Below are 1,153,433 nucleotides of genomic sequence, written 5' to 3'. Positions count from 1 at the left end.
TAGAAGTAACCTCACTTGTTTATTTAGTCAACAATACATCTACTCTGTGCCAGGCGCTTATAATGCAACATGGAACAAGGCACACGTGGTCCTTGCCCCCACCAACTTAGTCCAAGGGGCCTTCCTTGACTTTTCAAGACTATGGTGTATTCCATGGAACCCTGTTTTCATGCCACATGGAACTATCTCCAGTGCATTTGAATGGCTTTCAGACCAGGTTCTAAATCAGAGTCAGAAACCTTTTTCCATAAGAGGAGAGATGACAGAGGATAAATTATTTTGGCTTTATTGGACATACAATGTCTATCAAAACTGCTCAACTCTGCATTTGTAGATAAAAAGCAGCTGCAGACAATATATAAATGAATTGGTTTTCAATAAAACTTTATTTGCAAAAGCATATGGTGAATGAGATTTGGCCTTTTGGCCATGGGTTGCTGACTCTTGGTGTAAACAGCTAAGCTAGGGGCCGGTGCTATGGCACAGCGGGTTAATGCCCTGGCCTGAAGTGCTGGCATCCCATATGGGTGCCGATTCTAGTCTCAGCTGTTCCTCTTCTGATCCAGCTCTCTGCTATGGCCTGGGATAGCAGTGGAGGATGGCCCAAGTCCTTGGGCCCCTGCACCCGTGTGGGAGACCTGGAAGAAGTTCCTGGCTCCTGGCTTCAGATTGGCGCAGCTCCGGCCGTTGCGGCCATCTGGGGAGTGAACCGTGGATGGAAGACCTCTCTCCGTGTCTCTACCTCTCTCTGTAACTCTGTCTTTCAAATAAATAAAATAAATCTTTAAAAAAAATAACCAGCTAAACTGGGAAGATCTTATTTATCTTGAACAGTATGCACAAGCATAGTATTTGAAATAGAAGCTTTTCGATGTAAGTTAATTGGATGACCGAGTGAATGGTAAATGAAAAGGTTAGGATGGATGTTAATTTTTTTTTCTTCTGTGGCTGTGTCTCCATACTCCACACTCATTCTGCATAGTCATTGACATCCTGCCTCCCCACCCCCCCCCCCCACCATACACACACTCCTGGCCCCTATGGAAGTGTTTAATTCATAAAGTGATTTGTGTATATATAGTTGTATTCATTCCTTTGGTCTATAAGTATTTATTTCAATTAAGCTTACAATCTTCCTGGAGCAGGCAGGATACTGCTGGAAAAAATTGTTAGTGCAATCGAGGCTGCAAGTCCTTATCGTGCACAGGGGACTGGAAGTTTCAGTGTGCAGAGGGGACAAAGATAATTCAGGTAAGGTATTGTCACTATAGAGCTTAGATTTTAGATAAGAAAGTGAATGAATGGTTACGGTACAATGGAGAAGGTCTAAGTCCTTTGATTGAGGAAGCAGCAAAATGTCCTAGGACTTTTACAGGCAGTAAAATTTATCTTTGGTCTAAGAGATAAAAAAAGACTCGGAAGAAGAAGGATTTGACCTGGAAGTTAGAAGGCAGATTTGGAATACTGATAGGACACTAAAGGTCCTTCCAGACAGGGAAAAGCAAAGGCACACCCACCAGTTACTAGAAAGCAAGTTGTAATGAAGCTGCATCCAGGGACTGGCTGATAAAAGTGAAGCCAAATCCCTTTAAGAAGGTGCCAAGTCCATTCCGGTCTGGAATGCATTGATAATTAGGACATTATGCTCAGAGACTGCACACTGACATTCTGTCGTCATCCCCCTTGGAATAGAAACTCTGAGCCTTTAAAGTAATTAGCACCAATTTGGAGTGTGTGTGCAAAAATAAATTGCCAGTGTCCAAAAACAGATACGTGAAGTTCAATGGTTATGAGGCACACGTTCTTATTAGCTCCACCTACCTAAACAAGATCAAAAGTAACCAGCATTTAAAAATAGAAGAGACAAAGAGAGTTCATGGTTCCCAGTGGAAAATTATTATTTATCTAAAAGTCCACAATGATAATTTTGCACTCACCCTTCCTGATCTCAGCTGTGTTGCTTCGATAGTTAAGATTGGTTTTCTTTCCTGAGGGTTAGGAGGGAGAACTGTGATTCTGTGCACAACGAGTGCCTTTGAAACTGAAAGGTGAGTGTCCTGTGCTGAACAAACAAGTATTTTCCTTCCATTTCCTCCCCACTGCTTCTTCATTGGGTCTCACCCATCCTCTTCCAGTGAGAGGACAATTTGCTGTGTCTCATGAGTATCAGCCAAAACTGCTCCCAGAAGTCCGTTTGCGTGCAGCAGGGTTGGCCTTTGCCGTGCAGACACCTGCCTCAGCAACCCACTTGAAGAAGGGTGGCCTTTGGCCACTCTGACGAACTCCCCAGTGCACACTTCGAAGTGGTCCAGGCTATCTTCTCTAGAACCTAGTATATCGCAGCCAAGGATGGAGCCTTCCTGTTGGCAGGAGGTAGCAGAATGGAGACAAAGGTGGGGGCATGGAAGCTGTTGACGTGGTAGAGAACACTGGCCAGTGGCTCAACAGGACCATGCATCCCAGTTGTGCCAATGCCTTGCTATGTAAACTTGGCCAGGCCTCTTGCTCCTTCTGGGCCTCAGTTTCCTCGTCCTTTAAATGAGGGACTGAACCGGGTCATTTTCTTACTCTGATTCCATGTAGGTTTTTTACCCTTTTATCTGTCACATGCCACCCGCTGGCTTGGAAGGATGTGACAGATGGCGTGTTGGGGCTCAGACTTTTTTTTTCTAGTCCCTATTGATAAAATGAGTGCAAGTGTACCCCATCCTTCCTTCCTGAAAGATCATGGCATTAGGAACCCCGAATAGACTTCGAGGACACAGAAAGTCCGGTTGGCAGGGTCATGGCAGAGCTCACCACTTGGCCATCAGTCTAAAAAACTGAGTTTAACTGGGGACAAAGGAGAAGGTTTTGCTGAAAGTTGCATCTCAGAGACAAATTCTGTTTCTACCATATTTTTCTTGTTCTGGCTGTAGGATGTCTAAACTTGACCTAGGGCCTGGAGATCGATGAACATGTATCTGCTTTGAGTAAAAATTGTAGTGGAGTTGTGTGGAGGTGTGCAGTGGGTTAATCGTTAACTATTAGCTTCTGTTAGGGCTTTACTTATTTTTCATACCCTTTCCCCCAAGGTATTATTTTTGTCTTGTATTGATACCAGTCACTTTGACTGCTTTGTACATACACCAGGGGTTGGGTTTTAGGGGTTTTTTTCCCCCTTCTTTCTGCAAAAACTTAAGATTCAGCTGAAGTAGCTCCTTCTCTGGGTAACTTCCCATCTGCCACAGGCAATCTATATTCTGTATTTTGTCCATCTTTTCCTTAACAATTACTTTAAGCTACTTTAGTTCCCCGGGGTGTGGGTCCATCTTTTCTGTGACACTCTAAGCTTTTGGAGAACTGAGAACGTCTCTGTATACATAGTTCCAAGGCCAGGAATGCTCCTTGTGCATGATAATTGGATAAAGGAATGGAAGGAAGAGGACCTTCATCTAAAGCCCAATCGTGGCCTACAAGCCTTTGAGAGTGATACAAGCTTAGCCATGCTCTTTGCTTCACTAGGGATCAAGAACCAGGAAAGGTCAAAGAATGGGTAGACCTGTCTTGGCTGCATTGGAACTCTTGTCTTACATCTTTATGGCTGTGAGTTCATAACTCTCATCCCTGACTGCTCGTGGGTGGCCTGAGTACACAGAGGCTCTGCCTAGGACCAGGAGATGGGGAGAAAGGGCAAGATGGCAATTTGTAAACTTTGAGTTGCCAGTCTCAGCATGAGGGCCTCCTAGAGTCAAGCCTGGCTTTGGCCGGGGGCCTGGATCTATTCTCTGGGCATCAGCATGGGTCAACTTGGCCATTCGGAGGAGAACTTGGTAAGGAGCAGACAGATGCTTTGGGGTGGTCCCTGCAATGATGTTGGAAGGAGTGGGAGACAGGGTAGCCTCTTGACTTGGACACACAAAGGATAAGAGAAGAAGACAATACAAAGAGTCATCTGGTGTCTGTCCACCACTGCAGGCAGGGAGGCACAAAAGAGGGTTCGAAAATGTTGGCCACAGACATGTTGGCAAGGGGTTGAGTGATGACACAAAGTCCTTACAGACAGGAGAAAGAGGAAGAGTCTGGAGCAGGGCACAGGGACAAGAGAGACAGAGATGGGACAAATAACAGTGGGAAGATGGGGTAGCAGGGAAGGAGGGACAGGTGCAAGGGCAGCAGATAGGCCAGCCAGCAGGCAGGAGGAAGGAAGAAATGAATGTTGGTTAAAAAGAGAAAACACAAGCATCAGAGAGAAAGTTAGCTCGGGGGTGGGGGTAGAGCAAGAAGAGAAATGGAGGGGCAGTGAGAGCGAGCTTCAGGGTAACTTGATGCACGCCCGACCTCCTCAGCAGGTTGTCTTCGGTAAGTTGGGCCTGGGGAAGAACTATGCACACAGGAAAAATGTGCTGACTCCTGCCCAGGGCCTGCCTGAGGACAGAAGCAGATCAATTCACCTGGGTGGGGCTCTCCTGCAAGTGCTCCGTGGCTTGCTAGATCAGGCCAGGCCAGGCAGAGAGGCCCAGTGACCAGTAAGCTGTTGGAAGGCTGTCCATCAGCTGCAGGGCAGGATCAGCCTTTTGACCTGAGAAAACCCCCTCTTCTGCCCAAATCAGCTCTGCAGAGCTGGCTGCCAGGTCCCTGCCTGACCCAGCTTCGGGTCCAGTGAGACGGCACCCCTTGGCCTGGGGAAATAGAATCGGAACAGGCTTCCAGGACCCTCTGGGGGCCATTGCAGCCTGGCACAATCAATTGCTGAGAAGATCCTGGGGCACATTTGCAGGTGCAGCAGCAAGCACTTGGAGCAGACTGTCCCCTCTGATCTTAACCACTGGGTGCAAGTTTTAGGGGGAAATGTTTCAGCAGCAGCAGCAAGGCCTTTGAAATCAAAGCCAGGCAAAAGCTGGATTTGTAAAGTCAGCCATTTGTTGTTTTCCTGGCGCTTTTTGAGCATCTACAACACAGGGGGCATGTGCTGGAGGCTGAGGTTACAGATAAGGAAAGGCATTGAGTGGTGGGGTGGGAGAAGTGACTGCTTCCACTGCCCCACCTACCAGAAGCAGCACAGGTTTACAGGAAGGGCCAGGAAGCTCAGACAAGCCAGGCTTCCTGGACGGTGCCATGTGAGCACAACTTTAATGGTTGAGTGGAGACCACCAAGCAGAGAAAGGGATCCTGCACCAAGAAAGAGGCACAGGAAAAAAGTGGAGGATGCGTAAGTTCAGAGTTAGGCTCACCTGGAGGGAGCACAGTGTTGGACCACAGCAGGCCGGGCAGAGACACAGGTGGGATGGGAGTGGGGGCCACCTAAGGAAAGCACAGGCCCAGAGACAGCTGAGACTTTGGTCAGAAGAGAACTTGCCAACCATCTGTCACCTTTATCATGATTTTGTCTGTTTATTACTGAAGTTTTGTATGTGCATGTATGTGTGTGAAGTAAACAGAGCAAGGGGACATTCTACTGCCAGCTAAATAAGTTATTCCACTTTTCCATGAGAATCCCACTTGGATGCTTTCATGGACTGCTGTCCCTGGGCTGTGGCCTCGAGACTCATACCTTCTCTGGGTTTCCTCTACTCCCCACCCCTCTCAAGTCGTCATCCATCCTTGCCGGACTGCCCTGAGGTGTCTGCTCAGCCCAGGCCCTCAGATCTACCTAGGTAAAGGTAGGGTATTGGAAACCAGTGGTCTCTTTACCCAGATCCATCCTTGGTAGAAGGCAAGTGCTAGCTTATTTGTACTGGAAGATTTCTAAAAGCATGCAAACTAAAAATAAGCCTTTCCCAGTTCTTTATCAAAATTACATCAAGCAAGAAGCAAAAATTTCTGCAGTCTATTAGCATTTGTCAATCAAGATCTTTCCCAAAGGTCAATCAACTTTATCTATGCATATGTAACACGTGCACTCACATATGTCTAGAAAATAATATGACAAGCATGTTGATCTGTTTTTTCATTTTACAGTACAACTCCACACCTCACTTGCAGCCTAGTAGTCCATACACTAGATGCGTTGTGAGCCATTTTTCTGTTGGTAGACACTTAGGATGATTCAACTTGTTTGCATTTACAAATGACCCTGCCATAGACATCTCTGTACATGAATCCTTGCATACTCTTGCTCTTATCTCTGGAGGGTGCATTCCTAGAGGTTAGACTGTGAAGTCAACCAACACGCAGATTCTTAACCTCCTAGGAATTGCATCATTCCTGTCTCCAGCTTGTGCTAGTTTGTACTCCAACTGCATGTGGAATAAGGGTGCCTTTCTCATGCTTGCCTTCCAGCCCTGGCACCGCCTCATCACTAGACAGATGAAGGAGCAGCAAAGGGACAGCTTAGTTGACCAATAATACACACCGAGGTATTGGCAAAGTGGGGCCCAAGGTTCCAACTTTGTTGTTGCTGTACAATAAGATAAGGCATGCAAAATAGTAAGGACCTTATTTGGTGTGCAAGACGAACCGAAGTGGAGAGAGAACAGAGAGAGGAGGCTCCAGGTGGGTCTTCCCAGGCTGTGTGTAATAAACGCCCCTCCTCTCACTTCTCCTTGCACTCTGCGGCCGTATCCTCACATCAAGTCGAATGTGTTGAGTCGTTGTCCACCATGACACTGGCCCTGGAGGGCAAGGAAGTGAGAAGCTCTGTCCTCTGACATCAGAGACTGCGGACCTGTAGGCAAAGGCGCTGTGGTCATGCTCAGATACCCAAAAGGAATTTGAAGTGATAAGCTTCCAAGGGTAAGAGTCACTTACTCAATCAGCCGCTTACTGTCTGAAAGTTACTAAGGAAGAAGAGACACACAGTTATTGCATGATTTTTTTTTTTTTGCAAGATTCCTCCTGTCAAATAAAGTGAGAACTCCTTAAAGGAGGGAGCCTTTGAAACAAAAGATAGGTATTTATTTACCACCTATATGTAATGTACCATGTGCAAAGTGAACTGGAAATATACGAAATGTGAAGGCAAGGCCCAAATCGCTTTGAAACCCCGGAGGAAGGTAAAACAAAAAATGATACCTAAACATTTTTACTACCCCCTCCACCGTGATCAGTGTGTGGAGGAACCCACAGCAGGCACCCAACACACACTCAAAGTGGGAAAAAGTCACAGGATTGATTTTTGGTGTGATTTAAAGAAATCAGGCCTTTCACTTGAGAGTCATGTGTCACAGCCAAGGAATGACTACCGCATCATGTGATTTATTTCTCTACAGTCTACTACCCCTCTGTGAAGTGAGAACCACTCTCAGAGCTACCCCGGGGCTAGACTGCTGCTGGCCTCGCTACTGCACGATTCCCTGAGCATGCCCCTCGGTCCTCAGCTGCAAGTTCAGATCTGGGTGTACCAGAGAGGGATGTCTGGGGGAATGGGATCATGGGAGGTAACAGCCACTGGAAGAATTTGGCCCCAAAGCCAAGGACTCCTCAATCAATATGCATGACTTTCAGAATTCCTATTTTAATCAGCGAAACGGAAATGAAATTCCCAATGTAGCTTTTAGTTAAGAAAAATAAATTACAAGTGGTATATGATATTCATGCATACCATTTCCTCTGAAATTCTTTTTAAGAATTGAAGAAAATAACCATATAACATACTGGAAAGAACACTAGCTTAGGAGTCCAGAGTTTTAGTTTCATGCCCTAAAATTATCACCTGGTGACTATGTGATCCAAAGTCTTAAGTTCCCCATCTAACCTCTTCACTCATGTATAGAAGGAATTTTTTTAAGATTTTATTTATTTATTTGAGAGGTAGAGTTACAGACAGTGAGAGGGAGAGACAGAGAGAAAGGTCTTCCGTCTGTTGGTTCACTTTCCAACTGGCCATTATGGCCGGAGCTGCACCAATCCGATGCCAGGAGCCAGGAGCTTTTTCTGGTCTCCCACATGGGTGCAGGGGCCTAAGGTCTTTGGCCATCTTCTACTGCTTTCCCAGGCCATGGCAGAGAGCTGGATTGGAAGAGGAGCAGCCGGGACTAGAACTGGCGCCCATAAGGGATGCCTGCGCTGCAGGCAGAGGATTAACCTACTGAGCCACAGTGCCAGCCCCTAGAAGGAATGTTGATGACTTGTAAGCCACTAGTTCAACTCCAGTGATAAATGAGTTCATACTTCCCCAATTAATGTTGAATACCCACAATCCATCCATCTCTCCACAAATATATACTGAATTCTTACTTGGGTAATATCTGTGTGATTTGAGTCCTCTGCTATGAATTGATTAGTTGGTGGCATCATGGTTCCAAACACCCAGACTCAAAATAGGTGCTGATTCCTAACTCCTCTCTCCTCCCCTCCTCATATTCAACCAGCTCCTGATGACTGCTCTTTCTCTACATCTATTTCTGGTCCATCCTATACCCTCCTTGCCCACTCCACTGCTTTTTCCCCAGCTTAATCAGTTTTCACTTGAGCTGTTGCAAAAAATTCTAAGGTTTTCCAGCCTCAAGACACTTCCTTCTCAATCCACTATACTTGCTATTTCTAGTGTTATCTACAATTTTTCATTTTTAAAAAAGATTTATTAGCCAGCGCCGTGGCTTAACAGGCTAATCCTCTGCCTTGTGGCGCCGGCACACCGGGTTCTAGTCCCGGTCAGAGCGCCGGATTCTATTCCGGTTGCCCCTCTTCCAGGCCAGCTCTCTGCTATGGCCCGGGAAGGCAGTGGAGGATGGCCCAAGTCCTTGGGCCCTGCACCCGCATGGGAGACCAGGAGAAGCACCTGGCTCCTGGCTTCGGATCAGCGAGATGCGCCGGCCGCAGCGGCCATTGGAGGGTGAACCAACGGCAAAAAGGAAGACCTTTCTCTCTGTCTCTCTCTCTCTCACTATCCACTCTGCCTGTCCAAAAAAAAAAGATTTATTTATTTATTTATTTGAAAGGCAGAGTTCAGAGAGGCAGAAGCAGAGAGAGAGAGAGAAAGAGAAAGAGAGAGAGAGAGAGAGAGAGAGAGAGAATCTTCCATCCAGTGGTTCACTCCCCAGATGGCCACAACAGCCAGAGCTGGGCCGATCCAAAGCCAGGAGCCTCTTCCTGGTCTCCCACATGGGTGCAGGGGCCCAAGGACTTGGGCCATCTTCCACTGCTATCCTAGACCATAGCAGAGAGCTGGATCAGAAGTGAAGCAACCAGGACTCCAACCGGCACCCATATGGGATGCCAGCACTGCAGGCGGTGGCTTTATCTGCTATGCCACAGCACCAGCCCCCACTTTTTCATTTTAATCAATGTTTTCTGAAGGTTTGTTCAATGCCAGACACTGTGCCTGGACCAGTACGGAGCTGAGAGTCCAGAAAGAAAGAGAGACCCACTGACAGATGAGAGCAGTAGTGCGTGGGATGACAACAGTGGAGAGAGAGGGTGATCTGTTTCTTCCTTTCTCATAAAGCTGTCCTCCCATATTGTTTCCTGTTTTATGTTTCTAGTATCGCATTCTTCACATTCTTCTGCAGATCACTTTCCTGTTACTCTGTTCACATCTTGATGGTAGGGACCTGACAAATTCAAGCCATCTTTCCCAGAAACCTTCAGTAGCTCCCTTTTGCCCTCGGGGAAGTAACTTTTTCACTGGGCATTGAGACTTTAGTTCTATCTTTCCAGTTAGCTCTACTAATCAACCCATATTCAATACCACCCAACCCCAAACCCTCTACCTTTTATGTCCACGTTACCTCTGAAAGCTCACCCTTCAGCTATACAACAGTGACTACATCCAAACTCACCCAGGCACTGCCTTTGGGGTAAGCCATTCCCTCTTCTGGGAAGGTCCAGTTCACTCTCATTTCCCTCTTCCTTTGCCTGCAGGGTCTAGTTTAAATTCTATCCCTTCTAAGAATGTTTGTGGAGAGCCAGATCCCCCCATTCGGAATTCATTTTCACCTGCTCACTGCTGCTTCTCACAGTAAAGACTTCATTATTCATTGTAGTCTACTTTTTGCAAAGGTTTTATAATCCTTGAGAGCCTTGGGAGAGGTTGTTCCATGTCTTTTGATGTGGGATCTTCCACAATAAGGAAACTGAGGCTCTGACACTCCAGTTAACTCTACGAAGAGCAGTTGCACGTGTCAGGTACTGCACAAGATGTGTGACGACTCATCCTCATAACAGACCTTGCAGCTGAGCACAAGGCCCCAGCAGGTGAGACGATGTAAGTCTGAACAATGTGCTGTTAACAACCAGGCTACCCTGTCGAACGGTTTTGCTGCCATTTGGAGAAGAGGCTGAAGATGCCTTCAAGCAGCACTTCCTGACTGCCTAGGGAGATTTCCAAAGGTTTTATGAAAAACTTGGTGTCTTATCTTATCCCTAAAGACGGAACAGGAATTTAACAAAGGAACACAAAAAGATATTCTAGTAAGAGAACAAATTTTGAAGTAAGTCTCCCATGGAGAGGGGGTGTTTTTGAGAAGATGAGAGCTGTCTACTGAGTCACTTCCCCACAAGACAAGCATCAAGGGAAGGAAGCAGCTTGCTCAGTGCTGTATCCCTTTTGCCCACAGCAGAGTCTAATGCGGTGCACACGCTGGAGAAACACTGGGTAGAAATTAACCTCAATATATACCACCTAAGCAGCTAGCTGTGAACACGCCGTTTTAAACTCACTCTTGGCCTTGAATGCCAATGAACGCCCTAGTTGTCTTTATAAAGGCTTTAAAAGCCCAAACTCAAACCTGTAGACCCTGAAAGTGAAACCTCCAGTCCCTAGAAAGTTTCACTGGCCAACCCAGTTTCACTGACTGAGTAAAAAACAAACATTAAAGCAACTGAACAAGCTATAAAAAATGAAATTTTTAAAACTCAGTTCCAAGAAACTCAGTTATTTTCAGTAATGTGCCTCCTGCTGGAAACCGAAGGGCTTCGATGATGTCAGTTTCATTTCCAACAGAGAACTTTCCCTCCTCTCCCCTTAGAGAGAGAGTGAAAGCCCCTCTGCCAGCAGCCGTGCCATGGGCATGGCAGAAAGGGAAGACGTAAAGGGAACTGGGGCAGATCAAGGAGCTTCCTCTCACGGCATAGGGGCTGTTTCAAGCCTTCTCGCTTCCTATCAGAAAAGCCATAAGCAACTCTGTGTCTGGGCACACTCACAGCACCATAGTTGTTGAATCTGTGAGTTGGAAATCAGCTCAAAGCAGAGCTCTTGCGAAGGGAGTAGAGCATGAAGGAGAAAATGTGCTCAGCTTGGGGCGGGAGGAAAGGTCTTTTCCTTCTCCACCACGGAAGAGCTGGGTGACCATGAGCAGTCATCTCTTTTCTCTGGGTCTAAGTTTCCCCTTCCAGCTCTCATACATTTGGCAGTTCTTCATTTAGTAGAAGGGGAAAAAAATGCTTGCAACACAAAAATCTATAGTTGGTTTTAAGAAGGAGACATTTGGGTGGGCATTTGGTTGACCTAGCAGTTAAGATGTCTGGTCCCACATAGGAGTACCTGGGTTCAACCTGCCTCCAGCTTCTTGCAGTATAGACCCTGGGTAGCAGTAGGGGATAGCTCAAATAATTGGATTCATGCCTTTTATGTGGGAGACCCGAGTTCCTGGCTCCCTCCTTTGGTCCAGCCCATTGAAGGCATCTGGGGAGTGAACCAGCAGATGAGCACCACCTTCCCTCAAATAAATAGGCTTTTAGAGAGTTTTCTTTGTGCATGAGAATCTGGGAAGTGGAGGGTTTTTCTTTCCTCCAAACCAGGGTTTTGGAACCCTGGCACTGTAGACATTCTGGGTGAATAATTCTTTGTTTGAGGGGGATGTCCTGTGCGATGTGAGCTGTCTTGCAGTACCTCTGACTCCTATCCCCAGATACCAGGATACCCACACCCCAGATGTGACAACCCAAAATGTCTCCAGACATTGCCATACGCTTCCTAGGAGCAAAATCACCCCATGCTAAGAACTACAGTGACTCAGCTGCATTCCCAATCAAACTGAGTGAATTCCTTAAAGTTATACAGCCGAGGGTAGACTTGGGAAAGGATGGGAGTTGGGCACGGCAGCTCCCTCCATTCTCACCCTCCTAAGGATGGGGTGGCCCAGAGAGCTCAGGACAGGTAGAGAGGCCTGAGGTCTGGAGGCAGCAAAGCTCACCTGAGTCCATGCATTATTGTTGACTGGCTCTGACACCACGCCATACTGCTTGCCTTCATGGCGCTTCCGGGTCCCCTTGAATCTGAAGGGCGTAACACCCCTGTTGCATGAATCATCCTCCTCCCACCCTTTCCCAGGGAGGATTAAAGGTAATGTGAATAAAAAACTGTACGCTGGAAAGCACAGGAAAATTAAGTGATGGGCCTAAAAAGAATTGTTTTTTCTTCTTGTATTCCCTGAGAGAGCAAAGAAAAGAACTTCATCCCTGGATAGCTTTTCTGCCAAGCGTGGCAAAGATGACATCACAACAGGTACCACCACAGCAGTAGTGCAAACAAACGTTGTTGAGCACTGTCGGAGAGACTGCTGGGTACCAGCTGCAGGGCTAGATCCCACTGGCCTGTGAGTCAGTTTGCATTTCTTCAGCAGACATGAAAGTCCCCGGATGGGAGGCATCATGGTAATGAGCAAGGGCAGTTCACACACCCAGCAGTAAGTTGGCCCTGTGCGGCCTCTTTCTCCAACATGGCTGTCACTCTGGAAGATGTCTATGTGGCTCGTGTCTTTAGCAACTGAGAACTTGGGAACCAAGAAAAGCTCCTGAATGCTGGCCATTTCCTCCACGTTGGCATTATGGAGCTCTGCTCACAGCCAGGCCTAGGAGGATGGCCCTTTCACAGCCCGAGGCAGATCCCCTGGTTTGAATGGCACACTGGGGTTCTGGGAATATTCCCATGAAGAGTGACAGTCTGGCAGAAAGTCGAGATGCCGGGTCAACAGCCTGGTGGTTGTCAGGGAAGCTCAATGGGCTCAGACACAAACTACAATTTGAGACCAGAAGCCTCTGGGACCCCAGGGTCAAGTACAAGTTGGAGGGAAAAATATAACTCACACTTGCAAGTGCTTTGGTTTATTGACTGTGTTTTCATCCTTACGGTAGTACAGAAAAGTGGTTAAGGCACTTCTTTTTTCACTTACTACCTTTTTTAGATTTATTTATTATGAAATTCAGAGCTACACACACACACACACACAGAGAGAGAGAGAGAGTGAGAGAGTTCTCCTATCTGCTGGTTTACTCTCCAGATGGCCTCAATGAGCAGTGCTGGATCAGGCTAAAGCCAGGAGCTTCATCCGGGTCTCCCACGTGGATGGCAGGGGCCCAGACACTTGGGCCATCTTCTGCTGCTTTCCCCAGGCCATTAGCAGGGAGCTGGATCAGAGCAGAGCAGCCAGAGCTCAAACCGCGCCCAAATGGGTTGCGGGTGTTGCAGGTGGCAGCTTTACCCGCTATACCACAACTTACTTCTGCGCCCTGGGTGTGTACCCTGGCTCTGCTCCTTGTTCTTCTGTGACTCCAGGCAACCAGGTGCTATGAAAACATCAGTGATGCTACCTGATGTGCCACTGATCCGCACAGCCACCTCTGGGTCCGGGGTGTGATCACCTTCATGTTGCAAGCAAATGTAGCTGAGACAAGTACATCCTCACACAGCACGCCCACACCCCTTTGCTCTACCATTCCTTTTAGGTCACTCTGCCTTCTCTCTCTGCTATCTAAATGCCATCTGTCCCTCGAAGTCTGCTCCAATGCTACCTCCTCAATGTCTTCTGCCTCCACAGTCGAATTAATCTCAGCTTCTTCCAAGCCCCATCCATGGTATTTTGCTGTTATCTCTATTACACTGTGGCACCCACATGGGCCTAATAGTCTCAAAAAGACCCAAGATAAGAACAAAACACACTGCAGAGTATGATAAAGGCCACCGAGAGAGGCAAGGGGGAAGCATTGAGGAAGTTCAAAGGCAGGCAGGTCTCCTCCTCTGCCTCTCTCATCTGGAGTCATTACCCCCCCGCAGTACCTGTTACAGGTGCTCCCAGTTTCTCCCATCTGGCAGTCAGGATACATCACAGTGCATTTGAAAGCCCTCACCCCACTGCGGCCCCCGCCAAAGCTAGCTCTGTGTTTGCTGTCTTCCTTGTGGGACTGAGCCGCGTGGGTGGAGGGGCAGCTTGGATTCACTTCTGCATGGCCACAGCACACAGAGAGGGAGGGGCCAAGGTTGTCGGTGCTCCCGGAACGCCTATGGCTCTGAACTGAGACGAGCTTGCTGACGGTGGGCGACGGTGATGATGGCAAAGATGGCGATGGATGACGACGGAGATGAGGTTGATAACAAGGAGCTTATCTGAACCGAAACCCAGCCGTCACGCAGGGTGGTGTGCTCACGACATTTCGCTATGACTGAGTGAGCAACAAGAGATCCACGAATCAGACCCAGTAACTTAGCCCACTTGTTCGCTGGCAGACTGCAAAGAAAGTGGAAACTGGAAACTGGAAAGGCGTAGAGGTGGGGGCTGCCTTATCAGCAGGAGCCCCTCCTATAGAGTAACACAGAGGGAGTGGCGTATGGAAACTGTCTTCCCAGAGTTGTTTAAAATCTGTAACTTTTCAGGTCATTGGAGAGGCTCTATTTATTATTATTCTCATTGAAGAAGAGGTAAAAAAAAATCTGAAAGTATAGATAAGAGTAGGAATGTCATTACAGGGAGTTGAATCCTATTAAATTTATTACAATCTCCTTCTCCCACCTGTCTGAGTTTATGTAGCTGAGCTCATACTGATCCTGCATGCTACAAAATATATTTGATTAAAATATATTTGATTAAAATTCCCGTGGTACAAAAGGACAAGCAGTGAAGACCACGTTGTCTCCTCCTGTTCTACCATGCAGCTAGCCACCAGTTTGCTCCCAGCCCCTCGTAGAAGAGGGCTGTGCTATGGCTGACACTATGCGTTGTGGAGGGAGTTAATGGCCCTTATCCTTCAAGGTTCTCAAGAACCACAAATTGCCTGTGAGAAGGAAACAAGTCCCTCATGCAACGCATCTGTGTGGCTGAACGATCGTCCTATTACCTCCATGCCAGTTACATGACACAGTGATACAAGTGCAATGCTTCCTCTAAAGACTCAACTCTGGACAAGAGCAGTTGGAGGTACCCAGCCAGGCCATTCTCCCCTACCAGGTCTCCTTCCCAAAGACTTCCCCAAATGCTCTTGGTACACACCTGGGGCTCCCAAAGCTCAAGAGTGCAGAGACGGGGGACGGCCGTCCCTGCCTTGCCATGGCCCAGGCCCAGCCCCAGGGGCAGAGCTCTCCTTCTCCCCAGATCAGAGCTGGCAGGCACTTCCTCATCCTGTTCTGCCCTAGCATGCTGGGGGCAGGGTAGCAGCCCTGGGATGGGTGGGTGGGGGAATTCCAGTTCAAATGAAGCAGTTCAAAGAAAGTCATTTCCATAAAACCTTGCTTAAAATGGAGAGAGCCATTTCTATACTTACCCAGCTCTGGCCTCCTCATAGCAGCCCTCTTAAGCCCTCCAAACACACATGTAGAGAGGCAGGGGAGTGGGACCAGGGCCTCGCTGGGATCCTGCTCCGGGCGTGCGCGTGCCACCCTGCTGCTGCCGCGTTGTCGCCAGTCTTCCTGCCCAAGCACTCACCGCCCACCGCCACCTTGGGCATCTTGTCTTGAGTAGGCAGAGTCAGGTTTTCAGGAATCCGCCACAGTTTGGAAGTTTATTTACCAGCGAAGTGATTTCCCTCCCGGCTCTGCCTCTCCTCCCAGTACCCATCTGAGAAAGTCACAGAAGGCATCTGGGATTCACAACACCCCCCCTGCCAGCCCCCTCTGAATAACACGGCGTCTGGCAACAGGAGGCGTCTGATTACATTCGGGTGGAACGCAGGCATCAACTCCAGTTGTCCCTGGATCGCAACGGATGGGCCTCACGTGCTGCAGCCAACAGTTTGCCTGCACCCACTCCCCTCTCCGCAATGAACCTTTCTCCGGGAAAACAGGAAACCTACGTGCCATCCTGGGTGAGAACAAACAGGAGCCGCGCCGGGGTGTTGCATCCCCGGGAAGAGCAGGCAGTGAGAAGCCTGCAACCATGAGTCAGGGCTGAGCCTCTCCGGAGGGAACCTCTGAAGCAAAGGGCCCAGTGCCCTGGGAAGTGCTGTGGGCTCCATGGCCGTTTCGTGTAGCAAGGATTGAGTTCTCAGTGCATGTCGGGTAAAGCACCACGTTGCTGTCTCCCGCAGAAAACCTTCATACCCTCCCTCGCCACTCTAGGACTTGGCCGCTGTTCTGCAGGCACAACCCTGGCTCCCCAAAGAGGTCCAGGTCCTAATCCCCACAACCCACCAACACATGCTTTTACATGACAAGAGGATGTTCAGTTTGCTTCCAGTGACCTTAAAATAGGGACACTGCCTAGGATCATCCCAAAGGGAAGGGGAAGAGAGGAGAGTTAAGAACCGGTGGCGTGGGGACGTCAGGAGTGAGACTCCCCTGCCGCTGTTGCCTTTGGAGATGGAGAAGGGGGTTAGGTGCCAAGGATTGCGGGCAGCCTCTACAACCCGGAAACAGCAGGAAAACCTGCTGTCCTCAATGCTAGCACACGGAGACTGATTCCAGTCTTCTGAGCCCCAGAACTGTGTGGCTGCAGTAATGTAAGGAAACCAGTGCAGGCAGTTTGCCAGGCCTACTGTGTGCTCCTCCCACAGCATGTGGTGTGCGCCTTCCAACCGTCAGCAGGGCCCACCCAGGGAAACTGAGGCCACCAGGAACATCTAAGCAGAGGGAACTTAACACAAGTAATTGGCTGTACAGGAGATGGAAGAAGGTGAGAAGTCCACGTTGGCATTGGCCCTAGCCGTGTGCTAGAGGGACAAAGAGAGGAGAACATGTGACTGGAGACCATAGCAGAAGCTGAGCCGTGGTGGGCCTGGGGCATGGAGCAGAGCCCAGCTAGAGAGACTGGCTGAGGCACGGAGGGAGAGAGAGAGGGACCCTGGCTTCTCCCTCTGCCGTGTTCTCAGTCTCCTGTTATGCCTCCCAGTGGCTGTGTCCAGCAAGAAGCCAGCAAGAGCCTAGGATCCTCAAAGATCTGGCCTGGGAGGCACAAGGCAGAGCTGGTGCTGGGCAAGGAGGGATGAATGGGTCTTTCTGTTCCGCACAGGTCACGTGTATCTTGAAATGTAACTGATACTGGGGCCAGCGCTGTGGCACAGTAGGTTAATCCTCTGCCTGCAGCGCTGGCATCCCATATAGGCACCAGTTCTAGTCTCAGCTGCTCCTCTTCCAGTCCAGCTCTCTGCTGTGGCCTGGGAAGGCAGTGGAGGATGGCCCAAGTCCTTGGGCCCCTGTACCCACATGGGAGACCGGAAGAAGCTCCTGGCTCCTGGTTTCAGATCAGCGCACTCCAGCCATTGCAGCCATTTGGGAAGTGAACCAGTGGATGGAAGACCTCTCTCTCTGTCTCTCCCTCTCACTGTCTGTAACTCTACCTCTCAAATAAATAAAGTAAATCTTTAAAAAAAAAAAAGAAATGTAATTGATACTGCAAAATGCAAATTCTTTACCATGGCTTCCAAGAGGCCCCACTGCCTTAGCCCCTCCCTGGCTTCTCTCCCTGCATCCCAGGTGTTTTCCTCTTTCACAGCACCATCCTGAAGGCCCAACACACCAGGAAAGTCCTGTCTGTTATGGGATCTTCACTTGCTCTAGTTGGGCCCTGCCGAACTGCCCTCCTCTCGTCTCTCCCTTAACTGATAATCGTTCATCGTTGGTTCTCGGCTCGACTGTTCATTTAACACAGCCCCTGTCACCTAGTCTCCATCATCACCCCCTGTTTGATTTCCTGCATGCTTTGGTTCTGTGTTTACTTGTTTAGCACAACCTCCCCCAGACTGTTGGCTCCTTGAGGGCAAGGGTTGTTTCTCTCATTATTTGCTGTGTCCATTGCTCCTTGGAGACAGAGCAGGGCTCATTTTGAATCCCTTTAAAGTTGGGGCCACTGGGTCCCAGCTAATGGAACATGGGTGGAAATCTGTGGTGCTCCTTCCAGGCTTGGCTGTGGGAACCTCCCAGTGCCTACCCCTGCATGTTTTCCCCTCCCTGTCCAATAATGACAAGGCCCCAGGGAATGGTGGGGACGCAAGATGAAAGGAACCTGGGCTCTTGTGTGACTAAGTGCAGGAGAGTTGCCCCGGCAACCTGTGTACCCATCCTGGACTGTTAGATGAACAAGAAGGAACTTCTGTGTTGACTCACTCCATCAGCCTACCCTAACTGAAACAATTCCCAATGCCAAAAACAACACCTAGTGAAGAACGGTGGACTATTAGACGCTTGGCAACCATGGGTTCAGTATTGGATGTGTCTTCTTCCTGTCTTTCGCTTCATTCTCCTTGGGGACGTTCTCCAAATACTCCATGCCTCCCCTGTACCTGAACCTCAGCAGTGGTTCAGTGGGTCTGTTTCTGTGCTCCAGGAGGGAGACAGACAATTGCTGACAGAGCACGGCCTGGAAGTGCGAGTCTGAGGAGGTTTGCGCGGCTCTCTTGGGCTTTCAAAGGGTTCTGCACTTGATCCTTGTTTATAACCACTCTGCCACGTAATTACTGTTATGATTCCCATTTTACAGATAACAAATCTGAGCGCGCAGAGGTTAAGTGTCTTGCTCAAGATCACACCTCTTTCAAGTGATGAGGCTGGAATTAATTCCTGATTCAGAAATACTCATGGAGTGTCTACAATGGGCTAGCCCCTGGTCGTAGCCGCTCTCTACAATCTGGTAGGGGCTCAGGAAACACGAGAGCATGAAGTTCTGAAGAAATCGGAATCACTTTCCAGAAGAGAACTGGGAGCCCCCCACCCCCAGGCTGCAGCTGCAGCCCCTGCTGTGTGCCGGGGATGCGGGGTCCTGGGTGGCCTGCCAGGCGTGCCTGCAGTCAGCCAGCGCGCAACGAGCCCCCAGCAGCTCTCCCACGGGTCCCTGCTGACGGCCCTGACGTGCGAAGTCTGCCCTTTTCCATACATTCTTTCCTCTTTCCCGTGCCAAGATTTCAGCAGACAACTCCGAGCAGGTTCCAGGCCATTTAGCCCAGTCAGAGATGTGGGGGAAAGTTCCCTCCCACTCATCCCCGAGCCCCAGATAACCCATCAGGGTGTGAGCAGCCTGCACCGGGGAGGGCGGAGGAGAGCTCCTGGAGGATTGCACACACTGGGGCGCAGCCAGCGACTCTGCAGCTGCCGCATTTACCCATGAGTGTGTTCCCAACAGGCTGCAAGGAAAGAGGGACAGAGAGCTGAGGAGAACGTTCATTGTGTACACACAGCCTGGGCTGTTTACACACAGCCTGGGCTATCTCTGGCACGCCGGATTCTCTACCAGTGCAAAGAGGGCAAGCTCTGGTGTCCGAAGGGGCCAGTGGCTAAGGGAGAGCAGGCGATGAGGTGGCGAGGGGCTTGCAGAGGCTCAGCCTTGCCCAGCCTGGAGACGCTCCCCGCCGAGCCTGGGTGCCTTTCTCTGTAAATAAATCCGGGCTGCTGTCACTGTGCAGGACGTCTCACATACCGTCCCTCTGAGGTGGGGTGAAACACAAATATGCCTTTTCATAATAGCTTTACACCTGGAGCAGCAGAGGACCGGTTTATTACCTTGGTAAACAAAAGTCAGAATTCAAGCAAAGTACAAACTTTGCCCAAGGCACTTCTGACAGTGCACCTTGTGTTTGCGAAGTGATACCACGTGAAGCAACCAGAGGCTGCGCGCTCTCTTTCTCTTTTTTCCCCTCTTGTCTTGTTTCCTAGGTTTAAAAGTTCATGTGTGTGTGTGTGTGTGCACGCGTGTGTGTGCATGTGTGTGTGTGTGTGAGAGAGAGAGAGAGAGGGAGAGAGAGAGGGAGAGGGAGACGGCGAGGGAGAGGGAGAGAGGGAGAGAGGGAGAGGGGAGGTCACAAGAATTTGCTTTGGCTTTGGCTTTTTCCAGCATTTTGAAATCATGCTGTTTAGTGTGAAAAAAGTACGTGAGCCAATTTATGTTGTTTTCCAGAGATAACGTACTTCTTGCTGCTGTCAGATTGACAGGGGTTGAGAGTGGGAGACAGGGTAGACCAGTTTGGGGAACACACAAAGGAACCGGGATTGGCGTTCAATCTTACTTAATCAAACACTAAAAAATAATAAATATTTATCCAGTGCTGATTTTGTGCCAAGCACAGAACCATGATCTTTCGTCAGCACCATTCCACCGAGGCTTCGTGACCACATGAAGTAGGGATCCCGGATCAAGTGGCCCATTTCCCAGGTGGGGAGACAGGGGTCTGGTTGGTGCAATGATTCAAGCGCCAGTTTTCTGATCCAGATTCAGGCTTCTCTGTCTGTTCTGTGAGGTGCACCCAGGGCCGTAGCCTATGTGGCAGCTTCTCGGTTGGCTTTTCGCCTTGTGCTGCCTCATTCTCTGCTTGCCCTTGGGAGCGACAACTCGTCTTCCCTGTTCTCAGAGGCATCTTTGCCCAGAGGATTTGGAGACTAGCTGGCAGCCACCTGGCCATCTGGGCCACCTCTCACCACCCAGCACGTTCAGGCATTCCGGCACAAAGGATGGGAGAGGTGTGGAACAGGTCTCCTCTCAAAACTCACGTAGGCTTAGAAGCAAAGGCCGCGACAAGGCAACAGGAACAGCTCCCAGGTTTGGGTGGCTCTACAGATGCCTCTGCCTTCTCTCGTCTCCAGCTTGAATAAATCAGATAAGCTCCAGCAAAAGCATCTGAACTTTTTGGATTCTTTTCCAAAACAAGCCTTTGAACCTGAGGAACTTTGCTCATCTCTGCGTGTTTGTTCCTCAAAGGTTCAGCTGGGGCTTGCCCGTTGTACAGCTCAAGCTGGTGAGATTTTAACTCTTTCGTCCGCCGATTAATTCCCAAGCCTCCCAAAATCAGAGGGAACTCACTGGGCTTTTTTTTTTTTTTTTTTTTTTTTTTGAGAGAAGTCCCTATGAGTGTGTCAGCTTGTGCCTGTCTCTACAAATGAAGGATTCCTTGAGGGAACATATTAAACCGAGCCTAGGGAGAGGTGATGTCATCAAGACATTGTGAACTCAGCAGTTTCAAGGCACCAGCACTGTGGCTGCTTGTGCTTAACAGGATTTGGGGAGGAAGCGCTGTCTCCCTCCTCCAACGCCCCTTCCACCCCCATCCCCTCCCACTGATGCATCTTTAATTGCAGTGCCTTGGGGAATGCCTTTGGCTTTATTTATTGCAAGCTTTCAAAAAACTATTGGAATAGGGATCCTTAGTGCAATGCAACAGATTTCGGTTGCAAATGGATTAAACACAACTCCTGTGCTGGAGCCCCTGATTGCAGCCTAGGGGTCTCAGGGCTGTGTGACGAAAGATGCTCGCTTCAGAGACTCTGCTCTGAAAACCCAGGAGAGCCAAAGCGGGGGAATGTTAGCCCTTGCAGGAACTTTCCAGAGCAGAAGGAGACCAAGGTTCAGAGGGGACAAAGCAAGGCCGAGGCTCACCCAGCCAGCAGCAGCAGGCCTCTGCGGGCTCCCGGGGGGTGGGGGACCCTCATACCTGCAGAAAGTGAAATTGAATCAGAATGGCCCCCCGCCCTTGCCTGGATCCCCTTCCGTGGCTTCTCCCCACTGCTTGTCAATACACGTCCAAAGAGAGATGTTTACTCAGAGACGGAAGAGCGATGAGAGGTCTGCAGCACTTCCGAAACACGGGTGGGAAGCGTTCTTCAGGGTCAAGAGACCCGAGTGCATCTTCACGTGGTTCCGACGCCAGGCAGAACAGCACTTCTTAAAACCAAATTTGCCCCGTTCCCTCCTTCCGATCTGATTCTCGTGAGCTCTTTGGATTTTCTTGTCGGTGACTAAGTTGCCACAGCGTCCCGTCCCTGGGAAGTGAAGGTTGCCCATACACTGAAGTGACCGAGAGGACACTAGACTACGGGGGCCAGAAGCTGGAAGGTGATACTCGGCGCTGCGCCCCTCAGTTTACAGATGAGTAGCAACATGGGGCTGAGAGAGGTTGAGTGACTTACCAGGTTTACTCAGCACATTAGCCGACCGCAAACCATCGATTTGCCCAACCGTGTGGAAGAGGGCTCCTCTGTCTGACAGTTCTGAAGCATCGCTCTATATAACAAGCAGGTGTCTTTTATGAATAATGAACGGATCATGCCCCACTCCAAGGAGCTGAACACTGATTGCAGCCTAGCCCAAACGAGCCCACGGGCATCTGTACATGGTACTCCTCGCCACCTTTTGTTTCATAGAAAGAGCGGGACACAGAAGTCAGAGGAAATTTCCAAGATTGCACGATGAATCAGCAGAGGCTCTGAAGCAATACGCTGTTACTGGATGAGGGATCAAAAGACACCAATTCCAGCCTGCACGCTGCCTCTGGCCGTGTGGCAGAGCTGGGACGACACTTCCCTCTGTCTCAGTTTCCCCACCCTGGAAGGGCTTTGCTGGATGACCTCTAAGAGCTTTCAGCTCTGATGGCCTCGCGGGTGTAGGGCACAAGGCTTGGAGCTGTTTTGTGTCTAAAACATAATTGTGTGAAGCCGGAAGTTGACTGCCTTGATGACATACCCTTGGGGTTCTCACAGTGTAGAGGATAAATGGGTTATTACTCCAAAACTGAAAGTGTCTCTTAGCAACTCATCTAAAAAAATATAAAAGCTTGCTTTTATTTTTTCCATAACATTTTTTTTCTTAAGCTCTTGGTGTCTGCACTCACTTGTCTGCTTGCAAAGGTAATCCCATACTACAACAAATACACTAATAACTGAAAATAGAAACTCAGAAATATGATTTCTCTATCATGTTGACCTATTTGAGGTAGAGTAAGAAAAATAGATAACATTTCTTGAATATATAACACAGACCATACAGTTTATACTCACAATCTCATTTAAGATCTGTAGATTGTGTTATCATACTCCTTTCACAGAAGGTGAAACTGAGGCTCAGAGACAAAATAATTCACTTAGTTTGTGTACAACTGTTAATCAGTAAAGGCCAGATTTGAAATCTACTTTCCTGACTCCAGAGCTCACATTTCCCCCCATTCTAAATGGAGTGCATAAAACATAGCCATATTGTTAGCAAAATTGTTTTTTTTTTCATAACAGGGAAACTAAATGAGTCAACATTTTATTGGGTGCCACAAAGAACAACACCACAACTTCCTTGGGCTGTAACATCTGGACATCTTTGAAAATAGGCCCAAGACATATGAAAACAGGATGTAAGATATTAGTTTGATTTTTCCCAGTGACTTAGGATAGAAAGGATACCTGTATTGAGAATTTTTTCAACCATGAAACAAAAGATCAGGTGGCTGTTCCTACGTTTGGGATCCACGTCACTTCACACAGGCATCAGACTTCTGCTTTGACCCACTCATGCTCCTGAGGATACAGAGTGGACTTGAGAAAGCTGTTCCTCATTCAGAGTCTCCCCAAAGAGGGCAGTTTGCATAGAGTTCCCCCAAAGTGTCCCATCCACCAATTCCTGAGCCTATGGGCCAGCCCAGGCTGGATCCCACAAGTTCATTCATCCAACAATTATTTTTCAAAATTGTTATATATTTTAGCAGCAGAGAGCCAGAGAGGGAGAGAGATAGATAGAGAGCTCTCATCTATTGGTTCACTTCCCAAATGCCCACAACAGGTAGGACTTGGTTAGGTCAAACCAGAGGACAAGGAACTCCTTCCAGGTCTCCCACTTCCAGGTGGCAGGATATCCATCACATGAGCCATCAACTCTACCTCCCAGGGTCTGTATTTATAGGAAGGTGAAGTCAGGAGCCAGAGCTGAGAAGTGAGGCCAAGTACTACAATGGATGTGGGCATCCTACTGGCATCTTAACCACTAGGCTAAATGCCCACTCCCATCCAACATTTCTTGATAAACTTAGCTGCTTCCAGAATGATGTGCCAGTGCTGCCAAGACAAATCCAATTTAACCTTGAACTAACCTTGGACACTTAACCTAGGCCAGGCCTACACCCCAGGAAAAAGCATGGGAGGCTGCATTATTCTGTCCCTGCTTCCAGGGTCTAAGAATAATCAAGTGACAAGGCAGAAAGCCACACATTTTCTGCTTTGGCTGTCACCAGAATGAAAATGACTATGGCCATTTTGTCATCCCACAATTGCCAGGAAACCAGAGAATATTAAAGTTTGAAATGACTCTAGAGATTTAGCCATCACTTCAGTTCAATTTCTCCTTTTTACAGATGAGGTTACTGGGGTTCAGGCTGTAGAGGGTCATCCAGGGTCATTGACAGAGCAGGGGCAAGACTGGAATGTAAACTCAGGGATCCAACGTAATGTCCCTTTAACTACTGTTGTCTAATTGCCTTAGTAGTAGAAAAGACATTAGCTTAGAAGGAAACAAACACAGTCTTTTTGTTGTTGTTGTTGACAGGCAGAGTGGACAGTGAGAGAGAGACAGAGAGAAAGGTCTTCCTTTGCTGTTGGTTCACCCTCCAATGGCCGGTGCGGCCGGCGCGCTGCAGCTGGCACACTGCGCTGATCCGAAGCCAGGAGCCAGGTGCTTCTCCTGGTCTCCCATGGGGTGCAGGGCCCAAGCACTTGGGCCATCCTCCACTGCACTCCCAGGCCACAGCAGAGAGCCAGCCTAGAAGAGGGGCAACCGGAACAGAATCCGGTGCCCCGACTGGGACTAGAACGTGGTGTGCCGGCGCCACAGGCAGAGGATTAGCCTAGTGAGCCGCGGCGCCGGCCCAAACACAGTCTTTAACACGAGTTTCTGAGCCAATGCATAGATAGATCTATTTTTCCTGAAACTGCAGTGGCTTATGGTTACCTTGGGCTGATTCTGCAACTTACTAACAAAACACCTCTGCCGCAACCACTACGAATGTCCTTACTACAGCTCATCTTTCTCCTGCTTTGTGCATTTCCTTCAAGAATATCCCTCCCATGTCTCCTCAAGGCCAATTGTTATTCCTTCAGACCGAATTCCATCACTTCCTCTCTGGAGGTACGGTGGACTTACAGAGGGTGAACTTAGGCAAGGTGGAATTACATTTCTCAAACTCCCCTTCCCTGCTTATTTCCGTATTAGTGTTGGGCACAAAGAACATTTTGTACAGCATCTGGAATGCAGAAGTGAAGCTCCCTGTTTTAGTACTTATCCTTTAGTACAGGGCACCAGATGCTGTGATGGGTCACCCATGTTGTCCATGATCTGCTGGCTCACCTGGCCGCAGGGTGGGGGTGGAGGTGGGGGGACAGTAGCTGAGCCCTCGGCTCCTCCAGTCCCACCAGCTCTCCTCTGAATCCCGGAGAAGCGTGGCTAGCACCATGGAGAAGGGTACCAGACTGTTCTGCAGCTCGCCATATGTATCATCAGCTGGAGGTAGTGAGAGAGAGGGAGCTCCCCTACGTCCGCACGGGATTCAGGTCATTATTGCTCTCCACCAGGCCACTCCCATTCCACTTCCGGATGGTCTGTCCTGCTGACTTCAAGTCCGGCATCAAAGTCAGAAGCAAAAGCTTTAGCTAGATTGATGAGTCGAGTCCTACAGCTGCACAGGTTAAGCCCAACAGTAGATCTCTGATTCTCTATCACAGGTTGTGGTTCTGTTTCCCTGATCAAATCCTAATGGTCAAGTAAGGAGTCCTCGGTGGATTCCCTGGAATTGATTGTTCCTCCATTAAAGTATGCTACACCCTATGCCATCCTTTTGTGAGTGACAGGTCGCTCTCCCATTGATTGGATCACTAACATGTATGGCCTGCTGACCATGGGCCAAGCACCATCCTTCTAACAACATGAGGTGAGAGTTGTTGTTATTATTCTTATTTTGTAGATGAGGCAATTCAGGACTAGAAGAGTTAGGTGACTTGTTCATGCTTACACAATGTGGAAGGGAGAGGAGAATCTAGATTCTGAAACCAAGCAGTCTGGTCCCAGAGCCAGCACTCATGTGGCAAGCTCTTCAAGGAATAAGTCTCATCTGTGAGTGAACTAGTGATTTATCTACTGAACCTGGCAATAAAATGATTTTCTGTGAAGATGAAGGAAGGTTGATGAAAGTGGAAGCGCTGGGGCTTCAATGGCTTCAATGCCACTGTCAAGGTCTTGTCAGCAGACAGGAGAGCTGCTTACACACAGAGTCTGCCTGCTGTCTGGGAGCAGTAAGCAGCAACAATGCAACACACCCTGGGTGAGCCTGCTTTTCCCCCTAGCCTGGGCAGATGCCACACCCTGGGTGGAGCTCTCTACCCTGTGGGTCTCCCGTGTGGAGGGCTGAGGCCAGCAGGAGGGTATATATGCTTTTGGTGCCATGTGTTTGTGTGACTGTGTGTGTGTGTGTGTGTGTTTGTAAGAGAGAGATCTCTCTGTCTCTCTCTCTCACTATCCACTCTGCCTGGCCAAAAAAAAAAAAAAAAAAGAGAGAGAGAGAGAGAGAGTTTATTCGTCTGGTGCCATGTCTATGTGCATGCGTGTGTGAGACTGTGAGGGTGCATCGAATTTGGTGCCATGTTTGTGAGTGTGTGGGTGTGTTTTCACCTGTTGCCACATGTATGAACACGTGTGTTGGAGTGTGTGTGTGTTTCAGCTTGTGCTGTGTGTGCACATGTATGTGTGTGTGAGTGCATATGCTTTTGGGCCATGAAGTGGGACTGCACTGAGGAGCTTTCCTACGTGTCACGGGGGTGTGACGAGTGGAGGAGAGAAGACATGTTTGGCTGGTTGAATCAAGGTTTTGGATGTGGAGGATGAGATTCCTATATTCCACTGGATGGAGAACTAAAAACCTACTTTACACCTTTTCATTGGTACCTATTTTTAACAGTCATTAGCTGAAAAGTAATATATGTTTAATATATAAAGCTTGAAAATTTAAAAAACAACAAGAATTAAAGAATTAAAACAACTCATGATTCTATCACCTAGAAATTAAGTTTTGTCAGTGGTTGGTTTACCCTGTTCAGTGTCCTTCTTTTTTTTTTAAGATTTATTTATTTGAAGGGCAGAGTCACAGAGAGGAAGAGGCAGAGGCAGAGAGAGAGACTCTGAGTGAGAGAGATAAAGAGAGTGAGAGAGAGAGGTCTTCCATCCACTGGTTCACTTCTCAAATTGCTGCAGCCAAGCTGAAGCCAGGAGTTTCTTCTGGATCCCCCACCTGTGTGTGGGGGTCCAAGGACTTGAGCCATCCTCTGCTGCTTTCCTAGATGCACTAACATGGAGCTCAATAGGAAGTGGAGCAGCAAGGACTCGAACTGGCACCCATGCAGGATGTCAACATCATAGGCTGTAGCTTTAACTCACTGTGACACAATACCGACCTCAATGTATTTTTAAGTGTAAATTTACGCACTGTTTTGTTTGCAATCTAATATTTGTACATTCTGATGACAGATTTTTAATAAGGTCAAGTATTATTTGACCATTATTTTAAAAAATTGTGTATTTTAAAAGAAAAGACAGAGAAACTCCTATCTATTGGTTCATTTCCAAATGCAGTGTTGGGTTGGACCACAGCCAAGAGTCAAAAATTAAGCCTAGGGCTCTCCTGTTGGTGGCAGGAACCCAACTACTTGTCCCATTATTGCTGCTTTCAGAGATTTGCATTAGCAAGAACTGGGAATCAGGGTGGGTATCCTAACCACTAGGCTAAACATTCACCACCTCCAAGCTCCGCCCCTACCCCATGGGATATTTTAAATAACTGTCTAATTATTCCACATGAGTATACTCGTTCAATTCATTTTGTATAAGAAACACTTTAGTAGCTTTTCATATTTCTCAAATAATAGTAGATAAATGGGTCTGTGGTTATTCCTGAATAATATTCTTAAAATTGAATTGATGAAACTAAAAGGTTGACATTTGACATATGTATTTCAAAATCATATTTCAGAAAACTGGGATCTGTTTACAACACCAGCAATATTGCAGTATATGCTCATTTGCTTCTCTATCATGTTTTATTACAGCTACCTGGAATTTCAGGTGGATCTTTAAGAAATTATTTTAATTATTGGTGAGTAGGCCGTCACTATTTTCCATTTGATTTTTATAAAATTATAAAACTAAGCAATTATACAAAAGAAGAGATTTACCTAGTTCTTTTTTCACTTTGCTTGAATTTTGATCTTTCCTTAAAAATAAATTTGAGTTCTAACAGAATTACAAATAGATACACACAGGCCAGTTAGCATTATTCTATATGAGCATCTGTATAAGATGACATAGTGTGTGTAGTTGACATTTTCAAACTATAAAATGGAGTGGATGTTTGGGACAGCAGCTAAGCCACTGCTGGAGATGCTTGCACCCCGTATGTGAGTACCGGGGTTGGAGTCCTGGCCGTGCTCCCCTTTCCAGCTTCTTTCTGATGCACACCCTGGGAGTCAGCTGAGTCCCTGTCACCCTTGTGGAAGACCTGGATTGAGTTCCTACTTCAGTCTAACCCAGCCTTGGCTGTTGTGGGCATTTAGGGAATGAACTAGCAGATGGGAAATTTCTCTTTGTGTCTCTTTCAATCTCTCTCTTTCTCTCCATGCCTTTTAAATTAACAAAACAAATCAATAAAAATAACTGTAAGATATCTTCAAAGCAATATAATGATCCAGGGTCTGCTGTCTTGTGATTTGGTGAGCCAGGTCTCTCTTTTTGAGCATTTGAGTGGCTTTCAATTTGATGGGAATTACCAGGTTGGAGAGTGTGAAGCCTTTCCCAGTTCCTGCTATGTGTTAAGTGTCTCTTATTAAGCTGTGTTTTGTGTGTCATTGGGAACAGAAACACCTTCCATTATTGCTTCCAGGTGACAATTTTGTAAACATGTTAACTTTTGCAGGAATTAACATTTTATTCCTTCTCAAACTCCAAAAATCTATATTTTTGTAGTTTACTGAGATAGTCCAAGAGGAAATGAAAACCTGAAGGAAGGATTGAAAATATAGTTATACATTTACATAGAAATTTTAAACTTTTTATTATACAACTAGTGTGCATTCTATATAGAAAGTTACAGAATAAAAATAAAAAAGAATTAAAATAACTTATAATCACATCATGCGAAGAGCATGCTGTCCGATTATAACAGTGTTAGCGTCTTTTCTGTCTTTTATGTATGGAAATATGCACATTGTCCATACTGTTTTTGTAACCCACAACGATTGCTCGTGAACAGATCATCATGCCAACATGCCATTGAGTGCCTACTCTTCAATAGTTCCCTGTCTGTGCCAGGCCCTATAAGATGCAGTTATGGGCGGGGCCAGCACTGTGGCATAGCAGGTTAGGCCAACGCCTGCGACCCTGGCATCCCATATGGGTGCCAGTTCAAGATCGGGCTACTCCACTTCTGATCCAGCTCCCTGCTAATGGAAAAGCAGTGGAAGATAGCCCAAGTGCTTGGGCCCCACACCCAGAGGGAGACCTGAATGAAGCTCCTGGCTCCTGGCTTCAGCCTGGCCCAGCCCTGACCATGGCAACCATTTGGGGAGTGAACCAGCGGATGGAAGATCTCTCTGTTTCCTCCTCCTCCTCTCTAAACTTGCCTTCCAAATCAATTTTTAAGAATCTTTAAAGAAAAGACATAGTTATGGACAAAATGTGGCCTGGTTTCAGGGAGTTTGCTGGCTAAATTGGGTGGGAGGAGCAGGGGAGAATACATACTAGTGCTGTCTGCTGGCATAGTCTCACCACTAGCCTCCCCAGCACTGTTTAATAGCCCCAGCAACCTTAAGTAGCAGTTTTCTGAAACTTGCGTGTAGGCCACAGTGTCCTACTCACCCGCTTTTTATCCATAAACAAGGGGAGGCTCAGTCACGGTGCTGTAGCATTCAGTGAGCCCTGTTTGGCGTGGTAGGGCATAGTTCTTGGCCACTCTGGAAGCGAATCTCTCCACAACAGGTGCAACCAGCAGTGCTGGAAATAGCAATGGATGCTGGCTTAGAGGCATGGAGGTCTTCCTTGCCATGGTGCCCCTGCAACAACAGGGGTGACTTTCCCAGGTTCACAGGGAGATTTCTGTTCCTTAACACCTGCCATGGCCCACACTGACTCCTGTGAGGTGCTGTGGCTGGCACAGAAAAGGCAGCTGCGTCACGCAGAAATGAAGCCCTGTGGCACAGGCCCTGCCCAGCACCTTCCAGGTAGAAAGATGCTCTTCCCTGCTTCCCTGCAGGTCTGACTGGCTTGACTAAAGAACATGGATGGGTCGGAGATAGACCAATAGAGTCTCAAACACACACACACACATACACACACAAAACACATGCATGAGTGCCCTCACTCAAAATAGGCAGGCCAGGGGCAGACATTTAGGCAATGGTAGGGACAGCAGTTAAGTCATCCATGTCTTACATCAGAGTGCCCAGGTTTAATCTCTGGCTCTGGCTTCTGACTCCAGCTTTCTGCTAATGTAGACCATGGAGGCAGCAGCTGATGGCTCCAGTATTGGGTTCCTGCCACCCACATGCAAAACCTGGCTCTGACCGTTGCAGGCTGGCTCTGGCCATTGTAGACATTTGGGGAGTGAACCAGTGGATGGAAGATCTCTCTCTCTCTCTCTCTCTCTCTCTCTCTCTCTCTATCAAATGAATATATTTTAAGTATACATACATATACACACACATATAAAATCACAACGAAAATGCTCAAGACATTCTGTAAGTGCTCGCCTCCTTGGAAGCATCTGCCTTGTCTTGTGGTCCTTGCACCGTTGCTGGAACCTGATTCATGCTTAAGGACTGTTTAGTGTCCAGACAACCTAACAGCAAGAGACCCTCTCCAGAAAAGCCAGGATCCCTGCCAGTGGGGCTTTCCAGCCCTGTATCACACATACCCCAGGGACTTGCCTTCTTTGAGCAAGCAGAGCCAATAGGTCCAAATGGATGAACCCCAGTGAGCAACTCTAATGAACAAGAACAGCTGGGCTATGATGAGAACTCTGAGGTGACACAACACCTATCGCCTAGAAAGCACCCCATAAACACTAGGATAATATTCCAACTCTATATTTGTATCATGCTTCGTGATTCTCACTCAACCCTGACAAGAGTCCTGCATGAAGGTTGTATTTTTTTTAAATTTATTTGACAGATAGAGTTATAGACAGTGAAAGAGAGAGACAGAGAGAAAGGCCTTCCTTCCTTTGGTCACTCCCCAAATGGCTGCTACGGCTGGCGCTGAGCCTATCCAAAGCCAGGAGCCAGGTACCTCTTCCTGGCTCCCATGAGGGTGCAGGGTCCCAAGCACTTGGGCCATCCTCCACTGCCTTCCCAGGCATCAGCAGAGAGCTGGACTTGGAAGAAGAGCAACTGAGACTAGAACCCAGTGCCTATATGGGATGCCGGCACTGCAGGCGGAGGATTAACCAAGTGAGCCACGGCGCCTGCCTGAAGATTGTATTCTTAATCACATTTAACAGATGAAGATGTCAAGATTCAGAGAGGCTCCTGAACTGGGCCAAGATCAGACAGCAGATAGCACAGTTTGGACCTAAACTCCGATTCTTCTGAGTTCAAGGGCAACGTCCCCATCCTGTCAAACATTGACCTCAAATATGTTAACGTGATTCTCGATTCTCAGTGTGACCCATAAGATGAGTTTGGCAAGGCTCACTATCCTCATGTAACAGGTGAGGAAGCGAGCTTCAAGGGGTGAAGAGAGTTAGCCAAGGTCACCATGAACCTCCTGGCCCCAGTGCCTGGTGCTCCTTCGTCCTCACTAGATCCCGGCTATGAAATAGCAACTGAGAGTGGAGAATTGTGCACAGAACAAGAATAACATGGATTAAAGCAGATTGTAAGTTCCCAAGAGGGCTGCAGGCAGATGCTTTGGGTACCTCTGCCAAGAAACACCCTTGGGGAGCCGCCAGCATCTGCCCAGGACATGGGTGTGATATGTGTTTTGAGGTTATGTCTGTTTCCTCTTACAAATTGCTGCTGTGACCTTCCTTCTGGTCTAGGCCAGGGTGCCCCTTGCTAGTGACCAGGCATAATGTCCTACTTTAGAATGTCCAACTTTGGCTCAGCAATGTGGTTGCTTTGAAGAAAAATATGAGGAGAGCCAGGTGGGGAGGAAGTTGTTCGGGGCCAAGAGAAAACAAACCAATGTACCGGCCTTGTCTGCCACCTGTTCTTGGAAAGGGTTACAGAGCATTTTACCTGGGTCCTGGCCTTGCTCCTCGCCTGCAGACAGGGCAGAGGGCAGCGTTGTTCATGACACGCCCCATTTTAGAGACACTGGTGGGAAATGAAGAGCAGGCAGACCAGTTGGGCGACAATTGCAGAAACCCAGATGAGACCCAATGGGGACTTAAAACTGGCATTCGGGTCAGGAAGTAGGCATGCCAAAGACCCAGTTCAGAGAAAGACTCAGCCAGTCCTCTAGGGATCAGCTTTTGGCAAGGAGGAAAGTGAAGGAGGGGAGATTGGGTGGACTGCTGAGTGACTACCAGAGGCATCTGGGAGGGTGAGCATTCCATGCTCAGAGCCAAGGACCAGAGAAGGAGGGGAAATCTAAGGGACATCCAGGGAGCTTCATTGCTGAGGTGAGGGAGGTGCATAGCTGGGAACATTCTCACGAAGGGGAGGAGAGAGAGAGTACACTCAAAGTACAGCCTCCAACTCCTCCTGGGAATTCGCAGATATCACCATCATCGTGGCTGGCCACTGAAGGCCGAGTGGGGAGTGACTAGACTGTGCTTACAAAACTCAGTGGGATTAAAGGACTCTGAGCAGGAGCAGGTAGACTTCTGTGATGCCCTTACGGCCTGTTATTTTCATGGATTGTTTGTTAGAAGACCCCAGCATTACACTGGAGGTGTCATAATGGGGTGACCTGGGGTCTTGAGTTAAAAGGCCTGAATTCAGTGCTGCAAATTATTAGCTACATGATCTGCAAATAAGAAAGAAAACATACACTTAGCTCCCTGATCATCTTTCCTTCTCTATAAAATGGTCATTTGGGGGAAAGGCTGTGTAGATTATAACAGGCTGCTCATGAGTAAATTATCAGTTTAATATGACATACCAGTAAACAACTAATTTTGTAACTGAAATGAAATGCTTACCAATTCAAAAAGCTAAAGCTTTATGGAGAAAGGGCTAATAGATTGGAAAAAACCCAATGAGTTTTTTCGGAGGAAACTACAGGAAACCCTCAGAACTCCAGCATCCTGCAGTGATGCGTTCAGGGAGACAAGAAGCAAGAATGACATTGGGGTGTCTCACCAGTGATGATATTTGCTGTGGTAAGGGACTCTACTGGCTTGTGGGCCACTTTTTTGCTGTGGTGGCATAGCTGTGTTAACCTTTGTCTTTGCATCTCATATAAAGTTTAGTTTATGATCTTCCTGGCTTTCAGTAGCTTAGTACTCCTCAAAGAGTAACCTCTCCAGCGTCAGCTCAAGGTTACACAAGGTCATGGATTTCAATTCAATCAAAAACAAATGCTTATTGTGGTGTGGACTTTCCAGGCACTCTACTAAACGATGCAGATATCATGCTGAACGAAACAGGCAAGGTTTCTTCCCTCCTAGAGCTCTTACTCTATCAATTTCAGAGCTGGACAGGATCTTGGAGACTGTCTCTGGAAGTATAATGGGAAAAGAAATACAGAACGACAAACAGGGCCCAGAATTTGATATGAAGATTCAGAGTGCATTCCTTACAGCCTACCTAACCTCGGACAAATCTATACCATTGCAAAATGGTATTGATGATAAAAATAATTAACCATGTTCTTTAGGGCACACTGGGAAGAGAAAGATGAGAATATGCTTAATGATTGTCAAAACACTGGACAAATCTGTTATTATCAGTGAGACATTTTATCTTACAAAAGGAAAAAGAAGGAAGGAAGAAGGGAAAGAAAGGAGGCCCCTCTTGTCTCTATTCACACTGGCATCTAGTGATCGGACAATAGATCACTCCAGAAGGTAATATCAATTTGTATAAGCTATGTAGGCCAACATTGTTTTGAATAAAGAAGGTCAATATTTTCTGCTGATGCATACATATATCACCAAAAACTCCCACAAAAAGCAAAAGCACACATGCACTGGAGGTTATGGCTCTCATTCTTATTTTTATTAACAGAGTAGCTGAGTGGGTTCCCTATGGTGTGTGCACTTTATAAAGCTTCAGCAATACAGTCTCCAGTTGAGTGAAGAATTTTCTAAAGTGAAAATCCTGAATGATCAAAGAGTGAAAGGTGTGTGGAGATCATTGGAAGTTGCAAACAGAGAGTAACATTTGTGTTCACTCACTTTTTTAAAAAAAACTTTTATTTATTTGAAAGACAGAGTTCAGATAGAGGTAGAGCCAGAGAGAGAGAAGTCTTCCATCCACTGGTTCACTCCGCAAATGAGCACAACAGCCAGAGCTGTGCCAATCCAAAGCCAGGAGCCAGAAGCTTCTTCCAGGTCTCCCACGTGGATGCAGGGGCCCAAGCACTTGGGCCATCCTCCACTGCTTTCCCAGGCCATAGCAGAGAGCTGGATCAGAAGTCGAGCAGCCAGGACTCAAAATGGCACCCATATGGGATGCCGGCACTGCAGGTAGCAGCTTTATCCACTACACCACAGCACCAGCCCTGTGTTCACTCACTTCTAAAGTCACATGGTAGTAAACTTGTGAGGTCAAGGTCACGTGACGATTTCATGCAAAAAAATAAAACATACACATGAATATAGTAGTTTTTTTTCCATGTATGAGGATATTCCAAAAAGTTCTCAGAAAATAGAAGTTAAAGATAAATTCGTTTTGTTGCAAAAACATTTTGAAATCCACCCAGTTTTTTCATAATGTGCATTTTCCATGATCTTTTTTGACAGCTCCTGATATGAACAACGAAATGTGTGCCTTTCCAATGAATAAGCATGTCTGGCTCAGAGCACACATTTCAGTAATTTTACAGCCATATTACTAAAGTATTTTTTCAAGTTTATGATGACATCTCTGGTCATAAAAGTAAGAAAATAAAATCTATAGTTACCTTGCTAAAAGAAAAGAGAAGCGGCCTTTACTGAGCTCCTTCTGTATGTCGGGTATTACATGATACACACGTCACTCACTCATCGGTCCCCACCACCGAGCTATCTCCCATCCAGGATTCCCTAGGCCCAGAACACTTCTCTGTATTTCTTCTGCTTCCTTGACAACACCTGCTCCTTCCCACTCCGCTCTTCATCTGCAAGACTATCCACCATCTCCCTCCCCTCTGCTCCGCAAGATTCATCTTGGGCCGGAATCTGCCCAGTTTTCGTGACCCCTGCTTCCCTAGCAGCCCGCATTTCCCATCAGGTAAGAGAAAAATGCAATGGAAAGACAACGTGAATTTCCTATGAACTTTCTGAAGCTGCTTCAATTATCACAGGAATGACAATACATTGTGGTCTGTTTTCCCAGTGAATGAATGAAGGTCATGACAAAGGCACTGTGTCAGCTTGTTCACTGTAATGAACCCAGGGCACATTGAAGACCGCCCACAACGCTGATGGAGTGAACAAATGAATGAGTTATTGAGTAAGCTAAGTGTTATTGGGCCCCCAATTTTCAGATAAGAAAATGAGGTTCATATATGGTTTATAAGAATCACACTGCTAGTGGCTGTTGGAGCCAGTAGGCATCAGAACTGAAACACATTATCTGACTTGCTCTGTCAGTTATTATCAAGGAGAGCAGGGAATCCTGGAGTTCTGAGACCAGTCCTCTCTACCTTCATTTTGGTATTCTGTAGAAAGAAACATTCCTGAAATACAAAAGCCTCCGAGCAATCTATGGCGCAGGGGCCAACTATTAACCTGGAGTCCACGAGCACCCAGAACCTTGGCTAAGGACGAGTCATTGAGCTGGATGACATTCTATGTTGGTCTTCCAAGAAGCTTCTGTAGCATGCATGCTGCAAGCTCTGGGAAATATGCAGATGTGTACAGTCACATCCCGGTCCTCTGGCTGCTTGCAGACTCTTCAAGGGTAGTAAAAAGGTACACAAATGGGCAATACACACCCTCTTCCCAAACCAGAGGAGACAGGTAAGAGCAGTAGAGAAGCCTCTGGCCTGGAAATCCGAAGGACTGCCCCCACGTGTCCTTACCTGTGACCGGTGGAGAGCCACTTACTTCCCTCTTGAAGTTTACCTGCAAAATTTGTCGAATGGATTAGAATCAGGGCACTCAGCGGGCCAGAACTGAGCCTCAGATTCGCTTTTTTATTACTTTTAGGTGTGGACTGCATTTTTCCCTTTAAAATGCATGTGTTGAACTTCTAATCCCTAGTAGCTTGTTTGGCAACGTGTCTACCCAGAAGAAATCGAGTTAAAAAGAAGTTGCTACGGTGGATCCTAACCGAATATGGTAGTGTCCTTACGGAGAGGAGACATTTGGACACAGAAACAGCCATGTGTGCAGGAGAATGCCACTGAGTTTGCAGAGACTGTCTAAAGGCAAGGCGAGGGGAGTGGAGCAGATCCTGCCCTTCACCGCTCCAGAACCAACCCTGCAGTTCACTCATCTTGGACGTCTACTATCCAGACCCATGAGACAATGTGTTCTGCTGTTTAAGCCACCCAGCCTAGCATATTCTATTATGGCAGCCTTTGCAAGCTAATATAACATAATTTTTCATCATATTGTCACTATTCTTTTTTTTTTCCCCTTCTACCCAGCTGATTGACCGTTTCCCAATCAATTGATTTTCAGGCATTAAAATCTATCATCCCTGAACAAGATCTTCCCAAAGATCGCTAGAGTGACTCCTCCCCACTCTTCTCTAAAACTCTTTAAAGATGAAGAAGCAATGCTTCACCTTCTACAAGATCTATTTCAAGACCTTTTGGACTGAATCAAATGCCTTTAAATCAGACAGATGTTGAACTATCGGCTCCTGATGGGCTGAGGAGGGGAAGCTTTGTTTATAGCATTTGTCTAAGCTGCCGACTGAGTTCTCTGAACGATGAGATGGGGAGGCACGGGGGGTGTATGCCACTGGTTCTGGTGAACTGGTAGTACTGCGGGGATTGGGACCCCAGGTAGGCTCTGTAGACCCCTGGATAGATTTCGTCTTCCCACAAGTGTGAATACAGCCAGGGGATGCAGAAGTGAGCAGGAAAGCCTATTTATTGAAAGGCAAAGGCTTAGTTCACACCTGGACGTGAGTGTGGGCAACTTCATGATGTTGGGGTCATCCCTTTAAAAGGATAAGGGGTGGTACTCGGGGCAGGGCCCTATTGAATGTTCAAAGGAGGAAAGGTTTGGGATGGGGCTGTGGCACAAGTGGTTAGCACCAGAAAGGTGTCATGGCATCTGATGCATAATGGAAAGCGAGGTTTAAATGCATGTGAGGACCTGGTGTCCCAAGCCTTCAGCCATGCTGAATCCACATGGAAGGTAATGGGCTTCGCATGGGGCTTGGTGTCGGCAGTCTTTAGGTCCCTGTCACTCATTAGCTACCTGTCCACATCAGTAGGAGTGACTGTGACACGGCTGCTAGCAGCATTCCCAGTGCTCTGGAGTGGAGGCCCTGAGGTCTTCATACCGGATAGCTTTACGCCCCAGCTCTTTAAACTACTGGAGCTAGACATCAGGAAACCAAGGCCTTGACTGAGCCCCTTTATTCATTCACCAAGCAAGCTGGATCATCATTTACAAAATGAACATGGTTTTTGAGGGGTGGTGAGCAGTTTGGCCTGCACCGAAGCTGGTGGGACACAACTAAGATTCCTAACCTCCCTTCAAGCAAAAGCACTTTGCCTCCATGTACTTTATATAATGGGGACCTCAATCAGACTTGATTGATAATGGGGGCAGGAAAGGAAGGAGTTTATAAAAAAAGAGTGACTTCTGAGTCCCCTTCGACTGAATGTTTTGCGCTCCTCCATTTCTACACTAGCATTCTCAACCCCACCCACAGACTTGCAAAAGGAAACACAGAAGGGGAGGCTGGGTGCAGGAAGGCCAGCCAAGACCAGGGCAACGGAGGAGGACAAACCCTAACCACTGTGCCCACGGGTGCCACTGGGCCCCAGGACACTGCCCAGTTCCTGAGCATATTTCTTCCAGAAGACTCCTCTAGCAACTGGCGTGAAGGGAGAGGAATATTTTCACCTGCTGAGGGTGGCATCCAGGTCTGGGGTGGAAGATGGCAGCTGTGTAACAGCCACGGTAACACTGCACAGCAACCAGGGCAGGAAGCGAAGTAGGTTGCATTGCACTGCCATTGCCAAGGTGGAACTGAGGTCAAGAGATTTCCACTCCTCCAGATTGAATCCGGCTTCCTGCTCCAACTGGGTGCTCTCTCCCACAGGCTAGGGGATCAGGAGAGTAGGTGGCGGCTGTCTAAGGAATTGAGTCCTCCATAGCTGTGGCCCAGCACAGGGGCTGGGGGCTGGGACAGGACTGTAGAGAATGTCACACAGGGAACACATCCCCACTGCTCTTGGGAACCGAGTGTCTGGTGGCAAGCGTGAGGGTCGGTTTTGGGGGTGGGGGTGGGGTTTGCCAGGGGGAAGAGGACAGGGAGCAGGGAAGAATGGTGGTCCGGTGACAGATCATGCACCTGCCACTCAGGAACCCCGGCAGGATGAGGTTTGTTCTCAGGGACCGCACTTTGTTAGAGTACCACCGTTTGCTGGGACTTTTCTTCTGCTGACATTTCTGGTGTCTGGATGGCTCCTGCGGGTTGGGTTGGCCTCTGGCCTTGCCAGGTCCTCCGATTGAGGGAAAGACAGCCTGTTCTTGCACACTGCATGTATACCCGGACACAGAGCAGGACTGAGTAAGCACCATCCCTGGGACCTCAGGCCAGGAAGGAGGGGGGGGGGGGTCGCAGCTTCCAGGTGGGCTTAAAATCCCTGGAGAGACACAAGAACACTGAGACGATTTGGATCTGTGAGTGTAAAGGTGGGTGGGGATGAGGGCAGGTTGAAGACATGGTGATGGGTTTCCGGTGCAAATAGTTTTAGGGAGAGAAGAGGCCTTGGAGATGGAACTTAGGTCAAGGACATTGTATTGAAGTTATCTTGAAAATACTGACTCGGACCACTTTTGTCCCACAGCTGTCCCTCTGACCCAGACTACCGGCATCTCTCCCAGGAATATCACTGCACCAGGTCTCTCTGCTTCTACCCTTGTCCCCCTTAGTATATTCCCAGGAGCCCAGTGATCTGCCTAGAACACACATGGGATCATGTCAGCCTACTCAGAGCTCTGTTTCCATGCCCCATTTCTCTTGGAGTGAAACCCCAAATCCTCAAAGTAGCCTGCATGACCCCGGAAGCCTGGTTCAACATTGCTGCTCTGAGCTTACCTCGCACTCCCCTCCCCACCGCAACTCCCCGATCATGCTGGGCTCCATGTTGTCCCTGGAATGAGCTCTAGTTTTAGGTCTTTGCTCTCCCTTGCCTGTGCTTCCTGGAGGAATCCGCTTGCATAACTCCCTCCTCTCTCGCATGTCTGCTTCGCACGTCTGCTCAGATCTCATTCTCTCTGCAAGGTCTGCCTTGACCCTCGATTTGGTGTCAGCCTGTGAGTCCCTCCCCACCCCCAGATGGGGGCCAGGGCCTCAGCCTCCCTTACACTGCTCTTTTTTTTTCCACCAAGGGAATTAACACCTCCTAACCCAACAGGCGCTTTTCCAGTTTAGTGTGCCCATCATCGTTTGTCTGCAGGCTGGGGTGTAAGCTCCATGAGGCAGAGATCACCCACTCCTGTCGCCTGAAGTACGCCTGCATCAGAGCAAACCTGACTGAATGGAAGAGACTGTCATTAACCAGAGGACGCTTTAAAAGGAAAATGATTTTGAAGTAGTTTTAATCTTACAGAGACGACACCAGGGGTCTCTGTACAGCCCTCATGGAGATTTGTTTACATGTTGCCCTGTGGTCTCCTCTGAGAATGCTTACTGATGTTAATATTGGCACGCCTGGGGGCTGGCACTGTGCTGTGGTAGGCTAAGTTTCCACGCACGGTGCTGGTATCCTATATGGGCGCTGGCATCCGTATGGGTACCAGTTCGAGTCCTGGCTGCTCCCCTTCTGATCCAGCTCTCTGCAATGGCCTGGGAAAACAGTAGAAGATGGCCCAAGTGTTTGGGCCCTTGAGCCCACGTGGGAGACCTGGAAGAAGCTCCTGGCTCCTGGCTTTAGATTGGCCCAGCTCTGGCTGTTATAGCCATTTGGGGAGTGAACCAGCAGATGGAAGACCTCTCTCCCTGTCTCTCCCTCTCTGTCTGTGGCTGTGCCTTTCAAATACATAAATAAATAAAATCTTTAAGAATAATATTGACATTCCCGATGATAACAGCCTGTAATGGGTTCTGTGCCCCTATGCTAACCTGTGGATCACTGACTATCTCTCCAGGGAAGAGAGAGCAAAGACTCCGGTATCCATGAGCAGACGAGAAGAGAGGCTGTGCAAGCGTGGGTGACACCCTGCCCAAGGCCACAAAGCTGCAAACAGTAAAGAGTGGAGCTGAGGTTTCCTAACTTGTCATTGGGCGCTGTCCCTTCTGCCCAGCGCCACCTGTCCTACAGCCCAGCTCCGTTCCTCTGCCTGGGACGTGGGTTTGCCGCCTGGGTCAAGAGGGACTGCGGGACACAGTGAAGATGGCAGCTGCGTCGTGCGGGCTGGGATGCCCCCGAACAGCTGCGAGGAGCACTGCGAGTGGCGTGAGTCACCGCATTCCTGCCCTCTTCACTCAGTCCCTCTGTGCCCTGCGCCCACAGTGCCAGCCGGGGCTGACCGCAGGGTCCTCAGGCGCCCTCCAGCCTGGTGACGGAGGTGCCATGTGGCACCCACCCCAGCCTCAGGGCTGCCTGCAGCCTGGCCTTGGGGAGCAGAACAAGAATGTGGAATCCTAGGAGCAGGCTCTCTGCCTGTAGTCTGGGCACTGTCCCTTCTTCAGTGGAGCAAGTGACTGATCCTTCACAGGCCTCAGCTTCCTCAGCTGTGACATGGGGAGAATAAACGCTCCTGCTATGGATCATGGTTTCTTGGTCATGAGTTTCTCCATGCAGATTCCTAGATGTTCAAGGAAGAAGTCTCTAACCCCCTCATCCCCAAACAGAGAGAGAGCAGGCATGGAGGCATTGGTAGAGACACTGGTAGGAAATGTCCAAGGGGAAGAGCTCTGATGTGGAAGGTGCAGCGAGGACTAAACGCTTTAATGTAGGCCGAGGTTAAAAACGTTTGCAGCAACAATGGTGAGAGGAGCATCTGCCATGAGCCTCTCTCCATGCCTGCCACCGCCACCCCGCCCTTAGCCAGGCCCTTGCTTGCTTTTTCCTCCATAAATTTTTTTTATTTTTTATTTTTTTGACAGGCAGAGTGGACAGTGAGAGAGAGAGACAGAGAGAAAGGTCTTCCTTTGCCGTTGGTTCACCCTCCAATGGCCGGTGCGGCTGGCGCACTGCAGCTGGCACACTGTGCTGATCCAAAGCCAGGAGCCAGGTGCTTCTCTTGGTCTCCCATGAGGGTGCAGGGCCCAAGCACTTGGGCCATCTTCCACTGCACTCCTGGGTCACAGCAGAGAGCTGGCCTGGAAGAGGGGCAACCGGGACAGAATCTGGCGCCCCGACCGGGACTAGAACCCGGTGTGCCGGCGCCACAAGGTGGAGGATTAGCCTGTTGAGCCACGACGCCAGCCCTCCATAAAGTTTTGCAGTTCTCTCCAATGTGGCTTCCTGGCTACCAATGCCCCCTCCTTAACCCAACCTGCCCATGCCGTCAGAGGACTCTTCCTAAAACCTACCTGTGCTGGGCATCCTCCCCCTGCCCAAGATCCTGCAGGGACCCCCACAGCCCCCTGAGTGAGGTTCAAGTGACTCCCGCTGGCAGTCACAGCCTCTCCACAGATGGAGCCCCAGTCTATCTCTCCTACTGCACCCCACTTCCTTCCCATGCACCTGCACGCTCCCTTTGCTACCGAACCCCCTACACAGGAGCCAGCCAGCCATCGCTTCCTATGAGCAGGAAGATGGTGCCTTAGCGGGGAGATCAGAAAGCATGCGTTTGAGGAGCTGTGTGGCCTTGAGAAAGCGGCGTGACTTCCCTGTGTTTCAGTTCCCTGGTCTGTAAGCAGGGATTTAACTGTGGCTCCTCCTGTGGGATGGCTGTAAGGCGAGGAGAGGTGTGTGAAGCAATTGGCCTCTGGTGAGTACTCCGCAGATGCTTCTCTCTGTTCTCTGTTCAGCATTCACTCCTTAAGCGGATTCCACGGTCTGTGTTCCACGCCCCTCCCCGGTAATGCTCGCTGACAGACTGCTGTCACTCTCTCCGAGCCTCGCCCTTCACACGCCTTCTGAGCCCCTCCTCTATGCTCCTTCATGGGTAAGAGCTCGATTAGATTTAGCTTTTCCTTTCGGCTGTGAAGTCCCCAAACCAGGAAGGAACGTGTGTCTCTCGAAGGTCTCTCTGTGTCTCAGGACTGGGACTGTGCCCTGCACCTAGAAGACCTTAATAAGGAAGTGTTGTGAGACAGAATAAAAGATGAGATTGCACAAGGCACAGGAAGGTGAAGGCGCTGGTTGGTGAGGTTTGGAGAAGCAGCCTGAAAACCCAGGGTAGAAGGCTACTTGCCAGGGGCCAGCATTGTGGTACAGCAGGTTCAGCCTCCACCTGTGACTGCAGCATCCCATATGGGCATGGGTTCATGTCCTGGCTGCTCCACTTCTGATTCAGCTCCCTTTAACGTGCCTAGGAAAAGCAGCAGAGCTTGGGCACCTGCCACCCACATGGGAGATCCAGATGAAAGCTCCTGGCTTTGGCTTGGCCCAGTCCTCGGTGTTTCAGACATTTGGGGAGTGAACCAGCAGATGGAAGATCTCTCTGTAATTCTAACTTTCAAATAAACAAATAAATCTTTAGAAAGAAAAAAGAAGAAGTAAGGAAGAAATGAATGAATGAATTTAATTCCCAAAAGTAGGAGCCACAGGCTGGCTGACCATGGGCTCCGGCTTAGTCACATTTCCTCCCATCACGAATGGGGCCACCAGAGAGCCCAGCTTGGAAGGGCTTTCTCTGACCAGGGCCCGCTGTGCTGGAGTGGGCGCAGAGTGGGCTGGATAATTCAGGGCAAACTGGGGAGTGGGGTGGGAATTAGGAGCAGGGGCTCCCAAAAGTGGGGCCATCTTCCAGGTCACCTCTGACACGCTGAGGCACCCTGGAGGAGTTACCTGTCCTGGCCTTGGAGAGGGAGAATGTGGTCTAGGTCGGGGGTTCCTAAAGCTGGTCCCCAGATCAGCAGTGCCAGCATCGCTCCTTAAAATCTCAGCACGTGGGCCTCAGCCCAAATGCACAAGGAAGACCTGTGCAGAGGGCCCAGCCATTTGTGCTTTATCGGCCCTCCAGGAGAGGCTGGGCAGCCTAAGTCTGAGAGCCACCGGGCCAGACCCTCCGAGCTTGCAAGGCTCTTTCCTTTTTTGTTTGTCATCGAACTGGGCTCTGATTTTTTCCCCCCAGTGAACCCTTGGGCAGACACCCAAAGGAAAACTAGATTAAAGCAGAGCTCCTCTGGCTGATGGAGGCGAGGCCCCACCCAGGCTGTCTCCTCTGCATCAGGCACACTGTGCTGAGCAGGAACCCTGGGTCCGGAGGGTCTCAAAGTGGCCAAAAAGTACAGACTTCCGGGCCTTGTCCAACCCGGTGCCGCTGAAGGGCTGAGGCTCCCGAGAGGGCCCCGCCGGACTGGGGTCCTGCACAGTGCCCCGGCAGCGCAGCGGTGTCTCAGGGGGCCGGAGGCAGGTGGGGCCCCCAGGCCTCTGGGAGGGCGGCGCCGGCCCCGGGGTGGCCTGGGCGAGGAGCCGGTGGTGTAGGCCTCCTTTGCGCAGCCGCAGCAGCCGCTGAGCCACTTCAACGGACGTGAGGCGGGAGCTGCCCTGCGTCTGGGGGCGGCGGCAGTCACACTTCATTTTCACTTTGGCTGCTTTGGGAGACAATATGGCACCAGTCGGATTTTTATACTCTCCCTCTCCCGAAGCTCCGTGCGGCGTGTGAGGCAGGCAAGAGGCCCGCGGAAAGGTTCATCTGGGCCCACACACTCACTCCTTCTGCCTCGCCGCCTCCTGCCTGTGTGGACCAACGCGTCACTTGCCTTTCTTTTTCATTTAATCTCCTGAAGTAAACGTGATGGTGAGGGCTGGTCTGGGGGTGGGGGCAGCGCTGGGGAACCCATGGCCAGGGAACCGCACAGAAGAACCCACGGTGTTGGAGAAGCAGAAGAGCCTAGACCATCCAGATCTCCTATATGGTGCCAGGGTCCCAAGCACCTTTTGCTGCTTTCCCAGGCACTTTAGCAGGGAGCTGGATCGGAAGTGGAGCAGCAGAGACTCCAGCCGGTGCCCACAGGGGATGCCAGTGCCACAGGCAGTGGCTTAACCCGTTGAGCCCTGACACCAGACTGTCTGGGAGATTCTTTAAGGGTCTGAAACCAGAGAGACGTCAGATATGCGTTCCCTGATCTGAGGTAGCATCTCAGTGGGCATCTGTGACCTGAGAGCAGTGGGCACACCAGCAGCTGGAGGTGGGGAGGCTGGGGTGGGGAGACATGGGGGCCAGCTGCTGGAGTGGGTGTGGGAGTGGCTTTCTTCCTAGCCCCATCCGAGCACACAAGTGCCTCGGGCAGCTGGGCACACAGAGATCTCTAGTCTGCACACTGCCCCAGTGGTTACACAATGGCGCCCTTCTCCGAGGGAAAGGAAGTAGCACTCCACAGGCAGCCACTGATGCCTTCCCAGTAGAGGGAGACCTTTTCTCTGGGTCCAGTGCTGTGGAACAGGACCCTTGTCCTTTTATGTCTGTGCTGTAGTTTCTAGATCTGGAAATAGGGAATAGTGATGCTGGCTTTCTTCTCTTGCCTGGGGCCCTTGGAAAAGCACGTGAGCCAGGGCTGATCATGTTAGCCTCTCTCATTTGTCTACTGTCACGTGGCACGTGGTTCACACTCATTATCCTACCCAATCTACCTGGCCATAAGGTGTAATCTTGAGGAAACCAAGACTAAGAGAAGTTACATATTCCCCCATCACACAGGAAGTCAGTGATGGCCCAGGCGTCTGGATTCCCAGTCCATTGCTGTTTCCTGGATCCTACGGCTTCTTGAAGACCGGCTCTGTATTTCTTTGGGACAAGCTCACAGGAGACTTGGCTATGACTTTTGCCCTATTTATCGCTGAGCCCAGACAGAATTCCTTGGCATTCCATGGGGCTCATTCCATTTGCTAGCGCTCGGTTGGAGTCAGCGGGAAACATTGCTTTCCTATGGATTCCAGAGACCTTGTCTCCATGACCTCTAAGACTGTGCAAACACTGAAATGGTGTGATTTTATAACCTAGAAGAAAAATATTTTAAGGCATTTCTAGTGGGCATGGGCTTCCCAGGGAATGGGATTGTTCCACGTGGATGAGAATCACTGAATGAAGATCCAGGAGAGAAGTGTGTGGGCTCCAACACTGGGCAGGTCTGGAGTTGAGGCCTAGTCCCACCGGCTCCCATGGTGGTAGGCCCCTCACCTGTCTCTGAGTTCCCTCTTCACAGCACTTCTGAAATAGCGATGGTAACAGCTGTCTATAAAATGCTTTGTGAGCAGGAAGCAGGCATTGTACTGTGGCCAAGTATTATGGGAACAGATGAGATGTGTCTAAACCCATATCCCAAGGCATTTAAGTGTGAAATATTTGGAGAAACTCGAAATACCATTGCTGAAAGGGGTGTTTTAGTAGTTATGATGCCAAACAAGCTACTCTCTTAATATATGTCCTATACAACTCTCAAGGAAGGCTGGTCTAACGTGAATACTTCCAATGACAGCAAGCTCCCTATCCCTGGAGGCAGCCTATTTCTTTCTTGTAGATCTCTGTCCAAAAGCTCTGGCCTATAATAAAGGGAAAACTGGTTGCTTTTAATTTTAAGACCCTCTCTCCTTGGGCTCTGTCTTCTAGGATCTTCCCAAAGTAAATCTACACCCCACCTCCACTTCCACCAATAGATTGAAGATGGTTTAAATGGGAACCTGTGGTTATCATCTGACAAAGAGTGGATGTCATGTGGAGGTGAGAAAAAAGTGGCATCAAGGTGTTGAACTCTTTCTTTTGGTCTTCCAGCCCCAAGAACCCCGCCCCCTGCAACCCTGCCCCATGTATCTGCCTGTCCACAACTCCAGTGGGTACTGTCACCAGCCTGTCCTACCACTGGTTGTGATCTGAGCACTCTTTTTTGTATCACCATATCAGAACAAAGTCAAATATTAATAAACAAAAAAGGAAGGAAGGATGAACTGTCAGAGCAGAGGATGGAAAGCTTCTACAACGGCTTCAGCACTGAGGTGGAAAAAAAAGATGCTTGCTCTTCGGGCACACCTGTGGCCCTTGGAAGGGATATTTGTCACAGATGGACTGGGCTTCTGTTTCATCACCTCGGGATTGCAAGTCTGCTCGTCCCTCTCCTGCTATGAAGAAGGCTCATGGCTGCAGACGTTACAGAACAGCACTGCTAAAACACGGCAAAGGGGGCTATTCCTCAGATGGTGCAGATGTCTCATGGTCTAACATTCATTTTGTGGTCAAGGAGCAGAGTGGGGAAGGATCAAGGCATTTAGCCTAGGTCTGGTATGGGCTCTGTCAGTTCCTGTCTATGTGATTATTGGCCAAGCCACTTCACCACTCTAAGTCTCAGTTTCTGAGTCTGTGAAATGGAAGAATTGTGGGAGATGTGTGTGCTATTTTATTTTTTTTTATTTGACAGATAAGTTAGACAGTGAGAGAGAGAGAGACAGAGAGAAGGGTCTTCCTTCCATTGGTTCACTCCCCAAATGGCTACTACGGCTGGAGCTGCGCTGATCCAAAGCCGGGAGCCAGGTGCTTCCTCCTGGTCTCCCATGCAGGTGCAAGGGCCCAAGCACTTGGGCTGTCCTCCACTGCCTTCCTGGGCCACAACAGAGAGCTGAACTGGAAGAGGAGCAACCGGGACTAGAACCCGCCGCCCATATAGGATGCCGGTGCCGCAAGCGGAGGATTAACCAAGTGAGCCACGGTGCTGGCCCCATGTGTGCTATTCTCAATATCAAATGAGCTGTCTTTTTTAAACTGCATTAATTCTTGTCAATGTTTGAATGACCTGTCCCCAAATCCTACCCTAGTTATCCAAAGGTATCAAATGCTAGCTTTGAAGAGAATGCAGTGATAGCTTTATGGTGTATTTAGTTTTGGTGGAATGTAAGATTATATAATCCAAGTTTGAGTCTTCATTCACCAGTCATCGTATATCAAGGAGTAAAATAACTCTAAGTGCCTTTATTAGTACTGCAAAATGAAACTCTTGGATTCCATTTCAGCTTAAACTCTATAATCTCGTACAGACCCACACCCATAGGTCACCAGAAAAATATGAAGCTACAAAGGAATCCTATCTAACCTTGGGATTTTATTTTTTCCCCACCAATCTATTCATTCTTCCATCTATTCATTCATTCATTCATTCAGTCAAGGACTACAGCAACTAAGTTTCTGCTGTTTGCTGTGAAGGATCCAGTGTCATCCCTCGTCTAAAGGATCCACAGGATAGTTGGAAATATCAGGAAACAACAACCTAAGATAGAGGGAGGTAATACTAAATGATGCTTTCAAGCGATGTGGAAACTCAAGAGAAGAGCAACCAAGTCCAAGTCCCCACTAGCAAGAAGAGGGGAAGGCCTCAGTGAAGGTTTTCCTATTTAAAGAGGGAAAAGGAAATGAAAACACACAAATGTGTGATGGAGTGAGGGAACCTGCAGTCCTCTGGGGTTTGCTTTCTGATTTCCCCATTTCCTAGGTGTGTGGCTTTGAACAATTCTCTCCCCTTCAGCTTTCTTATCATAGTATCTGTATCCTAGGCTTGTTCTGAATGTTAAATGAAAGCATCCAGCATCCAGCATCCAGCATATGGTGAGAAGTCAATAAGCATTAGTTGGTATTGTTACTATTCCACACAGCAAAGTGGTGGCAGAGGTGAACTTCCATGGATGAGAGCAGTGGAAAGCAGGGTGTTTCAAGCAGTAGGAAATGCCTGAGCAGTCAGAGAAAGATGACTTGCCCTATATTGTTTGTACAGTAGGGTGCAAATGTGATCGTGGGAATGGGGCAGAGTTGGTGATGGTTGGAGATGTGGCTGAAGAAGTAGGTCACTGATCTTGGAAGGCCAAAGAATCTGGTCGTGGTGGACCAGGTGTTCCCCAGGAAGGCATGCAAACCATGCAGAGTTTTCATTCACTTTTACACTTATTTTTTAAAAAGTTAAATGTTATCATTTTTTCATCTTTTGGTCAACTGATGGACCCTCATCAGATCCTTCTGTCAAACGATTTCTTGTCACATCTCCAAGTAAGACTCTTCCAAATCATGGGTGGTGATTCTATGCTTTGGGGGTTCGAGAGGAGCCCCAGTGCTCCCATTTAGTTGGTTTCAACTAAGTAAGGCTTTATGGCGTCTTTATCTCGATTTAGTTATATAAACCCTCACCAAATGGACCAGCTGTTTTAAAACATTTCTGCAAAGAACTTGTGGATTGAGAGTAGTACAACAACCTTAAGCAAACAACAAGAAAATAGCGCAGCTCTCTTTTCTCCTATCCTGGCTTTCCTTTGGCTACACTTGAGTGGTTAAAGCAATGAAGACCTCATCAGCTAGAGCAAACAACAGACCAAAAATAAAATGAAAGTTCTCAGGAAGAATGATTGAACTACAGGTTTCTATGAACTATTATTAGTGATAAATTGTGAGGCATGGGTTGCTTATGCCTTGAGATGGTAGGAAAGATAGTATGATGCCACTAAGATTATCACACATTACATAATATTCTTTATTTCATATATATCACTTTTTTTATAATTTCTAGCTTCATTTACTGTTTATAATAGACATGATATGTTGGCATGGGTTTACATTTGTGCCTGTGCACATGCTGTAAGTCTATGGAGGTACATAGGCAAGTGTGTTTGGCTGGTGGGATCACCTACTCAGAGAACCTTGAAGGCTGCTGATCGCGACCATGGGAAACTTACTGGAGGCTACCGAGCAGTAGGAAAGGATCAGAGCTGTGTGTAGGGGTAATAAGCTTAAACTTCATTTTTTCTCAAGAGTAAGAGGAACACAGGGAGGTGAGTCTGAGATAGAGTGGTTTCTTTCTGTTCCAAAGTGTGTCCTGTTTTTCACGCAAAACCATGGAGCACCTCACACCGCCAGGAAGAACTATGTGAGCCAGGCATTCTCTGGCTGCCCGGGCAGCAGGAAGCCTGCCTAGAAATGTCCCTCAGCTCCTTTCCTCTTCTCCAGACTTCTTGCTGGGTGAGAAGCCAGTGTTCAGGTAGTCCTCACCTTTGGCTCACGATCTGAGATGATTAGGTCTGTCTTATGACCTGAGAATTCCACTTGTTTGAAGGAGGCAGAATTCCACAATGGAATCAGACAGCCTGTGTCTCAGTCCCAGCTCTATCAAGTGTTACTGAGCTCTCTCTTGCCTACTTCCTTTCTTTAGGCCTCAGTTTCCTCATCTGGAAAGTGGGGAGAAGCATCGCACTTGTGCAGGAGCGATCAGGAGCAAATCAGATAATAAGTGTAAAAGACAGATTGTGATTCCCGGCATAGAATAAATGCCCCAGGAATGTGAATTCATCTCATTACAAAGGAATGAAGTGGGGCATAGTCTACAGGGCCTGGGGCAGGAACAGGGAAGCAGGCTTTCAGGAATGCAGATCTTTTAATCCCTTTAAAGCAATATCCAAACAGAGGCGCAATCTCCCCAGCAGCCAGCAAGCTCAGGGATGCCAGTAGAGAGGGCAAAGTGCTTGCCTCGGAGTGGCCCTCTCTCCTGGACTCATCTGTCACTTCTCTCCCGTCTCCTGATCCTCACCGTTTCTGGTGAGAAATTAGGAAACAAATGGCCTGTGCAGTAATGCCTGGGTGAATAGGTGAACGCTGGGCGTGTGGCCAACTCTCCATGCACTTTCAATATCCTTCGGTTTAGTGGACTCCACATGTTTTAATTTCCTTAGAGAAGAAAAAAAAAGTGGTAGTAATCTCGTTCGGGAGGATCAAGGAGCTCAGAGGCCTTGCAGGGTAGGATCTGCCTAAAGGAAGAAGGATGTGGTGGGTGGCATGGTTTGTAGATCTGCTCACTCAGTCACAGTCTTGTTTTGTTGAGATTTATTTCTTCATTTGAAAGGCCAAGTGACAGAGAGAGAGAAGGAGAGGTGGGCAGGTGGAGGAGGGGGAGAGATCTGCTGTCCATTGCTTTACTACCCAAATGGTCACAATGACTGGGCCGGATCCAGGCTGAAGGCAGGAGCCTGGGATTCCATCCAAGTCTCCTACGTGGGTGCAGTGGCCCAAATGCTTGGGCCACCTTCTGCTGCCTTCCCAGGCACATTAGCAGGGAGCTGGCCTGGAAGCTGAGCAGCTAGAACTCAAACTAATGTTCCATTGGGAAGCCAGTGCCCCAGTGCCAGCCCCCACAGTGCAAACAGGAGCCTGGAAGATGACAGCAGGTGCCCATCAATAACTCTCATTTACCTGGGCCAGAGAATTTTCAAAATGCGTTCATATGCAGCAACAGTTATTTATAAGGTAAATCTTTTACGTAGCCATGTATCACCTCCATTCTGTGCTGGTCTCCCAGTAGTTTGTGTGTTCCCATGACCCACAGAGGCCCGGAGACCTTGGAAAATTTGATCACAGTCACATAGCTCAGAGTGGTAGCATCAGATGAAAATCCACATCCTGGGACTGAAAGTGGAGCCTCCTTTCCACTCCTTGCTGCCCTGTCTCCACTTTGCTCCCATGACCTTCATAAAACGCTCAGCCCCTTCAAGGTCCAGGAGGAAGGTTCCTTCTCTATGGGACCTTTAGTTTTTCCCAGGAAGCCTGGGCATTGCATTAACATTGCCTCAGAGGTAGCACCCACTCCACCATGTCATGAGGACCTCTCGGAGTATCCCTCAAGTGGGATTCTAACTCATGTGTGCATAGCCAGCACCCAGCCCTGGGCATAGCCAGCACCCAGCCCAGTCTGCTGTGTGGCAGGTGCTTAAGGATTGCATGCTGAATCCATCCACGCCCACAAATGAAATGTCTTTTGTTCTCTTTTCTGCCTCTTCTACTCCCATTGGCCCTTCTCGTCTCAGCCTAGGGCCTGGGATGACAACCTTCTCCAAATCTTTAGAGAATCGTAAACTCTCAGCCATATCCTTAGAGCATCTGTCTCTTCAACCTGTAGGGTTCTTGAGGGGAGAGATTGGATGTGCGTCTCTCATATGGCTCAGTTCAGGTCCGGACAGAGTGGGTGTATAGACGGTGCCTGTGTCTGGGCTCCCATGGCTGCCCGCACTTTGGCAAGAGCCAGTGGGGCAAGTTCGAGGCGGCACCCAAGGTGCCTTGGCAGACACCTGATTGGTAAGAGAGAGAAGGAGCTGGTGGCTGGGAGCCCAGCCTTAGTTGGCCTATGAGCATGCCTCTTTCACAGTCACTGAAACCATGTCTCAACCGTGCTTCTGCAGATGGGGAATTCCTTGAAGCCAGACAATAGATCTCTGTGGGGATCAAGTTGCAAGCGAAAAGTTATCAGTGCGACTTGACTTGTTTGTGTGAAGAAGTGGGTCCTACCTGAGGTTCATGCCAGAAAGGGAAAGAGGCGAGGGGGCTTCGTGAACCCGCTCCACCTGAACACGTCTACACCGAGAGACGGGAACACTCTGCCAGTTCGGTAGTGAATTAGTGAGGAAGTTCTCTGAAATGAGGGAGGAAATCTGAGATTGAAAATCAATCACTTAGAGGAGGCAACAACCAACGATTTCGTCAGGTTTTCACCTCTTTGATCGCAACAGTTCCACTGTCGGTGATTTATTCTACGAAAACAGTCAAAGACTAGGAAAGGGGAAGGCAGAACTGTGGCCAAGGAGGTGTGATGGACAATAGAAGTGAGTTGGAGGCCCCTTCCGTGTCCCACCGTGACTTTTGAATGCTGATGTAAATGATAATGTATTCACTAAAGCAATATCTTGAAGTCATTCAAATAGGTCATTCTAGAGACTACATCAGAATTATTCATTGTGTAATGCTTATGAAAAAGATCAGAATGCAAAATTATATTTGTGCTGCACGTCCAACACTGTGAAAATATATACTTTTTTGGAAAAGACAGGAAAGAATGAAAATAGATGATTTGTAAAGATAGTAAGCTTGTGGGTGGCTTTTTATTTCCATAATCATGGTATTATGTTTTTGTATAATATAAAAAAACTTTATGTTAATCACAAACTTTAAAAAAAAAAAACACCTTAACAAAAGGTATACTGCGCTCAGCAGTGATTTCAGAGAAACTTAACATTAGGCGTGCTCCTTTCCAGACCCTCCCTGTCCAACCCATGTCCAGTTTAGCGATTTCTCACCTGTGACAAGGTTGAAATTGTGCACTTGAAAAACACAAACGCTTTGGACAGATTATGGATATGGATATGGATAAGGATACGGGCACAGATTTAGATATCGTTCCCAGTGAAAAATAGACCTCACCAGTCTTCCTGTGTATCAGCTGCCTCATGCGAGATCATGGTCACAGGTGAAGAGTGGGGAAGATTATGAAGGCGTGGATTTAAATGCCCTTCTAAATGCATGGGGGTTTACAAATCAGTGGGGACGGTGTTTGAGAGACTCATGAGGAAAAGGGCCCTGATCTGGTTTTCAAATGTCTCCCAGTCAGCCAGCTGCTTCTGGTCTTTCCCAGGCCTCTGTTAGGCTTGTTCTGTGAGTTAGTCCTGTTGACCATTTTAGCAATTGGAAAACCCAGACATCTCGGAGCTCACAGAAGGGAATCACCACCACAACAAATGCAAAGCCCTGTCCCTCCACCTTTTTTTTTTTTAAGATTTATTTATTTATTTGAAAGGCAGAGTTACAGAGAGGCAGAGGCAGAGAGAGAGGTCTTCCATCCACTGGTTCACTCCTAGGATGGCTGCAACGGCCAGAGCTGTGCCAATCTGAAACCAGGAGCCAGGAGCTTCTTCCAGGTCTCCCACGCAGGGAGACCAAGGACTTGGGCCATCTTCTACTGCTTTCCCAGGCCAAAGCAGAGAGCTCGATCAGAAGTAGAGCAGCCGAGACTCAAACCAGCACCCATACGGGGAGCTTGTGCTGCGGGCACAACGCCACAGCGCTGGCCCCTCTCCATCTTTTAAGACCCCATGTCTCCCATTCTCAGAAGGAAATTCCAGGTCCTCCCTACAGGGCTCAATACCAGACAATCCCACTTTCTTGAGAGAATAGCAACAGGGGTTGTTAATAAAATTATCACCACACTCCTTAGATTGTAAAAGGAAGCATAAATTTCACATATCACTTTCATTGTTGTGAGTCCTGTGTGATGAAGTGTCACTATCACAGAAAATGCATCCCTGTTTCTTACATCACCACTGTATTCTTAGGCTTTCAAAGTTCAGTACTCACAGTATTTCTTAATTCTTTCCACTTCAAAAAACAAAACTAAAATAGTTTAACAAAGATGAAAATAGCAGTACGTTGCTCAATTTGTTGAAATTTCTCTTTAATAGAGACCGTACTGTGATCTCGAATACCTGGAAAATAATTTCTATGGTTAGCTCAGGGATTATTTTGACATGAATCTTTTCTCTCATAGTCAGACAAATATTTCATTTTCTTCTAGTTTTCTTATATTTTATTGGACTGTAATATATTGCAATAATTCTGTAGTTTTTGAATTTTAGGAAAACAACTTGTTTGAATGAAAAAGAAAACCTTTAAAGATTTAGTTATTTAGTTAGTTTTGAAAGTCAGAGTTACAGAGGGAGAGAGAGAAGGAAAGAGAGAGAGATCTTCCATCCTCTGGTTCACTCCCCAAGTGACCATAATGGTCAGGTCTGAGCCACACTGAAGCCAGGAGCCAGGAGCTTCTTCTGGGCCTCCCAAGTGGGTGCAGGGGCCCAAGCACTTGGGCCATCTTGCGTTGCTTTTCCCCAATCCATTAGTAGGGAGCTGATTAGAAGCAGAGCAGTCCAGACATAAACCAACATCCCCATGGTTGTCAGGATCACAGGCAGCAACTTTACCCACTATGCCATGATGTGGGCCCCTAAAAAGAAACCCTTTAAAAGTGAAAAAGCCAGACTTTGTTGTTTGGTTTTAAGTTTGCTGATAGTATTTACAGCAAGCTACAATTCATACCAAATAAGAGACTAGTATAAATTCAAAGTTATTTTTATTTTCTGCTAAAGATGATAACACAATATTGCTCAGAGGATATCCTACTGTTTTGCTTATTTCTACTGCATATTATGTCTTGTCTCTATTAAATCAAATTGCTTTAATAGCATTCTTCTTAGTGCGTTCAAGAACACTTGTCTGGTCAAGTCTGATGTGTGTTTTTTCAAGATAGAACACTTTGGACAGAGCCCCAAACTGCTGAATATGATCTCTGAATTGTTCCAAAGAATGTAACTTCAGTTAGGACAACTGAAGCTCCTCTTCGCAGTAACAAATTTATATTGTAAAACACCTATAGAACAAAGAATGCCTCTGGATTTTTTACTGGAACTCCAGTTTCTGTACCTTTTACCTTATCATCCACATTCATGTCATTATAGGCTGCCTTTTGGCAATCTTTGCGATAAGTGACTAAAACTGCAACTCAGTTTTTTAGTTTTTCACTTAAACTCAAAACTTTAAAACTTGAAGCATAAAAAATGAAATTAATTGTGGCATTATTTTCCTCTTTGGTACAGTTCAAAGATATGCATAATTATTGTTAGCTGTTCAATGTGACTTCTGCCCCTGGAGCAAGCTAGTTGAATTGGGTAATAAAAATCCATTTTGTTACTTCTTCTCTGCCTTACATGTTAGGACATTTCAATACCACATTCCACATAACTTCTACTGGATCCAGAAATGTTCCTTTATTTTTTTCCTGAAAAGATAGATCCTTTGGGACACAAAAACATTATTATGCCTAGCTAATTCATATAATTTTTATAACTGCACACTAGCATTCAAACCTTTGTTTTGCCTTTGTTGTATATAAACAACCTCCGACTTATGATGGCTCCATTTTTCTTTCAACTCTATGATAGTGTGAAAGAATGATGCATTCAGTAGAAGTCACACGAAATTTTGAGTTTTGATCTTTTCTGGGCTGTGATGTGCACAGTGAGCCACAGCTTCCAGAGAGCCCTCCAAGCACAGAGGGAACCATAGATACTCTACTGAGCACTGTGTGGCCACGCTACGGTATCCGGTAGGTCAGGTGCGTTAAATGCATTTTCAAATTATAGTTTCAAACTCAGATGCATTTATCGACCATAGCCCCACTGTAAGTCAAGGAGTATCTATATTATCAGTTGCTACCTTTTAAAAATCAATTTATGTAATTACAGACAGGGTTTTCTGTGGGCAAATCAATTTGTTCACTTTCATTATTTTGAAGAATTAGACAGATCACCTCTTTATTTCTATTTCTCCTCAAACTTCCTCACTTTCCAAGTGTCTCCTGCACTTTTCCACTTCTTTTGTCATCTATCTAGACTTGTCCTAGTTTCAATGATCTAAAAATATGGTGTCCAATACAATAGCCACATATGGATATTTAAATTTCAGTTTAACTAAATTAAATGAACATTGAATAAGTAAGAATGCCTCAGTTACACTAGTCATATTTCACATACTCAACAACCATTTGTGTCTAGATTACCATTTTGGGAACACAAGTACAGAATATTTCCATAAAAGCAGAGAGTTCTATGGGATTATACTGATCTAAAGGAAAAGTTGACAAATTGCAATTGTATTTATAATGTATAACATGTAAGTATATTTTCATTAAAATGATATAAAAGAAAATAGAAAAAATTAACATGATTCTACATATATTTTCAAAATTACTTCTTCAAAATTATTTTAAGTCTTAAAATTATTAAGAAAACTACAAATAAATCACAATTAATAGATATAAACATTTTACCAAAGTTGTTTGAGGAAAGCCATTTTTAAAAATTTAATTTTCTGAAAATTTAATTAAATGTTGCTTAATTATTTCTTTAAAAATTAAACTACTTACAATGGCTACTTTTAATGGTCATTTGGTCGAAAAGTTTATGAAACTATATCACACTTGTTATACATATCCTACATTAATACAAATTCAAGAGCAATAGAAAATGCTTATTTTTGCAAATTACCCTTCAGCCGCTACATGTAACTGTGCCTGTGCCACTGGCTGACCTGCTCCAGTGCCATGAATTAGAACAGAAGAGAAGCGAGTGTGGGCACTCGGCACTGCTTTGTTACCAAAAGCCTATTACATTTCTGTTCTTTGAGAGCAAAGATTTGACAGGCTGATTAATTGTTGTATTTCTCATAGCTGCTTCAACCATTCGAATCTTTCCTGCTTTCCAAAGCGGTCTCCACCTCCTAAGTCAGTTGTAGCACGACTCCCAACCATGCACAGCGTCCAGTTGCAGGTGGTTTTTGTTTTCAGGGCAGGACGAAGAGCTGAAGAGCTGGGGGCCTGAATGGTATCTGCCGCCAGGATGGACTTTTGGGGTTATGTTCTGGCTGTGCCGGCCCAGAGTCCTGCATCTTGAATAACAGGAATGCCTGTATCTTCTTTTTCAGGTTGATATGCAGTGGTTTGTATCTTCAGGGGAGAAGCAAGTGGCCCAAGGCACACTGGGCCCACACTATCAAGAGTCATGTGAGCGTGTTAAGTAACAGGGCTAAGAGACAGGACTGCAGGTGCACCACTGATGGAGTATGTCCAGGGGCTGTGTTATACTTGATTTATCTCCCCAGGAAAACCCAAGGAGGAAGGCATGATTCAATCCTTTTTTTTTTTTTTTAATAAAGGTCAAACTAAAGCTTTAGAAGGTTAAGGAACTTGTTCAAGAAAACACAGCTAATTAGAGTCAGAAGCAAGAGTCAAACCCAGGCCTCTAAGAAGCTGAAGCCAAAGCCCTTTGTGTGACCCAGGTGCTGCTCAGCCCCACTTGGATGGCTCCAGTCTGCCAGGAGAGCCTCTAGCTACCAGGAGCTGGCTATCTGAAAGGCAGTATTTCTGGAGGAGAGATTGGTGCTGAAAAGCTACTTCTTTTTGGCTAAAGACAGTGGGGTTGAAGGCTGTGGTCCCCCTACCCCCACCCCAGGAGGCTGGCAACAGTGGAAGAGACGCTTATCTATCGTGGTTCGGCCAGTTCCCCTCTACCCCGCAGACTCCACTGGCACTCAGGCTGCACTCTTTGCCATCTCGTTAAGTACACCCCAATTTTGCTCCGACCACCTACTCTGCCATGTCAACCCATTCTCGCCAACCCCCAGAATAGCTCCAATTGTAGTCTCCGGGACCTCTACGTTCCCAGAGAACAACACACTCTTTCTTCTCTCTGCCTTTGAATACGCACTTCCTCGGCCTCGGATTCCCTCTTTTCCCCTAAGTCATATGCCACTCCCTGCCACTGGTTTCCAGACCCCACAGGGCATTGGTCACACCCTCCTCCTCTGAGGCTTCTAGAACCTTCAGACCATCAGCCCCACAGACTGCGCTCTGCCTGTGTGTCTGCCCTCTCACTAGACACTGAGCTCGTAGGTGATGGGGCCTGTTTCACACACAGCTTGCATGGTTTTGGTCCCCATTCCTGTGCTCCCCAAGCACAGTCCTTAAATGCAGCCATCTTCTTCTCAGCGCTGAGTGTGGGAAGAAGGCCCAGAGACCTGGAGGGCTTGGCTTTCCTGAAAGGAGACTTTGCCCTTACTCACTGGGCCCCTGGGAGCGCTATTCCCGCTGGCACCATCTGGGGCTGTTGTACCAGTAGGAGCTGAGGGTGGGGCTGCTGTGAAAACAAACAGGGAAGACAAAAACAAGGGGTGTGTTGAAACCTTGAGAATGTTCTAGTTCAAGGCATTCAAACCCACCACACCTTTTAAATCAGGTGGGTTCTGAGTCCAGTGCTCTGAGAGGATCCATGGATCCAGCGCAGGTCCTGGGCCTTTGGACCAGGACCAAGGAGGAGGACGGACAAACAAAGGAGACCTGAAATTGGTTTCCTTATTTAGCTTTTCTCCTGGAGCCTGTGTTTGTCTTTCCAGATAGAAGCAACCTTGACCTTCCTCTGCTTTAATTACCTAATTATTTTGACACCTTGGGCTGTTGCATCACCACAACACATTGTTTTTTCGAGGACACTGCATTGGGGTGTATCTAGGCTTATGGCAAAGCCACTGACAGGAAACAAGTCCCAACAGCCAGGGAAGCGTTGGACAGAGCAAGAGATCCAGGCCAGGGAGTGCTGGGGCGGGGAGAGGGAGAAAGAGGAAATATTTGGTTATGGTGGCGGGAAGGGAATATCTTGGGAGAGGTAGCAGGAAGGTTGGCAAAACTGGGCGTCTCTGTCTGGAAGGTGGCCCAGACTGAGCTTTAGGGAAAATTGTGCCCAAGCAAGAAAAACGGTATGTCACAGGTCCCGGAAAGCAAAAAGGCACAGGCGCCCAGTTGCTTCTCTAGGGACTGCACCTGCTTCAGACAAGTCCCTCACTCTGCCCCTCAGCATCCTCTCCTTAGGGACAAGGCCAGCTTGGAACTTTTCTCCCCACCTGAACGTGCTCTTATTTTAAGACTTTTGAGACGAAGATGGAAAAAATAATCAAAGCAGTGATACCTGCCTCCATGGCTCATACTCCTCAAATGGTTAATGTAGAGGATTCCGAAAACAAACACGAGCAAACACAATATTTGCCCAAATTGTGAAACACAGCTCAGCAGAGCACAGAAAGCTCTCCGAGTCTAACCTCAACTATTGTCTGTAGAGTAACAACGACAACAACAAAAACACAGGTGTTAGAGAGAAGCTGAGAGCTAGAAGGTCGTGGAACTTGAGGGCAAAGCCATGTGGGTCAGTGGTAGGGGGCTGGGGTGGACTCAGAAGAACCAGGTTTTAGATCAACTTAGCATTTTCTACTTTACACCTGTGAGCCTAGGTTTCTCATTGCAGAATAAAAAGGTGAATCCCTGTGGGGTTCTCTGGTGGGGGTGAAGGCTATGCAATAAGATACAGGAGGCCACAGTTTAGTAAGATAAATCTTTCTGGAACATCAATTTTACCTTGTGAGTAACACTTAAAACATTTTTTATTCAAAAATCAAGTTGCTTGGACTGGGCGCTGTGGTTCAGCTGGTTAAGCTGCAGCTTGGAACCCTGGCATCCCATATCGGGGACCAGTTCGAGTCCCACAGGCCCCATTTCTGATCCTGCTGATAAGTCTAGAAAAGCAGCAGAGAATTCCCCAAGAGCCTGGACCCTAGTCACACAAGAGGGAAACCCACATGGCATTCCTGGCTCCTGAATCTGGCCTGGTCCAGCTCCAGTTACTGTGGGCATTTGGGGAGTGAACCAACAGATAAAGGTTCTCTTTCTCTTTCTGTTGCTCACTCTTTCTGTGCCACATGGCCTTTCAAATAAATAAATAAACCTAAAAAAATCAATTACTTTGTTCTGCACATGTGTATTGAACATTTGATATGTGCCAGGTACTATTAATATGAAAATAAACATAGATATGAAATGGAAAAATAGGCATAATTTACATGATCTAGGGAAAAAAGTGTCCCCCAAATTGGAAACCAATTTGGTTTCCAATGCAGGGAGACTTCCGGCTGTGCCTCTCCATCCAAATATGTATTTGTCCTTCTTTGGCCCTGGGCAAAGAGCCATGCTGACACGGTAATGTGAAATTAAGCAAATCTTTATTGTTGACAAGAGGCTGGATTTTTTTTTTTTTTTTTTGACAGGCAGAGTGGACAGTGAGAGAGAGAGACAGAAAGAAAGGTCTTCCTTTTGCCATTGGTTCACCCTCCAATGGCTGCCACAGCCAGCACGCTGCGGCCGGCGCATTGCGCTGATCCAATGCCAGGAGCCAGGTGCTTCTCCTGGTCTCCCATGCGGGTGCAGGGCCCAAGGACTTGGGCCATCCTCCACTGCACTCCCGGGCCACAGCAGAGAGCTGGCCTGGAAGAGGGGCAACCGGGACAGAATCTGGCGCCCCGACCGGGACTAGAACCTGGGGTGCCGGCGCCACAGGCAAAGGATTAGCCTATTGAGCTGCAGCGCTGGCCAAGAGCTGGATATTTATGTCTACGAGACAGAAGTAAGGAAAGGGAGCTAGGGCTGGGCTGGGCTGAAGCTGAGAGTCAGAAACTCAATCTAGGTCTCCCCCACATGGATGGCAGGAACCAAATCATTAGAGCCATCAGTGCTGCCTCTCAGAGTCTACACTGCATGCTGTCATGAGACAGAGCTGGGAATTGCATCCAGGCACTCTAATGCAGAACGTGGGTGTCCTAACTTATAGCTAAATGCCTGCTCATGTATCAGAATTTTAAAGCTATTTTATGTGATTTTTCTCAATCATCATTCTACAAAGTCAGTTTCAATGCTCCATTTGAAAACTCAGGCGAGTAAGCAGAGATTCAAAGATTAGTGAGTTATCAAAGTCTCCCTGCTGATAAATGAGAGAGGCAAGATTTCCTGCTGTCTTGATCTAGTTCCAAAGCCACTCCCTGTCTCACTCTGACATCACACTTGGAAGGTGCTGGTGAAAGTGTCTCACAGCATGGAAATTCAAACTTAGGTGCTAAACAGACACAGCATTCGAGAGAAAAGGCACTAACCCAACCCATAGAACCATGGCATATCAGAATTGGACAAGATCATAGGGTTTGTTCAATATCCTTATTTGCAGAGGGAACCTGGGACCTAGGCTATCAAGTGAACAATGTGGAAAGAGGCTCCGATGTTGACAAGACCTTTCATCGGGCCCACCTTTGCCATGGACTTCTGGCACCTTGAAGTCCCTTAAACTCACCAAGGCTCACTTTCCTTTCTGGAAAAATGGGAAGAAGTGGCGAAATAAGACCACATGCAAAGCGTTGCTGTAAAGTCTACATAAAATCACGTAGGTGAAGGTACTTTACAGGCCAGAGCTGCACACTGATGCCTAGGGCTCACCTAATGTCTCTGAGCACAGACTCAGTACACAGACGCAGGCATCCTGACTTCTGCTGTAATGTTCAGCCACTGCTCACAAAGCCGGGGAAGCTGCAGCCCCCTTACTACCATGGAGAACAGACTCTCAACACATCGGAAGATGGAGCAAGCAGCCCATGGTCTGCTCTTGCCCAAAGATGCACCTCAGAGGACGGCACTAAACACACGCAGTGAGCAGCACACTACAGAGAAGAGCAGATTCAAGGTCCTTGCCCTCCAGGAGCAAGTCCAGGCAAAGGAGATGAATCACTTAGGGAGGATCCCTTTGATATGACAGGAGCCAGGGCTAAGTTGGCTTTGATGACTGCGCCATCAAGCCTACACACTGTGGGGTCATCTATTTCTCCTCTCCCCATCCCACCTCATTCTACTCCCCAATTTTCTCCCCAGACCTTGCCCTCAGATTCCACAAGGGGGACACAAGGGCAGAGCACTTTGCAGGGCCATGCCAGATGTAGCACAATGCCTCTGACTTCTCTCCCACTGCCTCTCCAAAATTCCCCAAATATAATGGTACCCTGACCTTGCCAGCCCCAAGAGAATGTAGAAAACATTTCACTATGCACTCCTTCGTGGTATAATTGCAGAAACTGAAGCCCCAAAACAAGACCAGACTGATTCACTGGCTGCTGTGAGTATCCTCAAAGCCCAGAACACTCCTAATGCCTGGCCCCCATGCCCGGCCCCGATGCCCTTCCAACCTGCTGTTCCGTGGGTTGCTTGGAAGGAGAGGCTGGATTTTCATAGGGTCTCTTAGCCACAGGTACCTCCTAGCTCTGGCCATGGCGTCTATTCCACACTGGGCACAATGTTTATCAGTGGCTTAGAGTCCAGCTTATTTCTCTCTGAGCTTCCAATTTGCTCACCTGTAAACTGCCCAGGGTAAACTAAGTGACCTCCGAAACAACTTATAAGTGGTATTTTTAGGCAAGCTGAGTACCTGAACTTGTTTGGTGTCACAAAGATGGACTGAGTCCCTACCCATGGGGGTGTGTAGAGAAAAATGAGCAAGAGGTGTGAGACGTGAGCCTGCATCCCGGAGACAAATAGCATCTCCATAACTTAACATAACTCAGTGGGGAATTCCATCACTACATCCATACAGCTGATCAGGTTTTAGTCTCAGCTTGATCCGAGTCTTAGTTCAGGAACCCTGGGTTGTGTTGTAATCTTGGTTACACTGGCTCCGCCTCAGTTTCTTAGTCTGCAGAAGTTAATAATACCTACCTTAGGAGTTGCTGAATTATGGTAAACACTGCAAATGAGAAACCCTAGAAGAAGTAGTGCTAAGTGGTTGAAGAGACTAATTTTCTGTAAAGCTCATCTTCATGTCGAATTCAAGTCCACTTGCTTGCAGCACTGACCATCTTGTTTGTCCTGCTCTGTCCTCGGGAGCAGGCAGAATAGGCCTATATCCCTCTTCCCTCTGGCAACCCTTCCTGTATTCCCATCTGACCACATCCCTTTACATGGCAAAGGGCCTCACTGAGAAACTGAGGTGGGAATCACCATGTCCAGAACCTCCCCACAATCTGGAAGGAGAACCAAGAAACGCTGTCTCCTCCTGCCCTGGGGTCACCGCTCCAGCATCGGCCTCCAAGAACAGAGGGCGGAGCCAGAGCTCCTGAAATCTCCACGCTGGCAACACACGACCCTGAAGTGTTGAATTGTGCCACTTTGATGTGGAGCTAGCTCATGCTATGCCTTTCTTTCCTGATTTTCTAAGAAAAGCACAGTTGCTATAATTTTTAATTCAATAAGAAGTATGGTGGCACACCAAAGGTTTTTGGGCATTTTTCTACAAAAGCACTTCATCCAATAGAGCAATTTTTTATGTCCATGCAAATTTATTTTTCCATTATGCAAAGACTTTCTTTTAAATTGTTTTCTAGTCTTTCAACTTCTATACTAATGAGTCCCTAGATGACCAATGGACTCTACGTGGTTGAAGCAATTTCTGAAATAAATCCACGTCAAAATAAATAAATACGTAGACTGAATCACTCTCTTTTTGGAAAGAAGATGCTGAGAAATCTATTTTGCTACCTTTCTACTTGAGACGTGAAAGTTTTTTGAGTCCTTGTTTTGAACTCACTGAAATGGGACCGTCAGATAAATGCAAAATATCACCCTTACCAGCAGCTGCCATAACATGTTCCATTGACAATTTCCTGTCTTTGCATGATTTTCAAGCTTGAGTTCTTAGTGGGTTCCAGTGACTTGTCAGGGCAACCATAGAAGAAAGTCTTTTGTGAGGGAGAAGAGAGACTGAAAACCCTGTAAAGATACCTTCAGACCATGAGAGTCTAGTATTCTTCTTCTTCTTCTTCTTCTTTTTTTTTTTTTTGACAGGCAGAGTGGATAGTGAGAGAGAGAGACAGAGAGAAAGGTTTTCCTTTTTGCCGTTGGTTCACCCTCCAATGGCCGCTGCGGCCAGCGCATCGCACTGATCCGAAGCCAGGAGCCAGGTGCTTCTCCTGGTCTCCCATGGGGTGCAGGGCCCAAGGACTTGGGCCATCCTCCACTGCACTCCCGGGCCACAGCAGAGAGCTGGCCTGGAAGAGGGGCAACCGGGACAGGATTGGTGCCCCAACCGGGACTAGAACCCGGTGTGCCAGGGCCACAGGCGGAGGATTAGCCTATTGAGCTGCGGCACCGGCTGAGAGTCTAGTATTCTAATCTAGGTCTGATAGATTGTTCAGACAGCCTCCAGTGGGGGGAAAAGTGTCAGTGAAGGTTTGTTTTTCAGAAGGACAGCTCTCAAAGAAACTTATCTAATTATACAGACGGTCAACACGGCAGGATTTTATTCCATTTTTTAATGTAATAGTAGAGGTTTCTCTTTCCCAGGGTAAGCAACCTGGTAAAGGTAGGTTCAATTGAGGAGAAAAAATCATTTTTCTTTCCTTTCCCTTTGCCTACCTCAACACCCAATGTATTGATTATTTATTATGCTGACTAGATCTGGAAAGTGTTTTGATTACTCATTTTTGCCTGCAGAACTTCCCAGGTTGGGTTTGCCAGTGGGTTCTAAGAACGCCAGAAATGTATCCTTTCAGGCAGACCTGGAGCAGCCAGGTTTCAGGGCCATTGGCCTGGAGCAGCAAGTTCCCTTGTCTGGTTACACCAGAATAACCAAGAAATACTCTGGGTTTCTTTGCCACATCATGGAAGGCACTTTGAAGGACTGAGCCTTAAGGGTTCCAAGATGCAAAGTATTATTTTAATGTTTTGGAGACAATTGCAATGTCCACTCTTTGTTTCCTTCAAGTGCATAAAGTCACACTTATGTACCTTCCAAGTGGACAGGTGACTGTGGGCTTGTCATTGCTGGAGAAGAGTGGCTCTCTCTTAGAAGATTTAGTTAAAATCTCAAGAACTCCCTCATGTAAAAGGCAAAATGTTCTCACCAGCACACTTCTCCTGCTTCCCTAAAATAGGCCCTACCTCAGACCCTATTCATCCAGCTCAGATTCCATGTCCTCCAATAAGATTTCTCTCTGACGCCTCACATTCCGTCTCTCAGGCGAGAAATAATCCCCCTTTCTCTGAATCCCCGCAGCTCTTGTTCTGTCCTTTCCTTACAACATTGAGCGATTTTGAATCCTGCTCAGTCATATGATGATGGCTCCACTGGAATGTTAACTTTTGGGGGTATTATCCATGTCTTATTTCCAATACCCTTGAAATGCTCCGGCAGGATTTGAGTTACACATGAAATTCACTTAACAAGCTAAATGAAAGAAATTAATTCAACACTTCTTGCTTTGGCTACAAAGCATTTATATTTGATTAATCTGGGAATTTGAGTTCCACAGGACATATTTTTGGGGGTATTTCCTTGGGGCTTTTAAAAAATTCTGCAAATTTATGGCAAGTTATTTTTTAATTTTAATATGATCTAGAAAAAAACAAAACACATGGAAAGCATTAGGCCTTGCCGTTAAGTAGAGAAGCACAAATGAAAGCAAATTTGAAACACGTATATATTAAAGTAGAAAAATGCTTTAAGCAAACAGTGAATGCTTGGAAGGCTTGTGGGTAAATTGGCTATGACATTTTAAATTAGCACCTTTGTGTGTGTGTGTGAAAACAGTACACAATAGTCATAAAAATGCCTGGGTCATCTTGTTCACTGGAATTTCTAGGATTCATACAAAGGCAATAATTCAACAACAGCAAAAAGCAAAATGCACAAAGATGTTCTTGACACTATGATAGCAAACAAGCAAGCAAACAAAAAAAAATTGAAGACAACTCAAGGGTACCAAAGTAGGAGAATGGTTTTCTTAATTATAAAACAGTATCAAAAATTGTAATAGCTCATCAAAATGCAAACTTTAAAAAGAAACATGTGTATTATATAATGTTAAGTGAAAAAAATCAGGCCGTAAAATGAAATATGCATTATGCATGCATGATGAAAAGACAAGAAATAGATAAGAATGTGCAAAAATACAAATAGTTGGATATGGTGTGGGATTCTGGCTTGTTTTCTGTTTTAAAGCCATTACATCATCTTTTCAATGACAAACTACATTTTAAGTAATTGAAAACAAAGTCTCATTAGCCTTGTCCTTGTATAAATTCCCAGAGAACACATAATTCTTCTTCATTTCCATCTTTGCTACTTGTTTTTAATTTGGACCCACTCCATCCTCTGCTCCCTCTTCTCATTCCCCTGTGTAGGTTGGAAAAAGACCCCCCCCCCCCACTGAAAAAGGAAGCACAAGGCACCAAGTTTAGCAGAAGCCATGTATCCAAATCAGCGAACACTGCAGGACTTGATCTGATACCTCAGCCCCAACACTGCAAAGGCAGACCCAGATTCTTCAATGACCACAAGTGGCCTTGGCTTCGCAAGCCTTGCCAACAAGGCACAATGTTCCCGTCCTCAGAAATAGACCCCGGCAGAGCTTCCAGGGGCCCATAAAAGTCTGCACTCTTGGAAGAATGTGACAACTCTGGCAACAAATACAGATTCGTCATTCTCTATATTAAGAGAATGTTCAGTTGCATCAGGCATTTTTAGCAGGGCCAACATTTAGTAAAATGTGGAGGTTGGCAAGGGAATTTTCACCTAGCCCAAGACTTCTTCCCCTGCCTCCAGATGATCGATAACATCACCCGGGTGACAGTGTGCAAAGCCGGCTCACCTCCATGTTTTCACCTCAATCTCGCATCGGCCCAGGGGAGGCGGCGTTATCATTAACTTGACTTTTCAGAAGAGGATGGTGAAGCTCAGGGAAGGGAAGTGACTTGTCTAAAACCACCCGGCAAGTCAGCGACAGACTGGGAACACAAGCCCAGCCCTGACTTCTGGTCAGTGCCCTTCGCACTCACCCTATACTCTGCCCCCTTGTCCAGTGCTGGGGAAGAGCTGACCCAGTGCACCCACTCACCTATGCTGCCCATCCATGTTGTAAAAGAAGGCTGATGGAAAAAGCCAGTGTGCCACCAGTGGGGAGGAAAGTCAGACTTTCTAAGATTGCTAAGAAGATGCGAGCTTGCCGGACAAAGTGGCTCTGAAGAACTATAAACACTAAGCTGCTGACTTAAGCCATGAGGACTCCACTGAGGAGACAGAGGCTGCTTTTGACACTCGAGTACGGGTGTGGAATGAGCCCAAGCTGAAGCTGAAGGCCCCCGTGCTGCAGGGGTGACACAGAGCAAGAAAGGAGCTGTCGCTCTCAGGGTCTTCATTCCCCCCCGATCCCGTCTCTCCCCACAGCCTTCACACAGATAAGGTAGGGGCTTGGACCTCTGGAGCCAATGTTCCTCCGATAGAACCCAGAGCAGTGTGGAAGCCCTGCACCTGAGTGGGATTGAGGAAAACAAGGCGATGGACTGGCCCCAGGCAGTCACAGCCCTACCCACTAAGCCTCCAGGGTTGGTGGAGTACAATCCCCTCCCCTAAAGAGAGGAACATAGCTAAGGAACTGTTTGGTGGGGTGAGCAGGGATCAGCTCTGATACCTGGAGCTCTCCACTCTAGGTTCATTGTCCACTCCATTCTCCGCCTTAAACTCATTTGTACCAAAGCGTATGGAGGCATGGCCTTCAGCCCTTCTGCCCCCATCAGCGCTGGACAGACCAGCTCTTAACCCTGATGAAAGGAAGCTCACAGGCCAAAGAGATGCGCAAGTGTTTCCTTCGAAAACTAACCTAACCACAGTTTCCATCCGAGCCAGAGGTGGGAGAAGGGATAGATTAAGAATATCCCTAAACAATTTTTAAGAAGGAATCACATTAACAATATAAAATGAAAACAAGAAGCCATAAAAAGAATCGAGTAGACATGTTAAGTGTGAAACATTTAACAGTTCAGAGAACGATGGTAGCTAGCAGCATATATTCTACTGAGGAAGGAATTAATGAACTGGAAGATTAATTGGAGGAATTCACCTTTGCAGAACATTATTTTACGATACAAAATATGGAAGCCAAGATATAAAAGCCAAAATGAGTCCCCAAAGGAAAAAAATATATAAATAATTACAAGTGGAAATGAAGATATTTGTGAAGGAAAAAGGGAGACAATCCCCGCAGAAGTAACGGAAGACGTAATACCTCAGATTGAAAGAACCTGTGGAGAGCGCAAGAGGGGAAATCAGGAAAAGACAAGCTCTTAGACACAAAGCATGCTGGAATGTACACTACAGCAGAAAGCAGAAAGCAGTACAAGTTTCCAGAGACAAGGCAGAGCAGAAGAGAGCGGAATCACCACAAGCAAAGGAGCAAGATGATGTCAGAGTTTTCGGCAACAGACGAGGGCGCAGGAAGACAATAGCGAGGTGTTATCAAAATTTTGAAAGTAAAGAATTTCATATCCAGCTAAACCCTCATTCAAGAAGGAAGACAAGTTAAATCTACTCTAAAAACATACCATCTCAGAATGTTTGGCATGCAAAAACACTTTCCATGACATATTATAAAAGATAAGGACAAACTGAAGAAACAATGCAAGATACAGGTGAAATAACAGTGGTGAAATATCTTTATACAACACAAATTTTATACCAAAACTCATGAAGAGGTGCAAGAAAGCCAAATTTGAGGGTCGATGCTGTGGCATAGTAGGCTAATGTCTTTAAAAATAGCTGAGACCAAGCAAAAGGGAAGCTGAAAAGCATATCCACAAAAATATAAAATTAAAAATCAAGAGTAATTCAACAAGATGGGGTCTAGGAAAAGCAAAGAACATTGAAGAATATTGAAGTCCTTGTCTTAGAGTAAAAGTTGAGTACTTTTTAGAAGTAAGCAAAGAAAAACATAGAAAAAGATATGACAACTTGAAATATAAGTGAATAGGGTAGACATCCCAATATATGAATAGTTACTAAGGCTAACTAACTCACAAATAGCAAAAAATAAAGTCCAGGGTTAGGCAATTGGCGTAGCAGTTGAAACACTGATTGGGGTCTCTCATCCTATATCAGAATGCTTAGATTCGAGTCCTGGCACTGATCCTAATTCCAGCTTCCTGCTAACGTACACCCTGGAAAGCTGTAGGTGATGCCTCAAGCAGTTGGGTCCATGCCACCCGTGTGGGAAAAACGGACTGAACATTTTTGGTCTGGCCCAGGCCCTGCTCTCACAAGTATTTGGGGAGTGAACCAGTAGATGGGAGGTGTATCTCTCTCTCTCTCTCTCTCTCTCTCTCTCTCTCTCTCTCTCCCTCTTTCTCTCTCTCTTTCAAATAAAATAAATAAATATATATACTTTTAAAAATCCAGACATTTGCTATTCACTACATACTTTCGAAAGCAACATACATACAAAGGACAAAAGTAAAAGGATAGAGCTTGACTAATCAAACAGAACAAAAATAAAGCTGCTGTTGACATATTATCAGATAATATCAAGATCAATTTTATGCTAAAACTCACAAAGAGGTGCAAGAAGACAAAATTTTGGGATTGGCTCTGTGGCATGGTAGGCTAAGCCTCCATCTGCAGCGCCAGCATCTCATATGGGTGCCAGTTCATGTCCTGGCTGCTCCTCTTCTGATCCAGCTCCCTGCTTATGGCCTAGGAAAGCAATGGAAGCTGGCCCATGTGCTTGGGTCCCTGCACCCACGTAGGAGATCCAGAAGAAGCTCCTGTTCCCTGGCTTCAGATTGGCCCAGCTCCGGCCATTGTGGCCATTTGGGAAGTAAATCAGCAGATGGAAGACCTCTCTCTCTGTCTCTCCCTCTCTTTGTCTGGAACTCTACTTCTCAAATAAATAAATAAATAAAATTTGCACAGCTGTGCCATTTATTACTATATTAAATCCTGAAGAATATTTTAGTAAATTGAATCCATTAGTTCTTTATAAAGATCATCTGTCAGGACAGACTATTTGCAGATGATCTAAGTTTTTTTCTTAGAAAACCTGAAATAATGTCTGAACAAAGCATTGAGAGTAGTAGTCATAAAGTAAGGTTACTAGATAGAAGATTAATTTGTAAGGATTAATTGCACCTCCATATATCAACCATAAACAGGTAGAAAACATTATTTTATTTTTTTAAAAATCTTTATTCATTTATTTGAAAGGCAGAGCACCAGAGAAAAAAGGAGAAGCAGAGAGGAGGCCTTCGGTCCACCGGTTCACTCCAGCAGCCACGGCCAGGCCTGGGCCAGGTGGAAGTCATGAGCCCAAAACACTACCTGGGTCTCCCACATGGATGGCCTGGACCGAAGCACTTGGGCCGTAATCTGCTGCCTTCCAAGACACATTAGCAGGAAGCTGGATTAGAAGTAGAGCAGCTGGGACCCAAACTCATACTCCAATATGGAATGTCACGTTGGTGTTGCTGTGCCCATAATGCCCTTCCTGAAAACATTATTTTAGATGAAGACATCTTTTACAGGAATATCAGAAGATATCAAGCACCCAAAGAACAAATCTATAAAAATATTTCAAATTAGAAACGCGGTAAACATTATTGGGACCTCTAGGAGGATTTGTATGGCGCTCTTCATCCCTCCCTGTCATTTTGTGCTTCCGTTGGGGTCATTTGTTTACAGCTTGAAGAACCTCCTCTAAACATTTCTTGGAATGCTAATCTGCCTGCTATACATTCCATCAGAGTATATCTGTATGTCAACTTCATTCTTGAAGAAAGTTTTGGATTCTAAGATGTCATTTTTCAAAATGTCAGTGATTCAAAGAATGTCATTGCAATGTTTTCTAGCTTCCTGTGCTTTCTGGTGTGTGTGTGTGTGTGTGTATGTGTATTGTGGGGGTGAAAATATGTGCTCATTTTGTTTTTGTCCTGCCTGGGATTTGGTAGGCTTCCTGAATCTGTGGACTAATATCTTTTATTATTTTCAGAGAATATTTGGTCAGTGTGTCTTCAAATATTGCTTAATTATCTTTTACTGGTATCCTAATTTCATGCATTTAAGACCTTTGGACCATATATTTTGTTCATCTTTTCCTTCCTATTATTCTGTTCTTCATGATCTCTGTGTTTCTGTTGGGTATTTCTGTGACCCACCCTCAAGTTTGCTAATCCTGTCTTCTCCAGTTTGGTGTATATCCATCCAGTGCATTCTAGAATGTTTGTATGATTTTTAAAATAGATTCAAATTCTCTATAAAGTTCTCTAATTTTTCATTTTTTTCCATCTCCTCTTCTGTTTTGTTAAATGTAACAATCACATACTTTCAACTTCCTATCAGTTAACCCAAGCATTTATCAATAAGTGATATTGTCTGATTTTTTTCTCTTAATTTTCAGTCATTTGATCATAATTTTTAGTATGTCTTGTCAATTTTGATGAAATGATGAGCATCATGGATGGAAGTTGTAGAAAATCTGGATAATCTTGTCTTCACCCAAGGACAATAAGGTTTTCTTTGGCCAGGCAGGCAGAGTACTAGTGAATATCCCTGGTTTTAGATTTCCGAAAGACATTGTCCATTTCAGGGCCCCCTGATTCCTTGAGTATGCCCAGCCCTAGGCTGGGGCCCTTCTCAGGTTTATATGGAATGTCTGGGCTACTTAGCAGGGTGCCCCCACCCCCAGTTTGCTGGGACTTGCACACAGTGCTGGGGCTTGAGCAGTTAACACTGTTGACAGCCCAGCTCGGCTCTGCAATCTGTCAGCTCCGTCTCGCAGGTGTTTAAGTGTGCTCCTCTTCTCTTCAGAATTTTTGCCCACCAAGTGCCAGCTTCCTTGGCACCCGCAGACTCTGAGTTCTGCTCTCCTCCCAGGGAAACTGACTGTTTCTCCTTAGGCTCTTTCTGCCCAACTTGCTGTATCTCCATGTTCTCGAACTGTTGTTTCGTGCACTTTGACCAATATTAATGGTAGTTTTTGGTGAGAGGGTTAGTCATGGCTGCAACTGGATATTTGCAAAACCACTAGGAAAAACAACTCCATATTATCTCATGAAATTAAGCATTTATGGACCCTCAGACCTAGGAATTCTACTCCTATGACTACACTTAAAAAATTTTTGCATATGTATACGAGAAAATGCAGATAAGAACGTTCATAGTATTACTGTACATATGAACAAACTTTGAAAAGTCCCATCAGTAGGAAAGTTGATGAATAAGCTATGGGCTATTCACACAGTGGTAAAATTAAATTAATCATAGCAACAAGCAGCAACATGGATGAGTCGTCACAATGCATTGTTGAGTCAAAAGTAAAAATATCAAAGTCAATTGCTCCTGGTGACCTTGTAATAATGTTAGGAAAACATTAATAAAATACTCTTTTCAAGGGGTGCATAAGGATGGATAAAATGATCTGGAAAGGAAAACAGGGGAGTGCTGAATGTGAAACTCATGACAGTGGTTACTTCTGGTGAGTGACAAGGGTGGAGTAGAGGATGACCACGTGGAAAGATGTGGTCCACACTTTCACATTGAAGGGTGGCTCATGAGTGTTTATTGCACCGAATCAATTAAGCAAACAAATAAAACAGGCCCATACATAAGCCAAGGATTATAATTAAGCCAGTTTTAAGTCCTTGATACCTAAAATGAAAATATTTCGAACTGGAGACCTCAGACACCGAGGCCCTGAGGGCAAAATCTCTCCAAGCAGGAAAGCTGAGTCACACCATTTAGCGGCCATTTGCACCATGAGCTCTTGAGGCTTGCTTAGTTCCTTATGTATTGGAACCTATTTTAAAGATCATGGGCCAAGTCCCTAAATTTCCAAGCTCAGATGCCCCGACATTAACCAGAGACAGGCATTTCCTTCTCCTTCAGCAGTAGTATCACAACCAGTCTCCTTACCTCAAGCCCCACTCTTCCTCAGTCTCCTCCCTCCCCACACCGTCTCCAGAGTGTTAACTGTCAAATGCATGGCCGATCAGATCACTTTTCAGACATAATCACCTGTAGCCCTGCAAGACTCTGTGAGCAAGCCCCAGAAACTCCTCCTAGCTCTGCCCTGCTCGCCAACCACAAAGCACATCCTGCACTCGCATTCTACCAAAACTTTGCTCATGCTCTTCAGTCTCTCTGTGACGACTTTATTCTCGACTACTGATATTTGACTCATTTTCACGTCTCAGTTTGCTTGCTGCCTATTTCTGTGAAGACCTGGGGAGAGAGGACAATAGGGAGGAATCCTATACAGAAGCCCGTGAGTAACTGCGGCTTCAACATAGACCAGGTTGACACTGGTGTATGTAAGCCAGTGACAGAGCCTGAAAAGCATGTCCAGGTCCCAAACATGGGCCTGCTTTGGCAACTGCCCATGTATGCCAACCACACTTGGTACTCTTATGTCCTTGCTAGCCTCCCAGAGGTGATTCCGAGGCAGTAAGCTGGGTGTCCAAAGAGTTGGGCTTTGGAATTAAACAAAATCAGGTCAAAATCTGGATCCACTTCTGGAAATACCTCAAATCTATGGAAATGTAAATATAGTGGTTAAGATGCATACAGTCTACATTGAAGTGCTTGCATTTCATGCCCAGCTCTGACTGCTGACTCCAGCTTCCTGCTACTGTGGATCCTAGGAGGCAATAGTGACAGCTCAAGTGATTGAGCTCCTGCCACCCATGTGGGGCACCCAAATTGAGTTCCCAGTTCCTAACTTTGGCCACCAGCTCTGGGCTGTTGTGGGTATTTGGGGAATGAACCAGTGGATCTGAGCTCTCTGTCTACCTGTCTTTATCTGCCTCTCAAATAAGAAATAAATATTGGGGCTGACATTGTGGCATAGTGCGTAGAGTCACCACCTGCAACACCAACATCCATGGGGGCACCAGTTTGAGTCCTGGCTGCTCCTTCTACCAATCCAGCTCCCTGCTAATGGGCCTAGGAAAGCAGCAAAGGGTGACCCAAGTCCTTGGGCCCTGCATCCATGTGGGAGAAGCTTCTGGCTTTGGACTGGCTCAGCTCTGACTATTGAAGCCATCTAGGGAGTGAACCAGTAGATGGAAGATAGTTCTCACTCTCTCTCTTTCTGTAACTCTGCCTTTCAAATAAACAAATAAAAAGAAATAGACATGAACACTCTGAAAAACTGGAGAGCAATTTAAAGGGCAGCTATGACTCTGCTCATTATTTCATGAAGTTAGCAGCTATACCCTAGTGAGTGTGCGATGACACACTAGAACCTGTTGTTTATGCAAAGCCACATATATTGTACTGACAAATTAAAGGATTTCCAAGGTAATTTTGCCTCTGAACGGTGTTGGCCTTACTCACTGACTCTGAAGCCCTTACCCTTGGGTGAGATGCCACTCACCTCATTAGCTACATGGCCCTGAGGAGGTCTCTTAAGCCCCCTGGGCTTTGATTCCACATTCCTTGTATTTTCCAAAGATGGTCACAACAACCTCTTCCATTATGTTAGTGTGTTTTCTGTCATTATAACAGAATATCACAGGCTGGATAATTTATAAAGAAAATATATTTATTTAGCTCATGGTCCCAGAGGCTGGAAATCTTAAGGGTATGGTGCCTGGTATGGCAATGGCCCTCATGCCGCATCATAGCACAGCAGAAGGCCAAAGGGCAAAGAAATAAGAACAAAAGAGACTACAAGTATGAGAAGAGCTCACTTTCATAACCCCCTCTTCCATGCAACCCATTCACGAGGACTCTGCCCTCATGACCCAACCACCTCTTAAGACTGCTAACTGTGGCGCAGCGGGTTAACACCCTGGCCTGAAGCGCCGGCATCCCATATGGGCGCCGGTTCTAGTCCTGGCTGCTCCTCTTCCTCTCTGCTGTGGCCTGGGAAAGCAGTAGAGGAAGGCCCAAGTCTTTGGGCCCCTGCACTCGCATGGGAGACCTGAAAGAGGCTCCTGGCTTCAGATCGGCACAGCTCTGGCTGTTGCGGCCATCTGGGGAGTGAACCATCAGATGGAAGACCTCTCTCTCTGCCTCTCTTCTCTCTGTGTAACTCTGACTTTCAAATAAACAAATAAATCTTTAACAAGAAAAAAAAGACTGCTATCTTAATTTTCCATCACATGAACTTCTGGGACACACAGGCAAACCTTAGCATTCCTCCAAGGAGCAGGATCTCTATCCTATCCCTTGCTTATCACCAAAAGAGTCCAGAAAAAGGAATCTGATGTGACCTCAGAGGTAGGTCGTGATAAGTGACCCCACTTTCACCCTTTTATTGGGGGATACTTGCCTTTGGAAGACTGAGCCTCGCTGCAAAGATTATGATTACTTTGATGCCACCATCAAACCATGCTGTAAGGAAGCCCAGGTGACAGGCAGAGGCCACACATAGATCCTCTGGTCTGAGCAGACAGCAGTAACTTCCACAGTGTGGCTGAAAATGCTTCTAGATGATTCCAGGCCACAGCTATTGGGTCTCCAAACTTTGCATCTTCCAGCTGAGGCTCCAGATTTTATGACATGGAGAGAAGCTGTCTCTTCTGTGATCTTTTTGAATTTCTAACACACAGAACTCATGCTTATGATAAAAGTCTTTTATGCCACTAGGTTTTGGGATAGTTTTAAAAGCAGCAATAGATATACATCAAGGATTTCCCAAGGATTGAATAAAATGATGTGCTTTCTTAACCAGGTGCAAAGTTTGTGCTTAGAAAATGGCTAGTACTAGTATCGTGTCTGATACTTGGTTTTGCAGAATTGGATCGGCCATTTTATTTTTCTGTGCTTAAGGTTTCTCTTTAGGAATACCTGCATGCATAATTCAGTGTTCTGTTGTGAGAATCAAATCGGATTCTCACAATTTGGATATGACAGTGTTTTTGAAACTATAATGTTCTGTGCAAATCAGAAGAGTTTTTGCATTTCTATCTGTCTACTAAGGGCTCAGATAGGAGAGCATTCTAATAATCCTTTAGTGTCAGCTAGTACCTCAAATCCTGAGACCAAACAACCTTGGCACGAGGCCCCAAGTTTGTTCCCTATTAGAGATAATTAATTTCAAACATTCATCCAATAAGCTGCATTAGCTTTTTGTTAGTACAATGAAAAACCTGAGGAAACTCACTTTATAAACTGAAATGGGTTATTTAGCTCAATTATGGAGGTTAAACTTCCATGTAGAGCAGCCCCATTACTTTGGCCTCTGATGATGGTGACAGTGGAGGAGTGTGGCATGTAGGCTGAGGCAGGCTCACACAGAAAGCCCGGAAACAGAGCAGGTAGGCCCATCATAGATTTTATAATCAACTCTCTTGGAGAGCTACCTTCCAAGGGCACGTCCCCGATGACCTTAGAGCTTCACTAGGCTCACCTCCCAAACACCATAATTCAATTACGTCTCCACCTTTCGGGTACCATTAACTCAGGGCTTTGAGTTTTAAAGTCTGGATGAGTTTGGGAGCCAAACCATGTCCAAATCATAGCACGAGCCTGCATCAAGAACCTATCACAAGCAGAAAACTGCTTGAATGATATGTGTTGTCTGCAAAAATTAGGGTGCTCAGTTCAACTCTCCAAGAAAATCCTGTTATGTTGGGAGGACAAGAAATGTATGTAGCCCTGGGAGAATGGAGACTTTCTACTTGAGTATGTTTCAGAAGCTTCCCAAAGGGACAGAAGGAAGAGAAAGAGAATTAGTGAGGTTGGAGAACCTGTAACCCGCCAGCTATCGTGCCAAGCTCTGTACATAGATTGCCTCACTCAATCCTCACAATGGGGCTACACGATGGGTTATGTGCCAGCCACTTTTGCAAATAAGGAAGCAAACACTTGGGGAGATTTAGAATCTTGTTCCAGGTCACAGCAGTAGGAAATTAACATTGAAATCCAGGTCTGGAGACATTCCACCATGCTACTACCACTAAATAGACTTTTCTGCTTGAAGAATTATTTCTTCAACCAAAAATAAAGAGGTCTCTTTTCAAATATTTGCCTGTTGGATTATAATATTCCTGTTCAATTAATTTTTTCTAGAATTCCATGTTGAAAAATTAAAATATCCCGTTTTCCTACGACTTCAGTGTTTACGAAGCAGGTTCATAACTTTTTCCTGCTTGGTCTTCCAGCAGCCCTGGGGGAGGCATTGTGTTACAGCCGAAGTCACAGACAACAAGAGGGCAAAGGGTTGCCCTTTAGTTCACTGCCATACTGGAAAAGGAAATGTTTCCTTAGTGGTGTACAACTATGACATGTCTTTAAACACTGATGTCTTTCATGCCATCATTGACTCCTAGACTTACATTGTGAACAACTATTGGTGTAAAGTCATTTCTAAGACATCATCTGGGTAATTTCAATTTTTTTTTTGTTTGCTTGACTTCCTGTCAGTTCAGCTTAGGTTTTTACTGTTTTTCCTAACGTGGTCAACAGAGAATTTTTACCAGGAATTGGAGAGGGGCAGCTCTGTCATTTCCTCGCTGACGGGTTGTGCTTGCCACATTAGTACTGTCTCAATCCACTGCTTGTAGAAATCTTTTAAGGCAGAACTCATTTGAACTCACCGAAGGCCTTTTGAAAGGCTAGTTTAGTAGAAACTTGATAATATATCCCATGGATTCACTTGATAGAGCTCATGTAAACTGAAGAACGGCACAACACTTGGGAAGTCTTAAAAAAGCATGTGGCTTACCACACTGTTCAACTCTTGTTCTCCCTTCAAGATGTCTCTGACATGTCAGAAGGCAAGCAATTGTCTTACAAATGTATGGACACCAACATGGGCAGCAATGCCCATATGCTTATGACACATTTTATTTAAAGCAGAAATAGAATTTCTTGGTGATTATTTGTGATTACCTGAGTCTGCTCAAAGTGTGTGGAACCACACACAAACACACATACAAGTACATATAAAAACTGGGAAAATCTGAACACATTCTAGGGCTCATAGTCATGTTGATTTCTTTGGTTTGATATTGGACTGTATTTGTGCAATCTGTGTCCCCTGGGAAAAACCAGGTGAAAGGTAAATGGGACTTCCCTCTGTTTTGCTTTTGCAACTTCTTATGACTCTACAGCTATTTCAAAAATCACATAAGTAGGATATTTAATGCTCCAATATCCTGACATCCCACTGAAGCTTTCAGTGCCCTTACAGGAGACCACACCCTTATAGACACTGTGGCCCTGGCACTGTAAGACCTGGGAGAAATGGCTCCTCTCTTCAGGCGCATTTCCCTCCGTTGTAAAAATGGACAATTTGGCACAAAGCTCCACTGGGCTCTAAAATCCCAGGATGCATTGCACAATTACAGGTGAGGAGGTATAAATCTTTCTCAGGTTATGGGCTCATGGACTCGCTCTAAGTCGTAGGTGGAACATGGCCCGCTGTATGCTGTGACGTCTTCTTTCCTGCCAAATGACCTGGAGCCATTCATCTCTTTCCTGAGGATCCTTCAAAGGACCATCTCACTAAGCAAAACCTGACAAGTTTAACAATGTTTTGGCCAAGCACCATGAATAAAGTATCACAGAAACTGAATAAGAGGAGAAGGTCACATCACCCACTGGCTGCGATGGCCTCTGTATTGGACCTTGCCAGTCCACGTGGAGCACATGTCCCTGCTGCTGTGTCCTCTTCAGGTTACCCACCATGCTAGCTGCAGAGGACCACAGTCTTTGGGGAGTCAAGCTGCAGGAGATGCAGAGGGATTTGCAGAGCCCGTAGGAATCTGTGAATGTCACTCATTGAAGCGGGATGTCGATTATTCTCCAATGCATAGCAACTAAAAGCTCATTCCCGGAGAAACGTGGAGGGTGAGGCTATGTTTTTCACATCTCTAGACAATCCTGCAGCCCTGGTCCGTGCTCCACTGTAAATACATGTTTGCCTTGGGTATGGGGATCAGGAAGAACAGGTCTCATGACAGCCCTCATGCTGGCCCATACCTTACAGTGATTTTGGCTGTGTGTCTTCCTCGGAACCCCTCAATTTCTTTGGATTTGTCCACAGAAATAATTGCATGTTAATGAAAAGATAAATATCTAAGTTTGTTCATTGCAGCAGTTCATTTTGAGAATCTGGAAACGATTTAAATGCCCATCAATAACGAGTTAGGTAAAGTATGCCAGTGTTTTTCACACTTGGATAATGAATCAATAAAATTAGGGGAAATGATATCAAGATGAAATCTTTTGTGTAGGAAGCGTTATAAAATACTAAAAACCAAGAAGACTGCTGTCTCATCAAAGAAAGGCTATTTTAACATCAAAATTTAAAGGGATATCATATGAATAGCAGCAGTCCTGCCAGAGAAAGGACCACTGGAAACTTAGGCCAACACATTGGGGGAAAACAGGATCTTTAGTGGGACGAATGCTAAAATCTGAATCAGGCCAACAGATTAGCTTGGATGCTGTATCTTTGGTAATTTTTACATTTGCTTATTACTGTGGCTATATTGAGAAATATCCTTGAATTTAGGAAATACACACTAAAGTATTTAGGAGTAGAGAAATATTTTGTCTACAGTGTACTCATGAACAGTTCAGAAAAAAACACCATAAATTTCTAGAGAGAATCATAAAGCAAGTACAGAAAAATGTTAACCTATAGGGTATTTGGGAGAAGAGCATATGTAATTCATTGTACTATTTTTGCAAGCTCTTCCATAAATTTGAAACCATTTCATGATACAAATGTATTTATTCACTTTTATTTTAAATGAAATAACTTTTATTGATTTCTTGTGAGATGTTATATTAGTGTTTCTCTTAGTACGAATTTCTTTGGCTGCACCATGTAGTACACACTAGCCAACTAGTTCTGGCTCTTTTTCTGTTGTTTTTTAAATTGTTTAGTTAAGTATGAGAGAGAGAGAGAGAGATAAGGAGGGAGAGAGAGAATTCCCATCTGCTGTTTCACTATGGCTGCAGATGTGGCTCTGGACCCAAACCCCAAAGCTAAGAACACAGTCCAGGTCTCCCACATGGGTGGCAGGGACCCAATGACTGGAGCCATCACTGCTGCCTCCCAGGGTCTCCAGTGGCAACAAATGAGTCAGGAGCTGGAACCAGGACCTGAACTTGTGTCATCTGATATCAGATGTTAGCATCTCTACTTAACTACTGGGCCTAACTGTCCACCCAGAGTTCTGACTCTTTCCTAAAGTTTATAAAATTGCTGTCAAAGCAGCATGCTGGAGAAATGAAAGCAACACTTAAGATTATGTCACATGTTGTGCAGATCCTTGGCATGCTGAGGTGAAGCAGGAAGGGCTGCCCTCATGTCCAGTACCTCTTAGGCCTTCCTGCCCAAAGCCTAAAATAAGGATGTGTGTATCAGAGGAGCGGAAAACTCACTGCTCTGAGTCTACTCACACATGGAACAAGAATTTACCTGAGACAGGCACACCTGCTATTTAATAGCCAATGAAACAAAGTATGTGCATACAACCACACCTTAAAAGGCCTTAAGCAAGTCTAGGAGTGATACATATATTTAACTTTTAAAATTTTTAATTGACACATAATGATTGTATATATTTGTCAGGTGCAGTGTGATATTTTGATAGTTGAGTATTAGACCACTTCAAAAAGTTCTTGGAAAAATGGAATTTAAAGTAGGACATTTTTGGTGTACATGCTTTCACAATACACAGGACATACATATTATGAAAAAACCATGGACAAATTTCAAATTTTTTTGCACCAAAATTAATTAGTACCTTTAATTAACATTTCCAATGAGCTTTTTGAAATACCCTTATATAAAGTGTAATGATCAAGCTGGGGTAGTTAGCATTTAAGTCTTCTTAAAGATTTATCATTTCTTTGTGTTGGGAACTTTTGAACTCATCTCTTCCACTTATTTGCAAAATTCATAAAAGATTGCTGCAGACTATGGTCACCCACCATGCTACAGTACACGAAAACTTATTCTCTTCTAGCTGTATTTTGGATCTCGTTAGGACAACTTCCCTCTAGTTGGCTCTCCCTCCTTCCCCTTTCCAGTCTCCGGTGAGCACGGCCCTACTCTCTACTTCTAATCAACCTGTTTAGCTTCTGCATGTAAGTGAGAGCATGGCAGTATTTGTCTTTCTGAATGGATGCATTTACTTCTAGCATGTGGACTTGCAAATTACTTATGACAATACCTCTCCGGTCTCTTCCTGTGCTGCACAACACATCCAGATTAATCTCTTTAAAACATTTTCTGGCTCTTACCTACAAGATTTTAAAACACAAAGCAAAATAAAGTAGACTTCTGAACCAAACAAATAAGGTCTTACGTAATATAGGCCCACATATCTTCCCAGATTATTTATCTCTTGCTCTTCGCTGATTGTAACTTCATTTCAAACAGGCTAGTCTACTTGGGTCTCTGGTACATAGAATATGGAAGTATATTTCTACCTCTATGTCACTGCTTATACTGTATCCTGTGCCTGGGATGCTCTCCCTGTTATGTTTCTCAACTCACAAATTCCTATCAATTGGCATCCTCAGGGCAGTATATCCAGGACAGTGGTTAGAACCCAAATAAGACTAGATTAAAACCCTATGGTTTGTGGGTTGCATTTTTTTTAAAGATTTATTTATTTACTTGAAGTTCAGAGTTACACAGAGAGAGAAGTCGATGCAGGGAGAGAGAGGTCTTCCATCGGCTGGTTCACTCCCTAATTGGCCACAACAACTGGAGTGCTGATCCAAAGCCAGAAGCCAGGAGCCTCCTCCAGGTCTCCCACATGGGTGCAGGGGCCCAAGGAATTGGGCCATTTTCCACTGCTTTCCTAGGCCATAGGAGAGAGCTGGATCAGAAGTGGAGCAGGAGCCTATATGGGATGCTGGCACTGTAGGCGGCAGTCTTACCTGCTATGCCACAGCACCAGACCCTGCAGGTTATATTTTAATAGAGGATTTACAGACTCCCAAAATGAAGAGTAAATAGAACTTAAAGCTATGTGATTGAAATATACTCTTGATATTTGGCAATGGAAACAATCACTCCATGGCCTTGGAGTCCTTCATGCTTGGTAAATTGCACTCACAGCAAGGCCACTCTGCCCACATCTAATCCAAATCACCCAATCCAGACTCCTCAATCCTTTCCCATGGACCCCTTCTTGGCTCACCTATGGAGAGATTACATGCTAAGAAACACACATTCTAAACACCAATAAGAGAAAAGACATTATTTAGTGGGTAGTGAAGCACCTCCTAGCTAGCAAAGGGAAATAACTGCTCAAAGTCCCATGGTGATAGTATTTGGTCTGTAAGCTCCTGAAGGATTATGTTTATCTTGCTCAATAAATATTGAATGAATAAATAGAGGCTGAGCTGGTTCTAGAATAAGTTTCTCTTCCCCTCACCCTCGGGCCTGGACTCTTTCAAAAGATCACAATGTCTTTAGTCTGTGTTAGTGTGCATGTGTCTGTGTGCTCTATTTTACTGTAACTTCTGGGAGCAGGAATCACATTTTATTCATTTTGTCTTTCTCCCAATATTCAGTGAATACCTGGTTTTTAGAATATTTTCAGTAAATGTGCATGTAATAATTAAGCAAACATCCACAACATGAAATTAAAAGAGACAGCTTATTTCTTGGCCTTATTGTTCTATCACAAAAACATGTCACAACTGCATAATTTTTAAAATACAATGTCTACACCATGATGCTAAAGTAGACTGTAATGCTATTTCCTAGAGTATTTTCATGAGTATCCAAAATGTCATTAAAAGCTTCCTTTCTCCCACCTCTTATAGCCTCTTGTCATGTTGTGTATTTCTCTGCAACATACTGTACCTGTAACTATGAATTTATATAACTATATTGGCCAATGGGAGAAACCCAAGCTTCGGAGCATAGAAATTGCATAGCAGTCTACATTGCATTTCTCACTTTTAATGTTTTTTGAATGAATGAATGACCAGTTTCAAAGTAAAATACATTTGCTTAAGAATATCTTGGGAGTCTATATAGAAGAGTTTTGCTAGGGAACAGGACCCATGGAATGAAATAGTAATTTGATTTTTAAGTTTAGGGTTGAAGCAAATTACCATTTGCTAAATTGTCTCCACTGCCTGCTCATGTTGTTCACGTGAAGCCAAAGTTTATTTTCCCATATCCTTGCTTGCTTCCCGGACTTTATTTCCCTCATTTTCATTTGCTATTCTTTAGGCCAATAATTAAGTCAAGATTTTTGTGATCTTTAACAAAGAGGATCCACACAACTAAATATCTTATCCAACAGCCTTTTCCAAATGTCAGATTGTGCCTCCAGGGAGAAAAAGTTAAGATATTATCAAGAGAAATCAATCAGGAAGATCAATTGCAATGACTCATAACCAATCACTCCTAATTCCAACTTAATATTCCAGCTATCATAAATCCCACGCCATTTTTAGCTGTGCTTTCCTGTAGTCTTAATAGAATACATCACATTTCAGAAAATGTAACAGAAGAAATAATTTGGCAGGGAAGTGCATAGTGCATAAAAGGTCTAACGTGGATGTGGGTTCTTGAGCAGCTGTATGAGGGTCCCAAGGACTAAAATAAAGAACAGTGAGTAGAACTTATCAAGACATGATATGGCTGATTCACCATAATGAAGAATTTCCTATCAGACAAAACAGGTCACAAATAGAACAGGCTGCCTCAGAAACAAGTCGTCAGTGACAGGTAGGAGACCACTGCCATCTGAATCAATTAAAAATATCTATTGGGCTCCTGCTATGAGCCAGACACTGTGTAAAGCACTGAAGATGCAAGGACTAAGTAGAGCAAAATTTCTGTCTTAATGGAGGAAGACAGATAAACAAGCGACAGTATATTGTGACAAATTGGAGGTAATATACAGTGGGAATAGAGAGGAAGGAGTAATTAGTAGTATAGTAGTAGTAGTATTTATAATCTAATAAGAAAAAAGCTTCAGAGGGAAAGAAATATTTGTGCTCAATCTCAATGAGCAATGATTAGAACATTGGGAATCATTGAAAGTGCTCAAGATTTTGTGGGATGGATAAAGAGGAACCTTGGAAGGGATTGTGTTAGGGAAATGGACTACTGAAATATTCAGTTTCCTCCATTGCAAAGATTCTATCTGTCAATCGGCTGGAGAATTCTTATTACGAAAATGCCACGTTCCCCCTCAGGAACCTGGAACCATTAGAATTAAACTACCTGCTAGGGATACCCCTTAGAGACTCCACTCAATGCTGGGATTGTGGCATTTGTAATCAGCAGAGGGCTGGCTGCTCCTGAACCTGCTGAGAGTCCTCAGCTGGACTGATTCTGACATGGAGTCCCAACACTCCTCCAAAAACTCACTCACCATCTTCATCTCCCCGGCACATCCACACGTGGGAGATGGGATCAGGGCAGATTTGAGCCTATTAGAATAGTCCTATATTGATAATCTTTAGGATTCAAATCTTTACTATTTCAATGCAGTATCTCTTGTTTTCCAATCCACAGCAAAACCCTGGGACAAGAGAAACGCAAGATTCCTCCACACAGGACTTGTTACAGGATTACTTATTACAGACTCCCAGGCCCAAATAACACGTGGGCCTTTCTGAAGATGCAGATTTTTATCCTTTTTTTTTTTTTCTGCATTAACCTAAATCTTCTTATCTGACTGTAAGAGGAAAGAGACTGGAGATTTTCCTTGAATTGATAAATTGATAGTTGTTTTTGTTTTTGTTTTTGTTTTTTTCCTATTAACTTCTAGTAGTTTCTTGCCTCTTGCTGGGAACTCTTGGATAACTAAGAAGGTAACTTTAACTGAGATGTTCACTTCGTGTCTGCCATTAGTAAAATTAGGTTTAGATAATTGATTCTAGGAATCCTGATGCTTTAGTCATTAAATCACCAACATGCAGATCACAAAAAGGCCAGGCACACTGTTGGAGCTGAGACTACTCACCTGTGTTCTTACACCATTTTCACCACCTTTCCTTTAAAACAAACCACTTCTCAACCAATGTTCACAAAACTTCCTGAAGGTGAATATGTGTAACAATTGTGCTCAGAATTACCATACCATGGATTCATATTTTCAACAATAATAATAATCTGCCAATGCATACAAGAAAACAGATGAATTTCAGGTGCATTATGCTGTTCAGGAAGCCATATTCAAAAAGTTATGTTCAATGATTCCATTTATATTATGTTTTGGATAAGGAAAAAATATAAGGTTTTAATATAGATCACCGGTTGTGGGGCTGGCCCAATGGCTCAGCAGGTTAAAGCACTGGCCTGAAGCATTGGCATCCCATATGGGAGCCGGTTCTAGTCCCAGCTGCTCCACTTGTGATCCAGCTCTCTGCTATGGCCTGGGAAAGAAGTAGAAGATGGCCCAAATACTTGGGCCCCTGCACCCATGTGGTAGACCTGGAAGAAGCTCCTGGCTCCTGGCTTGGATAGGCACAGTTCCGGCCTTTGCGGTCATCTGGAGAGTGAATCAGTGGATGGAAGACCCCTTTCTCTGTTTCTACCTCTCTCTGTAACTCTGTCTTTCAAATAAATAAAATAAATCTTAAAAAAATATATACCTCACATGTTGTTAGGGGCTAGGGGCAGGGAGAGGGATGGACCACAGAGGAGCAGGAAACAATTTTAAGGGGGATCATGGAATGTTCTAGATTTTGCTTATGATGTTGACTATATGACTATCTATGTTTGTCAAAACTCAGAGAATTCAGTGCTTTAAACTGGTGAAATTTACTGCATGTAAACAAGACAACAACCTCTTCCCTTTAACCAGGATTTCAGACCTTCCCCTAGTCCCCACCACATGTTCTTTTGACCGGTCCAACTTCCCAGATTTGTGTTCCACTTTCCATGCCTTGGGATTCCATCTCCTTGTTCACTGCTTGCTAGCTTTGTCTAGCTTCTTTGCACTTTGCTTAATTTCCTTCTCATTCCTCAGCAATCTCGTAAGTTCTAAATCAACATATCTTTTTTTAATTATTTGTTTATTTATTTAATTTGAAAGACAGAGGGCACAGACATCTCTCAACTGCTGGTTCCTTCCTCCAAATGCCCTCAACAGCCAGAGTTGGGCCAGGCCAAATCCAGGAGCTAGGAATTCACTCTTGGTCTCCCATATGGGTGGAAGGAACCTAAATAATTGAGCCATCTCCTACTACCTTTCACAATGTGGGAAGTAATTTTAGCAGGGGGCTAGAATCAAGAGCAGGTGCTAGAATCAAGAGCAAAGCCAGGACTCAAGCCCAGGCATTCTGATACGGGATGCAAGCATTCCAAGTGGTGTCTTACTGGCTCTCTGAACTGCCACCTTCTTGAAGTAGAGCCTTTCCTGCTTACTCGGGGGAGGCTGGCTGTCCTCTGAACTCCCATAACCCTCACTTCCGGTTCACCAAATGACAGTCCCCATTTGTACTCTTGTAACTGCTTGTGTTCTTATCTTTTGCACAGACTAGCTAACATGTCAGATTCCTTTTTTATTAAAAAAGTATCCATTATTTCCTTTGAAATAACAATAATAAACTGCTTACATACTAAAATAAATAACCCATTTTTTTTTAAAAGTAATGATTTTCCAAACCAAAACAGATGTAGCGAGGAGACATTTTTGAAAACTCTCCTCAATGTGTGGCTTAATTGAGGACAGCTGAATTTTTCTAGCTGCATTAAGTCTGTTGCAATACATGTGTCATGTAGCCTCTGGAAAACTCCACTGTACAGTCATGACAAAAGGAGTGCGAAAGAGGTGAATAATGTGCTAATGTTATTATGAAATTAGTATTATGAAATTAGTTAACCCCTGTTAGGTTTCCAGACACCCGCAGGGCTTCCTGGACAATGCTCTGAGAACTGCTATGCAAGTCCATTCCACTTTTTATGCCATCAATTCTTTTTTTTTTTTTTTAAATTAACAAGCTATTTTTCAAAGCAGTTTTAAGTTCACAGAAAAAACTGAGCAGAAAGTATAGAGTTCTCCAAACACGCACAGTCTCCCTCGCCATTGACACTCTGCACCACGCGGCTACGTTTATTATAATTGATGAACTTCTATTGACACATTATTATCCAAAGTGCATGGTTGGCCCAAGGGTTCATTCTTGGTGTTGTGTGTTTTCATGCATTTTGACAAAGATACAATAATACATGTCTACCATCAGGGGATCATACAGAATAGTTTCACTGACTTCGAACTCTCTCCTCTGCCTACTCATCCCTCCTTCCTCCTGACTCCTGGAAAACACTGAGTCTTTTTCTGTTCCCCTAGTTTTACGTTTTCCAGAATGTCATATAGTTGAAATCAGACAGTATAGTCTTCCCAGTTTGACTTCTTTCACTTAGTAATATGCATTTAAGTTTTTTCCATGTCTCTTTAGAGCTAGATAGCACTTTTTTTTTTTTTTTTTTGTGGCACTGAATAATAATCCACTATCTGGGTGTACCCACTGAAGGATACCTTGATTACTTCCAAGTTTTGGTAATTATGAGTAAAGCTACTATAAACATATGCATAACGATTATTGTCCAGACAAATTTTCAGTCCATTTGAATAAATGCCAAGGAACACAACAGTTAGATTGTATAGTAAAAGTATGCTTAGTCTTAGATGTAATTGCTGAGCTGTCTCCCGGAGTAGCTGTACCATTCTGAATTCCCACCAGCAACAGATGAAAGTTCCTGTCGCTCAGCATCCTGTTAGCATTTGCCGTTTTCAGTGTTTTGGACTTTGGCCATTCTAAGAGTTACATATTAGCATCTCATAGTTGCTTTAATTAACAATTCCACAGTTGCTTTAACAATGACACATGATGTTAAACATCTCTTCATAGGCTTTCTTCCCATCTACATGTCTTCTTTGATTAGGTGTTTGTTTAGAACTTTCACCCATTTTTAAGAGATATTTGCTTATTTATTTATTTAAAAGAGAGAGTGAGAAAGAGAAAGAGACAGAAAGAAAGACATCTCCCATTCTCTGATTCATTCCCCCAAATGCTTGCAATAGCAGTAACTGGGTTAGGGCAAAGTCAGGAGCTGTGTCTTTCATGTGGGTACAGGGACCCCCAACTACTTGAGCCATCTCCTGGTTATTCACATAGTGTGCATTAGCAGGAAATTGAATGTAAAGGCAGAGCTGAGACCTGAATTCAAGCACTGTGATATGGGGTTCAGGCATCCCAAGTGGAGTACTAACCACTATACCAAATGCCTTCCCCATGATCATCTTTTAAGTATTATATTCTTTGCATGTTTTGGATAGCAGTCCTTCATCAGAGGTGGCTTTTGTAAATAATTCATTCCACTCTGTAACTTGTCTTCTTATTCTCAACATTATCTTTTGCAGAGAAGAAATTTTTAATTTTAATAAAATCCAGCTTATCAATTATTTCTTTCATGGATTATGCCATTCTTGTGTGAAAAAAGTCATCATCTTATGCAAGGTCATCTATGAATTCTTTTATGCTATCTTCAAGGAGTTTTGTAGCTTTGAGTTTTACATTCAAGTCTATGATCTATTTTTATTTAATTTTTGTGAAGGGTAAAAGGTATTTGTTCAAATTTTGCAATTGGATGCCCAGTTTTTCCGAAACCATTTGTTTAGAAAAACTGTCTGTTTTCCATTGCATTGCCTTTACTCCTCCATCAAAGATCAATGTACTATGCTTATGTGAGTCCTTTTCTGCGCTTTTAATTTTGCTCCATTGATCTATGTATCTATTCTTTTGTCAATATTACACTGTCTTGATTACTGTAACTTGAAATAAGGGTTGAATTCTGATAGTGACAGTCCTCTAATTTTCTTATTCTTCTTCAATATTAAGTTGGTTATTCTGAGTCTTTGGCCTCTCCATACAAACCTTAAGACCAGTTTGCTGATGTCCAGAAAATAACTTGTTAAGATTTTGATTGGGATTGTGTTGAGTCTAGTAGATCAATTTGGGGAAAATCAACACCTTGATAACTTTGAGCATTCCTATCCATGGACATAGAATATCTCTCCAGCTATTTGGTTTTTCTTTGTTATCTTTCATTGAAGTTTTGCAGTTTTCTTCATACAGACTTCATGACATGACCTAAGTGTGTCATTTTGAGCATGCTAATGTAAATGATTGTGGTCTGTACAAATCCCAGTTATTCATTGCTGATGTATAGGGAAGAGATTGCCTATTTCGTATCAGCTTTGTATCCAGCTATAATCTTACTATAGGAATTTTTGTTGATTCCTTTGCCTTTTCTACATAGATAGTCATACCATCTGTGAACAAAGATGTTGCACTTTTTCCCAAATCCCTTTCATCTCCCTTCTCCTGTCGTATTCCATCTGCTAGACCCTCTTGTATGATGTTCAAAAGCAATCTTGAGAGAGCCTTGTTCTTACAAGAAAAGTTTTGAATTCTCATTGTAGATGTTTTTGTGAATTTTTTTAATCAAGTTGAGGACGTTCCTCCTTATTCCAAATTGCTGAGAGTTTTTATCATGAATGGGTATTGAATTTTGTCAAATGTTATTTTTTTCTTTATCTTATTGATGAGATGAATTATATTCATTGATGTTTGAATGTTGAACATGTTTTGCAAACTGGGAGAAATCCTACTTGGTCAAAGTATACAATTCTTTTTATATGGTGTCAATTCAATTTGGTAATATTTTGTTAAGAATTATTGCATCTGTGTTCATGATAGATTAATCTCTGGATTACTTCTGTACTTGTCATGTCTTGGGTTTTGGTATTAGGGTAATGCTGACCTCACAGAATTAATTGGGAGATATTCATTCAGCTTTTATTCTCTGGAAGAGCTTGTAGAGAATTGGTATAATCTCTTCCTTTAAAAATTCACCAAAGAACCTATCTGGGCCCTTTATTTAAAGGAAAATTTTACTGAGATACTTATAGATTCAGTTACGGGTTAAGGAGCTAATACCGAGAGATCTCATACAGCCTTTACTCAGTTTTACAATAACCCTTGCAATACTATTGTGTAATATCAGAACTAATATATTGACAGCAATGCAATCTATCTATCCTATTCAGACTTCCTTAGTGTTACTTGTACCCATTTATGCATGCGTATTTAGTAATATACAATTTTATCACACGTGTAGATTTTTTTAAATCTAACACCATGGCTTAGATACAGAAAGCCTGGATTTCTTTTATGTCTATGAAATTGAGGATCCAATCCTGTCTCGTCAATATAATCAATTGCCATAATATTCTAATACAGCATGGCTACTTTCCACAGCAAGCATTAGTTTTATTTCTCCATCTACCTCTCTATATAGGAACTTACGTTGTAGTTATATGGTGAACATTTGATAGGGACCCTAGAAAACACGAGCATAAAAACTAAAGGACAATGTAGGAGTCTTGAGTTTCTTTCCCAATATTTGTTTTATGATCCTAAGGTCAGTAAGTATTCTCAGATTTCCTGTGGTGAACATCATCCTCCTAGTTTCTAAGCAAAATTCCCTAAGGAATAGAAATATTGGGCAATATTCTGCTATGGAATGTCAGAGAAGGAAGGTATTTTAGGGACATCAAGTTCAGAACACTCATTTTAAATACGAGGAAACTGAGGCTCCAAAGGGGGCTCAGGCTTGTGAAAGGTTACAAAGCTGTCTGAGGGCTGAGCAGTACCTAGAACACAGGTCTTTTGGTGGTTACTACCACAGTCTTGTCTACACATGGGCCAAGTTGGCAAGCTGGCCCTCCCCTTGCCTGACACCTTGTCTGAAGGTTCTGTCTGCAGCGAGCCTGAATGGCTACAAGGATAACAGGCCTTCCAGAACCTTCGCTTGTCTTATATGAAACTGACAGACTCTGTCATGTGGGAAGTGGCTGGACACAGTGTGTTACCAAGAGTCTCAATGGAAGCCAGCGTGGGTAGGGGACTGTGCGTTTAGAGTAATAGACTCCTGGGGCTGGAGAGCACCTTGGAGATGACCTGGAGGAGAAAGCAGCTCTTCAAAGTGAGAGAGGGTCTTGCCTCCTGCACAGGGCTCTGCTGTCCACTGCCGTGTCGCACTGGGCAAGTTGCTGCCCCTTCCAAGCACTCGGTTTCCAAGTGTGTAAAATAAACAGACTGAGTTAGATGATCGCAACGATACTTTCAAGTCTGACCTTTTCTGTTCCGCAAAGCACCCCATTTCCTATTTTGACAGGTGCGGAAATGGAGGTTTACAGAGGTTCAGGAGCTTGCCTGAGGTCACGCAGTGGTGTGGAGACCAGAGCCCAGGCCAGCATTTTCTCCACAGCCCCACGTGGCTGGAATCCTCCCTTCCACATTGCCCTGTGGCCTTGTGGTGGATTGTGCAATTGTGCAATTGTTGTCCCAAGGCTGTTGTGACTGACCTCTTCTCTGGCCCTGGGGACTGCTGGCGTATTCAGAGGGCTGCGTTAAGGGGTCTGAGCCATCTCTGCCCTGGAAGTGGAGCGTGGGTCAAATAGCTCTTCCCTTTGCTGATTACAAGGAAACGAAACCCAAACTCCTAAATCGGAGAGAGGAGGCAGGAAGGGGAGAGCAGAGGAGCCCCTGGCCCTCTGCTTGCTTGTGCACAGCCCCAGCGGCACTCACCCTTCTGCAGGGTGCCAAGTGTGTGTCCTGCCTTGAATTCCCACAGCACAAAGCTGGATGACAGTGGGAATTTGAGCACGGATATAGGACCAGGAGGAGCAGCCCTGGGTTAAGGAGCAGAAAGACTTCACCCAGCAGAACCCAGAGGCAGGCCTCCTGGGCGCCTTCGAGTCACTTCACATCCCCTCTAGAAGTGGGAAAGAGGTGAGCAGTGGAAACAAGAATGACACCTGAAACCCAGTACGACTTTTCAGATTCAGTATCTTGGGAGCAGATACAGAGAGCATTTCCCTCACCTACTTCCTCCGTAATGCAATAAAAAGCTGTTTCAGAGAGCAATTAACAAAGACCGGCCAGGCATAGGCTTCTGTTGCTATGAAATCTGACGGCTCCCTTACCTTCAAGTCACTGTGACCCAGGTCTTCTAGTTCTCCCTCCAGAGGAAGTCACAAGGCTTCGTAGGCTCTCAAGCCAAGATAACCTCCATTGATAATCTCCATTTTTTGACAAGACTTGCCCAGGGTCACACAGAAAGACAGCAGCAGAGACAAAAATCACATACGGATCTCCTGTCTCCCAGTTGCTGTTTCCCGTTGTGGGAGGCATGCAATAAGGGTAAGAAAAGGAGGGGTCTCCGGAGAGATAGAATGGCTATTTCTAAACCGTGTTTTAAATAAGCTTCAGATAATAAGAAGTTCGAGGTCAGAGGATAACTTAAGGCCATCAGAAATTGGCCAGATTGGAGTCAGGTCCTCTGGAGAATTCTGTCCTTTTGGCAGTAAGAGAGAGAGAGGAAGGCCAAGCTGGGCCTGTGCTTTGGGCGTAGCTCCAGGCTCAGCCCCTCTGAAGCCAGGCTCCAAGCTGCACAAGGAGCCCTGCAGCAAACAGGGTCCTTGTCTGAACATACGCTTCTCATCAGAGACACTGGGCCCTGGATGGGACCTCAGACATAATTCAGTTCAGGCCTCTCACTCTGCAGATGGAGAAATAAGGCCAGATTGAAGGACAAGCGATGGAATGCTTGCACAAGGTCACTTGGCAGTTTTGGGAACTGCACAGTAGTGTGAAAAGGAGTAGCTTTGGTGTGGTGATGGGGTTCCAAATTGCAGCTCTGATGCTCACTGAAAGACCCCAGGTAAGCCACTGACCTCCCTGAATATTAAGGTTGTAATCTGTAAAATGGAGGACCATAAGTACACTTCCTAAACCATGGGAAGGTTTAAATGAGATGGTAAATTTGACAGTGATTTGTAAACACTAAGTAATTGTGCATACCCTACTTAGTGTTACTGTTAAATATAATAGCATCTGCTGTGGTTTGGGTGTGGTTTGAGTTGTGTCCTGAAGGTTTCACGTGTTGGATTGAATCCCTGATGTGAAGTGTTAGGAGGGTGGACATGTAGTCAATGATGTATGGAGGTGGGAATTTTGAGAGGTGGTTATAACTCGATAAGGTCATCAGTGGGGAGCCCCAGGACTGAATCCTGGTGCCTTTATAAGGAGAGGGAGAGACCAGAAGAGACACAAACACACACACTTTCTCTGCTTTTTGCCATATGTACTCTGCCAACAAGAAGACCATCGCCATATACAGCCCTCAACCTTGGACCACAACCACCAGCCAAAATAAACCTCTTTAATTTGTAAGCTACCCAGCCTCAGGCATTGCACTGGAGCAATGAGCAAAGGACCAACACAAAACCTGGCCTAATAAGAAGTCTAGCCCACCTTGCTGAGTGCCTGGCACATACTACATATGTAGCATTCTTTTTCATTAATTCAGTAACCTCATGCTTGGAGCAGGGCTCGAGTCTAATCATATCCACAGCAAGATATAGACACTGCCACATGGTATCTTCAGCCCTGCGACCCAGAAACCTAGGTCTGGAATTCCACCTTAGGCCGCTCACCTGGCTCCTTTCCTTCCCTCCGTCAGCACCTTTCTATCGAGTGGAAGGCTTTTGCCTGGTGAGGACAGGACACTCTCTTCATATGCTTGCCTGCCCCAGGAGACAGCATGGTGCTTGGAACGAGGTAAAGGCTCAGTTAACCAAAATAGCAATAAAAATAAAAATACATAAAATAAAACAAAAATCAACCCCATAGGTGAATGTCTATTTACTTCTCATTTCCTAACAGGAATAGAGGTATTGAAGGATGGCTGAGTGGAAAGAGTCTTTGACCCATATCCAGAATCTATTCATTTTCAGCTAAGCCACGGGTCTGGAGACATAATAGGGATATTTCAGAATAACTAAGCTACATAGAAAGCTTAACTGATTCAATGGTTTAAAAGATATTTATTTATTTAAAAGGCAGAGAGAGAGAGAGAGAGAGAGAGAGACAGACAGACAGACAGACAGACAGAATTCCCCTCCTTCTGTTTTCTTCCTCCAAATGGACACACATCTGGGGCTGCACCAGACCAAAGCCAGGAGGCAGGAAATCCGTCTATGTCTCTCAAATGGGTGGTAGGGACTCAAGTAGTTGAGACCTTGTCTGCTGCTTCCTAGGCCCACTACAGGGAGCTATATTGGAAGCAAAGAAGCCAGGGCAGGAACTGCACTCTGAAAGGGTTTGTGGGCATCCTAAAAGGCAGCTTAACCCACGGGGCCACCATGCCTGCCCCTCAAATGGTTCTGAAGCAGCACAGTCTATAATATTTAATCTGGCAATTTGAGCAGTGCTGTTTCTGCTATCTTCCAGAAACACCTGCTCTGTTTGCTTTTCACCAAACTGATGGACTCAGATAAAATTTCAGAAACTCTCCTAATACGCCGCCATCCGTGAGCAGACTGACACAGTCCTTTGTTAAATGAGAGGCTGCTGCTGGTATTACTCCAGGCTCTCTTCATTAGAGACTTGTCTATCAGTAAGAGACTGCTTTACAGCTGATTCCTGTGCTGTAGACATAGGGGCCCCTCTTCCCAGCGCTCGAGATCCCACATCTTCCTCTGGCTGTCACCCTTTCCTCCCTGACAGACTGTGTCTGAATGTGGCTATCACAGTCCCTCCCGTAACGCGCACTCTAATAGAAGCCTGCCACCCCTCCCATCTCAAGGTGGGGTCTACTTCTTTCTCTGAACCTGGGTGAGGTTGTGACTCACAGGCAATCACTTTACCGCAGTCTAAGTGATGCTGTGTGATTTCTGAAGCTATGGCGTAAAGGCAGTGATGACACTGTTCCTTGTTCTCCAGAACACTTGTGCATGGAGCCCTGAGCTGCCGGGTAAGCAGTCCTACAGCCTCCAGGCTGCCATGCTGTAAGAAAGCTCCAGCAGCCCAGGGCCATTGTTGTGGCTCAGCAAGGTAAACCACAACCCGCGACGCCAGCATCCCATCTGGGCGCCTGTCCAAGTCCCGGCTACTCCACGTCCAACCCAGCTCCCTGCTAATGTGCCTAGAAAAGCAGCAGAAGATGGCCCCAGTGCTTGGGAGCCTGCATCCACATGGGAGACCCAGAAGAATCTCCTGGTTTCTGGCCTGGCCCAGTTTTGGCCATTGTGGCCATTTGGGGAGTAAGCCAGTGGGTGGAAGATATCTCTCTCTCCCTCTCTCTTTCCCCACCTCTCTCTGTGTGATTCTGCCTTTCAAATAAATAAGTAAATCCTTGACAATAAAAATGTGGCCCATACTGGGGAACCAAGAGATGCCTGGCCAGCCCCCAGCTGAAGCCACTGTCTGCAACCACATAAGAGTCTCTGAGCCGGAAATGCCCAGCCTCATCTCTCCAGAGCTCCTACCCCACTGTTTACTCAGTTTGGGGTACCTTGATATGCAACTGGAACAGCCTCTTTCTCCCTCCTGTTGGCGAATCTGACCAGAGCAGCACGGACACACACCAAGGTGTCTCTGGTGTTGTGAGAAAAAAACTCGGCTTCACTCCTTTCCTCTGCTGTTTGTTAACACGAACACACCCTAGCTCGGTCACCTACTGAATGAATGCTTTGATAAGGACGCAGCGTCTCAGACCTACTTGATCTCATCTGTAAAACAGGACTAAGGATTGCTTCCCGATCTGACAGCCTGTGAGGGCCCCACAGAAGATGCTCATTAGGACATTGTCCAACGCTTTACATTTCCCCAGAGTGTTCCCACCCACTGTCTTGCTGTAATCTTTACAAAGACTTTGTGAGACAGCTGGGAGGTACCATTATTCCTTAGTACAGCTCAGAGACATGGCATGCAGAGAGCACAGGTGCATCCAAGGAGCACCCGACCTGGCCAGAACAAGGTCTGCATCTTCTGCTTTCCAGAGCCTGGTGCTACTCAGCAGACTCCCATGAGGCATCGGAATCCTAGCCTGCTCTGGCCTCCTCTCCACTCCTATCTCATTTTTCCTACCTAAGAGTCAGCTTCAACTTTGCCCTGTTCCCACCCAGCCCTCTCTTTCTATGGTCTATCTGTAGTGTCTATCTATAATGTCCCATTGGATCTCCTTTCTCAAAGAAATGGAGTGTAGCCTCTTGGGAAGGGGTTCTGCATCATTCTGAACTCTTCGTGAATGAACAAGAGATTAGATTCTAGACAGCCAAAGCTAAAACCCATTTAGAGTTTCTCTTTACCAAACTTATGACATACATTGACAATTTCCACAAACCCCATCCTGAAAATGAGAAATGCTGTCTCAGGTTGTCACCCAGTCCCACCCCTGGCTGGCCCACCATCACAGAATGGTCGCACCAGGTGCTCATCTCCAGTATTGTGACTTAAAAGGCAATCCTCGTGTTACTCCTTGCATTGGGTACAAGCAAGCATTTTTTTAAAAAATCAGCTCGCACTTCCAGTGGGTGCCAGTCATTATGCAGTAAAACTTGGCAAAGAATTAAGGAAGACTTCCGGCTCGCTCATGAAAGCCATGGGCTTCAGTGCACTTGAACATCTGAGAAGGACAGATCTGGGAAGGAAGGAAGATGAATCAAGGTTTGCAAGGACTTTGAGAGCTTTGTGGGTAGAGCCAAGGGGGAGAGGCAGGATCGATTATTTAGTGACCCCAACTCAAAGGGGTACCAAATAAGTGTATGACTGCTTGGCTGGCAACTCCTCGCATTTTCCTTCTTTTGTAAATATTGAACTAGAAGTCGTTTGGAAAGCCAGTCTTCCCACATTGTGCAGTGATCTTCTGGCAAGTTACCTAATCTCTCTGATACCAGTTTCCACATCTGTCAAATGCCAAGAGCCACACAGTGGGGCCATAGTGAGAATTCAATCAGATGGCATGGAGGGAAAAGTCCAGTCTTGCCTCTTGAACTAAGTGGTTGATACAAGGCATTCCCTTCCACCATCTCCTTCCCCTTGTATTCTAATTGTCTCTGCTCCTCTGGCCAAATCTACCAGACGATTATTTGATTTTTTTTTTTCTGATCCTAATCAAGTCAGAGAAGATTAGCGAGACCATGGTGCATAAACCATTCTGAGGATCGAGGGTGAGTTGGAGATAAATTGGGGTTCGAATGTTTGAACAAGAGCCTGTAGATGTGTTTCAATGGCAGGACGCAGCAAGCTGGGATCTGTAATAACACAGCTCCTCCTCGCTCAGCAGCCTTGTGGTCGGCAGATATTGTAAAGGCTCGTGGATGACCTTGTTTTTGGGGAACAATGTTCTTATTTTAGTTCCACAAACAGAAAGACAAGTGACATTGGCCCCACCTCATCATATCCAAATGGGTAATGTTACTGAACAATTATTTAATGTTTTCACATTATTGGGTTTTTTTGTATTTTGGGATCCATATTGGAAGTTCAGCCTCATGGATAACCCAGATATCCAAAATACAATGCTCAGCTTTGATATCTTTGAAAAATATTTCCCTTGTCAAGACTCAGAACGTTTATCACCTGCCACACATGTATGTCAGTTTGAAGGAGATTAAGCTGAAGAAATCTGTTTTTAAAATAATAATAACAGGAACTGATACACAGAGGCATTTTATAAGTGGCAAACAGCTTTCGTTGCTATCATGTTCTTAAGAATTTACCTTGTCAACTACACCTTTATTCCCAAATGACCCAGAGAAAATGGTTGGGGGGAGGTAAGTGGCTTGCGAAAAGTCACAAAGGATGTAATTCCAGAACCTGGGTGCTCCAGGAAGAGGTCCAGCCAACTCAAGGTGTGAAGCCATGAGTTAGGGCATCAGTTACAAATCCAGGTAATGTAGGAACTGGGCAGAACAAGAAAGATCAGCTCAATGCTGGCCCATCAAGGAAGGAGGTGGAGGAAAACTTGGGTAGGGCCCACAGGTCTCCTGAGAGGCTGGACACAGCTTGGAGGAAGAAATCAGTAGCTGCAGGGATTGTGGACTGGAGATGGCGACGACAGGGTGGCCCATGAGTTTCTTACTGCAGCTAGAATGAAGGACTACGAGCTTGGTGTCTTGGAATGATACACATTCATTATTTACAGTTCCAGAAACCAGAGGTTCAGAGTCAGTACCTCTGGGCTTTCAAGTCTAGCTGTCAGCAGGAAGGCTTCCTGCTCGGGATTCTCGAAGAGAATTTGTTTGCTTGCCTATTTCAATTTCCAGCTTTGATTTATGTCCACCATCATCGAAGTGTATCACTGACATCTCTGCTTCCATTGTCATATAACTTTGACTGCTCCTACTTCCCCCTTCTAAGGACCCTTGGGATTGCATTGGGTTCATCTGGGGAACTTAAGATTACCTCCTGCAGCCGGTGGTGGGGTGTACCAGGTAAAGCCTCTGCCTGCAGTGCCGACACCCCATATGGGCACCGGTTTGAGTCTCAGCTGCTCCAGTTCTGATCCAGCTCTCTGCTGTGGCCTGAGAAACCAGCAGATGATGGCCCAAGTCCTTGGGCCCCTGCACCCATATAGGAGACCTGGAAGGAACTCTAGGTTCCTAGCTTCAGATAGGCTCAGTTTTTGCCATTGCTGCCATTTGGGGAGTGAACTAGCAGATAGAAGACTCTCTCTCTCTGCTTCTCCCTCTCTGTAACTCTGTCTTTTAAATAAATAAATAAATAGTTAAAAAAAGAAAAGAATACCTCCCTACCTCAAGACCTTTAACTTAGCCATGTCTATGAAGTCCCTTTATCATTCAGGATAATGTGGCCACAGGTTCTAGAGACAAGGAAATGGACACCTTTGGGGCCGGCATTCAACCTCCCATAGGTGGCAAGGTGACAGGTGGACAGTGGTAGCCGTTTTTTTACTGGTAAACGCATCACTTGCATGACTGTGTTTGCCTATGTGAAAGCCACACTCCTCACTTCCACCTGACAGGCAGGGGCCAAAATAGTGCCTGTACCTTCTGATTCCAAGAAAAGTGCTCTTTCAGGCACATCACACCCACCATCTCAAAACTATATTTACAATCATTTTTGCAAATATCCTGTTCTTGTATAGATGGTAATTAAGATTTGCATAATGCTTCACAGTTTATAATGCCCTTTTTATTTACATGAAGGCACTTGAACCCCAGCAATAACCCTCAGAGACAGTTATTATTAACACATTTTTACATATGAAGAAGCTGAAGCGCACAGGGGTGCAGTGGTTTGTCCAAGGTCACCCAGCTGGTAAGGGCAAAACCACAATGCAAATCCCCAAAGTTCCACTGTGTTCAGCTCTCAACAATGAATCTGCGACTGGAGTCCACTCTACGGAAGGTGCTAGTTTATCTTCTGGGGATACTCTGAAGGTGACTGGGATCTCCACTCAGCCTCTGAGAGCAGATGAGTCGATCGATGTGAAAGTGCTTTGTAATAGTATGACTCACTACTACGGAAGGCTAGCCATGGCATCAGCGCCATCCGCACCACCGCCATCATCATCGCCGGCGTCTCCCCTGGAGGCCAAGAGAATTCACACAGGTCAACATCTTTCACGGCTTTTTAGAACACTGACCCCACCGTCTCGCAGTCCTCAGGGACAGTGCCAGACTAACACACCTCGGTGCCCTGTGGCTGCTTGGCCACTGAGCAGGTGTGGCTGGCGGGATCAGCCTCTGAATGGATAAGCCAAGCTCTTTTCCCCTTGCGTATAAACAGACAAGTCCACTGGGTGTGGAAGGGCATTGATCCCTCCCGAAGCACGGTGATATTCTGTGATTTGTACTGTTCTGTCCTCCCCAGCCACCTCCCCACATCTGTTTTTTTTCCCCTGTAAGGCCATTTGCTCTACATTTCAAATGTGTCTAATTGGTGGGGAGGAGAGGATTGGAAGCTAATAGGCTGCCAGAGAGCAAGATGCAGGGCCCTGTGGCCAAGACCTGGTGGCTCTCTGACACCTCATTGCCTCACACCGTTTTTAGAGCCCCATCTGCTTCTGAAATTTGCACTTGAACACCAGACGCGAGGATGGCTGAGAAGGAATAGCCAAGGTGTCCCCCAAGTGTGGCTGAGCAGTCAGCCGGCCCCCACTTCATTTGAGTGAGACCGCCAACAGCCTTCACGTGGGGCCTAGGCCACAGGAACACATTTAGGAAGTGTTTCCTGCCCTTCGCAACGGCCACCCTCGTCAGGCGGAGGGGACAGAAGAGAGGCAGGTGCATTCAAATCATCCTGGTCTGACCAAGGGAAATGAAGCACTAAAACGCAACTCAGTCCTGCAATGAGTCAGAGTGGGGGAAGGGAGAGTGCCCAAAGCTCTCGGGCCCTTCTTGTTGGGAACCACTCGTACTCTGGCCACCAGCTCCGGGAATCAGAGTTTTGGGTACGGGTCTGAGTTCTGCCATTGCACTGCTATGGAGCACAAGGCAGCAAGTGCCTGGGGTCTCTCTTAAAATCAGTTTCACCTGTAAACACAGTCACTTATCCGAAACTTTCTCTCCATCTGAAATGTGACCCCATTCCCAACAACTCCCTTCTCTGCCTGTACAGATCCTACCCATGCCTCATGTTCACTGTCAACTTCTTCTAAGAAGCCTTGCCCCATGCCTCTGTCTAAATTGAGGAATCTCTGTGTTCTCAGGACTCCTTTATCCCTTTGCTCAGATGATTAGGCATATCATTTTAAAATAAAAATAATTTCTCACTCATTAAGTTGGGCCCCCTGCTAAACACTTGAAGTCTTGCCATTCAGTTTTCTACTTAGCTCCCTAATATTAGACAGAATCTCCTTGAAGACAGAGACTGTGTCTGACTCATCGCTCCGTCCCCTGCCAAGTACTATACTCTCAATAAAGTTACGAGATTAATAATTTTAGAAAACTATTTGAAAAGATCGTAAAGTAGAGGAGAATTTTAAGTTAGCATAGAATGACACATTTGTCCAAGACCCATTCAAGAAATTCAGGGTGGCATTGATGAGAACCTACCCTTGGGGTGGATCCCTGCCTACACAATGGACTTGGTCTGCTAAGGGTCTTAGGGTGAGCACAGGAGAATGAGCCTGAGGAATCCTCATTGCAGAAGGAGCAGCACAGGGAATGCTAGGCATCCTGTGGAAGCAAGTGAGGATGGTGTGCAAGAATGAGCTGAGCTAAGCTGTTCAGAGCGCATGCAGAAGAGATTTGTGGATCCTGGCATTCTTATTTATGTGGTTCTTTGTTCAGGTTATAGGGTCAGGTGCCTTCAAGGAAATGCATAGGGTATAAAATATATTTGAGCCCTATAGCAGGTGTGGATTTTAATTTCCAGGGACTTCTGCCTTGTTGCAAAGAAATGCTTTTGTTCTAAATCAATGCTCATCCTCCCTTTTCTCAGGATCTACCACAGACCTTGAGGATCAGAGAAGCAGCTGGGGCACTCAAATGACACAGCAAAGGGAATCAGGAGGCCTGGTTCTCAGTCAAGACTCTACCATTAACTTGCATCACAAACTGGAACAGGCTGTGTTACTTCTTTCAGTCTCCATTTCCTCATCCACACAATGATGATAGGTAACTAGAATGTTGCTGTCTTAGTCCAGGATATTCCACCGCAGTACCATGGACAGGGTGGCTTCTAAACAAGAGGAATCTATTTCTCACAGTTCTGGAGCCCAGAAATCCAAAAGCAGGGTTCCAAGATGACTGGGTTCTTTAGCGAGTCGTCTCTGGGTTGCAGTCGGCTAACTTCTGTACTCATTGTATGCTCACATGGTGGAAGAGTTCTGGAGAAATCCCTGGAGTCTCTTTTATGAGGGCACTAATCCCATTCATGAGTGCACAACCCTCCTGAACTAAATAGCATTCAAAGGCCTCATGTCCAAAAACCATCACATTAGGAACTGGGCTTCAACATATGAATTGTGGGAGGACACAAAACATTCAGTCTCTAGCAGTCACTTTCAGCTTCTCCTGCTCATCTCAACACCATTAACAAAGCCTCTCCTTTCCCCTTCCCTCCTGGATTGGAGATTGAGGCAACTCCTCTCACCATGATTGGTCCAGGCCCCTGTGGGCTAGATCCTTCCTCCTAAGACTTCTTCAAGAACTTGCTTCACCGGTACGTCTCATTACCTCTTGGGACAGTCAATCTCTTCTGTTTCCCAAGCTTCTTCCTTTCAACCTGTCGGTATCTTTGCATTCTCTAAATTCTTAAGCATAGTTGTTTTCATCCAATAATAGATGATCTCTCTCCTCTTTCTGGATAGGTTTATGCAGTTTGCCCTACCATTTCCATGGTCTCACTTCTCCCTTAACCTCTACTGGACTGCAGCCTGGTTTATGAGTCTCCCTTCACCCCGCTACAAACACACACTCCTTCACACCAATGGAAATCCTCTTTCAAAAGTCCTTGGTGCTCTCCTCTTCATCAGATCAAATGATTTTTTTTGCACTCTTCATCCTCCTTGCCTCCACAGTGACATTTTCCCTAAATACCAACTGCTTCCTTGGTTTTAGATGCTTTCCTGGCTCTCCAGTGTCCCTCCCCTGCTGTCCACACACTAATGTTGGATGTTCCAAGATTCCACCTTCAGTCTTTATCTATTCTCACCTACTAGATCTCCCTGGGGAGACTCATTTGGTTCTAGAACTTTAACTGCCACCTCTATCCTGATGTTTCCTGAATCTCAGTCTCCACCCCCTATTTCTTTCTTGAATACCAAACTTATCTTCCAAATACCTGCTCCCATCTCCAGTAGGGTGTTTTTTGTAGAAGCTTAAAATACTGTGTGCAAAAGAGAGTTCATTTGCCCGTATTTCTCACCCCAACTTCACCAAATCTATTCTTGTCTATTATGTTCAGCCATTGTATTGTCACCTACTCCATCACTAAAACTAGAAATCACAGAATCTTCCTCAGACACTCCCTTTGTTTGTTTGTTTTTAAATTAAGATTTATGCATTTGAAAGGGAAAGAGGGAGAATCTTTTATCCCCTGGTAGAATGGCTGCAATGGTTGAACCTAGGAGCCAAGATCTCCATCTAGGTTATGCATGTGTGTGGCAGGGGCCCATGCACTTGGATCATCTTTTGATGATTTCCCAGCTCATTAGCAGGCATCTGGATCCAGCAGTAGAGCAGCCAGAACTCCAACAAGTGCTCTGATCTGTGACAGGTGGTAGCTTAATTTGCAGTGCCACAACATCAGACCCTGACACTTCCTTTCTTTGACCTTCCACATGTCATCATCAAACCCAAGGAGTTGAATTTCAAAAATTAATATTTTTCACCCATCCTACATCTCCATCCACAATGCTTTGGCTCCAGCCCCCTTGACCTTCCAACAGGACCACTGCAACACCTTCCCTCTGTCCTCCAAGTGTCTCTGAGGTATGTTTTTAGAAGAAAATCTAACAAAGATAATCTTGTTTAGGATTTCCTGATGATGATCCATCACCTGCAGAACTGAGACAGGAGTCCTAGGATAGGGAACATAAAACTCTCTACAATCTAATGGCAGCAATGCCATCCCACACAGCCACCCTGATACGCTTATTCAACATACAATTTCTTCTTCAAGTTGAGCCCTTGCACATGCTGTTCCATTTTTTTTTTCCTGGTCCTGCCACCCTTCTCTGATTGGCAAACTCATATTTCAAGACCCAACTCGTATTTCACCATCTCTGTGAGGCTGGCCTGCATTCTCTCCAGGAGAACTATTTGCTGAGATCTCCCACGGCATTTGTTTACATCTCCATAATAACACTTACCACGCTGTACTGTAATTTTCCCTTTCATGAGTCAGTCACTCCATTATACTTTGAGATCCAGAAGGTTAAGAACCTGCGCTTATTAATTTTTCATATCCCCAGGGTCTAGCCCAAGACTTGTTTGTAGTCGGCCCTCAGAAAAACATGTACCAAAGAAATCAGTGTCTACGCTCAAAGGTTCTCCATGCTAAAGGAAGCATTACACTGAAGTGACCTTGACTTAGGATGCTAGTGGCGGGTCTGTTGTTAATGGCTTCAAGGCGGATAGACTAGGATTCAAATCCCACCTCTGCAACTAAGTAGCTATTGGATTACAGGCAAGCAGCTCTCTCCTCCCCACCAGAATTTCCTCTTCTCTAAATGGGACAATACCTACCAGGTAGCATTGTCATGGATTACATAAGACGTTAAATATGTTAAAGTGGGCAGCACAGAGTCTGACACTTCACAAACAGCTATGATTAATTCACTGCTTTGCCCTGGGCCAGTCCCTTGCTCTCCCTAGGCCTTCCTGGAAACTCTTCTATAAAAAGGGGGTTTTCTCTAGTATCCCTGAGGTGACTCCATGTTCTATCACTGGAGCACTTTACCACTTCCAAATCTGCAGTGTCATCCACAAAGCCCTGAGATTTTACCACCTGCCGTGATCAACTCTAGTAGTTTCTTGGGCAGAAGCTTAGTTCACTGTAACCAACATGAAATTCATCAACCACAGTGGAACTCCCTAAGGGGAGGAGCTGTTCCCTTATTCTCAGGTCATATTCGACCCAGGGCAGGGCACAGTGTGCTCCAACCTACTGCTCTGTAGAAGCAGCAATGGGAAGAATGAGGCCTCTCTCCAAGGGGTCGGTTTGGATAATGGGGCAGGGCAGTGCTGACTCCCAACCGCATTCTGTGCTTCTAATTTCAATGACTTCATGAACTTATTTTGCAATTCCGTGTTTATCCCCAGCTCATTCTTATTAATGTCCTGTTAACAGTCTAATTTGAATTGTGGCCACTGCATTTCACACAAAGAGCACATATGAGTCTATTTAAGTTTCTTTGGATTCTCCCGGAGAGGAGGTGTCTTTCTCCCACATTTACACATTTAAAATTTATTTTTGACATCTTAATATGATTATTTTTGTTCTTGTAAGTCATGAAGTAAAAAAGAAAAAATTACTGGTTGGGTTTCTTGCCCTAGCACACACACACACACACACAAAAAAAACAAAACAGGGAAAATAGCCAATTCTTTGGAAACCAGTTGTTTGGAGTAATATTTGAGGTCTTGCTGAGTAAAATAATTAGTCACTTCTGAAGAAGAAAGCAGCAGAGGATTGTGGGAAGCAGTGCGTGGGGGGCCACTCAGGACACTAGGGCAACTTCCCCGCCCCAGGGCCATAAATATCTACAGAAACATCCGTGTTAGGGTCCCTCTGATCTGGACTTAACCTCATCCTTTCCAGATGAGGCTCTGGCAATTACTTCCCTGGAGGGTAAGGATACTAGTAACACATACCTGGGGCCAGTGTTCTGGCAAAGCAAGTTAAGCCCCAGCTGGTACATCGGCATCCCAAATGGGCACCCGTTCATGGCCCAGTTGCTCCGCTTCCTGCTATGGCCTGGGAAAACAGCAGAAGACGGCTCAAGTGCTTGGGCCCTGCACCCTTGTGGGAGACCTGGATGAAGCTCCTGACTCCCAGCTTCAGCCTGGCCTAGCCTGGAACATTTGGGGCATTTGGAGAGTGAACCAGGGGATGGAAGATCTTTCATTCTGTCTCTCTCTTGCTCTCCTTCTCTCTAACTCTGCCTTTCAAATAAATAAATAAATGAAATCTTTAAAAATTTAAAAGAAAATAATAATAGTGCATATATTATTGTGGTGATGTTGAGAGAAATACTATACATAAGCACACAGTAGACTTGAACAATATAAGTTCTATTCTATGGTGAGAGCATGGGAAAAGTGGAATACAGCTTACTTGTTTCTTTCTCACCATCCCTTGTTCCACAAAGGATTTAAGACAATTTGTGCTGGTGCTTCCAATAAGCCACAATGAGATTAATGCAAAATAAATAAATAAATAAAGGTGATAGCAAGAGGAACGCAAAAGGAAGGTTGGTGATAAAATGCAGGATCCTGTGGCCATGTCAGAGGTGTGTGGCAAGGTTCAGTAATTGTCAGATAACCTGTCGCCCAAGAAAAGCCAAGCCATTCCTGAATGAAAAACCAAATTCTGTTTTTCATATGGAAAGTGAGTACAGTACGAGAGACAAAAGACCTGATTTCCCTTCCTTCTCTAATATTTATTTCACTGAGTGACCTCATACAATTCATGTCACCACGTTGGGTCCTCAAGCACTCGGTTTTTATACAGAAAATTGGACAAGAAGCTCTCCAAAGCTCTTCCTATAGCCCGATGTTCTAAAACTTGATTCTATTCTGCATAATGTCTACAGCTTCCTCCTCCAAGCATTTGCAATTCATGTGACATTCTCAGAGAAATTCTTCATTATACTTTAACTAAACTAGTTCTTCCTTTGGAAATGTAGATTTATTTCCATCCGTCTTGTCATGGGCCCCCAGAGAGAACTTCAAGAACCAATACTCACCGTAATAACCACTTGTTACTTAAACAAATCTTACAGTGGAGCCATTAAAAGCAATTAATGCTAATTTGTGCTTATTCAGATAAAGGTGTTTTAGACTCAGGCTCCTCTTCTTCATCCTCAGTTCCTGATGTTGTTGACCTTTCCTTGTGGAATTGATACGCAATTGTTTTCACAGTCTCCTTTGTTCTCATTCAGATTGCCTAAGGCCTGAGTAAGGATGAGCATAGGAAGCAGCTGATGAGGGGGCCGCTGCTCGCTGCGTGTGAGAAGCAGTGGGTAAGGACACGACTCTGGCCTGGCTCTTTAGTCATGCTTTTTCCATTGGCCTTATGTCAGAGCAGGAATGCAACTGAACTGACTTATTGGAGTGAGAGGGTTGGGTGGGGAGGAATTCTATCCTCTGCGAGCTACCTCTTCCTTGCGGTCTCTTGGAGATGTGCCCTCTTGCAAACCCCCAGTTTCTCTCAGCAAGGAAAGCTCGGTGGCCCTTCCTCTCCTCTCACCTCCCACTGCCCTACTCTCCTGCAGACACTCTGTGCCTTTGCTCATGGCCACTCCTCAGACAGGGGCAGTAACTCTCAAGAACACAACAGCTGCCGAGACACAGAGCTAGGGTTCGAATTCCAGTCCGTATAAGCTCAAAGCCGGGAACTTAATTCCTCACCAATAAACCAAACCGCTAGTAGAATTTTATGCTAAATTCTTCTATGAAAATGTGTTGAAGTTCTCTATTAAAATATCATTTTTCTTTTTTTGGGGGGTCACCCAGTCCTTCTGTTACACCAGGGGTTCCCCAAAGTGGTCTTTACGTTAGAATCACCTGAGGATCTTATAAAATTTTCAAAGCCCTAGACATATCCCCAAACCAATTAAATCAGAGTCTCTGGAGAAGGGGTTTGGTCATCCACGTTTTTTAAGCTCCCCGGGTGACTTAATGTGCTGACAAGTTCTAGAACCTCTGGGTTATATTGCTTTTATAACTGTTTAACAAAACTCAACCCTATATTTTAATTACTAATTCTGTTTGCAAATTGTAAACTACTTGAGCAGAAATTTTACCCTATTTTAATACATGTCCTCCAAAGCCTCAAGGAAAGAAGATTAAAATGTTTAATGATCACATTTTTCCAATTGAGGTTCTATCAATTAAATGAACACGAGTAAATTAGTAAGAGTCCAAATGGCTGAAAGGGAGATGCCGGATGTTTGGCTATAGAGACCCTGAAATAGAAAAGGTCAAGGGATTGTGATTGCTTAGGGTAAAAATAGAGCACTGTAATAAGATCTCTAATGATTTTCTCCAATCACAAAAAAGAGTAAACTGAAAAGAGTGAGTCCTTGTTTTTAATTCTGCTGAGGAAATGGGTCTAGGCTGCTACAGAAGTTGGGTTACACTTAAGAGCCAACTCCTCACAACTGGAATAGAAAATTCTAGAATGGTGACCAAAGACAGCCATAGAATCATTTTCTCAAGAGTGGTTTCAGAAAAGATGGGATTACAAGTTGCTTTCAGCTCTTCACTGAAGATGCTGGATAAAACTTCCACTAGGAACTACAAAGAGGATTTTATTTGTTCATGCTGGCAGTGTGGTGAGTTCCTGATTCTTTCTGGGGATTACAAAACAGTCCATTGTATTGGGTCCAGGCTATAAATTCTGGCTTTCAGATTGCTCAGAAGACAGTTCGAGAAAGCGCAACGCAGATTGTCCAATCTGGCTGCGACATGTGCCAGGAGTTATTAATTATGTCTGTTCTAATAACAAGAGCTGGGAAGCAGCAAACTCAAAACATGCGGGGAACACAAAACAAAATAAAATGGTGGTTTGCCTTAATGAGAGGAAGTACGAGGCAGCAGCTACAGCACCAGGCTCAGCAAGCTGAGAACAAACGCTGCCAGCCACAGATTGTAGCTGCCACTGGGTATGATCACCACAGTAGCTGCAGAGGTCATGGAATCCCAGCGGACTCTCCAACATCTGCCCGGTGACTAATAGGTCACCTTCTTTTCTGTGATTTTCTGGGGTGGCTGAGGGAGGATGTGAGAGGTCAAGAGGAATCATCAGGATTGGCTCTTTTGTGGATCACCCATTATGACACTTGGATGATACACTGAAGACCAAGAAAACTGTCCAGCTCAACCCATTTCTACACACAAATAAAGTGGGCTGTAGAGCCGCTAGGTGACAACACTCGGGTCATTCACCAACGGCAGAGCAAGTCCAGAGTTCCCTCCACTCTCCTTCTCCATAGTTAATAGTAGCCTCCCTTTCTCCCTACCCAAGAAACCTGCCTTTCTTAGACTCCTACCAACTCCCTGAGTATCCAGGAGCCTCACCTAGGCAGGCACCTTGATGTTTTTGTCTCCATATTAGGAAGGAGCCTAGGTTGGCTTGCTTGGTGGGTGGTCATCTCTCACCTTTCGCTTGGTCTGAGTCTCGGAAGATCAGGCTCTGGGATGCCATAGTTCTGCAAAAATGGTATATGGGATCTTCTCCTAGTGAGACAGTCATTGCACCAGGGAAGCACAGCAAGGGTTGGTTAAACAAAGGAGACCGTTGGATTTGCTCTACCCTACCCCCTCACCAGCCCACTGCCCAAGAGGTCAAGTCCAGGAGGCTGTGCTCTTTTCTGGCCAATCGGACTCTGAGCGATGGACAGCAGGGAGGGGGGTCTCATTCATTTTTGGATCCTGATTGTCACTTGGATGATGTTCAGTAAATTTTGGGTGGGCTCTAAAGGGAGAAATTTACAAATTGGAGCTCACTCAGAGAGGAGCATCCAGAACTGTGATCAGATAAAAACTTGAATAGGGTAAGGAATGGCTTAAGAAAAGAGATACTCACCTTGGAGAAGAAAACACCTACTGGGCAAGTGATCCTCACCTTCAGACAACTAGGGGCTGTCTTGGGGAAGAGATGGAGTAGGAATTGTAACTCTGGGCGGGGTGGTTTCAGATGAACGCAAGAAGCAGCCTTGGGAAAGGGAATGCCCATATCTGGTGAGGACCCTGGCTTGATAGAGAATACAGAAGAGGTGAGAGAATCAACAGGGAGGGAGCTTGGCCCAGGGCTTCTAAGGCAAAGGAACCTTGGTCACCTTGTGAGAGTGAAGAACTGCTGGCCCTTTTATTGGAGGCAACGTTGAAGGCAAGAAAGTAAACGTTTGCATTAAGTTGATTTGGAGACAGTGGGCAGAAAAGCATTGCATTGGAGCATAGGATAAGCATGTTTGCCCCACCTATGATCCCTCTTCACGTATTAATAATATTGACTGTTGAAAGCTTCTACTTGCCAAGTGCTATGTTATAACCTTGGCCCGACTGATAATAATCCCAATACAGCAACAACCAGGAAGCCCTGTTTCATACTAGTTCAACTTGAGAAAACTAAAGGAAATTGATTTTTCAAAACATATTGGCAAAGTTTCTGCGAAACTGGCACAGTCATACGTGGAACAAAAATTGAATACAAATTGAAACAATCCTTTTGGGGAGGCATTTGGCAATATTTTTCAAGAGCCATAAAACTCATCTAATAATCCCACTCCTAGGGATTTACCCTAAGGAAAATAACTTTAAAAAGAAAAAAAAAGAAAAAGAAAAAGACCTGTATGTTCACTATGTTCAAAGTTCTTTAAAATAGCAAAATTGGGCAAAAATCCAAATTCCCAACAATTTGGGAATGGTTAAATAATTTATGATATATTAACTCTATGGAAGATTAGGTAGCCATTAAAATGATGAATGGGAAGGCTTTTCAGCGACATAAAAGGCATATAAGAAATAATGTTCAAGGATAAGAATAGAATGCAAAATCATACATGTGCTCTGATTACAACTCTGTAAAAATATTTATGGCCATAAACTGAAGTGAACAACTAAAAATATTTTTAAAATTGAAATGAACAACAGAAAATATTTTAAAATTATTTAATGAGATTTTGTTTATGATCATTTTAAACACAAAAGAGAGAGAGAGAGAGAGGTCAACAGAGGGAGAGACAGAGAGAAAGCTCCCCATTCTCTGGTTTACTACCTAAATGCCTACAATGACCAGAGCTAGGCCAGAGAAGAAGCCAGGAGCTGGGAACTCAATCTAGGTGTCCCTCGCAGGTGGCAGGAATTAAACGACTTGCGCTATCACCCGCTGCCTCTCAAGGTCTGCATTAGCAGAAAGCTAGAGTCAGGAGCTGGAACAGGGACTCAAACCCATGTAGTCCAGTGTGGGACATGGGCATCTTGATAGCTGCTCCAAATATCCACCCCTAGCAAGGGAACTTGGAGACTCATAGCATGTAAGTTGGAAAGCAGTAACCTAATAGGTCCTCTTTACAGTTAAGGAAACTGAATCTCCAAGAAAAGAGATTGCCCAGGCCCACAACTAATTGACAATAGACTTGAGACTAGAACATCAAAGCACAAAATAGAGGTTCCCTGGCAGATTGCATTGCGGAGACCAGTGATGCATAGAAACACATGGAGTAAAGAGGGGGAGAGGAAAAACAAGGTCGCTTGTCATGAAAAGGCAAGGCTCAGCTGTGGGTATGACAGGCAGGGAGTTGAGAACGCAATCTCATCCTCTCCTGCAGGCAGACCAGCCACCCACTGAGTACACAGTGGATCTGAAAAGGGAGACTCTGGGATCTGGTTTTCTGCCTTAGAGATCACGTCCTCTCCATCTTTATGGCCACTTACTGAAGTCAAGATAGCATCAATTGTCAGGCAAACACTTGGTGGGCAACAGTTGTATCGCAGGCATTATGCTAAGCCTGGATACCCAATGGGTGTTGAAGACACACATGACCTTTGCTCCAGTGGTGCTCTCATTGTAGGACTGGAGACAGTCAATCGGCATGCAAACAGATACAAATGAAGCAGGTATTTGTGGTGAAGACTAGCTGGGTGGTAGGGAGGAGGGAGTACAGTATATAGAGGGTTATAAACAAGGGGGTGACATGATCTGATCTATATGTTTAAACACTTACTCTGGCTATGTTTGTTTCCAGGATCATTGAAGCAGCCCCCTTTGCCTTCAGTAACAGTCTCTGTTCTCACTGTAGAGGTCTTAATAAAATGTAAATATAATGTGACATGTCTGCCTTGAAAGACTTTCAAAAGTGCCTTGTCACCCCCAAGGTAAAGGTCAAGCACACAGCACAGCTATGAGAGCTCCACAACAGGCTTCCATGTCCCTGCCAACCCAGCCGCAGCACAAATCCTGCATCTCACACCATAGCCCTCCTCGCAGTCCTACCCTCTGCTCAGTGCTCTCTTGGACTGCTGCACCCCAGTGTTTTTGAACAGGCCCTTCTCACTCAATGATCACGGCCTTCTCTGCACTCATGGCATGCTTTGTTCGTCCTTGTATCATGGCACAACATTGTGAGTCAAAAGTATTATGTGTATGTGTGTGTGTGTGTGTATACACATGTGTAATAAACTCTTAGAGCGCAAGGACCATGTTGTACTCATGTTTTTATATCTAGAATTGAGCACAGGCTGGGCAGCTGGGGTTAGTGGCTATTCAGCAAACAAGTTGGTAGAGAGATCATTGATTGAGTGGAAGGATGGGTAGGTGGATAAATCAATGACCAAATGAATGAATAAAGGCTATCTCTCTGGTTGCAACACCAAAGCAACTTTGATCTGATTCTGTGAAAAAGATCAGTTGAGGTGATTTTAAAGGTTACTTCCTGAATTTCCATTCCAGGGTCTAGAGTCTAAAACTCTAAACTGCTGTCACTGGAGTCAGAGGGTCTTCTGAGCTTGGCCACTTGAGATAACTCAAAGCAGTTCCAGGTTCATGGTTAAAGAGCAAAAAGTGTGGAGCCCTGACCTTGCAGGCTGGCCACAATGAGAGAAAAAAATCTTGGGCACCGCCTGGGTGTCCTCTTGTCCCAGTTGGCAACATTCACAATATCCCAACATACCTGCTAAGGGAAGAAGCCTCCAGCAAAACAGGTTTTGAGCCGGCTTAGCAACAGCACAGATATACATTCCTGTAAATTTCCAGCACCATGTGAGCCCCTGGCCAGGCGTGCACGTGCCGCTATGTTACACAGCTTGCCCCCCCCACCCCCACCCCGCGCCGCTGTCTTCATTTATCCATCACATGGTGGGTGTGATTTCCAGGACAGACCTGTGTGGACTGAGGTCAGAGGTCACAGCAGAAATGATCCCTAACTCAGTTTTCAGTGGAAGAGAAAAACATCCATCTCTATCAGCCTCCAGGAGAAGGCTTGCTTGAGATTCCACTCAAGCCAGAGGTTGTCTTGATGCCAGCTACGAGCCACAAACTGTCCTCAAGGAGCTTGCATTCTACAGAGATGTGTGTCACATGCCAACAGTGACACAGGTAAGTCACTTGGGGCCCAGACAAGAAAGTCCAGGCGGCTGAAGTTTGAAAGAGGCAAGAGGGGACTGTTCATAAAGGCGGAAGGACACTCAGCAGAGGGACATGAGAACTGAGCATGTCAGTGACAGAGAATGCTTGAACAAGCGTATGGCAGAGTAAGAGGACAGAGAAATGGCAGAAGGTGAGCGGAATGTTTGGCCATAGCAGAGGAGGAGGTAAGAGAAGGAAGGCAGATTTGTATCCACATTGGAAGATTGGAGACAGAAGGGGTCAGCAAGGTGTTGGAGACGGCACTCATTATTTGTTGAACGAGAAGCTATGCAGTACTAGTTGCCGTCCAGCCCTGAGTGCCAGTCTTCTGGGTTGAGAATGCATCCTGAGAGCTCCAGGGGTCCCAGGTGTTCTGGAGAAGGGGTGAGGTAGAAAGTGAGGAGAGATCTGCTTCCTGGCTGCTCCCCTTCCTTTCCTGGATGACTGCTAGTGGAAATAGTTCGGCAGAGCCTCGTGGAGGGTGAGACTCCTGCCCTCTATGATCCCCGCCTGTGAGGATCCTGTGAGTATTGATTTATCATCAATATATGGCGCTTGCTGAAAGCAGAAAAGCGTGGGCATATACACGCAGAGAAACACACAGACATGTCTCTGCAAAGAAGCCTCCTGCAACTGAAAAGATAGGACGTAGCAGGTTAGCGATCACGGGGATGCTCTGGCCAGCCCAGTGGACATAGGTGCTTCACACCTGGGACTCAGCTGAGCATTCCTTCTTCACCCCAGGAGGTGGTGGAGATCCAGCCCCCTGGTTTCTCGTGTGCAGACAGTGGCTCTCGGGACCCCTGGATCAAGGCATGAGTAAGAATGCAGAGAATGGTTGAGAGGAAAATGGTCCAGCCAGGATCTGAAACTACGGAGGAGGGAATACTTCCTAACCAGCAGAAAAGGTAATTTTATAGAGATGGAGTCCTGCCTTTCAAAAATGCAATCAGCATGAAAATCATTCATTTCCTCCTTCCCCTTCCTTCCCTGGGCAGAGATTACAGCGCATTCATTTGGAAGTGAAGTGAGTACAAACTTACCTTTTCAAATACCAGAGGTAGAGACACGAATGGATCAAGCTGCAAAACACAAGCAAAGCAAAGAAAGAAACCTGGAATTTAAACCTGTCTGGGTGACTCTTTAAAAAGTTACTCTCACAGAAGTGGGGAGTTGTGTGGCTCTTTGCTATTTTTGAGACATTTTCATTTTGACTGAATCCTGGGGACTTCATTAGTCCTTTACCCTGGGAACGGTTTCAAAGCCAAGGCCATGGTTTCTAAACTGAAGAGGACTTTGATAACCTTCAAATAGTATTGAGAGGTTCCTAGAGTCCCACAGCCAAGGAGCCATCTCTTCTCCATCTCTGTGTCCTGCTGCTCAGAAAAGCTGCACCTGTGGCAGGAGCCACTCTACTAAAAATGCCGGGCCTTAGCTGTTCCCGGAAGATGTGGGATCTACTATCAGCTGTACCCCTTGACTGCCATGAGACTGCAGGGCAAGCACCGTCCCTCTCTGGGCCTTCGTTTTCTTTCATAAGAAACAACAAAAGTAAGCATATTCTGTCTGAACTGATGCCCTATGAACTGAATTTGTTCAGACACCAGAATTGTTAAATGAATCAGATGCTTTTTCCCCCTGATGTTCTTGAGAAAAAATAATAGTAAAATAATACCTTACTGCAGACCAGATTCCATGGTAATATGCCCTGCCAACAAAATAACATCAAGGATGAAATGGTTTAGCTCAATAGCAATGCCAGTAACCTGGTTGGAGGCCACTACACATGCAGTCCTACTCCCCAACTTCACACATTTCCAACAGGATCTTTGAAAATGCAAAGTTGCCACCTTAATGATGGTATTACGCGCTATTAGATCCTGAAGTACCATATGAATCATCAAAGAAAGCTTCAATCATGCTCAGTATCTTTGTAGTGTTTACCAAAGTGTGTTGTAATTTACTTATTTGGAAACCAAGAAGCAGCAAATGATATGGATGATAACCAGATGAACCAGAATTTTCCATTGCTCAGAATACCCCAGTCCCTACTCCTTTTAGGTAAACAGGAATTTACTACGACATTAGCATAATCATAGCCTACAAGGACTGGATGCTGCTAGTGCCAGGCTTGCCAAGTGTCCAGCACTCCACTCCAGCCGGGCATTACCGGGAACCAATCAGACTCCATTTCAGAAATCATGGGCGGTGTTTCCATGGAGCTCTGCCCGAAAAGAGGTGATCTAAATCTTGCATGAGAGATGTACATCAACAGGGAGCTTTGCCTAGAACACTGTGACCTAAAAAATCATATTAAGGAACTCTGAATGCAGAGTCAGTTTCAGAGACACCAAGCAACCTTGTGCAAGGCGTCTCCCATATTGCCTTGCCTACTTGACGCCCCTAGTGACTGGTGACTGCCTCTAAATGCCCAAGCCCGTGGCACACCTCAGCCAGGAACAAGCATTCTGATTTCCACTGCCCTGTTTTTTGAAGGCAGCCTGCTCCTTCTATTAATCATCTTGCTGTTTGTTTAGTCCTAGGAAGGCAGGCACTGATTCACAAAGGCAAATAGCACCTAGTGGTTAGACTGGAAGAGTATCTTTGCTGCCTCTCCTTTGGAAGATCCTGCCTGTTTTATTTTTTTGTCATCCCGAAGTAAAGATGCACAGGACACATTTCGTGTGGAGCTTAGGGCCAGGACATATCGGTAGCTACACTTCTTTCCCGCATGAGGAATGCTGCTCTAGACAATGAATTTTCTTGTTAGCAAAGCTATAGGGAAGCTCAGAATCACTTGAAGACATCATTACAATTTTTCTTAATCTGGATTTTCTTTCTCTGTCTCCTTTTTTTCCCCAAAAAACAATGCCATAATCTTTTGTCTGTGGTTTAATGATCTTGTTATACATATCTGTGACTAACATTATAAGTTCCTTCACATTCTTTTTGGAACTAAGTAGCATACAAATAAATCAATAATGTAGACTAATCTGTTTTATACAAGCTCTCAAGATAAGAAAATTGGAAGATTAATGCTTGCTCTGTGATGAAGTCTGAAACTTCCTTTCTAACATGAATTAATCATTAATATTTTGAAACTTATATGGAGTGATAACTATGAAACTTTGAATTGCCCTTACCATTTATAAATACTTCCACATATGTGATCTCATTTTGTAATTAGTGTTCACACTTTGCAAATGAGGAAAGTGAGGCTTAGGGAGATTAAGTGGCTGCCAGAGGTCATGGAGTTAGTAAGCTCAGATTCTCTGCCCTAAGCCAAGACTCCAGTTGTTACCTTTTTTTTTTTTTTCCTTCTTCTTCTTCTCCCTACATCACCTTGTCGCTCATTGATTTCTCATTTAAACCAACATTCTCATTATCCTCACACAAGGTGCTCCTTTTTTTAATGTGTCAGTTGGAATTAAACAGGTTCCTTCTCTTGTTGATATGGTCTGCAGAAAGCCTGGCAACCACTGGTCTGAGCTCTAAAGGATCACGCTTGAAATGGTCACTTTTAGAAGCTCTGAGCTCTGTAATATCCTGAGGTTTCATGCCTCAGTTTAATGGGGAAAAATTGGTCTCTAACTCGTTTTCCCTTTTCAATCAATGTACGGCAGCCCTGTGTGCTTCCTAACACCTGAGAAGCACATAGAATACCAATAGCTTGTTGGGTCAGGCAAGGAGAAGAAGAGTTCACTGCTTCGTAGTTCTAAGTGGTGAGAAAACACAATGTCCTGTACATTTGAAGCCAGGTTGTCCAGGAAGGCTAGCGAGCTACCTGGCTTAAACAGGACTCTGAATATGGTATTGGGAAGCACTGTATTGTACTTTTGTTGTCCACCATTTCAGGCCACCCATCTCCTGCCAACCGTAAGTCAGTAAACTTCGGAGACAGTTTCTACAGAAGGGCCGTTGCCTGTTGAACCTTCTGGTAGGTCAACCACCCTAACAGAGATGTGCATCTGCTGATGTGTGTCTGATTCTCCTTCTCCAGGTTTGGCCAGACCCAATTCTGGTTTCCCATTAGGCCCCAGCTCCTGCCCACAGCCTGAGGGCTGGAGAAGCTCATCGCAAAGAGCTAGAAATGAGTCAGTTTCCACGCTCAGCATCAGGCGTGTGGCTTCCTGAAGCCCAGACGAGGAAGCACTGAATTTCAAAGAGCAGCTTTTTTTTTTTTTTTCTTTGCATACCATATCCGGAACTGAAACCACCAATTCATTTCACTTAAGATCTCACACTACACTCAGGTCATCAACAGCATTCCCGAGATAAGATACAGAGGCCACACCAACTCCGATCTTCTGTCTTCCAGCTCCATCTTTTTTTTTGGGGGGGTGCTACTGTTGTTGGATTCTTCTTCTTCTTCTTTTTTTTTTTTTTTTCAGTCCTGACAATATAGAGTTTGAAAGCATTTGTCTATTGCTGAATTAGGAGAGCTTGGGCCTGCTCCTCTGCTCCTGCCTTTCCTTGCTGCTCAGGTTAGCTGTGTGTGCCTGGGTAAGGTCATGGATTTAGCTTGTAATTCCAGGGGCAATGGCGAGTTCCATACTCGGGTACCAGATCACCTCACTCACCCACGGATGTGGTTGAAAGATGGAACCTGCGGACAGATTCATGCCAACCAGTCTCACAAACAGAAGAGAGACACATCCCCCCAGTGGAGGCTGTGGCATCCTACTGAGGGGAGAAGGCTCCTTACATTTATAAACTGCTTTCACATCCTTTCTCTTGATTCTTACCAGAACTTGTGAGATCAGTCACACAAGCATTTGCCTCCCCATATTAAAAAAGAGAAGACCCAACTGCAATCAAAGTGGAAGCCGAACCGAAGCAGTACTAGTGAAAAGGCCATCCAGAAACCTCCAGTGAGCCCCCAGCTCCATTGATTTTCAAGTCCGGTGTTCTTGTAACTGCCACCCAACCTTCCATAGCACATGCTACATCCTAATCTGTGGTTCGACATTTCATAGTTTTTTGTTGCTATTTAAAATTTCAGGTTCTTTCAAGTCAGAGTCAAGGGCTGCGGGTCATGACTTTGGAACAGCCTTCTCATGCCCCTGCTTTCTTTCTTGCCTGGGCTGGTCTAACGTGGAGCTGGGCTGCCCCTGGAAAGAGTGAGCCCTGCACCACGGAAGGTGTCCTACAGGGGCTGGGGAAGGGATGCTAGAGCAGAAGAGCCAAGCCCACGGAAGACTACTGCTCTCAGCTCTAACCTTCTGCGGGTCTGTGTGCTGAATCTGTCAGTGCTGCTCAGGACACTCATCGTGCACCAGGAGTTCCCAGGGAGGTAGCAGTGTTAGGTAACAATGGTTCCCGTGAACAAGTAAGTTAGAGGAAAGCAGGACTATTCGAAGTGAAGCATTTCGCTGTGCCTGAGTCCTGCTGAGGGCCATTACATGCACATCTAATCTACAGGAGAGCAAGGCTATCACTACGTGGCACTTCTCTGAGTTGGCCCTACTGCCTGAATTGCAGAGAATCATAACTCCACGGAGCCCACAAAGATAAACAGGCCTTCCCCAAGGACCCCATCAGTGTCTCAGGGCAGCAGCACAAACTCCAGGAGCAATGTTCCAGCCACTCCAGCAGCAGAGATCCCCACCTTTCAGCCAGGTCCCAGTGCTGCGTGTGCTAGGTCACGCAGCGTGGTCTTCCAAGCCTGATACCACCTAGCTTTGAATGATTCCAGCCACACAATCTGGATCACATCACTTCTGCCACAGAAGCTTTTGCTTTTGCAAAATCTCCATCATCTATCTAAAAGTAAGGCCTTCCACATGTTGCCTGAACACAGGACTAGAGACAACACCTTTGACTGACTTGGAAATTCATTGCCTGTTCATTTCCCAGAGTGCAGAATTGCATCCCTCTCCTACCATGGGAGAAGAGAAGTGAGGTTTTCATTCTGCCTATTGTCATTTTGTCTCCCGTGATTCTTCCAGCATTCTTCCTCTTAGGAGAGGAATTTCAGATGCTCAGAGAGACTCTGTGGTGTGGCAAACCAAAGGAGGCATTTTCTCCATCTGCAAACCTTCTCGCTTGACGCTTCTGCGTTCGCACCACTTCCCCAGCCCCTGTAGCATGCCTTCTGCAATGAGCTGCTCACTCTCTCAAGGACCAGCCTGGCCCCATGTTTTACCAGCCAAGATCATTCAAAAGTTCTTAACTAGACTCTGTCCCTTGCCAGCTTCCTCCCCTGCATGGCTTCAAACAAGCCTGGTCCCGTTTCCACATGCATGAATTGTTTCTTCCCCAAGCTGACAGGTGACTCTGCTCGTCTTAAATCCTTATCTGACAAGTCCCATGAGCAGCAGGTGGACTTCTTACGCCAAGTATTGCTTCCTCCTGACCTCACCTCCAGCCTGCTCTTCCAATCTCCCTTGCTCTAAGGGCAAGTCTTTGTGTTGCCAGAGAGACCACTTGCTTCTTTAATTGGGGATCCTCCACTCAGAGTTAAGACTTCCTGCCCTGGGTTTAGATCAACAAACGTTACAGAAAAAAATTTAGTGTTTCTACTGCTGACCTCAGCCACCTCTTGTTCTTGGTTGATAGCTGTATGACAGACTGAGACAAATTATCGTTAGCTCCAGAATGACATGAATCGTCCTACTACCGAATTATGCAATGGAAATTTCAGGCTAGAAGAAGGCAAATAAGCAGACACTGAGAATGGCCTTAGGAATTCTACTTTGTTTGCAAGAAGAAAATCCTTCTCACTTTTCCCTTGACTGGAGGAGATGCATGTCCTGCAGGCTTCATCAGCCATCTAGTCCCTGCTTGCACATTTTACCTAAATCCATTGTCTTATTTGTCCCCCTAACAGTCCTTTCGGGTCAGGTATTATTGCATCATGTCATTATACTTTGATTATTTTGTGAGTACCCTGGTGTTTCTGAGACCATGATTATGGGTTAGAGTTTTAATCTTTTGTTCTATTGTTGGAATCCTGGACTGTGATTCAGAAGTTCTGGGTTCTAACCCGTGTGTGACCTTTCTGTCTCTGGGCCTCTGTTTTTCTGCCTATAAAGTGAAATAGATTTGGGGTAAACTTGATCACTTCTGGGAACCCTGGTCCTGGCGAAACTTTGGTGACTGGTTGTCCTTGTTTCCAAACCGAACAGACAGACAAAAACACAAGTGGGTCCAAGAGATCAAACCTTCCCCCACTGTTTTCCATTTGTGCGAGAAATATTTTCTCATTATCTTTACATTCAAAAGGACAACAGGCCCATAACTACTCATTACACCCAGCGCAGTGATAATTATTTTTAAATGTAGCAACCCTGTTTGGTTCAAGTAAAGAAATTGTTGAGAGAAAGTTTGGGTCCTGAAACTGCTAACGCCTTCCTGTGATGGTATGTGGGAAGCCATGGGGGTGGGGAACAATAAGCCAGACAGTTCATCTTAGGGGTAACCTCTTTGGTTTATGTAAAATATATGACTCAAAGCAAATTCATTCTTGTAGGCTTCCATGCCTGAAGGAGGACGGAGCTGTGCTCAAAAGACACAGGGCCCTCACACTTAATCAGCTGCATCTCTGTGTTCTGTGTTGTGCTGTCTAATTTCCAGAGGAAAGATCATTCTCAAACCACATAAATGATGATGCTTTTGGAAAAAAAAAAAAACAACAAAAAGGAAAACCTATCTCTTCTAAATGTAAAGATTTCGATATGAACTTGCCTATTGTTTGTACTTTACACCCACATTCTTCATGCCTGACATCTCTGAAATCATTTTCGTTTCCAAAAATCATTTGAAACACTCCTACACCTGGGGCTTTTGATAAACAATCCAGCGTCTACAGGAGAAACCTGGTGCGTGTCTGTGTGTGTGTGTGTGCATGGGTGTGACGGTGGGGGAGAAGGCGAGAGAGCAAGGACACTGTTCGTGAACGACCCAGCATGAGTGCCTGTGAAGAGACAAGCAGCTTTGCTGTACCATATAGAAGAACTCTGCGAGAACAGGGCTTCCTCCATGGGTCTTTCTTTTGTGATTGCAGGAAACTTTTGGCTCAATTACTCAGATGTTAGCATAAAAGTAAAGTTAGTATAAAAGTAACAGCTAATGTTTTCAAGCACTTATAATGTCCTAGGAACTTTCTCAAAGCTTTAGTCATCTGAACTCACATGTTACTCACAAAAAGTCGATAAGCCTGATACTCTCATTATTCCATTTTACAGCTGAAAACACGGAATCATAGAGAAGTATATCCCCCAGTCGATTCACCATTAACACTGAGTAAAAGTCCTGTCTGATTGGCCACGCTCAAAACTCAAGACGCAGCTTCCTTCAGAAGCGTCTTCAGCAAGACAGAGTCTCACTTTCCTCTGAACAGCCCAGAACTTTCTCCCGGCACTGAGGCCTCTGCCTTAAGTGACAGTAAGACGTTCATCTGTCAAGTCACCACTGCAAGACTCCAAGCTCCTTGTCACCAAGGTGGTGTGGAGTCCACCCGTGTCTCCCCCAGTGTAGCAGTGCTGGCATGGGGTAACACTTAGGAAATATCAATAGAATAAATGAATGAACAGACCCATATTTCATACCCAAGTTCTCTGCTAGGTCAATTTCAACACAATTACCTGTGACTTTTAAAATGTCCCACTTGCTGTCAGTGCTGTGGTCTTTTCCCCTAGATTTATCTTCACCTCTTGATAGTTACGGTGTATGGCCTGTCCATCTGGCCTGGAAAAACGGCTTTAAAAGGGATGTCGTAATGAGAAAGAGAGAAAGCTAAAAGTCGTGTCAAATTCTGAAGTTTAATGTACTCTCCATTGCCAATCCTAAAATTAACTTCATGCCAGTTAAATTGGTATTATTTATCTCAGCCTTCAAGGAGTTCTCTATCCCTTTAGAAATACAGAAGAACCCTGAGGATGCATGCCAAATCCCATCTCTAAAGAATAGCATGACCATACAGAAAAACTGAGATGTATCAAGATGTCTCTGATAAAGGCATTGTCTTGTAAGGAGTTGATCAAAATAGATAATTCCCAAAGGTCACCTACTTTAGCCTTCTCATTTCACAGACTGGCTAATGTGGCACACAGAGAGAAAATGAGTCACTAAGGGTAACAGATCAATTTAATAAAAGAAGTGGGAATGGACCCAACAGGTAACTCCCAAATGAGACTTCTTTCCCTATTATATTTTGCAAGCCTTCATGACTGGGCTATAAATCAGTGATTCCTAAAATAAATCTTATCTGGTTATATTTGGGATGAAAGTTTGCCTTGGGTTTGTGTGAATCCTTGGACTTGGACAAGACCAATCCTAAGGTACTGGATGACAGGGGGTCTCTATTTTTGATCACATACTAAACGTTTGTGCCTACAAAGACATGGCAGGATAAATTAGTTAGTTGGCGTCAGAAGAGCATGAGTCACTGTTCTCACCAGCAATAAATCCAATTGCTGGCATGGAGTAGATTAAATGCAAAACGACAGCTGAGAGTCAAGCTTGCTGGCCTTCCTCCATCCAGGGTTCTTCAGTCCATGCCCATGCCAGTGGAAAATGTTACATTGTCCCTACAGTGATGGTCAAGGGTCTTATTTATGTACTTATTTATTTGAGAGGCAGAGAGAGAATGTACTCCCGTGCACTGATTCACTCCCCAAATGCCCACAATGACAGAAAGCTGGCCATGCCAAAGCCAGGATCTGGGAACCCAATCCAAGTCTCCCACATGGGTGACAGGAAGCCAACTACTTGAACCCTCATTGCCACCTTCCAGCATCTGCATTATCAGGAAGCTGGAATTGGGAGCAGAGCTGGAACTCAGACCCAAGTACTCCCATATGGGAAGAAGGGATCTTGACTGATGCTCACATCAGTAAAGGATATCTAAGTAGTTGTGATATCCTAGTGTTGCTGCTGGGGGAAAGTGGATAAAAGTAAATAGTGCCTGAGCAGACGGCAATGAGTAACAGGTGAAGGCAGTATCAAAAGCAGTTTTGGCTCTGGCATGATTTTGGACATATCATACTATTTCTCCTTTCTGAAAATTGAAAAGGGCTGGGCCAGAGAATGCGTAGGATCTCTTCCACTTCTAGGATTCATTGAGGATAGGTTTGTTGATGCCTTCTTTCTCTAGAGTGCTTCTGTAAGCTCTCATGTGAGTAGCAGCTCTGAAACTTCCCATCTCAGCTAGCAGTCTTGACCTCATCTGGCAAAAGTCTTTGAGGCAGGAAAACTGCAGCAATGTGAGAGTCGAAATAGTGAGCTCAATTCTAATTTTGGCTCTAAACCTTGGTGATCTTGAAGGAGTTACTTCAATTCCGTTTTTGAACCTCCAATTCTTCCTCTGAAAAATGCAAGTAATGATCATACCTGTTTTCCAGAGTAATTTTCTGGGTATGGATGCCATCGTGCTTCTCAACCTGGAAGTCACAAATGGTTGAGTGGATGCTGATGAGGCTGAGGATGTACATGAGGAGTTAAGAACAATTTCTGATTTTTCCCTAAATATACAAGTGAGCTCTAAGTTCAGGGTCAAGCAGTAAGTCAAGGGTAAGGAGAGAGATGTCATATCTGAGCTTCTATGCTCTGTCTACTATGAGAATGGCTCCAAAGGCTCCTGCAATAACCTTTACCTTAGTTACTACCATCATCCACTGTCTTCCCAGTCCAGTTGGAAATATCATCTGTCGTATGTCTTCCTGTCCACACCCCTTTCACTGTAGACCCAACTGGGATATAAAATTAGAATCCTGCACGCATGGTTCACCATTCCTTCTTTAGTCCTCCTGGTTGTATACCAAAAAAAAAAAGTACAGATGCTCCCCTGACCAAGCTGTTCCCTCTCCTTTGAGGTCTACAGAAAGCTGGCCTTGCAGTGGTGGGAGCTCCTAACTTGAAAGATGCTCCAAGTCCTCTGTAAGCATCAGTATTCACAGTGCTTAGCAGGTTACCTGGCAATTTTCTGGAGTTGGAGTATGGTGCTATGTAATAGGAATGACACATTGTGTTGAAAACATGGGTTTTCTCATAGATCTGCAAGCTGGGAGAGCAGTAAAGGGTTTCAGAAACAGTCTGGCCCATTAGACAGATGAGAAAACTGAGGCCCTAGCAATGTGAACTCTCCTGCTTTGAATTTAAGAACTAGTACTGATACTATCACCTCATTCAAAAATGAGGTCTCATTTCCTAAGACCACACAGAAGATACAGGGTGGAAGTTGTGCATGTGAAACACAGGTTCTGAGGACATGCAGATAAAACAGTGGGCTACTATATCAATGTAAATTTGGAGAAATGCATTTATATTCACATTTGGAATTTTCCTCTAGCAGACCTACATCATATATTTCTGTGTATAGGACATGATGAAGAGTATAATTAGACTTGTGGTAGAAGTTCATCATATATGGGTACAGCATAGGCATAAAATAACTACTAGGAATTAATTTCATTCTGACCCTGAAGCCCAAAAGAACCTTTTAAAGGTCAATTTTCTATTAGTAGGAAGAAGTTTATCTGTGCTGGTACAAAATTGGGTCCTTCTGGGTGAAGTTTAAATCTGAAATGGAAGAAATGTGTGTGTGTCTTGGGCCCAAATCCTAAAATTCACTGAAGTATGGTCTGGCTTTGGGGCCAGACCAGTGGTGCGCTCATAAATAAATGTTAACAACAACCAGCTCTCATAACTTGGCTCATAATTTAATGTAAATACTCCTACCATGGTCAGTTTGAAGCTACCAACACATCATTGCTAAATGTGGAATTTGGAAAAGATAGCACCACACCATTAAATACTCTCTCTGATACACAACTATAAGAGACATAAATAACCTCAAGAGCATTTTTAGTAATAAAATGTTATAAAGTTAACAGGAAGTATTGAGTATTATTTATTTATTATGTTGGTTTCTCACATAATTTGTTTTATTGAATGTTATATGATTTCACTTTTATTCCAACCAGTTATGAAAATCCCAGATAATGTAACCATCAGTGTTTATAAATTGGAACACCCTCTGTCCAGATAGATCTGGGATTGAATCCTGGCCTACTGTTCTCTTCATTATGTGACATTGAGTGAGGTTTTGAATTTCTTTGAGCTTTAGTTCTTTGAGCTGTTGAAGGTGGCAATGATAATCTTGTGGATGTATTCATGGTGATTGAATGAGGTACTTTGTAGCATAGTAGCTATACATAATAAATTCCCAACAAATCACTGTAGTGCCTTCCAAAGCTAAATTCATGAACTTAATAAACAGTTTTGGAGACTTGCACTTCAAACGTATCTCCAGTGGTACACGGTCTCCATTATCATGCCACATGAGAGTACAAAGTGGCTCAAACATGACTTTTTTCCTGTCCTCAAACAGTTCATGGTCTAGCCGACTGGGAGCTGGGACATGGACACCAGTTAGACAACCCAGAGCAAACTATGGTCTGCTCATAAGAAACAACGTGGTTGGAAAGGTGGAGAAGGGAAGGTTTATGGAGGGCATTATGTTTGACTCTTCATTTCAGAACAGACTTGGAAGTTCAGAAATACCCAGAATTAGGGCACCTCGAGAAGAGAGAGTGAGGGAAGCAAAGACAAAGGAGCACAGAGGCACAGACACTGTGAGATCTGGCGGAACAAGGGTGCTGAAGACGGTGGCAGAAAGCAGGCAGCTTTCAGATCTCGTTAGCCTTCAACACTGCAGAATTTGGTTTCTGTTCACTTAGGGAATGAGGAGCCTGGGGGATTGTATACCTCTACGTGGCAAAAAACATATATTTGATTACTTACCTCATTTTTGAAAGTTGTTCACTGAGGAAATTTTGATAGTACCAGTTCTTTGCTTTAACAGGAATAGTTAAGAGTTAACTGGAGGGGTGATGTGCAGCATAGCAATGAGAATGCTGATTGGGACATTGCCTATGAGAGCACTTAGTTTGAGTTCTGACTACTCTGCTTCTGATCCAACTTCCTGCTAATGCACACTGTGAGAGGCAACAATTACAGGCCCAAGTTCTTTGCTTGGGGCCTTGTCACCAACATGGGAGACCCGGTTTGACTTCTGGGCTCCTTACTTCCATCTGGTCCAGGCTTGGCTGTTGCATATATTTGGGGAATGAACCAGCAGATAGAAGATCTCTCTCTGTCCATCTGTTTCTCTGCCTCTCTTCTGTCTCTCTCTGCCTTTTAAATAAAATGAAAATAAATAAGTAAGTACAAAAATTTTAAAGAATAAACTAAATAGTGAAATGCACATTTAAAGTAAGTAAATTTTCCCTGTGGGGAAACAAATCCCATGTTCAGAGAGAAGGAATCATTGTGATTGCCAGTTGATAACAAAGCCAGTATTTAAGGGTTCAGTAAATACTAGGAAGGCCCAGACCAGGGGCTGTATTTCATGAGTTTTGAGTTGTCTGCTGCACCCCTTTTGCGCTATGCCTCACACACACAAAAGTCATATGACCGACATCTTTATCTGCTCCAGTCTGCAGCTTCTATATATAGGCTTTGGTTATGAATGTTTTTTCCTATGAAAAGGTCAGACCTTGCACATGTACCATCAATGCACAGCCCTGCTTATTAAAAAGCAGGAAGGCAGATTTGTAAAAGTCATTGAATTTTTACTGAAGTGGGGAAAAGCGTGGCAGTTTGCTGAGAAAGAAAACGCTTCCGAACTTTCTCAAAGCAAAGATGGGGAAACCTCTATCTTGTGATTACAGCGCATTTTCCTTCTGGCTAAAGCGACCAGTAGCTGTCAGCCCACATGTACAGAGGCAGGCGGGGACACTCCCACCCCCAGCTCTCTCGTGCATGTGGGTGCATAAACTCAGCCCTGCCAAGAGACACTAAGCCTGGTTAACTCCTCCTCCTCACCTCAAACCCCCACGGAACATCTGGAGGTGGCGTCGGGGAAGGCACCTTGGCCAGATAGATGCAAACCCCATTCGGGGCTTCCGGTTGTATGCAGGGTGCAGCAGCCGGCCTGGGCCAACGCTGCAGCACCAGCAAGAACTCAGGGAGAACTGAACTCTTACTTTTAAACCAAAAGTTCACAGGTTCAGATACCTCTCTGATGTCAGCCGCTCCCCAGGACTAACTCTTGAGTCTGCACGCTCTGAAAAGACTGAGCTGCCTGGATTTGGAGTTTTTCTCAACCTCAATATGTATTTCCTACCCCTTTACCTCTCCTCTCAGTGTGTGAGCTCCTCAGAGACAAAGGAGCTCATGTCTCTTCCACTTGGGTTATCAGTTGTAGGAGTGATTTGGGAGGTTTCCCAATTATCCATTTAAAAGAAGTAAAGGATGTTTAATAGGAATGAGAGTTGATTTTGGTTACTCCTTCCTTCTTTCTTTCTTTTGTTTCCTTTTCTTTTTGACTAACAAGGTTATTACCAAAGCCCTATTCTTGGGCTCGGCTGGTCAGAGCACAGTTACAGTAGCAGCTTCACATCCCCTACTGCTGAATAGCAAGTGCCACCCACCTGGCTAGACTTCCTTCTAACCCAGCTAAGTCTCTCCTTCCTGTGGGTGCTTGTCTGGACTCCAAACCTTCAGTCTCTCCAATCCAAAACCTTCTGATCCCTACAAAGTTCCCTCGTTGACCATTGGGAACAATGGTTTGGAGCCTGTGAAGGTTACCAGTGTGGCGATACGGAGATACACACATTCTTAGATTTGCACAAAACAAGAATTGAACACTTGTATTTAAATCAGGGACAACAAAAAGAAAACATACAAAAGTTAGTGGAGCATTAGGAGTTATCCAGGGATCATGGGCTTCTTCATTGGGTAAAGAGTTCCCCATGACAGAAGCAGCTCCCCAGGAGCTAGGCCACCAACCACCTCAACAGGCAGGCATGTGGTGGGGTCACACCCGAGGTTCCCTCCAACCCCATGTGCTGGGGCTACCTCTCCTTTCATCATTATTTTGAGTATTAATGGCATACCACATCTCAGAAATGTCATGTCCCTCGTTCCAGTCGAGGCTCCAACTTGAAAACTTAGTGAACTGATGCGTCTTCACCTTCAGCAGTGTGGCCTTTCTTCTCTGCTCTTACTGGAAGTCTCTGAAAACCCCACTTTGATGTGCTCCCCAACTGCCCGAACCCTTTCCCAGGTTCTACCTCTGGGCTGCAGCCCATCACTTCAGCCACGGTTTCGGCTCCACAGGAACCACGCTGGGTTTCCTCGTCTGTGCTATGCAGCAGAGGCTCCCAGACAGCCTCCCTGCCGTCTCCACCTTTCTTACACTGTCCCAGAACCAGCCTCTCTCTCGGCAGCATCTCTGCCTTCTTTCTTGGAGTTTTTCCTTCGTTTCTTAACCTCCTTGAGCTCAGGGCCACGATCCTCATCATCACGCCCCACGTGCCCGTTCCAGCACTTAGGCCATGCTTACTGGCGGGAATTAAACGGAATTCAGGAACATTTGTTCCCATGCAGGGAGGCCAAAGAGTGGATCAATTAAGGGCACGGACTCTAGGGTCAGATGATGTGGTGGGACTCCCAGCTTTGCCATTGACTACGGAGCGACCTCGATGGAGTTCCTTCAAAGTCCTGAATCCCGTTTCCTTCTGTGGAAAGGGAATCACAGTAGCCCCTACCATTTGTCACGAGGCTTATGCGAGTTCCTTTTTATGACACATTTTCTTCTGTGCTGGGCACACGGCTATCGGCTTGGGTGACGCCTCTTTGTTCGTGAAGGTGCCCCTTTCTGTCTCCCTCCTTCACGAATATTCAGTCCAATTTCCACTTAGAAAGCACTTTACAGTTTATGAAGACCTTTCATATGCGTTCTCACATTCAGTCATCATGATGAAGTGCAGGGAAGGTGTCCGTATCCCCGGAGAGTTCTCGTGGCACAGGTGAAGCAGGGGGAGGGGACAGTGACAAGAACCCAGAGATCTTGGTGCCCACTCAGGGTGTGAGTAGCTACAACACACTGCCTTCACTCCGGGCCAGTGGGACAGCTGTGGCATGTCCAGCACATCCCTAGATGAACCTCATCCCTGCCTGAAGGGCCCTCTAGGAGCCCCCCAACACCCAGCGCCAGTGCTATTGTTCCTGCTGGGCCTGGGCAGGCTATTTGCATTTCTGGACCAGGCTTCCTCTCACAGCCAGCTCTGGTGAGGGGATTTACTGGTTCATGTACTCCCTGGAGGCTTTGCGGCTTCATTTCACCTCTGCTGCAGATTGTTCTGTGACCTTTGCTCTCTCCCTATATGCAAACCTTTCTCGCTGCAGGACGCCAGGTAACACTAGAACAGAACACCTGGGTAGGAAGGGATCTGGAAGATCATTTAGTCCAATCCTCCAAGGCCATTTTACAGAGGAAAACACTGAGTCCTGGGGAGAGATATTACCTGCTCAAAGACCCCACTAACTGTGCCCCTGTGGGCAGAGTCCTGGTCGGACACTGGAGAAATCAGAACTTACTTTTGAGAAGCATGCAACCCGGTAAACTATTTCTTGCTTGTCTGATTTTTTTTTTAAACATCTAACGCAGTGGAGTGCAGCAGTTGCTCCATAAATGCTTCTTGAACAAATGAACATCACTTGGCCAATGCCTAGCAGAGCTGGCACTAGACCTGCCCTCTAGATTCCCCAAGCTCCCACTGCTCGCTCTCTGCCTCGCCCCTTCAGACTCATAGCACAGTTTGAGAAACAGTTAAAAACCATGACCCAAAGGCATGGCAAATATTTAATGCCTTCATATTTATTCACGACTCACTAGTGGATCCTTAGTCGTGTAGAAGAGATTCCCTCCCTGCCTCTCTCCTGACACAGCAGAGCCAAGACAGGAAGCAGAGGGTTCACCCAGAGGCCAGCACTGACAGATCAGGGAACTGCTGCCCTGGGAGGCCAATGCTGTCCAAAGTGTCCTTGCTGCACAGACAGAAACCAATACATGAGACATATTGGATCACAACAGATATCTTTTTTTAAAAAAAAATTATTTATTTGAAAGGCAGAGGAACAGAGAGAAAGAGATTTTCCATCCATTGGTTCACTTTCCAAATGACTGCAAGAGCCAGGTCTAGGCCAGGCAAAAACCAAGAGACAGATTTCCTAAATGGGTGGCAGAGGCCCGAGTGCTTGGGCCAGCTTCTGCTGCCTTTCCAGGTGCACTGGCAGGAAACTGGATTGGAAGAGGAGCGGCTGAGACTGGAACTGGCACTCTGATAGGGGATGGCAGTGTCACAGCTGCACCTGAACCAGTGCCACAACACTGGCCCCTCATCATGAATATTTTAACATATTTCAAATTTGTCCTGATTCTAGTCTATTTCCATAAAATGTCCAAGCCTTGGAAATCACCAATCGTAATAATTCCTTTATGAGACAGAAAACTGACAGCCAGTGGGGGGAAGAGAGTGATTCAAGTCACTCGGCATGTCAGCGGCCTAGACTGAACTCCTGTTAAGGGATTCTCTGTGGCCCACAGTGCTGGACTGAGCAGGAAGCCAGTCAAGTGTATGTTTCCCAAGAATGCAGGCTGTCTATGACTTACATATCTTTCTCACACTGCCAGCTCAGTGTCTTGCACTTCGCAGAAATCGCCTCTGTGCCCAAAGAGCTTCCACACCCACCCTGAGCCTAGTTTTAGGGGTCAGAGAGCCCTATGCTACTCAGCAGCTAAAAGCCCTAAAAGTGGTAGCAGAACTTGAACGTGGATCTTCTGATAACCAATGTATGCTCTTTCTCTACACTGCATAACCAACCCAAGTGAATGAAAGATGGTGGCATAGGTGAATGAATAAAAGATTAATCCTAGATCACTCTTAGGAAACTTAAGTTTTAAAAATATGTAACTCTGGGCTGGCGCCGCGGCTCACTAGGCTAATCCTCCGCCTTGCAGCGCCAGCACACCAGGTTCTAGTCCCGGTTGGGGCACCGATCCTGTCCCGGTTGCCCCTCTTCCAGGCCAGCTCTCTGCTGTGGCCCAGGAGTGCAGTGGAGGATGGCCCAAGTGCTTGGGCCCTGCACCCCATGGGAGACCAGGAGAAGCATCTGGGTCCTGCCATCGGATCAGCACGGTGCGCCGGCCACAGCGCACCTACCGCGGCGGCCATTGGAGGGTGAACCAACGGCAAAAGGAAGACCTTTCTCTCTGTCTCTCTCTCACTGTCCACTCTGCCTGTCAAAAAAAAAAAATATGTAACTCTGTAAAAAGCCCATGCCGGACCCCCAAGGACCTGCTTTAGCTTTCCTGCTATATGTGTGGAGAGAAAAGGCACTTCACCTGCAGGTTCACAGAGGCCATGAGTTCTCTGATGCTAATCGTATCCAATTTGGATGAATCTAAAAAGTACAAAGAAAGAAATGCTACCATGCAGAGATTAACATTAACATTTTAGTGAACATCCATCCTTTTGTAGTCTTTCTTATCCAAAGTGTGTGTGTGTGTGTGTGTATGCTTGTGGATTTACATGCAGCAAACCGCTCTGTAATCTGTTTTTGTCATTTGGTCCTAAATCACATATCTATTCAGGTTGTAAGTAGATCAAGTGGGAGAATGAGCACAATATTGAGCCAACATTTGATCTGTTGAGTCATACCTAGCTGTTGAGAGTCCAGACCTGGCTTTCCACTAGCCGTTTTAAGGGCCTGCTAAAGCCAATTTCCCAGTGTCTGCCTGAGCTTTTCTGTTCTAAGGTGACTATGATACGAGGTAGGTAATTATGATGGCTTGGAATAGCAACGGACCGTTTGCTAAGCTCGTAAGCGTATACGCATGTGCACGTGCACACACACACACACACACACCAACATGCACACCTTGTGATGTGTGGAGCACCACGCTCGGTGAGCACCTCATGTCTTCCTTGCAACACTTTGAGAGGAGAAGCAGGCTTCAGGTCATTAATTTAAAGATGAAGATATTAAGGATCAGAGATCATGGGACACGCCTGGTTTTTTGTTTGCTTATTCTGCAATAGCATCTTCAGAGATAAGTCAACACAGATGAACCAATGTTCCAAGGGGAGTTCCTTATGGTTGAAGATGGGTAGAGGGTTTTACCCACTCACAGTAGAGTGGAGACTTGGACACCACATCAGTCCCACTCTTATACGCCCACCACATCGCTTCATGACTAAAAGCACGTCTGAGGGTTCAGGGGAGCTCAGCGCACGCCACGGCCTACAACATACACACACACACACGCACGCACACGTGTGAACATGCCCTCTCCCCGGCAGCGCGAGCGCTGACGCTGCACTCCGCGGCCTCCGCACACAGACCGACCGCCTGTCACGTCTGCGAAGCAGGCGTCATTTGATGAACGTGGGCCACCGGTCAGGACGGCCTCCCCTGCTCAGCGAGGCGAGGGCTGCTGGGCATGGCTGGCTGGAGGGCCAGAGAGAGGTTGTGATTCATTTCTGCCCCAGGCACCCACCTGGTGGGCCTGGTGCAAGTGCTGTGGGCCAGGGGAAAGTGAGAGGCTGCAGGCGGCCGCCGGGGAGCTGGGCGCGGGAGTAATAGCGAGAAGAGGGGTGAGAGCAGCAGCTGCTGAGGTCGGTATTTATATAATGCCTCTCTGGCTTTGAGGCAGGAAGTGAAACTGAGGTTGTGCTGAGACACTTTCCTTCCCCCCGCCTCGCTGCCCTGGCGGCTCCAGGGGGAACCGGGCAGAGCCTGGGCACGCTCTGCCTAGGCGGAAGTGGACACAAGCCGGCTCCAGCCCCTCGGCCAGGGGTCCCCCGCAGGACGCCCTGGCTCTCAGAGCTCTTGCCCTGAAGCCCCGTCTGTTTCTCCCCCTCATGGCTGGGAGAGCTTCGCTGCCCCCCGGGAGGGCACCTGGGACAACATCGATAAAACGCAGGCGCAATCGCGCATCTCTGCCGAGCTAGCGCTAAGTCTGCCTATGTGACCACTTCCAGCACCGTCGCTTGGGGCTTCCATGGATGGCTGTTCCCTGACTTTCCTCCCCGCCTCACGCATGCTTTCTGCCTCACTTCCCTTCTCTCTGTCAAGCATTAACACCTCTTTGATCCATCTCAGACTTCACAGCCAACGGCCCCTCATCCCCACCTTCCCTCTGGCTTCAACCCAGGTTTAGGAAGTCCTTTTTGACCTCTCTAAGGCAAGAGGGGGTTTTCATAGGGCCCGTGGGCCACGCACTCGGCGTCTCACCTTAGAGTGCGCACTCCCTGCGGCCCGCAGTGCTCACAGCACCCAAGCTCCGGCTTCTCCGTGAGGGAAGAACCAGCAGAAGCAGCGGCCCAATAGAACTGCAGCCTTTGAGGACCTGCGCCGGCCTTCCCGAGTCAGAATCTGCCATGTGACGAGATCTCCAGCTGATTCACGTACTCATTACACTTGAAGAAACCTAGCCCGCCCCAATGCTCATGAACCAGTAAAGGAAATAAAGGCCCCAATTGGGCAAGAGTCATGACCAAGGTCACCAGCAAGTGCGTGCCATCGGATAGGACTTAGCAGTCTGTCTAGTTCAAGTTCCTGCATGAAGAGACAGCGCCAAGGTCAGCATGGTGAACCCAGCAAGGCCATCTCTTCTCCCTTTTTATTTTTACTCCAAATTTCATTTACGGGTATTTTTGCAATTTATTTGGCTAATAGGAAATCAATAGGAATCATTTCCCATCATCTCCTCTGAGCTCTTGTCTAAGTGGCTGCACTCGGTGCTGAGTTCCACGGAGCGTGTTTAATCAGGGACGCTCTCCCTGTGGTCCACCTGAGTGGGAGCCTCTGAGTGCTGGCAAGGGACAGCAGATGTGCTATCAGATGCTTCAGTCACCTTCAGCCTTGCCCACCAAGGACCTTGCCAGGAAAAGCTATCAGTGACAGCTGATAGTACCAAAAACTGGAAAAAAAAAAATAGGCGGGACAATGGAGATCACTTCACCCCATTCCTTTGAGTCTCAGTGGAAACACAGAGCCTGTGTCTGCACAGAAATGACCAACTCAGGTTCATCTAGAAAGCAAGCAGCAGATTTAGGGCCAGAGTTCAAATCGCTTGCCTTTCAAGTCGGCTCCATGCTGTGGACTGCCCTCCCTCCACCCGCAACTAAATGGAATGGGCAAATTAAATAAATAAGCCACCTGGACCAGATGGCATTTACCCCAGATTTCTGGAGTAAGTCATGGGTAAAATTGTGGAGTCGTTGTCCAGAACATACAACCTGTCACTGAAAATGGTCACTGAAACAGAGGTAATGTCACACAGCCAATGAAATTGCCATCTATACGGAGGGTACCTGGGAATCATAGGGAACTAAATCTCACTGCCGCATCTAGAATCCATAAGAAAAAGTATGATCATGGAAAAGTAACAATGTAAACCATCATGGGAGAAACAATGGAAGGATTTTACCAAACCAATATTCTTTAAGAGAGTAGAAGCAGGGTCTAAGTAAGGGACTATTGAAATACAAAGATTTCAATTTTCAGAGATTTAAGAGATCTGTGATTGAAGTTTTACTTCAAAGGGCAGCTTGGATGTAGAATCTGTCAATATGGTACTGTATCATTTTTGACAAAGATCATGGAAACAGTATGGTAGTATTTGTTGCAACCTTTTGAATAGAGGATATTAATATAAAGATCTGCAGAAGTCAGAAATCCATAGTCTTGCACTCAGTAAGACGCTAACTTGGCTCTTCACATTTTACTCAAAGCCATGGAAAAAGTGCAGTTATGAAACCCCAATTTTTACAAATGCCATTGCACATGTCTCACCATCATGGCATCTCATTCAGGTCATATTAATGGTTTCACCATCAGCATGTCCTCTGATGCTCAAGGCATGCCTGTGAGGTAAGCTGGAAGAGAGGGGGCAGTCATCCCCAGTGGAGACAAGGGACACAAGCCTGGGCATGGGGGGAGGGCAGAGTGTCTTTCCAAAGTCTGCAGCACTTGGTCCCAGTTGCACTCCAAATCCCCTCTATTTCAGCTATATAGGGTTGTTGCCAGATCATGACAAACAGTAACTCCTAATATCTACCCACTTCTCTTAAAGATACAAAGCACCAGAACGGCTCCATGACATGGGGAAGAGGGTAAGCAGTTGTTGTAGAGGTCACACTATGTGTGACCTGGGGCTATACCAGATGCTGTGCATAGTTATCTCATTGAATTACAATAAGGACTCTGGGAGAAGGATGTTATTTTTGCTTCCTGCTTATTAGGAACCTGAGAAAGGTTAAGCAATTTGTTCATGAACACAAAGCTAGAAATTGATGGAGACGGGATTTGAATCTTGAGTCAATTTGGGTTCAAAGCTTGTTTCCAGTTCAAATATTTTTATTATCTTGATGCTACAGTTGAGGAAATGGACTCTGAGGTGTTCATGAGCCAAGGCTGTGGAGCTAACAAGTCATAGAGAAAGCATTCACATAGGAATTCCCTAACTTCAAATCTGAGGGACCTCAAGATTTCAGAAGAGGATAACAACTAAGCCTCAGTTTGGGCAAATACAAAGCAGTTCTCTTGGGTAAAATAGAACCCAATCTCTGTTTTTGAAAGTGATGGACTCCAGCATGTCACAAATCAGAAAAGGCAGGAAAGTTTATTTCATTTCAGTTCCATAAACACGTGGGGAGTCCAACCTTTATACTAAGTACCATGCAACATGCTTGTGTGGACTTATTCTGTGTAGCAATTGTTTTAAGTATGGCTTTCCTCATCATACAAGGGAGACTTATACAGGATCCCACTGCTTCCAGTCGCCAGGCAGATACTGAGATATGCTCAGATAAATCTGAGTTAGTCGCTGCTTGAGCTCAGATGCCCATATGAATGTTGGGTTTTATCAGGAAGAGTATAGAAGCCCCCAAAGAGAAGACATTATCCCATGTTCATATGGAAGCAATGTGTAGGCTCCAGGAAAACCTGGCAGTTCTATTCATGGACTTTCAAGAAACATGGAGTTGATCTGGGAAGGTGGGAGAAGGACAGAGATGAACTACGCAAGTCACCGATCTCATGAAGCATTGGCATAAAGATGGATTTAACACGGTTAGGTTTCCTCAATCAAGAAAGAGCAGGTTGAAAGGGGATATGACAGTGCTTGATAGCACGGAATTATGTCCTTAATCAGCAAAACTCAGAAAAACAGAACTATCCCAACCTCCCATTTAACCTAACGTTTGCAAGAGTTAATTTTAGATCAAATAAAAGGAAGTACTACTTTGCATAGTAGATAGTAAACTTAATGGGCACGAGAGGTGGCAACTGACTTGTAGCCCAGATGCATGGGGTTAAAGAAGGGATTATTTGAATACCAGGACCTCATAAATTCCACTCAGGTTTATTAAAGAGGCATGCAATCTTAAAAGCCACCCAGCCCAACCTACCACCTCATGGGCATCTGGCATCTACTTGGTCACCTCTAATAGGGAAGAGCTCACTCTCCATTGCTACAGCATTCCGACTTTGACAGATCTATATGAGAAAAAGGTCTTTCTTAGTTTTAAACAAAATCCATCTCCACTTATATCTACTTAGGTTCTATTTCCTTATTTGAGATCCTATTCAACAAATCTAAAGACTCTTCATTTTTATGTCCCTTCAGGTATTTAAATCTAGCTCTTGCTCTTAGTTTGTTGAAGTCACCATTACGAACAGAAATCAAACTTACCCATCAGTTGCTTAGAGGACCTGTCAGATTCCCAAAAGAAGACTATAAGGTAGCATTTTCAGCTTTGAGAGGGCTAATGGAATAAGCACTGGACAGAAATCAGGAGACCTAGGTTCTAGTCACATTCTGTGACTATTGATTTAAAATCCATGCACCATATTTGCTATTAATTAGCTGATGGATCTCACAGGGCAATGACCTCACATGTCTAGACCATAGTTCTTTTAAAACTTCAAAAGGCAGAACGCAGTAGTTTATTTTCCCTTCTGGCCATGAGTCTCTGACTTGGACTGACTTAACTAGTGGTGGTTCCAAGATCCAAACCCACTTATTCTGAACCCTCCTTCAACTTATCCTTATTGGAAAGAAATTATACCAATCCCCGAAGATGGATTGACACCACAGGATGGAAATTTCATTTGCCATGATGACTGGTCACTTCCTCCATTTCCTACAAAGGCAGATTCATCTAGGGATAGAGCAGATTTCATCAGATTTTCATTTTCCAGCTAAGCTGCTTACTAATAGCCAGAAAAAAAAGTTAATAAGTAGAAAACAAACAATAAGCAGAACAGTTAGAAATTTAGTTTTAAATCTTGAAAGCTGATGCATAGGTCAAGGACCACTCAACAATTCTGTTTAGGATCAGTGGCCCTTGTCTTGTCTCTATATTAATGATATTTATAGAAGCAAAGCCGTTTTCTTCTATAAAAACTCTATAATAATAGTGAGACAAAGGAGGGACCCTAAGCTTTTGTGTGGAAAGAGCTTTTACTATCCAAAGGGCAATATTCCAGAGAGTGCCGAGATCTCCCGGTTGGGTAATGTCACAACTAAGACTGGGCTAGTTTCCTCAGGACCCAGTGTTGTGAGAGTTCTACCTTTATGATTTACGAAACAGCTACTACTTTGCCAGGCATATACGTGCTACTCTCTCGATCTCTATTATAAGCTCTGAGGGAGAGGAATTTCACCGTCTCATTAATTATTTCATCTCAGTCTCAAGTACAGTACCTGGCACAAAATCGGAGCTCAACAAATACTAGCTAAACGAATTTAAATAAATCAATTAACAGAGTCAGATATGTCTCCATTTTAAAGACGAGGCTCAGAGAGATCAGTCAATTTGAGCAAAACAAACAAACAAAAAAAGGCTTGGAAATGACAGAGCTGGCATCTGAGCCCTGTTTTCCCAAGAGAGCACAGCTACCTCGCAGCTTCACCCCCATAGAAACCTAAAAGAAAATCAGGTTTAATCCTTTCAAAACCGTAAAGTAAAATTTGCAGAACAAGCATAAATTTCTCAATGTTCATCTTTTTTACCATTCAAATCCTTCAGGAATTATCAATGACAGTAAATTATCTGCCCACGTTAGCACCACTGAAGGGATTTAAAAGGATTTCACTAGACGTTAAATAAATGACAACAAGCAACAGCTTTCCCAGGTCATGTGAATTGTGTCTTACTTAGGGAGGCGCTATGGCTCCCACACTTCTACAACTCTGGGAATGACAGTTTGAAGCTAGAGTGAAGTAAAAGGCAGGAGCTGAGCTGCAGAGAACTATGGGCAGGGAAGGCCAGCTTATCTCCAGTGGGGCACCCAGGGATCACCCCTGGCATCTGCTATTAGCTTCCCACTCCGATTTTCAAGAAGACAGGACTCTCCCACCCTCAAGTCAGGAGCCATGGTGTTAGGCCAGTCCCAACACTGACTGTAACTATGCACAAGGCCCTCTCTTGTTCCCGTTTCCCCATGTGTAAATGAGAGGGGCTAGCCTAAATGGCACCCGGGTACCTTTCCTCTCTGCTACAGTCTCATTGATCATCCCTCTTGTCTTGCACCCAGCCCCAAATAGTGCGAGTGCTGGTGGCCCGGAGCGGCTTCGGGGACTCCCCACCGCTGCTGCTGCCGCTGCTGTTGGGGGGCCCCTCGGTGCAGCTGCACGCCACAGCTGCCTCACCCTGCACTGCTGAATGCTCCCATTTACCTATGCAGATGAGGCAATGCATAAACAGGGTCTGCCAGAAATGGAAAGGCCTTCATCCCGCACGTTCTTTACAGACTTCACGTTCCCTAAGCCAAGGAAGGACTAGTGACCCAAGTACGGCTCCCTCTCCCTCCTCCCTCCTCCCTCCTCCCTGGAGGACTCAGCCCCTGCAGCCCACCTACACAGGTCGGCCTAAGCGTGGAGACTGGCTTTCCATTTTTCGGAAGGGCTCTGTTTCGTAGTGTTGTTGACTTTCCACACACTTGTATATGCAGACACTCACAGACAGACACACATACACAGCCTCACACATGAGGTCAGCCAGCACCCAGTGGACTCGGGAAAGGGGAGCTAACATTGCCACCTAACTGGGTGTTCCAGGACCCAGTGCCCCGGCCCGGGCAGGTTTGCTTTCCCCAGAGACCTCCTCACTTTAGCTCGGCCCAGGGCTCCTGTTCACTGCTTTTGGAGACGGCAGCAAGTCGGGCCCATTCTCAAAGCTGCTGCTTCCCAAGTGTTATCCTCAGGGCCTCCCTCACCCTGGCCCACCTTTGCCCATGCCGTGGCTCTCCTGTGGCACATTTGATGTCACCCTGTGGGCTTGGAACTCGATCATCTAGTGCCTTCAAGGTCAACTCCAACCACAAATAAATTCAGTGCCCACGAATGTGCCAGGCCTCTTTCTTCCCAATGGCTTGTAGCTGGGGGCAGACTTTGTGGCTAGGTAAGGGTTAAATGGAAGTTTCATGATTCATTTAGTCCCACCCTGAGACACTTCTTCCAGCTTCTGTTGACTCTGTTACCAGGCATAAAGCAAACACCGCAGGCTCCCTCGTACCTATTTTCTTGGTCCCCTGGGTTGTACTCCCTTGCCAGGCTCTTTTCTTTCTGATCCACTTTTCTTTGAATGTATTTATTTGCATTCCCCTCTACATGGGCCTCAAAACAACATCATCAGTTTAACTTGGGTTTTATAAGTTGGCCTTATCTGAAGCCTAGGTGCTGTAGCTCTTGTGTCTCTTGTCCTAACAAGGAGTCCTGCATTTAGGTCTTTATTAACTCATTAAATAATTAAATAGTAGTTGAGACACAGGGGGACACGAAATTGACAGTGAACCCTCTCCTGACTGCAAGGAGGAGAGACACACACAGCAATGGCTGATTTGCCAGGTAAATGGCAATAAAATCTCTAGAAGAGGACATGCAATTATGCATTATGAGGGGTCACCCCGGGGCCCTGAGGGAAGGAGAGAGAGGAACAGAAAAGACATCACAAGGGGAGGGGGCATTTGGAGTGGGTCTGAATGGGTGGGATTGGGTTTGCACTCGTAGAGCTGGGAGATCTGGGGTGGGGAAGGGAGAGAGAGAGAGAACATATCAGCCAAGGCTGGCGGTGGAAAAGTACAGGTGCAGGAAGAGCGAGTAGTTCAGCCGGGCTGCAGCGCGCAGGAAAACAGCTGAACAGGTGGGTTGGGATCCGTGTGGGGGTGGAAGGGAGCAGGGAGACCAGTTGGGAGGCTTTTGCACTCTCCTGGGTAAGGAGCCACAGGACCGTGGCAGTGAAAATGGAGGGAGGGGAAGGGAAGGGTGTGAGAAATGTTTCAACAGAGACGCCGACCTTCTTCCAAATCTCCTCCACTAACTCTCCTCCGTAATGCACCCATTTATTTTCACTGTGGGCATCACACTGCCTTTCCCTGCCCCCCTCTTTGGAAGCTTATCTTTTCATCTTCCAGGTGCATGGCTTTCTGCTCAATTACTTGTCTTCAACCCATCAGAGCAGGTCAACCGTGTAGCTCACAAGTCTCACTGTCACACTTGGCCTAGGTTGCTCCCTGTGCCGTCTCTGTCCTCAGCGCTCTGTGAACCTGGGGAACAATGGCTCTAAGTCTCCCAGGCCCTCGCCTGCAGGTTGAGTCTGAATGAGGCCACTAGCACAGGATGGCAGAGGAAGTGGCAGGGGGCTGAAGCAGGACCCCCATCGGTCTTCATGGGTGGACTCGCCCTGGCCTCAACTCTCCCACATTCCCTCTTCCAGGGAGGCTGAGCAAGAAGGATTAAGAGGACTGTAGCCTGGGGACGCGGAAGGAGATCACGTGACAGTAGATGGGGCCTCCTGCTCACCCAGGGAACCAACCCAGCAGTGCCCACTGCCAGTCCTGGGAGCTGCTGCGGTGAGAAGCAACGCTGCAAAGGCGCTGCCCTGCCTCTACTGAGCACTGTGACCTTGGGCCTGCCCCACTGCTGAGCCTCAGTGCCCTGTGGCTTGTCTGCACCATTGAGCCGCTTGAAATGCTAGAACAAAACGAGTGAGTGTGGAAGCACTTAGACTATGTCAAGCCCTCTGTTGTTGTTCTCATTCTATACCACCTCCACTCACCGGGAGAGGTGGAGGGGGGAGAGAAGAAAGAGAAGTGTAGAGACAGAGGCTGTGCACAACACAGCAAGGCTGACGGCGTCCTGGCGCCACTTCTCCCAGCTGAGAGCTGAGGACCTCAGGCTTCTGAGGATGAGCCAGGCTCCTGAGGATCCCAGCCCCATTCTCTTTCCACCCCACATCCCTGGCTTTGCAAGCGGAAGGGACTCAGAATGGAGACCGCGATCAAGAGGCAGGAGCTTGTTCTCTCCGGAATGACTGGGGAATAGTTACATAATCGGAGCTGGGATTGAGCTTAGCAAAGGGTTGGATCAGATGCCATTGCTTTGAGTCATCGTGTTTGGAATCTGGGATAACCATTTCCTTGGATCCAGCGTATTTGGTCCTGAAAGGAAAGATTCCATCCCCAATTCAGGATTCTCTGTGGCTCTCGCCTCAGGCATTGCTGGGCTGCAGAACAGCGGAGAGCTGTGGAATCCTCTTCCCTCCGATAGCAAAGACTTTGTGGGCGTCACACCTCCAACCATCATTGTCTGTGCTCCTCGCCTTATTGCATCTTAATATCTCCAAGTGGTAAAGCATCTTAGGACGCTCACTTGTACAAGTAAAACACACACACACACACACACACAAAACATCCCGAGACAGAAAGTTCATTTTTTGATCACAAGCCAGTGCCAGATTGTGCCTCGCAGGACTTCTCTAAGCCCCTGGGTCTTCAAAGGGAACCGCAGTGTCTGCAGGAGGGGCTCCTCCATGGGATCAGAACTACTGAATGACACAACCTGTCCCCCAGGCGGTTCCAGACACGAACAACCCTGCGGCCTCCCCCGGCTCCTGGGTTTCTGTCTTCTGGCCGATGCATCGGCAGGCGTGTATTTTCAGAGTCCGCTATGCTGGGACCGCAGGGGCTGACCCTCACTCTTGCCTTCAAGTTTTTGGGGAGCGCCTTGTCGGGTCACTCCAGTCCGCGTCTGTGGGAGGACAGTCATGTCCGAAGAGAGAGGCAAAGGTGTGGATGTCTGGAAGTCATAGGAGGTAGAGCAGGGAACGTGTCCGCACAACTAGAGGGCCCGGTATGCTCGCGGAAGGCACCCGCGGTAGGTGGGCGGGCGGGGCAGAGGCGGGGTGGGGGTGCGGGTGGAGGCGAGGCTCAGGGCAGTGTCTGGAGGGCTCTGAGCCTGTGCTAAGGGGCTTGATTCTTCCCAGAGTTCGCTGTCCTAGATCAGCTCCGTTGCAGGCAGCGCCCGTCATGGCTTCTTGAGCCTCAGTTTCCCCTTCTGTGACATGAAAGCCACGACTGCCTCTAAGGGAAACTGTGTGAGGGTAGGCCACGGGGAAGCTGCAGCAGACTGCTTTGCGCTCCTCTAGGATAGAGCATGCAAATCACAGTTATTTATATCGGCAGCAAACTGAGACTCTGAAAAGACGCCGCGGAGGGCCGCCAAGCGCTCCCTCTGGAAATCCTGAAGCCCTGCTGCTGTGGGGCTGCGCCCAGATCCCAGCTGGAAGCAGGCTTATCTCTTCTCAGCTCCTGGCGCGCTCCTTCCGCTCCTGCCAGGATGTTCCTCATACAACAAACACTAAGCTCCCTGCATAATTCCACCTACGGAGGAGGAAGCTCAGCGCGCTTCTGCCCGCCCCGTGCAGAAACAGCTAAGCGAGTCCTAAACTCCCAGGTCGTGACTACTCCTAGTCAGGGCCCCACCAGGCAGCCAGGTCAAGGCCAGCCCCGCGGGGCTGAGGAAACAATCCAGAGCCAGCCTTTTCCCGCATCGGATGCGTGCTGGGCTCAAAGGACTCGGGCATCCCAAGAGCTGATGGGCAAGGCAGGGCCTGGTCTCAGCAGGGAAGACAGGGCCCACCAGAGTTTCCTCTTTGCCCAAGGAAGGGAGAGACCACAGCTGTTTCAACGTGGTAACCTTTTTCTACATGCAAATGGAAGCGCTCTTGGACGTCTCTGCAGCCCCGTGGATACGCTGGAGCCCTTCCACTGGACCGCTCAGGGACTCCAGAACAGTGCTTCCCAGGCTTTCCCGTGCACTTCCATCCGCGGTGGACCTGGTTAACAAGCACCATCAGGCTTCGAGGTCCGATATGGGACATGGAATTCCGCACTTCTAACCAGTCCCCCAGTGACGTGGATGTTGCTGGCCCACGGGCCAAACTAGAAGCAGGAAGGGTCTAGAGTTCAAAGAATGACGGCCTGGAAAACCACTGAGGTGAGGATGGAGAGACACTCCCCACCCCCGGAGGTATTTGGCCCAAGCCCTTAGATCAGATTCTGCTTCCCTGGGCTCAGGTCAGCCTGTACAACTGACTCCACGCCGAGATCCCGGGATTACCTTCTTCTTACCCTCCTCTGGCCGTCGCTGTCTATCTCAGCAGCACTCTGGGAAAATTCCTCAGAGGCTTGGCCGTGAGGAAGAGATTTAAGGCGCAGCTTCCACTGCCACAGAAAAGCACAAAAGGTTCAGGCCAGGTCTCTCTGCCCCTACTTGCCACCACAACACAGAGAGAGACAGACAGAGATCAGGTTCCCACTGACACTTGCAAAGGAAGGCCTTGTGACAGCCACCTCCTCGCTGTCCTCTCCTAACCCCAGATGATGGAGGTCGTTCCCCTCACACAGCCTGTGCTCCCCCACCCCCCAGCTCCACCCTCTCTGGGGACTGAGATGCTCCCACCGAGGTCAAAAGTATTTTTAGCGATGCCATGTGGACCCAGGCTTGGCCAGCCTGTCCTGCACATTAATCTTGAATTCCACAAATGCCAGGTCTCCTGATCCAGGAGGCACAGAGGCGACAGGGAAACCTGAGTGCATTGGAAAATGCAGCGCACGGCCTTTTGAGGCTTTCGCCCGGGTGCCGTGTAGGACACAAACAACAACAGTAACACCTAATGCTCAGAAAATGCCGCAGCATTTACAGAGCACTTTTCCCAGCATTGCTGTCTTTTCTAGTCCCAAGCGGCTCATGGGCAAAACAAGGCAAGCATCATTCTGATTTATATTTCATGGAAGGGCCAGGTGACTTAGTGAGATGACACAGCTGGCAAAGGGCCCACTGGACTCCTCATCCTCTAGATCCAAAGTCAGGGTCTGTTACCAGCTCCGGACTTCTGCTCCTCCCTCTGCATCGCTTTTGTGTTTTGGGTCAGCATCCCAAGGAGCAGTATCTGTAGGCCTTTGTGTTAAAAGCCTGGGGTCATAAATGCTTTCAAGAAGTGGAAGACTAGAAACAAGGAGGCATAGGGTGGTTTGGATCAGTCCTGGGCCTGGCAGGAAGCAGAGGATGCAACAGTGAGTGAAGAGAGTTTAGGTAACTCACAAAGGTGTAGGCAGGGTTAAGGGAAATAAGAGTGAGTGACGCACCCCCAGGCTCACAACAGCCCACAGCTGTTACCAGCCTTTGGCCTGTAAGGGCACAGGCAGAGGAGCTACCGGAGCCTGGAAAGTGCCAGTAAGCTGCAGGAGGGGCTGCCTAGTGCCAGCTGCGGCCTTTGGCAGAAGAACACAGCTATGGCCGACCTGCAGCCAGCAGACGGTGCGAGGGAAAGAAACGCCCCATTTCTCCTCTCTGCCACCCTCCAACCAGATGGTCGGTGCTGGGCCAACGCTCACCAGAAGCCAGAGAACACGGGAACCTCCTGCTATCCTCTAAGGACGACCTCCTAGAGAGACTGGGAGAGAAGGAGGAGAGCATTTGGAGGGTCTAACAGAACACCAGCACGCACTGCTGCCCATAACGGTAGTCAAGGGATTGGGGCAGGGGGCCACGGCACAGAGGCTGAGTGCCTGGGGTTGGCTGCAGGGAGGGGCAGCCCCGTCCTCCCATAGTGGAGTCACCCCCGAGCCCCGCTGCGGATCTCTGGGAACTACTCTTGCCTTGGGCCCTGGGGGAGCCTACAAAAAAACTAGACCAAGAATGCCCGAGAGACCCTACAAAATCCACGAGCAGTGTTGGCCGTCCTGGAGCCTGGGTTTACAGCTCAACCGCAGGGCGCAGCCCTGTGTGATTCAGTTTATCTCTCTGAGTCTCCTTGTGTTTCTCTGTGGAAGGAGGGTAAGAATACTAACCCCTGTGGTGCCCATCTCAGGCCAGGTTGGCACTTGACACAGTGGGAATGCCACTCACAGACTTCACACAGGGAAGCCAGAAAAGAATGTCATGGATTCCAAGACCGCTGAACCACCCAAGCCGCCTTTGCTCACAGTAGAACACGGCTCGCTAGGCTTGAGGACGGTCAAGGCCAGGGAAGCCCTGGATGTATCTGACTAACTTTCTTTCATGTAAAAAGAAAGTGACAGCGGTCCCCCAGGCAGAGGCAGAGCTGGGATCCCAGGGATCTTCTCTCTGCGCAACCTCCCTCTCACGGTTCCACAGGGACCCTGCCACCTGCCCTTGCAGATGACAGAACCCACCTACGGGAGTCAGAAGAGCTAAAAGACAAGGAAGTAGTGTGCCTGTTCTGATGGTGGTTCTTATAATTGTAATTGATAATAGTGATCTTTCCCCTACATATCCGCCCCAGGGCCCTGGAGTACCTTCATTAACCAGGTCTTCAAGGTAAGCTGTGAATATTTTGCCAGGGCAAAGCACATGAATGCTGGGAGCACAGCCACAGGTGTGGTCATCAGAGCAGCTAACGACGACAAGTGTCACCGGCGGAGAACAGAGTCCCAGGGCCAGTGGACACAGGACAGGTAAGTTTTGATGGGCAACAGGTGGCCGTGAAGGAAGGAAGGTTTGAGTAGGGCATAAGGACATAAGGGGGCTTAATCCAAATCCTGAACTGTGAGAGGAGGAAATCTCAATCCAGAGCAAGAGAAAAGGGGCTTGTGGGAGCCCCCCTGAGTGTTGGCGGCACTGAGCCCTGTGCACAAAGCTCTTCTTCAGCATCAGGTTCCACAGGGAAGTTTTCAGCAGACGTTTCTGTGCATAGCCTCCTTGACGGGGAGACTAGAGCATGTCTCATTTGTTGCAAGGAGATCCTATGCCATAGTGCAGCTTTTAAACCAGAAACCCAAATGTCAACTCTTACTGAAGATCTCCAGCTTCCCGACTGTCTCTCCCAGGGCACTGGCCATGCTCCACTGAGCATCGTATCTTAGGGCGTAAGAGGTCAGCTCCACTGTTTACTGTGTGACTTTGGGCGTGTTATTTAACCTCTCTGAGTCCTAGTTTCCTTTTCTGGGTTATAGTGATAATTAAATTGCCTATGGAGCGGCTATATGGATTAGACATAAATTAAGCATAGAATTAGATAAGGCAATACTTGCCAGGCTTAGGGCTGGCATTGTGGCACAGTGGATTAAACTGCTACCTGCAACACTGGCATCTCATATGGGTGTCAGTTCATGTCCCAGCTACTCCATTTCCTATCCAGCTCCCTGATAATGAACCTGGGAAAGCAGTGGAAGATGGCCCAAGTACTTAGAACCCTGTACCCATGTGGGAGAACCAGATGAAGCTCCTGGCTTCTAGCTTCAACCTGGCCCAGCCCTGGCCATTGCAGCCATTTGGGGAGCGAACCAACGAATGGAAGCTTGCTCTCTCTCTTCTCCTCTCTCTCTCTCTCTCTCTCTCTCTCTCTCTCTGTCACTCTTTCAAATAGATCAAATAAACCTTTAAAACAATACTTGTCAATCTTGACAGCAAGACCTGGCACAACAAACACTCAATAAAAGTCTCCAAATTATGGCTACATTGAGACCAAGGAGAGATACCACTAATGCCACTCACCTGGTTAGGAGAAGATTCAAGGCTAGAACTCAGGGATTCCTATACCAGGCCAGTGCTCTTCCATGGGGGTTTCTCTCCAGGGAAATTCACAAAGGGAACTTAGCCTTATCCTATAGAATGCTGACACAAGCCAGAACTTCTGAGATTCTATAAGGGTGATTCAAAAAGTTGACAGAAAAGTAGAATTAAAATATAAGTTTATCTAGGAGCAAAAAAAAGTTGGTTTTTTTTGTTTGTTTGTTTTAAGTCCAGGCATAGCTTTTTCATCATATGCCTTTTCCAGGAACTTCTTGAAGGCCTGTTTTAGTACAGAGCCTTTCTCAACTGGACCACTGGAGAGATTGTATTTCTTCTACTCAAGTTGCCTCATTGCTACCAACTAATCATCTGCCTCCCCTTCCTTGCTAAGGAAGACAAGGCCTCTGACCTACCCCCATGGCCAGCGCCTGCGGCCAAGTCTTCCCTCCCACTCTTATCTCGCTGAATCATTGTATTCGGGCAGCCCAAATCTTTATGGTGACTTCCCCATCTCTCTTTGCTTGCTTAGATTGAGCACTGTTTTCACAACCAGATGGGAGCTGAGTCACTGAGTCTCCTATGTGAGGTTCTGGGGCCCTGCAGTGGGTCAGCAGACCCACTGGGTTCACCGTGGGGGTGGTGGCAAGTCAATGCTAGAAGTCAGTGGGCTTAACACATGCAGGGTATTGTGTCACACCAAAGCGTATTCAACAGCCTACTGGTAACTCACAACCTAAGCCCTAACCACTTAGCAGTTCCACTGAATCACAACACGTTAGAGATTCTAAAGTGGGTGCAACTTTAGAAATGAATTGATCTCATCTCCCTTTCTTGTAGGGGCACCAGCACCTTAGTGTGGAAATTAGAATAAAGAGTACCAGAGTGTAGGAGTTCAGAGTTTAGACACTGTAGTCAAACTGCTCAAATCTTGGTTCTACCAATGACTGTGTGGCCTTGGCCAAGTTAATTATGCCTCTGTGCCTCAGTTTCCTCATCTATAAAAGGGAGTAGGCTATTTGCCTTACAGGGCTGCTATGAGAACTGCATAAGGTAAGAACTTGTGGAGGGCACCTGGCACATGGCAGGCACTGTGTGTTTCCAAAATGAACAAGCCAAGGAGACAGGAGGCTGAGTCTCACCGAAACGGCCAGTGTGAGCAGTCGCAGGTTGGATTCCATAGTTCCAGAGCCCCTTTGTGCACTGTCTTGCTGATGGCATTCCTTGTTGTGTCTGGAAACAGCACCCTGCACTGCTCTTTGGGACATCTAAGCAGCCCTGTTGGAGGTCCCAGGGGAGAACATGGTCACCAGTAAGTAGCTAAAACCTCTCGGCTGACTCAAAAACCTCTGCGGCTTTCAGCTTGGCCTTGACCGAAGCCGCTGTCACTGCGGGGGTCTCCTCAGGAAGCAGAGAGTCAGCCACAGGACCTCTGCGACGCTGTCAGATGTCCTAGCGCTGAGGGCTGCTGTGCCCTTGTCACCTCCCCATCCCTCTTGGCATCTCCCAGTCACCTCCTATCTGGTCTCCTAAAGGTGGCTGGTGACTCGGCACCTCTTTTCCACCCAGCTGTTCTCCCTCAGAACCTGATTGCCCCAGGCATGAAACTCCACAGCTCCTTGGAGTTAGCTTCTTTGGGACTCGGGAGTGGAGAGACAGAGTGACAAAGAAAAGGCACACGTCAGACAGGTACCAAAGTTTTAATTCAGAGGGTGCACTGCTCAGTGAAGATAGGGGGAGGGTGTCAGCCCCCTCCCAGGGGCCTGGCCTGAGCCCTGAGTGACATGAAGACTCTGGAGAGGCCTATGCAAGTTGACCATGATCCAGTTTATTCTCTCCTTGCCACCCTTTGGGTCTGCAAGCAGGTGAATGGATGCGCAGGGACTCAGACTCACCTTCTTCTTGACTCCTTCCCCTGGAGCATCGTCACTGTCACCTAGAGCAGACTCCAGGCTGAGCGCTCCCCCCCTGCAGTCTTCCCTGCTGTCCACTCTGCAGAGCCATGGCTCCAGGAGCCAGCTTCTGATTCCATCAGCGTCCTTCTCAGTTACTCCCGGGCGCTCTCTGCAGTCCCAGGACCAGCTGAACCCTGCCTTGATCCTCACGTCCATGGCCCTTCACCCCACAGCCTCCCTACCCGATCAAAATCCTGCTGTGCTTAGCTCTAGTGTTCCACCATGACTCACCTCTATTCCTCCACAAAAATCAAGGGCTGTAATCGCTTATTCTCTGAATGACCTTGAAATAGTGACTTAACCTCTCTCAACCTCACTTTCTTCATCTGCAAAATGATGTGATTTAAGAGGGGAGGATTTTCACAAAGAGGAACCAAGGCAATGTGAGTGTATCAAGGCCACAGCACGGTTCCACCTTGAACATGGTAAGAGTGCAATAAAAGTTAGCTTTCCCATAATCATCAAAATGATAATGATGTCAATGATTGCTCTATCTCCTGGTCTCTTCCCAGAAGCCTCCTCAGATCCCCCAACTGAGCACTATGCCTGCTTGTTCCAAAGTTCCCTGTGCACGTGACTGTTGCATTTCTGCAAGGAATTACGGTGACTTTCCCATTTCGCTTGTCTTCTGCTTTATAGCAGAGACTGTGGCTGATCTATCTCTGGATCCTTTGTATCTTCTAAAAATTGGTCCTGGCACTTAGTAGGTGCCCAGGAAAGCTTTGTTTCATTTGACTGTTCCTCTAGACCCTGCAAAGAAGGCCAGAAAATGTCAATGGTGATCACGAACTGGTCTGGTGGAACAGAGTCTCTCTTCAGAAGTGAGGCAGTGTGGCTCCGTGTGACACTTCTTTGCCTGCATGCACATACAGCCCAGCCTGGGCCGCAGAGGGAATAGCTGGTAGGCTTCTTGACATTTGCCCTCATGCCCCAGTACCCTACTTCCCAAAGCCTAGGCTAGTGATGCACTTGCTTACCGGGAAGAGCAAGGGCAATTGAGTGCAAGAGAGAAAGTGGTGCATTTATCACTGAGACTGTACTTGAAAAATGGAAACGGGGAAGGGAAGAGAGATCCTGTTTCCAAGAAAATGGGGGTGGGAGAGAAACGACTCATGGCTTTTTGTCTCACATGCTAAAGGGGAAGATGACGCCCTTGTATACGATATTGGTTAGGGAAATTCTTCTGATTACCTGGAATTCTACAGCTTGGTGAGCGTGAACTCAGACGGGTCCCAGCATTCTGATTCATCGGATCCGCAAGCGTGAGGCTGAAGGCACACAGTTGCCTCTGCCCCAAGTTGACCTCACTTGAAATTCCCTGTGTTGTCATCATGGCCAGAGCTAAAGCATGGTCACAGAACTTAGTTGCTCTGGGGCATATGTTAGTTCAGTCACAGTAGCTGCCTTCTCTGAATTCCAACCTGACAAGACAGCCTGCACCTGCCCCACATCTCCAGGGAGTCTAGATCTGAGAGAAGCCCCAGGGATCAGCCAGTCCCGTCCAACCCTGGCCCAGAGAGGAAGGGTCACACCAACAGGCAGTGTTGGAGTCAGGCCCAGGACGCAGCACTCTGGCTCCCAGTGCAGGGCGCTTTCCACTACCCGAGATGCCCCCACAGGTTATCCAATCCGAGGACATAACCCATGAAGAAAGGGGGTTGTGAAATGCTTCCACCACAAATCCAAGCTGGCTGCAAGCCCAGATGGCTCTCTGTCTCTACCCTCCTAACCTAGTCTTAGTTCAGCATTGTCACCCCACCTGTCTGTGTGAGCCCTTCTTCTCCATAAGGTCAAGGTTGCCTTCCACTGAGCAGCCCTTGAGAACAACTGTGCTGGCTTCTGCATACACCTTCCCAGACACCTCTGCTGGCAAGCCCTTTCCATTGAGCAATCGTCTTGTGCAAACTGAGTCCTTCTTGCCCTTCACAATTACTCGGCAACTCTACAAAACCGTAAGCGAACTGTTGATTTTGAGTTCAAGTTTGAGGTTGAAGAGCTGGTTTTTTATCTTTCTTTCTTTCCCTTGAAGAAGTTACTAGATTTCTGGTCTTTGATTCTTTTTTTTTTAAGATTTATTTATTTATTTGCCAGTCAGAGTTACACACACATACACACACAGAGAGAGACAGAGAGAGAGAGAGACAGAGAGAGAGAAAGAGAGGTCTTCCATCTGATGGTTCACTCCCCAGATGGCCGCAATGACCAGAGCTGTGCCCATCCAAAGCCAGAAGCAGTAGCTTCTTCTAGGTCTCCCACGTGGGTGTAGGGACCCAAGGACTTGGGCCATCTTCCACCGCTTTCCCAGGCCATAGCAGAGAGCTGGATTGGAAGTGGAGCAGCCAGGATTCGAACTGGTGTCCATATGGGATGCTGGTGCTTCAGGCCAGGGTGTTAACCTGCTACGCCACAGTGCCGGCCCTGGTCTGATTCTTGACTGCTGTCTCGACACACCTCTGTCTCCTGCTAGCCCCCAGTCTGTGCCAGGTGACACAGGAAGGCATCTAGAAAGAAGCAGGCTATACCTCCAGAGGGAAGATGCTCCCCAAATGGAGACTTGGCAATGACTCCATCTTCCCTCCAAACCTCATCCCCAGACTCATCAACCAGTTCATGCTTCTACTACAGCTTCAGCCTGTATTATTACTTCCTATGTTTGTTCTCAAGTTTTGTGGTTTATGAAGCATTTTAACCTCCAGCAATGCATGTGATACCTAGGGCTTCCCTGACGGGCAGGCAGGGCAGTCAGAGAGAACATAGTCACTATATTATGCTTGTACTTGGGGCTGATCCTGTCGAATTACACAGTTAGAAATCTATGCGGTCAGTGTCTTGACTCCAGGTCCAGTACTCCTGGTGATCTTTTTCTTTTCCCCTGCCAGCTATTCCCTCTATCATCCATTTGCATATCCAGCTAAGAGAGCTTTCTAGAACATTCTTCTCAGACTACTCTCCCAATCATAAGTCTTCAACAACTCCTGAATGTCCACATGATAAAATTCTAATGCTTTCCTTGCCTTCTAAGGGCCTCCACCGTGCGACACCTAAGTTGAAATAATGCTTCCCTGTCATTATTTCAGCTACTTCAGCGGTGGGTAGGAATTGGGGGGGGGGGCATATTTGAATTTCCCAAATTGTCCTATGTAATTTTCAACCTCTGTGCCTTTATCGTGGTGATTGCCTAGACCTCCATGCCCCATGCCTGGAACAGGTCTATCCTACAAGGTGCTAGACTACCCAGCTCTCGGTAAAGTCTCCTTTCTGAAATTTCATAGGTTGTGTCATCCACGTTACTCTGGGACTAGGGGACCCCCAGCTGTCTCCCACTTGAGCTCAAGAATGAGCTTTGTATGTGAAAAAAGGGCTGTTGAAAGGCCTCTCCTAAACATGAGGTTCAAGAAGAGTGTAGAGTAGGACTTGCCTTCACTATGACTAGACAAGTAACAAATCCCTGGGAAAAAAATGTTGGGTGTGAAGTACAACACTTCTGTTCCATCACTAGTAGGGAGGAGGAGCAAGAGGTGACTAGGCTGGCTCAAGCTGAAGTGAAGAGGGCTCGGGGCCCCTGTAATGAGCACACTCTGTGACCTTGGACAACTTCACCTTAGAGTCTCAGTTTTCACAACTGGAAAATGTGGGTGACTGTAACCCCACCAGCCCATCTCACTAGATCATCACAGGAGAGCATCGTGGTGTGAGTAGGAGGGACGTTTAATGTCCAAGTCTACCACCTCTGCCGGCACCATGCTAAGCCTCCTCCCACCGCCCAGTGTACTTCCTCCGTTTAAACACCTGAGACCATTGCAATCCGGAGAGGAGTACATGCTGCCTTTGGTACCAGTGCCATTGATTGATGGCCTTCTGATGCTAGAAATGTTCTATGATCCTTGGACTATTATTAGGGATGGTGAAATTGGCAGAGGGACGCTAAAAACAGCTAGCGTAGCCATCACTCACCTTTTGGATTCGAAATAAAACTTTTTTCCCTTCAAAGAGATAGCATTTCTGCATTGTTTGCAACACCTTGAAAAGAAAGGGGTTTTTACTTTGCAAGATTGGGGAGTTTGACTCTCCTGAGTTCACTCTGCCCTGGCCCTCAACCCTGGAACGCTTGTTCCAAACTGGAACATAAGCCTTGAAGTTCAGCCAAGTTGGGTGAACTTCCTGGTGCCTGCCCCGCTGGCCTGATAGAGCCTACATGCCCTGCCCTGGGGTAAATGTCTGACTCTAAAAGAGGCAGAAGCTCAGGGAACTGCAAGAGGATCGGGGAGGGAGGAGTTTGGGTTTGAGAGACACTGGGGTTCTTGCCTAGGAGTCCATATCTGCCTCTGAGCTACCCATGGGAACTCACGCTTTTCACATGTTCACTTAATTATTTTTTTAAATGGATGAAAGTTCTATATATTTATGGCCTACAAGATGATATTTTGATATATGCAGACGTTGTAGAATGGTTAATGCAAACTAATGTATACATAACCTTATCATAGTCTTGTGTTGAGACACAAGACATTTTCAAGAACTCAGTGTGTTGTTAGCAATTCTAGCCACCATGATGTACAGCAGGTCTCTTAGGATATTCCTGCCGTCTACCTGAAATTTTGTAGCCTTCGACCAACACCTGTCTCCCCAGCCCCTGACCTTGTGATCTCGGTAACGATCGTGTCATTGCCTGCTTTGATGAGTTCGAAGTTGTGGAGTTCCATGTGTAAGTGCCACGTTTCCTCTGAAATACCCAGGGCCTGGCAGATTGCAGTGAGCCATCCACCTAACTGCCCCTCGCTTCACTTACCACCCCCACCTCTTCTAAAGCAACCGAGATATTTTAAAACCCCTGCTTTGATCTTCTTTGCATATCAGTTACACTATTTCTGAGTGTGTTTATTTTTATTTTTTTTTCCGGTGGTGAGCCTGTGCTTTGAGCCCTCTGCTTTCACGTTTCCACTTCCTCTCACGTTCCTGCACGCTGCTGTGGCCTCCTGGCGTGTGGCTCAGAGCAGGCTGGGCGGTTCTCATGGGTCTGTGGGTCTGTGGCATTGCAGGGAGCTGGGGAGGCAGGATTTGCAACTGTGGCTGTTCCACTGCCCTTGATCATCTGCAGAGATGAGCTGACATTTCATAGCGCGTTTCCTGTATCCCTTCTTCCCTCAGTCCCAGTCTAATGGGTGGGGAAAGCCCTCATCTGGGCATGAAGGAAATCAGGGATACAGTTTTGACTCTGACACTGACCTTGAGAAAATCCGCTACCCTATTCAGGTTGGATTTAAAATTTCTAAAGGTCCTATGACTCTAACTTTCCAGGATTCTGATCCATATAAGAGTACTGCTCTATTGTGCTCACTTCAGCAGCACATACTAAAACTGGAATGCTACAGAGAAGATTAGCCTGGTCCCTGTGAAAGAATGGCATACAAATTAGTGCAGCTGTGCATATTAAAAATAACAATCATACTGCCCTAGGGAGATGAGGGTGGGGGACAGTGGGTGAAGCTTCACAACCCATATAGGAGTGCCTGGGATTGAGTCCTGCCTCTGGTTCTGGTCTAGCTTCCTGCTATTGTGCCTGGAAGAAAGTGGATGATAGCCTAAGCGCTTGAGTTCACAACCACCCATGTGGGAGATCTGGATGGAGTTCCTGGCTCCTGGCTTTGGCCAGGACATTTAGGTAGTGAATGAGTGAGTGAATCTCTTTCTCTTCTGTGGCTGTCTTTCATATAATCTTTTCTTTAAAAAAAAAAAAAAAGCCTGCTGTATCAGTTACTAAAATAATATACATACTGAGGATCAGCTTAGGGCCAGCCAGGTTCTGGCGTCAACGTGTTGGAGATACAGGGCAGCTGAGTCATGACATTCACCTAAGCCCACATGCTTTCCAACAGTTTTCATGTCACAGCGTACTTAGAAAGTGATGTTATTTGCACTGCAGAGTGGGCAAATGAACAAGGCTGCTCTTTCCCGGTGGCAAACAATTCATTAATTCTGGGTATCTTGAGCCCTTAATGGCCACTCCAAAGACAAAGAATACAACATTTAGATTTATTAGGGGCCAAGATTTGGAAAGCTTTTGTTTAAAGAACTAAAACAACTCTTGGAATGACTAGATAAACATCGGTGTTCTGGTCCCTGGGAAAACACAAAATTCTAGAGAGGGACGAGCAAGTAATCAGGTGGTTCCTGAACCCAGACTGCAGAATTCAGCTGGAGACTCCACCACTTACCAATTGTGTGTATCTCTGGGAAATGCTAACACTAGGTTTCTTCTGTCCTAGGAAAGGAAATAATAGGGGCTGGCACTGGAGTGCAGCATGGGTTAAAGTCATGCCTGCTACACTGGCATCTCATATGGATACCAGTTGGAGTCCCCGTGGCTCCATACACAAATGTGCCTGGGAAAGCAGCAGAGGATGACCCCTGCTACCCATGTGGCAGACCTGGAAGAAGCTCCTCCTGGCCCCTAGCTTTGGCCTGACCCAACCCCAGTTATTGTGACCATTTAGGAGTGAATCAGCAGGTGGAAGAGCTCACTCTGTCTTTCCTCTCTTTATTTGTAACTCTGCCTTTCAAATAAATAAATAAATGATTTTTCCCCCCAAAAAAAGAAAAGTAAATAATAATGTTCTCAACCTGCATAGGACTAAATAAAGTAATACGCCTCAGCATGCTTTAAGTACTCAATAAATGTTAGCTTTTATTATGGTTAGTGCTAGACAGGAAATTAAAGGTCATCTGGTCCAATTATTTTGATTGAGAGAAGAGGAAACTTTCAACTTGATGAAAGTTACCCATTTGGTTAGCAGCCGAGCTGGGAGTAGCCTCGATGTCTTCGGATTTCTGTCCTGTGCTTTGTTGTCACTTGGTACTTACAGACACTCCGATCATTAGATGTGTAGGATGGGTCCTCCCTCGTCATTACTTTACAGAGACCCTGCCTTGGGCAGCAGCTTGAAGGTGAGAATCTCACAAAGGTTTGCCTGTTTCACGTAGGGAGGCAAGGGCTGGCTTCCGTGGCTTAGAAGGCCTGGGAATGGGTACAGAGTCACAAACCCAGAAGTCCCATTTTACATACAAACATGTTAACCCTCTGGTTGGCTCAGAGATACATGTGCTCCTAGCAACACAAAGACTAGAAGTAGAATCTCAGATTTGGTGGTGGTTTGCTTTCCACTGAAGCTGTTGCGAACACTGGCCACTCACCCACCCCCTAAACACACTACCCCACTTGAGAAGCCAGTTAGTCACTTAAATCTTATTTTCTTCTCTTCTTTCCTTTTCTTTTATTCTATCTCCAGTGACAAAGGATGGAGGCAACTTATAAGACATTGGACAATGAATATTGAAGAAATTCATAAAAAGAAAACTCCAAAATCTTAGAAGAGACTATGAGATATCCAGCCTGTGCTGTCCATGACAACCATTAGTCGTGTGTGTCCATTTGAGCTCACATTGATCAAAATTAAATTTAATTTAAATTTGGCTCCTGAGGCTCACTGACTACATTGCAGGTGCTCAGTAGCAACAGGTGATTAGTGGACACTTTTTGGACCCTACAGTTACTGAATCCATTATTGACATGATTGCAGAAAGTTCTATCAGACAGTGCTATTTAGACAGACAACAGAGTCAATGTAGTCCCATACATTTGCAATAGATCAGACAAAATTTGTCTCTGAACTTCAAATTGAGAAAGTAATAAATAAACCAATAAATGCAAAAAAAGTGTCACTACTAATTCCTCAAGGAAAACAAACCTTTGACACTTAGATTCAAAAGAATTCCTCACTTATAGGGGAGGTCACAGAGTTACACAGCAAACAATGTCTTCCAAAGCAAGAAGAGCCAATGTAGTAACAAACTTCAAGTTTTATATGGACTCATGGCGGCCATCATTATTGAGATTCCTTTCGATAAAAACACGTCTCCAGTGCAGGAGTGGGGTACTTGCTTGGCCGGCGGGAGGGAGGAGCACCATGGTGACACTTGTCAGATGAATTTGCTCAAAGGAAATGACTTTTGTCCTGAGGCCTGCATGACAATAGCAACCATTGTAGCTCTGAAAGAACAGCTCAGACTGGAAAGTCACGGCCAGGATTGAAGGAGACAAAGGCCGCGGAACCTGTGGAAGAGGGTGAGCGTGGAGGGCGACAATGTTTCACAGATCATGAGCGCCCGATCACATGGGGTTTTACAAAGGAACTTCAGAAAGTCATGGGAAGTGGATTGAAAATACAAGTTTTGTTCTGAATCAAGAGATTTTGAAACTCATAAGTAGTTTTTCCCCCACAATATGCATTTTCCTTGAACTATTTGAAGACCCCTTGTTTACCCATGAGTGGTGAGAGTGTTTTACAAAGAGGTAAATTATAATGTGTGGCCCTAGAAAGGTCAGGCTGGCCACTGCATAAAGACTAATTACAGGGGATGAAAATGTAGCCAGGAAGAGCACAATGGTAGAGTGACACCAGAGGAGACAAGAGAAGTAGCTGCAACTGGCACATCTTTCAGAGGCGAAGGCAACAGGACTCGCTGAGAGTTGAGATGACAGGAGTTTCAGGGAAATGAAGAAAAGCAGAATTACTCCTTGTTATTTGCCCTGAACAAATTGCTAGGAGGCCGGGTACCACTTACGATGACAGGGAAGACAGAGAGGAGAAATTTGGGGTGGGGCAGGAAATGAATCAATAGTTTGGTTTGGGTTGGGTTTGTGTGAAATATCCATTACCTATACAAGTAGAATTATCAAGTCTGGAGCTCAAGGGAGAAGGCAGTTAGAGATGGAGAGCCGGAGTCATCTGCATATAGATGGCATTTTAAAGCCCTGGGACTCACTGAACTCATCTAGGAAAGATATACACAGAATAGAGACACAGACCCCAGAGCCCTCCAAAATCTGATGCAAAGAGGAAGAGCCCGACAAGGATACAAAAAGGCAAGGGCAAACCAGTTGAGTGGAGAATCACAAAAGCCGGGAGAAGGAATTCTTTCAGGACATGTGAAGCATCAACCATGTCAAATGCTGCTGAATAGTCCAGTTAGACGAGGGCACCTGACTCTGGGCACAAGTAGGTCGGTGGTGACCTTGGAAAAGGCTGTATAAATGGTATGATGGCACCAGAAGAAAATAGGAGCAAAGTGAAGAGAGAATGGAAGTGGAAGAAGTGGAGGTAGGAAGTGTGGTTCATGTTTTCACAGTTTTTTGCGAGGGCATCAAAGAAACAGGGTGGTAGCTACAAGGATGTGCTCTTGTTTCCCAAGAGATGTACAAAGGCACATTTGTTGGCTTGCTAGTGGGAGAGGGAGAGGGAGAGGGAGAGGAAGAGAGAGAGAGAGAGAGAGAGAGAGAGAGAGAGAGAGAGAGAGAGAGAAGCAGGTGTTCCAGGAGAGAAGGACAGGAAAGGAGACAGTGTCCAGGGCACGAGTGGAAGGGATGGTCTCTAAGCTCTGAGTTCCTCCACAGTGCTGGGAGGAAGGCAATGGACGTGGGTACTGATACAGGAGGGTTCAGATTATGTGCTGGAAAGATGAAGTAATTCTCTTCCCACAGCCAGGAAGGAAGATCATTATAATGGGAAATGAAAAAGTTTGAGTATGCTGGTGATTTTTTTAAAAGGATTTATTCATTTATTTGAAAGGCAGAGTCCTAGAGAGTCCCAGAGAGAGACGGAGAGACAGAGAGGAGAAGTCTTTTATCCTCTGGCTCACTCCCCAAGGGGCCACAATGGCTGGATCTGGGCCTGGAGCCTGGAACTCCATCCGGGTGCAGGCACTTGAGCCGTCTTCTGCTGCCTTCTCAAAAGCTGGACGCTGGACTGGAAGCAGAGCAGTCAGGACTCAAGCCAGTGCTCACATGAGACGCCAGTGCCAGAGACAGCAGCCTGACCCACTGTAACACAATGCTGATCCCATGGGAGAGATTTAAGGAGGGAGCTAAATATGTGAAAAATTCATCCAGAGACTGAAAAACGCATTTTCAGGAAGTGTTATGGGGCTAGCTGTCAGGGTCTATTTGAGGTTTGTGATCACAAATTTCAAGCAAGCTGGTCATCATGATTGGTAGTGTTCTGAAGTATATTCCGCTGCGTAGGTGTGGCACAGGAGGTGTGAGAAGGTACTCACAATGCAGCAGGGTTGGGGTCTCGCCAAGTACAATAAGGGGGAAGGCGTTAAGGGATTGTGAGGAAGTTGAGGTTGAAATAGGGGTAAAATCGTGCCAGTAACAAAACATCACTGGGCTGTTTGCACAGGGGTACTTCTAAAAGTTTGTGGGAAATGGAATTAGAAGATAAATTAATTTTGGTGTTGAGAATTTTTAAGCTTCATGCATATAAGGGGGTCTCCCGAAAGGTTTGTGAAAAATGTGCATCTTGAGAAAATTAGCTGTGGATTTTAACTTTTTGCACCAAAATTAACTTAACTTTGAATTCTGTTTTCCCACTAACTTTTGAAGTCCCTTCATATCTCCAAGCTGCCAGCCCAGACCCAGCAGTACAGCAAGAGTCTCCCTACCTCCCACAGAGCAGGTCATTACTGCTCCACCTGGGTCCTGCCACTTTTAGAACCTCACTCCAGGGAGAACTGGGCACTGATCACCAACTACGTGGCGGAGTTGCTCCTGGGCACGTACACTGGACGGGTAAATCTCGACTCATTCCTCAGCCCACGGCGGTGGTGTGGCTGGCAGAACGGAGCTAGAGACGACCTGGGCTTCCAACAGTGACTGTGTTACAGAACGATAATGTCCTCGCCTGCCTTCAGCCTCCCGTGCCTGCTCATCACAACGCTCGTGCAGCCTAAATGACAGCCTGTGCGTGACGCAGAGCTGATGCGATGGTGAATATAAAACCATTTTCAAGAATAAAGAATTATGAAGACGTGAAAATGATGCTCTTTGGATGACTCCGTATGGCAGCACCAAATGCAAAGCTAAGGCAGTCGCTGGTGTGAGCTTTGGATTCCAGATGTCAGCAGGCGGAGGTCACCACAGTTTAGGAGCTATTCATCTTAAAATTAGAAACTGATGAAATGCTTCCAACGAAAGGCAATGCGTTTCAAAACACAGGCAATGGGAAGCAACTCTCTCTGCTCTTTGTGCAACATCCTATGAATCCGCGGTTCTCACAGCCCCAGGATGTTGCTGCAGTCCCAGCCTGGTGTGTTGCGAACAGCGCAGAACCAATCCCTGGGTCGCTCTGTGATCCTCTGGGAGTGGCTTTGCCTTTGGATGTCTCAACCGTCTTCTCTGGGAAGTGGGATGACCTGAATCACTTCCTACCCAACTTCTAGGGGCATCAGGAAGATTTGATTTTCGAAAATAAAAGAGAAAGAAAGGGAGAACTGGACAGGACTTTGGGTTCCTGTGCAGAAGTTCGTGGCAATGTGAAGTGTCACTATTATTAAGTCTGAGGCAGTCCCTGCACCCCCACCACGTCAAGGGCTACAGTGTGCGCTGTGTGACAGGCTATTTTTAAATTCCCATCTCTGGAAGCATATGGTGCTGTCCGGTGCCAAAAAGAGAAAAATGAGCCGCTTCTGTTTGTTTGCTTGCCTTGATCGGATGGAACATTTCCTATGTGCCTGTTAAAGATTACCTTGTCTACTCTACACTTTTCAGACAAATGCTGAGGATTTTCTGTGCTGCAGTCTGAAACAGAACACGGTGCTGTCGCTGGCCTAGGCCACTGTGGAAGGCCACGCTGGGCACAGGCGCACTTCTACAGACCTTCCCCCTGCCGCAGAAGACACTCCAGACACACAAGAATCATCCCATGTTTTAGTGATCCTTTTTCTAGTTTTTGGTCATTTACTTTGGTCAGTGACAATGTTTTGAGGTATGATAGTTTGTTTGTTTTATTTTCACATATAATAAAACAAAGGTCCCTTTGTTTTAGTGTTAGTTCAGGGGTTTCCTGGTGGCTTATTCACATTATTTCTTTAGCTTCATGCTTTGTGAGAATCAGCTACTTTTGACTGAGGCTGTTTCTTGCCCCAAATATACATACCATCCCTTACAAACCTCAGTTCTGCTCCCCCTTTAACCAACCTAAAGGCATCGCCTTTGTTTTGCTATTTGGCAAGGATGATTCTGAATCTTGTCAAACTTCCCACTCACTGGATTTGATTTCTGACACCAAATCCCTGGAAAGATACACAGCTGATCTGTTGAAAAAGGAAAGACATAAAAACACCCATTTCAAAGATTTCATGGTATCTGACTTTTGGGCAAGAGCAAAAATATTCCCAAGTTATGTAAATAAGGCTCCACAAATCTTTTCTTTTTCTTCTGTCCTGCATGGTCTAGGATCCAATTCTCTTGTCTTTGGGTCAAGTGATCAATAAAAATAGAATTGATGAGGATGGTGATGAAAACTCATGAAGACAGGGCCTGCATCTTCCACTAAATTATGGAACCTAGAACATAGAAGAGGAGCTTGCAGTGTTCTGTATGACTGCCCAAAAAGGGAATCCATCAGAAAAATTTTCAAAAGCTCAAAATAAACAGTTTGTGAAGTTGCAGACTCTTCCAACATTGAGAAGATCTTCAGCGGCAGTGAACTCCTTTCGTCAGGAAGTGAATGGATAAGCATTTCTGCTGTGCATACTGGGACAGAAGCATTTAAGTTGACAACACACATGACCAGTGATCTTTACCATCCTGTCCAGCTCTGAAAATTTCTGATTCTACAGCCCAGCCAGTAACTTCGCATCCTTTTGGACAGAGAGTCAAATAGATACTCTGAGACCAATTTGGGTTTTCAGGAATTCTTCCAATGTACATACAAAGAGGCTTCCTACTTTTTTAAACCTTCTTGCCTGATTTAGATCAAATCCTGATTTTGGTCATGAAGAGAAGAGTAAATATTGATAGTACGACTTGTCTTCTGCCTACAAACAGAACCATCTTTACTTCCATGGAGTTCTCCCTCCGTTTCCATTGTTCTGATCCAGAACCACATCATCAACCCAGCCCAGACTCGGCAGGCACCCTCCTTCCTCTCATATCCCTTTGTAAGTGCAGGCTCTCCCCACCAGTCTTTCCACACCATCCTTTCATCAGCATCTATCCCTGGTCTGCAAATGACTCCCCTGCCTACAGCTCTCCTTAAGTTTCTGAAATCTGTAGCTCCAGACTGACTGGGCGTTCTCGTTCCTGATGAACAGGACTCTGAAGCCTACTGAGAAAACCCTCCACCAACTGACTCACTCTGCATCGGTAAAGACCTTCATCTTTTTTTTTTTTTGTCTACATCAACACCTGCCTTGAACCTCGCGTGCTCTAGGGTGCGTTCCCAACATCTGCTCTGTTAACAATCCCTTCTTCTCTGCACCCTTAGAGGCCTCAGGGTCATTGGTTATCATTCAAGTAGTATCTATTTCACTGCTGTGGGAAGCTGTATGTCTTTCTGTTGGGTGTGTCTTAGTTTCCCAATACTAAGTTGTAAGTTCCTGGAGGGTAGGGACGATCTTGCATTTCTTTTGAAACTCTCAAGCATTTAGCACAGTTTGGGCTACAGAAGACAGTAACCACCCCTCACACTCATGGTGGGTTTCAGAGCCTACAAAGCACGTGTCATGCATTCAATGCACCCAACAACCTGGCAAGGACTGCAAGGTGGATATTGAATGGCATCGTGTGGGTGCGGAAATGGAGGTTCAGAGGTTGTTACACCTGCAAGTATGATAGGTTTGTTACACCTGCAAGTATGATAGGTTTTCTAGTCCAGGGCTGTCCAAACTATTAAGTGAGTAAAAGAAAGGAACAGATCTTGATGGGCTGCTGTTATGGCATAGCAGATAAAGCTACTGCCTGTGATACCAGCACCCCATGTAAGTGCTGGTTTGTGTCCTGGCTGCTCCTCTTCTTATTCAGCTCCCTGCTAATGGCCTGGGGAAGTATCACAGGGTGGCCCAAGTGTTTGGACTCCTGCCACCCACATGGAAGCCCTGGAAGAAGCTCCTGGCTCCTGGCTTCAGATCAGCGCAGCCCTGGCCATTGCAGCCGTCTGGGTAATAAACCAGCTGATGGAAGATCTTTCTTCTCTACCTCTCTCTCTGTAACTCTGACTTTAAAATAAATAAATCTTTAAAAACAAAAAGAATAGATCTTGCAGTTCAAAAATTTGTGGGTAGCCAAAGGGAAGTGAGCACATATTTGGCAACTGCACCAATGTGCTGAAGTAGGATTGACTTCCAATATAGACCAAAGAATCCTCTCTGTATGGATGGGCTTGGTTTGACTGACATATGGTCCTTGTCTTGGATTCTGGCCATGTTCTCCTAATGAGGAAAGATTCCAGCGAGAACCACGAGTGCTTTGTGATGTGTTTGTATGGGAGCCTAGAAGGAGATCAGTAACCTCAGACACACTCGTGGGCCTGCCCATCTAGATGCTTCTTGGAATCTGGGACCATGGGGGACAGAAAAGATGGGAACGTGGACATGGCCTTGGGCATCAAATGGTCTCCCTGTTCTTCACTTCTTTACTAAATTCATCCAATCACATTGAAATAAATGTTCAGAGACTTTGAAAATGTGTTTCTGTTCCTCTAGAAATTACCTCTGAATTTTCTAGTAAAAGCGTCTGCCAGCTCTGTTCAGCCAAGTTCCTTTCCCCCCTCTTTTCTTTGACAATGAAAGCAGTTTTTGTGCCAACGCTCAGATCTGGCAGGTGTTGGATGACACATGTTCCGTGATAAATGTTTATTACATAAGTTCATTCAAGCTAGCTACCATAGCTTTTGAGGCATCATTGCTACTTATCATCAAATATAAAACTGTCCTTGAAAATCCAAAGCTCAAGATATTCCACCAAGATCTATTTTTTCCCCCTTTCTTCTTTTAGGTTCTCTGTGTTCTCCTGACGTCTGCTGCCAAGGGAGAAGTCAGTAGGCTGATGCCTGCATCCTAACTCTGCCACAAGCAGGCTGTGTGGCCCAGGGACAGTCACTCCTCTGCTCGGAGCTGGAGCTTGCTTCTTTGTAAAAGGAAGAGGTGGGAGCTGCGATTGCCAAGGTCTCTAAATACTGACATGTCCTGATGAGAGGACAGACTGGTGTGTGTGTGTATGTGTGTGTGTGTGGTGGGGGAGCAGTTGCAGCCAAGCAGAAACACATGCTAGTCTTTCCTCACCCAGAATGTGTTTTACATAACTGAACGGGCTTCCTTTTTCGCTGGCGCATCTCGCAGTCGGGAGTGCAGGTGGCAGCACGGCCCATACCAGCTTGACGAGGGTGAACACACAGGTATGGAGGCGGGCATATGGGGACGGCCACGCTGGTGGGTAATGAGGGTCAGGGACCAATAATCACTTTGACTTCATCACACTTGATCTTTCTCTGATTAGCATCGTAAGATGAAAGGGCCTCCAAGGTACTTAAAGTAAAAAGCTCAAGAACTGCTAAGAAACTTCCAGTCCCAGCACTGTTCTCATTAAGGCACTCAGAAATTTTGATTCAACAAATTAGTCTACTTTTAAGGGGGAAAAAGGTAGAAGAATTTGCATATCAAGACTTTAAAATCATCAGCTTGAGGCCGGTGTTGTGGCGTAACACGTCAAGCCACTGCTTACAAAGCTGGCATCTTATAAGGGCACCAGTTCCAGTCCCGGATGCTCCACTTCCAATCCAGCTCCCTGATAACGCACCTGGGAAAGCAATGGAGATAGCCCAAGTGCTTGGACCCCTGCTCCCATGTAGGAGACCTGGAAGAAGCTCCTGACTCCTGGCTTTGCCTTGGCCCAACCCTACCTGTTGAGGCCATTTGGGAAGTAAACCAGTGGATGTAAGATTTCTCTTTCTATCGCTCTTTCTCTCTCCATATATCTCTGCTTTTCAAATAAATAAAATGAATTGCTTTTAAAAATCATCAACTTGATGCTATTTTTTCCCAACTTTTGACCAGCACAGGTAGAACCATACTGCTGGTCTCTCTGTGCTCTAAAGTTTAGAGCAAATAAAAACCATGTGCATTTTATCATTTCATCTTCAAAACAATTTTCTGGAAGAAGGTGTTGTCATTGTGCCCACTATACGGGTGAAGAAACTGGGGGTACCAACAGGCCCAGCAACTTGTCAGAATGGTCCAGCCATAGGTGGCACAGTTGAGTGATAGCCCAGATCCCTTGTCTGACCTGGAGCCCTCTCTGCACCAAAGTGCTTCCATAGGAAGCTCTTATCCTCAGGCAGAGAAGTGAGTAGTTATTTACAAAGCTCCATTGGGGGTTGCCTCTTGGCTATCTAAGGGACTAGTGCAGAGTCACAGACCTCAGAGTGGCCCTGGTGTCAATCACCAACCTCAGTACCTCTCTGGTACTCTGGGATAGCCTGGGATGAGTTGGTGGCAAAATCAGCACAGAAATCCCTATTTCCCATCTTTACCTCTTTGAGAGACTTAGTGTTACAACTGAAAGTGGGGCAGGAGATCAATCACTGACCAGAAGATCAGAAGTTATTTTTTCAAGCCACTGAATAATCCTGCTGGCCAGGGTTGGACAGACTGATCTTCTGCCTTTCTTTAGGGACTTCCATTAGCCAACCTCGCCAATGCAATATAGACGGGCTGGGACAGAGAGATAAGTGACGGGCCATGAGTCACTCATTTTTGACCTTTGGCGTGTTTTGAAAATGTGTTGTGAAATGCTTAGCAATCAATAATCCCGTCACTGGGCAGCAGAGAGCTTGGGGGTTGTGCAGGGTGGCAAGCTGGGCAATAATGCTGGGTCATTCAGGCTCCAAATTCCTGCCGAGCGCAGGACCTACAGTGGGCCCCGAAGAAGCAAGGCCCCCATGAAGTTTTGCAAAGGAAGCAAAGTGAGGACCAAGGACAAATGGGAAGTGAAAGCAGACACCTCTGCTTGCACTGGCTGAGTCAAGTAGAGCTGGTGGCTAGGTGGAGGTGCTCCCAAGCTAGCCTGTCTGTCATTTTCTGGCAAGGGCTGAGACCTATGCTACACTTCAGATGGCAGCTAGGCATCCCTTCTTTGCACTCCAGAAAGCAGCTTAGTCTCCAGACATTGCAAATGTGCTAGGTGCTGGAGCAGCTGCTACAGGGGGAGGGAACGCATAACAAGGAGGCTGAAAGCCCAGTTCTACTTGCTAGACCTACATCCCTGGGAGCAGCCACATCACCTGTCAGATCTCAAGCGCTTCTTTTTTATTTTATTTTATTTATTTATTTTTTTTTGACAGGCAGAGTGGATAGTGAGAGAGAGAGAGAGACAGAGAGAAAGGTTTTCCTTTTTGCCGTTGGTTCACCCTCCAATGGCCACTGCAGCCAGCGCATCTCACTGATCCGTGGCCAGGAGCCAGGCGCTTCTCCTGGTCTCCCATGCGGGTGCAGGGCCCAAGCACTTGGGCCATCCTCCACTGCCTTCCCGGGCCATAGCAGAGAGCTGGCCTGGAAGAGGGGCAACCGGGATAGAATCCGGCGCCCCAACCGGGACTAGAACCCGGTGTGCCGGCACTGCAAGGCGGAGGATTAGCCTGTTAAGCCACAGCGCCGGCAGGCGCTTCTTTTTTAGCAAGAGGAGGCAGCATCTACATCAGAGATCACATGAGGCTCAGACTTGATGAGGGAACTGAAAGCATTTTTCAAACCATACACATGCAAAGAACTATTAGTAGAAACCCATCGTCTGATTTTGCAAGTTCAAGTGGAAAGAGACTCCCACTCAAGGAATAACACTGGAGTATGGCTAGTGGTTAGGGCAACATCAGCACCAGCAATGGTCCCATGCAGATGACAAGGAACTTTCAAGTTCATTGGTGCCAATCATTCTTAACTGTAAGCAGTGTTGTTCTGGTAAATGTTTTAACAACTGCTTCTGTGGAGATGAACAAGCTCTAAGTTATAGGATTTGTTATTTCTGTGATGTAAATACTTGCACCATAGCCTGTTGATTTCAAGCTATGAATGTGACATTAACAACCATGGAGTGAGAAGAAGTTGCCACAATGGTCTCACACATGTAGGTATAAGCCAGCTCCAGTCTTAGTGTACCACTGGGAATTTTCCAGAAGGCTTAGATTGGCATAACAAACCTAAGAAGCCTGCCTGATACCTGGGACTCTAGTTTTTACAGTTTACCTCTGTAATAATCCAGAAGTGGGAACTCTTCATTTTTATTTAAATCTGTCCTTATTGTAAATTTCTTTATGGAGATTGTAGAGCGCTAAAATATACTTCTAGCTTCCTAAGTAATTTTTCTTGACTTTGAATCTGATCACTTAAGAGATCAGGAAGCCATGTGGAGTGGAATGAAACATGTAAATAGAGTCAGAGACTCTGAGATGAAGTGTGAACATCCCATCTGTGTGACTTTATTTAAGTCACTTACCTTCTCTGAGTCTCAACTTCTATGTCTGTGAAATAGAATCAGCCTTGGCCTTGGCTGCCTCATATGGCTACTGTGAGTTCAAAGAAAGGAATCCAGTACGAGGGTTCTGAGAACAGCCAAATCCTATTGACTTTGAAGTATTATTATTATTTACTTCACACATCGATTACCAGACATTATGACCCATAATAATTATCACGCTACGCTGCACTGGCCAAACCCTGCACAGGAACTCGCATCATCCGTCGGGAGTGCTGTCTCCTCCGGTGCCCCTGCTAAGCACAGCCATGCTTAGGTGGGGCTGTGGGACATGACGGGAACAGCCCTCGGGGTCTGTGGTGCAGAGTTATTTTACTGGGCCTAGGGCCATCTGAATCTGCTTTTGCCCGCGAACCTTCACACCCAGTGACCCATGGAGGTTAACAAGATCCAGTGCAAGCTCTGTCAGTCCTGGGCTCTGACACTCCCACTGAAGAGCAAGACAATGGAATCTGCTGGAAAAACATCACCAGCCAACTCTGAGGCCATTTTTGAGGCCAGGATCTGTTGGGGAGACCTAAGGAAGCAGGGTGTCAAACAAGTGCCCCAGATAAGTCAGTTACAAGCAGACCTTGACCAAAACCACTCTGTATGATGTGAAACTTGATGGAGTGGAATAAGGAAAGGATTCTCTATGGACGCTATGCCAGATACACCATAGGAAGCGATACTTTTTGAGGGAAATCATGGCTGTGCAGCGAGATATATGTATAATCCACTTCCAGGTTGGGCTTCCTCCTTCCCTTAAGAGAATTTTACTGCCTCCATGCACCCACTGTGCGCAGGTGGTCAAGACATACAGCTGCACCTGGGTTAGGTTCACGGGCTGCCAGCCACAGAGGTGTCTGCAAACAGTGTGACGACTCGCAGTTTGCCCCCAAGCCTCTACCAAAGGCCAACGCAGAGAGACACTTCAAGACAGGTGTACATGGACAGCCACCCACTCCTCTGAGTATCCTAAAGGAAAAGCTTTCTTGGTCCACAACACGCTCTTGTCCCTGTGCCCGACCTTGACTTTATTGCAGCATGCAAAATCAACGCATTTAGTCAACAGATAATTCCCAGGCTCCAACTCTGCCAGACCCATGTGTGGAGATGGAAATATAGGATGAGGGGGATCCCACATTTGCCTTTAAGGAGTTAATAGTCTCGGGGCACCGAGACACTAGGCAGGCAGTTAGAGCACCACGTGGTGAGTATCACTGAGATCAACCAGGTATTGGAGAATACAGAGCGGGGAGGACCCGGATGTGCTGGCTATTGGAAGGGGCTCTGCAAAGCTTCCCAGAGTAGGAGGCTTGTTTAGGAAGAGCGTTTCCAGGCAAAAGGAATGGCCTATGCAAAGCAGGGAGGTATGAGCCGTGGTAATAGGCAAGTGGCCTGGCTACTGGAACAGAGTGGGTAAGGCCTGTGGCAGGAGAGGAGCTGCAAACTAAGCAAGTACAAGTTCTCCTCTGCCAGACCTTGAGTTCAGATTTCACCTTGGAGAAGATGGCAGTCTCTGGAAGGTTTGCAGAAGGATTAGGGTTGCCGTTTTGGTAGCTCAGTTTCTGGAGAGGCAGGGTGGGTAAGCAGGTTGAAACAATGAGAAGGCAAGTTGTGAAGCTACAGCAATAAGCTAAGGGGGAGAAGGTCAGGCTCTGAACTTAAGCAGCAGTGTTGGGGGTGGAGAGGAGAGGAAGGATTTCAAAAATATCAAAGAGACAGACTCTCGAGGAGGGGTAGGGTGTGGCCTGAGGGCTGGGGGTGGAGTCATCTACACCATTGGTGACTTTCTGGCAAGGGCATCTTGTATCTGTGATGCATTAACAGGGATGATGAGCCCAGGGAGCTGAACCCATTCCAGAGAGACGTTAGCAAGTAAAGTTTGGAATGTGCTCAATTTGAGACGACCCTATTGGAATATGCAGGTGAAGACATTTGGTCAGTAGTTAACACGGGTCTGGAGTTCACAACGGGGAATGAGATGGAACTACAAGAACTTTCCTTCATTAAATGTGAAACTCTTAGTAAAGACATGTTCATTATGCTCGTAGGTTGCTCGGCAGTGAATTCTATTTCCAAATTAATATCAGAAATAAATCTCTCGAACAATCAGGTCACTACCTTCAATCGATCGAAAAAACAAAAGAAGTCTGTAAGTCATCATGTTTGCTTTTTTGACCTGCCTGCTAGGAAGCTCAGTTATGTCTCATGCTCAAATAAAATAACCACACGAAGTCTTATAACTTAGCACATTTGCTTTCTTGCCATTTTTATGACCTCTTCTTTTGATTTACAACTTGACACCCTCAGCGTATGTCCCTTATTGTAAACTGCCTCTACTTTCTGGAAATAAAAGCATGCATGTTTCTACTTGACATTGTTAAGTTAAAGTTGGATCCTATCCACTTTAAACATTTTTTAGGTTACTAAGAAGTTTTTTCCTTACAATCTATGAAAGCAACTATTTCTCCCATGGACAAGAGAGAAATTAAACAAACAAAGTAAAAATCCTGCTTCAGAAATGGAATTGCTCCTGAGGGATTACTAAGAGTCAAAGGAACCCAAAGCTTATAGATTTTTCTAGAAAGAGTGAGCCACTGCTTCCCAAAAAGCATCCCAAATGTCTGAGGATAAAAACCCCAACAGATGAACTGCAACCCAGCCCTTTTCCTACTTCTCAGCCAAGCGGGACACTTCCTCCCCGAGACGAGACAGGGCAGGGCAAAAACAGAAACTCTTAACCTTGATGGAAAAAAGAATCCGTCATGACCAAAAGCAGTGTCTAGCATTTTGCAATGTCCTCACATTCGTGACCTCCTTACTTCTCACCAGTGATCTGAGGGCAGGGCAATCGGGGACTATGGGTGGATGCACTTCTGGGGGCTGTTTTCAGAGAAAGAATTCTGGGCTAGGCTCCCTTCCATCCACAGAGACCATTCACTGTTACGAGAGTAGGATACTAAGAGTAAAACGGTGCACCCTGATTTTCACCCAGCACTGGCAGATTCTAGAGCCTCCGTATTGTGTGACGCTCACTACCTCCTCTGAGATAAGCCGGGAAGGACTCATTATCAGAGAGACGCCTTAATCCACTGTGTTCCCATTTAGCTGCCTTTGTGGAGAGGAAGATGGACCCTAGACCCTGAGCTCCTGAGGGTACCCTCACAGTACTCTATAGCATGGAGCCCCCAAGCTTTCAGAAGGAGGCCCTACTTCAGGCTTCAACAACTCACTTACTGGCATAGTGAGATGCTAATGATAGAAGCCACCAGATGGACAGTTTTAACTAATCTGACTTCCCCTTCATTAATGAATGCAGCCACTTTGTCCTACAAAAGCACTAAGGGCTTAAGATGCCTTCTTTCTTTCTGCTAGAATTCACCTGCCTCTGATTTCATCAAACCAGGGTGCACCAAGAGCACCAGATAATAGAGCAGCAAGGTCGATCGTTTTGGAAGGGAGTCAATACCGTTGAGAACATTGGGAATCATGGAGTCGCATTCGACTGGGCTCAGATCTGCCTCGGCATGTGAGCTCACACAAGTCACTTTGCCTCGAGTCTGACTTCCACCTGCAAAATGGTTCAGTCCTACCTCTCGTTCTGCCTCGCCTTGTAGGTTGATCACGAAGCTGAGATCATTATTAGCATCTTGTAAATGTGTTCTCAGAAGCCAGGGGTACTCAATCCTCCCTGCATAGGAAATCCCAGCCCCTTAACTTAACTCAAAGGGCAGACGTAAGCTTCTGAAAAGCCTGAGTGCCCTGAGCCAGGTGTCGCTGGCTGTGGCTCACGCAGCCAGCCCTGCATACCGGCAAGAAGAGGGATGCTGGAGGGATAGGCTCGGCCACACAGCAGCCCCTTCCACATGCAGTCAGGCTGACAACATCAACAGAAAATAGAGGCAGAAACTCCCTTCAGAGAATCAATTCGTTCAATCATTTGATTCCCCAGGGAATATAACATCTACACACTTCCTGTAATCAATCTGTCCCACAAACCTCTTGAAACTTTAGTCAGAGATTTTGCAAACTGCTAAGTAATACACGCTTCTTTAAAGGTGGCAGGAGAGAGGTGGGAAGGAAACACTTGGCTTCTTAATACCTGTAAGTGGAAATAGCATTTGGGGCTGTATGTCTCTTTTCCACCGAGAGACTACACTTGTAAAGTTATAAGCAAAAGAGCCAGAAAACCCTTGAAAAGCCATTTTTTTCTTATTCATCCTCTCCCTGCCACCCCATTTTACAGAAAAGGAAACTGAAGGTCATAGAAATGTGACCTGCTTCCAGTTATTCCACAAGGTAGAATCACGTAAAATTCTGAGCTGTGTCCCTCGCTCCATTGGATTCTGAGCACCTACCAAATGCTGGCTAGGGACACAAGGAGGAATGAACCACAGACCACAGCTGTAAGGTGTCAGGAGTCTGCTAAGGGAGCAAATGATCCTGGCATGGGGTGGTGTGCACTGGGGCGATGATGCAAAGGAGGGGGGCGCAGAGAATCCAGAGTGGTTAACGTTCTGCGGATTACCAGAAATGGCTGCATCCAGGAGTGGACATTTGAGTGTACTGAGCAGACAGAAGGGAACAGAGTGAGTTAGAGCCAGGGGTTGGGGAAAGAACATGATGTGTGTGGCATGCCCCACACCCATAGTTTGAAACAACCGCAGGGTTTGTAGAAAATCCTCTAGAACAACCTTGGGGGATGCCAACAGGTCTCAGCTGCCACCCTCCACATCACTTGGCACACTCCCTGGGGCTGTGGTCCATGTGCATCCAATGGGCCAGCAGAACACCTGGCCAAGTGCCACTGGCATGCTGAGGCTCAATGAATTCCCTTTGAAGACAAGAGGGCTGTGAGGGAGAAAAGAATTTGCCACTCAAGTGAGTCAGCTGGAACAGAGGCTCAGAACTCTGACTGGTTGACCAGACAGCTGGGATCACCTGCCTTGGGGCCACAGGGTTCCACTTGGGAGCATCAAGTCTTTTTTTTCATCAAGTTGTTCCTAAGCCACAACACCTCTGACTCACTCCTTGCCTTTGTACTTTTACAAACATAATTGATCCCAGAGCTTGGTTTCGGCCATCCCGGTTGGTTTCCTAGGGAGTGATGGTTTATTCAAGCCCTCTTGGAGCACCTGCACAGCCTGGGGCCCCCTGAGAATAGCATGGAACAATGTGTAAGAGAAGACAGAAATAGTCCTGCGCTGCTGTAGTCATCCTTTGGTGTGCTCTGAGCTTCCTGTCCTGAGCTAAGATTTTCCTCCGGGGCCAGCCGAGGCACCGAGAGGTAAACAAAGCTTGAAAGCAGCTCTCCCCACTGGAGAGCTAAAAGCACAGCTTTGTTCTACCTTGTGATGAGCAGCTCCTAGGCTTCCCATCATTGCACCCTTGTGAAGACTCTCCGAGGTGTGTGTGGGGAGAGGAGAGGCGGCATGATACGGAACATCTCTCAGATGTCCTCCCACATGTGCTAGGTCCACCAAATGTCACAACAGCCAGCATACCGTGCCAGGATCCATGGTGGCAGGGGAAGCCAGCCACCCCGGTGTTCGCCATTGAGCCACCCAAACAACCTTGGTGACTCAGGTTTTTTCCACTTACACCTGGTTGTTTTGCTTTCACTACACCATTGTGTTAGCAAATGAGAGCCCTGAGTAAGCAAAACAGGTCCTCTGCAGATTCTCTTGTAAGAACGCAGTCCTTCGCCTGCTACAGGTATTTAGAATCAGGGAGCATGTCTTCTCTTAGGCTTCTCAAAGTACACCTCCAAGTCGTTTTCACCATGCAGTCGCTGGGATCTGAAAACCCAAGCTTGTGCAGAAGCAGGCAGTTGGTAGCTTTCAAGAGACCGGAAAATGGACAATGAACGAAATTAAAAGCAAGTCACAAACACTGAGAATGCAGTGACAGTTTATGTAATTGACAAAGGCTTAGTGTTGCGGACAGGAGAGGAAACAATTCTACACATTCACAAGAGGAAAAGAAGCAGAAATAAATCGGTAGATCATAGCAACCTGCAAAACTCAGAAAAGGAAGTGAAGCTTAGACAAGTGGAAAGATGCTCTATTTCACTAACGACCAGAGGAGTGCACTCTGAAAATTAAGGGATGCCACATAACACCCATGCCAGCAAGTAAGTCTGCAACTCACAATCTGCCTATATGAATTAGCTCACAATATAATAAAACAAGAGCAAAATACATAGAACTGATGCAGGGTGATAAATGGGTAGAACCATTTGGGGGAGAAATTCAACAATAGATACTAAACTTAAGGCTAAATATACCTTATATCCTTACAATTCCACTATGAGGTATACAACCAAGAGAGAGTCTGGCATGAATCCAGAGAGAGAGAGAGAGAGAGAGAGAGCCCTGTACAAGGATGTTTACTGCATCATTGCTACAAAGAGGGAAAAGCAATGCAATAGGAACCTGCTTAACAAACTGTGAGACATTCATACAAAAGAACATGTTATAGAAGTTAAAAATGACTGAACTGAAACTAATGTTCTATTATTGGTACATTTTAAACAACAATGTTGCATGGAAAAAAGTAAAATGCAGAGTAAATCAGTATTAGTCATGAAAATGATAGAAACGTGAAAAACTATCGCACATTGCCTTGGACGCATACTTGATGGGTAAATGTACCAAACCTAGCCAGGGTGGTGAGCTGCTGTTTTGGAGAGAAAGGGATGGAGGTAAGAAGGGAGTGAGTTACAAAGGGATTTGGTTGTTTCTGGAATTTTTGTTTGTTTGTTTCTTGAGAAAGCTGGAGCAGGTTTAAAGAAAGGTTAACATTCTTAACAGTCACAGGAGTATGCATCTAAGGGTCAGGACAGGCTAGGGTTTGCTGCAGAAACAAAAAAACCCTTGACCCTCAGTGACTTAAAACAACAATGATTCCTTTTCCACTTGCACGCTGTGGGTTGACAGAGACACACTGCTTGTGTTTGTCACTCAAGGGTCAAGGCTGACAGAGTGGCCACCACCTCCTTGCTGGTGGCTGCTCTAGGGGGGAGGAGAGCAGTTACGAGCTCCAGCCTGGAAGTGACACAAGTCACCTCCTTTCACAGCTAAGTGGCCAGAACAAATTACGCGGCTTTATCCTGTTCAAGTCCATGGCACACCCAGAAGCGGACAGAACTGGAAAGATATGATGATCCGCATGTACAGCATGTGTATGGTAGTACTGTCATCCTGTTTTATGCGTTTGAATTATGTTTTTATATTTTACAAAATTAAAAAAAAATCATAACTCCTTCTGGAGTCAGGAGGCTGGAGCAGCAGTCTGAGAAATGGAAAGTGAAAGGCCCGGGCTGGTGGACAGAGGTTGTCATCCCCATAGGCCCGCTCCCCAGCCCGTCACCATGATCGTCACACCCGCAGTGACGCTGCGATCATCCTGTCTTCAGAAATGGACCTCCATGTAAATGACCCCGAGAGGGTCGGCCTTCTCACTTTCACTTTTATCTGGGCCGACAGAGCGGGCAGTGGGAGGCCTGACACAAGATGCGGTGCCTGTTGCAAGGGCCACGCAGGCCAAAGACTTAACTAAGTGCCAGGTCTGCCATGCAAGGTTCGTGCTGCTCTGACCCCTCCAAGCCCTCTGTGTTCCTCATCTGTAAAATGGGCATAACAATAACGCGCACATCTCCGAATAGTTGTGATAAACAAATGAAATATGTAAAGTGCTTGGTAACTGTAACGTGCTGTACAGATGGTCACTATTATTAATGACCTAAATTTCACTGCAAAGGCGGCCTCAGGCCAGATTTACATTTCTGGCCGACAATGACTCATACAACTTCCCTTACCAGAGCCACCTGGGTGACAAAATAGGCAGAGGCATCGTCCTGTGGTCCAACCGCTGAAGAATCTATTGAGTTCCCCTGGTGAAAGTGAGTCTGGAGCAGGGATCAGCCTTGCTGCAGATTCCCCAGGGAGAATAAAGGGAACGTGGACGATTGCTGTGTACACGGCCTGCACAGGGCAATAGTCTACGCCTAGGCAGAAGCCTGGTTTCCTGTATCCCATCAAATATTTGAGCTGGAAGGGCATAAAAGGAAGAGAACAACTCTTCCATCCATTTTCCAAAGGAGGAGACTGAAGCCAGGAGAGGCAAAGATGATGGCCCTTCCAAAACACCCAGCGATGAAGACCCAAGAGGCCTGGAATTTAGCCAGGAGCCTGCCACTAACTCGAGATACTCAGGGAAAGCCCTTTTCTACCAGGTCCCTCAGTTTCCTCATGGGCAAAGCGAGGGAGTGAAATCTGACTTCCACCGTCACTTCTAATGCCTCTGAAGGACATCCCTTTCTATCAAATATGACATGCAATAGAATGCTCCAAAAAATGAGCTGTCCTGCTCTAGTTATTCACTTCCAGGTTTCGCTTCCAGGGGTTATCTTTTTATGTCTCCACACATACCCTGAATGCCATCTATTTGTCTGCTGGAATAACATTTCTTGGTGTCCTACTTGGTTTCTGTTAGGCATTGGGACCCTAATGCTCTAGACTCTACCTTTGCCTAATGGGCATTCCTACCTACCTGTGTTACGTGGCCTAGGGGCGTGGCCAGAAAAACCTCCAGCGGGCAGCAGAGGACACAAGACATCGCTCAGAAAACAGCTCAGGAGCATATGAGTCTAGCCCCCAAAGTCACTCCCAGGGGATGCTTTGCACGGCAATATTGCTGCTGATAACATTTCCCCAGAGATCACAGGAAGCTGCACAACCAGATGCAAGGGTAAGTCTGAGCCGCCAGCTGCAGGTGCATCCTGCTCTGACGGCGGAACCAAACTCCACAGGAGGACTTCTCAGACCGTCTCGCCTCAGGCCTTGCGCGTGTGTGTGCCTGCCACATGGCCTTCTCTATGGTTACTAACTCATCCCACCAGCAATTCCAAGGAGCTGAGAAAAGACTAATGTCTCCATCCATAATGAAGAGAGGTGGCCATTACCCCCGCAAGATGCTTCTTAGTGTACAAAGCACTTTCATGCACATTAGCTCATTTGATTTTTATGAAGAACTCGGAGGTAGGCAGGGATAGGATTATTCCATCATGTTGAAGATGTGAAAGTCCATCTGAGGACCAGAGAGGTTGAAGGACTTAAAGGTACAGCCTCTGAGTCCAGCTCTTTCCTCGTGATCCTGATGAAGTATTATCATCTTCTTATAAAATTACATCAGTGGTGCGGCTGGAGGGCCAGTGGTGCGGTCACTCTCAGATACACAGGTCCTCCTCAGCTCAGATCTGCCCTTCCCTAAGCAGCTCAGGAGAAGAAAGCATTTCTGAAACCAAAATAGCATTTACATTGTGGTTTGCATCGTATCTGGTTTCTAGAATCCAGGTCCGGAGTATCTTCCTGCCCCTTTCACTCTTTAGCTGAATTTGTATTTTGATCAGCAATTCTGGGGAAAGAGTATGCAAAACAAATACTAGCACGAACTCCAATTGTACGCCAGTCATTGTGCGTGTGTGTCCCTATCCTCAGACTGTCTCCTGAAAGGAATATGGAGAGTTGACAGTTAGAGCAGAACTCCTTCCCTATTGCTGAAAACCCTTCATAATTTCCTATTGCTAGTGGGGTCCTTGGACCAGTAATGTCAGTATCACCAGGGAGTTTATTAGAAATGCTTAATTTTATGCCCTGCCGCAAACCTACTGTGGCAGAGTCCGCGTTTTGAAAAGATCCAATCTGCTTGTTTTAATTTAAAACAGGTTTTAAAAAGACCCCCAAAGGTCAATGCTAAAGTCCCTTACTCACTGCCCGCCTGAAGGCCTGAAGGTAAACTCACCAGTCCCACATTCTCACACTTCCCCTCTCGCTTTTACTCCTGCAATTATTTTTCCCCCTGTGGACCAAATTCTTCCCATTCCTTAAATACTGGCTCAGAATCTGCCTCCTCCAAGAAGCCAAGCCAGATCTTCCCAGCGGGGAGTGATTTTCCTTCCTCTGAATCCAAGGCGCCACAGGCCCGGCACTTTTCTCTTGGATTATAATTTTTACGATCGTGATTTATCTCCCTCTCTAAATTATGAGCTCTTCAAGGTCAAGGTTACGACTGATTCATTTCTGTGTTTCCCAAAGCTACATAATACTCTGCAAAGTTCCTGCCACAAACCAGCCCCTCAATACATAAGTCTATCGTGCTTCTTTCTCTAAGTGAGGTATCCAGAGAGATTAAGAAATTCAGATTCTTATTCTTGTTATTTTAGACAACAATTACCATATATGATTAAGACTTGAAAATTCTCACCTAAATTAATGTCACTGTCATCCAGTGTATACACAGAAACCTCCCACCCAGGACACTGACACACACCCAAACACACACACACACACACGATGCTGTTCATTTGTTCTTCTGTGTTAGAACAATTGGTCAGAATTGGGAGCAAGGGAAATGGCTGCTATACACATTTTAGAATATTACCAAGGGAGAAGAAAGAACTTGACCCTATTATGGAATAGAACATCATAATGTCAGATTCCAAAGTCTCTATCAGGATCTACATTTGGGACAAGAAAAGGTCCCCTGGCCCTTGTTCAGTCGCTTAATGGAGAAGACTCCAAAGACAAAATGCCACTGGTGTTCTTCCAATTATAGAATCATCTGATTAGAATTACAGTAAATGCATAGCTCAGTTTGCATTGTCCTGAGGTGAACCACGAACCAAGCTGCTCTGGATGGAGCATCTGAGGGTACTGAACTCTGAAAGTCCCCTGCGTCGTCACACCAGGACACTTGTGCAAGGGTTAACTCATTAAGCAGCTGGACACTTCCTCCACTTTCAGGGACCCTAAAGCTTTGAGGACCAGTGCTGGGTGGATTATTTAGGTAATGCTTTGAAGAAAACCTGAAATTGTGCACACTCTATACATTAAATCAGCCCCGGCCTTCGGAAGGATTGTCTTTAGGATTAGATTTAAGTGTTCTAGTTTATTTCCTGTCTGCCACCACTGAGCTTTGAGATGCTGCCTTCCAGGAGCCTCGTTTTCCAACTATGGAATAGTAGAGTTTGGTCTATGGCCAAGTGAGTTTGCTTGTCCTGTTTGGCTACAGAAGAACAAAGTAGGAATGTTCTATGGGAGAATCACACACCATCGCTCCCCTTCTACTTATTCCATTTACAGCTTGAGGGTTAGGGCTCATTAAGGTGTAGGAACCAAACCTGACTGTTGTGTTATTATTATTTCCAATCTAACTAGCAGACTGTTAAGCATTACTGCTCCCAGCCCAGTCAGGGGGTGGGCACAGTGCTTTGAAGCCACCAAGTCAAAAGTGCTATTGGCTGCAGCTCTGCTCTGCTGGACCATAAAATGGGGTTTCAAAGGGAGAGCGAATGACAGATGTGCGAGCTGTGAGTGAAACTGTCTCACCAGAGTGGCCATGTTCATCACGGAGCAAAAAAAGCACCGCTCTGCGGTGGGAGTCTGGCCAAGTCACCTGCAGAGTCAGGCCAGATCACAGGCCAGAGGGCACTTGCAGAGTAGCTTTGCTGCCTCTGTGTCCTCATCTACAAAATTGCATTACTGTTGTACGTAATGAGAGACCTGCATAATTACACAGTCCTTCCTTTTTTCTGGAAGGCAGCAGTTGGGTTTTAGTGCCATCACTTGCTAGCTGGGGGGTCTTTTGGAGCCTCTGTTTCCTCATCCAAGCCCACAGGGTTATCATGAGTGGTCAAGGAAACAACATGCATTAAGCCCTGATTCAAGCTGGAGGATGAAGGCCACTTTGGTATTGTCTGAAAACTCCTTAGCATAAGAGAGATCAGAGTGCTCCCCAACAAAAGGGTGTGGGAAAACATGCAGGCTTCTGCCACCCTCTTTCCCGTGTCTGGGCCCACTGAAGGAATCACAGATAGATGGGATTGATAAATTGAAATTGGGAAATGCACAGGAATCAAGTCATAAAATATATAGCATATATACGCAACCATCTATATCCTGCATACATCCTGGATATAATATATGTTATGAACATATAGAAAATACAAACTTAAATTTCACAAGCAAGCAGTTAATAGTCAAGAAAATTCATTCTTAGGAGCCTGAAAGGGGAGCATTGGATGGTAAGGGTGAAAAGGAAAACATTAGTGACTGGTAGCTTGTTCCACACTGATCTGCCCATCCTGGCCTGGCTACTCCTGGTCATGCCACCTACTGCCTTTCACGGCCTACGCTGCTTGAACATTGCTCTGCCTGTATTGTACATCAAACTTCATTTGGTATCAGTTTGGTCTCCCTGGGCCCTTAATCACCAAAAAAATCCTAAAACTATGTAGAAGCCATCCATGAAACGCTGGTACTGAAAGTGCGGTGGCTTTGGGTGACAGGACACCAACAAGAAAGAAAAAAGTCACTTCCAGATGAGAAAAGAGGTCAATGGTGATTCAAAACCAGGTTGAAGGCTTCCCAGATTCCCTCTGAGAGGGTTCAGGCCTTAGAAATACAACATAGCAGAATGACCCAGGCTCAGAAATCATGCACCAAGCCCATTGTTTGAGAGATGGAGACGGAGGGACGGCCTCATAGTGAGGAAGTGACCAAGGTCGCACACCCAATATGTGGCTCAGTCAAGGATGGAACCCCAAACACCATCCCCCAGCTTCGGGACACGTGTTCCCACACACTGCCGTGCCACCGAGCTCTCGGGGAGCAGACTTAGCGAATAACACGGAAACTGTTTCTCACTTGTCTCTGAAGGTTGCAGAGTCTAAGCATTCTTAGGCTGCTGTACAATTAACCGGAAAATACTGCTGGGGCTTTGGCTCTCAGAAAGTGGCCGTTCAGTGCTGTATGAAATCTGGATTCTAGTCCCCACTCAGACACTAATCCTTGTGTCTGATGTGCTCTGGCTCCGAACTGAAGCCCCTTTGTAACACCAGAAAGAAAGGCATGTTGGAAATTAAGAAGCATGAAGGCAACTTTCTCTTCCAGGAGCACTCCCAGGAGCACAGTGAGTGTCGGTGCCTGCATGTATCAAAGCTCACCTCTTCGTTGAGAGATACGTGGGTGTGGGAATGAAAGCCCACAACTTTCTACCAGAGGCTGACACCACCAAGTTCTGGATGGTGGGTGCGTGTGTGTGCATGTTTTATTAAAGCTCCAAAGCTCCTTGCTGACTTCAAACATCAAATCCAAATGCTTAGCTCTTGTGCAGATGTCCAGAGACAACGCAGCCTTTGTCACATCTTAGTAGGGTCGGTATTGTGAAAGGAACAGGGGGAGGTTCTGGTTCATTCAGGCCACAGGTGAAGACCCCAAGGCACAAAGGTCTTAGTCTCAGAGCAAAACCCAGGAGGGTAAAGTCAGGGAAAGACCAGAGATCAGACCCAGTGCTGTCTCTCAGCATCAGTACAAGGACATGGCCTCCACATCTGAATTCAGGGACACAGACAAGGCACTGCCATCATCCACAGCAGCCTGCACTGGTATTTTACTAGAATGTCTGTTTTACCATCTGTCTCTTCTTTATTAATGCCACCCTTCCGTGACAATGATGGCTGCACTTATCCCATCCCCAACATGCCCCCAACACACACACGCGCACATGCACATATACACACTTCTCTCTAACCACTCTTATTCAGTTTTCAGATTCAGTTTAAGTGTCATTTCTTCAAAGAAGTCCTCCTTCATCACTTCACTTCTCCTAAAGTCTGTTCCCTCTGTTCCACAGTCTCCCATGCCATCTCCTTCCCTGTCTAACACTATGCATTGAATTGTGGTCAGCTGACGAGCCTCTTAGTTCTCTGATGTCAGGGCCTATCCCTGCTTTTTGGTCTCCATCCCACAACCCCCAGTGCTTAGCCAAGCACTTAGTTCCAAGGAAGCATGGGACAACAACTGGTCTACTGGAGAAAAACAAAAACAATTCACTAATTCCCCCTCTTGACAGTGAGGTTTTTAAAAACCTGTCTCAGGACTGGCATTTTGGCATAGTGGATTAAGCTGCTGCCTGCAATGCCAGCAACCCACGTGGGTACCAGTTCAAGCCTGACGGCGCCACTTCCAATCCAGTTCCTGCTAATGTGCCTGAGAAAGCAGCAGAGGATGACCCAAGCACTTGGGTCCCAGCACCCATGTGGGAGGCCCAGAAGATGCTTCTGGCTCCTGGCTTCAGCTTAGCCCAGCCACGGCTGTTGTGACCATTTGGAAGTGAACCAGTGGATGGGAGGGCTCTTGCTCTCTGTCTCTCCTTTCTCTCTGTAACTCTGCCTTTCAAATAAATATATAAATCTTAAAACAAAAGTTTGTCTCAACTCCTTGACCTCTCTCCATCATCTGCCAACCCATCCTGCTCTCTGTTTACACCTGACATTTCCTGTATTCCACACGTCACTATGCTTGCCCTTCCCACAAGCCCTGGAGTCCCTGACCCAGATTCTTCGTCTATCAAAAGCCTCAATCTTCAACGTCAGTCTAAAAGTAACTGCGATATCTTCCTTAAACTCTCCATAGAGTATTAAATACCCTTCCTCTGTTTTAACCACAGCTTCCTGTGTTACAGTGTGCCAGGGCCGAGATCTTCAGTTACTGGTCTCCATATCCCCCATAAGGGCTCTGTTTGTAGGTGGTGCTCAGATATCATTGAGTGTACCAGTCAAAGGATCAAGAGTTTCCATCATGAGATGCTGAGCTTCTCAAGATCAATAAGCCTCAGCCACTTTGGCAGTATTTTTCTTGTATAAGCATGCAGTCACGAGTTGACATGAATGCCATCCTGCCCCAGAGATGGTACAGGGGGGCAGAGCGATGCAGTAGAAAAGGTGTGAGCATTGACATTCTTTGGATACACCTGTTGCTGAAAACTGGAGAAACGGCTTAACATCACCGAGCCTCCAGATTCCCATCTGAGGACAGCACAGTTGCTCTAGGACCACTGTGACAAGGAATGAACCCTGGCGAGTCTGGCACACAGGAGGTACTCAGTCCACATCCATTCCTTTTCTCCTTTCTTTCTCCTGGCCAGCCTCCCTCCTTCCTCTGCCTCCTGGGAACCAAGATTGGAAGTCAGATTCTGGGACCCTTCCCTTCGATCCCACCTGAGCAGTTGATGCTCATGCCCATACTCAGTGGCCCCTGCCCAAATTCTTTCCATTCAGAGAGAGAGAAGGCAACAGGAGTAGGCTCAAAGCATGACTCAGCTCCAGTGACTAAGGCAAGGAGGTGGTGGTGATAGGAAGGGAGTGAGGGCTGGAGAGGAAATGAATGAATGCTGTATCTGATGAAGGATGGCTCCAAGATAAAAGGATCTGGCCCCAGTGGGGTCCTGGCCCTGGCCTTGTGCAGCTAAACAGGGGCCTGAGTGCATCCCTGGGCCTTCCTGTGCCTCACCTCGTACAGTGCCCTGCCACACACAAGGCCTCCCAGTGCAAAGGCTGAGTGTCCCTGTCCTCTGGAGCCTTCCAGCCTAGGCACTTAGACACATTTGAATATGAGTTTTGATGGAGTGGTTTGTTTAAAATGTGCCCCCTAGTCAAAATCAGCGTATGTGGATTCTAACCCTAACAGGACCTGCTTCTACCCTTGGCATCTCTGCTGGGCTCCAGACTGTTCTCTGCTCATCTGGCCATCTCTGAATCCCAGATATGGCACATGCAGCCAGTTCGAACCTGTTTCCATAAAGCTCTCTTTCCCTACTCCTACCCAGCTCCTCTCGTGGTTGACTGAACCACCACCCACCTCATCATCCAAGCTAGACTCCAAGATCTCCAGGACCTATGCTCCACCAGTACCCCAATCACTCCAATATTCATAGCAACTCTGGCTCCTGAGTTTCTCACATCTATTTCCTCCTCTCATTCTCCATCAGCTATGGCCAACCTTTCATTATCATTCACTGAGACCATTTCCAGTGTATTTTTGTTAAAATTTATTTTATTTATTTGAAATCACAGAAAGAAAGAATTACAGAGAGATAGATAGATAGATAGAGAGAGATCTTCCATTCAGTCTGGCCAGGGCTGAGCCAGACCAAAGCCAGGAGCCAGGAGCTTCTTCTGGGTTTCCCATGTAGGTGGCAAGGGCCCAAGCACGTGGGCTATCTTCCACTGCTTTTCCAGGCACATTGGCAGAGAGTTGGATCAGAAGAGGAGAAGCTGGGACTTGAACTGGCACCCATAAGGGATGCCAGCATTGTAGGCAGCAGATTAACCCATTATACCACAATATCATCCCCTATTTCTAGCCTTGTCTTCAGTCTCTCCCCAGTCCCTTTTCCGGACTGTGCACTAAATATGTCAAAACCCATTCAGAATCTCACTATCACTCTGTGTAACATCCTTGAAAGCTCTCCCTGTTTCTATAAGACAGTGAGGACTCCTCTGTCTGGCACCTCCCTTCTTCTGGTTTCACCTGCTAACCCCACCCCGTAAACTCATACATACAGAGAAACACCCTGTATTCCAGGCAGCTCTCAAAGTCCTTGTATCTCATCGTGCTCTTCCCTCCTCTGTGTCTTTGAACATGCCACTCCTCAAATGCTATCTCTGCTGTGAGCATTGGTCCCACCTACTGGCATTGTGCAACTCCTTGCTTATGCATATCTCTCTCCACCAGGCTGGGAGACCCTTGAAGTCAGGTGCTTCCACCGACACTATGGTTTGGATGAAGTTTCCCCTGCAAGGGTTCATTTCTTAGAAGGTTGGTCCCCTGTGTTGGTGAGGTTAAAAGATGACTGTTCCTTTAAGACATGGGACTTGTGGGAGATCCTTAGATCTTGGGGAGAGTACCTACAGAAGGGATTAAGATAAAGTTCTCATGGGACCCTAGTTAGTTCTTATGATAGGGTTTCTGGTCTCGTCCTGTGATTTCTCTCACAGATGCCCCATCATTGTTACTCCCTCTGCCCTGAATCCCTCATCAGAGCCCAGTAGAACTGAGTGCCATACTCTTGAACCTGCACAGAACTGTATACTAAATGAATTTCTTTTCTTTATAAAGTGTCCACCCTTGGGTATTTTGTTATACTGTAGGAGCAGTTAGGAACAGAAAAATGACTGATTTACCTAGTCTACAAATATTTAGTAAATGAAATCAAGATAAGCTTGAAGTATTAAATAAAGCCACTCTATCCTCTGGTCCCCAGTGTCTCCATAAAATAAGTATCTAAGCCAGGTACCTTAAAACTCTCTCTGGGGCAGGTGCTTGGCATGGTAAGACTGCTTGGGTGCTTGCATCCCCACATAAGAGTGCCTGGATTCGAGTCCTGACTCTGCTGCCATTCCAGCTTGCTGCTAATGCATACTCTGGGTGGCAGCAGATGATGGCTCAACTAGCTGGGTTCCTTCTACCCACACGGGACACCTAGATGGAGCTCCCAGTTTCTGGTGTTGGCCTGGCCCAGCACCAGCCTTTGTGGGAATTATGTCTGTGTGTGTGTGTGTGTGTGAGTGACTTTAAAATAAAGTGAAAATGAATCAATAAAACATTTCAAAAAACTCTAGCAGCCTCAGGTTTTATTTTGAATCAGCTTTCAAATACACAGCTTATGCTCCTGGCCCAATTATTAATAGGAGATATTGTTGATTTATTTTTCCCAAGGAATTAGGTGTGGGAGACCTCCCACGTTGCAAAATGGCTGGCCTCAGAAGCTCAGGTTGAAGTGACAAAAGTGCTCAAAGGCAGTGCTGTACATGGACACCCCAAAGCCCCGGACCCAGGTCCCAGCCATGGAACCAGCATAGTCATGGGTGTTAACCACCCACACAAGGGCTCATTTGTGGGGAATCATCTGAGCATTGTCACAGTCCTGAGGCAGGAACAGAGGGTGACACATTTGTGCAAAGGAAGCCACCCACACAGTCTCACCTCCCCTCGGTCACCTCCCCATGGTGCCCACACCTCCCAGCACCACCCCTACATGCTCAGCTGCCACCCACACACTCACACACCCACAGGGTGTCAGGTTGTCTGCTTGCAAATCTGGGATTCTACATCTCAGACCACAGCATCTCCCAGCAACAGACAAGTGCACCTGTCCTCTGGTGAGTCTCCTCTGAGCTCTGGAGTTTAGCTTACCTTTCACTGAACTGCTTCTGCCAGTATTCAGACACGAGCAGACATGAGCTCATCCCCTAGCTTTCTCTCGGAAAATCATTTGACTTCCCTGAGCCATACTGCTCTCATCCATAAGATGGGACTCGTGGTCCCGCATAGGAGTTGCCAAGACTCCTTGAACTACTGCATTGTAAAAGTGACTCATAGCCGGCGCCACGGCTCACAAGGCTAACCCTCCGCCTGCGGCGCCGGCACCCCGGGTTCTAGTCCCGGTTGGGGTGCCGGTTCTGTCCCAGTTGCTTTTCTTCCAGTCCATCTCTCTGTTGTGGCCTGGGAAGGCAGTGGAGGATGGCCTAAGTGCTTGGGCTCTGCACCCACATGGGAGACCAGGAGGAAGCACCTGGCTCTGGCTTCGGATCGGCACAGCCTGCCAGCCATAGCGGCCATTTGGGGGGTGAACCAACGGAAGGAAGACCTTTCTCTCTGTCTCTCTCTCTCACTGTCTAACTCTGCCTGTCAAAAAAAAAAGTGCTTCATAAATATAGGCACTACCCACTTACTGTATACTTCGCTGATGGCAAAGTGAATCTAGCTATGAGATTATTATTTAAGTTCTTATTTTAGCTATGCTATTACAGAAAAATGTTAGCCATCTCTTTTATAAGGTCTAAAGATTAAATTGTGCGTCCTACAGATTCCTTCATAATAGAATTAGTTTCCTACCTTGAAGAGAATAGAGAAATGAAAGAACAAGTTGGGCTTAGAATAGAGAAATGAGGGAGCAAGTCCTAGATCGCTTGCTGACAATAGCAATATCACATGAATACTTAGCAAACCGTTTCAACCATTAGATAACAACTTAAGAAAACATTTACCAGAAGGTCCAATGCCTTCTATAAATTTTAAGAATCATGTATTTGAAAACACCTCTTAAATATCTAACATGGTGTAGTTTGTTTAGCCAGTAAACTTAAGCACAACCATATAAAATGTTTTTAGTTTCTTTCTACCAACAAGTCTAAAACATATGATACACAGATTCAGGTCCCACAAATTAAAATGTATCTTTGATTGATTTTAGCAGCTTAAATTTATGGACAATCTTATCTATAAGCCATTTAAAATAAAACTCTTAATAAAATTTCCCCATGTGGACATACAATATGTACACACATATAATATAGCATAATAGACCAATATAGCAATTTTAATAATAGCTTTTAAAATCTTTAACTCTTTTTGTAGATTGCCAATTGATTTGAATTGCTTTTTCTTTTTAGTAACCTCAGTTAACCATACTTTCTCTCAGTTGGTACTGTTAATACATTATTGGCTTCATCTGTTTACAGAGCCATCCCAAAATACTGAATACAATAAAAGCCCACCAGATTATTATCAAGCCCCTTCTATCAGGTTCTATTTGCCTCTCAATCAGAAAAATTACTTGTAGCTTAGACAGCACCTTTCTTAGCTCCTCTAATAATGACTCTGTCCTTTGTTCTAGGCCCTGTCTAGTGCACTTGGGCCTCATTCCTTTGTAATCATAACCTCTACTCTACCACCAATGGCTCTACTCCCAACCTGTGTGTACTGATGGTCCTCTTCCCCACTTAATGCTGTATAATTGTTCAAACCTGGTAAATGCCACTCTTAGGATCATTGGTTACTATCCTCACTCTGTCTTTTATGACCTTGTCTAAATATGAGCAGAGTCGGCAAACTTGGAAGGCTTCCATAGCCTTGGCAACTCATGACAACAGCCTAGGATGGTTACTGGCGCCATAAACTAGAGTGTCAATTTGTTGGGTCAACAACAGGAGCCACTGTGCACTTGCTCCTCATGTGGGATCTCTGTCCTTAATGTGCTGTACATTGTGATTTAATGCTATAACTAGTACTCAAACAGTATGTTTCACTTTGTGTTTCTATGTGGGTGCAAACTGTTGAAATCTTTATACTAAATTGATCTTCTGTATATAAAGAGAATTGAAAATGAATCTTGATGCAAATGGAAGGGGAGAGGGAGCGGGAGAGGGGAGGGTTGCAGGTGGGAGGGAAGTTATGGGAGGGGGAAGCCATTGTAATCCATAAGCTGTACACTGGAAATTTATATTCATTAAATAAAAGTTAAAAAAAAAATATAGGCACTACCCAAACAGAGGGCATTCACAGGAACGATCTTGGTAGATACTAGGTACTAGCTAGAAGGAAGAGCATCTTGCCAAGTAAGAGGGAGCAATTCACAACCAAACAACTACTGAGTACATTCATGAAAAAGATCATTAGCAAGCATACCTAAATTCCATAACTGTATTTGATAATGCTGTAGTTCCACATGTATATGTCTGGAGACAAATGTTTCATGTTTAAAGGTTTTAATCTAGGCATAATAGTACATTTTACATAGAAACAATGTTTGCATATGGACATATGTGTGTGTGTGTGTGTGAGAGAGAGAGAGAGAGAGAGAGAGAGAGAGAATTTTCCTAGGAATCAGGAATGAAGTGTAATTTTTTTAAAAAAAGCATGAGTTTTGGAATGAAATATACATACCTAGATTCAAATTCTATTGTTTACTAGTTTGTTGACTTTGGACAAATTTTAAATTTACCGAAGCCTCAGTTTCCCTGTATTTAAAATGCAAATAGGAAAACTTAGCTCATAGATTGGCTGTGTAAATTACTTAGTGCCACGTACATAGATCAGACAGTGTCTGGGACAGAGGCCTGGATCAATGTCACTGTCCCCTGACTTGTGTTCTCTGTCTCACAGGCACACTGTGTGACCTGGGGCAGGTCCTTTGGCTGCTTGGAACATCTCATCCTCGGAATGACAGGGACGGGCCTGGTGATGCCATGGACTCCTTCCAGCCCCAGGATGCCACAGTGTCAGATGTCAAGGATCTATTTTATGCACGTACGTACGTATGTGGATCTAAATGAAGAGTGCAGCCAAGGGGAAGCCCCTGCAGCCTGGCGTTTGCTCTATCTCCAAAGCGTTTCCTTTCTCCTAACGTGCCAGTTGCTCACTCTCATATTTTCAATACAGGGCCCATTGATGACCACAAGCAGGAATGTCCAGTGCAGCTGCGGGTCCACTTGAGCCCTCCCAGCAAGCACGCTCAAGTCCTCTCTGTCTGGGAGCTCTATGTTTGCAGGGCCTGTTGCTGCAGCCACGTCTGGAATCCTCAACACCTGCACGCCGGCTTCCTGGGCATTTCCACAAGTCCCATCCCCCATCTCCCATTTGCATCTGAAACGCAGCTGCTCTGGCCCTCTAGAGGAGAGCCAAATGGACAGGACAGCTCCTTGTTTGCTCTCCCTCCCCTGAATCGGACCAAATCTGAAGCTCCTCTGTGCAAGGCCTTTTGTTGCCCGTCATTATGTTCAAATGAGCCTCATCTGCAGGAGAATTTTTTTTTAATAAAATAAAATAAAATCACCACAAAAGACCAAAGCAGATGACATCTGTTCTTTCAATGAAAGCTTTTCTTGTCCTGAATTAGACTAAAAAAAGAAAAGAAACAACAAAATAACGTGGGGCTGAGCCTCATTTGTACCATTCCTCCCCGAAAGCAAAACAAACAAAATTAGGGTAATGCTGGGAGCAGAGGGGCGTGAAACAGATAGCAAGAAAAGGGGGAGAGAAGGGGAGAAAGCCAAGGAACGTTCCCTGTTCCCTAGCAGGGTTTGGCTATCACTGCTCATCAGGAACATTCAGACAGCATTACTTAAGTGGCCGCTTATTCTGAAACAACGTTCAACTTTATACTCTTTGTGCCTATTTCATTGATAAAATATTTAGCAATTCCTCAGCCATTGCTCTAGCCTTCCCTGGTGATTTCTGTGTTTATGAGTGATAACGGGAAAATGATTTGAGAAACTGATCTGGATGCTGACAGTGATGTCTTCATCTCTGTTGTAGCTCCTATCAACCAGCTACAACCCACAGCTTGGCTCCCATACGGGATACCATCCTCAACAGCTCCTTCCTTCTAGAAATCTCACACCCATCCCATTGCCAAGTGCTGGGAGGGTTCTACCTGAACATCTCCTGAGTCCTCCCCTTCTCTCCTTCCTAACGCCACTGCCTGAGCCAGACCACTGTCTCGTCTTGATTGACATGTGTCTGGATGTGCCCCCTCCCTCTGCAGTCAGCATGAATGACATGATCAGTCCTGTATCAAAACACTTCATGGTTCTTAGATAGAGCTTAATTCCTCAACACGACACACACACACACACACACACATTGTTCATGAGCTGGCTTTTGCCTACCTCTCTGATTAAGCCCCATCCACAACCCTTTACCCCAGCCCAAACAAATTGTCTTCGGTCTTCTTTCTGGCTTCCTGATTTTTCACCCAGGGCCTTTGTACAAGCACTTCCTTTACATGGAACTCTCTTCTGACTCTGCTATTTATTTTCCCTCCACTCACATTTAGATCTCAGTTTCATTGCCACTCCTCCAGGAAGCCTTTCCTGATCACAACTCCCTCCCATGCCATGTGCTCTCAGGGCACCAGGCACCACCCCTGTGGAACACTTGCTGGACAGTTATTGCTGTTGTTTATTTAGTATTTCTTTTTCTCTGCTGAAGAGTCATTAACAACAGGGTAAGCGCCTGGCTTGTTAGCTCTACTATTAACATGGTTCCAGTTCCTCGCCCGAGAAGCCTTGCTACTCCTGATCCTTTGCTGACAAGACCACTTTCAGCAAAAGCAAAAAAAAAAAAATATTATCACATAATTTGGAAGTGGGAATTCTTCCTCTGGGCTTTTAAGCATATTTCAAAATGGAATATAAATCTTGACCGGGAAATTTGTCTACAGCTTCAATTTCATTTCCTGGTCTCAGGCCCTGCCCAGTCAAGCTTTGGTGCAGATTCCAAAGATGAGACTTGGTTTGAACATGATTTTGTTCCTGAAGTCAAGCAGGACTTTAGACCCCAAAGTCAGAAGTTCTGGTGCTAAGAAGATGGCAGCATAATCCCGTTGTAGGATTTAGGACATGGGCCTCGGGAGGGGTCCTTAGAACATGGAAGGTATGCTCTCAGAAGGTGGTTCTCCCAAGGGTTGATCTACCAGCCCGTGTCTGGGGCAGCCACTCCTGCTCGTGGGCCCACTGTGTGACCCTTCCCCTGCAGGAGCTCCACCATGGCCAGCTGACAGCCTCCTCAGAGGCTACACCAATGGGGCACCCGATCTTGGACTTGAACCTCCAAACCTGTGAGCCTCTTTCCCTCCTAAGCAGCCTGTGTGCGGTATTTCATTAGAGTAATGAAAAGCTGACTAACGGAAGAGGTTTTTGCTTACGAAACTGAACAGATAAAGGGAGCTCCTCACCTACCTCTGGGAAGCCTGTGAGACTATGCCCACTGGAGAATTTTCCCCTATGTCTCCCTCATAGCTCAGAAGGCTCCACCAACAGCAAAGAACATGGTGGAGAGTGGGCGGTGGGGCCAAGAAGGAAGCCAACTAGCACTGATTATTGATCATGAGCCAGGTTCTCTGTGGATGTTTTAGATAGTCTGTTCTAACAGCTCTGCCTTCTTCCACGTGCCGACACAGAAACTGGTGCAAGCAGGTAACATGCCTGGGTGTGGTCCTAGTGCTATAAATGGCAGAGCTGGCACGTGCACTCAGATCTCCCCAAACTGACCAACTCTTCAGATCCAGGCTTGCAGCTTTCAACAGGTTGAAACCTCAGAAGAGGTATCTAATAAAGAGTTAGAAGCTTTCTTTCAGGTTGAGTCTTAGCAGAATCCTGTCCAGCAAACAGATTGGGAAAAAAAAAAAAAGAAAAGCAACAGGACTAACAAACTAGTTCATTGGAAGGCACACAACAGTAGGCAGAAACAGCTGGAAAGCTAGTAGGTTCTGTCACCCCTTTCTTTTCTTTCTTTCTTTTTTTTATTTGACAGATAGAGAGAGAGACAGAGAGAAAGGTGTTCCTTCTGTTGGTTCACCCCCAAATGGCCACTACAGCCAGAGCTACTCCAATCTGAAACCAGGAGCCAGGTGCTTCTTCCTGGTCTCCCATGCAGATGCAGGGCCCAAGCACTTGGGCCATCCTCCACTGCCTTCCCGGGCCACAGCAGAGAGCTGGACTGGAAGAGGAGCAGCCGGGACCAGAACCCGGTGCCCATATGTGATGCCAGAGCCGCAGGCGGAGGATTAGCCAAGTGAGCCATGGCGCCAGCCCCCACCCCTTTCAATGTTATCAGCCTACCCCTGGCTCTCAAGCAGGCACTGCATTGCCCAAGGCAGATCCTTGGTCTCCCCTGAGTATCTCTTCATGTCCTCCACCCATTTATCTTCTGGGCATCCAGGTACTGATTCAAAGACAAAGTCAAAAAAATCCCTCTCTGATTGAAAACTCACTCATTTTTCTCAGAACCAATATAATAAGCTTAAAGTTCTATTTTAATGATGGGTTTACCAGTAGTTGGATAATATCTTCTTTGTTTGTCCTCTGATCATCTCACATTCTCCATAGGTGTGTTCCCGCTTAGGAAGTAGAAATGGAGCAAATTTGCAAAACTTGACAGGGATTGGGGGGTGGTTCTAAGCAAAGACTCTTGTCCTCTAAGTTGCTGGTTATGAATGAATGGGAGAGACTGACTTTGCTTAGTATTAAAACCCTTCTGCATATGGAATACTAGAGGCTGAAACCTAGCACACAGAGTTGAGATGGAAAATCCTCCGTGAGGTCAGTGTCCCTGAGTGAGTCATCTTCTAAACCTAACCTGCTTTCCTCAAGGCTGGGTGGACCAACTCTCCTCCCGTCCTGGGTTGAATCACACGGACTCTGGAGCAGCGAAAGCAAAGCAGGGAGAAGTGAAAGTGGTAGATTAATAACCAGTTGACATTTATTGAGCCTTGAGGATCAGACATTGTAAAATCACAATTACACATTTGATTTCATTTAGTCTTAAATGTCCTGCAAGGTTGGTATTTTTAACCCTGGGGAAATTCTATGCTCTGTCATCTCAGATCTGGGAGGGATGAAGAAAAAAGAAAGGGTATAAAGTAAAGGGCCAGGGGCCAGCATTGTGACACAGTGGTTTAAGCAGCTGCCTGTGACACCTACTGGCACCCCATGTGGATGCCAGTTTGTATGCTGGATGCTCCACTTCTGATCCAGCTCCCTGCTAATGTGCCTGGGAAAGCAGTAGTGAATGGCTCAAGTACTTGGGCTCCTGCCACCCATGTGGGAGACCCAGATGAAGCTCCTGGCTTCTGGCTCCTGCCTGATCCATCGCTGGTTGTTGCAGCCATTTGGGGAGTAAACTAACAGATGGAAGATCGCTCCCTCTCTCTGTCTCTGTCCCTCTCTCTCTAGCTCTGCCTTTCAAATAAAATAAATCAATCTTTAAAAAGCAAGCAAACAAGGAAGCTAGCAAGCAAAGGACTTTTGACATTTACATAAAGGATTGAGAGAACTTAATGTCTTCTCTGAGAGTTCTTGAGCATATCTTTTAACCTTGCCAATGTTATTTAGATGAGAAGAAACTCCTAAAGAAAGCAAAGATGGTGAGGATTTCAGTGTTGTAATTTCCCTTGCTAATGGCAGAGAAAATGACTGGTGGAGCTCAAGAGGAGGAGCTGTGGCAGAGGTGCTCCTCTTGCTTGTCATGGGTTGAGAAAGATAGGCTACTTCTGATCCCTCCCACATGAGCTAGTAAATTTTCAATAGAAGAAAAGTAAAAACCATTAACTTTGTCTTGCTTCCCTTCTATGTTCAACTGATAGGTCCAAATCTCAAAGCTCAGTATCAAACAAATATCAAAGTGAATTCCATAGGTAGCTGTAGTATAAGGATGACATTCCCATTCCCATTCCCATTTTGTGCCATGGAATGTTAAGTATTACGAAAGTCAGTAGGATGTCAATATTGTTCTTCAGTAAATACTAACCAAGCTCATACTACACACCCAGAAAATAATACAATGGCAAAGGAAGCATGTATAAAGCTTATTATATAGTGAATAAACAGACATTAAATAAAAACTAAACACAGAAATATATATAATCACTATAAATCATAATAGGTGATGTGAGGAAAGCGTACAGTAGTATGAGGAAAACTAACAGAGTAGCATCATTTATATCAATGGGTCAGAGAAGTGTGAAGAGGTGACCCTTTTGCCGTGGGCCAGGAAAGCAGCAGAGGGGCCAACTGGTTACAGGAACAGCCTGTGTGAAGGCCCTGGGGCTGGAAGCCAAGTGGCTAGTGTTACAAAGGCAGCAAATAAAGAAGGTGTCAATAGGGAAAGCAGGGGACAGATTAGGGCCTTCTCAGCCATAGCAAGAACTTTGAACTTTATTACAAGTGCTATGCATAGTAGAAAGCTATCAAAGGATTTTATACATGGAAGAGATATGCTCTTACTAACATTTGAAAATATTTGCCATGCGAATTGTGAAAAATGGAATGACAAGAATGGGAAACTATTTCTTTTTTTTTTTAAGGTTTTTATTTAATTACAAATTTCATATGTACATCTTTTAGGAATATAGTGTTTCTTCCCCCCATTCCTGCCCTCCCACCCCCACTCCCATCCCACCTCCCACTCTCTCTCCCATTCCATCTTCCATTAAGATTCATTTTTTATTGACTTTATATACAGAAGCCCAACTCTGTACTAAGTAGAGATTTCAACTATTTTCACCCACACAGACACACAAAGTATAAAGTACAGTTTGAAGGCAAGTTTTACCATTAACTCTCATAGCACAACTCATTAAGGACAGAGGTCCAACACAGGGAGCAAGTGCACAGTGAGTCCTGTTGTTGATCTAACAACTGACACTCTTATTTATGACATTTGGGATCACCTGAGGCTCTTGACATGAGCTGCTAAGGCTATGGAAGCCTTTTGAGTCCACAAACTCCATTGGTTTTTAGACAGGGCCATATACAAAGTGGAAGTCCTCTCCTCCCTTCAGAGAAAAGTACATCCTTCTTTAATGGCCCCTTCTGGGAATTTATTTCTGAAGACCCTCTGCACGGCAATAGAATCCTAAAACCCTAGTTATCTTTTAAGGGAAGCTTAAATCCTAGTTATCTTGGCTCAAACCACAAAGGCCTGTTTTTGAAAAATCATTACTTAACATTATAATCTAAAAAAGTACATGTCATTTTATTAAGCAGAATCAGACTTTTTCCTATGTCTCATCAGGCTAAGATGCCCTGAAGTCCTGGGGACTCCTTCAGAGCAATGCAGTCTCTGCCTGGTGTGTTCCTGGCCATCTTCTTCTACCCCCCAGGTTGCCCAAGAATGGCAGTTGAGGGGGGTAGTCACAATATAGAGATATAGGTCACTGCATCTGACTCGCCCACCCAGCCTCAACTCCATTACACAGCAGCAGCAACAAATGTCAGTGGCAGGAAGTGCACAACTTGAATTAACCACATTTTTTTCACCCAAACTTACACACGGTTACACACATACACAGTTGGTTTGAAGTAGGGTGAGGGTATATACCCAGCCTTCTCAAATGTTTAGCCAATAGGAACTCATGTTATTCATCAAAACAACAAGCTGTCAGTCAGTTGGCCTTTCATAGTAGAAGGTTTTGTAGAGAGAAGAGAGAGAAAGGAGAGAAAACTCAGGCTTTGCATCATTTGTCATCCTAATAGTTGAACACTGAATCAGTCCTATGTTGCAGACACATTAATTTGATTAAGATACAATTCATGGGTCATTCAGGCATATAAAGTGCTCTTGCTTAATTGCAAAATTAACAATGGAACAGGATAAATCATTACCAACTGGAGGTTATTCCAGGACTCATGGGTTTTTCTTTTTTTTGCCCTGCTCAATTCATTTTCTCCATCTAAAGTCATTTTTGACACTTAGTTAAAGGAAAAATCCAGGCTAAGGCACGCCAGCATTCAGGAATTAGTTAAAGGAGCTAAGTGAGAACAGGAAATGCTGGTAGACCCATCTTAAAAGAGGTTGCAACAGTCTCTTGGCCTGCAAAATGTTCATAACCATCTCATGATTCACAGTGCTGTAGAAAGTTATCCATAGCCTCAAGAATTCTACCCCAACATCTGAAGACTGAGATCCTACTTTCCATTTTATTATATTCAGGCCCTGGGCAACTTTTAGTCAAATACCTCCTGAATATGTACTATGTAGCAGGTACTGTGTTAAGCAATAAAAAGACATGAAGACCTGATCCCAGATCTCCGCAAGCTTCCCCTGTGGTGGGTCCTCAAGTTCTCTGTCTTCTGTGACTCCATGAGCTTGTCTGAAACTGATTCAGGAGGAGTGGGCAGTTTGGAGAGTGGGAAGGGAGGACCCTCCCTGGAGAGGGAGTAGCCTGAATCAAGGCAAGGAAGCCTGGGAACACATGGGTGTGTGGTCACCCAGGTGGTGTAGCAGGAGACAGCCAGATGTTTTTCCTGTTTTGAGAGGAAATATCAGTGGCCAAATGTACACTTGAAATCTGGGAGCATTGAGAGCTTGTCCCATACAACACAGAGGAAGGCATTCTGGATTAGAACTCAGCAGGCCTGTTATTGCTGTCTCTGGTGCCTTGAATGATCTTGAGCTCATCGTCACACCTGTCCATACTTCAGTTCTCTCAGCTGTAAAATGAGAATAAAGGTCCTTTCTCCATCTACCTCCTAGTCCCTTTTGAAATCAAGTGGGATGATGCATGTTTTCGGTTTAACACAAAGCTTGTGGGAAATGCCTAACTTTAAATAATTTTTGGTAAGAGTTTAAAGCACAGATATCAAATTGAAGTCATTGATTTTCTTTCAAGTGAGAATAAAATGATATATTCAGGGACCAGCGAGCCACCCAGTGGTTGAAACGTAGGGAGTATGACTAAGACCAACTTGGAGAGACCCTTGAATATGTAAGGATTTTATACTTCATTCGATTTAGAAACATGACCCATTAATAGACTCATCATTTTTATCTACATGACATATAAATAAAACTGGTTCAGAGGGAAACATCCATGGTGAAAAATAGATATGAGCATTGAAACTACTTATTCTATGCCCTTGCAAATGACCTTGGCTCTCACTACACCAACAGTTCCACTCTGAGAATTTCTCAGGGCCACTGGTCAGATGAAAAACAAGTAAAATTTGACTCAGAAAGTAGGAGTTTGAAGCGGTCTCCAGTATCGCTTTCAGCCCTACTGCTTTTCAGTCCTCTTGCACAGGGAGTCGCAGCCAGGGCACAGACCATAGAGCTGTTTCTGATCTCTGCCGTACTGGAGGCAAGGCGGCCCTGAGTGTGGCTCGAAGAGACTGACATGCATGTTATGGCTATGAACGTAGACTATACACTCCGCACAGACTTTGCGAGATAAGACCACCCCAGTCTAGAGGAGAGACTCTCTGGAACCACAAATAATTGGAGAAAACCAAGGCATGAGAAGCAATCTCATCACCATTTTGAAGGGAAGATTTAGCAGTATCTGACACCTAGGGTCACATGATGATAAAAATCAGAAAATACCCAACAAGGATATTCTCCTCTTGGGCCCTTCTGCTGAGGCATTCACAGCATTTGATGTAGGCGTACATCTTTCCCATTGCCAAGTTCCTTGGTCTTCCAGAACTTCAAAGCTTCCCCTCCTTGTTTTCTAAGGGATGTTGAGCAGATTGAGGGAGAAGCCCTTTGGAAATGGCTCTGTTTGTCATGATCATTGCTTAGAGACAGAGCTACAGCAGCCTTGACATTGGTTTCATCCATCCCAGATGGCAATTTCATCTCTGTTCTCCTACTGTTACACAGAGAAGACAAGACTGGTCCACACTCAGCAAGCCTGGAGGCCTGGGTAGATGCGTCAGCTCTGTTCCGTGTCCTTGATGCATTTCTAGCTTTGGATTGCTTTTCTCTATTATCCTCAAAAAGTGGACATGGCTCTGCTGTCTCTTCCAATTTTGATATTTTGCAAAACTAGCATTCTTCAGACTACATTGTATTAATTTAGCAAGGGCCAAGAGCCATGACAAACAGGATCAGAGCTGGTACCACCATTTCCTGAACCCTAAAATAAGAACAATAGCCACCATGTAGGGTTGTTAGAAGCATTAGATGAAATATATGCTTAGCTGCTGGCACAATACTTGCAATCCAGTAGTGGCTGGTGTCCTAGCTCTACTTTTCAAAATCGACATTTAAGTCTATCCCTTGGTGCGCTTAAACTTCTCTGTCTTCCTGCCATCTGGGTGGCTCGAGCACATGGCTCCTGACTTGCTGTTGGCAATCTCTAAGTCCACACACTAGAACAACATTGCAGGCTCTCAGCCTTCATCCAGAGGCCTGGGCTGGGTCATCATGTCTGAGAAAGAGCAAAGGGAGGTCTCTCCTAAGAACAAACGTTTACTCTACTGTGCTAGAGCTGGCAAAACCTTTCTCCACCCTTGTGGTTATAGGATATTGGGGAGCTGAAACTGGGAGTCACCAGTAGCAGGTCCTCCCGTATGTGGTCTGCCCAAGAGCAGCCTCCCGGGATGACAAGCACATGAGAAAAGAAGGTCTCCATCAACAACAACGTTGCTGCTGTAGTCCCTGTGCAGGCTGGAAGTCCTAGAAATCTCTCTCTCTCTCTTGCTCAGTGACCCCCTCTACCCCTGCAGAACCTGGAAAAAAAAATCAGAAAAGTCCACTTGCTTTTTCCTATTTAATGAGGTCGAACATTCTTAAGGAATGAAAAGCACAGCTCCAGCCTAGCTTTTAATTAGCTTCAGAAGCCCTTGTTTCGAACTAGCCTCGTTCCCAAAGCTATTCTCTCTCTGCTCTGAATGAGATGGAAATTCAATTGCATTCACTGCGTGCGTCAAGGCACAATAAGATGCTCCCCCCACTTTCAAGGTCACATGGGGAAGAGTCACTCAGCAGCAGGACACACAATGCACTTTTTGACCCCAACACACCAAAACCTGAAAAGGGCATTTCAAAGAACTCTTGTTGAGAACAAATCTGGTGTTGTGTTTTGATAACCCACTATGGGAATCTGGGCTCCTTGTGCACCATAGGGAAGCAACTGAAACTTGAGAGTCAAATAGACTGAAACCCTACCTTCTCCACGGAGTGCCTATGCAGGGTCTCCTCTGTGCCCCCGTCTGTGGTGCAGGCATTTATATCTGCTCTGCCGGTTGGCTGGAGGGAATAAATGAGATGCAGTGAGTAAACCATACTACTCCTAGACATCACAGACCTGCAGGAAGCCTACTCCTCCACTTCCCTCTGCCCTGTGAAATAGTTTGTCCCCCCATCACTTGGTCTGTTGCACTGAGTTGAAGTCATGACCCCAAGGAATGACATGAAGTTAGGGGCTACGACTAGGTGGTCAGAAGCCAGGGTTCAAATCCCAGTCTTGCTCCCTGCTGGCTGTATGAGCATGAGCCAGTTTTGGGACTTCTCAGTTTCTTTGCATTGAAAGCAGGGATGATTCTCAGTAGCTCCTGCATAGGATTACTGTAAGGACTAAATGAGATAGTATACAAAAAGCCCTTGCCTAATGCCTGGCACATGATCCATACACAATAAATTATTAGCTAATAACAGCAGCAACAGCATCTGCGAGTGTGCTGTAAAATTTAAAAATCCCCTAAGATGTCCACCTTAAATCCTTTTTGGAAAGAATGTGCCAGTGTTACCGGTGCTTATGTAAATGTAAGTGGTTATTATTTATGTAGGAGGACATTACTGAGTATTATACAGGAAGAGGGGGAGAACAATGTAGAGGAAGAAACAAATTTATGACGGGCTTCAAAGGGGAAACAGGAGAAATTTTTACCCAGCAATGTAGCAGCAGCCACGAATAATAACTCAGGGCTGTCTGACTGCCAAACATCTCTCTGCAAAGTCTTCTTGAAGGAAACAAAGAAAGGAAAGGGGAGGACGAGCCTGACTGTTTTCTCTGAAAGGCATCCTAAGGCTGTATGTAGCCAGCAGAATCTTCCTAAATTCCCACCCTGTGGGAGGTGCAGGGACACACAGAGCCCAGCGCTGCCCTCAGGGAAACTGCTGTCTAATGAGGACCTTATAACAAGTGCTAAGTAACTAATTAAGGGTAGAAAGTTAAGTGTCATGAATCATTCTCTTCATTATTATTAGAAGACGTCTTCATGGAGTTCCCTTTCTCTGTTACCCCGTCTCTCTTTCCGAAAGGAAGTTTGGTCAGTTTGTAACATAAAAGAAGTTAAACACTAGAGCTTTCTTCTTCTTCTTCTTCTTCTTTTTTTTTTTTAAATAGAACTAGAGCTTTAGATTAACGCCTGAAGCAATGGGAGAGGCGAATTGCTAGATTGAGCATCATATTCAACTCGGAGTTTCCTGGAAGCCAGGGCAGCATGGGAAACACATTATTATAATTGAATACCTCTTAAATGTTGATGATCTCGTAAGTGAAATACAGGAACCTGAACGAAGTCTGATCCAGTAATCTTCCATTATCTATTCAGTTGACAACCAAAAGGTGTGCGTGGTGGAATTTTGAGACATTCATGTAGGCACTGGCAATTGTCAATATTTAAGACAATTATTTTTGAAAATCGTGTATGTGAATCAGAAAACTTTTTTGAGGGTTTTTTTTTTTTTTTTCATTTTTGTTAAGTTTGTTTCTCACCACTGTGGCTGGTACTATGGCGCAGCTGGTTGAGCTATCATCTGCGGTGGCAGCATTCCAATACAGGTGCTGGTTCGAGTCCCAGCTGCTCCACTTCCAATCCAGCTCCTTGCTCATGCACCTAGGAAAGCAGCGGAAGATGGCCCAGTACTTGGGCTCCTGCACCCACATGGGAGAACCAGATGAAGCTCTTGACTCCTGGCTGTTGCAGCCATTTGGGGAGTGAATCAGTGAATGGAAGATCCTCTCTCTCTCTCTCTCTCTCTCTCTATATATATATATATATATAATATATATAAACTGACTTTCAAATAAAATTTTTTTAAAAAAAGACTATTTCTCAAGTAACAGCTAAGCAAAATGCAAGCTGTTTTTATGCTTATAAGAAAACAAAATTCTTCTGCTTATAAGAAAAATATATATATAACAACAGCAACAGCGTCTAAAACAGCAACAGCATCTGAGTGTGTTGTAAAATTTAAAAATCCCCTGAGGTGTATACCTGAGCAATCTCTGCATCACGATGCTAGGCCTGCTCAGTTTGTTCGCAACAGGACTTTTGTGCTCCAGAGGGCTCCGATCCATCACAGAGCTGGCTTGCTTCGGCTGCTCACAAGTCATCCCCACTTAGACAGCTGGGTGGGAGCGAGCAGAACTAGCCAATTGCATAGAAAATCAAAGATGCTAGCTTGCAAGGGTACCTATTTCTGAGAATTACCGTGAATTGTGCATGCCTCGAAGGAAGGAAGGACTGGAGGGAGGGAGGGAAGGAAGGAAGGAAGGAAGGAAGGAAGGAAGGAAGGAAGGAAGGAAGGAAGGACTGGAGGGAGGGAGGGAGGGAAGGAAGGAGGGAGGAAGGGAGGGAGGGACGTCTCTAAGATCCTGGGCTTAGGCGGGCTGTGGTGAGCCAGAGCAGCTGTCATTGCTCTGCCGGCTGGCGTCCGGCCTGTCTCGATGTCCTTTATCAATGTGAAAGTGCGTGAATTGTAAAGCCTGTTTTGAAGACCCTGCTTTGCCTTTGTACGAATACGATCCTTAGAATGTTTGCAGCAAAGAGTTAAAAAATAAGTATCTAGAAAACAAAAGACGAGCAAGCAAGGTAGAGAGAGAGGTGCTGAACGAGTGGAGTGAAGTGTGAGCTGAGTGGGAGGACACGAGGCCGTGCGCAGGCGGTGGCACCGGCCGCTTCTCAGCCGTACACCCTGCACTGTCCCCCGAGGGGGATTCCCGGCCTTTGGCCAGTTCAGAGAGACCGTGGTCAGGCACGGGGCTAAACGGAGGGCCTGGTAGCCCTCACCGACCAATACTGCTCACATCTGTTTGATTTGGCACTGCTCACTGGCCAGCTGCTGGCACAGAATCCGAAGGGGCAGGTGGGAGAGCTGGGGCAGGGGGAAGGAAGTCGAGAGGGGATTATGCACAGTTGTTTCAAACAGGGGCCAGGGGAGGAGGCCAGGAGGGGCGAGGCGGAGAGGGGCCCCAAGGGCGGGCAGGAAGCCCTCAGCTGTGGGGCCGAGCCTTGGGAGCCCTCGCCCTCGCCCTCGCCCTGGGCAGCAGGTGAAGGCCCTGAGTCAGCAAGTGAGGCACGGGGCTGCGGCTTCCCCTGGCGTCAGGCCCCGGGCCGCCTGTGGGCAGCGTCAGGCAGTGTGGTTCACTCTCCTCTTGACTCACCTCCTCTCCTGTTAGCAGAGAGCCTTTCAGGAATTCCACACCTGCCACCACCTTGTCTCCCCCTTGCTCCTGCAAGATCATATGCCTTCCTTCCCACCTCCAGCAATGTTTTTGTTTTTGTGGTTTTCTTGTTAAGCTCATGGAGACATACCTTCTCTAAGCTCTTCAGATCGCCCCAACTGTCAGGAGAGAATGTTGGAAAGGATAAGCTTGGGGCTGGTGCTGTGATGCAGTCAGTTAAGCCGTAGCCTGCAAGGCCAACACCCCAAAGTCCCAGCTGCTCCACTTCTGATCCAGCTCCCTGCTAGAACACCTGGGAAAGCAGTGGAAGATGGCCCAAGTGCTTGGGCCCCTGCACCTTCGTGGGAGACCCGGATGAGTCTCCTGGCTCCTGGCTTTGGTCAGGTCCAGCCCTCGCTGTTGTGGCCATTTTGGGAGTGAACCAGTGGATGGAAGATTCTCTCTGTCTCTCCCTCTTTCTCTGTAAACTCTGCCTTTCAAATTAAAAAAAAAAAAATTTAGTATAAGCTTGCCGAGTTCGCAGAGGCCCTAGGAAATGTAAGTAATATTCCTGAAGTCACCTGGCTCCGCCAGTGGAAGAACAGTTTCAGCAAATGCTGACTCTTCCACCCCAGTACCATTTGCTCTGCCAAATTGCTGGTCCAAGATGTCAACCGTGTGCCAAGAGATTGAGCTGGTGAGTGGCAAATGTACTCCCCAGAGGAGAGCCTCTGATTATGTCAGCTCCGTGTGAAATCTTTTTTTTTTTTTTTAACAGGCAGAGTGGACAGTGAGAGAGAGAGAGACAGAGAGAAAGGTCTACCTTTTTCCGTTGGTTCACTCCCCAGTGGCCGCCGCGGCCGGCGCACCGCGCTGATCTGAAGCCAGGAGCCAGGCGCTTCCTCCTGGTCTCCCATGCAGGTGCAGGGCCCAAGGACTTGGGCCATCTTCCTCTGCCTTCCCGGGCCACAGCAGAGAGCTGGACTGGAAGAGGAACGACTGGGACAGAACCGGGGACAGAACCAGGGCCTGACCGGGACTAGAACCTGGGGTGCCGGCGCCGCAGGCAGAGGATTAACCTCGTGGCCACGGCGCCGGCTCTGAAATCTTTTTTTTTAAGATTTGTTTTTTAAAATATTTATTTTATTTATTTTATTTATTTTATAGGCAGAGTTACAGAGACACTGAGAGAGAGACAGAGAGAGAGAGAGAGAGGTCTTCTATCCACTGTTCACTCCCCAAACAGCCGTAACAGCCAGACCTGAGCTGATCCGAAGCCAGGAGCTTCCTCCAGGTCTCCCATGTGAGTTTAGGGGACTAGGCACTTGGGCCATCCTCCTCTGCTTTCCCAGATCATTGAATTTAAAAATTCTGTAAAATTTCTAATATTTTATTTTATTTATTTGAGAGGTAGAGTTACAGACAATGAGAGGGAGAGACAGAGAGAAAGGTCTTCCTTCAGCTGGTTCACTCCTCAAACGGCGGCAACAGCCAGAGCTGGGCTGATCCGAAGCCAGGAGCCAGGAGCTTCCTCCAGGTCTCCCATGTGGGTGCAGGGCCCAAGCACTTGGGCCATCTTCTACTGCTTTCCCAGGCCATAGCAGAGAGCTGGATCGGAAGAGGAGTAGCAGGGTCCCGAACCAGCGCCCATATGGGATGCCGGCACCACAGGCAGAAGATTAACTTCCTGCACCACAGCGCCAGCCCCTAAAAGTTATGTAAAAAAAGACAATTTCATCTTGTTTGCACTAATAATATAGGTTCAGGCTCTGAAGAGTGCTCAATATTCAGGCTCTATCTCCCTAAGACTTAAAATAAGGATATTATCAGAATGGATTTTAGGGGCTGGCATTGTGGCATAGAGGATAAAGCCACCACCTGTAACACCGGCATCCCGTATGGCACCAGTTCATGACCCAGCTGCTCCACTTCCAATCCAGCTCCCTGTTAATGTCATGGAAAAGCAGTGGAAGTTGACTCAAATGTTTGGGAGACCCAGACAAAGCTCCTGGCTCTTGGCTTCTGCCTGGCCCAGCACTGGCTATTGTGGCCATCTTGAGAATGAACCAGCAAATGAAAGATCTCTATCTATCTCTCCCTCTCTCTGTAACTCTAACTTCCAAAATGAACAAATAAATTTAAAAAAAAAAGAATATACTTCATAAGTTTGTTGCAGTGAATTAAACCACTCACGGAATGCAACTGGCACCAGTTTTGGTTACCAGCACCCAAGAACAAAAACAGAGCTTTATCCTTCATAGAGAGAACATCTATGCTCACGGCATCCCACCTCCAACCTCCCATTAGCTTTCCTTTCAATGATACCTTAATTCTACCTGTGCCACTACAACTCAACCCAGAAAACACTGAGAGTTAAGAGATACCCTAAGCTCTGCTGCTCAGGAAAGAAACTTCAGAACACAAACTGCCTACAGATAAGAAATACAAGTTGAAGTTAACTCTGATTCTTAGAGAGTTACCACCACTCAGCTTTCTCTTTAAGCCAATCGCAAGCTCTTAGGGCAGCCTTTCAGGCTCTCCCACTCCTGGGCCTTCTTGATGCTATACCTGGAAGAGGACTCCTTCAGTCCCCTCGCTCCCTCCATTCCTTCCTTCTTTCTTTCTTTTTTCAAGATTTATATATTTGAAAGGCAGAGTGACAGAGAGAGAGAAAGAGGGAGGGAGGAAGAGAGAGAGAGAGAGAGAGATCTTCTACCCATTGGTTCACTCCCCAAATGGCCACAAAAGCTAGGTCTGGGCCAAGCTAATGTCAGAAGCCAGGAAATCCACCCAGTTCCCATATATGGGTGACAGAGGTCCAAGGATTTGGGCCGTTATCTGATCTGCCATTTTCTCAACTACATTAGCAGGGAACTATACAGAAAGCAGTGCGGCAGAGAGTAGAACCCACGATTGATATGACATGCCCGCATTGCAAGCCGTGGCTTAGCCCGCTGCACCACAACCCCAGCCCCTCCTCCAGTTCCTTCAACAGGATTCACTCTATCCTTCTCGATCTTCTAGTTAGGCTTTTAGTCCTCCAAGTTCTGGACAGTTTGGTGTACTTCTCTCTCAACACCTAACTCACCTGGATCTGCTTCTACCCTGCAACAACCCAGTCCCTCCCTCATCTGACCTTCACACCTTACTCTGTGCATAGCTGCGTCTTGCAATGGTGTTGTTAATTAGGTACACATCTGCATTTACAAATTAGCTTTCATTGGGTACATTTCAGTTTTGAAGTACACTGTATACACCATGCTGATATAAAACAGATATCCGTGGTCATCCCACAGAAGTCCCTTCCCAGATATTCCAACTGCCTCAGCAAAGACTTGCTCAGATTCCCTGAGTTGTTCTCTAATGCACAGCTCTATCAAGGATTGAGGACTTCACTGTCACAGTCAGAGGGCACTCCAGGAGGGCACTCAAGTCCATCCCTTTCAACCTTGTACCCCAGGGTCAGTGACTCAGCTTCTCCCCAAACTGGAATCGCTGAAATTATAATCCACCCAATGTCCTCATTCCTATAAAATGGTTGCCCCTCCAGGAATTAGAGTCTGCCCACAGTAGCCACATACCCTATGTGGCCTGTCTAGGAAGAGGCCATGGGCCCTGCCTCCCCCTGACCCAATGGCAGAATGGCAACAGGCCCCCAGGAGTACCGTCTCAGTCCAGGACCTCTTCCATGAGCAACCACTGCATCTCACTGCCTCAATTTCCTCATCCATGATAGGACTAAAATCAGCCTTGCAGAGATGCCGTGAGAGTGGGTGATGATGCAAAACAGGGTGGAATTGTATATCACGCTCAGTGAACAGAGATCTCGGATGGCCATTCACAACAACAGGTGTCTTGCTAGGTGTTGCCTGGCTTGCCCAGCGCTTGCCTGCCATCTTGGGCTGCTGGCACTTCCTCCACTCAGACCACCTAACATTCTCGTGTGACTTCCAACCTCTCCTACCCTTCTGAGTGCTGTGAGTGAGTCTGTCTGTCTGATGCCCATGTGCTGGAGCCTGTGTGTACCAGCTCCTGAGAGTTGGTCCTTGACACCTCGCCCTACTGCACATTCAGCGGCCATCACATCATCAATTGAAATCAGCCTCAGTGTGAGCATTGACACCACAGAAATTTGCAAACACTGTAAATTAGGGCTTCTCCTTCCGAGAGAGGCTTGATGAATATTAATAGCCACATCAGAATGCACCCTTCATTTTTTTCTGTACCTCCTCTATGCCTGATCATCTGACCTGAACACTCAAGTGTAGCCTTTTAAGGGAAGACCTCAGAACATTCCTAGGTACATAGAATGGCCCTGCATCTCCGTGAGAATAACGCCAACTCCTTGCCAAAATCTACACAGCAACACTCAGCTTAGGAATGGAAACACCGCACCAGGAAACAGAGAGCAGTCTAGGGCATATACATGAACCTCAGAATGAACCCCGCCACTAATGAGATCAGCTCAGCACCATCAAAGTGTTTTCTTCCTGCAGGACTCCCTCCTGGTGATGCAGGCTCCAGGGGCCAATGGCCTCTCCTGAGCTGTTGGATGGAAACTTTCCAGGCCCTGAGGGATGCGTCCCTGACTCCAGGCTGTGGATGCCTCTGCTCTGGCTTAGAAACGTGTTCCTGCAGCAGAGAGGGTGTAGAAGAACACGAGTCCTTTATAAGCTGAAAAGGGAGCCCTGCTTTCCTTCTTTCTTGGCCGGACTCTAAACCCCTCACAATGGCTAGGGTGTAAGCATTCTGAGGGCTCAAGCCCTGTTTCGATTCATATCCTCTAGAGACCTGAGCAAGTGCCCTGGCTTTCTATGGTGTTCAGTTGGGCCAGCTGTATTGAAGACCACCTTTGGAGTGTGTGGTGGTAGCTCAATGCTGGGCCACACTTATGTTTCTAACCTCCTTAAACAAAGGCTTCTGGGAGGCCCCAGTGTCATGGCTCAGTGGGTTTAAGTTGCTGCCTGCAAGGCTGGCATCCCATATTAGAGCCCTGGTTGGAGTCCTGGATGCACAACTCCCAATCCAGTTCCCTTCTAATGCTCCTGGGAGGCAGCAGAAGATGGCCCAAGTACTTAGGCCTCTGACATCCATATGGGAGAGCTGGATGGAGTTCCTGGTTCCTGCCTTTGGCCTGGCCCACCCAGCTCTGGATGTTGCAGGCATCTGGGGAGTGAACCAGCAGATGGAAGATCTCTCTGTGTCTGTCTTGCTGTTGCTTTGCCTTTCAAATAAATAAAATAAATATATTTTTTAAAGAAAGTCTTCCTCAAGCCAATAGAGAGGTACATGTGGGTGTCTAAGGTGGTGTGGGGAGAGGGCTATTTCTCCTCATAAGGAAATATGTTCTCATGGATGTTAGAGGACAAGTCATCACTTGTTATCTTGGAGTCATCTGCCTGCAGTAGATGTCAGGTGTTGTATTTTGTGCCTGTTGGTACTTGAATGAACTCCCTACAACCCAACCCAGGAATACACACCATCCTTCTGCTCATTAAGCCTAAAATCCTTTTCCCCACAGAACCCATAAATCCTACCCTTCCCCCCTTCTTCGTAACTGCAGTCTGCCTATAGAATGTACAGTATTCCCCAGCATCCCAGATCCTCTTGCATACCACCTTCCTCTTGCTCTCCCGGAAATGGGCACCCAGCACACGTTTCTGCTTTAATACTTGCCATGCTAATCTTCTCAGCAGAGAGTGGTAAGTGCCAGAAGGGGACAAGGTTTCAGGATTCTCCCCAGCGTCCACCTTGCCCATGTCTCTGGCCCACAGTGACATATGAACTGGAAGGCCCTCGTTCTGTTGTTGGTTTCCCTCTTACCTTTAGGGACGGTCTCCCGTGCCATCGGTATCACCAACATTACTGTTGCACATCACAGCTTGCCAGGCACGCTCTTGTCCATTGCTGTGGAGAGCCTCAGGCCCTGGCTGTTGGTGGGATTACCATCTTCTAAGTGAGCCAATGAGATGGTGCTGCAGACTGCTGGCTAGATGCCTGGGGGGGAGGGGGGAGGTGCCTTCCCAAGGACACACAGCATTACATACTGATTGTGACCCTCAGAAAGAATCTGACTCTAACAATCTTTTCCCTATTGTGTTTTAATTCCATTTTATGAGGAAAAGCCATTCACTCTCTGCCTCTCACCCCTTCCATGGGCAACAGAGTGGGTTCCTGACTGATGGCTAGATCTCTCCTCTCCTGCGACACAGGAAAAGCAGAATTCTTACAGCTGGACATCCACATGAGCTCTTGCTGCCTTCTAAAATCTACACTTGAGCGAGGTCTGAATCAAGATGAAAAACTGCCATCATCTCGCGATTGGCTCTTTATTTCATGTTCTCTCTTTCCACACCTTCTCGTCACGCCTTTCTCTCAATTCACCAGACATACAAGTGCTTCAGAGAACTCCGAGCCCTTTGATGTCTCTCTTTACCTTTCCAGGAAGAATTAATTCTGGAGCATTTAATTTCTTCAGATAGAGCTCACTCAGTCCCTTTGTCATAACACAATGGAATGTGTTTTAGATATTTATCAGTCTAAAGTGGTCACTAACTCACACTGACCTTCATAACTAAATGGATTTTCTCTCCATGCAACTCCGAAACCCCATCAGCATGTGGATGTTAGAAAACAGAGCAACAATAACCAAGGTCTACTTGATGCCAAGTGGAAGAAGCCATCTTATTAATCAATTGAATAGAAGATTAATTTATTCATTCAATGCATACCAATTACTTGATCTGAATTCCTGCAGCACTGTAGGGCCAGTAGCACATATTTGTCCTAGGTATGAGCCATGTGTTCTAATTGAACTCTGAGGTCCTTCAGAGAATCTGGAAACAGCTTGTCACTCCTGTCTTATGACACTGGGTCACTCACATCCCTTCCCTTGGCCTCAGATTCTCGTTGTAGGGAATGGGTAAAAGAGAGTACTCTAAACACACACATTCACCTTCTTCCCGTTCAATTCAGCAAGCATAGGGTAAGCAGCACAGAACCCATGAGCTACTAGATCCACACAAGGAAGATCAAGAACTCTGTAAGAGGAACCGAGTCATTGTTGCAGCTGCATGAGGGTACACAAAAGTTCGTCAGACAGCCCTTTGTACTTTTGTACCTATTTTGAAAACATCCTTACTAAAAAAAAAAAAAAAAAAAAAAAAAAAAAAAAAAAAAAAAAACAAACAAACAAACAAAACCAGGAATACACACAAGGGAAGCCTACAGGCCTCACACTGCAGGTAGCAAAAACAAACAGAATTGAAGCATGAGTAGGATCTCAATGAGCCAACAATGGGTCAGGGGCCATTCCAGGCAGGGAACATCATGAGCCAAGAACACAGGGTGTCCACAAAGGTTGGGTGTAGTCATGTGTGGCCATGGCACACCGGGCAAGAAGGGGGCAGTGGGAGATGGGCTGGAAAGGTACTATGAGGTCAGAGCCTAAGGGCTGAGATGGGCACCACAAGGAGCCTGTGCCTAATCAGTTCACAGGGGAAAGTGACCTTATTGGTTAAGCTTGAGTTGGCCCTGTCCCTTTGCAGTCGGTCTGGATGCAAGCCAAAAGCAGGACATGTGGCAGAAACTGGCAGAGGAGGATGCTGGCAGCACCACCAGGCTTGTTTCTTCACCAGGAAACAAGGTTTCCTGTAACTCAGACCCATGAATCAGCATTTCCTCTGTCAATAATACACAGCAAGAAATGCAACAGCACAGGGCTTGGGGAATGGAAGAAAGGAAGGAATATTCCATGACATAGCTGGGCTCGGCTCTCCTCTCCCATTCTGAAACACTCTGATAAGCTCCCAAATAATGCTCATGTTTCAGGAGATAAGCTTCTCAGAAGAGTGCCCGGAGCTCTGTATGGAGTACTTAGTTCTCTCATTGTATCACGAGTTCCTATCTCATGGGGACAAGGTGGGTCACTTATTGAATGCTTGCACTACATGATAACCAAATGTTAGTTACAGCGTTCTATTGTATCAGAGACTTGAGTGCATGACTGATCTGCCTTTGAGTTTTTACACTTTAGTGTCCAGCACTTTATTTGATTCTAACAACCATCCTGTACACAGGGAATATTATCCCCATTGAACAAAGCAGATAACAAGTCAGGAAGGTGAAATGCTTCTCCTGAGGTAGGCGCTTGGTTTCGTGGTCAAGTCACTGTTTGGAGTGCCCCCGTCCTGTATCAGAGTCCCTGGGTTCAAGTCCCAGCTCCACTCTCAATTCCAGCTTCCTGCTAAATGCACACCTGAGGAGGCAGCAGGTTGCACTCAGTTGCTTGGATCTTTGTCACCCACGTAAGAGATCTGGATAGAGTTTCTGGCTCTCAACTTTGGCCAGGCCTAGCCCAGGCTGCCAAAGGCATGTGTGAAGCAAAACTCTGGATAGAAGACCTCTGTCTCTCTGACTTTCTCTCTCTGTGTCTTTATCTCTCTATCTTGCAAATAAGTAAATAAAAGGTTTTGAAGAAGAAATGCTTCTTCCCTGTCGATCTGTTTTGAAGAAGCCAGAACTGACCTCAACTCTTCAAACTTCAGTCCAGGATTCTTGTCAAAGTTACAGACTTTTAAGAAATATATATATTGAAATATTGGTGTTTAAAAGAGCTATTTAAATAAATATATTTCATATTTTCTGTTAACTATAACAAATAATATTTGATAACATAATATTCATAGAATAATGTTATAATAATATAATTATATTTTATAATAGTGTAAATTGAATATATTAAATAACATATCATTTGACATATTTAACTCCCACCATTAGGTATATATTATATATATACATTTTTTTTTCGACAGGCAGAGTGGGCAGTGAGAGAGAGACAGAGAGAAAGGTCTTCTTTTTGCCGTTGGTTCACCCTCCAATGGCTGCCGCGGTAGGCGCGCTGCGGCCGGCGCACCACGCTGATCCGATGGCAGGAGCCAGGTGCTTCTCCTGGTCTCCCATGGGGTGCAGGGCTCAAGGACTTGGGCCGTCCTCCACTGCACTCCCTGGCCACAGCAGAGAGCTGGCCTGGAAGAGGGGCAACCGGGACAGGATCGGTGCCCCGACCGGGACTAGAACTTGGTGTGCTGGCACCGCAAGGCGGAGGATTAGCCTAGTGAGCCACGGCACCGGCCTATATACATGTTTTATCTTATAGCAAAAAGAATTTCCTTCACTTCTTCATGCCATTAATTCACTTGTCAAATATTTATTGACAGTCTACTAAATGATAGTCTGTATTCTAGACACATCTGGTAGAGAATAAGACAGGGAAAAAGTACTGCTTTTATAAAGCTTATATTCTAGCTTGAGGAACTCCGACAATGAATAAGATGGAAGGGTAAACTACAGACCACGTTAGAGAATTATTGGCGCTTTAGAGAATAAAGAAAGCAAAGAAGAGGACAAGTGTTGGAGGGGCTGATGCAACATTACAGAGGATATTCAGGGACAATCTCACTAAAAATGTCACATTTACGGGAAGACCTGAAGAGGTAGCCAAGCTAGCCATGTGACAGGATGGGTTAGGTTAGCAAAAGACACAACACAGGCCCAGGCCTGGAGGTGCTACCCTCCTTGCCTGTTCAAGGAACAATAGTCAGTAGTCCAAGGTAGCTGGACTGGAGGGAGAAAGATTTGAGAAGTAGAAATCAGAGTTTAGGGGTTACTGGAGCCATTAGAAAGACTTGACATTGACAAAGAGAATTTGCTATCTTTTAGTAAAACCCAAAACAAACAAGAAAAACAAAGCTAAAATAAGACATGAAAAAGAGCACGAGGCATACAGCCACAACAACAACAATAAAAACATGTTTGAGGGGGTTAAGGCTGGTGAGTCAGACAGAGAAATAAATAAACAAGAGGAACAGGGTTCCTTTCCAGAAAGGAAATGACCGTATTCTTCTCATTTATGTGAGTGCCCTCTTGCTCTCACTCTCCCTCTCTCAGATTTGGAATTTTTATCCAGAATCCAAACTCTCAAGCCAACTGCTGAGGCCAATTCTTGAGCTATGCAGGGCAATATCAGGCAGAGGAGCCAATTTGTGACCACAGGCTTGGGTATGGGCCCCAGATCTTGGTCAGGTGCTTATTTAGCTGGGCTATAAGGTCTCATCAAGCCTTCTTCTGCCTGGGTCACAAGCTGAAGGCAGAAAAAAATCCTCCTGAGCCTGCTTTTTCCAGGCCTCCCAAGCACAAGCCTGCATCCAAACAGCAGGGGACAAAAAAAGCCCAAGGAGAAGGATTGAGAAGAGTAACCATGCATGCTATTAGTTTAGTCCTGCAATTAGTAAACTTCCTAATTCAGGATCTATAGTACACTTGCTTTGGATCCGGATTCATCTTTGATGGTGGGGTATACTTCTGTGGGTGGACACAGGTGTCAAGAGAGGTGAAAGAACAGACACGCCTCCCCTCTAGAAGCCAATGTGCCCTCGCTTTTTGTTACTCCTCTTTACTAATCCCACAGGCTTACCAGGAAAGCTCATACTCCTTTTACCCCCACCAGCTTACTGTCTTGGAGACTTCGAGAAAATGTCTTCGCATGGCTTCTCCAAACTTTGAAAGTAGCACCAATGAAACAGCAGTTCAGCCCCCTCAGAACCTTGTTGAATGTCACTTTGACTTGGCCCTGGAGGTCATCAAAATAGTTCAAACCAAGACCATGCTCCAAGTCAACAAAGGACAGTAGGTGCAGAAGTCTCCACTTGTCTTTGTAGGAAGCAACTAAGCCAACAGGAGATGCTGGCATCATCTGGAGGCATCTGAGCAACCAGCCCAGAGATATGGTGATCAGGCTGGAGGAGTAAGACCACCTGGAAGAGCTCTGGTTACTTCTCTCCCTCATGCTTTCCTCCATCTGACGCCCTCCCTGCCCACCATCACCATCCCAGTGTGGGTGTCTTATGAACCTGCTTTTTAATGAAGTGTTTTATTTTATGGTAACTGTGGTTCCATACGCTGTTGTAAGAAACAATCCTGAGATCCCTTTTACAGTTGACTCAGTTTCCCCCAACACTAACATCCTGCAAAGCTATTGCACGATATTGCGATCAATGTGCTGACGTGAATACAGCCAAGACACGGCGCTTTGCCATCACCACAGGGAGTCCTCATTGTGACCCTTCTGTAGCCAAATCCACTTCTCTTTTGCCCCTGCTTCATTCACCCTGACAACCACCATTCTGCTCTGTTTCTATAGTTTTGCCCATTCAAAAGGGTAATAGAAATGAGACCGCACCGTATGTAACCTTTGAGAATCAGTTCTTTCCTAACAAGATCAATCCTACTAGGAAAGTCCTCCAGGCTGCGTGTGTATCCACAGCTGGTTCCTTTCTAGTGCTGAGTTGTATTCCAGCAATGAATGCACCACAGTTTATTTACCCACTGCAGGACGTCTCGGCTGTTTCCAGTTGGGGGCTATTGTGAATGAAACTGCTCTAAACATTCTTGTGCAGGGTTTTGTGTGAGCCCCATCTTGCTTTTCCTGGGATAAACGCTCACCAGGGCCATCGTTGCACATTTGGCAACTGCATGCTTCCTTCTTTTCTTTGAAAACGTTGCTGAACTGTTTCCCAGAGCAACTATACCATTTTACATTCCCACCAACAAAGTAAGAATGATTCAGTTTCTCTTCACGTTTGCCAGCATGCAATGTCATCAGTGCTAAGCTAGGCAGAAGCTAGGAGACAGGAACACAATCCAGGTCACCTATGAAGGTGGCAGGAACCCAATTACTTGAGCCATCACTGCTGCCTCCCAGGGTCTGCACTGGCAGGAAGCTGGAGTCAGGAGCCGGAGCCAGAGCCAGGAATCAAACTCGAGCACTCCAAAGCAGGATGCAGGGGTGTTAATTGCTAGGCTGAATGTCTGGTCCTGCACATATTCTTTGGTGGAATGGTTCTTCATGTCTTTTGTCTATTTCAAGTTGGATTGTTTGGTTTTTCACTGTTGCACTTTGAGAAGTCTGCATATATTTTAGGTATTAAACTTTCGTCAGACTCATGGTTTGCAAATGCATCCCTCCAAGTCTGCCATGTGTCTTTTCATCTTATTAGTAGTCTTTCAAAAAGAAAATTGGTTAATTGTCACGAAGTCCTATTTGTTATGCTTTTCTTTTCCAGATTGTACTTTCAGTTTCAAATGTGAGAACTCTTCTCTGAGCCCTAGAGCCCAGAGATTTCCTCCTTCAGTTGTTGCTGCTTTTAACAGAAACTTTCATTTCATGTTGTACATTGACGTCCATGGTCTATTTTGAGTTAATTTTCTTTTTTAAATTTATTTATTTCAGAGGCAAAATTACAGACAGAGCAAGGTAGAGACAGAGAGAGAGAGGTCTTCCATCCACTGGTTCACTGCCCAAATGGCTGCCATGGCCTGAGCTGGGCCGATCCGAAGCCAGGAGCCAGGAGCTTCTTCTGAGTCTCCCACATGGGTGCAGGGGCCCAAGGACTTGGGCCATCTTCTACTGCTTTCCCAGTCTACAGCAGAGATCTGGATCTAAAGAGGAGAAGCTGGGACATATGGGATGCCGGCATCACAGGCAGAGGCTTAACCTACTGTGTCACAGCACTGGTTCCTTGAGTTAATTTTCATATAAGGTGAGACTTAGGTTGAAGGGTGTATGTGTGTGTGCGTGTGTGTGTGTCTCCTCTGTTGCTTTACCTTTCAAGCAAATAAATAATCTCTTTTTCAAAAATTAAAAAAAAAAAAAAACAGAAGAATGACCTCTCAAAGATCTTCACATCCTAATCTCTGAACTTGGAAATATGTCCTTTTATGTGGCAAAAGTGGCTGTGCAGTTATGAGACTTTCCTGCTAACCTCAGAGCCTTCTGATGATCAACCCACCCAACACTTTGTTTTTAACCCTCTAAGACCCAATAGCAGACTTCAAACACCTAAGCCTATTTCTCTTTGAACTCTTATGACCCACATTCTCTGTGGCACTTTTGTGTTGTATTATGTGCACTTTGTACAGACAAGTTAATTGTGAACATGAATTTGTCTCCATTACCAGACTGAACTTGGCAGTCCTGCACAATTCTTCTCGGCCCCTACCATAGGCCCACACATGGGGTACGACACAAAATAAGTGCACGAATAACACTGGAAGAATTAATTCACATGATTCACACATGCCAGTCTATCCAAGAAGCCTCTTTGACTTGTCAGCTTCAGTTAGGGGACCATTTCCCAGGGCTGGCCTTTAAGGCAGGGATTGATTAGCTTCTGGAGAGAACTGATTCCTTGAGCAGGTGGAGGAAAACTAACTCTCAGTACCAAGGTGGATGTCAAGACTTGCCTTGACTTTCAGAATGGTAAAGACGCATCTCACAAAATCACAGGTTCACTGTCAAGAGATGATGCATAGCCAGAAAAGCAGAAATAACACCTTCTCCCACCATCCAAAGGAGTATTTCTCCTTAGCAGGGCCATACTAAACAGATATGTTAATGAGGAAGGATGGGAAAGTCATGTCCATCTATTCCCAGCTCAGCAGGTATTTATATCTGACTTTATCATTAAAATTGGCTTGGGGGGGGGGGGCAGCTCAGAATTCTCTAGGGACTCCCCCGCCATCATAAAGTGGGAAGAGGCAAAATGGCTATAAAGAAAGGCAGAAGTGGGCATAAGAGAAAGTGGGGAGAGTTTTTGACCCAGGACAGTCAAGAGCTAACTCTTGGTATTTCCATGGTCCCCTCCCTCTGAGCCTCTTCGCTCCCCGCCAACCAGTTGCTGTCATTTTTTATATGGCCTCCCACCTTGCAAGTTTCCTTGCATCAATCCATCCCAAACACAAACACCAAAATGTTCTCCCTAAAGCTTCATTTTGATTGTGCAATCTACATTCTCAAAGAAATCTTCATGCATTTTCTATTGCACATAATTAAGACCCAAATGCCTTCTCCAGGCATTCAAGGTCTCCCGCATGCAATAACTTTACCTCCTACCATCCCAGTTACACTCAAGCAGGGAAAGAATATAGAATCTAGGTCAGATCTGAGGTCAAGTCTAGCTCAGTCTAATAGCAGCTTCAAGATCTTGGATAACACATTTAACCTTGATGGACCTCATATTCCTTTTTAAAAATTTTTGGAAACACTAAATGAAGTGGTGAATAAATGGTGAGGCTGTAACAGGTGTTTGATAAATGGTCATATTTCACTGTGTTAAGGCGCATTAAACCATTGCCCTATTTGCGAGCTATCACTGAATTGTTCACAGAACGAGTGGTCCTAGTGAGGTGGCCAAAAACCCTTGCAGAAGGAATGAATGCATTGTGCCAATGGTGAGGGGACTGGCTGAAGAGGAAGGAGGGGTGTGGAGCTCTGGAGCTCTCACAGAGGCTGCAGGGAGCACAGGTCAGGAAATGCAGAGAGCCAGGCAGAATCTGGCAGGTTCAAGGTCTGGTTTTTTTCACTGTGCATCAGACTAGCCCAGGTCTGTCTGCCCACAACTGAGAATTACACGTCCCCCCTGTCTTCAGACAGATGAACTGTCGGTTTTCCTTTAATAGAAAAGATGAACTCAAATGCTACATCGGGCATAGAGGAGAGCTTGGCCATGGGCAACTCAGCTTGGGGTTTGAATCTGCAGGATATTCAGTATGGCTTGTACAGCTACCACGCTGGTAGTGTGCATGTGTGTGTGTGTGTGTGTGTGTGTGTGTGAGAGAGAGAGAGAGAGAGAGAGAGAGAGAGTATAAGGGGCTCAAGGAAATAGTGTCAAGAGACCCACTCCATAACTACGTTTATTATTATCTCCGCTGTTCAAGCCACAGAAAATAAATGTCTGGCATTTCCAGAAATTGCTATCGATTCAGCAGCAGATTTTACAAGACCAATCAATAAGAGTTTCCTCCTTTCCCCCTCCTCCAGCTTCTATTTATTTGCGATCAAGCTTTCTGTTCCTCCTGTGCTTTCTAGTGCTTGTAATTGGTCCAGAATAAATGGATGATTTCATCATTTTCCAGGAAAAATAAAAGAGGGGATAGAAATCTGCTATTAAAAATATCTCCCTCCCACACCCAAAACAAAGCCGCGTGTATGTGTATGTGTGTGTTGGGGAGGGGAGGGGCCTGAATTCAAGCAGGTACACCAAGGCGAGACACTCAGCACATGGGCCACAATGGGTACCTTGTTCTTCCTTGGCCAAAGGCATGCTCTAGTGGGAGATCGGGGGCCCACAAAGCCACATAGAGCTTTCCAGTCATGACTCTGTCATGATGCCTCTGTGTCTTGTAATGTCACCGCCCTCTAACAGAGGCTCAAAGCAGCCTAGAGCTTCAAACCTGACCAGCCCAACCCCCTCTTCTTATGAAATGAAAGCACAGAAGCTTCAAAAGGAACTCCAGGTGTAAACCCAGAGTACTTGTTTCTCTAAGACATTCCCCAGTGGCCCCATACACCCGAGTGGGTGTCAACGGAGCTAACAGGCACTTGGCATGGGGAGCTTAAATATGGTACTCAGTGGGTCCCCACGCAACTCACTGCCATCTGACAGCTGGTCATTCATGGGCTGTGGGCTCAGAGCAGGGGCCAGTCTTCTTTACCTCTTAGAGTCCAGCGACTTCCACCCCCGACCTTACCCCTCACCACCACCCTCATACCATTGGCTAGACATAGCCCTGAATCAGTCCAGAGCAGAACGTCACTGGTGAGCAAATGGGTGCGGGAGCAGGTGGGAACAGTGCCCAGCCTGAGCTGCTGGTCAGAAGTCTGCATCCAGAAGAATAGCTTTCTTCTTTTATGAGTTGAATGGCGTCACCCTTAGAAAGGGGTTGAAGTCTTCCCTGCCAGGACCTCAGAATGGGACCTTGTTTGGAGACAGGGTCTTTGCAGAGGTAATCAAGTTAAAAGGAGGTCTTTAGGGTGGCCTCTAATCCAATTTCCAGATGTCCTGATGAAAAGGAGAAATGTGGGCTCTGAGACAAACCAGTACCCGGGGAGAATGACATCATCTGCAACAAAGGCAGAGATCCAAGTGATGCATCTTTAAGACAGGGAGAATCAAAGGTTGTGAGCAGGCCACCATAAGCTAGGAGATGAGCATGGGATGGACCACACCCCATGGCTCTCAGAAGGAACCAACCCTGCTGGTACCTCGCTGTCAGGCTTCCGACCCCCAGGACTGGGAGACAACCCATTGCTATTGTTTGGACCACTCAGTTTGTGGCACTTTGTTACAACAATGTTAGTAAATAAAGCACTCAACAGTGAAGGTCAAGGGACCCCAGGACTAAAGAATCTAGACCTCAAAGTCAGAAAAATGCTGTGACTAGTCTGGGGGCTCAGAAACATCCTCTGATTACCCTCCCCCCCAAATATAGCATTGGGGGAGGGAGTATAGATATACATGGAAAGTATATACCCCGCACTTCCCAGATAAAGCAAATGCTTTGCAGCTGTGGAGAAAGTAATACGCCTCCAAAGCAGTACAAAACCAGTTGTCTATGTGGTAAACCAGAAGTCATGGTATGATGTGTTCTATGACAGTGTAAAGTTCAAGTGTATTTCACCAAGGTAGAATATAAAAGTCAAGAAAACGCAAGTGCACCTGAACAAAATAATGCTATCAGTTTGTGAGAACTACCTCTCGTCTCTCTTCACTTATCTCTGCACAGGAAGGCTGTATTTCCCGTTTACCTCTGCAACTCAGATAAACCATGTGACTAGTGCCAACGGATAGACTTAGAAGTGACGTAAGGAGAAGCACAGAACAGAGGATGTGACTCGTCCACGCTCTCTCCCTCTGTCATGAAGATGCTAGTGTGGGGCATGAGCCTGGCCAGGCCAGGCCAGGCCAGGCCAGGCCCGGGTGCCCCCGCCCGAGCTGCGCGGAACGAAGCCGCGTGGAGCCAAGTAAGATGGCGCCCAGAGGAAGTAAGATGGGCGGAATCCAAAGTTGTTTACCACTAAAACTAATTGGCTGTGCAACATCAGGGGAGGTAACAAAACTAGTAACAAGTGTATAGACATAGGGCTAGTCCTATAGAAATCCCCCCATAAGGTGATTTTTTAAGTGATTGGTTGGTCCTTAGCCCTGCCCCAATGACTCTGCAGTTTTGTGTTATAAAAGGTACTATTATGCAGAAGGTGACTGAGTCCTTGCTAGACTTGGCTCCCCGCTGCGTCTGATTGTCTCCGGGACCAGGAGGCTGGGGAATGGGCGAGCGGCGCGCTTACCTTTCCTCGGACCCAGTCCATCCTTGTACGGGTGGACTAAGACCCAACATCTGGCGCCCAACGTGGGGCATGAACAGTTACTTTCCGGCCGAGGCTAAGCGGTCTCTCAGGGTAAGTGAAAACCTTAGTATGGTTTATGCAGTTTCGTCCCAAAAGGACCTGGCCTTAAAGGCCTTATGCTATATGTTAAAAAGTGTCTGGGTAGCTGTCATAACCTTGGCCCTTTGGATTCAGATGGCCAATCTCTTTTCTTGGAACACTTGGTCATGGGTGGAAAAACTCACCCTTAAGAGGGAGAGACACTTTGATACTGCCCTTAAAGCATCCTTCCACCCAGACGCTATAACCCTAGCTTCAGAGGGCGAGAGGGAGAAAGAGGAAGTGGAGGACTTGGGAGAGCCTAAAGCCTCAGAGGAAGATGGTGCGGAGAGAGAATGGGCTAAGTTTGATCAGGAATGCAGAGAGCCTGTGGAGGCACGAACTGTTGAGGTAAAAACAAAAGTAAAAGTCGTCCCGCCTAGCCCATCCACCCTAGAAGGGCCGGGACCACCCCCATACCTCCCCGGGGTAGAGGCGGCCTCCCCCTATGTAGAGCCACGGAGGGAGCTTTGTGATCTGGGCACTTATGATTGCCCAGGAGGGGAGAGGAGAAATGAGGCGACCTTTGTGGAAGCTTATCTGGTGGACATAAAGCAGCATAGGGAATTAAACTCTGGGCCAGGGAACCTGCTGCCTCAAGCCTACCCTGTTAATTTAGCTCCAGGCGGCAACAGAGCTCTGGAGTGGTATCCCTGGGAAGCGAAGGACTTAAAGGAGCTTCGCACGGCAGTGGTGGAAGACGGGCCAAATTCCCCCTGGGCCCAAACCCTGCTGCAAGACATAGCTTATCACCCATGTGTCCCCAAGGGCTGGTTGGATGTGGCCAAGGCAGTCCTCACAAGTTCACAGTTCATAAAGTGGTGCGCCTTCTTTAAGGAGGAGTGCCGGGTGAGAGCCGAAGCTAACCGAGCAGCCCAGCCAGCTATCCCTATTACATATGCTATGCTGGCTGGGATGGGGGAAGGGTTCTCTACGGGGATTCAGCAAGCTGTGCTACCTGCTCCATACCGTGAACAAGTGAGGCAGGCAGGACTTAATGCTTGGTACAAGCTGGATGAGGGGCCCACCGAATCTCCCATCGCGGGGGTGCGACAAAAGCCAGGAGAGTCATTGCCAGATTTTGTAGCTAGGGTCGAACACAGTCTCCGTTGTAAGTTACTGGCTGGGGACCTTTGGGACCAGTTTGTTAAAATGCTTGTTTGGGAAGGAATGAATGCGGATCATCTGAAGGCCTGCGCTGGGCTGAGGAAGGCTCATAAATCCCCAGAGGCAGTTAAAACTAAGGTGGAGCTTTCAGGTGTGGCGGCAACCCCTAAAAGCCCAACACTGCCTCAATGCACTGCGCCTCCAATTCCGCCCATGTGGCCACCCCTTTATGGTTATTCACCTCCCTTAAATCGCCCGCCGCCATCTTGTAAACAGCGTGCCTACTCAACCCCACAGCCAGTCCTGCTAGGCCCCGACGTGCACAGTCTTCCCTGTAAATGGGGGACCATGGCCTTTCTCTGCACTCTCTTCCAGTCAGTGTAGCCTGTGCACCCTTGCAGGCCTTGGCCAGGTATTCTAGGGAGACTAGTCCCAAGGGCTGTTTTTTTCCTCTCCATTTACAATTCAATGCTGTCCTCACTTGGAGGAAAAATGCCTTTGGCTACCACTGGCCTTACCTAAAGGAACAAAAACTTTCATCCATTAACCCTTTCCAACCTAATGAGTCTTTATTTGCAGTTAATAAGACTTTTTCTCCAGCACTACGGAAGTCTCATTCCCTGCGGCTTTGTTTCAGATGTGTTTCCCTGTCCTAAGCAATGGGCTCCTATGCTGACGACCAGCTCTTTTCTGTGCTGCTGTAGTGAACTTATCTAAGAGTTTGCACGTGTCTTAAAGGTTTCGTGTTTTATTGGATTTGTCTGTCTTTAATGTTTGAGTGATTACCTAACTCTGATCAGATCTACCCCACAGCCTTGGTTAAAATACTCAGGTTATACGTACTAGTTTTTGGCTAAGCGGTTGACTCTAACAGTTTAAATTCTCAAATACAGTCTACCAAATTTGGGACTTCCAGTAGGATCCCTGGAACTCTCAAAGGATGGGACTCTAAATTTGTTAAAGTAACAACTGTTTGAGTCAATTCAAATTATGCAAAGTATATTAAAATGTTGTAAATAATGTCAGACCTGTGCTGTATTCATGGTTTTGCTTTCCAGCTAGAGTGGTCTTATAAAAATGAGAGTAAATTCTGTGTATACAAGCCCTTATATTGTTAACTAAAGTAAGCCAATACAGATTGGTTCAGAAAATTAAGTTAACACAAAAGCCCTTCGGTTTGCTTGGTAGCTCACTTGCTCGGTTTTATGCTTTAAACTTGTTTCTCTTAACGATGAAGATCTTTTCAAAGTTGTTAACATGTACTAGTGTCCATGTTTGCTGTCCAGGAGGAGTTAATGGTGTGCTATTCATTAATAACTCAGTGTCTTATGTATTGTGTACTTTTCACATCTTAAATTCGATAAGAGACTTTCTGAGTTTGTTAGCATGTATTCTCATAGATTGTCCATACATGACAATTCAAGACTATGTAAAAGTAACTACAGGTATAAAGTTTCAGAAGGTGTGAGCAAGTCATGAAAGGTTTTAAAAGGTTTACAACTTTAAAATTGTTTACAGAGTTTTCTTTAGTTACGTGCTAATGCCAAAATTACATTGACCTAAAGTTAAAGTAAAAAATGTGTACTAATGTTGGCAAATATCTGGAAATGGTCTCAATCGTAAATCTTGGAATCTGTTTTTGCAAAAACTGTAATGTCTATTTTAACAGTGTCTGCTTAATGGGTTACTCTGCCATTTCTAAAGTTAGGTCCTTTTTAGCTCTGTTAAATAGTTCTAAGTTATGTGAGGATTTTGTGTACTAACTCTTATGTTCAAGGTGTTTATTTCTGGTTTATTCAATAACAAAAAAAACATAAAATTCATGTTCTGTCAAGGTAATCTATTATGTACTCTACTGTCTCTGTTAAGTTCAGATTGATGAAAAGCATTGCTAAATACCTTTATGATTAGATCTGGTTTAAAAGTGTTAAGATCACCCTGTCTAATGAAGGGTTATCATTTCAGGATGTTAAAAAATTCTATTCTAACCAGATACTCTAAGTTCTCTTGGCACCTTTAACAAACTTTCTAAAAATCAAAGTTCTAAATTCTCTAAACTTTTGGTATCTCCAAAAGGGCCCCTGGAGATGTCAAAAGATATGTCTCTCATCTTATAGAGATAATAACCAGTAATAACCAATTGAAATGTTTAAATTAAAAGTACTGCCAAGATGTAAAATGATTCAACACTCTACTAAAATTCCTCACAACCCACAGAAACAGGCTATGGTGAAAAAAAACCATCAATGCCTCAAAAAACAGTTATTAAAACAAAAAGGGGGAGTGGCTACACCCCATCTACAGTTACATAAGGCCTTGTTTACTATCAATATTTTAAATTTTTCGAAAGGGTCAAGGGAGTCAAGGTTCCAAAAACATTGGGGACATTTAACCCCTAAACCTCAGAGATGGAGAGACCCTCTCACCAGACTCTGGAGAGGGCCTAACCTGCTGATTCAGTTGGGAAGAGGATTTGGCTGTGTGTTCCCCATAAGGGAGTTGACTCCAATTTGAATACCGGCCAAAAATATCAGGCCTATGCCCGATGCAAGTAACAACCCACCCAGGGAGCAGTTTGCCCCTGAGGGAGATCCCCTTGTCTTTCCTCTTCCAGAAATGGATGGAGATCGAAATCGAAAGGCAGGCGATGATGCGGACGCTACTCTTCACTATGATCCTAACAAGAAGTGCCCAGCCTAGTGATGGGGGATTCGATGACCCAAACGAGATCATCAAAACACTTCAGGAGGACCTGAAAAAGATGAAGAGAACTACAAAAAAGCCTCTTTTGGACGAGCCTTAATGGACTCTTTCCCTACCTCTTCTCTCTTCTTGGACTGCTTCTTACCCTGCTTTTAATCCTTGCTATTGGCCCATGCATAATGAATAGCCTTAGGCAACAAGGGTAAGACAGGTTGAGGTTCATTACTAGAGGCTGCTAGCCACAGAGGGCTACGATCCCCTGCACTAGGGAAGCGCCCCCGGTGTTCTCCACATTGCCAATGACGGGTAAGATTCCGGATGGACCGGAACAACCTAAGACAGGCGGTGGAGAAAGCTCACCACGCCCCCATAATTACAAGTCACGCGACACCCCAAGACGGGTAAAGCACCCAGCGTCCTGCACCAACCTAAGACAGGGCTCATGGCCAAGCTGCCTGGGTTACCAATGACGGGTAAGGGCAAGGACGGCTGGGGGCAACCTAAGACAGGGATCGCGTGCTAAAACAAAAAGGGGGAATCTGTGGGGCATGAGCCTGGCCAGGCCAGGCCAGGCCAGGCCAGGCCCGGGTGCCCCCGCCCGAGCTGCGCGGAACGAAGCCGCGTGGAGCCAAGTAAGATGGCGCCCAGAGGAAGTAAGATGGGCGGAATCCAAAGTTGTTTACCACTAAAACTAATTGGCTGTGCAACATCAGGGGAGGTAACAAAACTAGTAACAAGTGTATAGACATAGGGCTAGTCCTATAGAAATCCCCCCATAAGGTGATTTTTTAAGTGATTGGTTGGTCCTTAGCCCTGCCCCAATGACTCTGCAGTTTTGTGTTATAAAAGGTACTATTATGCAGAAGGTGACTGAGTCCTTGCTAGACTTGGCTCCCCGCTGCGTCTGATTGTCTCCGGGACCAGGAGGCTGGGGAATGGGCGAGCGGCGCGCTTACCTTTCCTCGGACCCAGTCCATCCTTGTACGGGTGGACTAAGACCCAACATGCTAGTAGTCATGTGTTGGAGACATTACAGAATTGAAGTCAAGTCGCTGATTTAAAGGGAGCTCTCTTGGCCCTCGATGAAGTTTTTGTAAGAAAGAAATGGGTGAATAGGGCCTAGCTCAACTGAAGATACGTGATGTATATCCGACTAGTATACTGCTCAAGAGCAAATAAGCCATTTGGAAAGTGTCAGCTCGGAATTTTTCATGATTCTTGTTTGTTTCATTTCCACACACTGCAGGAGCAATGTGCCAGAGCTATGTCTGTGTGATTTTTCACTGAAAACACCAGCACGGGTCCCCACATAAACAACCTAAGTGATAAAGGAAATGACTCGGACAGTGAAAGCCCAGATCCCTCCAGGAGAAAGGGTGCTTTCTTCCACACAAGGCACTCATTCTTGGCACAGCTCTGATGGTTAGATCTTTATTCCTTAAGATCCTCTAAAATCAGACCTAGTAGCTGCTGTCCATTGACCTTCATAGTTCTACCCTCTAGAGTTCTGGAATAACAAAGAACAAGCCCATATTTCTCCCAAACTCCATTCCCCCCGGCTGATGTTTTAATCAAAGAAGAGATTTCTTTCCAGAAACCTTGTTAAACAAGCTATCACTAATAAGTCAAATCCCAGTAGAATGTAGGCCAAAGCATTGTCCCAATTATTTTGTTGTGTTAGGAGTTTATTACACCAAAAAAAAATCTTTTTTTCAAATAAGTAGAATTCCACCTGGGGCCTAGTATTCTTTCTTTAATGGAAAGATTTGCATCGGAGCAATCCTTGCTTTATCGGAATCTAGCCTGTCCATGGCGATCCTAAGCGTCCAACTATGAATGTGCACAGTAGCTTTCTATCACTGTAAGCTTGGAAAAAATGTCAGTGAAATGCAGGCAAATAGACTATGATTGCATCGACAGCCCTTTTCATAAGCTAATGGGCTGTCTAACCTGTTCATGACCGCTCTCCCCCATAGGGTCTTGAGAGGAGATTGCCAGGGAGTTTGTTTAATTTGGCAAATTGATACAGTGGACTTGTTTGACTTCCCATTTCTATGAATGATTGTTGGGTATTTTAACAATACTTGAATGTGCTTAGAGCACCTAATGTGGCATTAGTTAAGGTAAATATGCAATTCAGTTGAGAACTATAATGTTAGCACCAACAAAACCTACTCTCCTTCTTTTTAATGGTAGCTATCCTTCACGATTTAAGTGGGAATTTTTAATGTGTGCATACATGCGTGGCTTCTGAGACCTATAATTCACATTTGACCATGAGGACTCCTACAGAAGAGAAAATTTACAATTTTACTTGAAGGACCAGAGGAACCAAATCAATATGGGGCAAAAAAGATGAAAAACTTTAAAAGGACTGTAATTAATATTTTCACTAAAATTAGAATATCTGGTACTGACATAGCTAAGGAAATATTCACATATGCTCCTTGTGGAAGTATAAATGGAGACATTTGTTCTGAAAGGCAATTTGGCAAATACTACAAAAAGCCTTTAAGGTGTGCATACCCTTTGACCTAGACCAAATGATGTTTCTTCTAGGAATTTATTCTAAGGAAATAATACTGGGTGTGTGCAAAGATTTGTTTACAAAGATGCTTATTGCAACATGATTTATAACATCAGCAACTGGAAACAAACCAAATAGCCAGGAAAAGAAAACTGACCTTTTTTTAAAAAAAAAAAAAGTGAGACACTCATCTATACAACATTGTTATATAGTGCTTAAATATTGTGTTTTAGAAGAATTATTAATATGAAAAAATATTCAAGATATACTATTAGGTTTAAAAAGCAAGTTTCAAAACAGTTCTTTTTTTTTTTCCCCAGGAATACTAATTTTGCAAACACTCATACAAATACAGGTTAAAGACATGCCGAAATTTAACCATGTTGTCTCTGAAAGTTGGGATAATGACTGGTTTATATTTCTTTCTTTGTCTCTTCTGAGTTTTTCTAAGTGTCTCACAATGAACACATGATGCGTAGTATATTTGGTGTATAAAATGTTATGTTAATTCTGAAGATTCTTATTTCTCAAGACGTTGTTACTAGGAAGTCAGGTGCACCCTTCCTACTAGCTTCAGCCATAGAGTTAAGTGAACCAGAACATTTTTGCCATTTATCACTTGTACAAAGTCAAACATGCTCTATCTCTTAAGGCCAACTTGAAAACTAACGGATAATTCCACAATTAGCTAAGATATCCAACTCAGTTCTACTGGAAAGAAAGAGTTTTGTGGAAATTTTAAAGCTGAGAAGGGAATATCAGTACTAACACCCCAGAGCATTAGGGCTGAGGGCAGAACGGCCACAATGAAGCTGTAAGTCTGACATTAACTAGCAGGTGACTTGAGCAAATCCCTCAGTGCTTCCATGGAGGCTCCCAGACTGCAACTATACAGCATAGGTATTTTAAAAAATGAAAGACATATAAGGTTAATGTGTATTTATATAAAATACCACCAGCAGTCATATATTATGTATGACCTTGCTTTGGGCCATCTCCAGCCTAGAATGAAAATAACTAATTACCATTCTTGGTTAAAATAATACAAAAGAAGTGATATTATTTTCTTTTTTCACTTTTTGTTTGTTATATTAGGAATAAAACATATACTCAGCACAAAGTGTGTAAGTCATAAATGTGTAGCCTAACACAAAACTGCAAAGTGAAGTCCTGTGTAAGCTCATTCTAGTTAGAAAGTAGAACACAGCCACACCCTAGAAAGCTTGCAGGTGCCCTCCCTAACCACACCTCCTTTCTCCTACTTAGAGTCACAACTCTCCTGAGTCTACTGGAAACATTTCTTTCATTCACTTTATGGTTTTACCACCTAAGCGTGCATTTCCAAACAATATACTTTGGTTGTGTTTATGTAAATGGAAACATAGAAAAAAAAGTATCATAATGATGTAAAAACATTTTGTAAATTGTAAGCTATAACAAGTAAATGGCATTATTATCATGAATCCTGTCATGTGGGGTTGTAAGCATTGAAATCCAACCCCTCAAAGCGTGTGACTGGTCTCACAATTCAGCTGTTGAGTCCTTTTCAGCCAGGTCTAGACTTTCTACCCCCTCTAGCTAGCCAGCATGGGCTCACATTCAGGGGTCCACTGTAGCTCTGTATTTATGACTTCTTGTGCCACCTGGATGGAAAAATACTCACCTGAGGCTGAAGGGGTCCATAAATACTTGTTTTGTTCATAAACGAGCAGGCTTCCCTCTGTTGAGTGAGTTCCCCTGCTATTATCAAGGCTCTAAGGTCACATCTGGTTAATCGTTGGCTAGAAATCAATACACAGAGAGTGATGGTTTCTGATAAGAGCTCATAATAAGCAAGTTCAAGTTCAAGAGAAAGGCAGTCTTTTTGCTCTCAGATGCTGCAAAGAAGGTGCTGATGGCCTCTCCTGTCAGAAAACAACTTAACTCTACTCTTGCTGCTAACTAAATCAAGGACCAGTCAATATATTTTTAATAGGTCTCCTTCCCCTCTTTGGCCAGTTCACTTTGTCCTTAGGCTCAGAGAGTCCAATGACACCTATAACTTGTTCCAAGTCTAGGGAAATGCACCAACCCATTCTCTGGTATCATAAAGCCTCAGGGTTACAGCTACCCTTTGTCCCAGTTCTGGAACAATCCCGCTGCTCTTTGATGTTAGCGGCTACCTGTGAACTGATCAGCATCACCGTGGGTTTCCCAGCTGGCATTTGGCCAACACTTGCCATTCCTGCTGTGCAACTACCCATGCATGTGTGTAGGAGCACATGCATGTGTGAATGGGTGGGTGTGTTCAAGCGTGTGTAGGCATACTGTTGGCTCATTCCACAAGCAGACAGCATTACCGTGGAATGTAACAATAACTGCAAGAATGCCTTTTATGTAGTAAATGTTGGGTAAATAAGTGAACAAATGAGCAACGCTTCATCTGGCTCCCTACTCCAACATTCCTCTTCCTCTCACCACTGAGGTCACTCTAGTTCTACCTGGAGACTCAATTTTGGGTCATTCCCAGGACAAGCTCAGGACTTAGTCAAGTAGAATTTTAGAAGTTTTAGTCTAGATTTCAAAAGATTTAGAATTCAGAGTACCTGGCCAAGCCTCCCATCATGATGGTGAGTCCAAATTTTGATCACTTCCTTGTTCCTCTCCCATAGGATGATCTCTCCCATGGATGTTCCAGGTAAAGTGTTGAGGGCATTTGCCACATATCCTAGGGCCCTTGCTAACTGTCTCCACTTTTTCAGACTAGACTCCCTCTTCCTGAATCCCAGTAGCTAGGACCTTGCTTCCTGACTGCTGATGATGCTTAGACCCTGCCTAAATCAACATGTGCCGCTGTTTCATCACTGGGATATTTTCTACTGAAATTCTGCATTTCCCTGGTCCTCCTGACCCAGGTAAACAGCACCCTCTCACCGTAGTCTCCACATGTCATGTTTTTTTAAAATTTTTTTTATTTTTTTAAGTTCTTTTTTTGTTTGTTTGTTATATAGTTATTATTTTTTTATTTAATAAATGTGAATTTACAAACTGCAACTTTTGTATTGTTGTCGCTTCCCCTGCCCAACCTCCCTCCCTCCCGTGGCCCTCCCCTCTCCCACTAATACACTAATTCCCCACCTCACTAGCAGCTGAGGCTGGATCCAGATCTTCATGATGGACACTGATAATCCCCAGGTCCTCATCTTCTGATATGACATGTTCATTGCCTACTGAAAGGTCCTTCCATTCAAAAATTAAAGATAGTATGTCTTTAAGGCAGGAGACTTTCAAATAATATAAATAATCAAAAATATGACAATCATAAACTTTATTACAGTACTAATGCTCCATTTAGGTCTTCCACATGGGTGGTAGGGGCTCGGGTACTTGGGCCACCTTCCACTGTTTTCTTAGGTGCATTAATGAGAAGCTGGATCAGAAGCAGAGCAGCTGGGACTCGAACAGTTGCTTACATCTGATGCCTGCACTGCAGGTGGTGGCTCAACTCACTGGGTCACAGCATTGGCCCCATATATTCAAAAGTTATGTTGGAATCATTGGGCCTCTGTATGCAATTATATATAAATCACTTCAACCTAAACCTTATAAAGATCAACTCAGAATGGATTGCAGATTTAAATATAAAATGTAAAGTTATAAAACTTTTAGAAGAAATGGGAGAAATTGTCATGGCCTAGGTTTAGGCAAAGATTACTTAAATGTGACACAGAACTACCATTTAGAAAAGTAAAACTGATAAATTCACAGAAGTTCATGAAAAGCAAAAATCTTACCTTGGGGCTAGCTGTGGTATATTGGGTTAAGCTGCCCCTGTGACTCTCTCTCTCTCTCTCTCTCTCTCTGTGTGTGTGTGTGTGACTTTGGCTTTCAAATAAATGAACAAATCAGCTTTTTTGAAATTTTAATTTCTATGAAAATTACTGTGAAGATAATGAAAAGATAAGGACTAAGAATATAGTTGCAAATACCATCTGTAAGAAAGGGCTTGTATCTGGAATATATGAAGAACTATCAAAACTATCAAAACTGAGCAGTAAGGAAACATAGAGTTCCATTTTTTAAAATATCCAGGAGATGTGAACAGACACTTCATCACAGAAGATATGCAAATGACAAGCGCGCACACAGAGGGATGCTCAACACCATTAGCCATTAGGAAACGAGAAGGAAAAACATAGTGAACTGCTACTACATTCCTACTGGAATAGCTCAAGTTTTCTTTTTTTAAACTGACAACAGCAAGTGCTTGCAAGAAGGTAGAGCAATGGAAAGATAGAAAAGTAAAATACTCTGTAAAGCAGCTTGGTAGGTTCTTGTAGAGCAACATGTACATTTACCATATGGTCAGCGAAACATACGTTCCCACAAAAACCAGCAGGCAGATGTTCACAGAAGCTCTCTTCATAGTACCCCCAAAGCGGCAACAGCTCAACCATCCTTCAGCTGGTGAATCAACAGATAATCAGGTGCAGCTATTTAGTGGGGTAGTTCTGCAACAGCAGAAAGAGCTGTTCACACACCGATCTTGGAGGCGTTGGCGGGGTGAAACAAGTCACTCTTTCAGTTATGTTCTATATGATCGTATTTATGTGACATCCTGGGACAGGCAAAACTGTCACAACAGAGAACATGTGAGTGTCTGTGAGAGGTCAGGAGTAGAAAGAGGTTGATTTCCAAGACCAACCAAAGGTTTTCTCGAGGTGATAGAACTGATTCTTGTAGCAGTTTTACCCATCCATACACAGCTCAAACTCATAGACCTGTACTTTGCAGTATGCCAATTTAAAAACTTAAAAAAAAAAGAAGTCGTAGCACACTTTTCCTATACATTTGAATATCCATGGACTCATTCTGTATGATACAGTACTTCTAACCCATTTCAGCTTTAAAACATCATAAATAGCTTTCAAAGTAATGAAACACGAACTACATATCAAATATTACTCTTTGTGTTGTGTTCCATGGAATATACACACATATGTTACATAAGGAATCCTATGTACTGGGCATGTGGATTGGTTCTGATTTTTCAATACTAGAAATGATGTGATAATCATTCTTGTGCTAAGTGTGTGTACAAAGTTTGATTGTATGTAGAAAATATTTAGAAGCAGATTAATTGGCTCAAATTTATAAACTCTGGGGTCAGCTCTGTGGCGTAATAGGTAAAGCTGCTGCCTGCAGTGCCGGCATCCCATATGATTGCCAGTTCTAGTCCCAGCTGCTCCACTTCCAATCCAGCTCTCTGCTATGGCCTGGGAAAACAGTAGAAGATGGTCCAAGTGTTTGGGCCCCTGTACTCATGCAGGAGACCGAGAAGAAGCTCTTGGCTCCTGGTTTTGGATCAGCACAGCTCCAGCCGTTGCATTCATTTGGGGAGTGAACCAGCAGATGGAAGACCCCCCTCTCTCTCTGCCTCTGCCTCTCTGTAATTCTGCCTCTCAAATAAATAAATAAATCTTTTAAAAAATTATAAACCCTTTGAAGACATTTGCCACGTGTGTCAAAATGTCCTACAGAAAAGTTTCCACATCCCAGCTCTTCCCTCATCGCCAGGCCACAGACAGGCTCCTTGCACCTTGCACGCCTTGCTGGCATTCTGCGGCTACAGTATGTGGGGCTAAGACTTCCTCAAAGTCTTCCCACAAGTCAGCACACATGGAATCATCTTTGGACAAGAAAATAGCCCATAGAGCCTTGCGTTCTGCCTGGCACATAAGAGGCACTACTTAATATTTGTATTCATTTATTGGTGAGAGTAAATGACCCAAATTTTTCTTTGGCAGTGAATCTTTCTAATGCTGGTAAATTCTTTAAAGTTACTTAACTGTTCAAGCACTATCCAATCACTCAGCACTATAGAACTGGTGTTAACACTTTTTTGAATCAAATACTACCAACGAAAATCTTTGAATGTTCACCCCAATTATGCTTTGATACATATTCACTCTTATCCATCTGTACATTAAAAAATAATAAAGCCAAAACTTTATCTATTGATGGTTAAAAATAAACATAAACAGATATCTTTATGTTTTCCTTCCATCCACCTAAAAATGGTTCTTTCCTTCCCCCCTGGCTGGACACATTTTGCAGAATACTTGCAGAAGGCTAGACACCCAGGGTTCAGTGCTGGATAATGCAACCCCTGCCCTTGGATTTCACAAGTTGTCTGGGAACGAATGCCGTGAGATGTCGCTGATCTTATGGAAGATATCCGAGTCTTATGCAAGCAGGGGAGTGAGGGATTGCTTCCTCCCGGGGAGAGAAGAGTGTTCAGGGAAGCAGGGCCCTAGGTCAAGACATGCGGTGTAAAAAGCCTTTTGTAGTCTGTACTCTGAAAACATCTCTTCCTTAGCCAGATCCTACCCCTGCCTTAGCAATGCTACAGGATGTCTGGGTGGGGAGGGCTATTGAAGAGGGAGGAGTCTGTACACCTGCCATGTATGGCTGTTGGTGGGTTTTTCTTTATGTCTTTTTATTTTTCCGTTTGTTGAATGTATATTTTTCCTCCAGCTTTTGGGACACAGTGACACACATTTCAGTTTCAACAAAGGACAGTGCCAGAGGGGGCAGGGAGGAATACACCGCTGGTGGAGACGGCAGAACAGTTGCGGGTTAACATCTGGTGCAGCTACATCACCTTCTTATTTCCAAGTATATGAATCACAACTTCTAGAGCAGGAACAAGGTCAAGACCTTGTCCCTGCCCAGGAATAACTAAAAACTTGCAATGAGAACTTAGATACATAGGACACCTTGAGTGTTCCTGAAGTATGGCTCAGCTCCTATCACTATTCTTATTAATAGCTTAAATGGGTTTTTCCTGTCTATAAAATAAATCTCAGATTCTCATCCACCAGACACACTTTATCCCCCATACCAGCTCAACCAAACCCCTACATCTCTTGAAGCCCTTCCTGACCCAGTCAAAGTCAGCATTTCTGGGTGGGCATTTGGCGCAGCAGTTAAGCTACTAAAGCTCCCTACATTCCCTATGGGTTTGAGTTCCAGCTCTATTTCCAATTCTACCTTCCTGGTAATGAGCACCTGGGAAGGTAGCAAATGATGGCTCAAGTACTTGGGTCCCTGCCACCCACAAGGGAGATGCAGATTCAGTTCACAGCTCCTAGTTTTGGATTGGCTCAACCCTGCCTGTTGTGGGTATTTGGGGATTCAATCAGCAGATAGGAGATCTCTCTCTCTCTCTCTCTCTCTTTACCTACCTATCTCCTTCTCTCCCTCCCTCCCTTTCAAATACATTTTTTAAATTAATTTTTAAAACAACATCATTCTTGTGAAACTTCTTAGCTCCCATCTGCCTCCTCCCTTGGCAGGGCTTTATTTTCTTATTTCTATTATTGCTTGCTTTTTTGCTGTTGCACTTTCCTTAACCTGACTTAGAATACAACTAGTTGTGTCTGTTCCTGTCTGTTATTTAAGACTAGAAGCTCCTGGAGGTTAGGGTCAACTTCAGAATCTGCATCTCAGAACAATGAGGAAGCAGGACTGCCAACCTGTCTCTCTCGGTAAACTGACACAGTTCTTGCCTCACCTGGGGAGGAGTTTAAATTTCCCTAAGTTCCAAACATTTGCATCAAGCTGGAGGAACAGGTTGGGCAGGGTGAGGTGGCTTCAAAGTTTTCTTTTAACCTCTTACGTTTGACAAACCTGGAGGACATTCAAGTGGAGATATCTAGGAGGTGGTTGACTCTATCTACATAGATACAAAGCAAAGTTAACAGTTTAGTATTCACCAGCATATCAAAGACAGAATTTTAGGGACACCAGTATTTGGAAGGCAATTTTAAATGGGCAAAACATCTGAATAGATATTTTCCAAGGAAGACATATGAATAGCCAATAAACACATGAAAAGATGTTCAACATTTTTAGTCATTAGAGAAAGTCAAACACCAGTGAAACACTCTTTCATGCCAACTAGGATGAATATAATCAAAAGATAATCACAAGTGTTGATAAGGAAGATAAGGATGTGGAGAAATTGGAACCCCCATGCATTATTGATGGGATTGGAAAATGATTCAGGCATTTTGGGTGAGTTGGATAATTTCTTGAAATGTTAAACATAGAATTGCCACCTGATGCAGCAATTTCACACCTAATATGTTGGGAAGGGTGGCCCAGGGCATTTAGTGGAGTCTCCTAAGCTAAAGGGGATATGAACCACCAAACTCCACCCCCAAATGCAAATCCCCTACCTGGGAAAACCTGTTGAATCATAGAAAACTCTCCCTAACTGAGGAAGTAGTGCGGTGACAAATATACTTTTTGAACTGTAGTCTATATTGCAACAGACAGCCTCTGGCTGTCCTGCCCACTGCTCCCTTGCAAGAATATGGCAACAGTCATCATAACAAAGCAGCCACTACTGCTACAGGTATACCACCCACACTATGGTTCATGTGGCTGTGGTAATCACTCTCTACCTCACCTGCTTGCCTGCTGCTTCCTTGTAGTGTGTTCCATGAATCCTACTTTGCTCACTCTGACTGTTCTGGTGAATTCTTTCACTACCAATAATACTGGCCTCAACTGCTTACTTCCCACAACCTATATTCCCAAGAGAACAAAAAACACAAGTCCACATGAAACCTTGCGCATGAATATTCATAGCATGATTATTCACAATAGCAAAAAGTTGGAAGTAAGTCAAATGTCTAAGATGTTTTCTGTCACATTTTGACTTTTGTCCACATAGTAAATAAGATGTGGTAGAATATTACTCATACATAAAAAAGGAAGCAGTTCTAATATATGCTACCACATGGATGAGCTTTAAAAACATTATGCTAAGTGAAAGAAGTCACTAACAAAAGACTATTTATTGTGTAAGTCTTTTTTCCCCTAGAAACCTTTTATTTAAGGAATGCAAACTTCATGCATTTCATAAGTACAACTTTGGGAGCACAGTGGTTCTTCCCAACATACTTGCCCTCCCATCCACACTCCCGCCTCTCTTCTTCCTCCCTCTCCTATTCCCATTCTTATTTTTTTTTACTAAGATCTATTTTCAGTTAACTTTATACATATATGATTAACTCTATTCTAGGTAAAAAGTTCAACAAATAGTATTAAAAAAAAATTTTCCTTAGTAGTCGAGACAAGGGCTATTCAAAGTCATTGCATCTCTAAGTGTCAATTTCACTTCTATAGATTACCTTTTAGGTGCTCTATTAGTTATCTCAGATCTGGGAGAACATATTGTATTTGTCCTTTTGGGTAAGTCCTTTTGTGAAATGTTCAGAATAGGCAAAACTCATAGAGGCAGAAAGTAGCTAAGAGGTTGTCTAGAACTGGGGTGTGAGACTGCAAAGGGAGCATTGGACAGTGATTTGCTAGTGGGTGTGGGGTTTCTTTTTTAATGATGAAAATATTCTAGAGTTAGGTAGTGGTGATTAATGCAAAACTCTATCAGTATGCTAGCAACACTATTTTATGTTTGAAAAGCATGAATTATATTTTAATGCAGCTACTGTGAAAGAAAGAGACCAGTTGTTGGAATGAAGATCTGGGGACAGAAGAAAGGTTAACACTGCATGCCAGTGAAAGACTTGGCTTTGCATGGCTCTAAGGCAGAGAAGGGTGTGAAGGTAGATTGTGGCAGAGGCCAGGATTGAGGGGATTTGCTCAAGTGTCTCAGTTGTTTAGACACTGGAAGTGATGTGACCTGTTGGAAACAAAGGGTTGGGTCTGGAAGTTGGGGAAAAAAACGACAATGAGGATATAAAACTCAGCCTCTGAGGAGTGCGTGCAGGACAAAAAAGTAGCCTCAGAATGAATCAAGAGGGAAGCTGGCATTTGCTGAGACTTTATTTGTGTGACGTGTGGCCCTCAGGCATATCTTGTTCTCTTCTTCCTTTCAGCACCTCAGTAATCTCCCCAAGAGCCCTGGGAGGACAGAGCTGCCAGTACACTGTTCAAACTTGCATGTCTGGGAGGGACCTCAGGGCTGCACGTGACTCTGTTTTCAACATCATTGGCCAAAGTGCAACAAGGTTAAGTACTGCAAATATTTGTCATTAGGGGGATTCTTCCTCTAAAACTTGCTGCGAGACAGTTCTGCAAAGTCTAAATATTGGATCAGGGTGATTGACAGTAACTGAACATTCATGCCAAGGCAGTGCGGCTCAGGGATCCTCGGGGATCCCAGCAGCAGGTGACATTGCTGAGGTCACTGTCAAGGCAATATCAGAGAGAGCTGCTCCCTATCTGGAGCTCCGAGTGTGTGTGTGTGTGTGTGTGCTGAGCGGAGGGGGCGGGTAAATTCTGCTCCGGTGCCCCTGCTGAATAAGCATAAAGCTTGGCTCCAGTCACCTCCCCAACCCAGACCACCTCCTCTGCACCAGCTGAGAAGACAAACAGACTAATGTAAAGAACACTCTGAACTGTTTTTCCAGAGTGAATCAGGATACATAATGTCTCCAGGCAAAGTGCCCTTACGTAGAAGAGCAGGTTGACTAATAGGCACCCAAATATATCAAGCTCTAATCCCTGGAAATTATAAATGTTGCATTTTTGGGGGAAAGAAGTGTTTGCAGATGTAATTAAATTAAACATCTTGAGATGGGGAGATTATCCTGGATTAAGCGGGATGGCCGTAAATACTGTCACAAGTGTCCTTACCAAAGAAAAGCAAGGCACATAAAGCAGACATGCCAAGGAGAAAGGCATGATGGAGACTGCGCAGGAGAGACGCAGCCAACAAGCCCAGGATTGTCACCAACCTCCAGCTGGGAGAGGCAAGGGGTGCGTTTGCCCCTCCAACTGCCAGAGAAAGGCTGGCCCTGCCAACACCTTGACGTTGGACGTGCAGCTTCCTGAGCTGTGAGTGAATGCTTTTCTGTTGTTTTGGTCACTCCATCTGGGGTAACTGTTAATGAAGACCTGGGAAACCAACACACATGGCGACAACAATGTATTCTTCCCATCCATCCTCAAAGTACACATTTGAATTCGAACCTGTGACAAGTGAAAGATTGGGACAGGATTAGGACGCCTCCAACAATGTGGCTATCATCTCCATTCACTGTCTCCTTTCAGATTTTTCAATTTCCTTTCTACTGATTGCTGTGTTGCCCCTACCACTCAACACACACACATGCATACGCACGCATACACACACACACGCACACAAACACTACCTTTACAGTAACAGGAACAGTTAAGCATTCTTGTAACTCTTAATGGAAACTTATACCCAAGTATGGAAAAACACCCAGTCTGGCACCAGGACATGTAAACTGAGTCCTGGTCTACCACTTATTTATGTGGCTTTGGTCATGAGTGGTTTATGTTACCTTTGGTTTATTCAACTGAAAAATGGCTGCAAGGATTCCTGCCACCCACCCCCAGATGACTTGTCAGGAAAATCGGTGAATAAGCCAATGCCTGTGTTGTCTAGGAAAAACAACATTTGGCAGAAAATTACACACTAATACTTTCTTGGAAGACTTTGATCCAGGGCAGCTAGAGATAGGGCAAAAGGCAAGGGCAGAAAGGAGGGGAAACAAGCAAGTGCAAGGAGGCGAGTGCGACACTGGCCACAGCGCCACCAGAATTAGGTGGGTCAGTTGGGTGGTCTTGTGAGCCGTCTTTGGGCAGGCATAGAGGAAGGCCTGCTCCCGGGAACAGTAGCCATCACAGCCGGGGGAGGCCACAGGGAAGGTGAGGGGGCTTTCTGCTTCTCTTCTGCCTCCAGAGAAGAAAGACCCAACGCATCACTTGCCGACAAAAGAGCTGATCGCTAGGGTGGCTCTGCCTAATGGTTCGTGCTAGGTGACCCTGGGCACTGGCTCAGCCACAGTGCGGCTCTCGTGCGGTGAGTGCGGGCCATGGCTTAGCATGGCCCTGTTCCTGAGGGGATGTGGGTGTGCCTGAGAGAGCTGGCAGCAAGAGAAGATGCCCAACAGGTAGTGGCCACCAGGACTCCCCCAGCAAGCTGCAGGCCCAGGCAAACGGAGCCTCATACACAAGGCTTCCAAAGCCTCACAGGAGGAAATGTCCCCGGCTCTACCATAGCTCTTTGTCCTGCCTTCCTTTCACCTTAACCTTCACCGTCTTGGCTGCTTTAAAGGGAGTGAGCCACCATTCTCTCAGGTGCAGGTGCACCTACAGTCCTTTATTTGGATACAGTTTGTCTCGAACTCAAGCACAAGGAGCAAATCTAACAGAAAAAGCTGTGCTGGGAACTTGGTTCCCCTGTAGGTACCGTGGCAGCAGGCTGCACAGGGCACAGTGGATGAGATGAGGGTTTTACACACGTTGTTCTGGAGCTCCCGGGGACACAGAGGCAGAGGGAGCTGCGGGAGCAGGGAGTTTTGGGGACTGTGAGGGCAGGAGCAAAGCAGGAATGGGCCAAGGAAGAGGTTGGAAGGCCACATGGCTGGCCAGCAGGTGGCACGGCCATCCAGGGCCACCCTGGATTGAGGCATGGAAACTGGGCCCTTGTACCCACACCTCAACTAGTCCCTGAATGTGAACTGTTCCAGAATGAGGACGCCAGCCCCTCTCCCACTAGGACAACCCCTGGGAGGAGACTGCTGTGAGTCCAGCCGTCTTGTGTGGCAGCAATGAGTCCCTCGGTGCTGAAGGTGACGTCATGGCAACAGAAGAGTTTCCGGAGCAAGGTGGAGCTGGACATATTGACCTTTTCCTTCATCCTTGGGCTTCTTGTGCAGATTGATCCTTTTGCAAGGAAAACCAGGCTCTCCCTTTCCTTAGTTACAAGAGTAAAGGGAGTCTCGGTGCCCTTCCCACTTCCCATTTCAAAGTGTGGATCATGTGCGTCCAGGTTCTTCAGCATCCCTAACTTTGCTCCTCTTTCCAAGGAGCAGGGAGCAGGAGCCAGTCTGGTGCAGGCTGCCAGCCTCTGGGCCACCAGCTCCCTGTGGGGGAGCCTGGCCGTGGAGGCTGCTCGGCCGCCATCCGCGGGGCAGCTGGAGGTTGGCCTCTCAGCTCCTCACCTCTTGCCTTCTCCCTGCAAGTGGGTCTGGGCTGTCTCTGCCTGAGGCGGGGCCGGCCTGCCTCTCTAGCTCTCTTGGAGCCTGCTGGGTGAGCCAGGTGGCCTGTGCACTGCAGGGCAGAGCTGGTGCCCCTCCGTGGCCCTGCCTCCAAGCCGCCTTCCTAGCAGACGCCTAAACGCGTACTAGGGATTACCAAGCCGCTGAAAACATTTTATTTTGAGCCTCATTTGCTTACTGACTTAGGGGTCTCGTTTCATTTTTTTTCTTTAGTTTTTGTTCATTTAGCAAATATTTGCAGCATGTATACTATGCGCTCGGCCCTGTCCTCAGTACTGGGGAGGTGAAGGTAAGCAAGCTAGGTGAGAGCCCTGATTCTTATGGAATTTACGTTTTTACTAAGAGTTCAGGGCAGATCTTGAAAAGGATGTAAAAGAGCTGAAATAAGAAGTCACCACATGGGGCCGGCCGGCGCTGTGGCATAGCGGGTAAAGCCACCACCTGCAATGCCGGCATCCCATATGGGTGCCAGTTCAAGTCCCGGCTGCTCCACTTGCAATCCAGCAAGTGCTTGGACCTCTGCAGCCACGTGGCAGACCCAGAAGAAGCCCCTGGCTCCTGACTTCAGACTTCCAGCTGCAGCCATTGAGGCTGGGGAGTGAACCAGCAGAGACTTTCTCTATCTCTGTCTCTCTCTCTCTGTGTCTCTCTTTCTGTGTAACTCTGCCTTCCAAATAAATAAATAACTCTTTAAAGCAAAACAAACAAAAGAGAAGTAAGTGTATGAGGTGGAGTGTGAGGTAGCAAATTCAGGCAGAGTGGGTTCCGTGAAGGGGCTGCACCTGACCTAAGACTTTAATGTCCAGAAAGAGCCAGACCTGTAGGGGAAGTATTCCCAGCGGTACTAACAGTCAGTGCAAAGGCCCTGGGGTAAGACTAAGCTTGGCTGGTTTGAGGAACAAATAAAATTCATAAATCCAGAGGATCATGGCAAAGAGGTAAAGGGCAGAAAAAGCAAGTCCGAGAGAATCACAGGAGGCAGATTGTGGAGGCAAGTCCAGAGACTCAGTCGCAGTATTTCCTGCAATCTGAAATGCACACTGCTAATGGTGTACAAATATTTGAGGTGGCATATATGCACGTATTTTATTGGAATAATTACATATTTATTTTAGACTGGATTAGGAAAAATCTAATTATCATGTCAAAACCATGATTTTCCAGAAACCATTATTCAGGTAAAATTAAATCATATAATGAATGAATGTAAAGCAAATAGTAAGTCAAATATAGTACGGGCGTAGCGGACACGGCAGAGGTCTCAACAGTGGTGTGTGCAGAACTGAAGTTTGGGAAAATACTACTTCCGAGTTATAAACAAGAAGGGAGGGAAGGGAGTCTCCCCACCCAGCTCCCAGCACCTAACGCGTCACCCACCCTGGCTGCCTGGAGCGAGAGGCGGAAGACTCCCTGGGATGCCAGAGACAACCCCCCGCCCCGGCCAGGTGTCCCTACAGCGTAGCGCTGTCTCCCCGAAGCCGCGAGACAGTCAGGGTCTGCATTGCCCACTCTGTGTCCACGCGTGGTCCTGTGGGAGAGCGTCTGCGTGCCTCGCCAGGGAACGAGAGTGCAGGGGTGAGGGGTGAAGGGTGAGGGGTGCGGTCACTTCCAGCAGGACAGCCTGCGCCTTCTGCACCCTCTGTCGGTCTTACAGCCGGCAGGATCCGGAGGTCTCCACGGCCCCGCCTAGAGGGTAGGAGCGCAGAGCGCCAAGATGGCAGGAGACTGGGATTGGACCAGCCACTGAGCAGGACCTGCGGCTCCAGGGGAAACACACTGCTTCCGCGGCAGGCTCCTGTCCTCCTGGCTTGCCGGCTGCAGAAGTTAATGGCCCGGTGGCTGGAATCACAGCTCTTTCACAAGCCTCACGTTGCAGGACTGTGGCCGTCATCCCCTCTATGAGGCTGCTGAGTGGAGCCTACTGAGGAGGAAAGTGGTCGGATGGGACCAGAATTTACCATGATTCCTTTCTTCCATGCACTCAAAAAACAGTCATGTAAGGGAGGTGCCGAGAGGCCCAGCCATTGGGAGTTGCCAAAAGACAGTTTCCGTCTCTCTCTGGAAGGCAACTCTAACACAGGACAGGAGGGAAGCCTGAAGTGATGGAAGAGGGGAGACCCCAGGGGGTTCCTGCTGTGGCTGGAAGAAAGGTCCAATGGCCCCTGCGTGCCCTCTAGCCACTCCCTCCCCAACTCAGAGTCCCTCCCATCTCTGACAAGGATGGCAAGGAGGGGCTGGGGGAAGGTCTAATAGCATCCTGTCTTTGAGATCTGCCAGTGATGCACCTGAGCCAGTAGGCTGCCCCTACCCCACCCAGGCCCAGCACAGACCCGGCAAGCCTGGTCATGCGGAGGTCCCTGGCTTCCCAGCAGGGGTCCTGTAGCCATTTCCTCCTGAAAGCCCAACAGAGTGTCACATCCTCAAGAGTTGGCCTCAGGGCCTTTGCCTCTCGTCAGAGAATCTGGAGACTGTGGGGAAGGAAAGAGGCAGTCCTTGTGAGTCAGAGAGAGGATGGTGGCTTGGCCCCGGGGCAGCAGGGCTCTGAATGACAGTCTCCTCTGCCGTGGACTGCCAATGGTGTGGCCACCAGGACCCCTGAAGGGCGGCTCTGTGCCAGGGCACCATAGCCAATATAGAAGCAGAAATAGAAGCCAAGAGAGGGAGAGGTGGAGAAGCCTCACCTTTGCAGGCCTTTCGGTTGGGAGTGTGTGCAAGGCTGCAGGAAGAGAGCCTCCGCACAGCCCCTCTGCTCCAAGGGCAGGCTAAGGACGAGAACCCACATCCCCAGCCATGGCGGGAGAGCGGGAAGGGTTGCAGGCCGCCCCAGTGTAGGAGACAGCACTGGCCTGCCACTCGGGGGGCCCCTGCCCACTCTGCCCCCCACTACTGTGCCCATGCAGTCACCACCTCGTACTCTGGGCCACAAAGAGGTGGGGGGGGGCCTTCAGCGTCCATTGCAAGTCTGACATTGCACGGTATTTGCAATTATTCAGCTCTTGCTTCTCTCACCCCCACCTCAAATTCGAGACTAGGCTCCTTGGAGTTGTAACTCTTGCATATCCCTGGAGCCAACCCTCTCCTTTGCATCCGCCTAGCCAGCTGCAGCACCACCCAGTCCTGCCTGCCAGAGGCTCCCAGCACCTCCAGATCTGTCTCCATCCTCCATGCCCTTCCCTGCCCTGTCCAGCCTCAGCTGTCAAAGGATTGCCTCAACGACGGAGCTGATTGCACCATACTCCTGCATACAACCCTCGATGGCTCCCTATTGCCTTCTGCAGGAAAACCCAAACTTAACACAATATGTGAAGCTTTCAAGAAATGAGTCCAAGTTTCATTTTCAGCTCTCTCCAGTTCTCCTATCTAAATATCCCATGTTCCATTATGTGAAGCCACTGGCCATTCCATTAATACACTCTTGAAGTCCCATACTTCAGTGCTTTGGGCACACGATAGGTTCCCCTGCTTTGAATGCCCTTCCTTATTTTATGTGGTGGGTAGTAGTGGGGCAAGGGGGTGGATCTGACCCAGTGTAGACAATAAGAGGATGCCATGTTGGTAGGAATTTACAATCAATCAATAATAAAACAAACTAAAATTTGGTTGGGGCACCGATCCTGTCCCGGTTGCCCCTCTTCCAGGCCAGCTCTCTGCTGTGGCTAGGGAGTGCAGTGGAGGATGGCCCAAGTCCTTGGATCCTGCACCCCATGGGAGACCAGGAGAAGCACCTGGCTCCTGCCATCGGAACAGTGCGGTGCGCCGGCCGCAGCGCGCTACCGTGGCGGCCATTGGAGGGTGAACCAACGGCAAAAGGAAGACCTTTCTCTCTGTCTCTCTCTCTCACTGTCCACTCTGCCTGTCAAAAAAAAAAAAAAAATTTTGGCTTCTTGCTTGTCACCCTGCACTGGCAATTGTGAACATCAACAGCAACACACACTTCTCCCCACCAGAACAGCCCATTCTTCTGCCCTCCTGGGAACATCACTGGGAGATGGAAGCCCCCACTTTGCCCTTGAAAATGCAGCACCCTGCCCACCCCTCCGGTCCCCACTGGACTGCAGTTTTCCTGTGCGTCACTCTGCCCGGACAGAGTTCCAGTTCCTTCCTGTCTCCCAGTCCACCTCTCCCAGCCGGCAGCGGATGCCTGGAAGCCCAGCCGTTTCTAACTGCATCTTCCTGAAGCTTACCCCAGCGCCTGGGAAGTAGCAAGGGCACAAGAAATGTGCAGCAGGTCCTGAGCACCAATTTGGACATGATGGGTTTCCAAGTCACAACCCAATTAAGAGCTCCAACTGATGTTGAAAACGTTGCTTCAGGTCAAGTCGTAATGATCTGGCTGGAGCGCCTCTGCTCGCTGCGTCGCCACGGGGAGGGATTTGGGTGGTATTGAAGTGACTCACTGCCCCGGCGGCTTAACAGGATTACCAAAGGGCCTGACGTTGCTCAACGAAGCATGGTGGGAGCCTCAGCAGGGCCAGTCCGGCCAGGAGCCACGGCTGTTATCTGTGTGACTCTGTCCAGGTTGCCTGGGCACAGGAAATTGGAAGTCACCAGAGTCCCCGAGCTGGAAGGGAAAGAAAGGATGAGAAGCAGCAGGTGCCTCCCCGCCCTCAGCGGGTTTCCTCGCCGTGCCTGCTTTCAAGGTCTCAGAAGGCCGACTCGGAGGGACACTGGACAAGCTCTGGGCAGACTGGGAAGCTGAGGTCCAGGGAGAAACACCAACTACCAAAAGCCACAGCTGGTCAACGACCGCGTTAGGAATCCAGCCTGCCTGCCTTCATCCGCTGTGCAGTGAGCGAGCATCGCAACCTGGAGCAGAGCAAGGAAGCTCCGGGCGGATTGTAGTAGTGTGAAGTCCCATTTGTTTGCTTGGTTTTCCTTTTTGTATTTGAATTTTATTGATTGTTTTGAAAGGCAGAGAGGCAGACAGAGAGATCTTCTATCTGTTGATTCGCTACTCAGAAGTCCACACCAGCTGAGGCGTGGCCAACTTGAAGCCAGGAGCCCACAGTCCATGTCCCCCAGCAGGTGGTAGGGACCCAAGTACTTAAGCCATCACTGCTGTCCATTAGTAGGAAGCTGACTTGGAAGTGGAGCCAGCATTGGAAGCCAGATGTTCTGATGTGAGGTGCAGGCATCCCAAAGGGGGTCTTAACCACTGTGCCCAACACCAAACCCTCCTGCCCTCCTTTTCTCTGTACTGAAATGAAATCCATATGCCACAAACTGAAGCTTTTTAAGGTATACAATTGAATGCCATTTAGGACATGCACCGTGTTGTGAAACCACCATGTTTATCTAGTGCCAAGTCATTTTGTATCACCACTTAAGGAAACCTTAAGCCCATTAAGGAGTCACTGCCATTCTCATTCTTTCTCCCCCAAGACTGGCAACCACTACTTTCCATCTCCATGAACTTATGTATTCTACACATTTCATGTAAATCTGATCATAGAATGCATGCTCTCTAAGCTTCTTTCACTTAGCCTGATGCTTTCCAAATCCGTTACATTGTAACAGGTATCAGTATTTTTGTTCTTCTTCATGGCAGATTAATATTTCGTTGTGTGCATACACCACATGTTGTCAGTCTCTCCAGTTTTAACTAAGAATTGGATAACAGGGTGAGAAATGTCCCTCAGTTTCTTCGCATTCCCTTTTCTTCTGCAGTCCTTGAAGACAGGCACAGAGTAAGGGCTCTCCAGAATGGGCATTTATTGAGTCCTTGCCATAGTTATACTTTGGTGAGCCTCCCAGGGCCAGCATGACTGTGGTGTGCAGAACTGTGCACTGGAGTTCTGCTTCCACCTGCACAAGTCAGTGCAGTGGCCCAAGACAAGCTCTTCCCCCTCTCTGGGTCACGGTTTCCTTGGCTCTAAGCCAGAAGAATCATGTCTGTCTTCTTAAACAGAATGCTGCACAAGCTACTACACACTGGGTGACTTTTAAACAACATGCATGTGCTTCTCTGGGGCCTGCATGTCTGACATGAGGGTGCTGGAACGGCCAGGTTCTGGCGAGGGCCTGCTCTGGGTTGCAGACTGCAACCAATATACACTACACAATCGAAGGGGAAACCGTGCTCTTTCACAAGGTCACTAACCACGTTCAAGAGAGTTCTGCCTTCTTGCGCCAATCACCCCCCAAAGTGACTAATACCCTCACACTGGGGAGTAGGTTTCAATATATGAAATTTGGGGGGCAAATGCACATTTAGCCATTGCATCTGTTCAACAAGCCACCAGTCAGGGATACTAGGATGCCTGGGTAAAATAATATTGTCGAGGGGCAGGAGTTGTGGTGTAGTGGGTAAAGTCACTGGCAGCAAAGCCAGTATCCCATAGGGTGCCGGTTCAAGTTCCGATTGCTCCACTTTCAAACTATCTCCCTGCTAACGTGCCTGAGAAAGCAGTGGAGGATGGCCAAAGTGCTTGTGGCCTGCCACCCACATGGGAGACACAGAAGGAGCCCCTGGTTCTGGTTTTGGACCAGCCCAGCTCTGGCCATTGCGGCTATTTGGGGAGTGAACCAATGGGTGGAAGATCTCTCTGTCTCTCCCTCTCTCTTTCTGTAACTCTGCCTTTCAAATAAAATTTAAATTTTTTTTTTTAAATCTTCAAAAGTACCCTGTAAACAAGTTCTCTGTATGTGAATTTTATCTCATTAAAAAACAAAACTCCCTACCAGTCACCTACCTCTAAGGACATGATGTGGGACAGTAGATGGAGAGAGATTATCTGCCAGAAACTCATTCACTGTGGATTGGTACAAAGAGACTTGACCACGGGGTAATAGTCTCACCAGAACCAGGGCAGATCAGTTGTCTGTTTTCCAGGGGAGTGAGACGGAGAGGCAGGAAGACTGGAAAGATAGCACAAGGCTGCCCAGTGTATGATGGGCCCCTTCTTGTGACTCCCAGTCTTTAGTCAAGTGGCCAAACTCCTGAAGGTTTGGGTGCACATGGATTTTTGCAAAGTTGGGGCAGGAACTGGGCTTTGTCCTTGAATGGATACAGGGCATGAGTGCTGAGCAAGGCACAAAGACGTCCACTGTGGGTGCTCTTAGCAATTGTGCTGTGCGTCTGAGCCTCTCCAAGGCCTGGCATTGGGTTTTGGGTCACCTTTAAGCCAATCTCCAGTGGCTCAGTGGACATCTGACTGCGCATGGGCAATGCCACTGATGGGGGCCACGCTGTCCCTGCACTGAGAAGACAATGGCCTGTGCACTTCCACCACAAACAGCCCTCGCCTACAGGACAAGGACTGAGATCTTAGAACTGGTTTTCTTTTGCTCACAATTATTGGTTCAGAGACCCTTAGCTGGCAGCCACAGAAGAATAATCTCTACAAACAAGGCAGGCCCGGGGACGGCCCCCATGTCCGGTCCGCTGTCACCAACAGAGAAGTAGCGCAGGAACACCCTCCCTGGGGACCTAGCAAATGTCTGCTCTTCTGCTCAGTTGCCAGGTGACATGCTAGTTACTGGCTCAGAGCATGGAGCCAAGAAGACCCGTATGAGGCTTCGAGCTCTGCCCGACACCATTAGCTTTGTACCCGAGGGAAAGGTGCTCCTCATAGAGAGGTGCATGCCCTTTGGCCGAGCAAGTTCCCTCCTTGAATTTCATCCCAAGGAATTCAAGTAAAGCACTAAGCTAAATACCCTAAGAGGTTCTTTATAAAATTATCCCTAACATTCAGCAGCTGGAGACATAAAATTCCAACAATAGATAAAAAACAAAACACACACACACACACAAACGTACTATGAATCATCCCCATGGCATTTCAGCAGCCATAAAAATGAAGACTGGAGCAATATGGCAGATAAATAAGTAAGTACAAAGGCAGAACCTTAAATAATATTGCAACATGTAAAAGTATGCCTTGCGTATGGACAACACAAAAAGGCGTATGGAGAAATTAAAAATACACTGCAAAACATAAAAGACCCAGAGATATCTCTTGATTTAATAGTTTCTTCTTAAGCATCTCCTTAATATTTCCATAGGTTCAAACCTGTATTCTTATCCAGCCATTTATCTGCATCTGTCTTCCCCTCCGAATCAGATTTCATAACCTGTCACTGTATCCAGATATTTATAGTCCTGTTTGTGCTGACTTGTTTCGACCTTGCTTATGACGTGGTGTTTTTTTCTGCAAGTGAAGCCAACATGATATTGAGCAAGAAGGGGCCAAACGTGCATGTCCCACGCTGCTGTTGCTTGAGAGATGTTTAGTGATGTGCGCTGGATATGTTGTAGTGCTCACCATTTGGACCCTAATCAGAAAGAGACTCTTCCCACCAGAGAGGCTCTGCAACTCTTCTCAGCAGGCAACGTGTGGAGCCCAGAGCTGCCCAGGCAGACAGATCATGATCCTCACTGCAAAAAGGCAGCGCTAGCATCATCGTGAGCAAGCGAGCTCTCTCCAGGACCATTGGTAAGCAAAGAGGAGCTCCGGCCTGATTGATGCCTAAGAGAGTTCTCTGGCGGCATCGAGGAGGAAGATGGTGCTCCAAGACCATCAGCCAAGAAGAAAGCGGCTGGCACCATCCGTGAGCGAGCAGCTGTTGTGCTTTTGGAGCCGCCCATCCTACAGTGAGTGCACCTGGCCTCCAAACTCCCCATCACCAGTAAGTCAGAGTCTAAACCAACTGATGGGCCTTTCAGTCCAGATCAGATCAGGAGAAACCAGAGACGGGTGGTCCCGAGAAGAAGGTGCCGACCTCTCCAGGATCTGTCCTTTTCCCAAGTGGCTGCAAGATCCTCCCCTCACACTCTTCACTATCAGCAACAGGACCCACAGGACAGCCTCTGTCGGTTCATTGGCTGCAAGATTATGCAGGGGATGGTGTTTAGGCCGCGTGGTGGGGTGAGGGCTCAGGCATCCTCAGCCCTTCTTAAAGGGCCAGGCTACAAGACATCAGGAATTGCTGTAGAGCTAGCCCAGGTGAGATCTCTCTGGCCTCTAGAATCAGGGTTCTATACCCTGAGTGGGTAAACCCAGGAGAGCAACTGTCCCATGAGTATTCTGTCTGAGCTGGCTTGCATCTTTCTGCACCTACTGGATGAGCAAAGACCTTGATAATCGTCTCCATGAGAGTATCACAAAGAAGATACACAAGAAAACTGTAACGTGGGCAGATTTTGGGGAGGGGATCCAGACACTTGGCGGAAAGGGGGAGAGGAAGACTTTTTTACTCTGTTCCCTTTCAATCTTTAGATTTTTCAAACTCCTCATTGCCAAATCAAACAAATGGGTGAATAATGAAGGAGCCATTAGGTAAAAATAGATAAAATGAAAATGTGCAGTGGGTATTTGTCACTGACATGTCCCTGTGTTGGAGGCTGAGGCTGGCTGGCAGACAGTTTGGGTGGTGGTATAAATCAAAGGGTACCAAGACACTTCTGCTTCCCATATAACAGGAGCCTGTAAATCATGTCAGTTGGTGATTTGAGATTCACTTGTTAGAGTTAGACTACCTCATTATGAAATCCTATGTATTCTCGCCAGCGCCGCAGCTCACAAGGCTAATCCTCGGCCTGTGGCGCCGGCATACCGGGTTCTAGTCCCGGTCGGGGCGCCGGATTCTGTCCCAGTTGCCCTCTTCCAGGCCAGCTCTCTGCTGTGGCCCGGGAAGGCAGTGGAGCATGGCCCAAGTGCTTGGGCCCTGCACCCGCATAGGAGACCAGGAGAAGCACCTGGCTCCTGGCTTTGGATCAGCGCAGTGCGCTGGCCGCAGCGGCCATTGGAGGGTGAACCAACAGCAAAAGGAAGACCTTTCCCTCTCTCTCTCTCTCTCTCTCTCACTGTCCACTCTGCCTGCTAAAAATAAAATAAAAAAAAAAAACAAGAAAAGAAATCCTATGTATTCTCATAAAGAGTAAAAAATACATTGTCAGTGTCCTCCAGTACAAGATCCAAGTGAACCAGCACCTACTGGAGGGGCAGGGAAGCAGCCAGTCCCTCTGTGCCTGGAATTATGGCTCTGTGGCTCCAGGAGTCAGTGACTGCATCGTGCAGGAAGAAAAGATGGGCGGGCAGCTGCATTTGCTACCAAGACTTACGGCTTCATTTCGTCAGCTTCAGCCCACCATGAGCATGAGGCAGGAGCCGGGGGAGAGGACCAAGCTCAAGTCCTTCCTGATCCTGCCGCCAGGCTGGCTGTGCTGGACAACAGACCCCGCTGATGTGCCCCAGAGCATCTCAGATCTTCCTCCAGGGAATCAGTCATCTCTGCTCTCCTTCCAACAGGTGTCAAAGGCCCTCCACGCAGGCCCCAGGCCCCTGAGCAGCAGTGGTACCACATCAGGGGCAGGCATCCAAAAGGAAGGGAGGGAAGCCAGCACGGGGGATGCACTGTGTTATCAGTGGGCACGAGAAAATCACAGTGTGTGAACAGTGGACACCCTACACAGCTCAGGTTGTCTGGGGGGAGATGGCATCAAAGCCTCTCTGTGTTTCCCCGCTAGGTGCTTTTTCATAGCCCCTAACTGGCAAGTATGGGAGACTAGCTTTCCTGGGCACCTCTGAACAGAATGACTGTGCACGAAAAGACTCCAGGTGAGAAGAGGAATGAACCAAGACGACTGGGGGGAGGGTCCCAGGTTTGTCCAGACAGCACCTGGGGGGCCCAGCAGAGCTGGGCATCCTGGGACCCGGTTTGTCATCTGCAGAGCTGAGCCTCTTGACTGCACACAGATGGGGGCAAGGACGCCACTCCTTCCAATTCCTCCTGCACCTGCCACCAGATTGCTCCTCCTAAACCGGTCACATCTCTTCCACGTTCAGAAGCTTTCCACGGCCATGTGTTTCCATGGCTGTGTTATCACCTGATTCTCCTCTTCCATCTGACACTCAGTACCTTCGAAACATGGTGCTCACCCATTTCTCAATCCTGTTCCCTCCTCTCCCAGCTGACACACCTAGCCCTGTCGATCTCACCACAGATACCAAGTGGTCACCAGGCCTTCCCACCACCACACCTTGCTCATGCTGGGTTCTCCTCTTAGAAACCATTTCGTCACTTCACAGTTCCTCAAAATGTCACTCTTACCAGCTCTTCCCGATGTCATCTCCCCCATATGACCTTTACCCGCCTATTTCTGTTAAGTGGAATTTCTCCCTCCTCTCCACTCTGAGAGCCTTTTCCGTGCTGCTCTTGGAGCTCTGACTGTGTCCTCTTGCATTTTGATCATTGCGTGCTCACCTCCGGATGGCTGACTCCTCAGAGTAGGAGTCCATTCCCTACAACTCCTCTTGGTGTCCCCAGGGAGTGCTGTGATGACTGATCCATTGGGGTGACCTGCAGCTACTGGACAGCCTGCCTTGAGGGACCGGGGTCCTGGTCACTGGAGGGGCCCAGGCTGGCTGAATGCCACCAAGTTCACTGTAAGAGGTGGCTTCAGCTGTGGGCGGACGGCTGCACTGGCTGCCCCGTTTCCCTGGGGCTCCAGGTTTCATGGGCTTCGAGTCTAGGAAGGGTCAAAGTAAAAGGCTGCTTGCTGCCCCATATCTCAAGTTCAAGGAGATCTCTTAGGGATCTGTGCTTGAACGCTTCCCGCCTCGCAGGCTGAGGAAAGGCCCTCTCTCTGAAGCTGACGAGTGCCTCCTGTCCTTGCCCAGGGAGTGTTCTGTGTCGCCCGCCGGGCAGGCTCTCTTTTTCCCCTGTTGCCTTGTAGTCTCCCAAGCCCTCTGGCCCGCGTGGACAGGTGAGAAGGCAGAAGAGACTCATCCTTCTCCTGTAAGGGTCTCAGCGGCTCCTGCTCTGTCCCGGGACGTGGAGAAGCACGCGCATCAGGCTGCTTCTTCCCACTCTCTGGGTCCTGCCTTTCTGCACTGGACAGGATCTTGGTGCTGGGAGCTCTGAAGTCACAAGGGGGAGAGACAAGGGTGTGGAGCAAGGAAGGAGGTTGGAGACGGATCCCCTTCCTTGTGCATTCTGCGGGGAAAAGCGAGAGAATTTGCCTTGTGTCTGTTTTCTGGGTAATTCAGCGTCAAATAGCAATGAGGTCTTGCCAAGTCTTTGTTTGGTTTTGTTTTTTTCCTTTTCCTTCAATCAGCCCCGGGGCCATGGGCAGCGGGCGAGCATGGCAGGGGCAGGGGCTGCACACACCCCGGGGGCTGCCAGGGGGGAATGCTGAGCCTGCAGACTGGTCCATTGAGAGCTCCAGCGCACAGCGGAGAGGCGGGGGCACCCCAGCCTCCCGCCACAAGGGCAGCTCTGTCCTGTGGGCACACAGCTCCGTCCCAGCCCCACTGGCTGGGAGAGAACAACATTGCCTTATAAGGCCCCAGCCGCCTTGCCAAGGCTGGACGGCTCCGACAGACTGTAGCTTTCCATTCTCCTGGCCCGCTCCAGTGCAGGCCTTGAATGCAGCCCTTGTTGTCAGGCCCCTCCTCTCCTCCTCAGCCCCCACCCCACCCACTGCTGCTCCCTGCCAGAGCCGGGCCCCGCGGGAGCAGGGTAAACAGCACAGAAGCCTCTCCTGCGCTGGGCCTACTGCCACTCTGGCCTGCTGGCGGCAGCACAGGGTAGCAGAAAGCCCTGGGCGCAGGGTTCCGACTGGGCCGGGGTGTAGGAGGCTTCAGAAAGGGCCTCAGTGCTGGGAGCCTGTTTCCTCACCTGGAAAATGGACGTCTAACAGCCACAGGGTCCAAATTCCTTGCCTCGCATTCAGATCCCTTCCCAGCAAAGAGGCAGCCTAACTGCCGCTTAACCTGCGTTCTGTCCCCAAAGCCAGGTTCCCCCAAGCTCTTCCTCCCACCTCCAGTGACAGGGCGCTCACCTGAGCCTCCACTGTTCCCTGCTCATGATCTCACTCACTCAGTGGTTCCTGTGTACCTGCTCTGGGAACTCCTCCTGGAAGCCTGCCAGGATTCATGTGCACCCCTCTCATGGCTCCTCTCGTGGGCAATGGCAATGATTTGTTCCCCTGCCCCTGTTCTCCATCAGGTGCTGAGCCCTTCAAGGCTCACGTGGTCTCCTCATTCTCTTTACAGCCCTGCTCTGCCACCATCTAAGCAATGCGCCACGAAAGACCCTGTACAAATGCCTCAATGAGCACTGCTGACGAAGCTCCAGAGACAACTCTTGTGCAACCACTTCCCAAGCTAAAAGGCGCTGTCCACCTGTGAAAGGCACAACCGTACCAAGCTGCTCTCCACACCCATTGTTGCGCCATCACAACCTGATGTGGTTAATGCTGTTCACCATGTCAGCACTCATCCTTAGAAGCCCAGTGTTGGGGCTAAAAGGAATGTATCTAACTTCCTGCACATTGTAGAGTCTATAGAAGCCATCTGACTGCAAAACGGATAAATGGAGGGGCTCTGAGTCCCCAGCCCCAACTCTTTCTCTGTGTGCACCTGCTAGGTTCCCACTGCATTCCCAGAAAGAAGGAAACACCCAGAGGCTAAAGGAGTTGAGAGCACCATGCTCACTCCAACCTCAACATTTGACAGTTGCAAACACTGAGCTCCTTGAAAGAGCAGTGGCTTTCCCAGCAGCTCCCAAGTCAGCAACAACTTGGGCCGGTCCTGGGGTGCATGACTCTTACCCACCAACGCCCTTGTCCCCACATGGTTGCCCTGCTTGAGATGGTGTGATGATGAGTGAAATCACATGTCTTGTCAAGCTGAGTTCTTCTGGGTCTGGGAAGCCTCGTGCTCCAGGTAAAGAATTGTACTCTGTACTGAAACGCCGCTTTCTGGAATAAGATTCTGCAGATGATCAGGTCAGTGGTTTGCAAGCGCGGCACAGATAAGGAGAGTAGTGAAACCTTCCCCTGCTCCCCACAACCCCAGCAGCAATCACGAGACTTATCTCGGGGTGGGACTCCTCGTTCACCACACACACTCTAATTTTCTGGGAGACGATGTTTGTAGGACAAAGCCCCCAGGATCATGCACTCTATTCTAACACTTCGTGCCGCAAAGCCAAATTCCGTGCAGAAGGTAAGACTGCTTTGGGATCCATCCAAGAGGCTTTAAGGTTCTTGAATGCCAAAAGACCTCAGAAAAATGAGGTTTCTGTATGGCTGGTGCCTAAGGGCAGGCCCTGCAGGAAGTAGGAATAGATCTAAGGAATCCTGGGCAACAAGACAAGAAGTGAAGCTCTCGGCTCAACTCTGATGCTTACAGTGAAACTTCAAGCAAGTCAGTTGCCTTTATAGGCCTCAGTTTTCTCATCTACCAAATGGGCATGGTGTTGCTTCTACAAACGCAGTAACCATTAGATCAATCACGATTACGGGCATGAAGACACTTCATAAACTACACCGAAACATACGTGCCTAACAAGGACTGGTGAACAGGCAGTGTTCCTCCCCTTGGGCTTGTTCTTCTGGGCGCGAGAGGGGAAAACAGCATTCTTTTCCCAGTTCCTCCAGTTCCCTCACACAGCCACTGGCAGCCAAGCTACTGCTGACCACTGTCCAGGGAATCCAGAGGGGGCTGGGTGGCTCCTCTTTAAGCTTTGCTTCAAGGAGCTGGAGAGAGACAAAGGGAGCCATTCTCTCATCCATGCACTGCCTTCCCAGGTACAAAAAGGAGGGGTTGCAATCCAGGCTCAGGGCACACTCTGAACATGTGGGATTGTTACTCATCAGCGAGCTTCCGTTTCCCAATATGTAAAGGTGAAGAGTTTGGCAGAATCACGTTCAAGTTTAGGGGTAGCAATGTCATCCATTGCCCATACAGAGACAACTTTAAGGGTGAAATATATATTACTAATAATTACAGCACTGCAGATATAGGACTGGCCCAGGCAAACTAGAACATGTGAACATCTTCCTATGCCCTGTTTCAATCTGGGCCAGCACTGCGGAAGCAACCTTGACCTTGAGAAAAGGAGATTGCAGTTCTCTCACTGTCAGCTCAGCCACCCTGAACTTTTCTTTTGTTTTTGTTTTCAAATTTATTTATTCTTATTTATTTGAAAGGAAGAGTGACAGAGATAGAGAAGCACACAGTAGACAAAGGGGGGAGGGGAGAGAGAGAGAGAGAAAGGGATCGATCTTCCACCTGCTGGTTATTTCTCTAGATGGCTTTAACAAACTGGGCTGGGCCAGGTCAAAGCCAGGAGCCAGGAACTTCAACCAGGTCTTCCCCATGGGTGTTGGTGGCCCAAGTACTGGGGCCATCTCCCACTGCTTTCCTAGGCACAGTAGCAGGGAGCTGGGTCAGAAGTGGAGCAGCCAGGACTCCAGTGGGCGCTCAGATTTGGAAGCTGGAGTTGCAAGTGGCAGCTCACCCTGCTGTGCCACCCCCTCCGCTCCCCACATGTTGCTTCTCCCCATTGTTCTTACTCACTAAGCACAAACTCAGCACTGAGCTAGGTATATGAAAGGACCTCAGATCACAGAGTATTTCTACTTCCTTTGCCTTTTGCCAGTTCTCTGAGGCAAATATCGGCAGGTGATAATCTCATTTTAGAGATTAAAAAAAGGACAAGAGAACATTGAGGACTTGCCCAAAGGCATGAAGCAAAGGGAAACAAGCCACGTCCTCACTCTAGGCCGTGCTTGTTCTGTGGGGCCAGGTTAGTAAGGAGGGGCACTTTCTATGCAAATGCAGACTGGCTTTGTGCAAGCTACCTTTCATCCAGAAAGTTCCTTCTCCTAGGACAAGGACACTCAAAATAGAGATGTTTATTTAGGGACCCCTGAATTCTAAGACTGATGAAGACTTTAAGCATCAAGTAAATTTTCAGAGAGAAGGTTTTGCCTAAAATTCTCCATCAAGACCCAGATCTACGGGGACAGCATTGTGATGCAGCAGGTTAAGCCACTGCCTACGACACTAGCATCCCAGGCAGAGCACTGGCTTGAGTTCTGGCTGCTCCATTTCCCATCCAGCTTCTTGCTAATGTGCCTGGAAAGAAGGTAGATGATAGCCAAAGCACTTGGGTCCTGACAGTCATGTAGGAGACCCTAATGGAGCTCCTGGTCCCTGGCTGTGGCCTATCCTGGCTCAGCCCTGACTACTGTGACATTCTGGGAGGTAAAGCAGCAGATAGATGATGTCTTTCTCACTGTCAAGCTGCTTTTCAAATAAATAAAATAACTTAAAAAAAAAAGACCAAGATCCAAGTAGAACTTAGATCTTCAACCTCTTCCTTTAGCACCCTTTTAATATTAACTAAGTATACATATATAATCATAGGAAAATAAATACACTTAGGAAAATAAACATAAGTAGCCCCACCCCTTTCCACCGTCTCATAAATCACCTTTTGATTTGCTGATGTTGAGAAACTTCGGGCTCTTCCTCCTTTCCTTTCGTTTGGAGAATGGAGAGTTGTATTTAAGGTGTTGCAACAGCCACTTCTTTCTTCCCTTCCCAGTGAGGATTCAAGTAAATGAAGATTCCCAATGGGCACAGTTTCCACCATTCAAAATGCTCACCAGAGTGCAGAGTCCAAAACCAAAAGGTGCTCGCCCTCCTGCGTGAGTGCGGGTTCAGTCACTCCATTGCAGCACAACCTTGAGCGAGTTACCTTTCCTCTCTGTAACACAAGCTTTTGCTCATGTGTAAAATAAGAGCTGGACCTGGTCCAGCTCCAGCAGTCTGTGAGTACCTCACCTGCAGGTACAGATGTTTTTGAATGAGGCACTGATCAAGTTCTTTTCTAGACATTAATCTCATGGGAGTCACAGCCCAGGAAGAGGTTTCGTCGTTTCAATATCTTGCTGATATTTCACACCCCTTTGCCCCCGGCTCCCTCTCCTTGATGATAATTTGCACAAGTAACTACCTATGCCGGCTAAAAGAGGCAGCCTTTTCCAGTACAAACCAAGGGTTAAATCAGAGGAGTTAACCAAGCCACCCAACTGGCTGGTCCCTCATCAGTTAATACCGTTCTGGCAAACGTTGCTCAAAGCCTGACCACTTATTTCCTGATTTATTACCTGTGCAGAGTTCACCACTGTCTTTATTTCTCTGAGGAAATGTAACTACATGACAAAATAATGATTCGTGGCACTCGGTGATGTCACCGTTCAAGTCCACACATCCCTGAAGGTGAAAGAAAACTTTCCAAAAGACGTAGATAGCAACAGCTTATTTCTTTCTTTTTTAAAAAACTTTTATTTAATAAATATAAATTTCCAAAGTACAGCTTTTGCATTAAAGTGGCTTTTTCACCCCATAACTTCCCTCCCACTCGCAACCCTCCCATCTCCTGCTCCCTCTCCCATCCCATTCACATCAAGACTCATTTTCGATTATCTTTATATACAGAAGATCACTTTAGTATATATTAAGTAAAGATTTCAACAGTTTTCACCCACACAGAAACACAAAGTGTAAAGTACTGTTTGAGTACTAATTATAGCATTAATTCACATTGTACAACACATTAAGGACAGAGATCCTACATGGGGAGTAAGTGCACAGTGACTCCTGTTGTTGACTTAACAATTGACACCTTGTTTATGGCGTCAGTAATCACCCTAGGCTCTTGTCATGAGTTGCCAAGGCTATGGGAGCCATTTGAGTTTGCCAACTCCGATCTTATTTAGACAAGGTCATGGTCAAAGTGGGAGTTCTCTCCTCCCTTCAGAGAGAGGTACCTCCTTCTTTGATGGCCCAAGCAACAGCTTATTTCTAACCCGGGAAGTGAACAGCCCAGCGTGTGAGCCTGAGCTGAAGGCTCAGACCCACGCTACACATTCTGCCAGGCTTCCGTCCACCAGTGGAAGGTGAAAGCTGGGTGGAGTTCCTCCTGCTGCTTCGACTTGCCCTTTCTTCTCATACAGAAAGCTGCTCTTTTTGAAAGAACCATCCCTGATATTTTGTGTGAGACAGGTCCTTCCCACATAGCCAAAGAGGCAAGCAGGTGTCCTGGGCCCGATCCACCACTCTACCCCACTCCCTGGGTCACAGCGATGGGTTCAGCAGAGAGGGTCTGCCCACACTGTGTCCACCTAGCTCCTCTCCAGGACTCCGCTGCCTTGAGAAAACATCATTGCTTTTTGCATTGGTTCTTGGTCTCTTCCATTGGATTAGAATTCTTCCCAAGAGTCTTGGGAATACCGCACCTCTGAGGCGCCCAGAGGTGTTCTGATGGTGCCCCTGTGTCATCCTTTAGTTTTTTCGTGGCACTTTCATGGCTATTATCATTTCAGAGTAAAATGCCTGCGTTCCGATCTTGTTTACTTACAAGTGGAAGGAACTTCAAACAAGTTAGTTATAGTATTATTCATCTATGAAATGGAGGTGAGAAAAGCAGTGCCCACTTCATAGAACTACTGAAGAAATGAACAGTGGAACCCACGGAAAACATTTGACCCAGTGCTTGGCATACAGTAGGCAGTACTTTTGGCTTTACTATTAGGTTATGGTTTTTGAAACACCACCAAGAGATACAATCCCTGTCGATAAGAAAGCCAAGGGCTTGACAGGCTAAAGGGCATACACAAGGAAACATGGTAGTGAATTAGAACCAGCCCCTAACTCACATGATTCTTGCTTCAAAACGCATCCCACAAGCCAAATAGTCATCTCAAGCTGTGGTCACTTGTTCATATGTTCATTGATCCTTCTACCATTCTTTCACATAGCCTTCATTCAACCAATGTTTGCTGAGCACCGTAGGTCACTAGTCCTAGGCTCAACCATTCAGGGACCTGGGTTCTAGTTTTACCTCTGCACTAATTCACTCTTGAGGCCAAAACCAAGCAACTTCTCTTTGGGTGTCCAGATTACAAGGACAAAGATGACTCTAAGGCCCCTCCTACTTCGAGTTCTTATTTTCTATCCTCTGACCACAAGCCAGGAGGATATCAAGAAATAGAGTTGAGGAGCCCCTGGTCAAGTGGGAAAAGGCAGCCAGCTCCCGCCTGGACTTGCTCCGCCGTGCTGGAGTGCAGTGTATGTCACCAAGAGAAATAATTTTTAATTGGATAAATTGGATGTGGCTCCCACATGCCAGGGTTGGAAAGAAAGCTGATTTCCAGCATATTCTAGGGACCCCTCATGTCCCGCAGTGGGATGATCACGCACAAGAACTTCAAATAGAGTCACAACCTGGTGGCCCTTGGGCCGGACGAAGCTTGTGCAAGTGTTTTGTTTGGCTCACGGTACTTTTTTTTAATAAATATAAGTCAACATTCAACAGCTGGAAGTCTCTCATTAAAACTCAGCTTTCTGGCTTCCCTTGAAAAATCGGAAGATCTAGCAACCCTGGGCCGGACGCTGGACAATGGCAACTACCATCTTGGGGTTTTCATTTTAGGGGGCAACTGATAGATCTTTCCTAGCAAGATGTAAACGTTTGCTTTACCTTGGGGCAGACTACAACTTCAGGAGAAACATCCATCATGGCTTTTTCATTATACAAATCCCAAAGTTTTGGCAGAGAGGGAAGGGAGGAACAGAAGGTTTAGTAATACCACGAAAATCACACACACTCAGTGGGGGAGATATTTAAGTGTTTGAACGTAAATGCAAATTGGGTATTTCTTTTAGCTTCATTAAGGCCCAGCCCACTTTGACATTTCACTGGGAGACATGTTTCTAGACTTCGACAAATCACATAAAAATGCCATCTCTCTTTCCCCACAAGGCGTTTGTCTCAATAGCTCTGGCCTCTGTGATGTGCTGGTAAGCTGGCTCTCTTAAGAAAGAAACTGATTTGTAGTTTGCCAAGTTCCACGTGTGCGTCCTCCCACTGTGGCCAGATTTAAGGCTGCTTTAACAAATGGCTAGCAACATTTCTGAAAATATTAGCAATCAGCTCTTGGGAGCCAGTAGGGCAGAATCAGCATAGCAAGCCTATCTAATTTCAGAACATGGGAATATAAACATTTTATGACTTTGCCTCTCACTCAAACTCTATAAAGGAGACAGAAGAAATATGAAACAGAAGCCACATCTGCCTGCAGGCCAATTTTGGTCCTGTTCGGGCGACAAGCCGATCTTGTGCAAGAATCAGGATGAGTCTTTTGAAGAATCAGAGTCCTAGCCAGAATCTGCACTGGAAGCTGCGGTCGGAACACGAAACTCACTACACCCAAAACTGACTCCTTAGATTGCTTCCAAATGCTGTCTTCTACTCTCCCCATCTTCCTGTCTTACTAAATAAGCCCCCATCTACTTCGGGGGCTGAGGGACCAGGAAATGCCCCCTGCTGTCTGCCTGTTTCTCCACCTGTGCATCCAAAATGCATCTTGCTTTGCTGCAGCCCCTCTGGTCCACAACAGCCCCGTGAACTCTCACCTAGAAGAACGTTGTTTTCTTTCTTGCGGTCATCGCCATCCAAAGCAGCTGGAGGGAACTATCCAGAACATACATTGGAACACTTACTCCCCTGCTTTCAACCATCCGATGGATCCCCATTGAACTCTGAACAAGATTTCAATCCCATAGCAATGCCCTTCCTGAAATGGTGCCTGCCCTCTGATCTGTCTGCGTCTCGAACCTGCGCTTCCTGAGTCTCGAACCTGCACCTCCCAGCTCTGCTCCCCACTTCAAGGTCTTGAAACTCTCCTAGCTCTTCTCCACCACGGAGTCTCCACTGACTCTTCTCTCCACCCCTATGCACTTGCTTTGGCTGGTTCCTTCTCATTCTTCAGATACCAGTGTACATACCACCTCCTCACAGGAGCCTTCTCCACCCACCCCGTCTAAAGTAGGTCTCCCTCCCTTCCTAGGGCTTCCCCCATTACGTCAGCCATTTAATGATCACACGCTTTGTTTAATTCTTCATGATCTGTCCCCTACATACACACAGAAAATGTAAATTCCATGAAGGCAGGGGACTTTGACGCCTTGTTTTGGCTCTATGTCTTCTGCCTAGCACAACGCTCAACACATAGTAGGTATTAAACACATATTTGTTAAATGACTGATGAATAAGCAAATAGGTGATCACATTAAAGATGGAGTGAGGAGAGTTGACATCACACATTTCCCTTCTGGCTCTCATGTTTTGGAGATCTGTGGCTTCAAGAGAATAGCTCTGTTCTCACTGGGTTGGGTTGCAGCTCTTGTGATGCAGCTGAATTCAGAGGGGAGGGAGACAGAAGGCACCAGCCAACAGCAGCAATGAGGGAGACTCCCTGGAGGAAGTGGTAGATACTTTTATAGCCATCAAAATTACTTACCAAGAAACCTTTGTTTATCTTACCAAAAGTTTCATCCCATGTACATTTCAATTACCAACTAATCAGCTGCATTCAAAATCAGATTGTGTTTATAGAAACCTGATGGGCACACTTTTCAGGAACATCTAGATTCTAAACGGTACTATCCCTAAATGCCCTTGTGTGTGTGTGTGTGTGTGTGTAACCAATGCTTGCGCCAATTAACCTGACACCTTGAAGAGCATGGAGAATTTGCTCCGAGCTCCATTGACTCGGCCCCTTGGCAGGCTCCATATCTGAGGGAAGAATCTGTTCCACACCTCAGAGAAGACCCACTTAGGACAGGAAGTGAGTCATCTGTGTTCCACAGAGGACCTATGACAGGTCGGACTACACTAAATGTGAAACAGATTAAGCTGGAACGAAATAATGACATATTTGTTCCCTCCCACACTGTGGGGCATTTCATAACCCTGTGGTACTTTACCCTGAAATTTTCAAAGCTAGAGAGGTCTTCAAAAATCTTCGGCCTGCGCCTCTCATTCTTCGGGGACAATGTGCCTTGTCTGAGCTCACACAGCACACCTAGGGTACAGCCAGCCTCAGATCCCAAGCCTGAATTCCAAGCAAATGTTCTCTAGAGATACACATGTGCAAGCTGGTTTTTAAAAGGGAACAGGTGGCCGGCGCCGCGGCTCAATAGGCTAATCCTCCGCTTTGTGGCGCTGGCACACCGGGTTCTAGTCCCGGTCAGGGCGCTGGATTCTGTCCCGGTTGCCCCTCTTCCAGGCCAGCTCTCTGCTGTGGCCCAGGAGTGCAGTGGAGGATGGCCCAAGTGCTTGGGCCCTGCACCCCATGGGAGACCAGGAGAAGCACCTGGCTCCTGCCATCGGATCAGCGCGGTGCGCCGGCCACAGCGGCCATTGGAGGGTGAACCAACGGCAAAGGAAGACCTCTCTCTCTGTCTCTCTCTCTCTCACTGTCCACTCTGCCTGTCAAAAAAAAGGGGGGGAACAGGTACTGCATTCTAGTGCTTAATCTTTAGAGGTAAGTTTTCAAAAAAATTATTGAAAGAGTGTATACATTCCAAGAAATGCACTTAAATGTATAGATAAATGAGTTTTTGGTTATCTGAGCACATTCATATCCAATCCCCAATTAACAGAGATATTTGAACTACTTACTTTTTATAATCAGAAAATGAAGACTTGTCAAGTAACCCTTAGTGCTACTGGGATCCCATGGCATCCCAAAGAGGTCAACTTAAAATGCTACAAGAAGTTGTCATGTAATAAAATATAAGACAGTATCTGCCAACTGACAGCGGAGCTAAATATTACCTGAAGTATCACTTAGGAGCTATGTCATTTTACAAACAACCCAAAGAAGCGATTCTTCTCATTTCAATACCTGTAGTCAAGAGTTAGAGGTGAACACTGTGGTTCTCAGCAACATGAAGTCACTGAAGATTGGAAAGCCATGGAAGGAAACGCATCCATCTGTGAAATGGCAGCCCATGAGGAGCTACGCACTTGCAAAAGGAGAGATCAGAATTTCTGAGAGCATTCTCATTGGCCAGGTGACAGGTTGGAATGTAGGGAATAACCGTGTTTAGGGACACGTACACCTCTGAACATCGTGGTGCTACACAGGCCAGCAGGGGCCGACTGCCCAATTCCTGAACATCCTATCTAAAACAACGCCCCGGCACTCTCAAACTGCAGGAAGAGTTACAGGAGAACCCCCGGCCCCCACCTCCCACATTTGAGCTTCCTGGATCGTTCACCCCAGAAGCTCCGGTGAGCCTCCAGCGTCAGGGAGCACCGAGCCGAGTCAGGAGCCTGCTGTGTGGCCAAGCATGAGGCAGCTGTGGCACCGTAGACCAGTGCTCCTCGAAGGTGGAGTCCTCCTTCCATTCTTTATGAGGCAGAGAGCTGCTGGTCAGTGATCTCGAGATGAGCTGATGCAATTTCAGACAGAGCCAAGGATAGAACTTGGCATTTTTCTTTATCTTGTACAGCTCTGACATTAGTACAATTGGCTGTTTCTGTTTGGTTTTTCGAAGCACTGGAGGTACTTTGAAGTCATGCCCTGTTGGTTTTGCCAGGAACATTAATTCCCCTTCTTCTGGAAACAACACCACCCTTTTCCTTAGGTGACATCACCCTCCCTCCTGACCCTTGGTCTCACCAAGCTTCTGGATGTGTGTGTGTGACCAAGGTTACCCCCTTGGCTATAAAAACTGTTAACTAATAATGACCTTTGAAAGATAAGCCCAGCCATCTTTTGGAAGAATTTGAAAAATGTGAGTTTTCATTTTCCTTGGGGTTGTTGCCAGCTGTAGTGTGGCCAAGAGGGTTGGGCATGAGCTTGAGACCAACACGCATGAAAGTGGGGTAAGAGTTGGAGAGCAGAGGCTGACAACAACTCTGCTACTTAGGTTTTCAGACCGAAGTCAATAGTTCCTCATGGTTATTGATGATGCCAGTTTCAGTTGTACTTCTGCCATTTACAACCCAAGTAATCCTGTCTAATCCCTCTCTCACCCTATAATCCATTTTTAACAAATCCCTGGGCTCTAAGGATTCCTGATTGACAATCATTAACCAAGGATCAAGGAGATCTTAGAAATATATTTGTTAGATCTGTTCAATCCAAGTTCACATCTAATTCAAATCTCAATCTTGATGGGTTAGTCAGCTTTTCATCACTAGAACAAATACTTGAGAGAAGACACTTACAAAGGAAGTAGGTTTACTTTGGCTTACAGCTTTGGAGGTTCATAGTCCAAAATAGGATGGCCCCATTGGTATGGCATCTGATGAGAGTGGCAATGGTGGAGAGTGGACCAAGGCAGAGGAAGGATCCCTTGGCAAGCCAGGAAGCGGAGAGAGTGGCTAAGCCCAACTCAGCTTTTACAACCCACCCTCTTGTGAGAACCACCTTCTGAGGGTACATCCTCAAAGACTTAAGGGCCTTCCACTAGGCTTATCTTCTAAGCATCGTGATTGGATAGACTTCACCCTCTCAGTACCATTCAATTAGGACTTCAGGTACTAACGTCTGTATTAGTGGGAAACCAAACCATATTTGATTCAAGATGGATGATTCATATTTATTGAGCATCTATCATGTACAAAACTCAGGCCAGGATCTAGGAGAGAAAATAGCCAGCCAGCTCCCATCACCTTCACAAATTGTAGGGAACTAGGAGGTGAACATGGTTACTTATAAGGTCACATATTCAAGAGCTACAGGGACTATGTCATGAAATTCCAGACAGCATCTTCTGGAAGGAATTCTGAGAAAGCTTCATAAAAGAGAATTCAGAGTTGGTCCTTGAAGGATTGAGTCAGAGCAGAGCGAGACTACATGTACACTCTGTGTGCAGGTCCAGTATGCAGCAGTATAAACCCAGGAGGCATCTATGCTAACACAGGATCAGGCCCTGGAATGGAGAGGCAGGAGACAGCTGGTGTTGATTCCCCCAGCCCTGAAAATTGATATGTGGAGTTCCCTGAGGACACAGGACCCAGACCACCGTCAGCTACGTCAAGGACACCGCCAGACAAGGGCCAACTGACTGTAGTTCACCCCAGAGCGTGCAGGAGTCACAGAACCGTAGGTTAGAATAGAGTCACAGAATGCCAAAGCTAGCAGAGACCTGGGGAATTAGCTTGCTTGCTTGTTTGACAGAGGCCAAGGACTTATCCAAGATCACTCCTGCAGGGTCCCTCCTAGAACCCCGTGCTTCAGGGCCCCCGTGCACAACAGCGGAAATGAGAAACATCACCGTCTCCATTCCATCGCGGCAGGAGTAAGAGGGTTGCGGAATTGTGTTGTGACAGATGCTGCCTGCTACCTGGACAGTTGGCTCTGCCTGCCTTGCTTTCAGCACATCTCTCATTCTAAGTGGGACACTGTGCCTCCTTAGCATAATCCTCCGTTCCTGGCCAGACGGCCCTGGCGGGGCGTGCACACCCTCTGCCGTCCTGCCTGTGGGGCCTGAGGGAAGCATGGCGACCTTGTGCAATGGCAATTTGGGGATCTGGTCCCTCTGCTTGCCAAACCTCTCTGTAACATCATAAAGACAGAAATGGTTATTTTATATATCAACAGGAAGGCAGGAGCCCCTTGGATTGAGAGCCTTTTCCTAAAGCACGCAGAGGGTGTTAGGGTGGGGCGGAGAGGGAGCTGCCCTTTTTCCTAATGATCTTTTTCCCTCCAGCACTTTTCACCATTGATACTCATTTTCATATGACTTTGCGAACAACCGTGTGACGCAGACAAGATAGGATTCTGTTACACCCATTGCCCAGATGAAGAAATCGAGGCTCAGAGTAGAGAAGCAGCCTGGCCCCTGCCCCCTAAGAAGTGGCAGAGCCGGGGCAGTGAGAGCCTGGTCTATCTCACCAAAGGCCAGCCCTCAGCAAGTGACACCCAAGGGGCCTTTCTTGGCCCACCACCGTGCTGCACCACCCGCAGTGCTGACGCCAGAAGCCTTTGTGTGAGTGACACGGGAGCCAGCCGAGGCAGGAGGCTCCTTTGTCCTCATTCATCAGCCATACCTGACAGGGGAGCAAAGCTTCTCCCTTTCGAACCTCTGACATCAGCCCCAGGCCTGATTAGCGGTCGTGTTACACAGAGAAAATAAACAATGGACTCTGGATGACAGGCAAGGGGATGAAGGGATCTGCTCCGTGCGCACACTGATGCGGCACGGGCTGAAGAGGGCCGTGGAACTTTGTCTCAGACCCGGTCTCTCCCTGAGAAGCACGCATTCTGATGAGGAAAAACACCGTCACACAGACAAGCAAATGACCGCGCGCAGCGACAGCAGCCAGAGCACAGGGAGGCAAGGCATGCCGTGGAAGCCAGAGGAGCAGGTTGTGTGACTCGGCCTCCCTCCCACGTGACCCAGCCTGCAGCCCTCTCGGCTGGGAGCTTCCCAAGGGTAGCAGGGACTGGCATGACTCATCTTTCCCAATGAGTTGCTCTATCAAACACTACACGAGGAGCAGCCGCATCCACCCCTCTGTGCCTGTGCATCAATTCCCCGGGAGCTGTCAGGAAAGGTTCTGCAGGGCAGGTGACCCAGTCATGTGACTGGTCTTGCAAGCCTCTCCCTGCCACCCGCTCTTTGCCCCAAGCCACCTGTCCTGGGACAAGGACTGGAGCATCAAAGCCTTCCCTCGCATCTGCACTCACAATCAGCTGGCCCCAGAGGCCTTGCTCACCTGCCACAGTTATCTTAAAAGGCAGAGTGAGATCGAGGCTCAGGGAACATCACAGTCCCAGTCACTGGTAGCCCTGCTCATCTGTCAGGCCTGGAGCACCTCACCTTGAACAAGGGAGATAAGAGAATAAAATAACGCCTGACACGGCCTTATCGCTGATAATAAAACTTCAGTTTTTCCATTAAAATAACTGAGAGCCATAGTCCTGTACTTTGACTGATAAAGAGATCACAGGAAACAAAGCTATTAATTTTTATCTCCTCTGTGCAATAGCACATTTGAGTGAATACAATATATCCAAGGGAGAAAATGCTTTTTCTAATAGTGGAAGTTGGATATATATTTTTTTCTTTTCCGAACTTCCAATTTTTCACACATTGTTCATTACTAACCTCCAGGAATTTTTAATCACAGGTGTGTTAAGCTCAGTGGATCTGGCCATGTTCTTTCCATTGCATCATATTCTTTCCCTCCCCCTCTCTTTTTCTCCTTACTGTAACCCCATCCTTGGAGGATATGCTACACGTATTTAGAATACAAGCTAAGGGAATTGAGCAATTCAATCGCCTCTCTAGTCTTCAATATCCCTGCCTTTGAAAGGAGAAGGGAGGCAATTGGTCGCCATGATTGCTTCCAGTTTCTGCTCCAGGGTTCCCTGACTGAAGGGGAATGGATCAGGCTGTCCTGATGACAAAGGCTGCCTTTCCAGACGTGAGAAACTGCCATCACTGCTCTAGCCCGGTGCCTCTCAGCCATGAGGAGAGAAGTCCCTGGGGCCTCATGAACTTCTGTACCTGTAACCCACTTCCCCCTTCCAGATCCAAGTCTGGGCACTTGAGATCTTGAAATGCCCACTGCCAGTGGCCCAAAGCCTGCTTCTAGGTTCTTCATTGCCTCTTGACTGGATCTTCATCTGCAGAGCAGACCATAGCCCCAGGGGTTATACTCCTAGGACTACAGGGTGGTACAGAATGCAAGGTGTGATGATGCTCTACCTCTGAATTTCACTTTGCCCAGCCATCAGGAATATGTAAGTGGAAAAGTCTGAGAAGCCGTTTGCCAATGCCCAGTGGTGTGCAGTAGCACTGGGGATGGGAAGATGATGGCCAATGGTCTTCCTCTCTGCTCTCCCTTGGCCTGTAACTGCTGTGGAACAGCAGGCTAGGCAGGACCCCTTTGGCGAGCAGGAGTGGAGGAACAGGGGATTGTGAAGTGGCAATGCCCTTCCTACACATGGCTTGTCCACTTGGGTGGTTTTAAGGTCCCAGATGCAAATCCAGGCTCCCTCCCAAGCTTGCCTCAGGCCTCACTTCTGGGAGAGTTAGCATCTCTTACACTTGCTGCAGAATAAAACTATCTCAGAATTGATTTCCTTATCATCGATGTCCCACCTGTTTCTAACATCACAATAGAGAAACCTGTAGGAGACTTACAGTAAAAGCATCTGATGGTTACATATGCGGACCTGCCACTGTGCGAGAAAGACAAGAAATCACACCAGAGACCTCCAATAAGCTTGTTAGTAAACAAAAGACAGCACCAAGCCCCCTGACTGGCAAGGGAAAAATGGAAAAGCAAGGACATACCTGGCCTTTATTGTGTGATCAAAGGTACCCATATCCAGTTTTAAAAAGAGAAAACGTTCTATGGGGCAGAATTATTTTTTAAGATTTAGTTTTATTTATCTCAAAGGTGGAGTTAGAGAAAGGAAGACACACACACACACATACAGACACACACAGAGATTTCCATCTCTGGTTCACTCCCCAAATGGCCTCAATGGCCAAGGCTGGGCCTGACCAAAGCCAGAAGTCAGGAGTTTACTCCAAGTTTCATATCAGGGTAGAAGAGGCCAAGCACTTGGGTCATCCTCCACTGCATCTCAGGTGCATCAGCAGGGAGCTGGATCGGAAATGGAGTAGCCAGTACTCAACCCGGTGCACATATGGGATGCCAGCTTTGCAAGCAGTGGCTTAACCTACTATGCCACAACACCAAAAAGCAGAAAATTTGAGAGAGACCTTTATTTCCTGTGTCTTTATGTAAGAGGTGCTGAGTAACCTAAAGGGCCAGATCTTCACTTTTTCAGTCAATGTAGAATCATTCTCCAAATAACCATTTATTTATGAGATACTTGACAAACATGAGGACATATATTAAGAAGTTGTGAAGTCATTGCTACAGGAACCTGCAGTAATACCATCTAGGTGACCAAAACTGAAGTAAGAATGTCACTCAGAAACATCGAAGAAAGGGGTCATTCAGTTACACTTCTTATATACTTCTTCCTAATGGTATGGAAAAGTGACACCCTATCCTGTGTGATTGGAAGTAGAATTAAATCATGCCCCTTCTCATACTCCAGGACAAAGTGAAACTCATCTTTAAAAATTGTGCCTTTCAATTTTACTCAGTGTTAGCATGCTTCTTTATAATCCACATTATAAAATTAATTTTCCCAAATCTTTGTTGAAGTTGATATCCAAGAAATATCATGGCTTGGCACTATCAAGTACCCCAAATACTTGCATGAATATGGCTTAGTCTCTCATTTGCTCTGTGTAATAAACCAGTGAGGCAGATATTTCCCATCTTCATGAAGGGGGAAGTTCAAGAACAAAGAGATTAAGTAATTGTCCTAATTGCACACAGGTCCAGAATATGCAATGTTTAAATCAAAACCAGATCTCCTTACTGCAAGGCCAGTCCTTTTCCCTGGTCTCCACAATGTTAATCTGATTGCTATGAGCCTAGTATCTTAGTCTTTATTCCAGGTTCTTGCCCCCACAGAGATAAGAATTCAAAGCAGAAGCATAAATACAGCACACAAGGGAGAGCAGGATTTCTTTAGAAAGGAAAGAGTGTGAACATACATTCATGCATGAGTGTGGGACACCCCACAAGGAAAGATACCATCACCACTGGGACATAGATTGCCTGTGAGGAGAGGTAAAGGAAGGCCTGAGGAGGATCCTCCAGCATGGTAAAGAGAAAAAGCTAGGGCCCTCCCATATTAACAGTTGCTTTTATGAGATAGGAGGTGGTGCCTTCATTGAATATATATACAAATGGGGTGGAGTTTAATGTGCATGAGAGTTTCTGGGATTTTTATGGCACCCCTACAAGGAGTTTAACTTCCACAAGGCCATCATGACATCTCCTCCTTGTTGGTCCTCGGTGAGATACAGGTGCACCATGGGAAACTGAGCTTATTAGATTGGCAGATAAAGGGATAGAGTTACCATCCAGGACTGGCAGAAAGTCCAGCTAACTCCCTGACTAGTCTCCCAATTTCATCATCACTTAGGAAATAGCCAAAAACTGAGTTGGGTGGTCCAACTAAAGTCTCTGATGTTGCATTCCTGGGGCATGACACTGAGCCTATGATGGAGCAGGTGGATTAAGTCCTCTGCAATAGGTTGTAATCAGTTCATATATAATCAATTTCTTGAGTCTGGGAGAGGAACAAGGAGTCACCTTTTCCAGGGATCCCCAGCAAATGTCTCCAGCCATTACAACAGTGACCATGAATTTCTTCTTCTCCATGGGGCAACAATTGGTCCTGAAAGCTGCATGAGGCAAAGAGTAGGCTGGAAGCCTAGAAGTACGGGTCCTGGTTGTGATGCTGCCACCGATGGTTATGGGAAAACAACTCACCCCTTTGGTGCAGGGAGTACCAGCAAATGATAATGAGTGTTGTCCTCAGCCACCCTGCAAAGAAGATGTGAGATAATGTCTGGGAAGCCCTCTGAGCTCCTCAGGAGCAAGAGGCTGCATAAGTACAAGGTGTTATTTCTTCCAAGCGCACATCAACCAAGGACATAACAGTGGAGGTTCCTGCAGAAACCTCCTGACTCACCCCACATGAAAGGATTGGCTGAGCCTTCAGCTTCTCACCTCATTGAATTTCCCAAGTTTTGGAGGATTTCAGGAGAGGGGAGGCAATTATCTATCTGGTTAAAGATGATGAGTGCTGCTGTAGGGAAGACTTGGATCTTAAAATCACAGATCCTTGGAGCTGAAATCTAGCAACGCACCTATGCTCTTTGTTTAGAGAAGAAACTGAGTACAGAAAATGTTAATAAGAACTCATGCTCCCTGAAGGCCTTCTAAACATTGGATGGGTGCTGGGCTAAGGAGGTGGCTAGGATCTGGCCTCTGACTTCACAGAACTCTGCAAGGGAGGGGAAGAGGGCACAGGCACCATTTGTGGACACGGCAACGTGGGCATTATTCCAGTGTGCTACCAGGACTATGACAAAGACTGAGCCCAGACTGTCCTTGGGCAAATCATTTCAATACTTGCAGGCTCAGAAAAATGGAAACAAGAACAATGACATCACCCTCTATCATTTTTATCATGTTTGACAGCTCCTGAGTAATTTCATAATCACTGGCTGATTTGATTCTTATAAGAAAGCAGGAAAGGAAATATTATGACTATCTCCTTATACTACAGAAGGAAAGCCTCAGACATTAAGAGAGTTCCAGGCATGTGGCCCCGATCTGACTCCCAAATGGGTCACCTGGGAAAGAACTAGCAAAGTCCTCAATGACCTGCCTTTCTGCAGGTGAATACCAGTGATGTCTAACTTCCTTGTAGCAGCGAAGTCCTACAGATCTACAAATTTACCAGATGAGGGAAGGCTACCTGGTACTGAGTAGTCTTGCTAAGTATTTGGTATCATCAGAAAATTCTAAAGGAGTCAGCATTCAGCATTTTCCCATCTAAACTTGGCTATCAATAAAACATTCATTAATTCAAATAGCTTATTAACTTCTACTAACATGCTCATATGATGTCATGTTTTACTATTTTGAGTTATACAAACAGAACATGAATACATGCTTACAATAAAAAAAATCAAACATCTAAAAGCAAGCATTCCCATTGTCCATCTCCTGACCCAGCCTCTACCCTATTCCCCACTAACTCTCACCTCTTCTCATCCTTGGCCCTATCCCTACCTCCAGTGTTTTTAATTTGGGATTTCACTCCATGCAGTGAATTTATACGCATAGAGAAATATTGCAGATTTTCTCTAACAATGGTCTAATACACACACATATGTATGCATGTATATATATATGTATATATACATATATATATATATCCACAATTTGTTAACACATGGTGGAGATCTAGTATTTAGCTGCTGCAAATGGACTCCGTGCATGGAGCTTGGCTCTCCACAGTATTACTAGGCACAGTGAAACCATCTCCCTGTGAATGGGACTTTAAGTGGTCTCTATTGTTTCCTTTATTACAAACAAGGCTACAGTGAGCATTTTTGTATGTGCCTTCTTAGAAACAAACAAACAAAAAGGCTATATTTTGCATTCTAAAAGATTGTTACCAACAAAGACATTGTACCGACTGGTAGAGCCATCAACAGTATACAAAATGACTTGCTTTTACGCTTTTGCTAAAATTTGGTATCATCAACCCTGTTAAATTTTTACTAATCTGATAGTAAAAATAATGTGCACTGTCAATGTTAATTTGCATTTTGAATGTGATGTTTCCCTTTCAAGTGGGAAATAATCAAACACATTAATAGCTAACATGTGCTGCCCTTCTCTACAAGAAGCACGATATAGTAGGAAGACAAAGTGCTGGTTGGCTTCTGAGCTCTGGGCTGACAACCTGAGCAACCTCTGGCAAGTTGCTCAGCCCCTTCAGGCTCACTTTCTTGTCTGGAAAATGAGGATATGCAGTCCTGTGTCTTCCTCTATAGTATGAAGTAGTTGTCATGAATGTGCTTCCTAAACAGATAGCAAACTTTGGGTTTTTGCTAATGCAGATCCTGGGAAGCGTGATGATGGCTCAAGTAACTGGGTCCCTACCACCCACGTGGAGACTTAGATCAAGTTCCTGGCTCCTGGCTTCAACTTGGCCCAATCCTGGCTGCACAGACATCTGAAGGGTAAACTAGAGAATGGGAGCTCTTTCTATGTGTGTGTCTCTCTCTGTCTCTCTACTCTTTATCAATAAATATTTTTAAATACCATTTGCTTAAAAATATAAGTTTATTTTAGTGCAAAATTTGTTTTTAATTTTATCTATTTATTTGAAAGGCAGAGTTACAGAGAGAAAGAGAGAGAGAGAGAGAGACTCTCCCATCCATCTGCTGGTTCACTCCCCAAATGGCCAAATTGCCCAGAGCTGGGCCAGGCTGAAACCAGGAGCCAGGAGCTTCATGAAAATTTCCCATGTGGGTGCAGGGGCCCAAGGACTTGAACCATCTTTTGCTGCTTTCCCAGGCACATTAGCAGGGAGCTGGATTGAAAGTGGGCAAGTTAGGACTCTAACTGGTACCCACATGGGATGCTGGCATAGCAGGCAGCAACTTAACCTACTACATCACAGCCCCGGGTGCAGAGCAAAAACATTTTGAAATCTATGTGTAGTTTCTTATAATATGCAATTCCATGAACTTTTTGAAAACCCCTCATATTTCCAGTTGCAATAGCGCCTGATGTATGTTAGGATGTGTTTAGTCAGACTTCTTTAGCTTTGTTTATTTGCTTTCTTGTCTCATTTTCTATTTAGTAGAAGCACACTTAGAACAGGCCTGGGTTAACAGATCAACAGTGGGATGTCATGCTACCTGAATCCAGGGATGCTCCAGCTGCCAGCTAATTTCTCCTGTCACAATTGCACTGCTTGCTAGACAGCAAAGCAATCCCTAAGTTGGGAAGATGGGCCATCTAAAGACCCAGACACAATGAATTTATTATCAGACACAGAAGCCCTGAGGAGGGGCAGAGGATATTTTTCAATTTTTGGCCAGAGAACTCTATATCCCTTTTGTCATAGCAACTCAATGTCAACCCACAAGGTCTGAGCAGGTCCCACCCCAAAGCCACGGAATGGAGGGTGTGACCCTGGCATACGTCACTGGGCATGTTGCAGCCCGCAGCCCCAGTGATTGGTTCATAGGATGGCACGGAACATGAGATGTCCAGTCAGAGTGAACTCTGAGATTTTTGCAGAGAAGGCGGAGACAGAGAACTTCCTGGTTGCCCCTGGCCTATGATCCCAAAAGGAAGTAGCCCCAGAAACTTCTGAGAGAAAGAGAGGTTCAAGATGGGGGTGCTCTAAAGAAAGAGGCATAGTGCATGGAAAGAGGATAAGCACAAACCAAAGCACACCCAAGCCAGGTGTCCTCCTGGCCTCTTGGTTACATGAGCTACCACGTCACCGCCCACCCCCTACCGCATGATATTTTGGACTAAGTGATGCTCTATCCCATGTAATAATCGACACTAGTGAACCATGTACAGACCACACATCTGTGCTCAACATTTCTTTCCACACATGGAAGGCTGCATGGTGTCAGGGCAGAAGGCAAGAGTTCCATGTTTGTCTCTTTGGAACCCAATCCTGCAGCTCCAAAGCAATGGAGTTGGACAAATAAGCCCGGGGCGCCTCCCTCCTTTGACGCTCTCTCAGTCTGTAAGCTTGCCACTCTGGGTACACCTGCAACCAGCCAGACTGTCAGACGCTGACTCATCAAAGCCTTTGACTCACTACAGTAAAGGAGGGCTTCAGTGGCCACCAAAGAGGGACCTGAAGAATATAAAACAATTCGGTTCTCTGTGTCTCCGGCGGAATTGGCTCCAGAAGAGGGCCAGGCCTTGCAAAGACACAGAGCAGTCTTCCCACTGCGCTCCTTGGGAAAAGGTCTCGGCATTATGGAGGGTGTCTCTTGCTATTCACTGCCTGCCAGTGGGAACAGCCAAGAAGGAGAAGAGGTCACATGGCCAGACCTGCTGCCGGCACAGAATGTTCTGGGCAGCTGGTGGCTAGGCAAAGACGAGGATCGCCTGATCCCCTACTGAGCTTCCTACCGGCAAAAATATTCTGCAACAGTCTCCATAAAGCAGAATTTGAACTCATCGTTAAATGATTGTCTCTTCTAAATGGTATCTTACACCAATCATTTGTGTGCAGTATTTTTTAAGCTTCACAATACTTTCACCCCGAATATCAACTTCAAGAGTTGAAGCTGCAGTACCTTGTCCAGGATCATGCAGCAACAGAGCCCCCAGTAATGTCTCTGAGTGAGGGCAAATGAAACGCCTATGTGGTCTCTACTGTGCATGAGCAAGAACAAGGACACAGAGGCACATGTTCCGGTCTGTTTTCACAGCTGCTTTAGCTGCTGCTCCGGGACACAGGACTCTGCTCGTTTATGTGGGCATCACCTCCTTGACTGCACTTGGAGTGCTTGGACACCAGGGCTGATCCAACCATGTGCCTCCCTCAGTTTCCTAGACAAAGCAGGAATGTGAAAAACAGTCTCTATCTCTCCAATCAGCCTCTGATCCCAGAGGACTGGACCCAACCAAGGGTCAGAAACTGGATACACATAGGGGCCAAGCAGGCAGTAAAACCGTAAGAAATTCTAAGCCAGGTATGAGACAGTAGGGAGTGGCAGGAGACTCGAGGGACAAAATGTACAGAACCCGCCTAAGTTATGCAGGTCAAAAAGATTCAGAATGCCTTGTGCATCCAAGAAGAAAAAAAAAAGGCTGACTACATTGGGTCCCAAACAACAATTTACAGCCTCCCGCCCCTGCCCAAATGTGGCTCCACCCCTGACACCAACCTTCTGCGGGAGGATTGTGACTGAGAAGTTCCATACAGGACTCTCATTTAACACACAGTATATGGACAATAAGTGTTGGCTAAATAAACTTTCGAATGGGAATTCATATTCACTCACACTGCACAAGCTTCATTCAAACATGTGGAAAGGAAGCTACTGAATCAGTTTCACTACTCTGGAAACCTAGAATATTGATTACATTGGGTGTGGGCTCACTCAGACTTGTTGTCTATACATATCACACTACCAAGAAGAATTCTCTAAGATGTTAGCATGAGGCACTAAGTGGCCTCATCCTCTCAAGTAAAAAATATAGAGTTCATGTCTCTGTAGGATAGCCAATCAATCATCCACTCATGCTATAAGTCTGGCAAGGGGACCGCATGGTGGGCAAAAGTGACCTGATGCCTGCCTCTGTGGAACTTATGGCCTGGTCGTCAGCTAATCATGTAAATAAATGCAAAACACAATCTGACAAGTGCTCACAGGTATACAGAGCTCTGCGAGGTCTGTCCTGGAAAGATGCAGAAAGTGATCTATGGGGTTGGCCAATGAGGGGAAGAAGGAGTTATTTGCAAAGGCCCCGTGGAAGAAGCATGTGTAAAGCCAGTGTGACCAGGCAGAGGAGAGGGTGATTGTATGGCTTCAGAGCTCAGAGCATTTCAGGCCTGAAGGCCATGGTAAGAAGCCTGTCTTTATCTCTGCTAAGGAAACAGAGTGCTTGGATGACGCAAGCAGTCTCCATTCCCTGAATGAGCATGCTGAGCACAGACTGTCCTTTGTTGCCCCTTCTCTGCATGGAAGGTGTGGCGAGGAAGAAGAGTTTAACATTCTTTGGAATTGGAAAAGTTATTTCCTTCGTACAGTCTAAGCTGCAAATGGCTTTCTTCATGCCACACTGTGACATTGCCACAATGACCCCATTGAGTGCCCCTCTAAGGAGCTCCAAGCTCCACCACTAGATGCTTCAGGTTCAATATTACATAAGACAACAGTTTCTCAATTTTTAGGTTTTAATCTGAAAAATATCGTAGACCTGCCCCTTAATACTGCCTACACTTTAAAAACTCTAAGGGCCATTTATATTATCACTGCAAAAATGAAATAATTAAGTACCAATATGACAAAAATGCACATGATCAGCATTAGGACAACTGCCAAACTTGACAAGTGGAATCAATGGAGGATAACTAAATTAATGGAGAGATTTTCCATGTATATGAATAGGAAAATGCAACATCGTCAGGAAGTCAATTCGATCTGTAGCTTCAACATGACCCCATCCAAAATCCCAGCAAATTATTTCATAGATGTCAACAAACTGATTCTAAAGTTGACATGGATAAACAAAAGACCCGTAGCAGCCAACATGTTAGTAAAGAACAAAATTGGAGCGTTGACACTGCCCGTCTGTAAGAATTATTAGAAGGCTACAGTAACCAAGGCACTTCGGCACAGGTGAACAAAATGACAAAAAAATAAATCAAAGGAGCAAAATGCAGAGCCCAGAAATAGACCCACATGACTAGAGTCAACCGAATTTCTTTTCCAGTTTTGTAAAATTATTTGACAATGTATGTTTTCATCCACATCGAATATCCGTAGGCTTTTGAGAGTGGTGGTGGGTACTTAGGTAACCATAAGTCAGAGCTTGTTAGGTGAATCTTCATCCCCATTGCATTTTCTGGATAGTTACACATGGATATGGTGAGACATCCCTTCCTCCTTTGGTTCAGACAGCTTTGTGAGCCTGATATCAACGTGTACATCTAGAGCCCCCATATCCTCCCTGGCAAATTTCTAGATCTCTTTGAATGTCTGAAGGGCATGCTTGTTTGTCTTCAATGTTTATTTACTTATTTTTATCATTTGAAAGTGACAGGGAGCTTCCATCTGCTGGTCCACTCCACAAATGCCTGTAACAGCAGGGGCTAGGCCAGGCTGGAGCCAGAAATTCCATCCAGGTTTTCCACATGAGTGGCAGGGACTCAAATACTTTAGCCATTAACTGAGCCTCACAGGTGCATTAGCAGGAAGCCAGACAGGAAGTGGAGGCTGGCTTCCATCTCAGGTACTCTGATACAGGAGGTGGGCATTCCAAGTGACGGCTTAAATTCCTAGGTCAATCACCTGCCATGTTCTCCATGGATGCACTTAAGTATGTTGATCACATGTTCTGGGGTCATCACTTCATTGATAGCAAGAGAGCTCTTCTCACCATTCTGCTTTGTGGGAGCCATCCTACAGAGATCAAATTAGAAGGAACAGATCTTTGACAAAGGAGAAAAGACAATTTATTGGAAGAAGGATAGTCTTTTCAACAAATAGTGCTATAATAATTGGACACTCACGTGTAAAAAAAATCAGTCAAGACACAGATCCTACACATTTCCTAAAAATTACTTCAGTAGGGAAACAAGTTTAGATGTAAACACAAAACTATAAAATTCCTGGAAGATAACATAGGAGAACATCTTGATGACATTTGGTTTACTTATTACTTCTTAGAAACAAAGAAAAGAACACAGTCCATGAAAGAAAGAATTGATCAGTTGAACTTCATTAAAATGAAAAATTTATAGTCTATGAAAGACTGTTAGAAGAGTGAAAAGATAAAAGACAAATTGAGCAAAAGTAGTTGCAAAACAAATAACATGATAAAGGACTGATATTCAAAATATACAAAGAACTCCTAAGACCAAGAAATAAGAAAACAATCAACCCCATTAAAAGATAAGCAAAAGGTCCATACACAATCCTCACCAAAGGAAATATACTAATGGTAAATAATGATAAGAAAAGATGCTAAACATCATAAGGTCCTTAGGGAATTGCAAATTAAAACAATGAAATATAACTCCATGCACTTATTAAAATAGAGAAAACTAAAGTAATGACAACACCAAGTGCTAATGAGGGTGTGGAGTAACAGGAACTCCCGCTCACTGTTGGTGGAAATGCGAAAGGGAATAGATACTTTGGAAGACAGTTTGGCTGTTTCTTTTTATTTTATTTTATTTATTTGAAAGGTAGAGTTACAGACAGTGAACGGGAGAGACAGAGAGAAAGGTCTTCCTTTTGCTGGTTCACTCCCCAGATGGCTGCAATGGCTGGAGTGCGCTGATCCAAAGCCAGGAGACAGGAGCTTCTTCCCTGTCTCCCATGTGGGTGCAGGGGCCCAAGAACTTAGGCTATCTTCTGGTGCTTTCCCAGGCCATAGCAGATGGCTGGATTGGAAGAGGAGCAACTGGGACTAGAACAGGCATCCATATGGGATGCCGGCACTGCAGGCAGAGGATTAACCATGGCACCAGCCCTAGTCTGGCAGTTTCTTACAAAATTAAGCACACTCAAACTGTTGAAATCTTTACTTAGTATATACTAAGTTGATCTTCTGTATATAAAGATAATTAAAAATGAATTGTAATGAAGAATGGGATGGGAGAGGGAGTAGGAGATGGGATGGTTTGTGGGTGGGAGGGTGGTTATAGGGGGAAAAACTGCTATAATCCAAAAATTGTACTTTTGAAATTTAGATATATTAAATAAAAGTTTCCTAAAAAAAAAAAAAAAAAACTAGCGAGATCCCTAATTCAACATTTGATTAAATCAGCATGATTTTTTTATTTGTCTTTTTTTAAACTTTTATTTAATAAATATAAATTTCCAAAGTACAGCTTATGGATTACAATGGCTTTTTCCCCCCCATAACTTCCCTCCCACCCGAAACCCTCTCATCTCCCGCTCCCTCTCCCATTCCATTCACATCAAGATTCATTTTCAATTATCTTTATATACAGAAGATCAATTTAGAATATATTAAGTAAAGTAAATCAGCATGATTTTGAAATGTAAAAAAAAAGAAAAAGAAAAAAGGATGATACTGGAGGGACCGGCCATAGTACAGAGGGTTAATCCTCCGCCTGCAGCACCGCCATCCCATATGGACGCCAGTTCTAGTCCAGCTGCTCTTCTTCCAGTCCAGCTCTCTGCTATGGCCTGGAAAGCAATGAAAGATGGTCCAAGTCCTTGGGCTCCTGCACCTGCATGGGAGACCCGGAAGAAGCTCCTGGCTCCTGGCTTCGGATCGGCGCAGCTCCGGCCTTTGTAGCCATTTTGGGAGTAAACCAACAGAAGGAAGACCTTTCTCTCTGTCTCGCCCTCTCACTGTCTGTAACTCTAACTCTCAAATAAAATAAATAAAATCTTTAAAAAAATTAAGCACACTCTTACTATACAATTCAGCTATGACATTTCTTGGTACTCACCCAAATCAGTTAAGAATTTATGTTCACACAAAAACCTGCATATGAGTGTTTGCTGTGGTCTTATTCATCATCACTAAAATTTGGAAGCAACCAAGATATCCTTCAATAATGAATAGATAAGCAAACTCTTGTACCCATACCATAGAATATTATCCAGTGATGAAAAGAATTGAGCTGTTGGCCCATGATATAAACAGAAAGGAATTTTAAATGCATATTGCTAAGTGGAAAAAAAATCTTAAAATGCTACATACTTCATGACTGTAATTATATGATATATTGGAAAAGATAAAACTCTGGATACAACTAACAGAGTAGTGGTTCAGAGGCAGAGAGAGAGAGAAAGAGAAAGAGAGAGAGAGAGAGAGAGAGAGAGAGAGGTCTTCCATTCACTGGTTCACTCCTCAAATGGCTTCAACAGCAGGAGCTGTGCCGATCTGAAGCCAGGAGCCAGGAGCCTCTTCCGAGTCTCCCACGCGGGTACAGGGGCCCAAGGCTCTTGGACCATCTTCCACTGCCTTCCCAGGCCATAGCAGAGAGCTGGATCGGAAGTGGAGCAGCCAGGACTCGAAGTGCTGCCCATATGGATGCCGGCACTGCAGGCAGTTGTTTTACACTCTAAGCCACAGCACCGGCAACCTGGCCTTGGAAATTTTTTAAGCATAATACCATTCAGGGATGTTTTATGGGAATCATACTATTCTGTTTGATACTGTGGTAGTGAATACAAGTCATTGTATAGTTATCAAAATCCATAAATTATACGACACAAAGAGTAAACCTTAATTTAAAATATGAATTTCAGTTAATAATGTATCAATGTTGACTCATTATCTGTAACACATACACTATATCAGTGCAAGAAGTTAGTAGAAACTGGTGGGAGGTGTACAGAACTCTGTATTTTCTGCTCAATTTTTCTGTAAGCCAGTAACTGGTCAAAAGGTAACGTATGTTAATGAAAAATTTTAATGATTAATATGCTACAAGGTGGTAAAATATACTTGGATTTTAGTAGCATGGTCTTAAAATTTGTATTTGATTACTCACAACAGCATCCACTTACATTTGAGGAACAAGTACATGTCAGTAAAACAAACCATCTTTCAGACTCTGGGCTATCTCAAGCACACCTGTGGATTTAGAGATCTGCTGCAACACCTCCGCAAACTCTAAAGAATTCAGTTTGGAAACCATTGCTGTGAATTTCCTAGACTCCTCTCAATGTAATCAATAAAACACGTCTCCTTGGAAAATAAAAAGAGTACCAAGGATAGGTCAGTATTGTTGACATCAGATACCTCCATCTTGAATCCAGGGAATATAATGCCTCCCCACATCGTGAAAGGAGGATTAAGACTGTGTGAAAACATCTAGCAAAGTCCCTGGTAAATCACAGCAGCTGAGTAAACAGTGGGCAAATCCAGATCCAGTGTTGTAAAGGAGATCAGTCATCAGGCGCTGGATAAGCCTGGTTGACCTCCAATGTCTCTTCCGCTTGGATCCGTGACTCAGGTCCCACCTGTTGTCACTGCTTTGGGACCTCATTGCTGCTGTGAACCAAAAGTTTTGTAACCACAAGAAGAGATATGGAAGAGCTGCAAAGAGCAGAGGGCTAGACTCGGGAGACACCCTCTCTCGTCCAGTTTCCAATGTGCCTTCACACCATATTTGGTCGTGTGCATCTGAAATCCGAGGCTCCAAAGCAAACTTATGTGGAATTCAACACATTTTAGGACTGAAGAAGAAACTGAAAGTTTTCTTGTCCCTTTATAGTGATATAGCATCTGAGAAAGTATTGAAAGATACAAAAGTACAATGTTCTGGAGGAATAAAACTACCCACGGTGGAGAACCCAACTTTCACTGTATATAATCATTCACAGTATTTATCCATTTAGTTCTGACTGTGCACAGGGCACTGACAGATCTGGGTGCTGGGCTACCTGATTCTGCTCCATGTGATTAAAAAAAATGTCCTTTCCTTATATAACCTTGAATGTTCAGAGAGCCAGCTATCCCTCCTGCCCAACTGCTGGTACTGGAGTCTTTGCTTCCCACTTTGTTAAGAAAATCAATACTTCTATCTCTGGAATGGCAAGGAGCCTGGGAACAGAGAGCTAAGAGAAAAACGAAAGGAACTGGGCATTTTCGTTCATTGTAAGAGAACCCAGGAGAGACTTAATCTCATTTCACACATCTGAAAGAACACTATAGAGAAGGAGGGCTTAATAATGTTTTGGAGCCAGGAACAAGAATTGCAAACCAATTCTGGAAGCTATAGAGAGATTGATGCCAACTTAGCCAGAAAAAGTTTTTGTTTTGTTTTGTTTTGTTTTTTTTACAATCAGAAAACTCCATGTATGAACTAGATTGTATCAGCAGGTAGTGAGTTCCCCATTACAGCAGATGTTCAGAGTCAGATGACCAACAGACAGGGAGTTTGGAGATGAGGTTCTTTCACCAAACTTGGCAACAGGGGAGCTGATCTGTACCACTTTACTTGTCATTCTAATTTTGTGACTACTGGGGTAGACCATAACCCTGGATTTCTGCATTATAGATCAGTTAATAGTCCAGGTCATTTCAGTGTCTATGCAGCATTGGAGTTTACAAAGTCCTTTCATTTGTGTGATCTCATCAACTTCTCAAGAAAACCTTTTTAGAAAATTAATGCAAAGATAAGATTATTGTCCCCATTTTTTAGCTGATACATCTAAAGGGATGAAAGACCAAGAAAAACAAACCAATGATGAAGGCAAGGGAAATGGTCAAACCAAGTGGAGTCCTACTCTTCCTGCTATGGGATGACAGATCAGTACATCCATCTCATTTTCAGAATGAAGAGATGAATGATATCCTACGTCAGATAAGAGCAAGATGTTTTCTGAGGGACTTAGAAGCTGTCACTGACAATCAAGAATGTGACAGTCTCTTCATAACTCAAAGAGCAGGAAGCACTAAATCCCTGAAGTCAACAAATTCACTACTAATGGATCACATCATGCTATGCTGCAGGGTGCAACCAGGCCGAACACTGACCAGACATGAGCACGACAAGAACACTGCCTCAAAGGAAGTGTTCGAAGAAGGAAGCAGGAGAGAGAGGTAGCCTAGAGATCGTGCTGAACTGAGAAAGTCTCAAGAGGGTGCCCAGGAAATCAACAATCACTTGTTTCTTCCTGTAAAAACGTTTTCTGTCTGGAAATACAGCCCAGTGACCCCCAAAGAGAGTGCAGGTTGAACAAACAGAACTCCCGAAGGCTGATGAAGGCATTAACTCCTCTGTAATAATCATGTTGTGTTCTCTGAGGTCTTTCATCTGTAGATCTCAGAAGGCTTTGCAAACACCAATTAAATATTACAACATTCCTTTGAAGTAAGTATTATTATGTCCATTTTGCAGATGAGAAAACTGAGAGTCTGAGGGGCTTGCCTAGGGGCTACCCAACATTGTTCTAGAAGGGCGACCATCTCAAACATCGGCTGCACAGAACTCAGACCCCTGGGAGGACAGGATGGAGACCATCTAACCGTGCTATCCCCACACTCTGAAAGAGAGGAAGATTCCTGAAGAAACATTCCCTGCACTGGTTCACAAGGTCTGGAAGGACTTGGGGGAGCTGTTTCCTTATCAAAGGGACTCAATCCAAGAACCACAAGGCCCAGAGATAGACAGGCTTCATGAATCATTCCACAGCCCCCTAGGTAGATGTCATCTCGCCTCTTCCGAACTATCAAAGACTATTGTCATCACTTCTTTTATGGTCTACCATGGGTTATAATTATTTGTGTTGGCGTCTGGTTTTTCTCACAAGACTTCAGACAAGATCCACACCGTGCTTAAGGCCTAGCATACAGTACAAAGTCAGAAGCAAACATGTGTTGAATTTGAAGTGGACTTGGTGGAAAGAAGTTAAAGTAATACACAACTTCTAAACGGGGCAAAGATCAAAGCTGACAACTTTGTTCTCACCAGAGGAAACCATAAGATCTACCTGTAATCTGTATTTTCAGGTTAAAAAAGGCACTTTGGAGTCAACAGCTGCCCCAAATCTCTCTTTTTACTCTACATACCAATGTTCAGTTGGGATGTTCAAATATGAAGGAGTTTCATGAAAAGCCAAGGATGCAATAAGTTTACTTGGTAATAACAGCATCATATCTTACAACTTTACAAAGCACTTTTATAAGCATTTTCAAATTCATTCCTATTAAGGCACAATGGAGATAATAAGGATGTCCTCATCTTATTTTACAGATGAGTTTTATCAAGGTTGAGTGACTTGCACTGGGTCACACAGCTACTAAGTAACATAACTGAGGTAGCAACCAAAAATAAACTTGAAGGAGAATAATGATGACTCTTTCTACTCCATAATCCACTTGTGCTGTCTTCTTCACTCAGGTCTGTTGCTTGCAAGCTATGCACCAGTGATGATGCAAGAGGGATCCACACTAAACCTCGATTAGTCCTATTGAGTCCTCATCAGCCTGTGCAAAATACCTGTCCAGCTAGAAACCCAGAACTCATTTGAAACTGGCTTGACTTTCAAGGAAGAGTTGAGGGGCAGAGGCAATTTTGCTGGTTTAGAAATCCAGGTCAACAAAGACAGAAAAGAAGACAGTCTTCCATAAGAGCTGTCGTTTGAAAATCCATTCAACTATCTTGGTGCAACTGCTTGGGTCCAAGGTGGCGAGATGGGAGACTGATTCCAGCTCCAGTGCCACCGACTAACTCTGGACCTTTGGTTTTATTTTTGTATCACTACACAGATATTTGACCAACTGCTACATGGGGACTATCTGCAAGTTTCCAGGGATACACAAAGATTAATAATTGTTTATTGTGCTCAAGAGGTTAACTGCATCAAACAAGAGAGACAAACAAGCAGAGAAAGCCAATACCAGGTAACGCATCCTTTCATGGAGGTCTAACAGTGCTTGGGATTCAGTGGAGCAAGTATCTGGTCTGAGAATTCTTCTTAGAGCAGAGACTAGGCCATGCCTTCCCAGAACACAGGACTAAACCTTCCGAACACAGGGCCCTGTTCAGTGCGCAGTCTGCACACCCCAGAAGCTGTGTTGTTGCAGACACAGTCTATTGCCCGGCTTCCCTAGAGGGCTGAGAAGAAGCTGAAAGTCAGGAACGCCCAGGCCACCTAAAGAGCAGCTACAGGCATCATGTGAGGGGACGGCAGAGTCGTGGCAATGTCTCAGAGTGGCAGCACGCCTCTCCCAGGAGCCCGGGGCCCAGCGTCACAGCCGCACGGCAGTTCACTCACTCCTAAAGTCTCCGCTACGATCAAGCCCGTATCCTGAGATAGCCAGTATTTCTCTGACTCATGTAAGCTGGGCAAAATGAATCCAAATATATAAGGGTGTTTGACATACTAATAAAGCAGCATGCTCTATGCAAGGGAGATCTTTGGCGAAAAATCCACAAGCAGCCAAAACAAACACAGAATTTGTCCTGCAAGTGGGTGAAGCTGTGGGCATGGACTACCCTTGACAGTGCTATCTTCATGTTTCCGTGATGCCCTTGAAACCACGACCACTGCACTCTCAAGCCTCTGTCTGCTCCCTAGACATCACCTCTACCGAAAGAGGAAGCCGTGGCTACCTGACAACGCAGCCACTAGCCAGCCTGCTGTCTATTCTTCCACACTGAGCCTTTGAGCCAGTCAACTTTATTTTCTCGGTTCATTAGCACATCATCATTTATTTACAGATGAGCTATCATAGTCTTTTCTGTCCTCTTAAAACCCCAATATTCTAGCTGTCTATGAAGACAATTAACCTTCTTAAAACAAAGTGCCCTAGGAAACTTGCTCGACAAAAAAAATCAGACAACTACCTTTGCTTAATCGTCTTTTACTTTCATTGTAGTGCCAGTGTTCAGGTTAGTCTTCTTATACGGGACAGTGATGGTTGCTCCCAATGCTGCTGTCCCCAAACTCAGCTCTCATATGATAGTCATTACTGTCACCAGCGTGCTTTCAGGAAGTTGCTTTATTCTTGAAACTTGGCAGGCGATTCCAGAGACCTCCCAGGCAGCAAACAACTCCTAAGCCTCTAAGGCAAATCAGATTTGCCTGCCCTGTGTTCTGACAAGGACAGAAGGTAAGTGACCCAGCCCAGGTATTGGAGGAAGGTAGAAAACCTTCTTTAATCTGACCCACCCAGCCATACTCCAAAAAAAGCATTTTTTTTTTTTTGGCTCATTAGTTTCCTCCTGATTTTGTCAACACCCATTGTGTGCTGGTAATTTGCAAAACATTGAGCATTTGAACATGAGTCAGAAAAAGAAAAGAATATCTCAGCCAGGGCATTTGTGCCAGGCCCTTTAAGGCCTGCTTAAATCCCAACTTTTCTATATGCATTTCCCCTGACCTACCCCCACAAGAAATAGTCTCCCTCAACAAAGAGCTCACTTGCACTTCTGCCTCTCACTAGAATTACCTGTGTTAATTAAGAACATTGCTTATCCAGGGTTGTAGTCTCTGTAACAATGCCTAGTGCAAAGGAGGTACTTAATCAGTGCTCGTCAAATTAAATGTATACAAGATATAGGAAGCACTCAATAGGAGAGAGGGGAGGTGACTTCTAACTACAGCCATGGCTGTTAGAACAAAGAGAATGGCTGAACAAATGACAGCAGAATTTGTCTTTTCCTAAGAGCTCTAGGGGTCTGTGCACCTGCTAGGACACAGGTACATGTGGCCCTTGTTCTCCAGGGTTCTTCTAGGCAGTCATGCTCAGCCCTTGTCTGCATGATCTCACATAAAGCTATCTTACCTCTTCTCTTATCTAAGCCTCTCTGTAAACCAGTAAGACAGGCCCAGGAAGGATGGTTATTCCAGTTTCACCAAAACCAGCAAGGGAAGTGACTTCTCCATTCCCAAGAGTCAATGAGTGGTAGAACGTAAACTTAAAGTCTCCAGTCGTAGGGGCCAGTGTTGTGGTGCAGTGGGTTAAAGCCCCAGCCTGCAGCACCAGCATCCCATATGGGCGCTGGTCCAAGTCCCAGCTGCTCCACTTCTGATCCAGCTCCCTGCTAATGTGCCTGGGAAAGCAGCGGAGAATGGTCTAAAGTCTTTAGTCTTAGTTTGGAGTTCTTGGTAATGAATATACCAATACATTGTTGCAAATCACAATGAATATAAAACAGCCAAAATCAACAGAGCTGCAATTAAGTGTGGCCTTGTTTTTATCTTCAAAATTTTTTTGGTAACTCCCCAAATGTAGTTGATTTGTATAAATCTAAACTGGGCTATGTATTTGTTAAGAGTCTTTAATAAACAGATGCAGTTGTACCACCATGCAAAGAACACAGGTGAGGAAGGCTTACTGGGGTTCATTTGCATTCAGTTATCAAAATAAAATATGAAAAGTACCTCACGGGAGAAATCAGAACTTTTGAACACTGATATTTCATAGTTCAGTGGTTCTTAATTATTCTAGAGGCACCAGTGCCCATCTGTATCTGTGACTCTTCTTCACACACACTTATATTTAGTTGGAGAGGATGACGATGGGTAAACAAAAGATAATTGCACCTGACACACAATATCGGTTCAGGTTTGATGCTCTAACAGCTGGAGGGCACTTTGTGGCCAAGTTTCTCTTATTGATCACATCAAGGCTACAAACCATTTCAGTTTAGAGGAACTTCGTTGCTCAGCATTATCATAAGCAAAAAAAAAAAAAAAAAAACTAATGGCCAAGCAGAGATAACGTATTGTATTTTAAATGAAATTCGTAAACTCTGATTCTATACGAGAGCAATTTTTAAATGGTATTTAATTACTTCTTTCCCACACTAGAACATGTTGAGAGTGAGCTGCACGCATCCCCTGTATGTGTTTTGGTCTCATTTTCCTCTCAGGTCCCATCTACTTGAGATTATCCCAGTGGAATGGGTAAGACAGGTAACGGAAGAATAGATGTCCCTAGCACATGTCTGCTAGTGGTACAGATGTCGTCCTTGCTGCGTCCCTCAGTGTAGGGAGTTGAAAGTGGGACACTCCTGGCCTCTCTCTACCCTGCCTGGGTGGAAGCACTCAGAGTGACATCTCTAATGGGCTACTCAGAAGTGAGCCGGTAGCCCGGACACCTTCCTGCTTTCCCTCTTCTCTCCCAGGCCAGTCTCTCCACAAAGACTATGTCACAAGCTACCCTCTCCAGAGAGCTTCAGTGACACACACCTGGCACACAGCTGGTGGGGCAAGGGCTCCTCCTTTGACCTAAGGATTCACTAGCACAGGGTCTGACCCATAGCTGGCACGCATTATGCTTTAGTAAATTAAAGAAAAATTCAAGACAGGAACTTACAATGTCTCAGCTCCTGGCCTCTTACACCACACTGCTGCTCAAGACACACCGCAGCCTATCAAACACCATGCACGCACGTTTGGTACCTGCCCACGCACAGGACTTCTGCTTCAGCCCCACCCTTGGAGGGCAGCCCCAATGGTTGGTACTGGGGTTCTCTTTCCCCATGGGGGATCTTGCATTGACCACCGCAACCCCCTGCCTCCTCACTTCACCACCTATCCCTGAGGTACCTCCCCTCGAACAATTTCTCTTTCCCATGTGCAAACACTTCCTCTCTGGACCTCCCACTTCTCCACTCCGTCCTCTCCAGCTCTTTTCCACGCACCACGGGATCATTTCTCTTTTCCTTTCTCCCTCATTAGTTCTGACATGAGCCCTAACCCACTCTCTCAAACTGACAACTCCGGGAGTAATGCTAATGATACCTCCCGTGAAAGGCAAAGGAAGACTTTCATTTTGTAGTGAAATGAGACATTACAAAGAACCACTTTTGTCAGCCACTTAATGTCCTTGACAATACCCAGAAGTTATTGTGAGAAACCCTGCAAAATTCTCTCTCCTCATCCTCTGCCTCAATTGTTTCAAGTTCCAATATGTCGTGGAAAAGTTTGAATAAAAATACTACCCTGTGTTGGTTTTTTTAAAAAATATTTATTTATGTGAAAGTTAGTTACACAGAGAGAGAAGGAGAGGCAGAGAGAGAGAGAGGTCTTCCTTCTGCTGGTTCACTCTCCAATTGGCTGTGACGGCCGGAGCTGCGCTGATCCAAACCCAGGAGCCAAGAGCTTCTTCCGGGTCTCCCATGCAGGTGCAGGGGCCCAAGGACTTGGGCCATCTTTCATTGCTTTCCCAGGCCATAGCAGAGAGCTGGATTGGAAGTGGAGCAGCTGAGACTCTAACTGGTGCCCATATGGGATGCTGGCACTGCAAGAGGTGGCTTTACCCTCTACGCCACAGTGCCGGCCCCCTACACTATGTTTTAAATAACTGGAGTGTGTTTCACTATTTTTAACACTGACATATCATGCTTCAATTGCACGACAGGCACAAGAAATTTTAGCAAGATGGGCTGAGGCTCCACTTACTTTTTTTTTAGTAAAAGATATATTTATTTATTTGAAAGTCAGAGAGAGAGAGAGAGAGAAAGAGAATCTTCCATCTACTGCTTCACTCCCCAGATGGCTGCAATGGCAGGGTGGGGCCAGGCCAAAGCCAGGAACCAGGAGCTTCATCCAGGTCTCCTTCGTGGATGGCAGGGACACAAACATTTGGGCCATCTTCCGCTGCTTTTCCAAGGCCATTAGCATGGAGCTGGATCAGAAGTGGAGCAGCCGTGACACACACTGGTGCTCATGTGGGATGCTGGTGTCACAGGTGGTGGCTTTACTTGCTACACCACAACGCTGGTCCCATCCATTTACCATTTAAAGTGTTAGCCAAAGAGCTGGACCTGAGCCCCTCTAAATCAACTCGAAAACCCCTTGTGCCACCTCGCAGTTAAGTTCTACTTGCTGGGTGATCATCAGAGACTCCCTGATAGAGATCAGAGGCTAGAGTTGAAAAACAGAAATGTGTTTGGCTTGAACAATGTTGATCTTCTCAAAAATGGTAATTTATTGCACTCAATCAATTTTTGTAAGGCTGGAGCACCGATCCAGGAGGGTTGCTATGTTTTCATTTTTGGTATTGAATTTTATTCTGACCCTGGGTGTTCTTGATCTTTCTGTTTAATTCAGGGGCTGAGAACATCTGTCAGGCCTTCCTCTGGCCAGGTCTCCCAGCTCTGTCGTGTGAGGACTGGAAGAGTCCAGCTCACCTGTGATTCTGATGCACACCGAATCCCCTTCTGTCACACATGTCAGGCAACAGTCACGGGCTATGGAACAGAATTTTTGTAGGAAAACCTATAAAATAAAGGTCAGCAGTAGCTGGCATACGGGTCCGTCTCTTTCAGGAACAGCATGCAAGGGCCAGGATAGCCTGCTGGATTTGCCATGGGGATGTGTTCCCTCTCTAAAGGTCGTGCATCAGAGCATACTTACGCGGGAGAAGAGTGGATTGCAGGAGCTCCTGGCTCGCAGGTGTTCCTATGCCAGTGGGTTTAGATGTTTACAGGAGTTGGGAAAGCCAAGTGTGTGACACTGACAAGCCTTGGGAAGATCCTCCCACCTAGGGATGGAAGCCTCCTGCCAGATCCCATCAGAAGCTGAATTTAGGTGCAGTGCCTCTTGCTGGAAAGAGGATGGAGGTCTTTGGTTCTAAAGAGGCAAATGTCCAAGCAAGCAATGGTAAGTTTCCAAAGATGGTTTTTGGCAATCGTGCTTGTTGCATCAGAGTAGGACACTAAAAGTATTCAAAAGTGTGTCTGCAGATCAATCTATGGTCTTCTGTCTTGTGACTTCCCTGTTTCCTAAGTGACCTTTGAAAGTCACTCTATCTGTGCCTTCCATGCCCTCTTCCTGGCCACAGGCCTCCCTCCTGTGCTCAGCCTATTGTACCTGCTCCCATTTTTCCTGTTTGTAGTTACACCTAAAGAAACTTCTCTTGCACACAGCAGCAAGCCTAACACTTTTTTTTTTTTTTTTTGGACAGGCAGAGGGGATAGTGAGAGAGAGAGACAGAGAGAAAGGTTTTCCTTTTTGCCGTTGGTTCACTCTCCAATGGCCGCTGCGGCCGGCGCACCACGCTGATCCGAAGGCAGGAGCCAGGTGCTTCTCCTGGTCTCCCATGAGGGTGCAGGGCCCAAGCACTTGGGCCATCCTCCACTGCCTTCCAGGGCCATAGCAGAGAGCTGGCCTGGAAGAGGGGCAACCGGGACAGAATCCGGCGCCCCAACCGGGACTAGAACCCGGTGTGCCGGCGCCGCAAGGCGGAGGATTAGCCTTTTAAGCCACGGCGCCGGCCTAAGCCCAACACTTTTAACATACAACCCTGATCCTGTTGCTTTTATCAGTCAGGATAAGTCAGGCTGTGCTGCAGTAACAGACAAACCCAACATTACAGCTTCCTTAAAGCAGTTATGGTTTATTTCTCACTCATTACATGTTCGTTGTTGGGCAGCTGGGGATTCGGTTCCATATCATTACTCTCCTCATTCTGAGACCCAGGCTAATGAATCCACCACTCTCTGAAACAGTGCTGAGGAGATAAAAGAAGAGCTCCAGAGGGTCTAGAGGGTATAAAAGAGGGCTCTAGAGAGTTTCGCATTGATAATGAAATGTTCCCTGCAAGTGGCAGATGTTACTCTACTCACAGTTCATTGTTTGAACTGGTCCATGGCCCCATCCACAGGTGGCCAGGAAAAGAATCTCATCACATGGGCCGAAAGCATAGACCCAGAAGTATTCGTGAGCAGCACTAAAGCAGTTGTATGGCTCCTCTGCTCAAAAAGCAAGCAAGCAAATGCACAACATGATTCTCATATTTTCCAAAGTAGTCAAAACCCAAATGTCCCTTTCATGAAGCCACCTGTGATCGCACAGCCAGCAAAAATCTCTTCTCTGCTGCAATCTGTCACAATGGCCCAATACGTGTCCTTTTACGGTACTTAATACAATTTGTCTTCTTTTATAATGAAGACTATTTGTGATTTAGTCATGGGACAAAAACATACTTAAGGGCTCGTCTAGTTATTCCCTCTTTCATATACTGCTGCCAAGTCTTCGTCATTTGTTTAAAAATCCACAGCTCAGGGGAACGCAGTACCTCCTAGGTAGCCCATTCTACCTTTTTCAATTTGAGTTGCATTTTATTTAAAAAGCTGCAGTAATAACACATTTTAAAGCCCTACATCACAGGAAGCTAGTACCTACCAGTCTCTTTCCAAAACAAGGAAACCAAGGCACCATTAAGAGAATAAGAAATTTTGAGTAGCAAGGAAGTTAGCAAAGGAAAGTCCTGGTTTGGTTTATCTCCCTGTGTTGCTTATTGGCTTCTTGGCTTCTGGCCTGAGATAATCTCCTTAGAGACTGAGAGCGATGGAAAGACACCAAGGTAACCACCCGGCCTTGTTTACCAGAGAAGGCGAGGGTGCCTTTTGCACAGCTGTGCCGAGTGGAAGTGTTTAGACAGAAGGCTGTGTGGTCCTGGACAGATGTGGCTGTGCTATGACTCACTCTCAGACTGTCAACCTGCACGGTTGGGAACGCCACCAGCCATGCTGAGTGGGCCCTGTGCAGCGCAGTTGGGGGAAACCAGGAAGCCTGTGAAAGGGTCTCCCATGCCATCCAGCAAACACAGAACAACAGCCTGCTAACTGAAGCTGGAAGACACGCCCACCTCTCACCAGAAGCATCCATGGAGTTTTTTCGGGTGCTGTCTCCAGCTGTCCTGTAAACCAACAAGCTCTTGTAAGGAGCACACACTTTAGAATCACTACCACTTACTCACAGTGTGACCCTGGACAGGTCACTTGGCTTTCATCTGTAAAATGGGCAAGTACTAACTTTCTCAGACTGTAATTAGAATCAGGTGGTGAACAAAGTGTTCTCTGCCATGGCCTGGCTCAGTTGACTGTACTTCCTTCTAGTCTTTCTTTCTTCTAGTCCAAAGCTCTTCACCTTGGCCTTGCACATTGAAGGCACCTGGCTGGCATTTGTCCAGGTGTTTTCTTCTCCATTGGGTGAGAAGTCCATGGAGCCTGGGAACTTGACCACTCAGGGTCACGGTCAGCTTCTATATCACCCAACATAGGTCCAGGATTCCAGAATCCCATGCCTATGTGACCCTGAATCCACTCCTAAGATCTCCGTCCTGTGAAGGACAAATGTGATCCTGCGTGTGCGCCCTGGAGTCTGTGGGCAGCTGTGTGCAGAGCGCAGAGATGGGCTGGGTTACAGACTCGGGTGGGGCTTGGTCCTGAGGCTGGAGCCCACGTGAGTGCACCTGAGGTTCTTACAGTGCAGGAGCTATCAGCAGTTGGGAAAGAAGGAGTTTACAGGCCAGGGGCCTCATTCATATACCTACCTAGGACTGCACAGATCATGGGGCAGAGCTTACTCCCTGTCTCTTCCTTCTTTCTTTCTTTCTTTCTTTTTTTTTTTGACAGGCAGAGTGGACAGTGAGAGAGAGAGAGAGACAGAGAGAAAGGTCTTCCCTGGCTGTTGGTTCACCCTCCAATGGCCGCTGCGGCCGGCGCACCGCGCTGATCCGAAGGCAGGAGCCAGGTGCTTCTCCTGGTCTCCCATGGGGTGCAGGGCCCAAGCACTTGGGCCATCCTCCACTGCACTCCCAGGCCACAGCAGAGAGCTGGCTGGAAGAGGGGCAACCGGGACAGAATCCAGCGCCCCGACCGGGACTAGAACCCGGTGTGCTGGCACCGCAAGGCGGAGGATTAGCCTATTGAGCCGCGGCGCTGGCCTCTTCCTTATTTCGAATCCCAGTCTAATCCGAGCTAATACATGATCCTGAAACCACAGCACTTGCTTCTTTGTGATGGCTGAATATTGCTCTATTGTAGATATATACTACATTTCATTTATCCATTCATCCATTTAGCTTTTTTCTCTCAACTGTCGTGAATAATGCCACCATGAACACTGTTGTACACTTATCTTTTTGAGTCCCTGCTTTTGGCCCACTGAGGTATACAACTAGGAGTAAAATTGCTGGCACATGTGGTAATTCCACATTTCTTTTGTTGATGAAGTACCAAACTGCTTCCCGCACTGCAAACAATTTTACATTCTCACTAGCAATACATGAGGTTCCATTTTCTCCACAGCCTTGCCAACACTGTTATTTTCTATGTGTTTTGTTTTGTTTTCTTATAACAGCCATCTAGTGAGAAGGAAATGGTATCACATTATGGTTTTGAATTGCATTTGCCTAAAGATGTTAGGCATCCTTATAATGTGCTTGTCAGCCATTTGTGTATCTTCTTTGGTGCAATATCAGAGCTAGTGTTCTTCTTTAAAAAGATTTATTTTATTTATTTGAAAGGTCAATTTACATAAAGAGAGAAAGAGAGAGAGAGAGAGAGAGAGAGATCTTCCATCAACTGCTGGCTTACTCTCCAAATGGTCAAAATAGCCAGGTCTGGGCCAGGGCAAAGCCAGGAGCCTAGAACTCCATCCCGGTCTTCCACTTGGTGAGGGTCAAGTACTTGCACCATCTTCCACTGCCTTCCTAGGTGCACTAGCAGGGAGCAGGCTTGGAAGCAGAGATGCCAGTACTGTAATTGCTGCTCTAAAATGGACTGCTGGCATCACAGGCAGCAGCGTCACTTGCTATGCCACAACACTGGGCTGCAGAGGTAACTTTAAACCAGAGAACTAACATTTTAGGTCAAATGAGAGAGAAGTAAAGCCAAAAATAGCCTAAAATGACTACTAATGCCCAGGGTACTGTTGGAGCCTCTAACAGAGGCCAACCCTCATCTTGTTCCTAGCCTGCCTCCTTGAGGCCAGGTGGCAAGGCTCATAATAACAGAACCACTTCGGGCATGGCCATGACTTGGAGCTTGGGCCCCACTCACACCACTCACCACTGCATATATATACTACGTACTCCTCCGCTACCCACACGCATGCCACATAAACACATCCCGTTCTCATTGTCAGCCCCAGTATTGCACAGCAGCTGGGATGTGGATTCCTTTGATGGGGCAGCCCTGAGAGTTGGTACACACTTTGGTTTGGAAACCCAACCAGACTATTGCACAAGGGCAGACATTGCACACCCTTCAAGGGACAGAATAGCCAGAGATAAGGAAGGAAAGGAGAGGCAGCCACCTCCCATTCAGATGGGCTGCTCGCAGCTCAGGCTTGTCACTTCAAGCTCTGCACACATCATCTCTAAGTGGAGACAAAGGAGCCATAGGGAGAAAGAGGCCAGCGTCCCGCGTTAATCCAATCACCGCACAGAGAAACTGAATTCAGAGGAGGCGGCCCTGGCTCCAGGGCACACCCTGACACACTCCGGAGCTTGCATCCTCACCTTACCAGACCCGACTCCTGGAGTACAGGGTGACACTCACTCGTGACGACACCACCAATTCAGGTCATGACTTGCGGGAAGATCAGTTTATTCTTTGCCTTGATTTTCTCATACAAAATGAGGTTGACAATAGCTTCTCTTCCTTTCCCCTACAAGAACTGATGGGGGGACTATATATATATATATATATATATATATATATAGGCTTTGAACTCACTTGAAGGCTGTAGCTATATAAGTCTATGTATGTGTTTGTATTTACACTTTTTTTCTTTATGACCTTGCTGAGGTGGAGAACCATTTGGGGACTAGGTGAAAATGGCACATATTATTGCTTCCTGTAATCCTTCTAATCGTTAAAAAAAAAAAGAAGAAGAAGAAAAAACAAGATTCTCTTCTGCCAGGTGCATTGGAGCCTCCCATAGCTGAGGGACTTAAGTTGTAAAAGTGGAGAAAAAGCAACCTGGTGGCCTGCCAAGACTTCTGGATTGGCGGTACCCAGAGGTCAGGGTTCAAGGACAGGTTGGCCATCCAGTAGCTGAGATCTTGAATGAGTTACTCCTTTAATCTGAGCCTTAGTTTTCCATTAGAAAATTGAAAGGGTTGGAGTAGACTACCAGATGTCAATTTTCTTTTAAGAGTTATTTATTTATTTGAAACTCAGATTTACAGAGAGGGAGAGACAGAGAAGGGAGAGATCTCCCATCCACTGGTTCACTCCCCAGATGGCTACTGTGGCCAGGGCTGGGCCAGGCCTGAGTCAGAAGCCAGGAACTCCATCCAGGTCTCCCATGTGGCTGGTAGTGGCCCAAGCACTCAAGCCATCTTCTACTGCTTTCCCAGGTGCATTAATAGGGAGCTAGATTGGAAGTGAAGCAGCCTGGATAAACCAGCGTTCATATGGGATGCCAGCATCCCAGGTGTTGGTTTAACCACTGTGCCACAATACTGCTCCCCTCTCCCCAACAATTTATAAGAGTAGACCCTGCCACCTCTTCCCCAGCCCCCTACCACTACCACCCCATCCCCCCAGGAACTGTTGCTCAGCCTCCAGCTCACTGGTATGAAACTCTTCTGATTAAAATAGTCTGTGGTTCTATGTCATAGGCTCCGGAGGACAGCTGACTGGAGGGGTCAGTGGAGATAAGAGGAGGGGTGGACCGAGAGAACAGAAGGTGTTTGCAAGCATGGGGCTCCTGGACAGCGATCTGATCTTTCTCCTCAAATTCCCCAAGAGGAAACTGAGGCTGGGCTGCTGAGATTTAAACTTTCTAACTTTTTGACCCAGGAAGTTTTGAGAATCATAATAAGGAAATGATTACAGAGTGCCTCCAGCTTTTCAGAGACAAGCGGTATTTAAAATACAAGGTGTTATTACCCCCACAGAGCTCTCTTTTGATTATCACTGTTCTTGAAACTGTGGGCAGCCCACTTTTATTTTTCAAAACTCAGGTGTTTTTTAAAAAATTTCACATGCACAATACCTACACTCAACCCTTATAAGCTAATTCTCAGTTTCCTTGTTACTGGATAATTTAAATGTTCAAAGAGATATTATACCAGCTTTATCAGCTAAATTGGCAGTGTTCCTGTTAAAAACATCTATCCCTTCCAGCCCCTCTCTCCTCCAATTATTTGAAGGACTATTGAATTAACAGTGAAAACAATATTATATTTGAGGTTTCAAATCCAAGTACCAAACACCATGTAACAGATGTACTAGGGAGCAACTAATCTCTAAAAGACCCTGAACAAATCAGGGCAACCCTGGGTTAGTTGGTTTCTTGATACAGGATCTGCCATTGAATCCCAGAAGTCAACAACAACAACGAAAAAACATCCCCGTGTTCTTGCATAGCACAGGACTCAAAGTCGGAAGATGTGGTTCAAGTCCTAGTTTTACTGCACATGCAATGGTTGACCACGGAGAATCCTTTCACTTTTGTTGTCCTCACTTTTCCCCTTCTGTAAACTGGGTGGCCCCTCTGCCCTACCCACCTCACTCTGAGGATCAAAATGAAACAATGCATAAAGACTTGTGTGACCTGGCATGCCCAGGGGTTAAGAGCACAGGCTCTGAACAGAATCGGACAAAGCCTCCTTCAAATCCTAGCACTGCTATTTACGAACTGTGTGACCGTAAACAAGTTGCATCTCAGCGCTGAATCTTTGGTTCCCTATTAGAGATAGGAGGCTATTCACGGTATTTTTCTCATAGGGTTGTTCTGAGAATTTCCAGCACAGAGCCTAGACCAGGCTAAAGGCTCCACTGGTGTGAGTACTTACTGAAGAGCTGCAACACCCTAGGTGCCCAAGGGGTTACTGTTGGTTCTTCGCAGTTCTGCTTTCAGTGCGCAACAGAACTAAAGATAACCATGCATCTATTGTCTCTGAGCCGCCTGGGTGCTCTTACTAGAACGAGAGGAAAAAGGAAATACACTGTGGCCCAGAATGGGGCTCCAGAGAAATCCAAAATGAGCTGTGGTCTAAAAGCGACTTCTCTCCAAGCCTATTTTTAACTGGCTGTGAACTTCTCTAATACGCAAAGAGTGATGCTAGGCTCCCTGAATAGCTCCTCTGACGAGCTGCTGCCCGCTTCTGCTACTATGTGAATTTATGGAGTTCTGGTCTCACACTTCATTAAAGAAATATACGATGGTTCTGAGACAGGGGGCCAGACACCTATAACTCTTGTCCCCATCTCCCAGTTATAAATCGTAGTGCCTCATTCACTGAGTGAAGAGGAGGAACGGAAGAAATATTATCATCTGCTCTTCTAGAGTGGTTTTTCCTTTTTAGGTTGTTTGCAGCAGACAACTTTATTAAGAGGTCACCAAACAGAAGGCCTGACAAATGTGTATGGCATGCTTTCAGCTGCAAGTAACACCAAACTGGACTATGGTGGCTTAAATAAATGGAGGTTTATTCTGACATGAAATGTTTGAAATTAGATGATCACTGGGGTTAGTATGGAGGCTCACTGCAGATACAACAACTGTAGTCATTTGAAATTCTCTGAGCTTTTTCCTCATGGTTACATTCTGGCTGCTGCAGTTCCAACAATCCATGAATATATATCCAACAATGATGGATATATATATATATATGTGTGTGAAACAAAGAAGAAAAGGGACAGTTCTGTGATGCCCAAGTTTAATCCGCTGCTTGCAACATGGGCATTCTATATCAGAGGGCCACTTCTACTCCCAGTTATTCCACTTCTGATTCAGCTCCTTACTGACACACCTGGGAAAGCAGCAGAAGATGGCCTTAGTAGTTGGGCTCTGCCACTCACGTGTGAGACCTGGATGGAGTTCTCGTCTCCTTGCTTTGGCTGGGCTGACACCGGGCAGTTGTGGCCAGTTGTGGAGTCAATCAGAGGACAGATTCTCTCGCTCTCTCTCTCGCTCTCGCTCTTTTTCTCTTCATCATTTCTTTCAGATAAATACATAAATCTCTGTTCTTCTAAAAGAAGTAAAGAAGAAAGGAAAATGGTGACATCTATCTCAAGGAATCACAATATTTCCAAGGGTCCTAGTTCAGTTTTACACTTTTATCTTATTGGCTTTAATTGAGTCAGATGACCACCTTGGATTTGAAGGCAGTTAGAAATAAAAGTTTAGACATGAAAGTTGAACCAATCCAAAGTGTTTACCACAGCTCAAATAGAAGTCTACTGGGGAAGAAGTGAAAGTGAATGAATGATTGAACAATGACTGACTAAAGAAACAGATTGACACAGACCTATTCTTTGACTCAGCTCTCCTGGCTTTTTTTTTTTTTTCTAATCTATCCAAGTGTCACACTTCCCCATCACTTTGTTAGCCCAGCAATACAGTTTCATAATAGCATTTATCCTCCTTTACTTAATTCCCCACCTGTCTACCTTGTGACTAGTGTTTAAGTCCTTTGGTGGCAAATCGTCCATCTTATCTCTGTATTCTCTCCGTGTAGCACAGGGTCTGGAATACACTAGACTAGACTAATTGTTTCTCTAGTTGTCTATGCTATCAATGCATAGTTCAAAAAGTGCAAGTAACTTGCTACCCAGAACAAATGTAAAGCCTTTCAGATCTGTCTTTGGGATTGTCAGTCTGAAAAAGTAGAACCTAAGTTGTTTAGGTGACATAATCAATTAAAAGTGAGAGCATGTTAATTTGATTTCCCTAATGTAAACCAAAGACTTCACAGAAATTACTCTGATTTTGTTTAGTCTAAAACACTACAAATTAATTTCTCATGTATCAGATGTCTTCTTGGTTCTGAAGTGTTCAACATGAACCAGGAGTGAAATATTAAGATCAGTGAGGAGAGTTCTAAAAATTCATATCAGGAGCATGCTGGGTTGGGTGTTAGAGAAAGCAGGGGCAAACAGTTCCTCCACTGCCTGTCGACTGACTCTCTGCTTGCCTTGGGATGGGCCCTGACTTCCTGTCTTCAATTCCCTTCGGACTCCATTCTCCATCTACGATGCAGCATCCTCATTGTGTTGGGGCTTGGGAGATAGACAGGTATTGGAAATGTACACATGTGATAGGAATGGCGTGAGGAAAAGTTATGGCACTAGGGACACCTAGAATCAGAGTGTTTACCTGAGACTAGAGCCCATGACAGTAGAGGGAAAATGAAGGGGGATATGAAGTTAAGGAGTTGGGTAGGGGTCAGATTATCATTAGTAAGGGACTTTCACTAGAACTAAAGAGTGAGATTTCATGGTATAAGCAATGAAAAGCCCCCTTTTTTAATATGGAGAATCATATAAACCAAGCTATCATTTTGTAAATTTCCCTCTGGCAAAAGTCTTGTCTACAAAATGCAGCAATGAAGAGATGAAAGCTAGGGATCAAGCAGAAAGGCTTTTGCAAAGATCTAAGCAAGTGATGAAGCAGATCTGAATTAAGATAGTGGGAGCACAAGTGTGGCGGGGGACATGAAGAGGGGCATTTTGCGGTGTTAAGATCAAACATGTGCCTGGTCACTCTACCAGACCAGTGGGAGTGCTGGCTGAGAAGGAGGTCTGGAAAGAGTGGCTAAGAGCATAATGAATCTCAAGTGTGGATCAAGACCATTTTGAGACACCTCTGAATAATTAAATCATAATCTCCCCTCAGAAGGAAAGAGTGAGGCCATCTTGTTCTCAAAGAGATTATTCCCCATTGTCATATTATAATCAGATATACTAAGGAGGATGAATGGATCTACAGGAGTACATAATAGATGTTTGATACAGTCTACTCTCATACCAGGGCAGGTCCTTTTGGCATCATGCCACTTTATGTGGAATCTGATGAACTTCATAGGTACAACTGACAGTCTCTTGCTTGTACTGCACACCACTCAACTCTGATCACAGAGCTTTCCTGTTAACATTGCTGCAGGACTGGGTTAGCATCCCAGAACAAGGGTGTACAACCTGGAAATACAGGTGGAGCAAAGCTTTGATCAGTGGGAGACAGAAGCTAGGAGATCAGTTCTTTGTCTTTTATCCTCCTACTCCCATTCATGGATGGTCTTTAGATAAAATCTGAAACATGGCTTAGAGTTGTAGTTCCACTGATTCAGTACTCAGTATCACTTAACAATGACCAACTCAATAACCATTGCTGTATTGACCCTCCCTCCTTCCCTGCTTTTCTCAATCCTGTTTTCCTGAGACAGAAGTCCTCTAATAAAATAAAATAATGAATTCTTCTACCTCTTCCTGTTCTGGGGAACAGGACAATGGGAAAGTACTACTCACAAAGACACTAGACGGATAATCAAGGATATTCACAGTAGCATTAGTTATAGCGGGGGTGGGAAGCAAGGGACAGATCAAACAAATATCACACAATTCATTCAGTAATTGCACACCCATACAATGAAATGCCATTCAACTGTTAGAGAACTAAGTGTGTCTCTCTATGCAAAGTGGTTTGAAAAAAAATGCAAATAGTCTAGCAGGCTGATCCCATTTGTTCAAATACAAGTAAGCTGCTGGTTTAAACAAACGTTAACACTAGTATAGTACTATCTCCTCAACTACGGGTGATCATGTGATAAAGTTTGACCAATAGAATATAAACAGAAGTGTTGTGGATCATCTCTTGTTTGCTTAAAAGATAACGAGTGTTGCCTGGCCCGGTGTCGCGCGCCTGTAGTCCCAGCTACTCGGGAGGCTGAGACCGGAGGATCGCTTGAGTCCAGGAGTTCTGGGCTGTCGTGCGCTATGCCGATCGGGTGTCTGCACTAAGTTCGGCATCAATATGGTGACCTCCTGGGAGCGGGGGACCACCAAGTTGCCTAAGGAGGGGTGAACCGGCCCAGGTCAGAAAGATAGTGAGTGTCTCTTTGTCTCCTCTATTGTCCTGATGCCTAGAATCCTAAAGTGATGGCTGGAACTCTAGTCACCACCTGGGACCACGAGTATGAGGCCTACCCTCCAGGAATGGCAGAGAGGCAAGACTGTCAGGATCCTGGTTCTTGAGCATTTTGTAGAAGAAGACACCACATCTGTTACAGGAATATGTTTCCCAGTTTTTATTCCAAATTCTTGCCCCCACATGAGATCAGAATTCAACACAGAAGCATAAATACAGTACAATAATGAGAGCAGGATTTATTTAAAGAGAGAGGGTGAGGATACATTCACATGTGAGTGTGGGAAAACCCACAAATGAGATAAGCCTGCCATGCAAGGGCCAGGATAAACCTGTAAGGAGAGAACTTGGGAGAGGGCAAGAGAAGGGTCAACAGCAAGATCAAAAAGCCAAAAAAGGGCCTCTCCTGAAAAGATCAGTTCCCTTTTTGGGGTGGAGGCTGGTCCTCCAATTGAATATACAAATGGGTTGGAGTCTGGGTGGGACTTAGTGTGCCTGAGGTTTTCTGGGAGTTTTGCGATGCTTTGACTTGGAGTTTAACTTCTGCATGAATCTCCCACTTCATGTTTCCCTATCTAACTCCCTGCCTAGCTCTACCAAATCACACTGACTCTGGAGTACCTGCCTCTGAATGTCTGTAAGAAGTCGAAAACTGCTTCTACCTTGTTCAAACATCTATTGTTCTGGGTCTCTGGTTTGTGGCCAATCTAATGATAACTGGTATAAACACATCTTTAAGTCAAGAGACTAGGCAAAAAGGGGAAACTCATTTCTCCTTTTCCCTTTCATACTGTTTAAGATTTTTTAGAGCTTGAATTGCTATTATTTGTATGTATTTTTTTTAATAAATATGGCTTTGCACTTGATTAAAAATTAAAAACAGCCTGGGAAGGGAGAGGGCATTGGTTTGAAGACACTAAGGTCTCTGGCATGCATGACTAAAACTGTATAGTAACAATCAGAAACTGCATTCTAAGGAAGAAAGCAGATTATCACTTTTGTGGTTAGGTTTTCTAAGCTTCATCTTCTATGGTAGGCAGAATAATAGTGCCCATAGATGTGTAGATTGTTACCCCTAAAATCAGCAACATATATTAACCTGGGTAGAAAAGACGCTTTGCAGGTGTGACTCAATTAAAGGTCTTGAGATTGGGAGGTGACCCTGGCTTGGGCCCCATGTAGTCACAGGGTCTTTAAAGAGAGGGGGCGGCAGAAAGAGCTGTGACATCAGAAGCGGCTGGGAGAGGCAGGGCCAGAAGCAAGGAAGGCAGGTGGCCCTCAGAAGCTCTGGGCAGGCAAACAGGCTCTCTCTGAGAACCTCGAGAGGGAACACAGTCAGGCCAGCCCACTTAGACTTCCGCCCTCCTGAGCTGCAAATGAACACTTCTGAGTTGTTTTAGGCCACAACATTTGCAGTGACTTGTGACAGCACCAATGGGACATTAATCCATCCACCATGCTATTGGCAGACCCAGGATTTCTTTGCAGTTGGCTCGGTTCTTCCAAAAAGGGGGTCCTTGTAGGTACAAATCTGTTCTTTGTTGTAGCAGGACCTGTCCCTTGTCCTTTTATCTTAAAGTCTAAGCCCTTTCTGGTCTCAAACTGGCTCTGGAGTACATGCATTCCAGAGCCTTCTTCAGACTGATGGGTGATGGCTGCAGGACTCCTCTCCCACTTCTGCCAGCACATACCAGTAGATCTTGAGAACAATTCAATTTGCTTCACATTATCAAGCCACTGCTCTAGCCAACAAGAAAACCCAACTTATTACAGGTTTGTACTTTTTTAAAATTATTTTTATTTGACAGGTAGAGTTATAGACAGTGAGAGAGAGACAGAGAGAAAGGTCTTCCTTCCGTTGGTTCACTCCCCTAATGGCCGCCACGGCCAGCGCTGCACCGATCCGAAGCCAGGAGCCAGGTACTTCCTCCCAGTCTCCCATGCGGATGCAGGGACCCAAGCACTTGGGCCATCCTCCACTGCCCTCCCGGGCCACAGCAGAGAGCTGGACTGGAAGAGGAGCAACCAGGACTAGAACCCAGGGTACAGGCACCGCAGGCAGAGGATTAGCCAAGTGAGCCACGGCGCCAGCCCAGGTTTGTACTTTTAAAGCAAGATTAGGTCAACAAAAGAAGTCCTGCTTTTCCTGACTATTTAACAATAAAACTGCACATTTTGATAATACAGATACTTCCTTGAGATGACAGCCAAGTGAGAGGTGGGCTATGTGCTTGATGCGTATGTGAGTGTATGTGTGTCTGCCTCCCTAGCGTGTCATAAAGACTAAATGAGGTTATGGATGTAAAATTCATGTAACATGAAATGAACTATTTTAATTAAAAAAAATCAGTGGTATTTAGTACATTTGCAATTTTTTAAAAAGACATTTTATTTATTTGAAAGACAGAATTAGAGAGAGGTAGAGCCAGAGAGAGAGAGGCTCACTCCCCAAATGGCCGCAACGGCCACAGCTGAACTGATCTGAAGCCAGGAGCCAGGAGCTTCTTCTGGGTCTCCCACATGGGTGCAGGGGCACAAGGACTTGGACCATCTTCTAGTGCTTTCCCAGGTGCATTAGCAGGGAGCTGGATTGGAAGTAGAGCAGCGGGTACTCAAATCGGCGCCCATATGGGATGCCAGGACTTCAGGCCAGGGCTTTAACCCTCGGCGCCACAGCACCAGCCCCTCATTTTCAATTTGTATAACCTCTATCCATTTTCAAAACATTTTAACTACCCAAAAAGCATTCCAATATGAAATGTGAATGACTTTTTTTTTTTAATTGTTTTAATTTGAGAGAGAAAGAGAGAGAGATCTTCCATGTGCTGGTTCTCTTCCCAAATGCCCATAATAGCCAAACTGAGCCATGCCTGTTACCAGGAAACTGAGAACTGTAGCTGAGACTCAAACTCAGGCACTTGAGTATGAGACGGCGTCTTAATCTGGAAAGTGGATATCTTTACCACTAGGCAAAACTCCCACCCCAGCATACACTTACGGTGTGTTTGGAAGAAGAAATAGACCAGTGATTCCCATATAAAACTAATGATCAGAAATGTTAAGAAAGCCTTAAAAGTTGATATCTTCTGGATCTCTATCACAGATCTGTTGAGTCAAATCCATTCTTGGGACCCTAGCACCCACGCTCCCTTGGTGGTCATGATGCAATTCAAGGCTGAGGACAACAGTTGTAAAACTACAAGAACAAAAGCGATCACTGTGTTATGCGATATTATCTGACTAAGCAGCTACCTCCTACGTGTAATTTCCAAGTTAACGTAAGTAGCCTTTGTCCTTCACGATGGATGCTCAGAGTCCCTTTAGAAAGAACATTTCACCCCAAAAGAATGATGAATCTTACAGTGTAAAGCCTTTAGGAGAGGGTCAGTAATGAAAAGCAATGCGAGGAATAAAAAACTGAGAATGAGATGAGCGCAGGCTCAGAGAGGAGACTTGGCCACCATGAGATAAAAGAAGAAGGCCTTTGCTTCTGACACAGACCAGGGAAAGAGCTGCTGAGTTCATCGGACTCTTCGTGCCTGGGGCTTGGCCCTCGTCTGCGAGCATTCCCCCAGGTGACGGACACAGGAGTGCAGAGAGCAGGGCTCTTGTCAAGTGAAAGCAGCCTGTGTCCCAGCTTCCATAAACTCTCTTGCTTCTCCGCAGGGATTGTGTGAAAATGACCCAAACCAGGAGTGACGGTGCACCTGCACTTATCAGCAGTTGTCCCCAAATCCAGATACCCCTTGACTGATAATGGGATTCTGTCCTGATACATGCATCCTAAATGGAAAATATCAAGGTTAAAAATGCATTTGATCCATCCAACCTACCAGACACTACAGCTTAGCAACACGGCACACTGTAGAGCACTGGCTGTTTATCCTGGTGATGGCGAGGCTGGCTGGGAGCTGGGATTCACTGCTGCTGCTCAGCATCTTGAGAAAGAGAGGATGTACTGCATACCACTAGCCCAGCAAAAGAGCAAAGTTCAAAGTGCAGCCTGGTTTCTACTGAAAGCGTGTTGTTTTCACACCACTGTAAGATGGAAAACTGCTAGGCAGGATCAGCAGGACTGCCTCTGAGTCTTCCCTCTGCATTTTGAGTGTGGTGTACTTTTTTTTTTATGGGACATAGTTTGTCAAGCCACATTGGGACGCTTCCCTCATCTGTAGACAGAAGTCATTCCAGACATGGCACATGTCCATAGGCAGGGTGGGGGATGCCCACAGTCTTTGTTTCCATTGGAGCTCTAGGAGGACTTCTTTCGCAGGAGACGTGGTGGGGCTGGGTGGTGCAGGTGTGTGTGGTGAGCACACAGCTCTCTGGCCCAGGGTCAGCTCTTTAGCAGTCATTTCTCTAGGATGGGCATTATGTCATCTTGAGGAGCCTGTGCCGCTCCTGTCTCCTCATCATGTCTCCGTGAACAGGAGAGAGATTTGCTGTTAATCTGCCATGATCTATACTTCTTCACTGCCCAGAGTTAAAGCTACAAGTTTTTTTTTTTTTTAAAGATTTGTTTATTTATTTGAAAGTCAGAGTTACCGAGAGAGAGGGAGAGACAGAGATTTTTCTATCTGTTCATTCACTCCCCAGGTGGCCACAATGGGCGGGGTTAGGACAGACCAAAGCCAAGAGCCAATAGCTTCATCTGGGTCTCCCATGTGGGTGGCAGGGGCCCCAGGACTTGGGCCATCTTCTGCTGCTTTCCCAGGCACATTAGCAGGGAGCTGGATGGGGAATGGAGCAGCTGTGACTCAAATTAGTGCCCATATGGGATGCTGGCCTCTTAGGCACCTGCTTTACCAGCTATGCCACAGCACCTGCCCCTAAGCTACAGTTTTAAACCAGATGTCCCCTCTGCTTATCAATGAGTAAAATGAAAAAGGTCCAGCATGGCCAGCAAGTCATGTGTGGGACAGATACTCCCAATTCTTTTGGTGGTCCTTAAGTTGCTTTTCAAAAGAAAAATATTTAGTTTATTTGAAAGGCAGAGTTAAGGAGGCAGAGGGAGAGACACAGAGATCTTCCATCCCCAAATGGCCACAACAGCCGGGGCTGGACTAGGCCAAAGCCAGGAGCTTGGTGCTCCATCTGGGTCTCCCACATAGGTGGCAGGGTCCTAAGCACTTGGATCATCTTCTGCTGCTTGCCCAGGTGCACTAGGGAGCTGAATTGCAAGTGAAGCATCCAGGACTTCATATGGGAGGCCAGCAGCATCCCAGGTGGTGGCTTAACCCGCTACACCAGAGTGTCAGCCTTTGAATTACCTTTTAATTTATGATTCCCTTGGAAAATAAAAATTGAGATCAAGGCACCAACAGCCAAGGAACTCTGAATGAAGTGTTCTTTCAGCAGTAGGAAACACAAGGAATATTATGATTATGCTTTGCCTAAGTAATTGGGGTAAATTCCCACTCACCTATGTTGAGGAAAACCAGTAACAAATGTTTCTTTGCAAGCCAGATTCTTTCATATGCCATGCCAGCTTTGGCAGATGTTGATGTACTTGGATTTGGGATGATCTGCTCTCTGGTGTCACTAGTTATAATTTCCCACCCTCCCTCTGCCTTCTCTCTGGGTAGAATGGAAGATGAGAGCGCTGTTGCTACCTCTCCTGCCTGCACCATCACCTCCACCCCCAGCATCAACTTGGAGCTGCCACTGCCAACCAGAAACAGACTCTCTGGTCTGCCTGAAGGGAAGCCTCAGAAATCGCTCTGTGATGCTAATTTGGGCAAAGCACTCCCCCACTCCCGCTGTACTGTGGGTCAGCTGCCCATCACCTTCTGGGCTTTCAGCTCCTCCTCAGAGCAGCAGGAGACAGAGAGAGGTCCTGGCTCTGCTCAGCTAGTTTTAGCTAAAGAGATCAGAAATGCCTTTGGAAGCTGAGGGGAGGCGGAAAAAAAAAAGAAAGAAAGAAAGAAAAAGGTAAAGTCCTTTCTTTGGAAGGATCTTAATAGGAAATGAAGCTTGCTGCTTGACATGGGAGTGTGGAGTAGTAATAAAGGATGAAAGTGAGACGGATCAGTCAGGGCTGCCACTACATTCTTTAGCTTCAGACCCAGTTTCCCTCCCGTGGCAACCTAGCAGCTGTCCTTTCTCTCCCCCTCATTTCTCTTTCTTCTTCCCCTGAAATCCATCTTAGAAAGAGAAAGCCTTTCTAATGAGGCAAGACAAGCAAGACAAGCAAGACATTAGCCCCTAGCGGCAATTTCATCAGGGCAGTTGAAAGCATCCTGGTTAGTCAGTGAGCACTACCTAAGGGGCTCATCTGCTGACCTTTGAAATGCTTGGCCCTGGCTTTGAAACTTCCTTATATATATATAAAACCAAGCATTCTTTTTATCAAAAGAACTCTCTCTAGCAGAGGCAAGCAGTTGGACTGCTCAAATATTCCAGAGCCAAGTTTGTTTGTGTTTTTTTGTTTTGTTTTGTTTTGTTTTCTGAGCAATGGAAAGTAACACTACTTTATAAGCCATAATTTTCTGTTGAGTTTGGTCTATTCATTGTTCACTTTCTGAGTTCTGGTATGTCCAAGGTGTTGGGGATGAGAGTAGAGATATGGAAATTACTTAGATACAGTCCTGTAAGAGTTTTCTCTTGGTAGGCAGAGGAACACATACACACACACATATAACTTAAATCTTGGCTCAAAAGTGGATATTGCAATCCTCATTAGAGGCAGGGGCAGAAGACATTGGATTGAACCATAACTATTGGAATCACTTCCACAGCTCTCTCAAAAGATGCCAAACTTCTTCAACATGGATTTTTTTTATTTTTAATGCTATTGTTTATTTCTGGGTTGGTTGTTTGGTTGGTAGGATTTGGGGGTGAGGTTTAAGAAGTCTTAGTGGGGCCGCCGGCACTGTGGCGCAGCAGGTTAAAGCCCTGGCCTGAAACGCTGGCATCGCATATGGGTGCCAGTTCTAGTCCCGGCTGTTCCTCTTTCAATCCAGCTCTCAGCTATGGCCTGGGATAGCAGTAGAAGATGGCCCAAGCCCTTGGGCCCTTGCATCTGTTTGGGAGACCTGGAAGAAGCTCCTGGCTCTTGGCTTCGGATCGGCGCAGCTCCAGCCATTGCGGCCATTTAGGGAGTAAACCAGCAGATGGAAGACCTCTCTGTCTCTACCTCTCTCTGTAACTCTGTCTTTCAAATAAATAAAATAAATCTTTTTTTTCTAAAGAATTCTCTCTCTTCCTCTCTGTATGTATGCAGTAAGATAACTGTATATTGATAGATGGTGAGATAGATAGAATAGAATAGATGTAGAAATATCTCTATAGATATTTTAGTAAGTGCTATATGTAATGTGTATCTACTAAAATATTCAGGTGATACCAATATGACCAGGCAAACTTGGAAACTCACCTAACTGATGCACCCATTCATTCAGCTGTATTTATGGAGTGCCTATACCATGCCAGGGCCTGTGTCCTGGCCATTACTATGGTAACCAAATTAATGTGTGCGTGGAACTTACAGAGGAATTGGTGGAACCATATAAATAGACCTCGGCCAAATAATTATGCAAATAAATATAAAGTTATAAATAGAAAAATAAAATTCTAGAGCCATTTGTGGGGCCCTGGGGGAACTGCTCCCAGCTTGAGTACATTGGGGAAGAGTATCAAAGAGGCCTTCATAGGTAAAGGGCCATTTGAAGATTGTGTTGCTTTGGAGATGGAATGATGTAGAAAAGGCAATTACATTTGAAGGACAATGGGAACAAGGACAACAAGGCAGGAAAGAGCAGCAAATAGTCAATGTTCTGAAGTAATGAGAGAACACTGAAATTTTCTGGTGGTGGGGTTATTAGTTCCTTATTAGAAGGATTAGGGGCTGGTGTTGTCACATAGTGGGTTTAGCCTCTACCTGAGACACTGGCATCCCAATCTGAGTCCCAGCTAGTTTCCTTCCAATCCAGCTCCCTGCTAATGTACCTGGGAAAGCAGGACAAGATGGCCCAAGTGCCCAGGTGTTTGGGCTCCATCTCTCCCTCTCTCTCTCTCTCTCTTTCTCTCTCTGTAGCTCTGCCTTTCAAATAAATAAACAATAAAGTTTTTAAAAGAGGAGTTAGTTTTGCAATGTTGCAGGAAGGAAAGAGAACAGCAGACACACAGGACCTGTGAGTACATATTGAAATACAAAACAGAAGAAGAGCAGTCAGTGGTTGCAGGAATGGCCAGAATGGAATGGAACTAAATATGGTGTTGCTGATTTATAATTCAGAGGACTTGGCAAGAAACAGGTGGTGGGGACAGGGTAAAGGAGCTGGTGAGAGGAGTAAAAGGTAATTCCAACTCTTCTGCCCGGTGAACATAGACACAGAGGCCTTGGTCATGATTGAGAGTAGGGGAGGGGCTAGACTTACAGAGAAATTCCACTTGGAAATACTAATAGACTACCCCAGACACTCTGAATGAGTGTCCTTGTTTTCTAGCTCTTCTTCTGTTACCCCTCCCCGTGCTTAGCACTCTACACTACAGATACCATGAGTATAAACGACCACAATTTTTGTTAAGTTGTAAAGCTTATCCCAGAACATAACCAGCAAATTCATCTTCCACCTGGAGACTTGGCTAGCAATAGAAAAGAATTCTGGTGATAATAGATGGCCAACACTCAGCCAAGCACTTTCCAATATTGCCACCTTGGCATTATTAGCTGTGACCTTGAGCAAGTCACACCCCCTCCTTAGGCTCCATTTTCTTCATCTGGAGGAAATTTGGGATAATTACACCCTAAAGGACATCAAATGCTTCAGGAAAAATGCAGATAAGAGGTGATGAGCAATCATCTGAAAAATAGAACCAATCAAGGTGCAGGGTGAGAAGCGTTGAAGTCAGCTAAGTGGAGAGCAAGGCTGAGAATATGTATTGGGCAAAAAGAGAGAGCCAAAGTTGAGTGATGATACCTGGAGTCTATGTGCCTTTCACTGTGCATCAAACGCAGATTTTGAGATTAGAACTGAGATCCTTAAATCTCTATAGGAGGATGCTTGTCGCCTGCCAACACCCAGGTTCTCCTCTTGAGGAACTACTCTGGTGTTTGGCTGGACACAAAACAGTCAGTTCAGACTAGATTTCCTAGCCTCTTCTGCAGCTTGCCCACATGACCAAGTCCTGCTCAGGGAGGATTCAACACATACGTGGGTGAGTTTCAGAAACTCTCCTTAGAAAGAAATCTCTTCATTCTTTCTTCTAAGGAGTGGAGGTGTAAAGTTTGGAGCCCATGCAGTCCTCTTTGTCTTCAGGTTGGTCCTATGAACGGAAGCCACACAATAGAGCAGTCAGAAGGCAGGGCTCTCGGTCCCTGGTATATGGGGCTGCAGCTACATACCTCAGGTATCTTACCTCCAATGTCTTTTAGATGACTGCATTAGTTTCTTATTGCTTTTCTGAAAAATTACCCTAAGTTTGTAACTTGAAAAATAAACTTTAAAAATGTATGTTATTTATTTACTTGAAAACCAAAGCGGCAGAGAAAGGGGGAGAGACTGAATGACTGAGACACAGAGAAAGAGAGAGGGAATCTTCCATCCCCTGGCCACAACATCTAGGTCTGGGCCAGGCTACAACCGGGAGCTTGAGACTCCATCTTGGTCTCCCACAAGGGTGGCAAGGGCCCAAATACTTGGACCATCTTCTGCTGCCTTTCCAGGTGAATTAGCAGGGAGTTGAATTAGACGCAGAGCAGCCAGGACTCAAAGTGACACTCTGATATGAGATGCCACTGTCACAAGCATTGGTTTAATCTGCTGCACCACAAAACCAGCACCAACAATATAATTTTTTTTAAGTCTTACAGTTCTGTAGAATAAAGTCAGACATGGCTCTATCTCACTGGGCTAAGATCCTGGTGTAAGCACGGTGCATTCCTTCATGCAGGCTGTGTTTCCCAGTTTTTTCCCAGCTTCTAGAAGCTGCCCAGTTTCTTTGAATTATGGCCTTATTCTATCTTCAAAGCCACCAACATTGAGCCAATCCTTCTCATGCTACCATCACTCTGATTTTCTCTCTCTCTTAAGCTTTACACAGGGCCATCTCAGATAACCCAGGATAGTCTCCCTAGTTTAAAGTCAGTTTACAGGCAACATAATTCCACCTTCATTCTTAATTCCACTTTACCAGGCAAAATAACATAATCATGGGTTCTCGGGATTAGGCCAAGGACATCTTTGTGACCTCACAGTGGTAGAGAAATAAACTTCTGTCTTGTCCAGACCATTTTTTTGGTGCTTGGTTGCTCACAGCTGAGCCTAATCTCAGCTAATACAATGCTACATCCCTATAACAGATTACCGATTGTATATGGTAATGCTGTGCCATGGTTATGCTGGCTGTGGTCTGATAATCCTCTGATGTTCACAGTCAGAAACCAAAAAGGCCACCTTTCATGGCACTTGCCTGCATGTCATAGCAACAAAAAGAACATTCCCTAATGAACTGACCTCAATGCCTACTCTCTAACACCTGAAGCCTTGCCTTCACCCAGAAAAGGAAAGGATTTACTCAAGGTCACTTAGCAAGGTCATGGCATGGGCAGCACCCAGGTCTCTGAGTACCACTCCTGCATTACATTTTTCTTCTTTAAGTCATTCTGGGTGTTTCAAGGACAGACGTGTTAGCCATACTCCCACAGCTCTGTGGCCCCGGTACGTAGGACAGGAACCTTGGCACATGCCAAAGACCATGTCGACTTCTGTCACAATGATTCTAATGACACCAGACACTAAGCGTCAGCTAGATTCTCTCTACTCTCGTTCTAGCTCTTTCATTTGCGTAGCTAGGGTCTCTGGTGTGTGAAGTACTGGTTTCCCTGCTTCTCACATGCTCATGCTCCATTTCCCCTATTAATAGGGTCTTTTAGGACTTTACAGTACTTCTTAAGTAACAGGGATATAAGAAGACCAAGTGATGCCTCAGAACTCAGAATTTATGCATTCTGACATTATCCCGGACTTTGCGTTTATCTCTATGGGTGTCAGTAAGTCCATCTTCAAAATGGGACAACATGAAATGTGCCTAAAAATAACTGCAAAGAACAACTAATAAAACTCATTCTACAGCATATTGCTACCATGCAAAATAGCATCTAACAGCTAATGATAAAATATGGAGCAAACAGGAATCTTACCTGACCCACTGGGTTTTCAGAGACCCTGCTTAGTAACACTGTGTGAATGTGAGGGAAAGTAGAGGCAGGATGTAAAGTTTGGAAGCCTCAAGAGAGTATACAAATTGTGTGGACATCATATCACTTGCTATTTAGTTATAAATATCGTTTTGCTGGATAATACCATGTAAACAACAATATGCTCGTCTTTCTCCTCATTAAAAATAAAACAAAACAGAGGAGGGGAATTCTGAGGCTGCAGGGGTACTAGTACTGTTTTGTTCTTAATTTGGCTATTGGTTGTGAGTGTGTTCAGAATCAAAAAATGCTCATTTATTTGTATGCTTATGTCCATTTCTTGGTATGTATACTGTATTTCAATAAAATGTTTTAAGGACATGTGCTAGAGAGCCAATGGGTGGGGAGACCTTCACAAAGCTATCTGCTGAAGCCCTTTGCCCTATTTGTTCTTTTTTTTAAAAAAAAAAAAGATTTTATTTATTTACTTGAGAGGCAGTCAAAAAGAGGGAGAGAGAAAGAGAAAGAGAGAGAGAGAGAGAGAGAGAGAGAGAGAGGTGTTCCATTCACTGGTTGACTACCCAAATAGCCACAACGGCCAGAGCTGCACTGATCCGAAGCCAGGAGCCAGGAGCTTCTTCTGGGTCTCCCATGTGGGTTCAGGGGCCCAAGGACTTGGGCCATCTTCCACTGCTTTCCCAGGCCACAGCAGAGAGCTGGATAGGAAGAGGAGCTGCCGGCACCCGTATGGGATGCCAGTGCCACAGGCAGAGGCTTAGCCCACAACGCCACAGTGCCAGCCGGGCTCTGTTTGTTCTTAAAGATCTGATTTCCCAAGTTCTCTTCGGAAATTGTTTCTGGATTACACATCTCAGATAGCTGGAAAAACCTCCCTTATGCAATTTAAGGCAGTTTATGATTTTGATTATGATTATGATTATTTTGACTTTGTGTTCAGTGGGAATGGAAGAAGGCAATTCTCATGCTTCCTCCACCCTTACACTTCCACAAATCCTTTCTTAGGCCCAATGGCCAATAGAGAGTGCTTTTCTGTAGCATTTTCCAATGGCCGTTGCATTTCTTTGTAAATGTGGTATGTCGGGGGGGGGGGGGTCTCTAGGGGTGTTGTTTTTGTTTTCAACTTCAGTTTTACACTGAGGTAAGATACGAGAGTGAGAATTTTAGAGCTGGATAGACATTTTCAGAGCACTTCTTCCAAACATCAAGATTTTTGCACATGAGAAAACGAAGGCTCCAAAAGACATGGTCTGGCTAGGACTGCACAGGTACGACATTCAGATGAAGAACTGTAAATTGGCACTGGTGTTTTGGTGTAGCAGGTAAAGCCACCTCCTACAATGCCGGCATACTATTTGGGTGCCAGTATGTGTCCTGGCTACTCTACTTCCCACCCAGTTCCCTGTCAATGGCCTGGGAAAAGCAACAGAAGGCCCAAGTGCTTGGACCCCTGCCACCCACATGAGAGACCTGGATGAAGCTCCTGGCTCCTGGCTTAGGCCTGGCCTAGCCCGGGCTGTTGTGGCCATTTGGGGAGTGAACCAACAGATGGAACATCTCTGTCTGTCAGTCTGTCTCTCCCTCTCTCTATGTAACTCTTTCAAAATATATTTTAAAAATTTTTTTTAAAAAAGTAAATAAGGTCTAAGGAACTCTGACAATAACGAATCACTGGGTAATATCAATTTTATGCTAATTTTAATTTTTGCATTCTCTACATAATACCTCCTGATATTTGTATGGTACTCTGAGATTTATTTTGAGCATAAGCAGTCATTCCCCTGCTTGTATAATAGTTGTTTACTGTTCTTCTGTCAGAGAACTCATTTTCCCTCAATTAAGTATAATCCTGCACATTCATGTCAACTTCTCTAATTTAAGGGGTCATGCTGAATTCTAATTCTACCTTACATAGCTTCATCTAACATTTACAGAGCAGCTCCTGTGAGTGTGATCCTGAAAGCAACCCTTTGTTGAAGTATTATTAGCTTCTTCTTAGAGGTAAAACCATATGAAACACAGGGAAATTAAGTAGCAACCAAAGACTGCCCATCTGCTGAGATCTAAGTCTTTTAACTGTGTTCACAACAGCATATGCCCTCTCCCATAACATCAGTCCACCTAATTTTCTTCTAACAATAAGTCAGGGAATGATGCTTCTTTTCCAATATTCCCACCATGGACATACATATAAAGTAGAATAAATGGCCAAGATGGAAACATAGAGCATGTCAGAAATTCTAAAGTTGAAGGTGAATGATAACTTCAAAAGTCCCTCAAATCTAGGTCAATGAGGAAAAAAGTGTGGCTTTCCCTTTTAATATGTGGTCACAGATATGTAGACAAGGCAGACCATGATGACGACAGACAGGATAGCCAGACCAGAGTCTGATGAGAGAGAGATTATTTTTAAGGGGTGGGGTAGGAAAAGTGCTTTGGAGAAGGGCCATGTTAGCCAGGTCTTCCTGACTTGTAGAGCTCAAATAGGAAGATGGTGGAGGATAGGTTTTTGAGCCAGGGATTAAGAGTAGAGGTCCAGAGAGAGGAAGAGTTTGGGGAAAGGAGTTGAAATAAGGAATGCCTAAAGGAACTGGGACTAATTCACTGAAATAAAAAGAGATAATTCTGTATTTATATGCGTCTGTTGAGAGATTGAATCAAAGGTAGAAGTGACTTTCTCTGTGAAGTTAAGATCCCAAAAGATCAGTTAATTGGGTCTAAGGTCACAGAGTTGCCAAAAATTCTTCCGAAAAAATCTTCCAACCAATCTATCATCAATATTTATTAAGCTAATTTTTTTTTTAATTTTTGGCTTATTTTTTGTGCTAAATATATGTGATTGTGCTGCAAACGTACATTTTGATTGAATGGTCCATGTGTATGTTTAATAAGTGTTACAAACAGTATTAATTCTTTTGAAACTTGGTAATGCTTGTATTGTTCTCTTAATTTTATTTGAAAGGCAGAGAGAGATACAGAGAAACAGAGAAAAATGTTTCATCCACTGGTTCCCTCTCAAAATGCCCACAACAGCCAGGACTGGGCCAGTCAAAAACCAAAGGCCCAGAACTCAATGCAGGTCTCCCCCATGGGTGGCAAGGACCATTATTGGATGCTTCCTGGGGTGTGCATCAGAAGGAGGCTGAAATTGGAAGTGGAGCTGAGATTCAAATCCAGGCACTCAGATAAGAGATGTAGGCATCCCAAGAGGAAGCTTAACAGCTGAGTCAAACATCCACCCACAAACAATGCCCAATTTTTTAGTAGTTACATATCACCCCATTTTTCTAATCTGCTGTAGTTTTTATTTCATACCCATGACTTCATTTCAAGCTCATGCAAGCCTATGACATTATCACTGCTCTGAGAATGAGGCAAGCAGGCCTACATGAAGTGCTATAGAGCCTGAGGTCAGCTCCTGTGGCCTCACAGCCCCACTGTAAGCTTCCCAGAGTGACTCAGGCACTGTAACATGGCCACAGTCTTCTGAAGAAGTTAAGACTCAAAAAGGTCAGTTTACTGGAATTAAGGTTACAGAGTCTGTTTTTTATCAGGGCCAGATGAGCTTTGACTATGTGGCCATAGAATCTTTATTTTGGAAAATTTTCTTAAGTCACCCCAGGCCACTCATCTAGTACAATCTGGAAGATACAAAATGAGCTTATCCAAGTCTCCCACCCCAATCACTGAGTCTCCAGTCTGTCACTCTGGCCCCTTCAATGGGCTCCTTACTACTACTAATAACCCAAAGAATGGAAACCACGATCCATTTCTCAAGCACGTTGTCAGTTCCATGTGGCTCTGTGTGCCTTCTCTGCAGATCACCTCTTGCTGGATTACTGAGTACTGATAGCATCCTCCGGTGCATGTTACTTATAGATCTGGGGTTCCCAAATGAATATTGTATAAAATTCTCTAGTCAGAGCCATAAAGAGAGTAAATTACGAGCAAAGTAAATTAAAAAAAGAAAGAAGCAAAATCCCACCCTCTGGTCACTTCTCTGAGCCTTTTCTTGCTTCTGTGTTTCAATAACATGGCCTATCTCTGAGTCCTAAAAATACCCCAACTTTCCCAGTTACAGTCCTTTATTCATGTCATCAACTCAGCCTGGAATGTCCCTTTCCCCATTCCCCATTTACCAAAACATCACTCATCTTTTAGGGGCTGGGTTATATGTTACCCCATATTTCCTAATTCTTCCAGTTGGATACATCTCTCCTTTCTCCAGCTCTTCTTTCATTAATTAATGTAAAGTCAACAATTTCACTATGTGTCTTTCTTTGACACTAGACTGCAACATCTTGAGGATCCAAATCAAGTGGAATTCACTTTGGGTTGGGTGCTCAGCTCATCACATGCATTGGACATATGTTTATTGAATGGGAAAACTTAACATCAAATGCCATTTCCCCTTTTTCCTTTCTTATCAGACATTCAAAAATATTCAACATCTTCCTCACAGATATTCCCGTCAGGAAGACAGGAAGATTGTGTCTTCCTGCTTACAATCTGTACCTCCTTTTCTACAAATATTCCATAAAGAGTAAGCAAGCTGCTACTGTTAGAAAACATTTGCCAGGGATTGCTAGAAATGGCACACAGTTCACCAGCTCCATTAAATCATAAGCATTTTCTCTCTTTCCTTTTTATTTTTATTACATTGCAGCATAATCTTCTCTCCCTATAAGTACTAAGGAGAATGTTCACAATTCAGAAATCAGTGAATATCAGAGCTGGAGGAAAAAATCCAGCCCCCTAGACACCCTTCCTTTATTAAGCAACAGGACAGTTGAGCAAACTACCTGCCCATGGTCAAAAGCAAGTTCCCAGCACACTGAGACAAAGTCAAGATCTCCTGTTTTTCGGGTTGATGCTTTTCTGAATTCTGCTCATTGTATATGGTTGAATTTCCACGACAATGTTTGACCTCTTCCCCTGCTGTCAGTTGTGAATTGCATTTCTTCATTTGGGAATTAGGAATCCCAGCTTTCTGATGGCATTCTCAATTAGCCTGATGCTCCCAAAGCCTTCAGTGGGTGAGGCAGGCCTGCCTTGAGTTCCTTCTGTCCCTTGCTCCTTCATAGCCAACCCCAAATAGGACACCCACAATCTTACTTCACTCCAGCCTCAAGATGTATGCTTTAGCTCTTCCATTGTGAGGAAAGCCAACTCATGCTTTAGATCCAGTAATTAATTTATTGCTTATGATGAACTAATGACATATGTAGCAACACTGTCCCCATGTGACATACAGGCAGGCTAAGTCACTTGCTCAAGTTCACAAGCTTGTAAAAGATAGAGCTGGAAGACTACATTATAAAGAATGGAAACAGGAGATGAGCCTGTGTCTTTGATTCCAAAGACTCTGCTGTTCCATTCCATTCTCTCAGGAGGTGAAGTCACTTGTTCCTAATCTCTCTCCCTTTCTCTCTCTCTCCCTCCTTCCTCCCTCCTCCCTTCCTCCCCACCTTCCCCTCCCTCCCTCCTCCAGTTCTCTTTCCTTTTGAGTGCATTTGTTGAAGCTCATCCTTATTCTAGAAAGTCTTTTCCTAGGGCAATTAGATGTTGAAGAGTGGGTTCTTCTGGTTTTAAAGCTTTTTTTTTCCCTACTAAATAAGGTAGTCATGATTTTTTACAAGGCCTGTAGATGGGATATTCACATTTCCTCTCTAGAAAAATTCACCTTTGAGATACAGTACTGTATGGAAAATTCCAATGGAGAAAGGAAAATTTCTCAAAGAGTGGTGAGCAATCCCTTAGAAGAATTTTTGAAACAGATAGAATAGGTATTTGGTAACTTCTGGTATTTGTTATTGAAAATGCTAGGTCTTGCAGAGATAATAACTTCAGAACAAATGAGTCTACTAGATCGAAGAGAGATTTTTCAGTGACTTTGTGTATAGACTTTCGCAAAGAAACAATGTGTGATGGCCCAGTTGTGTTCTGAGATGGGCTAAGACACTGAAAGGCAGAGCAGAGCATCCTTCAGTTAAAGCTGTATGTGTTAGCTCTTTGAGTGAAAATGTTCATTCTTCAAATGATGAGCCCCTGCAGCCTTGAGTTGGAAAATTCAGGAGGAAAGGCAGAAAGGCAAAGACACATGGAGGGAGGGAGGGAGGGAGGGAGGGAGAAGACAGAAAGAGAATTGTCAAATGTTGCTTCCCTCTTCATACCATTAAAAATTCTCCCCTACTGCAATGATAAATTCTATGTTAAATTCCACTTTTTACCTATAATACTAACTCTGGAGCCAAACACAGAAATATACATGTGGAAATAACCCAGAAAGCCATTAACAGGTAGAATTATCCCAAAGAATGTTTACTGTGTTCCTTTTCAGACCTCAGTGGTGTGAGCTGTATCTGATAGACTACCTACATTTTTCCGTGCACTTGGAGAATTCTTTACTGAGGGCCGAGGCTGCACATGCTTGTGACACCAGCCCTCAGACAAGGTAGCACCATGTAGGGCAGGGCTGGCCCTCTATGACCCCAGCTTTGGCCTCTCTGTACCCCAAAGCAAAGGGTGCTTTCCCTAGTGGAACAGACAGAAAGAACAGTTCTGCATGGAAATCGGGAGGTAATGCATGGGACTGACAGGCATGCCTCACTTTGTGAACCAAGGCAATTACTCCTCTTCTCAGGAAAACCAAGCAGCATGGCCAAATGGGGTACAGTCTGAGCTTCTCTTCCAACTCCATTAGTTAATGATGTTTGTGATTAAAGTCATATATATAGGACTAATACATACATCTATACCTCTGTTACACTGTCTGTTCCCTCTCTATAAGTGGCCACGTTGGATCAAATGATCTCTAAGTGCCCTCTAGTTATGTGCTAAGCTCTGGCAATGTGTGGTTCTCAGATGGTATCAGAGCTCACTAAATAGCAGCCAGAGGAGAGAGGCTATGGTCTGAAACATAAAGGATAGCAGGCTGCTCCCAACATTGAGCTCAGGCTGAGGCACTATGTTCTCTAGGACAGCTCAGAGGGCAAAAGGATGAGGCTGTGGAGCACCTGCATGCAGAGTGGGAGTTCCCCAGGCCTGAGCCATGATTCTCCTCCATGACCCCTCTTGGCACTTATTCTCCCAATAGCCCTGGTCACTAGAACACGACAAGATTCCATATCACTGTTACTCTGCATCCCTCCTAGTGCCTCTGAGGTTACCGCCCCTAGCCTCCTTCCTCCCCATGCAGTCCTGGTCCATGGTATTCCAGATTCCATCTGAAGACAGTTTCCTCCATCTTCAGAGGACTGTTAAAAAATATCTGGGGCCCAGGTATGGGCCAAGGTCTTTCTCCCTGTAACTTTTCAATGGGTTGGGTCCTGCTTTCTGAGGCAGCTTCTATGACCAATATGTCATCTCTACTCTGATGAAACCCAGCAAGCCTCTGGAAAAAACACATGAGTGCTAGCTTTTCTGATGACATGGTCTTGCTTTCCTAGCCTGTAAGTTCTCCTAACGGACAAATGCAACATGGGACTTGGGGCATGACGGATCTGGGTTTGAGTTGTGTGTCTGTTAACAGGCTGTATTCCATCAACGCAACCGAACTAAAGTTTGTATTGGGGGTAAATCAAATGTTGAACACAGAAAACTTGTAAATGCAATGCTGCATGAATATTTTAAACACTACTAGATATCATTACCAAAAGTAATGATTGCTACCATTAAATCAAGACCATACTGAGGTGTCTTTGGAGAGTTCAGAATAGGGAAGGTGGGTCCGTTGCGCTCTGGAAATTGTATGAAGCCTAGCACCTTCATAGCTGCTTGGGTAAGAATCACCCTGAGCTTACAGACAACTGATTCCTGCAGCTTATTACGCATGCTGCTGGCAGCCCAGGTTTTTCCAGTTCTTGTTATTGTGAAGCTGAGGAATTTACATTTGTCTCTGACATTTTGTTTTATTTGTTTCACCCTGTTCAGACACTTTTGGACTGATTCAGCCGTCAAAAACAGTGCTTTCCAATCCTGGATTCATGTCAGAATCATCTTGGAAAGTTTTTGAGCATAAATATTCGTCCCAAGCCCCATTTCAAGATCATGAATCATTTCTTAGGGTGGGACGCGGGAAGCTGTACCTACAACAAGTCAGCACATCAGCTCTGCCAGCCCACATGTGGAAGTCCAAGGAATACTACAATCTCCTCTCTGTGTTAGCTGCACATTGATAAACATGATTTTTTAGGGATCTGCTTGGAGGTAAGGTGATACTTGTATGAAAGGACAGGCAATGATTCTCTCACTTGTTCTGCATTCTGTTAATGTTGTGTTTTCACCAGTTTTTTCCTTCTTCATTCTAGAAAACAGTGAAGATACAGCAACCTATAATGAGAGGGGCCTCTGGGTGATCAAATACACAGACACTCCAAAATGCTGTGTCTTCTCCATCAGGCAGGGGCCTGCCCATACTAGAAGTGCACCAACTGGCCGAAGAGTAACCAGACTTGGAATGCGGAGAATTCGGTCAGGTAGGTATACAAATAGATACCTATTTACCATGCGCTCTGTAGTCAACACTTCACTCCTTCTTTTTACAAGGAAGCTCCAGAGAGATGAATTTACTTCTCAAGTTCACACAACCTTGTCTAAAGTAGGAGCCTTATGTCTTCATTCTGTCTCAAGATTGATTCATCCAGCATACACATACTGAGAATACACTACGTCCTAGGTAAGTGAAAAAGGAAAAGCAGGAGACACAATCTTTTCTCTTTATGCCTGAAATCCAACAAGATGAGACCTATCTGCAAAAAACAACCCAGGGAGAGGGGAGTGGAAATAAAGCCCAAGAAGGTATAGGAAGGCCAGCATCGCAGATCTTTATTCTAAGCACTATTTTTTATCTTTTAGTCAATGGAAACATTCATTTATCATAAAACAACACAAAAAGAGAAAGTACTTAGTTAAATCCATACCTGTGTTGATGTTGTCCCTTCAAATGTCATCTCCTCCAGGGTTGGAAGCCATTGTTACTGTCTAAATAGCACGTAGTGGCATAGCATGCACACCAAGAAACTTGCCTTTTTTACCCTCAGCCTAAATCTTCTTATTCTTGAGTTCTGGCCATATAAGAATAGAATGGTATTACTAGAACTTCTAGACGTGTCTTAGCTCTGTGTCTACTAGCTCTCCCTATACATATTATGTCAAAAGGCTTTCCCCCACAGAACTATGACTGTGATCTAGTTCTTACATACCACGTATACAAGAACCTTCTTGTTACATAAAGCCAGAGATCATTTCTCCAGTCTGATCAGGCCCTCAGAGTCTTTCTCTAAGCTCCTAATTCGTTGTTCTCAAAACTAAGCATTTCTGGAAACAGGGTACATTTTGTTTCTGGGTTCAGAGTTCAAATCTTTATTGTCTCTGGTGCAATGATACTCTGTTCTCTTTCTTCCACTTAAGTATATAACATGCCCCAAAGTATGTGCCAATTAATACATGTGTTTGTCTTGGGGAGCTGTTGAAATGCATCTATTTAAACTGTGATTCACATTTTCTCTTTCAGCCTGTCTGCAGATTTTTGTGCATGGATCAAATGGGGAGCCTGATTGCATTACTGTTTTAAAGAGCCAATTTAAAAGTTCATTAAGTGATCCCGGTATGTTTTTGTGCAGGTAGTAGAAATATAAAGCTATATGTGGCATTGAAAAAGCTGGAGAGTACTACTGGATTTGGTGCAGAATTCATTTCTTCATCTTTCTAAAATAGTCTTCAGAGTCTGTGTAAGACATTATTAGGGTATAAGATGATGTATTCAAAGTTCATTGACAAAGTCTCTATGTTAACCCTTTAGAAGAAGAGTAGAGTTGTATTTTAAATCTGCCAAGTCTAAACCACATGACTTGAGCTTCGCCCATCTCACACTTGCTCCCAGGATTTTGACTCTTTAGTAAAGTACGTGCATGTAGAGGAAATGCTTGCATTTCAGGCAGATCAGAGTCCTACACGTGGAATATACTGTTCTTGACAAAGGAGATTGAATGTAGAGCCCACCTCTGGTCGAAGCTCTTCCTTTCAGCTTCCTACGTGAGCTCTAAATCAATTCAACACAGTCCTCTTTCACAGGAGAAAACCAGGATCCACTTATTTTCAGTTTTTTTTTTAAAGAATTATTTATGTATTTGAAGAAGTGGGGGAAGAGGGAAAAGAGAGAGAGAGAGAGAGAGAGAGAGAGAGAGAGAGAAACCTTCTATCCAGTGGTTCACTCCTTAAATGACCAAAAAAGCCAGGGCTGGCCCAGGTTGAATCTTGGAGGCTGGAACTCCATCCAGGTGTCCCATGTGGGTAGCAGGGGTCCAGGTATTTTGGGCATTCTCCACTGCTTTCCCAGGCACATTAGCAGGGAGCTGGACTCCAGCAGACCAGCTGGGACTCAAACTGATATTTCAACATGGAATGCCATTATTGCAGGTGGCAACCTGGCTTGCTGCACCACAATGCCAGCCCCAGAATCCATTTCTATTGTTTGCAAACAACAATTCTGATTGGTTTTTAAGGGGAGATAATTCTCCCCTTATAAAGCCTTGTACAAATTTGGGACATACTCAACCGGACTTGCCCCAAATGGTGGAGTTAGAAATGTGCCAGGGGATTCCAATACAATCCCATCAAGGTGGCATGTACCAATGCCACCTCACTAGTCCAAGTGATCAATCTCAGTTCACAATTGATGACTCTGATAGGTCTAAGAGTCAAAGGGATCACACAAACAAGACAAGTGTCTGCTAATACTAACGGATAGAATCAAAAAGGGAGAGAACGATCCAACATGGGAAGCGGGATACACAGCAGACTCATAGAATGACAGATGTCCTAAATAGCACTCTGGCCTCAGAATCAGCCCTTAAGGCATTTAGATCTGGCTGAATAGCCCATGAGAGTATTGTAGGCATGGAAAGCCAAGACACCCTGGGGAAAAAAAAAAAAAGACCTAAATGAAAAGTCTCTGTGAGTGAGATCCCAGTGGAAAGAACGGGGCCATCAAAGAAGGAGGTACCTTTCTCTGAAGGGAGGAGAGAACTTCCACTTTGACTATGACCCTATCGGAATAAGATCAAAGTTGGCGAACCCTAAAGGCTTCCATAGCCTTGGCAACTCATGACTAGAGCCTTCGGAGATTACTGACGCCATAAACAAGAGTGTCAAATTGTTAAGTCAACAACATGAGTCACTGTGTACTTACATCTCATGTGGGATCTGTCCTTAATGCGTTGTCTAATGTGAAGTGATGCTATAACTAGTACTAAAACAGTATTTTTCACTTTGTATTTCTGTGTGGGTGCAAACTGATGAAATCTTTACTTAGTATATACTAAATTGATCTTCTGTATAATTGAAAATGAAAAAAAAACTGGTGTTAAATTGGAAATTGCATAGAAAATTAATTAATTTTTAAAAAATATCATGTAGGATCTCTGTCTTTAATGTGCTGTACACTGTTATTTAATGCTATAACTAGTACTCCAACAGTATTTTTTACTTTGTGTTGCTATGTGGGGACAAACTGTTGAAATCTTTGCTTAATATATATTGAACTGATCTTCTGTATATAAAGAGAATTGAAAATGAATCTTGATGTGAATGGAAGGGGAGAGGGAGCGGGAAAGGGGAGGGTTGCGGGTGGGAGGGAAGTTATGGGGTGGGAAGCCATTGTAATCCATAAGCTATACTTTGGAAATTTATATTCATTAAGTAAAAGTAAAAAAAAAATAAAGCCTTGTACAAATGAATCATCGAAAGGCATTATTTACTCATTTATAAGGACATCAATTAGGGTATAACTTTCTAATTAATTTCTGTCCAAGGTTAAAGAAAGCTGTGGTATAACAGCGATGTTGCCAGTTGCCTGAAAAGTTGAAGCCAAAAGGGAAAAACTGGTTGTCAGGGATTCCTGGACCTGGCAGGACAATGGACTAGAATCTAATCAACAGATTTTATGAAAATGCCTTCCAGCCTAAAGACCAGTGGTCCTTGTCCAGCTATGCCCCTTAGCTGGCTGTGACTCATACAAGGCTCTCAGACTGGAAGAATGGAGACTAGTGGGAAGGGCTGGGATTAAGCACTGTCTGTAGTCTCCTTGACAGTGAGTTCTTAAATCTAAGTCAAGTAATTGATTGTGAGAGGGAGCCACCTCCTTTCCAAGTAATGAGTTGGTAATCTCCCATAGCCATTTTTGTCTAATTCTAGGTGCTTTCCAGTTACTTTTTTTTTTTGCACATTCTCAAGAAATATGATTTTGCATCAAGAGGGAAATCTATCCAGCTCCTGAGATTGGAATCTTGAATCAGATCATCTACGAGATAGCTAATTCATAGATGCCTCATGCCCAAGGTAGACGAGACTAGTGCAAGACAATCTGTGGGCCAGGGAGAGGCTGCAAGAGGCTCATTTCTGCATCTAGCTCTCAAGGACAGGTAAGCCATGAATGAAGTGAAGTGATCACGCACAGGCCACATTATTGGTTCCTTAGCTCCCTGTCAGCCCAAGTGCTTCCATGCAGAACCATGGCACCCGAGGCCTGGAAGGATCGTGTCTGCCCATCATCACATCCTCAGTGGCACTCTCCACTAGAATGGCAGCTTCTGCTCTCCCTAGCTGTCTCCACCACCCTCCCTCTCACCTCCAGCTGCACCTGCCGGGCTGCTACCTTCTCAGAAAAGCCTGAGTGAGACTCTGCTCACACCCCTTTGGAGAGGTGTCTGTGGCACTCCTGTGTGGGGGAAGCTCTCCCAGCAGTTCCTGCTTATGCCTAAAACACCCTGGAAATAAATAAAGTCCCCGTTCTAACGCCTTCTACTCATACCAAGAATGCACGTGAGAAAAAAGAGAAAGAGTTTAAAAATAAAACTCACGGAGACAGGGGTTCTCTGTTGCTCAAAGAAATCCCTAACACGCATTACTTAAGTGATCATTTCTGTGACTGATTCCATGGAGATTTTTCCAAGCTAGAAGGAGGGTCTAAGAAAGCAAGTTTTCTAAATCCCTTTATTTCCAAGCGGGTGCAGGGGAGACGAGGGTAGTGAGGGCATGGGGCCAGACTGGTGACTTCTCTGCTGAACTGTAGCCCTGCTGCCTGTCCTTGGAGCCTTCCTGAGGTAGCGAGGATTTGCAGGCATGGCACAGAGTAAGTGGGGGAAGAATATGAATGCATCCCTCTTCTAGCTCCAGTAAAGAAATGGAGCTTTAGGGCTCCTGGTGTGAAGGTGACAGCTTCAGAGTCAGCCAATCCATTTTGGGAATATAGCTTGGGACAAGTTAACTTGTCTAAACTCTGATATACCTGCCTGTAAAATAGGGAAAATAAAGTCATCTTTCTTTCTCTGTCTCTGGTTGTTCGAAAGATTAAACAAGTAACTTGTGCAAAACCACTAGCCCAGTGCCTGGCAGACCCTCAAGATCAGTAAAAATTCACTCCCTTTTCTGCCCCTTCCCACCTCACTTCTTATGTTAGGATGTGTACAAAGACTGTTACTCCTCTTACTGAAGCCTGCTCAAAAAGACATTTGGTCAAAGATGTTCAAGACCCTTGGAGATTCCATCATAGACAAGTGTGGCCAAGTGTTTGCACACAAGAAGCACTGATGAATTATAGGGGTTGGGCTAACTGGGAAGAGCTTATTTTCCACAAGAATCTGGAACAAAGGAGTTCAGTGTTAAGGGGAACAATTGCATCAAAGCTTTTCTTTTTTCTTTTTTCCCTGAGTCAATAAAAACAATAATACTGCCTTGAGATGGAGGACCTGAGCTGAGCTTCTGTAAACTCCATCACAGAGATCTTAGGTGTGAGATGCTCTAGCCTCTTAACTAGCTCAGGAGTCATATCTGCACCCTTCTGGCACTTTTAGGGACAGGAGCTGCCAATGTTACATAGCACTCAAGTTAAAAATAAAACCTTTTTTTTTTTTTTACTTTTTTTTTATTTTTGACAGGCAGAGTGGACAGTGAGAGAGAGACAGAGAGAAAGGTCTTCCTTTGCCGTTGGTTCACCCTCCAATGGCCGCTGCAGCCGGCGCGCTGCGGCCGGCGCACCGCGCTGATCCGAAGGCAGGAGCCAGGTGCTTCTCCTGGTCTCCCATGGGGTGCAGGGCCCAAGCACTTGGGCCATCCTCCACTGCACTCCCTGGCCACAGCAGAGAGCTGGCCTGGAAGAGGGGCAACTGGGACAGAATCCGGAGCCCCGACGGGGACTAGAACCCGGTGTGCCGGCGCCGCAAGGCGGAGGATTAGCCTGTTGAGCCACGGCGCCGGCCAAAAATAAAAACATTTTTAAAAATTTAAGCTACAATCCACCTCCTGTTACTTGCAACTCTTGGAAGTACTTCTATACCTGGAGGGCTCTAAGGACAAATTTTCTCTTTTCCTATGGGTTACTGAAGGAAGAAGGATATTGTTTTAATTTAATAATGGGACATAAAAGTAGATAAAAGAACATCAAAATGTCGGCCATTTTGCTCTCCAAAATTAACCATGGATCTCTAGTTTTATGGTGACCATGACAACAACTGGGCAATTATATATACACATTACTTTAGTTTCTGAGAGAGAACTGCTTGAGTTATAGAGGTGTCATTTCACACATTTGCATGAACCTTTCTTCAAATGAACTCTTAACTGGGTCTTCAATATTTAAAAATAAGCAGCAAGGAAAGTGGGGGTTCTAGCCCCTTGATCATTTCTAATTCTGTGATGCCAAGTTTGAAAATACTTTGGGGCTGGCGCTGTGGCACAGCAGGTTAAAGCCCTGGCCTGAAGCACCAGCATCCGATATGGGCACCGGTTCTAGTCCCGGCTTCTCCTCTTCTGATCTAGCTCTCTGCTGTGGTCTGAGAAAGCAGTAGAAGATGGCCCAAGTCCTTGGGCTCTTGTACCCACATAGGAGACCTGGAAGAAGCTCCGGGCTCCTGACTTCAGATCAGCTCAGCTCCGGCTGTTGTAGCCAATTGGGGAGTGAACTGGTGAATGGAAGACCTCTCTCTTTCTGTCTCCACCTCTCTCTGTAACTCTCTTTCAAATAAATAAAAATAAATCTTAAAAAAAAGAAAGAAAATACCTCAATTCATGGCCTTGGTCAACTCTAACAATTTTTTATTCCAAACTATAAAAGAGAGAGGAAGATGTAGTTGAAAGTATTCATTAAAGTATAAAATGGACAATAAATGTGCAGATTATTATGAATAATTTCTAAAATGTATTTATTTATTTTCATTTTACTCAAAAGGTTCAGAAACCCCAGAGAAGAAGCCAGAGGACAGACACAGACAGAGCTTCCATCCGCTGTTCACTCCCCAGATTCCTGCACCAGCCAGGGCTGAGCCAGACTGAAACCAGGAGCCCGGAACTCAGATTTCCACATGGGTGGCATGGACTCAAGTATTCGAGCCCTCACCTGCTTTCTCCCAGGGTTTACTTTAGCAGGAAGCTGGGATTGGAAATGAAGAGATCAAGACTTGAACCAGGTACTCCCATATGGATGCTGGCATCCCAAGTGGTGTCTTAAGCACTGCGCCAAGTGCCAATCCTATTATGAATCATTTTTTAAAAAAAACCCAGATTTATTCATTACAAACAGCTCATCCCTCCAGAAAGGCAATACTTCCGTGGTGAAAACTGTGTCCCTTGGGACCACCCATTATATGTGTTCTCTCTATGATGAACTTGTGCCCATACTCTTGTAATGGTCACTTTCATTTCAGACCAGGAAGCTTCTCAACAGCCCCCCAAATACCTTCACTGAACTAGCGGCAGATTTTTCTTTCAATCACATGCACTACGTGTATTAGTTAGTCTTAGCTACGTAACAAACCGGTCCAAAAATTCAGTGGCCTAAAATAGTCATTGATTAGCTCACATTCCCCATGGTCAACAATCTGGGGCTGAGTTCCCCTGGGTGAAGACTGCGATGAACTGGCCCTGGTGCACTCAAGCAGCTACAGACAACTGGTGGTTTGGCTTGGAGCCCATTGGTGCTGTTACCTAGGCCATGTGTTCCCAGCATGCGGTGGGCTAGCTCAGGCTTTTTCACAAGTGAGGTTAAGAGCAGAAACTGCAAGACTTCTTGAGGCCTAGGCTCACAATTTGCAAAACCTCGCTTCTGCCATATTCTTCTATTGGCCAAGGCAAGTCATAAGTGCGGCCAGATTCACAGAGTCCCTAAGTAGACTCCATCTCTTTAGGGGAGGAATAACATAGCTATGTTGCCAAGGTGAATGCAGGGGTGAGTAAGAGACTGATTATCATGGTCATCTTTGCAAACATACTACTGTCCTCACTAATGCAAATTTTTGCTTGAAGCTAGTACATTTGGTTTTCTAACTCCCTAAACTTTAAATAAGTATAGCTTATGAAGATGCAGTGCAGGGAGCAAAATAAAAAGAAGACAGAGAGAAAGGGAAAATAAATGAATTTCTCACCCATCTTTACTAGCCTAGACTCCTGCCTGCAGCTCCCTCCTATCTAGCCTGCGTGATCACATGATATCTGTTGTTTGAAGCTTCTTCTAGGATTCCAGTCTGACACATGTCACCAGGAAATGACCCATGAAATTTCTTCTCCTCAGGGACTCTCAACCTGTGCCATGCCATTGTTGGACCAATGAAGTCTTCAGAAATTCATTGGCCTTGTTGCTTGTTGACAGTTACACGGTCCCTGAATAAAGTTTGCACTGAGGGAAGAAAGAGGCCAGCTTTTACAAAAATCTAAAAATAAGATCATGCATGTGCTATTGTAGACAAGAGAGGGCTTTGACTTATTAACTCAAATCAGTTAATTACTCTAAAGACTCTGTGTAATTTGTGATGTAAGAATTTCTATAGAGTTGTGCTTCCTATCAATGGCATTATCAATATATTTAATTAAATATCTCCTGGGTACAGGTTTCCATAGGGAACTATGAGAGCTGACATATGGCAGCACTACCAGGTGCTTCCAGAATTTATATGAAACTCACAATAAGTCTATGAGGAACATGCTATCATATTCCCATTTATACATTACGTTTGCAGTGGTTAAATGGCTTTCCGAAGCTCTCACTTGTAAGTGGCAGAGCTGGGATACAAATTGAAGCAATCAAGTAGGCCATGCCTGGTCTCTTAACCACCATATTCTACTGTCTTTGAGGGACATGTGAGTAAAACATGTGGTTCTTGCCCTTTGCACAGACATTTTGGCTCCTCATATGAACCATGAGGTTTTTCATAATTAAAATTGCTCTTTTGTATCCAAAGAGAATTGGTTCTAGGATCCTCCGACAGATATCAAAAGCCATGTATGCTTAAGTTCCTTATATAAAATGGTATAATATTTGAATAGAACTACACATATTCCCCTTTACTTTATATCATCTCTAGATTACTTATATCACCCAATATAAGTTATATATCACACAATATAAATATATTTATATATTTATATATATCACACAATATAAATGCTATGTATAGTTGTTTTACTATAATTTAAGGGAAAAAAAGTCTGTACATGTTCAGTAGCAGACACTCTTGTTTTTGTTTTTCACTTTTCTTCTATCATCAATTGGTTGAATCCATGAATGTGGAAGCCATGAGCAGAGAGCTAACTGTACAGATATCCCTTGTATTCTGATTTTGATTAGTCTAGGGTATTAATGGAGGCTATAAAACATGAAGGGGTAGAAAAAATGTAATAAAACATTTCAATGTAATAAAAATGAAGACATTATGAAAGAGTTATAGGAAATGTGCTATGGGCATTCAGAGAGAAAAGTTATTTCTGGCTATAGAGGTGGACATCTAGAAGGGCTCCACAGAGAAAGGGAAACATGATTTGTACTTGCACAGCTGAGAGAATATATGAATACGTGCCCAGCGTGTTCACTTATGGGTAAATGAACAAAGTAGAACATCTCTTCCTGTATCCTGTACCATGTTGACCAGTCTAACACAGCAGTTCTGCCTTGATACTTCCTACGCACAACCCCCTGGGAATGTCCATAATCACTGATAGTAATTCTCATATTTGTGATGTTAGTCACGTGTTATGGTTGATTACATGTTGTGGACCATTCACAGTTTGCAAGCTCTAACTATGTACCTAATAGATTATCCAACTTCCACTGAATGCATTAAAATCGGATCATTTAATCGGAGCCTGAGATATACATGGTAAGGAAACTGAGAGCTGGTTGTGAGGATGGGCTCCTTTATGAGCATGGCTTGCTGAGTCATGAGGGCCCAGGGCTAGGAGAGAGGTTAACCAGGGACGCTGTGGCTGCAGAAGGCATGCCTCCACTTGAGAAGTCAAACAGATCCGAGAGGAAGCCTTTGGCTGCAAGTTGTTCTAGAAAGAAAAATTCACACTTTCAGACACTAGATGATGTGAGAACTAGGAAGGAATCAGCCTGAGAACATTGCACATAGCCAAGTGGTATTAATATTTATGATACTTTGACATTAGAATATTTGAAACACAACAACTCTAGTCCCTGAAAGCCAAACTTGGCTTTGTCGTCATTTTCGGATTACAGAAGGATCCATTTGGAAGGAGCCTTCGAGAGTTCTTAATCCAAACTTATTTCTTCTAATTTTAGAGCAAACAGTTCCTCTGGAGCTGAGGAAGCCCAAGGTAGGATGATAAGTTGAACTAAATAAAGAGACAGAACATGTCCTTGTGGTGTTTTTCTTTTTTTTAAAGAAACACTTTTTAAAAAATTAATTTGTCTATTCGAAAGACACTGAGACAGAGAGAGAGGGAGGGACACAGAGAGATAGAGAGAGAATTTCCATCCGCTGGTCCACTCTCCAAATGCACACAACAGCGAGGGCTAAGCCACACTGAATCCAGCCAGGAGCCAAGAGTTAGGACCTCTACCCAGGTCTCCCACACCATCGGCAGGAACTCAAATCCTTGGGCCATCACCTGCTGCCTTGCAGGTGCATTAGCACACGGCTGGGTCAGAAGTGTGATGTAGCCAGGATATGAACCACGCACTCTGACTAATATGGGATGCAGGTGTCCCAAGTCGCAGCTTAACCCTGAGCATCTGAATGCCAACCTCTGCAAGAATTTTCTCAAGATTACTGTTTTTCAAGTCTACAAAGCTATGAATATTTAAACCTCCTGCTTGTGATATTAGCCAAATGCAAAGAAATGCTACACAACCAGCAAAAGAAAAGAGAACTTGTATGATGCTCCCATTTACTGTCTTTTGGACCTGCCTCAAATCCCAAGACAAATTACTCGTCACTCATTTAACAATCACCTAGTGACAATGACTATGTTCAAGACATTTTCAAAACACCAAAGGCCTTGAAGGGCTCATAGTACAGCAAAGGCATTAGAGTGTTACTACTATTACTGCTACTGGTACTAATCACGACTAGTATTACTCTGTATTGAAGACCTGAAGAAAGACATGGGGAGCTGAAGGAGGCTTAGAGTAGTGATGGTTCCAGCTGCTTGAGAGGTCTTCTTGGAGAAGGTGTCACCTGAACTGGTTTTAAGGGACTGTAGGATTCGTATCCACTGCCATTTGGCGTGGAGATGGGATTATCTAGTAAGCAAAGACATGGCAGGAGAGCATGGGATAGATTCACCCGAGCAGAGTATGGGAAAGACAGTGCTGCGAAGGAAGACTTAGGGAAAATATCACATACTTGATTTCTTGCTTGGGTATTCTTGTGAAGACAAAACAATTTAAAAATAGAAGTTTATCTTTATAATCTATAATATTCAGCTCATTCAAGAAAACTTGAAAAGCACAAACATTTCAAAAGAAATAATACTTTTTTTCCTTGAAGAAAATTTCTTAATTTGCTCTATTTCTTTGAAGTATTTTCATAGACATAGTATCTCAATTTTTAGTATTGATTTTATTATTCTAGTCACTCTTAATTGAGTTTCTCAAACCTATGTTAAACCTTACATGAAAACTAGGTCCTTCAACAGAAATTCATGTCCAACTGCAAGATGAGACTCATAACAGATGAAAAGGAGCAATGAAAGAGACAAAGGGGAAACATTTTCCTGGATGCTGCTGTGACAAGGCACCCCACTCTTCCTTTTCTTACAGGGGCATCGTCCTGCCCACACGATCATAGATGACCTCGATGGGGGAACATGTTCCTTAAGGACCTCCTGACAAGGTGGGGGTCACTTCCCCATTCCTGAGTTCTTCACTGTAGTCTCAGTCAGTTTTTTTCTTTCAAAGATGTATGTATTTAATTTGAAAGGCAGAGTTACACAGAGAGAGAGAGAACAAGAGTGATCTTCCATCTACTGGTTCACTCCCCAAATGGCCTGAACAGTCAGAGCCCAAACCAGGAGCCAGGAGCTTCATCTGGGTCTCTTAGGCACTTGGGCCCTCTGCCACTGCTTTCCCAGGCACATTAGCAGGGAGCTGGATTAAAATGACACAGCTGGGACTAGAACTGGCACCCATCTAGGATGCTGGCATTGCAGTAGGCATACCTACGTCACAACGCAGGCCGCTACACAGAGAATATCTTAAACCAGTGTTTCTCAGAATGTAACACGCACTGGATGAGGAAATGCAGACTCTAATTCCATCTGTCTGAAGGGGCCAGCTGATGCTTCAGGTCCACAGACCACTCTTTGAGAAACAAAGTCTTAGGGCACTTTCTTTCTCATATCTCCACTTGTTGCTTTCACAGAAATAAAACAAAATCACTTCTTCACAGCCTTTCTCTCCCAAATCTATATGAATTTTGCTTTGTTTACTTTTGGTTGAAAGATCTGAGCCCAATAATATTTTTCATTTTGCTTTTCAATTTCATTTTTCATTTATTTGAAATGCAGAGAAATAGAAAGCGAGATCTTCTACCCCCACTGATTCACTTTCCAAATGCCCTCAACAGCAGGGACTGGGCTAGGCTGAAGACAGGAAATTGAACCCAATCTGTGTCCCCCAGTGATGGCAGAGGACTAGTACTCCAGCCATCACCTGCTGCTTCCCAGGATGGACATCAGCAGGAAGCTGGGATGGAGAGCAGAGCCAGGACTTGAACCCGACCACTCCCACCCAGGATACAGGCATCCCCAGTGACATCTTAACTGCTGGGCCAAATGCCCGCCCCCTTTATTCCTTTCTCTGTAAATTGGTTTTGCCACTTGGATGTTCAAAGGGTCTGTTGCCCCTGTTTGCTTTACTCCTGTGCTTCAAACGCTTCACAGGTGTGTCTGGCGTGCATGGCTTGTCTCTGACATCCTTTTGAACGCAGTGGACCTTTTGGCTTGCACACTCAGGTCAACTCTGGGCTCAGGAGAGTGTCTCTCACAAGCCCTCCACCATTGTTTTCTCCTAATTATCCTGCTTTATTTCTCAGGGCCTTCAAACATCCTGAGCTTGGATCCCTGACCCCTGTCTTATGTAGGTCATTTTGTGTTTTATGCTCTACAGTCTATGAGAGACTCCTGGGTTTATCTGCTACCCTATAGACTAGATCATCCCTGCTTTTGGGTCTTGCCCATAGAGTGGATATTAATTCTGCTGTTGTACTTTGAATTTCCTAAAATACTTTTTCCTTTCTATCCACTTCCCATTTTAGTTATCCTGTTATCTTAAGGCTCTGGACTTTGACTTTGTTATTTATGCTCTTGTTTTAAACAAGGTAATGTTGGGGCTGGCAGGTAAAGTTACTGCCTGGGACACCAGCATTGCATTTGAGCACCTGTTCAAGTCCCGGTTGCCCCACTTCTGATACAGCTCCCTGCTAATGCACCTGGGAAAGCAGTGGAAGATGGCCCAAGTGTTTGGGCCCTGCATTCACGTGGGAGACCTGGATGAAGTTGGCCTGGTCCAGTCCCAGTCATTGCGGCCATTTGGGAAGTGAACCAGCAGATGGATGATCTCTCACTCTTTCCTTCTCTCTCTCTGTAACTCTGCCTTCAAATGAATAAAATAAATCTTTAAAAAAATAAAGGCAATGTGTTTAAGCTTTTAGAGAATGCCAAAAACTTCTTATCAATTTCTTCAGATTCCTCCAGAGAATCCCTTCTAGATTTTTCTCCCTTTAGATCCAGGATAATGTTCTGTTTTCTCCTTTTCTGTTGTGTATTGGACATTTGTCATTCTTTTTAAAATTATTATTATTTATTTATTATCATTTGATTTGAAAGGCAGAGAAACAGAAAGAGAGATATGGCATTCACTGATTCACTCCCTAAATGCCAGCAATAGCCAGGGCTGGGCCAGGCTGAAGTCAGGAGCCAGTAAGTCCATCTGGGTCTCCACATGAGTGGCAGGGGCCTAAGTATATGAGCCATCTTCTGTTGCCTCCCAAAGTACCCATTAGCAGGAAGCTGCGTTCAGAAGCAGAGCAAGGACTTGAATCAGGCACTGTGATACAGGATGCACACATTCCACTGGTTTCTGTGTCTGAATCCCCCCCCGCCCCCTTCTTCCTCCACTCCACCTTCTTTCGTTTGAAAAATCTCCCATTTTATTAAGCAAAGCTTGCCTTCCACTTAGAGACTAAAAATGCCAGAAACACAATTTTTCAGTCTTCCTTGTAATTAGGACATAAACAGGACACATGGAGTAGGTGCTGCCAGTCAGATGTAGCTGCTCAAGGCATTAAGACAAGTGGTTCAGGAAAGCAGAAAAGAATTAGCTGTTGCCAAGGACAAGAGGCAGCACAGTGGCAGCTTTAAAGGTGGTACCCAGTGACGGGGATGTTGCTGGTCCAGGTACTATCCATAGTCAGTGTTTTCACTGACAGCATCACCACTGGACCAGTGAAATGGCTTCATTTCTGGTATATGGTCTCTGAAGTTTCCATGTAGAATCTGGAAGGTACTTAGCTTTTTAATGAATTTATTTCCCACATACGCTGTTGGAGTCCAATCTATATCTTACAACTGAGGACTCTACCTGACACAGTATCTTTGAAACAGACCCTGTTGCGGTGTTGTTTTGCTTATCTTTCACCAAATGAGCGATCATCTGATATTCTTGTGTGGTGGACCCTTGTTTCCATGCAGTCCACTTGGGCCTGGTCAAATCTACCCCCGGAAGAGAGCTAGACATCATTTTCTACTTCTGATTTAATCCTTCATGTCTTCAGGCCTTCAGGCTGTGCCGGTCCATCTGCTGGAACTGGGATTTTCTAACCAGAAATCGAGGTGTAACTGGGAGAGGAACAGCTACCCAGTACTCTTGTCAGGTGAAGAACTTGCCCAGAGGCCCGGAGTTTCTTCACCTGTCCAATCTGAGAACTAGATTAATGGATTTCTAAAACCTACATATGGAGGAGGGCATTGTGGCACAGCAGTTTAAGCTTCTGCTTTGAATACCTGTATCCCATATTCTATTTATGCATGCTGATTCATGCCCTGGCTACTTCACTTACTATCCAGCATCCTGCTAAATGCATCTGGGAAGGCAGTGGATAATGGCCAAGTACTAGGCTCCCTAATACATACGTGGGAGACCCAGATGGAGTTCCAGGTTCCTGGCTTTGGCCTGGCCCAGCCATGGCTATTACAGGCACTTGGAATGTGAACTAGTGAATGGAAGCTCTTGCTCTCTCTCTCTCTCTCTCTCTCCCTTTTTCTCTCTGGCACTCTTGTCTTTCAAATAAATATATAACAGATAAATAGATAAACCTTCAAAAAAGTTACATATGTGCATATATATGTAGGTTGACCCACAGGTGATAAGACTGGCCAGGAGCAGGAAACAAGCTAGTGCAATGTCAATCCCACTCGTAGAACATCCTGTGCACTGGATCTAGGCGGCTTATCCCTTGATCAAGAGTCCTTTGGGTAAAATCAATGTCCAGGAGAGATCACCTGCTTCTCCCCTGTGCCCTCATGCTATTTTCTGTTCCTTTCTTGAACAGTCGTCACCTCCCTATATTCATCCAATTTTGCCATTTCTCTTTTCACCTCCCTCATAAGGTCATCTATTCTTAGCTCCACTTTCTATGTTCAAATCATAGTTAACTATTTTTAGCTTTCTGATCTTACCATGATCACACAATTCTGTCTTTACATGCGTTGTTCCCTTTGCCTAGAGTACTCTTTATGGTCCTAAATTTCTTCACCTAACTAACACCTATTTTCTTTTTAGGTCTTATTTTATCTAGTATTTCTTTTAGCCAATCTTCTTTGCCCTTACATCCCCAAAGACCTGGGTACAACTCCTATAGACTCTCATAACAATTTTTAAAAATATTTATTTATTTACTTGAAAAGCAGAGTTACAGAGAGGCAAAGGCAGTGAGAGGGAGAGAGAGAGGTCTCCCACCTGTCGGTTCACTCCCCAAATGTTTGCAATGACCAAAGCCAGGCAGATCCGAAACCAGGAACCTGGAGCTTCCTCTGGGTCTTCCACGTGGGTACAGGGGCCCAGGGATTTGGGCCATCTTCTGCTGCTTTCTCAGGCACATTAGCAGAGAGTTGGATTGGAAGTGGAGCAGCCAGGTCTCAGACTGGTGCCCATACAGGATGCCAGCACTGCAGGCAACAGCTTTAGCTGGTACACCACAGCACTAGCCCTTTTCATTATAATTTGGCAAAGTCAATTTGATATCTTTCACAGATATCACTTCTTTTTCTCTTTCTTTCTTCCTTTTTTTTTTTTTTTTTTGGATAGGCAGAGTTAGACAGTGAGAGAGAGAGAGAGACAGAGAAAGGTCTTCTTTCTATTGGTTCATCCCCCAAATGGCCGCTACAGCTGGCACGCTGTGCCAGGAGCCAGGCGCTTCCTCCTGGTCTCCCATGTGGGTGCAGGGCCCAAGCACCTGGGTCCTCCTCCACTGGCCTCCCGGGCCACAGCAGAGAGCTGGACTGGAAGAGGAACAACCGGGACAGAACCAGGGCCCGACCAGGACTAGGTGCCGGAGCTGTAGGCGGAGGATTAGCCTAGTGAGCTGTGGTGCCGGCCCACAGATATCATTTCTATAGTAACTGAGTAGGTAATTGTTTGTAAGTTCAATCAACCTATAGCAACCCCCTTGGCTATGTCTCATTTCTTGTTGTATTTCTAGTATTTAGTCAAGTATCTGCTTTACACCAGGTACTTGGAAATTCTTGTGAGATAATAAAAGGATAATTAAAAATAATTCATCCACATTTTGAACACCTACTCAACTGCAAAATACACCTTTTGTATTAATAGGTACTGAAGAAAGGTTTACTTGAAGAAGTCTTGTGCTATAGTAAAACAAAAAATTCAGCTACCTAAATTGGGCCACTTCTGAGAGTGAAAGGTAATGCTATTAATAATTATCCCATGACAATAGGCATAAGTTGGGACCATTGAAGCAACTTGGATGTATGGTTACCCTATTTCACTAAGAACACATCATGCTGGATCATTGCTAATTCTGATTCAGACTCTGATTTAAGACTGGGTTAGGAAGCATTTCAGGCACTATACCCGTTCTCTAAAAGGTCAAATGAGTACGGTCACACAGTCAAATACCCAACAGTGAGTGATTATCATCTCGTAGCTAAATATTAAGCAGTGAGTTACTGATAAATAAACTGCCCCTGATTCTTAATTTTCTTTATTCTTTTTTTTTTTTTTTTTGACAGGCAGAGTGGACAGAGAGAGAGAAAGGTCTTCCTTTGCCGTTAGTTCACCCTCCAATGGCCACCACGGCCGGCACACTGCGCTGATCCGAAGGCAGGAGCCAGGTGCTTCTCCTGGTCTCCCATGTGGGTGCAGGGCCCAAGCACTTGGGCCATCCTCCACTGCACTTCCGGGCCACAGCAGAGAGCTGGCCTGGAAGAGGGGCAACTGGGACAGAATCCGGCGCCCCGACCGGGACTAGAACCCGGTGTGCCGGCGCCGCAAGGCGGAGGATTAGCCTATTGAGCCACGGCGCTGGCTTAATTTTCTTTATTCTTTACCCCAATGAATGTTACTTGCATTTTGATTAAGTGGGGGCTCACACTATAGGAGACATTGCAATTTATATAATTTTTTGAACTGTAACAATTAGTCATCATAAAATGGAAGGAAACAAATTTAAATCTGTAGCTTCTTACATCTGCCATGGTGATCAAGCATAATCCTTTAAACGTAATCAGAGGTAGGAATAAAATGTCAAAGCCATGTACTTTAAAGAATTTAATTGGAGTTGCAGTCATCATCCCAATGCAGAACCACTTTTTTCCTTAAAGAAAAGCACTCAGGGAATTTAGACATCAGTTTAGTAATCCTCACTTGAAAGCTGCGTGCTATAAAGCTATCCACATTCTACTTGGGAAAATCAAGGCTTAATATATATTGAATTTGGGTCAGTTTTTGGCTTACTCGATTTATTCTTGTCAGTTTAAGGGTCAAATTAAGGGTCAGACAGACCAGTCGAGAACGTTGGGGTTAACTTAGAAGCACTGAGTAGGGAAAAGAGTGTCAGAAATCATGAACTCTGATACCAATAGTACACACTTCCATAGTGTGTACACTTTTCAGGGTACTTTTATACTTATTTTTTGGCAAGTTTATTTATATTTATTTGAAAGGCAGAATGAGAGAGGTAGAGGGGGAGACGGAGCCATATCTTTCATCTGCTGATTCAGTCCCCAAATGACAACAACAGACAAGACTATACAGCAGGGGCCCAGGCACTAGCGGCATCACGTTTTACATCTTAGGGTGTGTATCAGCAGGAAGCTGTATCAGAAACAGAGGCAGGACTTGAACTCAGGACATCCCAAGCAGCAGCACAACCTGCTGCAGCACAGTGCCCACATCAGCATTATTTTATTTGATACATGCTTTAGAGATACAGAGGAACATGGCTGGTGGGGGGGGGGTCCCCATCCGGTAGATGAATAAGTGAACGAATGAGAGAGGTTCAGGGAGATGAAATGACTTGTCCAGGGTCATATCTTTATCAACAAAGTTGGGACTAGAAACCCAGTCACTTATCTCCTAGCCTGAACATCCTCTCTGAGCTGTTCTATGATTGAGTGCTACGTCTTGACCTTATCTCCATGGGAAACCTACAGAAACATGGACAATCCTACTTGGCATTTACGAATGCCGTCACAACCATTCAAACTGCTTATATTTCTGCTCAGGAAATCCTGAAAGGTTACTATTTTCTCCCTGCCTGACTGCTATGTATCATAGGCAGAGAGAAAGTTTCTAACAAACCTGGTGAAAGGAAGCAGCTCTGGCAGCCCGAGCCATCTCAGCACTTCAAGTTACAAGCTGTAGCCACGTGGGTGATCTGGAATAAAAAGATATCCAGATGAACAAGCCTACAGTGTTTCAAAAGACAGGTCAAGAAATACCACCTGCCTGACTTGGACTTTGTAAGGTTCAAATGAGGGTGAAAACGCCAGTCTCTTTGGTTTAACATATCATTTTAGGTTCTCGGCTTACTTAAGGTCACAAGCCAGCAGACTGACCAAAATATATTTGTTACCGATTCTGAAAACTGTGTAAACTTTGTGCCTAAATCCACGTTGGCTCGATTCTTCCAAAGTCACTGAAGAAAGTAGGTATAACATCCTTTTTTTCTCCTAAAGAAAAGACCTAGTCCTCAACAAAAGGAGAAAATAGTCACTTTTTAAGTCTGATGATGTAGTCTTTTTTTCTCATATCAAAAACATCATTTCTTGTTATATACTGTGATGTCAAGAACAGAGAAGAGGCAAATCTTTCGTAAACTGCTTTATTATCATTAATGCTGCATTTACTAAAGCCCACCAGTACTATTTATTGAATCAGGTTTTCTCCTCTTTTCCAAAGGTAGATGCTCATCTGGCTGGCCTGCAGTCCCTGTCATCCAAAGGTCAAGTTTGCATCCCACATTGGTACTTTACCTTGGGGGGAGAACTGTGCAACAGGATGCACCAAATGTTAGAACTGTCATGTGTGCTTAGTTTCTCCTGGAAAAAGAGGACTCTAGGTATTTAGACATTTGTAATTTGATATAATGCTGCCAAATACTCATTAGTTCAATCCCATGTCTGTTCTTATAGTGGAACAATAATAATAAAAAATAATAATTAATTAAATGTGAGTATGCTCAACGTTAGTGCTCAAAGGGCACCTGGTGACACAAGACGAATATTAGACCTCTCTTCTTGCCCCTCCTGGTACCTGTGCAGAGTCATAGTCTGAGATGACACAATCAATCTTGCAGAAAGAGGGCATCAGTCGAGTTGCTTTTCTAGCCAAGATGAAGGATTCGTTCACTCAGTAACTCACTCCCAGGACAACATTTGGTTCTAAGTGTCAGATATTGCCTTGGCTATTGGGAGGAGAAATGAACATGGCATGAATCCTAGTGTAAAGGATTTGACGTTTGGGAGATCGAACAAATGAAAAATTATAATGCAGGAGAATACTCAAATATATACTTTTCTTAAGAGATAGGAAAATTATTTTTCTATCAATGGAGGCGTTTGGAAGGAAGGAAGATTCCTTGAGAGATGCCTATAACAAGACAGGTGGGCTCTGCACTTGTGAAGATGGATCTGGGAGATTCTTTCAGGTTCGGAGGAGGAAAGTGAATGAAGAAAGCCCAGAGACAGGAAATCAAAGAAGGGGTGGCACACTGTCGGGGGCTGCGGAAGGTGCCAGAGGTGCAGCCTACAATTGCAAAAATCCTACTAGGACTTGGTCATGGAATGAGGAAGAGGCAGCTAGAAGGTTTGGGTTAATTTGGTTGATTATTATGGAATCTTCACAAGTTTTTTTTTTGTTTTTTTTTTTTTTTTTTTTTTTTGGCATGCTATGGTTTGGAAAAATGAATTTAGTCTCTTGGTAGAATGTAACACCAAATTGAAAAGCCGGGAGAGTACTAGAGAACAGTAAACCCAAGGATCTCACTCTATGGATAAAGAGACTGAGCCCAGAGAGGAGATAACTTGTCAAGAATTGCACAGCAATTTTAGGATAAGGGGAGGACTATAACCCTTCGTTTCTGTGCCCTCCCCGTGCTAGCCTTGCTGTTGCTCCCAAATGATTGGGCTCCTCTGAGTCTTCATCTCCCTTTCCCATTTATCTAGTTGCATACAGATCTCATCTCTTGATGAAAGTGTCCGATTTTATTTAAACTCCGGCCCAACACCTTCCCTCTTCTTCTGCCTTTGACCAAGAATAAGAAAAACAGAACAAAAATCATGGGGCCGGTGCCGTGGCGTAGCAGGTAAAGCTGCCGCCTGCAGTGTCGGCATCTCTGCTATGGTCTGGGAAAGCAGTAGAAGATGGCCCAAGTCCTTGGGCCCCTGCACCCGCGTGGGAGACCCAGAGGAAGTTCCTGACTTCGGATCAGTGCAGCTCCGGCCATTGTGGCCAATTGGGGAGTGAACCAGCGGATGGAAGACCTCTCTTTCTCTCTCTCTGTGCTTCTTCTCTCTGTGTAACTCTGATTTTCAAGTAAAATAAAATAAATCTTTTTTTTTTTTTTTAAAAAAAAAAGGAAGACAGAACAAAATAAAAACCCAAACAGCAGGATGCTTACAATGACCAAGGCAGGCAGTATGATAACAACTCAGACACACATTAGACTCTTGGTCCAGAAAGAGACAAAGATGAGGTAACCAGCTGCACCACCCAGGTCCTATGGACTGAAGTTACACAGAGTGGAGGGAGTACTCTGTGGAGGCCATGAGAAGGCTGGAGGTGGCAGCAGAGGGTGGGAGGGATATTTAAGAGGAGTCTGAGGAGTGTGAGTGTGTTAGGGTTGCCAGGTGAATGGAGAAGCCTGCTCCTGAAAGAGGACCTTGTGCAAAGGCGGATAAACATGGAGAGGTAGGATGTGCTCGAAAACTCTAGAACTTCAACTGCCAAGAGGGAAGGGGCGTGAGAAGGATAGAAAGATACAAGCAAGTAGGCCACAAACCATGAAGGGCTGTGTGAACCAACACTAAGGAGTTTGGCCTGATGGGACTGAAGCTGGGGAGAAGCAACTTCAGATGGGTACGAACTCTCTATGTCCCATAGCCCTCTTGTCCTTATTATTCCTCTAGTAGTCTCTTCACAGCTTTTTCTCTTGGTCCATAGCATTTCCTCTTGGTCAGCTGAAGGAGATCATGAGCTCCTCACACTGGAGTGTTCAAACTGAGACCAGATGGTCACTCAGCAGTAGGTAGGCGAGCTGCCAGGATGCCAGGGCTCAGGATGGAATCTCAGCTTACCAAAGGACTAACCCTGTGTTGAGAGCAAGCTGCTTAACCTTTCCAAGGCTTGCTTCCTTCTGGACAAAACAGGGACACAGGAATGCCGACTTCAGAAGGGTTCTGTGAGGGTTAAGTAAATTGCATATGAACAATTCGAAGATTATTGCCTGGTATATTATAAGCACTCCAAAACAAGGACTGGCATGAGTGATGCGAAAGCCTTTGGGGACTGGAATGAATTCAGGGAATGGTGAGACCACAGCCAAGTTGGCCTGAAAGTCTTTTGTGCCATCACTGGACCAATGAGAATGCTGCCCTTGGCCCTTGGACCACCAGTGTGCCATCCACAGACTACATGCCACCCACCCTCCTTGAAATTCTGCGCTTCATTTAGTCTCTGAACCGGTAAACTTTTTCTCTAGCATCAAGTCTGCAAAAATGACACCAGTTGCCTTTCAAGTTCAAGCCCACCAAAGCAAGTGTTAATAGGATCTTGAGAAAGAGAGGGCAAAAGAGCCCAGAACAGCAAATGAGCATGTGGCTTTGGGTTTGGGGCTGGCACTGGTGCAACACTGTATGTAGTTCATCAAGCATCCAATTTATGACTGTGTAGCTTGTACTCCTGGTGAGTGCCTCACAAGTCAAAATTCTCTTTTGTGATTCCCTTTATGTAATGCTCACACTAACACCATGCCTACATGAGCCAGTCAGACAGATTTCAGGAGTTGAAATATTTCAGTGATCTTCCCCAGCACACTCATACTACAGTTTCAACATAATTAGTAGAATCTTTGGATCCGACACAGCACTCTTATAATGTGTATGATGGAGGAAATGAATGACTCTAATTATACCTTATTAAATTTTATTAATCCTCATTAGAACCCTATTATTCTTTATAAGTGTGTTGCTGGGGAGAGGGGAGGAAGAAATGCTGGTCAAATCCGTTATATCTAGCAAGGATTGGGTGAGTCTGCTCTTATTTCATGAGATAACTGGGATCTTTTCAAACTAAACCATAGCACTGAGGACACAGGTTTGCCGAAGCATCTGCTGCAGTGAATGGACTGGGTTGTAACAGGATCTGATCCTACTGCCCTGGAACAGAATCTCCTGAAGAACTCATAGAAGTGTTTGCCATTTCAAATCATGTTTGCTGCAAAGAAAGCAACAGTATTTCATTATGCTGTGGAATGGGAGCATACTCACCCTTGCCCTTATACTACATTCATATTTTTTATGTGTAGGTGAGCATATTGACAGGGACAAGGAGATTATAATTAGAGCCCAGAAGCGCCTGAACTCAAAGACTGCACAAAGCAGGCTCCCTAACGCTGAGAACACGTGTGTTTACATTCATTGCCTTAATTCTGTCAAAAGAATTCCACCAAAATCTAACCTAGGAAGAATCACGTTTGGAATTTCCATGACTAGGTAACCTCTGCTGTATTCTCTCTATTCCTGCCTGGAAGCAGGCAGTGCCGGGGGTCAGGGCCAGGTGCATGGTGGAGAGAGTGTAGGATTGGCCAAGGGACCAAGGTTTGTGTTGGGCAAGTCACTGACTTGAGTTTTTGCTCCAAATGCAGAGGGAATCACACCTTGATCTCACTCACCTGAAGAAGCTGTTGTTGTGTGGGTGAGAATGGGTACCTTAAGATGTGCTGAGGTGAGGAATTCTTATTTTAGGGATTGTCAGGAGAGAACGAGAAGGGAAGGAAGTCTCGGGTCTCGGAGCGCCTTCCAGGAAATGGCTGCCACACATTATAACCACTTGACATAGTTAATGGAGGTTCTCATCGTGGCTCACATTCACAAATGTCAGCCGAAAAAAACCCGACGCCAGCCTTCCAAGAACAGGCTTGTCTTTATTCAAACCAGTTCCCCCAGTTCTCAGGCTGTTTCTGAAGCCATAAGCACAGAGCAGGTTTTCTGGGCTTCCTGGAGGGGCTTTAAACCGTCAACTCCAGGGGCTGCTTTACTTACGTGCCCTGCAGTACTGACTGTCAGTGGTACTCAGGGCTCGCTGGCAACCAGGACCTTCCAGGAACTGGCTGCTGGGTCAAGGGCAGTCTGAAATCACTTCTCTGGGTGGTCTACACTGCCTGGTGACACCCAAGCCGGTTCCCCCTAGAGTCGGCCCGGCCCGCCTGGAGGCAGCAACCAGCTGCGGGACAGAGCAGCGGGTCTGCTCCCGCATGAACGACCCTGAACAAGTCTTCTCTCTTCTGAGAGCGTCAGTTGCGACTTGCATGGGTTGCAACTTGGTCTTTGGCAGCTCTGACAGCCCGTAAGTTTGGAGCCGAGCTGGGAAGCCAGGGAGGGCGGAGGAGCAGGAAACTGGAAGGCGATTCCATGGCCGGATCTTGTCCGCTCGGGCTCAGCGCTCTCCTTTGGCGCCCGAACAGCAGACCCTGGCTCCCCCGTTTCTCCTGCAGCCCCTCGACTGGGCCGCTTCCTCCTACGTCTCCTTCCTCTTCCTCCGAGCCTCCACACCTCCCTCTTTCCCTGCCTCCTTTGCAAGCTCCCTGCATTCCCACGTCTCCTCCTCTTCCTCCCAGGAAATGCACTGCCCTCGGTGCGCCCACCTTTTGGCAAAGGCACTGCCCGCTGCGGCGCCCCCTCCCCCGCCGGGCGGACGCTGCGCGGCGGCCCCGCGGGCACCCGCCTTCCCATACCTTACATGGACAAATGCGTGCAGGCAAAGTCAGGAATTCAGGCCCCTGACGTCAGCCTCCAGCGCTCAGGGCACCGCACGGGAGACCGAGGGGAGGGGGTGGGGACGGTGGGGAGGAAGGAGGGGGAAAGGCACCAACCAGCAGCCGCTCCAGCCCTGTCGAAGTTTCACTTTTTGTCTGTGGGTTCGCTCCCGGGCCCCGCGCGAGCTTTCCCGGGATAAGTAGCTTTAGCGAGCGGCACAGAGCCGGGCGCCGCAAGGTAAGGGCTGGCTGCACCGCCCGGGGGTGCGGGACGCGGAGCGCGGGCGGCGCGCTCGCTGGGGCCGGTGCGGGGCGCGGGGCCGGGCCTGGCCGGGGCCGGGGACAATGGGAGGGGGAGTGCCCGGGCACCTCCTCCTCCGCCTCTGCCTCCGCCTCCAGCCGCCGCCACCGCCGCCGCTGCCCGGGCTGCCTCCTCCCCGAGGTATTGTTGCAAATCCTCCTTCCTTCCCCCTAGCCTCCGCCTGCGGGCGCCTCGGGAACCCCCAGCCCTTCCCGGGCGCGAGCGCCTCTGGGGCGGCAGGAGCGCGGGGCGCAGAGCGCGGGTCGCGCGCGCTGCCGGGGCTGCCGGGCCCGTGGTGCGGAAGTGCCGGCCGCGGCCCAATCACGGGGTGCGCGCCATGGGGGGAGGGGGGCCCAGAGTTTTTGGGGAAAGCGTCGACCCTGGGCTGGGCGGGGTTGGAGTCTTTCCCCGCGCGCCCCCTGCCTGGGCTTTTCTGGGCGCCCAAGGGGCGGGGCCACGCCCAGCCGCTCGCTCGGAGCTTTCGCGGAATCCCGGTTGTCAGCGTGGAAAGGGCCTAGGGATCCAGACATCCAAGTCCCCCATTTTACAGCCGGGAGGACTGAGGCCCAGGGGGCAGGAGGGCCTTCCCCGAAGTCATGTACTGCGGGCCGAGCCATAACGACTACAGCCGGCCCCCAGCTCCTGGTCCCTTCTCTAAGCATTTTTGGAGTAGCCCCTCGGTGGCAGGGCAGTGCTGGGGGTGCTGGGCCTAGACCTGGCGCTCAGGAGCCCACTCTGACCGCAGGTGGGAGGTGCAGCTGCCTGGGGAAAGGCAGGTTTTAGGCGAGCTGGGGGAAGGAATTTGATTTTCTCTCTCAAACTTGGGAGAGATCCAGAGTAGCCCCTTTGGACGGGGCTGTACTGGATCAGGGCTTTTGAAGGATGGGGAGTTATCTGATGCCCCCGGTGGCACCAAGAAAGGCCCTCGGGATAAGGGACAGCAGACCAGAGGGGACCACAGTCTGTGGGCAGTGGAGATGGAACTGGAAATGCTAGTTTGAGGCCTGGCCGGAAGGGGGAGTGGGCTATTCCCTGGAAGTGTGCAGGAGTTCTGGAGTAGGGCGGGGTCTCTGCCTCCCTGGGGTCCTAGGGCCACTGCAAAGGCTCTCTGGCTTCTCTTCCCTGCAAGGCATCAGCGGCTGTTTCTCCTGCCTCACAGAACAGTTACCAAAACTCATGGCCGTCCCTGAGCCACTTTCCTCATACCAGACATGCTTAACAGAAAGTTTCCAACTCACTCTCTCTCAAGCCTTTTCTCCTTTTTCTAAGTTTCTTGCTTCCTCAATAAAACTCGTTTTCACTAAGGTGTTAGTGACTTTCTGCCCACCCCCCCCCCCCGCCCCCCTGCCATGTGCTTTTAAGGAAGTTTTAAGGAACGGAAGGGAGTGTGTGGCTAGGGGGCCTTTGGAAAGCAGCTCTCCGCCCCTCCCATCCTTAACTCCCTCTGTTTTCCAGATCCAGAGCAGTGCAGCCCTAGAAACTAGTGCGTAACAGTGGGGCAGGGGCCAGGGCACCCAGCAGGGTTTTTACCCCAACGCTGAGGCCTTGACAAGCCAGAACAGGAGTGGAGTGTGGAACCTCCAGTCCACAGGACATAAAAGCCTCACGACACCATTTGGTCTGGCCCTGCCAAAGCCACTGCCGGCGGGACTTGAAGTGCAATAAATCCGCACCAGGCTGATTTTTAAGTTAATCATTTTGTATGGCCTGAGAATGATGTTATAAATACCCAGAAAAAAGGTTCCCCATTCCTGGTCTCGAGCGTAGACTGCAGATGGGATTTGCTGTGCGAGTGGAAGGGTGGCAAGCCTGTGGCCTTTGGGTCAGGCAGTCCTCCAGGGTCAGGTTTCCTGTAAACAGCGGGAGCCTCGAGTTGGCTTCGGGGCCAGGCAGTGGGCGGAGGAGCTGACTGCCTCCGCTGGGACCAGCCTTTCTTAGAGTGACACAGTCTGATGGAGAGGCAGGCCTTCCCAGACAGTGGTGGGTGGCAGAGGAGACCTGATTACAAAGGGCCTTAAAAATGCCAGGTGACAGAGATTGGTCCTGACTTGAAGTCCTCATTGGAGCGTGCTGAGCAGGCTGGGACCTGAGGGGAGGCACCGGCCTTGGGAAGCCTCCTGCTGCCCAGTTCCAGCAGGAGAGACAATGATTTGGCCCTGCGAGTATTGTCAGTGAGTGTTTGCTCATTTCCATGACTTATGTTACGGAGTGCCTGTTATGTGCCATTGGTGAATATGAAAATTTTATAGCACGCTCCTGTTTTTATTGAGACAAATAAATTACAGTAAATCAATTTTAAAGCATTCTTTTTTTCACATTTTACTTTCACTGAAATCCGGTTTCTTGTCATGATGGATGTGTGGTGGTAGAGCAGTTCTTTTTCACCCTAAGTTAACACAGTGGTTTAGATCCCATAAAAATGTATTAATCACGTTCTTTATGAACGTCCATTGTTTTGTGCTGTATAAAACACTTTCCCATCAGCTATTCCACTGGAATCTCAAAGATCTCAGGGCTGGGAAGCCCGGGATTTGCTGGGACTGAAACAGGGCAGCGGGGTAGAAGATGGCGGGTAACATGGCAAAGCCAGACACTGGAGCCTTGCTGCTGTTTTCAAGGAAGGGAAACAGTGCATGAAACACGTTCTGGAGCCCGCTTATGCAAGACTAGCTAGGCTCTGGGGGCGCAAAGACGAGGAAGACTCCTGGAGGAGCACACGTGTGTGTGTGTGTGTGTGTGGTGTGGGGTGGGCGGGGTCAGCAGATGAAGTGCTTGAGGTATGTTTTGACTGCTCTGCCCTGAGGAGGGTCATCCTCAGGGCAGCCATCATAGAGGTGGCAGTGTCAGAATGGAGTCTTGCGGCCCAGGCAGGAATTGCCCAAGTGGGAGGGAGGATCTCCAGGTGCAGGGAAGAAGGTGGCTTTTTCTCAAGGCTGAGGTATGAATGCCGGCTTGGAGGGAGCTCTGGGAAGTGGAGAAGGGCAGAGCTTTCGTCCTTCTGGTAAGTCAGGTGTAAGCTTATCTCAGGGGCTCCAGAGGCCAACAAATGGTTCGGTGGAGACCAACTGGAGAGCGAAGCTGGGCAGGGCTCTGCACCTTCTCTGGGATTATGTATTTGGATAGTCACAAGGTACAGTGATTCCTGCTAGCTGAGTGAACCTGAGACTTTGACCCAGGGCAGTAATTAGGTGCTCAGAGCTGAGTGTGTCCGTGGTGGGTAGGGACTTTTCCTGGGCTGTGCCCTGCTGGAGGTGGGCAAGGCGGGATGAAGCTGGTGTCTAGGTGGAAATCCATGGATGTGCAGGTGCACAGGAGGTACATGACACGTGGGTACAGGGGAGGGAGAAGGGATGGCAGTGTTGTGGGATTCTGCCCATAGGCCTGGAGGGAGGACTGCTGTGTTCCTAATGTAGGTCACACAGGTGAGACTGGAGGGTGAGTGCGTGGCTGGAGGGCTAAAGGGATGAATGCTTGGAAGCAGGTAGACCAGAGTTGAGGCTAGAAAATGTTTATCTTCTCATTCTCTCCTAATAGTACAATTTTTAAAAAATTTAAAATACTTGTGTAATTATCATATTGATTCATTAAGGCAGGTTTGAGGATTGTAACTTGTGCAGATGAGAGAATGACAAGTGAAATAAGGTTCACAACTTAGTAACATGGTGTAGTTTGGGACTTTTGTCTGATCTGGAGCCTTCTCACCTTTCTTTTCTGTGTTCGCAAGCACCAGAAGTTGAAATCCACTGTGTTCTTTGGCATCCTTCCCCGGAATTTCATTCAGCACGCATTCCTTGAGTCCCAAGGGGATGAGAGTTGAGGGCTCACCTGGGTGAGCAGCCTTCTGTGTTCCACAAGGGAGCTGCCCTTGCCCTCTGTTTTCTCCGAAGAGGCTGCCGTTCCCTCCGCCTTAGGGTTTCTTCTCTCTCCAGACCTAACTGGAGAAGCCCCAGCGCCTGTCAGCCCCGCCTCTCTTTCCATCCCCCTGCAGCAGTAAGCATTTGCTGGGCTCTGCAGACAGGTAGTCGGAGTGGTCAAGTAATCAGGTGATCAGCAATGAAGGGCGTGGGTCTCAGGCATTGCCCTTAGCGAGGGGGCTTCTCTGGAGTTGAACCAAACAGCTCCTGTTGGATCTGGCTGTTCCCTCAAGACTCAGAGAGATCCCTAGGGGCCTTCCTGTCACCTGCCTCAGGTGGGCCTTTGCATTTTGATAACTTGCAGATAAAGGCATGATGAGCTGCCTGTTTTCTGGTGAGAGGACCCAGCTCCCAGGAATGGCACCTGGCGAAAGGAATAAGAGCTTGCTTCTCTCGTCTTTGAATCCTTGCCTCTCATCTCCGATGCCTTGAAGATGTTCAGTAGCTGTTTGCTGAGCGGATGAACAGCGTCTGTTGACACAATATAAGCGTGAATCACCACTTCACCTTACCTACGTGCTTGTCTGCCTCACTTCCATTTAGAATAAGCTTCTTGAGGATGCTAATGCTGTCTCCTTTCTTGATGTCCGTATTCCCAATGCACATGAGTGTGCCCGACCCATGAGAGGCCTCCGGCAGTTCTTGCTGGATGAAGACAGGAAGTTCACTGCAACCAGGGACAGCAGTCACGGGGGAGAGGGACTGTTTTTCTGATCCCACCTCAGGAGCCTAAGGAGCCCCAGCACTGGCCTGAGAATCACCTGTGCTGAAGTTGTGCCCGTGAGGTGAAGGCTGGGGAACAGAGGGACCAAGGAGTGTGGAGCGTTGCTAGGTCAGTGATGCTGAGAGTGATTGCACCTGCTGCTGCTCTAAAACTTTCCCCTCCCATAGCTGGTGGTTCTGCTGGCCTTGACCATTCCTGTTTCCTTAATCCATGCCTTTACCTTTGCTGCTTCCTCCACCTGGGTATCTGCCTATTGTAAGCCTATAATCCTTTAAGATTGAGATCAGGGGCTGGTTGTTGTGGCACAGCTGGTAAAGCTACTGCCTGCAGTGCTACATCCCATATGGATGCCGGTTCGAGTCCTGGCTTCTCCACTTTTGATCCAGCTCTCTGCTATGGCCAGGGAAAGCAGCAGAGGATGGTCTAAGTGCTTGGGCCCCTGCACCCAGGTGGGAGACCCAGATATAGCATCTGGCTGTTGGGACTGTTTGGGGAGTGAACCAGAGGATGGAAAATCTCTCTCTCTCTCTCCCTTTCTAACTCTGCCTTTCAAATAAATAAAATAAATCTGAAAATCGAGATATAATTCACCTAGGGCCATGAAGCAACTTGCAGACTCCTTGCCTTTCCCCTACATAGATGTGTGATCACTTCTAACCCAGTCTTTTGTATTAAATTTAGTACAACCATTTGCTGTCTAATGACATTTTGGTCAGTGGTGGTCTATATATATGACAGCAATATCCTAAGATTCTAATGTCTAGTGATGCTGTAAGCATCTTCATTTGTGGGAGTATACTTTATAATTTTTACAAAACAATGGAATCACTTGGCAACGCACTTTTTTAAAAAAAGATTAATTAATTTATTTGAAAATCAGAGGTGCAGAAAGAGAGAGAGAGAGAGAGAGAGAGAGAGATGTTTTTAATCCGCTGGTTCACTCCCCAGATGGCTACAATGGCCGGGACTGGTCCAGGCTGAACCAGGTGAACCCAGGTGCTAGAAGCTTCTGTGTCTCCCATGTAGGTGGCAGGGGCCCAAGCACTTGAGCCATCTTCTGCCACTTTCCCAGGCCATTAGCAGGGAGCTGGATTGGAAGTGGAACAGCTGGGACTCAAACTGGTGCCCATATGGGATGCATCATAGGCAGTGGGTTTACGTGCTACACCATAACACTGGCCCTGACAACACGCCTCTTAGAATGTGTCCCTGTTGTTCAGCAACAAGTGGCCATGAGTTTGTGCTGAATGGTTCCATGTGCCAGGCAGAGAAGCTGGATACTGGCCAGCAGAGAAAACTGAGCTGGGCTTTTCCTTTAAGAAGTGCCAGTCTAGTATAGGAGACAGTTTAAAATGGAGCATGCTAAGGCCTTAATAAAGAGCTAATGGGAACAGGAAGAGAGGAGTGACTAGCCTCTTGGAAGACCTGGGAATGCGCATGGAAAAGAAGACATTTGAGTTGGGGTTCGAGGAGTGAGGAGGTGTTCATGTGGTGCAACCCACAAGGGTGGGGGAGCTTTCCAGGCAGAAGAGTCTTGTACACAGACCTGAGGCCCAGGAGCGTCTGGGGAAGAGAGAAGTGTGTTCAGAGATCACTGTGAGAGATGGGGATGGCTAGGGAGGGTGGGGTGATGGACAGCAGGCTGAACTAAGAACAATGGCAGAAGTGGCAAGGGGTGAGGGTCTATGATTGCTTCTTGAGCAAAGGAGGGCCTTCCTGGGTCCATCCTTCCGACAGCTCTGATGGCTGAGAAGTTGCAGGCCAACCCCAGGAGCAGGGACCCAGCTTAGGAGACTGCTGAGAGACGGACCATTTTTCTGGTCAGCAGAGTAGAGAGGCAGCAAGGGATTCTGGAAGCTGTGCACTGTTAAAATAATAGCAAGTAGTTTAGTGCCTACTCCTGTCCTTTTAATTATTTGCTAGCTTATCAGTCTTGTGTGGACAACTGTTTCCTGGATACCAGAGTTCGTAGTCAATAGGAGAAGCAGCAAGCTGGCAGCCAAGTCCTGCCTTGTCAGCACTGACAGGAGCCTTGGGGTGACCTGAGCCTTCGTGGTGCAGATGAGGGAATTGAGGCCCAACACAGCTTTGTGTGGTCACACCCTTGTCACCTGAGCTGGTGTTGGGCCCTGGCCCAGACTCCCAGACCAGCCCGCATTCCATGGTGGCTGTTCATTCTCAGTTTCTGCTGCACCTGACATGTTGCTTCCTTATCCTGCCGTCTCAGCCCCAGGGGCTTTGCTTTGGAGAATTTTGGGAGGGATGGTAGCTTGGAGTGCACTTTATCTTTGGCTTCAACCTGGTGCTTTGCACTTTGAATGCAGTATGATTAAGGTGGTTCAGTTGGAATGTGTGTGTGGTTTGGGGATTTATTTATTTTACTGCCACTGATGGTTGTGGCTTGTGTGTGAGAACCAAGCTACTGGCTCTGTGCTAAGTCCAAGGTTCCATGCTTGTGACAGTCCCTCTCTCTGTCCCCACTGTTCTTGTATGTGTCCTTACTTTTGCTTGCCTAAGGTTTTCAGACTGACCATCTCAGATCCATTGCAGGTAAATCCCCCTGCCTTTTCCTTTCCTCTTAAATGTGCCCGTCGCAGCCCATCTCGCAGAACCCGTTAGTGTTTCATTCCCTTCATAGCACTTTATGTGGTGAATGCATTTTACAATCATTTTTATTACTTAGTCCCCAATTGCTATCCAAGATATGGGTTGACAAGTCTTGTCTTGTAGAAGTGGCAGGAGTCCAGGGGTGAAGGAACCTTCCCAGTGGGGTGCACGGCCTTAAGTGGCAGAGTGAGAAAAGATTCCTGCCTCCAGAGCTCTTGTCCCACTCTGTCCCTTCTGTGGTGAGCAAGCCCTATACACAGGGAAGGAACTTCTTGTTATTTCACTGATATTCATTAGCAACCCCAGCTACTTTAGTCCAAGGCTTTGGAAAGCAAGGCTGAGAGTCAGGTGTGGGACCGTGGAGCCTGAGAGCCTGGGCTTACCCATCCCATCATCTTGGTAGTACCATCACCCATGGTTTTTGATGTAGGGAAAACCAAAACCTGTGTTTGGGCCACCCATGAGTGCTGTGATCTTAAACAAGTTCGGAACATGCCTGAGCCTCAGCTACCCTCAAAAAGAGAGCAGCTGATGCAATGCCTTTGTGGGAACCAGACACAGTTTTGTGAAGGGGCTTTATGAGGCAGCATAGTGTTTGCGTCGGGCCAGTTCTGAGTGGCCAGCGTGCTGTCCGGCCCACACGGGTGGGACCTTGCCCTGCTGGTGGGGAGCATGGGATTTAGACCCAGCTTATTGCTAGTGCCAGGGCTTCTTGGGGTAAACACTGAAACCTGGGAAGGCTAGGACCAAGAGGCAATGGAAGAAAGCTTGCTCAGGCTAGTGCTAGTTAAGAGATAAGGTTGACTCTGTGTATGTACTGTAGCTGGGTTCTTGGATCTATTCTTTTCCATCCGGTGGCCCGAATAACGATTTGGAACTGCAACCGTGGAAGCCCAGTGCTGTGCTGAATCCAGTGCCAGGAGGTCAGCAGAGACACGTGCCCTTCGTCTTTCTAATGAATTTCCACTAAAGATTGTTCTTGTTTAGTTCCCAGGAAGAAAACAACCGGGTTGGCACCTAGAGTGTCTTTCTTGTTTGGTATGAAAACTGATAGTTCCCAAGAACTGCAATAAGGAGTTGGCCCGCAGAGGGTGGGGTGTGCCCTGACTCATGGGAAAGGCAAACTCTACAGGGACCAGGCGGGTGAGTGGCACTTTTTCTTAGAGTGAGGTGAAAGGTAGGTCAGCATTCCATTAGCTGCCCGTTTCTACCCTGGAAATCTCTCCTCTGGGCCATGGCAGCTTCACTTGGAGAATATTAAGGTCCCAGCATTGACAGCTGGGCAGGACTTTAAAGAAATATTTGTCCATCAGTTTGATACATTTGTGTATTGATTTGTTTGGCATAATGTGCCAAAGTGTACCTTTGAATGGATTTGAGGCGACTGTCATTTGATTGAGCACTGAAGGGTGAGTGTACAATTGTGGGAGGGGCTAGAGGAGGAGAGAATATTTAGGTGCTCCCATTTAAATAAATAACATGGAAAGAGACCTGGAGAGGAGAAAGTGTATGATGCCTTGGGCAGTTACAGTCATGGGTGGCATAATAGAGTCCAGGGACATGAGGCTGAGACCAAGAAGGGCCCTAATGGCTCTTTGGAGTTGAGACTTCATCAAGTAGGACAGTGAGATGCTTGGGTCTGTCCTTTTGGAGATTGATTGGTTATGGGGCGCTGGATGGATTGGAGGATGGTGGAGAGAGTGAGAGGTCCTGCAGTATCCCAGGTGGGAGATCGAACAAAGCTGGATTAGGCTTGAGGCAGTGGATGTGAGTCACTCAGTCTTCTCATTTTATAGAAATGGAGACCCAGGCCCTGAGCAGATACCACAGCCCTGGTCCCAGCACAGCCGTCTGGTGACCTCATCCTCTAACTGGTGTCTTAGAAGGGTGACAGAATATATGCCTGGGGAGAGAACTATTTGTCAACTGCTTTTCCTCTTGAAAGTATTCCAGGAAACCTTTTCATTCTGAATAGAATTGACTATTTCTGGATTTATAGAATCTCCAATCACTGGGGGAAAAACAACTGGTTTGGCACTGAGAGTGTCTTTCTTATTTGATATGAAAACTAATCATGTTACAGTGAAAATTCAAGCATTCTGGGTGAGCACTTGGGATGGTGGTTAAGATGCCACTTAGGATACGCACATCTCATAGCAAAGGCCTGGGTTCCAGTCCCACCTCTGCTTCTTATCTAGCTTCCTGCTAGTGCACCCCTGGGGAGGCATCAGGTGATGGCTTAAGTACTTGGGTCCCTGTCACTCATGTGGGAGACCTAGAATGACTTCTATTTTCCTGGCTTCAGCCTGGCCCAGCCCTGGCTGTTGCAGAAATTTGGGAGGTGAACCAATGGCTGGAAAATCTTTCTCTCCCTTTCAAGTAAAAGAAAATACATAAATAAAAATTTTTAAAAATTCAGGCATTGGTTGAAGACCTCTGCAAGAGGCTCTTTGAGGCCTTTCAACCTTGACTTTCCTTATTTCTTTATTCATTTGTTTTAATTCCTGGGAAAAGATATAGAAATATCATTTGGGGGTCCTCTCTCGATTTGTCTTCCTTATCATTGTAGTCATTTTGGAGAAAAGTCAGAAGTATGAACAGTATAGTAAGAGAACCACCATTTTGGTGTCAATAAATTAACACTCAGCAGAGAGATCTTTGTGGCCCAGGCCAGCTTGCATGATGTGATTGCAATAGAACCATCAACGTAGTATGGCTCTTTCTGCAGCTTGCTAATTTTTAAAAGTTTATTTATTTGAAAAGCATAGCAATAGAAAGGAGGGAGAGAGAGAGAGAGGGAGGGAGGGTGGGAAGGAGAGAGGGAGAGAGAGAGGGAGAGAGAGAGAGAGAGAGAGAGAGAGAGAGAGAGAGAAAACGAACTACATGGGTAATAGGAACCTAGTACTTGCACCATCACATGCTGCCTCCCAGGGTGCCCACTAGCAGGAAGCTGGATCAGAAGCAGAAGTGGGAATTGACTCTAGGCATTCTGATATGAGATGAGGACTTTCCAAGCAGTGGCTTAACCTGCTGTGCTGTGCAGCCTGCCCCATTTGCCGTTTTTATAGGGTTTACAGTTAAGCATGTGTTTTTCTTGTAACTTACAAGTGAATCATTCCAGTAGCCCTGTGGTTACTATGGTCCAAGTTTTACTGATCAGGAACTTGAGGCTGGGAAAGATTAAATGATCTGACCTGGGCTCAACCTAGTTGGACATTGACCCAGGACTCAAGTTTTCTATTAACAGGATACTAAAGTCCCCCTATGCCTGCCTGTGCAGACATCTCAACCAGGCTCTGGCTTTTGTTCCTGTCCATACCCTCTGCATCCATTGTGGATCCTGATATGTGGTAGGAATTTAATAAACGTTTGTTGAATGAACCTATGAATGAATGTATTCTATAAATGAAGTAATAAATGACAACCTGAGTTTTAAGAATATCTTTAGTAGTATAGAAATTGAGTGAATTCTTTAATTACTCTGAATCAAAAGATAATAAAAAAGAGCTCACTTAGAATACATTTACTTAACTTCATTAAAAAATCAAAATCCCTCTACTTAAATACTTCTCTCTGATCTCTTTGAGACCATAATTCTAGTTGAAACTTCCCAAAAGTGCATGGCCACATTTTTGTACATTTACATAATTTCTTTTTGCTTACTATTATTACAACAAAGCTCTTCCTTATTTTTTCCCAAGCTTTATATTTACCTGAAATCAATAAATCTTACTTTAACGACTAGCCTTTTGGAAGTAGGATAGTTTTAAGTTAAAAAAAAATCAAGTGCAATTCAGTACATCAAAACACGTAATGATAAACATCAATGGAAATAGCTTTTATTCCCTTCTAAACTGTTTTGTAAAAGCAATGACTTAGGCATTTTTATTTTCCCCCACCTTTTAAAAAATATTATTAATTTGAGTGGCAGAGAGACAGAGATCTCCCACCTGCTGGCTCATTCCGCAAATGCCTGTGATCACTAGGCTGGGCTGAGAGCCCGGAACTCAATCTAGGTCTTCTTTGTGGGTGGCAGGAGACCACCCCACCATTTGCGCCATTGCCACTGCCTCCCTGGGACTGCACAGCAGGAAGCTGGAGGCAGAGCTGCTTTCAAACTTAGGCATGTCTATGCGTCTTAACCACTAGGCTAAAAGCCCAGCACCCTCCCTTACTATTGTATTATGTGGTTATCTCTTTGGGCTGTTGTAGAACTGCTTGGATGATTTGGAGAGTCAGAAGGTTTGGAGTCAAATCATGGCTCTGCCACTTGTTACCAATATGCCTTTCCCTTTTCTCCGGTTATGAAGTCTCTGGGAGCTTCTGATTCTTTATCTGTAAAAGGGAATACCAGTGCCATTCATGGATCGTGGTTGTGCAAGGAGTTCTCTGGTCAGCGTGGAAAAGCACTGGAGCCTATGTAATGTCACTGCAAACTGTTGTCCCCATTCTCTTAGGTGGTTTAGGTGTCAGCCTACCAGATGGTAAGGTAGCTGAGCTCTTTCCCCTTTTGTTTCTCCACGGAAGACCTTAAATAAATATGTTTTGATTGGTTAAACTTGTTCTCAGTTCTTTGGAGTGAGAATTTACAGGTGTGAAAGTTCCAAGTATTTCTATTATTTTTCATATTTGTTGCCATTTATTCTCCAAAAATCCCACTACTTTGCAGAGTCACTGGCAGTGTATGGATCTGCTTGTTTCACTGTATCTACACCAGGATTTAATTTTACAACTTGGGTTTGTCTTTGTGTAATTAATATGTAAGAAACGGTATTTCATTATTACTCTAATCTGCATTTCTTTCATTATCAAACAAATTTCCCAAGCCGAGGTTTAGTGTTTGTGTTTCTCCTCGTGCAGATTGTCAAACGACAGTATTTAAAAACGGTCTGTGCTGTAGAAACTTGGTAAGAGAGGGCTAAAAATGCTTAGTGCTCTGAGTTGCCTAAATTTGCTTTATGTATTCATTCATTCAGTCCGTCCGTTGATGCTGTTGGGCACCTGCTATGTGCCAGGCAGTGTTCCAGGGGCTGCATATACTGTGAAGAAAAAACGGAGTGCAGAAAGTCAGCGATCTACAATCCCGCTTCCTCATTTGATGTGTGTGATAGCTGAGGCTTGGACAAGTGAGGTTAATTACCTAAGGTCATGCAGCTCGTTCAGTAATAGAGCCAACCATTTATTTGAACAGTAATGATTTCAAGTGTTTTCTATCAGTAGGCTTTTAAACCCTGGAGACATCCTGGAAATTTCAGTGTTGTGATGTTAAATATGATCTCCACACTGTATCCACACTGAGAAAGCAAAGGCCTGGCTTGTGCTTCAGAAAACATGTCCATCTGGTTCTTTGGTCTACTTAGATATAAGCCCTTCCTAGTCATCGCTGGTGCTTTTCAACTTATGTTTATTCTTAAAAGAATACACAGTAGCAAAACGGGACCAGAAAACAAAGTGCCAATCCAAATTCTTTGGGCTAACTGTGAAGTTTTTTGGCTATGTTTTTGGTACGTGGAGAGAACGGATGACATATTTCCCTTTCAAATAAAATCGTCAATTTAGATTTAATAAGGCAGTTATCTTCAGGTAATAAAAATTCAACTAACTTGCCATAACTATCTTGTTTAAAGTCAATTAAGAGCCTGATATTCCTCACTTGCTGGGTAAAATTTAATAGAACTTCAGTTAAGCATTTATTGCTTATTTAATTCAAAATTAAGTTAATCACCACAGTTGGTAACAACCACTGAGTATTTAATTAACATTCAGCAAACTCTTATTAAGTCTAAATGAGATACAGACAGGTCTTGTTTATCCCCAACATTTATGCCCTCCTCCACCCCAAAGGGCCTTTGGTTTTCCCAGTGTTCTCCTCTTCTGACTTGTCGTCTTCATTTTCTCCATATTCAGCCTGAGCCAAGGAGAGGAGGAGTCAGCAGTCTGCGGTGTCTGGAGACCTCTGGGTGCATGGGTACCCGAGAAACTTTCCCATCACATTCCATTCCATTTTTTAAGAATTGCCGCATGCATTTTCTGCGTGAGACAGTCTTGCAAGCGGCAAGGAAGATACATGGGAGGTCATCCTGCTGTTTTGGCTCTGTCTTTTCATGTAACACAGAGCTATTGGCCTCCGTGGGTAGGGCTGGGTGTCGGGGGTGCCGTGATGGTGATCAGACAGCATCTCTGCTCTCGGGAGGGCATGCCGTCTAGAGAGGTGGATGCTGCTCCAACAGCACCGAGGTCCCTTACAATGCTGTCGTTCTCTGAGACAGTGTTTCCCCAAGTGTCCACCTTCTACTTGTTTGGAAAAAGATTCCTTTATTTCATTGAAAGGCAGAGTTACAAAGAGAGGGAGGGAGGGAGGGAGGGAGGGAAAGACAGAGAGAGAGAGAGAGAGAGAGAGAGAGAGAGAGAGAGAGAAAGAGATCTTCTGTCATCTGGTCCCCAAATGACTGCAATGCCAGGGCTGGGTCAGATGAAACCTGGGGCCAGGAGCTTCATCTCATTTTCACGTGGGTGGCAGGGTTTCAAGCACTTGGGCCATCTTCCACTGCTTTCTCAGGTGCATTAGATGGGAGCTGATTCGAAGTGGAGCAGACGGAATTCTAACTGGCGCTCATGTGGGATGCTGGGATGTTAGCATTGCAGGTGGTGCCTTAACCCACCACGCCACCACGCTGGCCCCGCCAAAGGAGCTTTGCTTCCATGGATATCTTTGTCATGAGCCTTTTCTGAGGTTTTAGTAAATAATGTACTTTGTGACCTCCCAAGTGGTTTAGTCTTCAAAATTCTTTCATTGTAGACCCTGGCATTCCCCCATTTTCCCTCGAACATTTCTTGGAATTAGGTATCCGTTTTGCTGTGGGAAAAGCTGCTTTGGACCATAGGTCTTGTCCTTTGCAGTGAGAAGTGAGGGAGCTGGGGTTTGCAAGCTGATGGGAACTAACATGCTGAGCCTCTCAGAGCTGAGAAGGGCAGCGTAGACGTCCACCTTATTAACTGTGATAGAATTAGGAGTTCTACTCTCTGGCCACTTCCAAAGGAGCCTGGACAACGGAATTCAAAGAGAAGTTTATTTTGGAGTGAAATTTTGTGTTTGAAATCCATGCATTTTTTTTTCAAAGTACACATTTTTCAGAAACTTTTTGAAGACCTCTTGTATTGGAAAGGTGTGCAGATACAGTGGGCAATTCCAGACACACGGGCTTCTGGCTGTAGTTGTCATATGAGATGAAGGCAGGCTGTCCCCCTGGAAGACAGGTAGGCCTGGGGGGGCGGTTCCTATGACCCTGGAGGCAGAACAGCTGTGGAATCCTGGCATGACTGGTTTGGTGGAGACACTGTCACATCTTGACGTCATAACTTGGACCAGTTTTCATTGCAGTGCGAACCTGGAGAGGTTTGTGAGGCAGTGGACTTCCTGCTTTAGGTTTATTTCCAACTGAACACCTGCCCATCTGCAGACATGATCTTTAATTCATGCAAGGCATTTTTTTTTATTTTTAAGAGTTTTTTTGAGAGGTAGCATTAAAGACAGAGAGGGAGAGACAGAGAGAAAGGTCTTCCATCCACTGGTTCACTCCCTAAATGGCCACAATAGCAGGAGCTGAGCTGATCTGAAGCCAGCAGCGAGGAGCCTCCTCCAGGTCTGCCATATGGGTGCAGGGGCCCAAGGACTTGGGCCATCCTCTACTGCTTTCCCAGGCCATAGCAGAGAGCCGGATCGGAAGAATAGTGGGACTCGAACCAGCGCCCATATGGGATGCGGCACTGCAAGCAAAGGCTTAGCCTATTATGCCACAGCACAGGCCCCTGATAAGGTATTCAGACACCTTGTCTAGGGTGGAGACTCTGCCCTGTGAATCCCCATCTTTCAAGCAGGGGTCTTGGCCCCTTCGTGGATGGCTTCATTCTAACAGGTCTAGTTTCCTTTTGGTTCCTCTGCCTTCCCTTTCCATTAAATGTACCTTACACTGTTGAGTCACCTGTGTCTTCCTTTTTCATTCTTATCCAAATGTATCATCCTTTTCATTTAGGTCAAGCTACTCTTTTGTATTCTCCCTGAAAAGACATCTATTTCCTTTACAATAATGCTGTCAGTGTTCCCTCTCCCATAGCAACCAGCAGATGGAACATGCGAGATGAGATGCAGGAGAAGCTACAAATCTGCTCCACCACGTCACGGGCGACTGGGTCTCAAGCTGTGCTCTCCGGGTGTCAGCTGGCAGTGCCCAGCCTGTCGTCCTTACGTATGTGAAAGGGAGCACAGGCCAGGGAAACGGGAGCCCTCTTTCTCTTTTGATTTCTTGTTGGACATGATTTTCCTCCATCTTTGAAATGTCAGGATTGGGCTAGGGTTACTCTTAGGACCCTTTCAACTTAGAACATGTTGATTTTTTAAAAGATTTATTTATTTATTTGGAGATCAGAGTTACACAGAGAGAGAAGGAGAGGCAGAGAGAGAGAGAGAGAGAGAGAGAGGTCTTCCATCTGTTGGTTTACTCTCTAACTGACTGTGACAGCTGGAGCTGCACTGATCCAAAGCCAGGAGCCAGGAGCCAGGGGTTTCTTCCAAGGACTTGGGCCATCTTCTACTGCTTTCCCAGGCCATAGCAGAGAGCTGGATTGGAAGTGGAGTAGCCAGGACTCGAACCGGTACCCACATAGGATGCCGGCACTAAAGGTGGTGGATTTACCTGCTGTGCTACAGTGCCAGCCCCTGAGCATGTTGAGTTTTAACATTTTCTGAGTCAGCGTAAGTTCAATTGAACCTGGATTGTTGATCAGATGTGTCTTTTTGAGCCTAGGGATATGAGCAAAGAAATGTGGACAATCAGCACAGCCTCATGCCCACACACCATAGGCTTTCTGTGGATAATGGATCTCGTGTATCTGACTCATTCTGGATTCATGGTCCTTAGATCTTATTTCGTTTTCCTCCACTGCTCAAGCTTGCCTCTTCTTTGCCTACTGTCTTGTTGCTGTAAGGTTTGCCATTCTCCAGCTAGGGAACTCCCGTTCTCCCAGCTGTTTCTCTCTGGCTGTGTCCAGCGATGGGGTCCACTCTGGAGCATGCGCTTGCTGTGCAGACCTTGCAAATGCGGCCTGCACCATTCATTCCGCCCTCCTCCCAAACAGACACTTGGGGGTGAACATGTCAGTAGGCCTCTGGCAAGGGCTGAGCACAATGGCATCGCACGGGCTGCTGGTGCAACTCTGCGAGAATGAGAGGTCAGAGAGGGCAGGGCACAGGTAGGGCAGTCCCAGGGATGTCGTTCAGACGTGAGAGGCCACTGGGGATGCAGTGTGGTTTGGTTCTGCTCCAGGGGAGGCTTTCAGAACTTGGGAAGTTTCCTCGAGAGTCTTTCAGTTTCCTCTCCTTTCTGGGAAATACAATACTCACATTCCTGTCTTTGTGTTAGTCTTTTGGTCTCTTCTCTTTAGACAGGCCTACTTGAAAATTCCAGAACCATTTGCACGGCTTTGGTCTACCTACGGAGTACTCATGAGCGTGGGCTCTGCACGGACAGCGCCTGTGTTTGTGCCTGGGCTCTGCCATGAGCATCTTGACTTGTTGCTATTTAGGTTCCTGCTTCCTCATCTATAAAATGAGAATAGCAGTCTTAGCGCGTCTCGTTGTTGTAAGGATTTAATGAGCTCCTGTGATACAGCCTGATGCCTGCTGTGTGTGAAACATGAGCACTGTCACCAATGCCATCCTGTTAGAGTCACAAGGGGTGGTTTGGAAAAGCAACTGGAGACCATCTGAATGGGCAGGGTTTTTTTTTTTTTTTTTTTTTTTTTTTTTTTTTTTTTATTGTTGTTGTTACTGTTGTCTGTTAAAAGAAACTGAATTTTGGACTCTGCTTACTTTTTAAGTAAGTCCCATATGCCCCTCACCAAGTTTCTTTCAATTCTGACATCTTCCATCCCTGTGACACATTTGTCAAAGCTAAGAAAGTGACGTTGCGACCTCACTAAGACCTGCGTCCAGCCTGTGTTCGGATGTCAGCTGCTTTTCCACTGACTTGCTTGTTCTGGTCCAGGTTCCAGCCCAGGTGTTACGTTGTGTTGAGTTGTCCTATCTCCCCAGTTGAGAATGGTTTTACAGCTTTCGTTTTATTTATGCAAAGGCCTATGGCAGCCTCTCATGATGAATGAGTAAGCTAGAACGGATGTGGATGAAGTGGGGGGAGAGTGGGGGGGTTCCGTGTTTCTTCTCTCCTGTTTCTCCCTAAAGGACTCTGGCAAAGAGGAGCTGAAAAATCAGTAAATTCAGCCTCCTCCCTTAGAATGGAGACAGCTCCCAAAACTGAAATGACAATGCTAGGAGAAGCTGGAAGGCAAGAGGAGGTCCAAAAGGTTCCATTCCTTTTGTTAAATGATGCACGGGCAGCAATCAGGGTTTGCATTTAGGAACTTCTGTTACTTTCCTCAGTTTTCCTTACCTGTAAAATGGGTCCTGCAATCAGTGATTCCTCGTTAGGACTTAACTCTCACAAAATAGCACAGTTTTCCTTCTGAAGCTTATGTGAGCCAAGATGCTCACTTTTAGCACAGCCCAGAACTTAGCAGGCTCTCAATAAATGTTTGAATAAAGAAGTCTTGAAGATTGGGAAACCGTGGCCTTAAGAACCTACTTCAGGAAGACGGGGACACGTTGATGTGAAACGAAGAACAGCTATTCGTAAAGAGATCTGTGATATTCAGGAGTGGAACCAATGTTTGAGCTTCTGATAAGCAGGATATACTGTCTGTTTTTATTCTTGGAGGCTTTTATCATACAATACTACATTATGTTGCAGTCTGACTTTCACACAAATTAGATCCTAAAACTTCTTACAGGAATTAAAAATACAAACTCGTGGGCAGTATGTGTTTTATAAATTACCGAAAACAGTAGTGTAAAGACATGGCATAGTAAGTACAATGGAGCCTGCAGCAGGCACCGTCACCGGCAGGAACGCATGGAGGAGACACTGGAGGAGGCTCAGGAGCCGGGAAGCCGGATGCAGCAGCAGGTGCACAGCTCCATTCTCAGCGCCAAGAGAGATGGGGGAGAGCCGGCAGCTCCAGCGGGGAGCTGGGTGAAGGAGCTGAGGGTGGTAAAGGCAGTGGTGGAACCCAGGAACCCTCGGCGTCTCCTTCTTGCCCCACCATTTATGGTCTTACCAAATGGGGCCAAGTGAGTTTTGGAACCTCCTCACCACCTCCTCACTCTCATGGTCACTGCAAGTTTTTCTGTCTTGAGTGCCCTTCCTTGCCATCATCACCTGCCTGTTTCCAAATTGGTCTTCCAGGTCCAGCATATTAATGCCACCTCCTCCGTGAAGCAGGACTTGATTTCCACTGACTCACCTTTCCAAAGCAGGAAATGATCACTTCCTCTTACGACCTCCCATGGCCCTCTATCTGTTCCGCTTGCATTGGCACTGAGCGCTTTCTGCCTTCCATTGCCGTTATCAATGTGCCTATCTCGGGTTGGGCTTTTAACTTCTTTAGGAAATTTATTCCTCCCTGGGATTTGGCAGACAGAATGAACATTTGTGGAACGGCTGGATGGACGGACAGGTTTGAGACAGTCCACACTGTGCTAAATAATAGTCCTTTAGAGGAGGGTTTTCTATTGCTCATGGCTGCATCATCCAACATGAGCCCCGGAAAGGTGCCCATTCGTTCTTAACATTCCGCAGTAGAGTCTTAGACGCTATTTCAGGGTCGCAGCAGGATAGTGAATGTTCTGCACAGAGAAAATAGTGCTGTCTGGGATGAGTTGTCATACTTTCAAGGTTTACCGGCACTGTTTGTTCTCCTGACCTCCAGGAAGAAGTGGTTTGTCTTGGCTACGAGCATTTCTGGTGGACCAGGCAACCGCTCGCTGCACCCTTCAGCTGACTTGGTACCCACGAGAGATCAGGGCACTCAGAAACACCCTGTTGCCCAGATGATATGGCAGTTCTTCATGACTTGCCTCTGGGATAAACACACTTCCCTGTTTGGTTTTGAAAAGATAGTTCCATGATGCCACGATGCCGGTGGCTGGCCCTCCTGGTTCACGATTTGGCTTTTCTTTTTCAATCTAGCGACAGAATGCATGCCGCTGAGGTGGTAAATGGAAAAAAGAAGTGCAGTGGAGTAAACTGTCTGTGTCTTGGGGCCTTTTGATTAATCACAGGAGGAGGCGTGAGACAGGAGCACATGACTGAAGTTCCTGCCGGATCGAGCGAGAGGGGGCAGCCCTGGGAGGAGTTTGCTGATGTGGAGCTGAGGAAGCCCAAGCTGCTCAGGGCAGTGGGGCTGAAAGGAGCAGAGAGGTGATCGGTCTCAGTGGTTCGGAATCTCGCAGGAGTGTCCCAGTCCTCCCGGAGAGTCTGACGCAGCGCCCAGGTGGAGCCCTGAATTTACATTTGCAGCAAGCTCCCAGAACCACTGATCCACTCCACCTGCTGGGCCTTTTTTTTTTTTTTTAAATTGGGGAAATGAGACTCTGAGATAGGTGAGAAAGACCTGCCTAGGGTTACACAAGCTGGCCAGTGAGCTGGAGTCAAGACCTGGGCTTGTTGCACTTCTAGCAGTGATTACCTGCAGGTAGTATTTTGAGTTCTACTTCAGAGTGATAGCTGGATTTCTGCTTTGTCTGACTTATCTTTCAGGGCCGCTCATCTGGCTCCCTCCACATTTTTTTTTTTTTTTTTATATTCAGTTAATCCACATGTATTGGCCACTGCTGTGCACTCGGAATTGCATTTGGACTGGAGGTGGTGTAGCACCGTGGTGGTCTGAAACCATGGGTTTCCGCTTGTCAGACACTGAGCAATTACTTTTTCATTTCTCATCAGAAAACGAGGACATTCTCGCCCCATAGGGCTGCAGGGAGAGCTGTGCGCAAGAACCTGACCCTCAGTACATACACTGTGAACGTCAGCTGCTATTCCAGTTGTTACTAAAGAGAAGAAATTGTGGTTCCCACCCCATTTTGCGTAGGTGGCCTAAGAGAGAGACAGTTGGGATTTAGCGGGACAAACCCAAGTCTTGACTTAGCAAAGCTGGGATCACCGACAGGCTGTGTGGTCTTGGACAAATTACTTGGTTTCTCTGAGCTGTAGTTCAAAGTGAGTAGACAGCCTAAGCAATAGGAAGATGGAATTGGAAAGTGTGTGTACCAGGAGCCAAGTTTCAGACTGCCAGGGAAGTAACCTGCTGAGGAGGGCCTGGAGGAGCTGGGTGGTGCAAGGCTCTGTGTGTGGGCTCAGCAGGGCTGGGGTGACCCAGGGAAGGCTGAATGGGTGGACCAGCTCAGAGAAGAGCAGAATCCTGTCCGGTGGCATGGAGGGAGGTGCAGGTGGAAGCCAGAAGTGGATACCACTTGGCGAGCTGCGGGGGAATCCGGCTAGGATAATGACACCTGCTGTGGACTGGAGCTCAAGGCACATTTGTGCTTCTGCTCCCTACACCAGCATGGGCAGGTGGCAGATGGCACAGGGATTGGAACCCAGGATTGACCATAGCATCTTGCTTATTACAGAGTTCATTTAGTATCAGAGACTTGATTAGACAGGTGCTGGACATGATTGCTGTGTCTTTTTTTTTTTTTTTTTAATGGGGTAGGAACTTTTTTTTTAATGAGTAGGAACTTCTTTTTTTAAAGATTTATTTATTTATTTGAAAGGCAGAGTTACAGAGAAGCAGAAGATGAGAGAGAGAGGTTTTCCATCCACTGGATGACTGCAGTGGCCAGAGCTGTGCCAATCTGAAGCCAGGAGCCTGGAGCTTCCTCTGGGTCTCCCATGTGGATGCAGGGGCCCAAGGATTTGGGCCATCTTCAGTGCTTTTCCAGGCCATAGCAGAGAGCTGGATCGGAAGTGGAGCAACAAGGACTCTACCTGGCACCCATATGGGATACCAGTACTGCAGGCAGTGGCTTTACCCACTATGCCACAGTGCCAGCCCCTGCTGTGTCTTTTGTGATTGGGTTAGGAGCTGGGAAGGGCCTGCCTGGAAATTGGGTAATCCTGGGGAAGATAAAGATAAGGCATAAGCCTCAGCTTCCTTATCTATCAAGCTGGAGCGATGAGGGTGATTATGATGACATTATTGGGTCTGGATTAAGGATGAAAGAACTTGTCTGTGAGAAGGCATTTGTGGTTATAAAATACCAGAGAAGTACATACACAGTGTTCAGGAACAGGGCAGCCCTAAAAAGCTAGGCAAGAATGGAGATGGAGCTGCTCAAGACATTCTGGGAAGTCTTCCGGGGGAGGACTTTGTGGGCGGCTGCGGGAGGAGGTGATTGTGCAGGAGTGTGTTGTGTTTAAGAGCCCCTGAGAGTGGCACTGAGCCCGGCTGCTGCTGCGGTATTTCCTCTCCTTATGGCTTTTGGCACTGCTAGCCCTGACACCGCAGCACCCTCCTTCCCAGCCATGAGAGGGCCAAGGCTGTTGTGTGTCTCACCTGGGCAGGGTGTCAGGGCTGTAGCCAAGCCCCCAGAGTTCGCAGGAGTCCCTTCACAGCCAGTGTTTCCAGGGGCCCCAGGGATTCAGTTCATTGTGCAGGTGGGGCGAGTGGGGCATGCTGGGAAGTGTGGCCCTGGGGAGGGCACCGCACGGCAGCTGCAGGTTAGTCCCCAGCAGCATTCCTTCCTTCCTGGCCGCCCTGGCGCCCCTCCACATGCTGAACCCGGTGTAGGCTGATGGCCCGTAGTTCTCCATTCAGTTCTTCGCTCTCTCAGTACCTTGCTGGTCACTGGCCATCGTGTGCTTTGCTGAGGTCTTGGGGTCTCCCCTTGTCCACAGTTCAGGACCATCGCGTTCTCCCCGTGTGTGTCTTCTGCCTGCTGTATAAAGATGCCCTTCCTTGGTTGCAGTTAACCCCTAGCGGTGGGTTACTTCCAGGGTTCCCTGGACTCTGGGTCACACTGTTGGCCAGGCAGCAGGTGCGCCAGATGTTCTGCCTCTTGCAAAAAGGGATTCACACCCAACTTGTGCAGAAGTGAAGGGCGCTTGTTGACTCCATATTTGTTGTTCGCCATTCCAGGGACTGTGAAAAAAGTGTCATTCGGGCCACCCAGGAGGTAGTGCGCTACACAGGAAGCAGACATATAAACCAAAGTGGGGCTGTGCCGAAGCCATCAGCAGATGTGGGCGTCTGGATGTCGTGGCCCACCAAGAGGGAGATAGAGAGAGAGAGAGAGTCTTAGGAAGCCTTGTTCTGAGGCCTACATGGGCACAGTTCTCCCCATGCCCTAAGGCTTTGCTTCTTCCATGGTGGCTTTCTTCTGTGTTGCCTCCAATTTCCATAGTGGAGCGTCTGTCTGGCTCAGGCAGCCTGGCTCTGCCTTCTGCTGTTGCATTCGTTTCCAGCCCTGGCCCCTTGGGCACCTGAGGCCTTGGAGCGTTGTCCAGACCTTCTCTTCCTTGGTTTCCCTGTGGTTCCAGAGCCCCTCCCCTTTGGGGCGTCCAGATCTGGGACACAGTTGTTTGCTCAATGCATTTTCTGCACGTCCAGTTTCTGTTCTTGCTCTCAGATTTCCATTTAAAGCCCTCTTGAGAGGTCCCAGTGTCTCCTGCCAGCAGCATTCTTCTTGGTTTACTGGAACCCCGTTTCTTACCCTGCCAGGAATCTGGCCATGAAGCGAGCTTCAGGGTCATCTGTCGGCAATCACGCGTTGCCCGCTCGGTTGTGGCCTCCTGGCCCTGCCTCACCTGCATCAGTGATCTCACGCTGACTGAGAACTTCGCTTCGTCCTCCTCTACCCCTCATCCTGTGTGGGTCTATTGGATGGACAGAGGCACCTGCAGGCCTTGCTCTTGGTCTGGCGTCTGTGAAGCAGCGTAGGGGGCTGGTTGGATCTGCTTCTTGGAGGAAATCAGAATGGCCCTTGGGTGACGCTTGGGCAATAAGAATGTGTTGATTTGATTTGCCAATGCCTTTTATTTCCAGATGCAAATATATGCACAGCCTTGTTAGGAGAAAATGAAGCAGCGGCGCTGAGTGAGTGGAAATGAGTGGAAGACACTTAGCGCCTGGTTCTCTTCCTGCCCTGCTGCCCAGAGGCTCCTATGCTCCCGGATTTTGAGCAAGAGCGGCTGGGAAAACATTTCTCCCTCGGCTTTCTAGCTGGCCTCTCACCTGCTCATCCACCATCTCCTGTGGCCTGTAGCTCAAATCCCACCATCATCTGACCTTGCCTTGGATTTTAGGATTTTCTCCTAAACCCCACTGTGGGTCCCACTATGCGTCAGCTACCCTACTGTGTGACTGTCACACCGTCTGTCACATGGCTGCCCAGCATGCCTGTGTCTCTCAGCACATGCTCTCCGCTGGCTGCAGGGCTCTTCCTTGTCTTCCTGTCTGGTCAGTGCCTGCTCGGCCCTCCAAGTGCAGCGTAGACGTCTCCCCCCTTCTTGAATCTTGTCTCACTCCCTCAGGAGGAATTGAAGGCAAAAAACAAACCCAAACTTTATTATGTGCAGTATTTTTCTGTCATAAGAGTAGAATATGCTTGTAATAAAGCATTCCCCAAATACAGAAATGCATAAAAAGAACATGGGGATCTTCATAAATCCACCATTTAGACACAAGCTCAGTTTATGTTTTTAATATTGTTTCTCAAATAGTTACTTTCATTTCTTTTTTTTTTTGTGCTTTTGAATTATTCTAACTTTGAATCTTACTGTCTGTACCGTGTTGTATCTTGCCACTTTGCCAGACAATAGGCATGAGCACCTTTGGGTGGAATCAAGAAGTCTTGCATGGAATCATTTCTGACGCCTGTTTTTCTTCCACCTTAAGAAACTACCATCATTCTCTTTGTTCCTTATTGCAAGTAACTCTGTGAAGAAGATCAGGTTTTCAAATTCTTCATCTGTCCTTGTGATTATTTGCTAAGATAAATTACTAGGATGGGAAATTCCTTGCACAAAAAGTGGGAACTTTTTTCATACTTAATTTCAGGACTGATTTGTGGTCACTGAAGAAAGTTAGGTGCAAATGAGAAAGCAGAGAGAAGAAAATAAAATCCACTTGCAGGCACTTGCAGTAACCTACGAGGGATCTGGTGTATAATTGCATCTGTCTGCCTATCTTTTTATGCCAGGGATTGGCATACATTTTCTGTAAAGGATTAGATAGTATGTATTTTAGGTTTTGCAGGCAACCCGCAGTCTCATATATTTCTGTTCCTCTTCTACCTTCTCCTTATCCTCTTTTTCAGATTCTTTTAAAACTATAAAAACTATTCTTGGCTGGTAGGCTCCACATAGTTTGTACAAGTTAGGCTCTCCTGTACATACCTATTTCTAGAGATGTTATTTCATTTATTTGATACACAGAGTGACAGAGAGGGAGATCTTCTGTCTTCTGGGTCACTCCCTGAATGGTTGCAAAGGCAGGGCTGAGCCAGGCTGAAGCCAAGAGCCAGGAGCATCACTTGGGTCTCACATGTGGGTGGAAGGGGCCCAAGCACTTGGGCAATCATCCTTTCCAGGAGCATTAGCAGGGAGCTGGATCAGAAGTGGAGCAGCCAGGAATCATGGCCTCTGATACAGGATGTCAGTGTTGCCAGGGGCAGCTTAAGCTATGGCACCCCAGTGCTGGCCCTTTGTCCATACTCTTGTAACTGTCTTCCTCTGCAGTGTTATGACTTCACTTTACTGCATGCTTTTCTGGTGTATGCTTTCCAAATATGAGTATACTTAATGGTTTCCTAATGGGATGCTCATGGCACCTTGGCCATGTCCCTGATAAGGACTTTAAAACAGGCTGTATTGTGAAGAGCTGCAGAGATGTCTGTTTTGCAAGCCCTACTCATCTTTGTCTTTGTAGCCCCAGCACCTTCCACATGGGCTACTTAGGAGTTGCTTAGTAAAGCTGTGTGGAAAGGTTGCCTTAGGCTGCAACTTTTCCCCTTCTAAATACCTGTGTTCAGCGCCTTGTGACTTGAGCGGCTTCCTGGACCAGCAGCACCTGTGTCACCTGTGCCAAAATGTAGACTCGCAGCTCCCCCCAAGAATCTGCATCTTGACATGTTCCTCAAGTGATTGGACCACTCAGTCCAATTTGGGAAGCATTACTTCAGAGCTGCCCTCTGCTCTGTTAGGCATCTCCTTATTTATAGGGATCCCCGCCCCATTCTTTCTATTGGTAGATGCCTCATGTGAGTGGACTATGGGTTATTCACTAATTCAGGGTCAGACTGGGAGGTGGCAATATGTTTCACATGTGGCATCTGCTACTATCTTGCCCATTGCTTTTCATTGTGGGGTGGATGTGATGGAAGCAGCGAGTGTTTAATTAGCACCTGCTGTGTGCCAGGCCCTCTGCCAGGCTCTTTACCCACATTCATCCAAGAGTGAAGCATGATGGTCTTGGCCAAAGGGTACATAGTGATCTTCAAGGTCAGTGATCCTTAACCATCAGAATCAGCCAGTGAATTTTACATACATTCCCTGCTTCCATTCTGACCCTGCATCAGAGTCTCTCAGATATAAGCCTGGTCTTGAGTACTTAGGAAAAATTGTCCCAAGTGTTTCTGTTGGGCATCATCGGTTCAAGAACCAGTGGTCCAGGCCAGCATCCTATTGTACAGGTGAGAAGAGGGAGGCCAGGAGAGGGTGCAGAGTCTCCCAAGGTCACACAGATTTTCCTAGCAAAGTTGGGGCTAGGTCTTGAGTTGGGGCTGAGTCTGCAGTCTTGGCTGGAAGTAGAACTGGGTGAAGAGGGTGCACCCTTGTCCTTGGAACTCTGAGCCTGACATCTCAGAAGCCATGAGTTCTGGCAGCCAGGGTGCCCGGGGTGGACGCCAAGTCATGCACTGTTCTTCCTTATTCCTCTCCACTTTTGCCCTCCTTCCTGAAGCCTCATTTGGGGCCACGATTGGAAAGTCTTGAGCCATGTCTGTACCTCCTAGGGCCCCAGGCAGCTGCTGTGGCCTCCTGTGTCCCTCTTCACCTTTGCAGAGTCTTGGGCAGCGTCCTTAACGACACAGGAGCCAAAGCAGCTCTGTTCTCACTTTGCTTCTCACAGTCCCCTCAGAGTCAGGAATTTTAATGGGAGCCCTGGGCAGCTTCTTGCTTCTGGTCATGCCCAGCCAGTGGCAAACGGAATGGAACGACGAGGGAGGCTTTGCAAAGACCTGATATGGAGTGGGGAGCAGACCTCACGGAGAGGGCAAGGGTGTGATTAGCACTCTGATTATGCGGCAGGCCGGAATGGGAAACAGGAATAGAACTAATTGCCGTGATAGCTGCCACTTATCGAGTGCTCACTGCGCCGGGCACTCTGCCTGCATCATTTCCCTTCATCCTGTAACTGCCATGAGGGAGGGGCTTGGGGAGCTTTGGGGACTTCTTCTGAGTGGCGCGTTGGGATGTGAACCCAGTTCTGCTTGGTCGTGTCCTCCACTTCTCCAGCTGATTCTGTGCCCAGCCCCTATCTCCTGCCACTCCTTGGAGCTTAACCCAAGAGCCCGCAGAGATAGACAGCTCAGTGTGTAACAAACAGTCCATCAAAAACTGGAGTGGGCTCTGTGCAGTTGTGCGGTCCCAGGAGGTAGACTTACTGGTCACTGTGATTCCTCTGGGATTCCAGTTCCTCAGACTTCCCAAGATGTTGTCAGTCTATTTGGATGAGCCAGACATTGAACAATAAAGTCTACATAGGTAAAAATGAATAGGGGATCTGCTCCAGTATTTTGTACAGTCTTCTTCTGGTCCTGGTAGCTCTGCTCTTATAGTTTCTGAAAGCCTGTTGGGCCCCGGGGTGACTCACAGGTACCCCCTGTCCTGCAGGGGTGGGCTAACACACGCCTATTGAAAGATAATACACTCTCCAGAGCCCGCGTGTGGGGAGTGCTGACAGCTCAATGCCTTGGGACCTTATAAGAGCAGTGAGTTCAAAGAGCAGGCAAATTCGTTTTTTAAGACTGGCCTTAGAAGGCTGTGTGGCCCTCCTTAGGTTGTAGGAGCGTGGCACAGAGTTGCCAAGTGAAGTTCCTGGGCCGCTTTTAATCTTCCTAGGGCTCTGTTAGACGGCGTCCTGTAGGAGCCTACAGAAAGAGCAGGGGCGGGGGTGTGTGTGTCTTCTCTAATTCCATGGGCATTTGCAGCTGGTGACTGTGGCTGGTGTGAACAGAGCTGACCCCTGAAGATGAGTAGGCATTAGCTGGGAGGACAGGTGGGGCAAGGCCTCCCTGGAAGGGGGAGCTGTGTATGCCAAGGTGAACGGTGTCAGTGGGCGGGTTTTGCAAGGCTCTGGATGATGAGAGGTTGACAGTGCAGCTGTTGGATGTTAGGAAGGCAACTATTAGACACGGGCACAGGTGCAGTGTGAGATTCTGGAATTTCTTAAGCAGGAAGTCCCCGAGACTGCTGCGCTGAGCCCCAACAACTGTGAGCCCTGGGCTCTGGTCCTGAGTTCTTAGCTCCTGTTTGCATAGATGTCCGCCTTTCCACCCCTTTTGATGGCAGAGGGGGAAAGGGCTTGGGCTTTAGTGCCCTGCAAAGTATGACAATTCCGTGACCCTGAGAAAGATGATTTTCCGGGATGCAGGTTCTTTTGCAAAGCAGCAGGGATGGTGGTGTACAGAATGTTCTTGCTGGATCAGGAGAGTCTGTACTGGCTCCTGGAGGCACCCAAGAACTGGGGTTCATGGGCGTGGGGCTTCTTTACCAGCATCTGTGTACCCCACAGATTGCCAGCATAGAGCTTTGGCCCATGGACTCTCCGTGTTCGGGAAAAGCACCTTTCCCTCACACGGCCGGATTGGTTCCATTTGTTCAGGTCAAACCTCTGTGTGGTCTCTGTGGCGCTGTGCTGAGGTGTGCCGCCTGGTGGTGGCCCCCCTCCTGGCTAGGTTCCAGTTTGATCCTGTGCTGTTGTAGCCCTGCGTATTCCCCTCTCACCAGTCAGCTCCCGCTGCTCATGGTTCGGATCTGATTCATCTCCACCGTTCCGAGTGCTGAGCATGATGCTGGGCCCATAGCAGGTGCATCCTAAACAGGCCTTAAGTGACTGAAAAAAGGGATGGGGGTGATTGGGATGATGGCTGAGAGGAGAAGGAAAGGTGTCTTAGAAATGGAGCGCCCAGGCCTGCAGGTCCCCTTTCCAGGTTCAGGGTGCAGGTTGGGATAGCTGGAAGCCACAGTTCTTGAACCACCTCGGGCCTCAATCTGCCTCATTTAATTACCTCCTTTCCAGGGAACGGGCTTCTTGTCTGCCCAGAAGCTGCTAAATATAGCTCGGATCACCCGGCCAGCTCTGCTTCTGGGCTACAGCACTGCACAGCCAGGCTGTCCATTGACTTGGGGGTTTCCTCAAGGATTCTTTGCATTTTCGAGTTTTCGTGAGGGGCTGCTTTTCATTTGGGAGCCAGGGAAGGGCGTTCAAGGGCATCGAGTGCTCACTACTGTGTAGGGGGTGTTAGGAGCGAACTTGGGAAGAGAAGGGGAGGAAGGAGGCTCTTAACATAGGAAAGGCCACTCAAGGGGACCTTGTACCTTCAGTGAGTGCCAGGAGAATGACATTTTGTAACCTTTCCCCAAAAAAGCCCCTTTGCATTTGACTTCTATGACCTCTGGGTCATGCTATTTGCAGCTTTTCATTCTTTTTTTTTTAAATAAAAAAAAAAATTATTTGAGAGGCAAACACACTCATACAGAGGCGGGGGGGAGGGGCAGCGCATTGGCGCACTAGTTTAATCCTCCGCCTTCGGCGCTGGCATCCCGTATGGGCGCCGGGTTCTAGTCCTGGTTGCTCCTCTTCCAGTCCAGCTCTCTGCTGTGGCCCAGGAAGGCCGTGGAGGATGGCCCAAGTGCTTGGGCCCCTGCACCCACATGGGAGACCGGGAGGAAGCACCTGGCTCCTGGCTTCGGATTGGTGCAGCTCTTGCCGTTGCAGTCATTTGGGGAGTGAACCAACGGAAGGAAGACCTTTCTCTCTCTCTCTCTCTCTCACTGTCTGTATCTCTACCTGTCAAATAAATAAATAAAAATCTTAAAAAAAAAAAAAAAGAGAGAGAGGTGCCATCTCCTGGTTCACTCCCCAAATGCCTTCAACAGCTGGAACTGGGCCAGGAGCCCAGAATTCAACACAGGTCTCCCCCATCAGTGGCAGGGACCCAATTACTTGAGCCATTACCTGCTGCATCTGGGGATATGCGTTAGGAAGAAGCTGGATTCAGGAGATAAAGCTGGAAATCAAACCCAGGCCCTCTGATGTAGAATGCTGATTATGGACTTAACTGCCAGGCCAAATGCCTGTCCCATTTAAAGCAAAATTTAAGAGATGCTGCCATACATGCTCATAGTAAAAATAAAATAATTCAAATGTGTTTCTAAAGAACAAGGGGTTCTTGTCCCATCTCTTTCCACCCTAGTCCCATTCTCAACAATCAGCCACTTGTAACCAAGTTCTGTTTTTAGTTCTTGTGGGAATTACTGTCCTATCTTTAAATAATATGCTTCTTTCTTCAGTCGTTGAGGCATAGCTTGAGGTTTGCTCATGGACTTTCTTTGATGATAGACTGGGGTTAGTTTATTTGTGCCCCATTGATGCTTTCCTTCTCTAGTCCAGCTTTTGATGGTTATATCAGCAGCTTTATTCTCTTTGTTGGTTACATAATATGCAGAAATCTCCATTTCTTGCCTTATTGGCCTCTGATAGCATCACTTCAGCCACCATTTGTAAGGTGAAGATATTGGGGCTTCCATGTACTTTGCCTCCATACTTTTAACCCTGCAACTTATTGGTGATGTTTGAGGTTTTGTGTTAGGTTCTCTTTTGCACCTCCACACATGCAATTATATGTAGTTTTGTACCTGAAACTAAAACTATGGCTAAGTTTTCTCTGCTGACCGTGGCTGGTTTACAAAGAAAACAACAATCAATAGCATTGACATTATGATTTCTAGGTAAATATTGCTCAACACAGGGCTAAATCATGTGCTGGGGTTTTATTTCCTGATTTAGTGTCACTACCTTTAAGCCATTCACAGGAGACTGAAAGTTCCCTTAGCTTTGAAATAAAATATTTAAAATTCCTTTAATTTGGTCGGCGCTGTGGCTTAACAGGCTAATCCTCCAACTTGTGGCACCAGCACACTGGGTTCTAGTCCCTGTTGGGGTGCCGGATTCTATCCCGGTTGCCCCTCTTCCAGGCCAGCTCTCTGCTATGGCCCGGGAAGGCAGTGGAGGATGGCCCAAGTGCTTGGGCCCTGCACCCGCATGGGAGACCAGGAGAAGCACCTGGCTCCTGGCTTCGGATCAGCGCGATACGCTGGCCACAGCGGCCATTGGAGGGTGAACCAACGGCAAAGGAAGACCTTTCTTTCTGTCTCTCTCTCTCTCTCACTATCCACTCTGCCTGTCAAAAAAAAAAAAAAAATTCCTTTAATTGCTCAAAATCTTCCCAAACTTTTACTTGTTTTATTTCCACAATGAGCTTCCTGGCTTGGAAGAAAATTAAGCATTTTTGTCACATCCTGTATGTCTTTGGTCTTTCTAATGGCTCTCTTGTCTGTTTGAAGTCTGTTCATTTTCTTGTTTATATTTCTTCAGTGTTTTCTCTTATTCTGAACTATTTCTCCATATTTGGGCTATGACTGCCTGTGCAGCCTCCTTTTGTTGATCCCCGTGTCCCTGTGATTATTTCTGATATTTCCAGGCTCCAATGAGGAGTTTCTCTGGAGCCCCTGAGTCATGTCATTGGCTGTTTGTCATCGGCATTATCTAAAGGAGAAATGCTACTAAAATATTATCCACTAATCTTTTCTTATATTCATTTGTACTAGGCAGTTTTGATTGCTGTTTCTTTGTTTTTCACTAAATACTCAAACATTTCCAGATTACTTAATAATTCTCTTATATTTAATGGCCATTCTCCTGATCCATAGTGTGGAGATAATACTGTTAAAACTTAGCCATTTACCAAATGTTAAATAGGGGTTGTTGCCAATTATCTCCTCTTATAGACAACATAAACATTTTCTGTGTATATAGTCTTGTGTGTTAATTTATTTATTGTGAGTGCTTAGTAGAGAAATAAAACTGAGAGCTATCATCTTTGAGGACGTGTGTGTTGCAGTGATTACATTTGTGTTGGGTTTTTAGAAGGGATCACCTGATATTTCTAATTAAACAAATTTTTTTGTTGTTTTTTTGTTTGTTTTTGGATAGGAACTGGAAAATGAGTGCAGCTTCTGAAAACACACATTGAGTTTTCTTGCAGCTTTAGGGAGATAGGTGGTGACTTACTGCAAGCCTGGTACTGCCTAGAAATCTGCTGAGTCTCACCTTCAAAGGAGTATTTGGAGTCGGCCAACACTGCCTGACTTAGGCTCACGATGCCCTTATCTCCCCAAATCTTTTTTTTTTTATATTTTCTTGGTATAATATTACTCTTCAGGATCACTCACAACTGGATCATCAACCTTATTGACAGGAATTGTTTCTTGGTGGATTTTGGAAAAATTATACTCATTCTTAAAAATCAAAGAGGTATGATATTGAGAATATTCTAAAAGATCTATCCCTGCTTCTACACATGGTATATAAGGAAGCGATTTGAGGAATGGCAGGTTATTAGATCAAATGGACTATTGTGAAGAAAGCATGGGAAGCATAAGTTTTGATATATTGAAGAGGCCATCTTATTGTATCATTGTCACTCTACAGCATTGCATTCCTAAGCTTTATCAGTCTGTGGTTAATTATGAAATTCTACAGGAAATAATTACACAACAATGAGATCTTTGTCTTTGAAAAAAGCAGTTCATTGATGAACACCGATCACACACTAAAGTTTATATACCCAATGTACTATGAAAAAATTCCGAGTTTAATGACTCACAATCTCATAGTTTGGCTTAGTGGGTGATAATATTGTTTGGGAGGTGATGATGAAACACATACATCCAGAATATCACAGCTTGGAGAGAATGTGGTCCAACAGTCCTATTTTAATATGAGAAAAATTGGGCCTAGGAGGAAGAAGGACTCACTCAAGGTCATACACACAGTTAAACAGTTAATGGCAGAACCAAGTCTAGATGCCACACCTCCCTGCTTCTAGGTCATGGTTCTGTTTTTTTTTTTTTTTTTTTTTTTAAAGATGTATTTATTGATTTGAATGTCAGAGCTACATAGAGGGAGAGACAGAGAGAGAAATCATACATCCGCTGTTTAATTCCCCAGATGGCTGCAATGGCTAGGCCTGGGCCAGGTCGAAGCCAGGATCCAGGAGCTTCATCTGAGTCTCTCATGTGGGTGGGGGGGGGGGGGGCAGCAGTTGGGCCATCTTCCGCCATTTTTCCCAGGCTGCTACCAGGGAACTGGATTGGAAGTAGAGCAGCTGGAACATGAACCGGTGCCCATGTGGGATGCTGGTGTCTGCAGGTGGCAGCTTTGCCCATTCTCTTCTACCACATCTTTAAATTTAGAATGTTAGCAATTTTCTTTCTCTCTGTGTAAACTGTACTTGATAGGGAAGGGAATAAGAGGAGTTTTTCATCACACAGAGAGATAGAGAACATTTGATGAAAGAGAAAACATGTCCCTGGAATGAGATCAGGAAGAATTTAGACTCTGAGACATAAGGACAATTTCTGAGATGAGCAAAAGTGGTAGGAAGACCAGGACTTTTTTCTAGAATATAATTTGGGCTATGCCATTATTTGTGATCTTTGAGGCTTTGGCAGGAGAGGGGTTATTTTTGTCTAAGCTACTTCTCAGACTCTGGAACACAGACTTCATATCTAGAAAATAAGAGGATTATATCTGATGGCCTGGGCTTCCACTCTGCATATCCATGACTCTGATTTTGGATTGTGTCCCATGTCCAAGGTAACTTGGAGGAAAAAGACCCCACAGAGTAAGTTCTGGCATCCCCTGCTCAGGGTGGCTGAGAAGTAGGCCAGAGGTTTGCAGATGCTTCAGTGACTTGCACAAAGCCGCACAGTGGCAGAGGCAAGAAACAGGCTCTCGGTTTTCTGGCTGTGACGTCCTAGACCAGGCTGCCTCCCTATTCCATGAATGTGCAGGGACATCCACAAGCAACTGGGTCCTCTTTTAGCACAGAAGTGTAACTTGTAACAAACGCTGGAGGTGTCAATATCCTCTTCTCCAAATGGGGCAAGAAATCTTGCTGCAAGCATTGGCCACGCTCTGAGAAGAGGGAGCCTCCGTCTCAGGCCTTTCCAGTGTCTTCAGCCAGACCATTCCTGGTGGGAGCTGGTGGCTCCTTGCTGTCCCCTGAGCCCCTGCCTTGACTTTCCCTCGTGGGACACAACCTCCCAGTGATGACAGAGAGAATATGCTGCTCACATGGACGCTGCATATTTCTGATCTTGTGACGGAGCTTTCTCAGAGTAAATCAATAGCATGGTCCCTGCTGAAGACTTGGCCTCACCTGCGCCTGGTCTTTGAGGAGAGAATGTGCTGACCTGCTGTGTTGGTTGTGAGCCCTTCCTGTTTCTTTCTACACCTTAATAAGTTGGTGTTCTGGGAACCCCCGCCTCCAACAGTGAAAACAAGGGGAAAGAACCAAAGCCAACTGAGACACAACATAGCATGTGTGGGAAGAACAGCAGGCCTGGAGCCGCGCTGTCTGGATTCAGTTCCCAGCTCCGCCGCTGTCTAGCTTTCTGTCTGTGCCGCAGCTCTCTTATCAGGAAAATGAGAATTACGGTAATAGTCGCTACTTCATAGCATGGTTGGATTTTTGGGAAGGTTAGATGAATTAATATCTGTCTAGCTTGTGGAGAATTACTTACTTACTGGCATGTAAGTGTATGTTGAACAACAAGCACGACAACACAACATCAGTGTCCTAAGCTGGACCGTCTTCCTCTGCCCTTTATGTGATGGGACATGTTAGTGCATTCTGGTTTTTCATAAGAGCCCAGCAGGTGAAGGCACAAGTCTCACTCCTGTTGTGTGTGAACAGGCTTAGAAATGGTAACACATTACACGTGTGGTCTTGTGGAGGCTGGTGGTGATGACTGCTTCTCACTGTAGAAAATGTGTGGCTGAGAAATACCAAGTACAAGAGTACTTTTTGTTTTGCTAGTAGAACCGAGTTTGGGTTACAGGGCACTTGCACATGAATTGATCTTTGTAAAATTTTTCCCAGTGTTACACTGTGTAATCTGTGAATCAGGAGTTCTATTTGGCTGAGTCCACTGGTGGGTAAGTTTTAATTTGACTTTTACTTTTTAAAAGATTTATTAATTTGAAAGGTAGAGTTACAGAGAAAGAGAGAGAGAGACAGAGAGACAGAGAGAGAGAGAAGTAGAGACAGAGAGAGAGGTCCTCCATCTGCTGGTTCATTCCCCAAATGGCTGTAATGGCTCAACCTGGACTGATCTGAAGCCAGGAGCCAGGAACTTCCTTGGGATCACCCACGTGGGTTGCAGAGGCCCAAGAAAACACTTGGGCCATCTTCTGCTTCTTTCCTAAGCACAATATCAGGGACTTAGATCAGAAGTGGAGCAGTCAGTAATACTAACTGATAGAATTAAGAAGGGAGAGAACGATCTAACATGGGAAGCGGGATACACAGCAGACTCATAGAATGGCAGATGTCCTAAACAGCACTCTGGCCTCAGAATCAGCCCTTAAGGCATTCAGCTCTGGCTAAAAAGCCCATAAGAGTATTTCAGGCATGGACACTCTGGCAAAAAAAAAAAAAAAAATAAATAACCTAAATGAAAGATCTCTGTGAGTGAGATCCCAGTGGAAAGAATGGGCCATCAAAGAAGGAGGTACCTTTCTCTGAAGGGAGGTGAGAACTTCCACTTTGACTATGACCTTGTCTAAATAAGATCGGAGTTGGCGAACTCAAGAGGTTTCCATAGCCTTGGCAGCTCATGACAAGAGCCTCTGGTGATTACTGACGTCATAAATAAGAGTGTCAATTGTTAAATCAACAACAGGAGTCACTGTGAACTTACTCCCCATGTAGAATCTCTGTCCTTAATGTGTTGTACTATGTGAATTAACGGGTTAACTAATACTCAAACAGTACATTACATTTTGTGTTTCTGTGTGGGTGCAAACTTTTGAAATCTTAGTATATACTATAAAGATATTTGAAAATGAATCTTGATGAAGAATGGGATGGGAGAGGGAGTGGGAGATGGGATGGTTTGAGGGTAAGAGGATGGTTATGGGGGGAGGAAGCCGCTATAATCCAAAAGTTGTACTTTGAAATTTATATTTATTAAATAAAAGTTAAAAAAAAAAAGAAGTGGAGCAGTCAGGACTCAAACCAGTGCCCATATGGGATGCTGGCACTGCAGGCGGTGGCTTAACCTACCACGCCACAGTGCTGGGCCCTAATTTGGCTTTTAAAAACAATCAGTGATCACATAAAGGGCATGAGCAGAAGATCTGGACTCTGACCAGCAGGGTTTGAGGCTGAGCTCCGCCACTCACATGTTGTGCCCTGTCTTTGGGCCATCAATTATCCTTGTTGTTTTGATGGTTTCTCCCCTGGTACCATGAGGGTGCTCTGTGGTCATGTCTCTGTGAGTGGCCCTCATCCCTGGAGGGTTGAAGGGTGCTATTTTGTCAAGTCAGTTGGTGGTGATCCTGGACAGTAAAAGGAACACATCGTATATCAATTTTTGTCCCTCTGTTTAGTACCTGTGCCCCTAAAATGTTCTCTTCTGCAACTTCACACCTTTCCTGATGCCCCAAACATTCCTGTGTATCAGCTACAGCAAAAAGCACGATGAGACCAAATAATTATTACCTCTCAGCTCCTGGAAGTTGTTTAGGGTAGGGAAACGTTTTGAACGTTAGGCTGCACATGAAGTCAGCCAATCCAGGACATCTGTGTCTCTTCTGGAGAAAGACTTGCGCTCCTCACCATAGCATCTCCTAGGCTCACTCATGCTCTGCCCTGATTCTTTCAAGTCTCTACTTTGTAGGCAAGCTTTATTCAGTTCTGCAAATCTTGCAGTATGATGACTCATGGAAACCTGGTTTTTGTGCTTAGGAAAATCAGAGTGACCACACACTCTGGTTTTTGAGGAGCGAAGGGCAGTAGAGTGATGTTGGAAGTTAAAGTACTCTTGTTAACAGCTGTATACATATATGCTTGTAGATGAGATTGAGGCTTATAATACAAGTCCATATGCTGTATATTTATCATATTTATCTGTTATGTCTTACTTCTGTGTGGAACTTGAGTGTTTTTGGCATTTCATTTGAGTTTTACACTGACCCTATGTGATAAACAGAGCCAGAGTTATAGACTCTGTATTCCTGAGCTTTGCATCACTCTAAGGAAGAACTTTTGGCAACTCACTTTTGAAAGAATACAGGTTTATTTTAGCTCATGATTTGGAGGTTCATAGTCCAGGTTCAGGTGGCCCCATTGGTTGGGCCTGTGATGAGGGTGTTGCTGCTGGCTGAGCGCTGAGGTGGCATGGAGCATCACATAGCAAGAGCAAGCATGACTGAATCTATGTGCTCTCTACCCTAATGGCCTCGTCCAATCCAGTCACCTCCCAAAGGCCCCTTCTCCCAACACCAAAATCGGAGTAAGTTTCTACGCTCTTAGTGTCATTAAGGCAAGACTTTAAAATATGGGTCTCTGGGCAGCATGCAGTATTCAGCTAGTACTTACACTTGAACATACCTCTTGCATGGTAGGGAAAATTGGGACTCAGAGAACTAAAGTGACTTGCGTGATATCTATGTGGCTAGTAATTGTGCTGACTAGCGTTTGACAGAGTTGTAGAGACTGACAGAGATTGACAGGATTTGTGATTGTTGAAGGAAGACAGGAGGTTTACAAGGAATAGAAGTTATGCTATCGACATTTAGCTACGCCAAAGCTTTCCTCAGTATAATCCAAGACTGTAAACTGAAAGTGTAGTTAACAAAGGGAAAGAAGCCATAGAAAGTTCACTGAATTTCCCAATGAAATGACCTTCCTTCCTTCCACTATCCATCCATTCCTTTCATCATATTATTAAAAAAGAAAAATCACACTCAGCGTGCCAGCTCCCATGCTGATCTCTGACTCATTAAAGTTAAGTCAGAATGACATGTGGCAGTTGAGGATTTAAAATGTGGTACTTTGAATTGATATGTGCTGTGAGTGTACAATGCCAGATTTCAAAGCCTTAGTACAAAAATAGTTAGATATCTTATTAGTAAGTTTTATAATGTTCATTATTTCTTAAAAGGATGGTATTTGGCATGTACTGAGTTAAAATAATATTATATTACTTTGTCCTGTTTCTTCTTACTTTTTTAAAAAAAATTATTTATTCACTTGAGAGGCAAAGTTACAGAGAGAGGGAAAGAGAGAGAGAGAGGTCTTCCAACCTCTGGTTCACTCCCCAAATGGCCACAACAGACAGAGCTAGGCCGATCTGAAGCCAGAAGCCCAGAGCTTCCTCTGGGTCTCCCAAATGGGTGCAGGGGCGCAAGCATTTGGGCCATCCTCCACTACTTTCCCAGACTCATTAGCGGGGAGCTGGTTGGGAAGTGGAGCAGCTGGGTCTTGAACTGGTGCCGTATGGGATGCTGGCACCATAGTGGATGCTGAACTTACTACACCACAGTGCTGTTCCTCTTTTTACTTTTTTTAAATTTATTTTTAATTTATTTTTTATTTTTTTGACAGGCAGAGTGGACAGTGAGAGAGAGAGACACAGAGAAAGGTCTTCCTTTGCTGTTGGTTCACCCTCCAATGGCCGCCGCGGCCAGCGTGCTGCGGCCGGCGCACCCTGCTGATCCGAAGGCAGGAGCCAGGTGCTTCTCCTGGTCTCCCATGGGGTACAGGGCCCAAGCACTTGGGCCATCCTCCACTGCACTCCCGGGCCATAGCAGAGAGCTGGCCTGGAAGAGGGGCAACCGGGACAGAATCCAGCGCCCCGACCGGGACTAGAACCCGGTGTGCCGGCACCGCAAGGCGGAGGATTAGCCCGTTGAGCCACGGCGCCGTCTCCTCTTTTTATTTTTAAAAAATGTTGCCACTAGGAAATTCGCCCTTGCACATGTGGTTCTCAATATATGTCTCTTAGCACTATTCTAGAGGCGTTGTCGAGTAGGGGAGCAAGGTGTGTGTGCACGTGCCCTTCTCTGACCACCCACCACCCCTTTTTCTTTTCTGCCTTCACTCCTGTTTCTGCTTCCTCACCTTGTTTTGGCTTCTTAACCCACTTTGGTCTGTTAGAAGCCGGATGTTGGCCAGGTCTGTGGGGACCAAATTCATTTCTGTCTGGCACTGCTCCTGTTTGGCCTCTGTGGTCCTGTTGACCGTGCTCACTTCCTGGGCTTGCTTCACTTCCGGCTTCTCCGGCAGCTGGCTCTTCCTCTCCCTCCTCTCCTCCCCTGCGTGCAGACGGTGCAGAGCTTGTCTTCCGCCCTCTCCCGTGTCGTCGGCTCGTGCCTCCCGTGTGGTTATCTGTGGTTGGGGACGTCTGCTCTCCACACCCATGGATGTATGTGCACCTTTGAACACTGCAGCTGGCGACCTTAAAGCTCCCTGAGACTCAGGGTGTCCTTGAGCACGGCCACCTTGCTGAGTGATGCTGCCTTCTGTCTTATCAGTCCACCTGGTCCTGGCCTCCTTCAGGTGGCCCCCCGCCTCCCCTGCACCTTTGACCTCACGTCTTACCGAGTCGCAGCTCCTACGTACACCTGCTGTCCCCCTGCTGCCCCTCCTCAGCTCAGGCCCTCTGCGTCTCTCTCTCTCTCCTGGTGCGCTTCCGCAGTTCTCAACTGGACTGTCTCAGTTCTCAGCCTCCTCCATTCCGTTCTCCCACCTCTTCCCAAGGGATCCTCTAAAGGTGCAGGTCTACTCTCGCGAGGCCCCTGTTTTGAAAATGGTTCCCCATTCAGGGGTAAAGCCCAGATCTTTTGTGTCAACTGAGAGAGAGAGGTGGAAAGGGGCAGTGGGTGGGTTGCCCATCCTCGCCTTGCTAATCACTGAGCTCCTGTCTTCTCTGTGGCCTCCCTGACGTAACACACGTGGTTACCTTGTCTGATCTTGGCTCCGCTGACACCTCTGTTGGGGCAGCTACAATGTCCTTTTTTGCTCTGCCACTGTCTCTGCTTGGAGTACTCCTCTGACCCCTGCTATCTCTGTTTCCTCCATTTTAGGCCATTTGTTGAACTTTGTGGCATTTCCTTGAGGGCAAGGATTAGTCCTTTTGTTTGTAGATCCTCAAGTCTGAAGTAGGCAAGAGATATTAGTGGAACAAGTTAATGCTTGCAAATAATGCATAAAGGTAAGGCATTGTTGGAGTTGTGATGGAGAGCCCAGTCAGGTCAGGAAGGGAGCCGGCAGGGTCCTGGCCGAGGTGACTTTTGAGCTTAGCCTTCAAGTCTAGGGGCAGTAGGGAGGGTACACAGGAGACCCTTGCGGTCACCGTCAGTGTGCTGTGTTCTGAGTGACACAGGGATGGTGAATAGGCCTGTCCCGCCGCCCATGTCTCATCACTGGAGAGAAATCAGGAGGGCAGCACAGGAATGCTCTGTGGTAGAGCCTGCTGTTTGCTCCGGAGCTGGGTTATGTAACTCAGCATGGCTTCCTTCCCCGGGACGCAGCTGGCATGGCAGGCGGGCAGGCAGGCAGGCACCGATCCTGGCTTGTGAGCTGCTCTGGGGGAAAGGAATGCAGAACAATAGCTGGCATTTTCATTGTTAACTTCTCCTTCGAAGCTGCCTTTCTGGATAGCAGAGAGGTGACCTCAGCAGCCAGTGACGGGGAAGAGCAAAATGAGTCATTCTAGGCCCTAATGAGGTGTATGAGGGACCCTTCCTGAGAGTGGGGGTCAGGTGAGGTTGTGCTGTGCCCTGGTGAGTTTTGCCTTGGGGCTCCAGGCAGCACTGAAGCAGAGCTGAGCTAATTTTACCCACAGGAGCTGACTGTGCTGAAAGGCAGAGCTTATGACATTGGCCTTATCATCCTGTGATACCCAAAAAGCTCCCGAGGTATAACCCCGTTATGTCTGGACTGTTTTTTCCCCTTCCAGTTAAATACAATTTTCCATTAGGTGTGCATATGGGAAGCAGTATGCCGAGGTGCAGAGAGCTTCAGATTTGGGTGCAAGGCTGTGGGGCAGGCTTTGGAGCCTGCCTCTGCCCATGCTCACTGGCCGTCTGAGCTTGGGTGAGTGACATGGCTTCTCTGAGTCTCTGTTCCTTCATTCATACAACAGGATTTATACCTGCATCCTAAGGCGGTGTCGCGTGGTGCCACTTAGCTGGCAACGTCTGTCTGCTAGCCACTGTTGGTCAGTGTTTCACCCATTCCTCTGACCGAACCCTTGAGGAAGGTACTCTTGCTGTCCCTGTCTTACAGGTAAGGAAACAAGAAGGTTAGACGCTAATGAGTCTTGAGCGAGCCAGAACTTGAAACCACATAAGAGGCTCCAGGGACCTGAGTTCCTAACCACCGTAGCTGACTGCCTTGAAATGACAGTACCCTTTGCTTGGAATATAGCACAGGCTTACTGTTTTCTAACTACCAGTTATGTACAGGCCATGGGCTCCGTGCTGGGTGTAAGAGTAGTGTGGCTATTGTGCTGTATCATGGGCTCAGTTGCTTTGCCAATGGAAGAGTGTGGTGCCTCTCACCCAGCTTCTCATCCTCCAGTGCCTGCAACAGCCAGGCATTACTCTTGTACCCATTTCGCAGATGAGGACATGGAAGCCTAGAGAGATAACATTACCTCCTCAGTAGACACACTCAAGTCTGGGGCTGTTGGGTCCTCATGTATGTTTTGTTTTCTCCATGAACTGTGCCACCTCCCAGGTCTGTTGTTATAGGCCACCCCCTCCCTTTCTCCCCACCACAGACCCCCTCAAGAAACCAGTATCCATGAAAGTGGTGGGTCCTTAGTCGGGGAAGGCACGTTTGCATGGTTAGAGGAGGTACCGATGAAGGTAAAGGAAGGTTAAAAAGAGAAGGCTTTGTTCCAGTTATTTATTGCTGTGTAACACATTTCCCCCGAACTTAAGCACGTATAGCAGCTCTTCATTATGCTCCTGGAGTTTCTGGGTCAGGAATCTGGACAGAGCAAAGGGGGCATAGCTCCTCTGCTCCGCAGTGCCGGAGGCCTCAGCTGGAAGATGCGAAGGCTGGGTGCTGGGGCATCTGGATGCTCACGTGTCAGTGGAGGCCTTAGCCAGGGCTAGTGGTTGGAATATCTGTATGTGGTCTCTCCCTGTGGCCTGGAGTCAGCATAGTGCCTGGTTTCAAAGGGTAAGCCTGGAGAAAGGGGAGAAAAAAGAGAAAGGGCGGGGGGGAAAAAGAGAGGCAGAGAGAGTTAGAGACAGAGAGGGGCAGGAAGGAGAGAAGAGAGAGAGAGCACTGGCAGGCTCTAGGCAGTAGCCTGCTCTACTCCTTTGGTTGGAGTAGTCCCAATCTCTCCAGGTTCAGAGGGAGAGGAAGTATAGAGTCCACATCTTGGCAGACCCACAAACTTCTGAAGATCATGAGGTTTGGGAAATATTGCTGGGACCATTGTTGGAAAATACAATCTGCCACAGGTCCCTTTAGGACAGGAAGAATCATTGCTGGTGGGGTGCTCTGTGGGGCTGCACAGAGCTAGATGGGCCAGATCTGTAGCAGGTACCTCTGTGAGATACAGGGGTATCCACTGGTAAATCGGGAAAACAAAGAAGTCAAAGCAGACGTTCAGGAAAGAGCCAGTAATTATGCTGTAATCATGCGTCATTTTATATGAATTAGAGATTGCACTGACCGTAAGCTAGTTTGTGCAATTCTGATTAGCTTATTGCACCTGCTACTAGGTCTATTAGGCTCATTACAGAAAAGTGAGATACTTTTCTTTCTTTCACAGGGGTGAGGAAAAAAAGATTATTTTAGGAATAGACAAAGATCTAGGGCAAATAAGAAACTGAGGAAGAGATGATCAGTTAACTGGGCTGTTTTTGTCCCTCTTTGCATCTATCAGGCCTAAGTCCAGAAAAGACATTCCTTGTAATTTAAGTAGAAAGGTGTTAATGAAGGGAAAGAGATGCTAACACAATTATTAGCAAGACAGGAGCCATGTGAACCAGTAGGCTACCTCCAGAGCTATTGGGCTTAAGAATTTATTCCACAGCCACAATCCAGCGATAAGCATGATGGGATTAGGAAGCCACTGAAATTTTTGCTCAGTAGCCTCATGATTTGGGCACTAGATTGCCAGATGGGCTTGGCTTTTGTTTAGTTTTACTTACACCTTCCAAATCTCATGGAAGCACATCTCACTGGTGGAACCTAATTTCCTAAGTTTGAGGGCATTTAGGAAATGCAGTTTGTAGCAATCTGTCTCTACAGTATAGAAAAGTGTTTTAGAGGCTGGAAATGGACTCCGATTGAGTCAGTTGAGAGAGGGGGTCTTCTCCCAAAACATTCATTTAAAAATTCCTAGGCGTTATGAACTTGAAATGCCTAATATTTATAGTTATAATGCTATTATACAATTAAGCAGATTTAATATTTATGTTTATATAAATCAGGTAAAATTAATATGCTTTATTCTAGAAAAAGCAGACCATTTGCCTACCTTTGATTTCTGAGTTGAGTTCTCTTTAGTTTTGAAACAGAAGTTCATTTGCACTTTTTCATTTGAAATTTTCAGTTTAATCCCCTCCTAAGAATCATGGCCTAGGACACTTGTCTTGTTTACATTGCTTGTTCGTTATTTGTTCACAACTTTTATTAAACACATACTATATGCCCAGAGTCAAGATTGGGCAATGTGGAGAGAAGTAAGGCATGGACTCTTCCACACTGGGAACAGAAACAAGTAGGGTGCGGAGTATGAACAGTACAAGGAAAGTCGTGGTTGATGCCTCTGAGTAGCTGACTGAATACATCCAGGGAGGAGAGACTGTTCTGAATAGGCTGAGAACTGGGGATTCACAGAGTGTGGTCGTGGTCCAGGGATTCTCAGGTGGAGGCAGCACCATCTCTTTAAGGGCCATTTGGCAATGTAGCAGAGAAATGTTTGGCATCTCAATGACCAGAAGCTGTGTTGCCATTGGCATTGAGTGTCCAGGGCCAAGGATGCCAGACATCCTGTAACACATGAGACACTGCTGATAAGTAACTATCTTTCTGCAAAGGGTGGTCTCCTTCCTACTGAGAGCTGCCGGAGGTGGGCCTTGACGGATGTGTGCAATGTGGATATTTGGTGTTGGGTGATGATGGAGGGTCACAGGTCAGGCAAAGGAAACAGTGTGGGTGAAGAGTTTGCTCTGAATAAGCTGAGTGCCAGGGGGAGTGTGTTTAGGCTGGGGATACGAGGTTGAGTCTGGGCTGTTGAGGAAAGTGGGCTATATGGTTAAAGCACTTGGGCTTATTCTGTTGCCAGTGGGAAGCCGTGTAAGACACTGGAGCTGGGCCAGTGATAAAGGAAACCCAGCATCATCTCATCGCTCTGCCCCATGCAGGCATCCATGAAGCTGTGTGAATGATGGAATTAAGTGCTGCACCCAAGTTGTGGTTTGTAGGGCTTGGACTGTTGACCTGAGTTGTGCCAGGTTTAGGATCCTGTGGTCCTGGGAGAGCCCTGGCAGTCAACACTGAGCTTCTGGAGAGTTCACAGGGAGGGCACAGTGGCCTGCCATGCGGATATGACTTCCAACATCCAAACTGGAGTCTTGTGGCCAGGCAGCAGCAGTTTCCTACACAAAAGAAGAAGTGAATGTCCTAAGCATATTGAAGGAAAGAAGGATGCTTTATGGACCTCCCTCATATAGCCCACAGGCCATGGGGCATATAGGGAGTACCTGGTGCAGCCTGTGTTAATGCTTTCACATCTGGAGCTTATTGAAGATTGCCAATCAAAGCTAGCATTATGAGCCACAGATATAAGACATTGCTTGTATGGTCTAGCATGTGGCACAGTGAGTTAAGCCACCACCTGCATTGCTGGCATGCCATATGGATGCCAGTTCAAGTCCTTGCTGGTCCACTTCTGATCCAACTTCTTGCTGATGGACCTGGGAAGGCAGCAGAAAAGTTCTTGGGCCCCTGGCACACATGTGGGAGACCTGGATGGAGTTCCAGGCTCTTGACTTTGACTTGGCCCAGCCAGCAGTTACAGCCATTTGCGGAGTGAATAATCCATCTCATACTAGAGCACCTGTTTGAGCCCCAGATGCTCTGCTTCTGATCTGGCTTCCTGCTAATGTGCCTGGGAAGGCACGAGCAGGTGACCCAAGTACTTGTGCCCCTTCTACCTATATGAGAGACCCAGAAGTAGTTCTTTGCTCCTGGCTTCAGCCTGGCCCAGCCCTGACCATTGTGGCCATTTAGGGAGTGAACCAGCAAATGGAAGATCTCTGTCTGTCCTTCTTTGTCACTTTTCCTTTCAAATAAGTAAATAATAAATAAATGTTTTTTAAAATTTCTACTCAACCTAACAATTTGCTGATGAGGTTCTTGAACCATGACCATGGCTGCAGGTTGTTTTCCAGGGTTGACCTGCTTGCCTGCATGCTGATGGAGTTCCCCGTAGGGTCTCGGTAGCTGTTTGACATTAGGTCAGACCCCTTCCTGCTTTCTGGATGCACTTTGATGGTTGGGAGGAGAAACTCAGGGATGGAAGTGAGCAAACTTAAGTGTGAGATGTTACCTGGGTGGTTCCTCTTTAGGGTTTCATTTCTGGAGTCTTGGAGGGAAAGAGAAGGATATGTAGCTATGTGGGTGACTTAAGAAGTTTCATTTTATGGATGAAAATACTGTTGTTCAGAGAGGGAAAGTGATTTGCCCAGGGTCATATGGTAAGCTGGCCATGGGGCAGCCTTGCACCTATTGTAATGAGGTTTACAGGACACCTTGCTTGCTGCTGGGGACAGAGTGTAGTGCACACAGGTTCTAGAGCTCAGGGCTGCCATGTGCTAACAGTTCAACCATTTACTATAAAATTTGTAAAACGAGTGTCATGATTGCATCTGATATCAGACAGTGAAAAAGATGAGACATGTGAGAATCTTGTCAACAGCAAGATTATGTTGCTGTTGACATTATGTTGATGTAGACATTTGTGAACTGGTCATTGGTGGGGCCCTTAATAGAGAAAGGATAGGTCAATGAAGACCCTGCTGACCATACCACAATCACAGAGCACATCCATGGGGTCCGTGTCCTTATTCTCCATGAAAGGGATTTTGCTCTCATATTTGGAGGTTCAGCTCCATGAGGGAAGCATGAACAAAACCTTGGGGTTGTGTGGAATTGGGGGTGACATTCCTGCCTGGAGCCCGGATCCATGTAGCAATGTAAGTTGAGTTGGGGTTCATCCTGGAGGCCCACAGTGCTGACCTGTTGGTGGGTGGACATTATTTTTCTGCAGTTTAGAACGCTAGTGATGGGACAGTTAGGAAAGTCACAGTGAAGTGTGTGTTTACTGGATAGCATTTGCAGGAAGTGCAAGGAAGCTGTGGCAGTAACTTGGTTAGTGACGACACATCTTGCAGTTGAAGGAGGAGTCCCAAGATGAGACGATTCTCAAGTTTTGGGCACATTCTTACTTATTTTTTCCAGTGGTTTAACTTTTGATTTGAGGTTAAAGTAAAAATTATAATAATATTTTATATATGTGTAGAACTGTGAAATTTTCAGGAGCTATGGAATTCCTTTTTTTTTTTTTTTTAAAAAAATGATTTGCTTATTTGAAAGCAGAGATACAGAGAGAATGAGAGAGAGAGAGAGAGAGAGAGAATCTTCCATTCACTGCTTCACTCCCCAAATGGCTGCAATGGCCAGAGCTGGGCTGGTCTGAAACCTGAAGTCAGGAGCCGGGAGCTTCTTCTGGGTCTCCCAAGTGGGTGCAAGGACTTAGGCCATCTTCTGCTGCTTTCCCAGGCTCATTAGCAGGGAGCTGAGTCAGCAGTGCGGTTGCTGGGACTCGAACTGTGCCATATGGGATGCTGGCGTCATAGGTGGTGGCTTTACCCACTAAGCCATAGCAGCCTCCCCCCCCTTTTGTATACACACACACACACACACACTTCTTTGCTCTAAAAAACATGGCAATAAGGTAGAAGTTGTTCTTATTTTTGTTTTACAGACATGAAAACTGAGGCTCAGGCAAAAGATGGGGTTTTGCAAGCCTTTTAGCAGGTTGTTGTGGCAACTGGGGCAGGGAATTCACAGCTAACACTTCCACCTGTGCCAGTGACCTGGCGTGCTGGTTTTCTCAAACTGATTTTTGTTTGTTTTGACCATCTTGGTTGTCATCCTTGGAAGCCCAAGAACACCATGAATTTCAAAGATTCCTGAGAGACAGAGAGAGAGAGAGAGAGAGAGAGAGAGAGAGAGAGGAGACAGAGAGAGAATCTGCCATCCTCTAGTTTATTCCATAAATGCCTGCAATAGCCAGGTCTGAGCTAGGCCAAAGCCAGGAACCAGGAACTCCAACCTAGTCTTCTACATATGCAGGGGCCCAAGCACTTGGGTCATCTTTTGCTGCCTTCCCACGCATGTTAGCAGGAAGCTGGATTGGAAGCAGAGCAGCCAGGACTTGAACAGGTGCTTTGAGTTGGGATGCTGGTGGCATAGTGGTGGCTTAATCCACTGTGCCACAAAGCTAACCCCCCTACTGGCTTTTCCATCCACAGACTTAGATATATTTCTGGATTGGATGATCATAATACAGCTTTTATTGTAGTATTATGCTAATTTCTTAAATTAGGTAATTCTCATAAAAATAATATTATCTAGGTAGATAAACAATATAATTTTCTATATTATAGGTGAGAAAAATAAAAGGTTGAGAGTGATTAACTTGCTTGAGAGGAAATAGGTCCTAAATACAAGGGTATTTAAAAAACCTCAGGGAAAAATGGAATTAAAAGGTAGGTTTATTTTGGGGTAAAATTATTTTGACATCTGTGTATATTTTTCATAACACACATTTCCATGAACTTTCTGATGAGTCTTGTATACTATAACTCTCGTTTTCTAATTCGAGGCCTCTTTCTTCCCTGCTATAAGATCCTACCCCACATAGTGCCTGTCTTACTGGCACTTAAGGAGGTCAGTGTCAGACTTTGGAAGGGCTGGAAGATACTTTGCAATGCTTAGACGTCTGGTGGTTTTCAAGCAGTTCTCCCTTAAGCCCTGAGTGGCACCAGGGCTGGAGTGCTGGGGTGGGGTCAGAGGGGGTCCTGGGGGGCTTCTGGAGTGGTCCTGAGGTTGGGGTGCCGAGGAGAGGGACTAGTGATGTGAGCTGGGTAGGCAAGGCGAGCCCTAGAGCCAGCCTGAGCCCCTCTGCTTCCTCCCAGTTTATAAGCTAAGCATCTGAAAGCATTACTTAAAGGAAAAATCCTGTTGCTAGGAAGAAAAAAGTTTCCAAACCACTGTGCTAGCTCACCCCCTGTTGTTTTTAAGAGCGAGAGACCAGGTGGCTTAGTACAAGCCACAGGTTGTGAGGGTTCCCAGGGCTGAGACACTAGCCTAGAACTCCCTTAACTCGGGATAGTTTGTTAGAAGCACTTTTAACTCAAATTCCCGTCTTGATGGGACATGGCTGTTTTGTTTCTTAAGGGAATACTTTTTTTTTTTTTTTGGTTTAAAAAAACAAACATTTATTTCTCACAATTCTAGAGACTGAAAGTCCAAAATGAGAGTGCAGCATTGTCAGGTTTTTTTTTTTTTTTTTTCTTTTCACCAGAGAAATCTTTTATTTAATGAGTACAAATTTCATAAGTACAACTTTAGGAATATAGTGATTCTTCCCACCATACCTGCTCTCCCATCCACACTCCCACCCCACCTCCTCCTCTCTCTTCCAATCCCAGTCCCATTCTCTATTAAGAAAACAAACAAACAAACAAGAAAAACCAAAACAACTGTTCCTCAACAGTAAGACAAGCGCTGTTCAAGTCATTGCTTCTCAAAGTGTCCATTTCACTTCTACAGATTTCCTTTTAGGTGCTCTATTCTCACAGATCAGGGAGAGCATATAGTATGTGACCTTTGGGACTGGCTTATTTCACTAAGTATGATTTTTTTTTAAATATGATGTCTTCTAGATTCATTCATTTTGTTGTAAATGACCAGACTTCATTTTTTTAAACCTCTGTATAGTATTCCATAGGGTATATATCCCATACTTTCTTTATCCAGTCTTTAGCTGACAGGCATTCAGGTTGATTCAATGTCTTAGCTGTTGTGAATTGAGCTGCAATTAACATGGGGGTGCAGATAGCTCTTTTATTTGCTGATTTCATTTCCCTTGGATAAATTCCCAGGAGTGGGATGGCTGGGTCGTGTGGTAGGTCTATATTCAGATTTCTGAGATATCTCCATACTGTCTTCCCTAATGGTTTTACCAGTTTGTATTCCTACCAACAGTGGATTAGGGTATCTTTTCCCCCACATTTTCATCAGCATTTGTTGTTTGTTGGTTTCTGTATGAGAGCCATTCTACCTGGAGTGAGGTGAAACCTCATTGTGGTTTTGACTTGCATTTCCCTGATGGCTAGTGATCCTGAGCATTTTTTTCATGTGTCTGTGGGCCACTTGGATTATGGAATTACTCTTATCTCTCCAGCTCCTGCTGAGCCTTTGGAGAATGGACTGGAGGCTCAGGGCCATGCTGCTTCTGAGTAGCTGCGCCTTGCATAGGGTTCTTGACCTGCATCATTCCACCTGGTCATGCCTCCCCTGTAGGACCCTGGGAATCTTTTAGAGATGAGTTCATTCAATTCTGTGCAGAACAGAGTTGGCTTACAGACAGTGGTGTGCTACCTCCCTGGCCCAGCCTTCGAAGGTGTTGTCCAGTTGAATGCACAGAGTCACTGAGTGCCCATGGTATGTACAGTGCTGAGAACAAGGGCAGGGCCCCTGATCCCGAAGCCGGGTGGGAATGCAGGGCATATAAGGAGTTTCCAGCACTTTGGGAGACGGCTACTTGCTACAGGTGGTTGTTAGGCATGCTCAGTATGTGAGAAGGATCTTCTAGGAATGGGACAGGGAGAATCAGGGCAATGAGAAAGAGGACAGTTGGAAAATGGAGAGTGCAGTCTGGCATCACAAGGGATTGAGTCTGCACTGTGAATTAGGTAATCCTGGGACTCAGGATCTCTGGCACTCCTACTTTTTCTTTAAGCCTTCATTTTCTCATCTGTTATCAGGGAGTGAGGTTGCATTGTTCACAGGGTTGTTGCTGAGATTAAATGACATAGCTTGTGTTAACCTGCTTAGTACCATGCCTAGCACCGAGTAAGCACTTATTGCAGTTGCTGCTGTTGTTAGTATTTGGCTGTAAGGAGGCAAAGAACCTATTTTCAAGCCTCATTAACAGTGTAATTGGAATTTGCTTGTCCAAAATCACACTGCTATCAGGAGTACAACCCAATCACTTTAGTGTACAACCACTTGACTCTGCTTTACCTTGCTGAGTTACTTCTGTGTGTCTCTACTCATCTGCTCCTCTCTCATTAGTGATACATCTTCCAAGCTCGAGTCTAACTTGCTATTCCCTGGATTCAGATCTTTGCATTGGCTTGGATTGCCCTTTGCTCTTTCATCTCTTCCCCTTGCCCAACCCTCTTTAAATACCTAGCCCCAAGGTCCAGCATCTCTACTAGGAGGGATCCTCCAGAACCCCAGGGTGTGCACTTTACCACATCGGTCAGCTTCTTTCTTGCACCAGGCTTGGGAGCTCCTTGGCGTTGTCCTGTCTTCATAGTTGTTTGCTGTATGTCCCTGGGGATTCAGGCACACACACGCAGTAGGTGCTCACACATCTACATCCATGCAGCGCATTAATCTAGTGCCTTTCTCACATGTTCAGTGCAAGGAAGCACTGATCCCATGGCAGCCAGAAAACAGTCATCCTTGAGTTGTGTGCTCCTCAGCTTTGGAGATGGATTTCTGGGGGGGGGGGGGGGGGAGATCTGGCCCCTCCATAAATGACAGCAATGACTTGGCTCTTTACAGGAATTGAGGACATCCTGACAGCGAGGGTATTGGAAGCCAGACCAGTACCTGTGTTCTTAGAGCTCCTGGGGTCCCCTCCAGCCCCCACCCCAGGTGATCTTCAGCAAGACCTCTGGTATGTAATTGGCTCAGCGGCTGCCTGCTGCCTGGGATTCCTGTGAGTAGGGCTGGGAGGTTTACTGGCTTGGAGATTCCTATCTTTCTGGTCTTTGCAACTTGAAATATCTTACACCCTTGATTGATTTATGCGTGAGAGCTTCCTCTGTGCTCTCTTTGGTAAATAGCTCCTTCCATTTCTCTCCCTGTGGACTTATTTCAGAGAGACTGGAGCCTGTGTTTATAACAACCTCTCCAAGGAAAAAACGTCATAGGTCACATTTCCGGAACGTAGAATCTCGTGGAGTCTTCCAAATGTCCATCTCTATTACCTCCCTTTAGCTCAGTATTTTCTTTTAGCTGGAAAAAGAGATTTTTGTCTGGAGCCATCCTGTAGGCATGCAGGACTCTGAGTTTGAAAACCTGACAGCTGTTGCGGAACTCTGAACTGCAAGAGTGAGCAGCATGCAGACATAACCCTGCGGAATAGCAAACCCTTGCCCCTGAAGTCCCACAGCCTTACTGTGTCTTTGTCTTGTGAATGACCTCACTGCTTTCTGTAGTTGTAATGGAATGCACAGTCATTTACAAGTCATCACAGGGTAATCCCTTACACTTTTATAATGCCTTCCCTCTTCCCAGAGGACTTTCCCTCTCATTATCTCATTTGATCCTTATAACTGCTCTTAGAGGTAGCAGAGTGGCAATTTTAATCTCTAATTTTCAGGTGTAGACACTGAGGTCTAGAACAGTTAAACAGTTAGCCAGAGGTCAAACCGTTAGTATGGGGCAGGATTGGAACTGGAATCTCAAGTAGTCTAACCCCTAAACCAGTTTATTTTTTGTTTGTTTTTTTTTGTTTTACACCTCTTAACTGTTGGGGTGACCTTAAGTATACACTTAACCTCTCTCTGTTTTCCTGTCCCTAAAATGGGTATGATGTTACCTCCAGAGATGGTTGTCAGTGGGGATTAGTATGAGACTGTCTGGAAAAGCATTCAATACATGTCACAGTGTAGTTAACTAACGTAAGGCATTGTGATTCTTATTGCATGGACCTTGACTCTGAATAGTGCCATTAGAACTCCGAAAGAAAAGAGTAGTTTTTCAAGCAAACAGAAGTAAAAACAAAGCGGAAAACCCTGAGGTCCAGAATAGTGCTAGGTTGTTGGGCTCCCAGGCATCCAGTCCTGTGATCAGCGAGCTGGTCCTGGTGCTCTGTTATTCTGACAGCTATGTTGGCAAGACCCCCTTTTCCTCCAGAGCATCTCTCTTCATGTTTCTTGGAATGGTCTTGCATCCTAGAGACAGTTTTAGGCCTTGCAGGACTGGAGAGTGGTGGTGAGCTGGGAATGGGATCTGTGTCCCTGAGCTTTGCCCAAAATGTGGCATGGCCCTTGGGGGTAGAGGTGTATGTAGAGCTGTTCAGGAAGGTTTATCTTCTCTGATTTCTCACTAAGCTACAGAAGTCCATCTGGCTGGGATTTAATAGGGTACGTCTTATGAGGCCACAAGGGCAGCAGTACATATGTTGAGTGGGTTGCTCAGCAGTAATACATTGGAAAAAGCCCAAAACAATGGATTTCCAGTTGGCAACAGATGCATCAGGAGTCAGCAGTGTGATGTGGTCAGGAGAACAGCCACAGTGATTGAGAGCTGAGATTTTGGATAGCTTTGTTTCTGTGTTCATATTCACCTACCAAAATTCCAAACCAATGAGGCATAGGTTGACATATGGTCCTAAGAGGCAGAATGAGGAGTAGGAGGTTGAAGGCAAGGGAGCTAGATTTTGGTTCCATATAAGGAAATTAGCAGCTGTAGGAGGTGATGATCTCTGCATCTGGGGTGACCTCAGGGGTGCCATGGGGGGATTCACAAACTGCAGGCAGTGGGGCTGTGGTTCCCAGCAGCCTGGGGAGAGAGAGGCACATGTACATTAAGGAAACAAAGGGCGCTTTGTGGTGGGGGAAACTGATCTTCAAGTGTTGTTTGCAAAATGGAAGGTAAATTTCATCTCTCCTTCTGGTTTTCATATCTGTTCCTGTGCCTTGCCTCTGGCCCCTTGGTTTTTAGAGCTCTCAGGCCATTCCTAGGCAGTGCTCCTGTGCACTGCGGGCAGAATGAGGACCATCCTTTTCTTCTTCAAACCTATCTCTGAGAACCCCCGGGAGGGGTGCAGAGATGAGAACCCTGTACTGGATTCTGATCTGGCATGTGGTAGAAGGTTCTTTGATCATGTTCCTTACCTGTTTTAATAATCATGGAAGTTAGTGTTCCTTCATTAAACATGCAATAAAAAAAGAACTATTTGCTTCTGGCATGCTTGTTACAATATAAAACAAGTAATCAGAATAAGTTTATGGTGACTGGAGAGACCAAGTTGGAAAGAGTGCATCGTTGGGCTATTTTGGGATACCTACCCAGCTTGCAGATGGGAAAACGTAAACTAGGAGAGGAGAGCTGACTCGTACAAAATTCTAAGGAGTGAGTGATTTGGGCTTGGTGCTTGGTCCCCTCAACCTCTGGCCAGGGCTGTTTGCAGCTTGGAGACTCCTTGGGGGTGAGAACAAGCCAGGTGCAGGCTAATGAGCCTGGAAATGGGCAGTGCTTCTGGCAAAGCTCATCTGGCCTCCAAAAACCTCATAGCCCAACCATAGAGCAGGACACAGCAAGACGTGGCGCCTCTGGGAAGCCCAAGTATGGTGGCTGGATTCCTTTCCCTACTTCCTCAGTGTCTATCTCTCTCATTCAGTCTGCCATCATTTTCGTCTGGATTCGTTCTGGCTGGCTTCCCTGCTCCCACTTAGTCTGTGAACACCCCACTGGGCCAGTGTTGGAGCTAAGGTTGCAAATTGAACTGGAGCATCTCAGGTGTTCCTGCCCAGCAACAACATTTGCCTTGCAGTCTGGTTTTATTCCAGGTCTTCAAACCCTAGAATCTGTCCCATCAAGAACTCAAAGTTGAGTTCCTAGGAGAACGCCCAATACAAGAGAATCAGGGACTGGGGACAGAGGCTAGTGGGTTGTTTCCGGACTCTTCACTGTAGGAATTGAAGATCCCACCTCTCTCCGGTTTTTTTAATTATTATTATTATTTTTTGAATTAGAGTCTTAGCAGCTTCTCAGGTGCATCCCCACAGTGCCTCTCCCTCCCCCTAATTAATTGATTTATTGCATCCAGGTACTTGTATTCTGGGTGGTTCCATTGCAAGCTGAACTTAGATCTTTCAAAGCAGTCATTTCCTTGTTTCGGCGAGGGAGCTTTTTCCTGTAATGGGACAGTGTATGAAAGGGTTGGGGCTCCATGTCTTTGGGGGTTAATAATTGATTCCCAGTAAGGAATTCTGTCTGAAGTCGGGCATGTTCTTCAAGTGCCAGAGGAGGGAAGGGTGATTTTTTTTGACCTCCTCCAGCCGGCTTCCCCATATTTGGAAATGTTTACCCACTACACTGATCTATTGGAAGGGAAGGAGGTGACTCAGGGTTTAGGAGAAGCAGGATTTGAATTCTTGTTTCCAGAAACAACGTCCTCCCCCTCCCCCCGGCCCCACTCTTCCCTCTCCACTCCTCTGCCCCTTGCTCTGGACGCTGGGGAGAGAATCTCAGTTCTGCTCCCCTCGGGCTGCAGGACTCCTCCTTGCTGCAGTGGCACTGAGGGCGTATGAGAGGGAGAGCGGCTGCCCGTGGGGCCTGGCATCGCGTGAGTACATCATTATTGCCAGAGCGAATGGTGTCTGTGCTCGCGGACCCGGGGCTAATAGCCCTGTGGGCTGGCTCGCTTGCACGGTGATGCGATGTGTTGCTGGGAGCTCTGACGGCTTTAATGTGGGGTGTGGACAGCTGCTTTCCCAGGGGGAGTGCTTCTCACAATGAGGTTTAGAGATGGGAAAAGTTCTAATTGTTTATTAAAAAAAAAAAAAATAGACCATTATCTCCTCCCACCTGTGGCCTACCTTGAGTTGGGCAGAAAGAGAGTTTGAGAGTGCTGTCATCTGTTTGATCACTAGGGCTAAAGCAAAATGCCAAAATGAAGGCTTGTGCACATTCGGGGAGCAGTGGTTTTAGCTGGAAAGCAGAGTGATGGTTGGACTAGGTTTGTGCAGCATCAACAGTGTGCAGGAGCAGCCTGCACACAGGGATTTGTGTAGACCCGATGTGCTGTCTAGAGGAGGTTCAGTTTAACCATCCCATTGTATAGCATGGCAATGGGCAGCAGAGGCTAATCTGCCCCAAAGACACCGGGCTCACTATGCGGAATTCGAACCTAGACCATCTCCTCCTTCCTCTCGAGCTAAACTGCCGCTTCTGGCCCAGCAGAAGAGGTTGCCCCTGGGCAGATGAGAAAACAGGCACGTGCCAGACTGGGGTTTACTTCTCCCGGTTCAGATATCTTTCCCATCCTGTTACCTGGGCTCAGATGCTAATTTTTCCTAATTCCTTTTTCCGTTTTTTCCTTCTTTCATTTCTACTTAACCTTTTCTTCTCTGGGTCATTTGAACATTGCTTAGCTGCAACCTCCTGATCTCCTCTGTGGCTTGTTTCTGTTTTTCCTTGTGCAGAAGGCCGAGTTAAATAGTGTAGACCATCATTTCCGTTTCGTCTGTGACTGTGAAAATTAGGCGTAATCTTTGCGAGAAACCCAGTAGCGCTTTCCACCTAATAAGCCGCTGCCACTGCTCTTGGGGCTGTGCAAATTCTGGAATATTACCCCCATTCAGAGGTGAGCCCTGACCCTGACTAGTGTTCACACACACACACACACACACACTTTAGCCTGCTTGGGAGGACAGAGGCTAAGAGGGCACTGCCTTCTTCCATCCCTTGCATGTGACACAGCCATAATGGGTTTCTCCTTGAGTCAGCTCAGTCGCTCACTCTGCGCCATTGCAGGGGAAGCACTTGGACGCAGTGCTGCTGAGTGACGGAGGCAAGAGAGCAGGGGCAGTGCTCCGAGAGCCCCATTGTTCTGGCCACTGTTGAAGGGGGTGGGGTGGGCAGGGAAGTCGCAGCTCCTCAGCTGCTGTGAAGCAACTGGGAGACAGGAACTTGCATGGAACCTTCCAGAAACCTGTCTCCTCCTCCGACCACCTGGGGTTGGGTAGTGACCTGCTGGGAAGGTGAGAGGAGATTGCCTTGAACATTGACAGCTTGGGAGGCTTTCCTGCTCTGGGGCCAAGGGCAGGGGTGCTAGATCAGCATTGGAAATATCAGTGTGAATGTGAATACTGTTAATATGGACAACTGATGTGAATTGCTGGCTAACTGCGTGCCAAGCACTGGGCTAAATACTTTACCTCAATTACTGAGTCACCACCCCAACTGCATGGGAGTAGGCACTACTTTTGAAATTGGATTGACTTCATTGAATTTTAATTTTTAACTGACACATAAAAATTGTGCATATTTTTGGAGTAACATGTAGAGACAGTGAGCAATGTTTAGTGCAGGGTAAGCATAACTGTCTCCTCAACTATTTAGTATTTCTTTTTGGTGAAAACATTCACAATCCTTCCTTCTACCATTTTTGCCTAAAAATTATGGTTACCCATACATACACCCGTCATTGTTTATGTGTAGTCACCCTACTGTGCAATGGAACACTGGAATCACCTTCTGCTATCTGTTAGTCAACTGAAATGTCCTCCTGTTCACCCCGGGCTTCCAGCCTCAGCTAACCACCATTCTACTCCTGACTTCTATGAGATCATTTTTGCATTTTTTTGGATCCCACATGAATGAGATCATACCGTACTTGTCTTTCTTGGCCTGGGCTAATTCACTTAGCTCAATGACCTCTGCATTGTATATGACAGAATTTCATCCTTTTGGTTTGCTTAAACTTATTTCTAATTTTGTACACCTGAAATGCACATATATTTTCAACCATTTTGACGTGTACAGTTTGGTAGTGCTGAGGACATCCACACTGTGGTGTAGTCTGTCTCTGATATCTTTGCACCTTGCAGAACTGGAACTTTGCACCCATCCCTTGCAGCTCCTTTTCCTTCCTTCAGCCCTGGCACCTGCTGCACTGTCTCCATGGATTTGACTGCTAAGTACAATTATACAAACTTTGCCCTTTTCTTTGGTCTGGTTTATTTCACTAAGCAGGCCTGTGGGGTTTATCCATGTTGTTGCCTGTATGAGAATTACTCCTTTCTGAGGCTCCATAATACTCCATTGCGTGGATATGCTTCATGTTGTTTGCCCATGTAGGTGCTGTTTTCTTGACCTCTCTCTTGTAGAAAAAGAAACAACCTGAGCCCTCAAGGGATCCAGGAAGCTGCACAGAGTCACACAGTCAGTGGTGGAGCTGGGATCTGAACCCCACTAGTTTGATCTCAGAGGCGGGCATGTGAATAGGAATGGGCGGATACTAGATTCTGGTTGGCAAGACCGTGGCAAACCAAGGTTCCTCTCAACTGAACAGTGACTGAGGCATTTCAGCCAGCAAGCATTCCAAAGGGCCGGGCACAGGTGTTTTCTTGGTTTTGTGTTGGCTTCTGGGAGGCACAGAGCCACATGTGAAGCATACCTCTAGCCAGTGGCATGGGGCTCCTGCCTCTTATTTTCAGCATTGTGTGTCTCTTTCCTTTATTTTATTTTCCCATCCCCTTCTCTCAGTTTGTCCCTTCAAAAAATATGCAGGAACTGTGTGTGTGTCCTTCATGAGGTACTTTATATCTTTTCTGGAAGAAGACAGAATATTTCAACAACTGACAGATACCTGGAGTGAGGGTTCTGCAGAAAGTTCATGAAAACATGGGACTAAAAGATGATGCTCGTTTTCCGTGAGCTTTTTGCAACACCTTTGTCTTTTTGTTGTTAGCAGATTTATGGGGCAGTAGGCAGGACTGCAGGTGTGACTGCTGTTAACTCCCTCTTCCACCTGGTGTGTGCACAGCTGCCTCTGAGCCTCATTGTTCTCCCCTGGAAGATGGGCTGCTGTTGATGACAAGATCATTTAGCCTGGGCTGAGCCCTGTACTAAGCACTCCCACAGTGCAGGTGCTAGTATCCCCATTTAACCTTTGGGAAAGGAAAGGCCGAGAGAAGTGGGAGAACCTGCCCACAGCCGAGGGAGAGAGAGCCCTACCGCCTCTATGTGCAAGCACCGGTGGCTGGAGTCCGTTTGGACTTGTGATCTGGGTGTGCTTGGCTCCCAGGCTCGGGGGTCAGCTGTTCTTCTCTCTCCTTTTCCCCTAGGTGAACCATCAGGTCTCCCATTTGTGTCATGCATTCACCTAATTGTATTCAATCTTGATTGGGTTCCCACTTCTGCGCCTTGTACTGTTCTGGGCACTACCCCAGCACAGCATTTAGAGTGAAGAATTCAACACATGAAACAATGATCCCTCAGAGCTCATACTCTTGTAGGGGTGTGCGGAGGAGGTAGATAAGACATGAACACGGAAATAAAAGGGAATGGCAGGAACCCAGAGGAGGATTCACAGAGAGTGCTCAGCTGAGAGTAAGTAGAGGAAGGGCTCTGGGAGGTGTGGTTTCAGCCTAGAGCTGGATGCCTAGGAGCCAGCCGTGTGGAGTGAGAGGGCGGCACAGGCAGGCAGGCAGGGGGGATATGCGTGTGATGTGCGAGCAGGTGGTGGGCTGCACAGGAGAAGCATGAGGGGAGAACCAGCAGTTAGGAAGCCGGAGATCCATGCCAACTCAGACCTGAGTCCACATGTGATGGGAGCCATGTGACTTATATTTTACAAGTGTCATTCTGGCTACTGTGAAGGGAAATAGATCTTTCAAAAATTTCGTTTATGTGTTTGAGAGGCCCGGAGAAAGAAAGCAATGAGAACACTCCCATTCTTTGGTTCACTCCCCACATGCCCACAACAGCCCAGGTGCAGGGAGCTGGGAAATGAATCCAGGTGTCCCGCACCCACGGCAGGCACTCAGTCCCTGAGGCATCACCACTGCTCCCAGGGTCTGCGTCCAGTCAGGAGCTGCAGCTGGAGATTGAACTCAGGTACTGATGTGGGTCGGGGGCGTTCTGTCTGGCGTCTCACTAACTGGATGCCCTTATATGGGGGGGAAGTGGATTGCAAGGCAGAAGGCAAGAGGAGAAGGAAGGTTCCAGTGAGGCTTTTGCCGTTGTCAGGGTAAGCAATGGTGATCACTGTGAGCAGGGTGTTGGCGAGAAGCAGGCTCTGTGTGGAGGGATTGTCTGCAGGATGTCAAGTGTGATGTGCTTCAGTAAAACGTTGCACCCAATGGGCAAGAATTCGGGACACGCAGGGTGGGTGTGAAAATATGTACAGTGGAGTTTACAGATAAGCAGCTGGAAGTTTAGGCCCCAAGAGGGTGTGTGCTTCCCGCTTTGGTTTCCAACCTTGAGCTTTGGGCCAATGCATGGAGGGCCATGGCTTCCGGTGTCTGCCTTCCCAACAGAGAGCTTTGGAATGCCCCAGAGAAGCTCAGCAGAACGTGAGACTTCCTGTGCTCGCCCTGGGTGTTTTCATAAGGCATTCTTTCCCATCAAGAATCTGGGACTTGCAGAGTGCTGTTGACTTCATGGGCCCTATTTAACATATTGTTTTTGCTTGCTATGTTGTCTGTTCTTGTCGAGATTTCTGCCTCCTGTTCATGGTGTAGGTCCTTCAACCTTCATCTTAGCTGGCTCTGTGGGAGCTGGAGGAGTTGGGGTTTCAGTGTGTCTCCTTACTGTGGTCCCAGGCACCTCCTTGTCAACCTGCTTTGTTTGCATTTGAGTTCATATGCTGGCCTGTGCTGTCTCCCTCTGATCCCTTTCTGGAATCAGGGACTTTCTTGCAAGTGTCTCATTTTTCAGTAGAGAAACTGGGCTCAGAGAGGTTAGGCCATTTAGTCCATGTCCCACAGTAAGGTAGTAGCTGAGTGAAGTTGAGGATCTAAGATTCGTGATCAAGCTCCAAGCTCTAGCCATCAGGGAAAGTGACTCGGCCTGTGACCTCAGGCCCCTGACTATCCCATAGTGAGCTTGCCCTCCAGTGGGCCTACGCCTGGATCAAATCACAAATGAAATTCATGTAAAATAATCCATGTAAAATTCATTCCTGAAGCATCTTCACACACTTTCTTTAAAGAGTTTTCAATCTTAAGCTACCATTTTTTTAAAATCAATTTAACATCCTGTCTTAAAAACAGTGTTTTGTTTTTGCTCATTCGAGTTTCCTTTAAGATTTCTTTCATCTTATCCATTCATTTAGTCCACAAACATTTATTGAGTTCTTACTGTATGCCAGGCATTGTGCTAGGTGCTGGGGATTGATTCAAAGATAATTTGGAGGCGTATGGAAGGGGAGTGGATAATTACAGCACAGTGAGATAAGTGCTATAATAGAGGGATATATAAAAAGCTAGAAATAGCACTATGAAAAACATCTCTGAACAAATTGCCTTCTTTTTTCCTTTTGGATTATTCCCTTATGTATATTGCCCAAAGTGGGATTACTGGGTCATTTAAAAGATGAAAACAATTTGGCACAAAAAGATGTAATGACTTGCCTGGGGAATACAGCTCAATTTTCAACAGGGGGAACAGAATTGTTGACAACTCCCGATTTAGACCACTTTGCCAGGAGGATCGGGCAGTTGTTAACTACACTCGTCGACAGTGACTTCCGGGGGAGGAGCACCTATTCTGAACATGTCAGCCCTATTGAAGACACATATGACCTTGTGTACAATCTCACAAATTAATCCTTCTCACAGGAACCTAGCTGTGTCCGTATTATTGTTTCTGTTTTACAAAGGAGGCACCTGTGCCTCTGTTAAAAGAAAGTGACTTGCTCGTTTCCGTAGTTAGTAAATGGAGAACCCAAGAGTCAAGTGCAGTTCCTCTGATTCTACCATTCCATCCCATTCCCCGAGCTATATTGGGGTTCTTATGCTCAGGCTGGGCTCTGGAACTTGTTTAATGAGCTGTATAGACTCTTCTCAAGGTCAGAATTTAAGAGATAAGTGTAGACTTTCTTATCCCCAAAGTCATAGTGCCAGGAAAGAGTGTCCCTCTCTACATTGACCTAAACGGACTCATGGGCCATTATTTCTGAAACTGGCCTGGATCCTGAAAGGCTATTTGCTTGGCCCTAGCCCTGAAGCATAGAACTCCAAGTGAAGTTGAGACCATGCCACAGTCCTGCTTTGAAATATTTGTTATTTTCCTTGTATTTAAGGGCATTAAGCAAAAGCTCAAGGATCTACCATAAGCAGATAGCCGTCGGGTCTCCCATGGCCTGCCTGGATGCTTTGGCTCACTCATCCTTCAAATAGCCACACTCCCTACCACTCCCCGAATGTACCCTGTGTTTTCTCACCTTCATGCTTTAGCTCATGCTGTCCCTTTAGCCTGAGATGACCTCTCCCACTTCAGCTGTAGACTTCCTGCTCCTCCTGTACGACTGCTGAAAGAAGTTGTCCCTGGTCATCCATCCGCCTGCACCTGCTCTCCCCTGCACTTGAGGTAATCTCTGTTCTCTGTGCTGCAGGGGCAACTGTGAGGCAATGGAGTGTCTCTGGATGGTGCTTAGGAGCATGGGATCCGGATTTGGATCCTGACTGTGATACTTGCAGACAGTTATCCTCCTTGAACCCGAGCTTCCTTGTCTGTGGAATGGCTGTAAACGGTCACCCCTGTCGTGGTGTGTTGCAAGGACCGGCACTGCTCTCTGTGCATCTTCTGTGTGCTTGTCCTGTCTGCCTTGGTTCAAGTCTCACCTCTCCTTCCAGAAGGGAAGCTCTTGAAGGGCATGGAGGGCATCACATTGTTTCAGGGCTTTGGCTGGCTGGATGGGAACTGGTCCCAGGGCTCTTTAAGGGAAAGGAGCTTACCATACAATCTGACTGCTGATGGCAGTGCAGGCTGCTTCCTCATCCAAGGCCCTAGTCGTGTGGTGGCAGGCCTAGCCCGGAGCCCTCTGGGGTGGAGTTTTCGACATGCACGGTACAAGCAGCTAGGCCTTCAGCTCCGGCTTCTTGAGAGTCTAGAGTTTGTCTCTAGCCCATCTTCAGATTCAGGAGTTGGGAAGCAGTGATCTTACTTGGAATGTGAGCCGTAGTTCCTTCCTGGGTCTTCCAAGAGTGTCTTCTGTGGGTGCGAGCTCCAGACTTAGAGGGAAGGGTGCCTGGAGGTGTGGCTTTGGGACAACTCTGAGAGCCACCTTTGCTGAGATCCTCCTCCGCAAATCAGGCCGCAGAGGAAGCTCTCCTTCAGATTCTCCCGCCTGTGCTGCGCGTGGAAGCTGATCAGAGAAGGGATTCATCTCCTCGAGGGATAGCTCTACAGTGTAACATTATCTTGTGTCATTTCTCAAAATGCCGTGCCATGAGTCTCATGCTCCAAGTGCTTTAGCCTGGGACACAAGGTTCCCCGTGTTTGGGCAGCAGCATTCCTTTGCAGCCTCCTGTCTGACTGTATCCCACCGGCCCTCTGCCACTGGCCCTAGCAGATTAGTCATTCTCCCTGAGAACGCTGTGAACTCGCCTGCAAGGCCTCTGCACATCATGTTCCCTGGACCTGTCTTCTTCCTTTCTGTCCATGGGCATTCTCTTGGGTGTTCACGCTTCGCTTAGAAGTCACGTCATCTGCAGAGCACTTCCAGACCCTCAGAAGAACATCGCATGGATGTCTGCTTTTGCATTCTCTTCATTCTGCTTTGTGTGTTTCTCGCATGTCCCCAGGGAGGCTGTGAGCCTTTGGAGAGCTCTCCACATGCCAGACTTGGCACTTACAATCTGCTAGGTCCACACACTGTGTTATCAAGGGCAGGAGATGCTAGCAAACATCTGTTTTGTAAACTTGTGGGTGCAGGACAGTGACGTGGTATCAGCTAACAGTTATGCCAGAGAGGTTTCGGAAGCTCCTGCTAGGGATACCCATAACTTATCTGATCCGGAGCCTAGCCCTTTGAAGTCTGATTTTTTTTTTTTTAAGATTTATTTTATTTATTTGAAAGAGTTAGAGAGAGAGGTAGAGAGAGAGGTAGAGAGAGAGAGAGAGGCCTTCCATCTGATGGTTCACTCCCCAGATGGTTGCAATGGCCAGGGCTGTGCTGATCTGAAGCCAGGAACCAGGTGCTTCTTCCAGGTCTCCCACATGGGTACAGGGGCCCAAGGAGTTGGGCCATCTTCTGCTTTCCCAGGCCATAGCAGAGAGCTGGATCAGAAGAGGAGCAGCTGGGACTAGAACCAGTGCCCATTTGGGGTACCAGCACTTCAGGCCAGGGCTTTAACCTGCTGCGCCACAGCGCTGGCCCCTAAAGATTTTGAATTGGCCTGATATCAGCTCTGCTCATTGCTAATCATTCTTGGGCCAGTTTCTCACGTACCCGTAGCTGTCTGCTCAGTGCCAGGGCTCTAAGCTTTTGATTTCACTTAAGAACATAATAGCAAGCTGGGATCCAGAAAGGATTTACCTGCTTCTAATAGGAACTTTTTATTTGATTTGATTTTTTTCAGTTTGAAAATGCAAGCATTGTTTTATCTCCAAACAGTATAACATGCAAAAACAAAAAGTATGGCTTTTTTTTTTAAAGATTTATTTATTTATTTATTTGAAAGGCAGAGTTACAGAAAGGTAGAGACAGAGAGAGAAGTCTTCCATCCGCTCTTTCTCTCCCCAAATGGATGCAACAGCCGGAGCTGGGCCGATCCAAAGCCAGGAGCCAGGTGATTCATCCCGGTCTCCTACGTGGGTGCAGAGGCCCAAGGACTTGGGCCATCTTCTACTGCTTTCCCAGGCCATAGCAGAGAGCTAGATCAGAAGTGGAGCAGACGAGACTCGAACCCGTGCCCATATGGGAAAGCAGCACTGCAGGCTGCGGCTTTATCAGCTACAACACAGTGCTGGCCCCAACAGAAAGTGTTTTTAGGGGACTGGCATTGTGGTATAGTGGGTTAAGCTGCTGCCTGTGACACCAGCATCCCGTATGGGTGCTGGTTCGACACTCAGCTGTTTCACTTTCAATTCAGCTCCCTGCTAATGCACCTGAGAAAGCAGTGGAGGATTGTGCAAGTGCTTGGGCCCACATGGGTGACTTGGAAGGAAACTCCTGGCTTCTGCTTCCACCTAACACATCCCCAGTAATGGCGGCCGTTTGGAGAGTAAAACAATAGATGGAAGAACTCTCTTCCCACCCACTCCCCCTTTGTAACTCTGCCTTTCAAATAAATAAAAATAAAACTTCTTTTTAATAAATAAAAAGTGTTTTTGGGTATTTCTGCTACTAGCAAAATAACTATCTGTGTTATAGTTACAATTGAAAATTAATAAAACCTGTGTCCTGGAACTTGCTTTTGAAGACCTGTGTTCCAGTTTTGGCTTTTGCACTTACTAGCTTGAAACCCTGGGCAGGGGTATAGCCTTAGTTTCCTCAGTGTGCAATTGAGGAATCTTTTCTCATGGGATTGAGGGAAGGTTTAAATGGAGTTTTGACCATGAAGCTGAGGTTTTATTAGTATGTTTTTAGAGAACTGATTTATTTTATTTTATTTTATTTTTTTATTTAATAAATATAAATTTACAAAGTACAACTTTTGAATTATTGTGGCTTTTCCCCCTATAACTTCCCTCCCACCTGCAACCATCCCATCTCCCACTCCCTCTCCCATCCCATTCTTCATCAGGATTCATTTTCAATTATCTTTATATATAGAAGATCAACTTAGTACATACTAAATAAAGATTTCAACAGACTGCACCCACATAGCCACAAAATATAGAGTACTGTTTGAGTAGTAGTTTTACCATTAATTCTCATAGTACAACACAATAAGGATAGAGATCCTACATGGGGAGCTGGTGCATAGTGACTCCCGTTAACAACTGACACTCTTATTTATGACGTCAGTAATCACCTGAGGCTCTTGTCATGAGCTGCCAAGGCTATGGAAGCCTCTTGAGTTCGCCAACTCCGATCTTATTTAGACAAAGCCATATCAAAGTGGAAGTTCTCTCCTCCCTTCAGAGAAAAGTACCTCCTTCTTTGATGGCCCGTTCTTTCCACTGGGATCTCACTCACAGAGATCTTTCATTTAGGTCATTTTTTTTTCCAGAATATCTTGGCTTTCCATGCCTGAAATACTCTCATGGGCTTTTCAGCCGGATCTGAATACCTTAAGGGCTGATTCTGAGGCCAGCGTGCTGTTTAGGGCATTTGCCATTCTATGAGTCTGCTGTGTATCCTGCTTCCCCCATAGGATCATTAGAGAGCTGATTTAGAAGCTGTCTAAAAATAGCAGTTCCAAAAATTTTGCTTTTGAAGAAAGATATTTACATGTGTATGTTTTTATGTGTAAGATTTTTTTTGAATGGTAGAGTGAATAGATTTGTAGTCAGGGGACACACATTTTCTGATATACTTAGGGAAGAGACATGACTTCTGGGATCAGTTTTAGTCCAGATAAATTAGGATCACGGTATCACAGGCTTTGAGAAATTACAGAAAGCTTGCAAGGGGGTGAGCCTGAATTAATGTATGTTGTTGGCAGGCTTTGTGCTGCACATGGTCACTGTAGAATCACAGGAAATAATGACATACACCCTTATGGGCAGGTGGTCTTACCCCTGTTTTGCAGATAAGAAAACTTGAGCTCTGAGAGGTTAAAATCATTTATGCAAGTCCAATGTCAGAGCCTCGAACTTTCAACTGCACTGACGATGGCTTCTAGAAAGTCTTGGCATGTATAGACAGGAAGACACCTGCCTCTACTTTGCTGGTTCTTTATTCTCTGCTTCCTGGGTCAGCCACTAGTTCAAGGCCAGTTAAAGCAGGGGAAATATGCAGTCATCATGCCCCTTAACTTGTCTAATGAATCTAGGTGAGTGTCTTGACTTTCCTTGCCAAGGATCTGCTTATAAAATATCTCATTTTGAGCTGCGTTGACTATATGGGTTCATCAGCTGTTCCTTCTCTTTTGGGGAGAGATTTGCGGCTGCTTGTGGAGCTTTTAAGGTCAAGGATATATTTGAGAGATTTCATGTTTTCTTTTCAAAAATACAGGTGGAAAATAAAATTCATTGATTATTTTCCACCGTTGTCTTCTTCCATATCTGGACAGCCATATGAAAGAGGTGGTAGGGAGCTGAGAATTAGGAGCCATGGTTCTCATCTTGAATCTGTCACTGGTAGTGGAGAGGACTTTGGGCCAAGCCCTGCATTCCTTCTCCGCACGTCGTCGTGTCTTCACCTATCAAAAGTGAGGACACTCCTCGGTGATTTCAGAGGTTTAAAAGCTCTACATGTTTTGTGCTGTCAAAGCCATCAGTTTCTGCTGATCTGTGTAATCCTGCAGCTGTTTCTCTGATACTTTTCAATCTTTAGATTTAATGTATTCAACAATGTATAATTTTTTAAAGGGAAGCTTTTATAGACACTTCTGAAATATAAGGGTGGGGGGGATAAATGGATGTTAAAAAATAGAAAACAACCAATTAAATAGTATATAGCATGTAATTCTCCTTGGAAACTTACCGCGAAATTGAGGAGCACTTTAACAACTGGTAATTTAAATTGCATTTGAACTCTGCTAATGGTTTGTTTGCATGAGAACTTCAATCATTTCCCAGCGGTTCTTTAGCAAAGCTGCTTGTTCTCTTTGTGGAAAAGAAGACAAAAATATTAAAAGAGAAATTGACAATGGGAAAGGGAGACCACCTTCATTTGTGCATGGGAGGAAGCTGGAGAGCCCACGAGGCTGCCCTGGGGCCAAGGGTGGAGAGCTATTCCTTTTGGTGAAGTGTAGACATCTGGGAAGTCAGATGATCCCTGTTGCCACTGTGGAAACTGTTCTTTATTCCTCTCTCTTCAAGGAGGAGCTTTGGTTTTGTGGGGACCAGGAGTAGAGGGTTAGCTTTGTTTTCCATGAGATTGCACCATCCGTGGTTCTGACGTTGGCCTACTCACAACCCAGTCCTCAGCAAGTTCCAACTCATGCCTCTCTCCCATTTCACTGGAAGTGACGTTGGGAATTCTGATGTCCTTGCAGACTTGCCAACCTCCAGCTCTCAAGACTGCTCCTGATTGGGCTGCTGTAATTTCTTTCTGCTGTTGGGGTATGCTGGGAGGGCTTTGGAGCTGGTACGCCAAGGCCTGGATGGATAGATAAATGCTGGTTTTGCTCTAACGCTAATTGTGTGACCAGGGCAAGTCTTTGTGCTCAGTGAACCTTGCTTGGTGTCCTCCATCCAAGGGGGCAGTAACCAGATGCAGTGGATCCAACCCTGGACCGCTTGCCAGTTGTGGTGGGTTTGCAGGATGGCCACCTCGCCACCCTGGCTCCTAGGGTCTCTTTCTGTCAGTTGGAAAAGTTCAGGTGGGTCTCTTAAGTCCCTCCCAGCTTTGAGCTTAGGCAGGTATTTGAAGACTGAATAAGATAATAAACCTGAAACAACTGAGTGATGGGCTAGGTAATATTGAAAATCACAACAGTATACGTGGGAGTGGTTAATTTTTTTGATATATGAATTTCTCCTGAACACAAAAAGTATAACCTTATAACAGCCCACTGTCCGGGAATAGTTGTCTGCTGAAATGCATATTGCACTTCTCAGCAAAGGAGCACTAGTTCTTTATGAAATGTAACCTATCAGGAAGGGGTGAGAGTTCCCAATCTTTTTAAAGATTTATTTAGTTAGTTGAAGAGTTATAGGCAGAGAGGGAGAGGTGAGGGGAGGAGGGAGGGAGAGGGGGAGGGGCCAGGTCAAAGCTAGGAGCCAGTAGTTTCCTCCAGGTCTCCCACATGGGTGCAGGCACCTAGGCACTTGGGCCGTTTTCTGCTGCTTTCCCAGGTTCATTAGCAAGGAGCTAGATCAGAAGGGAACAACAGGGAATCGAACTGGTGCCCATGTGGGATACAGACCGTGGCTTAACCTGCTGCGACACAGAACCGGCCCCAAGATTTTTCAATTTCTGTCACTGACTAGCTTCTCAGTTTCGAGACAGAAAACTAAGGGTCAAAGGGTCACTTCCTTTTCTTTTTTGATTTGGTGTCTTTAAGATTTATCTGTTAACTTTTTTCTTTCCTAAAATATATCTAAGTGATGCGTCACTTCCATCTCCATTGTTAAGATGAAGCTGTCTCCCCAGAACTGCGATAGGAAAGTCAGGCGCCAGCATTCTCTTTCCATATCTTTCTGAGACCAATTAGTGCAACGAAAGCAGCAGGGACCGGCTGTGATTTAGGAGGTGCCAGAGTAAACCACTAGGGTTGTGGATTTCAAGCCTGGCAAAGCCTGGGGAGTTGGGAAGCTAGTACGACCCTTGGCGATTCATGAGCAATCTCCTTCTCCCATTATCTGCAGGTAGGAGCATTGAGTCCCTGAGACAGAACTGAAGATACAGCCTAGTCACTGGTTCGTTGTTCCCCTGGACACTCATCAGAGGCAAGATCCTGTTCCTCCATTGGTGAGTTCTACACAAAAGGGAAGACTTCTGTTTCAACAGCAGTGTGCGTTCTTTAATAAGTTTGAAAAATCAGTGGTTTTTCCATTTCAAGAATGTGCACAAGTGACTAGGATTAGCAACTAGAGAAATCTGACACATTCAGTTTTTTCTAACTTGATCTCATTGGCAATGAGCAGGGCATAATGATGTTAATAAAACGGGTGGCAAAGCAAAGGCAGGACTCAGCTCTTGGAAGGTGGTGCGCAAAGGAACTGGAAGAAAATTTGGACCGACAGTGACTTCAGATTGCCAATAATTGTATTTCTTCCTTCTTTCTCCTTGGGCATGGAGCAAGTGCTCTTGAAATTCAAAGCCCAAAATGAACTTGTCAGTGGGTGGTATTAGGGACGTTTGTGAGAGCCTCTTATTTATTTTGTGCAAGGTGCTTCTTCTTTTGTGATCTCATTCTGTTTTCCCACTCTGTGAGGTTGGGGAGACCAGATTTGCTTAGGCATAGCAAAAGGCTTGCCTGCACTCTGCTGGGAACTGAGTGTGGCTTTTGTTGTGTTGTGAAGGGAAATGGTGGCCAGGTAAGGTAGGCATTCCCTTGAGTTTTGGGACACTTTTGTGTTTACTAGGTAGAGTAGAACATCTTGTTCTTAACAAATGGGTGTGGTAAAATGAATCAGTGGTCTAGCACGCTCCTGGCTGTGGTGAGATCTGAGGCAAATAGTTTGGGGGTTTTGGAGAAGGCTTTCAGTTAGACTCTGTGGTCTCTGTGCTGAGGGTGAATCCATATGTGCCCCAGGCACGAGCTTTATACTGACTTAGTAATATGCCCTGCCATGTCCGTAATGTCATTTTTCAAAACTGGGGAGATGCTGATGTGATAGATCAAACCCAACTTTATTTAAAAGTGTAACTGAGTTTACAGAGATGTTTTATTGCTCTGTCTTTTCTTAATCAGTATACAGCTGACTCTGTGCCTGTTGATCTGCAAAACATAAAAAGCTGGAATCGACTACTTTGACTTGTAAACATTTTAGACTGTTAAAGTTGCAAATGTCATCTTGAGTTAATTTTCCCCTAAAACACAATTTGAGCCTCGAATGGGAATCTCTCTGATCCACTCTACCTCCTGAGTTTGTTCAGCATTTAAAATTAAGTTGTGGTGAACTTGAAGCCCTGTACTTGGATTTAAAAATGAAAATCAAGTGTGTTATGACAAATTGGGTGAGACTGCCTTAAAAGGAGCAACCTGGAAGAGACTCAGAAGTTTTTGTTGTCCGTCAGCTAGTTGTGAGCCAGAAGCGGCTTTTGTCTTCGGAGATGCTGATGCAGCCTTAGACTGCACTGAATGGAGTGTGGTATGCAGACCAAAATGGGTGGGCGATCTTGCACATGGCAGCTTTAGAGGGAAGGTGGTCTTCGGGCTCAGTTTAGCAGCACTCCAGCTTTGGTTCCCTGCCACGCTCCTTGCTTTGCTTCTCTGGTGTGTTGGCTTCAGCCTCAGCATCTTTTATGTTGGAGCAATGGCGTGGTTGCCCTCTGCAGCCCAGGCCATTGGTATCTTCCTTCCCTTGTTTTCCATAGTCACGTAGGCTTGGCTCGCTGCACTCCTCACCACTCACTGAGACCTGGAGGATGGCACTACGCTAGTAGCTGAACCAGGGTTCTCCTAGAGGTGAGTTTAGAGATGGCCCTTCTCAAACCTCCTGGCAGCCACACAGTGGAGAAGAGATGACCCTTTAGGGGAATATCTGGAAATTGTTAGGATTGGGAGAAAGGACAGCAATGGACATTCTACATATTCACTTACCACCCTCCCCCTTTTGTCCCCCCAGGGTGTTAGGATTTAATTCTTGCCTCATCTTCCCAAAGGGACATTAGCCACCTGAATTCTATAGCAGGATGCTAAGGGGACCAGAAATTATGTCCTGTTAAGAACTGTGCAGGAGTGAGACTGCAGAAGGCAGGATATCTGGGCACAGGTGATCATGGCTTTCAAGAATATAAAACCCAAGGGCAGGGGGTTGGCAAAGCTGTACAGGATGACTTGAGCTGTCCATGTCCCAGATTGGAGGGCCTAGATTTTGCTCCTCACTCTACTTCCAATTCCAGCTTCCTGCTAATGTGCACCCTGGGAAGCAGCGAGTGATAGCTCACATACTTGGGTCCCTACCAGGTAGGTGGGAGACCTGGATTGAGGTCCTGGCCACACTTGTGCTGTTGTGGGCATTTGGGGAGTGAGCCAGCAGATAAAAGATCTTTTTTTGTGTGTCTGTTCCTGCCTCTCTGTCTCTCTGCCTTTCAGATAAAGTGAGAATAAATAAAAATGTATGAAAGAATAAAACCCAATCCAAAGAGAAGCAGTGTCTTATATTCATGTCCCTAGGGTTTAGTGGATAGCTGGCACATAGCAGATGCAGCGTGCATTGCTATGGTTAGAAAGAATAAATTGGAAGGTTGAGAATGTTCTTTTCCTTGAGTGTGTTCTGTCAGGCATTGGCTGACTATCTGTTGGGGAGTTAGTGATAGAAACTGTAGCACAGATGAGGCTGGACAACCTGGATTTATGAGCATGAAACTAATGACTAGATGGAAAGAGACTTTTGGGACCAGTATGGCCTACGGAGTTTGTGAATGCATAAAAAAGACTATGAATATGGTGGGGTGATAGTAACCAAAGATCTGCCAAGTATCAGATGTGCAGCCCTAGAGAAACAATATCTCTCTACCCTCATTTTCCTGCTTTGAGAATTAGAAACAGTAATCATTGCACTGTCTACTTCTCATGCTTCTTTAGAGCAAATGTGCTGAGTTGATAGATGCCTGCCTGTTTTGTATACTTTAACACGTGGTCCATGCATTATAGGTGATTATAGTTAATTTCTTTTTTTTTTGAAGATTCATTTTGAGTATAAAGAAAAATAAGACGATGTAAGTCAAGAGCCCAGCACCACATCTGGTGCATAGTACATGCTCGATGCATGACCTTCCTGTATCCACATCCTCCCGACACTAGATGGGCACTGATCAGTTCTCAGAGCTGGACAGGAGTTACATCTGGAACCTTGTTTAACAGTGATGGTTAATGTTGCAGTAGGACGGCGTAGGATTATTTTCACATTTACTTTGCAGCAGGAGGTGGAGGGAGATATATTTGGAGACCTCGGAAGCTTGATGCTTGAGCGCTCCCGTGGAAGCTGCGGTCTAGCCTGTTTGGCTCTTGCTTTGTTTGATTAGATAATCACACCTTCTGCTCCAGGCTCGACTGGCCCAGTGGGAGTCAGGAAGGAAATTATTTTCCTCTGTTGATACCAGTGTACTATTGTTGACTGTAGCCAAGGGCTTTCAGTTTTAATATTTCCTCTTTGGTCCTCAGAAGTATCAGGTATTAGTCTGTGCCGGAAGCAAAGCATTGGTCACTTCCGTCCGAGGTGAATGTCTTGGCTCTCAGCTGTTAGTCACTCAGGTTGTTTCTGGGCCTGTGTGACCATCTGCCAGCTTTTCTTGCTTCTATGTTGTTAGCTTTAAATGTTATGAGAAAGTTTGCTGAGTCTGAGCAGTGACCCATCTGACCTCCTGAGAGTCTAAGGCTCTTCATGGAACCCCTAGATGTCTTGTAGGAGGTACGCTTACTGTCTTGAAAGTAAAAGGTAGAGCCATCTCTCTATCGATTCCTTCCACCTAATTCCACATTCTTCTCTCTCTTGGTCCTGTGCTTAGTGGAGAGCTACCGCTGCCATATCTTGAGGATGACCCCAGGAGGTCAGAATCCTTGGGGCCTTCTACATTTGGTTACCCTGCGGCAGGAGGTATCTGATGGCTGAGTGGATAGAATCCGTGGTGGATTCTACTAAGTGTCTCCCATCGTTCCTGGATTATGTGGTTGTTTGCCTCTATGATTCCTGTGTTTGGATATTAGTGACCCCAGGAACCATAGTAAGTTAAGGACGATTCCTGATCTCGAGAAGTTTGTAGTCCTGGCCTTGAGAAACTTATAGTGGGGGAGAAAGACACACTTAAAGGAGAGAAATACACATTAGAGAATATTGTTGGCAACACACGTTTATTATTCATCAAATATAGTTCAGGTTTCCTGCTAGGTGTTTGGGAAATCAAGGAAATTAAGTTACAAGCTCAGTTGTCAAGGGGCATCCATAATAGATTGGAAGGGTAGAGAGCATTGGGCACATCTGGGGAGGTTTCTATGAGCAGAGTATCTAACCTCAGAACTTGCCAGTGGGCCATGGAGCTTTATGGCGCAAGCCCAACTTGTTTGTAGTTGTCTCCAACTCATTTCCTACCCATGTGCTGTTATAAGAAAGTGCCATGTTGACTTGGTGGTGCACAGCAGTTATAGCCACTGTATGACCATAGTCATCTCTGTGTGGCCTGTGCATGCTTGAGTATATGTCACCAAGCTGGAAACATTTCTGCCTTCTTGGGGACAAAGGTCTCTTTGGAAAGTTCCTTATACTGAGTCTCTATGGTTTGCTTTCTAGGCCTCATGAAAAATGGTGAACTCAGTGGGGGCCATTCGAAAATCCAGGACTGCACTGACAATTTTAACACTGTTAGTTATCTACGCAGTATAGCGAATTACTTGCAAACTTGGCACCTTAAAGCAAGACACATTTTTTTTATCTCACAGTCTTTTGTAAGTGAGGAATTTGGGGACAACCTAGATGGATGCCTCAGCCTCTCTCAGGAGGTTGAGGTCAGGTTGCTGAACCTGCATTCTCCTCGGCAGGCTCAGCTGAGGAAGATCTGGTACCAAGTTCACTCACATGGTTGTTGGCACGATTTAGTTGGATCAAGAGCTTCAGTTCCTTGCCACATGGGCTTCTCTATAGGGCAGCTCTATGGGACCAAGTTGTTTTATAACCTAATCCTGGAAGTGACCTTCCCCCGCCCCCCTTTACCGCTTCCTCGTTCTCTTTGCTAGAAGTGAATCACTATATCCGGTCCCCCTTCAGGGGAGTGGCTGCACGAGGTGCAATTATAGGGGTCTATCCTAGGGGCTGCCGACCGCTGATACCCCAGGTTGCAGTGGACTGTGCTAATGTGCCAGTCGAGATTACCTGTGGTGACCGAATAAACCCAGCTCACCTCTCTGGATCATTTTGAGTCTGGAACCTTTCTGGAGGAGACTGCGCTTGAAATTCTGAAGATCAGCATTGATACAGAAAGTCACATTGGCATGGCTTTTCTGAGGTCAGGTGATGCTCTGTTCCCATGCTGCTACGCTTTTCCCTCCTCAGCTGCGAGAGCTGCTTTGGTGGAAATGTCTGAAGGTTTGTGCCTGAGTGCATTGCTCTCTCTGTGTGACACAGGGCCCCAGAGGAGGGCAGGCTTTCCCCTGGGGCCATCGAGACAGCGGGGAGCCAGGGAAGCACCCCAAGACCACGTCTCTCCACGTTTCCCCATCCGCCTTGCCACAGCTGCTCTGTACTGAGTCCAGACAACGCGGGGGCATGTTTTCTCTCCCTTCTATTCTCCACACTTGATCTTAGCCAAAAGGCTGAGAAGCGATTCTCTTCTATTCTCAACCTCTCTCCTGCCCCAGAATCAGATTAGGGAACACAGGGCAAACTTGAGTCTTGATGCTGTCCCTGTAGTTCAACTTCAGGGAACTGCCTCTCCTGTTGGGTCGTGCTGTGTCCTGAAAAGTTGCATAAAATGGTATTCCTTGGCTCAGACCATGTCTCTCTGGAGTGCTGAATAACATTCGGATCAGGAACAGAGAGCTGATGCCCAACATGACTGTGAAGCTGATGGGATCAGACTGATAACCGCAGCCAGTGCCGTCTGTCTGGCAGAAACTTTCTTTTCCAGAGCATCCATCTCTTCCTCCCACCAAAATAGTCCTTTTATAAAAACGAGCTTGGCGGTTCACTTTATAGAAGGAGACGGGTTCCCTCAGGGTCTACCCTCACAGTCCTAAAAAATTAATGGAAATGAGAGACATGAGATCATGGTCAAGCTTGTTAGTAGCCCTAGAGCCAAAATGAGGAAAGCCTAGGCTTGGCCATTGAGAATGCCAGTGGCCAGAATGTTAATATTATTCCCTGTTCCAGGTTCTCTTTCAGCTCTCAGTATTTCTTATCAATTCTTTCATTTTTATTGAAGGTATGTAGAAGGAAATAGAGTTTTAGTTGAGAGAAGGCAACATGATCAAGTGGAATTTGAAGTAGGAAGACTACCATATATTAGCTACATAATCTTACTTAAGGCAGCTAATTGCTTTTTATACCTATTTCCACCTCTCAGTAATGGGGCAAATAGTATCTAAGGTACCATAGAGTCTTTTGTGCTCACAAAGCAGCAAATAGTTAAAGTACCTATGTAGTGTGGTACTTAGTGTGTAGTTGGTGCACATTAAGTGTTGTTTTTGATTCCCTTGATAGTCGGTGATGCTGCTGTAAATCACATGTAGTTCTTTGATTTCCTGGGCCAATGTCTCAATATCCCCACTTCTCCCAGTCCCTTCAGCTTGAGTAAGACCTGAAACATGTACATGTCAGTCACTCCAGATTTCATGTTTTCCTGAATAATTGAAAACCTTAACATTTAATACTTTTTCAACAGTTCACAAGACATAAATTAAAACATCACAAAATGCTCATGTTTTCTGATAGTTGACAATATGGTCACTCTGGGGGCAAGCATTGTGGCCCATTGGGTTAAGATGTTGCCTGGGATACTAGGCCGGCTCCAGTCCCAGCTGTTCTACTTCTGATCCAGCTCCCTACTAATGCACCTGGGTAAGCAGTAGAAGATGGCCCAAGTGCTTTGGTCCCTGCCACCTATGTGGGAGACCTGGATGGAGATCCAGGCTCTTGGCTTAGGCCTGGCCCAGCCCTGTGGTTGTGACCTTTTAGGGAGTGAGCAAGTGGATGGAAGATCTTTCTCTCTGTCCCCCTCTGTCTCCATTTCTCTCTGTAATTCTGGCTTCAATAAGTAAATCTATCTACCTACCTGCCTGCCTGTCTGCTGTGACAACAACATAAGCTATGTTTCTCAAGGAAGACCTTAAAAGCGTTGGGTTTCATGACAAGAGTGTCCAATGCCAAGTCTGAGCCTCACTGCGGGGCCATTGGCGACTTCTGCCTCTGTAAGTGGAAGTGTCCCTGGGCCCTGCCCAGCTCTGAACCTCCTTGGTTCCCCTCTGGACTTATTTAGGATGAGATCACCTCACCTGGCTTCAATGGCAACTGGCTTGAGTTATATCAGTTATTAAAAATGATCTAATATTTTCCTTTTAAATCTGGGGCCCTGGCTGGTTCTATGATTAAGCTAGTGATTTATTTATACGATGGTATGAGACGGCTGCAGCCACTCTATGATGTAATCTAAGAATGACATGAAAACCAAATAGGCTTTTACATAATGAAAGTGTTCCTGTAATACAGATTATAGCAAGGCATTTTTTTCCTATTGAGAATGGAGCCGTATTCTTTAGTATTCTTGCTAGCCCTTACTCCTTTCTTAGCTTCTTTTCTCATTTTGTGTTTTAGGTCCCTTATGTTAAAGTTTTAAGAACTGGCATTTAAAACCTCCTGGGGGCAGGTGTTTGGCTCATTAGTTGAGGTACTGCTTGGCAGGCCTGCATCCCACAACACAGCGTGCTTGATTTCAAGTCCTAACTGTGCTTCAGGTTCCAGCTTCCTGCTAATGCAGACCCTGGGAGGCAGCAGATGACAGCTTAAGTACTTGGGTCCCTGCCACCCTTGTGAGAAACCCATGGTGAGTTCCAGGCTCCTGGATTCTACCTGGCCCAGCCCCAGCTGTTGCAGGCATTTGGGGAGTGAGATACCATATGGAAGATCTCTTTCTGTCCATCTCTGTCTCTCTGTATTTCAAATAAATGAAAAGGAAACAAACAAAAGCAAAGCAAAACTGAACCAAAAAACTCCACAGCGGCTCTGGATGACTCTTGTCTTGTGACCTCACAACAGCTCTGGGAGCAGGGGCTGGCAGCAACAGAAAGACAGTGTGGGGAATATTTTACCGTTAAGAGTAACCCACAGTTTGCGTATCAGAGTTCTCTATCACTGCAGGCATTTAGGTGCAGATTCACATGCACAGGGATTTAGTAAAAGGTGTAAGGAGTTGTTACCATGACCGCTAAGGTCCTCCCTATCTTGACAGTCTAGAATTTTCTGAGGACACATTTTTGTATATTTCAGTAATTTACATTCCTAAATGAAGACTTTATGGAGGCAAGTGATTCTTCCTTTATCCATGGTCTTGGCACACATAAATGCTGACTTGTCTTGGGCAATCTTTTGTCTCACTTAACATTATTGATGAAGGAAAGACAGGAGACTAACTGAAGATTTCATAGTACTTTTTTATACTAAATATAATTTTTGAGGATTTTTTAAATATTTATTTATTTGTTTGATATGCAGAGTTACAGAGAGGCAGAGGTAGAGAGAGAGAGAGGTCTTCCATCCACTGGTTCACTCCCCAGTTTGCCGCAACAACTGGAGCTGCGCTTATCTGAAGCCAGGAACTAGGAGCTTCTTCCGGGTCTCCCACGCAGGTGCAGGAGCCCAAGGACTTGGGCCATCTTCTACTGCTTTCCCAGGCCATAGCAGAGAGCTGTATTGGAAGAGGAGCAGCTGGGATGTGAACAAGCGCCCGTATGGAATGTCGGCATTGCAGGTGGCGGCCTTACCCACTATGCCACAGCACTGGCCCTGAGGATGATATCTTTGTTTTTGAGATAGGGCCAGAGAATTCTGAGTTTTAGGCCACCTCCAACCCTCCCCCAGTGCCAGTGATTTGCTTTTTCTGTCCTACCTGAGTGCTTTGCTTATGTGTCCAGCAGAGCATTCTTACAGCTTTGCCCTGCCACGTGAACAGTTTCTTCATGATCTTCCTTCTCTACCAGGTTGTAGAAGCCTCTTAAGGACAGGGATCCTGTTTGTATGCCATAGTGGTCACATGTTCCTAGTACACGGGCATGCAGACAGTACTAATGATTCCTCATTACTTTATTAATCCATTGGGAACCTACTATGTGCTGGATGCTATTTCTGGTGCTGGGGCTATAGAATCAACTATCAGTGAGATCAGGCAAGCGAATGAACAAGTGTTTAATATTTAGCTTGTGATCTGTATTAAGATTTTTAAAAATCTGGCTAAGGGTACGAAGGAGGGAGGGACATTTTATTGGTTGGAGGCCATCCTGATGCAAACGTGCTTGAGCAGAGGCCCCAGTGAAGGGAGGGAGGAATTCTGAGCTGTGGGGGCTGCCAGGGGTGTGTGTGTGGGGGGGGGGGGGGGCGGGAGGGAGAAGCCTTCCGACTGAGAGAAAGCAGTTGCAAAGGTCCTGTGCTGGAAGCATCTTTCGTGCTGGCCAGAAATATGAGGATGCCACTGTGGCTGGAGTGCGGAGGGTAGGAGAGGTCATACGTGCCAGAAAAGATAGTTGCAACAACAGCTATTTGTTAACCGCACATTGAAGATGCTCAGAAAAAATTGGCTTTATTGATGTAAAGAACCCACAGAAGTGTAAAAAAAATATATATATATGACAAAAGGTATCTCTACTCTTCAGTTTGAACATGTAGGGGCTGTGGGTCGGGAGCTGGGACCGAAGCTGCAGGCTGCTGAGACCTAGTCCGGTAGCGTGGGGCCGGGGTCCTGGTTCCCCGCACCTGTAGCCCTTCATAGCGGAGGACTCTCTGTTCGGGTTCTCGGCTTCTGTGGCAGCTACACCTGCAGAGACGCCTGGGCCCTGGCTGCAGATGGGCAATTGCACGCCTAATCACCCATTCAGACACCCACTTATTTGTTTTCCACATGCAAATGTGGGTTTTTTGCAGATGGATTTAATATATTTGTTGCTTCCCCATTTTATTTAAAACAAAACAAACGGCCAAGCATGTCAGTTGAGGGCAGCAAATAGAAGCGGGAGTATTATGGTCTTTGCTGCTCATGCCGATTACACGGCTGAAAGGAATTCCAGGCAAATTAGTCTTTTCTGAGCTCCATTTTATTTTTACTTTATTATCTTTATTTCTTACTACCATTGTTGATTTTAACAAAAAAAGGTTGTAAAGAGGGAGCTGATATCTTCTCTAAATCATTTTCTCGATATTTCAGGCTCTGTATTTTTACTACGTGATTTCTACTTTCATGTGTTCAGTTTCGGAACTTGGGATCCGTGGTTAAAATAAAGGCATCATGGAGTGTCCAAAGGCCATTGGTTGGAGGAGACCGCAGCATCCTTAGCCTGGAAATAAACAAATAAACAAACACAAATTAGAAGTGTTTGCACCCATTGATGTGCTGCTATGATGGACTGCGCAACATCATGCAAAAAGTCACTTTCGTTTATCTGCAAACTTGGAGGTACATGCCGACAGCAGCTGCAGGGCTTGGGTGGGTGCTTGCGTTTATTTTGAATGGGATTTAGAGCCCTCAGGCACGATATTAAAGCTGATAGGTGCTTTGGTTTTTATTTTATTCTAAACACCTCACTTGACAGTTAGGGAAACTGAGGCCAAGAGAGGTAAAGTGTCTTGCTCCAGGTCTCAGACAGTAAGAACTGGAGATTGAACTTCAGCAGTTGGAACCCTGGCACTCCTGCCCCCTAGTCCGCAGAGCTGGCAGATGGCTGCCTTGGTGGCCTGGGGTGAGGAACAGACTGCTGCATTCCTCCGAGGACCTCCTCTCCAGGTGGGGTGTATGTGTCTCTGGTGTCTGTGTGTCTCATTTGTCTTTGCTCAAAAACTTTTCAGTACCAACTTTTAAGCAAAGAATTCGTGAGGAGGAACAGGGGTGGAAACTGCTTCCAGCTTGTCTTCTAAGGTTGTTGACTGGATCAGAGTGAGGGTTTGGGGTCAGAGTGCATGTGTATGTGTATGGGAGACGGGGGAGTGAGGAGAGACAGACAGAAAAACCAGAAGGGAGTCTAAAGTTTACTGAATTGACTGCGTTACTGCTTTATTTGGTAGAATAGGAAAGTGGTGGTCACAATGGTTGAGAGCCTTACTTATGCTCATCCAACTTTAACTGAATGGTTAGAATATTTAGACCAGCAGCAACACCCTTTGGTAGAAACTTTTACTTGGGAAAGTATAATGCTGAGTATCCATTGCTAGTTACCAGTTAGCCAGTAGGGCCGCCCGGGGGGGACGGAGCATCACCGTCTTTGGGGTCCTACCTTCTCAGGCCTTCTCTGTTCCTGCAGATGTGAGTAGACCCGTGGTTAGAGCCGAGACAAACATCTAGCGAATGGACCTGCCCATTCGTTATATTTAAAAGAATCTTCTGGGAGAGTTAAATTAAGAAAGAATCTTCTGAGAGGTTTGGAGATCAAAGCTAGTCAAGTAACACACAGTAGATGATTTATAGATTCTGAAATACGAGAGGTCTTCAGAAAGTTCCTGGAAAAAAGCATTTTATGGAAAAAAATGATGCATGGATTCCAAATTTTTTTTCACACCAAAGTAGACTTATCTTTCAGTTCATCTTTTTCACAGATGCTCTTGAAGTTTCCCTGTATAGGAGGACCCTTTTCATTTTTGAATGTAAAATGTTAGGATGTTGGATACAAAGTCCAAACTGATATTTTTGGAAGTAGCATGACAGTAAGAATGTGCATATGTGTGAAAAGGGCTAAGTCTTATCGGGAACATGTGTAGAGAGGGTTAATGTTTCGTGTAGTTCTTGCAAGAATAATTCTGGTTTCAGGGACAGCCTGCTAGCCTACGAGGGAGAGTGGCAGGTGCAGAAGGGGTTACTGGTGTAAAAGGGGTTACGGATACAGCCTGAGTTCAAGCTGCCGTGTGTGTCTGGGATCTGTGTAGGCTCCCTGCAGCCGTCTGCTCCGAAGTACGTGTTGTACATTTCTCTTGCGGATGTTGCCTGGCTTGATACAAATGCCTCTCTGCGGTGTGCTGGGCAGTCCCTGACAGCGCAGCAGCCTCTCGGTCCATGCCAGACAGGCTGTCTTTGGGATTCAGGCGTCTCCTTCCTTGCCCCGTGCTTCTCTTCTCCTCTTGTCCCCATCTTCTTCCCCCTGTTGGAGAAAAAAAAAAAAAAAGGTCATTGGAATCATTTGAAGTTTATTTATGTGCATTTTTCTTTACTTTGACATTTATTTGTTTCCTGCTCCTATCTGTAACTGATCCACTTGATGTGACTCCCTATTAATAAACACTTGAGTTTTCCTTGTTCCTCTGATTTCTCGTTTTCTTTTATTAAAAAAGAAATCCTTCTCTCAAAGGATCTCCAGCTTTCTCATCTGAACGGACGACCTTTTTTGGAGATCTTTAGAGAGTTACTGACTGTGTTAGAACTCTTACTGTAGAAGTAATTCAGGTGACAGGTACTCACATTTAACATGGTTTTCTAGAAACAGTTGATTTCCAGTACAACTGCCAGGAGTAGCATTGGGGAATAGAACATGCTGAATATTTGGAAGATGTGCCAGATGAGTAGCTGGTTTCCAGTGAGGCATATGGGCAGAACGTCTTTAATCCTATGACCTCTCTACTCACTGGAAAACTGTGGGCTGGTGGATTTCATGATCGTGACGCTGCGAGTCCTCTCGAGTTACTGCGAGGGATGAGGTTCAGTCACCGGGTAGAAGATGCTCTGTTACTGGGCTCTGGGGGTGTTGGGGAGACAGGCTCTCCGTCGGTGTTGGCAGGCCGTTTTTTCCAGTTGCATGGTGTTTGTGGAATAACTACCAAATCCTCAGCTACATGGAGCACAGGAGGAATGCAGAGCTTTGCAGAGTAAGCCATGACACAAGTCGCTCCAGCATGGCCAGTGGCTCAGCTGGTGATTCCTCCTGGATTGTCCAGCAAGCTGCTTGCTCACAAGCATAAACCTGCACCTTAGAGCCCAGCCTGTTTCTGGTCTTATCTCTATTAGAGTCTCCTTGCATTCAGTCCTACATGGTATATACACTCGATAAAAACAAACCCAAACAGCACACTAAACAGGAGGGCAGGAGAGCTGAGCTCTGCACAGCCACCCTTGTCACTATTCACAAGCATTCTCATTTATTCAACAAATATCCACATGAACGCTTGTTACACACCAGGCACTGGATATGCAAAAATGTAAAGGCATAGTTCTTTTTCTTTCTTTTTTTTTAAAGGTTTATTTATTTATTTGAAAGGAAGAGGCAGACAGAGAGAGAGAATCTTCCATCTGCTGGTTCACTCCCCATATGGCCAAACTAAAGCCAGGAGCTCCTTCCAAGTCTTCCACATGGGTGCAGAAGCCCAAAGACCTGGACCATGCTCCACTGCCTTCTCAGGCACATTAGCAGGGAGCTGGATCAGAAGTGGAGCAGCCAGGGCTCGAACTGGTGTCCATGTGGGATGTCAGCACTGCAGTCTGCTGCTTTACCCTCTATACTACAGCACCAGCCCCAAGGCACAGTTCTTATCCTCACTGCTTACAGAGGTAGAGAACTAAGTGCTCAGATATAACAGGAGTCACTTCTCCTTTCTGAGTCTCCCTTTTACATAGGTAAGGGCCACAGCTGGCCCAGCAGATCACCGAGGTCCCTTCTGCTGCCAACCTGTCATCATTTATACAAAATTCTTGAAACACCCAATGAGCACTTTCTCACTTCAAACAGGCAGACATTTGCCATTTCTTCTCAGTTTATTGGGGATAATGTTGAAGATGAATGAGATGTCTGCAAAATGCTGTAATAAGCAAGTTGGAGAAAGATATTATATAAGTTTGAGGCATTATTATTAATGGCAAAATGAAAACAAGGGCTGATGTTTTTAGAGAGAAAACAGATGGTTCCTTTGTTTAGAATTTGAGTATAAAGGAGACAGGGAGAAAAAGATATTTGCCATATTGTTTAGTCCCTGAATGTGAGTGACTTTAAAATGACAAAACAAGCTGGTTAGGAAAGTCCCATAGATTCAAAATAGCTCCTACACTGATCAAGCTATAATTAATATAACAAAAAGTTGACAGTAAGAAAAATCTTACTAAGAAATGCCCTGGTGACAATTGACACATCCCAGCAAAAACTCCCATTTTTGCATCAACACTGGAAGCTTATTTTTTCCTGTCTTCAGGAGTTATACAGCATCATGGGACAAACTAGTAGAAACTGATGTAATATTGATTCTTTCTAAAGTTCTTTCCTCTGTCCCCACACTTCATAGGAAACTGGCAATCCTCTTCCGCCTTTGCTGTTGGGAACTGATAGGAAATGGGTGTGATTTGGGGCAGTTCCTTTAGAGAGCAAGAGTCCAGGGACTTGTTACAGAGGCTGGGTCTGGGCAGGACCATTGAGGAGCTGTTGTGAAAAGTTATAGAATGGTTTCCTTCTCTCTTCCTTTATGTCTTAATTTCTTGTGATCTGTCTGTGCAATATACAAGTTCATCCATATTGTCCTTTTGCCAAGGGCCTTGCCATCCTGGGGTCTGTCACTCTTGAGTCTACAAAAACTGTGGGCTGTGAGAATGAGGCCAGACACCACCCTGCTGGCAGTGTTGAGTGACAGATACAAGCCCCTTGCTTCAGGTGATGGGGCTGTACCTGTAAGGTGACCTCAGTCTCCCTGGGCCTCATCTTTCCCACTGCAGAAAGAGGTCAAGTGGAATATGCATCTCAACTCGAATCTGAGATCAGGTGTGCATCTTCTTATATGTAGTTGTAGGAAGGCTGAGAACGGCTTTTCGTTTGGGAGTGCTTAAAACAAACATGCCTCCTCAGGCCAACAATAATGAAAAGTGCACCAGGTCGGGGTGGGAAGTTCAGAAACACTGTCCGAGCCTCTGTCTCTTGCTGATACGGTCCTGTGCAGTGTGGCTTGGGTGAGAAGGCAAGCTCATTTGCAGGCCTGGAAGAGGCACTGTGGCCTGAGAGAGAGGCACCGTGTGGTCCGGCCATCTGTCGGCCTGAGCTTTGGGTCCCATCCTCTGTCCACTACCAACAGTGTGTGACCTCAGAATACCCATCTCTACAGTTTCTTTCGGATTTGATTTGCTGGTTGGCCTGTGCTTCATCAAAGCAATTAAAAGACACGCCACCCTCCCTTCAAGCCCAGGCTTTGCTCGGAGTACTCCCCGGGGACTCTCGCTGTGTGGTGCACGTGTCTCTAGCAGACACTTAATTCATTCTCTCTGGTGTGAGAGGCAGAATATAATCGGTAGTGGTGGGGGTGGCCCCCCCATGCCGCCTGGCACCACACCCCTGTCTCCTCAGAGTGACCCACTCTTTCCAAACACCTATCCTTTGGCTTAAGCGCTTGCTTGGTGCTTCCTGTGTGTTGCGTGTTCATCTTCTGCCCTGTCCTGCGACCTCAGCCCTGTCCTGCTTCTTTCTAAAGCTCTCGCGTACACATCAGTACCTGGTACCCAGCACATTCTCAGTACACGTCAGCCGAACGAATGAATGGCGGGTGAACGATTCTGTATTTCCGCAGCAGAGCATGGACCGTGTCTAATGAGTTTCTTTCTTCCTCAGAATGTCCCGCCCAGGGCTTTGAATGCGCTGTGTGGCCAACTAGCGTAGCTGAACTGTCTGAAGATGGATGCAGGGCGGAAAAGCACGTTGAGCTATGCGAGTGGGGAACTTTACAAATTCATGGAAAAATGGAATAAAAGAGAAGTGCATTTTGGTGCAAGGACATTTGAAAACCCATGGGTAGTTTTCCCGTAATGCACATTTTCCATGAACTTTTTGAAGGCCCCTTGGTGTGTTACTTGGCTTGGTCACAGAAGTATCTTTGGGAAACTTGGCTGGCAGGGGGCATGGAGCCTTAGAGGGTCCCTGATGGAACCCAGTGGGGTGGGAGGCGATTGCTCCTCCTAATCTCCTGGCTTGCTGTCTTGTCCACGCCGCCTTTCCTCGCCGTGCAAGTGATGGCTTGGTTTCTTGTCCCGCCTCTGTTGCTAGCTGTCCTCTTCCTGGAACTGATCCTTCCAGGCTTGAATGAAGGTAAATTATTCCTGTGATTCTGCCCCCCATTTGATTTTATTTATTTATTTTTTTAAAAAAATTATTTATTTATTTGAAAGCCAGAGTTACTCAGAGAGAGGAGAGGCAGAGAGAGAGACAGAAAGAGAGGTCTTCCATCCACTGGTTCACTCCCCAGATGGCTGCAATGGCCAGAGTTGCGCCAATCTGAAGCCAGGAGCCAGAAGCTTCTTCTGGGTCTCTCACGTGGGTGTAGGGACCCAAGGACTTGGGCCATCTTTCACTGCTTTCCCAGGCCACAGCAGAGAGCTGGATCAGAAATGGAGCAGCTGGGTCTTGAACCGGTGCCCATATAAGATGCTGGCGCTTCAGGCCAGGGCGTTAAGCCACCAAGACACAGCGCCAGCCCCACCTCATTTGATTTTAAGCAATTTGTGGGCAGGATGATGTTTCTTACTTACAATTCTGTCCCCCTGCAGGTTCTGGCCAGAGCTGTTCACAGAGCAAATGCTCAGGAAATGTTCACTCTCCCATTGCCTGTTCACTTCCTCTTAGATGCCAGCTCCTATAATAATGACTCCCATGCAATAAAGACTTTGAACTTGAGAATAATATAACAAAGAAAGTTTCCTTCTTCCTACTCCCACATGTAAAAAAAAGATCAAAATAACTTTGCATTTGTTGAAACGTGCCCTGATTTAAAAAAAAAAAAAAAAGCCAATACATTGTGCTGCCCTTTCTGTTCTCCTTTGTCCGTGAAATTTTATTTTGCTAGGAAATTGCAAAGATTTCTGTTTCTTGGCTGTAATTGCTAAAAGTGTATTCAGAGTTGTCTGTTTCATTCCTTGGCTGATAACCATGCGTTCCTGTGAAATGATGTGAGGATTTTCTAAAGGACAAACAACTTAGGGTATGCTTTGGATGTTCTACCTGCTTCTTAATTATTTCAACATCTTGGGCAGGTTCCTGTATCCCTGTCTAGTCCCTTGTCTATGCAGTTTGGTTATTGAACAAGATGACGTCCATTATTTTTTTCCCCCATTAACAGTAAATCCATAGTACTTGAGGGCTTTGGGAACGCCCAGTTATTTCCTGGTGTCTATTTCATTTTTCCTTCCTTTAAGTAGGAATGATGACCCATAAAGCCTTGTAATCACCAGCCTGGAGGAAGCAGACACCTTGCAATTTATCTCACTAATTTGTTTGTGATTAACATCCTCTGCCCTTTCTCATATCCCAAGCCCAGTGTTTTGAAATTTCATTATAGGGAATTCTTTCCTCTTTGTAGGCAATATACCAATTGCATTCCAGTCCTCTTATCTGACATCTCTGCTGACTTTCCACATCTTTGTAATTTAAGTAGTCTAAGTAGGGCATGAGATCTTGAGTATTCGTTCTAGTTCCTACATTTGCTGTTCAGGACCCAAGTTTTCCTTGGAAGTGAGTGAAACTGGGAGTCCTTGGAGGGCAGGAAAGTCTACTGCTTTTTCCTAGCACCTGCTGTATACAAGACCCACAGTAGGGGCTCAGGTACTTATTTAACTGAATCAAATGAACTCTTCAATACTAAAAAAAAATCATTTTTTTTTCTTGCTTTGTAGATGGACAAGTAGAGGTGTAGCCACACTGAACATCCTGCTCAGAATTACTGATTGGCTAAATGACTTGACAGCTGCCCAGCCTCAGGCTTTCCTTTGATTCTGTGATCTCAGACCAGAGGTTGTGGAGTCTCACCCTCCTTTGCTAGGGGTTGCAGAGCTGAGACAAGGATCCTGATTGTCTCACGGCACTGGATGAACTAGAACCGGGACTCTGTTCCCCTGAAAGTTCTGACGCATCAAGTGTGGAGACGTATGCCTGAGCTGAAGTCCTCCAGTCCTCTGAGCCTCACTGAGCCATCTATGAAATGGGATAGTGAGCCCTTTGCTTCCTGAAGACAGGGTCTGGTTGTCCAGATGACTGCTGGAGAACTCTTCTTATTGTGGGGCCTCTGATTCTGTGTCCTAAGGACCCATATTCAAGGCACTAGTCACTAGATAAAAAGGTGGAGGCTATTTTTAGAGCCTTAATCTAATCAAGACTGGTTGATCAGAGAGCAATACCTTTGAAAAGTTCAGGAATATTTTTTTCCCTCTTTTTTCATAGTTCTTTTTAAAAATTTTATTACTTTTTATGTATTAATATATTTAGAACAGATTTCATGAATTTCATAGATGTGATTCTAGGAATGTAATACTTTCTTCCCTCCCTCCTCTCTCCTTCCCTTCTTTTTATCCTTTTAATTTTTTGTGATAACATACTTTTAATACATTTGTATTACCTACTTATAAATATATTGTATAATCACAGGCTTAACGCTTCTCTAAATAAAGTGTTCTACAAGGAAGAAATAAAAATACCGCTGTAAGGGAGTTGGTAAAGCTAATATTCTCATTTACAGGATGCTTTAAAATTTATTGAAAACTTGTCTGTACATTGGTGAGATTGGTTTGTTATTTTTGCCATTTTGTTTTTGTGGAAGTTGAGTAAGGATAAGAAAGAAATTGATGCTGTCAGTGTCACTCGAGGGACATTGTGAATCAACAGAAGGTTTAGGTGTTTTTCTAGGACTGAGGGGCAGCAAAGGAGCTTGCAGGTTTTCTCATCTGGAAATTTAGAAAGCTGGCCACCTTTTAGAATCTCCAGAGGAACTTAAAAAATGTGCTTGGTCCCTAACATATTTACCTGAATCACAATGTATGTGGGTGGGATTGGAGCATCTGCCTTATTTTAAAGCTCCTCATTGTTGAGACCTTGATGTAGTCTTGGGTTTTGGTAGCATCTTGGTTACCATCTTACCTGGTGTTCTGGCCTACACTTGTGGGCTATCACCTTCCGGATACCCAAGAGAAAACTGCTGGATGACCAAAAAATTCACCCAAACAACACGAATGCAAAGGAAACTCTCTATATAAACAAGCCTTTTGAGTTTTGAGATAAAGGTTGTATAAAGGAAAAGAAAGCGTTAACTTTTTTTTAAAATTGGGATGTGCCTTCTTTTTATGCTTCCAGGAGCCTTTAAAAATGATAGCAAGGAGTATATTTCATTGGTTTAATTGTTCAAGGTCTTTTTAAAGTATGTGCAATAAAATACCATTTAAGCTAACTGACCTTTATATTTTAATGCTTTTCGGAAGGGAACAATACCTACCGTTCAGCTGCAGTATAACTTTGAAAATATATATATATATATTCAGTCAGCATAGCCTGTTTTGGAAACAGAAGACTGAAGATTTTGCTGTCTTCCAGATATTTTACCCATTTCTGTTAAAGTATCAAATTCTATTCACTTGATGGTTCTTGACCTCATAATGTCTAACCTTCATATCTTTTTTGTTTATTCTCCAAACTTATCTATGAAGGAGACTTCAAGGCCTGATTCATTAATTTTTCTTTCTGCTGGGAAGTCCAGGTGTTTAGTGAGAGGTGGAGCTGTGGCCTAATCCATATGCTGACTGGGAGGAGGGCTGCTTCCTTTCCCTCCCTGTATCACAAGCCCCCTCCCCCCACTCCTGCCCCCAATCCATTTGGAAACACAGTATTTAACCCCAGAGGCCACTGCTAATATTTTTTTTTTTAATTTATGTTTGCTATTAACATTGTTAGCTCATCTTTCAACTCTTAACTTGCTCTTTCTAGAAGGGAACTAGTACTCAGGTTGCAGATGTAGTGAACTGGAATTTCAGAGGCTTGCATTGCCCTACAAAGCTTGTCATTGTAGCTCCAGTTACATATCTGAGGTCCTCGACAGGTGGGTGTTGTCTGCCCCTGGGAGTTTCAGAGGTAGAAATTATACACTTGTTTGCCCTGCTGTGAAATTAAAATACACAAAATTCTTGGTGTAGCTCTGAAATACACACACAGAGACATACATGTAAGTATCATATGGAATAAAACAATTTAAGCTTAATTTATTAATTTCAAATCCTGTTAGAAAATTGAGCTCATTCTCAATTACTACCTTTTCCCTCTTCTCTTTCTTGGTGGTTATTTTTTTAACTTTTGATTGTAAATGATTTTAAATGTATAAAAGCATGTAAAGTATAACTAGTCTAAAACCCCGTATCTTCTATCCAGATTTACTTGATATTAACATTTTATCCATTTACATTACCATCCACTCCCCTTGTAATTTGTGTACATGTGAGGGGCTTCATAAAGTTTGTGGAATAATAAAAATTCAAAGGTAATGTGAATGTTTCATGCAGCTTTTGCAACCTTGTGTGTGTGTGTGTGTGTATGTGAGAGAAAGAGAGAGAGAGACAGAGAGAGAGAGAGAGACAGAGAGAGAGAGAGAGAGAGATGCACATGTCATGACCATTTACTCCTAAAGACACTGTGTTTTTCCTAATAATAAACAGGACAAGGACCATCTCTTCATGTCTACAACATAGTCATCAACTTCAGTACATTTAACACTAATTCAGTCTAATCTGTCTGCAACTCCTTTTGTCAACTGACCCAGTTTTTTATTTCATTTTTTTCAAGATTTATTTGAAAGGCAGAGCTTCAGACAGAGAGAAAAAGAGAGAGAAATCTTCCATGTGCTGGTTCACTCTCCAAATGTGTGTAACAGCCATGGCTGGGTCCAGCTGATGCCAGGAGCCAGGAACTCCATCTGGGTCTCCCATATGGTTGTCAGGAGCCTGGCCCAAGTATTTAGCTCATCTTCCATTGCCTTCCCACTCACATTAACAGGAAGCTGGATCAGAAGCAGAGCAGTCTGGACTTGAACTGGTGCTTTCATATGAGATGCTGCTGTTGAAAGTAGGGTTTATCTGGCTGTCCCACAAGGCTGGCCTCACGGTCATGACCACATTTCCACCTTCAGTGTACAGTCCAGCCTAGGACCAGGTTGGGAGTTTAGTTGTCATGTCTTCTTTAATCTGGAACACTTCCATAGCTTTTCTTTTATCTGTTGTGGTATTGAAATTTTTGTAGAATACAGTACTCTCCCTTTTGAAAAATAAAATATTTCTCATTTTTTCTTAGTTAATTGTTTCCTTATGTTTGCATCCAATGATGCATTCCCCAAAGGAGTCCTCCATAGCTAGTAAGTGCCCAGGATCCTCAGGTGTCTTCTTGTGTTTGCTCACCATGCCCGTCTGCCCTTCAGTGGTGGTGGTCATTTTCTTCACCTCGTCAAGATGTTGTCCAGTTCCCCTCTGCATAGTTCTGTTTTCTTTTGTAATTATTAAGCTTATTCTGTGCATCAGAATTTTCTCCGAAATTCTTGTCTGAACCAATCTTTATTATGGTGCTGGTACAGTTAGGATTTTTCATCCTTATCACTCTTTAATTCATCATTCATATTATCCAACATTCTGCATTCTGCTTTATGCAGGAGCACTTTTCTCTTCCCACCATCTATCTCTTTCTTATACAAACATGAACTTCCAAATGTCCCTTCTAATCTTTCATAATGATTTACTACTATGTAATTACTTACTTTGGTGCTCAAATTGTTCCAGATGTGGCCAGCGAGGACCCCTTCAAGCTGACTCCTGTGTCCTTGGGACATGTCCCTTGTGTCCTTGGGACATGTCCCCATTGTTGTTGTTGGAATTTCCTTAACTGCTGGAGCAGAAAAATGTCTTAGTTCATCTTGCATCTTCTCTGTCCCAGTCCTGAAATGAACAATTTCTTCGTTGTGTCCTTCTGCATTTCAGTGGAGAATGCTATTAGAGACCAATATCTGAGTGTCAAGTGTGCTTGTTGCTCTTGTGATGCCTTTGGTTGTGGGCCCTATCACTGGCCAGAACCGGGATATTCTCTGTGTAAAATTATATACATGGGATCTCCAAAAAACTCAGGGAAAATGCATAGTCTGTAAAAACTATGCTTGTATTTCCAAAATTTTTACACCCAAATAGCTTTATGTTTGAAATATTTTCAAGTATATTTGAAACATGTTCATCAACTTTTTGAAGTAGCTGTAAATATCTACCTGTACACAGATTTGTAAATTATTAAAAAACTATGTACACTATTATATGGATCCATCTACATATAATGGTACCAATACTAATAGCAAGTCATACTAATAGCAATAATGGTAATTGCCCATGCCACTACACAGAACAAATCTGTGAGAACGAGTTTGGGATCTGCTTGTGGTACTTCTCTGCCATCTCCGACTCTCCCTGGGACATAGGGTACATTGTCAACCTGTGTTCAAGAATTGCTGGACCAGTTCCCTTTTCTTTATCCCTACCTCCATCTGTCATTATGCTTCTTATTTGAATTCCACTTGGGTTCGATTGTTTCAGTTTGCTTTTAGTTTCAGTTTCCATTCTTCCTGTCCTTGTTGATTTACTTTGGTTGAACATGCTTCCAAAAAGATGTTGTCAAAGAATTGCCAGTGTCTTCAATATGTCTTCCACTCTGTTATTCTCTACATCTCTTATAGATAACCAGCTCATTGTTTTCTTGCTTATCCTTCTTGCATTTTTTAAAAATTTTTTTCACAGGCAGAGTGGACAGTGAGAGAGGAGACAAAGAGAAAGATCTTCCTTTTGCCGTTGGTTCACCCTCCAATGGCTGCCGCGGCTGGCACGGTGTGGCCGGCGCACCATGCTGATCCGAAGGCAGGAGCCAGGTGCTTCTCCTGGTCTCCCATGGGGTGCAGGGCCCAAGCACTTGGGCCATCCTCCACTGCACTCCCTGGCCACAGCAGAGAGCTGGCCTGGAAGAGGGGCAACTGGGACAGAATCTGGCGCCCCGACCGGGACTAGAACCTGGTGTGCCGGCGCCGCAAGGCGGAGGATTAGCCTATTGAGCCACGGCGCCGGCCTCCTTCTTGCATTTTTTAAAGGCTTATTTATTTATTTTGAAATTCAGAGTTACATAGAGAGAGGAGAGAGAGAGGTCTTCATTCACTGGTTCGTTCCCTCCATGGCTACAATGTCCAGTGCTAGGGCAGGCTGAAGCCAGAGCCAGGAGGAGCTTCATCCAGGTCTCCCACATGGGTGGCAGGGGCCCAAACACTTGGGCCATTCTCCACTGCTTGTCCCAGGCCATTAGCAGGGAGCTGGAATGCAAGTGGAGCAGCTGGGATAGGAACTGGCGGCTATATGGGTTGCAGAGTTGATGGTTGGCAACTTTACCAGCTATACCATGATGCCAGCCCCCAACCTATATTTCTTTTTTAATCTGGTATGCTTTTGTGTTTCCTCTGCTTTCTTATACAAACGGCAGCATAATACGTATGCTCTTTTGTACGTTGCTTAAAAAACTTTTTCTTTCTCTGCCACCCTCCCTCTCTAACTTTCATCTCTCTCTCTCAGCCAGTCTCCTATGCTTGGACTAGTGGGCATTTTTCTGCAATAGGTAACACTATCATTGGAGGTGTATCCTCAGGGTGTATTCCTGGATATGGGAATGCTGGGTCAACGGGAAGCGTTCTGCTAGGGCTTTTTTATGCCAGAGTTCTCTCTGTGGGGAGGTCCCACTAATATGCTCAGCTGTAGAGTGGCTGTCAAGCTTCTGAACTGTTGCCAATCCAGTAGGTGTGAAATGGTTCTCGGTGGAGTTTTATTTTTCACATACTCTATTACAGATAAAGTCTGCATCTTTTTATGTATTTAAAGATCTATACTTATTACTGGTATGAGTTCCATTGTTGTGAATTTTCTGTTCACGTCTTTTGTCATTTATTTTTCCTAATGGGTTTTTTTCCTAATTAAAAAAGTCTTTGTAAATTAATTTTTTAGCCCCTTAAGCTATGGAGTACATGACAAATCTTTCTCTCAATTTGTTAACTGTTTTTTGACTTTGACTATATAAATATATTTCTTGTCATGAAAAACTTTCATTTTATAGAGAGAAATTGAGGAACATTTTCTTTTATTGCTCCTGGACTTTGGTCTTAGTTAGAAAGCCTTTGTCAACACATGTGTTCATTCATGTTATTTTCCAGCACCTTTATAGTTTCATTTTTCACATTTAGATCTGATTCATTCTCAGTTTATTCTTGTATATGACGTGACAAATGGATCTAATTTTATCTTTTCCGAATGACTAGTGCCCAGCACTGTTTAGTATGAAAGCGTCTTTACCCTGTGATTTGAGGCTGGTGGTTACTTTTAAACCCACATGGTGACTAGGTGTGAAGGGGAGGAATCCTGGCGAACAATAAGCAGAGTGATTAAGGGAAGATGAGGTGATGGCTGCATGGCCGCAGAGACTGGAATACATTCAAAATCTCCTCATCTACAAGTCGGCCTCTCTGGTCCCTTTCTTCTGTCAACACATGGGGTAACACATGTAAGAGGGGCATAGGTGTTACCTGTGCTGTTCCTCTTTTCAGTGAGAGAGGACAACTGCTTTCCTCCTGGAGATCGTGAGAACTGGCTGTGTACATATTTGCGTGCCCTGGAGACTTGTATCTTGCTTCTCACTCCTGGGCATGGGCTGCGTGGTCACTGTGTCCTTTCCTGCAGACTTTCTATGATGCCCCTGCGTGTGGATAGCCCATGGCAAGAATGGGGAACAGGATGGGTTTGGTGATGGTGGAGGTGGGGTTGGCTTTGTAATTCTTTGGCAAATTGGAGAAAGTTTCTTTTTTCCCACATTTGGAGTGGTGAGGAATTTCAGCAGTATCAATTGTCATACCTTCAAGAGTCAACACTTAAAAGTTTATTTTTAATTTTTATAGGAAGCATGATAAACATTCTTGTCTCTTAAGAAAGGACACACATGGGAATAATGTAATATGAGTGGCATGGCTACGCTTTTCTTTTCTGAACTGTTGATAGATATTCCATTGAAAGGGGCGAAGTTTGTGTTCAGACATATTAGGGAAATGCCAGCTTAAGCAAGTGTGGGCACGTTTCTTAATTGTATGACTTATCAGAGCGCTCACATAATTTTTATCAAGTTTGTTTGATCAGGAACAGAAATCTGCCTCTCCTTTCAAACAGCATTGCTACTTTGATCTCAGAATCAAGTTTGTTAGGGGTGCAGTGCTGTATCCTATGGTAACAAGATTCCACATCTGCTTTTTGGTTTTATTGTTTCCTCCTCAATTCTTTCAAATTTAAACTCTAGGAAGATAGAGATTTGGCCTGTTTGTTGACAACTGAGGTGGAAGCATCTACAAGAATGCTTGGCACAGAGTTGAGTGTTTAGTATTTCTGAGCTTGAAGTTGTCAGCTCGTTTAGTTTGTTGCAGTGTTTCTGGTTCAAGTTTCATCCCCAAATGTAGATATATTTTTAAAATATTTATCTATTTGTTTGAAAGTCAGAGTTAGAGAGAGAGAGAGAGAGATCAATCTTCCATCTGCTGGTTCATTCCCCAGATGGCCACAATGGCCAGCGCTGGGCTGGGCCAAAGCTAGGAGCCAGGAGCTTCATCCAGGTCTCCCACGTGGATGGCAGGGGCCATCTTGTGCTGCTTTTCCCAGCCTGTTAGCAGGGAGCTGGATTGCAGGTGGGATTCTGGTGTTGCAGGTGGTGGCTTTACACACTATGCCACAACGCTAGCCCCCAAATGTAGATATTTTTAACAGCATAATCGTTCTTGTAGTCTAAAAATTAGATAAATATATTCACAGAGCATTCTGGTGTACCCTCATGGCTCCCCAAGTGTTGTAAAGCTTAGCTGTGAATCATTATTAACTCATGATTTAATCTTTGCTGCTTGGCACACTTGGAAGAAGTAAGGAACTTATCTGATGCCTGCAGTTGGGAGCTCTTTCTGTCTTTCTGGTTTTGGACATCTATGGGAACGCACAGTGGGCTTTCTCTGTCCCAGGCATCTTCTGGGCTTGGGTCGCTTCCTTGGTCAACTGCTACTCTGATGTCCTCCAGTTTCAGCTGCTCCAAAAGATGACAGCCTGTCTCCTGGGGCTTGTCTACTCATCCCTGCATGCGTTCCTATCCCAACCATGATCCCCCAAAAGGCTCCTTATTTTAGGTTAGTTAATGTCAACCACACAGATGCACTGTGTACAAGCACATACACACGTGTACATACACACACCCCTTGTAGTGAGGGACTGGAGCGTCAAGTGTCAGGAGTTTTATGGGAACTCAAAACTCGGAGGCTGTCCATTTTGCTTTTACTCTCACTTTCCATCTCCATCTCTGAAATATTATTATTTTACATATTCAAAAATGCCTTTTATTGGTGCATGCCATTATTTTTTGGTAGGAAATTTGGAAAATACAGAAAAACATAAAAGAATAAAATCAAGATAGCCTGTAATACTATTATGGGAAAATACATTGTTGTGAGTGATATTCAGTGATAGAGAGAGTGTGTGTGTGTACACTTTACATTGTCTCCTAGGATTGCATTTCAAAGAGGGTTGCCATTGTTAAGTATTTCCTATACTTTTATATATATATACATATATTTTTTTTTTTGACAGGCAGAGTGGACGGTGAGAGAGAGAGACAGAGAGAAAGGTCTTCCTTTTGCCATTGGTTCACCCTCCAATGGCTGCCGCGGCTGGCGCGGTGTGGCCGGCGCACCATGCTGATCTGAAGGCAGGAGCCAGGTGCTTCTCCTGGTCTCCCATGGGGTGCAGGGCCCAAGCACTTGGGCCATCCTCCACTGCACTCCCTGGCCACAGCAGAGAGCTGGCCTGGAAGAGGGGCAACCGGGACAGGACCGGTGCCCCGACCGGGACTAGAACCCCGTGTGCCAGCGCCACAAGGCGGAGGATTAGCCTAGTGAGCCGCGGGGCCAGCCGTATTTCCTATACTTTTAACATTCAAATTAATATTTGTAATAGTTATGTATTGCAATGGTGAACAGTTAGTTACTTAGTGCCTGCATTGCCCTACGTGAAGCTGGGCTACCTGAGTCACTAACAATATGGAGTTTACCTTTGTACTTACAAGGTCTTGTTTGGGGCCATCTCTGCTCGTGGTATTTGCGTAATGAATGGCTGATGTATTCCAAAACTGCAAAAGAGGGTGAGAGCCAGGACAGAGGCAGCTGCCCTTATATGGGCGGCAAGAAGTCAGGATGGTTTTACCAGTTCCGTAGGTGTTAGCTATGGGGATTTGGAACTGTCTGCTGGTTCTGAGACAGGACTCACTGTATTGTGTGGTCACTGCGGTTTGCTTCAGGTCTGCATCGTTTTAGGCCTGGAACCCTCACATTCTCTTTTTAAAACGGTAAATCAGGGTTTCAACAGTGGGATGGGAGGATGCTGGCTTACATTTATCACGTGCGTAAGGCAGCCCATGGTACTCAGTGCCTTCCTCATGCATGTGTGTCCATGACTGGCTTGCTGCTCTGCCGCTCTGCCCTGGATGCTGCACAAGCAGAACTGGCTGTCAGAGTCTTTGCACGTGAGGAAGGATCAGGGCTCAGCATGGAAGGATGTGAAGGAGAACATTCCCTCTTCCACAAGCAAGCATCTTCCTCTTTGGGGCACCAACAACCCTGTGCCCAGCAGACATTGAAATAAATAAAAATATAAAAAGGAGTACCTTAACCAGATAAATTTGGGAAGAACATCATAGCCTCTCTCTTTTTAAAATTCTGTTTATTTAATTTATTTGAAAGATAGAGAGAGAGACAGAGGAGGAGACAGATAAAGATTTCCCATCTGCTGGTGCAGTTTCTAAGGCTGGACCAGGACCAGGAACTCAATGGAGATTTCTTACATGAATGTCAGGGACCCAAGTACTTGAGCCATCACTTGCTACCTTCCAGGATGTGCATTAACAGGAAGCTGGAATCAAAAGGGAGCTGGGACTTGAACCCAGGCATTTGTGTATGGGATGTGGGCATCCGAAGTGGTGTTTTAACTGCTAGACCAAACCCCTTCCCCATCCCGTCCTTTCTTAGTGAACAGATGCTTATGAAAATATAATTTGTAGTTGAAACATTATTGTGAGATTAGATTGTATAATAATTACAATTAGTATAGGATTCTTTGGTGAATGCATTATTACATTAAAGAGAATGTCCATTAAGAATTGTTATCAATTTCTAGTAATTTAATTTTACTTGAAGACCACTGATCTCTCAATGAAGATATAATTAAGAATTTTCACATTTTTAAAAATTACAGTGTATTGTCCCAGCAACATTTCAGGGTCAGGAAAACCTCCCAAAACATGGACAGTAACATCAATGATAAATTTTCTTCAACACAGAGAAGTTTCCTCTTTATTCTTATATCACAGAAGTGATGGTTGTCATAGATTTCAGCCTCAGCTTAGGCTTCACATTGATTTTCACATTGAGCCCTTTGGCACTTGGCCCACATGAGTAATGGGCACAAATCTTCTGTCAGTGGATCTTTATGCATTGGTTCAAGGAGGTACAGAGGCACAAATGTGGGGGTTTCAAGGTCAGACAAATAAATCCCTGATATTTATCTTCCATTAGTGTGTTTACAAATTGTTCCCATGGTCACCGTCTTCTCATTTTCTCATCTTCCTTAAAGAATTCAGGGGATATCAGCCCAGCAGAAGAGTGGAAGTGATGAACATTAGCTGCCTGAGGGTATGAGTAGTGGTGGGGCCTGCCCATCTGACCCCACTCCACACTGCATGCTGATGCTGTGTCCTACAGATTGCAGTTTAGTTCTGAGTCTAGAGCGTCCCTTGCACACCTATCATACGACACTGGATTTCCATACAGTCTTGTGAGAAAATGTGTAGGGAAACTCATTAAATAGGGTTGTATTTATAATTTTATTTTAATTAATTGATTTGAAAGGCAGTATCACACACACACACACACACACACATCTTCTATCCACTCCCCAGGTGACCGTAAGTGGCTGGAGCTGGGCAACGTTGAAGGCAGGAACTCCATTCTGGTTTCTCATATGGATGGCAAGGGCCCAAGTACTTGAGCCATCTTCCACTGCTTTCCCAGGCACCTTAACAGAAAGCTAGATTCAGAGTGGAGCAGCTAGAACTTGAACTGGTGCTGAGATATGGGGATGCTGGTGTCTCATCCCCAGCTGTGCCACAAAGCTGGTCCCTGTAGTTTTATTTTGGCAGCAACTGACTTTTTAGTTTCATTAAGATTGATAACCTTCCTGAGGACGAACATGCTCCGATCAGCCATGTGCTCCTGGGTGAATCTTGGTGCCCTCTGTCACCTGCACAGTGAGGGTGGTGTCATGCCACCTCCTGGGGCCAACTTTTGGCTTTGTCATTCTGGTAAGGACTAAGAGGAAAGGTGAGGCTAACAGCTGCTAAAGCCCAGGCTAGTTTGTGTTTGTTGAGAGTCAAGACTGAGGGAAATAAATGGACATGTCGGTTTGAAGAAGCTGGATATTAGTTGACATTGGAAGCGTTAATAATACTTCTTTCTGGTTTATGAGATATGAAATTGGTTTTCTACTGCATGTATTTCTCATTTTTGTTTTCAGTTCACAGTTTGGTCATGGAATGCAATTTTGAAGACAACTTCTTGTTGTTTTATTTGCCCAATAATCATTTATTGTCCACCTAGGCTGTGTATACACATCCTTCCTGATCTTAGAGAAAAAAAAAAAAAAAAAAAAACAACACCCTGCAAGGCATAAATTCTAATTTGCACTTTGCAAATAAAGAAACTGGGTTTCAGAGAGAGTCAAGGATTTGCTTTGGTTCAGTTAAAAAGCAGCAGAGCCAGGAGTTGGATGCTGGTTTGGCTCATTGCAAAGCCTCTCTGCTGCTGATAGCCCCACCAGCCATAGCCCCGAGGGCTGGAATCAGAGGCCTGCACACTCCTGTAAGTACAGCTGGGCGCGAGCTGGAGCTGGAGCTGGCCCTTTCTTCAGGGTATCCTTGACTTGTGCAGTGATGTTGATGGTAATCACCTGGCCTCTGCTGACCGAGCCAAGGGCCAGCCATTCCCACTGCAGAGAACTCTCCTTGGACTCCCCAGCCAGCATCAGAGACCTTGAAAGGAACCAGCTTGGGATTTGGGATCACTGTTGTGCTTGAACTGTACAGCCAGTTAGTGCTTCTCGTTTATTTGACTTGTCACTTTGCTTTGAGTATTTTATCCAGGCTTGCAGCAGTGGGTGGCTTTCCACCCTGGCTGCATGTGAAAATCACCCAGGGAGCCTGTGATGTGCAAGCGTGTGTGGGCCCTCTCTCCAGAGATTCTGTTTAAATGGGCTTGGTGGGGCATGGGTGTCAGAATTTTTAAGAAAACCATTCCAAGGATTCTAGTATTCATCTAGGAAGGAGAACCACCATTGTGGGGGTGAGAAAGCCCTCCGCTGACTCTTATTTGTGCAGTGTACTTTCTTCAGACTGACAAATTATACCATGTTATGTATCAATCGTACCGTGTTAGCCCATTGATGAGCTGGATTTACTCACCAAGTTCATTCATGTCTTTTTAAAAATGAAATTTAATTTATTTGAAAGAGAGAGGGTGGGTGGGGGGGATATTTTCTGTCTACTTGTTTGTTCTTCAAATGGTTACAGCAGCCAGGGCTGGGCCAGGCTGAAGACAGGATCCTGGAACTCCATCCAGCTTGGGTGGCAAGGCTCGAGTACTTGGGCCATCTTCCACTACTTTCCCAGGCACATTAGCAGGGAGCTGGATTGGAAGTGGGGCAGCCAGGACTTGAACAGATGCTCATATGGGATGCTGGTAGTGGCTTAACCTCTGCACCACAACACCATCCCCATTTATGTTCTTTTTTTTTAAAAGATGTATTTATTTATTTGAAAGTCAGAGTTACAAATAGGGAGAGGGGCCGGCGCCGTGGCATGCAGTAGGTTAATCCTCTGCCTGTGGCGCCAGCATCCCATATGGGCGGCGGTTCTAGTCCCCGCTGCTGCTCTTCCAATCCAGCTCTCTGCTGTGGCCTGGGAAAGCAGTAGAAGATGGCCCAAGTGCTTGGGCCCCTGCTCTCACATGGGAGACCTGCAAGAAACACCTGGCTCCTGGCTTCGGATCGGTGCAGCTCCGGCTGTTGCAGTCATTTGGGTAGTGAACCAGTGGAAAGAAGACCTTTCTCTCTGTCTCTCCCACTCAGTGTCTGTGACGCTACTTATCAAATAAATAAATAACGTCTTAAAAAAATAGAGATACAGAGACAGAGAGAGAGAGAGAGAGAGAGAGGGAGAATCAATCTTCCATCTGCTGATTCACTTCCCAGATAGTTGCAAAAATAGTGCTGGGCCAGGCCAAATCCAGTGCCAGGAGCCAGGAGATTCGTCTGGGTCTCCCATGTGGCTGGACGGGACCAAATACTTGGGCTATCTTTTGCTGCTTTTTCCAGGCCATTGGCAGGGAGCTGAATGGGAAGTGGAGCAGCTGGGACAGGAAGTGGCGCCCATATGGGATGCCAGTGTTGCAGGTGGTGGCTTAACCTGCTGTGGCACAACACCAGCCCCTGTTTATGGTTTCTGAGGTGGCATAAGCTGTGAAGAGGGTGTTAAGATGAAGGAATGTAGATGCAGAATTCAGTGGTCCCAAAGGAGAGACAGGAGTCCCTTTGTTTTGAATCACTGGGAGCAAAAGACACAGCCGCCTTTGCCGTCTTCCCTTCTAATCCATCCCTTCCTGTCGGAGTTTGAACAATGAAGGGTATATTTGTGGGGCATTCACAATCTCTCTCAATGATTTTATTCCAGGGCGCATTCTGGCTTGTTGATACTTGCTTGGAATTTGCTGGTAGTCTCCTTGGTTTTCTGTTTACTGGTTTAATTTACTATTACACACCCAAGAATGGTTGCACTTGAGATAGTCACCCTGGCTTGTCCAGAGTCCTCTTCCTTGCTCTTGTGCAGATATCCCCAGTGCCCCAGTCTGGAGTTCAGTGTCCCTGCCACACCTGACACCAGGCTTTCTCTGCAGAATTAAGGCCACTCTTTACTGTCCCTGGGCTCCAGCCAGCTGAACTCTCCCCTGGCCTGGGATCTGCCCCATCCTGCCTTTGTTCCCGTATCTCATCCTGCTGAAACATAACCCTGTCTTGATGCCAGCCGTCTGTCATTCCAGCAGCTAGAAATGATCTTTCCTTTCCTGGAACCTCCACGGCTGCTCTGAGCTGGAACTCTGTTAGAACTTATTGCTGTGTCCCTCGGGCTGTTCTGCCTGACGTGTGTGTGTGTGTAATTTCCCCACTGGTACTACTGTAAGCCTCTGGAGGATGGGGCAGCCTCTTCTGAATTTTGGGCCAGCAGTATTGGAGGCGTTCCCGAGATGTTTTTCAAGTAAATGTGTAACTTTGAGTTCAGCTCGGCAGTTGTATAGAGTTAACCTTCTGGGCTACTGGTAGCTTTGGCGAACATTTGGAGAGGTCTGTGAAATCCGCTGACCTAGTTACAGATTATCCCCTGCAGGCTCCCCAGTAAGGAAGACTCTGGTTTTTTTTTTTTTTGGACAGGCAGAGTGGACAGTGAGAGAGAGAGACAGAGAAAGGTCTTCCTTTGCCGTTGGTTCACCCTCCAACGGCCACCGCGACCTGTGCGCTGTGGCAGGCGCACCACGCTGATCCGAAGCCAGGAGCCAGGTGCTTCTCCTGGTCTCCCATGGGGTGCAGGGCCTAAGCACTTGGGCCATCCTCCACTGCACTCCCGAGCCACAGCAGAGAGCTGGACTGGAAGAGGAGCAACCGGGACAGAATCCGGCGCCCCGACCGGGACTAGAACCCGGTGTGCTGGCACCGCAGGTGGAGGATTAGCCTATTGAGCCACGGCGCCGGCCACTCCTGTGTAAAATCTCTGGAAGGAGAGCCTGGCTTATTTATGGTGAAGGTTGTTTGCATGTCTATTTAACTCTGTCTCTCTCTCTCTCTCTTTGTCTCTCTTTTAAGTGTAAGAGCAATGCATTCTCATGTAGCAAGTTCAGAAGATGTAGACCAGGGTTAAAGAAGAAAATAGTCGCCTGCAGGACCTCCACCTGTTAGTAGTAAAACCTGCCCTATTTTAACAGTAGGTGATAATGGGATGTCTGTGCTTGGAGAAAGGCAGTTGCTTCTTTGTATTCTTTATAAGTGACTTGGTGGTAGGGCCAGTATGTTTGGCAGTGGGCTGTTTGTTATTATGACGATCATCATCCTCACTGAAGTGAAACCCAAGTAGATATTGTCACCATTCCTACTGCTTCACGAAGGACCTCGAGGCTGCGCGGTGACCAAGCACCTCATGTTTACAGAGTGCTCAGCCGTCCTGTTTTAGCAACTGTGCCTCAGCAACAGCTGCGTTGAGCAAAGCCACGTCGCAAATTCCATGGCGTTTCCGGAGAATGGTGATGGAGGTCCTGGTGACAGGTCTCGCTGAGGACCCTTTCTGCTGGAGTCTCCTGGGAGCCACCGAGCGCTCCCACTCCCTCCAGGCAGGGGCTCGCGGGCACGCAGCAGTCTTGGCGCCTATGCACACCACACTTGCCACTGCTGAGCAGTGGACTGCAGCCAATCAGGATCAAAAAGGGGAGAGGTGATGTTAGGGAATGACGGGCCTGTATCACGGTTACACCAGCTAAGATCAAGGCTCAGTAACATTCGTGCTTATAAAACTTGTTTGCTTAAGTGTGTGTAGCTGGAGAGTGGTTTTTCTCTTTTCTCTTCTTATTGCTTTTTGTTTTTAATCTTGTTCACTTTTAAACAGTTTTATTGTAAAACAAATTTTCCTAGCACTAAAGAGAATTTGAACAGAGCAAAAGAGTACCACGAAGAAAACGAGAGTCCTCCTAATTCTGTCATGCAGTGCTAATCACTGTTAAGGTTTTGGAAAATACATCTTGTTTGTTTTAGTTTACTTACATTTTTCCAAATTCGTTTATTGTCATGGCAGAGAGACAGGTAGAAAAAGACAGAGATCTTCCATCTGCTGGGTCACTCGTCAAATGCCCCAAACAGGTGGGGCTGACCTAGGCTGAGGCCAGGAACTGGAAACTCAGCCTGGGTCTCCCACTTGGGTGGCAAGGACTCAACTACTTGAGCCATCACCTGCTGCCTCCCCGAATGTGCATTAGCAGGAAGCTGGGATTGAGAGTGGAGCTGGGTCTTGAACCCAGGCATGTGGACAGGGATGCTACCATCCCAAGCAGCGTCTTCACTACAGTACCAAATGCCTGCCCCTAAGTGTCCAGAACATGGCGGGCCCTGTGTTGAGTACAGGGGGCTTCCACACGTGGAAGATGCTTTTCCTGCCGTCTCACAGCCCCCAGAGCAGGTGGGCTGTGAGGTGTACGAGGGAGCACAGAGTTTTGTTGCACAGAAACAAGAAGGCTTCATTTCACTTTGTCAGTGAGGGTCTTGGCCCTCTCAATATTTCGTGTCAAGCATACATGATTCTGGGTGCTAATGCAATTACTGAGTAGTACAATTAAAATTAAAAATAGCATTTTTGCTCTAAAAGTAATATGTGCTCCTGTGTAGGCTTCGAACGAATGCACAGGAAAGCATGAAGAGAAAATGCAATCCGCCTAGAATCCCACCTTTTACAGGTGTGACAGTTTATTTGCCGAAGTCCATTTGCTGCATGACCCCAGAATTTCAAATTTTAACTCGGCCTCTGTCACCCCGTTCTGAGCTCCACTTTATCTAGCATTTCTAAAAGCCTTCAAGATGAAAAAGAAGCCCATCTCACCCCAAATGCTCTCGTATATTTTTTGAACACCTCCCTTCCCCCGTCAGACACACACACACACACACACACGAAAATCGAACTCCTGGAGCATCACTCTCATTTTACAGAGGGGAAAAACTGAGGCCCAGGACGTATGCAAGGCCCTGTAGAAGCAGTGACAGTGCACACTGTAACCCAGGTGCCCTGAATTCTTGTTCAGCGGTGGCAGAGGGAGAAGAGGAAAAACACGTCAGTTCTAGAGCGCAGCTTTATCCTGTGTCCTTTGGCGGAGCTATTTTTGTGCCTATTCAGTCCATGTACAATGCTGCCTCTTGGAGTGATCCGGCGAGACTGAGAGGCCATTCACTGGCGACGGCAGCCAGGCCGCCCTCCGCGCCAGATTCCATGGACTCCTCGGCCCGGAAACCAGATGGGAACAAACTATTCTAATAAAAAAAAAATCACATTTCAGAGAGTCTGAGTGGACACAGCACAGCAGAGCTGCGTATCCGGTTGCCCTGTGTTGGTGACCGTGGCGCAGGGACTTGGGAGTGTGTGATGGGCAGAGAGCAGGGGCAGGTTTGGGAGCTGATTCATCGCTTCGTCTCTACCGCATTCGCCAGCTCCGCTCCATCTTATCCACGAATGCTGGCTTATTCACCCTCCCTAGAACGGGCCCTGTTATTCTCCCTCTTGCAAAACTGTCAGTTGCTCCTTTTTCCATGCAGAGCAGGGCGTGGACTTCTCCCGCTGCCGGTCAAGGCCCTCCTCAACGTGGAATCCCAGCTGCAGATCCTCTACGGGGTGTGCTCATGTGGCACTCAAGAGCAGCGGCCTGTGGCCCTGCTTTTCCTGGGAAGGTCACTGTACCGCTCTGTGCCTCAGTTTCCCTTTCTGTGGGTTGGGAACACTTACAGGGTCATTATGAGGATTACACAAGTTAATTCATATTTGTTTAAAGATTCACTTATTTATTTGAAAGTCAGAATTATAGAGAGAGTGGGAGAGAGAGGCAGAGAACTTCCATCCACTGGTTAATTCCCCAAATGGCTGCAACGGCCAGGCCTGGGCCAGGCCAAAACCAGGAACCAACAGCTTCATCTGTGTCTCCCACGTGATTACAGGGGCCTAAGCACTTGGACCATCTGCTGCTGCTTTTCCAAGGCCATTAGCAGAGAGCTGGATTAGAAGTGGAGCAGCCGGGACCCAAACCAGTGCCTATAGGGGAATGCCGGCATAGCAGGTGGTGACTTTACCCGCTATGCCACAGCACCGATACCAACAAGTTGATTTTTTTTTTTTTTGACAGGCAGAGTGGATAGTGAGAGAGAGAGACAGAGAGAAAGGTCTTCCTTTTTGCCATTGGTTCACCCTCCAATGGCCGCTGCGGCCGGCGCATCGCGCTGATCCGAAGCCAGGAGCCAGGTGCTTCTCCTGGTCTCCCATGCGGGTGCAGGGCCCAAGCACTTGGGCCATCCTCCACTGCCTTCCCGGGCCATAGCAGAGAGCTGGCCTGGAAGAGGGGCAGCCGGGATAGAATCCGGCACCCCAACCGGGACTAGAACCCGGTGTGCCAGCGCCGCAAGGCAGAGGATTAGCCTGTTAAGCCACGGCGCCGGCCAACAAGTTGATTTTTGTAAAGGGTTTAACAGTGACCAGCTCATAGTCCACTCATGGAAAGTGCTATATTAGATTACTAAAGAAAGTACCTTGTCCAGCTGTCGCTGTTAGCTCTTTCCTTGGGCTCTGGACTTATGGTCATTGCTAGGTAGTTCTCTCATTTTCTGGCTTCCATGCACCTATGACCCCTCACCCTTGACCTGTCATCTCTTTCATTTCTGCCTGTCCCAGTCATTTTTTAGAATTATTTTACTGTTTGTTTTCTTTGTATTTGGAAGGCACAAAGTCAGAGACAGAGAGATCTGCTGGTTCACTGCTCAAGTGCCTGCGACAGCTGGGACTGAGCCAGGCTGAAGCTAGGAGTCAGAACTCCATCTAGGTCTCTCGTATCGTGCAGGGACCCAGGTGGGCTTGAGCTCTTGCCCACTGCATCTCAGGTGTGCATTTGGAGGAAGGCTGAAATTGGGAGCCGAGCTTGGACTTGAACAACCAGGCACTGTGGAAAAGGGATGTGGCTGTCCCGAGAGGCATCTATACCACTGCATTCAATACCTGCTCCCTGCCTGCCCAAATCTGACTCACGCTTTAGCTGTGCTCAGATGCATCTCCATTCATTTGTTCTTCATCATGGGTGTGTTTATTCATTCCTTTACCACTCCTATAGAGCGTGTCCTGTGTGTCAAAAGCGTTGTCTAGAAAGCCTCCCAGGATGCCCCGAGCCAGGTTGTCCTGCTGTGTGTATGTCATGGTCACGTGGACCTTGCGGGATGGTTGAGGTGTGATGAGTTTGTTTGATCTCCTCTCCTGGAATATAAGCTCATGCATAGTGGAGTGCTTATTCAGAAGGAGTTGGTGGGCTTACCCCTCATAGGTACTTAGGCACCCCCCGGAGAGCAGTGCGCGTGCGTGTGTGTGTGTGTGTGTGTGTGTGGTGGGAGCGTGCTGTTGAATGGGAAGAAGGAGGGGGCTGGGTCTCTGGGCAAAGCACGACTTCCAAGTTCAAGACAGACCCAGAGAAGGCAGAGCTGAGGAGACCTGCAGACGCCGGGGACACAGCCTGAGAAGCGGTGATGCACTCCCTCCAGGAAATATTTTTCCTTGAGTGGCATAAAAGGTGACAGGAATCAGGTCTCAGTTTTCCTTTTCCTCTTTAGAAGGTGGGGGAGGGACATGAGGTGTGGCGAGTGAGAGTGCACATTGTTTTCTGAAGGTCTCCTTGCCAAGTAACTCTGGAGAGAAGGTTCACCTGCTGCCCTTTTCCTCTCCTTCCTTCCCCATCTCTCCCTCTGTCCTCCCATCCTTCCATCCTTCCTTCCTCCCTCCTTCCTTTTTGTTATTATTACAAGTAGTTGGAATAAAATAGAAAAGTAAAAAAAAAAAAAAAAAACAACACAAAACCCTAACGAAAGCAGATGACTTCAGTCTGCACTGGTTTGCCAGGCTATGAAACTGACAGGTTTAGGGTTTTGTTACCTGATGGCCACACGTGTTTTCCATTGGCAGCCTCCTGCCGGCTCCCTCTCCTCACTTCGTCCCCAGCCTTCCTCCCGCCTTGTGTCTCAGAGCAGGAGAGGAGCCTTGAACAATGCAGCCAGACTTGGAGACGAGAGAAAGGCAGCTTTCAAGAGCTGACTCTAGAGGTTTTACAGGAATTGAATTCCTGGCCTTTTTCTTCTGCAGATTTTTCAGCTGTGTGTGGGGTTTTTTTTTTATGTTTCTTGAGTTCACAGCTGAAGATGCTTTGCTGTGGAAGGCACAGAAGTTCAGCTCTGGGCATGCAATTGTGTGTGCAAGCCTTGGAGTAGCTGTGGGGGATGCCGAGATGGTCTAGGAGGACTTCTGTCTGCGAAGAGCTGTTTGTATGCTCCTGCTGTGGGCGCCTGGGGAAGGGGGCTGTGGGCGGCTTGGAGGAAGTAAACAGGTGTGCCAGTACCTGCCGGTACCTGGAGGCTGTCTGTCAAGTGATCAGTGCTAGAGTTTTGAGTGCCCTGGGAGACCAGGTGTGCTGTTTGTGCCCTGGAGAGGGCTTCCTGGGGAAGGTGGTGTCCCAGGCCTTGCAAGGCCTTTCAGACTTCAATAAACAAAGGAGAGAGACCTGAGTCTTCGAGACAAAGGGAACAGCATGGGCATAAAAATATGTGGAGAGTTTGGGAGTGGCTGGCTGAATCGGGAAGGGCACGGAGGTGAGACATCTGTGTTGAATCAGCGAGGCGTCTCAGGCTCCCCTATAACGTTTGGGACTTTTCTCGAAGCAGAAGGGAACGATTACCGTGGGGGTTTGGAGAAGGGCTGTGATAGGATTACTCTGGGGTGTGTGTTCTGCTTTTCCTTTCTAAATTTCAGAGTCTTTTCAGGAACTGTGAGGCAGCCTTACCTCTGGGAGCGTGCACTGCCTGCCTTTTCCTCTCCCTTCTAGCCGGGCTTGGCTCTTTCTGGCGCTTCTGATGATGAGCAGTGGCAGAGCGAGCTCCTCGCGCGGGAGCCGGGCCCCTGGGCCTGTTCCTCCTGGCTCGCCCTTCCCTTTCTCTCCTCCTCTGTCTCTCTCACCACCCCCAGCAGCAGCACTCCCCTCCCTAAAATAAATAAACCCGCCGCAGCAAAAGGTTCCAAGCACATTAGTCACATATCCCAGAAGTTTAATACAGAATTATTTTGACAGTGAGAACAAGAAGTGTTTTCTAGTTGAACGCACAGAACTTGCTTATTCCAACTGGGCTTTCTGCCGCACAGACAGATGATATGTTTTTAGATGGATCGGCTGTGCAGTGCAGGAGTCTGTGTCACTGCCCTTGGATACATAACAAACTGCTCACTACCAAAAGTGGCTGGGGAGGAGATATGGAATGAGAGGGGGGCGGGGGAAGGAGAGAGATCACGTTCTCATTTCGAGCATAATGTTCTCACTAACAACTTTCATAAGTCACAGAGAGATTTCTACGTGCTTATTTATTTATTTGGCTGCCTCTGGAGCCATAAAGTCCCCTTTTAAAACCGGGCTCATGCATGCTCTGACGATGAGCACACAGCGAGTTATTGCAGTGCGGGTGGCTCTCCAAGCATTCCAGTTGAATAGCTCTTCCAGAAATATTTCTTGACTCACTTATTTAGCACTTTCTTTTGTTGTTACTGAGCAGATTAAAGAATTTTCCCTGCCCTTTGGCCAGGCCCACGGAACTGCTGTGGATTGGCTTATATCCCCATTTCACAGGTAAAGAAAGGTAGAACAGTGGAGAGATTTTCTTTCTTTCTTTCTTTTTTTAACCTGAGGTGCCACAAAGCAGGGTCAAAATAAATGTGTGCTCCCCCATCCCCCACACCACCTAACTTCTTCAGGGTCCCTTACTGCTAAGCAAAAAGACTGTTTATGAACAACAGTTTACCTGGGAGTGCAGACCTGGAGGCCAGCCTGATGGAGGCCATATCCATTCCTGGGATATGTGCCCTGCTGAGGATCACCAGCCTTGTCTGGGGCTGGGTTGCCCTGTCTGATTGCAGTGAATGCCCTTTGGAGCTTTCTTAGACAATTCTGATGGTTTCTGGGTAGCTCTTACAGCAACCTCGGTTAGTGCAGGCATTGGCTGGCTGCATGACCTGGGCCAATGACTTCATTCGGCCTCAGTGTTTTCAGATGTTTTTCTTTTGTGGGAGTACTTTTAAAAAAGATTTATTTATTTATTAGGAAGGCAGAGAGAGAGAGAGGGATGAAGGAAGGGAGGGGGGGGGAGGGAGGGAGGGAGGGAGAGAGAGAGAGAGATCTTCTATCTTTGTTTCATTCCCATAATGAACACACTGGCTGGGGCTAGGCCAGGACAAAGCCAGGAGCAAAGAGCTTGGAACTCCATCTGGGTCTCTGATGGAGGTGACAGGCGCCCACTTGGGCCATCTTCTGCTGCTTCCCCAGGCTAATTAGCAGGGAGCTGGATCAGAAGAGGAGCAGCCAGGACTGGAACCTGTGCCCTTATGGAATGCTGCCGGCACAGGTGGTGGCTTAACCCACTGCACCAAGAGTGCTGACCGTTGCTTTTTAAAAATCTCACAGGAGCCGATGCCGCGGCTCACTAGGCTAATCCTCCGCCTTGTGGCGCTGGCACACCGGGTTCTAGTCCTGGTCGGGGCGCCGGATTCTATCCCAGTTGCCCCTCTTCCAGGCCAGCTCTCTGCTGTGGCCAGGGAGTGCAGTGGAGGATGGCCCAAGTGCCTGGGCCCTGCACCCCATGGGAGACCAGGAGAAGCACCTGGCTGCTGCCTTCGGATTAGTGTGGTGCGCTGGCCGCAGCACGCCAGCCGCGGCGGCCATTGGAAGGTGAACCAACGGCAAAGGAAGACCTTTCTCTCTGTCTCTCTCTCTCACTGTCCACTCTGCCTGTCAAAAAAAAAATCTCACAGGAAGACCCAGCAGGCATCCACATAGTGCTGAGTTATCTCCCCAGAAGCTCTAATTCTATGCCTCTGTGGAACCCACTTAGAGAACCACCGCAGGGGCCCTGATGACCTGAGCTCGGCCTCCTGTCCACATTTTGCCTCTCTGTACCTCCTTAAGGTGGAGACAGTGGTGGTCTTACAGATCAGGAAGATGGGCCCTCTGGGTACCAGACCTTTGCTGGTTACTTGCGTTGGCCTTGGCAGAAGGCCTGTTAGCTTCGTCAGCAAGGGCAGCTCTTTTCAGGGGTCCCGCCGGGCCCTCACACCTGTGTCTGGATGCCCAGCCGTCATTATTCAGCACTCTGTGCTGACAGTATTGTCAGGCACATCTCACCACTATCACTGGCCCTGGGACCACAGCCTATTCCCCAGGAACATTTATGAGGAGAATCAAATGGCCTTGCGCTATTTCTAAGGCAGTTTTTTCGTAAAGTGCGGAGTGAGTTTGCTTTATAAGGGGAGGGCCATTTCTCATTCCTCCTGTGATATTTATTCTGCACCAGCCTTCTTGGGACACTCTGCTGCTCCCCAAAGAAGGTTCTGACCTTTAAGAGCATCCCTTATTTACATTTCACACGGCCAGACAGTTCCTAAAAAACTTTTACCAGCTAAGATCTCATTTGAGCCTCGAAATAATTCTGAGGCCAGAGGAACTCAGCCAGATCGTATATGAACGGCGAAGTTCATAGTGCGGTTGAGAAGAATTGTGAGGATTTGAACCTAGGCGCTCTGCCTCATGCCTTTTGCCCCAAACTATTCATTTTCCTTGCCACAGGAGTTGTGAATGGATATGCTATTGGTGGGCACAGCTTGCTAAGTGTTGGCTTGCATGTCAAAGGCTGCTGGTAGCTCCTTTGTAAAAAGCCCACTTAATCTTTTCCACCACCTTATAGGCAGTGGTGCTTATGCCTGGTTTGCAGATGCGTGGTTAGAGACATGGAGGGGATGCTACTTCCCAGAACTGATGGATCTTGGATTGCAATTAGGCCTTCCTGTCCCCAAGGAGCTTGCACGCATAGGCTGTGATCCTCAGTCCTTTTGAAGGACTGTGCATTTTTAAATAAAACAGAGCCAATTTGTGGGTGACCACATGCTGCCCTGAGTCCTACATACTGGTAAGTGTGAGCAGGTGCCTATTTCTTTTTGGTTCATGGGGGCCAAAATGTCTTCATACAATGACTTCCACTTCCATTTTAGATTATATGTGCTCCACGTTGAAATTGTGAGGCCTCCCTTGTACTGTATAAGGCCTTCCTACCCGGGACCTTGGATTCCTGCTCTATTAAAACATCTACCACTTGCTCCTCAAATAAGTTTTACATGTCTGCGGAATGTGGGTACTGGAATATACTCGTTTAATTCCTCTTAAAAATATTGTTTGCGGGGCGGGCTCTGTGGCATAGCAGGTTAAGCCATCGCCTGCATTGCCTGCACCCCACATGGGCGCTGGTTTGAGTCCTGGCTGCTCCACTTCCTAATCAGCTCTCAGCTATGGCCTGGGAAAGCAGTAGAAGATGGCCCAGGTCCTTGGGCCCCTGCACCATGTGGGAGACCCAGAAGATGCTCCTGGCTTCAGATCAGCGCAGTTCTGGCCATTGCAGCCAATTAGGGCATGAACCAGCAGATGGAAGACCTCTCTCGCTGCCTCTCCTTCTCTCTCTGTGTAACTCTGACTTTCAAATAAATAAATAAATAAAAATCTTAAAAAAAATATTGTTTGGAGTTCTAAATATTTAGCAAATTCCTTTTTGACCTTGAAATGATGATTGCAGGTTATCCTCGCTTTCCAAGAGATTTTCTTCTTCTGAAATCCAATTTCCAGAAGTTTGAAAATCAGACACCACATGAACAAGAACTAAGTCTTCAGGAATGATGGATATGGCATGCACATTCTGATTGGCTCACCAGCTGTGCCTGGCTTCTTGGTGATAGTTCTTTTCTTCCTAACATTTACGTTAGAGCAACCCTCACCCCAAGACACACAGGCGTGAGTGCACACCACACACACACACACACACACAGAATTCCTGAGAAAGCGAGCTCCCCACATTTGTCAACTTGCCACATTTCCCTCTGAATCTGGTTCACATACACATACCTTTGGGTGAGCGAAAGAAAAACTTGCTTTCCTTTCCAAGTTCAGGGTGTGAATCAGTTCTCCCTGCCTTTTGCATTTTAGTAAATGTTTCCTAGATGGATTCAGCGGACTTCCAGTAAGTACAAACCGCTCAGAAAGCAGATCGCATTCCTAGCCGAGTCCTGAGCTCTGTGACCCAGGCCTTGCCGCTCAGTGCCATATATGGCGAAAAGGGGAACAGGAGAGGGAGCTGAAGTAGAATGCCAGACATACAATGCATTCCTAAGCAATGTGCATTCGAGGCTGACAAAGCCAGACCTCATTGATTTCCATGAAATGCAGAACATGAACTGTGGAGTTTGGAGAAAGAAGCCAATGTCCCAGGAGTCTGCCAACAGGGAGCAGTTTACTCCCCCTCTCCACCCCCCCCCCCATTTTTTTTTCAGTCACATGCTGGTTTAATTTGGAGCTGGTGTTCAAGTCAGTGCTAGCATGGGCTGAGGACCGAGCGATGGTGCTTGTAGTCAGCTGACATGGGTTCTCAGCCCAATTCGGCCATCATCCAACTGTGAAACTCACTCTCCCCGGTGTTCTCCCCTCAGTGGCAAAGTTGTAGGGCTGGATTAGATAATTTTCAAGATCTGTACTAGTCTTGTTTTCCTTGGTTTGAATTTTGCCCGAGATTTCCATTTCCCAAGGAATTCCCTGCAGAAACTGTCTTCCAGTTCTTCCAAGTGCTTTCTGCATCTTGAACTTGAAAAGACAAAATAAATGCTGGCCTTGAGTTTTTCTTTGTGATTTCCCAACTTATGTTTTGGTTACATTCTTAGCTCTCCCCAGGCAGACAGTTTCTTGTGCAGAATGGAGTTGAGTGCATTTCCTACAGCTTCTTAGTGTTTCTCTTCCATGTGTCCTGCTTGGTGGAGAAGACACCGGGAACAGCTGAGCACCTAGCAAACACAGCCTTTTCACGGCTGCTTCGTTGTCGGCTTCTCTGAAACACTCAGCCTTTTCTCTGTGAGGAGGGGAACCAGCTGCAGGCGGGTCCCACAGCTTCCTTGCACCTGAAGATGTGAAATCAAGGTGTTGGTTTTCCAGTCAGTAATTGGATGAGTCACTTGGCTTTCATAGATGTGAAGAAGGTTAAGAAGAAACAGAATTTCAATATTCTGGCCCTAGAATGGGCTATAGTCATTTCTATTTTGTGAGACAAGGCATAATTTTAAATGTTCTTTTGTGTTCTGATGGGTTATGTAAAGAGACTACCATAGTCTCGTTGCTGAAATTTACAGTGTTTTTGGGTTCTAGCTAAAGTTGACCTCTCCCCGTACTCCGCCAGCAGCATCATCACATTAGTGTCTCTGCTGAAATAAAGGAGGGTTTCTTTGTCCTTTCACAAGATGTCCCAGCTCTTGGGCTTTAATGTCTGGATGGCAGGTTTACCCCACACCTGTGAACTCTGGGGAAGTCACGGGGGGTGAGCAGGTGCCACTTTCTCCCTGCTGAGGACGAAGAGCCAGGCACGACTCTGCAGAAACCTGGGCCCTGCCTTTCCTTGCTGTGGACGGCCTGTTTGCTGCATGCAGACTACAACACAGCCATCAAGTCCTGGGAGGAGGACGAGTCCTTCTAAAGCAGGGAGATTGTGGCAGAGAGGGACGGTAGGAGCTGGGCGGCCTGTGTTCTGTTGGCAGCTGTGCCACCAGCTTGCTCTGTGTCTGGCTCAGGAAGCTCCATGGTTTGGACCTCCATCTCCCCCACTAGCAGGAGGGAGTCCTTGAAGACCTCTTCTAGCTCCTCCTTATATTTTTGCATTTGTGATTCTAGAATGAGCAGACTAGACCAAAAATGGTTCCGAGTAGTCCCCCTTCTTCTAACTCTCCAAGCGTGAAAGACTTCTCTATTTCCAGGTTCTTTCTTCGTGTATTGCTCCTGTGTGCTATTTCCAGTGGTCCTGAGCTCATCAACTCACACACAGTTCTGTCTAGGCCAATAATCTCTTTAATGTCGGACAGAATAACCCTGAATGCCCTCCTTGCAGGGTGCCTGTTTGCGCAGTCCTTGGGCCGGCCTCTCTCACGCGGCATTCCCTTTCTTCCCCAATCTACTTCAGTTGCAGATCTTGAGAAGCTTCTGCTTCCATATGTGGTTTTCATCCTTGCTGTGAGCTGTGAGCCAGGCCTTTGCACTGCAGTGGTAGGTGAGCTTCTAGAAAGAGGAAACTGTGCATGATGGCGTGGCAGCGTCAGCAGGCCGGGCATGGACTGGAGAGGAATGAATCAGGACTCTGGGGTTCTGGACAGACTCTACACATCATTTAGGGCAAGATTTAGGGGACACTGAGCACAGTGCATCTTCTGCTTCAGTAACACGCATAAATTTTAATGGTTACAAATGCTTAGTGCTATTATGAGAAAACCACAGGACAGACAATCATATAAACAGTAATAATTTATTGACTATGACTAATCCTTTGGGGAGTACACTGTGTGATGTGGGCTTATAAGGGCTTTACAGTGGACTAACCCCTTTCACACCCATTAACTCATCAGATTCTATTGCTGGCCCGTGAGGCTGGTGGGATAAGGGATATTACCTTTACTTTTACCCGTGAGCAAAGTGATCTCAAAACAGCAAAGAGGCTGTGCAAAGTCACGTGGTGAGGAGGTGGCACCCCAAAGACTCAGCCCATGCTGTCGGGCGAGCACCACGTTCCCTACCTTCTGAAACTTCAGCCTAGCTGGTAAAACCAGATGTAAATACACGTGAGGCTCCTGCCCATCTCCCTCACTGTGAAACAGCTGGAGGTTGGTAGAGGCTGACGTTGAAATAACTGTGAGTCTTGTGAGCCATAGTATTTGGTGAATCAGTCTTTGTGGTTAGTGGGGTTATGTGTCAGTTCAGGTTCACAGCTGAGTGATGGATCCATCAGGGCACCATGATGGATACACGGATTCAGGGTCTCTACTTATGGACTGCTCATTCACTCCTGTATCCGTTCCTTTATTTAAGGTAACAAAGAACAAGTAATTCTTGAGTGTTTACTATGTGCCAGGTGCTGATCTGTAGAAGATACACATTAAACTATGACTTCCATCATTAGCAACTTAAAAAGCTAATACACAGTTTAATGAAAACTGAACTCTTCTCTAAAATTTGTGTTTTCTTCTTAGAGTAGCTCCCTGAATTGGCTGTCGACTCTCTCATGAGAGAATATTAACTCCTATTTGTCCTTGAATGTCTTTTTGTGTAGGTTTGGGGCTACTTAAACTTAATTATGAAAATTGAATTTGGAGGAGTGAATTTTGCATTCTTTCCTTTTGATTCCATTTTTGGTACTGGAATTGTATCTATATCATTGCTCAAAATTTTGATTCATGCAGGAACATGTTCTGAGTTCCTGCTCATGATATTATAAACCTATTTATATTCCTTACAACCACAATGGGGACCACAAAGCTCCTCTCCAGGAGCCCTAGAGTATACATTCCTTGAGGTCAGGGTGGGATTGTGTCACATTTATTTCTGTTCCTCCTCTTGCTGCAATTCTGAACACCTAGCCCAGTGTCAGGTGGCCTCGGTAAATAAGTGTTGGCTTGAATTGGGTTTCTTATTCTCACTGATCTCCCTGCCCTTATTTAGCTTGTCCCATCATTGGCAGGAGGAGCACGGGCCTATCCGGTGTGATGAGTAAGAAAATCATGGAGTTTGCCATCTTCTGCCACGACTTTAGCTGTGTTTAGATTTCAGAATGCTGAGTAACTAAGAAAAAGCGATTCCAAAGCACTCTGCAGATAGAAAGTGCTTTATGGGTAATAAATAACAGCGGCCTCTCAAGATTAGGCACAGAGAGAAGTGCCGACCTTGCAGGCTCTAGGAACTCCTCATGGAGCTTACGAGAGAAGAGTACGTTGGTGGCGACCAACTCCTGTGTTCATTTTGCATTTAGCACTCTCACCTCCAGATCACTGTATATTTGCCATTATAGGCAAAGTTTACTTTCTGAACTCTCTAGGAATGAATCCTTCTAGTTGCCATCTGGAGCCTGATGGAGCAGAGTGAAAAAAAGATAGGCACGCCCTGTAGGCTGGGCTTGCATTCAGTCCTTGCTGGGTTCGGTCTTGTTCCCTAGCGGTTACTTCTCAAGAGGAGTCAGTAGTCACCTCTGGCTTAGTTCTAGGGCATGTGGCAGTCTTACAGGGTAGGAATTGGCACCTTTTCCCAAAAGGGACCTTCGAACGACCAGGGTCCTCCTGGCTTGGAGCCATGAGTTTCACAGTAGCATGTCCCTTGGCTGTACTGAGTGCACTTTCCCACACCTCCACCAGTTTCTGCAGAGACACCCTGCTTATCCTTTTGGGACTTCATTGAGCAAATGACCTGTCTTTCCTTTGTGCTAGGGTGTGGATCAGCCTGATTTGAATTGGTGAGTAAGTGGTGACTGCCCACCAGGAGCCATGAACTGTGTTTTCACCAGTGTTAACTCACCTTATTCCTTTGAGTAAACAGAGGCATAAGCAGACTCTTGCTATTCCTCTTCGTGACTTTTTTTTATTTTTTATTTTTTTTATTTTTATTTTTGACAGGCAGAGTGGACAGTGAGAGAGAGACAGAGAGAAAGGTCTTCCTTTTGCCGTTGGTTCACCCTCCAATGGCCGCCGCGGTAGCGCGCTGCGGCCGGCGCACCGTGCTGTTCCGATTGCAGGAGCCAGGTGCTTCTCCTGGTCTCCCATGGGGTGCAGGGCCCAAGCACTTGGGCCATCCTCCACTGCACTCCCTAGCCACAGCAGAGAGCTGGCCTGGAAGAGGGGCAACCGAGACAGGATCGGTGCCCTGACCGGGACTAGAACCCGGTGTGCCGGCGCCGCAAGGCGGAGGATTAGCCTGTTGAGCCACGGCGCCGGCTTCGTGACTTTAAAGGCCTCTTTCTTCCCAGCAGTGCTGATCTACGCTAACTGGACAGTATTCATTCAATCAACAAATACATATTGAATAACTACCCTATTCCAGGAACTTTTTGAGATGCTGGTGAGTGAATAGAACAAAACCTGCTAGAGCTAACACTTGTAACGAAAATATACTTAATAAATAAATACAACAAACAACGCAAGAGTTATTTCATTCTGGCCTTTCCTTCTACTCTTCCTGTTGTCCCCAGGTTACTTCCTCTGGGTCACCTGACTTGGCACCTTTCACCTTGCCTTCCCAAGAATCGATATTTCTGTTCTATTCTCCCTGCTCCCTGCTGTGTCTGCATGTGCTTTTCGGGTGGTGATGAAACCTATGAAGCTTGATACTGCCTTGAGCCAACTTCGTATTCACTCCTAGCCGCTGCTGTGGTGTGATGGGTGGATGGCAACACTGTGCGTCACGGAACCTGGAGGGAAAAGTGACCAGGTGCCCAGTGGGCCTGGGGCTCTAGGGGCAGCACTGCATTGTCCAAATCCCTCTGAAGAAGTGAACGTGGCCACAAAAGGCCTGGCTGCCTGGGCGCTCCAGCACATTGTCAGCTCTAAGGGGCTTCTCCCAGACGTCCTCCTGGGTTCTCTCCTCTCTCTTAATTTGGATAATGTGTTTCTGCTGGAGGAGATACTCCTCCAGCACCTTTAGTTCCATTTCCTCTTCTGAAATCTCCTGTCTTTTTTTGTCTGGCCTTGACTTAGTAGAGCTTACTTAGTCATAATAAACCATGAGGGCTTGGTTAAATTATAAGATTTCATCAGACTCACTCTTCAAGTTCACAGTTATTGCGTGGATTTCTTGGCCTCCTCAGGAGGCATGGACTGCATCTGCTGAATCCCTCTGTGCAAAGTGACCGTGGCATGGGGGAAGCATTTTCCTCCAAGGAAAGCCAGCCCCTTATTTTGGGATGAGGATCTTAGAGCCACACGTAACGTTCTTTCTTAAATTTCAGCAGTTGAAATGCAGAGAGCTGCCCTGTGTATGGACCAAGGGCTTAGATCATGCTGCCCCTGGATTTCCACAGAAGCCTGAGGTCTGCAGGTACCTGGCCATCCCTGGGCTATTGTCATCACCCTAAACTAGAGATCTGGGAGTAGCAGCAGTGACGATATCTTGGTGGAGACGAGGCAGAGACAAGACGATGAGAACTGCTTCATGGAATTCTTCTTGTCTTGTACTGGTGCTGGACTCTTGTCCCCAGCCTTTCTCTTTCTCCTTCTCCTTCTTCTTCTCCACATTTATTTATTTCCTTGAAAGGTAGAACATCAGACAGAGATGGGGAGAGAGAGATGGGGTGGGGGGAGATCCACAAATGGCTGCAACAACCTGGTCTAGGCCTGGCTGAACCCATGAGCTAGGAGCTCTGTCCTGGTCTCCCACAGAGTGTGGCAGGTGTCCAAGTACCATGTTCTGCTGCCTTCCCAGGTACACTAGCAGGAGGCTGGATATGAAGCAGAGCAGCTGAGACTGTAACTGGAACTCTGAATATGGGACGCTGGTGATGGGGCATTGCAAGTGGTACTTAACTTTCCATGCCACAATACTGGCACCCCAGCTTTTCTTCAGATCCTCCATGGTTAGCATGATAACTCATGCTGATTGCACACACATGCTATGTGCTAGGCACTGGGTCAATTGATTTTTATACCTCATTTCATTTAATCCTCTAAGGCAGCCTGTACAGTACCTACTAGTTATCTATATGAGGTGGATGGGGGCTCAGTGGATTAGAGGGGTTTGAGTAACCAAGCCAAGGTCACACAACTTGTAACGACAGGGTCAGGGTTAGGAACTGAATCTCTCTGACACCAGCTTTTGACTTGTATGGACCCTCCTTGCCCCTGGTTTTATCTCCTTTCTCTGCTTACCATGCCTGGAGCAGGTTCTTGTCCATAGCTCAGGACCCAGGGCCGCATAGGTGGCATGCAGGAGTGCTCCGTCCTTGTCTCTCCCTCCCACGGCACAGCCTCCGGTGTGTGCGGCACTCTTCTGACCCCTTGGATTCTGAATTGGCTCTCAAGGCTGAATTTGCTGACAAGTACCTCCTCCCAGGCCGGTGTTTTCCATGCTTTACTTGGTTTAATCACAGGCTGGGGACATCTTGACATTTGCTTTCATGTCAGTGGTCTGGGATATGCACAGAGCTGTTTGATTCGATCTCCTCTCCGTGTTTCTCCACATTGACCAAAGACTCTATGACTGTGTTTCTGCATATCCATCATAAACAATATGCCAGGAGAAGATCTACAGAATTTTTGAGAATTGGGGAGCAGTCTAAGTGAGAAGCATATGGCCTGGAGGCTGGTGTAGCCTTTGCATCTCCTGGTGGGTGATGGCAGAGGGTGAGTAGCCTAGCCTCACCCACTTGCCTTCGATCGACACGCTCTCCCGGGACCTGCCTCAGCCTGGACCGCTTATATTATTGGTGCTTAGCATTTTTGTATTACTTTACATTTGCAAAGTGCTTTCCAGTGATTTATTAGCTGTTCTTGTTTTTAATAGCCCCTGGAGATAAGTTGATATTCAGCCTTCCGAGAACGCAAATGCATAGAGAAGGCTCATCTCATCAGATATTATTGGATCTGGGTTCAGGACATTGGCCTCTTGGGATAAGGCCATTTGGGGGACACTGCTGCATGTGGATTAGTAGGAGATCAAGTGGACTTCACTTCGGCTCCCAAAACCTCCAAGGCAGAGGGATAGTGATGGCAGCTATTTAAGGAAATGGCCTAGAAGCCATTATCAGAAGAGCCAGATTCCAGTCCTGACTGCTGTTGGCCAGCTGTACTGACCTTGAGCAGGTGCTTTGCCTACCTGTGTTTCAGACTCACCCTCTGGGGAAACAAACCGCTGTGGTGTCCCATTTGGCCCATCATCATCTCTGGAACCCCTCGGGAAGCTGGCCTATCAATAGAGGATGGGCATAGAGCCATGTCGTTGGGAGACCTGTGAGCAAGTGCTCACTTTCCTTTTGCTAGGCTTCGAGGCCTTGCTGACAATGATAACGCCTTCAGATTCGTTTTAAGAAGCACATACTCTCATTGACTGCAACACTGAGATAGTGAGTGGAGCCGCTGGAGGAATGTCAGACAGGAGCCAAGACCATCAATTCCGTATCTTATGGGTGTTGTAGAAAGTAATTAGCAGACTTGATTATCTCACTGGTTCAACACACATTTTAGGGATGTGATGTAATGCAAGGAAACATTTAGTTGTCAGATTTTAGGGCTGTATCAAATTTATTCTTGCAGAAAAAGTCTAGTTGTCCTGGCAACCTGAAATTGATTTTCTTTTTGCTCTTGTCAGCTGAAACTGGTCCCCTTTGAATCATTCCTCTAATTTAATATAGAGAACTGCATGTCCCCACCTGGTGACCGAATCGTTCTTAATGACAGGTAACTCCAGCAAATGGTTCCTCTTCCCTACTTCAGCCAGAAGCTGTATTTTATTACTACCTTCACCCTGTGCTGTTCTCTTTTCATGGTTATTTATTTGTCTGTGGAGTCAGGTGTAGAAGTAAAGTGGCATTCAATTAATTAAGAGTTTAATCAGGCCTGTAGAGCAGTGATGTCATTGGCAGCCAATCATGGCCTTTCATTGTCAGTTACTTCCTGAACATGGGAGGGATTAGATTGGGTTCCAGAAGAGAGAGCCTTTTTGTGGGCATGCCTAACATTTTTTGTTACTCAGGGAGGGTGATGTAATGGCCCAGATGACAGAGAGAAAGTGAAGAGAGCTGCCTGGCTGCTTTCTGGCTCTGTCAGTCACCTCTACCAAGGGCCGGGGGTGCTTTGCGAAGGGGAGGATTGACCATGTGGAGAAGAAATTGATGCCCACAGCGGATGAGAAGGTTGTGAGAGAGCCATTCTCTTTGTTTAAGTGATGGCAGCGCTTGTGGGCCCCACATCCTGCATCCCAGGACACCGACAAGCAGTGCTGGTAGGGAAATGCTGCCAGTGATTTTGAGGAAACCTGGAAATCAGCAGAATTGCCAGAAGGGAGGAGATGAGGAAACAGATAGCAGTTATTAACCAACTGGTATCCGGAGTCCAGAATCTGCTGACTTCACTCTGAATGCTGGTGCAGTTCTGGGCTGGCTTCCTGCACAGGTGATTTATGAGGCTTTGAAAGGAAGTCACATTCACTGGGAACCAGAACATGGCCCCTTAGCTCTTGCTCTTTGATTTGGGCCCACCAGCTGGCGGAGAGAATGATGCCACCGATGCAGTGTTGAGAGTGCAGGCTTTGGAGTTGGCTTGTCTGGCTTTCCCTCTAGGGTCCTCTGCTTTGTAGCCACACGGCCTTAGGCAAGTTGTTTGATTTCAGTGACTCAGCTTCTTCCTCTGTCAGTAAAATGGGCCCAGTGATAGGGCTGACATTGGATTCTCTGAAGCCTGAAGGGGCGGTGCTTATGAACAATGCCTTGCACTGTTAAGTATTTCATAAATGTTGCAATCAGGAAGACATTTGTATTTAGTAAAGCACCTAAAATCTTCCTATTTATGGATAAGGTGGAGATGCATCCACTGGGTTGTGAAATAAGCGGTGGGTGCCTTTATGGGTCCATGGACAGACATACACTTATTAGTAACATGGGTATAGAGCGAGTATATTTCTGATGGGAGGACTTCCAAACTCAATACAAGGAGGAGGATTCAGAGGGGGCGAGGGCTGGTGGCCATTTTTGTAACTATGCGGTGCTCTCCCCCTACCCTGTCCTCTCCTCTCCCCCTACCCTGTCCTCTCCTCTCCCCCAAAGTCAACATCATTACGTTCTGCTATGTGTCTAGTTTTTGCCCAGCGTTTATAGACTTGTAAAAATAGCTGGACAACGACAATCCCAGTTTCAACAGTTGCCAGCTCCAGTGTCTGACCTGTATATTAGTGTAAGCATCCTTGTGTCCCAGGCAGAGTGGCACCTGTAATGCTTTCCCTTCTCCTCACTGTGACCCTCGGGAGTCGTTCTTCCTTGGCCCCCTTCCCCCTGTTTGTCCTTGTCTTCCATTCCCCTTCCTCCCTCCCTTTCTTGTCTATCTTCCTATCTTTCTTCCTTTATTACAGTTTTAATGTCTCCCACTAAATGGCCAGGGCCCAACAGCATGTTTACTCTGGTCTGTGTTTCCTTGTCTTGAATACTAGAGGCTGTGATCATGTTGTCCAGCCGTGGGAGGCCATGGGTGGGGTGTGAGTGACACCTGTCCTGTGTAGCTGCTTATGTGGTATGCAGGGTGTGGGGAGATTGGCCTGCATAGACTGATCATCCTCTTGGGCTCCTAGAGGGCAGCTTTGATTTTGGTAGGACACCCTTGAGAGTAGAGATCTTCAGAGCTTCTGCCACGTGTCTCACAGTGTGTTTTTCTTGGCCTCCCAGGGTCCCTGACAAAGGGGTAGTCCTTTTCCAGGCCTGGCTCTGACTTCATGCAGCCATCCTGCCTTCTCCCTTAGCCTTCCCTGCCTACCCCTGCACACACTCTTCACCCACGTGGACAGCCATGCTGTGTGGCCTTCTCTGCCAGACGACATGCTTGATGCTCAGCTCGCATTCCACCTTCTCAGAAACATTGGCTTTTCTCTTGGGATCAATCAGTCAATCAGTTGATCAATTTGCCAGGACAGTTTGTACTCTCGGAAACACTCCACATACCACTGTGTTTTGCTGGGTGGTTTCCGTCTCTGGGTTCTGATCCCAGCACAGGCCTCTGTGAGCCTTGGGAGCCCAGCTTGGTGGCTGGCATTTATCGGTGCTCTGTGACTGTTAGATTGAATTACTGAGGAGGCCTGAGGGGTTGGAAAGGTAACGACAGTTAACCTGGGGGAACTAGACACATCCTTGCAAACTTAGGTTAGAAGCATAGCTTTTATGAGCATCTGTCAGCTGTTCCCCAGATGCCTTCTGAGCCCTGTTTCTCTAGAGGCCGAGGGGAGCCAGGTGTCTGCTGCTGATGCTGGTGGCATTGTCAGTGGAGTGAGGCTAGAAGGTGCCATCTCTTCGTAGAGAGTCTGAGAAAATCAGCTCTCCTCCTGTCGGAAAACCTTTGCTCTTAGAGAAGAGGAAGTGGTTTACACGACGACCTCTGTTTCTGACTTTGATTATAGAACTCTTCCCGAGGAGGAGTGTGCTGCTGTCCCTGCTACAAGGAGGGCAGACATGTCAAAGGTTGCATTGGGGAACTGGAGTGAAATTCCAGCTGCGTTTTAGCACTGATCTTTGGGAACAGTCCAGGGTCAGGCCACTCACACAATGTGCTCGATAACTCCACTCCCTGCCAGCACTGTTGGGATCCTAACTAGATGGCCACTTTTCCTGATTTGAGTCTGGATTCTGCATGTACCGCTGCTTGCAGTGATCCATACTGATAAAAACACTGTTTGTTCAAGTGCTTACAGATAGATAATGTAAGTAGCAGGAAGTTGCAGAGGGCAGGGAAGAGAGAAAAAAACCAAGCAAGCCCAGGACACTTGGGTACCAGTCCTAAAGCTGCCAGATACATGTATGGTATGGGGCCTTTCTTTCCAGATCTGGAAAATGGGGACACTAGTTATTAGGTTATTAGGAAGGGTGATAGTCAACTAGGGTGGTGTAGCTAAACCTTCTAATAGAGCCCCTGGCCCTTTATGACAATCACATGTCCCAGTGAAGTTGCATAGACTTGCTTAGGGACCCAGGCTCCAAGAGCTGCTTGAACTTGCATGATTTATGTAGTTCAATGAGTTGCTAAACCTATTTCAATGGCTTTAGTTTCGGGTTACATGTATTTTGCACGCTAAATTGCAAAGATGGGAGACTGTGTGTAAGGGCCCCTCCTAGCCTGAGGATGGACACTGACTCCCACCCCAAAAACCCAGCTTCTCGGCCGGCGCCGTGGCTCAACAGGCTAATCCTCCGCCTTGCAGCGCCGGCACACCGGGTTCTAGTCCCGGTCGGGGCACCGATCCTGTCCCGGTTGCCCCTCTTCCAGGCCAGCTCTCTGCTGTGGCCAGGGAGTGCAGTGGAGGATGGCCCAAGTGCTTGGGCCCTGTACCCCATGGGAGACCAGGAGAAGCACCTGGCTCCTGCCATCGGAACAGCGCAGTGCGCCGGCCGCAGCACGCTACCGTGGCGGCCATTAGAGGGTGAACCAACGGCAAAGGAAGACCTTTCTCTCTGTCTCTCTCTCTCTCTCACTGTCCACTCTGCCATTAAAAAAAAAAAAAAAAAAAAAAACCAGCTTCTCTGCACTGGTGGTTATGCTTATTAGGGTGGCAGGTCCCAGAGTAGCAGATGCATTCTCTTCTATGGCCATATTTTCTTCCTAAATGCTGGATCCTCTTGTTAACCACATCTGTTGAATAGACCCAGTTCTGGAGATGCTAGTTTGGGAAGGATAAAAACGATGGCAGGTGCAGCCAGTGGGGAGGGGTTGTTTTCAGCGCTTTCTTATGAGGTGCTATGGAAATGCTGGGTGCACTGTATCCAGAAGAAGAGCTGGTGGAGGGGACAGTTGAGATAGGTTATGGAGAGAAATGAGTTGATGCTTGTCCAAGGTGGAAGTGACTCAGCTTAATATAGGACAACAGCTGGTGGGGCCGAAGAAGAGGACTGGCAGAGAGGGTGAGCAGAAGAAATGGGATGGGACCCACAGGGTCCAAGGCAGAGATGAAGGGTTCAAGTGTGAACTTTGAATGCAGAGCCCAGAGCTGTTGGAACTCAGAAGCGACGGCTGTGGTGTTTTGCAGCATAGGGGGAAAAGGGGGCTGCCTTCCATCACTATTCCATTAGGTAAAGTGAAGCGATGGCCCAAAGAATGTGTTCACATGTGTGTGCATCCACGCATATGCATGTGATTGTGTGTCGGTAACAGGACCAAAGAGATCGGGGACTTACCCAAGGCCAAACAGCTAGGAAACCTGTTTCATTTGATTATTGTGCTGAGTTTGGTAATGACTGCGAGTGACAGAAATGGGCAGGGGGAGCACCTCGGGAACGGGCCTCGGCCCGGTTTCCTGCCCTCCCAGGCAGCTAGTGAGTAGGAGTTTGAAGTTTCACTGTTTGATGGCAGTACCTCCTCTGCTTTCCCAGAAATTATTCCTCGAAGCATGACTCGAATTGTTCCTCTACTGGGAGGTGTCTCGGTGCAGAACTTTCTGCTGTCATTGTTTACTAAAGAATGGCAACTCAGAGGGAGCCGAATCAAGGGGAAAAGAACAGAACAGGGCTGTGGCATGCAGGGGCCTGAGTGTGAGCCCTGGTCCTGTCGATAGAGATATGCATGAATAGAGCAGATGATCATCCTACTTCTTAGAGCCTCAGCTTTGCTCCTGTCATGTTGAGGATGTTGACCTCTACCTGCTAAATTTGTCTCAGTGCTTTACAAATTGCACTGTTGGTCATGATGTAGACAAGGTAAAGGGGCATTGGACATGGATTCTGTTTTTCAGATGTGAAGCAGTGTGGGAGATGGCGAATTGGTCAGCACCTGTGGTTGTGCTATGGTCATGCCACGCTCTCCTTTTAGGAGGTGTTGCTGCCTTGGAAAGTTGTGGTTAATGGCTGCAGATCTATTGACCGCTTTATACAACCCTGCCGTGTGCTCAGCACTAGCACCGGCTAGCCCTGCCCTTCCCGCAGCTGTGGGATAAGTGTTGCTTTAGGCGGAGGATTTTCTGGCTTGTTGTGATGTCCTGGGAGAATTTCTAAATGTCTGGGGCCAGGTCTTCAATTCTTCATGTGCAAGGTGCGGTTGAGAACAGGTTCCGGTTATTGCCTGGACTGGGGGGCTTGGCTGGAGAAAGGAAAGCCCAGGCCCCTTGGAAGTTGTATTGAACCCCATGTGTTTGCAGTCTAGTCTCTCTTTTTTCTCCCTTCTGCAAATGGTGGAGGGACTTTTTTGGTTTGGAAAACCCCAGTGGTCCAGAGGAGGAGATGGGACTTAGAGAGACAAGTGGCTTCCCAGGGGTCCTGGAGTGAACTAGAATCCTGAAATCTGAGCCTGTTTCTGTCACAGGACCTCAGATTCTACTGTGCCGTGTGAGCCTCCTTTGCTCAGGCCCAGGACTTTCCCAGAGAGAGACAGAAACTTCTAGAAGGGCCCTGTCACTCTCTGATGTCTGAGTCACTCTCTGAGGTTGGGGGAGTGTCTCGGGTGCAAGTGCTGCTGTGGGCAAGGAGGCGTCTTTGCCACCCGTGGTGACTTTTGCCATGGGCAACTGGGTTTCCATCAGTCAACAGGTTGTGACTGGAGGACCCTGTGATGAGTGTGGCAGCTTGCTGGGATCCGTCAGAAGGCAACACTGCTTGTCCTGACCCCAGAATCCATGGGCTCTCTGTGGATGAGAAAGTCTTCTCAGGCCCTCCCTTGGTTTCCCTATGTGTACAACCAAATACTGTTCTCAAGAACAGCATTTCCCCTCTTAACTGCTTTATGGGTTGCTGTGGAAATCAAAGGGGAGAACTTTTCTCTCTTTGTAAACCATCTTGCAAAAGTCAGGTCCCATTAGTTTCTGCCACTTAAAATGGGTACCCGCCTTCTTTGTTCGCTCCCTAAATAAATGCATTCAGACTAAAAAGGAAAATCCAGGCAGATTCCTGGGAACAGGTGGCAAACTGGCCTTTCTGCTTTGACCCGGTGTCTAAGGTCTCTAAGTTTGAGCCTAGACTATTTCAAATATTGCAAATATATGGGGAGAGGAGACCATGGCATTCAAACCACATCCTCAAGAATCCCAGGTTTCTACCAGCCTTGGAATATAACCAATTTTTTATAGACACTGGGGCTTGAGCCCATGTGTTAAAACTGCAACCCATAGAGACTCGCTTTTCATAGAGATGTAAGCATAGGGCTCTAGGAGATCCCTAGAGAAACTGAGGTCCCTAGAAACTGAGGTCTAGCAAGGTCACACGTGGAGGAAATGGCAGAGCCAAGACTGGAGCCAGCTCTTTGGATTCCCAATTCCCTGCTCTTTCTGACACCTCACTCTTGCCTCCTGTCAGGTGAGGAGAGAAGCCAGATGGTTTGACAAATGGTTCCTGTTGCTGTCAAATCTGCCTTCTCTCAGTGCTCAGTCTTACCTTCCCTGTTTGTGGGCCTGGGGAGAGGAGATGAGGAGGCAGGGGAGGCAGGGATGCGGGAGAAGGAAAAAAGAAACATTGAGATGACCAACAGGCTCCTGTTTCTCCAGCCAGAAGCAGAGCGAAGGCCATGAGTATTGGTTACTTTGAATTGAACTACACAGAGTCCTAGAACTGGCAGGTGCTGTGAGGAGACAACATTGATTTCATAGATACAACCTTCTTAAAAAACATGTTTAAGATGCCATATCTATAAATACTAATAAGGCTGTCTGATTCCAATTTTCAGGTGAGATTAGCATTTTATTGAGTATTTTATCTGTCAGATTCAATACTGGATGTACCATCCTCCTTGGCTTATTAGCATAATTGCCGTGCTTAAGCAACAATAAAAAATTCAGCAGTAAAATAGCAGTTAGTGCAGGCAATTTGTTATCAAAAGCTTTTACTTAAGGACAGCTCCAGCCTGCATTTATTAGCAAGTTAAGGTTGTAATTTATTTTTATTTGGGAAAACAAAAGGAGGGGTTGCTTTTTTGTTGTTTTGGAAATAATTGAGAAATTAGAAAGCATTGGCTCTCTGGAAAATTGTCCACATCTCTTCTTCCTTTGTTGAAAGCAAGCTGTGCTGGGAGTGGATTTCACTGCGAGGCATGTTGGTGCAGATAAAAGTTACTCTTCCCACTCTGCAACCAAGGGGAGTGGTGTCCCTTTGTATTGGGATAGACATTTCCAAAAACATTTTCAAATCTCTGTTTAAATCTCACACCAGCCCTGCAAGGTCTCCTTTCTTAGAAATGGAAAGCTGGGTTGAAATGACTTGATCCAGAACTGAGCTACAAGACCTAGCTTCCAGCCTCCAGTCCTGTCTCAGAATTGCCACCTTTCATGCTGCAGGTGTGGCAATGTTTCCTCTGCCCTGTGCAGAGTGCCTTTCTCTCAAGTCTTTTTCCACAAGCGCATATGTACACTTCCAAACATATGTACACACACTCTCATCCACATGCATATACTTCATACACACCCGTGCATATTCTTGTATATGGGAGGGGTCTTCAAAAAGTTCATGGAAAATGTGTCTGATGAAAAGACCATGCAAGGATTGAAAATTTTTTACCCAAAAATATACTTATCTAGTAATATGAGACTTTTCTTTAATTTTTTTTAAATTTCAGAATTGTTTTAAATCTGCAAAAAAGAAATTGTAGAGAGTTCCCATTTACTCCACATGCAGCTTCCCCTATTAATCTTATATTAGTGTATTTGTTACAATCCATAAACCACACTCAACGTCTTCTATTTTTTAAATCCGAATTCCCTCTATTTCTGTTGCCCTGCCCAGCCTCTACTAATCAACATTCTGGGTTCATATTGAGGCGTTTTTTTAAAGCCCCCACGTATGAGAGAGAACATGCAATATTTGTCTTTCTGTGTCTGACTTATTTCACTTACCGTAATGCTCTCTAGCTCCATCCAATTTGCTGCAAATGACAGAATTTCATTGTTTGTTTATAGCTGAATAGTATCCCATTGTGTATACCTACCATATATACTTTATCCACTCATCTGATGACAGATACCTTACATGAGGCCCTGTCTTGGCTATTGTGAACCATGCTGCAATAAACATGGTAGAGCAGGTAAACAATGAGTTCATCTCTTTTGGGTCTATACCCTGTAAGGGGATTTCTTGGTGGTAAGGCAGTTCTATTTCTAGTTTTTAAAGAAATCTCCATATTGTTTTCTGTAGTGACTATACTAATTTACATTCCCACCAACAGTATCTAAGAGTTCCCTTTTCCCCACATCCATCCCAGCATTTCTTACTTTCCGGTAATACCCATTCTAACAGGGGCAAGGTGATACCTGATAGTATTTTTGATTGACATTTCACTGATGGCTCGTGATGGGGAGCATTTTTTCATATGTCTTTTGGCCATTTGTGTTTCTTCTTTTGAGAATTGTCTATTCAGGTCCTTTGTCCATTGGTTGTGTGTGTGTGTGTGTGTGTGTTGTTATTGATTTCCTGGTACATTCTGCGTATTAGTTGGATATGTAGCTTGCATATATTTTCACCCATTCTGTTGGATGTTTCTTCAGTCTATTGATTTCTTCTGCTGCTGTACAGAAGCTTAGGAGTTTAAAATAATCCCATTTGTCTAGTTTGGCTTTTGTTGCCTGGGCTTTTGGGGTTTTATCCAAAAAAATCTATTGCCTACACCAATGTCTTGAAGTTTTTCCCCTGTGCTTTCTTCTAGCAGTTTCATAGTTTCAGGTCTTATTTTTAGGTCTTTGATACATCTTAAGCTGATTTTTTTATATGGTGAGAGGTAGTGATCTAATCTCATTCTGATACATATCTGTAATTAGTTTTTTCTAGCACCATTTTTTCAAAAATACTCCTTTCTCCAGGGTTGCATCTTGGCATTGTGTGTGCGTTAATTTCTGACTTCTTATTCTGAGCCACTTAGTGATTATTATGCCAATAACATGCTGTTTTAATTACTCTAGCTTTGTAGTATGCTTTGAAATCAGGTATTTTGATATTTCCTAGTTGATTTTTTTCTTTCTTTCTCTCTCTCTCTCTTTTTTTTTTCTCTCAGAATTGCTTTGGATATTCTGAGTTGTTTGTGGTCCCATATAGGTGTTCAGATTTTTTCTTTAATTCTGTAAATAATTTGATTGGTATTTTGATAGGGGTTGCATCAAATCTCTAGATTGCTTTAGGTAGTATGAACATTTTAATAATATTAATTCTTCTAAAAAGTTTTTGGGAAAGTAGAATTAAAAGATGTTCATTTAGGTGTAAAAAATTCACCAACTAACATTTCATTCTTCAATATGTTCATTGAAAATGTGTATTATGAATAAAGTATTCATGGATTGCAAACATTTTTGCACCAAAACAAACATCTTTTAATACCCATTTTTCTGTTTATGTGTGTGTATGTGTGTATCTCTTAAATGTAATTATCTATTATTGCATTTATTTTTCCTTTGATGTCTTGGTGGAAGCAATTCTACCATATGAATTTTTCTTAACATCAAATGTCCTCTACTCCTTGCCTTTAAAACCCACCTCTCTCTCTCTCTCTCTTTCTCTCACTCTCTCTCCAGTTAGTAAGTAACTCAGGAAAACACTTGTGATTACCATCTGTGAAGGACCTGGTACAAAATAAATGATTTTGTAAGTAATGCATCAGTCTGCAGAGAAGATAGAGATAAGATTTAAAATGTAGAGATTGAAAAATCATTTTTCTTCTTTATTTCTTGGGAAATGTATCAGAAATGAATAGGAACATTAAACTGAGGCTTTTTAGTCTGTGTTAGGCTTCAATTATGGGTAATAATTTTCAAATTGAATATAAAATTTTGGGTGAAAATGGACAACTGAAGCTCCTAAACTTTGGCAGAAGTTGTTTTGGTGTCTTGGATTTTCCTCTTGCCGTAAATCAGAGAATAACCTTATAATCATTGCTCTGACTGTCTAACACCCAGGGGTCTGTGCTGGTTGCTTTTGGGTTTGAATTAAATCAGACAGGGCCATAAGATTCAAGACATGTTTACAATATTAGAGAGGATATTAATAATAAATTAATAATTTTTTTTGTTGTTGAGTAGCTATTAAAGAACAGGTACTCTGGTAGGAACCTTTTTTATGTCATTTAATTTTCATGTTTCATTCAATTATTCATTGAATAAATATTTACTGAGAAGTTATTTTATACTAGACATTGTGTTTTTAAAAAAGATTTATTTACTTGAAAGTCTGTTACAGAGAGAGAGAAAGATATTACACAGAGAGAGAAAGAGTTATCTTCCATGCACTGGTTCAACTCCACAGATGGCCACAATTTCAAGGGCTGAGCCAGGAAAAAGCTGTGAGTTTGGAACTCCATCCAGGTCTCCCACATGGGCGGCAGGGACCCAAGCACTCCAGCCATCTTCTGCTACCTTCCTGGGCACAGTCTTAGGTAGGTGGATCAGAAGTGGAGCAGCCAGGACTCATACCAGCACTCATATTTGGGATGCTGGTGTCACAGCTGGTGGCTTAACTCTGCACCATTATGTCCATTGTCTGATTTAACTTTTATAACAATCCTATGATACAGTGGCTGGTACTGTTTTGTTATTCTCATTGTTTATGTGAGAAAGTGAGTTACTATTATGTGAGAAAGTACAGAGAGGCTAAGGAATTTATCTAAGTCACACAGATGGGGATGGCCTTGTGATGCAGCGAGATAAGCCATTGCCTGCAATGCCAGCCCATAGCAATGCCAGTTCAAGTCCCTACTGTTCCACTTCTGATCCAGCTCCTTGCTGGTGCACTTGGGAAAGCAGCAGAAGATGGTTCAAGTACTTGAATCCCTGTCACCCACATGGGAGACCTGGATGGAGTTCCAGTCTCCCGGCTTTGGTCTGGGCCAGCCCCAGCCATTCTGGCTGTTTATGGGAGTAAACCAGAGGATGGAAGATCTCTCTCTCTCTTTTCTTTGACTCTCCCTCTCTTTGTAACTCTGGCTTTTAAGTAAAAAAAAAAAAAAAAAAAAAAAGCCACTCAGTGGGTAATGGCTATAGTAGAATGGCTATAGTCTCTTTGCTTCTAAATACATGTTCCTGTTCCTGTATCACTTGGCAAACCCCCCTCCAAAAAAAAAAAAAAAGACAAAAAACAAAAAACAATGATTAGAGCTTGTCAGAACCTGTGCAGACCCTGAATGTTTACAAAGAGTACTGAATGGGAACCCAGATATTCAAATCTTAGCATGCTTCTTTGTGTTTATAAAAACCTCTGTTAAATAACCCCTCAGAGCTAATAATAGCGCTCTCTCTCTCTCTTTCTCTCTCAGTGTCATTGTGAGTATAAATTATAAATCACACATGAGAGCCTGCAAACGAGCCTGGGTCATGATGTCTCAGAAGTGCCCATGGGCCAGGTGATTTTGTGTACTGGTTAGGGACGGCTGCCAAGCTAGCCTACTGGTATTGGATCTACCCCACATCCTAATGTCATTTAGCCTTGGAAAAACAACTTCATCTTTTAGTGCCTCAATTTCCTCATTTGTAAAATACACTTACTTCATAAAGTGGTTGTGAAAAATTACCTAAGTATAAGATACATAGAAGAACACATTGCAAATAGCAAACCCAGTCTGGGTTTTAGCTCAAACCATTCTCTATGTGATGATGAAAGCCAGGGACAAAGTGAACAGTTAGGGCTGTTTAGGATCACAGCCCATTTACTCAAGGACAGCGAATGCTATAGGAGTTGCATTATGCAGACACAAATGAACATGGATAAAGTTCTTGATTTCTCCATCTTGGACCTCTACTTATCTGCAAAGATGTGTTGTTGAGACAAGGTCTAGGAGAGAAGATTCTTCAGTCTCCTGTGCTTTGATGGGTTTATTTTCCTAAATAGCAGTTAGCTCAACAAAGTACCTGTGAGTATGTGTGAGTGTGTGTGTGTGTGTGTGTGTGTGTGTGTGTGTGTGAGAGAGAGAGAGAGAGAGAGAGAGAAACTTCTTGGAATTGATAGTGTTGAATTTGGGGTGTTTCTTTGGCTTATTCTAAATAGAAATAGAAAGACAAAAGTGTTTGTCCATATAATGAAAAGACCTCTGTAGGAAAGGGCATTAAGATGATACCTCAGTCTACAGCCCTTTGGGGCTTCTGAACACTTAACTCAACACTTTCTTAGGTGTGCCTCATGCCCATTGTGTGAGGTGGGCAAGGCAGGACTGGTCAACCTGCCTTTCAGAGGTGGTGTGACGGAGGGACAGAGAGGGAGGGGAGTTTTCTTAATACAGGGATGGATGCGAACACATCTGACTCTGAGGTGCTGTTTGCTTTACCACCTTGATTTGAGCGTAATGAGGTCATTCGTACCAAGTGCTACTCGAGTTATGTAGAACTGTAATTTGTCTTATACGGGATTGCTTTTATTTCCCTTCTTTATAACGATCGATTGAAAAGTTAGCTATGCTTTCTTACTACCTTGTTTCTCCCCAAGTATACACAGCGATGAATCTCAAGGACTTTCTGTTAAAGCAGCATGTGTTTTTCAAAAATCAAATGTCAAAGTATTTCCTGAAACTTGCTTTAATGAACATGAGAGGTGAAGGGAAAATTCCTTTTTTTGCATGAAGTAATTAGGAAACAGGATGTGCGAGCTTGCTATATGAAAAGATGAGCACTTGTACTGATGTACAAAGTGGATAGGCATATTATAGACGGCTTCATGCTGCTAGAAATTTTAAGTGAAAGAAGTCCTCATTAATCATATCAATTATTTTAGGTTTGCATGAAAACCTAATCTGTTTCATGAGTTGGATCCAAGGGAGTTTATATCTCTGTACTCCAAAAAACAGAAGCGTGACTCAGATACCCCGTTCTGGTTGCTAAGCACCTCTCTCTGGAAGGCCAGGGTGTGTCCTCAGAATACAGAACAGAAGAATGGAAGATGCTTTGGAGCTTCTCAGTGACTTAGGAGTCCACGCTGTGCTTGCTTGGGAGGTAGGAAGGATTGCATCCCTCAAAGACCTGGCGTCAATAAGCCCAGTGCTGTATCATTAGTGTCGTGTTCCAGAAAATGGGTTAGAGGGTGTGTTTTGGAAGCATCTTTCTTTCCTTCATACTACACGGTTTCTTATGTGTAACCTCTGAGGCAATTGCCAGCCTTCTGACATTGTTTTTGAACAGCATGCTTTAGAAGGATGTGCACTGTGTTTCTGGTTGAGGTACGATCCCCGTGACCCCCTGGATTTCCCGTCTTGGATGATTTCCATCGAGGTCTGTGTCATCTGATAATTGTATTAGTGTGATTCAGGCCCCATATACAGATCAACTTGGACTTTTCAGGACACACATAGCTGTGGATCCTGTATCTCCATGGGAATCTATGTACCATCCATGTTCACCATGTGACACTTGGCCCCAATGTTACAAAGCTAGAACTGAAATCACTAGTGTGACAGTGCTACCTGACAAATGAAAGCTTCCTTTCTCTGGAGTTTCTCTCATACCCTTCATTCTGTTCAATCTGATGCTGACTTGTTCTGTGTATGTCTTTTCTGCTGGATTTTGAACTCCTGCAGGGTTGGTGTCACATCTTTTGAATGACCACTTGGTGCCATGCACATAGTAGGTACTTATTACTAAGTAGTTAGATTTTATATCCTCAGAGGCTGAAAAGGTAGATATTCATGAATGTATCATTAAAGGGATAAGCAAAAGATCTAACAAACTGGTAATTAAGTAATTTGCTATTTTTTGGTAGATGAGTATATTTTTAATTTTTATTTATTTTTTTAAAAATGATTATTTGACTATACACAAGATGGCTTATTTATTCATTTATTTTAAAAGATTTATTTATTTATATGAAAGGCAGTGTTACAGAGAAAGTGAGAGAGAGAGAGAGAGAGAGAGAGAGAGAGAATCTTCCATCTGCTGGTTCATTCCCCAAATGAATGCAACTGCCAGAGCTGGACTGATCCAAAGCCAGGAGCCAGGAGCTTCTTCTGGGTCTCCCGCTTGGGTACAAGAGCCCAAGTACTTGGGTCATCTGCTGCTGCTTTCCCAGGTACATTAGCAGGGAGCTGGATTGGAAGTGGAACACCTGCAACTTGAACTAGCACCCATATGGGATGCTAGCACTGCAAGCCAGCTTTATTTGTTATACCAAGGCACCAACTCCAAGTTTATTTTACTTTTAGTAAGCAGATTGCTGAATGGATGAGCAAATATGGAAATTACATAAAATGAGATATTATTCAGCAGTAAGGAGGAACAAAGTATTGATGTATACTACAACATGGGTTAACCTTATAAACACTATAGTAGATGAAAGAAATTCATCACAAAAGATCACATATTATATGATTCTATTTATATGAAAAGTCAATAGGCATATTTATGCAGTCTATGGAAATATAGATCAGTGGTTATTAATAGGGTTGGGATGGGAAATAGAGAGTAGTGCTAATGGGTGTGAGTTTTTTTTTGGGGGGGACCCAAAACACAACTCTGAGAAAATATGAAAAAGTAAATTGTAGACTTTAATGACTGAGTTGTATTGTGTGTGAATTGTATCTCAATAAAAGCATTTAAGAATGGTAGATTGCTTTTCAACCTACAATCCCTGAGGATTGCTTCAGGGAATTAAAATAGTGTATAATGCAATGTTTTAAACTCATTTTGATTTGTTTTGGGGAAAGAAGTCATGGGTACTTAACAATGATCAATACTCTGAAGGAAACATTGATAACACAAGCAGAGTCACCAGTCTTGAAATATAATTCCCCCCAACTCTATGCACAATCTTTTTTAGAAGCTTTAAGAATTTATTCTTCCAGAACTGTTGATTAGTGAGATATCCGATAAGAAATAACAGGGTACTGACAGCCCTGATTGTATAAATAGGCGTTTGGGATTGTATTCATGGTTTGCTTGTCAGCACAAGAGAAATGTGTGATTATATTGAATGATGGTTAATTTCCTTATCCACCCATTTTTAAAATAAAGATGTATGGCTGCAAGGCAGGTGCCCAAGGAAAAAAGGAGACCTGCAGCTTTGATAACGAATCTCAGAAAAGAAGGAGAAGGGGCTAGCATCCGAGTCCTGGCTGATTTCTAGCGTAGCTGATGAGTTAGAGAACTGTGGCTGGTGCGGCACAAAGGAGTTTACATTCACTCTTGTTTTGTGTTTGAGTCTGGACAGCTCCCCCACCCCGCTTCAGGGTCCTTGTCCCACCCTCTCATTGATGTACTGTCCACAGAATCACAAGAACAGCCAGTGGACGTGTGAAGGAGGTGGGAGGAGAGTTGTGCTTTGGAGCTTTGTATGTGAGCAGTTCATAAACAAACAGTTCTCTTTGATTAAGTATCCAGTGAAACCAATTCACATGAACTCCAATTAAACTTTAATGAACAAGTGGGTGTATTAATATCAGCTGAGTAATGCAAGCAGCACGGATTCCAGTAAGTGACTCACTTTTCTAAGCAGCTCATTCCCCATGCACGGTTAGAGTTACTAGAAAGCTTCCAGCTCTATTTGAGTGGATCTGGTCTGGGCCTTGTAATTCTAGCAATCCTCCAGGCTTGTTATTCATCTGGTGACAAAACCACAGTCATCTTGACCTCCGTTTTCAGAGCAAGGATTGGGGAAGGGGGAAACTTGTTCATATTGAGCAATTAGGTCTTTCCTTCCAGTGACCATTTGGACTTTTTTCTTCATCTTCCTTTTTTTTTTTTTTTTTTTCTTTAAACCCAGGAAGGTCAAGGCTGTGAAGGTAGAGTGTTTAACTGTGAACTGGGCCTCATTTCCATCCGTATCTGTTGGTCTGCCTAAAATCTACAGGTTCCCCATAGTTAGTCTAGGGATATTGAAGCGTGTTTAGAGTGATGAACCTTTTTGAACACAAAGCCCATTCAGTCTAGAGGTTGATGACTGTACCTGTTTCCTAGGAAAGATTAAGATAATGAACAGAATGCTCTTCATTTCAACCTGGCACATAAGTTCTCAGGGAAGGGATTAACTTGGACCAATGGGGGTAGGGTGGGAAAGGTGAGTGGGCTCAGTCTCCTGAGGATTCAGGGATTTTTGGAGAGATTTGATTGAAAAACCTTTGTGTGATTACAGAACCCTAAAGACCAAAAGCTGGCAAGAGATAATGAATAGTTGAGGCTTCAAGGAATGAGAGATCTCAGGGGTTGGTTGCATCCGAGAAGCCTCCCCAGGCTTCGGAGGGTAAGAACAGAAGAGTCTGAACAAAAGCAGACACATGGATGTAGCCAGGTGCAAGGCAGTGGCTATTCCATGTGCTAAGAATAGAGGATAGATTGGAGCTTAATGGGAACTACTTGAAACTGAGTTAACCCTTGCCTCGGCTCCTAGCCTGGTTCCCAGCTCCATTTGCATCCATCTAGAAACCAGCTGAAACTCATTCAGGAGCCAGGCAGCTGGAGATGATTCTCGGTTATAAAATTGGCTGCGGGGCTGTTAGCCCAGTGGCTTTGCTAACCTAGCACCCAGAGGCAGACTTACCCTCTTCCTCTCAGACACCTCCTGCACAGGACCACTCCCCAAAGGGGGCTGTTGGTGTAATACTCCTAACTTGAGCAGCAGGGAGGATGTGCGTCGAACAATCAGACAACTCCCAAAGAGTGGGAGGAAGAAGCTGAGTTGCACATGCCTGGTTCCTTTTCCAACTTCTATAATTGGATAACTTACTGCACTCCTCCCCTGTGGACAAGGGTAAGTGGAGAGTGGCCAACAGGGTGAGGGGAAAGCAAGGGAGAAGTGTTTTGCTAGCACTAGGCTTCTCGGCTCCACTTGGTGAATCTCAACATAATTCCTTTAGGCTAGGACCATGGGGCAGGGTTAGAGCATGGAAGTGAGGAGCCAGGGACAGTTCTCTGAGCAGGGAGTGATGTAATTCAGGCTGTAACTCAGGCTGGTTAATCTACTTATGCAACACCAATTGAAGGACATGCTTAGATAACTCGGACTTGAGTAAACAGACCTTGTGTAATGCTTTCAAGGTCCCTGGTGCAAGAATCCACTCCTGTTTCAGAAATAACAGCCACCCCTCAGTGCCAAACTCTGGACATTGCTCTTGAATATCAAAGTTTTTGTTTCCTTTCCAGATGACCTTTTAAGAGAATGCATAGTATAAAGAAATTCAGGAGTAAATGCCTAAATTCCAAAATAAAACCTAGGCGGTGTATCTTATCTACTAAATAGGAAAATTCTATTTTTGGAAGTTTGGGTAAAGGAAAAGATTCTTGCAAAGCACAAATCAATAGATTGATAGCATAAATTAGGAACTATACATTGCTTATAGAAAACAAAGAAATGCCTATTTAAAAATGGGAATCAATAGTTTGTTTACAAATTAAAGCTACATGTTTCATTATTTAATAGTTAAGCTTTTTTTTTTTTTTAAACAACTGCATAGTGTAAGGCTGCCACAAAACACATCAAACACCGGAGTTAAGGGAAAGGTTTATTGTTGGGTGGGGGAAGCCTGACGGGCCTGGGGTGGGGTGTGGGGAAGAGGATGAGAGAGAAATCAAGAGAGCATGCATGCTGGAAGCAGGTCCTGTTCTACCTTTGCTGGGGCACAGGGAAGTAACAGCAATGAATCCCATCAGGGAGGGGGGTGGAGCTGACACCTGTGGTTGGGCCATGGGGCTTAGGACCGAAGCTTACTATGCAAGGTGGTGACGGGCACCGGAGCCCAAGATGGCAACCAGGGCATAGATGGCGCCACAGATAAGATGGCACCATTTTACTAACACATAGGGCGTAACTTAACGTTTATTATTCCTATTGTAGAGATGAAGAAACAGTAAACAAATATCAAGACCAGTATTCAAGGGCCCTTATGTTAGATGACATCAGCAGCTTAATCCTTTGCTTCACATTGGGGATTTCATATTGAGGTAAAAGAGATTGGTTTGTAGACACTCACAAGACAAGTGGATTGGACTTGGTTTTGACACCCGACGGAATCCAGCAGATGGGCTAAGTTGAGCTTTCTGCTTTGTTTTGGCTGCAGGGATTTGCCTTAGAAATTTGGTAGCCATGAAGGATATGTGTCTTTGAATTGTGACAAACTTCCTCCTATTCGGGCTCTTCAGAGCCTATCATTATTTTAACAACATTTAAAGTAATTTACAGAGTGCTCACACAACTCTCGCCTACGATCCTCTTTTTCAAGAGAACAAGCTGACTATGTTGCACAAGTTGGTTGATTTACCTTCCTGAAGCGAATGCCCTTTGCAAACCTAAGTCCTGCCCACCCAGACTCCCTGTTTACTTCACTGAGTGAATTCTCGTTTCTAGAAATCTTGGACAGACCATACCCCTCTTCCTTTGGGACAACTTTGGTTCTTTGTCCAGAGTGGGCACTACTCTCTCACTCTCTGGTCCTTGCATCCTTTTCCTACTAAATCCCTTTGATTCTCTTGAGTGTGCATGTTTGATTGCTCTCTGTACAGCAATACTTCTCACTTACGGTTTTAGATTTCATTCATTTAAAGTGGGGTTTTACCAGAATTCAATCTGCATTGCTCAGTCTCCAGGTGTGAACTAGGGTATTTTCATTTTGCAGACTTTCTCAGGTAATTCCAAAAACCAGGCACCAGGAAGTCCATATGGATGCTAGGGGTCCACGTTCTTGAGCCATCACCTACTGTCTCCCAGGGTGATATTATTAGGAAGCTGGAATTAGGAGTGGAGCCTGGACTCAGACCCCAGCACTCCAATGTGGGATAGGGGTATGCCATCTTGCATCTTAACCAACAGGCCAAATGCCCACCCCTGAAAGCTTTTAAAAATTATTTAATCCATTGAAACCAGGGTCAGGAGGATGCTTCCAGGGCAGGAAAAGGGGAGAAAGTAACAGAGTGTGGTCCCAGCTAGAGAGGAAGCTGAGTGATGCTACAAAGGAACAAAGACTCAACCTCCTGGCCATCTTTTATACCCGAGCTCACTCCCACAGTGAGCATTCAGTCTGCCCACCCACCTTCTCATGTGTGTGCAGTGGGTTCTGCTCTAGTGGTTTCTGCAGGTGAGGGGCAGGAACTGAGTGTGGGCATTCTTAGCTCAGGTGAGGACAATCACTGTCAACTTCAGCTTTTCAGGGAAGACCCAGAGTTTCTTCTTGCTCCAAGGCCCCAAACAGGCCCAGTCTCTTTCTGTAAATTCTCTGCCTGATTCAGAATGGCTTGCACCTTTCGCAATGCACCCTGTTTAGTCTGAGTCCATTAACTCTTGAGGAAAACATGCACATAGGCAGACCTTGAGTTGGCTCACCGTGAGAAGGGAGGCCAGCTTTCCTTCACCCAATGCTGGAGTGTCCCTGGGCTTTTCTATGCTGTGTGGGGAGCATGGTAGAGCGTTGCAGTCATATCCTCCTTGTTCTAACACTACAGAACTGATCTTACCAACTGACTGGGGTGGGGAAGGGCGCATGCCCCGTACATTCTAATGGAAACCCATGTCTGATGAATGGGGCGGGAAAATGTCACAGCAGTGCTGGTGAGTCATCCCAGGACCAGCTAGATTTGAGCTGTGGGACTTCTTCTGTGCTGGCTCCACTGCTCCCCCAGTTCAGCACCTTTTGAAATCTTTCATCTGATTCCCTTTCTAGGTCAGACTCTGTATTTTTTTTTTTTTAATCATGTTTACAACCCCTTAGTTAATTGAATCAGTCCTTTGAGGATAATTGTCTTTATGAATTGATGAAAGTTTAGGAAAATTCATATTGAGAGTAGGAAGTTCAGAAGTTTTTGAATAGTCTTCTCTGACTTGGTGGTGATGTATTAAGAGGCCAAAGTAGGCTTTGTGAGCAGGTGTTTTGTTTTTTTAAGTTAGATGCTGGAACATTGGGGTATGAGGGATATAAAACAGGTTTGGAGCCCTTTTAGATAGAAAAGACTAACTTTTGTAAGAAAAATGAATGGACATTGCACGGAAGACAATAGGACACCAGCCAACACTGCAAACAGAAAGGTATCTTCCTGTTTGTTATTTTAGCATAAGAACTTGGCTTTTATTTCCCATAAAGTAAAGCAAATCTTCCCTTTTCAATTGTAGAAGTTGTATGGACTCACTTTAGAAAATACAGCCCTTGTCCATACTCTTCAGGAACAACGGTTTTCCTGCTGAACTAGTTGTTAAATTCTTTATTTGGTGGAGGGTTAAGCTTGTGATTATAAAATAAACTGACTATGTCACTATAAAAATTAAAAAATAAGAAAGGAAGGATGGAGGGGGAGTGTGGGTGAGAGTATGGGTGGGAGTGAGGATAGGGTGGGAAGTATCATTGTGCTTATCTTAAATCTGTATGAGATACATGAAATTTGTTCACATTACATAAATTAATAAAAACTAAAAAAGAAACACACAGAAATATGGAGAAATTAAAACATCTCTTGGCCCATCATTCGGCACTCAGTGTTCTAATTTATACAAGTACTAATTCTTAAGAGGGTAGCAGTGCACCTATGTATACATGAAACATGACAGTATATATTTAGCTATTGTTTCATTTACATTATATTGTTTTTTTTTCCAAAGATTTTATTTGAAAGGCAGAGTTACAGAGAGGTAGAGACAGAGAGGTCTTCTACCTGGTTCACTCCCCAGATGGTTGCAACAGCCGGAGCTACGCCGATCTGAAGCCAGGAGCTTCCTCCGGGTCTCCCACTAGGGTGCAGGGGCCCAAGGACTTGGGCCATCCTCTACTGCTATCCCAGGCCATAGCAGAGAACTGGATCTGAAGAGGAGCAGCCAGGACTAGAACTTGTGCCCATATGGGATGCCAGCACCTCAGACCAGGGCGTTAACTCATTGGGCCACAGCACTGGCCCCTCATTTGTATTATATTGTAATCACCTCTCCATGTCATTTAGCATTCTTTAAAAATGTGTAAATATTAATCACTGCATAATATATGTATTCATATACATTTTGATAAATTTAACCATTATTTCTATTATTAAGTGATAGCTACTTACCAGGAAGTGAACTTGTGTTAAAGGTAGGCAGGGACATACAGCCACTTTTTTTTTTTTTTTAATAGCAGAAGAATTTGAAGCGTTTTATTTCATTCTACATTAATCCATATCTGCTTGGCTTAGTAATTTTACTAAACCAATGGATTTCTGTGAAGTTAAAGAGTTAGACCTTTGGAGTTGTTAACTTAAATTCTGACCATAACAATAGATATTAGCCCACACTCTCAATTCACAAAGCCTTAATTGGAGGGAAAATTGAAAAATAGTTTGGTTAGCCTCATGAGTGTGGCACATTAGATAAGTTGCGGTATGGAAGACTTTTCATTTTCTCTGTTTAGAAGGAAGCTGTAGATTTGGTATTCCCAAAGGGCTCACTTTCCCTTGCTGGGCATATCCATAATAATGTGGTTACCATGTTTCTGAATATGTTGACATGCTTATAACGACAGACTTTTGAATGTTTTTTTGTAAACCGAGATAGAAGTAGCAGCCCATGAGAAAGGATTTTCTAGTATTTCAGCTCTGAAATTGATATTTTTGTCAGATTTCTCTTTATGCATTTCTGTGTAACTGTTTAGTATCTTATCTGGGTTTGCCTGACTTCCATCCTTCTGTTTATCCACACCTGTTTTCATGTACCCACCTACCCAACCTCCTGCTGTTGTATACAATCACCCATGTTGTTATCTCTGACCATTCTTATCTACTTCTCGTGTTTATGTCTCTCCATCTTCATCTGTCATTCATAACCATCTGTTTGTAAAATTAATGCATTTCTGTGTTTTATTTTACACTGAAGTTCACAGTAGTCAAAGATCCTGAGAATGAGAAAATACAAATATCTGGAACTCTGCCATTTTTTTTTTTTTTTTTTTTTGCTTCACTTGAAAAACCAAGAGGGTTCAGAATTGTCTTGATTCCCCATTCTGTGATGTTCATCAGGGTGTTCTTAATATATTCTGGAGAATGTTATTTCAACTAATACTTTCTTTGGACTCGGTAGATCATAGAAAAACAAAAGCTAATGTATGAGGGCTCTTCAAAAAGTTCATGGAAAATGTGTTACGAAAATCCTATACATGGATTTCAATTTTTTCTTTGATGCCAAAATATGCTTGTTCTAATTCAGTAGAATATGTCTGAACAGGACTTAGTTTGAAGCACTAGGATAGATAAGACTTCAGTTTTAAAAGAGCCCCTGTTGCAACAAAATAAATTCTGCTAAAAATTGAAGCAAAAATGAACATCAAATTTAGGGAGTGCTTAGGGGGAAGAATGGTAAAACTGTTGATGTTTTATGAAAAGTTTTATGGGAATGATCTCCTAAATAAATCACTTTGTAAAAATGAGTTCCCAATTTATAAAGCACAAGACTGTGAGGATCAAGTCCACAGCAACAGACCATCCACAGGAGTTTTGGAGGAAAATTCATTGTGTTCATGCCCTAATCAAAGAGGAGCAACAATTAACAGCAGAAAGAAGAGTGAACATTATACATTTCTCAGTTGGTTCAGCTTTCATAATTGACTGAAAAACTGAAGTAGAACAAATTTTCTGCTTGATGGATGCCAAAACTGTTGCATCAAAATCTGGGGTGGACAAGAGCAGATGTTCTGGTGGAGATTTTAAACAAGTGGGGCCAAGATCCTGAAGCATTTCTTTGAAGAATTACAGTAGATGAAACATGACTTGTACAATCCTGAAGACAAAGCACAATCAAAAGCGATGCTACCAAGAGGTGGAAGTGGTTCCATGGACGGAAGGGAACTGGTCAGGAGCCAAGACATGGTGACAAGCATTTTGGGACACTGAATGCATTTTGTGGGATGACTTTCTAGAGGGCCCCAAACATCTGCTTGTTTAGAGAGTTTTTGTTTGTTTTTGGAGAAAGTTAGCCAAAACTCAGGAAGAAACGTGTCTGGGAGAGCTCTACTGGAGTGGGAGAGCTCTACTCGAGTTCTTTACCATGAAATGCTCTGGCTTGTTCCTGTCACAAAACAAGGTCAATTTTGTGAGAGTTTTGATGGGAAATCAGTAGGCATGTTCCTTACCGTCTGCAGTTGGCTTCTTCTGATTGTTTTTGTTTCTCTCTCTTATTTACTTATTTGAGAGGCAGGCAGGCAGAGAGAGAGAGAGAGGTCTTCCATCTGCTGGTTCACTACCCAGATGGCTGCAATGGCTGGAGCTGAGCTGATCTGAAGCCAGGAGCCAGAATTTTATTCCTGGTCTCCCACAGGGATGCAGAGCCCAAGCATTTGGGTCAACTTTCTCTGTTTTCCTAGGCCATCAGCAGAGAGCTCGATCAGAAGTGGAGCAGGTGGGACTTGAACCAGTGCCCATGTGGGGTGCTGGTGCTTCAGGCAGATGCTGAACCTACTGCACACAGTGTCATCCCCATTTTTTTTTTCTAATTTTAAGAAGTCTTTAAAGGGTGTGCATTTTTTTCTACAGCTAATAGTATAAAAAAACACTAAGTTGATCTATTGAAATTCTCATGGCCCTCAGTTCCACAGGGATGGATTAAATGGCTGGTATCAACATTTATTACAGTGTCTTAAATTCGATAAGGCTTATGATGATAAATAAGGTTTGTGTTATTATATTTTTAAATAATTTTCCATGAACTTCCTGAAATTGTCTTTTATAGCATCTGAGTAGTAAATTGAGGAATGAAAAAAATTTTCTCAAGGTCAAAGTAAGGAAGAGTCAAAGATGTATAAATGCCCTCTCTCAAATATTTAATTTGTAAAACATATTGTACTGTCTTCAGGAAGTTTAGATACATTGCAAAGAAGGCGTTTTTGAATTGTGGGAAGCTCTGTAGCACTTGATGTGGAAGAAAAGGAAAGGAAAGGAACCAGCCTTGTTGAAAGCCAGTCTTCTCTTGAACATGAGAAGGCTGCTTTGCACTTACACTCTCATTCAGTTCCTTACATCAGCCCGGCAGTGTTAGTCTTATCATTCCCATTTTATAGTTAAGACACAAAGACTCAGGCTGATTGGCTCACTTGTACCTGTCACAGTTTGAGACTTGTTGGACTCTAAACCTGTTGCTGTCTGCAGCAAACCATGCAGAAAACTTGGAAGAGTTATCTGTCAGCTTTCTGCTTGAAATTTTATAGGAATTCAGCCATGAAAAGGATCCTGGAAATAGCACACTTTCCAGTTCTTTTCCACAGAGATGAGAAGGTTTACATACAGATATGATAAAGCAAACAACTAGGAGGATATGGATTTAAGATTGAGTTTATAAACTTTGCTTTGGTGTTTGACAGAATGGGGTCTTCCCCATATGTAACCGTGTTTGTGTTTACCCTAACCTGAGTCTCATTATTCTGCCTGATTCAAAGGACTCAGAGCTGTTCTCTGCAAGCTGTGTTTTCTGAGGGCAAGCCAATCAATGAAATACAGTATCTCCTCAAATTTTTGTAAGCTCTAGAAAGCCAGAAAAGACAGCTATTGTAATGTATTTTGCCAGGCCAGCTGTTGTAATCACAAATGAGCCTGAAATAGTAATGTCTTCTGAAATGACAGAAAATTTATTTAGTTCTTAACGTTTTCATAGGTTTGAAAGCTTGCTCCCTCCCTCTGTATCATGCTGAACTGTAGCTTGCTCATAACATTCTATTCTGGGTGGAGATTCATTTTGGCATGATTAAGGATGGAAATGGAGATTGGTAAGATAGGATGTGACATAGAACTTGGATGATTTTATTCTTAGATTCATTTTTTCTTTTCTTCAAGCATTTATTAACTGCCTACTGTGTACCTAGCACTGTGCCATGTGGAGAGGGTATTCTTTTTAAAACTTATTTAATAAATATAAATTTTGAAAGTACAATTTTTGGATTATAGCAGTTTTTACCCCCGTAACCACTCTCCCACCCACAAACCATCCCATCTCCTGCTCCCTCTCTCATCCCATTCTTCATCAAGATTCATTTTAATTATCTTTATATACAGAAGATCAATTTAATATATACTAAGTAAAGATTTCAACAGTTTGCACCCACATAGACACACCAAGTATAAATTACTGTTTGAATACTAGTTTTACCATTAATTCACATAGTACAACACAGTAAGGACAGAGGTCCTACATGGGGAGTAAGTGCACAGTGACTCCTGTTGTTGATTTAACAATTGACACTCTTATTGATGACATAAGTGATCACCCGAGGCTTTTGTCATGAGCTGCCAGGGCTATAGAAGCCTCTTGAGTTCACAAACTCCGACCTTATTTAGACAAGGCCATAATCAAAGTGGAAGTGGAGAGGGTATTCTAGAGCAGAGGTTAGCAAGGTTTCTGAAAAGGAACTCATGGTATTTTAGTCTTGGTGGCTCAGTTTCTTTGTGGCAGCTACTTATTCGGACCTCAGACAGTAGATAAAATACAACATGTAAACAATAGTGTGGCCATGTTTGCCAAAAGATGCAGGCACATGGATTTGATCTGTGGGCCATAGTTTGCCTGGACCTGTGCTAGAAACTCCATGAAAATAGTGGATTTTGTTTTGTTCATTGTTGTCATCAATGTCTTAGAGCAATGCTTGGCACATGATAGGACTTTGCTAGTGAATAAAAGGGCGCATTCAACTCCTCTGATCTTGAAGAGCTCATAGCCTAATAGAGGAGATAGGAAATGTATGCATATAACTTTCATATTTTGAAAAAGCCCAATGGACTATGGTAGGTAGAAGTTGCTTTCTAGGCTAGAGCGTGTGGAGGGTGGCAGAATCAGGTGGTATTTGAACTGGATCCTGGATAGGTAAGTATATATTATTAACCAGAGATAGGAAAGACACATTGCATGCAGAAGAAACATACGAGAAGGTTTAGAAACAACATTTATGGTGAATAATAGTTGATTAGAAGTTCTACAACAGGAGTTTCCTAACTTGCCTGATCTTCAAAATTACCTGTTACTAAAAATAGCTTCTCAGTGCCCTCTCTGGAGATACTGATTTTTTAAAGGTAAGTTTGGCCAATAATATTTTACAAAGTAAATATTTGAAAAGAAGTATGACTTTGGAGAGAGAGATTGGAATCATTTCTAATGGGAAATAAAATTCTCACTTTTCTTACAGATAGGCCCAGTATTGGTCAATGATAGCTGGATATTTTCTGTCACAGAATAGAGGGTGAGCCTTTGTGGGAACCTACCCCATTGACCTGTCTGCCTTCATATGTTCTCCAGTGACATAGTAGGTGTAGCTTTTATGATGAAGTAACATGTAGTTTAGTCAATAGGTTATAGTTGTGCAAATGATACTGAAAAGATCCAGTTTTGTGTCTACTAAATTGATCACTTGGTTGATAAACATCTTAGAGGGCAGAGGGTTTCAAAGGGAACAATAGAAAATTTATGTTCTTACAGTACCTTCAATTCAGAGAGTAGTCTAATTTAATGCCCAGATTTATAGGATATAACCACTACACAGACTGTGTAGTCCATCTCTTTTTAAAAAGGTTTATTTGAAAGGCAGAGAGTTAAAGAGAAGGAGTTGGGGGCGGAGAAGAGGGGAGAGGGAGAGAAGGGGAAAGGGAGTGAGAGGGAGAGAGAGACTTTCCATTGCTGATTCACCCCCCAAATGGCCTCAGTGGTGTTGGGCTGGTCTAAAGCCAGGAGCCAGGAGCTTCCTCCAGTTCCCTATGGGGTACAGGGGCCCAGGCACCTGGACCATCTTTCACTGCTTTTCCAGGTACATCAATAGGGAACTGGATTGGAAGTGGAACATCTGGGATGCTAACTGGTAACCCCATTGGATGCCAGCATTGCAGGCTTTATTTCTTTCTTGATGGTGGTAGGGCGGGGAGTGGAGAAATTGAAGCCTAAAAGGTAGGCAGTGACTTTTGTTTAGGTTCTGTCAACAAATAACTGGCAGAACCAGGAATATAGTGAAAATGCTACCTCATTCCACTTATTTCTTTTTCATAGTGCCAGGCTACATTTATCAATAAAGGTCTTAGTTAATATATAATTTCTCTCCACTTTGAGTTTTAGAGCCTTCTGCCCTTCCCTCCTCTATACTTCTGAGCATGAAGTTAAATCTTACTGTTTTCTCCTGGACTGGTAACCCACTGTTACTCCAAAGGAAGACTGAGCTCCTCTCCCCTGGAGAGCTTAACATGTTTCCTGGCACTTAGCATGTGTTCAGCAAATAATTGCAGACTTGAAATATCTTGAGCATCTTTTCTTTCCTCCTGTGTTTTGATTCAAGTTCCTTTGCAGTTATGTTGTCAGAAAAGTCAAACTCTTCTAGAATTGCTGAAATACAAAGATACTTTCTCTTAAGCTTCCTAAAAAATGTTGAATTTCCCATTATGGCTGAGACCTTTCTTAGCAGCTCTTCTGGTAGTTAAATGTCAGCAACTTCAAAAAAGAAATGTCAGTAAATTATCAGGGAAAGAAATTACATATTTATTTGGGTAGAAATATTTTAATTGAATACTTAAAGATTATAGCAAAATCCTGAGAAATCTCATCACTTACATATTTCTGTCTATTAGCAGAAATAGTCTTGTTTGTATCTTTTAGAAGACTTAATTTTTTCCCCTGAATTCTGGTTATTTATGTGCCTTTGTCTTTCTTAATAGATGGTGAGTTCTTTGAGGTCAAAGCAGTTTAAAGAATAATCTCTACATTTCCACAAAGTGTAGGTCTGTAGGTGCTAAATACTAAATGTATGTACTTTCTTAAAAACACTCTTCTATTAGAAGATGGTTCATCTTGAATTCCCTTTTACTTTTGTATTCCTCAACTCAACAACCATTATACGGATTATTTAACTTTGTGTCATTCCTTGTGCTCCTCACTCATGTTGGATGGATTGGGGCAGCAATAAGATGGTTGTTTCAAAGAACTCTGTAGTTCAGAGGGAATGTTGACATATAACATATAGAGTGATACAGAAATCTGAGATAGCAATGCCAACCAATAATAGAATCTGGAGGTGAATTAATTCTGAATAAGTTGGATCAAGAGAGGCCTTAGCAAAGAGTTAATATTTGAGATGAGCCTTATTTTGTTTTGTTCTCTGTCATTTCGGTCAATGGCTTGGATCTGTCTCAACAGAGCATATACATGCCCTGTTTCATTGTCTTACAGCAAAATGCCCAATGTAGAACACAGTTGCGTATATCCAGCAGCGCAAGAGACGAACTAGTACTTAAATGTGTGTGGCGGACATGATTCTTTTGTTTTAAATCAATACACAAACAGTTCAGGTCCCACCATCCTCTGGCCGTAGGGTCTGTGTAGCAGAGCTACCTTGATCATGGACCCACAAGGATGTGCTCGCTCTCCGCTGCCGCCAGCCCCGCCCCAGTCAGCAGTGTGTGGAATGGGATGCCAGTGGTCAAAGGCGATCACAATGAGCCCCTTCTCTAGAGGCTGCTAAGCCCTCTGCAGACGTGATTTGGCCTTTGAAAATTTCTCTAAGGTTAATGCTCTAGAGGAGTTGAGTATCCTGCATGCTCCTCTTGGTCCCCATGTATTTTTCTTTGATTTACAAGCTGTTTTTATAATTAGTTTGACTGTGGATATAAAACTGTTTATATGGGACAAATGAGGAGAGGATCAGGTTTCGTTATATAATCCGAAGGCTTCTCAAAGTCTGAAAGACAAGGCTGCACAAAATGATTGGGATGGATGTTGACAATAGTGGCAAAAGCAGCAAGTACCTTGGCCAGAGAGAGATGTATGCTTTTCCAAACTAATGCTATCCTTTCCCGTCTAGTTATTGCCCTCATTAAGTCCTTCTCTGGGTAGAGGGAGTGTAGCACGGTGAACGAAGTTCAGACAGTTCTGCTTCTGAACCTAACGTTGACATTTCCTCTGCATGTGACTAAAAGTTGTTGATTATCTTCCCCAAGGGTCAGTGTCCTCATCCTTGAAAATGGTGATAATGGAAAGTACCTCTCAATTTGTGGGGTTCTAAAGGAGCTGATGTTTGCAAAGCTCCCCTTTCAGTATCCTGGACATATTAGGTCATGTGCCTCCAGAGCCAGGTAAGTTTTCTTGAAACACAAAGCCCTTTATCTAGCTTAACCTTTCCCCAGTTGAGAGTTTTGGGTACAGGAAACATTGTTTTTCTCTTGACTCTTCTCTTTAGCTAACAGTGTAAGTGTTCAGATGAAACACAGCTGGTCGTGGGCTGCAGCATGGTCTTGTGTTTTGGCGAGAGTTATAGGGCATGGTGGGGACACCTTTCCTGAGAGCAGTGCCCATTGCCTGGGCATGTCTATTGTTGCCATGTGGTGATGCACTGTGGACAGATTTTTATGTAAAATCTTTGGTTTTTTAAATGTTGGCAGCTCATTCAAGTATTTTTAAAACACTCTGAGGGTAACTTCCTTAAGCAACTTATGATCTCACTCAGTAGCATCAAGTTGGGCTCAAAACAACAACAAAGCCCTTTATAAGTCCACACTGTACACAGCCAACAGAACCTATCTAAGAACCAGACTTGGCATGTGGCCTCCAGTTTGCATCATCTGTGTGTATTTTTAACTAATAAGGGTAGTAGAAAATAATGCTAAACATGAGCTAGGCACTCTGTTGTGCTTTGCTTGTGAAGGGTCTAGGAAAAGGTGTGTTATAGAAAAACTATGCAAAGGGTTCAAGTTTTTGCACCAAAGCAACCATGTCTTCAATTCCATCGTCCATGAACTTTTGTGAAGTCACACAAATCTCTTTGAATTCTCACAGTAACCCAAAGAGGTACATGTTACTATTGTCCTCTTTTACAGATAAGAACACTGAGGCTCAGGGGTTAAGTTTCTTTCGTGAGGACAGGCAGAGGTTATAGGACAGCTGAGATTCAAACCAAGGCACATCTGGCTTTAAACCTTGCATGCTAGTGGCTCTCAATCCTGTGCTATGTTAGAATCACTAGAGTGCTGTTAAAGATACTGTTCCTCAAGTCCTCTCTCAAAATAATTATAAGTAGGAGCCAGTTCCTGGCAGGAGTACTTTTGTAAAGCTCTAAACAGTGGTAGTGAAGTTGACAGCTCCACCTCCAACACACACACAGGGCATTTCCTGTCTTCTGTTATCCTATTTTATTTCTTTAAAGAGTTTATTACACTCTGAAATTTCATTTGTGTGTGAATTTTCTGTTCTTAGACCTGGAATGAGGAATGTCAGCTCCTCAAATGCAGAGATTTGGTTATTTTTCATTTTTTTGCTGTAGTTCTGTCTCCTAGATCAGTGCCTGGCACATGGTAGGTGATCATTAAATATTGATTTGAATGGACAACTGGCTTTCACCACAGAGAACTTATAGTCTAGTGGGGAAGACAGATATCCTTACTTGGTCCTATGAAATAAGCTAGTATTGGTCTTGTTCCAGATGACTTCATTAACACTTGGAATGCTTCTGTTTATCTTTAGACATTATTAAGATATACTGTCTTGACATGTGTTGAGTAGACTGTGGGATAGTTTTGATAACCTGCAGTGCTAGATTGGTTGTGTTCTGTGCTCTGGGGTGTATGTGTAATTTGGTTAATAGGTGATGCCTCATATTATCTCTCTTTAGACATAACTGTTCAGTGAGATAATTATGGCTTGTGAATGGAGCATTCTAGGTTTTGTTACCCAAATATCAGATCAGAGAATAAATTCAGGGCAGATTGTAGAGGTTCCCTAGCCAATAGGGAGTTCAGACATTCTGTCACTCCTCTTTCTAGGAAAGTCAACTTGTTGGTCACTCTGCTCCTACCATCTACAGAAATAGTTTTCATATTTTGTTTATCCTAGAGTCTTACAATGGATGATGTTCATATAACAACATACTATGGGCATGGCAGAGGGCAAGCAGGCAGGCTGTGGTTAGGTAGAATGAAGAACTGTCAGTAAATCTGCCTTTGCTTCCCCACGTAACAGTCAATGAGAGTGAGAATGACAATATCATAGGGATAACCTTGAAAGAGTGCTAGTTTCTAAATAAAGACAAATGATTTGGAACTTTAGGACTTTACAACAATTGCTGGTAACAAATTGCAAGTGACACATCTGACAACTGATGGACCCTGGTGATAATAAATATTAACCACTGAAATCGCCCAGGAACTGGACAAGTAAAACCAGCCCAGTATAAAAAGTGGAGCTATGAAGTGTGTGCTGATTGTGAGCTGTGTTGATGGAGTCAGAGCATGTATTGATGGAGCAGAGAAAAGCCATTGATGCACATGGTATTGAGGGGACAATCCAGGGTGCCCCCATTAGGCAGAGTAGACAGTGAAAGAGCCCCCGCTCTAGAGGATAACATTTGGGTTGAGGACCTGTTCTTGCCACCTACAGCTTGGGACTTGTGGACAAATCACTTAGCTTTTCTGAGCCTCAGTGACTTCTAATATATACTGGGGAAGCAGAATTCTTGCCTCACCTACTTCAAGGTCCTGATAGCTCAATTAAGGACCTATAAGGAACATTCGCGATGAAACACCGTGGCCAAGGTGAAGCTGATGTGGGGATGATGATGACAATGTTGGCTTTTCTCTTGTGGTTGATAAGCCCCAATTTCTCTGTTTATGTTTGAATTTATCCAGAAATGAAGGTTGAGAGGTTATTGGGGAGATAAGCAAAAGCAGGAATTGGCTTTCTACTAAAGCTTTGCCAGGATAGTTATGATCTGTGGAGCCCGAAGATGAAATTTAAACAATCTCTTTCATAATTGAGATTGTGTAACCCAATAAGTGGGGTCCAACCAGGCTTGTGCCCATGAGATTTTCATGAAAAGTGCCATGTGCGCAGTGGCCTGGTTGTTTTGACAATAGGCTCATTTTGACAAAGGGGGAAAATCGGATTCGTTTACTGTAAATTGCAAGTAAGAAACAACAGAAAGCTGAACAGTAGAAGAACTTGGCTATCGCAAAAACCACACACTTTCACATCAGTAAAGAATGGAGTTCTGATCTGAGTGAAACATGAAACTTCGTGCAGACCACAGAGAGTAAAAAGGAGTACTTTTGTTTCATTATTAATACCATTGTCCTTCTTTCTTTAAATGACAATTGATAGCAGCCTTAGCAGAATCTTTCTCAAAGACCAAAAACAGAAACACAAAACAAAACAAATCCACCAGATCCTCCCCACCAGTATGACCAATGCCAGTGCTCTGAAGATGGCATCCCCTTTAGTCCTCCATGATTAAGCCAGAGAAAGTGCTCCCTGCTTCTGCCAGGCAAGAGTCTTTAGTATAAAAAGTTTTCGTCTTCCTCATCTTCTGGAAGACTGGCAACGTTGGAAGAAGGGTCATTTTATTCCCTAAGGTCTGTGAGAATGAGGCAGGTGCCTGTGTAGATTGTGTTCACAAGGATTGCTGGGTGTTCTGCAGGCTCCTTGGAGTGTGAAAGTTGGCAAAACTAGGTCAGCTGTCCTGACAGCTAGCTAGCAGGGTCGGGGAACCAGGCCTGTTCTTTGCCCACCCAAGAAATATACCAGGGGGGCCTGCGCTGTGGCATAGTGGGTTAACTCCCTGGCCTGAAGTGCTGGTATCTCATATGGGCGCTGGTTCTAGTCCCTGCTGCTCCACTTCCTATCCAGCTCTCTGATATGGCCTGAGATAACAGTAGAAGATGGCCTTGGGCCCCTGCACCTACTTGGGAGACTCGGAAGAGGCTCCTGGCTTCGGATCGGCGCAGTTCCGGCTATTGCGGCCAGTTGGGGAGTAAACCATCAGATGGAAGACCTCTCTCTCTCTGCCTCTGTGTAACTCTGACTCTCAAGTAAAAAATAAATACATCTTAAAAATATATACTAGGAAAAGGTCTGTGGGATGGGAGTCCCTGGGTTGGGGTTTCATTCCATCAGATGGAGGGTCCCTATCGCTGCTCTGTGAAGTAGATGTTTTCCCATCATTCTGTTTCTTCATCTTTTGCTTCATGGGGGCTTGGCAAGGGGCAGTGAGAAGCGCAGCTGAGGCCCAGGTGGTGGAGATGGGTATTGGGTGGAACATGTTTGGTTGAGCAGAGCGTGTGTTAATGATTGCCATTTTAGGAAGAGTTCTTCTGGTAGACGGAGCTGACATGTATTGAACATATCTTCTTTGGGAGCCTTTCGGCTGAGGGGTGTGTGTGTGTGTGATCACTTCCACAGTAATCTGTTGAGGTGCAAGTTTTAACTTTCTGTTTTGCAGCTGTGGAAATTGAGGTGTGGAGAGAATAAAGCATTTCCACACAGTCAAAACTGCATGAGGCTTCAAACTCTGATATCTTTGTCATGCTCATTATGATACCTGTCCTATTAGCTTGCAGAGTTGAAGGTTGCAGGCCATCCAACTGGCTTCCCTGCTCTGCATTTGTCATTCTCCTTGGTGTCTTAGTGTCCAGCCTTTCTTTACTGAACACCAAAAATTAATTGGAATAAGCAACACAAAAATAGAGTAAAAATATAGTGCAAAGTTCAGAACCATGCAAATAACAAACGAATCTCTCTTATCTCATCTGTCTACTTTTACCCAGAGGCAAACATTGCTGTTAATTCCTTACAATATCCTTTCAGTAATAAACTGTTATAAACAAGCATATACAAGTATACACACGTGTAAGTGTTTAGAAAATCTCAAAGCTCCATACATCATGTAAAGTTCATCTTAATATCCTTTCCTATAGAGAAGTCTAATTATATGACCAAACACATTTATCCTTTTGTTCCTTTTCAGAATAGGCCAAAAAAACACCCCAAAATCAACACTACCAATTCCAGGAAGCCTCTCCTCCTCTCTTCCCCACCCCTATACATATACACACACACACTTCTTATTTATGATTTTTTATATTCCACTGGAGAAAAAATATGTACACAAAGGGCAACATATTACACCCATGACTTTTCAAATTGCCTTTTTCTCCATATAATCATATCTAGATGATCATTTCTGTATTGGCATCTTATGTCTGGTACAGGAGTAGTTTTATTTAGCATTTCTATTGTTGCTGACTTTGAACATCATTGTAAATAGGCTGTACTCATTTGTATAGCCAATTTATAGTTCCTAATGATTCTTGATTTTACCTAAATAAGTTAAATGGCTTTTTGTTTATTGTTTTATTACAGTTTAGAAATTTAACTTGTAGTTTGTGACAAGAGGTATAATACTCCTTTTAGCATTTGTCATTTTTAAAGTTTTTTACAATTAGTTTTTTTCACTTTTGGATTTTGTATGACACTTTGAAATGTCTTCTTCATTTAATGATTACTTAAAAAGAAATCTTCCAGTTCTCCTAATTATTCCACTTTCTCTCTGTCTCTCATTATCCACTGGAATTTTATTTTGGTAAACCATGGAAGGTTGGGATCTACTTTGACGTTTTCCCAGACTTGCCTTTCCAAACACTATTAAGGAGTCCATGTTATCCATGCTGAATTGAAAAGCCACCTTTATGGAAGATCCACTTCCTTAATACTTAACCACTTAATTCTTTATAGTTATGAGTTGGGAATTTTATTCCACTCACTTGTTGCTGCATACACTATCATCCTGCTTTCCTTTGTGACAGCATTGTGTTTCATTATCTCACAGTGCCGCCCCACCACTCTCATTAGTTCCTCCTGTAAGAATACTTCCAACTGTTAGCACTTGTTTATTTTTCCATGAACTTTGGAATGCGCTTTCTACTTCTAAAAATAACGTCCTGTTAATATTTTATGGGGATTGCTCTAAATTTATTCATTAAGTACTATATTTTGTAAAACTGTCCATTCTTTGTAGGGCACTGGGGCTTTCTTGTTGATCGTCTTTTATGGCCCAAGAGCATGTGACATTTTCTTCATGCCAACTGTGCATGTCTTTTTCTTTTCACTAAAACTTTTAATATGTGTTTTTATGGTATAATGTGATACTCCACCATAGTTATATAACATGCAATGCAATGACCAAATCAGGTAGTTAGCATTTTTTTTTTTTTTTTTTGACAGGCAGAGTGGACAGTGAGAGACAGAGAGAAAGGTCTTCCTTTACCGTTGGTTCACCCTCCAATGGCTGCTGCGGCCGGTGCACTGCAGCTGGCGTACCGTGCTGATCCAAAGCCAGGAGCCAGGTACCTTCTCCTGGTCTCCCATGGGGTGCAGGGCCCAAGGAACTGGGCCATCCTCCACTGCCCTCCCGGGCCACAGCAGAGAGCTGGACTGGAAGAGGGGCAACCTGGACAGAATCTGGCGCCCCGACCGGTACTAGAACCCGGTGTGCCGGTGCCGCAGGGGCAGGATTAGCCTATTGAGCTGTGGCGACAGCCAGCATTTTCTTTTCTTTTTTTTCTTTCTTTCTTTTTTTTTTTTTTTAATGGAAAGGATTTATTGGGGGAAGTCTGACAGGAGGAAGGGGTGAAGAAGGGAAAAGAGAAGGAGAGCAAGAGAGTGAGAGAGCAAGACTGATGGAGATAGAGAGCATTTTCATTTCCTTAAACATTTTTTGTTAAAAATAATTGTACATTCTTTAGTACATTGTGCTACTTCAATATATGTATGCAGTATGTGTTAAACAAATCAGTGATTAGCGTTTTCATCTGCTTAATGTTACTTTATGTTTCATGCCTACAATCTCCTTTTTTATTCATAAAACATGTGATGGTTATTGTGACGTATAGGCACCCTACTGTTCTGTGGAACACAAGTCTTATTCCTTCTGTCTCTGTGTTGGTATCTTTTATCCGGCCTCCCTCTTTCTCTGCCCCCTCCCCTGTCTCTAACAATCACCATTATATGTTAAGGTTGACTTTTTTTCCCTTAAGCATCCTCATGTGAGAGACAACATGTGTTTCTTATTTCACATAATGTAGTGATCTCCAGTTCCACTCACTTTGTTGCAAATGATAGGGTATTATTCCTTTTTTTTTGCTAAATAATATTCCATTGTGTGTACACACTGTGTGTTCTTTATCCATTCATCATTTGATGGCAACTAGATTGACTCCATAGCTTAGCTAGTGTGAATAATGCAGCAATGAATATGGGAGTGAATGTATGTGTGTATAGGGTCTTCATTTTGGTATGCTTATCTTCTACTCGGCTACATTGCTGAATTATTCAAACAATTTTTAGATTTATATCTCTTTAATTGCTTTATGATGAGTATAATTTGCTTTTCTGTCAATATTTATAATTTGTAATGTTCTAATTATGTTTATTTCCAGAAGAGTAAGTATTAAACAGTAGTATTATAGAGAATGGCATCCTCTTGTTCTTGACTTATAGTGTTCTCTATTTATAGTGATGTTGACTTCTGGTTTCAGAAATAGATTGTATTATAAAGTACACATATTTAATTTTGAGAGTTTTTTAATAGACACTGGGTGTCAAATACTTTTTTATAAATAATGTAAATCATCATATGCTCTCATTATAGATCTATCTTTTGTCCTGGTATAACGTGTGAGTAAAATTTTCAAACATGAAATCTTGGAATAATATTCGCTTGGGCAGAGTTTGTATCTTTTTACTTTAGTATTGCTGGAAGAATCTAGAGGTCACTAATTTATGATTAATTTTTAAATCAATTTTCATAAGTGAAATTATTTGAAAAGTCTGTGCATGTGTGTTAATATGGTTAGGTTTTAATATTAGTGCTGTGTGTTTGAAGCACTATATAACAATGAAGTTTTTCTTTATTTTTGAAATATTTTGAGACTTTTATTGCTTAAAACTGATAGAATTCCCTTGTAAAACTCCATTGACCTTGTGGTTTTTTTTTTTTTTTGAGGGTTGGAAGAGTTTGATCTTTAGAAAAAAATTACATTTCTTATAGTAGTTGAATGACTTTTTGTATTTCTTCTGTGGTCACCTTTGTTAAATTACTGTTTTCTAAGGTAATCGCCTATTTCAATATCATTTGTATGGAACTAAATAATTCCTTGTGATTATTTCTATCCTCTGTTTTCTATATATATATGATTATTTTCACCTCATTTAAAATTTTGTGCTTTTGTTTTATATTTCTCTGCCCCTCTAATTTGGGAAATGTTATTTTTAAAACAACACTTGGATTTTCTTATTGGCTATACTATTTTATAATTCTTTAATTTCTTCTTAAAAATCTTCAGTTATATCTACTACTTTGCTTAGGTTTGTTTTATTGTTTTTCTCATTGTTTCATCCTTACTGTTAAAATATTTGAATTGTATGACTTATTTGAGAAGGAGAGAGAGCGGAGGGGGATGATCTCTCATCCATTGGTTCACTCCCCAAATGTGTGTGACAGCCAGGGTTTGGCCAGGCCAACGCCTGGAGCCAGGAACTCAGTCTGGATGATAGAGAGCCAAGCATCTGAGCCATCATCTTCTTCCCAGGGGGCAGATTAGCAGAAAACTGGAATTAAAGGAGTGCAGACTCCTTTCCACCTGACTTGGAATGTCTTAACTGCTAGGCCGTAAGTCTGCTCCCAAGTTTGAACCTTAATTCATTTATTTTTAATGTGGTTTTTCATTTTAATGTAAACAGGGTTTTCCTTTAAGAATTGCTTTAGTTGTATGCCTTAAGTTTGTTTTTTGTTTTTTTTTAAAGATTTATTTATTTGAAAATCATAGTTACACAGAAAGAGAGAGAGGCTGAGAGAGAGATCTTAGATCCGCTGGTTCACTCCCCAGTTGGCCGCAATGGCCAGAGCTGCGCCAATCCAAAGCCAGGAGCCAGGTGCTTCCTCTTGGTTTCCCACTTGGGTGCAGGGGCCCAAGCACTTGGGCCATCTTCTTCTGCTTTCCTAGGCCATTGCAGAGAGCTAGATTGGAAGTGGAGCAGCTGAGACTTGAACCGCTGTCCATATGGGATGGCGGCAATGCAGGTGGTGGCTTTACCTGCTATGCCACAGCACCGGCCCCCTGCCTTAAGTTTTAAGCAGTGTTTTTGATCTTACTTTTTGTTATTTGACTTTGTACTTATGCTTAAAATGCCAGATCCCATTAGAATTAGAGCACAGGAATCTTGTCTGTCAATTTATTTTGAGCCTACCATGGTGCCTATCATATATTTCTGGAGTACATTAAGTATTTAAGAAATATTTGTACAGAAACAGATCGCTGTGTAATGCAGAATTTGTGGCTGGCTCAGTCCTGTCACTTAGTTCATCTCTCTTTGGAGAGTCTCACCAGGCGTCAGTTCCTGTGGAGGCATGGAAAATAGTGGACAGGCTTCGCATTACACTTTCAGATTATGGTATTAATAGGTTGGTTTTTTGAAGTCTACAGAACAATTTTCCTTAGATCAAGGAGACTGCAGTAGAAAAATTAGCTCAAGAGAAAGCATTTGAGTAGAATCTGAATGTTGGAGCTGACAGGATAGCAGAGTTTTGTGACCTTGGCCACTTGCAGTAAGCTAAGCCTTACAGTAAGGCCCTTGTCTAGTGTGGCAACTGACGCAGAATGATACTGACGTGCCTGCTCTAATGGTGGGGATGGTGCAGAGCCGGGGGCACAAATCTCCACTGCTGGCCACTTTTCCTTCTGGCCGCCTCCCGTGTCCCATGGGAAAACTAATAGTTTTTGATTAGAAACTACGAAAACACAATGACAAACAAATGCAAAGAAGGCAGAGAATTCATTTAAAGGCCCCAAGTGAATTAAGCTTGTGATGTGGGACTACCACTTCAGTTTTCCATCTCTGCAGTGGGTGTATTTCTGGGTTCCCAGGGAGCCTCCTGTATGTTGCTCCAGTGTGCTGTTTCAGATGGATCTGATATTTGATTCCCTCCCTTGGCAGACCCAACAATCCTTGCTAAGGCACAGACTGTGTGTTTGCTGATTCCTTAGGGGAAAGCTGTGATTCAGGATCTGAGGTCTAAGAATTGCAGACTTCGTTTCTAGTCTCCTGATGAAACTGCTAATCTGGGTGCCAATGGTGTTTCTGCTACACGGACACCTGCCCACACAGCATGATTAGAAATTAAAATGACGACGACGATGAGTCTTCTAGGACACCCACGTTCTTTGCAAGATATTTCTGCTAATCATCTCCACCAGAATCAGCTCGGGCGACTTTCTTTATTTTCAGCTTTTTTTCTCCCTTTCTAAGTTAGCTACAAATGCCGGACTAATTCAAGTGTGGATTCAAGATTTGTCCTCGCCACTGCATTTTTCATGCAAGGGCTCTTCAAACCTGGGATGCTTGTTTGGTCAGGTATGGGGTGATTTGGGCTCAGTCAGTGGGCCCACACTGTCCTGTGATGTGCCTGGTCAAGCTACATCTTTGCTTTCCCTCTGAGAAATGGGCATTCAGCTGTGTTGTCCCTAATTTACCGGAGTGGTGAAAATCACATGTGGTCATGAGTAAGGAATATTTCATTAACTGTATTGTAAGTTAAAAGGACTATTAATAAAGTTATTTTTGAACTACTGCTATCTTAGCCAATCAAGTCTGAGAGCTGGGAAGGTAGTTGTTTTTATTAACCCAGTACTGGGGAGTCTCAGAGCAGATAAAAGTCCAAAATAATGCCTGAAATGTCGTGCTAATGGCCTCTTCCTAGAACTGGTAGAAAAAATGGAGGCATTGGAGGAAAGTGCACAGGGGGAAAAGAGAAGACCCCAGAACTGAAAATCTCAATGGAGATGAAAGAGACTAGCAGGCGAGAGAGGGTAGAGGTGTGATTGTGGCCTAGTGTTCTGGAGGCACCAAGAGGCAATGATAAAAATGCCAGCTCTGCCTTTGGACCTGTGTATCTGGAGTGTGGGAAGACAGGCAGATGCAACCAGAGAGGCTGTAGGAAAACTGCATCCTTGGGGAAGAGCTTTGTTCAAGGAGCCCCCCAGGGACTGGTGCTGTGGCGCAACCTGGCAAGCCGCCTCCTGTTAATGCAGTCCAGTATGGCGGCCCTTGGAGCCCTGGCGGCTCGGCTTCTGATCCAGCTCCCTGCTGATGCTCCTGGGAGAGCAGCAGAGGAAGGCCCAAGTACTTGGATACCTGCCACCTACTTGGGAGACCTGGATGGAGTTCCAGCCTCCTGGCTCTGATGTGGCAAAGCCCTGGCTGCTGCAGCCATCTGGGGAGTGAACCACCTGATGGAAGATCTCTGTCTTCTCTCTCTTTCAACTATGCCTTTCAAATAATAAAAAAAAATCTTGAACAAAACAAAACTCATGTTGGGGGAAAAAAAAAAAAAACCTTTTGCCAGATGCCCTTCAAGGGGGCTGGAAGCTGGTTGCAAAGCTCCTTGTAGACCAGAAAGAGCCTGCTCTCCTTTGTCTTTGCATCTGCTGTTTGCATTGCACTTTACTCAGAGTCCTCTTGTGAAATTATCTCTGTGCTTGCTTTTTATTTTGAGATTTGAATACCTAAAGAACTGTTTAGGATGGTTTCTCATAGGAAAGAGAGAGCTAACTTGGGCAATTCCATTCACTTTCTGGGTCCCGTGTTTCCTCATCTGAAAACTGGTGGGCTCCATGAAATGCTTTCTATGACACTCAGTACCTTTGTTGAAGGGAAACATTTTTCTAAAACTAGGATTAATAAAAGGACTCTGAGCATGAAGATATTTTTGTTATCATTCTGTGGGTTCAGGAAGGGAGTAGAATATTTCCTAAAGTTCTTTCTTTAGCAGAATAATTCAGCTTATTAGCTCAGCTCTGATAATTTTAGCTTTCTTTCCTTGCTTATTTCTGTCTTTATCTATCTTTTCATCTATCTATCTCTTTGTCTATCTGCCTATCTTATGGAAGAGCGTGGAATTTAACTTCTCTCTCTCTCTCTCTCTTTTTTTTTTTTTGTTTTTTGGTCTGGTTGGCTTGGTGAATCAAACTGAGTTGAAAAATAAACACCTGAGAAAAAACATGGAAAAAAACTCTCAAGATTTATTGAAAAGAATTGTTCCATAGCTGGGTTATGTAGTTTCATAGACACTTGAGATGGGGACTGAACAGTCTGGGCACACGGAGTCTGCAAAACCTTCATGAGTATATTGGCTCAGCTTCTTTACTCCTCAGGAGCACAGATGGTAACTGACTTTCTCTAAGTAAAGCAGGGCCAGTATAATCTTTGGAACCCTCAAGTGTGTGTGTGTGTATGTGTGTGTAAAGATTTATTTATTCATCTTGAAAGTCAGAATGACAGAAAGTGAGAGATGGATCTTCCATCTGCTGGTTCACTCTCCTGACGGCCATAGTAGCCTAGGCTGGGCCATGCTGAAGCCAGGAGCTTCATCTGGATTTTCCATTTGGGTAACAGGGGCCCAAGCAGCAGGGCCATCTTCCGATGCTTTTCCCAGGCCATTAGCGGAAAGCTGGATGGGAAGTAGAGAGGCTGGGATATGAACCGGTGCCCATATGGGATACTGGTGTGGAAGGCAGCACCTTTACCTACTATGTCACAACACCAGATATAGTTTGAGAAGATGCTTTTCTCTATAATCCTGGTTCAAATATAAACAAAATTTAACAATGAACAAACATGGATTTTTTAAATTACGAATTTCTTTTTTTTTTTTTTTGCACAGTTGGCCTGGCTCATTGTAGTATACGTGTATGTCATCCATGCATCATTTTAAAAAAAAACTCTTTAATCCAGCCAATTTCTTGCTGCCATTGAACTTTTTAACCAATCAAGTGCCTCTGAAACAATGGTAGTTCATTAGAACAACAAAATCCTAGATTTCCCTACCTGTGATGACTCTTACTTTTGTCAGCTCTGCTCCTGGGTGCGCTCATCCTCCAGCGATGTTTACCTGTTGATGCTGATGAGAAACAAAGAAGTCCATAGAGCTCCTGGATTTGCTTCAGTAATATTCCTCTATTATCAATTACATTTCTATATTCTCAGTGTTTGCTTATCAAAGCTGCGAAGTTGTTACTGGTATAACATGGTTAGTGCAGCTACAGATTTTTAGTAGAATTTCCCCAATTTTTCCTTTTGTTCGTCCTAGGATCCAATTCAGCCTATTACTCTGTATTTAATCATTATGTCTATTAAGCCTCCTCTTGGCTGTGACTGTTTGCCTTTCTCCAGTTTTCATGACCTTGAAGCTTTTAAGTGTAAAGCTCAGGTATAGAAAGTCTCTCAGTTTGAGTTTGCCTGAAACTTTCTCATGATTTGACTGGGGTTGTAGATTTCTAGGAAGACCACCACAGAGGTGAAGGTGCCTCTCTCATTGTGTCCTTTTGGAGAGCACGTGATATTGACATAACTTCGTTGTTTTATGTTTAGGTGGAAGACTAGCATCTGGGACACTTCTGAAAATTCCTGACTAGTCCTTTAGCTACCACTGTATTGTCTGAGAGCCCATGGATCCCACAGCTCAATTAGATATTGTGGTTAGAACCTTTAGACCCTGTTGGGGCTTGCTATAAACCTACCTTCCTGTCTCAACCCTGGGGCTTCCCTGAGGAGTAGTTGAGTCACAGCACTAGTTTTGTGTATGCTTACCCAGGAAACAATAAAGGGATTTGGGCCTGTCTCAGTGAGGCAAATCTCCAACAGAAAGGGGTGTTAGAGGGAGCAGGTAGGCCATGCCTATTCTTACCCTTGGCTCCTGGCTGTGATTTCCACCCCCTTTGACAAATGACCTAATGGATGTCTGCCATTCTCCAGTAAGGTAAAATCACTCCTCCTCCTGTGACAAAGGAGTAATGGAGAGTGCTAGGGGAACTCTTTCTTCTTTGACAAGGGCACAGAATTTTTTTCTATGCATGGACCAAAACCAGGAGTGGAGAGGAGTTTCCTGCCTCTTTTGTTCAGTAGACTGTGCAATTCAATCATTTAATCAAACATTTGCCTACTCTCTGGTCTCAGGATGTGCAGAGGGGATGGGAAGAGTAAGTATTGGTGACTAAAGATGGGAAGGGAAACTTGCTTAAAGCTCTGGAGGTTTGAAGGTAGTCTCAAGTTGTGAATGTGAGGTTATAAGTAGAAAGGGTATTCCCGTGGGTAGGGTGGGTATATTAGTCAGCTTTGCATTACTACAATGAAGTGCCTGTCATGGGCTTCATGAAGTGAAGGAGTTTATTTAGCCCACAAGTGTAGAGACTCAAGGGCATGGCACCCACACCAGTTTAGTTCTTTCTGGGCTCCGTGGCGGATGGCAGATGGTGAATGGCAAATGGGAGTGCATGTCCGAGCAAGCCATCACATCTTAACTCAGAGCAGAGAGAGGCTGAGTGAGGCCTGCATCAGGCTTTCAGAGCAATGTGCTCTAGAGAACCACCAAACAATTCCACACGAACTGCCTTCGAGAGCACGTCCTCAGTGGCCCAACGACTTCTGTGAGGTCCTGCTTTAGAAGGTTCCACCTCCTCCCAGCAGCACCATCCCGTGGACCAAGTACCCGACCCATGATCTTTCAGAGGGGACAAAAACCACGTTCAGACCATGGTGGAGGGCAGGCTGCCACTTTGTTGGTAGTAATCCTTGGTCCTGTTTGGTATCTTCAGTCTCAGATATGAGATAGAATCATGGCCCAGCTTTTGATATTTGCCATCAAAGTCTCCTGAGATTCCTTGGGCCTGGGGTTAGTAAGGTGGAGAGGAGTTCTTTGTAACATTGGGAGAGCTGGGTCTGCCTGAGGGAGTAATTGTATCCTGATAACTATTGCAATGATTTGATCTGTTTGCATACTGGGAGATAAAGGTTGAGAGGTTGGCAATGTGCTATCCACAGTAGCCATTAGCCACATGGGGTTGTTGAGCATTTGAATGTGGCTAGTGTCATACTTTGAAAGAAAAATATTTTGGATGTGTTTTTAAAATTTCTTTTTGTGATTACTAATAAAAATGGGTTTATTTAGTTGAGATGCAGAGAGGAAGAAAGAGATGCAGCTAGAGATACACACACACACACACAGAGAAAGAGAGGGAGCACTTCCATCCATTGGTTCTCTTTCCAGAAGCCTACAACATCTGGAATTTTGTCAGGCTGAAGTTAGGGAGTCAGGAGTTCAATGCAGGTCTCCCAGTTAGGTCACAGGGGCCCTATGTTGATAAGAGACTTCAACAATCGCCACTCTCTCCTAGAATGCACATTAGTAGGAAGCTGGAATTGGAAGTGCAGCCAGGTCTGGAATCTAAGCACTTCAATACAGGGTACCAGCATCTCAACCAACATCTTAAACCACTAGGACAAATGCATGCCCTTTTTTTTCCTGTTAATCTTAAATGTGGCTACTAGAACACTGACAACTGCATATGTAGCTCATTAAATTTCCATTGGATACTGATCGATTAGAGTTTAGGAAGAATATGGAGCACAATAAATTGACCTTGTATTCTCCTCTGAGTTCTAATAATATTGGCATTAAAAAGAAAAGCTCCAATTTTCATTAAAAAAAGTCTGATTCAGAGGAATTGGCTCATTTCAGATTATTGCTTGGACTGGAGGAGAATCTGACATTTGGTATTTTCATAATTGAGAACATAACTTGCTGACTTAAAAAAAAAAATCACAACATTTTGTGCTGGGCCTTAGGTTCCAGACTTTGAGCCCTTTGGAAATAGGGGTTGTTTCTTTTTCTTTCTGCCATCCATTCCCCTCCCAAACCATGGGATAGTACATTGGAGGTGGTTAACTGGCATTTGTTCAAAGACAAAATGAATTTAAGAGAAGAAAGCTACCTTATATTTATGGTTAGAGGAGGAAAAACGGCCACCTTTATAAGGCATCCATATTCTTAAGCTACCCAGAGTAAAGTACATTGATGCAAGTGGTTATTTACTTTTTGATTTAATTTCCATTCTCATCAGGTGTCCCTGTCAGCTCAACTTATGATAAAGAATCTTTTCAAAATGCTTAATCCCACAACCTCTGTAGGTAAGGAGAGACAGAGATAGATACTACTTACACAAATTAATTCCTACCTTTGTCCTGGTATTGCATACAAAGGCCTGTAGACTGAATTTTCTTTTTCCTTTTGTTGATCCTTTCCAACATCTATATACAAAATGGCGGATGAGGACATGATAAAAACTGAGTTGAAGCTTGAGCTAGATAGCCTTTCACCAGATTATTCTATGGTCTCCAACATCTCAATGTGCTAGAGCCTCTGTGAACACATGAGGTCTTCACTGTTCCATGGTCTTTTTCTCTCTTGATTCTTATTTCTTCCATGCTTGCCCTGGGTCTGGCTGACAATTTTTTTTTTGAAATTTTTTTTGAATTTTCAAGAGCCTCCAGCTGTAGAACAGTCGAAAACAGGTTGCCTTGGTCAGAGGCAACCCTTATAGAAACAGTGTTACCTCCGCACCTACAGCTTGATTTTTAAGAATATTTTAAGGCTGGATTCTCCTGTAGAAAAGAATGGAAGAATATGGATGCTTTTGGAGATGTACAGGGCAACTGTAGTAATGGGAAAAGTGTTGGCCTTAGAGTCAGAGACTTGTGTTTACTTTCTGGCCTTGCTAAACTCTAGGCAAGTAAGTTATCATTTTTGTGCATTCATTCCTTCTGTACAGTTTGACCAGTATCTGCTTCACAGGGTTGTTGTATTTTAACGTATGTAGGATACCTATCTCGAAGTCCAGTACTTAGTCTTGATAAATGCTAAATGAATTGATTGTCTTGTGATTTTTTTTCTGGTGATAGACCATCTTCTTTCTTTGGAGGTGTGGGAGAAGGGCACTGGAGTGATAATGTGGTAAAATCCACTTTTTAATTCTAGCTGTGAGAAAAAGAGCAGTGGAAATGTGGTAAGCAATTGCATCTGAAAAGCCTGGACTAAAAGCACTTGATGGATTTGTGCTGGCTTCCCGGTAGACTCATGTCTGTACTGCCCGCATAGCACAATTAATAGTTATTACTTGAGAAGGAACAAATAAAAAATAAGAGAGCAGGCATAAAAACATCCTTTCATCTTCTTGCACACTGTCCTCTCTGTCAGGTCTGTGGAGCCATACCTGTGAATCATCTTGGGAAAGCACAGTGTGGGTGACTAGAAGGAAGATCTTGTGGCTCGTTGCTTACCCACTTCCTGAGCTGGGGAAATGTCTATGCTCGTTTTTCTTATCTACTGATGCCTTGTCAATATCTATTACCGTTCACTGTGCATCTTCACAGCTAAGGGCCTCTTTCTCACATCTTCACTCCAAAGGCATTGCGGTGCGGAGAGCTGGTTACTCTCTGGACAGAACACTCTGTAAAGCAAAGGCAGAATGAAGCTCGGAGGGTAGATGTGGAGACGTGGGAAAGCACTGGTGCAGCAGAGTGGAGCCGTGAGCCTGAATGAGCAAGTGAACGGCCCATGAAGCACTCAGACCAGGCTTCTTTCATATGGCTATGAAATGAGTCATGGTTCTGCTACGGGTGACCACGTGACCTTGGGTTCTTCACTCCAAGTTTGCCCATTGTCATCTTGAAGCTAAGTTAAACTAGAATAGAATGCCAACCTTGAGGATGAATGTCGTGACTGAGCTTCGCACTGTTCTATCTAGGTTCAACTTCTTGGGCATTAAGGAAGTAGAAAGTCATGGGGTCTGTTACTGGGTTTGCATCCAGTTCAGGCAGGAGTGATTTTGGGTGAGCCACACAATGTGGGAAACAGTGTGTCACTTTAAAACTAGGAAGAGGGTTATTGGCATATTTGGAGATGTTTCATGTGCCTGGCATGGAAGAAACTCTCAATAAATGATAGGCATTATTATGAACTCTAATCACATGCCATTTCCTTGACCCTTGTAGCAGTCGAATGTGATTGTATGGAATGTTACTTGTAAAAGTGCTTTGCTCTAAATAGAAACTACTTAGTTCTATTTATATAGTGTCATTAAAGAAAGCACCACCATGTCCATTTCATTTTCCCTTGTGGGTGATTTATTTTTTAGTCTCCGAGAGTTTTTTCTGTGTGAAATCTCTTAGAATTGGTCCTCTTTTCTGTTATCTACCTATTGTTAACCCTGAGCCAGACTCTTGTAAGCTCCTGCTTGACTGATGTTCCACACCCTTCTAGAGTCTTGGTTCTCAAAATGTGGCTTGTAGAGGAGCAGTAATGTCTGGGAGCTTGCTAGACATGCAGCAGAATAACCCCTCCCCAAATCTATAGCATCATGGAACACAGCCCCGACCTTGTGGTAGGGCTCTAACTCACTTTATTACCCACCTGGTTCAGAGTACATGGTTGGCTAGGGGGTATGTGTTCTTCCTCCAGAATATTACCGAATTGTGATTGTCTCACTGTTTTTTGCGTACATATCAATCTATGTTGGCATCCATTATCACGATTGTGCCTGGAGAGCCTCTAAAATGGCCTGTATATTTTTATGTTTTTCTCTTGTGTCCCTCCTCCACCTCCCGTAAGGAGATTTTATAAAATTGTTGATTGGATCATATCACATCTACTTCTCCTAAACTATAAGTGTCTTTTGTGGTACTTAGAAACAATAGACAGACCTTTTCATGGCCTGCTAAGTGCTGTGAAGTGAATTTTTGTCCTCTCCTTTATCTTCTACACCTCACCACTATACTCAATAAGCTATAGACACACTGTATTTGTTCCCACCTGATATTCATTTGATTCTATACAAAACTGGCTTGGAATTGTCACTCAAAGCTCACTCAAATGTCATCTCTCTCCAGAGCTCTTTCCTAATCGTTAGCTGAAGTAGCATTCCTCCCCCTCTCCATCATTTTCTCCCATTATCTTGTTTTATATTCTACGTAGCACTGAAGGTTCTCTGAAAGCACGATTAGTATGATTATATACATTGCAGGCTGTTTTGGTGAGTGATATCTCAGTTGTAGTAATGGTGAAGATTTGCTGAGCACTTATCATATGCTAGGTACTATGTATAGTAAATTAAATAATTTAAGGTATCATTTCATTTGGATTAGTTCATTCTCTAATGAATTCTTGATTTATATTTTTGCCTTCCTTTTGTTTTAGGATGCCTCCTCTTTGAGGGTGGGGACCATGGTCTAATTTTTCAAACTATATCCTCAGCCTATAGAAGATGCCTTTACATAGGAAGCTTTGCTCAGGAAATACTTGTTTAGGAAATGAATGGATCCTTTTATCATTTGGGGACAGATCTACATAGAAAAAAGAGTGTCTTTCGTCCTATCTTCCAGATATGTCCCTAGGTTTTTCTTGAGTCTCAGAGAGGGAAGTAAGTGTGGGAATTTGATTTAGGATTTTTTTTTTCCTAGTGGCCCTGCATGCAGATGTCGATCCTGGGATTCATCTGACTATTTTGGGAGAGAGGTTCTTGAGTGGCACCTTAATGAGAAGTCCTTTCTAAAGCTCAAGATTGATGTTAGTGCTAGAAATACCAGGGCTCCTCACTTTTACGTTCTTTGTGCGCACATCACTGATGTGCGTATGTGAACCTTTTATTATTATGGACTCAGCCAGCAGTAACCATGGTGAGTAGACCTATCACACAGCATTTTTCTGAGTCAGTTTAAAATGCTGACAATTAAATATACCGTACTCTTTTAAGCAACCCATCAGTCTCCCTTGTTGTCATGGTGACCGGAGTATATTTAGAAATGTGACAAGTACACTGAGTTCAATTGCACTTTTGCCAAAACATAGTTTTGCAGCTAAAATTGAATTTCCTGATTGAAGATCCAAGTGCTGTTAAGGGGGCATGATCATTTCTATACATTTTTCTGGAAGTATAACTTACATCATTCTATTCATTTGGCAGTTAGTCTTATCAGGTTAGTAAAGTATTGACACTGAAGTGCTTGTACTTATAGTTGATGATATAAAATGAAATAAAGGCAGTACCACTCATTTTCCATTAAAAGTAAAATTAGGCCTCACTAATATAATTAGTTTAAGGGTAATTCCTTTAAATACTTACAAAGAAATTGTAGGTGAATATACCACATAGGATTCTATTTCTAACTTAAGGGAGTTTGTCAAAGGGCTCTTCTCCCTCCTGTCAGTAATATTTTCTTAGCAAGATGAAGCCATCCTTTTTGTCTTGGTGTGTCTTCAGATTGCTAGGCATCTTATTTGTCCCTAACCACATTCCTTCTGGATATCAAGTGAGGTAGAGAGATCTAATGAACTTGTCTTTCTGCCCAAACAAAGGAAAAGTCAAAATCTCTCTTGTGTAATCAAGAACTCGGTTTGAATCCTCAGCTCCTTGTCATCCTGTGTCCTGTCAACATAGTGCTGAGATGCTGGTGTTAACTGCTTGCTCACCTGACCACACAGAGCTAAGGGACTTTCGTAGAGGTGGGTCATGATTGTAACCCTGATTTCATCCTGGCCAAGCCTTTTTGTGAGAAACAAGTACTCCTGGAAACTGTGCCATTTCATCTTTCATCTAACACAGTGAGTGAGTTAGCAATTGAGATAGATTCTGAACTTTTGATATGGTGATGTTAGACTGCTTTGTATCTTTCAAGAACATTGCAGATATCCTTTTTTTGGTGAGGGGCATCTTAGTTATAAAAACAATAGATAAAATTTACTGAGTGTTTGTTAGATGCTGGGCACAGTAAGCTCTTTAGTGAATCATTTCCTTGGGTCTACACAATAATTATAGAGTAGGTTTCATTGTCATTCCTATTTTACATTAACAAACAGGTATGGAGAGATTTTTGTATCTTGGCAATGAGTATACCCTGAATAGTAGCAGGGTCTGATGGCATTCCGATCCAGCTACCCCATTGTCCAATGTCTGCTCTGTGAAAGGCATACAATGAATGTTTTTTGATGAATGAATGGCCTCCTCGATGATGAGGTCACGTAGATGGTTCAGTGTTTCCAAGGGTCTCGCTTTAGTAATTGTTTCAGAAAGATAAACAGGTAGCAGGGTCTGAAAGTAGAGCTGAGCTACTCTTGATCTTCCCTAAGGCTTAGAACCAAAAGAGAATAGTGCTGGGTATGGAGGGAGTCCAAATCTCATCTAGTCTAATGGCTCCATCTCTGGATTCCTTTAGTTCTTAAAAATGAGTCTTTGTTTATATGGACTAAATGTAGTGATACTATTACAGACAGAAATAAAAAATGAAAATTATACAAGTATAAAAATTATGCTTTGAAAACAAACAACTAGTGACAAGTATCTGTATTCTGTCTTTACATTGTTGTGAAATTTTATTTTGATTCAAGTTTATGAAGAAAATCCAGCCTTACAAAAATACCTAGTATGAAAAGGAAGGAAAAGGGGAGACAATTAGAGATTTTTCTTCTTTGATCTTACACCAAAGCTTGACAGTTCTGACACTTACTTGGTAGCTTCCTAAATGGTTAAGTCTAATGTGAAATCTGAAATCAGATTTGTGAGATTTTTATACACTGTTGTATTAAAATCCATTTGTTCAGTTCTCACTGTCCATGGGTCCCCTCCTATGATTTTGTAACATCATGTGTTGGCTATTTGGAAACTATGAGTCAGTTGAATTATGTAGATCTTCCAAATGTTAACATATCTCATTTTATGGTGTAAACGGTCGTTATCATTAATATCATCACCAATTTCATCAAAAAAGTACTTAAAGTATTAGATGTCAAGTGCATAGTAGTGGTTGTAAAGTTTTCAAATGATTATTGTCACTTTTACACTTGCATTTTATTGTTGGCAACAAATACTGTTATTTTTCTTGAAATAATGGACTTTCTTGATTTATTTTTAAGGAAATCTCTGGCATAACTTAAGTTTAAAGAGCCATATTTGTCAGTTACTGTTTCAATAAAATGATGTTTAACAAAGAGTAGTTAGTAACCGGCTCTCACTCCAACACTCACCAGTGCATTTCCTGGAGACGGCTGCTGTAGTGTGGTAGTCAGCAGAAGAGCTTCCTAGGTGCTGGTCTCTTCACACAAAACACTGAAAGGCTGTGCACTAAAACACTGCGCTGTAATATAGTTTTTAGTGCAGTAAGGAGAGTCTTGAGTGAATGTGGCTTCCCACCCAGGTTTACTGTGTGTCTTGTGGTGAGAAACACAATGACTATTACTAAAGTTTGGAGCCACTGCCTTGATTCATGTTAAAACTCAGTTTTACCCACTGTTCTTTTTGCAAATAACACAGTGAAAAAGGCTCATTTTATCTTAGACTTACTATGAAAATGAGTTTGAACATGTGGACTCCTAGAAAGATCTAGAGGATTCCTACATGTTTGTATATCATTTATTAAGAACTACAAAGATAATCCAATCCTGTTTTTGACACATGAAAATTTTAGATTTATGGGCTATGATTTGAAGTCTCCATTTATGTATATATTGTGTAATGATCAAATCTGGATGATTACTTTATCTACCATCTCAAATTTTTTTTTTTTTTTGGTGTGGTGAAGTATTCGAAATCCTCTCCTAGCTGCTTTGAATTAAAAATGCATTATTCAATACGTGATTATTGATGATAATCATCCTGCTGTGTAATAGTACACCAGAATGTAGTCTGTGTAGCTATAGCTTGTGTCCATGGGCATCTCTCCCTTTCCCCATTCCTTCTCTAGTCTCTGGTCACCAATTATTCCACTTTCTACTTCAATGAGATTTACTTTTTATATTACTCCTGTGAGTAATATCATGGAGTACTTTGTTTCTGTGTTGGGTGTATTTCATTTAAAGTGATGTCCTCTGAGTCTGACCATGCTGTTGCAAATTATAAGGCTGAATTTTTTTTTTATAATGGCTGATTAAGAAGTAGTCCATTATATGTGTATATTGTGTGTCTGTGGCTGTGTGTGCATGTGTGTATATATATATATAATTTTATGCATCCATTTGAGTAACATATATCTATTTAGTACACACACACACTGACACATACCCACGAGATCTTCAAAAAATTCATGGAAAATGAATGTTATAAAAGAACGCTGCATGAATTTCAATTTTTTTTTTGCACCAGAATAAACTTAATTCTTATTTTTACTTTTCTACAAAATTTTTGAAGTCCCCTTTTGTGTGTGTGTATGTGTGTGTATATATTCAGCTTTTAAAAAGAAGGAAGTAAGGTTATTTTACGTAGTGGTTAAGCTGCTACTTTGGATGCTCACATCCCATATCAGAGTCCCTGGGTTTGGGTTTTGGCTCTGTTTTTTGGTTCCAGCTTTCTGCCAAAGCAGACCCTGGAAACTGGCAGGTTGATGACTCAGCTATTTGGTTTTCTACCACCAGTGAGGGAGACCCAGATTGAGTTTCGGGTTTCTGGCCCTTAGGATGGTCCACACCCAACTGTTGTGGGTATTTGAGGAGTGAAATGGCAGATGGGGGCTCTGTCTATTTCTCCTTCTCTCTCTTTCTCCAAATAAATTAATAAAATAGTTTTAAGATAAGGGAGTACTGACACTTGCTACCACATGGTTTGACCTGGAAGATATTGTGCCAATTGGAATAAGCATTAAAATAAATAATGCATGGAGGGGCCAGTGCTGTAGCATAGTAGGCTAAACCTCCAACTGGGGCATTGGCATCTCCTATGAATGCTGGTTCATATCGTGGCTGCTCCTCTTCCAATCCAGCTCTCTGCTATGGCCTGGTAAAGCAGGAGAAGATGGCCCAAGTACTTGGGCCTCTGCACCCATGTGGGAAACCCAGAAGAAGCTACTGGCTCCTGGCCTCAGATTGGCCCAGCTCCAGCTTTTGCAGCCATTTAGGGAGTGAACTAGCAGACCAAAGACCTTTCTCTCTGTGTCTCTGCTCTCTGTAATTCTACCTCTCAAATAAATAAAAATCTTAAAGCATGATCTCATATATACATATAAATTATAACAATATCACAGTTGAGCAGTGGTTTTTAGTGTCTAGAGAGAAGAGATATGGGAAGACATTGGTCAAAGGATATAGAGGTTCAGTTATGAAATTATGATTAACATCTGGAGCTCTAGGGTAGATCATGGGAATGATAGTTAAAATGCTATATTGTGAATGCTAAATTTGCTAAGGGGCTAGATCATATATTAAATTTTGTTCACATATGTATAAAAAGATGGTAATTGTGTAGAGTTGACTAACATGTTAATTAGCTGGAATGTCATGGTCATTCCACAATATACATATATCAAAACATCACATTGTATAAAAATTGTATATATTTATGGTATACATCAATACTATATTAATAATATATATATGAAAATTTTAAAAAGACAAGTAATTCAGTTCTTTCACCTTACAAAAGAGGTTAGCAGGTAGAGATCTGCTCAAGGTGTATAAAGAATTAGGGACAGTGCTAGAACCAGATCCAATTAGTCTCTCTTGATTTTTTGCTTCAGTTTCAGATATTTCATGGTAACTAACTTCTTGCTCAAAGATGGTGATGACAAATATATGTAATTATTAAACTTCAGAATGATCCACTTTTTTCTAGTATTAAACACTGCATATTTTCTCTACTTGCTACTCACCTGTATCCTTTCACTTTTCAGTAGTAATCAAGGTTGCATCTTTATTTATTTTTTAAGGTTGCATCTTTAAACACAATAGGTTTTGTCTTTGGCAAGTCTGGGAAGGAAGTTACAGAAGCATTTGAATGCTTATTCATTTTCTGGGCAAGATGGAGAGTTCTAGCTTTGTACAGAAGAAAGAATCAATGAGTTTGCATTGAAGGACACACTTCTCTAGATTAAATTAGTTAAAAGTCACAGGAAACAAAATTGTCCACACAATTACACTCTTTTGTATCACTGCAAGTCATCTCAAGAGACAGCCTACCTCTGTTCCTTTATTCTCTGTCAAAATTCCTGTTTCTTATTGTCCTTCCCCCTCACTCCTTTCCACCTTCCTTTTGTTGCCTATGGGAGGGAAGTTGCCTAATAAATACTTCTCTTAATGTTGCTTTGACTATGGTGAGATTTTATGCAATCTCTTTCTTTCAGCAAAGACTGGCCAGACTGTGAAAGTGTGCTAAAAAATGTTGCTGAAGCCAATAGAACTGACCCATAGACTGCATGTTCTCTTTAATACCTCTCTTCTGTTTTATAGATTTTTGGGGGGACCAAGGGGATTGCATGTGGTGATGTATATGGACATATATGGATAAATCTTAGAAATCATGAAAGCATACTTGTTGACTTAGATTACTATTTTCAAATGAATTGGATCTTCTGTATAAGATACCAGATTTCCTACTTTTCTAATATTCAGTTGTCTTTTTCCACCTGTGAGCTATTTGAACCTAACTTTGCTGACTTCTTTTTGATTGTTTTTTGGTGTCTTTTCTTACTGCAACACGAGGCCTGATTTGACCTTATACTACCCTTATGGATTAGCTCTTCACCAATCCTGGGCCTTTGGTGATTTATTTGCTTTCCAGCTCCCACTTTTGGACTGGAAAACCTCCTAAACACAAAGTTGCAATGCCAGTCTTGGAATGCATACTCCCTCCTCCTACCAGATATCACCCACACCTTCTCCAACAGATGGCCATTTAGCCTTTATTTAAACACTTTCAGTTCTTTGAGGGGTAATTTATTCTACTGCCAGACAGCATCATTTTGAAAGTTGTCCTTCGTATTCTTAAACTAGATTTCCCATTGTTTCATCCCAATATTCTAAAGTGGCATATTTTCGAAAAATATATTAGGGCTTACTCATGACATGTCCTCCAATATTCAAAGATAGCTTTAATTCTCTCTGTATGCTTCTTCATTCAGACTTTTTCTTGCTACCTGCATACCTAAAACACTTTTGATACTTATGTTCTTTGCACTTTCCTCATTTCTTCATTTCCTTACAGATTTTCATAATGCTTTCTAACTCCTTAAAGCCTGTTTCTCTTCTCTGATACTATGCTAGTTACAGTATGAGTTTGTATGTCTAAAAGCTGAGGAATGAATTCTAGTATCATACTCATTAGATGTGTGAATTTACAGTTGAAGAAACTAAGACTTGAAAGTGGATGTAGTAATGATTCCCTAGAGTACGAAGGATTACAGTATGTAAAATGTTTGACTCAGTTGCTGAAACATAATATTTTTAATAAATATTATCTTTAATTCCCATTTTATTTATTTGTAGGTTGTGGATTAACATGAAAACCTTTGCATTTTATTGGATGTAGTACAGTATTTCAGCAGATGTACACAGCACAAACCAGTTGTACCAGGCAATTAGCCCTTCCTTTTCCTTTATCATGAGCTATAGCTACCTGACTCCTCTGTGAACACCAGAACCTGCTACCTTTGCCTGTTTCGTACCCACTATATCATATATCTCATCCCTCAAACCTACCTAACCTCTAGTAATCATTATTTCAGTAAAATAATAATCATTGTTTTAGATTTATATCGAATAATTTGTTTTTCTTTATGGCTCCCATATGTGAGAGAAAACATGCAGTAGTTGACTTTTTGTGTCTGGCTTATTTCACTTAACACAATGATGGCCAGGTCTATCCATTTTGTCTCAGGTGTCGGAGTTTCATTCTATTTTGTGATAGGTAACATTCCATTGTGAATGACTCCAATTAGAATGGTTATTATATAGGTGATAAAAAAAATAAGTGCTGGTGAACATATGGAGAAAAGGAAACCCTGATACACTTTTCTTGGGAATGCAAATTAGTACAACCATAATGGAGAACCGTATGGAGGATCCTCAGCAAACTAAAAGTACATCTACTATATGAACCAACTATCCCACTTTTGGGAATATATCTGATGGAAATGCTATCAGTATTTGAAAGATACTTGCACTATCATGTTTATCACAGTACTGGTCACAGTAGCCAAGATCTGGAGTCAACCTAAGTGTCCATCCATGGATGAATGAGTAAAGAAGATGTGGTATATGATTATTTCTGTTGTTTTTTATCCGTCAGGAGATTTCTATTTTTTATATAGATGCACTTGGCATTTAGAATTTATTATTTTAAGAGTTCCTCTGTCCTTGTGTCTCTCCTCCTTTTCCCTTCTCTGGATGTTATTAGCATCTGTTCTACAAAAATTCTTATTTCTACATTTATTTCCCTTTTTATTTTGTGTATAGAACATAACTTTTTTTAGCAAATATTGTTTTTCTCTATGAATTTTCTCTATGCTGCCTACATTTCTACTCATGTTCAGCTTTTGTTTTCTATGAAACCATTTATTCACTTTTCAAATGGGATAATGATAACTGGCATATTATAAATTGTCTCATTCTTCACTGAACCCCTAACGTAGGGTTACTTAATAACTTTTGTAAGCATTTAGTTGAATAATACGTCTTGTTAAATTAAATATTCAGTTAATTGCAATTCAATAAATTAACATCCTATATATATTGAGCTAGGTATTAAATTGTTACATAGAATATGTTATTCATCTATACACCAATCTAGCCATCCATCCATCATCCATTTATTCATTCAGTGAACATTTTTTGAGTACCTGTTAAGGAACAGGTGTTGTACTTAGAGTAGGATTCAATTAAGCTATACAACCTACCTGTCTTTAAGATGCATGCTATACTAAAAGTGCTAAGGCCATGTGACAATTTTAGTGGTAAAGATATGAAAGCAAGCATTTATGGTAGTTTTAAAAGGAACTGCTTTGTCCAACTCTTTTTTGGGTCCAGAAAATCTTCATATCAGAGGTAACACTTGGAGCTTGCTGAAGAGCTTGTGTTCAACTAGAAAGAGAACCCATACTAGGATTTGGTTATGTTTGGTTATAAAACCATTTTTGTAAGAAGCAACTTAAAGGATCCATGTGTTATTCTTGACTCCCTCTTCTGCTGCAGTTGCATGCATGCAACATTTTCCATTTTTCTGTAAAATTTGAGGCCTAGAATCAACACAATAACACACTTTGGGGACCTAAAATTTACATTAATGCATATTTCAGTATTTCCAAGTAGAAATAGCAACATAGACACATAGAAACAATCTTATGATGCTAGGTTGCCTTATAGAGTATTTCACTATCATCTCATTTACTTGGGATTCCTGAGTGCCTTATGCACTGTTTCTGATAGATATTGACACAAAAATTAGCGGTGAGAAACTATACATGGAAGATTTTAAAATATTTTTCCTCTGTCCCTAAAGTGATCATGCTATATTGTCTGATTTAATTGATCACAATACCAAGTCTGCCCATAACCAGGTGTATAGAAAGGAGTCCCTTCATTGCAGAAGATTGCTGCCAGTACTAACACCAATTATATTTCATTGGGTTGCAGTGAAGAGCAGTCATTTAGTCTGTGTGGAAGCAACAATGTATATAGCTTTTGTCAATAATTATAAATAAAAAATGTAAATTTTCAGGCCGGTGCCATGGCTTCACAGGCTAATCCTCTGCCTTGCGGCGCCAGCACACCAGGTTCTAGTCACGGTCGGGGCACTGGATTCTATCCCGGTTGCCCCTCTTCCAGGCCAGCTCTCTGCTATGGCCCGGGAAGGCAGTGGAGGATAGCCCAAGTCCTTGGGCCCTGCACCCGCATGGGAGACCAGGAGAAGCACCTGGCTCCTGATTTCGGATCAGCCCGGTGCGCCGGCCACAGTGGCCATTGGAGGGTGAACCAATGGCAAAAAGGAAGACCTTTCTCTCTGTCTGTCTCTCACTATCCACTCTGCCTGTCCAAAAAAAAAAAGGTAAATTTTCAGTGCCCAAATGGCTATTTGAGTCAAGGTGAACTTAGTTTCATTAATTCATTCTTATCAGTCTCCCCAAGCTTTGTGAGGTAGCTTTCTATCTTAATACTTTCTGTTTACCCCAAAGTACCTGCTGACAAGTGTTATATGCTCATTGAGAACTTGTTGATGGATTTTTTTTTTTTCCCCAAATAACAGTCTTACATTGCTTGGTGACAGGGATACTTTCCTGAGCAATGTGTTGTTTGATTTATTGTATGAATATCACCAAGTGTACTAAAGAAACATAAATGATATCACTTTCTACACATCAAGCCTATATGGTGCGTATTTATATGATTTAGCCTATCGTTCCTAAGGCCATGATGCAAAGAAGAACATGAACTTAAGTGCAAGAGAAAATGATGCTATCATAAAGAGAAGAATCAAAAATTGCTATAAATAGCCGTATGCCAACAAATGGAGTAACCTAGAAGAAATGGAGATTCCTGGACACATACAGCCTACCTAAATTGAGCCATGAAGACATAGAAAACTTAAACACACCCCATAACCAGGATGGAAATTGAATCAGTAATACAGACCCAACAAGGAAAAGCCCAGGACTGGGTAGCTTCAATGCTGAATTTTAGCAGACATTTAAAGAAGAACTAATTCCAGTTCTTCTCAAGCTATTCAAAACACTTGAAAGGGAGGGAATCCTCCCAAATTCTTTCTATGAAGCCATCATCACCTTAATTCCTAAACCTGAAAAAAATGCAGCTGAGAAAGAACTACAGACCAATTTTCCTGATGAACATAGATGCAGAAATCCTCAAAATTTCTAGCCAACCAAATTTGACAACACATCAGAAATATCATTCACCCGGACCAAGTGGGATTTATCCTTGGTATGCAGCAATGGTTCAACATTTGCAAATCAATCAATCTGATACATTACATTAACAAACTGAAGAACGAAAACCATATGATTATCTAATAGATGCAGAGAAAGCATTTAATAAAATGCAACACCCTTTCATGATGAAAACTAAGCAGATTGGTTATAGAAGGAACATTCCTCAACACCATCAAAGCAATCTGTGACAAACCCATGACCAACATCCTATAGAGTGGGGAAAAGTTGGAAGCATTCTTACTGAGATCCGGAACCAGACAAGGATGCCCACTCTCACCATTGCTATTCAGTATAGTCCTGGAAGTCTTAGCCAGACCAATTATGCAAGAAAAAGAAAGGGATACACATTGTGAAAGAAGAAGTCAAACTATCCCTATTTGCAGATGACATGATTCTATATATAAGGAATCCAAAAAAAAACTCCAGCAAGAGACTACTGGAACTCATAGAGTTTGGTAAAGTAACAGGATATAAAATCAATACACAAAAATCAACAGCCTTTGTATACACAGACAATGCCATGGCTAAGAAAGAACTTCTAAGACAAATCCCATTCACAATAGCTACAAAATAAAATCGGATAGCTTGGAATAAATTTAACCAAGATGTCAAAAATCTCTACAATGAGAATTATAAAATGTTAAATAAAGATACAAAAAAATGGAAAAATCTTCCTTGTTCATGGGTTGGAAGAATCAATATCATCAAAATGTCCATACTTCTGAAAGCAATTTACAGATTCAATGAGCTAACAATCAAAATACCAAGGGCATTCTTCTCAAATATAGAAAAAATGATGCTGAATTTCATGTGGAAACAGGAGACCCAGAATAACTAAATCAACCTTATACAAGAAAACAAAACCAGAGGCATAACAATACCAGATTTCAAGACATACTACAGGACATTTTTAATCAAAACAGCCTGGTACTGGTACAAAAACAGATGAATAGACCAGTGGAACAGAATAGAAATGCCAGAAATCAATCCAAGCATCTACAACCTACTTATTTGACAAAGGAGCTAAAATCAATCCCTGGAGGAAGGATACTCTCTTCAACAAATGGTGCTGGGAAAACTGGATTTCCACATACAGGAGTATGAAGAAAGACTCATATCTTACACGTTACACAAAAACCCACTCAAAATGGATTAAAGGTCTAAATCTACATTCCAATACCATCAAATTATTAGAGAATGTTGGGGAAACTGTGCAAGACATTGGCACAGGCAAAGACTTCTTGGAAAAGACCCCAGAAGCACAGGCAATCAAAGCCAAAATTTACAACTGGGATTACATCAAATTGAGAAGCTTTTGTACTGCAAAAGAAACACTCAGGAAAGTGAAGAGACAACCCACAGAACAGGAGAAATTATTTACAAACTTTGCAACTGATAAAGGATTAATCACCAGAATATATAAAGAGATCAGGAAACTCAACAACAGCAAAATGAACAACCCATTGAAGAAATGGGTAAAGGACTTAAACAGATACTTTTCAAAGAGAAAATCCATATGGCCAATAGACATATGAAAAAATGCCCAGGATCACTAGCCATCAGGGAAATACAAATCAAAACCACAATGAAGTTTCACCTCACCCCTTTCAGAATGGCTCTCATACAGAAATCAACAAACAACAAATACTGGTTAGAATGGGGGGGAAAAGGGTACCCTAATCCATTGTTGGTGGGGATGTAAACTTTTAAAACCACTCTGGTAGACAGTATGGAGATACCTCAGAAATCTGAATATAGACTGACCATATGACCCAGCCATCCCACACCTAGGAATTTAACCAAGGGAAATGAAATCAGTCAACAAAAGTTATCTACACCCCCATGTTTATTGCAGCTCAATTTGCAATAGCAAAAACATGGAATAAACCCAAATGCACGTCAACTGTAGACTGGATAAAGAAATTATGGGATATGTACACTATGGAATTCTACAAAGTGGTAAAAAAATGAATTCCAGTCATTTAAAACAATGGATGAATCTGAAAAACATAATATTTAGTGAAATACCAGTCTCAAAGGGACAAATACCATATGTCCTCCCTGATCTGTGATAACTAATAGAGCACCTAAAAGCAATCTGTAGGAGTAAAATTGGCACTTGAATAGCCCTTGTCTTGACTGTTGAGGAACAGGGTGTGTATTTTTTTTTGTGTGTGTGTGTTCTATGTTAACTCTTTATTTAACAGAGTTAAACATGTGTGCAAAGTTAATTGAAGATAGCATTTCTTTTTCACTCAGATCTATCAAGAGACATTTTAAGTCAAGATGTGTGAAGCTGTTGTTGGTGTAACATAGCTTACTATTTTACAGTAAACATTTTTAATAAGTAGAAGGAATAACCTCTAAAATAATGACATACTTTTTGCATAAAAAGTATAGTAAATACACAAATCAATACTGTAGTCATTTCTTAACATGTTTTTTGTGCTGTAATTGTATGTGTTACTCTTTGATGCAACTGGCAGTACAGTAAGTTTGTTTGAACTAGCAGCACCACAACATGAGGAATATATTCACTTTGACATCACTAGGTGATAAGAACTTTTCTGCCCCTTTACAATCTAATTCAAGCCCACTGTCCTATATGTGATCTATTGTTGATCAAAACCTCATTATGCAGTGCATGATTGTACTGATCTAAAAATCCAGTGCTGGAACTTTGAATGCTACTTACATTTTTACTTAGAATTCCTAAAGGCTGTCTTTGAATTTCTAGATTGTGAGTTCCATTGATAGGACACTTATAAATATCACATTAACGTTTAGCATTACCTTAGGCCAAAGCAATTTACTTTTTAAAAATCTGATTAATCCCAACACAATCAGCCAGGATGTCAGAAGATTTCAGTGCCTCTGATCAATGCTGACAGGCGAGGAAATTAAAATCAGGGAGGGAAGCAATTAAATACTGGCAAACATTACTTTAATGAGACAATCAAGTCATTCATAAGATATGGAATATGTTCTTTTCTTGATAAGTATTTTAGTGTGGCAGGTGAGATGGTGCCTTTGAAAGTATTCTTTGAATGGGATTTGATGACTGGAGTGGAGGGCATTGCATGTTTGATGCAGTCAAAGGCACCCATTAATAACAAACATTTTGATTACTTATGGGGACGTATTTCCATGTTTAAAATTGTGTAATTCTAACAAATCTTAACATTGATTATCTATGTTAATGGTAAAGAGATTATCTTTATCTTTGCTCTATGATATTTACAAAAATGCACAAAATGTAGGCACAGTGATTCTTAGTCTTCTTACAGTGGTTTAGGTTTTTGCATGGATAAGGTTGATGGATAAAATGGAAACGTGTACTTCATACAAGTTCTAATAAAAGATTTGCAAATCATAGTACCGAGATCAAAACCCAAGTCTTCAGTTGTCTTCTAGTGTTCTTTTCAATATAATATCCTCTCTTTGGAATGAGCATCGAGGTCAACAGGAATACCCAGTTACATTTTATTGGCTTAGTGAAAGTTTTATATATATATATATTTTTAAAGATTTATTTATTTGAAAGGCAGAGTTAGAGAGCGAGCGAGTGAGTGCTTCCATCCGTTGGTTCACTTCCCAAATGGTCTCAATGGGTAGGGCTGTGCCAATCTGAAGCTAGGAGCCTGGAGCCTCTTCCAGGTCTCCCACATGGGTGCAGGGGCCAAAGGATTGGGCCATCTTCCATTGCTTTCCCAGGCAACAGCAGAAAGCTGGATCAGAAGTGGAGCAGCCGGGACTAGAACCATGCTCATATGGAATGTTGATACCGCAGGTGGTGGCTCTACCCACTATGCCACAGTGCCGGTTGGCCCTGAAAGTATTTTTTTTTATTTTTATTTTTTTTACAAAGCTCTGTCATATTTGCTCATTTATACTATGACACTAACAAAATATGAAGTATTAGGTATTTTTAGGCTTGTCTAATGCTTCTTTGTCATAATTTGTTATAATTCTTGTTCATAATGTTAGAATCAGCAACCTGCTTCAGATTTGTCTTGTGTGTTAGTAGGTTCAGAGGATAAAATGACTTGTGAAAACTCCATAGAACAAACCCCTTTCCCTGCTCTCATTTCCCATGTGCTTTCATTTCTTTTTACTGTTTCCTAATCCCTGTCATTTTTCTTGCTTCTCCATTTTTTTCTCAGCTTCCTTTAATTTGTTTTCCTTTTCCCAAATTACAGTAGGAATTATTAATAGCCCTATCACAATATCATCTAGGTTTGGTGAGTCTAGCTTTGCATGGTTAATAATAACTTGAAGTTTTGTAAGTTTGAGGTTGATTTATACAGATTTATATAAATTTCAGCTGAAATTGCTTCTGGAGTTGAGAACCTTTTTCTTGGGAGAGGATGAATGGTTTGACAAAAGTGTGTAGACATGCCAGATTCTGGGTCCACAGTCGTGAAATACAAAGAGACAGCCAAGAACAACTGGGTTCAGTACCAAGTGCTAGTGTGGGATTTGTCAGTTGCCCCAGGTGTCTTTGTGCATTGATGGCGACTACATTGCATTATGAAATACACAGGGGCTATTGAGGACACGTGATAATCAAACCCTGGGAAGAGGACTGGGGGCCTTTGTAGCCAGAAAACTTGAGGGACTTAGTGATGAAGGACTCAGCACAACAACTCACCAGTGCAGATTCTAGTTCTTTCTGTGGCTTATGTTTCAACACTACAGAATTGCATCTCTGAAACTTCACTGGGGAGACCTCAGCAAGTGTTCATGGTAACCCTGCCTTGAACACGTCTTCTGTCTCACCTTAGTAATGTGTCACCTTCTGGTTAGACCACAGATGGTGAAGTCTTTTCTTTCGCCTTTCACTTGTGACTGAAGTACAAGTCAACATTAAATGTGCTTTCGTAATTGAATTTTATATTATACACTCCGTGTTCCTTTGCTGACGTTCTGTGACTCTCTTTAAATGGCAGGCTCCAACTAGGAAGCTGCAGCATGTGACTGCGATGGTGCTTACTGGTTTTAGTATCCAGATATCTGCTCACTATTAATTATGTGGTCTTTGAAGTTTGATTTCTACATTTATAAAGTCAGTATCCTAGGGTCTCATTGGAGTTGCAGTGTGAATGATTTGAGTTCTAATGTCATATCTCTAAGTCATAAGACAAAGAATAACATTAAAATAAGGTTAATGTTTTGATTTTTGGTGGCAGATAATGAGCTTCTTGCAGGGCATCTTGTCAGCCATGTTCTTTTCTTAATCTGATTTGAGTCCTTTATGAAAACAGGACATTTCATTGAAACTTTCCAGGGGCCTTGCCTTTCTCAATAAATCTGTCCATTCTATTAAAACAAATTCCCTTTATTTATACAGTCCGGTTGGAAGCTCCATCTCTCTTCTGAACCTCTCTGATTATAGGCCTAGACTTTAAATTTGTGATGCATCAGATCTCCCAGCTAAAGCAGTGACTATTTTGGGGGTGGGGGCTTGGGATTTTAAAATGTTGACACCTTGTCTCTTCTAATGAAAAGTTCTTGGTTGTGTTGGTTTTTAGATCAGTTGTGTGAGAGCGACCTAGGTAAATATTATGGTATTTTAAAACCAGAGAATATGAATGAAAAAAATACCCAGCCCAGAGATATTCTTTTTTTTTTTTTTAAGATTTATTTATTTGAAAGCCAGAGTTATACAGAGAGAAAATGAGAGGCACAGAGAGGGGGAGGGGGAGAGGGATAGAGGTCTTCCATCTGCTGGTTCATTTTCCAATGGCTGCAGTGGCTGGAGCTGTGCTGATCCAAAATCAGGAGCCAGGAGCTTCTGCGTCTCCCATGCGGGTGCAGGGGCCCAAGGACTTGGGCCATCTTCTGCTGCTTTTCCAGGCCATAGCAGAGAGCAGTATTGGAAGAGAAGCAGCTGGGATTTGAACCAGCGCCCATATGGGATGCTGGCACTGCAGGCGGCGGCTTTACCTACTATGCCACAGCGCTGGTCCCCAGAGATAATCTTTAGCATTGTATGTCCATAACGTTATTCTGTGTTCGTATAAGGATGGGATCTCAGGAAGAAATGTTAGCATTTTCTATGCCACTGCAGGCATACACTATGGCATAAAATCTTCCAGAGCAAAAGTAGACACTATAATCCTCATTTACATATGAGAAAATTGTCCCCTAGAGTTCAGTAACTTAAATTCATTGATAAAAGGAGGGTGATTGTGTCTGACTCTGCATCCCATGTGGCTTTCCCACTTCCTCATGTCATCAAATAGTTGGTTTTACTTGATTCTTGCCCTTCCACAAACCTTGTGGACCAAGTCAATGAGTTGTGTGACCTTGTGTTTGTCCAGTTTAATAATTTAGGAGAATCTAAGTTAGAAAGGAAAGAGCCCTGGGCTAGCATGCAAAGCCCTGGGCCCCAGCCATATACTCTGCCGCATACTATATTGTGCGGTCTTGGAAATGTTGCTTGCCTTTCCTTTTTTTTTTTAAAAAAAAAATTATATATCTGAAAGACAAAGGGAGACCAAGAGATATTGATCTTCTTATTTACTGGTTCATTCCCCAAATGCTCGCCACAACTGGAGCTGGACCAGGTTGAAGCTAGGAGCCAGGAACTCATTCTGGGTCTCCCATGTGGGTAGCAGGGAACCAAGTACTTGGGCCATCACCTGATGCCTCCCTGGCATGAGCAGGAAGTTGAAATCAGAAGCAGAACCAACAGTAGGACCCAGACATTTTGAAAAGAGATGTGGGTTTCCCAGCTGGTGCCTTAGGTGCTGTGCCAAGTGCTTGTCCCCACTAGCCTTTCCTAAACCTCAGCTTCTGCATTTGTAAAACGAGGGCAACCATACCCCTCTCACACGGTAGTGATGAGAGAGAGGTCAGCTGCTTTCTTCCTTTCCCTGGGTGAGCTTCTGGTTCCATCACCTATGAAGTGAGTAGAATCATCTCTTCCTGCTTCCCCTTAGGGTTTTGATGGAGTAAAAATAATGGAAATGAGGATGTTTTCTAAAACGAGAAGCTGCTATACAGATAATGAAGTTCTGGTTGTTAATGAACATAGAATCAGTGCCCAACAGTAACTTTCACCCATTTCATTTACAGACACTAGCGCTGCAGCTGTGTGTGCACTGATCCTGTAAGAGCCAGCCATCTGAGGTAAGAGACGACTGGCATCTATACGTTTGTGGAATGCCAGTAGGCATTGGAGTCAGAAATGGTTATGGTTGATTTCACTCATAATAGAAGAAATACAAAGGTGCTTCATGAACAGCAGAACCCGTAAAATGGCCAGATTGTGAGTTGCCCTCTTACGGCCTCGATTTAATTTTCCCATTTAGTTCCTAGCTCTTAAGGGTTAGTATCAAAGCTTAGGCACAAGAATCTGGGCAACATAGAAGACTCAGATTTACCAAGTGATTAAGCATCTGTGATATGCTATGGACTAGTGTGTTCTTGCCTATTTTATTGTATCGTTGACTAGTATGTGCCAGAGGGCTTTCCACCTGATTATTTGACCCTTGTTTGAGTGTTTTTAATGGTACTGTAGTGCCAGTGTTACCCCACTCTGAAGGGGCTAAAGATTTCTGGTAGGGTTAATCACTACCAAACTCATCATCACCAAATTTATAATCCAAGGCTGCAGCAACAATAAAAACAAAATCCCTAAGTGCACAGAAGAAGAGTTTGAAAACCAAGACCAATTGTATCTTCACTCCACTCTCCTGGGGCCTGATGTGGAGGCGATAAGCTCTTAACTGAAGAACGCATTCATCATGACTTTGCCAAGAAAACAGAAGGCAGTGAAAAGAAACATTTTATTAAAAGGGAGCTTCATAGTTGTAAAATTTGCAAAATGTGATTTGTTTTGGAGCTAACCTGATGATATCTGCATCTCCTGGTGAGCTCTTCTGTGTTCTAAGAAATCTTTAGAAGGCTCAGCCAAAAGAGGAAAAGAAGTTCAGTGGTGTTCCTAACAGCAGGTCCTATAGGATCTTCACTTTGTATAAGATTTGATGTTATTTAAAGTACTGTAAACATTTGTTTGAATGTTTTATGCTTTTGGTGTTATTTCTGTAATGCTGAAGTGCAAACATCACCGTAGTTGCACAGACTTTTGAAAAACATTGCAGTTGATGGGTATTGCTACATATTTTGAGGACTTAACCAATTTTGGGCAGAGTGGAAATTAGGGTTTTAGGCTAGTATAGTTTTCAAAGCTAACACTCATCATATGTATGAAGTAACACATCATGCTCAGGTTCCTAGAAAAAGTCAGAACAAAAAATAAAAGCATGGTTCCTGCCTATCTTTTAGTAACCCTCTAGTTCACAGAATGACCCTGCAAAAGGCTCCTGTCTAGTGTATTATTTTCATGAGAAATGCAAGTATCAGAAATGAATGTCTTGTAAACCTTTCCTGTCTTTTTTTTTTGACAACTGTGTGATGCACAGCACCATGTTGCTCATTTAGAAAACGGCAGTTAATCATACTCACCCTCCCCCAGATGCCAGTTGTTAAATATTAATAGAAAAAGCTTCAAGATGTGGCTATGTCCCCCTTCCCAACTAAAACCCATCCTGAAACTATAAAGAGGGGTTTTAAGTAAGAGTTAAAAGATAACAAAAATTGCTCTTGTGAAGAGAAATTTTATCTGTCTATGCCTTGTCTCTATCATTTGGGGCTAGGAGCTGGAGGGAAGGGAAGGATAGCACCTTCTCAAATTGCCTTGGGGAGGTGGCAAAATAAATATTCTAGGGGCGTGCTGTGGCCATTTAAAATTGTCTTGTGTTAATAATTGGTATCAGTGGCAGTGACGAAGAAGGAATAACAGTTTAAATAAATAATTAGACCTGACAGTAGACGTGTCAACAGGTACCCACTTAATGAGCTTAATCATTGTTTTTCCTCTGCTTTCAACGTGGCTCCACTGACTGTGGTGTGTTCCCTGTCCCATTTCCAAACCAAAGCTATTTAAAGCTGCACTTCATGGAATCTGAAATGGTATACTGTTTACTATTTAGAGCTGATACCTAATGTTCTTTAATAGGCAAGAACTGTACTGGAACAAGAACAGGCTTCTGGCCTCTGTGGACTGTTGATTATCCATGTTTTCCACAGGGTGATTCATTAGGGGATGAATACTCCATTAATTCTCAAGGACTTGTCTATATTGCCAGAATGAATTGTTCATTCTAATTTGATAGAAACAACCCCAGTCTACCTTAAACTAAATTAATCATTTTTTTAAAATTATTTATTTGAAAGAGTTATAGATAGAGGTAGAGACAGAGAGAGAGGTCTTCCTTCTGCTGGTTCACTCCCCAGATGGCCGCAATGGCCAGAGCTGTAGTGATCTGAAGTCAGGAGCCAGGAGCTTCTTCCAGGTCTCCCACATGGGAGCAGGGGCCCAAGGACTTGGGCCATCTTCCTTTGCTTTCCCAGGCCATAGCAGAGAGCTGTTGTTTTTTGAAGTGGAGGTAGAGCCATAGTTAAAAAGGAAACTATTTTCCTACTTACCTGGATAGAATCTCCTAGTTTGTAGAAGCAGAGCAACGTGGTATATGTTTTTTGAGCCAGAAGCCATAATAATTCCATATAATTCCAGAAGCCATGTAATTCCAGCTCTGATGTGAACTGGCTGTGTCACCCTGAGTAAGTCACCTGCCTTCCCTCACTGAGATCCCATTTAGCATGTAGCAGCGAAGCTGTCCATTGATCATGGTGTTACTTCTAGTTCAATGGATTTTTTTTTAATATCTGATTTTATTTTCTCCCTCCTGCTGTCATGTTTCTAAAATCATAGTCTCATGGCTACTCTTGAGTTTGTGTGTGGAAATAATTATTCTGCTGTTTAGCTTTTATTTCGTTTACATTTCAGAAGAGCAGCAAGTGATTTGAATGATCTATACACTATGGGCATTTATACATTGGTTGTCATAACTCCAAAGGCATGCAATTTATGGTTAGAGTAGAAAAATGAATCCAATTTCCCCCATCCATATTGTTCCATTATTGGGGCATCTTGTTAGAGGATCTGGTAAACATACCCACTATTAACACTAGTTTTTACAAAATTATTTTTTATTTGTTGGAAAGGCAGTGTTACAAGAGTGAGCGAGAGAGAGACAGATCTTCCATTCACTAGTTCATTCTCCAAATGGCCACAATATCCAGGGCTGGGCCAGTTTGAAGCCAGAAGCCAAGAGCTTGATCTTGGTCTCCTGTGTGGGTGGCAGGGGCACAAATACTTGGGCCATTTTCCACTGCTTTCCCTGGGCTATTAGTAGGGAACTGCATTGGGAGTGAAGCAGCCAGGACAGGAACTGGTGCCCATGTGGGATGCTGGTGTTGCAGGCAGTGGCTTAACCCTTTTTGCCACAGTGTGGGTCCCCTGACTTTTAACAGGATTAAGAGGTAGATTCTTTTCCTTTATCAGGGTGGGTCGTTGAAGTGCAAAGAGGGATCAGAGTATGAAAGCCAGAGGAGACTTCAAGAATCAGTTTAGCCAGGGCTCCTCATTTTGGAGATGGATATTTTGGGGAAGGGAGAGAGTCTATTTTGTATAAGTGTTAGTAGTGAATCCTAGACTAATATTCTATCTTCTAACTCCATAGTTTTATCATTGTTTTAACAGAGAAGTATCTATGTAAGTTGTGCCTTCTCTTCCCAATTTTTAAAAGTCCATTGTCTTTGAGGAAAATCCAATGTCTATGTCAACACAAGGCTGTGAGATGTCCTTAGCACTTAGGTGGATTCCAGGCATCGCCTTTAGTTCCGTGAGGTAGTGGCACCCAGGTTCCAGCGGGCCTCTGCTTTGTGTTTATCAGGAGGCACTGGATTCCCGTGCAACCCTTCTTGAGAGGTTATTTGACCCTGTCTTCACTACTGTCTCCTCCACCTCCTTCTTGCCCTTTTGTGATCCAGTGAATTGTAGGAAGCTGATCATGACCTTAGGTTGCTGTTTTCCCCATAGTTGGAAACATTAATGAAGTGGAGACAGATGGGAGTTAATAAGCAGGAGGACAGGAGAGGAATTGCCAGCACAATGAACACGAGTTTCAGGCCTGCAGTTCCCTACTGCCGCAGCTATGCAAGACTGACAGCAACTTCTCACTCTTCAGACCCTTCTCTCTGCCTCGTTCTTGTGGGACTCAGAAGCAGCTAGTAAAGTCTTTGCCAAGATCCAACTCATATTTTCATGGGACTTCCAGGTCCAGAGAAGACAGTAGGATTTATCTGTCAGATAAATGGGAAGTTAAATCTAAGCAGTTATCTTAAACCTCATGGGAGAGAGATTCAGAGGACAAATTATTTTATGGAGTCTGAGGTTTGAATCCTGGCTCTTGTTTATTTACTATGACTTCAGGCAGTGCATGGGCTCCCTTTGAACTTTGGTTTCTTCATCTGAGAGGTGGAGGAAGGTAGGTGGAATAGATGACGTCAAAGCTTGCTCCTACTCTGGTTTGCATGAGTCTCAGGTTTACAGCCCCATAGTTTGCAGCCAACCCATGTCTTGAACTCAGAGCCCCATCTCTCTGGTTTGGAGTGGTATTACTGCAACTTCTGTTACCCATACTTTCTAAATAGCATGTTTGAAAATCCCTCAGACTTGCTTTATTAAATAAATGTTCGCTGTCAGTTGACAAGTCTTTTTGTCAAAGGACTTTAAGGCAATGGTTCTTAACATGCATATGTGTGTGTGTGTATGTGCACACATGTGTATGTGCTTGGAATAGGGTGAGGATTATGGAACTTTTTGAAACTCGGATGAATTCATGAAATATGTGAAAAATGCACATCTACAGAGATATTACTGTTTATCATTTCAGGAGCAGTGTGGATGCTCTGAAGACCGTATATGAATTCTAGGTTAAGCAAAAGATATTTATGTGGGATGTCTGAGATGACATTTGGAAGACTTTCATTTCCTGTTGTGGGATTTTTTTCCCACAGTTAACCTATTGTTCTGCTCTGAATGTCACCCTTACTCATTAGTATTAATATGGACATTCACAAGTCTCACACTGTTGAATTTTAGTATTGAAACTTTAAGAAAGTCTTTGAAAGGCAGACACACACACACACACACAGAGGGAGAGAGAGAGAGAGAGAGACAGAGAGAGAGAGAGAGAGAATCTAATCACTGGTTTATTCCCCAACAGATAGTTATGGGTCAGATAGAAGTCAGGAGCCAGGAACTCAATTTGGGTCTCCTATGTGGGTGGCAGGGGCTCAAGTACTTGAGCATCACCTGCTGCCTCCTAGGTTGTACATCAGCAGGGAACTGGATTCCATAGTGGAGCTGGAACTCTGATATGGGATGCAGGTGTTCTAACCAATGTCTTAACAGCTGTGTCCAAAGCCTGCCGTAAGATTGAAATTTTCATCCTGCTTTCTACCTATATAATTCAGTTACTCACTCACATGCACTTTTAACCCACAATCTGCTAAAATTTTTATCATTTTAATACATTAGAAACTTATTTCCCCCATTTTTTTGTAAAAGAAAACTATGCTCAGAGAGGCTGAATAATTTGTCCAAAGTTGTATAGATAATAAACAGCAAAGTCTAGATTTAAATCCATATCTTCTCTGAAATCTATCTACCTCCAGAGATAACATTGGATATGAATAAGAACAATGAAAAAATGCCTAAACCAAAGAGATTTCTGGTGGAAAATAGTAAATGGGCCCCCAGGGGGCATAGAGAATGTGTGCTATGGGACTTGAGAGAGGGACAAGACTGCACATTTTAAATCACTTGTAAGAGAATGGTCATTCATTAATTAAGTTCTTACTTGGCACTTTAAGGCAGTTTAAAAAATATTGGACAATTATAAATGCACTATAAGTAACTCCAAGTTTTCCCAACTTCTGCAGGTTAATGGTCTCCAGAAGTGAAAAAAGGGGACAAAGAGTTAGTTAGGGTCACAGTGCCCCGATCATACTGTGAGTTATCTACTGAATTGGAATTTCAATGCTTTGGGGAATCTGTTTGTTGTTTTTCCCATGTTATATGGAGCGTGGGACTTTTAACAGAGATAGACTTCTGACCATGCTTAGATCAGCACAAATGCAGATGTGAGCCGCTCAAATGTGGACTCTGCCAAGTTGTAATGATTGCCACATGTGTGAAGCTAGTCCTTAGTGCTCGGTGACCCACCGTGAGTATGTAAGGGAGCCACAGGAGTGAAAGACATCATAGGAGATGGTAGAGGCCTCCAAAGTGGTCAGGGGCAGCATGTTTAGTGTACAGATGGAGAAACAGAGGCTTGTAGAAGAAGCATGATGTGTTAAAATTCAGGCCGCAGGTGAATGACTCCCTGTGCATGAAGGCAGAACTACAACCAGACTTTATACCAGCACTCCACAGGAATATCGGATTTGGAGCTCAGCGTTATAAAGCACTTGGTCCTCGATAAATGACTTGATTCCTTTGAGCCTCAGCTTTGTTGTCTGTAAAATGGAAGTCATACCCTACTGGTGGTATGTCAGTGATGATTGGTGAAATGCCACAGTGCTGTTCAATACACAGAGGAATGAGTGTCCGTATGACTAGTAACCCCTATCACAGTTGCCCCATTTTCATAGGTTGTGTTTCCCAGCTTCATCTTGACACTTTGTAGGTCCTTGATTCTCAGTGTTTGGTATGAGAACCGGCAGCATCAGCATCACCTGGGAGCTTGTTAGAGATGCAGAACCTCGGGCCCCACTCCAGACCTCCCGATTCCGAGTCTGTTGGTTAACAAGATCCCCAGGTAGTTCCTATACTCATTAGAGTTGGAGCAGCGTTCTTTCAGGCCCCACAACAGTTTCAAGGCTCTTGGCCCTGGCCTGCTGACAGGGACTGGCCTGCTGCCAGCATTCTTGGGGCGCGCTGTACCCATGCCTGGAGATGGCGAGTGGGAACCCTATGGAGTTTCTCCCTGGGAATCATGGAAGACTGGGTTGAAGGGATCTAGCAAGCTTTATCTTTTCAACGCTTCCCATTTCCTCAGAAGCACTATTCTCAAAGGGTCCAGCTGGGATTGGAGTTCGAGGCTTTCTGATCCCAAGTCCATATTCTTTTCATTAAGCCGTGATGTCTCAGTCAAGAGGAATGCTGGGCAGTATGTATGATAACTCTTCATACCCAATAATGTGAATATTTCCACACTGGCTGCTTTACTCTGTTTCTCAACTCCTCGAGGGGAAGAATGAAAAAAATAAAATAAGCTTGACTTGAAAGCCAGGATCCTGCAGCTTAATCAGTTATTTTTGTTTTTTAATGAGGGTGACTATTGTGAAATAAGTAATTATTAATTACTGAAAACTAATGAAATATTTTAGTTTCCTTTTAAAAAGCATATGGAAGCTAAAAGAAAGCATATGGGTGTTTTTCGGGAAGCATATTGGTGAATGGACAAATTATAGTGGTGCCAATATGCCTTTGCTGTCTGGCTGGGGCCATCGCTACATGTGCTGGCATCTGAGTTCTTGTGTGTTTTGCTGTTTTTTTTTTTTTTTTTTTTTTTAATCCCCATATGAGAAAAAAAGGAGGAGGAGGGAGGGCGGCAGGGAGACAGGGAGGGAAGTACCATTATGTTCCTAGAATTGTGTCTATGAAATACATGAAATCTGTTCTCTTTATTTTAATAAAAAAAATTCCCATGTGATATGTGCCTTGGGTTGCCTCTGGAGCTACAGAGCTCTGTCTCATAAATCTTTCTGCCATGCTTTCACTCAGACATTACTAGTTGAGTGTCTATTCAATACAAAACCTTTGCTGCAAGTAGCTGCTATGGCTCCTTGTTTCCAGATGTTTCTCATCCTTTGCAATAGCCTGAGTGGGCCTGCCCCACTGGTTACTAGATGTTGAGGCTCTATTAGTTTACCACAGCACTGGGGCCTCCCTGGTTCATCAGGGACTCTGTGTGAGGCCCATGGCTGGCCACTGTATCTCAGCACTGCAGATTTCTTATGTGTAAAACTGGAATGACAATACCAGCATCCTTTAGCTAGTAGGCAGGGCTGTTTATCCAATTTGTAGTCCATGCCCTTTGTTCCTCCTCTCCTTTCTTTTTTGTTTTATCTTTGCTACATATTTAGTCCATCTAGTAAAACACTTGGTGGATTTAGAGTTGGTTGAAACTATTTTGGCTGCCCTGGGGATAGCATGTATCTAGGCTTGTACTGATCAAAAGCAGTATGAGATGTTTGAGCAAGTGCTTGGCTGAATGTCAGAGAACCAGGTTCCAGATCTGTCTCTTCTGTAGCATTTGCTTAGCACCTGTAAGAAAGGTAGTTTGCTAAGAAATTGAAAGCTGGCAGTTATACAGAGATGAGTTTGGTGAGGACCAGTCTAAACTCAGTGATGTGCAAGCTCAGATATTTCATCTTGAGACCAAGAAAATTTGGAGAAGACTTTTTATCTTAGGTGTTTCTTAAAGAAGTAGGGACTAGAGTAGGTTTTAAATAATTAATTATACATTGATGGAATATTACAAGGAGTTAGAGTAAATCTCTGAAAGGCAAGAAAGCTCAACCCCAAAGCGTGTGAATATTGGTCAAAGAACACAAACGTGTAGTTGAGGAAAATCCTGTGTTTTCTGGTGAATCTCTGTCTCTTCATCTGCAAAATGTAAGCTTTGGTCAACCCAGATTTCAGGAAGCCTGAAGAACCTCAGCTGGAATTCTACTAGATTTTGTTTTTTATTATAGTTAGATAAGCCACTTTAGCTGAATTTGGGCAGTTGCTAGTGGCCATGGAGCAAAGTCAGAACAACCATGTGCCCTGGCTATGGTGTTCTTCCAGCTAACCACCTAGCATTCCGGTGGCAGGTAGGTCATTGTTATTCTAGCCTTTAATGAAACATGGGCTATTTAAAGTGATCTAGAGCATAAAACAACTCAGATTCACCAACTGTGGATACTGATGCCCCCTCTGCTGTGATGGTTTGAGTATGATTTGGCCATGCAGTCCCCAAAGTCTTATGCGAATGCTGTTAAGGGTATAGAAATTTAATCCAATCGTGGTGCTTGGAGTAGGGGGTGTTCAGTTCAGACGGGGCCATTAAGTTGGAGCCCCCATGATTTAGTGGTTTTAGAAGGATAGAGGCAGATATATACAAACGAGCTTACGCCCTGTCTTTTTCCATGTGATATTTGCTCTGCTATGGGATTCTGCCACCAAGAAGGCTGTCATCAGGTGGGGTCTGTGGCCTTTCCTTTATAGATTAGACTGCCTCAAGTAGTTCATCATAGCAGTGGAAAGCTGATGAATACAACCAGATCTATTATAAAGGTCATCTCCCTCTGTCTTACCTGTATGGACCTTGCTGTCCTGCCTGGAGGACCAGCATGTATGTCTCATCCTGGGGCAGCCTTCTCTGTCTACTCTTTGGCTCTAGAAGCCAATCTTAGCACTGGACTTCATTTTTTTTTTTTTTTTTTTGACAGGCAGAGTGGACAGTGAGAGAGAGACAGAGAGAAAGGTCTTCCTTTTGCCGTTGGTTTACCCTCCAATGGCCGCTGCAGCCGGCGCACCACGCTGATCCGAAGCCAGGAGTCAGGTTGCAGGGCCCAAGCACTTGGGCCATAGCAGAGAGCTGGACTGGTAAAGGGGCAACCGGGAAAGAATCTGGCGCCCCGACCGGGACTAGAACCCGTGTGCTGGCGCCGCAGGCAGAGGATTAGCCTATTGAGCCACAGCGCTGACCTTGGACTTCACTTTATAATTAAAGTTCACTTGACACTTCCATCCTTTCATGATTTTTCTCCTTCCCTGTGTGCTCCCCCTATCCCACAGGTATTACCAGGGCTCTGAATCTAAAGACTACTTTGTGCTGCTCTGCATTTCCTATACCTCCTGGCACAATGCACTGGATGTAGTACACAATACAAAAAGCACATGGCTGTGTTCTTTCATGGGTTTTCTTTCTGCTTATTGCTTGTTTCTAGGATGGGTATGAGACTTATAGGCATATAGAATTTCAGAACTGGAAAGCCACTGGCAAGCAATCTGTCTAGTCTAGCCCCCTTTCCCAGGGAAAGGTCTGAGAATGGTGATGGTATCTCACTAAGCATTAGAAAGACAACTGGCTCCCGAGTCCTGCGATCACTCAGCAGACTGCACCCCCCACTTTTTTTTTTCCCTGAGGACCGTTAGTATTTGTGTGGCACAGGTGCTGCTGCTGCTGTGATATCAAACAGATGAAAGCAAACAGGTATTCATAGGGTATCTACTATGTGACAGTCTCCATGACAGGTGCTTTCACATAATTTAACTTGGTCAATCATCAAAAGCTAGAATCCCGATTCCTGCAGAAGGGAGACAGGTTGCTTGTCAACTGGAAACTAAGCAGAAGGCTTAGCCTGCAAGCTCTGAAAGGCACCTTACAGTGGATAGCTGAGAAGCTTCCCTCCTGGACCGTGGCTACAGGGCTGTGCTCAGTGGCATGCGTGAGTCTTCCATGGGGCATGCATTGTGGAGAAGAGCGAAAGTCTGCAGAGGCTGCGATCAGAATTGGGGTGAGAGGGCCTGTGAGCACCTCAGTGTAAGAGGGGCTCAACTCCCCCACTCTTTCCACATGTGTGTCTGAGCCTTCGGAGAGTTGAGATCCCAGTGTCTCCTTCCTAAGTGTAGATTTGCCTTTGCTTTCTCTTGTTCCCTCCTACTCTGTCCTCGTCCATAGCTTCTCCTGACCCCAGCAAGTGTGTTTTCTCCCTCCTATTTAATTTTCTTCTATTTCTGTTGCTTCTCTCCTGTGCCCCTTACCCCTGGGTGGCCTAAGGTCTTGAAGACTCTCTGATGGCACAGTCCTCTCTCCTGGACTGTGTTGGCAGGGAAGATGATACACAGATCTGTTAAATATACACAGTAAAAATAGCTTCTGATCTCTGGGACTCGGTATTAGGCAAGATGATATTAACAAGGTTTGAGTACTGCTCTGAGCTGTGGCAGCTGCACCTGCATATTGGTGCTTTTCGTCTACCTCTGGCAGCTTGCGAGCAGTGTTGCCATGACACTCCTTGGGCTCTGTTTAGATCAGCTATTTTCTGAAGGAGTCCCTGACCTTCCCCACAATAGAAACCGTTGATATGGTCGTGTCAGTGCCTCCTCAGGAGCTGTGTGACTGATGAGCCCCCAGTCATCGCTCAGTAACTGCCACAAACTGTAGGACACCGACCTTGGACATTTAGGAAGCAAGAAGGGCTTTTACATATTCTCTGCTCTTCGTTTGATGGATGCTGAAGTGCATGGAGGGGAAATGACTAGTTCAGCATCACTGGATGAAGTAGGGACAAGGCTGGAACAGAAACTCGGGTCTTCTAATAACCAGTCCAGTGGTGTTCCGCCTCTGCGACAGTGCCCCCTGATGGAGGCCCCAAGGGGTGCGAATGGTCAAGACCTGGGGCCATGATTGTCCCTAGGAGTGGGCAAAGTAGGTAGAGTAAGGAACTAATGAGAACATGAGGGGATGTGCTATGGTTTGAATGTGTCTCCCAAAGTTCCTGCGTTGGGAACTTAGTCCTCGATGAGACAGTGTTGGGAGGTAAGACCTTGAGGATTACTCCTGCATGAATGTATTCATGTCCTTGAATGCAGGAGCAGGTTCTGATCTCAGAAGAGGGCTGGTTATAATAATGCAACCAGTGCTGTCTTGCTCTGCTGCTATTACTTTTGCCAGTCTGCTTTCTGCCTTGGAGCGGCACAGCCTGCCGCCCTCAGCAGGTCCAAAGCCCTCTTGCACTTCTCGCCTCTGGAACCAGGAGCCCAATAAACTTCTCTTGCTTGTAAGTGACACAGTCCCAGGTATTCTGTTGCAATAACCTGGAGTGGGCTAAGACAGAGAGTGAGACACCACAGTAAGTGCCCGCGATTCCATTCAGCAATGCCAACCTACAGAGACCCTCTGGGGCAAATCAGTCCATCAGGTTCCAGATTGGATCATTGAAAAGTGGGTGCTTAAAAGGGCAGGAGGAAAATGATGTCATGGTCTCAGCTGCTGTGAAGCCTTTCCTGACTCCCATAAGAGTCCTTCATTGTTAGGCCCATGCATTTTTGGTGCTTTGTTATATAATGTCAAATATTCTTCCAGCGGCTCATGTGTGCATTGCTGTCTGCTCTGCAAGATTCCAGAGTCCCAGAGGACAGAAATTGTGACTCAGATGGGCCTGCCTTTTTTTTTTTTTCCTCCCTCCCTGCCTTTTAATCACAGCACCTAACAGACACCTAAAACTGTGGGATGTGCATTCGTTAAGTTTGTGTTCAATTGAATGTAGTTGAATTCAGATGATCTGTTAAAGTGTTTATTAATTGCTGGTGAAAGTTGGTGAATTGTGTTTTCAGGGGAACTGTGTTTTCATTGATTTAAATTATGTTAAGGTTTCTTGTATAGTCTTTTAATGTTCAGAAAGCCCAACCTGGTAGTGTTATCTTCATTTTGTAATGAAAACAAGTCAAATGACCTGCTCAAACTCACCTCTGATAAGAAGGGATGGAGGTTTGCATTTTATTAATCTTCTGTGTCCAAATATTGTAATGTTACCTCTACTCTCCCCTTAGTCTTGTTTCATCCAGTGTGGCTCAGGCTCCCATGGAGAAGTCTTTAAACTTTTATGTATTTGTAAAAGTTTTTTAGATTTACTTATTTATTCATTTATTTATTTGAAAGGCAGAGTTAGGGAGATCTTCTATCTGTTGTTTCACTCCCCAAATTAGCCACAGTAGCCAGGTCTGCACCAGGCTACAGTCAAGGGCTAGGAACTCCATGCTACCCGCCCCCCACTCCTATGAGTGGCAGAGGCCCATGGACTCGGAGCATCCTCACTTATTAGGAAGCAGGGTCAGAAGCATAGCAGCTGGCACTCAAACAGGTGCTCCAGTACAGGATGCTGGTGCTGGTGCAGCAAGTGGTGGTCTAACATGCTGTGCCACAATATCAGCACTTCATAGTTTTATTTATTGCATTCATTCGAGAGAGACAGTGTGGGGATGGGAGGGAGGGAGACAGAAGGACAGAGACAGAGAATCAGGGAGAAAGCTCCCACCCAAGCCCATAGTTCATTTCCTAGATGCCTGGGAGCCCAGGTCTCCTATATGGTTGGCAGGGAGGCAAGTTCTCGAGACATCACCCTTGTCTCCTAGGGTACATGTTAGCAGGGAGCTGGGACTGGATGCAGAATCAGCACTAGAACACTGGCACTGCCATACAGGATGTAGGTGTCCCAAGCTGCTTTAACTGCTGGGCTGAGTGCTTGCCTCTAAACTTTTCAGATCGCAACTTTCCCCAGTAGGTGTTTGGGAGATCAGGTTCAAACTGATTTATTATATATGCTTTGGAAAATGCTTTGGCTGACATTTTTCCTCAAGTAAACCTAGGTGAAAATACTGCATTCCTAATTTCTTTAATTTCTTTTACGTGAAAAAATACTTTGAAGTAGTGTGCAAGAATCCTTTAGCTTTTATTATTAATATTAATAATATTATTTTTAAATTCAGATTAGCTCCATTTTTATTTTTATTTTTGACAGGTAGAGTTATAGACAGTGAGAGAGAGACAGAGAAAAGTCTTCCTTCCATTGGTTCACTCCCCAAGAGGCCGCCACAGCAGGTGCTGCACCAATCCAAAGCCATGAACCAGGTGCTTCTTCCTGGTCTCCCACGGGGTACAGGGCCCAAGCACTTGGGCCATCTTCCACTGCACTCCCGGGTCACAGCAGAGAGCTGGACTGGAAGAGGAGCGACTAGGAGTAGAACTCGGTGCCCATATGGGATGGCAGAGCCGCAGGCGGAGGATTAACCAAGTGAGCCACTGCGCCAGCCCTAGCTTTTATTTTTAAAGTTTGATTTATTTGGCCGGTGCTGCGGCTCAATAGGCTAATCCTCTGCCTTGCGGCACCAGCACACCGGGTTCTAGTCCCGGTCTGGGCGCTGGATTCTGTCCCAGTTGCCTTCTTCCAGGCCAGCTCTCTGCTGTGGCCAGGGAATGCAGTGGAGGATGGCCCAAGTGCTTGGGCCCTGCACCCACATGGGAGACCAGGAGAAGCACCTGGCTCCTGATTTCGGATCAGCCCGGTGCGCCGGCCACAGCAGCCATTGGAGAGTGAACCAATGGTAAAGGAAGACCTTTCTCTGTGTCTCTGTCTCTCACTGTCCACTCTGCCTGTCAAAAATAAAAAAATAAAAAATAAAAAAAGTTTGATTTATTTATTTGAAAGGCAGAGTGGCAGAGGAAGAAGAGCGGGAGTGAGAGGAGCGGGAGTGAGAGGAAGTGGCAGTGGCTCAAGTACTGGATTCCTCCTCTGCTGCTGTCTTGCAGGGTGTGCATTAGCAGGAGCGTGGAGTCTGATCCAGCCACTCAGATGTGAATGCGCACACCCCAGGTGGTGTACTAACCACTGCACCAAAGCTTTGTCATTACTTTAACAAACTTAGGTCATGTAGAATATGAGCGGAATGGCTCTCTGCCCTAAATTAATTGGTTAATGTATAATCTATGTTCTGTTGTCAAAACTGAATACTACTGGCTGGGCATCCTTCAAAGAAGAGATTGATTCGGACCCACAGTTCTGGTCAGTGGGCGAGGGGCTGCACCTGTTGATTGCCTCCTTGCTTGCAGAGTCCCGAGCTGGTGCAGGGTGACATGTGGCAGTGGTGTATCTGTATCCTTTGATCTCCCTCTCGTCTTATGAAGCCTCTAGAATTCAATTATGGGGGCCTCCACCCTGATGGCTTGCTTGACTCCTTCCTTTTTGATTTGCTTTATTGACTTTTTTTTTCTTTTTTTGGACAGAGTGGATAGTGAGAGAGAGAGACAGAGAGAAAGGTCTTCCTTTTTGCCGTTGGTTCACCCTCCAATGGCCGCTGCAGCCGGCGCACCACGCTGATCCGAGCCAGGAGCCAGGTGCTTCTCCTGGTCTCCCATGCGGGTGCAGGGCCCAAGCACTTGGGCCATCCTCCACTGCACTCCCGGGCCATAGCAGAGAGCTGGCCTGGAAGAGGAGCAACCGGGACAGAATCCGGCTCCCCAACTGGGACTAGAACCTGGTGTGCCGGCGCCGCAAGGCGGAGGATTAGCCTGTTGAGCCACGGCGCAGGCCTGCTTTATTGATTTGAATAGCAGAATAACAGAGAAAGTGAGACAGGAACATCTCCCACCCACTGGTGAACTCCCCAAATGGCTACAGTGGCTGGGGCCAGGCCGGGTAGAAACCAGGAGACTGGAACTCCATCCTTGTCTCCTGCATGGGTGGCCAGGGCTGTAGTAGTTGCTCCATCTTCCTTTGCCTTCCCAGGTACATTAACAGAGAGATAGACAGGAAGCAGAGCAGCTGGGACTCTAGCTAGCATTGTAGTATGGGATGCCAGCAATGCAGTCAGTGGCTAAAAACCATTGTACCATAGCATTGGCCCCCCGAGGAATGGATATTTTATCTTCTTAGAGTTGCAGGTGAGATGAAAAGTTTGAAAATTGTCTTAGTTGATGTTACATAGAAACCACATGCTATCCTTATACTTTCTTTGGGCACAGCATTTGTCTTGGGAGTAAGTCTTCTTGCAAAATTTCTAAATTTCTATAGTCTCTGTTAATATTCATACTTTGCTTAACTCAGTTGAGTCAGTTTGCAGTGAACAATGGCCTCAGAACATATTATTTACTGTAACTGATGCATTAAAAAAAAAGAGGGGGAAACAACCATCACTCTGTACTTTTCTTGCTTCACGTATGCCTGCCCTGGTTTGGAATCTGGAATATGTATGTTTCCCCAAGCAGATGGGGAGTGTGCTGAGGACAAGAGGTACATTTTTTGTACAGTTGGGATAATGATTTGTGAACTGAGGCGCGAAAAGTTAAAGCAGGGTTTATAAAGTGCTTGCTAGGGAGTTCACAGCCTTCTTCAGAATTTCTTTAGAAGTCATCCTGTTACTCTTGAAATCTCTCTGCTTCACAAGCTTCTTGCAGGATAACAGGAAGGCCATCTGCCTTCATGCAAAAGCAGTGGATAGTTGAGGAGTGAAGTAGCCTGTTTCCACACTGTCCCAAACTGTCACTGTTGGTAAAGGTTTTGTATATTAAAAAATCTTCACAGAGTTAGAGAAGCTATACACGTGTAATATATAGAGTGCGTATATATGTACATATATATGATCTGTTCCTTGTCACAATATTGAACCCAGAGTGCTATTTACAGTAATGAATCAAAATGTCAGCTTTAAAAATATGAAGTGTCAAAGTGTTCCCACGTTGAGGGAAAGTTTGATGTGACAGTCTGTTAATCATATGACTATTATATCAAATGTGTCTCTCAGTGTGTTTTGCTGTCTTGTAGGCTCCTCACATTTGTGGTGAATTCCTGGTTCCAGTCACCCACCCCAGGACCTCATTTGGTTTACGTGGCTCCAACACCTCACACTTACACTGCTGTGTTTTTCTGTTCTTAAAACTGAATGGATCTCACATCATTTGAGAGGAGTTTAATTTTGTGCTTGACACATTTATGGATAGGACCTAAAAAATTCCTCACCCATAATTTCGCTGGTTTCCCTGCAGAACCTACAGAATGGATGTTGTGTGCTTCTCCCAGTGGGGGTTCTGGAGGTGTCATTTACATAGCCTTACCCCCCACCCAATGCTGACTTTTTGACCTTGGATACACTTTTGAATTTTGCTTGGCACCTTGAGTGTGCCCACTTCTTCATCCTGCTGCAAGAGCAGATGCCTAGAATGTAAATGGTCCATATTTGAGGAAAGGCAAAAGGAGGCCTTTCAGGAATTTGTGGCTGTGTAGCGTATGAACTCTGTGTCCGTGGGTTACAGATCTTCCCTGTGACTCGGATTCTCCTACAGTTTACTGTTACTTATTTGAAAGGCAAAAAGACAGAAACACCAGAGAGAGACAGAGAGAGAGTGAGTCTTAGCATTTGTTGGTTCACTCTCCAGATATCCACAATAGTCAGGGCTGGGCCAGGCTGAAACTAGAGGCCAGGAATTCAATCTGGGAGTCCCATGTGGCTGGCATGAATCCAACTGCTGCCTCCTAGGGTACCCGTTAAGTCGGAAACTGGATTTGTGAGAAGAGCCTGGACTTGAACCCAGGCACTGTCATTCTGGCTGCAGGCTCTGAACTCGCATCTGAACCACTACAATCAAATGCCTGCCTCTGAAAGCTTGTACAGGGAGAAGTCAGATTAGATAAGTGGATTTTTGAACTTAGGTTTCCAGGGAGGCCTAGAGTGTCGGGTAGAAGGGAAGCTTCTGGTATTTGGGTGTGAGTTGAGTAGTGAGGCTGCTGGACCCTTTTAGCAAGCATCTCTGCTATTGATTTGATACAGGCTAGAGTTTTCTACACGGTTTCACTTGAATAAAAGGCTTAGGCCTGCTTGCCTGTTGACGACCACTGTGCTCTGATAGACAGTCCGTGTTCTCTGACTCTGCGGCTCATTTCCTATTGAGTCTTCAGTGGTGGCTGTGCTGACAGATCTAACTATTCTGGCTTCCGTGGAAGTCACAAAGGATTCTCTGCACTGAGATTTGAGCTAAGACTTATTAACTGAGACCCTAGCTGAATCTGATGTTAATGTTTGCATCATTTTAGTTTTAATACATTTACTTTCCAAGTAAGCAGATTGAGTGAGCAAAAACAATCTTTTTGAATGCAAACAGACAGGAATATAGAGAAGTTGACAGGTCTTTCATCTGCTCTGGTCAGGGATATGAATGTTACTCCTTATAGCGAGCTATTTAGTTTCAACCCGTTTGGGGAGGAGAGTGGATATCTGAAATTTGAAATTTTAATTCATTTAATCCATTTCCACTCCCCAATTTCCCCTTCTCTAGGAAACGGGCACAACCACCCCAATGATCCATTTGCATGGCATCATCAGATATTGTAGAGAAGCAAAACAGTAAAGTGTGAATTGCAGATGAAGGCAGAAACTGTAAGAACAAGTAACCAAGGACCATCAGCTAGTAGCACTGTCCAGAAGCCTTTATGTATCACCATAACAAAAGCAAATTGAAAATATTCTTCATGGCTTAAGTGCTTTGTAGAAGGGAAAGAAGATGGTGATTTTGGTTGATGCTGAAGCATCATTTCCAGTGTTCTTCAGGAGTCAAATTATGAGATTATTTGAATGTAACTCTTCATAGCTGAAATCCAGAATTGAGAGAAGGGTTAAGTTTGTGAATGACACTTAAGTCCTTCTCTTTGTGAATTTCTCCTTTGGTAGCAAATCTCTTAAAAGCCATGTGAGCCCAGAAACAGCAGCTGAGTACCAGGTCTGGCATGTGCTGTTTTCAAAGTCCCATGTCAGCCACTGGGCATGCACCTGTGTTTGTAAGTGGGGTGGGGTTGGGTGGAGGAGGGGTGACCTCAAATCCAGGTAGAAGTTAATTATACATGCCCACAAGTGGGTCCTGAGTCCCTCCCTAAAGAAACTGGTGAGAGGAAGCTAAGCATTCTAAATAAATTTTTAACTCTAAAACTATGGTTGTAAATAAGACAGCATTCTGTGGATAGTGATGGCCAGTGTATAACAGTGACATGAATCATTTGGCTAGAGGGCATGACATATGAGAAGAAACCAAAAAACAGTCTGTTTGCTATCTTGTTTATTTTCTTTTGCATTTACTCCATTTGCTTCCCTTTTTCTCTTTGCTGACATTTAAGGTCCTTGAACCCGAGCTTTATCTGTCCTATATTTCCTAGTGCCTGAAGTCATGTCTGGCTCATCTATGAGCTCAATATATGTTTTCTTAATGGATGAGTGCTTTTTTGTTAAATTTATTTATTTATTTGAAAGGCAGAGGTAGGGGGAGAGGGAGAAATATCTTCCATCTGCTGGTTCACTCCCCAAATGGCTGCAGTGGCTGGGGCTGAGGCAGGCTGAATCCAGGACCCAAGAGCTTCTTCCTGGTCTCCCAAGCAGGTGCAGGGGTCCAAGCACTTGGACGATCTTCTGCTGCTTTCCCAGGCGCATCAGCAGGGAGCTGGATCAGAAGAGGAGCAGCTGGGACTGGAACTGGTGCCCAAATGGAATGCCAACGCTACATGTGGCAGCTTAAGCTTCTGCCCCACAGCACTGGCCCTGGGGATGAGTGATTTTGAAATATATCCTATTGAGGGAAAAACCATGACATAAATCTGTAAGAGTCTGATGTGGCCACTCCCACCCTCCCTGGGACTTTTCCTAAATGCTTTTGAGTTAGGAATGACTTTGAGTATTTGAATCATTAACTCGCTTCATCCTTACGAGTGACCTCTGCGGAAAATCCTGTTATTATGACTTTTACTATTTCACTGATGAAAAAATGAGAACCAGAGAGGTTACAGAATTTGTAGAAGGTCACATAGTTCCTAATAGATAAATCCAGGATTTTAACTCAGGGAATTGTGTTTCTTTCTGTTAAAAAAACAAAACAAAGCAACAAAACCCAAAAACACTTATTTGAGAAGCAGAGTTACAGAGAGTGAGGGGGAGATAGAGAAAGATCTTCCATCTGCTGGTTCATTCTCTAATGGCTGTGGTGGCTGGAGCTGGGCCTATCTGAAGGGAGGAGCCAGGACTTTTCTCTAGGTCTCCCACACGGGTACAGGGGCCCAAGCACTTGGGCCATCTTCTACTGCTTTCCCAGGCCATAGCAGAGAGCTGGATCAGAAATGGAGCAGCCAGTTCTCAAACTGCCACCTATATTGGGGGATGCCAGGACCACAGGCAAACGCTTAACCTACCAGGCTGAAGTGTTGGTTGGGGGTAGTTTGGTTTCTGCAGCTACTCTCTGAACTACTAAGCCATATTATTTCTGCACAATGATCATAATTACACTTTCATCATATTGTGAGGCTGAAACTAAATTGCAGGTGTGATCGTATTTAAGGAGGGTAAACCAACTGATGGGGAAGAGACACCATAAAAATGGCTACAATTTAAAGTAGGAAGAAGAAACTTGCAGAGAAAGTGTAGAGAAAAGAAAAAGATCCATCATTTCCATCTGGGATGGAGGACAGGGCCTCAAAGCAAGGCTCCATGGGGGAAGTGACGATTGGGTCAGCCTTGAATGAGTGGGATTTTGATTAAGAGGGGTGCTTTCTAAGCAAATGGAAGAAACAGGGGAAGAAGTAGCAATCTAATGCTGCTGAGTTCAGCAGATTCTCTGCAAAGCAGGGTGCAGGGGGAGGGGCTGTGTTAGAGAGGAAGCCACATAAAGGATCTCAAGTGGGGAGATGAAAGCGTAGCAAAAGCGTCACGACACTCTTTCCTGAATCAGCTCTGGGCAAATAGGATGATCCCAGCCTTCGCCACACTTTCTCAGATTTTGGGATGCACTGTCCATAAATACCAGTCCCAGAGAGTAGCCACTGGTGCCTGGAAGGTGCTGCAGCCTCTGGCACCCTTGTAGTGCTGACCATGCACATGGCCACTGTTTCAGCAAGTCCCGAGGGATGGCAGCCATCTTGTTTTCTTTGATTTTTGGAACTTTTCCTGGCACCCCAGTTAATGGCCCCAAGAAGGCATACTTCAGGGACTTCCACTAGCTCACCAGATGGACGTCTTTGGGTCCTGTTTTCCATAATTTTGGCTTTTTCTTTACACCTCCGGGCAAAGCTATAGCCATTCTCGGGACAGCCGAAAATCCCATTTGAGCACATTTGAATAGAAATGGATGTATGTCATTTGGAAAGAAAGCTGTGCCCAATGTAATGACCTAGAGGAGTTGGAGCCCATATGAAAAGCTAGAGAGGCAGGAAGTGCAGGACACTCAGGTCCTGAAATGCAGTGTGACTAGGAGTGACAGCAACCCACCCTGCGAACTCCCAGCCCAAGAACTTCTCTAGCTGGCTGCCCTGGAAACATATGTGAGACTTCAAACATTTTGTGGAAACTGAAATGAAAGGGTATATTTACTTTGCTGCATAGTTTTTTCATAATACTCATTTTTCATGAAATTTTTGAAGATCTTTTGTATGCATGGATTTCAAATTTTTTTGCACCAAAATAAACATATCTTTTCCTTCCATTTTCCATGAGCTTTCTAAAAAATTCCTTGTATTAGAGGAAGACATGGTTAAAGCCAGCAGCTTGGGGCTGGCACTGTGGTGTAGTAGGCTAAGCTTCCGCCTGCGGTGCTGACATCCCATATGGGCACCAATTCATGTCCCAGCTGCTCTTCTCCTGATCCAGCTCTCTGCTATGCCTGGGAAGGCAGTAGAAGATGGCCCAAGTGCTTGGGCCCCTGCACCTGCAGTGGGGTGAGGAGAGAGGGAAGGACCCGGAAGAAGCTCTTAGCTTTGGATTGGCTAGCTCCAGCCTTTGTGGCCATTTGCAGAGCAAACCAGTGGATGGAAGATCTTCCTGTCTCTACCTCTCAAAAAAAAAAAAAAAAAAAAAAAGGCTTATCCACTAGCTAAGGAGAGGGCTTGGTGATCTTTTCATTCTTTGGCCTTGCAGTGGCCTAAATGGGTACGGAAAACAGTGGCCTCTGAGTGCCTCTCCAACCCTCCGGGCGGTAGGGTCCGTCATTCCTTCATAGCCCGGCTGAGTGAGGTTCATTCATTTCTTGTTTTGTGAGAGCACAGTGAAGCCCCGGATGCCTCATGTTGTTTCATGGCTCACCCCCATGGCATGTTCCCTTACTTGTCAGTGAGCCCTCTCCAGAAATATGTGAGATTTGCCTCTGAAGAGCCTCTTACCCCCCACCCCCTTTTTCTTTAAAGATTTATTTATTTGAAAGGCAGAGTACAGAGCGAGAGGGAGACAGAGAGTGAGATCTTTGATCCACTGGTTCATTTCCTAGATGGCAACAAAGTCTGGGACTAGGCCACTCCAAGCCCAAAGCCTGGAACTCCATCCATGTCTCCCATGTGGGTGACAGGTTTCCAATCACTGGACCATCTTTTGCAGCTTTTGCCAGGTCATTAGCAGGGACCCAGATCAGAAGTGGAATAGCTAGGACACAAACCAGTGTCCATATGGGATGCTAGTGTTGCAGTCGGCAGCTTAACCTACTATGCCACAATGCTGGCCCCTGAACCCCCTGGTTCTTGTCCTGAATATGTGATAATGTTCTTGTTCCTTGTATTTACTGGAGGATCTTTCTCCTCTTAAGGTTCCAGATGTGGCTCTGGCTGGCTGCAGAGCCACGGGCTGATATTATGCTGCTCTGTTTGCCATTAGCCTTCTCCAGGGTTTGTCATCATCGGGACACTATAGACCCAGCCTCTTACAAGAGACCTCCTCTTTGGCCCATTGTTCTAGACCTTGTTTGCTAAATGCTTTGAGTTTTCTAGACTCTGGGCCTTCTTACTTTTCATTTCAGTTCTTTTCCCTCTCCCGGTACCTGTCTATTACCTTCTTGCCATTTGCCATGGTTCTACCTTAACTTTTAAGGAATGTTTTTCAAACTTGGTGTGTGTTGAAATTACCTGGGGATTCCCACTCTCAGAGGTTTTGGTCCAGTAGGCCTCAAGTCATGTGGGAGATTTTGTATTCTCTTTTTTAAAAAGGAGTTACCGAGAAAGCGGGGGAGAGAGAGGTCTTCCATCTGCTGCCTAACTCCCTAGATGGCCACAACCCCCATTGTTGGGCCAGGCTGAAGCCAGGAGCTTCATCTGGGTCTCCCATGCGGTTGGCAATGGCCCAAGTAGTTGGGCCATCTTCTGCTTTTCCAAAGCCATTAGCAGAGAGCTCGATTAGAAGTGGAGCAGCCACGCACCTGACATCCTAAGGGATGCTGGCGTCACAGATGGCGGTTTTGCCTGCTACATTACAACCCCGGCCTGCAGACTGTGTTCTCTTATGCTGCCAGAGGATGCTGAAGCTCTGTGCAGTGACTTTGATTACTATTGATTTAAAATACAGTTCAAGGCCCTTGTTTTCTGGGAGGTTAGCTGGCTATCGTAGCCCAAATGGTTCTACCACTCCCTTATTCTCTCATTGTTCCTCTCTTTCTCTGCTCCTGTCTCCCTCCTCCCTCTTTCCTTCTTTTCTGCCTTCCTTCCTCCTCCTTTTTCCTCCCTTCCTATCTCTTCTCATAGAGCCCATCTGTTGCCCTATCTGAATTAGATAACTTTGATTCCTGTGGGTCTCAGGGGCTTCATCATTAGCATCTTCTTAGATCATTGACAGCCAAAGCCTGGTAAACACTTTAGATAAGTCACAGCTTCGCACAAATGAATTAAAACCTAGATGAGGAATCACTGAACCTGAGTCATGTCCTGCCAGAGCCTCTTACTAGCTGTGTGTTCTGGGGCAAACTACATCGCATGGATTTGAGTTTCTTCATCTCTGAAATAGTAATTCCATTTCTTCCTACTGTAGAAGCTCATGGAAAAGATCCAGTGAGATATGGATACATATAAAGTACAAGATAAATGCACTGATATTCATAATTATTGTTTCTGTACCATACCATGGATTCATTTGCTTTATCATGAATGATGAGGCATGAAAGAAATGCTCTTAGTTTCAGGAGTGGTGGGTGGGGCTGACTGGATGATGGGATTTCTGGAAAGCTCTTTGAGGTTCCAGGAAATGATCCTCACACAGAAGAACAGTGCTAGTTTGTAGTGTAATTCTTCCCCGGGCAAACCATGACCCTTTTTTTTTTTTTTTTTTTTTTCATTGTGGTCCTATTCTGTACTTCTCATGTAAACTTGGGCAAAGCAATGGAATACCAGTAGTGGCTGCCATTTACAGCAGTTGATGGGGTGATTGTTATGAGTAAACTTATAAATCCTAAAATTGCGTTTTCTGTAACAAGAGTACCTAAAAAAGGGAGGTGTTCTCCTAAGTTTTAGAAAGCAAATCCTCTCGTCAGGTGCCTACTCTGAAAAGCCCAGAACTGGCACAGAGGACTGTAACCTATGGCACAGGGCCCTTCTCTCTTTCTCAGAGTTCACAATTCCGTGAGAAACACTGACTCACGAATAAGCAGCTGTGTTGCAAAGCAAGACATCCAGTAATGAGGGAAAGGTGCAGACAGCAGTCACGGGGACCTGCGGGAGGGTTTCTGTGAGGGTAGGTATGAGGGAGGGGCTTCCTGGAGGCGGTGGTATTTCTGACTCTAAGGATTTGTGCAGCTATCTCTAGTGTAGAAACATGCTGGTGCTGGCGCTGTGGTGTAGTGGGTAAAGCTGCCATCTGCAGTGCCGGCATCCCGTATGAGCACTGGTTCAAGTCTAGGCTGCTCCGCTTCCGATTCAGCCCTCTGCTATGGCCTGGGAAAGCAGTGGAAGATGGCCCAAGTGCTTGGGCCCCTGCACCCATGTGGGAGACAAGGAAGCAGCTTCTGGCTTCGTATTGGCTCAGCTCCTGCCATTGCAGCCATCTGGGTAGTGAACCAGTGATGGAAGACCTCTCTCTTTTTCTGCCTCTGCCTCTCTGCCTTTCAAATAAATAAATTTTTTAAAAAATAAACATGCCATTTTGCCTATAGTGTCTTATAGCTGAGCTGATGGTACAGTTGATGTATAGAAATGCAGAAAGCTGCCCCTTGAAGGTTCCCTGTGGGATGCTGTGGTCACTCTGATAATGCCTATTTCCCTAGCTTCATCTGTTCCCTTCTTTACTGGATATTCTGCTACTTCCTGCTGGAATTTTCCTCCCTGGTTGGTTAGTGCACTCTCACTACCATCTCTTTTTTTCTTGCTCCCACATATTTTTGTATCTCCCTCCATGCTTTAGTCCTTAGCTCTTGTTTAGATATGTAGTACACATGGTAGCCTCTCTTGTATTTTGCAGTGTTGATTGGCTCAATGTGTTTGCAATAGGAGCACACTGGCTTTCTCTTCTCCTGTCCCCGGATCATCAAGCCCATAAAGCCAAGTGCAGTCAGTACTTCTCTGTTTATAATTGCCCTTGTGGTCCACGGGGAGATAAGGTCACAGTCAAAGTAAGTTGCTAAAATCTCTTGAAATAAAACATCAGGTACCAGACTTGCCTGAGAATGTAATGAAGTTATTCTGTGGCTGGCACATCAAAAGAAGCTCTTGATGGCTACAGCCTTACATTTTGATACTTATAATATAATGCAATATAAATTTACATCAACTGAATTCGGGCAGTTTCACCATCCACTGTGCTATTAATTCCAGATGGAAGCATTCATTAGGGCTCAACTTTTGTTTGAGGCCTAACTGTTTCTTAAATTATTACAATTATTATCAATTTATTTTTTTTACAACTGATGGGAAGACAAATTTAACATCTGTGAGTAGCAGGACATGAAATTAAAAATGTTTTGTACAGAATCAAGACGTTGTTTGCTACAGAATTCCTCATCTGAGAATTAAGTATCATTAAGACTGGCCACAAGATGCTCCCTTTCACCATTCAAGTTTGATTCTCACACCCACTCCTTTGCTAATGGGCCTTTAACTTTTTCTTGAAGGAAAACATTGGTAGACTCATCATGGAAGTGGCATCAGCATTCTTACTGCTAATAGTCAAGGTAATGATCACATTTCCATTACTCAGAAAATCACAGTGCAACCAGAAGTTCAGCCTCTCTGCTCTCAACAAAGAGTGAGTACATTCCAGTTTGGGCAGTCAGGTAGATTAGAAAGGCTGCAGGCCGATTTGTGGCTTCTGTCCTCCCCTCTCCCACTCCAGGAGTTCTTGTTCCTGTGAAGGCAGATGAAGGCCCTGTGCTGTGATATTTTTTCCTTACAGTTCCCTTTTATGGGCCCTTTACTTGTTGGGCCATTTGGCAAATGCCCTTCTTCTGTTGGTTTCTAGAAACTACCATGTCCTTCTCCCTTTGGACAGGATCTTGTCTATCCTCTACAGAAGTAAGAGTATGATGGTCAAGGACATTAACTGCATCATCACTGCTGAGATCTAAAGCCAATTCTGTTTGTGTGAATAGGTTCCATGGACTTACATAACCGAGGTACCATTGCTACCTACTCCAAAGGTTGCATTACTAATTAAGAGAATTAAAACTGGAAAATGTTCAAGGCTTTGCTTGAAAGGTAGAGCTATAGACACAAAGGAGAGACAGAAAGGTCTTCTATCTGTTGGTTCACTCCTAAAATGGTCACAACGGCCAGACCTGGTAAATCTGAAGCCAGGAGCCAGGACCTTCTTCCAGGTCTCCTACAGGGTCCCAAGCACTTGGGCCATCTGCTTTTCCAGGCCATAACAGAGAGCTAGATCAGAAGATGAACAGCTGGGACTAGAACCGGCACTTATACAGGATGCTGGCACTGCAGGTGGAAGCCCAGCCCACTATACCACAGTGCTGGGCCCAATTCATTCTTTAGATCAGTTTTAGCTTTTTATTTGTTAACTTGAGCCAGATATAGCCTTTGCCATTAAGCGGTTTTCTTTGGGAGAACAGAATTTTCTTCTTGGGAGAATTTATGCCAATTACTTTTGTTGGAGATGGGAAAAATCCTCAGATACAGTTAAGGGATTTGTGATTATCAGAGGAGAGAGCTAATAATCTTGGTTGGTACTGGAGACTACTGTGGAAAAAAGGAAGAACGCCTTCTTGGAAGAGGAGGAATTTGATCTGGGATGTGCACCCTGGGTGGAATTTGACCTGGCAGAAAAGGGGAAAGACTATCCAGGCTGTTTCCCTTAGTCTGCTTTCTGACACCCTCCAGGCCCTTTGCAAAGCTGTGATGGCAGGTGAGAGCCAGGAACCAGCACCAGTGCATGTCTGAGTGCAGCTATTATAGTCTCCATGTCCTGTATATAAAGCAGGCAATGGAGCAAATCCCTGGTACATTCTGATAAATGTTTTTTAAAGGGGACTCACTTGTTTGTTTGAGTGAGTGGGATGAAGAATAAGAGGGACAAAGGTGGAAATGTTGGGCGTTTGTAGAAGGATTATAAAGACCCCTCCATAGAGAACTATGCAGAGGGCTGATAAAGGGTTGTTGAATACTATTTTGCTTCACTCCTGTGAGTTTTAAGGGTAGTATAAGTGCTTTTGATTTTTTTTTTTTTTATATCTCAATGTCACTTTTCTGTTTCCTACTTTCTCCTGGGAACCAGTGTTAAAACCACTCTTGTCCACTGCCATTAAAAATAAATCTGGGTGGGTTCAGGCAGGAGAGTAGTTCCTGGAAGACTTCTTACACTGGGCCACAGACCTGATGTTTAAATACCTTTCCTGTAGAAGGTCATTATGACAAGTTGGGGTGCCACCAGCAGCCCTGTGGTGGAGGGTGGTATGTTTTAACACTGTGGCTACCCTGCCTTGACTCTGTGCGTGTCATGGTGGTTTGACATTTGCTGTCACATTTAGCAAGTGACCTGATGAGGCACCATAATGTGCATGTTACTAGCCAAACATTACATGTCTTGGTTGCAAAATAACTGGAGTTGTAGCTAACAGCCCAGAACATGTACCTGCAAGTGGCAGTTGCTCCAGCAGCAGTCTTGATGGGGTGAGGTTTAAGCACAGGGAGCCCTTGTTTCTAAGTTGCTGATTTTGCTTAAAGATCCTCTTGGAAATGTCTTTTTTTTCCTTGCTTGTTATTCTTAATATTTATTTTTAAAATAAAATCTTTTTCCAGTTTTTTTTGGATATCTAATTGGCAATAAAAGTTGTATATGTTTAAGGTATACAGCATAGTTTCATGTTTACATTGTGAAATAATTAGCACAGTCAATCTAATTAATATGTCTGTCTCTTCACACAGTTTGTGGTTGTTGTTTTTTTTTATGTAAAAGGCAGAGTTACAAAGAGGCAGAGACAGAGAGAGAGGGGTCTTCCATCTGCGGGTTCATTCCCCAGAGGGCCACAACGGCTGGAGTTGCACTGATCCAAAGCCAGGAGCTTCTTCTGGGTCTCCCACATGGGTGTAGGGGCCCAAGGACTTGGGCCGTCTTCTACTGCTTTCCTAGGCCACAGCAGAGAGCCGGATTGGAAGTGGAGCAGCTGGGACTCAAACCAGAGCCTATATGGGATGCCAGTACTGCAGGCAGCAGTCTTACTTGCTGTATCACAGTGATGGCCCCAAACAGTTCATTTTGTTTGTGTGGTGAGAGCATTTAAAATCTACTTTCAGCACATTTCAAACATGCAATACACTTACTAACTATAATCATCGCATGCTGCATTAGATTTCCAGAACTTGTTCATCTTGCATCACTTTGACCAGTAGCCCTGCCTCCTCCAGCGGCAGTAGCCACTTTCCATTCTTTATGAGTTCAACTTTTTTATATTCCACATATAAGTGAGATCCTGCAGTTATTATCTTCTGAACCTAGTATATTTCAATAGTATTGTGTCTTCTGGATTCATCCATGTTGTTATACTTGAGTTTTTAGGCATTGTGGCTTAGTGGTTTAAGCTGCTACATGCAATGCCAGTATCCCATACGAGCTCTGGTTCTGGTTCTGTTCCAGCTGCTCCAGTTCTGATCCAGCTCCCTGCTAACATGCCTGCAAAAGCAGTGGAAATGACCCAAGCAACTGGGCCCCTGTCACTCACATAGGAGACCCAGATGAGTTCCTGGCTCCTGACTGCTGGCTTTGGCCTGGCCCAGCTCTGGCCATTGTGGTGATTTGGAGAGTGAACCAGTGAATGGGACGTCTCTCTCTATCTCAGTGTCTCTCCCTCTCTCTCTGTAATTCTGACTTTCAAATTAATAAATAAATCTTCAAAAATAACGTATGGTTGAATAGTATCCCATTGTTTATCCAGGGGTCTCAGAAATTTTGTGGAGGAATGGAATCCAAAGATTTTGCAAATTTTCTGTGAGCTTTTTGAAGTCTCCTCATATATAGACCACATTTGCTTTGCATATTTGCCCACTGATGGTCATGTAGACTGATAGCATACCTTGGCTATCACGAACATGGCAGTGCTGGTGTCTCTTCAAGACACTGATTTCATTTGGCCGTGGGTCCATGGCGAAGCAGGGGCTCCTATCACTCTCCTCCCTCCTGTGGAAGTTGGCACGCTCTCTGCCATGCTGCACGGGCTTTGGGAGGGGGTAGCACAGGGATAGGGAAATGGTCCTTACTTCCTGCATCTTTTCTTACATCTGGGTTCCACCTGGCTGCTGGAATCTGTCTCCTGAATCCCTTCACTCTTGTGAGGGTGTTTTCACGTATGGATAACTATTCCATTTGATATTTCTATGAGGAGACAGGACCCGAACTCCTCGATTTTATCTTGCTGATGCCACTGCACTGTGGCAGTGTCTCCTTGGTAATAATGAGGCGACCCTCAAAGGCATGCAGGCATGAGATTGAGAGCATGGAACTGTCTACCCCGCTATGTACGGACAGGAACGGAGGCCCTGGTACACATAGTGATACTGTGTAGGGTCTCACAGTGGGGAGGGTGGCACAGCTCAAAATACCCTTTAGCCTCATACCTACTCATGTGTCTGTGTCTTAAAGAAATGTGATATGGGGCTAAGCACAAGAATAATTGGGTAGAGAGAGAGAGAGAGAGAGAGAGAGGTTTTCATCCTCTAAAATCAGAGTATATTTGTAGCAGAGAGAGACTGAGCCCTTCAGAGGGTTTTCCAACTGCATTCCAAGGAAGTCTCAAGAACTGAATCACTAAATCACTTTGGCAAATTTTGGTTGGCTATTGTCACATCTATTATAAAATAGAATGGTTGGAGATGAAAACAGAGTTAAAATTGCAAGTTTTGACTGGACTGTAGAACTTAACTTTCAGAGGAGGGGTACTGTCAGGTATAATGCTATATCCTCATCGTAATCTGTGGTTACAATCATACGCTCCATGAAATACTAGCACCACAAATGGTCAGATCAGCTTGGGAAACCCTAGCCGCTTTGCCTACCCAACAGGGAGATCCTCCACGCATCTGTGGCAAATGAAACTCAGAGAAGTCCTATAGGTTAAAAATAATAACCACAACTTTACTTTCTGCTGTGTTAAATTTCGGGTTTGTCAAATTTATTTGGTGGAACCATTTTGTGGATGATTTCCCAGACTTGTGTTGTGTGGAACATTCTTTGGATAACCTGACTTTATTGTTCAAATTCTTCAGGTTCACATCTGTCATCTTGTAATAATCTTGCGTGAAATATGAAGTCATTTGGGCTACACTGCAGACCTCCATCTGCCCTCCCTTCTCCACAGGAGAAATTACAGGTTTATTTAAGGATCAAACAGTTTTCAAATGAAATGTTGTTTGGGGGGGGGGGGGGGCGGGGAAGGGCTTTTAGAGCCTAATAATTGCAGAAAGAAGACAGTGTTACACCAGCCAAACCAATTTTGTGAATTAGAGCTTTAACTTAGAGAGTTGTTCCTGAAAATAGCTTGTTTTTAAGCAAAACTTTGTTGGCCTTTGGCAGGAGGCTTTTTCTCCATTAAAGGCACGAACATGGGTGATTTTAAACTGTGGCATGCTTCTTGCATTTAAAACCAGAGCCTGTGGAGGAAACAACATTTTCTTTAACTTTTTGGAAAGAGCTGGCCTGACCATTCTGACATTTTTTCCTGCTTGTTTAGGAGACTAGCTCTTTTTTGTTGTTGTTAATACTGGAAAGGCCCTTGGAGATCTTGTCCAAGCCCACACTTGACAGATGAGGAATTAGAGACCCAGAAGATTTTAGTAACCTTTCCAAGTCTTGCTGCTAGTTAGTAACAAACTAGAACTAGTCAAAGTCTCCTTGTAAGCTTTCATTTTCTTGTTCAGCATCAACCTTTGAAAAACATTATGCACTCTTTCAAAAAGAAGGGAGTTAACTGTTTTCCTTGGGCAGATAGCAGATAGATAGATAAATAGAAAGAAAGGAGGGAGGGAGGGAAGGGAAGGAAGTGGAAAGGTAGAGAGGGGAAGGGAAGAAACCCTCAAGGGAAGGGGCTTTCCATGGAACCTTGGCGGTCTTCCTTCGGGATTTCACCTACAGCAGGCCAGTCGTTGATGCTGTTCATTTGAGAAATTGTTTCACTTTAAAGGAAGAGATGTGCATGAAAGAGAGTCATGGCCCATATTTTACTTCTGTCTTATTTTAGGCAGATAGCTACATGGTATCCAGGTAAGGTTTAAAAATTTCACCATAAGAACTGGTTCTCCATCCTATACTTGAGAGATTTGCTTAGATATAAATCATCTTGAGGTTAACACCCCCTAACATACCCCACACCCCAGTGTTAGCTTCTCTCTGTGTTCTTCATTGCCCATGTTGAAAGCAGGGTGCCTGTTTCACTCCATACACAGAAAAAGCAAAGATCCAAAGCAGATTCTCCTTCTGTATGGTTTAGTATAATCATAGTGAAAACAAAATTCAGATCTAATGCTTCTGAGTTTCTCACTTCAGGTAGAAAGATTTGATAAGTTAGGGATCATAGGAAGGGCCTGCTATTTAATTACCCATTGACACATTACTATGGAATCTGCCTTTTGTTGCTAGCTATGCCCTTGGTGTGGTACCATGCAAAGGCAAGCAGCACATTAGACTCAGTGATGAATGATAGGGGTTCTAGGCTGCAGTTCTTTGCTAATAACAATGGGAACTTAAACTCTAGACATTTCTTGAAGCCATGTTTGGCCCATTCTTCATTTGGACTTAAAGGATTGTCATGATTTCTGTCTTGTCAATCTCCAGTGGTCATTGTGAGGATCAGATGAGATGATAGATATGAAAAAGACTTGGTAATCTGCAAAATACCCTATAAATATGTATAAGCCATTATTATTATTATTATTATTATTATTAGGAATAGCAAATACACATTGCTGCCTTTGGGCCTGGTATATTGTAGCCACTTTACCTAATTCTCATGGCAGCTTAGTGTGTCAATGGACAGCCCTGGGTGTCAGCAGGTCTGACAGCTCCCCTGGGTGAGTGTCATTTGCCTCATGTTCTTGGGCACATCCTTTCCTTTTCCTAGACCTGAATATTAGTATTTCAAAAAGAATTGTGTAGACTCAGGTTGATGATAAAGGTCTTGTTGCTCTGGCATTTGTTATTCTGTGTGGCAGATGTTGACCTTTCTATGTTCAGTCATTGATTCTTACATTGGAGCTCATGGTGCACTCATTGAGGGCTGTCACAATCTTCATGTTGCAGATAAGGACACAGAGAAGCACAGGGGATTTATCTATGTTTCCCAAAGCTGCACAGCCAGTAAGTAGTGGAGCCTGGAATCCAACCCTCCTCTTGTGTTCCAGCATGATGGCAGCTGCAATTTGGATAACTCTTCAGTAATCCTAGATGTGTTAAGTTGCCAGAATCTAATCCACACCATGGGTTATCATTTAGTGCTTCAGATTTTTGGATTTTGTTACCATTTCACTGCACAGTTGGATTCTCAGCATCTCGAGTAGGTCTTCTGTCCTGGAAAGTGTATTTCCAGTGTCCTGCTCAGGGATTGGCAGGGGGCAGTACCCCATCCTATGTGTGTAGCTTGTTTCCTGTCCATTCTTGATATTCTTTGAAGCCTTTGTAGGGGGGAGGGAGCGGTTTGCTGTTCGCATCTACCAAAACTGTTTGGCAGGATGGCTGCTGGCATCACCCCACATGGGGCCTGAAAAAGCCATTTTAGCAGACCACTGTGGTGTGAATCCGTACAAGTGTCTCCAGAGGAGAGGTGTTCACGTTGCTGCCTGTTTGTTTCCTCTGTGGCATGTGGTCTGGGACATGTCTCGTGGCAGTGTAACTCCCCTGATGTCTTCTGGATACTTCAACCTTTGATTTGCTTTGCTGTTCTTTTATTTGTTTAAAGACATGATTTTTTGGGCTTTGCTTGGATATAGCACAAGATTTGTAGACCAATTACATCTAGGAAGGAATCACACCTATTGAGTTTAGAGAAATTAACCCTTGGAGCCCTGGGAAGCTGACATTAATCTTGGACTGTGGATGTCTTTGGTTACTGTCTGTGCCTTCCTTTTCTGCATGGTGCTGTTTTAAGATCTCTCACGGGGCCCATCTTTCTTGGTGGATTGCCTTTGACTATTAAACCACTCTGTCCTTATTTTATCATTAACCCATCATGAATAAAGCCTCTGATCCCCATTCAGTGAATCACTGTGGAGTCATTTATTCATTCATTTATTTGGTACCATCTACATGTTAACATGGAACCAGACACAACATTTCTGGTTCTGAGGGCCTTGTACTCTGAGGAGGAAGGATTTGCTAATTTAGTCAAAAGCTGGTTCTTGACTAGCCCTGGGCCAGGTACCAGGCAGCTCATTAGAACTGTGGGTACCAACATATATAAGCTCTCATCACAAGACTTTTGATTGCATTCATAATTTTACCAAGAATTATGTAATTGGTATTACGATAGGTGCATTAAGTATTGTGGGAATATTCAACACTTTTTTTTTTTCTGTCCTAGTTTGTTGGGGAGGGAGGTTTCCCCTTGGAGGCAGAGTTTTCCTGGTGAGAGTGGGCCCAGAAGAGTGGGCTTAGCCATAGACATGTCTCAGGGTGGAAGGTGATCAGTGTCCAGCCCTACTGTTGTGGTATTGAGGGGAGGAGGACATTTTTAAAAATGGCCTTGATGGCAAAACAGCAGTATATGCTCTTTGATAAATGATGAGCTTTAGCAGAATCATAACTTTTTTAAAAAAATTAATGTTAGATTGACACAAGAAAAACATCCAGTGGGTTAAGCTGCTGTGTAGGTTGCTGGTATCCCACATTGGAGCTCTGCTAACGTGCCTGGGAAAGCAGCAGAAGATGGCCCAAAAGCTTGGGTCGCTGCCATACATTTGGGAGATCCCAGTGCAGCTCCTGACTTCAGCCTGGCCCAGCCCTGGGTGTTGTGGTCATTTGGGGGAGTGAACTAGCAGATGGAAGATCTCTCTCTCTCTTTGTCTCTCTCCTTCTCTCTCCCTCTTTCTCTCACTACCACTCTGCCTTTCAAATGAATCAATAGATAAATCTTTTTTAAAAAATCTGTCTTCTTTTACCACCTAAATGTGTTAAAACAATTCACTATATTTCATATGTACACACAGGCTCCTCGAGTCCAATTAGTAAGAAAAACATTTTGCATGTTGTTGTTAAATAACATGAAAATTAACAATTGTTCCAAACAAAGTGAAAAACCAAATTGAAATGCCTTGAGCTTCCTGCTGGAATCTGGGATTGTCTTAGTGTAACAAATGGTTTTAGCCCTATCATTTTCATCTTAAATATGTTTCTTTTTCAAGTGCTCCCCATGTGTTAAGTACTTTATGGGGCTGCTGGAGGTGAGAAGGGGAAGAAGAGGGACAGGGCTGCTGCTTACAGCTCTTCCAGTTGGGCCTTGCTTGTGGGCAGGTGGGCCCGTGTGACTAAAATCGTGGCCCCCCCCTTGCCAGGTTGAGATAAAGTCACACTCTTTTTTTCCCTTCTAATTTACACTAAAAAACCAAATGGTTAACAGAGGCCTTGAATATGGAAATATATGACACATACATTTATTTCTTTAATTATTATTTTTCTGAAAGTACTCATAGTTTGGTTAGGAAGGCAGACATGGGTATAACCAAAAGTAAATGCCAACCAGAATGAAATATTGTAGCCAGAGGTACCAGTACCATTCTGAGAAGACTTGGTTGAAGTATTCTAACTCTGATGGGATGGAGAGAATCAAGCCAGAGCATTTGAAGAGTCTAATTTGATGGGTACTTTTTTTTTGCTTTAATAATAGTTTTATTGATATATAACTCAATTAGCTTTCTCAATTTTTGGCCTATTCAGAGTTTAGCAAACACCACCAATATCAACTTTAGAGTATTTCTGATAACTTCATAACTAATCTCATACTCATAGGCAGTCACTTCTTATTTCCCCTAATTCTCCTTCCACCCAGTCCTAAGCAACCACTAATCTACTTTCTACTCTGAGGCTGTCTATTCTGAACATTTTGTGTAAATGGAATAATACATTATGTGGTCTTTTGTGGTTGCTGTTTTTCACTCCGCATAATATTCTCAAGGTTTATCCATGTGGTACTGTGGTGAGTACATTTCTCATTGGTAGAGAATGGAAGGAAATTAACCCCCTAATGATGCATTAGGGTGAGCCAGGACAATGACCTTGGTAAGAAACTAGGGGTTATGTTGGCAAGATGGAAAGTAGTATATTAAGTCTGTAGAGTAGAGCCTAAGGGGAATTAACGGGAAATGACGTGAGAAATATAACTGGGGACCAGATCATGGAGACTGTGGACAAACAGATTTTTAATGGGATGCTGGTGTTTTTGAGAGGAGAATGATATGACTTGATGGGTATAATTTGAAGAAATTGATAATTAAAACCGTAAGGGCACCCAGATTGGTAGTGGAGACTTATGTGTGAAGTTGAGAACACCTAAGCCCCAAGATCTTTTGCCTCATAATCCACTGCCTGTTACTCTTTATGCTTGCTAGCCAGAGTAAGTAGAAAGAACACAGATGATTTTTTTCCTTGTTACAGTGATTTGTTAAACTATTTAAAGCATGCAAAAAAAGTGAACCTTTAGAGGTTACAGTTTTCAGTGCTGTTCCTTGAGTACTTGGCATGAGACAGTGATTTCATTGCGAAGCCCACTCTGTATGTGCTATCAGGTCATGAGGAAGCAGACCCTTTTTAGGTCCGTTTGTTTGCCTCTGCAAGATCTGTTAGCTGCTGCTTTGGAGATAGTCTTGGCTTGTTTGGGTTTTCTTTGAGCTTTGGGCCTTGAGTTTATTCTTTCTATTCATTTGAAATATTCCTGCCGATCAAATGGAAGCCAAAGATATACTATATGTTGATGATGCCTGTTTGCATCTCTGATAGCCAAAAGCGATCCCTCTTTGGTTGTTTTTGAGCTGTTCATGCTATAGTGTTTTGCAATAGGAAGCTATTAGATATTATGTGTTTCAAGGGTTATTAAGTTGAGGGTTAGTGGTCCATGAGCCTCTGGGTATTATTTGCACAATTCTGCATACTAATGTGAAGGTGTATTCCTTGCCCCGACCCCTGTGCCCCCAATAATATTGTCAAATAGCTTATATCCTTTCAAGAGGGAAGAATCACTTGTCACTAATAATATTGAATGTATATTGAGTATTTATACTATGCCATATGCAACTGTCCTCTAAGCTCTTCACTTATATTAGCTCTTTCAGTCTTGCATCTCACTTGTATTATCTCATGCAAGCTTTGCAGCTTTTCTCTCATGAGTTAAGAAACTGAGTCATACAACTGTTGAGTTGTTGCAAGTCACAGAGCTGGTAGGTGACAGAGCAGCGATTGAGGCCACTCTGATGGCAGGGCCTAAGCTCTTCATTCTTATGTATTCTTTTTTTTTAAAACCTTTATTTAATGAATACAAATTTCCAAAGTACAGCTTATGGATTACAATACCCCTCATAACTTCCCTCCCACCCGCAACCCTCCCCTTTCCCGCTCCCTCTCCCCTTCCATTCACATCAAGATTCATTTTCAATTCTCTTTATATATAGAAGATCAGTTTAGTATATATTAAGTAAAGATTTCAACAGTTTGCCCCCACATAGCAACACAAAGTGAAAAAATACTGTTGGAGTATTACTTATAGCATTAAATAACAGTGTATAGCACATTAAAGACAGAGATCCTACATGATATTTTTAAAAAATTGATTAATTTTCTATGCAATTTCCAATTTAACACCAGATTTTTTTTTATTTTTATTTTTTGACAGGCAGAGTGGACAGTGAGAGAGACAGAGAGAAAGGTCTTCCTTTGCCGTTGGTTCACCCTCCAATGGCCGCCGCAGCCGAAGCCACGAGCCAGGTGCTTCTCCTGGTCTCCCATGGGGTATAGGGCCCAAGGACTTGGGCCATCCTCCACTGCCTTCCCGGGCCATAGCAGAGAGCTGGCCTGGAAGAGGGGCAACCAGGACTAGAACCCGGTGTGCCGGCGCCACAAGGCAGAGGATTAGCCTATTGAGCCATGGCGCTGGCCCAGATTTTTTTTTTCATTTTCAATTATCTTTATATACAGAAGATCGATTCGGTATATACTAAGTAAAGATTTCATCAGTTTGCACCCACACAGAAACACAAAGTGTAAAAATACTGTTTCAGAACTAGTTATAGCATCACTTCACATTGGACAACACATTAAGGACAGATCCCACATGAGACATAAGTACACAGTGACTCCTGTTGTTGATTTAACAATTTGACACTCTTGTTTATGGCGTCAGTAATCTCCCTAGGCTCTAGTCATGAGTTGCCAAGGCTATGGAAGCCTTTAGGGTTCGCCAACTTTGATCTTATTCGATAGGGTCATAGTCAAAGTGGAAGTTCTCTCCTCCCTTCAGAGAAAGGTACCTCCTTCTTTGATGGCCCCATTCTTTCCACTGGGATCTCACTGGCAGAGATCTTTCATTTAGGTCCTCCCCCCCCCCCCCCCCAGGGTGTCTTGGCTTTCCATGCCTGAAATACTCTCATGGGCTCTTCAGCCATATCCAAATGCCTTAAGGGCTGATTCTGAGGCCAGAGTTCCTATGCATTCTTAATCTCCATGCCCTTTGCATTCTAGACTGCCTTTCTCAGACTCTGGAACTGAAGGACTCTCCTTTAACAAATGTTTAGTAGAGGCCCAGAGAGAAATGAAACATTTCTAAGGTGGTTGTATGATTAAAGATGCATAGCTGTTGACACATGACAATAATGCAAACCAAACCAAAGTCAGGTAACAAAGTTTTAATTGATCCTTTCTAAATTACATTAAAGTGCTTGAGTTTTACTTTTGCTTCTACCAGCGGTTCTCATCTTCTTCATACAATTTTATCTATTTGAATGCAGAGAAACAGAGAGAAAGAAGAAGAAAACACACACCCACATACTTATTTGCTCTAACAATGCCTGCAATGGTCAGGGTTAGGCTGGGCCAAAGCCAGGAGCCTGGTATTCAGTCTGAGTCTTGGACATGAGTGGCAAAGGATCCAACTACTTCAGCCATCACCTGCTGCCTCCAAGGTGTGTATTAGCAGGAAGCTTGAATAGGGGGTGCATCCAGGACTCGAACCCTGGCACTCTGAAATGGGATGCAAGTATCCCAAGCAGCTTAACCCACTGTTCTACAGTATGTGCATGGCTGTCCCCTCTCCTCACCCCTACACCTCATAGAACTTTTGGAGTTAGAAAAATGAGTCCTTCTTCCTCTATCCTTTCTAGAGTTTGGCCTATCTCAAGTCCCATGTGCCAAGATAGTCCTTTTTAACTATTCCCAACGTAGACTATATCCACTCATCTTGGGATTCCTGTGTGTCTGTTTCTGTCACTTAATCCTGTGGTGATACAGGTTGTCTGCTTTACTGGAGTTGGGAAGAGGGGACACAGTATAGTGGAATGCACAAGAAGATCCTTCAAAAAATTCATGATAAGTGGATATTGGGAAAGCACTGTGCATATATCAGTTTTTTTCCAAAAGTAACCTTATCTTTTAATCCCTGTTCCATGTACTTTTTGAAGTATCTTGATCTTTCTCTAGAGATCAGTAGGCCTATGCTTCGGGTTTAGGCCTTATTTGTTATTTGTCTGCCTGATTGATTGATTGTCTCTAAGCATTAAATTCAAGTCTATAAAATGGGATTAATAATAATGCCTGCCCTTGTCTGTCACACAGAATTGGTATTCACTTTTTAACTATGAATAATGGATGTGAAAGCTCTTTGCAAGAAGTCTTTGTTTGTTCCCAGTCTCTGGGTAAACTCTGAGCTCCCTTGGCTTTATATACTTTCTCTGGTTGAGCCTTCTCTGTACCTGAAAGAGTGCTGTGTATATTAGAGGTTGACATGCATACTTCTAATTAAGGTGTTATCTCTTCTCTTTGTCTTGTTGTTGGGATAGCATTTTTTGAAGAGTTCTCCATGGAAGTTAGTGGAAGGTTAATTTCTCTTTTCTGAGCTCATTCCTTGAATTTCCTCGTCCCTTTTTGCTGTCTTCAGCCCAGTGCTCTGTGCCCTTCCCTCACCATCCATGGTGGCTGCCTCCTGATTCTCTTTCTCTCTCCCAGCAGTGATGACTTTAGTCTCTCTGCTGACACTTAAAAATGTAGGGACATCAGATCCCATGGCCTCATGGAAAACTCAGGTTTGGAGAGATTATGCTATATTGGGTTCCTATCCATGCAAGTGATGATTTATAAACAATGCCCATTTGTTGCTTTGCACTGAGACTTACCATGATTTAGCTCCTACTTTTTAAAAGAATTGTTTTTTCGCTTTTAGAATGGAATTACTGACTTTTGTCACATATTAAAATTTTATGAGGATTCTATTTTTGAATCCAATTCCATTCTATTCTAGCTCAAATTGCACTGTCTTTTTACCCTGTTTTGGTACACTTGTTTTTAGACATAATCAGAGATGACACCAGACACAGAACATATTTAGCTTTGTATTAGTGGAAATTTGGTATTTTTTAATCATGCTGAATGTAGGTATGATGGAAATGTGCAGTCTAGTTTAATTGATTTTGTTAACATTGCTCTTTTTTTTCTCTACTTTCCCTTTACCTCACATTCTGCCACTATGAGCATGATGTGCCACAGATCCAGATGCTTTTAATAAAATGTGGAGTATTTTTTTCTTTACAGTTGCCTGGAGACATTTAATTATATAAAATTAAAATAACAATAGTGTACATCTTAAAGTAAGGAAGGCCATTGCTCAGAATCTCCCTTTCCAGAGGATTCACTTCTCACTTTGTTCTCTTTCAACCTGTCCTGGCCTGAATAAAGATCTATTTTGACCTTGTTTCAAGTATAAACTATGCAGGTTATTTATTCCTTCCGCTTAATATTGTTTTAAATGTTCAGTGTTGTTACATGTTCTCATTTACTTTAAAATTCATTGTGGTTTTACTTCAACTAGACTTACATTTGAGACAGATTCTCAGGAGTGGGATGTTTGGGTAAATACCATTTATATTTTGGCTCATAAAATAATCACCAGGGTTTCATTTGCAAAGACACAAATGAAATTTACACTACATCAGCAAGATGTTCTCCCTCCACACACAGATAGCTATGTATTGTACATTTATTTTATGCTAACATAGTAATCAGTTTGATCAAAACGGCGCCCTATTGCTTCAGTTCTCATTTCTCTGGCCACTAGCAAGACCCTTCACCCATGAGTCCCAGAAAGTGTATGTATGGTTATATTCAATGTAAGTTCATCCCCTTGCCCATTCGATCTTTTGGGCTTATGATTTCTTTCTTTACTTTGAATCCAAAATATTTATGAATCCTCGGTCTAGCCTATTTGTTTCTCCAAATCTGTTTGCTTTTTTACTGTTCGTCATATATATATGTACATGTCTGTGTATGTGAAAGGTGCGTGTGTTAATATAGTTATGGGGATAATTTTGCTTACAAGTGGACTTCCCTGATGATCCAGCTGCTTACTAAAGGACCCAAGGTATCTCTGGTTGTTGGAATACGCAAAAGGTGAAATTTCCTAAGTGCCAGCATCCTTTCCTTGGGTGAGATTGGTGGGGGAGGAGGGAGCAGAGAAGAGGAGGAGGAGCCTACATAGTACATCCTGCTGCTTCCCCCCTCACTATGTATTCTGCAGGTCTAGTACAATGGCCTTGGAGTCATTAAGGATGCCCCCAGACTGGCACCTGGTATTCCAAGCCAACCCTTGGCCTCACTTTTGACTGATCTCAAATGCTGCTCTTGATTTCTGTAAGGGTATTATTTATTTTAGACAGTGCATCCTTTATGGCCTTGTTTAAGTGTGACTAATTCATGGCCTCTTCCTTAATTTCTTCCAGTGCATCTACCCCAAGTGAGAAATGCTCTTTCTCAGACACTCTTCACCTTTCTTTAGTGCGTTAATTAGCTTCTTTATTAAACCTTTCACTTTGGCCGTGCACTGAACTACTTGAGACTTTTGAAAGCTGCTTTGGTGAGGGAGACTTGAATTTTCTGTTTGGTCAATGCGGGACTTGCTGGATGATTGCGCAAGTGTTCTCTCGGGAGTAGGAGGAAGGCAGGGCTCTGTCACACCCTTCCTGTGACAGAGCTGAGAAGGGAAGGGCTCCTGGGGGCTGCCGTGCTGGGCCCCAGTGCTTGATAGACTGACTGTGGCCATGCAGCGGCAGGGAGGGCTGTGCCTCTGCACTTAACATAAGATGCACACACCGCGGAGCTTCACAAACAAGAAACATGAAGACTGTACTTAGGTCTGCAAGCTTGCAGGTTGGAAAGCAAGCTGAGATAAAAGTAGTTGCCTTTCTCTGCAGACTTTTCTGCTCTCTATAAAGAAGTGTGCGTTGGATATCATTCAGAAACTGTTTGAGAGTTTCTTTCTCAGGCACTGTGTGTGATGCTTTCCGGCTGAGAAAGATGGTGAGGGTGAGCCCCGGCCTGTAAGGACTTGTGCATCTGGTGAAGGAGATGGATGTTTTAGCAGGAATGTTCTGACTCTAGCTGGGTCAGCACAGCTCCAACATTAAAGATACAGAGTGTATATCAGGGATGGGTGAGATGAGAAGATGAATCTTAAGAAGTTGGAAGGATAGGTACGGTTCACCATGTGTGTAATCCCAAACTCTCTCTTCCTCTCTGCTAGGGTGATTATTTCATATTTCAGAATTTCCCTAGCTTCTGCCTCATCCCAATTGCCTGCACCCCAATTTTTAATTGTTCACACTTTCAGTGAAATCACAGGGGAAAAGATTAATAATTCTTTCAAAAGGTGAACAAAAAGGGGTATGAGGGATGATTGATGTGTATCTCAACATTGAGAAAACCCTGTGAATTAGAAGAAAAGTCTGGAGTGTATCAGGAAATAGGAAACTACCTCAGCATTTGCTGGGGGTGGTTGCTAGACTCCTTTCCGTGTACCTGCGGTAGGTAAGGCTTAAATCATAGCAGTGCTGCACACACAGATGAAAGTGCCTGCACTAGGTAATGCTTAAGCCACAGCATGCGTGCACACCCACACACTCACAGATGCAGACATACATGTATGTACGAACAGCCTCTACCTTGTTAACCATTCATTCTATAACTGTCTTTTGATGATTTTACTTTGTTCCTTTCTAAATATTACCTCCACTGGGACCTAATTACAAGCTCTCAAAATTCACAGAACATCAAAACAGATGTGGACTCCTAGAGTTATCTTTGGGCGTTATGGATTGGTGGAGACTGATCGTGCTTATCCATTGGGCGTGCAGGTAGATAAACTTCTGCTGAATTTGTTGTCAGACTGCACTGAGAAGACTCCAGGATGTGCTCCTTATTAACTGGTGGATTTCATCTGAATTTTCTCTCCAAGGGTTAAAATAGTTCAGAACCTCAAAGTCTCAACTTGAAGTGAACACACAAAGCCTAAGTTTATCTTCATATGAAGTTTAGCACCTAAATTGTGAGGAAAGGGTATTTCTACACAGTAAGCTTTTGTAGAAAAGACATACTTTGAGGCTCACTACCCTGTTGAAATTCTATATTTAGAAGACAACTTTAATTTAAACTTCAGTACCACAAAGCATTTTGTTGCATTTTAGAAGTAGTTGCTATCTTTTTTTAAAGATTTATTCTATTTATTTAAAGGGTAGAGTTAAAGAGGTAGACACACACACACACACACAGAATGAGAGAGAGAGTCTTCCATTTGCAGGTTCACTCCGAAAATAGCTGCAACGGCCAGGGCTGGGTAGGCCAAAGCCAGGAGCCAGGGAATTCTTCTGGTTTCCCTGCTTTGGGTGCTGGGGCCCAAGGACTTGGGCCATCTTCTACTGCTTTCCCAGGCCATGGCAGAGAGCTGGATTGGAAGAGGAGCAGCCGGGACTTGAATCGGTGCCCATATGGGATGCCGGTGCTGCAGGCTGGGGCTTTAACTCATTGTGCCACAGTGCCAGCGCCGTCCCCTCTTTTAAAAATTGTGTATGTGAAGTTGCCACATTGTGGCAAGCTCAGAACCTGTAAATGGGAAAACACCACCCACAAATTCAGTAGTCAGACACAGGTACAATCTTTTATTTTTGGGTATTCCTTTCCATTCTAGCTATCAGCATAAATTATCCTGGTACCCTGTATCTCAGCATCTACACTAAGCACTTTCCATATTGCTGCATATTCTTGAATGATTACAATTTTAATATCTGTTTAATATTTCATTGAGTGGGCATACCACATTTTACTTAATTATTTTAAAATTTTGCTGAGTTTAACCTTTTTATGCATAAATATAGCTTAGTTCCTCAAAAGAACACATGATTTATGATAGTTGAAATAGCAGGATGAGAGGTTACAAGTTTTTGGTTACTGTTATTTACTGATGGCATTTACCCTAAGGGATATTTTTGTGACTTTAACAGGAATGTGTGAATGAGTCAATATCTCCCCAATCATGCCAGCATTAAATATGCTGTTTTTTGTACTAGCATTTCTCTAGTTATTGTCAGGTTAAATGTGTCTCCCCATGTCTAATTTCCAGTTACATTTTTATATAGCATTTGAAAATGAGCACTCTGTAGTCTTCAGGATCCTATTCACAACAAAGAGTAAGCTTTTTTTCTTTTTCTTAAAATTTATTTATTTATTCGAAAGGTGAGTTACAGAGAGGCAGAGGCAGAGAGAGAGAGGTCTTCCATCCTTTGGTTCACTCCCCAGATGGCTGCAACAGCCATAGCTGTGCTGATCTGAAGCCAGAGTCCTGGAGCTTCTTCTGTGTCTCCCATGTGGGTGCAAGGGCACAAGGACTTAGGTCATCTTCGACTGCTTTCCCAGGCCACAGCAGAGAGCTGGATCGGAAGTGGAGCAGCCGGGATACCAATCGGTGCCCATATGGGATGCCTGCACTGTAGGCAGCTGCTTTACCTGCTATGCCACAGTGCCAGCCACAAGAATAAACATTTTTTAAAGATGTATTTTATTTATTCAAAAGGCAAAGTTACAGAGAGAGAAAGACAGACAGAGACAGTCATCTACTGGTTTACTTCCCAAATGGCTGCAATGGCTAGGGCTGGGCCAGACCGATGCCAGTAGCCAGGAGCTTCCTCTGGATCTCCCACATGGGTGGCAGAGGCCCAAGCACTTGGGCCATTCCTCACTGCTTTCCCAGGCACATTAGCAGGGAGCTGGATCAAAAGTAGAGCAGTCAGGACTCAAACTGGCACTACATTGGGATGCCAGCATTGCAAGCAGTGGTTTTACCCACTATACTACAGTGCCAGCCCCAAGAGAAAACATTTTAATGAAAAGTGTAGAAGCCTTTTAACAGAAGTTGTAGGACTTTCTTGAGTCATATGGAGGACCCTAGGGAGCGAGTGAGAGCCATGCCTTATTCCTCAGTAGAGCTGTAGAAGTTGTGAGGTGCTTATTTTCCCCTGATTTCCCATAATCTCAGCACAACATTCAGATCATTGCTCATGAATTTTAACCAGAAAATCTAAAGCTGCCTTGATAATAGACAAGCAAAATAACAAATAAAAGTTTGATAAACAAGTGTAACATGGGCCAGATACTAAGATACCGAAGCACATTTGAGGGCAAGTCCTGTTGTAGTGACGGCTTATTGATGCTAGAACGAACTGGAGTCCATTGCAGTGACACACAGCCTACCCAGAAGCAAAGTACCTGCTTCTGGGTATGCAACACTGGGGCCACCTTGAAACAGTCGAAAAGGAAGGATTATTCCAATGTCACGACTATTATTGGTGGGCATTCATGGAAGAGCTACATGGTGAATGTATAACAATATCAACCCTGATACAAATTACAGATCATGTTAAACCAGTAAAAGGTTAAGAAAAAGATTTATTGTATCTGTAATAACTGGAAGCAGTAGTATTTTAAGTCTAGAACTGGGGTTCTCAACTGATTTCTATAAATGGCCTGGTGGTAAATATTTAAGGTTTTATAAGCCAGTCTCTGCTGCAGGTCCTCAAATCCTCTGTTGTAGCACAACAGCATTAATGGAGAATATGTAATATGTCTAATAGTCAGAGAATATTATTATGTCAGTTTCCTCCATGCAAATGGCATTTTATTTTGTTTTTAAGAATGTTTGTTTATTCAAAAATGAGAAAGACAAAGAGGGATGGAGAGAGAGAGAGATTGGTCTTCCATCCACTAGTTCATTTCTCAGATGCCTGTAACAGCTGGGGTTGGGCCAGGCTGAAGCCAGGAGCTCCATCCTTATCTACTACATGGGTGACAGAGGCCCAAACACTGGGGCCATCATCTGCTGCCTTCACAGGTGTGCATCAGCAGGTAGCTGGGTTCGAAGTAGAGTAGCCAGGACTCCCAGTGGTACTCCAGTGTGTGATGCTGGCATAATCCACTGCACCACAAACATAGGCCCCTTAGGACTTTTATTTATTTATTTTTTGGCAAACTGTGAAAATATGGTACCTCCTGGCTACTGTTGAAGTGTATGTGTTTAGCACCTTTGTCTGCTACTGAGATCTCTTCTGTGAATTACAGGTAGGGTTAATTTATCTCGCTTGTCTCACCTCCCTGTCACCTGGCTTCCCAATGCCCTGGAGGTCTCTATGGAATCTTCACCACAATGCAGATTGCAGGTCATCATTTTGCTTCCTGACTCATTTCCCTTCCGGTGCCTTTGTGCCAGACAGGCCTGGGCCTTGACTTTCAGTGCGGTCCATCCCCATCTCTAGCCTGGCACTTGCTGGGAGACTGTGGATGGATGCTTTGCCTCCTGCTTCATCCCCCTCACCTCCTCTATCTTCTAGATGGTTGTTGCCTGAATATTTCTGACCCTTTCTGTGCCCTTTGATTTGGACACCCTGCTGAGGGTTACAAGAGCCTTTGCATTCCTGTCCTTCCAGGCGAACACACTTTCTCCAGGCGTGCTGCTTCAGAGATCTGTCGGAGAAGTGGTTCTTCACTCCTGAGTTGGGGGTGATTTCTGTTTTCCAAGAGCTAGAACTGAGACACGGGCCAAAGTCACTGGCACAAGCCACATAAAAATTCTTAGGGGCACACAGTATGAGATTATTACTGAATTAGAAGTGTCATGTTGTGTTGCTCTATGTCTCCTTGTCCTGGTGCCACCCTTGCAGCATCTGCTCCTGCCCCTCCCTGCAGTCTTTCCATTATTGTGTGCGCTACAGGAACTGAGACGGCTATGACGGAGCTGAGCTGGTTTCTCTTCTCTTTTGGACATCATTGTTTATCACAGCTCTGATCGCCCTTCTCCTCCCCGTCCCCCAGATTATAAAATTGTAAGACCACTAATATATTTACATTTCCTTTGGTTGTCCAGATTTAAGAACAACCTTTTGTACCTTTCCTTTGAAATTCCTTTGTTAATAATCTTCTTTCATATGTATGTGTGTATATGAAAATATGTATGTTAGTATGTTTCTATAGATCACTCTGCTATTCACAAAATGCTCTCCTACCTAGTATTTCACTTGATCCTCCTAAAATCTTGTGAGGCAAGCAAGGCAGAAATTGGAATATATTTCACGGATGAATAAATTAAGGCCCAGGACTATTTGGAAGGCCCTAGTTAGTCTGTGGTCATTGTTGGAGCTCGGACCAGAGTTGTGAGTAGATGTAGTATAGTTTCCCCTGGCCATTTTTCTTCCTATGCACAAAACTGTTTTTTTTTTTAAGAGTTTCAGGAATTTTCTTGTCTGAGACATGAAGGCATTAGTGGTTTTCTTGGGATATCTAAGCATGACTGCATGCACCTGGTATTTCTTTTACTCCAGTGTTGGACTGAGTACTGAGTAATTTAATGAGCAAAGCCAGGCGGGGCAGTGTCCCTCTGCCCAGACACTCAGGCCTATATTTTCAAAGAAGGCAGGGATGCTGGAGAGAGGCTTTGTTCTCTGGGACTCTTCACAGTCATTGTTTCCCCTGAGGCTTCTAGCTGTAGGCTGCCACAAAGTGTAACATTTGGGGGCGTGGCTGCTTCCTCTCCCTTTTTAAACTATGTCTGATCTGGGTGTTATGTGACCTTTGTGTTCTGACATTCAGTTTAAGGGAACTGAAAATTTAGGAAGTTTTGCTAGGACGTGGAATCCAAGTAAATACCCTCATGAAGACAAAAACTCAGCGTTGTGGAATGTCACTGATAGAGGGCCTTTCATCCACTTAGAGCCACTCCTTGGTTAGAAGACGTGGCCACTAAGTGATGGAGCAGGGCCAGTGCGTGGAGGCTGGTTTGGATCCGCCTCCCAGCTGGCTTCCTTCTCATCACGAAGCATTCGGGAATTCAGCACACCTCTTCCCAGCAGGCTGGGCCGCTGTGAGCCGCAGCCCTGTTTGCTCTGTGCTCAGCACACGTGGGACTGCGCTTACACGGCATTTATTTGCACACTGAAGGGTTTGAACCCATCACTTGTTGATGAAAGATCATTACTGCCTATTGACAAACTATAAGGATCTTGTCAGGCTTTAACCAGAGTTTACTATGGGAAATAAACTACTGTAGCTGGTTTAAGGAGAAGGGACATGATATTGGGTGTTAGTTGTTTAAAAACCACTGGAAGGACCATATGGAGCAGGCTCTGGGCTGAGCCTTCAGTAACGAATCCCATAACCACACTGAGGTCTGGAAAGAGGAAAGTCATGAGATCCCCACGGAAAACTGGTGAGTTCAAGTATGCACTACTGTACTTGTGAACCAGAGAGCAAGGAGCCATGAGCAGGAAGGTGGTGACTGGACCCAGAGACGTGGAGGCCGGCTACTTCCCTGCCCTGGCTGCTGCTTGGCAGCTTTGGGCAGCTCCCAAGCTACAGGCTGAATGCAGAAGTGGATGCACAGGAAATTCATGTCTCCACGACCCCGTTCCCAACAGAAAACAGGCCAGAGCAGCAGGCACATGGCCTGCCTTTTGCTTCTGCCTTCCAAATCTCAAGCTAGCACATATATTTTGGCAGAATCTCTTTTGCAGTCATGCCCCACCTGCCAAGCAACCTCTGCAGTAAGGCAAGTCTGAGTGCCAAGCCACATCCAACACAGTAAGGGCTATGGTTTCCACAATTTTGTACATCCTTCCATAAGGCTCTGTGTGTAGCAGATACTAAATGGAGGCTGGAGTAACAATTATGTTCTATTGGATCTCTCCTTGTCGGCGCAATTAATTATATAACAGAATGGAAGGCAACAGCTTTACTTTAGGGAGTCACTAAGGGGAATTCCTGTTTATCAGAAAAAATGCCATAAGGAGGGAAGATCCTGAGCTAGGAGAATATTCTAGACCGTTTTGGTTTCAAACATCTTGGAAAGTACTACAGGGAAATGGGTGATGTTATGATATAATAGCGCGTTCTGTGTCTGCAGGGAGTTCCCTTATAAGCCAAGGTTATCAACCTTCCATGCTGTGGCACCCTTGCCACCTCCCATGCTACTTTAAATACACAGAATTTAGATAGAAATCAATATAAATAGTTTGTCTGAAGTAAATTAAATGGACATGTAGCCTATGGGTGTACACTGAATTTTGCATACCTCTCCTGCAATTCCTGTATTGAAATGTGCAATAATTGTTAGTAACCCCCCACATCTCTATGTACCATTGTACCCAACTGAATACATCTAGGCCCATTTTCAAACTATTTTTCCTGTTTTAAATTAAGCATCAGACAAAGCTTTTGTCCTGCTTGTAACCAGGTAGATAGTATAAAATCACTGGTAATTTTGAGGAAGTAGGGGGCAGAGGAGGGCAGGTGACAAAGATATTATTGAAACAAATTATCTGATTTTCTTAGAAAAGATGAAATCCTTTCAGTGGGAGAAAGAGGCTTTGTGAATAGGTTGGTTGATAACTAGCTCCTGCTGGATTTCTGCTGTATCTCACTTTCCTCCATTCTCGCAAAATCACTCTAGATCTTCTCTCCACACCCCAAGGCCACTTCTGTTTGCTGCTGCTATGCTCGTAGCTGCTGCAGTAATAGACTGGAAGACCCAGAAGCCTTTGGCTGTCTGGAACATTGGGAGGGGACCCAGCTCTATTTGAGGTGCCCCTGGACTGATGGCCAAAAACTGCATCCGTGCAGTCATACGCTGGTGACTATATACATTATCACCCAAACTGGAATACTTTAGAAGAGGAGTGCTGTTAATAACTACACTGAAACAAAAGGCTTAAATTGGATGTATGGCTATTCTGGTTTCCCAGAACCATGGAAAACAGTACTTGGAATGCAAACTGAAATGATTAAAAGCCAGAGATTAACTCTCTATATTCCCAAAAACTTAAGTTATGCCCTCTTCTATATAACAGTCACTTCCTGAGGACTGATGATGTATTGGATCTTGGATCAGGCCCTAGAACCATAAAAAGTAAGGAAGATAACAGCTTTGTTCCTTGCTCACTGTCAGTGTTGCAACATTATTTTAGAGAGATAAGGTTTTTTTAACTAAATTTATTTTACTTATTAAAGGGAATAGATTTCTTATATCTACATACACAATTTTATTTTTTATTTTTTATTTTTTACAGGCAGAGTGGACAGTGAGAGAGAGAGACAAAGAGAAAGGTCTTCCTTTGCCGTTGGTTCACCCTCCAATGGCCGCTGCGGCCGGCGCACTGCGGCCGGCGCACCACACTGATCCAAAGGCAGGAGCCAGGTGCTTCCTCCTGGTCTCCCATGCAGGTGCAGGGCCCAAGGACTTGGGCCATCCTCCACTGCCTTCCCAGGCCACGGCAGAGAGCTGGTCTGGAAGAGAAGCAACCGGGACAGAATCCAGTGCCCCGACCGGGACTAGAACCTGGTGTGCCGCTGCCGCAGGTGTAGGATTAGCCTATTGAGCCATGGTGCTGGCCCTACATATACAATTTTAAGCACATAATGATACTCCCCCTCAGCCCCTTTATTTTTTTCTTTTAATTTTCGTGATAAACACTTTCAATTTATTTTATGGTCACAGGCTTAATCCTCCACCAAATAAAAACTTCAACGAGTAGAAAGTAGAAAGAGCAGTGTTCCGCAGGAGTATAGACAAGGGCTCTGAACAAGAATCTAATCTCAAGATGTCGATTCACTCATATATTTTACATTTTTTTGTACTCTGTTAGCTCTGCTGATAGCATCCTAGGGTGTCCAGGATAATCATGCATCTTATGCTTCTTCCCTAACTGAAATGTATTCTGTCAGCGCATAAGGACTCAAATCTGTGTATTTAATTTATTTTATTTATTTTATACATCTTATACTTATGAGCTTGTTAAAGATTTAGCATTATGGAATCATGCCAAAAAGGTGAAAGGTATTGGTTTAGAAATTTAAATTTTAACATAAAGAGAAAAGATTTCATGTATTTCATAAACACAATTCTAAAAATATAATGATTTTCTGCTCCTTTTTTTCTTTTATCTTTTGTGATAACATATTTTTAATTTACTTTATAATCACAGGCTTATGCTCCACTAAATAAAGAGTTCAATAAGTAAAAAGTAGAAAGACCACTGTGCCGCAGATATATAGACAAAGGCTATAAACAATAATCAAATCCCAAGATGCCATTTTAACTCAGCTTTTTTTCTCCATGCTCTATATATTAGCTACCACAAATCAAAGAAAAAACGATGTTTCTTTTTTTCCTTTAAGTTGTGAGGCTAGTTTAAGAAGAAATAGTGAAGATTTAGGCCGATTAAATGTGGAACAAGGACATAAACTGAACAGAAATCAAATAAATGATTTAAATATTGTAAGGACTGCCCTGTGCTAGGGGTTTTGTGACCCGATGGCAAAGGGTGGGTGGATAAGTGGTCCTTATGGGAATACAGGTTTCAGCTATTCAGAACTTTATGGTAGTCCTGGCATTATTGCCATGTGAGGGGCTGCCTTGTGAGATGAGTTTCTTGTCATTGGATATCTACAAATGAACTCACATATGGTGGTTAAGTTTCAACTTGGCACCATGCTAGAAATGTTTTTGTTAATAATTTCATTTCTCATGTGTATTAAACTTCTCTGTTGGTGAATGTTGGAGAATTAGCAACCACCTTAAAGAGGTCTAAAGTGTGGGATTGGCATTATGGTAAAGTAGATTAAGGCACCACCCATGGTACTGACATTCTATATGGGTGCCATGAGTTCTGCCTGGTCCACTTATGATCTAGCTCCCTGCAGATGGTGCCTGAGAAAGCAGCGGAGGATGGCCCAAGAGCTTTAAACTCCTGGCTTTGGTCTGGCCCATCCCTGGCCATTGGAGCCATTTGGGTAGTGAACCAGTGGATGGATGCTATCTCTCTGTCTCTTCTCTCTCTGTAAATCTGCTTTTTAAATAAATAAATAAATCTTTAAGCAAAGTCTGAAGTTTGTGTGTATGTTTTATTTATATAGAATATTAGGGAATTTAGTACATTCTTCTACAAAAGTATTGATGGAAAGGGGGAGAGAGAGAGACAGCCAGAGAGAGAGAGAGAGAGAGAGAGAGAGAGAGAGATAGGCAAGCAGACAGGTAGACAGAGTTCTCATTTGCATGTTCACTTCCCAAATGCCTACAAAGGTGGGGTGGTGGGAGACTCATGGACAAGTTGGGAAACAGGAACTCAGTCCGGGTCTTCTATACATGTGGCATGAGGAACATAATCACCAGAACCACCATCCCTGCTTCCCCAAGGTTGGCACTGTGAGGAAGCTCGAGTCAAGAGCTGGAGCTGGATATTGACTCCAGGTACTCCAGTGTGGGGCACAGGTGTCCCAACTGACATCTTAACTGCTAGGCCAGATGCCCACCCCTGGCACTTCCTTTATAAGTTTCTTTCTCTGTTCTTTGTGCTTTTTTTTTTTTTAATAGAAGTTAATGATTGATTACAAATGCAGAAGGCGTAACCTCAGTATTCTCATCGAGAAATATTAAACGGAATAACATCCACTGATGTGATTCTGAAACTGATCCTAAACAGCCCGATTCAGTTTTACTCAGCTGCCACTGGTCAAAGCTTCCCCAGATTTTGTCTCTGTTTCAAAATCCTGAAATAAAAGTGGAACCACTTCCAACATGACTTAAGAAAAAGGTCACAAGTTGAAAATGGCTCTACTTGTTTTGCTATTAAATGTGAAATTGCAAAATTAGTCTCTCATGTAATTTGAATTTACAACATATTCTGATAAGGAGTTTCTCCTACCATTTCTAATACTGAGAAATAATTTCTCTAAGATCTTAGATTGGTGTGAAATAAATTATTTTAGAATATTTAAAGCGTGAAGCTGAATCTGTTTTCTATCTCATGGCCCTTGAAGGTTGAAAATATATACTTCCCCTACTTTATTTTTCCATTACTTGGGCATTTAAACATTTAATTTAATAATAGGTTTTTATTTTGGCACCAGAACAAAATAGATTTGTTTAACGTGAATCCATGATGGCAAGAAATTAGAGAAGCACAGATTAAGATAGAACTTTATAATATTAACAATAAGATCTAAATTGAGTAATATTGATTCAAATTGTAGTGTCCAAACTTAATTCAAAAGCTCTAAGCTGGTTTACAAACCACGATTGTGACATAGGATACAAATAACACAGCTTACAATATTCGTGAACAAAAGTAGGTAACTCCACGTCTTTTTCCTATGATTTCTCTTTGCGGATATGTGGCCCGAATGCATGTTGCTCTATAGAGTCACCTGTGGTATAGCTAAATATAAACGTGACATGAGTTTGCCCTTGGAGGACTTGTATTCATTGAAGAAAAAATAAATGATTCCCGCTTTTTAAGCTTATAACTAAAATATAATTTTTATGTTACCCTCTTTATGTATGCTGAGATATCAGTAAATTCGCTGTAAAGGAAAATGCAAACAAAATGGTTAAAAATTAAGAGTAATTAAATGACACTCAAGTACTAGTACATTTCCATGTGCTGTCTGATGGGCATGCTAGATTTGTAAACAGCACCACGTTCATGGTTGAACAAGCAGTTCAGGGAACCTAGACAAGTGAGCAGCAATCACCTTGTACACCAGATCAATTATTGTTAAGTTTAGAAAGAGAACATTCTAGATCACCACTGACAAGATTGGGAGGCTTCATTAGAGATTACATATCCCTTTGTCACGTTTTCATCCTGTGGAGAAGAAAAACCTTCATGAATCTCCTCTGTATAAATCCAGACTTCCACATTCAGAAGTAGATTCACTGAGCTCAGTGGAGCTGCAGCTATGGCTGCCCCTACCTCTTGACCTTGTACAGAGAAGCATTTGTTCCACTCAGACCTGGAAGGTGCCTCCTTAGCAGCACACTGTTTACAGGCTAACACGCTCTGTAGATGAGCTGTACCACTCTAGACCATAAAATGTCTTTGTGGAAGGAGATTGTAGAGATCATCTTGTTTACTCTTATTTTGGATCTGGGGAAATTGGTCTAGAGAGAGTACATGTTTTCTCAGTCACTTACCCAGTGGAACCGTTGCTATTAGACGTGACCTAGAGTGCGAATTGGGGTCACGTGTTTTCTGCACGAGTCTTCAATGGCATGGGTGCCGTTTGTCTTTGAAGGTAATTTCTTTACTTCTGTGTCCATTTCAGTGCCTTTTATCCAGCCTGTCTGCTATGATCTCGAGAGCAATAGCATTATTAACTTGTTGAGCGAATGTGCACACTGCAAATGCTGGTGGGAAGCAGAACAGCTGGGTTTGAATTCAGCCTCCGATGTGTTCTAGCTGTTCTGTTCTGTTCCGTTGTATAAGGCACTTCAGCATCTCTAAGTTGGTGTTTGACTACAGGACTCAAATTAGAAGAAGGAAATTAGGTCCTAAGAATTCTCCTAGCTGAGACTCCATGACCTCATGGCGCTAGAATAGTCTGTTCTGGCTATTGTCAACGATGTCTATTTCTTTTTTTTTTTTCCCTGAGAGAAGTTGTGGCAAACACAAGGCCAGTCAGTTAGTATTTGTTCCACTCTCTCTCTCTCCCTCTCTAACCTTCATGGGGAGAGTCCTGATTTCCCAGTGCTCTTGCTTCCCTGTCAGGGCTCATCATTTCCTTTTCAAGTGACATTCTACAGCTGAAGTGAAAGTGCGATGTGAAGTTTGTCTCTGTTCCCTCTCACTTCTTTTCAACATAGGGTGACTGCTCTGGACCTGACGTTTGCTCTCTCGGTGCTTCTTGGTTCATCTTGGTCTTCCATCCACCAATTCACTCTCCAAGTGGTAGGAACGGCCAGAGCTGTACTGATTTGAAGCCAGGAGCCAGGAGCTTCTTCCAGGTCTCCCATGTGGGTGCAGGGGCCCAAGGACTTGGCCATCTTCGACTGCTTTCCCAGGCCATAGCAGAGAGCTGGATCAGAAGTGGAGCAGCTGGGACTTGAACTGGTGTCCATAGCAGGTAAAGCCACCGCCTGCAGTGGCTTTACCTGCTATGCCACGGTGCTGACCCCCACTTGGGTCATCTTTAAATGCAACTGAGTTCTCTTGTCACCCACAGTGTTGCCAGGAAGAGAAGTGCCCTGGTGACATTAATTGGTGTGATTCCTAACTTTGTGCAATGCAGGTGTAATACATTGAGTCCTACCCAGACTTTGTGTCCTCCACACTTCCCAGTCTATTGCTCTCCAATGAGTGAAAGAATTGCTTTTGGAAGAAGCCTCATCTTACTCAATTCTTGGATTTGTGGGGGAGTTACAGACCCTGAGAGTAGGAAGGAATCATAACAGGTATCTAATCTGTTAGCTTAGAAATAGAGGCAGAGATTCAAAAAGGTCACGGGGCTAATGTCATAAAGCTAATTAATGACTGAGCAGGACATTATGGCCAAATCCTTTGTGTCTAAGACTAGCATTTTTCCCTGTATTTCCACGTGTGTCTGATAGCCTATATAAAGGTGTGGCATTTCTGTGGAGTTCTGCCGTTACCCCTTCTGAGCAATGCCAGCTGTTCATGCAAAGAATAGGACACTTAGCCAGCGATGGACCAGAGCTGTATGTGAGGGGAAGTTGAATGAGCACATTAACATTTTCAGCCCATGGCATATTCTACTTTGCCCTTATGGCTCCATCTGACCTGATGCTTCGGAGGAAGAATGGTTACATTTGCTATTCACCCGACAATGGTGTGTAATTTTCAGCCTGTCTTATTCTTCAGTGCTGTCTTCCCACGCTTCCATCACTTGCCACAGCATATCTGCTTTATAATTACACTGGTACGGATTTACCTACACCGTTTGGAAAAGGTTTGCCTAAAGTACTTATTTACTTGTGCATAATAAATCCTGATTGATACCTTGGTAATCTCTGAGATCAACCCAAGGCTCCCTTGAAAACAGAGTTATACATCCTTCCTTGATCAGCTACGGTGAATTATAGATGACGTGGGATCTCCATACCTGCCTTTTGCTTGGAAGTTGGCTACTTCGATAGGGTCTTTCATAAACTCACAGAAGCTTGTAAACAGTTATCCTGAATACTTATCTAATCCAATTACTGCATCTTCAGAGAAGGACATTGGCTCTCTCAGAGAGCAAAAGTTGTACTCGGAGATAAGACTGGAAACTGGGTCTAAATTCTCTTTTAATTTATTATTTATTTATTTGACAGGTAGAGTTTTAGAGAGAGAGAGAGACAGACAGAAAAGTCTTCTTTCCGTTGGTTCACTACCCAAATGGCCGTCATGGCTGGAACTGCGCTGATCCAAAGCCAGGAGCCAGGTGCTTCCTCCTGGTCTCTGGTGCAGGGGCCCAAGCACTTGGGCCATCCTCCACTGCCTTCCCGGGCCACAGCAGAGAGCTGGACTGGAAGAAGAGCAACCAAGACTAGAACCCAGCGCCCATATGGGATGCCGGCGCTACAGGTGAAGGATTAACTGAGTAAGCCATGGTGCTGGCCTCGTCTAAATTCTGAGGGTCAGATATCTTCTCAGCAAAAACCAGGAGTAGAACAGGATGAATACTGTAGCCCAGAAAGGGATACGTTGGTACTGATTTAAGAGAAATAAAATAAGCAGATTTGAAATTCTAGAAGAGTAAGGATAAGTCAAAAAGTTTATGGAAAATAGAGCTAAAGCATAAGTTTATTTTAGTGTGAACAAGTTTTGAAATCCATGTATTTTTTTCATTGTATAAATTTTTCATGAACTTTTTGAAGATCCTTTGTATGCATGGCTTTCAATTATTTGAGCTAGAGTAAACTTATTACTTAATTTTACTTTCCGTGAGCTTTTTGAAGTACCACTGTACTGACTTTTATATAGAAAAGTAAATTAAACAATAACCTTTGGGGTGGGTGTTAGGTCTAAAGGTTAGGACACAGGTTAGGATGGCTGCATCCCGTGATGCAATGCCTGGGCTCGGTGTTCTAGCTCTGCTCCCAGTTCCAGCTTCCTGCTAATGGACAAACTGGGAGGCAGCAGGTGATGGCATAAGTAAATGGGCCTTGCCACCCATTTGGAAGACCCAGATTGAGTTTTCAACTTTTATCTGTGACTGGGCCTAGTCCTATCTGGAGGGATATTTGGGGAATGATCCAGTGGATGCGTGACCTCTCTCTTTTTCTCCCTCTGCCTCTTAAATTAATTAAATAAATAAAAAGTAAAAAAAGAAAAACTTTGAAAGTTATAACAAAGTGTTACTTAAATCATAATTGCTTGTTTAAATGAAGAAAAATGTTGCTAAGAGACGTGAATCCTAAACTATAGTCTGCTTTCAGCTAATTCTGATGTTTAAATCATAGAGTATTTTGTGTCTCAATTCTTCCACCGTTAAGACAGTGGCATTAATATCTGTTCCTTCCTTCAAAATCATGCATTTATTCAGCAAATGATAACCAGCAGCCAGACCTTGGGTGAGTTGACAAGGGGGATCAAGAGATTAATGCGACATGATTTAAAGATTAGCGTAACTGCTGTGGGGGTGGGGGTGTTTGGTGCAGCAGCTAAGTTTCTGCTTGGAATGCCTGCATTTTGGAGTCCTAGCTACTTTCTGCTTCTGATCCAGCTTTCTGCTTTTACACTCTTGAAGACAGCAAGTGATGGGTCAAGTACTTGAGTCCCTGCCACCCATGTGGGAGACCTGAATTGAATTTCAGGCTCCTAGGTTTGGCCTGGCCTAGCCCTAGCTATTATGGGTATTTGAGGAGTGAATGAGTAGGTGGAAGATTTCTCTCTCTCTCTCTCTCTGCCTTTCAAAGTATGTATGTGTGTTATTCTCAACCCTTGAATCAGAATCTATTCATATGAGTTTAGTGTATACTTTTGAGAACCACTGCTTTAAGTTTATATCACTGGTTGTTAAATAATGCCATGCAATGGTTGGTTGTTTTTAAATTTTGGTGGTCTATCTAAATATTTAGAGAATAGAATAGTGGTTTGGAGGAAAAATGAAACTCAATGTAGGGTAGCAGGGACCCAATTACTTGAGTCATCAGCTGCTGCATCCCAGGGTACAGAAGGTTGGACTAGAAATGGAAAAGCCTAGGCCGGTGCCACGGCTCACTAGATTAATCCTCCACCTGTGGCGCCGGTACCCCGGGTTCTAGTCCCGATTGGGGTGGCAGTTCTGTCCCAGCTGCTCCTCTTCTAGTCCAGCTCTCTGCTGTGGCGCGGGAAGGCAGTGGAGGATGGTCCAAGTCTTTGGGCCCTGCATCCGCATGGGAGAGCCAGGAGGAGGCACCTGGCTCCTGGCTTCGGATCAGCGCAGCCGATCTTCCTTTTCCGTTGGTTCACCCCCCAAATGGCCCCTGTGGCCGGCGCACTGTGGGCGTGCAGTGGTCCATCCTCCACTCCCTTCCCCGGGCCACAGCAGAGAGCTGGACCAGAAGAGGAGCAACCAGGACAGAATCCAATGCCCCAACTGGGACTAGAACCCGGGGTACCGGCGCCGCAGGCGGAGGATTAGCCTCCTGAGCCACGGTGCCAGCCATCAGCTTAAAATTTCTTAGTGGTATATCCTTGAGTAAATTATTCATCCACATACAGCCTAGCCTTACTTTGCTGGTTTGTTCAATGTGGATAATGATAACGTCGTCATATCTTCTTATGGCAGTTGGGGCCATTAGAAAATGACTTGGAGCATAGTAAGTCCTCAGTAAAATGCCCATCATTAATTGTCAATCTGTGGCCTTCCTATACCAACGGGACAGTTAAGGGGAGAAGAAAGAAGTACAACAGAGAAGCTAATAAGTGAGACCTTTGCATTTGACAGTTTCTGGGAGAACAATGCTTAGGAAGCCTCCAGATTCTTCATCAATGGGCTTCTGGCTTAGATGAGAACAATTGCTCGTACTTTTCTCTCTTCTGATGCTGTGCATTTTCAGGGCCTCTATGGGGATCTTCCCTTTCACTTCTTGCTTTCGTGATGATTATTAGCTCAGAACAAAACCTATCGAGAACCAGAGGATGTAAGAGCAGGGTAAGTGTTGGCCCAGCAATCCAGCTCTTACCACTGTTCTCTGTATTTTCATTGGGTCGCTCCCTTAGAAACTTGAGAAACTCTAGCTGACAAGTGTTAGTTCAACCATTTACTAAACTTGTGAGGTTTTTCAAACTCACTTATGAAAAGGAAGGGCTATAATGAAGATTTTAAGGAGGGAAAACTATAGAATATTCAAGCTGATTGGGACTTTACACATACTCATTTTGCAAAGTTCTTGTTAAAGGTCATACTGGACTATCTGATAATGGGGCCACAGGGGCTTTATGTCTATATCATTGCATTTGTCACCTTCCTTGGATCCTTGCTATATGGATTCATCTGTCTTAGAGTTTCTGCTCTTACTAAATTCCTGTTCAGGGGGATAAGTTCTAGCTATTTGAAAAGGAAAGCTCATTTCTCCTTTCAAGCTTTCTCCATCTATTTTTCTTCCTGACTCCATCATCTCAGCACAGCTGGTCTCTCCCTGCCCCGCAGAAATGGCTTGCTTTGTCCCTGGGCTATTACCTTTGTTGTGCCATCATCTTTCAGAACCACTCGGCCTTCAAAATCCTGGGTAAGGGCTACCCCCGCCAAGCCCATGCTAGCTCATGTGACATAATCCAGAATTTCTTCATATGCTTTTCACATTGCTCTCTTTCTCATTTCACAGATATAAATATCTCTTCCTCAGACAGTTCCCACTCCTCAAGGAAAGCATGAGCCTCTAATTCACCTAGAACATCAGTGATAGGCAAATAAATTCATTAAATAAGTAGGCATTTTTATCGAGTGGCTGTCATGTACTAGGCCTTGGGATTATAAAATGATAAACACTTTTTTCCCCAAGGATCCTAGAGTTTACTTGGTGTAGAGGTAAGCAAACCAGTAGAGTAACATGGCGTGTGCATGTGACAGCAATGTGCCAGTGTAGAAGTTTGTAAAAGGGCACAAAACTTGAACTGGAGGACAGGAAAGGAGCAATAGGAAGCAGGACTCAGGATCTACATGATGCATAGTAAACAAGAAATCATTTTTAACCAAGAGGTAGTTTGGCTGAGAGGGAAGAGATGAAACCTAAAGGAAATGGCTAACTCTCCAGTGACACGTAAATGTTGCAAAATGACCTCAGGACAAGTAGAAAAATGCCACAATCAGCATAGGACTTTTTAGAAATATGATTATATACTATTACAGTAGGAATCGCCATCTGCATTACACGGAATTCTGGTAACCTTTATGTAATCCCAAGGTAATTATTAAACTTAACAGTAGAAAAGGATGCAGGATCTCTATATCTAATAATTACAAATAAAATACTCAGAGAAAACAGACTAAAGATTGAATTTATTGTGATTGTGTGTATAAAAATTCTAAATAAAGTAGCGTAGTCAATGTGTTGAATCAGCTTTTGTTATCAACAAAATACCTGAAATAGCCTAACTTTATGCTCACAGTTTTGAAAGTTCAAGGGCATGACACTGGCATTGACTGAACTTTGACAATGGATTTGCTGGCTGAATCCTGAGGTGACACTGGGCATCACATGGCAACAAACGTAAAGCTTACATGTCTGTCTCTGTCAGTGTGTCTGTCCCTTTCCCTTTTCTTGGTTAGCAACGAGCACTCAGTCATGAGGTACAACCCTCATGATCTTGTGGAAACTCAATCACCTTCCAAAGTCCCACCTGTAAACACCATAGTCAGATTGAGTTTCTACTGTCTTAACACCATTAACAGAAGAACTTGGGGATTAAACTCCTGTATAGAAGTGGACAAAAAAATACTCAAACCATTGCAGTTAGATTATTAATATATCAGCACACTACAACCATGACTGAGCAGGATTTATTGTAGGAATGTGAAGTTCCTTAAGTATCCGAAAACTGTCAACTTTATTCATCCTAACACCAGATAAAGGAGGGAAAAAGTGGATTATATCACTGGATGCTAACAGGGGATATAGATACTCTAAATAGTTATGAGTAACTCATTCATTCATTCATACATTCCTGTAAAAGATGTTTATGTAGGAGTTTCTTGGTCAGGCATTGGGAGGGTAAAGTGAAATAGTACTTAGGAGCTCCTAGCTAATGACGGTGGATAGGCAAATGAATAAATACCTTCCCTGGGGACTGTAGAAAAAGTATATGAAGAGCCCAGAGAAGGACTTCAGTTGCTGTTTGTGGGGAAATGTTTTCACAGAGTCACATATTTGATCTGGAGCAACATGAAAACATGAGACCTGGTAGAAAGTCAAGGGAGGGAAATGGAATGGTTGATGGTGGATACAGCATGAACAAGAATCCTGTAAATACATTATAAATTCAAGGATTGGTGTCTCTGAGTCCCTGCAGAAGAATGGCAAGAGGAGGAGATGTGAAAGGTCATATGCAAACTGATAACTGACCAGAAAGGAGCTTGAGGCATCTCCTTGGGTGAACAGGATCCTATCAGTGTAATTTGTGGTATTGGGGATAAGGGAAATGACTAATGGGACAATGATTTGCATATTGATGTTGAAGTTTTCATTTTGTTACACTTTCCCAGAAGTTGCCTGTTTCTTTATCCCTATGGCTTATCTGAAAAGGCCAGCATGCCACAGTGTAGCAGTAACATGGCACTGGTCTGGAAATATACATTTTTGCTTTAAAAACCACTGGATCCTGTGTTAACCCATTTTATGAAGTTTCTATATTGGATTTATGGAAAAGTTTCAAGGACAGTATTAGTTTTAAAAAGTACAATTTTTATAGTGCAAATGTGCATAGTACATTGAAACTTCAAGCCTTTATTTGATCCCACATTAGTGATGTTGAAGGTAAAACAGTAACTTTTGTCCCCATTTAGTAGCAGACCAAGACTCAATGAAGAAGAAATAAAATTGGAATTTCTCAACACTGAGAGATGAGCTTGGTTTTGATATTTTAAGAAGGTATATTCAGCCAGCGCTGCGGCTCAATAGGCTAATCCTCCGCCTTGCGGCAGCGGCACCCCGGGTTCTAGTCCTGGTCGGGGCGCCAGATTCTGTCCCGGTTGCTCCTCTTCCAGTCCAGCTCTCTGCTGTAGCCTGGGAGTGCAGTGGAGGATGGCCCAAGTGCTTGGGCCCTGCACCCCATGGGAGACCAGGAGAAGCACCTGGCTCCTGGTTTCAGATCAGCGTGGTGCGCCGGCCACAGCGCACCGGTCGCAGCGGCCATTGGAGGGTGAACCAACGGTAAAGGAAGACATTTCTCTCTGTCTCTCTCTCTCTCACTGTCCACTCTGCCTGTCAAAAAAAAAAAAAAAAAAAAAAGATATATCCTTGGCCTGCGCAGTGGCTCACTAGGCTAATCCTCTGCCTGCGGCACCGGTACCCTGGGTTCTAGTCCTGGTTGGGCCACTGGATTCTGTCCTGGTCGCTCCTCTTCCAGTCCAGCTCTCTGCTGTGGCCCGGGAGTGCAGTGGAGGATGGCCCAAGTGCTTGGGTCCTGCACCCGCATGGGAAACCAGGAGCAAGGACCTGGCTCCTGGCTTCGGACTGGTGCAATGCGCCGGCCGTGGCAGCCATTTGGGGGGTAAACCAACGGAAGGAAGACCTTTCTCTTTTTCTCTCTCACTAACTCTGCCTGTCAAAACAAACAAACAAAAATATCCTCAGATAAATCAAATGTGAAGCCAGATTTAAGAACCATGAGAGAAACAAATATTCATTGCTTGCTTTTCTATATTGGTTTTGTACTAAGCATTAATGCTGATTTAGTGGTGTGTACAATATGGTCCTTGCCCTTTCAAAGAATCACAATTTACTATGTTCACAATATGCATAAATAAAAGGTATAGGAGAGGAAAAGAGAAGGGCCCTGTGACTAGAGGGAAAAGCCAATATCATCATGTCATCACTGGCGTCAATAACGTGCACTGATTCCCAACCTATAGTCTTCCTCTTGATTGATGTTTTCCTGTTCTATTGAGAACACTACACCTGCAGCTGTTTTCCTCCATGCAAGATGGCCTTATAAGTTCCAGTGACATTCTAGGATAATAGAAGCATTCCTTCCCCCCTTTGCCTTCACACCATATAACATATATTAAGTACTTTAATGTGTTCTCATTGAGTACCATAAAAACTCTGTAAGGAGGACAGGATTTTTTTTTTTTTTTTTGACAGGCAGAGTTAGAGAGACAGACAGTGAGAAAGGTCTTCCTTCCATTGGTTCACCCCCCAAAAGGCCACTGTAGCTGGCTAAATGAAGCCAGGAGCCAGGTGCCGCCTCCTGGTTTCCCATAGGGGTGCAGGGCCCAAGCACTTAGACCATCCTCCACTGCCTTCCCGGGCCACAGAAGAGAGCTGAACTGGAAGAGGAGCAACCGGGACAGAATCCAACGCCCCAACCAGGACTAGAACGTGGGGTGCCGGCGCCGCAGGCGGAGGATTAGCCTAGTGAGCCGTGGCACCGGCATTTATGTTTGTATGTATGTATGTATTTTGAGGACAGGATTTTTTTTAATTTCAGCTTTGAAGGAGTGGAGATATCTGAGATGTGGAAGAGGTTCAAGGTCATGCCACTTATCCACAGTGTGGGTGATGTTACCACCCCAGCGACACTGTCTCACCTCTCTTCCTCAACCCTATCTCTATTGCTATGGCCTTCATTTTTCCATGCATTTCCTGTACTCTTTGTCTTTAAACACATCTGGAGGTAATCATGTAACCCTCTTAATTAATTCAGTTCAATTAATAAATTGCTAGGTGGATTTGGGCCGGGGGGTGGGGGGCAGGTGCAAGTTACCTTCCGGGCCTTTGCGTGCTGGAGAGCTCTTATAATCAGGCTTGGAGAGCCCTCCTCAGAAGCAGTCAGCAAGGCTCATCCTCAGCAGGCAGGCTGTCTGGAGGAGTGATTGGCCTACTCTGGTGAAGGAGTCATTATTTTCCTTTCCTAAGCACTGTATACAGGTTGAACAGAATAGCATGTGGGTTGGGTTGGTTGTCTCCTCCTAGTTAGATTTGCAGGAAGGTCCAATGTAGTATCAGTTATGCACAGCTGATGGGCACTTTGTTGTTTTTGTTGTGCAGGATGGATCTCCACATTATCAGCGTTCAGTCTCCCATTCTTTGGACACTAAGTGCCAGGAATTATTGTAGGCATTGTAGAAACCCATGAGTCCTCCTTCCCCATTTTCAAGTGCCCCTGAGTAAGGACCAGAGCTGCTTCTGCATGCGAGTCCTTTTAAAGTACCCTACCAAGCATCTCTTATGCTCATTTCCAAAATAAAGTCTTAGTGACTCTTTGAATCCTAGAGAATTAATTTAAATTCAGGTGTGCATGCAACGCTGTCTTGGCTTTGACCCTATCCCATGTTTTAGTTCTTTTGCTAACTGCTCTCTCCTACCTGCCCTGTAGCCAAACTAGCCGCAAGTGCTGTGTGTTTTTCTGCCTCTCTGAGATTGTTCAGGCTTCACCTTTGTGCAACATTTAAGTCCAATCTGAAAGTTTTCTCATCAGTGAGGTCTTGTTAGTTCTGCCTTCAGTAAATAAATGGTCTTGTGTTTTTCTGCATCCCAATAGTACCTTTTTAAAAGCTCACTTAGGTATCTTATTCACCTAATTGAGGTATCACCATTTAATTGGTATGGTAATTATTTTAATAGATTTTTTTTCATAACATGAAAGCTTTTTCCTAATATTGTATCACAGAAACTCCTTCAAGTTAGGAAGTATTTCTTATTCATATCTATTCCTCCAAGAGTGCTGGGCACCACGATAGGTAATTATGGAAATAATGTTTTCAAATTTGAAGGAGCGATCTCCTCCTCTCCTTCCTCCTCCCCCTGAGGATTCCTCTTCCCCTTCTTCTTTCTTCCATTTTTCCTGCATCCATCTTTTCAGAGAGCTTTATCACTGAATGAGATGAAATGACAATGAAATGGGGTATGTCACCTTCCTTGCCATGCTTCTTTAAGAATGGTGCTTGTTTCTTTTTATTGTAGATTCTACAACAATGTCTCACCCATCCTGGCTGCCACCCAAAAGCACTGGTGAGCCCCTCGGCCATGTACCTGCACGGATGGAGACCACCCATTCCTTTGGGACCCCCAGCATTTCAGTATCTACACAGCAGCCTCCCAAGAAGTTTGCACCAGTAGTTGCTCCAAAACCCAAGTACAACCCGTACAAGCAGCCTGGTGGTGAGGGTAAGTGCCCAGAGTGGGAAACTTCAATGAAATAGTGATCTGTTAGAAAAAGAGAGTTCATTGATTCACTGTGTGAATTGTTCTCATTGTTTATGGGCTATCAAAGGTTAAGGAGCTTCAGAAGTTATCTGGAGCAATTCCTCTTTAACAAAGAGAATAAGACCTCCCAGGGATTCTATGCCTGTGGTTGCACAGTGGAATTAGAGATCTGGTCTGTTTGTTTGTAGCTTACTTCGTGCCATGTTACTGCATTATCCTCCACCCCTAGCCTGCTCTCTTGCAAGAGTGAGTTCCTCCCTTTTGCCTTTGAATCAGTGCCTTGAGTGGCTCTCAGCAATAGTCCAATGGGAAATTCATATGGAGTAAACCCAATAAGATATCTGAAATATTTTTTTTTCTTTCTCTGGCTGCCTCTGCTGCCTTAAACTGCTGTGGGATAAAGTTGTCTGGAGAACTCTTTGAGACCTGTCTGTGCTGGAACACACAGATACATTTGAGGGAAGCATAGTGCCACAGGTTTTAATAGCCATAAATTCAGTTTATATCAAATGCACTGTGAAGGTCCATGTGAGCCCAGCGTCTCACATGAATGTGTATGCAAACTCACTAAACCCCACGGGCAGTATAAACGGTGCCAGACTCTTGGGTTGAGAGATTCCATATTTTTAACAGTGTCGGCAGCTCATTCACATTTTTGGAGCAGTAATTTACAACCAACAGACAAAAGACTGTTAAATTTCTGGGAGCTGAGAGAGAATAGACACTGAAAGGAGACCGAGCTCCTCTCTCTCTGTTTTCTGCTCCTATCTCATCTTTTAAAAATAGAAATTATGGTCTCTATGATGTTACCGGTTGCTTCTACGATGGCATTATATATGTTTGTTTTAGCAGTATTTCATGAGGCTGTTTCACACTTGCTGACAGCCTTTCTCTTGCTGCAAGAAAATGCTTTACTCTAAGAATTTTAGGATTGATGTCAGAAGCCTCACCAGCGTCTGGCTTGTGTGAAGTGACTGACACTTAAGGTACTGGTGGAGGGCAGGCGTGGTTTGTGCCTTTGAGCTGTGCTGTGAATCTTTGGGCATCCTTTCTCCAGAAAGGGCAACAAGATCATCAGAGAGCTGCCCTGGAAAAACAATAAATGATGCCTTTGGTGCTCTACTAATCTCCATATCAGTGCTTCAGGTTTTATCGCCCTTGAAGGAGACTGCACCTTTGCAATTAATCAAGGACTTAGTATAACTGGTTTTCATTGACTCATCATTCATTAGGGATTGCAGGCTTTGAGAATGGCATCTGGAGGAGAATCCACTTCACAGGGACCAGGGGAGCCACGTGTGTGCTTCTGTTTGTTTTCTCAGCGTTTCTTATTTGCCTCCCACGGGCATTGTTACTTTGTCTCCTGACTTTTGGGGAGAGCTGAAAATGGATGTCTCCTTCCTATGAAGGGAATCAACCTGTGGTTAGTTACAGTACAGGGGGCAAACGTGGGAGGCAGTGTTCATGGGTAGAACAGCTGAGGCGTGCCTGAGGGCCTGGGTGAGGGCGGGTCTTGTAGTGAGGAATCGATGACAGCTGTGGCAGAGGGCCAAGGGAAGTGTACAATGATGCCCCTTTTGACTCCTTCCCCCTAGACGCTATGACATGCACGAAGGTATCCTCCTGATGGCTCCTCTGCTGTGCCATGTCAGCCGGTGCTGTGTGTGGTTCACTGTCTCTTGTTTCCTAGGAGTGCTGGCGTGCACTCTAATTTGTTGCATACTCAACAGTTCACAACTTGCTGTCCCTTCTTAACATCTCCCTTTGCATGCTTTCGTTGACTGTCAAAATTCTATTTGCATCACTTTCTCCAAAATGTCGAGATGTGGCCTAGGTCAGAGGTAATCACCCCCTTCTTTGAGTTTCCACGAATACCTTGTTCTATTACACTTCTAATAGTAAGAGCAGGAGAAATAGTAATGCTGTGTCCTATATGGAACATGTAGTATATGCCAGACACTATATATTTTTGTTGCTTTATTGTCTTCTCACACAAGCCTGTGAAGTTTCTTACTTTCCCCATGAAGAAGTGGAAGCTTAGAGAGGGAATATGACATTGAGAGTTTTGTGACTTGATTGATATCCAGACCTCCTAGCCTAGCTTGTCCTTCCAGCCCAGCACGTGTGACACCCAGGCCCATATTGTGGTGCTACTCTCTGCTTCCCTTATCAGAACACAAGCTTTGCTTCCCTCTTCAAACAATAAGAAACACGGTTTCTCACTTGTCCTTATGTTCTTTGTGGCTCTTATTAAGCTATTGTGTTTCAGCAGGGATGGTTGCATATGGTCAGATGCTCTTACGGGTGTATGCATATTTGGACGGATGACGGGTGACTGGCTGGGGGAGTGCTTTGCTCAGTAATGCTTCTCTTGGAGTAAGCACTTTGGAATATTAACATCCTCATTTTAAGCAACCCCATCTTGCTTTCTGAAGTTTTGGCCATTTATTTTGCAATCTGCCAGCATTTTTGTCTCTCTGTCTCTCTTTCCCCTTTTCATACTTTTTCAGAAATTTCCCTTTAATATAGACTTTTTTTTTTTTTTGACAGGCAGAGTAGACAGTGAGAGAAAGAGACAGAGAGAAAGGTCTTCCTTTTTCCGTTGGTTCACACACACCCCCCCCCCCCACTGTGGGGGCCACTGTGGCTACTGTGGCCGGTGCACTGCGCTGATCCGAAGCCAGAAGCCTGGTGCTTCCTCCTGCTCTCCCATGTGGGTGCAGGGCCCAAGGACTTGGGCCATCCTCCACTGCCTTCCCAGGGCACAGCAGAGAGCTGGCCTGGAAGAGAAGCGACTGGGACTAGAACCCGGTGTGCCAGTGCTGCAGGTGGAGGATTAGCCTATTGAGCCACATTTTAAAAACAAATATTGGGGAAATGTTTAAAGTTTTTTTATTATGAAGAAGCTGCATCTTCATCTGCTGTATATTATGACATTGGATATTTAAGTCTAAGATTCACTATATATACATATATATGCACATATACATATGAATATTAAATACACATATAATACATATATAAATACATACATAACTATAATGTATTCACATATGTACGTACATAATATGTATATACATAAATACATGTATAATGCATATATAAATGTATATTGAATACATATAGTGAATATTTACACATATATGTGTGTATATATATATATATATACACACACACACACACACACATACATATATATGAAAAGAGGGAGGGAGAGGCAGAGAGAGAGAAAGAGCCCATCTACTAGCTAACTCCCCAAATGCCCCCGATGGCAAAAACTGGGCCACAGCTGGAGCCAGGAACCAGTAATGCAATCAAGGACTTCCACAAGGGTTATTGCCTCCCAAGGTCCACACTGACTAGAAGCTGGAATCACGAATTGAAGCCAAGAATCGACCCCAGGCAGTCCAATGTGGAATGTACGGGTCTTAAATGCTAGGCCAGTGCACGGTCCTGATTTTCTTTAATCAAGATATTAACATTGCATTCTATGTTACTCTAAATACTTTATAATTCATGGGGTTTTTTTGGTTGAAATTTTTATACACTTCAAATTTTATATTTGAAAACATTCTCTTCTTTGATCATTTAGAATTTTCTCCACCATTTGCGGCCAGACCGATTGAGCATGTTCCAAATTGTTCATCTCCTCCCTCTCTTTTTCCACTCTTAGATTTAACAGGGATCACTTTTCAGTTAAAATTTAAACACCTAAGAATAATTGTGTGTTAATTACTGAGTTCAACCAATAGTACTAGAACAACAACAATAACAACAAATACTAAAATGGATAAAGTATTACATTGTACATCTTAAGTCAGGACAGGAGCTGATCAGTTCATTGTTGCTTATAGTGTCCATTTCACTTAACAGGTTTCCCCTTTGGTGCTCAGTTGTCACCGATCAGGGAAAACAGATGATATTTTTCTCTTTGGGTCTGGCTTAATTCACTCAGCATGATGTTTTCCAGATTGCTCCATCTTGTTGCAAATGACTGGGTTTCGTTGTTTCTTACTGCTGTATAGTATTCTATGGAGTACATGTCCCATAATTTCTTTATCCAGTCTACTGTTGATGGGCATTTGGGTTGGTTCCAGGTCTTAGCTATTGTGAATTGAGCTGCAATAAACATTAACGTGCAGATGGCTTTTTTATTAGCCAAATTAATTTCCTTTGGGTAAATTCCAAGGAGTGGGATGGCTGGGTTGTATGGTAGGGTTATGTTCAGGTTTCTGAGGAATCTCCAGACAGACTTCCATAGTGGCTTAACCAGTTTGCATTCCCACCAACAGTGGGTTAGTGTCCCTTTTTCCCCACATCCTCTCCAGCATCTGTTGTTGGTAGATTTCTGAATGTGAGCCATTCTCACCGGGGTGAGATGGAACCTCATTGTGGTTTTGATTTGCATTTCTCTGATTGCTAGTGATCTTGAACATTTTTTCATGTGTCTGTTGGCCATTTGTATTTCCTCTTTCGAAAAATGTCTATTGAGGTCTTTGGCCCATCTCTTTAGTGGGTTGTTTGTTTTGTTGTTGTGGATTTTCTTGATTTCTTTGTAGATTCTGGTTATCAATCCTTTATCTGTAGTATAGTTTGCAAATATTTTTTCCCATTCTGTTGGTTGCCTCTTCACTTTCCTGACTGTTTCTTTTGAAGTACAGAAACTTCTCAATTTGATGCAATCCCAAATGTTAATTTTGGTTTTGACTGCCTGTGCTGTTGGAGTATTTTCCAGGAAGTCTTTGCCTGTGCCTATATCTTGCAGGGTTTCTCCAATGCTCTCTAATAATTTGATGGTTTCGGGTCGTAGATTTAAGTCTTTAATCCATGTTGAGTGGATTTTTGTGTAAGGTGATAGGTATGGGTCTTGCTTCAAGCTTCTGCACGTGGAAATCCAATTTTCCCAGCACCATTTATTGAATAGACTGTCCTTATTCCAGGGATTAGATTTGGATCTTTGGTCAAATATAAGTTGGCCGCAAATGGTGGAGTTAGAAACGTGCCAGGGGATTCCAACACAATTCCATCAAGATGGCATGTACCAATGCCATCGCACTAGTCCAAGTGACCAATTTCAGCTCACAATTGATAGCTCTGATAGGTCTAAGACTCAAAGAGATCACACAAACAAGACAAGTATCTGCTAATACTAACTGATAGAATCAAAAAGGGAGAGAAAGATCCAACATGGGAAGTGGGATACACAGCAGACTCATAGGATGGCAGATGTCCTAAACAACACTCTGGCCTCAGAATCAGCCCTCAAGGCATTCGGATCTGGCTGAAGAGCCCATGGGAGTATAGCAGGCATGGAAAGCCAAGATATCATGGAAAAAAAAAAAGACCTAAATGAATGATCTCTGTGAGTGAGATCCCAGTGGAAAGAACGGGGCCATCAAAGAAGGAGGTACCCTTCTCCGAAGGGAGGAGAGAACCTCCACTTTGACTATGACCCTATCGGAATAAGATCAAAGTCAGCGAACTCTAAAGGCTTCCATAGCCCTGGCAACTCATGACTAGAGCCTAGGGAGATTACTGACGCCATGAACAGGAGTGTCAAATTGTTAAATCAGCAACAGGAGTCACTGTGTACTTACACCCCATGTGGGATCTGTCCCTAATGTGTCGTCTAAAGCCAAGTGATGCTATGACTGGTACTGAAACGGTATTTTTATACTTTGCGTTTCTGTGTGGGCGCAGACTGATGAGGTCTTTGCTAATTATATACTGAAGTGATCTTCTGTATATAAAGAGAATTGGAAATGAAAAAAAAAAATAACCTGGTGTTAAAATGGAAATGGCATAGAAAATTAATTAATTTGAAAAAAAAAATTCTGTAGGATCTCTGTCTTTAATGTGCTGTACATTGCTATTTAATGCTATAATTAGTAATCCAATGGTAGTTTTTTCACTTGATGTTGCTATATGGGCAAAAAGTTGAAATCTTTACCTAATATATACTAAACTGATCTTCTGTATACAAAGAGAATTGAAAATGAATCTTTACATGAATGGAAGGGGAAAGGGAGCGGGAAAGGGGAGGGTAGCGGGCGGGAGGGAAGTTATGGGAGAGGGGAAGCCATTGTAACCCATAAGCTATACTTTGGAAATTTATATTCATTAAATAAAAGTTTAATAAAAAAAAAAATTAAAAAAAAAAACATTCAAAGGAAAAGAGTCAATGACTGAGGGAAAAAAAGGGGACATTCTAATTAAATTAAATTACCCTCATTTTAACGTGTGAAATTGAGCACAGATGAAAATATTTGGATATTTTGAGGAGAGAGGGACTTATAGGAACAGGAGAGATAATAACAAGTTAAAAATATAACCAACGTATTCTATATAATGTTTAATTTCAGTATTTGTTTTTCTAAAGTATCAAAAGAATGATGCCTATTTTGTATCAGTGGATCATTGTGAGACATAATGGAAATAAACAGTGATCTAAACAAAAAAAAAAAAAAAAAAAGAATTTTCTATACCGTTAGTGAAATCTACAGAGAGAAAGTAATGTAGGTTTTATTTGCAGAATGAATTGTTGTCTTATAATGTGTGAACTCACTGTTCTTTGCATTTAGTGCAACCTTGTCCACCCATTCCCAGCTCCTACAGTCTTATTTTAATTGCTTGAATGCTGACCTGCAAGAAACTCAGCCACTAAGACAGAAAATTTGAATAGAAATCACACAAGGCCAGTTCTTCTGCTGTCACTGTCAGAACTGCTGTCCAGAGAGAGTGTGCTCTTGGCTCAGAGCTCGGAGCAGAGTGTGGCGCTGAGCAGGGCTAGTGCTTAGCCATTATTCTTCAGGTCCCTTCTGCCTAAGTTTCCCATTACTCAGGACCATGACTAACCTCTAGTGATGACTGCTTTTTACTTCTCCTTATCTCATTATGCATTGTGTGCAGTCGTTATCACAATATGCCCTTTAATAGATTTGCTTGTATTTGAGCTTAGTTTTAAGTTTTGAGCTTTGAGTTTTCTGTTGCAATAACAGAAAATCTCAGTCTGAGTGATTTTTAAAGAGAAGAGGTTTATTTTCACCATGGTTCTGGAGGCTGGGAAGTCCAAGAAAATGACACCTGTTTCTGATAAGGGCCTCCTGCTTCTGCAGCTCCTGTTGGAAAGCAGAAGGGGAAGTGAGTGTATGGGGAAGAGACAAAGCACAAGAGGCAGCCTGGCTCTAACACATCCCGTTGTTCTAAGAACTAAACCACTCCTGTGAGAAAGACAATATTAGTTGCTGTTAATGACCTAATCCCCTTTTTAAGGGCTCACATCTCAGCACCACCACAATGGCAATCAAGTTTTAACATGACTTTTAGAGGGGACAAACCACCTTCAAACTACAGTATAAGCCTGTCCCCCAAGAGTCCTGGAACTTTAGGGGGTCCCAGGCTGACTGCTTAGTTTTAAGTTTTTATTAGCACATTTGCACCTAGCAGGATACATGACACCTACTAGGTACTCAGTGGTGACTGCAGAACTGAATCAGTAGGGAAGCCTCCACAATATGCACCTGCTTATGTAAGTGTGTGTTCTGGAGTCTCAGGTACTTATTATGCACTATAGGTTTGCATTACTTTTAACTTCCTGTATGCATTCTTTGAGCTTTGTAGTCTAGCAGTTGTTTAACCACTGCTAACTTGAAGTTACCAGTTACCTTTTTTTCCTTGAAATTATGGCTCCATTCTCTGGGGTTTGCTTTCTTGTATTTTAATTCTTTGGGAACATGGAAAAATACCTACATGTTTCCTGCATCAAATTATATTTAGGTGATACCTATATGTTATCATTTTATTTTATAAGATATTCTAATAACCTTTTTCTGAATGGTTTTGGCACAGTTAAAACTGGGATGTACCTTTTTCCCAGGTAATATCTCTTTAAGCCGTGGGGTCCTCTTATTTTGTTCCCATTGTTCTCTTAGGTCTTGTTGATTTTGGAACAGTTGGATTCCTGCAGTTATCTTTGGGTGCCTCTTTATTTCCAAATGGCTTACTGATCTAACATTATGTGATTATGAGTCCAAATCTATCTTTTTAAATTTATCTTATAATGGATTTTACAGTGTTAAATCTGTCATGTGTGTGTGTGTGTGTGTGTGTGAAGCGATTCTGTCATATATTTATTATTTGGTCCCAGGAACTCTGTACTTGTGGGAACAACAAGACAATGCAGTTTTTTCCAAGTCTTCAAAATAATAGCCATTAGTGTTGTTTGTTTTGTAATCTGGTGTTCTCTCAGCTTCAGATTTAAAATATGAACAAATAAACAGGGAAAACAAAAGCCTTAGACTTTGATGGCAGAACAGAGAGTAGTTCCCTTTTTTTGGTTGATAGCAAGTTGACATCTCCTAATCTGTTCTTCAAACTATTCTGTTCTTACGCTCTGAGAGTTAGAAATACACATATACAGGCCAGCTTCACGGCTCACTAGGCTAATCCTCTGCCTGCAGTGCTGGCACACCGGGTTCTAGTCCCGGTCAGGGCCCCGGATTTGTCCCAATTGCTCTTCTTCCAGTCCAGCTCTCTGCTGTGGCCCAGGAAGGCAGTGGAGGATGGCCCAGGTCCTTGGGCCCTGCACCGGCATGGGAGAGCAGGAGGAAGCACCTGGCTTCTGGCTTCGGATCTGCGCAACGCGCCGGCTGTAGCGGCCACTTGGGGGTGAACCAATGGAAAAAGGAAGACCTTTCTCCCTGTATGTCTCTTTCTCACTGTCTAACTCTACTTGCCAAAAAAAAAAAAAAAAAAAAGAAAAAAATACACACACACACACACACACGCACACATATCCTCCCCCTACCCCATCTCCCTCCCTCCATCTCTCAAATTGCTGAATGCAATTTGGTAATGCTTTCTCCGCAGCATTGCATTAGATAACCATACAGAAAAATTCGTGAAGTTCCAAGTTTTTGACGTTGGAATTATTTTGTGGCTACAACCTCTTAAATGTCTCTTAGGAATTCTCTTGAATTTCTGTGTTGAATTTTTGAAAAAGTGAATCCATAAAGGACCAATTCACAATAATCCCACTGGTAGAATCTCTTTGTATAGATAAAATCTTTTATAGTGTATTCAGCACTTCTATGTTCATTGTATTTTAATTTTGGGAAGACAATACTTATTGTAGTTCTTGGAGGTAGGCAGAATTGAGGCTACTTCCATTTTTCCAGTGTTAAACCATTAGAAGTGAAGTAGCCTGTTAAGTTAGCCTGTGGCTAGTAAGCATAGAGCTGGGCTTTATCTCTAGGGCTCTTATTGATGTTAACGGATTCCATTTATCAGAGGTTTGGCTAGGTAGCCGCATGTCTTCCTACTTTACTCTTTTTGTTTCTCTTGATCTGTCTTTTAAATTAGCTTTAAAATAATGACCTTTTCATACAGTATTCCTACATATATCACTTTGTTCACTTCTTTTTTATAAAATGACTTATTTGGTTTATTTATTTAATGTGTTGAGAACCAGAGAGAGAAGCAGAGACCAGAGATCTTCCATCCCTGGTTCACTCCCTCAAATGGCTGCAGCAGGTGGGGTTGGGCCAAGCCAAAGCCAGGATCCTGGGACTCCATCTGGGTCTCCCATGTGGGTGACAGCAGCCCAAGTACCACAATGCAGGCCCTACTTCTACGTAACATAAATAAGGCCTTCATTTTCCAACCCCGCTTATATTGCTTCACCTTTTGAAGATAGTTCGTAAGTGAGTTGAATTTATTAAAGAGGGTCCTAAACTCACAACTTTTTAAAAAGCTAGATCCGGGGCCAGCACCATGGCTCACTTGGTTAATCCTCTGCCTGTGGCGTCAGCATCCCATATGGGCACCAGGTTCTAGTCCTGGTTGCTCCTTTTCCAGTCCAGCTCTCTGCTGTGGCCCAGGAGGGCAGTGGAGGATGGCCCAGATCCTTGGGCCCTGCACCCACATGGGAGACCAGGAGGAAGCACCTGGCTCCTGGCTTCGGATCAGCACAGCTATGGCCGTAGCGGCCATTTGTGGAGTGAACCAACAGAAGGAAGACCTTTCTTTCTGTCTGTCTCTCTCTCTCACTGTCTATAACTTTACCTGTCAAAAAAATAAAAATAAAAATAAAAAGGCTAGACCTTTCCATGGTTTCTGCTACCCTGTGATTATTAATTCATTCTATGGAGAATACTTAGAGGTGATTCCTAGGATGGGGCTTAGTAAGTGTAACAAATGCCACAACAACTGAAATGACTGAGTTTCCCATCATGAAGGTGATAGGATTGTTTCTTTCTGTTTTCATGCTATGGCCATTTTTCATATGCTAGTCATAAAGTCTTTGAGTAGCAGAACTAGAAGAGGATGTGAAGGCCTTCGAGTCTAGGGTTTTCATTTGTCAGATGTCCAATGTCAATCTAAGAGGGTGGAGAAAGGAAAGCTTTCCAAGGCTCCCAGCATTCAGGACTGAACTGCATCCAGAACCCAGATTTCCTAAGGGTACTCTTTACACTGTGCCATCGCAGTATGCAGGAAGAGGCATAGCTGGGACTTGTTCCTAGGAATGAATGCATCGTGAATGATTGATACTTGGTAGAGAATTAGCCATTGGTGATAAGAAATCATGCATTCTGGCTAGAGGGCATGTGAGAGATAGATGATCAACTGTGCGGTATAGTCATACGTCACATTGCAGCATCTCTGTCAATGATGAACCATGTATGCCATAGTGGCCTCCTAGCTTACATGGCTTAGTGACATGTTAGCCACCTGGTTTGTGTCAGTATACTCTGTGATATTTGCACAAGGATGAAATTGCCTAATGATGCATTTCTCAGAATGTGTATTTATGATTTAGGATGGGATATTCCTCACCATTTTTGTTTTTCATGTATAGGTCAATTTGGTGTTTCGTCTCTTCTCACTGTTAGAAAAACCTTTGTTTTTTTAAACCTGGACATAGGAAGCGGTGATCTCTAACTATTTAGATTTATAGAGTACTCTCCCTTCTCTGGAGTCCTATCCTATAGTCTTTATTCCCAAAGGTATGACTTTGGAGGTGCAAGTGGGAAACCTCTCCTTCTAGCAGCCCTGATGTTGGTTTCAAATTGCCAGTGATCACAGATGAGGAGTTACAGTATCTCAGATTCTGTGTGATGTGCTGTGAGGATAGTCAGAAATTCATGGGAACATCAGGAACTCTAATGAGATGTGGGTTTGATGGGCTTGCCCCTTTTCTGGATCAGAGAAAACATCTTGAGCCCCATCCATCACCATGGTGTATAGTGCATGAGTTTTAATTTTCAGGTTCTCCAGGGGAAGAAAGGACAAGCTGTTCATTTAACAACGGATCAAATATTAATTACATTAATTTGATCTTTACATTGCATCTTCCTGCAGAGAAAATAACTTGTAATTCTTGGGCTGACAGCAGTTCCGACAGTTCTGGATAGGCATTGGCCTGTTTGCACTCAGAAATGCCAAGGCACAGCATGGGTTTGATAGTCAGAGCATTGACATTCCAGCCTCAGTGTCACTGCTTGATCTTGTACTTCTATTCCATTGTCTCATTAACTCATAAAGTTAGCTGGTAATAGTAACCAGTGTACAAGTGGTTTTGAAGATAAAATATAAAGACCAGTGTGAAAATGTTTTGAAATTATAGAATACAATACAACCCTAAGGAATTACTATTGTATATTTATTCAATAAAACGAAGAATAATTCTTAGAAACAACTTATTGTTATTAAGTAACTGAAGAAATTATAAAATAGCTTTCATTTAATAAATGAATTTTATAATCTTATGGATAGGATTACTAACAATTATTCTATATCATAAAATACTTACAAACATGTGCTAAATATATAATTGATAATTGTAGCAATACTGATCAATATTTTTTACCCCTAATAATAATGATAGGAGTCATAGTGCATTAATAGTATATATGCCATTAAATTCAAGAACCTGGATGAATTTTTTTTTGACAGGCAGAGTTAGACAGTGAGAGAGAGAGAGAGAGAAAGTCTTCCTTCCGTTGGTTCACCCCCCCAAATCGCTGCTACAGCTGGCGCACTGTGCCGATCCAAAGCCAGGAGCCAGGTGCTTCCTCTTGGTCTCCCATGTGGGTGCAGGGCCTAAGCACTTGGGCCATCCTCCACTGCCTTCCTGGGCCACAGCAGAGAGCTGGACTGGAAGAGGAGCAACTGGGGCAGAATCCAGTGCCCCAACTGGGACTAGAACTTGGGGCACCAGCGGCGCAGGCAGAGAATTAGCCAAATGAGCCTTGGCGCCGGCCCAGGATGTTCATACAAAACTTTGTGCAAGAATTTTTATGGAAACTTTTTTTCCCCATAATGACAAAACATTGGAAATAACCCAAATATTCTTTAATGGGCAAATGTTTAAGGAAAACCTGGTATGTCTATACAATGGAATCATGCCATTCAGCAATGTAAAGGGATTGACTATTGATACATGCAGTAAACTGCAGTGACATTGAAGTTATTACCCTTAGTGAAAAGACACTTGACCTTTTGTATCATTACTTATATTGTATGAAAATTGTTGAAGACAAAACTTTAGAGATAGAGAACAGATTCATGGTTTCTAGGGGCAGAGATGGGATAGAATGGAACAGGAAGCAGGTGTTGATTTGTTGATACCAAGACAGTATCTCGACCTTGATACCCGAGTTTATACATTAAGCATTTGCTCATTGAAGAATATGTTTTCCAATGTTTTCTCATTATGGAAAAAAAAAAGTTGCCATAAAGATTCTTGTACAGGAGATAAAATTGCATAGAACTATATACACTCACAAATGATTCAGGGTAAGAAAGAGTGAAAACTGAATCAAGTCTAGGTAACAGTAGTGTAATACATGTCAGTTTTCTCATTTGGGTAATGCATTATAGCTACATGGTATCTTACTATGGGGAGAAGCTGTAGAAGGATTACATGGGACTCTACTGTTTTTACAGCTTCTATGAGTCTGTATTTGAAAATTAAACTTTCATAATGGTTAATTAAAGAAATTCTTGCAGATCTCTTAATGTTTCCTACTCCTCAGTGTTTTCTACTCTTACTCAAAGTGCCATCTTACTTGCAGCCTAAATCACTTCCATCATTCTTTTTAAGATCAGGTCTATAATGTATAGTTTTAGACTTTGCTCAAAATCATAAGTTCAGAGAGTGGGCCCCAGGATTTTGCATCAAAACAAAACAACACTTCCTAGGTAATAATCTTGATGCTCAAACAGAATTTAGGAAGCACTTGTTTATTCTATTACTCTGAAGACTGATGTCCAGCTCCTCAGGATGCGCTCCTCCCACTTTAGTTAAGGACAATAGCTTCTGGCTTTCGAAGTCTTAACCATCTGTTTTCATGGGAGCAGTGTTGTTTCAGGACCAGAAGCATCCTTCACGTTGCTGTGCTTTGCCCTGTGTGCTCTCATCACAGACACGACTGTGTGGCATACGTTGTCCCAAGAACTTTATGGACAGAAGAATTAGAAGACAGACTATCTAAATCCAGGAAAGAGAGATCGCTTCTTCTAGACTGCCCCAGCAATGCTCAAGCATCAACATTATAAAGTACTTGCCATTGTGTTACTTCAGGGAGGAATGGTTGAAATTTCAACTGATTTTGGGTCATAGCAAACCTAAGTAAATCATCTATAAATGGATTCATTATGGATAATATAAAAATAAATCTGACTCCTGAGCCTTTGGGCAAATGTTCCATATAAAGAAATCATACCCTAGAACAAGGATTGACCGAATGAGTTGTTTAAAATAAAACATAGCATGGTATTTTTATCATCCTTCTTTCAAATGGTTGCTGTCAGAGGCTGGAAGGCTGAGGACAGCACTTGGGGCAGCTGAGTAGCTCCTGGTATGTGGCACCTTAGCTTCCTGACACTTGACTTTTTAACATTCTCCCTTGCTCCATGTTCTTTACATTGTTCTGTATGTGCTGTCTTCAAATAAAATAGATGGTCTGCTCATCAAGAAACAGGCACTGCACACCCATAAGCTTGTATGATGGGAATTTGGTGCATAAAATAATATGAAGGACATCTTATAGGAGAAATTGGGAAAGTTTCACGGAGGAGGGGACTTCTGATCTGAGAGTTGTTGATGAAGCAGGAAGGGGTTGTGGACAGCACCAGCATGCCAGGCAGAGCGAACAGCATGTACAAACAAGAATGGTGCCCACTGTGACCCTTTTAATTTTAACATCTCCTTTCTAATGTCCTCAAGTAGTTCTTCTAGCTCCTGGGAGTAGCTTTGCAATGTGAGCAGAGTGACTTCACTGGGTACACACCAACATTCTAGTATGCTCTGAAACTTACATCTAAGAATAGCTCCAGGAAGTTGAGGTCCATCAACTTCTTGGTCCAGAGAGACCAAGAAACAAGAACAAACCAGTCTTATAACCTGGGCAAGAAGCACCTTCCTGGAGATCTTTTTTTTTTTTTTAATTTATCCATTTTACTTGAAAGTTAAAGTTACACAGAGAGAAGAAGAGGCAGAGAGAGAGAGAGAGAGAGAGAGAGAGAGAGAGAGAGATCTTCCCATCCGCTGATTCACTCCCCAATTGACTGCAAAGGCCAGAGCTGCGCCGATATGGAGTCAGGAGCCAGGAGCTTCCACTGGGTCTCCCACATGGGTGCATGGGCCCATGGGCTTGGGCCATCTTCCACTGCTTTCCCAGGCCATAGCAGAGAGCTGGCTAGAAGTGGAGCAGCTGGGACTTGAACCGGCACCCATATGGGATGCCGGCACTGCAGGCGGTGGCTTTACCCACTACACCACAGCCCCAGCCCCACTGGAGATCTTGACTAGAAGAATCATTGCCATCTTTTCCCTAGCTGTCTGTGTTGCTTTAAAATAAAATATTTCTTTGAATATGTATACGGAGGCAAAAAGATGATAAAAAGCAATTATTCCTCTTAATTCTCTCCAAGCAATTTCAACACAGCCTTTTTACCTTGTTAAACACTCTCCTTAAGAATGTGAAGTGTGAGCCAACTTAAACATGATTTTGGTTCTGGTTTGCTTTTTTACTTAAGCACACTTTGGAGTGATTCTGAGAAAACAAAGCAATGAAAGACAGACTTTTGTTATGAAATACTCAAGGTGCAACTTTAATTATGTGTGTATTCATATGCACATGTGTGCAGATTTTAGTGTCCTTTCTCACATACTATCTCATGTAATATCCAGGTCATACTGGAGATTATGTTATACTCCCTTCATTATCATGGTTCAGAGACAAGTGTAACATCTGAGATTCTGAAGACTCATGGTGAAGCCACATTTCGCTCTGTTTAGTATTTTATCTTAGGTAAAATGTTGGTAATATAGAATAACCACTAAATAATAGTCATTAATTATTATTGTTCCTGAAATAATTTCTCTGGCCGAAGAATATCTTAAATAACATGATAAATGTTTTGCTGGAGTTGTAAGTCTCTGTAGCATCTGAAGTCCATTGAGTTTTACTACTTATCTAATTGTTGCAGCTGTATTGTAAAAGATGGTGGTCAGGCCCTCAATTTACAAAGTTCAGTAGTACAGGGAAAAGCTGGGATTTGAACCCCTGTCTCCTAACTTGAAGTCTGTATTTCTTTTTCGGCACAAGACTACATCTCGTGTTAATGTTATAACTGGTTTTGTTACGAGAAAAACAATTTCTTGCTATTGTTTTGTCTAATCATTACTTCTCAGCACTGTTTCAAAATTGAAACCATCCAGATAACATGTGAAAACCACTTAGAATCACCTTTGCATGGACATGTACAATGTCTGAAAGTAATAAGCCACCCAAGTCACCTCAGGAAGTCATTACCAAGGAGGGATTATTTCAGAAAGCCTTGGGAAGATCCATTTGAGATCTCTATTAATTCAGGTGAATTATGCCATCTTGCTTAAACTTGCTACATATCCCTAGTAGTTTCATTGGCATTAAAATGACATTTGTTCTTGTTTTTGTTATTGATCTATTTGTACGTATTATGATGAGTTTGGTTTTAAGTGCTGCCTCTAAGAAATTACTTGCTGGGACAGAAATTTCCAAGTTATGTGTGTATACTATAAAATATCAGCATTGTGAGTGACAGTAAAGTCTCACACATGCCAATCACCCATCCTGTGTGGTACAGGGTGGACAGATTTTCTTGTTCATGTTTTGACCCTGCATTTACTTTAGTTCATTCTCTGTGGCCAGTTCCCATCTATCTCAAACCAATTGTTTTTATCTGAATGGGGCTCTATAAAAGGTAGGAAAAAATAAATGCCTGTCCTAACCCCTAAGTTTGTATTATCATTAGAAATGTGACTTGTGAAAATGATCATTTAGTTAGCAATTCAAAACTGTAATGTTAAGCTTCTGTTTGTGAAATGACTCCATGGTTAATTCTTTCAAAGACTCAGAAGGAAAAGTTTGCCTGGGTTCAAGGCAGTATTTGGAAGGCTACGAAGGCAAAAGACTCAGGGGAGGAGGATGGAGCATGTAGTCCCTGACATTAGATAGATCTGGGTTGGAGTTTTTGTTTTACCCTTCAGTTCTCTAGGAACTCGGGCTTACTAGGTCAAGTAGCTGCCTATACTCTCAGCTGGTTCTTACCTTAAAACAGAAACTTGTGTATCCAAAGACTTATTGCCGAAGCAAAATGCGGTCAAGTTGGCTCAGCATCTGGTATAAAATATTGTCTATGTAAGTGGAAGCTGCTATCACTATTGTTGCTATTACTACAATTAAAGTGAATATTAACTCTGAGTCATCCAGTTTTTAACCCATCGATTTTTAATCATAACTATATATACATACACTGTATATACCAAATGTGGCTAATGTTGACCATTTACAAAATCATATTTTTTGTACTATGATGATGTATTTGCTGATTGACATCGAAGAGTTAGTTTCTATTGTGCTCATCCTTGCTAGAATGATGGCATGGTGATATGTCCTTTTGTAATTTGTGTAACATCTTTCTCCAGGAGAACTCCATTTTATTTCAACTATGTCAATGTGGGGAAAATTTATATTCACGATCTCTCTGTGAAAAGTAGTGTTTTTACTATTGAACTCTATACTGTAGTCAACAATGTAGATGAACATTAAATAAGGCAAACTAGAAAGATTTATATATTTTTAAAAAAAATCTTGATTTTCGAACAATATCAAATGACACAGTGATGTTTTAGGGATATTATTAATGTTAATTATTACATGATTGCAGAAAAATTAATTATGTGGGTCCCTTCATTTCAGAGTTTCATCCTTGAGGTTTACCAGTCTCCTGAAATGGTATTTGAACTTTGTCCATGTATCTGTGTTTTAAGGTCCATAATGTTATTGGATCTTAGAAGAGCTTCTCAACTCACTTGTTAGGAAAGATAGCACTCGCTGCCTAAGGGATTACCAATCTTCGAAGCCTGTTAAGTTGGTGCTCTTTAAATAAAAAAAAAAAATAGGCTTTCATGTTTCTCAATGAGGTTAGTGGGCAGTGTCCGAGAACCGAGTATTGGGTGGTGATAGTGGAGCAGCTTTTACTAATAACATTAAAAATATAACGTGTATATAATATATCCTGCAGGAACACAATTATATCAAGGCATATAATTTCTAAACTTGTTCATATGTATTTTTCCTTGTTTAGCCACATAGTTCATGTTTACCTAACTCCTCTGGGCTGTGCATATTTAAAGTAGGGCATGAAGACAGGCAGGATATGGACTCTTTGTCCTGAGAGGGACATTTTTTGAGATCAAGGCTCAGTGAAGAAGTTGTGTGCACCTGATCCTACAGGTGAAAAAGTCATCCAGAGGAGATTCAGGTGGAACTCTGCTGAGCGAGAATCAGCTCCTGTAGAGTGTAGCATGCCTTCCATTGCATAGCATATACCATTACCCATACATTATTACTTATTCCTCTTATATGTGAATTTAAGATGGCATTTTTGTTCTGCTTCCATTATTGCAGTTTCGAGTGATGATTCATCAGCGAAGTGGCCTATTTTAGTGAACCACAATAGCTTGGGTAGAAAGAAAAAAGAGCCAACATACTCAGGAATGGAAAGCAGCCATCTTTTTATAGCTAAAATTGCAAACATCTGGCAATTACTCTATTCTACCTCCTTCAAAAAAGAAGAATCATTCCTTCAACTGGAGCCTGTCCCTGTGTTTAATCAAGGCAGCTATGCAAGCCCTAAGGAGCAACAGGTTTTGATTTTAGGAGGCCATTGCCTAACCCAATTGGCCAGTCTCTTTGGAAAATACATTTAATGCTCCCCATATGCTACTGTGTTATATAATGATATTGATGGTAATGTGGCAATTAATAACTGCCGAAAATCCCCTTTTGCTTTTCTGTTTAGGCCATTCATGGTGGCTCTCATGGAAGTTTTCATGTTTTGAAAATTAACCATTCTGGCTGAGTTTGCCTCTCTTCATCCTCTTAAGCTATTTGAATTCCTGAATGGAAGGTTTAACTATACCAATACAGCTAACAATTGTTGACATGATTTTATTACAAACTGGCCCAGTAGAACACTAAAGAAACAAACCAATTTATTTTTAGAATTTGATAGGAATCTCACTGTCAAAAGTCATCCACCATGATCATCGCCCCTTAGGACTCCACCCTTATTTCTTATTGTGATAATTGTTTGTGAAACTAGTTCTTTCCTCATTGGCAAAAGTCAGCTCTGTTGGCAGGGGAAGTGAAAATGGCCGGTGGTTTACAATAAGGGTTGAGAGTCAGAGCTTCCGCATTTTTCTTTTGGGGCTAATACAAGTTTTCACTCTAGCCTTGACCAATGCCTTTACCTTTCTATTCCCCATTTACCTTTCTCTTCCTCTGAGCCTCTGAAGGGTAGTGGTAGAGTTTTCCCTTCCCATATTATGCCAGCCTTATTCCTGTTATTCCCTTTTGTTGTAGGGTATCTTGGTCAGTGTTCATCACTATTTGGCTAAGAAGCAGAAAAGATGTAATAGGAAAAAAAAAATCAAGGTTCAGTGGCATGGAGATATTCAAAAACAACCTCAAGTACTAAAAATAGGCTGTTTTCTAGTGTTAGTGTGCTGTGGTATTTGGAAATCATAGACATTCAATGGGGCCTTTCAACCTATTTTATATGCCTGTCTTTTGCTGTTATGCCTTTAGTAGAACTATATTCAGTACCCAAAGCCACATCTTTTATCTTGATAAAATAATTTTGATGGTATCTCTCTCCTGTCAGTATTCTCCAAATCCCAGTGAATTCTGCAAACATCTCATTAAACTAAATGTAGCTTGGGGAGGGGTGAGATTGTGACTTCTATATTTTAAAAATCAGTGTTTTCTGATTTTTAAAAGGATGTAAGGAAAAGAACAAGAACTTCTAACATCCTTAAATGCATGTCTTTTTTTTTTTAAGATTTATTTATTTATTTGAAAGGTAGAGGCAGAGAGAGAGAGATTGAGACTTCCATCCGCTGGTTCACTCTCTAAATGTACACAGTAGCCAGAGCTGGGGTGATCCGAAGCCAGGAGCCTGGACCTTCTTCCAGGTCCCCCACATGCAGGGGCCCAAGCATGTGGCCCATCTTCTACTGCTTTTTCAGGCCCTAGCAGAGAGCTCAATTGGAAGTGGAGCAGCCAGGACTCAAACCTGCACCTATATGGGATGCTGGCAAGGCAGGCGGCGGCTTTACTCGCTATGCCACGGCACCAGCCCCATGAAATGCATGTCTAATTCAATGTATCTGTCCTGTGCTTAGCAAGGTAATGATTTCTGGAATTTTAAACTGAACATATTCCCTCATCTCTGTCTTGATCAAACTGGATAGTTCTGGTCTTCCTCTCTCTCATGTGCATCTTAGAACTTAAACTTCTTTATTTTACCCAGTGTTGTGACCCAGAGACTATTTTCCTAGATTACACTGCTAACATGAAAAAGGTAATGCCAATATAATTTACTACTTTTCCCTTTTACTTTGGCTGTTACAATCTACAGCCTTTCTAAAACATAGTGAGCTTTGCCTTGCAAGAGGTTTTAGATGTCTACACTGGTTTACTACCCTCTCTGTGCTAGCAAGAATCACCTGACGAACTCCAAAAGCTATGAGGACTTGGGCCTGACCCTCAGATATCCTAATATAATTGGTCTGACATATGCATTCCTTTTTTTAAAACTCTTCCATTTTAGAGCTGCTAAGGTAGGCCAATCTCTGCTAGATGAGTTCTGTGATCCTTGCAAGAAGTTTTTAAGGCTTATCGTCAATATTTCTACTGCAGGAAACTGGAACAGCCCTTTCTCTCATAGGCTAGTTTGGGTACTATTGTTTTTTTGAGAGTTTATTTTGTTTTGAATTCTGGTTTCATAAATGGGTGAGTGTAACTCCTTGTTTTGTAAATTTATAATTTCTAGCCATAGAGTGTAGTTAGTGCTTAAAATTATAAGCACCCATTCTTAAAAAAAGAGAAAAACCATAAACAAAAACCTTGACAGTCCAAATCTCCTTATTTATGACCCAGTCATTATAAGCTAAGACTCTGCCTTCTCCACTTTTGAGTTATGAATCTCTGCGATAGGAAAAGGGAGCAGTGACCTGATAATCCATGCCAACAGGTGCTTTCTATAGAGTTACCTTGTCAGCTACATTGTTTGAGAGCTGGAATGCTGTGCTTTTCACCATTGTATTTACTGTGGCTAACATGTGGCCAGCACACAAAAAAGCAACCAGTGATTAGGTATTTAATAAATAATTAGGTGGTTTATTAAGGTGACTCCAATCCTCTTAAGTATAATAATATTTTAGAAAATATGATGTTTGCAGGGAAAATAAACCTTAAGATACCCAGGCACAGATTTAATAAGGAATACCTGGGCTTCATATCCTAACAATAACAAAGCCACAATAATGCCTCTCTCATTCTCTGGGAGGACATAACACATCGTTGAGTAGCTCCCAGGTACATCTTAACTCTGCTTTCACTTAACCATATGTTTACGGTAGGATCATATTCTATTTAGTGTGTCAGCTATGGGACTTTTAGATTAAAGATATTTTCCTATATTTCAGTGGAACCTGATGTTCCCTGAGTCTACCTTTGGTCCTAGTTATGCCCTCACAGACTGCAAAGGACAAGTCTAATTCCCCTTCCTCATATGATCCCCTCCAGCCTTTCAAATGTCTCTCACCTTGATTCACTTTCTTTCCTTTAAGCAGAGACTTCCATTGCTGGGGCTCTGTATTTAATCCATACTGTCCTGGAAATCTTCCTTTGTGAGGACCCAGAACAGTGCATCAGGCATCGAATGCTGATGGAGAATGACAACAACTCTCCAGAGAAATCCTTTTCCTGAACAAGGATGTAAGTGCCAAGAAGCTTCCTAATGGTTTTCCACTCAGGCTCACTTTTAGGACAGCTATGTGTAATGTTGTTATGGCTGACATTTGTTTATCATGTATGTAGTTTTCAAAATATTTTCTTCACTACATATAGAAAGGAACACAGGATCTCCAAGGGCAAGAAAGTACAACATTAAGTTGTGATTAGATTAAGTAGCTTAATTACGGCGTATAGAGATTATAGCTGAATAAATAAGTTGGAGTTCTGGAAACCCAAATATGTCTAAATTTTGAGGAAACAGAAAAGCTGAAATTCAGAAAAATAGGCAAAACTGATTATTAAGAAAATTATACAATTACCTATGGGTTTTTTTTCCCCATCAGCTTTTCTTATCTTTATATAGGTTTACATTTTCTTATGCCTCTTTAATTCTTTTATTATATTTTACAAAAGCAGAATAATACATTTTTTCCCTGTCTATATCAATGATTCATTTCTTGAGCATTGTGCGTCTGTGCTACCACTACATGGTTGTGGCGTGCCTACAGTTTAAGTTAATTGGGAAAGTGAAAAAGAAAACCTATTAAAATGTAGCCTATATAGTTAAGGTGATGAAGTAGCAACTGTCATCACACTCTTATACTTTCCTTTGTGATTTAATATGCCATGTGTTTGTCTAGGATGTAAAGAACGTGCAATTAGAATAATAGATGCAGGTGATTCAATATCCACAGACATCTGGAGAGGAAGTACTGGCAAGATCATCTCCCAAAACTTCTGTACATCTCTCTCTGACAACCTGAGAAGGCATTCAAAGCCTAATAGATAAGTCCAAGTTTAGTAAAACTGAAAATACTTTACAACATAACTGATTACTTTGAGTTATCCTTAACCTCTAACCTGCCCTGGGGATATATAGATATAGAGATAGATATGTAGATTTTACTTGACCTTGAATTTGTCTTCCAATTCATGGAACCGTTTCACATAATTAATTTTTTCTCTCCAGTTTCTTGGCTTCCAAATAATTTTATAATTTCAGAGACTGACAGTCATAATTCTCTTAACTGTAGGCTTTTGAGACATTATATTTGGCCATGGTGAATTTATAGCATCCTCAGTAATTTATCTCATGCAGTTTGCTCTATATTGAACATAACCCAGATAAAAATTAACTTGTGTGACAATGTCATCAATTCTAGTCTGAAAATGACACCCAGAATTATTATCTCTTACCACAGAAAACAGCCCAAGATTGAGGACATGTCATAGAACTAGTGCCCATGTTGGAGACTGCTGGGATGTTTTCATTCTATGGGACAACTGTTAGGACACATGTTGGTAAAAGTGCAGTATAATAGGTGGGCATTCTGTTGCAAGTAGAGGAAGGGCAAAGTTAGACTTCTACAGGGAATGGAAAGACAAAAGGCTTGTAGTTAGAATCTGGCCTCCACCTAAGATAGAAGCAGCCTTCAAATATTCAGCTTTCAAAAAATAAACTCAATCCTGTGCATACTTGTTATTTCCTTCCCAGAGAGGGTATAAAGAAACATGAATTTAAATTAATAGCTAGGATCCATCTTAAAATTTGTGTTCTGAATGTAATCTCAGAACTATATGCATAGATGGTGAGTTGAATGGAGAGATCAAAGAGGTTTGCTTGGTTAAAGCCAGTTTGACCTTAGCCACACTTTAAAGTAGATGCAGCCAATGGATAAGATAACTATCCCCAGCACAGAAGCTACCCAAAGAGAAGTGTGGTTGGACAGAAAGGTCACTTGCCTGTGCACTAAAGGACTACATAAATCTTTGCACTGCCCTGGGGTAGTTTCCCCAATTGTAAAACAATGTGATTGAACAATATTGCCTCTTCACTTCCTTCCTGCTGTAAAATTGTATGAAAGCATGGTTCAGCTACAGAAATTTCATAAAATTACTCAGCCCTGGGAAACATGGAGTGAAACTATTCTCATGGAATATGGCGAATTTAGTTAGATTGTGAAATGGGCCAGAGGCTCTCCATCCTGTATGCCTTCGGCATTTTCTTCTGTTTGCCCCATGCTCTCTCAGTTCCCCCATTTTAGGATAATATTCTCAAACATTCTTTTCTATACTCCTAAGGGAAATATAAATTCCTGTTCTTAAGTGCATATAGTTCATGAAACAGTTAATGTATTTGTTCATACTATGTGCCAGGCATTTGATATATCATCTTGAGAAGCATCATTTTGAAATTTGTTGTGGTAGTTCTATTTTTTAATTATGAAACTGAGGCTCAGAGACAGAATAAGTTTTCCAAAGTTTTGTGGCTTATATGTAATGGGTCTTTGATTTGAATGCAGCAATTTCTACATCCAAATTCTGTGACCTTAACATCTAACCAGGAATTATTTAATTGAGCACATACTGAGAGATAGATGTCTGTCTATATATACATGTCTACCTAGCTATCAAAAGAAGTTTGCATCTTTGTAAAAGTATGTCAAAGTGGAATCTTGACAGAAGGCATTTGTGGTTCATAAAAATCAGAGGCTTAAGTGAAAGGCATGAAATTCTAACGGTAAAAGCTTAGATTATCAACCAGAGAAATCTGTGCGGTCTGGTTTCTTTAAATGGATGCCATAGTTGACTATATGTGAACTTGACCTTGTGGTAAGAAGAGTGTTATAAAAGTCCTTCCAGGTTAACCTTGTATGATAGGAAGGATAGAGTAAGTTAATGATTTATTATCTGGCTGAATCTTCAAGGAATTTAAGAGAAATATCAACCCAAATGATAATGACCCTAAATATTCGTTATTTTCTTACACTTATTTTTGCTGGTCTCACTGCTTCAACTTCTAGTCTTTTTTTGAAGGACATTAGAACCTTTAAATAGGAACCTGTAACTTTTCCTCAAATTTGAAGGTGGGCTTATTAGATAGGAGACTTGAGATGAGAAGAAGAGCTTAATCCCAGTACTCAGTCATTTATTAATGCAGACAACATCTATTGAGCACCTGGAACATTTAAGGTGCTCTGCAAAGAGTTGTGCAGGATTAGTGATCAATAATGAATAATCTTTGCTTTGGCTATCAGCATCAGAACAAGGAAGGCAGGCTGGAGGATTCTTGCTAAGAAGCTGTTTAAGTGTCCCCATACAGCCTTGCCCTTATGTAGGCTGGAGATCAATTCAGAACATTTTTTGTGGGACCGAAAATGCTATTAAGAATAGGGAGATGGCATGGGACCGTCACTCAAATATATTTCAGTAATATACAGTGCTATAGTGATGGGTACAATTGATTCATCACACCAGTGTTTTAAAGGAAGATGGGGACATCCTTTGATCCTGTGTGAAAAAGAAGTTAGGGAATCCTGCTCTGGCAGCTGTGAAAGGGTTAAGGAAGTCCATCATTTTGTACCCAGGCCCAGTGATCTGGGATGAGCCTTGTCAGGATGTTGTCTGCATGCTGTCTTTGCTGATCATGGTAATCGGGTCATGAGAGAAAGAGAAGTAACTGAGTGTCTCTTAGCAACCAACCCCAGGAGAAACAGAAAATTACTCAAACCCAACCATTCAGCTAGGGAATAGAAAGAACATATATTCTGAAGGTCTGCTGAAAGTGCTCAGAGACATGGTTCTTACAAGTGCCAGCTCCTGTGGGCTGATATGAGTCTGAAGGGAGGGAGAGAGAGAAGATACTGAAGAAAGGCAGGTGTGGATAAGTAAACAAAACTCTGAAAAGATAGAAACCTTTCTCTGCCCACTTTCCTCTGTCTTCTGTTTTCTCTCTTAATGTTTGTTTATTTTCAATTCTTTTTCGCTTATCTTAAAAGTGGGGAGAAAGAAGCAGAGTGGGCAGAGACAAAAGAGATCTTGTTTCCTAAAACAGGAGCTTGGAAGTTCCAAGTCTAAGAGGGTGATGGTGGTAGGTGGTGCTGGTGTGATGTCACTGTCCCCAGTACTCTCAGTCAGAGAAACAGGAATGTGGAGCCTAGGTGGGGTACTGTTCATTTCACAAGATCTGCTTTTGCTTTCTCTGCTTCTTATCCTGCTTGTTAATTGTGTAGCAATTCTGTAGCTAGTAACATTATCACTGCAAACTTCAGTTTATGGTAGTGACTTTCAAGGAGTTTTTGATACAAGTGATAATATAAAGTAAATTTTATATTGACAGTTACACACATAATAGAGAGATATATGTAAAGATATAATAGAAAATTTCACATTACAATATGTGCTCTAACTTTACGTGATGAACACTGATGTTTTCTATTTCTTTAGAAATTTCTTTTGGAGATCTGCGAACTTGAATTTATAACTCCTTAATGAGTTGTATTCTACTGTTTGGGAAAGGGTCAGCCCTTGCCTTCTGGTCTAACTTTATGAAATCGTCCGAGTAACAAGTTCAGTCATGGTGAAGAGTCCTTGGCCAACACTCTGATGTTCAGAGTAATAGTTATTTAAAATCCCTTCCTGACTTGGAATTTAGGGACATAAACCTAAGATAGTTTCCTTTGTACTCCTGGCAGTATAGACAGATGACATAGGGTGAACAAGAAGCACTGGGCTAGGCTCATGAGATTGGAATCCGCACGGGCATGTCCTTTTGTGACAGGGAGCCTCACTGCTAATGATGGAATTTAATTAGGAAATGCCATAAATTTGTTCTGACTGTAACATCTTAGGATTTATAGATAGAGGTGCCCCAGAATTTGTCTAATGCAACCTTTTTATTCCAAGATCCAATCTAGGACACTAATAGACTCCTGGTTTCCTTTAAGGTTTGATGTTAGGAATAAGTGTACACCAAAGATTGACTCCTAGTTCCTAACTTCATCTATCTGAATTTGGTATAGGACTGAACCACAGTTGTGTAGAACAGTCATTTCCAGAAAAAAAGAGTTTATTAAATAGTACAGTTAGGGTAGGATGAAAATTTTTAAAATTCAGAAAAAGAATTTAATCTCATTGGGATGATAGGAGCTGAAGGCTCCATTGATGCTGGGGGAGGAAGCATTTGTGCTGGCCTATAAGAGAAGGCAGGATTCTCACATGGAGAGACGGGTAATGATAAGACCTTCTAGATAGACTAAGTGGAAGAGTAGAATCTTCACTATATCTGTTATGTTTTTTGACTTCATTGGACTCATCAAAATTAATTTTTTCCTCCTAAATTCTTCCATAGTTTATAATTTTTCCCTCTCTAATTAGTAGCATTTGTTAATAAAGACCCAATGCTTACTGCCTAATGATAAGGTGAAGTTGGGTTAAGGACTATCTCTACAGCACGAACTGCTGCTGAGAGACAAAAGCTTATATAAATTTAAGGTGTTATTACAATTTTTTCTCCCTCAGAGAAAAAATAAATAGGGAAATACAAATTAATGTTTGTTTTATTTTCAAAACAAATATGCTTTAATAGACTTCTTTTTCTTTCTTTTCATTAAGGTGGGACTATGTTTTCATTTGATTTCACCATCTAGTATTTTATAAACCTGGAAATACCTGGTTTATTGTTGAAAATATGGGAAACAATGTTCTCTATGATGTCATTTTCTGAACTAGACTGAGTTTTGTTGATTAAGTCAGTGAAGACAGGTATATAAATACACAGTTCAGAATTAATCTGAGGATGTTGTGTTAGCAATTTTGCTCTCATTGTGTGCTTTTCCTTCAGAGGCAGTAAGCATTCATATATCTCATTCAACCATCTAATTCTCAAAAGTGTTCCTGCATTGGTAATGAGACAGATAGGTGTGTTACTTTCTCGAACGTCATTCCCATATCTACTTCCTTGGCACAGAGCAACATTCCCACAGATTAAACTCCATTCCTCCATCCAATGTAACAATGACGGGAGCCAAGAAAATCCCTTAATGTCATGTGGCATTTTATATCCACAGCACACATTCACAGTTAAGATTTTATTTGGTGCTCCGTAGTTCTCTTTGATATGTCATAGCAGGAGTTACTCTATCCATTTTAGAGATGATTAAACTGAGCATCCAGAGGTCACATCACCTAGTATGGGTGACTATCATTTCATACCAAGACCACAATAACAGACTCCTGGCCCAAGAGAGGTAAGGTGGGTCATTGAAGGTCATGGCTGATGTTCAATTCACAACATCAGTTTTAGTGCATTTCACTTGAGATGAAGAAACTGAGGCTAAGAGCAATGGAGTGTAGCTAGTGTTTGGAAGGTCCATTCACAGAACCAGATCTCTGATTCCCAGATTTAACACTCCCTAGTTCCCCTGTTCTGACCATAGCAATGGGCAGTGCAGATATTCTTAAGGACATATCACTTTAAAATTACTAATATAAAGAGAACAAAGTTCATGTATATCTTCTAAGAAGATAACCATACTTCCCTCCCTCCCCCTCACTCTCCCTTAAGCTCCCTCCCTCTTTCTATCTTCTCTGCTTTCCTCTCTTTTCCTCGTCTCTTGTCTTCTCAATTGTGGCAAAAACATAATTTCAGTCTACTTTATAATCACAGGATATATGCATTTTACAAATAACTCCTGTTTATATTTGTTATCTTCTTCATAGAATGAATGCTGTTTTAAACATGTATATTCTTAGGACTCGCTATTTATCCAGTACCATTGATTGCCTTGGGAAGAAAAAAAACAACAAAAGATTAAGACCTTGGGTTGATATTTGAAAGGCTCAAGAGTTCCTTTAATGGGATTTACAAAAATAAAGAACCAACTGGACAATAATTGTTTAATGCTAGACCCAGACTTTAAGTTCCTTAGGGTTTTGTGAAAGGTTGTAAGCATTTGGCCAGGATAGGCAAAAGTGAACACATTTCGAAGGCTGAGAAGGAATAAAATTGACTTTTGGAGAGGGGATAGGGTGGGTAGAGGAAGAAGAGTAGGTTGGTGGGTGGAAAGCAAACAGCATGGGGCAGGTAGGATGGGAGAGGGAATTTGAATAGAGACATGGACTCTTATGGAGTATGGCATGAGCACATACGGCAGCGAGGAGTGCCAGGGCTCATAGGGATGGTTACAGAGTGAAAGAGAGGACTCTGCCGGCATCTCAGCTTGGAGCCTAGAGTCATAGTGTGAGTCAAGGATACAAAACTCCTTGGATTTCAGCACCACACCTCATTCTGCCATTTATACAGCTGCTCACATGATAATGGAGTAATATTAGCATGATGATCTTTGATATGCACTGTCTTCCCAGATCACTCTTGATACTGCTGATGAATGAGACTTAGACTCAGTGCTGCTTCTTTGGACCTAAATAGAAGTTTGAGGGCATTAGAACTCCTGTTTAAAATGCCTGTGTTTGAGTGACATGCTGTGCAGTGCCTGTCTACTTTTCTTTTTTTTTTTTTCTTTTTTTTTATTTTTGACAGGCAGAGTGGACAGTGAGAGAGAGAGACAGAGAGAAAGGTCTTCCTTTTGCCGTTGGTTCACCCTCCAATGGCCGCCGCGGTAGCGTGCTGCTGCCGGCGCACCGCGCTGTTCCGATGGCAGGAGCCAGGTGCTTCTCCTGGTCTCCCATGGGGTACAGGGCCCAAGCACTTGGGCCATCCTCCACTGCCTTCCTGGCCACAGCAGAGAGCTGGCCTCGAAGAGGGGCAACCGGGACAGGATCGGTGCCCCGACCGGGACTAGAACCCAGTGTGCCGGCGCCGCAAGGTGGAGGATTAGCCTGTTGAGCCACGGCGCCGGCCTGTGTACTTTTCAAGAAGAAGAGTTCCTGCTATTAGGATAACTTGATAGGCACTTGATGTTTTCTGACATGTTTGCATTATCTACATCTTACTTAGGTTTATTTTTCTTTATGCACTTTAGATAAACTTGAAGTTTTTGGCCGGTGCCACGGCTCACTAGGCTAATCCTCCACCTGCGGCGCCTGCACCCCAGGTTCTAGTCCCGGTCAAGGCGCTGGATTCTGTCCTGGTTGCTCCTCTTCCAGTCCAGCTGGAACTGTATTTTGTAATTATTAAATTCCCCCTATAATTTTTAGCAATGTTATTATAGTCATTGAAGTAGACATACCAGAATTTCTTTAAAAACTCACTTATTTTCACTTTTGTTTTAAGGGTAGAAACAGAGATAGAGATACACAGAGAGAAAGAGACAAATCTTTCATCTGTTGTTTCATTCCTCAAATGTGTACAGCAGCCACCAGTGCTGGGATGGCCCAACACCAAGAGCTGGGAACTCAATCCACATCTCCCACATGGGTTATAGGAACTCTACTATTTGAACCATCACCTGGTGCCTCCCAGGGTGCAAATTAGCAGGAAGCTGGAATCTGGAGTGGAGGCAGGACTTGAACTGATGTGCGATCCGTGTGTCCCAAGCAGCATCTTATCCACTGCACCACATGCAGTCCCCAGAATTTATTTTGTTGCTGCCATAACTGGACCTAGGTGTTCCTTTTAGTGTTTTGTTTGTTTCTTTGATGATAGGGAACATAGTGAAAGACTTGATGGGCAGAGCCTTTTGGGAAGATACACATTTTGAAGAAAGAGGGAGCATGTTTATTGAGAGCTTCTTTGAACTAGTGCTGGCCATAATATCCTTTTAAACTGAATTCCCCCTGCACTGAGTTCAGTAGCATGGTCAAGTACATGAGTGCTGAAAGGACATTCAGAACTGGTTAGGTTAGAGCATTTTTATGTGTATGCTGTGGGTGGGCATGGGATAGGCAGACCATTTCACTTAGCCTCACTGAATTTAAATAGGCAGAGGCGGCAGATTACCTGTGATCCAACTACACTGCCTGAATATAATATCATCTGGGTTGGGTCATGTAGTTTCCCTGTGATTACGGTGGCAGGGCGTGGGTCATTAGTCAGAAAACAGATACAAAAGGGTTGGCATGCCGGACTGGGGTCATAGCTGCGTAACTGCGGGAACTGACTACTCCGGCGACCACTGAAAACTCTAGTCTGAGATAAGATAGTGAAAAGTTCTGAAAGCGTTAATGATGTTCTGGACACTATCCCAAGCATCTCTGTCTCTGTCTTTTTCACACACACACACATACACATACACACACACACATCTCATGTAATTCTCGTGATCTTTTGAAATAGTACTAGTATTAATGTCCATTGAATGGGGTACGGAACTGAGATATCAAAGAGCGAAGTGATTTGTTGTCAGTCACATAGCTTTTTAGTCGTGCGGTCAGCTTTGATTCCCGGCATCCTGGTCCTGGAGCTTGCGCATGGAGCCACCACACTTTGCTTCCAGTATTGGAAGTGATGAAACTGTGGAGGCAGACACAGTGTATGTTTAGAACAAGGTTAAAATGTCTTACTTTTTCTGAAAGTGCTAATGATGTTCCGGGTTTTAAAGACTTACTTTATTTGAAAGTCAGAGTTACACAGAGAGAGAAGGAGAGAGGGAGAGAGAGAAAGTCTTCCATCTGCTGGTTCACTCCCCGAATTGGCCACAGTGGCTGGAGCTGTGCCAATCTGAAGCCAGGAGCAGGAGCTTCCTCTGGGTCTTCCCATGCGGGTGCAGGGGCCCAAGGATATGGGCCATCTTTTACTGCTTTCCCAGGCCATATGGGTTGATCTGAATGACTTTACACTTGCCAAGACTGTGGAAAATTGTCGATCTTTTAGTCCTGCTGTCAGCATAACCTGCACACAGGTGAAGCAGTCAAGTTACAACAGTGGACGGGACCAGACCTTATTGTACTTCTTTTATTTAGCTCTTTGTTTCTTAGGGAGTAAGGGTCTGGCACATAGTAGGTGACCAATAAATACCTATTAATTTAAGATTTGAAAGAAAGAATGGGTGATGAATGACTAGATCAGTGTGTATATTTCTTTGGGACCTCACTGTGTCTTCAGAACTTTAGTTTAACACTGAGTACAGGAGCCTGTGCTGTGGCATAGCAGGTAAAAAAAATACCGCCTGCAGTGCCGGCATCCCATATGGGTCCTAGTTCGAGTCCCAGCTGCCCCTCTTCCAATCCAGCTCTCTGCTATGGCCTAGGAAAGCAGTAGAAGATGGCCCAAGTCCTTGGGCCCCTGCACCTGCATGGGAAGACCCAGAGGAAGCTCCTGGCTCCTGGCTTCAGATTGGCGCACCTCCAGCCATTGTGGCCAATTGGGGAGTGAACCAGCAGATGGAAGACGTTCTTTCTCTCCCTCTCTCCCTGTCTCCTTCTCTCTCTGTGTAACTGACTTTCAAATAAAATAAATAAATCTTTTTTAAAAACCGCAAAAGTGGAAAATGTATTAAAAAAAAAAAAAAACCCAACACTGAGTGCGTGTGGTTCTGCTAAAGCAAAATCTTAATGTAGGATTAAAAGGTAACCTGAAAACTGTGAAAGGGTGTTGTGAGCTAATATCAAAATGTGTTAGTTTGACTTATTGTTGTCTTTTTCTGATTAAGAAATGGGAGTGTTCTCCCCTACAGTTTGGTGATTAAGTCACCAGCCACCTTTTCTATTTTGGTGGCTGTGGTAATTGATGTTTCCTGGAAATTTTCCCCGTGTTCTATTAATACAGTCTTAGGGGGTTACAGCCGTGACTCACTCCAGGAAGTCAACCATCATTCGCTTCCTCAATCTCACAAAACAGCCCCATGTACAAAATCAACGACTTCTGCAAATGAGTTGCTTTATAGCTCTCAAGAAAGCTCTAGAAAAATGCAGCTTTTGTGGTTCACTCTGTGCTTCCTGCCATGGTGTGGAATAAAGCAAAAGTTCATGTTTTTCTTCTTTGGTATTCTTGAAATCATTGACCAGCTGGGCCACGAGTGTGGTCTCGGTTAAGAAAACTGCCACCTGCTCTCTAACAAAAATCCCTTGGCTTTCATCTTTGCAGAGTTACACCTGAGCACAGTGGCTTTAGCAGTCAGGCACGGGAGTTGATAAACTCCCATATATCTGTGCTCCTTCTTGGTGTACACCTTTCTGTTTCTATATGTTCTTTGGTTCACTTCTTAGTTAATGAGCACAGTAACTCATTTAACAACTGACTTCTTGTATCTTGGCAGCACTGTACGCTGGACACCAGTTTAGGCATTAAGATTGGGGCACAGGCAGTACTCACCCCTGGGAAACTTCCAGTCTTGTTTGGCTGAACTTTAGTACTGAAACCACAGGGAGAACAGATTCAGTGTCTGCATAGTCCACAGGCTGCTTCCAAAGCAGACAAGCCATAACCAATGTGTGCAAAGGTGGGCAGAATGATTTTTTTTTTTCCTGTCTGGACTTCATCCGATCGGCACCGCACCACCCTTCATGCACATACACATAAACACCTGTGCATTTCTTGTGGCACTTGAGTATTGTACCTTGAATGATAGTAGTTTATGTCCATGTCTTAGCTTCTCTGTAAGTCCTTTGGATACATCCAGTGTGTGACTCAACCCTGGCTCAGAGGTGTCTGTTCCCTTCTCCACCCCTCCTTGTCTCCTAGCGTGGTGTGGGATAAATGCAAATGTTTACTATGAGGGTGCCCCAGAACATTAAATAGTGTCAATAGATGGGTTTATTTTTTTGCAGAAAATTTTCAAAATTGTATATACATGAAGAGTCTTCAGGAAATTCATGGAAAATGTATCTTATAAAAAAGCTATTCATGAATTTCAAAATTTTTTACCAAAATTATTTTTTAAATCTATTTTCTGTGGACGCTTTGGAGTTCTCTTGTATTTTTTGGTGAATGCCAGTTGCGCGATCAATTCAGTGAACTGCATCTTGGTGTGCTCTCTGTAAAAGTGGTAGCAACAATTCCTAAGTTACAGTGAAGGTCAGGTCTTATATTTAAACATCTTTTCATAGTGTCTGGTACTTAGTAAGCACTTACAAAATGTTATCATTAATAAATGATCTTATGCCACTTATAAAGTAGTGCCTTCTAGGATTTTCTTAGGTCCCTTATGATCGCTAGAGAAGAGACATGAAGTCTAGGATTTCATGTCCACTTTCTTTATATAGGAAACCAGATGTAAGAATGCTGTTTCAGATGCATACATCTTGCCTTATGATTGCTGACAAAACGTTAAGTAAATTTATGCTACTGTTTTCCTTAGATATCAATTCATGAACTCATTAAAGATACAGAATTTTTCCTGCTACTTATTGCTGACACCAGTTTTATCAGAGGTTATGTTAATCAGTCGGATCATATAATGGTCCAGCTTGACCCCCAGGGTTTAACTCCAGTCCTTTATGTATTCTGGCAGTTAGTGGAGAGTTAGGGCAAACACTCCTTTGATCTCCTGCTTCTCTCTCCTATCTTTTACTGGCGTTGTGTAAAGAAGGGTAACCAAGTGATAGGAAAGCTGCTGTGATGAAACCAATAGTAACCTATTAAGAATATAACCAATAGTAACCTAATAGTAACCTAATAAGAAACCCATCTCTCTCTCTCTCTCTCTCTCTCTCTCTCTCTCTCTCTCTCTCTCTCTCTCTCTGTCTCTCTCTCTCCATACACACACACACACACATACACATGTGTATATATATATATATATATATGTCATCCATTTGTGTTGATGTATTTTTGTGTACCAACAATAGGTACTTTCCAAATTGTATTTACAGTCTACTGTCATTGCATTTTTACATATTGACCCTGTGTGGTTCACACTGTAGATGATGGTCCCCATTTTATAGATGGGGATGTCACAGTCCATAATTGAATCCATATTTCTAAAGTCCTAAGGCAGTTATAATTTCTCGCCATGATATATGTATGTGTTTGCATATGAGGGGTGTCAAAATATATCAGAATATAATGTGGAAGCATGAATATATGTTAAAGTTGAATATTCATCTCTTATTATGTTGAAGTTTTAAATCAAGTAAAACTGCAATGGATCTGAATTTGTCATCACTTAGGGACCTTCAAACACCTGTTCCTTTTCTTTTAATTAAAAAAATTGTTTATTTGATGCACATGCATACACAGAGAGGGAGAAAAAAGGGGAGAGGGAGAGGAGAGAAGAGGAGGGGAGGGGAAGGGAGGGGAGAGGAGATGAGTGGTTAGGTCCCACCTTCTGGTTCATTCTCCAGTGCTTACAATGGTATCTGACTGGGGCCAAAGCCAGGATCCCAGAGTTCACTTCAAGTCTCCCATGAGGGTGGCAGGAATCAACTGCTTGAGCCATCACCTACTGCCTCCCAGGTTCTGAACTGTCAGGAAACTGGAGATAGGAGTGAGAGCTGGTAATCAAACCCAGGTACTCTGATGTGGAACGCAGGTACCTTAGCTGATTTTTTAATCTCTAGACCAAACATACACCCACTCTGTCTTATTTTTATCACAGCTGCTTCTGTCTGTGTTCTGATGACTGGTCTCTGGAAGGTGAAATACAAGAGCTGAATGGCTTATTCTCAACTTTCCCTAAACGTGTCCACTGCAGTTCTCATTACTGTTCCTAATTGCATACATATGTCATTGTTTCATCATTGCTTGCCTCCCAGACTCGACAGGCGCCATTGTATCTTAGGGGTCTAGCACAGTACCTGGTAGGCAATAGATGCTTAGTAATAGCTATTTAATGGGTGAATGCATAAGTGATTCAGTGAATTGGATATAGTATTCTAAAATCCAGAATGTTAGTGCTACAGGAACCTTGAATATTGAATTCAACTTAATGAAATGTTACTGAGAAACCCGTCTGTTCTAACTGCTGATATAGAAGCTTTGGAGTTTATAGAGACAAACAACACATGATTTCCATACTTAAGAAATGCATAATTTAATAGAGGGCATTTAAAATATGAGAAATGAATTATAGCAGAGCTTTAGGCAATGCTTGTTGAGAATAGCAGAAAGAGATAAAATATTACTTTTCTGATCAGGGACATTAGGTAAGGCTTCCTGGAGATGTATTTCATCTGGTTCTTTGATGGAGTTGTTTTTTTCCTGGGTGGGAATAACACAATATATTTGGTGAATGGGTCAATAGGGATGAGCCATTGGGTCAGGATCAAGGGATGGTGGGAGTAGTGAGTCCTGATGCTGGGGCTCAGAAACACTGTGCCAAGTTAGCAGTATTCATTATTCTTTCTCCTTGTATCAATGATGGTGGTTCTTTAATCCCTTTTCCAAACTACCCATGGCATTGTTGTCCCCTTGACTTGTGGCAAAAGCTGACATCCATCTATCAACATGATAGGCTGTCAGTCTGGGCAGCAGTCTCATGAACTGTAGCATCAGGCCGAATGGCAGGTGACCTCGCTGCTTCCTCAAATGGATTTCTTTGGCTTTTGTGTATACATTATTATGTGATCATAGATTTCATTCCTATCTTCATTTTGAAGAGTTTTCTAGAGTCAAACTCTGGCTATGCATTTCAAAAGAAGTCCTTTGCTATGATCAGTGCTCTGCCAGGATGCTAGTATTCTCTAGTATTTTTTTTAAAAAAGATTTATTTATTTGAAATTCAGAGTTACACAGAGAGAGAAGGAGAGGCAGAGAGAGATATCTTCCATCCTCTGGTTCACTCCCCAGTGGGCTGCAAAGGCTGGAGCTGCACCTATCTGAAGCCAGGAGCCAGGAGCTTCTTCCAGATCTCTCACTCAGGTGCAGGGGTCCAAGGACTTGGGCCATCCTCTACTGCTTCCCCAGGCCATAGCAGAGAGCTGGATTGGAAGTGGAGTAGCCGAGACTTGAACCAGCGCCCATACTGGGGGATGCCAGCATTACGTACTCACCATGCAGAAGCACCGCCAGCCCCTAGTGTGTTCTTTAGTATTATATGTCAGATTGGAACGTCTTGTCTTGAATGTCCACTACCTATGTATAGAAGCAGGGCAGTCTGGCTAACCCAGAAGAACTCTACTGGCTCCAGGGAGCTGCTTGCTTAAGAACAGGTGGAAGGAGTTATGTATCCATTTGTGAAACCACTTTGGAGATGCAGAAACACTCTGTAGAAAACACAAAGTTTTCTTCTGTTTCAAGGGAAAGATAGACATGATGGACAAGTCTTTGAAGGCATATTTATAACCTTTCCTCTTCAAACATGATATTCAATAATTAAGCTTGCTTTTGTGACTGACACCTGTATACAAAGGAACATATAATATTGAAAAGAGAAGAAGCCATTTCTATACTCCGACTCTGCTTAACGGTCCATTTATTTACCACTATCCATGAAAACAGAAATGATATTTCCTCTTTGTGATTGAAAATAATGTGAACCAAGTGAACTTCTCATTACTGTTCAGCTGCAACATGGAAAAGTGTTAGTCATTGACCTGGATTCTGGGCCCGACTTAATTCCTGGTAGGTTCTCTGACACATGTGGGATCACTGCTGACCCTCAGGCTCTCTTTCTATAGGGCTGGAAACCACTGGCCTTACATGTATGTCTCCTTCCAATGGTACATTATCTAAGAGTATATTATTATTGTAAAGTGCTGAATGAATACAAAAGGCTGTTATTATCTCACCTCTGGGTAAGCAGAGAATGGTAGGATGAGGCTCATGAACCTTCCTTTGCTGTTTTGATTCCAGCTGCTTCAGAACTTCTTTTGCTGACATTCCCAATTAGCAATGCCGAATCTCAGCATGGTTATCAATCCTCCCCAATTCTTCAGATGCAAACAAGTGTTCCTGCGTTAGCTCTACTGTGTGCATGACAGGAAAGAACCTTGTTGCCATCAGAACCAGAATTTATCAGTCTTACTTAAAATTTTAAAGTTGCAAGCTTCATAGGATTCATTAACAAAATATTTTTCAGGCCTTAGCTTTTCTCCAGGGAACAAAAGGAAATGGCTCATACTAGCACTTTTAATGAGCTCTCATTCAGCAACGGATGGTGGGCCCTTAATTTTGTCAGTAGGTGTATAAAGGATGTACTTTAAGTAGAGATGCTTCCCTCTGCAGACACTGGATGATTTTGAAATATGCCTTTGAATTTACCTCAAACGTGGTCAGTCTGTTTTGCTTTTCTTCATTAAAATATTTTAGCTGGAAATTTTCTCTTTAGAATTCAGACATTATTATACTTTGTGAGGAGAACAACGAAATAATTTCAAAACTTTAAATTATAAGGATGACTTATTTTCATTCTGGATAACATTGATCTGGTTGAGCTGTGTTCTTTTAAAAATACAAATAATCTTTGTATGTAGAGCTGTGTATCTGTGGATATATTTTTTGAGAGTATACATTAAGAGATAATGTTGGAAAAATTAAAACACAATTGTGGATCAGTGTTATAACTTTAGCTATATGTGTAAATCCTAAAGTTAAAAGCAAAATATCACATTTTTCTCTTTGGTTAGATGAAATTACTTCAAGTAGCTTGTGGAAAATGGAATTAGAAATTTATTTAGTCAACCCATTTTGAAATCCATGCATTGTTTTCTCAAATGCAAATTTCCCATAGACTTTTTGAAGACCTTTTTATATTCCATAGGAAAACATGTCTATACTTGAATTGGATTCCTCTTGGAATTTTGTGAAAGAAAAGATGCAAACAGATTCATTATAGAAATGAAAAAGGACATTCATCCATTCCTTCAAATAGGAATCGAAAATCTGTCATGTGCGAGGCACTGGTTTAGAGTTGGGGAGGGGGAGCAATGATGAAAGCCCTTCCCCCTTTGCATTTTACATTGTGAAAGGGGAAGGTGACAGAGTATAAACAAAGCAATGTGCAGTGGCTGAAGTAGTGAAAAATCACTCACATGCCCAACATACTCAGGAGAGTGAGGACATCAAGAATTCCCAGTCATTTCTGATACAGAACAGAAGTGGTGACTGAGTATCAGTTCCATCACCCTTAAAGGCTTTGCTTCCTGAAATAGAGTTACATTTGCTTCTTCCTTGTCCCATTTGGCAGGGCTGGGGAACTGTCAGCCACTCTTGCACCTAATGCTTTTTCAGTGAAAAGAGTTTTCCATGGCAGCAGCCTTGCACTGTACTTATTTCAGGAGAGTAATGTCCATAATGTGTGGCTTAAAAAGGCTTGTGAGACACCAGTGGAATGATTAGAAAGACCTCACTTTAGTAAACACGCTGGTGTTGTCCATCATTGGAAGTGAGCGTGTGGGTTCTGCTTCATTTTGTCACTGAAATTTCACATGGTCTTTAGGAACCAGTAAAGGTAACAGGTGGTGTTTGGCTTTCTGTTTGTATTAAATATGTCTCTTTCTGTTGCTCTCCAGACTCTGTGCTAGTAGGATTGTTAGGGTCAAAACATCATGAAATTCAACCGTAAATCATATCAGCTTTTTGCTTTGAAAAACATCATTATAATGTCTTGATTTTTATGGATGGTATTTAAGTGATTTAGCTTCTGAAATGATTGGTTTTACAATGACATCTAAAAGCTTTTAGGGATTTTCATTTTTGTCATTTGCTTTTTATTTCATTTTTTAATTTAAAAATAATCTAGCCCCACTCTTCTGTACTTACTTCCCTTAGTCTTCTGATGGATTAAAATGCTGTGCTCTTCCTAAAACCTATCAGCGTCTTTTTGGTGCACTACCCTCACTGCTATTGTCCAAGGTCTGGCTCAGCTTCTGCTTTCTCTGAAGACCTCTTAGTTGCCAATATCTGTGTGTTCAACATGGCAATGGAGTAGAGTAGCGTGGAGTTGCATTAGACAATGTTTCCATGGCTTCTTTTGCCTTTTCTCCATGTCCTTCTTAGCCATAATTCTCACTTCTAAGCTTTTTAGAAATGTTGCTTTTGCTGTAGAACTGCTATTGTTTCCCACTTTGAGTAAAAAGAAGGTGCTGCTCCCCACAGATCTGGTGGAACAGGAGATGGTGTCTCTTTTTTGGTAGTTGGCTTAAAGAGATTTTCTGAAGCATGGGGGCTTCACAGAGTCAGATGTGGGAGTTGTGGCCAGAAAGTTCTCACTCTGATTCTTTGGGGTAGAGAGCCTTAGAAAGTCTTAAAAAAACCCAGGGTTTGTGTATTCCATGAAGCCTGGCTGTACGTTAACACTGGCTTTTATGAAACATAAATACTCATGCCTCTTCCCCTACAGACTATTACTCTGCAGTGAGTTTTTGCATCAGTGCTTTATAGCAGTTCTTTTTTTTTTAAGACTTATTTATTTACTTGAAAGAGTCACAGAGAGGGAGGGAGAGAGAGAGAGAGAGAAAGGTCTTTCATCTGCTGGTTCACTCCCCAAGTTGCTGCAATGGCTGGAGCTGAGCTGATCCAAAGCGAAGAGCCAGGAACCAGGAGCTTCTGCCAGGTCTCCTCAGGGGCCCAAGGACCTGGGCTTATCCTCTCCTGCTTTCCCAGGCCATAGCAGAGTCAGATTGGAAAGTGGAGCAGCTGGGACTCAAACCGGTGCACATACGGGATGCCGGCACTGCAGATGGCAACTTTAGCCGCTACGCCATAGCGCCAGCCTCCTATAACATTTCTTACATGATTATGTGACCCACTAAAGAATAGAGAACCATTAGACTTTACAGGGAGAAAATAAAGTCTAAAGCAAAAGAAACTTCCCATGGCAGAATGGTGGTAGAGAAAAGGCAGGAACACTTGTCTCCTGGTTTAATGTCAGTGCTATTTCTACTGTCTTTTTACCATTGATTCCCATGTGATTGTGCTCCACTCTGATCCTGGATAGTGGAGAGAATTCCTGAGGCTGGCACCACACAGAAGAGTAGGCAGGAGATTTCCAGTACTCAAACTATTCAATGTCACAAACAGGATGAGTTTGTAAACTGTTAACTGTGACTTAAGGGGAATCCAGATAACGCTGTCTATGCAGTCTTTTCTTTAAATTTTTTAAAATTTCTTATTTTTTCAACTTTTATTTAATAAACATAAATTTCCAAAGTACAACTTTTGAATTATAGCAGTTTTTCCTCTCATAACCTCCCTCCCACCTACAACCATCCCATCTCCTCTCCCTCTCCTATCCCATTCTTCATCAGGATTCATTTTCAATTATCTTCATATACAGAAGAGCAACTTAGTATATACTAAGTAAAGATTTCAACAGACTGCACCCACACAGACACACAAAGTATAGAGTTCTGTTTGAGTAGTAGTTTTACCGTTAATTCGCATAGTACTAACACAATAAGGACAGAGGTCCTACATGGGAAGCAGGTGCACAGTGACTCCCATTGTTAATTTAACAGTTGACAGTCTTATTTATGATGTCAGTAATCACCCGAGGCTCTTGTCATGAGCTGCCAAGGCTATGGAAGTCTCTTGAGTTCACAAACTCTGATCTTATTTAGACAAGACCATAGTCAAAGTAGAAGTTCTCTCCTCCCTTCAGAGAAAGGTACCTCCTCCTTTGATGGTCCGTTCTTTCCACTGGGATCTCACTCACAGAGATCTTTCATTTAGGTCATTTTTTTTTTTTTTTTTTTTTTTTTTTTTGCCACAGTGTCTTGGCTTTCCAGGCCTTATGCAGAGTCTTAAGGAGAGGGCCTAGGATCTGGATTTACTTCATGTAAATGTAGGACGTATTTATCAGGGATATTTGTGATATGTTATAAAAAGAATGTAGCACTTTTTTGCTGAAGTGATAGGTTAAAATTATGATTCTGTCTTTATGAGGTCTGGGAATTTGGATAAACTCTTTTTCTTTTGAGCTTTGTATCAGCCTGTTTTTATAATAGAGATAATATTCTTATTTTCTCCAATATTAGGTGAGTTACTTAATGACTTATTTGACAGCTGGCACATGATAGATACCCAACAAATGTAAATTGAATTTGAACTAAGACGGTCTACCTAATATTTGCTATAACAACTGAGTTAGGACTAAATATGTGGCCAAATCCACAAGATAATTTGTCACTTTTGCCTAAAACATTCAGTCTGATCTGAAGTTTGCATGGTGCAAATGGGTGGAAACAAGTAAGCCATTATGGCAAATGCTATCCCTCATTTCTGACATTTGTAATGCATTTTGCACTATTTGTTAGTATACCTAATGCTTTTTATGCTCATAAAAATCTTAGTGTACCCCCCAAACTCACATTTCTGAAAAACCTCGGTGTTAGTTTGTTTAGCCTCCTCTCTGCAGCTTGTAGCCTGATACGTGACTGTGTACCTGCAACTTGGACATCCTTGGTGGAATGTGACTAGTTACTCTCTCATTTATTTGTTGGGTAGAATCAAGTTTTGGAAGTCTTTTTATTCTGGGTTCTGCCTTCTAAAATCTTTTAAGTAATAACAGAGCAAGTTTGTTATGCTTTTCACCTGAGGGTCTTTATTAGCCAAAGGTTATAAAGGTAGCAAAAAAAAAAAAAAAAAAGATAATGCTAGTTAAGTAAAAGTTGGTACAGTGTATGTTAGAAAATCAAAAGGAGGATGAAAGCAAAAAGTAGGAACTATGATTGCTTTTGGGGCTTTTCGAACTTGGAGACTCAAGGATTTATTCACTGTGCTTGTGCCCACGTGACTCCATCAGTGTCTCTGCTCTTATCCATTCACGTACAACACATTCATTAGGCTGAGTTAATTTTATGACCTCAAGCATGGTAAATTTTCATTATTGGTCCTTCTCACTCATTTTTTTTGTTTTATATTTTCTTTCCTAATTTTTCTTTGCCTCATCATTATTCCTTGTTCCAATTTACCTTCCACTCCATAAACTCCTGTTCTGATGTGTTTGCAACAGTCTTTAAAATATGAATTAGAAATACAGTTTCATTTTAATTTGTATAATAATCAAGCCTAAAGTCCAAAAGCCACTACCCAATCCTAAGCTCTATTCCAAGTCCTTTAACTACAGTAATCATCACCACAGTCTATGAGGCATGGACTATTATCTTATGTGTTTTATAGATTAGAAAATTGAGAGATGGATAAACTAACTGTAGCTGGTGAGTCAGTAGCTGAGCTAGGGCTAGAAATCAGGCAGTCTGAGTGTACTTCTCACACTTGACTGCTTTGTTCTTCAGCTGACAGATCATGATACTGGCTATAGATCTGGTTCTGTTTCTTACCTGTTGTTTCTCAAAATCATCCTGTTTTTATCTTTATTTTTATTATAGTAGCTGGATACCATTTATAGAGCATATATATTTTCTCAGATATTTTATATATATATATATCTGAAAACATGTTTTCTCAGATATTATTTCTTAGATATTTAGTAAATTGGGTTGTTTAATTTGAATAGCTCTTAAGATATTGGTACTAATACCATTTTCTTTACAATGGAGAGAACAATTCATAACCCTACACATTGGTGAAACGTGCAAGCTACTTCAAAAATTTGCAGAAAATTAAATTAAAATAAAAGTTTATTTTGGTGCAGAAACTTTAAAACCCATGCATATGAGGGGTCTTCAAAAAGTTCATGGAAATACATATTATAAAAACAACGCATATGAATTTTTTTATTTTTTTAAAATTTTTTATTTAGTAAAAATAAATTTCCAACATACAGTTTATGGATTACAATGGCTTCCCCCCCACCACAATTCCCCCCCACACACCCCTCCCATCTCCCACTCCCTCTCCCATTCCATTCACTTCAAGATCCATTTTCAATTATCTTTATATACAGAAGATCAATTTAGTATATACTAAGTAAAGATTTCATCAGTTTGCACCCACACAGAAACACAAAGTATAAAATACTGTTTCAGTACTAGTTATAGCATTACTTCACATTGGACAACACATTAAGGACAGATCCCACATGAGAAGTAAGTACACAGTGACTCCTGTTGTTGACTTAACAATTTGACACTCTTGTTTATGGTGTCAGTAATCTCCCTAGGCTCTAGTCATGAGTTGCCAAGGCTATGGAAGCCTTTTGAGTTTGCCGACTTTGATCTTATTCCAACAGGGTCATAGTCAAAGTGGAAGTTCTCTCCTCCCTTCAGAGAAAGGTACCTCCTTCTTTGATGGCCCCGTTCTTTCCACTGGGATCTCACTCGCAGAGATCTTCCATTTAGGTTTTTTTGTTTTGTTTTGTTTTGCCACAGTATCTTGGCTTTACATGCCTACAATACTCTCATGGGCTCTTCAGCCAGATCCGAATGCCTTAAGGGCTGATTCTGAGGCCAGAGTGCTGTTTAGGACATCTGCCATTCTATGAGTCTGCTGTGTCTCCCGCTTCCCATGATGGATCGTTCTCTCCCTTTTTGATTCTATCAGTTAGTATTAGCAGACACTAGTCTTGTTTGTGTGATCCCTTTGACTCTTAGACCTATCAGTGTGATCAATTGTGGACTAAAATTGATCACTTGGACTAGTGAGATGGCATTGGTACGTGCCACCTTGATGGGTTTGTATTGGAATCCCCTGACACGTTTCTAACTCCACCATTTGGGGCAAGTCCAATTGAGCATGTCCCAAATTGTACATCACCTCCGTCTCTTATTCCCACTCTTATATTTAACAGGAATCACTTTTCAGTTAAAATTTAAACACCTAAGAATAATTGTGTGTTAATTACAGAGTTCAACCAATAGTACTAGAATAAAACAGAGAAAAAAATACTAAAATGGATGAAGTATTACATTGTACATCAGCAGTCAGCATAAGAGCTGATCAAGTCATTGTTTCTCATAGTGTCCATTTCACTTCAACAGGTTTCCCCTTTGGTGCTCAGTTAGTTGTCGCAAATCAGGGAGAATATATGATATTTGTCCCTTTGGGACTGGCTTAATTCACTCAGCATGATGTTTTCCAGATTCCTCCATCTTGTTGCAAATGACCGGATTTCATTGTTTTTGACTGCTGTATAGTATTCTATGGAGTACATGTCCCATAATTTCTTTATCCAGTCTACCGTTGATGGGCATTTGGGTTGATTCCAGGTCTTAGCTATTGTAAACTGAGCTGCAATAAACATTAAGGTGCCCATTTAATTTCCTTTGTTTGCCAATTTAATTTCCTTTGGGTAAATTCCAAGGAGTGGGATGGCTGGGTTGTATGGTAGGGTTATGTTCAGGTTTCTGAGGAATCTCCAGACTGACTTCCATAGTGGCTTAACCAGTTTGCATTCCCACCAACAGTGGGTTAGTGTCCCTTTTTCCCCACATCCTCTCCAGCATCTGTTGTGGGTCGATTTCTGAATGTGCGCCATTCTCACCGGGGTGAGGTGGAACCTCATTGTGGTTTTGATTTGCATATGAGGGGTCTTCAAAAAGTTCATGGAAATACATATTATAAAAACACCGCATATGAATTTTAAAAAATATTTGCACCAAAAGAAACTTTTGTTATAATTGTATTTTCCATGTAGCTTTTGAAGTGCCTTCATACTTACTCACACAATAATGCTCAGTGAACAAACAATGATCAAGACTCCTGCAGTATCTCCAGCACACCTTGGTCACAGACTAGGAACCACTGCTGTACTATTATTACTGAGCTTAAGAAATTATTTTAATTTGTCTTTTTGTATATGATCTGAATAGTCATTTAAAGATCTATTCATATTGTAGCCCCATCTAGGGATCTTACTGCTTACAACACTGCAAAGTATTCCCAAAAATATATCCAGTACGTTTTGTTGATTAACTGCTATATTCATATGTATTCATATATTATCCCTGTAACTCCTTGCTCCCACAAACATGGCTGTCTCAACGTCTTTGTACAGTTGTCCTTAAGGATTAAAAGTTAGCTCAATGTTTGTGGGTAAGAGAAGGGTGCTTGATTATTTTATTCTCAGTTTCACTGTTAAATTAAATGGTTTGACATATAGACTGCGTTAAAGTACATTTCCACTAATTAATGTAGGAGTTTTTTCCTACATGTTATCCCCTAACACGTGGTGTTATATGGCTTTATTTATAATTATTGCTAATATAAGTGATGTAATTTCTGCTTCTGTTCCATATATGTTGAGCTGATTCAGTTTCTAAAAATTACTGGGAAGAAATGTGATTTGTCCCATGAAGTGTCTATATCTGGTCAAATAGATCTCTGGGAACTTGGTCATGGTGAGATCTGTCTACCCAGATCTGTCTAACCACTTTCTGAGTGGGAACAAAATCTCCTGAGAATGTGGTGTTAGGACAGGCCAATGTACTGATGTTACCCGAGAGTTCTTTTTACATTCTTCCATTTTTCAGTATATTATATGACAGCCATATCCTAGGAACTTTTCCAGGTACTTGGGAACACAATTGAGAAGAAAATAGACATAGGATTTTGTTTCTTGGAACCTCCTGTTTAGTCAAGAGGACAAGCATTAATCAAATACTCAAACAAACATGTAATTGTAAGCCAGGCTGGGTGTAATGAAAGGAGAAGAGCTATGGTGTACAGTATGGATAGCTGATCTATTCATGCTTATTGGATGCAGGTGTATGTTGGGGGTGCTGTGGGTAAAGAGAGATGTATGACATGATAGTGATAGGGAGAGATGTTGAGATACAGAATAAAATATGCAGACCCAGGAGCAAGACAGAATCTGACATCTTTGGCGGTTAGAAGACTAGAATTGTTTTTGCTATCTTGCTTTATTTCACATATTTTTATTAAGTGCTTATTATGGCCCAGAATATTGCATGAATATTGCATGAGATAGCAGAGGATGGAGGTTAGTGTGATCAGGCTGCAAAGGTAGGTAAGGGGCTCTGTCATGCACCATTTCCCTTTGGTTTTCTTTAAGACAAGCAGTCCATGTACTGAGGACTGTTCTTCCTGTTATATGGACATGGATCTTAACCTTCAGTTTACATTTCCAGAATGTGGTTACAGCTTGAGTCCGAAGCTGCTACTCTTGAAGAGGGACCAGTAGAACTAAATGTAAGATCTTTTACGTCTTACCATCAAGAAGAGATGTGCTCTTGACATTAGTTAAATTTCCTTTTTATCAGGGCATATCACTCCCTGTTCTGTTGCTGGTGCTGTAAGCCAAGGCAGGTAATATTTGAAGTTCAAGGGTAGATTGTGCTGAATTCTTTTAAAAATAGAAAGCATTTGAGATCTGAGTGTGCTGTTTGGCTGACTGATTCCTACCACCTCTTGTTTCTTCTTTGTTCCAGAAGGACCTCACTTGCAACATGGCAAAGTCAAGTTATTGTCTGCTCACTCAGTAGTGTCAGCTAAGATGTCTAACAGTGCTCTGAGCCTTTGTTATTGATTGTTTGATTGATCGTCGAGGAGTGATAGAGCCTTCTCTTTTTCCTTTAAGTGACATAAATTGAAAAGGAAAGACAAATAAGAAAAGGGCTTTGACATTTTCCACCAACTCCTGACTTCCAAATGTTGTAACTTAATGTTTTACATCCACCACTTTTGCTTTCTACCTTCAAAGTCTTGAGAGAAGAATGGCTAGGATTGAGGGAAGATATTTTTATTGTCTCCTGCTTCAGTTCCTAAGGAATGAAGTGGCCCCATCATATGATGCACATAGTTCATGTCATGGGACTGAGACAAACTGTCTTGTCTGGGTGAAGTTATTCCTTGCCCATTGAAGGATTCCTATCTTGGCATGTTGCATCCATCCTTTAATTCTCTTACATCTTTCTTCAATACTCCATGACCATGAATCTGTTCCTTGTTTGATTCTAAGCTCCAAACACATCTCGGAAGTTCTCCTTGTCTGAAGGAGCCTGGAAGGAGCAGGTTGTTGGTTTTTGAAGATTGTTCCTCTGGTGTGCCCATGGCTTTGGGCTCTTTGGTTCTGCACCTGTGTCATTTCTCTTTGACTCTTTCTTCTTCTGTAAGTGTTGAGCTCCTGCCTGCTCACCTCCACATCGTCTTGCCATCCCCGTCACTATGCCCCTCGATTTTGTGGCTTATTCTTCATTTACATTTTTTAGGACTTGAATTCCTAATCTGCAGGCCCTGGGCCAACCAACACCCTCTACCCTGCAATCTTTTCCTCCTGTAATACTGGCCAGTTCTGGTAGTGGCCTATTGAGTTCTCGAATGTATTGACAATGCTGTGGGGATCAGTCCCAGGTTAGCCAGGAGACTGTGATCCCTTGCTAATTCCAGCTGCTTGTTCAGCCTCCACTCCAGTTGCATCCATGTAACACCCTTTATGCTGACCAGATTGGACCATGTGCTCTCTGAAGACATATCCTTCCTTTCTCAGGTCTTCAGTTGACAGTTTCCCTCCATCTAGAATATATTTTCTTTGTTTCTAAGATTTATATATTTACTTATTTATCTGAAAGTCAGTTACAGAGAGGCAGAGGCAGAGAGAGAAAGAGAGAGAGGTCTTCCATCTGCTGGTTCACCCTGCTTTGGACGCAATCAGAGCTACGCTGATCTGAAGCCAGGAGCGAGGAGCTGCTTCTGGGTCTCCCACGTGGGTGCACGGGCCCAAGGACTTGGGCCATCTTCTACTGCTTTCCCAGGCCATAGCAGAGATCTGGATTGGAAGTGGGGCAGCTAGGTCTTGAACCAGCGCCCATATGGGATGCCGGCACTGCAGATGGTTGCTTTACCCACTACGCCACAGTGCCGGACCCTAGAATACACTTTCAGTGTTTCTACTTACAAATGTATTTTCTACAGTATTTATCAAAATAGTACCTTCACTATTAAGTCTCTGTGATTCCTTAGCTGAAAGTCATCTTGATTCCTTCTTTGTCTGTTATAATTCGTTGATACTTCTGTTAGATTTCTTAAAGGTCTACAAATGAGATGGGGCTCTGCCTAAATAATTCTGAGTCACAGATATAGCAAGTGGTATGGAGATACTAACTCAGATTGTAACATAAAATGCTATATTTTTTCCCACCATACCACATTTTTCCCATTCCCTGTATTTCCTCCCTTAAATAATATGATTGAAGGCAGGATGCTGGAATAATATCTTATGTTTTTGGAATGCTTAGTATACTCTAGGCACTGTTTTACATATTTTGCACTTATTTGATTTTATTGTCACAAAAATGTTGTAAGGTTAGTAATGCTACTATCTCTACACATGAAGAAGCGAGGCACAGACAGGTTGTATAACTTGACTGACTGTATTTTAGAAGGTATTCATGATACGTTATCAAAATAATTCTCTGAGTATCAAGCTTTTAGACAGATGTTCTTCATACAGGTGCAGTGACAGAAATTGTTACCCGTTTCTATATTTGTCTTACAGAATCAAACTCACAATGGAATCCTAGTTGTAGGGCCAGGTAGTTGGAGTGGAAGATAGCTTAATAGATAACATGGGTGCTATTTGTCAACTTACAGGATTTCATTGCAGTTTATGCTGACAAAGTTTTTAGTTGAACCCCTGATGAAATCTCAAGACCACTAAAAAGAACATTTGGAGACTAGAAAAATGCTAATATGATATGCCCTGATATAGAGGAGTAAATGAAATACCAATCAGATATTTCTCCTTCTATTCCTAAAAGAAGTCCTTTAAAAAATTATTTATTTTATGAGACAGGAGATTGAGATTTTTTTTTAACGCCTATAAGAGTAAGGACTGGACTGGGCCAAAGCCAGGAACTAGACACTCAATCCAGGTCTTCCATGTCGGTGGGAGGGATGCTGCTACTTAATCCATACCCTGATATAGTTATCATATACAATAGAAGTTGATAAATGGGAGATTGATATATTACTATGCTAATACAGTAAGAAGAAAAAATAATTTGAGTGAAGGATTTGGTAAAGGAGATGCTGTTGACCTGGGAGAAAAGGAGTCCTGCAAGTTCTGAAAGTCCAAGGAAGAAAAGTATGTAGAATGATATAGTAATAATCTTTTTCTAAAAACTTAAGATTTATTTTTAAATTTAATTGAAAGGCTTTGTTACTGAGAGGGAGGGGGATGGAGGGAAGGTGGGAAGGGGAGAGAAAAGATAAGAGAAAGAAAGAGACCTTCCATCCACGGCTTCACTCCCCCAGATGGCTACAATGGCCAGGGCTAGGCCAGGCCAAAGCCAACATCCAAGGGCTTCTTCCAGATCTCCCATGTGGGTGGCAGGGGACCCAGTTTCTTGGACCATCTTCTACTGCTTTCCCAGGGCATTAGCAGGGAGCTGGATCAGAAGTAGAGTTACTGGAACTGAAACTGGTGCCCATGTGAGATGCCAGGGTCATAGGTGGAGGCTTTACCTGCTATGCCAAAATGCTGCCTCCTCCTAACCCCCCGCAATAATAGTCGAATTTCTTTTAAAATTGGTATAGAGAGGTTGTGGCTATCACTTTGTTCCTGAATCTTTGGAGCAAAGGGTAAGAGTTAACGAGCCAGAGGCAAGTTATTCCTTGAGGAAAAGTAAGTGACTTTAGTAGTTGGGTTAACAACAGATACTCCTATTTGGTATCCAAAGCAGAACTTATTAAGGAGTCACAGAATTTTGTATGTGGTAGAGAACCTTTTGAAAATCCTTAGAAGAATTTTATCTGGGAATGTTCAGAATGCCTATGGGTAGACTTGAAATGCAATGGCCCCCCGAATTTGGTTCTGCTAAGAAATGGAGCAAGGTTCCATTCATGTTGAGGCAGGACCTGCCTGTTTATGGGAAATATGTCATAAAGTAAGAGATAGGTGCCTTGGCTTTAAGATCTATTCCTACTCTGCAACCTATCATTTCTAAATTTGCCATCTGGGTGTACAGTTAAATAATGTCATTTTCAAGAGTTTCTATTACACAGAGAAAAAATCCTACTGGGAAACTGAAACATTTGGGTGCCAATCTAATTCCAATTACACCTGTGTTATAAAGAGAAAAAACATTAAAATACTAGAATTTGTCTAGGTAGAGTTTCCCTGCAGAGAGAGGAATTATCTCTTCATTATGATGGATCTCAGCCTGTGAAATGCTTCCATGTTTGGTATCAGATGGTTCAGGTAACATTTCTCCCAACCCTTTCATTCCTCAGGGGGATGAGAATTCTAGCTAGCTTTCCTTATCCTTTGAGGTCACTGGATTGATACTGTTAATGATAATATTGTGCAGCATTTTGATATTCAACCATGAGCTGATAGATGGAGCAGTAGATATTATATTTTTAGTTCATTTCCTTAGGCAAATGCAAATATTTTACTTGCATATTTAACTCAGACATTCACAAGTTAGATTTCTGGTGCAAAGAGTTTCCAGTAAATAAGAACCACAGTGGTGCTATTAGTTTTGCATCTACTAGGCACCTTTGTAAGCTTCTGAAGAGATGATTGGAGATGAGTTTACATGTGGGGTAAATTGTGTATGTTTATAAAAGACTCATCAGGGATTTAGGGCACTTCCAACCTACACAATCCATTAAACATACTTGCTGATACTAACTTGAAGATGACCATTTTCTTGATTCCGAAGAGTTGTCTACTTTTTTATAAAGGAAGATGAAAACAATACATTTTAACTAAGATAAAAGACAAAGCACAGGCCGGCGCTGCGGCTCACTAGGCTAATCCTCCGCCTTGCGGCGCCGGCACACCGGGTTCTAGTCCCGGTCGGGGCGCCGGATTCTGTCCCGGTTGCCCCTCTTCCAGGCCAGCTCTCTGCTGTGGCCAGGGAGTGCAGTGGAGGATGGCCCAAGTGCTTGGGTCCTGCACCCCATGGGAGACCAGGAGAAGCACCTGGCTCCTGCCATCGGATCAGCGTGGTGCGCCGGCCACAGCGCGCTACCGTGGCAGCCATTGGAGGGTGAACCAACGGCAAAGGGAAGACCTTTCTCTCTGTCTCTCTCTCTCTGTCCACTCTGCCTGTCAAAAATAAAAAAAAAAAAAAAAAAAAAAGACAAAGCACAGCTAAGATCAGTTACTTTTCTTAGCCTTAGCATAGTGGAGGCTATTACCATCACTTTAAAATTACATGTTTTTCCACTTTTAAATATGTTATGGAAATTTTTGTACATATAAAAGTAACAATGATAGCATAATGCAACTCTATGAATATATTACCCAGCCTCAGCAACCGCTAACTCATAGCCACTCTAGTTTCATCTATACACCTGTTTCTATCTCTCACCCTAGACTATTTTAAAGGTAATCCCAAATATATTGTTAAATCAGTACTCTAAGTTTTAATCTTTCATAAGTGTGTGCGTCTAGAATATTTCTTTCAGCTATAAATGACATGCTAGGGAGATCTGTTTTGCAAGATATATATTGATCTTGTGTATGAGCATAAGAGTGGCTACTATTTAATGGAAGAGAAAGTTAAAGAATGCAGTCTTTGTTTTTTCCTGTTTTGCTATTTTGTGGAGGCAGGCTTGACTTTAGGGCACGATGTGTGAGTGTGTCATTGGATAAAGGTTTAAACTCTAAGTGGCTTCTTTGGGAGAGACGGCACTTGGGTCTGGATTTATTGTTAACCAATCAGATAAACTAGGTTAACATTATTGATCCTATTTTTGTAAAAAAAATTATTTTTATTTATTTGAAATGAAGAGTTTCAGAGGGAAGAGAGAAAGGGACAGAGAGAATCTTCCATGCTGAATCATTCCCCCTGTGCCCATAACAGCTGGGACTGGGCCAGATCAAAGCCAGAAGCTTAGAACTCCATCCTGATCTCCCATGTGGATAGCAGGGACCTAATCACTTAAGCAATTTTCTGCTGCTTTCCCAGGCGTATTAGCAAGGAACAGGATTGGAAGTGGAGCAGCTAGGACATGGAACCAGCACTCCTATATGAGATGCTGGCATCATAGACAGCCGCTTAACCCTCTATACTACAACACTGACCCTGATCCTTTTTTATTCAAGTCCAAGCTACTGGCCTTCTTAAATTATCTATAATATCACTGAGTATTCTATTCATAGCAAAGTTTTAACTTTAAGAAGTACTGCAAGGAAAGCTGATCAAACAAGTTCCATGTGTATTTCAGACAATAATTCATTCCAGTGATTTCTCCCATCTTCTATGTCTAGGGAGTGGATCTTTGTGTACCAAGCAGAGTAGACGTTTGCTTTTGATTACATTACTTAGAAAACAGAGCTGGAGCAAAAGGGTATTTAGAATGAATGCATTAATTAGAATGAATGTATCCAGGGGAGCAGGAGGGAAGGAAAAAGAAAAGTGAGATGAGGAAGCAGAAACAGAGTGCACTCCCAGGCTGGCCACAACGTACTAACAACGCAGCTCATTTCTTGGTTTCACAGCATGTCTCCATGAGACCTCATGAGCTAGTGTGCTCAGAACAGTCTGTTAATAGGAGGGAGAAGAGTTTATGTACTGGTTCCTCGGCCTCATCACTCAAAGTCCATCCTTCCTGTACAGCATTGACTTTTCCATGAAACCATAGTCCCTATTTTCCATAAACCCCATTTATTACTACTTCCATTTCACAGTTAATTCTCTTAAGTATGCGCTTACTTTTCAAGATGAAAATGATGGAAAAGAAAATCATAATCCATTGTCATGTAGGCTTATCAAATCACAATCCCCAAAAAGAGATCGGATTCCCTACCAAACCTACATCTGTACCTTCATAACAAATTGTTATCAACAGAATCAAATTAAGGACATTTTTACTTTCCTCTTTGTAATGTATGCTGGTATTCATTTTGGGTCCTTCACTGTGAGATCCAGAGAATGTCCTGGTTATATGTTCACATTTTATTTTCGTCAGTAGTTTCTCATGTCTATTTCTCAATTCATGCATCTTTTGCTCAAAATTGTAAAGTTTAAGGAAATAGGACTGAAGAAGATAGTTGGTAATTTCTTAGCGGTAGTTTGATGAAATCATTTCTTGCACACTAGGTAAGTTAGTTACATAAATATTTTAGCTTTGATTTTGTCTGCCTTATGATAAAACCTTTGGAAAATGAACAATTAAAAGTAAATAAAGTCCAGACAGTTAGTTTTGCAACCACTAAGCACATTTCAGATGCACAATAGGCACACATGGCAAGGATTGGGACAATAGAAGATTTCCGACAACTAACTGAGCACCAAAGGGGAAACCTGTTGAAGTGAAATGGACCCTATGAGAAACAGTGACTTGATCAACTCCTGTGCTGACTGCTGATGTACAATGTAATACTTCATCCCTTTTAGTATTTTTGTTGTGTTTTGTTCTAGTACTATTGGTTGAACTCTGTAATTAACACACAATTATTCTTAGGTGTTTAAATTTTAACTGAAAAGTGATTCCTGTTAAATATAAGAGTGGGAATAAGAGACGGAGGTGATGTACAATTTGGGACATGCTCAATTGGACTTGCCCCAAATGGTGGAGTTAGAAACGTGTCAGGGGATTCCAATACAAACCCATCAAGGTGGCACGTACCAATGCCATCTCACTAGTCCAAGTGATCAATTTTAGTCCACAATTGATCACACTGATAGGTCTAAGAGTCAAAGGGATCACACAAACAAGACTAGTGTCTGCTAATACTAACTGATAGAATCAAAAAGGGAGAGAACGATCCATCATGGGAAGCGGGAGACACAGCAGACTCATAGAATGGCAGATGTCCTAAACAGCACTCTGGCCTCAGAATCAGCCCTTAAGGCATTCGGATCTGGCTGAAGAGCCCATGAGAGTATTGTAGGCATGTAAAGCCAAGATACTGTGGCAAAACAAAACAAAACAAAAAAACCTAAATGGAAGATCTCTGCGAGTGAGATCCCAGTGGAAAGAACGGGGCCATCAAAGAAGGAGGTACCTTTCTCTGAAGGGAGGAGAGAACTTCCACTTTGACTATGACCCTGTTGGAATAAGATCAAAGTCGGCAAACTCAAAAGGCTTCCATAGCCTTGGCAACTCATGACTAGAGCCTAGGGAGATTACTGACACCATAAACAAGAGTGTCAAATTGTTAAGTCAACAACAGGAGTCACTGTGTACTTACTTCTCATGTGGGATCTGTCCTTAATGTGTTGTCCAATGTGAAGTAATGCTATAACTAGTACTGAAACAGTATTTTACACTTTGTGTTTATGTGTGGGTGCAAACTGATGAAATCTTTACTTAGTATATACTAAATTGATCTTCTGTATATAAAGATAATTGAAAATGGATCTTGATGTGAATGGAATGGGAGAGGGAGTGGGAGATAGGAGGGGCATGAGTGGGAGGGAAATTATGGGGGGGGGAAGCCATTGTAATCCATAAACTGTACTTTGGAAATTTATATTTACTAAATAAAAATAAAAGATTTCCAAAATTGCAAAAAGCTGTCTTACATTATTGTAAAATAAATGTCTCTACAAATAGGTAATTTAGAATAAAGAAAAAATTATTGAAATGTATCTCACTGGTTTTCATAAGTTTTAGTGCAAAGAACATTTCTTTTAAAATATTGATGACTGACGAGATACTGAGAAACTTAGTTTGAGATGATTTCATAGATATTAATAAACAGAGCAGAAAGATAGATGTGTCATTGATTACAAAGATAGATCAATACTTATTATACCTATTTTATACCTGAGAGAATAAAGAAGTACTCCAGAGCCCAACACCTGAAAGAAAGAAAAGCTACATGTGTTTAAGTGAATTAGAAATTCCTCTGTTTCCAGAAGCATGTGGCCTTCTCACACTTGGTTATAAAAAACATACTGTACAAATCTTATCTAAAGTATTTTTTATATAAAATCCATTTTGCTTTGGGATGAACCTCCCATTCTGAGTCTTTCAATGTTAGAAGAGCTTAAGGTGAGACTTTGAACTCCATACATTTGTCTACTTTTAGCTCCAGTTTGAAGCTCTAAAGCTTTTGGCTAAAAACAAAACAGCAACAGGCTAGAAGCCAAGTAGTTGACATTGGAACAGTGTGGAGGCAAACGGCCTGATATGATGATATACTCTGCGGATTTATTATTTGAAGAATGTCTCTGAATGAAATTTTAAAAGCAATAATACCAGGAGTATTTCTCTCCCTTCAGTGTTAGATAGAATGAAACCTAGTTTTCTTCTATTTCTAGAGTACTGTGCTTTCAGACTCATCCATTGGCACCAGGATCTGGAGTTCAGTGTGTGACTGAAGTGAGTGGATGGGGGTTAATAGGAGAAATTCTATAATGAATGCATCGGAACCATTTGACGTTGTATGCGAGAAATCTCACATGTCCTAGTTAGGAGTGTGTGAAGTGAACTGGACCCTCCTAATGCAATGGCCCCAAAGATTGGGTTTAATCCTCTGGTGTGATTGCTTTCACAAATCTTTTCAAGAGCCTAAGTACCATAAAATACTATCACAAAAGCCTTCATTCCAAAGAATGTGTGTGTCAGCTCCTGTCAAGAGCTCTTAGTGGGGAACAATGTGCCTAACGCCATAATCTAATAAACAAACAGATAATCTATTTCAGTTTTGTCTAAGTAGTGTAATGTCTCTATCAAACTATTTCCTGCACCTTTAGCTCTATTCAGAAGGAAAGGGTTCTGCGTGGGAATGTGTGTATATTTTCTCTTAATAGGAGGGTATTTAGCTCCTGTGACTGGATGTCTTGTTTTTTTCCTTCTGGTAGCTCTAGTTGTTTACTGTGGGAATTTTCCGTCTTGGTAATTTGGTATTTTGCTTGGTTTTTGTTATAAAGCATGGAAATGTGTATGCCTCATCTAAAGAAATATCATTGCCTCATCTCCATCTCAGTTAACAAGGACCGGGTCAGAAAATGTTCACTTGTCAAGCCTTTCTACCAAATCTTTAAATACCCATTAAGCCAAAGAGAATAGGCTATTCCCACAAATCGTGTTTAGGAATCTCTGGTGGGTAGAATTTGGGAGGGTCCAAACCCTGGGTACTTCCCATTACACTGTGGAGTGAATACTCATTTGTCCTATGAGAGAATCACAGGCTAAAAAAATGGGTATAATATCCCTTTTGGGCAATCTATGAATATTAAAAATTTCACTTTCAGTGTGGGAGTAAGATGTGGGAGTTAGGGTCAGTCATTGGGATTATTCGCATTGCCACTTGCTTTTTGCCTGATCTGACCTAAAGTATTTTTTTATAAGACATTTGGTAAGTCATTGCAGTTAAGACAACTGCTCTGCATCATGGGACACTTTCTAACTTTCCCCATTAAAGAATCCTGAATTTCTTGTTGTCATTAATTGGCCCTTTGAATCATGGAGTCATAAACCATCTGTGTTAAAAGGCCAGTAATCTCCTTTTGTAATATTCACATCAAGAGATCTTGTTCCTCCATTTGAATACTCTCAGTGATTTGACAATTTCACGTTCTCAAAACCAGGTAATGTCTATTTAGTTTCCACTAATAAGCCTCAGGATTTAAGACAGATACCCTCCATACCTTTGTTAAGGTTTTTTTTTGCTAGATTATTAGAACAGTAGAGGCTCATTCACTTCATGACTTTATTTGCAGCTGTATTTTTGTCTGAAGTGCTAAATAAACTTGAAGGAAAAAGGTTCCTGTCATCTGGCGTACATTCTGTGCTCTACCTTATTACTAAATTATAATGTTCATTTTCCTCCTTGTATGGCTGTTGACTTTCGCATACTTGCCTTTTAAAGGCATTTCCATGTAAATCGTCAGACAATACTGTACTAATGTTTTCATTCTGTTTGTAAGATTCAAGAACCTGAGTAACTTTCTCTAAATGTTGGTTCTGATGTTGGTGGCCCTGGGCAGCCTCCTCATCTGTCTCGGGCTTAGTTTCCTTACCCATGGAAATGGAACTAAGGAAAGCCGGCCCACCGGGAGAGAATGCAACTACTTTATCTGAAATTCTAACTCAAACTTGTTTCTTGAAACTCCTTAGCCTATACCTAATGGGATTTTTTTTTCCTAAATGTGAGAGTAAGATGATAGTTACAAAAAGAAAGGAACTATTTCTGTGGAATAAAATCAGACTTTTTTTTAAACTTTTATTTAATAAACATAAATTTCCAAAGTACAACTTTTGGATTATAGCAGGTTTTTCCTCCCATAACCACCCTCCCACACACAACCATCCCATTCACATGAAGATTCATTTTCAATTATCTTTATATCCAGAAGATCAATGTAGTATATACTAAGTAAAGATTTCAACAGTTTGCACCCACACAGATACACAAAGTATAAAGTACTGTTTGAGTACTAGCTATACTATTAATTCACATAGTATAACACATTAAGGACAGAGATCCTACATGGGGAGTAAGTGCACAGTGACTCGTGTTGTTGATTTAACAATTGACAATCTTATTTATGATGTCAGTAATCACCCGAGGCTCTTGTCATGAGTTGCCAAGGCTATGGAGGTCTTTTGAGTTTGCCAACTCTGATTCTGTTTAGACAAGGCCACAAAGTGGAAGTTCTCTCCTCCCTTCAGAGAAAGATAAAGATACCTCCTTCTTTGATGGCCTGTTGTTTCTGCTGGAATCTCACTAACAGAGATCTTTCATTTAGGTTTTGTGTTTTTTTTGTTGTTGTTGTTGTTGTTGTTGTTTTTTTTTTTGCCAGAGTGTCTTGGCTTTCCATGCCTGCAAAACTCTCATGGGCTTTTTAGTCAGATCCGAATGCCTTAAGGGCTGATTCTGAGGCCAGAGTGCTGTTTAGGACATCTGCCATTCTATGAGTCTGCTGTGTATCCCACTTCCCATGTTGGATCATTCTCTCCTTTTTAATTATATCAGTTAGTATTAGCAGACACTAGTCTTTTTTATTTGTGATCCCTTTGACTCTTAATCCTATCATTATGATTAATTGTGAACTGAAACTGATCACTTTGACTAGTGAGGTGGCATTGATACAATGCCACCTTGATGGGATTGAATTTGGAATCCCCTGGCACGTTCCTATACTATTAGGGGTAAGTCCTATTGAGTATTTGCCAAACTTACATCTCCTCCCTCTCTTATTCCCACTCATATTTAACAGGGATCACTTTTCAGTTAAATTTAAACACCTAAGAATAATTGTGTGTTAATTACAGAGTTCAACCAATGGTATTAAGTAGAACAAAAAAATACTAAAAGGAATAAAGTAGTAAGTTGTCCTCGACAGTCAGTACAAGGGCTGATGAAGACAATGTTTCTCATAGTGTCCATTTCACCTCAACAGGTTTCCTTTTAGGTGCTCAGCTGTCACTGATCAGGGAGAACATATGATATTTTTCCCTTTGGGACTGGCTTATTTCACTCAGCATAATGTTTTTCTGATTCCTCCATTTTGTTGCAAATGACCAGCTTTCATTTTTTTTTTTTTACTGAAAATCAGACTATTTTAAATTTTTTAAATTTTCGCAAACATGTGGGACTCTGAAGCAATTCTTAAAAAAATGATTTGAAATTCACCAAAATATGTAATGTGCTTCCAGGAGCTCCTGTCTATACTCGCTGCTGTACTGATGAATTATCCCTCTTCTAAACTGTATAGCATTTTATGGTAGCAGGATAATGACCTGCAAAGATGCCCACATGCAAATCTCTGGATCCTGTGAGTGTTAGGTTACATGCAAATGGAAATTGAGGTCACCTAAGTCAGGGAGGTTGTTCTGGCTAGACGAAGGGGCCAGTGTTACTGCAGGTGTCCTTAGAAGTGGGAGATGGAGACAGATGAGGTCTTTGGAATGAAGGCCTGTGAGTAAAGACTCAGCATACCTTTACTGGCTTTGCAAATGGAGGAAGAGGGCCATAAGGCCAGGAATGCATACAGCTTACAGGATCCCCAAAAGGGAAAAAAATCAATTCCCCATCGAAACTCCAGAAGGGAATGCAGCCTTACTGGCACCTTGATTTTAGTCCACTGATACCCAAGACAGAGATCTTATTTATAGACTGTAATATAATAAATCAATTTGTTTTTTAAACAAGAAAGTTTGTGATAATTTCTGGGAGTAACAATAGCAAATGAATACACAGAATATTATTTTGAAATTATCCATTTGTATTTCTCTTTTTCTGTCTTGACAATGAATGCTACAAGAGTGACAATGTTGTCTTTAAAAAAATTATCTTGGGGTCCATGTTGTGGCATAACAGGTTACGTCAGAGCCTGTGATGCTGGCATCCCATATGGGCACTGGTTTTAGTCCTCGCTGTGCCACATCTGATCCAGCTCCCTGCTAATGGCCTGGGAAAAGCAATGGAAAGCAGTCCAAGGTTTAGTCTGTAGCTTTAGCCTGATTTAGTCTTGGCTGTTGCAGCTACCTGGGGAGTGAACCAGCAGACAGAACCTCCCCACCACCACCACCCCATTTCCCTCTCTCTTGTAACTCTGGCTTTTCAATCAATCAATCAATCAATTATCTTCACACAGTTGTTCATTAAAGGAATATTAAACTTCCTTTTGGGATGGGCATTTGGTGCAGAGGCTAAACTACCACTTGGATGCTTACAACCCGTATCACAGTGCCTGGGATCAAGTTCTGACTCCACTTCCAATTCCAGTTTCTGAACACCTGTACCCTGGGAGGCAGCAAGGTGATGGCTCAAGTACTTGCATCACTGCCAGACATGTGAGAGACCCAGCTTGAGTTCCTGACTCCTGGATGCAGCCTGACCCAGCCTTAGCTATTGCAGGCATTTTCGTAGTAAGCCAGCAGATGGGAGATCTCTCCTTGTTCCTCTGTCTGTCTGTGTCTCTCTTTCTTTGTATCTCTGCACTTCAAATGAATTAAGTAAATAAATAAAAATGAAAAAAAAAAAAAACTCTTTCCTGTCGAATATAAGTGAGAAGTTGTATTTACTGAGCATGTACATACTTCATGGCTGGTACTTTCCTAGCTATCTTTTACTTTGAATATTTTCCTTACCTCTTGGAACATTGTTTAACTTTATTGAATTTTAATTTTCTTATCGTATAATGAATTGTTGGGAAATTAATTTTATCCCCAAGTAATATTTTAGTCTGTATAGGCCATACATTGTCACAACTACTCAGTTCTGCTAGTGGAACACAAAAGCACTCAGAGACTAAAAGTAAATGAATGACACTGGCCATTTGCTGGTGAAACTTTATTTAGGAAACAAGAGGTGGGCTGGATGTAGCCATTTGAGCATTGTTTGCTGATCCTTGCACCAGGGATCACCTTATTATATTGTAAATCCTTTCTAATGTGATTATCCCATGAGCTTATAAAGTTGTACCATAGTGTTGGTTAAGTCAAAGACTTGCCACTAGGACTTTAAGAGGTAACTCAAGTGAGTGCTGGGCCCCCTCGTGAGAAGCAGCATAGCACTGCAGATTCAAGTGCCAGGAGGAAAGCAACTGCCACCGTTTCCTTGGCCAACAGACTTGGGACAAATGCTCTTAAGGATGAGACATAGGAGATCCTTGAATGCCAAGGCTGAGCTCACTGAACTTGAAACTCAGAGAACTGGAACTGCTGTTGGAGAAATAAAAGGGAGCAATAAATCCACTGTGCTCCGGAATGAAAGGCCTTCCGAGGCAGCAGGCCAAATGAAGCAGGAGGAGGGACCAGGTTCCTCACTCAACTAAATTCTGTCTTTGGGCAGGCAGACCAGGTCTGCTAAAATAACAAGGTGCTTGGACTTCTGCCCAGAACACGTCACCAAACTTTGCAATTTGGGATTGTCTTCCATCACACGACCTCCTAATCTGAGGCAGTGAAGAAAGCAAAATGAATGAAATGCAAGGAATGAGCACCTCCCTAGAGAGAGACCTTGACTTTTCCAGAGAACTTCTTACTTTTTGAACCCTATTCTATTTCAAAACCATTAAGTTCTTAAATGATGAACAACCAATAGATTTTGGAGGTCTTTTGAACTTTGCCATCAAGGTGGAACTTAACCATTGTTGATGTGGGAATATGAATTGATGGATAAAGGTGTTCCAAGAAGATTCCCTCCAGATCTAAGTAGTGGGCACTGGGATGTGTCTGTTTCTGACTGTCTGGTTGGGGTTGTGTGGTTGTGCTTGTTTTGACTTGGCTGTATCAGTGGATTTCGAGTGACAAAACTGCCCTCTTTGGTATGTTTCAAGAGCTTGTTTATGTCTTGCAGATTGTTCAAGAACAGTTTGTCCATTAAGAAAAAAAGGGTGACCTCGTAATCCTCCCAGACCCAGGGAGATGTCGGGTTAATCAGTTGCAGAAGAGCTTGCTGTGCCAAGTCAGTGCTGCCTGAGGGCTCCTCGTGGTGCCTTTCCAAGATCTCTAAACATTCCGGGGAGGACACACTATTTGTTTGTTCGGCTGCTAGGACTTCATTTTCCTCTTGTTTTGGTTGTGCTGTTGCCTTTTTTCCTCTTGCTCTTTGACTTTACTCCAAAGCCTTTAGAACCGGGATATGGGAAGTGTCACGTTAAGACTGTAACATATCCTCAGTAGTACATTTTTAAGTACATTTTGTATTTGAGCTTCTGAATACTTATGAAGAAGAGATTTATGGTTATGTCCCAAAGAGAATTATCTCACAATAAAAATAGTTATATTTATGTAAGACATTGTGGTTTTAGGAGTAGTTTGTCTACTTTGGTCTAACCCTGAGCACTATAGGAAAACATTGGATAAACAACAACAACACTCAGATTTTATCATTTGCCGAAGGTCACACAAGTAGTAAATGGTTTATGTGTGGCTAGCGGTGGCATATTTTAATAGCCCATGAGCATTCTTTTTTCATTCATATATCTGCTTTAACTGCAGCATTGATCAAGAGGGTATTCCTTTTGTAGGAAATCATCCCATGGGAATGCCAAGAATCTCCATCTGTCTTTCAGTCTCTGTTTAATTCTCTGTTTCCCTCTCTTGCTTGCACATGGGCACATGTACATGCACATATATACCGCATAGACAAACATTTTGAGATCAGTAGTCACTCAGTTTCTCAAGTTCTTCCTTTAACGACTAATGTCTTTGGCCAGAATTCAACTTGTGGTAGTTGTCATAACATGCATATAACCACTTAGCAAATATTTTCTCAATTCTTCTCCATCTTAGCTCTATGAAGCATTGGCTGATATGTGGTAGGATAAAGTCATGTATCACAGATGGTGTCTGCCTTCAAGGAGGACAAAGTGCAGTGGGGTCATGACATTTCCTAAGGTGAACCATGATAAGTGCTGTAGAATTGCTGTAGACCTGGGTCTGCAAGAATAGCTTGGGTTCAGATATGATAAAGAGGGAAGTCTTGTTGGTGACAAAGTTGTGAGTAAATTCTTAGAATGGAGGAAACTAGAGGAAGTAGTTGGTCAGATTACAGTTTATTTGGCATAGCAAAAGTGAGCATTCTGAAATGCTATTAGCAGCAGTCACCTCAAAGAATCTGTGCTTCCAGAGTTTTCCAGAGGGTGTGTGGTGAACAGAGCCTGCTACTCATGGGAGGTCCACTCAGTTATAATATGTCTCCTATCTATTGTGTGTTTCTGTCAAATCTTGGGGAAACCCTGAGCAGGACCTTTACCAACCTTCCAATACTCCCAAATCACAGTTCTCAAAAACTCCAATGTTATTGCCAAAGAATCAATTAGCCACATAGGTGAGGGTCTGTTTCTGAGATCTATTTTATTCCCCTGGCCTATGTGGCTGTATGCCAATACCACATTAAGTTAACTGTAGCTTCATGATAGGTTGCAAAATCAGGAAGTAAGAGTCATCAAAGTCTGTCCTTTTTGGAAATTGTTTTGGCAATTCATAGGATCAATGGAAGTTTTCAGTTTGGCAATATTGTATAAGATCCATTGAAAAGGACCGGACTGGGAAGAATGGAGACCATTGAAGGCATTTCTTTTAGTCTAGATATTATATATATATATATATGCACACATATATATATAATATACACACATATATATATATATATACACACACACAGTATTTTGCTGGCAGTAGAGATGGAGAGCAACGAATGCATTGGGGAATATTGGTAAATTTTTATATGTGCTGTGCTCCGTGTGAATGGTTGGGACACTAGACAAAGTGGTTTACAGCTTTTTTGATTGGGAGAATTGTGATGAAGTTAATAGACAGGGGACATAAGAAATCAGCACGTCTGTGGGTTAGCAAATCTGAACTCAGTTTTGCACATGGAGTACTAGGTGCAGTTGGGAATGCTCAGCCAACAGTCAGAAATGCAGACATCAATTCAATGAGCGCCATGATTATGCAGAGTATTGTGTTGCTTATAAATGGCACATTTATTTAGAATGCTTTTTTAATGTAATGCATTTATGGTTACCATGGTGGCAAGAGCTGAAGAGAGGGAAGTGGTTAGAGACTGCCATAAAACGAAATCTGGTTAAAGGCACATTTATAAAGCTTCTGAACCTTGCCTTAGCTAAGAGTAAACAGCGTGCTGGGTAGCTGTTGACATGTGTTTTATTTTGAAGTGACTGTTATTACCGTGGTCTGAAATCCTTAGCCTTGATCTCTTGGAGCCTCGTGTTCCTGTTCTCCAGCTGAGAGAGACTAATTCACCATCTTGTGTTGTAAACACTCACTCATTTTTACTGATTACACCTCCAATGATTCTCAAATCACTAAAATTACTAATTGCTATTCCTTACACATCAAAGAGTGAATCTTGAATAATTAACCCCAAATAAAATTAGATGAATTGGCCCTTTTAATTAGAGTCCCTGCTGCTGTTTGTTCTGAGCTTCCCTTTCTTACTGTTAAGAGACTTTTAGAATGATTAAAACTGTTTAAGACTTAAACAGCCAGTGACCTTTTAATACAATATAAACCCATGAAAGCAATATTTCAGCTAGCAGGTGGTGAAGTAAATTTTTAGAGCAAGTACCTGTCAGCTCCAGTATTCCTTTGGAAAAAAAAAAAAGAAAAAAGAAAACTACATGCCAAAAAACAACCACCTTGCAATGAAACGAGTGTCTTTATTTGATTATTTTTAAAGCATTTATGCATTTGCTAAGCTTCAGACTTGATGAAATAAATGGCAGGGTTGAAGGAGAGTGAGTAATGGTTGGCATCATTTTATATAAATAGTAACAAGAATTTCTCAGGGAGAAGAATTTGGAGTGCATTAGGAGATGAAGACTGGAGACATCACAGCAGACCGGGCCGCTAGCCCTGTGTAGCCATTCCTGTCCTCCCAGATTCTCTTGAAGCAGGGAAACGGGCCCCAACATCGGGGAAACAAGGACGTTTTATGGGATTTGATTGCTGCTAATCATGGAGCCTGGATTACCTGCCTGCCCATGCTGCATGCAGCTTGGATTTTGCTGCAGGCCTTGAAGGTGTTCCTACGCATCTATTCCAAGTTCCCTCAAGAGTGAGAACCTCTTTCTTGTTTATTGTCTGCTGTGGTTTTAGGGCAGAGCAGACTTCCTGCCATTCCCACAAGGTCTTAGTTTCTCACACTCACGCTGCCATGTGCTGGGGTAAGTGTGTCCTCCACTAGAAACTAGGAGATTTGGGTCACAGTGGGTTTTTTTTGGTGTGGTTCTATATTCTTTGGCTATTTCCTTTGACCACACTGGTGGAAAATTCTGTATCTGTAAGATAAAATTATTGGACTAGTTCAATGGCTTCTTTTTTCCCTTAAAGCTTAAAAATATGATTTTAATTTCATTCTGAAATAATGCAGACTTTACAGAAGGGTTGGAAAATAATGACAAGGATTCTCATTTAGTCCTCGCTCCGTTCCCCAAACATTGGCATCTTGCACAGCCTCAGCAGATTTACCAAAAACCAGTGACTGACATCAAAATAGCACTACTTGCTAATAAATAGACCCTGTTCCAGTTTTGTCAGTTGCCCTGCTTGTAACCCTTCCCAAATCTAGGATCCTATCCAGAATCACATATTACATTTAGTGGCTGTGTGTCCTTAGTCATCTTTTTTTTTTTCTTAAAGATTTATTTATTTATTTGAAAGTCAGAGTTACACAGAGGAGAGGCAGAGAGAAAGAAAGAGAGGGAGGAAGGGAGGGGATCTTCCATCTGGTTCACTGCCCAGTTGGCCACAATGGCCAGAGTTGCACTGATCTGAAGCCAGGAGCCAGAGCTTCTTCCAGGTCTCCCACTCAGGTGCAGGGGCCCAAGGACTTGGGCCATCTTCTACTGCTTTCCCAGGCCATAGCAGAGAGCTGAATCAGAAGTGGAGCAGCCGGGTCTCAGACTGGCACCCATACAGGATGTTGTCACTGCAGACGGCGGCTTAACCCCCTTTGCCACAGCGCCGGACTCCCCTTAGTCCTCTTTAATCTTATATAGTTCTTCAGTCTTCATGGAGGGCGGTGAAGCTTAAACAGGGCTTCACCTTAGAATTATCCAAGAAGTTTTTCGAGATGCTTGTGTTTGGATACAAAGATTATCATTTAAGAATTTTTAAGTGGTTCTGGCCATATGTAGTAGAAGAAAATGCCCCAAGTTCTGTTACACGTTCCTACTTAAAAGTCACATCTCTTTCAATACCACAAGCTCTAACATTTTGAGATTTTGCTATATGATATCTTTCCTCTCCTCCCTCATTTTTCTGCCCTGACTCTACCCCCACCACCCCTTTCATAGGATGAGATCTGACTCCCCCAGATTCCTGCAGGATTTGGAGGAATTTCTGGATATGGAGACCGTTAAGACCTACTGAGAGCTCTTTTACTGCAAAACAAATGTCAAGTATAGTTCAGAGGGTTACTCTGCTTCTGGAGATTGGGGAGCCCCCTAACTAGGTAGCAACCTAGAAGTAGGAACTCAGTTCTCGTACTTTGCAGACATACTCATAGCAAGATAATTTATGAACAAGCAAACCCCTGTTGGATGGCTACTTTAAAATTGATGCTGTTAACTATTCACCTGTTACTATCATGGAGAACCTGTGGTCTACAAGTATTGTACAGTGTTTTTCTTTTGCTAATAATTGGAAAAGAGCAGAGTTGATCATGGGGGAAAATGTATGTTCATTCTATCCGAGCTCAATTCTGTTTATTGTACAGAGATTTGTTACTAATTATTTTTAATGTTTTTATTTTTTAACTTGATAGTGGGAGGGGGGAAAGGAGGGAAAGAGAAGGGGAGGGGGAGAGAAAACCATGTCATCTGCTATTTCACTCTGCAAATGCCCATAATAGTGGGAGCTGGGCCAGGCTGAAGCTGGGAGTTGAGGACTCAACTGAGATCTCCCATTGCATGGCAAGGACCCTATTGGCTGCTGCCTTCCAATGTGTGCTTAGCGGGAAGCTGGATTCAAGAGCTGGAGATGGTTAAACCCTAGACACTCCAGTGTGAAATGTAGGCGTCTGAACCACCAGGCCAAATGTCCTCGCCCTAGTAATCTATAACAATTGAGTTTTTACTCTTTATTGAGGATCTCCCATGTGCTTTAACCTCTGTCTGTAGAGAAGAATACACCAGACAGATTGCTCTCCATGGGTTCTTAGTCTAGTAAGGAAACCAATAGATAACTACTTAGATAAACAAACTACAGCATGTGCTCCGCTCAAGATAAATAAGGAAAGAACAATGCATTCCCCTTGGAGATGAGGAGAGTTTACTCTATAGCCAACTATGCCAGGAGGGAAATAAGTCAAATGACTTATGTAACATGTTGCTACTGTGAACCCATACTCATCAATCTCCACGCTGTCTTTGGAGGAAGGTGTGTTTCAGGACTCTTTGGCCACTTCAGGATAATGTTCCATCTCTAATGGTAAAGAATGTTGTCGAAATATCCTATCAGCACACTGATACTTGTGTGCCAGATTCTTTTGCAAGGGTAGATTAAGACTTTTTATTTGTTTTGTTTTCCCTGCACATCACCCCATTCTCTATCCACAACATGAATTTTTAATTTTAATTTTTAAACTGAGAGAATTTTGCTTTTTAGCGTTGGGGCTAAAGATAACTCAGTGGTTGGTAGAAGTTGATGTATTAAGCTTAGGTCAATGCCCTATTTATTTTGGATGCCCATCTTTGAAAGATAAAATATATGATGTGGTTTCTTGTTTGGATAGCAATTACTGTGTTTTTGTAAGACAAATGACACTTAGTGGATTCAAAAGTACTATTTTGTTCTAGTTCTTTCATGGAACCAGACTGTCCAAATAATTTATATTATTTGAAAACTATTCAATGTTTTCTATTAAGAAGTAGAATTATTATCTACAAATGGAAACATGATGTGATGGAGAAATAGAATCTACTGAGATCTCTTAATTGGAGATCTCAGTTTCACCTTTGTACCAATTTATTTGCAATTAAACAAGAGGACTGTCAAACTCAGTGAAGTCCCAGAGAGTCTGTATTAACTAAAAATGGAATGAAAGTGTCCAATCAAGATGTCATCTACTTTAAAGATAATTCTTCTTGCTTTAAATTTGAGAATTTCAAAGAACATTTCAAGCTATTTCAAAAGATGACAGAGACATTAAATTTTGGCTTAGGTAAATATAGTGATGCTTTAAAATTAAACATGGTTTGAGTAGAGTCTCTGATTCATTTTAGAGTATCTTTTTTGTTTTTTATAAAAAAATTCATGCCTGTAATTCATATTTATTGTATAATAATTAAGCCCAAAGGAGAATTAAAATTAAAGAATGGCACTTGGGGCCAGCAGATGAAAGACCTCTCTCTTTCTCTGCCTCTCCTTTCTCTGTGTAACTCTGACTTTCAAACAGATAAATAAATATTTTTTACAAAAATAATAGTACTTGCCCAATCATGAGCTGTGTATAACCTGTTAACAGACTATTTAATACACAAATTGGGCCATATTATAAGTTCTATTCAATAACCTCTCCTTCCCTCACATGACATATCAGAAACAGCTTTTCATGTTCTTTCCCCATATACTACTCAGTGACTCCCTTCCTTACTACATTTAATTCTTTGCCTAAATACTACCTTAGTGAGGTGTCTTTGAACCCTTTTCTTTAAAACTGCAACATACTGCTAGTCTCCCTTCCTTGCACTAGATTTCTTTATCATACTTGTCACTATTTGATATTCAGCATGTTTCATCATTGCTTTTGTGTTTTAACATTTTATTTTTAGCTACCCCAAAGATAGAGGAGTGGCTTTTTTGGGGGGAAGAGGGTGTCTTCCATCTGCTGGTTCATCCTCCAGGTGCCAGCACCAGCCAGGGCTGGGCCAAACTGAACAAATTCAGGATCCTGGAACTCCATCTGGGTGGCAGAGACCCAAGTACTTGAGCCATCATCTGCTGTCTTCTAGGACGCATTAGTAGGAAGCTAGTTCAGAAACAGTAACGAGGACTCGAATGCGCACTCGGATATGGGATTTAGGCATCCTTAGTGGTGGCTTAGCTCACTGCACCTCAATGTCTGCCCCCATTTATTCACCTTTAAACCATCCTTCTGCAATACCGTAACTCCAGGAGAGGTTGCACTTTTCATTTTATTTATTTATTTGTCCTCCCCTTGTTTATGGGTACTCAATGAATAAAGGTACAGATGAACAACATTTTGATGACTGCCCAGTTTTCCCATGTGTGACTGGCTGTAATTTATTTCCCACTAGTACTGGATTGATAAACATTTTTTTCCCTCTATATTGCAATGTGATGACTACTTAACACACTTTGACGCATGCTCTTCAGTTACTTCTTTGGTAGGATGATTTGTTAAGAGTAGTATTGGTAAATTAGGCTTCATAAAATTTTGAAGGTTCTTGATACCATGTTGCCAATGTTTCTTGAGAAAAGTTTTATCTAATAACATTTCCACTCATACCAGTAGTATACAAGAGAGCTGTTTTGCCTATTTTATTGTTGATACTTTGTTTCATCGCTATTTTTAATCCAGCAGCTTTCATCACTATTTATTTGTTGATTTTTTATTTGAGAAAGGAATTCCCATTGCTGTTTTTCTCCTGAAATGCTTGCAGGGACTGAGGCTAAGTGCAATGTGGGTGCCTGGAATTTAGTCTAAGTCTCCCATGGGAATGGAAGGAACTCAGTCACTTGAACTAGCACCGCTGCCTCCCAGAGGTCTCAGCCAGAGGAAGAGCTGGAAATTGAAGCAGATGCTCTGCTTTGGACATGGGCACCTTAACTGCTGGGCTAAATGCTAGCCCCTTGCTACTATTCTTAATCTTAGTCTTTCCTTTCAAATTAAATGTCTTGTTAGAAAATTAAGTACACTCACAATTAATAATTTGTTTCTCAGTTGAATAGCAGAAAAAATGTAGGCAATTTTCTAATGTATACTTATATAAATAACAAGGGCTTAGAATCTAAAAATGTATAGCATTGAAACAAAAAAAAGTCACTTGGTCTAGGCTACATATCTTCTTATTTACAGAGACAGATGTCATTCAATGGGCTATGTTGTTGCTATTTTAAGGACAAGGAACCAGGAATTCCCAAACCTTGCCCTGAAAATTATCACTTTCTCCAGTGAGTTTTCAAAGGAACTGTACATTCAAGGGGCAGGAGCAACCCAGGAATCCAGAAATGTTATTAATAGCTCCACGAGTGCTTGATCTGCGTCTGGGGTAGGGGTCTGTGATCACACTGAGATGGTACACACACTGGCTACAGGAATAAGCAGGCTTTGTATCCCATCTCTGCTTCACACCATCAGATCTTTGGAGCCAGCATGCTCCGTGAGCTGTGACTGCAGTCTCACATGCTGGTTCTCTTTGAGTCGAGAAGAATGCTCCAGAAAGCTGCTGGCTGGTCTGTCCTGGGAGCCAATAGCTGTGCAAGTCTGAAGCAAGAGGCATAAGAGAGATGTCTCGGTGTGACCCTCATTGGGTGGGAAGTGTCATTATGCTCTTAGGACTGTATATATGAAATAAATGCAGTCTGTTCCCATTATATAAATTTTAAAAATTAAAAAATAAAACCAAGACCCTATGGTAGTAGATGGGTCAGATGAATTGGCAGGCCTTCTTTTACAGAAAGGAGAGCAGAATGGGATGAGACAAGAGTGTGAAAGGACATCATCCATGATAACACACTGTGTAAATGTGGACAGTTTCTGTCCTATTGTTGGTTACAGTGGATGGTGAGTATATAGGTTGAGGAAGCTGAGAGAAGTGATGCGTTAAATGGGATTTTCCTCATTTGTTATCTTGGCCTCTGCTGTATCTCAGCATTTCCTGGTTTTAAAAGCTTTGCTTAGATAAACATTTGAAGATGACACATTTCTAGGTACTGCAAATTTGTTTTATTTGGTAGATAAATATATACTATATGATTTTAAAAGTATAAATAAGTAAAATAATGACATAAAATTGTGCAAATCAATAAATATCCTATCAACAGAACGCAAGACAAACACATGATCATCTCCATAGATGAAGAAAACAGTAAAGTTCAGTATCTCTTGATAAAATTTCTCAACAAATTAGATATAGAAGGAATATATATCAGCTAATAAAAGCTATAATACATAATAAATCCACCACTGGTATCAAATTGAATCGGGGAGAGGTGAAAGTGTTCCCGCTAAAGTCTAAAAGAAGAAAAGAATGTTCACTTTTATCACTTTTAGTCAACATAGTACTGGGAATCTTAACAGAGCAATTAGCCAAGAGAAAAAAATAAAATGCAGACAGATAGAAAAGGGGAGAAGTCAAATGGTTCCTCTTTGCAGATGACAAGATTCCATATAGAGACATAAACCCAAAGATTCCACCAGAAGACTGTTAGAACTGATAAATGAATTTAGTAAAGTTGCAGGACACAAAGCAACAAACAAGTCACTAACATTTTCTCTTTTTTTTTCCAGAAACCTTTTATTTAAAGAATACAAGTTTCATGCTTTTCATAAATACAACTACTAACATTTTTTACACTTGATGACAGCCTTGATGACAGATTAAAGAAAACAATCCTATCCACCATATCTACAAAAAGCCTACCTAGGGATAAATTTAACCAAGGAAGTAAAAGAGCTCTACAATGAAAATTATTAAACCTTGATGAAAGAAATTAAAGAAGATGAAATAAAATAGAAAGACAACCCCATATTCATGAATTGGAAGAATAGCTATTATTCAAATGTACAGACTATTCAAAGTAGTTTATAGATTCAATGTAGTGTCCACCAAAATACAATGGCATTCTTCACAGAACTATAAAAAAATCATAAAGGAACAGAAATGACCCTGAATAGCCCAAGAAATTTTGAGGCAAAATAATAAAACTTGAATCATCACCATACCTGATTTAAGAAGTACTGTAGGGCTGTTGTCACCAAGATAGGATGGTAACTATAGAAACCCACACATGGACTAATGGAAGAGAACAGAGATGGCAAATATACAGCCACAACCAACTGATTCTTGATGAAGGTACCAACAATATACATGAGTGTAAAGGCAGGAAAAACTGGGCATTCATATCTAGAAGAGTGAAACTTCTGTCACTCAACCCAAAATGCATCAAAGACCTAAATGTAAGAAGATACTAGAACAAAACATAAGGGAAACACTTTGAATCATCATGCAGGCAATACTTTTCTGATTAAATTCTCAAACCACAGGTAGCAAGTACAAAATAAGTAGGGTTATGTTAAACTAAGGAGCTTCTGCACAAGTCAACAGTCAAGAAACAACCTATAGAATGCAGAAAATATATATGGACTAATCTGACAAGGAGTTAGTACCCAGTAAATGTATAAAGAACTAAAAAAACCTCAACAACAAAATAATCTTAATAAAATAATAGGAATAGGTTTCTTGGAAGACTATTGATGCCCAACAAGTATATGAAAAATGCTCAACATCACTGAACATGTGGGATATATAAATCAAAATCACAGTGAGATGCGAATCATATCATTTCACTTCAAGTGGAATAGCTATTGTCAAAAAAGCAAAAAAAAGGACAAATTCCAGCAAAATGCAGAGAAAAGAACACTCTTGCACTGCTGGTGGGAATGTAAATTGTTATGGCTATTACAGAGAAGAGTACAGAAGTTCCTCATAAAATGAGAAGTAGATCTAATATATGATCCAGCTGTCCCATTTGGGGGTATATAGCCATAGGAAATGAAATAAGCATCTCAAAGAGATATGCACCCCCCCATTTCTTACAGAATTGTTCACAATAGCCAAGATATGGACTCAACCAGAGGGACAGATGAATAAAGCAAATGTAGTATTAAAACACACACAATATTATTCAGTCATTAAAACAAATCAAATACTGAGATTTATACCAAAATGGATGGAAGTAGAAATTATTATGTTCAGTGAGATAAAACAGAGACATAAAACTGAATACCACAGGTTCTCCATCATATGTGGATGCTTAAAAAGATGACCTCAGTGTAGGAGAGGATAGAATGGTGACCACTAGAGGCTTGGAAAGGTAGAGAGAAAGGGGATAGAGGCAAGATAATGACCACTAAAATACGGCTAGTTAAAAGGAATGTGTTATAAGTTCCAGACCTTAATAATATTAATGCAGTTTAAATAATTTATTATATATTTGATGAAGAATCAGAAGAGAGGAGAGGCTGGTGCTGTGGCATGGTAGATAAAGCTGCTGCCTGCAGTGCCAGCATTGCATATCGTGCCAGTTTGAGTCCCAGATGCTCCACTTCCAATCCAGCTTTCTGCTATGGCCTGGGAAAGCAGTAGAAGATGGCTCAAGTCTTTGGGCCCCTACACCCACATGGGAGACCTGGGAGAAGCTCTTGGCTTTTGATTGGCCCAGCTCCAGCCATTTGGGCCACTTGGGGAGAAAACCAGTGGATGGAAGACCTCTCTCTTTCTCTCTGCCTCTCTGTAGCTCTGCCTAATAAATAAATAAATGAGGAGCTTGAAGACTACAAATATAAATAGGAAAACAAAAAATGTTGATTAACTTCATGATTTTAAATTGTATACATTTATTAAAATATTGTACCCCCTTAAATATATATAATTATTACCTGTTAATTATCAGCTCCTGTCCTGACTTTAGATGTACAATGTAATACAATGTAATACTTTATCCTTTTTAGTATTTGTTGTTGTTGTTGTTGTTCTAGTACTATTGGTTGAACTCAGTAATTAACACACAATTATTCTTAGGTGTTTAAATTTTAACTGAAAAGTGATCTCTGTTAAATCTAAGAGTGGAAAAAGAGAGGGAGGAGACGAACAATTTGGAACATGCTCAATCGGACTGGCCGCAAATGGTGGAGTTAGAAATGTGCCAGGGGATTCCAACACAATCCCATCAAGATGGCATGTACCAATGCCATCGCACTAGTCCAAGTGATCAATTTCAGCTCACAATTGATAGTTCTGATAGGTCTAAGAGTCAAAGAGATCACACAAACAAGACAAGTATCTGCTAATACTAACTGATAGAATCAAAAAGGGAGAGAAAGATCCAACATGGGAAGTGGGATACACAGCAGACTCATAGGATGGCAGATGTCCTAAACAACACTCCGGCCTCAGAATCAGCCCTCAAGGCATTCAGATCTGGCTGAAGAGCCCATGAGAGTATAGCAGGCATGGAAAGCCAAGATATCATGGAAAAAAAAAAAGACCTAAATGAATGATCTCTGTGAGTGAGATCCCAGTGGAAAGAACGGGGCCATCAAAGAAGGAGGTACCCTTCTCCGAAGGGAGGAGAGAACTTCCACTTTGACTATGACCCTATCGGAATAAGATCGAAGTCAGCGAACTCTAAAGGCTTCCATAGCCCTGGCAACTCATGACTAGAGCCTAGGGAGATTACTGACGCCATGAACAGGAGTGTCAAATTGTTAAATCAGCAACAGGAGTCACTGTGTACTTACACCCCATGTGGGATCTGTCCCTAATGTGTCGTCTAAAGCGAAGTGATGCTATAACTAGTACTGAAACAGTATTTTTATACTTTGCGTTTCTGTGTGGGCACAAACTGATGAGGTCTTTACTAATTATATACTGAATTGATCTTCTGTATATAAAGAGAATTGGAAATGGAAAAAAAAAACAACCTGGTGTTAAAATGGAAATAGCATAGAAAATTAATTAATTTGAAAAAAAAATTATGTAGGATCTCTGTCTTTAATGTGCTGTACATTGCTATTTAATGCTATAATTAGTAATCCAATGGTAGTTTTTTCACTTTGTGTTGCTATATGGGCAAAATGTTGAAATCTTTACCTAATATATACTAAACTGATCTTCTGTATACAAAGAGAATTGAAAATGAATCTTTACATGAATGGAAGGGGAAAGGGAGCGGGAAGGGGGAGGGTTGCGGGCGGGAGGGAAGTTATGGGAGGGGGGAAGCCATTGTAACCCATGGGCTATACTTTGGAAATTTATATTCATTAAATAAAAGTTAAAAAATATATATATATAATTATTACCTGTTAATTATAAATTAGAGAAAAAAAACTATGTGTACAGAGAATTAAGTTGTCTTCCCACTTGAGTTTTTCATATGGAAAATTCAGCTTCATCCCACTATCAATTTCTTGGTATTCCATTCAAAACACACTCCCTCGTGATATGTTTATATTCATTATTATACAAATGATAACATTAACAAACTTAGCTCTTAAAATGCTGTGCTATCCATCAGAATATTTTTATTTTTATGATTGTTAAAGATTTATTTATTTGAAAGGCAGAGTTAACAGAGAAGGACAGCAGAGGAAGAATCTTCCACACACTTGGTCAGCACTGCGGCTCACTAGGCTAATCCTCTGCCTGCGGCGCCGGCACACCGGGTTCTAGTCCCAGTTGGAGCGCTGTATTTGCTCCTGGTTGCTCCTCTTCCAGGCCAGCTCTCTGCTGTGGCCCGGGAGTGCAATGAAGGATGGCCCAAGTGCTTGGACCCTGCACCCGCATGGGAGACTAGGATAAGCACCTGGCTCCTGGCTTCGGATCGGCAGAGCGCGCCAGCTGTAGTGGCGATTTGGGGGGTGAACCAACGGAAGGAAGACCTTCCTATCTGTCTGTCTCTCATTGTCTTAACTCTGCCTGTCAAAAAGGAAAAAAAAATCTTCCACACACTGGTTCACTCCCCAAATGGCTGCAACTGCTGAGGCTTGACCAGGCCTAAGCCAGGAGCCAGGAGCTATTTCCATATCTCCCAGGTGGGTGGAAGGGGCCCAGGGACTTGTACCATCTTCTGCTGCTTTCCCAGGAGCATTAGCAGGGAGTTAGATTGGAAATGGAGCAGCTGAGACAGGAACCAGTGCCCACAGGGGATGCTGGTGCTGTAGGCGGCAGCTTTACCCAGTGCGCTGCAATGCAGGCCCCCCTTCAGAATTCCTACACTAACTCAGCATGATGAAGACAATAGCTCTAGCTCTACCACCCACTCCATGCTTTCCTCCTAAGGACCCATTTTCTCATCCTTGATCAAGTTTATATGTATTTTCTAGACATTTCACCTTTCATCCACATTTTTTTTTTTTTTGACAAGTAGAGTTAGTGAGAGAGAGACAGAGAGAAAGGTCTTCCTTCCATTCGTTCACCTCCCAAATGGCCACTATGGCCAGCGCTGTGCCAATCTGAAGCCAGGAGCCAGGTGCTTCCTCCTGGTCTGCCATGCAGGTGCAGGGCCCAAGCACTCAGGCCATCCTCCACTGCCCTCCTGAGAGAGCTGGACTGGAAGAGGAGCAACTGGGACTAGAACCCAATGCCCATATGGGATGCTGGCGCCGCAGGTGGAGGATTAACCAAGTGAGCCACGGCACCGGTCCCCTGCTCCACATCTTCTTTAAGTGTGAGCTCCACTGAAAGCATGTGGGAAGAAGCCTTTGATGAATGAAATAGAAGACATGCAAACTTTGGTCTGAATCGGTACTTAACCTAGAATAATTATTGTGAGATTATCACTAGTGCTTTTAAAGATCTGCCTAACTATGCCTTGAATAGACGGTCTTCCAGTAATTTCTTTAAAACATGCAATCCCTTTTCATTTTCTGTTTTTCTATTTCTGCTTTTCACCCTCCGAGGATTATCAGCAGCTTCTGTGTCACTGTATTTCAGTTCTTTTAGAGAAGTAGACTTTTAGACTTCAGAGACAGGCCGTTGATCCTTTTATTCTGTGACCATTCTGCTCTTACTTTTGGGCATGTTTATGCAGCTTTCGTAGGCCTCTGTTTCTGCTTTATAATATCTCTAATAATTTGTCCCATTCTGATGCTCTGATATTTCTGTTTGACTTAAGAAAATTTGATTAAATGTAAGAGATTCTCATTGATTCTCTTTTTTTTTTTAAGATTTTATCTATTTATTTGAGAGGTAGAGTTAGACAGTGAGAGGGAGAGACAGAGAGAAAGGTCTTCCTTTTGTTGGTTCATTCCCCAGATGGCCGCAACAGCCAGAGCTGCACCCATCTGAAGCCAGGAGCCAGGACTTCCCCCGGGTCTCTCATGCAGGTGCAGGGGCCTAAACTCTTGGGCCATCTTCTACTGCTTTCCCAGGCCACAGCAAAGAGCTGGGTCAGAAGTGGAGCAGCCGGGACTAGAACCGGCGCCCATATGGGATGCCAGTGCCGCAGGAAGAGGATTAACCTACTGGCCATGGCACCAGCCTCTCAATGATTCTCTTTTAAAGTGAGTGTAAAGAAGACAGAAGTCCTGATAGAACATTTGAACCTAAAAATTCGGTAGTCATGTCTTCAGCAATGTAGACTTCCTCTGTTGCATCACTTATGATCTCATTGTGCTCCTTCTTCTCACATATTATGCCTTCTAAAGGCAGAAAAGAACTTGGTGGACAGTTCTTTTTACTTAGTAATATTCAATATTTTTTCCATAGGGAATGTGTCCATGTGAAAACTAAGCAAGTTTCTCAATCCTGGTTGCACATAAGACTAATCTGGATTTTAAAGGACTATTGGCACCTTACCCTCCTCCTCATACCTGTTCCCTCACTTGCAAGATTCTGAATGAATTGGTGTGGGGTGTAGTCTTAGCATTACCATTTTTGTACAAACTTCCTTGGTGATTCTAGTGTATAGCCTATGCTTAGACACACTGGAGTTAATAATGGTTATGGGACTTGCAATCCTAATAAGGAGGACAAAGTATGTCTCCCAATTTGTACACTCAGAAATGTAAGAAAAGCAGAAAGTTTTCTACACTAGGTAATGTAAATTATCGAACCTTTCTCATCCCGTAAGTCTAAAATGTGAATAATTGTGAGACTTTGCTTAATGCAGTCCTTCTCATGTATGGTCTCAGACCCAATAGCATCAGAATCATCTGGGGTCTCATTAGAAATACAGATTACTGGGCCTCTCCCTAGGCTTACTGAATCAGAATCTCTAGGAGTAGGACCAAGCAGTCTGTAATCCTTCCAGAGATCCTTTTGAATGCTCTAGTTTGAAAACCATTTGTCTGGTAGAGGGTTGTTATATGAGTGAGAGCTCAGGAGTGGATGTCATGAAGTGGTTAAATCACAACTTAGCTATTCCCTTCCGTTTCAGAGGGCCTGGTTTGAGTCCCCACTACTCTGCTGTGGAACAAGCTTTCTGCTAATACCTACCCTGGGTAACAGCAGATAATGGTCAAGTACTGTGTCTATCACCACCCACCTGGGGAACCCAGGTTGAGTTACCAAGTCCTGGCATTTGGCCTTGCCCAGCCCTGGGTATTGTGACCATTTGGCAAGTGAACCAGCAGATGGAAGCTCTCTGTCTCTCAAATTAAGAAATATATTTTTTAATTAAAATCTAAAATTCAACTTTATTAAAATTTTTAAAAATGAAGAAAAAAAATCTTAGCATATTTTCCAGTGGATACAGAGTCCCAGAAACAGAATGCCTTAGAGGGAGTGTGCATGACTGCCTGGTCATCTGATTTTTGCTGTGGGCTAGCCATGATGGCTTTTTGTTACTATTCTGATCCTAATTGCTTAAGGCTATCACTGTGTCCAGACTTCCATTCGTAGACACTTCATTTTAGAAACCTGGTAGAATGTTTTGATACTATCCAAAAGCAACTCATTTAATGGTGGAGGCTACTGCACGCCTGCTGTGTGTTAGATGGCTGGAATGCAAGGAACAGCCACTTACCCATAAATGGAGAACACTTCCCCAAAACATACAAGGAAAATGATGAGCAGAACATGTTTAAAAATGAGTTGTGGGTTTTCCAGCAGAATTTTTCTTTTTTTTATGTTATAATAATTTTATTAATTTCACCAAAATTCCACAATATTTAACACCAAAACCAAAAGAAAGTATAATTTTTCCCCAGAAACATTTTATTTAAGGAATACAAACTTCATGCATTTCATAAACACAACTTTAGGAACATGGTGATTCTTGCAAAGATTGCTTCAAAGAATTCTATTCCATGAACCATACAGCTTATGAGCCTAGTGTGTGTGTGTATGTGTGTGTGTATGTATCAAAGATTTGAGAGATTAGATTTGACTCTTTTCTAACTAACTTCAATGTGCTGTTCTTGTTAGAGATGTTAGGATTTCTTGCAATGCCAAACTTCTTTGCTTCTTGCTGCAATAATATATAATTTCTAACTTGAAAGTTGTTTATTTCAGTTTCTCCTCATTATATGGACATCTTTTTAGATTAGTCTTTAGCAAATCATATTTTAGCCAGATATTCCTTTCTTGGAAATCCTAATCCCTACTGCATGCATTCAAACCCTTTGCTAAATGTGCAATGCTCTGCAAAGCTTAATTTCTTCACTTCTCTAATTTTTATAATCTGCTAGTATTATTTTATATTCCCATATCTTTGCCATATTATGCCTTGTTCTTTATTCTCTATGCTCTGGATTTTTTTCACTTCTATGACTGTGCCTATATGGTTCTCTTTCTATTTGGAGTGGACTTGCCCTCAACATCATGTTTAAGGGCAACTCTATAGGCCAGTGAAATCTGCCTTGTTTCTCTACCTTTGCACCAAATTTAACTTTATTCCCAAATGTATGGTTGTATTTCTTCATAAATTGCATCTTGTCTTATCTTTATTTGTGTACTCATTTTGCCCCTTCTACCTGACTAAAAGTGTATTGATTGCAAGCACCACGTCTTGTATAATTACTTCATCCCTTCCCCTTCTCTGCTCTTCCTAAATGTACTAGACCCCTGGAGACTAGCTGTTATGCCAGTTCTGCACAGCAAATCTGGTCCTCTTCTGAAACCTAAGGGTACTCATTAAACTGAGTAAAACTAAGGGAATAATTGCTACAAAAGGCAAGCAAGTATGTGTGAAAGCCAGTTACAAAAGGGTAAGATGCCAAAAAAGACATCTTTTTAAGAGGATCTTAAAATTGCATCCCTATTAATCTCATGCGTGCATTTCCTTTTGTAGGAGACTTTCTTCCACCACCACCTCCACCCCTAGATGATCCTGGTACACTTCCATCTGGCTCCGGAAACTTCCCTCCTCCGCCAGCCATTGACGAAGGCACCTTTAAGATGCAGGTATGAACTGTAGTTGAGGTCATGTTGACAGGTTATGCTACCGTGATCATGAATTCACTGATTGTTTTTGTGGGATAGACATGTATCCAGAGCCTATAGCGAACCTTACAACTTACAAAGAACTAAGGCACGTTAATACAAATAGCCCAGCTCAAGCTTCCCCACGTTCTGCTGGCTTACTTTCTGCAGCCCTGGAAATGCTTTTCCTATAATTTCATTTCAGAACTCAAAGGAAATTTTTTAGGAATGCCACATGAGAAGCCCACATTTTCTTTTCCTGGGGAAACATTGTCTATTTTTATTCTTTGCCTTTTATTCTCTATCTATAATTATTACATTTTAAATAAGTGATGCTGACCTTCTAAGGCTCTGATTGGTCACTATGGATCTCACCTAATTGGTCAGCAACATTTTAGTAGCAACAGCAAAAATCCTTAGGGTTTTCTCTTCGGAGTAATTTCAAGGATACATATTATAGATATGTGTCAATTACGTAAAATTCCTATATTCGAGGGGTGGTTGGCTGCAGTGGAACTCAGGGTTGGAGTCAGAGGGGACATTCATCTTCAGGTCTTAGGTGCTGCCTAGCAGCTGTTTTCAGCTAGGGTCATGTCAGGAAGCAAAACTAATAGTCACCAAATTATTGTTATACTTTTAGATATGATAGTGTTGATGGGATAGAAAGCCATTTTTTCTGCCAAAGGCCATTTGGATATTCATAACATCATTCGTGAGCTATACAAAATCATCAACTTAAAAAGTGGCCTACCATAGATTTATTGCATTTCAAATCCCACCTTTGGTTGCTTTGGCAGGGCTGGACCAAAGGATTTCATGGGCCTTATATGGCCTGTGATCTGGACGTTCTCCTCCTCAGATAGATAGTGAAGAAACAAAGAATGAAAGGTGAAATGCAATTGTGTCTGGTATCGGCTTCACAATAACAAGTGGAGGAAGCTCGGGGCCGGCGCCAGGGCTCACTTGGTTAATTCTCTGCCTACGTCACCGGCTTCCCATATGGGCTCTGGGTTCTAGTCCTGGTTGCTCTCTTCCAGTCTAGCTCTCTGCTGTGACCCGGGAGGGCAGTGGAGGATGGCCCAGGTGCTTGGGCCCTTGCACCCACATGGGAGACCAGGAAGAAGCGCCTGGCTCCTGACTTCTGATCGGCGCAGCACCGGCCATAGCGGCCATTCGGGGAGTGAACCAACGGAATGAAGACCTTTCTCTCTGTCTCTCTCTTACTGTCTGTAACTCTACCTGTCAAAAAAAAAAAAAAAAGTGTAGGAAGCTAATGCCAGAGAGAACATAGACAGCAAAGATTAGTTATAACTTGATAACTAGGGGGTGCATGGATATTTATTCTATTATCCAGTCTATGTTTATAATTTTTAAAATTCCCACAATACTTGTAAAGTTGTCTAGCAAAGTTTCATGAAAAATGTGACTTATGAAAAAATTATGCATGGATTTCAAAGTTTTTTGACACCCAACCATACATCTTATAAATTCTTTTTCCATGAACTTTTTAAAGCATCCATATAAGAAGTGCAAAAGCAGAAAAAGCAATACAAAATAATTCCTTACGTGGTTCAAGCCATTTTCTGGATTTATTTCTTTTAAATTTCAAGCTGGAAGAGTTAGAGAAATCATTCATGCATGCAATCACACATCTTCTGTGTTCTTGCCCATTGTTCAAGCACTAGGGATTCTATCACTAAGAGGACATATGGTTCTGCCCTATTGAACCTGCCAGTAATTGGAACTAGTGGAAGTGAAGTAGGGACATTTCAAAGTGTTAGAATGGGAGGGATATACTGGGTAGGGAGAACAGGGAGAGGGTGATAGATACCTCACAAGGTTGTGGTCAGTGAGGTCTCACTGAGAAGGTGACACTTAAAGACTTGGAGAAGAAAAGGAAGGAATGAGCCATGTAGATTTCATGGGAAGTTTATTTTCATGTAGTAAATGTTAAAAAATAAAAGAAACTTTGTATTGGTAGCTTGAAATTTGTAACTATTAAGTTCCCATTAGTTTGTGTCTAGATCATTAAAAACTACTAAAAATTTTGTGTCTAAAGACATTTATATATAACACACTTTCTGCATTTTATTTTACTGTAAGCTACCACAATTAAAGATCAGATTCTAATTTTGGAAAAGAGTCATACAATTTGTATTTATTTTCTGTGATAAAATAAATTTTCCAATAGATAAAGCCCTTGAAAAATATAACAATGATTGATTTTTCTACTTATTTTTCCATTAAAAATATTTAAATACAGTTATATTTTGCTTTTTATATACCTTTGCTTTTATTTTGTTGGGGGTTGTTGGTTATATATTGTTTAATGTGCACAATTTAGACATTCACTAATGCTCTTTTCTCTCTTAGATTGTTAGAGAAAGTGTTCTGTTGCATTTTAAATCGTTAGTTCTAGAGTTGTTTTACCTAGTCATAGAAGGCTCGTGCTTGAAAACTATTTGAACAACTTTTTCTAGTTGAGTGCTATTGAGCCAGTTACACTCAGTCCCAGTTTCCTCATAACTAAAAAGAAGGCAAATATACCAATTTCTTATAGTTAAACGAAATATAAATGGATAAAAATAATAATGAGGACAATAATGAGGTCTTTGCTAAAGGGTTTAATTTTTTTAAAAATCATCAAGAACACAAGATGTGTTTGATTTCTCTTCAATTTCTTTCCTAAGTATTTTCTAGTTTTCATTCTCGTTAAAGTTTTCTAGTTTTCATTGTCAAATCTTTTACCTCAGTGGTTACGTTTATTCCTAGATTATTTCATTTTATTGGTAACTACTGTCTAAGGCATTATGTTCTGATTTCTTTTCCCTGGTCGTTTGTTCCTGGCATGTGAAATGGTTCTGATTTTTATACAGCTTTGTATCTTGCAACTTTACTGAATGTGTTCATTGATCCTAATAGTTTTTTATGGAGTCTTTAGAATTTTACATATATATCACCACGTCATCTGCAAGCAGAGATCATTTGACTTTCTATCTCTCCCATTGCAATGCCCCCTCGTTTTTTCTCTTGCCTGATTACCCTGGTGAGGACTTCCCGGGGGCTGCTGAGCCAAAGTGGTGAGGCTGGGCATCCCTCCCTTGCTCGTGTGGCTTCCATCAATTGACAAAAGAGCGTCTTCTGTAGGGGCCTTGTTCTGGTAAATGTACTCCAGCCCTGGCTTTGTTTTTGAAGAGGAAGGAAATAAACAGAAAGCTTGTTGCCATGTTGGCTTATGTCCTCTGTAAAACAGAAGGGAGGGGGATAAAAAATAAAATACAGTTTGCCAAACAGAGAAGGACAAATCTGGTAGGGAGAGGCAGGTTATTTTTGAGACTCTTCATATGGAAGATCGTTGGCAAGTTCAAACAAAAATGGACATGTCCTTTGCTTGTGTATTGGGGACCTAGATGTGCTGATGGCTTGGCCCTGCTCTGGCTGTATTTGTCCCACCTTGGGGTATGAGTTATGATGCAGCCTAAAGTAATATGATCTCCAAAGAAAAATGTTGTACTCTTTCCTCTCAGCTTTGGTAAAACCTAATGTTGCCAAGTCCAAATTATAGCTGGTAAATGTGTGTTTTTATGTAGAAATCTGTTTATGTTTCCAGCCAAATTTTTTAGATTAGAGCCAAGAGAATGTCTACTAAGTGTGACTATGAGAGTTCTAAGTTTTTCAAAGCTGAAAAGGAACTTGGAGATCCTTTAACTCAACCTTGGCGCCAAGCTTCTACTTATGAGCCCTTCAAGTACTTGAATGAATGAGTACCCTGTTTTTGGACATGGGTAAACTGAGACCCAAGGATGCTGTTTTCTGGCAGAGCTGTTCAAGTCTGAGAAATCTGTGCTTCTGCCTTGATCTTCGCCCCATGGATCACCACTGTATCAGATGTCCCAAACACGTAGCTTTACCCTATGTCTCTTTGAGACTGAGATTTGATGATTTGGAGTAAGGGGATTGTATTCTTTAGTATGGAAGCACACGATTCTACTGGGGCTTTGCTTCAGTCTCTGAATCTTTGCTATGTGCTATAAACTTTTTTCTTTGCAAACAACAGGTAAGTATGTAATGTCAGTAATTGTTATTTAAGAATTCTTATGGGAAAAGATGCATCTTTGAGGGGAGTGAAGGATTTGGTTTGTTTTGCCCAAATCAATGTAACTTCAGTGCCTATGAAGTTTGTAGTGACCCTATGGCAGGCACTTCACTCATTCATTTATTCTCCATTCATTTAGTATACATTGGATGCCATCTATCAGTAGACAAATGTGCTAAGAATTCTAGCCTGAGGATTGGCATAGGTCTTGTGCCCTGAGTCTCACCCTGGGGACTGTTGGTTAGCTTTGTTCTGATCTGATGTCACAGTTGGGAACATTCCATTTTCAGTCAGCCTATAAAGTATTTCTTAGATTAGTTATAGAGGGGGAGAATCCCCACAAAATTTCAGGTTTGCATGGGAATTAGAGATCAAGCGTTGAAATCTCTTTCTGCTTGAATTTTATTACTTTTTTTCAATTAGGTAAAATGTTTATTGTTGACTATTGTAGGCGAGACAATGCCAAGGGGTAAGGAGAGGGATCAAATACAGTACTCAGAATCAAAATTGTGATTATCTGAATACACAGTTTTAAAATTCAGATGTCTCATGATAAATTATGCCACAGTCAGCATGCTGTGATCAAAAGCACAACCTAGGTCCTATGGTAGTGGAAGAGGAGAGAGATAGATTAATGTGCCAGGACATGGGCAAGAAAGGGCCTAGGAAACAATTTCAATTGATCTTAACTTTAATGTCTGAATAGGATCGGAATTTTCATATGGGGTGAGGATTTTTCCATAATAAAGTACTAAGAATTGAAATGGGGCACCGGCGTTGTGGAGTAGTAGGTATGCCACCTCCAACAACCAGCATCCTTTTTGGTTTCCGGTTTGTGTCCCAGCCATTCCACCTCTGATCCAGCTCCCTTCTAACTACCCAGGAAAAGCAGCAGAAGTTGGCCCAACTGTTTGGTCCCCTGCCACCCACATGGGAGACCTGAGTGAAGCTCCTGGATTGAGCCTGGCCCAGCTCTGGCCATTTTGGCCATCGGTGGAGTGAACCAGCAGATAGAGGATATCTCCTCTCTGTCTCTTTCTGTCAGTCTTTCCCTCTATGTAATGCTGACTTGTAAATAAATAAATCTTAAAAAAAAAAAGAACTAAAACAGGAAGGAAGAGCCAGTGCTGTGGCATAGCAGGTAAAGCCACTGCTTGCAGTGCCAGCATCCCATATGGGCGCTGGTTTGAGTCCTGACAGCTCCATTTCTGATCCAGCTCTCTGCTATGGCCTGGGAAAGCAATGGAGGATGGCCCAAGTCCTTGGGCCCCTGCACCCACCTGGGAGCCCTGAAAGTAGCTTCTGGCTTCTCCTGGCTTCAGATTGGCCCACCTCCAGCTGTTGCAGCCATTTGGGGAGTGAACCAATGCATGAAGGACCTCTCTCCTCTCCCTCTCTCCCTCTGTCCCACTCTCCCTCTGTCCCAGTCTCCCACTCTCCCACTCTCTCTCTGTCCCACTCTCCCTCTCTGCTTCTCTGCCTCTCTGCCTTTCAAATAAATAAATAAATATTAAAGAAAAAACAGGAAGGAAAGCACAAGATAAGCGTGAAACAGCCTTGTATTCCAGATGTTCTAAAACTATGGACAGCTTTTTGCAGATGTGTTATTTAAAATCCAAGATAATGGTTGTTGGATACCAAGTGGTGCTATTAATATATGATAAAGCAAAACATATTGTAAGCACAGGAGTCTCCATGCAGACAATTCCGGAGTGTCTGGTGGATTTCTCCAACATCTGAGGGACATGTCTGCTAATAAATTGTGACTTTACTTTCTCTTTGTCTCTCTCTCTCTCTCACTATCCACTCTGCCTGTCAAAAGAAAAGAAAAGAAAAGAAAAGAAAAGAAAAGAAAAGAAAAGAAATTGTGACTTTAAGCTGATGCACCCAATATTTTACCTACTCTTGTTCTGATATTTTTGCTTGACTTTTCTTCATGTCCTCCAGTTAGTGATTCCTAACTCTCCTCTCTCATTGTGGTCCAGTCCTGTGGCTTGCTTTTAGTTGCCAACTATCCAGTGGTTGGATACTTTTGGTTTTTATCTCTCCTTTTGTGTTCATTCAGGCAAAATGGCCATGTTTGCTAGGGTAATTCCAGTCCCTCCATCTTAGAAAGCAGTCTGTTTTTGTCCATGATTGGTTACTCCAAATGTTAAGAATGTCACCTTTGTATTTTTTTCAAAGATTTATTTGTTTGAAATACAGAGCATCAGGGAGAGAGAGGGAAGGAGGGTGGAAGACAAAGATCAAAATCTTTTGTCCCCTGATTCTCTCCACAAAATGGCTGCAACAGCCAGATATGGGTGAGGTCAAAGCCAACAGCCAAGAGCTCCATCCTCATCTTTCCCAGGCACTTGGGCCCTCTTCCTCTGCCTTCCCAGGAACATCAGCAGGAACCTGGATCAGAATCAGATGCTGCTGTGGCAAGCAGTGCCTTAACCTTGTGTGCTGCAATGTCAGTCCCTCTTCTTGTTACTGAACTGAAATTGGATCGTCTATGATTTCCTCTGGTTTTCTCCCTACCCTTTAAGAAAATGAGGCACAATCAAACAAATGGTCAGACCAAAAGTGAGGAAGAGAACTTCTGTGTGCCTCCAACAGCTGATGAGCAAATCTGCCAAAAGACGTGACTTTTCTAAGAAGAGACTGAAAACAACAACATAGCCATGCCTAGAATTACTAGAAAAGAGGAAGAAGAGGAGAAATCTCAAATTATTTGCTTTAAAAATCAGCCTTCTAAAACTGCAAAGCAAACTCTGTCCTACTCTTGTGAAAACGTGTCAGTGTCTGTGGGCAGTGCACGGTGACTTATAATCATCTTTCCACTTGTGCATTTTATGTATTTGTTGATGTTTTAGCCACCCTTTCACTGGGTTTGTGTCTTGTGAATTCTGTCGAGTACTGTCACAGTCATGGCCATAGATACGGAATGGCTGGATGTTACTCGCAGACACAAAGAACTCAAGGCCCATGGCCACGTGTATTTGTGAACTCACAAAAATAGACTGGCGAATTGCGCTTGTACAGTATGAAGAAATCTTACCAAGGTGGGCATTCTTCTGCCGCCTGTAAGTGTCACAAGGAAGGGAGGAGGCTGAATGGGGAAGAAAATCGAGTCTACAGAGCCTGGGAGTGCAGGTAGCAGGCAGTGCTGCCAGAGCAGAAACAGAGTGGTCAGCGCAGCTTCAATCCACTCTGAGGTGCTTGTCATTTCTGGACAATGAGGAGACCAGCAAATCTTGATCCATGAAAACATACCAAAGGAGTGATTGAGAGGCTTATTTCTTCCTGGCTCTCTGCCTTGTTCCCTTTGGGTCAGCAAGCCCTAGTTGATTTGTAGGTTGTTTGTGACCCTGGCAGGAACAGTAGCAGGAGCGGGGGCAGCTTGCCTTGCGGTTGTCTCCTACTTGTATGGCTCGCATGTGTAGGTCAGTGCAGGTTCTTAGATGTGGCACTGGCTCTGGTCACTGTGACTTTATAGAAGTGAATGCCAAAGTTGTCCTGCTTGTCTTTTGCTCTGAATCATCCTCTGATTTGGTGTTCAGATGGAAAGAGAGGGACATTTTTGGTGTCTGGATTTGTATAAACATCTTTTACAGTAACAGACCAAGAGACCACAGGGAGTTTTCCAATGTTTCATTCAGCATTTTGAACCTTTCTTATAATGCCACTGTTTCTCATCTTCTCAGGAGACAAACCTTTTCCTGAGATTGTGAGTGGCATAAGTACACACACACACACACACACAAACACACAATCACCCTTATCAAAACAATTACCTTGAAATGATCAAGGTTGTACTCATGCTGTCTACAATGAAAGGTAGGTTAATTGCTGGACAAGAAGGGTCTTATAGGGAAATTGACTGTGGTCCATTCTGCTGTATGTAGGTGCACCAATGAGTTTAACTTTGTATTAGCTCCCGAGTTGCTGTATAAGGAGCAATTTATAGCACCTTTATATTACAGAAAATCCCCTTTGTCCTAGATTAAGTGAAATTGCAGTTGGTTCTTGCTGAGTCAGTGAAAGTTTTTATTCCATTTTGCCTCTCCCATCAGGAATCTTAGTGGTTATTTCAAAGCTAAAATTTACGGGAACGCATGCAGCCTAGCACTTAAGCTGCCATTTAAAATACCTGTGTCCCACATAAGAGTGCCTGGGTTCAATTCCCAGATCTGGATCCTGACTGCTGGTTGGTGCTAAGACAGACCCTAGGAGGCAGCAGTTGTGGTACAAAGGGTTGGATTCCTGCCACCTAGCTGGGAGATCCAGATTGAGTTCTTGGGTCTATCTTTAGCCAGGATTGCAGCCATTTAGAAAGTGAACCAATGGATGGGAGCTGTCTCTTTCTCAGTCTCTTAAAAAAAGTGACATTTATTTCTTTTAAAAATACTTATAAAAACTACTAATATTTTCAATTTATAAAAAGCAATATATAATAATCAATATAAATGAAATATTTTCAGTTATATTTCTTTTTTAAGAGATTTTTTATTTATTTATTTGAAAGAGTTACAGAGAGGCAGAGGCAGAGAGAGAGGTCTTTCATCCGCTGGTTTACTCCCCAGATAGCCACAATGGCCAGAGCTGTGCCAATCTGAAGCCAGGAGCCAGGAGCTTCTTCCAGGTCTCCTAGGTAGGTGCAGGGGTCCAAGGACTTGGGTTATCTTCTACTGCTTTCCCAGGCCACAGCAAAGAGCTGGATCAGAAGTGGAGCATCCGGGACTTGAACCTGCACTCATATGGGATGCCAGCGCTACAGGTGGTGGCTTTACCCTCTACACCACAATGCCAACCCCTCAGTTACGTTTCTTTAGCAAGGAAATATTATGATCTGTATGTATACTCTCGCCCCCAATATATGTACCAAATGAAGCTTGAACATTCCTCTTGTCCCTGCTTTATCCCATGTTATTAAAACAATTTGTAGATTATGTTGTAATATTTTAACCTGATAATGCTTCTCTTCAAAAATCATTTATTGCACTAAATTGCACAACCACAATGATAGTTAAACTATAATTTTTGAGAGCTGGCATTGTGGCATAGGGGGTTAAGCAGCCACCCATAATTCTGGCATCCCTTATTAGCACTGGTTCAAGTCCTGGCTGCCCCACTTTCTGATCTGCTCCTTAGTGCCTGGAAGAACAGTGGAATATAGCCCAAGTACTTGGGCTCCTGCTACCTGTATGGGAGATACAGATGGAGTTCTAGCTCCTGGCTCAGGCCTGTTGTAGCCATTTGGAGAGTGAACCAGCAGAATGAGGATCTCTTTGTCTCCATGTCTACCTCTTTTTCTGTCACTCTGCTTTCGAATTAGTAAGCTTTTCTTAAAAAGCTATTTTTTACTTGCCTATTATACTATTTTTATTGCTATTTATTTTTCTTGTATTCATAATCCTGATTCTTTTTCTGCTCTTATGTTTTCTTCTACAAAATTTCATCAAGTAATTTTATGGGAAGGATATATGGATACAATATTTCCTAATATATTTGAAAATGAGTTTATTGACCATAGAATTTTTCCTGCAGCCAAATTTTTACTCAAATATGAGCATACTTCACAAAATTTGTGGAAGAATAGAATTACAAGATATTTTGGAACAAAATGTTTCTGAAATCTATTATTGTATTCTCATAATTTGCATTTCCCACGAACTTTTTAAGATTCCTCAGACGCATGGCTGACAATTTTTCTTTTGGCATTCTGGATAGATCAGTTGGCCTCCCAAAGTTTCTGATGAGAAACCTGCTGATAATCTTACTAAGAGCTCCATATGTGATGAGTCTTCTCTCCTGCTGCTTTCAAAATCCTCTTTTTTCCTTTGGCTTTTGACAGCTTGTGAGTTATCTCAGTGTTTCTTTGAATTTATGTTCAAGGAACTTTGTGGTGCTTCTGGGTGTTTTTATTCATGTCTTTAATCAAATTTTGGGAGATTTTGGTTATTATCTTTTCCAGTATTTTATCAGTCCCTTCCCTTTCTCCTGTCTTTCTGGGAATCTCACCATGTGTACACTGGTTTGATTGATGGTGTCCCAGTGTCCCACAGGTTTCTTAGACTCTGCCCAGTTGTCCTCAATCTTTCTTTCTCTTTGGCCCTTAGAGTCCACAGTTTATATTGGCTTCTTTTCAAGTTCATTGGTTCTTCCTTCTGCAGGCTCAAATCTGCCTTTGAATTCTGCATTTCAGGTATTTTACCATTCATTTCTAGAATTTTTTTCCCCTTTCAGTTTGTTCTCTTTTCATTAATATTTCCCTTTTACTTATACATCGTTATCTTGACTTTCTCCTTGCCTGTGTTTAGTCCTTTGGGAATCTTTTAGACTGTAATTGTAAAGTCTTTGACAAGCACATCCACTGTGAAATCTTTCTCAGAGATAGTTTCTGTTGGGATATTGTTTTGAATGAGCCATATTTTTCTGTTTCTTTTGTTTTTTGACATTAAGTATACATTTGAATCTAATAATATCATAATTCTGGGGATCAGATTCTTCCCCTTTCTCAGGGTTTGTTTTTCCTTGGGGAAGGTAGTGTTGCTGCCTGTCGTTGTACATATTAACCATAGATATAAACTGAAGGTCTTTAGCATTTTTGAGACTGCACTTCCTCTTGGCCCATGTGTAGTAACTTTCAGATATCCCCTGGAAGTCACTGAAGCCATGGTGAAAAGTATAGGGAGAATGATAGCTGCTACTTTCTCTTCATGCTTGTGATCAGAAGCAGCAATCATTTATCAGAGCATAGAACCCAGGTGTTCAGAAGACAAGGTCCTCTGTTTGTCACCCTGGTTCCTGGAAGCAACCCATAAGCTACTGAAGAAATATATGCACAGCTGCCTGCCAAGGGGCTGCAAGATGTGGGATAGATACCTGCTCCAATGCTGGGAGCAGAAATGGACCTAAATTAGCAACAATTTGCCATTCAAGGCTTCTCCCTTAAGGTTGAAAGCTTTTAATAATCCCAGAGTTCCAAAACCACTACAGTAGATTCTGCCCATGGGATGCGTATTTCCAGTGCTTTCTGTTCTGCCTGTCTTTTCAGAAACTCTTCCTTTTCCTTTGATTTTTTCACTGAACAAAACTGTCTCAATTTCTCTGCCCTGACTGCTACTATTCCTCTTCTCGCGTCTTTGCTAGATCCTCCTCCTTTCATCCTGCCTCTAAATGTAGGTGTCCACTTAGAGTTCTCCCTTTGACCTTCTGTCTTCTCTCAGTAAAAGTCACAACTCTAATGGGATCAACTTTGATCTTTGTTTATCTAATGAACTGAGCTGGTTATGACTTTTGGCATTCTATTTTCCTTTGGCAATTGTACTATCATTTATCCATAGGATCTACAGTTGAGGAACAGTGTTTTGTTTCTCCTCCTCCTCCTCCTCCTCCTCCTCCTCCTCCTCCCTCCTCCCTCCTCCTTCCTCCTGCTCCTTCTCCTTCCTCCTCTTCCTCCTCCTTCCTCCTCCTCCTCCTCCTCCTCCTATTGAATTATTTACTCAGTGGAGGATTAAGCTTATTAGAAAATGAACTGAAAGGATGTTATTGTAAAAGTTAAAAGAAAAAATCAGAAAAGAAGGAGGAGGGAAGGTGGGAGGGAGAGTAGGTTGGGAAGTATCTCTATGCTCCTAAATCTGTATATATATTTTTTACCTTATAAAAATTATAAAATAAAGATTGTCACATAGTAAAAACCTCTTGTCTACTCAGTATGCCCCAAATTCTATTTGACATCTTGCTCCAAGGTTTATATGCTATGTGAAATACCACCATAATTTCTAGAACCCACACTCTAAACTCTATAGTCATTGTTGATATGTTTTAGTTTTTGAATACATTAATCACCAAAGTGTAATACTTTTTGGCTTGAAAATGACTCTCAGATTTGCTCCAATCTCTTTGTTCTCCTGCCTGACACTCTAGCTCATTCATTCTCCACATCAGAGTAGACTGATTGCCTTGATTCTGTCTTTTCCACATTCCAGTTGCATATCCCTAATGACTTGGTGTTCAAAACTTGTTCTTGTCTTCTGATGGCATTTTACTTCCTGCCATATTAAATGTCTTCTCTTGATTGGTTTTTCAGAATACTCCGTGAGCTACCTCACTCTGTACAGTGCACCTTAACTCTCTTTATGCTCCTTGTAGAATCTTTGCTTTGTTAAGGTGTCTGTCCTCATTGTCTGCTTCAAGTGCCTTGTTTTCCTTGTGTCTTTCTTGCTGCTGGAGTATCCTTATCACTCGATGGATCACCAATCTTTCCTATTTAAACACCTAGCTCAATTAATTCTCACTTTCTTCCTCACATGTCACTGGAAACCCTGTCTCATTTTCATCCTGCTCTGTTCTGCATCCTCACTATTTTTTTTAAAGATGTATTTGTTTATTTAAAAGTCAGAGTTACACAGAGGAGAGGCAGAGAGAGAGAGGTCTTCCATCCGATGGTTCACTCCCCGATTGGCCGTAAGGTCAGGAGCTGCCTGGATCCGAAGCCAGGAGCCAGGAGCTTCCTCCGGGTCTCCCATGTTGGTGCAGGGGCCCAAGGACTTGGGCCATCTTCCACTGCTTTTCCAGGCCATAGCAGAGAGCTGTATTGGAAAAGGAGCAGTGGGGGCTAGAACCGGCACCCATAAGGGATGCCGGCACTGCAGGCAGGGGCGTTAACCTGCTGCGCCACAGCGCCTGCCCCTCAGCATCCTCACTCTTTTGACTGAGTAGTCTGGTGTGCAGACAGGACCTCCTGGTGCTTTAAAGGAGCCCTACTCTGTTTCTTATCAATGCATTTCTCACCTTTCCACGCACTTATTAGTAATAGTTTTTTACAATCTTCTTTTGAGGACTAATTAAGATAATTAATGTGGAACATCCTTCAGTGTCTACTTTGTTCTGAAGGATACTATGAATTAGTTAATGGGTAGATCAGTTAACACTGCTTGACTTTCCTGTTCCTTAATACATGTCCCTCTGTAGTGTTTGTAGTTATTTAATATATATCAATCTTGCCACTAAACCTTATTTTCATAAAGTCAGAATCATCAAATAAAGTGGGAGTGACCTGTAGAAATCACTGAAAATCACAAATCACAGTGCCTCAGATACAAAAGGGTCCTAATTCAGTCTTCCTGGTGATGAGGAAACTGGTCCCTAAATTTCTTAAGTGAACTATTCAGGCGACACCATTTCCAGGTGACACGGCTCCAGCCATAGTATGAGGTTTCTGGACTCCCAACCCTGTCCTCTTTCTATTACCTTTTGTTCATCTGTGTTTTAGCCACTTCCTGAAAGTTGGAACACAAGTCTTACTCCTGTATCAGCCATAGTGCTTGTTTCATGCTGTAAACACAGAGTACCGTTTAGTTGATAGTTGTAGATTGATTGATTCATTCTTTGACTTGGCAATAGGAAGTCTCTGGGAAAGGACTGTGGAGTGTGCATTACTCATACACTTATCACGTTTTTGATGTTTTTGACACTGTTGTAAGCCGGCTAAGAGTTCACCACGTACAGCTTCTGTGCACTGACTCAGGCTTGTGGGAAATGGAAATGGAAGAGGAAGTCATATACATCTTGAGCAAATCAGACTTTTCTATTTTTAGTCATTGCTACTGTTTGGAAAGTACAGTCCCTGTTCATGACAGCCTGGCATGTGTTTCCTTAGTGCCATTTCCAAAAGGGGAGAAAATAAATATGGGAATTTTTTGTAGTGAAAATAGTTACTCAGTGAAATCAAATAAGTTCCCTCTTTTTCTCTTGATGAAACCTCAAACCCACTAGGCACAAATTCCTCAACCTCAAGTATGCATGTCAAAAACTGATGCAGAACAGGATCCTGGAGTCAGCAAAACCTAGTGCAGTGAGATGTGTTCCTGTGCCTTAGAGAGATGGAGGAGGAAATGATGAGGTTCTGGCGTGGCCACCTACCAGACTGCTGCCCCCAGGAGAAACTACCCTCTGGACTAGGCAGACTGTAGAGGAACACCTAGCATTGTAGCCCTCTGCTTCAACTATTCCTTCTGCTTGAATATCTCTTTTTGGTAAGGAGGCTCAGGATTCCCCCAATTCAAACAAACTAATTAGTTTTCTTTTGGTACTTATGATGGCATTTAGGGGATCTTTCCAGTGTAAGGCTAGATCAGTTTTAATAAGATTGTACACAACAATCTGATTTGTATTTAAATAGGTTACTATTGTGGAAACTGATCAGAAATGCCCATGGGAAGATGGCTTAGAGTCAACATCAGGAGTCCATTGAGCAGTCAAGGACCAGAACAGAGGTGGTGACCTTGGCCATGGAGGATGGAATTAGTCTTTGGAGAGAGGAGGTATAGGAAAATAGGAGTCCAGGGTGCTTTACCAGATTCTGACATTCACTGCTGGTGGGGGCAAATGGAGGTGTTTTTGATTTCAGTCCTAATATTTGTCAAATAGGTGGACCTTTTGAAAAATCAGAGCTTCCAGACCAGTGTGATGTGAAGAATCCTGTAGGAAATGTTGATGCCAATGAGCAATATTGCCCTTTGTTAATGAGAGGGACTCTGTACAGTCTCCAGACGTAAACAGCTCTGCCTACATAAAATTGTGGCAGTAGGGAAGGAATGACACAGTGCTATAATTAATGCTAATTTGTGTATAATGCTGTATTGTTGCCATTGTTATTTAATTGAATATGTATTAAGCTCCAACAGGGTGCCATGGTGAGTAATGCCAACTTACAGTTGATTTATCAGAACACCTAGAAGACTTTCTAAACACCAATAAATGGAAGCTCACAGCACCCGTTTGAGGTGGTAAATGTCTTTGCTGTTTCTACAAATAGGGAGAAGTGAAGTAGATTGTGTTTGCTCTGTTGACCCTGTGGGGGAGAATTCAGAAGTGCCAAATAAGAGAAAAATATTTTCCCTGTCCCCAGGCATTGGGTTGAAGCACATTAGCAAAGAGTGCTCAGTAAGTGCATTCAGAATGGTGAGACTTTAATTAAATTGTTCCAGTTATCGTTAGCATTTGGATTAGGCACAGACAACCAAATTGCAGGCCATCACATTTCAAATTTAGTACAGGAAAGAACTGTTAAATGCAGATTACTGGGCCCAACCCTTAAAGGTTACATTTGGTCAATCTGAGGGAGGCCTCAGAGCACCCCCGTTTAATGGGTGACTGAGGAGCTTTTATCCTCAGAGGGGGCTCAGCTCCCCTGTAGGATCCCCAGTCTTTGCTTATCTATGACCTGCATGTGGCCTCACAATTGAGCTTTGCCCTGACACTGCAGGGTGTAATAAAGCTCACCTTGTACAATGCTGAAATCCTTTCTTCTATGCAAAGTACCTCCAGCTAGCATTTACAGAATGCCTACTATGGGCTTCACATTTTAATGGACAAACAATTCATGCTATTTTTTTCACCTGGTCCTCAAAATGTCCCTGTGGGGTCTGTGAAGCTGAAACTGGGAGTATGTGACTAAGTCCCACATCAGCATGCTGGCTCAAGGCCTTCCAAGACCTGCAGCTCACTGGAAGTCTGAACCACAGATGGGAGGCTGTGTGGCACAGAGAGAGCTGCAAGTTGGTGACAGAGCCCACAGACCTGGTCTCCTGGGAATATAACATCAGGAACTTTCTGTGGGGTAGAAGGGGGCGTGGCCAGCCCAGCTTTCCTCTGTCCCTTTGTTATTTGTCTTGTTTCTTTGATGCAGAGTAGGTACCGCACTATATATCCCTTGACTCTGAATATTCTATGAAAGTGAAAAGATTCCCAAGAAAAGCCTGAGATGAAGCCGGAGCAGAATTCTGAAGTGGAGAAAGGGTTTTTAGGTTGAGGTCAGAATAACAGCTGGGAAGAACACCGTTCCTTGCTGCCTTTAGACTCTGTCTGGCCTGCACAAGTCTTGTCATAGCAGTCTGTTCCTTTGTGTCCCTGGAGGCTAAGGCAGGGATGTTGATGTATTCCAATCACAATTGTTGTGTTGTGGAATTATATCCTTTTCTGACTAAGGAGAGATCAGTAGCTTTCTGATATTGTCCAATACTCACTTTTTTATCAATGGCAACCATTTTCATAAAAATAGGAATTCCTGCTGGGAGTGTTGTTAATGTAAATTGTCTGTGCACTGCCTAAAATACGTATGATTCATACCCTGTGTTTGTTCCCACATCAACACTAAGTCCCAAGATACAATTACCCCTGCCCACTCTCTCCTTCGTCATGGGGACTGTGTTTATCCTTTAGATGTCTGTACTTTGGATAAGGGCCAAGCTCCTTATGTGCCTAGGGTTTGCACACCTGCGTGCTCTGGCCACAGCCGACCCTTTGAGTCTAATCTTACTCTATTTATACCTAAAAGAACACTCGCGTTTGCCAAGTGCTCTCACATATTGCAATGTTCCTCCTATATCTTTATGCTCATGTAGATATCTGAAGTATTTTTTCTCCACCCAAGGTTTTCTCAGTTCTCACTGTGCCCATGCAGCTCTCTCTGATTTATCTTATTTGCTACCCTTTTTCATTCTTCTCTCTTGTTTTCTTTTCTGTTTGTTCATTCTTTTCTCTAACATCTTGTATTTCATTGTGTACCCACATGGATTCTGCCCTCTAATATGGCTATTTGTGTGTAAACTAGTCTCTTTAAAGCAATTGTATGTACTCCGTAGGCAGAGAACCACTTGCCTTCACTTCTTCCATCCTTCTGTTCCTCCTGCCTGCCTTCCTACCTTCCAACCCCCTTCCCCCTCACCTCCTCTTTTCCTCTCTCCTCCACCTTCCTTCCTTCCCTCCCTTACTCTCTCCCTCCCCTTCCTTCATTCCTCCCCTTTTTCCTTCCCTCTTCTCTCCCTCCCTCCCTTCTCCCTTCCCTCCCTCTCTCCTTCCATTCTTTCATGTCAGTAGGTATTGACTATTTCACAAATATTTCTGGAAAAGTTAATGAAAGCTACCCTAAATGGAGAAGTAGAAGGCACAAGAGTATTGAAGCTGGTTTCATACCTGTTGTCACAGTGAGGACCTTATCCTTGATACCCTAATAGGTTCCTGTAATCTGTCTGATGCTTGAAGGCAAGACCTTTCCCTGTGGCACTTTGAGCCCAATGTCATAATAGTGGGAGAGCTTTGGAGCTGAATGTTTGAGTCCCAAATTCTACTTTCTTCATTTACTGCCTGAGAGACCCTAGAATGGTTACTTTTTCTCTTTGATCCTCGATATTTACTTTTGTTAAGCAATAATAATGTCCAGTCATCTCTAGGATTGCTGGGAGAACTCAATGAGACCATATTGGTGAAACTGTTACTCTAAACAGTCACTTCTTCATTGGCAGAACAAGGGGACTATGACTTTGCCGTCCCAGGTTCCCCATGTTAGTTCTGTCCCTGACTGTGTGCACTGAACTGAGTAGCTGCCTAGCAGTGCTGCTGGCTCTTAAGCTATTTCCCACAACTGCCTTGGAACAGGAAGTTCCAGCAAGAAAAAAATGATGATCAGATTGCAGATGCTTATTAGGGAGCTGATGCATCTTTTATTGCTAGAAAATAGGATTCTGGCAATTTTCGATAATCTCCCTGTATCTTTTCCACAGTTAGCCTTTGTGATAAGACATCGTGTGTATTTTGCCTTTTCCTCTCTTGCCTGCTTGTTTGGATGCTATCGTTCTTGCCTCTTTTTTCCATTTCCATTAATCTGGGAGTGGCTCTCAAAACAGTATAACTGAATGTGCGCCCTCTGTAAAGTTGTTATCCATGACTTTCATTTTGAAAATGTTTTTTCAGATTGTACTTTGTTGGTGTCTGCTCTATAGCTTCTGTATTTTCAACTATCAAAATAATAGTTAAACTAAATAAAAACCAAGTGATTTAGTTCCAGTAAGTGGCTATAAAGTAAAATAAACAGACAACAGCAACAAGGAGACCAAAAAACTTGAAGCCTCTACTAATGGCAGATAGGTCACATGTATGTGAGTGTGTTGGAATAACAGCGTTTTAAAACTGAAAGAAAACAGGGAGAGCTAGTTCACATCCCTCATTTTGCTGTTGAAAAAGGAAAGACTAGGAAAGGAAGAATGATTTGCTCAGGGTCACCCCACTGAACGATGACAGAACCAGGACAAAATGCCTAGACTAGTGCCCCTTCCTTTTAATTGCTTATCTGTTTGAAAAGCAGAGACACAGAGACAGATTTCCCATGCACCAGTTTTATCTCCCAGTATAAGCAACAGCTGGCGCTGAGTCAGGCCAAAGCCAGGAGCCCAAACCTGAGCCCAGGTCTCCCACCTGGCTGGGAGGGATGCAACTACTTGAAGGGTCATCTGCTTCCTCCCAGGGTATGAATAAGAAGGAAGTTGAAACCCAAAACAGATTCAGGACTTGAACCCAGGCATCTTAGTAGGAAGTTGGATTAGAAGTAGAGTGGGAATGCTCCAGTGGCGCAATCGCTTAGCGCGTGGTACTGATACAGAAGTAGAGTGGGTCTGACTCAAACTGGCACTCTGATATGGGATTTGAGTGTCCCAAGCAGCAGCTTAACCCATTGTACCAGATACCTGCCCCCATGATGTTTTTTGTTAGAGCATATGAGGGTTGATCAAACATTATCAACATTGGGGAGTATGTAAGGATTGAGAAAAATGCGAGGATAGGGAATGTGAAAGAAAAAATTGAAGCATCAGTATGTGCAGGTTTTATCTTGATAGTTTTGTGATTCAAATATGTTAGAACCTTGAAAAACTCTGTCTTCACTTGTCACTTTTCTTTTTTATTCAGTGCCATGTTCCCAGTTGTCAAGCTATTATTCCACTTTGAATTATGAAAATGTTTTCTCTATTATGAATGCTGCAATGTTTGCTTTTGGAGGCACCACTGCCCTTCACCTGGAGAGTGGATGCTTTTCTTCGATAATAACAAGAATTTTAGTTTGGGCCTGGTTTTGCACATTAGAAAGGTTGAATTATATTTCTGGGAATCATTACATAATAAACTTCTTAAGGGAGAGAATTGTTTCTGTTTTGTCTCTTCTACATTGTTTTACAGAATCTTAAAGAACACGGCTTATCTGATATCATTAGGCAAGGGTGCAAGCAATATTGCCCAGTAAATTGCAAGCTGCTTGTGTTTGGGGATCATATGGATTTTTGACTGCATACTGCTTAGTACAGACTAAAGGAAGCATGGGAGAAAATCCATGCATACAAATTGACAATGATAGTTTCCCTATGAACTTTGGTGCCATAGAGAATTAAACAAATGAGAGTTTCTTGTGAGGTCAGCAGGGTTATCAGCCATGTCCATAATGGAATGGGACCTCTGATGAGATTTGTAAGTAGGTTTTTGCAAACATAAGTACTTTATTTGAGTGAGTGGGAAAGTGGGGGCACATCCCAACATGAACTAAGGCTGTTTTGATTTCTTTCACTTCTAACATTTTGGGTCTCACTCAATAAGGTGCCATTTCTGTAAGATAAAATAAGTCATGTTTGCTGTAATTCTCATTACCCAGTGCCTTCTATCTCAGCATTACCAGCTGACTAGTATGAGAAGGCTGCTCATATTATTATCTAGCCCTGAGTGGGGGGGTATATTAAGTAACACTGTGACTGTCTCCATTTTAATTTTTATCCAAATTAGTATTTTTATGGCCTCATTAACTATGTGACACAAAATAGGTTATTTTTAATATAAATTATTTAATATAAAAATTATAGATTCATTCTATAAATCCACATATACACATCCATATGCATACCCTTTAAATGTTCCTTGTGTTAGAAGTACACTTAAGGGGCCAGTGTTGTGGTATAGCTGATAAAGTTGCCACCTGCAGTGCCAGCATCCCATATGGGTGCCAGTTGGTGTCTCGGATGCTCCACTTCTGATTCAGCTCCCTGCTAATGGCCTGGGAAGGCAGCAGAGGATGGCCCAAGTGCTTGGGCCCTTGCCACCCATCTGGGAGACCTGGAAGAAGCTCTTTGCTATTGACTTTGGCCTGGCCTAGCAATGGCCGTTGTAGCCATCAGGGGAGTGAACCAATGGATGCAAAATCCCCATCTCTGTCTCTGTCTCTCTTTTTTTGTGTAAGTCTGACTTTCAAATAAATTTTAAAAAAGAAAAATAAATACACTTAAAACAGTTGTTCTCAAAGTGTGGGCCTCGGACTAATTCCATCAGTACTACCTGACTATTTGTAGGAAACTAAGGTTTGGGACCTCTCCTCGGAGCTGCAGAATCAGAAAGTCTGGCAGTGGAACCTGATAATCTGTGTTTCAACAAGCCCCTCCAGGCGCTTCTACCAGGGTGATGTCTGAGAACAACTGATCTAGGATAGTGTTCTTAGGTAATACCTGGCACGATCACACATTAGATGCATGGGAGCCCCATCAACCGAAGCCGCTCCCATACTTTAGCAGCTGAGTTTTACTTTTGACCAGAATTTTTTATAAGCTTCATACTCAATTGGCTGTCAACAAAGCATTTATTTTCAGATTGTGGTCAAAATAATCACCAAGTGAGTAACATTTATTGAGTAGTTATTATGTAAATAGCACTTGGCATGTGGGAACTCATTTAATTCTTAGAACAACTGCATGAGGAATCCAGAGAGCTTGGGCAGATTGTGTAAGTTCACAAAGCCAGCAACTGGCAAATTTAGGTATCAAATGTTTACAGTCTGATTCCAAAGCTTTTACCTTTATTCTTTTTATGTTAGGGATACTTTGGGGGTACCTATTTAATAAAGATGATCACAAACAAAATAAAGCTGATGTTAATTATCTCCTTAGCTACATCATGGATGATAGACAAATGATCGCCCAATAGGTTAGGTCCATGTACACTTACTTTTACCACATTTATTATTTCTTATTCTTTTGTTACCACATCTTTTTTACCACTGATATTAGAAATAAGATAAAAAATTTTACTGACCATAATTGAAAACATCACATTGAAATTCATGTTGTATTTAAAAAATTATGTTAGAACAATGTACTATTTTGTGTTAACAGCCTTTCGGCTCTCCTAAGTTGAGATAGTTTTATATTCCTAAGCTGTCAGGGTAAGATTTTCTTTTTCTATAGAATCACAAAAGGAATCTTAAGTCTGATATTAATCAATCACACACAACTCCTGGCTCTTCAGAGCACCCCCCCCCTTCTGCAAAGTGTCATTGTAATTTGCCACCTCAAAATGCTGGAGGGGACTGAAGATCAGGTCAGGGTCCATGCCTGTTTTGAGTGTGATATTGGATGTTGGTTGTAGTTCTGGGACGTAAACTACCTAGGATAGGTCTGGTTCTTAGTTAACTAGAACATTCCTGTTGGTCATTTGTTTCCCTTAACAGATTGAATAAGAGCTCTGTTCCCAAGAGTGTTGATTTTATTACTAGATTCCTGATGTCTGTCCATCATAGAGAACTCTACAGTTGGTCTTGCTTTCTTTCCTCAAAACTGAAATGAGTACTTAGTAAGTAAATTATTGGTGTGTTAGGCAGGACTGATTCATTTTCATTTGCCAATAATGAATGTTCTTATCATTTTGTACCACTAGCCATAATAAATTCAGGCAAGGATCATCTTTGGATGTTAAAATCATCAAGTCAAAAAGCTTTTGATTAGTAGAATATTAGCAGAATCTCAAAATGTCATCTCATGGATTTTTTTTTTTTTAAAGCAAAGACTCTAGGTTAGTGGGAACATAAACAATGCCTATTAACAATTATTGAATGGAAAAATGATCATTTCACTCACATACAATAAATTTTAAAGTAACCACAGATCATTAAAACTATAGTAGTATAGCATTCTTAACCATTGGTTTGTCAAAAGCATAAAACAAAGTTTTGCAAAACTATGTTTGCAGAAATACTGATACACATAGGCATTTCTTTTTTTCTTTTTAAGTTTGTTTTTTAAATTTTACTTCCCACACAGAAGGGAGAACATGCGGTATTTGTCTTTCTGGATTTGGCTTATTTCACTCAACATTATATCCTCAAGTTGTGATCATTTTGTTGCAAATGGTAGAATTTTGTTTTTTATAGATCAGTAGTATTCCAATGTGTATATGTATACACCACTTTTTCTTTATCCATTCATCTGATGATGGACACCTTGGCTGATTCCAAATTTTGACTATTAAATCAGTGCTGTTATAAACCTGGTGGTGTAGGTATTTCTTCGACACATTGTGTTCAAGTCTTTTGGGTATATGTTCAGTAGTGGAATTGTTAGATCATATGGCAAGTTTATTTCTAGTTTTTAAAGAAATCTCCACAAAATTTTCCACAGTGGCTGCACTAATTTACATTCCTACCAACAACGTATGTGTGTTCCATTTCTCCACATCCTTGCCAGTATTTGTAACTCTCTCTGTTTTGGATTTTAGCCATTTTGACAGGGGTGAGATGCTATCTCATTGTGGTTTTGATTTGCATTTCCCTGATGGTTGATGATGTTGAGCATTTTTTTCATATATTTGTTGGCCATTTGTATTTATAGGAGAACTGTCCATTGAAGTCCTTTGGCCATTTCTCAGCTGGATTGGTTGTATTTTTGTTGAATTTTCTAAGTTGCTGATAACATTCAAGATATTGATCATTTTGTCATATAGGTGGCTTGCAAATTTTTTTCCCATTCTGTTGGAACTCTCTTCACTCTATAGATCGTTTCATTTTGTGTGCAAAAACTTCTGAGTTTGATATAGTCCCATTTGGTTAGTCTTGTTTTTGTTGCCTGAGCTTTGTGGGTATTATCTAAGAAGTCATACCCTACACCACTGTCTTGGAGTGTTTCCCATTCATTTTCTTCCAGCAACTTAATAGTCTCAGGATTTAAATTTAGGTCTTTGATCCATCTTGAGTTGATTTTTCTATATGGTGATTGGTATGGGTCTAATTTCATTCTTGGGCATATATACATCCAGTTGCACCAGCACCATTTGTTGGAGAGATTATCCTTCGAGATTATCTTTCAACACAGAATGATCTGAACACTTTAGTCAAAAATCAGTTGGCTGTATGTATGGATTAATTTCTGGGCTGTCTATTCTGTTCCATTGATCTGTGATCTGTGTAATCAGTTTTTATGCCAGTACCATGCTGTTTTAATTACTATGGCTGTGTAGTATGCTTTGAAGTCAGGTATTATGATGCCTCTGGCTTGATTTTTCTTGTTCAGGATTGCTTTGGCTATTCTGGGACCTTTGTGATTTTATGTTATTTTCAGGATTGCCTTTTCTATTTCTGTAAAGAATGTAATTGATCTTTTGGGCCGGCGCCGTGGCTCAATAGGCTAATCCTCCACCTTGCGGTGCTAGCACACCGGGTTCTAGTCCGGGTCGGGGTGCTGGATTCTGTCCCGGTTGCCCCTCTTCCAGGCCAGCTCTCTGCTATGGCCCGGGAAGGCAGTGGAGGATGGCCCAAGTGCTTGGGCCCTGCACCCGCATGGGAGACCAGGAGAAGCACCTGGCTCCTGGCTTCGGATCAGCGTGATGCGCCAACCGCGGCGGCCATTGGGGGTGAACCAATGGCAAAAGGAAGACCTTTCTCTCTGTCTCTCTCTCTCACTGTCCACTCTGCCTGTCAAAAAAAAAAATGTAATTGATCTTTTGATAGGAAAGAAGGTGCTTTTTCAATGATGAACTCTGGTGGACACTACATAGCTTATTCAAATCATCAAACTTGGCATTACCAAATGTGGGCCAAACTGACATCATGAGCTTCCTGATGTGTCATGCGTGTTGTATTTCTGCCTTATTTTTCTGATCTGAATCTAATCATTGGACAAAACTGCATTATTTAACTTTTTTGAGACATCTGGCCTGTATTCTTTCAAAAGTCAACTTCATGAAAGACAAAAATATTCTTAAGGACTTCATCTAAAAATTTAAGGAGACTAATAAAAGACATAGTACTTGAGTGCATGATCGGGTTTTGGATGGAAATTAGCAACAATAGATGAAAACACATCACTTGGACTACAGTGAAATGTGAGTATGTGTGCATCTTCTATAATACTGCAGTCATATTAAATGTCTTAATATGATATTGAAAGAATTAGGCATTATTACAAGGTGCAAGCTCAGAGTTCCCTGGATAGAAATGTTTTAATTGCACCAGCAGGTAGAATTTATATATGGAGAGAGCAACTGTGGCCAAATATTGTCATTGGTAAAACTTGCTTAGGAAAATCTTGAATGGGGTTTCTCTTACTGTGACTTCTATTTTTCTGTTAGCTTTATATTTGTTAAGATGTTTGGCTATAAAAGGTGAAAAAATAAATACAAATGAATGCTCTTTCATAGCTCATTATTGGCATTCCTTGTGTGTGTCACCTGTAGTTAGTGAGTTAATAATAGTGGAACTAAGATGTGAAGTACTCAAATTCAGACTGTAGGGCATGCCTGACTTTATTTCACCCACAGGCTGTACAGTTCCTTTCTGGGGTGTTGTTTTACAGTCTCTTCCTATGCACTTAGTCGTCACTTTGTAATGCTACTGGTGGCACTGAGAATTCTGATTTTCCAAATCATAATAAGCCTCAGTTGTGGTTTAGTGAGCTTTTAATACATGCATATTTATATAAGGAATACAATTGTGTATTTCATGGGAAATTACATCAGTGAGTTGTTTATTCATGGAGTTTTTGTGGTTGTTAATGGATGCAGTATCTGCATACCTTTTGTGCCCATCTGTCCTCCATTCATCCTACTTTCATGTGCCAGCCATTGCTGCTGTGACCAGATCTGTATATACAGGAATGACCTGGTAGCACCTGGCGTCAGCTGAAATATCTTTATTCACTTTCTGTTCTGGGCCACCTTTGCCAGCATTATACTACTTAGGGCTATTATAAAGGAGTTAAAAGCCTTGTAGCAACCATAAAGCATTGGGGAACTGGAGCCTGAGAATACATATCTGCTCTCGCATTCCTCAGGTGGAAGAGCTGAGGCATGTTTTCCAGGACTCCTCAGGGCTCCCTGGAGGGTACAGCTCTAAATGCCCCCTTACTGACCTGCTCAACATAATACCTTTGAATCTGCTTTCCTCCCTGTATGCTTAACTCATCCCATTCCCTCTATCCTTTCTTCAGACTGGTTCCTAAAGTAAATGATCCATATGCAAACGTGTTACAGGCGTTGGTTCCTTGACTGAACCCAGACCGAGACAATGGAAGCCTTCTAGTTAGAGCTGAAGAATGTAGGTATTGTTAGGATTACAGTCCACTTCACAGGAGTTCATGAGATATTTAGACAGAGAATTCGGCAAAGAACCAAGAATCATCCTTGTTTATCCTTGAGCAGGTCACTTAACCCCAAGTTATCTGTCAACTACAGTGATAATTAAGGCAAAGACATGTTGGTTGGTCTGTAGGATTCTAGTAGCTGGTGATAGGATGGTGGCTTCTAAGATCTTGTATAAGCTGTTGTTAATAAGTATGATAGCTCCCCCAGATCTAAAGATTTTAAGAGAGCAGTTGAGAGTAGCAAGAGAGGGATTGGTAGCGGTTCTTAGGCAAGGTTTCAGTTATTTGAGACATAAAACAGAGACTGAGGAATAGGAAAGAGGCTTATTCTAATTCCTAATGGGGATTAAAATGTAGAGGCAAAGGCCAGGTAGGGCATCATGGGGAGATGTTGGTGCAAAATCTCACAGGATTTAGACTTGAGGTTGTTAATACCTGACATCAAACTAATATGAGAAACTAAAAATGGGGAGCAGTCCGTACTTGGAGGAAAGGGGGAATAAGGCTGGAAACCAGTTGAAGTCTTACAAGCACAGGCCGGTTGCACACCATAATTACTTGTTTCATTGTATAGCTCGGGGTAATCCTGTGACTTTTGAGTCTCTGTGGTTAGATATCACAGTGACTTAAGGCATAGATAGTTGATGTACTTTCTGCTACAGTAAAGAGCAGATGTTGAAGACTGGATTAAATCCTCTTTACTGATACCCCAAGGGAACACTTAATGAATGATGCTTCTCTTACGAGGAAGAATAATTAACAATAGCTATATTATTCATATTAATTTATAGGTACTGGTTGCTATAATTAATGCTATTTATGAAATCATCGTAATTATAGCACTTTATAATTTACAAAGTATTTTCCCATCCATTTTCTTATCTGGATCTTGTCTTAGTCCTCTGCTTTAGATAGCACTGGTGGGGTTCTCTTCAATTCGTAGATGAGAAAGCATGTCCCCAAGAATTTAGTCAGACTCCAGTCTGCCACTCTTGCAGATAGATTGTGTGCTCTATGAATCTATGGAAACACAGTCACATTTGTGTTTATCATACTATTTTATGACTGTACACAGGGGAATCAGGTTCACTAGGTTTTCCGTTGCCTTCCTTTGCAATAGAGCCCTACCTTCCCTGGGGTCAGGGCACAGTACTCAGAGTGTTCACATGAATTTTAACTATTAAATGATCATTTTCTTAATGATATCACTGTACTTTGTAGTTATTAATGCCTTTTGGGATAAAAATGAGATCTCATCTGAAAGGGGAATTAGCACCATGAAAACATCTGTTCCCAGGATGAAAATCCACTGGCCTGGAAGCATTTAGTCTCACTGGAAATTCAGACTCTGAGAACAGGCAACCAACCTAACACGTCATTGCTTTTACATTGTTGATTGTGGCAAGGGGGCTGAGGAAAATTGCTCAATGTCACAAGGCTGCACACCTGAACCATACAGCCTGATACACACACACACACACACACTGAACCTTTTTGCTTCCTGTTGTACCTAAAATTTTCCTGCTTTTACCTAAAAGTTGTTGGTGTGAAAATGGTTGCTATCTGGACCTATGGTACTGCCTGCCCTTGTTCATTCATTAATGTATTTGAAAATACTTATTGGACACTTAATTGGATTGGGTCCTTAGCAAGATTCAAGGGGGAAGAATGAGCAGCAAAACCACATGCTTTCATGGAGCTTCATATTATCCTGGGAGAGAGACTGACAATAACAAAATCATACAAAGCTTGATGTTAGCTGATGGTGGGTGGATGTTATTAGAACAGTAAAACAAAGCAGGATGAGAGGATAGAGTGCACAGAGGGGTCCTAACCATATATCCCGAGTGAGGAAGAGCTGAGGCAGCGGCTTTGGATGACATGATCAAAGGGGCCCCTACATAAGGAGAGCTCACAAGCAAGGATGCCTCACGAAGCAGGCAGCAGTCTAGGTTTGGCTCCAAGGGGCTGGGACACTCCTTCCTAGGCAGTTGGTATCATCAGTGTGCCTGGCGTAGATGAGCTAGGAAGGATTAACTCATGCTGGCTGAATTCACAAGAGACTGACCTATTCATTGGAGCCCATTGAGTGGCTTTTACACAGAGACTTAAGTTTCAGGACTCAGGGAAGATCTGTTGGTGAGAAAGCCAGTAGGGGGAAAGGAACTCGTAGTGTTAATAGAAAATGGTATTATCCATTATTCCTGATGCAGTATAGCCACAGATAGGTGTACTTCAAGGAATGTAAGATTTAATGCTAGCCTGTCAGTAACCCTATATTTTGTTGTTTCTAAGGCTATTGTAGTTTCTTGGTTAAAGCTTTTCCTAAACTTTTTTTCTAAAGCCTCATTTATGCATTTGAGAAGTAGAGTTATATTTAGAGAGAGGGAGAGACAGAGAGAAAGGTCTTCCATCCACTGGTTCACTCCTCAAATGGCTGCAACAGCTGGAGCTAGGCTGATACAAAGCCAGGAGCTTCTTTCGGGTCTCCCACATGGGTGCAAGGGCCCAAGCACTTGGACCATTTTCCACTGCTTTCCCAGGCCATAGGCAGAGAGCTGGACTGGAAGTAGAGCAGCTAGGATTCGAAATGGCGCCGATATGGGATGCTGGTGCTGCAGGCAAAGGCTTAACCTACCATGCCACGCCATAGTGCCAGCCCTTTTAAACTCTTGTACACATCAGACATTATTTTGATATTCAACCTCCTTAGACATACCCAGTGGAGTTCATGCTACTTAACTCCTGTTGGGTCTTGCCGATGATACCCTTTTGCTTCTTGGTGGAGTCCTTAGAGACTCTTGTGTCACACATACACTGTCATTGTAACATCATCACCTTACACACTTCCTTTTACCTCACCAGGCTTCCACATCCTAGGATCACCTCACTTTATTTCTCCTTGCCTTGATCTGTAGGCAGGCTGTGCTTGTTTTTCCCAAACCTGCTTACAAGTCCTGTAGAGGCTCTGGGAAAGCTAACTGCCCTCTGCTCTCTTACGGAGAGCAAGAGACATGTGCATGGGCAGTAAAATCCACAAAACCCCGACTGTACCATCAGCACTCACTGATGCTGGCCCCCCACTGCAGCTCCTGGGCCAGGCCCCCTGAGTGGTCTCTTTCTAGCCTATGTTTTAAGTGTCACCGGGTCTTGCCATCTCTTGCTCACATACCCATGCCTGCAACTCTGGAGTACTTTCAGGCTCCCACATCTGCAAGTGCTGATGCTGGTTTCTGGCCTCTCTGGGAGGTCCCTTTCTTCTCTAACACCTTCATTCTATTCAGTGGTTTCTGAACATAAAGGGCTTGCAATACCTTCCCATAAGTGCAGAGATGGAGGTGTATATTCTCATTCATGTGGATGCTCACGGCAGGGAGAGGGGTTTCTGGACAAGTCCGTGACCTGAGGAAAACCCCCTCCTGGTTTTCAGTTTTCCTCCCTGTCCGGTAAGAAAACTACCCCAGCCTACCTACCTCACTGAGACTTTCTAAGAACTAAGAAAATGAGGTGCCCCCAAATGTGGATAACGCCCTACTGCAACTTGAGGAATGGTAACTCCTAATGCTGTCAGTGGAAATCTGTTTGAAACCTGGATGTGTTGCTCTCAGCAGGGCAATCCTGGAGGCAAGACCCTTGAGGAGCGACGCTCCAGCCTGGACGCTGAGATCGACTCCCTGACAAGTATCTTGGCTGACCTGGAGTGCAGTTCCCCCTATAAGCCGCGGCCCCCGCAGGTGAGTGCTGCTCCCCTTGGTCTCTCTCCCTGGCCAGCCGCCAATGCTTTACTGTTTTCTGGAAGAACAAACTTCTTAATGCTCTTTCATTTTTTTTTCTTTAATTTTCTCAGAACTAATGGTCTAAGTTTTTATTTAATATCAACATCATATGTTAGTTAACTGGCAGAAATGTCTTCAATCAGTTTTCTTCATACTTTTTTTTTTTTTACAAAAAAGAACACAGTGTTACTAAAAATGTGATAAGAAAGCTAATCTCCTCTTATTCCAGTGTCCTGACCCATGTTTAGCTTTGTCTATAAAGATATTTTATGACACGTTGTTGCAATCTTTACTAATATGACTTGACATGGCTTTACATACCTGAGTTTTGTGAGGCTCTGTGTTGTCAGGAAATTCCTTTTGATATATATTTAGTTGGTTTGCATTTCTGTTGTTATAACTAATGCTACAAGGGATATTTTTTTTGGAGCTATTTCCCTGCCTCTGAGGTGTTGGATTCCCACATTGAAATGGAGAAGCACTTTCTTCCCTTTCCTTTCCAAAGGCTGTTACTAGCTCATACTGTACAAGCAGTTGCAATATATTGGTTTTTTTTTCCTCAAATTCACAGGAGTTAAATGATAGCTATTATTCTATATTGTATAAGTGCAAATGGTGTTTTGTTTGTTGCTTGTTTTGAAGCTGACTGTTTTCCTGCAACTTGGCTTATTGCTTGTGTTACAAAAGTTGAAATTCACCGTAGGGATCATTGCTGCCTCTCTGAGGTCTTGAGGGTCAGGACAGATCTAGTTGAGGGCTTCCAAGTCCTCAGAAGGCAGCCATTGAACTCTAGATGCAAGCATTGTCCCTGTCAACTACCCTTGTCTCTGTGTTGTGTGACTCTTGTGGAGAGTTTGCCTGGCTGAGTGACAGTGTACACATCACTGAGTCCCAATCCAGTTCCTGCCTGGCAGTTGCTATCTTAACAATGGTTCTTTCAATAAGTTAGAGTACAGTCCTTCTTCTCTATTGCAGTCAGTTCAGTACCTAACTGCACATAAGGTTACATATTCTCCTTGCCTTCTCTAGATACATAACAGGATTGTCACCTATGTGGGGGCACCAGGCAAAATACACTACAGCACTGTTCCAGCCATCTCTGCTGTGGCTCTATTATGCTGTCAGCAGGACTGTCAGCATGACCTGAGCTGTGGGTTTTTGGGGCAACTGATAAGAGCAGGAAAGTGGATGGAAGGGAAACACACGAGACTCCTATAGTCCATGATATTCGGGAAGTTAAATTGTGGTCGATATCGCAGATGGAAGGGGAGAGAGTGAGGTGACAGAATCTGAGAGTTTGTATCAGAAGGCTTGTTGGTTTAGCTAGAGGGATAGCTGCGGTTGTGTTGTTGGGAGATCAGAAGGGAGACGAAGCCTGAGCAATAGATAGGGAGGCTGACTATGGAGGAAGCTGTCGGCAGCCTTTTAGATTGTTCATTTTATTTTTCACTATTTGAAAGGCTGCCACACACACATACGGGGAGAGAGAGAGAGAGAACTGGTTCACTCCCCAAATGCCCACAACAGCCAGGGCTGAAGCCAGGAGCCAGGAACTCCACCCGGGTCTCCCACTGGGTGACAGGGACCCAAGCATTGAAGCAGTCATCAGCTGCCTCCCAGGAAGCATTTTCAGGAAGCTGGATTAGAAGTGGAGTAGCTAGGAACTGAACCAGCACTCAGAAATGGGATGTGGAGGTTGCAACCAGGGACTTAACCTACTGTACCACAATTTCAGCCTGGCCAGTGAGGGTGCGAGGGGGACTTTAGGTTGAGTAGATTTCCAACTGCCTGCCTCTGGGCAAGTTTGAAGGCCAGATTAAGGTTTTTAAGCCGTGTTTTCTGGTCATGGGGATCACTTTGAAGTTCTTAAGCAGGAAGAAATGCAAAATTCATTCTGAAGAAGGCACAAAGGAAATAAAACCGACTCTGAAAAGATGCAGGGATGGGTCCAGGTCAGAGCAGGTCCTCAGCAAACCATGCTTCCTTCACTGTTACGGACCAGGGTTTGCAGTTGTCCGATTCCATCCACACAAGGGGCGCGGGCCTGGCTTCACAGGACAGCCAGGCCACTGGGCCCAGCCGTTTCCTGCCCAAATGCTTCTCTGCCGGCCGCCGCCTCCTTTTCACCTTTTTTCAAAATAGGGTTTTGTTTATTTTTTTTTTCTCTCCTAAGTTTTTGTAACTTAACATATATTGAGGAGATTATGCTTTGTGGTCTTTTTCTTAAAACAGCCTCTGTTCTTTATAGCTCTGTCTACACAAGTCCTTCCATAAACCCCTGCATCTTAATGAGGTTTATTCAGCAGCTACTTTTGTGTCTGCAAAATCTTCCTGTGCACACAGACTCATAATGACTGGCATGCGGTTTGTAGTTGACCAGTGGAGAGCTCCCGTATATCCTCACTTGAGTGAGGTATCGATATCTCCACTCTCAGATACAGGTGGTGTGCCTGCTCCTCGTTCACAGAGGAGACCAAGACTTCACAGAGGAATGAGTGTCTCTGGCCATGTGACTACTGTGTGAGCACAGCCAGACCTTGAATGCAGCCTTGGGCTTTAAGTTCTGACGCCAGAGGGAGGATGCCAGCTTTTTCCTTTTGAAAATGTTTTCACCACTTATAAAAACTATGAAATGAGTCATTTGAGGGAAAGTGCCCATTGAACATGGCTTTCCCATGTAAAGAAAAACATTCAGAAGGTTAAAAAAAATGAATTATGATGACACTTAAGTAGAACAAGCTCATAATTAGGGTAAGACTATTGGCTATGTGCCCATTCCATTCAGAAATTAAAGGATGATCCTTTCTATATTTTTAATGATTTTAATTTAGGAAAGCAAGAGTTAATTGGGAGACATAGCTTATGCTTCTGAATTATCTTCACTTTGGTAGAACTGAATTGGAAGTGTTGGTATTTATTGGCTAACATAATTATATACTGTGAGAACAATAATCATACTCTTAAAATATTAAAATATGTGCCAAGAGAAGATGATGTCTGCCATAGACCGTGTTATGTTGTAATTAAACGGTATTTTTGAAAAGTTCTAGAAGTGTAGACTGTTAATACCCAACTTTGATGTTTCCATTTTTTTGATCCAAACCAAATTTCAAAACTTGTCGAGTCACCGTCCTACTTAAAGTAGGCTAGTAGGTCTATGGTTTCTCGTTAGTCAAGCATGTGTTATATGATTTCCCCAATTCACCTCTGAGTCACCTATGAAAGGTGACTTTGACTCATGGATCTTGGGTGAAAATGATAGACATGTGGAATGTTTGTAAGGTAAGACATTCCAGGGAACTCCATTCACATAACCCTTAATAGACATCTGACTCTTGGAAACAAGTCTTTTTTTTTTTTTTTAATTTTTTTAGCAGCTTCCTCCTTTGCCTAAAGATGGATTTCCCATTCTCAGATTTCCCAACTTCAGTTCTATTCACTTATTGTCCATATGGTTGGTTTTGTTCATTTCGTTGTCAGAATTGAAGGTTATGTGAGCAGTGTAGAGAAAACTAGTGAGATTTTTCCTCTTCAACTAAAATGAAAAGCAAGTAAGAATACAGCGAGGGATGGTTTGATAGCTCTGACTCCGAGTTTACCAACATGAAACACACTGTCTTCCCAGCTCGATGTGTTCACTTCTCTGGAGAGAATTCTGTTCGCATGAACTTGTCCACCTTTACCATTCTGAGGTTGTTCTTTCACTACTGTGTTTCCAGAATGGGCAAGGTAACTGCAATCCATTCCCCTTTTGCAGAGACGTTGTTCTGAAACTGCAAGAAATACGATGTTGGCCCAAAGCAGCAGTTAGCACAGTGCTTCTCCTTTTGTTTGGGGGACTGTTAGCTTCTATCTGGAGTTTGCTCTAAAGCTTTAGGTCTTTGAAGGTTTGAGCTGATCCTTTGTAAATGCTGTTTATCCTGTAAGTGATACTGTTCACTTCTTCATTTAAACCATGTAGAAATTGTTGTACCTAAATCTATAGGTATGAATTACATGAAATTTGAATAACTTAAATAAAATTTTAAAAATTGTATAACTCCTTGGTATGTTTAGAGACATGGGACTTAAATGCCATGCGGTCATATAGATACATTTGATTATCATCCCAGTGCTGCCTCCCTGGTGCACTGTGTACATTCATAACCCAGGAGGGAACCAGAGAATTTGTTTCAGGTGTGTGCATTGTGCTGAGTATTTTTTCTTAGGAATCTATGTGGGCCTGAGGGCTTGGATGTCATGTAATCAGTGGGGGAGTCTTCTGGTGCTGTGACTCTTCTATTCTCTTGTGCTCCGTGTTCTAGCTTGCAAAAGCCATGAGCAGCTGCAGGGGAGATTAATTAGTAATTAAATTTTAATATTTCATATTATTCAGTGCTACCCAAACATGTAAGCTACTGGGAGAGGAAAGCTGCAACATGCTGATACTGTGTGATGAGACATTGCTCGTCCCTGCAGAAGAAGGATTTGCTGTTTTTTGGTTAGGCTTCTTGGGAATTGAGTTGGGTATTCTATCAAAAAAAAGAGAATCGGTATGAATAGCACCATCTTCTTTCCATATTCTTTTGGGAGAAATTTACTGAGAAATGAACTACTCTGTATATCCGCATTATCTGCTTACAAATAGCCCCCTTTTGAGAGCTGTGGTAAAAGTGAAAGTGTAGAAATCTCATGTGTAAGATATTAACTAGAACATAGAAAAATAAAATGCACAAAATACCATTTTAAAAGAAAAAGTGATCTAATTCTTGGCAGTCCGCATGTTTAGAGGATTTGGGTTATTCTGAATTAGTCTATACCTGCCAGAAAACTTCAACAGTTAAGTAACAATGAGATGAGGGTGGATGAGTGGGGAGCTGATTCAGAGTTGATTAATTTTTAGATGGTATATAATTGCATCTCAATAACATTTATATCTCCTCTTCCTTTTTCAGAAGATGATGTTTGTGTCATATATGATAAACATAACCAAAGTTAGCTGTGGAACTTTGAGAGTCAGGAAATGTAACATTTTCAGAGTGGAAATTTAGCCCCCAAATCTACATTTCTTTGCACCTCTAGAAAATTCTTGCCAAAAAATATGTCTGTTTCTTGTGTCCCGGTATAAGAGTATGCGCTCAGAGTCTGTGAGATTCTAGCTGTGATGGGGAGGAAGCCCAGCAGGTAACTGCTGAAGAGCCCTGTGCAGTCCTTGTTGTGCAGAGACCTTAGCGGTGGGTGCCCTCTTCAGTCCTCCTGCCAGGGTCCCTGTGGTGCCTTTTGCAGTGATTTGTCTGCTACACCTTGGTGAGTCATTGGCTCAGAGATCAGTGTGTGACATTACACTGACTCACTCAATCCAGGCATTGTGTTTTGTTTTTTTTTTTTTTTTTTTTAAAGAAACAAACAAGAAAACCAGTAATTCACAAAGCTGCCTCTTGAGTTTCTGTATTTTACAACAGCGTCTTAGTGGAAGTGATTAGGCCCAGGTCTATGCAGAAGCACACATCACATTTGCAGAATTAAAGAGCGCTCTTGTCGGGACTGGTTTCCAGCTCCTCCTTTCTTCCTCTCCCACTGTTTAATTATCTATTTTGGTAGTAGCCTCGGTCTTTAACCCTATCGTCCTGTCCTTTGCTTTGCTTCTTCTCTGTTTTTCTCTAGTTAAGAAGCAAATAAACAAAATGCAAATCCATTTGCAGGCTTTACTCAAGAGACCTAGATTTAACCATGGTAAATATGTAGGACTGTTGCGTTTTAAAAGAAAAAAAGCCACATCTCAGTTAATCTGCACTCGTTGTTTTGTGCATTTTTTTATTAAACTTTTATTTAATGAATATAAATTTCCAAAGTATAGCTTGTGGGTTACAATGGCTTCCCCCTTCCCATAACTTCCCTCCCGCCCGCAACCCTCCCCTTTCCCGCTCCCTCTCCCCTTCCATTCATGTAAAGATTCATTTTCAATTCTCTTTATATACAGAAGATCAGTTTAGTATATATTAGGTAAAGATTTCAACATTTTGTCCCCAGAGCAACGTAAAGTGAATAAACTACCATTGGATTACTAATTATAGCATTAAATAGCAATGTACAGCACATTAAAGACAGAGATCCTACATAATTTTTTTTTTCAAATTAATTAATTTTCTATGCCATTTCCATTTTAACACCAGGTTGTTTTTTTTTTTTTTTTCATTTCCAATTCTCTTTATGTACAGAAGATCAATTCGGTATATAATTAGTAAAGACCTCATCAGTTTGTGCCCACACAGAAACACATAGTATAAAAATACTGTTTCAGTACTAGTTATAGCATCACTTCGCTTTAGACGACACATTAGGGACAGATCCCACATGGGGTGTAAGTACACAGTGACTCCTGTTGCTGATTGCTGAAAAAAAAAAAAACAAAAAGACCTAAATGAAAGATCTCTGTGAGTGAGATCCCAGTGGAAAGAACGGGGCCATCAAAGAAGGAGGTACCTTTCTCCGAAGGGAGGAGAGAACTTCCACTTTGACTATGACCCTATCGGAATAAGATCAAAGTCAGCGAACCCTAAAGGCTTCCATAGCCCTGGCAACTCATGACTAGAGCCTAGGGAGATTACTGACGCCATGAACAGGAGTGTCAAATTGTTTTGTGCATTTAAGTGCTTGTTTCTGTGGGTGCTTTGTAATCAAACTAAAGTATCAAAATGATAATGTGACCTTTCTAGACAGAAGGTTGAAGGTGGTTGACAGCCAATCCTATATGTTGCCGTTTGTCATAGTTGAGTAACTAGCTGGCCTGCTCTCCATGCAAAGTATTATATTGGAGTTTAACTGCTAAGCTTTTTTTTTTTTTTCTCGCATTGATGAACAAGTACCAGGAAAGTCAAGAATTGCCTTTTAGTGTGCGTATTAATTACAAATATAAACCTTTGGTTTATTATGTTTCAAAATCTGAACATACATACTCACAAAACTATAAAAGGGGTGAGTGCTACATTAAGTGATACAGATTGATCACACAGTGCCCTTAAACCAGAAATTACAGTTTTCAAATGTAAGTGTAGACAGAGCCATTTGTAAATTTTAGAATGTGTCTCTGGGCTTTGAACCTCTGGCATGCAGTCAAATATGCACCTAAGCCATGGTGTCACCTTGAGGATCAGTGCACCCTAGAAGAGAACTGAATGTGTTTTATTGTTCTGAATCTCCAATTACTCAAATGTAAAGTAAAATGTCTAGAAATGTTACCTCTCAGAGTATACCTTACAGAGATAGTACTCATATAAGAGTAAAATGTTTTAAACAGTTTAAAAATAATTATCATAAATACCAGACTAAAAGTCCCTGAAGCAAAACAATCATTTGTTTCCTGGCAAAGAAAAGGCACACAAACTTGTGTTTTCTGGTTAAATAGATTAATATTGTCATCAAATATAGACATCTGAACTCTGGAAATACTCTAAATTCCAGCCTGAAATTGACATGGTGATGACGCATCACAAAGAATTAGCTGCTTTCTCATTTTTCCATAACAAACATGCATTGTACATATAAAAAAATAAGTGCAGCTGAGATGAATGATTTTTGTGAGGGCAACTTAAAGGTGATCCCTAATTCATTTAAAATTCCACATTCACCCTTACCTTGCTTTGTTTCACTTGAAAGCAATGCAGTAAGATTATTTGGTCTATAGCTCTGTTAAAACACATTGGTTAAATTGGTGATTATATCTTAAAGATTATCATAAGTTATAATTCAATACTATAACTGTTCTATAATTATTGGCATTATAGAAAAATGTACAGCGAATCTTTTTGTCTTTTTCCATCATTTCTGTAGAACTGGAGAAACCATTATGTTGCATTTCCTAAACAAAGACCAATATGATAAATATCTTGGATTCAGTCACAGGAGACACAGTGTACATGACTGATGAACTGATACATGCTTCATTTTATCAGAAAAACAAAACACCTGCAAACTCGTGACAGGACTCTTTCTTTGACTGCCAGGAAGCTCTCTTTCATTAAGGGAAACCACTAAGATTTGTCTTCTGCTTATTTTACTGAGCTTTTCTGATACCTCTTGACCTAGCATTTGAGGTGTGACACATATACCAATTACAAGCCATTTCAAAATAAATCAGTGGTCTAAATAGAAGCCATGCTTTTTATATGGAAGTAAACTTTGTATACTTATATATGCCTGTGAACAGCTTTAAAAATATATAAACTTCAAACATTTTTTATGAAGGTAGAATTGAATTTGAAATGGATTCTTTGTTTATATTGATGATAAAGAATAGATCTTACAGTAACATATGCTGACATTTAATGAGTTAAAGGATAGAATATTTTGTATTTAAGAAATGTCGGAGAGACAGTAAAGTTTAGCCTAGTGGTGTCACCCATGGCTACATATTGGAGTATGAGGGTATGATGACCACTTGTGACTCCTAACTCCAGCTTCCTGCTAATATGTACTTGGGAGACAGTAGAGATGGCTCAAGTAATTGGGTTCCTGCCACCCATATGGGGAAACCTGGATTGAGTCACAGGTTCCTGGCTATTAAGGGCATTTGGTGAGTGAAGTGGCAGATAGGAATCTCCCTCCCTCCCTCCTTCTCCCTCTCTCCCTCTGTCCCTCTGTCCCTCTGTCCCTCTGTCCCTCTCTCCTTCTCCCCCTCTCTCACTCTCCCCTTCTCCCCCTCTCCACCTCTCCCCCTCTTCCCCTCTCTCCCTGTCTTCTTCTCTCCCTCTCTCCCTCTCTCCTTCTCTCCTTCTCTCCCTCTTTTTCCCTCCCTCTCTGGGGTGTATGTGAGTGTGTTGTCTTTATCTCTCTGTGTCTCTTTGTCTTTCAAATAAATGAATTGTTTTTAGGAACTGATGTTCTGACTCAGCAGGTCAAGTTGCCATCTGTGATGCCAATATAGGAGTGCCAGTTGAAGTTCTGGCTGTTCTACTTCCAGTCCAGTTGCTAATGCACCTTGGAGAGCAGCAGAGAATGGCTCATGTTTGGGCCACTGCCATTCACGTGGGAGACCTGGGTGGAGTTCCAGGCTCATAGCTTTGGCCTAGCCCAGCCCTGGCCATTGTGGCCATTGTGGCCATTTGGGAAGTAAACCAGTGAATGCGAGATCTCTTTCTGTCTCTCCCTCTCTCTCTCTCTCTCTATGACTCTGCCTTTCTAATAAATAAAAATAAATCTAAAGTTTTTTTTAAAAAAAGAAATGTTTTATATAACTTGATGTGCTTATAGGATGTGTGAGCTCATAACCTGAATTGCTTCTAAAATATCTTCAACTTTTTCATTTGGATGTTGTACTGCTTATATGAAAATACTCCAAATGTTATTTCTATCTAAGAAGTAGCAGGGTCTGCTAGAGGTGATAACCTTCTTACCAATAAAGAATCTTCTTTTGGGCTCTCTTCGTAAGCCAGCTGAAAAAAAACATTTTATTACTCAAATGGCCCACTTATGTTAACTTGATGCTTACCAAGGCATTCAAAGTTTGGAAATAGTTTTTTAAAAATACTATCTTGGATGACTTAATATTCCACATGATGCTAATTGAAGATGTCCTTTCTCATCACCCAAACTAGCATTGCCAAAGTTATGAGATTTAACTTTGTTTAGAGCTAAGGCAACTTTTATAGTTGTTTGTGGATCAGATGTGATAACCAGAAATGGAGGAGAAAGCCTGGGAATTAGTATGTTATTTTATAACTTGTGTTGGAACAAATTTCTTGGAGTACTTTCTAAAGGGAGGGTATGGATGAAAATGTGCCTGTCATTCAGGGCCATCTCCCCCATTGATCATGTCAGATGGGTAAAAGAGAAAGAAACAATAGAATAGAATTTATGGCTGAAACTATGAAAGAAAAGGCTGGAATGTATCGTGAAAACTGTAATTTGTAAGGGATGGTTTGTTCTGAAGAGGAATTAAATTCAGAAGTTGGCCATTGTGTATTTCCAAAAGCAGTTAGGATTCTCTCTCTTGTTCATTGAAAGCCTTATTCATGTATTTATCCTCTTATTCATTGATGATTAGGAGAATGTTAAATCTCCCTGTTAATTTGTAGAAAGATATTAAAGAATACCTAAATATATGTGAAGACCTCTCATGTCAATTACTTGGAAGATGTGATGATGATAAGTGATAAATTACCCAATTTGATCTATATAGGTTCAAAGCAGCCCCTCTGAGAATCACAGCTGATTTCTTGGTAGGAATTGAGAAGCTGATCCTAAAATTTATATGGACATTCAAAGGACACAGAATTGCTGAAAAAATCTAGAAAAAGATTAAAAAAAACCTTGAAGACTGACATCAATTTCCAAATTTACTACAGAGTTATAAGGTTCAAGCACTGTGGAGCTAGCATAAGATAAGCATATAGATTAATAGAATAAAATTAATAGTACAGAAATAAGCCATTCTACTTTGGATTAACTGCTTTTCTACAGGGTGCCATTATATTCAAATAACAAAGTTATAGTTAATTTAACAAATGATATTGGGACAATTGTTTATGCATATGCAAAATATTGAAGTTGGGCCCCCATCTCATATCATATACAAAATTTAGCCCAGAGTAGATCAAAGGCATGTGAAAGCTGGAATTATAAAATTTTTAAAAGAAAACATAGGAATGATATTCCTGTCTTTGGATTAATCAGTGGTTTCTTAGACATGACACTGAGACCACAAACAAGTTAATTAAAAGTAAATAAATTGTACTTTATCACATGGATTTCCTTTTTGTATCTCAGATGATACCACAAGAAATTGAAAAAGGAACCTAGGGAATGGAAGAATCTACTTGTAAATGATATATTTGATAAACAAACTGTATTCTGAATATATTGAAACATCTGAAGCCCAATAAGAAAATGATAAATAATCCAGTTAAAACATGGATAAAGGATTTGAACGGACATTTATCCAAAGATATAGACAAAGCTAATAAACAAAGGCCATGCTTTACATTATTAGTCATCAGGAAAATGCAAATCAGAACCACTATGATAGGGTTGGCTCTGTGACATAGCGGGTAAGCAGCTGCCTGCAGTGCCAGCATCCTGGTTTTAGTCCTGGCTGTTCCATTTCCAATTCAGCTCTCTGCTATGGCCTAGGAAAGCAGTAGAAGATGGCCGAAGTCCTTGGGTCCCTGTACCCATGTGGGAAGACCTGAAGGAGGCTCCTGGCTCCTGGCTTCGGAATGGCACAGCTCCGGCTGTTGTGGCCATTTGGGTAGTGAACCAGCAGATGAATACTTTCTCTCTTTTCCCCTCTTCCCCCTCCCCCTCTCCCCCTCTGTAACTCTGCCTTTAAAATAAATAAATAGGCCTGCACCACGGCTCAGTAGGCTAATCTTCCGCCTGCGGCGCTGGCACACCAGGTTCTAGTCCCTGTCGGGGTGCCAGATTCTGTCCCGGTTGCCCCTCTTCCAGGCCAGCTCTCTGCTGTGGCCCGGGAGTGCAGTGGAGGATGGCTCAAGTGCTTGGGCCCTGCACGCCATGGGAGACCAGGATAAGCACCTGGCTCCTGCCTTCAGATCAGCGCGGTGCTGATCACCGCGGCAGCCATTGGGGGGTGAACCAACGGTAAAAGGAAGACCTTTCTCTCTCTCTCTCTCTCTCTCTCTCTCTCACTGTCCACTCTGCCTGTCAATAAATAAATAAATAAATAAATCTTTAAAATAAAAGCTAAAGCAACCACCACTTTGACATATAACTTCATACCCACTAACATGGCCATAATAAAAAAGAAAAATAATATGTATTCACAATGAGATTAATAAATTGGAGCCATTATATATAGCTGTGGATTGTAAGATGGTATAACCATGTTGGAAGCAGTCTGGTAGCTCCTCAAAACTTAAACATAGTCATCACATGACCAAGCAATTCTATCTCTATGTGTATATCCAAAAGAATATAAACATGTGATCACACAAAAACTTATACATGAATAGTACATGAATATGCACAGTGACATTATTCATAATAGCCACAAAGTGAAGACAAGTTAAATATCCAGTAATGAGTGGATAAAGAAACAAAAAAAGTCCATGAAACTGAATGTTATTCATCCAGGCAAGGAAGAAGCGTTAATGATGGTATTACATGGATGAAACTTGGAAATATGCTGTATGAAAAAAGCCAGACACAGAGGGGAAATGTTTTATAATTTCATTTATGTGAGGAGACAAATCTAGAGACACAAAAATTAGCAGTTGCTGGTGGCTGTAGGTATGAGAGAATTAGGAGTAACTAACCAATGGTTACAGAATTTCTTCTGGTAATTATTGAGATATTCTGGAATTAGTGGATACTGATTATACAGTTCCTTGAAAATATTAAGAACTGTTTATTGTTAAAAGGATAGATTTTATTATATGTTAATTGTATCTCAAATTTTTAAAAAATTTCTGTTGAGCAAGGTGCCTAGAATAAGCAGGTGACATTGAGAATGTATCCCACCTCCAGAAAACTCCACATCTATTGGGTGAGGGGGCCTACACACTGACAATTATGTTGTTGAGTATACATCCTGAGGAAGCCACATGTACAGAATACTGCTTGAACAAGAAGAAATTTCCTGTATGATCATAGAATCTGTTGATTCTTGCTTAAGTAGGAATCATCTGCATGAAGCATCCAGTTCCTGTGCAGCTCAAGAGAGTAGAACTAAGACCAATATTTAGAAGCTGAGGAAGACAGTCAACAATATAAGGTCAATATTTTTCTAACAGTAATGGCAGTTGGAGTTCAATGTAGGCTGCCTTAGAAGATGGCAACTTTTCCTTCTTTGGAAGCATTTAAAATAACAGTTTGGCATTTAGCAAGAGAGTTATTTAAGCTCTTGAAACCTCAGTTTTCTGAGTTAATAACACATCTCAGAGTTGACATGAGGACCACATGGAATAATAGGTGTGTGTTTAATGTGTACACACTATCTTGTCCATAATAAACACTATTAATACTGTTGCTCTCACCACCATCATCATTATCAAATGAATTTTGGCAGGAATGCTAGGAAAGAAATTCAGGCAACAGATGGGAGAATTAATTTGAATGATGCTAGGATTTCATGGTGCTCTCATTCTTGCTTACAGAACTCTAAGAACTCTGATTCTTGGAGTTTTCTATTCCTTGTTATAAAACTTGGAAGGAAAGACAGAGGACCTTGATTCTGTTCCAAGCCCCCAAAATGACTCTTTCTATTCCTAAGGCAAGCTACTCAGCTTCAATCATGGTTTTGCAGGTTTTCCATGATAGTTGGTAAAGATGACTGTCTCACTTGTTAGAATCATTACTCCTGTGGCCTTGGAATATGGCCTTTGTGAGTATTCATGGAACTCTGATGAACACTGAGAAGGGTGCAGTTCAAACAGTGTTAGGGTCGGACAGAAGGAGACTTTTCTGCCTCAGCTTTCAAAAAAAAAAAATGCATGTCTAAAATACAAATGAGAGAAACAACCCGATTTGTCCTCTAGATACAATTATTTAAGAGGTCTTAAGAGATCATGCACTTCTATGACTGTCCAAGATCTCCAGTGGCTTATGAATACCCCTCTCTGCATCTGTTTCAATATTGTAAATTGAATTTACAAAATGAAATGTTCTATTGTATCTATTCCAGTTTGAGTTGGAATGATTTTTGCCCTGCACAAAAGGAAAAATATGTTGACATTCCTTTATGTTCTTTCGCTATTTAAGTATAGAAGATTTTACCTTATGATTGAGTTATCGTTGATGGGAGATGGTTATATGTAAGCATAGGAAGCTGCCCATAGATTGAATGACAAGTTCATGGTTGTTCGTGATAGTTTGAACCTAAGTACATTGTGTTAAGGCTGATTTGATGATTTGGAACTAACTTTGTAGAATTTAAGATCATTCAAAAGACACAGTAGCTAAAATTAAGGATTCTAGGACCAGACCATCTTGGATTTTTTTTTTTTTTAAGATAGAAATTATCTTCTTTTTTTTTTTATTTTTTTTAATTTATTTTTATTTTTTTTTTACTTTTATTTAATGAATATAAATTTCCAAAGTATAGCCCATGGGTTACAATGGCTTCCCCCCTCCCATAACTTCCCTCCCGCCCGCAATCCTCCCCCTTCCCGCTCCCTTTCCCCTTCCATTCATGTAAAGATTCATTTTCAATTCTCTTTGTATACAGAAGATCAGTTTAGTATATATTAGGTAAAGATTTCAACATTTTGCCCATATAGCAACACAAAGTGAAAAAACTACCATTGGATTACTAATTATAGCATTAAATAGCAATGTACAGCACATTAAAGACAGAGATCCTACATATTTTTTTTTTCAAATTAATTAATTTTCTATGCCATTTCCATTTTAACACCAGGTTGTTTTTTTTTTTTTTCATTACCAATTTTCTTTATATACAGAAGATCAATTCAGTATATAATTAGTAAAGACCTCATCAGTTTGTGCCCACACAGAAACGCAAAGTATAAAAATACTGTTTCAGTACTAGTTATAGCATCACTTCGCTTTAGACGACACATTAGGGACAGATCCCACATGGGGTGTAAGTACACAGTGACTCCTGTTGCTGATTTAACAATTTGACACTCCTGTTCATGGCGTCAGTAATCTCCCTAGGCTCTAGTCATGAGTTGCCAGGGCTATGGAAGCCTTTAGAGTTCGCTGACTTTGGTCTTATTCCGATAGGGTCATAGTCAAAGTGGAAGTTCTCTCCTCCCTTCGGAGAAGGGTACCTCCTTCTTTGATGGCCCCGTTCTTTCCACTGGGATCTCACTCACAGAGATCATTCATTTAGGTCTTTTTTTTTTTTTTCCCATGATATCTTGGCTTTCCATGCCTGCTATACTCTCATGGGCTCTTGAGCCAGATCTGAATGCCTTGAGGGCTGATTCTGAGGCCAGAGTGTTGTTTAGGACATCTGCCATCCTATGAGTCTGCTGTGTATCCCACTTACCATGTTGGATCTTTCTCTCCCTTTTTGATTCTATCAGGCAGAGTGGACAGTGAGAGAGAGACAGAGAGACAGGTCTTCCTTTTGCCGTTGGTTCACCCTCCAATGGCCGCCGCGGTAGCGCGCTGCGGCCGGCGCACCGCGCTGTTCCGATGGCAGGAGCCAGGTGCTTCTCCTGGTCTCCCATGGGGTGCAGGACCCAAACATTTGGGCCATCCTCCACTGCACTCCCTGGCCACAGCAGAGAGCTGGCCTGGAAGAGGGGCAACCGGGACAGGATCGGTGCCCCGACCGGGACTAGAACCCGGTGTGCCGGCGCCGCAAGGCGGAGGATTAGCCTGTTGAGCCACGGCGCCGGCAGATATATCACTCTCTAACTCTGTGACCTGGGATAAAAGACCAAAATTTTCAGTACCTTAGCTTTGTCATCTGCATGGTTAAGATAATTCTAGTATCTATCAGGATTGTAATGATGACAACGGTAGCCCAAATAGTGTTTTTTAGTGAGTGACCATTTGTGAAGCCTGGAAGTAGTGTTTGGCATGTAGTCAGCACTATATACTTAGCAAATCTCATTGGAAGCTGCATACTTATTCTTAATTGTATGACTTGATGGCTTTTATGCAAAAAGATTGGTTTATAAATGTGGTCTGTGCTATCCAGTCTAACTCTCTGAAACAAATTTATCTCACTGGAACTTGGTATCATTTTACAACATCCAAGGATAGTTCAGCTGTCCTTGGGCTTTACCCTGTCCTTTTGGTTATGTCAGTGATTTCTAATGTGTGAACTCAAAAGCCAGAGCTGGAGCTACAACCCTGATCTTGTCTTATCATCTGGCAGATGCACGAATCATCAGCATCTGTTTCTGTGGATTACAAGGTTATCACTCTGATAACTGAACAAAATTCACTTTAAAACAAATATCGTGACTCATAGATTATGAATTTGTCACAATTTAATAAGTCCACATTTGGCCTATTAGGGTAAATTATTCTGGTTAAAACTCATCTGCCCAGAGACTAAATATGTAAAGTAATGGTTAACATTACTGTTTGTCAGGATGTCCTGGAGGGCTTGTTGAACACTGATTGCTGGGCTCCTTCTGCTTTCTGATTCAGTAGGTCTGCAGTGGGGCTCAGAATCCCCATATGGCGCTGTTGAGGGAACCATACTTCAAGACTCTTTCAAAGCTGCTTATCAATCAAATGTTTTGGGAACAGCACCCCCTTCTTCCCATCTCTAAAGCTGTATACCTCTATGATTTGCTCTAATGTTACAGTATACACTAGTTCTATGTCTGCATTTTCTTGAGAAGAAAAATGAAATTCAGAGAAGTGACTTTGGTTATGTAGTCTGTTGACAGAATTGGAAAGATGCTGCTGTCTTGTTTTGTTGGTTTGTTTATATGAAAAATAGGAGTGATTTGCATCCAAAGTGGTTTTTCCTGATTTTTAACTTATTTTTTCATTTTATTATTTTATAAAACTTTAACAATTATGGTGTAGGATATGATGTTTTGATATATGTATACACTGTGGAATGGCTAAATCAAGCTAATTAAAATAAGCATCAACTCAGGTACTAATCATTTAGGCTTAGAAAACTAAAATTTCTAAGCTCTGTCATGTTGAGATGCAACAGTACCAACTGTTTTCTCTCTCGGAACTTCATTTTCCTCATGCATGATATTAATACATCCTTTAATTGTAATAGATGGTTTTGTAAGAAGCCACGTGTGTGTTAAAGTGTTGTGTAAACTATGAAGTGTTATACAAATATCTTTTTCATCCCCATCCCTGTTATCAGATGCAATATCATGTTAAACACAATCCATTTTATGATAGGCACATCCTTCCCCACTCAGCTATAGTAAATATTGACTTTTGTGTCTTCAGGGAGGAAATAGTGCATTATAAATGATTTGCCTTTTTGCACAGAATCTTTTCATTTCCTTATGTTGCTTTCTCTCCTAATCTCCTGCTTTTTAAAGTAAACAATTAGAAGTTTATCACATAGGCATTTATGCTTCTAAGCACTTTCTTTTTCGTGAGATATGGTCACTCATATACAAGGAGTACTTCAAAAAGTTTGTGGAAAATAGAATTAAGAGATAAGTTTATATTGGTACAGAAATTTTTAGAATTTTATATACAAGAAGCATGCATTCAAAAGTGCACGGAAAACGTGTATTATGATAAACCTATGCGTGGATTTGAATATGTTTTGCACCAAAATAGATTTTAAATCCATTTTCCATGAACTTTTTATAGTGCATATATATACATATATTATGAATTTTCTCCGAATATCCCTTTATGTAAGATACCTTGTGATCACATTTGTTAAGAATGAAGAAAGTGAGTTTCTATTTTGTATGAATTGTATTCCTTCCTCCCTCTCCTCCCCTCCTTTTTTTTTGTCACTTGGTATTGATCCAAGAACAGTGGATTCTCTTCCCAGCTGTACCACCAACAGTCAGTCAGTTTGGGTCCTCACTTGTCAGTGGGGCTAGTTCCTTCTCTTTCCTTTTAATTGCAGTGTCTGTTATCTTCAAGTTACAGCACAGCTTTTACCCAGTGTTTCTCAGCTAGTTGAGGAAACTTGAGCATTGACCTGTTTTTATTCCAGGAAGATATTTTCACTTTTATGAGTTAGTTCCTACTGCTGTTTGCTTTTCAGCCTGCTGGCTGTGAAGCTCCTCCACGCTTTTCCCAGGATATGTCTGATCCTCACTGGGGCTCTTTGATATTTTTAGGGCTTCTGTTTTCTGTTAGTACAATTAGAAATATAAGAGGACTGTATTACTGTGAGCTCTCCCTCTCAAGCAGGGAGCATTATACATGAGTGTGAACACCTGGGGATGGATCCTTGCAGGGGTTGGATGGGGTGTCTTAGAAACATGCCTACTGCAGAAGAGGGTGTAATTAAGCTTACTGTCCTTTGGGATTTAGCCCTCATAGAATCTGAAAGTTGTGTCAAGTCAGGCAGCAGGAGAGGCAAGGTGACACATCACAAAAACATAGAATCTGGAAGGAGTTAGAGATAACGGAAATGCTAGCAGATAGAGGAAGGCCTTCGCTCTGAGAATGTTAGAGCTGGATGGGGTTCTAGCATTCTTTTGATTCAATCCCTTCATTTTCTTATAAAGGCCTTGCTCAGATTAGAGATTGTGGTTGCCAAGAATTGAAAAAAAAGTTTTCAAACTCCCGATTTAGCAAAGATTGTCAGCTTGAAATAATGGATATAAGTCTGAGTTTGGACTTGGAACAACTGGATTTGCAGTTTTTGATTTGCCGCTGAGTAGCTCTGTGGCCTTGATCAGTTTATAAGTGAAGAAATCTTTACATGGCTACCGTTTCTATTACTCAGAGTCTGATAAAAACATTTGCTCTTGCTTGGGAATATTCTTTATAAACTATAAAGGCCTTTAGAAAAAAAGTCTTTTTATTGACTAAAAATATGTCATTTGAGGCACAGCCATCTTTTTGATGTAAAGGATGAGCATCAGTTCACGTGAATATAATTTTACCTTTATTATTCCTTTATTCCTACATGATGAACTTTGCTAAAACTTAATATCATGGGGTTTACTCATAAATTGGCTATCTTGCAGTGTTCCGTGAGGATAACTTTCTGATCTATGTGATCGGACTTCATTGTGAAGGATCCACAAGGTTTCTGACTCAGAGCTAACATATTGTTGCTAGGAACTTCACTAAAACTGTGCATCAAGCACCTTGATTTCTCTTCATGTGAGTGCCTTCACAGGCTGGTAGGGCTTCCTAGAGCGTGGTGGCTGAGGTCTGAGACCAAGTGTCTCATTCACTGATCTTACAATTCCTGCCTTCACCTTTGTTGGATTGTGTATATTTGTATTCCTTTCACAAAGACACAGTCCATTCAGTAGACAACAGTAAGATTTCTCATCAAAAGCTAGCAGATTGGATCTGGCATTGTGGCGTAGTGGCTGCCTCCTGCTGTGCCCTCATTCGATATGGACTCTTGTTTGAGTCTTGGCTGCTCCACTTCTGATCCAGCTCCCTGCTAATGTGCCTAGGAAAGCAGAGGAGGGTGGCCCAAGTGCTTATGCCTTGCACCTACGTGGGAGACTTGGAAGAAGCTCCTGGCTCCTGGATTCAGCCTGACCGATCCTGGCCATTGTGGAGTGAACTATTGGATGGAAGACTTCTCTGTCATTGTCTCCCACTGTAACTCTGCCTTTCAAATAAATAGTTAAAACCCTTTAAAAATAAGACCAAGTGGCTCAAGAAAGCAAGATGGAAATGCATACATTTATTTGAACCAGTTCTAGAAATCACATGTAATGTCCCTTCCACTGTATATTATTGGTTGAAGTAATAAAGAAGACCCAACTATTGTTTAAAGTGCAAGTTAAGGAACTAGGCTTCCCCTCTTGGTGTGGGTGTGGATATTACAAGCTTCTAGAAAAGTCTGTGTGCAAGGGAGACTGTTGTGGCCATCTTTGGAAAGCACGATCTGTCCTGACATGGAACTGTATGTTATTGTATCATATTTTACTTTATCAAAATGGTTTGAGTCATCCTTGTTTCCATTTATTTAATCACTAATGATAGTACTTATTTTACTTGCTATGTGCCAAATATGTAAGTTGGGTGTGAAATTTCACTTAATTTTCATAACATCCCAAGGAGAGGGTCATTCTTATTTTCACAGATGAGGTCACATACGTACAAAGATGTTAAGTAACTTGCCCAAAGGCAAACCAGCTTATAAGTGGCAAAATTCAGATTCAAATCCAAGCAAACTAGTTATAGGGCCTGTACTATTGACTCCTGTGCCAGACTGATTTATGTCTTCGTCTTTATGCCAAATTATATCCATACCATTATCTCAACCATTATCATCCCCATTCTCATCCCCACATCTTTTGGGTAGAGTGGGTAGTTTGGGCCTGGAAAGCAGACTAGGTTGGGAGGAATCACAAGCAGGAATAGTGTTACGTAGCTGGTGATCTGTCTGTACCTCTCCTCTGGTGCTCCAGGGACAATTTTAGGAGGTCCCTAGAAGAGGAAATAACTTAACATTCATTGAATTTAAAGAGCATTTGTGGTAGCCATAATGATTTTGCTTTAATTTAATAAGACATATGGAAGTCTGATAAAATCCAGGTTTTTCTTTTTAATGCTTGCTGAATTTTTTATTTAGTGGAGAGTTAAGCTTGTGATTATACACTAAATTGAAAGCATGTCATTGTAAAAATTAAAAATCAGAAAGGAAGAAGATGGAGGATGGGAGGGGATGGAGTGAGTAAGGGAGAGAGGGTCAGTTGGGAAGTATCATTATGTTCCTAAAATTGTATATATGAAATACATGACATGTGTTTCCTTTATATAAATAATAAAATTGGTACAACAAAGAAAAATACTTCATCAAACACCTATATTTGTTTTCTTGAGACAATTTTGTTAGCATTTCAATAAGGGGAAACGTCCTAAATAATTATTAATCAGACTTAATGCTTACATTGTGATTCTGCACTATTTTTTTTGGTATTTTATGATTTGAAAACAATTTTTAAAAACTATAATGACACCACAGTTATTTTGATTCAAATAGAAATCCTGATAATTAAATGTTCATTTTCTTAAAAATTTTGATGAAATTGTTTTTCATTAAAAAAATCAACTTATTTTTATTTAATAATATCCTATCACTGTAAAAGTAAAAAAGAGGAAGAAGAAAAACTAGTTAAAACAAAACAGAAAATAAGAAAGAAGTGCCAGTATTTAAAATCTAATAAAATTGAGTCATCTATTCTTGTTCCACAGAAATTTAGCAGTCTGCAATTCCATCTGTGATCTTTTCAACCAGTTCACTTAACTCTTTCATATTACAATTCATCAGAACCCAGTCTCCAAGTTGAGAAAACCACAATTAAATATGTGCTAGCTTGTATCAATTTTTTAGATGTATTAATTTAATGATACAAATCATCACTGAAGCAATAATTAAGTGCCTACTGAATGCAAGGAATTATAGGTTAAAATTGAGGGTAACTCAGTCCTTTCCCTTTCCTGCCCCCAAAGGGGACTTCCACTGTAGAAGCAGATGTGTAAGCTTATAGTGACAGGGATATATAATCAATATGATCATGAATGGATGGAGCGAGATGTGTCACTGCCCTCCTGGAGAGGTTAAAGGAGGCTGTTCAGAGCTGATGTTAAGGCAGATACATTATAGGATCTGAAAACATCCAACATGTTGAGAATCTTAAGTGTCATGAGAGAAGCCTGGAAACGAAAAGCAGGTAGATATGTTTCTCCACTTGCATTCACCTGCTGCCTTCCTGTGTGCCTTATACACACAGTGATGACTCAGTACCAAGAATCTTGGGCAACAAACAACACACATGTACACTATTAAAATTCTCTGCCATCCTTCTCTGTCCTCAGTGCAATATCTTAATGATAGTACCTTATCAAAACCTTCAAGGTAGAGACTAAAATTCGTGTGCCCTTCAGGGTAAAAATTACACCATTAATAGGTCTCTAGGCCATCTAGGATTGGCTTGTTGTCATCTAACATCCCTTCTTTATAAAGCTGGGGAGCCTGTCTGTAACAGTATCACAGCTAGACTCATGGTTTATAAGTGCTTTAGTATATACAGAGCACATGTACAATATGCTGTCTCTATTGGGTAATTGTGAATTTGTTGGTAACCCATCTGAAATTGTGTCCTAGAAATGTGAAATGACTTGCCTTAATTCTTACAAAAGGAAAGCTAGAGAACCCAGCTTTTACATTTGTATCTTTGTTGCAAGCGTGTTATCTAAATGGCCAGTGTCGTTCAGTGAAGACTGAAATAAGGAGCTGGCTCCGGCAGGGGACTGAGCCTGTTCTTGCTCACTCTAGAGGCTGCAGAGCACAGGGTCCTCTGCTGCCATCTGAGGGACTAGGGTTTTTCATCCAAAACAAAGTTTACACTTTGATGCCAGCCTCATCCTTTTTGAAAGTAAGAAAAGATCACTCATCCATTCTCTCACTTGCTTGCAATTTCTGATAATAAGAGGCTTTAGTTTGTGGCCACTAAAATATTAATGCTAAACATCAATTGCTACTTTTGTAAAAGTAGCATTTGTGACATTACTGTTTTCACCATCAATTTGCATGTGAGTAGACTTTCCCTTCTCCTAGGACTCAGCTGATATAGTGTTTTGATGGGGTGCTTTTACTGAAGAGAAAAGGATGCTGTTTTGGTATTAATGTGACCAAGATATTTCAAAGGCAATCTTACATTATCTGAATCTTAGCAGAACCCCCCTCCCCCATTTGACTTACTCCAAAATCTTTTTGTTAGGCAAAATCCCTGTTTTAAATAGCGGTTTATGCAAACTTTAAAAAGCACATTTCAAAATAGAACAAAATAAGAAAGAAAATAATGCAACTGATCGCCATGTAACCATTTTTGAAAAATGAAATAAGACAAATCTTTGGATATTAATCAAATAGCCAATCAATCACTAAGCAGTTTTTTTTCATTCTGTGTAATTGAAGTCATAGGAAAACAAGAGTTAGCTGGTCTGTAGCCCTTAGGCTTTAGGGTACTGGTGAGTTGATGGAAATCTGTTGGTTGGAGGTGATTGGGCACATCACTCATGGTGGGAGATGGTTCAGTCTCATTTCTAGGAGGGAGATGGTACTATCTGTGCTACCTAACTCATGAGGTTGCATTTTAAATGAGATAATATATGTAATATAATAACAAAAGTTGCTTTATTACATCTCCAAACATTAGTTGGCATCAATGTGTCTTTTGACAGAGTGTCCCCTTATTGGCCTCAGTGTTTGCTATCAGGGAGCTGCTTTTTTCTAGAGAAGGAAATTAGGGTGGAGGATATTCTTAATAAGAATTGTATAAGCTTCTACATACAGAAGTAACACTCAAACTGTGCACTCACGGAGAGAGGCCACATGTTGATCTCTGTTTTATTGAGCTTAAAATTAGACCTTGGGGCAGGTATAACACATTAGATTAAGCTGCTGCTTTCAATGCCTGCATCCCAAATCCAAGTGCCTGGATCAAGTCCTGCCTCCACTTCTGAACCAGCTTCCTGCTAGTGTGTCTGAGAAGTAGCATGTGATAGCCGAAGTCGTTGGATTTCTGCCGTCCACATGGGAGACCAGGATGGAGTTCAGAGTTCCTGGCTTTAGCCTGGCTTAGCTCTAGCTGTTGTGAACATTTGGAGAGTGAACCAGCAGATAGAAAATCTCTCTCTCTCTCTTGGTTATTGCCTATCTGTCACTCAGCTTTTTACATGAATTAATAAATAAAACTTTAAAAACTATAAACCATGTTTCCTATCCAGTATCTAATGTATCCAACACATTTTAAAATATTTTATCCTTGTATCCGGCTAGTAGATATAGATAGATAGATAGATATGGAACAAATGCTATGTTAGTTAACAGATTATTAAAGAAATGAACCATCTCTTAGGGAACAAACATTGTAATAACAAAGCATAACATATACACTAATGTAGAATTCTCAGAGGGAACGGAGATGAGCAGCTTAATTGTTGGGCATGGGGAAGTGGTGGCAGCTGCAGAAGAGTCACCTTGTGCCAAGGAGATCCCACTCCACTGAGCCTAACCTTTACCTACCAGACAACTGTGGGCATTCGATGATACAGGTCAAAGTGATGCAAAACTACTTCAGCAGACTGAGAGCAGGTTATCTTTGGGGAGTAGTGTATGAGAAGATAGGTATGGTAAAAGCCCAAGTTAGAGAAATGCAATACCCTACTGCAGATCCTTGCATTGTCAGATGAAAGAGCTCATGCATAAACTGAGTATTAACTGATAAACTGAAGGGTAATGACACTGTGTTCATGGGTTTCAGTCCCTCATCTAGCAGATGAAGGATTTTACTTAATCTCTAGAGGTAGAGCAGCTGTAATGTTTTACAATTCTCTGAATTATTATATCTTAACTTGCCACTGAGAAACATTTACTCCATACACATTTCTAGTACTACATTCATTTCTACAGGTTCACTATCGCACTATTTGCTAGGGGCTAGAACCTAACATTGAATAAGCTCAAAGTGTTAAGTCTAGTGGTCATGGGGGTGGGGGAACCTGATGTCTGGCTGTTTTAAGTATCATCTGCAAGCTCGATGGGAGGTAAGTAGAGGATGCTGCATGAACAGTTACCTGCTTATGATACATTGTGAGCGAAGGCTGGAGAGTGAAAGTGAGCCTGATGTAGAGGTAGAGTTCTGCTATTGTGGCAAAAAAACCACAGACATGGTGGCAAAAGAGAGCAGGCATTCATTGTCACGTTCTGTAAGTCCAAGTCCAGGCCAGTTCTCAGGGAGCTAAAAAGTATGAGGAGATCTGCATTTCCCTCTGGAGGCCCTGGGGAAGAAGCAGTGTTGTTAGCTTTTCCAGCTTCTAAGCACTGCCGGGGAACCATGTTTCTGCCAGAGGCCATTTGGATATTTGTGACATCGTTCACAGGCCATACAAAACTATCAAGTTAAAAATTATCCTACAGAGACTTATTGAATTTTGAGTCCCGCCTGCGGTTACCATGGCAGGGCCACACCACATGGTTTTGATGGCCTTATGCAGCCCATGGGCCCGATGTTGCCATTCCTGTTAGAGGCTGCCCGTGTTCCCGGGCCCAGGGACTGTCTCTCAGTTTATGTAATCAGAAACGCTGCACATCCTTGTCCTTGCCATCATCATCAAGCTCCCTCTGACCACGATGGAGAAAGTCCTGTCCTTTTCAGGACTTGTGTGATTACAGTAGGCCTGCCGGAATAATTGCCCTCACCTCGAAAATCTTTAACCTGAGTCACATCTGCAAAACCCCTGAGGCCCAGCAGAGCTGTGCATTCACAGTTTGCAGGCATTAGAGTGTGGATGTTCTTGGAGGGCTGCTATTCCGCCCATCACAGTCTGCTTATGGGCTTGAACATGATTTGAGAATGTTGATGCATTGAGGGTGAGGCTGTAAGAAGAGACGAAATAGCTGGTCATGAAATGTGTTATGTGCTTTATATAAAGAGTTCTGGTGTTATTCTGATGGATGGGAAGCTATTCAGTTCTTTTTAGTACAGAAATATTTAATATGTAATAAAGTGCAACTTTTGAAGTGCGTAGCTGCAATCCTGAATCCCAGCGATCTTTTGTATCTATTTCAATGGCGAAAATGCAGTATGTTTTTGTGACTTGGTGTACTCAGGACACAGTTCAGTGCCAAGTATTGTTAATGTTCTCATCCATTTTTATCATTATGTTTTCTACCCTCTCCCTGCACTTGATTTTTCTGGAGCCTGAGAGAATGCTACTCATGGTGTATGACTTGTTTTATAAAAAGTTCAGGTCAGCCTTCATTGCACAAAGTTATCTCAGGTTTTGAAACCTGGAACTTGAAGGCAGGGAGGGGCGATCTGGAGGACAGAGACACGTGTTCCTTATAATAGCAGTCACTGATCTTGTGCTTTCTAGAGTTGATCTAATCCAGTGAATAACTTCACTATTCAACCCAGGAGCAACACCCTGTTTCCTCTGGGGGTCTCCAAGGAGTAGATGTAGGAAGTCTAATGAAAGAATTGGCGGTACATCTCGGTATTTAACATGTGTGCTTGTTCAAGAATGATTCGTAATGTAGGGCAGGAGCTGGTGAATAGAAGAAGCCTAGTAAATTGAAAGATTCTCCTGATGGTACAGGGAAATTGGAATTTATTGTTCAGTCAGTTCCAATTACACTGCTGTGTTGCAAAGGAAAGCAGCTAAACAGGATGTTCACTTGTTACACCAAGAAGGTGGAATGAACCTCAAAGGAGGTGTTGTCAGAGTGGTGTGCCATGCCTGAGCTCCTACCGAGTGAGTCGCTTGTGTGAAAATGTCATGACACAGATCGAATCAAGGGGCCCACATTGTATCTGATCACAGAAATGTTAATGCAGAATAGCAGGCTGGCTTTGATCTTCCTGGGATTGCAGGGAATACAGAGTGGGTGTATTTTTAAAGGTCACCCCTACTACTTAGGAGAAAACAGAGTATCACATCCCATGCATCTGTGAGTCTGCATATCAAGAATGAAAAATGAGTACTTTTGAAGGAAAACTGTAAGTTGTTGTTTTTTTTTTTAAACGTGTGAATATGATGCCTTAAAAAAGTGTTTCTCTGGAAGAATTTAGCATCCTAAATACTTATTCCTTCTATGTTATAGTTGATAATATCTAACACCCACTGTGGTGCACAGAGAGGAAAAACCTATTCTCTACTTTATGTGTTAATGGTGTGACATTATTTTTCAGAAACACCACACAACTTCAAATGTTACTTCTTTCCTGACTTGCAAATGGAGTTGACAACAGTGAAATATGTTCTGCAAACAAATGCAGAACAAGTATCTTTAGAGCAAGTCATATTTGAGTTCATACCAAACTATAGAATGCTAGAGATTTGAGGCGATTTAGCCTTTAATTTAGATGGAGTGGGAGAACCCATAGGAATGAGGCTGCCTGTCTGAAGTCATGCAGCGGATCAGTGGTGCTGCCAGGGCTCGAGCCATCGTCACCTGACTCTCAGTTACTCTTTCTTGTCCAGTGCAGCTGCCTCCCAAGTTTAATAGTGTATGACTCACAATCCAAATCTATGGTGACATATAATATTTGACTTTGATTCTAAATCAACAAGCCGCTTTTAGAAGTGCTTACACTGCGGCATTACTTCTTATGCACTTGGATTCTTCCAGTTGATTCCAGTTGAAGAGTCATTTATTTGTTATTCTGACATTATTGAATACTTGTTGGTTGGCAAGATGTCTTCTAGAGGAAGGGTATGGTGATGAATAAACCAAAGTGTATTTCCCATAAGATTTCCCATCCCTGTGGGACTTGACATAAAAAGCAGAGAAGTCCAATTAAGTGTTATGGAGAAAAGCAAGATGGAGGAGTGAGAGCACACTTTTATTGGAGTGGAGTGATTGTTGCTGCTTCATTATAAAGTAATTAGGGAAAACCTTATGAGGAAGTGATGTTTGAGCAGAGATCTCAAGGAGGTGAAGGAGTAAGCAAGGCACATATTTGAGATAAGCATGCTGCAGACTGAGGGAAGAAGCCCATGTATCACAGCTGAGAGAAGAGCATCACCAGCAACTGGGTTTTTTCAGAAAAAGTAGCCAGGGGTGACCACAGCCAGGTGATCCTGAGGGGGTGGGAAAAGGTAAAATAGGGACAACAGTGCAGGGCCCTGATCACCACATAGGCCTACTAGGTCTCCACAAGGACTCTGATTCTTGACTTTCAGTGGCTAAAGGACATTTGGGGTCGTGTATTCAGATTTACACTAATTATCACTCTGACAGCATTGTGGAAAGCAGACTGTAGGCTATGGTGATGATCCAAACTAGAAATGATAGCTGGTTGGACTCAGCAGGTATGGCAACTTTGGAGAGGGTGATAAGAAGTAGTGCATTTCTGGATACACTTCACAGGTAGAGTCATCAACTGTTGTGAGCAGATTAGATGTTGACCATGAGAGCAAAAGAAGAATCAAGAATAATACCCAAGATTCGTACAGCAATAAATGCTAAGTTCTTTGATTCCACTTAACAAAGGCCTACAGAAGCAATACATAATTTGGGTATTAGGAGATAACGTATTTGATGGTTTTTTTGGAAAACCTTTGCCACTCCATACTCAGATGTACTTCATTGTCAAGTGCGTGTTTAGATTAGATTCTTCAATTGTAATGTTGATCTGCTTTTTTAAATAAAATTTTCCTGAGAATGTTCAAAAAAAAATCTCCTACATTTGTGGATGGTGAGAACAATAAACACGGCATTTAGTGACATATCAGGAGACAGCGTGAGAAGTCATTTTTGTTTGTTTGGAAGGGAAAAGAGAAAAGATGATCAGGAATTTGGTTTTGGTTATGTTTTATTTTACCTGTTGGTGTTTCAAGAAGTGGTTCAGCCTGGAGTTCAAAGACAAGATCTTTCCTTATTATAGAATTAGGAGTCAGTAGAGACCAATTTAAATTCTGAGATGGGAGACATCATTAGGGTGATAAATTAAGTAAGCCCTGGGGCCAGAGGACAGTGATGTACAGAAATAAACTAAAAAGCATCAAGAATAAGTGTGTTGATGATCGAGGTATCTGCACTATTGGATCAAATGAAGTGAGGATTGAAAGCTGGGCCACTGGATTTAGATCTTTGGTGAGGGTTATCTTTACAAAAACAGTTTCTCTCCCTCTCCCTCTTCCTCCTGCTTTCTCCCTCCCCCTCTTCCACTCCCCCCCACCCCATGTCCCCCTGCCCCTCCCCCCCTCTGCTGTTTGTTTATACTTGCTTTACCTTTCATGTATCCAGGTGGAGACCACACAAAATATTGGTTAAATGCAAGGGCTCTGAAATCACAGTGCTGAGAGCAAATCCTATTTCCATATTTACTAGTTGTTTGAACTTGGATAATTTAATTAACCTTTCTCTGCGCTGTAGTTTCTCATTTTAGAAGGAAGGAAATAATATTATCTGCCTTACAAGGTTATTGGGAGGATTGAGTGAGTGAAACACTTAGCACAATATTTGTCACATACTAAGTGACCAATAATACTTGGCTATAATGATTTAAGAAATAGTCCCTGAAAATAACAAAAACAAGCCTGCATTATATTTTCTTCTTACTTTGCTTGAGTGGGTTATTCTATTTTATGCCCTCTTTTTTCTTGTTATTTTAATTTGTCTTGCTTTGTGTGTTGACCCATTTTTTGGCATGACATAAATTGACCACACTGTGATCTAATTACTTCCACATACTTCTCTAGATGCTGAGCTCCCTGAGAAACAATATCTTGCCCAGAACCTACAGCAAGGCTGGGTACTTTTAACACATCAAGCTTGGGATTAAAATGGTTTCTTAAAGCCCAGGTGATTGATTGGCATATTACCTACAAAGTCATTCTAGTATTTAACGTATTTACGATGGGATAGAATCTTAATTACTGGAATTTCCTACAAATGAATTTTGATTTCTTAAAATAACACTGCAGGATCTTTAATCTCCGTGTCCCTTCCTCTGAAGATTATTTCACAAGTACAAATCCCTGTGATTTCTCACCTTTGCAAAGGGTCCTGAGCTATTGTCCAGAACAGTTGACCTTTGGGGTTAATTGTCTTGCAATATGTGGGGAAATTTTGGGGGGGACTGCCCTCCTTTTCACTAGAACTTTAAATAAGCTCTTCCCATTTGTAGTTTCTGGAGCTCAAATAATGACTTAAACAGCTTCAGATATGTATTTATGAATTAGGAAAAAAAATTTGATATGTGCTTCCTTTTCTTTGAGATATATGAATAAAGGTAGCTATTTACCATTCTGAAATATAGCAAAACTGTATTTATTGGATTCTTGAAAAGCAGTTTTACAAATGTAAATCAAACATGAAGCTAAGAGAAGTGCATTAATCAACAACTCCAGCAGCGTCGGGTATATTTTAAGAGCTGTGTCCATGGACAGAATGAGATATCATGAACAAATATCTGTTCCAATTCCTGTGCCAATTCCTAAGTGGGAACAGCTGATTCTTGCCTTGCTCGCATAGTTGTAGTCTAGGTGATAAAAGTAGCGTTTCAGCTCCTCAGTCGGCTTCCTGGAGGATAAGAAGTTTCTAGAGAAGACACCGTAACCCTCCTTCCCACTTGGCCTCGTTCTCCTAGGAGCACTCCCAGTAACCTGTGTCCCAGCCACAGTGTGCTGGCTGCACATTTCCCTGAGCAAGAGTGAGAAATAAGAACCTGAGGAAGCCAGCAGTTGTAGAAGTCAAGTCCCATTGTAGCTAATGCCGTAATTTATTCAAGATATGATTAAGTCCTCATAATGTGTGTGTGACTATTCTGGTGTTCTCTCCTGTGCTTGTAATTACTCATTAGAGAAGACATCAGAGGGGCCGGCGCTGTGACAGAGCAGGTAAAGCCACTGCCTGTGATGCTGGCAACCCACATGGGCACCGTTCATGTCCCAGTTGCTCCACTTCAGATCCAGAACCCTGCAAAAGGCCTGGGAAAAGCAGCAGAAGATGGCCCAAGTGTTTGAGCCCCAGCACCCATGGGGAAGACCCAAATGAAGCTCCTGGCTTTCCGCCTGGCCCAGAGCTGCTGTTGTGGCCATCTGGAGAGTGAACCAGTGGATGGAAGTTTCTCTCCCTCTATCCGTCCCTCCCTCCGTCTTCCTCCCTCCCTTTTCCCTGTCCCTCTTCCTTTCTCTCTGTAACTCTGACTTTCAAAAATAAATGAATAAACCTCCCCCTCCAAAAAAAAAAAAAAAAATCAGAGGACAGAAGAGTTTCAGCATTTCATGTTATAAATCATCAAATGGATATAAAGAAGTGAACCGTCTTGTATAAGATCTCCCACAACACAGCTGGCGCCATGGCTTAATAGGCTAATCCTCCGCCTGCGGCACCGGCACCCCGGGTTCTAGTCCCGGTCGGGGCGCTGGATTCTGTCCAGGTTGCTCCTCTTCCAGGCCAGCTCTCTGCTGTGGCCCAGGAGTGCAGTGGAAGATGGCCCAAGTGCTTGGGCCCTGCACCCCATGGGAGACCAGGAGAAGTACCTGGCTTCTGGCTACGGATTGGCACAGCGTGCCTGCTGTGACAGCCATTTGGGGGGTGAACCAACGGCAAAGGAAGACCTTTCTCTCCGTCTCTCTCTCTCACTGTCCGCTCTGCCTGTCAAAAAATAAAAAAATAAAAAATTTAAAAATCTCCCACATTCTTAAGCAGAGAGTGGACGTTTGGCCAGAGGTTAAGATGCCCACATCCCACATCACATAGAGTACCTGAGTTCCATATGTGGCTCCATTCCCGATGTCAGCTTCCTGCTAATGCAGACCCTGGGAGGCTATAGATGAGATAGTTCAGATGGTTGGGCCCTGCTACCAAGTGAGAGACCTGGATTGGGTTATTGGCTCCTGGCTTTGACCCAGCCCTGGCTGTTGTAGGCACTTGGGGAGTGAACCAGTGGATGAGAGCTTTGTCTATGTGTCTGTCTGTCTATCTAGCCATCTCCCTCTATCTGTGAGTAACTCTTTAACATGCGAGTGTGTTTGTGCACTCTTTTTTATTCCCACATTCAGACAAAATAGTACCTCCAGCCATGATTAGAGTTCACTGTCTGTCATGAGTTACTTAGTTCAACAAAAACGAGCACTTTTTCCTTAAATGTTCTCTTTAATTCTGGGTAGACTGGTCTATTACGAAAAGCACAAATTTGAAAGCTCATTTCTTCATACAGTGCCTCCCTCCCACCTCACTGCACTATGTTTTGCTGAGTTCATGCCCTCCTTTCTCTTCCACATCCTCAATAGACTCTATGGTTCTCTAGCTGTTGGTCTTTCCACTTAGTGTGATCTACCTATGATGTCACTCGTCACTATCTATCCACCACTCTCACCTTCTCTCCTTTATCTGGGATCCGGCCCCCACTCCGTTGGAGTTGATTTGCACATTTTTTTTCTGGCACTTGTCACCTTCCATACTAAATTTAAGTTATGGTCAGCATGTGTATTCCGTCTCCTTGACCAGACTGGAAACGTGTTAATTCTTGGCAGTGTGTTTGTGGGTTTCCACGTGCATCTAACCCAGTGATGCTTAGTATGGGGGGTAAGCACTCAGCAGCTGTGTGCTAAACAAATGGAAATAAGTGGAAGTGTAACATCCAACCCTCAGCATTCCTTTACAACATTAAGTGAATTGAGTTTCCAGTTCTGCTAGACTTTAGTTACCTTGCCATTTTTTTTTTTTACCTCCCACTTGGCTGCCCTAAGTAAAAGCAGAGTAAAACCCCAGATTCCTCAGGGGAATCTAAAGGACAATGGGTTGCACAAATTGTGCTTGACTATATTTCTGTCTACATAAGAAGTCCCTAGAATATGCATATGAATGACATGAAAGACATGTGTCTGTTTTTGTCTGAGAAGCAATGCATTTGTTCTGAATTTGTAGTGGAAAAATGAGTTTTGATAAAACGAGGATCTTGACATTCTGTCTCAAATGGGGAATAGGAAGGTGTTATGGCAGTTAGGAAAACAAGATATCTGGTGTTTCATGCCTGCTCTGCCTCTGTCCCTCCATGAGCTTGAACTTGTTCCTGCCTCTGAGCCTCAGTAACCCACAAGTGCCACAAGGGAGCTGAAATAGTTAACTGTCAGTGCCTCTTCCAGCCAAGCACTCCATACTGGGATTCTAGGTTGGGACTGAGGAGTAATTCCTTCTTATGACATATGGCCCAGCCTTCAGCTCTAAATTGGCTCACTGTCATGATCACAGTACCTGATTATTCACACATTTTTGAATATATAAATTGCATAAAGCTGTTCAATGATGGTGAAAATTGAGTCCTAAATATTCTATCAAATGTATATGTAATGTAACCTGTTCAGGATCTCATTAGAGTATAAAATGATATGTGAAATATGCATCAAGCAAGAAAGACTTAGAACATTATAATAAAGCAGTAATACAAGTTGATTTTTATGAGAGCAAGATGATGATAGAGTAAGAGTTCCAGCTATATGAAATCTGGAACTGCAGTGTGTTATATCGTGTCTAGAAAGGAAAACCATTGAAAATGTGTTGTTTTTCATTCGTACATTTCACTGTTCACGGAATCAACTGTTTTGCTCAAAAGTAAGGCCTCATATTAGCCCCTTTGTCCAAGTCTTTCTTGACTCCTCATCCACTCCAGTTATATTTATAGTATGCATATTTTATTATTCTTTTACCACACCAGTGCCACAAAGAGAAATATGTTTACTTAGAAAAAAGGAACCCAGAATCCTCCAGTTCCTCATCAGAGAAAATAAAAACACTTACCTTACATAAACTCACTTCAGAAAATGTGAATGTAGCACTGTTCCCAAAACCACTTTCCTCGTTGATTGCCAGCTGTCCACAAAGCAGCTTCCCTGACCTCCTACTTCCAGGACCTCAGAACCTTCTGCCTGCTGGCTTAAACGTGGAATAGGACCACCCATCAGGCAGAGTGGAAAGAGCTCTTGTTCTTGCCCTGGTAATGGGGACCAAGATTCTGGTTTTGCCACTTACCAATGCTGTGAGTGCTTGGAAAATATTTCACTTCACCAATCCCTCACTGATAAGAGGGAATAATTGTATTTGCTTTTTGGGCCAGCTGGAATGTTGGGGAAGCGGGAGGAATGGTGGACATCCAACAGAGAGGCTGAAGCCTACTGGCTGCTGGTACACTCCACCTTCTGTAGATGTTCCGGATCCCTGAACTGTCTCTTTCACCTCACTCATTTGTCTTGGGCTGTGTTACCACTAAGGGATCTTCCATTGCATTCATCAGGAGGGAAAAGTGGTTTGTGGTCATCACGCTTTAAAGTGGAGGTGCATTCTCTCCAGTTTAAAGAATGCTCAAATCACTACCTAAGCAATCCTTGCAGCACTGTGAGTGGTGTCAGTTTCCTTGTCTGTTTCTCATGTTTCTGTTGTTTTGTAGTCTCTACACAATGTGGTGTTGGAGAAACAGTTCTGACATGGGATCCTGCAAATAGGGGTTCCAATTGTGACTTCCAGATGAACTTACTCTTGCTTTGTCTCATGCCAAGTCACTTACTTATGCATATATAAGTGACAGTCCGATCCCTCAGGTCTCTCCAAAGCTGCATAGATTGTTCAAGTCCATCAGTTATTCTTTGGTTTTCTGGATATTCAAGTATTGAAACCCATCTCTCTTCCAGGTTTCCTTCCTTTCTGGACTTGGAAATTAATGTGTTCACACTGTTATCCCTGATGCATTTCTGCATCTGGATACTCTAGAAGGTCTTTGAGGGCTGATCTTCCTTCTTGATAATGATAGTTCAGTGCATCCAACTAATGTCTTAGAGCTCAGTCTGTTTGCTTATTCATTGGTATTAAAGTTTCACAGAGACCTCTGAAGATGGGAATTCTTATTCATGTTTTAGAAATGCAGAACCAGGGTGAGAAATTAAGTGACTTGTCCAGGAGTCCTATTGTAAGTGCTAAATAGCCCAGATTACAAGTGGCATTCTGCTCACAGAACAAAGTCCTGGCCTGAGTGTCTTTGTGATTTCCAATTCAAGTTAGAGTATATATGCACTCATTAATCCCTCAGCAAATCTGTCCTTTTTTGCATGGACACAAAATGGGACTTGCAGACATTTTCTTAAGCCCTGGGCATGGTGAGGGGGTCTACATTTCCCTAATAAGCCAATATATTTATAACTTTAAATTCCTTGTGAAGCCCAAAGGGACTTGCACTCCAGTTCAGAAATTCACAGTAAACATTGGCTTCTGAAGAGCTTGGCAATGCAGTTTTTCATTGAGGTTGGGAAGAGGGGTTCATCCAATGCCTGAACGTACATAATCTCAGGTATTGTCTTAGCCAGCACTCAGCGTAAATGAAAGTACTATGTTTTAATAAGCAGCCTTGACTTTCCTCCCATCTCTGAATTGGAATTCCAAGTTTTACTAATCCACTGAGCTTGTCAGTACACAACATTGACATTAGTCAAAAATGTAAGGAAACAACATAGTATAGAAAGAGTACTGGACTAAGAAGAGCAGATTACAAGCCCTCTTGTTCCACCAATTATTAGACATTGGCAAATCACTTCACTTCTCTGAACCTGTAGTTCACCTTTTATAAGGCATCAAATCAGATCCTTTAAAATATTTATTTATTTGAAAGATTGAGTTAAATAGAGGAAGAGATAGAGAGGGATCTTCTGTCTGCTATCCTACTCCCCAGATGGCCACCATGATGGGGTGTGGGCCAGGCCAAAGTCAAGAACCAAGAACTCCATGCAGGTCTCACACATGGGTGGCAGGAACCCAACTACTTTGGCCATCATCTGCTTTCAAGACCCATTAGCATGGAGCTGGATAGAAAGTGAACAACTGGTACTCTAACTGGCACCCATATAGGATGATGGCATCCCAGACAGCAGCTTAATGCTCTGTCCCACAACACCAGCCCCCAAATAGTTCCTTTCTAAGGTGTTTTGCAGCTCTGGTAAATTCTCCAGCAAGATTTATTTTCTAGTTATTTGGATTACATCCTCCTCTTCTTCCTCCCTTTTGTGTTTTTACATTTTGCATGGAAATACCTGTTGCTTAGAAAGTAGGCTTTTGTTCCAGAGATACTTATTAAGCACTGACTATGTGAAGTATAATTAAAGTAAAACATAAGTTTGGAGAAGGACTTCATTCCAGATGAGGAAAATTATCCGTAAAGATACGGCAGTTGGAAAGTGCAGGTTGTAATGAGAATGGCGAGTCCTGGGCACTCCATCATGCATGGATGTGTGAGCAATTAAGGCTGAGAAGGAAGGCAGTGTTGCCTGAGTTTGGAATGTTCCCACAGGATGTGCTATTCATGCTTATGCAAACACACACATGTACATACACACACTTACCTTTTCATGATCTCCTGACTGCCTGTTGCTCTTTTTCCCTTCAGCCAACAGAGAGATCAATATGCGTGATTCAGTAGATTTGTATACTTGAGAAGGAGCTCGAATGACAGTAGGGACACAGCAGAGTGGGAGTTTGGCTTAGTAATTAGATGCCTACATTCAAAAAAAAAAAAAAAAAAAGATGCCCATATTCCATATCAGAGTGCCTGGGATCAGTACCTGGTTGTGGTTCCTGATTCCAGCTTCCACTAATGCAGACGCTGGGAGGCAGAGATGATGGCGCAAGTAATTGGGTTCCAGCTACCGTGTGTGAGACCTAGATTGAGTTCCTGTCTCCCAGCTGAAGCCTAGCCCAGCCCTGTCTATTGTAGACACTTGGAGAGTGATTCAATGACTGGGGACATTTCTCTCTCTCTCTTTGCCTCTCCGTTAAAAAAATGATAATAACAACAACAACAAATCAAGAGAAAGTCCAGTAGCCAGCAGCTTTCATCCCTACAAGTGTGACTTTGGATTTAAGTTTAGCTCCCGTGTTGCTTGTGGCTTTTTGCAGGCCAGGTCTTTTTTGAAGTATTCATTCTTGAATTTCTGTAACACATAGGTCCAACATAGCTGGTGCTCAGAGGTAGATGCTCATGGGGCTTGCATCAGTCCTAGGAAAGAAGAAAGCTTTCTTCTATAGAATAATCAGACTATTTTTTTTCTTTTAATGAGCTAGCAATAACAAAATAAAACTGCAACAAAAGAATTGACAGCCTGGATCTGTAGTCTGCCTGACCTGACAATTAAAAAACTTATTACTGTGTCAGCCTGCCAGACGGAGCTTCTCCTTGAAATGTAACGTGCAGCGCCTCTGAATGTGATTCAAGTGTGTGCTTCCTTCTTTCCCCTCTCTGTGTTTGTTGAATTTGGGGAAGAAGCAGTTTTATTTGAACTAAACCCACTCATTTCAAGTGTGTTTAATGACAGCAGTATGTGACAGATAAAATAAAATCCTACGGCCTCATTTGATGTTTGTTTTAATTTCAGACCTCAGTGAAAGGAGACAGAAGATAAAACAGTGTGGCTCAGACAGAAGAATTGAAAACAAATGATCTGTTATGACAAACTTAGCAGTTTCTCTCCAGAGAAATCTGGGAGGTCAAAGAATATGAACAGTAATAATAAGAGTCATTGAGATTGTAGTGCTCAGCGGTTTGCAGAGTGGCCTTACGTTCAGTATCACATCAAGTCTGAGTGTTTGCCTGGCCTGACACTATCTCCCGGTGTTACATACAGGGTTGAATGGCTTCTACTAAATCCTCCTTCTCCAGGGGTAGAGCTTGGCCACACATTTGCTCCTATTGAATTCAACGGATACAATTGCTCTGTGCTCGCCCTACCGTCCATCATGTGTGCAGTACATTGGATCAAATTGTAGGCATCCTGTTCCCAAATTTTATTGAAGTATATATATATGCATGGAGTATGGAAGTAAGTTATCACAAGAGATTCCAGCAGTGACATGTGTAAGGAAAACGGAAGAGACACCCCTCACCATGTACTTGCTTTCTTCTGCTCCCTGCCCTCTGTTTTTCCAAAGAGTAGTAGTCACTGTTGTCAGTTGCATTTCTTTCTGATCCTTTCCCAATACATTTATATATGCATTTACATATACATGCATCTATGAGGAGTTCTCCAAAGTTCATGGGAAATTCATATTGTGAAAAAAACGATGGGTAGGTTTCAAAAACTTTGTGCCAAAATAAATTTACCTTCTTTTAAAAAAAGATTTATTTATTTTGAAAGTTACACAAAGAAAGGAATCTCCCAACTACTGGTTCACTCTCCAGATGACTGCAACGGCCAGCACTGAACCAGGCCTAAACAGTAGCCAGTACCATCTTCTGAGACTCCCATGTGGATGGGAGGGGCCCAAATACTTGGGCTATCTTCTACTGCTTTCTCAGGCCATTAGCAGAGAGTTGGATAGGAAGTGGAGATGCTTAGACATACGGATGCTGGTGTTGAAGGTGACAGCTTTACCTACTATGCCACAACACTGGTCCCAATAAACTTAACGTTTAATTCTTCTTAAAAAGACCCTTGCATATGAATGTGGTATCATAACATTATTATTTGTTTTATCCAGTTTACTGTTCTGGATCTTTTCATGTCAGTAAAGAATGTTAATATCTATACAGTGCTAGTGCTCCATAGTATGAGTGCACCATCATTTAACCTCTTCCACATTGGTGAACCTCAGCTCTTCTGCATGGGAAGCAATGTTAAGAAGGGCTTCTATGTGGGTGGATCTTTGGGTACCATGAATATAGAATTGGAATTGTTTTTTTTCCTGTCATTTATCAAAGTTAGTTTGGATCACCATCTCAAAGTTAGAATCCTTATATTTGCTCTGATTAGTGACCCAGGCCCCCACGTGGTTGCCTAGGGATGTGTTGTTCAGAACAACCCAGACACTTCTCCAAACAGACATTTGTGGCCAGGAGAGCAAATGCCGGGGAGGTTATTTTCCGTGGCTCTGTGGTTTGGATACAGGCACTCTCTGTGGAAGAAGAGTTGGGTACTCTTGTAACAGTCTTGTTTACTTAAAACAGCCACCACTCTTCACTGAGATAGAATGAGGTACTTAACGAAATAAAAATATCTACCATAATTCAAAATGCAAATGTAGCGATGCATTATAAATACCTTTAGCTTATTCTTTGTGAAAAAACCAGTGTTTTGCATAATTATGCTTTAAAAACATATGATTGAATTCTCTGTATTGATCGTGGGATAGGAACGGCCAGGGAGTCAAGTCCAAGTCCACCTTAGAAGCCAAACTACTCTGTGCATTCTTCCACCTTTCCCAGCTGGTCACACTGAACGTAATCCGTAGGGGATAAACACTTGAAAGGGTGAGTAACTAAAAGCATGGAGTTAATCTGAAGAATTTTATGGCATTGTAGATTGTGGAAGAACATCCTCAGTGGTGTTTCCCAAACCACAGATACTGTGTGTATTGTGCTTGGCTAGCAGAGACGTAACACAATCCTCTCCCTCATCATCCTACCTTATTTTGTGCTCTTCATTCTGTTAATAGGCGCAATCATTGTTTTCAAACCATAGTATACCAGGATAAGCCAGAATCTGATTTAAGTCTTTTTAGAAAAAAGAAATTGTTTCTTGAGTCTGTTTTAGGTAGGTCTTTTCAGGTCGCCAGAAGCCAAGATGGACTTAAAGTTACCTTAGATGTTGTTAATGAGAATTCATGGTAAATACACAAAGGAAAAGGAAGAAGTCCAAAAACCTGCATCAGTAGCTAGACAGTCGAGCCTTGTGGAGGCTTGGGATATCATTGAGGGCTCAACTCTTGCTGATCTTGTCCCACAGAAATCAGCCCTGTGTGTGACCTCGTCCACAGGGTCTCCACTGGAGACCGTTAGTTTCTGCCTGTTTTCCTTTCAGTGATTCTGTGCCATCTTCTCTGGATGCCACAGTGTTCATTAGCCTGTGCACACTGCACATCCTCATGGCTTCTTCATCCTGCTTGTGTCTCCTGCTTTTCCTCCCCTTGGTCCTCAGGAACAGCTGCTCTTTCTCTTGCACTCAGATGCCCAAAGCAGTACAACAGTTATTTTAGCTGGTTCTCCTCCAGTACAAATTGGGAAAGAATTCTTCCTCCAACACAGCTCATGGGTATCTGGTCTGGTTTGAGTTCAATCTCTGATCCAATTAGTTGTGGCCAGCATTCGTAATTACCTGCTACAAAGCTGTGGCACTGTATTTATTAAAATAAACAAACAACATTTTGTGGCTCTTCGCTTAAACAGAACTGTGGGTATAGCAGAGACCCAGCATTTTATGTATTCCTGTATCACACTCTGGTTTTTAACTCAGCCAAATGGAGGATTTTGAGGATGCAACATTCAAGTCTACACTCAAAAAACTCATTCTGAAGACTTCAGTTTGTGATGTTCCTGTAACCAGCAGTGAATGCTGTCTGAGTTCAATTCTCTTTCTCGTCTCTGAGCTTTTTAAGATGTTTGTTGTTAAAGAAAGGTAGCTTTAGAGGAGAGGAGGACCAAAGTTAAGTGCCACTACCCCTGCCTCCAGCTAAAAGTGACACTTGCCAAAGGGAAAGTACTCAGGAAGTAGGAGTCATGGAATAGTCCAGGGAATGTGTAGAGGGAGTCGAGGAGGGAACCGAATTCTGGAGGAGGCAATAGGAACTAGAATAAAGGATGTGATTGAGAAGATTTGCTTAGCACAAAAATAGGTCATTGCTTCCTTTATTCATGCAGAGAAAGAAAGAGTGCCTCTTTAGAAACAGAGGTTGTTCATTGAGAAGAGAGCAACCAGAAGAGAAACTGTGTGCTACATAACTTCACTCTTCTCAAAAGTAGGGAGGGAAGTTATGGGTGGGTAAGGAGGCATGGAAGCATGGGAAGTCAAGAAAATTGGGTGAATCCTTCTTGTTACACAGTAGACAAATTCATGAAAAAGTTGTCAGGTAGTACCAAGATTTGATTGAAATCTAAGGAGTCTCCACTGAGTTTCTTGGCCTTCTTAAGAATCTGTTACTGGGGCCTGTGCTGCAGTATAGTGGGTAAAGCCACTGCCTGTAGTGCCAGCATCCCATCTGAGTGCCAGTTCGAGTCCCAGCTTCTCGTCTTCCAATCCAGCTCTCTGCCTATGGCCTGCGAAAGCAGTAGAAGATGCTGCAAGTGCTTGGGTGCTATGCTATAGTTTTTAAGTGATTACTTGGGAGTGCCACATTCTGTGAGTTCCTGGTTCAAGTCCTAGCTACTCTGCTTCCAGTCCAGTTTCCTACTGATAGGCACCCTGAAAGGCAGTTGATGATGGTTATGAGTTCTATCCCTACCACTCACATGAGACACCTGGACAGAGTTCCAGGCCCCCGGCTTTGAATTAGCTCAGCCCTAAGTGTTAGAGGCATTTGGGGAAGATCAACTAGATAGAAGGCCACTCTTCATCTGTCTCTCTGCCTTTCAAATAAATAAAAAAATAACTGTTTAACAAAGAGAACCTATCATAACCCTCTTTCTTTAGTGATGGCAACAGTCAAGATGTTGATATAGGGGTCTAGTCTATCCCCTGGGATAACCAAATAGGTTTTTGTGGACTAGATAAAGGTGGAGTGATGTGATTTCCTGTAAGAAAAAGAGATTCCAGATGGCTAAAGCAAATATGATGGAAGACAGAATGTGTTCTGGAGGTAATGCATCAATAAGTGGAGGTGAGATGAAGAATACAGTTAAGAGGGGAGTCTTGCCTAGTGGACATGGACAGCAATTGCGGTAGGGAGGAGGGTGGAGTTTAGGAAGTGAGAGTGACCCAACTCTCTAAGGCTGGAGCTTCGCAGATATTTTTCTTTTAGTGAGTTCCATAACTCAGGGAAAGGTGCCTCCCCTTCCCTGCTGCCTCTTGCCTCGGACACAAGGTTTATGTTTCAGTAATACGTAGTTTCCTCTGGTTTGAAAATGGCTGTCTATAAAACTGTTGGGTAGGTCTTTTGTGTGTGATATTAGCTGAAAGACAGCATGGACCATCCAATTACTTATAGTCTTCCATTGCAGACAAAAACCCCTTAGGCTTGCTCAGATGGTAGTATCATATCATGGCCTTAATTTTGCATCTGCAATAAGATGTCTCCATTTTAACCAAATTTAAAGTGAGATTGTAAAATACTCATTTTGGCTAATCCAGGCATCAAAAGGAATATTCAAGTTTCTTGGTCAAATTAGCATATAAAATGGAAATCTTCTGATAGTAGCACAATTAATAAAGGTCATTACTGAAGGTTTGTATTTTGAGTGCTGTTCACAATTTAATAACTCTTTAAAGAATATAGGAACAACTTTTATATTTTCCTTTGCACAGGTGATAAGATTAACACCGACTGAGGTTGAGTAGAAGCTCATACTAAAATCATAGCATAAGAAATTGGACCCCGACCCTTCTGCATTGCTTATTCCAGTGCACTAAACATGGGTTCCTCATGAATAGAACATACTCTTTCCATACACATACACATCTGAGCATATTGCAAGCAGAACAGCCCTTCAAAATGCCAATATGCTTTAAATGGTACAAATAGCAATATACACACCTGCACTTTAAAGACTTCTGATTAGTAGAATTAACTCAGCAATAAGCCCATTAGAAAGCAGTTGTAAGATATTGTTAGAGCTTTAATAACTTTTAAGGGGCTTTCTTCCATTCCTTCACGGCTAATATTTCTAGCAATTTAATAAAATCCCAGATAGGATTTGTGTTTGTCTCTAAATATGTGTCAAATGAATGTTATGTCTTACTGTGGTAAAGGAATTTAAAGAACTGAACAGAGTAAACGTGTTTTATTTTAAAGTAATGGAAAGCATTCAATATTTGATGATTGAAAGGAGACTTTTACTATACTTCAAGGTTATTTTTATAAACACGCACTGCTGGAAAATGAATGGAAGTTACTCTACTCACAACCTTTTCCAATTTGTACAGAAGTGGCCTATGCCATTTATCTGAGTCCTGGGTACTGGCCATGGAGAGAGGATGCAAGTGGGGAATTGGATTGTGTTGCTTGGAACATAGAGACAAATTTTGGAATAGTTTCTAGTGCTTGATCTTAGTGTGAAGAAGAATGGTTCCTAGTATAGTTAGAAGGAATTACCATATTATGGGGAAATCGATAAACAAGATTTAATTTTATCTTCCTGCAACTTGTCAACTATACAATGTCTTTGATAAGGAATAATTAGAAAATTATACAGTTGTGACTGTTTTTAATCTTTCCTTGCATGAAAGCAGGACAATACAAAAGGGCTTATATTTTGATTGCTTTTCCTAATAAGTATGTTCGAATTTCCCAGGTGATTTGGAATATCCCTAGATTTAACTTTCTTATGTGGGAACAGCACTCACATTTGTATGCTTAGAGATGATTGCACACATGAAAGAATGTTGTTGTTGTTTTCCTCCCAAAGTGGGCATAGATGGAGACTATCTTTTTTATGTGTGTCATATTTCATATGTTGGCTTTATTATCCATTTCTCATCACCTCACCAAATAACTAATTTTTTTAAGTCTCCACTGTGATCCATCTCAGCAGTCTATTCAGTGGATGAATGTTGATCCAGTCATGTTAGCTTCTCAAAACTTGTATGTGCTGCTTCCCACTCCCCAACTCCAACCCAAGCCTTCCTACCATATCCCTGGAGAATATTTCAAAAGCCATGTTTTCTGACTATGTAAATTATATCAAGATGCCACTAATCATATTCAAGAAGCTAACAATAATGCATTCTTGAGTTGTGTCTTTTTTAATATCATGCTATGGGATATGATGCCAAGTCAGTTTTTTTCTTTTTCTTTTTGCTTTTAATTAGTCAGCACCATTTATTTTGTGCCCACTAAGCTCAGAGCACGGCGTGGAGGGTGTAGAAGGGAAGAAAGGAGACCTAAAAACACATTGAATAACATTCCCAGAATAGCCTACAGTAACGTTATGAATACAGAAAACAGTTAAATGAAAGGATTAAGAGAACTTAACAGCCAAATCCAAATAAGTGCAGATTGGTCTGGTACCAACATGCAAAGAGGATGCAAATTGTAAAAACTTGAAGTTCAGTGTTTAAAACTGTTATCTTTCTACTTTTATTTTCGTAGTACTTTGCCATGAGAATTGTTAGAGCTCAGAACATGGTACACTTCAAGGAGGAAAAACTCCTGGCTCAATCATGTCATTTAGAGAAGCAAATTTAACATTTGGTGTTTGTGGGTTTCTAAGAGTTGAATCTGTAAAGCATTATGAACCCCTGTAATCTTTTCTCATTATCTTAAAATCTTGTTGTGTAACTTTAAACAAGTTTCTTAACACTGTGCCTCAATTTCCAAATTTTTAAAATGGGAATTGTAATAGGGTCTATGTCATATAATGGTTATGAGAATCAAATGTATAATATTATATTCTATTTAATATGAAGCATATTTTTATTTTTAATTTCTTTGAGACTTAAATTCATCCTATAATTGATATAAGAAATTACTGTAACATAGATTACCTGGCACCAGATATTTCTTTTAAAATAATTAAAACTATTGACAGCTCATAAATCAAAGGCATCATGCAGAGTATGTGAAGTGCTTCAAACAGAACATGGCACACAGTAGGTTTTAATAGAGTGACACTTTGATCTTCATTGGCTGAACACTATATTTCTAATTTACAAACATTTGTCTCCACTCTCATTGGCTTCTGCACTGTGAGGCAGATGTGTATATGTCTGCTGGTCTTTATTTGTGTAAACAGAGCCTGGAAAATTTGCCAGAGATCACACAACTGCTATGTGAAAGAGCAAGGTCAGGGCATCTGTGTGTTTTGTTTATTCTTCATTTATCATACCTTTATCAAGTATTTCCATGTTGTATGAACTCCAGGTCCTGGGGATGAGGCAATAACTCAGTCAGATGAGGTTCTTTCTCTGAATGGCCTTAAGTAGACCAGAGGTTAAGGGGATGTAAAAACAAACAGTAAGCCAGCTGGCTGTTCCATGTGGTGAAACAGGTAAAAGGTGTAGGTGGAGATTTCTGGGATGGTGATTGCTAGGCATGTCATCCAGGTTTCTTTGAGGAGTTGACTGCTGAAGTGACATCTCAAGGTCAACAGTGTATGTTCCCTGGTGCAGGAATGGAATTGGGACTTTTAAGAGACTGGAATGATCCAGTGAGCCAAGGAAACAGATGCTCCCTTCCAGTGAAAGGGAGGTGGGTAGCTCTGATGTTGGGCTTCATGGAGCAGATTTTGAATTTTCTTGGGAGCAAAGGCTATTCCTTACCAGATCTTATAAGCTGATGCTTTTTTAGTTGCTTCAGAAAAGTTCCTTTGTTATGAAGAGAGATGTGAGAACATGGTTAGTTTTATCCTTTTTAGAATGAGTACACTGAAAACAAGGATATGAAATGCTTTTTCCTAGCTATAACATTATAGCATCCTAGTGATACCTGGTTGATTCACATACCTATTCCTAGATGTCAGTTTTGGAGGGTTTTAAAAAATTTGAAGTATCCCAAGTGCAAACTGCCAATGCTACAAATCCTTAAGTGGTAACTCTTCATTTTCTATGGAATTGTTCTACAAAATAAATCATTAGTGGTTTTTTTCCCATTTCTGTAGATCTTTGTTATTGCATTTCTTGACATCAACTTTTTAGAAATATCAATTCTTTCTAGAAATAGCCTGCCAAATAGTGACTCATGTAATTTGTATGACCAAAAATTTATTTATTCATATTCTCATGCATAGCAACACCTGTTTGGTGAATTATTTATTTCCAGCTATATATTTCATCACCAGTAGTTGTTATATATTCCATGTTCAAAAAGCTAAATCTGATTTCAGTGATAACAAGAATCTGTAAGTTCAGCATCATTAATAATACTAATTAGAAGAAAGATTCTATCTACACGATCTTTCATAATTTACTTTTTTAAATTAACCTAATTTCTTATTTATAAAATGTAAATATTGAAATAAATGAGTCTCCTACCTCTATGATTTCTGTCTTCATCCTTAATTTACCTACTGAAGATGTTTGTATCAGTTAGTCATTTGTAGAAAGTGGTTCAATGGCTCTGAATGTGGCATAACAGTTCCTTTTTTATTAATTTCAGCAAAAATATTTAAACTTGAGCATCAAGTAAGTGCCAAGCTGTACGATAGGAATGTAGGCATATAAGGCCTCTGTTTAGCCATTAAGTAGTCAAACTGTGGTAAAAAGATGGATTGGGGCTCCCAATTCCTGTTAATGCTCACCCTAGAAGACAGCAAGTGACGACTCAAGGTGTTGGATTCTTACCACTCACAGGATAAAGCTGAACTTAACTCTAAGCTCTTGGTGTTTCCCTGGCCATTGTGGGCATTTGAGGAGTGGATCAGCTAATGTGGGCTCTGTCTCCCTACCTCTCAAATAAATAAGAAAAACAACTAAAGATAGATTAGTAACTTATTTTTAAAATAATTGCTTTTTTGAGGTGTAGTTCATTCACCTTTCAATTACCAACTCATTATTTTTAAAGGAAATAATAGATTCTCTCAGCAAATGTTAATTGGGTACCTGCCATGTGCTGGGGCCTTTCCAAGTATTAGGGTTATTGAAATTGACATTTCTACAAATTCTAGCCCATCATCTGATGTCCATCAACAGATAATTTTTAATGTGGTGTTAGACAAATATTCAGTAAAGAGGTACTCTGGGAACACATTCAAAGGAGAAAGCAGATGTTGTCTGGGAGGTTTCTGAGCAGTGGTCATCTCTAAAAATAGGTTTCTGAGAGAGATGCAGGAATTTGCAAGTTGTTGACCTGGGAAAGTTAGAGAGGGGGAAATGTTTCTGGTAAAGGAGAGAGGATGTGCCACGGCCCAGTGAGCCTGGCTGTGCATAGATGCTCAGTATTATTAGAGCAGGCAACATAGTGCTAGAGGACAGTGCTTGAGCAAGTGGTAGAGAGTGTGTCCAAGCGTGCTTCAGCAGACATGATTTTGCTTGACTGTGAGGTCACAAAGAAGGATGAGGTCAGCTGGAAGCTGTGACATGTGAGTTGAGTCACAAAGAATGCATAGGAGATTTTTAAAGGCAGGCCACAGTTAAGCAGGCAGAGGGAGCTGTGTTGTAAAAGAAAGATGTGCGTAAACAAGAGGTGTGTTCATCTGGGCGAGAAATTTGAAATACCTGGAGAATGTGAGTAGAATAGAGAAATAGGAAGATAAAATAATATATTGGTAAGGCTTAAGGGGGCACTTTACAAATAGACACAATGCAATGACTCTCTATATTGTACACTTTTTCCTGTAGGCAACTGAGAGTATTAGGGGCAACAGTTTGAGAGAAGACTGCAACACTGAAGAGTTTTGAGACTATCAAATGTGTGCTTTTGAAAGATAACTCTAGATATTCTTGAACTTGAAGTGGCTTGGGTTATAAATAGAAGCTAGGGTTATGTCATCTCTATTGTGTGTTTATGTAGTCAAGATTTTATATAGAATTCTACTTCTTAAAATTTAATCCTTTAGCAAAACTATTTATATATGTATAATTTCTTTATATATACATATATACAAATCTTTTTGCAAAAAGATTTATGTATGTATTTATTTTAGGCAGAGTTAGAGAGAGAGGGAGAGAAAGAGAGATCTTCCTTCCACTGGTTCACTCCTGAGATGGCCACAATGGCTGGGGCTGGGCCAGGCAGAAACCAAGAGTCAGGACTTCATCCAGGTCTTCCACATGGGTATAAGGGACAAGCACTTGAGCCATCTTCTGCTGCTTTCCCAGGCACATTAGCAGTGAGCTAGATTGGAAGTGGAGCAGCTGGTACTTACATTGGCACCGACATGGGATACCAGCGCACAGGTAGCAGTTTAACATATTGTGCCATAGAGCCAGCCCTGCCCATTATTTCTAATATTAAGAACTTAAATGAAAGATAGGAAATGAGAACCAACATATGATGGGAACTTACTACTTCAGTTCCATTTTGTTAGCGCACTTGATTGTCATAGCAGCTTAGGGAGGTAGTCTGGAATATTCCCTGTTCCTCCAGTTACAGAGAAGGAAATTGTGGCCCAGAGAGGTATAATTCACTGAGGCCATCAAATGGCTGGTCTACTGTTCAAGCCAAGGCAGTCTAGCTCTGAAGCCTAAATAGATGAATTGATGGATCAAGACACCATTAAAAATACAGTCACTATGTTAGTGAAGAGGGACATTGAGCAAGTGGGTTTTTTGTATTGCCTTTTTTACAGTTTAGTGATTTTTAACTTACACAGTTGGTACTTCCAGCTAATTACAGCACATTTACAACTCATGCCCATTTGCTCCCCATTCTCACCCTTGACCCAGATAACCTTGAATCTAATCGAGTGGTGATCAGTTTTTAAATGAACGATGACTTCAGTATAACAGTAGTTTGTTTCTGAGTAATAACAATCTAACTAATAATAACAGTCTAACTAATTCAAGAGTATAATAATGCATGTTTGAACTTCTTACTTTCTAATTTGTATTTACAGTCAATCAGGTTCAGGGAAGGGGAAAGTGGCTAGTCCAGTGTCAGTCATTGGTCATAAACAAAGAAGACTACCCAAGGCCCTACCCAGGCGTCTGCCTTTTGGGAGAGTCAGACGTATAGTGATATTGAGCAGTACTGGAGAATGACATTCTTCTCGCAATCCCAAGATGTTCATTGAAGGGCTTATGATAACTTCTTTCTGCTGGAAGCTATTGAGTTGATTTTAAAATTTTAGTTCGTTTGAATCACTTGAAATCTTTGAGGTTTTGAATAAAATCCACATCAATTTAAAATAAAATAGAACTCCCCATGCAGAATAGAGTAGTAACTGCCAAGCATAAAATAACTGAGCTGTAGAGTGCCTTAAAGGACAGTTGGTCTCAGGCAGAAGGTACTAGATAGGACACAGCTACAGAAGTAACTATATTGCCTAAATTACTTTACCTATTTGGTTGCACATACATCTGAAATGGCTAAAAATAAAAGTTGCAAATGTACCAGATTCAATCAATCTTAGTATTTTTTCCTCTTATTTTCTCAATCTCGAGATAAAAATAAAATCTGCCTGCTTCATTTTCCTGTGTGCTAGTTAGTAGGATTAACTGGAGTTCTCAACAGGAAAGCAATAGATATAGTAGACGACATTGTATGGTGAGTGAAAGCCCGGTAGAGATAATTATATATTCACTCCCACTGTATTACCCTTCAAAGAAACTGAGCCTAATATTCTCCTCCTAAGCAATTTAACCAACTTCTAAAAAAAAAACTACAAGATATTATTTAGAGAATGAAATAGCTACTGTATATAATCAGGAGGGAGAATTATAGCAAATTATCATACTCATTTGATAAGTGTATAAAGAGCTATGCTCAAAGCTTTGATTGCACCTCCTAAGTAATTGTTCAGTTGTGCTAACTGTCCTTTAAAAAGCATAAGAGATAAAGAACTGCTTAAAAAAAGAAAGAAATCAATTGTTATACTTGTTCAGTTAGGTTTTCCCCCAGGACACAGATTAAGTCTAATTTCATGCTCTGTGTGGATCAAGTGCACATTTGGCCTTCAAATATTTAATAGGGGCGATTGCCTTCCCAAAGATAATGTCCATGTATAAACATAGATACCAGGATGAACCTAAATGCAATCAAAATAGTGTATTTACAAATCCACTACATGTATGTGCTGGTAGGTATAGTCTAAATGTTATATGTGTTTCTTTTCATTGTACATTCATCTCAATATTTTCAAAAGACAGAGTTGTGTGTAAGTCTTTCCAATGTTTCTTTCTAAGCTTGTTGGAAAAGAGGTCCCCAAGTCTACTAAATTGTCCACGTTGCTTTTTTAAAAAAATTCATTCAAATATATTTACGTGAAAGGCAAGGAGACGAATACAGAGACAAAAATAGAGACAGATGGAGAGGGTCCATCACTTTCCAAATATCTGCAACAGCCAGGTGTAGGCCAAGCCAAAGCCAGATCTTGGAACTTAATTCACTTTCTCATGTGCGATAGAAAGCCAACTACCAGAGTCATCACCTTTTTGCCTCTCAGGGTCTTTATTAATAGGAAGCTGGAAGTGGAATCAGAACTCAAACCTAGGCACTCCAATATGGAATGTAGCTGTCCCTGGTGGCATCTTTAACCTGCTTTCCCAGTGCCTGTCCTTGTCCACAACTTCTGATTTGATTGTTGTTTTTAGCTCTTGTTTATGCTCCTGTGGAACTGTGGTCTTTCTACTTGTTGAATATTATGGTTAGCGGTGCATTCAGCCTGTGATTATAGAGTAAATTGAAATTATGTTTTTGCAAAAATTAAAAAAACAAGAAAGGAGGGAGGTTGGGGGAGAGAGAGTGTGAGTGAGAGGCATGTGGTTATCTTCTTAGAATTACACCTATGAAATATGTGAAATCTGTACTCTCTAATAAACTTTTAAAAATTAAAATTAAAAAAGACTAACATGGTCAGTTTCCTTTTGATTTACTATAGACAAAATGACCAGCCGATTGTGTCAGCTTTCTGAGACTTAAGTATTTGAGCACTTTTCTTTAGAGTTTATGATTCTTGTGCCCCCATCATCAAATAATGTAGGCTGAACTAATCACTATTATGAGAAGTCTGACAGCAATTACATAAGTGCTAGAAGTAGTTATTCTAAAGATGGCAGGCTGTCTTAGATAGAATACCCTGTGTCCTTCACTTGCTAGCTACATCATATTTAGCGAGCAACTTAAACCCTCCCTGCCTCAGTTTCTGGCTTCAGAATGGTCCTGATAATACAGTACCTACATCCTCCCTCTGCAGTATACACAGATCAGCAAAGCACCATGTCCCTCACATACACAGCCCAGCAATTCTAAGACCCAAATTTGTCCATATACTTAACACATGTGGCTGATAACTGTGAGTCACATGTGATGGTCATTATCTACACATGTGAACTTGCTGACTCTGGGGACCAGTGGCTTGAAAGAAAATCGTGGGCTCCTCTTTTAACATTGTACTTGATGGCCTAGAGGACAGTGTTATGGGGAAAAACTGTTGAAAAGTAATCAAAAGGGTTGAACTCTAAATATATTTTTAAAAAAACATTAGAAATGTTTCCACTTGTTTCACTTACTTTTTTCTTTTTATATCTTCAAAGAGGTAACACATGCTTTTAAAAGAGCACTGGTTAATAATTTTAAGCCATTTCTTTTAACAAGTATACAGCAAAAAATTTAACAACAGAGTGCTGTGTCAAAATTTAAATGGCAGACCAGCGCCGCGGCTCAATAGGCTAATCCTCCACCTTGCGGCGCCAGCACACAGGGTTCTAGTCCCGGTCGGGGTGCCAGATTCTGTCCCGGTTGCCCCTCTTCCAGGCCAGCTCTCTGCTATGGCCCGGGAGTGCAGTGGAGGATGGCCCAGGTTCTTGGGCCCTGCACCCCATGGGAGACCAGGAGAAGCACCTGGCTCCTGCCTTGGGATTAGCGTGGTGTGCCGGCCGCAGCGCGCCAGCCGTGGCGGCCAATGGAGGGTGAACCAACGGCAAAGGAAGACCTTTCTCTCTGTGTCTCTCTCTCTCACTGTCCACTCTGCCTGTCAAAAAAAAAAAAAAAATTAAATGGCACTAGTCTTGTTTCCAGGAATCTAATAGAAGATCATACAAATTTTATTAATGGTGGCATCTTTGATGATATAGTAAAGACTCAGTGTTTTAGGGTTGAGATTAATGCTGGTAGTAATGTCATTAGAATTAAGGTCCTAAAGCCTTTGAATCTAAGTGGAGTGCATTGAAAGACTATTTTCAGTTTGCCAAAACTCTAGAGAACTTGACTTGCTACTATAATAATATACCTTACCTTGGTTCATTCAGGAACTGTTGAATTAAGTTGTGCTGAAATTTTGTCCACTACATCCAAATACTCGCCCTTTTCTGTTGATTAGGAGAATTAAGTTGGGTGGACATCATACATAAGTCAAAGGAATATCTATTAGGATAGAGGAGAGAATGCTACAATGATGAACAACCTGCAGGTCTCAGTGTTCTTGGGTGAATCCTTTATCCCTTATGAGGTTGGTATGGTCGGGATCTTCATTGTGCAGAGGAGAAACCAAGGCACAAAGAAGTACACAAACCTGTACAGAAGGGGTACAACAGGGATTTGTTTGCCTCGGGTTCTAATGGATGCTAATGCATATTTTAACTGTAAAAAGGAAGATCCAAATATAGTTGAGTATGCTTCTGTTCTGGGGGTTTAAAAAAAAAAGGGGAGGTTTAGATGATCCCTAAGAATCCTAAAATTTTGCCTGGCTCAGCCTGAAATAATCCACAAAAACAGTGACTGCTTGTTTCTTTTGTTGCCTCATCTGAAGCCAGGGGCACTCTCCCAGCCAGCACACTAACTTCCCTGGTAACTCAATTAGAGGGGTGTTGTCCCAAGACGCGGGGCTGCCAGAGTTTCCCTGGATGCTGCCCCTTGTGAGAAATTTAAACTGTCCATTTTGGAAAATGTTTAATCTGTGTAAAAGAGCACAGTGACCACAGGGCGAGTCAGTTATCAATGACTTAAACAGTTATCAATGCATGTCCAGCCTTGCTTGGTTGCACCTGGCAAGTTAATCTGGTGCGTGTCAAGCAGAGCTTTGAACACAGACTGCATCCCATAGATCTGTGGGACAAAGGGATAATAAAAGAAAAAGCTGGTGCCCAGCTGGCCACATTCTGCTGGGGATGGTCAGAGAGGACATGCATAGGACAGGATTGATGAGCTTCTCCTGTAAATGAGGGCATCAGTATTCAATAGTTTAGACAAATCTTCAAGCCAAGGAGAGATGATGGGATGCCATGGAATCATTCACAGGACACTCTGGCAACATGGAGGATAAGGACAAATTTGTTGTTAATGTGTATGGAAATTATTGCCTGCCCTTCCTTTTGCCTGGCCGAAACGGTCATCTCGCCTGCTACGCACGTGTTTTATTAGCAAAGACATCTGAGGTGTGTTATGGGCCAGAGGGCTTTCTCTCCAGGTCGCCCCGCCAGGCAGAGAAGCGGTGGAACTGGTTGGAAAGGCAGGCCATCAGCACGCTCACGCAGCGAGTGCTAGGGCCCTGAAGTTCCCAGTTGCTTTTTGAAAGACGCATATAATAACCGTTTTGGGTGCCTCACAAATCTATTATAGCATTTCACTTAACAAGTGTTCCTCAAGTGCTTTGAGCTCCCTGTTTGGATAGATGTGACTGAAATGTAAAATACCTTTCACTGCCTTATTTATTGCTCCAGCGAACACGCTATGTGCTGGCACCATTTATCTTCGTTTTAATTTTATCTCCCACAAATATAGGCATTAATTTAAATCACATACAGAACATAACAGTTTTTATAGAGGCAAACTTATTCCAGTGTGCTGCATTTTAATATCGCACTTCACCATCTCTTCTCACTTGATTCAAGAATAGTATCTCTTCCTGCCTCAGCATTTAATCTTAGGACAACAGAAACTTTCTGTGCGGGCATGTTCTTCCTCTCAAACCTTTTCGTTCTCCCTGTTTTGCTGTTTGTGGCCTGAAAGTTACTTGAACATGCAGCCCAGGTTTGTATTTGCAGTTCTGGGTCTCCTCTGCCAGCTGAATTTCCCACGGCGGTGATAGTGGGGAGGGCAGAGTTTACCCAGCAAGGTGGATTTTACAGCTGGAGCTCATACATACTCAGCATGAGCTCCCTCTTCTACCAGTAAAGGGATAGCACAAGAGATGTCCTCCTGCACCTGAAATCTCAAAAATCTTTTAGGGCACTCAAGATTTTTTGGTCATTTTTTCATTCAAATGGAAAATTCCCCGTTGTTCTTCATAATTGTTACTTGTGAGTCTTTCCCCTGGGAGGAAGCAGGCTCACTGGGCTGTGTCTGTGGCTGTGGCCGTGGCCATGGCTGTGGCTGTGGAGCATTCATTCCAGTTAGCTCTTACTTGCTACGCAAGGACAGCTTCCCCATCTGCCGCCTGTGGCCTGCAAAGCTGCAGCCCTCCTAGGTTAGGACTGCCGAATTGCCTGTAACCTGGCAGTACAAGCGTTGGGGCAGTTAAGGAAGTGAGCCTGGCCACAAGACAGCATGTTTTGTAAGTCATCTTAGCCTCTCTTTAGAAGACTTCAGGGTGCTTTCCCTCCAAAATCCCAAGTTAGAAAGAAAAGAAAACTTCTAGATTTCCAGGTCTTTCAGTCTCTAGGCTTAGGGACATCTCTCATAGTAGATTTTTTTTTTTTTTATGTTTAGTTTACATTTAGGGCTTAAAATGTATCAATTGCCATTCAAGTTACTTTCTTAAGTTTTTTAAAAAGATTTATGTATTTATTTGAAAGGCAAAGTGTCAGAGAGAGAGAGAGAGATCTTCCATCTGCTAATCCATTCCCCAAAAGCCTGCAACAACCAGTTCTGAGCCAGGCTGAAGCCAGGAGCCAGGAAACTCCTAGTCTCCTACATGGGTGGCAGGGGCCCAGATAATTGGGCCATCATCTACTTCCCTCGCAGGTGTTTTAGCAGGAAGTTGGATGGGAAGCTGCACAGCAGGGACTCAAACCAGCACTATAATGTGGGATGTTGGCCCTGCACTGCGCAGCCAAGCCTCTGTGCCACAATGTTGGCCCTCTCTCTGCTATTCTTGTAATGATCCTCTGAGACAGGTACCATTATTATGTTCATTTTAAAGATGAGGAAAATCAGGCCTGGAGAAATAAAATGGACTTTTCCTGAAGTCTTTCAGCTAGGATGTAGCAGGGTAGATATTTTGAATCCAGTCCACCCTAATCAATACATTGTTGGTATAGTTCTCTTCAGCCTGAATTCTTGACCTCACATTTGACGCTGACTCTTCCCAAGCCCTGAATCTTGTGCTACTAGGTAGATTTTATCCATGGCAAGAACATGGTTACCCTGGAAACCCACTAGCTAGAATGGCAGTCCAATTATAGCACCATTGCTCTGCTTTTATTAAAACGTTATTGCTGATGATGTGGACTTCTTGGTTGAAAGATGCTGAGGAATGGGTTCCCATCACTTGTTCTTGCCTCCCAGGATCCTTGGGATTCTTGGCTTTTATACTAAACCAAACAAAAACATACCTCTTTGTATCATTGGATTTAGGGGATAAACTGGACCTATCTTTTTGGACCATGAGCATTTAGCTGTGGTTGGAACTATGTAGAAGTGCAAGAAAAAAACCTCAGATGGATTTTTCCTGTTGACTGAGTACCCTCCACTCCCAAACCTTCAAAGGTCTGCTGATTTAGGTCCCTGCTCTGAACTACTGAGGCTCATGTTCTCTGTTTAGATTGTTCTTGGTTCACTTCAGACCACTGGTTTAAATCCAGATTTCGTTCAGGAAAGATTACAGCTCTCTCATACTTAATCTTTCACCAATTTTTGATGGGCCAAAGAGTTGCTTAAATCAGTGGACGAATTTCCTTTAAATATACAGAATGTAAACAGAACTGAGTTAATAGAAGCAGTGCTCAGCCCAGTGACACCAGCTTGGAGGAAAGGACATTATAGAAGTGGGATATTAGCTCACTCCCTGAGATAGTAGATAGTAGGCTAGTAGACTATTGAGTTAGTTCTTTCCACGTAACACATACTATGAGTTATATTTTCTATTACCTCTGCTACTTGCATCAACTTTATCAATATTCATTTTATAGAAGAGGTAGAGGTAAAAGACATGGCTTACTTATTTCCAGGACTATTCAGAGCTGGTAAGTTTTGAGTACAGGATTTGGAAGTTGAAGTCCAGTGCTCTTTTCTCAATACCACATTGTCTCAGAGTCTGGCTTGAATAGCTCAGAAACTAAAACAGCAAGACTTGAAAACACTAGATCTGAATCCTTGAAGTTCTAATATCGAAGTTTTTTCCTGCAAAAAAAAATTGTAGGTGTTTTCTGTCTAGAATGAGACTGATGGGGGTAGGGGGCTGGCCAGTGATGTTTCCATGACTCCCCTCATTGTCCTTGACAGGTATCCAGAAGCTACAATTCAAAATGGGAAAGAGAAGTGTGTGTCTTCAGAAAATTTATACATTTTGTCTCACTTTTCCCACCTTTAAAATAATTAAGACATTCATTCAAACCCTGGATCCACCATTTACTGGGTTGATGACCTTAATCATTGTAGTCACTTTGGACCCTTATTTCCACTTGGGAAAAAGGGACCAACAATAATATTGGTAATAAAAATGAGTTGTTGTGAAGAAAGTGTGAAGCATTTTGTAGCTGCAGTGTGATAATCTCACGTGGAGCAGTAGTGGTATTCTTACCTCCAAGCTCCCTATCTCAAGTTCTCTGGAATCCCTTCACTATACTGTCTAGCTGTGTAATACTTCATTTGGGAATACTTTTGATATTACTGTGTATAGTAGTAGAATCTTGGATTTAAACTTCTCAAAGGACAACTGTTTGGCCCAATGGTTAAGACACCACTGGGAATGCCCACATCTCCTGTCAGAGTGTCTGTGTTCAAGTCCTATCTTCTTCTGATTCCAGCTTCCTGCTAGTGACACCCTGGGAGGCAGTGGGTTGTGGTTCAAATATTTGGTTCCCTGCCAACCAAATGGGAGACTTGGATTGAATTCAACATATCTGGCTTTGACCAAGCTCAGCCCTAGTTGTGGTGGGCATTTGGGAAATGAAACAAGATGAACAATTTCTCTGTCTTTTTGTCTTTCACATTACAAATTAAAATAAATATTTTTTTTAATTTAATGATCCTAACAGTGTACCTGACAATACCAGATTCATCTCATCTAGTTTGTCCTCATGTGGAATGAGGAGGAAAAATCCTAATTATTCCACGTCTGATATTTTCTTCTCTTAATTAGATGTAAACTCTATATTATCTGAATTGTACATAGAAGTACAAATTCATAGTTTCTAAAGCTACAGGGAAATATGCCCTTATTTCTGAGACTTCCTATTATATTTCTCTACATTTCTTGAAGGTTTCTATAATCTTATTTTATTTCATATTTATATACAGCAATTTGTATAAATATTTTATGAATGTACTTGTTTTGATTCATTTATTTGCTTATTTTTATTTATTTGAAAGAGAAACAGAGACAGAGATCTTCCATCCACTGGTTTTTCTTCCCAAATATCTGCAATAACTAGAGCTAAGAGAGAGCTTGAACTCAAGCTGGGTTTCCCACATGGATGTCAGTGACCCAAGTACTTTACCCACCCGCTGCTGCCAACTGTGGTGTACATTACCAGGAAGCTATAATAGGGAACAGAGCTGGGACTCAAACCCAGACATACCAATCCCAAGCAATGGCTTAACCATTGTACCAAACACCAATCCTAATAAATATTTTAAAATAAATTTATGTATATATGTCTCCATCTCTTCCACTATCCAGCATTTTTCACAGCAGAAATTTTGAAAACCTAGATCTTAAACATGGTGTAGTAGAAGGAAAAAAAAAAATTGGAAGTAAATTGTTTGCCCTTGTATCTGTATGTCTTTGACTAGTAACGAACCTATCTCAAAGCAGAGGTATAACTATGATTTGTAGCATCACTATCAGTCTTTAATGAAGAGTGTGGTCCACCTCCTCCATTACCCTGACAAGAGAGAACAGAACACTTGACTACCTGTGTGGTGGTCATAGCAACTCCTGTGCAAGCTGAGTGACAGTTATTTCCTCCTCTCCCCTTTCCCTTTTCAAGTTGCTTTAAGACCTTTATTGATTGACTTCATGGGAGCTAGAGTTCAAGTCTCTAACAGCTAAAACTTGTGTGATTTATTTCCCCAGATGTCTACCATGAATATTTTCCTAGGATCACCCCTGCTATATGTATATATTTTTTCTTTGTATAATGTTTTCTCATCAGTCCATGTCAGGCTATAACTTTCTAACTACTATTATAGTATTAACTCAATCCTGAGTGAAAAGTCAGGATTTTTTTTGTATCTGAATATTTAAAGGGGAAATATTCTTTTTCACTTTAAGGAGACTCACTTTAGCAAATCAACCTCTCACTTTTTTTTCTTTTTTTCAATTTGATCTGTCCAGTTAAGGAGACCACATTTAGCACTTACTAGTTGAGACTTCTGTTTTACGATTCTGAGTTAGTTCCTCTCCCGCCGTGGTGCACTGACTCACAATGTGATCACCAGCTGCCTGTACTGCCATTGCAGTCGGCATCTCGGCAAGGGGGAGAGCCAAGACCCAGCCTTGGAAGTATTTTCAGGAAAAGGTTGGAGACCCTTTCCCCACTGTGAGCTTCTTTCAATGGCTTGGGGTAGCCAGTATTAATGTTATAAATGATCATCCCTATATTTGTCTCAGTTCCAGCCCAGATGGAGTTTTGATTTTAGAAAACCATTCAGTGAAATGTATTTCCTCTGCCTGGTAGGCAGTGATCACTTACCAAAAAAAAAAAAAAAAAAAAAAAAGCGTGTATGTTGGGAGAGTGGTGGTGGTGGTTATTGTAGAATAAAAATAAATTTATGATAATTCACATATACTTAACCTTTACTGATTGAGTAATACCAAAAAGGGAATGAAACAGGCTGGACTGACCAGCATTTGCAAATGGATTCCAGGAATGTGGTTGGAGTTGCCAAAGCAATCACTGAATGTTGCCAAAAGCATCCCCTGGGATTTTGCTGAGGGTGGGGAAGACAAGGACCAGGGAGGTGTGTCTGGGAATGTGTCTCAAAACCTTCTTAGCCAGCAGCGTGTCAGGAAAGAACACTATAAGATAAGAAGCCTTCACGCTAGACCTGCTGGCATCCAGTCTGCACCACATGGAAAAAGATACCTACCATTCACGGGCGGAAAATGATGGTGTCATACTAAAATTTAGAACCTTGGCATTCTGTACATCAGAATTCAACACAAAAAGATGATGCATGTTCATTGTATCTCTGTGTTAACAAGACAAAACTAACCTAAAAATTCAAAAAAAGCAGTTACATTAAACATGAAAAAAATGAGCAGTACTTCCAGTTGGTCAAGATCTAATTTTATTAACAACTCTAGATCTCAGTATATTTTAAGGAAATCTCAATAGAGTTCAAGTTTCCACCCTGATATGTGCAAACCATCATACCACAGCAACTGAACTGACGAGAGACTAGGAGCTGTTTTACCAAAAGGCAGCACCATTTTGTGATCCTTTCCATGGGAGTCAATACTATTGAAGTTGTTTTCCAGAAGTAGATTCTTTATTTCCCAATTTTAAAAACTATGACCTAAAATGCCTTCCTGGCTTTAATTACCACATTGTCTATACAGACTATTGAAGGCATTTTTGGTAGATTTCTGTGTTGGGTAATTGCCCCCACCCAAGCCCCTTGTGGGATAGTTGAAACTTTCTAAGGGATTCAGGAAGCCCCAGGCTTGTTGAGAAAGACCCTCCGGGAGACGTAATCCTAGTGTTCTCGTTTTACAGTACGGAGCTATGTTTCATCAGATGCAACCTTAATTGTGAGAAAGTCACTTACGTGCTTGTGTGGGCTGGCTGAGCAGTCCAGCATCCCAGCAGAGTGGGTCTCAGCCAGGAAGGACTGGCTGAAATTTTGTGGCATGCGTCAGGGCTGCCGTCCACAAGCAGTTTCTTCCCTTTAAGGAATCCTCCTCTCTGCCCTGAAGGCCTCTTAACCGCTTGGGTCAGGCCCACCCATGTCATCTGGAATAATCTTCCTTCTTGACATTCATCACATGCAGTACCTTCCCAACCACACCTAGACGCTGGCTGAGTAGTGGAAGACTTGAGCCTAGCAAAACCGATACATCTTTGTGCCGAAGATAGATCTGAGGCAGAAATGCAGTGGACTCTTGAGGACAAGGAACCAGGAGATCAGAAAGGGTGCAAGCAGAGCTGTGAGAATGCAGCATGGGCATTGGAATGGTGGCTGGCAGTGAGGGTGAGCACAGGGAACCGGGAAGGACACGGCCACGGTCTGCCTTGGGCATGCTGCGCTCTGATAGCTCTGGTCTGGCAGGGCTGAAAGCAGAATTGTTCGCATTCTCAACCCGAGTTGCAGTTTAGTGCTGTGCTTATGTCTGCTTTGAGGTTAAAGGCCTTTGGGTCGACTCCACTTTCCTCCCCATTGCTGTAATTGCTAAATCTCCTAGCCGTGCCTCTCCGTTACGGAACAAAGGGCAAACAGCTCAGTCTCCCCTGTCAAGGCTCAGGCTTTTAGTCTTGTTGGAAGATTTCAGAACCCAACTTTCTGGCCGCTTGATCCTTTGTCCTCTCATCTCCTGTGACTTTTAGACCCATTCGGCTACCACCTACATGGCCCATGATTATAGCTGGGTCCTGTCAATGCTTGTCTCTATTTTATCTCCTTAAAATTAAACTACCAAACCAACCTCTGAGCTCAGGCCTGTATCCTTCCAGCTGTCACGTGCAGGAAGCTCCTCCTCCACCCCTGATCCTCTTTGCCTGGTACCTGTGTCTGTTTTTCCGTTGGCCTATGCTGGTGTTTCTTTTCTGCTCCAATGTGGAGTCTCTGGTTTCTCTCCTTACCCTTGCCCCTCTTTCTGTAGGCTTTCTTCAGGACATCACTTTGTGTACCTGCCCCTGCTGACGGCGGCACGGTCAGTCATCTTGCCCACTTCCAGGGTTACTGCATACCACACACTCTTGGTTTCCATTCTGCCCTTCTAAACACTTCTGTATTAGGAGCTCCTTCGCTCCTGCATTTTCTCTTTGATGAGGATGTGGGGACTGTTTTTCAGAGGGCCTGTTCTGGATGCTCTTTGACACCTGTGGCCCCACCTGTGGACACTGATAAACTTGTCCCATCTAACTTTCTTGCACTTTGGATCTGGAAGTTTTTAACTACGAAATCAGTCATGTGCATTAGGATTTACCAATAGAAATCTCAGCTTGTGTGTCAAAAATAAATTCATTAGCTTCAACCTGGAATTCCTTCTTCTCCTATGTTGTCTCATTAAATGGCATCATCATCTAAACAGTTTTTCAAAGTTGGGGTATTATGGCTAGATTCCTGACTTTCCCTACTGTCATTCTTATCTCCTAAACATTTCACAAATCTATTTCTACCCATCTGTGCTTCTGGTAAGCAAGTTTAGATTCCTGTCATCTGTCATGAACCTTCGGTAATTCCCTCCTAACTGGTTTCCTTGTAGTCACTCCCCTACCCTCACCCCAGTCTATCTATGAAGCTATTCCTAAAATGCAGATCTGACTGTATTACTCCCCTGTCTGACCCGTATCTCCTTAACTCAGTAGTGTAATACAGTGATTAAGAAAACAGGCCCTGAAATCAAATAGAAATGGATTTGAATGTCACTCACATTCTTATGCAATCTTGGACAAATAACCCTTTCTGGTTTATTCCCTACAAGTAAAATAACAGTAGTCACAGCAATTTTCTTGTTAGATGTTGCATGCCTCTTTGGCTTCTGCTCTTCTTCCTGCTCCCATGGTGGTGCCGCAAGCTCTAGCCACATGCTGCCTTTCCTCAGAGCACCAAAGGCCCCAAGTTGCTGCTAACAGTTACATGATATTCTCTTTGCCTAGAGCATTGTTTATGACCCTAGCTTCTTATTTCTGTGTTTCGACATAAGTACAAGTTCCCATAAGAAATGTCCAGCAGACTCCCCCGATTTCATTTGGTTCAGATGCCCTTGTGTTTCTCCTGAGCCTCCTAATTCCTATATTTTCTACCCTGCAAATGCTTTCTCTCGCCACCAGATTCTTCCAAACTGTCGGCCTGTCTCTACCCCATTGTAAATTCCATGAGGACATTGGCCATTGACCTTGACTGTCTGAAGCTGCCAGTCCTTGCTACCCAGTGCCTAGCAAACACTGCACACTCAGTAAATACTGATCAATGTTTACAATGGGACCAGTGTGACTACATTTCCAACAAGGTGATCAAAATGCTTGAGTAGGAGAAAACAAAATGTAATCCCACGGCCTCTGTAATAGATCCATGGGAACCTGCCTCTGTAGAGCTGTTTGCACAATCAAATCCAGGGAAAGCCCCAGGACAAGTCTCGACTCCTCCGCAGTGTTCTGAGTTTCCTGTCTTTCCTCTTGAAATCTTGGGTTCAGCAAAGCAACATTTCTATCTGTTCCCGATGATAATCGTACACATTGGAAGACAGAACTCAGTGTATGTAGCCAGGCCATTATCGATGGTAACATCAGATCTGGGATAGGAGGCAAACAACAAAGACACTTTTCACATTATATGGAAGGAAGTTTCTAGGTATGTAACTGAGAAACATTCATGGAGAGCCTCAGCATGTTTCCTTCAAGCTTTGGGGGGATTTTTTAACAGTTCTGTATGTTGAATGTTCACAATTTTTAAAAGGAAATGTGGCCCTTTTCATTAGCTCCTTTTACCTCACGCTGAGTCATGGATGAGAGAGAATTTGTAGGCGGTGGAGCTGCAGGAAGAGTAATTCTGTCACTTACACTTGCAGGCTGTTATGCTTTCCAGAAAACTTTTTCTGTAGGTTGCGAAAGTGATTAATCTGCTGTTAAAACTGACAAAGAAGGTTCTCTGATAAGAGACAGAATTAAGTGAGGGACTTTTTTTTTTTCTTTAAAAATTAAGCTCCTCTTTCCAGTTTTAGATTAGAAAAAAATAAACCTAGCTTTTTTCCCCCAAGTTCTGGGTGTGTGTGTGTGTGTGTGTGTGAATTTCATCATGGTTTTTAATCACAGGACATTTTCTATTTAAACTGTGTCTTTATTGGCATAGCTTATTCCTCCTGTTTTTAATCTAAATTATTCATATCTACATCCTGTTCCTTTTTTTTTTATTCGTTCATCTTTCTATGTTTGGGTTTTTCTTTTCAATACTGTCCCACTATTCTGCTTTTCAGCCCAGATCTCATCAAACACCCCTATTTTGCTTTTTCATTCTTTTTTTTTTTTTTTTAATTTTTGTTAGCATTAAAACTGGTCAAGATAGGGGCCAGCATCGTGGCATAGTGGGTTAAACCGCTGCCTGTGATGCCAGCATGCCATGTGGACACGGGTTCATGTCCTGGCTGTTCCACTTCTGATCCAACTTTCTGCTAAGAAAGTAGCAGGAGATAGCTCAGGAACTGGGGTCTCTGCCACCCTCATGGGAGACCTGGGCCTGGCTCAGTGCTAGCAATTACAGCCATCTGCAGAGTGAGCCAGCAGATAGAAAGTCAGTCTCTCTCTTTCCCTCTCTCTGTCTCTCCCTCCCTACCTCTCTGCAACTCTGGCTTTCAAAATAAATCTTTAAAAGAAAAAAAAAGTCAGGATTGTCTAAGTTCCCCCTTGTGACTTAAATTGAGAAATTCCTTTCATGTATACATGAACTTTTAAGATTTATTTATTTATTTGAACGAATTACACAGAGAGGAGAGAGAGAGAGAGCGCTTCCATCTGCTGGTTCACTCCCCAAATGGCTGCAATGCCCTGATCTTCCAGGTCTCCCACATGGATGCAGGGAACCAAGGACTTGGGCCATCCTCTTCTGGTTTCCCTGGTGATTAACAAGGATCTGCATCTGACGCGGAGCAGCCAGGACTCAAACCAGTACCCATGTGGGATGCTGGCACTGCAGATAGCACCTTAACTCAGTGTACCACAGTACCGGCCCCCATAAATGAACATTTCTAGAATGCTTTGTAAAAATGTGGATGGGGACCAGCTCTGTGGCATAGTGGGGGTAAGCTGCTATCTGCAGTGCCAGCATCCCATATGGGTGCCATTTTTAGTTCCAGATGCTCCACTTCTGATCCAGCTCCCTGCTAATGTGTCTGGGAAGGCAGCAGAGGAGGGCCCAAGGTGTGTAGACCCCTGCACTCATGTTGGAGACCTGAAAGAAGCTCCTGGCTCTTGGCTTCAGCCTGGCCCATCCCCAGCTGTTGTGGCCATTTGGGGAGTTAACCAGCAGATAGAAGACCTCTCTATGTCTCTTCCTCTGTCTCTTCCTTTGTATGTATGTGTAACTCTACATTTTAAATAAATAAAAAATTTAAAAAATATAAACAAACTGTTAGCATCATTGAAATGAAACATCACTGCCCGAAGTGTTTAAAATTATTTTCTTTATTATTTTTCTATTTTTTAAAAGAACTTTTCCACCAAGAACTGGCAAATATGCATGGAATTTGATCTTCTCAGGTCCCCAGAATTCAGCTAAAAATGGAAAGAGACAAATGAATAAATAAAGCATGTGATATAACCTAAATTTTTATTTTTTCTAATTCTGCAAGAACCAATGACTCATTAGAGCATTTACAGTCCTCAAAAATTGAGAATAGCAACCTAGAGTTTATTGAACTTGTGGCTCTAAGCATGTTATGGTCTGGTAACCCAATGCAGTCATGGGGAGTAGAGTGGGAAGGTTTTCTTACAGCTCTGGCTACACTGCCCCCCAGTGAAGAACAGGAGAGACAAAGAGAAGTGTCCCCTTATCCAACCCAGGGGCCAGCACAGAGGACTTGGCATTCTCCTGTTCATTCCTGAATCTTAGCTGTACCTGTTGCTTTTGCCCCTGGGCTACAAATCTGGATTTTAAATTCCCAAGTTGAAAATGTCAGAACCATTAACAATTGAAAACCTGCTAACCATTAGTGTGCATTTATTTGGGTATTTTACAGGGAAAATAGAAAACATGTAAATATACTTTTTTATAATTGAATTGTCAAGATTATATCTGTTCCCTTAAAAAATATATGTAACATATGTGTAAACACACAAACATATATCTGTATATTTTTATATACTCAGATCTGTAATTTTTAGATAAAAGTCTTGTGCAATCTCTTCATTCCTCTTCAAGGTGGCTATAGCATCAAGTAAATATGGCTGCATTTATAATAAAAGATCAGTTTTTTGGGGAGGGTCTCCTTGAGGCAGGCTAAGGTATAAAGACCTTTTGCATTCTACATTTAAGTAGGACAAATTAACTACTACCTAATGAATAGGCTGTATGCAGTTTTGTTTGAGTTTACACAGTAACATGGAATAACTTTTAAGCCAAGGAAAAACTCTTCTGTGGTTCTTATTATTGTTGAGGTTAGCTATCTTAATTTGACTGCAGTGTTGTTAAGTGAGGGACATTTTGACTTGACATTTTTAAGAGGAAAAGGTTATATAATATTATGGAAGCATCTTTTTCTTAACTAAATGCCAGCAACGAAATTTAAACCAAAAAATAGTTATGAAGCAATGGTAATGAGATATGATTACGGTTTAGTGGGAAAGAAAAAGGCCTGCAGGGAACAGTGCGTGCACAGTAAATTATGAATCGCTGCTAAATAGGCCTCATTAGTCCACCATTGACTATATTTAATTGACATTAAAAGGGAATCTGGAGAATTTGGGGAAGTATATAAAAGACAACTTGGTGTTGAACTAATAAAAGTCATTCGAGTGTCTGAAAAATCAGAAGTAGTTGATTGTGCATGAGCTTCATAAGCAGCAGTCTTGTAACATGTGCTTCTAGAAAAAGCATTTGTAAGGGAAACGGGTGTACAGCATGCTGGGCAGTGGGCAGTGTGATGGTCACCTCTGAGTGGACCATAGATATTGTTTCAGGAATGCTGACTTTCTACAGAGGGCTGGAGCACAAGAGGGTATTTATAGTGATTGTTTTCATGTTGTTACACTACACGGTCTGCAAAACCAGAGTGCCAGATGCTAAATTCTATCAACATAATGCATCTTTAATTAAATATTATATTTACAATACAATTAATAATGTGGTCTGTTTCCATAACTTCATTAAGAAATTACCATAATTTTTGTATAATAGGCTAATAAAAAGGCAGTATGTTTTGAAACAGCCTTTCCTAAAGTGGTTATGTGCTTTCTGTCTGTTGAATTTTGAATTTAGATTAAGAGATTACGGGCCAGAGTCATCTGATGCAATGTACTTGAAACTTTCACTCAATAAGGAATGTTATAGAATCTAGCACTGTTCTACTTTCTTTAAAATACATTTCTTGTTAAGAGCTCACTTTATAAGAGGCTCAGTGACTAATGTGTAACTTGCCTCCTTGCTTTGTGTTCTTGCCTTCCTCCAACATCTTAAAAAAAAGTCAGGCAAAACAAAAGTGGTCATTCCACGTGTACAGTGCATTGGTCTGACATGTTTCCTAATGAGTGGAAGACGAGGCTTCTGTTTCTGTGGCATCCTTGATGCCGTTTTAATTTTCGCAATGTGTTAACATGGTAATTAAATTCCCTTAGATGTTCTGCGAGGAAAAATTCCAAAATGCCCTACACATGCAGAAAAAACATTAACATTTAAAAATAATATTCCCCTTTTAATGTATTTTTTTTGTTTTTTATTTCATAAATGTGAATTTACAAAGTGCAACTTTTGTATTGTTGTGGCTTCCCCCCCAACCTCCCTCCCTCCCTCCCGTGGCCCTCCCCTCTCCTTCTCCCTCTCCCTCTCCCATCCCGCCCTTCATCGAGTTTCATTTTCAATTACCTTCATATACTGAAGATCAACTTAGTATACACTAAGCAAGGATTTCAACAGGCTGCATTCACACAACCGCACAAGGTATAGGGTATTGTTCGACTACTAGTGTTTTTACGTTTCATAGTAAAACACAGTAAGGACAGAGATCCTACGTGGGGAGCATGTACCCAGTGACTCCCGTTGTTGATTTAACAATTGGCACTCTTATTTATGACATCAGCAATCACCCGAGACACTTGCTATGAGCTGTCTAGGCTATGGAAGCCCCTTGAGTTCACCAACTCTGAACTTGTTTAGTCAAGACCGTGTCACAGTGGAGGTTCCTTCCTCCCTTCAGAGAAAGGCGCCTCTCTCCTTGATGGCCTGTTCCTTCTGCTGGAGTCTTATTCACCAGGGTCTTTCATTTAGATTGTTTTTTGCCACCATGTCATGGCTTTTCATGCCTGTGAGACTCTCATGGACCTTTTAGCCAGATCCGAATGTCCCAAGGGTTGATTCTGAGGCAGGAGTATTGTTTTGGGCGTTTGCCATTCTATGAGTCTGCTGTGTGTCCTGCTTCCCCCGCAGGATCATTCTCTCCCTTTTAATTCTATCCTTCATTATTTGCTTACACTGGTCTTATTTGTGAAATCTCTTCGACACATACCCTATCTTTTTGATCGGTTGTGTATTTATACTTATCACTTTACCAAGTGCTCTGGCATTGGTACCTGCCTCCTTGGTAAGATTGAGTTGAAATCCCCTGGCACATTTCTAGTTCCACCATTGGAGGTAAGTCCGAGTGAGCATGTGCCAACCTATATATCTCCTCCCTCTCTTATTCCCACTCCTATTATTTAACATAGATCACTTTTCTGTTATTTTTAAATGCCTAAGAATTATTGTGCATTGATTACAGAGTTCAACCAGTGGTCTTATGTAGAACAAACAGAGCAACAACAACAACAACCACAACAACAAAAATACTAAAAGGAATAAAATAGTAAGTTGTTCCTCAACAGTCTAGACGAGGGCTGATCCTGTCATGTATTTTAGCTGATACATAAAAATGTTACACATTTATGGGGTGTCATGTGCTATTTCCTTTTACATTCCTATTACATTGTGTAATATGCAAAGCTGAGTAAACTTATCTGTGTCCTCAAACATTTTTCATAGCTGAACAAAAGGATTTTGAATGTGTTCACCATAAAGAAATAATAAATATTTAAAAATACTATCATCTTTTAAACTGAAATGTATGTGGATACAGAACAGCACATAGAGCTGTGACAATAGGGCTTCAATAAAATAACCTTTTTGCAAACTGCCTTTTTCAAGAATGTTTCAAATGTCAACTCAGCTAAACAGAACTCGTTTGCATCAGAGGTGTGTGTGTCCTTTCTCTTAATGAAACATCACTCGCCTCTATTCAGAAAGTAATTGCTGTCCCCATCATGTATTTTTTTATTTTCAGTACTTAGTGTGCCTCTCTTGCCCTTCCTTTGCCCCAATATGTGTCCCTTAATTCTATCAGGTTACTTGTCAACTAAAATTAAACGCAGATGTTAGCCTTCACAATCTGCTGGGATCTCATTTTGATCTTGGGTGCTTGCCTTGATGCTGTATAGAGGTAGCCAACAGACCCACACTGCAGCCACAGGCTAGTTTCAGATTCCTACATTAGGTCTCTCTGTGACCTTGGATAAATTGCTTAGGTTCATCAGCCCTCAGTTTCCTCATCTATCAAACGGTGATAAAAAGTCTCTTTATCAGCTATATGGACAGCATTCAGATGAGGACTAGCACATATTATCCATCAGCTGTTACTGGATTCCTGCCACATGTGGCTATTCTCCATAGATACCCTGGCCTTTGGTCTGTCTCTATTCTCTGGGAAAAGGCACCCTTAACCTCCTGCTCTAAAGCAGGTGCAAATGTGCACACACTCAGCCGTCTCTGTGTCCCAATCCTCCCTGCCCACAACGGAGTGCCACACTGTTCCTGCCAGACAGGGAATAATTCACCTTAGAGCATAATGTCCTCTCTGTGTTGCTTCACACTCTGCATTGTATGTTACAGGTATTTGTAAGCTTGTGATGCCTCTTTGACTGGTGGTATGTGTATTCTCTCAGTCCAGGGATCTCCTGTGAGAGATTTCTTCCTACTCCAAAGAACACAGTGATGAGTTCCCGGGCTTAATTCATGAGCAGGGCAGGAGGGTTATCACATATCTATATGACATAGATATGTGTATTTCAAGTTTTTGCACCAAAATAAGCATTTATTTCAGAACAGTTTTAACTTAACCAAAACTGTGAAGTAGTAGAGTTCCCATATACCCCTCACCCAGCTTCCCCTATTGTTAACCTCTCATGTTAGTATGCTATATTTATCACAATCTATAAACCACACCCAACTTCTCATTTTCCAGTAACTTTTTGAAGTATCCCCTGAATCCTACTTGATGTGCTTTTGCATATATATGCTATGCTCTTTCTTGTCACATTGATTCTTACTACTTTTATGCATCGGAAAGGTCTAAAAATTTAGAGGCTAGGAGGAACCAAAATAAGAACTACATTTAGTCCATTTAAGCAATGCATGAGTTCCTTTTGTGTTTCTCCCTCCATTTCACTTACAATCATGTATTCCTTATTAAAGGAAAATGGAAGCAGATTTCTTATGTGTGTTATTTAAAGTGTATTGTTTATCATGATAATTAGATGCATAGGCTACTTTCAAACGTGGTTTGTGCACATTCACTTGATCTTTATAGAGACCATGGAGAGAACTATCATTGCCTGCATGATTTGGTTGTTGGTGAGTTACCGGGAGATAGTTAATGTTCTAAAACCCTTAGTATTGGTGTGTCCTTCAAGTGGTTATACTCTGAAATAAAGTTTGAATACTCAATATTCCACAATAAAACTTATGTTACAATATTCCTTACTTCTGAAAACTTGTGAGGCTCAAAGTACCTCAGATTTTATGCTTTGAAGCTACTTATTTGACCATGTTTTTAAAATAAGTCATAAAAATCATAGTTTCACAAATATAATGTGATATTTTATTATTGGATTTTTTAAGACTGTAGATTCATGTGAAAGCAAATTTTGAGTTAAAGACTTGAAATGTACAGTTTATATAGCTGCATTTGTAGACATGAAGTTCTGTGTTTGCTCATTTTTGCTTGATTTTGGTTTTGTTTCTGCTTTCTGTTATTGCTGTCATTTTGTGTGTTTTGCGGAATTATTTCTACGTCCGCTTTTTGTTTCTCTTGTACTGAACAGAGCTCTTTTACATAGGCTTGAATAACCTCTTTTGTTCTTCATTGCTGAGGGACAATTCATTTATCCTAGGGTAATTTCATTATTGCAGATCCAGGTATGTGATATCAAACAGATCAAAAATATGGTTTGTTTCATAATAGTGTCATAGGTTGTACTCTCCTTCTTTGGAGGTCCCTCATTTACATGGAGACCATCAGGAAAAAAATTTACATTTTTTGTCCATATTTCCTAAAGTAAAATTCTTTCATTAACAAAAAGTAATTTAAAAAAAATTACCTCTTACAGAAGTAAAAGAAATTAGCTAGCCTCTAACTGGAAATTAGTATGGAGTGGTGAGGAGTGTGGCAAAGTTGAAGGGTTATCCAGTCCCCTGCTGTAACCCAGGCCACAGGTAGGAAAGCAGACTAGTGTGGCTCCATCTCCAGAACTGAGTTCTATGAATATTTACATGCCCTGTGATCTCTAAAGTCCTTTCATTCTAAGGTTCAGCACCACTGGAAATCTCTCAGGTCAGGACCAAGCTGATGGCCCTTTCTGACCCTCATGTCCTAGTTCTAGTTACGCAAGTAGAGTTGGAGCAAAACATCCAGTATAGTTTGGTTTTGCTGTGATTGTTCTTTGATATTTACTCCTCCGTACCCCTAAGTATTCATCGAGCAATCTCCACAGCCACGTGATGATTTTCAGAACCAGAAGAAAGATGAAGTCTGTGAATTCTGGCCAGAAGTAAAATGATTTTGATCACTTTGCATACCCTTGTTGTGCTTCTCCAAAAGATGTCTGGCTTCTCTGTTAAGACATGGACGTGAATACCATGTCACACGGATTTCACAAATGAAGGAAATAAATTACTCTCTTTCTTAAGGATCCATAGACTACTAAATGTAACATCACCTCACTGCATGGACTGCAGTCTCAACAGGTTCCAAGTGCATTTATCCACCCCAGCTTAGGGGTTAGACCTTGCGTAACAAAAATTGTTCCAAGCGTATTTTCTTAGTTTCCACTGAATCAGCCACACCAGTTGAACTCTTCTGGTTTGTACATACTTAGATAGGGAAATACCATTGTACAAAGAAAAAGATGTAGAAAAAGGATATACTGGGGCAGCATTTCTATAGTTTGAACTCCAGAGTTAGTGCCCTCGCAGGATTTTTCCTTCAAACTCTTGTCAGTAGCTTTGTGGCTGGATCCATTTATGCCTTTCATAATCACATGGCTTCAGATGAATATTCCCTCAACCCAGCCCTGATCCTGTCATCTACAGCTGGCTTCCTAACAAAGTACCTGTTACAGAGATGGAAGGAATGTGGTAATAATAATAATGGTAACAAACAACGTAAGGGACTGCTATTAGGTGCTCCCTCTTAGATATCTTGAGACAACAAGTCTTTGGAAATTCAATGTCAGAACTTAACAGTGGGCCGGCACCGTGGCTTAACAGGCTAATCCTCCGCCTTGCGGCGCCGGCACACTGGGTTCTAGTCACGGTTGAGGGCACCGGATTCTATCCCAGTTGCCCCTCTTCCAGGCCAGCTCTCTGCTATGGCCTGGGAAGGCAGTGGAGGATGGCCCAAGTCCTTGGGCCCTGCACCCCATGGGAGACCAGGAGAAGCACCTGGCTCCTGGCTTTGGATAGCGAGATGCACCGGCCGCAGCGGCCATTGGAGGGTGAACTAACGGCAAAAAGGAAGACCTTTCTCTCTGTCTCTCTCACTCTCACTATCCACTCTGCCTGTCAAAAAAAAAAAAAAAAAAAAAAACCTTATAAAAAAAAAAAAACTTAACAGTGAGGCATTTGGCATGGATCAGGTTGCATGTGTGTTATATGGTTGGTTGAAGGATTATCTGATATACATGAAAATTGAGTAGGTGGGAAGTTACCTTTTTGTTAGAAGCACATACCTAGCATTTTGATATAATATACACCTCCTGAGATGTTAGATATGAGAAACAAACTTCTTAATGAGGAGAGTATAGTTTAGGACAGTGGAAAAATCTTAATGCTTTGCTTCTTGGTCTTGGTTTTTAAAATTAAATACGTATGATAAATGGAAGTTTGTTATACTGTAGTGTTCGTGTCTGTTAAAGCAGATTGACTACTTGGTTACCACACTATAAACAGCTTTTCTGAAGAATTTTTAAATTTGTCGATCGTTCATGTAATGTTAAATGAAAAAATAAGTTAGAAAACTGCACATAAGTAGCTTTCACATTTAAACACCAACACCCATACCAGGCACACATATATACAAATACATAGAAACAAAAAGTTTGGAAATAAAGTTACTAAAATTTAATAGCTATTTCCACTAAAGTTTTAGATTAATGTTTTTTGTTTTCTTTATGAATATTAATATTTCTCATATTTTCTCTAATGTGTTTCACCCTGTTAATAAAAAGTTTTGTATATGAAGGCTTACCTGTATCTTTCACAACTATAAGAGACAGTGAATAACACCAATTTATTTAGACATCATTAAAATATCACAGAAGAGCCAAAATTAACTTATCTCTGTATAATCAGAAAATATCTTATTGAATAATTGTTTCCTATCATCTATAGATGTTATTCATTGGAAATTTTTAAATACTGGATATTGAGTGAAGAAATTGGGTAATGGACTGAATAACTGTAGTAAATTGTCTCTCTGGTACGGAGTCCTATGTGTCATCTCAACCCCACCTGGTAGATTTTCTCTGCTTTCTCAACAAATGATGATGTAGCTAATGCTGACTATCGTGTTCCTGTAGTTATCTAATGCCAACCATTCTAAAACTCTCAAAGACTCACATATACACACACAGACAAAATTAAGAGAATGAGGAATAATTTTATACTTGAATATGTTCACTCATTCATTGCTCATTAATGTTTTGATGCCCAACTTGGCTTAGTCTTTGTGCAACCTTGTTCTTAGTGTGATAATAGGCCAAGGAGAAGAATTTTAGTCTTCACTACTGTTATTCAGTTTACAACATTGTTTCCTAAACATGAGAATGCTTAAGAATTGCCTAAGGGATAGCATTTATTTGAGATATGTTGTATGCCAGAGGAAGAACAGACTAGGGAGAAATGCTTGAATTCAGCTGCCTTTGTAAAGTAGGAAACATCTTGGAGAGAAAGCTGAGTCACAAAGACAGGAGCATGTCTGGAACTATCTAGAATTTTCATAGAATTATCTAGTTCACAGCATAGCATAGGACCCCTCTTAGGCAGTGTTTATTGGCTGTCTGGAACTCAGCTCCATGGTCAAAAAAATGAAGGGAGAGGAATGGGTCCACTGCATGCAGGTAGGATTTTTCAGACATCTGGAAATTTGAGAAAGGTTCTCTTTTCCTGGTCTTCTGCCTGTGTCCCTGGCTAAATTTAAACGCATTGGGGCCAAGAATGGTAACTTCTTACCCTGTAGCTGCAAGTATTCCTGGTATTTGGAAGGTGGTCGGTAGATGGTCAATGCCTAGATGAATGACACCATTTTCCAAAATAAATCCTGAAGTCATATAGTAACAGCCAACTGAATATCATATGTCTACTTTTGAGTGGTTTGGGAAAATGCAATCCATTCTCTGAAAGCAGAAGATTTGGGGATATGACTGTTTTTCTTTACAAATAAAGCTATTTTGTTTTAAATGTAAGCATTTTTGCTCATTTTATAAAAGATAAAGAGTAAAAAGCAAATACTTCTGTCCTACTACTCGTATCTTCCATCTGTATTGTTTGCTTTATATTGTTGGGTTTTTTAATTCATGTAGTAGACATTCATTATGTTCTCTGTACAAGTTTGTCATTTTCTGTTATTTTCCTGTAATATTATAACATAAGGGCATCAAGCCTCCTCTAACATATACAGATCATGAGATTTGTAAAAATAAATTTTGGAAATGAGAAGGGTCTCAGTTTAACACGTTCCAAATGTCCACAGGTATCAGAATTTATCTGAGATCAAAAATCTCACTTAGGCTGAGTAAGCCAACCTGAAATCTTAGAAGTATTTCAATAACATCCTCTCATTTTTTAGAGCAAATTGGGCCCCAAAGAAGAAGGTAAGTGAATTTGTTTAGGCCAAAGATTTTCAGGCTTTGTTGTTCCAATTTTAAGTGGTGTCAAATAATACTTATGTTTGAATTTACTATTATTTGCTTTTCTAAACAAAAAGCATGAAGAATATAGTAATTCTTCATTTTGCCCTCAGAATCAAGTTCCATTGGAGAAATGAGTCCCAAATGATGAACCTGTGTATCCCCTAGATTTCCACAGTGATGCTGATACCCTGGCTCTTGGCCTACCCATCAAGCCCTTGCTCCCCCAAAGAGCTTGCTCACCTTGTACCATTTTAAAAATAATGGCAGTCTCTGCCATGAGCTATGCTTTCCCACTAACTGTGGTTATTTTGCAAAGAGAGAATCTACATCTCTTTAATACTCCAAAACTTAGGGTATCTACTGCATTGCATGATCTAAAATAGCAAATAGGCTCTACCAGCAAATCTTTCCAAAACATATAAAGAAATAAAATAACAAAGAATGTCTTGGGGGACCATGCAAACCAGGATTATTATTGCTCTTGTCTCCACTGTTGTTGAAAAGAAGACTGTTCATGTATTTGCAAAGTATGTTACCAAGGGCCCTTCACCTCTGTGGTCACAGTAAACTGAATCCTATTTTTCTCAGAGTCAGCCAGAAAATCTAGACTGGAGCTACCCTAACTACGTACTCAGTGACTGAGTGGCAAAGACAGGCATGAGAGGGACCATTGCTTCCAGATCATCCTTCCAAAGCCTCACCCTTTTCAGGCCACACCAACTACCAGAAATGGATCTAGTGCATGTGGTCATTGCAGGCTTTATCCGGGCATTTGCTGAACCTGCTCACAATTTATTTTTATTTCTTCCGATAGACATGGATTTGGCACAGGAGAGTGCATTCTTTCTGGAACAGCAGATGTGCCTGGTACACTCGTTTGCTGTAACCATTTGTGCTGTGGTTGAAAAAAAAAAAATGAAAAGTACAGAATTGCTGAAGGGGGAGGGTTAAAAAACCAGAACCATTTTAGTGATTATGCAAAGTTAGAATGTGAGTAATTTTGCTGCAGTTAGTCATTATGTGCTTTCATAGCTTGTTTTACAAGGATAAAGGGATGTGTACAGGTTGTGAATAGAGCTCTTATTTGTCCCTAATAGTCGCTCTTTATGAAAACATTTTCTACCCTTCCTCCTACTCTGTGGCAAAAGTGCTCTCTCCTTAGAAATTATACCCTTCTGTGATTCAGCCCTTTTATCCATCTACAATAAATGGTCAAATAGCCTCCATTTCTGAGAACAAATATGTTAGGAGAAAAACTTATTTCTTCATATAGTGTATAATATGGTTCTATATATGTGTGTAATGTGGCTGACGTACATTCAGATTCAAATAATGCAGTGATCATTTAAAAATCAATGTTTCTTGCAAAGAGAAAAAAATTGAGCAAATATCTAGTGACTTTGCTGTGAGCTTTGTGTGTTCTAAATATGGTGTCCTTTCCATATTTTTATATGAAATATGTAATAGAACTTAGCAAATTTTACACGTGGAATTATGTGGACAGTAATACACCATCTATTCCTCTTTTGCCTTACTTCTGGTCACCCCAGATTCCTTTGGAAATGTGTGAATGAGGGTCTGTTTGTTCCCACTGAAGCAAATATAGATACTTGCTCACCCTGGAGCTTCCCTTACTGAATTCCACTACTATTTTGGAAACTCCAGTAAGAAAACACAGCAACCCAACTTGTCCTCATTGAGCCTCCTTGGTGACTTCCGTACACCACTGCCTGGTGTCTATACTCTGAGGTCTGCTTCTGTTAAAGCACAAAACTGGGTTTGTTGCCTTTTTGTGGGTTTACTAGCAAATCTGGTCATTCTGTTCTGTGAAGTTAGGCACAGTGGTCTTAGAGTCTGGAAAACCAGATTCAAATCCTGACCCTCGCAAAGCCTTATCACTTTGGAAAAATCTTTCTTGAGCCCAGTTTCCTCCAGGAGAAGGTAGAGATTGATGAGTTCAATCAGCTCACACCTCTTGATTCTGGAAGGAACGTTGCATGTTTTAATTAAACACAAATAAACCTCTGCAAATAACTCTTTACAGATCTCTGTCCCAAAGGTGGCTGCATTTAATTTCTGCCACTGACACAAGTATCCAAATGAGGAAGCCCTAAAGGACTTGAGGGTTTTCTGGGTGAAGGGATCCAGCCCATTTTACTCACCTTTTGTCTTTTAATGGTCTCTGAGTAGTTGTAATAGTTTGAAATGGTTGGTTCTGTTAATAGACGTTGTTCATAACCAAAAACTGCTGAACCACACTTACCACATTTCCTGTTACCTACAGCTAAGAAACCCAAAATGCATAAACTAACTCAGAAATAGTTTTAATTACATTGAATCGCAGAATCCTCTATCATACTTAAATCCTTCTTAGCTGCATAGTTAAGAGTTTTGCTTCAAAAAACTGATGGGGAATGCAGAAGAGTGTGGGCTGGTTATAATTTAGCCAACTACTGCCATTATTGTTTTATTAAACATCTTTCTCTTATGAAATTTGACATGAAAGCATTATTGGAGCAACTCTCATTCATTAAAAAGTTACGGAGAATCTGTGTTAGATCCTGAAGATAGAACACTGGGCTAAAAAGACGAAGTCCTCACCCACAGGAAACTAACAGGGGGACTGGAACATTGGAGACGTGGTTGCCATGCACTACAGAAATACAGCTTATCAAAGGGGCACTAGAGCTGGGCACCTGACCTAATCCTGGAGTATCCAGACTGGCTTCCCAGAAGAAGTGTCATTCCCCTGGAAATCTGAAGGTTGAATACCAGTTAGCAGCTTGGATGGAAGCAAGTGGGAAGGTGTCCCTGTCAGGGTGTCCACAAGATGGCTGGAGCCTTGAATCCCATATGGAAGGAAGCAGGAAAGGAGGATGGAAAACACAAGGATGGTTCTATCAGGGAGGAATTTAGACTTCACCTTCAGAGCAAAGGAAGCCTTTGGGAAAAAGACTTCCATAAAGGATTCAATGATCAGATTTGGATTTTAGAAATATTATAGTTTCAGCATAATTTAGATACCTAGAGGACAATAAGAGGTCAGACTCTAAAAAAGATAAACATGTGTGAGTGTGTTCATTGCATTATTGTGGTTAACTAGGTCTCCAATTGTAGTGGACTGGACTAGAGTACCAGTGAGTTAATAGTGATAACTAGAACCATAATAAGTAGTAGATAAGATCAACAAACTTTAGTTTGGCCAGTCACATTGCTGAGGTCTTTGATGTATCTGCTGACCCTAAAATATACCCAGTTTACATACATGAATATTTCAAAAAGTTCATAGAAAGTAGACTTAAAAGATAAGTCTGTTTTTGAAACCCTGGCATGATTGTTCATGATTGTTCCTGTGCGTTTTCCATAACTTTTTTTAAAGACTCCTCATAGTCTTTGTCAATAGACATTTGCATTCTTAATGCTACTTTTCTTAAAAACAAAAGTTTTGCATGCATGGTCCCTTCCTTTTGACTTGCTTACAGCATTCTATTACACCAGTGTATTGTGATTTCCTCAGCCATCTTGGACTTCATTTTAATGTAAGCAACTAACATAAGTTATGAGCACTTTAATAGCTCTTCATTACAAATTCGCTCAGCAAAAACAACCATTCCGCCTTCCAGTGCTGTCAGTCATGTAAAAATACACCTATAACTTTCTCACTATGATTGGAATTTATTTTTTGTGGGCTAATTGATTCAGGTCTTGGTATTCTTCACTAAGGCCTTGGCCTGATTGGCGAAAAGCCTGGGCTGTTGAAGAGAGGATTTGGTGAGTGAGCTTTCCTGCTAGGGAAATTGGAGTCCCTGTCACCACATTCCTAGGTGACAGACCATGCTGTCTGAGTCAGCCCTTATCATGGTGGCATTTTATCCAGGGGAGACTGAGTGCACTGGGCACGTGGATATTTCCACAGGAGCCTCAGAGGCTTCTCAAGTGAAAACTGATGCTATACCATCTCATTGGAAAGATATTTGGGTTCTCCTTCAAACACTGGCTCTCTGGGCTCTTAGTGTGATGACATGCTGCTTTTATGAACCTGGGAGAGTGGGGTCTCGCCTGGATTACTGCCTCTCTGTCTAACAGCAAGGAAGTAGGAAATGAAGAATTTCAAGGTACTATCTGAGTGCTCCCAGTTGATTGGATTCGATTTCTGGGAAAAACAGCTAACCATTCTGGCATTGGTGTCTTCCAGGGTCCAGGGAGCCCCTTGTCTTTACAATGCCGTATCCCTGTTCAAAAGTGCTGTGAGAATTAATTAAGTGGAAAAGCTTCTAAGACAAAAATGACTCTGGAGTGCCACATCAGACTTCTGTTTTTACCATTTCTGCCTCCAGAACTATTAAGAATAGCCCGTCACAAGCTCTAGTGTATGTGTGCAGAGCACAGCACTGTGAAATGAGCAAGCATTGCAGCTCTCTGACAAGAACTTGTGCAGGACTCCTAAGGGGCATGTGTTTGTCTGTGTGTGTGTGGTTTATGTGTCCATCAGAAAGTGAAAAGGCTGTAATAGAGTATATTGGCAGCAATATTTGAACTCAGTGGCACCAATGAAAATCACATGCTTTGCTTTGGAGAGAAGTATTTAATATCATTTTAACTCATCACCAGGTTGCGGCCACCATTTATGACCTTACTTTTGTCTTTAATGTGGAAAATACAGGAAAATCTAAGGTTGAAAACAAATATTTGAGCTAGTTACATCACCAAGTGGAAAAATCTTAGCCTTTTTGAAATGATGTTAAGTCATTTTACTTTTTTGCTGTGCTCTTTTTTTCTGTGTTTTTAATGGTTACGTAGTATTTCATTTTGTGATTATTCCATAATTTATTGAAACAATAATAATAAATTGATTACTTTAATTTTTCCTTATCTTTCACATTTATAAATATTACCATGAATATATCTTTTTTAAAGGGATTTATGTATTTATTTGAAAGGCAGAAACAGAGAGAGAGAGAGAGAGAGAGAGAGGTCTTCCATCTACTAGTTCACTCTCCAAATGACAACAATGGCTGGAGCTGGGCTGATCTGAAGCCAGGAGTTTCTTCTGGTCTCCCATGCAGGTGCTGGTCTCCCATTCAGCTGCAGGAGCCCAAGGACTTGGGCCATCTTCTGCTTTCCCAGGCCATGGCAGAGAGCTGGATCGGAAGGAGCAACCGGGATTCAAACCAGCTTCCATATTGGATTCCAGCACTGAAGTGGGCAGCTTTACCCACTACACCACAATGCCGGCCCCACCATGAATATTTCTTGAAGCTTATCATTTGTGCTGTCAGTGGTCATTTCCTTTTTGTAAATACTTTGAAATAAAATTACCAGTTTAAAAGTAGACTGCTAGGGGGCCGGCGCTGTAGCATAACAGATTAAAGCCCCAGCCTGCAGTGCCAGCATCCCATATGGGCACTGGCTTGAGTCGTGGGTACTCCTCTTCCAATCCAGCTCTCCACTATGGCCTGGAAAAGCAGTAGAAGATGGCCCAACTCGTTGGGCCCCTGCACCCATATGGGAGACCCGAAGAAAGCTCCTGGCTCCTGGCTTTGGATCGCCGTAGCTCTGGCTGTTGCAGCCAACTGGGGAGTGAACTATCGGATCAAAGACCTCTCTCTCTCTCTCTCTCTCTGGTTCTACCTCTCTCGTAACTCTGTCTTTCAAATAAATAAAATAATTCTTAGAAAAAATATACTGCTAGGAATTTTGATTCCTTGTACCAAATTACCCCCCAGATTATCTGAAAAGATTTTATTGAAGCAATTATTAATCTAGTATCTAAACACAAATTTTATAAACATTGTCCTTCGAAGGACATTTGAGTATCTCCTTCCTGACATGGGCTCGAACTCCAGGTAAATCCCCTGTTCTATTTCAACAAAAGTACAAAAAGTGGTTCTGAACCCCAGTTTTAACTGGGAATTATCCACATTACCTCCCCTTTGTAATTCCCAGATTTTACTTCCTAGAGTCGGTGGTCTTTAACAATTTGTACTTAAAGAGCCCTGTAGGATTGTGTTGTGCAATCAGAGCTGAGAAACTCTTCTCTAAATTACTGTAGTATATTAATACACTGCACTCTTAATCTGTATGTTTTTTTTTTTCCTTCTATGGGATTAATGTGAGTGCACCAGGTGAGAGCAGTAGAGCTGAGGATACTGAACCTGAATTATGGAAGATAATTAGGAAGCACATTCAAAAAAGCAAAAATCAGAGCTACGGAAAAATAACAATGTAATTTCTATTGAGGAAAAACAAATAGCAAATGAGGCATAGCATCCGTAACTGAAACAAGTAAGTGGTGTTTGCATTTTTCCTCGCTGTGCAAACTCTTAAACCAATCCATCCATTCATTTATTCAGCTATTATGTGTTAAGTAGTTTCCTGATACGAATTCTTAATAATCAGGAAAAGCTGTTATTGGGCATTAACTTTTCATTGCAAACATTCAGAACTTACTCTAGTAATTATCACAATTTTGAATGTCACAGTGTCTTCTATATAGAAGTATTAGAAGAGCAGGGAGCAAGTAGATTCTCCTCAAGTCTATGCTTCAACAAATGAAGTTCAGCTTTTATGTGGGCTATATAGAAAAATGTTTATTGAAGGAAAATATAAATGATTTTGAAAGCAGAAGGAGAAAAGTAGTGGAATGTTCTGTGATCTCATTGTTCAGACGAGGGGTCAGTCTAGAGAAGTAATGTGACTTTTCCAGCGTCGTCAACTGTAGACAGGAGCAAAGCTGAAATGGTTGACGATTCCTTGAGTTGGGAGCTGACCCTTTCCTTGCCTAGGTCACCCTAGGTATTTCCGTCTGCCAGTGTCCGTACTTAAAACAGAAGTTGCAATCATACCTCCTGTACTGCGTTTGACCTCCAGAAATCCTTTGTTTGACTCCCTGGTGTTTGCAAAACATAGTAGTAATAAGTAAAAATAAAAATGGAGTAAAGCTTTGCATTCAGAAAAGTGGTATTAGGTCTGTGTTCTATGTGGCAGGTATTAGTGGCACAGTTTACAGTAGCTGCCTTTGAGTGTGAGCTCCTCAGTTAGACACCATCCGCACCCCCTGTATAGTTTCCCGGATACCCACAGTGAGTAGCGTTGTTTGCTGTGCATTTTCCCATTTACTCAGTTGTCTTTCCTCCAGCACAGTAATGTAGTTCTCTATTCACATCTTCATCTCTTAAAAATAGGAAAGCTACAAATGGACAAAGAAGGCCTCTTATGTTTTATTGCATCTGGTCTGTCACTCTTTCATTACATAAAATATGGAGCTTTGTTTACCTGGGTTTGAATCCTGGATCTGTCACCTGATAGTCGATACCTGGGGCAGGGGTTGATCTCTCCATGTTTCAGTATTCTCCTCCAGATCACAGAGACAGTAAGATAATGATTGGTGCTAGGGATTATGTGTAAGCAGCGTCCAACACAGAATGTTTATGCAAAGTTGATGTTATATAAATGTGCGCTATCACTATACTATTTTTTGTTCACCAGTAGGTATTTTAGTATGTGTTTCCTGCCTCAGGAGCACCCATACCAAGTGGACAATTAACACATGAAAAACACTTCACCAGGTCTTCTTGAGAAGACTTTAAACAAATGTCATGAAAATGAAATCAAAATTAAAATACCTGTAATCTTCTAATAAGTCAGCCAGCCTCCTTTCCATCTTGTATTGATTCTTTGCCCAGATGGAAATACCATTCTATGTAGCTTTGATCATGTTGTACAAATGAGTATTTTCATGTTCTGTGTTTTTCGTTTTACATTTGTGCTCTCATTAGACATCTTAAGTAGTTTTTCATGTCGCTAGGTAGATGGGATAAATGTGTAATGAAGGGGGCCGGCACTGTAGTGCAGCAGGCTAAGCCTCAGCTTAAAACCCTAGCATCCATATCAGAGCACTTGTTCTAATCCTGGCAGCACTACTTCCTTCCCAACTTCTTGCTATTGGGCCTAAGAAAATAGTAAAAGATGGTTGAAATGCTTGTGCACCTGTCACCCAAGTGGGAAACCAGGATGGAGTTCCTACTCCTGGCTTTCCCCAGTCACTGTGGCAATTTGGGGAGTGAACCAGCAGATGGAAAATTTCCCTCTTTCCCTCCCTGTCACTTTGCCTTTCAGATATTTATTAAATGATTTATTTGAAAGGAAAAGGTTTGAAGTTTTAGGTTGCTGTTTACATGTTGACCTTAAGGGACCACTTTCCCCTTTTAAGTGGTTAGTCATCACATCAGATTTTGCCCAAAGCATTAAATAGCTTCCATTTTCTGGGTCTAGTGACTGATTTCCTTTGTCTCATGTGGCTCACTAACTCAGCACTTGGCACATAGACACTTTGAATACATTTTTATTGAATAAATAATTTGGATTGAATTTCTATAATTTGGGGTATTATGATTACCTGGTAATTAATTGAAAATGTATTTTGTTTCAGTTGTTCAAAAAAATTTTTTTTGACAGGCAGAGTTAGACAGTGAGAGAGAGAGACAGAGAGAAAGGTCTTCCTTCCGTTGGTTCACCCCCCAAATGGATGCTACAGCTGGGGCACTGGCTGATCCAAAGCCAGGAGCCAGGTGCTTCCTCCTGGTCTCCCATGAGGGTATGGGGCCCAAGCACTTGGGCCATCCTCCACTGCCTTCCTAGGCCACAGCAGAGAGCCGGACTGGAAGAGAAGCAACTGGGACAGAATCCGGTGCCCCAACCGAGACTAGAACCTGGGGTGCCGGCGCCACAGCCAGAGGATTAGCCTAGTGAGCCGCGGCGCTGGCCTCAATTGTTCAAAATTATTTGAAAATGTATTTGTCTCTTTTATTAGTAAGTTTCAGATTTGTGCCTCACTTATTACCAGGAGTTACTTGAGTCTGTATGCAGTAGAACTTTTGTATAGAGTATGACTATTAAATTGAAAATCAACACCTCAAATGCTTATTTGTAGGATAGTAGTATTGATAAATTCCAAAAGTAAAATCATTAAACCATTTAGAGGAATGGGAAACAAATGACACTACTTTAATTAAACATGTACTGAATTCATCGAAGTTTCTTGATTGTCAAGTCAATAAAGGAAATTACATATTTAATATTTCGCATAATTAGTTGTAATCTGTTGAGATTGCATTTTTTCTGGGGAGACCCATTCATTCACACATTTAGTCATTCATCAAATATTTGTTAAATACCTACTATGTGCTATCAGGGGAAACAGCAGTGAATAAAAGAGCCAATCTCTACCACTATGGAAACAGACACATGCATGTATGATACAAACAGAGAAATGTAAACATTGTGCTAGAGAAATCAGCCACCAACTCACTGAGGACCACAATACACAGGTTGAAACCTAAGGGATTTCTAGGAATTAAGCAAGCAAAATGAAAATAATTCAGGGAGATCCTGGAAGTTCATGTGCAAAATCTGTGAGGTGTGAAAGATCTTGGTATGTTAGATATGAAACGTAAGAGTAACATCACAGGCTGCTTTCAAGGAGAGTAAAGGAGGTGGTTTTGCACCCACAAATCTACTCACCTGTTGAAGACTTTAAGGCATAAAATCAATGTGATTAGATTTATATTTGAGACAAATCACTCTGGCTGCTGAAAAAGGGGCTTATTGAAAAGGAAGAAGAGTTGACACTGGGAGATCAGTTTGGATGCTATTAGAGAACACTTGATGAAAAATGGCAGAATGGGACAGTAGCAGTGGAAATGGTGATATGTGGGTACATTTGAAAGCTATGTGATTCTGTAGGTAGTAGGATCTACAGGAATTAGAATTTGTAAAGGGAAGTGATAGGCACAGGAATGACTCTTAAGTGTTTTCATTTGAACATCAACTGGGCATATGAGAAAACCCAAGGAAACATGGGCTCAGGGAAGATGATGAAACTATTTTAATACATTAAATCTGAAAAGTATGAGGACCATCCAAATAGACACCTGAAGTGAACAGTTGAATATTTAGGCCTCAGATTAAAAATATAGATGAGTTCTAGAGAGAGAAAATTGAAGAGAATCTTCATAATATAGGAGATATTTCAAGTTATGGACACAGTCCTGGAGAAAGCAAATAGAAATTGTCCAGTGTCAGATCAAGGGTATCATTACTTGTGGACTATTGGACACCATATTGATATTGTCATCAGTAACAATTTCATAGAAAGGTTCAAAAATTAGTACTTCATTTGTCTAAATGTGTCAAATTTGATATATACCTGTCTGCTTGTGTGTGTATATAATCTTTCTGATGATGTAGACAGATCCAGAGGTAAAGATGTAAAAATTCTCAGGGAAATTTCGCTAACAATTCACTTCCAGTGTTTCTCAACTAGAGAGGAAACCACCTATTGACAAGGGGAGTTTGGAATGAAAGGAGCATTTTCTAATTGTCACAGTGATTAGGGAGTACTGTTAACATTGAATGGGTAGATGGCGAAAGCCATTATTAAACTCAAGATGACAATAGTACCACACTGAGAGACACTGACAGAGTCTTCTGACACAGAAAGTCCCTCTGGCTTGCTGTGTGTGGGGTTTCCAGCCGCCCATCAAAGAGGTCGTGAATCCTGTATGAATTCTCTTCACCATCCCACCCTCTCTTTCCTGTGCTCTACCTTGGTGGTTTTGCAGCCAGAGGAGATGACAACCCAGACCCTGCTATCAACAAATTATTGCTGGGCCCCTTATGGCTTCTCTGTACCTATATGCAACCTGTGTACATGGAAAGTTCTCCTTAAGGAGGTTTAGTTTGTGTTGTTTTGTCGGATCCTGATTCTTACCACTTCTCTTTTCCACAAATCATTTGAGCCATCCTTGGGATCTTGTCATTCTAGATACTGTCCTTTCAAGGGACACGTTTGTCATTTAATTTTATCGTTCAAGCAGGTTAGATATTCTTGTTTTGGTGGAGTCTTATTTCCCTTCTCCTTGAAGGTGATCCCAGTAGTATCCGATAGACACATTTTTTTCCTTATTAAGCAATTCATTATTCCTTATTAAGATTAATAATTCAGTATTCCTTATTAATATACTGAAGAAAGACTCTGAATTTCTGAACAGAGGACAGACCTCACAAAATGTAGGGTCAGATTTTTCTAGTCAACCATGTTCCATAGCATAGATGGAATTTGTTAAAGAGGGCAAAAATCTTTGCTTCTCTTCAATGGCTCAAGATCAGCAGAAACCCAGAGTTCATATTTTGAACACTTTACAAACCTAACTATAAATGGAGATAGTGACTGAGCAACTGGGCTAATGACAGGCATACCCTCCTGCAGCTGTGAAGTCTGCCCCCAAAAAGAACACTTCAAAAGTCACTATTCTGAAAATGAAAACCAGTCACATTTGCAAGTAAATAAAAAAAACACTGATGGAGATTTGACTCCTCAGGAGTAATTGTTTTCACTCATTTGTCTTCCCTTCTTGGTGAACACACACATACACACACACACACACACACTTAGACATTCCTAAAGTTTTTGAATGATGGATAATGGCACAATTGTGGGTGTAATTACTTCCTTAGAGGAAATATATTACAGATATCTTTTGAGAGATGAGACGATCTCCCTCAAGATTTCTCTAGTGTATGTGCTGGAATGTTTCTGAATACTTTACATATTGTAACTATATGTTCAAAAATAACATATTTAGCTATATGTATTTTTTAAAGATTTACTTATTTGAAAGGCAGAGTTAGAAGAAATAGAGAGCTTTTATTCAATTTTACATGATTTACTTCATTGAAATTTGAAGGGATAAAGAATAGGAATTATTTTAAAGCATATTTATTTGTTCTTTGTGGTCAAAGAGAACAGTAGTAACACTCACCTGGTCCACATACTTAGCTACATTCAGAGTGAATCTTTTTATTTGCTGGAATATTTGGTGTTTCCAAGCATTTACTTTTCATGTTTCATTTCATTTTCTGCTTTTGCAGGAGCTCAGGAAGTTTCATCATGATTTAATATTTTTATTTTGAAAATCCAGCACATTTTTAAATTATACTTATTCATAAATATAGGTATTAATATATGTAATTTTCTGTTGTAGGAATCTTTGTAGCAGTCCTTTTTTAAAGATTTATTTATTTATTTATTTGAAAGGCAGAATTACTGAGAGGCAGAGAAAGAGAGAGAGAGGTCTTCCATACTCTAGTTCACTCTCCAAATGGCCACAGGGCTGGAGTTGGACCAATCTGAAGCTGCGAGCTAGGAGCTTCTTCTGGGCCTCCCATGTGGGTTCAGGGGCCCAATGACTTGGTCCATCTTCTATTGCTTTTCCAGGCCATGGCAGAGTTCGATCGAAGTAGAACAAGCGGAACTCGAACTGGCACCCACGTGGATGCCAGCACTGCAAGTGGCAGTTTTACCCACTATGCCAGAGCGCTGGCCCCATCAGTCTTTTTCTATGATATTTTTCCAGTAGACATTCATTAAGTATCTTTAACATGTAAAAGCCTTTGAAGTTAATGGAGGGAAACTTGCTGGGATATAGCATTTGTGCACGTGTGGTCTGTGTGTGTTCCCCTGAGTTCATTGTAGAAAATCTAATATATACTAACTACTGAATGTATGCCTACATTGTCAGAATTGACAATAACCATGAGACAAGAACAGACAAGGTGCGCCTTTTGTGTGTCTGTATCCCTTGTCAAGACACAAGTTCGCTACTTCTCTTTGACAAAGTCACAATAGCATCTCTATATTCTATATCTTGGTTATCATGAATAGCATTAAAATGAACACATGCTAATATATTTTTAAGATCTTTATTTCAGTTCTTGTTTTGGATAATTAGAATACTAGATCACATGGTAGTCCTATTTTTAACTTTTTGATGATCCTGCATACTATTGTCCATAGCGGATGAACCAGAATGCATTCCCACCAACCATGTAGTAAGATTCCAACACTCTGGCCAACATTTGCCCTTTTTTGTTTTGTTTTGACTATAAATACATTTAGTCGCTATTCATACTGCTATGAAGTGAAATCTGATTGTGGTTTCGATTTACTTTTGCCTATGATTGGTAACACTGAGAATCTATTCATATACTGCTAGGGTATTTGTGTATCTTCTTTGAGAAATGTGTAGTCAAGTACTTACCCATTTTTTTTCAATCAGATCATTAGCTAAGATATTAGGGGCCCCTAAATATTTTGGAGATTAATCTCTTATCAGATAATATGATTTTCAAATATTTCTCTCCCATTCAATGGATTGCCATTTCATTCTGTGCATTGTTTCCTTTGCTAAGCAGAATTTTTTAATTTAATACATTTCCTCTTATTTTTTTCTTTTCTGTGCTTTGAATGTTATGTCCATGAAATTATTGCTAGGATCTATGTCATGAAGTTTTCCACTAGAAGTTCCCATTTCACATCTTACACATTTTGTATCTTTTAAGTCTTTAATCCATTTTTAATTGGTGGTATAAGATAAGGATCCAGTTTCATTCCTTTACATCGGATATCCAGTTTTCCTATCACCATCTATTGAAAATACTGTCCTTTCCCTATTGTCTTCTTGGCACCCTGTTGACAATCATTTGATCATGTGTGTGTGTATTTTTATACCTTTTGTTATGTTCCATTGGTCTGCATGTCTGTCTTTAGGGCCATACTATATTGTTATGATTATCATAGCTTTGTAACATATTTTGAAATCAGGAATTTTGATGCCTCAAGCTATGTTGTTCTTCCTCAAGATTCACTAGGCTGTTTATGATCTTTTATGATTCCATATGAATTTTAGTGTTCTCCTTTCTAGTTCTGTTTTTTTAAAGCCATTAGTGCTGTGATAGATACTGCACATAAATTTAAGGTTAAATTTGGATATATGGAAATTAACAATATTAACTTTTCCAATCCATGAACACAAATACCTTTCCATCATGTCCTGTTTAATTTATTTTATCAATGTTTTGTAGTTTTAGTATACATGTCTTTTATCACCTTAGGTAAGTTTATTCCTGGATGTTTTATTGATTCTGGATGTTTATTGTTATTTCCTTAATTTCTTTCTCCAATTTTTCATTGGTAGTACACAAAACATAACTGAATGTAAGTTCAAAATTTTTAGGGCAGGGGCATGCCTTATTTTTATTTTTTGTGTAAATATATATAAACAATAATTAGAAGTCATTAATTTTTATGCATTTTTATTTTGTTTCATTGGAAGTCATATTTGTTTTCATATTTTTCTTCTACTTTAGGGCTCTACTAGTTCAACATCATCTCCTCCAGTCTCCACACCTGTTACAGGACACAAGAGAATGGTCATCCCAAACCAACCCCCTCTAACAGCAACCAAAAAGTCTACAATGAAACCACAGCCCGGCCCCCAAGCTGGCCCCATTCCTGTGACTCCAATAGGAACACTCAAACCCCAGCCTCAGCCAGTTCCAGCCTCGTACACCACGGCCTGTACCCCTACTAGGCCCACCTTTAACGTGCAAGTGAAGTCAGCTCAACCCAGCCCTCATTACATGGCGGGCCCTTCCTCAGCGCAGATGTATTGCCCAGGGCCCCACGGCTGTGGCATTCAGCCAGCTCATGTCACTGGGCCATGTCCACCTCCTTCAGCTCGGCCTGGTACAGACTATGCATATATTCCACCACCTGTACTTCAACCTGAGCCTGGATATGGGTATGCCCCCAACCAAGGACGTTATTATGAAACCTATTGTGCAGCAGGGCCTTCCTATGGAGGCAGAAATGACTGTAATCCTGCCTATGGTCAACAAGGTCACCCGAGTACCTGGAAGCGGGAGCCAGGATACAATCCTCCTGTAGCAGGGAACCAGAACCCACCCGGCATGTACACAGCCACTGGTCCCAAGAAGACCTATGTGATGGATCCTGTTTCAGGCCCTGGTGCTCCACCACTGCAGCCAAAGGTAAGATACAATCATAGTTCATATAGTAATTCACATGAATGCCAGTCTTCATCACCTGTCACAGAAAGCAGTGCCTGAGGCAGGCAGGAGTGTGTGAGCTATTTTATTTCATTAGCAAGTGCAATCCCAAGAAAGCATGAGTAAAGTAGGAGAAAGAAGAAGATCCTATTTGCCAATAATGTTACTAATATGACTCGTTTACTAGCCAATGGAACTAATTGTTCAGTCTTTAAGGATCATCTTCCAAAGCATAGGAACTGTCCAATATCAGGACAACTGCTGTCTGGGAGGAAGGGAAAATAAATTGTCTTGCAGCTCTGCCCGCCTATTGGTCAAGGCATCCATCTATGAGGAAGATACTCCTTCATGCATGTTGTGTTTGCTTGGACACTAGATAAGTGTATGGCTCTTTGTGCTCCAGAAATTCCGGGAATTTTATCTGTAAGAGGTACACAAGACCAATTCAAAGGCTGCTCTCTCTATGCCCATGAGAAAGCAGCCAAAACTCAAGCAATGTTAGTACCATAGTGGCACCTGGGACACAATAAGTGGCCAGCAACCCAGAAGGCAGGTGAGGCCAAGCATGGCTAGGTTAATGCCGTCACATTGACTAAAATTTCCTTTGGGAATGGGTTGCTGTGTATCGGGACTTGTTTGTTGCCACTTGTTTATTCACATTACTGATCCGCCTGGAAGAATCTTAGACTTCAGCTTTTAACCCTGTTGAGCAAGGTTAACAGTTCTTTATAAGTATCTTTTGTTGTTTGATTTGTCAGTAATGTATGTCTAGTAAATCTAAATGTTCCTTCTAAATGTGTAAGATACAATACTCTACATCCCTACTGACAATAGCTTGGATTTTCCATTAGTACCAGAATCAACACAATGTAGTTTCCTCTGATGGTACACAAAGAAGCAACACGAATTACTTGGAAGGGGAAAAATAGATGTCCTGGGTTATCTTCCAGCCATGGGATTGGAACAGGGTCCTCCCTTCTATTCTGAGCTCTAACAAGTCAGAAGTTTGAGAGCCCTCACTTAGCTAGAAGCCAAAATATAAGTGTAGGGGCATGGACTGGGTAATAGATTAGACTATATTTTTTAATCTTCTCCATATATTTGACAAGATTTTTCAACTTCCAGGCAGATCTGTTGACATATTTGACATTGTAACAATGAAATCCCTGGTAGAATGTTGACTAAACCACTATTCCCACATGAGTGTTTCAGCTCTGTTAATGGTGCTCCAAACAAGCAAGGTCTGTGAATTGCTGGAGGAATCCATCAGCCTCAGGTGTGACCCTTACATGTGAGTGGAGCAGCTGCGATCATAAACCCATGTAAAGAGTACAAGTTAAAATTTTAAGTGATTTTGGAAACTCTTTGTTTCTAAAGACGGTTTCCGTTGTTAAGGTTTTTAAAGTTAGGTCTTTTTAACTCGGGTTTGCCCAAAATAGCCAAGTGGAACAAACCTTTGTTAACACCACAGTGTATTTGCAGTAGTCCCTTTTGACCCTTGCAGCAACCAGCTCAAAGAGTGGAGATTACTCAACTTTACCTCACTTTTGTACATCTGATACACAGATGCACATTTCCCCTGTGGAAGATTACAGTGAAATACAGGTTTGGAGTCGAACAATTGCTGTCAACATTTTAGTTCAGACAGGTATGCAGTTTTGCCTTGGCCCGGCTAAACTGGATGATGCTCCTAAGGGATGGAGATAGATTGAGGAGTATCTGATTGGTTTGAGGATTCTGTCACTCCACATGGAGAATGTGACATGACAAAAAGCGAGGGAGGAGGAGGGGGGAATGCTCCGGTGAGCAGTGCTGAGTCAGTCTTCAAGGCTACTGTTTGCCCACTGTGTACTCTGCATGGACCCTGTTTAACATCTGGAACCAATCCATTGGTGTAAGAAAAAGATTCACTGCCCACTACAGGGACTGGCACTAACTTGTAGAGTACAGCCACATCACTGGTGTTTGGTCTGTCCTCACCAGCCTACTCAGGGTTATGGAATGAATTTTTATTGACCACTACCAGAAAGCATACATCTTTATTTTGCTTCTTTGAGAAAGGTAATTATACAAGTTAATCTATTACATTATTATGGATTTTGAATATCAGTGGCTATCATGTCATTTTCAAAAATTTTGAAATATTTGTTTTGCAACAGTGTCATGTGTTTTCATATCACATTAAATTGTGCATTTTAAAATGAAAATAAAATCATGTACTTTTCTCTGGGATTATTAAGGAGAGTGGTTTGAGGTTGATATTTAGCCATCTGTTGGTGCTTCGGGAGAGGGGAAAGAGGCTGATGAAGCTACAGATATGTTTTGTGTGTGTTGTGGGGATATTGGCTGTTGAAGGAGTGAGCTCTTTCATGATGGGTCTTGGAGCCAAACACTGCTGTATTCAACTGCACCTGTGCACAGAGGCCCTTATTGTCTGTATATTGACTATGTTTGGCTTAGTGATGTGACTGCTGGCTTGAAAAATGAACTCCTAATTCTTATCCCAGATCTAGACTTCTTTATTTCATGCTTCCAACTTCAACAAAGAAGGACATCATCTTTACTAATTAATTAATGATGGCAAAAGGCTTTGGAAATTTCCAAGGACTAAATTGTCAAGTGAGGACTATTTGGCTTTTCAATTGGGTTTCATTTATTTCTAACTTTCTGGTCACTGTTGGAAAACTTACTTTTGTGCTATAAATCAATTATCTTTTATTACACTGAGAATTTCTGGGGAATTTGGCATTTAACTCATTAAGGAATTTTAAAAAAAAAGGCAAGAAAGAAATCTCTATAATCATGACAAACTGCATTAATATCCCTATGTCATAGTGCAGAATAAAAGAAGGGAGTGAAAGGAAAGAGAGGATGGGAAAGAAAATGCAAGAAAAGGAAGGAAGAGGGCTGGAGCTATGATGCAGTGGGTTAACGCCCTGGCCTGAAGTGCTGGCATCCCATATGGGTGCCGGTTCTAGTCCCAGCTGCTCCTTTTCCGATCCAGCTCTCTGCTATGGCCTGGGAAAGCAGTAGAAGGTGGCCCAAGTCCTTGGACCCCTGCACCCACATGGGAGACCCGGAAGAGGCTCCTGGCTTCGGATCGGCACAGCTCCAGTGGTTACGGCCATCTGGGGAGTCAGCCAGTGAGTGGAAGACCTTTCTCTCTGTCTCTACTTCTCTCTGTAACTCTCTTTCAAATAAATAAAAATAAATCTTAAAAAAAAAAAAGGAAGGAGACTGAACCAGAACTGCCAGGCTTATGGAACCACAGTTATACTTGTGTTCCCATAATGTGCTGAGCAGTGAATTTGCATGCTACAGTAGGCCGTAATGTGTTTCCTGTACCGTCTGCACAGAGTTCCTTGAAAAATATTGTTACAAGCAAGTCTTTGTAAGGGAGAAGTATTCCCTCCCAAGTGGAAGTCCTCTTAAAGACACAGCAGAATCTTTTTGCTGGTTCATACCCCAGCTAACATCAGCTTCATGTTGCTGATGTTACACATTGTCTTCACAAGTCTCTGAAGTGAGATGCGTGCTTGCTCCAGGATTCAGATAGAAGGGCTCAGCTTGAAAGCAGCAGAGGCAGGGCTTGAAGGCCAATCATGACCCAGATCTACAGTCGGGGGGCAGCCACAGCACCTTCTACCGTATAGTAAACCCTGATGGAGGTCAGCCTCAGCTCTGGTGAAGGGACAGCTGTTGGCCACACACCGTGTGAAAGCATTAATGCTGTCCATCCCAGAAAGTTGCACAGTCCCAGCCCACTCAGAGTGGGGGTTAGGTTAAATTATAAAAATCATCATTCAATAAGATTTCCCAGGAAATTTCCTCAGGAAAATGAGGGCTTGGGGATCAACAACTAATTTCTCAGGAAATCTACCACAGGTTTTTCTTTTCCAGACTTAGGCTAGATTCATCACTGCTCTTCATTTGAGTTTTGAGTTTGGGGGATATCTCATGGTTCAGAGAAAGACAGTAGAATCATCAACTATTGAGATCAGAGATGAAGAGACTCCAAAGCCTGCCATTTCTGTTAACAGTAAGACAACATTGGATAATGTCAATTGATCTGCATTTCAAAATTTTAGTAACATCAAGACATTTAAAGTCATGTGTAGTTTTTTGACAAAACATATTTTCTGTGAACTATTTGAAGACTTCTTTGGATACAGGGATTTCAAAACATGCACCTAAAAGTAGATTCTTTTAATTCTGTTTTTCACAAACTTGGGAAAACCCACATGTAAGGTCATACATATTAGGAATAGAGTACAAAAAAAAAAAAAAGTGCAGGCCTTTGGAGAGAATATCTTTATGGTAAATCTTGTGCTAAATGTCTCTCAATTTGAGTATAAAAGACAAAAAAGGTGGCTGCAGTGGGCAGATAGACAGATGAGGGTCTGTGCCTTAGGTCACTTCCCACATCAAGATGCTGGAATATGTGTGAGGATCAGAATGGAAGAGATGGCTTGAAGAAGCCAGTGAGAGGAGGATTAGTAGCTACTCTTTGTACAGGACGTTTCAGGCTGCAGAGAACTTTGTGGACCTTACAAAGTCCATGAGCATTAAGCACAGGTGGAGGTTTCTGTTGCTCTTTTACTGATAAGAGTTGCAAAGCTCATGATGAATGTCTGTCACCAGTCTACTTGATGAGAGGACCTCGGCTCCAAGGCAGGTCTTCTGATGATTGCCCCTATGTTTCCCCTTGGCAAATCCCTGGATCTTGGCGTGGTTTTGGCTTGAATGGCAGGAGTTCCATGTCAGCATCCTTGTACACAGTCTGCTGTGACCCATGATACCTGTAGACATGTAAGGAGGCTTAGTTGTGCAGCATGGTTGAGATCAACAGTTGGAGGAGAAGCACCCGTTAAGTCCCTGCTGGGCACCAAGCTTTGTGCCTTGGACCTATGGTTCCTCTTTCCTGTCACCCACATACTATTTGTCCTGAGGTTCTCTTTGCCATTCCAAAGGCCCAAATCTATAGGTGAATGCCACTCACTGCTGAGTTCAGTTGTCCATTTTTCACCTGCACTGTTGAAATAGCCTCATGCTTGACATCTCTTCCTCTAGTCTCTCCCTACCCCCATTCATCCTACCTATACAATCTTTTCTATCATATAACTCTGCTCTTTTTAAAATCCTAAGAAGTTCCTGCCAGTTACAGGGTACACTGAAACCCCAGCCTGACTGTCCAGTTTGATCCTGTCCTTTCAGCAACCAGCCTTCCCGGTGGTAAGTTATGTTCCTAGTTAGTTCTCATCTCTGTAGGTTCATTCATAGACCAACTTCTTCCTGGAAAGGCTCCCCAGCCCTCTCCTAAAAGTTAAAAACATTACTGCATCTAAATGTGATCCATTAATACCCAGAGTGCTCATCTATCTTCCTCCCCTTCCTAAAATATAATTGTATGTTATTTCATCCTATCTTTGAAAATGTTTGTTTTCTCATACTATAGTCATTTATGTGCCTATATTCCACCAACCTGTACCCTAGCATATACAGGTATCTCAAAAATCATGGAAAATTCGTATTGTGAAAAAAGTATGCAAAAATATTTGGCACCAAAAGAAATGTATCTTCTAATTCCATTTTTCCATGAAGTTTTTAAAGTCTCATATGAGAATATAAGCTTTAAGGGATAGAGATGATATCAGAACAACTCTGTAAGCGCCAAAGTAACTGGCCCAGTGCATAGTGTGTCCTTCTTTAAAGGGTTTGTTTGAAGGAACTTTTTTTTAAGATTTATTTATTTATTTGAAAGTCAGAGTTACACAGAGAGGAGAAGCAGAGAGAGAGGGTGGGGGGGGGTGTCTTCCATCCGCTGGTTCACTCCCCAATTGGCCACAGACGGCTGGAGCTACACTGTTCCAAAGCCAGGAGCCAGGAGCTTATTCTGAGTCTCCCACGTGGGTGCGGAGGCCCAAGGACTTGGACCATCTTCTACTGCTTTCCCAGGCCATAGCAGAGAGCTGAATTGGAAGTGGAGCAGCCGGGACTCAAACCGGCACCTATATGGGATGCCAGCACTTCAGGGCATTAACCCATTGCACCACAGCGCTGGCCCCTGAAGGAACTTCTTTTGTCCTCTTAAAATGAGGAGAATGTCCTGCTGTACAGCTCAGCAGGCTGCTCAGCAAGATGTTGAAAACAAACCTACTCCACCATATAGCTTTGATGACTTCAGTTACACAAACATTTTCACTGTAACACCTCAGTATTCAAGTAGCTAGATAAGTTTCTCAGGTTCATTTTTGCTCTAATGTTTGTTTGTTTTCTTCTTTTAGGAGATGTGTGTGAGTGTGCATACTATTATGTATACGCATTCTTTTTTTACTTTTGCCTGCACCAAATGTCCATATAATTTCTCAATTCATATTCTTTAAACAATTTTGAAGTTTAATTTACATATGCATAATTTACCTTATGCATCTTAAGTGCAGAAAGTAAAAATACTTGACAAATGCATACAACTGTGTAGCCACCATCACTCAAGATACAGAGCATCGCATCTAGTCCACAGAACTCCTTTGTGCCCTATTGCAGTCAACTTGCTCTACTCTCATACTCAGCCAACCATTCTGTTTCCCAACACTGTGGATTATTTTTGCCTTTTCTGGAATTCCATTTAAATTGGATTGTATATGCAGTCCTGTGCCTGAGCTTCTTTCTCTCACTGTAATTTTTTTGAGATTCATTCATGTACTATGTGTCAGTAGTTCATTCATTTTATTGCTAAGGAGTGTTCCATTTAATGGATGTGCTAAAATTTTCTATTTACTTGTTTGCGGCACTTATTTTTCCAGTTTGGGTTTTGCATGATGCTTCTGTGAACATTCATGTGTGCCTATGGGTAGTAATAGCTTGTATTTCTCTTGGATAAATCCAGAAGTGAATTTGTTGGGTCTTGTGCTAACAAGAACTTATAAGGAATTACCAAAGTATTTTCATATGCGTACAAGCAGTGTCTAAGAGGGTCCAGTTGTGTGCTTGTCCTAGTCATGCTTGGTACTGTCAGTCTTTTTAATTTTAGGCATTTTTGTGCTGCATGGGCATATCAGTTTGTGATTTAAATTTGCATTTCCCTTTGAACTGATGACGACAAGTATTTGTCATGCACACATTGGCAATTCATATATTTTGTTTTGTGATATGTCATCAAATCATTTCTCATTTTAATAGGATTTTTAATTTTTGATAATTTTAGTAGTTCATATATTTTGAATAAAAAAATCCTTAGATATGTGCATTGACAATGCTTTTTCCTAGACTTTTTCCTGTGACTTGACTTTTCATTTGCTTTTTTAAGATTTATTTATTCATTTGAAAGTCAGAGTTAGAGACAGAAAATGAGAGAGAGAGGTCTTCCATCTGCTAATACACTCCCCAGATGGCTACACCAGTAAGTGCTGGGCCACACTGAAGCCAGGACCTTCATCCAGGTATCCTGCATGTGTGGCAGGGACCCAAACACTTGACCCATCTTGTGCTGCTTTTTCCTGGCCATTAACAGGGAGCTGGATCAGAAGTGGAGCAGCAGGGACACAAACCAGCACCCATTAGGGATGCGGATGGCTTTACCTGCTATGCCACAATGCAAGCCCCAGCTTTTCAATTTTTAATGTAGGATTTTAAAAACCAGGCATTTTTAATTTTGTTAAAGTTTAGCACATTTACCATCTAGAGTTGATATTTTATTTTCTCTATGATAACAAAAATTTTATTTTTTACAAAATATTTTTCAGTGTATATTTGACCTTAGGGTTTTTCATTCTTTTTTGTGAATAGTATGTGTTGAAATTCATTTTTTTTATTGTTGAGCTCTTCTAGTTTTTTCCAGCACTCTTTGTTAGATGATTTTTTTTTCTCCCATTGACCTACCTAAACACTTTTGACAAAAGTCAGTTAATATATATGTACAGGTCTTTCTGAACTCTCTGCTCTATGTAATTTGTATATCCATCCTAAGACAAGTACCACACTACCTTGATCACTGACTTTTATAATAGGATTTAAAGTTAGACAGTGTAAGTTTTTTGTGTTTGTTCTCTTTCAAGTATTTTGATTATCCTAAGTTCTTTCCATATCTATACACATTTTAGCATCACTTTGTCAATTTTCACAAAAATTTGAAAGTAGCTGATATCTTAAAAACATTGAGTTTTCCAATGTATAAACACGATATACTGCCTAGTTTAGATCTTCATTAATTTCTGTCAAAAAATATTATATTTTTGTATATATTTTGTTAAATGTATCCCATATTTCATTTTTTGGATGTTGTTACCAATGGTATTTTAAAATTTTAATTTGGAATTGTTTTTAGCATATAGAAATACAATTTATTTTTTAATATCCTACAATACTCTCATGGGCTCTTCAGCCAGATCCGAATGCCTTAAGGGCTGATTCTGAGGCCAGAGTGCTGTTTAGGACATCTGCCATTCTATGAGTCTGCTGTGTATCCCGCTTCCCATGTTGGATCGTTCTCTCCCTTTTTGATTCAATCAGTTAGTATTAGCAGACACTCGTCTTGTTTGTGTGATCCCTTTTACTCTTAGACCTATCAGAGTCATCAATTGTGAACTGAAATTGATCACTTGGACTAGTGAGATGGCATTGGTACATGCCACCTTGATGGGATTGTGTTGGAATCCCCTGGCACATTTCTAACTCCACCATTTGGGGCAAGTCAGCTTGAGAATGTCCCAAATTGTACATCTCCTCCCTCTCTTTTTCCCACTCTTATATTTAACAGGGATCACTTTTCAGTTACAATTTAAACACCTAAGAATAATTGTGTGTTAATTACAGAGTTCAACCACTAGTACTAGAACAACAACAACAACAAAAATACTAAAAAGGATAAAGTATTACATTGTACATCAAGAGTCAGGACAAGAGCTGATCAGGTCATTGTTTCTTATAGTGTCTATTTCAACCTTATATCCTATGACTTTGGAAACTGTAACAGTCCTACTAGGTTTTTATAAACTCCTTAGCTTTTTCTACCTGATCGTTTCATCCATTAACAAATTATTGTTTCAATTATTTATTTCCTTTGTGATTCAGAATCTATACATCAGCTTCCTATGTTTGAAATATCTGCTTCCTGATTGAAGAAGAAAAAGTATCCTACAAAATTGAAGGATGTAAATGGGGAAAAACAAGGAGCCTTTATTCCTCTCTTCCCTAGATTAGACTGTTCAAAACAGTCAGGCATAGAAGCAGCCTTCAGAATCATGAGGACATAACTCCTTAAATGAGAAAACTGAGGGCCAAGGAGTTACAACAACTTAGAGAGTTATGTAATTATTAAGTGGAACATTCGAGCAGAAAATTAGCTCTTTTCTCTGTACCATAGTTCTCTACATTGCTTAAGACTAGTTCAGGATAGATGAGATCAGAAGTAAATGACCTTTAAAAGGAATATTAATAACTGTTGTCGAAAGGAGCTTGTCTGTTAGCTTTCGACCACCATTGTCAGTTTCGTTTGGCCTCCTAATAATAGAAAATGGTTTCTATTCTAGTGTTTTGTTTCATCTCTTAGTTTCTCCTGGGAAAAGACATACTATTAGTTCTATATGATTTTGACTTAGTCTGTAATCTTTTTTTTCTTAACCTCTAGATCCTGATTCATGAGCTAGACATCGTCACCAGTTGTTGGGAATTTTCAGAAAGGGAAGAAGTGCTCATAAAAATTTTAAAAATTTACCTGCTATTTGTGGAGTAGTTTTGATATCCCTCTTGGTTCTCCCAGCCTGAGACTTCCTACTTGGCCATCAAGATCCATCACTGTACTACATCCTTGTAGAAGCTTGGCCATTCACCCAGCACCCAGAGAGAATTAGTTCATCTTTCCTCTGAATTTTCTCAAAGCACATTTTAGTTCCTTTACTAAAAATATGTACCTTCCTGAGTATTTTTATATGTAATAAATTTAAATAATTTATATTCAGTAAAATGCAAGCACAGCTACGTTACTTTTTAATAGAGTTGTACAACTCTCACAATCAAGTTTTTTACCCCAGAAAGAAACCCTGTACCCATTAACAATCACTCTTTATTTTCCCCAAACCCTACAACCCTGGATAACAACCAATCTATCTTCTTTATCTACTGATTTACTAATTCTGGACATTGGGAATAGTGATACATGTTCTTTTGTTACTGGATTCTTTACCAAGCCTAGTATTTTTTTTTTAATTCTATGCATGTTGTGGCATATATGAATAGTTCATTCCTTTTTGTTGCTGAATAGTATTTTGTATGAATATACCACATTGTATTTATCTTTTCATTGGCTGATGGATAGTTGAAGTTTTTCTACTTTTTGGTCATTATGAATAATGTTTCTATCAATATTGGGATTCATGTTTTTGTGTGGATATGTTTTCTCAGTTGTCTTGCATTTATTCAAGTTGCATTGCTGAGGTACCTAGTACTTTCTTTATTTTTCTAATTTTTTAAGCTGAACAAATTTCATGTATTTCATACAGATTTAGGAGCATAGTGATACTTTGTACCCTGTAGTCCTTCTCGCCCTTCATCCTCCTTCCTTTCTTGTTCTTTCTCTTAGTTTTTACAATGATCTACTTTTAGTTTATCTTATACTTGCAAGATTAACCCTACATTAATAAAGAGTTCAGCAAGTAGTAAAAAGGAGAGAAAAGAGAAAGCAAATACTGTCCTCGACAGTAGAGACAAGGGTTGTAAAGAATCAACAAATCTCAAAATGTCAATTTCACTCCTATACATTACATTTTAGGTACTCTATTAGTTACCACAGATCAGGGAAAACATATGGTATTTGTCTTTTCTGGCCTGGCTAATAAAGCGGTACCTAGTAATTTAATATTCAGTATTTTGAGGAATGGCTGAAGTGCTCCCAAGGGAGCTATACCATTTTGCATTCCCACAGTGCATGAGGGTCCTAATTTCCCTACATTGTCTGAAGACATTTGATTTTTAATTTTGTTAATTGTCTGTCTCCCCAAGCAAAAACCTGTTTTTCATGACTAGAAACTGTGTTTGTTATGTTTTTTTTTTTTCCTGTGTGGCCAGCGTAGTACCTTGGATGTATCAAGCATGAATGAATGAATGAATAAATGAATCATTAACCAAAATGACTCTTACTGAATTTACAAGGATCGACATGTAGTTCTTATTACCTAGAGGTTTTTTATGTGAGTTTTTAATAGGTATGTTTTTATAGTTCTGTTTTCTTTTTAAGATTTATATATTTATTTGAGAGGCAAAGTTACAGAGAGAGGGAGGGACAGAAAGAGATCTTCCATCCAATGGTCTACTCCCCAAATGGGCTCAACAGCCAAAGCCAGGCAGATCCGAAGTCAGGAGCCAGGAGCTTCTTCTGGGTCTTCCAAGAGGGTGCAGAGGCTCAAGCACTTGGGCTATCCTCTGCTGCTTTCCCAGGCGCATTAACAGAGCACTGGATGGGAAGTGGAGCAGCGAGAACTAGAAAGGTTATCCATATGAGATGCTGGCACTGCAGGTAGTGGCTTTAGCCGCTATGCCACGGCACCGGCCCCAAACCTGAAGTCATTCTTGACCTCTGTCTCAGAAGACGCTTTCACCTTTGTATAAAACCTGATCTCTCTGGAATATCACAACCACTTACTTCTGCTCTGACTCTTGTACCTTGCCCCTCCTTGGCCTGTTTCAATACAGAACAATTCTGTGTAACTCATATTCTTTCACTTTTCTGCTCAGAAACCTCCAATGACTAAGGAGGCAGAACTGTCCTTAGAAGCCATGGCTGCTTGTCCACCCATTAAATCTCTAAACTCATCTCTCCCTGCCCCCTCACTGTGTTCTAGCCATGTCATCTTCAGGCATGTGCCTGTTTCAGGGCCTTGGCTTTACTGTACCTTCTGCCCAGATGGTTCTCTCCAGAGAGCCACATGGCTCATTTTCTGACTTCATTGAACTTCACTCAAAGGCTTCTTAGCTGGAGAAGTCTTTCCTAAGTCTCTGTTGAGCTTTACCACTTAATTAACTTTCTACATACACTTTAGTCAATCGTTTTTTGATCTTCTGACTTGTTAAGTGCTCACCTACTATATAATTAGCAATGATCAGTCCCCAGTAAAGTTGTATTTAAAAAATGATGAAGCAAATCTGGCCTCAGAATTGGCCCCTCTGAAAAAAGTTTACCTAAATAACTGCAATGTTTTGACAGTGGCTTTTACTCTGTCAGAAAGGGTGAAAAAAAAAAAAAAAAAACTCTGAGATTCTGCCCAGTAAGAAAGTTTTATATTCCATACCTTATCTACCTTCTGCTACCAAAGCCCAGCCCTCCCTGGAACCCATGTGTTGCCTACTTTCATAACTCTTGTATTATAGGAAGAGCCTTGCATTTGAAATCAAATCTGAGTCTAAAGCATGATCTCCAGTTAGTGATGGATGTGGAGGTACTTTGTGCCTATAAAATGTCATTCCTGCCTCAGAGATTACTATCCTTTGTAGAGCTTAGATTAAGGACAGGGACTGGCAATTTAATTGGTGGATGGTCTTGCTGAATGGTTTTAAAACTGTGTGCATTAATAGTCAATAATATCTCACAGTGATTATTTTTGTCAGGCATTGTGCTAAGCACTTTCGTGTATTAGCTCTTGTGATCATCTCAATAGCAATTCTAGGCTCATGGCATTACTACTTTGATGCTGCAGATAAAGACACTAAGACTTGGAGAGAGGAAGTTATTTGCCCACTCCAGAAACTTTTCTTTCATGAATATCAATAAAGTTAATTAATAAAGCAAAATATGTCAATTTTAATGAATACTAAAACATGGTTTATTTAATTCATTCATTAAAAAATTATTCAACTTTTATTTTTTAGAAGAGTCAGGAACAGTATAACAACTTGTTTCCACCCAAAGCTTATATCCTAGTAGTGTTTTCAGAAGAAAAGCAGGAAGACATAATTTGAGACAATGATGGTTATGCTGAGTAATAGAAACGACAGATTTTTAATAATGGGATAGAGAGTGTTTGATTTAGGTAACTTCCTCAGGAGAGGTCCTTGAATATTTTAGCCAAAGCTTGAATGATGAAGAGGAGCCAAATTAGGGCAGCATTGTGGCATAGTAGGTAAGGTTGCTGCCTGCAATGCCAGCATCCCATATGAGCACCAGTTCGTGTCCCAGCTACCTGCTGATGGCCTGGGAAAGGCAGCAGAGGATGGACCAAGTGGTTGGGCTCCTGCCACCCATTTGGGAAACCCAGATATAGCTCCTAGCTTCAGCCTGGCCCAGCACTGGCTGTTGAGACCATCTGGGAGTAGACCAGTAGACGTAAGATATTCTCTCATTCTTTCTCTCTCTCTCTCTCTCTCTCTCTCTCTCTCTCTCTCTCTCTCTGTTTCTCCATCTCTTCTGTGTAACTCTTTCAAATAAATCTTTAAAAAATAAATAAAAAGGATCCACCTCTTCCAAGATCCAGGTAAAGAATAGTCCAAGCAGAGAACCGTTCAGCATGAGCCTTCTGAGCTTAGATCTATGGAACGGAAGGAAGGGCAGGGTAGCTACAACTCAGCGAGTACAAGAGAGTTAAATGGAATGATGGAGAAGAGGTACGCAGTTTCCAAAGCTTATGGGCCACAGTAAGAGGTATGACTCTTATTGTAAGTGAAATGGAAGCCCATTGGGAATTAAAAAAAAAAAAAAAAAAAAAAGAGGAGTGATATGCTCTAGTTTTTTCTTAACACAATGCCAGCACATGTGTGAGACTGGAGTGGATAGTGAGACATTGGTTAGGCTATGATGTTTCTGTTCGTTTCCCTTAAGACTATGGAACAAATGGGCATATGAACTTTTTTATCTGTAAAAAGAAGAGTTTTTATTTTAAGAAATTTGAGTGCAGGTAGGAGGGTAGGAAGAATCTTCTCTTCCTAAAGTCATATTTATGAAATGTTTAAAGTTTGTATACCTTAAATAAAAGGTTTCTGTGTAATATTTTTTTGAAAAAAGTCAAAAAGACATACAAAAAACATTTTAAAAGTTAAAGTGTGGGCCATGAGAGAGTTTGTATCTAGATTCCTTCAGTTGGACACTTCAGTAGCCTCTCAGCATCTAGCCTAGGGATAGTAGAAAGGTGTGATGGTTGAATGAAAAATAAAAGAACAGACATACATCACTGTCATAGAAATGGCAGGAAATATTATCCTAAAAGAGGTAGTATTTCATATAGCAACACAAAGTGAAAAAATATCTTTTTCACTTTGTGTTGCTATATGGGGGCAAACTGTTGAAATCTTTACCTAATATATACTAAACTGATCTTCTGTATATAAAGAGAATTGAAAATGAATCTTGATGTGAATGGAAGGGGAGAGGGAGCGGGAAAGGGGAGGGTTGCGGGTGGGAGGGAAGTTATGGGAGGGGGGAAGCCATTGTAACCCATAAGCTGTATTTTGGAAATTTATATTCATTAAATAAAAGTTTAATAAAAAAAAGAGGTAGTATTTCAAGAGATAATAGTTCATGAGTTGTGGATTTTGAGGATAAACTAGAGTCACATGATTTTTTTTTTTAAATCTTCAAATTTGAATTACTTATCCAAAAGAGAGATAATGTGACATCTGAATTTTTAATGGCATTTGGGCCTTTAAAAATGTAACAGGGACAGAGAGGACCTGGTGAGAGATGAATTCTTCACCTGTTTCTTTTTCTATGGTGGAGTCAGTAGGTTAACAGGGGCATTCTTCTGAGCAGCCAGGAATCCTGCTGGTCTTGTTACCACTGTGTTTGCAATAAAAGGCAGATAATGGCATCCGTTCTTCCAGACTTCCATTGATACCAACCATCACTCACTTTAACATGCACTGTTCTCATTAGCTGGATTTTCCTTCATCCTCCTCCGTCCTACCTCTCAAAGTGATCCCTTTGCTTTGAAATTACTTCTGGAATACAAGTGACTTGCAGTGTCTATAAGTGGCCCAAATATATATCACAGGGAGCTCCTGTCCCAGAACTGTTCTGAAGGGTTTTTTGTGAAGCCCTTGTGCTTTTTACAAATTCCTTCTGTCTAGTTAGGTATATATACACTTTAGCCATATTGTTTATGCCATTAGCATAGACAAGTATATATGAGTTTTGTAGTGATTTTAGAAGGCATGTTGAGTAGGTACATGGTTTTTATTATACTTGCCAATGTTACTATATCACTGCAGAGAACTTTTTTAGCCTTTATTTCGGAAAATATCTAACACATTACCATCAAGACACAACTCTTCTGATGCCAAAAGACATATAAAAATGGGCAAAAAGTTCATCCTCAAAGATCTTAAAATCTAACAAGAGAGGTCAAATATCTGCATTTTAATATAACTGGCCCTCTGCCCCCTTACAGCTCAATATTCATTAACATGAAATAATAGGAAATAAAATCTGACGTCCTCACTGTTTAAGGGAATAGAACCGCCCCCCAGCACAATCAGATGTTTATGGACAAATAGTAAACACAAAACAAGAATACGAAAGTGCTTAAAGGGCTTCTCAAGTGTGAATGCTAGGAAACAGCTGGCCTGAGTTATTGTTTCTCTGTGTGATGCTTTCATGTGCACTGGCTCATTTCATCCCCTCAAAAAGTACACGAAGGAACTATTAATATGCTGGGGGATTTTTTTGACTTAGTTTTAGTTTTTGTTTGTGTTTTTGTTTTTACTGAATGGAAAACTGAGACAGAAAGGGACTAGTTTATTTACCAAAGACCAAGTGCCTGAATCTTTACCTGTCATATAGTGTCTCTTTGATCTTCACTGATGTGCAGCATCAAGGAGGAAGGACTTTGTAGCACAATAATGATCAGGGTTTTTGTTGTTGTTGTTTTTTAAGATTTATTTATTTGTTTGAAAGTCAGAGTTATAGAGAGAGAAGGAGAGACAGAAAGATCTTCCATGTGCTAGTTCATTCCTTGAATGGCCACAATGACCAGGGCTGGACCAGACTGAAGCCAGGAGCCTCTTCCTGGTCTCTCAAGTGGGGATCAGGGACCCAGGGACTTGGGCCATCTTTGGCCACTTTCCCAGGCACATGAGCAGGGAGCCCAATAGAAGAGGAGCAGAAAGGTCTTGAACCTATGCCAATATGGGATGCCAGCACTGCAAATGGCAGCTTAATCTGCTGTGCCACAACACCAACCCCAGGGATCAGTTTTTCAAGAGAAATGCAATTTCTCGCAAATATGTGAAATACTTGCAAAAGGCAGGAACAACATTGTTTCGTATATTTGTATAAGACATTTACGTTATTGTCGAAGAGATGGTAAGAAAAGGCTAAAGGGAAAGGAGATACTAAAGTAAAAGAGGGTTGAGTGTTTGGTCTAGTGATCTACACACCTGTCTAGACACCTTAGTTCCATATCATTCCCTATGTTTCAGTCTCAACTCTGTTTAGCTCCTTCTGTGCAGACCCTGGGGAGCAGTTGTGATGTCTCAAGTAATTGGGCCTCTGCCACTTATGTGGGATGCCTGGATTAGTTACCAGCACCTGGCTTCTGACTCTCCCCTGACTATTGCAGGCAGCTGGACAGTGAACCAGTGGGTGGGAAATTCTCTCTGTCTCTCTCTGCCTTTCTCTATATCTCACTCTGTCTCTTGCTCTGTCTCAAATAATAATATTTTCCAAAAATTATTAAACCGGCTCAGAATCAATCTTGTTAGAGGATTAAGTAGGTAAATAAATATCCAAAAGCTGTCATTCCTGAAACCTTTGGGTAGAACACTGAGTTGCATTCCTACATGAAAAATGTCAAACCAGTGAGCCTAGTTTGTTTAGATTGCTTTATTTGGAAAATCCATGGAAGTGTGAACCTGGTCACATGAAAAGCCCAGGACTGTTCAGCCTTCTGTGGCAGTTCTATGAGTTCTAGTACCGGGCTATTAATAGGAGTAAAGTACAACTGTGTGCTCACTTGCTTGCTCGCTCGATCTAAGTTTTCAGTTATAGAGGACTCCTTCCTTTAGCAGCAGGTTATCAGGTGAGAGAGTCATTGATTTCCATAAGCTTTCATTCTTACTATTAGCATTATATATTAAAAAACAAAGGCCTTGTTTTCTATTTCAAGTTTTAACAGCTACAACATCATAAAGAATCCCTAGAAATTAAGGCAATAACTTTCTCAATAATCTTCTGGAACAGAATTGCACAACAAATATTTTCACAATGATGGGGATCAATGGATTTTTATGCTGCCAGGGAAGAACTAAATGTGTTGCCTCTGCTTTTACACTTCTGAGAGTCCATTCTTCCCATGCTCAAGATATTTAAGGTCCAAAGAATGACCATTCAAGGCCTCAAAATAAATGCAGGGATTTAGAACAATTCTTAAACCTCTAGCTTGGGGATGTTGAAGGGACTTCTGTGTTGACATTGAAGCTCAGAAACCAAGTAAAGATTTTGATTGATTCAATTTTGTTAACTACATGGTACTTAACAAAAGTAAAAAGAAATGCTATATAAATGGAAAATGTTTATACATAAGTATGTGTAAAAATTAGGATTCCTGGGGCAGGCATTGTGGTATAACAGGTTAAGCTGCCTCCTGGAACCCAATCCCCATACCATATCAGAGTGCCTGGTTCGAGTCCCAGTTTCTCTGTGTCCAGTCCAGCTTTCTGCTAATGTACCTGGAGGCAGCACATGTTGGCTCAAGTACTTGAGTGCCTGCCACCCTTGTTGGAGAGGTGTGAACCTTCTGGATTCTGACTTCTGCTGGCTCAGCCCTGATTATGAGAATTTAGGAAGGGGACCACAGATGGAAGGGGTTTCTCTCCCTCCCTCCCTTTCTCTCTCCCCCTTTAAAATAAATAAATAAATCTTTTATAAAACATAAGTATTTCTGTCAAAGCAATATTGGTCTTACATATTATAGTAAATATATTTAATAATGAATAATGAGATTTGTTTCCTCTTAAGAACACCAATCAAACTTGATTCAAGATCATCACTGCTGAGCACATTTTAACTTAATTGCCTCTTTAATGGGCCTTTCTCCAAATACAGTCACATTCTGAGATACTGGGGGTTAGGAGACATGGCATAATACATAACAACCATAAGAGAAAATAAATACTTATTTCAAATTAGAAAAGCGGGGCTGGAGCTGTGGCACAGTGGGTTAACGCCCTGGCCTGAAGTGCTGGCATCCCATATGGGCGCCAGTTCAAGACTCAGCTGCTCCTCTTCCGATCCAGCTCTCTGCTGTGGCCTGGGAAAGCAGTAGAAGATGGTCCAAGTCCTTGGGCCCCTGCACCCGTGTGGGAGACCTGGAGGAAGCTCCTGGTTCCTGGCTTCAGACTGGTGCAGCTCCTACCATTGCAGCCAATTGGGGATTGAACCATCGGATAGAAGACCTCTCTCTCTCTCTCTCTCTCTGCCTCTCCTCTCTCTGTGTAAATCTTTCTTTCAAATAAATAAATCTTTAAAAAAATTAGAAAACAAAACACAACACATTCTAATAAAGGCCATGAATCACCACAAAGATAAAATACTCCATAAAAACAACATCTCAATTAAATGCCTGATGACTTCTTACATTTTGCATCTGTGTATTCACTGTTCGCCTCTACACACTGTCTGATTTTGCAATATTTTCTATAGACAGAATAGAAAGATCAGTTTAGTCTTTTCTCTGCCATCATTGATAGAAAATTGTTATTATGAAAACTTCCTCTAATATGCAGAACTTTTTGTTGGAAATAGCATGTAAAATTTAAGATGATTGTCAAATTGGCTATCAAGAGAGAACTGCTAACAAATCTCTTTTATCTGTGGTTTGGTAAAACTGGTTCAATTACTGCAGATTTAGAAGCTGGTAAATTCTGCTTAGTGCAGTTAACATCAAAAGGGAAAATCAAGTCAGTGGTGCATTTGCAATTGTTTCCTGTACATTGTTGAGCAGTTTTCTGATCAGAGAAACCATCTCCCTTTGTATGGTTGAGAATCCACTAGTCCTCCACGTAAAGACTTTTGCATAGTCCTAACTATTCCTTCTGTCAGCATAATACCCATGCTGGGTGTTAAAGAACACACTGAAATCTCAAGGCCTCTGGCTCCCATAGCTGAGTCACAAAACCAGGGGAATAACTGGTTCAGAACCATTAGAATTATTCCAAGTACTCATTCCTACATATTGACGATGGGTGATGACCCAAACACAGACCACAGTGACTATAAACCAGTCTATCCTACTACATTCAGCTAAGTCCCCCCCCCCCCTCCATCTCAACTTCCCCTAACCAAGCTCCAGAAATCTCATGACCATTCCTCTGGCCCACATGAGCATGTGAAGGAGGGTGGTCACAGCTGTGAGCATGCTGCTCAGCCCCTTCCCAGGACCTCAGACAGGGTCATTGCAAGTAAGGGTCCCTGAAGCTTTGTTGTCTTCCTATTCACCCATGCTTGTGTAATAGTCTTTATTGTACTCCAGCTAACAACATAGAAATATTTATGCCTTGCCTTCTTGGCTCCCTCATCTCTTCTCCTTTTTCTTGAATATTTATTTGGTGCATACAGTACTTCAGAGCCCATGGAAAGGGTCCAGACACATATACTGTCTACAGTACAGGATACAAAAGGATGGCTAACCAAAGTGGTTAAAGAGAAAATTCGCTGGATATTTGTTTGATGCAGGGGTCCATTCAGCTGAGCATTCAGGCAAGTCTTTTTGAAGAAGTAGCATTTGTTCTGACCTAAAGGATGGCTAAGATTGGGATTGGAGAGATTGGGAAGAGGGAAAATCACTCTGTAAGGCTGGTGCTGTGTGTGGTAGCACTTGTCAGAGATGAATTCAGCATTTATAACGTTTGTAGTTCCATTTATACTCAGCCAAAATAATGGCAGAACAAATGAACTAACGCAAATCCATGTTGTGGCGACCAGCTCAGTGCTTTAGGGATATCCTACAGAATTTTATGCTTATCTCTTTCAGGGCTCATGGCTCAGAAAATCCAATCATATTTATGTTCTGTGACACCAAAAGTAGTTCCATAACAACATCAGAAGAAATTAAGCTTTTTCTGCTTCACCAGAAATGAACTTAAAGGCCAGGCATTTGTGGTGATGGTTAATATGCCACTTTGGATACCGATTGCCTGGGTTTGAGGCCCACTCTGACTCCAGGTTCAGCTTCTGCTAATGTGCACCCCGGAAGGCATCAGGTGATGGCTCTAGTACTTGGGTCCCCTACTACCAGATGGGAGACCCAGATAGAATTCCAGGCTCCTAGCTTTAGCCTGCCCTAGTCCTGGCTGGTAACAGCATTTGTGGAGTAGACCAGTGGTTAGGAGATATCTCTACATGTGTCTGTCTCTGTCTTGGTATCTCTTTGCCTTTCAAATAAAATATTTTTTCAAAGAAATGAACTTACTCCACTAAGGCCCCATGCTTCAACCCTGACACCTTGGAGAAGAGAATCTATAATCTTCAGTCTAGTTGATAGGTCCTCTAAGTACTACACTTGCTCCTTCTCTCCCACACTAGCTTTAAACTCTCTCCCAAATTTGTTTTTACTACCTTCCCTCTCTCTTCCATTTACTTTTGTGTTTCGTTCATCCAATTTCATCTCTCTTAGAAGACAGTCTGGGCAGGGACTTATTTCTGAACTTCTTTTGGCCCAGAGGGAAAAGGAGTACCCAAGTATCTCATTTCCATGCAATCTGAGAGAAGCCACTAGCTCAGCATCCCCCTGCATGACCTGGTGACAGACCAATAGTGATATTTAAACATTCAGTCTTTGTATGGTTCTTCCCATTCTTGCAGATTGTTGGTTATTTTGAACTTTGTGAATGAGCTTTGTTGTCAGTAACATTCTGAGTTGTATGCTGGTTGAGGACAGGGATCTGTGAAATAGATTTCATGGGATCTGATGACTGGCAGTACAGCACTAGCCAATCTAAACAGAACCCAACTGGATCTCCATCCCTGTACTCCTAAAACACACCTCTTTGCCCAGACCATGTGAATGCAATTGTTCTGATTTTGTTGTGGCTTCCATGACTTTCTTGTTGTCCTTTGAGGGCCAAAGGTAATTATGAACAGTTGCTGATATAAGTGGTCTTGTAAGGTTTGATGTTGGAAGAATACCACCCCGTGAGCAGTATTTATACAACTCTGGTGGGAATGGCTGTCTATACTGTGTTTTCAGCATATTAATAGGAAGGACTATACAAAAACTACTCCTCTGTTGACTGTGAATGCACACTGTCATCTTGAACACATTTAGATCTCACACAGTGTTGCTCCCTATGGTGCTTTCTTCCACAAAACTTATTCTAATAGCATGAGTATATATTAAAATTAGATCAGATGGGGTGAGGAGGAGCATGCCAACAAAAGGAATCCATCACTCTTTTGACAAATGCAGGGAATGTAGTCACAATATTTACAAATGAAATGGCAGGAATATAATTGAAAAGCTGCATCTGTATGTCATTCATATAGCTTTTCTTCCAGGTATTCACGGGTCCATGTCTGACTGATACCTCTTCAATACATTGCCTAATGTAGTACTTTTCCTCTGTACTCCTTTGCTTTTGGTCAAGAGAATCAATTTGAAGGCTTTCAACTTTCAAATCTCTTTTTTTGCTTTGTTCCAGACATGACTTATACTGTCTGCCTTAGAACTATCAGATAAACTGTGTAGTTTGATTAGACCAGACTGCTCCACCTTCTCTGGTCTAGCAGTACAGCACAAGATGTATTTTAAGAGGGTCTGGTTGAAAGGCTGAATGCTCCAGATAAAGTATTGTTATATAAACCTTAATAAAAAGGAAGTGCCAGGAAGTACTTCGTGACTTAGATGCAGGAATCAAAGGATTTTGGCTATCCATTCCTTTTTCAGCCGTTCAAGTGGCCACCATGATTTTTTTTGAGCCAAACATTAGTATTGGAGGAGTTTATATAGCATATGGTTCAAAGTCCTCATTTTTTTTTTCATTTGTACCTGTCAAGTGCTTACTATATGCCAAGCCCTGTCCCAGGTGTTTGAGTTACAGAGATGGTGAAGACACAGTCTTGAAATCAAGGGTTTCAGTGGGAGAAAAGGTAGATGAGGAAAATAAGACCTGGAGTTACTTGCTCAAAGTCCGATAGGCATGGAGGATAGACTATAGACTTGAAAAAGATCTCTAAACTCACTGTCTGGTTCTCATTCTCTGCGCTCACTCCATCTCCCTAACCCAGGACACAGCAGAAATGTTACAGCTAGGATGACATTGTCCTTTTTCTTGCTTGCTAATTCTATGGACTCCGTGTTTAAAGTCCATGTTTATAACACCTATTTTATATTTGATGTTAATCCCATAGGCTTCTGGAAGGAGAAAAGGTAGATTTCTGAGTAAGCTTTCAGAATCACCTGAGCTCACATCTTAGGTTGTAAGAAAGGTTCTGTTTTATGATAAGACTTCCTGGATGTTGGTGGGAATGGTTTATAAGCTTACGGCTGTATCTAGAGAAACAGAGTTCAAATGTGTTTATCAACCCCTTCCATTTGAATTTTGGAACATAAATCTCACAAGACAGCTTGTTCTCAAGAAGTTAGCAGTACACCTGGTTTTAGTCTTCCCACAAATACTGTGAGAACAGGCTTTGTCAGATGATGTTGGCGTGCTCAGACAGGGCATTCTGAACCGTGTGAGAGGTGAGCATGTGTAGCAGGGGGAATAAGAAAAGAGATATTTGAGCCTCCTAGGAGCTCCAGCCATGTTTGTGCATGTGGCCGGGGGAGGAGGGCAGGGCAGGAATTGCCTCAGTAAGACAGCATCCTATATACCATTCCAGATATATCAGAATTTGTAAGTCCTGTTTTTTATAATTTGCTCCACTGGGAAATGAATGCATGTCCTGGGATGTGGGGAAATGATGTGTTCCTCAGGTGAAATGGTTCACATTTATTCCTTAACTTAGCATCTCCCACATGGCGCAATAAGCACTTGCTGTATGCTTGTTGACATGAATTCTGTTCCATGCTTTCACTTCATTTAGGTTGTAGGGATTTCAGGGACAAGCTGTTAAAGAAATGAAGTATTGTGGGAAACAAGGAAGAGAGCTTAGCTGGATCAGGGTCCTGCCTATGTTAGGGAGTGCTTGCAAGTAATAGATTCTTTGGTTTTGTTTCTTTATTGACACAGCATGCCTCAAGTTGCTTGTTTTACCTAGCGTCTGATATAGATCACTTAAAAAAAAGTTTCATTTATTTGAAAGGCAGAGTTACAAAGAAAGAGGAAGAGACAGATACCCTCCGTATGCTAGTTCACTCCCCCAAATAACCGCAGTGGTCAGAGCTGGATCAGACTAAAGCAAGGAGTCTGGAATTCCATCTGTGTCTCCCATGACACAGGTCCCATGACAGGGACCCAAGCACTTGGGCCATCCTCTGCTGCTTTCCCAGGCGCATTAGCAGGGAGCTGGATTAGAAGTGGAGAAGCTGGAACTTGATCTGGTACTAATATGGGATGCTGGTATCACAGGTGGCATCTTGACCCACTGGGCCACAACACCAGCCCCTAATCTAGATCTTTGAAATCAAACTTGAGTGGAATTACAGACTGAGGTCTAGAAGCCCAGTGATATCCCATGAAAGCCATCTTCTTTAAGGATAAAACTCCAGTCTGTAATGTGGCTGCCTCACAGCTGAAACGATTGGCTTCGAGTTCTCTTTTGGTGGCAGAAATCTCATTGCCTTACCATATATCTCTTCTGGATGGTTCCATAATTTTTACTTGAACCAGTCAGAGTGGCAGTAACTGGCAACAAACAGAAAAAAAAGCCCTAACCTCAAGTTAGAGACCAGTCTTGGTGCCCATACCATGACAGAGATTATTGATAACAGTGATTATTTTTTCCAGTCACAATGTCCCACACAGAAATTATTGTCCACTTGTGTTGTTCCTGAGAAAATAAAGTCTAATGCCATAATGTGCTCTTTTAGAAACAGTATAATCGGCTCTGACAATGATGTGAGGACACCCTTATTCTCATTCTCGTTTATTCTAAATGAATAATCTCAAGTGAGTTTTCCAAATCTCAGTATTCTCAAGGGAGGGGCATCCATTAGCAAAGGATTTTTCTTAGTATGCTAAACCTAAAGTAATTAAGATTCCACATTTCTGATTTGCAGGAAATACTATTATGCATTTTCCTTGGAAGAGAATAAGTAGAGAGGATCAAGGAAGACTCTCAAATTGCAGTCTGTGTGACCTGTTTTTGAATAAACATCATCATATTCCACAGTCAATTATCTCCAAAGTACAGTGTGTTCTCTAGCCAGAGAAAGGGAGAGAGAGAGAGAGAGAGAAACACTGCCTGTTAGAGGTGGTTAGAGGAAAGGACTCATGCATTGGAGTGTGCATTATTCTATTGTCCTCTGAATAATTTTATACCATTCGGGAGGGGGTAGTGGGAAAGATTATACAGTATTTTTATGTGATTTCGTAAATATCGAATTGCAGCCATCAGTGAAAGAGACAAACATGGTTAGGAAAACAAAATGAGGTATGTTATGTTCGGCATAGCAACAGGGCCGCTAATACCAAAGGAAAAACAAGTCATTACTTACAACTATTGAATAGAAGTGGTCTAATCGTGGTGGCAGGATAAGTATCCCATTTTATTATGGCTTCGTTACGTGTTTTTGCAACACTCTTTGGCTCGCCATTAAAATTATTTTCTGCAGTGGCACTGTGAGGGTTCAGAATCCAGGGGCATAACTATTATTTTTGTTTACACCATGCTGTGCCACTGGGAGAGTAAATAGTGTTTTGGGTTTTATTTCTTTTATTCTCTCCTTTCTTTTCACCTATGAAAAGATCAAAATTACAGAGAAATATTTGTTGGAGAATGATCTTAAAAGAAGCTTAGGTTTGATCAAAATAGTGTTGGCCACAGTGAAGACAGGTATGTTACCATTGCTTGTATAATCAGTTAAGGTTGTTTTGTTTTTCTTTAAATTTTCTTGTTTTTGCTTTAGAGGTAAAGTTGACAGCAAAGGAAGGTTTCAGGCGATTGAAGTAGAAGGATAGACACAGCACCTCTGTGGATTCACATGGGGACCAGGCAGCCTCCCACAACAGCAGACATTCTGCCTCTTCCGATAGAAACCCCTTTCTGTGTGGCCTGGGATTTGAATGTGGAGGCCTTTGGTTCTTGGCCTGTCTCCTGGTCGGTTGTTGGGTGGAGTCGCCCTGATCCTTCTTTCTCCAAGGAAGGCCTATTACCATCAGAAGCAAACCGCATCCTTGCTTTCACGGCAGTTAAACTTGATAATTATTGGTAATCCTGGCATCTGCCCACTCTTATTTTCTTGTTCATAAGCTGGAGAAGTATTTTTAAAAGGCTAACAACCCCACTCTTTGAGGAAGCACAGCCTCTCTGCTGATGTGCAACGCCGAGCCCGGCTGCAGGACACCGGTAGTCGAGTACCCTCCTTCTCATTGTGCCAGCAAATCCTCACACATTATTTATTTCCCATTTTAGACACTGGACAGTGACTCATTGTGCCCTGGAAATATTATCACTGTAGTAATTTTCTTGTGTGGCTCGGCTTAATGTTAGAGAAATGGGTAGTTACAAGTCCAGACACTATAAAGATGGAGCTAAATATTCTTCTAAAAATAGGGTGTTTGGTTAACGTTTTGGTAGTCAACAACTTTCCTGCAGCCACACACGGTGCCGGACTCAGGAATGGAATAAATGCCTTCATGCAGTGGTTGGTAAAGTCACCCTTTAGGAGATTAACCTTTTCATGTTAAGACTTCAGAGCAATGGCGTCTTTAACTCAAGGGATCAACAGTTGGGAGGAAATGCCTTGCTTGTGGGAGATAGGCAACACAAAATGACCTGAGAACTGAGTTTCAGTTATCCAAACATCAAAAGAGCTTGTGTTTCTTGACCACTGAGAGAAGGATGCTTGAGAGTTAAGAATGGATGGGAGGGTAATTTTGATCACTAATTGCATAGATTCCCTTTAGAATTGTTAAGTGTTGACAGTTGGAAGTTAGATCTCCCTTAATTTTACAGAGGAGAAAATCTAAGTTTGAGAGGTGGGAGGTATACCTACAGGCCATGCAGCTAGATTGTGCCAAATGTATTAGCAATCTTACTTCACTGGATCCAATGCATTGTTATTCGTCTACGTACACTGAGACCAAGAGTTTTAAGCTGCAAGAGCAGTATTTCTTCATTTTCCTTGTGCTACTACATTCAATTACATTATTACTAAACCTAGGGGTTCATTAGCTGGGAATGCCATTTCAGCATGGGGAACTGAGAGATCACATTGCCAGCCACAAGAGGCAGCAATGATGGCTCCAGCATTGGGATTCCTGTGGCCCCCAAGGGGGACCTGGATCACCTTCACCAGTCTTGGATGCAGCCTTGACTCAGCCTGACCATTATGGGCATTTGGAGACTAAACCAGAAAATGTAAGTTCTCTGTATCTGTCTCTCTGACTCTCCGATAATTTTTAAAAGATCATATTGTTGAAGACATTGTAAAAATCTGAGAATTAACCTCATTGAAGCCTTCTAATATCTTTATAAGAAATTAAGTGTAAGTACTAATAAATTCCTCCAACAGAAACCAAATGTCCTTGAACACACTATTTTATGGAATCTATGTAGGCTGCAAGAATATAAGTAAGACCTCCTGTCCTACAACCTTGTAGTTTAAGGGTTCAGAAAAGCCACAGGGCATCTCTAAGCCATCATTGTAAAATGTCCAATATTTTCACAGTCAATGGATTCAATTCTTATTCACCAAGTCACTTATATGTGCTATGCTATGTGTTGGGGAATATAGGATTCAATGATACCATTTCTTTGAGTACCATGTAGTCCATTAGGAAGAACTCAGTGGTAACCCAAATTACCGTAACACAAAGTAGAAAATAGTACTCAGGTAGATACAGATAAAGTCCTTCGGGATTGAAGAAAAAAAAAATTACCCTACACTGGGATTTTAGAGACATTTTCATTTTAAAAAGATCATCAACATCTTCAAATTTCCATGTAGTACTAAATTGCAAGGTAGTATTAGTATTAATACTGGGGAAGAAAAATTAAACCGTATCTACTATTAAGAATCTTGTGACCTTCATTTTTAAAAAAGTATTTATTTATTTTAAAAGCAGAATTACAGAGAGAGCGGGAGACACAAAAAGAAGGAGAAATGTCTTCCATCTACTGGTTCACTCCTGAAGTGGCCACAATGGCCAAGGCTAAGCCAGGCTGAAGATAGGAGCCAGGAGCTTCATCCAGGTCTCCTACATGGGTGGCAGGGATCCAAGCACTTGGGCCACCTTCTGCTGCTTTCCCAGGTGCCTTAGAGCTGGATCAGAATTGGAGCCTCTGGGACATGAACTGGTGCCCATATGGGATGCTGGCATTGCAGGTAGTGGCTTCAACTACTGTGCCACAACACTTCCCCCCCTTCTTGTTTTATAACAGGATGAAAAAATAAGATAGCTTATTCTATGATGCAGGGAAGTTCCTAGAGAAGAGAGAGTCCAAGCCAGACTTTGCTAAATGGGGAAGATTTAGTTAGAAGAGTTAGAACATCCTGGTTTGAAGGAACAAAGGGAGCCCAGGAAGGAGCAGCTGAAATGTACCACACAAGTCCAGGATCCATGGGTAAAAGTTTAGTGACAACAGAGTTCTCAGGAAAACACTGGAGAATCTTATTGGGAGGATGATTTGGCTTCATCTTATGGAAAATCTTTAACACTAATCTAAGGATTTTGAACACTCTAGTGAGCTCTAAGCACAGAATAAGTAGCTTAAATTGGAAAGTGATGCCCTCCTAAAATCTGAAGAACCCCTGAATTCCTACGCTACTTCATATAAGCCAGCTGAGTTTTTGCAACATTAGTGATGTGCAGTCTAACGTTAGTACTCTGTCTTCCTCTACTGGAATTATTTTATCCTTTATTCCAAGCTTTATATTACAAGGTTCTATAACAGGATTGCGTGGCTTAACATTGCAAGAGGGTACATTTCTTGCATTTTGTTATCTTTGTCTTTTGAAAAGGTATTTTATTTGAAAGGTGTTTTACAGAGAGAGAAGGAGAGAGAGATCTTCCACTGGCTGGTTCATTTCCAAAATGTCCACAATTGCCGGAGCTAGGCTAGGCCAGAGCCAAGAAACAGTAACTTCTTCCTGGTTTCCCACATAGGTACAAGAGCCCAAACATTTGGGCAATCTTCTGCTGCTTTCCCAAGCACATTAACAGGGAGTTGGATCAAAAGGGGAGCAACCAGGACATGAACAGGTGCCTATTTGGGATGCCAGCATCACAGGAGGCAGCTTTACCCACTATGCCACAATGCCAGCCCACATTTTTTTTTAATTGTACGTGATTATGAAATGGTACTATGTGGTGTTTCATTACATGTATACATATATATATTTATATTTATGTAAATAATATATATTTATATGTGTATGCTTTATATTTATATAAATATATTTGTGCTTTATTTATAATGAAAATATATAAAATTCTATCTTCTAGGGTTTTTTAAATAGAGAAATCTATAGTATTAAAACTACCTGTCTTCACTCTACTGTGTAGTAGAACTCTAGAACGTCTTACTCCTATCTAACCATAACCTAGTATCCAACAATTAACCTATCCTCATCCCTCCCAACCCACTAGGCTCTGGTGACCATGGTTGTATTTTGAGCTTCTGCAAGATCACCTATTTTTTAAACTCCACATATGAGTGAGATCATGTGATATTTGTCTTTCTGTGCTCAACTTATTTCAAGCAACATAATGACCTCCAATTCCATCTGTGTTGTTGTGAATGCAGAAATTTCTTCTTGTTTCATGACTAATATTCCATGTGTATGTATCATATTAGCTTTATTCATTCACAGGTGGATGGACACTTAGGTTGTCTCCATTTCTTGACTTTTGTGAATAGTGCTGCAAAAACATGAGAGTGCAAATGTCTCTTTGACAGATGGATTTCATTGCCCTTGGATATATACCCAGGAGTGGGATTGCCGGATCTTATGGAAGTTCTGTTTTTAGCTTTCTGAGGAACCTCTGTAGTGTTTTCTACAGTGGCTGTGCCAATTGTACATTCCCACTAGTGTACAAGGGTTCCTTTTATCCCATAGCCTGGCCAACACTTATTCTTTTTTGTTTTTTTATGATAGTCATTCTTATTGGAGTGAGGTCATTTCTCATTGTGGTTTTGATTTGCATTCTGATGATGATTAGTGATGGTGAACATTCTTTTTTCATGTACCTGTTGGCCATTTCTGTCTGTCTTTGAGAAATTTGTCTCCATCTACAGCACATTTTTTTTTAAAAAAAGGTTTATGTGTATTTATTTGAAAAAGAGCAATAGAGACAGAGAAAGAAACAGAGAGAAAGAGATCTTCCATCCACTGACTTGTTCCCCAAAGTGCTGCAACAGCTAGGGCTGAGCCACTCCAAAGACGGGAGCCTGGAACTCCATCCAGATGGCCTGTGTGGGCAGCAGGTACTTGAGTACTTGAGTCATCATTTGCTGCTGCTTTGAATGCAAATTAACATGAAGCTGGATCAGAAGTAGAGTAGCCACCACTCACACCAGCAGACATGGGATGTGGGTGTCCCAAGCAGCAAACTTACTACACTATGCCTCGATATCCCTCCATCTCTACCCGCACCCCATTTTCTAATTGGATTATTTGGAGGTTTTGTTCTGTTTTGCTGCTGATTTGTTTGAGTTCCTTATATATTCTGAATATTAACCCCTTGTCAGATGTATAAATTATAGATTTTTCCACCATTCTGTGAGTTGTCGCTTGACTCTTGTGATTGTTTCTTGCTTGAAAAAATATTTTAGTTTGAAATCCCATCTTTCTATTTTTGCTTGTATTTCTTGTGCTTATGGGGTCTGATCCAGAAAAATGCTTGCATATTCCTATGTCCTGGTGTGGTTTTCTTATATTTTCTTTCTACTAATTTCAAAGTTTCTGGTCTCACGTTTAGATCATTAATCCATTTTTAGTTAGTCTTCATATATGGTGAGAGACAGGGGTCTGGTTTCATTCTTATACATGTGGATATACAGTTTTCTGAGTATCTTTTATTAATAAGACTATCCTTTTTCTAATTCATGTTCTTGGCATCTTTCTCAAAGATCAGTTAATTGTAGGTGTTACGGTTTACTTTTAGGGTTTCTACTGTGTCCCATACTTTTATTCCAATATCATGCCATTTTAATTATAGTAGCTTTGTAATATATTTTAATATCAGGAAGTTTAATGCTTCCTGCTTTATTCTTTTTGCTCAAGATCATTTTAGTTATTTGAGATCTTTTGTGGTTCCATAGAAATTTTGGTCCTTTTTTGCACTAATTCTGTGGAAAATGTCATCGAAATTTTGATAGGAATTTCATTGAATCTGCAAATTTCTTAGGGTATTATGTAAATTTTAACAAATTTGGTTTTTCAAATCCATGAATATGGAATTTCAGCCCATTTCTTTGCATTCTCTTCAATTTCTTTTATCAGTGATTTATAGTTTTCATTTTAGAGAACTTTCAGCGCTTTGGCTAAATTTATTCCCAGGTATTTTATTTTTTGTAGCTATTGGAAATAGAGTTACATTCTTGATTTCTTTTTCATGTGATTCACTATTGATATATAACAACACTGCTGATTTTTGTGCATTGGCTTTGTATGATATGACTTTGCTGAATTTATTCTAACAGCTTTTTTGTAGAGTCTTAAGGGTTTTTATTTATATATAGAATATATATTATCTGTAAACAGTGACTGACTTTTTCCTTTATCATTTGGATGCCTTTTATTTCTTTCTATTGCCTAATAACTATAGCTAAGGAATGAAAAGTGGGTATCCTTGTTTTGTTCCAGATCTTAGAGAAAGTTTTCAGCTTTTCGCCATTCAGTATATTAGCTGTTGGCTGGTTAAATATGGACTGTTACGTTGAGAGATGTTCCTATATCTGATTTGGTCACAGTGTTTCTCATGAAGCAGTATTGAACTTTGTCAAATGTCTTTTCTGCATCTATTGAGATGATCATATGATTTTTTGTCCTTCATTCACTGGGGTATGTTATATTTGTTAATTTTAAATATGTTGAACCATTCTTGCATCTCTGAGATGAATTCCACATGATCATGGTAAATGATCTTTTTAACGTGCTATTGGATTCAATTTGCTATTTGTTGAAAATTTTTGTATCTATATTCATCAAGGACATTAGCCTCTGGCTTTCCTTTTTGTTGTGTTCTTTTCTAGTTTTAGTATAAGGTAATGCTGGCCTCATAGAATGGAGAAACCAAGTTAAAACCTGTTTTGTTACTGAAAGGAACAAAAGAAGAAAGAATCTATATGGAGAGGAAATTGCCAACTATTATATAGATTCCTTAACTCATAAAAGGACAACTAGTTCTTCCAAAACTTATATTTATTGAAAGTAGTCCTTAGAGGGTACCTGTGGCTGGTTTTGGAGAAAGGAGAAAGAGAAATAAGGTAACAGGATAAAGGGTGTTAGTATAAACTTTAAAATCATACAAAATAGGCTCAAAATTTGGTTCTTCCTTCTATTAACTGTTTTACCTTAAGTTACTGAGTCTATCTCAATTTCAGCTTTCTTGTTTGCAGTAATCTATTGGACTCTTCCCTTAGGAATGTGGTAGGACATAGAAAATAGATGTAAACATTTCACCCAGTTTTAGCAAATAGTATCTACTAAGTTAATGGTTTTTATTATTAAGTTTCATTGCTCCTAGTGATGTGATGCTTATTTACCACACAAAGCAAGTCATCACATCTTTGAATAGTTAGAAGTTCCCTTCCTAAAATTTCTAAACCCTGTTCCTACTTCTAAATTATTGAACTTGGAAATAAAATGAACTTGGAAAGAAAATGGAGAGAAGGAGGGAGGGAGGGGTCTGCAAGGAGAAAGAGGGGAAAGAAGGTCATTCTTGTCTATATGGCTTGGGGGGGGGGGTTGCATTTTGTAGGGAATCCTGACAAATCCCTTCAATGTTTTCTTCATTTGGGTGGCTCTTCTCAGTTCTTAAACAATTCTTCATTAACATAGAGAGCCCTCTGTATCATGGTACTGCGCTCACTCGCCCCTGTGAAGGAATGTGAGTCTGAAAATCAGATGCTGTCACTGAGGTATGGTCTTGCCAGTGGAGTGCAGTGTCACTTTTCATCCGGACACAGGTGCCACAAAACAGCTGAAGCCCAAGGACTTTGATCCCTTCTCTCTAATACCCATTTTGCCAGCGTGGACCTTTGTAACAGAGTAGCTGCAGAGGAACGATGCCTTTTTTTTTTTTCTTGTTCATAGGAAAGTATTTGTAAGGCATGGTGCATTTAGAAGAAATATTTTGCATGCTTCCTTTACCCTGGGAGGATTATAAAGTTTGTCTTGCCCTGTTTGCCAAATATGAGTCCCTGAAAGAAGAAAAAGGAAGGAAACGAATTCCTAAAAGGTGCTTTAAATGATTTATATCTGATAGCAAATGTTGATTTAAGCAAAATATGGAAAATAATGTTACTAACCCTTAGGAAAAAATTAAATACCAAGCCTCTCTTTATATCTTACTCTTTAGCCCATGTTTTCCAAGACTTGGGTTTCAGATTTTCTAAGCTTTAACAAAGAAATAAAGCTATATTATGTCTAAGATTTCTTTATTTTTTTTTTTTTACAGGCAGAGTGGACAGTGAGAGAGAGAGAGAGAGAGAGAAAGGTCTTCCTTTGCCGTTGGTTCACCCTCCAATGGCTGCCACGGCCAGCATGCTGCGGCCAGCACACCGCGCTAATCCGAAGCCAGGAGCCAGGTGCTTCTCCTGGTCTCCCATGCAGGTGCAGGGCCCAAGCACTTGGGCCATCCTCCACTGCACTCCCTGGCCACAGCAGAGAGCTGGCCTGGAAGAGGGGCAACCGGGACAGAATCCGGCACCCAGACCGGGACTAGAACCCGGTGTGCTGGCGCCGCAAGGTGGCAAGCCTAGTGAGCTGCGGCGCCGGCCTATTTTCTTTTTGACATTATAGATGTGTCCCACCCTACAAAAAGAACATTTTTTTCACGTATCAGAGGTTTGTTGATAGGTAGAAATATTATTATAGAATTGAGATGGCATTATGCTGTTATAATTTTAGTAATTCACCAGTGGCATACTGTTGAATTTTCCTCCATTCTCCTTCAGCATTACCCAAGGGAGTGGTCAGGATTGTTCAGAATCTTAGTTGGTCACCTGGAGCAGTGATACCATAAACAGAACCATAAGTATGGTTCTATATATTGAGACAATTCTGAGTGCTGGTGCATGATCAAGAACTCTACAAGTGAACCTTTGGTGAGGAGCAGGAGAACTAATCAGATTTGTAAAATAATTATTAGTACGGAAAGTGAGGTAAGCTCCTGTGGTTCTCCCTGATCATCTGTGGATGAGGTAATGCAGAGATTTATGGTCTTCATTTTATTAGTGAAACAACCGAGGCCCAGAAAAGTGAGGTCGCCCATAGAGATGAGGATGTTCAGGATAACTTATCGGCGGTAAGCTGGTGTTGTGTGGGACAAGTCCTCAAAACCGCTGTTGGTTGTCACGTTTAGGTACACAAGGGGATGGTGCACAGAATCAGAGCGTTACTAGGTCTGAAATGTTTCTTAGAAGCCATCTCACCTGATGCCCCCATTTTATAGGAAAAGGCCAGAAGTTTCTGAGCAGAAACAAAACTTAGTTCACAATGTATCACATTGTGCTGTGGCTTATATACCTAAACCCAGCAAACCATCAGGAAGCTATAAAAGCACTAAACATAGTTCTTGGAATCATCCCAACCTCAGTGCAAACTTCATTTGCACTACCTGGGCCTTTGAGTTGAGCTAGGTCATTTCCCCTTCCTGAGCCTCACCGTACATAATATGTGCCAAGCAGAGTGCTGGCACTTATTAAGCAGGGTAACATGTCACTATGTGGCCGATGGCCGAATGTTTGGCCCCTAACTTTCAACTAATATTTACTTGCTTTCTTCCACTCACTCTTGCTCTTACACAATCGGGGCTACTGTTTGGGGCTGTTCACTTCTACTCTGGATCTCACTGTGTCCACTCACTCACAGAAGAGCGTGGACATGAGCACTCTCAGTCCCCACTGCTGTGCCTTGTGGTCTACGCGGTGGGGGACGTTGCCTCCTTGGGTGTCCTGAGCATTTGCTTTATCAGGAAACCTGGCTTGATCTGGGAAGGGGTTTCTGCTGGGGTGTCTGGTGGAAAGTGCCTGCTTCATTGGAAGATAGGGTTTTATGAATGGATCTTTCTTTAATAACAAAATATTTGCCAGGAGGAGTTGTAAACAGAAGAGAAGACCTGATTCACTTGCTCCTTTTCTCTTGCCCTCTCTTGAGTTTTGTTTGATTTAGTGTGTTTACACCCGAGGACATAGCTGGTACGGATGTCCCTCTCAGGGATAAAGAAATCTTTTTCCCACCATTCCCCAGGTTTCCCCTTGAACTCTTTTGAGAAACAATAAAAAAGGTGTGGGTGTGAGACAGGGAGAGCATTCACAGTTATTACGGGGACCTCAGAACAAGCATCACCTCCATCCTGTCCACTCTGGTTTAATACAGACCATCTGAGCACCCGAACTTACCTCAAGCACATTCCTTCCAGAAAAGAGTCACTGCAGGTCAGTTCCCTAATATGTCACTGCTGTCCTGACCTGATCTTTCTCTGCTCTACCCTGGCCACCCCACCCCCCACGCCAGCATATGTTTCCTTTTTAAAAGGTGTCCCTGTGTTATGATGAAAGATTAGGCAGCACCAGGAACACAGGATTTTGTGGTATGGCCAGTATGTTGGGCCTGTGGTCAATACTATGACTTTAGTTAAATCATTTGGTCTTACTGAGACTCAGTGGTTTGATTTTTAAATCTGGAATAATTCTATCAGATCTTTTCATTCTGCTGTTGTGAGATTCAAAGGTTAGACTCAATGGAAAAAAAGTGTTTTGTAGGAAACAGAGTACTATACAAGTATAAATATGACAATGTTACTGACCCTTCTTCATGTTCCATTAATAAATTCACACTCTCCATTATAGTGACAGCTGATCTGATCACAGGGTATAGTTGACTGTAGATGGAACTCTACCTAAACATTACTTGGAAAAACTGAGCTAGCTGTAAGTACAGGCTTTGGAGGCTACACAAAGGGTAGTGAATTCTTTCTACACCGGCACAGACTCTCAAAGGACTATGCCTTATTCCTACTGTATAGATGGTGAGCCTAGGCCCATAGGAATCCGACTGAACTCATGGAGTTTTGCATAATTCTAAATTAGGATGAGACATTAGATCCTAGTTGATGTTCACGACAGCCTTATGCTTTCCCATTGCAGACTACAAATACCCATCAAGGAACATTGAGGGGAAACCATGGCTTTTCTCATGGCCTGAAATCCACTCCCATCCAGATTCTAGCTTTGTGTGTTGCCGCAAAGGCCCTGCCTTCTGTCCTCCTGTTCCCTCGTTCCTCCATTCCTTCTTTTGCTTTCTACAGTCCTCACACTTCTTGAATAATTTTCTGCATAGTACCCTTATTTTAAATAAATGGTACTCTCACTTGGATATTTGTTTCCAGTATTCCTGAGCGGGTGAAATATCTCTAGTTTCATGTTGATTCTGGTGCTCAAGTACCAAGAAAATTTCCACTTGAGGTGGACCTGGCACCGGGGGTTTATTTTTTCCCCTTTCTATTTTATTGTTGGCCAGTTTGGGCCAGCACGTTGCTAGGTTGTGTTGGTTTCTTAGCTCTTGTAACCAAGCTAAGACGCACATGTCAAAAAATATGTTTTCCTCCTCACTAAAAAGGTCTTCCCTTTTTTCTGTAATTCTTCCAGAGGGGAAAACAGTGTTTCCTTGATTCTAATTCTGGCATGTGAATTGTTTGCTACAAAATGTTTTTTAATACTGTGTTATCTTGTCAAAGTACTATTGTCATTGTTTTCAGTGTAATAGCAAGAATATTCTGTTTGTACCAAGGTTATCCCATATTTTAAGTAAACACAACAAAGGAAATTTCAGATGCAAAAAACAAATGATACTGAGAAGCTAATTAATTTTATATTTTTCAAAATCCTAAAGTTAAAATCCTAATGAATCATGCATTTACATTGTACATTTACAGCTGAAGCATGACCATTATTGTTACCTTGCAACCACTCAAGAAAAAAAGTATATCGTCCTCAGAGACAGAGGTGAGGGCTGTGTGCCAGGGTGGCCCGCAGGTTTGGGAGGACAGCCCTGGAGCTGTGATTTAGTGGTTCTTTAGCTTCTGCAGTTGCAACAAGAACAGTACTCACATCAACCTCCCCAAAGAGTCTGACCTTGACCATCATAGACTCAGAGCTCCACAGTGAAACCCATCTCCCTGAGGGAAGTGAGAAGCACATATGAAATTGTGAGCTACATAAAGGCCATCTTTGTAGTTCAGAGGTGATAGCAAAATTCTTCCATTCCTCTGTCAGGTATCCTAAATCCTTCATCTTCAAATAGTTATGGAAGTTTGCACTTTATCAAGCCTTGCAATGAGCCATAGAAGAAATGAACTGGAATCTGACGCAAAGAAAGATGAATCAACCATGATTCCCGAGTCAGCTAAGATTCCTCTTTGAACAGTAGAGACAGTGTGTAAATAACTCATTCCTAAATTAGGGATCATAACAAACAGGGTATCAGGGGAACACATTGAAGGTTTTGATGAATTCTTCCTGAGGGAATTTGCCTCAGCCATAGGAAACATTTATTAATTAGAACTCTACCTTGCTTTGTTTCTTTATCACTTTGTAATAGTTATACCTAACATCTATCAAGAGTTCCCATCTAATGTTTCAGATTAGCATAGATTCCTCACTTGATAAAACAGGCTTTCTAGTACTTTGCATCCATCCATCCTTTCCACAAACACTGGTGCCCCCTATATGACAGAAATTTTGCTACATTCTTAATATAGAATCCATTTAGACAGTAATATGTAATTTAACAATGAAGACAAAAACAGCTGAGAAAATATTATAGACTCACTCGTTGAAAAATTAAATAACAATGCCATAGGGAGTTGTTGAAGGTGATGTCATTATTTTCATAAACTCGGGCAGTCCATGCTGAGTATGATGCCTGTGAGCTAAAATGACATCTACTCATTATGCATTCCATAGTATCTAATGTGGGTTTGTTCTATGTGAGACACAGCAAGCAGAAAGTGCAGAAGTATCATCTGTTATCATGAGCTGTTATTTCTAACCATGAGTGTTTCTCCTTGTGATTGGACCTATGCTTGCACCTTCCTATCGCCTCTACAGGTTGTACACATTGACCCCAATACTTATCTTTTCTGTTATCTTTGGTCTTTGTAATTGGGCTTCAGTGGACATATACTAAGTGTCATCAGAAGATGAGAGGTTAAAAATTAAGATGCACATCATTTTCATAAGGGTTAAGTGGTTTAAACTTAAAATTTGTTCATCAGAGCAGTAATGTGTTTGATGCTTACGTTTTACATTACCTGATTGAATTGCAGTCATTAGAAATAGGAGAAAAGAAGACTTGTGTTTTATGTCAAGAACAAAAGTCATCAGCCGGCTCCGCAGCTCACTAGGCTAATCCTCCACCTGTGGCACTAGCACCCCAGGTTCTAGGCCCAGTTCAGGTGCCGGATTCTGTCCCAGTTGCTCCTCTTCCAGTCCAGCTCTCTGCTGTGACCCAGGAAGGCAGTGGAGGATGGCCCAAGTGCTTGGGCCCCTGCACCCACATGGGAGACCAGGAGGAAGCACCTGGCTCCTGGCTTCGGATCGGCCGCAGCGCGCCGGCCATAGTGGCCATTTGGGGGGTGAACCAACCAATGGAAAAGGAAGACTTTCTCTCTCTCTTACTGTCTAACTCTGCCTGTCCAAAAAAAAAAAAAAAAAAAAGTCATCAAACTATGACCCATAGGACAAATCCTCCTACTCCAAAAAAAATAAAAATCCTCCTACTGTGTTTGTAAATATTTTTTTTAAACCCAGGCATCTCCATTTGTTTATGTTTTGTCTATAAGCAATTTCTCTCTACATGGCAGAGTTGAGTAGTTTTGAGAGAGACCAAATAGCCCACAAACTCTACATTATTAACTATAAATCTCCTCGTGGAACATGCTTGCCCATCTATAGTAACTTATTAGTACCTGAAAGGGAACAAAGAAAAACAATCCTAGTTTTCTGAGCCATATTTTTAATGTATGCAATGTGTAGTTCTGAAACCCTGAAGTCAATAAATTTCAGAAAAATTAACAAGTAAAAGATGAAAAACAAAGCAAATAAAGAAGGGAAAACCTGAGCTGAGAGGTGATGGACAGGAAATTCATGGAATATAATTCTTCCTCTTCTTCACCCAGCTTATTCTGAGAATGTTATATGCTTCAGGAATTTCAGACAAATACAACACAATCTGCCTTCTAGGAGATCTTAGTCTGATAGTGGAGATGGACATGCAAATTAGCAAATGCTCCTTCCTGTCATAGATGTGACAAGGGAGGTAGACTAAAGAGGTAGAGAGAAAACAACAGCAGGAGTGTCTTGGCTTCTTGGAAATCTGGGAATGACACCACAGTGGAGTTGAAATTCACCCTTGGTCTGAAAGGATGCAACTTGATAGATGGTCAAGGGCAGAACTAAATATTTTCTTTCTGGAAGCTTCAACTGTATCTTGAAATAAATATGTCTGATAACAGCATCACAATTTACAAAATGCAGCTCATCTATTTGCTGGTTTTTACAGTGAAGATTAGTTGTAATCATTATCTCCATTTTATTAAGAAAAAAAGGCTTAATCAGGGCAATTAAGTTATTTCCTGAAGGTCCTCATGCTTATACACAGTAAAACTAACCTGATCCTACTTCTGACTCCAAAACCACAGGACTGTCCCCTTGAGTCAAACTTCCCTGGCCTACGTCTACAAATACTCCCTGAAACTTGTAACGGGTCTGAAATACAGGAGAAAAGGGCCTTTGACGTTGCCTGCACTAGAGTAACCTCTGCTTTCAGACATTAGCAAGATTTGTTTTTCTTTTTGCCCCTGACATTATTGCTGATAGTTGAGGTAATACTGATCAAGACTTCCTGTACTTTTCCCTTATACACATATGGCTGCCTTCATTACATGGTGACAGGACTCCCTTACTCCCAAAGTTCCCTGGAGATTTCTTTACCGTCTGCCATCTTTTTCATGTTTTGTTTTTGATGCCACTCGATAGACCCTCGACCAGCAGGTGTGTTCCCTCTGTTACTAGCAGAGTTGAGGTCAGAAGGAGGTAACTCTATTTAAATACCAACATCTCCTGGTATTTGAAATAACAAAAAAAGGGCTTAAAGTTCCAGTACTCATGGTGATAACCACATAGGTCTGCAAGCAGCCTGCTCACTACCCTTACCTGATGCTTCTTCCACCTGCTCCATCATTCTAAATCCCTAGACCTACATGTTCAAGTTGTCTACTCTGCAAAACCTCAGTTTTTCACCTTATTCTCTATCATGGGCCTTGAATACTTCTCACAGTGTTTAGAAACACGTCTCTTTTCCTATTTCTCTTCCTGCAGCTAGAGGAGGGGCTGATCCTCCAGATGAAACTTGTCTCAACAAGAATGATCTTTAGAAAATGAGTTGGAGCTTTCTGTATACATTTGCTTAACAAGAAGTAATAAAGCTTAGAAATTAAGGGGTGGGCTCTGGAATCAGATGCCAGGATTCTGATCTTGCCATTTCTCTTAATAGCTCTGGACCTCTGCTAACCTCTCTTGGCATCATCTAGCCAAAGGGTTATCAGAGGACATTCTTTGTTGGACTTTTGTAAGGATTCAATGAGCACATAGAAAGCTCTTACAGTAGTTCCTAGCAGAGTAAGATATAGTCATTATTACTTTCCTCTTGTACTTGAACTTGTTTTAACATGTCTGTATTTGGTGTCTAGAATGTATGATTAATATAATTATGGGATTAATAAAATTCTTGGATTAGCCTGTGAACCTAACATTCATATATAGCACTGTTTTCGTAAGAGAATGAGTTTCTGACTTCCAAATGGATCAGTTACAAAGAAAATTTTGGGTTGAAGTCACTCATCTACAAGAGATGGTCCAGCCTGGAGTAGGAGACTGGTGGTGAAAGGTAATTGAAAGCCCGCACAAATGTTTTTACTAAATACAATGTACTTTTGGGTTTGTATTCAGGTATTTCTAATGAACTTGCTCCAGTGAAGCCAATCAAGGTCATATAGGTGCCCTTAGTCACTGTGTTTATGAGGTCAATTTATTTCTTTTCTTGGCTTTTGCTTCTTTTCATTTTTATCCTGTTTCTTCATTTACTAAATAAGAAATGAGAGTCTCAGATCAGTAGATTGGAAGGCATCTGCTTATGGGTCTTAGATGTGAACCTAACAAATCTTTCATGTGTTTTGCTGTCATGTATGTCCTCAGGCTTGTTAACAGGATCTCAGTTAGTGATCTGCCACCTTTGTCATTGCTTAATGGTAGAAAGGGGTGAGATAAACGTGCCATCATGCTCTCTTCTGTGAGCTCAGTCTTAATGGAGTGGTTTCATTGCTTCTCTTATTGTATTTAGGAAGCCCCTCTTTTGTATTTAGGAAATAGAAGTATGAAAGATTTCCTGAGGACCCCATCATTGCCTGGAAGTAGGAAAACTACTATGGTTTATGCAAACGCAAATCCAATACTTTGCACCATGCACAAATAGGTATAGCAAGCAGAGTGTATTAAGTGTCATGAGGAGGAACGATGTCCTTGCGGAGTTAAGTGGGGATGCAGAAGGAAAGTGAGGTTGATTAGGTCCTAACAACTGAGCTTTGGCAGTCAATACTCCTAATAGGGAGTATTAGCAAAGAGCATTCCTGGTAAAAGAAATACATGAGTAAAGTTAGAGGGGTGGAGAGTTCTGCAGATTAAATCTGTGTTTAATAGAATGCCTTTAAAAAGGTCCATTTTACTAATTTACCCACTCAACAAAACCTTTAAAATATAGATGATTAAACACTTTCCAACTGTGTGTGTGTATGTGTGTGTATGTACACATACACTGCATGTGTCTCCACAAATCAATGACAATTGCAAATGGAGCAATTTTCCACAATTTTCCCCAAATAACTGTGTTCTTAGGCAATACATTCAGCAAAATGAAGTCTATCAATATTTCTCAGTCCTGCTGTATTTTTGCATGATTCCCAATAGCTTAGCCATTCTCTTCCTGGATAAATAGTTGAAATTTGCAGATTCTACATCTGCAAGTTCAAAGATCCCTGAACAGATACATTCCACATAGCTCCAGCCTGAGGTACCCTTAGTGAATCAGAAATTGGGAAGTCAGTATCACCTTGGTTACACTCAGCAGAGAGGAAGCAATTGTGATTGTACTGATAGAAGAGACCAATCAAATAGTTTGGACCAGGAATTTCTTGGGGTTGAGTCAGCATCCTGTAGCAGAGGAATTGCATGACTCACATAACTGATAAGAAAAATGTATGTGTATGTAAAGTGTTACAAGTTGTTAATCACATGAAGATATATATGTTATATACATTATACAGAAAGAGATCTTCTTGGAAAGTCAAGTGTGAACAGTGATCTGTTCTTAGCCTCATATTTGTTTTGCCGTGAATGGTATAAGTCATTTAGCCTTAACTGATCCATTTGCATGTTCTAGTCACCTGAGTATCAATGTGGGTCTAATGTTATTCTATTAACTACAAAATAAGATGGTACACAGAAGAAAAGATTCTGTTCCTTGCAGCACCTAGAAAATAGCCCCCAGTTTGGTTAATAAGTGCTACCAGGTAGGAAGTAAAGGAATAAACATCAGAAAAGTATAGAATGATTCTGGTAGGCTTCAAGAAAGAAATGAAGCATAAGGTAGATGTGAAAAAATGAATAAGATAAAATTCAGACAGAATTAGGAAACTTGCTTAATAAATATCACTATAATATAACCATGGGTAGAAGGTACATAGAAGCAGCATAGACTGAGTCACTTACAGGAAACTCAAAATATAGTTCTTGGGGCTGGCCCTGTGGTGTAGCAAGTAAAGCTGCCAGCTGTAGTGCCAGTATCCCACATAGGTGCCAGTTCGAGTGCTGACTACTCCACTTCTGATCCAGCTCTCTGCTATGGCCTAACAAAGCAGTAGAAGATGGCCCAAGTCCTTGGTCCCATGCATCCATGCAGGAGACCCAAAAGAAGCTCCTAGCTCCTGGCTTTGGATCTACCCAACTCTAGCTGTTGTGGCCATCTGGGGAGTGAACCAGTGGATGGAAGACTTCTCTCTCTCTTTCTATCTCTCTCTGCCTCTGCCTTTGCCTCTCTGTAACTCTGCCTTTTAAATAAATAAATCTTTAAAAAATATAGTTCCCTGACAGAAGATTCCGTTGGAGTTAAAAACCACAAGATTGCCTTCCCTGGAAAGGCTGCAAAGCTGCAATGAGGATTCAATCATCAGATGAAGCAGAGCATGCAGCTGGAATAGATCACCGTGGAGGTTGTTTGCAACTCTGAGATTATAGAATTCTAGTAACTGGAATGTACTCTTAACAAAGTATGAGGACAGAGATCTTCCAGGGATTTAAGACAATCCATCCATCTACAAATTTGTTTTAATTACATAATCCTGACATTGTTTTGAACTTTATGTCAAAAGTTACTATGGAGCCAGTGTTATGGCATACGGGGTAAAGCCACCACCTGTGATGTTGGCATCCCATATGGGCACTGCTGCTCCACTTCCAACCCAGGTCATTGATAATAGCCTGGGAAAAGCAGAAAAAGATGGTCCAAGTGCTTGGGCCCCTGCCTCCCACACAGGAGAACTGGATGAAGCTCCTGGCTTCTGGCTGTGGTCTGGCTCAGCCCTGGCCATTACAGACTTCTGGGAAGTGAACCAGTGAATGGAAGATCTCTATCGCTCCCTCTCTCTCTCTGTAACTCTGACTTTCAAATAAATAAATATTTTTAAAAGTATTTTCAGCTTTTATTTTTTATTTTTAAAATTTTTATTCATGTAAAGGGTCCAAATTTTGTATATACAGTTTTTTTTTTAATTATTTTTTTCTGTTTGGCAGACAGAGTGGACAGTGAGAGAGAGAGACAGAGAGAAAGGTCTTCCTTTGCCGTTGGTTCACCCTCCAATGGCCGCCGCGGCTGGCGCGCTGGGGCCGGCGCACTGCGCTGATCCGATGGCAGGAGCCAGGTGCTTCTCCTGGTCTCCCATGGGGTGCAGGGCCCAAGGACTTGGGCTATCCTCCACTGCACTCCCTGGCCACAGCAGAGAGCTGGCCTGGAAGAGGGGCAACCGGGACAGGATTGGTGCCCCGACCGGGACTAGAACCCCGTGTGCCAGCGCCACAAGGCGGAGGATTGGCCTAGTGAGCCGTGGCGCTGGCCTGTATATACAGTTTTAATAGCATTATGATACTTCCCACCATACACTCTCTCACTCACTAATTCACACCCTACCTCCTCTTTGTTTTCTTAGTTTTCTTTTTTATAAAAAAATTATTTTTGGACAGAGAGAAAGAAAGGGAGAGACAGATCTTTTATCCACTGGTTCACTCACCAGATGTTATTTTTTGTAATGATGTACTTTCAATTTACTTTATAGTAAGCTTAACCCTCCACTAAGTAAACAATTCTATGTGTAGTAAGTAGAAAAAACATTGTTCTTCCATAGTATACACTAGGGCTGTAAACAATAATCAAATCTCACTAAAAATTTCAATCTCACTCATATACATTACTTTTTTTGTACTCTGTATATTAGTTACAACAAGTCAGGGAAAACATATGATATTTATCTCTTTGTGACTGGCTTATTTCACTACACATAATGGTCTTCAGTTGCATCCATTAGTAGTTCATTGTATGTATCTACCACAATTTCTTCATTCAGTCAATAGTTGATGGACATCTGTGTTGATGCCATATCTTAGCAATTGTGAGTTGACCTGCTATAAACATGTGGGTATAAATAACTCTTTCACATGTTGATTTCATTTCCTTTGGGTAAATTTCTAGGAGTGGAATAACCAGGTCATATGATAGATCTATTTTGAAATTTCTGAGGAATCTCCATATTGTCTTCCATACTGATTATACTAGTTTACATTCCTACCAACAGTGTATTTGGGTACCTTTTCCCCCCCACTTCCTTGCCAGCCTTTGTTATTTTTTGATTTTTGGAAGATAGTCATTCGAACTGGGGTAAGGTGAAATCTCATTGTAGTTTTTATTTTTTTTTCCCTGATGGCTAGTGATCCTTAGCATCTTTCCTTGTGTCTATTGGCCATTTGTATTTCATCCTTTTAAAAATACCTGTTCATATCCATAGCCCATTTATTAAGTAGATTGATTGTTTTGTTGTTGAATTTCTTCAGCTCCTTACATATTCTGGATATGAATCATTAATATTTTATCAGATTTATTATTTGCAAATATTTTCTCCCATTCTGTCAGCTGTTTACTTTATTGTTTCCTTTCCTGTGCAGAAGCTTCTTGGCTTGATGCAATCCCATTTCTGTATTTTTTGCCTTTATTGCCTGTGCTTCTGGAGTCTTATCCAAGAAGTCTTTGCCTAGGCTAATGTCTTGCAGTTTTTCCTTTATGTTTTACTCTGATAATTTGATGGCTTCAGGTCTTAGATTTATATCCCTGGTCCATTGTGGGTTGATTTTTGTATATGGTGTAAGGTGGGAACTTGATTCACACGTCTTCATGCAGAGATCCAATATTTCAAATACCATTTATTGAAAAGACTGCCCTATGTTTGATGCTGCTTCTTGCAAATAGCAAGCATTGAAAACCTCACATTTAGTAAACATTTTCATATTTAAGAAGACAACTTATGCCCAAGAGGACCCAGATACTGCCAGGCCTCAAAATGAGGATCCTGCAGTCAACCCTGAATATCTCCTTCTACTTGCTGTGCCTGCAAATATTGGCTGCCTTTACGCTCACAGTCTGTGCAGCAAGTTGGTTTCATTTCTTAAAGCTGATCTTCAGAGCCGTGAAGGAATAGTAAACTGTTTGAGATCTCAAATCAAAGAACAGATTGTGTAGGCTCAAGAAAAGCAAACAAACAATTACATTTAAAAACAAAATGTTGGAAAAAATCAGCAGCACCCTTTTAGCTCACCTGCCAAGACCTTTTGTCTAAGCTGCTTTTTTTGCCAAATTATAGCAAATGACATTCAGAAGTGTCTCCCTTCCAGTACTGAGGAGTGAGCCCTTTCTGCTGAGTGAATCTGGAGGTGTTCAGGAGACGTTGCTCTTAATGTGACTCTCTCATTGGCTAGATCAAATTCAGAGCCCACTCATTTTCTCCATTTGGAAGGCAAGTTCTCTGAAAGCTTCCCTTTGAGGAAATCACTTGTATATTTATGTGAAGAATGCTACTGGGAGGTTCACGACAGCTTTGTGGAACCAAAGCAGAAGCAAGATGAGAGAAGAGACCTGCTCAGGATCACAGAACCTGTAAATTCTGAGCTGAGAATTCAATCCCAAGCTTTCCAATATCATTTACTCATTCTACTACATGATACTGCTTCTAGCTACCCACACATTCAATGGCTCTTGGAAAGAAGATTGTGTTTCCTCCTTTGAAGATAATACTTGACCCCTGCTTTCTCACAGAGCTTTCCAAGGAGAGTCCACACTGGCCTACTTCCATGGAATATTTTGCAAGTCTTCCCGTAGTCTATTAATTGCTGAATTGTTTGGGGGTTTTCTGTTTTTGTGTGAGGATATTATATTTGAACTCCATTATGTTATCCTTTTTCCCCTCCAATGCACACATTTCTCCTTAATACTGTAATGATGTAGACATTCCCAAGAGCTGTAAAGGTGTGTATATCCAAAAGCAAAGAGCACAGACATTTATTACATTTTTACTTTGATCTGGGTAAGAAACAATATGAAAATGTGAAGAATTGTGTGACTGTCAGTACAACTGTAATTTCAAAAGCTGTGCCCTTATATTGTTTGGCCTTCCTCAGTATTAAAAGTCATTGTAGTCTGGTTTAAATTTAGCTTTACCATTCATTTCCTTATATTTCATGTACTGTTGTTCATTCTGGTGCTGTCACTTTGTTACTCAATAATTTGTCTTTGAACAGCTTCCTATAGCTGTGGGTCAGGTATGTGCTGCAGGACCTGGGTGCAATTCATGGACTTTTTTCTTAACATTTCCAGGCCTTCTAGTATGCCTTCACAATCCCCTCATTTTGGATAATAAAAAAAGTGTTCCTACACACACTAACCTATTATATTCATCTTGCTGCTTTTAAAAAGATTTGTCCTCTGTAGAAAAGGACTTATTTTTAAAATATTTATTTATTTGAAAGAGTTACAGAGAGGGAGAGGCAGAGGTAGATGTAGAGAGAGAGAAAGAAAAGTCTTCCATCCGCTAGTTCACTCCCCAAATGGTCACAACAGCCAAGTCTGGGTCAAGTTGAAGCCAGGAGTCGGGAGTTTCATCTGGATCTCCCTCGTGGGTACCAGGGCCCAATAATTGGGCCATTTTGAATTTCTTTCTCACACTCATCAACAGGGAGCTGGATTGGCACCCATATGGGATGCTTGCACTGCAGGTTTAACCCGCTACGCCCAGAAAAGGACTTTTTTAAAAAAAAATTGTCAAACTCAAAAACACAATGTTTAACACAACCTCACAGGTTCCCCCAGAAGGAAATAATTTCTTCTTCTGCCTGCCCATATTGACTTTCTCTTGTAGTACTCTGAAAGTAAGTTCTAGAAGAGGAAAAGTAGCACTTAAAATGACTTACATACAATGGTTCAATTTAGATGTGTGTAAACGTTAATATATTACTTAACCTTGAACTCCTGGTATGCTCTGAGGTTATCTGATATATTTGTGTATTAACACAGTGACAATTGTGATGAATGGGTAACTGATGATCATTTACACATATGAATACATGTTCCAAGTTTCTCAAGTTATTTTCCATATTTATTGAGTTATCTTCCACTAGTTTAACAAGCTCATGGAGCTAATCAGTGTTAACCAACTCTCAAACTTGACAAAAAGACACTGAGTTGCTACCTCTGGCATATTCACAGCTCCTTATTTCGAAAAAAAATGTTTTCTGTCTTTGGATTCAGTAGTATTAGACATCATATGTAATTTAATAATCCGAAGGACATTGATATACCATCCATACATGGTTTTGAATTTCTGGAGCATCCTATACCGGGAGCATTCGCCCCTCTCATTGTGAAGTTAGGAAACAGACTTTCACTAGTGATTTCTTCAAGTTCCCCTAGTGCTACAAAAAGCCCAACAATCTGTTCCTTTCTGCCAGCCTTGTTGCTGACCTGGTGACCTGATGTTTTAGGTTGACTGTGTTTGCCTTTGAGCCAAAACCCTTATATAACGATCCTCTAGGGGCCCATTTCCACAAAACACTTAGTTTGAAAGTGGCAAGAGTGGATTTAGTGAAATAATGATGTAGTGACTTAGAGATTTTTAATGTCCTTTCAAGGGAAATACAAGGTGCTCTTAGTGACCACAGAGCTGGCAGCCTACCCTGCATCTCAGCTTCATGTTTCCAAATACAATCTAGATGTCTAATAGGTGTTAACAATCAGTAGTGTATGTTGGTTGATTCCTTATGTATGAAATCTGTTAGATATTAGGGATAATTTTTTCTTCAGCATTACATTGGTTAGGTATGATTCATTTCTCTTTTACCCTGGGACTTAATGATCATTAAATCTAGGTGACTGGAGTTTGATTTAGTTCCTAAATTGTTATTATCAAAGTCAGAAGACCTAGACTCAGCCACTTTCTAGCAAGGCAGTCTTCACATATCAGTGTCTCTTTCCAGAACCTCAGTTTTCGATATACAAAATAGGAATAGTAGTAGTCTTTGCCCTGGAGTTCTGGAATCATTTCTGTGTAACCACTGAGTAAGCTTTGGTTATCTGTGTGTAGATTATAAGTTGACAAACAAAGGAGCAATAGTATATTAAATGATCTTTAATAGAGTATTTTGCTGTTCTTTTATTCAACAAATATTTCCTCAGTTGTTCTCAAAGTTAGATTTCTATAAAGTAACAGTCTGGCAGGCAAGTAGGTGGGTTGATAGCCTGAGGCTCCACCAGATCACACAAGTGCTGCCAGAGTCGTCTTCCTCACAGATGACTCCACATCCTTGCTCTGTCTTATGTCTTGACAGAGGGTCTTCTTACCAGATTTCTTACATGGAACCCATTGCTCAGAGAAATATTTCATTAGTTTATTCAGCTTTCACTGTATAGTATTGGTTTTTCTTGTGGATTTGCTCCTATACACACACACTCCACAGGCTGAGAACTGAAGGAGATTCTGCAATTACTTTAGCCTCTACTTTTAATCTTTATTATTCTCAATCCATTTCCTCATCACTCTCCCTTTCTTACATAAATGATTTTCACTTTACATATAACAGACATGAACTTATCCTGGACAACCTGAGTTAAGTCATCCAAAACATAGGGATGGGAGAATAAATGAAGTGGATGGCATGGCATGGGGCTCAACTCAGTTTTGTGCACTTGTCTGCATTTTTTATTTTTCTTTGTTTACATTACATTATTATTGTTTCTATCTCTGTCCACAAGATGTGTAAAAATGGTTCTACAGCCACCAGTCACAAGAGGACTCTCACCTCTTGCCCCAGTTTTATTTCTCCTCAATGAATGCTTAATATTAATTATATTTTTACCCATGCAAACATAAAACTGAAGATCTTTGGAGCCAATTATTTAAGGAAACTTCTTTCACCCAATCAGAAACAGAGCCATTCAATAATAGGTAGATGCTTTGGAGAGTTTAGAGCATTGAGGCACCTACTGTATCAGTCTCATGCTCACACAACTTCTTTCACACAGGTATTTCATCCCATTTTATAGATGTAGAAGTTGACTGGTAGAGGGGTTGTAAAACAACTAGTAAAGATCAGAACCAAGAATCAAATCTGTAATTTCTGTCTTAAAAATCCTTCTTTCAACTATTTCAAGCACCAGTGCCAAGTATCACAGAATTTCTTATCATTCCCACCATGAAATAGGTGACTAAAGATGTGTGTTTATGCTTAGATAGACTTTAACAAGAGTTTTAGCTTCACAATAAAAGAGTAGAAAGTACAAGTGAATTCCTCACATATCCCCATAAACGCCCAGGCTCCCTCTGCACCAGTATCTCTTATCAGAGTGGCATGTGTGTAACAATTGATTAACCTACATTAACACATCCTCATGTACCAAAGTCTGAGACTTACACAGAGTTCACTCTAGGTTTGATTTATACATTCTGTAGGTTTTGACAAATGTGTGATGATATTTATGTGCCATTACACTATCATACAGAAAACTTCCACTGCCTTAAAAATTCTCTGTGCTCTATTAATTTTATACCCTCTAAACCCTGGAAACCACTGCACCTTCTGCTATCTTCATAGTTTCACTTTCTCCAAAATGTCCTATGATTGAAATCACATATTAGTAGCCTTTCTGAGAGAATTAGAGTTCCTGTTTAGCATTCTGGATAGTATTTGGTTGTCATTGTCAGTGCTATCTCTGGGATTTTGACGATTCTAATAGGTAAGGTATTATTTTAAAAAATGATTTATTAACTTGAAAAGCAGAACATCAGAGAGTGAGTAAATAAGAGAGAGAGAGGGAGAGAGAGAGGTCTTCCATCCACTTGTTTACTCCCCAAATGACTGCAACAACCAGGGATGAGCCAGGCCAAATCCAGGAGCCAAGAACTCCATATAGATCTCCCACATGGATGGCAAGGCCCAAGCACTTGGGCCAAATTATCCTCTGCCTTCTGAGTTTTAACCAATTATATGTTTGCTCAAATGTACTTTCCTCCATGTGTAGCATTATTGAAATGGCTTTAAAAGACTAACTTGAGAGGAGATGATTTTTCTTAGAAAACTCCTTTTTTCTGTCTTTCATATAGTAGATAGCAGTCATGGGGCAATAAAATAAAAGGGTATTCTGATGTTTAGCAACTATTTAATCCTTTTTTGTAATGCTTAGGTAAAAAATTTTTTTGACAGGCAGAGTTAGTGAGAGAGAGACAGAGAGAAAGGTCTTCCTTTTCCATTGGTTCACCCTCCAAATGGCCACTACGGCTGGCGCGCTGCGGCCGATCCGAAGCCAGGAGCCAGGTGCCTCCTCCTGGTCTCCCATGGGGGTGCAGGGCCCAAGCACTTGGGCCATCCTCCACTGCCTTCCTGGGCCACAGCAGAGAGCTGGACTGGAAGAAGAGCAACCTGGACAGAATCCGCCGCCCCAACTGGAACTAGAACCCGGGGTGCTGGCGCTGCAGGTGGAGGATTAGCCAAGTGAGCCACGGTGCCGGCCAAGTAAAAATTTTCATTATTTATTGTAAAGGCAGAGTGACAGACAGAGATCTACCATCACAGGTTTACACTCCAAGTGGCTGCAGCAGCCAGAGCTGGGCCAGGCCAAAGATAGGATCCAGGAACTCCATGCTGGTCTCCCACATGGGGGGCCAGGTCCCAAGTTCTTGGGCCATCATCTGCTGTCTTCCCTGCACATTAGCAGGAAGCTGAATCGGAAGTAGAGCAGCCAGAGCTCAAACTGGTGCTCATAGGGGAGGCAAGACATTCCAAGTGGTGGAATAAGGCAGAATAAGGCTGACCCTTAAGACTTGCACACATGTGCTTACATTATACCTGTCAGAGAGAGAAAAGTCAAGAAGAGAGAAGTTTTAGCTCGATAGTGTCCTTGTGTAAAACATAAAAATATTTAAATAATTTCTTCCCTTTTTGTACATGTGATACGTATTATTTCTTCCAAAACTGTAATCCTCCTAGGAAGAGAGGATTAGTCTCATAGAATCTTTTTTTTAAAGAATTATTTTTTATTTTTTTGAAAGACAGAGTTACAGAGAGGGGTAGAGCCAGAGAGAGGTCTTCCATTCCACTGGTTCACTCCCCAAATGACCGCAACGGCCAGAGCTGAGCTGATCAGAAGCCAGGAGCCAGGAGCCAGGAGCCTCCTCTGGGTCTCCCACGTGAATGCAGGGGCCCAAGGACGGACCATCTTCTACTGCCTTCCAAGGCCACAGCGGAGAGCTGGATCTGAAGAGGAGCAGCTGGGACTTCAACCGGCGCCCATATGGGATGCCGGCACTGCAGGCTGGGGCTTTAATCCACTGTGCCAGAGTGCTGACCCCAGTCTCATAGAATCTAAGAATGCCTCAGCAGGTAGTAAGAACTTCTGTAATGTTTCTTGTTAGTTTTATTGGTCCTGATGTGATATGGCATCATTGACCCTTCTATATTTTATGGGCTTAAATGCCACAAACAGTCGTTAAGAATTGAGGGAGCCAGAGGATCATAAGTACCATGCCTTTTGGGGTTTCTGTCCTCTCATTTCCTGCACTTAGAAATCCTGCTGGTGATGCTGTGTGAATGAAAAATTAATATTTCATTTATGTTTGCTTTTATTTTTGAGGAAAACCCAGCTAACAGAGGAAACTACTGTGAAAATGTCATTTAAAAGAATGGAAAGAATTATGCTTAGGGAAATAAGCCAGTCCCCAAAAGACAAATTCCATGTTTTCCCTGATCTGTGGTAACTAAAAGAGTACAAAAAAATGTAACATATAGGAGTGAAATTGACATTTTGAGCTTTGGTGATTGTTTACAGCCCATCTCTCTTCTGTTGAGGAACAGTGCTTTTTCTTCATACTATTTGTTGAACTCATCGATTTGGGCAGTGTTAATTTTATGAATATAAAATAAACAAAGTAGATCACTGTAAAAATTGAGAGGGATAAAAGAGTAAAGAGGAGGAAGGGTGGGAGCATGGGTAAGAGGGAGGGTAGGGTGTTAAGTATCACTATGCTCCTAAATCTGTATACATGAAATACACAAAATTTGTATACCTTATATAAAATTTTTAAATAAAAGATTAAGATAAGGGGACTTCAAAAAGTTTATTGAAAACTAAAATGAAAAGATAATTTTATTCTGATACAAAGAAATTTTGAAATACATAAATGTATTTTCAGAGTGTGCATTTTCTATATTTTGAAGAACCCTCATAGTATAATAGCTGTTAATAATCCCACATCTTATTAAATACCCTAGACTTAATCACATAAAGATCTTCTTATAAGCTTTCCCCTGCTACCTTCTTTAGCTAGACCTGCACAATGCAGAAACAAAAAAAGTATTGGAGAGTGGATGACTCAAAGTATCACCTATATCTGATTTGTCTGTGTGCAGCGCACACATCCCTGAATTTCTCAAAGACATGTAACTTTCAAGACATGTTTAAATATGTAAATAATATTATAAATCCCCTGATGAATTACAGATGCAGCTGATTATTCTAGGTGTCTGAGCAATGCTAAGAAATGTGTAGAGTCCCTGCTGTATTACCCATGTCGCATGTTACATTAATAAACATCACTCAACTTGCAAGGATATTGTGTTAAGCTGAATTTAATGAACTTGTGAACTGAACAGAATGCATCTAATTGACAAAGTGTCATCAAACAGTACAGAAGACAGTACAAGTTCCCTGAAAAAAAAAATTTAAAAGAAGACAGATGAGGGAAGAGAGAGCCCCATGACAAACTGTGGGAGGTGGGTTGAAATCAATGGAAGGCATCTCTAAATGAACATGAACCTATGCAGTGATCTGTAAGTGTGTGAGTGCACATGATCGTTTCCTATGCAGGCATCTCTGATCTGATTAAAAGGCCTGTTGTGTCTGGCGTTTAGAATTTCCATTGCTTTAATTGCAGTACACACATTCAAGGACTGGGAGGAGTGTCATATGAAAGATAATCCACAGTAAAGGTTTCAAGCTGTTAGTTAAATGAGATGTTTCCACAGGAGGCTTTATTTTTTGCTGTTGAAATCTCCTTGTATCCAATAAATTAAACTATTTCAAGCAAGTTTTTGCTATTCTCTTCTTTGCTCCATTTTGTTTTGGTCACATCGCTACTGATAACTGCAGCAGGTAGAGCAGCAGTTTTCTCTGGTTTGTATACACAGGATGTATACTGTGCATATTTTCAAAACATATGCTATGGCACCATTTTCTTACAATAAGAAATGCTAGAATAAGTAGGGAAATGCAACTGTTGTCATGTATCTCTTCAGATAGCTTTTTCAAGACTCACTGAAATGAAATTGGCAATAGAATTTATACCATTAAGTATAATCCAGTACACACACTAAGTTTATTCCAAGCTACATATTGCTACATGCCGTAATTATTCAGAGCCCCAGTGAGGGTAGGACAAGAATATTTCGGTTTCAAGTGCCGCCTCACTTGTGAGCCTTTTCAGACTCTTGAGCTAAACAGATTGTCCCCTCTCTGAATTCCTGCTACCCTTCATCATATAACTTTAATGGAAGATTTAATCTTCTCCTTCATATTACAGTTATTTGCATGTCTTAACATCATTCTTAAGAGCTAAAGCTCTGTGAAGATGTGCCTCTTATCAACTAATTTTGTTATACTGCTAAGTGCATAAGACCTAGAAGGTATCTTATAACCTCATTTGAATGAATGAGCAGACCAAATCACACATGGTGTTTCAAGTTGACCTATTTCTTTGATGATTAAGACTTCTGCTTTTGTTAAAGCAACAATGAAGTTCAAGTCTTATGTATTCTTAAGACTTTCATTTACTTGATAACCTGACAAAAATGATTTCTGAACATTATACTTACCTTTTTTGTTCTGCTGAGCATGGTCCTTAGCCATTTGAGGACAGGGATCCGGGGGACAGGGGAGTGAAAAAGAGAAGGGGAATAGTATCACTGAGACACTGGCTGGACCCTACAGTTATGTGAAATAATAGAAGTATCTAATCATTTTGAGACAGTCAGTATCTTCTGCATTGTGTTCTGCATTAGTGTTCTTGGCGCTCAAGGATTGATGTGTCACATGATAGGAATAGAAATATTATAAGCACCAGAAATAGTCTGTTGTTTCTCAGCTATTGATGTTCGCCTTTAGGGCAATAGAATTCTTCAGTGTGTGAAAGTGCCCTGTGCAAGGCCGGGCAGGAGATGGCTGGTCTCCAACCTATTGATGCCACAGACATTCCTCCTCTTGCATGTGCACCCAGGGTGTTAAGCCTCCTGGAGGATGCATCCCCTTAGTCCTCAAGTCTTTTGGGAGCCACTGTCTGGAGTTGTGGTGCACTGAGGTAGATGGATCGGGATTAAGGATTGCCTAAAGCTTTCTGCTATTTTTAATCTTTCCTTTTCCTCTCTTAAATTTGGATTTTGCTACCATGCACCCTGTTTGACCTCTGTGTCATTTTAATGGAATTGAATACAGGTGAATATTGTTATAAATGTAGTTCATGTCCCTTTTCTCTGCCAAATGGGCTATAGGCATCAGTGCTACATAGTGCCCAAAATAGTGTTAATTTTCTGAAAATGTAGAATTTCCAGGCAAGGATGGAATTTTAGGAAAAAAGAAAGAAAGGTTATGGTAAACCACTTTGTTTTATCGTAGTTTCTATGATTATTCCCTGAGTAGTTATTAGAAGTTTATAATTTACTCTTTAAGCATAGCTAGCATATTCTTTTCTTCCTGAATACAATTTTAAAAATGTAAGTCCTGAGGCCAACTTAGCTATTCCTTTTGTAACTTGGATCAGTTTTGTTGAAGAAATGGTGAATTATAAATTTTGCATTTTAGGGAAACTTCATTTAGTGCATAATTTTATCTCAACCTCACCTTATTTGGCAGGATCACACTTCATATAATTCTACAATTAATGTTTTAACAGAAATGCAGTCATTTGGATTTCCCTAAGATGCTACCATTCATATTTGTTCGGTCTCAGAATGCTAACTTTGCCAGATACTATATTAAGTACTGGCCAATTACTTCATAAGTAGATGAATAACTGCCCTGACTTGAGCAGCATGAGTTTTGGGGCTGGCGCTGTGGTGTAGTGGGTAAAGCTGCTGCCTGCAATGCCAGCATCTCACTTGGACACTGGTTCACATCCTGGCTCTTCCAATCCAGTTCCCTGCTAATGTGACTGGGAAAGCAGTGGCAGATGGCCAAAGTGCCCAAGCCCCTTCACCCGCCTGGGAGACCAGGAACAAGTTCCTGGCTTCTGATCAGCTCAGTTCCAGCTGTTACAGCCCTCTGGGTGGTGAACCAGCAGATGAAAGGTTCTCTCTCTTTCTTTGTGTGTGTGTGTGTGTATCTCTCTGTCTCTCTCTCTCTCTAACTCTACCTTTTAAGCAAATTTATAAATATTTCTAAAAAGCCTGAGCATTAAGAATTATTCTGTTCATAACTACTAGTATTTATGTAGTAATTTAGAGTTTATCAAGCAGCACTGCATGTTTATATCTGTGGTCAAGAGATCTGAGGAAAAGTTCTTACTTTTCTACTTCCTAACTATGACTTGATCCATTTGATCCATGACTGGCTGGGGTATCATATTATCAGACCATCGTCAAGACCTTGGGTCCTGTAGGACCAGATCTCCTTGTCCTTGGTCAAGTGAGTTGACCCGTTCCTCTAGACTGGTGAGGCTCATCTAAGCACTTTGGCTTGGTAGAAAGAGTAAGGAATGGTAGGTCTACGGTAAGGTTCTGCTTCAGGCCGTGTCTTTCTGGGGAAACTCAGGTAAGATGCTCCCTTCTGAATACAGTGTGTCTCTATTTGGGAAATAGAGCATAGCTCATAAAGATAAGAGAAAGAGATGCTTGACTGGGACTGCTGTCTATTTGTCATTATTCAGTAGTCATGTATTCATTCAACAAATGTTTCTTGAGTATCTCCTTTGTGCTAGCCACTCTTCCAGGTTCTAGGATTCAGTAGTAAACACGATAATAAATATTATTGCCTTCTGGGTGCTTGCACTCTGATTGTTATATTGAGAGAGGGAAGAGGAACCTTTCAAAGGAAATTTTCCTTACTACCATCTGAATTCCAAAAATGTCCAGCCTGCTGTCTCCTAACCTACACAACCGCCGTTGGAGGATCCTTGTCCTGGAGGAATCCCCTGAGGTTGCATTTTATATCCCTGAGCTATACCTGCAAAGAAAGGGCATTGATAAAAGTTTTCAGCAGGTTCCTTAAGATGTTCTTAAGATTGATGTACATTCCTATTTGTTAATGAACAAAAAGAAAAGTGGGCACTGAGTATACGAGGTTCATCTAAAACAATCCATGGAATCTTTTGAAGTTGGAGTTAAGAGATTACCAAGACTTGTCCAGAGGCGGGTGCTACTACATAGTGAGTAAAGCTGCCACCTGCGGCACCAGCATCCCATATGAACTACTGTTTGACCGGCTGCTCCACTTCTGATCCAGCTGTCTGCTAATGTGCCTGGGAAAGCAGCAGAAAATGACCCATGTGCTTAGGCCCCTGAACCCACGTGGGAGGCCAGAAGAAGCTCTTAGCTTCTGGCTTCAGATTGGCCCAGCTGCCGCTTGCTACCATTGGGGAGTGAACTAGTGGATAGAAGATCTCTCTTTCTGTGTCGCTCCCTCTATCTCTAGCTCTGCCTTTTTAATAAATAAGTCTTTTAAAAAAAAAGACTGGTCTAGTTTATCAGCAGTTGAAACAGGCTAAGACATAAGAGGGGATGCACATGAACCCTAAAAATCTGTTTAAATGGGATCTCTTTGAACACCTGCCACCCCAATAACTGTTAGTTACCAGAAAGAACATCTTCCAGATGTGAAAAGTGAGGCTCAGAGATACTATGACACGAATTCACAGAAGAGCTGAACTGGCTGGCGCCACGGCTCACTAGGCTAATCCTCCGCCTGCGGCGCCGGCAACCCGGGTTCTAGTCCTGGTTGGGGCACCGGTTATGTCCAGTTGCTCCTCTTCTAGTCCAGCTCTCTGCTGTGGCCCAGGAAGGCAGTGGAGGATTACCCAAGTGCTTGGGCCCTGCACCCGCATGGGAGACCAGGAGGAAGCACCTGGCTCCTGGCTTTGGATCGGCACAGTGTGCCGGCCGCAGCAGCCATTTGGGGGGTGAACCAACAGAAGGAAGACCTTTCTCTGTCTCTCTCTCACTGTCTAACTCTGCCTGTCAAAAAAAAAAAAAAAAAAAAAAGAAGAACTGAACTTATAATTTAGGCCTCCCAATGTCACCATCCAATGTTTTCTCTTTTAGTATGTTTTTTTTTTTTTTTCTTTTAGGACACATAACATTTGTGACCATTGACAAAGAGTAAGTTCACTTTGTTCAATAGAGAAATGTTTAAGGCTTTGTTTCTCACCTATTATTTTAAAGGCAATGAAAAACGTGTGCAAGGATCTGAAGAAAGAGTTCTGAGAAATGTGTGCAGCTCCTCTTGCAAAGACAGGCTTGTCTGGATGAAGCCTTGATGGCAGCACATTTAGACAAGAACTGAAAGCAAAACAGCCTCCCCGAGGTTAGACGGTGACTCCGCTCATTCCGTGCACTTCAAACAATATTTAGGATGACCCTATGTAAACTCACATTATCACTTAAAAGCCAGTATAAAAATACTACCCATCTGCTATGTCAGTCCTGCTGTTGCATGCCACATTTCTCTGACAAGCTGTTACCTCAGTATATAGAGAGAGTATACATTTTGGAATCCGGAGTTTGAGTTTGGGGGAAAAAAAATGGTATCTGGTACATATGGACTAGATTCTGTTCTTCCAAATGTAGATTTGTAACCTCATTTATTCTTAAAGATGATGTGTTAAATTAGTTGAGGGTTTTTTTTTTTTCTATTTCCTAGTTTTTTTTTTTCTACTCCGAAGATTGAAGCTCCTATAATTTTATGCCTGTGACATGAACAATGTACAATAGGAAATCATTTTTACACCAGCCATATGATGTGCAGAGTGGGTGTTGGGAGGTGTTTATAGCAAACACCATAACCAAGTTTTGAGCAGCCCTGCGTTATATGGCTTCTCTGGGAACTGTGTAACTTTTCAGGTATTAAGGATCTGGAAGGTTTGTGAGACTTCGCAGGTGCAGTCTCTGCGATCGCTTCCAAACAAGTAATCTTTAGTGCTAACGGACTCTAATTCCAGAATTTCCGGACACATTCAAACGGCCTAGATATAATCTGTCTTCTTAATAGGTATTTAAGTGTAAGAGGCAAGATTGGAAGATAGATCCTCAGGCTTCATACTCTCTCAGAGGCATGAGTGTGCAAATAAAGCCTTCAGCTAGGAAATACAGTCTGGCACAGGATGTGCAAGATTGCTGAATGCTTTGCTGTTTTTTCTCCTGGGATAATTCCTTCTATTTTTCCTGCAAATTTCCTAGGAAATATCCAACAGGAAAAAATAACAGGAAAAGGATGTATGATCTTCATAACATTTGTTGTTTATATGTCTCTCAAAAATTTTCTAGAGTTTCATTTTGATGAATATAACCCAGGACTGTATTCAAAAACCAGCATTTTATTCATTCATTCATTCCACAAGTATTTTTATATGATTATTATTTACCAGATCTTAGTCCAAAACAACCATTAGTCCAGCAGAATCTTAAAGGGGTACATGACTGGTAGAAGAGGAGTCCAGGAAAGTATAATCTTCATAAAATTGAGAAGGGAAGTAGTTAACCTTTTGACATTAGGAAGGTACAATAGGATAAGAACATTGATGAGGACATTACAAATCCCATGTTCATCTTGAGGCACATGGTGATTATCTTTCTACTGTGAATATGCCGCATTTAAAGTCTCATTGTGAATGTTTGAAGACATGGCCTGGGGCCAGTACTATGGGTTAGTGGGTAAAGCCTCAGCTTGGAGCACCAACATCCCATATGAGTGCCAGTTCGAGTCTTGGCTGCTCCATTTCCGACCCAGCTCCTTGCTAATGCACCTGGGAAAACAGTGGAAGATAGATCAAGTCCTTGGGCCCCTGCACCCACATGGGAGACCTGGAGGAAGCTCCTGGCTTCTGGCTTCGGACTGGCCCAGCCCTGGCCCTTGCAGACATTTGGGGAGTGAACCAGTAAATGAATCTTCTGTCTCCCTCCTCTCTTCCTCTCTCTCTGACTCTTTTCAAATAAATAAATAAATACTAAAAAACAAAAAGAAATATCCTAAATCACTTAGACAAAGTTCCTTGGGTTCAGATAGGAAAAGCAAGAGTCGGTGTTTTTGTGAATGGTCATGAAGATGGTAAACATTATTTGATTAAAAAAAAGAAAACAAGATGAGGGTCAGGCTTTTGGCACAGCAGGTTAGGCCACCACTTGCAAGGTCAACATCCCATATTGGAGTACTGGTTCAAGTCCTAACTGCTCTTCTTTGATTCCAGCTCCCTGAAAATATGTCTGCATAGGTAGCAGATGATGGCTCAAGTGCTTAGCCTCTGCCACCTCTGTTGGAGGTCCAAATAGACTTCTGGGCTCCTGGCCTTGGTCTGCTCCAACCTGGTCCTTGTAGCCATTTGGGAGAGTGAGCCATCAGGTGGAAGATCTCTCTTTTTTTGTGGGGGATGAAGAAGGGGCTATATTGTTTTTAAAAATTTATTTATATAAGGTGAACAGATTTAATGTATTTCATAGACACACATTTAAGGACATAATGATACTTTCCATGCTGCCTTCCCTTCCACCTACGTTCCCACCATTCTCCCTCTTACTTCTTTTCTTTTAATTTTTACAATGATATATTTTCAGTTTATTTTATAATCTGAAGCTTAACCCTCCATTAAATAAAGAATTCAATGCTTAGTAAGTAGAAAAACCACTGTTCGTCAAGAGTATAGACAAGGGCTATAAACAATAACCAGATCTCAAAATGGCAATTTCACTCATATACATTACATTTTTTGTACTCTGTATATTAGTTACCACAAATCAGGGAAAACATATGATATTTATCTTTTGGGAACTGGCTTATTTCACTAACCATAATGGTTTCCAGTTGTCTCTGTCTTTCTCTCTGTATCACTTTCAAATTAATTAATTTTTAAAAAATAGGATGAAAATTTAGGTTTTCGACACGAAAGCCCACAGTCCTCCCACTATTTTAGTTTTATATCTGTGTTCACTCTTACCCAAAGCTACTTCAGGCCAGTAGTTGAGGTTTGAACCAACTCCAAATGAGGGCATTTTTGAGACAGGAATCTCATGTTGAACTAAACTCACCTCCATGTTGGCACACACGTTAGTTCCTCTTCCCCTTTATAATTTTGCTATTGGATTTAACACATGTGGTTGGGCTAAAGCTCTGACCACAGGCATATTTGAAGATTATACTTATTTTTGGATGCAGTCTTCTTTGCCTTCAAACTGGACAGTTAGACGTGGAGGGAAGAAAATGAAGTTGAGCGATTCTGACTGTCATATCTCACAGCCACAGGCTTTTTATTTTGATCATTTCTGTGATCAGTGCTGTCCCTCTTGCCAAACTAAGCCTTTGATAATTTTCTTCCATTGCCTTTTTAGCCTTGACTGCCATTGACACTTCTTGGCAGTTACAAGTTTTTCTAATCTGTTGGGTCAATTTTGGTTCTGTCTACATATTACACATAAGTTGACTTTTCTCCACCTATTTGTTTATACAGCTCAGCTTTTCCTGAGTTGTTCTTTCAACCTATTAAAATTCTGGCAATTTTTCAGTCTCAGATCAGGTACCACCCAGCCTAAATTGACTCTGCCTCTTTTATGGCATTTATTGAAGTCTACCTTGGATGATAGTTATTATACCAAAACTAGATATTGAAAACTTGGAAAGAAAAATGATTTGTTTTCACATATACTATCCTCACAGGACCTATCATTGCCTCTTTCACTTAATAAATATAGAAGGAATACATTATCTTAGTATCTTAAAAGTTTCACATGAGTTCCTTCGCAATCATGTTAAAAATCTATGAAAAGTTGACATCTAGATGTGTTGGCAGAGTTGTCAGCATTTCCATCACTTTATTGAATTTCAATATTTATTGAAATTTTAAAATCCAGCCATTTTCTCTATGAAAAGCACAAATCCACCTCCCCGTTTCCCTTACAACTACAATAGAAGGATTACATCCTGGCATAATTAAAAAAACAGAATTGTGTTAACATTAAGAATCTGTCCATTGCCTTCTTTGGCCACCAAGTCCTGAATTCTGAGAATCAAGAGGCAGTTGCATATGATATTTTTTGGAAAAGGGACTCTACTTAATGCTCCACTATTCCTTATTTGCATTGTGAAAACATATCTGGTATAGAACAGTTGACCCATTCTCTCCTGAAAGCAAGTAGTCTGGTTCAAACAAATTGCTGTGCTAGAACCTGGCATTCAATGTAGGTATGGAAGCTTCCAGGACTAGAATGGCTGGTATACTGGAGGCAGCATCTGAACGTAATATTGACTAATTATTTGGCCATAAATGACAGCACAAACACTGTGCTCTTTTTGCATCATTTATTGCATCTGTGGGATATCTAATTATGAAGAAAATAGTCTTCGGTGGTCTCTATTAACACTGAGGTAGAAGAGCAGAAAGACATTCTGAACCAATCATTGTGTGAATAAGAAGTGCTTAAATCTTCCATTAATCTGTATTTTTGTATTTTGAATGCCTTCTTGCTCACACATTAGGTATCAAGGGACTGAATGGGTCTGAACTGACTTGCATAAGAATTTCAGTAAGAACTGGGAGGAGCAAAAGAAGAAAGCTATTTGCATTCCTGGAAGGCAGAACTCAGGTTTATTATCTTTCATGTTCTAATAAAAGGCAGTCTGCTTTCCAAATGCTACTTATATTGAGCTTTTTGTCTCATTTGTGTGTTTGTTATGAAAGTTGCTTTTATTTTTAAATTATTGAATGCAAAATCTGTGAGAAAAAGCAAAGTACACTGGTACCCCTATTCATTTCCCATGTTTCAGCCAAAGTTTGATACATTGAGTTCTAGGTTCATGTTGTATCTTGTTTATGTAACTTTAAAAAAAAAAATAGTTCTTGTTGTTATTGTTGGAGATGGAGATAAAGGGTAAAGGACCTGAGTGTGTAAAAATGTTATATATCTTCACCTCTTCTGACTCTCAGGATGTATGTGTGCATATACAATGTGTTTTTTGTGCTGGTTTTGCTGGCTGCCAGCAGCCTGCCCCCTACCCTGGACTGAAGCTGCAGGTGCAGGCAGGAGTGGAATTGCTGCTGGTTGCCCCAGTCCTTGCCTTTGAAGACTGGCAACTTCACTGCTCCTGATTCACCTGTCCTCACCACAAGTTTGTTGCCTTCTTTGTTTTACAGCACTTTTGAAGATTTATTTATGTTCTAAGAGTTACAGAGTGTGGGGGAGAGAGAGAGAGAGATCTTTCATCTGCTGGCTCACTCCCCAAATGTCTGCAATGGCCAGTGCTAGACCAGGCCAAAGCTAGGAGCCAGGAGCTTCTCCCAGGTCTCCCAAAGACTTAGGCCTTCTTCTACTAGTTTCCCAGAGGCATCAGCAGGGAGCTGGATTGCAAGTGAAACAGCCAGGACACAAACTGGCACCCACGTGGGATGGCTTTGAGCCGGCAGCTTAACCTACTACACCACAATGCTGGTCCCAAAAAGCACTTTTACAGTTGGTCTTAAGGTTGCTGCTAAAACGTAGAACATACTTTCCTTTTCTAAATATCTGAACCCTGGGAGGAGAGGAGCTGGAGGAGGAATCAAATCAATACCATATATGAATCACTGTGTACTTCATAACTTTCGAGGTCTATATCCAAGGATAAAACTAAAGTCTTGGGTTTTTTGTTTTGTTTTCTGGATTTTGTTTTATATTATTTTGCTTTGTTTCTAAACTTTGTTTTTTGTTTTGTTTTGCTGTATGTCCGCTCAGCACTCATTTACTGAGACTCTCCAAGTTGACTTTAAGTTCCCCTTGGGATATTAATATGGACACACGTATATAGATCACTTTTCTGTAAGTAATGAGTATACTTCAAGAGACACATAAATAAAACAACATGTGGAAGTTCAAGTGAAAGAAAGCTTATTTCTAGGGAGGATTATTTTGGTGAGCCCTCTTTTTAAATTGAGAGCCCTGGCGATCTTGGTCAGTTCACATCATCTCTTCAAAGACTGAGGGCCCTGCATATGTGAATAAGCAAGTAATAGTAACAAAAGAAGAGCTCAAGGAAAGACAAATATGATGATCACCACATTCGCATTAGTATAAATTATTAACCAGTTATAAAGCTCTATGCCAGCACACAACCTCTAGAAGTCACTCCCACTGTACATCCTCATTTTAAATTAGCATCAATAGCACAGATCATCATTTTCTGCCTTTGAGGCTTTTAGAATGTCATGAGGTGGAGGGTTGAGGGGCGTTGGCCTGGCTTTACATTGTCAGTTAAAAGTAGATTTAACTCAGATCAGGAGCATCCTTCCTCTCCCTGGAGCTCTGGCCCTGGATACTGTGGACCTTTTTGCCCCCTTGACATACAGGAAATTCGCCAAGTTGCTGCTTCCTCATTTTGAGGACAGGAAGTGAAAACTCATTATGTCCTGCCAAAACAAGAGAAGGGGAGTTACTGGTGAAGTGGTCAAAAAGTGGCGTATTAGAGTAGAATCAGGACCAGCGCCCAGTCTCTTGAGGAAATAGGAACTTCTAGCTCTTTGTCTCTCCCTCTGTCTCTTCCCCCATCTCCTCTCTCTGTAGCCACTTTTTTTCCTCCTTTTCATCTTACCTTCCTTCAAAGAAGATTGAGAAAGATTTGTTCTCTCCAGGAGATGACTGACAAAGTATATATCATAGGTCTTTTGCATCTCATTCCTGTGCAGTGTAAGGGAGAACATTCTTGGCCCATTATAGCTACGGAGTGTTCACTGAGTATGTCATGACGAACACAACAGCTTTCAGGAATCGATTATTGAGTTCATGGTTTGCTGCATTTGGCTAAAATTCCTCCTGTCTAATGAATTTTCCCATTCAGAATCAGTTATAATTAAACATACAGTACATAGTTGGGACAATAGGAATGCACCAGTTTTTACAATTAATGTAGTTGGGAACTCTGTAATTCAGTCTTGGAGCAGATGATTCCATTTCCCCAGACACTGGAGTTCCTGATAATCTGCCCTCTTCCTCTTCACTTCCGGTCTCCTAACTTCACCCTGTGAACACTTTAAATGTTCACCATTCTATGCATGATACCTTTCCTTTCTGTCTTCTCACTTTTCATTCATAGCAGGAATATCTTGGCTTTCCCCAGTTCTCCAGCCTTCCTTGGATGCACAGTCAGGCATTTAAATCTTTTAGCATACCACAGTGTAATTTAGATTAGGAAACTTCTCATTTGTAAACCTCACTTGGTTTTGTTAACACTGCTGTGCCCAAAACCTGCTGAATTAACTTAATCCCATGCTATTAGTGAAGGTAAGGAAGAAAACTCACATGTAACGATACTTGCTTTGCAACAAGCATTGGGCTAGGCTTCTCCTTGTACGGTTTCTCATTTTAATCTTCATATGAACCTTGCCAGGGGAGGATTATCATCTCATTTAGCTATGTGGAGTCTGAAACCCAGAAATATTAACTACTTTGCCTGAGGATAGATGGCAAAGCCGAGCTTTGAAGCCACGTATCTCTGACTTCAAAGACTATGTTCTTTCTCTGCCGTGGAAAGACCATGGAGAAGACCAAATGATGGAACCTTCAGAGGCTGGGAGAAGTTTGCTGCTTCAAAGTTTATAGTTCCAGAACATGCATGCTATCTTAGCCAATAGAAATGTGTAAATAAAATGGCACTCCTGAATCATGTAAGTCGTTGGCAAAATAACTTTTAGGTGTTATTCTACGTCCTGGACTATTTAGAATAATTATGATATCATATGAGTAATCTAGTATTTTTAAGCAATTTATGCGTGCCAGCTTTGGGCTTAGTTATTTGTATAATATAAAAGAGGGACAGTCCTGCGGTATGGCATACCAGATGAAAAGATGGAAAAATTGAACAGATCCATAACCATGATTCAGATTTGTGGCACTGATCAGATTCATTTGTAGATGAGGCAGTGTGTCCTGCTAGTGTGGGCTGGGGAATACCAAGAAGGTGGTCTCTGAGGGAGTAGGGTGGGTTGTAGGCAGTGCTGGAGTGAGGCTGCATCTAGACAGGTAACCTGATCTCCGTGTTCTTCATTTGGTTCCCTTACCTGTTCAAGCAATAGTCCAACAAAAAGGAGGGTGGGAGGCAAAGCCCAAAGAACAAAGGAGAAGAACTGTGACTAGCTCCTGATAGACTAAAGGACTGGCTTCAAGTCTATACCCCTTGGGGTGAATTTTGTTGATGTACAAAGGAAGCACATCAAGTGGTGGCGGTGGTGAAATATGCTGAGTGTAGAAACCAGTATACCATAATTATAGTTCTCCTTCTACCATCAAGTTATATGATGGCCTTGGACAACTCATACAACCTCTCAGTCCCCAAGTGTCCTCATGGAATGGCAGGGATTGGACTGGATGAGCCTAAAGCTCTTCCTTAACCCCAGCATTTGATAATTCCAAAGTTGTTAGCAAACTTTGCCCATTTGCATTACATATGTATATGTTAACCACTTGACTATGCATCAGAGAGGTATACTCTTCCTCCTCAAAAATGTTGAAGCTTAACCTTGTTTTAGGAAACACCCTGGAAACATGTATTCAGAATTTAAAATTTTAAGTTCTTCATTCTTGCATTTTAATGCCTACTGCTGTGGGCCTCTCTCTTTCTTGGAAGCCAGTTTTAAGGTTTTCTTAATTTATTTTATTTTTTGAGAGGCAGAAATAAAGACAAATTGCAGCTAGAGAGCCATGAGCAGAGCTGCTATCTGCTGGTTCATTTCTCAAATGCTCTCAGTGAACCAAAGCTGAGGGCTAGAACTCAATCCAGGTCTCCCTTGTAAATGGCAGGGAAAAACACCTTCAGCCATCACATTGCTTCCTAGGGTTCATACTAGCAGGAAACTGGAGCGAGGAACTAGAGAGGGGTACTGCACCCAGGCAATCTGATTTGGGATGTGAGAATGTTAACTGACATCTTCACCATGGCTAAATAAAAGTGTTTGTTTTGATTACTGGGATCCCCTTTAATGATCAAAGTGCAAGAATATTAGGGCTGAAAGATAACTGAAAAGTAATCCCTGTTAAATATAAGAGTGGTAATAAGAGAGGGAGGAGATGTACAATTTGGGACATTCTCAAGCTGACTTGCCCCAAATGGTGGAGTTAGAAATATGCCAGGGGATTCCAATACAATGTACCAATGCCATCTCACTAGTCCAAGTGATCAATTTCAGTTCACAATTGATCACACTGGTAGGTCTAAGAGTCAAAGGGATCACACAAACAAGACTAGTGTCTGCTAATACTAACTGATGGAACAAAAAAGGGAGAGAACGGTCCAACATGGGAAGCGGGATACACAGCAGACTCATAGAATGGCAGATGTCCTAAACAGCACTCTGGCCTCAGAATCAGTCCTTAAGGCATTCAGATCTTGCTGAAGAGCCCATGAGAGTATTTTAGGCATGGAAAGCCAAGACACTCTGGCAAAAAAAAAAAAAAAAAAAAAAAAACCTAAATGAAAGATCTCTGTGAGTGAGATCCCAGTGGAAAGAACAGGGCCATCAAAGAAGGAGGTACCTTTCTCTGAAGGGAGGAGAGAACTTCCACTTTGACTATGACCTTGTTGGAATAAGATTGAAGTCAGCGAACTCAAAAGGCTTCCATAGCCTTGGCAACTCATGATTAAATTGAACTTCTGTATATAAAGGTAATTGAAAATTAATCTTGATGAAGAATGGGATGAGAAAGGGAGTGGGAGATGGGATGGTTGTGTGTGGGAGGGAGGTTATGGGGGCAAAAAGCCACTATAATCCAAAAGTTGTACTTGGGAAATTTATATTTATTAAATAAAAGTTAAAAAAATAAAGAATTGGCTTTTCATGGAATTAACTAGACAAAATCCTGTGTTAACAATGATTTGGGAGGACTCACCAACTTGCTGAAGTAAGTACACCTTAGTTAGGTGGCTAAATGGGTGGCTAAATATACCTACATAAACAGCGGGTTCCACCAATTCTCATTTAAGTGTTTTCATTTATCTTCTCTGTGTCCCCATTCTTAGGTAGGCCTAGCACTGAATCTGAGGATAGGGTTGAGCAGCAAAAGCGTATGAATGCATCTCAAACCCAAGTTTCATTACCCTGGGCAGGGATTGCATTTTAAAAAATGTCAGAGAGGGAGACTGAAAAGGAAAATGTTTCCTTCATTATTGTATGCCTGTATGCTTGACAAAGGTAAAAATATGCCTTGTCTTAAATAAACAATGGTAGCTAAAATCTGCATCAATTCCTAAAGTCCTTCCTCATTCAGAAAATGAAAGCTTCTCTTTTGCACTTTAGACCAATGTGGCCTACTAGGTGCTTATGCAAAAGGCAGAAAATGACATTAAGGCAAACAGACTCTTAAGGTGCCTCCAGTTATCCCCACTTCGCATTGTTCTTGCCTTCGTGCAATCCCCTCCCCTTGAGTGCAGGAAAAACCCAAGACTTGCTTCTAACCTAGAAGCAGCCAAGGACAGGTTGTCCATGATTCCTTGTAATTATTAAGTTACAAAGACTGTGACATCTGTCCTGTGAGGGAGTGCTCTTTTGTTGCCTTTGAAAAAATAGGCTGCCAGGCTGTGAGCTGAAGCCTTCAGAACTAGCAGTCTGCAGGGAACTGAACGTTGACAACAACCTTGTCACTTTGAAAGCTTCCACAGTTAAACCTCAGGTGAGACTGAAGCCCTGGGCCAACTCTTGGCCAGCAGCCTATGAGACCCTGAGGCAGGGGACCAATCTAAGCCACACCTACACTGATGACTTGCAGAAACAGATATAAGAGGTGTGTGTTCTTTACTAAGTTTTTTGGGAGTTGCAGCAATAGAGTACTAATACAGCCATGCTAATTTTAGAATTTACCGCTTTCTTCATCTACTCTACACAATACTAAGTGAATGTGGCTTGTTACCCCCATCCTTAGAATCATTAAGGGTGTTTTATTGGACACTTGATTTATCTGTGGCTTTGTGAAGATCCTAATTCTGCTCTCCATTTCTATTATCTCTTTGGGAAAAATGCCTTCTTAGCTTGCTTTATAAGCAAGTTTAAGGAGGTTGAAAATCATTGATAAACACTTGTTGGGTCCAGTTGAATTACATGAAGATAAATTTCTCTTGAAGCTATTTTTATGTTTTCCTGTGGCTGTGGCATAGATGGTAATATCATCACTTGTGCTGGGAAATGAGAGAGGGGGAGGACATCGTTCTGCAAGCTGCTCTGGCATTTGCATGCTAGTGAAATTAGGTATAAAATCACATTAAGAGGATTTAAACACGAAGCAGCTATCTTGCAAGGCGACCCTTCAACCTGAAGAATGTTAGCAAAAGAAGGGCAGGAGCCTAACCTGGCCAAGTTAGGGATGTGCAGAAGGTGCTCACTCCCATCAGTGCTGACTCTTCCATCTGCCTCATTAGCAGAGACTTGACAGTTTGGAAAAGACAGAGGACTCTGATGTTTGGAAACAACCTGTAGCCCTGGAGTGGCTCAAACATTGTCCCAGAGTAGTCTTGCCACTTCTGACTCAATGTGAGACATTGCCAAACCTTCCACTGTGTTCTGCAGCATTTCTGTACTCACCCGACCAACTGGAAGATGAATAGCTGTTGGCACATTGCCAGAAGCAGCACCTTATACTTCTTTTCAGCTCTTAACACATCGTTCTATAGTTTCTGTTCCAATATCAGCAAAGTCTGTCTTCTCCAAAGCCTCCGTTTGCAGCATGTTGCTGTCTTATTGTAGGATTTCCTCAGCTGTGAATGAGTGAAGGAATGAACGAATATATGAGCAGTGGAGAACACCAAGACATTAGTGTTACAAACCAATCACTTCTTCCCTTGGGAGGGCATTATATTTAAAGTAATTATGCATATATAGCTCAGATTTACTTTTATAGGCTAAGCATTTTGTTAAGCTATTCTTAAAACATTTCTAACTGGGTTACTAGAAAGAACTTAGAATATGGAGAAATCAATTGCTGTACAATTTAAGCAGAAAAGTATTGATTACTTCCTAGGTTCAGAATATGTCATACACTTCCACATTACTAATAGACAGATACTTCATGAAGGTTGTGAGGAATGCCCAAAGACACAAAGTTCAGAATTTGCAGGGAAGAGATGTAAATCCTAGTGTCACTGATTCCAAATGGTAAATGTGCTATTTCCTTCCTATACACACATGCACACTTCAATCTATAAAGATTTTTACCTACAGAACTACAAAGGAATTTTAAAATTTTTGGAAATGTAATTAAAAAATAAGTTTATGGGGCCACCATTATGGCCCAGTGGATTGAGCTGCTGCCTGCCATAGCAGCGTCCCATATAAGCACCAGATCAAGTCCTAGCTGTTCTTCTTCCCACCCATCTCCCTGCTAATGTGCATGGGAAAACAACGTAAGATGGCCCAAGTGCCTTGGCCCCTGCACCTACATGGGAGACCCAGATGAAGCTCCTGGCTCCTGACTTTGGCTTAGCCTAGCCCTGGCCATTTGCAGCCATTTGAATAATGAACCAACAGTTGAAAAATCTCTCTCTTCCTCTCTTTCTCTCTTTGTAACTCTCCATTTTTAGTAAGTAAAAGGTTTATGTTGTAACAAAAAATTTGAATCTGCACATATAGTTTTTTTTTCAAAATATGCATTTCTCATGAATGGAAGACTTCTCATGTATTCAGCTGGTAATATTTCCTGTGTACCCAACTGCATCCCATGTACTATCCAAGATATGATGAAGGGTATGCAGGTGAATAAGACTAGAACTTGCCTTTATTGGGAAAAAGAGAATTAAATAGGTTAAGTCCAAAAGTTTTGCAGATAGAAAAAGATGTACAAGAAGTCTAGACTAAAAGGAGTGAAATTAGTTTAGAAATCTGCAAATGTAGATAAATAATTGACATTTCTGGGATCTGTTTCCTCGTGGGAAGAATGGAGGCTAATCATCTGCTTTGGAGATTGGTTGAGAGAATTGAGAAAACAGAGGATGTTGCTGGGCGTTCAATAGATAGTTTGTAATAGGGACATCAAGGTAAGGTTTTGGAGGTCTTCAGAGGTACTGATAAAGTAGCCCCCATTAATGAAACAGTAGTGCCAGGTAGAGGAAGAAACATGAACTTGGAAACCAGTCCCTAGCAAACCTTGTGACTATGGTGAACTCCTAACTGTATAGGTGCCTCCGACTCCTCAGTTACAACCCAGGTTATCAGGAGACCCACTTCACAGGGTGGTTAGAAAGGATGCAGGTAAGGCGTAGGTGTGTTTGCAATTTGTGGAAATCCATGGGAAACTCCACTTACTCATTTTTTACTGTCAATATAATAAGAGCTAGTCCCTCCAAGACTGTGTCTTGGGAGTGGACATATTTAGCCCAGTAATTAGGATATCTGTGTCCCACATAGAAGTGCCTGAGTTTGATTCCCACCTCTAATTCCTAACTCCAGCATCCTGCTAATTCAGACCATGGGAGGCAGTGGTGATGGCTCAAGTAACTGGGTTCCTGCCAGCTACATAGGAAACCAGAATTGAGTACTAGACTCTCCCTGACTGACCTTGTCCCAGCCCATGTGTCTCCCTCTCCCTCTCTCTCCCCCTCCCCCTCTCTCTCCCCTTACCCCTCTCCCCCCCCTTCTCCTCTCCCTCCCTCTTTCTCCCTCTCTCTCTCTCTTTCTTCCCTCCCTCCCTTTATCCTTTCCTATCTCCCAAATACAAATAATAGTGAAAAACCTTTTTTTTTTAAAGAAGAGAGTGTTCCCTTTCACCTGCTTTTAAAATCATGATTTTTTTTTTCTTCTGCCATTAGTATGTTCTGTCATACCCAAGCATTTAAGTGTTTGTCATGATCTTGCTTCACTTTGCCAAAACTTTGACTTCTGTGTGTGGGTTTCGTTAGTACTGAAAATACTGGGCCACCATGAGCAGCCATGGTGACTTTGAATGATCTCATGAATGTGTTATATGGCTATTGTGAATGGTGATTTTGTACCTTACTTTTGATATTTCCATGCAATTCAAGATTTCTCCTGCATTAGCGACATGAATAATAATAATAATAATTTTAATGACTTTGGTGAAACCATCTTAAAATGCTTTGAGTATTTCTCTTTTTTCTAAACATTTGAACCATTTTGATGATTCAAGGTCATCACCATGACCATCTATTATTACGCTCTGCTGAAATTCAGTAATTTTTCTCTCGTGTCCCCTCAGGCTGTCAGCTGTCATCTCTGCTGTCACTGTGCTGTGTCTCAGAGTTTTACCCACCACCTTTTAATGTTGATTGGTTCTAATCTCCTCTGGTATGAGGATGAAACAGAAACGCCGTGATTAGAATTGTTCGTGAATGAGTCAGAGAGTGCTGAATAGTGCCCCTCAAGAGCGTTCATCTGGGGGAAAGATTGTTTTATTCTGGCTTTTTATTTTTTAAATCATCATTTTTCCTGTGCCATAGCTGCAGCTGCCGTGGCTGCTTAATCATCATCATCTTCCTCTTCCTCTTCCATCATCACCACCATCTTCCTCTTTTCCAGTCTCAGGAAATCTGTAAGTGTCTGCTGTGACTTTATATGTTCCTACCTCATGCTCCGATGCTGGGATTTTGTTGTGAAATTATAACAATTAGAGGAATGTTTCTAAATTGGACCACTTGAGATTGTCTCAGTTCTCTGTGACTTTAAGAACAGGCTGAATTGAAGCCACATACGGTTGGCAGCTTTCATCCATTTATTTGGACTATCAAGCAAGAATGCTCACAGTCTTTCAAATGAAAGAAGACATCTTTATTTCCAGTTCACACCCTTCATAATAAGAAGGGTATTTGAAATAAAGCCAAAGAGCATAACTTCTCTAACTTCGTATTTCAGATGCCTGTGGTAGTGACAGAACGCTTCTCCTTCTACCCCACCTTACCCCAGATCAACTGCAGAAAATGACAGTGATGCATCTGGAGGCAAACAGCGAAAAGAAAAAAATAATAATTTGTCCAAATATGTCAACAAGGCCTCTGCTTCCCTGAAAGGCCATCTTCAGGAAGTAGCATGTGCTATACACCCAGTAGAGAAAGAGGTCTATGCTTACTTCACTTACTTATCACCTCTGAAAAGAGTTTTGTGCCGTGCTTACCAAAAAGCAATCCCTATGATCGTTACTAAAAGCTTGGAAGTTGGAGAAAGGCTGTGTTTAAAACACAGACCTTGTTTCATTCTGGTGAAGACAAGAACTTGGGCTTGGCACACGGATTATCCCTGCATGAGAGATCCCCTGCTCCCTCTCCCCAGGTGCCTCTCCTTTGTGCACACCAGGAGCCACACATGTCATCATTTCTTATTGGAATCTACTGACTTTGCTCAGCCTGTCCTCCCTGCGGGAGCCTCTGTTTCTACCCTGCCTCAGGTCATCTCCAGGAGCCTTGGCTTACAATGGGGAAAAGGTCCCTCTGTCCAGGAATCCCCATAGCAGTCAGACTATTCTCTGAGGTGGCTTTTCTCAACTTGCATCTAGGCTGACAATAACTTATTATTGTCTTAATAATTAATGCTTTATCTTTATGACATCTGTGTGCCCCCTGAGGGCACCTATAAAACTGTCCTCTAACAGGAAGCTAGATTGGAAGTGGAGCAGCCAGGACTTGAATCAGTGCCCATGTGGAATGCCGGCTTTGCAGGCAGTGCCTTTACCTGCTGTGCCACAATGCTGACTTTTCTAACACAGTTTTGAAAATATGCAGTTAACTAGAATTGAAGGAAGAAAGGAAGGAAAGGAGAAGGAGGAAGGGCTGGGAAAGGAGTGGTAGGAAGCTTCTATCTACGGCCATAATAATGTTAACCAATACTTTTGAATTCCATGACATTTTACTATTTACAGAATTGTTTCACTTCTATGTCCATATCGTTTGTCAGTGTCCTGAGCCTGTGTGCATGGTGTGTGATACGTACTCATATATGCATGTGTATCTACTTAATATACACGTGTATTGCTTGTTTCAAACATTCAACTTCAAACTTTTCATGCTAAACATACATTTCCATGAAAATCTGAGTTATAGGGACTTTGCCATTTTCACCCCTGCATCTTTAGCTCCTTGAACAAAGTCTGGAAAGGAGGAAAAGCTCAATAAAGATTTATTAGGTCAGTGGCTGAAGATATTACATCACATGGTCCGTACCACAGTCCTGTAAAATAAATACACCAGCCTTACTATGTCCTCCTTTGCTACAGATAGCAAAACTGAGGCCTCAAGACCTCCTCCAGGTCCCACAGGTACTTCTTGGCCAGCATTTGAATTCAGGATTTCTATTTCCATATTCTTTCTTTTCTGACTTCTGGGAATTTGCTATATTAATAGCAAAGCAAGAAATGTCACACAAGGAAAAATTGTTTCCACATTTAAACTCACGATGCACATGCACGAAAGTACTGGCTTTTCAAACCAATGGTAACACAGATTGTGTGACTTTTAGTGGAAAAGCTTTTCTGTCCCATCCTCTTGCCTTTATTAGCATATGTGTCAGTGCACACACACACACGCTCAAGCACACAGCATGCAGCTCACATCTTGTACTTTTCCAGTCTCTGGTTAATTCCTTCATAGGCTCTCTCACAACTCTGACCATCCCAGGTGCCTGTCACGGCTGTTGCATGGTCAGCCAGGGCCAAGCACCATGCAGCAGCATTTGTTATGGCTACTTTGGCAAGTTCACAGGACTTGAGGGAAGATGGAGAGCAGGCGTTTCAGGAGAACTAGGCTAAGCTGTTGTTGTAAAAGTTTATATTCTCCCTAATTGTAGCTCATGTTGCAAGTGGAATAAACAACCATGAAAATTCCCAAGTTGTTATGAACCTCCGAGGGTGTCCATAATCACCTTGAAACCCAAATAAAATAGTGTTTTGCAGACACAGAAGCCAGACACCACATGCAGTGTGTCCCCATCACTGAAGAGAGATTTAACACACTCCTATCAGCCAGGAGAGGGCAACGCTTACGGCCCAAATGCATAGAGGGGACTGGAGACAATTGGAGGAGACTTGGCAGCCAAACGGAGCTGTAGCAACAGTCACTTTCTATTCTTGGGCTCCTCTATTTTTCCCTTTATCTTAAAACAGGATGACTAAAAAGGAGATGAGGCTACAGTGATACAGAATCCTAAATTAAAGCACAAGGAAAAGCTAGCATTAGCTTTAAATCTAAAACCCTGTGGGTAGGAGTGAGTCAGTGAAAAACTATACAAAGGGATCTTAAGTCATGAATTATGTTACATGTTACATTACACAGCAATGGCAGTGAGTAGCCCAGGAACTCTGCAAGGCCTATTTTTATAATCACTTAGACGGATCGTGATGGAGTAAAGGGATGTCTATGCAAATTCCCAAGTCTGACTCTCCATTTGACCGTGAGTCAGGCTGACTCTCCATTTGATCGTGGACATGGACTTGTCAGTTGTAGTGGGCCTCGTCTCTTTCCCTTTTTCCTTTCTCATAAATGACTCAGGAGTATCACTGAGAAACCATGTGTGCTGGTTACTGGAATGATCTTTTGAGGAAGTTCATGTCCTCCAAGCCTTACTAGTTTCACCCAGAGAAACGCACCCCTACTCTGGTTTCACCTCCTCTGTGTGGCTTGCAGAGATAGGCTATTGGGATTCCCCACCAGTCCACAACTTGAAGCTTCTATTCTCACATTTTGACTGCCAGTTTTATATTTGGTTAAAATCCTGCTTTTGTGCCTGGTTTCCTAGGGAAACAGTTTGTAAGAGCTGCTGTGTCCATCTGCCTCACCCGTCTGAGATTTCGACTGTGCACCCTGAATATTTCCTCATCTGACAGAAAGGCACAGGGCCCCAAATGAGGGAAAACCCCTTGAAATTTGTTAAGGATAAAAATATGAAAATGAGTGGTCAGTTAGGCAATCAGAGTTGCAGGGGCCAGGAGGCTGGTATGTGCTTGTGGGACTTTGTTTTTAGCTACCTAGACATTTACACCCAACAGTAATAAGGAGGTAAGTGTAAGTGCACAGTGGGATAGTCGAGGAATCTTGTCCCATAGTAAGATAGAATTAACAAGTTCTGAGTGACTGCAGTTTACAATGATATAAGTGGATCATTTATGCTATTTACATGTGCTAAAATATCGCACTGTACCCCCATAAAAATGTACATGTATTGCATGTGAATAAAGTTTGAAATTAACCCCAAAAGATCCATTAAACACTACCTGGATGCACTGTGTTCCATGAATAACAGGTTGAGAACCATTAGCCTAGATAATATCTAAAATATTCTCCATCCTCTTAGTTGGTAAATTCTCTCTTGAACATTTTTGTGGATAGAAAACTGGCGGAGGGGAAGTATGCTTTCTTGTATTATGAAACATGTATGTTCACCTTGCCCATAGGGTTATGTCAGTGAATCCAATGCCTGTCAGATTATTTCATGGGTCAGGCATGTTTCTAGATTCCATAAGTCAAAACTGATCCAAACACATCTCAGGTGGCTCATGGGTAAAGATTGGGTGGAAGAAGGGCCTGTCTAGATCTCACGTCAGGACACTGTCACATACTTTTGTTAGGAACTGAGGCCTTAGCAAATAGAATCTGTTGTTTCATTTAATTGCTTTTCACGATGCTATTACCAAAACTTTTTATGTAAATACATATTGTATTCCCTGAGGCATGTTAATATGAAATCAAAATTATACAAAGCTGAAAGAAAACAAAACTTTCCTTTATACTTGTTTTCTCTGTGTGTTACTGGGAACATGGTATAGGATGACAAAGGTGTTCAGACTTAGCCAGCAGCACTTTCTGTGGCATTCGGTCTGCAGAGCCATAGAAATGCAGTGTTGATATTGATGGTTCTGTCTGATTTGATGCAATGAACATTTACTGGTTGCCTTTTCTGGGTTGGGTGCTGGGCCCATGCTATGAGAAGTAGGACAGTATTTGTGAAACAAACACTTCAAGGTTCCCAAAATATGCTACAAGCAAATAACTACACTCCTGGCTAGTCAGTTGTTGATGCTTCAGAAGAGACAGGTATTTGTTTATGTATCGAGTACTTCCACATCAAACACTGTCCCTTTTCATTAACTTCATTGACTCACATCATCCTCAAAGCAACTCTTTAAATGCAGTTATCTCCATTATACAGTAAGAAGGCTGAGACACAGGCAGGAAAGTAATCAGCCAAGGTTGCACAGCCAGTAGGAGTGGGGCCAGACAGTGGATTCCGGAGTGTGTGTCCTTAGCCCATAGGCTATTGCTCTAAGGGAGCAAGAGAAAGAGAAATAGCTTTGAGTTCAATGGATTGAGGGAGAAGACAACTGTACCAGGATTCAAAGACTGGTAGGATGGCCCTGCCACAGGATGTTTGGGAATGTCTGGCTCTTGACAGCAATGGGCATAGAATGAGCAATGGCCTTGAGGTACAAAACGGTCTCTGGTTGTACTGATAAAATAGTAAGTGGATTGGTCTGGAATAGACAGTATGAGTAAATGCAAGATAAGGTTGAAAACAAATTTCAGTGCCAGAGTATGAGGGAGTTTGAGGGTCGGTTCAAGCAAAGAGATCATCCACTTCATCTAATTTGTCTAAGTGGAGTAACTAGTCATTTATAGGTCAGAGACCAGTATGAGAAGGCAAGTATATCTTCTGTCTGCAACACCACTGGGTTTGAGATCAGAAGACTAACTGCTAAGTTTGCTGTGTTAGGAGAACACCTCTGAATTCATAACTAAATTAAGTAAATCAGACCTTTTCTCTGAGAAGCAGTCATCACCTCTTTGACATTGATGAAGGAAACTTTTCCATTTCAACCCATTTTCTTTTAGCACGACTTTTTGTTGCATCAGAGACAATGAATTCTGAGTTCTATGCATTCTTCGTGTTCTGTTGGACAACTTTCTCTCCTTTAAGAAGATTATATGTTTATCCTTTCATGTCAAGTGTTATCCATATATTAAGAGCTTCATTCTCGTTCTACTAGATGAAGAAATGAATGTAGCTGGGCATTGCTCTGTCCTAGTATGTATGGTATGGGTCTTAGATTAGGCAATCTTGGACCAATACAATTGTCCCCTCCCAAATCCTAAATTTTCTCAACTGTAAAATGGGTACATTTAGCTATATTTGCCTAGAATTTTTAAATTGAGTAATATACATAAAAATAGTCCTTTACCCCACATGTAAGAGCCCAATAAATATTGCCATTGTTACCACTAATAACATGAAATATTGAGAATGAATCCTGTTAAAGTACCCACCTCTTCATGTTGCTGATTTTCTTTTTTATAGACACAAGCCTACACTAAAAGCAATGATGATAAAGAGAAGGCACAGGAAGGTTTAAACTAAGATAGGCAGCTCCAACTCATTTCCACACTCACTCTTGCAAGTTTTACCTTGTTAGCTGTTTCTGGGGAGAAATCCAGTGGGCATCATGGATACTGGGTAGATGGTTCATTTTCCAAAGAATGCCAAGCAGTAAAAAGGAGACTTTCAACATTTAACCTTCATTCTGTCTCCAGTAGTTCATCAGAATTATTTAGTGAGCCTACTAACCCATATCGTATGCTGGTCCTCTCTCCCCAAGATATGGAATTCATTGATCCCGTGATGGGAGACACTGTTAAGTTTTAAGTCCACCAGGTGATTCTAATGCACAGCCAGGATTATAAACCTATGGTCTAAGGATAGGATGGACAAGCTGAAGGAGGATTGGGAAAGCTCTGATAGTGGCCATGGAAACAGTCACATAAAACAAGGACTCAGCAGGTGTGTGTCAAGTTGAAACTTTGCTTGTAATGTCTTCCTGATCTGTTGTGGCACTCACTGGAAATATGGTGAGGAGACCTCAAGGTTTTAAAAGCTGCTTCTAATCTTCAAATAGACACTAGGCATGGCCTTTAAAACTTTAGCTTGGGGAAAAGCAAAGGCAGCTGGTACAAGTGAGAGCCTCAATGTCAGGCCACTGAAAGGATGGACGTGGTCTTAAAGGGCATAATAAATGACTTTTGTGGCTCTTGTATGAGTCTTTCCATATTGGGTACAGCTTACCTTCTTTCTCATTTCTGCCTGCTAGGCTATGGTAAATGATCTAGCTGCGTTCTAGCTGTCTCATTTTACAAGTGAGAAAATTTGCTGAAGGCTGCTGCCGACTGACAGTGCAATAGAGCCAGATCTCTTGTCTCTCTGAACAGTGCAACATCATCTGCTCTAATGTTGGTTTCAAGGTAGAAGAGCTAACTTTGCAGTGCTCTCAAACTTTCCTGTTGACCCCTTCTGATGTCACAACAAAGCACTGAATATTCTTGTACTATCTTGACTAATCATGTGTCTTATTTTCAAGGATGGCTGAACTTTGCTTCTTTTTGAAAACATGGTTCTTACCTTACTTGACCCAAATAACACTGAAAAAGAACCATGACCTTGCTGAGAGCTATTACATACCAAATAGGTCTTAATTTTCCCTAAGTACTTGGAAGGAGAAAAACAATAATCTATATGATGGGCTTTTGGCCTAAACCCATATCCTTTAGAAGATGAAATTTGGCACAGCTCATATTCTGATTTAAAGAAAAATGTTCTGATGTCATTTTTCTAATTAATAGGAAAAGTAGATTCAATTTTTCCTATTCAATGTCATCTAGCCTTTGAGATTTTAGAGTTAGATGACCCAAAGCCATTGTCATATCTTAGTTTAGTCTTCTAGATGTCATCAGTTCGATAGACCTGCCCTTGGTGTTCACAGGACATCATATGCATGCCTCAGATACAGTGCATGTTTGTTCCTTTTCAGATTTGTTTGTTCACTCAATGAACATTTGTTCAACACCACCTATATGCCAAGATATTTGTAGGATGGAGGTGGTGCACAGAGGAGGTGGAAGTATATTATGGAAGATGAGACTATGAAGGCAGAGCTGTAAAGAGCTTTCCAAGTAATGCTCAGGGGATTGATGCAAAGGAACCAGCAGATGCTAGGAGGACAGAGGAGTAATAAAGGGAAATATCTGATTATGGCTTATCTATTCAGCAAACACTTACTGAGTGCTGTTTGCACAGTAGATACCATGTTTAGTGCTGAAGATATGAGAAAGAATAAAAATTGGTCCTTGCCCCCAAGGAGCTCACAGTCTATTGAGTTGCCATTCTGACTTCCCCACTAGATTATGAGCTCCTGGAGGGCAGGCACTTTTATTCATCTGAAATAGAACATATAGTGCAGAGTAAAATTTGTATTACAATCCCAGCTCTATTATTTTTACTATATTCAAACAAACTGATATGAAAATCTGAACTAATAATGCCACCTCATCAAGGATGTGGAAAGCTTACATGAGAAAAGGATGATGAGATATCATTGGCACAGTAGCAGTTTTGTATATGCCTGGTACTTGGTAAGGCACTCAAGGCCTCTCTCGTGCCTGGTTGGCTGGAGCACCTGTGCTCCAGGGTTGAAAGGGTTTCACCTGGGTTCTGCCTGACGCCTAACTGTGGTAGCTAGCCCATCCCTTCTCTGCTCAATCAATGATCAAGTCGCTTACTCCAGACTATGAACTGAACTAGCAGTCAAGATGGGGCCAAGGGCTAGATTCTGAACTCTAAATCCCAAGCACGCATCTGACAAAAGTCACAATCAAAGTCAAAAGAAAATGACGAAATTTCCTCTCTGGCCAAAATGCTGTTGTTACACCAAGGGCAACAAATCTTCTTGGCAGGAGAAGTTGATTTGCCTGTGCTTGTGTAATCAATTGTATTTCCAAGTGACAAAGTCCTTTTCACAAGTGGCTTAAATAGGAGGTGCTGGCTGTCTCAGGCCTTTGCTTGGCATTTCATTGTTTTCTGAGCATTTTCGCAACTCACTTATCTAACAAAATGTCTCTGAGGTCCACGTGATAGGAATTAGTCAAACAGGTGCAGGGGATGGGATCTGAGACCCACTGCATTGAAGTGACCAACTCAGTCATTCAGCTCATGTTGCTGCTACCTATTGTAAGAAGTTTGCTACTGTATCAGAGAAACTGTGGAAGAAATACCAGTACTTTCCGTCTAGGTAATATATGATGGTATGTCAGGAGTCCTGAGCTCATCTTTTGGCTCCTAGAGTGACCTTGCAAAATGCAAAGTGGAATTTTTAAGATTGATAGGTTTCTCTGATCTGTGAAATCACTGCATCTGTTCCCCTGGCTTTGATAACAAAGTTAAACTCTTCCACCCTTGCCTTACATTCAAAATATTATCAATCCTCACAATATTTACACTTAACAAACCTGTATAGTAATATTCTCAAGAACCAGTCATCTTCAAACCTATTTTGTGAAATGTTGGTATAACATACCTCGTCCAGAATAGGCAGGTGAGATGTAGGGGAACCATGTGATATAAGCTAGGTCATGTAACTAGCATGTGGTGGATTTGGAGCTGAAATCTGAGTCCTCTGGTTTTTGAATCCAGTGTTTGTTCCATTGCATGACAGACATCCCAATTTCATGAACTGATCTTGCTATTTGCTCTGGATTAAGCATTCCCATTGTAAGTTAGAGCTTGGTAAACCTAAATCTGTAAACAGAGCTCTATGTTTGCTGTAGCAGTGTTTGCATGAAGTACCTGTTGAAGTGAAAGTAATATTTTGCTTCAAAAGCCTATTCTGCTTGTCTCGAGAAGTTTTCATTTATTTCCCTGCATTATCTCCAATTGTTCTTACATTTCAAAAAATGTTTAGTGTTCCTTTAATCTACAAGTTAAGATGGAGAGGTTGGCCTAATTTCTGTGTTCCCTTCCAGCAAAAGCAATAACACATTCTAAAGAATGACAAATAGCTGTGGAAAATGTAGATAGGTTCTATAAATACTTCTAAAATCCCTGTAGTCAGAACCAGGTAGAGTGAGAGGGTAGTCAGGACATTCTTTCCCTCTCTATAAGTCTTCCTCTTCTAGAGGTAAGTGGGTGGTAAGGAGCACAAGTGTTGGAGGCAGCTATACCTGGATTTGGGTCTTGCTCTACCTGCATTACCTGTTAGACTTCAGCAAACTAACTTTCTTGGGCCTCTGTTTACTGATTTATAGGATGAGGCTAACAGTAGCACATGAAATTTTCAGAACATTCATCTAGTGCATGCCTGTATAATTATCTCTTATCTTCAAATAAGGCCCCCTCTTTCCCCCTTTAAGATGCTTCTATCTATATTTTTTGCTAGAGAAAAACAGTACCAGCTGCATTAAGCTATTGTGTCATGGAGTGCTTTTACATTTCTAACCTTATCCTCACCTTAATAATCAAAGTGCCAACAAATGAAGTATCTGCCACCTTGTGCCTGCTCAGTAAATACACTTTGGATTGCCAAATGTTCATTTTTAGTTATGAGTGAGATATAGCAACATAACCAAAAGTGTGGAAGTAGAGAAAGGAAAACAGATACTGGTAATGCCGGATTGGCAATAGCACAGGTGCCCTAGCGGTTAAGGTTTGAACTACGGAGTCATGCTTAAACCATAGCTGCCGTAACTTGAGTGCACTGCTTACACATCTGTGCTTTGATTTCCTCATTGCTGAGTGAAGGCAATAAGAGTAAGTACCTAGACAGGATGTGGTAGAGGGTGAGGTATAGTTGAAGTATTTAGAGTAAGGCCTGCCTCAGTACAATGCCAATAAGGAGGGTGACAATGAGAATAGAGATGACTTGTGTGTACCCTTCATTCACATCATGATTCATAAATTACTTGGGTAATATTACTTCTCTTGATCCCCTTTTTTCATTGCAAAAAAAAAAATGTGCACTAGGAGATTGAAGTTGATTATACATGCTTGAAGAAATTAGGCCCAGAGAGGTCAAAGGATTATCTAAATAGCACCAAGCAAGTTTATGGCAAAGAGGTACCTAGAACTCATTAACAGTCATGTTGCTTTTTCCTGATTTCCTATATGATTTTCTTGTAGGAAAAAGAAAATTCCTGATGCCTAGTTGCTTATCTGAGATAGAGGATTGAGTTACAGAGCCAGTAAAGCTCACTGAGTGCTTTCAGTCTGGCTTTTATGATAATGCCGGCTCTGGGTGATGGTGCCTCATAGCCACGGGAACATAGGTGCCTAAGGAGTAGATGCGCAATCCACAGACCTCTGGGAAACTCACAGCTAAGCTTTTATGTAAAGACAGCACATAAAAAACACCTTCCACAACTCAATGGAACCTGCTAAAAAGCCAACTTCCATTATGATTCTCCCCCATCATGTGTCAGTCTAGCCTTACAGCAAAATCCCAGGGCACCAGTATTTCTTCACCTTTGGAACATTGAGTTGTTAGCATCAGAAATCACCAGGCACTTTGATCCCCATTTGCTTCATCCTCTCATTAAAGCAATCACTTTTAAGAAGCACACATTTTAGTGAGTAATGTTTGCCTGAGTCTGCCGTGCAACATCTGTGCCAGAGTCCTAGGGTGATCTGCAGACAGCTCCCCCATGCAGCCTCCTGTGTGGGTTGTCTTGGCCAGCAGAGTTTCCTCACCTTTACTAAAATATTACTGACCTCTTTATGCATGGCACACACCATGAAACAAGTAAAAAGGAACATAAAAGGATATAAGAGTGGGAGGTCACTTATATTTGTGTGTTCCCAAAATGAAAGATGCTAACTTCTCAAGTTGACTCACTTGTATGCACTTCTGTGTATCTTCACCTGAAATGTTCTCACTACCTCTTTAGACATCTTAATTCCACCCTTGTCCAAGACATAATTCAAACGTTGCCTTCTCTTGTGAGTATCCCTTCATGGCCACAACCACAACTATCTCCTTTTTCTCTTTCCCCATGTTCTGATAGCATCTGACATTTCACCTTGGATTAATACACATTTCTGTATGTCTGATGTTTCCTACCACATCTCTTAGAGGTCAGGGCTCATGTCTGATGAGTTTCTTTAGGATAGCACCTTCTAGGCACTCAGTAAGTATACTTGGATTAAATACATTATTTACAATCTTTTCCTTGGTTATATTTAGTTTTTGTGTTAATTACAAGCTAGCTAGATTGCATCTTATAAGTGACACAGTGTTATCCTTCACAGACTTGATGTATTGTAACATCTACTTACTTAATCTTTAAAAAAAAAAAAAAACTCTTCTTTATATTCAAGAAGCACTCAGAGCTGAGTCCATAACATTCAGCATTGTCATGGGGGTCACCATAATATTGAATGACACGGGTCAGTCACTGCATTACATTTGTTGATTATGAAAAGAATAAAGCCTGTAACAACTTGTTCCTACCTATTGCCCAGAACAGTTAGAATGATAGAGATGAAGAAGCATGTGGAGGTTTTGATGATATGCATGGTTGTGCTATAGTAATAACCTTTTGTATGTTTATGACACTTAATTACATCAAATGCATTTCAGTCTGATTAGAGGGACACCTTGGATCCAGTCCTTCTTGATCTTAGTCACTAGTTACCAGAACGTGGGAAGCACTTTCTAGAATCAGCATGGTTGGGTCCGCATCTCTTTCTCATCCCAGTAGTGTGACCTTGAACAAGATCTTTAGCTTCAGTGTGTCTCAATCTCCTTGTCTGTAAAGTGAGGTAGCAAAAGTGCTTTTCTCCTTGGACTATTTCAAAGGAGTTAATGCATGTACAAGCTAGTGAGCCCATCAGTATTGTTATTGTAACTTCTGGACATTGAATAAGACCCAAGTCAAGAAGATACCCATGGGTGACAGAAGTATTTCTCTCTGAAATGTGTGTCATGCAGAAATCCTGGTCGAGAGAAAAGGGAAAGAGAAAAGATTGAAGCCAGCGTGATAAGAGCTTTGAACTCACCTGTGGCACTGGGAAACCCAGGAGGACTGCATAGGTTGAGGAGAAACACCCTGAGTTAGTCGAGGAAAAGGAAAGCTGCAGGGGGGTGGCGCCAGCACAGCCTGACAGAGTCCTCTGTGGATCACATCTGTCTGCACCAGCTGTTGTCAGTCTGTGTAGGCTCGCCGAGAATAACAGCAGTGATTTTCACTTTATAGCAACTTCCATCTCGGGATCTCGGAATGCTGCAGAAATGTATATTAGGGCTCCCAAAATTTTTGCCAAAAATGTGCATACTTTATAGGGCATCAAGAATGTGTCACTGCTGTGAGTGACTCTTTCATTGTGCAAAAAGCACTGAACTAGTTTTGAGTTAGACATCTTTTTCTAGTCAGAGTTTTCTCCTTGATTTTACCTCTTGTTTTCTTGATGAACTTGGACAACTCAGCTCCCCACCTCAGCTCTCGATCCTCTCATTATAAATGATGGGATTCCAGCTCTCTCTGTGGCCTGGGAAAGCAGTAAAGGATGACCCAGGTGCTTAGGCCCCTACAACCACGTGGGGAACCGGGAGTAAGCTCCTGGCTCCTGGCTTCGGATCAGCACAGCTCCGGCCATGGCAGTCATTTGGGGAGTGAACCAGCGGAGGGAAGACCTCTTTCTCTGTCTCTTCCTTTCACTGTCTGTAACTCTATCTCTCAAATATATAAATAAAATCTTAAAAATAATAAATAAATAAAAGATGGGATCCATCCACCAGTAGATGGTTCTATGTCCCTACTATCTCTGAACTCCGGAGTGCAAGGGATTCAGGGTTGCTTTCCACATTTTGGAGAGGCCTAACTTCTTGCACTTGCAGAACAGAATGTCTTTTAGTATTATCTTCACGGTTAGGGCAGAACTCAACAGGAAAGTTTATCACTTCAGTCACTATGATATGGCATTGTCTTAGCTTTTTATAAAATTTTCTTTTATTTTCATTTTATTTGAAAAATAAAGACATAAAAAGAGACAGAGATCTGCCATCAGCTAGTTCACACCTCAGACGCCTGCAAAAACAGGGGAAAACCAGGAGCTGAGAACTCAACCCAGGTCTCCTATGTGGGTGGCAGGAATCCAAGTACTAGAGCCATCACCTGCTATGCATCAGGTTTTGCATTAGCAGGAAGGTCAATCTGAAGTGGAGCCAGGACTTAACCTAGGCACTCTGATGTGGGATGTAGGTATTCCCATCAGCATCTTAGCTGCTACATTCCGCTCCCCACTCCCCATCATTTGCCTTTCATAGGAAAAGAATATTAGTGTCTTTTACATGTTTTCCCTTTGTCCACCTCCCTGGCACAGCAGTATTTATTACTTCCCTTTACTGTTTTAAGATTTGTTTAGCCAGCAGCGTGGCTCAACAGGCTAATCCTCCGCCTAGCAGCGCCGGCATACCAGGTTCTAGTCCTGGTTGGGGTGCCGGATTCTGTCCCGGTTGCCCCTCTTCCAGGCCAGCTCTGTGCTGTGGCCCGGGAGTGGAGTGGAGGATGGCCCAAGTGCTTGGGCCCTGCACTCCATGAGAGACCAGGAGAAGCACCTGGCTCCTGCCTTCGGATCAGCATGGTGCACCGGCCACAGTGAGCCGGCCGCAGCGGCCATTGGAGGGTGAACCAACAGCAAAAGGAAGACCTTTCTCTGTCTCACTCTTTCTCTCTCTCACTGTCCACTCTGCCTGTCAAAAATAAAAAATAAAAAAGATTTGTCATTAACCCTTCAGTTTGTATGTGCAATTGGTAAAGGAAATTTTTGAATAGCAGTTCTACTACTTTTGCTGAATGAGTGAAAACATAAAAAATGGTCATGAATCTCAGAGTTTTGTCCTCAGACCACCTGCATCAAATGACCTGGCTTGCTTGTTAAAAAATTCATTACTGTTTTGGGAACAGTGGAAATATTTTAGCGTAACAGTAGCATTTGGCCCTGAGAAATCTCTGTTGATAGTTCAAGACTTTGTACTATGTGATTAAATTCCTCTAACTAAGTAGATGAGTTGTACAGTCCCACTGAAAAATATACAGTGACTCGAGCGGCTGAGGCACATTGTTTCGTCAGCTCCAGAATCTGACGTTTCCTGACACTGCATTCAAATCCCAGGTTCCCCAGTTACTGTTGAGTGGTCTTGTGCTGCACTGTTCTTATTTGTAAAATCAAGAGAGTTACAACCTAATGAGGCTCATCTGGTGGTTTTGAAAGGTGCTTAATAGAAGTGTTATGGACTTTGGATGGCACCTGCTAAGCACTCAGTCTACCTTACTTCCAGTCTCATAAATCATAAGTGTGTAAACCAATCACCTATGTGTTTCTACATTTTAGAGTTTGTGAGAAATGGATAAATTTCCTATTATTTTAAGCATGGTCAGTGATCAATTGGAAATATTCCTAGTCTTTAGATTCAGTGTGAGAGTCAGATCTTTTTCCCCCTCTGCTGATGTGCAGACAGTTGACATTAAGTCATTCCTGTTCTCTCATCCACCTGCTTGCCATGGCTCCGATTCCACAGACAGTGTGTAAGCATCTAATACAAGTCTTCATGAGACACTGTTAAATATTAGCACAGGCGTGCATCATCTCAGACATCACTCACGGTGGATCCCAATGGAGCATCCATCCCCTCTCCCTTGCCTGCTCCCTCCACACCATTTATAGATGAAGAGGCTAATGCTGGGATAAGTTTTTTGAAAACTTGTGGAATGTTATCTAAAATAAGTGGTAGCACTTGGTATTTGAATGACCCTGTTCTATTTCCGAAGCCCACAGCTTCTCCATTATCCCACAATCAGTGTTTCTGAAGGTAAAAGGGGCCATATTGGTCTCCAACTTGTGCTATAATTAGCATCATGCTTTAATCAGTGAGGTTGACTGTCTTGATTAACCTTTACGATAGATCATGTAAGTTTCATATTTCTAAATGAATATATAGAGGCAACTGTAAATTAGTGGAAAAATACTGAGCCTGCATCAGAAGGCTCGGATTTAACTCCTGGATCTGCCAGTCTCTATGGGCATGATTTTGGTGAAGCTTCCTAATATAGTCACTTAACAAACGACTGCCTTGATTTATTTCTTTATACAAAACTAAAATGTTAGAAACTGTTAGATGACCCAGAGTGTGAGTGTTGTGCGGGTTCCTTTTTTGACTGAAAAGGACCATAGATACATTAATCCCATGGTGGAGGAGAACATTCCACCTTGCATCTCTGGATTCTGGGCATCGTTCACATCCTCACTCAAGCCCCGCGTCGTCCTGGCACACGTTTGGAACACTCCAGCGCAGTGAAAGCTCTCTCTTCTATGAATCTGTTTTCACCCATTGATACACTTGCATACTATGTATACAGGATGGCCTATCTTCAAAGATAGTAATTTCTTAATGGATGCAGGCATTGTTTATATGGCCCATCTCTTCTAACTCCTGAGATAAATCCTTTGACCTCATTTTATGTTTGAATTAGTGAAATGAAGCATGTCTTCCTGAATCTCGCCTTTGTTAAGTAGCGCACCTGGGATTTGAACCCCAGCAAGCAGACCCCGGATCCTATGCTCTTAAGCCGCTCAGCCAAGCTGATTATGTCAACATTCAATGTCGGCCTCTGCTTTATTTCTCCTTCATATGTCTTGATTTCCTAACTGAATTTTGAACTCCGCAAACTAGATGTATCCTCATGTTTTGATGACTACCTTAATGCCAAACTAATTACTAGTATTTGTGGATAATTTAATTCAGATTTCACTAGAGTCATTACAGTTTTCTCCTCTGCTCAAAAACTGCAGAAACAAGGACTTGTGGCTTCTCCTTCTTTCTGCTTCTGACTAAAAGCTCATCTCCCCAGCATGTGGAGCTACTTTGATTTGATTTTCGCAGGTCAAGCATCTTTTTTTTCTCCTGTTATTCTCACTTAAGCACTTCACTTGCCTCCCCGCTGAGACCCAGAAATCCACTGTGATCAGTGTGTCTGTCAGAAGGGGGACTTGTTTGCCAAGGGTGGCACTGTTTTTGAACAAAACATGTGCCCTTTCTTTGCATCCTGGTGCCTTGGATCACTGAGCAAGAAACCCTCTGACTCAAATGAAAACCACCTTGTGTTAGGTGAAATTTGAGGAGTTAACCATTTGTTTGCTGGTCTGCATTTCCCACGAAAAAGTCAAAAACAGAAATTTACCTCGGCCATGGAAAGTGATGTGCCAAGTATCGTATTTGCATGTTAGAACCGAAAACTGATTTGCATGTTATTTCAGTGTCTTGTGTCACGTTCAGGCATCTGTCAATCCCACTAAATAGAAACAGCTTGAACAGTAGGAAAGTGTTTTTGTGCATATCAGATTGAAAATCTAGGTGCCTTTAATTTTTTTTCAACTTGTCTACACTTTGGGATCTGCATTCTCTCCCAGCTTGATACCTGAAAATACTGAAAAAAGATTTGAATATCATATTTTATCAAGTTTCTTATAAAGAAAATAAATTAATCTTAATCCCACCATTCTGACGTCAGCTTTAGTAATGTTTTGGTATATTTCCTTCTAGTGTCTGTTTCTTATACTTACCTAGATACATTCAGTCTGACATACACACACACACATATACATATATATGATTTATTTATTTATCTTAGAGGTAGAGAGGGAGGGAGAGAGAGAGACAGAGAGATCCGTCTTTCATCCGCTGGCTTACTCCCCAAATGACTGCAATAGCCAGGGCTAGGCCAGGCCAAATCCAGGAGCCTAGAGCTTCATCCAGGCCTCCCACATGGGTGCAGGTGCCCAAGCACTTGGGCCATCTTCCTTTGCTTTCTCAGGTGCACTAGCAGGAGCTGGATTGAAAGTGGAACAGCCAGGGTTCAAGCCAGCATCCTTATGGGATACCAGCATCACAGGTAGCAGGATAACCTTCTGCTCCACAGCACCAGCCCCTAGATATGTATTTTTTTGTGTATTTGTAATCATCAAATGCACTATTTTGATATCTTCCCATTTTTAGCATTATAATGTCAAGAATTGTGAGATAATCTAAATATGTAAAAATAAGGCAAAGCCCCATCTTGAACAGACATAGAATTAGACCCACAGTCAGGGCTAGAGTGCTGCTAAAGGAAACACTATGCTGTCTTTCAGTAGAACTTTATTAACAATGGAGCTCCTGGCTGAGACCATATTTCCTGTCAATCAGTGCATAGATTGTTGTGCATTGTGGGAAAATCTTCCCAACTGGGGGAAAAAAAAATAACCCCCCTGCATGATTCCAGGCACCCAAATGAAAATGCAGTGTCCTCTCCAGGGAAGTCACTGCCTGGTGTCAATGGGATCCAGCAAAGACCTATACGTAGAAACAGAACCTTGAGCAAGTTTGTTCCATTTCCCAAACTCTTGCGTTATGAATCTTGCTGAGGTGAAGCCAGCCTAAGGAAATAATGTGTCCTAGTTCTCTTGCATCTGTTATGTCAAATCCCATATGCAAACCATTCAACAATCCTATAAGTGAGGAAGAGCAAATACAGATTTTAATCATAGGGCTTTTAGTGTCCTGTAGAGCAAATAGAGAACTTTTCACAGAGACAATTGGTTTTTTCTATAAGGAGAGCCCCCTTGCTACAGAAGAAGGCACAGTGGAAAGCAAACTTCTTTTTTTTTTTTAACTTTTATTTAATAAATATAAATTTCCAAAGTACAACTTTTGGATTATAGCAGCTTTTTCCCCCAATAACCACCCTCCCACCCACAACCATCCCATCTCCCACTCCCTCTCTCATCCCATTCTTCATCAAGATTCATTTTCAATTATCTTTATATACAGAAGATCTACTTAGTATTTACTAAGTAAAGATTTCAACAGACTGCACCCACACAGATACACAAAGTATAGAGTACCGTTTTAGTAGTAGTTTTACCATTAATTCACATAGTACAACACATTAAGGACAGAGATCCTATATGGGAAGTAAGTGCACAGTGACTCCCATTGTTGATTTAACAATTGACACTCTTATTTATGACATCAGTACTCACCCGAGGCTCTTGTCATGAGCTATCAAGGCTATGGAAGCCTCTTGAGTTCATAAATTCCGATCTGATTTAGACAAGGCCATAGTCGAAGTGGAAATTCTTTCCTCCCTTCAGAGAAAGGTACCTCCTTTGGCCCATTCTTTCCACTGGAATCTCACTCACAGAGATCTTTCATTTAGGTGTTTTTTTTTTTTTTTTTTTTTTTTTTTTTTTTTTTTTTTTTTTGCCAGAGTGTCTTGGCTTTCCATGCCTACAAAACTCTCGTAGGTTTTTTAGCCAGATCTGAATGCCTTAAGGGCTGATTCTGAGGCCAGAGTGCCTTTTAGGACATCTGCCATTCTGAGTCTGGAAAAGCAAACTTCTAAGTTGGCAAGAGGTATCTTACCTAGCTAGCCTCTTTCTGACCCTGAGGACCTGGGGTACCTACTCCTCTCCTTTCCTAATTCTTGCCTACCAGTCTAGATAGCATCAGTGGCTGTACCTGTCTGCTTGGAGCTTATTCCACTAGGGAAGCATAGGGGAGGTTGGTCTGCTCTAAATAGCCAAGCATGAGCTGCCTTTTACTCTTCATCTTTTGGTGTCAAAGGTTAGGATATTAGGAAATCCAGTAAATCATGCATTCACCAAATGTTATAAGTTTCCAAGTATATAGTTAAAGGTACTCAAAGTAATTGTATCACTTCCTAAAACAACAATTTAAGTTCAGGTACACCACACTGAAGTACTTGATCAGCAAATAGGAAAGTGAAGAGTTACTGGAGAGACCATACTCTGCAAGAATTCCATTTCCAAGAAGAAAATTACCTTCATTTGATTTCTAAACTGTCCCTTTTAGTAATTGTAACTGCCATTTATTTGCTGCTTAATATTTTACAAAGCTTCTTTGTATGAATTGGATATTATCCTCCAGTTTATGTATGAAAAAAATCAATAATAGAAATACAAATTCCTGATAAATTTAAATGATATCCTGAACATGAGAACTAAGCCAGCACACTCCACACATGGATATTCTTGAGCTGTCTTGACACACAGAGGTGGAAAGAGGTAGATGTGATGCAAACACCGCAATCCTCTTAGTGGGCTCCTGGCCCTGACTCCACCATGCTGTCCTTGAGCATCATCGGTCTTTGGCAATGATTCCAACTTTGGCTTGAGAAGGATGGTTTGGAGGCCTCAACACCTGACATGAAACAAGGAATATGAGAAAGGAAAGGTTTGTAGAAAATCAAGCTTTGGAAGGTTTAAGACTGACTGCAATGGGTTTCAAAACTAGAATCAACTTAAACTTTTAAAGTCATGATTTAGGGGTTTATCTCTTTGTACCCTTACCATTCATTCTTTAAGGAACTGGAATTTAGAATATAACCAAGTGCATGGGTTTCTACTCCAGTGATGTGGAGAAGAATGTTTGCTAAAGATTTCCATTCAGAGTCAGTTCCAGAGCCAGCGCTGTGGTGCAGTGGGTTAAAGCCCAGGCTTGCAGTGCCAGCATCCCATATGGGTGCTGGTTCAAGTCTCAGCTGCTCCACTTCCAATCCCACTCTCTGCTAATGTGCCTGGGAAAGCAGTGGAAGATGGCCCAGGTCCTTGGGCCCCTGCACCCGTGTGGGAGACCTGGAAGAAGCTCCTGGCTTTGGATTAACTCAGCTCCAGCCGTAGCGGCCATTTGAGGGAGTGAACCAACAGATGGAAGACAGAGCTCTCTCTGTGTCTCTACCTCTCTCTGTAGCCCCTGTCTTTCAAATAAATAAAATAAATATTTTAAAAGTCTGTGCTGCCCCTTTAGTACTCTGTGGTGCATTGCTTTTAGCATGAAAGAGAATAGTGTCCCCTAAAACATCTGTTCCTGGCTGCAGGGTCCTTCTTCCTTTAAATGGTGAGACATTGAGAGTCGAATATGATAATTCAGTGAGAGGCAGACAGTGGGAACAGTCAGAGGAAATTGCAAACTGCAAACTTGACACAGCTAAGTGTTGGGGGTGGGGGGATGAAAATATCAGAAATATATTTTTTTCTGGCAGGCTTTCAGCTCTAAAATGGAACTAATTCTACCTTTTGAAAAGAAGATAATTTCAATGTTTCTTTTTTCAAGAACACATAATTGAAGTTATTTTCCCTCTGAGAGAAGGAACCTCTTGTACATCATTACAAATGGACAAGAAAAATGAGCAGCTCTGGTACCCAGAGTGATAGAGTATTCATTATCATGTAATCTTCCTGAATATCTTGGCTGCCTATTCCTGAGGTTTTACCTGCCTGGGCAATGCTTTTCTGGTAAGGTTCAGCTTTGCACTAAGTCCAAATTATCTAGCACCGTGTAACTAGGAACCAAGCAGCAAGTAAGGACTTAAGGGAGGACAATGACCATTGTGAGCGTCAGAGCAACTCAGGAGGCAGGAGGCTGATGTGGTGACAGCTACTAGGGAGTCATTTGTTAAAAAAAAAAAAAAAAAAAGACTTTGCACATCTATTTAACTCTTCTAATTGCAATAGCAGTGAATGAAGGCAGAGGCGTTCTGGGAGTCTTTACCATTTGCAATTTAGTGCAGGCCTTGATGGTGCTTTTTCTTCTTTAGAAAGGTGATGGGATCTTTTTCCTCTCTACCAAAGGAAGGGACAGTATTAGGATTAGGTGGTTAACCTTCTTATGTTCCGGATTTCATAACCCAGTGTAGTGAAAGTTCAGTAGGCTGCAGAAACCTTGTGAACTGCCCACTGCTTACTCAGATTCAGAATGCTGAGTGAAGTTCTGGATGCTTCAGGGGATGCTGACAGGTGACTTATATCCCGTTAGAAATGGAAATCTCTAAAAAATGAGGTTTCCACTTACTCAGTGCATTGGTTTTTATAGACTACAGAGTATCCATAAGTATAAATTCTATAATTCATCCTAACCATGGGTAATAGCGGGTACCCTGCATATTATGGATGCAAAAAATGTGATACAGTATAATCAAAGGAGTCTTTGAAAATATCATATTGCACATAAAGAAACCGAGGCCCAGGAAAAGGAAATGATTTGATCAAAATCTCTGGGCAAGTTAAAGGTGCAACTAAGATTAAAGAGATTCTAAGTAGTCAGGTCTTCTGTAATTATGGGTTCCTAGGTAAGAACATATAAAACACTTCAAACACCACCAAGTGTTATTACATAAATAAGATGAACATTGCTATTAGTGTTATTCTTAATCTGGTGGAGTTTGCTTGTTCAAAAAGAAATCTCTTCATGCATATTTTGTTTGCCAAAACCAGTCCTTGTTATTACACAGTCCCACTCCTGCCATTTACCAGGGCCTTAGACCCAAATTTGGTGTAAATTTGGCATCGTATTGAGTCCTCCCTTGATGACAGTCACCTTTGTCCCTAAGGAGAACCTAGCAATAGCAAAGAAAAAAATGGTGGCAGAAGCATGTATATTTTCCATTTGAGAAACAACCTTTATTGTAGAAAAAGGAAAATGCAGAAATGTGTAAAAAGAAAGAATATAAACCACTCACATTCCCAGGACCTTTAGCCATTAACCATTGAGTGTATTTCTTCCCAGTCCCTCCACTGAAATAGGCCAGCCATCTGGCATGGAGAGTGGACGGCTTTGCTCAATGAGGTGGCTCAGGGCCCTGGGTTCCTTCTCCTGGTGCCTCACATGGCCACGTCTAACTACAAGATGGAGTGGGAAATGGGTTCTAGCTGTGTGCCCAGAAAGAGTAGGAAACAGATTGGGTGGTACAGTTAGCAGTCTCTGCTATACCTCTTTAAACATATTAGCTATTCATTGTTCAGCAATAGCAGGATAACTGCTTGTTTTTTGTTTTGAAGGCCTTGGTGTTTGATGCTGTTTCCCAGTGTTCTTATTTTAGAAGCCTGACTTTAATAAAGGCATCTCCAAGTTTAGAATCTTCTAGTGACATCCTCTTAGCATTGACCACAGCCCACCTCCCTAGCCTTGTCCTAGCTTTATTTCTCCTCTGTTTCTGAGTAGTTTTTCTGATACACATGTTTTTTTGTATACTCTATTTTTGGAATATCTTTCATTTTTTTCCTTCCCCACCCTCTCCCCCTTTTCCTCCCCTTTCTCCCTCTCTCCACTCCTTTTCTTCCATCCTTCCCTTTCTTTCTCTGGAGAAAGCCAGTTCATCCTTCAAGATCAGACTAAGTTGTCATCTCTTCCTGGCAACTTTCAATTCAGAGCACTGGGTTTATAGCATTGCTCTACTGCTTATACTTTATTACAATTCTCTATTTTTGTGTCTCTCAGTGACTTGTCAGAAGCAGGAACTCTGAGTAATCTGACTTTATAATTCTTGGCACCTGGAAATCCCTTAGGGAAGGGTATGTTAAGAAAAATTTGGCCGTTGAGCGGCTCACTAGGCTAATCCTCCGCCTGCGGCACCGGCACCCCAGGTTCTAGTCCCGGTTGGGGCGCCAGATTCTGTCCTGGTTGCTCCTCTTCCAGTCCAGCTCTCTGCTGTGGCCCGTGAGTGCAGTGGAGGATGGCTTGGGCCCTGCATCCGTATGGAAGACCAGGAGGAAGCACCTGGCTCCTGGCTTCAGATCCGTGCAGAGCGCCGGCTATAGCAGCCATTTGAGGGGTGAACCAACAGAAGGAATATCTTTCTCTGTCTCACTAACTCTGCCTGTAAAAAAAAAAAAAAAAAAATATTTGAAGAACTCCTTTGAAATCTATTACTTGATAACTTACCAATGAATAACATCATGTTATTTTGTCTTTCAAAGAAGTTCAAAGGTTTCGAAGAATACGTATTAGTGATTGGTAGTGACCCTTTATAAGAATTTCTTTTGCGTAGAAAAGCCTGGAGGCTTTGTTTATATTTGTTTCACAGTGCCTTTGTTTTGCTATCTAGCAGTAAACTTCTATTCTTAAAAAAAAAAAAGCTGTGCTGAGACAATGGAGTCAGTAGACTAAAAGCCATTAGTGGAGCTTGAAGGACTTAGAGAAATGCTGTTGGAACTCTACAAGCCTTGCAGTGTAGCAGAAATACACCCAACTCAGCGAACCGTGGCTTCAGTCAGGTTCTGCCATTTTTCAGCAGTGGCACAGTCATGCAGTGTGGTTCACTTATCATCTTGAGCTTCAATGTCTTTCATGAAAGAGGATTGCATGTCATACAGGGCTATTGCATAAGCATCTGAGATGACATTTACATGCAAGTGAGTGCTTTGGAAATGGTCGTGCAAATATGAAGAATATTATGCCACAGTGAATATGCTGCTCTGCTTTCCCCCACTTCTGCTTTTGAAGAAATAAAAAGCATTACCTTCCAATACCCCAATTTTCAATTATGTTTTATTCCCCATACACGATGATAGAAGTTGGATACTAAAAATAATTTCAGCACAGTTATAAATTTTTTTAGGATATATTGAGTCCTAAGTTAAGTTAGGAGAGAGAAATTATTAGGGGACGATTTCTCTTTTTAAGAATGATAAAACTTAGAGGACATAAACACTGAGAAAAAGCCCTGGCCTGTCTTCCTTGGTGTGATCCTTCTCATAAGTGAGGATCCAGGATCCACATGTACTCCGGGAGTGCTAAGTATTAGGCACTGGGGGGGAATGTGGGGTTAGGGATGTTGTAACCAAATAAAGACACAGGAAGAAATGGTCTCATGTGGTCTTTCCTCCTAGGACATACAAGGAATCCATGAGCATCTTATAAAATATAAAATCCAAAAGAAAAGAGCTTTCCTAAGTTTGTTATTTCAGAAACAAAATGGCAAGCCAAAAGAAAGTATTTGGACGATAAAAAGAATGATAGATTTTTCCTAAAATTTAAAAAACACTGATAAAGTACTTTGAAAATAGACTTGTATTCCAAATGTAAATAATAAGGGTAAAATCTGGTCTTCTGGCTTAAATTTATAGAGGACAGTCTGGGCCTCCTTGCTACATTTGTGTGCACTGAAAGGGGATGTTGAATTCTTTAGATATTGAAGGATTACGCTTATGATTACAAAGTAAACTGAAAGTATGTCATTGTAAAACAAAAATTCAAAGAAAAGGGGAAAGAAGGAGAAGTATGGGTGGGAAATAAGATAGGGTGGGAGCATCAGCTATGCCCCTGGATCTTTATATATGAAATACATGAAATCTGTTCATCTTATATAAGTAAAAAATTATTTAAAAAGGGGGCTTATGTAAAAATAAATTATGTCTATTCCCTGGATGTCTACTCGAAGACCAGAAGCAAGAATTATCAGATGTTCTTTGTAGTTGTCCACTGAATTAAAGCAGCTAGCACAATTATTATTAGAGATACTATTACATATGAAAAGAGCTAGAAAATAGGACTTTCTCTATTGGAAGCAATGTCTGGTGGCAAAATAAATGCATGGAATTTGGAGTCAGATCAAGCTTCCCTTTACTACAGACCTGGAGAAAAGATGTAGATCACTTCACCATCCTTGTTGTCACTTTTGTTACCTGAACTGGGAGAATCCCCTTTATTGAAATGGTCTGTAGTATTTAAGTTCTATATAGCATGAGATGTAGATTATCTCACTTTAGTTCTCACAAAGACTAGCTGGTAGTATGGACACCCCCATTGTACAGAACAAAATCTGAAGTCTTGACAAGTTTACCTAAGGATACCAAATTAGCATCCTAATTAAATTTCTATCTCCAGCCATAACACCACTGCCACAATACATCCCTTTACTGTCTCTGCCATGAACATATTATGATAAACACTCCCATGTCATTCCTGTCTCTCTCTCTTCTACCATGTACTCCAGAAAGATCTAACCAGATATTACACCTGATGAAAATCCCTACATTCTTTGCGTTGTCTCTGTATTCCTGAGAACATGCACTTGTGTTCCTGATAGTGGGTGACCTTCTTGAAAATGTAAATTTTTGTGCATTTTTATGGATGCCATTTCTGCCAAAAGGGAGTTTAGGTCATAAGAATCTTCATTGTTCATCTTATCATCCAAGGCCTAGGACCCCTGACTCAAAGAGAATCCCTAAACACCCCATTGAGGCTTGGCAGTGATTACTTCACCCTGTCTCTCCACCCTTCCAAACCTAAATGCTGAACCACCAAATTACAAGTCTCCCACTTGACCTGGGTTAGGAGCCTGCTCTGGGATGTTTGTAGTGTATGGTATGCCTCTGTCACTCGAAGTAGTCATGTTTAAAAATTTATGTTCCATGGATTGGGACATTCTACATGAATTTATGAAGTGAACACCCCTAGGATTATGCTCCCCAGAGGTAATCCCCCTTAACACTTCAGTGTCTGTTCTTTCAGACATGTTTCCTGTCTCTGTGAGTAAGTAAACTATAGCTACTTTATGAACGTGGGACAATCATTTATTCTACAACTGAATTTGTTAATTTATTAAGCTGTGTTGATCATCTTTCCATGTTTCTACAAGGAGATTTACAATGCGTCTGGCAATCATTGTCTATTTAGTTCATCCTTTTGATGGTTAATACCAGGGTTACTTTTTAGTCCTTTTTCTCTCAAATATGACTCCTGTAACTAACCGTGGTCACGTGATTTTACATACTTAGTATTTCTGAATAATATTTCCTGGAGGTAGATAGTGTATATGCAATTTAAAATTTAATAATACCTGCCAGTCACTTACCCAGTGTTCATATTCATGCACGTGCCCACCAATATGCTATGCATTTCATAAGTAATCATCTGTGTCTGTTTCTTACCCTCCTTAGACTCTTCTCCTCCCAAAGGCAAAAATGTCTTTGTGTCCCTACCTGGTGTTATATAAGGTATACAAAGTAGCCATTGTGAGAATGAGTGGATAAACAAATAAGCAAGAGAATAAATGACTCAAGGGTTCCTGTAATCCTCACAGCAGCTCTAAAAATCAGGTGAAGGTTGCAGTTTAGAGGATGCCCTAAATTTATATTTTAATGTTCATTGAATAAGTGAGTGAGTATAGGATGGCACTTTACCCTGATTTTACCATCAAAATCATTACCAGCCCTGCCCTGGTCTTTCTGGGTCTCGGTTTTCACATCTCTCAATTTGAGGAGATCGGCATCATAATACTGAGATCCAGGCGTGCAGCTCTGTTTCTTCTCTCTGTCACCTGACATATGCTAAAATTCATTCCCTACTTTTTGATCTCCAATCTACATCATCCAATAATGAAATAAAGTCCAAGACTAAGGTTACTGAGCAGCATAAATGATTTACAGTCTTTTCACTCTGTATATCTGGATTCCAACTTGTACATTTTAGAAAACTGAAAAATTACTAGACAGAAAAGGTCAAAGTCATACCAATAAACATTCGCACATGTGTATAGAAGGCATTTCATGCATTAGACCTCACACAAATGATTAATATCCATCTTATAATTATTGTTTTTGTAGTAAGAATGTTTGTACTGGGATTTATTTTTGATGAGGTTTTCATAGCTGACAACTAATTTGATATAGCTAAATAAAAGGAGAATGAACATGCAGCTTTTGGTCTTGTTTAACTGATCCATGTTTCTGAAACAAGAAACTCTTAGCCAATTATTTTAAAAATGCATAAACATCAAGGTAAAAGCATTCCCAGTCGACATCTATGCCCATTAGCCATGGTGGACATCATCATTTCTAAGCTTTTAATAAGTGTTTCTATTTTTGTAACACTTTGATTATGGATGTCAGAGCAGGATGTTGGAAATAGTTACAATATCGGCAAAGAAAAGCATAATAAATTCCCTTTTATTTACATAACACAAAGCTATTTTACACCTAACATCTGACCTTCTTCTTTCTCTACACGCTTTGTATTCTCGTTCCATTCTCTCAGGTGCTGTCTCATCTGACACTTGATTCTACATGGCTCTTCTTCTGGCTCATTCACCTAGCCCATTGTCAATGCTACTGACTTGTCATCCCCATTTGATATCTGTTAAGGGTGATGGGGGAAGAAAATTACTCAACTTCCTTAACTGGAACAAAAGGCCCTTCACTTTCTGGGCCCCTGTACTTGATAAGATTCATCTCATTTCCTATCTCAAGCTTTATATGTGGTCCAGAAATGCACAACTGACAGAAGTTCCTAATGTCACCTGAATGTGAGAAACTACCTGTATGTTCCCTGTCCATCAGTTGGAACAAGTCCTGATCCTCAATGCTGTATCTACTCAGGAAGTCTTCCTCTCAGGCTAGGTGAAAGGTCTCCACCAACACCCTTCTTGTGCTTTCTCTAGCTGTTTTCTCTTTAGTCATTAATATCCTATACCTCCGACTTGACTGTAAAGTCCATTAGAGGGAGAAGCTGAAGTGTCTTTTTTTAGTAAACATACAAGGGTGTATGTTGACTGCTTAGATATTGTTGAACAAAATAGAGTCTTTCTATTGTATCAATAGGATTGCCAGAGGCTGCTAGATGACTAATCCAGATAAGGCAAATGAATAGAGTGATTTGGCCTAAAACTCAGGTGTCCTAACAGCAAATTCCTGTCATTTTTCTACTGTTGTGAACACTACCTGATCTGGCTGATTGCCTTGGTTGATAAATAGATTGCAACTAAATAATTGTACTTTCTGCCTTCCAGGGTGGACACACAGTGTCAATGGGGCCTGCATCTGTCCCGCCTTCATTTCGTCCAGAAGATGAGCTTGAGCACCTGACCAAAAAGATGCTGTATGACATGGACAATCCACCTTCGGAAGAATACTTCGGTGAGTGGAGCCTAGAGCAGATTTCTAAAGTAAAGGTCCTTTTGTGCTTTTGTTTCTTAATCACAGAGCAGTGTTTTCAACTATACCCACCACACCGATGAGAAATTGGGGTGTGGATGCGTGGAAGCTGGTGTGCGTGCACACACCACAGAACACTGCTGGGCACTGCATTGGAAGACGGCCACGAATGCCTGCTTCCCTGTATTACCATCTCAGTGGTCCTTAGAGTTGGCTGAGGCACAAATCTGATTTTAAGACAATGTTTGACAGCTCATTAGCTTTCTACTAGGCAGAAATAGGGTGTCTGTGTACATTTAGTTTTCTCCCTTATCTAAAGATTTATGCATAAAATGTGGAATTGAGTATTGGCTGAACTCTGTTTTCTAGTCCTTTCCCTAAGTCCAGGAAAATACATCTAACTTCTGCCTCCAAATTGTGAGTAACTGTGGATAGTTAATGTATCCAGTCCATTAGTTGATGTATAAATCTGTACTTGCCAATCATGGGTCACTGTGGTCTCAAAAACCTGCCTCAGGGAGGTTGCAATTGTTTAGAAAAGATAAGACAAGTACAGAAATAGTTACTTGTCTACCTAGAAAGTGATAAGAGGTATAAGAAAACTTAGGTCAAAAGCAACAAATTTTAGAAGTTCTATTTCTGGTTTTTGAAGAATTCCCCATACTGTTTTCCATCGTGGCTGTGCTGACTGACATTCCCACCTACAGTGTATGAGAGCTCTCTTTTCTCCAGATGTTTACCAGCATTTGTTATTTTCTGTCTTTTTGATAATAGCCATTTTAACAGGGGTGAGGTTATATCTCATTGTGGTTTTGATTTGCATTTCCCTGACATCAAGTGAAATTGAGTCCTTTTTTTTTTTTTCCTTTTTGGCCATTTGTATTTCCTCTTTTGAGAACTGGCTATTCAGGTCTTTTGTCTATTTCTTAACTGGATTGATTGCTTTTTATTGTTGAGTTTTTTGAATTCCTGATGTATTCTGGGTAATAATCCTTTATGGGATAAGTAGCTTACAAATGTTTTCTCCTATTCTTCATTCTATTGATTGTATCTTTAGCTGTGTAGAAGCTTCTGAGTTGGATATAATGTCATTTGTCTAGTTTTACTTCTTTGCTTGTGCTTTTTCAGGTCTTAGCCAGAAAATCATTGCATACTCCAAGGTCCTGAAGTCTCCCTTGTTTTCTTACAGAAATTTCATAATTACAAGTCTTACATTTAGGCATTTGATCTGTCTTTAATTGATTTTTGTGTATAGTGAGGGGCAGGAATCTAATTGCTGAAGTATATCCAGTTTTGATAGCACCATTTCAGACTACATCCTTCTTCAACTGTGGTTTCTTGGCATCTTTTTCAAAATTCAGTTGGGTGTATGTATACTGATTAAATCCTGGAAAACATCAAGGATGTTTTTTAAAACTAGAAATAGAACTACCATATTGATCTAACAATTCCACTAAAGGGTATGTATCTGAAAAATCATGGAATTATTATATCAAAGAGACTTCCACCATGTTTATTGCAGCACCATCCACATTAGCCAAGATATGGAATCAACCAAGGTGTCCATCATCAGATGAGTACATTAAGAAAATATGGTATACTTACACAATGGTATACTCTGCAGCAACAGAAAATAGAATGAAATCCTGCCATTTGTAGCAAAATGGATGGACCTGGAGGACATCATTTTAAGTGAAACAAACCACTCACAGAAAGACAAATGCAACATGTCCTCCTTCACATGAGGGAGCTTAAAAAAAACTCTATCTGAACACAAATGTTAATTACTAGAGGTTGAGGTAGGGAGTAGGAAGAGTTTGGATAATGAGTACCAAAGCAGAATTTGACCTAAGGAATAAGTTCCTAGTGTTACACAGCATACTGGGAAGACTAGTCCCCCCCCCAAAAAAAAAAAAAAGTGAACAATGAGGTCTATATTAGGCTATACTGAAATGAAAAGCTAGCTTACTTATATTTGCTACAAGTATCATAGCAACCAAAGATATAGCAATAGGGAAAGCTGAACATAGATGGTAATTGTGTTAATAGTTAATTGTGTTAATGAATATAACTGAACACTCAGGGAAACAGCTATAAATTAATTTGTTTGCCTTCAAGAATTGTCTTTACTATATACAAGCTTAGAAAACTTGAACAAATGTCTTACTGCCTCTGTACCTTCATTTTTATATCTGTAATTATGGGAATAAAAACTAGCTATACTGTTACTGAGTAAAATACTTATAGAAAGCACTCAGCCACATTTTTGGCTTAAAGAATATGTTCAATAACCAAAGTTCTCCCATGTTCTTGGAACTTGCAGGTTATTTTTGAAAATAAGATATGCCCATTAGGAACTCCTTGATAATACTTAAACTTTAGATCATAGCAACAATAGTACATATGTCACCCAATGGTAAATAATTGTTGCCAAACTGTGATCAATAATCCTGAGAGGTAATGTGGAAAAATGGCTTTTAGTGAGTGGTTATCCTATGACAGCAGTATTTTATGTCCTTTATAGCGATTAACCATGTCATCCTTAGAGAAAAACTGAATCCTGTAAAGTACATGCTATCATTATTTCCAAATCAGGTAACTAAGGCACAGAAATGTTAAAAAAAAAAAAAATTGGGCAATATGTTGGTGTGCTGGATTACAAACCAGGCTCTAGGTATATACACTTATACTACAACTGTAGAGGATAGTGAAAGCTAGCCCAGCTATATGTTTAGAAGAGGGTTTGTAGACATTAGTTTTGGGGAGTTAGAAAATAAGGGATGGGTATTTTCTAAGCAAGTAGATTGAATAATATATAACTTGATGCCAGGTTTATTCAGGGAAAATTTACTGTCTGAGGGAAACATCTAAGTGCCCATTATGTTCAGGCTACTCTATTAGGTGGTCCGGCAGGTAGACATGTGTTTTGTCTTCAAAAGTGCTTTTAGTCTGTTGTAGCACAACACACAAGACAGAAAGTGACAAGTGGCCAAATCAAAGTTCAGCCAGTATTCTTTGAGAACTTAGAAAATAGAGCACATCCAGAAACAGGAATGTAAAGATATTTAAGGAGTAGTTAGCCTTTGAGTAAGTCTTTTTAGATTGTGCTAATTGAGACTTAGAAGTTGCAACAAAATAGAAAAGTATGGTCATTTCTACCGAGGAGAATGTTAGTACAGCATGGAATAAAAAAAATGTGGAGCAAAACACCCATGTGATCAATAGCAAATATTGGGTAATAGGCTGGAGAAGTAGATTGGACCTAATATAGAGAAATCTCAAATTCTGGCTAAAGGACTTTATCTCCTAGAATGAATCCACCCACTTTGTGATCAAATGCCCCAGGAGCTGTTCCATGGATGGCGGTGAAGACAGTGAGCTCCAGAGCCAAGTGCCTTGACTGAAGGCTGACTCTGCCTCTTCCTGGCAAAGTGAAGTCAAGAGGCAAAGGCCTTGTAAACAAAACTGCTGTTTCCTGCTCTACTTTTTCAACATTGCCCAGGCACCTCTGGGTCTGCACCGCGTTGGGGATTAGGGACACCAGATGCAGAGGTTGTGCCCACACAGAGCTTACAGTCTCCAGGGAACAGCAGGAGAGGCACATGGGTAAAGATTTCATTGCTGTTATCAGCTCTGTGTTGAGTCTGACCAGGGCACCATGTTACCATAGAAGAAAGAGTCCATAAGTCTGCCTGAAGATGAGAGAAGGAAGATTATATAGAAGTATGTGTACATCCACATTGCCTGACCCAAGAGGAATAAAGTCTTCTCTTGTACATTACTAGAATTTTATCTTAGGCCTATTCTGGGCTGGAAAGAGCATTGCCAAGCATGACTTTAGAAGAATATCTTGCTCTTGAGATACCATTCCTAGCCCCAGCGAATGCCCATAACCTATTTTCTTTCTCTGTCACTTTTTCTTTTTAATGCTGGCATTTTCACTAAAAGTACAGCTGATTCTGCTGAAGGTAATTAAGTTATTTCATATCAGATATCACCTGCTAGACCACACACTGTACCAGAGAGTGAGAAGGAACAAAATATGGATAAATGGTGTCAACAGAGTAGACTTCCTGTGTCATTTTACTTTCTTTTCATGCTCTTCCTCTTATTTCTTTTAGTAGAATAATTCAAGAATATATTGTTGTTGTTTTTATGGAGTCGTCATCACTTTTAACAGTTTTTTATATTTAAAGAATGACTATAATTATGATATGCTTAAAAGTATTAATAAGTCCCCTCACAGATGATATAAGTACAAAGAAGGAAAGATGCCTTTACAATGATGAGATCTGTATGGGTGACAAATTTAGCATCACCAGCAATGGGGCAACTGATATGATATAGAAAGTATACCAATATCACCTGTGTAAGTCTTGATGAAATACATAACTCTAATACAGCTGTTAGAACATTTAAAAATCCATGTAATGTCCTCAAGAAAACTTTTCTGTATTTTTCAAAATTCTCAGTAGAATAAAAGACAATCTAATTTAAAGGAGACTAAAGAGACCTACCATTCAAAAGCAGGCAAGAGTCTTGATTGAATTCTGGATTTAAAAAAAAAAAAAATGGTTTTAGGGGCTGGCACTGTGGCTCACTTGGTTAATCCTCCGCCTGCAGCGCCAGCATCCCATATGGGCGCCGGGTTCTAGTCCTGGTTGCTCCTCTTCCAGTCCAGCTCTCTGCTGTGGCCCAGGAAGGCAGTGGCCCAGGTGCTGAGGCTCCTGTACCTGCATGAGAGACCAGGAGGAAGCACCTGGCTCCTGGCTTCAGATCGGCAGAGCACGCCAGCCATAGTGGCCATCTGGGGGGTGAACCAATGGAAGGAAGACCTTTCTCTAACTCTGCCTGTCAAATAAAAAAAAAATGGTTTTAAACATTTGGGACAAAGATTTTACTGTGAACTATATATTAGATAATATATCAGTTTTTCTTGAGTATGTTAATGGTTTTGTAGCTATGTAGGAAAACATCCTTGTTCTTAAGCAGCTACATGTTAAGATATATGGTGAAGTGGATTATGTCTGCATTTCACATTAAAGCAGTGAGATATGACAGGTAGGTAGATAGATAAATGGATACAGAGATAGAAATAGAGAAAGAAAGATGGATGTACATAAATAGAGTTAGAAGCATGTTATAAGGAAGGCAGACTGACCTTGGGGTAAAGCAACTAGAGATGCTATAACTGCACAGCTACAAAGACACCAGGCTTTCACAAAATGTATTAAAGCCCATCACAAAGGAATTATCACAATTCCAAACCTTCTCAACTTGACTTTTTAACGACTATGGTGGATCTTTGAAATTTCCCTGTATTACATATGTGTTTCCTTCCTTTTTACCAGACACATAACACCAGTTACCATTGTTGGTGATGGTGTTGACAAAAGCTAATATTTAACTAACAGTATATAAGTTTAAAAGGCCCAGTAACAGCCACAGTCTGACTGGTGGATCTGGCAATGTTTTCACTTTTTTAAGAAACAATCAAAGGTTCAAAGAGGTTTAATGGTCTGGACCCATTTTTCTGATCTGGTCCATTCTGGTCCATTACTATTGCAGAAGGGCATAGATTGTTCTTGTTTCATTTCATCTTTTCCCTTCACTTGAGAGATGCAAGGACTACTTCTGCACAAGGCCACATACTTTGTTGTCTGGAACTCAGTATCATTGGCAATGCATTTCAGCTATCATTAAGACATTAAATTAACTAATGGGACACTAAATGAAGGTTTTTTGCCAGGTTTGGTTATATACTGTAGGAAGATAGAATGTCCAGTACCTCCTTATCAACTGTGTTGGCTAACTGTGCCCCTTTTGACCATGGGAAAAGGCAAATCACTGATAGCCACAGTTCCTTTTGTTTTCTCAAGTCAGTCCTTGATAAAATATTATAAGCAGAAACCCTCAGCTTTCCCTCAGATGTTTTTTATTTAAATGATTTCTTCTGAAAAGGCTCTAGTTTTAGTGTGCCCATGACTAATGGAACCTGTCTACCATCATTAAAAATTCTGACTGTTGTGTTACAACGTAAGACAAATCCCATAAAGGATGAAGCATGATGTAGCAATCGAATAAACCCATGTCTTGGAAAGAAGATAAGCTGTTTATACTGCATGTGTTTGCCTTCTAGTTGGCCTTAAATTTTAGCAGATTTCCTGAGCTTGCACACCTGTCTTCCCTTTGACAGTGGTACCAATGAGTAGACCACTAAACACAGACTTACAGAGAGAAGACATTAAACAGAATAAATTTGGAGGTAGGAGAAAATTCTTACCTAATTCAGTTAACCAAACAGTGGGTCTTTGTCCCAGTTCATTTGTAGCAAGGCTGAATTCCTTGATTCAAGTGCTTGAATCTTGGAACAACCTGTTTCCCTGGACAGCTAGACAGGTATGTGTATTATCAAGGAGACTCTCAGGTCCATTGATGGATGCTTGGGAGGAACGAGGAATGATGAACTTTGTTATTATAATTTAGGGTAAATTCCAAACTTAAAAACAGGAGCAAGAAAAATTTTAAACTATTAAAATGAACGGGTGAGAAAGGTATATTACTGAGAAAAATGGGGACACTACAGGGCTAGTGACCAGCTCTGAGGCTTACTTTTTAAGCACAATTTTGAGGGGAAAATATAAAACAAACTTGAGCTTGTCTCTGTATAACTCAGCACATCTCTTTGAAATTATGCAAGAGTTTCCCGTGTTGATTTATGCACCCAGAGCCTCTATGTTTTGTGCTTTCATTCATTTAGAAAGTGAAAGCATGTTTGTATATGAAACCTTCCATATGTGTATCTTTGTGACCATGGCATGATTATCAGCAAATAATAGTGTTATAAGAAGATCCCAGAATTGAAGCCAGCACTATTGGAAGACAGTATCTCTGGAAGGGGATGTTGTCATATTTCTGAGAATGGACTGAAAATATCTGACAGTATATTTTTAAGCATGAAGCTGTAATTATCTTGGCATTGTTCATATGGTGTTGTCTTATTCCTTGTTTTAAAAAAAACTAAAGTGTGTGAGTCTCAAAATTGTTTGGGGAGCTATTTGAAGAATCACTATGCTTTCAGAGCAGCACTAGGTAAATTCTCTTCACATAATTTGGCATTTATCAAAGATATATTTTTGTTGTTTATCTCTGACTGTTAGTGGGGAATATTGAGAATCTTTGCATAAAGCCAGGAGTCTGTTCTAGTGGAACTAGGCTTTGTTCTTTCAAAGGACATTTGGACAGAAGTGAAAGATATAAGGTGGTAGGGGCCTGGCTGTAGGAACCCATGAAAGGAAAAAAGGCATGAGCAGGGATATGCTAGGATTACACTATTGAAAACCTCAGCTCTCCATATTTGGTGCCAGGTGTCTTTTCAATTGAGATGAGAATGGAGGTCCAGCGAGTGTTTCTTAATAGACACAGAGTACTCAGGACAGTGGGCATGATGGTTTGTTTCCTTTTCATACTGGGTGAACCACTGGAGAATTGAGCTGTCTAGGGGCCTTTCACTAAGATGCTTAGAAAAAGTAGTGACTGGGCCCTAAGGTGTGGCTAAAACATAGAGAAAGGAAAAGCTGGAGCCCTGCCTGATTGCTGTTGGAAGACTGCCGTACACAAAAAGAACTTAATATTTGTAATTCCAAACTTAGCAACAAAGGCAAGTAAGGGGAAGCTGGCAAGTTACCATTCGATATAACAAAATAACTTGTAACAGACGGCAAAAAGTCCTTGGAAAAGTCTAGGCCAAACCTCAATAATCCTTTGTTGGGGAAGATGGTGATAGATACCAAAGCAACTGATGAATGGGTAGATTAGATTTTGCAAGTACTGTCCAGCTATGGTATTCTAAGACTTAATCACTTCAACTTGCCTTGAAGATAGTGTTTTGCATCCAATTTCTAGTTCTACTCCCAGAGTATCATTATTTTATATGATTACAACTACATTTTTATTGTTCTGTTTAAAGCCGTTTTATGCTTGTTATATCATTTGAGTTAGATGGCAGTCCTGCAAAACAGACTGAGTTTATTTCCATTTGGCACAGGATAAAAAGAGAAGATTGGATTGATTAAGGGACTCTCACTCCCTGGTGCCCTCAACTGCCCTCACAAGGCATTGAACCTGTGAGAAGCAGAATCACATTGGGTCCCAGGCCTACTGACTCCACACTGTGTTCTCTTTTCACCACAGCATGCTCTCTCAGCACCATGTTGCCGGGTCGGCCAGGGGCCATAAGATAGATCAGTCCACGTCCTCTGTATGTTAGCTTTTTCATCTATACAAGGAGCAATGTGATTGCTTTGAAAAATGCTTAGAGAGTCTCAACTGAGACATGCTAAGTAATCTGTACTTCATTATTTTTATTATTTTATGGCTGGAAAATGGTTTCCAAAGTGCTCCTGTCAGTTACAGACTGGGGTATGACTCCAGATGGGCAGCTGCCTTCAGTACAGATGGAACCTGAGATTTTCAGGATCTTGTTTTCACAGATAAATGACCTAATTAATTAAAAACCCCAAAACCACAATGGAAGAAAAATTAGAAATTGAGTGGTTTAGAGAAAAGCTTGTATTGATTTGGGGGGAAAATGGGTTTCTTGGTTTTATTTCTCTGTAGCATATTGTTTAAGGTATCTATGAGTCCTAGGAATCTAAAGTTTCAATTTAATGAGACATATTAAATGTATTTCCTTTTGTGGTTGTGACTTCTGGTAAAATGTTTGCTCAGAGTAGTATATGTTTACAGCACTAAATAAATAATAATTCTAAGCATTTTATATGTTCCATCTTAGTCCACGTTAATTTTTAATTAATTCAGCTGCTGTGTTTGTAAGCATTGATTTGGAATCATAAATTTATAGTAGAAAAGAATGTGGTCTTAGAAAGTATGTAGGACAGTGCTTCATTTTCCAGAAAACCAAAGCCCAAATGACTCATTCAAGGGCATACAACTGGGAGTGTTTTGAACCCTATGGCCAAAATTTCCTTTCTGAATAAAGAATACAAATTAGTCTCTGATGGCAGGAAGAGGAATGGTGAGGCTATTCACAAAGGTGAAAAAGTAGGTTAGGATCATTTTTGAAGTCAGATCTGGATTCACCTTATTCACACTTAGATAACAACACACTGCCCTTAAAAATAATTAGATAGGGGGAGCATTTTGTGCAGCAGTTAAGATGTTGCATGGCATGCCCACATCACATATTAGAATTCCTGACTTCAAGTCCCAGCTGCACTTCCAATATTCCAATACTATCTTTTCACTGATGTGTACCCTGGGAGGCAGCAAGCAAGTGATGGATCAAGTACTTGGGTCCTTGCAACCTACATGGGAGACCTAGCTTGAATTCTGGAGTCCTGGCCTCAACCTGGTCCTGGATATTGCAAGTATTTGGGGAGCAAACCAGCAGATGGAAGATCTGTCTGTCTGCCTCTATTTCTGTCTCTCTACCTTTCAACTAAAATATAATTTTTAAAATAAAATCAAATGAAATGAAATGAATAACTTGTTAGAACCTATGTATCTAAATTTTCCAAAGCTCCTTAATTTTAAATACAAAAGAACCAAAGAGATGCCAAATAACTCTTTTCTGGTTGTCTTCACCAAATTGACTTACTGGTGTAATATTTATCTTCTCCTCTAGAATGGAATCGTGAAATAATGTAAAAATTTTTATTTAGTTCACTATTGAATTCCCATGCTCTCAGAACATTGTCTAGCACTTATATATTTAGTGTTTGTTTTTCAAATGAACGAGGCAATAGCTGAAAATTAACAGCACATTCACATTTCTACAGCAGGACATGGTGTATAGTAGATTATTCATTTAATAGATGTTTATATTTAACACCCTATATAATCACGAAATGTTAGTGCGGGAGGGTACCTTAGAGAATTATATTTTAAAAACTCCCTCGCTTAGAAATGATGAAAATGAATGATTTTTCTAGGCTCACAGGCTAGCTAGTGAGAGAGCTATGGATTATAATTCAACTTTTGCATTCCATTTGTTAATCATGGAGGGACACTGGAGAGTGTATAAAGCAGAGGAAGACATAGTTGCTCGATTCATTGATTTTAAAATGCCATTGATGCCTTTGGCTTTGATCTATTTTGCTTATGTCATCTGTGAAATTTAAGATTGAATGGAAAGGTTTACATGATTAAGATTTTGTCTTTTAATAAGTTCTAGATCACATTGTGCCCCACCTTCTTGTAGTCCTTGGTTCCTGGGACAATCCACAATTATCACAGTTCTAATCAGGACAGATGGACAGGGCATCACTGTGAAAGAGACATCCATTCCCTATTTTTAGTTGTCCATAACATGATGAAAGGCCATTGGCTGAAACAGGCCCCTTTAAGGCTATGAACCACCACCCGAGAACAGAGTTTTATACTCTGTTGTTAACACCCACTCCTTTAGGTACATTTGGCTCATCATTTCTTCATCAGAAGACTGAAAAGAAGGGTAGGAAGAAGACTCCTGCTAGATCATAGAACATCCTTTGCCTATTAGCCATCAGAGCAAACTCGAAACTTTGGGACATACAGCATTTGTGGGGCAAATACTATATACGACAGAGGAAGGGCTGTTTCAGACTGTATTTGGTTGTGTACTGAGACCATGATAGAGATAAGAACTGAAGCTACAAGTGCTAATTATGCATTTTCTGATCTTAACACACAAACAGCCTTTACTGCGAACCCAACTCTTTCCCCTCCAAGCCACCCTCCATTTCCCCACTTGCACTTTCCCCACAACTTTCTCTAAAACACAGATAATCATCTCCTTCCAGACTTTGATGTGATATTAGGATTGTCAGAGGCATAATTAATTGACTGTCAGCAAAGCCATTGTTTGAACATCTGTGGAGTTCTACTTGGTAGACATTTGTTGTATTTTTAATTGAACAGATTCATTCATCTGCAAATATTTATTGAGTGCCTACTACACACTAATTATTGTAGTGTGTACTATGAGAGATAATGGAAATGAAGTAACATAATGGCCAAGGAGAACAAGTATTTGTTAAATCCTCTAAAACCAAGGGCTTTGATGAAGAACAAATTTCACAACAGGCAATGGAAAATTCATTACTTTCCATTCAGGTTCAGGGGATTTTGCTACTGTCCCAACTGACCTGTGATAGATAAAATGCTAAAGGAATCTGTGTAAAGAGAGAACTATTTCTGAGATCATAAAGACTGCAAAGCAATGTAGTGTCTGTAGTCAGCATTCCCAGCAAAAAATAAAAAGAGGGGAAAGGGAATATTCCAGTTCCCCCATCCCTGAAAAAAGAAAAAAAAAAAAAACACAGATAGTCTCAGAAGTAGGTCTAATTAATGACCTAACTTATCCCAATTGTCTTCCTAATTCTGACTCTGATGTCAGTCATGTTGCATTCAATTCTTCTAGACTCACTACAGCGCTGTGGAGCTTTGCTCTCAGTTCTCATTTGATTTTCTGACCATCAAAATTTCAATAGTTAAGAGTCCTGGACCTGGCTCCACTCCTACTTGGCTGTGAATATCATTTGTTAAATCCAACAAGAGAGAAGAGAAATGTTGTACTGGAGGGACTCGCTGAGGAGGCTAAGAGGATGCATGGGCAAGAAGGATGGAACCGAGTTTTTAATTTCTCATGACTCTGGCTTTCTCTCCTGTTCTCCTTGGCAAAGGAAGGCAACTTAGAATCATCTAGCTTGAGAACTTGCCACCCTTCAGTGGTTAGAGGATACCGCCCTGATTTTTACTATGTACATTAACTACCCATACTATTCTTTGCCTAATATTTTTATTTAGATCAATTAACTTTTTCATCTGCATATCTTCATTCATGTCAACAATATTCCCAAGTTTATTTTTGTGAGTTGAAGTGCTAGTTGCTTTGTTCGGCCTAAGTGATATTAAACTAAATACCGTATTTACATTTTGAAGTGTTCAGTGATAACCCAGTTAATGTTTGAAATATACCTGTCATTCAACAAGAAGACAAACTGTTGGTACACCATGATGAAATGATGTCCTTAAGGTTGTCCATTGAGTTAAGTTTTATAAAGTGTACTTGGTTTGGGTGTGGAAGGGGTTGAGGTCAAGGAGGACAGTGTTTTCACTGGCAGTGCATTGGTACAAAGACCTGGTTATCAACCCCTGATATGTCCCACTGACTCACTGTGGCACCCTAGGCCACTCCTTCTCTGTGGTCTCACTTTTCATTTTAGGAGTTTGAACTACATGATCTATTATAAAATTTTTGGCCTCTGAGATTTTTTGTCTCAAACAATTTTATTTTTTGGAAATATCTTTTAATTTCGAAATAATAATAAAAAGATAATTCCTATAATATGAATCTTAATATTTTATCCACTTATAGAGCATCATCATTTCTATAGCAGAGTTGTAGGCATGAGGTATTGAAGAAACTAGGAAACCATTTGGATCTGCAAAGAATTATAAAACAAGTGGGAGATGTTAAATTAGATTATAGATTCTAGGACTAGGAAATTATCAAACAGATAATTTATTTTCTCAGTTGAGTGTTCTGATAAAGATGGGTCAAAATTTTTATTAAGAAAAGTGTTAATTAATAGAGCATGGTAAGCAATTACCACATTTTTTTTTTTTTTGACAGGCAGAGTGGACAGTGAGAGAGAGAGACAGAGAGAAAGGTCTTCCTTTGCCGTTGGTTCACCCTCCAATGGCTGCCGCGGCCGGTGCGCTGCAGCCGGCACACCGCGCTGATCCGATGGCAGGAGCCAGGTGCTTATCCTAGTCTCCCATGGGGTGCAGGGCCCAAGGACTTGGGCCATCCTCCACTGCACTCCCTGGCCACAGCAGAGAGCTGGCCTGGAAGAGGGGCAACCAGGACAGAATCCGGTGCCCCGACCGGGACTAGAACCCGGTGTGTCGGTGCCGCTAGGCGGAGGATTAGCCTATTGAGCCGCGGCGCCGGCAATTACCACATTTTTTAAACAATGTGTTTTAGCTGCACATAAACTTCTAGTTCTCTGATAGCCCTGAGAGAACACACAACATAGCACTCAGACACTTTTCATGTTCTGTCTTCTATATACCATTAAAATGCAAGTGGATAGAAGAAAACAGTTGCCCTATGTAAAATTTCAATACTGTGCATTTCAGAGTTCCAAAGCAGAATTGAAAGCCCAAGAATTTTATTTCCTGGGCCTTTTTATGTTCTGTTTGGTGCTGTTCTCCACTTCCTGATATTTATGAGAATGATATTTCATTTGAAAGTAGCTTGGTGTGTGCCAGTTAATAAAATAGAATTGTAGAATATGATAAATAATACTGTGTACTAGTGTAGCATCATGCTACTTAAAGGTTTCCTGGGTTAACGGTATTTGGCATGCATCAGTGATATTGATAACCATTAATGTGACAGTGTTCTCCAACATGGAAAATACAGTTCTATCATAAATAATTTATCTTCTGTCAAATAGCATCATGAAATGAGCAGTAGACCTAGAGTATGGAAATGTAAGTCATGAATCTTCTCTGTGTGACATTTGATATTTGCACTGCACTTTGAACATTTTGCTATTCTTTATTAAGAACTCTTCTTTTATCGGTGTTAACATTAGCATTACTTTTGACAGAAAAACCAACTTTTCCAGGATACATTAAGAGATGCAACCAACATCTGAATTCACGACTTGTGGTTTGAGTAAGGTCTTTTGTGGCAGGCATTTGTTGCAGCAATGAAGTCACCACTTAGGATGCCCACCTCCCATAGCACAGTGCCTGGTTTGAGTCCCAGCTGCTCTGCCTCCAATCCAACTTCCTGCTAATGCACACTCTGGGAAGCAGCAGCTAATGGCGCAAGTACATGAGTCCTTGCCACTCATATGAGAGTCCTAGATTGAGATGCAGACTCTGGCCCAGCTCATCCCAGCCCAGCCCAGCCCTGAATGTTGTAGATACCCAGAGGTTGGAAAGTCTCTATCTGTTTGACTCTCTGTTTCTGTCTCTCTCACCTTTCTCAAATAAAATGAAAATAAATCAATAAAATTTGAAACATGTTAGTTCTTTTATAAAGCTTTATAGCCTTCCTGAGTTTCAGTTATTTCACCTATTAAAAAAAGAACATAATTCTATTTTATGCTCTTATTGTGAGTGTCAAATAAGTAGTTGTCAAAATATTTTGTAAGGCATTAGCAGAAAAGTAAACATTTGAGAGATGTTAGTGTCATCTTCTAATGTAATATCTGGCTTGATTTATGCCATTTATGATTAGTGTGTGATAAACACTACACTGACTTTTAATGTTAGCGTTTGTCTCTATTTGAATTAATGCTTTGTATTTTCATTTGACGTTCTCTTGTTACTGGAATATCATTAGAAAACACACTGAGTATTTTTTAGTCATTGTGTGTGAGAAAGCAACACACCAAGATATACCACACTGTTCTCATTTGCTGAGCAAACTACTCTTGTTTTTTAATGTGGAACACAGTAGAACTAATTGAAAAGATACAAAATGAATTTTGACTCATATTGTTCAGGATGAATCATAACCCACTTTCTCATCTCAGATGTGAAGAAAAAAATTGAAAGAAAAGCAGCCACACATGCAGCTTTACTGTCTGTGTCAGCATAATCAATACAGAGTGTTTTTCAAGAGGACAAAGGGTGTCTTCTAGTCTGAGAATTGCAGGTAGTTGGAATCCTAATTAATTTTTCTTTGTCTGTGATCTGCTGAAATTGTCTTTCCTGCCTTGGTTAAAGTGTTCCAGTCAAGAGAATTTGGGATCCAACAACAATTGTTGCCTAAACCATTCAGAAATCTACTTGTGGTCTCTATTGAACAAATGAAAGCCATGCAGAGATTGGATTCTCCATTCAACATCTAGTCCCAGTCCTAGTTCACCAGGTGGAAGGGAGAGAGAGACAGAAAATCCATAGATACCTGGCCAGGATAGAACTGCTGCTTCTCTGAATGTAACATACTTGGAATCATTGATGCGAATGACTAAAGAAAAATATACTCCTGTTCTCTTCTAGCATAGGGTTGTGTAATCTACTTTGCTTTTAAATATAGCTTTAAAGGCTTGGGGAGTTGCACAAACAATTAAGCACCACATCCCACCCTAGGACATAATCTCCAGTTACTAAATCATAATTAAAATGTTTATAATTCCTGTTAGTGGTACATTTTGTTCATAACTTTTAGAGTCTGTGTGTTTGTGGGAACACTTCTGTGTCAATATATCCTACATTATGGCAACATGATGGAGAAGAAATCTTTAGTTTTTGCTTTCTGACTTCCCCAAAGAGCAAAATGAGAAGATAGAACTAGATAGTTTAAGTAACTTCACCACCCCACCAATACCTGTACATGAAAAAGATTATGATCTAATCTTAAAAATTGACACTCATGATTTTATTGAAAAGACAACTAGCAAATATTGAGCACTAACTATATACCATGGGCTATTTGTGCATTGCTCATGTATCCTAACCATAACCCCTTTGAGTATATGTACTGTACTTTTACAGATGAGGAAACTGAAGCAAAGAGAAGTTAAATAACTTGCCTAGGATTTAGTAATTGGGAGTTGCAATCTGAAACCAGAGCCCAGTTCATAAGCCCTGAATTGACTATAGCTTGCAGAGGATTAACTGAGGCCTTCAAAACCTTAGAACCACAGAACCTGGACTCATTACTCAACTTTTCTGCCAAATCCTATCCTATTTTCCTCTCTGCTTCTCCTGGAGGATGTTTTCTAGTATAAGGTGATTCTCTTTGATTAAAGAATACCACCACTGACCAGGCAGCAGGCAGAAATCCAGGTGGGCAAATGTCTGCAGGGACAATGTCTTGAGTCCCCTACAAGGATAATAGTGGCCACTTACTCCACATGGAACCAGCAGAAGACAAGTGCTGGATGTAACACTTTTTTTTTTTTTATCAGCACTTGAGATCTGCATCTCCATTCTTCTTTTTCCCTCTTGTATTTAAAACCTGATTATTAATATTTTAACAATGGCTTTGTTCCAGAAATCCTCCTTTTCCCATAGTTTGTCACAGTCTGGTGCTGCCTTCTTTCACAGATGGAAGTAGCTCATTTTAAATTCTAATGATCTGGTGGGCCTTAGAAAAACCAGGTCCAGTGTCACTGCCAAAGTAGATATGACAGAGAGCAAGGAGAAGGAACTCATCTTGAAAATAAGGTCACCCTATTGACATGTCATCAGGCAGAAGAGTTCAATGCAATAGCTAGCAATTGGCTCGCTCAGTCGGAAGTTGTTGCTATTTTAGGCCGTCAGCAGGAGTGTCAATGTATCTGTGAATTTTGGCATTTTATTTCATTAAGGTGGTTCAGGAAGCCAGACACTGCTTAACTGATTCTTCGACTTAGTTCCCACTCCTAATTTTGGATGTGTGGTGTCTTCAGGCAGCTGTTGTGACACCCTGATTCTAAAGAAAACTTTTTTCTTGTGCCTCTGAAGCAACCCTGGAACAATCTACCCCACATCCTACTCTTCTGGAACCTCCCATGCTCTGCATCTGGTCACAGGTGGCATGGGAATACAATTGCTCCTGGTTCTCCTCTGTCAGACGAAGGAAATTCCAGGTATTTACACCATTTGCCATCCAAAATGTGCCTGACATAGCACTCTCACTGAGCATTAGGCTCAAAGTGGGATTTCATTTGGAGATCATGTAAGAAGATGCCTGTGGAAAGAATGGCCTCAGCATTGCAATCACTTTTGAAGTCAAGAGACACCCTAGAGAGGCCACAAGATTTGTTTAGGTAAGAATAGGAAAATTCTAAACTTTGTGTGGTTGGTAAGGATTTGGGATCTGATTTTATTTTTTAAAAAATGAGAAGGATAATGATTTATAGATAAGAAGTTCGTGGCATTCTTTGTTCCTTCACTTACTTGCTCAATAGTAATTGGTAGCCTATTATGGCAAAGAACTGTGCTAGCCATTTCCCTTAAATATTGTATACAAAATAGAGACTGGAACACTTAGAAATGATTCAGTGAGAATATGATAGTTCATTGCTCGAGTTTGGTAATGATATGGGAGGAAAGAAGTTGAACTGGCTTACTATGATTGGAAAAGTGAGAAAAGATTTTCTAACATAGATGATATTGGGACTGGACATCAGTAGAATTTTACATTCCAGGACGTTTCAGGTGAACAACTGGTTAGGAACAAAGGACTAGAGCTCAACAGAGAATTACATAAAGTGTACTAAGACTAGAGATACAGAGTATGGGAAGGAAAAATGAAACTAAAAGGATGGTCAGTGGCCAAGAAAATTAAAGGTTCAAGATCACTTAGATACTATTGTGGGGGAGAGTGTGGAACAGGAAGGATTTGGGCAATTGGAGAAGAGTCTGGGTATTGTTTGCATTAGTCTAAGGAAAATAAGAGTTTGCATAAAGGTGTTCATTTTGTGACAATTCGGAGGGGTTGGGTGGAAGGGCTTCAGGGGAGAGTAAGAGAGATGGCTTGAGGGTTATTCTGGGTTTCTATCTTGGGTAGATAATGATATCATTAAGTAATGTGGTAACACAGAAGTCCTAGTGATAATACCATCAGTCCACAGAGACCCTCCCGACTGGGAAGCAAGGTAGTTCCTATTCATCAATACTTATTGGTTCCATTGTTCAATACTTACTGAGCCCCTGCTGTGGCCATACACTGCTCTAAGTATTGACAAAATAGCAGAGAAAATTACTAATGTTATGGGGCTTACATTCTGGTGAGGAAGAAAGATAACATGTAAATAATTAAAACATACAGCATGTCAGAGTGGTCATCCTACAGACAAAATTAAACCAGAAAAGGGGAATAGTGAGTGTTGCAGTGGTGTAGAGATGAAGATATCACAGTCGGTGAGGCAAATATAACTGTGAAGTCCCTATTGTTGGTGGAGTCAGATTTGCCTAATTTTGTTTCTTTTCCATTTTTTGCTTATTTTGTAAACTGTTCTCCTAAACAAAAGAATTGAATAGCGATAGCAACATACACATTTACAAACACAAGATATATGCAAATAGTTTGTGTTGCCAACAAAACACATGTAGGAAAATAAAAAGAAAACAGTAGGTAAAAAGTAAAATAGCAAAACGCACATATACAGTAAGAGGCTGCCTTAGACATTAATTTTATCATTCAAAAAGCTAGACAATTTAAATTAGAAAGCTACAAGAAAGAGGTGACAGATTTAATTCAAACCCTTAAAGAGAAACCTTGGACATAGCTAGGGAGGTGCTTATTTAAGGAGACCCAGATAAGTATAAAATCAGGTTTTCTGATAGCCTGACTGCTTGGGTTTGAATTTCATCTTTCCTGCAGTGAGCTTGAGCGAGTTCCATCCCTGTTTGAACCAGTTTGCTCACTTCCAAAGCAAGAATGGTTATGATAGTACTTGTGATGTGTTTTGGGAGGATTAAGTAAGTTAACAATACATGTAAATCAGCAGTGCCTGACAAGCAGTGTTGAGGAAATGTTCACTACATTATTGTAATACCAAGGGCATTAGAACATCCTGGTGTAGGTTACTTGGGCTTCTTGAATTTGGGCATAAACTGAAAACCAATCTCTGACGATGACCAGAGATAAGATCCTTTGGAATTTCCAGTTAAGAAATTAAAATATTAACTGGATCTTCTTGGGTAACTCTAAAACACATTAATATCTTTCACATTTATTTCATTCACATGTGTCCTAGAGAAGCCAGTTTAGAGCCGGATTTTGTGGACCCTAACTTTTAAAGACAATGACACTTTCTATTCCTTTATGTTTGTCTTCCAAAACAAATTGGCCTCATAATTGTCAACATTTATTGATGGGTGACAGTGTGCCAAGCACCATGCTAAACACTTTGCACAGCTGATCACACTTAATCCTTACAGCAGGTAGGCATTCATATCTGGATTTTACAGATGAGAAAATTGAGTGCTAAGGCAGTTAGTAGCATGTCCAAGGGCACAGAGCTGTGATCTTCATCAGCCAGGTTCCTGTTTGCTCAGTAAATGTCTGTTTTGAATGAGCATGCATTTTTCAGCTAGCTACTAGGTTTGACAATTGTTGTGCAGCTTACACTGCTATCCTTTCTGTTCAATCCCTATCACTCATTCTTTGAATGATAAAGTCACAGAATACTTTCATGGTTCTCAAAGTCAAGACTAAGAATCACCAGCGAAACTTTATCACTACACAATCCTGCACACCCACACAAATCTTCCCTAGATGTGCACTGGAATTCTGACACACTGACATAATCCCCACTGAGAAAATACTGTTACTCTGAGAAAATTTAGTTGAGTGTGTGTATCTCACAAAGATTGAGAATAATGGGCTTACTGATCTATTCAAATATTCTCATCTCATATACACACAAAAAAAGCAGGGAGTAGTAATAACTGCTATAGTATCACCGCTTATTTATGATATATCTACATAGAGAACCTGGACTGTCTAGCTTTTGCTGTTAGCTAATTTTCTGTTTATTTCTCAAAACTGTCTTGTGGAATGCACTATGTTTTCTTTGATGGTTCTATCCACAAGAATACAAGGCAAAAAGAAGAGGGTAATTAATATATTGAGATCCATAACAGCCAGTTAGTCAAGGTAATTCAATATATTATGTTGATGTATACCTATTTGCTTGGTTCTAGTTATGTCACAGTCCATCAATATGGAATGCGTGTTTTTATAATAGTTGGTTTGCAGGTACACAGCTTTTTTGTGTGTCTTTTCAATTTCTATTCCTTTGATAACTGAACAAATAACAGTGATGGTGAAACCCAGGAAGGGAATTGTCTTCCAGATTTGTGTGACCCGTCTCCCCTAATGAGTTGATATATCTGGTGATGACAGAATAGATCATAAGGATATTTGATGTGTTTAAGTAACTATAAAGTAACATCAGGAAGTTTGTAGAAAGTGGATTGAAAGACAAGCTTATTTTGTGTAAAAATATTTTGAGTCTATGTATAATTTTTGCATAATACATATTTTTCACACACTTTGAATTACCCTAATATTTATAGAGAACTTAATGTATTGCCATCACTGATCTATTTTGGATGAATAAGAATTGCTGTAAACCTTTTAGGAAAAAAAGTGCTATAAATAAATTTTGAGATCTCTTTCTCCAAGAAGTTTACAGACTACTAGAGGTTACAGAATCAAAAATATGATAGTCCTTTTCTCATGTGATGAGTTTTGTAAAGGAACTTGGTATATATGGCTATTAAGAGAAAATGTCTGGGGACCCTAGGGGGAGAGGGAGAGGAAGGAGAGATATCTGCAGAACATCTTCAAGGAAAAAAAATAGACATATTTTCAGTTAGAGAAATGGAGGAAAGTATTACATACAGAAGAAACAGCATCTTCAAAAGTATGAAGACATGTTGAGAATAGCAAAAAACTTCTGCAAACTTGAAAACAAAACTCGATCTACAGCTCTGTGGAATTAAGGGAAAAGTGACAAAACAGAAGAATAGGAAATTTGGGGTTCACAATGAAAGATCTTGTGTGATACGATATGGAAAGCATCTTTTGGATGTGTTCCTGTGCAGAGTGTTGACTATTGTGAAACAAGGGGTAACATTACATTAGTGATATATTTTTTAAAAAGATGGAAAGGAAAAGAAAGAAACCCCTTCCATTGCAACATAACACTTCTGGTGACATGGATAACATTATAAATCCACTTCAGTTGGGACAGTGGGGCTGGAAATTTTGAGACAGATCTAAGAGACTTGTGGGGTGAGAAAGCTGGTATTGCTGTCTTCTTTCTTATCATTCAAAACAGGAAGTGCCTCGGTATGCAGAAATATAAATGAAGTTAACTGGCATTTTTGGTGCGTTTTTTGTGCATATAGATTTTCACACCTCAGCAATAGCATGAGAACACTATTCAGTGAATAATCCACCCGATTCGATTGAAGGAGGGGCATCAAGATTTTGCAAGTGCATATATATGTGTGTGTGTGTGTATATATATATATATATGTACACATACAGATTTTAAAGATTACTTTCAACTTTCAAAAAGTAAGCACATCCTCAGAGAAATCATAGTGTGTGTGTGTTCACCTGAGCTGTTGGTGAGAACAGGAGTTTGAGAGAAATGAGAATTTAAGCCACAGCCACCAGTGGCAGTGCTTAGGCTGAAACTGATTCTTTCCATTAACCTTGGAAATTTCATTGCCTTTTTCATTGCTTATTTACAAAGCTTTGTAGTTATGAATTGAATGAATTATCCCAAAGTAAGAGAGACCTTGATACTCACTTGTAACTGGGGAAACACTAATGCAGAGTATTTGAGGAATTTAGTAAGGAAATATGAATGAATTTGTCACATATAATCTTAGTTCAAATTTTCTTTCAAAAGAAAAAGGGGGCAAGGGAATGTGTGGGCAGGACATAAGAATACCGTAGGCCTTTTCCTTCCCTATTCACACTCAAATTGATTTGACAGGATATGATAGAGTATTTTATCAACCATAAAGAATTGTGGCAGTATTCGTTTATGATGCCTACATCAGTTTTCTGTTGCAGCTATAGCAAAATATCACTAACTCACATTTATTAGCCTATAGCTTGTAGATCAGAAGTTCAAGGTAGATCTCATTGCACTGAAATCAAATTATTGGCAAGGCTGCCTTCTCTGCTGGAGGTTTTTTGGAGACTCTTTATTGCCTTTTCCATACTGTAGAGGCTTCGCTTATTCTGTGACTTGTAGCCCGCTTCTTCCATCTTCAGAATCTACAATGTAGCATCTCTTCATTTTTCCACAGCCACATGTGCCTTTGATCACAACTAGGGAAAGTTCTCTGATTTTTTTTTTTTTTTTTTGATTTTTGACAGGCAGAGTGGACAGTGAGAGAGAGAGAGACAGAGAGAAAGGTCTTCCTTTGCCGTTGGTTCACCCTCCAATGGCCGCCGCGGTAGCGCGCTGCGGCCGGCGCACCGTGCTGTTCCGATGGCAGGAGCCAGGTGCTTCTCCTGGTCTCCCATGGGGTGCAGAGCCCAAACACTTGGGCCATCCTCCACTGCACTCCCTGGCCACAGCAGAGAGCTGGCCTGGAAGAGGGGCAACCGGGACAGGATCGGTGCCCCGACCGGGACTAGAACCCGGTGTGCAGAGAACTGTATGATTAGAATGGCCTCACTAGTATAATATTAGATAATCTTCATATCTCAAGGTCTTAATAATCACTGTGAAATCATTTTTGTCATATACAGTAACATGTTTCCAGGTTTCAAGCATTAGGACGTGGTCATCTTTGAGAAATCATTATGCTGCCTGCCACAGTGCATTTCTGGAAAATTTTCAGTGATCTTCCAGAGATAATAACACCAAGGTAATTCTTGGAACATGCACACAGGGACCCTAATAAGCCTGTTAAGTCAGAGGTTCCATTCTTCCTGTAGATTCTAATCTTGGAATAAAGTGTAGAGATGTGGCTCTATTTTCTTTAAGGCACTAAAGTTCTTACATTGTGGGAACGAGCATTCTGTTCTCCAGTGTCTAGAACAAAGTTACTGACTCCTATGTAAGCTTTATCTTTTGGATGCAGTGCATAAACTCATAAGGTGCTAGAAGTCCAGCTGTGCTTTTCCTTGGTCATTTACATCCAGTTCTCCACTCCATGCATCCAGTCTCCTTTCTTCCTTTATTGTTCCCTTTCCCCTGCCCTCCCTGGTATGCTTCCTTTCCTTCTATTAATTTACAGAGAGGTGCCAGGTAGATTGAGGGGAGGAGTAAGCACAGAAAGGTGAATGGGGAGTAGATATGTTAAGAGCGTATGAGTAAAGGAAAAATGTCAGGAGGAAGGGCTGTCCTCCACCCCACCCCCATCTTAATCTCAGGTTGTCTTATGAAACAGGTTTTTTCCTCTGAGAATAGTTAAGTCCAGGAGTTCCAGAACTGAGCAGTGGAAAACTCCATAGAAGGCATTAAGAGGAATTAAGGGATCTTGTGATGAATGGTGCTATGGGAAAGTATACATTCACTGGAGCATGGCTTCTCCCGAATTAGAAAACAAACACGGGTCCCAAGCAGAAATGTTTATCGTCATCAAATCAGACACAATTCAGAAATAAATAAACTTATTTTGAAATGTAAATAGGAGGAAAAATGAGAGAGTGTGTTCTCACAGTTTTAAATGTACACTTGCATTTGCATTATAAAATATCTTCTTTAAACTGTACTGTACGTTGTCACATTAAGCAACTAGATTAGCCAACATTGATGATAAAAGAGTAACCCAATGAAGAGAGAAAAGGCAAAAAATGCATCTGATTCATGCATCTTTTTCATTAAAGGGAAGCGAAAATGCATCCCCTACAGTATCAGAGTGTCAATCAAGCTGAATGATGTCAATGAAAAGGCTCTTCAAACTATCAGCTATTAGAGTTACAAGAGTTGTTCTCTCTGATCCTCTTCATTCTATTTCCTCACTTTAGAGGTAATTTATTGGCTCCTATGTGGGAGAGAGAGAACAGTTGGACAAGTACTACTTGGGCAACAGACATTAAAGTGAGAGTGTTGAACCAGGCTGTTCTTGAACTCTTCCTCCCACAGTCAAGCCCAGAGAGGATTTGACCATTGTGACTTTGGGGATAATCACCTGAACAGTAGTCTCTTGTGTGTCTGTGTGAGGGTACAGTCTAAAGCTAGCATTCCTGTATTTCTCTGCGGCCAAAGTCCTGAACCTACCTTAGAAATTTTGTCTTCCTTCTCCCTATGTATGTGTGTGTATACACATAAACACATGTGCAGTCTGGTATGCTTCAGTGAAGACACAAAGGCCTCCATATAAAAACTGAGAAATCCTATAATAATACTGAAAAATAATTTATCTGCGTGTTGCCTCATAAATTTGTATTGATGTCAATTTTTTAAATTAGCCTCCCTTCTTAAAGTATCTTCTCCCTGTATTTGAGTTGTTTCATGCCCTTCAACAATTATTTATAGTTTTCTTCCTTTCTTGTTGATGTCCCAAGACAATTCCGATTTTGTTGCTGTTGTGCAATCTTTTTGTTTGTTTCCATTTCTAAGTGGTTTTTGCTAGTATGAAAGGAAGCTCTTGACTTGTGCTTACTTTCATTATATCCAAATATCTCACTGAATTATATTTATGGCAAACATTTGTATTAACTTCTCAGCTAATTCAATGGTGATTAGGATTTTGTTTGTTTTGCTTTTTTTTTATCCTATTGGGATTTGTTTGGTTATATTTTGCTAGAAAAATAATACATTTCATCTACTTTCAAGTGTATTAGCATGATGTAGGGATATTAGTCACTTACATCTCCCTTTTCACTTTCTCGTTTTTCTCCCTTAGTTAAGCTTCCATAAGGGGTGTGTGTGTGTGTGTGTGTGTGGTTGGATTGCTTCTAAATCATTAATTTCAATGTTTGACTTCATTAATTTCTGATTTTTATTTTTAATTATTTTTATAGTATCATAATCTAAATGTTGTCTCATTTATTCTCTTTTAGTTTAATAATAAAACCATTTAAATATATAAATATCCCCTTTTAACTTTATCTGCATCCCAAGGATGCTATAACTTTATTTACTGGAAATATTTTACAGTTCAGGTATTCTTTCTTATAAGAGTTAATTAGAAATTTATTTGTTGTTATTTATCCCAGTTTTTTTAATTGAAAGACTAAGAGCCTTGAAATTTATTGCCAACATGTGAATTCCTGACTAAGCATCATGAAACGTGTCCAGCTCACTGCTGAATTTGGTATTTTGTCAGCTGGGAACACTAAATACCCTCACTTAACTTGATATTTGTAAAGCTCAGGGCAGCATTGGGGTTCCTGTACACTTTGGCAATTGCCCTGTGGCTAATTTGGCCAACTTCCAATTCCTTCGGGAGAGACAAAGAGTTGTCTCATTGCCACCTGCTATTAACTAAATGCTTAGGATTCAGTGTCCTAGGGGTGATGGGGAGACATGGGAATGGATTATTGTGGCAGCCTATGGAACCTCCTTCCCTGGGGAATTTTGAGAACAGCAAAGAACCATCTGTCTGGGGTGGTTTTAAGAGCAGCCTTGCCTAAGGCAGGTGCACGGATTAGATGACCTGTGAAGATTGCCATCCATCCCAATGACTTCAATGGAAAGGATGCATTTGCTGAATTTGAAAAGAGTCCAGGAGGAACTCTGATAAGTTTGGGGAGCATATGGTCAAGAGCCTGAGGGTATTGAGCCCTTCTTGAAATTAGAGCCACTCAGTATTACCCATGCCCTGAATTCCAGAACACTACCCTCTACAGAGAACCCAGCAGTCAGATATTTCACCCTTGAAAATTACATGCTTATGTGGTTCACATTGAAGTAATTCAAGTCTTTGTTGCTCATAAATAGAATGCTGTTTAAACAGATGGCTCAACTGAGCTATACCTAGATGTTAAAGCACGTTGTTGAGCCTGATTTTTTGGAAGCCCAATCTGTCTAATTAATATATCATGCACTGACTCTCTGACTTTTTCAACCTTGATCCTCAGAGATGGCTCTGTGTTTGTTTCCAATAATACAAGAGATTGATTAACTCTTCTGAAGAGTTGTCTTAATTGGTTCAATAGTAGCTTTACCGTGGATTTAAAAAAAAAAAAAAGCCAAAATACCTAAATTAATTAACCAAGTTGTCACTTTGTGACCAAATTCCCCTCAAATATGATGCCATTGTATCAATCCATTTTTCACTGCTTTAATAAAATACCTGAGACAGGAAAACCTTATAAAGAAAAGAGGTTTATTTGACTTACACTTTTGGAGGCTAACCCCCAAATAGCATAGTGCCTCCTCCAGGTAACAGGAGCACATGTAGAGGATGGTGACCACATCTTGAAAATGGAAGCCAGAGAGGGATTCCGAAGTCAATGTTAAGCTTTTGCAATAACTCAATGTTGTGAGAGTTCACTCCATGGACCAGTATTGCCTTCCAGAGGCAGTGTCCCCATTGACCTAAGGACTGCCCACTATGCCCCATCTCATAAATGTTCCCAGCATATCTCAATACCCACTCTGGATACCAAGCTCCCAACACAGGGACCCTTGGGAGACAAACTCCTTTCAAACCAAGATGGTAGTAAGGTACTTTAAATTGTGAACAAAGGGCAGTGCCCCCAAAATTGTTTCACGATGATACATCAGACATTAAGATGAGTTACAGCTCATCACAATGAGAAGTGTTATGGGGGTATAAATCGATGTCCGAGTAGGCAGACAGTAAGGGTAAACACGGGAGACACTGAGGATTCATATTCAACTACCAAAGGAGAGTTAAAGGACTGATGACTGGGGGAAAGCCTGCATGGAAGAGGAAATTTGAGTGAGCAGAAGAAGTGAGGGAAGAGTGGAAGCACCACACACCTCTTCTAAAAGTTTAAAACTACTTTAAAAATAAGGATTATGGCCCTTTTTTAAAAAAATGGTGCTTTCAGGGAAAAATAGGCCTTTAACTCAAAAACAACATACACAATCCCAGATGGATATTAAATTATTCAATGTTTACAAAGTAATCACTTGAAAATAAAACCTAGGATGAAGTATAAATGTTGATCTAATTTAGTATTGAAGAAGGATTTTCTTTGTTTTATACCTATAAAGCAACGACAATCACAAATGAATTCAATAGATTATACAACAGAAAAACTTAAGTGTATTTAAACATGGAGAGTCCCTACCTGTACTTCCAGGAAAGAAAAGTCCTTGTCAAGGTCCTCACGGGTGCCTAAAGGTCAACCAATGAGAATCAGACCTGCCTCGACCTTTAACCCCCATGCCCTGTATCTATAAAAGGAGCCCTCCCAACCTCTGACGCGCGACTTCCCCGGCCCTGCTCTGTTAGACCGGGGAACCTCGCCCGGGAGCAGAATCCCAAAAAAAGCTTGTGAATTAAAAAAATAGATAAATAAACATCAGTAATAAATTTAAGAAAAAAATTAATAGAAATTGTATTTTCAATAAATGTAATAAGCAAAAGGTCAATACATGAAATTTTTCATATAAATTCAAATATTTTGACAGAGAAAAAGAAGGGATAAGCAATATTTTACGAGATAAATACAGGTGCACATGGTGCATCAGAGTGTCAGTTCAAGTCCCAGCTCCTCTGCTTCTGAGGCAGCTTTCTTCTGATGCATCCAAGGAAGTAGCAGATGATGGCTCAAGTGCTACAATCCCTGCCACCTAGGTGGCGACCCTTAGAGTGTCAGGCTTCTGATTTCAGCCTGGCTTAGCCCTGTTTATTGCAGGCATTTAAGGGATGATTCAACAAATGAGAAGTCAGTTTCTCACTCCCTTCCCCCTTTATTTCTTTCTTTCTTTCTCTCTCTCTTTCTCTCAATCTCTTTTTGATAAATTTCATTCACACTAGTATGAAATGAAAATTAAAACAACTAAGTCTAATTTTTCACCTGTAAAATTAGCAATGATATAGGATAAGAAACTACTCTTATTTCCAACTCTGCAAATTGGTCCAGAACATCCATAAAATTATGGGACTGTTTTCCTCAAGAACTTAAAATGCCTCAATCTAGGTAGATAAGTGTCTGGTAGGGTGGATGGATGGATAGATGAATACATGTATATGTTGTAGATAACACTACTGCTGATTTCTGTACATATCCAGCTGGAGAAGCAAAACAATTTTTTAAATAATCACTGGTGTCAACAAATTTAAGCAATGATGCAAAAAGGGTACGGTTGTCAATCCAAGTGTGCAGTTATCAAGGAAGCATTGAGGATTCATTCCAATTGTTGCCTTTAGCAGGAGACAAAGATTGGATGTTGACAGTTAAGAACGACTACAAAGTTTGTTCTTTAGCAAGCACATGTGTAGTGTTGGCTCATCAAGGATACAGGTGAAGTGATTCACTCCCATCTTCTGTTACAATCCCATTCTTCCAGAATTTTTAATGTCAGAGATAATGTTTTTCCTAGTTCTGAACTACAGCTACTCTATTATTTTCCCCTCCTTTCTCACATCCAGTAAGAAAGCAAATTCAAGGAAAGTAACAGATTTTTGCTAGGATAGTTACAGAGTAGATACTGGAAGATGTGCAGCTTGTTGCGTAGAACAATGGGGTCCATAACGTAGAGGCATCCAAGTGCACAGGTTTGGAAAGAGAAATATATAGAATGCATATATTTTATTATACTGAAAAATAAAATAGTATCATTATGATTTTCCTCTCTAATTATAGAATGTTAAATAATATGTTACCATGAAAATATTTCTAATATTAAGTGGAACATACCAGCTTCAGGATTCCTAGTGTGTATTTTTGAAGTATATATCCAAATAAATGACTTTGAAAGAAAATAAATGGCCACTATTAAAGTTTAGTGCTGGGGACTCCAAGGGGCTGCTCACCTGTTATGTCACCTAATAAACAGTGAAAAGAACGTCTATATTTTTCTTGTCACCGCATCATCAATTTCTTGAATTCCTCAGTATTGCATCTCCTAGGGAATTATGCATTGACTCACTACTTGAAATGTAACGCCTTCCCTTATATAACTGTAAAATGTGATGCTTATACATCTTTGAAGAACCAGCAATGACCCTGGATTTCTATCTCCCACTCACTTCTTGTTTTCCAACCTCTGTGAATTCTTCCTACCTTCTTTGTGCCCTGCGATCCATTTGCAACAAACTCAATCACACCTTATCATCTATGGTATATCTCAAATACTGCCTCCTCCAAGAAGCCAGAGAGAAATCAGTCTTTTCCTTATCCGTTACCTCCCGTGACCTCTCCCTTGCCTCTTTCTCTCTTTCTAATGAACGTTACTGAGTTTTCACTCTGTCAGTTGCCTTTTGAAAATTTGGCCTGATTTTTACGGGTTGTTCATGAAGTTTTTCTTTACATCTCAAAGCAAGCTTTTCTTCACATTATTGTAGAAGTTTTATCTCTTTGGGGGAAATCATGTTAATTCATTGTGTGTGCTAAAGGCCTTTGTACAATTGTCTTATTTTATCTATATGATCTTGAGGGATATTTACAACAGAAACTATGTCTACTTGTCTGTTTCATGTTTATCTCAACCAGTGTTTGATATCATTAATATTTCAAATCAGTGTATACAGTAACAAACCATCATTTTTAGGAGGATTTTGAAAAATATAATCAGGACCGTAATTATTTTCAAGAAAAAAGTTTGACATTTATGCCAACTAATGTTTCCATAGTAAGAGATGAAAAGTATATTGCTAATCTGTTCATAAGAATTATGTCTTCCTAATGTCAGATGAAGGAATAAAATAAATATAGCTTATATAACAAAATAACAAATATACATTTCATTGGGAACTCAATCAGATGTTCAAAGTTAAAGTCCAAAGGACACCAGAAAGTTGGCTGTTGCACCTAAGAGACCATTCACATTTATGGTTAACAGCAGCCCACACTCCATCTAGTGACTATGTTTGGAAATGGGGGTCCATTGCACCTGTGTAGGTATCATGTTAGTAAATTGAAGAACTTTAAATTCATCACTAGGGGAGAATAAACTTTTCCATATAGTCTTCTAAGTCATGTTACTATATTTAAAGAAGAACAATTAGGAGCTAGGTTTCTAAGTCATGTTCTCTGCCTTTAAAATCTGGTTCTCTCGCTTCTGGTATGTGACCTTGGGCAGGTCTCCTTATCTACCCTGGACATAAATTACTTCATCTCCAAAACATAGATATAAATAGTGTTGACCAAATAGATTTGCTGTGGGAATTATATAAACCAATTCATATAATTTACATTTAAATTATACAAGTCAATGCATATAAAATACACACATACATATTTATGGATGTGATAGTACCAAGCACTTCTATAAGCACTGTCTGTATTGTTACTGTTATCACCAAGGAGTCTACAGATTCACAGCGTGGCCCATCCTCATCATTTGGAAATGGTGTACACTTCTGGGACTCATTTTCTATGAAAATATATATCTTAATAGATGACAAATTAGGCTTTTGGTTTGGGATGATAGACTAGGCATACAATTGCATACAACAATACTAAAATAAAAAGCATACAACCACCAAGAATACTAAACAACAAAAAATAGGAGGAGAGAGTGTATGAGGAAACAAGAAGTTACAACAGTGAAGATATTTCAATATATTGCCAGAAAACAGAGATCTGATGAGAGCAGGTTCATTAAACAGAATAAGCCATATCCATATCCTAGAATAAGATAGAAGGAAGCTGGAAAGGGGTGAAAAGAGTGACCTTGCTGTAGACTGTTTATGCAACAGATTTTTCTCACTAATGCCATCAAAATATGATGATTATGATTACAATGTAAATTACAAGGTTAGAAAAGGTGGACTTAGGATTCCTCAGACCCTACCCAAAGGACACTGCCACATTCCCTAAGACAATTAAATATTTCAAAAGTCCATGATTCATGCATTTAGCAACAAACCATACCCAAAGTCAGCTAAAGCTCAGTTTGGGGCTAAAATGGTGTCTGAATCTAGAACTGCTAAAATATCTGAATATTTGCCTCCTTCAATTCATGGCTGAGGGCAAGAGGAAAAGAGGAGATGGCACCAGTAGTTTCTTAGCTCTTTTGCAGAAGAGTTAAGAAGGGTAAGCAATGACGAAGCGTTCTGAAATTCAACCACAGAAATGTCATATGCTAACTTGTCTACCAGTGTTGGGGGGTCATGGATGTGTCAGGAAGGGCTCTTTGGTGAAATCGACTCATGGGATCTTTGAGCCAGAACAGACAACCTCAAAAGACTCCCTGTATATTATCAGCGCCAGAGCCAGGACTAGGATCAAGTCTCCCAACTCTCAATGCAAGAGTCTCGTCACTGCTCCATTCACAACTTTCCTTCCCTGTTCTTTCTTATGCTCCTGTGTTGCTAGTAAATTCCACGTATTTCTTCTTTTAAAGTTTTTCATAATTATGAAAATAGTGCATTTTCATTGTATAGCACTTGAAACTTATAGAGAAAATAAAAATCACATATAATCTGATTATGAGAAAAGTCTGCTTACATTTTAATGTGTTTCTTAGATACTGTATTGCAATCCCAAAGTGTATACCCATGTGTAGTAACAGACTCTGCGAGGCAGACAGGAATCCCAGTTTTCAGTGTGAGAGCTCATGTGGTGCTCACACAGCCTTCATCAAGCCAAGTACTCTGATGCTCTAGTTTGCTAAATGTGGCTTTTGCCATCAGGACCATGTTGCCTGTGGGATCTGAACTTTCATTTGCTCATAGTAATACCAGTGAGTAAATGCATCTACCCATGGACTTCAGAGTGTACTTTCTCTTACTTTTAAGAACTGTAAGAATGTAGTATGTTTTATGCTCTACAACATTCATATTTGCTATTGGAGCATATGTATCCAAGCCCCATATCTTACATCAATTTTAATAAAGAGAAATTAATTGTATCTTTCCTTTCACCTTAATCTAGTATGAATATTTTATTCTACATTAGAAAAAATGATATGCACATTTTAGTGAAGAACATTGTTTGATAAGGAGTACTTTATACCTTAAGACCTCATAACGAACTTTAAATCTTTCAGACACAAAAAATGGTAAAAAATTAAAATAAGCCTGGACTCACAGGATAGAGACCCTGTGGAAGGTTTTGTCCTCAGATTGCGATTGTACAGTTAAACTCACTTGATGTGGAAGCAGGTTAGAAAACCTGTGGCTTCTGGGGTGATCCATCTGGGATGACTTCATCATCATGAAATACTTTTAAACTTGATTCTTAAGAGTTGCAAAATAATTGTCATCTTCGCTTCACCAGGAAAAATAGTGTGGGTTCTTTTTGTTGTTATTTCTTTCACATCAAACACTAGTACTAATTCCTATCTTTCTATAAAATATAAAATCTCTCTGCTGATTTTCTGCCTGTTCTCGCTTTCAGTAACCATAAACAATTATTGTTTTTAGCACAAAAAATTTGAGGCAAAGCATTAATTTGATCAGATGTATACAAAAGCCCTTCTGGAGGAGAAAATAAAGGTTATCAGTAAGTTTCATTGGCACATACCATTCTCCTTCCACCCCTCCCCCCAAATAAGAATGCTAATTTTTAATACATAGCCTCAGAAAGGAACTGAGTAAAGGCAGCATGTTGTTTTCCCAAACATGTCATTTTAATTAAAAACATGACATTTATGGGAAAAATGCAGTAGAATCTTCTTCAATGCATTTGGGTCCACTGAGCTAATAAAAATCTATTCTGAGTGAGGGAATCCCAAGGGTGGTGTGTGGGGGAGAGAGAGAGAGAGGGAAACGTGTGTTTTCCACCAATTTCCCATTGTCTTGATTACTGTAGTTTTAGAGCAAATCTTGATGTCAGATAGTTCAGTCCTGCAGCAATGTTCTTTTTGAATTGGTTGGCCTGTTCAGCATTCTTTGAATTTCCATATAAAGTTTTGAATCAGCCTATCAATTTATACTGATAAACCTTTCTAGGATTATGTTGCACTTATAAATGAAACTGGGGAGAATTGATAACAGTATTGTCTTCAATACATTAACATATGTAGTTCTTCCTTTACTTAGATTTGTCTTTGTCTCAGCAGTGTTGTGTAGGCTTCATTGTAGGGACCTTGCACTTATTTGGGATTAAAGGTCTAAATGCAAAAGCTAAAATTCTAAGATTCTAAGAATTCTGTAAAAAAAAAAAAAAAGACAATACTGATGACTTTGGGATGGCCAAACATTCCTTAAAGAATATGCAAAAAAAAAAAAAAAACCCATAAGGGAAAAAATGATAAATGGGATTTCATAAGAAATAAAGCTTGGTTCTCCAAACACACCAATAAAAAGTAAAACAGTAAACCACATACATGGAGAAAATACATGCACACACCTATATGTGTATATATACATATATATGACAAAGGTCTTATGTCCATAATATTAAGAAAGAATTCATAGAACTTAACAAGACAAAGAATTCAAAAGTGAGCAAAGGGATTTGAACAGATGCTTTCTCTCTCTCTCTCTCTGTCTATATATATATATATATATATATACACACACACACACACACACATATATAGCCAATATCCAAATGAAAAATGATCAGTATCTTTAGTCATAAGAGAAACAAAATTAAATCCCGTGTGGTACTGTACACATTGATTAGAATGGCTAACAGTTCAATGACTGGCAATATCAGCCATGATCTAGAAAGAGCCCCAGGAATGTTCATTCACCACTGGTGAGGATGTAAATGGTACAGTCTTTGGAGAACAGTTTAATAATATCTTTTTTTAAGAGTTATTTTATTTAGTTGAAAGACAAAGTTAACAGAGAGAAGCAGAGACAGAGAGAAAGAGAAGTCTTCCATCCTCTGGTGTGCTCCCCAAATGGCCTCACTGGCCAGAGCTGAACTGATCTGAAGATAGGCGCCAGGAGCTTCTTCCAGGTCTCCCACATGGGTGCAGGGGCCCAAGCACTTGAGTCATCTCCACTGCTTTCCCAGGTACATTAGTAGGAAGCCGGATCGGAAGTGGAACATCCGGGACTCACACTGGCGCCAATATGGGATGCCGGCGCTGCAGGCCAGGGCTTCCAGCCCCAATATGTTAGAAAATGAACTACACATTCAACAGATGAGCCAGAAATTCTCTCTGCAGATAGATACTGGCGTGAAAGAGATGAAAATCTTTTTCCGCACAGAATGATACATAAAAGCTCATAGCAGCTTTGTTAGTAAAGCCCAAAACTGGGAACAACCCAAGTGCCCACCAGTGGATGAAAAGACAAATTGCTAGAGCGGAATAGTACTCATTACTAATAAGGAACTGAACCACTAATGTGCATAGCGACCAAAAACAGCCTTGCAAACAAGAAGCTGAGCAAAGGAGCTATTGCCCCTAAAGAGTACTCTCTCTGCAGATCTAATTCCAAGACAAAACTCATCTCTACAAACAGAAAACACTCAGTGGGTTCCTGAAGCTGGAGCAGATTGACTAAAGTGAGGAGCAAAGAAAACTTTTACTGGTAGCAGAAATATTTTAGAGCTTGAGAACAGTTATAGTTATAAGCACCTATGAAGTTACTAGAATTTATCAACACATACATTTTAAATGAGGCCATTCATTGCATGCATAATAAGGTTGGGCTCTTCTTTTTAATTTTATTTCAGTTATACAAGTTTTGTGTATTTCATATATACAGATCTAGGAACATAGTGATATTTCCCACCCTACCCTCCCTCCCACCCACACACCAATCCTTCTGCCTCCCTCTCCCATTTCCACTCTTAATTTTTACAAAGATCTATTTTCAGTTTACTTAATGATCATAAATTTTTTTAAAGATTACTTTGAAAAGCAGAATTACAAAGAGAGGGGGACACACACACACACACACACACAGAGATGTGTTCTTCCATCTGCTGGTTCCCTCCCCAAATAACAAGCAGAGAGGAACCCCATCCCCATCTCCCATGGGTGGCTGCGCACAGCACTTGGGTCATCTGTTGCTTTCTCAGCCACCTTTAGCAAGGACCTGATCAGAAGTGGAGTAGCCAGGACTCAGAGCAGCGGTTTTATGGGATGCCAGCATTGCAGGCAGTTACACCACAATGCCGGGCCCCCAAAGCTTATTTCCATAAGTAAACAATAAACAGTGTATTTCACCTATTTTTTTGAAATATGGCCCTTGGCATATTAGAGCCAGGGCTGTGAGCCTTGTGTTTGGCATGAATAATAGTTCCTAATGCCAAAATAAATCCTCAGCCAGGTCCAGTGTGGGTTTGTTAAAGGAGAGCAAGAACATAAAGACATTTGTGAAACAATATGAGTGCAGAGTGCTTTGAGGCTCTCATGCTTTTTCTTTTAATAATTTACACTTTGCTTATCTGTAATGAACTGAATAGCTCACCGTTCTTCCACCTAAAGGAAATGCTTTATGAAAATTTTTAAAGCAGTTTTCTAAAGGAGTTTACTTTGATTTTAATTTAATAAATGAAAACATATTTTACTCTTTTATTAACTTAAATAATAATTGATTGAATAGCATAATTCCAGTACAAGTTCAAAGGTCATGAGCAGGTTCAGGTTCAGTTATAGTTGGCTCTAATTGCATGTGGATCAGGAAACAGGATTTGGGTGTTCTTTGTACCCCACACAAAGGCACACAGGTGAGGGGGCATTGGGGATGGAAATTGAGGCCATGTTCCACTTCATCTTGTGGTAGGGTTGGGTGTCCACACAGAGGAAGTGGCTCATTAGGACCGAAAGTGTTGTCTGCCTGTATTCAGGGAGCAGAGTAGCTGGGAACACAGGGTACCCTGTGAGCTCCAGGCCGTGTTTCCAGTGAAATTGTGAGGCTAATCCAGAAAGTCAGTTGCTAAATGAAGGGCACATTAAGTCTCAACTCTAGCTCTCTGATCAGTCAAGCAACCAGCAGAGTCTCTAAATAAGAGTGATTTGTTGAGGACTTTCAGAGCTAGAAAGGACTTTAAATAGGCAGTGTACTTCAGTTCCTTCTGAAACTTGCTGCATTCCTAATCATTCTGTCTCAACATCTACACACATCAGAAAATCCTTGGCTGTGGTGGAGAACCAAAAATTCAGAGGAGGGGACAGAAAAAACTAATCACGAAATATGCAGTGAATAGCAAAGTGATAATAAGCCAGCTTTATAAAATTTAAAAAATTTTTTATTTACATATTTGAAAGGCAGAGACACAGAGACAGAGTTAGAGTTCTTCCATCTGTTAATTCATTCATCTATTGCCTACAATATCCAGGGCTGGACCAGGCCACACTCAGGTGTCTAGAACTTAAGCTGGGCCTCCCATGTGGGTGGCAGGAGCCCAAGTACTTGAACCATCATATGCTGCTTCCCAGGGTGCACATTAGCAGGAAGCTGGATCAGAAGTGGGGGAGGGACTTGAACCTATTCATTCTCATATGGGATACAGGTGTCCCAAGCAGCATCTTTACTACCGCACCAAATGCCCACCTTTAGCGGTCAATTTTTCTATCTTGATGAACTAATATACCCTCATTTTGGTTCCTAAATCATTGAGGCCCAGATTTCTCTGTCCTGGTCAGCATGTGGTGGTGACTCCTGTCTCCTTTGAGTCTGATGACCTCTTGGACTGTGCGAGGCATCTGCACACTCGTAAAAATTGTATGTGTCAATCGTGCCTTACCTTGTCTATTTCTGTCTTTCTCCTCAGTAAGTTCAGTGTTTTACTTGCTCCTGATGACCATACGCACACAAAGCTTCATGCACTCTACACACAAGTATTCATCACAACCACACATACACGTTACACAAGGTATTTACACAACACATGTCCCAAGAGAAAGGCATGTCTGTGATTCTCCCAGGACCCCTAGTTTAACTGAAAGCTATAAAAAAATCTGCGCCTTGTATTCATCTCTGTAGCCATGTACTATGTTACCCAAAATGAGAGTGCAGAAGCTGCCCTGTGCTTTCCCCCTCTGTACATCTAGTGTCTCCTCTTAGCCGGTGTGCTTTGAGGCAGCCTTTGGACGGGCCCTTTCTTCTCCCTAGCCACACTTCCAACTGTTGCTGTTATCTTTTGCAGCCAAGTGTAATTGAGAAAACACATTCTTTAGCATCAAGCCCTCTAAGCTGAGTGTTTTGGCTGTCTGAAGTATTCAGTGTGTAATCTTGGTTGGACAAGTTATTTGACTTCTGTGAGCCTCCTTGTCATAATCTGCAGAATGAGAAAGATGATGCCTTCCTGGGAGGTAGGGGTAGAAAAAGCTCAAAAAGCATTCATTCTCCTCTGTCCCTCTTGCCTGACGTGGTGCAGTGGCCTCTCAGCCTTCTTTCTCTTCTTTAGCCTTCCCTCCACATTACAGGTGGCGATTTTTCTATAGCATGTATATAGTCATGTCATTGTTTCATTCAAATTGTATATCTACAAAATAATTTGTAGAATAATTGTTTCTCAGTCTCATGAGGAAACCCTTTTTAGCCTGCCTTGGGCCCCATTTTTCGCCTTTTCCTGCCTACTGCTGGGTTCTGAATGTGCCTTTCAGTTTTACTGCTCTGTGCTTTCACCTGTCCCTTTACTTAGAACGCTTTCTCCGCTTCTCATTTCTCTACTTGGGCAAAATGTTCTACCTATGCTTCATATCCTGACTCCACTGCCTCCCTTCTCAAGCTTTATCTTAGCAGCATCCCTCCCCCAACCAGTGCTCATTTCTAGAAAGAATTAATGAGTTGCTTTCTTATATGGCTCTCATGCGTATGGCTCTTTAAGAGCATTGGTTCTGTAACATTATTCCAGGGAGGACAGGTGCCAGGTCCCACTCATCTTCATAGTCCTAGTTTGACTCACAGTGCCTGATGCGAATAAGCACTCAATATTTGTTTAATCTGACTGTTTAAGGTCTACATTATCTATTGAGAATTGTAAAGGTTGGTAGTAGGTATTCAATAAATGTTAAGTTGAATTGATTACTTTCAGTCTTAGAGGAAATTACATTCGTTACTCTTTTCACTTGTGAATTTTCAGCAATTCCTGTGTTAGTGTTTGCATTTAGAATGTGTCTCCCACCTGGGCAACAAGCACACTGTGTCTGTGATATTGGCACATTAGTAAGTTCTCAATAAACACTTTGTGAAAATGAAACTTCAATGACCCTTTTATCTTTCCAGGGATCTTTATTTTTAAAGATTTATTTATTTATTTGAAAGTCAGAGTTACACAGAAAGAGAAGGAGAGGCAGAGAGAGAGAGAAAGAGGTCTTCCATCCGATGGTTCACTCCCAAATTGGCCACAACGGCTGGAACTGCACTGACCTAAACCCAGGAGCCGGCCAGCCCCGCGGCTCACTAGGCTAATCCTCCTTCTGCGGCGCCGGCACCCCGGGTTCTAGTCCCGGTTGGGACACTGGTTCTGTCCCGGTTGTTCCTCTTCCAGTCCAGCTCTCTGCTGTGGCCCAGGTCCTTGGGCCCTGCACCCGCATGGGAGACCAGGAGGAAGCACCTGGCTCCTGGCTTCGGATTGGCGCAGTGCGCTGGCCATGGTGGCCATTTGGGGGGTGAACCCATGGAAAGGAAGACCTTTCTCTCTGTCTCTCTCTCTCTCACTGTCTAACTCTGCCTGTCCAAATAAATAAATAAATAAACCCAGGAGCCAGGAGCTTCTTCCCAGTCTCCCACTTAGGTACAGGAGTCCAAGGACTTGGGCCATCTTCTACTGCTTTCTCAGGCCATAGCAGAGAGCTGTATAGGAAGTGGAGCAGCTGGGACTCCAACCAGTGCCCATATGGGATGCTGGTGCTTTAGGCCAGGGTGTTAACCCACTGCACCACAGCACCAGCCTCCAGGGATCTTTTGAGCAGAAGTGGGTCTAAAGCCAATCTCTAACACCATTCTTGAATTTTTTATCTGAGTACATTTCTGTACAAACTTTTGGAATTGGTGAATTTCTCAGACTTTTCAGAGGAAGCTTGTGGTATCAAGAGGAAACTGATGAATGGGGTATAGGTGATCACTGCTTTCTCCTTCACTCTCCCCAATCCCCATCAATAGGAAGGATCCCCATATCTCCTAGGATTCTTTGGAGCACACTTTCAGAAATCCCTAAGTCTCTGGGGAACCACACTTTAACTTACAAAAGAGGCAACCAAGGCCCGTGGTGGCAAATGACCTTTCTAAGGTTACAGTTATATTTGGGATACCATCTACCATGTTCTGACTCTCACTCTCTTCTTTCAGCTATCGTTTGTGTTGCAAACACAAGTCTTACACATTTAATTTCTTTTTCTTTACTAAAGAGCTTCCTTTTAAGATTCATCATCACTCCCTCCCCGTTGCACCACCTGCACCAAGCTGAATGACTCTTCATTGTTGACACCCTTCAAATGTTTGTAGATCATCACCATGGCATTCCTTAGTGTTCCCTTAGTCTCGTTATGTATTCCTATACAGTTCCATTAGTCTTTATGCCTGAGTCACTCTCCCCAGTCCCTCATTCACTAGTGCCATCCTTTCTCTCACTCTCTCTTTCCCTCCCTCCCTCCCTCTCTCACCTGTAAGAGAGCAGTTTGAGTGTATTCCAGATGGGAATAAATAACCCTAACATGTTGTAACCAGGGAGGTGGGGGCAACACACTGCATAGATGAAAGGAACAATGTACAGGTTAATTAGTGGTATGGTCAGAAATATGTGCACAGTTTTGTTTCAGAAATAAAGCAAGCTGTATTTGTTGTAACTATCTCTTCTTTGAACTTAACAGAATGCTGATAATGCCAAGCTGTGTTTACAGTCCAAATTTTTGCTAAAGACCTTCAACTTTGCACTCCGCCTGTGTGGTATCTCTTGCCACAGAGAGAACTTCAAATAAAAACACATAGCAAGAGCTGATGCAAGAGCCTAATTCTGAGCTTATCAGTCTTTAGGCAATTTCTTTGGATTTACATGGTTTCTGGGAGCTCCCTATAGGCCTTCATAAGGGAGAGCCCTTGACTTATCTAAGTAGTTATTAGGCAGTTGGGTGTTAGTCATCTTGTAAAAATCAAATGTGTTTGCTGAATTTGATAATCTAAATTTGGAAACTCCTTGCGTACAAGAGGAATTTCCCAGAAATACTCCATAAATGGAACATGGCTAGTTTCTTATTTTTCTTTCATTTCTTTTATTTCATAATTTTATAGTGTTTCAACAAATTTGGGGGCTTGAAAGGCTGTGCAGAAATCACTATTGAGTATCTTCACCTTACCCTTAGCCTTATTCTAAATTCAGCTTATGACAGGTGGATATTTGGCACAGTAATTAAACCAGCTCTTGGAATGCCCACATCCCACATCATAGTTCCTGGGTTCAACTCCCAATGCTCCCTCTGATTCCAGTTTCCTGCTAATGCACAGGTGATGATTCAAGTACTTGGGTCCCTTCTAGCCATGTGGGATACCCGTATTAATTTCTGGGATCCTAGCTCTCTGCTATGACCTAGGAAAGCAGAGGAGGATGGCCCGAGTCCTTCAACCCTTGTACCTATATGGGAGACCCAGAAGAAGTTCCTGGCTTCTGACTGGTGCAGCTCCAGGCATTGCGGCCAACTGGGGTGTGTACCAGTGGATGGAAGACCTCTCTCTCTCTGCCTCTCCTTCTCTCTCTGTGTAACTCTGACTTTCAAATAAATAAGTCTTTAAAAAATTCCTGGGATCCTGACTTTTTCTGGCCAAACCTCAGCTGTTATGGGCATTGGAGGGGTGAACCAGCAGATGGAAGGCCTTTATGTGACTGACTGTAGCTCATTCGCTTGCTCTCTCTTGCTCTCTCTCTCTTTCTGTGCCTTTCAAATAAAATAAATAAATTCAGTTTGTACATTCATAAAACTTATCTTACAGCATAAAACTGAAGACTGGAAAGGTCCTTAGAAAAACTTTTAAAATATTTATTTGAGAAGCAGAGTTACAAACAGAGAGGTCTTCCATCTGCTGGATCACTCCCCAAATGGCTGCAATGGCAGAGCTGAGCAGATCCAAAGCCAGGAGCCAGGAGCTTTATTCAGGCTTCCCACATGGGTGCAAGGGCCCAAGCACTTGGAACATCTTACACCACTTTCCCAGGCCATTAGCAGAGAGCTGGATCAGAAGAGGAGCAGCTTTTACATGAACCAGCACCCATAAGGGATGCTGGCACCTGAGGTGGAGGTTTAACCTACCACATCATAGCACCAGCGCCTTAGAGAAACTTGTGATCCAAGGCATGCATTCTATTGAGAGGTAAACACAAAGGCTGTGGCCAGTCCCAGTCCAGGGCTTTCCAGGTGATGTTCCAATTTTCCAAAAATCTCATGTGGTCCAGAAAGCATCCAGTAGTCCCAACCAGCTCTTTCTGCCTTTTTCCTGCTCCTGTCTGTGACCATCCTACTACATCCAGGGTAGAAATGGGATTTCTTGTCCTTTTCCTAAAGTATCTCCCTGTAACTCAGAAATGACTAGTGCTCGAGTTTATTAGAATGAAATAAAAACTTTTCTACTTTAAAACTCTATGATTCTACTAATCTGGAAGTGTCAGAGAAAGGTGACTGTTTTCTCTCACACACCAAGTAAGATTTCATTCTCTGAATGAAAGTGGAGAAGGGGAATGTAGCAAACTTCTCATGTTTTATTCAGATGTTAACAAAGAAAATTGAGAAGTGTGTTTCCTTAAAATTGACACCATTTTTACCCCAAACATTCTGGCAAGTGATAGCAGACAACTATGCCAGCTTCTGTAGAGGGAGGAATTTTTCCAGGAGCACAATCCCGGTGGGAAGTATTACCTAAAAGGAATACTCTAATCACTTTCAATCTCGCATGTTTCCCCATACTGTGTGCATACACAGATGTATTAATAACTGTTCCCTAGACGTCACTCCAGCACTCGGATATCAGTGTTGCTATGCAAGTGCGGGAGTTGCAATTGGGTGCAGACTGCAATTTAGCAATGTGGATTTTGCAGACAGAAGAACAGAAATGGCCTGAGGTCATGAGATACCATGCTCATGTGCCTCTCTCTCCCTGAGCTCTGGTGTAAGATCATGTGTTGAGTGTCCATGTCATCCATCTGCCCATTCTACCGAGAACAGAAATGACATGGCCAGTTTTGTAAGACACTTGTAGCCTCAAAATCCATCTAGTCACACTTGTCCTGCAGTCCAGCTTGTGGATTTTGCATACAAATTCCATAGAATGTGGTCTCTGGATGGAAGCCACAGACATAAGTACACCCTACTGTATTAGGTATGTGATTTATATCAATATTGATACACAGAAATTCGTTTTATAACAATGTATCTTAGAGGAATGCCTTACATATTTTTGTCATAAATCTGTATATGTGTGTGTGCATATATGTATTTGTTGTTTCATGTGTAAATATGCATGTTTATATTTCTTTTTTCCAGTAGTATTTTGAGATACCTGGTGCAAGGATTACGATTCCTATTGCATATATGGGTCAGTTAGATGAAGGAGCATGCCCCAAGTCACTGATCATTTATGAGAATACCTCAAAAAGTTTGTGGGAAATGTAATGAAATTATGTTTATTTTCATACAAAAAACTTTCAATTCATGCATAGGAGGGATCTTCAAAAAGTTTAAGGAAAATGCATATTATGAAAAAAACTATGAATTTCAAAAATGTTTTGGGGGCCCACAAATTTATCACTTATTCTACTTGAGTAGTTTATATTCTTTGCAAAAACTAAAATACAGAGTAAAACTGGAAGCCTACCAAATGAATGTTATACAAAAATCCTAATGTAAAAAACAATCAGTTATACCAGCTGTGGTCAAACAGAGACCAGAGCTGTGTCTTCTTTACCCTCATATACCTCAGCAGAACCCACTATCCCACAACTTTGCTGCCATTCCTTTGATTTTTCAGATGTACAAATTCAGAACATGCCAGAGTACTTCAGAGATAAATACAATGGTTGCATTGGTTCAGATAGTAATGGCGTTGACCTTAATATGGAATCATGTAGAAGTCATCACTGTAGGTTTTGCAGTGTTCCTTAGAATATTCCCATTGACAATGAAATTTCACCATGATGTGGCTGGAGAAATTCCACATGCTCAGGCAACAGCGCCTACTAGTGGGAAGAAAGTACAGTTTACAGTAACACACCTGGGAGATAGTTTTCTGCAGCTGGGTGACACTTCTCCTGAGAGCCCACGGCCTAGATTCAGTTCTCATCACTGCTGTTGGCTTGCTATGGGATCTGAATCAAGACATAGCCTCCCTGTTAGCATTTGTTTTGAATCTGCAGATAAACAGAGAACACTGGATGCTTTCTGAATCTTCTACATATGGTAGCACTTTTTAAATTTTTTAACTATGTATTATAGGTGTTTTTGTATGAAAAGGAGAAGCAAGGGCCCAAGTAAGGCTAATTGGCTTTCCAAGGAAGTATTGTCAGGTCCTATCTTTGGGTCTACTGCCATGTGTACAGATGAAATTGTTCAACTCTAAGGTTACTAGACTGAACTTGAGAGTTGCAGCTCTGCCATCTACTTCTCAAGTCATATGTGAGGTTATTCCTCTGTTAGTTCGTCTGTTAACAAAGAATAATTATCTTATCAAGCTTGCAGTTATTATAAAATTCAAAAGAGAACATGGAAATTATGAAGTTCTTTGTGATTTTGAAGATTACTCTCAATCTTCAGATACTGAAATTTTTTAAAGTAATGCGAGTTACAACTTTCACTTTCCCATTTTAGTCTGGAGTGGAAATTAGCATCCCACATGGAGTCAGGTACTACAATGTAGAAATCTTTTAGTACTCATACATTGTCTTAGTCCATTTTGTGCTACTAAAACAGAGTACCTGAGAATGGGTAATTTAAGAAAAACATAGCTCTGGAGGCTGGGAAGTTCATGATCAAGATGTCAGAAGTCTGCTGAGGCCTGCTGTCTGCTTCAAGGATGGCTCCTTGTGGCTGTGTCCTCACATGGCAGAAAGTAGAAGCAGAGCTTAATAGAATGCTGACTGAGGCCTCTGTTATAAGGGCCTTACTGCTATTCACTAGGGAGACTCCTTCATGGCCTAATCACTGTTTATAGGCCCCAACTCCTTTTTTAAATTTTTATTTAATAAATATAAATTTCAAAAGTACAACTTTTGGATTATAATTGTTTTTCCCCCATAACCTCCCTTCTACCTGCAACCATCCCATCTCCCACCCCCTCTCCCATCCCATTCTTCATTAAGATTCATTTTTAATTATCTTTATATACAGAAGATCAACTTTGTCTATACTAAGTAAAGATTTCAACAGTTTGCACCCACAAAGATACACAAAGTATAAAATACTGTTTGAGTAGTAGTTTTACCATTAATTTGCATAATAGAACACATTAAGGACAGAGATCCTACATGGGGAGTAAGTGCACAGTGACTCCTGTTGTTGATTTAACAACTGACACTCTTATTTATGACATCAGTAATCACCCGAGGCTCTTGTCATGAGTTGCCAAGGCTATGGAAGCCTCTTGAGTTCATAAACTCTGACCTGATTTAGACAAGGCCATAATCAAAGTGGAAGTTCTCTCTCTTCAGAGAAAGGTACCTCCTTCTTTGATGCAGGCCCCAACTCTTAATGTTGTCACATTGGCCACACTTGGATTTTGAAAGGGTCATATTTAATCCATAGCATACATCTTAAATAAAATAGAAAGCATAGTATGAGCATGGGAGGAAAGTTTGCATAAACGTTTTAATGTGCGTGTGCTATGTTTGTAATTTTATTGTAATCCAGAGGGTCTCTTTAGTGCTAACACTCTTTGTCTGCTTTATTCTTGTATGAAACAGGAATATAAGAGGGGGCTTGGAGGGAACATGAGATCTCTCAATATGAGCCGTATTTCTCCACCTGCAGACTGAGGATGCCTCTTGTATCCTGGTTTCAGTGTTTTTTGTGTGTGATGCATCTGGATTCCTCCTCAGTTGGAAAATGTTCTTTTGCCTCAGCTCTGTTTGTTGGACTTGATATAAATGTAGGTGGTCTTTTGCCACACAGTGAACTCTAACTAGTTCTATTGGCTACTAAATCTATATATTTCAGTTTTTTTGCTTGTTAAAATAAAGACAGCACTGTTTTTGCTGCCTCCAAGGACTTCTGAAGGGTCCAATGCATTGCTGGATGAGAAGGTGCTCAGACGTGTGAAGCTCTGTATAAGTATTGGGGATGCTTGTTAACAACACAGGGGTGGAGGGAGCTCGTGCTGGTGTAGATATTGCTGGCTCTGAAAGCTGCAGCTTTCGGAACCCCCTTGGGTTACCTCAGTGTTCTGTTTGCTCTCAAATAACCAGAATAAATTTGGATGTTTCCTACCACAAAAACTAAAAATAAGTGCTCAAATGTAACCTTTGAGTGGAACTGGGGGAAAGGCAAATTCCCATGAGAAACACCATGGAGCAGATGCGAATCATCAGTCAAAAAAAAAAAAAAAAAAAAAAGTCTTGCTATAGCGGTTGTAACTGCCTTGGTCAATACTGATGTGTTTCTGTTAGCAAATCAACCATGAAGGGAATTTTAAATACAGAAGACTAGATGAAGAGTTAAGAATGGGACTCTGAAAATCCCCATGTATAGAAATTAACATGAAGAAAAATCTGCCTTGAACCAAAAGGGAAACTGAGGTTCCTGTCAGGGATAGAGTGAGATTTGTCCAAGCTTCCTGCGAGGCCAGATGTTGTTAGGAATTTGCATTTCTAAAGTAATATAGCAGTTTAGAGGGCTGGATGAGCGGGTAGGTTTAAGGCTAGAATGCCTACTAGACCACAAATCCAGCCACTTTAGTTAACTCTGTCACCATAGCAAAGATACTTCATTTCCCTACGCCCCCTTTTCTTCAACTGTCATTGAAATGAGTAGACTTGCATCATGGGTTCTTGAGAAGAATGTGTGACATGATAGATTTAGATACTAAAACCAATACCTTGTACGTAGTAAATGCTGAATAAATACATTATCACCACGGAGTCCACAAATTTGGGTAGGATTGGGTCAAATTCTTACACTAAATTCTTTTTTTAAAAAATATTTATTTATTTATTTATTTTAAAATATTTATTGGGGCCAGCGCTGTTGCATAGCAGGTAAAGCCACCGCCTGCAGTGTTGGCATCCCATATGGGTGCCAGTTCAAGTCTAGGCTGCTCCACTTCCGATCCAGCTCTCTGCTAATGGCCTGGGAAAGCAGTGGAAGATGGCCCAAGTGCTCGGACCCCTATACCCATGTGGGAGACTTGGAAGAAGCTTCTGGCTCTTGGCTTCACACTGGCGCAGCTCCAGCCATTGCGGCCATTTGGGGAGTGAACCAGTAGATGGAGGACCTCTCTGTGTGTCTCTCCTTCTTTCTCTGTGTAACTCTGACTTTCAAATAAATAAATAAATCTTTAAAAATAAAGATTTATTTATTTACTTGAAAGGCACACTTACAGACAGAAGGGGAGAGAGAGCAAGAGCAAGAGCGAGGTCTTCCATCCACTGATTCACCCCCAAATGGCTGCAGTGGCCAGAGATGGGTTGATCCAAAGCCAGGAACCAGGAGCTTCTTCCAGGTCTCCCACATGGGTATAGGGGTCCGAGCACTTGGGCCATCTTCCACTGCTTTCCCAGGCGATAAGCAGGGAACTGGATTGGAAGTGGAACAGCTGAGACTCAAACCGGTGCCCATATGGGATGCTGATACAGCAGGTGGAGGCTTAACCTGCTACATCACATTGCCAGCCCCAAGATTTATTTATTTGGAAAGTCAGAGTTACAGAGAGAGGGAGCTACAGAGATCTTACATCCACTGTTATTTTCCAGATGCCTACAACAGCCCCAGCTGGGCTGTGCTGAAGCCAGTAGCTTCACCTGGGTCTCCCACATGGGGCCCAGACACTTGGGCCATCTTCTGCTGCTTTTCTCAGATCATACACAGAGAACTGAAACAGAAGTGGAGCAGCCTGGACATGGACCAGCACCATATGGGATGCAGCTTTGCAAGCCCTGGTGTTATCCACTATACCACAATGCTAGCCTTGACACTAAGTTGTATTAATAAAATATTGATAAATACAAAGATACTTCAGTAAGTTCATTTAAAAATAGAACTAAAAGATAAGTTTATTTCAATGAATGCTTGTGAAATCCATAGTTTCTTCATAAAAAGCATTTTCAATGAATTTTTTGAAGATTACTCCTATGAGGATTTCCACATTTTTGCACCACAATCAACATCTTTTAATTCCAATTTCCATGAGCTTTTTGCAGTAAAATTATGTAGATATCTTACCTAACTGCCTTAGAGAGGCAAGTGCCTCTATTTCCCATGCATGGACTGTTCTTTGAGAGCAATCCAGAGCATACATCTTTCTGGTCCTTGTTGCTTTGAGTTCTACATTTTGAAATAGTCCAGTTCCCCCTATAGTTGCAGAAAGGGTTTGTACAGGGCACTTCATAGATGTGAGATTCACTGATCTTCCTGACCACCTAGCTAGGGGACATATTATCTCCTTTTTGCAGACGATAAGGGAGCATAATACTTGGCACAAAAGAGAGTCAGTGCCTGTGTGGAGGGGTTGACAGAATGGCTGTAACTGAGACCTCCTGACCAGAAAGTAGAGACACAGAACTTGAGACTCAGGAAATTTAGGGGGCTTATTAGGTTGCCCACAGCTAGTAGATAAGGAAGGCAGGACTCTCAGTTCTGATTGCCTTTGTGCAGTGTTATATACACCTTTGTTTATGTGGAATCATGTCTTATATGCAAACCCGCAAAGCAGTTTTGTTTTTTGTGTCTTATTTGCTGGTAGTGGTGCAAATGTTGATATTTTTGTTTGTTTTTGTTTTTATTGCTCTTCCTGAGGTTGGAAGTTATCAGGAAGCGTCATGACTATTGTACAATAGTCATGCACAGGTGCACTCATTGCCACCCATTGAGTGAAGGCCAGGACCTGGGGATAAGGTTCCTAACTCACTGCCTCTGTCAATCCAAATGGTAAAGTGTCAGCTTTATAGGAGGCGGCTCCTGGGGGCTTTGGGGGCTAGCCACCATTGCTTTCTGATACTCCAGTTCAGACTTCTGTCTTTGTGGAATGCATAAGCATAGTTACCATTAGAGCAGTGGTTCTCAAACCCACTGCACTAGAATCACCTCACAGTCCTTGGAAAATCTTAATTTCAGGGTTCCAACTTCTCTGGAGGTAGGATTCCAGCATCCCTCCTTGTCAAGATGCTTTCCTGGTAGGCAGCTGAAGTTCAGGGTCAACACCCACGGTCTGCTGTGCAGCGTCCCTCCCCCATTTCTGTCTCATCCACCTCCATGGCAGGTCACAGAGTTCAAAAGATCTCCTGAGACGCAGGGACTGAGGGGTGAAGCTGCTCTGACCCTTCTCCTTCCCTCCTTGGAAGTGGGGACAGGCTCTACTTCTCAACAGTGCTCATAACTTGGGAGCTATGATCGAATAACAAAATGTATTGGTAGGAAAGCACTCACTGGTTAACAAAATGGGCTTTCCGCTCTCAGCCACTCTGCATTCTTCCTTGTTGAGACTTGGGCATGGTTGACTTAACCTCCAATTTCTTATCCACACAATAAGAGATAAGGGTTGATAGGACTAGATGAGAGTGTATGCTTAGGGCAGTGCCTAGCAAAGAGAAAAACCACACAATAATTTCTATTTTTTTTGGGCAGTTCATCACAATGCATATATTTCAGTCAGTGAAATGTGGGACTCCCCCTCCCATTGTACCTCTCACCGAAAGGTGTAACCTAAGCAAATATATATTCAAATGAATCATATTGTGGTTTGATTTCATAATAACTGCACTTTATCAGCAAGTCGCTAAGCCTTCATTTCATCCCACCTGGTTTGCTGCCCAGACCTTCATCCTCCCATTAGAACTTTTTTCTCCCTCACAAATTTGGGCATTTGGTTGGTGTGTGTGTGTGTGCATGTATATCTGTATGTGGGTGTGCGTGTGAATGCATTTTGTGGGTTTTTTTTTTTTTTCTTCCTATAGCTTAATTTCTTTTTTGGGATAAAAATGTTTCTGGATTTGTCTCTGAAAGTGTCTTGTGTCTACCACGGATCCCAGTGCTATAGCAGGTTGTGTGTGTGTGTTTTAAGAGAGGGGGGGTGGGGGTGGGGGAGGAACTGTCTTATGCTAAGGACCATTTGGAAATTCATATCATTCATGAGCCATACAGAATTATGAAGTTAAAACTTAGCCTGCTATAGGTTTATTGAATTTTGAGTGCCACCTGTGGTTGCTTCGGCAGGGCCACACCAAATGATTTCATAGGTCTTGTATGGCACTAGGGCCTGATGTTCCCCGGCCCTGGTAGAGGAAAGAGAAGGAGAGAGAACAGCCATCTGCAGCCTCCTTCTCACTCCCATCCATGGACCCATCACATCTATAAGCAGATGTCTAATAACAGCAAAGTAAAATAACACAGTTTCCTATATATAAGTTGATTTAACAAAGCTGGATGTGTCCTACAGTCAAGCTTTTAAAGATTTTTTTATTTATTTGAAAGGCAGAGTTAGAGAGATAGAGGGAGAGAAAAATCTTCCATCTGCTGGTTCACTCCCAAAATGTCCGCATTGGCCAGGGTTATGCAAGGCCAGAGCTTCTTCCCATGTGGGTGTAGGAGCCCAAGCCTCTGTGCCATCTTTCCATGCTTCCCCAGGCACATTAGCAGGGAGCTGGATCAGAAAGTGGAGCAGCCAGGCCTTGAACCAGTGCCCTTATGGAATGCCAGCACTGCAGGCCTGCTGCACTACTGCGCTGACCCCAAGGGCTAGCTTTGAAGAAATGGTTAGGACTCCAAGACTTGTATCACTAAATGGCACTAACTAGTGGAGACTGGATACTGCAACATTATTTAAAAACAGTCCAATAGTGGCAACTTACTTTGATATGATATAATAAATGATATCTCCTATTAAATGACCATCAGTCGACACTCTTTGTGGGTTTTATATTGTCTAAAGCCATACGGCAGTGCTGACATCAAATTCACTGACAACATAGATGAAGCCTGTTGTATGGGAGTGCTTGTAGTAAATATAAGTGAAATGCTTTCTCTAGCTCCATGTCAATTTTATGAGAAAATTAACCTATTCCATTCATGCATGTTTTCTATGGATGGAAAACTTTTCAAATTAAGACATAAAGCATTAAAGGCATTACTCTTATTGTTTAAAAAAAAAAACACAGTGTATATTATGTTATAATGCTAAGGAAATTTCTTCTTTACACCCAATTCATGGTTGAACAGTTGGTCCCCAAACTGTCTTTGAGGCAGATGAAACTTGTTCGGGGCATACTTCTCAACCTTTATTCTGGCAAACCATACAGAAATAGATAACCCCTGGAACAGTGGCTTATCTTGGCTGAATATTAGAATCATGTGAAGAGCTTTTAAGAATTTCACTCCTGGGGCAGCATTTAGCCTAATAGTTAAGATACCTGTGAAGATATGCACATTCTATTGCAGAGTACCTGGGTTCAGGCAGTTCCCAACTCCAGCTTCCTGCTAATAACGACCCTGGGAAGCGGCAGTGATGGCTCAAACTGGGTTCCTGTCACCCATATGGGAGACCCAGATTAAGTTTCCAGCTCCCAGCTTTGGCAGGGCCCAGTCCCGGTATTGTGGGCATTTGAAGAGTGAATCAGTGGATGGAGGAGTGCTGTGTCTCTCCCTCTCTCTCCGTATGTGTGTGTGTCTCCATGTCTGTATGTGTTTGTATCTGTCTCTCTCAAATAAATACATAAATAGAAATAAAACAAATTCCAAATTAAACTATCACCCTATCTGATATTTCACATCAGACCAATGAAATCAGAATCTCTGGAGCTGGGACCCAAATGCCAGTATTTAATTTTAAAGTTCTCCAGATGATTGCTCTATACAGGCAAAGTTGAGATTCACTGTCCTGGAACATGAGCCATTTAAGAAACAGACCATCTGTTATTACATGCATTAATGCTACTGGGGCCTAGTGAATTAAAAGTTTCTGATGATTAGAAAATGCCATCATCCTAGAACCTTTAGTGAATGTCATATGGGCCTGTCACATAAAGGATGCAAATGCATTCTACTGTCTTTTTGCACCTTCAATGGAAGGTAATTTCTGAATAAGCTTAATGGAGGGTGTGCTTTAGGCTTCAGTGACCATCTGCAGGATACATTGGAACAGCCTTTATTTCTAGGAATACTTTACCATCAATTTATCACCTTTGTTTAATCTCATGGTACAATTTTTAGAAGAGGACTCTTTTCAGATATGTTGAAGAAGGTCCTTAATGAGAAAGCTTATATATAAGACAATTGTCATAATAGAACTGCAATTCATTATCACATTTAAAGATACAATATTAATTTTTCCTGTGCTGACAATTTCTATTATGAGTCAGTAGAAAGGAAGACATGAAGACAAATGTGACCTGGCTTGATGTCTGCATACATTTACTACTCCTTTATTTTTGCTGTTGAATAATACAAGTATGAGAGTAAGTTATTCCGATCACCATGGCACCAACTTTCAAAATGGCTATGGGCTCTTTTGGTCCTGCTGCAGAAACAAGCGGTATTTGCAAGAGACCAGTGTGTGGCCTATTATATTAATAGTGTAGTGAACATAGGAAATTTGTTTTTATTTATTTGACTTTTAAAGCATTAAAAATTATTAACAATAATTGTGCATGTTTATGATGTACAGTGTGACAATTTGATACATGCATACATTGTACTGATCAAATCACAGTATTTAACATTTGCGCCTGTTTGTCATTACGTTATGATTGGACTTTTGTCTTTTTTGATAATAGGCATTCTATCTGGGGCGAGGTGGTTTGTCATTGAGGTTTAGATTGTATTTCCCCTGATGGCTAGTAGTATTGAACACTTTTTCATATATGTGTTGGCCATTTGTATTTCTTCTTTTGAGAAATGTCTATTAAGATCACTTGCCCATTTATTAACTGGATTAGTTGGCTTTTTGTTGTTTTTGAGTGTTTTCTTTTAGTTCTTCATATATTTTGTATATTAATGCTTTGTTGGGTAAATAGCTTGCAATATTTCCTCCAATTCTGTCGTTGTTCACTCTGGTTATTTCATTTGTTCTGAAGAAGCCTCCTACTTTGCTATAATCTTATTTGTCTAGTTTTGCTTTTGTTGCCTGTACTTTTGACAGCCTAGCCTAAAAAATGTTGCCTATGTATCAATGTCCTGAAGTGAATAGGAAAGACCTTTTTAAATAAAAGTTTCTTTTCACATTATAAAAGAAATAAATCCATATTATCAAAGAGAAAAGAAATATGAAATTCATATCCTACCTCCCTTGCTCAGCCCATCGATTTACCTAGAATGTCACCTTGAACTAATGCCATTCTGAACACTTGTTTAACTTACATCTAACCTTCCAGACTTGTAACAGTTCCATACAGCTTTCTGTTTGTAATAAGTAAGTTAGAGAACAAGCAGGAAGCCATTACAATGACCCATGAAAGGTAGGGAAGGCTGGTGTAGGTGGTAGACATGTGGTAGAAAGTAAGGACTTCAGTGACTTTACCAAGATGGCTGTGGATGGGAAATAGAAGGGAAGAAGTAGTAAGAACCACCCATGAAGGACTCTCCAGTCACTGTAAAGCAATATCGATAACAAGCAATTATAGATCAACAAGCTTGGTTTGAGTGTAGTTCAGAATCTTAATTCACTGAGAGAATTTCCATGGATTGTCTTGTCCTGTGCCATGGGGTCTCCTGATTTGCTGTGCTTGGCACTGCCAAGAAGCTCTGCACACAGCCTGGTGTTAGAGCTGCCTTTTTACCACCCCTTATCAACTCAGTTACCTTTGTTTTCTAATGTCTTTAATGATGTTCCCACGATTTTTCTTGTTTAAAAGTGCTGAGCTCCTTGTCTCAGACATGGGCCTGAAGACTGTGGTGTGCTTTGAACCATGTGTAGCATGAGACAGGCAACCATACCTCCGGGCATGGGTATCTTTGTCTGAGTACCTCCCTAAAAGGCATGGTTGGGAACTTTGGTTTTTGTGAAAAGGGAACATTCGGGCTCCTTTTTTGTCCTGCTGAAGTGTAGGCCTATTTTTATTTTTTGTTCTTCACTCTTTTTCTATGCTTGTGATTTTAAAGGTGCCAGACTGACTGCCCTTGAGGCTAGTGTCCCCGATTTATCCCAAGAATAGGAAAAATACGGGAGGCGTCAGAGCTGGTCATGTCTGGGTCCAGCATGTTGGCCTGCCCCACTCTGGAAGAATATTCTCCAAGACATAAAGAAGAAGATTGTGTCTTAGGAATACAGTCCATCTGCTTTCATAGCAGAGGAGACAAAACCTTGTTGTACCATCCCAAGCCACTGTGGTGTTTTTGGATCCAGTTAGCCACAGACACTCATTCCTCTTCAGAAAAACTAGAATGTTTTTCTCAATTCCATCCCCACCTGTCAAAATTCCATCCTTTAAACTTGGACACAAAAACCTGTTTCTGCACAAAACCTTCTCTGAGCCTCTCAAGTTTTGTGGCTTTTCCTTGCACATTTCTGTAGCACTTCCTCCCATTTTGTCATGTGATTGTTGATGCATTTTAGTCTTTGAATGACTGCTAAAGACTCTGACATTGTCTACTTCACCTCAGTATGAAACACAGAAGCAGACTGTAGTGTGGGGCAAGGAGTAGATACTGGGGTACCTGTTGACTAGATTGAGACTTTCAAAGCATATCTTCTCATCCTGCCCTTCAAGGCACTGCTCTGACTTTCCCCTCTAAACCGGTGATTGAAGTTCAAACCTAGGTCCTCATGCATAGATGGCAAAATCTTCATAAATCAACTAGGTTAAAACTCAGGGATTCCAGATACAACTATACTGTGGACATTCATGCTTGGATCAAATTTACTACAACTGGCAGCCTAGTAGAACCATCTTGACCAAGACCAATAGTCAGTAACATTCAACCAGAACTTGTGTTTTTGTCTTTGTTTTGCAAAATGTGATAGTCCCCCTGACATTCTGTTAAATGATCCTCTTGTCTTCTAGAAAGGAAAATAATAATACAGAAAAATAACTTTTTTGGCTTGTATTTGTGAAGTTTAAAAGTAAAATTTTAATTTCCACATGAATCCAGTATGTTCTCAATAATCATATAGATTGATGATCCTCTTGCTCCTTATCCCCAAAATGTTTTCTGTAGTATAATGCTGTCCAATATGTCCTAAAGTTCCTAGAATTTTAGCATCATTTGAGACGTAGCACAATTAGCATTTTTGTACACCAATTAAGTGTTTTGGCTTGGGTAGTTATAAAAATAGCGCCATAGGTCATTGTGAAAACCAAATGAGTTGGAGCCGGCACCATGGCGCAGTAGGTTAATTCTCCCCCTATGGTGCTGGAATCCCATATGGGCACCAGGTTCTAGTCCCAGTTTCTCCTCTTCCAGTCCAGCTCTATGCTGTGGCCTGGGATGGCCGTGGAGGATGGCCCAGGTCCTTGGGCCCCTGCGCCCGCAGGGGAGGCCGGGAGGAGACTCTTGGCTTCAGATAGGCATAGCTCCGGCCATTGCGGCCATTTGGAGAGTAAACCAACGGAGGGAAGACTTTTCCCTCTCTCTCTCTCTCTCTGTCAAATAAATAAACTCTACCTGTCAAATAAATAAATGAGTTGATATATATGAGGGTACTTCACAAAGTTTGTGGAAAAGGAGAATTCAGAGATTGTTTTGGTGCAAACAAAATAATTTTGAAATTCATGTATAGTTTTTTTCATAATGTGTTTTTTCCATGAGCTTTTTGAAAAAAAAAAAAAAAAAACCCTTGTATGCTTGGGTTTCAAAGTTTTTTGTACCAACTCATACTTAATCTTTTAATTCCATTTTCCTAAGACTTTTCTGAAGCACCCTCCAATAAGTCCTCTTTAAAAATGTCTAACATGTGAAGCACTAGGTTTTCTACAACTTATCTGTCAAATCTTTCAGATTCTTTTTAAAAATTTTTTATTTATTTATTTATTTGTCAAATTTGACAGGACTCAAAGAGGGAATCCTCCCATTCACTGTTTCACTCCCCACATGCCTTCAACAGCTAGGGTTGAACTAGGCCAAAACCAAGAACTGAGAACTCAGTCCAGGTCTCCTAAGTGGGTCTTCAAGGGCAGAACTGTTCGAGCCATCACCTGCTGTCTCCCTGGGTGCATGTTAACAAATAGCTGGAGTCAGGAATGGAGCCAGGACTCAAACACTGGCATTCTGATATGGGATGCAGGTGCCCTAAATGGCATTTTAACCACTACCAAATGCCCACCTTTTAAACCTGCAGAATCTTGCTGATTTTCCCAGTAGCCAACAATTACTTGTTCTAATTTCTTAACATAATAACATCAAAGAATAAGAAAACGGAACTGAATCCAGACCTGACCCCTCCTCATGATTCTCATAGTGGAGCAAGATAGAGTTTTACTCTGTACAGTGCCTCTCACTGACATAATTTTTGTTATGATTTAAAATACTGTGAATGTTTAGAGCCTAAACTGGATGTCTATATGTAGACAAGATGCCCCTAAAGCCCATTTAAGAATGCTGGAGGGGCCAGTATTGTGGTGCAATGGGTTAAGCCACTGTCTGCAACACCAGTATCCCTATGAGCAGTATTTAGAGTTGTTCCACTTCCTTTCCAGCTCTGTGCTAATGAGCTAGGAAAGCAATGGAAGATGATACAAGTGCTTGGGCCCCTGCACCCATGTGAGAGACTGGCTGGCTTTCTGTGTTCTTGGCTTCAGCCTGACCCAACCTCAAGCATTGCAACCATTTGGGGAGTGACCCAGTAGATGGAGGATACCTCTCTCTCCCTCTCTCTCTCTCTCTCTCTCTCTCTCTGTATGTATGTATGTATATTCTCTTCCTCTTACATTGTAACTGTGCCTTTCTAATAAATAAATATATCTTTAAAAAAGAAACACATAGAATGCCAGAGCTTTGCAGAACATTAAGTGGACACAGACAACACAGGCCATGAGGGACTAACTCCATACCCTGCAGTGTTTGGAACCGTTGCAGGATTTAAGGATGTTCAAACTAAGAACAGGCCCGGCAGTGATGCTAGCTAAACTGTGGTATCCTACAGGGTGTCAAGTCCAAGAGTTGGGACTTGGCTCAAGACACCCCAGGAGACCGAGTTAGAACTGCTGAGCGTCAGGGACAGTCATAAACACACTGGCTCTTGGTGAAAAAGAATGCGGTAACGCTCAGAGTGGCCTGGAGAGAAAAGCGACCACTTGTGCTCTGCCTGCCACTGAGAGCAGACTGCAGAGGCTGGATAACCTGGCCTTTTGGGAAAGGAACTGGAGTTCGAGTTTGGACCCAGTTCTCTTACATTCTTACAGGAAGGCGTGGAATCTCAGAGGGGAAAGCCATCCCTATGCTGTTTTATGGCTGATGGCTTCCAGGCCAGTCATTCTGAGCCATGCTCACTTTTTACTTGCATGTGAGATTGGGGGCAGAACACTGGTCTCGACGTCAGAAACCTGCATTACCATGTCACTTTCCAGGGGATGTTAGGCTGTGAAAATAATGCCCTCAGCTGATTCATGGCCAGCCTTCCACGGCATAGCCTGGCAGACTAGGGCTGTTGCTAGTGGCCGTGACGTGGTGACAGTGACTCCCTCACTGCTGCTGACATGATGAATCTGCTCTCTCCCCCTGCATTTTGTTCTTTAGAAGGACGACGTGCTCCTTGGAGTTCTTCTCAACTTGATCCCCATTTTTCTTGCAGGTCGCTGTGCTCGCTGCGGTGAAAATGTAGTTGGGGAAGGTACGGGATGCACCGCCATGGATCAGGTCTTCCACGTGGATTGCTTTACCTGCATCACCTGCAACAGCAAGCTCCGCGGGCAGCCCTTCTACGCTGTGGAAAAGAAGGCTTACTGCGAGCCCTGCTACATCGTAAGTCCTGATTTGCAGAAATGTCTGCTGTGGCCCAGTGCCAATCACTCCAGACAGAATGTGGCCGTCGTGCCTTTATTTCTCCCTAGACTCCCTAATGTGTATGTGTAAGTTGGCATATCATGGTTTTCTCTTCATGTTCCCTGTTCATATGCAGTCAGAAAGGTGAGTTGGGACGGGACTGCCGTAATGTCTGCTGCAAATACGCTGAACCTGCGGCTTTCAAGCACCTGTGCAAGCTAGCATGCTCCTCCTTGAAGCATCCGCTTTCCCAAGTAGCACAGTCGCACCCTTTGTTACTAGATCTCAACCCGTATTTGAAATCCCAGCATTTTTTTAAAGATTTATTTTTATTTATTTGAAAGAGTTACAGAGAGAGGTAGAGAGAAGGGGGGCGGAGGTCTTCCATCCGCTGGTTCACTCCCCAGATGGCCGCAATGGCTGGAGCTGCGCCAATCCGAAGCCAGGAGCCAGGAGCTACCTCCAGGTCTCCCATGTGGGTGCAGGGGCCCAAGGACTTGGGCCATCCTCCACTGCTTTCCCAGGCCACAGCAGAGAGCTGGATTGGAAGTGGAGCAGCCGGGACTAGAACCGGCGCCCATATGGGATGCCGGTGCTTCAGGCCAGGGCTTTAACACTCTGCGCCACAGTGCAGGCCCCCAGAAATCCCATCTTTTATAGGGAAATTTAGCAAGATCTCTGGTCTTTTCAGTGCTCTTCCAATTTCTTGAGCCCTTTGATTCACTACTTATCTACCCAGAATGTTTCTTACCCCTTTACTTGAGCAGATTTGAAGTTTTAGAAACAGTCAAATCCTTTATACTGACGGAACTCATGTGTTTTATGCAACCCAAGTATATCTTTATCATGTGGCTGTGTAATATATTCCATTTTATTATATTATCTTAGCTTTTCACAGGGCTATTTAACCTATTAAGCTATCTTCTGATAGAGCAGTTTGATGAATGATCACTCACTTTTTAAAAAAAAAAACTAAAGTAAATTCCCTTGCTATCTTTCTGAATTATAAGATCTCACAGCTTAAAACCTGTTAATGGAAAAAGTGGCACTTTTTTTCCCCAGACTCATAGGAGTCACAATTGGCTCTCAGTGCTGAGGCATTCCAACATCAAAGCAACCTTAGGTGGAAGGCATTGGGAGTCATACATAGCTTTGCAGATTCCAAAGGCTCAAGTTGATTGAAGAAGTTTCTGGCCTGGTTGGTTCCTTCTCATAGCCACACAACTCTAACTCATTTGTAATACCTGGGTCTGTAGCACACACCTGAAAGTTCTTCAAGATAAAGATGTTGTAACTTTTAAAATGGTTTTGTATCTCCTGGGTTCCAACTTATTTCATTTTCCTACCAAAAGCAACTTGAATGCAAATAGCGTCATTGTAGAGACATACAATGTTAGGTATGTTTAAACATCAGGTCCTAACTTCTCTCAGTAGAAATGAGGCAACACGAACGTGGAGAAGAGGAAAGGGACTTCTTATGTTTTGTTATTATTTTCAGAGTCAAGACTAGGTTCATGTCATGTATTCTTTGTAGATATTATATAGTTTTATTAGAATTAGAATTTATTAGAATATTTTGAATATCATTCTTTAAGATCCTTGTTGAAAAGTGAAAGGCATTACATTATTTCTTGCTTTTTAAACAGATTCTAGGGACTATCATCCCCAATGACTTAGGACCGCAACTGTGAAATGATTGGTGGCTGGAAGCTCTGTGACAGTGATGGCTTAGAGGCCCCCAAGGTTGTTTGTCTTTACACTAAGTAACCTCACAGCGCTGTGTTTTTTATAACTCTTGTGTCTGTTTGTCCTCCATTTTTTTGAGCACATTGTTGAGTCTTGCTTGCTACTTTAATGACGCTTCGGTGGCAGCTGCAGTGGCTTCCTTCCGGTATCTGTCTCCTTTCTGAGCTAGAAACTTGTAGGCAATATTTGGAAGCAGTGTAACAGTCCAGGGAGAAGAAGCATTTGAATGTGGTCCCACTGCTTGATGCTTTGTCTCCTTGGGAAAGTGCCTTGTTCTAAGTCTCAGTTTCCTCATATATGTAATGGGAATGAATTCAGTATTTTCCCCGTGTGCAGATGAAATGAGGCAATCCTTGCAAACGCTTGGTCTGCTTGGGTAACAGTAGTGGAATAAACATTATTCTAAGATTAATTTTATTGAGATTTCTGGACTCATATCCTTTTTCTCACATCCAGAAATGTGAGAAATAGGACGTGTACTGTGAAGTTCGCCAGGCTCTAGGAAGATGTTTGCACCACTCAGACAACCCTTTGCCCATTTTTGAGTGTTTTGCTTGCTTTCCTGAGTACCAGGACTGAAGGAAATCCTATATTGCAGAAACGTGGGTTTCTGCAGTGCATGGGCTCAGTTCGGATCTGCATTCCAGGCACTGGAGCTCTGTGCTTCTTTAGGCTATCAGCCCCTTCTGCTTTGGTTGTGTGTTACTATACTATGCTGGTGGCAAGGAAAACTATCTGGGCAATATTCAATCACATACTAGAAAGATCTGGGTGAATTCAAATAATGTGAATTCTTCCTATCCTTTTTGACTCTTCTCCCTCATAAGAACCTTTAATCAAGATTTTTTTTTTATTTAATGAGATCTATCCATGGTGACTCTAAAATGCAATTTAATTCTTATCAGGATTCAGTTAAGATTTGCGCAGAGACCCTTGTTCAATATTGATTCCAGAGTTCAGCACAGCCCTCAAGCCCTTGGTGGATGTATTAGCACTTTAATTTCTTCTGAACTTTCGGAAGTCCAATAAGCTGCACACTAGATGCACAAAGAGGTTGGGGAAACTGGGAGGATGAAAGAAAACAGTTTGTTTTGAAGGTAGAGTTTGTGTTAAGAACAGCCTGAGAGCTGTGTGTGTGTATCTTGAAACCAAGGCCTTTGAACAGGAAGTACTTTCTCTGTGATACAGCAAAACTGCCTCTTGTGACTCTGATGGAAACTGATGTATCTGTCAAAGCAGAGGAAACCCAGTCCCTGGCCATCACTCAGTGTGCCTTTTTTCTTTTACTCCTTCCATTTTCATTTTATTTGAAAGACAGAAAGAGATCTTCCATTCACAGCCTTATGCCCCTTGAGGCTGAGCCAAGCCAAAGCCACGAGCCTAGAACTCAATCAATCCAGATCTTCTACATGAGTGGCAGGGACCCAAGTACTTGAGCCAACACCTATATCTTTCCACAGTGCACATCTGCAGGAAGCTGTATTAGAAATGGGGTAACCAAAACTCAAGCCAGGCACTGCAGTGGGATACAGGCCTCCCAAGTGGCAATTTTAACTGCTGTACCAAATACCCATTCCCACTGTATATGCCCTTCTTGTATTTCATTGACAGAGGCAGAATATTGAAGTGAAATTATTAAGTATTTCTGTAGAACAGCTGATGTTTGACATTCTGAGTCCAGGAAGGAGACCAGCCAAATATAATTAAATTTATCACCATTTCTGCCATAATTAGTTACTAATCAAGCTAAAATCATATTTAAGTTTTTACATAATTTTGAGGGATAATATGCCAGCAATGTATACAGCTTTGGTTCAGCAATTATTGATAGGTTCATATGATCCCTTGAGTCCTTAACCCTTATGTATAAGTAGCTGTGATTAACAAAATTTGAATCAGTGTGGCATTGTAATTATCATGCATCATTCTACATATTTTGTTCCTATTTTGTGTTCATTAACCTAGTGTAAACATTAATGTAGCTTTCCATTGTTAATAATCTAAACTTTTAGCTTATCTGTTTAGTTTTACATTTGTTTACATACCACATTTTGAAATAATTTCCTACTCAATAGCTATTGAATATTTTCTATACTTCTAATATTATAAATTATATGCCTATACATAATTGAGTAATATTTTTGTATCCTAAAACATTTCTTCCTTAGCATATTCCTTTATGTATATATATTTTTTTTGACAGGCAGAGTGGACAGTGAGAGAGAGAGAGACAGAGAGGAAGGTCTTCCTTTGCCATTGGTTCACCCTCCAATGGCCACTGCGGCTTGCGTGCTGTGGCCAGCACATCGCGCTGATCCAAAGCCAGGAGCCAGGTGCTTCTCCTGGTCTCCCATGAGGGTGCAGGGCCCAAGCCCTTGGGCCATCAGCCACTGCCTTCCTGGGCCATAGCAGAGAGGTGACCTGGAAGAGGGACAACCAGGACAGAATCTGGCGCCCTGACCAGAACTAGAACCCAGTGTGCCGGTGCCGCAGGCCTATTGAGCCGCGGAGCTGGCCCCTTTATGTATATTATCAAGTCAAATGTAATATAATTTGGAGGACATTTGTCTTACCTTGCTAGATTTCTTTAGAAAGGTTTTCCCAGTTTACAAGACCATTAGCCACTATGAGACTATATGTTAAACTGTAATCTATCCTTTATTGAAGAACTTTATTTATATTTATTTTGAAACAATTTAATAATTGAATAATAGTTTTAATTTGTGTTATTAGGAAAGTCAATGAACTGCTTTTCTACTTTGGTAATATATATCTTGAGAGCTGAGCTTTGATTATTGTTGTAGGTTTGGATAACTGTACAGATTAAAACTGAGAGTACAAAAACTTTCTTTAGGAAGTAAGTGACATAAATAGACTATACTTACAGTCCTAGCTTTCCTGGTGCAATGTTAAGTAGATCGTTTGACCATAGTCATCATTGATTATAAAGGAGACACTGATTTCTTCTCTGTCTTCAAAGAGAAGGAAGGAACAAGTATGATATTTTTTATATCATTAAACCATTTGCTAGTATTATGGTTTAATCTGATTAATAACATTACCATCATTGCTCTTTCTATCCTTTAGCATAATGTGATACAAGTAAAATCACTGTTAAGTTTGGAGCCATTTCCTGGCTGTAGGTACAATGGAAGTACTGAAATAAATAGATGTCCTAGAAGGAGTAAAAGGACATAAATAAGAACAGATTCATACTTGCCTCCAATTTTGTGCCAGTGAGGAGCGACAGCAATGCCTTCTGCATATGTGGCCTTCTGCCCTTAATGAGACAAGCTTACTCATCAATGTAGATTTAGCAAAGGAGTTGCTGTTTTCTCCTTAGCACTGCCAAGGAGTCTGGGCCTAGGGACACAGCACATCAGAAATTCTCAGCACAAGTCTGTTTATGAAATGGCAGCCAAAGAACCTTCCTAAACTGGGGCTCTTACTCAGAGGGGAGGGAATCCAAATTCTGACTCTCCAACAGTAGAAGCTAGTACAGACATTTTTATTAGAATTGGAATCCAATTGATTAAAGGACCTCTAGAAAAGGAGGCCAACTCCACAGGAGACTAAATACTTTAAGGCACCTGAACATGTGCATTACCGGCCAAGACACTAGCAGCCTTTTGCTCCCTATGTCACTCAATGGCCACAGTTAAAGCATTAAGCATTCTTACTTTTCCACCTACATTAAGAGCTAGGGTTTTGTACCCCTGCGGGAAACCTGCCTTTTTATACACTCATTTCCTCCTAATAAAATGTTTTAAGAGCAGTTATGACCAGTGCCTTGTGTGGGTGTTGGAAAAGGAACCAAGAGTTTGGACTAAACTTGAAAAATGCACATGAACTTCCCTCCTCTTTTGCTAATTGCTCACCTCTGCTCTTTCATCTCTAAGTAGTGCTTGTCTGTCACTCTGTCAGTGTCTCTCTCTGTTTCTAACACACACACCTTCTTCTTGTTATTACTTCATCCCACCAGCACTCTCCCAGGAAAGGGAAAAAAGGTTGAAGAAAGAGGAATTTGTCAAGTATGCCCTTGAGGAGTTTAACCTTGACAGCTACTACTAACAGCTACCAGAGCATCTCTCCCATTCATTCAGCCTCTTAATAGTTTACAATGTCCTTAAGTATCTGTTTTGCATGTTACCATAGTGATTGGACTCTTGTGAAATAGCCAGTGGGGTGGAGTGAGGAGACATGTTAAGTCCCACGTGGTGTTTTCAGGTAAAACCCAAGCAGACTAGGAACAACTCTTCAGACTTGTATTACTGGGTCCTGGCTATGACTATCCTGATGCTCATCTTCCTGAAGTCCTGAAGATACTGTTAGCTGCCCTCTACCTATATTTGCAATCAGCTCTAATTATATGCTTTCATTTCCAAGAAATTAATTGATAACCACCTAAATCATGCCTTCCAGTATTACTGAAATGCTGACCTTCTACAGGCAAAAAAAAAAAAAATCAAAAACAAAACAAGACTTAACGCCATGTATATTTTACTCTTCCTGAAATGTCTCAAGTTATAAGGCAAAACCTTTTCCTTTTCTTATGATTGAAGCTAGTCATAACGATAAAAAACATTTGTTTACTGCTTCAACTTGTACAAAGCATGTTTCCCTTACTTCATGTTACTCTCTAACAACCATAGGAAATTAAGGTACAATTATTTTTGCCTTCATTCTCAGTAAATAGAAACTGAGTCTCAAAAAATGTCAGCACACTCAGTTCTATGGAGCATTGAGCTAGGACTTGACCCTGGTCTTTGAATTCCAAGCCAGCTCTGTCTATCAACCAGAAAGTACTGGGAATCTCATTTGTTTTTGCTAGGTATCCCTTTTCCTAACTGTTTCTTTCTTTTTCTTTTTTTTTTTTTTTTATCTCTATTGCCATTTATTCCTAGGGTCAGCTTTTTTAAAAAAAAAATAGTTAACCCAAACTCTGAAAGTAACAGATGTATTTTTCACCTTATATTCAAATATTTTAGGTAAATAGTGAGCTCAGATAGACTTCCTTGTAGTAATAATTCATCTAAAAAGAATCCTGTAAGATTTTTAGTATTCTATGCTCATTAGATAAAAATTAGAAAGTTTAAGGGAGAAGGTATGTAATTCTTCTTTCTAAATACAGTAGGAGTTGACATTTTACCACCTCCTCCTTTTCTGTTTCTCCATACCTGTATGTCTAGATATACATATATAAATTTAACCATACTTCTATAAACATGGTTATACACTCTCCTTGGGATCATTCCATAAATACTAATTATAATTTTTACAATAGAATTTCCAACATTAGTTTCTACAGAACTAGCCTTTTTAGAAGTTTTACAAGAGCATTCAAAAAATATTCAGGGCACTTCAGAAAGTTTGTGGGAAACAGCATCAAAAGATAAGTTTGTGGGCCAGTTTTGTGGCACCATGGGTTAAACTGCTGCCTGCAGTTCTTGCATCCCACATGGGCACTAGTTCAAATACCCAGCAGCTCCACTTCTGAACCAGCTCCCTACTACTGTGCCTGGGAAAGCAGTGGAAAATGGCTCAACTCCTTAGGCCCCTGCACCCACATGGGAGACCCAGGTGAATCTCCTAGCTCCTGGCTTCAGCCTGGTCCAGCCCTGGCTGATGTAGCCATTTGGGGTGTGAACCAGCATATGAAAGATCTCTGTCTCTCACTCGCTCTCTCTTTCTGCCTTTCAAATAAATAAATCTTTGCATTGCTGAAAAAAACTGGAAATCCGTACATAATTTTTTCATAATGCAGTTTCCATGAACGTTTTGAAGTGCCCTCATATATCACCTATACACACTTTTTGAAAAATGACCCAAAGAAATATTGCAGCAGACAAATTACTCAAATGAGATGTGGAGGAGTCTCAGAGCAAATGAAATGGTGATAAATAAGCCAAGATACTACTAGTTCAAAAGCAAGATATGAAGGCAAGATTTTGGCCTAGTAGTTAAGGTGCTACTTGGGACACTCACATCCTACACTGGGGTACAATGTGGTGTACTATCCACTGGTTCACTCCCAAAATGCCCACAACAGCCAGAGCTGGGCCAGGAACTTAGAACCCCATTCCCTGTCCAGAGTGACAGGGACCCAATACTTGGGCCACCATCTAGTGCCTCCTAAAGTGTGCATTAGCAGGAAGCTGGATCCGAAGCAGAGGAGCTAGAACTCAAGTCAGGTGCTCCAACATGGGAAGCAAGCATCCCAAGCAGCAATGTAAGCAGTATACCAGATAACTATCCCTTTAAAAAAAATCATTAAATAGGTAAAGATATAAGAGTAAATTCAGACCAAAAGAAAACCACACTAATTACCTAAATTATTAATAATACACAAAGTATAATTCAGGACAAATGTATCAAATAGACCAAAAAACATGATTAACATCATGGTTCTCATGAGGAAAAGCCTTGAACCCTCCTTTATTAAATATCACTACAGTGAAATGTTTAACACAAAAGTATTGATAAAATATGAAATGCAGGTGGTATAGTCATATTTTTTGTAAAACTTTGGCTCATTTATTTCAGTCTTTCATAAATTAGTTATAGGAGCTAAGTAACAAAAATTGATTGATTTAATCATGGTGTGGTAATCTACACAAGCAAAGAATGCTATCTTTATAAATTTCCAAGACTGATTTAGCAAAACACTTATCATATCAAAATATAAAAAGTAGAAAATAGAGTTGCACATAGCAGTACAGTAAAATAAAAAATGTACAAAAGGATAAATAAATGCACTCTTGGGTTAAAGATTTCTCAGAAAGTAGTGATGTTAGTAACACTGCATGATCATGAGAATGGGATATGGCCACAGTTGAATTCCCAGTAATTTTAGTACCATCAATTGCAGCAAGAAAATTAACTTTAAAGGATAGAAAATGGTGAGAAAAGCAACCTAAAGGAAGAAGGATTGTGTTAAAATGAAAACAGTTGAGAAATTGAAAAAATACCAGAATTTTAAATCTGAGAAATTATTCCTTGAAAAGTGCAATAAAATAAATTTGTGGTGAAGATAATCAAGAAAGAAGACTAGAAACAAAATTACAGAAAATTACAAATGGAAAAGAAGCTCTTAGCATGGGTATATATTTTTAAATCATTATATTTAAAATTTTATGTAAAAGAAGCAATTTTCTGTGTGAATCTAAAATTTACAGGGAAAAACATGAATAATCTCATAAACATGAATGAAACTCAGAACTGCTTCCTGAGAAAGACTCAGGAAATGTCTCTAACAGGATTTTTCAGATGTTCAAAGAACAAATGCTTCTTGTGCTTTTTCAACTTTCAGGGCATAGTGAGAGAAGATAAGCTAGCGTGATCCTGATAGTAATACCTAGCCTAGATTGTCCCAAGAAAGAGTACTCTGCTAATCTCACTTTCACAAATGCAAAACTCCTAAGTGAAATATTATTAAATTGAATGCCAGATAACAAAATGTTCTATCGTATTCCATGAATGCATTGTTAAGACAATATTAGGAATCTTTAAATATTATTTTACTGATACTTCGAATTTAAAAAAAACTAGACTGACATTTTCATAGATGCTTTATATGGAAATAAAAAGCTTTTATTTAATGAAATAGATCATGCTGGTTGTTTACAAACAAAAACAATTGCAATAACATAAAACAAGCCCTAAGTAAACTTGAAGAAAAAAGAAAACATGTTTAATAGGCTGACCAGCCTTCCCACTAAATCTGGGTGTGTGGGCACTGGATAACCTCTAGTGTATTAATAATGTTCTCAGGACTCTCGCCTTTGTGATGGAAATTTGAAAACAAAAAGTTAATGACATACATATGTGTGTATGTATACATAGATGTATATATTTCAATTTGTTATGTGATATTTATAACATGTAGAAAGGTAGAAAGTATAATAAGAAAATCTATAAACCCATTATCCAACTCAAGAAACAAAACATGAGATTCAGTTGAAATCCCTTGGTTTCTACTCCATGATTATATTCCCAAAACTCAAGCACTGAGGTAACTACTATAATTTGATCTTCTTTTTATCACATCTAGGCATTTCCTTATGTTTTAATACATCTCTCTACACGGCATATACTATGGTTTGCCTATAGCATTGCTTAATTTTAAATGAGTGGCATTTGTATTTTCTGAGGTATTTCCACTCCAAATTTTAAGACTAGAAAAATAAATATTTACAAGTGATGTGATTATTCTCCTAGAAAACCCTTGAAAAGATCTAAAGTATCAGATTAGTGAAAGTTTAGTAAGCTTACCAAAAAACTGATAAATTTAGGTTTAGAAAATAAAACAGAAAAAGACCCAACACAGAAGCCACAACAACCAAAAAATAATAAAATACTTAGGTAACACTTTAATAGAGTAAATGATCTAAGTGAGGAATGCTATCAAATTTTGTAGGAGTAGTTACTCAAGAGCAAGTTAATTTTGCAATTAATATGTTTTGGGAAGCTTCTCTAGTTTTTACAAGCATTCCTATTTATCACCCTCTTTTCTACATCAGCGTTTTCAGTGGGAGAATGGATAGTTACTGCACTGTCCGTGGCTAACTGTATTTTTTTAGCCCTTTTCCCCAAATAGCGCCCAGCCCTTTCCAGATCTTGGTTACTGCTCACCACATTCTCCACAGTCTCCAAGGCCATGTACAGTGGCAAAGAAAGTGAATTAGAGACCTGTAAGTAGATTGCCCAGGGCAACAAGGAAGCCTAGGAGGACATAATGTTTCCCTCCAAGATCCTATCTTAGAATGTCTTTAAGGGCTAGAGGGGACCTTAGAAATTTAGTAACATCATTTCATAACTGAGAAGGCTAGAGCCCAAGGAAGCTGACGGATTTGCCTGGGGTTACATGGTTTATTAATGGCAGGGGTGGGAATAGAAACCATGGTCCTTTTTGGTGCCTTCAAAGAAATGCTTTCTTTGGGATAGACATAGAGAATTTTAACCTTCTGTGGCTGTGGGTCCAGAGACACAGCCCTAGAAAATGTTGGATTCTGTAAATTTTGGTTGGAGAGTGTAGAAATAGGACAGTGTTTGCTTCAGTCCTAACCAGAATGAAGGCTCTCAGATTTCCAGGTTAAATGCCTCTGAAACTTTATGCTAGAACCTTCTCACTGCCCTAGTTTGTTTATTTTTAAATCAAGCATGAACTCACCACTCGATGTTTGCCAGAGTTTGGATGAATGTCAACATCAGGCCACTGTAATAATGGTTTAAGATTATTTAATCCCATTACTTATACACTTCATTAGGCTGAGTGAATTGTTGGCGGTGGTTCAGTAAACTTCCTACTTTAGAGATAAAAGGATGGAAAGAAAATAGGGAAGGAGTCGATTCCTCATTTTCTTTCATATTTATCTTATATCTCTTAACAGATAAAGAAATGATAATTACCTAGTTGCAACATGGACTCTTTGTTAGCAGGACTGCTGAATTCTGCTGTACCCTCAAAAGAAAGAAATTATCTATCACCCACCTTGTATTCTCTATTTGAGGACAAGGGACTGCTGTGTTTGTGTGTGTGTGTGCATGTTACGCTACAAAATCAATCTTAAAAATAAACTTGAAAGTAAGTTCTAGGATCCTAGGTAAGATACTCTCTCACTTAGGGAGCTTGGTGAGAGCCAACAAATTATTTTATAGAAATAACATGGAATTTAAAATCAGGTGGTTCAAGCTGAGCGTGACTAGCTGTTCACGCCACTTCTCCTAATTTCAGTGTCCCAGTACTGAATACTCTGTATTCACCCCATTTCTTTTAACTTCCATCTCCCTGCATCCAGAATGAAGGTACTGTTTCTTGCTTCACATGGCCATTTGGTTAAATGAGGAGTCAGGGCAGGGCTGAGCAAAAACCAGTGTAGGGTGTTGAGAAATAAGTATCTGCACCAGAGCAGAGAACTTGGCCTAATTGGAATCGCCGAAGGACAATTACAAGTCAGCATTTCACTCCCTGGAACATCACCTGCAATCACAAGACTCAGGAAGCTTAGTTTTCCCAAAAGATGTCAGAGGCACCTGCTTTGGGATCTTTCTGAAGGCCTCATGGAACAACTAACATTTGAGATCCTTCCCCAGAATTTCTGCACAAAGAGACAAGAACTTCACATCTTTTCAAGGCTGAGGGGCTGGGGTGGGGGTCAGAGTTCTTAAGCACATTGACGTTTGAGATGCATGTGTCTAATTCCAGCCTAGTTCTTTCTTCCTCTCTCTCTCTGAAAATAAATTTTAAAAAGTATGCTTTCCTGTTTTCCTGGAACTTCCCTACCTAGATGTGACCTATCTTGAATACGCAAGGTGGTTTCCACGCTCTTGCAAGATTCAACATCACTGCAGCTGGTATGATAGTCACAGGAGTCCTTGACATGTTCTTTACTGACTTGAACCGTTTTTAAAGCGTGTTTTGGAGGGAGGGTCAGGGTCACTTTTGGTTCATCTTTGTCTTTTCTGGAGTGCTTATCACAATAGGTGAGTCTGTTGCTGCTTTGAAGTTCAAGGGGATTGAAAGGGGGACCCATTTTACTCTAAGTGCCAATGTTTCCTCCCAGTCTCTGACTCACATAACATTTGCTTGCCCTTTGGTATACCTTGGACTTGAGAGTCTGTGTATAGAAGGAAAGAGGAGAACTTGGCTGTAGAAGCCTATGAGCAGAGGCATTGCAAAATGTAAATATAAAAGGTTGAAGGGAAAGATGTGTGAGTGAAGCCAGCTGTCTAGCTTCCAGCCATGGAATTATCTAAGAGCTACTGCACTCAAGGTCATACACACCTATCTGACTCGCACATGAAAATTGTCAAGGAGTTTGAGTGGAAGTTCTGATATTCTGATGACTTTTAATGGGATGGGAAAATCCCCTCTCGGAACCAGGCTTTCCTTAAATAAGTCAATAAAGTCTCTCTTCTCTTGCTTACTTGGCAAGGTAAGGGGACGCCAGCCAAGGCTGACATCATCATTACAGCAGGCAGGGGCTCTTTCTGAACACTTCACAATGACAAGGGTGTGGTGTGTTGTAGGTTATCAAAGAATATATATCATTTTACTAAGAGATCATCCTTACTCTCATGGTATGGGAAAGTAACGTTCCAAGAGAAGGGAAAGACTGGCTTGGAACCTGACAACCAAGTAGATACACAGAACTCTTCAAGCAACTTGAAAGTCACAAACATACATGTGATAACTTTCTAAATGACATCAATTATTTTTTTAAAGAGTATAGCCATCTTCCACAGGAGTTATTTTTGGCTCTGTCATAATGCTTAAAAAATATTTGAGCAGCTTATATTAATAAAGCTCATGGGACACATTAGTTAAAATAAAACTGAGCCTTCTAAAATGTAGTTCTTACCATAGTGAATATTTATATTTTCACTCTCACTTAGGCAAAGAATCTAAGATTCTATTATGACACAGAAGATATGTACAAATAGTTTTCCCATAAAGTAGAAAGTGGTGAATGTGTCGGAGCCTCACAGGAAAGGAGTAGGGGACAGGAGCATTTGAGGGAACAGAAGGAAATCTCCATGGAGCGCTGTACTACTGCGTTGCAGGACAAATCTTATTTTTCTGCCAATGCCCCATGTTCGTTTTTCTTTTACTCCAAACAGATGAGTAAGACTTATTAGTCATTTAACAAAGTCAAAGCTTAGTAAACCTAGGGCTGGGGAAAGTCTCATTATATATCTGGTGAAGCCACTGTTAGGGACACCCACATCCTACATCAGAGTGCCTGGTTCAAATCCCAGCTACCCCCTGCTTCTGATACAGCTCCTTGTTAATGGATCTTGGGAAGCAGCAGAAGATGGCCCAACTACTTGGGTCCCTCCCACCCATGTGAGAGACCAGGATGGAAATCAAGCTCCTGGCATCAACCTAGCCCAGCCCTGACTGTTGTGGCCATTTGGGGAGTGAACCAGCAGATGAAGGATCTCTCTCAATCCTTCCCCCTCTCCCTCCCCCCCTCCCCCCTCCCCCTCCCCTCCCTTCCCCCTCCCCCCTCCCCCCTTCTCCCTCTTCCTCTCCCTCCCTTCCCCCTCCCCCCTTCTCCCTCTTCCTCTCCCTCCCTCCCTCCCTCCTCCTTCTCCCTCTCTCCCTGTCATTCTGCCTTTTAAATACATAAATACATCTTAAAAGGAAAAAAGAAAAACCTATGGCTTTGGAACATGAGGAATTAATTTAGGATTAGAGCAGAACTCCAAGCTACTGGACGCTAAATCTTAGCTGATACCTTGCTCTTAAATAAATTCATGTGAACAGATGGCCTGTCATCAGATAGGGCCTCCTTTTTCTTTCTTTTTTTTTTTTTAATCAGCAAATCTAATGTTTTCAGCTCTTAGGTCCTGGTCTGGTTACTACTGTTTTGCGAACCCTTTGCTCTCCCCTTGCCACTGAAGACAAGCACTCTCTTTCCTGTGTTCCAGTAGCTTTTATCTCTACCTTTGTTTTAATCTTTCACCTTTGTTATCCTTTGACATTCTACTTTTTATTAGTGGATAATCTCACCCTCATATAGACTGTGAGTCTCTTAGGAACAAGTGTATTTTTTATATTGTTTGGGAGTCTTTTTGTGCTGACTCACCCCCTTACCTTACTCCACATTTCCCAGAATAGTGCCCAAAGCAACACCTCTCCTTCTGGGAAGCAGTTGGTACATTCATTTAAATGAATGTATGAGTCGGCTTGACTGCTGTTACAAAATACTGTAGACGAGGTGGGCACAGCAAACGACATTGCTTCTCTTGGGACTCTGGAGGCTGGCAGTGTGAGACCAGCATGGTGGGGTTCTGATGCCGGCTGTGTTCCTGACTGGCAAATGACCACCATCACAGTGTCCTCACACAGCCAAGTGGGAAGCAGCTCTTCTGATAAGTTTGGGAAGTTGCCTGTTATAAGGGGCATGCATGTCATCATGAGGGCTTCTCCCCCTTGGCTTCTTCTAAGCCTAATTATCTACCAAAGGCCCCATCCACAAAATCTGTCATGTTGGGGGGTGATAGCTTGGACGTATACTTTTGAAGGGGATACAATTCCATGGCTTTTGGCAACAGGTTTCTAGTATGTTACTGGTGTTCGTTAATGTGCTGTTTCTAGGTATAGGAGATATATATATATATATATATATATATATATATATATATATATTCTTTATTTATACTTAGTGATATAGCAGGTATTTGTTGAGACTCTAGTTGCTTTTAAATAATTCTGTTAGGTACTCAATAGAGTCCTATTAATGTCTAAGACACTGTACAGCTCCAGTGCTTTTTACCCTTACAAATACATTTTATCTGCTATATTGCACCTGATTTTTAATACCAGAGAAAAAGCTTTGGTTTTTAGCAAGTTATTGCACATTCCTATCCCATCATTGGGTAATTGGCACAGGAGGCAGGAAGCCAGACTGGCCTGAGTCTGGCTGGGCAGTGTCTGCAGGTCATTCCAGCAAAGCTGCTGGAATAACGATGGGTTCTCCCATAAAGTGCTTCTTGTCAAAGTCTCTTTTGGAATTAACTCCTCATGCTCAGATCGATAAGCCTCACCAAACTGCCAATGCAATTAAGAGGTGGCAGGTTAAGCATGACTATTAATTAAGTTCAAAGTAAAATAAAAACAAAGAGGAGCGTGTTTGTGAAGTCATGCTGTCAGGTGCGTGCTGAAGGGTGTTTGAGTTCTTGCAGAGGGGAGTCCAGGAAACGCAGGGCACTTCTGTCGCCATTGTTTTGGGGAAAGGGAGCATTTAAACATGTGCCTCTTGAGTACATGTAACTGAAGAACACAGTGCTAGCAGATTGCAAGAGACATTGAATAAGCACCTTCTGTGTGCAAAGGACTGGACTCAATGCTGCGAGGGATGCAAAGCAGGAAGAAACTCAGCCAGCCCAGGCTCAGGGAGCCCTGGGATGAGTGGGAAGTGCCAGACATGGGAGCAAATAGAAAACACTGTGAGAAAGATTCAGGCAGTGGGGAGCGCTCAGAGGGAAGGGCATGCTCTGTCCTGCCCGGGCCTGGGGTGGGGTGGGGGAGACCCATCTAGGGAGACTTGGCAAAGGATGCGGGGTGAGCAGGACCTTGAAAGTAGAGTAGTGTTTGATAAGAGGAAGAGAATGAACAGGGGCAGTTCCAGTTTAGAAACAACGATTTTCCATGTTGAACTCTGTTACTGGTTCTAGGATCAAAGGAAAAGCAGTCAGCATGTTGATCAGCAAGGGTCTGTTGAGTATTAATTATATGTGTATTACTCTGAAAAAAAAAAAAAAAAGTTGGGATTAAGAGAGAAAAAAAAAAAAACCTGCAAGTTCACAAGGCTTTTTGCGTAAGTGACAGATAGTCTTAGACTCATCATCTTTTTCTGATGGCATTTTAATGGAATTCATTTCAAAGACCAGATTCCTCTGGCCAGAAACCACAAGAAAACCAGAGCCAAGGGAAAAGGTACCTTGGTGCTGTCATTCCTTTTTTGATAAGGTAGGTACTTAAAAGCAATAAAGGAAGCACTTGGTGCCACATGACAATGTAAGTTCATTTTGCTGTTAGCATTGAGTGGAAGTCAGTCTTTATGCCATTGAAGCTGAAAAGAACTTGAAGATACTCTAATCCAAGCCCCTCTTTTTGTAGATTAGTTAAGTTAAACTCAGAGTATAGTTTTTCTAAGTAAAAGAAAACCATGTGAATTTCCTGAATCATATAACAATCAGTTTATTAATTAATATTTTCAGAGAATACCTTGACTCCCAATTCTCTGAGTTACCGTTGAATGGTATTAGGCAACTTGACTTAATGATCTGCTTGTTTTCCAGCTATGTTAATTATATATCCTGTAGTACTTACCACCTGTACCAATTGCTTAGCATAATAATACCTTACACTTCAATGCATGTGCCCAAAATACTTTTATAGTTATTTTTCATTGGATATTTGTAACAATCCCACATGGCAGGTGTTATTTCGAGATTAGATGTGAGAGAATTGAGACTCAGAGAAGATAGCCCATCCTGAAAACAGGGCTCTGACATTCATTTTTCTATGAGTCTAGTTAGCCTACTTCTGCACCTCAGTTGCCTGCCTGAATGGTCTTTAGTTTATTGAAGTCCACCCAATGACTATTCACTGAGTATCTTCTACAGTTCAAATACTGAAGCAAGCATTGGAGTTATAAAATTAAAGAAGACAAAATCACCAGTCTTCGGGAAACTTGGTGTTTGAATGCGTTGGACAGTAAAACAGCTAAATGGATATAGAATAAGTGCCATAATGGGTAAATGGACTGTCTTTGGAGATTGCAGAGAGATGAAAGGGAAAGAGGGCATGTAACAAAAGATCATGAGGCCAGTGTTGCTGCTATTCATCTAAGCATGCCAGGGTCCTGTCCCCCCAACTCGATTGTAAGTTTCTTACCATGCTTCTGTCGGTCTTGTCCCCTGAGGCTTCTGCACAGGCCTCCGACCACTGGCGTTCCATTAACACATGTTGAAGGTGGTGCTGAGGACTCCTCCCTCTGCCTTCTACAACACAGGAGAGATTTTCTCTTGGCCATGTGTATAATAGACTTTCACTTATAAATTTGTGGCAGCCTTTTAAAAATTGTTCTTAAGATGCATACATAACTTTATGGTGAGAGAGTACCTAAATATTAACTTACTCAGAACAGGAATGATACTCTGTTTTAACTGGCTAATCCCCAACCATGATTTGCAGTTTAGATGGTTTTACTTATAAAAACTGTTCTTTTCCAAATTCATTGAATTGTTACTTTCTTTTTTTTTTTTAGCCAATTTTATTTTTTATTTAGTTCTTAATAGATTCAATGTGATTTGTAGATACAATTCTAAACACGTAATGATAATTCCCTTCCTCTCTCTCTCCCTCCCTTCCCCTCTGGAACTTTTTTTTTTTTTTAAGATTTATTTTATTTATTTGAGAGGCACAGTTACACAGAGAGATAGAGGTCTTCCATCCACTGGTTCAGTATCCAAATGGCCACAACAGCCGGAGCTGGGCCGATCCTAAGCTAGGAGCCAGGAGCTTCTTCCGGGTCTCCCAAGTGGGTGCAGGATCCCAAGCACTTGGACCATCATCCACTACTTTCCCAGACCATTAGCAGAGAGCTGGATTGGAAGAGGAACAGCCAGGACACAAATGGCGCCCATATGGGATACTGACACCACAGTTGGAGGCTTAACCTACTATACCACAGACACCGGCCCTTCAACTGGAACTGTTAACATAGTGTCTTTAATCGTTAAAATATTCTCATTATTCCCAACTATCTTATTACCATTTCACTGGTGTTTTAATTGGTATCAAATATGTCACTATTTTTCCACCAAAAGTGGATAGGCTTCAATGCAATTCAATGGCAAAAACATCCATGTTTTCTAATTTATAGGGGGACTTTTCCTCATTGTGAAATTGTGATTAAGTTTGTAAATTGCACAAGCTTGGAATTCTGCAGGATCCCTGCATTTTCTATTCCTTTATGTTGGTAATATATATATATATTTTTTAACTTTTATTTAATGAATATAAATTTCCAGTATACAGCTTATGGATTACAATGGCTTCCCCTTCCCATAATTTCCCTCCCACCCGCAACCCTCCCCTCTCCCGCTCCCTCTCCCTTTCCATTCACATCAAGATTTATTTTCAATTCTCTTTATATACAGAAGATCAATTTAGTATAAATACTTCAACAGTTTGCACCCACATAGAAACACAAAGTGAAACATACTGTTTGAGTACTAGTTATAGCATTAAATCAAAATGTACAGTACATTAAGGACAGAGATCCCACATCAGGAGCAAGCGCACAGTGGCTCCTGTTGTTGACCCAACAAATTGACACTCTAGTTTATGGCGCCAGTAACCACCCTAGGCTGTCGTCATGAGTTGCCAAGGCTATGGAAGCCTTCCAAGTTTGCCGAATCTGATCATATTTAGACAAGGTCATAGAAGACAGGTTGAGGATAGTAACCAATGATCCTAAGAGTGGCCTTAACCAGGTCTGAAAAATTATACAGCATTAAGTGGGTAAGAGGACCATCAGTACACACAGGTTGGGAGTAGAGCCATTGGTGGTAGAGTAGAGGTTATGATTACAAAGGAATGAGGCCCAAGTGCACTAGACAGGGTCTAGAACAAAGGACAGAGTCATTATTAGAGGAGCTAAGAAAGGTGCTGTCTAAGCTACAAGTAATTTTTCTGATTGAGAGGCAAATAGAACCTGATAGAAGGGGCTTGATAATAATCTGTTGGGCTTTAGGCCTTGTAAGTGTTGGTAATATATTACAAGTGGAATATTTCCCTTCTCATTCATTCTCCTATCCATTTCCTGGATTCTGAAGTCTTACTTCAAGCTTTGTGAACAAATTTCAATTCTCAAAGATATGAGAGAAGAGTGAAAATGAAGTCTTCTTTCACAGGTCCAGGAGAGCTTTCTTTCCTTTAATCATTAAATTCCCAAGGTGTAATCAATTTAATTCTGCTGTAGATGGTTCATTAAAAAGATTCTAGGTGAACAATCTCTAGCAAAAGTGACCTTTTTTATTCAGTCCCCCATCACTTCCTAAAAGTGTGGCATACACAGTAAATTGGAAGGCAAATGAGTAAGTCAGGCTTACTGAACACCAAGACACTCACCTGTGTACACATACAAATGCAAGCACACACATCAAAGCCAGGAACTCTTCAATAAAACAAAGCTCCACTCACCCTGAGGGGATATAAAAATTTATGTCTGCCACAAAATTAATCTTTAGAAAAACTACATCGACATGTATGAGCAGACACTGAAGAACTAAATTTTTAACCAAATAACAATTTATATGGGATAAGAAAAGTTGTAATTTAAAGATCTTTTGAGTGTGATACATGTAAAAGAGAAAGTGTGTGTGTGTGTGTGTGCAGGAATGTATTAATGTATTGAATTTGAGAGTAATTTATGGAAAGTGCTGTTAGCATGGTATTTCAAATGCTCCACAATTTGAATTTAAATTACTCAATGGGATCATTAAGATTATTATACATGTTTTGCAAGGAGTTTGAATTCAAATGACAACTTTAAAAAAAAAAAAAGATACCCTTTAAAAACTGAGGAATGTTCTTATACTTACAGGAATTCACGCAGTTTGAAATAATTGGCACCTCCCCTTCTGAAAAAGTACCTGATGCTAATGTGCTCTATAGCTTTGGATGTTGAAGAAGCTGTGTGTTGTAGACTCAGTGCTTCAAGGAGTAACACTGGATTGTAAAGCAGACTCGATGGACAATGAATTATTTCATTTCATGCAATTGACAGCAGAAAATCAGGAAATGATGTGGATCAACGTGGGGCTGAGGCATAGATCTGATGAGGCACAGGCATACTGAGTCGCACAAAGAAGGCACCTTCAAATGCATCACATGTGCTATTTCGTTCGCTTTCTATGGGTGGGACTTGGGATATGGAAGTCCACTTTCATTTTGTGCCAGTTAACCAAGTCGCCGTTTACAAAAGAAACATTCAGAGGGCTTACTCATTTTTTCTAAAGTAATCTCTTTGTAATGCATTTTTCAAAGTGATTTTGCAATGGATTTCCTATTAAGTATTTTTTTTTTAAATAAGAATAGTTCCAGTGATGGGAAATTTACTACATCTCAAGGCAGATTTTTCTTTCGTTGGAGCCTCTAAAAGTTACTTCTTGTTGTAGATGGAAATCTATTTCTTTATGCTATCTATTCATTGGTCCACAAAGAAAACAGCTAATATATGTAGTGTATCTTCTATCTGACAGACTTTTAGGTACTTAAAGAAAGTCCTCAAGTCCGTCTGATTTTTCTCCTGTTCTGGCTGATCCCATTTCCTCCCCTACTTCTTGTCTTCCCTGGCCATGTTCTGGATTTCTCCAGCATGTCAATACCATTCTTCTAGTATAGTGTGCAGAATTGAATTTCTGTTGGCTTACATGAAGAAATGGACCTCTTAGGACATGGGGGACTTCATCTTAAAAGCAAACAAATGAGAGCAACAAGAAAAATTTGAGTTACATACACATTTTAATTTTAAAATGAAAGAAACATTTTGTAACCTGTATCCTAATGCTAGCAGATTAAAGGGAAGTTACATATTAGGCCTATTCTCATCAACTCACGTTAAGCAGAAGTGAAGTGAGATGTATGCCATTTGTCATTTTCTAACTTACATTGAAGTATGTATTTTTTTCCCCATCCATTCTTCACACCTTTAGCACTTGACACCTCTTGGTGTAGGTGGTGTGCATTAATTGTTGAATCAAAGAGCAGTAATAACTGTTTAGTGCTTTGCAGCTTATAAAACATTTCCAAGCTAAACTTGAGCCTGGTGACCAGGTGTCACTGTTTTTATTTTTCAAAAAGAACATGAAGAAATCAAGGCTCCAAGGGCGGGCATAAGAACAAAGAGCTGCTCAGAGGATTTAAATGCAAGTCCTTGGGGCTATAAACCTTGCCATCTAAACTAGAGCATCTGCAAACCAGTTTCCTGACATTTATCAGCACTTATTAGCTTCTTCCTGGAGAGGATGCATTGGAAAATGAATTGGGAGAAGGGAGAGTTCTGGATTCTATATGTCTGTTAGAGGTGTTAATCAGATCCGGGAACAGTTGCTATATTTGAGGTCATGTCTTTGGATTTCTAGGAGCTGCCTGAAAAGCCTCTCATTTGGATTACTGAAGTCAGTCTGTTAGCCAGAATGAATCTGCAGAACCATGTGAGAATGAGGAGTCTGAGGGTCAGAACTGAGGCTGCAAACAGAAGCCCTTTAAGGGTTCCCACCAGGTGGCTCACTTTGTATGCAAATCCATAAGCACAAGCAGGAGAAGTGAGGTTTCCCTAAATGGGGCAGCATGCCCAGATGAGTTGGATATGGGTCAGAGAAAGAGCTGGAACTCAGGCTCCAGCCTCTAAAAAGCTGGTCCTCTAGCCAGGTGCACACAACCCTGAGGATGCCTGAGTTTATGCCCAAGTTTATGCGCAGACTCAGCTAAAGTATCTTCCTCCTCCTGATTTCTCCTTTCTAATGAGAAAAAAAAAAAAAAAAAACCTTCTCTCTATGTTCTGACCTCACCACCAGTGCTCTCCACCCATCCCACCTCAGGCCTCAGGATTGCCCTCCACCTCCCCATCACACACTCTATTTCTGGATCCAGTTCTATATCAGAGGGATTCACAATACCTTTCATAAGGCTGCAGAACTTGACCAAGCGTTCCCATCACAATAGCTCTTTCCTGTAAGCCTGATGCTGAGCAGCCGATTGCAACAATGAAAGAGACACTTTCAGCTGGTAGGCAGTGGTTCACACTTTGAAAGGGGATTGAGCAACCTCCTTCTCCTATGGTACTAGAGCATGAACTTGGACCCAAAAATCTCTCTTGGACCCAGGCTGCCAGCATGGGAGAGCTTTTGGGTAGAGGGGTAGTTTAGACTCATCTTATGTATGCACATTGGGCAGAGCCCACTGGGAGAAATAAACAGAATTTTTGTTTTCTTCATTATATAAAGTGGCTATCACTGTTCTTATGGGAGAATCTTGTGAATATCAAAGAAAATCATGTTTGGGACAGTTTCTAGTGCCATTCATGGGACACAGCCAGCCCTCATTATCATGCACTGTGTTAAAGTGGAGATATCCATCTGTGATGGTCTCTTTTTTTTTTTTTTTAAAGATTTATTTATTTACTTAAAAGGCAGAGTTACAGAGAGGCAAAGGCAGAGAGTTCTTCCATCCACTGGTTCACTCTCCAGATGGCCACAACAGCCAGAGCTCACCTATTCAAAGCAGGAGCTTCCTCCGGGTCTCCCACGTTGGGTGTAAGGACTTGGGCCATCTTCTGCTTTCCCAGGCCATAGCAGAGAGCTGGATCAGAAGTGGAGCAGCTGGCTCTCAAACCGGCGCCCACATGGGATGCTGGCACTGCAGGCTGTGGCCTACGCCACAGTGCCGGCTCCAATCTATGCTGGTCTTCCCAACATGAAGATGAAGCACAGACAAAAGGCCTCTTTGTGCAGGAGTCCCTTTACACACTTGTGCTAATCCTCCACACATTATATCCTGTCTTCTTGAAAGAGCTTCAGGGGTCTAATCTATTGCCCCAGGTGGAAGTAATATGGTAATGTCAGGCAGTGCCTTGTGCAGGAAAGGGAGTGTGATTCTATCAGCAATCGCAAATTCATCTCAGAAAGTGTCACAATCCAAAAAATCCAACTCAGGACCATCAGTGCCGCTTGACTCAGTCTCCATACACGCAAGAGCTGCAAGGGAATGTACAGAACTCAACCTTGGAATTGAAGCGACATCATTTTGAATTCAGACCCTACCACTTTTGGCTTTGTGAAATGCAGTGTGGCAAGGATCTCTCATCTATTAAAGGATGTTGATAAAAGTGGGTATTTATCATGTTGGGCTACCAGGAAGATTAAATGAGTTCATTTGGGTTAAGTGCCAAACACAGTGCTTGCCTCTAATAGATATCTGATACACGCTGGCCATTATTACTGAGAGTTACCCTGAGGACACATCACATGATACCTTCTCTGGCAACTAGATTATAAAGGTACTGTAAGAATTTATATTATAATGTCTTTCTCAATCCTTTTCCTCTCTTTCTCTGCTCTTTCCCTCTCCTGGCAATATTCCAGTCCGGATAAACCCAACCATTTGTCTTAGGCTTGACAAAGCAGCTGAAAGTTCTAGAGAAAAGCACCCAGCTAGGCATGTGGATGCTGTGATAAATTGCAACCAACCTAGATCTGGACCTCTACCCTACCCATGGCTTACATTCCTAAATTCCGCTCCCCACTGATTCATACATACTTCATGCCACCCTGATTTTTAACTGCCCCATCATCACTCTCTCCTTCTCCAGAAAAGAGCTTCCTTCAGCCTTCAAAGTGAAAATGGAGGCTGCTAGAAGTTCCCCCCAGCTTCTGCTACCAAATGTGAGCTCACCCTCTCTGGGCCTTAGTGCACATCAGAGTACCAAGTACCCATTGGTCTGAACGAACGTTCTGCCCCCCTCCCCCCAGTTGTCTCAGGACCCTTACTCCATAGATCACCCTTTCTTTAGCCTACATCTCCTTCCTCTCCATCTCAGTAGGATTCTTTTCATCAGTGTCCAGTTGAGTTCTAGCCTGGCCCCTTCTTTTCCTCCTCAGCTTCCCTAGCTGTTGCTTTAGTCCCTCCTTCACACCCAGACTCTAGGAAGTCAGTTTTCAGAAATCTTGCCACTGCTAGCATTCTGTCCTCCTCTTCCCTGGCCCTTGTTCTCCCCATTCCTATGTAGACTACACTGGTTCATGACATCAGTGACTTACACTGCCAAAACCATGAGTCTCTATCACTGTACATTAGATGTAATAGTGGTAGATGTTTCATTCCATTTTAAAAAAAAATTATTTATTTATTTGAAAGAGCTACAGATAGAGGGGGAGAGATAGAGATCTTCCTTCTGCTGGCTCACTCCCCAGATGGTCACAACAGCCAGCACTGGGCCAGGGTGAAGCCAGGAGCTAGGAGGTTCATCTGGGTCTCAGACCTACATGCTAGGCAGGGCCCAAACATTTATGCAATCTTCTGCTGCTTTCCCAGGCCATTAGCAGGGAGCTGGATCAGAAGTCGTGCAGCCAGGACACAAATGCCACAATAACAATTCATTCCTTAGAAGGTCTCTTCTCGATTTCCTCGGTACCCCCAACCTCTTGATTTTCTATTTATCTGCTTCTTCATTTTTCTTTGCCATCTTATACCATTCTTTATGATCCTTAAATTGTCCGATTCTTCTGGGCTCCTTTTCTTCCCTAGTTCTCTCTCAGTCGATCTTATTCCTCCCATGCTTTTAAGACCATCAGTCTGCAGATACATCTCAAACTTAAGTACCTCCATGGTATTATTATTTTTACCTTATTCTGAAGGCATGTACTGCTATCACATTATATTTTAATTTGCATTTTCCTTATGGCTAATGGTTGGTGTGGATGGAGAGAAACTGGATCACTCACACCTTGCTGGTAGGAATGTCAAGTGATATAGTCACTCTTAAAATAATTCAGGAGTTTCTTTAAAAACTAAACCCATGACTACTATTATGTGACCCAATAATTGCCCTCTTATGCATTTGTCCCAGAGACATGAAGACTTGTGTGCACTTAAAAATCTGTTTGTAGCAGCTCTGTTGATTATAGCCCCAACCTGGAAACAGCCCATAAGTCCTTCATCATGTGAATGATTGAACTGTGGTCGTATTATGCTATAATGCCATCCAGCAATCCAAAGCAAGGAATTATTGATACACACAAGAACTTTGATGGATTTCAAGAGACTAATGTTGACTTGGACAGGCTGTCCCCAAAATATACATTACGTAATTCTTGAAATACAATATTCTTAAAATGAGGTTATAGAAATGGAGAATAGATTGGTGGGCATCAGGACTTAGAGAAGGGGTGTTTGGAGTCAAGGATTGAAGACTTGGGGTGAGGAGTACACGTGGCTTATGAAGGGCCAACAGGAAAATCCACTGTGCTGATGGAATTGTCTGGATCTTGGCCATAGTGGCAGATACATCAGTCTGTATCTGTGATAATATTGAATAAAGCTAAATACACATTTGTATGTGTACGTGCACTCATATAGGCAGACAAATGACTACAAAGAAAAGTGGACAAATTTGAGTAAGGTTAGTAGACTGTGTCACTGTGACTGTAATATTGTAGCAGATTTTCAAAGTGTTGTCATTGAGGGAAACTGGATAAAGAAGATATAAATATATCTGTATTATTCCCTTCAACTAAATATGAATCTATAACTATCAGAAAATTTAAAGGTTAATTTCTTTTTAAAAAGATGTTTTGGGACAAGTGCTGTGTCACAGCGGGTTAAGCTGCAGCCTGCAGCATCAGCATCCCATATGGGCGCCGGTTCAAGCTCCTGTTGCTCCACTTCTGATCCAGCTCCCTGCTAATGTACCCAGGAAAGTAGCTGAAGATGGCCCAAGTGCTTGGGCCTCTGCACCCACGTGGGAGACACAGATGAAGCTCCTGGCTCTTGGCTTCAGCCTGGTGCAGCCCTGGTCGTTGAGGCCATTTGGGGAGTGAACCAGCTGATGGAAGTTCTCTCTCTCTCTAACTCTGACTTTCAAATAACTAAATCTTTTTTTTTTTAAGTTTTTATATTGAATATTAAAATTCTTGTTTTAACTAAAAATCGATAAAATATAAAAGCTAAATTAAAAATCCTCCCACAATGCTTATCTTTCTCCGTCTCTTACACATACCACACACATCTAAGCTTGATTCTCTCTGCTCTCACCTCCTACTCACAGTTCAGCTCCCTGCTGTCTGGCTTCTGTCCCCACCTCTGCACTCACACCTTACTCCTCAGTGTCACCAGTGACCTCTTTGATACCAACTACACTAATGGATTTTCAGCCTTTACCTTTCTTTCTTTCTTTTTTATTTCAAGATTTATTTTATTTATTTAAGAGGCAGAGTTACAGAATTAGAATGGAAGAGAGATCATCCACCTGCTGGCTCTCTCCCCAGATGACCACAATAGCCAAGGCAGGGCCAGACCAAATCCAGGAGCCAGAAGCCTTTTCCAGATCTCCCATGCCATGTGGGTGTAGGGGCACAAGGACTTGGGCCGTTTTCCACTGCTTCCCTACGTGCATTAGCAGGGAGCTGGATTGGAAGTGGAGCAGCCTGGACTCAAACTGGCACTCATGTGGGATGCCAGCACTGTAGGCAGTGGCTTTACCTTCTATGCCACAACACTGAACCCACTCTTGCCTTTCTTTAGCCCCCTGCAGCATTTGAAGATACTCACACTGTCTTCTTCTTGAAACCTGTCTGTGCTTGGCTTCTGTGACACCATACATCTGGGTTTTCTTTCTATACTCACAACTCTCTACTCGCTTTAACAGATGGCCCTTCCTCTCTTCATTCTTTGAATTCAGTGTTTTTCTGAGGTCTTCCCTAATCCTTCCTCTGTTCCCAAACTATACTATATTCCTGAGTGATTTCATTTGCTCCTATGACTATAGACATCATCTGTGTGCTGAAAACTGGCCAAGCCTGGCAGGCTGGATCTCACTCTCCCCACCCCCTATCCTCCAGTCCCTTCAGACTATGCAGTTATTAGCTTACCAGACCATCATCATATATATATGCCCATAGGCTCATAAAATGTAACCTTTAGAAACAGAACCTAGAGTTTTCCCTTTTAAATCTCTTTTCCATGTTCCTGTTAAGTGAATAATGAGTGGCACCACCTAGTTGGCTCCAACCAAAGGCACAGGGAGCTGTCCTGGATTCCAACCTTTCTCTCAAGCTCTACTCTTACACATTGGTTAACCAAGTTCTATGTAATATTTTTGCTTTATATCTTCCTTCATTCATGTGACAAGTTACTTCCAAGTCCTTTGATGACTTTTCATTACCTCGAAGAAATTTGTATTCCTAAGACTAAAATATCGAGTTATACACACACGTGGATATGCACTTACCTACACTTCCAAAACAGGTAGATTCTCTCTTAACATCTGTAATGTGTAACTGCCTCACTTCCGTCCCCATCACCTAGCCAAGAATGATCATCGATGAGACCTCGATTTAGGTGTCACACTTCCCTCTTGACCTCATCCTCCCCATCATCCTGTGATAGCATCCTCTGCTTTATCTCTTCATACCATTTAGGAAAGTAGATCTAAATTCCTTCTTCATTTCGCATTTGCCCCATTAGCTATGGGTTCTCCCTAAGAGTAGGAATGGTTGGTATCTTGTTCCTTTTTGCATCCTATAGTAAGCACCCAGTAATTGTTTCTTAACTCGGGGATTGTTCTGAGTGGAATGAAGATGAGATCACTGACTGCAAAGCCCTGTGCCTAACTTAAGAGTTGGCTGTGGAGTAAATGACCACCGTGTACCGGCTAAACAGTTCCAATTTCAGCAGCCCTGCCACACAGCCCCTCGTTTCCAAACCTCTTAGTCATTTCCTCTGAATCTTGCCAGCACTCTCTCTCTCCATCTCTCCCACATTGTATAAATCAGAATGAATCAGGCTCTCACCAGTGCTGACTGTAAGTGTGGTGTCATCAGTATTTGGAGCGTCTTCTCAGTTTTTGTGGATGCTATTGTATGTCTGATTTAGTGGAATCCATGTTGAACTGGAATTCTGGAGAGTTGAGCCCAACTGACTCAGGTACTGACTAGATGGCTGGCCCTGAACGACTGACCGTGCCTGTCCATGCCATTCACAAAGAGCTACCCAGGCTATGGCAGTTAGCCTTTATTTCATTCTGTCCCACTGCGTGGCCAAATGATGCATGTGCAATGATTCAAATCACATAAGTGAAGAAATCTTTATGAAATACACAAATTATGTCTACTGTGCCTTAAAGTTTTCAGTGTGCTTTCCCAATCCTGATCTCACTTAATCCTCACAAATTTGTACACTGAGATTCCCTGACTTATTCCTGTGCACTAAATAACAGACAATGAAGCCAATAATGTAGATTACATATGAATACTCATCAAATGGATTTTAAAAGATGTATCCATTAAACAAAAACAGAAGACAGCAGCAGCCAGTTCATGGAAGAAGAAATAAAAATAGCTAGTGAGTCTGTGAAAAGATGTGAATTTTGTTGTAGTTGAATAAGTATAATTTGAAATACCCTGTGTTTTCCCTTCTCAAATTGGCCAAGATTTATAAGTTTTATACCTTGGTATTGGCAAAGGTATGGGAAAGCATGAACTGTCACGTGCTTTTTATTTTTGATTAAAGTAAAAACTGATATCATCATTCAGAGAAAAAATCACTACTGTCTTTCAATGTGTTAAATATGCACAGATTTTGATTTTGCAACTCAGTTTCTGTCTCAGTTTCAAACTTTCAGACAGTAAAATACTATGGATATAGTCACACAGTGGTACAGAGATACCTGGTCAGGAATACAGATTGTACCATTGTTTGTAGTAGCGTAAGTATATTAGTAAAATAAATTACAAAATAGAAGTATGACAAATGAATTTAACAGTAACATTAAAACTATAAGAAAAACATGGTAAATCCACATGTTGTAACAAAAGACACCCAAGAAAAACTGTTTTTTGAAAAAAGTGCAGAGTAGAGCCAGCGCTGTGGTGTAGCAGGTAAAGCCACTGCTTGTGGCACTGGCATTCCATATTGGCTCTGGTTCAAGTTCTAGCTGCTACACTTCCAATCCTGCTCTCTGCTATGGCCTAGGAAAACAGCTGAAGATGGCTCAAGTTCTTGTGCCCCTGCATCCACGTGGGAGACCCAGAAGAAGCTCCAGGCTGCGGATTGGCCCAGCTCTAGCCGTTGCAGCCATTTAGGGAGTGAACCAGTGGATGGAAGATCTCTCTCTTCGTCTCTTTCTCTCTCTCTGTAACTCTGCCTCTCAATAATAAATAAATCTCAAAACATGACTTAAAGCAGTAAACAGACATTTAGCCTAACGGTTAAAATGCTGTGTCCCACATTGGAGGCATTGATTTGATTCCTGGCTCCAGCTCTGGCTTGACTCTACCTTTGTGCCAGTGCAGACCCTGAGAAGTATTGGTGATGGCTCAAATATTTGGGTCCCAGCTACCCTAGTGGGAGACCTAGGTCAGGTTCTGAGTTCCTCACTTTGGCCTAGTCCAGCTCTGGTTTTGTTGTAGATATTTGGGAGTGAATCAGAAGGTAGAAGATTTCTCTCCCTCTGTGTATGTCTGCGTGTATGCCTTTCAACTAAAATGAAAATATGTTAAAATTAAAAAGCAAGGTACATAGCTTTTTACAAGTTGATTTTTGTTTAAATGAAAATTTTAAAATAAATGTTTATATGTAAGAGTACGTGTGTGTGTGTGTGTGTGTCTGTGCATTTAGAAAAGCGTTAGGAATACTTATCTTTTTTGGTAGTTACCTATGGAAAGCAGTTTTACTTTTTATATCTTTATATCAGTTGAATTTTAAAATATATAATAAACAAGTACACGTATGTCTTTAAACAGTGAGTATTTAAAAAGTTAAAAGACAGCTTTTCTTATTCCAGTTAACTATAATGTTTTTCATTGGTTTGCCCAAGTTAATTGACCCAAATAAAAATGGCTTAAAGTTAAAAAAAAAAAAAAAAAGGTAGTAATCCCCTTCAGGGAGGCAGAATCCTCATATTTAGCCCCGAAATATAGTGGACAAGTAGGTGTCTTATCTTTGGCTTTTCCTGCTTGGAATGGTTCCCTCTTTAAGAAAGTTTCTAGCCTTCCCAGTTTCTGCTCCAATCACATGGACTCAGCATATGCCGGTCAGCATCAATGGCTTGTGGGAGCAGCATCGTAATAACCTCCCCTTTCTCTCGCCTAATGTAAACTTACTGCTTCCATCCCAGATTGCGCCAAGTACTGCCTGTTATTCTACTGGTGAGTAGCAGGGACCTGAATCCTATCTTTCTATTTAGGGTTCCAGGAAATCTCTTGTTCCAGCTTCTGAGACAAGAATTCGAATCTGTATGGGTGACATTTTAGAACTGCTCCTTCCCTCTGCTTCCAAAGGGCAGCTGTTGGGCTGGCAGTGCTGTTGTGTGTGGTGCAGAGCCTGGGACCCTGTCTAAAAGTCACAGACTAGTCCAAGGAGTAAACGAACACGCTCTGTTCTGCAGCAAAGGAGAAATAGCAGTGGCAAGGGAGACTACATTAGATTCATGTGCTCTTCTCTTGCTAATATGTGTACTGAAATCAGAAGCAAAGGAAATAAAATCCAAGTCATTTCCTCTGCTCCGTCGCCCCATTCTGATGATAAGAGCTCTGGGGTACTGTGAGAGGCACTGCCTTCAGTAGCAGCTGGATTCATGGTGCCAGGTAAAGTTGATGCTAAGTTTACTCCACAGCCACCTCACTGGTTGGCGCCAGGAAGATTTTATAAAGAAGAGGAAAAGCAACGGAGTCCTGCAGCTTCCGCATAGAGGAAGTGAGGGCCGAGGGCTGCGAGCGAGTGAACCTCGGGTCCCTCTGGTGGGCAGTGGTCCACATCACAGCACGTCCAGCTGCCGAGGCTGTTAGCTGCCGCGGTGCTGACAGAGAGCTGTTCCAGGCAGGGGGAAGTTTGTTTTCAAGACCAAGTCTAGAAGGAAGAGATAAGAAAGATAACTGAGTCGACTCTCCTTTGCACCCATGTCTTGAAGCAGGGGTCCCCTCCAGCCTTCCCCAGAAGTGAAACCTCTTCCTGGGACGGTGAATGTGGGTTATGGACTGGTATTACAGGTGTTGGGATGGAGCTGGGAACGGGGTCCATCAGCCCCTGCCGGGGTGGAGTCAACACTCTTGTGTCAGGGAGAGGCTCTAGACTCCTCCTGTGGAAATCATAAAGCGGCTTTTGTGTGTGGGACTTTATTTTGCAGGAATGAGTCCCTGTGTAAGTTAACCAGGCTTTCTCCTAGAGACCCTTCCTTCACCTGCAGCTCAGGGTGCTTGAGTAATGGGCAGAAATAATGACAGGAAGAGGAGGCTTTTCTTCAGGCAATGAATTCGGCCTGACTTAGGAGCTGTTTTGGACTGATAGCCTTGTAAGCAATTCCCCATTTTATTCCCTGTAGTGTATTATTCACACATGGGTAATTTATATTGATAATTGAGTTACATGAAAAGGGATCTCATTCTTTCTCAACTATGGCTGCATGTTAGATTCAACACGAGAATTTTTTTTTTTTAAATTCTGATGCCCAAATTCCCAGCTCAGAACAATAAAATCAGAATCAAAAAGAAGTGAGGCCTGGACATTGGCAGTTTAATATTACTTCACATCTGTAATAAACATCCCATAAAAGTCTGACTTTTAGAGCTCCGTTGTAGGGAAGATAAAGCTCTAATTCTCAAGTGTCACCAATATAGAAAGTGAATTCGGATGTTTTTCTGGAATATTCTGTAACTGCAGTTTTTGTGACTTTGTGGTTACCTCCCACCACTTGGTCTTACTCCATATCTAGCTGGATTCATAGGATAGGGAAAGGAGGGTTAAATAGAAGAAAGCAAACTTTCCCACCTATTTCTTTATGTTGCAGTAATAATTCATTGGAAAAAGCCATAGAAGTCATTTGGAGTTTTAACTTAAGAAAGAATTTGGTAACAGTAGAGGTTGAGAAGAACTCTCATGGGGGCCTGGTGCAGCCTCACCAGTGAGGGCTTTGGGCTGAGGCGTTGACCTTGCCTTGACAAGGATGGCCTCTTGCGATGGACAGGAGCAGGGCAAAATGGCACCAGGATTCTGCAGACCCCAGGAATGCACAACCACAGAAGCAATGGAGCAGTGAAACCACATAGTCATGTTGGAAGTACATTTGATTCATCAAAGCTACCCTTATGCTTCTACCTAAAGTATTATCAGGAAAGATAGCTATATCTATATCTATATCTATATCTATATCTATATCTATATCTATAGTAAAATGTATAATATATATAAATATTATATATAAAGCTACTTTTCCTGAAAACACTAATCAATAGGTATGAAATACAAACCTATATACAAATGTATGTATATGTACATATATAGTCACATACACAGACACATGTATATTATTTGAGCATATAATGCTAACTGCTAGAGCAAACAAACCCCCAAATCTCATTTACTTTTACTACAATTGCAAAGAACACTTGGAAATGTGACCACTCAGTGGGCCAAAAAAGAGAACAAGGTAGTTTGTTCCACATCTAGCCAGCTTCTGCCGTGTTTTCATTATCCTCATCGTCACTGCCACCACCATACCTTAGTTTGACTTTATTAGACTTTTCCAAATACTTTTTGTGGTTTTTGGCACCAGTGTTGTGGCCAGCAGGTTAAACCACTGCTTGAGATAACTGGCATCCCATATCAGAGTACTAGTTCGAGTCCTGACTGTTCTGCTTCCCATCTGTCTCCCTGCTAATGCATCTGGGAAGACAGCAGATGACGGTCTGAGTACATAGGTCCCTGCCATCCATGTGGGAGACCCATATAGAATTCCTGGCTCCTGGCTTCATCCTGACCCAGTCTGGGCTTTTGCTACCATTTGGGGACTGAGCCAGCAAATGGAAACTAACTCTCTCTCTCTCTCCCCCTCCCTCCCTCCCCTCCCTCCTCCCCCCTGCCTTTCTCCTTCTCTCCTTCTCTGCTTCTCCCTCTCCCTCTCCCTCTCCCTCTCCCTGTCTCTCTCACTCCCTCACTCTCTCACTCTCTCACCTCTTCCTTTCAAATAAAGTAAATAAATCTTATTGGAAAAGTATGTAAAAGGTACTTTCATTGGTACTTTAATTTTTAGATGTTTTTGTTTCAGTCTCACTTGAATTAGTGACTAACAAATAGATTCGATTTGCCCCAGCTAGGTAATTTAACCTCTCCCTCCCCACCCCACCCCGGTGCCAACAGTTTGAAGGGATGTGTCTTATTTTGTAGAATAAAAGATTTATTCAGTTATTCAACAAATCTCAAAGGACAGTCTGTGTGCCTGGTACTAGGTAGTCAGGGGTAAGCAGAAACAGACAAGTGGCCTGCTCTCAGGACGTTTCTGTTCTGTTAAAGGAGATGGACACAGTGTTTGAAAAGAAAGGAGCCTGTTCTGAGAGAGTTACGACAAAGGAAGCTGACCTAGACGGAGGGGTCAGGGCAGGCATTCCTGAGGAAGTGATACTTCACTGAGCTGTGCGGAGTGCAGACATCTCAGACAGTGGACTGAGGAAGTGAAAGAAGGCCAGTGTGGTGAGAGCTCACAGATCGAAGAGAAGCACAATACGAGACGAATTCTGAGACCATGACGACTTAGGCCTCGCAAAGGGTTTTGGCCTTTTTCCCAAAAGTAAAGCAAAGCCCAGCCATTTTATTACTTCTTACACCCCTCATCCATTGCAAGTGTTCCTGCAAGGTCTTTGGCAATAGAGGAGCTATGGAAGCAACAAGGAAGTGCGTGGAGGAACCTTTTCCCTACGTGCTGTGGCTTTAGCCACACAGCATGTATTCCACATCCCTCCACTCTGCTTGTTGTTTCCTAGAACGGAAAGGAAGATGAGCTTACAGGAAACACAGCTTGGTCAAGAGCACGACCTGAAGAGCAAAAGAATTTCCCTGTGCCAGACGTGAGCCTCGTCTACATTTTCCACCACACAATTTAGTAGACAGGTGCAGTAGATTTGGAGCCATACTCCCAGGCCTTCCTTCTGCCTGCCAGTCCCTTCGGATCACAATCTTGTGGCAGGGGTTTTCAGAAGTGGGTCTAGATGACAGCTGTCTTGTTCTTGGGCCAGGATGTTTCCCACGGTTCTACACGAATCCCTTGTCGTTCTCCCTTCGTCATGATGTTAAAAATATCCTTCCTGACTGGGCCAGACCTTTTATTCTTTATCCACTCTTCTCCCCACTGAATGGCCTTTCTTTCCCTTCTAACTTTAAAAGTGGCACTCAGAACTCCCATCTCCAAAAATCTACCCCAACAACAAATGTGTTGATTTCATTGTTCCTCCCAAGGAATACAATAGGTATATGAGAGGATGGTCTACAGTTTTCTTGGAAACACAAACAAAACTCTGGGCTCTGAGCTGGTGATTGCAGGCCTCGGTGACTTGATAGAGGAGAAACCAATAGAATCTGAAGTCTGTCTTTGTCTTAGATTTGCTGGAAAGCTATGGTCAAGCTGTTAGAGCGTGTTTCCTTGGTTTGTTAATTCATGGGCCCAAGGTAGTCATGCATCCCTACAAGATGATTAAAGTGATGGGAAGGCATTCTGCAGTTAATCCAGTTCTTCCTGCCCATGCTGCCCAATGAGTGTTGTTCCTGAAGGTTAAATCTTGCCAACAGACTAACATCATGAATCTCCCAGACTCCTAGGTATAGGAGAGTCGGAGACATCAAGGCCTCATATTCCTAACCGGGATTGTCCAATCTCATCTCATTTCACACATCCTGGGCTAGTTGTATTCTCCAAAAGGCTCCATCTTCTTCTCACCCTCTGCTTTCCTGCTTTCTGTGTGGGGCACTGAAAAGCCTCTCCCAAGTGTCTGTGTCTGAATCTTACATGGCCATTTCCAGTGCCATCCAGTCCCTGAAGATTCCCTTTGTCTTCTAAGCTGGAAGTAATCACTTCCTCCTCTGTTCACTTTATGACGCGGATTCTTAATTCACATGCTTACACTCTTATATGTGTGTCTTTATATTTCCTTTAAGAAGAGCCTTTGGGAGTAAGGTCTATCAACTTGATCTTTGTGTTTCCTAGAGCTCCTTCTAGTGGGAAAAAATGCTTTGAGGTCGGTAAGAATTAAGGTCAAATTGGACTCGAGGATGAAAGACTTTGCTTATTAATCTGAAAAACTTTTAAGATTTCTCTGAACTTCATTACTTCTTCACCAGGAGCATGGAAATATCTCATTGGAAGGATTAGATGAGGAAACTTCATTTTGAACCCCTGGTATGAGACTGACTCATGTCAGAAACAACACTTTATATCCTTTACACATTTCTCTATGGTTGGTGTTTAATGTTTGCATGACATAAAATATAAGTAATACTACTAATGTGAATTCTTTTTTATAATTTTTAAAAGATTCATTTATTTATTTGAGAGGCAGAGTTACAGAGAGAGGGAGACAGAGAGATCTTCGAACTTCACTGCCCAAATGGCTGCAATGGCTAGAGCTGGGTGGATCTAAAGCCAGGAGCCAGGAACTTCTTGTTGGTCTCCCACATGGGTGCAGGGGTTCAGTCACTTGGCCCATCTTCTGCTCTCCCAGGCCATTAGCAGGGAGCTAGATTGGAAGTGGAGCAGCCAGATCTCCATCCAGTACCCATATGGGATGCCTGCTAAACAGGCAGAGGCTTACGTACCATGCCACAGTGCTAGCCCCAGTTGTGAATGCTTCTGTAGTACATTTTGTCTTCTAAGATGGGTGATCTGCTGTCCTAATTAATGGAGGAGAAAGCTGAGACTCAGGGATGCCAATCTTCTGTCCAAGTTGACCCAGGTGTCACAGGGAACTCAAACCTGAACTCAGACTGTCAGACTCCAGGACCTGGGTTCTTGTTACTGGGTTCTTGATACTTTCTCAATATCGAATTATCACTTAACAGCTAACACAGCTTATAAATCCAGCCCTCGTCAGGTCATAATAAAGTCCGTTCACTCTGTCCGGCCTTGGAAGATAAATCCCAGCTTTCCTGTAAGCTCTTTCTGCCCAGGCTGCACATCCCAGCTCCATTATTCTCTCTCTCCTCCCAGGTCAAATGTTCATCTCCCTCCCTGTGCCTGTCATGGTCGCTCTGCCCTGGACAGGCTCTGGTTCTTTTATGTGCGTCTTAAAGTGTAGAGTATAGCTGCTTTGAGATACTCATCAGTGAGGTGGGGGACATCGATGATATAGTTCCTAGTGTCAAGGAGCTCTTCAGTGAGGCCTCAGTGTAGCCAACTTCCTGCCATGCTCAAGCACTCATAGCCACTTGATAAGGCCATGCTGGAAACCTGCCACAGAGAAACTGGGGAGTGATGCCTATGAGAAGGGAGCTTTCACTCTATATAGATTTTATGAACTCTGTCACTTGACAGTGGATTTTCTTGCTCAGTATCTTAAAATACAACAGCAGTCTAGGTTCCTCCCTCTTCACTTTAGAGTGATTAACTAGTAGTGATGAAAAAGTATTTAATTGCCAGTTCAGCTACCTGCATGTAGTTGTTTTATTTCTTTCCACTTCAGTATAAGCCAAGGCTTCTTCATAATAAAAATAATCCAGAATTAGTCAACTGCCTTTTAACAGGTTTTCATTCAGTCTGCCACAGCAAGAAGATTCCAATTTTACAACATCACCTTTAGCGTAAAAAATAAATAAATAAAAGCTCTCACTCAGCTAATTAGATTTTTTAACTCTCACAGCATCTCCAGTAACTGTTAACAAAGTCATTACTTCCATTTGGACATTGTACTCTATCTTTGGATAAAATTTAATCAGAAGGAATTATAACTCTTTTAATACCCATTTAACCTTTATATTCATGATTGATACAAAACCATTAAAATTTAAAGCCCCCTTTTTATGGACTTGTAGCTGATCCACTTTTTCTCAGCAATATTTTTTGCACAGTTGTTCAAGCTTGACCCAGGGGTCAGTGCAAACTTCCTGGCATCCCCATTGACTGCTTTCCATCTCCATGTACTCTGTGCTCTATTAATGATTTTAATAGTGACTTGCTACTTTAAGAAAGTGCTTTATTAATGCCACTAAATCCATTTTTATTGTTGAAATCCTTTTTCTATCCAGCATTGGAAGTCTTTTATGTTTTTTGTCTTCAGAATATGTTAGGACTTAACATCCCAAAGAGCATGCTTTCTACCTTTAGATCTTGGGTTATATCAGCAACAAGGCTCATCAGTGGGGCTTAGAATATCATCTTGTATTTAAAATGCAATTGAAGCTGAAGTTTTCTGATTCAAGCAACTTATATGTTAAGAGATCACCTGGTACACAGTACAGTGTTCCTATTTGTTTATTTGAAACATAATTCATTAAATTATGCAGAAGTATTCTTCTCAACTCTTTTCTCCAGGGGATGCCATTGTTAAGAGTCTGTGTATCTAATTCCAGAATTTCTCATGCATTATAAACATATACAAACACACATGTATGTACACATAGCACTGGACTTACTGTTTGGTGTCTTTTTGCCCTAACAGTGTATGCCAGTGCATGAGCCTCAGTCTCTTTAATGGTGTCAGAGTTCTATAGGATGCATAAACCATAACTCGCAGTCATTTTCCCTCGTGATGAGTATTTATATTGTTTCCATTTTTGCAGCTAAAGGCAAATATCTTTGTGCAATTGTCATCAGGACATTGTGACACTTTGACTTTGGGCAGAACAGATTTCTGGAATGGTTTGCTTAGTCAAAAATGCATGTACACATCAATGTGGATACCTACTGGAATAGCTCTCCAAAAAGGGGCCTCATTGATTCTTCTCAATGGTGTATCCTAATACTCTAGCCAACCATAAACATATTCCATCTTTTAAATAATTTTTTTTGCCAAAACCAATGTTAAAATGGAATCTTGATGTTTTAATTTGAATTTTTATGATTTTTACTGAGTTTAGCATCATTTCCTGTGCTTACTAGCCACTTGCCTATTCACATCTTCCATCCATTTTCTTGGTTGGATTATTCAGGGTTTTCTTATGGGTCTATTGGAAGTTTTATGAGCTTTAACCTTTTCTCAGTGGTTATTTTGAAAGTACTCCACACAGCCCTGAAAATGCCTTGGAGCAGTGCCTGGGTAGGGAAAAGTGGCCTGGCTGGCCAGCTTTCCACAGCCCTACCCCCTTTCCTCAGTCTACTCCAGCTACACAAAAATCCAATCAGACATGGCAGCCCCTTTTTTACCCATATTTCACCTTGATCTTTGAGTTTTAGCTTAAACAAAGGCTCCTGGGATTAGAAAGCTGTCTAAAATCATTGCTCTGGGAAGAAAAGCCCTAGTTTTATCACAAAGTGACCAGTCTCACACCCTTCATCTTAGAAGTTTCCACTTGGAAGAGCCATTAGAGAGTAAATGTTAAGTTCTTAATGTGTTGCAAACACCCATGTAATATAGAGTTAATATATGTTAACTTGTATAAAATACTGGCATGGAATTATCATGAATCCCATTAATAGTAGAATATGTTTTATTTAACGTAGCTTCAACACATATTTGAAAACTAGAGGTACACTTATGTCTATAAATAATTGGCAGGCTTATTTATTACACTAGTGCTTAAGTATTTATCTATTATCTATTAGTTTATATAGTTCACAGGTGATGCATTCATCTTAAGACTTTTCTTTGAAGGCTCAGTAAGAATCTGCTGTCCACAGTTGTAAGTTACAGATTCAGGCCATGCTTTCAATTCTGAAATTAATTGGAGAGTGAATATTTATGGACACTCAGCTAGTTAATACCAGAATGGTGCCAGATCCTTAGTGTCACTGCTAGTGCAGCATACGTTCCCCTCCTTTGCTGTTCTTTAGGAGGATACCTTAGGCAGATTATCTAAACTTTTCCAGTTCTCTTTTTCAATGGGGATAATAATGCATGCTTTGACATCCTGACTAGGATGCAGTTGGATGTATAATGACTGTTCTTACCTTTTGTGAATAGCATAGTACCTTACAAAAATGTGAGGAATTATCCAAGTGTCTATTGCCCTTCATTATAGTGATGAAAGTAGGAATGCTGGTTTGAACGGTAACTATAGCAATTAAATGTGTTGTAATTTTAGCATATTCCCATAACATGTAGACCAGTGATGATATTATATCTCCATTCTTTTTTTAAATGAACTTCTCTTCGCCCAGTTTTGTATTTTAGATTTTGAAAGGAAAGAAAAAGGTACAGCTGTGGCTCTCATTCTTTCATTCTCTCTGAAATAAGAGCAAAGTAATGGCTGTAGATGTTCAGCATAGTAGCCTGAGGGCATTCTTTTGGATGCTTTTTTTTTCTGTATTCCTTCTTTTTTTTTTTTTTATTTAGTAAATATAAATGTCCAAAGTACAGCTTATGGATTACAATGGCTTCCCCCCCCCATAATTTCCCTCCCACTCGCACCCCTCCCATCTCCCACTCCCTCTCCCATTCCATTCACTCCAAGAATCATTTTCAATTATCTTTATATACAGAAGATCGATTTAGTATATATTAAGTAAAGATTTCATCAATTTGCACCCACACAGAAACACAAAGTGTAAAAATACTGTTTCAGTACTAGTTATAGCATTACTTCACATTGGATAACACATTAAGCACAGAGATCCCACATGAGACTTAAGTACACAGTGACTCCTGTTGTTGATTTAACAATTTGACACTCTTGTTTATGGCATCAGTAATCTCCCTAGGCTCTAGTCATGAGTTGCCGAGGCTATGGAAGCCTTTAGGGTTCACCGACTTCGATCTTATTCCGACAGGGTCATAGTCAAAGTGGAAGTTCTCTCCTCCCTTCAGAGAAAGGTACCTCCTTCTTTGATGGCCCCATTCTTTCCACTGGGATCTCACTTGCAGAGACCTTTCATTTAGTTTTTTTTTTTTCCCCAGAGTGTCTTGGCTTTCCATGCCTAAAATACTCTCATGGGCTCTTCAGCCAGATCCGAATGCCTTAAGGGCTGATTCTGAGGCCAGAGTGCTGTTTAGGACATCTGCCATTCTATGAGTCTGCTGTGTATCCCGCTTCCCATGATGGATCGTTCTCTCCCTTTTTTATTCTATCAGTTAGTATTAGCAGACACTAGTCTTGTTTGTGTGATCCCTTTGACTCTTAGACCTACCAGTGTGATCAATTGTGAACTGAAATTGATCACTTGGACTAGTGAGATGGCATTGGTACATGCCACCTTGATGGGATTGTATTGGAATCCCCCGGCACGTTTCTAACTCCACCATTTGGGGCAAGTCAGCTTGAGAATGTCCCAAATTGTACATCTCCTCCCTCTCTTTTTCCCACTCTTATATTTAACAGGGATCACTTTTCAGTTAAAATTTAAACACCTAAGAATAATTGTGTGTTAATTAGAGTTCAACCAATAGTGTTAAGTAGAAAAAGAAAATACTAAAATGGATAAAGTATTACATTGTACATCAACAGTCAGGACAAGAGCTGATCAAGTCACTGTTTCTCATAGTGTCCATTTCACTTCAATAGGTTTCCCCTTTGGTGCTCAGTTAGTTGTCGCCGATCAGGGAGAACATATGATATTTGTCCCTTTGGGACTGGCTTAATTCACTCAGCATAATGTTTTCCAGATTCCTCCATCTTGTTGCAAATTGTATTCCTTCTTTTAAGAAGTACCTAGTTTCCACAGTCATTGGCAAAACTCTTATACCAGCTGAATCATTAAATAAGATTAATTATAATAATCTAATTATAATAAATTTAGCCAAAGACCTGTTCAAAACAGATTAGATGGTAAAGTGGTAGATATATCACCAGAAAAATATACCCCTGAGTACTCAAGAATCTTTAAAAAATATTTTTAGAATTACTTCACAGTCATTCAATTCGTTCAGCAGCTGTTCCAGGATCTTCAGATGCATCAGAGTACAAAACAGGCAGAAATTCCTGTCTTTATGTTGCTCACATTCTTATGGGAGAAGACATGCAATGATGACCACAATCACAATAAACCATGTAGCATGTTAGAAGGTGATACATGGGATGGAAAGTGAAATGAACAGGTGAGAAGGAAATATAAATACAGGACAGAAGGAAGTTTTGCTTTTCTTTTCTTTTTTTTTTTTTTTTTTTTTTTTTTTTTTTGACAGGCAGAGTGGACAGTAGAGGGAAACAGAGAGAAAGGTCTTCCTTTTTGCCGTTGGTTCACCCTCCAATGGCCGCCGCAGTAGGCGCGCTGTGGCCCACGCACCGCACTGTTCCGAAGGCAGGAGCCGGGTGCTTATCCTGGTCTCCCATGGGGTGCAGGGCCCAAGGACTTGGGCCATCCTCCACTGCACTCCCTGGCCACAGCAGAGAGCTGGCCTGGAAGAGGGGCAACCGGGACAGGATCGGTGCCCCGACCGGGACTAGAACCCGGTGTGCCAGCGCCGCAAGGCGGAGGATTAGCCTACTGAGCCGCGGCGCCTGCCGAATTTTTGCTTTTCAATGAAGTGGTCAAGGTAGACTTTGAGCAGTGACTTGAAACCCAGGAGGAAGCATTCATGAGTCCAGAGTTGCTGTGGAGGAATGAGTGAGCTGCAAAGTAGCAGGAAATGAGATAACAGAGATAACATGGGGAGAAGAGCACTGATCTCTCAGAACCTGTGGTCTCCCTCTTGGAGAGCCATTCAAGCAACATCTTAACTTTTCCTCTTAAATTACAAAATCAGTGCTAGAAATGCAAATGTTTTATTCTATCAGTTATGAGCAAGTTATAGTAAGGCAACTCAGTTCAAATTAACAAATACTCAGTAGGCTACCACTTTACTCAAAGCCAGAAACTAGCATGGTTTGATTGAACCTCTTTAATTGGTTTTATTTATTTATTTATTTATTTATTTATTCATTCGTTCATTCAAGAGGCAGAAAGAGAGAAAGAGAGCACTCCCACGTGCTGTTTCACTCCATACGTACCTGCCATCACTAGGCCTGGTCTAGTTTGAGGTTTTCAGCACAGGTGGCAGAGACATAATTACTGGAGCCATTGCCACGGCCTCCCAGGGTCCACATTGGAGGAAGATGAAGTCAGAAGCCCAAGTTAAGAATGCAGCATTTTAACTGCTAGGCTGAACATCTACTCCTAGGAATCTTCTAATTTTATACATGAAAAACTGAGTTTTGAAAAAGGGAAAAGACTAGTGTTTAACCTAGCATCTTAACCAGTGTATCTAAGATACTGGTTAAGGTGCCCACATCCTACATCCCACAAGACAGTTCTTGAGTTCAGTTCCAGTTGCACTCCAGATTCCAGCTTCCAGCTAAAGTGGGAGACCTGAATTGAGTTCAGAGCTTAGCATTGGCCCCCAAATGCTGTTGTAGGCAATTGAAGAATCAACCTACAGATGCAAACTATCTGACTCTCTTCCTCCTTCCTGCCCTCCCTCTTTCATTTGCTTATCAAATTAAAAAAATGGAGGAGGGCAACAAATAGAAATTTTTTCTAACATCTTTTTTGATTTGTTGTTTAGAAATGTGTTGTTCAGTTTCCAAATATTTTCCTAGGCCTTTCTGCTATTGACTTCTAATCCCTTCCCTTATGGTCTGTGAACATACTTGGTATAACTTAAATTCATTGAAGTTTGCTAAGATTTATATGCTAGAATGTGATCTATGTTGAATGTTCTGTGCATTTCAAAAATATGTGTATTCTAGAATTAGATGAAGTATTCATTACATGTCAAGTAAGTTTGCTGATAGTATTATACAAATTTCCTTCATTTTCACTAATTTTCTATCAACTTTTTCTGTCAGTTACTAAGAGATGGAAACTGAAACCCCTGAGTATAATTGTAGATTTGTCTACTTCTCCTTTAAGTTGTGTGAGTTTTTTCATGTTTATAGCTTGAAGCCATGTTGTTAAGTGCATATACATGTGGGTTTTTGTTTTCTGAACCCTAGAATTGATCCCTTTATCACTACAAAATGTACTTCTTTAAATTATTCTTTTGCAGAACTCTATCTGATATTAATATAGTTCCCTTTGATTAGGTAAGGTGGTATTTTTTTTTCAGCTTTTGGGTTTTATTCTGTCAATAACTTTATATTGTAACTATGTTACTTTTGTTCAGAAAATAATTAGGCCTTTTTTTTATTCAGTATGAAAATCTCTGTATTCTAATTTGTGTATTTAGACTATTTACCCAGGATGTGGTTATCCATATGATCGGATTAAAAATCACAAGCTTGCCAACTTCTCTTGTTTTTCTTTTCCATCTGTTCTATTTTACTACCTTTCTTTACGCTGAGTATTTTTCACAATTCTATTTTATTTTCATTTTTTATTAGTTGTTTTAATGTTAATGTTGCCTTTTGACTTAAAATATACATATTTAATTAATCAGGAACTACCCTCAATAATATTATAACACTTTGTGAGTAGTCTTAGTACCTTGTGGTGGTATATATCCAATCCAATCTTCTACTCAAATACCATGTGCTCTTGTCATTCTTTTGACTTGTAGATAGGCTATAGACATACGGCACAGTTGCTTTTCATTTTGCTTTTAATTGTTGTCTTTTTAAAGATTTATTTTAGCTATTTATTCAAAAGAGAGAGCGAGAGAGAGGGAGAAAGATCTTTCATCTACTGTTTCACTCCATCCAGATCTCCCACGTGATGGCAATGACTCAAGTATTTAATGGGCCACCATTTTCTGCCTTCCCATGTGCATTAGCAGAAAGAGGGACTGGAAACAGAACATCTGAGACTCAAACTAGCACTCTGATATGGGATTCCAGGATTGCAAGTGACATCTTACCCTCTGTGCCACAAAGCCAGCCCCAGACTGTTATCTTTTACATTGGTTAAAAATAAGGAAAAAATAATTTACTTATTTAGAATTTTTCAGCACTATTTTATTCTATTTTGTGTTGCTGTAGCAAAACACCCAAATTCTGGGTACTCTATAAAGTAAAAGGTCACAGTTCTAGAGATCCAAGAGTGTGGCACTAACATCTGCTAGACTCTGGTGAGGGTCTAAAAGATGAGCACAACACAGCAGGAGCTTGTGTGAGAAGAAGTCACATTGTCATACAGGAAGCAAAGGGGATGCAGGGAGAGGTACCATGCTCATGTATAACACCTGCTTTCTGGGAACCTCCTGCAAGAGAGAGAATGTACTCTCCAGAGAAAAGCATTAATCTCTCTTAAAGACAGTGCCAGGGCCGGCATTGTGGTGTAATGGGTAAAGTTGTTGCCTGTAACACCAGCATACCATATGGATGCCAGTTCAGGATCCAACTGCTCCACTTCTGATCCAGTTCCCTGCTGGTGGTGCACCTGGAAAGCAGCAGAGGATGTGGGACCCTGTCACTCATGTGGGAGACCCAGAATCTCCTGGCTTTGGACTGGCCCAGCTCTGGCTATTGCAGCCATCTGGGGAGTGAACCAGTGGATGGAAGATCTATTTCTCTCTGTGTGTCCCTCTCTATATATAAACTCTGTCTTTCAAATAGATAAATATATCTTAAAAAAATATGAGTGCCTCCTGTTAGATTCTGTCTCACCACATCACCACCTTAAGGACCAAGATTCCAGCAGATGAACCTTTGAGGGGACACATTCAAACCATATCTACACCATAGCAAGCACTTTTCATTTCTTTTCTGTAAATTCAGGTTTCTGTCTGGTATCACATTCCTTCTTCCTGAAGGACTTTTTCCATCACTTCTTGTGGTATAGGTCTGTTGGAAGTGAATCCCCTCTTAATTTTGTTCTCCTGAAACATTTCAATTCCTCTTAACTGTATGATATTTTTAAAAGATTTGTGTATTCGTTCATTCATTCATTCATTCATTTGAAAGAGTGACAGAGATTTTCAGTCTACTGGTTTACTCCTCAAATGCTTGCAACAGCTGGGACTGTGCCAGGCCAAAGCCAGGAGCCAGAAATCTCTTTGGAGTAACCCCCATGGATAGTAAGCACCCTAGTACTTGGACTATTATCTACTGCCTCCCAGCAGCATTAGCAGGAAGCTGGATCAGAAGTGGAGGAGGAGGAGGTGGGACTTGATCCCAGCCATTCTTATAGGGATTTATAGAGTTGCAAGCAGCAGTATAACCTGCTCTGGGACACAAAGCCTGCCCCTGGGAAATATTTTTAATGGGGAGAGATTTGTTGACAACTTTTCTCTTTCCTTTCTTTGAAGTTATCATCCCACTGTTTTCTCACTCGTATAGCTTCTCATGAGAGGTCTGCTGTCAATTTGTTCTCTTTTTTCTATGCAGTAGATTTATGGGTTTTTATTTTTCGGGTGTGTTTTTGTTTTTGTTTTCTCTCTGATTGGTTCCAAAGATTTTCTCTTTGTTTTTTAACAGTTTGAAAATTATGTGTTTATTGAAGTATTTGGGGTTTGAGTTTCTAGTTTTCTTTTTGTGTATATCCTGTTTGGCAGTCCCTTAATCCCTTAATTTCTTGGATTGTATATCTTTTGTTGTTTGTTTCATGAGTTTTGGAAGATAAGCAGCCATTATCCCTCCAAATTTGTATTTATTGCATCATTCTTTCTCTTTTTTCCTTCAGGAATTCCAAGTACCTAGGTGCTTGATATGTTACGATTCTTGGATGATCTGTTCTGCTCTTTTGTCCCCTCCTGTTTGCATAGCTTCAAGTTTAATTGGTAATAATACTTACTAACCAGGCTTTAGGTTTGCTAATTATTTCCTTGGCTGTTGAATATACTCAGGAGGATATTAAAAGCTTTCTTCTCTCTTACTGTTTTCCATTTCTAGCATTTCCATTTTGTTCTCGTAAGAGAATGAGACAGAGTCTCCTATGACATAGTTTCTGTGTGTCTGCTGATCATGCATGTTTGCTTCCTTTTCTACTGGAGCTTTCAACATGAATCATGGTTACTTTAAATTTCTTATCTGATGCTTCCAACATCTATCTCCTTTCTGAATCTTTTTCTGTTGTTTGCTTTGTCTCTGTTATTTTTGCTTTTGTGTATGCCTTGTAGTTCTTTAAAAGTCATTTTGTATAAGATAGTAAAGACATGGGCAAATATATTGGATGTCTGGAAATCCACATGCCTTTTCTTCTGTTAGGTCTTTAGTGCGGGGTATTTGCTTCAGTTTGTTTAGGGGTTGAGTTTGACTGGAGGTGGGCTTTTGTTGCTATGGTTACCCTTGGTGCATCTCAGGTTTCAAACATCTCTAATGTTACCTTGTCTCTGCAGTGGGAGATGCTTTGCCAAGAGGATTTTCTCGGTATCTGCTCCACCCTTATATTTAGATCTTCTCTGTGTGCCTCTACCCCCCCCGCCCCAATACTACACTACTGTTACTTTCTACTCGATGTTTGTGAGCCAGGGGACTGTTCTCTGCCCAGCTTCAGCTTTATTTTATTTGGGGCATTATGATCTGATCCTGCCTCTCCCTCAGAACTGAAATCATTGTTTGACCCCTTCCCCTGGCTGAAGGGCATCTTTACTTCCCTGAGGGCAACTGGATTCACTGCCTTTTCCCAGGGCTAAGACTTTGGCTCTGAAGGAAAATCATGGGGGAAGGATTTTGGAGTGGCACTCAGCCTTCCTCACAGCTGCCGCTGTCTTCCGTTCCCAGCAAAACCGTTGAAAAGGACCTTCACCCTACCCCATCTGTCATGTGAGCATCTGATGAGATCTGTTTTGATTTCTCTTTTTTGCACGGCCCAGAGGTTGTGTATTCTTATATTAATACATAGCCAGGCTTTTACAATTAGCCAGCAATTTGGAATGACTTTTCTTACTGGTAGCATGATATTCAGAGTAATCTGCCTCTGATAAGCAAGTGCTCACTGACCATCTGTCAATAGAGTCGTCAGCCTTTCCTTAGATTTCAGGTTAGTTGGTTTCTCTGTAGCCTAAGTTCTCTAATGGATGAAAAAAAAAAGGAAAAAAATAAAGTCATGAATTTACAGATTGTCCAGCACGTTTCTTGTTATGTCAGTGACAGCAGTGCTATTTCCAACTTTTTACATCTTATGCAGAAGGCATAGTCCTTTTTCATTTCTGCATAATTTTCCATTGCATGAAAACACTTTTCCATTCTGTTGTTGAGAGACATTTGGATTATTTAGGATTGGGTCTGTTACTACAAGGAATGTTTTATAGGAGCACATGTCTTGTACATATATAAAAATATTTCTCAAAGAGATAAATGTAGGAGTGGAATGATAATATATATATGTGTATATATATATATGATATATATGATATATATATATGATATATATGATTATATATATATATATAGTTACAGGATGTAAATAACCTTGGCAAATTATTTTTATAAAACTTCAGTGAAGTGTAACTTATGGAAAAGAACAGCCTTCTTAAGTAGCCATGGGGGAGGGAGAATGGTAGATATGGAGGGAGGGAAGAATGGAAGAATAGGGGTAGGGATGGAGGGACAGAGGGAGAGAGAGAGAGAGCAAGAGAAAGAAATTTTCCATCTGATTTACTCCCCAAATGCCTTCAACAGCCATGTGAAGCTACGCTGAAGCCAAGAGCCTTGAATTCCAGCAAGGACTGCCATGTGGATGGCCATCATTTGCTGCCTTCCCAGGCATTGAGAAGGAAGTTGGATCAGAAATGGAGGAGCTGAAACTCAAACTGGATATGGGATGTAGGCATCCCAAATGGTGGCCTAACCTGTTGTTCTACAACGCCCAACCCCATCATACACATTTTGAGTGTCCAATGCTCATAAATATTAGCTGCTGCCATCTTCAGTATCTACATTGTCACAGTTAGCATCATCTAAATCATCACAGTTATAATTCTACATCAATTTTGTCTTGAAGGCATCTTCACTGACTTCATAGAACTGAGTCATTATGTTAGAAAAGAACTATCTGGTGCTGTTTTATAGCATTGAGGATATCTAGGTCTTTTGCTATAAAAGAAATAATCTTGAAACAGTTCACTAGGGTACACCAAATGAGTTCAAAACTCAGTTGCAGATAGGATAACTGAGGCCAGAGAAAGGAAGGGACTGGCCGGGGTTGAACTCTGATAATTTATGTGCTCACTGAATTCCCCCAACTATACTGTAAGGTCTGAGTATTGAAACATCGTCTTACTCATCTCTATTCCTCACAAAATCTTGCATGGTGCTCTTGGAGGGTCTTTGTGAAAATAATTTGTATTCCCTTACATTCCTCTGTATCTGTTTCAAGGTCAGTGGTCACAAGTTTGTAGATACGTTGTGCATTTTTTTAAAAATTCAAATGTAATTTATACAGATGATAATATTGCCAGCAAGGAAATAAAGTAAAATGTGGAGAATCCTGGTTACTCTGATTTTCCTCCAATGTGGTGTTTTCAGTGCCAGTGGGCAAACCACATTGTTCATGCAACAAGAGAATTCTGAAAGTGTACTTGGTGCAGTTAACATAAACTTCCAGTTCCACAGTGGTAGCAGTGGGGGATTATACCCAATGTTTTAATGACGAATGTAATCAGAACATGAAAAGATCTAAATGCATACTTTGAAGGAATTTGCAAAATGACTAGGAAGACCCAAAAAAAGCACAATTCAGTTTGTTTCTTTTGCATCTGTGTTTATTTTCTCTCTTCCCTTGTGCATATTGAGGATTCTTTTAAAGATTACATTTTAAAAACCAAGTAAATAGCTTCCCAAAAGTCCACTGATATGATAGAGTGCTCCTTTGTAGATGTGATAACTATTCAAGGCACTAACCCCAGTGACATTTCCCTCCATTATTCATGAGTAATTTTTTAAGATTCACCCCAATACCCCAGGAACTAATGATTTTCTTTTGGGGAGTATATTGTATACAATAAATTTTATACCAGGTATCCAATAGTCCACATACAGGTTTTATATGGAGGAAAAATTATACTATAGTGTCCTCTTCAGAAACTGCCCATCAGTGACATCAAGGAAAGGGAAGAATGGACCCAAACAAATAAGGGAATTGACAGATGTTTATGAACAAAATATGGCCTCTGAATCAGTGTGAGGTTTTTTTGATTTATTTATTTAGAAAATTTTTATTTACTAAATATAAGTTTCAAAAGTACTTCTTGTGGGTTATAGTGGCTTTTCTCCCCATAACCACCCTCCCACCCACAAACCATCCCATCTCCTACTCCCTCTCCCATCCCATTCTTCCTTAAGATTCATTTTTAATTATCTTTATATACAGATCAACTTAGTATATACTAAGTAAAGATTTCAACAGACTGCACCCACACAGACACATAAAGTATAAAGTACTGTTTGAATACTAGCTTTACCATTAATTTTCATAGTATAACAAACAGAGATCCTACATGGGGAGTAAGTGCACAGGGACTCCCATTGTTGATTTAACAATTGACACTCTTATTTATGATGTCAGTAATCACCCGAGGCTCTTGTCATGAGTTGCCAAGGCTATGGAAGCCTCTTGAGTTCACCAACTCTGATCTGATTTAGACAAGGCCATAGTCAAAGTGAAAGTTCTCTCCTCCCTTCAGAGAAAGGTACCTCCTTCTTTGATGGCCCATTCTTTCCACTGGGATCTCACTCACAGAGATCTTTCGTTTAAGTCATTATTTGCCACAGTGTCTTGGCTTTCCATGCCTGAGAAACTCTCAAGGGCTTTTTAGCTTGATCTGAATGCTTAAGGGCTGATTCTGAGGCCAGAGTGCTATTTAGGGCATTTGCCATTCTATGAGTCTGCCATGTATCCTGATTCCCATGTTGGGTCACTCTCTTCTTTTTTTTTTTTTTTAATTTAATGAATATAAATTTCCAAAGTACAGCTTATGGATTACAAATTCCTCCCCACAACTTCCCCCCCACCTACAACCCTCCCCTTTCCCACTCGCTCTCCCCTTCCATTCCCATCAAGATTCATTTTCAATTCTCTTTATATACAGAAAATCAGTTTAGTATATTTAAAGATTTCAACAGTTTGCCCTCACATAGCAACACAAAGTGAAAAAATACTGTTGGAGTACTAGTTATAGCATTAAATAACAGTGTATATCACATTAATGTTTCAGTACTAGCTATATCATTACTTCACCTTGGACAACCTATTAAGGACAGATCCCACATGGGACGTAAGTACACAGTGACTCCTGATGTTGATTTAACAATTTGACACTCTTGTTTATGGCGTCAGTAATCTCCCTAGGCTCTAGCCATGAGTTGCCGAAGCTATGGAAGCCTTTAGGGTTCGCCGACTTCGATCCTATTCTGACAGGGCCATAGTCAAAGTGGAAGTTCTCTCCTCCCTTCAGAGAAAGGTACCTCCTTCTTTGATGGCCCCATTCTTTCCACTGGGATCACACTCACTGAGATCCTTCATTTAGGTCTTCTTCTTCTTCTTCGTCTTTTTTTTTTCCCAGCGTGTCTTGGCTTTCCATGCCTAAAAATTATTACTAACAGAAACTGGTCTTATTTATGTGATCCCTTTGACACTTAATCATATCTTTACAAGATCAATTTTGAAGTTAAACTGATCATTTTAACTAGTAAGATGGCATTGGTATATGCCAACTTAAAGGGATTTGGAGTCCCATGGCACATTTCTAGCTCTACCATTAGGGATAAGTACTAGTGAGCGTGTGCCGAACTGTACATCTCCTCCTTCTCTTATTCCCACTCTTATTTTTAGCAGGGATCATTTTTCAGTTAAATTTAACACCTAAGAATAACTGTGTGTTAATTAAAGAGTTCAACCAATGGTATTAAGTAGAAAAAGAAAGTACTAAAAAGAATAAAATAGTAAGTTGTTCCTCAACAGTCAGGACAAGGGCTGATCAAGTCATTGTTTCTCCTGGTGTCCATTTCACTTCAACAGGTTTCCTTTTAAGTGCTCAGTTAGTTGTCACTGATCAGGGAGAACATATGATATTTGTCCCTTTGGGACTGGCTGATTTCACTCAGCATGATGTTTTCCAGAATCCTCCACTTTGTTGCAAATGACTGGGTTTCATTTTTTTTTTTTAACCAATGTGTAGTATTCTATAGCACACATATCCCATAATTTCTTTATCCAGTCTTCTGTTGATGGGTGTTTAGGTTGATTCATGTCTTAGCTATTGTGAATTGAGCTGCAATAAACATTGAGATTCAGATAGTTCTTTTATTTGCCAATTTAATTTCCTTTGGGTAAATTCCGAGGAGTGGGATGGCTGGGTTGTATGGTAGGGTTATATTCAGGTTTCTGAGGAATCTCCAAACTGTCTTCCATAGTGGCTTTACCAGTTTGCATTCCCACCAACAGTGGATTAGTATGCCTTTCCCCCACATCCTCACCAGCTTCTGTTGTTAGTTGATTTCTGTACATATGCCATTCTAACTAGTGTGAGGTGAAACCTCATTGTGGTGTTGATTTGCATTTCCCTGATGGCTAGTGATCCTGAGCATTTTTTCATGTGTCTGTTGGCCATTTGGATTTCTTCTTTTGAAAAATGTCTATTTAGACTACCAAAAAAAAAAAAAAAAAAGAAAAGAAAGAAAGAAAAGAACAATGTCTTTTTAGGTACCTTGGCCCATCTCTTAAGTAGGTTGTTTGATTTGTTGTTATGGAGTTTCTTGATCTCTTTGTAGATTCTGCTTATTAATCCTTTCTTGGTTGCATAATTTGCAAATATTTTCTCCCATTCTGTTAGTTGCCCTCTTCACTTTCCTGACTGTTTCTTTTGCAGTACAGAAACTTCTCAATTTGATGCAATCTCAATTGTTAGTTTTGGTTTTGACTACCTGTGCCTCTGGGGTCTTTTCCAAGATGTTTTTGGGCCATCTTCTGCTGCTTTCCCAGGTGCATTGGCAAGGATTTCTCTGATAATCATGAATTCTTAATCAGTCTTTGTGTGTTCATGTATTCAGAATACTGGACACCTACTGTGTGTCAGGCAGAGTTCTAGATACTCTTTTATTAGCATTATTAAGCTCTTGGCTAGGTAACACTACACACCACACAAACTCTGCTACTTTGAAATGGTTAGGCTTCACAAGCTTAACACTGTTGTTGAATTTAGGGACCTATTTGAGCAAATCTCATTTAATTTGAAGAAACTTCTTCTCCAGGGAAATTTGGTTAACAAAGCATTCACTTAGTGTCTGTCCTTGGCAGTATATGTCCAATGTCATGTCAGGAGATGCTAAAAGGCCTTTAGTTGGGGGCATCTTGTCTACCCCTCATGTTTAGTAGATGAGAAGTTTGCCCAGAAAAATGTACTAAAATAGTTCTGAGAGACATACAAAAACTACAATGTGGATGTAGTTAGGGAGAAATTTTACAACCTCACTTCATCAGTATCATTTATAGGGCACATGCTCAGTTCAGAAATAGATGTAAGGATAATTAGCATCCCAGGAGAAAATTTAAAATCTCCTCTCCCCCTTTCTTTTTTACATCCTGGCCGTATTACAGTCCACTGTCCTGTGGTAATCTCTCTGGGTTAAAGAGTTAAGCTTTTTATTTTTCATTTCTAATAATTGAAATTCTACCCAACTGCCTCCATCATTTGAATGTCATATATTCCCTTTAAAATAAATCAAATGGCTTCTTCCAAGTCAAGTGCCATTAGAATTTGTCTTTGTCATTCCTCAAACTTCTTTCTTCCCTTGTGTGTCAGGATTATTCTGACTTGGATGAGTTATCTATGCATTGTGTATTCTTTACCTCCTCTTGCTCTTTCCACACACACACACACACACACTCACACTCTTAAATGTAGACAGTTGTGTAAGCTCTCATCACACAGACACAATGTGAGATTCCTTTTCACCTACTGTGCAACATCAGACATTGCATTGCTTTAGTTATTTAGCCTTGAGAGTCAACGTCATAGAGTGGTTAGAGGCAGAGCCCAGAAGAAATCCTGCCCATGAGCAGAGGAACATTGGATAAGTTACTTTAGCCCTCTTAAAGACTCAGCCTGGGCCCAGTGTTGTGGCATAGTAGGTTAAGCCTCCTCCTGCATTGCCAGCATCCCAAAAGTGCATGGGTTCAAGTCCCAGTTTTTCCACTTCCAGTCAAGCTTCCTGCCAATGCACCTGGGAAAGCAGCAGAAGATGGCCCAAGTACTTGGATCCCTGCTTGCATGTGAGAGACCCAAAAGAAGTTCTAGACATCTGAATTTGGCCTGGCCCAGCCATGGCCATTGCTACCTTTTGGGAAATGAATCTGTGGATGGAGGATATCTGTCTCTCCTTCTCTCTCTCTGTAACTCTGCCTTTGAAATAAACAAAAAACAAATCTTAAAAATGACTCAGTGCTCTCTTATCTCTAAAATGTGGACAATGATAATGTCATCCTTCTTTTGAATAATTGGTGATTAGATTACAAAAACCATATCTAGCCTTTAATTAAGTATCTCATCTATATAAAGATCTTTTATTGTTATTTCAAGCTAGCATGTATTTGAGCATCTTTTAAGATCCATAAATGACACAAGTATTTATTCACTGGAATTTACTCGAATTTAGTGCCCCTAACACTTCACTCTGATGTTTACCATATGGATAACAAAGCTTTAGTGTGCCATTTGGATTTAGTTCCAAAGCCACCCTATCCTCTTATATTAAGCCAGCTCCTTGGCCACCTGGATAACTTTCTGGCATTGCATTAAATGCACTGATACAATACAGGCATGTTGTGAGGACAGCCAAGATATTCAAGCACTGTTGAACCCTGTATAGGTTTTCTTTTAAAGTACTTCAATCTAAACTCATTTCCTTTCTGGTTGACATTGATTAAAATACTGTAAATCTGGGTTTAAGATTATGTATCTTGAATGAGAGAAAAATCACGAGAGAGTCTAACTGCATATAAAGAAGAAAATAAAAGTGCAGTAATTCACTTTTTTTAAAAGATTTATTTATTTGAAAATCGAAGTTACACAGAGATATGAGAGAGAGAGAGAGAGAGAGAGAGAGAGAGGTCTTCCATCTGATGGTTCACTCCCCAGTTGGCCACAACGGCCGGAGCTATGCCAATCCAAAGCCAGGAACCAGGAGCTTCTTCTGGGTCTCCCACACAGGTGCAGGGGCCCAAGGACTTGGGCCATCTTCTACTGCTTTCCCAGGCCATAGCAGAAAACTGGATCGGAAGTGGAGCAGCCGAGTCTCGAACCAGCACCCATATGGGATGCCAGCACTGTTGATGGCAGCTTTTCCCTCTATGCCACAGTGCCAGCCCAATAATTCACTTTATACTGAGACCAGAACTCCACAGTAGGCTTGTTGGAAAAAAACTATTCTTTTCATGGTTGTTATGTGTTAGTTTGGGTTTTCTGTTGTTGTGTGTGTTGAAAGAAGACTTTGGGTCATCATTGTGATTTTTCAAGCAGCTGGTCTTCATCCGGCAGTACGATGGGGTCAGTCCATTTGCCCCTAATCTGATCATAATATCATAAAATGCAGGCTGTTCCCTTGGCAACTCTTCAGGGTAGCATAACTGCTTTCTCTACCTCATGCCAGTGCTGGGCTGCAGGCAGGCTACTACAGGCCACAGGGAAGCACATTTTATTACTTAGGATCTTTGCATCAGCAAACCACTTTTTTTATCCACAAAGAACCCAAAAGTAAATTTTATTTTTTGTATTTAAAAAAATTTGACAAGCAAAGGGAGGGAGGGAGGGAAAGAAAGAGAGGAGCACCCATCTGACAGTTCATTCCCCAATTGCCCACAGGGCTGGGAGCTAAAATCAGGCTGGGAACTCAATTCAGATCACCCATGAGGGTGGCAGGGACCCAATGACTTGAGCCATTATTGCAGGCCTCCAGGGACCACATTAGCAGGAAGCTGGAATCAGGAACCAGAGCCAGGGATTGAACCCAGGTACTCTGATGTGGTACATGAGCTTCTTAGCTTCAGTTATAACCACCAGGCAAAATGTCTACCCCACAAATAAATTTTATAAGAAAAAATAAATATACATCATTCCCAAATTATTTTTAGGCTTTTTTTTTTTTAAAAAAAAAAGATTTATTTATTTGATAGAGCTACACAGAGAGAGAATGAGAGGTAGGGAGAGAGAGGTCTTCCACCTGCTGGTTCACTCCCCAATTGGCCACAGTGGCCGGAGTTGCACCAATCCAAAGCCAGGAGCCAGGAGCTTCTTTCAGGTCTTCCATGTGAGTTCATGAGCCCAAAGACTTGGACCATCTTCTACTGCTTTCCCAGGCCATCGCAGAGAGCTGGATTAGACATGGAGCAGCCAGACTCAAACCTGCACCCACATGGGATGCCGGCACTTCAGGCGGTGGTTTTACCAGCTAAGCCACAGCGCCGACCCCGGTTTTTTTTTTTTTTAAACTGAGTAAAATTTCAGGCCATTGTTGACCTTGTCTTCAAATGAGACAACTGATATAATGTCAGAAACTATAACTGTTAAACTCTAAAATGCTCTTTAGGTAATTTTTAACTTCATTGTCATGGCTTTTACCCTTCTGTCTAAGCCTCAATTCAAGTACACATTTTTGACTTTCTAGGAAGTTCTTCTGACTTGCTCTTCCAATTCTTTCCCCTAAAGAAAGTAGTGCTTATACCTCCATCTATAGATGATGGGTCTTCAAAAAGTCCATGGAAAGTATACACGATTAAAAAGCTATGCTTGGATTTCAAATTTTTTTTTCTTTTTTCTTTTTTTTTTCTTTTTTTACAGGCAGAGTGGATAGTGAGAGAGAGACAGAGAGAAAGGTCTTCCTTTGCCGTTGGTTCACCCTCCAATGGCCACTGCGGCCGGCGCATCACGCTGATCCGAAGCCAGAAGCCAGGTGCTTCTCCTGGTCTCCCATGCGGGTGCAGGGCCCAAGGACTTGGGCCATCCTCCACTGCCTTCCCAGGCCATAGCAGAGAGCTGGCCTGGAAGAGGGGCAACCAGGATAGAATCCGGCGCCCCAACCAGGACTAGAACCCAGTGTGCCAGCTCCGCAAGGCGGAGGATTAGCCTGTTAAGCCACGGCGCCAGCCGGATTTCAAAATTACACCAAATTGAACTTGTCTTTTAATTTCATTTTCCATGAACTTTTTGAAGTGCCCTCACATATTACAATCAAGTCCAGCCTCTTCTGAATCCTTCTGCAATGTTGATTCAGTACCGAACAAATTAATATTTTTTTTTAGTTGGTGGTTAATGAATAGAACTGGAAAGCATTTGGGAAGCCAAGACCAAGTTGTATGAAATAACTAATCTTGGGGCCAGCACTGTAACTCAGTGGGTTAAAGCCCCAGCCTGGAGCGCTGGCATCCTATTTGGGCACTGGTTCGAGTCCCGGCTGCTACACTTCCAATCCAGCTCTCTGTTATGGCCTAGGAAAGCAATAGAAGATGGCTCAAGTCCTTGGGCCCCTGCATCTGCGTGGGAAGACATGGAGGAAGTTCCTGGCCCCTGGCTTCGGATCAGTGAAGCACCGGCCATTGCGGTCATTTGGGGAGTGAACCAGCAGAATGGAAGACCTCTCTACCTCTCTCTGTAACTCTGTCTTTCAAATAACTACAATACATCTTTTTTTAAAAAAAATAACTAATCTTATCTTCCTACATATGGTAAATATCTTCTAAAATCCCCAGTGCTTAACACAGTGCTAAGCACCTAATACTACCACCAAAAAAAATTGCAGTTGAAATTCCTTAGAACACATTGATTGCCCCTCTTCATTGGTAGAGGAAAAGATCCTTTTGTTCTTCCTTCTCCCTCAAGACTAGACAGTGAACAGCTCTGCTGTTCCTTTGCCTTTTAGATTGTTGTGTGGAAAGTGTTTTGGCAAATAATCAAAAGGGGCTCCTTAAAAAGATGGGGCTGTTTTCAAATAAACTTCAAATGAACTTAGAAGCCAATGCAAAGATTCAGGGCAAAAGGTCCGTTTAATCTCCCTCTCCAAGCTTGTAAGAATGTTCCAGGTTAAGCTAGGCACTGGCAGCTGAGCAGTGGGCTTAGAATAGAATCTGGTACAGTTCTTCTTCTACAAATCCCCTATAAGGAGTTTCCGTATTTCTGCAGAGCTTATCAAAATTTGATGCGGACTCCAGCGTGCAATGGGCAGTGACCCACCACATGACTTCTTTGACCAAGAGCAAGTTTGTGCCAAGGCATAAATGAATGCAAGATCTACTTTCAAATTCCAAAAGGGCTGTAAACACACTTACTCTCTACGCCACAGCGGCGGCCCAGTAGTTCACTTTATGCTGAAACCAGAACTCCACAGTAGGCTTGTTGGAAAAAAGCTGTTGTTTTCATGGTTGTTATGTGTTGGTTTGCGTTTTCTGTTATTGTGTGTGTTGAAAGAAGACTTTGGGTGATGCTTGTGATTTTTCAAGCAGTGTAAAGACACACAAATGAGTATCCCAAACCTCTCCTGCAGTTGTTTCAGTTAGGATGCCAGGTTTTCCCAGCATTGCTGCTTTTGGCAGTTCATCCCTTTCTGCAGCATATCACACCTTCTTCCATTTAGTGAGCATTTCTGCAGCTACTGCCACTCTCCACCCCAAAACAAACCCAGCCCTGCTGGAATTCCTGTGGACTGTGCCATGGGAAGGCGTTCTGCTTGAATTTGGAATGGTTACCACTTCACTTTGTATACAGAACCCAAAACCAGATCCTGCGTTTGTCTTGAAGCAAAAATTCTAAAATCTAGCCTGAAGTGAGGAAACAGATACTCCAGTGCCAGGAAATAGCTGGGCTCACTTCAAAAGAAAGCAGAGAGGGAATCACCTTCAGACATCTATTTAATGGTTTCCATTTTTATGCTTTCTTTTGATTCACAACTTAGACTCCTCAGTGAGCTACATATACTTTCAGGAAAGCGGTGTGGATCATAATTTGATGCACATCAGATAATGTTCAGAGTGCTGGCATGAGCAGACTGTGTCTTCCTTGGTGAGATTCTGAAGGTCTGCCAGTTAATCACCTCAGGCTTATAGGATGTTAGGACCAATGGGTATATTGGAAATCATGTAATCAATCCCTTTATCAAGCAATAAACCCAAACAGGGAAATGACTGGCTCAAGACACCAGAGCAAGTTCATGGTTTTCTGGACTGAATTTCACATCTTACAACTTCTAATGCTCTGTTTATTTTTCTAATACAGCTACTAATGCTTTTTTATGAGTCACAATATAAAATATATATAATGTCAGAAATATTTAATAAGTGGTAGAAGTATATATTCTCATCTTCATAACTTTAAGCTTTATACAGTACTATAATAGTTTATATTGGCATTTTCTGTCTCACACTGTTTCCTGCCTTGAGGCTCTCAGCAATGGCCAGGGTTTCACAGTTCCATGTCAGCTGCACAGGTATTACTTGAAAGCCCTACAAACAATATGAAGTAGTTAGAGAATCCTTCTCATTCATCTTCAGCTAAGATCTTAGCCATGTATTTGTGAGAGGCAGCTGGGCAGGATGGAAAGAGTTTAGACTTCGTAGTTCTACAACCCAGAGAGTAGATCCCCACTTTTACTGCTTTCTGGCAGCATGGCCTCAGGAAAACTTTTTGACTTCTCTGAGGTTCAATTTCTTTAAATTAAAAAAAAAAAATGGATGTCTTTGCCTTGCTGAGTTGTTAGTATTGGATACGTATATGCGGAACACCTGACTTGACAACAGTTTAATATGCCACCTTCCTGCTCAGCCTTTTATGAGCAGATCTGTTTTCAGTCCACCTTGAGTTGTTGGAAGCAGGCAACATAATCTGTCATGAAGAGAATTGTCTGACAATTGTCATGAGAATTCAGTTGTTGATAATGTAAGGATTTGTTTTCTCTTATCGCTAAAGCATTGTAACACATGTGTGTCAGAGGAGATGTTACTTAGGAAGGTTTTACCATCTCTGTTATTCCCAGATGACTTTGGTTGATTAGCCAGGTCTTAAAATTCAAAAGACTTAAAAAAATACCCCAATCTCTATTTTGCACCTGGGTATAAAGTTAACAGAATCCATACAACAAAGCTCTGCCCCCTAGGAATTTATAAGAGGAAGGAACAAGCCTAAGTGTTCAGGAAACAAAGATAATGTTCAGGGTATTATGATAGTAATATAAACTGGGTGAAGAAGGAATTTATTCTAATAAGGTGTTCAGTAAATATTTTGTGTGTAGGTGGGAACTAGGTCTTAAGGACTGAGTAGGATGTTTGATAGGGAGTCTCAGGGGGGAAGGAAGAGAAGTGAGAGGAACGTGACATGAGTGGTAGTGGTTGTGACTTGGTCAGTGGGGTGCAATAGGAAGGCACAGTAGGAAATGAAGGTAGATAACTTACAACAGGCCGTTGGAGGGTCTTGAATGGTGGGCTCATCTCTGTGGTCATCGCAAAGGTTGCAAGTGCTTGAGTGGCTTGACCAAACTCATAGATTAATCAGCTGATGTTAAGAGCCATCAATTCAAAATCTATAGAAACCAGGTTGGAAAAAAGTGTAAATAAAGTCTTTGCCATTTTATCTGACAGGGAAGCTTTGTGCCTTAACTTGAAGCAGGCTAGAGGTTTCAAAGGGTTGCATAGTGTCTGTGACTTCAGCCACACATGCATCGGCCGCAAGACTCTGGGGTTATTTTCTCTGTTGTGTAATGGAGTTGGTTTTGTTTTCAGCAGATTCTCCCAAGGAAGTGTGGTAATCCAGTTTCTAAAGCCATCACATTAAGTGTTGTTAGCAATAAATCATTGCTAATGTGTTAAAGATCTAAAAAAGTCATCTCCCTTGGAACTTCTTTACTGTACTCCATGAGTCAGTTTTGCTGTCCTGCCTGAAAATACCTGTGTGTGTGTGTGTGTGTGTTCAGTTGAGTAAAGATCAGAGAAGATTCAAGGTGGAAATTTTAAGTTATTTTGAGTCAAATATTTATAAACACACTTTGGTGGTTAACAGCAAACAACAAAAAGTGTGTGTGCCTGGTTGCATGTTCATGTCTGTATGAATCTGGGTGTGCTCATTTGTACAAAATGAGGACAGCAGCTTTTACAAGTTAGTGCCAACTATTCTGAAAATAAGAAAACTCTACTTTTGTGTTTGCAGATGTGACTTATAACATTCTTTGTGTTTGCTTGTCCCCATTACACCCCATTGCCAGCTTATCCGCACTTCATTTGCTAAGACCATCCTGTCTACATATCAGAAAGGGCTATACTGAGTGACTTCTGTGTTACACACCCACAGAAGCTCAATGTAAAGAACTTGCATATCTGTTGTCAGTGTACCTGGCCAGTCTTTTTTATTGTAAGTAAATATAGTATCACCTGGAGGAAGCCCAAACCACTTGTCTGATTTTACCACTGAAAGTTTTTTGCAACATTTAAATGTAGCAGCTTTCTTTTGGCTTTTATAAGAAGTTAGTATAAGAAATTTCCATAAGAAAAGGTGCCTCAGTATGTTCTATGACATTGTTATTAAAGATGTTTTCCAGCATGTTAGTATCATCTTTTAAATGTACAATTTTCTCCTAGAATTTAATTCTAGTCTACATAACAGAAATTACCATTATTTTTATTTCACATTGTTTCTTCTTGGTCCTTGTTACCGGAACACACAATCCTACATTTGGTGCTCTGCCACAGGAACCATTTCTCTGAGGTTTCTGGTACAGCTTTTTCTTCCCTTCTCTGGAGTCTCCGATGTGTTTTTTCCAGATTCTAGTTAGAACAGTCCTAATAAATGTAACTTTTCATTACAAGTAAAATTTTCTTGGAGGTCTGTTTTTAAAATAAATCACATGGTTCAAGCAAACATGCTTTTAAACACAGTGGTTCTTGGCTGCAACAAAAATGTGCAATGATCTAGGTGCCTTTAGAACCAATACCCTGGCAGCATCCAAATAACTTAAATCAGAACAGCCATTGGTGGTCATCTTAGGCATCAGTAAGCTTTAAAGCTCCTGAGTGCTACCAATGTTGAAATTCATTGTTTCAAATCTTTTTCATTATAATGTTCATCATTTTTATAGAAACACATTCCAAAAGAGAAATTTCAAATTAGCTGCAATCCTATAAATCACTATAAACAGTTAAAAATAGCTAATATGCATTTTAATATGCTAATCCATTTCCTTTGCTTTTTCCTTTTTCCTTTATAGATGAAATTGCAATTACATATCTGTACTAAAGATGTTCACATTTCAGTATCATATAAAATTTATTTATGCTCTCATATTTGACATGTATTTATATGTAAATTAATTATGCACATGTGTTGATTCAAAATCTGTTTTATTCCCAGAGACACATTGCCATAATACTTGGAAATAGTGCCTGAGAACTTGGTTGTAATATGTACAGGACACACTCATAGCTGCTTATACCATATTTTTATATATTAAAGTGGCAGGAAACTTAAGCAACTTTGGGGGTCCTCACTCATTGCTTTCCTTGGGAATAAATTACGATGTTGATTCTTTTTTTTTTTTTGAGGGCCTAATCTTCAAATGCCTTTTGTCTTCTCATACCTCTTTTGTCTCCGGCATAGGAAGGTGTGGCTGTTTCCCTCTCTTCCTAAAGACCTAGAACATGATACAGAACAAGCACAAGTTTTAGGAGCATTGAACTTTGGATTTGAAAGGATCCCTACTCGGCCGGCGCCGTGGCTTAACAGGCTAATCCTCCACCTTGCGGCACCGGCACACCGGGTTCTAGTCCCGGTCGGGGCACCGATCCTGTCCCGGTTGCCCCTCTTCCAGGCCAGCTCTCTGCTGTGGCCAGGGAGTGCAGTGGAGGATGGCCCAAGTTCTTGGGCCCTGCACCCCATGGGAGACCAGGATAAGCGCCTGGCTCCTGCCATCGGAACAGCGCGGTGCGCGGGCCACAGCGCGCCTACTGCGGCGGCCATTGGAGGGTGAACCAACGGCAAAAAGGAAGACCTTTCTCTCTGTCTCCCTCTACTGTCCACTCCGCCTGCCAAAAATTAAAAAAAAAAAAAAGGAAAAAAAAAAAAAAAGAAAGGATCCCTACTAACTAATTAGGTTATCCTGGAAATTACTGGCACAGCTTCCACTTCTGAGAAAGGTATGACAGGTCATGAAATGACAATAAGGACTCTTGGATATAAAGTGGAGAAATACTGGGAAACACAGCATATGAGCTCTTAGATATAAAAATTAGACTGTCTACTCAGAGCTCAGAGGAGTGAGCCTGGTTTTGGAGGCTTGAAGTGTTGAGACAAACTCTGGGAGAAATGAATGAAAAGTGAGAACAGGACTAGCAGATTGATGAGATCACACAAATTGCAGCGATTTGGGTCGCCTAAGTGTGACAAGGCATATGTTTAGGGGATTCTAACAGTCTGCTTGGAAACTGGGCTTAACAAAGGTAGCCCTGTCACAGTGTGGGGAGAGGGGGTGTATGATGAAGTACCACACTCAGTTGTCCACAGAGTGTCCTAGGGTTCCCACTCTTCCACACTGTGCTACCCTACTCATCTGACATAGCCTTGTAAAGACATGTTTCTGTTCTTCCTGCCTTGCCCGTCCTCATGCTTGCATTGTATTTCAGGCTGTGTGAACTGGGCAGAGATGGTCATTGTGCCTCGGACACAGTGGGCATTCGGTAGATGTTTGTTGAACGAAAGCAGCCAGCAAAATCACAGCTTTTCCTTCTGGTGATCCGCTTTATGATACAATTTCCAGGAATGCATTGTGTCTAAAATTGTGGACCATATGTACAGGGAATTCTTTCTTATGTCAGTGTGAAATCCCTCCAAAGTAAATCCCCTTTCAAAAATTTTTGTTGTGTTTATTTGTTCTTTTTTAATACAGCAACTAAACCTTACACTAGGGCAGCTTTTTTGGAAGGGGAATAGTCCTGCACAAAAGCCATTCTTTTCTCTGTAAAGATACTTGGATATTCCTTGATACCATTCCTTCTTTCCAAGAAGCCAGTTTAGAATTCTAGCCAATCTGAGAGAGTGAGAGAGGAACAAGCCAGGATAATAATCAAGGTAATGTGGCAAAGAAGTGTGAAATTTCTCAGCCTTTCTAGAAATGGTGGGTGAAATTAAATGTACTAAAGTCAGTGAAGAACTGTTGCCAGGTAGCCAGGGAGAGGTTGCTGAAGTGTGGCCTTTGTCCTGCAAGGCATCTCTTGTTAATGCTACCTAGGTTATAGGGGTTCAGATGGCTACCGTGTGCTTTATCTCACATTTTCAACAGTAAGTCCATCCGAGCTCCAGTATAAATCTTTGTTTTAAGGAGGGTTCACCCAGGGATATTAAATAAAATGAGATTTGGATGGAAACTTGGCATCCCAGTTTGGAAACATTTTTTTATTGGGTACAGACTTGGGGGTAGGAAAAAAACAGACACAATTTCTATGTTGTAAATGTTAATAAAAAAAAGAACAAGTAAAACAAATTAAAATGTTTTGTTTTTCTGAGGCTTTTTTTTTTTCATTCCCATGACTCCAAAACGCTTTTGGATGTTATGACAATCTATAACTGCTTTAGTATAGAAAGACAAAGAACAAATGAAGTTAAGTAAATTCCAAGGATAAAAGAATTTAGAGAATTGGTGTTTTTTTTTTTTTTTTTTTTTTTTTTTTTTACAGGCAGAGTGGACAGTGAGAGAGAGACAGAGAGAAAGGTCTTCCTTTTGCCGTTGGTTCACCCTCCAATGGCCGCCGCGGTAGCACGCTGCAGCCGGCGCACCACGCTGATCCAATGGCAGGAGCCAGGTACTTCTCCTGGTCTCCCATGGGGTGCAGGGCCCAAGTACTTGGGCCATCCTCCACTGCACTCCCTGGCCACAGCAGAGAGCTGGCCTGGAAGAGGGGCAACCGGGACAGGATCGGTGCCCCGACCGGGACTAGAACCCGGTGTGCCGGCGCCGCAAGGAAGAATTTAGAGAATTGTAATAGTTGGTAAAGATTCTAACGGTTTTTTTAGTGATTTTGTTAGTCCAAAAAGATTAATAAAGGATTCTCAAATGATGCATTCAATTGGCCAGTTCTGTTATTTGTTGGTCATAAACTTTTATATTCTGCCTTGAGTATCTTCTCAATCTCTCTGGCTGCCTTTTGTTGTATTTGTCATTGTTGCCAATTTCTCAAATCATTAGACTTTAAATATACTACACTTAAAAATTAATAACAAAGTCATTAAGTTTAAAGAGAAACTAGAAAGGTTAAATCAGGATTTGACTTGCAGTCATCTATTTGGGTCCCATTTTCACCTGAGAAATGTATGTTTAGGTAGAAGAAAAGCCAGAATAACAATCAGAAGGATGGCATGGTAGTTCTGGCTCTCCTGCAGACTGACTGTGATTTCGAGCTGGTGTTATCCTCTGACAAGTGCCTTCACTTATTTGGGTGATTTAGGGTTTAAAGGAGATGACTTCTAGGAACAGTAAAATGGAGATGCTGATCTAGATGATTGTCATAGATGGCAATCACTAACCACATGCGACTTATTTAAACTTAATCAAATTAAGTAACATTAAGAATTTCAGCTCTTTATTCACATTAGCCACATTTCACACATTAATAGTCATATGTAACTAGTGACTACCATATCGGACAGAAGAGATGTTCCTGCATTTCAGGGAGTTGTGATGGACAGCACTGACCTAGAATGACAGTCACCTCCAGAGGTCTGGGAATTGCTATTTGCATTTGGATGGTATCTCTTTGAGTTGTTCAGTGAGCTGCTGCGAATAATATAATCTTCAAAGAATTCTGGCTCTCATTGAAGCACATGTAAGACTGTGAACCTGGCATGCAAGGAGGTGGTTATTTCGTGTTGAATGGCATGTCAGCTGCATCACCACAGATGTGGAATTAGTAGGCATGCTTATTCTGAATTCCATCAGAATCATTTTAAACACCATATGTCCAGTGTCATCTTTGGCACATTTATTTGGCTGTATCCGAGTTCCAAAGTGAAACCTCGCAGCCTCCTTCATAAATTTAGCCATCAAAGGCCAAGGTGATGATGACGTACTGAGCTTTAGAAGCCTGAGTAGCGTGAGACAGTGTGCTGGGGAGGAAGAGAGAGAGGACATCAGAGAATCATGTTGCTGTAATGGATTGGCAGAAATTCATCTTAAGTGACCAGGAGCAGCTGCACAACAGGCAGAAAACAAACCTTCTGCTTATGGACTGTCACCCATCACATTCTGTCATATGTCACTCCTACCTAAAAACCACGCACCAAAGCCAGTTTTGGATTATGAATATCAGCAGTGATCATTTTTAACAACATTATAGTAAAGTCAAGGGGTGGTGACTACCCCTGCTCCCTTTGTTAGTCTTGTTTTCATTTCTGCATAGCTGTAGAGTTCCTCATGTTTCTCTGTTGTGCACGTACATGTGTGTGGGCCTGGATGTGTACAACATCCTGGTGCTCACGTGACTATAAACATTCATCTTTTTTCTTTATGACCTGCAGATTCACGTGAGTGTGTGTGCACATGTGCATGCACTGGTGCTCACCTGTATGTAAACATCCATTATTTTTGTGCATAGCAACTTCACCTGGTTGTTTTCAACATGGACTGAAGCTGAGTATGTTCAATCACAGTTCTACCACCAACTAGTTGGGTGGTGTTGGCAAACTTACTTGCCTTCTCTGTGCTTTAGTTTTCAAATCTAAAACAAAGAGATTAAAAGTTCCTATTATGGGATTTATGTGAGGATTGAATGAGAATGTATGTGTTATTCAAATATATACATATTCATATATATTCATTTATTCACATATACCAACATTACAAATACGTATGCTTCTAGTATTCCATTTTATTCTGAAAATATATTTCATATGTGTCTCTCCTGCTAGATTATGAACATTTGAAGGCAAAGACCACATTGTGTGTATCTCTGAATCCTCCCTAGTCATCATGTAGAAGATGTTTTCTTGCTGAATTAGAAACAAATAGGAAACCATTTTGCTAAGCTTAATAATGTTAGCTTAACACCAGTTTTTAGAGCCCTTCTCTAATTCTTGTCGTTTTTCTATCACATCTAAACAAGAGCTGCATTCTCTCCATCACCTCTTCTCACCTTCTAATCACTATACTTCCCAACAAACATGCTCGTGGTGGATTCATACATGCATACTTCACTTAGAATAGTTCCTGGCACATTTAACTATCAATCATCTATAATGCTTTGGCCTTTGGTATGCTACACTTAATGGTGGACATTGTAGTTGTTGTTATTAGGTACCCCAAATTCTCAGCAATGGAGGGGAGCTTTTGCATGTCTTTTTCTGTGTACCTGGGGCAAACACACTTGCAAAGGAAATAGCTAAGGTGGTCATGGACCCAAGGCTGACCAGATGAATTTTCTAGATGCTCATGCCCACTGCAGAAGCTAAGAAATGCAAACCTCTCTAGCTTTTCTCTCCCAGAGCCCTGTGACCTGCCAGACTTATTGTGACAGCAAGGTGTCTTTGTTAGAGTCACACTTTAGACACATGTGTCCTGCCTCTGGAGAGTATAAACCCTGGATCAAGTCCCATCCTGGCATTGACTGGATGCTTTCTCTGTGCTCTGGGACCTTCATAACACCTGCTCCTGGGCCACTGTACGATGGTTTTCTTTATCACCAAGTTCAATACCCTTCCTCATCCACACGCATACACACTCTCAAGTTCTGTGCCTCCCTCTTTTGCAAGATACTTAAGATTTAAGGGCCTTGGCAGGGTCTGCTCCCACCTTGACCGAGGCACAGAGATGTCTTGTTCCCATGCTGTTGATGTTGACAGGAGGGCACGTTTCTTCTCCATGTGCTGCTGAACTCTCAAGCAGAATGTGCAAGATGTTTTCTGGTTACCAAGGATACCCGGTGACATAATCATACCTAGCCTTTCTTTCCGCCCACCCCCTCAGCCTCCCTCCTCACCCTCCCCTCCCCTGGGTCTTTATGTGCTGCCGTACATAAAGCACAGCTTGTACTCTATGGAGCCTTTCACTTATTTTGGTTTGGGAGCAGCTGCCAGAGGACTGAGTGGAGAGAACGGTACACTTGCAAACATTTCCAGACTCTCCATGGACAGGTTACCACTTAGAGAGCAGCTCGTGCTTTCTTATATGTTGAAGGTTTTTACCATGTGCAGACTCATCCAATTTATGTTTGATTGGGGTAGGGAGCTAACAAAAACTCTGATATTCTGCAGGTTTGCTTATCGTAGGCGTCCTGCTGTCCTCAGAGTGGATTCCTGCCATGACAGCTTTCAGCAGTAATTATTTCAAGTCTCATCCGGAAGGTTCTCGTACTCTCTATGGCCAGTGTGTGTGGGTGTGTATATGCAAGGTAGACATTTCAACAGGCAGAAGACTGTATACAAAGAGGAATATGGCTTGTGTGCCATGCAGGGTGATGTTATCTGTCGAGCAATATGTAGATACCTTGGATTGGCACTCCAAGGCTTCCATGATCATACATCTGACTCAGTTTCCCCTAACTCTCCCACATTCCCCTCCCATTAGCAAAAGGTTACCCATCACCATGTCTTTACTCACTTATTGCCTCCACTTGGAATTCTCTCCCCTGTGCTGCCAACATGTGTCCTGTTCTTTAAGACCCAATAATTCAAATACCTCTTCCTCTATAAAGGGAAGTTCCTAACTGTGCTAAACTTCCACACTCATCTCTGAGCCCCTCTCCATCATTTACTCACTTTGTAACTTGTGGTGTATTTAGTTAAATGTGTCTTCTCTACCTCTAGATATTAAACTCCATGATGACAGTAGGGTCCTGTCTCATTTCCTCTGTCTCCCCCCCCCCCCCCACTGATCAGACTAAGAGCAGTTCTTCACATACTGTACCTGTTCAAAGAATGTTGAGTGAATAGGTGAATGAATAAGTTGCAGAAACCATATGTTTGAATCTAGCGTAAGCAATCCTCTTAACTGCAGCTAGTGGAAAGAGACTGATTGTAGACAGTTGAAGAATTTTAGTATTAATGGAATGGAGTCAGAATTGCCATAAACTGTGGCTGGCACTGTGACATAGGTTAAGCCTCTGCCTGCAGTGCCAGCATCCCATATGGGCACCAATTCGTGTCCTGGCTGCTCCTCTTCGAATCCAGCTATCTGCTAATGGCCTAGGAAAGCAGTGGAGGATGGCCCAAGTTCTTGGACTCCTGCACCCATGTGGGAGACCCAGAAGAGGCTCCTGGCTCCTGATCAGCCCTACTCCTGCTGTTGTAGCCATTTGGAATGTGAACCAGTGGATACAAGACCTCTCTCTGTAGCTCTGCCTCTCAAATAAACAATTTTTTTTAATAATTGCCATAAACTTCAAAATAATCTAGTCATTACCACCCCGCCCAGATCATCTTCATTTACAAATGACAAAACTAAGATTTAGATGTGTCGTAGTGTCCACAGTAAATGAATAATAGAGCTAAGTGTATACCTCAGATATGGCATCCAGCTCAGCATGTTCTTTTGAAATAAAGGTAAATAGTACTGAGATACACATGCTATTTCCCAGATACATTTCTGGAAGACAGTTTTCCTCCACATACCACATGAACCTCATGCATTTATTTTTTCTGCTAATATAAATAATACAGACAGAATAACAGCAACCTTGAGGGGAACATGACTATTTCATATGGCGACTCTGCACAACCTAATCAGAAATCTGGTTAAGAGAATAAGCCATACTCAATTTTGTACAGAAGTTCAGATTGGCAAGACATTGGCAGCAGGAAAGGAAGTGGGAGTTGGAGCTGGCCAGCATTCCCACAACAAGGGGAGGAGCAGCGAGAAGGAAGCTTTGGGAATCCTGCACCCCAGCAGCAGTAGGAGGAGAGGAGAGCAGGAGCCAAATGGTAGGGTGGGGAAAGATTCCTTTCCCCAGCTATGTAACAGAGAATTACGTGAGTGAATTCAGAGCTTTCAGTGTGTTCTGAGCAGAGTGCTGCCTGGAATGTGGACTGTAAATCTCTCATCTTCCTCCTCACTGACCTGCAAACAACCCCTATTCCTACCATCTGCTTCCCGGCCACCTGCTTTTCAGTCTTTCTTTATCTACATAACTTTTTCCATCCTCCTACCTCCCTTTGTGTCTACTTTTTCATGGTACCTCTCATCCATTCTTTTAAATATTTCCGTCTGATTCCACTTTTCCCTAATGAGGAGGGCCCAGAAAAAGATAAAGTAATTTCTTCACATTTGTTCATTTGCCGGTGTTGCTGAGCGTGTATTATGTTCCCAGCACCATTCCAGTTGCTGAGGATACTGCAGGGGACAAAGCAAGCACATAGTCCTGTCCTTGTGGAAATTACATTCCAGCGGGGAGACAACTAAACAAAATGATTGATAAGTTATGTAGAATACCAGAAAGTTCCAAGTGCTGGATGAGAAATAAGCTTGGAAGGAAAAGGGAGATAGGGGCTAAGGTCCTCAGGTCCAGAATCAGACAGCCTGGGCTGGAATTAGAACCCTAGCTCCATCCTTCCAACTCATGTGACCTGAGAGGGTTCACAGACCTTTGCTTCCTCATCATTATATTTACTTGAGTTTTTGTCAGGATTAAATGAGTTGATACATGGAACACGCTCAACATAAGACTTGTCCTCTATAAACTGTTAAATGTTGATTCACTATTATGTGATATCATATTGATTTATATATTATGAATATAATGTTATTCTTGTATATTATGAATATAGTGTCACTACCCAAGTTTTTGCCTTTAGTGTTCCATTTTTTTCTCAAAGTATATTTCATATGTGTCTCTCCTGCTAGACTGCAAACTTTTGAAGGCAAGGACCACATTGTGTGTATCTCTGAAACCTTCCTAGTGTCCATCATGTAGAAGAAATATTTTCTTGCTGAATTACAAATAGGAAACCATTTTCTTAAGCTTAATAATGTTGGCTTAACACCAGTTTTTAGAGCCCTTCTCTAATTCTTACCATTTTTCTATCACAATCTAAACAAGAGCTACATTCTCTCCATTACCTCTTCTCACCTTCTAATCACCATACCTTCCAACCTTTACAGAATGCCAAACTCATGACCCTATCCTGACTCACTCACCCCTCTGCCTTTTCGTAGATCATTTCACGATAGATACAGTGAGCTCCTGTAGCCTCATTCTACTTTCACACCTGTTTAACCGTTTCTGTCCAGTGGGAGTCATCCAGTCCCCTACCAAAACCTCGATGTGTGCCATCGAGACTAGTGATAGACACTTCTACAACCGTTGAACACCTAGCTGAAAAACCTAACGAGGTTTTCTAGTTGAAAACCTACTCTCTTACCTTTACTCATTTGATCATTAGAACCACTGTGTGGGATACAAACTTCAGATATTACCAGCCGTGTATTCCTAGTAAAGATAGAGAGGCTCAGAGGAGAAAAGAGACATCCAAATATCCATGGCTAAAAGTGGAAGAGTAGACACCCTGAACTGCTATTATCTGAAAAGTACGCTGATGTTGAGAAGCTTGTGCTTGGCAGTCAAATGACCTGAATTTTTACCCCAACTGTGCTAGTTACTAACCATGTGACCCAGGAAAATGCCTTAAAGCATCAATTTTCACTTCTGTAAAGTAAGGTGACTCTTGCCTCCATGACTCACTGGAATAGTCTAAAAATTAAAAGATGAGGTAGGAAATCTCAGAAAGTATCAATCATCATATGTGAATATATGAATAAAGTCTGTGAGCATGTCATGCTGCTGGCTTCCCTGTGTGAAAATGGAGAAAAATGGATAAATAAATGTGTCAGGTGACTTCCACACACACCACAAAGACAAACGTCCTGGCATGAGTACAGAGTTACACTGTTTATAACGAATACAGAATCGAGGAGCTTATTTTTAATGATTTAAGTTTATACTTCAAAAAACCAGAGTGTGAACAACCACTGGTATTGAAATACTATTTTTTTAAAATTGCCTCCCTCCTTACAAACAAGCTCATTGTGATACAGAGAGGAAGTAAATGTGTTTGGCTAAATTACAATACACTGAGAAAAACCTGTCTTTATATGTACCTTTAAAATCCAGTGATGCCAAAAGTTGACATATGTCGACTTACCTTGCATAGTAAGCACTCAACATTATGGACCAAATCCATTGCATACCCCAGGAATCTATTCAAATTCCATAGTCATGGATTATTGTTGAATTGACTGTTCTTCACAAATTGTCCTTTGGGAATTGGAATTTTAATTGAAATTGTATGAACATTTTTATAAAATCTCATAGAGTGTTCTATATTTTGTCATGGATATTCAGAAGACTTAATGGGAAATTAATTGAATATTTGCAACAAAGATCTTTGTTGTAGATTACAAAAGCAATATGTGGGTAGATTTCTCTGTCGTCATTCTGTTATGCTAGTCAGGTTGTGCAGGTGTCTACCAGAAGAAAATACAAAGCAAGAGGTCCATATTTTAATGGACCCAGGTCCAAATCCTCAGAGTTGGCAAGTGTGGAGGGAGGGAGATGAGCATCTCTACTCAGATGGCAACAGTACTATGGCTGTGAGACCAGCAATACGCGAAGACGAAGTGAACAATAGTGACTCCTAGACATTTATCTAGACGGCAAAATCAAGCAGTATGGCTCAGAGGGTTTAGTCCTAGCCAACAGGAGGAGAGAGTTTCCTAGAAGGACTTCTCCCAATTGCTGCTAGAGATACTCGACCCGTTCGGTGTTAGCAGACAGGTCTCAGCCCAGTCCCACCTACCTGCATTAAACTGGCATTTGGGGTTTCTAACTAGGTACCTGCCCTCTATCATCTTAAAAGGATAAACTTTCCAAGCAAGGAGCCTGGAGGACGAGGAGAGGGCCCTGGATCTGGTGCTCCATCTCAGTGTTAGAAATACATTGAACTGACTTGGGTGGGGCCCTAGATCATGGAGATCATTTGGTGCTCACGGTGTTTTCTCCAACTTAATTTTGGAGCTGATATTTGAATGTGGCCTGCCCAAGTTCACACAGGGCCTTCATGAGAGAACCAGAGGAAGACTCAAGTCTTTGGACTCTCAGTTCATCTGCCTGCATGATAAATTAGCAGCACCTCCCCTATCATAGGATGTATCAAGCCACGTGAACCTTACCATGCATCACAAAGATGACTGTTGCAGATCACATGGGTCAAGCACCCCACTTTCTGGAAATGCATGGCTATCTCCTCCCTCAGATGAAGATGTGCCGAACATGTGTTTCCTAGATTTTGATGAGGCTTTAGTGAGCAGAAGAATGTAGTAGTCATTCTGCGAGTTTGGAAGGGCACATTGAAAAGAACTTAATATTTTCCACATATACCATTGTGAACAGGCTCCAGGGCAGCCTCAGGGAACCACACATCCTGTTGCTTACACAGTTGAGTAAGCCTCTCTCCTTGAGGACCAGGCGACCTGAAACTCATTTCTAATGAAAAGAAGCAAGGATATTGGAATGTAACGTTGCATGATTGCATCACATGACCTAAGAGTCCATCTCCGAGACTGTCCTTAAGGGCTTGAGGAAGTGAGTGACCATGTGGGAGAAGCCCATGAGACTGTGAGTGACGTGGAGGACGTAAGGATGACCTCCAGCCGACAGACCACAGAAAGCCAGGGCCTCGAGTCCCATACTCACCAGGCAGTGGATTCTGCCAACAATCTGAGTCAGCGTCAAAACAGATTCTTTCCCAGTCCACCCTGCAGGTAAGAGTACATCTCAGCCAACACCTTGGCTGTAGCCTGTGGGACTCTAAACAAAGGACCCACCTAAGCCACGCGCAGAGCCTTAGAATCTGTGATGTAATGAATGTGTGTTTGTTTAAGCCACTAAGATTACTAGGTAGCAACTAAAAAGCTAGTACAGTTCTTTTTATCATTTTCTATAATGCCATTGAGAAAATCTTCTCAGCAAACAACAAAAAAAAGTCCCTTTCCCATCTTTGCAAGTAGATGCTATGGTTCTGCTTAACCGTCTTCATTGGTTAATGGGTGTGCATGTTGTAAGTTCAGCCCTTCTCAGGGTAATGCACTCCTGTCTCAGAGTAACGCACTCCTGGCTTGTACCATGGATTCCAAAGTGGACTGGGAAGGGACTTCTGGTTCTGTTGGCCCCAGACTGTCTCAGAAGGTTTTCTATCAGCCTCTGTGTTGAAAGGAGGGCTGGGAGAGAGTGCATGTGATACTAGCCACTCCCAGTTTTACCAGTTGGCCGCATCGTAAACTTGTATTTAGTTAAAGAAGTTACTGGGCCCTGCTCTGTGTACTTTCCTCACACAGTTGTTGCCATCACGTGAGATAGCGTCCATGAACATGTCTGTTGGCTGTAAATCAGCAAATGATTGCAAGTAATGGTCATGATTAAAGTAATAGTCATTTGTCGGTAAATGTTTGTCAAAGCTGGTCCACACTGCTGGAGACAGGCTCTCCAGGGAAGCTGCCGATGTGAAGATTAGGAGGAGACTGGCCCCAGTTTAGAATTGCATCACTGCTTCTGTATTCCCAGCAGTACATTTCAGGTCTTGCTTCAGGAATTTGTTTTTTGTTTGGTTTGGTAGGAACAAGAAGCCCCTGGAGCCAGTTATGTTGTCATCAAACTTAGTTGGTAATTAGGCTGCAAAGCAAACCTGTGGCAAGGAGACAGCATGAAAACTTGAATTCCATTCTGCAGGTGGAGGTGTGGATCCTAGAGGCGATGTATACAGCTTGGCTATTTTTACGCTTCTGCATGCAACAAGGTTCCAGAGATTCTGAGTAAAGCAATTAGCGTCCCTCTGTCTCCAGGCAGAACTGGTTTGAACGTGTTTCACTGTTCTTGAAGGGCTGTTGCAGCCTTGGCAGTTTATCTGATGAAAGATTTCACTTAGCAAAGTGCCTTCACTTACAAATCCAGCCACTTTGCACCCCCAGTCTGCCCCAAATTTGTTTATTTTCCATAGAGTCCTTCCTGCAACTATGAACCACAAAGAAATAAATTAAACCCCAAGAGCCCAAGGAATTATGAGTGTGTTTCATCCATCTATTCAAAGATGTCCCAGCTAGCATTGTTAATTCTTTCAGCATAGATGGTTTACATGTTCTAATTCTCCTCATTTGGAAGAAAGAAATGTGTTTTGTATGTATATTTTTCAACCTTCATTTCATGAATCTGTTTGTATTACACGATTTATATTCCTAATAACAGTTCACCCATTTCACTGTGGATTTATTTTGCCTCCTTCAAGAAGAACAAGACCAAGATCCCATTATTAAAAACCAAAGTCCAGGGCCAGCGCCGTGGCTCACTTGGTTGATCCTTTGCCTGTGGTGCCAGCATCCCATATGGGCACCTGGTTCTGGTCCTGGTTGCTCCTCTTCCAGTCCAGCTCTCTGCTGTGGCCCAGGAGGGCAGTGGAGGATGGCCCAAGTCTTTATTAAAACAAACAAACAAACAAAAAACAAAAACAAAGTCCTCTTGGAGCCCTTCCTTTAAAAATTTAGATGGGCATTGTTCACAGTCAGCCAGCCCTCTCTGTATACGTTGGTATTTGCTTCCACAGAAATGTTTCCTACCGACAGTCTGAATTTTTGCATACTCCTGTGCACATCCAGTGCTCTCATCAGCATGAAAATGCATGTGGTTGTGAAATCCATTGGCAGGAACACATAGAACTGTGCTATCACCACTGCATTTTGTATCTTCACCCAATCTAGTTTTGTCCATGATTTCAGAATATTTTTGTGTTTTTTTTTTTTTTTTCCTGGCAGAGGAGGGAGTTTTGTTTGTTTGGTTTTTGTTTTACAATCTAGAGCTGGAGTCTAGTGCTAATTCAAGTACACGAGTGTGAACTATTTAATCCTAGTCCCTCGGGGTTTTCCTGACTCTCTCAGTAGTTCAAGTTGTGCTAACGACCTTCCCCACCAAGGCAGTTACATGCTTTCTCATCTTTGATCCAAAAAGACTTTTCACCAATTAAACGTTACACACCTCTGAAAACTTTATCTTTGCAGTTCCGCAGTTTCTGTCACTGGATGTGAGCTCTTACAGAGAACCTGTCTGTCTTGTCCTTTATAAGCTCACAGCCTAGCATCAGACCTTGCAGAAATCCAATGTTCTATAACTGTTAACTTCCTAAATGAATGAATATTTAGAGTTCATTTTCCCATGTATCAGATCATATCATCCAAGATCTTGCAATAGCTTCTAGAGCATCAAAACTTGGATAGTCAATGAAAAGTCCATGTTGGCAGCTTCTGAATTAAGGATTATGTACCATAGTTCAGAGATAATGATTACCGTTCATAGAGTAACACAGAATTCTTTTCAATATTCCATTTCATAGAGGAGGCAACTGAGCCCTTCAAGAGGAGCTAACTGGGAAGAGTTCATATCCTACCTATTTCTGTATGTTTTCTTTACCCCTTGTTCTCACTTGGTCATAGACACATCTACCAATTATATGTATCCTTACAATAAGGAAAATTTAATCCAGAGTTAGATGAAATAGTTATTTCCCAGGGCCCTCACACCATTGGAGATAAGCAATATGAGGCAAGGGAGAAGTGGGGCAAGAAGCAGTGACCAGCAGCAGTGGCAACAAGAATGAACTTCCTTAAAGTGAGGGTAGTCTCCACTTTGATTTCAGTGGCGATACATGTAGGCAGGGACTGTTGCCGTGCTTACCTGGCAGTGGAGGTACCAGTTCTTGAATCAAGAACAAGCCATCCACCTGTCTTCATAGGCAAAATGGTTGAAGGGAAATCATTACAATTGTCTCACCTGTGCATTGTTTTCCTGTATATGTCTGAATTTTTGATGAGGAGGCAAGGGATTATTATATATCTTATGAATACCTGTCTGACAGGATTTAGAACAGATACTTTTGGGCAATTTTGCCTTTTATTATAGGTAACTTGTATATAGTGTTTCTGTCCAGTATTGTAGGTTCATGTTATGTTTTGCAAAACTCCATGAAATGTTTATTTTAATTTTATCTAAAGAAGTATAGAAAAAATATCTATTGCCAGCCTCTTTGTGTGAGCTTTGGCTTCCCAACATTTTGAGCCTGAAACTCTTAGATGTTGTCTCTAAGCATAAAATAAAAGATTTTCTTTAGTCTGTAGGCTTGGGAGAAGGGTAAACATGAAACATCCTGTGTTTTCATATTTCTATGGTAATAACTGACGCCAGTCTTAAGGCTGTCATATTTGGCCTGTCCTCACATAATAAGCACTGGTGTGCACTGACTTTTCTGTTTTGTCATTGTTCCAATGCTATATGAGTTCCCTCTTATTGTTTCTGAGTGAGCAACTTGACAAGGGAGGCATCTGTGGTCCGATTATTTTCTCTAACCCTGCAGGGTTTAAAATTAATGCTTGGTAGACAAAAGAGGCTTAATGCATGAATGCATGCATGGGTGAATTTTCCAGTTTAATTCCATGATCTGCTTAATTCTATTAGATGTACCACCTAGGTTTTCGTATGACATTTAATTGGTACATATTTCTCATTACATCTTAATACTCCATAAATATTTGTATCACTTTCAGAACTCAAATGAATAGAAATTAAAATATTTCCAATTACAGAGTTAATATTTTCAATATCTCCCTACAAATGGCATTGGACTCATGAGACTTAATTCCTGGGTTTCATGGCCATGCTTGGATGCCTAACTTTGTGTTCCTGTGGCCCATTCTAAACTAGCATTGCTTCCTGGCTTACTAGAGGTCAAATCTAAACCCTTATCATTTATAGATGAGAAAACTAACATATTTACCTTATTTATCATTAGTGAAAAATTAGGGATATGAACAAGATACTGTATGTGCATTCATAGTTTCTGTTTTTCCATAAGAATGTGGTATTATTCTGCTTCCTGACCATGCCCAGACTGACTGGATCTAGGGATAGACAGGAGCTGAGAAGCGCTCTGGTGTGCCTGCCTCATTTCCGGTACTGCTGTTCTTACTGACAGGCCAGACCTCTTGTCCCTTGTGCTCTCAGATAAATTGGGATTGCTTTTGATCAGGGAAAGGAAACTAGTCACCCTCATAACCACTTGAAAAACCCTGTCTATTCGACTGATGTTGTTTATATCTTTGGATTTAAATCTTGGAATTGCCCCTATTTCCAGTCTGATGCCCAGTGACTACATATGAAATCATTTGCCTTTTCTCAGCCTGCAGGCCTGCTTTGCAAATTCTTTTTCACCTTTGTGGTCTTTCTAAATAATGCCATCACTTTGAGAAAAAGAAACTTAACAAAGATGAGTTGGGAAAATATAAAGAGCTTATTGCTTGACTCAAGAAAGGGAGAAGAATGGTCATGAAATGAGGAGATCCCTTGCCTTGGTTTTATACATCTGGGTCTGAATCCTGGCAGTGCATCCGTCTAGTGGTAGGCAATTCAAAAGCCCTAGAAGCCTTGCCTCCCAAAATCTATCTACCATGGGAAAGTGTAGAAAAGTTTTGGGCCAGAGATTACTCTCTACAAACTCAATGTATGCAGATATACATTATTAGAAATGCTATTCCAGATGATTCCTGTTCCAAGACTTGTGTGCTTAGGTAGTTTCCAATAGATAACCATCTCAAGTGGTGGCTAGTATTTGCTTAGCATTTTATGGTTCACAAAGAATGATCACAGTATTATTGCTAATATTATTAAATGATCTGTTATTACAGTAAATGTTCTATTTTTCACTTGTTCCATTTGTATTGCTAATTCTCAGAGGTATTGTGGTCTATGTTTTACAGATGGGGAGAGATTCTAGGCAGATAAAGGACTCTGTGACACAAGTTAGCACTAAATAATGAAGGGACTGCTATGCACATTTTGAAACCACTTAACCTATGTTCTCTCCCCTAAAGCTATGATGATCTGAATTATTTGCCATAATCAGAGTCATTTTAAAAGGCTTCACTTATCCAGCCTTTCATCCCACACTGTGTCCTCTGTCTCTCAGAATGCTCTAGAAAGAACTTTACTCTCTGAAAAATCTACAGCTGTAGGAGAGATGCAGTTCCGTGCTATACTGTAACTTGCATTCTCCATTTGAAAATATGAAAATTCTTGTAAGACTTTGGAAGTTGAAGCCAGGGGATAGGACTCAACATTTGCACACTTTCGTCTTCTTACAACTTGAATGAGATTCACCAAAGAGAATTTCTTCTTGCACCTAAAATTCTCTAGGAAAGACAGAGCCTGGCTACACTGACAAGTTAGAGAAAGGCATCTGGTCTCGCAAAGCTGCTTTCAACTCTGAAGCTGGCTGACAGTCTGGTGTATAAACAGGGAAACATTTTTACTGGTACTTTAATAGAGTCTTATCTACAAATCTAAATTCTCACTGCGAGCGTCAGTTGTTACTGTAGGTTGGATTTCAAGGCCTCCAGCTTCCTAGAGCTGTCAACAAGGATAACTGATGTTTATTCTATGGTTCAAGCCCCCCAAGGCTCCAGCAAACATTTTGCACATCAATTCTAGGACTAGCAGATGTGGTAATCATCACAAGACTGAGCTAACACATCTGCTAAACGGGTTATTCATTTATTTGAATAAATAGCAAGGCAGTGAGGACCAGGAGGGTGTGGACCTTAGGACTGAGTCAGGCCCGAGTACAAAATCTAGCTTCATTACTTAACTGTTACTCAGCCCAGCAAGGCAACTTACTTAGCTTTCTGAACTTTAGCATTATAAATAGCTGCTTGACAAAGACAAAAAAAAAATGTGTCTGGAGTAGGCATCTGGTACAGTGGTAAGGCTTGCACTTGGGATGCCCACATCTCATTTAGAATTCCCAGGTTCAAGTCCCAGCTCCTCTCTCTGTTCCAGTTTACCACGAATGTTCACTGTGGGAAGGAGCAGGTGATGGCTCAAGTACTTGGGTCCCTGCACCTACATGAAAGACCCAAATTAAGTTCCTGGCTCCTGGCTTTAGCTTGGTTCAGCCCTGGCAGTTGCTAGCATTTGGGGAGTAAGCCAGCATACACAAGGGGTGTCTCTCCCTCTCTCTCCTTTCACAGAAATAAAAATTTTTAAATGTGTCTCATCCAGTTACTTTGGGGTACCTGATATTATTCCATTCTCACTTCCTAGAATACTCAGACACAAAATGCAACACCTGTAGAAGGCAGGATTTTCCAGCCCCATTTTCCTATTCCCTTTTACTCTAAAAGCTCTAAGATTTCCTTCCTCATTTTGGCTGCTCTGGGTGGGGGCAGGGAATATGTTTCACTCTTTGTTGTACTCCTTTTGTATTTAGTGACCTACGTCTGTGAATTCTAGAGGTAGCCAGGTCACTGGCAGCTGCTTTGGCTCGATACAAGCCCATGTTCCTCTTGGACCTGGAGGACCAGGTATTGAAAGGCCTTGTGGTATTAACAAGGCTAGAAGAGGCTGCCGGCCATGCCTTGTAACAAGGGAGCTTGTACATTTGTAGAGGGCTGGAATCTAGCTTCTGTCATCTCATTTATTCTTTTTTTATTCATGTACAGTAAATTTTAAAATAATCACAATTATTGAAACTATGGTAGTATAGTCATTCTTAACAATTTTTTAACAAAGATATAAAATTTGACAAAACCACATTTGCAGCAGTACTGCTACACACGGGCATTTAGTTCTCTCCACCTCACTAAGGGATGCATGAGGAAACTACCAGTGAAGGGACTTGCTCATGTTATGATCCTAGCCAGGGCTAGGATCCTAACCTATTCCAAAATCCAGCCGCATTCTTGTTTCTGGCTTCCTCCAGAGCAAGCTCAGGCTCGGTGTGCACTAAAGGTGGAGTGTGCTGATGTGGCAACCATCCAGACCACTTGGGAAAATGGCACTCTGTTTGGAACTCGCTTTTCTCACTCACAGGTCCTAGCACCGTCTGGTTCGTCATCCTGTCCCTGACAGTGGCCTGGGGCTGTGACTATACTGTCGGCCCTTCATTAAGACTAGTCTATTCATAACAAGTGTTCATGAGCCACAGGTGAAGTCTTTCTCAACCACATGGAAGACACATGAGAAAAACATTCCTTATCATTTGTACCTTTCCTCCCATAGTATTCTTGGATGTCTGGGTGTCAATAGATTTGTGGCATCTCTCAAGGCCAAGTGATGGTTTAATAAGCTAAAAGAGCTCATCCTGAAAACTTAGAAAACCAAAGTTTACTCCTGCCCCTTGTGATAAAGTTGCTTTGCCCAGGGTAGGAGGTTGATTCAAATAGCTGCAGATTTCGTTACTAAAAAAAAAAGTTAAGTTATGAATATGAGTTATCTACAAGAAATAATCCGTATGCTTTCTAATGGTGTCCATTTTTTAAGCAAAAATAAATTTTCACTTTGCCCTTAGAGAGTTAAGGCCATTCTTGGCTAGAGCCTTCATCTGTTTAATGGGCTATGTATTAATGTTTTGCTCCTATTTTTGTTTAATTTTAATTTATATTTTAACTATTCATATAACATTTGTAATATCACTTGATAATAATTTATGTGTGAGTTTATACAATGATTTTATATTCTTCTTGTACTTTTCTTTGCATTTTCTTCCATTTTAAACTTGAGGCATGCTTGACATGCAGTAAGATACTCAGATCCTAAGATTTGTGCATGTCACCCCAGAAAGTCCCTTTATTGACTCTTTCAATCAAATTCCACCTGTCACTCTCTGACAACTTCTGTCACCATAAACCATTCCTGCCAGTTCCTTTAAGTCAGAGAAGTGTAGACTCATCACATCTTCATCCTTTGTCTCTGGCCTCTTTCATTCAGTGTGCAGTTTTGAGATTCATTCATTCCTCCATGTGGTAGTGACCATCTGTTCTCTTTGTTGTTTAGTATTCCATGAATACACCACATAGAAATATACCTTAATGAGTTTATCCACTTCCTCCATTTCACTTTTATGAGTTTCTGTAAGCAAAAAACATGAGCAGTACTCAATCTTTGGGTCTAATCCCATTTTCTGTCAGTACCAGAAATATACAGCCATCTGATCCAGGGGGCCCTGACCCCAGCCTGGACCTCTGCTTCTCACCATAGGCATGTATTCCTCTACTGCCTCAGCTAGCGTCATGTGGAAGTGAGACAATGCCTGCCTTAAAGCCACGAGAGTTGGGTTTACGTGGCGGCTCTGCCCTGCCCTGGCGGTGTGTCTGCTGCAGCACCAGGCCTCCATTTGGCCATCAGTGAAATGACCTGCCTGGACTGAACAGGCCCTCTGCTTGTTCATCTCTAACATTCTGTGGTGCTTTCAAAAATCTCCTCTGGCCTTGAGACATCTCCTCCTTGTTAGGTTCTCCGGTAGTCCCTCTCTTTTGTCTCTCAGTATCCAGAGCATCCACTTATCTGAGATAATGTCTCTGGTGCCTCCCTATCTGCCACACCCCCATACTTCCCTTTTGTAGTCTTGGAGCCTAGAGAAGAAATGTTGTCTAAAGAACTTGCAAGAAAGATTTTCCTGAAAAGCACTAGACCTTCATATTTCATATATATGTCAAGTTTCTAGAGTGCAATCAATTTGCAAAGCTAATCATAGGTAATATACTGGGTTGTACCATTTTTTTTAAATTGGCACATAATATTGTACATATTTCTGGGGCACAGTGTGACATCTCAGTACATGAATACAACTTCATAATGATCAGATCAGGTAATTGGTATATATGTCACTTCCAACATTTATCATTTCTTTGCATTGCAAACATTCAAAATCCTCTCTGCTAGCTACTTGGAAATACACAATTAGCTGTTATCAAACCATAGTTACCCTACTGTGCCACAGAGCACTGGAAGTCATTCCTCCTATCCACCTGCACCCTTACACCTTTCAACCATGTTCTCCTCATTCCACCCACCTTCACAGCCTCTGGGGACCACTGCATACTTTTATCATACTTCAAAACTAAAATATGCACTTGTTCTTTCTGTCTGCCTCCCTTATTTAGCAGTTGTCTTTGTTGATACCTTCTAAACTATTGACTTATTTTTTTCCCTAATAATTTGTAGTAGAAATTGTGTGATCTGAGTTTGGATGCCCAATAGTCAGAGTCAAACTGTGAGCCTATCTATATTTCAGCCAGTCCTTAGCCAATGTTGCACTTGACAATGCTTGGCTTTAGATTGGACTTATTCAGTACCTTCTTCTCGTCAGAATTTATTGAGAAAAGGCCTTTAAAATACAGTCCCTCCCACCACGGGAAATGCACACCTGATTTTTTTTTTTTTTTAAAGGTAAGCATTCCTTCACTTTAAGAAACACTACCTGTCCCTAGTTTGGAAAATGTTAGAAGGATTTGATCAGTGAAGGAGGATGTTTTTCCAGTATCTCTTAAGTCAAAAATTCTTTTACTTTTTATTTTAAAGATTTATTTATTTGAAAGGCAGAGTTACAGAGAGAGAGAGAGAGAGAGAGAGAGAGAGGTCTTTATCTGCTGGTTCAATCCCCAGATGGCCACAATGGCCAGAGCTGAGCCGATCTGAAGCCAGGAACCAGGAGATTCCTCATAGGTCCAGGGGCCCAAGGGGCTAGGCCATCTTCTACTACTTTCCCAGGCCATAGCAGAGAGTTGGATCAGAAGTGGAGCAGCCGGGACTCGAACCGGCACCCATATGGGATACAGCTTCACCTGCTATGCCACAGCGCCAGCCCCCAATAATTATTTTTCGATTCCAAGGGAATTTAGAGGTTAGCATATTTACCATATATAGAAAATCCAAATTACATCTCTAAATAAAAAAGGAACTTATGAAATGTCTACTAATTTTATAGTCCATCTTTTTAGGCATACCTTTGCAGCCAAGTAGACTGGAAAGAGCACAGAGTTACAGAATCAAAAGGGCTAAGTTCTGGGCTTTTGACACAGTGGTTTGGATGCCAGCAGGCTTAATGATGATGCAAAACCCCAAGAGGCAGCAGTGATAATTCAGGTACTTTGGTCCCTGCCATCCAAGAATGAGACCCAGATTGCGTTCCAGTCTTCTGTTGGTAACCTGGCCCAGTCCCAGCTGTTACAGGCATTTGGGGAATGAACCAGTCAGCCTGTCTGCCTTCCAAATAAAAGAGTGAAAATTTAAAAGTTTTAAAAAAATTTAAGGCTATATTTTTAATATTGACTCAGTTGTCTTCCAGTTCAACAACTTTGGGCAAATCACTTAACCTCTCTAGGCCTTAGCCTTCTTATCTATAAAATGGAAATAATGTCTATTTTTCAAGATTGTTCTGATGATCTTAAATATACATATAAAATTCCTGGCATAGAAGTTATGAACCCAATAAAGTTAATAATGCAGTTACTTCAGAATCATCATTTCTGCTACTTCTCATCATGCATCAGAATTAGATCTTCTAATATTTACTGATGCAAAAAGCTTTCAGCTCTAGCTGGGAAGTTCCAAAATGAATGTGTGAACTTCATTTTCACACTTATAGAGCCTGAGACCTTTCACTATTGCATTATATCTTTCCAAATTTTTATTAGATCCAGAACAGCCCACATACTAAGGGTCTGGTGTGCCACTTTTCAGTGTAGAGGACTTAACTTGTTCAGTGACCACATCCTCTACTGCTCTGCAGAGAAAGGACCTCTGCGTGGGGAGTGTGGCAAGATTCTGCAGCTAAGGCTCGGGTCACACAGCCCCAGAATCTGGGAACCCAGAGCATTAGTAGCTCCCTCTTTCCAGAGAGTGGGAGTAAGAGGGGAGGTAAAAGCCTGAGAGAGATTAAAACCTCAGTCGGCCTGAGAGAAGCTTACTGAGTTACAAAAAATAAAAATTAAAAAAAAAATCAGAGTACAGTGAATTTTCACTTACAAGATACATGATTTGTCTAGAATATAGAGTGGTCCTCTCCTCAGGTGCCCGTTTAGAGTTTTCTGTGGTTTGTTCTTTTTGATGGAACACAAGTGAATGTGCAGTGTATATAACAGGTCTCACAGCCAATGTCTTCCATAAATCTCCTCCAGTGCATACACTGGGTGCCCTTGACAGGAAGAACACGACTGACGGAGACAGCGTGCTCTGGAACTCAGAGCGCTGACGTGGGAATTGGGAGCTCTTCAATCTGTTTTTCTGCCAAAGCCTGATGCTGACTCTGTGGCCAGCTGAATCACAAACAAGGTGAAGGAGACAGTGTATCTGTGATGGACAGAGATCTCATCCGAGATGCTGCCTGACTACAGAGGTCATTACTGTTGCTTAGCTCAGATAAGGGAAGTGGTATAATTATTGCTCAGACTCTCAGACCTGTCCCTTTGACATCTAATTCAACTGTAGGAAGTCTAGCTTCACTTAAACCTGATGAAGATTCACACAGCTGAGCTAAAGAAAAATCAACTTTTTAAAAAATGGGCTTTTATTTAGTCATTTGCCACTTATTACACACCTACTGTTTGTACCAAGTGCTGTGGCAGGTGCTATACCAGCTAGGGAATAAAAGACGAGCTAATTCTTAGTCCCATCTCAAAGAGCTCAAAATATGGTGGAGACTGAGGTTGGTGTTGTGGCTCAGCATGTTAAGCCACCACCTGTAATGCCAACATCCCATAATAGAGTGCTGGTTCAAGTCCAGGCTGTTCTGCTTCCATTCCAGTTCCCTGCTACTGTGCCTGGGAAAGAGGTGGAAGATGGTCCAAGTACTTGGAGTGTTTCCACCCACATAGGAGATCTGGATAGACTTCCAGGCTCCTGGCTTCAGCGTGGCCCAGCCCCATCCATTGTGGCCATTTGGGAAGTGAACCAGCAGATAGAAGATCTCAGTGTCTCTGGCTCTCCCTCTCTGTGACTCTTCCTTTCTAATAAATAAATATTTTTTTAAAAAATATGGTGGAGGTAGACATGCACAAGAGGATATCTGCATAAGTTTTATGGATGAAGGGAGAGGGAGCAACTAGTTATGCCCAAGAAGGAAAGCTACAGAGAAGAGGGCATGCATGGCCAGCTGGAGTGCAGAGTTGTTCTGCCAAAGATGTAAGAGGAGCATTGGGAATAGAGGTGCCGAGGGAGATAGAGCAGAGGACATCTTCAGAGAAGTGCAAGTAATTTGTTTTGGCTTGAATGTAGGGTGCATAGGAGATTGGCTGAGTGACCAGCAGCACCAAAGTTGTGAGAGTTTTCACCATGCCAAGAAGTTGGATTTCTTTTGCGGACATGGTGGGAGAGACTGCCTGGTTTCCTTGAAGCATGTTACTCGGTAACAGAGAATGTAAGATCTCATAAGATCTTAGATACCACCTCTTCAACCTCCTTGTTACCTATAGTAGAAAACAGTCATAGAGACGGGGAATAATGAGACTCAAATCACAGAGTGCATTAGGATTAGGTTCAGTTGTAGTGAAAACAGAACGTAATAGTAATTGAACAAAATACTGTTCACTTGTCTCTCACCAAATGAAGTAGCAAATCCAGGGCAGTGATTGACAAGGACAAGTTTCTGGTGATATGCCTCCGCCATGCCTAGCACATGGCTTCCTTTCAGTGGAGCAGATGGGCTGCTTTTTTCTCCCCGGGGACCAACATCCTATCCCTGCCCTCTGATCACACTTCACGACACTTTCATCTCCATGGACAGAACAGAACCTCATAGCTGCAGTGCAGCTGAGAAGTATGTTTATTGTGGGTGTCCGTATACTTGGCTACAACTTAGACATTCTAAAGAGAAGAGCAGAGCAGCTGAATCGGTAGCATGTTTAGGATTAGCATCCCATTTCCTGTCTAGACCATTGATATCTAATTCTCATAGAGATGACTATTAATTATGAAATCCAAGAATGCCTTAACTGTACAAATTCATCATTTTAAATTTCCATAGTGGATATGTTTCTCCTTTCTGAATGAGTTGTTTTTATTAATCCCTAGATCCTTGTACATAGGACTCAGACCTATGTTTAATTTCTGTCTGCCATCTTGTAACTCTGCGTACATATGAATCAAAAATCTGTAGTAAAATTTCTTCTCTAAAATAGCCAATTCTGGAGTTATTTTAAGGATTACATGGAATAATTGTTCTTGAGAGTACCTAAGTTTTACCAAAAGGTAATTGAAAGGAATCTAAATCTTTGACAAACTTGTTTTCCAAATACCCATATCAGATTGTCTAGAGGCAAAGTCTGTTAGTCAATCTTGAAAGTTCAGAGGTTTGTGACATAATAAGTTTATAAAAGTTATAAAGATTATAGCGATTATAAAGTTATAGAAATAATGATTAAATGGGGCTAGGGGGTCATTAGTTTTTTGAGTTAAATCTTTGCTTTTATAACTGTATGAATGTGCGTAATGTGCTGTTGTGTTGTGGGAAACGAGAGGAGAGAGAAGTGGAAAGCAGAGAGGCCACTTACGATCTCATGGTGAGATGATGGAATAATGTGGCACAGCTAGAGAGAAATGGATTGAATTCAAAATATTTAGTGAGCCAAGTTAATATGATTTGGTATCTGATGGATATAGGAAAAAGAAAATTGAAAACTGTAATTCTTGAAGTTTTTATTTGACCTGGACTTACTGGGTTGAGGTAAAGGACAGGAGATACTATAATATTTAAAATAACATCATTGATATTTCAAAAATTCTCAGTTACCTGGAATAATGAGCCAAATCTAGCAAGATAAAAATTAAGAAAACAACACAAATCCTGTTCTTATCTCTAAAATTAACTACAGATATATGATGTAAGGGTTATTTAAAAGTAGAGGAGGGAGGGAGGAAAAGAAATGAGGGTAGAGGAAAGGAAGGAAGGGAAAAGAAGGAAAGGGAAGGGAGGTATTTAGCCTAGCAGTTAAGCTCCCAATTGTGATATCTGTATCCATTTCAAAGTGCCAGAGTTCAAGTCCCAGCTCCACTCATAATTGCAGCTTCCCACTGATGCCCATCCGGGAGACAACAGGTGATGACTCAAGTGGATGCGTCCCTGCCACCCACATGGGAGACCTGCATTCAGTCCCTGTCTCCTTGCATTGGCCAGACCTAGCCCAGTCCATTGTAGGCATTTGAGGACTAAACCAGTGAATGGAAGCACACTCTTCCTCACTTGTCTGCACTGTCTGTCTCTCTCTGTGTGTGTGTCTCAAATTAAATATGTATTTTTTTAAATAGAGAAGTGCAGAGGAAACAATTTGACCCTGAAATCACTAACAATGGTAATAGGTAGGACCACAGAAGAGTATCTGCAATCTTTGCACTCCTCTAAAAAAGTGTGTTAAAAACACACACTAGTTCTAGTTCCCAGAGTATTATGTTCAGTTCTGGGCCCCACCTATTGAAGGCAACCTAGAAAAATTACATTTTGTGCAGAGGGTGATTGTGAGGAGTATCCCATGACAGAAGCATCACGTAAGGAATGAAGGCAGGAATCCAGGTACTTTTCCCAATAAAAAGACAGGGAGGGGCAGGATGTCCAATGCTCTTTAGGCTATTACATTGAAGAGACACCATCGGGGCAGAAATAGGGGTTGAGGGGATAGAAAGTATGTGCAATCAAATGAGGATGCTGTAACAATTAGGCCTTCCAGTAGAATGGATGCCTTCCAAATGCATTTTCTCCCTCTGGACATGGTATAGTCTCAGGAGCTGGACAAGCACAGTTACAGAGGACCTCACCTCTTGCTGGTGGACTGCTAGCATTACATTGTGAGGCAAGATACATTTTGATGTGATCATCTTTAGAATTTACAACTTGACATTGCATATCAATAGATAACACTATATATAGACCCATATTGTAAAGAAGGTATGAACTGTGTGGAGAATGAACAGGAAAAAATATTAATATTTTCACCTGGGGCACTCAAGATGGAGATATTTAACTTATTAAGAAAAAAATATTCAGCCGGCACCACGGCTCAATAGGCTAATCCTCCGCCTGCGGCGCCGGCACACCGGGGTTCTAGTCCCGGTCAGGGTGCCGGATTCTATCCCGGTTGCCCCTCTTCCAGGCCAGCTCTCTGCTATGGCCCGGGAGTGCAGTGGAGGATGGCCCAAGTGCTTGGGCCCTGCACCCCATGGGAGACCAGGAGGAAGCACCTGGCGTAGTGCGCCAGTTGCAGCGCGGGGGCCGCAGCGGCCATTGTGGGGGTGAACCAACGGAAAAGGAAGACCTTTCTCTGTGTCTCTCTCTCTCACAGTCCACTCTGCATGTCAAAAAATATAATATATATATATATATATATATATATATATATATATATTCAAGAGAAAGGTAACAGCGGATGGAAAGGCATGGGAGTTCAAGGAGTACAAAGTATTAAGATGCTTGGCTGGCAGGAAAGAAGATGGGAGTTGGGGGAAGGGCGATGGAGTGGGTAATTGGAAAGAGAAAGTAAGGCAATATCCTACTAGGCCTTGACAGTCAAGTTCAAATGTTTGGCACTGGCATTAGAGCGCAGGCATGTAGGATGATCCTCTAGAGTAATCTCTTCCATCTACATTCTCCTGCCTTTGATAGTAAACATTATCTTTTAAAGTTTGCTTCCTAGCTGAAACTGAACACAGACTTCAAGCCATTGAATCACTTTTTTTTTTTTTAACCCACCACAAACAACTCCAGGATGGCATGCATTTGAACAAACCAAAAGTGATTTCACTCTTCTAGTTTTCAGAGCTTTTTGGCTAAATGCAGGGTGAGAAATTCATACCTTTTTCAAGCAGTGTGGGTTCTTTCTCCCAATTCCTCTCATCCATATGGTTCTCTGGAGGTCTTGGAATCTAGCAACGTGTTAGTTCACTGTGCTGAAATCCAAAAAAGACTGCTAAACTGTGAAAGAACATTTGCATTCCAGAGACACTGAAAGAGTTAGTCCACCACCCTTATGCAGCAGCAGGGGGAAACATCTGTAGGTTCTGTCTCCTTCATCTCTCAGTGGTTACAGAATGGGAAACCCTACAGTTGCTCACTAGGCCTCTTATACCTGGTCTCAACCACTTTTGGCTGGGGTAGGAGGTGGTATGGAGGCTTTTGAAGTGGTAGGGAGAGGAAGCAAAACATGGAATTAGTTGTTTTGTTTGTTTGTTTGTTTGTGGTGTCAGAAAATATTACAGCCAAGATACAATTCGAGGGAAGCAAATCACTTCACCATCGTCCCTTTCAGCCCTTCCCGAAGTTCCGTTCTTGTGAATGAGTTCTGGAGCTGAGTTTTTGGCACACATGTCGGTAGTGCTCTATTGGGAAGAAAACCACACAGTAATAGCCATGATCTTGGCATGTCAATATGGTCTTCCTAAGCTGTGGTGCTGTCTATTGTCTTCCATTGGCAAAAGTATAATTAGAAGGCTTTGTTTTCAACAGAAGCCAAATGATTGCCAAATCTGTTCAACATATCTCTAGAGAATCGAAGTTAGCTCATGGCCCTCTGGCTGTTCTATTTGCCACTCCCAGGAGTTAGAAGCTTAAAGTTTTCCCTTTCTTTTGAAAGAGGATCAAGTTTGGTTCAAACAAGCTTTTCCATCATGCCCTGAAGTACAAGGAGAGACCTTCCATGACCCTCCTTGTTTGGCTCAGACCACTTGTGGCTTGCTATAATTTAGGAAGTAATTGTAATTCATAAAGCCAGGTAGAAAATAAACATCTTGGCAAGGCTGAGTTTGAGGCAGCTCTGAAGGGATCTGACACGTGAGTAGAATGGTATTGGGAACATTTCTAGTCTCTGCTTGCAGATCTTGATTCTAATGGATGATTCATAATAGTTTAATTCTGATCTGAACTGTGCAGGCAGGCAGTCATTACTGTGTCCACACATAGTTGAAAACCTCTTTTTAAAATATTGTTCTATTATGTTGCATTCAGTTACCTTTGTTAAAAGATTTATTTATTTAAAAGATAAAGTTACAGAGAGGCAGAGAGAGAGAGAGAGAGACAGAGAGAGAGACAGAGAGATTGATCTTCCATGCACTGGTTGTCCCCAGAGGCCGGAGCCAGGCCTTTCCAAAACCAGGAGCCAGGAGCTTCTTCTGAGTCTCCCATGTGGGTGTAGGGCCCCAAAGAATTGGGCCATCTTTGGCTGCTTTGCCAGGAGCATTAGCAGGGAGCTGGATCAGAAGTGGAGCAGCTTGGACTCAAACTGGCACCCATATGGGATACTGGCACTGCAGGTGGTGACTTACCTGCTGCGCCACAGTGCCAGCCCTGAAAACCTCATTTCTTAAAGCTGGTTTCAGATCTTCCCCTGGATAGGTCAGTTACCTATGGTAGACAATACTGTTAAGTACAAAAAGCATTACCCTACTTACTATGTTGTATGATTAACTTTGGATCATTTATATTCTTGGGGAAATTTGTGGCACTAATTTTGTTGAGATGTACATTCTCATTGAGATATGATCACAGAAGTCAAGCACTGGTAGACACCTTAGATGTTAGGTTATTTAGTGTCTTTTTTTTTTTTTTTTTTTTTTTTTTTTTTTTTTTTTTATCATTCAACTGAGGGCATGTTATATCTGAGATATTGCTCCAGAGGCTGGGAATACAGTGATGTCTTGAGCATACTGGAGGAATATAAGAAGTAGGCATGGCAGCAACTAAATGCCACAAGATGGTACCAGGTAGTGATATAAAGACTATGATGGAAGTAGCAAGGTAAGAAGATAAAGTCTGGCTCAGGAGAGGGCATTGCTTAAATAGGGTAGTGATGGAAGTTCATCTGAGGATGGTGATGAAATTCCAGGCATACTTATGGGAGTAGGTGCTATTAAGTGAATCTTTGGAGTAGTTCCAAATGATCATTCTTCCACCTAATCAGATATGTATTGAGCTCTTTCTATGTGCCAGGCATTGTTCTGGAAGTGGGATGAAGCTGTGAGCAAGACAAAGAACCTTGCCCTGTTGAAGCTTTTGTTCAGTCCTCAACCCAGCGAGGGAACCAAGAGGTCTAGTAACTTCAAATCCCTTGTTTCACAGGTGAAGGAATGAGGTTTGGAGAGGAAATGCTTTGTGCAGGCCTCTCTGCTGCTGACTGCCCTTGGCTTTTTGTTCATTTCTCTTTGTCACTGAACCATACAGGGTCTCCATAAACATCTAGTTCAACAATTCCAATTTCAAGCAGTGCCAGGGTTAGGACCGTGACCCAGAGATCAGTCTTTTTCCCCCTTTGAGGCCTGTTGTCTACTCTGAATTAAAGATAGCATTAATGAGGGTTGTTGAGAGGTGCTTCATAGACAAAAACATCAGGGCATTATTTGGGCATTGATTATAGCTAAGAAAAAGAACTCTACTATCTGTATCTCTGGCAAACTATGCACTCTGTGAGACTTCTGTGTACACGTCTTAAATTTGTTATTACATATGCCAAACATATAAACTAAAGTAGCATAAAAAGAAAAAAAATATGTTGGAAACAACAAAAATCAAAGGACAAAACTATTTTTTGCAAACTCAACAGTCAAGGGACTTTGGGTACCTCTGTGTGAATGTTATGACGGATGAATGTCTGCCCTTGTCTAGTAATAAGTAGTAGAAATTAGGCTCAGTTGATTAGTCAGTGACTGATGAACCACGACTTGGGGTCAGTTCTCACTGGGAATGGTAATTCTTCCCAGATAATAGAGCATCATAACGGCAATCTCCATATCTCTTTAGATTCTTCAAGAGTGCCTCTCACGTTTCTTAGCTCTTTTTTTCCCTCAATTCTGGGAAGTATAGGATAAAATATTTACTATCTTACTCTATAAATAATAAAATTGGAAATCAAATGGTTTAGCAAATTTTGTTCAAAGTGCAATGAAATGCCAGCTATTGTGGAAAGTGACTGCTTCAGCACAACTGGTCTGAATGTCTTTCAAGAAATCAGTTGACAAGTTGCCGATAGCAGGAACTAGGAAAACTGAACCTAAGACATTGACCTACCATGTGCCTGAGGATAAGATTAGCTCCTCTAAATCCTTAGGCAGAGGGCACCCCTGTGTATCAGTGTGTGATATCTTGTTTTGACACTTGCAAAACAGAGCCTAATGGTTTTTCATTGTAAATCATTGTTAATTTTGCCATAGTCTTGTTAACCAAGGCCAGAACACCAAAGAGATGTTTTGGTACTCCAAAGGAGGTTGTGGGGTTGGGAAAAGAGCATAGCATAGACCTACATCACCAGGATTCTGAACTCAGCTCTGTCACTAGATAGTATAAGACATTAAGCAAGTCAGCTTCCCTGAAGGTAGTATCCTTAAGGTGTAAGGTAAGAGGATTGGACTAACAAAATGAATTCAGTACTTTGTTCAAGCTCAACCAAACTGTGTATTTATAAGACAATGGAGGTAAAGGTATACTAACGATCAGTAAATTGCCATTGTATAAAACTAGAAAGATATCAGAGACACCTGTAATTAGAGGATAGTGTGAAATAGAAACGTGAGCCTTTGTTTTTGGACTTTGCTGACCACACTTAGAGCCTTGTGGCATAGAATCCGGATGAGAATTCTGCCGTTCTACCCATTGCTCCAGACTGTTGTGGAGATTTGTGTGATGATACCCAGTCGAGATGTCAGTTTCTGTTCATCAGCTGTGTAAAGAAAGGCAAATCACTTTTATGAAAAACAAATGTATAATTTAGGACATAATAGTGTCTGCATAGAAGAACAACTTTTCCACAAAATTCCCAGCAAACAGGAAGAAAACCTCTTAGGAATCTGAAGGCCATTTTACATTACAATATTATCTGGTAATCTGAGAGTATTGGATCAGTATCCTTTGATAATCCATTTAATTAAAAAAATAGAGATAAAATATAAGAATTGAAGGTAGAGGAAATAAAAATACAGAAATGTACTGGCTATGCATAGTATTTCAATTAAGTTATCAAGAGAAGTGCAGGCATTGTGATACAGCAAGTTGAGCCACTGCTTGGGATGCCAGCATCCCAAATCAGAGTGCCTAGGACAGAGTATTACCTCTGCTTCAAATCTAGCCTTCTGTTAATGCACCTGAGAGGCATCAGATGGTGGAGAAACTACTGAAGTACTGAGTCTGCCACTCACGTGGGAGATTGGCGTGGAAGTCCCAGGCTCCTGGCTTTAGCTTGGCCCAGCCCACAGTGTTATGGGCATTTGGGGAGTAAGCCAGAAGGTAGAATATCCGTCTCTTCCATCTCCCACCCTCTGTGTCACTCTGCCTTTCAAATAAATAAAAGTAAGCACTTTGAAAAATAATTAAGGGGTGCCAAGTGAATTTAATATATTTCCTAATCCCTTAGAGTATGCAAGGGAAATTATATAAAACTAACATTTATTTTACAGCCAAGCACTGAGTATTTACTTTCATATATGTGATCTCATTTAATCCTCCCAACACTGCAATGTATACATTTTTTATCTTGTTTAGTAGGTGAAGAAACCAAAGTCCAGAAAAGTCAAGAAAATTGCCTAGGCTTTTGAATCCAAGTCTCCTGAATTTGTCAGTAATTCTTTTACTGTATATGATAGATTCCGGAGTTAGTAAGTTGTAATAAGGCTGAACATTATTTTGACTTAGTTTGCAACGAAAGCAATTCTATTCTTTTTGTTCATCTCATGATAGTCTCAGTGGAATTCTGTGATCTTTTAATTTTGGCCCTGGCATGAAGGCCTAACCTACAATCTTTAGGTATCATCCCCTTCTGTCCTCCCGCAACCTTATATTTCTCAAGGATTATAACACATTCAAGAGGCATTTTGGGAGACCTAGCACATTTTATGGTAAACACATACACACACACACACACACACCCCACAGCACTTCTTTAGGCCTTAAGGTAGAAATAAATGTCCTTTAATCAAGATTTTTTTTGTGACTAAAACTCGGACCATAATCCCAATTCTAGTGTTTAAGTATAAACATCATAATTTACTTTCTGTCTGAAGAATGTGATTGTGGCTCTCGGCAAAAAGGAATACAATGGCCCAATTGTCCTAATCATTTTGTACTTTCTGTTGGCTTTTTTCTTATGGTTTCAGGATATTTTTCTTAATTTTGAAACCAGTTTAATTAGCACATATATGAGTAGAAAATTCTGGGGGCCGGTGCTGTGGCACACCTGTTTAACGCCGTGACCTGAAGCTCTCCCATATGGGCGCCAGTTCCAGACCTAGCTGCTCCACTTCCCATCCAGCTCTCTTCTATGGCCTGGGAAAGCAGTAGAGGATAGTTGAAGTCCTTGGGCCCCTTCACCCACGTGAGAGACCTGGAGGAAGCTCTTGGCTCCTGATCGGCACCGCTCTGGCCATTGTGGCCAATTGGGAAGTGAACCATTGGATGGAGGACCTCTCTCTCTCTATCTCTGCCTTTCCTCTCTGTGTAACTCTGACTTTCAAATAAATAAATAAATCTTTTTTTTTTTTAAAGAAAATTCTTGAAGAAATTTTTTTCTGAACTCTGTGTTAATATGTACACTTTTGTGTACTTGTTTGATACATAGATGTTCATGTCAAACAATAGTGAGCTGCCCTTTACCAATGCTGCCCAATATGTAATTTTATTACAACATTATACCTGTGAAATGAATTTTGTTTCATGGCAGGCCTGAGACTCCTCTCCAAAAGGATTGAATAACAAAGACTCTGTTATAAAACATCAATTCCAAAGTGTGTTAAAATTCCACAACATGTTAAAGCACTTTTTTTAACTGCTATATCAAATCCCACTTAGAATAGATTTCTAGTGTCATAAACCCCCAGAATCTTGCCTGCTCTCTCGATTCGTAAATAACTTCTCTGTTCTGTCTCCATCATGCATTACTCATGCCTCTATAATGCTTTGGATCAGTTGTTTATAGAATGTCTGCCTCTCTCTCTATGTTGGAAATTTCTAAAGCAAGGATGGTGTCTTTGTCTTCTTTGCCTTCCTCTCTCCTACGCAATACATTGAATACTTTATTCCCCTCTTTTAGCTTTCTGCCATGTTAGAATAAATGGAGAGGCAGCTTTGCTCTTCAGAGGGTCATATGAAAAATTTGTTTAAAGTGAATATGTAAGAGCTGAGGCAATATAAGTACTGGATGCAAAGAGTTGTGCTCAAAAAGTTGTCAGAAATGAAGAATTAAAAAAGGAAAGTTGAACTTCTCTGTTGAATTCCCAGTTTTGTGTTCCATAGCTGTCATTTTTCTTGCCATCCATCAGCAGACACCTAGATGGAGTCCGTGTCCTAGCTGTTGTGAATAGTGCTGCAATAAGCATACAAGTACAGCTGTCTCTGACATACTGGAAAATCAAAACCTTTTGAGCACTGACGTGACACAACAAATACAAGTGCCCCACTTGACTTCGTGCGATGGCTCAAAATGCAGGCTCAATAAAATATTGTATAAAATTACCTTTAGGCTACAGATTTAAGGTATATGTGAAACATATATGGATGTTATGTTTAGACTTGGATCCTTTCTCTAAGATAACTCATTATATATATGCAAATATTCCAAAATCAAAAAAAGAACCTGAAATCTAAAACACTTCTCATCCAAGTATTTCAGATAAGGAATACGCAATTTGTGTTTAAATTCAAATAATGGCACTGGCATTTCGAGAGAAATGTGCTGAGTCATAGCCCTATTCTTTTCATGGTACCACATTGCCATTCTGTTGAGAACAACTGCACTTGAACCAATCTGCTTTTTGCACTTCACAGTTCATGCAGATAATAATGGCTGGAATTCATTCAGCACACTGGCCCAAGACAAACACTTCAGGGCTCTGAAACCCCCCACAGCCCCTAATCCTTACAAATATGGTGCACTTGAAAGACATGTCTTTTTTTTTTTTTTTAAGATTTGTTTATTTGAAAGACAGAATTACAGAGAGAGACAGAGACAGAGAGAGAGAGAGGAGAGAGAATCTTCCATCCACTGGGTCACTCCCCTAAAGGACCACAGCAATCGGGGCTGGGGTGGTTTGATGCCAAAAGCCAGGAGATTCATCCTGTCTCCCACGTGGGTGCGGGGGCCCAAGCACTTGGGCCTTCTTTTAGTGCTTTCCCAGGGCATTAGCAGACAACTGGATCAGAAATAGAGAGACAGAACTCAAACCAGCATCCATATGGGATGCCTGTACTGCGGGCAGAGGCTTTACTCACTATGCCACAATACCGGCCCCTGAAATATATTGTGTCTTAACTGGCCACTTGGCTTGGGACTAGAGAATTATTATTCATGGTTAAATAAAATGACTATTTTATATTAAGTACTTAACTCAATGTTTATTAATTCACCATCTAGCCAGTGTCTGTGAAACATCAATATTATGCAAGCACTGTTATAAATGCCAGAGACCTAACAATGAGGTTTTTTTAATCTTTCTCTGTAGAAGTTTGGGAGACAAACTATCTTAAGATCTCAGTAGGTTTCAAGGTAGTAAGCCTGAATGCCTTCTATTTGCGATATAGTTTGTCTGCTACAATGCAGAATGAATGTAATGTGATGTAGCAGAGGGATTCTCACTGTACTGTGAAGTCAGGGACATGTGTTCTAACTCTGTGGCTTCCTCTGGTTGGCTTTTGCTATCCACGCCTTGAAAAAGTGGTCTTTGGACTGGAGTCGTGGTTTTGAAAGTGTACATTATGGGTCCCCCACAGGCTCATCCTTTTACTCTCTTTATCCAGAAGTGACTTGGAACTCTTTTGGGTATGCTTCCTTAATAATAAATTGTTTGCTTGAACAAATAGGAAGCAAGAATGGAGAGTTAAAAATTCCTGTGCCAGAGTAACTTCTAAGGACTTTTCAAGATCTAATACTTTGTCTTAACAAGATCAAAACTGTATCTAGAACATGAGATGTCACCCCTTATTCTTTCCAAGAGTCCTTCCTAGTTTGCAGTGTTGCTTTTGTACCTAGAAAAAGTAAAGACTAAATCTAAGATCACATTTTTGAAATGAAAATTTTAACATTTCTAAGTGGCAACAATAACTTTATGATCTGAATCTTCACTTATGTCTCTTTATTTAAAATACTTAACATTGAATACTTTTATATGCGTATGTAATATACAAATTATAGTAATAGTCTATTTTCTTTATCACCTCACTAGTAGTTTGTTACGTGTATAGTTCATTAATATTCATCTAGTTCCTCCAGCTCTTCTGTGAATTAGAAAAGTTATTTCTGCAATATCCAAGGATATAAATGATACAACCAGATTGTAGCTCTAATTTAAAAACAGTTGCATTGGGGAGTTTAGATTTTTTTAGTTTATTTTTTATATCATTTAACTTCTTTAAGATTTATTTATTTATTTAAAGGGCATAGTTAGAGAGAGATCCTTCCATTCTCTGGTTCACTCTCCAAATGGCCACAACAGCCAGTGTTGTGCCTGGCCAAAGCCAAGAGCTTCTTCCAGATCTCCCATGTGGGTATAGCAGCCCACATACTTGGCCATCTTCTGCTGCTTTCCCAAGTGCATTATCAGGGAGCTGGATCAGAGATGGGAGCAACATCATAGGATACTGGTGTAGCAGGCAGTGGTGTTACCCACTACACCATAATGTCAGCCCCAACTTCTTGTTTTTTAATCACAATGTATTGCCAATCATTTCAGAAAAGTTTGTAAGCTGTGCATTTCAACAGCTAATTTCTTGCTACTCTCTTTTTTCCTGATACTCTTAACATCTTCTCATTTCAGCCATACTTTCAGTGGAGTAACTGCCTAAAGCATTTTCTGAAAACAGATCCTCAAACAGTACAAAATAATAATATGCTTAGATTCTTTGTTATGCTTAGTCTATAAGGCTCCTCACAGCTGGTAAGCAGTTCCTCACTGTATGTTGTGAGTTATGTAGGCCCGGGCCAAGGATGTTCAACGTTGTGGGTGCTTTGATGTGCTACCCTGACCCATCTGTAAGAGTGAGGTTCTTATTCCCTCAACTGCTGGAAGTGTTGATGGGCAACTAGTTGAGTCCCTTCCTGGTAACTACCTTCAAGTGAAGGGGACCTGGTTGCCCAAGATCACCCTTCTTTTTGGAGACAGCCCATATCTATTGATTGTAGATGTAGAGATATAAGGTCTTACCCTCCAGCATGAAGAAATATGGCATACAGAAAGGCCTTTGTTACAACCATAGTTCAGCTTGTCTTTCTGCCCAGGTACTTCCTACAGCTCCCCAGGTGGTTCAAGGATACTCTTTTATATCTTCAAGTATTCCAATCTCTGTTTCAGAATCTGTCTAAGGAAACTAAACCTCTAACTTTGATTCCTTGTAGGGAGGGAGGAGTTATTCTGGTCATGGAGGTTGACATAAACCACTAAGTCAAGTACATTGTATTCATGTCATAAGAGAAGTGTCATCAATCTTATGGGAGTGCAGGAGATGACTTATTTTGCTCATAGCATAACAGAGAATTAGGAATGACATGTGAGCTTCACTTTAAGAATGAATGGGCATTATCTAGATAAATTAAAAGGTGGGAGGTAGTCTTGGCTTGTCAAATAATGTCACTTGTTAAGGATATGGCACAGAGCCCAGTGTCATGGCTAGAATGTATCATCCAGAGGGTAGAGCAGTGGAGATGGATCAGGAGCCAGGTTGCAAAGTGCTCCACTGAAGTGGAACATTCTTAAGCTGGAAAGTACTCTTCCTCTTGTCCCTGTCTCCCTGTCTATCCAGCATGGCAGCCCTAGTCCATGTGCAAGGCGTGACTTTAAGAGACACACTTAGGGAGATCCTTCTTCTTACTTGATTGAAGACTTTCTATTTCCTTCAAAACTGAATTTTTATTAACCATTTATCACTTCAGAAAAGCTTAATGTTTATATTTTTAGGAGTATACCTTTTTGTCTGGCTTAAAAAGAACCACGTGTAAGAAGGTACAAAGATCTCCAACTATGGTGCTTGAAATTCTATCACTGGCAGTTTCTCAAATTATAATTGAGGAGACAGAGTAGAGTAATGTAGTCCAGGTTTCTAACAGATGAGCTCCTTTTTCAAACTCCCAATAAAGGATTATCCAGTTGTTTCTATATCTCTAATCATGGGAGCATTGACCTTTCCTCGTGTTATTAATTCTGATATATCACAGAGTGGGATAAAATTGCAGAGTTGGAATTAATCTTCATTTTACAGTTGAGAAAACTGAGGTATAGGAAGAAAAAAATTATACAGTGGATTTATATAGATTTTTAAAGATTTATTTATATATTTGAAAGGCAGAATTACAGAGAGAGAGAGGAAGGCAGAACGATAACGGAGGGGTCATCCATCCACTAGTTCACTTCCCAAATGGCCACAATGACTGGAGCTAGGCCAAGCCAAAGCTAGGAATCTGGAACTGTGACTCTGTCTCCCACATGAGTGGCAGGGATCCAAGTTCTTGGGCCATCTTCCGCTGCTTTTCCAAGCACATTAAGCATGGAGCTGGATTGGAAGTGGAGCAGCTGAAACTTGAACCTGTGCTCATATGGGATGCCGATGCTGAAAGTGGTGGATTCACCTGCTACACCCCCCAACACTGTCCCAATATTGCCAAAGCCAAAAGGACAATTCATATTCCTCCTCTAGCAACTTCCGCTCTGTGCAACACCATCATGAATTTGTCAGCTCCCTCTGGGAATTACTGGGAATCAAGAAATGGGAGTATTACTCCTACCTGCCCCTCATGAATTCCAAGTCCAACTTGTCAGTTCAAGTTTGTGCTCACCTGAGAAATGGGACTGTAGCACCCTCCTCCCCAACACTGTGAGGTCTTAAGGTGTGTTGTATGTTTCTGTGTCCCCAACAGAGACTAAAAAATGTGCCTTCCATCATTTACTAGCCCAAGCTGCTAAGAGACTACAACATTCATTTCCTGATTTGGGGGCATTTTATAACAACCTCATTCTGGATATATTTTACATCATTTTCCTTTGCAGTAGTTTGTTCATATTACCTGTTCTTTGAACAGAGTTTCCATAGACTATAAACTCTTTTCCTTAGAAACTTGACTAAACCTTATTCGTTGCTGCTAGGTTTCAGTAAATGAGCTGAATCTTGCAGCCAAGCCTCAGTGCAAACAAAAACATTTTCTGGTCAAGTATTTTCTGGTTTGTTCAACTCCATTACAGAGCAGTCTTAAAAAAAAAAAGTTAAAACCCACAAAGGAGCAAAACACAAGGCCTGGGAAGACAATTTCCAGCCGCATTAGCTCAACTCGTCCGGGTAGAAAAGCAGTAGGGCCCTCCTGTGCCAGACCGTCTTCGTCATCATCGCCAGACTCTCATCCTATGCGTGTCTGCTATTTTAATTTCACCACTTCAGAATGGGGGAAGAAAATAGGTTAATAGTTTCCATGAGTTTAGACTGTGACCAGAGGCATGCTAAGCAATTTCAGAACCTCAGGCAACCACAGTTTTAGGGGAGGATGATGATGGATTTACCAATTCATCTTGGAATGGATTCCAGAGCCAGGGAGTCAGGCCAGCACTGTGCTGCCAGGGTGGGATGTAAACAGTATTCCTTCATTCATTCTTTTGCACACATTTATCCCCGGCTTATTTTTATTCCATTGCAATATGGGACAGAAAAATACATTCTTCAGCCTCACTTCTTTCCCTTAATGAAGTTACAGTAAAGGAAATAAACATATGCACAGATCATTTCAATGAAGTGCACACTGTGAATGTTGTAAGAGAAGTGTTCAGGAATGGGAAAGACTGGGGCCATCGAGGAAGGCTGCACTGCCTCTGACCTGTGCCTTGGAATGGCAAAATGGCAAAATGCATTTCGTCTGTGCATTGGCCAAGGCACAGAAGTATGGATGTTTCTCACAGGTTTCAACAAGAGTGAACAGCCTGGGGTGCTAGAAGCTAAGCCTAGAGAGGGAAGTTGAGTTTTATGTAAGGAATTATCTCTTTGAACATCACAGTGCCATGACATTTTTGTTACCAGGAAAGGTATTTTGTCACATCTGTGTTTTTTGGAAAGGAGATACTGGGTCAGTTTGGGAGTAAATAACAGGAGGAGAAATGCAACTAGTGGAGGAAATTCAGAAGCCATTGCTTTAAGTCACATCAGAACACCAGTTAGGTACATACAGGCACATCTTGCCTCACAGGCATTCAAAGGTTCTCACTATAAGAATACATCTGCCCCATCCTAGGTTTTTCCAAACTGAAACTCCATGAGCCAGGCCACAAAGTTTGGTGGTACATTGCATGGGATTCACAGGAAGAATGAAATCCTGGGTCCCAAGTCACTTAATGGAAATCTTTTAAAGGGTGGCACTTTCTTAAAGCTTAGCATATTTCTAAAGTTAAGGAAATTAGGAGGGCATGTGGTATAGCAGGTAAAATGCCACTTGGGACACCCAGATCCCATATCAGTGCACCTGGGTTCCATTCATGGCTGTACTCATAATTCTAGCTTCATGCTAACATGCACCCTGGAAGGCAGCAGGCAACAGCTCAATTGGTTGGGTACTTGCCAACCACATGGGAGACTTAGATTGAGTTCCAGGCTCCTTGCTTCAAACTGGCCCAGTAGATATCCATATATTGTATTGCACTCTCTAATAAATAGAAAAACAATTTTTAAAAAAATAATGTTAGATAAATTAAATTTTTCAATTACTTTTCAAACCCCCTTATGTTCAAGATTTCTATCAAGAGTTTATGGATCCTAAATTCAGAGTAGGTATTTAAATCAGGGCTTTAAATGCTCAGAAGCTTCAATGATTATGTCAAATTCTGATTTGTGTTCTATAGCTAGCATGCTCTGCCTTGGTTAGCATCAGCCAGACCACTCTCTAAAAAATTAGGGACCTTGGTGATCCCACTAAGTCTTTAATGATAAATCAAGTTTTAGGAGTAATAATGAAGTGTCCTACCTGGTGTTAAGGTTCAGGGGCATGGGTCAAAACCAGTCTACTAACCATTTTGGTAAATAAAATCTTACTGCAACACAATTGTATCCATTTGTTTACATGCTATCTATGGCTGCCTTCACCACAAGGGAAAAATAGGTTATAATTAAAACAAATATGCACTATGAAAGATTTTACAGAAATGTGTACCATCACACTGACTGCAGTGGAAATGAACAAGGGTAGGAGTCAGGAAACATATGTCCTCACTCCTGGATTAGCTACCTTCTCCCTGGCTGACCTTACAAAAGCCACTTGACCCATCTAGTTCTCTTTCCTTCTCTTTTTAATAAAGATTTGAGTGAACTTCAAAAAGTTCATGGAAAGTAGCATTAATAGGTATGTTTACTGTAGTGCAAAAGTATTTTGAAATCCAGGTATAGTTTTTATCATGGTATACACTTCTCGCTTTTTGAGGTCCCTTCATCTATAATACTCTTCCTCCCTACAGAGTACCATGACACGTTCATGAGTCAATGTGTTTTGTGAAAATACTTGTCACACCCACATAGCTTCTTGAGTCCCAGCCTAACATTGATATTTTTTTCTTTCTCTCCATAGAACACCCTGGAGCGATGCAATGTATGCTCTAAGCCCATCATGGAGCGAATCCTCCGTGCCACGGGGAAGGCCTATCACCCTCACTGCTTCACCTGTGTGATGTGCCACCGCAGCCTGGATGGGATCCCCTTCACTGTGGACGCCGGTGGGCTCATTCATTGCATCGAGGACTTTCACAAGTAGGCAACCTACTTTGTGTCTATTCTCACTGCCAGGCTATCCCTGTGGTCTTCCAGTCTAGCTTCTGCTCAGGGCTTACCTGAGGCGTGCCCATTGCATCTGTGTGATTCTAATTGTGTAAACAGAGTGTGCATGTTATAAAGTGGCAGAATCCTGTGCTAAACATGAACAAGATATGTGACATTAAGCAAATTGCTCAATCTCTCAGAGCTCTTCAACTTTGTCACTAGACCAAGCCCTCCCTGAAAGCTCTGTGAACTGTGACAACCCAGGGTTCTATCTAGAGCTCACCTCCACGTCCCTGCCACTCTACAGGTAGGAGGTTGTGGAGAATACTCGCAAAACTCTTCCTGGTATAGGCCTCTCTCTTACCTTCAGAGGCAGTGGCATGCCATTGTTGAACTATTCAGGCCTCTCCCCTTACCCAGGTCTTCTTTTTCTCTTGACATTTTCTAATAAAGTGAATAAAGGCAGTCTTGTGCCATCTCTAGAAGACACATAGAAAGTAGAGCCCCCAGATCAGGGCCGCTTACTCTCATGGACCAGGAAAAATATGTCCCTCTTTCCTCTAGTATAGATAGAATTTTTATGAATAAAATTATATAGTTTTAAGGGCTATGTGAATGCTCTGGTGGGATCTGTGAATGGTTGACACAAAGGTTTCTGGCTTAAATTTGCTGGGCACTGGCTTTGAGAATATTTTGTAAGGCTACCGATGAGGGGAAGCTTGTATTGCCCACCTCCTTGGGGATGGCCTCCAAATGTGCTGTCTTATGGGTTAAGTTTTCACCACTCTATTGACTGGCAACAACCAGGAGGTACTTTCCACGAGCAGTTTGGTGACCTGAGACTCATGTTTAAGAAATGAATTCCTTGACCACCTTCCAAGAAGCAAAGAAAGTGAAAACCTCACCAAAAGACATGAGACTAAAGGAATTTATGAAAACAAACCCAAAGGTAGAAATTCTCAACCTGAATTAGACAAGGAAAGGCTCACTTTTAAAGGGCAGTCACAGCATAAATTGTTCTTCACGTTATTGATATTTTTAGAATGTAATTACACGTGGAAAAAAACCTGCATCTATTTAAGGGAAGTGAAAAGATACCAACAGAGAGTGTGTTTCTATCACTGCTTCTCTCCTCTCTTAGAGTTACACTAATCCAAGAAAGACTGATAGATATAATCAGAGCACACATGTTTCTGTTGCTGGAAAAGACTGATAAATTACACCCCTCAATTAAAACAGGAAATCAATTCTGACAAATGTAAGTTTATATCCATGCCATTTATCTTTCATTTCTAGGGGTGGGGAGCATAATTAGAGACTTGCGACTAGTGACATAAGTGTGTGGGTCTGAAAGCTCCAAAAAAGCAGACTTGAGCAACTGAAAAGGAAAAAAAATCTCAAGCCCCAGCTATCCCCATCACTAGTCCAACGCATGTTAAAATATAAATTATTTTTTAAAAATAAGGTTGTCTGCATGATTGACAGATATGTAGCAAGGGAAGCTTTTTGATCATTTCTCTAGTTCCCAGAGGAAAATGCAAACGTTTTACAGAACTTTCTGAGCCTTGAAAGTACTAGAACACAAAGCAGCTAAAGCCTAGAACAGAGTGGGCATTGCAAGGAGAGGGTAGACCAAGGGATACAGCCTCTTTCCCCAAACAAATCTTTTGGGCATTGCTTTTGACTCTTCTGAATGAGTCTCCCTCTGTGAGCTTTTAGGGAAATTTTTATTTATTTTGATTCATTTCCACTTACATCTACAAAGAACCTGCTCTGTGCCAATTACTGTGCCAAGTGCTGATGGAGAGAGATACGGGAGAGAAATGGTTCTGATATTTTAACAGAGAGGAGTCCCTGTCGGCAAGAAACTTGCCAAGAGGAAGGCAGACAGTGTGTGCAGACATAATGGCAGAGAGGGCCAAATGCCATGAGACAGGCACAAGTTAGGGCTTGCACTGTCAGATTCAGGAGAGATTACTTGGCTCTAGCGTCCCAGCAGGTTTTATGAAAGCAAAATGCAAAGAGTGGGTTAAGTGGAAAACAAGGAGATTCCTAGCAGAGGGAATGTAAGGAATGGCCCATTAGCAAAGTTTCAAAAATAGTAGTCCAGAAGTTTGATACTCAAAGTGCAGAAACTTGAGACCTTGCAAATGGGCCATCTCCTCTCTAACTACCTTGTGTACTCTAGCCTCTTGGTGTGAACTCTTCCACAGATGTCATTTCAGATTACAGCTCAGCTCCTGGACACATGTATTTACACATGCAGTTTCTCACTTAAGTGATCATCTTTATTATTTTTAAATTGACAAATAAGAGGTATACATCTCTTTGGGGTATAGTATGATGTCTCAATATCTTTATTGACTGTGTATTGATAAACTCAGTTGAGTAATAGATAACCTAAGATCCTATCTGTCACTTCTTTGTGAAGAGAAATCAAAATCCTCTTCTACCTATTTTCAGTTATCACTTTTTTTGTAATAAAACACAAGTTCTTGTTCCTCCTGTCTAGCTGTGACATTGTCCCCGTCCACCAATCTCTCCATGTCCACCATGTTCCCCAACCCCCTGGTAACCACTATTCTATCCTAATTTTATGACGTCAGCATTTTTAGATTCCAAAATGAGTGAAATCATGCAACATTTATCTTTCTATGCCCAGCTTCTTTTACTTAGCCTTATGAACCTCCCGGTTTACCCATATTGCTGCAAATGACAGGATTCTATCCTGTTATGAAAAGTATTCCATTATGTATATACATTTTTGATGCACTCTTCAGTTCATTCCATATTTTGGGTACCTATCAATCAGCTACCCCACTGTTATGGTTAATTTTTGAGGAACCTCCATACTGTTGTCTATAATAACACTAATTACATTCCCACCAACAGGATGAAAGTGTTTCGTTGCCTCCACTTTCTCACCAGTACTTGTTATCTTTTGTGCTTTTGCTAATAGTTATTCTTACTGGAATGAGATGATATCTCATTGTGGTTTTGACATATATTTCTCTGATTAGTGATGTTGAGCACTTTTTCATATACCTGTCAGTCATTCTTAAAGGCCAGACTCAATTATCATCTCCCCTGAGGAGATTTCTCTGACTTCAACCCTCTGTATCCCCATGTTTTAATTTACATCTCTTTCTCTGTGTTTGATAGAATTCTGTAAACTGCTATAGATAGCACTGACCACAATCTGGCTAGCAATGAAAAAAATACACACACACAAACATGAAATTTTACAGCAAAACCTTAAATAATTGGTACAATAAAATATTCTATATAAGTGAATAAACAGATGCACAAATATGTAGACTGCTTTCTCCAGCCTATGCAAGAACCCTTTTTGTATTCCTAGTTAGTTCCAATGTAATGAAGAATCCCTGACCCTTTTTGTGAATTGAGAATGCATCCCACTGTCTGTGCTTTCTTATCAGGAATACTATGGTCATCTATTTATGTAACCATCATCCTTTTCTTGATTGTAGAAATGTGCTGGGATACAAATGACTAAGAGTATCCCTCTCTGACCCTTGAAATGAAATGATGGAAGTACTTTCTCGTACTGCTGCTGTCAGTAGGAAATAATGTCAGCTTGTAAAGTGCTTAACAGGGCTTGGCGCATGATAAGCACTTAAGGCATAGTAACTTTAAGAATCAAAAGCTTTTTCCACCCAATTTATTTTTATTATTATTATGGTCCACTCATTGAGCTGAGCCAAGAAATAAAAGACCTGGAATTTTGGATCCTCCCAGAACTATAGACCGAGGAACTGGGTGACCACCTCCCGTACCTTCACATTGCTTTCTCCCATCATAGAAATGAGACCAGTGGGTAGGAAAGCCTCCTTACTCAGTGAGAATACAGTTCATATCTTTCCAAAGAGGAAGGACCTTGAGATTAAACATAGTGACCAAGCTATATATTTTTATAGAGAAAAATGGCAGATACTTCACTTTGTGGGGGGAAGGCTGAATTTCCTCTTTCTGCACCAGTTGAGTGGTTGTTTCTAGAGACTCACCGATGGATCAAAGTCCAGTCCTATCCTTGGGGACCACAGTTTAGTAGCCCCCAAAGATATGCAGATAATTGTTCCTAGCATGGGTAAATTGGACTAAAGAAATTTCATCCTAGAGGAATAAGTCATTCTGTTTGAGGAAGGCTTGTGGATAAGTTGTGAGCAAAAATACTTCTTTCTTCAAAATATACAATTCCAATAGATTTGAGAAAAAGAAAATTTACAATTGATCCGAAAAACTTGTTTATTTCATTACCAGCGACCCAGATTCAAAGATAATCAGGTAGTCCAAAGCAATTTTTTGCCACTGAATATAAGCTTCTTGCATAAAATATCAATTATAGCAACTCTGATTACTGCTCCAGTTATACCATGATCCTTTTAGTTTTTCTTTCATAGCAATCAATTGATCTGCTGCTTAATTCATATTTATTTAGATTGCAACCATACAGATGCCTTTTGGGTGCTTTTGGGTGCTGCCAGGAAAATTAATATGTACATATAGAGTATAATGTATGTAAAAATGCTTTGACAACCATAGAGTGCTCTGCAAAGTATTAGATTACTATCATTATTTTCTATTAAGTCTCAGTACAAATAGGTAAATTTTAACATCATTAATCTTAAAACCGTCACCATGAAAAAAATTGCAGTCTTTTTTTTATCTCTTCAGTTCTTATCTATGTCCATTTCAAATCATATCTCATTTCATACTTTCACCAATGCAACCCCCAATTTCCAGAAGATACAGATGGGCCCACAGCCTATATTTGCAACTTTTTAATATGTTGTGTGTAAAAAAAAAAAATGTTAGGGATTGTCAGTGATATTGAGAAATACTGTTTGGAATCCAGATTGTTCAATGAGAGAATCTCGCCCACCTTAGCCAGGAAAAAGTTTCAGAACAGGGGAAGAACCACATTCCAGAAACTTTTCTGAGAAAAAGCTTCAGGAGAGAAGTGACAGGAGCACAGAGGTACCAACACTGTGGCATAAAGGGCTAAGCTTCCACCTGCAGGGCTAGCATCCCATATGGGTTCCAGATGAGTCCCAGCTCTCAGCTTCCAATCCATCACTCTGCTAATGCACCTAGGCAAGTAGTGGAGGGTGGCCCAGCCCTGGCTGTTGCAGCCATTTGGGGAGTTAAACCAGTGGTTGGAAGATGTTTCTCTTTCTCTCTCTCTCTCTCTCTCTCTCTCTCTCTCTCTCTGTGTGTGTGTGTGTATGTGTGTAGGTAGGTAGCTCTGCCTTTCAATTAAATAAAATAAATCTGTAAGAAAGAAAAAGAAAAACAGCAGAGAGCAAGATAAACAAATCATGCTGCCTCTATGTTGCGCTGCTCCTAACCCAGTGCCCTAGCCAGGGAAATGGTATTGCCAGGAAAAGGGTTCTAAAATAGATAAAATATTAGAACCAAGGAGACTGACCAAGGGAAGAACTTGAGTAAGGAAGTGCCAAAACCTGCAAACAGTACAGTGACTCTCTCATGGATACATCAAGTTCCTGGGGGTTCATATCTAAGTATGAGGCAGAGGAAGAAACTGAGAAGACAATGAAGCAAAAGAATTTTATTGGAAAGAGCAGAGAAAAAGCCCCTGGAGAAGCAGCCAGGAGGGGCTTATCAAAGTGATCTGGGGGTTCTATATCCATTGGAAAGTTTATACAAAGTCCTTTAGTAAAAGTGTTTCTTGTGTGGTGAGTTCATCCTGCCTTCTTATCTCCCTTTCCTCCCATTGCTTGGGACTTTTTACAGGACAGAGAATATGTACTATGTTGGTGTATGTCACTGTACTCCCAAGACTGCTCACAGACAACTCTAGCCACTGGCCTTCTGTGTGGCTTTGGCACCAGAGCCTGCCCTTCTCCTGACAAATCAACAAAATTCTTTCTGTCTCTTTCATTATCATACTCATACAGGCTCAGGCCTGTTTCCCAGCTAGGTAAAGAAAATGTCCCATATTATCGGAGGGGCCACTTTGTTCTCTGTACCTTATTACCATTCCTGCTGTAACCGGCTTCTTTCAAGAGAAACAAGCATGCCGTCCACTGACACCATCCACAGCTACTTCTCCAGTTCCCCTGATAGGGGAAGCCATCTTGCTGGGAAGAGGTAAACAGGAAGTGTCATGACCTTGGGAAAGTCTTACCTATATCAAACAGTCCAAGGGCCATAGTGATTGTTGCCGCAAGCCTCAGTATAACTCATGCTTGCCTGGCAAGACAAGGGGACATCTCCATTGTGTCTGAAAGCAGCAGAATGTGACTACAACCATCAAAAGCCCGACTGCGAATAACATCCAACACTCTGGGGAGTAAAGATATTCACTTTTGGAAGCTCATGTCCACTTCAAAGTCACACTACTACCTCTACTAGCTGCCACAGCCTAGACAACTGTTGCTCTGATAGATACTGCTAACACTGATTACCCAGCAGTTACATTTCTGGGCTCACCTAGAACCAAAGCCAAATCAACAACCCAAGTATTACCTCACATTCTAAGTAAAAGAGTCTTTTCCAGTGAAAGCTACTCCATTAACAAGAAGAAGGGGAGGAGGAAGAGAGAAGGAAGGGGAGGAAGGAAGGGAAGGACCAGACTTATGCCAGATATGTAGGCATCAATGTAGGAACACAGGAAACAAGAAGAAAGGAAACCTGACACCTCCAAGATAACAAAATAGTGCTCCAGAAATAGATCTTGATCTGAAGGAAATTATGGAATACTTGAAAAATAATTCAAACTAATGATCATAAAGAAACTCAATGAGATACAAGAGAACATGTATCTGGAGGACAAAATTGCAGAATAACCCAGACAAAAATAAAGAGAAAAGAATTTAAAAGAATAAAGAAAGCCTGTGCAACACAGAGGTTACCATAGAGCAAACTGGTCTTTGTATTATTGGGATGCCTGAAAGAGAGGAGGAGGAACAAAGTCAATGAGAACCTACTAGACAGAATCATAGTTGAAAACCTCCCAAGTCTTGAAAGAGATATAAGCATCCAGATAGAAGAAGATCAAGGGATACCAAGCAAAAAAAGATCTTCTCCAAGGTATATTGTAATCAAGTTGTCTAAAATTAAGGACAAGGAGAGAATCCTAAAGACAATAAGAAAAAAAGTCAAGTTACATGTAAAGGAAAACCAATTAGACTAATAGCAGACTTCTCAACAGAAACTCTACAGGTCAGAAGAGACTAGAATGATATTCAAGGTCTTGAAAGAAAAAAACCTCCCAACCAAGAATATTATATCCAAGGAAGCTATCCTTTAGAGGTAAAGGCGGAATAAAGAATTCCCCAAACAAGAAAGAACAGAGAAACTACCATCCCAGAACAGCCTTACAAAAAATCATGAACGGAGGCCTACATTAGAAGTACACATTTATGAAAACAAACGACACTACTAAATTCACTACCAGAATACAATCAGTAACCATTCAACAAAATGACCGTGCTTAGTTCTTATCAGTAATTAACCTTGAATGTAAATAGATTAAATTCCCTAGTCAAAAGATATAGGTTGACTGAATGTTTAAAAAAAAAAAAAAGACCCAACTATATGCTATCTAAAAGAAACTTACTTAGTGGATAAAAATACACATATACTGAAAGTAAAGAATTGGAAAAAGGCATACCATGGAAACAAAAATAAAGTGGAAGTAGCTATACACATATCAGATAAAACAGACTTTAAATCAAAAACTATAAAAATAAATATATACGTTGATAAATCATAAACACATACACACATATATAACACAAGACCACCCAGATATAAACAGCAAATATCATTAGACATAAAAAGAAAGAGAGGGCTAGTGCTGTGGCATAGCAGGTAAAGCCACTGCCTGCAATGCCAGCATCCCAATATGGGCACCAGTTTGAGTCCCAGCTGTTCAACTTCCAATCCAGCCCTCTGCTATGGCCTGGCTTCTGATTGGCCCAACTCTGGCTGTTGAGCCATCTGGGGAGTGAACCAGCAAATGGAAGACTGACTCTCTCTCTCTCTCTCTCTCTCTCTCTGCTTCTCTGTAACTCTGCCTTTCAAATAAATAAATAAATCTTAAAAAGAAAAAAAGGAGAGACTGTAATACAATAATAGTGGAGGACTTCAACACTCCATTATCATGAATGAATACCTAATCCATACAGAAAGTCAACAAAGATACATTAAAATTGATCCATACTATTGAACAAATGAACCTAGCAGATATTTATAGAATAGTTCACCCAACAGCTACAGAATATATATACTTCTCATCAGCACATGGAACATTTTCTAAGATAGAATGTATATTGGGCCACAAATCAAGTCTCAGTATATTTAAAAAGATTGAAATCATATCATGTATTATATCACAAAGGAATAAAACTAGAAATTAATAAGAATATAAAATTTACAAATACATGGGAATTAAAAACATACTTCTGAATGACCAATGGATCATTGAAGAAATTAAAAAGGAAATTAAAAATGTCTTGAAACAAATGAAAATGAAAACATAACACATAAAAACCTGTGGGATACAGCAAAGCAGTTTAAGAGGGAAGTTTATAGTGGTTATGTGCTTACATTTAAATGTAAATGTAAAAAAGTGGGTCTCATATAAGCAATCTAATAATGCATCTCAAGGTCTTAGAAAAACAAAAACCAAATCCAAAATTCACAGGTGAGAAATAATAAGAATCAGAGCAGAAATAAATGATACTGGAAACTTAAAAAATGAAATGCAAAAGATAAACAATGAAAAACTGGAGGGTTTTGGAGAAAGATAAAATAACATTTTGACCAACAACTTGGTCAAATTTTTGACTAATAATTTGGAAAGCCTCAAAGAAACTGATAAGCTCCTGTATACATTTAACCTAACAAAATTAAATCAAGAAGTTACAGAAAATCTGAACAGACCCATAACAAATAATGAAATTGAGGCAGTAAATAAAGGTTTCCCTTATGAGCCTCACATTATGGCCTTATGGGTTCAGTTGCCACCTGTGACCTGTGGGTGCTGATTCGAGTCCTGGCTGCTAAACTACTGATCCAGCTCTCTGCTAAGGCACCTGAGAAAGCAGCAGGAGATGACCCAGTGCTTGGGCTCCTGTACCCATGTGGGAGACCAGGAAGAAACTCCTGGCTTCTGCCTTCAACTTGGCCTAGCCCCAACCATTGCAACCATTTAGGGAGTGAACCAGCAGGTATAAGATCTCTCTCTCTCTCTCTCTCTCTCTCTCTCTCTCTCTCCCTCTCCCTCTCCCTCTCCCTCTTCCTCTTCCTCTTCCTCTCCCTCCCTCTTTTTCCCTCTTTTTCCCTCTCCCCCTCCCTCTCCCTCCCTCTTTCTATTATTCTGCCTTTCAAAAAAAAAAAAAGTCTCCCATAGAAGACAAGTCCAGGACCTAATGGCTTTACTACTGAATTCTACAAAGCATTTAAAGAGGAACTAACTCTAATACTTTTCAAACTATCCCAAAATATTGAAAACCTGACAAATCCTTTATGAGGCCATCATCTCTAATACCAAAACCAAAAAGAGACAACACAAAAAAATTATAGAATATCCTTGATGAACATGGTTGTAAAAATTCTCAACAAAATGCTAGCACACCAAATCCAATCAGAATGATCATATATCATGATCAAGTGGAATTTATCCCATAAGTGCAAGAACTGTTTAATATTCAAAAATCAACAAATGTCATAAATCACATCAACAGGGTGAAAAACAAAAACCATATGATCATCTCAGCAGATGCAGAGAAAGTATTTGAGGAGATTCAGTATCCCTTCATAATAATAAAAAAACTTCCACAAATTAGGTGTAGAAGAAGTAATACCTCAAAATTATAAAGGCTCTATATGACAAACCAGCCAATATCATACTAAACGGGGAATAGCTGAAAGCATTTTGATTCAGAATCTGGGACAATCTACTTTCACTATTCTTATTCAATATAGTATGGGAAGTATTGGCAGGAGCAATTAGGAAAAAAAATAAAGGGCATAGAAATTGGAAAGGGAAAAGTCAAAATATATATGTTTGCAGATGACATGATATTATACATGGAAAAACCTAAACAGCACCACAAAGTTCTTAGAAATGATAAACCAATTCACTAAAGTCAAAACATACACAGTCAATGTATAAAAATGTAGTATTATGAACATCAATAATTGTCTCACTGAAAGAAATATCAAGAAGTCTCATTAGCAACAGTACCAAGAAATCAAATATTTATGAACAAATTTAACTGAAGAAGTGAAAAATTCTCTGCAATGAAAGTCGTAAAACATTGATGAAAGAAATCATCAAGGACACACCAAAACATGGAAGAATATTCCTTGTTCATGGGTTGGAAGAATTAATATCATTAAAATGTCTGTCTATAGAAAGACATCTATAGATACAGTAATCAACAGTTCAATGCAATCCCTATAAAATACCAGTGGCATTCTTTTCAGAGTGAAAAACTATGTAAAATTTATATGGAATCATAAAGGCCCAGAATAGTTCATGCAATCCTGAGGGGGAAAAAAAATCAAGGCATCATAATACCTGATTTCAAAGCATACTATAAAGCTATAGTAATTAAAACCGTATTGTACTGGCATGAAAACCAGCACATAGATCAATGAAATAGAATAGAGGGGTGAAATTAATCCATGTGCATGCAGCCAACTGATTTTTTGAAAACATTGCTTTATTTAAAGGCAGAATAAGAGAGCAAGAGACAGAAAAAGATTTTCCATCTTCTGGTTCACTCTCCAGATGGCCACAATGGCCAGGATCAGACCAGGCCAAAGTCAGGAGCCAAGAACTCCACCCTAGTCTCCCATACAGGTACCAGGGGCCCAAGTAGCTGGGCCATCTTCCACTGCTTTCCCTGGCACATTTGCAGGAAGCTAGAGCAGAAATGGAACAACAAAGACTGGAACTGGTACTCTGATATGGAGACCAGTTTTGCAGGTCATAGCTTCACCTGCTGTACCACATTGCCAGCCCCAGCCCAGCCAACTGATTTGTGACAAGCTACAGGAACATACATTGGAGAAAAGATAATCTTTTTGATAAATGGTGCTGACCAAAATGTGTGTGTGTGTGTAGAAAAATTAGGTTAGATCCCTTCCTCTCACCAAATGCAAAAATCAACTCAAGCTTGTATGAAGACCTAACATAAGAGCTCAAACTATGAAACTGCTAAAAGAAAACACAGGAGGAACACTTCAAGACATTGGTGTAGGCAGTGATTTTTTGGTTTGTTTTTGATAAGGCCCTAAAAGTGCAGGCAACAAAAGCAAAGCTAAACAAATAGGATTATATAAGACTCAGAAATTTCTGGACAGCAAAGGAAAGAATAGAGTGACAAAACAACTAACAGTTGGGAAAAATATTTTAAACTAATTATCTGAGAAAAAATTAATATTCAGAATACATCAGCAACTCAATATCAAAAACAAAAACAACCAATCCACTTAAGAACTGGGCAAAGCACCTTGACAGTTCTCAAAAGAATAAATACAAATGGTCAAAAAATATATGAGATTCATTAGCCAACAGGGAAATGAACATCAAAGCCATAATGATGTACCACCTCACCCCATCAGAAGACTATGAGGCCAGTGCCGTGGCTCAATAGGCTAATCCTCCGCCTTGCGGCGCCAGCACACCAGGTTCTAGTCCCAGTCAGGGCACCAGATTCTGTCCCAGTTGCTTCTCTTCTAGTCCGGCTCTCTGCTGTGGCTCAGGAAGGCAGTGGAGGATGGCCCAAGTGCTTGGGCCCTGCATCCCATGGGAGACCGGGAGAAGCACCTGGCTCCTGGCTTCGGATCAGCACGGTGCACTGGCCACAGCACGCCGGCCGCGGCGGCCATTGAAGGGTGAACCAACGGCAAAGGAAGACCTTTCTCTCCGTCTCTCTCTCTCACTGTCCACTCTGCCTGTCAAAAAAAAAAAAAAAAAAGACTATGATTAAAAAAAAGAATCATAAAAGCTGGAAAGCGTGTAAAGAAAGGGGGACTCTTAGACACCATTGATGGGAATGTAAATTGATACAGCCACTGTGGAAAACAATATGGCTATTTCTTTAAAAACTAGAAATTAGGAACTTCTAAATGGTCCAGCAATGCTTCTACCAGCCTATCCACCTAAAGACATGAATTCATTGTATTGAAGTGATACCTGATCCACCATGTTTACAGTAGCACTGTTTACAATGGTCAAACCATGGAGTTACCTGATGTGTCCATTAACAGATGAAAGGATTAAGAAAATTTACATTAATGTAATACTGTTCAGCTATATAAAAAAAAAAAGAATGAAATCCTGCCATTTGCATCAAAATGGGTGGAAATATGGGCCTGCACTGTGGCTCACCTGGTTAATCCTCTGCCTGCAGCGCTGTCATCCCATATGGGCACCAGGTTCTAGTCCCAGCTGCTCCTCTTCCAGTCCAGCTCTCTGCTGTGGCCTGGGAAAGCAGTGGAGGATGGCCCAAGTGCTTGAGCCCCTGTACCTGCTTAGGAGACCAGGAAGAAGCACCTGGCTTATGGCTTTGGATAGGCTCAGCACCGGCCGTGGCGGACATTTGGGGAGTGAACCAACGGAAGAAAGACCTTTCTTTCTCTCTCTCTCTCTCTCTCTCTCTCTCTCTCTCTCTCTCTCTTTAACTCTACCTGTCAAATAAATAAATAAATAAAAATGGGTGTAAATGGAGGAAATCCTTTTGAATGAAATAAGCCAGACACAAATACCACACATTCTTCCTTATATATGGGAGTTAAGAAAAGAAGAGAAAGACTCCAAGATGGCTGAATAGGGAAAACATGTGATTTGAGCAGAAGATAGCAGAAAAAAAGCAGAGGAAGTGCATTCCCAGGGGAGAGCTGGAGAACTTTTGCAGTGGAATTTTTTTTTTTTTTTTTGACAGGCAGGGTGGATAGAGAGAGAGAGAGACAGAGAGAAAGGTCTTCCTTTTTGCCGTTGGTTCACCCTCCAATGGCCGCTGCGGCCGGCGCATCGCACTGATCCGAAGCCAGGAGCCAGGTGCTTCTCCTGGTCTCCCATGCGGGTGCAGGACCCAAGGATTTGGGCCATCCTCCACTGCCTTCCCGGGCCATAGCAGAGAGCTGGCCTGGAAGAGGGGCAACCGGGATAGAATCGGGCACCCTGACCGGGACTAGAACCCGGTGTGCCAGCGCCACAAGGTGGAGGATTAGCCTGTTAAGCCATGGTGCCAGCCTACAGTGGAAATTCTAAAGAAGAGGGATGCCAAGGAGCAGCATGGGAAGGGCAGACATGCCACAGCACACGGGGACACCACCCACGACTCCCGCACCCTGAGGGAGAACCTTGCAGAGCACACTGACTCTGAGTCCTGCCTGGAGCCCTGGCAGGGGAGCAGTGAACCCACATAATCCAGTGAACAAAAAGCATGTTTCTTTCTCCCTGTTGCCCTACTAGGGCCACTGGCAGGGAGAAAGCTCCATCTTGATGCGAGTAGAGGTTGCAGCAACTCTTGCACAATACATGTGACTAGAGGATTATACCAGAGGAAAAAAAAATCTGTGTTCCCTACTGACTTTGAATCTGATTGGACTGGCAGAGGTCAGGGCACCTGTGAGGTACTCCCATCCCCTAAATCTATCAAAGGAAACACTCAGGAGTTAAGAGGGAACTGACAAAAAGGGTAAAAATATTTACAAACCACAAACTTATAAAGGATTAAAATCCAAGATCTATAAAGAGCTCAAGAAACTCAACAACAAAACAATCAAGTTAAGAAATGAGCAAAGGACTTGAATAGGAATTTTTCAAAGGATGAAATTCAACTGGCCAATAGCCACATGAAAATATGCTTAGTATCACTATCCATCAGGGAAATGCAAATCAGCACCATAATGGGATTTCACGTCACCCTGGTTAGAATGGCTCCCATATAGAAATCAACAATAAATACTGGTAAGGATGTGGGGAAAAGATACCATTATATACTGTTGGTAGGAATGTAAATCAGTATATCCATTGTGGACAACAGTATGGAGAAAGCTGAAAATAAAGCTAGCTTATGACCCAGCCATCCCACTCCTGGGAATTTACCGAAACAAAATGAAATCAGCATATGAAAGAATTATCTGTACCCCCATGTTTATTGCAGCTCAATTCACAATAGCTAAGATATGGAATCAACCCAGATGTCAATCAACCAGTGACTAGATAAAATGTGGTATATATACACTGTGGAATACTGCTTAGTCATAAAAAAAGAATGAAATACTGTCTTTTGCAACAAAATGGAGGCAACTGGAAACCATTATTCTTTGTGAAATAAGTCAGTCCCCAAAAGACAAATATGTTTTCCCCTAAAGAGTTAAAAAAAAAAATGAGTGAAGCTTAAATTTTATGATTTGATTATTATTTACAGACCTTGTCTCTACTGTTGAGGATCAGTGTTTTATTCTTGTTACTATTTATTGAATACTTAGTGGAGGGTTAAGCTCATGATTTTAGAATTAACTGAAAATTTGTCACTGTAAAAATTAAAAGAAATAATACAAAAGGAAGGAGGTGGGGGAGCATGGGTGGGAGGGAGGGTAGGATGCAAGGTATCACTATGCTTCTAAATGTGCATGTATGAAATACATGAAATTTGTTCACCTCATATAAATTTTTTAAAAAGCTGAATCTGTGCACAGAATATACATTACCAGGGTCTGGGAGGGGTGGGAGGGATAAAAGGAGTTTGGATAAAACAGAATCAGGAAAGCTGAGTATGGCTCATTCATTGTGACAAATACATTAATATGTGATATTCATAGAAGAAATGGGGTAAGGGGAGTATGGGAATTCTTTGTATTACTATCACAATTTTTGTTTTGTAAACTTAAAACTATTCTGAAAGGTTAAAAAATACTGAATTAAGAAATATTAACCGTGGCTCTAGCCTCCTAGTCGGAACACTCACAGACACCTGGCTAGGGAAACATCTGCTTCTCTGGACTGCACAGGCTGGGAGGGCAGAGCAAACTCTCTGCTCTGAGTGACTGTGGGAGTCTTGTGTGCTAAGACTGTGGGGACTCTGGCCACACAAGAGGGTACAGGGTGTAGCTTGGTCTCTAGGAAATCATTGTGTGCAGCTTCACGTACTCAGAACTCCCTGGTTGCCTGGGGCAAGTCATTGCAGGGGGATCCATGATTGGAGTAAAGGTGGTGCAGGTCATTTGTACAGTTTATATGCTGCCACGATGAGTTATGTGCCCACTGGGGACTAACACCGGTCATTGAACACCTGGAAGGAGAGGTGAGGTGGTGATCACACCAACAGAGGTGACCATTCCCTCCTTTTCTGTTAACAAGAGGAGATCTACCATGCCCAACTTGACTGTTACCCTGGAAACTTGCCCCACCCTGAAGCACTGACTAGAACTCCCTCCCCACACCCAGCATACACCTCTTGGTATTCACTCAAAGTGCAGGGGCCAGCACTGTGGTGTAGCGGGTAGAGCTGCTGCCTGCGGTGCCAGCATCCCATGTGGGTGCTGGGTCGAATCTCGGCTGCTCCACTTACAATCCAGCTCTCTGCTATAGCCTGGGAAAGCAGTGGAGGGTGGCCCAAGTCCTTGCGCCCCTGTACCCATGTGGGAGACCCTGAGGAAGTTCCTGGGACCTGGCTTTGAATCAGTGTAACTCCAACTGTTGAGGGCAATTGGAAAGTGAACCAGTGGATGGGAGACTCTCTCTCTCTCTCTTTCTCCATCCTCCTCTCTTTCTCCTCTGTGTAACTCTTTCAAATAAATATATAATTCTTTTAAAATAAAAAAGTGCAGATAGTCCACTAAGCTACAGAAGCATAGTTCAAAGATAGAAGCTATTAGAGGATAAAAACAACAAGTATCTCTACAAATACCTAAAAATAAATGAAGAAATTAAACAAGCATAAGGAAGACAACATGACCCTCCCCAAAGGAACACAACAACATTTCAATATTAGAATATGAAGATGAAGAGATTAATGAAAGGCTGGAAATGGAATTCAAAAGATTAATCACAGGATTACTCAAAAGCAATCGGAAGCAAATCCACAAATGAAAGAAATCCATACATGAGTTAAATTTTCCCCATAAAATTAAGATTTTAAGTAGAAATCAAAATGAAATATTAGAAGTAAGGAATTCAATAGATGAAATAAAATATATGGTGGAAAGCCATGAGAACAGATTTGGTGAGGCAGAAGAAAGAATATTGGAGCTAGAAGGTAAATCTTTGGAAATCTTTCAGTCAGAACAACAAAAAAAGAAGAAATTAGAAAAATTAAAAACAGTGTTAGAGGTATATGGGATACTATCAAATGCCCCAACATGGGTCTTAGGAGTTCCTGAAGGTATGGAAGAGAGAATGGACTGGAAAGTCTATTTAGTGAAATAATTACAGAAACCTTCCCCAATTTGGAGAAAGAAAGGGATGTCCAAGTACAGAAAGCACATAGAACTCCTAATAGATCTGACCATAAAGGATCTTCACCACAACACATTGTAGATAAACTTTCTATTTAAAAAATATTTATTTATTTGAAGGAATTACAGACAGAGGTAGAGACAGAGAGAAAAGTCTTCCATCCACTGGTTCACTTCCCAAAAGGCTGCAATGGCCAAAGCTAAGCTGATTGGAAGTAAGTCAGGAACCAGAATCTTCTTCCAAGACTCCCACATGGGTGCAGGGGCCCAAGCACTTGGGCCATCATATGCTGGTTTCCCAGGTGCATTAGCAGGGAGCTGGATCAGAAGTGAAGCAACCAGGACTCAAACATGCACCCATATAGGATGCCAGTGTTTCAGGCTGGGGCTTTAACCCACTGTGTCACAGTTCTGGCCCCTTTGTAGTCAACAGAACATAAAGAAAACATTGCAAAATGTACAGAGTGAAATGATAGATTACTTTGAGAAGATCTCCAATTAGACTCACAGCTGACTTTCTCATCAGAAATTCCAGGCTAGGAGAGAATGAAGAGACATAGTCCAAGTCTTTAGAGAAAAAAAGTGTCAACCCAGAATACTGTACCCTGAAAACCTCCCTTTTATGAATGAAGATGAAATAAAGACCTTCCATAACAAACAGAAATTGAAAGAATTTGTCACCACTCATCCAGACTTACAAAAGATGCTGCACACAGAAACCCAGATAGTCATCATTGAAACAATGTGAAGGCAGAAAATCTCCAAGTAAAAATACAAAGGAAATCCAAAGTAAGCAGTAGGAAGATTTATAGGAAAAGTGTAGGGCCAAGTCATTACTTATCAAGAGTGACCTTGAATGTAAATGGCCTCAACTCTCCAGTTAAAAGACAGACTGGCTGAATGGATTAATAAACAAGACCCATCTATTTGTTGCCTACAATAAAAACATCTCACCAACAAAGATATAGACAGATTGAAAGTGAAAGGATGCCATTCCATGGCAATGGAAAGCAAAAAAAAAAAAAAAAAAAGAGCAGATATAGCCATCCTAATATCAGACAAAATAGACTTTTACACAAAAACTGTTAAAAAGAGGTGCTGTCATTGTGACATAGTGGGATAAGTCTCTGCCTCTGCTTATGGCACCAGCATCCAATGGGCTCTGGTTTGTATTCCGACTGCCACTCTTCCAATCCAGTGCTCTGCTATGGCCTGGGAAAGCAGAAGTTGGCCCAAGTTCTTGGGCTCTTGTACCCATGTGGAAGATCAAGTAGAAGCACCTGGCTTCGGATCATGCCAGCTCAAATCATTGCAACCATTTGGGGAATGAACCTGCAGATGGAAGATCTATCTCTCTGTAACTCTTCCTCTTAAATAAATAAGTAAATCTTTAAAAAAAAAAATTAAAAGAGATGAAGAATGGTACTATATAATGATTAAGGGATGAATTCAACAGAATATGTGACTACAATAAATGTATATGCACCAAATTTAAGGGCTCTTGTCTATTAAAATGAAATTTCAATGGTTCTAAAGGGAGACATAGACTCCAATACAATAGTAACAAGGGATTTTATTTTATTTTTTTTTTTTAATTAAACTTTTATTTAATGAATATAAATTTCCAAAGTATAGCTTGTGGGTTACAATGGCTTCCCCCCTCCCATAACCTCCCTCCCGCCCGCAACCCTCCCCCCTCCCGCTCCCTTTCCCCCTCCATTCGTGTAAAGATTCATTTTCAATTCTTTTTGTATACAGAAGATCAGTTTAGTATATATTAGGTAAAGATTTCAACATTTTGCCCATATAGCAAAATCAAGTGAAAAAGCTACCATTGGATTACTAATTATAGCATAAAATAGCAATGTACAGCACATTAAAGACAGAGATCCTACATAATTTTTTTTCAAAATAATTAATTTTCTATGCCATTTCCATTTTAACACCAGGTTGTTTTTTTTTTTTTTTCATTTCCAATTCTCTTTATATACAGAAGATCACTTCAGTATATAATTAGCAAAGACCTCATCAGTCTGCGCCCACACAGAAACGCAAAGTATAAAAATACTGTTTCAGTACCAGTCGTAGCATCACTTGGCTTTAGACGACACATTGGGGACAGATCCCGCATGGGGTGTAAGTACACAGTGACTCCTGTTGCTGACTTAACAATTTGACACTCCTGTTCATGGCGTCAGTAATCTCCCTGGGCTCTAGTCATGAGTTGCAAGGGCTATGGAAGCCTTTAGGGTTCGCTGACTTTGATCTTATTCCGATAGGGTCATAGTCAAAGTGGATGTTCTCTCCTCCCTTCGGAGAAGGGTACCTCCTTCTTTGATGGCCCCGTTCTTTCCACTGGGATCTCACTCACAGAGATCATTCACTTAGGTCTTTTTTTTTTTTTTCCCATGGTATCTTGGCTTTCCATGCCTGCTATACTCTCATGGGCTCTTCAGCCAGATCTGAATGCCTTGAGGGCTGATTCTGAGGCCGGAGTGTTGTTTAGGACATCTGCCATCCTATGAGTCTGCTGTGTATCCCACTTCCCATGTTGGATCTTTCTCTCCCTTTTTGATTCTATCAGTATTAGCAGATACTTATCTTGTTTGTGTGATCTCTTTGACTCTTAGACCTATCAGAGCTATCAATTGTGAGCTGAAATTGATCACTTGGACTAGTGTGATGGCATTGGTACATGCCATCTTGATGGAATTGTGTTGGAATCCCCTGCACATTTCTAACTCCCCCATTTGCAGCCAGTCCGATTGAGCATGTTCCTAATTGTTTACCTCCTCCCTCTCTTTTTCCACTCTTAGATTTAACAGGGATCACTTTTCAGTTAAAATTTAAACACCTGAGAATAATTGTGTGTTAATTACTGAGTTCAACCAATAGTACTAGAACAACAACAACAACAACGAATACTAAAAAGGATAGAGTATTACATTGTACATCTAAAGTCAGGACAGGAGCTGATCAGTTCATTGTTGCTTATAGTGTCCATTTCACTTAACAGGTTTTCTCTTTGGCGCTCAGTTGTCACCGATCAGGGAAAACAAATGAAATTTGTCTCTTTGGGACTGGCTTAATTCACTCAGCATGATGTTTTCCAGATTGCTCCATCTTGTTGCAAATGACTGGGTTTCATTGTTTCTTACTGCTGTATAGTATTCTATGGAGTACATGTCCCATAATTTCTTTATCCAGTCTACTGTTGATGGGCATTTGGGTTGGTTCCAGGTCTTAGCTATTGTGAATTGAGCTGCAATAAACATTAATGTGCAGATGGCTTTTTTATTTGCCAAATTAAATTCCTTTGGGTAAATTCCAAGGAGTGGGATGGCTGGGTTGTATGGTAGGGTTATATTCAGGTTTCTGAGGAATCTCCAGACAGACTTCCATAGTGGCTTAACCAGTTTGCATTCCCACCAACAGTGGGTTAGTGTCCCTTTTTCCCCACATCCTCTCCAGCATCTGTTGTTGGTAGATTTCTGAATGTGAGCTATTCTCACCGGGGTGAGATGGAACCTCATTGTGGTTTTGATTTGCATTTCTCTGATTGCTAGTGATCTTGAACATTTTTTCATGTGTCTGTTGGCCATTTGGATTTCCTCTTTCGAAAAATGTCTATTGAGGTCCTTGGCCCATCTCTTAAGTGGGTTGTTTGTTTTGTTGTTGTGGTTTTTCTTGATTTCTTTGTAGATTCTGGTTATCAATCCTTTATCTGTAGTATAATTTGCGAATATTTTTTCCCATTCTGTGTAACAAGGGATTTTAGCAACACATTTTCATCAATGGACTGACCAACTAGACAGAAAATCAATAAACAACAGAGCTAATTGACACTATGGACCAAATTGGACTTAACATATCTACCACAGTTGCAGAATACACATTCATACTAGTGCATGGGACTTTCTCTTGGATAGACCATATTCTAGGCCATAAAACAAGCAAATTCAAAAAAAATCCAAATCACACCATGCATCTTCTCTGACCACAATTGAATGAAGATGGAAATCAACAACTCAAAAGTTTCTAGATCAAATGCAAACAAATGGAGACTGAAGTTCAAGCTCCTAAATTAACAGTGGGTCATAGAAGACATCAAAAGAGAAATCAAAATATTTCTGAAAACAAATGATGACAACATATCTAAACTTATGGAATACAGCAAAAGCAGTTTTAAGAGGGATTTATAGCAAATTTATAGCAATTTATAGCAAATGAAGAAATTGGAAAGGTACCAAATAAATGAGCAACCAGTGCATCTTGAGGACCTAGAAAAATAACAAACCAAACCCAAAACTAGGAGGAGGAAAAAAACAGAATAAACAAAATAAAATACAAAAGATCAGTGAAATGAAGAGCTGATTTTTTTTTAAAAAATAAACCAAATTGGTACACTCCTAGCCCAACTAACTAAAAATAAATCAGTAGCCTTTGTATATACAGACAATGCTGTGTCTGAAAAAGAAATTTTAAGATCAATCCCATTCACAATAGCTACAAAAAATCAAATACCTTGGAATAAATTTAACCAAGGATGTCAAATCTTGATGATGAAATTCACAAAACATCAAAGAAATAAAAAGACATAAAAAATGGAAAAATCTTCCATGTTCATGGATTAGAAGAATCAATATCATCAAAATGTCCATACTACTGAAAGCAATTTACAGATTCAATGTGATCCCAATCAAAATACCAAGGGCATTCTTCTCATATCTAGAAAAAATCATGCTAAATTTCATATAGAAACACAAGAGACCCCAAATTGCTAAAGCAATCTTATACAACAAAATCAAAGCCAGAGGCATCACAATATCAGATTTCAAGACATACTACAGGGCAGTTATAATCAAAACAACTTGGTACTGACAGAATAATAGACATGTAGACCATTGGAATAGAATAAAAACTCCAGAAATCAATCCAAGTATCTACAATCATTTACAACCAATTTACCTTTGACAAAAGAGCTAAAATAAATCCCTGGAGGAAGGATGGTCACTTCAACAAATGGTGCTGGGAAAACTGGATTTCTGCATGCAGAACTATGAAACAAGACACCTACCTTACACATTACAGAAAAATCTACTCAAAATGGATCAAGGCTCTAAATCTACAAACTGATACCATCAAATTACTAGAGGAGAACATTGGGGAAACTGTGCAAGATATCAGCACAGGCAAAGACTTCTTGGAAACGACCCCAGAAGCACAGGCAATCAAAATAAAAATGGACAAATTAGATCATATCAATCTGAGAAGCTTCTGCACTGCAAAAAAAACATTCAGCAAAGTGAAGAGGCAACTGGCAGATGGGAGAAAATATTTGCAAACTACCCAACTGACAAAGGGTTAATATCCAGACTCTATAAAGACCTCAATCAATTCCAACAACAACAACACAAACAATCCAGTTAAGAAACGGGCAAAGGACTTGAACAGGCATTTTTTTTTAAGAGAGGAAATTCAAATGGTCAACAGATACTTAAAAAAATGCTCAGGCTTACTAGCCATTTGGGAAATTGAAATCAAAACCACAGTGAGGTTTTACCTCATCCTAGTTAGAATGGCTCTCATATAGAAATCAACAAACAAATGCTGCTGTGAGGGAGGGTACAGCAGGAAATATCACTCTGTTCCTAAATCTGTGTATATGAAATTTATATACCTTAAAATTTAAAAAATATGTATTTAAACTCACCTCTGCCATTTAAGAAAACTATTTTAGGCTTCTTGTAATAATTCCTAGAATCCAAGGCTCATTTCTAAGATAAGGGCTCCAGTAAGTGGGAATGATGCAAAGATACCAAGTTTAGGATATTTGTCTAGGGCCTGAGCAATACATACAAACTCCAGAAGCAAAAGTCAGAACAAGTAGAGGCCTGCCAGGATCTTTGTTCTACCCACTGTGTAGCCTAGCCCAAACTCAGGACTCATATAGGTAATTGGTTCAAAGATGAATTATAGAGCACACATCCTGTGGCTGCATAAACCATTCACACATTCATACCCATGTCAGCAAACATTACAAGATTTTCCATCTACAAAGACCTTAGCAACCCATTGCCCTCATTTTGCTGCTGAGGAAGCAGACCCAGAGAAGGAAAGTGACTCGCTGAAAGTCACACAGGAAGTGCAGACCAGACATGCTGACTCCTACTTTGTTTACACCTTTCCTTATTTTTAACCTCTCTGTATTGCCTCTTGATCACTGTTTGCGCTCAGTATTTAACAAGAATGCTGTCTTCATTTTCAGGAAATTTGCTCCCCGCTGCTCTGTGTGCAAGGAGCCTATCATGCCGGCCCCAGGCCAGGAGGAGACCGTCCGCATCGTGGCTCTGGATCGCGATTTCCACGTCCAATGCTACCGCTGTGAGGTCTGTGGTCATACCAATACATCTTGCTAGAGTTGCCTTTTCAAGATCATAGCAATTTTATGAAATCTGGGAAAGCCTTAGTGCCTGTATTCAAAGGACTTGTGTTTTAGATGTGATCTTTAACGCAAACTACAATGGATAAGTCATTTTACTTCTCTAAGTCTCAATTTCTCCCACCCATACAAAGGATTCTACATCTTAACTCCTCCAAATATGGCTTTGAGACTAAAACACAAAGATGTACGCTGAAGTGTGTTATACATTATAAAGTATTGAATTGGTGAGAAGTGCTGTTATCTTTATACTGAGTCTTTAGCTTTGGCTCTGATACTTCAGTTAACTGCTCATACAGGGCAGAGGTACCACTACCATTTACTGAGTATGGCGAAAATTCATCATTTTGGAAGGGCTGGAACTTCTCGTTCAAAGTCTGAGATTCAGTTACTTATTAGCAAGCACTGACTTTTGAGATGAGAGGTCTCCCGTGGTCTATAGGAGAATGATGCACATGGCAATAATACACATACATAAAGGAACCTGTAACCCAGGTTGGCGATGACAAGAAGCCTTCTCGAAGGGATGAGGTCAGCTGAAGCAGGGGATGACTAAGGGATGCGTAGCCATCAAGGTGCCCAAGTGGCAGCACATCTTCCCTCCTATAATTTGGATGTCATAGGGCATCACATTTTTTCTTTTTATTCTTCTTTGATCTTAGTTCTAAAATTTTTTATTAATATACAAATTTTATGCATTCAAAGGTACAGTTCCAAGAATACAAGCACACTTCCCTCATTCCCCTGCTCCCCCTCAATGCCCCACCCTACCTCCCTTCTCTCCATAGGTTTTTGCAAAGCCATAATTTTAATCCACTCTGTATTCACAGGCTTAATTCACCACTAATCATAATATTCAAGCAAAAAGTAGGGGGAGCACAGTTCCAAAGGAATATAAACAAGGGCTAAAATTGAAAATCATATCCTAGTGGCCATGTCATTCCTATATGTGCTTTGGTATTCTCTGTTTTCTTATCCTGGTTCTCCAAGTTTCCAGACCCTCTCTTTTGAAGCAGTGATCTTGTTTTCTACTAGCTCTTCTGAGTCTAGCACTTTCCAGCCCCTTTTCTATCTGTGCAGGGTACTTCAGCTATGAACTTCCTTAGTCCCAGTTCCTCAGGAGGGTTCATCTGGTTCAACCACGAGCTCTTCCTAGGACACAGACCAGCTGGGCTCGCAGCACTGCCCTGGCTCTCTGGGACTGCATCATTCCTTTTACAGCTTAGTTATAACTGACCATCTGTTTCAGGCAGTGTGCTTTGTTTTGCCCTAGAGCCCAAGTTGTATTCCTCTCTCTGGCTTAATATGAGAAAATATAATAAAAGACAAGTAGCTTTTTCACAGGTTTTTATGACTGTGGAAATAGAGAATACAACAATATGCCACTGTCCTCTTTAAAATGACCCGAAGTATGCAGGAGTGTATATGAACTAACAGATACTTTAGAGAGAGATCATTTAACACATGGAGAAACTGAGGCTCAGCGAAGGCAGGCTGCGAACATTCTTCACACACCTGATGTACACATCAAACTGGCTCTGACTTTTAAGTGACTTTGGCTTTCCCACTAAGACGTGCACCAAATGGGCCTTTCTTCCACTCAGATTCACTGGTAGCTGTTCAAATTAGGCTTGCTTTAAAACGCTGAGAATTGTTTAAAAACAGGAGGAACACTGACTTAGAAGAGGGCAGACCTCTGCTCTAACCCTGCCACCAGACTCTGCCTAAGACCAGACAGATGGTTTCCCTCTGCTCCTTGCCCTCCCCTATAAAGCTCCTCTTGGCTCCAAGGTTCAAGGTATGGATGGTTCCAACCAGGGCTCTTTTAGGTGTCCAGGTGACTGCAGATGTCAGCTCATTAAATATTTAAAGCCATGCCGTCTATGAAGTACCCTGCCTTCATATTATTGGAATAGAAAGAGCTTGCTTCATTCCATGTTCACTTTCCTAACTGCCTCCAGAAGTCAGGATATTTGCTTGTTCTTTTAGGTAAAGCCATCCTTGCTGGAATGTAACTGCTGCCGCCACTGTGGTCTAAGAGAGGCTTTGTTTGAGCTTCATTTTTACTATTTGTCAAATGCAGCCGTGAGCTCCACTGACCTGCTTGCCACCATGGTAGACAGCACAGAGGCAAGCTGAGCAGCAGTTCTGGCCTTTTAAAGTTTCTACTCAAGTTAGTGAGGGCACACACCATTAGATGAAATCCAATATATTTACTTTCCAAAGAAACGTCCATGTTGTCCATGGACAAGGGCCAGCATTTGACTATTATATGATATCTTCCCAAATGGACCCTCCGAGGTACTGCCAGTAGTGGTATAATCCTTTGCAGTTATGTAACTCTTTGCATTTTTTTACATAATACATTCACATCCATTATCCTCTTTGATCCTTCCGACAGCTTGGAAAGGTAGAAAACGCAAGCATTATTTTCAGAGTGGAAATCGGCCTTGCGTGCAGTGACACAAGCAGTGGCAGACCTGAGGGCGGCGTCTCCTGGTCTAGCATTCATTCCTCTACATCATGCTGTCTCCTTTGGGCGGTACAGAAAACCATTGCTCCCCACAAACTTTAGCATTTTATTTTCTTGCGACATTTGGCATAAAGATGCAGAACTCATTAGGGGCCCTTCTGCTTGGCAGCAATCACTCTTTGCCTTTGCTTTTTGCCCAAGAATGACCAAAAAATTCCATTCTGGCACCTGTATATTCCTTTTGAGAGATCCTCAAGCTAGTGATAAAGGGTAAAGATGAATTAGTGGTCTATTGTTATTGCATTGTCTCCTGTTGTTGGCTAGGTGGGAATGGAGGGGGTTGGCAATATAAGAAGCCAGAAAGGTAGCAAGTGGCCACATTATGGAAGCCCTGAGTGGAAAACTAAGGAATGTGGTCTTCATCCTCTTCTAGGATTGCGGTGGTCTTCTCTCTGAAGGCGATAACCAGGGCTGCTACCCACTGGATGGACACATCCTCTGCAAGACCTGCAACTCTGCCCGCATCAGGGTGTTGACCGCCAAGGCGAGCACGGATCTTTAGATTCAGTCACCTGTTTAGCTGGTTGGTGGATGGCGCTGAGAAGAGTGATACACAAGGGAAACAAATAGGAAAATAGAGGAAATGCAATCAATCTGTGAGATGGTCTCAATTCTTCATCTGCTGTTAACTTTTGTTGAGAAACACATAGTTGCTAAGATTTTTTTCACTTCTCACCAAAATACACATTTCACATTTAATCATGCAGGCCCTTGGTGGGCCTTTGTTCCAAGTACTTCCACATTTTTGCACGGATTATGTTCCATCCCATTCACTTCTGCATTCCTGTAACTTTTAATCCCTATGTTTGTCTCACTTTTCATCTGGTTGAATGGCTTTTTCTAGCGTGGTATTTGCTGTCACACAGTTTTTCCTGGGTGAGACTGCCAACTCACAGGTGGTTTTAGGTTTAAAGTCTCCATCCTATCACTTCCATGCTGCCTGTGATTAGAAAGGTTAGCCATTCTTTTGCCATGGGTTTAAAAATACATTTTTCTGTTGCTCTATACCACTTGTGTCCCTTGGGAGGAATATATAATTTCTGTATTAAGGATTTAAGTTGCAAACTACCTGAGTTACAATAAGTTAAAATTTAATTTGTATCCATCCAAATTTAAAATCTCTAGTAACCAGTGGTCAGGGCTCAATGAAAACAATTATCAGCTCACAGTTAATGAGTGGTGAAAGAGAGCTGAGCTCCAATTTTTTTCTAAACAAATTAGATTTGGGATACAGTAGAAAAAGTATTTGGGGGGAGTATGTTTGAAAAACCCTTTATCCTGCAACAGCCCCGCAGATTTCCCTTTTCTATGCTACCTGGACAAAAGACAGACAAACTTGGTTTTCTCTGGAATCTAACATGTCCAGTACCATCCCACTCTTCATCTTAGGAAGCTAAGAATTGTCATGGTTTTTCTAAGATCCAAACACAACTACCAAAATTGATTTTTTTTCTCCTATAGAAAGATAGCTATAAAGAACAGTTCAAACTCCTTTATGTTCCTCCAGGCCCAGACCATTTTTGCCTGACAATTGCAAATCAGGGCAGAGAAAATAAAATTGTGTAGCTTTGTATAGTTTACTTTAAAAAGAAAGGAAATCTTAAGAAGATTGTGAAACCACAGTTTCATTATTATCCTAATCCTTCTGCAACTCAAATTACATATTGCGGGAGACATTTTCATATCATCGACGTGACATTTATACCACACTTTCAAAGATAATCACTGGAAAAAAAAAATGTCTTTCTGAGCTAAAAATATGCAGAGGCTCTGCCTAGAATCTTTATTCAAATTCTTATTAGCCAGTGAAACACTTGCATGCCAACTGCAGAACCATATTTATTAAGTTCTAGCATGTTTCATTTAAGGAGAGACACCTAGCTTAGTAACGGCAAGTTGCCATTTTGGAAACTATGTATTTTGGATTGAGATTTCTTAAACCTTTCCTCAGATCTCCCACAAGTATATACTTTTAAATTATGGAGTATTTTAAATATACAAAAAGGTATAAATAATAATATAATGAATCTCTATATACCTAACACCTAGTTTAAGAAATCAGATATAACAAATATAGTTACATCCCCCTGTGCACCCTTGCCTTATTCCACAAATATCTTTCTCATAATTACGAAATGATAGTTTTAGACTGGTTTTTTTAACTTTAACACCAGAATAATAATGAACAACTATTTGTGCATGTTTTAAATCACAACCCATGCCTCAGGAGTCCAATTAAATTTATTTTACTTGAAGAGAAATAATAAAAATGCTTCTTTAAATAACAAGAAGACATTCTAAAGCCTATGGTCACTGTGTAGCTCATCTTAGTTAATTTGTGGCACATTTGCTTTTGTCATGACACAGTTTGGTGTTGAAACCACCCTGCCTACACCTTTTAAGAGCTTCTTTGACCACTGTGCTTTTCTTACCGTGTTTCTCTTATCCTAGGCTTATATTTCTCACAATGTGAAATATAATGAGACTCACGTAGGGCAGCATGTGAGTTTTAGGATACGGTAGCAATTGTACCTTTGAATTCCTGTCTTCCAAATTCAATGCCAGACCCTACTGATGGCCTCAGAGCACACTGACTCTTAGACAACTGGGGTGATAACAGATCAATTCAAGCAGATTATATTAACTTGTATTTTGTTAAATACTTAAGGAAAATTGTCTTTAGGCCAAAAGCAGAGGGTCCAATTTATTGAGGGATAGATTTCATCTTGGGAAATACCATCATATTATTGTAAATTTTGCCAAAAGAAGAATTTATGAAATATTTATACTATTAAAATGCAATAACATCCTACTTGATACACTTAAGTCCTTATGTAACTGAATGTTTACATGCCAAAAGAAAAAGTTAGAAGAAAATGCTGTCACAGGCCCATCAATGTGACATTGCCAGCACAATATTGCTTGCTTATAATCTTTATAGTGTATTTGTATCACATAACCTCAGAGTATCTTTACCAAAGATTTTTAAACTAAATCTCTTTTTAATGTAGACTTGTACTTTTATAATAATGAATGTGCACACATTGTTAAGCACAAATATTTAGATTTAGATATTTTTTCTTTCACTAGGTATAATAAGGAAAGGATCCTACCACATTTTATTCTGGGATTTCTTAAATATATGATTTATATTACTTTCTTATCCTTTCTATTAATCATTTGATTTAAATAATGCCAAGTCACACTTAACTGTTTTAGTTACATGAAATGTTGCCTATAACAGAGATAGAAAGATTGTCTTAGCTAATGATTATACTTACATTGTCTTTTGGTATATCATCCTGAGTGTTATCACTTAAATACATAGATAAGAGGAAAAATATCAAAGAGACTATAACAAAGTTTGTAAAAATACACATGCTTTTAAAAATTGTCAACAGCACAAATATTTGGTAATTCTGTGTAATGTGGAAAACATGGGAAAGAAAAACAACCCACTATGTCATGGGCTCTACAGGCCATGTCAAAATGAGATTTCTTAATTATTTGGATCCCCAGCTCAGACAGACTCAGTGTTGAGCTTCATTGGCAAACAAAATCACCTATAAAACTCAAAAACATATGTGTCTCAGCATAAGACATCAAAGTTGTAAGGTGCTGGTCTCTGTTCAGCTCAAAGATGTGGGTTATTTTTCTTGTTAACACCTTATTTTTTCTGTACAAGCAATTTACTATGTTTGGGGTATGCTGATTCATGAGGTGAACTTACAACATTATATCATTTTTTATGAAAGATTCTGAAAAGATGTTTATGGTAACGTTTACAGGATATAAAACTCTAACTGCATTGAATCAAGTATTTGGTGTTTTGGTCCAGAGGGAAAAAGAGTACTTTCTCAATGGAGCAGTAGCATAGAGTTGGTAAAGTAAAAACAGGACTCTGAAAAGACACAGTTTCCAACGATCTTCCTCATTAGTAAAAATCCTATTAATGTGAACCAGCCAGGGATAACAGTGTTATTTCTATTTGATGTGGTTTGCGCTTCTCTTGTCAAATCTGTGTCGGCTGCCCCCTGACCCTTCCATTATCAAGTTTTGAAGGGTGTTGGGGAAATTATGGCAGCTGCTAGGGAGATCAGGGAAACACTGATGTAACCTCACAGCCTCTCACCATTTCTCTTGGCTTGGAAAGGCTTCTTTTTCATATACATTTCTAGAAATATTGCTATTCTACCTTAGTATTTCACATTTGTAGTTTAAACAAGCGATTGTCCATCTGTTGCCTAGAGCTACAGTACATGTGTGTTATGAATGAAATATGACAGCATGTTCCATACCCCTGCTTTAGCCATCTGTAGGAAACCAGCAAACTGAAAAAGATATATACCTCAGCAAAATGTGCCTCAAGCCCATTTCCTGGGATCAGTTTTTGTGCACTTTCATGAGAGACAATCAGAGAGCAATACATATGTGTGCCTTATTTTTTAAAATTCTACTTACACTACTATAAATCCTCCACTGAAAGTCAAATAATGTAAATAATCTCCAAATCATAATGTCAAAAAAAAAAATGAAATCCAGAGAGGTCCCAAATTGTTATGTTAATGTAGTCTAATCGTACTTTTCTCCTTTTGGAAGCACCTTATGGGCCCTTAAAGTAGGAAACCCTTTCTTATGCCAGAAGGTAATATATCGGATGTGGCTTGTGTTAATGCTTTGATCTTTCTCTGGTTTGGGTCAGATAATGAAGGCAGAGACTTTAACGTGAATGTTTAACATCCATTCAGCATATCCATTATTTTGAGTTACTTGAGATTGTATGTTTCTTTGTCTAGTAATGGACAGATGAGTTGGGATCCCTCGTTGTGATCAAGTCATTCATAGAGTACAATTATGAGCTTTTCCATTCAAATTATTTGACAGATAACCAGACAGAATTCCTCTCATAAAACTACTATTTGGTTAGCATAGTTTTATTTCAAGCCTTTAAAAAAATTACCTGACTGAAGCTACTTTACTGTGACTCTGAGAATTTCTTATTCACTTTCACCTTTCCTCCCCAGCTCCTTCTTTCTTTCTTCCATCCTGTCTTACCATCTTTCTTTGTTATCTTCATTCCTTCTTTCCATCCTATTTATCTTGTCATGCTTGGACTTTTCATAAGTTAAACCAATGCATTATGATCCTTCTGGAATTATGATCATTTTAAGGGGGAGTTAATTCAGATTACCAGAAAATATGTGGCATCCATAAAATCTTCATTAAAAAGGGCCTATTTTTCAAGCTGTGTTTCTTCACAAAGTGAGATAATGTATTATACTTTTGTTTTTAAAATTTTTCATTAGGGATCCATGTCATTGATTCCTAGAAAATTCATCTATGGCTGATATCATTTCCTCAGCTATATATATTTAAAGCGATATATAAGACTAGATTAGATTTTCTTTTTAATCTAAGGCATTTAGACCACATTTTAGTGATGGGTTATTATTTTATTCTATTGAAATTTGATAATTTCCTTATGTCAAGGAAAAATAGCTGTATTTTATCAAGGAAAATTATCTTTCCAGAAGTTTAACACATATTAGAACTTGGTGCATGATTATAATAGTAAATCCTAAGTAGCTGAATCAGAGCAGTTTTCAGGGGATGGATCAGTAAGTCTTTCTTGGTGCATAGATTACATATATATTTTCCTTCAATACAGAAAAGACAGACACTAATTCTTTATTTACTATCCTGGCTCTTGTGCAATAAGATGTAGACTCCATTTTATAGGCAACATGCATGCAACTTAATTTGTGGAGAGCTGTGTGAGAGATGCATTTTTATTAAGCTGATTGAAGTTACAAAAAATACTGAAATCTGTGTTCTTTAATTCTGATTGTTATTTAATTTACAGAAGTCTCTAACCACACTAACAGATATCTCTACTTCTAGCCTTATTATAAACAAACTTAATACTCTACAAATACTTATACAGAGAGTTTGGGAAGCCTGCAGCTAATTCCTTTGTAAAACTTTAAGAGATTTACATTGGGTTGGACGTTGGCACAGTGGGTAACATACTTCCTAGGATGACCGCATCCCATATCTGAGCACGTAGTTTTGATTCCTGGCTCCACTTCTGATTTCAGCTTCCTGATAATACACATGTGAGGAGGTAGCAGGTGATGGTTCAAGTACTTGAGTCCCTGCCACCATGTGGGAGACTCAGGTTGAGGAGTTAAGTTCTTAGCTTTGGTCTGATCCAGACCCAGCTGTTGCAGGCATTTGAGGAGTAAGCCAGCAGATGGAAGACTGATTTGTTCTCTCTCTCTCTCTCTCTAAAATAAGTAAACAACATATTTAAAAAGGTGCTTGCCTTCAGCCTTTTCTGCCACACAGCTTTAATTTTTCCAAGATACTCATTCATTTAGTGACAAGAGAAAACTTTATTCATATAACTCCGATCAACATTTAGCTAATATACCCAAGTTAAAGTCGTATTACTTAGCCACACATGCATTCAGTCAATTTGGCATGTCATTTATAACTTCTGTTCTAAACCCAAGGGGTAGAAAGATGTACCAGGAATGGGACAGATGTCACCATTCATCTTGTGTTCTATAGCACATAGAATTAAAGTTGATGCAGGCACCAGTGATGTTCATAGATAAACAGAGTCATGGGCCTTTTAAAGATCTCATTCTCCTCTTTTATGTTTCTAGTTATCATCCCAAATCTTCTTAGATCGGGACAGTATGTGCTACTGCTCACAGCAGTCCATTTGTTGTCTCTAGCTATACCAAACAAGGCAGATTTCTAAATGTTTGCCACGTTAGGTCTAATAACACCAACTGTTCCACATCTTTCCCCAATTATTCACATGGTACTAAGTCCCATAAGTGGTCCCAAAAGTATTTTCTAATGTTTTAGTCAATTCATTGAAACTTAGCAATCACTGTAGGTCAGTCAATGGAATTGGAGCCAGCCAAAGGGAATTTCTCCCAAGCACTCAGAACCAGAGGATTGAAAGCTAGCTATGGATTCCTTCACATGGATCACGGAGTCCTCTTCCTTAACGTTCTACACTATTTTTGGTGCTGCCAAAGTCAAAGTAATTCTGACAACAGGAAGCAAGCTATTGCTTATGCCATCCGTGAGATTCCTGCTTTGTCAATTCATAAAGTCTCTTTAGCCCTTCCCTTTATCCCTGCCTTCTCAAGAATAAGACTTTTCCCCATACAGAATATGGGAAAAGAGTTCTGTGTACATAGTAACTGTTTGGCTTTGAGAGTCCCTTCCATTCATTCTGGGCTCACACGTTTGTACCTAGTGATGTTTGTGCTTAGACCAAGGGAGCATCTTCCCTCCGTGGATTGATTAGATACTGTGTGTAGCAGTACATGTTTTCTCTAAAGTTTTGTTCTCTCACCATTATTATTCCTTCTGAATATCTTCATTGTATTAATCATGACCTAATTACTGTTAGAGGTTCAGCCACGAATAACTTCTATTCAGGCTAACTGCAATAGGATCAATCTGGCTTGATCTGTACATACTCTACAGGAAGCAGTATGGCATGGGGATGAGTGAGTAAGCCTTCATGGAGGATGTGCAATTCAGTAAAAATCTTGAGTTGATCCATTAACTTGATTTGGAAGTTGAAGAAAGAATATTTTGATCACAACAGGAAAGCACAGGAAAATATTGCCTTGGTCAAACTGTCACAGACTCTGGAATTTTCTGTTTACCAAGAGAAAAGCCTTCTGAATATTCAGGGTCAGTTGGAAGGAAAAGGCATAGAGGAATACTAACTGCATTGTTACCAGCTTCTACAAATCAGGATGCGTTGTCAAAATAAAACCCAACATGTACAGTATGAAGTAGCCCTCCATGAACTTGACTATAACATTAAAAATCTTGTTCCTGTTGGTCTACAATCATCCTCCCTTCTTGGAGTGAATGTTTATGTCCTTTGAACTCCTCAAAGAGAAAAAGCAGAGCACCTCATGTTCATACGGATTCTAGGTACACGATTAGAAAGACTCTCCCGTCATCTATTCCACTGGCTCTATAATTCCCTTAGAGATTCATTATGAACAGATTGTCCAGACTCTGTTTAAATTTCACCTGTGTCAGGGAGCTCATTTCCCCCTTGCACTTTGTTCCAAACACCCACTGATACTAAACAAAACCAGCCTTTGGGCCTATGTTCTCTTTGGTTCCACACAAAACTAATCTGAAGGACATAAAAAATGTTGCTTCCTTCTTCCATTTTCTTTCCATATATATTTTTGTTTGGGGGCAATTCTTTACTTTTATATACAAGAAAAATAACTGATTTTAGCTGAAGATTATAAAAATCTTTTAACATCCCTAAAGAATCTAGAGGATTTCCTGAGTTTGGTATATTATAGTTTTTTATTGTTGGTTGTACTCTTTCTCAGAAGACATAATGTTTGGACAGTTGTTCTATAGCTTCATATCCTCTTCCAGTCACTAACCCCTGGACAGTACAGTCCATTTATCTGACCTGTTGATGATGACCTTAAAAATATTGTGAAATGTCAGTTTGTTAGCTCTAGCTCTAACAAGATAAAAGTCAAAAGCAAAATACAATGGCATTATTGAAATTCATTACTTCTGGTCAGTTCTGTGCAAAGCAATATCACTCTCGAGGGGAAAGGGCTGTATTGTGCTGTAGTTTAGAGATGAGCAAATTCTTTCTGCCACAGGTTGCTATTCAGTTTAAGTAGTATTCCACAGTCTTTGGGAAAACAGGAATTGTGGCTTCTTCTACCTCAGCTTTGAATTAGACAGCCCTGTAGGCAGAACTTGCCATCAGTCTTCTGGGAAGGACCTGGGGGTAGCTTTCTGAGCTCTAAAATAATAATTCCTAAGAGAGCTTACAAACTGCTTTCACACATAAAACAGCCCTGGAAGGAAGGTTATTAATAGCCCTATCCTAGAAGAGAAAGCTGAGGCTCAGCATCGTTAAGTGACTTGCCAAAAGCAATGCAGCTGGCAAGTGGCAGATTTGGGGATGTACTCAGATCTTGCAAGTCCAGTGCTGTCTGCGAGAGGCCGCTCTTGGGGCTGAAAGTAACTTAGAGGACATTACGTACTTTTCAGACTACCCCGGCCCCTGTTAGAAGTCATCCAGGAAAATTTGCTTAGACTGTTTGGCTCTCAATGGCAAGTCCACATGTGTACTGTGCTGCTTGAGGTCATTCAAAGCCTGCACCCAACTTCTGTGTCCTCTGGTGAAGAAGCCACTAGATATTCTGATCAACACTGCAATTAAGTTGGTGAGGAAAGACCACTGATGAGAACAAACAACTGGCACCAAGGCACATCGCAGCACATTTCCCCAGAGAGACTTAGTTTATATTTCATTCACCGAAGCCTCCCTGGCACTGTCAGGTTCAGAATACCGACTGAGACCACATCACTTAGAATTCACCAACACGCAGGGGTGACTTGATCCTGAAGACAAGCTTTTCTTTCGTAGGCCACAATGTTTGCCCCCACAGCACAACAACTGCTTAGGTAAACAATGCATATCATTGTTTCTCTTGGTTCACGTTTATTGATTGTCCACCAAGAGTATGTTGCTGCAACAGGGATTTCTGATTCCATCAACCCATGACCTTGAAATGCCTGTGAACCAGTGCCCTGGGACTGATGGCATTTCTGAGATTTGACCTTTGTCACTTGAGAGACTGCACTTCCTAGGCTGTTGTAACTTTCTGATTTGTGTATTTTCATCACAAGGAATTTGGTGCCTCCAGAAAACCTAACTGGAAAACTTGAGCAACCCAAAGTTCTCTACACTGGAGCTCAATAACAGGCTCCTGCCCTGAACTGTATCCCCCAGGAAGCTGGGCCCTCTGGATTGTACTCTGGGCTTTTTACTTCCTCTCCTTCCACCCTCCCAGTTGTTTGTTAGAATCTGTGAACTGAAAGGAAAAACAATCCTTTCTCCACCTTAAATCACTTGCACTCAGTGTAAGAAACCTTAAAACTGAGATGATCTAGTAAGGTCCTAGGCATTGTCCCTCTTGTGTCTTCCACCTACCAACCAGCATCATTTGGTCATTTGCTTACTTCCTGGGATTAATGAAAGCCAAGTTACTTGTTAATTGGGCTCTCTTGCCATCCCCGTCTTCCCACATGAAGAAGACAGGAGACACCAACAGGACCTGTAAATTGGTGGCCTTGACCTAGACAGCACATGCAGAAACTAGTGAGGGGCCTTGTCTTCCTGTGAGGCTTGATGAATGCAAGGCCAGTGGGGCGGGGCATGATTCCCATGGATTAGGGTGGGTGCTCCAGCTTTCCCCACTTCCAAGAGTGGATAAGTGGGAGGAGCATGTTGAGCACTTCCCAGAGTATTGTGCAAGTACGCCTGAGCAGAGACTCACATGGGTAGAAGTGTGCTATCTTCATGGAAGGAATAAAAGGAAAATTAAATGGTTATTATGAAGGGGGGGGCTTTATTTTCAAATACCTTTATAAATCAGACATAAGCCCTGATTTATCTTTACATAGTCAAAAAACTAAGGGAAAATTTTCTTTCCCTACTCTATACAATATCATTCTTCAGATTTAGGAAAAAATACAATTCTGTTTAACACACACACACACACGCATGCACACATACACACATACCACTTCCAAAAAAGCTGATCCTCCAAAAAAGAAATCTTATTTTAAAACACTTGGGTTTTTCAGGCCAGGAAATTAATAATTCCTAGACCTGACCCATTTTTGAAGCTGCCAAAAAGCAAAGAAAAAGCTATTTAAATTTTGTATGGATCCATTTATCTCTTTAAATATGCCAAAGCAATTTGAGGTGGGGGTAGAAATGAAGGTATTTATCTCTCTTGCTTGGTTCCCTCTTATATTTTTATCTGTCAAGAAAAGGATAAAGAACTATTCTTGGGCTGTGATTATTGACTCACTGTGTTGCCATTCTGGATGGTACCTGCTTTGCTTCACGGTGAGGCACAGTAATAATAGTTGCTTTCTTGACTTTTTTTCTACATGAGGAGGAAATATTAAGTCTGAATGTCTTTCCTCACCAAATTATTTGACTGTGTATCTGAACTAGTTTAGAAAATGCAAAATTTGGGGGAAGAGTTAGTTTCTCTTTGACACATTTCTGCTTTTTTTCTTTCCTTGGATCTTAAATGTAAAACCAGAACCAAAGCAAAAAACAAGCCAGTACTGTCTCGTCGTTCTCTTTCTTTTTGGCAGTGGTGTCACTCACTCTAATTATCAACCAGAAAGTGGAGAATAGCTTAGCCAGGTTTCGATGCATCTGCCCCATGTATTTCATTCCTTTTCACACAGACTGAGAGGGAAAGAGATTTTTAACATTTAATTTTCAATGAGAGAAATGCTCTCATATTTTAGCTTTGAAATAATAAAAGAAGTTGAGATTTAGGAAATGTTTGCATTGTACTAATCATGTATTTAAAAAAAAAAAAGTCTGCCTAATTTCTAAAAGAGGGTCAAGTGCATCAACATATCAGGGTTACATTGCCAAAAAATCAGATCCCACACTAGGCAACAGACTGAAACTTCTAGCCACCATAAATTCTGAACTTCAATGGAAAAGAGAGAGAGAGGACCCTAGGAACAAAGTCTTGACAGCAGTTTCCTATAGTGAAGTAGCAACAAAATCATTTTTAAATGACTATCTTTTCCTTTTACTGCCCCCCCCTTTTATCTTGGGAAAGCTGATGAGCAAATTTTCCAAGACTTCTCTCCTTATCCAACAAACTAATAATACTTCCCCTCCAAAAATCTGAATCGTATCCCCATTTTTTTAAAGAAACCAAAGAGTACAATTAAAAGATGATTGTCTGATTTTTTAGCATGAATGAAATTCATCAAGTATTTTAGTATTCCTTAAGCAAAAACTTAAACTTAGATGCAAAACTCTTACAGCTAGGTGTCACAATGCACATTTACATGTTCACCGTACAGCGAATTACTTTTAGTTTTTGCTTTTGCTTTTAACCTGTACCTTTATCACTACTGTAACAGGTTTGTGGCTTCTCTTTCTGTACTGCTAAGAATGGGAATATGTGCAATTATGAGAGGTACAGAAAAAAAAACTAAGTAGCAAATCTGTGCCACGAAGTAGATGTGACAGGAAGACACAGGGCCTGTGCATGGTAATTTTCCCTGAGCCGCACACACATGCTTTTATTTCATGGCTTTGTCACAGGCTTTTCTCCTTCTGTGCCGTCACCTTTGAGAGAAATGATTGCACCTTCTCCAAGTCTGCCTTTTCAACAGCTACAGTCGAGTTGGCAAGACGTCCCCAGCTCTGAATATAGCCATTTGCCGACTTCGGCCTCTTTGTGAGACTGACTCAGATCTGTGATCTTCTGTTCAGCATACACATCAGCAAAGTGAGAAGATGAACACTAAATATAGGCTGTATTAACTTTACTTTTAGATTTACTGCCTTCAAAAAGTGCCTATTCTGAGAAACATAAACGTTATTCCTACATATGTATGTACACACGGTACCCAGAGTCATACTGTTAAGCGTCCAAAAACATACCATCAGGAGGAGGATGTGCTGAAATAAGGAAAGCTTGCCAAGTGGAAGAAAGTCCCTCGTTCCAGTGTCCCCTTGCAAGTGGCTACCATGTAATGGGCCGCTGGCACATCCCACTGCATTCCTTGCTGATCCAGCCACTTTACGTTTCTCTTCTACTGGAGGGTGGCATATTGCTGAGGTTTCCTGTACTCTGCTGCAAGGCAATATATACTTTATAGAGTTGGAACAACTATTCAGGAAGAAAAGATGCTTGAGAGAAGTAATGGAGCCAGGATCTGTATTACGATATGTATCATACTGTGTGTTTTACAAACTAAGCATTGGTGGGTTTAGAGTGTCAGCACGTTTCCTCTCCTTTTATCTCCCAGGCTAACATCAGAGAAAACTAAAGAAAATTCCTGGCTGTGAGAATTGGAGGCTTAGGAGGCCAAATGTCCCTGCCAGATCCTTAGAGCATTTTTACTTTGACTCCTAAAAATAGTAGCCCATGCTATCTGACGGCTTTTGTTTCTATCGGTCTGTCACTGACGGGAGCGCTGTAGACATTACCAAAGGAGCAGCAGCACAGCCTTGAATGGTGGACTCTTACCCAGTGGTAGTACTAGCAGAGAGTCCAGGTAAATAGGACGAGGTAGACAGTACATGATTGAAGAAGGGTTGAAGGGAGGACGTGGTTCCAAAAAAGATCCTTCTCAATGTGTCGTCTGACTCAACCAGCTGGCAGAGTACACTTGCCAAGTCGTTCCCTTTCCTTCTCAGTCGTTGGACTCCATATTCACTTGAACATGCCTCCTTTAGGGAAAACCGAGGAACTTCCAGTCGGCCTTTTCCCAAGGAAGTCCTTGATGTCCTCTTGGTCCATCTTGGTTTCACCAGATGGAAGTAAAGGGGGGAAAGCTAACAAGTTGGAATCCATGCATCGCAGTCAGCCACTCTCTTGTTTTCCACCTAGAAAGCACCATTACATTAAGTACAGGTGAAGGGAGCAGACATCACTACGTCCTAATTTCAGAGTAGTAACTATCCTGCTTTAGACATCATTTTCAGACCAGTTGACCCTTTTGAACAAAGAGTGATACTCTTCACTAAAAATGTCTATTCTTGCTGTTGATGTTCCTTTTCTGTGTCTGCCTTTTACAATGTCAGCACTAGTCATTTTCTGTTTTTTAGAGAATTAGATTTGTGTACTGGTAAAGAGTTAAACCTCTGTGTTGTCATAGGGCTTTGACAGATAGTTTTCCTCCTTGTAAACAAACAAATGGACTGGGAAAGACACAAAATGGTCTTTCTTTAGTTTCATGATGATTGTGACCATAAGAGATAGTTTTACATGTCAAGACTAAATGGTGTTTGCAGTGGATAGATCAAAAGAAGCAGGTGGGGGGTAGGGACAGGAAGAAGCCAAGTTGTCTGTATTCTAGATGCATTTACTAAGAGCAGGCACTTTGTACCAGCTAAGCACAATCAGAGCCCAGTGTGATCAGCTGCTAGTGTGAAGATCCTTCCCTGTCTCAGGGAAAGCCACACAAAAACACATAGGGATGTCTTTGCTCACATGTGTGATACTGACAGAGCCATGATACTCCTACAATATAGAGGGCTTTTGTTATTTTATTCTTAGCAAATTATATTCATTCACTACATCATGAACCATCACTGACATATCCAAAATAGTATATGTGGTTTCTTATGAAAATAAGAGAATAAAACCTGTTATAAGCAAGTGATTTGGGTATTTTCTTTTGTATTTATACATTATTCAGCTATGTTAAAACATGTTTCTATTTGTATCAATTTTCTCTGTCAATTATGTTTTTCAAATTCTCTAGAAAAATAGATCTGAAAATCACATTTCTTTTTCTGTAAAATGACTGCAACTACTTTATTATGTTTAGAAATCCAATAAACTTCTTATTACACATACTTGCCTGTGTGTAGAATTCTTTCTGGATTGTATGATCTCTCTTGCCTTTTCTCTAAACCATATCCCCACCTTATACTGTGATTCATTTTTTACATCATTTGCTTTCCATATGGTCTTCTGTGAAAGGGCATGTCTCACAAAGCAAAGGTGATGCATCAAGAGTATGAAGGCACCACTGTCTTCCATTGTTATCAGACAATCTTAAGGTCATATGTGTTCTGCAGATACTTGACCATTTTGTGTCTTACCCTTGCAAACAAAGAATTTTTTGTGTTTAAAATTGGGTCCAAGTAAAAGGGCCCATTTGGATGGGAGTAAGGAGTCCTCCACTCCCATCATGAACAACTGGTTGATTTTTTTTTTTACACTTTTAATCCATCTCTATCATATATACTTTTTTAAGGTTTATTTAATTTTAAAGGTAGAGTTACATATAGAGAGAAAGAGACTTCCATCCATTGGCTCATTTCCCAAATGGTCACAACAGCCAAGGCTGGGCCAAGCCAAAGCCAGGAGCCTGGAACTCCCGCCAGGCCTGCATGTGGGTGGAAGGGGCCCAAGCACTTGTGCCATCCTCTCTGTAGCTTTCCCAAGTGCATTAGCAGGGAATTGGATAGGACGTAGAGCAGCTGGGACTCGAACTGGTGCCCTTATGGGATGCTTTATGTCACAGGTAGCTCCTTAACCAGCCACACCACAATCCAGCAGCTTATATATACTTCTCTAACTCTGTGGATCTATTGTTCACTAGGCACCTTGAGGGGTGCAGATATAAATCAGACAAGTTTCCACTTTCAAGGAGACTATAGTTGAGCTGATATGAATACAAGTAACTATAGGGAAAGGAAAAGAAGAATCAGACACAAGGAGAACTGAAGCATTTTCCAAAGGCCTCCGATTATTTCACTTCTATTTTATAGATAAAATTCTGACAGTGAGAGAGATACAGTTAATAATTCAAAACCACCATTCATTCCCTAAGCCTTTTTTTACATGTTTTTAAGTAACAGGTATGCAGGAGAACCAAGACTACTGACAACCAGTCACCTAAATATTAAGAGTATCTAAAATTAAGGTGTACATGAGACTGCTTACATGAAAGTCAGAAGGGAAGGCTTTCTCTTCCCCACTTAGCCCTCAGGTTGTATTTCTCCAACATCACATTTTAATGCCAGGACATCTGACAACTGCAAGTGGTAGGACTCTGTAAGAAGCCAGTGTTTTTAAAGTTGCCAGAATCAATGTACATCTTGGAACACATGGTAGGTAAATCGCTGGGAATTGGGGTATCCATGGCTTTTTGTCAGAAAGTTGTAAATGAAGAACATATAAGATGCAACCTTGGGGCTGGTGGGTAAAGTCAAAGCATGCAGTGCTGGCATCCCATGTGGGCGCCGGTTTGAGTCCCAGCTGCTCCACTTCAGATCCAGCTTCCTGCTTAATGTGCCTGGAAAGTAGCAGAAGATGGCTCAAGTGCTTTGGCCCCTGCACCAATGTGGGAGACCCAGAAGAAGCTCCTGGTTTCTGGCCTCCAATCAGCCCAACTCTGGCCATTGTGGCCATTTGGAGAGTGAACCAGCAGATGGAAGATCTCTCTTTCTCTAACTCTGCCTTTCAAATAAATAAATCTGTAAAAAAGAAAAAAAATGCTAACTTGTCTTCCCTTCTCTGGGTTACTTCATGTTCGTTGCCAGCCCCTTTCTGCTATCTGAATTCTAATAGTACACATTCATTCACATATTCCCATTTTTATAATGTGAGGGCTACTGGAGCCCTTGGAGATCATTTACTCCAATTTTATGAAGTAATAATGAATTCTAGAGAAATGAAGGGATTTCCTCAAGGTCACAAGATAGTTTAATGGCAAGGCTGGATGTTGAGTCTTAACCTGCTTATTTTCAGTCCATTGCAGTCCTAAGATGACTTTAATCATGTGGAAAAATGAAGACATTTAGAAATGAACAAAATTGAAAAAGTCTTAATGTCCATAAACTGAAAGAAACTGTAAAAAAATACATTTCAGAAAAATATAAAATAAGAAGGAATATTTGTAGTGCAACAAGAAATGGTGAGCAAAGACAACAGTACCCATGTAGTTAAATCTAAGCAAACTCTAATACAGATCAATCTGTTATACCTGGAATAAAAAAAAAAATGAAGCTAAGATACTGGACAGTAATAGAATGTAGGACCAGAATGCACTGAGTAGAGTTAAAATTTGATAGGATTTGCATATTTGGAAGAAGAGAAGTGCTATAAAACTTTAGATTTTAAGTTAATGTACATATGTAAATATTTCAATAACAACCAGCTAAAAGAAAGTATATATGTAACCGTACCATCAGTAGAGACAGAAGTAGAATGGGGTAAGGACAATAATATAGCAAATTGTTTAAAAAGAGAAAAAAATACAAAGCATATAATACATGAATTCATGAATACTAATAATTACAGTATATGTAAATAGATTGAAATCTACAATTAAAAGGTAAATTTTGGCTGGATTAAAGCTAATGCAACTATAAAAACATTTACAAGAGATGTATCTAAATACAATTGAGAGAAAGTTTAAAATAAAAAGGTGGATATTTTATCATTAACTGTTACTCAAAACTAAATTAGATTTAGGTCCCTATATTATTAAATAAAAACAAGACAAAAGTATTATTAGAAAAAGGAACATTGCTTATTGTTTAGCAGGTTCAATCCACTGAGAACAAATTCTGAATTTTCAATGCACTAAGTAATATTACTTCAAAACATAAAAAAAATTACAGAACTAAAAAATCCAGACCTGCCCTCAGAAAGATATCTTAAGAGAATTCCTTCAGTTGTCCAAATAAAACAAAAAAAATCAAAAAGATTGAACACTGTATGTTTGATTTAATGGATAATTAAGAATTGCCAGCGCAGCTCAATAGGCTAATCCTCCACCTGCAGCACTGGCACCCTAGGGTTCTAGTCCCGGTCAGGGTGCCAGATTCTGTCCCGGTTGCCCCTCTTCCAGGCCAGCTCTCTGCTGTGGCCCGGGAGTGCAGTGGAGGATGGCCCAAGTGCTTGGTTCCTGCACCCGCATGGGAGACCAGGAGAGGCACCTGGCTCCTGGCTTCGGATCAGCGAGATGCGCCGGCCGCAGCGGCCATTGGAGGGTGAACCAACGGCAAAAGGAAGACCTTTCTCTCTGTCTCTCTCTCTTGCTATCCACTCTGCCTGTCAAAAAAAAAAAAAAAAAAAAATTGCCACATCCACCAAATGAAAAATGAGCTTCCTTCTTTACGCTCATAGGAGGAATTTACTAACACTCATCAGCTTAGAGGTCTACTGTCAACAAAGATCAAAGCGTCTTCTATACAGACTATGCAGGTTACTAAGAGATTTAGCTGAAAATTAATAACCATAGGTAACTTTAATTAATGTTTCGGGGCTGGCACTGTGGCATAGTGGATAAAGCCACTGCCTGCAATGCTGGCATCCCATATGGGCACCGGTTCAAGTCCTGGCTGCTCCACTTCCCACCCATCTCTCTTCTGTGGCCTGGGAAAGCAGTAGAAGATGGCCCAAGTTCTTGGGGCCCTGCACCCGCAAGTGAGACCCAGAAAAAGCTCCTGGCTACTGACTTTGGATCTGCTCAGCTCCAGTCATTGTGTCCATTTGAGGAGTGAACCAGCAGATGGAAGATCTCTCCCTCTCTCCTCTCCCCTCTCTCTGCCTTTCTCTAGCTCTGCCTTTCAAATAAATAAATCTTTAAAAAAAAAATCTAAAAAAAAAGTACTCCCATCCCTAACAGAGCCAATGATAGCATTTACAATCTGGAATTTGTACCCCATCATTGCTAAATAAATTTCTGCTCTATGGCATCTTTTTAAAAAAATTAATGTTTGGAAATTTTAAAATATTTTTGAGGGGCTGGGATTGTGGTGCAGCAGTTTTGAGCCACTGCCTGTGATGACGGCATCCCATTTGGGCACATGTTCAAGTCTCATCTGCTCCACTTCGAATCTAGTGCCTTGCTAACATGCTTGGGGAAATGGAATTCAAGTCTCCTAGATTCTGTCTGTCACAGCCCTCGCCGTTGCAGCCATTTGGGAAGCGAACTACAAGACGGAAGATCTCTGTCTCCGTCTTTCTCACTCTGCTTTTCAAATAAATATATTTTTAAAAAAACTTTGAAGTAGTTTATTTCAAAATGATCATGATCATAAGAACTGAACACTAATAAGTATTCAACACCATAAACTTTGTTAGTTTAAATGAATCCTAGAGGAAAATGTAAATATAAAATACAAAGTGAAAATTCAATAAGCTAATTGTTCTACTTAGGTTAAACAAAGAACAAAATAAAAACCCATGAATACAAATAAAATATGAAAAAAACAAATCAACTGCATTGAAAACAAGGATATAATAAAGTATACAAAGCCAAAATTTGGCACTTACGAAAAGGAATTACATGTGTCTGGAAGTGTTGATCAAGAACACAAATTTGGAGGATACAAACCACATGATTATTTCAATAGATGCAGAGAAAGCATTGGATAAAATACAATGTCCTTTATGATAAAAGAAAGATCTTAAGCAAATTGGGGATAGAAGGAAAATTCCTCAACATAATCAATTTATGAAAAACCTACAGCCAGAATCTTATTGAATGGGGAAAATCTGGAAGAATTTCCACTACAATCTGGAACCAGACAAAGATGCCTACTCTTACCATTACTATTCAATATAGTTCTGGAATTTCTAGCCAGAGCCATCAGGCAAGAAAAAAATCAAAGTGATACAAAATGGGAAGGAGGAAGTGAAATCATCCTTATTTGCAGATGGCATGATTCTATATAGAGGGGAATGAAAAGACTCCACTAAGAGACTATTGGACTCATAACAGTTTGGTGAAGAGGCATTATATAAAATTAACACACAAAAATCAATAGCTTTTGTATACATAGACAATGCCATGGCTGAGAAAGAAATTTCAAAATCAATCCCATTCACAATAGCTCCAAAAAATTTAAATACCTTGGAATAAAATTTAACCAAGGAGGTGAAAAATATCTACAATGAAAATTACAAAATATTAGAAAACAATAAAAAAAGATGGAAAAACCTTCCATGTTCATGGATTGGAAGAATAAATATCATCAAGATGTCCACATACCAAAAGCAATTTACAGATTCAATGTGAGCCCAATCAAATTACCAAGGACATTCTTCTCAGATCCGGAAAAAAAATGATGCTAAAATTCATATGAAAATACAAGAGACCCTGAATAGCAAAAACAAACTTAAACAACAAAAACAGAGCCAGAGGCATCACAATACCAATTTTCAAGACATACTAAAGGGCAATTATAATCCAAACAGCCTGGTACTGGCACAAAAATAAACATGTAGACCAATGGAACAGAAAAGAACCTCCAGAAATCAACAAACACATACATAACCATCTAATCTTTGACAAAGGAGGCTAGATCAATCCCTGGAGCAAGGACAGTCTCTTCAACAAATGGTGCTGGGAAAATTGGATCTCTGTATGGAGAAGTATGAAACAAGACCCCTTCCTTGCACCTCATACAAAAGTCAATTCAAAATGGATCAAGTATCTAAACCTATAAGCTGATACCATCAAATTACTAGAGAAGAACATGGGGAAATTTGCAAGATTGTCATTGACAAAGACTTCTTGGAAAAGACCCCAGAAACACAGGCAAACAAAACCAAAATAGACAAATATGATTACATCAAGCTAAGAAGCTTCTTCACTGCAAAAAAAAAAAAAAAAAACACTTAGCAAAGTAAAGAGGGAACTGACGGAAAGGGAGAAAATATTTAAACTATGCAACTGATAACAAATTAATATCCAAGATATATAACGAGCTCAAGAAACTCAACAACAAAATAAACAATCTGTTTAAGAAATGGGCAAAGAACTTGAACAGGAATTTTTCAAAGGATGAAATGCAAATATCCAACAGCACATGAAAAAAATGGTCAGGATCACTATTCATTAGGGAAATGCAAATCAAGAACACAATGAGGTTTCTCCTCACCTAAGTCAGAATGGCTCTCATACAGAGATCAACAAACAATAAATGCTGGTGAGTATGTAGGGAAAAGGTACAATATTCCACTATTGGTGGGAATGTAAACTAGTACAGCCATTGTGGAAGATAGTGTGGAGATACTTCAGAAAGCTAAAAATAGATCTACCATATGACCCAGTAATCCAGCTCATGGGTATTTACCCAAATAAAATGTAATCAGAATGTGAATGTGTTATTTTTATCCCCATGTTTACTGGAGCTCAATCCATAATAGTAGGATATGGAATCAGTCCAGATATCTATCAACTGATGACTAGATACATAAATTACATAAATATATTAACATAATATTAATTCTTTTATCTTAAGATTAATTTATTTATTTGAAAGACAGAGTTACGCAGAGAGAGAAGGAGAGGCAGAGAGAGAGGTCTTCTATCTGCTGGTTCACTCCCCAGTTGGTCACAATGGCCAGAGCTGCAGCAATCCGAAGCCAGGTGCCAGAGCTTCTTCTGGGTCTCCCACACGAGTGCAAGGGGCCCAAGGACCTGGGCCACCTTCCACTGCTCTCTTAGGCCACAGCAGAATGCTGGATTGGAAGTGGAGCAGCTGGGACTTGAACTGGTGCCCTAATGGGATGCTGGCATTGGAGGCAGCAGCTTCACCCACTATACCACAGTGCCAGCCCCATATTATATATAATAGTAAATATATAATGCAATAATACTCAGCCATAAAAATGAGTAAGTCCTGTCTTTTGCAACAAAATGAATGCAGCTGGAAACCATTATACTTAGTGAAATAAGGCAAGTCCCCTAAAGACAAATACCATGTTTTCCCTGATCTGTAGTAACTAATAGAGTACCAAAAAAAGTAACATATAGGAGTAACATTGACATTTTGAGATTCGGTGGTTGTTTACAGTTCTTGTCTCTATTGTTGAGGAACAGTGTTTTTTTTTTTTTTTTCCTTACTAGTTGTTGAACTCTTAGTGTAGAGATAATCTCATAAGTATAAAGTAAATTTTTACAATAATCTGAGTTAAGAGAATAACAGAGGAAGGAGGAAGAAGTGTGAGTGTATGGATGGGAGAGATGGTAGAGTGAAAAGTATCACTATGTTCCTAAATCTGTATATATGAAATACATGAAATTTATTTACTGCCATTACTCCTCCGCCTGTGGCACCAGCATCCAATATGAGTGCCGGTTCTAGTCCCAGCTGCTCCTCTTTCCATCCAGCTCTTTGCTATGGCCTGGGAAAGCAGTAGAGGATGGCCCAAGTCCTTGGGCCCCTACACCCACGTGGGAGACTCGGAGGAAGCTCCTGGCTCCTGGCTTTGGATTGGCACAGCTCCAGCCATTGCGGCCATCTGGGGAATGTGAACCAGCAAATGGAAGACCTTTCTCTCTCTCTCTCCCTCTCACTGTCTGTAACTCTACCTCTCAAATAAGTAAATAAATAATCTTTTAAAAAATGTTAAGGTAAATAAAAACAATGCAAATTTTGGCCAGCACTGTGGCGTAGAAGGTTTAGCCTCTGCTTGCAGTGCCAGCATCCCATATGGGCACTGGTTCTGGCAGCTCCACTTCTAATCCAGCTCCCTGCTAATGCTCCTGGCAAATTCCTTGGCACCCTATACACCACATATATATCCTAAATGTGGGAGATCCAGAAGAAGCTCCTAGCTCCAGGCTTCAGCCCGGCCAACCCCAGGCCATTTCTGCCATTAGGGGAGTGAACCAGTGAATGGAAGATCAATCGATCGATCACCCTTCACCTTCCCTCTCTCTTTCTCTCTCTCTCTACACCATTCTCTGTACTTCTGCCTTTCAAATAAATAAAACTTTTTGGAAAAATACAAACTGAAAGAATATATAAACAAACAATACTTACAGATACAGTATTTAAAATATAAGAAAATAGAATGAGCAGCTCCATATGATTCATTTGAAAATGTAAATGAAATGGAAATAGTCCTGAAAATCTACAACTTAACAAAAAAAGACAGCTTGAATAATTCAATATAGTTAAATAAATTGTATTAGTCTATTAAAATCTTCTGAAAAAATAGTGCCCAGGCCAAGGCATGAGAACAGGTTAAAGTTCTACACAGACAACGTTCTCTTTCATGGTCTGGGTGCTACATATGCAACAGTGCTGGGTTCCTGAAAATGTATCAGGATCCCAGCTTAGGATTTCTGCATTTTATTTATACTTCAAAGGGCAACATTTTTCTTCAGAAGAAAATATTCAGGGGCCAGCACCGTGGCTCACTTGGTTAATGCAAGTGCTTGGGCCCCTACACCCGCATGGGAGACTGGGAGGAAGCGCCTGGCTCCTGGCTTTGGATCAACGTAGCGGCCATTTGGGGGGTGAACCAATGGAAGGAAGACCTTTCTCTCTGTCTCTCTCACTGTCTATAACTCTACCTGTCAAACAAATTTAAAAAAAAAGAAAATATTCAGCTCATGACTTTTATATGCAAGTTCTACTAATCATACAAGTTAGAATTACTATAGAAAAAGGTGAATGCTCCCCAACATAATCTATATGACAAGTAAGCCAATTTTTTTTCATGAATATATAAATTCAAAACTTGGGAAGTTATGGAGAAACAGCTACTTCAATACGTGTAAATATTATTTTAAAAGAGATTGAAAATATCCCAGGAATATGAGAGCAGTTAAACATTATTAAAAAGTGTATTAATGTAACTTACCATAGTCACAGAACCAATAGAAAAGTCTTATGATTACAGTATCTCAAGAGATACAAAAAGTCATATAAAATAAGACATCTATGATTTCTTTAAAAATTAAAATAACAGTGGCAGGCATTGAAGCATAACAGATAAAACACCCCAGCTGCTCAGCTTCCAATCCAGCTCCCTGCTAATGGCCTGGGAAAAGCAGTGGAAGATAGCCGCGTATTTGGGCCCCTGCCACCCCCGTAAAACACTAGAAGAAGTTTCTGTCTCCTGACTTTCAGCCTGGCCCAGCCCTGGTTGTTTTCTTCTGAGCAGTGAACCACCAGATGGAAGGAATCTCTCTCTCTCTCTCTCTCTCTCTCTCTCTCTTTCTCTCTCTCTTCCAATCTGTGAACACAGAAGATTTTTCCATTTTTATGTCTTCTTTCTTTAATGTTTTGTAATTTTTGTTGTAGATCTCTACCTTACACCTCACACAAAAATCCTCTCAAAATGGATCAAAGACCTAAATCTACAACACAGTGACATCAAATTATTGGGGAGAACGTTGGGGAAACTCTACAAGACATTGGCACAGGCAAAGACTTTTTGGAAAAGACCCCACTAGCACAGGCAATCAAAACAAAATTGACAAGTAGGATTATTGCAAGCTGAGAAGATTCTGTACTGCAAAAGAAATACTTGTCAAAGTGAAGAGGCAACTGACAGAATGGAAGAAAATATTTGCAAATTTTTATGCAGCTGATAAATGGTTAATATTCAGAACCTATAAAGAGCTTAAGAAATTCTACAACAAAACAATCCAGTTAATAAATGGGCAAAGGATTTGAATAGGCAATTTTCAAGAGAGTAAATTCAAATGGCCAGCAGACACTTGAAAAACTGCTCAGGATCACTACCCATCAGGGAAATGCAAATCAAACCCGAAATGAAGTTTCACCTCACCTCAGTTAGAATGGCTTTCATATAGAAATCAACAAACAAGAAATGCTGGTGAGGCTGTAGAGAAAAAGGTACTCTAATCTACTGTTGGTGGGAATGTCACTGTGGAAGACAGTATGGAGATGCCTCAGAAATCTGAATATAGACTTACTATCTGATTCAGCCATCCCACTCCTGTGAATTTACCCAAACCAAATGAAAGAGTTACCTGTACCCTCATGTTTATTGCAGCTAAATTCACAATAGCTAAGACATGGAATCAACCCAGATATCCACCAGCTATTTACTGCATAAAGAAATTATGGTATATATACACTATAGAGTACTACTCAACAGGAAAAAAAAAAATGAAATCCTGTCTTTTGCAACAAAATGGATGTAATTGGAAACTATTAATTTTTGGAAAATAAGCCAGTCCCAAAAAGATAGCATATATTTTCCCTAATCCGAGGTAACTAATAGAGTACTTAAAATGTAATGTATTAGAGTGAAATAGACATTTTGAGATTTGATGATTGTTCACAGCCTCATCTCTTCTGTTTGTTTGTCAAACTCTGGTACTTAGTATAGAGTTAACATTACAATAATTAAGTAAATTGAAAGAAGATCTTTGTAAAAATTAGGAGTTAGAATATGAGAGGGAAGAATAAGAAGAATTTATTTGTATAGACAAATAAAATTTTTATAAAAATAAATAAAAGAGAACCATGAATAAAATATGTGCAGAATGGAATATAAAAAAAAAAAAAAAAAAAACAACCTGCTGGGGCTGGCACTGTGTCATAGTAGGTTATACTTCTGCCTGAAGTGCTAGTATCCCATATGGGTGCTGGTTTGAGTCCAGCTGCTGTACTTCTGACCCAGCTCTCTGCTATGGCCTGGGGAAGCAGTGGAAGATGGCCCAAGTGCTTGGGCCCCTGTACCCATATAGGAGACCCGGAAGAAACTCCTGGCTCCTGGCCTCGAACTGGCCCAGCTCCAGCCATTGCAGCCATTGAGGGAGTGAACCAACGAATAGAATCTCTCTCTCTCCCTCTGTCTCTGTAACTCCACCTTTCAAGTAAAATAAATAAATTTTTAAAAATAAGAAACCAAACTGCCACTAATCATAAATAAAGAAAACTATCTAAAAACTATATAAAAAAGATAATATGCACAATTCTAAAAAGAATTTAACAAGTTTTCTAGATATAACAGTATATCCCCAAAAGTCTGAGTATATTAATGCATGGTAATAGTTACAGTTTGGCATTTTCTAATAAATTATATATAATATCAACAAAAATGTGAAGTATGTGAGAATATCTTCTTTAAAATGGATAAGACCTTAATGAAGAAAATCCTAAATCTTTACTGAGAAACATTAAATCTAAATGGGAAGATATACATGTTCAAAATAGAAAGTATCATGAAAATGTAAATTTTCCCTAAATTGATCCATAGGTTTAAGGGATTCAAACATGAATCTTACCAATTTTTTTCATGAACTTAGACAAGCTAATTCTAAAATATATATGAAAAAAACCTATATAAAAATACCCAGAATGTTTTAAAGAATAAGAAGGAATAATTTTCTATATAAGACTTTATATAAAACTATAGTAATTAAGGCAGTATATATGTAAAAATAAACTATATACATATATACACACAAAAATCGATCATGACTTAGAATTCTGAAATAAAATTTTCCTGTGGAAAATATTGAATGCTTACCTCATTTAAGCAAAACTTTAAGACCTATTAAAAATCTTTATGACTTGTAGGCTACTAAGGATTTCTTGAACAAAATGTAAACCATGAAAGCTGTGACTAAAAGAATGGAAAATTTAAGTTTGACTAACATTAAAAAATTTATTTAATGCAAAGATTCATAATAGCTTCACGCTAGGAAAAGCTATTTGTCAGCCATAAAACTGACAAAATATTACTATCAAGAGTATGTAAAAATTTCTAAGAAAAAGAAAATCAATAGACAAACGGGCATAAAAGCAGACATTTCATTATAAAAGAAATATACAAGGCCAATGGACATATGAAAGATGATGAAGTTAGTCATTAGGGAAATGCAAATTAAAATCAGTCTGAGGCCGGCGCCGTGGCTCAACAGGCTAATCCTCCGCCTTGCGGCGCCAGCGCACCGGGTTCTAGTCCCGGTCGGGGCACCGATCCTGTCCTGGTTGCCCCTCTTCCAGGCCAGCTCTCTGCTGTGGCCAGGGAGTGCAGTGGAGGATGGCCCAAGTGCTTGAGCCCTGAACCCCATGGGAGACCAGGAGAAGCACCTGGCTCCTGCCATCGGATCAGCGCGGTGTGCCGGCAGCAGCGCGTCTACTGCGGTGGCCATTGGAGAGTGAACCAACGGCAAAAAGGAAGACCTTTCTCTCTGTCTCTCTCTCACTGTCCACTCTGCCTGTCAAAAAAAAAAAAAAAAAAAAAATTCAGTCTGAGCCTGGTGGAAAGAAGGGGCCTTCAAAGAAGGAGGTACCTTTCTCTAAAGGGAGGAGAGAACTTCCACTTTGATTATGGCCCTGTCTAAATAATGTCGGAGTTTGTGGACTCAAGAGGCTTCCATGGCTTTGGCAGCTCATGACAAGAGCCTCGGGTGATCACTGACGTCATAAATAGGAGTGTCAATTGTTAAATCAACAACAGGAGTCACTGTGTACTTGCTCTACATGTAGGACCTCTGTCTTTAAATGTTGTACTATGAGAATTAACGGAAAAACTAGTCTTCAAACAGTACTTTATACTTAGTGTATCTGTTTAAGTAAAAAACTGTTGAAATCTTTACTTAGCATAAAGTTGATCTTCTGTATATAAAGATAATTAAAAATAAAGAATGGGATTGGAGAGGGAGAAGGAGGTGTGATGGTTTGGGGGTGGGAGGGCGGGTATGGGGGGGAAGAACCACTATAATCCAAAAGTTGTACTTATGAAATGTATATTTATTAAATAAAAACTTTATATAAATAAATATAAATAATAAATTCAATCTGAGTGACAACATTATGTCAACCCATATCAACAAATCTAATAATCTCAAGTATTGGAGATGACATACTGCAATGGGTATTCATATACAATATTAATAGGAATGTAAATTTGTAAAAATCACTTTGGAAAGTATTTAGCATTATTTAATAAAGATTAAAATGTGCTAATTCAGTGACCAGCAGCAATTCTGCTCTTGTCCAGGTGCCCCAGAGGCATGCACAAAGATGTACAGAAGTACATTATTTGTAATGTCAAAAAGCAGATCATACAACTGTCCAAAGAACTGATAAATAATAGTATATTCTTGCAATAGAAAAAATAGTGAAAATAAACAAACTACTGTTGAATTGATCAATATAGGCAATTCTCAGAAACATACTGATGGGAATAAGACAGCCATGGAAGAAAACACATATTCATATGGCATGTATTATGTATTTCAGGGTACAAACACAAATCCACAGGAACAGGATGAAAGAAAGGAGATGTGATTGGTGAGACACATGGGGAACTTCAGTGGTATTATCATTTCAGTGCTCAATACATCCTAATGACCAAAATATCCAGGATAAAGCACACCTCAAGAGAAGGCTAAGAAAAATACTAGCAGTATCCCAGTATTTTTAAACACAAAGTCTTAGAAGCAACTCTTTTTTTCCCAAAGAAACCTTTTATTTAAGCAATATTAACTTCATGCATAGTAGCAGCTCTTTTGGTAAATAAAGTTGACTGCAAAATGAAAAGCAAAGCTCTCAGTGTATGCCATACAAATGGAGGACACTTTTTGTCTCTTACTATATGTCTGTACCACTGGCATTTTTATGACAATGAGAAATTCCACAAAGGTTCACTTCTTTTTTTGAAGTGTATTACATGGTTAGCAATGCATCACAGCAGGTCAAGCTTCTACCTGCAATGCCAGTATTCCACATCAGAGCATGGGTTCAAGTCCTAGCTGCTCTGCTTCTGATCCAGCTCCTTGCTAATGCACCTGGAAAGGCAATGGAAGGCATTGGAAGATGGGCCAAGTGCATGTGGGAGATCTGGATGGAGTTTTTGGCTTCACCCAATCCTGGCTGTTATAGGAATTTGGGGACTGAACCAGTAGATGGAAGTGGGATCTGTCTCTCTCCCCTCCACATCCCCCACTCCCGCTTTCAAATAAATTTTTTAAAAAATGGATTACTCCTACTTTGAGGCCCCCATCCCAAAGCAAACTATCTCACTACCATTACTTAGTTGTATACATGTCTGCATATCCGAACAATTGCCATGATTCCTCTGGGCAGGAAATTAGCTTATTAATATAGGTGCCCCCAAAGTGTCTAGCACATATTTTCATATTACAGACCCTAAATAAATGATCATCTAAGGGAATTGATTTTCCTTCCTCTTCAGATTCACCTCTTTCTACTCTGGCTAGAAGGGAGAAGAAACACACAGGGCCATGTCATGTCTCTAGAGCAGAATTTGGAATTTCATCCAATCTGTCAAGAAGTTGAAGCTTTCTATCTACCCGACAATGTTCTTTTCTTTTTCTTTTTTCTTTTTCTTTTTTTTGATTTTTTTTTTTTTTTTTGACAGGCAGAGTGGATAGCGAGAGAGAGAGACAGAGAGAAAGGTCTTCCTTTGCCGTTGGTTCACCCTCCAATGGCCGCTGCGGCCAGCCCATCTCGCTGATCCAAAGCCAGGAGCCAGGTGCTTCTCCTGGTCTCCCATGCGGGTGCAGGACCCAAGCACTTGGGCCATCCTCCACTGCCTTCCCGGGCCATAGCAGAGAGCTGGCCTGGAAGAGGGGCAACCGGGATAGAATCTGTCGCCCCAACCGGGACTAGAACCTGGTGTGCCGGTGCCGCAAGGCGGAGGATTAGCCTGTTAAGCCACGGCGCCGGCCTGACAATGTTCTTTTCAAAGAGAGCATCTTATCAGCTTCATCTCTTTGCCCACCTTCTCCAACTTCTTTGCACAGGATGACTCTAAAGCAAGATTGACTTATGTGGTGGTGTTTGTCACTCTTTCAACAAACAGACCAGGGGAGTTATATGACCCTGAAGGTCACTGTCATTCTAATCCACTGCATTGCGCATTGTGCCTTCAATGAATGCGTATGAAATAGAACATGAATGAATGGCATGATTGAGTGCTTCTGTGTGGAATGGCAAGGGTTAAGATGTGCTCTCCAGAGCTGTCCCTAAAGCAAGTAAAGACTGAGAGGATGAGGGCACGATGGACCAGTATGGACATGTCCATTGTTGCCTCTGAGGTATTTTCCACTCCATTTTTTCCCACCTCAAATCTTTCTTAATTTGTATGCAAAATCTTTTCCCTCAGGGGCTGTGAAGAACTATTTTATATTCTTTACTGTAGTGGGATGAGGGAAGGAGGGGGCTCGAATCTCTTCAAACACTGGTCAAAATTTGCCAGCTGAAAGGGCTTCACCTTGGCCATGACCAGATGAAAATGTGTGATGTTAAGCCAACCTAAACCAACCCATTGTTTTCTAGTGTGACTAAATACTGACTAATATTACTTCCTCTGGCATTTTTTTTCTTGATTCAGTACAATGGAAAAGTTCCAGGCTGTTGTTATACTTTGCTGTCTGGACAGAATGACTTCCTGCACATCACAGCCTCTTGAGACTGACAAAAAATGGAAAGGGGTAGAAAATGCAAAGCTTCCAAGAGTCCCTTTAGGCTTAGCCATGGCTTTTTGTTCTTGGATTTTGTTGTTTTGGCTGTTCAGTATTATTCAGAAAATCAATCAAGAATACTGAAATCCAAGTTGGAAATGACTGCTCAGGTTGCCTGGCGAGGAGCCAATGCTTTTTTTTATTATTATTACTTAATAAATGTGAATTTACAAAGTGCAACTTTTGCATTGTTGTGGCTTCCCACCCCCACCTCCCTCCCTCCTGCAGCCCTCCCATCTCCCACTCCCTCTCCCATCCCACTCTTCATCAAGATTCATTTTCAATTATCTTTATATACGGATGATCAACTTAGTATATACTAAGCAAAGATTTCAACAGACTGCACCCATAAAACCACACAAGATAAAGAGTACTGTTCGACTAGTAGTGTTATCGTTAACTCTCATAGGAAAACACATTAAGGACAGAGATCCTACGTGGGGAGCATGTGCCCAGTGACTCCCGATGTTGATTTAACAATTGACACTCTTATTTTTGACGTCAGTAATCACCTGAGGCTCTTGTCATGAGCTGTCAAGGCTATGGAAGCCCCTTGAGTTCACCAACTCTGAACTTGTTTAGTCAAGGCCATATCACAGGGGAGATTCCTTCATCCCTTCAGAGAAAGGTGCCTCCTTCTTTGATGGCCCATTCTTTCTGCTGGGGTGTTGTTCACCGAGCTCTTTCATTCAGGTTGTTTTTGCCAGTGTCTTGGCTTTCCATGCCTGTGAGACTCTCATGGGCCTTTTAGCCAGATCCGAATGTCCCAAGGGTTGATTCTGAGGCAGGAATGCTGTTTTGGGCATTTGCTATTCTATGAGTCTGCTGTGTGTCCCGCTTTCCCCACAGGATCATTCTCTCATATCACTTTAACAAGTGAAATGGCATTGGTACATGCCTCCTTGATAAGACTGAATTGAAATCCCCTGGCACATTTCTAGCTCTACCATTGGAGGTAAGTCCGAGTGAGCATGTGCCGACCTGTATATAGGAGCCAATACTCTCCTTGCTCCTCCTGAGATTTGCAGTGTGGCCATGACACCCCCCACCAGGCTGAATGTGCACACTGTCTTTCTGAAGCTCTGTTTCTTCAAAAACAAGTCCCACACCTATGCTCCAGCAGTGTCTGTTTCCCAGTAGATGGTTCTCGCTTCTGCCTTCTAGGAAACAAATGGTGTTTGCAGAGAGTAAAGAGATTTGGAGCCTTGTTCCATATGGACTAGATTGCTAGAGACAATGCTGGTAATGAGTGTACTCAGAGAAAATGCAGATGTGCAGAACCGAAGTTCTGGGAATGTTGTCAAGAGTAGACACAAAGTACACTGTTCATGGGTGCCTCCGAAAAGGTAGATGGGCCCGATCTCCCATGTCCATGGTAGGTGATACATAAACAAAATTGTTTAATCCAAGCCTCTCATGTTGAATGGAGTCCCAGTCTTTTCTCTACTATTTTTCTCCTTTTAAAATCTTGGAAGGTGTCAGCCCCTCCCTTGTCCAACTTTTTCTAACTTCTGTCTCTATGAGCTTCTAGAATTTTTGACTTGGTTCTGAAGATTCACAGCAGCTTCATCTTCTACTCCCCAGCAACCAATCTGGTGGCAGCAGGGGTCAATGTTCCGTGCTACATTCAGAGAAAGCCCCTGTGCTTCGGGAAGGAGGAAATTCCCCCTTCTGAGAGATCCCTGCTCCTTTGATGGTGAGAAGCAAGAGCCTTGACAAGGAGGCACTGTGCCCCCTCTGAAAACCAAGCAAACCCCCTTCCAGCTGTGGGATTCACTTTTTTCAGGGTGTGAGTCATTTCTATAACCTCTGAGTTTCCATCATTTTTCGGGTCAAAGGAAAAGCCAACCCTCACAGTGCCTTTCAGCTCCCTGGGAATAAGGAAAAAGGATGTATTACATGGCAGAGATGATTGCCTTCTTCTTTTCAACTGTGACTGGTGGCCCAGAAACCACAGCCATCAAATGCAGAGGCTCTGCTAAATCATCACTATTTCAGCTACTAATTAGGTCTAATGTTCACAGCACAGGAGTCTGTGGGGGCAATAAACCACTTCTTCAAGTGATTGAACTTCCAAGCAAGCACACTTTGATGACCACAAAAACCATTCCCTTGCAGAGACTTCCCCAGACAATGAACAGGACCTCCATGAATGCGGATCAGTAGCCTGAAACTCTAGGTGTGCACAGACATGCTGTCTCCTCTGGCCAGACTCCTGCTCTACCTCTTTGGTTATGCTGGGGAGGATCACATATGTGACAAAGTCACAGAAGTTTCAGTTAACAGAAAATTCGCTGGGGTTACTAAAGAACAAAATTGCCCACAGGCTCAGGTCTTTCTAACCCACATGACAATAAGCATAATTAATCAGAGAGTCGTGTGTTGTTTCTGGGCTACTAGGTACCCTGTCCCTAGGCCCCAGTTTAAAGGAGTAAAGGAAGGGACTGTGTGGACAGGGAACCCTGAAACACTGTGCTAAGTACTTTCACGTGAGTTATCACAAGGAAGCATTTGCTCTGATCATTTCCAGAAGAACTCAGTGTACCTTTTAAAAAAAATTGACAAGATCCATAAGCTCATTGTAGAAATAGAAAATAAATAATCCCCCCCCCAAAAAAAACCAAAAAACTTTTAAGTCCTGCATAAACCCATCACCCAGAGTAGGGATTTTTGACATTACTAACATTTTGAGGGGGATAATTTTTTGTCATGAAGACCAGTCCTGCTCATGGCAGGATGTTTAGCAGTGTCCTTGGCTGCTACCCACCATAAGCCACAATCCCCACCCTCCCACCATTTAGAATAATATTTTTAAAAAGTCTTCAGATTTTTTGAAACACTCCCTAGGAGCAAGATTGCTCTCATGGACAGCCACTACTCTAGAGACAACCAGGAATATTATTTGCATAGCTCTTACCCCGCATACATAGAACTGAACACACAGTTTAAAATGGAGCTGTAGTATTTATGTGTCTTGTTTTGTTTTCATTTTTTCATTTAACTACACCCTGAAGATATTAATGTCTGGTCTACAACATCATCTTAATGGCTTTATTATGCTCCACTGTATGGCCATGCCACCGTTTTTTTGAACCCCTAGTTTGTGGGCCTTGAGATTATTTCTAAGCACAGCAAAAGCATTAGAAGAAAAAACAAATTATCGCCCTTCTCTTCTAAAATGAGATATGCCAGCCTCCTTCCATATGAGTGGAGAAACAGATTCCTCACTGTTTCCATTCTCTTACAGAGACCATTGAGGAGCCTCAAAAGGGGCAAATCTTAAGACCTGAGGATTTCTCTGCTATTCATGAGTAATTCCCAAGTCGACCCTGTTCACGTGTCTCTCATTAGGCTGCAGTAGAAACTGAGGAGTGAAGAGCCAGATAACTTGAAGAGTGTAAGGGAGGAGAAAGAGCCTAGGTTTGGGCAATGAAGAACCCAAGAATGAAGACTCCTGGAAAACAAGGAGCAGAGTAGATGGAGAGAAGCTTAGAGTGGAGGGAGAGGTGACACCAAGCAAGTGTTGCCTGCTGCAGTGTCAACCCTTCCAAGGCCCAACTCCGTGGGAAAAGCTGGCTGCATCCCTCACCTATGGCCACTACAGCTGGGGAAAGAAGAGTATTGTGGTAGAGCATGTTATACAGGGTGGTATAGCGCAGAAAAGGAACAGCAGGGGCAAAACAGTAGAGCTAGTAAATTGTACAGAACTGGGAGAGAGAGTCAAGTAGGAGAGCAAAAATCACCAGGGATATTAGAATCTGGGTCACAAGGTTTTTCACTGCACATGAGATAAGTGGCTGAGCCAATCTTGTTTAAATATTAAAGGCCACAATGACCGCAGCAGGATAAAGTACTATGAAGGAGTAGCTAGTCAGCAGAGACTTCAGCTACACCTTTTTTTCCTTTCTTGGCTCTTACAAACAACACTACAGTGAACAGCATTGTAGCTAAATATTTTCACACATCCTTAAGTTTTTCTTTAGGCTAAGTATCAGAAACGGATTTGGTGGGTCTGTAAGAATGCATAGCATTAAGACTTCTGATATACCATCAGAATGCAGTCAAGATTTAAAGAATGGTTTACTGTTTTGTCATACAATCAACAGGGTATGAAATTCTGTCTTTCCTATTGTTTCACCCACATTGGTGAATATTCATCCCATTTTCTTTTTAAGATTTTTTATTTATTTGAATGGTAGAGTTAGAGAGGGAGAGAGAGATTGGGAAAGAGGGGGAGAAAGAGAGAGAGAGAGGGAGAGAAATCTTTCATCTACTGGTTCACTCCCCAAATGACCACAAAAGCTGGGGCTCCATCAGGCCAAAGTCAGGAGCCCGGAGCTCCTTCTGGGTCTCCCACATGGGTGCAGGGGCCCAAGCCCTTGCGCCATCTTCTGTGCTTTCCAGGCATGTTAGCAGGGAGCTGGATTGGAAGTTGATCAGCAAGGACTTGAACCAGCACCCATGTGGGATGCTGGCATCACAGGCAGAAGCTTAACCTGTTACATCATAATGCCAGTCCCTATTCTTCCATTTGACATGTGCACACAGTGGTGGAGCTAGACCGTGAGCCTGTGGCTTCCTGATGTCAAGTCCTGAGCCCTTCTTTATGAGTTATGCTGCTGCTTTTATCAGAACTGGTGTATAGAACTTTTAGACGGCTCAGCCAGCATCAGTCCTGGTCTTGTTACTCCTCTGCTTAACCTCATCGCTCTTAGGTTAAAATCCAAACATTCTCAGGGGCTTGGAAAGCTCTTCACACTCTATTCCCTGTTTCCTTCTCTAGCCTCCCCCTGAATTTTAAGCTCCTACCATTAAAATTTCTTTAAGTTCTCAACTATTTTGCTCTCTTAGGCCTCAGGGCCTTTGGGGTTGCGCCTCTTACTCACTACACCCATTTTTGCCTAGATTACTTCTGCTCATCCTCAATATTGAACTTAACATCAATATGTTACTGACCCATAAATGCTGAGTTGTATGTCACTCCCATGTGCTTCTACAGTACTTTTTAATTTCCCTTGATAGTGCATATAAACTGTTTTGTAACTTAACTAATTATCAGACTTCCCCATTAATCTTGAAGCTACACAGGACAAGATCTTTGTGTATAAAGCCTAAGACCAATTTTGTTGCATTGAACTCGCCCCTTTAGGCTAAACAGGTGCACTCTACGTTGTTGGAGACTCAGGCAATTCTGAGGGTTTTAGAAACAGCCCACTTGACTCATCCATGTTTCCTGCCTTGCACCTGTAAGCATCTGATACATGGTCTGTGCTAGGGACAAATCTCTTTCCTGTCAATGTCAGGAAGAACTTTCCAATATTAAAAGTTTTCCAACAGTGCAGTAGGTCCTCTCTGTATGTTGTAACATCCAGTCTTCCCAACAGGACTGATCCAGTCTTCCCAACAGGACTGAGATGCCAGAGGGCAGGAATTAGCCATTCTCCTGACCAAGTTACCTCACAAATGCCAGGTGATCTCTGAATATGTGTGTGTGTGTGTGTGTAGCCAAATTGAATTTATTAACTGTCTTGGCAACAGAGAACTTCCCAAGACCCAACAACTTGCTTTTAGCCCAGCCAAAGGCTTGCTGCTTTGAAGCAAATGTCACTGTGGTAGAGTTGTCTTAATGAGAAGGCATGCTTGCTTCTCTTCTGGGGGAGTTTCCTAGAGTGATGCTCTTAGAAACTCCTTGGCAGGAATCCTGAGCCAGGCTTGGCATTGACAGCGTCCTCCTGCTGGCATTAACAAGCCTCTTATTTAAATGTAAATGAGCTCTCAGTGCCAGTTTGTGAGTGAAACACATAGCTTGTGTTAAACCAGAGCTGGGAATGCTACAACACACCAAATGTCGGCTTGGTTTCCACCTCTCCACCACATCCACAGTTGCTAGTGCCATTCTCGTTGCCTTGTCTTCTTTATCGGTGGTGTTGGGAGTCCTCAGACCACAGGAAGAATTTGTGGAGTCCAGGGACCTACTTGTAGACCCAAGTCTGCTTTGATATGACCTTCAGCAAGTTACTTCAAGAAAAGCAATTGGGTCATTATAAAATTAATACCACCTAAAATCCAAGTCAACAAAGGGGCCTCGAGGCCCAGCAGAGGCCTGAGCTGTCTCATCGGCTTTGCCAACCATGTCATCCCATCTTTCCCCAGGAACCCACCTGTGTTGCCCATGCTCTAATTCTCATATACACATTCTTTTTGCCTGGATGGGTTCTATTTCCAGCCAGATACACATTGTTTGGCGGTCTTACCTAATGTCTGGTCCTGTTTATCCATCTGTTTCCTCACTCAATTTCCTGGCCCCTTTTATACATATTTTGTCTGATTTCCTGTTTTGGCATTTCCTTTTTATATCAGATCATTCTGGAGTTGACTTGTGCTCCTCTGATAGTTAGACATGAACTGTCTTTTGTCCCCCCAGACATCCCATTGGCCTGCATATTTACAGCTTGTATCATCTAGATGCTAGGTTTCTGTTTTCATGTAATATAGCTGATGGATCATGTGTGCATCTTGAGGCCAAGGCTGAGTGCCTTTTGGTAACCCTGAATCTATTTGAAATTCTAAAGAATGAATAAAATGAATGGACAGAGTCAAGAAGCTTTGTTTCCCTACCAGGATTTGGCACAAGGTGCCAAGTAGGGCTTCTTTCCATTGTACCATCTATCAGTCTAGCTTATGGTTTCTAGCCAAGTATATTAGTCAGCAATCTCTGGGTAAACAGAATCAATTATATACATGTGCGTGCATGCACACACACACACATGCATATACACATACACATCCTATTGATATATATGTACCTGTATATCCTATATATATCATCCTACATATATAAATATGTATATATATATACATACACACACACACACGGGCTTCATAAAAGTTCATGGAAAATAGAATTAAAAGATAACATGCATTTTTCATGAACTTTCCAAAGCTTCTCATGTACATCTAAGTGGGGTGTGTGGGTTGTGATGGGAATTAGCTCACAAGATTATGGACTCTTAGAAGTCTTACCAGCTACTACCTGCAAGTTGGAGAATCAGGAAACCCAGTGGTGTAATTCAGTCTGAATCTGAAAGCTCAAGAATCAGGAGCTGTGACACTGAAGGGCCAGGGAAGATAGATATCTGAGCTAAAGAATAGAGAGTTCACCTTTCTTTCGCCTTCTTGTCCCATCCAAGCCCTCAGTATATTGAATGATGCCCAGCCACGTTGGAGAAAATGGATTTTCTTTACTCAGTCTACTGATTCATTCCTCTCCTGCAGAAACATCTGTCGTACTCCATGCTGGGCTAAGACTTCCAGACTATGTAATTTATAAAGAACAGAAATTTTACTTTTCTTAGTTCCAGAGGCTAGGAAATCTGGGATCAAGATGCTGGCATTCGATGAGAAGTGCTCTCTACTATGAAAATGGCACATTAAATTCTTCAGGGTCACATGTGAGTGTTGTGGTACAACAAGGAACCTAAGCTGCCACTTGGGATGCCCTCATCCCATATTGAAGTGCCTGGTTCCAGTCCTGGCCACTTCTCACTTCTAATCCAGCTTCTTGTTAATACAGCTAGGAGACAGTTGATGATGGCCCAAGTACTTGGATCCCTTGTCACCGACCTGGGAGACCTGGAGGGAGTTCCTGGCTCCTGGTTACTATCCCTGGATGTTACAGACAGTTGGGAGAATAAACCAGGGGATGAAAATTATCTCTGTGTGTATGTGTGTGTACCACTCTGCCTTTCAAATAAATCCTTAAAAATAAATCCTGCATCCTCCATCAGGGGGGAACACATAGCAGAAGACAGAAACTCCATCATGCCTTTTTATAAGGATACCTAATCCCATTTATGAGAGCAGAGTCCTGGTGGCTTCATTACTTTTTAAAGGATCTATCTCGGTATTGTGAAACTGATACTACCTAGATTTAGGAGGGGGACACATCCAAACCACAGCACGCACACTGACATATAATGGTCTACCAATGATCTGGGCATCACTTAGCTCAGTCAAGTTAACACATACAATTCAACAAGACATCATATGCTTATCTTGACAAAGTTCATGACATCAAAACAATTTTGTCAGCCTGTAAGATGTGCTAAAAACATTAAACATGGATTATGGGGGCCTCCTATGAGAAGCATATCACATCTCTCATTGAATGTAGTCCATTATATCAAGAAATCCCTGAGAAATAAAAGGCAACTTTGAGACGTTTTGAATCTAACAAAATGTCTTTGTTATAAAGGGGGATAATCATGATCATCAGGTTTACTATCTGAGTACCTAAGCTTCTTGGCTGCCTTAACCCAGTGGCTGATGAAAATTACTTATCTGATGGCAAGGGCATAGTACAATAATACAGACACCACTTTCTTGTGTCCCTTCATGGACGTCGGTCGATGGCTTGTGCTGGGGGACATGATTCAATATATCAGTGGTGTCTGCTCTCCCCAGTGATTTTTGCTGATTTGGGGCATCCAATGGAAAAAAAAAAAAGTTTGTGGTGACAGGATCTGTTGGGTTTGCACAAGTATTTTCAAGACTGAGCACAGAGAACAGAGGGCAGAAGGCTTGGAGAGGGAGGAGTTGGTTCTGTTCCTTCAGGAAACCACTAACAATCTTACATCCTGCAGACTGGAAACCTTGAAGACGGAAGCCTTGACCCCAAACTGATGTTTTCACAATAGTGTGTGGAAGCAGCAAGATTTCTGTAACCAAGTGCAGGAATCAGGTATAGACAAGATGGAGTAGATACAGAAGCAAAAGAAAAAGTTGATGAGTTGTGGATTTTGCTTACACTCTGCTTTCTTTTTTTTTTTTTTTCTTCTTTTTTTTTTCCTTCTTTTTTTTTTTTTTTTTAACAGGCAGAGTGGACAGTGAGAGAGAGACAGAGAGAAAGGTCTTCCTTTTGCCGTTGGTTCACCCTCCAATGGCCGCCTCGGTAGGCGCGCTGCGGCCTGCGCACCGCGCTGATCCGATGGCAGGAGCCAGGTGCTTCTCCTGGTCTCCCATGGGGTGCAGGGCCCAAGCACTTGGGCCATCCTCCACTGCACTCCCTGGCCACAGCAGAGAGCTGGCCTGGAAGAGGGGCAACCGGGACAGGATCGGTGCCCCGACCGGGACTAGAACCTGGTGTGCCGGCGCCGCAAGGCGGAGGATTAGCCTAGTGAGTCGCAGCGCCGGCCTACACTCTGCTTTCTAAGTGCGTGTGACTCTCCTCCTTGGGGACTCCTAACTGTAGCTGAGAGACATCTCAAGGGAAGTTAGTTTTTGGAAACTGCACTAGTAGGGGGTTATATTATCAAAATTTCGGTTTAAAAAAAAAAGAGAGAGAAAGAGAGAAGCCCTCAATTTGGGGGAGGTAGTCACAGACTGGTAATGCCTGAGGCATTTCGGTTATATTTCAATTACCCTCCAAAAGGAAAATAAAAGCAGCAGGGAAAGCAGCCTGGGTTCTTTCCTGGAGTCAGAAAACCTGGCGTTTAGTTCTGGCTCAGCTTCTAACATATACTGTGATCCCGAGTAAATTTCTTTCCCTTGGGAATTCAGTTTTCCCATCTATAAAACGAGGTAATTGGCTAAATAAAGCCTAAGAAGAATATATTGGAGAAGAGCAGAGTAGAAACCAAATACTCGTTAATTCATTAATTTAACAATTAGGTGCCTGCTCCACATCAGGCAATGTGTTGAGTTCTGCAGATCGAATGATGAAGAAAAACAGGCATAAGTCTTGTTCACATGGAAGTTTCCAGTAAGAGGGTGAGACAGCATTAATTATAGCATAAAAAGAACCTATGAGGGTGAGAGAAATGATTCTTTGGGAATATAAGTAAAAATATCTCAGGGATGCTAGCAAAACATCACATGTGCTCCAAAGTTCAACAAAGCAAAATTACCTAAGGTGGCATGAGAGGGAGAGAGGGGATCTGAGTGTAGGTATGTACTTGCCTGTACAGTGAAAGATAAAACTGCAGATGGGAGTTAGGCATGGACTAAAGAGAGAAAACGGTATCACCAAAGTCAAGAGGGGAAGTTTCAAGAATTCAGTAATACATTAAGAACTTGATGGAAAGACTGCTTCACTTATCTTCTTTGCTGATCCTTTTGTCTACACTCAAGGCACCAAATGCACGGTCTGGTACAGCGAGTGCTCCGTATGTATTTGTTGAATACATACATGCTTTCAGTTATACATAAAAGGGAGACTTAGAGGAGTTAAAAGGGCTGTACAAGGTTACTGAGACTGTTGGTGGCTAGAAACAAGATTAAAACCCAAATTCAAACTCATATGGCCTTTGAAAACAAAGTTGCTTTTATGACTACAACTGTAGAACTGATTCCTAAGCAACAATTTCTCCTCCCATGGTGGTGGCACAAAAAGAAAGGATCACTAGAAAGACAGTACCCCAAGTTGCATACACATCCATATGTATGCACACACCCTTTCTTCCACACAGCCCTTTAACCTCTCTTGACTTCAAGCTACCATGGCTGCCTTGTTCACAGAGACAACGGAGGGCAAGGACCTCACCTGAGACAGTCCCCATCCTGTGATGCATTTTTTTCTCCTCCTAGAGAAGCATCAGAGAGAAATGGTGCTGAGATGGTTGGACATCAGATTTACAGCAGCAGTTGGTCAGAGCCTATGTGGAAATTATATGGAAGTAAAACATTTGCTTCCTCAACATATCATCTCTTTGAGATGGACATAGAAAGTGCTGTATTGTCTCTTGGTTCTCTTTATGTCACAAGCTTCTGCATTACCTTCTTAGAGGGGGAGAAAAAAAAAACCTCTTAAGCAGGATATTACAGACACATGCCTGGCACTTTTGGTAGCTGGTCTGGCCAGGGACTGCTAAGCACCTCTGCATATGAGAGCAAAAGGAGGCTGAACACTCACCTCTGAGAGCTTTGAGTGCAGCTAGGATTCAGGCTACCTCATTGACTTTTGGACTGAGCAGCTGAAGTATGGCAGTGGAAGTGCATGGGTAGCTTTCACACTTGGAAGAAGGCAGTAGGCCTGACGCTTGCTCCATGGCTCTGAAGCAGCCTTTGCTTCATATACTTCAAGATCAGAGAGGAAGAAACCTTGACCCAAGAGCCTGAAAAATGTACCCTATCATTAGTTCATACTTCAGTTGTCCAGTCGCCTGCATGGGACAATCTAGCACTTCATTTCTCTCTTCCTCTCACATAACACCTGTGGGAGTGTTGATCTGAAGCTAGGTCACAGGCATCCTGGGATCAAGATCTGTTTGAAGAGGCCTAGAAGGTCTGTGGAGGTAGATCAGCAGGTAACTACTTGCCTCACAAGGCAGGCTACCAAGAGAAGACAAGTGGTGCTCCCCAATCACTGTCCACAGAAGATGAACCAGGTGGGAAGGAGCAGGGGCATTGGTTCTCAGAGGTTTGTAATCATTTGCCTCTGATCTCAACTCATGCCAGGACCTTGCACTTTCCCCTAAAGCAGATGCTTGAGAGCCAGGGCCCAGAGCTCTGAAGTGTGGGATGTGTCCTTGGAGTTAGAACAGTGCTTGCAGAGAGTCTGAAGACAAGGCTCCTCCTCTTGCTCCTCATTTTTGTCAGTGCCTTCAAACTGAAGGGGGAAAGAGGCTCCCTTTTTTTTTTTTTCTGGCTGAGGGGGAAAGAGATCTTATTTTCGTCCTACCACCACCTGACTCTGAATGAGTCGCTTCCTAACTTGGTCACCTCTAGTTCACCAACTGCAAATTTCCTTCCTTCCGTTCATAGGAACCAAAAGAGAGCCACATCTACCTGCATTGCATAGAAGCCTGGCTCCATGTCAGACTTTATAAAAAATATACTGTTAATTGCTCTAAACCTTTTGGGCTAGATGTGTGTGTGTGTTAACCATGGAAAGTCTGACACTCTTGATTTTTACATATAGGTCCTAAGATCTTTTCTCGGGGAAGTCATGTAATCTACTATAAAAAGGGGGCATTATGCATTTTAAATTAGCAGAATTATGAAGGAACAGCTGTATAAGTATCCATGTGAACTCTTGTCATTGGTTTTTCACATCATGTGCTTAGAATGGCTTCAGACTGAATCTTGCCAAGAAACTGAAGAAGAGCTCTGCATTCCCTGCACACATTAAGATGTGTCAACCTCAAGGCTTGGTTAAATCCTTCTATTTTACTGAAAGACCAGCATCAAATCCACTTAGCTTTATTGTGCTTACTCATTAAAGACACTTGGCAGAATTCACTACCCACTGTGGCAATAACGTAGTCCATCTCAGAGCATGAGACTTGGCGATAATGAGTAGTGGCTTCCGTAAATGATGCCTCACCTAGGAAATGTCTTATCTTCCCAGGACAAAGTATTAGTAAAGCTGCTATCCCATTGTGAACAGTTATAGCAGCCTTTCAGATTTTATTTTGTAAGAAAAGACCTAAGAGGTCATGAGGCCCACTCCTTTGCCTTCAATGTAAACTTCATTTGTGATTCTGACAGAATGAAATATTAAGTGTGTTAATACAATGTATAGCAATAATGTTGAAGGCGGGCAGGCCAAGATCTTAAAAGTCAGATCGTCTGGGCTCATTCTCCTTGGGGCAGAGCAAAGTCTTTGCAAATGAAGTAGTTGCTTTTGGTCTCTCCCTTTTGCTACAAAAGGAAAGTGACCATGCTCAGAATTATAGAATTTTAATTTTGAGAAAGACCTAAGGGATCAAATTATTCAACCTTTATTGGCAGCTAGTATCCCCTCTGAAGTATCTCTTCCAAGCAGTTGTTGAGCCATTGCTTGATTATCTCCAGTGACAGCAAACTCACCCCCTGTTGAGCTCCACTGTTGAACAGCAGCTCTATAAAAACAATCTTTATGTTGTGGTTGAGCTGTAATTGCCTTGTAATTTCTACTGACTGGTTCTAGTTAGACTCTCTGATGCACACAGAAGTCAGCTCAACAAATCTACCCCCTTCTGCCTTAGCAAATCTTGGATTTGGAACACTGCAAACATTCTATCTTGTGGAAGGAAATAATCTTTCATCTGCCTCCTACAGTGTGCTAGACAGTTGAAGCCTTTACTTCCCATCTTCCCAGAGGGGGTGGAATTATTCATTGCTTATCAGTCCACTAAGACTCAGAGGTGGAATTATGTAAGTCTACCCAACTAGGAGAAGGCAAGTCAGGAACTCAGGCTTAGTCCTGGAAAGCCCCCAAGCTTTCCATCACTTTCTACACTGTTTCCCAACACACAGGAGCCTGGCAAACCCTCTGCACCTAATACCTGTAAGTTGCTGTGAACTTGAACCAAGACTGAAAGTAAGCCAGAGGCTCTCTGTGTGGCTATCTGGCCCTGTCTCTTTAGTCTAAGTTGTTAACCTGCATCTTTACTTGTAAATCAATTATCAACCCCTAATCCCTTCATATGGTAAGAAATCCAGTGCATTGGAGGATTTTAGGGAAACATTACCTCTTCTGCCTGCAAACTTGAAGTGGGCAGACATACAGGTTAAAATCGATTAGGTTTGTGAGCTGGAAGACCATACTTCGCCACGCCCCTGTGTGACCTGACACTCTACCTGATACCTTCACCACGCCCCTGTGCCCCTGTGTGACCTCATGCCCCTATCTGGCCACACCTGAGTGCCCACCAGTCAATCAGGTTAATTAACCACTCCCCTTTGGAAGTGGGTTAAAAGCCTGGAACACAATGTGTCTGGTGTGTCCGTGCTCTCTCTCTTCCCCCACCCTAGGCTTTCTGGCCTAGATGCTCTTCCACGTGGCTGGTTCTTGGTACTCAGTATAAACTCAGATTTACCCCTCTCAGATAAAGCTTAAAATGTAGCACGCTGCTTCGTTTATTTATGCCAGTATTTAGAATTCTTCTCTAAATATTAGGCAATAACCCTCTCGGGCTTAATATTGGGGATTTATTAACAAGCATATGGTGATATCCTATGGCACCCCAGATTCCGGTAACATATGTGGCACCCCAGATGGCACTTCTGGGGCATATTTTCATATATATTTTAGGGGGTCATTTCCGACATCAAACTGACACTGCATTCTCCCAAATCCTGCTTCAGCCTCCTTTTAGACACCCTTGGCTTGTTATCAGCTCTAAAGGATGTTGTCACCTTTCCACCCCTCTTCATTAGGATCATGGAATCAGTACTCCACCCCTGACCTGTTAGCTCCTTTCTGCTCCATAGATACAAAGCTTTGTGTCAGTCTTTATTTAAGGTTGCACAATGGAAAGGACATAGACCAGGAAACAACTTAAAATGGTATCAGACATCACTATTGCTGCAGTATTTTTAAGAGAGTCCCTGGGGGTGGCCTCTTTCCTCAGCTCTACCTTCTCTAAACAGAGTTCCTCTTCTAATTCTGTCACCAAAGCACTTATCCTTTCAACCTTCAAGGTAAACTAGAAATCTCTTCATATGCATATAGTCTAGAAATCTCTAAGGAAAAGTACATTATTATGCAAAGCAGTTTATCTCTTCATTGGCTTAACTCACCCTTCCAGATTGAACCTGGGCCCTGTTCTTGCATAATAACTAAAATGCTGATTAAAGCCTTTTCCAAACAGAAGAGTAGCTTTTTCAGAAGGAATTTTACTTACTAACCCCAACTCCTCACACCCTGAGAAAATAGTTGCAGCCAGCATAAAAAGTTAAAAAAAGGAAAAAGAAAGAAAAGGTCACTCATTCATATTCAGAAGATTGTAAAATTGTCCACTCTCAGAACTAACAATTCTAAATTGCAATCAAAAGCCATTTCTGAAACAGGCAAAGTTCCTTTGATTTTAAAGCAGACAGAACTCTCAGTTAAGTCCAAACATCAATACTCTCCGTGACACATTTCCTACCTTTAAGAAAAGTGGAGAAGACACCCAAGATTAAAATGCTGGTCTTGACTACCCACCTTGGTGCCAGAGATCCTAAAATGTGTAATGAGTTTTAAAATCTGAAGATCTTTGTAGGGACAAAAAAGGCATTACCTTTTCCTCACCCATCATAAGGATCAGGCCAACAATCCTGTAAGAAATGGCCATTAATAAGAGAAAAACCTAACAAGTTTATTTATCAAAGATTTACATGACACAGGAGCCTTCAGAAACAAAGGCCCGAAGACCCTACTTTTCTGCCTAGAATCCAAGAACAATGAGCAGCATAGAAAGATGATGGGACTAAAGGGCAAGATGGAAAGCTAATAGACCGAGGGGAAACCAGCAAGGCCTGTGTGTTCAGATTCACCTTGGCCTCTGTATGTAGCATTCCTTTCCTCTGGATAGCAAACAGGACCCCTGTCACATGAGGGTTTTCAAGAGAGAAGGAAGAAAATCAAAGTTATCTTTTTAGGTTTGTTTATTTTTGAGAGTGAGAGAGAGCCGCTATCTGCTGATTGTTTCCCCAAGTGGATCTGGAATCTGGAATGCAATACAGGTCTCCCACACAAGTGATGGAAACCTAGTCCCTTGAGCTGTCACTGCTGCCTCCTAGTGTCTGCATTAGCAGGAACTTGGATCAAGAGTCAGAGCCAGAGTTTGAACCCAGGTACTGCAACGTGGGATGCAGGTGTCTCAACAGATATCTTAACTACTAGTCCAAATACCTGCCCCCCCTTTTGAGGGGTTTTATGGCTGTCTTTGAGGCTGAGGATTCTACATCCCACGACCTGCTTTGGCAGAGAAAATTCTGATCTCTATGAATCACTTTCAGGGGAGGAGGGGTGGAAGACAGGCAAAGAGGACAAAGTCAAAAAGACCTTCTGAGGTTCTTTCAGTCTCCTTAGGTTCTAAATATTCAGTGCACCAAGGCACCATACTTTGGGATATCATGTTTGGAGCCCCAACATCTTGAATGAGACAAGAAATTCATGTACAATACAAGTCCAAGACCTGCTCACAGGGTTCCAGTTCTGAGATATGCTACTGCTCACACAGGCAGCAGTCACTTGGTGGCAATATATTCAAGAGACAGTTAAAAAAATCTCTTCCCCACTTACTGCTTTAGAAACAGAATCCACTGCCTAATTGAAGATCCTTTCTGCCTAATTACTCCATTCCCTTTTTTTTTTAAGCAGCAGAGTTGCTGGGGAATTATGTACTGTATAATTTCATCATTTAGCAATATGTAAATCAGGAGAAGAAAGGAAGCAGGAGAGAGCAGCAAGAGAGGGGTGAACTTCCCTTTGAATTTCTACAGAGAAATGGGCATTGAAGCCTTAGCTGGCAAGGAAGAACCCCCTGGCACAGGGCAAAGCTGGGTTTGTGTTCCAGTCCCTCTGCTTCAGTAACTGTACCGTTAGGCAAACCATGATGTTTCCTGAAAAGTGTTGCATCAAATTTTTCATCCTATTCCCAGCACCTAGCACACTCCTGACTTAGAGTAAAGCCTTGATCATTAACTGGTGAATACATGAATGAATACCCAGTTTACCTCCCTTGTAGAATACTTAACAGGCTAAAGCAACAGAATGGCTATGAGGAAGCTGATTGTGTCTACAACGCCATAACCACTAATGGAGAAAACACCTTTTAATGCCAAAAAACAGAGTACCTGCTTCTCTCCTTGGTTGTTGAATCAGTGGTCTTTAGAAGTAAAGACATAATAGTAATGTTCCAAGGGTAGTGTCTGTCAGAAAAAACACTGGAATCCCCCAGCAGTCCTGTCACGTTCTACAGAGGAGAAAAAAGGGGAACATGAGTTCAACGTTTCAGCAAGCCTAGGGAAGTTGTCCTGCACCTTCAGTCCCCAGAGGTGGCCTAAGTCTGGCTAGATGCTCCCCTGGGGGCATCTTTCTGGGTGCTCTTCACACTCTCCCTGAGTGTACAGGGGATAGGACTAGATGTCTCCCAGCTCACCTAGAAGTATCTCACGGGGAGGGGCAGATATCCTAAATCACATTCTTGTCTATTCTCCAAGAGAAAGGACATTTCTCATCTCTTCAAACTTTATCAAGCATGTTGTAGGAAATGCAAACTTGGCTCATCCCTTTCAAAAGCAGAAAATTAAGTATGGATTATGCCTGTGTCTTCATGTGATGCTATGTTTGACTTCATGACATACATCTAGGCCTCAGCTTTCTCTTTGCAAAAAACAAACAAAAAAAACGCTCTCTAGGTACTCTTCTACCTACTATCATAATGCTTTATTCTCTAATACAAGATTCCTTGTTTTTGACACAGTTGGGCAAATTTTGTACTGGCAGAGAAAAAAATTAAATGACCCAGTAAACCTGTTGCTTATGCCAGTACAGAAGACTTAGCAATAGCAGATGAGAGAATTTGTCTTGCCTTTCTAACATGATTTCTTGTATAGTAGAGAGATTCACCCAACTCATGGCTAAGATGTAGCAAAGTGGGAAAGCACAGGACTTGGGATCCTGAGACCTGGACTTGAACACTGCCTCTGCCAAGTCCAAGCTAGGTGAGCCTGAGAAAGTTGCTTTGTCCCTCTTAGCTCCAAGTTTCCTTGCCCCTAAATAAAGATAATAGAATCCTACAGCCAACTATGAGGAAAGCTAAAGTTAGAAAATTCATGGTCAATTAGTCTTTGACTAAACAATGAAGTGTTATGGATACTAAGTCTAAAGAGGCGGGAGAACCGATTAAGCTACCAACTATGGCATACAAGAGAGCAAGTCACTCTAGTAATGGTAAGGACGGAAATTTCTATTGCATTTCAAACTTGCCAAGGGCATCAGAAGCATACTTGTACCAAATGAAATTTTATACAGTTAGGAGGGACAGAACTTCCTTAGCTATCATCTTTTTACTTCTCAACCCCAACAAGTATTGAGTACCTAGGATATGGCAAACACAAAATGCAGGCTACTAATAGGAACCAATGAGCAGAGTTCCCACCTGCAATTGAGTTTTATCCTAGCTGGGGAAGCAGGAAAGAAGCACCTAAATAAGCACACAAGCAATTTCATGCACTCTATTGGTGCCACAACAACAACAACAAAAATCAAATATAGGCTAGTAAGGAAGGGTGATTTATTGCTGGGTGATTTCTGAAGGCCTTTCAGAGCAGGTGACATGTTTGTCAAAACTCTTGTGTTGAGAAGGAGGCAGTCATGAGAAAATGTGGTCACACAGCTAACCAGAAATCAACCTAGGCTTAGCACACAGGACTAGACACTTAGGCTAGTCCCACCAACCCTAAGATTTGCTCACAAACCTTGAGTCCACATGTCTACCCAGGTGAACAAGACTTGCCTGCTTCTGGCCCAGATCCTCTTCTCTCCAGGGTCAAAGAGGATGTCTCCTTTCCCACCTGTGGGCCAAAGCATGGCTGTCCCTAAGCTCTCATGGCATATTTTATCCACATAATTATATCCCAGGCCTCATTATTCCGAGTCTCTCTGCTCTAAGTCACAAGTTCTCTATACAGCTGAGTTCAATAGTAATCAAGTTTTGGTCATGTGAAAGGTATCCATGGAAGACATTTGGGGAGTTTAGTAAGAGCTAATCCCCACTCGCAAGAAGATCACACAATGTCTATTTATTACAGGGTTGGAAAGAGAATGGACCATCATAAGTGCACAAATGACCATTTTTATATCTTTATCATGAATTTATGGAGCAATGACATTGTACAAGGACTTCTATAAGGTGTTACTGGACACAAAGAAGCAAATCAAGCAGAATCTATGCTCTTACAAAATCCTGAGTTGGTAAGAAAAGAGCTTTAAATATACAGGATTTTAATGCAAAGCAATAGGTACTACAGGCAGAGATCTTTAAAAAAAAAAAAAACACACACACATTTAATAGAGTATTACCTTGGCGGTGAACCATGGACACCTTCCCAGATGAGGTGGCATTTGAGCTGAGCCTTGATGTGAAGGAATAAAGAGCAACCTCAACAGAAGGAGAGGGACCAGTCACGGGAGCACAGACCCAGCTCCCACAGATTTCTGGTGTCTCACTCTGTTATCTTCTCTGTTCCCAGGCCTGAGCACCGCACAGATGGTTTTCCATCAAGGAAGACTTCTTTGAAGAATGTACCCAGACAGCTCCTCATTCCATCTGTGGAAATGTCATGTCTAGGCTGGGGACAGTGGTGGGTCCTCTTACAATGTTTCTTCCTGTCTTAAGAACTGGAATTTCTGGGGCCAGTGCTGTGGTGCAGGGGTTAAAGCCCTGGCCTGAAGGACCAGCATCCCATATGGGTGCCGATTCAAGACCCGGCTGCTCCACTTCCCATCCAGCTTTCTGCAATGGCCTGGGACAGCAGTAGAAGATGTCCCAAGTCCTTGGGCCCCTGCACCTGCATGGGAGACCCAGAAGAAGCTCCTGGCTCTGGATTGGCACGGCTCTGGCTATTGCAGCCATCTGGGGAGTGAACCAGTGGATAGAAGACCTCTCTCTATCTCTGCCTCTCCTTCTCTCTTTGTGTAACTCTTTCAAGTAAAAATAATCTTTAAAAAAAAAAAGTACCAAGTTCTGACAAATATATATCTCAGTGGCTAAATCTTTCCCTTGTTTCCAGGACCATTGCCCATGGATTGAAGCATCTACTGTTGGTCTGGCTGCTGCAGCAACTTCTAACAGGCCATCTTGCCCCTAGCCTGCTTGGTGTACATTTTCCACACTACTGCTACAATATGTTTTTAGAAGAATGAAATATTTCCCTGTGTTTATGTTCTCTCTCTGCACAGGAAACATAAATGGTTTCACATGGCCTTCCCAGGTCTTCTCAGTGAGGCCCAGACAATATCAATTGCCTCTTCTCCCAGTGCCTCACTCCCACATTTATTGTACCTGGCACTCACCCTAGATTACTTGTCATTCCTCTCTGCCTTCTTGTCCACCAAAATCTTACCTATCTTTCAGCATCATAGAAATGCTGCCTTGTATATGACATCCTTTTTGATTTACAAGCCCGTTTCTGGAATTCACTCTGGCTCTCAAAGCTTCTAATTGTTCCTTTAAATGGTAAACAGAATAGTTACACCTAATGCTACCTACATCCTTACCACCAGAACCTGTGGCTATGTTACCATCAGTGGCCAAAGGATCTCTGAAGATGTAATTAGGTAAGGATCTTGAAATGAGAAAATGATGTTGGAGGATCCAGGTGGGCCCAATGCAATTGCAGGCATCTTTTGGAGGGGGGGGGGGGGGGTTTGCGAGGGCAGGAGATCCTGCTGGCTTTACCTGCTATACCTCAGTTAGCAAACTGCCAGGCATAAAGTAAGCTTCAGCAGCACCAGAAGAATTTACTAAATAGTCCCTCAGAGTGATGCCTTGGGGCTTATGCTGTTATTTAGTTTCTTGTCATTCAGACTCCCACGCTGTTAGCACGAAGGAGCAGGTTATTCCAGTTAGAAGATGCACTCAATATGTCCCAGTCCCAAAGTCAGTTATATCCTAACATATTTTTCTATTTTGTGTCATACATTGACTCAATAATTACTACATGTGTCCAGTGATGTAACAGGATCCAAAGATAAGAGATAAATGATAAAGTCTTAGACATCAAGAACTCACATCAGAGGAAGGAGGGAGTACAGATATAGCAGGGATGTGTGACCTAAAGAGCAATGCCAGAAATGTGCACATACACAGCCGCTCCCTGGAACTTGTCCTTTATCAGGTCTGTGACCTCTTTCATGTATACAAGGCCAAGGAAACTGTGAATGTGGTTTCCTCAAGGCCTGAGGACATAGTTCTGCCTTCCTAGAGTGTCCTTCATCAGTCTAACTCCCCAGACACCTATATCTCTGGGGTTTTGACTCCCCATTCCCATGTTGTTGTCTGGAAGACTCAACAGCCTGAAAGACTCAACAGCAGAATTCCCTTCCAAAAGAAATCAGCATCTCTGTTCATTGGAACTAAGCAAGTCTAGACTGTAACACTTTCGTCCTCCACTCTCCCAATCCCAAATCCTGGATGCTGTGCCACTAATTCACTATGTCGTTTAGACAGCCTCCTTCTAGTCTCTTGACTTCATTTTCTTCTGTAAAATGAGTGTGATTGTCTTTCTCATTTGGGGAAAGCAAATGCAATAATGAACAGCAAAGCATGTTGCAGACTAAAAGCTGTTTTTATGTGTTAGCAGTCTTCAAAGTAATAATAGTAATCTTAATATTTATACTAATAATTATTGATGCTATTTTTTATTACTATTATTATTGTAGGAGAGTTGTTAGTTGCTTCCAAGAATCAGACAGATGTCATTGGCAAGTGACTCAATTGCCATCTGATCAAAAACAGGCTAACTTAGAATATATGTGAAGCCCCTTTCCATAAAAAGCCATGCCCATTAAGGCTTCATTATTCATTGCATTTCTTTTCCTCTCAGGACAACCGAGTCCAGATTTCATCTATTCTGAAACTGCTGGTTAGGGCAGGAAAGGGATGACTTACTCCTGAAGCTCCCAGAGCCGTTTGTCTCCCATCACAACGGAGGATCTGCCTCTGGTCTGCACATGACCAGGGGTTTCTGTTAGTACCTCCTTGGCCTGTGGTATCCAATCTCACTTGGCTTGCAGAACTTTTTGTTTTTTAATTTATTTATTTGAAAGAGTTACACAGAGAGAAGGAGAGGCATAGAGATAGAGGTCTTTCATCCGCTGGTTCACTTCCCAAATGGCTACAACGGCTGGAGCTGCGCCAGTCTGAAGCCAGGAGTCAGAAACTTCCTCCCAGCCTCCCACACGGGTGCAGGGTCCCAAGGACTTGGGCCATCTTCCACTGCTTTCCCAGGCCACAGCAGAGAGCTGGATCGGAAGTAGAGCAGCCGGGTCCCAAACCGGCGCCCATATGGGATGCCAGCACTTCAGGTGGCAGGTTCACCTACTATACCACAGTGCCGGCCCTTGCAGAACCTTTTTATCATCTGCCATACACTATCCTTTGTCCTTAGAAGACAGGCTTCTTTATTTTACTATTGGTCCTCATGATACTTTTGCTTCTAGTTAATTACAAGTCCAAAATCAGTCTCTTTAATGATTTCCATCTCCCTTGTTGATGAACCACAATCAAGGAAGTTGTAATGATATTTGTAAATGCTGCAGCTTAGCAACAGGGATTTTCTGTTATTCACCATTGGAATTTAGTCCACCAAAGGCAGCTGATCCAGCCCAGATACACCCAGAGTAAGCATGGGAGTTCATAGGTACTGAGATCCTGGCCCTGCCATCTAGGGGCCACTGTGAATCATTTTCTTCTTTTCCACCTCTTTTGTAAAATGAGTGTACAAGACCTTCACATGAACAAGGGATTATTTTGTTTTTAAAGATTTATTTGTTTTGAGGGTAGGGAGAGAGAGAGAAAGATCTTCCACTCACTGGTTCAAGCCCCAGATGGCTGTAACAACAGGTGGGAGCCAGGAGCTTCATCCAGGTCTTCCATGCTGCTGCTTTTCCTAGAACATTAGTAGGGAGCTGGATCAAAAGTGGAGCAGCTGGAACACAAACTGGTGTCCATGTAGAATGCCAAGCATTCCAGGAGGCATCTTTACTTGCTACGTCACAACGCTAGCCTAAACATGGGATCTTAAATGTGAGTGTTCTTTAATAATTAGAAAGTGCCTTACCAAGATCAAATAATATTAAGAGTTTACTAGAGGATATTAGGATTTGAAATAAGAACGATATATATACACGGTGTTTTTGAACTCTAAACTAGCCCCTCCCTTTCTCTGTTCTTTCCAGTGGCACAGCAGACAAATGGGCAGCAGTGGGGTTGTTGTGAAGATCAAATAACGTGGGATATGCATTTGGAGTTGCTAGAGTCTTGCTCACTTATTCTTCTGTTGTGAATACCCAGGTGTTCACATTTCTGAGCCTCATTTTCATAATCTGAAAAAGGCTGTGCTATTAAAATAAAGCAGTGAGAAAAACCATTGGATTAGATGGCTTTTTAAAAAAGATTTATTTATTGATTTATTGGAAAGGCAGAGTTACAGAGAGGGAGAAAGATAGGGAGGGAGAGAGAGAGGAAGGAAGGGAGAAAGAGAGATCTTCCATTTGCTGTTTTACTCCCCAGGTGGCTGCAATGGCCGAAGCTGCATTGATATGAAGCCAGGAGCTTGGAGCTTTCTCTGGGTCTCCCATGTGGGTGCAGGGGCCCAAGGACTTGGGCCATCTTCTATTGATTTCCCAGGCCATAGCAGAGAGCTTGATCAGGAGTGGAGCAACCAGGACCTGAACCAGTGCCCATACAGGATGCCGGCACTGCAGGCAGTGGTTTTACCTGCTATGCCACAGCACCGACCCCTATTCTGTTTCTAAAGTCCTCTCTGTTGGATAAGATGGGGGTGACTTTTGGTACAGTAGTTAAGTTGCTTCTTGATATGCCTGCATCCTGTATCAGAGTAGCTGGGTTTCAGTCCTTACTCTGCTTCCAGTCTAGCATCTTGTTAATGCACACTTGGGAGGCATTACTTCAGTGATTGCTTAAGTAATCATGTTCCTGCCACCATGTGGGAGGCCTGAATTGAGATCCAGGCTCCTGGATTTAGCCTGGCCCAAGCTTGGGTGCTCTGGGCATTTGGATAGTGAACCAGTTAATAGGAAAACTGTCTCCTTCTGCCTTTCAAATAGGCTCAGTACAAAATGCTGTGCCAGAGGCAAGTCTTAATCACTATGTGGTAGATTGAAGAAATCTGTGAAGGAAACTGCATGTTCAATTTATGATATTAGAAATGCAGTCCTCAGCTTCCAGTCTTAGCCTCCTGCAAAAAAAGACAGGGACAAGGCTGGCCTTGTGGCACAGTGGATTAAGCCACCACCTGGGTGGCTGGCATCTCCTATGAGCACAGGTTCCAGTCCCAGCTGCTTTACTTCTGATTCAGCTCCTTGTTAATGCTCCTGGGAAGGCAATGATAACGCTCAAATGCTTGGGCCCCTGCCACCCGCGTGAGAGACTCAGGATGGACTTCGAGGCTCCTGAATTGGCCTGGCCCAGCCCCAGCTGTTCTACTCCATTTGGGGAGTAAACCAGTGGATGGAAACTCTTTCTCTCTGTCTCCCCCCTTCAAATTCTGCCTTTCAAATAAATACATTAAAAAAAAAAAAAAAAGAGGCAGAAACAGGACACCTGGCCCCTGAGTATAACCCAGGGCAAGACTTGCCCTAATTTGCCTCCTTATTAATGAGGGGGCTGGTGCTGTGGTACAGTTTATAAAGACACCACCTGCAGTGCCGGCATCCTATATGGGTGCCGATTTGAATCCAGGTTGCTCCACTTCTGATCCAGCTCTCAGCTATGGCCTGGAAAAACAGTGGAAGATGGCCTAAGTGCTTGGGCCCCTGCACCCACACGTGGGAGACCCCGAAGAAGCTCCTGGTGTCAGATCTGCTCTGGTTATTGCAGCCGTTTGCAGTGAACCAGCAAATGAAAGATCTCTCTCTGCCTCTTCCTCTCTGTAACAGCGGTTCAAATAAATTAGTAAATCCTTAAAAAAAAACAAAAACAAAAACAAAACACCCAGAATGTGGACTCGCTGCTCTCTGCTCTCTGAGGCAGTTTTCTGCTGAAGCGCCTATGCATGTAACTTCTTTGAGTGGAACTTCTACCAAGTCCTCTGCACACAGGGAATCAGGCCGGCCTCCTGTGTGTGTGCTGAGCCGCGCCTGGTTAGAGCAGATGGAGTATGTCTATCATGGCGGCGGCATAACCAGTCTGGTCACTTCAGATGTCTCTCCAATTAACACTCATGGCGGCGGCCAACTGCTCTGGCAGCAGAATGTGCTGGGAGAAGATGGCGGGAAGGCCCGGGCCTGCTGCCACGCCTATTATCTAAGCCTCCCCGGCAGCAGTGTGTGCAGGAGTGGGAGGGGCCAGCCAGACTTCACAGCGTGTGGGAGGCGGCAGGAGGGTGGTAAAAATGGGAGGTGAGATGCGTGTGGGGAGATTTCTTTAGCTGTGGAGTCCTAGAAAGTTAGAAATGGAAAAGGCTCATTCATTATGAGCCCTTACTATGTACTTGGATTGCACTTCCTGCTTCCTCCTTCCCATTGTGCCTGGCGCAGCTTGGGACACCTCTTGCTTCCGGAGTGATCTTCCTGCTTCCTGTTTTCCCGCCTCCTGAACCGTGCCCTGAGAGGGAGCCGGAGTGAAACCTCTCAAACGTAAATGTGATTGTGCTGTTTCCCTGCCTTTCAGTGTTTCTCCGTTGCCTTCGGGAAAACTGAAGGCAACGAAACCCCCTGTAGCCCGACACTCACAGGCCCCCAGAGATCTGAGGTACCTGGGCTCTCACTTCCCCTTCCGGTCCCACAACCAGCAGTTAGCAGGGAATTACTCGAACCTCCTCCGGCTGGCCGAGTCGTCTCCTTTCCTCTTGTCGTCTGGCAGAGAGGTGTTCAACCGCGCTGTCACCTCTTCTGGGACACCCTTCAGGACCCCCACCCCCCCACCCAGTCTACTAACAACTCAGAGCATCCGCCTCCTGGTAAGGTGACTGCCCTTCCGAGTTGCTCTCCTGCGGGTCCCTGAGATTTCAGAGGGGGTGAGAATATGTCCCGTTTGCTCCTTTAGGTGTCTGCACCAGAGGTGAACTGACTTGGACCCTAGATATCTGGTACCCTATATATTGCTAGAGCTGATTTGCCCAATGTAGCTTTTGTTCGTTTCCTGTGACCTTGGGCAAGGACAGTCACATCACTAGAGAGCAGGCAGTGAGTGGTTAGTGCTACTTGGATGAATGAAGAAACCCCTGCATTTTCCAGAAGTGGAAACATGCCTGGAAAGAGGAAGTGACTCACCTGAGCCGGCATGGAGGGAAGGTACTCTAGGGCATGCGTCGCTTGACTCCTAGTTTGGGGGCTCCTTCTGCTGCCACACTTGCAGGTGATTGCAATAAATCTGTTAGCGTGGTGCTCTCTCCCAGATGGGGTGTGTGTGTACAAATGAGATCCTAAGTTCAACCTGGACCTGCCACATCCCCGTGTTCTACTGAATTCCTGGGCTTATGGGCTGGGTACTGAGGGATGGGCAGCACTGTCAGAGGTGGGCAGTGGTAGAGCAAAGCCATGAAAATACACCAGGTAGCACTCTGGTCTGGCAGGGGAAGGAGGTGTGTAGCGTAAAAACCAGTTATGAGGACACGCACAGACTATTTCCCCAGGTGGATGTTATCCGCTGGTCTCCTTGGCAAGGCAATGGCCAGAAGTCTCCCAAAGGCTTCAGCTCTGGAGCACGTAGAAAATCCCTGCCTGTGTTGTTCTTGGGAGAGAAGCTTTGGCTTTGAGGAGTTTTTCCTGAAAAATCAAAACAACTCCTCCCCAAGTGGGCCCAGCTTCCAGGGGCAGCCCGGGAGCTGGGCAGGCTTCCCTGAACCTGGGTGTGAGTGTGAAGGTTCTGGAGTCTCGAGGGGCATCTGAAGGTCAAGCTGTAGGCAATCCAAACCTCTGAGCCTGATTTACAGCTCGGGGCCTCGGCTTCCCTCCCACGCAGCCCACAAACCCCCCTGGTTTCCTTCTGTGCAGGCCAGCAGTCCTTGGAGCTAGGGCAGGAGATCCCAGCCGCGGCTGCTTCTGGCCTGATGTATGGATCCTTCCCAGAGAGCACAGCAGAAAGGAACACACACAAGTGTTCTTGAAAAATGTGGGCTGGGGAGCACTGGTGGAGGCGAGGTCAGAGAGCACCTGGGCTGGACCCGAGCAGGGACATGGGCCAGCCAGGCCCTCTGCTTGACTTCCTTCCTCCCTGCCTCTTCTGTTCTATTCTCTGCCCCTCCTCTACCTTTCCTTTTCACTGCCTGCCTTATGTGGCTTCCAAACAAAACCACCTATGCAACCCCCAAATATTCCAGGAGATTGTGGGCAGGGGTTTCTGATCTTGCTTTCTGAGCTTCACGCTTCCCTGACCCCCCAGGGACCTGCGAGGCCCCCTCCTTTTAAGGGACCCCCGGGATTCCAGACAGCATTTTAGACACCTCTGCTGTGCTCCAGTGCTCTTGGTGCACACATGCATTGGCTTCGGCCCACAGATGTGATGGGATTTCTGAAAAATCAAACGGGGAACCTGGAAAGAGTTGGGGCTCCTCTGAGACTTCCCTGGCTCTCTGCTGTGTTGGTAAAGGTACAGCCTCTCCCTAGGATCCACAGTGGGTAAATTTATCTGAAGTAAGGAAATGTCAGTTAGAATTCAATAATCCCTGGGTTAGTAGCTCCAGGAAATTGGCCTCAAGTCAGCCTGGCTGTTGTGGCCCTGGCACTATGACTTCTCTCTCTACTCCTGGAATCCTAGCCTTGCCCTATTCCCCCATTGTCTAAAGCCTTGTGTTATGTCCGCTTTTCTTGCCAATATCCTTGATTTTCTTATGTCATCCACCATGCAGGGCCTGCTCTTCCCCTGAGCCTGTGTGTGGGACCACGTACCTCCTCCTAGGTCCTCTGACCCCAGTCCCTACCTGCATCCCTCTGCCATTGCTCTCCACCATGCTGAGCATGTCTGCCTGCCACCCAGGCTCCTACCAGAGATTCCTGACTTCACAACTGGCCTGGAAGCCTTTTCCCATTGTCTCAACTTGTGTGCTCAAGCTTGAGCCTCTGGTATTCTTTGGAAGCAGGTGGGAGGAGATGATTATGTTTAAAAGTTCTAGCTGCCCTAAACCCCACTTCCACAACCAAAAACCACTGCCTGCGAGCTCCTGGATTTCAGGTTAGAAGAATTTGACAGGTTCCACAATGGCCTCTTCTGCCTGACCCAGGAGAGCTCAGAAGCAGATACCCATGGGTTGATTTCCAGGGATTCCCACATCATTTCCAAGGGCACTGCATGATCCACACATTCTCTGTGAATCAACTCTGCCCCAGGTTTGTGCCTAGAATCCCCTGAGGTACCTTGGACTCTGAGGTCTAAAATTTTGTGGCTGTTTCTTCTTCTTGCCCAACTTCATTGCCTTCACCCTGTTGAGGGGCAGATCCAGCCCTTTTATAGCCTCAGGAAGCCCTTCCATGGTCTGTACTTGTCTGCTCGGGCTGTGTCCTGCTGCCTCTTTGCAATACTTGTACTGTAGACATCTTTGGGAAGCCCACATCATGTGTTGGAGTGCCTGGATCAAGTCACAGCTCAGTTTTCCATCCCAGATTGCTGCTAATGCAAACCTTGGGAGACAGTAGTGGAGACTTGGATTGAGTTCTGTACCCCTGGCTTCAGTCTGGCCCAGCCCATCCCTGGCCTAACCGTCACACAGAGTGAGCCTGCAGATGGAAGATCTCGCTCATTCACTCTCCTTCCCTCACCCACCAGAATACTGATCCTAGGCCACTGCCAGAGACTGGGGAAGTCAACTTGGTTCCACCCTGACAAAGGCTAGCACGAGTGTCACAGAGCTGTTTGACTTCAACTCAGTGCTGTGAACATTCCCGAGGAACAGTTGGCCCTCCAGGCTTATTTTCTGAACCTGACTCTGCAGGTTAGGGCTGGGGAGAAAGCACAGGTTTCCCAGAGTCAGCATGACTGTCCCCTGGGGCTTGGGGAAGGGCCTGGAGAACAGTGCACGTGCCTATCTCAGTTTGCTTTTATAGATTACATCTAAATGATGCTTCTATTCTAGAGCAATGTGCTGGATTGGAACAACTAGGGCAGGAGGCATGAAGCCAGACTTCTTTCCCCAAAGCTGCTGAGTTAGCTGCTTTAGGACTCCAAGTTCCAAACTAGAGAGAACAACCAATTTCTCCTTTTTCCAACTCAATGTATGTTAATAAGTTTTTCAAAACATACATGGCCGAAATATTTCCCAAAACTTTTTTTTTTAAGATTTATTTTATTTAATTGAAAGGCAGAGTTAGAGAGAGTCTTCCATCCATTGGTTCACTCCACAAATGGCTGTAATAGCCAGGAGCTGGGAGCTTCCTCCAGGTCTCCAGTGTGGGTACAGGGGCCAAGTATTGGACCATCTTCTGTTGCTTTCCCTGGCACATTAGCAGGGAGCTGGATCGGAAGTGGAACAGCCAGGATTTGAAAAGGTACCAATATGGGATGTTGGCATAGTAGGCAGTGGCTTTACCTGCTATGCCACAATGCTGGCCTCAATATTTCCTAAAACTGTTTTTCACCCAAAGTCTCATCTAATTTTCCAATTCTACCAGGTTAGCGAGGTGGGATCTTGTCCTCTTCTTAAAGGGTAGCAATCTGTGGCCCAGAGAAATTCAGGGACCCAGAGCCAAGTAGCAGCAGAGGCAGGCCCATGGTATATACCTATTCCCTTCCACCTAGGATTCTTTGTCTCTCTTCCACTTCAAACTTCAGCACTGATTTCCAGCTTCTGCTTAAGTTGCATCATTTCCAGTCAGACACATCATTTGCATTCAGCATCAGTGACTAGGCTGGTCAGAAGTCATACCCGGAGGCAGTGTCTCTCTCCCTCAGAGCAGCTGAGCTGCCCAGGGCCTGGGAGGCTGGAGACACAGTTGGACAGGAGCATGTGGGGCATAGTTTGTTCCCAGCACACTCTGGGAACAGGTTCAGGAGAGAATGGATAGGGAGAGGACCTAGGAAACAACTCAGAAAGAAATAGTGTTGAGCAAGTGAAAGAGGAGTGGGATTCCCTGCCAGTACATGTCAGTTTGCTTTTTCTATTTTTGTTCTAGGCTACAGGAAGGAGAACGGAAGGGAGAGCTCTTACTAGAGGCTTTTGGGTTGTTGCTTGTGCAACTCATACCACAAGTTATAAAGAATATGAACAGACTGATTGGTAAGACCTGTTTAATGTCTGGATTTTCATTAAAGTAATACATCCACAGGGTTAGAACTGGTGCAGACATAGTATCTTTGTGTTTTCCACAAGATAATGTTCCAGTTTCAGGTAGGGAAGGCACCATTTTCAGAGAGAAAGCCTGTGTCGGATTATGTTGACTCCATCCTAAAGACAAATTCTCCAGAAGGCATGGAACAAAGGTGACAATTTCCAGATTCATGTCCTTCCTGTCACAACCATTACTGTTCTAGCTTTTATTGTGATTGTCTCTATGAGTCTAAATAGTGTGCTTATAAATGTAATTATTTCTTGTCTTACTTTACTCAGCAGTAAGTATCTACTGAGCACCTGCTATGAGTGAAGCTCTGTTCTAGACAATGGGGAGTCTATATTATTAATCAGTGCCCTGCCAAGATAAGGATTTAGTTCACTTAAAAAGAGCACCTCCTTTGAGTACAGTTATACCCCTAATTTCAGTTTGGAAGACAAGACTTGAAGGAATAAGGTAGTTCATTGGGCAGGATGAAGGTGAAAGGAGGAAGTGGGGTTTAAAGGATTAGGACATTAGTTATTTCTTGAAAGCAGAGGACTTGGAAAAACATTAAAAGTAAGTTTCTGAAATGTCATTAGAAACCTAGACACTGGAACACTGTAAAGTGATGAGACTGAGGACTGCTCAGTGTGCTTGACTGGGTGTGGTTGGGTGGTAAAGGTAAAGATTTATACACAGGTCTCCTAAAGGAAGGACTCCTGGAAACTGGAGAGGAAGCTACTACTCAACTGGAATGCATGCTCTCGGGAAGTTATTTGACAGCTGCTATGGTTTGGAGGTGGTTTGTCCCCCAACAGTCCATGTGTGAAAGATTGGTCCTGAGTGTTAGAATGTTAAAAAGGTGGTGGGACCTTTAAGAAGTAGAATCTGGAGGAAGAGCACCGGGGATGCTGCTCTCAGAAGGAATTAGGGCAGTTACCACTGGGCGCCGAGTGAGCTCTTGAGACAGGATTGTCATAAAGAGAAAGATTGACCCCTCTCCCCACTCTGGCTTTCTATCTCACCATGTGATTTCTTTCTCTTACACCTACTCCTAGCTGATGCCAGCTGCCTTGTGAAAAAGCCAAGGGGGTCTTCATCTGAACCTAGCTAATGCCAGTGCCTTGAGCCTCAAAAACTGTGTGAGAAATGTACCTCTTTTCTTTACAAATTACCCAGCCTCGGGTATTTTGTAACACAGTGGAAACTGGATAAAAAAACCTGAATGCCTGGGAGTAGACAACCCAGACAGGAGACAGACAGGGGACCTGGATTTCAGACCCAAGTTTAGCACTTAATAATAATTTTGTCTTTTTACCTGTCTGCATTTCAGCTCTCTCATTGATACATTAGCAATGAGTCTAGCTTTTCTGTGTTAATATGAAGGTAAAATCATGTACTGATAATCCAACTGCAAATAGGTATACAATGAATTATTATTATTAGGGAATAAGTGCAAAGAGTGCCTGAATGAGATTCTATAAATACAGTTTCATTGTGCATTATTAATTTTCCTTTCTAAAATCAATGACTTCTGCCACTAATTTGGCATTGTAATAATTCTTATTCGTACTCTGGATAATAGGAGGAATCACAGTCATGCTGTCTGGTGGGAAGACAGCATGAAAGAGGTCTGGAAGACAGCATAAATAAATCTCCAGAAGCTTAAAGATGGATTTTGTCTTTGATACTCAGAGTTGAATGATTTGTTTTGTGCTTAGAAAAAGCTTATTGGATGGTGGTCTTTCATGCTAATGCATCGTCACAAAATAATTTCACTGTTTTGTGTAAGTAGCTCAATTCAAGGAAACCAAAATGTATTAAAAGCTTCCTCTTGCCAGGAACAGTGTTGATGAAAGACTATTCATGGATGAATGTGACCTTCACCCTGCCAGTTAGCAACTCAATGGTAGAACAGGAGAAAACACAGTTGAATCAAGATGATCACAGGCCAGTTTTGACATAGATGTATGATTGTGTGCAATAGAAAATACAAAGAAGAAAATATTCTAAGTGGGGGTACCTAGGACATTCATGTCAGGAAGGTGTAGTTTAAACTGAACCTTAAAAACTTGTTAGGACTTTGACAGAATTAGAGGGTTAGGGGTTCAACAAAACAGCAGAGGGCTGGGAGAGTTTTTGAAAAGCAGAGGTTTGAAGTTTGGTGGAAGAGAGTAATGGAGAAGTGATCTGGAGTCAGACAAGGGTGGAGGACCCTGAAACCCAGCTGAGGTTTGATTTAGTTCTGTGGACAACAGTGCCTTTGGAGATGCTAGCATAGATCAGACCAGAGTGAGGCATTTGGGATAAATGTACGTCATTTACAAGCCAATGTAGACATGCTTTCCTTTCCTGCTGCACAATGGGGTGGTTCTGGGGAGGAAGAGAAAGCAAAGTCTTCCGGGACAGATATCACTGACTCCTCCAGAAATCACTCTTGACTTTGTTTTTAAGTATCCAATCACTTGTTCATTTCCCCAGTCACCCAATCAGTGAGATCCAATAAATCATTATGAATTCCAGCTTTAGTAATAAATATTCTTCAGTTTACATATGATATTCAAAAAATCACAAATAACCATGCTATATGTATGAATTTCCCAAAGGTAGTTTTGATGGGGAAAAAATAATATTCCATCTACAAGCTTGTCAGAAGCTGAATCTTTACAAATGACAGGAAAGTACTGTTGCAATATTTTAAAAAAATAATTAGAATATATATTTTCTTGCAAGCCACTCCATATTAATAAGGGGAAGAAAGTCCATGTACCCACTCTGAGTATACAGATGAAAGTACCTCTTTATTGTGGGTAGCAGGGTAGCACAATGGGTAAGCTCAGTCCTTTGGTGTCAGACTGGGTTAAATCCTGGCTCTGGTGAGGGTGGTGATAGTGTTTGGCTTAGCAGTTAAGTTGCTAAGAGTGACTGCTTCTGATTTAGCTCTCTGCAAATACACATCCTGGGAGGCAGCAGATAATAGCTCAGTTAGTTGGGTCCCTGCTATCCATGTAGGAGACCTAGATGGAGTTTTGAGTTACTGGCTTTTTCCTGGTCCTGCCCTTGCTATTGCAGGCATCTGGGGGAGTGAACCAGCAGATGGAAATACATGCGCGCGCTCTCTCTCTCTCACTCTCTCTCTCTCTCTCTGTTTCTACCTCTCTGCCTTTCAAATAAAATAAATTAACTTTTAAAAAATTCAGGTTTGTCCCTATGACTTATAAGTCTTCAGGTAAGCAGTCCCATTGAGCTTCAGCTCATCCACCTATAATGTGGGGATGGAAACAATATTCTATCAGAGTTGTTGCAAAGACTGAATGAGTCAAAATGAAAAAGCTGTTAGGGGCCGGCGCTGTGGCGCAGTGGGTTAAAGCCCTGGCCTGAAGCACCGGCATCCCATATAGGCGCTGGTTCAAGTCCCGGCTGCTCCACTTCCAATCCAGCTCTCTGCTATGGCCTGGGAAAGCAGTAGAAGGTGGCCTAAGTCCTTGGGCCCCTGCACCCGCATGGGAGACCTGGAAGAAGTTCCTGGCTTTGGATCAGCACAGCTTCGGCCATCGTGGCCATCTGGGGAGTGAACCAGCAGATTGAAGACCTCTCTCTCTGTAACTCTTTCAAATAATTTTTTTTTTAAAAAAGCTGTTAAACAATGGCTGCTATATTATAAATGCTATATGAGGTTATCTATTACTGCTTTTGCTTACAAGCAAGGGAGGAACCTAAATGTGTTTGGGGGCTTATATAGTTTCACCTAATTTAATATTGATAATCCTTTTTGTAGTTTGTTGTTATTAAGCAAATTATATTGATAAGGAAATTTCGTATAGTTAGGTGACCTTGTTGGGGATTACCCAGTCAGGAAGTGACCCCCTGAGACTGCCACCCAGGTTGATATGGCTCTAACCAAGTTCCCACCCAGCTTAATGAATTCCCTACATTAGGCATACTGCAAGCAAGACAGGTTGATCCAGTTTTTCTGATCAGTTTGGCTATGTCTTATTATGGATTGTGATTGGTGGGAATACATTTTCTATTTTATTTTCTCTAATATAAACAGTGTAGGCAGTTTTTACAGATTAGACAGACTCGTGCTCCATAGATGAGATACATTGTCAGCTCCATTGCAGAACCAGAGACAGAGGTAAAGCAGCCTGAGAAGGCAAGTGGCACCTCTTACCTATACTTCAGAGTTCTGAGGGAAAATGGAGCAGCAATTGGAGTTTAAAATCCACCTGTCACATTCAGTCAGTGAATGATTGCAATCTCTTACACGTGGAGAACTCAACTGTCACAAAATCCTTCCCCATATATACACATTAACTACTTCCCATAACATCTTGAGATTACTCAGACAAGGACTGGCCCCTGGGCTTAACACCTGAAACTGAGGTCTAAGGAAATCAAGAGACCTGAGCAGGTTTTGAAATTGTGCCTTTTCTCATCCAATGTTGCTGCCTCCTATGGTAAGAGAAGGAATATCAACATCAAAGAGAGTAAATCACTTTGGAATTGAGGTGAAATATTGAGCAGATGTCTGAGGTTGCAGAGGATGCTGTGATGGTATTCTAAGACTGTTGGCCTTGCAGTAATATTTCGGTTTCTATAGAAAGGCTCAAGCTAAATACTTTGGGGTATTAAAAAGAGCAAAAGATTCATCTTGATTGTTAGCCAGTAGAACAGGATCCACCTTCCTCCAGACATAGTTAAGTTCCCTAAGTGGATCAGAGTGTGAGTCAGAGAAAAAAATCACATTGCTTTTGACATCAGACCACATTTTTATCTGTGTGCCTCCTTGATTGATTCAAGTGGGAAGTAATTCTGGCAACTTCTGACCCCAGACTTTGAAAGCAGTTAATTTAAAAGCTTCATTCTTGGTGTATCTGTAAAGGGCCAGTTCTACAACCGTAAGTCTCCCGAAGGAAGCAGTTGGTTAAGTTCATCCTGCCTTTGTTTTTCCCTTTTTAAAAAAGATTATTTATTGGTGCTGGTGCTATGGTACAGTGGATTAGAGCCCAGAGCCTGCAGTGCTGGTATCCTGTTTGAGTGCCGGTTTGAGTCCTGGCTGCTGAACTTCCTATCCAGCTCCCTGCTAATGTGCCTAGGAAAGCAGTGGAGGATGGCCCAAGTCCTTAGGCCTCTGCACCCACGTGGGAGACCCAAAAGAAGCTCCTGGCTTCAGATTGTCTCAGCTCTGGCCAGTGCGGCTTTGGGGAGTGAACCAGCAGATGAAGACCTCTCTCTCTCTGTCTCTATCTCTCTCTGTAACTCTTTCAAATAAATAATTTTTTTTTAAAAAAGAGTTACAGACAAAGAGAGGGAGAGACAGAAAGAAAAGTCTTCCATCTGCTGGTTCACTCCCCAAATGGCCACGTTGGCTGGAGCTGAGACAATCTGAAGCCAGGAGCCAGGAGCTTCCTATGGATCCCCCATGTGGTTGCAGGGTCCCAAGCACTTGGGCCATCCTCCACTGCCTTCCCAGGCCATAGCAGAGAGCCAGATTGGAAGAGGAACAGTCAGGACATGAACTGGTGTCCATATGAGATGCTGCTGCCGCAGGCAGAGTCTTAGCCTACTAAGCCACAGTGCTGGCTCCTATTTTTCCTTTTCAAACACAACTCTGATAGTATGTCGACAGCCCTGCAGCCTCATCCCTTCCCATTCCTGACTCTAAGTGATTTGTCAGAAACAATGTTCTCTCCATTGACTGTCATGGCTGGCTAATCCTGTGGTACCCTTCACCTAGGGGAAATTTTCACACCAGCCTGATACTTGGGTGGGTTTTCTCATCATTTAAGTTGAGAATCATTTAGGGGTATAAATATGTCAGTCAAAGCTAAAACTTTCTATTTTAGTAGAATCTCTTGCTATATTGAATGGGATATTTCCCCCTTTTTCTTAATGGAGACACAAGGTTCAAAGTGGCCAAAGAGTTCTTAGCTTTGACTTCTAGGAGTGTGGAGAGGGAGAAAGTTGAGGGAAAGTAAGCTCAGGATTCATGTGCTGCTTTGAAAGACACAGCAGAAGGAGAGAGAGTCAAGAAAATCCTTAGGGTTATAGAGGTTATTTTTCAGGATCTAAGAGGAGAACCTACATTTTTGACAATGATCCAATGACATGAATAACATGATTCTGCCAGCCAATGTCTAGAAAAGGAGGCCAGTATTGGATCTTATTGGCCTAGAGGATTTTGGGACCATGATCTGTAGCTCAGGATGCGTCACTGCACTAAAGCAAAAGGTGGGAGTGTGTCCCAGCATGTTCTCAGGACTCTGAAGTGGCTCACTAACTCCAGCTGCCCACTGGGGGACAAATACCACCTAAATCCACATCTTAGTACTGTATCCCACTTTCTGCTGGAGAGTTCTCCCAAACAGCTCTTGAACACAGGTGTCCATTCAAACTATCTTACTTCCATCCCCAAATCTTTCTCCTCTGGCTATGTTTGCAATGTCTGCTTACCACTCATCTCTTTCACCCACCCTCCCAGGTAGAACTGATGGTTGTTGCTGAATTCTCTGTATTTTCTCATTTTATACAATTCTATCCACGCATTCCACAGCCAAAAAGTCTTTGATCTTTTCATTCCTACACAGTTTCCCCGTCTGATCCTCCATTGCATTTTGAATGGACCACTGTAGCAGCCTCTCAGTAATGTCTCTCCCATCTCTCTTTCTACCTATTAACTCTTTACTGAGATTTTTGAGCCACTTTTCTGAGGCTCAGCTCTGGTGATTGTAATTCTCTTCTTCAAAAGCCATGGCTGGCTTCTCTACTATTCCTTAGCATCTCACTCATGGCAAACATTGATGTGCTGCTCATCACCATCTCTATTCTTATCTGGTTTTCTCTTTGCTTCTAATTATGTTAAGCTATCCTCCTGGAATTCTCTTCTCCTATATTCAAAATCTTTTTCAAGGGACTGTTCAAATCCTACTTCCTTTGGCAAGAGTTATTCATTTATTCAATAAACAACTTAGAAATATTTACTATGCACCCCTAGGTATAGGCGCTATAGTAGGTATTGGTGAGCCAGCCATGAACAAGACAAATGTTGTCATTCAGAGTATATTAGAGGAATACACTTGAAACAAATATTAATTTGAGTGTCCAGCAGTGTGTGCTTATGTGATAACAAGATGAGATGGAGTTCTCTTTGTAACATGCATTACAAATGCCTCAAGACAATCTTCATTCCTTTTCTGTAGGTCTTTGTGGAGACCAAGGTACCTTTCACCAAACATCCAGCAGAGATTACAGGAACACACATTCAGCTCTCTCCTCTATTCCCCTGAATCCTTAGGCATAAACCATCCCCCCGGGATAGCAGACTCTCTGCCAGTTTTGAGTTGTTTGACCATGTTCTAGTCTGAGCTAATTTTGTAAGTCAAATTGCTTAAGAGTGAATATGAAATCTTTGACTGAAGCCCAAATGTATAAATACCCATCACATTTCCTTCCTCCCCAATTTTGCAATCATCCAAAAAAGCTGTTCATGTTGTCCAGCATAATTAGTTATTTATACATCCTCATGTGGTCCATTGTTCAGAATTAAATTGTCTGGTATACAGAATTTCTCTTGCAAGGCTTGTTTTGCCATTTTACTGCTTTTTGGAAGCTGTTTGTAAATATGTCCTTGTGGAACCTTTCAGGATCCGTCTGAGCACATCCAGGATTATGGGGGGGAAAAGCCAGTCCATGTAAGCAAACATGCCCTCTGAGGTCTCACATCATCCCCTGCCTCCTAGCACAAAGGTTGCCAAACTGTTCGTTCTTCCCTTGGAGACCCAAGGGAAACATAATGAAGACAAACACAGTCATGGAAAGGTAGAAGTGGAAATCATCTTAGAGACCTAGTCACTAGTTTCTAGGGGCTCCATTTTGCTCAAGAGGAAGCTGGTCCCCAGAAAAGGGAAATGAAAGGAATTGGTCCACAGCCTCTTGTGGGCTAGTGCAGAGCCAGACCCAAACCTCTTCAGCTGATGCCATGCTTTTTCTCCCAACCCACTGACTATCCTGGTACAGGACTGACCTCCAGTCATGGCTGGGCTTCCTGTATTTGTCCTGGAACATATGGTACCAGACAATTACGCTCTAGACACTCATATCTGTATTTTATAGCTCTTTAGTCTCCTCCAAAATGGCTTGGCAATGAGCTATTGTTGATGAGTGCTGCCCATCATGCACTGGTTCTGCTTTCTTTTCTGCACTTCTTCTGTGGTCAGAGATCCATGATGATCATCCAATTTTATATAAAATGAGACTTGTTTCTCAGTGAGGGTCTGAAGTACTCTGTGTATTGAGAGATAGCTGTAAGTTGTCTACGTGTGGCTTTTCTTGGTGTATGTTCCATGTGCACATGAAAAGGATGACTATTTTGCATTGAGCAACTATAAATGTTAATTAGATCACATGGTTGATGATGCTTTTCTCTTCTTTGTCCTTGTTGGTTTTCCATTCATGAATTTTAGATTGTGGAATGTATAATATCACCTTTGATTGTTCAGAGTCTTCAGGTTTTCTTCCCATGTGATAATAAAGATCCCGATTCTCATCTTAGAACAGGACTTTCTGACCAGCTGGGTTAAGGGTCAGTAGATGAGAATTTCTGGAATAGTTGGTTGGTCAGATGGTATGATTTGAAGAATCTTAAAGTTCTCCTCCCAACAACGCATATGGGCTGTCATATGGAAACCTACTACAAAGGTCGTATATGAATTCTCATTGGAATAAGACTTCTTGTTTTACTTTTGAAATATCACATCAGCTAGTCAACATCATAACATTTAAAACTCATTATCTTCCTATGTTACTCATAAAAATCTTCAGATTATCTATAGTAGCCACATATTAATAAAAATTATTGGATTTTAAATCTATTTACTACTTTATATTTTTAAATTATTAAATATGTAACCATACAAAAAAGATATAACAGATGTCATGTACTCACCATCAGAATTAACAGATGCTAACATTTTGCCATATTTGCTTCAGATTTCTTTTTTTCTTAAAAGAAATTAAGCATAACACACATAGTTAAAGCCTTCCATTTCTTCTTCCTCACTCCTTTCCCTCCCACCTTCTACAGAGGAAACTACCCTGAATTTGGTGGCTATTATTGCCATGAATTTATTTATTTATTTAAAGATTTATTTATTTATTTGAAAGATAGAGTTACAGAGAGGCAGAGGCAGAGAGAAAGAGAGAGAGGTCTTCATCCGCTGGTTTACTCCCCAGGAGGCTGCAATGGCCAGAGATGCACCAGTCTGAAGCCAGGAGTCAGGAACTTCTTCCAGGTCTCCCATGCTGGTGCAGGGGCTTAAGGACTTGTGCCGTCTTCTACTGCTTTCTTAGGCCAGAGCAGAGAGCTGGATAAAGTGGAGCAGCCAGGACATGAACTGGCACCATATGGGATGCCAGCACTGCAGGCGGCGGCTTTACCTGCTGCGCCACAGCACCGACCTTGCCATGAATTTATTTTTAAAGATTTTCTTATTTTATTTGAAAGGCAGAGTGACACACACACACACACACACATACACACATACACACAGTTCTTCCATCTGCTGTTTCATTGTCCAAATGGTTGGCAACAGCCAGATTGAAGTTAGGAGCCGGAAATTCCATCCGGGTCTCCATTTGAGTGTTAGGGGCCCAAATACTTGGGCCACCCTTTGCTGCCTTCCAGGTGCATTAGAAGGGAGGGAGCTTTATCTGAAGCTCATAGTAGCTGGGACTTGAACCAGGCACTCTGATGCTAGATGCAGGCATTCCAAGTGTACGTATCCACAAGCAATTTTTTAATAGAAAACTTTTATTTAATAAATATAAATTTTGAAAGTACAATTTTTGGATTATTGTGGATTTCCCCCACATAACCACCCTCCCACCTGCAAACCATCCCATCCCCTACTCCCTCTCCCATCCCAGTCTTCATTAAGATTCATTTTTAATTATCTTTATATACAGAAGATCAACTCTATACTAAGTAAAGATTTCAACAGTTTGCACCCACACATACACACAAAGTATAATGTACTGTTTGAAGACTATTTTTACCATTAATTCTCATAGTATAACACATTAAGGACAGAGGTCCTACATAGGGAGCAAGTGCACAGTGACTCCTGTTGTTGATTTAACAATTGACATTCTTATTGATGATATCAGTAATCACCCTAGGCTCTTGTCATGAGCTGCCAAGGCTATGGAAGCCTCTTGAGTTCACAAACTCTGGCCTTATTCAGACAAAGTGGAAGCTCTCTCCTCCCTTCAGAGAAAAGTACCTCCTTCTTGTATCCACAAGCAATTTATGGCCATGATTATTTCATGATACTCATTAGTTTTTATCATCAGAGGGGAAAAAAAGTTTCATCTGTCAGGTTCAGAAGCCCTAGGCCCATTGTAGTATCTTTTCCGTCCTGCTATATTTTGCTTTAATTCTGGTTTTTATATATTTTTTTCTGTTGATCTAACTATGCTGCTTTATTTTCTCCTAGCAAAAGTCTGTGTTTGTTTGGTTTTTTTTTTTTTTTTGTTTTGTTTTTTTTTGGCCAGAAATAGTAGCTCAGGCCCTGCTTCTATGAGTTGGTCTATCAGAAGCTGTGTACTGCCTGCCATAGGCATTGCCCACCCCAAATCCCTATACTCTTGTCCCTAGTTAGGACAGCCCACTAGGCTCCTGTATCTGGGTCTGTTATGGATGAAGCTGCTCTTGTCAAACCAGACTGTTGAGTTCAGCTTTCTGGTACCAGTAGATAGGTTCAGTTCCCATCCTACCTTACCTGTTCTGCTTAGATCTTCCTTGTTTGAAACTCAGCCTCTTGAGAGGACACAGCATAGGAAAAGCTGAGACTTGGAGGGCGGAGTTGGAGTGTGACAATGATGATTGGTTGTAGCTAACATTCTTCAGTGATGTGATCAAAATGATAAGATCTAAGGTGTAACATTCTTAATACATTCAAATGTATTTTTCAAAATGATAGCTGCTGTTTATGGAATACTTATTGAATGTTAAATGCTGGGCTGAACACTTTATATACCATTTATTAAACCATATATATACATATTTATATATATATATTTTTTGACAGGCAGAGTGGACAGTGAGAGAGAGAGACAGAGAGAAAGTCTTCCTTTGCCGTTGGTTCACCCTCCAATGGCCGCCGCAGCCGGTGCGCTGTGGCCAGCGCACTGCGCTGATCCGAAGGCAGGAGCCAGGTGCTTATCCTGGTCTCCCATGGGGTACAGGGCCCAAGCAATTGGGCCATCCTCCACTGCACTCCCTGGCCACAGCAGAGAGCTGGCCTGGAAGAGGGGCAACTGGGACAGAATCCGGCGCCCCGACCGGGACTAGAACCCGGTGTGCCAGTGCCGCAAGGCAGAGGATTAGCCTATTGAGCCATGGCGCCGGCCTAAACCATATTTGATAGTTGAGAAAGCTGTGGCATACAGAAGCAGAATGAAAAAAAAAATCATGGGATTTAAAATATGACAGACCTGTGTTCAAATTCTGGCTCTACCACTTGTAACTTAACACTGCCTTGAACTAGTTTCTTAACTTTCTTCAATCTAGCCCCAAATATGGGCTCAATAGTGGCTATTATTGTATAGAAGCTCTGAGTTCTTTCCCAAGGCCACTCAGCTAAGTATACAGTGAAACTGGGATTCAAATCCAAGCTTTCCCTTAAAGCTACCCTCTTTTCAGGGAAATATGAATTCTTCATTAAAGGAGATATGATGTATGGAAAGAACACTGACCTTGAGGCTAGAACTCTTGGGTCCTGCTCTCCATTACTGATGAGCTGGATGGTCTTGGATAAGAGATTTTGTCTTCAAAATTTACTGCTTTATAATATGAAGGGTCCTGGTATAGGACTGTTCTCTAGACATGTCTGGGCTTCCTATATTTGTCCTTGAACATATTGTACCAGACAACTATGCTGTAGACACTTATAGTTCTTTGGTCTCCTTCAAACCAGATAACCTTTAGGTTCTGTTTGTTCCACTCCAGCACTCTGTGCCTCTGTTCAAGAAACATGGCACCAAATTGCCTCCTCAATGAAATAAAGCAAATGACACTGATACTTTAAAGAAGGCCAGGATAAGACAGTGGGCAAAGTTTCTATCAGCTGTTTGTCCCAAATCCTCTGTAACTGAAACCAGTTGGCCTTTTTTTTTTTTTTTTTTTTTTTTCCCCTTGCTTTCCAATTTAAGCTGGCAAGGATCCTCCTGGTCAGAGGACTTCAGAAGACAATAAAACTGGTTGCCTAAACCCATAGACTTCTTGAGCAAGTTTCTTTGCTTCTCTCTCTCACTCTCTCGCTCTTGAGCCTTGGCAGCCTCGCTGTCTCATTCTCACTCTTTCTTTCCTTCATTCTTCTCCTCCTCCTCCTCCTTCTCCTCTTCTCTCTTCTTGCTTCTCCTCTCTCTGCAACTTCGTTGAGAAAAGCAGAACTGACATCAGAAGATGGCTAATCAAAAAACTTAAGTAATGGAGGGTCTAGGAGGGATTTTATTCCTTCTTCACAATTCATTTTTTCCCTTTCTCCCCAGTTCTTATTTTATTTTCTTAAAATACATATATGAGAGATCACAAAAAAGTCCTGTGCACCTGTTTAGTGAATTTTAGACTTCACCACATTGGTGCCACCTGCTTGCTGACATTGAAGGTAAGAAAGTGCTTCTTGGAAGATCCTCTGGCACCTCTGAACTGTGGGCCACACTGGTGGTCCTTTTGGCCTTGGGATCAATGGAACATTCACTTGTTTATGTGGTCTGTGTTAAACCCATGCCATTTGCCAGTCACTGTGGTAAGCCCTGGAGCTACATAAGGAAGGAAAGTTTCCTCTTTCCATCTCTCAGGAAGCTCACAGGCCAATGTAAAGGAGGAATCATGAAAGTAAGTAACAATTAGGACTGGCGCCGTGGTACACTAGGTTAATTCTCTGCCTCCAGCGCCAGCATCCCATATGGGCACCGGGTTCTAGTCCTGGTTGCTCCTCTTCCAGGCCAGCTCTCTGCTGTGGCCCAGGAGGGCAGTGGAGGATGGCCCAAGTGCTTGGGACCCTGCATCCGCATGGGAGACCAGTAGGAGGCACCTGGCTCCTGGCTTTGGATTGGCGTAGTTCGGCCATTGCGACCATTTGGGGAGTGAACCAACGGAAGGAAGACCTTTCTCTCTGTCTCTCTCTCTCACTGTCTGTAACTCTACCTGTCAAATAAATAAGTAAAATAAAATAAAAGTAACAATTATGAGGTCTGAGAGGTGCTTTGAGCAAGCCATGCAACACCTTCACTTCAGCTCTAGCCTCAGAAACATTCCTCCACAGTCTCTGCATTTCTAAAACATGAGGTTCTTCAACTTGACCATGAATCATCATCTTGAGAACGTCTAGAGACTCCGCTCAGCTCATCTGCCTTCCAGTTCATCAGTGGGAACACATGGCCCTCCTGGGCATGGCCTGGCTTCTGGGGACAGCTGGCCTCCTTGCTTAGCTTCTCATTTGGCTTTTTCAGGCTATGTCTGTCTGTTCTCTGGTGGTAGTGGTGGGGTGATGGTGAGGAGGTGGGCTACCTTCTCTGAACACTTCAAACTTCAAATTCTCTGAACACTCCTTTTCCAATGTTGTGTCTTGGGCCTTTGCTCTTGCTGACTTCTTTACTGGGAATTTCTCTTGCCTCTATCTCCATATGTCCAAACCTTGCCAATCCTTCCAGGCTCTGTTCATGTTCCTTTCCCCTCCTTGCAGCCTTTCTTGACCTCTTCTTCCCACTTCAGGGTATCTGCTTGCCCTTCTAGAAAGGCAACTGATCAGAGTGCTCATTAACTTCTGTCTGTTGTTAGTTGTGTGTCTGTCCTAAGTCCTTACCTACTTATGCCCAACCTGAAGGCATGGGTGTTATTTACCTATGTATCAAAAAAGGCCTGGTGCAGTTAACACAAATATATGTTGAATCTATGCCCCAGTAATAAAGTTAATAATAATGGACACGAACCATCTTATATAGCTCTACAAAAGGTGTTCATAAATTCTTTTCAATTCAACCCTTAGAACAATGATATGTTAGAGGAGCTGTTATAAACCCATTTTACAGATGAGGAAATACTAGTTATTGACTGAGTGGCAACTCTTTGCTAGGTATTGTGCTAGGTAGGTTCTATATATGACATTGTGCAGACCTCATATGGTTCTAATAAAACACTAGCCATCTGCACTGACAGCACACAGTCTGTGCTAGGCGCTATGTTTAGCTCCTTGATCTATTAACTGATTTAATTCACACAACAATATATGTGTGTATATAGACACATATATTATATATGTCTATATATGACACATATATATGTCTATAATATAGACATTTTACATATGAAGAAATCCAGGTATATGGAGCTTTGAACACTCACTGAAGTCATGTCATGGATTCAGATTCCAAATTAAGTAGCTCAGTTGTAGAAACAGCCATTCACACGTGTGCATTGCCCTCCTTTCCGGACCTATCACAGCCAGCCGTGCTCAGAACTGCCTCTAGGAGGTGTAATTGTGCCCACTGGACACATGACACAACGGAGGCCTAGAGAGATTCAGTACCTTATCAATATTGTACAACCGTACAACCAGTCAGTGTGGAATCTGGGAAAGTAGGTACAGATCTGCCTGTCATCTCTCCCACTCATCTGTACCGGCAGAGAAACTTGACGGTGGCTAGCCTAGGTAAATTCAGTTGTCTATAGTCATCTGGAAGGTTTGTGATTCTTGAACATTTCTGTGTGTTTGCTATGTTCAGTTTGTGGGACTGGACCCTGTGTGTGCTGGGTAGGGTAGGGATTCATGAAGACTAACATACGGTCCTTGCCTCTAAGAGGTAAATGAAAAACGATCATGTCTCTTCCCTTTCCTTCCTCGTGTCAGCACCTTCCTTAGTGCTGCCTCTTTATCTCCCATGATAAAGATCTGGAGGTGACAGGAATAGCCCAGGGAGACCCAGGCAAGAGGTAAGGCCCAAGTGGTCAACCATGGTGAGAGGCTGATATAGGTCCTGGTGGAGAGTGGGACCAGCCTAGTTATATCTGAAGACAGACGAAGTGATTGGACTTCCCACTCTGGGCAAGTAAGGGAGCCAGTCCTGGGAGAGGTGGCCTCTGACCTCTAGGCAGAGGAGGCAAGTCACGAGGGAGGCTCACACCCAGGTCACTTGTAGCCCTCCTCTTACTAAGTGGATTCCTGCTCCCCCTTGCAGATTAAAGCACGAGTGCTCAACAGGGCCTGGGGTGGCTTTGGCTCCTGACCTGGCCACTCATCAGCAGATGATTGTGAGCAAGTCACTTCCTCCCTGTTAGACTCCATTGCTACAGGGGCTCTGGAGAAATGAGCATAGGACTTTTCACTTTGCTTGTGCCGTCTGGATTCGGTCATCAAGTTCCTGAAAACACTTGGCAGACTGTGAGCACTAGGTGCGTGTGAGATGCTGACAGGAAGAAAAGTCTAAATTTGGCCCCTTCTGTATTTCCTCATAACAGAATTGTGCTGACATAGGGCACAAAAGATTTGATGCTAACATAATCGCCGAGAAAAATGGGCACAGTTTCCACGCTGTGCAACTATCATCCCCATGATTGAGAATCAGCCGGCATGAGCAGGTTTTCCGGTGTGGGCAAGGGAGTAGGGAGGGGTAGGTGCTAAACCAGGAAAGGAGGGGATTGCTCATCTGTGATACAGATCCATGCCTAGAGTCAGTGGCACTGAAGTGAGACTTGTTTCAGGTGACCATTCGATAAGGCAAAGGAGAGGAGGTCTCGGGCTGGACTGTGTTGACTCACCCCCCTGCTCTGTGCCACACCCCAGTGCCACATCCCAGCCTCAGTTTCTCCACCTGTAAAACCAGATACTATTTGTCTGCCTCTTGAAAAGATAGAGTCTCTTCCCATCCATTAGATGTGCATGAGATTTCTAAGGCTGGAGATGACTGGGGTAGGAAACAAGCTGTCGCCTCAGTCCTGGTCCCCGGACTGGAGGCCTCTTAACCCAGTTCTGGAATGCAGCACTGGGCGCTGGCGGGAGGGAGTGAGTGGATTCGTGTGCGTCAGTAAGTGTGCGTGCTTCTAAATGAATCACTTGGTATCTAGCAGGGCAGCACCTGCTCCTCAGTCTCCAACGGCAGCGCGAGCAACAAGATCATTCAAAAGCGGCCGCTTTCCATTCACGTCTATTATTAGAGCGCAGGCTGCAGCGGTGCTGGAGCCGCAGCCGGAGGCTGGGAGGTGGGGGTGGGAAGGGGGAGAGGGGGAGGACTGGGGCGGGGCCGAAACTCCCTGGCCCCGCCCCCCGCCTCTCAGGGCGGGAGTCTCCTGCGTGCTCCTGTCCACCCCACACCCACCCTCCATCCCTGCTGCGTCGTGGGCTTGGCTCTGCTCACTGCAGGATTCCTGGACGACGGGCCCTGCGAACCCCCACTTGGGATGGCTCTGGTGCAGTCAGTAAGCACCTTTAGTGCTGTGTCTCCAGCAGGGCAGCTATATTTAGAGTGGCAACCCTCCCCGCCCCGCAGGCCCGGGCCCCGCCCTCTGCTCGCTGGCTCGCTCCGCCCCGCTCCAGCCGCCCCTCCCAGCCACCTCTCCCTCTTTGTCGCATTACATAGTAATCTGAGATGCATTGGATGAGCTCCAGGGAACAGAATGTACTTGGCAGAGACACGGGGCTTGATGTCTGCAAAATGTCGGAAACGCAGCCAAGAGCTGCTAACTGGGTCATTAACCTCCAAAAGCAAAGCGAAGACTGTAGGCCCGCGCTGCCTCCCTTCATCTCGCCAATAAAAGTGCCTCAGTGTGAGGGAAGAAAAAGCCCAAGGTTGGCGGCTTTGATTTCTAGGCACCAAAGGCAGGCCCATTCCTTCCTCCCGGCCGGGCCCCAGCCCCTCCGCGCCACCCCTGTGCCACATCACGGTTTACAAGTGGCCTTTGAAGGCCCAGCAGCCCCGCAGGGCCACGCTGGCACCTCTGTAAAGACGTGACCTGACAGTCTGGCCTGCCCTACACACGGCCTTGGGCCTGCTTCCCTGGGTCTGAGGAGAGAGGGGGTGGGGGGAGCCGGGGTGTAGGGAGGATGGGTCATCTGCCAAAGGAGAGGGTCTTTGCCAGCCCTGGCCTCACTCCTTCACCCTCTCCTCCTCCTCTTCCTGTTCCTCCTCCTCCCATCGCCCCTCCCCTCTGCCCTTTCTGTCTTCTGTTCCTTCTGACAGTAGCCTGGGAGGTTAGTGCATAAATACATGGCCCGACTCCAGGAGACTTCAGTTCGAGTGGCAACTCTGTCACTCGCTAGGTGACCTTGGGTGAGTCACTCACTTCTCTGCTCTTTAATTCCCTGGTTTCTTAATTGTTCACCCTAATAACACCTTGCTGACCTACCACAAGACATAGTGAGATCCCAAGGGGAAAGTCTCTGACTGCTTGACCCTTACCCCTCTGAGAGTCCCATGGTCTGAGTTCCTCTGACCTTGTGTGAACTCCTGGAAAATACGAATAGTAATGGGCTCACTAGGGAGCTTCAAAGATTTGAATAGTTGCCAGGGGCTAGCCCCTCAAATCCACCCCCAACAAGTTTTCTAACCCTGTTGGATTGCCTAACAGTCACTTCCCCTAATGTTCAAATCCCCTTCTGCAGTGGCTGGAGAAAGTGCTTGGTGAGGAAGCCAAAAGAGGTAGTTCAGTTCCTCAAATGAGACTCTCCTACTAGTTGGAGGGGAAACAGCCAGCAGTGAGACCTGCAGCAGCCTCTGAGATGTGGCTTTGGGGGAGTCTCAACAGAGGCCCAGGACAGGGGAAACTGATCTGTGCAGCTACACTTAGGAAAGCACAGCAGTATCTGGAAAACTAGAGCCAAGACCAGCCTGGCATCCGGACCCATCTCTCTGTGTTGTTAGTACGTTTTCCACTGTAGACACATCAAATGACCTCTTCCCTACTCACTGTGGAGGTAGGGGATGTCTTTTTAAAAAAATCTTTAAAAATCATTTGGATGCAGTGGATTCTATTTGACCCCTCACTGTCACACACAGACACCCTTTGCTACCTGCAAAACTTAGTTCACATGCCTGCTCCCATACCAAGATGTGATCTCTTTCTCCTTTAACTTTTTCTAAGGCTTTTCCATAATGGCTCAAAATAACGAGGCAGCCTTGTATCCGCCATATCTATGCTTGAGCAGTGGAGGGATGGAGACTTTTTGTTGTCGATCTCAACCCTGATGGCTAAGATGACAGAACATCCTGATTTGCTATCATAGTTTATGCCTTTTGTCCTGGTTTAAGTAATTATGAGTAGCTCCCTCATTTACCTTGAAGTAGTCTGCTTTGGGTGATAAACTATGTGGTTACCTTACTGAAGGTCTCCTCTCCAAGAACCAGGCACATTAGGAGGGGCTCAGTAAATGTAATGAACTGCTTTGAAGAACAAAGAGCAGCTTCTGATCTGATTGCACAGGGCTCTAGGCCCTAACCTTCTAACCCACCTTGTGGAGACATGCTACCACTTCCCTGAGGAAGGACTGCACAAGGACCTATTGCCACTTTCCTTTTTGACAAGGCTTTCCAGGATTTCAAAATGCTCTGACTCAACAAGAAGTTGCTTACCACAAGCCTTCCCTTTCTTCTCAGTCCTGAAACACTGGATGTTGAAAATAGTATCAAACATCAGAGATGGTTAGAACCTGGATTGTGGGATGAAGTGGTCACTTCCAGCCTCAACTGGATGTTTTTTGGCCTTGCCTCATTTCCTTGGCAGTCCAAGTCTTCCAAATTACTTTCATTTACGTAGTTGTCTTATGGGGTAGGCATAATTTGGGAAGCTCACAGCTCTTTTATTATAAAATATGTAGTTAGCATTCTAGGTTCTGTTCAGAGAGGCTAGGAATTACAAGCTCCCTTATTACCCTTGCATGTTATAATAAAAAGTACTAAAACATAAACCTGTTAAGATATTTGTTGACTTTTTAACAAAGATATTGAACATTTGGAAGTAACAACAGGCAAGATGACTGGTGTGGTGATGGAGCACCAGCTCCAGGGTCTGGAAGCCTGGGTCATCTTCTCTGACTCACTGCTTGCTGGAGAATGAATCATGTGCCCTTTCTCAGCATTGGGTCTCACTTCCTTCATCTCCCCTATAAAATGGGTGTATTTGCCATTTCTACCACACAGGAGTGGGCGGAGGCTTTAAGAGTCCTCACTAATTACAAGGAAATATTAAAAGCAAAAATAAACGGTAAGAATGTTTTCAACTGACTGGAGAGGCACACACGGAGGGGCGGTAAGGCTATTTTATGATGCTGCTCTAGTTTCTAGACACCCTGGTTCACTGAGCCCTGCCTCTCAGAAACTGAAAGTGGGCATGAGAACCTGTTTCAAGACAGAGGTGGCAATGAGTCTAGCCCGACAAAGGGGAAGCAAAAGTCTTAGGAGGTACTGCTTGGCAGTCAAGACAGGGAACATGGAAACAGGAATCAAAGATAAACAAGGCTGTTCCATTGAGGTCTTCAGTGCCAGCTTGGAATGCTCAGGCTCCCCTAAGGGCCATGGGAGATCAATGGGCAGAAACATGGCACCAGTAGCACAGTGTTTCAGTGAGATCCATGTGTTTAATGGAGGACAGAAACAAGCTAGGGTCCATCAACCCTAAGCAAATGGTTCGTCCCCTCTGTCTGAGCTTCACAGTTTCCATGTCAAATAGATGGTTTAGGTCTGGAGTAGCCTTAAGAAGCTGTGATTCTACAGTAAAGATAAGAAGAAACTGCTTGTGTGTGTGTGTGTTTAGAGGAAGGGATGTGAATGAGATACATCCTTTGTTAGATGGAAAGCCAAGCCCAGCAATCTTTATCCACAGGGAGGAATCCTGACCAGACAGCAAATCTTATGCAGGTCTGAAGGACTCCTAGGTATCCAGAGCACAAAGATCTTTCTTTAGGCTACAGCATAACACATCTGTACTTGAAGATATGGCCAGTGACTTCTGTCTGGACTTTTCTGTAATCTATTTCCTGGGAGCTGAGACAGCTGATATTGGGGTTCATGCTAACCAGCTGTTCCTCCAGATGTTTCAGATCTGCCCTATCCTATGTTGGATTATTAGACATCTCCAGCTAACTTGAATCACATGGTTTGGAAGCCTTAAAACACTGCCTTGGATGTACAACTTGGTAGACTATCTTTGACATTTCCTAAGGTTGACTCCAAGACTGGCCTGCAGAAGGATCTTTATCATAATAGTGCTATCAGGCCATTGTGAGCATTTGAGGAGTTACCTAGTGGATGACAGCTTTCTCTGTCTTTCAAATAAATAAAAATTAAAAACAATTTTTAGTTTGCAGTGGTTTCAGTTATTTCCAGAATAATTGCATTTAAACTTTTGCTTTATAGTTGGGCTTAAAACTATTTGTGTTCTTTATTGCAAGCTTCCTCAAACATTTTTAAAGGAGGTTTATGCAAATAAATGAAGATTTAATTGGACCCAAGTTGGTGTATGAAGTGAAGAAATATGTCCATTTATGAATGTTAAACTGATTGACACCCTCCTAAGACTGCAGGTGAAGTGAAGATCCAAATTCAGAATATCATAAGAGAAAGCTCCTTCTATCGCAACTGTTGACACAGTGCTCTCGTATCTGAAGTGCAGTTTTGTGTGAGAAGACTTGAAGGGATTGTGGTTATCTCTCAGTAGCATAAGGACCCAGTGATAATTGGGAGAAGAATATCTAAATTGCGCTGGGAAGATTATATGGTAGAAACTACATTTAGTCAATAAGGACACCATAATCCAGGTTTATTCAACCAATTCTTAGGTGGTCTTGAGATCTATATCTCAACATGTCCTAAATGATAGGGAGGAGTGAATAAGTTTGGAAAATTCTTCTCGTACTCAGATCCTGTTTGCCAAAAAGGCTGAGTTTACATTGCTTGACTGACCAGACTCTCCCATTCCACCGTGGAGTCCTCAAACCAGCTAAGGAATAGATGCCGTCTACTTCACCCTTAGCCCACACAATATCCTAACTGCTAGTGACTGAAGGGTATATGTAGTTTGGAGAAGGGTGGTGGCAGGAGGTCTCTGACATAAACACTGACATGTGTTTGTCCCCTGACATACACTGGACCTGTATATTCCCTTGAGTGATGACTGAATGGCCAACTACCTTTAGCCTGCCTTACATGCATTCCCTAAGGAAAAACTAAATTCTAAGTCCAAGATGCTAGAAACTTGTAGACTCAGAATATAAAGCATGAAATGAATCTGATAGATTGTGTGGTTTAGCTCCTCATTTGATAAAGAAAGCAAACTGAAGTTTAAAGAGACTTATCCAAGGCTCCTGGCCAAAGAAAGATATAGAGCCAAGGAGCCTTGGAGCCAGGGATGGAGCCTACACCTCTATTGCTTTTTGGTTCTCGTGTGTGTGTGTGTGTGTGTGTGATATTTTTTATTTTGCTACAAGTTGCAGTTCAGTGTCTAAGTTGCAATGAATAAATCTTTTGCTTGGCGACCCAGTTGCTAAGTTTTGATGACATCATTCTTGGACTCAAAAATCTTAGTGGATTTCTGTTACCCATTCATAGTACAAGATTCATTTTGTGTCATTATTTTGGCTCTGTCCATGTGTTCAAGTGATGGCCATTACTTTTAAAAGCATTTATGAATTTCATTATGAATGCTGTGTTAGGCAGCAGTAGATGGGTAGTTTTGTTGAACATTTGGCTAGCTTTGACACACACTTACCTTGGTGAAACTTTTCCTCATTTCTCAGACTTCAGTGACTCTTCTGTGCAATTGCCTGGATGTCATATTTCTTAACTCATTTCCTGTTTTTTGAGGATTAGGTAATCATTTTTTTTTCTTCATAATGGAAAGAAAAGTAGAACTGGAAAATGGGATATTCCAAGTTTTACCAGAGTATGAGCAGTATTTTACAAGGCAAGACAAAGACAAAGAGATCAATGAACTATCTTTTAAGTCAGCACAGAAGAACTCAGACAATATCAACCCAGCAATTTGGTGAAGGGGGCTGAGATTGGCCTCCCAGTTTCTCAGTGTGTCCTCAATTCTGCTCCAAGAGCACCCTCTGCTGGACTTCAGTAGGACCCAATTTCCTCAACCATCTTGGAAATGTGGCCAAATGGAACTCTGAAAAGATGGAAAGGAAGACTGGGGCTCCTTTTGAGTGATGGGTTCCCACTCTAGGAAGTTCTGAGTTACCTCTACTTAAATACCAGCCCTCAATGCGGTGTAGTGAGTAAAACCACCACCTGCGGTGCCGGCAATCCCATATGGGAACTGGCTATTCCACTTCCGAGACAGCTCTCTGCTATGGCCTAGGAAAGCAGTGTAAGATGGCCTGAGTCCTTGGGCCCCTGCACACACATGGGAGACCCCAAAGAAGCTCCTGGCTCCTGGGCTCCTGTCTTGGCTTTAGATTGGCCCAGCTCTGGCCGTTGTGGCCATTTGGGGAGAGAACCAACGGATGGAAGACCTCTTTTTCTTTCAATTCCACTCTCTCTGCCCTTGCATCTGTAGCTCCGCCATTCAAATAAATAAATATAAAGAAATAAATACCAGCCCTAAATAAAATGAATCCAGTCCATGAGGTCCTCTCACTTCTTCATTCTTATTCACTCTCTTTCAATTTTTTTGGTAACTTTAACGCAAAAGATCATCATGTGATGAATAAATGAGACTTAAAGAACAGAACTATAGTTCTATAAGATAGATATAAAACAGGAAGTTTATATTCTTCTCAAGGCTTACTTGCAAGGTTATAAAGAGTAATTTCTTGGAATCACTCAGTTTCTAACTTCAGATTATATTACTCCTTTGTTTAAAAAACTATCAACCATTCATTGCCTACTAAATTAAGTCAGCATTCTTTACTTGGCATTGAAGGTATATTTGTAAATTCATAATACATTATTTTGTTTGCATTTCATTTATCAAAGGTAATAGTATGCTTATTTTAAATAAGAACTTTACCCTGATTCATTTTGTATGAAATAAAAATTTATTGAAATTTTTAAAAAGTCTATTTAAATATCAAGGTCATGTTTCACATTAAAAATAAGGCTCAGCAAACAATCTGTTTATAATTTTTAAGACAGAGAAGACTGTGTATAAATAATTAGCTTTTTTGAACAGAGGCAATAATTGATAGATTTAGCATTTATATTAGCTCTAGCATATTCTCTAGGAGGTAGATTATGTAAAACTTACTTTATATAACAATTTAGGGGGAGTTGATAATTTTTGGGAATATATTTGATTGAGTAAACATAATGATATGGTAACTACAACCATTATGCCAAAAAATTGAAAAGCACAGCTGGGTGAAATCTTAGAGAAGATGGCATCATCTTATAACTCAGATGGTAAAATGAGACCTTGAATAATTTTTCCCAAAGGTTCATGGTCCATAATTCATTGAGATTGAATTGGAATTTGAGTTATCAAATTCTCAATTCAGACCTCTTACCACTACCTAACTATACTTTTGGCTAAATGCCTTTGCCACAGTGGCACGAAAATGGACAAATGGGTAAGAGATTCTTGAAGTGCCATAAAATGCTACTTCCTGAATCCCCACAAAATTAGAGGAATTTCCTAATACAGACATTGTCCTGTTCTCCTGAATC

At 42.7% G+C, this 1,153,433-nt stretch overlaps 1 protein-coding gene, 1 long non-coding RNA gene and 1 other non-coding gene across 13 annotated transcripts; all 3 read left to right on the top strand.

Annotated features, from left to right (window-relative positions):
• The first annotated feature begins 152,835 nt into the window (after positions 1-152,835).
• LOC133752785 (U6 spliceosomal RNA) lies at positions 152,836-152,938 on the top strand. Its single transcript, XR_009864975.1, has one exon. It is a non-coding gene; the product is annotated as a U6 spliceosomal RNA (small nuclear RNA).
• A 164,043-nt stretch (positions 152,939-316,981) lies between these two features.
• LOC133748607 (uncharacterized) lies at positions 316,982-318,508 on the top strand. The gene is made up of 3 exons (XR_009864485.1): positions 316,982-317,056; positions 317,158-317,525; positions 318,363-318,508. It is a non-coding gene; the product is annotated as an uncharacterized LOC133748607 (long non-coding RNA).
• A 23,218-nt stretch (positions 318,509-341,726) lies between these two features.
• On the top strand, positions 341,727-1,084,709 carry LPP (LIM domain containing preferred translocation partner in lipoma). 11 transcript variants are annotated; one of them, XM_062210212.1, is made up of 13 exons: positions 341,727-341,872; positions 392,103-392,217; positions 409,488-409,590; positions 526,060-526,113; positions 590,100-590,303; positions 669,477-669,589; positions 698,521-698,643; positions 785,668-786,351; positions 885,894-886,020; positions 942,331-942,500; positions 1,044,631-1,044,809; positions 1,067,554-1,067,674; positions 1,070,634-1,084,709. In XM_062210212.1, the coding sequence occupies exons 5-13, from the start codon at positions 590,111-590,113 to the stop codon at positions 1,070,760-1,070,762; spliced, it is 1,839 nt and encodes a 612-aa protein (XP_062066196.1). In that variant the 5' UTR covers positions 341,727-341,872; positions 392,103-392,217; positions 409,488-409,590; positions 526,060-526,113; positions 590,100-590,110; the 3' UTR covers positions 1,070,763-1,084,709. The 11 variants fall into 11 exon arrangements, with proteins under 11 accessions (XP_062066196.1, XP_062066174.1, XP_062066187.1 ...); XM_062210190.1 differs by having other exon boundaries at positions 698,518-698,643; XM_062210196.1 differs by lacking the exon at positions 341,727-341,872 and adding an exon at positions 341,994-342,076 and having other exon boundaries at positions 698,518-698,643.
• The last annotated feature ends 68,724 nt before the right edge of the window (positions 1,084,710-1,153,433 follow it).

The sequence above is a fragment of the Lepus europaeus genome, chromosome 2, assembly GCF_033115175.1.
Source record: "Lepus europaeus isolate LE1 chromosome 2, mLepTim1.pri, whole genome shotgun sequence".
Classification (NCBI taxonomy): domain Eukaryota; kingdom Metazoa; phylum Chordata; class Mammalia; order Lagomorpha; family Leporidae; genus Lepus; species Lepus europaeus.
Note: the sequence above shows the minus strand (reverse complement) of the source record. Positions and strands in the feature narration are given on the sequence as shown.

Bases quoted from the DNA above. Each gene is read 5' to 3' on its own strand.
- LPP (XM_062210203.1), top strand. From the start codon at position 590,111: ATGTCTCACCCATCCTGGCTGCCACCCAAAAGCACTGGTGAGCCCCTC. The intron at 669,590-698,517 runs GTATGAACTGTA...TGTTGCTCTCAG, and splicing joins AAGGCACCTTTAAGATGCAG to CAGGGCAATCCTGGAGGCAA. The intron at 698,644-785,667 runs GTGAGTGCTGCT...CTTCTACTTTAG, and splicing joins ATAAGCCGCGGCCCCCGCAG to GGCTCTACTAGTTCAACATC.